The 1095910-nt window shown below is 57.3% G+C and overlaps 45 protein-coding genes, 3 long non-coding RNA genes and 3 pseudogenes across 86 annotated transcripts; 26 read left to right on the forward strand and 25 right to left on the reverse strand.

The window, feature by feature from the left end:
* Positions 1-27883: 27883 nt before the first annotated feature.
* Positions 27884-901381, forward strand: LOC311511978 (leukocyte immunoglobulin-like receptor subfamily A member 2; annotated as a pseudogene). Its single transcript has 7 exons — positions 27884-27914; positions 28057-28092; positions 29356-29628; positions 30177-30434; positions 897014-897046; positions 900403-900692; positions 901206-901381. The product of its transcript is annotated as a leukocyte immunoglobulin-like receptor subfamily A member 2 (transcript).
* On the reverse strand, positions 50011-139157 carry LOC311511898 (butyrophilin subfamily 2 member A2-like). The gene is made up of 21 exons (XM_084612830.1): positions 138949-139157; positions 137905-138009; positions 127666-128007; positions 126180-126464; positions 125095-125523; positions 122529-122549; positions 118369-118389; positions 117334-117354; positions 116670-116690; positions 111393-111413; positions 110726-110746; positions 76997-77062; positions 73121-73141; positions 72284-72304; positions 65391-65411; positions 63979-63999; positions 63312-63332; positions 61767-61787; positions 53361-53381; positions 52301-52327; positions 50011-50549 (listed from the first exon to the last, which is right to left on the reverse strand). The coding sequence occupies exons 2-21, from the start codon at positions 137999-138001 to the stop codon at positions 50023-50025; spliced, it is 2046 nt and encodes a 681-aa protein (XP_084468956.1). The 5' UTR covers positions 138002-138009; positions 138949-139157; the 3' UTR covers positions 50011-50022.
* RFPL4A (ret finger protein like 4A) lies at positions 162425-169979 on the reverse strand. The gene is made up of 4 exons (XM_084612448.1): positions 169948-169979; positions 167681-168001; positions 163312-163422; positions 162425-163204 (listed from the first exon to the last, which is right to left on the reverse strand). Exons 2-4 carry the CDS (start codon positions 167955-167957, stop codon positions 162687-162689), a joined length of 906 nt encoding a protein of 301 aa, XP_084468574.1. The 5' UTR covers positions 167958-168001; positions 169948-169979; the 3' UTR covers positions 162425-162686.
* On the forward strand, positions 202491-208057 carry THAP7 (THAP domain containing 7). Of its 3 annotated transcripts, none has more exons than XM_084612272.1 (5): positions 202491-202612; positions 203295-203374; positions 203993-204148; positions 206481-206609; positions 207097-208057. In XM_084612272.1, exons 2-5 carry the CDS (start codon positions 203295-203297, stop codon positions 207776-207778), a joined length of 1047 nt encoding a protein of 348 aa, XP_084468398.1. In that variant the 5' UTR covers positions 202491-202612; the 3' UTR covers positions 207779-208057. The 3 variants fall into 3 exon arrangements, with proteins under 3 accessions (XP_084468398.1, XP_084468400.1, XP_084468399.1); XM_084612274.1 differs by having other exon boundaries at positions 207127-208057; XM_084612273.1 differs by lacking the exon at positions 202491-202612 and adding an exon at positions 202858-202922.
* LOC311511541 (olfactory receptor 2D2-like) lies at positions 212247-224528 on the reverse strand. 2 transcript variants are annotated; one of them, XM_084612223.1, is made up of 2 exons: positions 224414-224528; positions 212247-213334 (listed from the first exon to the last, which is right to left on the reverse strand). In XM_084612223.1, exon 2 carries the CDS (start codon positions 213319-213321, stop codon positions 212377-212379), a length of 945 nt encoding a protein of 314 aa, XP_084468349.1. In that variant the 5' UTR covers positions 213322-213334; positions 224414-224528; the 3' UTR covers positions 212247-212376. The 2 variants fall into 2 exon arrangements, with proteins under 2 accessions (XP_084468349.1, XP_084468350.1); XM_084612224.1 differs by lacking the exon at positions 224414-224528 and adding an exon at positions 220008-220045.
* On the reverse strand, positions 255778-264183 carry LOC311511862 (uncharacterized protein). 4 transcript variants are annotated; one of them, XM_084612783.1, is made up of 5 exons: positions 263145-264183; positions 261668-262043; positions 260229-260472; positions 258921-258983; positions 255778-257319 (listed from the first exon to the last, which is right to left on the reverse strand). In XM_084612783.1, exons 3-5 carry the CDS (start codon positions 260435-260437, stop codon positions 257151-257153), a joined length of 441 nt encoding a protein of 146 aa, XP_084468909.1. In that variant the 5' UTR covers positions 260438-260472; positions 261668-262043; positions 263145-264183; the 3' UTR covers positions 255778-257150. The 4 variants fall into 4 exon arrangements, 1 of the variants encoding a protein (XP_084468909.1); XR_014709358.1 differs by lacking the exon at positions 260229-260472 and having other exon boundaries at positions 263145-264180; XR_014709359.1 differs by lacking the exon at positions 260229-260472 and having other exon boundaries at positions 255778-258983; positions 263145-264179.
* LOC311511667 (uncharacterized protein C19orf85) lies at positions 269704-272211 on the reverse strand. The gene is made up of 3 exons (XM_084612449.1): positions 272066-272211; positions 271205-271471; positions 269704-270807 (listed from the first exon to the last, which is right to left on the reverse strand). The coding sequence occupies exons 2-3, from the start codon at positions 271399-271401 to the stop codon at positions 270363-270365; spliced, it is 642 nt and encodes a 213-aa protein (XP_084468575.1). The 5' UTR covers positions 271402-271471; positions 272066-272211; the 3' UTR covers positions 269704-270362.
* LOC311511893 (urotensin-2 receptor pseudogene) lies at positions 276236-278853 on the forward strand (annotated as a pseudogene). The gene is made up of 2 exons (XR_014714626.1): positions 276236-277379; positions 278118-278853. The product of XR_014714626.1 is annotated as a urotensin-2 receptor pseudogene (transcript).
* LOC311511595 (myosin-14-like) lies at positions 279399-336827 on the reverse strand. Its single transcript, XM_084612308.1, is given in 46 exon segments — positions 279399-281329; positions 283813-283985; positions 285882-285990; positions 286833-287041; positions 287654-287777; positions 288211-288299; positions 289199-289327; positions 289727-289888; positions 289963-290175; positions 291744-291956; positions 292251-292286; positions 292288-292500; positions 294805-294957; positions 295430-295534; positions 296323-296529; positions 296816-296960; positions 298676-298888; positions 299254-299425; positions 299609-299732; positions 301189-301326; positions 302050-302256; positions 302927-303058; positions 303776-303884; positions 304508-304668; positions 305027-305096; positions 305749-305870; positions 307636-307829; positions 309362-309476; positions 310154-310327; positions 311558-311731; positions 312347-312499; positions 312876-312994; positions 313258-313353; positions 313771-313914; positions 314787-314885; positions 315273-315336; positions 315555-315647; positions 315815-315835; positions 318043-318145; positions 319575-319602; positions 320114-320270; positions 322646-323012; positions 335813-335903; positions 336136-336216; positions 336430-336447; positions 336688-336827. Coding segments are annotated over 46 exon segments (6279 nt in total). The 5' UTR covers positions 336797-336827; the 3' UTR covers positions 279399-281178.
* IZUMO2 (IZUMO family member 2) lies at positions 328809-334268 on the forward strand. 2 transcript variants are annotated; one of them, XM_084612311.1, is made up of 6 exons: positions 328809-330799; positions 332869-332943; positions 333305-333391; positions 333534-333554; positions 333746-333826; positions 334114-334268. In XM_084612311.1, the coding sequence occupies exons 1-6, from the start codon at positions 330652-330654 to the stop codon at positions 334239-334241; spliced, it is 540 nt and encodes a 179-aa protein (XP_084468437.1). In that variant the 5' UTR covers positions 328809-330651; the 3' UTR covers positions 334242-334268. The 2 variants fall into 2 exon arrangements, with proteins under 2 accessions (XP_084468437.1, XP_084468438.1); XM_084612312.1 differs by lacking the exon at positions 333305-333391.
* TEX51 (testis expressed 51) lies at positions 337013-343357 on the forward strand. 2 transcript variants are annotated; one of them, XM_084612309.1, is made up of 7 exons: positions 337016-338708; positions 339975-340049; positions 341055-341144; positions 341776-341793; positions 341980-342063; positions 342626-342689; positions 342984-343357. In XM_084612309.1, exons 1-7 carry the CDS (start codon positions 338507-338509, stop codon positions 343336-343338), a joined length of 888 nt encoding a protein of 295 aa, XP_084468435.1. In that variant the 5' UTR covers positions 337016-338506; the 3' UTR covers positions 343339-343357. The 2 variants fall into 2 exon arrangements, with proteins under 2 accessions (XP_084468436.1, XP_084468435.1); XM_084612310.1 differs by lacking the exon at positions 341776-341793 and having other exon boundaries at positions 337013-338708.
* On the reverse strand, positions 343965-362708 carry EPN1 (epsin 1). Of its 4 annotated transcripts, none has more exons than XM_084612377.1 (11): positions 361975-362708; positions 357404-357950; positions 356643-356892; positions 353647-353768; positions 352201-352275; positions 349209-349298; positions 347937-348228; positions 347047-347214; positions 346785-346865; positions 346075-346311; positions 343965-345723 (listed from the first exon to the last, which is right to left on the reverse strand). In XM_084612377.1, the coding sequence occupies exons 2-11, from the start codon at positions 357629-357631 to the stop codon at positions 345383-345385; spliced, it is 1884 nt and encodes a 627-aa protein (XP_084468503.1). In that variant the 5' UTR covers positions 357632-357950; positions 361975-362708; the 3' UTR covers positions 343965-345382. The 4 variants fall into 4 exon arrangements, with proteins under 4 accessions (XP_084468503.1, XP_084468502.1, XP_084468505.1 ...); XM_084612376.1 differs by having other exon boundaries at positions 353635-353768; XM_084612379.1 differs by lacking the exon at positions 352201-352275.
* LOC311511716 (sacsin-like) lies at positions 369931-393712 on the reverse strand. Its single transcript, XM_084612526.1, has 8 exons — positions 393591-393712; positions 393200-393230; positions 384680-384767; positions 384359-384470; positions 383719-383865; positions 381957-383328; positions 381547-381635; positions 369931-381198 (listed from the first exon to the last, which is right to left on the reverse strand). The coding sequence occupies exons 1-8, from the start codon at positions 393613-393615 to the stop codon at positions 370397-370399; spliced, it is 12666 nt and encodes a 4221-aa protein (XP_084468652.1). The 5' UTR covers positions 393616-393712; the 3' UTR covers positions 369931-370396.
* Positions 399169-419340, reverse strand: U2AF2 (U2 small nuclear RNA auxiliary factor 2). Of its 4 annotated transcripts, none has more exons than XM_084612496.1 (13): positions 418918-419339; positions 411803-411938; positions 411153-411203; positions 409682-409711; positions 409251-409354; positions 408934-409085; positions 407930-408046; positions 404287-404425; positions 403674-403753; positions 403028-403150; positions 400960-401055; positions 400060-400308; positions 399169-399672 (listed from the first exon to the last, which is right to left on the reverse strand). In XM_084612496.1, the coding sequence occupies exons 1-13, from the start codon at positions 418964-418966 to the stop codon at positions 399538-399540; spliced, it is 1461 nt and encodes a 486-aa protein (XP_084468622.1). In that variant the 5' UTR covers positions 418967-419339; the 3' UTR covers positions 399169-399537. The 4 variants fall into 4 exon arrangements, with proteins under 4 accessions (XP_084468622.1, XP_084468623.1, XP_084468624.1 ...); XM_084612497.1 differs by having other exon boundaries at positions 400960-401046; positions 418918-419337; XM_084612498.1 differs by lacking the exon at positions 411153-411203 and having other exon boundaries at positions 418918-419340.
* CCDC106 (coiled-coil domain containing 106) lies at positions 421159-429579 on the reverse strand. Its single transcript, XM_084612662.1, has 7 exons — positions 429373-429579; positions 427644-427709; positions 426620-426717; positions 426057-426164; positions 425469-425645; positions 424852-425058; positions 421159-424210 (listed from the first exon to the last, which is right to left on the reverse strand). Exons 3-7 carry the CDS (start codon positions 426648-426650, stop codon positions 423894-423896), a joined length of 840 nt encoding a protein of 279 aa, XP_084468788.1. The 5' UTR covers positions 426651-426717; positions 427644-427709; positions 429373-429579; the 3' UTR covers positions 421159-423893.
* On the forward strand, positions 445417-448584 carry LOC311511515 (uncharacterized protein). The gene is made up of 2 exons (XM_084612186.1): positions 445417-446040; positions 446400-448584. The coding sequence occupies exon 2, from the start codon at positions 446443-446445 to the stop codon at positions 447085-447087; it is 645 nt and encodes a 214-aa protein (XP_084468312.1). The 5' UTR covers positions 445417-446040; positions 446400-446442; the 3' UTR covers positions 447088-448584.
* On the forward strand, positions 452191-454506 carry LOC311511999 (uncharacterized protein). Its single transcript, XM_084612970.1, has 2 exons — positions 452191-452198; positions 452629-454506. Exon 2 carries the CDS (start codon positions 452754-452756, stop codon positions 453978-453980), a length of 1227 nt encoding a protein of 408 aa, XP_084469096.1. The 5' UTR covers positions 452191-452198; positions 452629-452753; the 3' UTR covers positions 453981-454506.
* Positions 476377-480482, reverse strand: LOC311511899 (uncharacterized protein; the record flags this gene model as incomplete). The annotated part of the gene is made up of 2 exons (XM_084612831.1): positions 476377-477844; positions 480282-480482. 2 exons carry the CDS (start codon positions 480480-480482, stop codon positions 476840-476842), a joined length of 1206 nt encoding a protein of 401 aa, XP_084468957.1. The 3' UTR covers positions 476377-476839.
* Positions 486193-502254, forward strand: FIZ1 (FLT3 interacting zinc finger 1). Of its 3 annotated transcripts, none has more exons than XM_084612419.1 (2): positions 486193-486268; positions 487054-489043. In XM_084612419.1, the coding sequence occupies exon 2, from the start codon at positions 487078-487080 to the stop codon at positions 488494-488496; it is 1419 nt and encodes a 472-aa protein (XP_084468545.1). In that variant the 5' UTR covers positions 486193-486268; positions 487054-487077; the 3' UTR covers positions 488497-489043. The 3 variants fall into 3 exon arrangements, with proteins under 3 accessions (XP_084468545.1, XP_084468546.1, XP_084468547.1); XM_084612420.1 differs by lacking the exon at positions 487054-489043 and adding an exon at positions 500770-502254 and having other exon boundaries at positions 486241-486268; XM_084612421.1 differs by lacking the exons at positions 486193-486268; positions 487054-489043 and adding exons at positions 497838-497867; positions 500770-502254.
* Positions 503676-512292, reverse strand: LOC311511492 (sulfotransferase 2B1-like). Of its 3 annotated transcripts, none has more exons than XM_084612146.1 (7): positions 512263-512292; positions 506991-507133; positions 506582-506790; positions 505980-506106; positions 505806-505900; positions 504695-504875; positions 503676-504346 (listed from the first exon to the last, which is right to left on the reverse strand). In XM_084612146.1, the coding sequence occupies exons 2-7, from the start codon at positions 507124-507126 to the stop codon at positions 504174-504176; spliced, it is 921 nt and encodes a 306-aa protein (XP_084468272.1). In that variant the 5' UTR covers positions 507127-507133; positions 512263-512292; the 3' UTR covers positions 503676-504173. The 3 variants fall into 3 exon arrangements, with proteins under 3 accessions (XP_084468272.1, XP_084468271.1, XP_084468270.1); XM_084612145.1 differs by lacking the exon at positions 512263-512292 and adding an exon at positions 512061-512119; XM_084612144.1 differs by lacking the exon at positions 512263-512292 and adding an exon at positions 507497-507669.
* On the forward strand, positions 509061-519092 carry LOC311511900 (uncharacterized protein; the record flags this gene model as incomplete). The annotated part of the gene is made up of 4 exons (XM_084612832.1): positions 509061-509228; positions 516245-516449; positions 517037-517523; positions 517936-519092. 4 exons carry the CDS (start codon positions 509061-509063, stop codon positions 518375-518377), a joined length of 1302 nt encoding a protein of 433 aa, XP_084468958.1. The 3' UTR covers positions 518378-519092.
* On the reverse strand, positions 520020-524889 carry RPL18 (ribosomal protein L18). The gene is made up of 7 exons (XM_084613004.1): positions 524736-524889; positions 523538-523624; positions 523118-523225; positions 522656-522754; positions 522390-522513; positions 520645-520714; positions 520020-520144 (listed from the first exon to the last, which is right to left on the reverse strand). The coding sequence occupies exons 1-7, from the start codon at positions 524736-524738 to the stop codon at positions 520069-520071; spliced, it is 567 nt and encodes a 188-aa protein (XP_084469130.1). The 5' UTR covers positions 524739-524889; the 3' UTR covers positions 520020-520068.
* On the forward strand, positions 526446-536118 carry SPHK2 (sphingosine kinase 2). Of its 2 annotated transcripts, none has more exons than XM_084612118.1 (5): positions 526446-527624; positions 531989-532138; positions 532458-532552; positions 533243-533358; positions 533734-536118. In XM_084612118.1, the coding sequence occupies exons 1-5, from the start codon at positions 527201-527203 to the stop codon at positions 534710-534712; spliced, it is 1764 nt and encodes a 587-aa protein (XP_084468244.1). In that variant the 5' UTR covers positions 526446-527200; the 3' UTR covers positions 534713-536118. The 2 variants fall into 2 exon arrangements, with proteins under 2 accessions (XP_084468244.1, XP_084468245.1); XM_084612119.1 differs by having other exon boundaries at positions 533737-536118.
* DBP (D-box binding PAR bZIP transcription factor) lies at positions 536916-549655 on the reverse strand. The gene is made up of 4 exons (XM_084612187.1): positions 546920-549655; positions 542435-542764; positions 539994-540214; positions 536916-539436 (listed from the first exon to the last, which is right to left on the reverse strand). The coding sequence occupies exons 1-4, from the start codon at positions 547080-547082 to the stop codon at positions 539221-539223; spliced, it is 930 nt and encodes a 309-aa protein (XP_084468313.1). The 5' UTR covers positions 547083-549655; the 3' UTR covers positions 536916-539220.
* On the reverse strand, positions 549799-555642 carry LOC311511517 (sulfotransferase 2B1-like). The gene is made up of 7 exons (XM_084612188.1): positions 555389-555642; positions 554442-554598; positions 553228-553436; positions 552923-553049; positions 552563-552657; positions 551697-551877; positions 549799-551589 (listed from the first exon to the last, which is right to left on the reverse strand). The coding sequence occupies exons 2-7, from the start codon at positions 554584-554586 to the stop codon at positions 551474-551476; spliced, it is 873 nt and encodes a 290-aa protein (XP_084468314.1). The 5' UTR covers positions 554587-554598; positions 555389-555642; the 3' UTR covers positions 549799-551473.
* LOC311512033 (netrin-1-like) lies at positions 560714-592959 on the reverse strand. 4 transcript variants are annotated; one of them, XM_084613027.1, is made up of 7 exons: positions 592832-592959; positions 567699-568666; positions 567152-567340; positions 566898-567047; positions 565316-565399; positions 563998-564078; positions 560714-561421 (listed from the first exon to the last, which is right to left on the reverse strand). In XM_084613027.1, the coding sequence occupies exons 2-7, from the start codon at positions 568633-568635 to the stop codon at positions 561093-561095; spliced, it is 1770 nt and encodes a 589-aa protein (XP_084469153.1). In that variant the 5' UTR covers positions 568636-568666; positions 592832-592959; the 3' UTR covers positions 560714-561092. The 4 variants fall into 4 exon arrangements, with proteins under 4 accessions (XP_084469153.1, XP_084469155.1, XP_084469152.1 ...); XM_084613029.1 differs by lacking the exon at positions 592832-592959 and adding an exon at positions 588405-588445 and having other exon boundaries at positions 565346-565399; XM_084613026.1 differs by lacking the exon at positions 592832-592959 and adding an exon at positions 588405-588445.
* On the reverse strand, positions 616453-627377 carry RASIP1 (Ras interacting protein 1). Of its 2 annotated transcripts, XM_084612120.1 has the most exons (12): positions 627180-627351; positions 624722-624876; positions 623820-624397; positions 622851-623221; positions 621558-622178; positions 620955-620992; positions 620338-620489; positions 619939-620054; positions 619532-619772; positions 617979-618151; positions 617647-617794; positions 616453-616886 (listed from the first exon to the last, which is right to left on the reverse strand). In XM_084612120.1, exons 2-12 carry the CDS (start codon positions 624853-624855, stop codon positions 616687-616689), a joined length of 2772 nt encoding a protein of 923 aa, XP_084468246.1. In that variant the 5' UTR covers positions 624856-624876; positions 627180-627351; the 3' UTR covers positions 616453-616686. The 2 variants fall into 2 exon arrangements, with proteins under 2 accessions (XP_084468246.1, XP_084468247.1); XM_084612121.1 differs by lacking the exon at positions 617647-617794 and having other exon boundaries at positions 616711-616886; positions 627180-627377.
* Positions 628287-631740, reverse strand: COX6B2 (cytochrome c oxidase subunit 6B2). The gene is made up of 5 exons (XM_084612811.1): positions 631659-631740; positions 629507-629558; positions 629074-629211; positions 628777-628877; positions 628287-628455 (listed from the first exon to the last, which is right to left on the reverse strand). Exons 3-5 carry the CDS (start codon positions 629207-629209, stop codon positions 628402-628404), a joined length of 291 nt encoding a protein of 96 aa, XP_084468937.1. The 5' UTR covers positions 629210-629211; positions 629507-629558; positions 631659-631740; the 3' UTR covers positions 628287-628401.
* LOC311511493 lies at positions 641141-641794 on the reverse strand. Its single transcript, XR_014709297.1, has 3 exons — positions 641737-641794; positions 641349-641398; positions 641141-641218 (listed from the first exon to the last, which is right to left on the reverse strand). It is a non-coding gene; the product is annotated as an uncharacterized lncRNA (long non-coding RNA).
* Positions 644862-646571, forward strand: TMEM238 (transmembrane protein 238). The gene is made up of 2 exons (XM_084612233.1): positions 644862-645537; positions 646262-646571. Exon 1 carries the CDS (start codon positions 645164-645166, stop codon positions 645533-645535), a length of 372 nt encoding a protein of 123 aa, XP_084468359.1. The 5' UTR covers positions 644862-645163; the 3' UTR covers positions 645536-645537; positions 646262-646571.
* On the reverse strand, positions 646910-651208 carry LOC311511901 (uncharacterized protein; the record flags this gene model as incomplete). Its single annotated transcript, XM_084612833.1, has 6 exons — positions 646910-647165; positions 647707-647791; positions 648030-648155; positions 648475-648510; positions 650628-650765; positions 651166-651208. 6 exons carry the CDS (start codon positions 651206-651208, stop codon positions 647000-647002), a joined length of 594 nt encoding a protein of 197 aa, XP_084468959.1. The 3' UTR covers positions 646910-646999.
* LOC311511902 (uncharacterized protein) lies at positions 652786-657327 on the forward strand (the record flags this gene model as incomplete). Its single annotated transcript, XM_084612834.1, has 4 exons — positions 652786-653037; positions 655146-655197; positions 655891-655961; positions 656500-657327. 4 exons carry the CDS (start codon positions 652786-652788, stop codon positions 657220-657222), a joined length of 1098 nt encoding a protein of 365 aa, XP_084468960.1. The 3' UTR covers positions 657223-657327.
* On the forward strand, positions 681622-686182 carry IL11 (interleukin 11). Its single transcript, XM_084613045.1, has 5 exons — positions 681622-681825; positions 683366-683529; positions 683805-683891; positions 684437-684595; positions 685084-686182. The coding sequence occupies exons 1-5, from the start codon at positions 681654-681656 to the stop codon at positions 685246-685248; spliced, it is 747 nt and encodes a 248-aa protein (XP_084469171.1). The 5' UTR covers positions 681622-681653; the 3' UTR covers positions 685249-686182.
* On the forward strand, positions 688718-707729 carry LOC311511717 (C-Jun-amino-terminal kinase-interacting protein 4-like). 3 transcript variants are annotated; one of them, XM_084612527.1, is made up of 27 exons: positions 688719-689946; positions 690553-690673; positions 691409-691479; positions 691816-691889; positions 692221-692296; positions 692714-692837; positions 693052-693133; positions 693693-693793; positions 694135-694186; positions 694506-694658; positions 696248-696299; positions 696961-697091; positions 697697-697750; positions 697866-698000; positions 698152-698281; positions 698450-698533; positions 701229-701279; positions 701844-702000; positions 702738-702903; positions 703293-703373; positions 704247-704314; positions 704390-704538; positions 705406-705577; positions 705713-705823; positions 706099-706245; positions 706659-706772; positions 707123-707729. In XM_084612527.1, the coding sequence occupies exons 1-27, from the start codon at positions 689653-689655 to the stop codon at positions 707221-707223; spliced, it is 3051 nt and encodes a 1016-aa protein (XP_084468653.1). In that variant the 5' UTR covers positions 688719-689652; the 3' UTR covers positions 707224-707729. The 3 variants fall into 3 exon arrangements, with proteins under 3 accessions (XP_084468655.1, XP_084468653.1, XP_084468654.1); XM_084612529.1 differs by lacking the exon at positions 706099-706245 and having other exon boundaries at positions 688718-689946; XM_084612528.1 differs by lacking the exon at positions 701229-701279.
* ISOC2 (isochorismatase domain containing 2) lies at positions 710324-713172 on the forward strand. Of its 5 annotated transcripts, none has more exons than XM_084612667.1 (6): positions 710324-710346; positions 710776-710915; positions 711635-711847; positions 712317-712387; positions 712690-712807; positions 713009-713172. In XM_084612667.1, exons 2-6 carry the CDS (start codon positions 710784-710786, stop codon positions 713087-713089), a joined length of 615 nt encoding a protein of 204 aa, XP_084468793.1. In that variant the 5' UTR covers positions 710324-710346; positions 710776-710783; the 3' UTR covers positions 713090-713172. The 5 variants fall into 5 exon arrangements, with proteins under 5 accessions (XP_084468793.1, XP_084468792.1, XP_084468791.1 ...); XM_084612666.1 differs by lacking the exon at positions 710324-710346 and adding an exon at positions 710365-710415; XM_084612663.1 differs by lacking the exon at positions 710324-710346 and having other exon boundaries at positions 710444-710915.
* SHISA7 (shisa family member 7) lies at positions 733760-748618 on the forward strand. Its single transcript, XM_084613005.1, has 5 exons — positions 733760-734358; positions 736039-736193; positions 741886-741951; positions 742222-742371; positions 742828-748618. The coding sequence occupies exons 1-5, from the start codon at positions 733799-733801 to the stop codon at positions 743409-743411; spliced, it is 1515 nt and encodes a 504-aa protein (XP_084469131.1). The 5' UTR covers positions 733760-733798; the 3' UTR covers positions 743412-748618.
* On the forward strand, positions 753468-763071 carry UBE2S (ubiquitin conjugating enzyme E2 S). Its single transcript, XM_084612330.1, has 4 exons — positions 753468-753863; positions 757871-758018; positions 758793-758983; positions 762579-763071. Exons 1-4 carry the CDS (start codon positions 753861-753863, stop codon positions 762879-762881), a joined length of 645 nt encoding a protein of 214 aa, XP_084468456.1. The 5' UTR covers positions 753468-753860; the 3' UTR covers positions 762882-763071.
* LOC311512050 (transmembrane protein 100 pseudogene) lies at positions 766637-768837 on the reverse strand (annotated as a pseudogene). The gene is made up of 2 exons (XR_014714627.1): positions 768645-768837; positions 766637-767561 (listed from the first exon to the last, which is right to left on the reverse strand). The product of XR_014714627.1 is annotated as a transmembrane protein 100 pseudogene (transcript).
* Positions 775660-782556, forward strand: RCVRN (recoverin; the record flags this gene model as incomplete). Its single annotated transcript, XM_084612134.1, has 3 exons — positions 775660-776040; positions 781033-781144; positions 781611-782556. 3 exons carry the CDS (start codon positions 775660-775662, stop codon positions 781694-781696), a joined length of 579 nt encoding a protein of 192 aa, XP_084468260.1. The 3' UTR covers positions 781697-782556.
* RPL28 (ribosomal protein L28) lies at positions 783691-786325 on the reverse strand. Its single transcript, XM_084612147.1, has 5 exons — positions 786242-786325; positions 786019-786103; positions 784967-785090; positions 784452-784570; positions 783691-783815 (listed from the first exon to the last, which is right to left on the reverse strand). Exons 2-5 carry the CDS (start codon positions 786097-786099, stop codon positions 783726-783728), a joined length of 414 nt encoding a protein of 137 aa, XP_084468273.1. The 5' UTR covers positions 786100-786103; positions 786242-786325; the 3' UTR covers positions 783691-783725.
* LOC311511578 (germ cell-specific gene 1-like protein) lies at positions 793113-796373 on the forward strand. 3 transcript variants are annotated; one of them, XM_084612279.1, is made up of 5 exons: positions 793113-793469; positions 793886-793933; positions 794318-794470; positions 794878-794989; positions 796043-796373. In XM_084612279.1, exons 1-5 carry the CDS (start codon positions 793160-793162, stop codon positions 796368-796370), a joined length of 951 nt encoding a protein of 316 aa, XP_084468405.1. In that variant the 5' UTR covers positions 793113-793159; the 3' UTR covers positions 796371-796373. The 3 variants fall into 3 exon arrangements, with proteins under 3 accessions (XP_084468405.1, XP_084468407.1, XP_084468406.1); XM_084612281.1 differs by lacking the exon at positions 794318-794470; XM_084612280.1 differs by lacking the exon at positions 793886-793933.
* LOC311511612 (uncharacterized protein) lies at positions 799217-821490 on the forward strand. Of its 4 annotated transcripts, XM_084612331.1 has the most exons (13): positions 799217-799393; positions 800383-800550; positions 806822-806995; positions 808395-808631; positions 808885-809112; positions 810696-810839; positions 811615-811842; positions 812384-812533; positions 813247-813474; positions 813802-814131; positions 817612-817842; positions 818305-819312; positions 819929-821490. In XM_084612331.1, the coding sequence occupies exons 1-13, from the start codon at positions 799255-799257 to the stop codon at positions 820999-821001; spliced, it is 4338 nt and encodes a 1445-aa protein (XP_084468457.1). In that variant the 5' UTR covers positions 799217-799254; the 3' UTR covers positions 821002-821490. The 4 variants fall into 4 exon arrangements, with proteins under 4 accessions (XP_084468457.1, XP_084468459.1, XP_084468460.1 ...); XM_084612333.1 differs by lacking the exon at positions 813247-813474; XM_084612334.1 differs by lacking the exon at positions 808395-808631.
* FAM83E (family with sequence similarity 83 member E) lies at positions 822855-832912 on the forward strand. Its single transcript, XM_084612422.1, has 6 exons — positions 822855-823505; positions 825385-826466; positions 826764-826931; positions 827231-827355; positions 830155-830680; positions 831910-832912. Exons 2-6 carry the CDS (start codon positions 826026-826028, stop codon positions 832147-832149), a joined length of 1500 nt encoding a protein of 499 aa, XP_084468548.1. The 5' UTR covers positions 822855-823505; positions 825385-826025; the 3' UTR covers positions 832150-832912.
* SPACA4 (sperm acrosome associated 4) lies at positions 828147-828996 on the forward strand (the record flags this gene model as incomplete). Its single annotated transcript, XM_084612423.1, has 1 exon — positions 828147-828996. The coding sequence occupies exon 1, from the start codon at positions 828631-828633 to the stop codon at positions 828994-828996; it is 366 nt and encodes a 121-aa protein (XP_084468549.1). The 5' UTR covers positions 828147-828630.
* On the reverse strand, positions 844512-848333 carry LOC311511888 (uncharacterized protein). Its single transcript, XM_084612819.1, has 4 exons — positions 848236-848333; positions 847284-847643; positions 845801-846340; positions 844512-845377 (listed from the first exon to the last, which is right to left on the reverse strand). The coding sequence occupies exons 1-4, from the start codon at positions 848240-848242 to the stop codon at positions 844551-844553; spliced, it is 1734 nt and encodes a 577-aa protein (XP_084468945.1). The 5' UTR covers positions 848243-848333; the 3' UTR covers positions 844512-844550.
* LOC311511863 lies at positions 872419-879043 on the forward strand. 2 transcript variants are annotated; one of them, XR_014709361.1, is made up of 3 exons: positions 872419-872589; positions 874642-874694; positions 876545-879043. It is a non-coding gene; the product is annotated as an uncharacterized lncRNA (long non-coding RNA). The 2 variants fall into 2 exon arrangements; XR_014709362.1 differs by having other exon boundaries at positions 872419-872570.
* A 50881-nt stretch (positions 901382-952262) lies between the features above and the next one.
* LOC311511749 (alpha-1B-glycoprotein-like) lies at positions 952263-961887 on the forward strand. The gene is made up of 8 exons (XM_084612600.1): positions 952263-952337; positions 954833-955117; positions 957657-957947; positions 959276-959398; positions 959939-959966; positions 960227-960276; positions 960804-960841; positions 961532-961887. The coding sequence occupies exons 1-8, from the start codon at positions 952307-952309 to the stop codon at positions 961547-961549; spliced, it is 864 nt and encodes a 287-aa protein (XP_084468726.1). The 5' UTR covers positions 952263-952306; the 3' UTR covers positions 961550-961887.
* Positions 961888-962025: 138 nt separating this feature from the next.
* Positions 962026-965489, reverse strand: LOC311511745 (uncharacterized protein). The gene is made up of 4 exons (XM_084612593.1): positions 965392-965489; positions 964439-964798; positions 962956-963495; positions 962026-962151 (listed from the first exon to the last, which is right to left on the reverse strand). Exons 1-4 carry the CDS (start codon positions 965396-965398, stop codon positions 962087-962089), a joined length of 972 nt encoding a protein of 323 aa, XP_084468719.1. The 5' UTR covers positions 965399-965489; the 3' UTR covers positions 962026-962086.
* Positions 965490-989577: 24088 nt separating this feature from the next.
* On the forward strand, positions 989578-994061 carry LOC311511765. The gene is made up of 3 exons (XR_014709333.1): positions 989578-989729; positions 991800-991852; positions 993703-994061. It is a non-coding gene; the product is annotated as an uncharacterized lncRNA (long non-coding RNA).
* A 66121-nt stretch (positions 994062-1060182) lies between these two features.
* On the forward strand, positions 1060183-1069844 carry LOC311511750 (alpha-1B-glycoprotein-like). Its single transcript, XM_084612601.1, has 8 exons — positions 1060183-1060293; positions 1062791-1063075; positions 1065615-1065905; positions 1067234-1067356; positions 1067897-1067924; positions 1068185-1068234; positions 1068762-1068799; positions 1069489-1069844. The coding sequence occupies exons 1-8, from the start codon at positions 1060263-1060265 to the stop codon at positions 1069504-1069506; spliced, it is 864 nt and encodes a 287-aa protein (XP_084468727.1). The 5' UTR covers positions 1060183-1060262; the 3' UTR covers positions 1069507-1069844.
* A 123-nt stretch (positions 1069845-1069967) lies between these two features.
* On the reverse strand, positions 1069968-1073445 carry LOC311511744 (uncharacterized protein). The gene is made up of 4 exons (XM_084612592.1): positions 1073348-1073445; positions 1072396-1072755; positions 1070913-1071452; positions 1069968-1070108 (listed from the first exon to the last, which is right to left on the reverse strand). The coding sequence occupies exons 1-4, from the start codon at positions 1073352-1073354 to the stop codon at positions 1070044-1070046; spliced, it is 972 nt and encodes a 323-aa protein (XP_084468718.1). The 5' UTR covers positions 1073355-1073445; the 3' UTR covers positions 1069968-1070043.
* Between the last annotated feature and the right edge of the window lie 22465 nt (positions 1073446-1095910).

Here is a 1095910-nt window from a genome sequence, read left to right on the forward strand (position 1 = left end):
CCGTCGCCTCTCCAGGAGGTGTATTTATGACAGTGACAGAAGACCCGCTCCATTACTGTAATAATGTCTACACTACATTATCACAGACACAGAGCAGAGCTGACCCCCAGGCCTCGGCGTGGCCCCATGTTTAAGGCTGGTTTAGCTGTAAATGGGTAGGACTGGTATAAGTGCGCCTACACTATAGCTTATACTGATGGAGCTATCTCTATAAAAGACGGACAGCCCTCTCCAATGCAGCCATGCCAGTGCATGTTTTAGACCAGTCCTTTAATGGAGACCCTATAGGAGTCCAAAATGGGATGGGGATAAGGACAAAACCATCTCAGTAGCAGAATTTTGAGCTAAAGCCCATAATGGGAATAAGCTTGAGTGGCAGAAGGTATTGTTAAAGCTGCAAACTTGTAAGTGTGGAGAAGCCCTTTGTGTGTGTGTTTGTGTTTCTGTCCATGTGATTGTGTGTGTGAATCTGCCAATGGCAGTGTGTTTGAGTCACTGTTACCGTGAGCGTGAGAGACTCTGTGTGTCCAAAGGCATGTTTGTAGGTGTTTCACTACATGTTGTGTATAGGAGCGTGTGTTGCTGTGTACATGAGCGTCTGTACCACACCGGAAGTTCTGATTTAGTTAGGTGAATATTTCTCAATTAACAGAGTCCAAACAGAGCAGCACTGTTGTGACAGGGTCCCTGGGGTGCAGCCTAGGCTGAGGGACCCCTGAGCCCTCTGAACACACAAGCTGGACTGCCTCCCAATCTGTGATGCTGATGTCCAGCTACAAACCTCTGGCATGCTGGGTGTGGCTGTTTGTATATAGTTCCTGGGGTGTTCTGGGATGAGGATGGCAGCCTGACATCAGCTTCCTACCTGTACTGCTACAAATCTGTGAGCAAATCAGGCCTAATGAGTGTCTCTTTTCTAACTTCCCATGGCTCTTTAATCACCAGAGGCAGTTGCCAAATGCTCTCCATTAACTGCACGGGAACAATAGCTCGGTCCCTATCCAGCCTCATCAAAGGAGTGTGTAACTGAACTGCTGATTAATCCACTTCAATGGGGTGTTAACTCCCACCCAGTCAGCTCCTTCAATCATTGGGGTTGGAATCAAACCCATGTTAGAATTTTGATACAGTTTAGAGACAGGTATGGGGAAAAGGGGTTAAGACTCTAAATGTGATGCCACAAATACAAACCCATCTCAATAACCCAATTTTGAAGCAAAGACTTTTCTGTCTAGGGAAGGTTTCAGGTAGAAATGTTCTTGCATATGTTTTTCAAGGTGAAAGTCAAATACCAAATAAACCAGCAGTTTTCACTGACTCACTATACTAAAAAACGATAAAGGACACTATTTTTACTTAAAAATAAATACAGACAACATTCCACATGACAGATCCTGTATTTACAGACAGGTTGATTATTTGTGACATAAATATAACTTGAAAATCGTTGTGATTTTAAATACAAGTTCAGCAATTAAATGATCCAAATATGTGTGGGTGTGTTTAAAAAGTAAAAACAATATCACCACTATCCTTACAGAAATATTAACCGATTATCAAACCTGGCAGAAATATGACCTCACTATTAATTCTCATATCAGGTTGCTCTGTACATATTATTATCCCTCTATTTTCCATATGGAAAACTGTGGCACAAAGAAGGAAAGAGACTTGCCCAAAGAAGCAGTGGCATAGCTTGAATTATAACCTTGAAGACATGATCCCAAGTCCTATCCTCTACACCCCACACTCCTCCCAGAGCCAGGAACAGAACCCAGGATTCCTAACTGCCATCCCTTTCATTCTAACCCATTAAACACCACTCCTCACCCAGAGCCAGGGATAGCATTCACAAGCCCTGGATGCCAGCCCCACTCCATCTAACCAGTGAAGCCTATTCCCCTCCCAGAACCAGTGATAGATCCAAAGCCCTAGATCCCCCTCTGCTCTAACCCACAACACCTGACCCAGAGATAGGCATAGAACCCAGGAGTCCTGGCTCCCAGACACCTCAGTCTAACCACAGACCACACTCCCCTCACAGAGCTAGGGTAGAACCTAGGAGTCATAATACCTGCTCCTATGTTCAGTGTCCTGGTACCACCCCAATTACCTGACTCCAGGAACAGAATCCAAAGGAAGGTTGTTTTCTTGTTTAGCCACTCAGTGAGTGCCTGTTTCTGTGCCAGTGTGTGGTTCATGGTGTTTAGTGTGTGAGCAGTTTGCTTTTCTGCTTTTATGCATGGTTGTGTGTTGGTGTACCTGAGTGCTGTGTGTCTTTTGTAAGCCTCATTTGGTCTAAGTGGGTCCAGCAGTAAAGGACAAGGCATGAGATGAGCTATATAAAAACAAGTTGAAAAATCATAGAATATCAGGGTTGGAAGGGACCTCAGGAGGTCATCTAGTCCAACCCCTGCTCAAAGCAGGAACAATCCCCAACTAAATCATCCTAGCCAGGGCTTTGTCAAGCCTGACCTTAAAAACCTCTAAGGAAGGAGATTCCACAACCTCCCTAGGTAATGCATTCTAGTGCTTCACCACCTTCCTAGTGAAAGGTCAACCAGCCAATGGGAGCTGCAGAGTCGGTGCTCAGGACAGGGACAGTGTGTGGGGAACCCATCCCTCCCAGAGGTCTCAGGGATGTGCCAGCCACTTCCAAGAGCAGTACGGAGCCAGGGCAGGCAGGGAGCCTGCCTTAGCCCCTCTGATGCCTCTGGAGGGGGAGGAGTTGAGCAGCGGGGCTCATGGACCCCCTAGAGCAGTGGTCCCCAACCTTTCTTGTGGGAATAGCATATTGCTATTCCCAGAAGACTGTGGTGGATGCCTGACACCCTGCCGCTAAAATGCCGCCTCTGAGAAGCGGCAGCAGAAAGAAGTGTCGCCGTCGAAATGCCACCGAGAAATGGCAATGCTTCTCAGCGGCATTTCGGCAGCAGGGTGTCCTGTGGGCGCACAAAAATGCCCCAACAGGCGCCATGGCACCTGCGGGCACCGCATTGGGGACCCCTGCCCTAGAGTATCCTCGGAGACCCCCAGGGATCCATAGACCCCAGTTTGTGAAACACCGGCCTAGAGAGTACCTTATAAAGTTTTCAGATGATACCAAGCTGGAAGGGGTTGCAAGAGCTTTAAATAATAGGATTCAAATTCAAAATGATCTGGGAAAACTTGAGAAATTTTCTGAAGTAAATAGGATGAAATGGAATAAGGACAAATGCAAAGTACTCCATTTAGGAAAGAACAATCAGTTCCACACGTACGAAATGGGAGATGACTGCCTAGGAAGGAGTACTGCAGAAAGAGATCTGGGAGTCATATTGGATCACAAACTAAATATGCATCAAAAAACGAACATCTTTCTGGGATGTATTAGCTGAAATTTTGTAAGCAAGACACAAGTAGTAATTCTTCAGCTGTACTCCGTGCTGATACTGTCTCAACTGGAGTATTGTGTCCATTTCTGGACCCCACATTTCAGAAAAGATGTGGATAAATTGGAAGAAGTCCAGAGAAGAGCAACAAAAATGGTTAAAGGTCTAGAAAACATGACCTAGGAGGGAAGATTAAAAAAATTGGTTTGAAAAATTAGTCTGGAGAAGAGAAGACTGAAGTGAGACATGATAACAGTTTTCAAGTACCTCAAAAGATGTTAGAAGGAGGAGGAAGAGAAAAAATGTCTCCATAACTTCTGAAGATAGGGGAAGAAGCAATGGGCTTAAATTGCAACAAGGGCAGTTTAAGTGGGACATTAGAGAAAACTTCCTAACTGTCAAAGTAATTAAGTACTGGAATAAATTGCTTATGGCAGTTGTGAAATCTCCATCACTGAAGATTTTTAAAAGCAGGTTAGAAACACCTGGAGTGTCAGGTATGGTCTAGATAATACTTAGTCCTGCCATGAGTGCAGGGGAGTGGACTAGATGACCTCATGAGGTCCCTTCCAGTCCTATGATTCTATGACTCTAGTTTCATAGAGTGAATTTTGCTCCAAGAACAGTATACAAACAGGAGAGCCCTTATTAAGGCACGCAAGAGTACATGTTTGTGTGTTTGTATCTGAGTGTTTGAATACTGTTGGTTGTACATTGAGTGTGTGATTGTGTCTGTTTGTATCTGAGTCGAGCTCATGTACTCTTTGGACTTTAATTGTGTGAGCCTGTGTTTGTGGGCTGTGTATTTCTTTGATTGCGTATATATGTGAGTATGTGTTACTCTGTGTTTCCACATGTGGAAGTGCATGATTCTGTGTGTGTTTGACTGTTTTCCTATATGAGTGCATGGCTGTGTGTGGTTGTTCAGATAAAATTCCTGGGGATCTCTGGAGTGAGGATGGTAGCTGACATCAGCTTCCTATCTGTATAGGTACAAAATCTGTGAGCAGACTAGCCTTCTCTGTTCTAACTCCCCTGGGGTCTTTAATCACCAGAGGCAGTTGCCAAAAGCTCTTTATTGCCTGGAGGGGAACACCACCTCTTTCTCTGTCCAGCCATATCAAAGGAGTGTGAAACTGAACTGCTGATTAATCCTCTTCAATGGGGTGTTAACTCCAGCTCAGTCAACAACTTCAGTCACTGGGGGATGGACTCAAATACATGTTACAAATGGATGCAGTTTAGAGACTGGGGTGGGTAGAAGAGGTTAAAATTCCAAAATGTGATGCCACAGGGATGAACCCATTTGAACAACACAATTCTGAGCCAAAGTCTTTCCTGTGTATGGGAGGTTTCATGCAGAAATATTCTTGAATATGTGTGAATGAATATGTGTGAACTAATCAAATTCCAAATAACCAGAAGTTTTTGCTCACTTACCTAATGACAAATGACACTATTTTTACTTAAAAAGAAATACAAGCAACATCCCATGTGACAGATACTGTATTTATAACAGGTTGTTTATTTATGACATAAATATAACTTGAAAATCTTGTGGGTTTTAAATACAAGTTAAGGAATGAAACTATCCTAATGTGTGTGTGTTAAAAATAACAGTATTTTAAAATCTTGCTCTGAACATCTCACCCCTCTAAACCTACAGAAATATTGCCAATTATTAAACTTTGCATAAATCTATTCTATTAATTCCTTATGAGGTTGCTCTGTACATATTATTATCCATCTATTTTCCAGATGGAAAACTGTGGCCCAGAGAAGGAAAGTAACTTAATCATAGAATCAGAGAATATGAGGGTTGGAAGGGACCCCAGAAGGTCATCTAGTCCAACCCCCTGCTCAAAGCAGGACCAATTCCCAGTTAAATCATCCCAGCCAGGGCTTTGTCAAGCCTGACCTTAAAAACCTCTAAGGAAGGAGATTCTACCACCTCCCTAGGTAACGCATTCCAGTGTTTCACCACCCTCTTAGTGAAAAAGTTTTTCCTAATATCCAATCTAAACCTCCCCCACTGCAACTTGCCCAGGGTCATAGAAAAAATGAGTGGCATAACTGTAATTAGGACCCTGGAGTCCTGATACCTAGTCCTATGCTCTAACCCACTAGACCCCACTCCCCTCCCAGAGCGAGGGATAGAACTCAGGACTCCTGGCTCCCAGCCCCCAATTCTCCAACCCACTAAGCCCCACTCTCCAACCAGAGATGGCAATAGAATTCAGTAGTGCTAACTCTCAGCCCTCCCACTTTCACCATTAGATTCCACTGTCCTCCCAGAGCCTGGGATAGAACCCAGGAGTCCTGATGCCTGTTCTTGTGTTCAGTCTCCTAGTGCCAGCCTAATTAAACACCATATTTCTGGTTCCAGAAGCACCTAATCACTTTAAATAACAAAGAACTCACTCACACGCCCTTTAGACCAATGTGCACAAGATCATAGGCATTGCCAGATTGGACCAGACCCAAGGTCCATATAGCCTAGGATCTTGTCTATGACAGGGCTCAGCTGCAAGTGCTGGAAGGTGTAGGAGACATCAAGAAGCAGATGGGAAATAATCTGCCCCTCTCTGAAGCAGGAGGTTTAATATTCCCTACCAGAATGTTTGATAACTCCAGAGGCACCACTTAATGACTGAGGCCCTGCAACGGAGCAGAAATGAGGAGATGCTGTGTGCCCAGTTAATGCTACCAAGCATCCCACGCTCCAGTCTGTAGAGAAAGGAGGAAAACCTCCAAGTTCCTTGCCAATATGACCTGGGGAAAAATGCCTTCCTGACCCCAAATCTGAGTTTTGGGCACATGAGCAAGACATAGCTGCCCAGCACTGAAGACAAAGGATTCTCCTTCATACCTTGGAGCACCGGTCCACCCCGACTGCTACCCTGTCTCTAGCTGTGGCTGATCTCTGATGCTTCTCAGGAAGTTGAGCTCACACACACCTCCTCAGACTGGTAAAAATTCCCTCCTGAAGCATGGGATTGGATTCATCATTATTAGGCTTGGATTTTCATTGGTAAATATTGATAAATGTCAATTTCACAGTGCACACAGAAACCAACAACAACATTTCCATCAATAATAATCACAATGCACAGATAAACAACATAAGAAAAAATCTGCTTGAGATCTTAGCGTTCGATTTAAGACTATTGACTTTGGTCAGGCTATTTTGATAGGTGCTCTTGACAATTTGTGTTTTAACTGCTGCGGAATGTTACCTGTTTGAATCTCAGCATCTTCTGTGATTAAATAGTTATTTTCTGATCCCCTGTTGTTCACCACTCCCATAATGTGGGGCGACCACATCTGTATGCAATATTAAAAAATAGATTTGTATAATGGCATTAGGATATTTTCTGTCTTATTATCTATCCCTTTCCTAATGGTTCCTAGGATTCTGTTTGCTTTTCTGATGGCTGCTGCACACTGAGTAGATATTTTCAGAGAACTCTCCACAATGACTCCACAATTGACTTATAATAGTTAGTTTACATCTTATCGTTTTGTATTTATTGTTGGAATTATATTTTCCAATGTGCATCATTTTACATTTATCAACATTGTATGGGAAGTACCAGGAAAAAATGACACAATATTGACCAGTGAGTTAATTACTTCTGGCCTTAAAGTCTTTGAGTTAGTTTGAACAATGAGTTAGTTTTGTGGGTGTTTCTGCGGAACACCTCCTGAGTGTGAAAAGCAGCCTGGGAGAAAGCATCAAAGGGCTTGTTTGAAAATTATTGTTCCTGGCATTCTACTCAACAAGTCCTCTCCCTCCAAAGTGCTCTGCTCAATGACAGATCCTCTCTCTGCACTACCTGCTAGAGGTCTTCCTTTGTGACATCCCACTGCTTCATCATTGGGTCAGCCTCTCTGTCTTTCTCCTTCAGTCTTCATCTGTTGGACTCTCTTACCCACATAGTTGCCAGGATGGAACTTTACATGATCAATCTCTGAGCCTGCACTCCCTAATTTTCCCATTTATGGGTTACTTTAAGCATTCTTCACTCCCCCTTCTCTACATTCGCATTCCTGTGGAGCAGACCACTTGCTTATGTGTCTTCTTTGTTGCCCAATACTGAGGACCCTACATTAAAACTAGATGGACCACCTTTTTATAGGCTTCCCCTTTTAGTCTCATTAGTATCTTCCTGTCACCTACCACAGCACTTTTCTCTCTCTCCATTTAAGCCATCCTTTTATTATCCAAACTCTAATTTAGTTCCCCCATTTTCCCAGATTCTGGAATCCAGATAATTAACAAATGGGTAAAATAGGACTAAAGGTATCTATATACTGTAATCACACATCCCGTGAATGCAGTGTGGAAATATCTGTAGGCTTCTAAGTTGCGTATTTGCTTATAAAAATTTTACTTTTGAGGTTTGAGGAAGAAGAGGGGTGGAATCCCAGGAGGAGTCAAATCCAGAAAGAACATCCAAATGCAATGGCACCTTCTTATGTAGTTATTGAGAAAGTTCCAGCTGTGTTTGGCTATTGTTCCTGGGAATGTCTTGGGAAATGGGGGCAGGCAGCCAGCTCCTCCCTGGGAAATCTTCCTCTAGGGAAAAAGATCATTAGTCTGTGCAAAAAAACAAAAAGCAAGAAATTCTGCACTGAAACCCAGCAATGTGCTTATTCTCAAGAAACCAAATCCAAACCAGGCAGCACTATCCTACAGAACGACTGGAGAGTGCAGTGGTTTAGATATGATTGGTGGGAATTTCCCCAATGGAGGTTGCTAATCATTCAACTCTGGAGTACAGGTGCAGTTCTATGTGCTGCTTTACGGTAAGACAACCTGCAGTTCGCCATGATCAGAGAATGGAAACAGTTGATGGAAAATGGAAAACAGAGAGAAAACACTCAAGAGAGAGGAGAGATATGAATGAGAGTCACCATTTTGAGCTGTGCAGAGAAAATGCTGTATTTTTTTCACTTAACCTAGGCCTCAACATGAGGCACGTACCCTTGTCAACATTCCAGCCAGTGCTCCTGTTGGGGTGCAAAGTCAGTGAAGCTCCATTGTGGTTCTGTGGGTTCCTCTTCTGACCAATGGGAAATGCTCACAGGAACCAGGGACTCTCTTGGAAGTTGGAAGCATCTGACAGAGAGGATCCCGTATGGACTCCACTGCAGAAACAATGCCCAGTCAGAGCAGCACTTTCCTATTTACCACTTCAGAGAGTGCCAGCTGTGTTTGGAGATTGTTCCTGGGAATTTTGGAGGGAAATGGTGGCTGCCAGCCAGCCACGTCCAGGTGAATATTTCTCTAGGAGAAGAAAGCATTAGCCCATGCAAAACAAAAGGAGGAGTTCTCCATGGAAACCCCAGCAACGTGCTTGTGTTTCACAAGAAACCAGATCCAAACCAGGCAGCACTATCCTACAGAATTACCAGAGAGTGCTGTGGTTAAGACAGGATTGGTTAGAATTTCATCTTGGAGGTTGTTCTGCATTCAGCGCTGGAGGCCAGGTGCAGTTCTTTGTCATATCTTAGAATGAGACAGCCTGCAGTTTACAATAATAATTGCATTTAATTGATCAGTGACTGGAGAAGAGGAAACTGAGAGCAACAAAGAGTCTGAAAACATACAAATAAGCCTTGTGGATTTGTGCTGTGTGGAGACAATACTGTAATTATTCACTGGAACTATCCCTCACCAGGAGAGTACTTACCTTTCTCAATATTCCAACAACATTTGGGGTGGTAGGTCAGTGATGGTCCATTCAGGTGGTTTGGTTATGACTTCACATGAAAAGTTCTCAGAAGTCAGAGTCTCCTGAAGATTTCAGGCAGAGACAATCTGTGCCTGCTGATAGTCGGGGAGTTCAGGGAGGGCACGAAGCCTCAGCAGTGTTACTAAGCATGCAAAGTCCAGGTGAGCATTCTTAGTGCAAGCCAAACAGCAAATCAGGGAGTGCGGGGGGAGCATGTGTCCCAGAAAACCCTGCCCCCAAACGATTAATCTCTACTTTGAGGAATGTGAGGGGTGGAATTCCCTAAGGAGTCATCTCCAGAAAGAGCATCCAAACACTATGGCACTTTCTTATACAGTTATTCCAAAAACTCCAGCTTTCCTATTCTTCATGGGAATATCTGGGGAAATGCTGGGAGATCACCAGCCCCCTGCCTGGGAAATCTCCCTGTAGGGAAAAAGAGCATTAGTCTGTGCAAAACAAACCAAAAAACAAATCGGAGTTCTCCATGGAAACCCCAGCAATGTGCTTGTTCTTTCAAGAAACCAGACCCAAACCAGGCTGCACTTCCTACAGAGCGACCGCAGAGTGCAGTGGTTTAGATACGATTGGTGTGAATGTCCCCAGTGGAGGTCACTATCCATTCAAATCTGGAGTACTGGAGCAGTTCTTTATCCTCTCTTAGGGTAAGATTACCTGCTGTTCACAATGATCATTGTATTTAAACAGAGAGTCGATGAAAAAAGGAAAACAGAGAAAACACTCAAGAAAAAGAGGAAACTTATGAATGAGTGTCATTGTTTTTGCTGTGTGGAGAAAACACTATATTGTTTCGCTTGACCTATGCCTCAATAGGAGAGCACTTACCTTTCTCAGTACTCCAACAAGTGGTAGGGCAGTGCAGGTGCATTCAGAAGGTTTGGATTTGACTTCTCATGAATAGGAAACATTTCTCAGAAACAAGAAAGTCTCTTGGAGGATGGGGGAATGCGAGGGGTGGAATCCCAGAAGGAGTCAACTCCAGAAAGGATGTCCAAACACACTGGCACTTTCTTTTTTATACAGGAATATCCTGGTGTCTTTGGCCATTGTTCCTGGGAATATCTGGGGGAAAGGTGGCAGGCAACTAGCCCCTGCCTGGGAAATCTTCCTCTATAATAATAGCATTAATCTGTCCAAAAAAAAAAAACCACACCTCTCAAAAAACAAATGTAGGAGTTCTGCATTGAAACCTTGCAATGCGCTTCTTCTCTTAAGAAACCAGATCCAAACCAGACTGCAACTCCTACAGAATGACCCTAGGGTAGTCTTTTAAATATGACTTATTGGTATTTCCCCAATGGAGGTTGCTAATCATTCAATGCTGGAGTACAGGTGTGGTTCTTTATTCTCTCTTAGGGTAAGACAACCTGCTGTTCACAATGAGCTTTAAATGTATACATACAGTCAATGTAAAAGGGAAAACAGAAATAAAAGACTCCAGAGAGGAAAGAGATCACTGAGCATCATCATTTGTGCTGTGTGGAGACAACGCTGGATTTTTTTCACCTGACCGATACCTCAACAGGAGAGTACTAACCTTTCTCAATATTCCAGCAGGTGCTCCCATTGGAGTGGTAGGTCACTGAAGGTCCATTTGGATGGTTTGTATTTGACTTCTCACAAATAGAAAATACTTCTCAGAAACCAGAGAGTCTCTTGGAGGTTGGAGGAACGCGAGGCATGGAATCCCAGAAGGAGTCAACTCCAGAAAGAACGTCCAAACACACTGGTACTTTCTTATGTAATGACTCCAAAAACTCCTGCTGTGGTTGGCTATTCTTTCTGGGAATGTCTGGGGAAAAGGTGGCAGCCAACCAGCCTCTGCCTGGGAATCCTCCGCTATGTAAAAAAGAAAATAATCTGTGCAAAACACCCAAAAATAAAAAAACCTAGGAGTTCTGTATTGAAACCGAGCAATGTGCTTGTTCTCACAAGAAGCCAAGTCTACTACAAAATGGGTAGAGAGTGCAGTGGTTTAGATATGATTGGTTGGAATTTCCCCAATGGAGGTTGCTAATCGTTCAATGCTGGCAGACAGGTGCAGTTCTGTGTCCTCTCTAAGGGTAAGACTACCTGAAGTTCACAGTGAGTACTGAATTGAAACATACAGTTGATGTAAAAGAGAAACCAGGGAGAGAAAACATTCCTGACAGAGAAGAAACATACAAAGAAGGATAATTTCTTTTAGCTATGTGGAGAAAACATCATATTCTGTTCACTAGACCTATGCCTGAAGAGGAGAGCACTTACCTTTCTCAATAGACAACCCAGAGCTCCCACTGAAGTGGTAGGCCACTGAAGGTCCATTCGGATAGTTTGGGTTTGATTTCTCACCAGCTGGAAACATTTATCAGAAACCAGAGAGTATCTTGGAGATTGGAGGAACAAGGGGTGGAATCCCAGAAGAGGTCAACTCCAGGAAGAATGTCCAAACACATTAGCACTTTCTTAAATAGTTATTGAGAAAGCTCCAGCTGTTTTTGGCTGTTGCCCCTGGGAATGTCTGGGGGAAATGTTGGCAGCCAACTAGACCCTACCTGAGAACTCTTCCTCTCTGGAAAAAGAGTATTAATCTTGTGATACAAGAGAGCTGGGGAGCACTGGTAGAGTGTTAGAGGGGAAATATATAAGCCCAAGGCTAATTAAGGCATGGTTCCCTATAGACTAAGGAGGGTGGCTACAGGTTAACTGGAGCACCTGCAGTCAATTAAGGCCCTGTCAGGAACCTAATAAAATCCCCCTGCTTCAGGGAGAAGGAGACTGGAGCCTGGAGCCGTGCGGTGAGACTTGAAAGATCAGTGAACTGAAGTAAGGGAGACTCCCTCCCCCAGCATCTAAGGACCAAAGGTACCCCACCCAAGGGAGAAGAAGGTAAGAACCTGCAAGGGTTGAGAGGGGCTGGGGCTCAGAGTAAGGAGCAAACCCAGACCCCTCCCCTACTTCCTTCCTTTACCACCTTTCTGGGCCACTAGTGGGGCCCTTGGCTCCCCAAGAGCAGGGGCAAGGGGTGGCATCTTAGCCCCCCACCAAGAAAAGCACAGGACCCACCATACTAACATCAGCCATTTTGTCACAATTGTGCAAAAAACACAAACTAAAACCAAAAGTAGGAATTCTGCATTGAAACCCAGCAATGTGCTTGTTCTCTCAAGAAACCAGACCCAAACCAGGCTGCACTACCCTACAGAATGACTGGAGAGTGCAGTAGTTTGGATATGATTGGTTGGAATTTTGCCAGTGGAGGTTGCTAACCATTCAGCGCTAGGGTACAGGTGCAATTCTATATCCTCTCTTATGCTAGGCCTACAAGCAGTTCACAAAGAACATTGAATTGAAATATACAGTTGATGTAAAAGAAACCAGAGAGAGAAAACATTCCTGAGAGAGAGGAAATATGTCACAGGGTGTTTTCTGATGTGTGGAGAAAATGCTGTATTTTATCACTTGACCGATGCCTCAACAGGAGAGCACGTATCTCTCTCAATATTCCAGCAAGTGCTCCCATTGTGGTGGCAGGTCAATGAAGGTCCATTTGGATGGTTTGGGTTTGATTTCTCACCAATAGGAAACATTTGTCAGCAACCAGAGAGTCTCTTGGAGATTGGAGGAAGGTGAGGGGTGGAATCCCAGAAGGAGTCGACTCCAGAAAGAATATCCAAATGCAGTGGCACTTTCTTATATAGTTATTTGGAAAGTTCCAGCTGCGCTTGGCTATTCTTCCTGGGAATGTCTGTGGGAACGGTGGCACACAGCCAAAAGATTTTTAGTGTGGGCAAAAAACCCCCAAAACAACAAATCAGTTCTGCATTGAAACCCAGCAATGTGCTTGTTCTCTCAAGAAACCAGAGCCAAACCAGACTGCACCTTCTTACAGAACAACCGGAGAGTGCAGTTGTTTGGATGTGATTGGTTGGAATTTCCCCAGTGGAGGTTGGTAATCATTCAATGCTGGAGTACAGGTGCAGTTCTTAATGCTGTCTTAGGGTAAGACTACCTGTAGTTCACAATGATCATTGAGGTTAAAGAGATACTTATTGAAAAAGGGAAGGGAGGTGGTGGGCCTGGCCATCTGTGTCTGCCATGTGCATGGTGGCCTCTGCTGGTGCTCCACTGCCTCGGAAGCAGCTTGCTGCACTGCTCGGGTAACGTAGCAGATCCAGCAGGGAGGCAAGGTGAGAGAGCAGGAGGTGGAGATCTGCAGACAAGGAAAGCAAGTGCAGTTTGCCAGGATGGAGCTGCCTGGTCTCCTGCCAAGCCCCAGCACCGTCCCTGAGTGCCTCTGGGGAACTTCATCACCCAGCCTTGGGCTGCACCAACCCTGAGAGGGAGGGCGGTCAAGCAGCCCATTCCCAACCCAGGACAGCTGGTAAACACTGGGGGAGAGGTAGGATGGGGGATACTGGAGTTCTGGGGAGCTGTGGGAAGGGGACAGTCCCCGTGGGGCGCCTTTGCAGCCCCTGCACCTGGTGCTCTGCAAGCGGCTTGCCCCGCAAACTTTGACACACTGGGTGCTTAGGGTAGAGCCGCCGGCTGCCTATGCACACTGTCCCTGCTGGCACCACTGGTAATGCCACAGAGCGCACTTGGGGGCTGCGTGGGGCTCACTGGAGAGCCAGGGGCTGGGAACTCAGTGTTTGGCCTTTGCCAAGAAGTTGGCAGAGTTAGGCAGCTCAGGGGCAGCTGGGCACAGTGCCCCACAGAGCGCTGGAGGCAGAAGAGGGCAGAGGCTCCAGGACTGCACTCCACTGCAGGCTGGTAGCAATGCTGCTGGGGAGGCTGCACAGAGCAGCAGGCGATGGGTGAGGAAGTAAATGGAGGGGAAGCTACAGTGATTGCAGGGTCCGTGACAGGGTTAAGGCTGTGTGTGCAAGGCAGTGGGTGGGATGGGGTGATAAGTATTTTGGGGAGAAAATACTTGCGTGTTTTCTACTTGTGCTATTTACTGGGTCAGGACTGGCCATCAGTGTTTTCAGATGGGTCCTGGTCCAAAAAAGGCTGAGAATCACTGGTCTAACCTGTTCTTAAAAACCTCCAGTGACAGAGATTGCATAACCGCCCTGCATAATTTGTCCCAGTGCTTAACTACCCTGACAGCAAGTTTTTCCTAATGTCCAACCTAAACTGCTGTTGCTGCAATTTAAGCCCATTGCTTCGTGTCCTGTCCTCAGAGGCTACGGAGAATAACTCGTAGGGGAATTCTGCACTATTGCACGTGTGGATAATTAATGAGCTGTGCATATTTTTATTTTTTTGCACAGAAAAAACTTCTGCCAAAATGCTGCTGCAGTTCCGCATTTTGACCACCAGGGGGCTCTGTGACACAAGAACAGCAGCAGCTCCCAGCACAAAATAATTTCTGCAGTTCCGCTATTTGCCCACCAGAGGGCGCTGTGATGATAGAACAAAGCAGCAGCTCCCCACCAGCTGGGAAAGAGCCTGCAGAGCCTTCTTGCGGCACCTCTCAGGCAAGGTCAGGAGACAGGGCCTATGGGTTCACACAGCATGGGGTGGGGTGGGGGTCAGACTGGGGCTCATAAGGGCTAGTGCGGGGGACAGACTGGGGCAAGGGCTGAATTGGAGTGGAGGCACAGGACCACAGATGGGAGGGAGGTGCAGGATCACATGGTGATGGGGGAGGGGCACAGAGCTACATAGGGACAGGGGAGTGGCTGGGTGAGGGCACAAAGACACATGGGGATGGGGGAAGGGTTGCTAAATCACATGGAGATGTGGGGAGTGAGTGTCTGAGTGGGGGGTGGAGGGACACATGGGGACAGGGGCAGATGTGCCTAACTCAATGGGAGAGGCTAGGGGTCAGCCAGGGTCTGCATGGGGGAAGCTCCCTAACAATCCCTCCCTGCCCCCCCCCCCAAAAAAAACCGTGTTCCATACTTTTCCCACCCACACCCAACAACCCTCCAAATTCATACCCAGGCTTTTCCCCAGCAATTTACTTCCCTCTCCCTCAGCTCCTCCATTACCCCTGACTCCCCCAAGCCTTTGCACTGCTTCTGAGGGGATGTGGGAAATATGGTTCTGTATTGTAGGTTAAATGAATTTTAACTTGGAATTCTGTATTAATATGCCTAGAAAGGAATCTATTTGTCAAAAAACATCTCCTGAATCTTTTTTTTTTTGGGGGGGGGGGGATCTGTATTGTTGCAGACATACTTGCTGACAGATATTTTGAAATAAATGACCAAAAATAATTGAACCTAGTGTGATTTATACTGTTATTTTGACAAATAAAATATGCAGAATTTTAAAATATTGTGCGCAGAATTTTTAATTTTTTCACCCTTCTCTTTAAAAAAACGTTTTATGTACTTGAAGACTGTTATTGTGTTCCCCCTCAGTCTTCTCTTCTCCAGACTAAACAAACCCAGTTTGTTCAATCTTTCCTTATAGGTCATGTTTTCTAGACCTTGAATCATTTTTGTTGCTCTTCTCTGGACTTTCTTCAGTTTGTCCACTTCTTTCCTGAAATGTGGTGCCCAGAACTGGACACAATACTCCAGCTGAGGACTTACCAGTGCTGAATGGAGTGGAAGAATTACTACTTATGTCTTGCTCACAACACTTCTGCTAATACATCCCAGAGTGATATTTGCTTTTTTGGCAACAGTGTTACATCATTGACTCATATTTAGTTTTTGATTCACTCTATCCCCCTGGATCTTTTCCCGCAAAACTCCTTTCTAGGTAGTCATTTATTCCTAATTCGTATTTGTGCAATTGATTATTCCTTCCTAAGTGGAGTACTTTGCATTTGTCCTTATTGAATTTCATCCTATTTACCTCAGACCATTCCTCCAGTTTCTCCAAGTCATTTTGAATTTTAATCCTATCCTCCAAAGCACTGGCAACCCCTCCCAGCTTGGTATTGCCCGCTAACTTTATAACTGTACTCTCTATGCCATTATCTAAATCATTGATGAAAATGTTGAACAGACCCAGACTCAGAACTGATCACTGCAGGACCCCACTTGATCTGTCCTTCCAGGTTGACTGTGTAACCCTGATAACTTCTCTCTGGTAATGGTTTTCCAACCAGTTATGCACCCACCCTATAGTAGCTCCATCTTCTTTTTTGTATTTCACTAGTTTATGAATTGGCCGAAGCTCCTTTGAGGTCAATGGGCCAGATCTCCATCTGTAAGTTCTTTTTGATGCGATGAGTTTGTTGTTTTACATCTGAAACCATCATGGAGCTTAATGAGCTCTGCATGTTCCAGGCCACGAGAGACATTTCCCATTAACTGGCTCATGTTAACTTGGTTCATTATCCACCCAATGCCACAGGGAGAGGAAAGGCCCTAAAAACTTTCTTGATCCTCACCCTTGTGTTACCAGGGCCAGATCCTCAGCTGGTGTAAACCAATATCCACTCCAATGGAGCAACAATGAGTTACGCCAACTACGGATCTGCCCCGTTAGCCTCAGGGAATACCTTTGTTCTGACAGCGATGAGTGCTGGAAATGCCACAACCTACACTCCTTATAATAGCAGTGTGTCGCAATGCGTCCTGCAAATGACATTCTCCTCTCAGGGCCAGGGATACTTGGATTCTGACTTGATGCTCCTTCCTTCTCATGCACATCAGGTAAAATCCTTTAGCATTTTTCCTAGACTCATAGATGCGAGCGGCAGAGACAGCCTATAGGCCAGAAACAGACCCCTTTCAACCAGTGTAGAATTTTTGCCTACACTATTATCCATCTGGTTTCTCATCCCATCATCTTCCATGAATTGCAGGGTGCTGGTGCAACAGTAGGTTTGTCTTAGTTCCTTTCTGATTGGTGGCTTCAGATCTGCCGGAGCTGGTGTGTGTAGCTACCGCCCAGGGAAACTGGCTTTTCGGTTTGTTAGCTGATGCTGCTGAGTACAGACTTAGCCATGCTATTATTGTAGAGTGTAGTAATTGCCAGACTGGATCTGCCCAGGGGCCCACCGAATCTGGGATCCCATCTCCAACAGTGGCCAGCAAACCCATACAGAAAGGCTGGCAGATTGGTTAGGGCACTAGCCCGGTAATCGGCAGACACAGGTTCAGCTCCTTGCTTTGCTACTGGTTTCCTGTGTGACCTTAGACAATCCCTTAGCCTCTCTGTGCCTCAGTTTCCCCATCTGTACAATGGAGATAATAGCACTGCCCTATAGGGAAGTGGGAGGAGGGGGGTTGTGAATACAGATTGTCAGTGGTTCAGACACTGCAATGATGGGGCCCATCTAAGTCCCTTAGTAGACAGGCACACGCACACCTGGGCAAGCCCCTTGTCCCTGCTGCTTCATCTCCCTTTGTAGCTCATTGCTCCCTTGCAGGCAGATTCTTTCCAAGCCCAGGGCGGAGAAGATAGCGACGCCGTGTGCTGCCTGCACTGGACCCCCCTGCCCCTACCAGGTACATGTTGAAGAAGGTCTGCTGAAGACAGAATCTCACCCCGGGGTTTTGGTTCTTCCAGTAACAATTCTGCTCTGCGGTGCTACAGCTCCTTCCATGTGAGCATCTCAGGCCATGTCTACACTACCTGCCGGATCGGCGGGTAGTGCTCGATCTATCAGGGAATGATTTATAGCGTTAAATCGATTCCCCGATTGCTCTGCTGTCGACTCCGGAACTCCACCAGGGCGAGAGGCGGAAGCGGAGTCAACAGGGGAGTGGCAGCTGTCTATCCTGCGCCACGAGGACACAAAGTAAGTGATTCTAAGTCGATCTAAGATACATCGACTTCAGCTACGCTATTCTCATAGCTGAAGTTACGTATCTTAGATCGATTTTTTCCCCCCCACCAGTGTAGACCAGGACTCAGAGAGGATGGGGAACTTTATTTAGAGCATTTTCCTGATTCGCTGAGGTGCTTTAATTCTATCGAATTTATATATATATCCCCTTCCACCCCCTCTATCTATCTCTCTCCTTTTCCCCCTCACTCTCAGATCCAGAGCATTTTCTGTTCCAAAATTTCAAAATTCATTGCAAGATGGAATTCTGAAATAAATTTGTTCGGGTTGATCAAATATTTCTGATAAAATTGCAACAGTTTATTCCAGTTTCAACCTTCCAAAACTTTTTAGTCTTTGTTTTCTGTGGAAAAACAGTTAATTTCGTTTTCAAAAAAGTGATTTTGAAAAGAAAAAAACACAACATTCCCTTCTGAGAATGTCAAAAGAAGACATATCATCATATCAAAATGCTTCATTTAGGGGGTTTTCTTTTTTCCTAAACAAAATTTCATCAAAATTGACACTTTCTGGAAACATTTCAATTGTGACAAAAAAAGGCCTTTTTTGCTGGAAAAAAAGTTGAGATGAAAAATTTCCTTAAAAGAATAATTCCTGTATAAAGCAGAAAGATTGTACATTCCTGGCTTCCTTTCCCATGTTGTGGAAGTTTGGAATTGCAACTACCTTGATACCTATTTTAGAATAATGATGCCCAACAACCGTGGTGATGGCCCTGGTTGACTCGGGATGTAGCCAAACACTTGTCCAAGCCAGCTTGGTAGAATGACCAGATCTGGCGGGAATGCCTATCCACCTACAGTGCATCCCTGGGGAAGTGCAGCTATATCCAACTGCCAGGATGCAGCTGCAGGCCGTCCTGTATGAGGAACTATGTCAAGTCGGCCTGACACCAAAGCTGGCCTACCCCATGATTTTGGGGCATAACTGGTGGTGGTTCCATGAGGTCTTGCAAGAATGGTGCACCTGCCCCACAGATGTGAGAACAGAACCTGTGAAGAGGTTTACTGAGCTGCTGAAGACTTGAGGACCCAGGGGAAGGTCCCTCAGGCCATCCCGGAACACCAGCTCAAGACCTCCCTGCTACAGGAACCTTGGAGGAAGGTGATCCAGAGTGGCTGGACATCAACCGGGACTTCCTGAAGGAACAAAGGGAGGACCCAAACCTAAGCTGGGCTTGGGAACAAGTGGTGTATCCAGACCCAGGAGAAGGTAATCCCCCACAGTTACCCAAGGGGCCCCGATTCAAGGTCCAGGACAACCATCTCTACCAGATAACTAAGGACCTCCACCATATAGGAACACATCTGACATAGGTGAGAGGTTTTTTGCAGGAGTGGGTGGGTGAGATTCTGTGGCCTGCGTTGTGCAGGAGGTCAGACTAGATGATCATAATGGTCCCTTCTGACCTTAATATCTCTGAATCTATGAATTGTTCGTCCCGCGCAGGACTGAAGTTGGGAATGGGCGATACTTGATGATCACCTGTCCTGTTCATTCCCTCTGGGGCACCTGGCATTGTCTACTGTTGGAAGACAGGATACTGGGCTAGATGGACCTTTGGTCTGACCTAGTATGGCCATTCTTATGTTCCTATGTTTTGACAGGGCCTGTTGCATCCAGCCTACTCGGTGCCCTGGGTGGGACACTTGGGAAGGAAGAAAACTCTACAACAGGTGGCGCAAAGATTCTTTTGGCCCGACATACACCAGGGAGTCTGGGACTACTCTGCCTCCTGTCCAGAATGCCAGAGAGCTGGACCCAAGGGGATACCTAGGGCTCCTCTGCTACTACGCCCCGTGGTTGGAGTGCCTTTTGAACATATTAGCATGGACCTAGTGGGACCCTTCAAGAAAAGCAGGTCAGGTTACCATTATATCCTTGTAGTTGTAGTCTATGCAACTAGGTATCCCCAGGCCATCCCTCTATGAACAGCGACGGCCCCCAACATCACCACCGAGCTCCTGAACACCTTTGCCAGGGTCAGAATACCTTGGTAGTTACTGACCGACCAGACAACTAATGTGTCACCAAGCTTAATATATATAAATCAGGTTCCAGCTAAAGTAAATTATCACCTCAACAATGTCTGTCCTGCACAAAATACTGGGATAAAGTCTTGTTAAAAATTTGTTTTGGATTTTGCTCTTGTACAATTTGTGTCATTCAGGTATTTTGTTTTCACTACTTAAATTGTTTTACCCCTCAGGTATGTTAAATCACTTGGTTTTATACAAGGTAATAGGTCACTGTAAATGTGCAATGGATCCTGTAAGCCAAGTTATTTGCCACATGAAATCAGGAAACACGATGAAAACAAACTTTCCATGACACCACAGGTTTTCAGGGACAGTGAAAGGACTTAAGCTATCAAATGAAAAGTTGGTGAATGTCCATAACTTTGAAGTCCCATGATGTTGTACCAGGAAAGGGACGTGTCTTTGCAGGTACTCAGCAATGATGCAAGACCTTCAGAGGAGACCCCAGTCAAAACCAGCTCAGAGCACTATGTACCTGACAGCCTTGTTCCTCCTCTGCAGCAGCCTAGATGTTCTGGCAGTTGGGTCGGTGAACGACCTGGGCAACTAAAGGCAGACTCGCAAGCGCCAGTGTTTGATTGGAAGCTGAGAAAATGGACTTTTGTGCAGAACGCCAGATGTCTATAAGAACACCCTTTGGTTCACTGGTGTCATCTTCAGAGCAGTAGGCTCTTGTCCTCCAGATGGCAGTATCTGGGGAAGACTAATAATCAAAACATGGGACAGTATCACATTTATTGCCTGATAAAACTAACGGTGTCAACATATATCTAGCCCAAGGTCCAGTGGGCTTCAACAGCAGCCATGGGAACTACAAGTTGTGGACTACATGCTGCAGCACACTGGGAGAATATCCTGGTTCCTGCCAGGATGTACCCTCTGCCCTGCCAGCAGGAAGAGTCAGCACTGACTGAAGCTGGGAGCACGAGGCCAGCAAGCAGAGAGGAGGTTACTGGACAGTCATCGTGTGTTTCTTTACAGAATAAAACTTTGTTCCCGGTGTTTTGTCTGCGTGGGTCTGGTCTGAGGGCAATACAGGCTGACGCACAACGCAGAGCACATGGAGGCCCAGTTTACCAAAGTTGTGTAAAAAGTCACAAGGCAGACTTTCCCTCTCTGGAACAACCTCATACTGGGAACAAGCGAGGGGCTAGATATATACAGATTAGAAAAAAAATATGTTTTTAAAAGGGGCAGATTGTAAAGGGCCCACACAGTGAAAATGTGACCATCTGCTGTAAATTAGTAGATGTAACCATAAAAAGAACAGGAGTACTTGTGGCACCTTAGAGACTTAAAAATTTATTAGAGCATAAGCGTTCGTGGGCTACAGCCCACTTCATCGGATGCACAGACTGGAACATATAGTAAGAAGATATTTATATACATACATGTAACCACATCACCTTTAGTAACCTGGGCAAAGGTCTGTCTTCCAATCAATACCTGCAGGGTGGGAGGTGGCTACACCAGGTGTAGTGATGAGTACAGTATGTCTTCAATCAGTGCTGCGTACAGTACATGTGTTAAGCACCATCACGATTGATGTTAGGCCATAGCCTATAAGGTTAGTACTGGGAAAGGTCCTACTTTCAATCCAGGATAAGCAGTTGCTCAATTGTGTTGTTTTTAAAACCTGGATCAGGCAAAACCCCTTGTTCAATTTTGTCAGTGGCAGCGGGAGCAGCTCAGCTATGGGGTCTGTGACACTGCAGACTCTTGTTATCTTAACTAAGATGACGTCACGGCAAATCCTTACGTGTCCCTGTCGTGAGGCAGAGCGGCCTCTCTCTGAGCTTGACGGGGAGGAACTATCCCAAGACCCCCCCGGTGGGTGGAGCCAAGCCAGCCCCACCCCTGAGCCGGAAACAACTTTTATAATATGTTATGCTGATGCCACCCTGTCTAATGCATGTTCAGAAGGGGGGGCGGCCTACTCTTTTTGATTACAGAATTATTTTGCTTTTGGGTCCATTAAAATCATAACACATTTGGGGGGGTGGGTAGAGACATTTTTATCCACTAGGTTTGTTTATAGGCAGCTGAAAGGAAAAATTCACCTGCTTTGTATAGAACATGTACTGAAATCTAAAGGTGCCTCCTGCCCGCTTCCCTACCCAAACCCTATGGGCTTTTCCAAGTTCATAAGAACATAAGTGCGGCCATACTGGGTCAGACCAAAGGTCCATCCAGCCCAGTATCCTGTCTGCCAACAGTGGCCAGTGCCAGGTGCCCCAGAGGGAGTGAACTTAACAGGTAATGATCACGTGATCTCTCTCCTGCCATCCATCTCCACCCTCTGACAAAGAGAGGCTAGTTTCTTACTCATCCTGGCTAATAGTCATTAATGGACTTAACCTCCATGAATTTATCCAGTTCTCTTTTAAATCCTGTTATAGTCCTAGCCTTCACAACCTCCTCAGGCAAGGAGTTCCACAGGTTGACTGTGTGCTGTGTGAAGAAGAACTTCCTTTTATTTGTTTTAAACCTGCTGCCCAATAATTTCATTTGGTGGCCCCTAGTTCTTATATTATGGGAACAAGTAAATAACTTTTCCTTATTCACTTTCTCCACACCACTCATGATTTTATAGACCTCTATCATATCCCCCCTAAGTCTCCTCTTTTCCAAGCTGAAAAGTCCTAGCCTCTTTAATCTCTCCTCATATGGGACCTGTTCCAAACCCCTACTCATTTTAGTTGCCCTTCTCTGAACCTTTTCTAATGCTAGTATATCTTTTTTGAGATGAGGAGACCACATCTGTATGCAGTATTCAAGATGTGGGCATACCATGGATTTATATAAGGGCAATAAGATATTCTCCATCTTATTCTCTATCCCTTTTTTAATGATTTCTAACATCCCATTTGCTTTTTTGACTGCCGCTGCACACTGCGTGGACGTCTTCAGAGAACTATCCACAATGACTCCAAGATCTTTTTCCTGATTAGTTGTAGCTAAATTAGGCCCCATCATATTGTATGTATAGTTGGGGTTATTTTTTCCAATGTGCATTACTTTACATTTATCCACATTAAATTTCATTTGCCATTTTGTTGCCCAATCACTTAGTTTTGTGAGATCTTTTTGAAGTTCTTCACAGGCTGCTTTGGTCTTAACTATCTTGAGCAGTTTAGTATCGTCTGCAAACATTGCCACCTCACTGTTTACCCCTTTACACCTCACTGTTTACCCATTGTCATCTAATTGCCGAGCAAAGAAAGAGAGAGTGGGCAGCAATTAGATCTAGCACCCGCCAGTTCATAGACATGACCTAGGAGCCATCGACAACGTACACCGACACACTGCATTGTTTCCATGCACCCAGGCCTAATGACAGGCTGGGGGCAATTGGGGCACACCGGGAGGTCCCCCCAGAGCAAGGGTTCGGAGAGACCCAGGGCCCCAGGAGACTGAGAAAGTGACCTGTCGGCACGTGCAGCCCCGCCATTTCAAACGCGGATCCCTGCCCCAGGTGGTACCTCTCCACCAGAGCCAGCGAGCTCCTCACAGAAGCTTCTCTCCAACAGCTCCTCCAGCGCCAGCTGCTCTTCCCGCCCCAGCTCCATCCACGGCAGCAGCAATGGACCGTCGGCGTCCAGTCAGTACAGCTGACCGGACACTGCCAGGTCCCCTTTTTGACCAGACTTTCTGGTAGAAAACTGGGCACCTGGCAACCCTACCACACCCTGAGGCTTCTCATGACATTTTCTGTTAGATCTCACCCCCATATCCTGGGTCTTCTCCTAACATTTCCCCTTGGGGCCGACACCCAAATTTTGGGGTTTCTAACTGAAATTTCGCCAGAGGCTCATCCCCCAAATAATGGGGCATCTCATGAAATTTACCTGTGGGCCTCATCCCCATATCCTGTGGATTTTCATGGAATTTACCATTAGGTCTCACCCTCAAATCCTGGGCCTTCTCATGAAATTTCCCCATACACCTGTTCCCTGAATCCTGGGGCTTCTAATGAAGTTTCCCTGTAAGCCTGAACCCACAGGCTTCAGAGCCAGGGGGCCACACGACTCCTGGCCCAGGCACTTTTAATCTCCTCCCCGGTTCCCCCCATGTCTGCTAAAGGCCCTGCATAGCTGCTGCTGGACCCCCAATCCTGGGACCCCTCTGAGAGATCTGCTGTTCGGGGACCACGTGCTCATCCAGTGATTGGGCCCAGAATGTCCCGGTGCCTGTGGGGACCATCTTCATCCACCAGATGGCAGGAGGAGCAGCAGCTCCATGCTCAGCTGCAGGCAGAGACAGAGTGGCAGCTGGTTCACGTCCCGGCTCCAGCCTCCTGGGGGGCTAGATGTGTTAGCTACCTGGCGAGGGGGAGACTGGCTGCCCCCCACCCTGCCGTGTCCCCTCCCCCTCACTCCAGGACTGCCCCCCCGTGGACCTGTTTGGTTGTTGGGTGTATCTTCTAGGCTAATACGAAGCCTTACTTCAGCCAGCAGCTCTGCATATCCACACAGACTGTTTTAGCATAATAGAGATCTCTCAGGCAATGTGTCTTGTATTTTCCTAATAAAACAGGTTACTTTTTATATATTTGAATGATACATAAGACGGGTGAAAATTGGAATAAACCACATTTTTGTAAAACCCGGGATTTTTTCAGTAAAAATCAGTTTAAAGTGAGAATGAAGGGGCTTAGGTATGTTATACTCACCACCAGGGAGCCTCCTTGCAGCCACGTCTGGGGATTAGCTCAGATCCTGTCCGACGCCCCCTCCTTCGATCTCTCACCCTGGGGTCTCGCACTCACTGTCTAGACCCCAGCTGCTCCCTTTGCATCACTCTGGGTGCCCCCTCTCTGGAGCTTGGCCTCTGGCCGGTCGCTCTGGTCCTCCCCATCTGGGGTATCAAACTCCCACTGGGTGACTGGTCCAGGCAGGCTCCTGCTCCTCTGCCCGCTCTGTGCCACTGCCCCCCTGGCTGGTAGGGGAACCCCGGCCCGCCTGCCACTCCAGGGTCCAGCCCAGAGACCTACAACCAGCAGCCAACCTGTGTCCCATCCCAAACCTGGGCTGCTTCCTCTCCATCAGGGTCCCTCTCCGCCCTCCTCCGGGGCCCCTTCCCTCGGGGCCGGCATCCAGGGCATCTGTTCTCCTCGATTTCCCCCTCCCCTCTCTAGACCGGGAGACCTTCACCCACCAACCCCTGCCTAGCTCCTGCTTTTCAGGCTTCAGCCTGCCCCGTGCTCAGCCCGGCATCACCATCAATTCAGAGCTGATCGGCCCCAACTCCCACCCAGGTGCTGCCTGCCACGAGTGTTCATGGGCCCTTTCTCTGGACTTGGGCCTTAAAGAGACGGGGGGAGGGAAATTGGCTTCACCGTCGTGGCTGCCACCCCCTGTACCCTGGGCCCCCTGGGCCGTCCGGACCCTGCTTCGCAGAGGCATCCTGAGCAGAGCGGCCGGAGAGAGGGACCCCGATGCCATCGCCCCTCCCCCGGCTGTACCCCCAACCCGGGAGGAAACGGGGTCGGACTTTAACAGCAGCCGCGGCGACGCCGGCTCCAGCCCAGTTCCACCGGCTCCTCTGCCCCCCCAGGACAGTCGCTAATGTCTCCGGGGCCAGTGGGGAGACGCCCAAACCCAGGGGATTTTCCGGCTAGAGGCTCGCTCCAGGGAATGGGGCCGGGACTGGAACAAACCCCTCGTTTCACACGGCGCCTGCCACGGCTCCCTGGTTCCTGCTCTGCTGGGTCTGTCACAGCCGGTCCCAGGGGTCAATGGGGGGTTTACCATGGGGCTGAGCAGGCTGCAGGCTCTGGACCCCGCCTGGCCTGTTCAGTGTGGGGCAGGGGCTGGGGCATGTTCGCACCTTGGGCCCTTTATTGTGTCTCCATGAACAAAACAGGGTGCAGAGGGATTTAGCCCCTGGCACTTCTGGGCCCCCTATGGCGGGTGTTTGGGGGGAACCGGATGCGGGGAGCCTGGAGTTTGAGGGAAGTTGGTCGGGAGGGGGCTGAGGGGAGAGGGGCCAGGATGGAGTTTGAGAGCAGCCAGGCTCCCCTCCTCACAGAAAAAATGGGGAACCTGAGAGCTGGGGGGCAGGATTTGGGGGGGGGGGTTGAGGAGTGAGGGGGGAGCTGGTGCCCCCAAGTTCCCCCTGGACTCCCATTTCTACCCCCAGCAGCTGCCCCTTTCACTGCCCCCTGCTCAGCCTCACCCCAGCTCCAGCCCCCTCAGCCTCAGGTTCCCCATTTTTTCTGTCCCCTCAGTTCCCCCCCACACACATTCCTCCCTGCCCCACATTCTGTGTCCCGTAATGCCCCCAACCCCATAGTCACCCCTCCCTGCCCCATAGACAGTCCAGGGGGGCAGGATTGTTCCCCACCCCGAGGCTGAGGCGTCGGCCATCTTAGCCAGGGGGCAGCCTGGCCTGCGAGGGCTGCAGGCGGTGACGGGGTGGCCATGTTAACTGAGGGCAGCCGGGGTCCCTTCCCTTGGAGAGCAATGGGAGATGTCGGCCATAACTAGTGGGGAGCTGGCTGTGAGAGGGGGCAGGACAGAGATGCTGCGGGGTTGCGGAGGAAGGGGCCAGTGGTCTGTGAGGGGACACGGGCCAGGGGGCACAATGCGGGGAGGAGGGGTGTGGGGTGACACAGGCTAAGCTGGGAGACTCGGGGAGTCAGGCCAGGGGGCGGAGGGGGACAGGCTGGGGGGCGGGGGGAATGACCCTGCTTCACAATGAGCCTTCTGCTCGTCTCCCTCCTGCTCCGGAGCCAGGGGCAAAGGCTCCCAGAGGTCTGGTGAGCAGGGGGGTTGGGGTCCTGGGATGAGGGGGCTGAGTGAAGGAGGCTAATTGGGACCCGTCGGCTGGGAAGCTGAAGCACCTTTAATGCAGCCCCAGCCTGGCCCAGCACTGTCTGTGTGTGGGGGGAGGCGACCCCAAGATGGTGACACAAGGAGTCCGGGCCACAGCTCTACTCCCTGGCTCTAACCACTAGTCCCCACTCCCCTGCCAGAGCCCAGAACTGATTCAAACTTTCCTGACCCCCAGCTTCCTCCTGCCCTCTAGCCAATGGCGTATAAACAAAGCCTGTGTCACGTCCCTCTCTAGGGGCCTGGCCACATAACCACTGACAGTGTCTCCTCCAGCTCGGGGGCAGGGTCTCTGCAGGGGCATTAGAAGGTCCCTGGGTCTCTCCCAGCTGGGTGCACGGGATGGAATTTCTCTTGCTCCAGTTTTCCTTTCAACCCGGTTTATTTAATTCACACGCTGAGAAAAGACCCTTTGAACCAGGCGTTACAGCGTAAAGCCGTCCTCCCTGCTCAGTTATGGTGCAAGGGGCAGCAAACCCAGGTGTTCCCCATCACGCCCGCTCCTCACACGGTGCCAGGGCAGGTGTTGTGCGTGTGGGCAGGTTTGCAGGCTGAGCGGGAAGGCTGCAGAGTCAAACCCTCCAGCACCGGGAAATGCCACAGATACAACCTAAACTCCACCCTCCCATGCACATGCATTACAAAGCCAGCCTTTAATTGCATGATCACGTATTAATTTTACCTACATGGGTCACCGGTGAGGTTTGATTCTAGCATGTAAGAAAGGACAGGATGGGGGGGGGGGAATCTGCATGGAAATCGTGGTCAGGCGAAGATTGAAGACTAGACCCTGTGGTCTCCTGGCTCCCAGCCTGTTGCACCTTCCCCAAGGCTGCAGGAGAAATTGAGGGTGACCTGTCCCCGCTCCCCACAGACACAAACAAGCTGCGAGCTGCATGGTGATTTGCCAGGCTGAAGCTCTCAGGGTTTCCTCGGTTTTTCAGTGACTGCTGCTTATTTTAGCTGCGTTAGATTTCGCCTGCAGATTAGAGACAAGGTGTGATAGATGTAGGAAGAGATGAGACATCCTCAACTTCCTCCAGCTGCAGCCACCGGCTGAGTTCCTTATTTGGGGCTTGGTGGAGCCAGGCACTGCGGCTTTGGTGGCAGCGCTGAGGGGCCCCCTCACTGCCCCATCATGGTATCTGCTCTCACTGTCCTCTTCATCGGTGAGTATTGGAGACAGCCAGGGCGTGTGCCTGTGAGGGAGGATCTGAGACCAGGCCACGTGCCCTGGGGGAGAATCTGAGACCAGAGTGTAGGATCCAGTCACTCTGGGATCTGGTGCCTAACAAGCCGTCTCCTCTCTAGGCTGCTGGCTGGCCGGGCAGAGCGAGGCGTCCAGAGGTGAGTATCTGTGCTGCTCAACGCTAAGTGTTAAGGATGGGGGGTGGGGGGGGAAGGTGGAGGGGAAAAGAACAGCTGAGACCTGAACCTTCCCCCAAAACTCAGTCAGGGTTGACTCTGGATTGACCCCAGCGGACTGAGATCAGAACCCAGCCCTGCCCCCAGTGCAGTCAGGAGTGACTCCGGATTGACCCCGGGGGCTGAGACCAGAGCCCGGCTCACAGGTTCCATGTAGATCAGGGGTCTCAAACTGCGGGCCGCCAGCTCCCCGTGGCACCCCCCCCCCAGCGTTTACCGAGAGCGGCTCCAGCCCAGCGTGCACCGGGGGCAGGGCAGGCTCCCTGCCTGCCTGCCCTGCCCCCGCGCCACTCCAGGAAGCGGCTGGGCACAGGGGTCTGTGTGTTGCCCTGGCCACTCCTCCAGGTACCTCCCCCGAAGCTCCCGTTGGCCGTGTCTGCTTCAGGGGAGGTACCTGGAGGAGCGGCCAGGGCAACACACAGACCTCTGTGCCCCCCCCCGCCAGGTCCCAGCCACTTCCCGGAGTGGTGCAGGGGCAGGGCAGGTAGGCAGGGAGCCTGCCCTGCCCCCGGTGCATGCCGGGCTGGACCCGCCCCCCAAACGCCTCCTGCAGCCGAACCCCTGCCCTGACACGCCTGCCACACCCTGCACCCCTCCTGCACCCCAACCCCCTGCCCTAAGCCCCCTGCCGCACCCCTCCTGCACCCCAACCCCTTGTCGTGAGCTCCCTGCTGCACCCCACACCCCTGCTGCACCCCGACCCTCTGCCCTGAGCCCTCTGCCGCACCCCACACCCCTCCTGCACCCCAACCCCCTGCCCTGACCCCCTGCCCCACCCTGCACCCCGACCCCCTGCCCTGAGCCCCCGACACACCCCTCACCCCTCCTGCACCCCCTGGGGGCAGGGAGGGAGCGGAGTTGGGGTGGGGATTTCGGGGAAGGAGTTGGAATGAGGGCAGGGAAGGGGTGGGAAGAGGCGGGGTAGGGGCGGGGCCTCATGGATGGGGTGGAGTGGGGGCAGGGCCAGGGCAGCGGGTGTGGGGTCAGTGGTGCGGCCCTCGGGCCAATGTACTAGTCCTCATGTGGCCCTCGTGGCCATTTGCGTTTGAGACCCCTGCTGTAGATGCAGTGAGGTGTCTGTTATCCGCGGTGCTGTCCCTGGAGCTGGGCACTGAGGGCAGGTTACAGACACATGGGGAGGGGTTTGTGTCTCCCCATCTCACTCCTGTTTGTGTGTGAACGCAGAGCTCCCTGAGCCCAGACCCTCCATCTCCGCCAGCCCCAGCGGGGTGATCGTCCCGGGGGCAGCCGTCACCATCTGCTGTCAGTGTCGGTGCGAGGCCAGGAGGTTATTTCTGTATAAGGATGGAATCCAAATCCAGGAGCTGGACGCTGCTGGGGACGGGGGTGAATTCACCATCCCCAGCGCCAGACGGGAAGACGCAGGGTTCTACCACTGCAGATCTCGCTCCAGATCGGAGCCGGAGCCCCATGATTACCTGCGGATTGTTGTAGCAGGTGAGGATCCCGGGGAGCAGGGACAGAGTCATGGGGGGGGTTCCCAGCTGCTGTAGATTCAGGACTGACGTGGGGGGGGATCCCTGCCCCCAGGGGTCCTTGGGGTGTCCCTTACTTCCCCGGGCTTCCATTTCCCCTTGTATGAATCATCCTCCCTGCACCTTGTGTCTGGTTACAGAGTCGGGGTTGGCTTTAGGGTGGGGGCTTTTTCTCACTGTGCCTGTGCAGCTCCCTGCACCTCTGACTGCCAGGCCCCCCCAGCTCTAACCACTAGACGCCACTCCCTTCCCAGAGCCAGGGACAGAACCCAGGCGTCCTGGCTCCCAGGCTCGGGGGGACTATTAAGTGGATAGACAGGTACAGAGGGTGCTCTGGATTTAGGTCCTCAGGCAGTTTCGGTCGTAGCTCCCAGAAATCTCTGGGATCTCGGAGAGGTTCCTCTGGCTGGGTTTTCTCCCAGGGGCCCCGGGTCTGGGACCGTGCGGTGAGGACGGGGCGCAGTGACTGTGCCAGGTCCTGTCTCACGGCCTGTCTCCTTCTCACTGCAGAGCTCAGCTACCCCAAACCCTCCATCTCCCTGAGCCCCAGCAGGGGAGTCACCCTGGGGAGAACTGTGACTATCCGGTGTGAGTGTCGATGCCAGAAAGCGACATTCCTCATGTATAAACTTGGAAACCTGGACGTACGGCGCTGGTTTGAGACTGTTGGGGACGTGGCTGAGTTTACCATCCACAACGTGAGCCGGAGACACACAGGGAGCTACAGCTGCCAATATGGCACCAAATTGGACCCCTCCGTCTGGTCGCATCCCAGCGACCCTGTGGAGCTGATGGTAGCAGGTGAGGGGCCCGGCTCAGTATCTCCGCTCTGTGAGAGGGTTCCCAGGGTGGGTCTATGGAACCGCTGGACCCTCTGTCCCACCAACCTGGTGAAACCTCATCTGGAGTACTGTGTCCAGTTTTGGGCCCCACACTACAAGAAGGATGTAGATAAATTGGAGAGAGTCCAGCGAAGGGCAACAAAAATGATTAGGGGTCTAGAACACATGACTTATGAGGAGAGGCTGAGGGAGCTGGGATTGTTTAGTCTGCAGAAGAGAAGAATGAGGGGGGATTTGATAGCTGCTTTCAACTACCTGAAAGGGGGTTCCAAAGAGGATGGCTCTAGACTGTTCTCAATGGTAGCAGATGACAGAACGAGGAGTAATGGTCTCAAGTTGCAGTGGGGGAGGTTTAGATTGGATATTAGGAAAAACTTTTTCACTATGAGGGTGGTGAAACACTGGAATGCGTTACCTAGGGAGGTGGTAGAATCTCCTTCCTTAGAGGTTTTTAAGGTCAGGCTTGACAAAGCCCTGGCTGGGATGATTTAAACTGGGAATTGGTCCTGCTTCGAGCAGGGGGTTGGACTAGATGACCTTCTGGGGTCCCTTCCAACCCTGATATTCTATGATTCTATGATTCTAACCTGGGGTATCCCTCGCAACTGTGATGCTGATGTCAAGCTACAAACCTCTGGCAGGTCCTGCACTTACCCAGCCATCCACAGCCAGGGACACACCCACCGGAGTTACATGAATGATTTCCCAGGATCTCACAAACCATTAATAGGGACGCGCCAGTCAAGTCCCTCCCAGATTCCCAGCCTGGTACTGTCCTGCACTGGTCAGAAGCCTGGCCAGTGTCTGTTCATTACCCAGTCCGCCCCTCCCTCGATGGGGAGAGGACACGCACCAGCCTTTGTAACCTGAGCTGAGATTTCCCAGGTTTCAGAGTAGCAGCCCTGTTAATCTGTATCCGCAAAAAGAACAGGATTACTTGTGGTCTCTAAGGTGCCACAAGTACTCATGTGCTTTTTGAGATTTCCCAGGCACTTCAACCAAAACACACTGTTTGAGCTCAAATAGAAAAGAGATGTATTAACTCCAGAGAGATGGAGTTGAAGTGATTATAACTAGCAAGCGTAGAGATCAGGGTCAGTTACTTAAGAAACAAAAATAAACTGGCAGTCTGAGTTCTACAAACTAACCAGGATTTGAATCAAGCAGCGTCTCCCTCGGTAGCTGGTACCCACAGGTCACAGATCTTCAGTACACAGACTGGAACTGCCTTCCAGCCGGGACCACCCTCCCCAGTTCAAAGTCTTTGTCCTCCAGACCATAGGTGCCAACTTCTCCTGGCGCTGGTGGATGCTCGACCCCTCCCGCCCCTGCCCCGCCCCCATTCCAACCCTTTCCCCAAAGTCCCCGCCCCAACTTCACCTCCTCCCTGCCCCTATTGGACTCCCTCCCCAAATTCCCACCCCGCCTCTTCCCCTGAGTGCGCCACGTTCCCGCTCCTCCCCCCTCCCTCCCACAACTTGTTATGCTGCGAAATAGCTGTTTTGCAGCAGCAAGCACTGGGAGTAGAAGCAGGGACGCGGTGCACTCAGAGGAGGAGGCGGAGGCGAAGGCAGAGGTGAGGTGAGCTGGGGCAGGGGAGGCCAGGAGCTGGCGGTGGGTGCAGAGCACCCACCAATTTTTCCCCGTGGGTCCTGGAGCACCCACAGAGTCGGCATCTATGCTCAAGACGTGTTTCCAGGTGTTGAGTTGTGGGGGGAGTGAGGCCAAGGGATGTTGTCACTTCCCCTCTTTATAGCTTCTTCCAGTTTACTGGGAAGATCTTTGCCTAGAGGTGGGTCCAGCAGTCTCCATTGTCTAGATGCTCTCACTTCGATGGCCCTTGAGAGAGTGAATTCCCTTCGGTGTGGGTCCTCAACCACAGCCCCACACCCAGCCAGACCCTCAGGGCGTGTCTGCCCGAATGGGATGCTCAGAGCCGGCTCTGCCCTGAGCCCTAAGCCCAGCAGAGGGGACACCTGGCTGAGGAGCGGGGACAGTCACTGGGGGGTTCCCAGCCAGGGGCGGGAGCAGCAGCCGCTGGAGGTTGAGGGCCAAGGGAGGGAGGATCCCTGCTCCCAGGGGAAGCTACAGAGCAGGGGCCTTTCCCAGGGGGATGTTCCCTCAGCTGTTCCCACTCTGGGGATGCACAGAGGAGTCGGGGCCCAGGGGCTGCCCAGACAGCACCGGCCCCAGCGCTGAATTCACTCCCCCCCCCCAACCCAAACAATTGAACCCATAACAAATGCCAGGTCATGGGGCGAGCGGCCCAATCTCTGAGTCACCATTTCAGCCCCTTGCCACCAGGGCCTGGATGCTGGTTCCGTCCCTCCCCCCATCCCAGGTGTTGTGGAAAACGAGTCACACCATCTGTTTGGTTCAAACAGTCTGAGGTCCTTTTATTGAATACAAGCATGCAGGGAGAAGGAGACGGAGATGGTCACACGCAGGTGCCACCCTGGTCTCTCTCTGCCCTGCCCCTATAATACCAGACTTATATAGGTCCAAAGTCAAGCCAAACGATACATTTCCTTACCACTCAAGCATTATTAATAAAGCCTTATAAGGAATTAATGGAAGGGCAGTTTCATATCTAGCACAGTGCTATCAAGATCTTATCAAGATCTGCGGCTTGCTGTGGCAGCGTTTTGACTAGGGACTTTTGCAGGGTGGAGGGTGCATATAACGGACAGCTAGGGATTCTTCCGGAGGCCCTTTTGGTTCTTTTCTAGTTAGAGATTGGCCTAGTCCATTATCTGGGTCAAGTGCCACGCCCTAGCATACGTAAATGCTTTAGCTTAAGCCAAGTCGTACAGGATACAGGCCTTTCGGCCTCTTGCATTACAGCGCTTGCCTATGTTGCATATAGTGCATAGATTTTGCCGCAGAATGGGATGGGGTCAGTTTCAACAGCAAGGTTAACAGCAATTTCCCCCACACAGCCAACGCTCGTTTTAATCCCACAGAGGGAACCGACCCAGCCGGAACAGAGAACAGCTTAGCGATGTGATGGAGTGTGAACCTAAAGGCTCAGAAATCAGGAGGCAAATTAAGAGAACCCCAAATTTAATCATGATTTTAAGTCGCTCTCATGATTTTTTTTTTTTTTAATGTTTGAAGTTGGCATCAGAGATTCAACTTCCAGGCCCTCTTTGCTTCTTGCTAAGTTCTAGCTCTCAGCACCAGCCGGTGGCAATGAGTTGTCCACAGTCTCACTATATAACACCATTCAAGCCACTGGTGTAAGTAAGAGGAATGTCTCTGCATCCGCAGTAGTAGATGAGTGGGTTGACCCTGGGGCAGGCAAATTCAGACTGGAAATAAGGCATAAATGTGTAACCATGAGAGAAATTAGCCATTGGAACAAGAGTCGTGGTGAATTCTCAATCTGTGACCATTTTTAAATCAAGATTGGATGTTGTCCTAACAGATCTGCTCTAGGAATTATTTTGGGGACATTTTCTGGCCTGTGCTACACAGAAGCTCAGACTAAATCATAATGGTCCCGTCTGGCCTCGAAATCTATGAATCTTATTTCCTTAGACTTCCCATCTGTGTGTTGTCCTATACTTAGATTGTCGGCTCTTTGGGACAGGGACTGGCTATTCTATATATTGGCACATTTAGAGTAGGTTTCTTACAATTGTAACAGGAACTCTAGTTCCTACCATCTTATTAATTATTGTTACCCTTTCCTGGCCTGAGCAGGTAGCCGACATTTGGAGCCTTGTCCCCTTTCGAAGGAGATATTGATGACACGGGGAGAGTTGGCACGGGAATTGTTTTCTCAGTCCCGCAACATTTTCCAAGATTTTGAAAAATTTCCCACACTGCATCAGGACGAAACTGAGAGCTCCCATGCTGTTCACAGAAAAATAACAGAGTGGCACCCCCTCCAGAATGGCCAACAGCCCTGTGGCCAAGGCACTCGGCTGGCACTTGGGTTCGAATCCCACCTCTACCCTAGGCAGACCAGTGGGGAGGGTGCTCAGCTGAAACGTGAGAGACCCAGGTTCAAATCCGTCCTCGGCTTGGTTTGAATCAATCTCTCCCCCCACACCGTGCCAGTTGGGTGCCTTAGCCAGGTGACTCATTCTCGGTGTCTCTTGTTGGAGCTGTGCCACCCAGTGTAAACACTTCACATTGTCCTTGGGCCAGAGAGAATCATAGAATCATAGAATATCAGGGTTGGAAGGGACCCCAGAAGGTCATCTAGTCCAACCCCCTGCTCAAAGCAGGACCAATTCCCAGTTAAATCATCCCAGCCAGGGCTTTGTCAAGCCTGACCTTAAAAACCTCCAAGGAAGGAGATTCTACCACCTCCCTAGGTAACGCATTCCAGTGTTTCACCACCCTCTTAGTGAAAACGTTTTTCCTAATATCCAATCTAAACCTCCCCCACTGCAACTTGAGACCATTACTCCTCGTTCTGTCATCTGCTACCATTGAGAACAGTCTAGAGCCATCCTCTTTGGAACCCTCTTTCAGGTAGTTGAAAGCAGCTATCAAATCCCCCCTCATTCTTCTCTTCTGCAGGCTAAACAATCCCAGCTCCCTCAGCCTCTCCTCATAACTCATGTGTTCCAGTCCCCTAATCATTTTTGTTGCCCTTCGCTGGACTCTCTCCAATTTATCCACATCCTTCTTGAAGTGTGGGGCCCAAAACTGGACACAGTACTCCAGATGAGGCCTCACCAATGTCGAATAGAGGGGAACGATCACGTCCCTCGATCTGCTCGCTATGCCCCTACTTATACATCCCAAAATGCCATTGGCCTTCTTGGCAACAAGGGCACACTGCTGACTCATATCCAGCTTCTCGTCCACTGTCACCCCTAGGTCCTTTTCCGCAGAACTGCTGCCTAGCCATTCGGTCCCTAGTCTGTAGCTGTGCACTGGGTTCTTCCGTCCTAAGTGCAGGACCCTGCACTTATCCTTATTGAACCTCATCAGATTCCTTTTGGCCCAATCTTCCAATTGGTCTAGGTCCTTCTGTATCCTATCCCTCCCCTCCAGCGTATCTACCACTCCTCCCAGTTTAGTATCATCCGCAAATTTGCTGAGAGTGCAATCCACACCATCCTCCAGATCATTTATGAAGATATTGAATAAAACCGGCCCCAGGACCGACCCTTGGGGCACTCCACTTGATACCGGCTGCCAACTAGACATGGAGCCATTGATCACTACCCGTTGAGCCCGACAATCTAGCCAGCTTTCTACCCACCTTAGGGTGCATTCATCCAGCCCATACTTCCTTAACTTGCTGACAAGAATACTATGGGAGACGGTGTCAAAAGCTTTGCTAAAGTCAAGAAACAATACATCCACTGCTTTCCCTTCATCCACAGAACCAGTAATCTCATTATAAAAGGCGATTAGATTAGTCAGGCATGACCTTCTCTTGGTGAATCCATGCTGGCTGTTCCTGATCACTTTCCTCTCATGCAAGTGCTTCAGGATTGATTCTTTGAGGACCTGCTCCATGATTTTTCCAGGGACTGAGGTGAGGCTGACTGGCCTGTAGTTCCCAGGATCTTCCTTCTTCCCTTTTTTAAAGATTGGCACTACATTAGCCTTTTTCCAGTCATCCGGGACTTCCCCGGTTCGCCACGAGTTTTCAAAGATAATGGCCAGTGGCTCTGCAATCACAGCCGCCAATTCCTTCAGCACTCTCGGATGCAACTCGTCCGGCCCCATGGACTTGTGCACGTCCAGCTTTTCTAAATAGTCCCTAACCGCCTCTATCTCCACAGAGGGCTGGCCATCTCTTCCGCATTTTGTGATGCCCAGCGCAGCAGTCTGGGAGCTGACCTTGTTAGTGAAAACAGAGGCAAAAAAAGCATTGAGTACATTAGCTTTTTCCACATCCTCTGTCACTAGGTTGCCTCCCTCATTCAGTAAGGGGCCCACACATTCCTTGGCTTTCTTCTTGTTGCCAACATACCTGAAGAAACCCTTCTTGTTACTCTTGACATCTCTGGCTAGCTGCAGCTCCAGGTGCGATTTGGCCCTCCTGATAACATTCCTACATGCCCGAGCAATATTTTTATACTCTTCCCTGGTCATATGTCCAACCTTCCACTTCTTGTAAGCTTCTTTTTTATGTTTAAGATCCGCTAGGATTTCACCATTAAGCCAAGCTGGTCGCCTGCCATATTTACTATTCTTTCGACTCATCGGGATGGTTTGTCCCTGTAACCTCAACAGGGATTCCTTGAAATACAGCCAGCTCTCCTGGACTCCTTTCCCCTTCAAGTTAGTCCCCCAGGGGATCCTGGCCATCCGTTCCCTGAGGGAGTCGAAGTCTGCTTTCCTGAAGTCCAGGGTCCGTATCCTGCTGCTTACCTTTCTTCCCTGCGTCAGGATCCTGAACTCGACCAACTCATGGTCACTGCCTCCCAGATTCCCATCCACTTTTGCTTCCCCCACTAATTCTATCCGGTTTGTGAGCAGCAGGTCAAGAAAAGCGCCCCCCTAGTTGGCTCCTCTAGCACTTGCGCCAGGAAATTGTCCCCTACGCTTTCCAAAAACTTCCTGGATTGTCTATGCACCGCTGTATTGCTCTCCCAGCAGATATCAGGAAAATTAAAGTCACCCATGAGAATCAGGGCATGCGATCTAGTAGCTTCCGTGAGCTGCCGGAAGAAAGCCTCATCCACCTCATCCCCCTGGTCCGGTGGTCTATAGCAGACTCCCACCACTACATCACTCTTGTTGCACACACTTCTAAACTTAATCCAGAGACACTCAGGTTTTTCTGCAGTTTCGTACCGGAGCTCTGAGCAGTCATACTGCTCCCTTACATACAGTGCTACTCCCCCACCTTTTCTGCCCTGCCTGTCCTTCCTGAACAGTTTATAACCATCCATGACAGTACTCCAGTCATGTGAGTTATCCCACCAAGTCTCTGTTATTCCGATCACATCATAGTTCCTTGACATCACCAGGACCTCCAGTTCTCCCTGCTTGTTTCCAAGGCTTTGTGCATTTGTATATAAGCACTTGAGATAACCTGTTGATCGCCCCTCATTGCCAGTATGAGGCAGGAGCCCTCCCCTCACAGACATTCCTGCCTGTGTTTCCTCCCGGTATCCCGCTTTCTCACTTACCTCAGGGCTTTGGTCTCCTTCCCCCGGTGAACCTAGTTTAAAGCCCTCCTCACTAGGTTAGCCAGCCTGCTGGCAAAGATGCTCTTCCCTCTCTTCGTAAGATGGAGCCCGTCTCTGCCCAGCACTCCTCCTTCATGGAACACCATCCCATGGTCAAAGAAACCAAAGCCTTCTCTCTGACACCACCTGCGTAGCCATTCGTTGACTTCCACGATTCGACGCTCCCTACCTAGGCCTTTTCCTTCCACGGGGAGGATGGACGAGAACACCACTTGCGCCTCCAACTCCTTTATCCTTCTTCCTAGAGCCACATAGTCCGCAGTGATCCGCTCAAGGTCATTCTTGGCAGTATCATTGGTGCCCACGTGGAGAAGCAGGAAGGGGTAGCGATCCGAGGGCTTGATGAGTCTCGGCAGTCTCTCCGTCACATCGCGAATCTTAGCCCCTGGCAAGCAGCAGACTTCTCGGTTTTCCCGGTCAGGGCGGCAGATAGATGACTCAGTCCCCCGGAGGAGAGAGTCCCCGACCACCACCACCCGCCTTCTCCTCTTGGGAGTGGTGGTCGTGGAACCCCCAACCTCAGGACAGCGCATCTCATGCCCTCCAACCAGCGGAGTCTCCTTCTGCTTTCTCGCCCCAGACATATCATCTGGTCCACTCTCCGCAACGATACCTGTGGAGAGAACATGAAAGCGGTTAGTTACCTGTGTCTGCGTTGCTGGAACCCGGACATTCCGCTTACCTCTTCTGGAGGTCACATGTTGCCAAGCTTCTTCACTGGCCTCTTGGCTCCTCTGTGCAACCTGCTCTATATCTGTAGAGCTTTGTGCCCCTAGAAGCCTATCCTGAGTTTCGTCCAGGAAATCCTCAGTTTCCCGTATGCAACGCAGGGTCGCTATCTGTTGCTCCAGACCTTCAATCTTCTCTTCCAATATGGAGACCAGCTTGCACTTTGTACAGACAAAGTCGCTTCTGTCCTGTGGAAGAAAGACAAACATGGTACATCCAGTGCAGGTCACAACAGCTGAACCCCCCCCTTCCATATCACCTTCCTACTACGAGCTTCCTCAGAGCAGTTTGCAAGATGTAAGCCTCACTGGGCTCCCTCCAGGCGAACTCCCAGGCAAACTCCTGCTGTGAGCTGCTCTGCTGTCCCCGCTGCTCAGCTGGTTCTCCGCCGCTCAGCTGGTTCGCGAAGCTCTGGCTATTTTTAAACAGCCAGGCTTCCCTGTCGCAAACAAACAGACACCCTACTGCCCGCCCCCTGCAGGCTAGCAGCCAATCAGACACTCACTCAGGCTCTCACACTGCCCCCCCCAGTGCAGGTTCCCAGCCTGGGGGTCAGGGCACTCGCCTCGGAGGTGGGAAACCTGGCTTCATGTTCTTGCTGGGCCCAGTTTGGAGCAGGAAGTGGTGTCTCCCACTTCCTAGGTGAAGGCCTTTGCCACGGCACCACTGGATACCTCGGAGTGGCATAGGGCCTATGTGGGTTCCCTCACTGTGGGTGGATGAGGGGGTGTTGGCAGGGGGGCAATGTGGAGGGACATAGGGGCTGGGGGACTCAGATGCCACAGCCATGAATGGATGGGGGAGGATTAGGCCTCCATAATCTGAAGTCCTCTAGCCTGAGCGACAGATGCACTGCGGCTGCACCCCGTTTTGCCAACCCAAATTGTTCAAATGTGAATCAGTCCTCAAAAACCAAGAGATTGGCTTCAAAATCATGAGACTTCTTGCCTGTACTTTTTTTCTTTTTTCTGCTGGTTTCTGAGCTTTTAGGGTCTCACTCTGGCTGCATTTTGAAGCTTTTCTCTGGAACCACAAGAGCGAGGAACTTACTTTCTATGTCAACGGGGGGGCTGAGATTCTAGGGTAATCCAATGGCTCCAGGTACTGGGGCTTTGAGACAAACCAGCTCGCGATAAAATCAGCAGAGTTGGCATCACTGATTATGGCGAGAGCTTATATGCTCCATCCAAGATTCAGGGTCCATATTTCTGGGCCTAGTACAGACACTTAGGGTGTGTCAACATGGCATCCAAAACCTGGCTCCGTGGAACCCAGGCTTGAGGTCTCAGTAGTTCCAAGTCTGCGCTTGAGTGTTCACACTGCATTGTAAACATGGGATGACAATTGCTGAGATCTGGGTCTCACAGCCGTGTTAATGTGACGGTACTGAGCTACAGAGATCTTCTGACTCGGGTCTGTGGCTAAAGCTGCGTCCACACTGCAAAATGACAGGGCTTGGACCCAAGCCACAATGGGACCCAGGCTCTGATCTATCCTGCTAGCAGAGTCCTAGGCCCGAGGTCCTGGCTCTGCGCCACTTGGGGAGGTGATGTTATTGTGTCGACGTAACAGGATGCTTGCAGTTGTGGGAGACACCACTAGACACACCACTAGGTTGGTGCAAGCTGCCTTGTGTTGGCCCAATCACGTAGCCTCGGCCAGGCCTCAGTGTGCCATGTAGACACACCGATAGTACACATGTCCCTTCACAATCACTGAATACACCCAAAAGCACCTGACCTCCCAACCCTGCTTCCTTTCCATGAAAACCCAAGGAAAGTTTGCTTGCTTGTGTAATAATTTGCATTCTAGGTGTGTTGAGGGGCATATGGGGACCTGAGGTAAAGAAGCATTTGGGAATGTATCTATCTAAGGTTTTGTACCAAGTTCATTACTATGATCCCTGGACGCCTACTTCAGAGACAAAGCAGTTGGCCAAAAAGATGGCATTCAAGGCCTTGTCTACACACAAAAGCGGGACGGCTTTCACTGTCCCAGTGTACTCAGTGCAGTGCCAGGCCCCCATGTGGATTTCTGAGGCTATGTCTACACTACAGCCGCTGCACTGGCTCTGCAGCTGGGCTGCTGTAGTCCCATAGTGCAGGGTTTTCCCCTCAAATGTCGTGAATCAGGGGCACCGGTGCAGGGGGGGCCAGAGGGGCCCTCCCATTTTTTACTGGTCATAAGGGCAAGCAAGGGGAGGGGAGGGGGCAGAGAGGAACGAGGGGGGGTCAGGGTTTGGGGGAGAAGAGGCAGTGCCGGAGCAGGGCCTCAGGGGAACGTCTAGGTCGAGGTAACTAGAGTGCTCAGGGAACAACTCTTCACGGCCCTGAGTGGCGTAGGTAGGTCAGTCTAATGTTCAGATATAGACCAGGCCTTAGTTCTATTGCTAAAAAGGGACTTCACAGCAGGGTAGCTATTCTTGTATGGGAAGAGAAATAAATTATACCAGGAGAAGGCACCTTTATACTGGTTCTAACTGTGTCCACTCTAGCTGTTGCACTGGTTTGAAAAGCACACCCCTAACCAAGAGGTTTCTACCAGCACCAAATCCGTGTGTAGACCAGGCCTGACTTGGCAACAGCTCAGCTGCTGGTGTGCTGAGCCCACTGGCTATCAAATTGACCGGCGGTCCATCCGCCGTGAATATCACTCTGTAGTCAACACATCCGCAACTTGGAGAGAGTTTCAGAAGCAATCCCGTCTGGCCATAATCATTGCCAAAGGAGAGCTGCCGTGTGAGCGTGTCTCTGGAGGGGGCCAAGTTTGCATCCCCGATGCAACTTTTAATGGTTCAGCTAAATCGCACTGGGCATCATTAAAAGAGTACATTGCCCTGTGCATTGCAGTGTGCGGAGATCTTACTCGGGGCATTGTGTCTGATCGCTACAGCAACGAGGGATCACGCAACTTCTAAACGGATCTTTAATGAAACCCTTGGGGATGCGCCAACTTTCCCAACATTTCTGTAAGTGACAGTCATTTTAATTGGCGTAGAGCAGAGAGACACGGTGCCACATTCATTTCCAATCTATCAGCCCTTCATGCAAATAGCAACTTCAGTGCCATAGGCAGAAGCCGAATTTGTCCCATACATTTGGGTCATTAAAAGATAGGTTTAGAGACAGCTATTGGTGATAGTTATGGTCACTGAGGCTACAAAATATAAGAAATACACAAGCCAGAATCTCCTTGGAATTTCTTACAGAGGATGTTTGGTTATTCACTTCTTTTGCCATTTTGGGGCAAATCCCCCACTGGTATAAATTGTCTATAAACACCCCGGCTGCAGGGTATGAGCTGACCTCTAACTAATTGGGGCTTGGAAGAAATTTTCCATAGCAGCAGGTTCCACTATAGAATCACAGAATTATAGCAATATAGGACTGGAAGGGACCTCAATTGTCCATCTAGTCCAGCACCCTGCACTGAGGCAGGACTAAGTATTAGCTAGACCATCCCTGACAGGTGTTTGTCCAACCTGTTCTTAAAAATCTCCAATGATGGAGATTCCACAACCTCCCTAGGCAATTTATTCCAGTGCCTAACCATCCTGACAGGAAGTTTTTCCTAGTGACCAATCTAAACCGCCCTTGCTGCTATTTAAGCCCATTGCTTCTTGTCCTGTCCTCATTGGACAAGGAGAACAATTTATCACCCTCCTCGTCATTACAACCTTTCATAGAACCATAGAACCATAGAGTTAGAAGAGGCTACAGGGGTCATCTAGTGTAACCCCTTTTATGTACCTGTAGACTGTTGTCTTGTCCTCCCTCAGCCTTCTCTTCTCCAGCCTAATCTTGTTCAATCTTTCCTTATAGGTCATCTTTTCTAGACCTTGAATCATTTTTGTTGTTCTTTCTCTGGACTTTCTCCAACTTCTCCGCATCTTTCCCAATGGGTGGCACCCAGAACTGGACACAATACCCCAGCTGAGGCCTTAACAGTGCTGACGAAATGAAGCAGTTTGCAGATGAAATGAAAATTGGAGAACAATAAGTAATGAAGAGGACAGGTCACTGAATACCCCAATCCAGGTCCCACTTTTGCAAAATGCTGTTCCTGATGTACTAGTGGAAACTAATTCTGCCTCTTTAAGACAGGATGGGAATCCTACTAAAGAATTGAGTGTCAGTGAAAATGCTAATGACCCACCTGAGAAAGGGGAGCAGGAAGCAATTCCCCAGGCAGGTAAGATACAGCAAGCAGCTAAAGAAGGACTGTTGAAAGATCACAACCCCGGCACGGGTGGGGGGACACATTTTTTGCATGAGCATAACCCTGGAGATCACATGCAGCTCCACAGAGGGCCAGCCAACATGCAAGGTCCCCTCCCATCCTAACCTCACCCCCAAAGACAGAATCAAACTGAAAACCCTAACTGAAGGGGTCACTGAGAAAAATAATGAAGGAAAAGAAAAACCAGTAACTGAACACATGTCAAGGTCCAGGGAGGAGTTGAAAGGTACAATGACTATTAAACAAATGAGACTGTCTGAACAGAAGGCATGGTCTGATAAAGACGCTTGGAAACACCTCCCTATCATAGACTTGCTGTCAGTGCTAAGTCTCATAATTCAGAGTTTGTTGCTCATAAACCTTATGACGAAGAATTTGGTTCTGATGGTAAATCCTATGAAAAGGTGTAACATGCATGATTTTTGAAAAAAGCTTTTAAACATGCTAGGAGTAGTGTCAAGGAAGCCCTATAAAGATACTGCTTCTTAGCTAATACCTATAAGCAGGCTTAGAGCTTGGCACAGCAGAGAAACCATAGCAAACCTAGTCTGCTGTGTGGAAGGAGAAACTGAGGCACACCACCTCATGGCATTGGCAGCTAAATGCCAAGACACCTACACTCTGAAATATATTGATATCTGCATTATGTTAACAATGCTAACAAAAGAATGTTTTCTGGCAACCTGGAAAAAGAAACACAGAATTTTGCAAGAAGACACCCAGAACTCAGATGACACTAAGCTGGGGGGAGAGGTATATACGCTGGAGGGTAAGGATAGGGTCCAGAATGACCTAGACAGATTGGAGGATTTGGCCAAAAGAAATCTGATGAGGTTCAACAAGGACAAGTGAAGAGTCCTGCACTTAGGACGGAAGAATCCCAGGCACTGCTACAGGCTGGGGACCGACTGGCTAAGCGGCAGTTCTGCAGAAAAGGACCTGGGGTGACAGTGGACAAGAAGCTGGATATGAGTCAGCAGTGTGCCATCGTTGCCAAGAAGGCTACAGCATATTGGGCTGCATTAGTAGGAGCATTGCCAGCAGATCGAGGGAAGTGATTATTCCCCTCTATTCAGCTTTGGTGAGGCCACATCTGGAATTTTATGTCCAGTTTTGGGCCCCCCACTACAGAAAGTATGTGGACAAATTAGATAAACTCCAGTGGAGGGCAATGAAAATGATTAGGGGTCTGGGGCACATGACTTCTTAGGAGAAGCTGTGGGAACTGGGCTTATTTAGTCTGCAGCAGAGAAGAGTGAGGGGGGATTTGATAGCCTTCAACTACCTGTAGGAGTTTTCCAAAGAGGCTGTAGCTAGGCTGTTCTCAGAGGTGGTAGGTGACAGAACAAGATCTCAAGTTGCACTGGGGGAGGTCTAGGTTGGATATTAGTATTGGTTGACCACAGGATGACTATGAGCCGCCAATGTGATCTGGCAGTGAAAAAGGCTAATGCGGTCTTGAGATGCATCAGGCGAGGTATTTCCAGTAGAGATAAGAAGGTGTTAGTACCATTGTTCAAGGCACTGGTGAGACCTCATCTGGAATACTGTGTGCAGTTCTGGTCTCCCATGTTTAAGAAGGATGAATTCAAACTGGAACAGGTACAGAGAAGAGCTACTAGGATGATCCAAGGAACGGAAAACCTGTCTTATGAAAGGAGTCTCAAAGAGCTTGGCTTGTTTAGCCTAACCAAAAGAAGGCTGAGGGGAGATATGATTGCTCTCTATAAATATATCAGAGGGATAAATACCAAGGAGGGAGAGGAATTATTTAAACTCAGTACCAATGTAGACACAAGAACAAATGGATATAAACTGGCCATCAAGAAGTTTTGACTTGAAATTAGACAAAGGTTTCTAACCATCAGAGGAGTGAAGTTCTGGAACAGCCTTCCAAGGGGAGCAGTGGGGGCAAAAGACCTATCTGGCTTCAAGACTAAGCTTGATAAGTTTATGGAAGAGATGGTATGATGGGATAGCCTAATTTTGGCAATTAATTGAACTTTGACTATTAGCAGTAAATATGCCCAATGGCCTGTGACGTGGTGTTAGATGGGGTGGGATCTGAGTTACTACAGAGAATTCTTTCCTGGGTGCCTGGCTGGTGAGTTTTGCCCACATGCTCAGGGTTTAGCTGATCACCTTATTTGGGGTCAGGAAGGAATTTTCCTCCAGGGCAGATTGGAAGAGGCCCTGGGGGTTTTTCGCCTTCCTCTGTAGCATGGGACACAGGTCACTTGCTGGAGGATTCTCTCCACCTTGAAGTCTTTAAACAATGATTTGAGGACTTCAATAGCTCAGACATAGGTAAGAGGCTTATTGTGTGTGTGTTTGAGAGAGTGAGAGAGACTCTGTGTGTGTGTGTGTGTGAGAGAGAGAGACAGAGGCAGTGTGTGAGAGACACAAAGACAGGGTGTTTGTGTGCTGGCAGCTGGGGAACTGCATGAGAGACCATGAGCTGTCTCTAAGCACAGTGGCACTTGCCAGTCTGAAGGCTCCTTCAGACCACAGCAGCTGCCAGCTGCTCCATCTAACTCCAGAGCCCTGTCCCCACCCCCACCCCACCCCGGCTCTGCGGACATGGCGGGAGGGAGGCGAGGGGCACCCTGATATCAGTGTCCCCTCCCTCTCCCCCACCCGCACAGGAGCAAGAGGGTCCCAGGAGCAGCTGGCCAGGGGCTCCAAGGCAGAGGGCAAGAACAGCAGGGCGAGGGGCACCTCAACACGAATTGCCGGATGTGCACGACTCTGCTCATTGAGTGTGCGGGACTTGATTGACTTTTGTGCGGCCGTGCAGGCGTGCAGTTTAGAGGGAACACGGATTATAACTCTCTGAAAGTGAATAATAAAAACATCCATTTTAGCACAAACAGAGGCTGAGAGGAGTTGATGCAACGCTGACCTTGATTTGTTTGTAGAAATCATCAGATATCTTTAGGACAACATCCTCCCACTCTTTGAACAAAGGTTAGACACGACGAAGCAGAGGCAGAGCGGTGCCGGGATGGAGCGTTCCACCCAGCAGAGACAGGTGCTGCAATTCTGTGACATCTTTTGTGCAAGTGATTTAGAATTTAGGGATGAGGAAGATCATAATTAGCTCCAAGGCTACAGCCACTAACTCTGCCTTTTGGAGGAAAAAATACATCCTGTGAATCTGGGAGCCAGCCCCCTGTAGATGGGATTAAGGCTAGAAAAAAGAGGATAATCTGGGAGTAAATAGGAGCAAATGCATAGAAAACCCCAGGAGTCTGTGATCAAATAATGGGGGAAAGTGAAGACATCCCTAGTCCTGCTTTAAATTGGGCTGCTGCACCAGTGTCCCAAAGCAGCCGTAATTAACTAGCCAGTTAAACGGGGTGCACAGCTGTTCGTCACCACAGAATGGTGCAAAGCAACCAAACAGTACTGGTGAATCTGGCCCATGGCACTGCAGAAAAACATGGCATGATGGTGGCTTTTCCCTAGTTTTGGGAGGTGTTTTATGGGAGCCCTTTACATTGTTGAGCTGTGTTTGGGCTCTTTTAAGAAGCTAGTTTCTTTGTACCTTGCTTGTGAAAAGAAACCCACTACCTTAGGCCAGCTCCTCTCAAGCGTGCAACCCCGTTAAACCCAATGGGTTTGTACAAGAGGCACTAAGGGCTGGTCTACACTGGGAATTTACATTGGCATATCTGTGCCTCTCAAAATCCACGCCCTCTGGGAGACGTGGCTAGACTGACCTAACCACCCTCCGTGTAGTCAGCGCTACGTCAGTGGGAGAATTCTTCCGTCAACCTCGCTACCGCCTCCTGGGGAGGTGCCTTATCTACTATGCCAATGGCAGCACCCCTCCTGTCAGCAAGGTAGAGTCTACGCAGTAGCTCCAGCCTCTGTTTTCACTAACAAGGTCAGCTCCCAGACTGCTGCGCTGGGCATCACAAAATGGGGAAGAGATGGCCAGCCCTCTGTGGAGATAGAGGTGGTTAGGGACTATTTAGAAAAGCTGGACGTGCACAAGTCCATGGGGCCGGACGAGTTGCATCCGAGAGTGCTGAAGGAATTGGCAGCTGTGATTGCAGAGCCATTGGCCATTATCTTTGAAAACTCGTGGCGAACGGGGGAAGTCCCGGATGACTGGAAAAAAGCTAATGTAGTGCCAATCTTTAAAAAAGGGAAGAAGGAAGATCCTGGGAACTACAGGCCAGTCAGCCTCACCTCAGTCCCTGGAAAAATCATGGAGCAGGTCCTCAAAGAATCAATCCTGAAGCACTTGCATGAGAGGAAAGTGATCAGGAACAGCCAGCATGGATTCACCAAGGGAAGGTCATGCCTGACTAATCTAATCGCCTTTTATAATGAGATTACTGGTTCTGTGGATGAAGGGAAAGCAGTGGATGTATTGTTTCTTGACTTTAGCAAAGCTTTTGACACGGTCTCCCACAGTATTCTTGTCAGCAAGTTAAGGAAGTATGGGCTGGATGAATGTACTATAAGGTGGGTAGAAAGCTGGCTAGATTGTCGGGCTCAACGGGTAGTGATCAATGGCTCCATGTCTAGTTGGCAGCCGGTATCGAGTGGAGTGCCCCAAGGGTCGGTCCTGGGGCCGGTTTTATTCAATATCTTCATAAATGATCTGGAGGATGGTGTGAATTGCACTCTCAGCAAATTTGCGGATGATACTAAACTGGGAGGAGTGGTAGATACGCTGGAGGGGAGGGATAGGATACAGAAGGACCTAGACAAATTGGAGGATTGGGCCAAAAGAAATCTGATGAGGTTCAATAAGGATAAGTGCAGGGTCCTGCACTTAGGACGGAAGAACCCAGTGCACAGCTACAGACTAGGGACCGAATGGCTAGGCAGCAGTTCTGCGGAAAAGGACCTAGGGGTGACAGTGGACGAGAAGCTGGATATGAGTCAGCAGTGTGCCCTTGTTGCCAAGAAGGCCAATGGCATTTTGGGATGTATAAGTAGGGGCATAGCGAGCAGATCGAGGGACGTGATCGTTCCCCTCTATTCGACATTGGTGAGGCCTCATCTGGAGTACTGTGTCCAGTTTTGGGCCCCACACTTCAAGAAGGATGTGGATAAATTGGAGAGAGTCCAGCGAAGGGCAACAAAAATGATTAGGGGTCTGGAACACATGACTTATGAGGAGAGGCTGAGGGAGCTGGGATTGTTTAGCCTGCAGAAGAGAAGAATGAGGGGGGATTTGATAGCTGCTTTCAACTACCTGAAAGGGGGTTCCAAAGAGGATGGCTCTAGACTGTTCTCAATGGTAGCAGATGAGAGAATGAGGAGTAATGGTCTCAAGTTGCAGTGGGGGAGGTTTAGATTGGATATTAGGAAAAACTTTTTCACTAAGAGGGTGGTGAAACACTGGAATGCGTTACCTAGGGAGGTGGTAGAATCTCCTTCCTTGGAGGTTTTTAAGGTCAGGCTTGACAAAACCCTGGCTGGGATGATTTAACTGGGAATTGGTCCTGCTTCGAGCAGGAGGTTGGACTAGATGACCTTCTGGGGTCCCTTCCAACCCTAATATTCTATGATTCTATGATTCTATGCAGCTGCACTGTTTCAAAATGTAGACCTGCCCTACAGATGTGAATTAGAAGTGGATTAGCTAAACTGCATTAAAGCCCTGTGTGGACACTCTCATTAAGGGCTTGGCTACACTGGAAACTTTAAAGCGCTCCCGTGGGAACGCTCCCGCGTCAGTGTGGTCACGTGCAGGCGCTGGGAGACAGCTCTCCCAGCGCTCCTGGTAATCCGCCTCCACAAGGGGATTAGCTCCAAGTGCTGGGAGTGCAGATCCCAGCGCTCGGAGTCTGTCTACACTAGCGCTTTAAAGCGCTCAGGCTTGCTGCGCTCAGGGGGGTGATTTTTCACCCCCCTGAGCCAGCAAGTTAAAGCGCTATAAAATGTAAGTGTAGCCAAGCCCTAAGGGTAGGTCTACATTTAAAACACTGACAGGTGGTAGCTATGTCAGCGGGAGAAGCTCTCCTATTGACATAGCACTGTCTACAAAGGGTTGTTAAGGTCATTATAACTACATGGCTCCAGGGTATGGAATTTTCACACCCATGCAACATAGTTAGACAGACATAGGTCTGTTGTGTAGACCAGACCTCAGAATTAAATCAGTTTAGCTTAACTCACTTTGAGTGAATTCCCAGAAGACTTCTATCTTGGTGGGAAGTGTCAGGAAGATTGGATAACTTTATGGGGGAGGTGGGTGTGTAAAATTGTGTCTATAGTGGAAATCTATCTTCAGTCTAAATTTTGTTCCAGGCACTGCAACTTCATAATACAGCATAATACCATCCCCAAATATGGTTATTAGTTAGATATCCATGTTATCTATCTTTTATTATAGAGGAAAATGCTGAAATTAGCAATGAGATTTGTCATAAATATAAAGGGAAGGGTAAACCCCTTTAAAATCCCCCCTGGCCAGAGGAAAAAATCCTCTCACCTGTAAAGGGTTAAGAAACTAAAGGTAACCTCGCTGGCACCTGACCAAAATGACCAATGAGGAGACAAGATACTTTCAAAAGCTGGGAGGAGGGAGTAAAACAAAGGGTCTGTGTCTGTCTGGGTGATGCTTTTGCTGGGGACAGAACAGGAATGGAGTCTTAGAACTTATTAAGTAACCTAGCTAGATATGCGTTAGATTCTGATTTCTTTAAATGGCTCAGAAATTAAGTTGTGCTGAATAGAATATAGATTCCTGTCTGTGTGTCTTTTTTGTAACTTAAGGTTTTGCCTAGAGGGATTCTCTATGTTTTGAATCTAATTACCCTGTAAGGTATCTACCATCCTGATTTTACAGAGATGATTCTTTTTTACTTCTATTAAAAGTCTTCTTGTAAGGAAACTGAATGCTTTTTCATTGTTCCAAGGGTTTGGGTCTGTGGTCACCTATGCAAATTGGTGAGGATTTTTACCAAACCTTCCCCAGGAAGTGGGGTGCAAGGGTTGGGAGGATTCTGGGGGGAAAGACTTGTCCAAACTACGTTTTCTCAGGAAACCAGATAAAGTTTGGTGGTGGCAGTGGAAGTCCAAGGGCAGAGGGTAAAAAATAGTTTGTACCTTGGGGAAGTTTTAACCTAAGATTCTTGTTACTTTGCCTCTGAGGTGAAGCTGCCAATAAGGAAAGTGTTAGAGAGGATGGATAGTCTATGATTTTAATGGGCTAGTCAAATATTCTATTGGACAAAAGCCACAAGCAAAAAACCAGTAGGAAATGAAAACATTTTATTGCAAAACATGTAATGAAGACAGCATGGCAATGTACATTTAAAAAAAAACAGATTTTTTTACATCAAAATACATTCATGAAAACCTTGATTTCAGTTACATCAGTATAAAATCAGCATCAGTGTCATGTTATATTTATTCCTCATTAATTGAACAAATTCTCATTGTTGTTTTTTTGTCTGAATTTTTAAAAAATGGATAAACCTCTCCTGAGAATGAACAATCATTAAATGTGAACAACACAGACATGTCAGTTACACTGAAAAAAGTCACCTGCCTGTCTTGGTAACTAAGGGAAACTCCAATTTTCTTCGGCTTTTTCTGCACCATGACCCGGGTCCATGGGTCTGTTTTTGCCCAATAATCTCTCCCACTCAGACCCAGAGCCCAGAATCCCTCTTTAGGAGACAGGGAAAGTTTTCCTTTTCTCTGTATTGATGTTTTGGCCACCCCCAGGTCCCAGTCAGTGCTGTTCACAACCTCCACCTCCCAGTAGTGCTTTCCAGAGGAGAATCCTTCACAGCCCAACACACAGATGGTCGAATCGAACCTCTCTGGGTTTGGTGGAACTTGCTGAGGTTGGGCTTCATGTGTAAAACTCTTCTTGTCCTCAGAAATTGAAAGGTTGGGGTGGGCCGTGACTCCGTGCAAAGTGATGTCATCTACAGGAACATAAGAACATAAAAACATAAGAACAGCCGTACTGGGTCAGACCAAAGGTCCACCCAGCCCAGTATCCTGTCTACCGACAGTGGACAATGCCTGGTGCCCCAGAGGGAGTGAACCTCACAGGTAATGATCAAGTGATCTCTCTCCTGCCATCCATCTCCACCCTCTGACAACAGAGGCGAGGGACACCATTCCTTACCCATCCTGGCTAGTAGCCATTAATGGACTTAACCTCCATGAATTTACTGAGTTCTCTTTTAAACTCTGTTATAGTCCTAGCCTTCACAACCTCCTCAGGCAAGGAGTTCCACAGGTTGACTGAGCGCTGTGTGAAGAAGAACTTCCTTTTATTTATTTTAAACCAGCTGCTTATTAATTTCATTTGGTAGCCCCTACTTCTTATATTATAAGAACAAGTAAATAACTTTTCCTTATTCACTTTCTCCCCATTCCCGCCACCACATCATCTGTGCCTTCACTGTGGCCGAAATCCCAAAGTTCCTCCTTAGGCACTTTTGAAAACCCCGCTCCAAGTAAACACTGAGGCCCAGCTCCTCAAAGCTATTTAGGTGCCTAACTCCCATTGGGATTATTACCTTGGAGGAGCTGGGCTGAAATGACTTGGGAGCACAGGTCTGTCAGAGGGTAGCTGGCCCTCTGAAGGGCTCAGGGGCCCAGCCTTCCTCTGACAGGCTCCGCAAGGGGGCATAAGGAAGCTCAAGTTCACCTGGGAGTAGTTACTTCACTGAGTAACTGGGGGAAGGGAATTAGGCGGGGAAGCACTGGGTATTGATAAAAGGTTAAGGGCCTTAGTGAGAGGGAGGAGCTCCTGGGGAGAAAGGCAGCAGCCAGAGAGGCAGAGGGATTGCAGAGAGAGGATCCCTCCAGCACACTGGGGAGAAGCTGCTTGAGAAGCCAACATGCCAAAGAGAGAGAAGCAGAGCAAGAGGCTGGGGAAGCCTCCAGAGCAGGAGAGGTAGGAGGCGGCTCAGGGAGCCACAAGCAACAGAGAAGGACTCATTCTGGCTGTTCCAAAGAAGGACCCTGAGATGGAACCCAGTGGAGTGGATGGGCCCAGGTTCCCCTACCTACTCCGGCCAAGGAATTTGGAGAAGAAGGCTCCAAAACATGGAGATCTAGGGCTCTCTACCCCACTAGAGTCAAGGAACTTCCAATTCCCCATGATCCTGAAGGGGACTAAGACTATTAAGGACCCAGTGAAAGGGCTAGACAATGAACTTGACAAATACAGAATTGAGGGTGGAGGCATAAGGAGGATGGAGTCAGGTGGTGTATCTCTCCATCCTGCCACAGTGGGTTGCTAACAGATATAGGCCCCATTTACAAGGCCCCATTGAGTTGCAATGAGATTTGTGCGCTGAAACCACTTAGATGTTTTTGAATATCACACCATCAGTCTTCACTCAAGGAAATCTCTCATTGGGGGCTGATTCTGAACTGACTGTTGTAATTCAGGACTAACTCCATGCAAGTCAATGGAGTTACAATGGTGTGAAATGGATGTAAATAAAGTCAGAATCAGGCCTTGAAATTAGTTTAGGATCTGGGAAGGGCCTTAGGAGCCGAGTCTCTGATAAGAACAGGTTGTGTTTCTAGTTTGATTATAGTATAAAACCTGCTGATTTCTTTAATAATGGGATAGATTCTAATGTATTCAGGTTCTCACGTTGCATCTATCACCATAGTATTAGCACCTCTATCCATGTGCTGTGTGTTCTGTTACCTGAATTGTTCCGAGCCCTTCTCCATTCTGAAACGAAAGTAAGAAAACAACAGACATTGGATTAAGAGAGGCATTGACTGCAGATTTCCTCCCTCCAGCAGCAAGGAAGTTCCAGACTTGCTGGAGGGCAAGTGAGGATGCCAGACGCATTAGGGGGTGATTCCTTTTGCAGGAGTTAATATAGACAAAAATGGCACTTGAATAGTCATTCTCTCTCTCTCTCTCTCTCTCTCTCTCTCTCTCTCTCGGTCACACACATGTGAACTGTTCTGAGCTAAGATTAGAAACCAGGGCAGGAGTCCTGCTCTGTCTAAGATCTGCTCCGTCTGTCTTGAACCTCCAGTCAATGTGTCACCTCCCCATGTTACCTGCTTTATCATTGGCTTTGATCTAACTCCCTCTTACACATTCCCCTCTCACTCGAACAAAAACTGAATGTTCCCATTAACACACACAATGTTTTCAACCACCAGAGGCTGTATTCACAGCAACCCAGTTCCTATTAGGCAGGACATAGGACAATTCCCTCCAATGTGTGTCTACATTGCAGCTGGGAGGTGTAATACCTAGCGTGGGTAGACATATACATGCCAGTTCTGTTTGAGCTAGTGCACTAAAAATAGCAGAGTGACCACGCTGGCTCGGGTTAGCCACATGAGTCCAATCTGTGTCTGAGCCCTGGGTACACACCCCAGCTGCTGTGCAGACATACTTTAAATCAGTGAAACTCCAGCTATGGCTACTGATGTGTTTTGGACCCCATGGCTGTCAAGAAGACAGTGGGTCTGTCCCACCCCTCAGGCTGAGACAGACAGCACAGAGCAGGCCACATCTCCCATGCTGCCTGGTACGTGTGAGCAGTGTGGGGAGCTGCAATGTGTCTGCCTGGAGCTGCTGTGTTCCCTTATATGGATGGGGAAGAAAATGGACTGTCAGGATCCCCTTCTCCATCAGAAGCAGCCAGGGAGATGGAAGAGAGACAGGAGAAATTGCACCTCTCCAAATACCCAAGCAATGGGAGTGGGGACACCAGCAAGGGTGTACCTAGGTCTTCACTCACCTAATTCCTTCTTCATTTCACCTGAAAAAAAACATATTACAGCCTTTTATACTCTTGGTCAGTGTTTTCCTTGGTACCACACGTCAAAGATTACCCAGTAAATGAATTAAATTGTTCTCTCTGTTGGCGAAGGAGAAAAGGTGCATTTTCAATCCGCACCCATACCCAGCCCAATCCCCGGCTCACTCTTTCGCTACATGAAATTCCACGGTTCTGCAGAAGGAGCTTTGAATACCAAGAAAAGGGGCAACAGAAGAGCAGAGTGTGTTGAACCCTCCTTCCTCATGGGGGGAGAGGTCATGACCCCTTCCCCCCCCTTGACTATCTACCAATGTGATATATGCCATCATGTACCCGCAATGCCCCTCTGCCATGTACATTGGTCAGACTGGACAGTCTCTACGTAAAAGAATAAATGGACACAAATCAGACGTCAAGAATCATAACGTTCAAAAACTAGTTGGAGAACACTTCAATCTCTCTGGTCACTCGATTACAGACCTAAAAGTGGCAATTCTTCAACAAAAAAACTTCAAAAACAGACTCCAAGGAGAGACTGCTGAATTGGAATTAATTTGCAAACTGGATACAATTAACTTAGGCTTGAATAGAGACTGGGAGTGGACGGGTCATTACACAAAGTAAAACTATTTCCCCATGTTTATTCCCCCCACCCACCCCACACTGTTCCTCAGACGGTCATGTCAACTGCTGGAAATGGCCCACCTTGATTATCACTGCAAAAGGTTCCCCCTGCACCCCTGCCCCACTCGCCTGCTGGTAATAGCTCACCTTAAGTGATCACTCTCGTTACAGTGTGTATGGTAACACCCATTGTTTCATGTTTTCTATGTATATAAATATGTATGTTCTATGTATATAAATCTATGTATGTTCTCTATGTATATAAATATATATCCCCCACTGTATTTTCCACTGAATGTATCTGATGAAGTGAGCTGTAGCTCATGAAAGCTTATGCTCAGATAAATTGGTTAGTCTCTTAGCCCTGGTCTACACTAGGACTTTAGGTCGAATTTAGCAGCGTTAAATCGATGTAAACCTGCACCGGTCCACACGATGAAGCCCTTTATTTCAACTTAAAGGGCTCTTAAAATCGATTTCCTTACTCCACCCCTGACAAGTGGATTAGCGTTTAAATCGACGTTGCCGGCTCGAATTTGGGGTACTGTGGACACAATTCGATGGTATTGGCCTCTGGGAGCTATCCCAGAGTGCTCCATTCTGACCGCTCTGGACAGCACTCTCAACTCAGATGCACTGGCCAGGTAGACAGGAAAAGAACCGCGAACTTTTGAATCTCATTTCCTGTTTGGCCAGCGTGGCAAGCTGCAGGTGACCATGCAGAGCTCATCAGCACAGGTGACCATGATGGAGTCCCAGAATCGCAAAAGAGCTCCAGCATGGACCGAACGGGAGGTACGGGATCTGATCGCTGTATGGGGAGAGGAATCCGTGCTATCAGAACTCCGTTCCAGTTTTCGAAATGCCAAAAGCTTTGTCAAAATCTCCCAGGGCATAAAGGACAGAGGCCATAACAGGGACCCGAAGCAGTGCCGCATGAAACTGAAGGAGCTGAGGCAAGCCTACCAGAAAACCAGAGAGGCGAACAGCCGCTCTGGGTCAGAGCCTCAAACATGCCGCTTCTATGATGAGCTGCATGCCATTTTAGGGGGTTCAGCCACCACTACCCCAGCCGTGTTGTTTGACTCCTTCAATGGAGATGGAGGCAATACGGAAGTAGGTTTTGGGGACGAAGAAGATGATGATGAGGAGGAGGTTGTAGATAGCTCATAGCAAGCAAGCGGAGAAACCGGTTTTCCCGACAGCCAGGAACTGTTTCTCACCCTAGACCTGGAGCCAGTACCCCCCCGAACCCACCCAAGGCTGCCTCCTGGACACAGCAGGCGGAGAAGGGACCTCTGGTGAGTGTACCTTTTAAAATGCTATACATGGTTTAAAAGCAAGCATGTGAAAGGATTACTTTGCCCTGGCATTTGCGGTTCTCCTAGATGTAGTCCTAAAGCCTTTGCAAAAGGTTTCTGGGAAGGGCAGCCTTATTTCGTCCTTCATGGTAGGACACTTTACCACTCCAGGCCAGTAACACGTACTCGGGAATCATTGTAGAACAAAGCATTGCAGTGTATGTTTGCTGGCATTCAAACAACATCCGTTCTTTATCTCTCTGTGTTATCCTCAGGAGAGTGAGATATAATTCATGGTCACCTGGTTGAAATAGAGTGCTTTTCTTCAGGGGACATTCAGAGGAATCATAGAATCATACAATATCAGGGTTGGAAGGGACCCCAGAAGGTCATCTAGTCCAACCCCCTGCTCAAAGCAGGACCAATTCCCAGTTAAATCATCCCAGCCAGGGCTTTGTCAAGCCTGACCTTAAAAACCTCCAAGGAAGGAGATTCTACCACCTCCCTAGGTAACGCATTCCAGTGTTTCACCACCCTCTTAGTGAAAACGTTTTTCCTAATATCCAGTCTAAACCTCCCCCACTGCAACTTGAGACCATTACTCCTCGTTCTGTCATCTGCTACCATTGAGAACAGTCTAGAGCCATCCTCTTTGGAACCCCCTTTCAGGTAGTTGAAAGCAGCTATCAAATCCCCCCTCATTCTTCTCTTCTGCAGGCTAAACAATCCCAGCTCCCTCAGCCTCTCCTCATAACTCATGTGTTCCAGTCCCCTAATCATTTTTGTTGCCCTTCGCTGGACTCTCTCCAATTTATCCACATCCTTCTTGAAGTGTGGGGCCCAAAACTGGACACAGTACTCCAGATGAGGCCTCACCAATGTCGAATAGAGGGGAACGATCACGTCCCTCGATCTGCTCGCTATGCCCCTACTTATACATCCCAAAATGCCATTGGCCTTCTTGGCAACAAGGGCACACTGCTGACTCATATCCAGCTTCTCGTCCACTGTCACCCCTAGGTCCTTTTCCGCAGAACTGCTGCCTAGCCATTCGGTCCCTAGTCTGTAGCTGTGCATTGGGTTCTTCCGTCCTAAGTGCAGGACCCTGCACTTATCCTTATTGAACCTCATCAGATTCCTTTTGGCCCAATCTTCCAATTGGTCTAGGTCCTTCTGTATCCTATCCCTCCCCTCCAGCGTATCTACCACTCCTCCCAGTTTAGTATCATCCGCAAATTTGCTGAGAGTGCAATCCACACCATCCTCCAGATCATTTATGAAGATATTGAATAAAACCGGCCCCAGGACCGACCCTTGGGGCACTCTACTTGATACCGGCTGCCAACTAGACATGGAGCCATTGATCACTACCCATTGAGCCCGACAATTTAGCCAGCTTTCTACCCACCTTATAGTGCATTCATCCAGCCCATACTTCCTTAACTTGCTGACAAGAATACTATGGGAGACCGTGTCAAAAGCTTTGCTAAAGTCAAGAAACAATACATCCACTGCTTTCCCTTCATCCACAGAACCAGTAATCTCATCATAAAAGGCGATTAGATTAGTCAGGCATGACCTTCCCTTGGTGAATCCATGCTGGAGCCCATTCCTGCTGGGCTGTTTGCCTGTGGCTAAACAGAAATGTTCCCCGCTGTTAGCCACAGGGAGGGGGGAAGGTTGAGGGGGTAGTCACGCGGTGGGAGGAGGCAAAATGCGACCTTGTAACGAAAGCACATGTGCTATGTATGTAATGTTAACAGCAAGGTTTACCCTGAAAGAGTGTAGTGACTGTTTTATAAAATGTGTCTTTTTAAATACCGCTGTCCCTTTTTTTCTCCACCAGCTGCATGTGTTTCAATGATCACAGGATCTTCTCCTTCCCAGAGGCTAGTGAAGATTAGAAAGAAAAAAAAACGCACTCGCGATGAAATGTTCTCCGAGCTCATGCTGTCCTCCCACACTGACAGAGCACAGACGAATGCGTGGAGGCAAATAATGTCAGAGTACAGGAAAGCACAAAATGACCGGGAGGAGAGGTGGAGGGCTGAAGAGAGTAAGTGGCGGTCTGAAGAGAGTAAGTGGCGGGCTGAAGACAGGGCTGAAGCTCAAATGTGGCGGCAGCGTGATGAGAGGAGGCAGGATTCAATGCTGAGGCTGCTGCAGGACCAAACCAGTATGCTCCAGTGTATGATTGAGCTGCAGCAAAGACAGCTGGAGCACAGACTGCCACTGCTGCCCCTCTGGAACCAACCGCCCTCCTCCCCAAGTTCCATAGCCTCCACACCCAGATGCCCAAGAACGCGGTGGGGGGGCCTCCGGCCAACCAGCCACTCCACCACAGAGGATTGCCCCAAAAAAAGAAGGCTGTCATTCAATAAATTTTAAAGTTGTAAACTTTTAAAGTGCTGTGCTTAAAGTGCTGTGTGGCATTTTCCTTCCCTCCTCCACCACCCCTCCTGGGCTACCTTGGTAGTCATCTCCCTATTTGTGTGATGAATGAATAACGAATGCATGACTGTGAAGCAGCAATGACTTTATTGCCTCTGCAAGCAATGATTAAAGGGAGGAGGGGAGGGTGGTTAGCTTACAGGGAAGTAGAGTGAACCAAGGGGCGGGGGGTTTCATCAAGGAGAAACAAACAGAACTTTCACACCGTAGCCTGGCCAGTCATGAAACTGGTTTTCAAAGCTTCTCTGATGCGTACTGCGCCCTCCTGTGCTCTTCTAACCGCCCTGGTGTCTGGCTGCGCGTAACCAGCAGCCAGGCGATTTGCCTCAACCTCCCACCCCGCCATAAATGTCTCCCCCTTACTCTCACCGATATTGTGGAGCACACAGCAAGCAGTAATAACAGTGGGAATATTGGTTTCGCTGAGGTCTAAGCGTGTCAGTAAACTGCGCCAGCGCGCCTTTAAACGTCCAAATGCACATTCTACCACCATTCTGCACTTGCTCAGCCTGTAGTTGAACAGCTCCTGACTACTGTCCAGGCTGCCTGTGTACGGCTTCATGAGCCATGGCATTAAGGGGTAGGCTGGGTCCCCAAGGATACATATAGGCATTTCAACATCCCCAACAGTTATTTTCTGGTCTGGGAATAAAGTCCCTTCCTGCAGCTTTTGAAACAGACCAGAGTTCCTGAAGATGCGAGCATCATGCACCTTTCCCGGCCATCCCACGTTAATGTTGGTGAAACGTCCCTTGTGATCCACCAGTGCTTGCAGCACTATTGAAAAGTACCCCTTGCGGTTTATGTACTCGGCGGCTTGGTGCTCCGGTGCCAAGATAGGGATATGGGTTCCGTCTATGGCCCCGCCACAGTTAGGGAATCCCATTGCAGCAAAGCCATCCACTATGACCTGCACATTTCCCAGGGTCACTACCCTTGATATCAGCAGATCTTTGATTGCGTGAGCTACTTGCATCACAGCAGCCCCCACAGTAGATTTGCCCACTCCAAATTGATTCCCAACTGACCGGTAGCTGTCTGGCGTTGCAAGCTTCCACAGGGCTATCGCCACTCGCTTCTCAACTGTGAGGGCTGCTCTCATCTTGGTATTCATGCGCTTCAGGGCAGGGGAAAGCAAGTCACAAAGTTCCATGAAAGTGCCCCTACGCATGCGAAAGTTTCGCAGCCACTGGGAATCGTCCCAGACCTGCAACACTATGCAGTCCCACCAGTCTGTGCTTGTTTCCCGAGCCCAGAATCGGCGTTCCACAGCATGAACCTGCCCCATTAGCACCATGATGCATGCATTGTCAGGGCCCATGCTTTCAGAGAAATCTGTGTCCATGTCCTGATCACTCACGGGACCGCGCTGACGTCGCCTCCTCGCCCGGTATCGCGTTGCCATGTTCTGGTGCTGTATATACTGCTGGATGATGCGTGTGGTGGTTAATGTGCTCCTAATTGCCAAAGTGAGCTGAGCGGCCTCCATGCTTGCCTTGGTATGGCATCCGCACAGAAAAAAGGCGCGGAACGATTGTCTGCCGTTGCTCTGACGGAGGGAGGGGCGACTGACGACACGGCTTACAGGGTTGGCTTCAGGGAGCTAAAATCAACAAAGGGTGTGCCTGTACATCAACGAGTATTTCAGGCAGGACTGCACGGAGGGTTCCAATAAGAAATGGTGCACCTAAGTTATCGTTCTTATTGGAACAAGGAGGTTAGCCTGGCCTCTGATTGATACATGGCTAGATTTACCTCGCTGCACCTTCTCTGTGAGTGAGTGCAGTGTGATCTAGACAGGGGAGGAGGCAAATGAGTACAAAACAAATCTGGTCTATTTCTTGTTCTGACCCACTCCATCTATCTTTTACATCTTTGGCTGGCAGCAGACGGTGCAGAAGGACTGCATGCCATCCACATCTCATGGCTGCTCGGCAGAAGATGGTACAGTACGACTGCTAGCCATCTTCATCTCTTGCCTGCCTGGCATAAGATAGTACAATACGACTGCTAGCAATCCTCATCTCTTGCCTGCCTGGCAGAAGATGGTACAGTACGACTGCTAGCAGTCCGTATCGCCTGCCCGCTCACCATAAGACGGTTCAATAGGACTGCAGGACTAAAGAGAATGACCTGGTCAAGTCACTCCAAATTTAGTCCCTGCGCCCATGTCTGCCCAGGCGCTCCCAGCCGACGTGGCCAAGAGCACCTCGGACATGACGAGGACGACTACCAATCGTATTGCACCGTCTGCTGCCAGAAGGCAATGGGTTGCTGCTACTGTGCAGCAAAGCCATACTGCGTCTGCCAGCACCCAGGAGACATAGGGTGACGGTTACCTGAGCAGGCTCCATGCTTGCCGTGGTATGGCGTCTGCACAGGTAACTCAGGAAAAAAGGCGCGAAATGATTGTCTGCCCTTGCTTTCACGGAGGAAGGGAGGGAACGGGGGCCTGACGACACGTACCCAGAACCACCCGCGACAATGTTTTAGCCCCATCAGAGTGCTCCATTGTGACTGCTCTGGACAGCACTCTCAGATGCCCGATTGTTTGCCATTGCTCTGACGCTGGGAGGGGCGCTTACAGGGTTGGCTTCAGGGAGCTAAAATCAACAAAGGGGGTGGCTTTACATCAAGGAGTATTTCAGGCAGGACTTCACGGAGGGTTCCAATAAGAAATGGTGCACCTAAGTTATTGTCCTTATTGGAACAAGGAGGTTAGCCTGGCCTCTGATTGATACATGGCTAGATTTACCTCGCTGCACCTTCTCTGTAAGTGACTGCAGTGTGATCTAGAAGAATGAGTCCCCTAGACAGGGGAGGGGGGGAAGCAAATGAGTACAAAACAAATCTGGTCTATCTCTTGTTTTGATCCACTCCATCTATCTTTTACATCTTTGGCTGGCAGCAGATGGTGCAGAAGGACTGCATGCCATCCACATCTCATGGCTGCTCGGCAGAAGATGGTACAGTACGACTGCTAGCAGTCCGTATCGCCTGCCCGCTCACCATAAGACGGTTCAAAAGGACTGACTGCAGGACTAAAGAGAATGACCTGCTCAAGTCACTCCAAATTTAGTCCCTGTGCCCATGTCTGCCCAGGCGCTCCTGATCGACCTCACAGAGGCGACCAGGAGCACCTCAGACATGACGATGACGGCTACCAGTCGTACTGTACCGTCTGCTGCCACAAGGCAAGGGGTTGCTGCTACTGTGTAGCAATGCCGTACCGCATCTGCCAGCACCCAGGAGACATAGGGTGACGGTTACCTGAGCAGGCTCCATGCTTGCCGTGGTATGGCGTCTGCACAGGTAACTCAGGAAAAAAGGCGCAAAATGATTGTCTGCCCTTGCTTTCACGGGGGGAGGGAGGGAACGGGGGCCTGACGATACGTACCCAGAACCACCCGCGACAATGTTTTAGCCCCATCAGGCATTGGGATCTCAACCCAGAATTCCAATGGGCAGCGGAGACTGCGGGAACTGTGGGATAGCTACCCACAGTGCAATGCTCCGGAAGTCGACGCTTGCCTCGGTACTGTGGAAGCGCTCCGCCGAGTTAATGCACTTAATGCACTTAGAGCATTTTCTGTGGGGACACACACACTCGAATATATAAAACCGATTTCTAAAAAAACGACTTCTATAAATTCGACCTAATTTCGTAGTGTAGACATACCCTAACATGGCTGTTACTCTGAAACCTATTTTAATGCAGAGTCTTTTCAAAGTGTACATGGCCTTTCACACCGTGTCTGCAAGAGTGTTATGGTTCTTGGAGAATACAAACCAGGAGTGCATGAGTCTCTGTAAATTTCAACAAAGTCAGAGCAGCACTGCTCAGAACCAGAACATGCTCATATATGTTATTGACAAAATTAGCCAAGTAATCTGCTCTATCAAAAACAGCAAAGTGGGGTGAGGTCTAAAAAATCAATGATTTTTCTTTTCATTTTAGAAGACTCCTACACAGCAGTAGACACACGGAAGAAAAAGGACACAGACTTACTTATTCTCTTTTCCAAGTCTCCTAAAAAAGAAAAAATATGTTTAAAGATAACAATAGCACCTTTTGTAATAATCTGGCCAAGAACAAAGGTAACTAATAGTTAAAATATCCAAAGCTGTATTTATTGGAAAAGAGCTGTGAGGGAGCAAGTGACACAGTGAACATCACAGTGTCTGAGGCTGGAAGGAATCACTCTCAGCATCTATAATATGGCCCAGAGAACTTCCCCCAAACAATTCATGTTTGCATTAGAGCAGATCCTTTAGAAAAAACAGTCAATCTTGATTTGAAAAATTTTCAGTGATGGAGGATACACCACTACCCCTCGTAAATTGTTACAATGGCTAATCACCCTCACTCTTAAAAATTTACCCCTTATTTCTAGTCTGACTTTCCTAGTTTCCATTTCCAGCCATTGGATTTTGCTAGATCATTCTCTGCTAGACTAAACAGCCCATTATCACACATTTGTTCTCTATCTACATACGTATATAGTGTAATCAAGTCACCCCTTCTCTTTGGTAAACTAAACAGATTGAGCTCTTTGATTCTATCACTATAACATATGTTATCTACTCCTACAATCATTCTGGGCTCAACTAGGAACCCTCTCCAGTTTGACAACTTCTTTCTTTGGTGGGGGACACCTAAACTGCACACAGTATTCCACCAAGAGAGCCAAATACAGAGTTAATATAAACTCTATAGTCCTCATTAGGACCACCATCATGGTCTCTGGCCTGGGGCCCAGTGAAGGGCTTGTGCGACCTCCAGTGAAAGGGGAACAGCTTTGCTGAGACAGAAATTGCACCACCGGCTGGCCCCGCCAATCAGCTCCTCCCCCTCCACAGCAGCGCCTCCTGCCCACACTGATCAGCTGTTCTGCAGAGGACAGGAGGAGCTGGGGGGGAGGAGCGGGGGAAGGAAGAGGCAGAATGGAGGTCTGGCGCTCTTGGAAGAGGGGTTGCAATGGGGCAGGGAGAAGCGGAGTGGGAGAGGGAAGAGATGGGGCAGGGGTGGGGACTGGAGGGAAGGGGTATAGTAGGGGGAGGGCTGGGGCAGAGTGGTGGGCACGCACCATCAAAGAAATCAAAACGTTGGTGTCTCTGCCTACACTGCCCCCACATTCTCTTTGGGAAGACGTTTCTCCCTCCATCCCTGAGGCACAGGGTGGAGTGTCCGCATGACCTCAGCTACTACAAGGTCAGGCACAGCACAAGCAACTCGGTCCTGCCACACTCCCCATCCAGAGCTTTTCCATTCAGTGGATATGTTCAGTTCCTGTAGCGCATGGATGTTTTTTCTCACATGCCCGACTGCCCTTGAACCCCGACCCCCTCTGACTTTCTTTGCAAAGTCCTGGTGAGATCTCAGCTCGCTGACATACCAGGATTCCAGAGTAATCCGCACAGACCCTCCGCTGCCCAGATGCACGGGGCATGCAATGAGAGCATCCCTTCTGCAGCTGAAATTGCTGGAACCAATACAGGGCACACAAAGTTTGGTCAGTGAACTGTAAGTATTGAGTAAAGTAGGCAAACTCACCCACTGGCTCCTGGAGTTCCTCTGCAAAAGAAAAATGGAGAGGAGAAGAAAACAGTTCAGTGAATGTCCATTGACTTATGGATTGAAGACAGTGAATGAGATCCTTTCTTTGTTGATTAGCATAAATATTGGCCATGGTAGTGAGCTACCTCTTCAATCCGTGGGCTAGCCCCATTCCTATCCCGATACGGAGTAGATAGAGAAGATGATATTCTTGCTTTGATCAATTGAAGAAAAAACGTCATGGCGACAACTAATTAGCAAAAGGTGAATATGACACACTACGCTCCTCTGCCAGTATGAGTTCTGCTATGAAAGGAGCAGTAACACAATTTATATCATGAGCTGCCTTCCATTTGCTGGTTCAATGCAGAGTCCTTTCAGTGTGTACGTGGCCTTTCCTAACGTGTCTCTGCAGGAGTGTTATGGTTCTTGGAGAATACAAACAACTACTGGGTGAGTCTATTTCAATTTCAGCAATGTATGAGCAGCACTGCTGAGAACCAGCAAGTGCTCAAATATGTTATTGACAAAATTAGCGTAGTAATCTACTCTATCAAAAACAGGAAAGTGGGCTGAGGTCTAATAAATCAATGATTTTTCTTTTCATTCCACAAGACTCCTACACAGCAGTAGAGAACACGGAAGAAAAAGAACACAGACTTACTTATTCTCTTTTCCAAGTCTCCTAAAAAAGAAAAAATATGTTTAAAGATAACAATAGGAGCCTTTGTAATAAGAAAGCCAAGAACAATGGTAACACATGTTATCTCATCTTTTATTCATTCTGGTGCTCTTCTCTTAACCCTCTCCAGTTTGAGAACGTCTTTCTTCAGTTGGGGACTCCAGAACTGCACAAACTATTCCAGCAACAGAGCCAAATACAGAGCTAATATTATCTCTATAGTCCTCGTTAAGATCACCATCGTGGTCTCTGTCCTAGGGCCCAGTGAACACTTTCCTACTGAAGGGCTTCTATGAGCTCCAGTGAAAGGGTACTTCCTCTTCCACCGCAGCGATTCCTGCCCGCCACTGATCACCTCTTCTGCAGAGAACAGGAGGTGCTGTGGGGGAGGACTGGGGGAAGGAAGAGGCGGAACGAAGATCTGCCACTCTTGGAAGAGGGGTTGCAATAGGGCAGGGAGAAGAGGAGTGGGAGAGGGAAGAGATGGGGCAGGGGTGGGGCCTTGAGGGAAGGGGTATAGTAGGGGAAGGGCAAGGGACAGAGAGGTGGTCATGCACCATCAAGGAAATCAAAACGTTGGCACCTGTGCCTACACTGCCCCCACATGACTGGGTGACTGAATCGAACCTTAACAACGTCTCCTTCATTCTGAAGTGAAAAATTAGAATGTTCCTTTTTATTTACGGAGGAAATAGAAACTTTTGACTCTACGGAGATGCTTTTGCTTCTTTCTTGTTCTTTTCTTCATCCAATAAGTTTTTTTTCCGCCTGAAATAGACACATTCCCATGGAAAGTTTCTGCCAACACCTTGCTCTCATCGTGAATACACCGGACCAGAAGACAGAATATCTAGGGTCTATTTCCTGCTCTAGCAAACATCCCTGTGTGACTATCAGCACTTCCTTTGCAGGGGGAATGTCAACGAGCCGACATTGGGGGCTCTGCACAGGATGTGGGTTCCGAGTTTGGGGGAAGCTCTTTCGGGAAGACAATTCTCCCTCCATCCCTGAGGCACAGGGTGGAGTGTCCGCATGGCTTCAGCTACTACAAGGCCAGGCACAGCACGAGCAACTCGGTCCTGCCACACTTCCCATCCAGAGCTTTTCCATTCAGTGGATATGTTCAGTTCCTGTAGTGCATGGATGTTGTTTCTCATGTGCCTGACTTCCCTTGAACCCCGACCCCCTCTGACTTTCTTTGCAAAGTGCTGGGGAGGTCTCAGGTCGATGACATACCACGATTCCAGAGTAATCTACACAGACCCTCCACTTCCCAGATCCATGGGGCATGCAATGAGAGCATCCTTTCTGCAGCTGAAATTGTTGGAACTAATACAGGGCACATGAAGTTTGGACAGTGGACTGTAAGTATTAAGTAAAGTAGGCAAACTCACCCATTTGCTCCTGGAGTTCCTCTGCAAAAGAAAAATGGGGAGAAGAAGAAAACAGTGCAGGATTTGTCCATTGACTTATGAATTGTAGAGGGTGAATGAGATCCTTTCTTTGTTGATTAGAATGAATATTGGCCATGCATAGTGAGCAAGCTCTTCAATCCGTAGGCTAGCCGCATTCCTATCCCACTATATTTGGGGGACAGGCGGAGAACTATTGAGGGGGAGGGATAGCTCAGTGGTTTGAGCATTGGCCTGCTAAACCCAGGGTTGTGAGTTCAGCCCTTGAGGGGGCCATTTAGGGATCTGGGGCAAAAATTGGGGATTGGTCCTGCTTTGAGCAGGGGGTTGGACTAGATGACCTCCTGAGGTCCCTTCCAACCCTGATATTCTATGATTCTACATCGAACATAGAGAAGATGATATTCTTGCTTTGATCAACTGAAAAAAAAACTTCATGGCGACAACTAATTAGCAAAAGGTGAATATGACACACTACACTCCTCTGCTAACATGGGTTCTGCTATGAAAGGAGCAGTTACATCATGAGCTGATTCCATTTGCTGGTTCAATGCAGAGTCCTTTCAATGTGTAAATTGCCTTTCTTACTCTGTCTCAGCAAGAGTGTTATGGTTCTTGGAGAATACAAACAAGTAGTGGGCAAGTCTATTTCAATTTCGGCAATGTATGAGCAGCACTGCTCAGAACCAGCAAGTGCTCATATATGTTATTTACAAAATTAGCCTAGTAATCTACTCTATCAAAAACAGGAAAGTGGGCTGAGGTCTAAAAAATCAATGATTTTTCTTTTCATTCTACACAGACTCCTACACAGCAGTAGAGCACATGGAAGAAAAAGGACACAGACTTACTTATTCTCTTTTCCAAGTCTCCTAAAAAAGAAAAAATATATTTAAAGATAACAATAGCAGCCTTTGTAATAATAAGGCCAAGAACAAATGCAACTACAATCTTGATTTGAAAAATTTCCAGTGATGGAGCATCCACCGCAACCCCTTGTAAATTATTCCAACGCCTAATCACCCTCACTCTTAAAAATTTACCCTTATTTCTAGTCTGACTTTCCTAATTTCAATTTCCACCCATTGGAGTTTGCTCGACCATTCTCTGCTAGACTAAAGAGTGCATTATCACATATTTGTTCTCTATCTACTGTGACAGGGTCAGGCCAGATGGCTACAGGAGAGTAATAGAAGGCAGATATAATAGCCCCAGGTTAAGAAGGTCCCTTTTCCCTGGCTCAGGGAACAGGGAAGTGTCCAGAACAATCAGGAACCTTCTGGAGACAATTAAGACAGTCAGGCTGATTAGAACACCTGCAGCCAATCAAGAAGCTGCTAGAAACAATTAAGGCAGGCTAATCAGGGCACCTGGGTTTAAAAAGGAACTCACTTCAGTTTGTGGTGCGTGCAAGGAGCTGGGAGCAAGAGGCGCTAGGAGCTGAGAGTGAGAACACATACCGTTGGAGGACTGAGGAGTACAAGCATATCAGACACCAGGAGGAAGGTCCTATGGTGAGAATAAAGAAGGGGTTGGGAGGAGGCCATGGGGAAGTAGCCCAGGGAGTTGTAGCTTTCGCACAGCTGTTCCAGGAGGCACTCTAGACAGCTGCATTCCACAGGGCCCTGGGCTGGAACCCGGAGTAGAGGGTGGGCCCGGGTTCCCCCCAAACCTCCCAACTCCTGGTCAGACACAGGAGGAGTTGACCTGGACTGTAAGTTCACAAAAATGGCCAAACTGAGGGCTGCCGTGAAGCTCCAAGGCAAGCAAATCCACCAATAAGTGCAAGACCCACCAACGTAGAGGAGGAACTTTCTCACAACTGGTGTCAAAAGTGGGATCTGGTGTGCACAGCGCAGTGGAAGAAGGAGGGTGTTTGGGGAAAAAAAAGGGAGATGGCTTTTTCTTTCCTCACCACAATGGAGGACGTAGTGCGAGCACTGATACAAGCCACGGCTGCCAAGCAGGAGGCTCCCAGTGTCCAGGCAGCCGCCCAACAGGAGGCACTGAGGCTGCAGCAAGAGACTAATCGCCTGCTGATGGACCAGGCTGCTCAAGACCGGGCTATGTTTCAGGAACTGGTAAACCAGGTAAAAGCCCTTACAGAGCTGAACTGTGGCCATGATGGGACGCAGATCATGCGGGCCAGCAATTGGCTGCAGAAAATGACGTGGGAGGATGATGTAGAGGCATACCTCCTGGCCTTTGAGAGGAATGCCCTGCGGGAGGTTTCGCCCTGAGAACAGTGGCCTGGCATCCTTGCTCCATTCCTGTGTGGGGAGGCCCAGAAGGCCTCCTATGATTTGCCTGAAGAGGCTGCGGCAGACTACCCCCAGCTGAAAGCGGAGATCCTGGCGGATCTGGGGTAACAACCACAGTGCGGGCCCAGCGATATCATGAGTGGAGGTACCAGAAAAACAAAACCCCGCGGTCCCAATTATATGACCGCATCCATCTCGCACGAAAGTGGTTACGAACTGAGTCCCGGAGTCCAGAGGAGATACTAGAGGTTCTGCTCATCGACCGGTACATGAGAGGACTACTGCCAGACCTTCGCACCTGGGTAAGCCAGAACGAACCCTCCACCTATGACGAGGTTGTCGCGCTGGTAGAAAGGCGAAGGACAGCGAGGGAGCTGCCCCGACCAGTTAAGGAAGAAGCACCCCAGGTTAAACTAGCAGCACCAAGCCCTAGAGCTCGGGTGATTGGGCCACCAGGAGAGCCCAGGGGGTAAAAGAGAGGGGCTGAAGGCCCACCAGAAGGCACAAAGAGTTGGAGCACTGAGGGGAAAGAGGATCGTGATGTTAAACTGCCCAAACCAAGAGTTCGGGGAACGCCTAGGGCTCCATACAGATGTTATGCCTGCGGGGAGTGGGGACACATAGCTGCACACTGTCCCAATGCCAAGGAGCCTATGCAGTGTAACCTGGGGAACTGGGCAGACCCATGCTTCCTAATCCACCTTGTGGGGGTCTCACTAACCCTACATAGGTACACCAGACCAGTGAAGCTAAATGGGGTAGAGACCACAGCACTGGTGGATTCGGGGAGTGCTATCACGCTTGTCTCAGGAAAGCTCGTGAAGTGTAGTCAGCTGCTGTGGGCTAAGCATATGGGGATAACATGCGTCCATGGGACAGTTGGTTATTACCCCACCCTCCCAGTAAAAATCGAGATTCAGGGGAACACTACTGAGGTAGCAGCAGGTGTAGTCCATAAACTCCCATACCCGGTGCTCATACGGAGGGACTTCCCAGGGTTTGAAGACTTACTCCCGGTAGGGGAATTGGAGAAAGGGGGAAGCCCTGGAAGTAGTGAGGCATCCACAGTAGACTGTCAACCTCCAACCTTCTCTGAAATATCCCCAGATTTGTTCTCCACTCCCAGACAGCATAGAAAGACGAAACGGGAAAGAAGGGCAACTAAGGCCTTGGGAACCCGAATATTGGCCCAAAGCCAGAGGGTTCCTCTCAGAGGTAGGCAGACCCGAACAGTTGAAAAGGATGCCACCCAGGAGGGAGAAGCACCCGAGTCTGACCCACACCCTAACACCTCTGAACCAGCAGAGGCAACAGAGACTGGCCCCCTACATCTCAGGCAGATTAGCCCCGGGAGAGGAAATTTTGGACAGGACCAGGCTGAAGACCCAAGGTACGACAACATCAGGAAGGAGGTGACCGAAATAGATGGGGTCCCCGTGAAAGGGAAAACCCAGGGACCAGGACCCTACTTCATAATGAAGAAGAATCTCTTATACCGGGTTGTACCAGTACAGGGGCAGAAGGTACAGCAGATTCTAGTACCTCAAAACACCAGAATGCTGTATTAAGTCTGGCCCATAGTCATCTTTTGGGGGGGCATTTGGGGGTAGAGAAGACCCTGGCACGGATTCTTCTGGCCCGGAGTACATGAAGAAGTGCGGAGGTACTGTGCGTCCTGCCCGGAGTGTCAGCTGCACAGTCCCCCTCCCCACTTGAGGGCACCTTTGGTACCCCTTCCCATCATAGAGGTCCCCTTCGTGCAAATAGCCATGCATCTAGTGAGACCCCTGGAGAAGGCAGCCCGGGCCACCAATATATACTTGTCATTTTGGATTATGCTACTCGCTACCCAGAAGCCGTACCCCTGCGGAACACGGCCTCTAAAACGATAGCTAAAGAGTTGGTGGGGATCTTTGCCCGAGTGGGGCTACCAAAGGAGATATTAACAGACCAAGGTACCCCATTTATGTCAAAGCTAATGAAGGAGCTCTGTACGCTACTCCATATACATACCCTGAAAACTTCAGCCTATCATCCGCAGACCCATGGGCAGGTAGAAAGGGTTAACCGAACCCTCAAAGCAATGATAAGGTAAGTCGGGACGGGAAGGATTGGGACTCCCTACTACCCTACCTTATGTTTGCAATCCGGGAGGTACCTCAGGCCTCAACTGGGTGGAGTGTCCACATGGCTTCAGCTACTACAAGGTCAAGCACAGTACGAGCAACTCGGTCCTGCCACACTCCCCATCCAGAGCTTTTCCATTCAGTGCATATGTTCCGCTCCTGTAGCGCGTGGATGTTTTTTCTCACATGCCCGACTGCCCTTGAACCACGACCCCTCTCACTTTCTTTGCAAAGTGCTGCTGAGGTCTCAGCTTGATGAGATACCACAATTCCAGAATAATCTACACAGACCCTCCACTTCCCTGATGCACAGGGCATGCAACGATAGCATCTCTTCTGCAGTTGAAATTTTTGAAACCAATACAGGGCACACGAAGTTTGGTCAGTGAACTGTAAGTATTGAGTAAAGTAGGCAAACTCACCCATTTGCTCCTGGAGTTCCTCTGCAAAAGAAAAATGGGGAGAAGAAGAAAACAGTTCAGTGAATGTCCATTGACTTAGAATTGAAGAGGGAGAATGAGATCCTTTCTTTGTTGATTAACATGAATATTGGCCATGCATAGTGAGCAAGCTCTTCAATCTGTAGGCTAGTCCCATTCCTATCCCGCTATGGAGTAGATAGAGAAGATGATATTCTTGCTTTGATCAATTGAAGAAAAAACTTCATGGCGACAACTAATTAGCAAAAGGTGTATATGACACACTATGCTCCTCTGCTAATATGGGTTCTGCTATGAAAGGAGCAGTTACATCATGAGCTGATTCCATTTGCTGTTTCAGTGCAGAGTCCTTTCAACGTGTAAATTGCCTTTCTTACTCTGTCTCAGCAAGAGTGTTATGGTTCTTGGAGAATACAAACAAGTAGCGGGTGGGTCTATTTCAATTTCAGCAATGTATGAGCAGCACTGCTCAGAACAAGCCAGTGCTCATATATGTTATTGACAAAATTAGCCTAGTAATCTGCTCTATCAAAAACAGGAAAGTGGGCTGAGGTCTAAAAAATCAATGATTTTTCTTTTCATTCCACAAGACTCCTACACAGCAGTAGAGCACACGGAAGAAACAGGTCACAGACTTACTTTTTCTCTTTTCCAAGTCTCCTAAAAAAGAAAAATATATTTAAAGATAACAATAGGAGCCTTTGTAATAAGAAAGCCAAGAACAATGGTAACACATGTTATCTCATCTTTTATTCATTTTGGTGCTCTTCTCTTAACCCTCTCCAGTTTGAGAACGTCTTTCTTCAGTTGGGGACTCCAGAACTGCACAAACTATTCCAGCAGCAGAGCCAAATACAGAGCTAGTATTATCTCTATAGTCCTCGTTAAGATCACCATCGTGGTCTCTGTCCTAGGGCCCAGTGAACACTTTCCTACTGAAGGGCTTCTATGAGCTCCAGTGAAAGGGTACTTCCTCTTCCACCGCAGCGATTCCTGCCCGCCACTGATCACCTCTTCTGCAGAGAACAGGAGGTGCTGTGGGGGAGGACTGGGGGAAGGAAGAGGCGGAACGAAGATCTGCCACTCTTGGAAGAGGGGTTGCAATAGGGCAGGGAGAAGAGGAGTGGGAGAGGGAAGAGATGGGGCAGGGGTGGGGCCTTGAGGGAAGGGGTATAGTAGGGGAGGGGCAAGGGACAGAGAGGTGGTTACGCACCATCAAGGAAATCAAAACGTTGGCACCTGTGCCTACACTGCCCCCACATGACTGGGTGACTGAATCGAACCTTAACAACGTCTCCTTCATTCTGAAGTGAAAAATCAGAACAGTCCATTTTAATATGGAGGAAATAGAAACTTTTGACTCTACGGAGATGCTTTTGCTTCTTTCTTGTTCTTTTCTTCATCCAATACGTTTTTTTCCGCCTGAAATAGGCACATTCCCATGGAAAGTTTCTGCCAACACCTTGCTCTCATCGTGAATACACCGGACCAGAAGACAGGATATCTAGGGTCTATTTCCTGCTCTAGCAAACATCCCTGTGTGACTATCAGCACTTCCTTTCCAGGGGGATTGTCAACGAGCCGACACTGGGGGCTCTGCACAGGTTGTGGGTTCCCAGTTCGGGGGAAGCTCTTCGGGGAAGACATTTCTCCCTCCATCCCTGATGTACAAGCTGGAGTGTCCGCATGACCTCAGCTACTACAAGGTCAGGCACAGCACTAGCAACTCGGTCCTGCCACACTCCCCATCCAGAGCTTTTGCATTCAATGGATATGTTCAGTTCCTGTAGCATGTGGATGTTTTTTCTCACATGCCTGACTGCCCTTGAACCCCGACCCCCTCTGACTTTCTTTGCAAAGTGCTGGGGAGGTCTCAGGTCGATGACATACCACGATTCCAGAATAATCTACACAGACCCTCCACTTCCCAGATCCATGGGGCATGCAATGAGAGCATCCCTTCTGCAGTTGAAATTGTTGGAACCAATACAGGGCACACGAAGTTTGGACAGTGGACTGTAAGTATTGAGTAAAGTAGGCAAACTCACCCATTTGCTTCTGGAGTTCCTCTGCAAAAAAAAATGGGGAGAAGAAGAAAACAGTTCAGGGTTTGTCCATTGACTTATGAATTGTAGAGGGTGAATGAGATCCTTTCTTTGTTGATTAGAATGAATATTGGCCATGAATAGTCAGCTAGCTACTCAATCCATAGGCTAGCCACATTCCTATCCCACTACTTTTGTGGGTTGGATAGCTCAGTGGTTTGCGCATTGGCCTGCTAAACCCAGGGTTGTGAGTTCAATCCTTGAGGGGGCCATCTTGGGCAAAAATTGTAGATTGGTCCTGCTTTGAGAAGGGGGTTGTACTAGATGACCTCCTGAGGTCCCTTCCAACCCTGAGATTCTACGTAGTATATAAAGAAGATTATATTCTTGATTTGATCAATTTAAGAAAAAACTTCATGGCCACAGCTAATTCGCAAAAGGTGAATCTGACACATTATGCTCCTCTGCTAATATGGGTTCTGCTATGAAAGGAGCAGTAACACCATTTACATTATGAGCTGATTCCATTTGCTGTTTCAGTGCAGAGTCCTTTCAATGTGTAAATTGCCTTTTGTACTTTGTCTCATCAAGAGTGTTATGGTTCTTGGAGAATACAAACAAGTAGTGGGGGAGTCTATTTAAATTTCAGCAATGTATAAGAAGCACTGCTCAAAACCAGCAAGTGCTCATATATGTTATTGTCAAAATTAGTCAAGTAATCTGCTCTATCAAAAACAGGAAAGTGGGGTGAGGTCTAAAAAAATCAATGATTTTTCTTTTTATTCTAGAAGACTCCTACACAGCAGTAGAACACACTGAAGAAATGGGTCACAGACTTACTTTTTCTCTTTTCCAAGTCTCCTAAAAAAGAAAAAATATATTTAAAGATAACAATAGTAATAATAACGCCAAGAACAAATGTAACTACAATCTTGATTTGAAAAATTTCCAGAGATGGAGGATCCACCGCAACCCCTCGTAAATTATTAGAACACCTAATCACCCTCACTCTTAAAAATTTAAGCCTTATTTCTAGTCTGACTTTCCTAATTTCAATTTCCAGCCATTGGATTTTGCTAGACCATTCTCTGCTAGACTAAAGAATCATAGAATCATAGAATATCAGGGTTGGAAGGGACCTCAGGAGGTCATCTAGTCCAACCCCCTGCTCAAAGCAGGACCGATCCCCGACTAAATCATCCCAGCCAGGGCTTTGTCAAGCCTGACCTTAAAAACTTCTAGGGAAGGAGATTCCACCACCTCCCTAGGTAACGCATTCCAGTGTTTCACCACCCTCATAGTGAAAAAGTTTTTCCTAATATCCAACCTAAACCTCCCCCACTGCAACTTGAGACCATTACTCCTTGTTCTGTCATCTGCTACCACTGAGAACAGTCTAGAGCCACCCTCTTTGGAACCCCCTTTCAGGTAGTTGAAAGCAGCTATCAAATCCCCCCTCATTCTTCTCTTCTGACGACTAGACATCCCCAGTTCCCTCAGCCTCTCCTCATAAGTCATGCGTTCCAGTCCCCTAATCATTTTTGTTGCCCTCCGCCCATTATCACACATTTGTTCTCTATCTAAATACATATAGAGTGTAATCAAGTCACCTCTTCTCTGTCAGGTTTCAGAGTAACAGCCATGTTAGTCTGTATCGCAAAAAGAAAAGGAGTACTTGTGGCACCTTAGAGACTAACCAATTTATTTGAGCATGAGCTTTCGTGATAAATTGGTTAGTCTCTAAGGTGCCACAAGTACTCCTTTTCTCTTCTCTGTCGTCAGCTAAATAGGTTGAGCTCTTTGAGTCTATCACTATAACACATGTTATCTAAACCTTTAATCATTCTGGTGCTCTTCTCTGAACCCTCTACAGTCTGACAACTTCTTTCTTCTGTTGGGGCCACCAGAACTGCAAACAGTATTCCAACAACAGAGCCAAATACAGAGTTAATAATACCCTAATTAAAATCATCCCCATGTCCTCTGCTTTGGGGCTGAGTGAACACTGTCCTACTGAAGGGCATGCGTAAGCTCCAGTGAACAGGGTAGTTTTTCTGAGACAGAAGTTGCACTCACCAGCAGGCCCCACCAATCAGCTCCACCCCTCTAACCCAGCACCTCCCGCCCGACACTGATTAGCTGTTCTGCAGAGGGCAGGAGGCACTGTGGGGGAGGAGTGAGGGAAAAAAGAGGCAGAATGAGGGTGGGGCGCTCTTAGGAGGGGGGTGTAATGGGGCAGGAAGAGTCAGAGTGGGAATGGAAAGATGTTGGGCAGCAGTGGGGCCGAGGCGGAAGGGGTATATTAGGGGCAATTTGTTGCCAAATGATGTTGTGAAGGTCAAAAATATAATGGGGTTCCAAAAAAAAAGGATAAGATAAGCTCATGGAGAATAGCTCCTTCAGTGGTTATTAACCAAGATGGTCAGGGATGCAAGCCAGTGCTCTGGGTGTCCCTAAGCTTCTGACTATCATAAGCTGGGACTGGATTTCAGGGAATGGATCATTAGATAAATTGCGGTTCTGTTCATTCCCTCTGATGCATCAGGCACTGGCCACTGTCAGAAGACAGGATACTGGGCTGGATGGATTATTGGTCTGACACAGTATGGCTGTTCTTATGTTGCTTCCCTAGAGGCTTTGTTCCCTGTCCCCAGTTAAGTTCCCTGTGTTATACTGTTATTTTTGAGTGTGGCCTTTCATTTGTTGGGACTTGTATTAGTGTATTGTGTTGTTCATGTGCTGGGTTATATTTCTTATAAATAGATGAGTAGCATTAGTCATTTTCCCAAGAGACTTAATTATAGAATATCAGGGTTGGAAGGGACCTCAGGAGGTCATCTAGTCCAACAACCCCCTGCTCAAAGCAGGACCAATCCCCAATTTTTGGCCCAGATCCCTAAATGGCCCCTTCAAGGATTGAACTCACAACCCTGGGTTTAGCAGGCCAATGCTCAAACCACTGAGCTATCCCAGACAGCACCCTGGTGTCTAAAGCACAGACAGGAATCACCTTGGGTAGAGGCACCAGGCGCTGAAATAAAGAACCCAGGAACCAATGTATGCGAGGAGGGAAGATAAGCTACTCCAATTAGCAAGCAGCAGGGAGGAGGCTTAAGCCAAACAGGGGGTCGGGGGGAAGGAGACTACATGAAATACAATGTTGGCATTTCCCTCAGAGAGCTGTCTCTTCAGCAGGGAGGGCTGAAGGAGTCTCTGACTCCTGTGTGCCACAACAAAATTGCCAGGGAGCCAGGGACTGCAGGGGATGAGGAATTCCCCTGGTGCCAGTGACAGACAGATTTGATTCTGAACCCAGGCTGCAATCATGCAGAGGTACCCCTCCCTTTTAAGGGACCTGGGAGCCTGAGCAAAATGAAGAAACTCCCATTATTCATACTTTTATCAAAAAGGGAAGAAAAGTTTTTGTTTAAACTTTCCAGAAGAAAAACAAAATCATTGCATTTGAGGAAAGGCAGTGACTGAGCACTTGCAACTCCAGCTGTGGGCCCTACATTATGAGGAACTGATAATAGTAGTTTTATAATGGAAAGTCCATATCCTCTTTCTCTAGAAAGGTGGCTGCCATATGAGCTGTGATGTACAATAGGTTTCTGATGAGTGAATGACTGTGTGTTACTGTGTGTTACTGCCTGCTTCTGTGAGGTACTGAGCACCCACAGTTCATATTTGGCCAAATCCAGAAATCTTATTCAGGGGTAACTCAGGTAAAATTCTCAAAAGCTTAGATAGTTGTCGGAAAACATCCGATCAATGTGCATCAGCAGTCAAAAACGTGAACAGAATGTTAGGAACCATTAGGAAAGAGATCTATAATAAGACAGAAACTAACATAATGCCACTATATAAATCCATAGTATGCCCACACCTTGAATACTGTGCGCGATTCTGGACACCCCATCTAAAAAAATGTATGTTAGAGTTGGGAAAAGTACAGAGAAGGGCAACAAAAATGATTAAGGGTATGGAACAGCTCCCATATGAGAAGAGATTTAAAAGACTAGGACTTTTCAGCTTGGAAAAGAGATGAAAAAGGGGGAATATGACAGAGATCTATGAAATCATGAATGCTGTGGAGGAAGAGAAAAGGGAAATATTATTTACCCATTTGCATAACACAAGAACTAGCGGTTACTTGATTAAATTAATAGCTTTAAAACAAACAAACGAACAAAAGGAAGTACTTTTCACACAACACACCGTCAACCCAGGGAACTCATTGCTAGGGGATATTAAAATTCGCTAATTGTATTTTAAACATCTTGAACATCATAAATTAGCCACCTTCAGTGAGGTTCATGTGGACAAATATTTAGATCCAGTACTTTTGCTATCAGTAAAAGTGACCATCATTGGGTTCTCTCTGCTGCTGTCAGTCAGCTTCTCCATGGTTTCTTTCAAGCAAAACTAACCTCATTCACGTGCAATATGACCGTTTTTTCTTTCATTCCAAGGCCAAAATGGACCTTTGTGATCACCTAGTCTGATCACCCCTAGAACACAGGCCAGAGAACTGCCCCAAAATAATTCCTAGAGCAGAGGTTCTTTTTGAAAAAATCATCCAATCTTGATTTAGAAATTGCCAGGTTTGGCGACACCACCACAACCCTTGGTAAATTGTTCCAACGGTTAATCACCATCACTATTAAAAATGTACACCTTATGCAAATTAAACAAAAGAAAATTAAGTTCACTTACTGTTCCATTTTCCAAGGAAAAGGATGATGATCCCAGCAATAGACAGCAATAAACAGATTAAGACACCTACGGAAAGATAGAACATGTTACTATCACCACCATGTAGCCTCAGGTTTCAAAGTAACAGCCGTGTTATTCTGTATTCGCAAAAAGAAAAGGAGTACTTGTGGCACCTTAGAGACTAAGTCTCTGTGTATATAATGTCTTCTGCAGTTTCCACAGTATGCATCCGATGAAGTGAGCTGTAGCTCACGAAAGCTTATGCTCAAATAAATGGGTTAGTCTCTAAGGTGCCACAAGTACTCCTATTCATGGGGCCACAGACATGGGAGGTATTTCTAAGCCCTGGTCTACACTAGGACTTTAGGTCGAATTTAGCAGCGTTAAATCGATGTAAACCTGCACCCGTCCACACAATGAAGCCCTTTATTTCGACTTAAAGGGCACTTAAAATCGATTTCCTTACTCCACCCCTGACAAGTGGATTAGCGCTTAAATCGACGTTGCCGGCTCGAATTTGGGGTACTGTGGACACAATTCGATGGTATTGGCCTCCGGGAGCTATCCCAGAGTGCTCCATTATGACCGCTCTGGACAGCACTCTCAACTCAGATGCACTGGCCAGGTAGACAGGAAAAGAACCGCGAACTTTTGAATCTCATTTCCTGTTTGGCCAGCGTAGCAAGCTGCAGGTGACCATGCAGAGCTCATCAGCACAGGTGACCATGATGGAGTCCCAGAATTGCAAAAGAGCTCCAGCATGGACCGAACGGGAGGAACGGGATCTGATCGCTGTTTGGGGAGAGGAATCCGTGCTATCAGAACTCCGTTCCAGTTTTCGAAATGCCAAAACCTTTGTCAAAATCTCCCAGGGCATGAAGGACAGAGGCCATAACAGGGACCCGAAGCAGTGCCGCGTGAAACTGAAGGAGCTGAGGCAAGCCTACCAGAAAACCAGAGAGGCGAACAGCCGCTCTGGGTCAGAGCCTCAAACATGCCGCTTCTATGATGAGCTGCATGCCATTTTAGGGGGTTCAGCCACCACTACCCCAGCCGTGTTGTTTGACTCCTTCAATGGAGATGGAGGCAATACGGAAGCAGGTTTTGGGGACGAAGAAGATGAGGAGGAGGAGGAGGAGGTTGTAGATAGCTCACAGCAAGCAAGCGGAGAAACCGGTTTTCCCGACAGCCAGGAACTGTTTCTCACCCTAGACCTGGAGCCAGTACCCCCCGAACCCACCCAAGGCTGCCTCCTGGACACAGCAGGCGGAGAAGGGACCTCTGGTGAGTGTACCTTTTAAAATACTATACATGGTTTAAAAGCAAGCATGTGAAAGGATTACTTTGCCCTGGCATTTGCGGTTCTTCTAGATGTAGTCCTAAAACCTTTGCAAAAGGTTTCTGGGAAGGGCAGCCTTATTTTGTCCTTCATGGTAGGACACTTTACCACTCCAGGCCAGTAACACGTACTCGGGAATCATTGTAGAACAAAGCATTGCAGTGTATGTTTGCTGGCATTCAAACAACATCCGTTCTTTATCTCTCTGTGTTATCCTCAGGAGAGTGAGATATAATTCATGGTCACCTGGTTGAAATAGAGTGCTTTTCTTCAGGGACACATTCCTGCTGGGCTGTTTGCCTGTGGCTGAACAGAAATGTTCCCCGCTGTTAGCCACAGGGAGGGGGAAAGGTTGAGGGGGTAGTCACGCGGTGGGAGGAGACAAAATGCGACCTTGTAACGAAAGCACATGTGCTATGTATGTAATGTTAACAGCAAGGTTTACCCTGAAAGAGTGTAGCCACTGTTTTATAAAATGTGTCTTTTTAAATACCACTGTCCCTTTTTTTTTCTCCACCAGCTGCATGTGTTTCAATGATCACAGGATCTTCTCCTTCCCAGAGGCTAGTGAAGCTTAGAAAGAAAAAAAAATGCACTCGCGATGAAATGTTCTCCGAGCTCATGCTGTCCTCCCACACTGACAGAGCACAGAGGAATGCGTGGAGGCAAATAATGTCAGAGTGCAGGAAAGCACAAAATGACTGGGAGGAGAGGTGGCGGGCTGAAGAGAGTAAGTGGCGGGCTGAAGACAGGGCTGAAGCTCAAATGTGGCGGCAGCGTGATGAGAGGAGGCAGGATTCAATGCTGAGGCTGCTGCAGGACCAAACCAGTATGCTCCAGTGTATGGTTGAGCTGCAGCAAAGGCAGCTGGAGCACAGACTGCCACTGCTGCCCCTCTGTAACCAACCGCCCTCCTCCCCAAGTTCCATAGCCTCCACACCCAGATGCCCAAGAACGCGGTGGGGGGGCCTCCGGCCAACCAGCCACTCCATCACAGAGGATTGCCCAAAAAAAAGAAGGCTGTCATTCAATAAATTTTAAAGTTGTAAACTTTTAAAGTGCTGTGCTTAAAGTGCTGTGTGGCATTTTCCTTCCCTCCGCCACCACCCCTCCTGGGCTACCTTGGTAGTCATCCCCCTATTTGTGTGATGAATGAATAAAGAATGCATGAATGTGAAGCAACAATGACTTTATTGCCTCTGCAAGCGGTGATTGAAGGGAGGAGGGGCGGGTGGTTAGCTTACAGGGAAGTAGAGTGAACCAAGGGGCGGGGGGTTTCATCAAGGAGAAACAAACAGAACTTTCACACCGTAGCCTGGCCAGTCATGAAACCAGTTTTCAAAGCTTCTCTGATGCGTACCGCGCCCTCCTGTGCTCTTCTAACCGCCCTGGTGTCTGGCTGCGCATAACCAGCAGCCAGGCGATTTGCCTCAACCTCCCACCCCGCCATAAACGTCTCCCCCTTACTCTCACAGATATTGTGGAGCACACAGCAAGCAGTAATAACAGTGGGAATATTGGTTTCGCTGAGGTCTAAGCGAGTCAGTAAACTGCGCCAGCGCGCCTTTAAACGTCCAAATGCACATTCTACCACCATTCTGCACTTGCTCAGCCTGTAGTTGAACAGCTCCTGACTACTGTCCAGGCTGCCTGTGTATGGCTTCATGAGCCATGGCATTAAGGTGTAGGCTAGGTCCCCAAGGATACACATAGGCATTTCAACATCCCCAACAGTTATTTTCTGGTCTGGGAATAAAGTCCCTTCCTGCAGCTTTTGAAACAGACCAGAGTTCCTGAAGATGCGAGCATCATGCACCTTTCCCGGCCATCCCACGTTGATGTTGGTGAAACGTCCGTTGTGATCCACCAGAGCTTGCAGCACTATCGAAAAGTACTCCTTGCGGTTTATGTACTCGGCGGCTTGGTGCTCCGGTGCCAAGATAGGGATATGGGTTCCGTCTATAGCCCCACCACAGTTAGGGAATCCCATTGCAGCAAAGCCATCCACTATGACCTGCACATTTCCCAGGGTCACTACCCTTGATATCAGCAGATCTTTGATTGCGTGGGCTACTTGCATCACAGCAGCCCCCACAGTAGATTTGCCCACTCCAAATTGATTCCCAACTGACCGGTAGCTGTCTGGTGTTGCAAGCTTCCACAGGGCTATCGCCACTCACTTCTCAACTGTGAGGGCTGCTCTCATCTTGGTATTCATGTGCCTCAGGGCAGGGGAAAGCAAGTCACAAAGTTCCATGAAAGTGCCCTTACGCATGCGAAAATTTCGCAGCCACTGGGAATCGTCCCAGACCTGCAACACTATGCGGTCCCACCAGTCTGTGCTTGTTTCCCGAGCCCAGAATCGGCGTTCCACAGCATGAACCTGCCCCATTAGCACCATGATGCATGCATTGGCAGGGCCCATGCTTTCAGAGAAATTTGTGTCCATGTCCTGATCACTCACGTGACCGCGCTGACGTCGCCTCCTCGCCCGGTATCGCTTTGCCAGGTTCTGGTGCTGCATATACTGCTGGATAATGCGTGTGGTGTTTAATGTGCTCCTAATTGCCAAAGTGAGCTGAGCGGCCTCCATGCTTGCCTTGGTATGGCGTCCGCACAGAAAAAAGGCGCGGAACGATTGTCTGCTGTTGCTCTGATGGAGGGAGGGGCGACTGACGACACGGCTTACAGGGTTGGCTTCAGGGAGCTAAAATCAACAAAGGGGGTGTCTTTACATCAAGGAGTATTTCAGGCAGGACTTCAGGGAGGGTTCCAATAAGAAATGGTGCACCTAAGTTATCGTTCTTACTGGAACAAGGAGGTTAGCCTGGCCTCTGATTGATACATGGCTAGATTTACCTCGCTGCACCTTCTCTGTGAGTGACTGCAGTGGGACCTAGAGGAATGAGTCCCCTAGACAGGGGAGGAGGCAAATGAGTACAAAACAAATCTGGTCTATTTCTTGTTTTGACCCACTCCATCTATCTTTTACATCTTTGGCTGGCAGCAGACGGTGCAGAAGGACTGCATGCCATCCACATCTCATGGCTGCTCGGCAGAAGATGGTACAATACGACTGCTAGCCATCCTCATCTCTTGCCTGCCTGGCAGAAGATGGTACAATACAACTACTAGCAATCCTCATCTCTTGCCTGCCTGGCAGAAGATGGTACAGTATGACTGCTAGCAGTCCGTATCGCCTGCCCGCTCACCATAAGATGGTTCAATAGGACTGACTGCAGGACTAAAGAGAATGACCTGGTCAAGTCACTCCAAATTTAGTCCCTGTGCCCATGTCTGCCCAGGCGCTCCCAGCCGACGTGGCCAGGAGCACCTCGGACACGACGAGGACGACTACCAGTCGTATTGCACCGTCTGCTGCCAGAAGGCAATGGGTTGCTGCTACTGTGTAGCAAAGCCGTACCGCGTCTGCCAGCACCCAGAAGACATAGGGTGACGGTTACCTGAGCGGGCTCCATGCTTGCCGTGGTATGGCGTCTGCACAGGTAACTCAGGAAAAAAGGAGCGAAATGATTGTCTGCCCTTGCTTTCACGGAGGGAGAGAGGGAACGGGGGCCTGACGATACGTACCCAGAACCACCCGCAACAATGTTTTAGCCCCATCAGAGTGCTCCATTGTGACTGCTCTGGACAGCACTCTCAGAGCCCGATTGTTTGCCGTTGCTCTGACGCCGGGAGGGGCGACTGAGGACACGGCTTACAGGGTTGGCTTCAGGGAGCTAAAATCAACAAAGGGGGTGGCTTTACATCAAGGAGTATTTCAGGCAAGACTTCACGGAGGGTTCCAATAAGAAATGGTGCACCTAAGTTATCGTTCTTATTGGAACAAGAAGGTTAGCCTGGCCTCTGATTGATACATGGCTAGATTTACCTCGCTGCACCTTCTCTGTGAGTGACTGCAGTGTGACCTAGAAGAATGAGTCCCCTAGACAGGGGAGGGGGGGAAGCAAATGAGTACAAAACAAATCTGGTCTATTTCTTGTTTTGATCCACTCCATCTATCTTTTACATCTTTGGCTGGCAGCAGACGGTGCAGAAGGACTGCATGCCATCCACATCTCATGGCTGCTCGGCAGAAGATGGTACAGTACGACTGCTAGCAGTCCGTATCGCCTGCCCGCTCACCATAAGACGGTTCAATAGGACTGACTGCAGGACTAAATAGAATGACCTGGTCAAGTTACTCCAAATTTAGTCCCTGCGCCCATGTCTGCCCAGGCGCTCCCAGCCGACGTGGCCAGGAGCACCTCGGACATGACGATGACGGCTACCAGTCGTACTGTACCATCTGCTACCACAAGGCAAGGGGTTGCTGCTACTGTGCAGCAATGCCGTACCGCATCTGCCAGCACCCAGGAGACATAGGGTGACGGTTACCTGAGCGGGCTTCATGCTTGCCGTGGTATGGCGTCTGCACAGGTAACTCAGGAAAAAAGGCGCGAAACGATTGTCTGCCCTTGCTTTCATGGAGGGAGGGACGGAACGGGGGCCTGACTATATGTACCCAGAACCACCCGCGACAATGTTTTAGCCCCATCAGGCATTGGGATCTCAACCCAGAATTCCAATGGGCAGCGGAGACTGCGGGAACTGTGGGATAGCTACCCACAGTGCAACGCTCCGTAAGTCGACTCTAGGCTCGGTACTGTGGAAGCGCTCCGCCAAGTTAATGCACTTAATGCACTTAGAGCATTTTCTGTGGGGACACACACACTCGAATATATAAAACCGATTTCTAAAAAACCGACTTCTATAAATTCGACCTTATTCCGTAGTGTAGACATACCCTAAGTGTTACAGTTTTGGACCTAAACAATTATGGACTTTTGATGGGGTATGAACAATGATGGGGTATGAACAGATGTCCCTGCCAGGAGGTGTGGACTCTGCCTAAGGGTCCCCAGTCTGGTTTTACCTGTTCCTCCCCACTATTCAAGGACAGAGCAAAATCAGCTCCATTAAGAGTCTTTTGTTATTTTAAGCGCTCAACCCAGCCTGCTAAGAGCTGAAAGTCACTAAGAGCTGACAATCACTAAGAGTTGGGTGGACTCTGAAGAGACTGACCTGCAGAGGTCACAGCAGAGAGGCAGGTGGCAGAAGGTGACCGGCAAGTGGAACAAGTGGGGGAGGAATAGAGGCTGGTAGGGCAGCCAGCAGGGGAGAAACAGCGGCTGGCAGGGAAGGCAGTAGGGAGGAATAGCGACTGGTGGGGCAGCCAGGCAGAGCATGTGCTCAGATGGCGGAGCAAGCAAGGTGCCTTCTTCCCTGGATGGGAGGTGAACTCACAGAGATGCACCTCTGAACCCTGGGTCCTCACCAAGGGCAATCACTGTGAGTGGGGTGTGGTGTGGTGAAGGAGCAGAGAGTGGCACAGAAAAGGAAGTTTTGGTTGTAGAACTCAAGAGCAGGAGGCAGATGACTCTGCCCCACGCACTCTGGGGTGGGTGTCCCGCTCACAGCTTTATCCTTATCAATTCTGCTTCTGGCCTTTTCACAGAATATCAGGGTTGGAAGGGACCTCAGGAGGTCATCTAGTCCAACCCCCTGCTCAAAAGCAGGACCCATCCCCAATTAAATCATCCCAGCCAGGGCTTTGTCAAGCCTGACTTTAAAAACTTCTAAGGAAGGAGATTCCACCACCTCCCTGGGCAACGCATTCCAGTGTTTCACCACCCTCCTAGTGAAAAAGTTTTTCCTAATATCCAACCTAAACCTCCCCCACTGTAACTTGAGACCATTACTCCTTGTCCTGTCCTCTTCCACCACTGAGAATAGTCTAGAACCATCCTCTCTGGAACCATCTCTAAGGTAGTTGAAAGCAGCTATCAAATCCCCCCTCATTCTTCTCTTCCGCAGACTAAACAATCCCAGTTCCCTCAGCCTCTCCTCATAAGTCATGTGTTCCAGGCCCCTAATCATTTTTGTTGCCCTTCGCTGGACTCTTTCCAATTTATCCACATCCTTCTTGTAGTGTGGGGCCCAAAACTGGACACAGTACTCCAGATGAGGCCTCACCAATGTCGAATAGAGGGGGACGATCACGTCCCTCGATCTGCTCGCTATGCCCCTACTTATACATCCCAAAATGCCATTGGCCTTCTTGGCAACAAGGGCAACCTGCTGACTCATATCCAGCTTCTCGTCCACTGTCACCCCTAGGTCCTTTTCCGCAGAACTGCTGCCTAGCCATTCGGTCCCTAGTCTGTAGCTGTGCATTGGGTTCTTCCGTCCTAAGTGCAGGACCCTGCACTTATCCTTATTGAACCTCATCAGATTTCTCTTGGCCCAATCCTCCAATTTGTCTAGGTCCTTCTGTATCCTATCCCTGCCCTCCAGCGTATCTACCACTCCTCCCAGTTTAGTATCATCCGCAAATTTGCTGAGAGTGCAATCCACACCATCCTCCAGATCATTTATGAAGATATTGAACAAAACTGGCCCCAGGACCGACCCCTGGGGCACTCCACTTGACACCGACTTCCAACTAGACATGGAGCCATTGATCACTATCGTTGAGCCCGACAATCTAGCCAACTTTCTACCCACCTTATGGTGCATTCATCCAGCCCATACTTCTTTAACTTGCTGACAAGAATACTGTGGGAGACCGTGTCAAAAGCTTTGCTAAAGTCAAGATACAATCATAGAATCATAGAATATCAGGGTTGGAAGGGACCCCAGAAGGTCATCTAGTCCAACCCCCTGCTCAAAGCAGGACCAATTCCCAGTTAAATCATCCCAGCCAGGGCTTTGTCAAGCCTGACCTTAAAAACCTCCAAGGAAGGAGATTCTACCACCTCCCTAGGTAACGCATTCCAGTGTTTCACCACCCTCTTAGTGAAAAAGTTTTTCCTAATATCCAATCTAAACCTCCCCCACTGCAACAATACATCCACTGCTTTCCCTTCATCCACAGAACCAGTAATCTCATCATAGAAGGCGATTAGATTAGTCAGGCATGACCTTCCCTTGGTGAATCCATGCTGACTGTTCCTGATCACTTTTCCCCAATTAATGTTGGGTGAGTTTCCCCCTTTCATTAAAAGTTTCTTTCCTATACTCAGACTCTGTGCTTGCGAATGGGGAAGTATTGCCTCTCAGAGGCACCTCGTGCTGTCATTTTCCCAGGTTACTGGGTGGAGGCTGAAGCCAGTTTTGTGTTGTATTGTTGAAAAGGAAACCCTAGCTATTGAACCCAGCCCTGGCGGCTGCCAGCTCCACCTGGCAGAAGGGTTACAATACAATAAATTTTAGCCATGTTGGTGATCTCCTCTTCCTGCTGAAAGAAAAGGAGTACTTGTGGCACCTTAGAGACTAACAAATTTATTTGAGTATAAGCTTTCGTGAGCTACAGCTCACTTCATCGGATGCATTCAGTGCAAAATACAGTGGGGAGATTTATATACATAGAGAACGTGAAACAATGGGTGTTACCATACACACTGTAATGAGAGTGATCACTTAAGGTGAGCTATTACTAGCAGGAGAGCGGGGGTGGGGGGGGAAACCTTTTGTAGTGATAATCAAGGTGGGCCATTTCCAGCAGTTGACTAGAACGTCTGAGGAACAGTGGAGGGTGAGGGGGGGAATAAACATGGGGAAACAGTTTTACCTTGTAATGACCCATCCACTCCCAGTCTTTATTCAAGCCTAAGTTAATTGTATCCGTTTGCAAATTAATTCCAATTCAGCAGTCTCTCGCTGGAGTCTGTTTTTGAACTTTTTTTGTTGAAGAATTGCCAATTTTAGGTCTGTAATCGAGTGACCAAGGAGATTGAAGTGTTCTCGGAGTGGTTTTTGAATGTTATAATTCTTGACACCTGATTTGTGTCCATTTATTCTTTTACGTAGAGACTGTCCAGTTTGACCAATGTACATGGCAGAGCGGCATTGCTGACACATGGTGGCATATATCACATTGGTAGATGTGCAGGTGAATGAGCCTCTGATAGTGTGGCTGATGTGATTAGGCCCTATGATGGTGTCCTCTGAATAGATATGTGGACACAGTTGGCAACGGGCTTTGTTGCAAGGATAGGTTCCTGGGTTAGTGCTTCTGTTGTGTGGTGTGTGGTTCCTGGTGAGTATTTGCTTCAGGTTGGGGGGCTGTCTGTAGGCAAGGACTGGCTGTCTCCCAAGATCTGTGAGAGTGATGGGTCATCCTTCAGGGTAGGTTGTAGATCCTTGATAATGCATTGGAGAGGTTTTAGTTGGGGGCTGAAGGTGATGGCTAGTGGCGTTCTGTTATTTTCTTTGTTGAGCCTGTCCTGTAGTAGGTGACTTCTGGGTACTCTTCTGGCTCTGTCAATCTGTTTCTTCACTTCAGCAGGTGGGTACTGTAGTTGTAAGAATGCTTGATAGAGATCTTGTAGGTGTTTGTCTCTGTCTGAGGGGTTGGAGCATATGCGGTTGTATCGTAGAGCTTGGCTGTAGACAATGGATCGTGTGGTATGGTCTGGATGAAAGCTGGAGGCATGTAGGTAGGAATAGCAGTCAGTAGGTTTCCGGTATACGGTGGTGTTTATGTGACTATCACTTATTAGCACCATAGTGTCCAGGAAGCGGATCTCTTGTGTGGACTGGTCCAGGCTGAGGCTGATGGTGGGATGGAAATTGTTGAAATCATGGTGGAATTCCTCAAGAGCTTCTTTTCCATGGGTCCAGATGATGAAGCTGTCATCAATGTAGCGCAAGTAGAGCAGGGGCATTAGGGGACGAGAGCTGAGGAAGCGTTGTTCTAAGTCAGCCATAAAAATGTTGGCATACTGTGGGGCCATGCGGGTTCCCATAGCAGTGCTGCTGATCTGAAGGTATACATTGTCCCCAAATGTAAAATAGTTATGGGTGAGGACAAAGTCACAAAGTTCAGCCACCAGGTTAGCCGTGACATTATCAGGGATACTGTTCCTGATGGCCTGTAGTCCATCTTTGTGTGGAATGTTGGTGTAGAGGTGTCATAAATATAAAGGGAAGGGTAAACCCCTTTGAAATCCCTCCTGGCCAGGGGAAAGCTCCTCTCACCTGTAAAGGGTTAAGAAGCTAAAGGTAACCTCGCTGGCACCTGACCAAAATGACCAATGAGGAGACAAGATACTTTCAAAAGCTGGGAGGAGGGAGAGAAACAAAGGGTCTGTGTCTGTCTGTAGTCATCTTGGCCAGGGACAGAACAGGAATGGAGTCTTAGAACTTTTAGTAAGTAATCTAGCTAGGTATGTGTTAGATTATGATTTCTTTAAATGGCTGAGAAAGGAATTGTGCTGAATAGAATAACTATTTCTGTCTGTGTATCTTTTTTGTAACTTAAGGTTTTGCCTAGAGGGGTTCTCTATGTTTTGAATCTAATTACCCTGTAAGATATCTACCATCCTGATTTTACAAGGGGGATTTCTTTATTTCTACTTACTTCTATTTTTTATTAAAAGTCTTCTTGTAAAACACTGAATGCTTTTTCATTGTTCTCAGATCCAAGGGTTTGGGTCTGTGGTCACCTATGCAAATTGGTGAGGCTTTTTATCCAACATTTCCCAGGAAAGGGGGGGTGCAAGTGTTGGGAGGATTGTTCATTGTTCTTAAGATCCAAGGGTCTGGGTCTGTAGTCACCTAGGCAAATTGGTGAGGCTTTTTACCAAACCTTGTCCAGGAAGTGGGGTGCAAGGTTTTGGGAAGTATTTTGGGGGGAAGGACGCGTCCAAACAGCTCTTCCCCAGTAACCAGTATTAGTTTGGTGGTGGTAGCGGCCAGTCCAAGGATAACGGATGTAATATTTTGTACCTTGGGGAAGTTTTGACCTAAGCTGGTAAAGATAAGCTTAGGAGGTTTTTCATGCAGGTCCCCACATCTGTACCCTAGAGTTCAGAGTGGGGGAGGAACCGTGACATGGTGGCACAGTGGTGGGATTAACCTGAAATCATTTTGAGATCCAGTTGAGATTTTTTGAACTAGAAATACAGATTTTAAAAAGGAATTTTTAGGAAGTCCAGAAGGCAGCTTTGAAACTGAAAGCAGCTTGGTTTCTCTCTGCTTTGTGGCCAAGCAGAGACAAAAGGGGATTATCTTGTGAATTGCAGGTTTTCTTTGCCTGGAGGCAGGGTACTTAACTCCTGCAGGGAAATTCACAGTCTTCCAACCCAGAGGTTTTTTTTTCTTTTCTTCCTAAAAGTAAATAGGGGGTGTGTGCTCTACCCATTTGCCTGGAGACAAAAGTGGCAGGGTTTTTTTTAGGATTTTGATTTTTTTTTGTTTTACAAGGAGCACAGGTTTGAAAAAAAAATTTTTTTTTTTCCTTTGGGCTGGGTAAGCAGGTTTCCAAGTAGTTGGAGGTTTTTTGCTTTAATTTGGGCCCAGAGCAGAGACAAGGGAATTGTCTTTTTCTGTAGGCTGACAATCACTATCAGAGAATAGGTATTCTATTCCAGCACAGCAAAATTTTACAGCCAAGTTTTGTTTGTTTATTTCTAAACCTCGGGTGTAAAGTTAGTTAAAAACAGAGAGGTTAGAATGGCCAAATCCTCGGCTCGACTACAGCTGGAATTAGCCAAATTTCAGGCTGAGGAAAAACAAAGGGAACATGAAAGACAGATAGAACTCATGCGGCTGGAGAAGGAGGTACAGGAGGCTGCCCACAAGAGGGAAATGGAGGCAAGGAAGCATGTGGAGGAGATGGAGAGGATAAAGGCCCAGCAGAATATACCAACAAACCCTAGCAATCCTTCTCCAGGTACCACTTCCCATCCCAGAAAGTTCCCCACCTACAAGGCAGGTGATGATACTGAGGCCTTCTTAGAAAACTTCGAAAGGGCCTGCCTTGGGTACAACATCTCTACTGACCAATACATGGTAGAGCTGAGGCCGCAGCTCAGTGGACCCTTAGCTGAGGTGGCAGCTGAAATGCCTAAAGAACATATGAACAAGTATGAACTGTTTAAATCCAAGGCGAGAGTCAGAATGGGGATAACACCCGAGCAGTCTCGTCAGAGGTTCCGAGCCCTAAGGTGGAAACCAGACATGTCATTTACCCGACATGCCTACCACATTGTGAAACATTGGGATGCCTGGATATCAGGAGCAAGTGTTGAATCTCCAGTAAATTTGCCCTTCCTAATGCAAATGGAACAATTCTTAGAGGGTGTTCCTGAGGAAATAGAAAGATACATCCTAGATGGGAAACCCAAAACTGTAATCGAGGCAGGAGAGATTGGAGCCAGATGGGTGGAGGTGGCAGAGAAGAAGAAAACTGGTCGCAGTTGGAGCGGAGACCAGAAGGGACCACCCCAGACCACACCCTATTACCGGGGGCCGCCCAAAGCCCCACCTACCTCCCAAAGAACCCTCCAGACCCCTTATCGTCCCACCACCCCATTCTCCAGCAACCCACCTCGCCCCGGTGACCCGTCAGCTGGACGATGTTTTAAATGTAACGCGCTGGGGCATGTAAAGGCCAACTGCCCCAAGAACCCCAACAGATTACAGTTCATTGCACCGGAATCACACCAGAGGTCCACAGGCCCAGATACCTCCCAGATACCCTTGGAGCGGAGGGAAACTGTGAGTGTGGGCGGGAAGAAGGTCACCGCGTGGAGGGACACCGGAGCACAAGTGTCAGCTATCCATGCTTCCTTAGTGGACCTCAATTTAATCAACCCAGAGATCCAAGTGACGATTCAACCCTTCAAGTCCAACTCTTTCAATTTGCCTACAGCCAAGTTGCCTGTCCAGTACAAGGGCTGGTCAGGAATGTGGACTTTTGCAGTCTATGATGATTATCCCATCCCCATGCTGTTGGGGGAAGACTTGGCCAATCACGTGAAGCAGGCCAAGAGGGTGGGAACGGTCACCCGCAGCCAGGCTAAACAAGCCGTGGGGCCTAGCTCTGTTCCGGAAACTTCTATCAGGGCCCAGTCAGAGGTGATGGACCCGGACCCCAGGCCAATGTCTGCAACAGCAGTAGTGGATCCAGTCCCAGAGACCCAGACGGAACCAGTCCCAGAACCGGAACCAGCCAAACAACCAACACCAGACCCCGTACCAGCACTGAATCCAGTACTTGCAACCTCAACACCAGAGGGCCCCACCGAACCTGAACTGGCAGCAGCCGATAACCCTACACAAGAGGCTCAGCCGGAGCCTGAATCCCAACATAGTGCACCAGCGGAGAGCGGTTCACAGTCAACAGAAACAGCTCCATCCCCTATATCGCTTCCAGAGGGACCAAGCCTATGTCCCCAATCCAATGAGGAACTGATGTCTCCAGCATCAAGGGAACAGTTCCAGACCGAACAGGAAGCAGATGAAAGCCTCCAGAGAGCGTGGACGGCGGCACGGAGCAACCCACCGCCTCTCAGCTCTTCTAATCGATCCAGGTTTGTTGTAGAAAGAGGACTTTTATACAAGGAAACTCTTTCTGGGGGACACCAGGAAGACTGGCATCCTCAGAGACAGTTGGTAGTTCCAACTAAATACCGGGCCAAGCTCTTGAGCTTAGCCCATGATCACCCTAGTGGCCATGCTGGGGTGAACAGGACCAAAGACCGTTTGGGGGGGTCATTCCACTGGGAGGGAATGGGCAAGGATGTTTCTACCTATGTCCAGTCTTGTGAGGTGTGCCAAAGAGTGGGAAAACCCCAAGACCAGGTCAAAGCTCCTCTCCAGCCACTCCCCATCATTGAAGTTCCATTTCAGCGAGTAGCTGTGGATATTCTGGGTCCTTTTCCGAAAAAGACACCCAGAGGAAAGCAGTACATACTGACTTTCATGGATTTTGCCACCTGATGGCCGGAAGCAGTAGCTCTAAGCAACACCAGGGCTAAAAGTGTGTGCCAGGCACTAGCAGACATTTTTGCCAGGGTAGGTTGGCCCTCCGACATCCTCACAGATGCAGGGACTAATTTCCTGGCAGGAACTATGAAAAACCTTTGGGAAGCTCATGGGGTAAATCACTTGGTTGCCACTCCTTACCATCATCAAACAAATGGCATGGTGGAGAAGTTTAATGGAACTTTGGGGGCCATGATACGTAAATTCGTAAATGAGCACTCCAATGATTGGGACCTAGTATTGCAGCAGTTGCTCTTTGCCTACAGAGCTGTACCACATCCCAGTTTAGGGTTTTCCCCATTTGAACTTGTATATGGCCGTGAGGTTAAGGGGGCATTGCAGTTGGTGAAGCAGCAATGGGAGGGATTTACACCTTCTCCAGGAACTAACATTCTGGACTTTGTAACCAACCTACAAAACACCCTCCGAACCTCTTTAGCCCTTGCTAGAGAAAACTTACAGGATGCTCAAAAAGAGCAAAAAGCCTGGTATGATAAACATGCCAGAGAGCGTTCCTTCCAAGTAGGAGACCAGGTCATGGTCTTAAAGGCGCTCCAGGCCCATAAAATGGAAGCATCGTGGGAAGGGCCATTCGTGGTCCAGGAGCGCCTGGGAGCTGTTAATTATCTCATAGCATTCCCCACCTCCAACCGAAAGCCTAAGGTGTATCATATTAATTCTCTAAAGCCCTTTTATTCCAGAGAATTAAAGGTTTGTCAGTTTACAGCCCAGGGAGGAGACGACGCTGAGTGGCCTGAAGGTGTCTATTACGAAGGGAAATGTGCTGGTGGTGTGGAAGAGGTGAACCTCTCCATGACCCTTGGGCGTATGCAGCGACAGCAGATCCAGGAGCTGTGCACTAGCTACGCGCCAACGTTCTCAGCCACCCCAGGACTGACTGAACGGGCATACCACTCCATTGACACAGGTAATGCTCACCCAATTAGGGTCCACCCTTACCGGGTGTCTCCTCAAGCTAAAACTGCTATAGAACGGGAGATCCAGGATATGTTACAGATGGGTGTAATCCGCCCCTCTGAAAGTGCATGGGCATCTCCAGTGGTTCTAGTTCCCAACCCAGATGGGGAAATACGTTTTTGCGTGGACTACCGTAAGCTAAATGCTGTAACTCGCCCAGACAACTATCCAATGCCACGCACTGATGAACTATTAGAGAAACTGGGACGGGCCCAGTTCATCTCTACCTTGGACTTAACCAAGGGGTACTGGCAGGTACCACTAGATGAATCTGCCAAGGAAAGGTCAGCCTTCATCACACATCTCGGGCTGTATGAATTTAATGTACTCCCTTTCGGGCTGCGAAATGCACCCGCCACTTTCCAAAGACTTGTAGATGGTCTCCTAGCGGGATTAGGAGAATATGCAGTCGCCTACCTTGACGATGTGGCCATATTTTCGGATTCCTGTGCAGACCACCTGGAACATCTACAAAAAGTCCTTGAGCGCATAAGGGAGGCAGGACTAACTGTTAAGGCTAAGAAGTGTCAAATAGGCCTAAACAGAGTGACTTACCTTGGACACCAGGTGGGTCAAGGAACTATCAGCCCCCTACAGGCCAAAGTGGATGCTATCCAAAAGTGGCCTGTCCCAAAGTCAAAGAAACAGGTTCAATCCTTCTTAGGGTTGGCCGGTTATTACAGACAATTTGTACCGCACTACAGCCAAATCGCTGCCCCACTGACAGACCTAACCAAAAAGAAACAGCCAAATGCTGTTCAGTGGACCGGAAAGTGTCAGAAGGCCTTTAACAAGCTTAAAGCGACACTCATGTCTGACCCTGTACTAAGGGCCCCAGACTTTGACAAACCGTTCCTAGTAACCACAGATGCATCCGAGCGTGGTGTGGGAGCAGTTTTAATGCAGAAAGGACCTGATCAAGAATTCCACCCTGTAGTGTTTCTCAGCAAAAAACTGTCTGAGAGGGAAAGCAACTGGTCAGTCACTGAAAAAGAATGTTATGCCATTGTCTACGCTCTGGAAAAGCTACGCCCATATGTTTGGGGACGGCGTTTCCACCTGCAAACCGACCATGCTGCACTAAAGTGGCTTCACACCGTCAAAGAAACTAACAAAAAACTTCTTCGGTGGAGTTTAGCTCTCCAAGATTTTGATTTCGACATCCAACACATCTCAGGAGCTTCTAACAAAGTGGCTGATGCACTCTCCCGTGAAAGTTTCCCAGAATCAACTGGTTAAAATCGTCCTTGAGATGTGGAAAATATTGTTAGTCTTTATGTACTTGGTAGTATATTTAGAGATGCATGTGTCTTATTAACTCTGTTTTCCTAGAGCTCCAGGAAGAAATCCCAGCCAGTGTTTCACCCTAGCTGAGATTTGGGGGGCGTGTCATAAATATAAAGGGAAGGGTAAACCCCTTTGAAATCCCTCCTGGCCAGGGGAAAGCTCCTCTCACCTGTAAAGGGTTAAGAAGCTAAAGGTAACCTCGCTGGCACCTGACCAAAATGACCAATGAGGAGACAAGATACTTTCAAAAGCTGGGAGGAGGGAGAGAAACAAAGGGTCTGTGTCTGTCTGTAGTCGTCTTGGCCAGGGACAGAACAGGAATGGAGTCTTAGAACTTTTAGTAAGTAATCTAGCTAGGTATGTGTTAGATTATGATTTCTTTAAATGGCTGAGAAAGGAATTGTGCTGAATAGAATAACTATTTCTGTCTGTGTATCTTTTTTGTAACTTAAGGTTTTGCCTAGAGGGGTTCTCTATGTTTTGAATCTAATTACCCTGTAAGATATCTACCATCCTGATTTTACAAGGGGGATTTCTTTATTTCTACTTACTTCTATTTTTTATTAAAAGTCTTCTTGTAAAACACTGAATGCTTTTTCATTGTTCTCAGATCCAAGGGTTTGGGTCTGTGGTCACCTATGCAAATTGGTGAGGCTTTTTATCCAACATTTCCCAGGAAAGGGGGGGTGCAAGTGTTGGGAGGACTGTTCATTGTTCTTAAGATCCAAGGGTCTGGGTCTGTAGTCACCTAGGCAAATTGGTGAGGCTTTTTACCAAACCTTGTCCAGGAAGTGGGGTGCAAGGTTTTGGGAAGTATTTTGGGGGGAAGGACGCGTCCAAACAGCTCTTCCCCAGTAACCAGTATTAGTTTGGTGGTGGTAGCGGCCAGTCCAAGGATAACGGATGTAATATTTTGTACCTTGGGGAAGTTTTGACCTAAGCTGGTAAAGATAAGCTTAGGAGGTTTTTCATGCAGGTCCCCACATCTGTACCCTAGAGTTCAGAGTGGGGGAGGAACCGTGACAAGAGGGCTTCTACATCGATAGTGGCCAGGATGGTGTTTTCAGGAAGATCACCGATGGATTGTAGTTTCCTCAGGAAGTCAATGGTGTCTCGAAGGTAGCTGGGAGTGCTGGTAGCGTAGGGCCTGAGGAGGGAGTCTACATAGCCAGACAATCCTGCTGTCAGGGTGCCAATGCCTGAGATGATGGGGCATCCAGGATTTCCAGGTTTATGGATCTTGGGTAGCAGATAGAATATCCCTGGTCAGGGTTCCAGGGGTGTGTCTGTGCGGATTTGTTCTTGTGCTTTTTCAGGGAGTTTCTTGAGCAAATGGTGTAGTTTCTTTTGGTAACCCTCAGTGGAATCAGAGGGTAATGGCTTGTAGAAAGTGGTGTTGGAGAGCTGCCTAGCAGCCTTTTGTTCATATTCCGACCTATTCATGATGACGACAGCACCTCCTTTGTCAACCTTTTTGATTATGATGTTAGAGTTGTTTCTGAGGCTGTGGATGGCGTTGTGTTCTGCACGGCTGAGGTTATGGGGCAAGTGATGCTGCTTTTCCACAATTTCAGCCAATGCACGTCGGTGGAAGCACTCTATGTAGAAGTCTAGTCTGTTGTTTCAACCTTCAGGAGGAGTGTCTCTTACATGCTCCAGTGAGCCTCAGTCAAACAAAACCCCTCCACACTAAGTTTTTCTCCCCTACAAAAGAGGAGGTTTCAGCTGATTATCGTGCTGTCACCCTTCACCCAGATGTCACAAAGCCCTTTATCTGGTCCTGGGATCTATACGACTGCAAATGCTGGAGGGACTGGTGTGGGGGAAGTGGGGATAATGCACATTGCTCTCCTTCTTACCCCCTCTGATTGCACACACAGGACAATACCACACATCTTTAACCTTTCACAGGTAACTACCTCCCACTACAGAATGAAAGTTTCAGTCATTATCCCTGAATATTTGTTTCATTTTCAGAAAACTTAGAGAAGAAAATAGGTAAGTCTGTGTCTAATTTCTCTTAGATATAGTCTGGTCAATATATACAAATCCTGTAGAGTGGAAAGTGGAAGAATTTATTTTTAAATTCTCTTCTCTCTCCTGCCTTTCATGATCCCTTTTTCCTGGCTTCACAAGAGCATCTCTGAATATTTGCTAGATCGGAGGAGATTTGCTTTTCTATTCTGGTATTTTCAAATGAACACCCCCAGTGCTGTTCAGTGTCCTCTAGAAATGTAACTCTCCAGAAAACAAATATTGTATGAAAGAAAATGTACGTATGAAAAGGACTGCACATGGAAACAGGAAACGGAACATGATTCATTACAGAAATAACATCATGACACTTTTAATAGCTGATGCCCATATTAGGAGACTTGGGTTGTGTCCTATTGAGCTTTTTTGCTATTTAGCAGGGGGACTCTGAAGGTTCTTGCCAAAATCGTTCAAAAAGGTTGGGCTCTAATCTCTCTTTTAATCGTCTATATGGGGTGGGTGGGCATGTGACTAGCCTCATGGACCGAATCGCTGGCGAAGGCTCTTTGCTGAAAAGTTTTCATTCAAGACATGGCACCTATTTCCACTATCGAACATTTCTGCGTGATAGGCCCAGACCTGTACTGGGGAAGGGGAGTGAGTTGCAGAACCACACTGCCCAGGGGAGACCTCCAGTGGGGATTGTGATTTAAGGGGTGAACAGTTCCTCCTTGAGATCCCAGGCATGGAGAGGGACAAAGCACTCTTAGAACCCAGCTGCCAGAGACAAGGGAGGCCAGGAGACTGCTCTGGAAAAGAGCATCCTTGTATACAAAGCCCAAGACTCATAGACTATCAGGGTTGGAAGGGACCTCAGGAGGTCATCTAGTCCAACCCCCTGCTCAAAGCAGGACCAATCCCCAATTTTTGCCCCAGATCCCTAAATGGCCCCCTCAAGGATTGAACTCACAACCCTGGGTTTAGCAGGCCAATGCTCAAACCACTGAGCTATCCCTCCCCCAAAGGGAGGGAGACTCATGAGCATGAGGTCTCATTTCCCATCAATCTTGGGCTCTGTGGCTGCTTTACTCCCTGCTTTGTGAGGTGAGAACTCTCCGGATACCAAGGAAACATCCCTGGGAGAGGCCATGGAGCTCCCAGCAGAGGTTTCCCATAAGAGGAGATGCTCTGGCCCTTCAGTAGAAATTATTCTCCTTGGCAGAAAGAAGGTATTTATCCTACAGTTGTTATAGAAATTTGTGTCGTGGAAGCTACAGTTCACTCTGTGCGACTGGCTCTCAGTCAAAGCAACTCCACCTTTGCCTTCCTGCCATTGTTTTGCAAAGGCAGACACTTCTCAATGTGTCATCCCTTTTGTCTTTGTTTTCGCTTCAAATTAGGTTAACAAACACATCTTTTCTCTGAGAAGTCCTCTTCTGAAACCCTCACCCCGACCAAGCAGAGACACAACTTGCCAGTGAAAAATGTCTAAACTGTCTCGAGTCCCAAAGGCAAATATGTACCTTCCTCCCCCTTGCTGCAAAAGCGCAAAGGTCCTGATCCCCCACTCGGTTGAAGGGACCCTGCCAATCACACGTCCCTCACTGGCGAAATGCCAAGCCCTTCCCCCTTCAAACTGCAGCCATCTGAGAAAATTTACCTTTGTCCTCCCTCGGTTGATTTGGAAAAAAAAAACCACAAACACTTTTCATTATATTCATGGTATGATCTGATCAGGACCCTAATCCTGCTCCTTCTCATGTAAATCTTCTCATTGATTTCACTGGGAGAAGAACTGGGCCCTTGATTACATAATTATAATTCTCTGGCAAGAGCACAACCTGATACACCCTCAAATGTGTGATCGTAAAGTTCACATTTTCCCCTTGGTTTTGTCCTATGAAACCGGTACAAGGGTTTGTACATGTGATTCTGTAGCAGAAGAGAGAGGCCTCAAGGAAGACAGAGGGAACCTCTCCCACATACATGTGACAGTGATACAAAATCAGTGCAGGCCTAGGGCCAGATCCAAATTCACTGAAGTCAATGGGAGACTTTCCATTCACTTCAGTGGATTCTGAATCAGTCACTTAACACTAGCTTCACAGAAGAATGTAGCCATCTCAATGCCTCTTTAGGTGCCTAAGTCCAGCATTGAAGCATCACTGACATTCTCAAACCCAAATCTCAACTACCAACTAATCCTGTAAGTGACTGAAGTCCCCATGGTTTCACTTTTGGTCTGTTTGAGCTTGGAGCTGGGAGAGGAGCACCACAGCCTGAAGAGTCTGTATTCAGTTCCCACTCCCCACCCAAATCGGGACTTTGAACTATTGTGGGGTTTAGTGTGTGACTGGGGAGTGTCAGCCCTGCAGAGACCAGCAATCAAGGGGAAGAAAACCAACACGGGGCTGCTACCTAGAGCCAGCTGGGACGTCCCCAAGACTCCAGACCGGGGAGCCAGGAGAGGACCTAAAAGGTGTAGTGTAGAAAGATTAGCTGGGGCTTGTCTCTCTCCGTGGCGGTGGGGAACCACACCACCTCACTAAACACAGCAAGAGGTCTTGTGGGGAATTAGTTTGGCCACGGGAGTCTTCCTTGGCAGCCCTTGTGAGAGTAGAAATAAACACAGTGAGCCAGGCCTGAGGTCAGGGCGGGGCAAGGGTGAGTCAGGCGCTCAGGCCCCAGGCAGGGCCTGAGCAACAACAGTATATAAGCAGCAGACCCAAGCCCTAGGTTCCAAAGGGCCAGGGAGAGGGGGAGGTTGCCACCCACGAGTTTGGGTGGCAGGGGGGACGCAGGCCCTCCCACTCACTGCGTCCCAGCCTGGGGCCTTAGCAGCGGCAGAAGACCCGCTGCTGCGTCAGTGAGGATCCTGGATGCAACACACTGACATGGGTTCTGGCCGTGCTGCAGCCAGACTAGGGTCGGCTGCCCCCAGGCTACTTCCAGATTCCCCTCTGGCGGTACCTGGGTCGGGGTGGTGTCCTCACGGGGGCAGCTGGCACAGAGCAGACTCTGGGGCAACACCTGACCCAATGGGGGGCGGGCTCAGAGCTCCCTGGCTCTGCCCACTCTGGTGTTCGGAGGGACTCATCTCTCTCTGGGGCAGCAGGGAACCACCCCGCCTCACTACACACACCACCCCTCAAGTCTGGCTCCCGCTTTTCGGGGCCAGACTCTTCCATCCCTCCTAGGCGGGACAGGAAGTCGGCATTCGCATGGTCTTTCCCGGCCCTATGCCGGATGGTGAAAGCATAGGGCTGTAACACCAGGTACCAGCGCAGTAGTCTAGTGTTGTTGTTTTTCATTCGGGAGTGGGGCATAGTCCGTGAGTAGTGTAAATGGGCCCCCGAGGAGGTAGTACTGCAGGGCGTCCCAGGCCCATTTCACCGCGAGTGCTTCTTTCTCTATTACCGCGTAGTTCTTCTCCCGGGGGAGTAATTTCTGGCTAAGATATAAGACCTGGTGGTCTTCTCCGTTGATTTCTTGGGACAGGACGGTCCCGAGCCCCACCTCCGAAGTGCCCGTGTGGAGGATAAAGTCACGGTTGAAGTCAGGATTATATAGGACTGGCTCCCGGCAGAAGTACTCCTTGAGTGTCCGGAAGGCGTCTTCTCATTCTTGGGTCCACAGCAACCGCCGGGGGCTGTCTTTCGTCAAAAGTCCCAACAAGGGGGCTGCGATGGAAGCAAACTGGGGGATGAATCATCGATAGTAGCCAGCAAGCCCCAAGAATTGTCGCACTTGGCGTTTCGTGGTGGGTGGTGGGCAGGCTTCCAGTGCTTGAACCTTCCCCGTGAGGGGTTTCACTCATCCTCCACCTATGGTGTATCCAAGGTATGTTGCCTCTTGCCATCCAATGTGACACTTTTTTGGATTGGCTGTTAGTCCCGCCTTTTGCAGGGACCTCAGGACTGCAGCTGTGTGTTCCAGGTGGTCCACCCACTGGCAGCTGTAGACCACGATGTCATCCAAATACACCACTGCATAGTCTTGATGGGGCCATAAAAGGCACTCCATTAGTCGTTGGATCGTCACCGGGGCCCCATGGAGGCCAAAGGGCATCCAGGTAAATTGGTAAAGTCCCGTTGGGGTGGCAAATGCCATTTTCTCCTTAGAGATGGGGTCAAGCAGGATCTGCCAGTACCCCTTACTGAGGTCGAAGGTGGTGATGAAACGGGCCTCCCCTAGGCGGTCAAGCAGTTCATACACATGGGGCATAGGATATGCATCGAACCTTGAGATGGCATTGATCCGCTGGAAGTCTATACAGAAGCACCATGTGCCATCAGGCTTGGGCACCAAGACCACTGAACTGCACCACTCACTCTGCGACAGCTCGATGACTCCTAGGGCTAGCATGGCCTGTACTTCTTCCTCGACCTCCTGCCACATTTGGTGCAGCAGGAGCCTGGTCGTCTCCCAGATTACCTTCCCCGGCTCGGTCTGGATGGCATGATGGACCAAGGTCATGTAACCAGGTAGGACTGTAAAGGTTCTCCTGAAAACCTGCAGGAGACATTGGGCCTGCTTACACTGCTCCTCTGTGAGCGTGTCGCTGAGCTGGGGGCCTGCAGGGTCCTCTGTCAGGGGCGCGCGGGGACCCAACTCTGGTTCTGGCGGGTAAGGGTTAATTAATAGGCCCTCCCGCTTCCGCCATGGTTTCAATATATTCACGTGATACCACTGGGTCTTCTTGCGCCGGTCGGGCTGGTGGACTTCATAGGTGATGGGGCCAACCTTCTGGGCCACCTCATAGGGTCCCTGCCAACAGGCCAGCAGCTTCAACTTGCTTGACGGTAAGAGGAGCAGGACCCAATCACCTGGCTCAAAGGCACGGACCTGCGTTTCCTGGTTATGGGTTTGTGCCTGGGCTTCCTGCGCGGCTTTTAAGTTTTCATATGCTAGGGCTCCAGCCTGAGCGAGGTGCTGCTGGAGCTGGAGAACATACTTCAGGAAGCCCTGGTTTGGAGATGGCGACTGCTCCCATGTCTCCAGCATTAAGTTTAACAGGCCCTGCGGGCAGCGGCCATATAGTAGCTCAAACGGGGAGAACTTTGTCGATGACTGCAATACCTCGCAGATGGCCAGCACTAGAGGTGAGAGTAGCTGGTCCCACCAGCATAGCTACTCTGGGGGGAACTTGCACAACATCTCCTTCAGAGTCCGACTGAACCGTTCCACCCCTCTGTCAGTCTGTGGGTGGTAGAAGGAGGTGTGTAACTGTTTGACTCTCAGGAGCTCGCATATCTGCTGCAACAGCCGGGAGGTGAAGTTGGTGCCCTGGTCCATTAGGATTTCCGGGGCAGGCCCACTCGAGCGAAGATCTTCACTAGTTCACAGGCGATGGTTCGGGCAGTGGTGCTCCGCAATGGCATGGCCTCGGGAAAACAGGTGGCATAATCCACGATGACCAACTCACACTGGAATCCCGCGGCACTTCTCGGGAGTGGGCCCACCAGTTCCATGGCCATCAGCTCAAATGGTATCTCCACTATGGGCATGGGAACCAAAGGGGCCTTGGGCACCCGTGGGGAGCCACTAACTGTTACTCCAGGCAGGAGCTACAATAGTTCCTCACCTCCTGGTGAACACCGGGCTAGAAGAACCATGTCAAAATCTGGGCGAGGGTCTTTTCATGGCCCAAGTACCCAGCAGCAGGGATGTCATGTGTGAGCTTCATTACGGCTCGTTGGTGGCACAGAGGCACCAGCAGCTGCGTCTGTGGTTCTTCCATGTGTGGATCTCGTTCCACCCGATAAAGACTCCAATTGGTCCCCAGGACACTCGGTACGGGGGCATGGATCCTTGTTGAGGTGGGAGTTTGGGGCATCTGACCCAAAGCCCTGAGCGAGCCTCTTGTCCGCAGGGGAGACTCTGCACTTTGCTCTGAACTCCCCTTTCTTTTCGGAGTTAGGGCACGCTGGCCCGGGGGTGGGGGGTAGGCTCTGGTAGCTGGCCCCACCGGCGCTTCAGCGGCAAGGAAGTCTTCCATCAATGCGATGGTGGTGGCTAGCGTCGCTGGCTGACGGCGAAGCACCCAGGCACTTCCTTGCGCTGGGAGGATGTGTATGAACTGTTCTAAAATAACTTGTTCCATGACCTCATCAGCAGTCCTCCTCTCCGGCTGTAACCACCGCTTGCACTCGGGGCGGCAGGCTTGTCTAATTTTTGGTGGTGCTCAGAACAGGTCCAAGTCCCGCTCCCCCCCTCCCCCCGCACACACACACACACCTGCCTAGTAAGCCAATACACAGTAACTCCTCATTTAGAGGTAACCTTGTTTTGTTGTTACGTTGCTGATCAATTAGAGCAGTGGCTCTAGAACTTTTTTTTCCGCGGACAACTTGACAATTTCTGAGGGTCTTGGTGCTCCACTTCGTGATCTTTCCAAACGTTGTTTGGACCGTTAGCTGACTATTGTAAAGTGCTTTGGATAAAAGCACTGCTTAAAAAAAAAACCCTAAATAATAATAAACTTTTTTTGTTCTACACATAAAAGCACATAACTCATATTTTAATATCAATAGTCTTAACCTTTCTAATGCGATGAATGTGCCCTCTCTCCCCCACGGCAGCAGCCCCCAAGCTGGGGCTGGGAAGGAGGGGGGGGTCTCTCCCTCTCTCCCTGACCGCAGGAGACCCTGCGCTCTGGCTGGAAAGGAGGGGGGGTCTCTCCCTCTGGCTGGTCTCTCCCTCTCTCCCTCATGGCAGCAGCCCCCAAGCTGGGGCTGGGAAGGAGGGGGGGGGTCTCTCCCTCTCTCCCCTGCCTCAGCAGCCCCCAAGCTGGGACTAGAAAGAAGAGGGGGGTCTCTCCCTCTCTCCCCCACGGCAGCAGCCCCCAAGCTGGGGCTGGGAAGAAGGGGGGGGTCTCTCCCTCTCTCCCTGACCGCAGGAGACCCTGCGCTCTGGCTGGAAAGGAGGGGGGGTCTCTCCCTCTGGCTGGTCTCTCCCTCTCTCCCCCACGGCAGCAGCCCCCAAGCTGGGGCTGGGAAGGAGGGGGGGGGTCTCTCCCTCTCTCCCCTGCCTCAGCAGCCCCCAAGCTGGGACTAGAAAGAAGAGGGGGGTCTCTCCCTCTCTCCCCCACTGCAGCAGCCCCTGAACTCTGGCTGGAAAGGAGGGGGGGTCTCTCCCCTGCCACAGCAGCCACAGAGCTGAAGCTGGGAAGCCAGAGCCCTGGAGCCTCTTTCTCTGGCAGCCGTAGCCCTGCATGTCCCAAATTCCCCCCATCCCTTCTTCTCACCCCACTGCCCCCTCTCACCTACCCCTTATTCCCCCCAAGGCCACCACCTCCCCTTACACGTGCATCGTCTCCAGGGTCCAGGCACCTAATTAGAGGAGCCACGCCTGTGCAGCTCCACTAATTAGGTGGGTAGCCCTTCATTCTCTCGTGTGCAGCCGCCCAGAAGTTCACCTTAGAGGGAACTATCCGCAGACCACCTGAATGGAGCTCACAGACCACTGGTGGTCCACAGACCAGAGTTTTTGTGGCACCTTAGAGACTAACCAATTTATTTGAGCATAAGCTTTCGTGAGCTACAGCTCACTTCATCGGATGCTTATGCTCAAATAAATTGGTTAGTCTCTAAGGTGCCACAAGTACTCCTTTTCTTTTTGCGAATACAGACTAACACGGCTGTTACTCTGAGACCAGAGTTTGAAAACCTCTGAATTAGAGAACAGGCTCATTTAAAGTTGCCCAATGCACCCTTATAACGTTGTTTGGCAGCCACCTGCTTTGTCCACTGCTTGCAGAAAGAGCAGCCCGTTGGAGCTAGCTGGTGGGGGTAGCGTGACCAGATGTCCTGATTTTATAGGGACAGTCCTGATTTTAGGGTCTTTTTCATATATAGGCTTCTATTACCCCCAACCCTCTGTCCTGATTTTTCACACTTGCTGTCTGGTCACCCTAAGAGCAGGGGTGGGAAGGAGGAAGAGGGATGCTGTTGTCAGGGTGTCCCCCTCTGGGAATCCCCTTTGGGAATTAGATTCACTTAACATCATTTCACTTAAAGTAATAGTTTTCAGGAACATAACTACAACGTTAAGTGAGGAGTTACTGTATATTTTTTAAAATAATGTAAAAATGTGAGGGCTCTGGGGTGGGTCTGGTGATGAGGGGTTTCGGGTGTGGGGGGTGCTCAAGCAGAGGTCTGTGGTGCAGGAGTGAGGGCTGTGGATGAGGGGTTTGGGATGTGGGAGGGGGCTAAGGGCTAGGGCAGAGGGTTGGGGTTAAGGGGGTGATGGCTCTGGGGTGGGACAGGGCTGGGGATGAGGAGTTGGGGTGCAGACAGGCTGCCCTGGGGCAAGGGCCAGAGAGGAGGATTCCCCCCAGCCCTCTCCCCACAGGCAGCAACGAGCTCCGGGGGAGGGCCCCCCTGCACCACAATCACCTCGCACCACTGTCACTGCACGTGCTCCTAGGGCCCCTCTCAGGTACAGAAAGCCCCCTCGCCTCCCCTGTGATGGGTGTTGCGGGGGGCTGCCATCACATGTGCACCTCCTCCCCTGCTGCTGCCCCTCACTGTAGCCACACTAGGGGGTGGGGGGTTGGGGCTGCCCCTTGTCCAGCGTGGGGCAGGAGTGGTGACTGCGGGAGGGGGCCCCACTGGAAAATGAAAGGGTCTGAGGGGGAAGGGCAGGCTCAGGGTCAGCCTGCCCTGGCAGTAATTGATGGGGCGCTAGGACCCTGCGGCGGCAGTTGATGCAGGGAGGCAGCCTGGAGCTTCAGGGGCGAGACGGGGACACTCCACTCTGGGGCCCCGGGGAGGTGCGCCAGGGCAGCAAGTGGGGGCCAGGGGACACTTGGGGGAGGTGCATGGGGGTGACAGGTGGGGCCGGGAGAGAGACCCGGCCCCAAACATTGGTGAAGCCAGGCCCCCAGACCCTGAATATTGCTGAAGCCCGGGCACCATGAGCCCATATAACTCGCCACCTATGCTTGCATGCTTCCTTCAGCTCTTGGGCCACCAGCCGGGGTCTGGTGCCTGTGGGGTAGGTCTGGCTCCGGAACCGCTGCTGAAAGTTTTCCGGGCTAAGGTCCAAGGCGTCCAGGATCACTGTCTTTACCTGGCTATAATCCCTTGCATCCTCTGTAGACAGCCCTCTGTACGCCGTTTGGGCTGTCCTGGTCAAGCACAGGGCCAAGAGAGTGGCCCATTGGTCAGGGGCCCACCCTGTGTTAGGGGGCTTATTCCTTCACCCGCTTCCTTCCCTGGTCCTTCTCGCATGAACAGAGAGCAACAATACCCGAAGTCCAAAGGTGCAAACAATTCAATGTTTATTGGGGTGAACTTCCAGCAAGCATGATTCTAGTTTCCTTCCTTAGTGTCCCCCTTCCCAGCTCTGACACCACAGAGCCTTACACCTGTGTCCCTGTTCCCATTCCTGCCCTTAGCAAAACATTATTCCAATTTCCTTATCCCCCCCCCCATTCCCTGTTCCCATTTCCCCTCTTTAGCAAAACATTATTCCAATTTCCTTACCCACATTCCCTGTTCCCATTTTCCCCACACACACACACACACCCACTCACTTCCTGATTGACTGCAGGCTACATAGTAAAACTTGAGTTCTGCTTTGCTATACCTTAACCAATCATTTTCCTGAAATTTAACTAACCAATCCTAACATATTGTAACATGATTATGTAACCAATTATATCCCACCACCTTAATTAGTTTACACCCAGCAAAATTAATTATACAGCAGACGGGAACAATCACAGAACCAGACCGAGACTATACAGACAAACAATAGCAAAGTGGGAACTATAATGACAAGACAATACAAAAGTGAGGATTTCACATCCCAGCTATGGATAAGTGAGTTCTTGCCAGACAGGATGCTATCAGACTAAGTTTCCTTTTACATTTTCTAGGTACTTCTCTTTCTCTGGAGGTGATGGGAATTATCAGGACAGGATTGTATCCTAACAGCCGCATAGCACCTTCTTTCAATGTGACTAGTTTGGAATGTGAGGATGTGACTGTTCGCTTCCTAGCTTATGGCTGCCTCTACTGCTTAGCCAAAGCCGTTAGCCTAAGCACAGGGCCTCAGACTGTCACAGTAAGAGAAGTTTCAGAGTAACAGCCGTGTTAGTCTGTATTCGCAAAAAGAAAAGGAGTACTTGTGGCACCTTAGAGACTAACCAATTTATTTGAGCATGAGCTTTCGTGAGCTACAGCTCACTTCATCGGATGCATACTGTGGAAACTGCAGAAGACATTATATACACAGAGACCATGAAACAATACCTCCTCCCACCCCACTCTCCTGCTGGTAATAGCTTATCTAAAGTGATCATCAAGTTGGGCCATTTCCAGCACAAATCCAGGTTTTCTCACCCTCCGCCCCCCACACACAAACTCACTCTCCTGCTGGTAATAGCCCATCCAAAGTGACCACTCTCTTTAAAATGTGTATGATAATCAAGGTGGGCCATTTTCAGCACAAATCCAGGTTTTCTCACCCCCCCACCCCCCTCCAAAAACCACACACACAAACTCACTCTCCTGCTGGTAATAGCTTATCCAAAGTGACCACTCTCCCTACAATGTGCATGATAATCAAGGTGGGCCATTTCCAGCACAAATACAGGTTTTCTCACCCCCCCCCCACCCCATACACACACAAACTCACTCTCCTGCTGGTAATAGCTCATCCAAAGTGACCACTCTCCTTACAATGTGCATGATAATCAAGGTGGGCCATTTCCAGCATAAATCCAAGTTTAACCAGAACGTCGGGGGGCGGGGGGGTAGAAAAAAACAAGGGGAAATAGGCTACCTTGCATAATGACTTAGCCATTCCCAGTCTCTATTTAAGCCTAAATTAATAGTATCCAATTTGCAAATGAATTCCAATTCAGCAGTTTCTCGCTGGAGTCTGGATTTGAAGTTTTTTTGTTGTAAGATAGCGACCTTCATGTCTGTGATTGCGTGACCAGAGAGATTGAAGTGTTCTCCGACTGGTTTATGAATGTTATAATTCTTGACATCTGATTTGTGTCCAATCTCTACGTAAAAGAATAAATGGACACAAATCAGATGTCAAGAATTATAACATTCATAAGCCAGTCGGAGAACACTTCAATACATCTAAAGAATACATCTAAATTCTTGGAGTATAGGCCTTTACAGACAGACCTGAATATCTATATCCTAACACCCTGCAACCAGTGTCACCCTTTCAAAAGTTACTTAAAAGGCCTCGGGGCCATCATCAGGTCCCATCTTGGTTAGCCGCAGCGGCGCAGTGGTGCGGGGTGACCCGGCTGCATCTCCTGGCTGGGGCTCCGCGGGGCAAGGCAGTGCCATCGCGAGCTGCTGTATGCGTTGTCATTGGTGTTCCTGGTGCTGAACCCGCAGGTCCCAAATCAGCTGCTGCTGCTGCTGCTGGGCGGCCTGTTGCCGCTCCTGGCTCTCTGTCAGGAGCTTGATAAGTTTGTCCACATCCATGGCTCTTTCTGGGGTGCGTGCCCCCACCAGACCCCTTCTCACAGGGGTCGAGGGATTGTGCCCACATTCTCCACCACATGTAGAGAGGTGAGCCGGGGCTTGTCTCTCTCCGGGGCAGCGGGGAACCACACCGCCTCACTAAACACAGCAAGAGGTCTTGTGGGAATTAGTTCTGCGGCGGGGGTCTTCCTCAGGGGCCCTTGTGACAGCATAAACAAACACAGTGAGCCCAGACCCGAGGTCAGGGCAGGGCAAGGGTGAGTCAGGCTCTCAGGCCCTCAGGCAGGGGCTGAGCAACAACAGTACATAAGCAGCAAGCGAGGCCCTTGGTTACAAAGGCCCAGGGAGAGGGGGAGGCTGCCACCCACGAGTTTGGGTGGCAGGGGAGACCCAGGCCCTCCCACTCCACTGTGTCCCAGCCCGGGGCCCTAGCAGCGGCAGACGACCCGCTGCTGTATCGGGGAATCCCAGCCACTACACACTGACATGGGTTCTGGCCATGCTGCAGCCAGACTAGGGTCAGCTGCCCCAGGGCTACTGCCAGACTCCCCCTCTGGAGGTACCTGGGTCGGGGTGGTGTCCTCACGGGGGTCCAGCACCATGGGTTCCTCGGGACAGCTGGCGAGGGGTAGACTCGGTAACTCCTCCTGGTAGCTGGCGTGGGGCAGGTCGGGCCAGTCCTCAGGTTTACCACGGGCCACTGGGGTTTCCCAGTCGCAAGCTAGGCTGGAGGCATCTGGCCTCCCCGGCAGCTGCTCTCTCAGTGAGCTCTGAGGTCGAGCTTTTATACTTCCAGGGCAACGCCTGACCCAATGAGGGATGGGCTCAGAGCTCCCTGCCTCTGCCCACTCTGGTGTCCGGAGGTACTCGTCTCTCTCAGGAGTGGCGGGGAACCACACCACCTCACTACAGTGAGAAATGTCCCTGAAGAGGGACGGGTGGCGGGATAGGCAGGAGGGATAGATATGGAATCGGGTTTCCGTTGCTGATGAATTCCAACGCCCACTTGTCTGAGGTGACATTCCGCCATGTTGGGTAGAATGGGGTCATAGAATCATAGAATCATAGAATATCAGGGTTGGAAGGGACCCCAGAAGGTCATCTAGTCCAACCCCCTGCTCAAAGCAGGACCAATTCCCAGATGGGTCAGATGGTCAGCAAATTGATGAAGAGTTTCTGAGGGTGGCAGCACATGGTCTAGGTGGAAGTGTCTCGGGGACTCAACCAAGTTCTCAAAACTGCAGTTTTGAGGTAGGTCATGAGATGTAGATGATTGTGATGGGGCCTGTCTACGTTTAGAAGGAGGTCTCTGTTATCTCCACTGCAGGTCGGAGTGTCATTGAGTTAGGACAGTCAGAGGTCAAGCTCTTGGGGCAGGGTGATATCTACCTGGTCTTTTCTTCTGTGCTGTGTATAAATGCTGAGTGATCTCAATGTTGCTTTTGAATCTTTTAGGGAATAGAGGGATTCATCAATCCAGTTGGCAAATGGTTTGGAGCTTTTGAATGGCACATCCTCTACTGCGGCCTGCACTTCCTTCAGGAATCCCAACAGGTGTGGCCATGAACTCCATCTCATAACCACTGATGTTGCTATTGACAAAGCCTCATAATGGGAAATTCTGAATTTTAGAATTGCCATTGAGACATCTATCCTCTTCCACTCTTCAACACTGGGAGTCATTTTGGAGTGATGTTGTCTCCCCATTTCATTCACCGCATTGACCACCAGAGAGTTTGGTGTGGGATATGAAAATAAGAAGCCCATGTCCATTAAATTAGCAGATGCTGGGGGGTTGGAGTTGGCATCACTGCGTCGTCTAATGAAGATGATGAGAAATTGGGGACACCAGAAATGGACACAGTATTCCAGTGGCAGAGCCAAAGACAGAACTAATATAACCTTCAGAGTCCTATTTAAGATCATCCCCATGCCCTCTGGCCCTCTGCCTACCCAACCCATTCCTACTGAAGGGGTTTTGTGAGGTTCAAGGAAAAGGGTACAGCCATGCTGAGAAAGAAATTGCACCTGTTCAGATCACAGACAATCTGTGTCTGACTGGCCCAGTCATGGGACAGGAATGGTGAGTGGGTTCTTGAATGATATCACCCTGGGGAACAGTAGGTGGGATTGTATATAAAGGGGTTAACAGCTCTTACTGGAGAGCTCAGGCATGCACGGGGACAGCACCCTCAGCACACTGCTGCCAGGGACAGGGGCATCCAGGAAACTCTTCTGGCAGAAAGTCACAAGACCTCTGAGCATGAGAGCTGGTATCTGTCAGACTCCTGGACTTTGTGGCTATTCCAGCATGTGCTGAATTCTGCTGTGTGAGGGGAGAACCCCCCTCACTGATGCGGGATGCAATTAAAGACCCCTGAAGTTCCCAGAAGAACTTTCCCATCCAAGGGGATACTCTGTCTTTCAATATCAAGAGTTCCCCCTCGGGGCACTGTATGAAACCCCACAGAGATGTTTAAGACTTACCGTGATTTCCTGGGTGCAGTGTAGAACAAGCTGCTAAATATTTCCCTGATCAAATCCCACTCTGTGTGATCATCTCAGAAATCAAAGCAAACTCATTCTTGCCATCATGCCATTGTTTGTGAAATGAGATACAGGCTCACATATGTCCTATTTGTCTTTTTTTCTGAAAACTGGGTTAATGAACATTTCTTTCCTCTCAACAGCCTCCATGGTGACGACTTCATCAGTGCTCCAGGACTGGAGCACCCATGGAATAAAAGCATGGGTGCTCAGCACTCACCAGCTGGTCCGGCCAATCAGCTCCTTCCCCTCCACCGCAGCACCTCCTGCCCACACTGATCAGCTGTTCTGCAGAGGGCAGGAGGTGCTCAGGGGGGAGGAGCATGGACAGGAAGAGGCGGAACAAGCGCAGGGCGCTCTTGGGAGAGGCGGTGGAACGGGGCAGAAAGAGGCGGAGTGGGAGCGGGAAGAGGCAGGGAAGGGGTGGGGCCTGGAGGGAAGGGGTATAGTAGGGGCAGGGCCTGGGCAGACAGGTGGTCAAGCACCATCAAGGAAATCAAAACGTTGGCACCTCTGCCTACACTGCCCCCACAGAACTGGGTGACTGAATCAAACCTTAACAATGTCTCCTTCATTTCTAAGTGAAAATTCAGAACAGTACATTTTAATATGGAGGAAATAGAAACTTTTGACTCTACGGAGATGCTTTTGTGTCTCTTTTTTTCATCCAAAAAGCCTTTTTCTCCCTGAAATAAACACATTCCCATGGAAAGTTTCTGCCATCACCTTGCTCTCATCGTGAATACACTGGACAGGAAGACAGAATATCTAGGGTCTATTTCCTGCTCAAACATCCCTGTGTGACTATCAGCACTTTCTTTGCAGGGGGAATGTCAAAGATCCAACACTGGGGGCTCTGCACAGGATGTGGGTTCTGAATTTGGGGGAAGCTCTTTCGGGCAGACGATTCTCCCTCCATCCCTGACGCACAGGGTGGAGTGTCCGCATGGCTTCAGCTACTACAAGGTCAGTCACAGCACGAGCAACTCGGTCCTGCCACACTCCCCATCCAGAGCTTTTCCATTCAGTGGATATGTTCAGTTCCTGTACCATGTAGATGTTTTTTCTCTCCTGCCCGACTGCCCTTGAACCCCGACCCCCTCTGACTTTCTTTGCAAAGTGCTGATGAGATCTCAGCTCGCTGACATACCAGGATTCCAGAGTAATCTGCACAGACCCTCCACTGCCCAGATGCACGGGGCATGCAATGAGAGCATCCCTTCTGCAGCTGAAATTGTTGGAACCAATACAGGGCACACGAAGTTTAGTCAGTGGACTGTAAGTATTAAGTAAAGTAGGCAAACTCACCCATTTCCTCCTGGAGTTCCGCTGCAAAAGAAAAATGGGGAGAAGAAGAAAACAGTTCAGTGAATGTCCATTGACTTATGAATTGAAGAGGGTGAATGAGATCCTTTCTTTGTTGATTAGCATAAATATTGGCCATGGTAGTGACCTACTTCTTCAATCCATGGGCTAGCCCCATACCTATTCCGCTATGGAGTAGATAGAGAAGATGATATTCTTGCTTTGATCAATTGAAGAAAAAACTTCATGGCGACAACTAATTAGCAAAAGGTGAATATGACACACTACACTCCTCTGCCAGTATGGGTTCTGCTATGAAAGGAGCAGTAACACCATTTACATCATGAGCTGCCTTCCATTTGCTGATTCAATGCAGAGTCCTTTCAGTGTGTACGTGGCCTTTCCTACCGTGTCTCTGCAAGAGTGTTATAGTTCTTGGAGAATACAAACAACTACTGGGTGAGTCTATTTCAATTTCAGCAATGTATGAGCAGCACTGCTGAGAACCAGCAAGTGCTCATATATGTTATTGACAAAATTAGCCTCGTAATCTACTCTATCAAAAACAGGAAACTGGGGTAAGGTCTAATAAATCAATGATTTTTCTTTTCATTCTAGAAGACTCCTACACAACAGTAGAGCACATGGAAGAAACAGGTCACAGACTTACTTTTTCTCTTTTCCAAGTCTCCTAAAAAAGAAAAAATATATTTAAAGATAACAATAGCAGCCTTTGTAATAATAAGGCCAAGAACAAACGCAGCTACAATCTTGATTTGAAAAATTTCCAGTGATGGAGCATCCACCGCAACCCCTTGTAAATTATTCCAACGCCTAATCACCCTCACTCTTAAAAATTTACCCTTATTTCTAGTCTGACTTTCTTAATTTCAATTTCCAGCCATTGGATTTTGCTCGACCATTCTCTGCTAGACTAAAGAGCGCATTATCACATATTTGTTCTCTATCTACTGTGACAGGGTTGGGCCAGATGGCTACAGGAGAATAACAGAAGGCAGATATAATAGCCCAAGGTTAAGTAGGTCCCTTTTCCCTGGCTCAGGGAACAGGGAAGTTTCCAGAACCATCAGGAACTTTCTGGAGACAATTAAGACAGACAGGCTGATTAGAACACCTGCAGCCAATCAAGAAGCTGCTAGAATCAATTAAGGCAGGCTAATCAGGGCACCTGGGTTTAAAAAGGAGTTCACTTCAGTCTGTGGTGCATGCAAGGAGCTGGGAGCGAGAGGCGCTAGAAGCTGAGAGTGAGAACACATACTGTTGGAGGACTGAGGAGTACAAGCATTGTCAGACACCAGGAGGAAGGTCCTATGGTGAGGATAAAGAAGGTGTTGGGAGGAGGCCATGGGGAAGTAGCCCAGGGAGTTGTAGCTGTCGCACAGCTGTTCCAGGAGGCACTCTAGACAGCTGCATTCCACAGGGCCCTGGGCTGGAACCCGGAGTAGAGGGTGGGCCCGGGTTCCCCCCAAACCTCCCAACTCCTGGTCAGACACAGGAGGAGTTGACCTGGACTGCGGGTTCACAAAAACGGCCAAACTGAGGACTGCCGTGAAGCTCTAAGGTGAACAAATCTGCCAATAAGCGCAAGACTCACCGAGGTAGAGGAGGGACTTTGTCACAACTGGTGTCAGAAGTAGGATCTGGTGTGCACAGCACAGCAGAAGGAGGGTGTTTGGGGAAAAAAAAAGGGAGAGGGTTTTTTTTTCCCTCACCACAATGGAGGACGTAGTGCGGGCACTGATACAAGCCACAACTGCCCAGCATGAGGCTCCCAGTGTCCAGGCAGCCGCCCAACAGGAGGCAGTGAGGCTGCAGCAAGAGACTAATCGCCTGCTGATGGACCAGGCTGCTCAAGACCGGGCTGTGTTTCAGGAACTGGTAAACCAGGTAAACGCCCTTACAGAGCTGAACTGCGGCCATGATGGGACGCAGATCATGTGGGCCAGCAATTGGCTGCAGAAAATGATGCGGGAGGATGATGTAGAGGCATACCTCCTGGCCTTTGAGAGGAATGCCCTGCGGGAGGTTTGGCCCCGAGAACAGTGGTCTGGCATCCTCGCGCCATCCCTGTGTGGGGAGGCCCAGAAGGCCTCCTATGATTTGCCTGAAGAGGCTGCGGCAGACTACCCCCCAGCTGAAAGCAGAGATCCTGGCGGATCTGGGGTAACGACCGCAGTGCGGGCCCAGCGATATCATGAGTGGAGGTACCAGGAAAACAAAACCCCATGGTCCCAATTATATGACCACATCCATCTTGCACAAAAGGGGTTATGAACTGAGTCCCGGAGTCCGGAGGAGATACTAGAGGTTCTGCTCATCGACCGGTACATGAGAGGACTACTGCCAGACCTTCGCGCCTGGGAAAGCCAGAACGAACCCTCCACCTACAACGAGGTTGTCGTGCTGGTAGAAAGGCGAAGGACGGCAAGGGAGCTGACCCGACCAGTTAAGGAAAAAGCACCCCGGGTTAAACTAGCAGCACCAAGCCCTAGAGCTCGGGTGACTGGGCCACCAGGAGAGCCCAGGGGGTAAAAGAGAGGGGCTGAAGGCCCACCAGAAGCCACAGAGAGTTGGAGCACTGAGGGGAAAGAGGATCGTGATGTTAAACTGCCCAAACCAAGAGACCGGGGAAAACCTAGGGCTCCATACAGACGTTATGCCTGCGGGGAGTGGGGACACATGGCTGCACAGTGTCCCAATGCCGAGGAGCCTATGCAGTGTAACCTGGGGAACTGGGCAGACACATGCTCCCTAATCCACCTTGTGGGGGTCTCACTAACCCCACATAGGTACACCAGACCAGTGAAGCTAAATGGGGTAGAGACCACAGCACTGGTTGATTCGGGGAGTGCTATCACGCATGTCTCGGGGAAGCTCGTGAAGCGTAGTCAGCTACTGTGGGCTAAGCATACGGGGATAACATGTGTCCATGGGACAGTTGGTTATTACCCCACCATCCCAGTAAAAATTGAGTTTCAGGGGAACACTACTGAGGTAGTAGCAGGTGTAGTCCCTAAACTCCCATACCCGGTGCTCATAGGAAGGGACTTCCCAGGGTTTGAAGACTTACTCTCGGCAGGGGAATTGGAGAAAGGGGGAAGCCCTGAAAGTAGTGAGGCATCCACAGTAGACTGTCAACCTCCAACCTTCTCTGAAATATCCCCAGATTTCTTCTCCGCTCCCAGACAGCGTAGAAAGACGAAACGGGAAAGAAGGGCAGCTAAGGCCTTGGGAACCCAAATACTGGCCCAAAGCCAGAGGGTTGCTCTCGGAGGTAGGCAGATCCGAGCAGCTGAAAAGGATGCCACCCAGGAAGGAGAAGTACCCGAGTCTGACCCACACCCTAACGCCTCTGAACCAGTAGAAGCAACAGAGACTGGCCCCCTACATCTCAGGCAGATTAGCCCCGGGAGAGGAAATTTTGGAAAGGACCAGCCTGAAGACCCAAGGTATGACAACATCAGGAAGGAGGTGACCGAAATAGATGGGGTCCCCGTGGAAGGAAAAACCCAGGGACCAGGACCCTACTTCATAATGAAGAAGACTCTCTTATACCAGGTTACACCAGTACAGGGGCAGAAGGTACAGCAGATTCTAGTACCTCAAAAATACCAGAATGCTGTATTAAGTCTGGTCCATAGTCATCTTTGTGGGGGGCATTTCAGGGTAGAGAAGACCCTGGCACGAGTCCTGCGATGATTCTTCTGGCCCGGAGTACATGAAGAAGTGCGGAGGTACTGTGCGTCCTGCCCGGAGTGTCAGCTGCACAGTCCCCGTCCCCACTTGAGGGCACCTTTGGTACCCCTTCCCATCATAGAGGTCCCCTTCGTGCAAATAGCCATGGACCTAGTGGGACCCCTGGAGAAGACAGCCCGGGGCCACCAATATATACTTGTTGTTTTGGATTATGCTACTCGCTACCCAGAAGCCGTACCCCTGCGGAACACGGCCTTTAAAACGATAGCTAAAGAGTTGGTGGGGATCTTTGCCCGAGTGGGGCTACCAAAGGAGATATTAACAGACCAAGGTACCCCATTTATGTCAAAGCTAATGAAGGACCTCTGTACGCTACTCCATATACATACCCTGAGAACTTCCGTCTATCATCCACAGACCCATGGGCTGGTAGAAAGGGTTAACCGAACCCTCAAAGCAATGATAAGGTAGCTCGGGACGGGAAGGATTCGGACTCCCTACTACCCTACCTTATGTTTGCAATCCGGAGGTACCTCAGGCCTCAACTGGGTGGAGTGTCCGCATGGCTTCAGCTACTACAAGGTCAGGCACAGCACGAGCAACTCAGTCCTGCCACACTCCCCATCCAGAGCTTTTCCATTCAGTGCATAAGTTCAGTTCCTGTAGCGCGTGGATGTTTTTTCTCACATGCGCAACTGCCCTTGAACCCCAACCCCTCTCACTTTCTTTGCAAAGTGCTGATGAGGTCTCAGCTCACTGACTCCTGAAGCACTTGCATGAGAGGAAAGTGATCAGGAACAGCCAGCATGGATTCACCAAGGGAAGGTCATGCCTGACTAATCTAATCGCCTTTTATGATGAGATTACTGGTTCTGTGGATGAAGGGAAAGCAGTGGATGTATTGTTTCTTGACTTTAGCAAAGCTTTTGACACGGTCTCCCATAGTATTCTTGTCAGCAAGTTAAGGAAGTATGGGCTGGATGAATGCACTATAAGGTGGGTAGAAAGCTGGCTAAATTGTCGGGCTCAACGGGTAGTGATCAATGGCTCCATGTCTAGTTGGCAGCCGGTATCAAGTGGAGTGCCCCAAGGGTCGGTCCTGGGGCCGGTTTTGTTCAATATCTTCATAAATGATCTGGAGGATGGTGTGGATTGCACTCTCAGCAAATTTGCGGATGATACTAAACTGGGAGGAGTGGTAGATACGCTGGAGGGGAGGGATAGGATACAGAAGGACCTAGACCAATTGGAAGATTGGGCCAAAAGGAATCTGATGAGGTTCAATAAGGATAAGTGCAGGGTCCTGCACTTAGGACGGAAGAACCCAATGCACAGCTACAGACTAGGGACCGAATGGCTAGGCAGCAGTTCTGCAGAAAAGGACCTAGGGGTGACAGTGGACGAGAAGCTGGATATGAGTCAGCAGTGTGCCCTTGTTGCCAAGAAGGCCAATGCCATTTTGGGATGTATAAGTAGGGGCATAGCGAGCAGATCGAGGGACGTGATCGTTCCCCTCTATTCGACATTGGTGAGGCCTCATCTGGAGTACTGTGTCCAGTTTTGGGCCCCACACTTCAAGAAGGATGTGGATAAATTGGAGAGAGTCCAGCGAAGGGCAACAAAAATGATTAGGGGACTGGAACACATGAGTTATGAGGAGAGGCTGAGGGAGCTGGGATTGTTTAGCCTGCAGAAGAGAAGAATGAGGGGGGATTTGATAGCTGCTTTCAACTACCTGAAAGGGGGTTCCAAAGAGGATGGCTCTAGACTGTTCTCAATGGTAGCAGATGACAGAACGAGGAGTAATGGTCTCAAGTTGCAGTGGGGGAGGTTTAGATTGGATATTAGGAAAAACTTTTTCACTAAGAGGGTGGTGAAACACTGGAATGCGTTACCTAGGGAGGTGGTAGAATCTCCTTCCTTAGAGGTTTTTAAGGTCAGGCTTGACAAAGCCCTGGCTGGGATGATTTAACTGGGAATTGGTCCTGCTTTGAGCAGGGGGTTGGACTAGATGACCTTCTGCGGTCCCTTCCAACCCTGATATTCTATGATTCTATGATTCTATGACATACCAGGATTCCAGAGTAATCTGCACAGACCCTCCACTTCCCTGATGCAAGGGGCATGCAATGAGAGCATCCCTTCTGCAGTTGAAATTTTTGGAACCCATGCAGGGCACACAAAGTTTGGTCAGTGGACTGTAAGTATTAAGTAAAGTAGGCAAACTCACCCATTTGCTCCTGGAGTTCCTCTGCAAAAGAAAAATGGGGAGAAGAAGAAAACAGTTCAGTAAATGTCCATTGACTTATGCATTGAAGAGGGTGAATGAGATCCTTTCTTTGTCGATTAGCATGAATATTGGCCATGGTAGTGACCTACCTCTTCAATCCGTGGGCTAGCCCCATTCCTATCCTGCTACGTAGTAGATAGAGAAGATGATATTCTTGCTTTGATCAATTGAAGAAAAAACTTCATGGCGACAACTAATTAGAAAAGGTGAATATGACACACTATGCTCTTCTGCCAGTATGGGTTCTGCTGTGAAAGGAGCAGTAACACCATTTACATCATGAACTGCATTCCATTTGCGGTTCAATGCAGAGTCCTTTCAGTGTGTACGTGGCCTTTCCTACCGTGTCTCTGCAAGAGTGTTATGGTTCTTGGAGAATACAAACAACTAGCGGGTGAGTCTATTTCAATTTTGGCAATGTATGAGCAGCACTGCTCAGAACCAGCAAGTGCTCAAATATGTTATTGACAAAATTAGCCTCGTAATCTACTCTATCAAAAACAGGAAAGTGGGGTGAGGCCTAATAACTCAATGAATTTTCTTTTCATTCCACAAGATTCCTACAGAGCAGTAGAATACACAAAAGAAAAAGACAAAGACTTACTTCTTCTCTTTTCCAAGTCTCCTAAACAAGAAAAAAAATCTTTAAAGAAACAATATCACCTTTTATAATAATATGGCGAAGAACAAAGGTAACTAATAGTGCACAGAAGCATAGAATCATAGAAGATTAGGGTTCAAAGAGACTTCAGGAGGTCATCTAGCCCAAACCCTTGCTCAAAACAGGACCAGCACCAGTTAAATTATCACAGCCAGGGCTTTCTCAAGCTGGGCCTTATATACCTCCAAGGATGCAGATTCCACCACCTCCCTAGGTAACCCATTTCAGTGCTTCACCACCCTCCAAGTAAAAAATATCAAAAGCTGTGTTTATCGGCGAATAGCTCTGAGTGACCAAGTAACTACACAATGAACATCATACTGTCTAAGGCCTCTACAACATGGGCCAGAGAACTTTCCCCAAACAATTCATGTTTGCATTAGAGCACATCCTTTACAAAGAACATAGAACCTTGATTTCAAAAATGTCCAGTGATGGAGGATCTACCAGAACCCATGTTACATTTTTACAATGTTTAATCATCCTCATGCTTAAAAATGTATGCCTTATTTCTAGTCTTACTTTCCTAATTTCAATTTCCAGCCATTGGATTTTCCTAGACCATTCTCTGCTAGACTAAAGAGCCCATTATCACATATTTGTTCTCTATGTACTTATTTGTTCTCAGCTACTACAAGGTCAGGCACAGTACAAGCAACTCGGTCCTGCCACACTCCCCATCCAGAGCTTTTCCATTCAGTGCATATGTTCAGTTCCTGCAGCGTGTAGATGTTTTTTCTCTCCTGCCCGACTGCCCTTGAACCCCGACCCCTTGACTTTCTTTGCAAAGTGCTGATGAGGTCTCAGCTCGCTGACATACCAGGATTCCAGAGTAATCTACACAGACCCTCCACTTCCCGGATGCACGGGGCATGCAATGAGAGCATCCCTTCTGCAGCTGAAGTTGTTGAAAACCATACAGGGCACACAAAGTTTAGTCAGTGGACTGTAAGTATTGAGTACAGTTGGCAAACTCACCCATTTCCTCCTGGAGTTCCTCTGCAAAAGAAAAATGGGGAGAAGAAGAAAACAGTTCAGTGAATGTCCATTGACTTATGAATTGAAGAGGATGAATGAGATCCTTTCTCTGTTGATTAGCATAAATATTGGTCAGTTCCAGCCATTGGATTTTGCTAGACCATTCTCTGCTAGACTAAAGAGCCCATTATCACATATTTGTCTTCTATGTACATACATATAGAGTGCAATCAAGTCACCCCTTCTCTTTGTTAAACTAAATAGATTGAGCTCTTTGAATCTCTCACTATAACATGTTATCTAATCCTTTAATCATTCTGGTGCTGTTCTCTGAACCGTCTCCAGTTTGACAACTTCTTTCTGCAGTGGGGGACACCAGAACTGCACATACTATTCCAGCAACACAGCGAAATACAGAGCTAATATAACCTCTATCGTCCTAACTAATATCATCCCCATGCCCTTTGGCCTGGGGCCTAGCGAACACTTTCCTCCTGAAGGGCTTGTGTGAGCTCCAAGCAAAGGGATACGGCTTTGCTGAGACAGAAATTGTACCTATTCCCATCACAGACGATGTGTGTGGGATCGGCCTATGTGTGTGTCAGGAAAGGTGAGTGGATTGCTAAACTGCACCGCCCTGCGGAGCTCTGGGTGGGATTATGCCTCAAGAGATTAACAGCTCCTCCTGGAGATTCCAGGCATGTAGGGGGACAGCACCCTCAGCACCCTAGTGCCAAGGGCAGGGAAGGCCAGGACCCTCATCTTCTATTATTCCAAAAGGACATACACCTCCACTTGTCACATATTTGTCTTCAGAATATAAGAACGGCCAGACTGGGTCACACAAAAGGCCCATCTAGCCCAGTATCCTGTTGTCCGACAGTGGCCAATTCCAGGTGCCACAGAGGGAATGAACAGAACAGGTAATCATCATCAAGTGATCCATCCTCTGTCACCCATTCCCAGCTTCTGGCAAACAGAGGCTAGGGACACCATTCCTGTCCATCCTGGCTAACAGCCATTGATGGAGCTATCCTCCATTAATTTATCCAGTTGTTTTTTGAACCCTCTTATAGTCTTGGCTTTCACAACGTCCTCTGGCAAGGAGTTCCACAGGTTGACTGTGCGTTGTATGAAGAAATACTTCCTATTGTTTGTTTTAAACCTGCTGCCTATTAATTTCATTTCCTAGCTCTTGTGTTATGAGACGGAGTAAATAACACTTCCTTATCTACTTTCTCCACACCATTCATGATTTTTTAGACCTCAATCATATCCCCCCTTAGTTGTCTCTTTCCAAGCTGAAAAGTCCCAGTCTTATTAATCTCTTCTCATATGGAAGCTGTTCTGTACCCTAATAATTTTTGTTGCCCTTTTCTGAAACTTTTCCAGTTCCAATATATCTTTTTTGAGATGGGGCGACCATATGCATGCAGTATTCAATAGATAGGCGTACCATGGATTTGTATAGAGGCAATATGATATTTTCTGTCTTATTATCTATCCCTTTCTTAATGATTCCCAACATTCTGTTCGCATTTTTGACCGTCACTGCACATTGAGTGGATGTTTTCAGAGAACTATCCACAATGACTCCAAGATCTCGTTCTTGAGTGGTAACAGCTAATTTAGACCCGATCGTTGTATATGTATAGTTGGGATTATGTTTTCCAATGTGCATTACTTTGCATTTATCAACACTGAATTTCATCTGCCATGTTGTTGCCCAGTCACCCAGTTCTGAGAGATCCTTTTGTAGCTCTTTGCAGTCTGCCTGGGACTTAATGATCTTGAGTAGTTTTGTATCATCTGCAAATTTTGCTACCTCACCATTTACCCCTTTTTCCAGATCATTTATGAATATGCTGAATAGGACTGGTCCTAGTACAAATCCCTGGGGGATACCACTATTTACCTCTCTCCATTCTGAAAACTGACCATTTATTCCTACCCTTTGTTTCCTATCTTTTAACCAGTTACCAATCCATGAGAGCACCTTCCCTCTTATCCCATGACCGCTCACTTTGCTTAAAAGTCTTTGGTGAGGGACCTTACCAAAGGCTTTCTGAAAATCTAAATATACTATATCCACTGGATCGCCCTTGTCCACATGCTTGTTGACCCCCTCAAAAGATTCTAGTAGATTGGTGAGGTATGATTTCCCTTTACAAAAAACATGTTGACTATTCCCCAGCAAATTATGCTCATCTAAGTGTCTGACAACTCTGTTCTTTACTATAGTTTCAACCAGTTTGCCCGGTACTGAAGTCAGGCCTGTAATTGCCAGGGTCACCTCTGGAGACCTTTTTAAAAATTGGCATCACATTAGCTATCCACCAGTCATTTGGTACAGAAGCTGATTTAAATAATAGGTTACAAACTACAGTAAGTAGTTCTGCAATTTCACATCTGAGTTCCTTCAGAACTCTTGGGTGAATACCATCTTGTCCTGGTGACTTATTACTGTTTAGTTTATCAATTTGTTCCAAAACCTCCTCTAATGACACCTCAATCTGGGACAGTTCTTCAGATTTGTCACCTAAAAAGAACGGCTCAGGTTTGGGAATCTCCATCACATCCTCAACCGTGAAAACCGATGCAAACAATTCATTTAGTTCCTCTGCACTGGCCTTATCGTCCTTGAGTGCTCCTTTAGCATCTTGATCATCCATTGGCCCCACTGGTTTTTTAGCAGGCTTCCTGTTTCTGATGTACTAAAAAAAATTTGCTATTACTTTTTGAGTCTTTGACTAGCTGTTCTTCAAATTCTTTTTTGGCCTTCCTAATTGTATTTTTACACTTCATTTGCCAGAGTTTATGCTCCTTTCTATTTTCCTCACTAGGATTTAATTTCCACTTTTTAAAGGATGCCTTTTTGCCTCTCACTGCTTCTTTTACTTTGTTGTTTAGACATGGTGGCTCTTTTTTGGTTCTCTGGCTACGTTTTTTAATTTGAGGTATACATTTAATTTAAGCCTCTATTATGGTGTCTTTAAAAAGTTTCCATGCAGCTTGCAGGGATTTCACTTTTGGCACTACAACCTTTAATTTTTGTTTTACTAAATTCCTCATTTCTGTGTAGTTCCCCTTTCTGAAATTAAATGCTACAGTTTTGGGCTCCTGTGGTGTTTTCCCTGCCACAGGGATGTTAAATTTAATCATATTATGGTCACTATTACCAATCGGTCCAGCTATATTCACCTCTTGGACCTGATCCTGTGTTCCACTTTGGACTAAATCAAGAATTGCCTCCCCTCTTGTGGGTTCCAGGACTAGCTGCTCCAAGAAGCAGTCATTTAAGGTGTCAAGAAACTTTATCTCTGCATCCTGTCCTGAGGTGATCTGTATCCAGTCAATATGGGGATAGTTGAAATCCCCCATTATTATTGAGTTTTTTATTTTAATAGTCATTCTAATCTCTCTGGGCATTTCACAGTCACTATCATCATAGAATCATAGAATATCAGGGTTGGAAGGGACCTCAGGAGGTCATCTAGTCCAACCCCCTGCTCAAAGCAGGACCAATCCCAATTTTTGCCCCAAATCCCTAAATGGCCCCCTCAAGGACTGAACTCACAACCCTGAGTTTAGCAGGGCAATGCTCAAACCATGAGCTATTTCCCCCCCGGTCAGGTGGTCAGTAATATATCCCTACTGCTATATTCTTATTATTAAAGCATGGAATTATTATCCATAGAGATTCTATGGTACAGTTTGGGTCATTTAAGATTTTTACTTCATTTCATTCTACACTTTCATTCACATATAGTGCCACTCCCCCACCAGCACGACCTGTTCTGTCCTTCCGATATATTTTGTACCCTGGTATTACTGTGTCCCATTGATTATCCTCATTCCACCAAGTTTCTATGATGCCTATTATATCAATATCCTCATTTAATACCAGGCACTCATCTTTGTTATTGCTTAACATTGGGTGAATGAACATTTCTTTTCTCTGATCAGCCCCAGTCTGACACCCCAGCCCTGACCAACCAGATGTACAACCTGACAGTAAAAAATATCCAGATTCTCCTCACTCACAATTGCAAAACTCACTCAACTCCCACTCACGGCAAAAGGAGAAAGGTCCTGACCTCCCTTCTCTGAATGGGAAAATCACTGACCTTTCCCCTTCCAAACTGCAGAAGCCAACTTACCCTTTTCCTCCTTGAGTTGGGCTGCAAAAGAAAAACAAAAGGAACACTTTTCAATATATTTACTTCATTGCTTTCAAATTAGGGGCCCAGTACTGTTCCCAGTGTAGCCAATGGAAGATGACACTGAATTCAGTGAAGGAAGTCTCGTGTCTTGGAATAAGTGGTGCTCAATTTTTCTGACACCCCCACTCTGCCCCTATGTGATTCTGTACTTAAATGGAACCTTAATTTCTTCATGAATTTGTTCCGTGAAAGAGGCACAGGGTCAGCACATGTTACATGAAGGGGTACATTTTTCTCATGTATCTGAATGTAAAGGACATAAAGCCGGTGCAGACTTACTCATTTGCTTCTGAACATGAACTGTTACAATGACCTCAAAATGCTTATTTTTCAAACCAAGAAAAAATTGTACTTTATTTTTTCTGCTAAAACTTTCATGACATTATCAGGTAGGTGACACTAAATATGCAGGGGTTGGGAGCAACTGGGAAAAGTAGAATCAAAGAGGTGGGTTTTGAATGTAGCTGGGAAACCTGAGAAGTTTGGACCATTCTGGTTTTGTGCAGGATTGAGTTCTGTAGTCTGAATCCAGCTTCCACGCAGTTTAATGTTCTGTCTCACAAGCCTCCCCCTATTGGCTCACATTGCTCAGGGGTGTGGATTTTTCATACCCCTGTGTGACATAGGTATACTGACATAGATCTGTAGTGTAGACCTAACCTAAGTTTCCTGGAAGGTTAACTGGACTTTCTCCAAAGTATCTAAGGACTTGTCTGCATGGGGAAACTCAAGAAAGTTAATCTGAATCAACTATTCAAATTTATTAGTTAAACCACAATAAACACATGTTTTTCAGAAATTATTCAGAATTAAAGTGGCCTTAATTTGATTTAGCTTAGTTCACAGATTGAATTCAGGCAATTTAAAATCTGAATAAGGATGTCCACACAGGGGCTTAATGAAATTTAACTAATCCACTTTACATTCAAACTTCAGTTAAGTCGAATTCATTTTCCAGAATGCTTCTGTATAGACAACAACTCAGTAACTTTTGAAAATGGGACTCAAGATCCTAAATCATTTTACCTCATGAAATAAAATGTATTTTTTTCAACCTCAGCATGGAAAGAAAAAACATCTTTTCTCTGTTGTTAACAAATTATTATTATTGTAATAATAAACTCTCACAAAGTTCTTGAGGTCCCTTCCAGCCCTACATTTCTTTTATTCTATGTTGTTATGGCTGAAGATTCTCCTGTTCTTAGGATACTAACAAACTCTGTTGTAAAATTAACAGTGCTTCAGAAAGGCGTATTAAAAAGTAGTTTAAATTACACTCTAACATCACTTTAATTTTTAGAAGATAGATTTAACAATACAGCTCCAAGAACTGGCATTTTAAAGGCAAATAAAGGGGAGAGTGATTATTATTGGTATGTCTGCTAACAACAGACAATTTGAAATCAGGAAACTGATCTCACAGTGACATGCATTAGACCATCTAATTTAGGCGTGGGCAAACTTTTTGGCCTGAGGGCCACATTGGGGTTGCAAAATTGTATGGAGGGCAGGGTACGGAAGGCTGTGCCTCCCCAAACAGCTGGCCCTGCCCCCTATCTGACCCCCACCCACTTCCTGCCCCCCTCAGAAACCCCAACCCATCCAACCCCCCCCCGCTCCTTGTCCCCTGACCGCCCCCTCCAGAGACCCACCCATCCCTAACCATCCCCCCTACTCCTTGTCCCCATGACAGCCCCCTCCTGAGACCCCCCACCCTAACTGCCCCCCCAGACTCCTCCCCCTACCCCCTGACCCCTATCGTTGCACACACCCACTCCCTGACAGACCCCCGGGTCTCCCTGCCCCTTATCATAGAATCATAGAATATCAGGGTCAGAAGGGACCTCAGGAGGTCATCTAGTCCAACCCCTTGCTCAAAGCAGGACCAACCCCAACTCCCTAGATCCCTAAATGGCCCCCTCAGGGATTGAACTCACAACCCTGGGTTTAGGGGGCCAATGCTCAAACCACTGAGCTATCCCTCCCCAGGCAATAGATAACCCCCACCCCGCTCCCCAACCCCTTACAGGGCCACTCAGAGCAGCGTGTCTGGCGGCCGTGTGGCCCACCAGAGCCAGACGCGCTGCCCGCTGGAGCTCGCAGCCCCTTACCAGGCCACTCAGAACAGCAGGAACTCAGGCCCCCTGGAGCCTGCCAGGCAGGAGTAGCGGGCCAGAGTGCTGACCGCGCGGCAGCGTGGCTCCAGGGGAGGGGGGACAGCCGGGGAGGGGCCGGGTGGAGCCTCCCCGGCCGGGAGCTCAGGGGCCGGGCAGGAAGGGCCCCCGGGCAGAGTGTGGCCCGCGGGCCATAGTTTGCCCATCCCTGATCTAATAGCTACCCAATGGAAGAAGTGGAAATGCCACCATTTAGGAGTTTTAAAACAATAAAATAATAATAAAATAAAATGTGCCGTGGAGAAGGGACAAGCCTGAACTGGCTCCTGGGGAGACAGAATAATAGAGTTTTATTAAATCTGCTTTCTCCAGTTCTAGGCTTTTCTTACCTATAACCAAGACGTCAATGATGATATCTCTGTGAAATGAGTTGGCTGTGGCAGAACATACGTATTTCCCTTCGTCTTCCACCTGAATATTGTTCAGTTTCAGAGAAATATTTCCTTTCCCAAACTCCTTTCCTTTAAAAACTTCTGCCTTTTTTCCATATTCTTTCCTGTGCCATTCTCTGCTGTTGACTCCATTTGGAGACAAATAACCCATTGCGCATTTGTCATCATGTGGATAAGAATTAACCAGGGGGCTGCTTTCATCATAGAGGTAGAAATAGATTGTCTTATCCCTTCCAGGTCCAACTTTCCTCCATTGCAGCTCCATGCTAGGGGGCAGATGTTTTGTAATCAGCCGGCAGGGAAGAATGGCGTTTTCTCCAATTCCAGCGGTAACGACGTCATGTTCTGCCTCCACATCAAAGAAACCTGAAAAATGTTCAGGGGGTTATATTTGCACCAGCAGCACATAATGCCTCATATTAATGTGCAAGAGAGAGCGTGAAAAAGAGGTAGCCCTAATTCTCCTCTTATTTATGCTGTTTTTACAATAGTGTAAATTCATTATCTTCAGGGGGTCACTCCTAATATACACACAGATAAGTGAAAAGAGAATCGGAGTTCTACTGTCTTTTACATCTGTGGTGAACTCAAGAATAGTATTTAAAAAGAAATGCTGAGTTGTACAGGTCTTCACGATGCTGCACCAAAGGCTTGTCTACACAGTGGGGTAATGGGCATGACAGAAGTGTGACGAATAAAGTGCACCGATATGTTGTGCATTAATTGGTCTGTGTAGACCTTGATGATGCACACTAAAAGTTCCCTAGTGTGATTTACCATATTACTGTTTCAAACAATAATACGGTAAAGGGAAACTTTAGTCAGCACCAGCTGAGGTGTCTACATGGATGAATTAACGTGCAACCCATTAATGCACTTTAGAAATCGCACCCCAATAATGCGTGTTGGTGCTCCATGTAGGCAAGCTTTGAATGACATGGTTGGCCACAAGGCAGGTGCGTTTCGCCCGATTTCGTAAGTAAGAGCAGGAATATTTGCTTTGACAGTACTGCATCTCTTACCTGAAATTGCAATAACTTTTTTGCGGTGCCTCTTCAGCAAGGGGTTTCTTATAGTGCATGAGATAGTGTCAGAAGCAGTATCTGCGACCCTGAGCGTACTGTGGATTTGATACAGATCTGTCACATCTTTTTGGATTCTTGTTTCAGCCATAGCAGTTATGTTTTGTCCTGTGCTGTCAGTCCAGCATACTTCAGGTTGTGGGTACCACCCTTGGGACGTACACCTCAGAGTGACTGAATTATTCTGCTGATGGTCTATAGTTAGGCGAGGTGCAGAGCCAAAACCTACAGTGAAAACCAATTTCAGAAAATGTTAAACAGGCTGAAGAACTAGCTAACAAACCAAACAAAGAGTGTTAATGATGAATGATCACCACTATCATTACAGCCGCCATGTCCTATTGAATCTACACTGAACTATAATTTTGCATTTCCAGGTATCTTAAATTCATACAGAGAGATTTCCACCTCAAGAGATCACCAAACACTTCACAAGCTGATCCGAAACTGTATGTAGACATGACGACATTGTATGTATGTGACAGCTTCACTTTTGGGATGGTAGCAGATCAGTAAGGAAACAGTGTTTTCAGAAAAGGGGAGAGCTATCTTTGTGCTCCCCATATTTTGGGTCATTCAGGGACCTCGCTTGGGCCCATTGTAAGTCAGAGCAGCCTTAGGGCTATTCAAACTTACACTTTGCTTCCCATGGTCCCCTATGAGCCCTGGGAAGCAGAGCATAGCCAAAGCACAGTGAGCTCCAGCCATACCCCTACGAGCCCTTAGCCTGCTCCCTCTCTCCCACAACCCTGACATGCCTCTTACACCACATCCAGAAGCAAGGCCACCACAGAGCCCTTACATCAGCTCTACACTGGCCAAGGAGAACCTTCTCTGTACAAGGGGTAATGGCAGTGGTTCATTTCCACGTAAAAGGGCCTTCGGGTAACTGAGAATCAGATGCAGTGTGTACAAACCACAGGTGGACAGTGACCTCACCGCTCTGCAGGACTCTGTAATGTACTGCCTGGGTGCATATGCGTGTGATGGGAGCTGATGGCCCAGCTTTGCCCCTGCGCTTTATTCATTTTATTGCTGTTGTACAACAGCAGCACACACAATGCAGGTGGATGAGGATTGCACATGCCACTAGCAAAAAGCCAGAGAAAAATGTACATGAGGTATCCATGTTGTGTGCATACACTGGGTATAATTTGAATACACTGTGCGAGATGGACTCCAAAATGTTGAATCTTCTCTGACTCCCAGTCCATCACTTCCCCTGCCCACTTCCCATAACGTGGCAAACAAGTGCGTGTTTCTCCTTCCCCTGCCAGTTGATGAACCCTCCCTGTTGGGAGGAAAGGATTAAATGGAAATGCAGCTGCTACACACAGGGCAAGGCAATGGAGAATCAGCACCACTGTGATCAGTGCGACATTGTTCCCTGCCAGCAACACTTTTCTATCAACATCTCCATGCTTACCTGCAACAGTCACCTGGGCGATAGCTTCTTGATAGACACCATCGCTTGTCACCGCACACACGTGCTGACCACTATCTTCTACTTGCCCTGGAAAGAGCTTCATGCTAACCACTCCATTCTCATATCGTCCTTTGATCCTGTGCCGGTCCCCAGCCCGGCCCAGCTCAGTCCCTTTTTCTGTGCTATTGTAAAAATATAATGTTGTATTTTTGCTCCTTTCCCATTTATACCAATGCACTTGAACGTTAGCGGGGTTGTGGCCTATGAGATTGCAGGACAACATCACAGCTTGTCCAACCAAGGCAATTGGAGGATCAACATGCACAGTGACAGTAAAATCACCTGCAAGAAAGGAAATAAATCATGATCACTGATTTTCTTCAAAAGCTTGACATTGGTGTAGAGAGAACAAAATAAAAACTAGATGCAATTTCTGAGACACAACAGCAGTGCTATGTTTCCTGGGAGAAACTCACCCCATCTAACCTAATTACCCCCCTTCAGAATGGAGGGCCTGTTTAACGTCCTCACTGGTAGCTCAGCTATACACATATTTGAGCACGAGGTGGTACAGACTGAACTTCTCTTGGGTAGGTGCAGGATGCATAGTCCCTCCTGAAACTCCAGTCAGAGCAGAGGCCAGTGGAGGGGCACACAATGGGGGCGGGTCAGACAATTAAAGTTTATAAGCATTAAAACACAAACTGTCAACCGCATATATAAAAATTTTAGGGTTAAGTCAAACTAATTTCTTACTTTGCATCTCTGAATATTTTAATTAGCAGCAATGGAAATATTTTTTCATCCGTTTGTGTGCGTACCATGAAATTGACATTTTATCGACATTTACTGATAAAAATCTAAGCCTATTTATGCTCCTGCTTTCTGCCCATCCCCTTTGGGTGGTTTATGCCTCTATAAGAAGTAGGAGGGAGAAGTCCCTGAGCATAGGAAAAGCAACTGTAGTCTTCAAAGTGACGCCCAGCCTGTAGAGTTTTGTTGGGAAAAGAGAAGGTTACTCACCTTGTGCAGTAACTGAGGTTCTTCGAGATGTGTGTCCCTGTGGGTGCTCCACTTTAGGTGTTCGTGCACCCCTGCGCTCGTAGTCAGAGACTTTTGGTAGCAGGGCCCAGTTCGGTCGCACACATGTGGTCCCTGCAGGCAGTTAACCGGTGCTGTGTGACCAACCCCAGCTCCGTTCCTTCTCTACTTCAGAGACTAATAAGGCAACTCCAAAGTAGAGGGGAGGAGGGAGGGTAGTGGAGCACCCACAGGGACACACATCTAGAAGAACCTCAGTTACTGCACAAGTTGAGTAACCCTCTCTTCTTCTTCGAGTGCTGTCCCTGTGGGTGCTCCACTTTAGTTGACTTCAGAGCAGTGCCCTCCGATGGTAGGAGAGGCTTCGGAGTTGAAGTCGTGACCTCCGATACTACAGAGCATCCGAAGGAGGTATCAGATGTTGTCTGTTGCTCTAAGCCATAGTGCTGTCTAAAGGTATGTTCTGAGGCCCAGATAGCAACTCTACAAATGTCCTTGATAGGTACATTGTGCAGGGAAGCCATGGAGGCTGATAAGGCTCTAGTGGGATGTGAGCAAATCCCCATGAGGGATTGGCAGTCACACTGATGATAGCTGAGTTTTGTGCGATTATGGATCTACGTGAAAAGTCTTTGTTTAGAGATGGTGCTCCTTTTGGAGCATTCAGCGATAGATAGAAACAGTCTGGGGGATTTATGGGATGCTTTAGTCCTGTCTATGTAAAAAGCCAATGCCCTCTGAACATCAAGATTATGAAGTGTGTAATGTGTTCTATCTGTGTGGGTTTACGGGTGTGGTCTGAGGGAGGCTTTATCCTCAAAGAAGAGCAGGTATGGGGGTTCCACCATGAAAGCCCACAGTGCTCCCACACGTCTGACAGATGTCATTGCCACAAGAAATGCTACTTTCATAGAATGGTGTAGCAGTGATTATGTTGTCACGGGTTCAAACGGGGAAGAGGTGATGATCCAAAGGACCAGGCTCAGGTCCCATGGTGTAGTAGGCTTACTTAGTTCAGGGTAGGCATTATTGAGTCCTCTGAGGAAACATTGGGTCAGTAGATGGGTAAAGACGAGATGGCAATCCACTTTGTGATGGAATGTTCTGATGGTAGGTAGATGGACTTTTATTGAGCTCATGGATAGGTCTGACCCTTTGAGTTCTAATAGGTAATGCAGTATAGAGGGTAATATCCCTGGGATGGAAGTCATCCATTTTAGTTGGCACCAGGCCTTAACTCATCTCCCCTTCAGGGTGTATGGGTGATAGTTCATTTCTGTTCAACTGTGTAACAGTATATTTTGTATCTCCTCTGAACAGGTCAGCTCAGGGTTTGTGAGCCATGGAGGAGCCATGCTCTGAGATGGAGTTTCTGCAGATGCAGGACACTGCCTGAGTCCTGGGACAGTGGGTGAGAAAGAACTGGGAGTGCAATTCATGGATGCACGGTCATGCTGAGGGGGTAAGGATACCATGGTTTGGTGAGACCATGCTAGTAGAATTACTGTGGCCCATACCGCCCATCCAGCCTGATCTTGTGGATCACTTGGTTCAAGAGAGGAATAGGAGTGATCTTGTGGATCACTCGGTTCAAGAGAGGAATAGGAGGGAAGGCATAGAGAAGGGGACCATTCCACTTGAGGAGAAATGCATCGCCTAATGACTGCACACTGAGACCTGCACTGGAACAAAAACAAGGGTGTTTGGTATTTTGTCCAGTTGTAAAAAGGTCTACTGTGGGGAACCCCCAGTGTTGAAACACATGCAGGAGTACTGTGTTGTCGAGCTCCCTTCGCGGTCCTGAGAAATTTGTCTGCTGAGGGTATCTGCTGTGGTAGTGTGGATATTGTGTCTGATGCACCATCATCAGGGTTTTATGACTTGCACACAGAGGTACTGTGAGTGTGCTCTCCCTTGTCCATATATATAATACATACAAGCTAAGGCTTCAAATAGCCTTATCCTTGATGATTGGCAGGAATTGGGAGCAGGCCTTGCGGACAGCTCTAAGTTCCAATAGGTTTCTATGTTGAAGGGATTCCTCAGGGGACCAGCAGCCCTATATGGAATGTGGGTGCAGGTGTGCTCCACATCCCAGGAGTGAGGCATTTTGTGGTCTGCATGAAGGGTGCCCCTGTGCATACGTTGGTCGGCTTTGCCCACCAGAGGAGGGGGTCCTTTATTTTGCCCGATATCGTGGGGTGCTTGTTTATACTGTGCCTGTGTGGAACAAAGCCGATACGTAGCCTTCCTTGTAGGCAACGGATGTTCAATCTGGTGTATCTGACAGCAAATGTTGTGACTTCCATGTGGTCAAGGAGTTGGGGGCAAGTCCTGGCAGATACTTGTGGGCTATTTCATGCAGTGGGTATGAGGCTGGTGAGAGTGAGAGAACATTGTCTCGGTAGTGAGGCTATAGCCTCGATAGAGTTGAGGTGGGCCCCAATGAAGTCCAGCTCTTGCACTGTTGTTAGAGTGGGCTTGTCATTATTTATTAGGAAGCCCAGATTCATGAAGAGGGTTACCACCTGTTCGGTGGCTTGCAATGCTCTCTGCTGGGTTGACGCTTTTAGCAGGCAGTCACTTATAGTGTATAGTGTGACCATCTTGAATCGTTGTGTTTCTGACAAACTTGTTGAATTATCGGAGGTCGAGTATTGGTGTCCATCCACTGGAGTTCTTGTTCAGGGAGGTTGATGGTTGGAATGCAGCGACTTGAGAAGTAGATTGTTGTCCCCTCAGGGCCTGTGTCTGCGACCCTGTGAGTCAAATCTCCACTGTTGTTGTGAATACATTGGCCAGTGGTATCATTGGGATGTAAAGTAATTCCTCTGTTTCCTCTTGGGTTTAGGGTTATAGGTTCGCAATCATCAGAGAGTTGCTTGTGAGTCCGTGAGTAAGTGGAGTGAGTCATCTATCTTTTTGGCGAATAATTTGGGCTGGCATGTCTTCCACTGTGGATTGCACCTCTTCAGGAAAGTCAGAAAGATAGAGCCAAGAGGCCCTTCTCATTACAACTACCGTCGACACAGAAGTTGCAGCCCTGTCCTCAGAATCAAGTGCTGCAAATTGTTCTCCCTTGTCCTTGGCAATAAAATTAATCAATTCTGAGATTTTTGTGTAGTTTGTATAGTTGTATTTCGTTAGTAATGTCCCATAGTTGAGTATGCGGAAGTGAGGTGTAGCCAAGGAGTAAGCCTTATTGTCAAAACTGATCAAGTCTTTTCCAGTCCTTATCATGAGTTGTGTTTCTGGGCTGTTGTCGCATGCCACGTCGCTGGACTGCGTCTATCACTAAGAAATTAGATGTTGGATGCAAAGTCCGCGACCTTTCTTGGTACACACCTCCTGCCGGACCTCCCACTGGAGGGGCAGCCACAGGGGTCCACAGAATGACCCTTACAGGGTCCATTAGTGTCTCATTCATGTGAAGGGCAATTTTTTTTTAAACAAAGCAGATGTATACAAAAAGCTCACTAGCCCATGCTGTATCATGGGGACCTCCTCAAGGGAAATGTGCAGAGAGGGCCACCCTCTCAAATAAGCCATGAAACAGTTTGAAATCATCCCCTATATTAGGGGGAGGAAGCATAATAAAGGTGTCCGCTGTGGACGATGATGGCCAGGTGATGTCCCCTGCAGGGGTGGGGGTTATTCCTCCTCTTCCCCTGGTATCACTGAGGGTACTGGTACAGAAGCTGTGGGGAATTACTGTGTGCTGGGTCTGACCGTGGCAGGGGGTCCCCCCTTGTGTGGGGCATATGACCCATTGATTCCAGTATGCCCATTGGGATGGGAGTGGCACAGGGGTCCCCATACCACTGTAAGGAGAGACTCCTGGGCTGACTGGCTCCTGATGGATAGGAGCCGGTGGGGAAATAGCTCCCTTTTTTCCTCATCTTCCTCCTTCAAATAAGGAGTCAGACAGCGAGTGGTGCTGGGGACGCAGGGAGACTCGGTGCCCAGGGTATCATTCTCGTATCCGTACTGCGGATAGGGGAATCGGGGCAGAGCCGAAGACCGCTGCTGCTGCTGTGCTGGTTTGACCGGCCCCTGGGGCTGCCTCCTGGTCCGTGCCAGGGCTGCAGAGGGGAAGGCGGGGCTGCTGGCTGCGCCTCTGTGCGTGTTGGGTGCGCCCTTGCAGAAGCCGCCTTTTGTAGCGGCACCGCCCCGCCGTTTGCAGCTTGCGGTGTGGAGGCAGAGGGGTTTGGTTTCCCCTTAGTGCCTGTGCCGGAGCCGACTCTTGTAGTCTCTGGCTTTCGCGGTGGGTGCCAGGGCTTTCCACCACCTCGGCTCCAGCGCTGACCAGGTGGTGCAGGCCCTGGATGCCTGCCCACGGAGCGGCTGTAGATTGGGGTGTGTTGGCACAGGGCTCCGACCTCCCCTCCGCCGGCGCCGTCCCCTGCAGTCTCCGTCTGCAGGGGTGCCGGAGCTCTCAGCCACCCCAGCCGGAACTATTATTGTCCGCTGGACGACTGTGTTTTATGTTGTTTTGTAATTCCTGTGGCAGGGACCCAGGTGCTTCCTCAAGTGACGCCCGGCGGGGCACTCCAACGTGGGGTTGGAGAAAGGACCCCTGTCCGAAGCCACGGTTGGCGAAGTGCAGGGGGGTCCCAAGCCTCATGCCCCGACACAGGTCCGAGAGACCTCTCCACTTCGTGCCGTTCTGGCCGTGAGCCTGAAGCAATGCAACGCTTTGTGGCATGCCTGCTTCGCCCAGGCAGCAAACACACTGATCGTGGCTGTCAGGGACAGGCACTGCGAGCCTGGAGGCAAGGCGCTGAAAGCCCAGGAAACCGGGCATTCCCGCTGGGGGACGGACGCTTCCGCCCTCAAAACGGCTGTTTTTCCGAAGTTCCTGGCCGGGAGCTTTTTTGGTTTTTTTTTTAAACCAAGGAGAAAAGAAAAGGGAAACAAGCTAAGTAGCTGCTAACAAGGAAACTAATCTAGTGTAGACACGATAAATCGATCCCCAAGTGCTCTCCCCGTCGACTCCGGAACTCCACCTCCACGAGAGGCGGAAGCGGAGTCGATGGGGGAGCAGCAGCGGTCGACTCGCCGCCGTGAGGACGGCCAGGTAAGTCAACCTAAGATACGTTGACTACAGCGACGCTATTCACGTAGCTGAAGTTGCGTAGCTTAGGTTGACCCCCCACACCCAGTGTAGACCAGACCTAAGTAACTTACTGTAGCTAATTAACTACAAAGTAGCGAGGCGCTGCTGATTGCTCCGACTCCTAGCCAAGGACGGTGGAGAAGGAACAGAGTGGGGGTTGGTCGCACAGCGTCGGTTAACGGCCTGCAGCAGCGCGAGGCAGGGACCACGCATGTGCGACCCCAGCAGGCTACCAAAAGTCTCCAACTACGAGTGCAGGGGAAAATGAACACCTAAAGGGAGCACCCACAGGGACAGCCCTCGAGGAAGAACTCCCCCCCCCAGCCAGGCTGAGTTAGTCTTTCAGCTCCCTAGGGAAACTCAGCCCTTTTCTAATGCTCTGAGTCAACCTAAGTTACGCTAGTTACCTTACAAAGTTTATGTAATTTATGTAACTTACATCCATGTAACTTACATTGACCTAACATGGTGCTCTCCCATTGATATAGTTTCTGCCTCTCATTCAGGTGGATTAATTAAGTCTACCGGAGAGCACTCGCCTAACGACTTATGACGTCTTCGCCAGACCCATTAAATCAATGCCACTGCATAGATCGCAGGGGTGCCGATTCAGCCCCTAAAGTAGACAAGGCCTCAGTCACCACATGGCACGGCTGCTCTGGGTGCTGGTTCAGGGCTGCCTCCTGCTGTCAGTGTGTCTCAGCCCTAGGGTGGGTCCCCTCTACTGGTACCATCTGCAAAAACTCTCTGGAACTCGTACATGAGAAACACACCTAATGTAATGGGCAACGGCAATTACTCAAAGCGGAACAAAGATGCCTTATCACAATGGAATCAAGTCTGACAGTCCAAAGAGAAAGAGTAAGCAAAAATGCCTCCTTTTTCAGCTGAAGTTTTTTGTTTATTTCTGTTTCAGCCACAAAATGTTGGTATTTAAACTTACAACAAAAATTGAAATTTTCTGTGGAAACAATTGACTCCATTAATGAATGAGTTATTCTAACTAGAATCATAGAATATCAGGGTTGGAAGGGACCTCAGGAGGTCATCTAGTCCAACCCCCTGCTCAAAGCAGGACCAATTCCCAGTTAAATCATCCCAGCCAGGGCTTTGTCAAGCCTGACCTTAAAAACCTCTAAGGAAGGAGATTCTACCACCTCCCTAGGTAACGCATTCCAGTGTTTCACCACCCTCTTAGTGAAAAAGTTTTTCCTAATATCCAATCTAAACCTCCCCCACTGCAACTTGAGACCATTACTCCTCGTTCTGTCATCTGCTACCATTGAGAACAGTCTAGAGCCATCCTCTTTGGAACCCCCTTTCAGGTAGTTGAAAGCAGCTATCAAATCCCCCCTCATTCTTCTCTTCTGCAGGCTAAACAATCCCAGCTCCCTCAGCCTCTCCTCATAACTCATGTGTTCCAGTCCCCTAATCATTTTTGTTGCCCTTCGCTGGACTCTCTCCAATTTATCCACATCCTTCTTGAAGTGTGGGGCCCAAAACTGGACACAGTACTCCAGATGAGGCCTCACCAATGTCGAATAGAGGGGAACGATCACGTCCCTCGATCTGCTCGCTATGCCCCTACTTATACATCCCAAAATGCCATTGGCCTTCTTGGCAACAAGGGCACACTGCTGACTCATATCCAGCTTCTCGTCCACTGTCACCCCTAGGTCCTTTTCCGCAGAACTGCTGCCTAGCCATTCGGTCCCTAGTCTGTAGCTGTGCATTGGGTTCTTCCGTCCTAAGTGCAGGACCCTGCACTTATCCTTATGGAACCTCATCAGATTACTTTTGGCCCAATCCTCCAATTTGTCTAGGTCCTTCTGTATCCTATCCCTCCCCTCCAGCGTATCTACCACTCCTCCCAGTTTAGTATCATCCGCAAATTTGCTGAGAGTGCAATCCACACCATCCTCCAGATCATTTATGAAGATATTGAACAAAACTGGCCCCAGGACTGACCTCTGGGGCACTCCACTTGACACCGACTGCCAACTAGACATGGAGCCATTGATCACTACCCGTTGAGCCCGACAATCTAGTCAACTTTCTACCCACCTTATAGTCCATTCATCCTACCCATACTTCTTTAACTTGCTGGCAAGAATACTGTGGGAGACCATGTCAAAAGCTTTGCTAAAGTCAAGGAACAACACGTCCACTGCTTTCCCTTCATCCACAGAACCAGTTTTCTCGTCATAGAAGGCAATTAGATTAGTCAGGCATGACTTGCCCTTGGTGAATCCATGCTGACTGTTCCTGATCACTTTCCTCTCCTCTAAGTGCTTCAGAATTGATTCCTTGAGGACCTGCTCCATGATTTTTCCAGGGACTGAGGTGAGGCTGACTGACCTGTAGTTCCCAGGATCCTCCTTCTTCCCTTTTTTAAAGATGGGCACTACATTAGCCTTTTTCCAGTCGTCCGGGACTTCCCCCGATCGCCATGAGTTTTCAAAGATAATGGCCAATGGCTCTGAATCACATCTGCCAACTCCTTTAGCACTCTCGGATGCAACGCATCCAGCCCCATGGACTTGTGCACGTCCAGCTTTTCTAAATAGTCCCGAACCACTTCTTTCTCCACAGGGGGCTGGTCACCTCCTCCCGATGCTGTGCTGCCCAGTGCAGTAGTGTGGGAGCTGACCAGGTTTAACTCTGTTTAGCTTAGGAGCTCTGAAAGTTCACTGTTCACGGTACTGTGGAGTGGGTCTCTGCCAACAATTAAAACTACCCTCTAGACTGTGATGTGGGAAAGCACAGGTGCCTAACCTTCAGATTGTTATGCCCTGAACAACTGAAACTCCTCTGTGCCATATTCCCTGTTTATAGCAAAATTGCCCTTCTGCTTTTGCCCTGACACATGGGCTGCTCCAAGCCAGAGCAGAAAAGTCTCCCCATGGAAGGCAGCCCCAGAACATTTCATGGTGACAACTGAAACCTCAGCAGGTAAGGAGCAAACAGTTCTCACTAGAAAATGATCGTGCATGGTGGGATGGACAGCAGAGCTAGAGTTACACACACACATATAATCAATGTTTATTTTTAAGCATTTTTTCTATGTTTATCTATTGAAATTTTCAGAGTTTTGCAGAATTATGGGGTTTGGACCTTTTAAAAAAAATTGTCAACTTAAAATTTCAGAGTCTCAGGAAATTTGAGGGGACACACACAGAGACGATTATTTAATGACTGTAGATTCTGGGATTCAAAGAGTGAAAGCATATAACCATTAAAACAGAAACTGTCCACAGCATATGTCGAAATGTTAGCCTTAAATCAAACTCACAGATTCTCAAGCCCCATTTTTGTTGCTTTACCTCTCTGAGTATTTTGATTAGCAGCACTAATATAAATAAATACTTTCTCCTCAGTTTGTGTGCATACAGTGAAATTGACATTTATCAACATTTACTGATACCAATAGAATTCTAATCCTTCCAAGCTTAGTTATGGTCCTGCTTTCTGCCTAACCCTTTTGGGTGGCTTGTGCATCTGGAAGAAGCAGGAGAGAGTAGTCCCTGAATGCAGAAAAAGCAATTGTACCTGGCCATTGCCAATCTTTCTGTTACTTTGGAATAGTAACAATCATTCTGTTATTTTAGGTTTCTCCTAACAATATCCACTGGTAGGGTAAATGTCTCATCTAAGCAGCAGTGTCACTGTGCTTTCATCCTGAAATACGTCTCTCTGTACTTTTCAGCAGCTTGAGGAGGGTAACTAATGACTTGTGTTCAGACAAGGAGCTTGTATGCTCACTCCCCACCCCCCTCGTTAATGAAGCAGGGTCACTGAGATTTTACACACATCTGAGATCATGTAAAAACAGCTGAAGAGATAGACAGGCTCCAGAACACAGTGATGTTATTCCCACCACAATGCCATTAGATCTCCCAAATTTTGTTTGGAATTCCCTCTTTATATTAAGAAAAGGAGGACTTGTGGCACCTTAGAGACTAACAAATTTATTGGAGCATAAGCATGCATCATGGTTTCCTTACACAGTATTTAGATAGGCAGCAATGGATATGTATATATTTATAATCTAATTAGTAGTTAATAAAAAATGGTGTTCTTACCCCAAAGCCATTTCATGACGAAAATAAATGAAGTGCTGGAGAAAACGGTGGAGAATACTTTGATTCCTATGTGCATTGTGATCGCAATATAATTCATCTAATGCTCTGCCAATGGAAATTGAAAACATCACAATCTGTAGCATGAGGTGTACACACAACTAGAGCTGGTCAGGAATTCTTCTACAATGTGACTGCATCCGAAAATGCTTATTCATCAAAACCAAACAGCACACCTGGCCAGGGGAGTCTGGACTTCTGTATCAGAGGACTCCCCAAACTTTGGGGGACTCCCCATACAGCCAAGGGAGTCTCTAGGACTTGGAGCAGCCAGCTGCTCTATTTCATTTTGGGAAAAGTGAATCGAAATCATTTGATTTAAAAAAAAAAATTTTCAGAATTTCCTTTATGTGAGAAATTTCAAACTTTCCAGTTTTTGTTCCGAATCAAAATTAAAACTTTCAAAATTTCAGAATTTACAACAGAATGGAAATTTTGAATTTTGACCAGCTCTATACAAAACTGCATTCATTTTACAAGGCAACTTCTACTTTCCTGAAAAACAAAACCCTAAGAAAAAATTATCCTTTGTGGAAGTAGACTGAGGGAAGACGAGGTAATTCCTGTGATATTTAGTTAACCCTAGACACTTTCACCTGTCAGTGGCTGCATGGATAAAATGCAGACCAAGCAGTGGGTGGCGTAAACTCAGCACATTCAGTGATTCTATTCTAGGCTATGTGAAATGTGCTGATTTTTCCAGCCAATTTTCTAATAGCAAATGTTCTCACTAAAAAGTGAAACAAAACACACACAGAACAAACAAATTAGTACTAATCTCCTCCTTTGCTGGATGGGGCTTGTGTAGAGTAGACATGACATGGCATTCACCATTGTGGTCTGCAGAACAAGACTGGGGAATTTTTTATTATTATTATTATTTCTGCGGCAGATGTCATGAAGGAATCTATTCTCCGCTGACCCCAAATGAGAACTTCTCACTAACACAAAAATTATTTAAAAGAAAAAATTCAAATTCAAACTCACGATACATTGTCTTGTAAATTCACTGTATTTCTTTTTCCAGCAACGCTGATTCAACTGCTACTCAGATGACAGTAACACACCTTGTAAAGGAGAGACCAGCATAGCAGAAGTAAGGACTGAACGTCTCCATGAGTGAGTCTGGAAGAATCAGGCCATGTAGTAACAATTTATGTACAGCTACTGCAGTATTTTTCTTCCCAAAGGGCTTCACAAACATAACAAACTCAAATATCAATTGCTTCCTTGTACAAAGGACAAAGTACAACGCTGCTAGAACAGGAATTTAACACTTCATTCACCTGAGACTGCAAGGAGAATTTATGTAGACAAGCCCTGGTTAACAAAATTGTAAGTTATCCAAGACACCAGGGTTAATTCAGTGACCATCACAAGAACATACCACAACATATATCATGTCATGTCCAGAGCCTCAAGCACCAACCCCCATTATTGGAGTAGCCTGAACTGGCCTGAGCCTCATGCCTACCCGAGTCACCCAGGCCCAACCTTAGCTGTCCTGGACCGCTGGCCAGCCCGAGTACTGGCCCAAGCCACCTCTGGCTCCCCTAGTCCCTGGCCCGAGCCCTGAGCTCCAGGCCACTGGCTGGAGCTGAGTCCCCACCGACTTCAGGAGAGAGGGGAAGCAAGGGCAGGGTAGCAGGGCAGAGTGTGGGTGGGGTCATGGCCTGGGTTAGGGGAGGTTTAGGCTCCTCTGGCCTTCAATACCTACCACCCATGCTTCCTGGAGATCCAAATCCAGTAACCTTGAGTAGCTGGTGGATCTGGTTATGGCTGCTTGCTACCTTTAAACTCTGCCACTGTGTAATTGCTGATAGTGAAGCTGGAGCAGTCATTTCCCAAACTTATTTGTTAAGTGAGGAGTGAAAAACAAAAGCAGTTTTTTCAGTGAGGGGATGGGTGGGAAGGGAGTAGGTAGGGCTGTGGATTTATTGCTCTGCAAAACTCAAGTAAACAGCCCTGAGGTTCCTTATAAATACCAGCCCAAATCCCATGCACTGCTTTAAAGACGTCTCTGAACGGGATTAGCAGAGCTAGGTGAAAATGTTCGAACATTTTTTCAATGGAAAACAAGGACAAGTTTGCCATAAGGAAGCATGGGGCGTGGATCACTTGCTAGGGCACCTGGGTGGATGTCACCTAATCCATTCCCTCCCACTGCAGGGACAGCAGGTGTGGAGATGTGTTTGTGCAAGATTATTATTTAGAGAGGCTCCCTCATAAAGGATTATAGGAATTCTGAGCTGGGCCCTGAAATCAGAGGGTGAGAACACAATATAGCTGTCTACAGCAGATACTCACTGTTTTGTTGTTTAATGAACTCCAAGATCATTCCACGGTGTCAGAAGTGCTGAATGAGAGACTGCAGTCATTTTGAGGTTAACTCCTGTGTTTGAAACTGAAAGCAGAGTCGCCAGGACCAGATGGTCTTCACCCAAGAGTAATGCACCTTGGAAAACATAATCCCAACTATATGTATAAAATGATGGGGTCTAAATTAGCTGTTACCACTCAAGAAAGAGCCCTTGGAGTCACTGAGGATAGGTCTCTGAAAACATCCACTGCCGCACATGACCTTCTCATAAACAAACTAGGGAAATGCAACCTAGACGGAGCTACTATAAGATGGGTGCAAAAGAGGTGGGAAAACCGTTCCCAGAGAGTAGTTATCAGTGGTTCACAGTCATGACAGAAGGGCATAGCGAGTGGGGTCCCGCAGGGATCAGTTCTGGATCTGGTTCTCTTCAATATATTCATCAATAATTTAGATAATGGCTTAGAGAGGACACTTATAAAGTTTGCAGACAATAACAAGCTGGGTGGGATTGCAAGTCCTTTGGAGGACAGGCTTAAAATTCAAAATGATCTGGACAAACTGGAGAGATGGTCTGAAGTAAATGGAACATAAGAACATAAGAATGACCATACTGAGTCAGACCGAAGGTCCATCTAGCTTCATATACTGTCTTCCGATAGTGGCCAATGCCAGGTGCCCCAGAGGGAATGAACGGAACAGGTAATTATCAAGTGATCCATCCATCGCTCATTCCCAGCTTCTGGCAAACAGAGGCTAGGGACATCATCCCTGCCCATCCTGGCTAATAGATATTGATGGACCTATCCATGAATTTAGCTAGTTCTTTTTTTGAACGCTGTTATAGTCTTGGCCTTCACAACATCCTCTGGCAAGGAGTTCCACAGGTTGACTGTGTGTTGTGTGAAGAAATACTTCCTTTTATTTGTTTTAAACGTGCTGCCTATTAATTTCATTTGGTGACCCCTAGTTCTTGTGTTATGAGAAGTAGTAAATAATACTTCCTTATCTACATTCTCTCCACAGGTCATGATTTTATAGACCTCAATCATATCTCCCCTTAGCCATCTTTCTTCCAAGCTGAAAAGTCTCAGTCTTATTAATCTCTCCTCATACGGAAGCCATTCCATACATCTAATAATTTTTGTTGCCCTTTTCTGAACCTTTTCCAATTCCAATATCTCTTTTTCGAGATGGGGCGACTACCTCTGCACACAGTATTCAAGATGTGGGCATACCATGGATTTATATAGAGGCAAGACGATATTTTCTGTCCTATTATCTATCCCTTTCTTAATTATTCCCAGCATTCTGTTTGCTTTTTTGGCTACCGCTGCACATTGAGTGACTGTTTTCAGAAAACTCTCCACAATGACTCCAAGATCTCTTTTTTGAGTGGTAACAGCTAATTTAGACCCCATCGTTTTATATGTATAGTTGGGATTATGCTTTCCAATGTGCATTACTTTGCATTTATCAACATTAAATTTCAAATAGGATGAATTTCAATAAGGACATGTGCAAAGTACTTCATTGAGGAAGGAACAATCAGTTGCACACATACAAAATGGGAAATGGCTGCCTAGGAAGGAGCTCTGCAGAAAGGGATCTGGGGGTCCTAGCAGACCAAAAGCTAAATATGAGTGTAACACTCTTGCAAAAAAAAAAGTGAGCATTCTTCTGGGATGTATTAGCAGGAATGTGGCAAGCAAGACATGAGACATAATTCTTCTGCTCTACTCCGCGCTGATTAGGCCTCAACTGGAGTATTGTGTCCAGTTCTGGGAGCCACATTTCATGAAAGATGTGGACAAATTGGAGAAAGTCCAGAGAAGAGCAACAAAAATGACTAAAGGTCTAGAAAACTTGACCTATGAGGGAAGATTTTAAAAACTGGGTTTGTTTAGTCTATAAAAGAGAAGACTGAGAGGAGACAGGATACTTGTTTTCAAGTATGTAAAAGATTGTTACAAGGAGGAGGAAGAATATTTGTTTTTCTTAACCTCTGAGTTTAGGACCCGAAGCAATGGGCCTAAATTGCAGCATGGGAGGTTTAGGTTGGACATTAGGAAAAACTTCCTAACTGTCAGGGTGGTTAAGCACTAGAACAGGACAGACAAACACCTGTCAGGAATGGTCTAGATAATACTTAGTCCTGCCGTGAGTGAGGGGACTGGACTAGATGACCTCACAAGGTCTCTTCCAGTTCTATGGTTCTATTATTAGATTTTTCGATGTTTTCCTATATCTTGTTTGAAGTTTGTAAATGTGAGCTAATTAGCTTGTAGATGTCTAAATTCTGCTCCTGTCTCACGATGCTTCCTTACTACATTCTATTGATTCAGGCATCAAAAGGGAATAATATCATTTAGATGGAACTTGGGATGTAATCATATTATTATACTGATTTGTCTTTGACGTTTATAACCCCACATAGTAAACTACGGGTGAACTGTTTAAATAATTAATTGCATTATGCTAATGAATACACCTAGTTACTTATGTATGCCTAGGAAACAGATTACCTTCAAAGCAACAGTAAACATTATCTATTCTTCATCCCAGAAAGGCTCTGCTGTGATGATGGCTTGCTGCAACTAAAAAGAAAGCTTTGGACCCGATCCTTTTCATCTCAGATTTGCTTGAACTTTGTCAAGAAAAGTCTAAGCCCACAAGACTGAGATCTCCAGGTTACGCTGGACTCACCCTGGAATTTCCATGGAAGAATTTGAACAAACTCTGCACATGGACTGCTGACTGAACTGTAAACTTTTAAACTGATTTCAGAAAGACCTTTACAAATCAGCAGCCTCACTGTCCCTGCTATGAAACTGAGCCAAGAACTTTACCTATTATCTGTGTGCATGTCTTTTAACCATAGTAACTCTCTTTCATTTGTCTTTTATTAATAAATCTTAGATTTAGTTAATAAGGATTGGCTGTAAGCATGTATTTTGGTGAGATCTGAAATATTCATTGATCTGGTGGGTAATGTGTCCAGACTTTTGGGATTGGTAGAATTTTAGATAGGGTGAATAAGATTTTTAGTAATCCCTCACTGTTCTAGGCTTGGCTTTGTGGATGGGAGCCAGTAGTTGCAATGTTTAAAGGAGACTGTATTTTGTCTTATTGATAACCAGTGTGATAATACAGAAGCTGTTTTGTTACTGGAATTTAAGTATAGAATAAACCAGCAGTTTGGGGGATTGTCTGCCCTATTGCTTGCAGTCTGTCGTGAGTATGCGTTCTCAGCGTGGCTGCTCCAGGCCCCACAGTCACATATAGGAGTTCATAAACATGAGGTTTTTCATGAGAAAATATTGTTTTATATTATTATTTTTCAATAGAGCACTCTGACCCCTAGATCCCTTTCTGCAGTAGTCCTTCCTAGACAATCACTTACCATTCTGTATGTGTGAAACTGATTGTTCCTTCCTAAGTGGAGTACTTTGCATTTGTCCTTATTAAACTTCATCCTATTTATCTCAGACCATTTATCTAGTTTGTCCAGATCATTTTGTATTATGACCCTACCCTCCAAAGCACTTGCAACCCCTCCCAGCTTGGTATCATCGGCAAACTTAATAATCGTACTCTCTATGCCAACATCTAAATCATTGATGAAGATATTGAACAGAACCAATCCCAAAACAGATCCGTGTGGAACCGCACTTGCTATGCCCTTCCAGCACGATTGTGAACTGTTAATAACTACTCTCTGAAGATGTTTATCCAGCCAGTTATGCACCCACCTTATAGTAGCCCATCTCAGTTGTATTTCCCTAGTTTATTGATAAGAAGGTTATGTGTAACTGTATCAAACACTTTACTAAAGTCTAGGTATACCACGTCCCCTGCTTCTCCCTTATCCACAGGCTTGACATCCTATCAAAGAAAGCTATCAGATTGGTTGGACATGATTTGTTCGTTACAAATCCATGCTGGCTGTTACCTGTCACCTTATTATCTTTTAGATATTTGCAGATGAATTCCTTAATTACTTGCTCCATTATCTTCCCTGGCACAGAAGTTAAACTGACCAGTCTGTAGTTTCCTGGGTTGTTCTTATTTTCCTTGTTATAGATGGGCACTATATTTGCCCTTTTCCAGTCTTCTGGTATCTCTCCTGACTTCCATGACTTTTCAAAGATGATAGCTAAAGGCTCAGATGCCTCCTTTATCAGCTCTTTGAGTATTCTAGGATGCATTTCATCAGGCCCTGGCGACTTGCAGACATCTAACTTTTCTAAGTAATTTTTAACTTGTTCTTTTTTCTTTTATTTTAACTTCTAAACCTACCCCATTTCCACTAGCATTCCCTATGTTAGGCATCCCGTCACCATCAAACTTCTTGGTGAAAACCAAAACAAAGAAGTCATTAAGTCCCTCTGCCATTTCCAAGTTTCCCATTGTTTCTCCCTCTTCACTGAGTAATATATCAGAAAGTATATCTTGATGTAAAATATACTAGTATTTTATTATTATATTATCTTTAGCATTACAACACTGAACCCTCTATTATGTGACAAAGAGATTAGTGTCTATTGCTCTCCTCTACACACTCAGCAAGATCCAGTTAATACAGATCAATGTTAGTCCAATCTCTGTATTTGCACAAAACTCCTTCTGATCATATGTCACTGTTTTAGGAAGATTTGGTTAATGGGTGGAATAACCAGAAAGGTGACGAAATACACAAAGCCATCATAGTAGTATTGGATATGCTCAACATAAAGGAAAAAGAAAATGCAACTTTAAAAACTGAAAATGAGGCTCTGAGAGATAAAAGCTGGTGTTTTAAAACATGTGACCGTCAGGAAGATGGAAAAGGTCCCAGAGCAAAGGAATTACAACCACCATGCCTGGGACACCCCCCCAGATCCGAAGCGGGGGAGCTCACACCCGGCACTTGCCAGCCAACTGCACCACCGATTAACTATCTGTGGGAAAATCGAGCAGCAAGAAGCAAAGGAGATGAGCCAGAACCCCCTCCATACATTTCTTCATGTGAAAGGCCAAATTTGGGCACCTCCAGGGATGATGAAGGGGCGCCACAAGGATTGATTGCCCCAGGGGAGCAAGAACAACGTTTGGCTCCAATCAAAATGCATCTAAGGAGGTTCAGAAATGTTAATGTGGAAGGCGAGCGAGCGAGGGGACTCAGGACAGAAACCACTGAGATCTACCGTCCCTTTACCCCACAGGAAAAACAGGCACTGCTGTCCGATTTACCTGAACTCAAGCGTGATAACAAAAACACTGGGACAAGCTGGATGGCCTAACTGATATACACGGCCTCCATAGGAGGGATGTTCACATCCTGGTCAAGTGCAAGTACCCCAGGGATGTGTGGGACAACTTAGACAATAAATGGAAGATGGGGCACTGGGCGGAAGATTATAACCCTAACCCCACAGGAGGGCATCAGGCTGAAGAGCCAGCAGGCACTGTAATCGAATTCAGGAAGGCACTGTCTGCTGATCTAGGAGCCCAGACCACCAACTGGGGGGCTCTGCAATCAGTGGTTCAGCAGAAGGGGGAGTCTGCCATGTCCTGTGCTGAAAAGAAGTGGAATGCATTCCGGGCTTATTCAGACGTGGAGACTATAACAACCCGAGACCATGATGTGTTCCTCCAAATCGTAAAGGAAGGGCTGCCTGTGGACCACCAAGCAGTCCTGGCATTAGGCATCTCAGTGGGAGAGACATACTCAGCAGTAATGAAGTGGGCCACAGAAGGCCAGTGGCCAAACAAACAGAATAAAACTGATACAACTAGTACCACAAAACCGGAAAAGGTTAAACAAACCCAGGAGTTGCTCAAACTCCTGGCTAGCAAATAGGTATCAGTGGCCTCCGCGGCTGGAACCGAAGGCGACCCCAGGGTGCTTCTTAACGCACGAGTGGGGGGCCGGCCGAGCAGTATGTTAATAGACCCAGGAGCCTTGGTATCGATAACCAGCCAAGATCTCCCCCTCACCCGTCGAACCATATGGATTGAAGGGGTGGGAGGGGGAAGATTAAAAGCAACCCTAAGACAGCCAATAGAAATAGAATTTGAAGATATGGTTACAGTCAGTCAAATCTGGGTTTGCCTCGAGCACGGAGATACAATTTGCGGCAAAGATCTCCTTAAAAAGCTTTGGGGGGTAATCAACCCCAGAGCCAGCTGCATTGAATGGACAGGAGGGTCCAAGCAGGAAAGACCGTCTCAAAATATAGCCATGATTGCCAGTAGCAAGGCAATAATACCGGGGGGGGGGGGGGAGACCAGTGGAAACACTGTGCTCCCTTCACTCACGGGGGAAGAATCGTGTGTGTGTGTGTGTGTTTCGCACCTGGAATATCACTGTAATCCAAAAGTCAGAGTCTGGCGCCCATGATCCCCAGACAAGGAATGGAGGGAGGGAGGCGCCTTAGATTGAGATTCCCAAAAGCCCCCAAACTAGGTGGCTCCTTGTTTAAATGAGCCAATGGGAGAAGCCAAGGAGAGCGATGTGCGCTGAGCCCTGCCCTCTCCAAGAGACAGGTGACTAAGTACAGAGCCGATTTGCGGTCAGGATTTATCGGTGACTCATGGGGATAAATTTTAGACAGTAGATTTCCCCTTTTTATGCTTAGAAATTTTGTATGTTGTGAAGGCTAATTGTTTAAAAAAATCCCCCTGATGTAATCATGAGGAATAATAAATATATATTTTGTTTTGTTTCATTTCAAATTGAAACATTTCTTAACAACCAGAACATCTTTAAAAAATCAAACATTTGGATTTCTCTCTCTCCCACTTTCTCTCTCTTTTCTCCTTTTTTGCCACTGAGTGCAATAGATTGACTGAGTGAGGTCTGGGGTTTGTTTGCTTGTTTATTTTTTTTCCCATGGGTTTTTTTTTTTTCTGCACTCCGTAACTTTGCGAAACTTATCCAATTTTGGAAAAGTTAGAAAGAACAAAAAGCAAAGAAATGTAACAATGTAAAAAGGAGAAAACTGACAGAAAGTGGGAGAAAAGCAAAACTCAAAATAAAGGAAAAAGCAAAAAATGAATGATTGAAACACAATGTTCTATACAAATTGAACAAATTAATTTTCTTTCATTCTGATTTTTTGCCATGAAAAAATCAAAACAGTTCAAATGAAATGTATTTGGGGAGTCTGACCAGCTCTGATCTTCAGTCTCTTTTAAAGCTTTCTTATATACACTTTATAATCCAACTGACCCCAAATAACTAGTAAGGGTTTGGTTTTTTTGTTTGTTTTCCCAATTTCTTCCCCCTTTTAACTGCAAAGACAACTGCCAAAATTACCAGCAGAGCAATGCTGTTAATCCTGTGAAATATGCATTTCCTCCTCTGAAGCACCTCCAGTGAAACACAAGGCAGTGATTGTCCTCCTCTATTCGACACTGGTGAGGCCTCATCTGGAGTACTGTGTCCAGTTTTGGGCCCCACACTACAAGAAGGATGTGGAAAAATTGGAAACAGTCAAGCGGAGGGCAACAAAAATGTTTAGGGGACTGGAACACATGACTTATGAGGAGAGGCTGAGGGAACTGGGGATGTTTAGTCTACGGAAGAGAAGAATGAGGGGGGATTTGATAGCTGCTTTCAACTACCTGAAAGGGGGTTCCAAAGAGGATGGCTCTAGACTGTTCTCAATGGTAGCAGATGACAGAACGAGGAGTAATGGTCTCAAGTTGCAGTGGGGGAGGTTTAGGTTGGATATTAGGAAAAACTTTTTCACTAGGAGGGTGGTGAAACACTGGAATGCGTTACCTAGGAAGGTGGTAGAATCTCCTTCCTTAGAAGTTTTTAAGGTCAGGCTTGACAAAGCCCTGGCTGGGATGATTTAATTGGGGATTGGTCCTGCTTTGAGCAGGGGATTGGACTAGATAACCTCCTGAGGTCCCTTCCAACCCTGATATTCTATGATTCTATGATTCAAGAAGAAAAATTCACAAGCACCATTTTATTCCTTTCTCTTCTTTTCACCAACTGCCTGCCCATCCCATGCACATGCAGTAGCCTAGTATATTTTACACCAAGATATACTTTCCAATGTGATAATCTATTGTTAAGAATGAAAGTCCTTTTGTATTTGAGAGCTCTAAAGACACGTCTAGTTCTGCCATCCCCACAGATCCCTCAGAGCAGATTCCTGCCTTAAAGGTCCAATAGCAAAAGGAGAGTGGTTTTGGTTACAACTTTCCTCTTTTGAAAAAAATAAAATGAAATAGTGAAGTGCCTACCTCTCCTTAGCATTACAACTCTAAATCAAACATTATGTGACAAGGAGATTAGCATCTATTATTCTCATCTACACACTCAGCATGATCCAATTAATACAGATAAATGTTAGTCCAAACTCTGTATTTGCACAAAACTTCTTCTGATTATATGCCACTGTTTTCTGAATGATTTGCAATTTTTTTCATCGCTTCAGTTATGAAAACATCCCTGCAGTGCATCTAAACTTTAATTTCAGTCATTCCAATTGTTCCAGAAACAAGAAGTAACTTTTATAAATCCCAAATCTAGAGAAAATATAAAATACATATTTTAAAGATGACTTATCTGGATTATAAATTACATTCACACACAGCAGATTTGTGTACTCACCTCAGAACTCTCTCAGCAGACACAAAAAAGCCCGCCAAAATCCGTTGGACTATAAAAAGCAGGTGTGGGCAAAGGGCAAATGTCTGAACAAGCACCCAGGAAATGTGTGAAGGAGGAGACTGAAGGTGAATGAAAGAAAATGCCATCAGTGTGTGTGAGTGTTTGTGTGTGTGTGTAGATTGCACCCTACCCCATCCTGGTTCCCAGAATCCACAGATCCCCAGGATTTGTACACAGGTGTACATGACTACCCAATGTGCAGGGCAATGATGAATTGTCTTAATGCACAATCTCCCCCATAAGGATAAGGATGAGTGAGCCCTCAGAAGTGGTTAAGCCTTGGCTCTGCAACCATGGAAATGTCCCGACATCTAGGGGGTCCTCCCACAGATCTCAGGGCAGCTGTTGGAGTGGCAGTAGTCCCTCACACTCTTGCCTCAGGGCTTCCAGTGTCCTTATTCCCCTTATCTCAGGGGGCAGCCAGAGTTATGCCTCCCTCCCAGCTGCCTGGTATGATAGCCTGGGCCCTCCCGCTCCAGCAGGCTCCAACCCAGGGCTCTAGGAGTGGAAATGACATCAAGGAGTGCCCTGAGGCTGCTTCCCTGAACCACTTCCCACCTCTTTCTTTCCAAGTCCAGGGTGCAGTCAAAGTGTCACTAACTATCGAGCAAAAGATGGAGCGAAGGGTTCCCTAATCCTTAAAGACAAACTAGTCCCTCAGCAGGGACTCCCGCTATACCCTTACTCAGGTAAGGGTACATGCACATCTGCAAATTCCTACATTTCAAGGCCAGAAGGGACTACTGAGGTCATCTACTCTGATCTGCATGAAAGCCCAAACGATCTCTCGCAGCAATTTTTGCATCAAGCTGATAAGTTCTGGTTGAGCTGTAGCATCTCTTTGAGAAAGATGTCCAGGCTCATTTTAGTGATGGAAAATTCAACACATTCCTCGGTAATTTGTTCCAAGTGTTAACTACCCTCACTGTTAAAAACATGCACCGGATTTCTGTTCCAGTGGTTCCCAACTGTGGTCCACCGCTTGTTCAGGGAAAGCCCCTGGCGGGCCGGGCCGGTTTGTTTACCTGTCGCGTCCGCAGGTTCGGCCAATCGCGGCTCCCACTAGCCATGGTTCGCCGCTCCAGGCCAATGGGGGCTGCGGGAAGCGGCACGGGCCAAGGGATGTGCTGGCCACCCTTCCCGCAGCCCCCATTGGCCTGGAGCAGCGAACTGTGGCCAGTGGGAGCCGCGATTGGCCGAACCTACAGACGTGGCAGGTAAACAAACCAGGCCGGCGTGCCAGGGGCTTCCCCTGAACAAGCGGTGGACCACAGTTGAGAACCACTGTTCTATTCTGAATTTTTCCATCTTCAGATTCCAGGCTGTAGGTCTCATGATTTTTTAATCCTAAATTAAGGAGCCCTCTACTATCAGACATCTTTTTCTCGTGTAGATACTTGAAGACTGTGAGCAAGTCATATCTTCCCATCTATTGGCCTCTGTGCCAGTTAGCAGGTGGGACACTAGGATGTAGAGAATGTTTTATAATAACAATTCTGTAATTACTGCAGCTAATATAGACACTGGTGTGCTGCCTAGTAAATAGGGTTTTATGCAAGAAGCACCCATGTTCTGTGACCTAACAGCTTGTCATTTGATTTCTAGGATAAATTTAACATGTACATTTTGAGTTGGATTTTTTTCTGGCTCATGCATCAGCAAGAGGATTATTACCTGAATTTTGAGTGAAAACATTTGTTGCCAAAGATTCATGAAACAGCAAGCGCCCAGCTTGACTTTCAGAGTTCATGCTGAGTTTGCAGAGCACCTGGTTACTTGTAGACAGAACACTTTTTCACCAGTCATTGAGAGATACTAAATATGGAGTCTGACCCTTTTTAAAGAGTCATTTCTCAGAGTTTGAACCTGTCTTTCATTCAAGGGCTTTATAATAGGACTTGACAATGAATAAGGGTTGCAGAATCAGATAATATCTTGGCATTAAATTCTATTATGGGGAGGAGGCTGTATAGGTAAAGAAGGCTATGTATTGCTGGACATCATCTTTAGTTGACCACTTAATGGCCAATGCTGCAAGATACTGTGATTCTTGATTCTCATCAATTATACAGCAGAATCGGACTCCCAAAGAGGGCAAGTAGTCATAGAATCATCGAATATCAGGGTTGGAAGGGACCTCAGGAGGGCATCTAGTCCAACCCCCTGCTCAAAGCAGGACCAATCCCCAATTAAATCATCCCAGCCAGGGCTTTGTCAAGCCTGACCTTAAAAACCTCAAAGGAAGGAGATTCCACCACCTCCCTAGGTAACGCATTCCAGTGCGTCACCACCCTTCTGGTGAAAAAGTTTTTCCTAATATCCCACCTAAACCTCCCCCACCTGTAGTCCCCTGTTGTTCAGATTTTGCTTATCTTTTATTACGTTCAGAATGGTCAGCAACAGCATGACAGTTGGGAATATTTCAAGCAAGTATACTAAAGCCCTAGATTTATATAAAATCCCAGTATAAGTGAGACATCCTGGTGGACATTGCATTTATTCCCCTAAGTACCCAACTGTCCAGCATAACAATGGGCCATTTAGGAAAACAGCTGTCAGAAATAAGTTATTAAGAAATGAAACACTGATTCATTTTAAGGTTATTTTTTATTTTATCAGTTTGTTTCTTCAAGAGAAAAAATGTCAAATTTCACAACATGTAAAATAACTCATTTCTTCTCAGCAGTGGGTGAATCATAGAATCATAGAATCATAGAATATCAGGGTTGGAAGGGACCCCAGAAGGTCATCTAGTCCAACCCGCTGCTCGAAGCAGGACCAATTCCCAGTTAAATCATCCCAGCCAGGGCTTTGTCAAGCCTGACCTTAAAAACCTCTAAGGAAGGAGATTCTACCAACTCCCTAGGTAACGCATTCCAGTGTTTCACCACCCTCTTAGTGAAAAAGTTTTTCCTAATATCCAATCTAAACCTCCCCCACTGCAACTTGAGACCATTACTCCTCGTTCTGTCATCTGCTACCATTGAGAACAGTCTAGAGCCATCCTCTTTGGAACCCCCTTTCAGGTAGTTGAAAGCAGTTATCAAATCCCCCCTCATTCTTCTCTTCTGCAGGCTAAACAATCCCAGCTCCCTCAGCCTCTCCTCATAACTCATGTGTTCCAGTCCCCTAATCATTTTTGTTGCCCTTCGCTGGACTCTCTCCAATTTATCCACATCCTTCTTGTAGTGTGGGGCCCAAAACTGGACACAGTACTCCAGATGAGGCCTCACCAATGTCGAATAGAGGGGAACGATCACGTCCCTCGATCTGCTCGCTATGCCCCTACTTATACATCCCAAAATGCCATTGGCCTTCTTGGCAACAAGGGCACACTGCTGACTCATATCCAGCTTCTCGTCCACTGTCACCCCTAGGTCCTTTTCCGCAGAACTGCTGCCTAGCCATTCGGTCCCTAGTCTGTAGCTGTGCATTGGGTTCTTCCGTCCTAAGTGCAGGACCCTGCACTTATCCTTATTGAACCTCATCAGATTTCTTTTGGCCCAATCCTCCAATTTGTCTACGTCCTTCTGTATCCTATCCCTCCCCTCCAGCGTATCTACCACTCCTCCCAGTTTAGTATCATCCGCAAATTTGCTGAGAGTGCAATCCACACCATCCTCCAGATCATTTATGAAGATATTGAACAAAACCAGCCCCAGAACCGACCCTTGGGGCACTCCACTCGATACCGGCTGCCAACTAGACATGGAGCCATTGATCACTACCCGTTGAGCCCGACAATCTAGCCAGCTTTCTACCCACCTTATAGTGCATTCATCCAGCCCATACTTCCTTAACTTGCTGACAAGAATACTGTGGGAGACCATGTCAAAAGCTTTGCTAAAGTCAAGAAACAATACATCCACTGCTTTCCCTTCATCCACAGAACCAGTAATCTCATCATAAAAGGCAATTAGATTAGTCAGGCATGACCTTCCCTTGGTGAATCCATGCTGGCTGTTCCTGATCACTTTCCTCTCATGCAAGTGCTTCAGGATTGATTCTTTGAGGACCTGCTCCATGATTTTTCCAGGGACTGAGGTGAGGCTGACTGGCCTGTAGTTCCCAGGATCCTCCTTCTTCCCTTTTTTAAAGATTGGCACTACATTAGCCTTTTTCCAGTCATCCGGGACTTCCCCTGTTCGCCATGAGTTTTCAAAGATAATGGCCAATGGCTCTGCAATCACAACCGCCAATTCCTTCAGCACTCTCGGATGCAACTCGTCCGGCCCCAAGGACTTGTGCACGTCCAGCTTTTCTAAATAGTCCCTAACCACCTCTATCTCCACAGAGGGCTGGCCATCTCTTCCCCATTTTGTGATGCCCAGCGCAGCAGTCTGGGAGCTGACCTTGTTAGTGAAAACAGAGGCAAAAAAAGCATTGAGTACATTAGCTCTTTCCACATCCTCTGTCACTAGGTTGCCTCCCTCATTCAGTAAGGGGCCCACACTTTCCTTGGCTTTCTTCTTGTTGCCAACATACCTGAAGAAACCCTTCTTGTTACTCTTAACATCTCTGGCTAGCTGCAGCTCCAGGTGCGATTTGGCCCTCCTGATATCATTCCTACATGCCCGAGCAATATTTTTATACTCTTCCCTGGTCATATGTCCAACCTTCCACTTTTTGTAAGCTTCTTTTTTATGTTTAAGATCCGCTAGGATTTCACCATTAAGCCAAGCTGGTCGCCTGCCATATTTACTGCATCCTCTTCATCAGAATTTTTGGTACTTGTGTCTCTATCAAACAGAATTTATCCCTATATAACCCCTCCAGGATGCACATGCTCCCTGGTAGAGCTTCCAATACAGCAACCAACCTTGTTTAAAATCACTCCAATTAAATGGACTAAACTGTTTCAGCTATAGTTACATTTGGTTCTTTCTAGTATTTTCTTTTAACACACTTTGTTGGGAAAGGATTGGTATCAGATGGAAATCTTTATTTTAAGGCACAGAAAGGAAAGAGCAGTCATGATGTTGGATTGCACTTGGATTTATAATAAGAAGTAGTGGTAGACCTTAGCTTGACATATGTTTTGGCCAAATCAGGCCATGATGATTCACTCTCTGTCCTTTCTTTCTTGCTCTCTCTCTCTGTACAAATTGCAAGGCCAAAGTGCTAATTATCACAGGCTGTTACTAGACAGAGTCTGTGCTAAGGAGCGATAAGAACTTTGAGAAAACAATGCTGCTCTTCGAAGCAGCCCACTGATTCTCTCACCCGTTGCGTGTTTTATGATGTTTATTTAGATTTCTGTATAACAAGAGAGGGTGGGAGAATTGGATTGACTCTGTTACACCCTGAAAGTCATGAAATTGTTAAGTAAAAGAATAGGTATATAAATGAAATGTAAGAACGATGAGTGCATGTGAGTGAGTGTTTGAAATAGGTAATTAATTGGTTAGTCGATGGTGCCAGCCTAAGAATTACGACTCCAGTATCAATGGGCCGAAGAAAGTGCAGAGTGGAGATAACTGGACGACCCCCAGAGGGCAAACCAGAATCTACCCAATTGCAGCAAACTTGGGAGGACAGAAGAACTGAAAAACAGCCATCATGGATGTGCCATCTGCTGATTGAGCTGATTAATGGTCATACATCAGCATGATGAAGCAGCCTCCATAGACTTGTATTAGACCAAAGACCTATAAGAACAGAACCGAGGGACTGAGTTCTTCAAGTCTGGTTCTGCGACCACCCTCCAAGAGCATCAGATGCGCATCTGACAAAGACTCGGTTCCACCCTCGTGCCCAGGTCACCTGGCCAGTGACTTGTCACGAGCAACCTTTAGGCTGGTAACTATAACAACTTTGCAGAACTTCTTTGAATGTGTTTGTGTGAATGAATAGTGATAGTGATTGCATTCGCTGATTTTCTGTTGTATTTACAATAAACGCGGCATTTTGCCTTATCCCTTGTATAAGATCCTATTGGTATTATTTTATTAGTGTAACAATGAAAGCTGAGCTTTTGATGGGGATCCTATGGAAATTTGGCACCCAATTCAATGTGATTTGGGTGCCTAAATCCCTTAAGTCCCTTTGGAAACCCCAGTCTAATGCATTCCTCCCCACATGCAAATACAGGTCTAGATGCTGAGCTCTATTTTGCTGCTAGGCAAGGCGGGGAGGTTAGGGTCTCTTCTTTCCCACCAAGTCTTGATTGTGCAATGCATGCAACACGTATAGACAGGGGAAATGCAGGGCTGCAAAATTCCAGAGGGAATGCTGGGAGAAGGGCTGACCAAAATTTGTCCATCAAAACTCTTTTTTATTAAAAATAAAGTTTTTGAAAAAACAAAACATTTCATGGAAAAGCTCTGCTTTCCTAGAAAATTTCTGATTTTTCACCAGAATGCTGAAAATATGAAAACTGAACATTTTCATCAAAATGCCAACGATTTCCCAGTTTGCGGCCAAAACTATTCAGCCAGCAGCAGCTTTTGGATGAAATATTCATTTTTCAGAATTTTGATATTTTGGTCAAAAAATCACCAGTTTTCTGCTAAAAAAATTACCAGAAATTATATGCGTTTTTTTCCATCTTCACAGTCATTTTCTGCTGAAGGGGGCACATTGCCTCCTAGGACTCCCTGGTGCTCAGGGATCTAGCACTCCAAACTACACTCTTACAGGGGGTGCAGCCTATTCCCCTCTCAATGTCTGGCCCGCTGGGTTAAAAAGGGCCAGAACCATGGCAGGGGTAGAACCACTGCTGTGACAATAGTGCTCAGTTTTGAACGTCTGCAGTAGTGCTGAGCAAATTATGCACAGAAGATAACATATTTGTATCTTTTTCTATTGGTGAATTATCTGTGAGCATTTCTCAGTTTTCAGAAATGTACTCACTATTCAGAGTTATTTTCCAAATAATGGCAACAAAACAATTCTTGGCTGTGAGCTATTCAGTGTGAGTAACTGACATTTGATATTTGGGCTGCCCTGGTTAGAATTGTTTGGACGGATAAGCATTCTGTCTTGATGGGGTCCCGGGTTCAGCAAACCATCCCTATTCTACAAAGCACTAGGGTTCACTAAAGTCTAAGGAACTTAAGTATAGTCTTAAATTTTGCTGAAGAGGGATGGCCTTTGCTGCATTGTGTCCTAGATGATCATATCATTTGACATCAGGTTTCTGGTGTGAATATTTGCATTTACTCATTCAAAATTTGCTTTCCACCAATATTCTGTCATCTTTGCTTACACTTTATCATTTCCACTAACATTGCTGATAGTAAATTAGTTCACTGGATACCTAATGAAAGTGAACACAAAATGGACAAAAGCACAACCCTCCTTTATTCATTTTTTTATTCAAGTCAATATTTACTGAAAAATTATTGGTCCATTTGACCAGTCGTAGTTTCTACTCAGGTCATTTCACTGGCAATTTGCCTGGGTCAGGTGTTTTGAAGTATCTGTTTCAGCCTTTGGGCCATCTTCAAAAATGTCAAAATTGTACCATTCCCCCTTTCTCTCCCTCTCTTTCTCTCAGATTCTATATTAACTAATTAAACCCTTTCCTTTCTTCTATATTGGTTCAGGTTTCCTGGCTCCCCTTGTCTCCTCTCTCCTCAGAAGGAGTAAATTTAAAATTCCCATAACTATTAGATCCAGTGTTTGATTTCAGAGAGAGGTTAAGGGGCTCATATTATTGTTGACTCATATTTAGTTTGTGATCCGTTCTAACTCCCAGATCCCTTTCTCCAGTTCTCCTTCCTAGCCAGTCCTTTCCCATTTTGTGTGTGATTGCTGATTGCTCCTTTGTAAGTGGAGTACTTTGCATTTGTCCTTCTTGAATTTCATCCTCGTTATTTCAGACCATTCCTCAAGTTTGTCCAGATCATTTTGAATTTGCATCCTATCCTCCAAAGCCCTTACAACCCCTCCCAGCTTGATATTGTCTGCAAAATGTATAATTTTACTCTCCATGCCGTTATCTAAATCACTGATGAAGATGTTGAACAGAACCGGACCCAGAACTGATCCCTGTGGGACCCCACTCTTTATGCCCTTCCAGCAGGACTGTGAACCACTGATAACTACTCTCTGAGTAGGCTTTTCCAACCAGTTGTGAGTACACCTTATACTAGACTCATCTAGGCTGCTGTTTATGAAAAGGCCATGTGAGATGATATCAAAAGCCTTACTAAAGTTGAGATGTATTGAGATATAGCAAGTGTGATGGGGCAAGGCCAGATGGCTATAGAAAAGTAGTGGGAGATAGATATATTAGCTCCAGGCTAAACAAATCTCTGGTACCAGGATAAGTTAAATGGCAGCTGCTCCAGGTCAATTAAGACACCTGGGGCCAATTAAGAACTTTCCAGAAGGCAGGGAGAGTGCTAGGTTGATTGGGACACCTGAAGCCAATCAGGGGCTGGCTGAAACTAGTGAAAAGCCTCCCAGTCAGTCAGGTGGGTGTGCATGTCAGGAGCTGTGGGAGGAAGTTGTGTTGTTGGAGAGACTGAGCAGTGCACACCATATCAGGCACAAGGAAGGGGGCCCTGAAGTAAGGGTGAAGTAGAGTTTGAGGAAGTGAGGGCTGCTGTGGGGGAAGTAGCCCTGGGAATTGTACATGTCATGTTTCTAAAAGGTCAGCCTCCATAGCTGATACTATTAGGGTCCCTGGACTGGAACCAGGAGTAGAGGGAGGGCCTGGGCTCCCACCCCTTTGCCCCCGATTAATCACTGAGACTGGGAGACAACAGAGACTGTGCAAGGGAGGACAGCTTCTCCTCACCTCATGATGAAAATGGCTCAGTAGACTGTGACCCTTGTCTCTAGAAAGAGAAGGGTTATGTGGAGGGTCACATCTAGCCTCTGAGGCTAGCGAAATCTGCCAGGAAACGCGGGACCCACGGAGGCAGGGACAGAGCTTTTTCACACGAGAGATAGTCAAGATAGCTGCTATGGCAGGGCGGCTTGTACCAACCTGGGAAGCAACTGGTGCCTGCCACTGGACATGAGGTTCTGATCCTGTCTGGCAATCCCTCTGTCCTTTGGCAATCGTATCAAGTCCCTACTTGTGACCCACCTGGTCACTGTGCTGCCAACTAAGAAGAGTGAAGCAACTTGCAGCATTTCCCATTGCGTTGTTTATTGGCTGACTGAAGGGTTGACGAAGATAAAAGCATCCCAAGTCCTGGAATGTCTGCAGACAATGGATCTGTATGACCTGACGCTCCCCCGTGCCCTCACCCCATCTCCCCTCTGCCATCCACTCCACTTCTGAGACACATCGCCTGGATCAGCCCCCAGGTCCTCTCGCCTCGGGCACAGCCCAGCAGCAGTGGCTCCTGGGAGAGCTTGCAGTGAGCTGCTATGAACTCAACTACCCATAGTGGAAATTTCTTCCTGAGATTAAGATCACAGAGTCAGAGCGATGTAGGGCTGGATGGGCCCTCGAGAAGTCATCAAGTCCAGCCCCCGGTGCTGAGGCAGCACCAAGTCAACCTAGACCCATCCTGACAGGTGTTTGTCCAACCTGCTCTTCAGAAACACCAATGATGGGAACGCCACAAGCTCTCCTGGAAGCCTATTCCAGAGCTTAACTACCCCTATAGCTAGAAAGTTTTTCCTACTATCGAACCTAAATCTCCCTTGCCGCAGCTCATGTCCATTATTGCTTGTCCTACCTGCAGTGGACATGGAGAACAACTGATCACAAGTCCTCTTGAAACAGGCCTTAATAGACTGTTTACACCCTGAAGCATGGGAGTTTCTAGCTGCTTCCCAGAAGTTTGGGTATTATTCCACTTTACTATGGTCACCGGTTCTCATTATCCTGCTAAGATCTTAGCTCCTTGGTAATATCCAGTGGCAAGGAGTTCCACCAGCTAGGATCACCTGGGTATCAATTCCCTGCTGTTGCAGGAGCCTCAGGCATTGGTGCATCTCAGACCCTCCTATTCTCTGCCTGTGGCACACAATAGTTTGCTCTCCGGAGGGCTGTAATACTTTGGTCTGTTCTGGTTGCTGAGGTGGTGCTTAGTGGCCTGTGAGATGCAGGAGGTCAGATTAGATGATCTTGGGGTCCCATCTGGCCTTAAATTCTATGGCCAGGTGTACACTGCAAAGTTTTGCTGGCATAGCAATCAGAGGTATGAAAAAAGAAAAACACTCCACAGCCGACATAGCTGAGCACCCCATGTAGACACAGCTATATTGAACACTGTCAGCTTAGCCAAGGTTGTTCAAGGATGTGGCATTCCTATACTGAAAGAAAAACCTCCTTCAGTTAGCATATGCTGCATCTACACTAGGGTACTCTGCTGATAACCCTAACCCTAGCCCTATACGGGGATAGCTGTATCTGCAGAGCCCACGTAGTGTAGACTAGCCCTATGACTCTACACTGCAAAGGAAATCTCGTGAAGCTGACTTTCAGAGCCCAGGTTAATTGACTAGGGCTCATGGGTCTCAGGCTGCAGGGCTAAAAATAGCAGCCTAGACGTCCCCGCTCAGGCTGGAGCCCGGCCTCTGAAACCCGGCAAAAGGGGAAGGACTCAAGTCTGGACTGCAGCCGGAATGGGAAAGTCTAGACTGCTGTTTTTAGCCCCACAGCCCGAGACCCAGAAGCCCAAGTCAATTGATCCACACTCTGAGACTCAGCACAGGTGTGTGTGAGGGGGGTGTCTTTGCAGTGTAGACGTATCCTGTGGCTTTAATTGTATCTTGCATTAAAAAAAATCAAAATGAAAAATTCTGTTTCTTCAGTTCAGAACAACTTTTCATCTCAAAATGTAGGTAATGCAGTATTATAGTAATTAGGGCTGTGAAGCGATTAAAAAAATTAATTGTGATTCATCACACAGTTAAACAATAATAGAATACCATTTATTTAAATATTTTCAGATGTTTTCTACATTTTCAAAATGTATTGAGTTCAATTACAACACAGAATACAAAGTGTACAGTGCTCGCTTTATATTTATTTTTATTACAAGTATTTGCACTGTATAAAACAAAAGAAATAGTATTTTTCAATTCACCTAATACAAGTACTGTAGTGCAATCTCTTTATCATTAAAGCTGAACTTACAAATGTAGAATTATGTACCAAAAAAACATTCAAAAGTAAAACAATGTAAAATTTTAGAGCCTGCAAGTCCACCCAGTCCTACTTCTTGTTCAGCCAATTGCTCAGACAAACAAGTTTCTTTACATTTGCAGGAGATAATGCTGCCCGCTTCTGGTTTACAATGTCATCTGCAAGTGAGAACAGGTGTTCTCATGGCACTGTTGTAGCCGGCATCACAAGATATTTACATGGCAGATGTGCTAAATATTCATATGTCCCTTCATGCTTCAACCATGAATCCAGGGGACATGCGTCCATGCTGATGACGGGTTCTGCTCGATAACGATCCAAAGCAGAGCAGCCCAACGCATGTTCATTTTCATCTTCTGAGTCAGATGCCACCAGCAGAAGGTTGATTTTCATTTTTGGTGGTTCGGGTTCTGTAGTTTCCACATCAGAGTGTTGCTCTTTTAAGATTTCTGAAAGCATGCTCCACAACCCATCCTGATCAGATTTTGGGAGGCACTTCAGCTTCTTAAACCTTGAGTTGAGTGCTGTAGCTACCTTTAGAAATCTCACATTGGTACCTTCTTTGCGTTTTGTCAAATCTGCAGTGAAAGTGTTCTTAAAACAAATAGCATGTGCTGAGTCTTCATCCAAGATTGCTATAACATGAAATGTATGGCAGAATGCGGGTAAAACGGAACAGGGGACATACAATTCTCCCCCAAGGAGTTCAGTCACAAATTTAATTAATGCATTGTTTTTTTAATGAGCATCATCAGCATGGAAGCATGTCCTCTGGAATGGTGGGCGAAGCATGAAGGGGCATACAAATTTTAGCATATCTGCCACGTAAATACCTTGAAATGCTGGCTACAAAAGTGCCATGCGAATGCCTGTTCTCACTTTTGGGTGACATTGTAAATAAGAAGCCGGCAGCATTATCTCCTGTAAACATAAACACACCTGTTTGTCTGAGCGATTGGCTGAACAAGAAGTAGGACTGAGTGGACTTGTAAGCTCTGAAGTTTTACATTGTTTTGTTTCTGAGTGCAGTTATGTCACAAAAAAAATCTGCATTTGTAAGCTGCACTTTCACAACAAAGAGATTGCATTATGGTACTCGTCTGAGGTGAATTGAAAAATACTATTTCTTTAATCATTTTTACAGTGCAAATATTTATAATCAAAATAATAGGCACTTTGATTTCAATTACAACATCGAATACAATATATATGAAAATGTAGAAAAATATCCAAAATATTTAATACATTTCAGTTGGTATTCAATTGTTTAACAGTGCAATTAAAACTGCGATTAATCGCGATTGATTTTTTTTAATTGCGATTAACTTTTTTGAGTTAATCACGTGAGTTAACTGCAATTAAGCGACAGCCCTGATACATGCACCTCATGCGCACACACGCACACACACCCCCATATCCATACACATTCACACACAGAGCACACAGAGCAGGGCCTAGCCCCTCCAGCAGGGGGTAGCAGGGACACACACACACACACACACACACTGAGATCAGGGCCCAGCCCCTCCAGCAGGGGGCAGCAAGGACACACACACACACGCACACACACAGAGCAGGGTGCAGCCCTTCCAGCAGGGGGCAGCAGGGACACACACACACACACGCACACACACACACACTGAGATCAGGGCCCAGCCCCTCCAGCAGGGGGCAGCAGGGACACACACACACGGCAGAGCACAACCCCTCCACCAGGGGGTAGCAGGGACAGCGATTGAAGCCCCCTGGCCAGAGCTGCGGGAACACGTGGAGCCCAGTAAGGAGCCTGCGAGCCCCGCCAATCCCCCACCACCACAGCAGCAGCGGGGGTTGCCCCCCTCCCCAGCACCAGCAGGGGTCCCGGTCATGCGCTGTGACCCAGCCCCACTCCCCCCTCCGCCCCCACACCAGTGGGGGTCCTGGCCGCAAACCGTTGCTGCCCCCCCACCCCAGCACCAGTGGGGGTCCTGGGCCACCCCCACACACCACCGGCAGCACCCCCAGACCTCCGCCCCTCATTACCCCATGCCGAAGTTTTAGTTAGGGATATAAAGTAAAATTCAAGGGCCGTGAATTTTTGTTTACTGCCGGTAACCTGTCCATGACTTTTACTAAAAATACCTGTGACTAAAACGTAGCCTTACTTATATGTCAAAATCAGGTCACCTCTCAAACTTCTCCAAGCAGACTGAGCTCTTTAAGTCTCCCCTGCTCAAATAGCAGAATGGGAGCCCGCAAAATTCATGAGATTGGCTTGAAAAAAAAAATCACAAGATTTGACAAATAATAAACCTTTGGGAGGGGGGGTTTGTTTGTTTGTTTTATACATTTGCCTTCTGGGGTTGGACCTTTCTAGGGTCAGGTTTCACAGGGTTTCTCCGCAACCCAAAGTGCTAGAAAACGAGTTACCTTTTTTTTTTTAATAAAAGTGCAGATTCTTACCAAAATACCATGGCTCCAAGAGCTGGAGACGTCAAGAAACAACACAAAATATCATCCGACAAAGTCACGCGAGACAGTCGAGGAGGGTTTGCACCCGATCCGGACAGGAAGTGAAAGTGAAAGTGGAAGTTCGGAGGCAGGTGGCAGTGGCAGTGGATTCCCGTGGCTGGGATTTTGGCCTGCACGCCGGAGTGTAACATCCCTGCTCTTGCAAAGAGTGCGGTGGGGAGGCGCTCTCAGTCACATGGGCAGAGCTGGAGGGGGACCTCCGTGTCCCAGGTCAAGAAGAAGGGGAACATCTTCTCGGAGAAGGGGTAGTTGAAGGTGAAGATGTGCTCCCCGGCGTCGTTGTTGTAGAAGGAGAGTTTTCCAAGGATGAAGTCTAGATGCACCTTGATCCTGCGCAGAGGCTCCCGTAGGAAAAGCGTCGTCTTAGGGGTGCTGAGCGCCTTGTACTCCCCATGGTTCAGCTCCAGCCCCCAGAACCCCTGCTCAGCCGTTATATAGAGATACATGTTCCTCTTCACTGACTCCCGGACGGCGCCGACGATCCAGCCTTTCCCGGCACCCACCTCCACTGCCCAGTCCAGCCGCCCCCCAGAGATGCCCGGGGTGCCCAGCACACAGGGCTGAAAATAAAAACGCTCTGAGCTGCAGGGAAGGTTCTGAGCGCAGTCCCCGAGCCGCACACTTTTCTGGTCTTGGGAGATCAGCAGCGTGCGGAACGCCGTGTTGGGATCCAGCTTCACCTCCACTGGGGAGAGAGAAGCAGAGAGTTAGGGTGAGATCTCGGCACGCAGCACCACGGCCGTTGCGAAATCTCAACGTGCCCTGGGCTGGTGGCATCGGACTGTCACTGACCTTTCTTCTTGCTTCCGAAAAATTGATCGTACATCTCCGAGTCCAGCTTCTCCTGCTGGTCATTCTCGTCGTCCTCGCTCGCGCCAGCCGGCTCTGGCATCTGACGGAAAACTACGAGACACACGAGAGAAATAATTACCCATGGGCGAAACTGCCTCCGAAAGGGACAAACGGAGGCAGGCTGTCAGGAGGTCAGGCTACATACTCCCGGGGTCAGCCCCATTGTAGATACATCACTTCCTACTAGGGGGTGCTCTAATGAGGACAGGCAATCTCTACAGAGGGAGGAATCAAACCCTGAATGTTGTATTGTCTTCTCCCTCTCTCGTTTTATACGTGAACAGTGAACTACACCTACAGCTAGCATTGGCAGCATTCGATTTTTATGGGTTTATAATTTCAAGGGATAAATAGCGATGTTTATTTTGAAGCTTTTTTTTCTATTTTATCGACTGAAATATTCACAGGTGCTGGAAATTTCGGGTTTTAAGCATTTCGTTCTATTTTGATCAACCGACATTTTCATAGTTCTGCCACATTACAGGTTTTAAGCCTCTCTTTTTTCTGTTTTTATGGATTTAAATTTTTCAGAGTTGCAGGAAATCCTTTTTGGGGGGGAAAAGGGGAGTCAGACCATACAGTAACTCCTCACTTAAAGTTGTCCCCGTTAATGTTGTTACGTTGCTGATCAATTAGAGACCAGGCTCGTTTAAAGTTGCGCCATGCTCCCTTATAACGTTGTTTGGCAGCCGCCTGCTTTGTCCACTGCTTGCAGGAAGAGCAGCCCGCGGCAGCGAGCTGGTGGGGGCTTGGAACCAGCATGGGCCGGCAGCCCCCCATCAGCTCCCCGCTCCCTAAGTTCCCTGTGCAGCAGCCGCCAGTTCTGGGCGCTAGCCACTAGGCCACCCTTGTTAGACGGGGGAAAACTGAGGCATGCCAGGGGATGACCCTCCCCCCATTTACCAGAAAGCTCCAGCAAGAAATGAGTCAGACCACTGGGGGAAACGAGGCGGGATCTCTTCTATCAATTGCCGGCAGTTCAGCTGTCCCTCCCCCACTGCCATGTGCTGCTCCTGCCCTCCACCTTGGAGCTGCTCCCAGTAGTCTCCTGCTTGCTGTGCAGTGGGGGGAGGGTGGGAAGAGGGGTGCTGATGTCAGGGTATCCCCCTCCACCTGCTCCTGTACCCCATCTCCACAGAGCGGGAGGGACAGGACAGGGCTCAGGATGGAGGGAGCTTGCTGGCAGCAGCTGCTGTCTCAGCTTGCTGGTCTACTTACAAAGGCAGCGTATTTAGAGTGAGGTCAGTGTACTTAAAGGGGCAGCGTGTGTCTCTCTCTCACACACACACAGGGTGTGTTTCTGTCTCTCTCTGCCATGCTGTGTCTCCTCCCTCCATTCGTGCTGCCTTGTAGGGTGTGAGGCTACATTAACAACAGTGTGTTAATGCTTGAGGGCTCAGCCGAGTGCGAGTTCATCATTTAGCAGCAAGGCATTCCCTGGGAAATATCCCACCCTCTGACTTCACCACCTCAACCAAGCTTCACCATCATCATCGCTGTGCACAGTATTAAATTATTTGTTTAAAACTTATGTGTGTGTGTGTGTGTGTGTGTGCGCGCGCGTGTCTTTTGTCTGGCAAAAAAAATTTCCCTGGAACCTAACCCTCCCTATTTACATTCATTCTTATGGGGAAATTGGATTCGCTTAACATCGTTTCGCTTAAAGTAGCATTTTTCAGGAACATAACTGCAATGTTAAGCGAGGCGTTACTGTAATTACCTAGTGGCAGGAGATGCTGAGATTCCAAAAGTTAAAGTTTTATAGCCAAATTATCCACATCCCACGTCAAAATGCACAAAGTAAATACCCTTAAATCAAACTCTAATAAGGTCTCAAGCCGCATTTTTCTTACTTTCTTTTTAAAATTCGATTAATGTCGATGGGAACATTTTTTCGTTGGTCCCTGTGTGCGCAGTGAAATCGACGTATTATCATCAGGGATATTTTTTCATCGGTCCCTGTGTGCACGGTGAAATCAACATTTACCGACATTTCGCAATAAAAATCTCACCCTTCCAAGCCAATCTCTAGACTGGGTCCCAGATGCCGATCCACATGCACAGCTTTAACTTAGGGTACGCCTTGAAACCAATGTGAACGGCAGAGAGGACATCCTGAGGCTGTGCCTACGCTAGAAAGGTGTCACGGGGTGACACTGGTCCTTTAAGACAGAGGAGGTCAGTGCACCTGTGACTGGTCAATTGGCCCCCAAATGGGCGTAAAACCGGTTACCTGGGCCCTAGAGGGAAGAGCCTGGATGGGAGCTGGAATTGTTGGTGAGAACGGACCAAAGCTGGCGAGCCCTTGAGGGTGGCCTCTAGAGAGACGTGAGGTGCTGTGATTGACTCTCGAGTGAGTGACCTGGAGATGAAATCCCCAAAGAGAGCAAACACGGATCTGATGTTCACCATCGGCACCGGCGATTGATTTTGCTCCAAGGCTTTGGGGGAATTACTGCACCGGTGCCTGGCAATAAATGATGCCCAGAGGTGGGCTTTGTATCGGATGCTGTTCCTTTGTAAGGGTGGAAGAAAGGGGAAACTGAGGCAAGGCGCCTCGGCCGTGCCGTGGCCCAACGCAGGAGGGTGCCCCTGGCTGGGCTGCACTGCCACGGGCATTGGCATAGCAGCAAAGCATCTCTAGCGTGTAGATTCCAGGGCCTGAAGGAATCTTTGTGATCATCTAACCCAGTGGCTCTCAGCCATTCCAGACGACGGGACCCCTCTCAGGAGTCTGATTTGTCCGGCACGCCTCCAAGTTTCACCTGACTTAAAAAACAACTTGCTTACAAAAATCAGGCCTAAAAATACCAAAATGTCACAGCCACACTAGTACTGACAAATTGCTGCCTTTCTCGTTTTTACCATATAATATAATATAAATGGATTGGAATAAACATATTGTACTTACATTTCAGTGTAGAGTCTATAGAGAAGTATAAACAAGTCATTGTCTGCATGAAATTTCGGTTTGTCCTGACTTCCCTAGTGCTTTTTATGTAGCCTGTTGTAGAACTAGGCAAATATCTAGATGAGTTGATGTACCCCCTGGAAGACCTCTGCATACCCCCGGGGGTACATGTACCCCTGGTCAAGGACCACTGGTCTAGCCTGACCTCTGTATGACATGGGGCCAGAGAACCGCCCCGAAATAATCCCTAGAGCAGAGAAAAAACAGCCAATCTCGATATAAAAATGATCAGGGATGGAGAATCCACCATGAGCCATGCTGAATTGTCCCAGTGATTAATTACTCTCACCATTAAACATTTACACTTTCTTTACTGTCTGAATGTGTCTAGCTTCAACGCCCAGCCATTGGACGAGGTCGTTAGACCTTCCTCTGATAGACCGAAGAGCCCATTATGAAATATTTGTCCCCCAGGTAGATACTTATAGACTGGGATCAAGCCCCCCCGAACCTTCTCTTGGTTAAACTAACTAGATCGAGTTCCTGGAGTTTGTCACTGTAAGGCAGGTTTTCTAATCCTTTAATCTTCTCTGACCCCTCTGCAATGTACCCACATTCTTCCTGCGAGAAAGGGGCAGGTGCTTAGGCATTTGGCCTGGCATTTGGAAACTCTGGGTTTGATCTGCTGCTTCGTCACAGATGCCCCAGGCGACCTGGGACAAGCCGCTTGCACCTGGCCTACCCGTCAAACGCATCCTGGCGTAGCTGCCAGGGGAAAACAACTGCTGCCGTGATCAACAGAGCCAGGCCAGCAAAGCCCCCAGTGCTTGCAGCCAAAAGCATCTGGCCTAGCTGCAAAATGAGATCAACCCCACCGCGTTTTTTGAACGGTGAAAATGTCACGCCCCGAGAGCCAGAGCTGGGTCGACAGATTCCTCCATCACCCTTGCTATTGCCTCTCAGAGAGAGGACGGGAAAACCCCTTCCACCGATGTAGGAGGTATTTATACCCCAGCCCTAGCAGTGAGACAGACCGGCCGCAGCATCTACATAAGGCTCAGTAGCAGAGATGTAGCTGCAGCCTCTCCGTGCCTTAGTGCTTTCCATCCACAGAGACAAAGCACTTTAGAGGGAATGCCAGCATCTCTACCAGCCATTTTTCAGATGGGGAAACTGAGGCACAGAGAGGGGGCCGGGCTGTGATTTGTCTGGGATCACCCAGCAGCGGAGCTGGGAATGGAACCCTGGTCTGCTGAGTGCCAGATCTGGGCGCTAGCCTCTAGGCCACCCTTGTTGGACTGGGGGAAACTGAGGCACGACAGGGGGATCAAAAAGTTCCAGCAAGGAATGAGTCAGACCATAGAGGAAAATGAGGGGGGATCTCCTCCATCTACTCACTCTTCGGCATGTCCTTTTGGATCCTTAGCGACAGATCCTTCCGGTTAATACCATCCAATATCTTCACTGCCATCTGCAGAGCCTTGGACTCCTGGTAAACCTGGACCATGGCCCAAGCTATGTCCATGGCTTCAGCCACCTCCGTCTTGGAGCGGGGGATTCGCTTGTAGCCGTCTTCCAGGGGATAGTTCTCCAGGTGAAACTTGAACATCTGGAACTCTCTTGATTCTAGATCGTTCAAATACTTGACAAGCTTGCAGGACGCGCACTGTGCCATGTCTACCCTGGGTCGGCGTCCCAGATCCCGGCAGGAAAGCAGTCCTGTGCAGAGGTTAATACAAATAACTACTGCTGTCCATCTGCCTGTCTCAAAGTCCTTTACGAAGGAGGGCAGTATTAATAGTGCCATTTTATCGATTGGGAAACTGAGGCACATAAAGGGGGAAGTGACTTGCACAAGGTCAGGATAGAACTCAGGAGTCCAGACTCCTAGCCCAATCTAGCCACTAGCCCCCACTCCCCTCCCAGAACCAGGGATAGAACCCAGGAGTCCTGATGGCCCTTAGACATGGCCTAGCTCCACCCACGGCCTAGCTCCACCCACTGCAGCCTGGGGGTCAGTTACCAAGTGGCTGCTGGTTGTATACCAAGCTAGAGCTGGCTGGAAATTTGGCTGGGAAATGCTGATTTTGTCACCATCAAAATATTTTGAACAACAGGTTGTGTTTTGGCCAAACGGCCCGCGGTGCCTAACCCCCCTGGAAACCAATGGGAGTTGGGCATCCCAGCGTCTACAGCCAACCCACTAGATTTTAGGCACCTCCATCCCTTTACAAATCAGTCCCTTGGCGGTAATAAAACCCCCGCAGCTGAGCTGTGCCAGTGGCCTCAGGCTCACGAGGCTTGGGCTGCGGGGCGAGAACATGGCCGCGTAGCCATTCCAGCTCGGGAGGGAGCCAGGGCTCTGGGACCGTCCCACCTTCACAGGTGTTGCGAGGATCAATAAATCCCCAGAGGTGCTCAGACAGTGGCTACAGACCCGAACTGGGATGCAGAACACCTGGGTCCTCTGCCTGGCTCTGCTGATAGGGGACTTTGGACGAGTCACTTCCTCCCACCATGCCTCAGTTTCCCCATCTGTGTCATGGGGTTAACAATCCCGATTTCCTTTTCAGAGCACTTCAAGAGCTGCTAACAAGAAGACCCAGGGGCTATAGGGTGTTATTAAGCACCTGACACAGACACAATCCCACATCCCGCCCCCACCCCCACCGCGCACCACACACACCCCATGGCAGAACTGGGACGGGACCCCAAATCTGGGCTCCTCGTTGTGCGTCCCTGCAGCTGCCCCATGCCGGTCCTTTGCCTCCATTTCATCACCACCCCCTGCTTTGGGCACAGAGAGCTTGAACTGCTTGAACCTGGCTTGAACCGCCAGGCCCCCGATGCCCCCTTGGGTCAGCACCCGGGCTCCAGCCACTTGGCTGCTGAGAATTGGTGTCACCCCCATGGGGAAGTCAGAAGGTAGCTGAGAGCTCCCAGGCCCAGTTGCTGCGGCTCTCTGTCCGCTGCCTGCCTGCTCCCCCGAAGAGCCCAGGGGTGGCTGTGGGGGGGGAGCAGTGGAGGGAGGGATGGGGGAGCAGGAGTCAGAGAAGATGGGGGGTTATCAGGAGGGGAGGGGTGGAGAGGAAGAAGGTCTCAGGGGGGAAGGGAGGAAGAGGGGAGTCAGATAGGGATCAGGAGGGGAGGGCTGGAGAGGAAGAGGGTCTCGGGGGAGGGGAGGAAGGGGGGGTCAGGTGGGGGTCAGGAGGGGAGGGCTGGAGAGGAAGAGGGTCTCGGGAGAAGGGACGGAAGAGGGGGAAGGGAACAGGAGAAGAAGAGGAGGTGGGGGGAGGAAGAGGTGGCAGGAGAGGAAGACGGAGGTGGGGGGAGGTCAGAGGGGGAAGCAGACGGGAGAGGACCAGGAGGGAAGATGAGAAGAGAAGGGGCTCAGGGGAGAGGAGGGGAGGGGACGGGGGCAGCACTTCATTCATGGTGAAGAGCTGCCGCAATATTTTTACTTTCATAACTGACGGGCCAAGCCCAGAGGGGCCGGGGCTAGGAAGTGACAAGCCCAGAGGGGCCAGGGCTCAGCCCTGGCCCAAATTAAGCCCTGGAGGGGGGACAGGAGAGAGTGGGGGGGCAGGAGGGAGGAGAAGGCGCCTGAGCATGCAGGTTGAGGGGAGCCACCCCCGATCCCGGAGCATTGCCCCGGCCCCACTCACCGGCTGGCAGTAAAAGCGAAAGTGCTTGCAGGGGAGGGAGGAGGGACAAAGGCCACCCCAGCCCCCACCCTCTGCACGAGTCCAGCCCTCCTTTAGCCCAGGGCTGCTGTGCAGAGCATCCACACAGCAGGCAGGGGTAGGCCAGAGCCAGCCCCTCTGCATGTGGAGGCTCATGGGGGAGCTGGGCAGGGAGGGGGAGCTGGGCAGAGGGTGGCACAGGGAACATGGGGGGAAAGGGGGGATACAGGGCAATAGCAATCTGGCTTTTCCCTGTGGATCAGGCCTCTGCTTTGATTCTGTCGCCTGGGAGGGGTCCCAGCCCCCCCAGCCCAGCCCTCTTCCTCCACCCCCCATTTCCCCATTGCCCGCCATGTCCCCCATTCCCCTGGAATCCCTGCTGCCCCCACATGCCCCCACCTCATCCCCCAGCCCCCATCTCCTCCTGACCCCAGCCCTTGCCATACTGACCCCTGTCCTTCCCCCATTCCCCCTGGCATGCCGATCCAAGGCAGTAGGGGAGCAGACAGGGCCTGTCCTCACCTGACACCCCCAGTGAGCAGGGCCTTCCCCAGCTCCTGCTCAACCCCCCATACCCTGAACCAGCCCCGCTGTGGGGGCTGGAACAGCACCCTCCCCCCCAGGCTCTCCCCATCTGTAATGACCGCAGAGCAGTGGGAACTCAGGGCAATTCACCCCATAGTGCAAAGAGGGACACTGAGGCAGAGATAGCAGAAGGGCCTGGCACAGCAGCGAATAGAACTCAGGAGTCCTGAGCACCAGACTTTAGCCGCTAGGCCATGCTGCCCCCTGGATGGCAGCTAAAAATGGCTCAAAGATGAGAAGTCCCAGTGCCCGCCAGAGCGCTCGGTCCCTCTCCGTGTCTCAGCCAGTGAGGGGCCCATTGTCCGCCCTCCGTGCGGCTCAAGGAGATGCCAGAGCCACCTCAACACCCACCCTAGCCCCAGCTCTGCTGGATGCCCAGAGGGTGCCCTGAGGCATAATCCCACTCCCTGCCTCAGTTTCCCCATCTGTCAAAAGGGCATCACCAGCCCACCTCCTTTGCAAAGCACTCGGGGAATCTCAGGACAAACAGGGCAGCACCATGGGAGCACCCGCTAGAGGGACAGAACCCAGGAGTCCTGGGCTGGGCTCTAGCTGCTGGGGGACACCACCCTGTGTCTTGGGGTGGGGTCGGGAGGAAAAGAAATTGGATGTTCAAGGGCTAAGGTTTGGTTCTCCCCAGAGCCTGGAGTGGGCTGGTGACATCACAGTCCCAGGCAGGGGATTGACGGGGGGAACAGATTGATTGATTGATTGATTGATTGATTGGCAGCTCACCCAGAACTGCGAGATTTCAGGCCCGAGATGGGGTGGATGGATGGATGGACGGGCAGACAGATGGACGGGTGGATGGATTCACTGCTCACATCTGGAGAACAGCAGCTCTCCAACACTAGCTCTTGAAATCAAATTGAGGAAGACCTTTCCTTGGGCAAAACCCTGACAGGTGCCTGGTGTGGGGGGCCAGTGGATTTGTGACCCCCCCCCGGCTATGAGCGGTCCCGGGTTCACAACGGCGCCAGTGCCCTGGAGCCAGGCCCAGGCTCAGAAGGGGCCCCGGCCTGCTCCGCTTGCTCTGCGCCCCGAGACCCCGTCAGCCCCCTGGCCCCAGCCGCCAGATCCCCTCTGCCCCCCGGCTGGACCCCAGTGCACCCCCGGCTCCGGGCAGTCTCTGTTTCCCACCACCTGGGGGGCCCCCCTCTCCCCCCGACACTGAGCCACCCGGGACTGGGGCAGGAGCCCCGCCAGTCTCAGCCAGTTGATGGGGGCGCAGTGTGGGGGCCTTGGCTGGACCCCTCCAGGCAAGTGGGTCCTGAGGGAGCCTGGCCGGAGCAGGCCCTGGCCTGGCTGATCACGCCACTCCCGAGGGGCCGGAGCGATTCCCGGCCCCGGGACCAGCCCTGGCTGCGCTGCCGGCTCAGCCCAGCAGACAGTCGCCTCCCAGCAGGGCCGGTGACTGCGGCCGGGAGCCAGGGCATGGGGGAAGGGGTCTGGGGGGTGCTGGGCTGTGAGGGGGCGAGGTAGATGGTGTGTTGGGGCACATGGGAGTGGGGGTTCTGTGGGGGGTGCTGGGCAGTTGTAGTGGGACGGTGGGCAGGGGCGATGTTGTGCAGGGTGCTGTGCATTTGTGGCAGGGTCTGGTGGGGGGCGCTGGGCGTAGCGGGTCCAGGGGCCTCTGGCCATAGGAAGTCGAGGGTGGGGGTTGTGTTGGGTGGGGGGGCCGTGTGGCAGGGCATGGGCCTGCCCCCGAGGGGAAGCACAGAGGATTGATTGAGTGTGCATCTGGCAACTGCCGGTTTGTAAATAGTGCCGTCACACTGGGCTGGGCGGAACGGGGCCGCCCCTGCCATGCCGTTCCCCATTGCCCCTGGCTGGCCCCTCACTCTGGGGACCGTCCCTCCCCCATACCATGCTCCATTGCCTCCATGGGGGCCCACAAATATGTTTGGAGCCGGGCCCACAAAAGGTTAATCCGGCTGTGGATATGAGCAAATAACCCCGCGGAGAAGGAGACGCGGTTGAAGCAAACCCAACAAGGCCCTTTGCAAGGTAAGAGAGGGCGTTTTGGCAGTGAGATTTGGCCACCCGCGGTGGGAAAGTTCCTGCATGTTAACGCCAAAAAAAAACCTACCAGGAAAAGGGCAAAACGCCCTGGCTCGAATGCCAACAGTCCCGGGTCATGGAGCCACAGATCCAGAGCTCAGGGAGGCCCCTTGCTGACTGCATCCCTAGGGGAAGCCATGTGGCTTCTCCGCCTCCTTGGACTGAACTTTGGAGCCACCAGCCTCCCTGCTTCACCCGCTGAGTCCCGTCAGCGGGTCCCCCTGAGATGGGCACCGGAGGGACAGGTGTACCCCCACAGGGAGCCGTGTGCACCCCCAAATCCAGCCGCTGCAGTGACCCTCCGCCAGAAGGGCAAAGACAGTCGGGTTTCTCAGCTGGCTGGAACACAGCATAGAACGTCCTTGGTTAACGCAGAGGCCAGAAAGTTACAGCCCGGTCCATCTTCACCTCCTTTTGTCCCAGTTCATCTTCCAGCCACCCCACATGCAACAGCCCCCACCTGGCCCCTCCTCAGTCCTTTGGTCTTCCCTGGCAAACCCGGCCAGCTTCCTGCACCGGGACGGGCCAGCCTTGGTCCTTAGTTGCTAGGTACCAAATGTCCGGGCAGTCGGCCTGACCTTTGTCTTCACGGACCCTCCATGGCAATGGGTCCCAGGCCCCAGCCATCCAGGAGTCCAGCACACCTGGGTCTCAGGGTCTCTGCAGAGAGTAACCAACCTTTTCCCACCACCTAGTTAATGCCGCATACAGGGGAAACTGAGGCAGACAGGCTATTCATACAAAATATTACAGGAAGTCCCCACTTCATCACCTCCCTTCCCTCCTGCATGGATCCAGCTGGATTCTCTGTCAGGTTCTTCAGGTGCGGGCAGGGGGGGGGGTGTACATATATCCCATCAGTCCCGGCAGTGCTCCCCCTATGCTCCCCTTTTAGCAAGTCTTTGTGTGACCATGAGCAACTTACCTGGCTGCAGATCCCCAAAGGGAATTAGGCACCTGGATTGCATGGAAATCATCCATCGTCCATCCGTTCTCGTCCGTTCTCGTCCATCCTCCCTGTGGAAGGAAAAGGCCTAGGTAGGGAGCGTCGAATCGTGGAAGTCAACGAATGGCTACGCAGGTGGTGTCGGAGAGAAGGCTTTGGTTTCTTTGACCATGGGATGGTGTTCCATGAAGGAGGAGTGCTGGGCAGAGATGGGCTCCATCTTACGAAGAGAGGGAAGAGCATCTTTGCCAGCAGGCTGGCTAACCTAGTGCTTTTCTTAACCTGGCGCTTTTCTTGACCTGCTGCTCACAAACCGGGTAGAATTAGTGGGGGAAGCAAAAGTGGATGGGAATCTGGGAGGCAGTGACCATGAGTTGGTTGAGTTCAGGATCCTGACGCAGGGAAGAAAGGTAAGCAGCAGGATATGGACCCTGGACTTCAGGAAAGCAGACTTCAACTCCCTCATGGAACGGATGGCCAGGATCCCCTGGGGGACTAACTTGAAGGGGAAAGGAGTCCAGGAGAGCTGGCTGTATTTCAAGGAATCCCTGTTGAGGTTACAGGGACAAACCATCCCAATGAGTCGAAAGAATAGTAAATATGGCAGGCGACCAGCTTGGCTTAATGGTGAAATCCTAGCGGATCTTAAACATAAAAAAGAAGCTTACAAGAAGTGGAAGGTTGGACATATGACCAGGGAAGAGTATAAAAATATTGCTTGGGCATGTAGGAATGTTATCAGGAGGGCCAAATCGCACCTGGAGCTGCAGCTAGCCAGAGATGTCAAGAGTAACAAGAAGGGTTTCTTTAGGTATGTTGGCAACAAGAAGAAAGCCAAGGAATGTGTGAGCCCCTTACTGAATGAGGGAGGCAACCTAGTGACAGAGGATGTGGAAAAAGCTAATGTACTCAATGCTTTTTTTGCCTCTGTTTTCACTAACAAGGTCAGCTCCCAGACTGCTGCGCTGGGCATCACAAAATGGGGAAGAGATGGCCAGCCCTCTGTGGAGATAGAGGTGGTTAGGGACTATTTAGAAAAGCTGGACGTGCACAAGTCCATGGGGCCGGACGAGTTGCATCCGAGAGTGCTGAAGGAATTGGCGGCTGTGATTGCAGAGCCATTGGCCATTATCTTTGAAAACTCGTGGCGAACCGGGGAAGTCCCGGATGACTGGAAAAAGGCTAATGTAGTGCCAATCTTTAAAAAAGGGAAGAAGGAGGATCCTGGGAACTACAGGCCAGTCAGCCTCACCTCAGTCCCTGGAAAAATCATGGAGCAGGTCCTCAAAGAATCAATCCTGAAGTACTTACATGAGAGGAAAGTGATCAGGAACAGCCAGCATGGATTCACCAAGGGAAGGTCATGCCTGACTAATCTAATCGCCTTTTATGATGAGATTACTGGTTCTGTGGATGAAGGGAAAGCAGTGGATGTATTGTTTCTTGACTTTAGCAAAGCTTTTGACACGGTCTCCCACAGTATTCTTGTCAGCAAGTTAAGGAAGTATGGGCTGGATGAATGCACTATAAGGTGGGTAGAAAGCTGGCTAGATTGTCGGGCTCAACGGGTAGTTATCAATGGCTCCATGTCTAGTTGGCAGCCGGTATCAAGTGGAGTGCCCCAAGGGTCGGTCCTGGGGCCGGTTTTGTTCAATATCTTCATAAATGATCTGGAGGATGGTGTGGATTGCACTCTCAGCAAATTTGCGGATGATACTAAACTGGGAGGAGTGGTAGATACGCTGGAGGGGAGGGATAGGATACAGAAGGACCTAGACAAATTGGAGGATTGGGCCAAAAGAATTCTGTTGAGGTTCAATAAGGATAAGTGCAGGGTCCTGCACTTAGGACGGAAGAACCCAATGCACAGCTACAGACTAGGGACCGAATGGCTAGGCAGCAGTTCTGCGGAAAAGGACCTAGGGGTGACAGTGGACGAGAAGCTGGATATGAGTCAGCAGGTTGCCCTTGTTGCCAAGAAGGCCAATGGCATTTTGGGATGTATAAGTAGGGGCATAGCGAGCAGATCAAGGGACGTGATCGTCCCCCTCTATTCGACATTGGTGAGGCCTCATCTGGAGTACTGTGTCCAGTTTTGGGCCCCACACTACAAGAAGGATGTGGATAAATTGGAGAGAGTCCAACGAAGGGCAACAAAAATTATTAGGGGTCTGGAACACATCACTTATGAGGAGAGGCTGAGGGAACTGGGATTGTTTAGTCTGCAGAAGAGAAGAATGAGGGGGGATTTGATAGCTGCTTTCAACTACCTGAGAGGTGATTCCAGAGAGGATGGTTCTAGACTATTCTCAGTGGTAGAAGAAGACAAGACAAGGAGTAATGGTCTCAAGTTGCAGTGGGGGAGGTTTAGGTTGGATATTAGGAAAAACTTTTTCACTAGGAGGGTGGTGAAACACTGGAATGCGTTACCTAGGAAGGTGGTAGAATCTCCTTCCTTAGAAGTTTTTAAGGTCAGGCTTGACAAAGCCCTGGCTGGGATGATTTAATTGGGGATCGGTCCTGCTTTGAGCAGGGGGTTGGACTAGATGACCTCCTGAGGTCCCTTCCAACCCTGATATTCTATGATTCTATGAACATTCAGACAGCATAAAACAGGAGGGTTTATTAAGCATCTGAACCTAGCACAGCGTGGGGTGAGGGGTCCACACCCATCTGCGCTGCCCCCAGGGCGTCCCACCCCCTGACAATCCCTGTCTGTGTCTCCCCCAGTCTACGGCGGAAATGCAGGTGGCCAGCCCTGCTTCTTCCCCTTTGTGTACCAGGGTCACACCTTCCACACGTGCATCACGGAGTGGAGCCACAGGGCCAAGCCGTGGTGCACCGCCACAGCAAACTATGACATGGACACGGACGGCCTAGAAGCCAGAGGGACATGTCACTGCTTCCCAGGACCTGCCTGAAGTCAGCGTTGCTCAGAGCCCACATCCCCAAACCCCTCACTCCAGCCACACCCCAGAGCCCGCACCCCAAACCCCTCATCTCCAGCCCCATCCCAGAGCCCGCACCCCTCCCACACCCCTCCCTTCTGCCCCACCCCAGAGCCCCCTCCCACACCCTAAACCCCTCATCCCCAGACCCACCCCAGAGCCCACACCCCAACCTTCTGCCCCAGCCTGAGTCCCCTCCCACACCCCAAACCCCTCTTCCCCGGCCCCACCCCAGAGCCTGCACCCCCAGCCCCACCCCAGAGCCTGCACCCCCTCCCATACCCCAACCCCCTGCCCCCGCCCAGTGAAAATGAGAGAGTGAGTGAAAGATGGGGAGAGCGAGCGACAGAGTGAAGGGGATGGAGTGAGCAGGGGTGAGGCCCCAGAGAAGTGGCGGGGCAAGGGTATTTGGTTTTCTGCAATTAGAAAGTTGGCAACCCTAGCTCCCCCCACAACTCTGCCAGTGCCCCATAACCCTGACCCCCATTCCCTGCACTACTCCGGGGTGGTTGGAGGGCAGTCGCCAGGCTGCTGGGGGGCTCAGGGTTTTTATTTAACTGGACACAGGCTCAACTTGGGGTGATTCTGGTTTGAGTGTGAGCCACATTACCCAGCATGCTCTCTGTTTCCCGTGTCTCCCACATCCCATCTCCCTCCCCTGCCTCATCTCTCCCAGTGCTTGGTGAGAACTCAGAGGAGCCTTGTACGTTCCCGTTCAGGTACAAAGGCAGGAAGTACATGGCTTGTACCATGGATGACAGGAAGCGGCCCTGGTGTGCCACCATGAGCAACTACGAAGCGGACCATAAATGGAGGTACTGCAGCACGGCAGGTACGTGGGGCCAGGAGAGACACAAAGAGTGGGTGCAGTTTGCAGCTGGTATGGGCAGCACCCAGTGCAACAGGGCCCCAATCTCAGTGGCTGTCTGGGCAATGCCCAACCCGACGGGGCCCTGATCTCAGTGACTCTGTGTCTAGGCAGCGCCCGGCGTGACGGGCCCCAATCTCAGAGTCTCTGTATCTGGGCAGCGCCCAGCCCGATGCGGTCCCAATCTCAGTGAGTGTGTGTCTGGGTAGCACCTGGCCTGAGAGGGCCTTGATCTCAGTGATTCTGTGACTGGGCAGCAACTAGTGTGACGGGGCCCAAATCTCAGCGACTGTCTGGGCAACAGATTGAGACATTGGATCTGGGAAGGAGTCTTTTTCCTACCCTAGAAATATTTTGGGAGTTCAACATTTTTCCCATCTTTGATAGGAGGGGCAAAAATGAAACCTCGAAAATATTCATGAACTGAAAACCCAAACTCTCTTTCAATTCGGCTCAGTTGAAACATTTCATTTCGATCATTTTGAAACTTTGTTTCCATTTCCACCTTTTTTCCTGTTTCTTAACTTTTTTTTCACTCTAATGAGCTTAAATTTCAAAACAAAAAGGTGCTCACAACAAGGAACCCAGAGTTTTGTTTTTTCATTTCAAACATGTCTAAACATTTCCACATTTTTTTCCCTCGACATCTTTTCAAGTCAGGAAATGCATCAAAACTGGCAAAATGCATCAAAATGTTGAAACACTTTCGGTTCCCGTGAATTGGCAGTTTTTCCACTTAAAAATATTATTTTGTTGGGAAAATTTGCCCCCCATTTCCCCAGCAATCGGCCGCCCTGCATCCTGCCTTCTGCCCTGTTTTAACCCTTTTCTCCCTTGCCTCTTTCTCCATCCGCGGTGTGGGGGAGTTCAGAGAGCTCCCCTGGTGTCTTCCCTTTCATCTATAAGGGCAAGACCTACCACAGCTGTACGGCCGTCGATGACCAGATGGGAAGGCCCTGGTGTGCTACCACTCCCAACTACAACAAAGACCATTACTGGCGCTTCTGCTTGAGCGAGGGTGAGTCCCGGCCATGACCAGAGTGCTCCATGTCGGCACAGGGAGTGCTGTCGCCCGGTCTTGCGGACCAAATGAGGTCACTGGAGGGGCTGTGTGCTACAAATGGCTTCCCCTGTGCAACCAAATTCCCTGGCATCTCCTGGTGATGCAGCCATCAGAGGGGCCTCCAGGATGATCCCATGCTCCTAGACACAACGCCATTCACCCACTGTTAAAAATGATCTTTGGCTTTCGCCGCAGCAGTGAGACGAGACACCCCCACCCCAGCTTTTCTTTTTTGCTAAGAAAACTCTTTGGCTTTCATAGAATCATAGAACTGGAAGGGACCTCGAGAGGTCATCTAGCCCAGTCCCCTGCACTCATGGCAGGACCAAGTATTATCTAGACCATCCCTGACAGGTGTTTGTCCAACCTGCTCTTAAAAATCCCCAGTGATGGAGATTCCACAACCTCCCTGGGCAATTTATTCTAAAGCTTAACCACTCTGACGGTTAGGAAGTTTTTCCTAATGTCCAACCTAAATCTCCCTTGATTCAATTTAAGCCCATTGCGTCTTGTCCTATCCTCAGAGGTTAACGAGAACAATTTTCTCCCTCCTTCTCTCAGTCTTCTCTTCTCCAGACTAAACAAACCCAATGTTTTTCAATCTTCCCTCATAGGTCATGCTTTCTAGACCTTTAATCATTTTTGTTGCTCTACACTGGACTTTCTCCAATCTTTCCTGAAATGTGGTGCCCAGAACTGGACACAATACTGCAGTTGAGGCTTAATCAGTGTGGAGTAGAGCGGAAGAATTACTTCTCGTGTCTTGCTTACAACACTCCTGCTAATACAGCCCAGAATGATGTTTGCTTTTTTTGCAACAGCGTTACACTATTGATTCATATTTAGTTTGTGATCCATTCTAACCCCCAGATCCCTTTCTGCAGTACTCCTTCAAAGGCAGTCCTTTCCCATTTTGTATGCATGCATCTGATTGTTCCTTCCTAAGCCCTGGTCTACACTAGGACTTTAGGTCGAATTTAGCAGCGTTAAATCGATGTAAACCTGCACCCGTCCACACAATGAAGCCCTTTATTTCGACTTAAAGGGCTCTTAAAATCGATTTCCTTACTCCACCCCTGACAAGTGGATTAGCGCCTAAATCGACGTTGCCGGCTCGAATTTGGGGTACTGTGGACACAATTCAATGGTATTGGGCTCCGGGAGCTATCCCAGAGTGCTCCATTATGACTGCTCTGGACAGCACTCTCAACTCAGATGCACTGGCCAGGTAGACAGGAAAAGAACCGCGAACTTTTGAATCTCATTTCCTGTTTGGCCAGCGTGGCAAGCTGCAGGTGACCATGCAGAGCTCATCAGCACAGGTGACCATGATGGAGTCCCAGAATCGCAAAAGAGCTCCAGCATGGACCGAACGGGAGGTACGGGATCTGATCACTGTTTGGGGAGAGGAATCCGTGCTATCAGAACTCCGTTCCAGTTTTCGAAATGCCAAAACCTTTGTCAAAATCTCCCAGGGCATGAAGGACAGAGGCCATAACAGGGACCCGAAGCAGTGCCGCGTGAAACTGAAGGAGCTGAGGCAAGCCTACCAGAAAACCAGAGAGGCGAACAGCCGCTCTGGGTCAGAGCCCCAAACATGCCACTTCTATGATGAGCTGCATGCCATTTTAGGGGGTTCAGCCACCACTACCCCAGCCGTGTTGTTTGACTCCTTCAATGGAGATGGAGGCAATACGGAAGCAGGTTTTGGGGACGAAGAAGATGAGGAGGAGGAGGAGGTTGTAGATAGCTCACAGCAAGCAAGCGGAGAAACCGGTTTTCCCGACAGCCAGGAACTGTTTCTCACCCTAGACCTGGAGCCAGTACCCCCAAACCCACCCAAGGCTGCCTCCTGGACCCAGCAGGCGGAGAAGGGACCTCTGGTGAGTGTACCTTTTAAAATACTATACATGGTTTAAAAGCAAGCATGTGAAAGGATTACTTTGCCCTGGCATTTGCGGTTCTCCTAGATGTAGTCCTAAAGCCTTTGCAAAAGGTTTCTGGGGAGGGCAGCCTTATTGCGTCCTTCATGGTAGGACACTTTACCACTCCAGGCCAGTAACACGTACTCGGGAATCATTGTAGAACAAAGCATTGCAGTGTATGTTTGCTGGCATTCAAACAACATCCGTTCTTTATCTCTCTGTGTTATCCTCAGGAGAGTGAGATATAATTCATGGTCACCTGGTTGAAATAGAGTGCTTTTCTTCAGGGGACACTCAGAGGAGCCCATTCCTGCTGGGCTGTTTGCCTGTAGCTAAACAAAAATGTTCCCCGCTGTTAGCCACAGGGAGGGGGGAAGGTTGAGGGGGTAGTCACGCGGTGGGAGGAGGCAAAATGCGACCTTGTAACGAAAGCACATGTGCTATGTATGTAATGTTAACAGCAAGGTTTACCCTGAAAGAGTGTAGCCACTGTTTTATAAAATGTGTCTTTTTAAATACCGCTGTCCCTTTTTTTTTCTCCACCAGCTGCATGTATTTCAATGATCACAGGATCTTCTCCTTCCCAGAGGCTAGTGAAGCTTAGAAAGAAAAAAAAACGCACTCGCAATGAAATGTTCTCTGAGCTCATGCTGTCCTCCCACACTGACAGAGCACAGACGAATGCGTGGAGGCAAATAATGTCAGAGTGCAGGAAAGCACAAAATGACCAGGAGGAGAGGTGGCGGGCTGAAGAGAGTAAGTGGCGGGCTGAAGACAGGGCTGAAGCTCAAATGTGGCGGCAGCGTGATGAGAGGAGGCAGGATTCAATGCTGAGGCTGCTGCAGGACCAAACCAGTATGCTCCAGTGTATGGTTGAGCTGCAGCAAAGGCAGCTGGAGCACAGACTGCCACTGCAGCCCCTCTGTAACCAACCGCCCTCCTCCCCAAGTTCCATAGCCTCCACACCCAGACGCCCAAGAACGCGGTGGGGGGGCCTCCGGCCAACCAGCCACTCCACCACAGAGGATTGCCCCAAAAAAAGAAGGCTGTCATTCAATAAATTTTAAAGTTGTAAACTTTTAAAGTGCTGTGCTTAAAGTGCTGTGTGGCATTTTCCTTCCCTCCTCCACCACCCCTCCTGGGCTACCTTGGTAGTCATCCCCCTATTTGTGTGATGAATGAATAAAGAATGCATGAATGTGAAGCAACAATGACTTTATTGCCTCTGCAAGCGGTGATTGAAGGGAGGAGGGGCGGGTGGTTAGCTTACAGGGAAGTAGAGTGAACCAAGGGGCGGGGGGTTTCATCAAGGAGAAACAAACAGAACTTTCACACCGTAGCCTGGCCAGTCATGAAACTGGTTTTCAAAGCTTCTCTGATGCGTACCGCACCCTCCTGTGCTCTTCTAACCGCCCTGGTGTCTGGCTGCGCGTAACCAGCAGCCAGGCGATTTGCCTCAACCTCCCACCCCGCCATAAACGTCTCCCCCTTACTCTCACAGATATTGTGGAGCACACAGCAAGCAGTAATAACAGTGGGAATATTGGTTTCGCTGAGGTCTAAGCGTGTCAGTAAACTGCGCCAGCGCGCCTTTAAACGTCCAAATGCACATTCTACCACCATTCTGCACTTGCTCAGCCTGTAGTTGAACAGCTCCTGACTACTGTCCAGGCTGCCTGTGTACGGCTTCATGAGCCATGGCATTAAGGGGTAGGCTGGGTCCCCAAGGATACATATAGGCATTTCAACCTCCCCAACAGTTATTTTCTGGTCTGGGAATAAAGTCCCTTCCTGCAGCTTTTGAAACAGACCAGAGTTCCTGAAGATGCGAGCATCATGCACCTTTCCCGGCCATCCCACGTTGATGTTGGTGAAACGTCCCTTGTGATCCACCAGAGCTTGCAGCACTATCGAAAAGTACCCCTTGCGGTTTATGTACTCGGCGGCTTGGTGCTCCGGTGCCAAGATAGGGATATGGGTTCCGTCTATAGCCCCACCACAGTTAGGAAATCCCATTGCAGCAAAGCCATCCACTATGACCTGCACATTTCCCAGGGTCACTACCCTTGATATCAGCAGATCTTTGATTGCGTGGGCTACTTGCATCACAGCAGCCCCCACAGTAGATTTGCCCACTCCAAATTGATTCCCAACTGACCGGTAGCTGTCTGGCGTTGCAAGCTTCCACAGGGCTATCGCCACTCGCTTCTCAACTGTGAGGGCTGCTCTCATCTTGGTATTCATGTGCCTCAGGGCAGGGGAAAGCAAGTCACAAAGTTCCATGAAAGTGCCCTTACGCATGCGAAAGTTTCGCAGCCACTGGGAATCGTCCCAGACTGCAACACTGTGCGGTCCCACAAGTCTGTGCTTGTTTCCCGAGCCCAGAATCGGCGTTCCACAGCATGAACCTGCCCCATTAGCACCATGATGCATGCATTGGCAGGGCCCATGCTTTCAGAGAAATCTGTGTCCATGTCCTGATCACTCACGTGACCGCGCTGACGTCGCCTCCTCGCCCGGTATCGCTTTGCCAGGTTCTGGTGCTGCATATACTGCTGGATAATGTGTGTGGTGTTTAATGTGCTCCTAATTGCCAAAGTGAGCTGAGCGGCCTCCATGCTTGCCTTGGTATGGCGTCCGCACAGAAAAAAGGCACGGAACGATTGTCTGCCGTTGCTCTGACGGAGGGAGGGGCGACTGAGGACACGGCTTACAGGGTTGGCTTCAGGGAGCTAAAATCAACAAAGGGGGTGTCTTTACATCAAGGAGTATTTCAGGCAGGACTTCACGGAGGGTTCCAATAAGAAATGGTGCACCTAAGTTATCGTTCTTATTGGAACAAGGAGGTTAGCCTGGCCTCTGATTGATACATGGCTAGATTTACCTCGCTGCACCTTCTCTGTGAGTGACTGCAGTGTGACCTAGAGGAATGAGTCCCCTAGACAGGGGAGGAGGCAAATGAGTACAAAACAAATCTGGTCTATTTCTTGTTTTGACCCACTCCATCTATCTTTTACATCTTTGGCTGGCAGCAGACGGTGCAGAAGGACTGCATGCCATCCACATCTCATGGCTGCTCGGCAGAAGATGGTACAGTACGACTGCTAGCCATCCTCATCTCTTGCCTGCCTGGCAGAAGATGGTACAGTACGACTGCTAGCAGTCCGTATCGCCTGCCCGCTCACCATAAGACGGTTCAATAGGACTGACTGCAGGACTAAAGAGAATGACCTGGTCAAGTCACTCCAAATTTAGTCCCTGCACCCATGTCTGCCCAGGCGCTCCCAGCCGACGTGGCCAGGAGCACCTCGGACACAACGAGGACGACTACCAGTCGTATTGCACCATCTGCTGCCAGAAGGCAATGGGTTGCTGCTACTGTGCAGCAAAGCCGTACCGCATCTGCCAGCACCCAGGAGACATAGGGTGACGGTTACCTGAGCGGGCTCCATGCTTGCCGTGGTATGGCGTCTGCACAGGTAACTCAGGAAAAAAGGCGCGAAATGATTGTCTGCCCTTGCTTTCACGGAGGCAGGGAGGGAACGGGGGCCTGACGATACGTACCCAGAACCACCCGCGACAATGTTTTAGCCCCATCAGAGTGCTCCATTGTGACTGCTCTGGACAGCACTCTCAGATGCCCGATTGTTTGCCATTGCTCTGACGCCAGGAGGGGCGACTGAGGACACGGCTTACAAGGTTGGCTTCAGGGAGCTAAAATCAACAAAGGGGGTGTCTTTACATCTAAGAGTATTTCAGGCAGGACTTCAGGGAGGGCTCCAATAAGAAATGGTGCACCTAAGTTATCGTTCTTATTGGAACAAGAAGGTTAGCCTGGCCTCTGATTGATACATGGCTAGATTTACCTCGCTGCACCTTCTCTGTGAGTGACTGCAGTGTGACCTAGAAGAATGAGTCCCCTAGACAGGGGAGGGGGGGAAGCAAATGAGTACAAAACAAATCTGGTCTATTTCTTGTTTTGATCCACTCCATCTATCTTTTACATCTTTGGCTGGCAGCAGACGGTGCAGAAGGACTGCATGCCATCCACATCTCATGGCTGCTCGGCAGAAGATGGTACAGTACGACTGCTAGCAGTCCGTATCGCCTGCCCACTCACCATAAGACGGTTCAATAGGACTGACTGCAGGACTAAAGAGAATGACCTGGTCAAGTCACTCCAAATTTAGTCCCTGCGCCCATGTCTGCCCAGGCGCTCCCAGCCGACGTGGCCAGGAGCACCTCAGACATGACGATGACGGCTACCAGTCGTACTGTACCGTCTGCTGCCACAAGGCAAGGGGTTGCTGCTACTGTGTAGCAATGCCGTACCGCGTCTGCCAGCACCCAGGAGACATAGGGTGACGGTTACCTGAGCGGGCTCCATGCTTGCCGTGGTATGGCGTCTGCACAGGTAACTCAGGAAAAAAGGCGCGAAACGATTGTCTGCCCTTGCTTTCACGGAGGGAGGGAGGGAACGGGGGCCTGACGATATGTACCCAGAACCACCCGCAACAATGTTTTAGCCCCATCAGGCATTGGGATCTCAACCCAGAATTCCAATGGGCAGCGGAGACTGCGGGAACTGTGGGATAGCTACCCACAGTGCAACGCTCTGGAAGTCGACTCTAGCCTCGGTACTGTGGAAGCGCTCCGCCGAGTTAATGCACTTAATGCACTTAGAGCATTTTCTGTGGGGACACACACACTCGAATATATAAAACCGATTTCTAAAAAACCGACTTCTATAAATTCGACCTTATTCCGTAGTGTAGACATACCCTAAGTGGAGTACTTTGCATTTGTCCTTATTGAATTTCATCCTATTTACTTCAGACCATTTCTCCAGTTTGTCCAGATCATTTTCAATGTTAATCCTATCCTCCAAAGCACTTGCAACCCCTCCCCGCTTGGTATTGTCCGCAAACTTTATAAGTGTACTCTCTATGCTATTATGCAAAGTATCAGAGGGGTAGCCGTGTTAGTCTGTACCCACAAAAACAACGAGGAGTCCGGTGGCATCTTAAAGACTAAAAAATTTACTTCAGAAGTGGGTTTTTTACCCACGAAAGCTTATGCCCAAATAAATGTGTTAGTCTTTAACGTGCCACAGGACTCCTAATTGTTTCTATGCCGTTATCTAAATCATGGAACATTAAATCATTAATAATTAATCATTAAATATTTCCTGCTGTTCACTTGGCTTTGCTCATTGCCTTTGCAGCCTACGGGGGGAACTCAGGGCTTCACGTTTCCTTTTGTCTACAAAACCCAGCTATTTTCCAGCTGCACCAACGCTGGAGACAAGATAGGACATTTCTGGTGCGCCACAACTCACAACTGAGACCGGAATAAGCTGTGGAGCTACTGCCCCGATACCAGCCCCTGATACCAGTATCCAGTCCGCTTCGTATGTTCTCTCTGGGGCAGATCTGACTCGGGTTTTACTTATACAGCTGGGCAAATAACTAGTTTTTGGTTTGCTGATGATTCTGAAAAATCAGAGGGGAAACTTGTCATGGGTTGCCGTTAAAATGATTTTTTTTGAAATTGTCAGTGAATCAAAAACCAGGGGTGGGGGAATCATTTCAGGTGGATCGTGAAAGTTCTTTTTTTTTTAAATTGTCATTGCATTGCAAAGTCAGGAAAATGGTTTTGAGTGGATTCCTAAAATGAAATGTCTGAAATTTTCAGTGAGTCAAAAAATTACAAAAACTTTTGTCTCTGGTTATCCAGAAAATGAAATATTTCAGAGTTTTCAATTAATCAACAAAAGATGGGGAACAATGTGTTTTGGGAGGATCCCGGAAACAAACGTGTTGGAAATTTTCCGTGATTTGAAAGATCGGGGGGGAAAACCATTTTGGGTGGATCCTGGAATTGAAATTTTCTTTAAAACTTTTGATGAATTAAAAAATCAGGAAACAAAATTATTTTGAGTGGATCCCAAAAATGATTTTTTTTTAATGTTCATTTAATTAAAAATTTAGGGGGAAAAATCCCTTTGGGTTGAACAGAACATTTCATTTCAATTTTGAACATTTTTTAAACTATCTAAACTTTGGTTTTAATAAAATAGAAGGAAATTTTGAAAGCAGAAGTTGTTTTGAATTGAAGAATTGACTTTTTCTGAAGGTTTTGGTTGTTTTTTTGACATGAACAATCCAACATAACTGACACGCATTCACAATATACTTTGGTTTCACTGAATCTGTACTTTTCGCCAAAAACATTTCATTTGAAAAGTTTCATCCACCTCTATTTACCAAGTTGTCCAGGAGCCTCCGGATCTCCTGTGTGTTCACATCACCTCTCTGCTGTGCCCCTGAGCCAATGAGAAGTTGTGACACTTGGATGCCAATGGGAGTTGGGCAGTGGGTCTCTATCTGATTGGTGGGTGGAAACCTGGCTTTCAGCACACCCCTCCCAGCAGCTGAATGAGCCTCTAAGGATTCCTTCAGGAAAGGTTCAAGGCCAGGGTTTAGGAGCAGCCATAGAATCAGATCCAGAACCGAAGGAGGGACTGACCTCAGTGGGATTTGGGAAGCCAGGTTCCTGTTGGCCCTCCTAGAAGATGCTTTAGCCATGATAATGTCATAGACTCATAGAATCATAGAATATCAGGGTTGGAAGGGACCTCAGGAGGTCATCTAGTCCAACCCCCTGCTCAAAGCAGGACCAATACCCAATTAAATCATCCCAGCCAGGGCTTTGTCAAGCCTGACCTTAAAAACTTCTAAGGAAGGAGATTCTACCACCTCCCTAGGTAACGCAAATCCAGATTAAACGTCATTCTAGAAGATACTTTAGTGAAACCCAAGTTATTGGGTTCAATACAGAGAGAACTGGTGGACACTCACTGGCCTGTGTTCCACAGGAGTTCAGACTGTACGATCACAGTGGACACATCTGGCCATGGGATCTATGAATCCATGAAAGCCTACCTGAGATTTCTTGGCTATTCGCAATAGGTGGCCAGGTCATAGTGGGATGCGGGAGCTGTTAGTCCGTGGACAGGTGGGCGTGTTGGCGGAGTCTATAACCACCTCGCTTTGCCTCCCTAGTCCTGGGTGGGAACGCGGCAGGAAAAAGCTGTGCGTTCCCCTTCCTCTACAACAAACAAATGCACCACACCTGCACCAGCAACAGGGAGAGCTCGGGCCACCTGTGGTGCAGCACCACCAGGAATTACGAGGTGGACAAGAAGTGGACTTACTGCTCCACACCAGGTAAGGCAGGGGGAGGAGGAAGCTGAGCCTTGCGGTTAAGGTGTTCGGCTCACCGAGACCTGGTTCAATTCTGTCATAGACTCCTTGGGTGAGTCAGTTAGGAACTGGTTGGTTGGTTTTTTGGTCCCCATCCCCCACCCCTTAGGAAATGCTGAGCAAGCTGAAGTTCATGGGGAGCAGTTCTTAAAACCATCCCCCAAATTGCCCTCGAGCAGAGGGGCTCCTTCTATTGGCTGTTTAGATTGGCAGCGCTTTGAGACAGGGACTCTCGGTCTCTGTCTGTCTGGATAGCGCCTGGCACAACCCCAATCTCAGTGATTCTGTGTCTGGGCAGCACCCGACGTGACAGGGCCCCGATCTCGGTGACTGTGTCTGGGTGGCATTCAGTGCCCTGATCTCAGCAAAAGGGACCCCAGCAAAAGGGATCCCAGATCTCACACTAGTATCTAGAGGCCTTGACTAATGCACGTAATAACCACCGAGGATGTACCCCCAAAACACATCTGGGGTGTGGTTGTGTCTAACCACTTGTGCGTGTATAAACTGGCTAAATGCACTTCCCCACAGACTCACAAACCACCTAACACATTTTGCATATGCAATCCCCAACACCACAGACATTTTTTGCCTGTCCCCTTGGCATCTTTGGCTCGTTAGCCCCATGTTGCAGAAGTGGGGAAACAGAGGCATGGAGCTGGGCTGTGCCTTGCGAAAGGTCACCCAGCAGAGCCAGGCATAGCACCCAAGTCTCTCGTTGCTCTGCCTGGCGCCCCTGTCTATGGGGCCGCGCTCTCTCCCTGAGCCCTAAGCTGCACGGGGAACCACCTAACAAAATGTTTGCTCATGGTCTGATGCTGCCTGCATTTGCTATGCGTTGCCCATGATTCTGGCCAAGGTGTTCACCCGCTGTCAGTGTGTTTGGTCTGCAGACTATGACCGCCCCTTCCACGGAAAGCCCTGTGTCTTTCCCTTCATCGACAAGAAGTTTAAATTCCACACCTGCACCAACCTTGCGGAGGCCAGGGGGAAGTTCTGGTGTTCCAGCACAGACAACTATGACCGGGACCATCAGTGGAGCTACTGCCCTGCCTGAGACAGGTAGGACAGGGCGATGGGATGGCCTCTGTTTATAGGTTTCAAAGTAGCAGCCGTGTTAGTCTGTATTCACAAAAAGAAAAGGAGGACTTGTGGCACCTTAGAGACTAACAAATGTATCTGAGCATAAGCTTTCGTGAGCTACAGCTCACTTCATCGGATGCACATCAGTATAGCATCCCCATCTGGACCAGGGGTGTGTGATCCTGCTTCTTTTGTCTGCTTACACTGGGATCTCTTCCAGGCAGCAACTGTCTGCAGCAGCCGGTGCAAGGGGATCCCGATCTCTGTGACTCTATGTCTGGGCGGCACCTGGCATAATGGGTCCTGATCTCAGCGACTCTGTCCATCCATACATCCCCATACACACCCATCCATACATTCCCATATGCATCCATCCACCCACTCATCCATCCCTATCCACAGTCACCCATCCAACCATCCCCATACACATCCACCAACCACCCAACTATAGAATTATATTGATATAGGGATGGAAGGGACCTCAAAACCCAGCCCCCTCCCCCCGACCCCATGCTGAGGCAGGACCAAATATTCCTAAACCATCCCTGACAGGTGTTTGTCCAACCTCCAATGATGGGGATGCCACAACCTTCCCTAGGTAACCTGCTCCAGAGCCGAACTATCTGTAGAGCTAGCAAGTTTTTCCTAGTATCTAACCTAAATCTCCCTAGCTGCAAACTCAGCCAGTTCCTCCTTGCTATCCCTCGGTGGCCGTGGAGAACAATTGTTCTCCATCCTCTTTCTAGCAACCTTTGGCATATTTGAAGACTGTTATCAGGTCCCCCCTCAGCCTTCTCTTCTCAAAACACAACCTGCCCAATTTTCTCAACCTCCCCTCCTAGGTCAGGGGGTTCTAAATCTCTGAGCATTTTGGTTGCTCTTCTCTGGACTCTCTCCAATTTGCCCACATCTTTTTTCAAGTGCAGTACCCGAAACTGGGCACTGTCCTCCAGCTGAGACCTCACCAATGCCAACTACAGCAGGACAATGTCCTCCCATGTCTGACATACGATGCTCCCATTCATACACCTCAAAATTATATTTGCCTTTTTCACAACCTCACCATGCGGTCGACTTATATTCAATTTGTGATACACCCGAACCCCTAGATCCTTTTCTTCTGTCCCGCTGCCTAGCCAGTGAAGTGGTGCTGAAGGTCTGTCCTTCTGTCCTTTTCAGGTGACAGCCCCAGAGCCGGGAGGAGACAGAATGATGACATTTGAAATTAAATTAAAGGAATGAGCCCCGCTCTGGACAAAGATCGCTTCTGATCAACAGATGCCAGGGGCATAATCACCCTTGAATCCAAATCCAAATGGGCTCATTTCTCTGGTTGATTTTAGTAAATTCAAATAAAGCATCTTTTGAAACACGGCATCTGCAACTTCGGTGTCCAGGCAGAAGGCAAATAAATGACCTGTCCATATCCCTGGGGTGAGGATGACAATGTGATGGCTTTTGCTTCTGATGCATATTGGGCATTTCCCAATGAACATGGCTTATTGGAAGGGTTATAAATCCTCATGCTTCAGGGTTGAAGATGATCGCTCTTAGTGGTCAGGAAGGGAACATCACGGGAGACAGATTACCCCACATTTCTCCAGTGCTTTCTCTGAAGCTTGTCATGCTTCCATTGCCAGAGATACTGAACTAGTCAGATCTTGGGTCTGGCCTGGCCTGACCAGTTTTATGTTCATGGTTGATGCGTTGGAGGGAAATTACCCAAAATGCCCAATGGAAATGGCTCTGTGACCTTCGTGAGGTTGGGTGAAGTCCTGGCTCCATTGACATCAATGGCAAAGCTCTGGTCAAGTTTTCACCTCTTATTTTGAAGGTGACAATAACACACTATCTGAGTTTTCAGCAGCGCTCAGGTCCTGCCATGAATCTTTAGGTGCCTTAACTGATCATTTCCGTGCTTGCAAATGGCAAGGGAGCCAGATCCCCAGCTGGCCTCAGTGGGTGTGGGTCAGTATTTAAATGATGGAGTGATGCCGACTTGATGGCAGTAATGGAACAGCACCCATTGACACCAGCCGGGGGCCTGCCCCATTGACTCCAATGGAGCGATGGCTGATTCATACCAGCTGGGGGCTCTCCCCATTGACTCTGATGGAGCTGTGGCCGATTGCCACCAGCCGGGGATCTGGCACTATTGACTCCAATGCAGCTGCAGCTGGTTTAAGTCCAAATGTTCATAGATCCCATAGATTCGAAGGCCAGAAGGGGCCATTGTGATCATCTAGTCTGACCTCCTGTATAACACAGGCCAGAGAACTTCCCCGAAACAATTCCTGCCTGAGCTAGCGCAGATCTTTTAGAAAAACATTCAGGTTTGATATAAAAATCCCCAGTGATGGTGAACCCACCGTGACCCCTGGTAAATCATTCCAAGGGTTAATTACCCTCCCTGTGAAAAACGTGCACCTTATTTCCAGTCTGAATTCGTTTAATTCAACTTCTGGCCATTGGATCTTGTTAGAGCTTTGTCGGCTAGACTGGCAAGTCCATTATTTAATATTTGTTCCTTGTGTAGGTCCTGATCCTCCCTGCTCCACCTCCTCTGTGTTAAAATAAACCAACTCAGCTCCTGGAGTCCACGTTTTCCCATCCTTTCATCATGCTTGCAGCTCTTCTCTGAACCCTTTCCAACTTCTCAGCATCCTTCTTTGAATGGTGGCCCCCAGGACTGGACACAGGATCCCAGCAGCGGTTGCCCCAGGGCCAAATGCAGAGGGCACGTAACCGCTCTGCTCCTCCTTGAGATTCCTATGTTTACATCTCCCAGGATCACATTATGATCCCAAGATCACAGATAAAACTACACGGGATCGTTTCAGGGGACAAGACAAGATGTCACGTTTATTATAACACAATTTGATTTAAGACCAATAACTAATATCTAATACCTATGTATACACACACACACACCCCCCAAATGTTCTGCAGCTGCTAGACAGTTACCAGTCCTGAATGTAGCTTGAGTTCGTGGCCTGGGTTCCTAGCTTGTGGTGGCTAACTGGCCAGGAAAGCCGGGCACAAGGAAAACCTGGGTCTCTGTCGGGCATACACCGATACCCTTCCATGTTGGCAGCAGAATGTTATCTTCCAAAGTCTTCCATCTCACCCATCCTTTTTATAGGCTTTAGTTTGAATCCAGAGTCTTTAGGTCTTCCTGTGTCACGCTGCCTCTGGGTTCGGGGTGATTGATCACCCGTCAATTGCAGACGTGACTTTCAGCCTAGGACCTGGTTTTGATGTTTCTACAATTGTACTTTTGTTCTTTTCTTTCGAGGATGGACTCTTCTTGCTTTCTCAGGGCTGTTGTCTGCATCTTCACCCATTGGTGTTTACACTTTATTTCATCAGGACAGGCTGGGGCTGGAGGTTGATTCCATCATCCATACATACCTCATTCACACAGCTAAACTACACTAGTAAGATTACAGCAGGGTTTTGCAAAAATGAAGGTTGCAGCAAGCTTTTACAAAATGGAGTGAGCATTTTAAAATGGAGTTTGGGACAAGTTAAAATGGAGTTTGAGTTACAATATGGACAAGTGTAAGGAATGGCAAACAGGGAACAGAAATTCCAACGTAGACAAGTATAATAAATGACAAACAGTGAGCAGAAGTTACAATGTTGAACCAGTGCAAGTTTCAGCGATTTAAGCAGCAATTGGATTGAAAGTGAAACTCAATTAGCCAGTTATTGGGGTAACCGGTTTTATGAATGAATGTTGTTTCATTCATAAAACTTTGCTTATGAAGTTATATTAATAAAGTGAACAATTAAAAACAATTTCATTGATCAGTTCTACAATTAGCCTGTTAGTTATTCTCAGTGGTCAGCGTGGTGGTCGTGGCCCGGGTGGGGCGGGGAATACACCAGGAAGGGCCTTTAAAGTGAAGACCACATAAGTCTGATGTGCTAGAGAAGGGGCAGCCAGAGGAGGGATCCAAAATTGAGGGAGAAGGGTGATCTCTTTGCTTGAATTCACATCCTGGGTGCTGAAAACCAGGACTGAGATGACTGGAGGTGGGCACCAAAACACCAGCCAAATCCAGAGGCCACATCTGGCTGCGCAGATGCCAGGCCCAATGTAGAGTCTAGAAGCAGACCCACAACTCCCTCCCCAGGGGGGAAGACGTGAGCCTCGGCTGCCTCATTAAAGGCAAGTAACCAAAGCGAATTCCACCAGGGCTTGTTAAAAAGGAAGCGCGAAGTGGCTCCGCTGAGCATCAGTAATGGTCGTGCCCAGGGGATTGCGAGGAGACACAGGCAGCAGATAGACAACAACAAAATTAATTGGAAAAAAGTGGGGGGTGGCTGAGAGTGAGGTGAAGGTGATTTGATTTGTTTTCCCGGTCAGTGTGGGAGTTGGGTGGCACTGTGTCACAGACGGGTCAGGGCTGGGGTGAGACCACGTTCCACCAGGGGGTTTTTTGCAGCAAAAATTTCCTTCTGTGCCTATGTTTCTGCCTCCGGGCCTGTGCTCTGTACCCCCCTGAGCCAGGATGCCTGTCTCCAAGAGCTATTCACAGCCTTGCAGGGCCGGATGCGGTGGGCATGTGCAAAGGCCGCTCACTGGCTCGGGAATCTCAGGCAAGTTCATGCAAGGAGGAGCTCCTGTAAAGCTCTCCCACAGTGCAACTAGCCGCAGGGCATTTTGGGAAGGGCTTGCAATGCCTCATGGGACCAAAACATTGCTTCATGGGAGGAATGGGAACATGGCTTCCAGGGGAGTTCTCCAACCTCTGGGCTCACAGTTATGAGAGGGCCGCTGCTCGCCGAAACACCAGAGGTACCGAGCTCCAGAGAAAGCTCCTGGTTGTGGATTCCAAGCAGAAAAGGGCACCTCCCTGCTCTCTGGCCTTAGGCCCCCCCCTCTGAGAGAAGGGTGGGGGCTTAGCACACGCCCCCTCTGATCAGCAGCTCCCATCAGCTAGCTTAGGCAGCTCCCCGCCCAGTGTGCTGGCTCTGGCCGCTCCGGCTCCTTTCTCCCTGCATTCATTGTGCAGCCACCTAGGCGCAGTGCTCAGGCTTTGTGAATCGCAGCACGTTCCTGTGATCTTCTGGGGCCCACTGCGTAGGTCCTGCAATGCTCAGCATTGCAACAGTTAAATCCCTCTGTGCATCCAGGCCCATAGTGCCTAGCCCTTAATCCAGCCCTTGGCGTGGGCCTCGAGTGCCTGCAGAATCGGAGACTATAAAATAAGAGGGGACCACTGTGATCATCTACTCTGACCTCCTGTGTGACATAAGCTTTAGCTCTTCCCTGAATTAATTCCCATTTGACTGAGAGCAAATCTTTTGGAAAAACGGTCTGTCAAGCTTTCCAAATGAGCGGTGATAGAGAATTCCCCTGCCCAGCACTTGGTAAATTGTTCTGATGGTTAATTATCGTCCTGTTAATAAATTACACCTTATTGCCAATCTGAATTTGTCTAGCTTCAACTTCCAGCCCCTGGATCATGTTAGACCAGAGGTGGGCAAATTACGGCCCACAGGCCAGATCCTTGAGCTCCTGGCCGGGGAGGCTTGCCCCCGGCCCCTCCCCCGCTGTCCCCCCTCCCCCGCGGCCACGCCGCTGCACGGGCAGCGGCGCTGCAAGCTCCTGCCGCTCTGTGCGGCATGGTAAGGGGGCGGCAGACGCACGGACGTGCACGCACGCGGCAGTGGGAGGGTTGGATAGGGGGTCCCAGGGGGCAGTCAGGGGACAGGGAGCGGTTGGATGGGGCGGAGGTTCTGGGGCAGTCAGGGGTTGGGGAACGGGAGGTTGGATAGGGGGTGGGAGTCCTGAGGGGCCTGTCGGGCACGGGGGGTGGATAGGGGCTGGGGGGAAGTCAGGGGACTGGGAGCAGGGGGGGTTGGATAGGGGGTGGGATCCCGGGGGGGCAGTTTGGGATGGGGGTCCTGGGAGGGGGTAGTCAGGGGACAAGAAGCAGGGGTGGTTGGATGGGTCAGGGGTTCTGAGGTGGGCAGTCAGGGGGCGGGAAGTGGGAGGGGGAGGATAGGGGGTGGGAGCCAGGCTGTTTGGGGAGGCACAGCCTTCCCTACCCGGCCCTCCATACAGTTTCGCACCCCAATGTGGCCCTCAGGCCAAAAAGTTTGCCCATCCCTGTGTTAGACCTTTCTCTACTGGAATGAAGAGCAAATTTCTGTTTCCCTGTAGGCTCCGAAAGCCTGGGATCAAGGCACCATTTAACCTTCTCCTTGTTAAACTAAATAGATTGAGTTCCTTGGTTACATCACTCTGAGGCAGATTTTAAAACCCTTCATTCATTCTTGTGGCTTTTCTCTGACCCCTCTCCAATGTATCAACATCCGTCTTCAATGTGGGCACCAGAACTGGACACAGGATCCCAGCAGCAATAGCCCCAGGGCCAAATGCAGAGGTAAAACAACCTCTCTGCTCCTACTCGAGCGTCCCGGATTTGCTCCTCCCAGGATCACATTAGCCCTTTTCGCCCACAGCGTCGCATTGGGATTATCCACCACGACCCCCAAATCTTTCTCAGAGTTGCTGCTTCCCAGGAGAGAGTCCCCCAGCCTGTCAGTACGGCCAACGTTCTTTGTTCCTAGATGGACGACTTTACATTTGGCCATATTAAAATGTGTATTGTTCACTTGCGCCCAGTTTGCCAACCGATCCAGGTTGCTCTGTATCAGGGACTTGCCCTCTTCATCATTTACCAGTCCCCCAATCACCGTGTCATCTGCAAACTTCATCAGTGATGATGATTTTATGTTTTCCCACAGCTCGCTGATAAAAATGTTAAGTAGCACAGGGCCAACAACTGATACCTGGAAACAACCCTGCTTGAGAATGTTTCCCCATTTACAATCACATTTTGAGACCTGTCATTTAGCCAGTTTTTAACCCATGTCATGTGTGCATTCATGAAAACAAGGACCAATTGACTTGGGAACATCTCAAAGATGCAGATAAACATGTAGGCAAGAAGTTACTAGTGTAACTCTTCTGCCCATCAGAGTTGGCAGCAACAAGGGCCGGGTTCAGTATCTAGGGGTTCTGTTTCAATAACACAATGCAAACCCAGCTCGAGCCCCCACCCACTGACCTGGGACAATTACATACCACCCCCTTGGGCCCTCTAAGAGGCAATACTTCCCCTCTCACAAGCACGGAGTCTGAGTGTAGCAAAAGCCTTTTAATAAAGGAGGGAAACAATGCAGCATTATGTTGGGGAAACACCACAAACAGGATTCATAACACAAACCATGAGCAAATGACCCACCTCCAAGTAAGTTTAGTAGTGTCCTTTTCCCCCAGGGTCTTAAGTCCAGCAACCCAGCAGTCACCCCACCCACAGTTTCTGACCTTGGTCAGCGCAGCCCCAGAGTTCAGAAGTTCATCTGCAGAGTTTACCTCCAAGCCTGGGTGGAGGTGGGTATGGGGGGACCATCTTACATGCTCTGCTGCTCAGGTTGATGCCTGAGTGCCACACCTCTCCATGGGGTTCTGCTGCAAACTTCACCGCCAGCTACACCTCTACACCAGCCACCCTGCTAGCCACGCCACCTGCTGTCCACTCTGCTCCGCTCGCTCTCAATCATAGAATCATAGAATATCAGGGTTGGAAGGGACCCCAGAAGGTCATCTAGTCCAACCCCCTGCTCAAAGCAGGACCAATTCCCAGTTAAATCATCCCAGCCAGGGCTTTGTCAAGCCTGACCTTAAAAACCTCTAAGGAAGGAGATTCTACCACCTCCCTAGGTAACGCATTCCAGTGTTTCACCACCCCCCTAGTGAAAAAGTTTTTCCTAATATCCAATCTAAACCTCCCCCACTGCAACTTGAGACCATTACTCCTCGTTCTGTCATCTGCTACCATTGAGAACAGTCTAGAGCCATCCTCTTTGGAACCCCCTTTCAGGTAGTTGAAAGCAGCTATCAAATCCCCCCTCATTCTTCTCTTCTGCAGGCTAAACAATCCCAGCTCCCTCAGCCTCTCCTCATAACTCATGTGTTCCAGACCCCTAATCATTTTTGTTGCCCTTCGCTGGACTCTCTCCAATTTATCCACATCCTTCTTGAAGTGTGGGGCCCAAAACTGGACACAGTACTCCAGATGAGGCCTCACCAATGTCGAATAGAGGGGAACGATCACGTCCCTCGATCTGCACGCTATGCCCCTACTTATACATCCCAAAATGCCATTGGTCTTCTTGGCAACAAGGGCACACTGCTGACTCATATCCAGCTTCTCGTCCACTGTCACCCCTAGGTCCTGCTCTCCTGCTGTCTGCGGCACACCGCTCTCCTCTTGGCTAGCCACTCACCAACTTGTCTTCAGGGCCCCCCTACTTAGCACAGTTCTCAGCTACATCAGCTCTCAGTGAGTTTACCTGGCAGTAGGGGGGGGCCTCAACACTTGTGCACCACAAGCCCAAAGTAGGTCCAATGCTTAGACCTAGGTATCCGCGATCTCAGCTCTGCAGCATGTAACAACACTTCTAATGGAGTCAAAATTAGGTCTGCTGTTACACAGTAGAGAGAGAGGAGGGGCCAAAGTGGTGTTTAGGACCCTCAGAAGAGCCCCACACTACCAGGTACACATACCTGTCCCCAACCTCTCTCAATTCATTGGTTTTGGAACCCATGTGCCTTGCCTATCAAGTGCTGCTCCGTTGAGAGTGAGTCCCTTCATCATAAAATGCCAAGTACAGTTCTACTGTCCTTGATTCAGATAACCAGGTTAACAACCCTTTATTACTCCTGCCCCAATAACAAAGAGACTGGCGATCCCACAGCAGCCAAAGTGACCATTTGGGCAGGCAGTCCATCATGTTAGGCAGGGTGGGCGTGCTCATGCAAACGAGATCAGTCCCTGAAGTCCTTTTCCACAGCTCACCACCAGATGTCAGGGTACAGCTCATTCTGACTCTGCTTACAGTAGCTACTAAAAACCCCTGGAAATAGACAAAATCATTGCGCTGCTAGATGAAAGACGGAAAGTAAAAGCACACGGATCGACCACAGAAAACGAATATCAAAGACTAGCTAAAATGATAAATAATAAATGCAGATCAGCAAAGTCTTAATGGCTGAATGAGAAATGCAAATAATTTGAAGAACTGGATAAAGAAAATAAACAAAGTGAGATGTATCAAAAGGTTTGATTACAGAAGGAAAGTGACCAATACGACTCTTATTGACAAAAAGCAACCATATCTGACAGGCCCTAAAGACAAGAACGAGAGATGGTGAGAATATAGGAATGAATTATATGGTGATGATAGGCCTGAAAAACCAGCTAGAGATCAATCAAATAAGCACCTGTCAATAATGGATGAAGACAGCATGGTAGCAATAAAAAGACATCTGAATGGAAAAGCAGTAGGTTGTGATGGAAAACCAGCTGATTTAAAGCAAAGGGGCTTAAGGCTCTGTCAAGGTTCCTTCCCCACTCTGAACTCTAGGGTACAGATGTGGGGACCTGCATGAAAAGCTCCTACGCTTACTTTTACCAGCTTAAATTAAAACTTCCCCAAGGTACAAACTATTTTACCCTTTGCCCTTGGACTTCCACTGCCACCACCAAACGTTTATCTGGGTTTATTTATTAGGAAAGCATTGTTTGGAAACGTCTTTCCCCCCCAAAATCCTCCCAACCCTTGCACCCCACTTCCTGGGGAAGGTTTAGTAAAAATCCTCACTAATTTGCATAGGTGACCACAGACCCAAACCCTTGGATCTTAAGAACAATGAAAAAGCATTCCGTTTCTGAAAAGAAGGATTTTAATAGAAGTAAAAAGAATCACCTCTGTAAAATCAGGATGGTAAATACCTTACAGGGCAATTAGATTCAAAACATAGAGAATCCCTCTAGGCAAAACCTTAAGTTACAAAAAGGCACACAGACAGGAATATCCATTCTATTCAGCACAACTTAATTTCTCAGCCATTTAAAGAAATCATAATCTAACGCATATCTAGCTAGATTACTTACTAAGTTCTAAGACTCCATTCCTGTTCTGTCCCCGGCAAAAGCATCACACGGACAGACACAGACCCTTTGTTTTTCTCCCTCCTCCCAGCTTTTGAAAGTATCTTGTCTCCTCATTGGTCATTTTTGGTCAGGTGCCAGCGAGGTTATCCTAGCTTCTTAACCCTTTACAGGTGAAAGGATTTTTCCTCTGGCCAGGAGGGATTTTAAAGGTGTTTACCCTTCCCTTTACATTTATGACAGGCTCCAAAGGCCTCTCAGAGTTAATGAAGAACATGTATGAGACAGCAGACTTGCCAGAGGATTTGACAACTTCAATGTGTATCCAAATCTCAGAAAAGAACAATGCTATGGACCGTAACAACTACAGAACAAGCAGCCTAGTATCTCAGAGACTTTTGCAAGTTGTTCAGAACCAAATACAAGGAAAGACCAATCAGGAAATAAGCAAACAAGAAGATGATTTCGAATGTGGAAAAGGCACCATAAACACCATTGTGAAACTTTGATGCTCATATTAGAAAGATCAGTTGAACAGGTGAAAACAATATGCTTGTGTTTCATTGACTTCCAAAAAGTATTTGACAGAAGCTACCACTACAAACTGCTCAATATATTCAGATCTGTAGGGATTGATGGATACAAATGCCAAGTAATAAAACAATTATACTGGGATGAGAAGGCAATTAGAACGGGAGATGAAAATGAAAATCTAACAGAGATCTAGAGAGGAGTGAGATAAGGCGGTATGATGTCACTGACTTTATTTTACATTTATAGTGAGTATTTGATTAAATTATTTGAGGAAACAGAGGAAAGTATTAAGATGAATGGAAAATGAGCAAATAACATTCACTATGCAGATGACACAGTGCTCTTGCATGATTCAGAAGAAGGTGGAGATTATATATGAATATGGCAAAAAATATGGTCTAGAGTTGAAAGTAGACAGGACAAAAGCTGTGGTGACATGCAAGCATCTTTGGAAAACATGCAAGATTTCAGTGAATGACACAACCATACAACAAGAGAGAAATTATTGCTAGTTAGGAAGCACCATAACAGAAGATGGCAAATTGGATACTGAAGTCAGCACCAGAATAGCAAGAGCGCAAGAGATATTCTGGAAGAATAAACGTCTGATGAGAAGGGACATAAACCTGAAAACTAACTTCTGACTCTTGCAAATGTACAGTTGGTCTGTGTTAAGTTACAGCTGGGAAACATGGACATTCCAACAATCAATAATAAAGAAACTACAATCCTTCGAATGATGGTGTTACAAGAGAATTCTGAAAATATCATGAATGGACCACGTAACCAACAACAAAGTACTGGAGATGACTGGAACTAAGCAAATGTTAATTGGAGGATTTATGAAAAGAAAGGTTCAATTTGCTGGGGACGTTTTAAGAGGTTCCACGAGCGACGCATGTTTACAGGCACCAGAAGGGAAAGTCGATGGCAGAAGAACACAAAGCAGAAAAAGAAGGTCTGGGGTGGACGATGCGTGGATCAAAAGGACTACAGTACTCATCCCCAAAGAAATTAGCAGAGGTCCATACACAATGGGGTACCTTGGTTGCAAACCTCCAGTGATGGATATGCCATATAAGAAGAAGACGAACATGCGTCATGCTGACTTTGCACCAGGTGCATACAATCATGGTGGTATCATGAGAATGAAGACAAACTTGAGCTGCCTGTTACTGAGGGCTGGTTTCGCTAATGAAGTCCAAACTTTGTTGCTCCCAAAAGTAAGCACCGCTCATGAACTGAATCTGTAGCGCAGGGACTTTGCCCTCCTTTGTCTAGTTCTTTCGCACGGTCCCTGAATGTGAACATAGCAATGAGTGCAGCGCAGAAAGATGTTTGTGAAGGGATGAAGAATAAGCAGGTTTAGCAAAGCTGGGATTTGAACCCACATATCAAGAGCACAATATATAACTACCTCATTGCCTTAATCACTCAGCCACACCACCTGAGGAGGATATGAGCATTTATCTCCTTCTAAAATCTTGATTTACCTATTACAAAGGGTGGGCTTTCTAACACACAATTTCTGTGCTTTTATACATGAGTGACAAAGAAGAAGGATCACACCCCAGAAACAGATCCTGTGGGGGCACAGCTGGATTTGCTGTTCGGATTCTGCATCTCATAAAAATGGATATGCTCCAGTTCAACCACAGCTATTGAACCGGAAACAAGAATTAATTCGGAGAAACCCCCTGGCCTACACCATGCTGGAGGTCAGATGAGACAAGCATAATTGTCCCTTCTGGACTTACAGTCTAGGAACTGGTCTGTGGTTTTAAACTGAGGACAGAGAGAAGATACAAGCCTGCATCTCCAACACCAGGGGTTATTTCTAAAGAATATGGACTGGATTCTGTTCACACTTAAACCAATCCAGAACAACTTCATCTTGGTCAGGTGTGACTCCAGATTGACTCCAGGGAAGCTGAGATCAGAATCCAGCCCTGACCCTACTACAGACAGGGGCTGGCTCAGGACTGACCCTGGGTGATGTTCCCCCGAGCTTTGCCCAAGGCATCAGTAAGCGTTTCAGACTGGCAGACGCGCAGTGAACTGGGAGCAGGGAAGGAGTCCTGTGGGGGGATAGCGCCTTCCGAGATCAGCGGATCCGAGAGGTGGTAGGATATTTCAAAGCTTTGGAGACGCAGCTGCCCCTACAAAGCAATTAAATCCTTCTCCAGCTGAGAGCTCTGTCTTCTTGCAAGGGGATGGTGTTGTAAGAGGCAGAGATGTCCAGAGCCCCTGCTCCATCCGGCCTCGGTGAGGCACTCCAGTGACCTCTGCACCAGGAATGGGATGGTCTTCTCAGACACCGACACACATCTGTGCATGCCTTGGCCTAGTGTGACTTCCCTTCGCACGGATCCGGAGCTGAAGGTAAAGACTGTACCTCTTCCCCAATGGCTGAGAGCCCTGCTGGGGTGAATCAGTATCAGGCCCAGGTGGTGACATGCTGGGCCCCCATCCTAAATCCAGGAAGACTGCAATAGGTTTTGGATCGGGCCCACCACATTCAGACAAGTGCCTGGTTTGCTAGGATGGTCCTACCACAGACAGCCTCCTCAGCACACGAACTGCAGGTGGACATGACGGTCTGCACCCCTGTATTCCCCCCTTTTAGGATTTCTAAATTTCAACCCATATACTTCAGGAGTAATTTGAAACCTTTATAAAACAGCTTTCCTGACAGTTTTGCAATCGGGGTGGGGACTTCCTTGTCAGAGACCTGGCATCTCTGGGCTTACCGCATCAGTTATGAAAGTAACTGGACGCGCCGTGTCGCCGGCCTCCCAGCCTGGGAAGCCTGAAGTCAGATCCGTGGCCCTGGGGCTGGGAGGGCACCAGGCAGACCTCTCCCGCCCCCCGTCACCGGAGAGGGAGCCACCTCAGGGCTGCCCAGGCCACTGGGGGTCCTGCCCTTGGAGGTCGACACCATAGCCCTGGAGGAGTGGGGTGGGGGAGAGAAAAAGGGCAGGACTCTGAGGGGCGGGGCCTGTGGCAGGTGATGATGGAAGGGGCGGGGCTCTGAGGGGAAGGGGGAGGGGCCTGTGGCAGGTAATGAGGGAAGGGGCGGGGCTCTGTGGAGCGGGGCCTGTAGCAGACTTTGAGGGTGGGGCGGAGCTTGCGGCGGGCTAGGAGAGGGGAAGGGGCGGAGCTTTGACGGGCGGGGCTTGTCTCGCGCCTCCAAAGCAGGGGCGGAGGCGGGGCATGCGTTGGAATCTGATTGGCCGCCGGGCCCCCTCCCACTTCCCCGCCCGCGCTCTCGCGAGGTTGTCGCGGGCAGACGGGGCTCGCGCTCCTTCCAGCTCTCGCGAGAACAGGGCGAGAGGCTCGGCTGCGCCTGCGCCGGACCTGGACCGCAGCGTCTGTGGAGTGATGGGAACGGGGAGGTGAGACCGGAAACGGCCCCGGGGATACCCTCCCCCGCGCCACGTCACCGCCCCCCCATCTGGAGACCTCCCCCCGGAGATACCCCCGCGTCACAGCCCCCTCCCAACTGCCCCTCCCCGCACGGGGTTCCCTGCCCCCCGCTCCCACCCCCCTTCCCAGCCTGCCCCGCCACGGCTCGTTGTGCCCCCCCCGGATCCCCGCCCTGGGATCAGCCCCCCCCCCCACCGGGCACCTGGTTCCTGCCCCCCCTTCCCCCTTCGCAGCTGCTGCGCAGGCTCCAGGGGTTTCAACCTGGGGAGGCCCAAACAGGTGTCGGGGGGGTCACATATGGGGAAGCTGAGCCAGCCAGTGTGTGGTAGAAATGCTCATAGGGGAGGGGCGGGTGTCCTGGCTATACGGGGAGGGGTAGCTGGGGGAGGGGAGGGTTTCTTCGCTGCGTGGGGGGGGAGGTAGATATGGGTAGGGGAGGGTGTCCAGGTTATAGGAGGGTGATGGGGTAGGTATTGATGGGGCAGGAGAGTGTCCTGGCTGGGGCGGGGGGTGAGGGGTAGATGTGGACGGGGGCAGGAGAGTGTCCTGGCTTAGGGTTGAGATGGATAAGACTGAGAGCCACTGGCTGGGGTGTAGCTCTGGAAAGGGGATGAGTGATTCTCAGCCCCATCTCTGTCTCTCTCCCCACAGATGCCCCGTCACTGCTCTGCTACCGGCTGCTGCACCCGGGACACCCGCGAGACCCGCAATCGAGGCATCTCCTTCCATCGGTAAGAACTAGTCTTGCCCTGTGCCCTCCCCACAACCTCCCCTTACAACTGACCCTTTCGCCCTCCCCTCCCTGTGGGGAAGATGCAAGGGGACATCTGGGTACACTGAACAGCTGTACATTTAACGCCAATGGAAAGGAAATACTTTCCTAGCACAGCCTGCATAACTTCCTGCCACAAGGACTCACTTGTTATCATCAAAGCTTGTTGCTCCAAAACCACAGCTGAGACCTGGTGTGATCTAGGAATCGCTGAGAAGTTAGGACCAATTTCCCCTTTTAGGCAGGTTATTCCAGAGCTGTCCACTAGGGGGTGTGTTGCCTCTTCCTCTAACGCAGCTGGGTTCTGTCGGAGAAGGATGCCGGGCTACCGGGGTCTTTGGTCTGATCCAGTCTGGTTGGTCCTACGTCCCAGCTCCAGTGGGTCATTTGGAGGTGGTTTTGCTTTTTCTTCTCTGTACCTAGAGGACATTAGCATCTCTGGGTTGAAAAGTCCTGCGGGGGAGGTTGTTCTTAGATCTGCCTTTGCACCCATGGACACTCTCCTTGCGGCAGTTGAACCCCTGCCCCGGCCCATGCTTCTTCCAGAAGCTGAATGGTGCCATCTCTGTCCTCACAGGCTACCCAAGAAGGACAACCCACGGCGCAGTGTGTGGCTGGAGAACTGTCAGCGCAAGGACCCGAGCGGCCAGGGCCCCTGGAATCCAGCCTCTGACTACATCTACTTCTGCTCCAAGCACTTTGACAAGAGCTGCTTTGAGATGGTGGGAATCAGGTGGGTGCAGGAGGCCGACTGACACCCAGGGACGCCCAGCTCTGTGTCCTGAAGCTGGGTGGTTTTAGTGAGGCTGAGCCTTGCTAGCCTGGGAGATGAGCTTTTTCACCAGGTCTCCATAACTATGCCAGCAGCTGCCCCTGGCATCCCAGCTGGGCATGCCAGGGTGGAGGGGTGGAGAAAAACAGCACCACCAGCCACATAGATTCCTGGTTCAGGTCCTCTCTCCTCTGGGAGGATGGGTTGGACCATGTGGAGCCCTGCCCTGAACTCTCTTCATCTGCCCTCTGGAAGGATGGACGGGTCCGTATGGTTCCCCTAATCCTGACATACCTCCTCCTACCCCTGGGAAGATGAACTGGTCTGTACAGTTACCCCTAGACCAAACATACTCCTCCAGAAGGAGGACTGGTCTGTACAGTTCCCCCTAGTCCTGGCATGTCCCCCCAAAGCTGGACTGGTCCATATGGTTCCCTCTAGTCCAGATGTCCCCCCGGTGAAGATAGACTGATCTGTACAGTCCCCTCCGGGTCAGTCCATCCTCCCCTCCCTGTGAGGATGGACTGGGCCATACGGTTCCCCCACCTACAAGTCCAGGCACACTCCCTCTATCCTGGATGGTGAACTAGTCTGTATGGTCCCACTAGTCCAGATGCACTAAGGCCACGTCTACCCGATCGGCGGGTAGTGGTCGATCTATCGGGGATCGATTTATCGTGTCTAGTGTAGATCGACCACTACCCGCCGATCGGGTAGACGTGGCCTAAGTGCATCTGTACTAGTGTAGACACGATAGTCCAGTGTAGACGCGATAAATCGATCCCCGATCGCTCTGCTGTCGACTCCGGAACGCCACCAGGGTGCGAGGCAGAAGCGGAGTCGACGGGGGAGCAGCGGCCATCGATCCTGCGCCACGAGGATGCGAAGTAAGTGATTCTAAGTCCATCCAAGATGCGTCGACTTCAGCTACGCTATTCTCGTAGCTGAAGTTGCGTATCTTAGATCGATTCCCCCCACCCCCAGTGTAGACCAGGCCTTACACTCCCCATGAGGGTGGACTGATCTGAATGGTTTCCCCTAGTCTAGACGCCCCCCTCGTCCCGCAAAGGTGAGCTGGTCCATTTTGAGCACCCCCACCCCACCCCAGATGCAGACACATCCCATCTCCCTCTCCCTGTGAGGACTGACGGACCGTGAGTCCCCTTAAGGCCTTTCTTAAGGCCTGTTCGTCACAGTTCCTTGGCCACATTTTGCAATGAGTTCTGTTGAAACACAGTTCCGGTTTGTTACAGCAGATCTCTCAATGCAGGGTCTTGCTAGCAAGCAAAAGAATGCATGGTGTGGGGGTTTTACATTTAATTTTTTTGAGAACATAAAAATAGGGTGGGGTTTATTGTAAGGGAGGGTAAACATACCCACAACCACTAACCCACCTAATTAAAGTCAATGCGCAGTTGTGTAATAGGACAAAGAGCTCATCTGCACTGGGAAGTTAACTGGGTGAGGTGTGAATGTAAAGCACTGTAACTATTCTACAGTAAGTATACACAAGTCACTGGGCTCAAGGCAGGGGAGAATGGCTGAAATGCTGTGGCCCGTGTTAGCTAGGAGGTCAGAGTAGATGATCTTTTGGCCTTAAAAATCTATGAATGTGGAACCCCAAGGGCCGGCTGTGTGGATCCAATCATGGGATCGGGGCCTTAAGCACCTGAATAAAACAAGGTGTGCTTCAGAGACTAAGGGATTTGTGAGAGAGAGGGTAAAAAAAATCAGACTGCTCCTTATTTCGAAGCCTATATGCAGGTGACCACAAATTAAGCCCTGGTCTACACTTAAAATTTAGATCAGCCTAGCTACATGGCTCCGGGGTGTGAAAAATTCACGCTTTTGGGCGCCGTAGTTCAGCTGCCCTAAGCCCCGGTGTGGACATGGCTAGGTCGACAGAAGAATTCTCTCGAGGAGGTGGGTTACCTGCATCTCCATCAACACAGGAAGCGTCTACGCTCCGGTGCTACAGCATGAGAGCTGCTGTTGCGCCACCCAGAGTGTACGCCTGGCCTAGGACAGACCAATTGATAAGTTGAAAACCATATGCGCCAAAGTCGGGGCCTCATCCTGGCCTAGTGGTTTCTATGGGGCGAAGAGCCACTTAAAAGTATTCCCAGGCCAGCAAAGAGACCCCCAGCTAAGCTAGTGGAACAGTGTTCCCATCCAAGAGTCCCTGCGCCGGGAAAGCTTCCCCCCAGGTTGGTGCCTCCAGCGCAGGGCTGTGGGGTTCTCCCCAAGCCAGCTGGACCGGGGGCAGCTCGTGCCTGCCGATGTCTCTCCGCAGTGGCTACCACCGGCTCAAGGAGGGGGCCGTCCCCACCGTCTTCGAGTCCTTCTCCAAGGCGCGCCGGGCAGCAAAGGTGAGGCAGAAGGGTGATGACGCCAAGGCCGCCAGGGCCTGGAGGAGGTGGAGGTGAGTGCCCGTCCTGTAAATGGTCTGCTGGGCTGGGTCGTGGGGTGAGGGGCTGGGATGTGCCAAGGCAGAGCACATGGAGCAGGAGGCTATGCAGCCCGGGGTGCGGTTCAGAAGGGCCTGGTCTGCCCTTGTGAGACTGAGGAGGGCCCAGCCATGGCAGGGACAATGGGTCAGGGTGAGGAGCTGTAACTGGCTCTGCTGGGCTGTGTGCATTGGAGACCAGATCTCGGGGACAGGGAGCAGGGTGAAGGTCTGGAATGGGTGGAGCAGCCCTGGATGTTACTAGATAGAAGGGGCGTGGTCAGAAGCTAGGGCTGTTCCTATACGCTAGCCCCACCCCAACCTAGCCTGGGTCATCTTGGGAGCGGGGTCAGGGTGTAGGTGGGAGGGTCTGGGGCTGCCCCAGGTTTGGACTGGGCAGTCGGGCTGAGGGGAGTTGGGATGGTGTGTGGCTCTGGGACCCTGCTGTGCATGCTCTCTGCAGTGCATTGTGGGATGAGCTCTGTCCCCTCAGACGCAATCCAGGCCGAGGGGAGCAGGATGCCCTGGCCAACACGGATATCTCGTGCTTCCCGGAGGAGGAGGAGTCCGAGCTGGCCACGCCCGCAGCCGCCCCCACCACTGAGCACCGCAGCTTGCCCGGGCCCCTCCCCCAGGGGGCGGAGCTAGAAGATCAGCACGACGTCATCCTGGCCAGCCTGTCGGACATCCTCCTGGAGTACCCGGCCGTTGGCACAGGGCAGGAGGCGGCCACAGGGCAGGAGGCAGCCACAGCCACGCCGGCGCTCCCGGAGACAGATGCCCCCACGCTCCCGGAGACAGATGCCCCCTCAGAGGCCCCCACGCCACCTGCCCCGGAGCCGCCCCGCCCCGTCTCCCCGTCTTTCTACATGTTGCGCCTGCCGCCCCCAGCCGGCGCCTACATCCAGAGCGAGCACAGCTACCAGGTGGGCAGCGCCCTGCTGTGGAAGCGGCGTGCGGAGGCAGCCCTGGAGGCCCTTGACCGGGTCCAGCGGCAGCTGCAGGCCTGCAAGCGGCGAGAACAGCGGCTGCGGCTGCGCATCTGTGAGCTACAGCGGGAGCGGCGGGCGGCCCCGGACATGCGGCACCAGCTCAAGGAGCACCTCCAGGTCTTCGAGCTGCAGCTGCTGCGCGAGCTGGAGTGAGGCCTGGGACTGCAGTCAGGGAGCGTCTGTGTGTAGGGTGGGGGGCTTCGCACCACCCCAGAGGGACTGTGTGGGACTCAGGCCTCTGCCCAGGCCCAAGGCCCTGGGTTCTGGGGCTCGGCCATGGCTGAGCTCACTCCTGCCCACAAAAAGTGGCATGCCAGGGCTGGAGACGTATACCTGGTGACAGCACTTCTCTGCCCCCCACCCCTGCCCCGACCTTTGCCTCTGTGCCAGGGAGGCGGATTTAATGGTATTGTAAATAAAGATCTTGTTTTATATGGGGGTGATGGCCCCGGAGTGTGCACAGCCTGTGGTGCGAGTGTGGCTGGGGGACAGCTGCAGGGCAACCCCAGGGCAGGCACTGCCCCTGATGGGCATGTGCCCATTGCCCTAGGGGGAGCTGTGGGGTCAGTCCCAGGGCGCGCAGTGTTCCTGGTGTGAGTGTGCCCATTGCCCCGGGGGGAGCTGTTGGGTCGCTCCCAGGGCAGGCACTGCCCTGGTGTGAGCGTGCTCCATGCCTACGATTTTCCTCCTGTGCCGCCTCCTTCAGGGTCAGTTTGAAGTGGGACTCACCGCCCCCGAGTTTCCCCATTTCTGAGCATGGAGCTGTGGGCAGGCCCCTGGTGGCTGGGTGCTCTGAGTGGCCCTAGGCCCTGTGTCCATTCCCCTTTGACCTTCGGGTTCTCTTAGTCACTGGACCAAAATCCCAGCTTGCCTAGGCTCTGCTACTCGAACCCCCCATCCTGGCTGACAGGGGCCTGCTGCATTAACTGAGTGTTGGCATGGTGGGGGTTGGGGGGTGATGCCACCTGTTGTCCCCCCCCATCAGCTTGTCCCCTGCCCTCTGACAGGCCAAGCGCCAGAGCTGCAGTGAACACCCAGCTGAGCTCCCAGCTGGGAGACAAAAACAAGGGGCATGAAACTGACCACATGGCAGCAAAGGGGAGCAAGAGATGGAGTACGGGGGGACTTGATCCCCAGCTGGTGTCAGTCGCCCTAGCAAACAGAGCAGTCCTGGGTTACACCAGCTGTGGATCTGGACCCACTGACTTGGGGCCGGTTGATACCAGCCGTCCCGGATGTTCAGTAATCCTGGATGGAGAGGGCTTTACAGGTAGTTACAAAATGACAAAGTCAGGCCTGAATCAACTGTCATAAGCACTGACGTGTTCTCTGTGTATCAAAAAAACATGCCCCTGGGGCCTAGCGAGCACAACAAAGAGCGCCACAGCTCCAGAGGTCTTCTCTGTGGCACGGGGTTGGCCTACGCAGGCAGGCTCTGGGAGGGGGGCTGAGCCATGGCAGTTTTGAATGGGTCAGGGGGCCCTGCTGGATACCCTGCCCAAGGCACTGGCTCCCTGGTGGGCTCTAACTACCCTGGATGGACCCAGCTGGACAGCATCACCCGGCGTGCCCCAGCATGAGAGACGGAGGAGAAATGTACCAGGACAGAGGTCCAGGCCTGTGACTGCCCTAGCTAATTAAGCTCCCTAGTAGGCACCATAGGTTGGCATCTTTCCTAGGGTTGAACTCCCTCACCTTTCCTGTTTGGGGTGTGGGTCAGACACAACCAGGGAGAATCCAGAGACACACACACACACACCCGTGGGCTATGGATGGGGTGGGAGAGGTCCTGGTTTTTCTGGGGGTGGGAGAGAGATCCAAGCAGCCTCCTAGTTCCTCCCAAAACATCCCTCAATGTCTCAGAGCAAGGTTGGCGTCTTCACCTGGGGATCTGGCCTTATTGGCCCCAGCGGGAGTCAATGGGGCAGACCCCCAGCAGAGGGTCAGATGGCCATAGCTCCTTTTAGGTCACCATCACTCAGCAGCCCAGGCTGACGAGCTGGACAGGGCAGGGGCAGTCGGACCCAGAGCAATGTCAGTAGAGCAGCCGAGAACCTAGAGTCACCCCAGGACCTTATCCTCACTCAGCCCTCGCTGGATGAGCAGGAGCATTACGTGGAGCTGCACAGACGCTGTTTGAGGGACAGTCTCTGTCCCAGTGAGCCCACAGTCAACGTGCACCAGGCAGAGGCGTGGGACATGAGCATCAGCATTCCTGTTCTACAGAGGAGAAAGTGAGGCATGGAGAGATTGAGGGGCTGGGCTAGGACTCGAACCCAGCTCTCAGCACCACCTTCTGCCAGCTGAGAGATCCAGCTCATGTTTCTTAGCTTCCAAGAGTTGCCACAGAGTCGAGCTGAGAATTGGGGATGTCGAGCTCGGGGCCTCAGGCTCTTCTGGTGAAGGCTCAGTCAGACAATTGTCCCTCTTTTCAAGATCCCATCCATGGGACACCATGTCACTGATTGTTGGGAACTATTTTGATCCGGAACTGAGGGGTCCTGGCCCTGGGATTTATCTACACAGAAGGGGGCACATCTGTGATGGATCTCGGGGTGCCCAGCACTATGACCCAACTCTAACAAAAGGGGATAGCTCATGGTAGCCGGGTGTCATCTCCTAAACCCAATGAGCCCTTCCACCACCCAAGGACTCTCCTCTGGGCAGTGCCCGCCTGACTTCACCTTGCATGATAACAGGAGCACCCCACTCCCTGTGTCCCTTTGCCCTCTGATATCCAGCCCCAGGCACAGGCTACTCACTGAAATCCCAGATCCACCTCCCCCAGGCATGTCTCAATTTTGCCTTCAGCCGCCACTCCTGTAAACCACACAGCACTGACAATGCAACAGAGGTGGGTTTATTTAGGAAGAAGTAAAGATTTAGCTAGGAGTGCGAGGAAGTGGTGGAAACAAACAGTTACGCCACACAGCAAAATCACCGGGCGCGAAGTGTCTGATCACTAGTTTCCTTTCCTTGCTAATAAAGTAGGTTCCCCCCTCCCCCCAATAAAAGTTTAGTCTGTTGCAGAGCTGGCTGGTTTCATGAGAACCAGGATCCAAATGTTCAGGAAAACACCCTCCCTCCCCTGGGGATTTCCTCCGTGAATGCATCCAGAGTGCATTTCCCTCTGTGTTATGCTGAAAATAGCCTTTTGATCCTATTCGCTGGCAGGGTAAACCTCTGCCTCAGGGCAATGTTCCCTTTTTTAACCTTCCGGTGTTTTCATTCGATAGTTTGCAGTGACCTCCAGTGATTTCCTGTTCAAAGTCTTAGTATTGTGCAAGGCTAAACGACTGAGTCTTGCATTGCATCACTGGCTAAGGAGGGGGAGGGTGAAAACTCCCCTGGCTGAATGGGCCATCGCCGAGACATTATCCCCTGGGGTCTAATTTCTTCTCCAAGTCCGGAAAACATAGGGTCAAGATCAAAACATTATCCTTTAAATGTTACCTGTACATGCATCCCGCAACAATTATGAATCTTGACAAATTATAAGCATTCTGTATGTACTTTTCTCATTACACTTTCTGGATAAATATCCTTAAGATGCATTTGGTATAGTGAGTTTGTCAGGTCTCAGGTGAGAGCTGTTTGCAAAGAAGGGGACCTTTCGCCAATGGCTTGTGGCATTTCAGCGTTGCATTAGGGCTGGGAGGAAGTTTTCCATCAAGTACTTTTTTTAGACAGAAAATTGTTGGGGTTTTTTCCTCTCTGAAACATTTTTTTTTCCACCAACCCTTGGTGAAATGTCAGTTTTTTCAGCAAAAACGTGACTGCTTGGAAAATGGAATATTTTGATTCAGAAATGCCACAGTGATGGCTTATGGGAATTGTAGTTCGCTTGTCTCATGTCCCCATTCTCCTCTATAGGCTGGGCTCTCCATTTGGACTACATCTCCCACGATGAACTACAGCGTAGCATTCCCATGATGCACCACCCCTGTCCAAGAGGAGAAACCACAGTGTCTCAAGGGAGATGTAGTCTGAGCAGAGAGCCCAACCCATAGAGGAGAATGGACACATGAGGCAACATGATGGCATTTCAGAATTGAAATATTTAGGGGTTTTAGCCAAAAAATTTCATCCATTGGTGAAAATTTTTTCACCATTTGGCAGAAAGTTTCCAGTATTAAAATTTTCACGAACCAAAATTGAAATTTTCTGTGGAAAAGTCAGAGAAAAACAAAAAAAAAATCCACTTCAAGGTAACTTTCTGAGGACAGATTTAGCTGAAAACAAACCACTTCGGTTCCATCAATATTTTCTGTGGAAAATGTAACCAAAAATAAAAAATTTCACAGCCAACACTATTGTCTCTGGAAAATTAAGAGGGAAATGAAAAATTTCTGTTCCATTGATGTTTTCTGTGGAAAGTACAAATAGGAACAAATATTTTCTCTTTCACTGAAATTTTCTGTGGAAAGTGTAGATGAAAAGGGATATTTATGGTTCCATCTATGTATTCTGTGGAAAAATTAGGGAGAAAAAGACAAATTTTCCCTCTTGCCAACATGTTCTGTGAAAACTTCAGACGAAGAATAAAAAAAATCAGTTCTGTTGACATTTTCTGTGGAAAATTTAGGCCAAAAAAAAATTTTAATAATTTTTTTTCCTCCACTATGGAAAATTAAGACAAAAATATTCTGTGGAAACCCCTTTGTTTCCCAACCAGCTCTCACCCCAAGACATGTCCCAAGTGCCCCCTCATTTTAGGTCCACATTCAGGTAGCATGGCCTATTGGCCACACTTAAGACTTCTTGGCCCATCCGGCCCTGTACATCAGCTTGGCCATGGCCCCCTTGACCTCCTTGTTCCTCAGGGTGTAGATGAGCAGGTTGAGGGCCGGCGTGACCACGTTATAGAAGACAGCGATGTGCTTATCCCAGTCGGGGGTGGTGCCAGAGCGGGGCCTCATGTACATGGAGATGACGGTGCCATAGAAGATGGTCACCACGGCCAGGTGGGAGGCACAGGTGGAGAACGCTTTGTGTCGCCCAGCGGCCACCTGCCCCTGCAGCACAGAGGCCAGGATGAGGCCATAGGAGGCCAGGATGACAGCCAGCGGGAGCAGCAGAATGAGCACGGCCGCCCCGAAGACCACGGCTTCGGTGAGGCGCCTGTCGGTGCAGGCCAGCTCCAGCACCACCGGCAGCTCGCAGAAGAAGTGGTTGACCCGGTTGGGCCCGCAGAAGGGCAGCCGCAGGACACAGGCCACGTTGACCACCGAGAGGAGAAACCCACTGGCCCAAGAGGACAAGGCCAGCGCCCAGCAACGGCTCCGCCCCATGAGGGCGGTGTAGCGCAGCGGCCGGCACACGGCGACGAAGCGGTCGTAGGCCATGGCGGCCAGCAGGATGGCCTCGGAGCTGCCGAGCGAGAGGGCGAGGTACATCTGGGCAGCACAGTGAGCAAAGGGGATGGATTTGGTATGGGTCAGGAGGTGGGCCAGAGCCTGGGGGACGGTCCAGCTGGTGTAGCAGATCTCCAGGAAGGAGAGGTGGCTGAGGAAAAAGTACATGGGGGTGTGGAGGCACGAGTCGGCCCGCACCAGGCCCACGATCAGCAGGTTGCCCGCCAGGGTGGCCAGGTAGGTGGCCAGGATGGCCGCGAAGAGGAGGCGCTGCATCCGCGGCTGGCTGGACAGACCCACCAGGATGAACTCGGAGACCGAGGTGCGGTTCTCACCCCGCATCGCCTCTGTCTGCCTGCAGGAAGAGAGAGCGGGGGGATAACACAGGCCGGACTCTGAGGCAGACTCAACGGGGGCTTGGCTACGCCCGGGTCAATCCAGAGTCACACCTGACTGTACTGAGGGAAGGGCTGGGTTCTGATCTCAGCCTCCTTGGATCAATCCAGAGTAACACCTGACTGCAGTGGGGGCAGGGCTGGATTCTGATCTCAGCCCCCTGGGGTCATTCTGAATTTCAGGGTCAACTCCAGATTGACCGCAGGGGGACTGAGATCAGAAGCCAGCCCTGACCCCATTGCAGTCAGGGTTGACTCCGAGCAGGGATCTGTACTTGGGGTGCCCCCCTCCCAGGAGAATGCCCTACTCACTGGGCTATTAGCAAGTATCTCTTTCCCTACCCTTCTTCCTTATCCTGCATTTGCAAAAAATATTTGTCAAATCTTTTGAAACTTCCTGGTCATTAAAGATCCCCTGAAACATCCCATCCTCCACCCCCACTCCCACACCCACACACAGCCCAGATTCCTGGCCAAGCCCTCTGCGCTCTCAGCTGGTTTCTCTATCACTTCCTGTCCCAAACTCTTGCAGTAGTGTTGCTTTATGCTGTTAAAGAGCCCCTGTGCTCCATTCCAGAGGTGGCCGCAGCTCAGCACCAGCAGAGGGGTCCCTGTATAACCAGCCCCTGTGTCCCACCCCAGATCCCACCTCTCCTGCCCGCCCAGAGCGATTTGCTGGGCACAGAGTACTGGGCGGAAGCTGAGGACGGGATGTCCAGAAGCCTCCAACAATTGGAGAAGACACCGGTAAGGCCTCATCTGTAATACTGCGTCCAACACCTGCCCCCCGCATTCAAGAAGGAGGATTCCAACTGGACAGGAGCTGGGATGAGTGGGGGTCGGCGCCCTGATCTCCCAAGAAGGAACTGGCAGAACGGGGCCTGTTTAGGCCGGAATACGAGCTGAGAGGAGCACCGGAAGGTCTATCCATCCCGCTGCGAGGTGAACACCCGGAAGGGGATCCACTACTGAAGCAGAATTTTTCATATGGCTAAACATCAATGCAGACGTCCAGGAACAAAGAAACGAGACTGTATTGTATGCCCAGGTCCTGGTACAACCCTCGGACTCTCCTGGGTAGCAGGGACTCTGAGAAAGTTTTGGGGGGTCATGGTGCATAATCACCTGAACACAAGCTCCCAGTATGGCCAGAGGAGCCAATGGAATCTTGGGGTATGCAGAGAGCAATCTCAAGTAGGCGCGGAGAGGTTATTGTATCCCTGGATCTGGCCCTGGGGTGACCACTGCTGGGATCCGGTGTCCAGTTCTGGTGTCCACCATTCAAGAAGGATGCTGATAAATCAGTGATGAGTCAGAGAAGAGACAGGAGAATGACTGAAGGATTAGAAAACCTGCCTGTGAGGGATAAACTCCAGGAACTCAATCTATTTATTTTAAGAAAGAGAAGGTCCAGGGAGGATTTGATTCCAGTCTATAAGTGTCTACATGGGGAACAAATATTTCATAGTGGGCTCTTCAATCTAGCAGACACTGGTCTAACACCATCCAATGGCTGGAAGTTGAAGCTAGACAAATTCAGACTGGAAACAATGTGTCCATTTGGAATGGGGAGAGTAATTAACCATCAGAACAACTCACCAAGGGCGTGGCGGATTCTCCATCACTAGCAATTTTCAAGCTGGATGTTTCCCTGAAAGCTCTGCGCTAGGAATTCTCTGGCCTGGGTTATACGGGGAGTCAGACTAGACGATCACATTGGTCCCTTCTGGCTTTGGAATCTATGAATTTGTGACGGACGATGTGACCGAAGGGCAAATGGGGATACGCTGGCTGGGAGCCACATGAGGCTGGAAACCAGGAGCATGTTCCCCCCCCGCCCCCCGTCAGCGGGCAGGTTCTGGAGCAGCCTCACAAGAGGAGGAGGTGAAGGCAAGAAACCAAACCAGAGCTCGATGAGTTTCTACCCCACAAACTTTACTCAGGTTAGCTAACCCAGGTTAAAATAACAATGAAGACACAGCTGTTTGGCTTTTAACGCAGGTTAGCAGCTCTGATCAGACTCCAGTCATGCTAGGATATATCTACACTGAAAAAAAGAAAGAAAAGAAGAAAAAAAAGAAAAAAAAAAAGGTGTGTTCCTAGAATGGGTTAGCCTGCATGGGCTAGCCACATCTGGCGAGCAGGGGTTGCAATGCTAGTGAAGACAGGGCAGGCATGACCAGAATTCAAGCCTATGGTCCCTGGGGCTAACGTACAAGGAACATGCATTTTTTGCAGTGACAATGCACACATATAGAATGGTAGGACTGGAAGGGACCTCGAGAGGTCAAGTCCACTGTTCCCTCTAAGCTGTGCACGTGTGCACACGCACACAGATCCTAAACCCACGCACACAGTGAAACACCGCACACACAAAAATTTGCACAATAGCACAACAATTTGCACAGAAGAAATTTTTTGCACACATGGCCTGTCAAGTCCAGTCCTCTGCACTCACAGCAGGACCACGCATCATGCAGGACCAAGCACCCTGTTTAGCCAAGTGTCCTGGCTGCATTTCTACATAACCCAGGTTACCAACGCACCTTTTATTGCGTCTCCTCAGTCTCACCCGTGCCGGGCAGCCAAAACTCACAAGCCAGACTTCAGAACCATCCCCTGGTCGGCTTTCAACCCAGGAGATCGGTTTTATCAAAGGAACCACTGGCGAGTCATTTCTTTGCCTCCAGGGTTTGTGCTCGGGCCATGATTCCCGGCTTCACTCCTCAGCTAGGAGGATTCAAAGCCCGCTCTTTTATTTCAACAAAGGCCAAGCGTCTCCCATGACTGCCTGACCCCAGTGGCTGGGCCTTTGAGAGCAACCCGGACAGCAGGAGACTCGGCAGCACGACTCATGTAGAATAGGAGCTCCTGGGGCGAGCCCAGCCCCTGCGATGGCCGACGGTCCTCGTGTCCTGCTTGGTGAATTTATCATGCTCCATCTTCAAACCAGTTTGGTTGTTGGGCCCCCACTTCTCCTACCCCAGAACCTCCCTCTGGTGGAGGTTCTCCCTCCTTCACATTTCCAGCCTCTGCTTATTCCTGGCCAGTTTGTCCCCATTTGTCCGAGGGCCAATAGACTCATAGACATTAAGGTCAGAAGGGACCATTATGATCATCTAGTCTGACCTCCTGCACAATGCAGGCCACAGAATCTCACCCACCCACTCCTGCCATAAACCTCTCACCTATGTCTGAGCTATTGAAGTCCTCAAATCATCGTTTAAAGACTTCAAGGTGGAGAGAATCCTCCAGCAAGTGACCCGTGCCCCATGCTGCAGAGGAAGGCGAAAAAACCCCAGGGCCTCTTCCAATCTGCCCTGGAGGAAAATTCCTTCCTGATCCCAAATATGGCAATCAGCTGAGCCCTGAGCATGTGGGCAAGATTCACCACCCAGATACCCAGGAAAGAATTCTCTGTAGTAACTCAGATCCCACCCCAGCTAACATCCCATCACAGGCCATTGGGCCTATTTACCATGAATAGTTAAAGATCAATTAATTGCCAAAATCATGTTATCCCATCATACCATCTCCTTCATAAACTTATTGAGCTTAATCTTGAAGCCAGATAGGTCTTTTGCCCCCACTGCTTCCCTTGGAAGGCTGTTCATTTCATCCAGAGAACTCCAAGCACTTTACAAAGAAAAGTGTGTATGATGGCCCTCAGTTTACAGACAGGGAAATTGAGGTATAAAGAAGAAAGGAGTCCCATATGTCTTCCTTTTCCACTGTACTGAGCCAGCTCTGCACTCGTTCACCTAAACACATGGTTAAATGCTAAAGAAAATGCAGAGCTACACTTTGCAGTGCCCAGCACAACGGACTCCGGTCAGTCCCTAGGCACTGTAATAAACATGGTCACTAATAGCTAGCTACCATGTGCTATTAATTGGAAGAGATACTCTGGGTAAATCCCTAGCTGATCCAATCCAAGATATACACAATATGGTTTAGTGGTCGGCACTAAATGGAAATCTGGACACCTGGGTTCTACCCTCAGCTCTGCCACCAATTCGCTGCAGTACCTGGGACTTCTCTCTGTGCCTATAAACCTGTGAGGGGGGTCAGTGAAGTTGCCATGCTGGAGCATAGGGAGCACTGGAAATTGCTTGTTCAAGGGCACTACCGATGCGTCTAGTATTACCTATGGGGTGCTGTTCAGTATACATGGTGCTTTATTAACGAGGGGCAGAGACCTGTGTCCATAAGAGATGCTATTTGGCAACCATGCTAAGGCCGGAAGTATTTGGGCTTAGGCACATGCTGATTAGTTAGAGCCACGGTGATAATTAAAACTGTGTACATTGGTACCCTGGGGCTAGCCCAGTTCCTTTGTTAACCTGGGGAGATACCAGTTGTAGTCAACAACTAACTGGTGAGGAGGCCGGGGAATGAAGGACAACTGTGTCTGCACCACTTGGTTGGCTGCAGACTGTGTGCCAGCAGTACGGGACCAGGCAGCCTGCCAAGCCTGCAGCTCTCACTCTTGGATATTCACAAACAGGCTGCAGAGGCATGGCAGCAAGAGAGAAATGTCAGTGTCACTTCTCACATAAGTCTACCTGAACATGGGGTCCCCAGTAGGCTGGGTGGGCAGCAAGTAAGAATCAGACGTACCCCTGGTTCAAGATTACCCATTCCTCCACAGGCTAGAGAGGCAAATACATCCTACTCTTCAGGTGTAGGCTCAGTTTGTGCCAATAGCATCCCTCTTCTTGATGGTACCCAACGTGGTGGCCCCTGGAAATAAAACTTCCCACTGCTGCTTATGTATATAGCACCTGCTCTCCTGGAGGAAGGAGGTTTTGTGGCCTTATGAGGTGTGAACCCAGTATAACCCTTCTCTCATCCCCATCCGAAACTGCTTTGCTGCACACATATTAAGACCTGTTATCCAAGGCGTGTGTAGTCTTTTCCAAACTTTAATTAAGCTTCTCGGTGCTCTGGAAAGCCCAGAGCCTAGTAGCCATATTGCCAAGGGGCAAGCTAAGGCAGAGATGTGAAGCGGCTCATTCAGCCTTACTCAGCAAAGCAACGGGAGAGCTGGGGCTGGACTCTGCTGCCACCTCAGCACAAGCTGGGGATAGAACCCAGGCATCCTGACTCCCCATCCCACCTTCTTCTAAACTCTAGACCTTGCTCCCTCCCTCCACAGAGCTGGGGATAGAACCCAGGCATCCTGGCTCCCGGCTTCCCTGCTTCAGCCATTAAGCTGCACAGCCTCTGTTTGATGCAAGAACAAATCCATTTAAAAAACCAAGGAAATGATAACTGAAGTAAAACTGCATTGCCAGCATTGCTCTCCCTAGATTGCGACTCCTTGAAAGGGATTCTGCTTGAGCGTCTTTGGGGCACTGCAGACCAGACACCTAGAACAGTTTCTTAAGCATTACACTTGTCCTTAATGTGCAGTCAAGCAGAGGGCCAGAAGACAGACTGGCGGGGTCACAGCACACAGACAACTATGAAGTGGCCGGAAGGGAATTTGGACTTTTTCAAAAACAACCTGAAATCTCAGTTCAAGTTCCCCACCGTCAACGGCTCGGAAAAAAGGCATTCCACTTGTAGTGCAGCGTAGCTCTCCTCACCACACAACCAGAACAACTGCACCTGCCTCTCCGGCTGCCCTAATCATCAACCATTTGGGGAAGTGTCCTGTGTTTTCCCGTAGACCAGTCACCTGTTAGCCGAGGCACGCACCTGCTCACAGGAAACCGGCGCTGCCGCATAAGCGGTGCTAGAAAGAATGTGGAGCCCAGGAGGAGAAAGGGGAGCACAGAGTTGATCGACGACTGCTCCAGCCACACTGAAGAGTCCGTGATCCCCTCCACACTTGGTGCATTTTCCACCTTTAACCCCTCAGCCCCTACTTCTCCCCCACAAAAGCTGTCAATGGATCTTCCAGCCTCATCACTTCAGCTACACTCTGCAACACTCCTCCTAAGATAGCTTCACTCACCAGCTGATTGTTTTCAGAGTCGCAGCCCTAAGCAACTTCCACCTTCTCTGTAGGTATATATATCTCTTCTTACTATATGTTCCATTCTGTGTATCCGATGAAGGGGGCTGTAGCCCACGAAAGCTTATGCTCAAATAAATTTGTTAGTCTCTAAGGTACCATAAGTACTCCTGTTCTTCTTTCAGCTGATTGTTGTATCTCAAACTCGAACACCAACCGCATGGCTGGGAGACAACAGCGCTCACGTATGCCCATGCAGGCACGTTGCACTCAACTTGTTTACAGGCAAAAGGATTAAAAACCTGAGGGCGGTGAGGAAAAGTATTGGGAGGAGGAGAGACAAAGGAAAGGCAAATCCCACCATATAAGCCATTGGAAGCTTTAGCAAGGAAATACCAAGAGGGCCCCTGTCAAGGTTCCTTCCCCACTCTGAACTCTAGAGTACAGATGTGGGGACCCGCATGAAAGACCCCCTAAGCTTATTCTTACCAGCTTAGGTTAAAAACTTCCCCAAGGTACAAACTCTGCCTTGTCCTTGAACCGTATGCTGCCACCACCAAGAGTCTTACACAAAAACCAGAGAAAGAGCCCACTTGGAGACATCTTCCCCCAAAATATCCCCCCAAGCCCTACACCCCCTTTCCTGGGGATTTTCTAGCTAGATTACTTACTAACTTAACAGGAGTTGGAAGGCTGCATTCCTGATCTGTTCCTGGCAAAAGCATCACAGAGACAGACAAACTCTTTGTCCCCACCCCCCCTCCAGATTTGAAAGAATCTTGTCCCCTCATTGGTCATTTTGGGTCAGGTGCCAGCGAGGTTACCTTAGCTTCTTAACCCTTTACAGGTGGAAGGGTTTTGCCTCTGGCCAGGAGGGATTTTATAGCTCTGTATACAGAAAGGTGTTTACCCTTCCCTTTATAGTGATGACAGCCCCCTACTAAGAGATCTTTCCAAAGCATAAAGCAGATACCTATCACCAGCATTTACTCATATGCCAGATGCTGCTTAAGACCAAGTGACCTTGGCATTATTGGCCAGGCTTCACAGCTCCTTGTGCTAACAAAGCAAGGTTACGGGGAAGCAAAACATTCTTCAGCGATCACTTGAGCGAGAAAAGCAGCACTGGCCAAGCGTCAAAGGAAACAAAGCAGATATTGGTGCTGGCTAAAGTGACAACACCTGAGCTCCCCCATCTCCCATGGAAGGCAGAGGGAACTGCTGGTGCTCAGCACCTCCGCAAATCCAGGTCAGGATGCGTTCCGAATCCCAGGAACTGCTTCCGATCGCTGCGGGGCATGGAGGCGGCTACTACGCCAAAAGGGCCCCTGAGCAGCTACAGCTTGAGATTTAGACTGGAAGTTCTCCAGAACAGGGCCTGTCTCTCCTTACGGGTCTCGATGGCACTGGGTACAACTGGGCTCAATCGTAGCACTAGGGTAGCACCTGCAAGCCCCAACTGAGATCAGGGTCCCCTGCCGTTCACCCCCCTGGCGTATTTATGGGGAGCAATCGCATCCCCTCCCAGCCTGCGTTTTACCAAGCTCTTTCGCACTCCATCCATAGACTGCAAGGCCAGACCAGACCAGTCGTGACCATCTCGCTTCAACTTCCATCCATTGGACAGTGTTTGCCCTTCCTCTGCTAGATTGAAGAGCCTGTTACTGAATATTTGTTCCCCATGGAGATACTCACAGACTGGGATCAAGTCGCCCCGAAGCGTCTCTTTGTTCAGCTAACTAGACTGAGATCCGGGAGTCTCTTGCTCTCAAATCCTTTCGCCATTCACCTGGCTCTTCTCTGACCCCTCTCCAGTGTGTTGTAAGCGGGTGTAGTGGATGGGCTCTTTCTTTAAAAGCTCGCCTCTGGTTCCGACAGGAATGAATTCAGGGCTGTTCTCCAACCTCTGCTATCCAGGGGGTCAGACTAGAGGATCACAGTGGTCCCTTCTGGCCATGGGGTCTCTGAACCCCCTCAGAATGCCGTGGGAGAACGGAGTATTATGTCCGCCCTGCCCCTGGCTTACAGCGAGTTGAACCAAGGTCCTCCAAGCCCCAGACCAGACCCATCGTGACCATCTAATCCGATCTCCCCTCCAGCACTGCCTGGAGAACGGGGACCAGAACATCCGTGTCTTGGGAGATTCCGACCCTTGGAAACTGGTTTCCATTGCAAAACGTCAAATCTGTACACTTCCCCGCGCAAGAACATTTTCGCCAGGTTTTGTTGCTGTTAAACCGCGACGCTGTCCCCCTTTCGGCGTCTAAACCAAAGATCACCTTCTGTTGTGTTGTGCCATCCCGGAAACCAAACACGAGTCGAAAGGAAAAGCCGTCTCCAAATGACAAACCGAAAGAGTGGCCGAACCAATTTGCTCCCCCCTCCTCCCCCCCGCATGAAATATCGTGGAAAGCGATGGCTTCCTGCGGAAAGTTTGGACAGAGACAGAAGGGCATTTTCCCAGGGGAGAAGGGAAATGCCTGTTGGAGACCGTTCCCCCCGCTGTAATAACAGACCCTTCCTCTGCAAGAGGGAAATGAAGACACACCAAGAAACGTCTCACCCCTATTCTTCTCTGACGGGTCTGCACCAGCGGGGGCGTCACATAGAAATCAGTGGCAAAGAGGAAAGGCTCAGACCCAGCCGGAGCTGTGGGGTCAGGCTCCGGCACCCAGAATAGGCTACGTTAACTGCTCAGGAGCTTTGCGTCAACCAGCTGCAGAGACACAGAGCAGAGATGGCTGCTAGATAGGGACTTGCCAAATTGTTTTGCTTACCCTCTTATTGAAGATTGGCACATACCTGAAGTCCTGGGTGGGGGAAGATCCCCACCTCACCCTCCAGAGAGTGCGTTTTTCATCCGTCTCCTGAATCCAATCCGCAAGGAAGCATCCTGGCTTCCACACTCAAAGCCAGCACCCGGCTGCGGTTGTTAATGAAGCCGTCGGTACCAGAAGATCAGACCCAGAAACCCTCTGCAGCGCAAGGGACGACCCAGAGGGGCACTGGAGGGCCTGTGGCGTGGTCCCCCTGGCACAGAGCTCTCTGATTGCCCGGGGCAGAGGATCAGCTCCACGGGGACCCCTCTGTTCCTGGTGGTAATTAACAAGCCTCATCTGGGTCATAGACAGTCTCCCATGGGTGCTCGCCCCATGGAACCTGCAGGATTTTCAGCCTCTCTGAGCCAAAGGTGGGAACCAAAATTAGAGCCGGGAAAAATCACAGATTAAGAATGGCCCTACTGGGTGAGACCATGGTCCATCTTGCCCAGTATCCTGTCTATGACAGGGGCCCATACCAGAGCCTATGGGGAGAGTACAGAATAGGGTGATTATGCAGTGATGCACCCCCGCTACTGGTAGCCAGAGGTTTAGCATCCCCCCCGAGCACGGGGTTGTGTCCCTGACCCTCTTGGCTAATAGCCATCAATGGACCTAGCCTCCAGGATCTTATCTGGTTCTTTTTTGGTCCCTATTATGCTTTTGGCCTCCACAACATCCAATTGCAGTGAGTTCCACAGGTTAATGTTGCACTCGGTGAGAAAGGACTGCCTCTCGTTTGTGTTATGGATTTCATTGGCTGACTCCTGGCTTTTGTGTTATGTGAAGTGGTAAGTAATTCCATATTCACTTTCTCCACACCAGCATGAGGGAAGGAGGGATAGCTCACAGAAGGAGGGATAGCTCAGTGGTTTGAGCATTGACCTGTTAAGCCCAGGGTTCTGAGTTCAATCCCTGATGGGGCCATTTAGGGATCTGGGGCAAAAATTGGGGATTGGTCCTGCTTTGAGCAGGTGGTTGGACTAGATACCTCCTGAGGTCCCTTCCAACCCTGATATTCTATGATCAACCTCTATCATATCCCCCCTTAGGTGTCTCTTTTCCAAGGTGAACACCCCTAATAGTTTTGGTCTCTCCTCATACGGAAGCTGATCCATAACCTGAGTCATCTTTGTTGCCCTTCTCTGAACCTTTTCCCGCTAAGGATAGCCTTTCCGAGTTGGGGCAACCAGAACCAGGTGCGGCATTCAAGGTGTGGGTGCACCATAGATTTAGATAGCAGTATTGCGATATTTTCTGTCTTGTTTATCCTATTCCTAAATGACGGTCCCTAACATACAGCTGGCCTGTTCGGTCTCTGCTGTAGATTGAGTTTTCAGAGAACTAGTCACGGGGACTCCAAGATTTTTGGTTCTCCGGCTATTCCAAAATATCGCGCGGGAGGAGAGGGTGGATTCAGGGTGGGTCCATCCAGAAGGGGATTTTTTGAACTTGTCAGCGAATGGAAAAGTAAAAATAAAATAGGGCAGGGATGCCCAAACTTTTCTCCTCGCGCCCCCCTTAACAGTAGTGGAATGGGTCCACACCCCCACCCCCCAGAGTGGGAACGGAGCTACAGCCAGGGTCAGGAGCTGGGAGCAGAGCCACAACTGGGACCAGGGGCTGGGGACAGGGGCTGTGGCCAGAACCAGGGGCTGGGCTTGCAACCAGGGACAGGGCTGAAGCCACGGCCAGGGGCTGGGGTGAAGGGCAGGGCCAGAGCAAAGCTAGGGGCAGAGCAGGGCTGGGTGGTGCTCCCTCCTGACCCCCCATGGGGGCTCTCAGGGCCACTACATACCCCCCAGATGATCCTCCACGTCCCCCCTAGGGGGGCATGCCCCACAGTTTGAGGACCACTGAAATAGGGTGATGAGCTGTCCTGGGACTGTCCCAATATTAGGGGATCTGTCCTCTCGACGACCCTGTTTCCTGTTGTCCCAATATTTCACCCTGGCTCACCCTAAAAGAAAACAAAACAAAAACATCCGTGTCCCTTCCCTGCGGAGCTGAGCGCTCTGTGCCATGGGAATAAAACAAAAGGAACTTTCCAATTGTTTTCCATCATAAAACCAAACCGTTGCTGTTGAGAAATGGGGAGACAAACATTTGGATGGTGCCTGCATTTTTTCCCCCACAGCTGAAATAATTCAGCCCCATTGACCCAGATTTCCTAACGGTCCCTGTGTCGTCACATCTGTACATTTCACCCCAAACAACTTTAGGCTGCATAACTTCACCCAGTTCTAACTGAAACTCACCAGGATCTGAGAATCCCAGGGTCTGTGTCCTCCGCCCCAGGGCAGAGGGGTAGGAGCCAGCCCCCGCCATGACTGATGCCCTCCAACTTGGGTGTCACTGGGCTGAGGTGGGTACTGGTGCCAGCCTGTCTGTGTGGAGAGAATTGGCCTTGTGAGTGGAAGCTGGCGAGTGAAATGTGCGGCTTCAACTCCCTCTAGTGGCCGCTCCGCAGCAGAGGGTGGGGAGTTGGCCCAAGTTCCCAGCTGTTCTCCCTGAAGGTTCCTGGTTCTGTCCCCGCTCTCGGCCTGGCCGGGAGCCAGGTTAGAAAAGGGTCGCCCCTGACATGCTGCCAGACCCCGGAGACAGGGTTGGGAGTCGCCACAAGTGACAACGAAGGTTTGTTTCTAGCCAGTTTGATTTGAGGGAGTGGCGGCACAGGAGAGACATTCCCCCGGCAGGTGAATTTTCTGGTGATGTTTGGGCAAAAATCAGACATGAGGTTTGGGAGTTTGAGAGATTGTGAAGGAAATACACTGAGAGCAGGCCCAGCCCCTCCAGCAGGGGGCAGGAGGGGGACACACACACTGAGCGCAGGGCACCCCCTCCAGCAGGGGGCAGGAGGGACACACACACACAGCGCAGGGCACCCCCTCCAGCAGGGGGCAGGAGGGACACACACACACAGCGCAGGGCACCCCCTCCAGCAGGGGGCAGGAGGGACACACACACACAGCGCAGGGCACCCCCTCCAGCAGGGGGCAGAAGGGGGACACACACACACAGCGCAGGGCACCCCCTCCAGCAGGGGGCAGAAGGGGGGGACACACACACAGCGCAGGGCACCCCCTCCAGCAGGGGGCAGGAGGGGGACACACACACACAGCGCAGGGCACCCCCTCCAGCAGGGGGCAGGAGGGGGACACACACACACAGAGCGCAGGGCACCCCCTCCAGCAGGTGGCAGAAGGGGGGGACACACACACAGCGCAGGGCACCCCCTCCAGCAGGGGGCAGAAGGGGGGGACACACACACAGCGCAGGGCACCCCCTCCAGCAGGGGGCAGAAGGGGGGGACACACACACAGCGCAGGGCACCCCCTCCAGCAGGGGGCAGGAGGGGGACACACACACACAGCGCAGGGCACCCCCTCCAGCAGGGGGCAGGAGGGGGACACACACACACAGCGCAGGGCACCCCCTCCAGCAGGGGGCAGAAGGGACACACACACACAGCGCAGGGCACCCCCTCCAGCAGGGGGCAGGAGGGACACACACACACAGCGCAGGGCACCCCCTCCAGCAGGGGGCAGGAGGGACACACACACACAGCGCAGGGCACCCCCTCCAGCAGGGGGCAGGAGGGGGACACACACTGAGCGCAGGGCACCCCCTCCAGCAGGGGGCAGGAGGGGGACACACACACTGAGCGCAGGGCACCCCCTCCAGCAGGGGGCAGGAGGGACACACACACACAGCGCAGGGCACCCCCTCCAGCAGGGGGCAGGAGGGACACACACACACAGCGCAGGGCACCCCCTCCAGCAGGGGGCAGGAGGGGGACACACACACACAGCGCAGGGCACCCCCTCCAGCAGGGGGCAGGAGGGGGACACACACACACAGCGCAGGGCACCCCCTCCAGCAGGGGGCAGAAGGGACACACACACACACAGAGCGCAGGGCACCCCCTCCAGCAGGGGGCAGGAGGGACACACACACACAGAGCGCAGGGCACCCCCTCCAGCAGGGGGCAGAAGGGGGACACACACACACAGCGCAGGGCACCCCCTCCAGCAGGGGGCAGAAGGGGGACACACACACGCTGCCTTCCACACGCGCTTCACTCAGAAATTCTGACCGAGCCATGGCCACTGCTCCAGAGCAAGGTTTGCAAAGGAGCCAAAGGAAATTAAGCACCCAGATCCCATTGGACTCCACTGGATTAGTGCAAACTCAAGATTGGTTCAAACCCAGCCCAGAATGTTGTTGTTTATTCTTATGTATTAGGTGTAATATGGTAGTGGTAGGAGCACCAGGCATCGATCAGGGTCCCACTGTGCTAGGAGCTGTATGTTATCTACTAGGTGTATTACAGTAGCACTGGGAGCCCCATCATGGCTTAGGACCTCTGCACTAGGTGCTGTACATTATCTACTAGGTGTATTACGGTAGCACTGGGAGTGAATGAGAGATGATCAGTCTGCCAGGGGTTGGCTGTGAGGAGCCCTGAAAATAAAGCCAAGCAGCTTCTGTTGGATGCACTAGAGATGGGGGAGGTGGCAGAGGGCTGCCAGGAGAGGAGGGGCCCGGTTGAAGCAAGGGGCTGGGAGAACAATCTGGCAGTGCTCTGGGTGGCCAGCAGCCAGGAACGTCGGCCCGGGCCTGTTCGCTGGCACTCAGAGATCTAAGAAACAAGCCAGGTTTGAAGCTGACGCAGCCTGAACTCCCAAGAGGGGAGTCACAGATGCTCTGTAATGGACTCTAAGCAGCAGGCGCCAGAGGGTGAGACGGCGACTCTGGGAGAGGTTTGCCTCTGGGTCCAGCCGAATGGCCTGGCACAGGAACACAGATTTGGTCAACTCCCATCAGATCAGCCCCTCAGTTAGCCCTGGATCTGTGCTCTGGCAGGCCGGCTGCTCCGTAAAGAGGAGCGAGGAGCGCACGTTTCGCTCACAGAGCACGGAGCTGACTGGCAACTTATTCAACCCCGCGCACTGCTCGGTCCATGTGACCCAGTCACTTCCAGCCATGTTCCCTGTTCTCCCCGGGTCTGTCGCTGGGCTTGGGTTGGGTCTGCAAAAGCCAGGGCTCCCAGCTGCTGCCCCAAGACCGGCCCTTTGGCACCGGAGGCCCTGTCTCTCTCTGTGGCTCCCTGCAGTGAATGCAGCCCAGCCAGACACCTGCAGAAAGCTTGGACCGGCCTCTCCAGGGTGCAATGCCCAGGGGGGATTTGCAGCGACACTGGCAGCCTCCGCAGAGCCATTGATGGACTCCGGCTCCGGCTCTCTCTCCCATCTGCCCCAGGCCAGGCTCCTGAGTCCCTCCAAACGGCTCCTTCTCTCAGTCCCCTGAGTCCATGTTCTCCAGCTCCACTCCCAGATCCTGCCAGTCGGGGTTTCCTGCTGATTGTCCAGTCCTTGGGGGCTTCTCTTGGTGTCGCTAAATCCTCGGTTGATTTGGGTCGGCCAGAGCCACTTCTTCAATGATTCCAGTCCTTCCCCACCACACACACACAGCGAGGTGACACCCCCACCCCTCCTGTGCCATTCCAGGATCAGTATTAACCCTTTCGCACCTGCTGGGTAGCCATGCCATGTACATAGGGAAACTGAGGCATGCCTCAGATTCAGGCAAATATGACAGAAAATGCCCACTTCGTCACACCAGGCACCTGGGAAAAGCAGTGGGCCGGGAAACACAGGGATGGGAGTGCAGGTGGAAGAACCAGAACAAGGGGCTACCCCAGCCAGCACCTGGCACGCCACGAAGGAGTCAGCTCTGCCCAGAAGTGCGGGACAATGAGGGAATGAGCACGCACCCACATTTGCCGAGATTCCTTCCCTTGGGCTGGAAGCTGCCCGGCTTGGCCAGTGCCAGGGGGCAGCCGACAGGACGGTCTCTTGGCTCTATTGGGTTATGAGAGGGGAGCACGGAAATGAGGAAATGTAGGGGAAAGAGCTGCCGGATCTTCTGGAAGAGCTGAAAGAGGAACTGGGCCTGGCACGTTGACACTGGGGGGCCAATGTTGGGCGACCGTGAACCATGCCAGCCATGCACAGAGGCACCGACTTTATGATTTCCTGAGGGCTTCTCAACCCCCACCTCCATCCCAAGCCCCGCCCCCACTCTACCCCTTCCCCTCGTACAGGGGAAACTGAGGCATGGAGCAGGGTAGTGACTTGCCCATGGTCACCCAATGGCAGAGCCAGGGTTAGAACCCAGGTGTCCTGTGTCCCAGTCCAGTGCTAGAGCCATGAGGAGCCCCGTGGCCCTGGCTGGAGCATGAGACCATCTCCCCGAGCCCTGTCCCTCCTAGAGAAGCCAATGGGGGGGTCCCAGTCCTAGAGACAAGGACCCATCCCCTGCCCCATACCATTGCTAGAGACCCCACTCAGGCACGCAAGTCCCTTTGCCCCCTCCCCCCATTCTCTAGCTCTTTCGCAGCAGAATGCAGCCCCACAGGTAGGGCACCATGAGGGCACAGGCCAAGCATGGGGCTGGTGAGAGCGCGGCTCTGAGTTTCCCTGCCCCCCTTGAGGGCACTGTGACCCAAGCAAGTGACCCAAGGAGAGCAGCAGCTGGGGCCGGGCACAAAAGGGGCCGTCCCAGGCACCAGGCCCCCAAGAAACATTTCGCCTGAGAGGCGTTGACGTCCATGCAAGCTCCAGCAGAAAAACATTTGGGAAGATCCAAACTGGGAGCGGAGAATTGCCTCCCAGGTTTCTCCTTTAGGTTCCTTCCCACTACCAGTGTTTTTTGCCTCCTTGTGATCAGGGCACCCTCACGCCAGGCACAGCCCAGACACAAAATCACCAAGATTGCGGTCCCTAAACCAATGGCCAATTATCATCTAGGGGCTGGGGCTCTCTGCTCCCTCTAGAGGGGAGAGGAGGCAAAGCCTGCTCTGTCCAGCCTGATTTACATGCTTTTTACCCATAGTCCCACCTGATGAGTTTGGCTGCTCTACTTGGCAAGTGCTCACACTTTGGTGTGTAAATGTGACAATAGGTTATTATCCTCGCTGGACTCAAGATGGGGTAGGGGGCTGGGGCATGAAGCCGCCTGGCTGAGGGGTCACCCCGAGTGTACAAGCAATGTCATTTGGTTGGATAATGAAATGGGTAGGGAGGGGGATAGGAGGTCTGGAAATGAGGCGAGGCAGGGCAGGGCAGGGCAGGGCAGGGCAGGGCAAGGCAAGGCAAGGCAAGGCAAGGCAAGGCAAGGCATTTTGTGGGGTTCCTATCTAGAGGTTTACTTCCCTGCCCCCGTGAGCACAAATCTGTGGGGCACTCGGAGCGGAGGCTTATTGGCTGTGAGGTCAAGCTGAATGTGGTGAATGGACTTCACAATATGGCTGACAGTGGTAATACAAGGCCTGATGCAATGCAGCCCCCATCTCAGTGAGTGTGTCTGGGCAGTGCCCCATATGACGGGGCCCCGACCTCGGTGTCTCAGTGTCTGGGCAGCGCTGGGCATGACGGGGCCCCGATCTTGGTGACTCTGTGTCTGGGCAGCGCTCGGCATGACGGGGCCCTGACCTCAGTGGCTCTGTGTCTGGGCAGCGCTAAGCACAAGGGTACATATGGGCCGTGCTGAGCGGATGTGACGATGTGACTCAGCAGGGAGGGGGGAGTGTTGACCTGGGAATGTGCCCTGGGGATGGGAGACCTGAGAGCCTGTCACCTGAGCCAGGAGGGGGAGGGGGAGGTAACACCTCTGCCCAGGAATGTGGACGGAGGCTGCAGCAGGGAACCTGCTGGGTGGGTTTAGTTTCAGTTTGGGGCTGGGTGGAGGAACGCAGGGAACCCCAGGGCTGGGGTCTAAGCTCCCTGCTCCCCCAGAAGGACTTGACTGAGGGGTCCTGGTTGTACCCACAAGCTCTGTTGTGGACTGTGTTCCTGTTGTCCAATACACCTTCTGTTTTACTGGCTGGCTGAGAGTCTCAGTGGATCCCAGGAAGAGGGGTGCAGGGCCTGGACTCCCCCACACTCCGTGACAACTGGTGGCAGCGGTGGGATGTACTGCACCCCGTGAACGGCGCTTCCTGCAGTAAGTGACTGGGGAACAGTAAAACGAAGGGGAATTGACAGGGACCAGGCGTGCTGAAGATTCAGAGAGAGACGGTTTCGGGGGGCGGTTAACCCCGGGAATGTGTGACCAGAGAGAAGGACTTTTGCAGTAACAGGGTCCCCCGGGGGATTGCAGCGAGCGGTCCCAGGGGCGGAGGAGTCTGCAGCTCGACCCTGGCAAAGAGGTGGTGACCTCAAGAAGGACTGGCACACTAAGGGCTTTTCCTGGAAACCGTGGGAAGCTGCCCGGCCTGCGAGTGGCCAGCAGGGAGATGTACGCTAAACGCCTTAAGAGCGACCTGGTGGAGCTGTGCAGGCAGAGGGGGCTGCGCATCGGGAGGTCCAACAAGGAACAGCTGATTGCCCAGCTGGAGGAGAGGGATCGCTTGGATGACCCGATCCCTGTCCCTGAGGGAAGCCGCCCGGCAGACGCAGCATGGGCCCTGGGGCCTGACCGGGCTGGGAGGGGTCAGACTGCTGCCGAGGACATCCCGAGACCCTCCCTACCTATGCCTGGGGAAGGGGTTGGGGGAAGCCCAGTGAATACCGAGGGCACCCTGACCCCGGCACCCAGCAGGGGATCCTCCCGGCGGAGCTCCCCATCCCTGGAGCGGATGCGGCTGGAATGGGAGAGGGAGATGAAAATGAGGGAGCTGGAGGATCATGAAAAACAACGTCAACATGAGGAGAAACAACGTCAACATGAGCAGGAGGAGAAGGAGAAACAACGTCAACATGAGCTGGAGGAGAAGGAGAGGGAGCGTAAGGAGAAGGAGAAACAGAGGCAGCATGAACTGGAGCTGGCCAGGCTGAAGAGCAGTGGGGCCCCGGCTGCGGTGAGTGTGGGGGGACCCAAGACTGCAAGGAACTTTGATAAGTGCTTCCTGGCCCAGCGGAAGGAGGGGGAGGACATAGATAGCTTCCTGACGGCCTTTGAGAATGCCTGTGAGCTGCACAGGGTTGACCCTGCGGACAGGCTCCAGTTCCTCACCCCCTTACTGGACCCCAAAGCCGTGGAGGTGTACAGCCGGATGACAGGGGCGGAGGCAGGGGACTATGAACTGTTCAAACAGGCCCTGCTCCCTGAGTTTGGGCTGACCCCCGAGATGTACCGGAGAAGGTTCCGGAGTCAGCGTAAAACGCCTGAGGTCACCTACCTACAACTGGTCAACCGGATGCAGGGGTATGCCCGCAAGTGGACAGCTGGGGCCCGAGCTAAAGAGGACCTGCTTAGCCTAATCGTACTGGAGCAACTGTATGATCAGTGCCCTTCCGACCTGAGGCTGTGGTGGGTGGACAAAAAGCTCGAGAACCCCCAGCACGCAGGGCAGCTGGCCGACGAGTTTGTGAACAGTCGGTCAGGGGGTAGCCGGGGGGAGTCCCAAAAGAACAGGCCCCCCCGATGCAGAGAGAGAGTCACCAGGGGGCCTCCCAGCGGGGAAATAGGGAGAACCCCCTCCGACGGGGAACGCCTAGCGTCGAGCCCCTCCGACCTGCTCGAGGGGACCAACGTGACCTGAGCTGCTATCACTGTGGCCAGAGGGGCCACGTACGGTCCCAGTGCCCCGGGCTCAGGGACAGACTGAGCAGACCCAACCTACCCAGGGTTAACTGGGTAGGGACCCAGCTGGACGAGGGGCAGACGACCCAGAAAAGGGGGGCTGCCAGTTTACCACCTGCTCAGGAGGGAAGAGTACCCCAGGCCAACTCCGCCAGAGGGCTGGAGGCTCTGGACTCAGGGTGCTCGGTTTACAGGGTGGGCGCGGGGCTGTCCCTCCGGAGAGAGTGCCTTGTTCCCCTGGAGGTGGATGGGAGGAAGGTCAATGGATACTGGGATACGGGCGCGGAGGTGACGCTGGCCCGGCCTGAGGTGGTGGCCCCAGATCGGGTGGTGCCCAACACCTACCTGACCCTGACAGGGGTGGGCGGGACCCCATTTAAGGTGCCCGTGGCAAGGGTACACCTGAAATGGGGGGCCAAGGAGGGCCCCAAGGATGTGGGGGTACACCACCATTTGCCCACTGAGGTTTTGATGGGGGGAGACCTAGAGGACTGGCCAAGCAAGCCCCAGACCGCCCTGGTTGTGACGCGTAGCCAGAGCCGGCGAGGGGCACTGCACCCTGACCTTGGGGAGGGTACCACACTGGAGGCGCAGGACCCTACCCTGGTGGGGGGGGAGCGCCGAGGGGCACGGCTCAGAGAGGCTGAGGCCTCAGCCCTGGTCACTGAGGGGGAACCGGGCCCCGTCCCTGCCCCAGCCGCTGAGTTCCAGGCCGAGTTGAGGAAAGATCCCTCCTTGCGGAAGCTCAGGGACCTGGCCGACCTCAGTGTGGGACGGACCATGAGGAGAGGTTGCCAGGAGAGGTTCCTGTGGGAGAAGGGGTTCCTGTACCGAGAATGGGCTCCCACAAGGGAAGTAGAGTCCTGTGGGATCAGGAGGCAGCTGGTGGTCCCCCAGAAGTATCGCCGCAGGCTCCTGTACCTGGCCCATGACATCCCCCTCGCAGGGCACCAGGGAATCCGGCGCACCCGGCAGAGGTTGCTACAGAACTTTTACTGGCCCGGGGTCTTTACCACGGTCCGGCAGTATTGCCGATCCTGTGACCCCTGTCAGAGGGTGGGGAAGGCCCGGGACAAGGGGAAAGCGGCTTTGAGACCTTTGCCCATCATAGAGGAGCCTTTCCAGAAGGTGGCCATGGACATCGTGGGGCCTCTCAGCAGGACGACCCGGTCGGGGAAGAAATACATTCTGGTGGTGGTAGATTTTGCCACCCGCTACCCCGAGGCAGTGCCCTTAGCTTCCATTGAAGCAGACACCGTGGCCGATGCGCTCCTGACCATTTTCAGCCGAGTGGGGTTCCCCAAGGAAGTCTTGACAGACCAAGGCTCCAACTTCATGTCGGCCCTGCTCCGGTGCTTGTGGGAGAAATGTGGGGTCCGGCATGACTGGGCCTCAGCTTATCACCCCCAGTCCAATGGGCTGGTGGAGAGGTTTAACGGGACGCTAAAGATGATACTGAAAACCTTTATGGACCAGCACCCGCAGGATTGGGACAAGTACTTACCGCACCTGCTGTTCGCGTACAGGGAGGTGCCCCAGGAGTCTACCGGATTTTCGCCTTTCGAACTGCTATATGGAAGGAGGGTGAGGGGCCCCCTGGACCTGATGAGAGACGAGTGGGAGGGGAAGGCCACTCCCGATGGAGAGTCAGTGGTGGAGTATGTCCTGATCTTCCGAGAGAGACTGGCTGAACTCATGGGCCTGGCCAGGGAGAATCTGGCCAGAGCCCAGAGGAAGCAGAAGGTCTGGTATGACCGCACGGCACGGGCCCGTGCCTACGCCACCGGGGATCAGGTGATGGTTCTCATCCCAGTGAGAAAGAACAAACTACAGGCCGCCTGGGAGGGCCCTTTCAAGGTCGTCAAGCAGCTCAATGAGGTAAACTATGTGGTGGAGCTGTCGAACCGGGTGCACCACCGCCGGGTGTACCATGTGAATATGATGAAGCCATATTATGCCAGGGGGAATGTGGTGTTGGCCGTGTGTGGACAGTGGGAAGAGCAGGGAAATGACCCTTTAGTAGATCTATTCCCTGGGACCAGAGCTGGTTCCCCGCTGGAAACAATTCCCCTCTCGGATCAGCTAACCCCTGCCCAGCAAGCTGAGGTCAGGGAGGTGCTGCATCCGTACCGACAGCTGTTTTCCAACCAGCCTGGACGCACTAATCTGACTGTCCACCGGGTGCAGACAGGGTCGCACCCGCCGATAAGATGCTCCCCCTTCCGAGTCACAGGGAAAACTGCTCAGGACCTGGAAAGAGAGGTCCGGGACATGCTGGCTTTGGGGGTGATCCAGCCATCGGCCAGCCCTTGGGCCTCGCCGGTGGTGCTGGTCCCCAAAAAGGACGGGTCGGTCCGGTTCTGTGTGGACTATCGGAAGCTCAATGCCATCACTGTATCTGATGCCTACCCCATGCCCAGGCCGGACGAGCTCCTAGACAAGCTGGGAGGAGCTCGGTACCTTACCACCATGGACCTTACAAAGGGCTACTGGCAAGTGCCGCTGGATGCAGATGCCCGACTGAAATCGGCCTTTATCACCCCTCTGGGGCTCTATGAGTTCCTGACCCTGCCTTTCGGCCTCAAGGGAGCGCCGGCCACCTTCCAGCGCCTGGTGGACCAGCTACTGAGGGGGATGGAGAGTTTTGCCGTGGCGTATATTGGTGACATCTGTGTCTTTAGCCAGACCTGGGAGGACCATGTGTCCCAGGTTAGACAAGTGCTGGACCGACTCCAGGGGGCTGGGCTGACTGTAAAAGCAGAGAAGTGCAAGGTGGGGATGGCGGAAGTATCTTACCTGGGCCATCGGGTGGGGAGCGGCCGCCTAAAGCCGGAACCAGCCAAGGTGGAGGTGATCAGAGACTGGCCCGCTCCCCACACCAAAAAGCAGGTCCAAGCCTTTATTGGGATGGCAGGATACTACCGAAGATTTGTGCCCCACTTTAGCGCCATAGCCACCCCCATCACTGAGCTATGCAAGAAGGGGAAGCCAGACAAGGTGGTCTGGACCGAGCAGTGCCAGGTGGCTTTCCGGGCGCTGAAGGAGGCTCTGGTCAGTGGCCCAGTTCTGGCAAACCCAGACTTTGACAAGCCCTTTGTGGTGTTCACCGACGCCTCCGACACGGGACTGGGGGCGGTGTTAATGCAGGAGGATGAAAAGGGGGAGAGACACCCCATCGTGTACCTGAGCAAGAAGTTGCTACCCCGGGAGCAACACTACGCGGCCATCGAGAAGGAGTGCCTGGCCATGGTGTGGGCCCTCAAGAAACTAGAGCCCTATCTCTTCGGGCGACACTTCACCGTCTACACCGACCACTCTCCCCTGACCTGGCTGCGCCAGATGAAAGGAGCCAACGCCAAACTCCTGAGATGGAGCCTGCTCCTGCAGGATTACGACATGGACGTGGTCCGTGTGAAGGGAAGTGCCAACCTGATAGCGGATGCGCTGTCCCGAAGAGGGGGTCCCGAACTTCCCCAGGTCACTGGTCAGCGTGACCCCGCTCAGTTCAGTCTCGAAGGGGGGAGAGATGTGAGGATGTGACTCAGCAGGGAGGGGGGAGTGTTGACCTGGGAATGTGCCCTGGGGATGGGAGACCTGAGAGCCTGTCACCTGAGCCAGGAGGGGGAGGGGGAGGTAACACCTCTGCCCAGGAATGTGGACGGAGGCTGCAGCAGGGAACCTGCTGGGTGGGTTTAGTTTCAGTTTGGGGCTGGGTGGAGGAACACAGGGAACCCCAGGGCTGGGGTCTAAGCTCCCTGCTCCCCCAGAAGGACTTGACTGAGGGGTCCTGGTTGTACCCACAAGCTCTGTTGTGGACTGTGTTCCTGTTGTCCAATACACCTTCTGTTTTACTGGCTGGCTGAGAGTCTCAGTGGATCCCAGGAAGAGGGGTGCAGGGCCTGGACTCCCCCACACTCCGTGACAGCGAGTCTCTGGTTTCCTGTTCTACCCGCGTTTCCTGCCCAGCACTGGCTGCAGCATCACTGCCCAGTTGCTGCCATGGGCCCCGAAGCCATGGGCCATGCGCTCGTCCTCTTCCTCATCTGCTGTGAGTAGCTTCCCCTGCCCACCCCCTACCCCCACCCTATGGCTGGAGTGTCCCCCCACCCAGCCCCCACCCCATGGCGAGAGTGTCTCTCCGTCCAGTCCTCACCCCGTGGCCGGAGTGCCCCCCCACCCATCCCCCATCCCGTGGCCAGAGTGTTCCCCCCCAACCACCATCCCATGACCGTAATGTCCCCCTGCCCAGCCCCCACCCCATGGCCAGAGTGCTCGCCCCACCCAGCCCTCATCCCGTGGCCGGAGTGTCCCCCTACCTAGCCCCCCACCCCATGGCCAGAGTTCCCCCCCATGGTCAGAGTGTCCCCCTACCCAACCCCCACCCCATAGCTGGAGGGCCCCTCAAGCCTCCGTACCCCGTGGCTGGAGTGTCCCCCACACACCCAGCCTCCGTACCCCGTGACTGGAGTGTCCCCCACACACCCAGCCCGCCCACCCCGTGGCTGGAGTGCCCCATCCAGCCCCCCACCCCACTCAGAGGCTGGGATGTGCTTGCTTAGGGACTCTGGAGTCCAGCTGTTTCGTGCATCCTTAGAGGAGGGACAGTGCCAGGGTAGCCCCCTCTCCACACACACACCCCCAGACCCTGTCCATTGCCCCCCTCTGCCCCCCCAGACCTTATCCACTGCCCCCTCCTCTTGCTACCAGATTTGCCCATGACTTTGGGGTATGCTCATTTATTAGGGTTACTCTTTGGGTGGTGGGGGGGGGGTTCCATATTTCTATTAACATGCTGCTTATGTCAGTGGTGTTCTCACATGGAGCTCTGCCTCTCCCTGCTGCAAGTTCCCTCCCAACGGAGCCATCCCGCAGGACCTCGGTTCCCTCCCAACGGAGCCATAGGAGCCATCCCGCAGGACCTCGGCTCCCCAGGGCTGGGTTCCTCCAGCCCCAGAATCTGACAAACACACACACACATTAACAGAGTGTGTCTGAGAGGACAGGGTTAATCAGCACTCCCAACCTGACCCCTTATATGTCCATGGTCTCAGCAGACTGGGTCGAGCAGCACCTCCAAGCTGCCACCCTCGTATGTCCCAGGTTCAGCACATCCCTATCCCCACTTTCACGTTACAATTGTTGTCATAATAACCCACTTGATGAGCAAACCCCACAGGATTTTTGGGCGCTGCCAGGAACTTTTAGCTTAGGTACGAGGAGCGTTGCTGCAGAGCGAATGAGGAAACCAAAAAACACCCACAAAGGGGGGGAGGGAGAGAGAGAGAGAGAAGCAACCAGCTTAACTATGAAAGTTATTTATTGCCAGGTGTCACAGAGTGTGGGGGAGTCAGGGCCCTGCACCCCCCACTTCCTGCCATTCACCATGACTCTCAGCCCGCCAGTAAAACAGAAGGTTTATTAGACAATAGGAACACAGCCCAAAACAGAGCTTGTTGGTACAGAGACCAACACCCCTCAGTCAGGTTCATCTTGGGGGTGGGGAGCCCATCTCCCCCATCTCCCCAGCCAGCTCCAAACTGAAGCTTCTCCTCCAGCTTTTGACCAGTTTCCTGGGCAGAAGGTGTCACCTGGCCCCAATCCCCTCCTGGGCTCAGGTTACATGCTCAGGTATCATCCCTCCAGTGAAGTCACCCCCTGATATCCCACCACCATCCAGCACCAATGCTGACAGTCCCAGTAAAACTCCCATGCAACATCCCCAGGTCAATACTCCCCACTCCCTACTCTGTCACATCTCTCCCCCCTTCGAGACTGAACTGAGCGGGGTCACTCTGACCAGTGCCCTGGGGAGTTCACGGCCCCCTCTCCGGGACAACGCGTCCGCTATCATGTTGGCACTTCCCTTCACATGGACCACGTCCAGGTCGTAATCCTGCAGGAGAAGGCTCCACCTCAGGAGTTTCGCGTTGGCTCCTTTCATCTGGTGTAACCAAGTTGGGGGGGAGCGGTTGGTGTACACGGTGAAGTGTTGTCCAAATAGATATGGCTCTAGTTTCTTAAGGCCTCACACCATGGCCAGGCACTCCTCCTCGATGGCCACGGAGTTTTGCTCCCGGGATAACAACTTCTTGCTCAGGTACACGATGGGGTGTCTCTCCCCCTTTTCATCCTCCTGCATTAACACCGCTCCCAGCCCCCTGTCTGAGGCGTCGGTGAACACCACAAAGGGCTTGTCAAAGTCTGGGGTTACCAGAACTGGGCCACTGACCAGAGCCTCCTTCAGTGCCCAGAAAGCCTCCTGGCACTGCTCGGTCCAGACCACCTTGTCTGGCTTCCCCTTCTTGCATAGCTCAGTGATGGGGGTGGCCATGGCGCTAAAGTGGGGCACAAATCTTCGGTAGTATCCTGCCATCCCAATAAAGGCTTGGACTTGCTTTTTGGTGTGAGGAGCGGGCCAGTCTCTGATCACCTCCACATTGGCTGGTTCCGGCTTTAGGCAGCTGCTCCCCACCCGATGGCCCAGGTAAGATACTTCAGCCATCCCCACCTTGCACTTCTCTGCTTTTACAGTCAGCCCAGCCCCCTGGAGTCGGTCCAGCACTTGTCTAACCTGGGACACATGGTCCTCCCAGGTCTGGCTAAAGACACAGATGTCATCAATATACGCCACGGAAAAACTCTCCTTCCCCCTCAGTAGCTGGTCCACCAGGCGCTGGAAGGTAGCCGGCGCTCCCTTGAGGCCGAAAGGCAGGGTCAGGAACTCATAGAGCCCCAGAGGGGCCGATTTCAGCCGGGCATCTGCATCCAGCAGCACCTGCCAGTAGCCCTTTGTAAGGTCCATGGTGGTAAGGTACCGAGCTCCTCCCAATTTATCTAGGAGCTCATCAGGCCTGGACATGGGGTAGGCATCAGATACAGTGATGGCATTGAGCTTCCGATAGTCCACACAGAACCGGAACGATCCGTCCTTTTTGGGGACCAGCACCACCAGCAAGGCCCAAGGGCTGGCAGATGGCTGGATCACCCCCAAAGCCAGCATGTCCCAGACCTCTCTTTCCAGGTCCTGAGCAGTTTTCCCTGTGACTCGGAAGCGGGAGCATCTTATCGGCAGGTGCGACCCTGTCTGCACCCGGTGGACAGTCAGATTAGTGCGTCCAGGCTGGTTGGAAAACAGCTGTCGGTACGGATGCAGCACCCCCTGATCTCAGCTTGCTGGGCAGGGGTTAGCTGATCCAAGAGGGGAATTGTTTCCAGGGGGGCACCAGCTCTGTTCCCAGGGAATAGATCTACTAAAGGGTCATCTCCCTGCTCCTCCCACTGTCCACACACGGCCAACACCACATTCCCCCTGGCATAATATGGCTTCATCATATTCACATGGTACACCCGGCGGTGGTGCACCCGGTTCGACAGCTCCACCACATAGTTTACCTCATTGAGCTGCTTGACGACCTTGAAAGGGCCCTCCCAGGCGGCCTGTAGTTTGTTCTTTCTCACTGGGATGAGAACCATCACCTGATCCCCGGTGGCGTAGGCACGGGCCCGCGCCGTGTGGTCATACCAGACCTTCTGCTTCTTCTGGGCTCTGGCCAGATTCTCCATAGCCAGGCCCATGAGTTCAGCCAGTCTCTCTCGGAAGATCAGGCCATACTCCACCACTGACTCTCCATCGGGAGTGGCCTTCCCCTCCCACTCGTCTCTCATCAGGTCCAGGGGGCCCCTCACCCTCCTGCCATATAACAGTTCAAAAGGCGAAAATCCGGTAGACTCCTGGGGCACCTCCCTGTACGCGAACAGCAGGTGCGGTAAGTACTTGTCCCAATCCTGCGGGTGCTGGTTCATAAAGGTTTTCAGCATCATCTTTAGCATCCCACTGAACCTCTCCAAAAGCCCATTGGACTGGGGGTGATAAGCTGAGGCCCAGATGTGCCGGACCCCACATTTCTCCCACAAGCACCAGAGCAGGGCCGACATGAAGTTGGATCCTTGGTCTGTCAAGACTTCCTTGGGGAACCCCACTCGGCTGAAAATGGTCAGCAGTGCGTCTGCCACGGTGTCTGCTTCGATAGAAGACAAGGCCACTGCCTCGGGGTAGTGGGTAGCAAAATCTACCACCACCAGAATGTATTTCTTCCCCAACCGTGTCGTCTTCCTGAGAGGCCCCACTATGTCCATGGCCACCTTCTGGAAAGGCTCCTCTATAATGGGCAAAGGTCTCAAAGCCACTTTCCCCTGGTCCCAGACCTTCCCCACCCTCTGACAGGGGTCACAGGATCGGCAATACTGCCGGACCGTGGTAAAGACCCCAGGCCAGTAAAAGTTCTGTAGCAACCTCTGCCGGGTGCGCCGGATTCCCTGGTGCCCTGCGAGGGGGATGTCATGGGCCAGGTACAGTAGCTTGCGGCGATACTTCTGGGGGACCACCAGCTGCCTCCTGATCCCACAGGACTCTACTTCCCCTGGGGGAGCCCATTCTCGGTACAGGAACCCCTTCTCCCACAGGAACCTCTCCTGGCAGCCTCTCCCCAGGGTCTGTGCGCGCTGAGGTCGGCCAGGTCCCTTAGCTTCTGTGAGGAGGGATCTTTCCTCAACTCGGCCTGGAACTCAGCGGCTGGGGAAGGGATGGGGGCCCGGTTCCCTTTCGCTGGCTGGGCCTGAAGCCGCCGCCCCTCTGAGCTGTGCCCCTCGGCGCTCCCTCCCCACCAGGGCAGGATCCTGCACCTTCAGTGAGGTACCCTCCCCAAGGTCAGGGCACAGTGCCCCTCACCGGCCCTGGCTACCAGTCACGACCAGGGCATTCTGGGGGTTGCTTGGCCAGTCCTCTAGTTCCCCCCCCCATCAACACCTCAGTGGGCAAATGGTGGTGCACCCCCACGTCCTTGGGGCCCTCCTTGGCCCCCCATTTCAGATGTACCCTCGCCATGGGCACCTTGAATGGGGTCCTGCCCACCCCCGTCAGGGTCAGGTAGGTGTTGGGCACCACCCGATCTGGGGCCACCACCTTGGGCTGGGCCAGCATCACCTCCACGCCCGTATCCCAGTATCCATTGACCTTCCTCCCATCCACCTCCAGGGGAATAAGGCACTTGCTCCGCAGGGACAGCCCCGCGCCGACCCTGTAAACCACGAACCTTGAGTCCAAAGCCTCCAGCCCCCCAGAGGAGCTGGTCTGGGAAACTCCTCCCTCCTGAGCAGTTGATAAGCTGCCAGCCCCCCTTGCCTGGGAAGCCTGCCCCTCATCTGGGTGGGTCCCTACCCAGTTAGCCCTGTGCGGGTTCGGTCTGCTCAGTCTATCCCTGAGCTTGGGGCACTGGGTCCGTATGTGGCCTCTCTGCCCACAGTAATAGCAGCTCATGTCCCATTGGTCCCCTCGAGCCGGGCGGTAGGTCCTGATGCCAGTTGTTCCCCTTGGGAGGGGGTTTTCCATGTTCCCCCTTTGGGGGGTCCCAGGGTGACTCTCTGTCTCTCTGTCTCTCTGCATCATGGTTGGCTTATTCTTTTGGGCCTCCTCCTTTCCACCGCCTGACCGGCTGTCCACAAACTCGTCGCCAGCTGCCCAGCGGCTCTGCGGGTCCTCTGGCTCTTTGTGCCCCAGCCATGTCCTCAGGCCGGCTGGGCACTGTTCATACACTCGCTCCACTACAGTCGGTTTAACCAGGTCCTCCTCAGTCTGGGCCCCATCTGCCCACTTGTAGACATATCCCTGTATTCGGAGGGTCAGTTCCAGATACGTGACCTCAGGGGTTTTACGCTGGCTCCGGAACTCATCTCGGGAGTCAGCCCAAACTCACGGAGCAGGGCCTGTTTGAACAGTTCATAATCCCCTGCCTCCGCCCCTGTCATTCGGCTGTACATCCCCACGGCTTTGGGGTCCAGTAAGGGGGTAAGAAACCGGAGCCTATCTGCAGGGTCAACCCAGTGCAGCTCGCAGGCCTTCTCAAAGGCAATCAGGAATTCATCTATGTCCTCCCCCTCCTTCCGCTGGGCCAGGATGAGCTTATCAACGCTCCGTGCAGTCCTGGGTCCCCCCGCACTCACCGCAGCAGGGGGCTCGCTGCTCCTCAGCCCGGCCAACTCCAGCTCATGCTGACGCTGTTTCTCCCGATCCTCCAGCTCTTTCAGTTTTATCTCCCTCTCCCATTCCAGCCACCTCAGCTCCAGCAACGGAGAGCTCCGCCGTGAGAATCCCCTGCTGGCTGCGGGGGTCACAGTGCCCCCAGGGTTCGCTGGACTCCTTCCAGCCTGTCCCCTAGCCATAGGTAGAAGGGGCCTTGGGATGCCCTCTGCAGCAGTCTGACCAGCCGGGGTAGACACCAGTACCCACGCTGCATCTGCCTGGCTGCTTCCCTCAGGAACAGGGATCGGCTCCTCTGAGCGATCTTCCTCCTCCAGCTGGGCAATCAGCTGTTCTTCTGTGAGCTTTCCAATGCGCAGCCCCCTCTGCTGGCACAGCTCCACCAGGTCCCTCCTAAGGCATCTTCCTGCTGTTCCCTAAGTTGCTGTGGACTCGCAGGCCTGTGTGCTCTCGGCTCCCCACGGTTTCCAGGAAGAAACCCTAGTGTGCCAGCCCTTCTCCAGGTCACCACCTCTCTCCCAGGGTCAAGCAGCAGACTCCTCCACCCCTGGAATTACTCACCGCGGTCAGCAGGGGGACCCTGTTACTGCAAAAGTCCTTCTTGCTGGTGACACACGCCTAGAGGTTGAGCGTAGTTTCTCTTTCCCCCAAAAACTGCTCCTCTCTGAGCCTTCAGCACGCCTGGTCCTCGTCAACCCCACTTTGTTTTACTGCTCCCCCGTCACTTACTGCAGGAAGCGCGATCCATGGGGTGCACAACATCCCACCGCTGCCACCAGTTGTCACGGAGTGCGGGGGGAGTCAGGGCCCTGCACCCCCCACTTCCTGCAATTCACTGTGACTCTCAGCCAGCCAGTAAAACAGAAGGTTTGTTAGATGACAGGAACACAGTCCAAAAGGAGCTTGTAGGTACAGAAAACAGGTCCATCTTGGGGGCTAGGGATCCCAGACCCCGGTTCTTGGCCTCCCTCCATTTCCCCAGCCCACTCCAAACTGAAACCCGCTCCAGCGTTCTCCTCCAGCCACACACCCCTGGCTCCTCCTCCAGCCTTTGTCCAGTTTCCCGGGCAGAAGGTGCCACCTGGCCCCAACCCCAGTGAAGTCACCCCCTGATATCCCACCACCATCCAGCACCGATGCAGACAGTACCAGTAAAACTCCCACGCAACATCCCCAGGTCAATACTCCCCACTCCCTGCTCCGTCACACCAGGTAATAACCAGAGGGGAGCCAAACGAACAAAACAAGTTATAATATTAAATCTAACTTAAATTGATTATAAAAGTCAGGTTTACAAAACTAGAACTGATCACACAAGTCAGGGTCGGGAGGCTACACCTAGAGAGAGAGAGAGAGCTGGGTTCTCACCACTCTGTGAAGTTTGAATCGATCAGGGTCCCAGGTGGTGGGGGTAGCTGAGGGTCCGGAGTGCTGGAGACAGGCAGAGCCCCCAGCACGATCAGTCAGGAGAAGATGAAGTCCCAATGGAACCGATGCAGATTTTGGATCCAGGCATCAGAGCATTTACTTGAGCGTGGGTAGAGGGGTTTTTGTAGGGAAAGAACAATGGCTCCAGGGAGAACACTAGATTTGTCTGTGTGTAAACAAGGGAGGATACCAAAGTTGTTTTCTTCAGGCTAGACAACAGGAGCTGATCATTCCTGGCTACGGAGGGTGTTCCTCGGAGGGAGCTCACAATGCAGTTAGGGAGCTTCACTATTTTGGATACCAGTAAAGGATTCATTACTAGAATTGGGCTGATAACTGCTGAGTTGGGGGTGTACAGGCATGGGTTCATTAACATCTGGAGCAGAGATCCCCCAGCGTGCCGTGCTTCCCTGCTTCGCTGGTCCCAGAGTTCCCTGCGGGTCTTGCCTTGGGATCTCTGGTCTCCAGGCTGTAGGCTGATGGAGATGCCTCCTTGTCCCATCTCCGATGCAAATGAGGCCGGGGAGTTTCCTTAATCCTGTCACCCTCATCCCAGGGGTTTCGGTGGGTCTCCCACGGCCTTTCCATTGCTTTTTGTAAGTCTGTCTTCTGATCCGCTTTCGTGCAAACAGCGGCTGGGGGGGCGGGGAAGGTCTTTCATGAGTCATGGGTACTGCACCCTGGTTCCCCAAGAACACAGAGCTACTAGGTAACGCACTCCTCCACTGCTCCCCTCTGCCACCCCCACAGACCCCCTCCACTGGACCCCTCTGCCATCCCCCACAGACCCCTCCACCACCCCCACACAGGGCCCTCCTCCACTGCTCCCCACTACCCTCACAGACCCCTTCCGCTGCACCTCCACCGCCCCCTTCTGCCACTCCTCACAGACCTCCTGCACTGCCCCCTCCACTTCCCCACACAGGGGCCCCCTCCATGCCTCGACTGCCCCCCCCCCGCTACCCCCACAGACCCCCTTCACAGACCCCCATACCTCCCACTGCCCCCCTCTGCCACCTCCCCACACAGACCTCCTGCACTACCCCCTCCACTCCCCCACACAGGGCCCCCCACCACTCCCCGCACAGCCCCCTACCTGCTACCTCCCCTCCCACCTCCTGATCCCCTCCACCCCCAACCCCACCTGCTCTGCCCGGGGCTGTGTCTCTGGCCCAGTCTGGCTGGCTGGATGGGAGCCATCGGTGTGACCCCATCCCATCTCTGGGGGGGTCTCGGTGCCAGGGGAGCTGGGAGACCCAGGGGGTGCCTGACCCTTCCACCCAGGGCCCTAGAGCCCCGACCACCAAGGACCCCCGTTTGCCCCTCCAGGGCCCCTCCCACCAAGGACCCACCCTCCCCCCAGATTGACCCCCCCCCCTGCTCGTTACAGGTGTCCTGAGGATTGGCCGCCCCCCGGCTGCTGCAGCACGTGAGTGACCCTGGGATGGGCATGGAGGGGGGCCTGACCCCTCCCCACCATGCAACCCTCTGGGAATCCCAGTGAGCCAGGCCTTCCCGCTCTAGGGAAGGGCTGGGCCATGGGAGAGAGATCTCTGAAGCCCCCTTAAAGGGTTGCCAACTTTCTACTCGCACAAAACTGAACACCCTTGCCCTACCCGCTGCCCCACCCCTCCTATGAGGCCCCGCCCCTGCTCTGAGACTCCCCCCCCCCCGCTCCCACTCACTCCTTTCCCCACCCCCACTCGCTCACTCACTTTCACCGGGCTGGCTCATGGAGCTGGGGTGCAGGAGTGGGTAAGGGCTCTGGCTGGGGGTGCAGGCTCTGGGGTGGGGCTGGGGGTGAGGGCTTTGGGGTGTAGAAGGGTGCTCTGGGATGGGACCGAGGGGTTTGAAGGGCAGGAGGGGGATCAGGGCTGGGGCTGGAGCAGGGGGTTGGGGTGCGGGAGGGGGTCAGGGATGCAGGCTCTGGGCGGCGCTTACCTCAGGCATCTCCTGGAAGCAGCGGCATGTCCCGCCTCCGGCTCCTATGTGGAGGTGTGGCCAGGCGGCTCTGCATGCTGCCCCATACGCAGGTACCACCCCCGCAGCTCCCATTGGCTGCAGTTCCCAGCCAATGGGAGCTGTGGGGGTGGCAGTTGGGCCGGGGGCAGTATGTGGAGCCCCCCAGCCTACCCCTATGTGTAGGAGCTGGAGGGGGGACATTCCGCTGCCTCTGGGAGCTGCATGGAGCCAGGGCAGGCAGGGAGCCTGCCTTAGCCCCACTGTGCTGCTGACCGGACTTTTAACGGCCCGGTCAGCAGTGCTGATCAGAGCCACCAGGGTCCCTTTTCCACTGGGCATTCCAGTCAAAAATCAGACACCTGACAAACCCTTCCCCCTAGGGGGAGGGGAGAGGGCTCTGCCCCCCAGGGGATGTGGGTGCAGGAGGGGACAAGTCGCTGCCCCGGGGGAGGGTTATGGGGGAGGAGAGGGGTCTCTTCCCCCTGGGGGTTGGGAGATGGGGGAGAGGGAATAGGTCTCTGCCCCAGGGAGTGGGGGAGGGGGAGGGCAGAGATCTTTGCCCCCTGGGGTATGGGGGTTGTGGAGTGGGGGAGGGGAGGGGAAAGGATTCTGCCCCCCAGAGTGGGCTCTGCGTCTCATTGCCTCTCCCACTGTCAACCCAGACAAGGCCTCACTCCAGGTGACCCCGGCGGGGGGTGTGGTCCCTGCCGGGGGGCGGGTTTCCCTGCGCTGCCTCTGCCAGGTGCCCTGTGCCCGGCTCTTCCTCTACAGGGGCATGGGCCCTGTCCCGGTGCAGCACGCCGAGGCATGGGACCAGGCGGCTGAGTTCCCCATCGACTGCGCCGGCCCGGGCGATGCCGGCACCTACCGCTGCAGGTACCTCAGCCGATATGGGCAGCCCCGGTGGTCAGAGAGCAGCGACCCCGTCCAGCTGGTCGTGGGAGGTGAGTCCTGAACGTGCAGCTGACTCTGGGGTGGGGGGTGGGGTCTGGTTATACAGGAACACCTCATCCAGAGCAGAGATGCAGCCACCTCTGGGGTGAGGTGCGGGGCTGGGTATATGGGGACTCTCACCCAGAGTGGAGATGCAGCCACCTCTGGGGTGGGGCACGGGGACTATTTAACAGCGCAAAGCAACATCCCAAGTGTTTGGGACAGGAAGTGAGGGAGAATCCAGTGGAAAGCGCAGAGGGTATTTAGGGCAGTCGTGTGGAACACACACACACACACTGTGCAAGAGAAATTCGCAGGGATCCAGAGATGCTCTCCTGGAAGGAGCTGAATGAAGGGCCCCAGCTTCACTGCCCCTCTTCTCTACTCCCTTCCTTCCCTTCCCAGCTCCCACCAGTGAAAGCTACTTCTCTTCACTTTGCTTTCATCCTTTTTCTCCAGCACACACCAGCCGGGGGGCTTTGTACGTCACAAGTCACCAGGTCCAGTTGTGCCCCATCAGACTGGGGAGAATTAATTATCGGGCGTCTCGCTGCGGCGGGGTGGCCAGTGGGGGCCATGGGCTGAGAAGCCGAAGTCTGGTTTGTCTGGGTTGGGTGGGTTTTTCCTAGACCACTATTTTTAAAATCAGAATCAAAAGTTAATAGGGAAAAACAGCCAAGAACTCCCCCCACACACACTGGGGTTTGGCCAGGATGCCGGGGTTCCTGCCCCCCATGTGGGGGGACATGCCAAGAGATCTGTAATTCCCAGGTGCTGGCAGGGCAGGGGCATAGAGCCTGAGACAGCGGCAGGGGTAGCGGCCAGACAGACCGTGCTGGGTTTAAACACCCCTCCCCTCCCCGCACCATTCTTCGTACAGGCACCAGCCTGGATTCCAGCCCTGCCGCCCCCCTCAGAGACCCCAGCCCCACCACCCCAGCACCCCCGGCGCACAGCCACAGACCTCCGCCAGGTAAGTGATGTGGGAAACAGAGGCCCAGGGCTGGGTTCGGATCTCAGCCCCCCAGGGTCAATCCGGAGTCACTCCTGACTGCTGTGGGTCATATGGGGACCCCTCGCCTGGCGCTGAGATGTGGCCCCTCTGGGGTGGGGCACAGGGGCTGTTTAACAGCACAAAGAAACACCCCAAGAGTTTGGGACAGGAAGTGACAGAGTATCCAGTTGAAAACATAGAGGGTATTTAGGGAGGTTGAACAGAATCCTCTTCCCCCCACCCCTGCTGGGGTTTGGCCAGGATGCCAGGGTTCCCACCCCCCATCTAGGGGGACATGCCAGGGGATCTGTACCACCCAGGCGCTGGCAGGGCAGGGTAGCGGCCAGACAGACAGGGCTGGGAGGTTTCTGGAGCCACGTTTAACACTCCCCCACACACACGCTCTTTGTACAGGCGCCAGCCCGGATTCCAGCCACTCCACGCCCCCCAGAGACCCCAGCCCCACCACCCCAGCACCCCCGGGGCACAGCCACAGACCTCCACCAGGTAAGTGATGTCGGAAACAGAGGCCCAGGGCTGGGTTCAGATCTCAGCCCCCAGGATCAATTCGGAGTCACCTCCGATTGCATTAGGAGCTCAGTGAGGTCTGATCCTAACACCCAGGAAGTGGCTACAGACTGACCCCTCCCCTCTTTAGCAGCTACGGCCTCACACGGGCACTCGGATTTCACCCAGGGCAACATCGTCCGCCTGGGCCTGGGCACAGGGGTCCTGCTGGCCCTGGGGCTGGTCCTGGCTGAGTCCTTCTGCAGCTGGGGGAGACGAAGACCCTCGACCAAGAGAGCTGCCAGACGCAGGGGAGGGGTCCCCCCATCAGGGCATCTTGCCCCTCAACCACGACCTCCCCCGCTGGGAAGGATGCTCCTTACTCCCGACCCGCAGCCCCAGGAAGTCCAAAGCAGTCTGCGAAGCGTTACAAAGGGATCTCACAAAACGGGCGACGGGGCGACAAAACGGCCGATGAAATTCCACGTAGATCAATGCAAAGGACTGCGCATTGGAAACCGTAATCCCAACCATGCAGGCAAATGGACGGGTCTCAATTAGCTGTTACCACTCGAGAGAGAGATCTGGGGCTCAGTGCGGAGAGTCCTCTGAAAACAGCCGCTCAATGGGCAGCAGCAGCCAAAAAAGCCAACAGAATGCTGGGAATCATTAAGAAAGAGATGGATAAGACAGAAAATATCAATCGCCTCTGGATAAATCCATGGTAGGCCCACACCTTGAATACTGGGTGCAGGTGTGGTCGCCCCATCTCCAAAAAGATACATTGGAATTGGAAAAGGTTCCGAAAAGGGCAACAGAAATGATTAGGGGCTGGGACAGCTGCCGTATGAGGAGAGATTGATCAGACTGGGACTGTTCAACTTGGAACAGCTTAGACCCCCCCCACACCCCGAATTTCACCATTCATGCTCTGCAGTGTGGGGGTGCCAGTGACCCCTTTCACACAGGAAGCCTCTGAGTGTGACCCACCCCTTACAAATTAAAAAAAGGGGGTAATTTAATGGAGGCTCAGGGCTGGCAGCCCCATGGACCCCCATGTAACCACCTTGTGACTCCCTGACGGGTCACAACCCCCAGTTTGAGAACCCCTCTGCTAGAGCAGTGGTTCCCAAACTTCAACAACCTGTGAACCCCTTTCACTAAAATGTCAAGTCTCGTGAACCCCCTCCTAAAAATGAATATTTCCAGGGATTTTCTCTTTTACCTGAGTATGAATTATAAAAGCAGTGATCTCGGAAAAATAAAATTTGTTCTTATGACATGCTTATTACACACTATTTATTATTAATTATTATTTATCATGACAGTATTTTTATTACATTATGAAAACGGCAACACTCGTCCAAGATCTCACTTTCATAGTTTGTATCACTTTGACTAAGCCTGTTAGAAGACAAGGCTCTTAGGTTTCATCAGGGAGTATCAGATGTGAAACCGCATGAAAGGATTTAAGAAGCCAACTCAAATCATTCCTCCTACACAAGCATTCAGGTCTTGAGCAGTCCAGGCAAACAATGCACGGAACAACAAAGCTTAAACTTGTTCTTCATAATCATTTTAAAAAGAATACTAGCTGCCTATTTAATTTTAAAAACAGCCAAAAATATCCACCTCCCTTTCCATTTCTTGCAAGGAGTCTTGAAGTTTAAATCTCCTCAGTGTGATAGATATGCTTGCTTTGATCTGCTTAGCTCTTGGAAGTCCACGGGCTCCGGGCTGCTGGCTCCGTGCTGCCCGGGATCCCTAGGGACAGCTCTGTCTTCTCTGTCTGAATTTTTTCCCGAGAACCCCCTGTAACATTTCACTAACCCCAGTTTGGGAACCACTATGCTAGAGGGTCTCAACAACACAACGGTCAGCATTGAACCCGGGCCAGCAAACCAGTCGAGAGGATATGATGGAGGCCTATGAAAACCTGACTGGTGTGGAGAAAGTGAATAAGGAAGTGTTATTTACTCCTTCTCATAACACAAGAACCAGGGGTCACCCAATGAAATTGACAGGCAGCAGGTTTAAAACAAACAAAAGGAAATACTTCTTCACATAACGCCCAGTCAACCTGTGGAACTCCTTCCCAGAGGCTGTTGTAGACGCCAAACGTATAATGGGGGATGGATCAGTGGATAATAGCCGGTAACGTTGCGCTCCATAACGTTTTATGGAAATATGCTAATGAGTGTGAATATGTTGTAACTGGAATATGCTTTGTGCAAAAGGTCTCTTGCAAGGTATTATTACAAAGCTTATAATCTACTGAGTGTGGCCATCCTATTTGTATGACTGTATCATTCTTGTATCTGAAACTAGGAATACGAAGTATAACTCTGAGGCCCTATTGTAATTATGCAAAGTGTGGGCCATTAATGGTGGTTCTGAATCTTGATGGCTCCCATTGACTAGGACAATTGGTTGTAAATGGCTCTGTTTACTTGCAAATCTTCATGTGTATGTGTAGGCCAGCTCAAAAAGAATGAAGGCTGGGGTCTCAAAGGACATGTGACCATGTCACATGATATTGGAATCCATCTTAAATCTGGTACTTTTCCATCTAGAAGGAGGGGTGGGGACCCAGAGAGACAAAAGATTCCCGCCTTGTGCCAAAGCTATAAAAGGGGGTGGAACAGAACAAAGTGGGTCCCAGCTATGAGAAAGCCCCTAGTTTCCACCTAAGATGCCTGCTGGAACTAACAAGGACTGTACCGGGGAAAGGATTGAGCCCAGACTAAGAAGGAGTCTAGTCTGTGAAAGAAGCTTATTGGAATATCTCGGAGGGTGAGATTTACCTGTATTCAGTTTCTTAATATATTAGACTTAGACTTGTGTGTTTTGTTTTATTTTGCTTGGTAACTTGCTTTGGTCTGTCTGTTATTACTTGGAACCACTTGAATCCTACTTTTTATATTTAATAAAATCACTTTTGTTTACTGATAAACCCAGAGTAAGTGATTAATACCTGGGGGAGCAAACAGCTGTGCATATCTCTCTATCAGTGTTATAGAGGGCGGACAATTTATGAGTTTACCCTGTATGAGCTTTACACAGAGTAAAATGGATTTATTTGGGGTTTGGATCCCATCAGGAGCTGGGTGTCTGGGCGCTGGAGATAGGTGACCTGCTGAGCAGGATTTGTTTAAAGTCTGCAGCTTTGGGGGCAAGGCCCAGACCCTGGATCTGTGTTGCAGCAGACTAGCAAGTCTAGGTCAACAAGGCAGGGTTCTGGAGTCCCAGACTGGCAGAGAAAATGGGCTCAGAGGTAATTTCAGCACATCAGGTGACAGTCCCAAGGGGGTCTCTGTGACTGAACGCGTCACATTGCTCTGTTCTGCTCATCCCCTCTGAAGCAGCTGACCCCAGCCACTCTCAGACAACAGGATACTGAGCTAGACGGACCATTGCTCTGACCCAGTGCAGCCATTCTTACTTGTTATGATCCCAGCCACGTCGATGGTGCTCCTGGGAAGATGCTTTAGGGGAGAAAGTCCTTTAGCCCAGGATCTGAGCCTATAAAAGTGACATTTTGACTCGAACAGTGGTCTTCTGCGTTGGGTTTCCAGGTAGCCCACTCTGTTTCCACCCTCCTGCCTTGGCAGCTCAGCTGTCCTCAGCGGTGGTAATACCCTTCTGGTTGTTTCCACTATGGTGTCCTGAAGGCCTGACCCTGAGCTGGGGCCAGTTGTGGGTAACTGCTCATTACCATGCGCGTCCATGTCAGGGGCTGCACGCCACTGGGGGACACCTGCAGAAGGGACTCAGGGTGCCGCCCCTGATACCCTGCAAGGCAAAGCACAGGCTGGCCTAGTCCAGAGGCGATTGCTCGGGAAGTTGGCGGTGTCTAGGAGCTGACGACTGACAAACCAGTGGCCTGGTTCTCAGAACCAGTGGAACTGATTTGGCTAAAATTCTCCCCCCAGAATTCATCCCAAGGCAGCCGCCTGGGCTGTGGAAATTCCAGCCCCAATGGCAAACATCTGGCAAAGTTATCAGTATCTTGAAAACAGGGCCTTATAACGCTTTCCCCAGTTCTGGGAGGGAAGTGGGGTCTAGTGGTTAGAGTGGGGGGGGGGCCTGGGAGCCATGGCACCTGAGTTCTATTCACAGCTCTGGGAGGGTGGAGGAGGGTCTAGTGGTTAGAGAAGGGGGAGGCTGGAAGCCAGGATGCCTGGGTTCTCTCCCTGGCTCTGGGAGGGGAGTGGGGTCTAGTGATTAGAGCGGGGGTGGAGTAGGACTCTTGGGTTCTATCCTCCTGTGGCAAAGTGGGAAAGTTCTTAATGTTTTGTATGAATATGCTGTGTGTGCCTTAGTTTCCCCTGTGTGTTACTCAAGTATCTAGGTGGTGGGATAAGGGTGTGTGATTATTGCAGAGCCCCCTAGAGGGCAGGTGTGATGCCAACTGGCTGCCTGGGCTCAGACAATGGCCGACACTCTGTGTCCTGGCAACTGATGATGGGGGCCCACCCTCTGTGCGAGCCAGCCGGAGGTGTTGGAGAACGAACCGAGAGGTGGAGGCCAGGGAACCTGTCTGCCCAGGAAAGAGACAAAGGACTTAGGAGGGGCAGCTGGGTGTGACAGAGGCTGGGCTGCTGGAAGCCTGGCTGCTGGACTTGGGTGGGAGAAGCCCAGGGGTGGCCCTGGGTTCTGGATCCCTCCCGAGATGGACTTTGCTGACTGCTCCTGATTTCGGTGCTAATGAGCTCTGTTCTATGCTGTGCTCCCAGTGACTAATAAACCTTCTGCTTTCCACACTAGCTGAGAGTCACAGCTGAGTGCGGGGGTGGGGTACAGGGCCCCTTTGGGGGGGCGTGTGAGGCTTCCCCAGGGGTCCCAGCCAGGTGGACTCGTTGCGGGGAGCTCAGTATGAACAGGGGCGCTGAAGCCAAGGAGGGTTGCCCTAGGCAGAGTGGGCCCTGGGGGGTGTCACGCTGCAACGAGGATCCTGTCTGACTTCATTCGGCAAGGTCTCAGAACACCACGCCTGCGCACTCTGTTATACCTTCACAAGGTCCCTGCCCTCTTGCTGCCTCAGTTTCCCCCTCTGGCCTGGCTTTGCGGTCTATGAGGCAGAAGGGCCCATTATTATAATATACCCCCATCGCTGTGGAGCGCCTACAGCCTTGTCTGGCGCCCAGCTCTGTCAGGGGGACAGAGGAAGGAAATCCAGCCGCCTCCGAACAGCCAGGGCTCCAGTCAGCCGGGCAGAGACTAAATTTAGCAGGGGGTGGGAGTGGTGAGTGTCTATTACCCCTGTGTCAGGGAGCCCAGCTGTGGCAGAGTAGGAATTTTTCATAATAATTTGTATTAATACAGCATGTGCCTCAGTTTCCCCTATGCAGTGCCTGATTAACTAGGTGGTGGGAAAAGGCTGTTTACTATTCACAGAGACCCAGGTGTGACTGGCGCCAGCTGTCCAGGGCTGGGCCCCTCACCCATGGAGAGTCCCAGAAGATAATGGCCTGGCTACTTGGTACCTAACTAATGACATGGGGATGGCCCCCCTCTGCAGGAAGCCAGCCCGGTGGGACCAGCTGGAGGACAAAGGGCGAAGGAGGGGGGTCAGGTGACCAGGTTTCCCGGACCAAGGCCAAAGGCTGGAGGAGGGGCTGGGGGGGGGGGGTTTGCTCCGTGTGGCACGCTGGGAGCAGGACGCTCTGTGGGATTGGGGCTTGGGGGCGGGGCAGAGCAGAGCCTGGGGTTCTGGCCCAACCCACATGGACTTTGCTGTAACTTTAGCCAAGGACTTTCTACACTGTGTCTTGACCCCTCCTGCGTCCACACCACTGGCTGAGTCACTCCAGATCAAGTGAGTGTGACCCACAGGGGGCTGAAGTACTGCCAGGCTCCTCCCAGGGACTGCTCCAGAGCAGGGTGAGAGCACCAGATTTGTGGATCCATGACGGGGTGGAGGGAGCTTGTGGCAGCTGGGGCCAGCGGCTTCCCCTTGGAGCACTCGGGCGGCTCCGATCCATGACCCAGTGGCAGGGGGCAACCCGGATCTGCCACGCTGCCTGGCATGGCCTCAGCTGATCCGGCCTCGGGCTGTCCCCCAAGGCCACAGAGGGCTCAGTGAGAGGAAGATGCTGTCACCGTGGTCTAGGGCCCGGTCCATGGATGTCCTGGTGGGTCCTGGGGGCGCGCGGCTTGTGAGCTCCTGCATGAGGGGCAGATCCCAGAGGCCTGCAACGTACACTGTCCCCCAGCACAGTCTGAGCCAGGACAGGGGGGAGCAACGCCCTCAGACCCCCATGCCCTGTTCCCACCAGGGCTGGAGGTGGGACAGAGGGGGCAGCGTGGAGGGGGTGGAGCAGACCAATCCGTGCCCAGAGGAGGGGAAGAGCAGAGGGGGTGGGCACCGGAGAGGGGAGCGGAGTTGGGGGGAACCCGCTGCCCAGCAGTCCGAGCGGATGTATCGAGCGTCTGAAGGCACCCTGACCCCCTGAAATATTCTATGCATGTCCGATTGCAGCCAGCAGGAGGCAGCGGGCTCACACCCATGCCCCTCGGCCTAACAAATTCTTCATTCTCCTGCATGCGTTTGGTGCTCAGAATAAATTCCTGGTCAGCCTCCGGAGGTGGGACCCGCCTGCACCCAGCCTCGTAGCAGCTCACAGATTGGGCATCTCTCCTGTGCTCGTTGCCCAACTGCTCAGTAGTTTCGCCCCTTTGATTTTATCCACGTATTGGTTTATTTACAGCCCCCTGCTGGGGAGAACCAGACCCATTTCCCCCCACCCCATCCCACCCTGCCCTCAGCTAGGTGCAATTCACTCAGAGTGAATCCAGAGCTGGAAAATAAGGCCAGACGCTGCTGAACGGTAGCCGTGAGTTGATGCATCACTGTGGATAACAACACCCATCTCCATAGGGTGAGCGCTGTAAAAACCAGCACGGCAGTAGTCTGGCTCTGAAGCGCTTGCAATCCGAAGTAGACACAAGGCGCATCACAACAGATCAGCCTTTCGACACTGAAATGCAAACGTTATGAACAGGAGAGAGGACAAGGCACAATACCTGGTGCTTCTGGATACAAACGTGGCTTGTTACTGCTTTCGGCAGGTGACACAAACCGGAAGAATATGTAGGCAGTGGAAGTGTTACAAGATTTGGAACTCTTGTGACTTTATCACAACTCTCTTGCTCTTTGGTGCTTTACTAAAATCCCCAGCTCCCAGAGACATGTTATTTCGTGAGAGTCATAGAGATGTCAGGCAGGAAGGCCCCCTTGTGAGGCTTGTGAGTTCATAAGAACATAAGAAAGGACAGCCATACTGAACACCAATGGTCCATCTAGCCCAGTATCCTGTCTTCTGACAGTGGCCAATGCCAGGTGCTCCAGAGGGAATGAACAGAACGGGTTAACTATCCAGTGATCCAACCCCTATCATCCAGTCCTGGGTCCTGGCAGTCAGAGGTTTAGGGGCACCCAGAGCAAGGGGTTGTGTCCCTGACCATCCTGGCTAATAGCCATTGATGGACCTGTCCTACAGAAACTTACCTAATTCTCTTTTGAACCCTGTTATGGTTTTGGCCTTAATAACATCCTCTGGCAAGGAGTTCACCAGGTTGACCGCATTGTGTGAAGAAATACTTCCTTTCGTTTGTTTTAAACCTGCTGCCTATTAATTTCATTTGGTGACCCCTAGTTCTTGTGTTATGAGAAGGAGTAAACAACACTTCCTTGTCTACTTTCTCCACACCAGTCACAATTTTATAGACCTCCATTGTATCCCCCCTTTGTCATCTCTTTTCCAAGCTGAAAAGTCCCAGTCTTATTTGTGACAGGCTGGGTCACAGAAACCCCCTTGGGACTGCCACCTGATGCACTGAGACTACCTCTGAGCCCATTTTCCCTGCCATCTTGGGACTTCAGTACCCTGTCTTGTTGAGCCAGGCACGCTAGCTTGCGGCAAACACAAACCCAGGTCTGAACCATGTCCCCCAAAAGCTGCAGACTTAACTGAAAACAGCTTAAGAAGTGCTCCTGTCTCCAGCACCCAGACGTCCAGTTCCCGATGGGATCCAAAGCCCAAACAAATCAGTTTCACCCTGTGTAAAGCTCATACAGGGCAAACTCATAAATTGTCCGCCCTCTATAACACTGATAGAGAGAGATGCATAGCTGTTTGCTCCCCCAGGTATTAATACTTGCTCTGGGTTAATTACTATGCAAAAAGTGATTTTATTAAATATAAAAAGTAGGATTTAAGTGGTTCCAAGTAATAACAGACAAAACGAAGTAAGTTACCAAGCAAAATAAAATAAAATAAGTGAGTCTAAGCCTAATACAGTAGGAAACTAAATGCAGATAAATCTCACCCTCAGAGATGTTCCAATAACCTTCTTTCACAGACTAGACTCCTTCCTAGTCTGGGTCCAGCAATCACTCACACCCCCATAGTTACTGTCCTTTGTTCCAGTTTCTTCCAGGCATCTCTTTGGGGTGGAGAGGCTATCTTTTGAGCCAGCTGAAGACCAAATGGAGGGGTTTTTAGGGCCTTTTATATTCTCTCTTGTGGGAGGAAATCCCTTTGTCCCAACTGTGGATGTAGTCCAGAGACTTGATTTGAACCTGCAGTTTATTCCATCACTGCTACAAGCCTGAACCAAGAACTTTGCCATCACTGGATGTCATTGATTCCACTTAACCAACTCTAGCTCTCATCTATATTTCTTTCTTTTTATGAATAAACCTTTAGATTTTAGATTCTAAAGGATTGGCAACAGCGTCATTTGTGGGTAAGATCTGATTTGTATATTGACCTGGCTCTGGGGCTTGGTCCTTTGGGATCGAGAGAACCTTTTTTCTTTTACTGGGGTCTTGGTTTTCATAACCATTCATCCCCCATAACGAGTGGCACTGGTGGTGATAGTGGGAAACTGGAGTGTCTAAGGGAATTGCTTGTGTGACTTGTGGTTAGCCAGTGGGGTAAAACCAAAGTCCTCTCTGTCTGGCTGGTTTGGTTTGCCTTAGAAGTGGAAAAACCCCAGCCTTGGGCTGTAACTGCCCTGCTTGAAGCAATTTGCCCTGAATTGGCACTCTCAGTTGGGTCCCGCCAGAATCAGCATCGTTACATCAGGTAAAGGAGAAAATCTCTGGAAATATTCATTTTTAGGAGGGGGTTCGCAAGACTTGACATTTTAGTGAAAGGGGTTCACAGGTTGTTAAAGTTTGGGAACCACTGCTCTATACGATCACAGTTCCTGTCAATAACATCACATTATTAATCTCTCCTCATACGGCAGCCGTTCCATACCCCTGATCATTTTTTTGCCCCTTTCTGTACCTTTTCCAGTTACAAAAAGAAAAGGAGTACTTGTGGCACCTTAGAGACTAACCAGTTACAATGTATCTTTTTTGAGATGGGGTGACCACATCTGCACACAGTATTCAAGATGTGGGCGGACCATGGATTTATATAGAGGCAAGATGATATTTTCTGTCTTATTTTCTGTCCCTTTCTTGAGGATTCCCAACATTCTGTTCGCTTTTTTGACTGCCGCTGCACAGTGAGTGGATGTTGAGGGATGGGGCTCATCCCGCCCCACTCTCCAGTCCCCCATCGTTTAGCATTTCAGCACTGCCAAGAAGTTTCCCATTCAGCACGGCTGACCGGTCTCCACCGCTGGCGTCCTCCGGCTGCATCAGCTCTGCCAGCTCCTGCATGGGGCCGGCATCGCCGGCCTGCTGGGACAGAGCGGCTCTGGCAAGGAAACCAAGACAGTTGCGAAACCAGTGCATGCAGTGAGCAATATTATTTCTCTACCATAGCCCCAGTGCCAACACCAACACCAGAAAGGCCACCACTGTCCACACCACCACCTCTGCAATATGGCTGGACTGAGATCTGGGATGTGCAACCAACAACAGGAGAGCAGCGTTAGTGGGAGACTTGGTCAAACCAGGCGAAAACTTCCAGCCTCTCTACCGCGCTCAGTGTTCCACCCCGGTGCATGCAAAAGGGATTTTCTGGTTCGAGACGCTCCGCAGTCCCGGGCTAATCATGGGTTTGCCAATTTCCCTGGGGCTCTGAGGTGCTACAGTAACACACCTAATCAATAATGTACAGCACCTAGCGCTGTGGGGTTCTGAGCCATGACTGGGGCTGCTAAGCACCATACACTTTAGATTAAGGTTCACTTGATAGCTGGTTTATAAAGCATTTGTACATGGTGAATATATGGTCTCAGCATGCTAAACACACAAGTAACAAGTGTGCTGGTCTACACAGAGCCACTCAAGAAAACTAATCAGAATTGGTCTTTAAAATGTATTAGTTAAACCAAATTAAACTCCTGTGTGGATGCTCTCCTTCAAAATTAAGGCAGCCTGAATTCTATTTAGCTTAATTCACTTCCAAAGTGAATCGAATTCAGGCCACTTCAATTCTAAATAAGAGTGTCTATACGGGGGGAAGGGGAGAAGGTCAATGCAGTTTAACGAATCCACTTTAAATTCAGGGCAAGTCTATACTAGAAAATTAAGTTGACCTAAGTTACATCGACATACAGCCAGGGCAGTAATTAAAACCCTTTTGCATGTCCACACTATGCTCCTTGTGTCGGCGGCACACATCCTCACCGTGCCAGCGTGAGGCATTGTGGGACGGCATCTGAAAGGTAGCAACAGGCGATGCCATTAGGTCCCCTGCATCGAACTAACTGCATCCACCCAAGCGCTGTGCCTCGCGGGGAGCTGGAGTTATTCCGTCAGATCAGGAGGCGAGTTCCATGGATGGAACTGTCTTTCAGTGTAGACACTTACAGAGTTAGAGCGACGTAACCTGCCTTATGTCGACCTAATGCTGTAATGCAGACCAGAGCCTGCACTTTGACTTAATTCAGATTAATTTTCCTGAATGGCTCTGTGTAGACAAACCCTGCAACCTCAATTCAACACTTTCTAAATTAACCTCAATATAAAGCGTCACCCAACAAATCAAGTCGTAGATGGGCATGAATGTGGGGTTGGGAGCCAAGCGGTCAGTATCTGGAGGTTCTGCCCCACCCACTCTGCTCCGTCGGCCAGTAGGGCGAGGAGAAGTGATGTAAAGCCATGGAAGGTTCTCTCAGGAGATGGAGATATGACCCCGCTACTCCCAGCCCCGCTGGGACCAAGTAGCATGGAGACCCTCCCTCCTGGCTGCTTCTTGGCTTCTAGCTGACACCACGCTGTTCCTTGCTGTCTGGCCTGTCCATGCCCAAGAGGAGCTGGGTGGGACAATCTGCCGGGGAGCCGGGCAGCAGCCACAATTAGCTGGCAATCCCAGCAGCTTGGCAGCCTGTTCCCAGCCCCATCACTCACCCCCCGCTGCCATCCCATTGAGGCGGTCGACCCTGGCCAGGGAGGCCGGAGCTGGCGCGGGCTCTGGAATGAGACAATCAATCATAGAATCATAGAATATCAGGGTTGGAAGGGACCTCAGGAGGTCATCTAGTCCAACCCCCTGCTCAAAGCAGGACCAATCCCCAATTAAATCATCCCAGCCAGGGCTTTGTCAAGCCTGACCTTAAAAACTTCTAAGGAAGGAGATTCTACCACCTCCCTAGGTAATGCATTCCAGTGTTTCACCACCCTCCTAGTGAAAAAATTTTTCCTAATATCCAACCTAAACCTCCCCCACTACAACTTGAGACCATTACTCCTTGTCCTGTCCTCTTCTACCACTGAGAATAGTCTAGAACCATCCTCTCTGGAACCACCTCTCAGGTAGTTGAAAGCAGCTATCAAATCCCCCCTCACTCTTCTCTTCTACAGACTAAACAATCCCAGTTCCCTCAGCCTCTCCTCATAAATCATGTGTTCCAGACCCCTAATCATTTTTGTTGCCCTTCGCTGGACTCTCTCCAGTTTATCCACATCCTTCTTGTAGTGTGGGGCCCAAAACTGGACACAGTACTCCAGATGAGGCCTCACCAATGTCGAATAGAGGAGGACGATCACGTCCCTTGATCTGCTCGCTATGCCCCTACTTATACATCCCAAAATGTCATTGGCCTTCTTGGCAACAAGGGCACACTGCTGACTCATATCCAGCTTCTCGTCCACTGTCACCCCTAGGTCCTTTTCCGCAGAACTGCTGCCTAGCCATTCGGTCCCTAGTCTGTAGCTGTGCATTGGGTTCTTCCGTCCTAAGTGCAGGACCCTGCACGTATCCTTATTGAACCTCATCAGATTTCTTTTGGCCCAATCCTCCAATTTGTCTAGGTCCCTCTGTATCCTATCCCTGCCCTCCAGCGTATCTACCACTCCTCCCAGTTTAGTGTCATCTGCAAATTTGCTGAGAGTGCAATCCACACCATCCTCCAGATCATTTATGAAGATACTGAACAAAACCGGCCCCAGGACCGACCCCTGGGGCACTCCACTTGACACCGGCTGCCAACTAGACATGGAGCCATTGATCACTACCCGTTGAGCCCGACAATCTAGCCAACTTTCTACCCACCTTATAGTGCATTCATCCAGCCCATACTTCTTTAACTTGCTGACAAGAATACTGTGGGAGACCGTGTCAAAAGCTTTGCTAAAGTCAAGAAACAATACATCCTCCCTTCATCCACAGAACCAGTAATCTCATCATAGAAGGTGATTAGATTAGTCAGGCATGACCTTCCCTTGGTGAATCCATGCTGACTGTTCCTGATCACTTTCCTCTCCTGTAAGTGCTTCAGGATTGATTCTTTGAGGACCTGATCCATGATTTTTCCGAGGACTGAGGTGAGGCTGACTGGCCTGTAGTTCCCAGGATCCTCCTTCTTCCCTTTTTTAAAGATTGGCACTCCATTAGCCTTTTTCCAGTCATCCGGGACTTCCCCCATTCACCACGAGTTTTCAAAGATAATGGCCAATGGCTCTGCAATCACAGCCGCCAATTCTTTAGCACTCTCGGATGCAACTCGTCCGGCCCCATGGACTTGCAGAGGAGGTTGCAGCATGTGGACGTGGAGTCACAGGAAGTCAGAGGAGAGGGGTCCCATCCCCTCCCACCCATTAAAATCTGCCCCCCAAATGCCGCTGCGCAGAGTCAGAGCAGGACTGGGCCAACAGGGACTGTGATAGGGCATCTGGGCCAGCCCCCGGCGCCGAGCCCAGACCAGTTACCCTGGACCCCAGCCCTGGCAAGGGGCTTGTCCAACCTGTTCTTAAAAACCTCCTATGACAGGGATTTCCCAACCTCCCTTGGAAGCCCATAGCTGGGCAGCACCCAGCCCGATGGCACCCCGATCTCGGTGACTCTGTGTCTGGGCAGCACCCAGCCCAACGGGGCCCCAATCTCGGTGACTCTGTGTCTGGGCAGCATTAAACTTTGGGTTCGTCCTGCCAAGACTTCCCCAGAGCATTGTGTCGCGACCGACGGAACCCGGCTCCTCCCTACCTGTGATCAACCTAGCTAGCCACTAGATTGATCTGGACTCTGGACATTGACTGGTGGGAGAGAGAGAGTGTGTGTGTGTGTTGATTGAAGGCATATGCTAATTGTTGTATCTTCAATAAACTCGGCGTATTGCCTTTTCCCCTGAAAAAAGATCCCGTGTGCTTCTTATAAGCATACCACGAGGTCAGACCCAGGAAAGTCGAAGCTGTGTAAGCTTCTTGCCCTGGTGACAGTCTGCTTAGAGAGAGGAGGCTCCCCCAGAGTCCTGACTGGCTTCGTAGGGAGTAGTTCCAGAGCATCCCCCCAGTGACTCCGTGACACGCAGCGTATTGCCTTGTCCCCTGAAAAAGATCCCGTGTGCTTCTTATGAGCATAACACTAGGACTAAATGTGCTTTGCTTTGCGGTGACTGGTTGGTACCTGGTGTACATTGTTGCAGCCCCAGAGAAAAGCAAAGCAAGGGGGCTGGCTCCCGGTCTGACGTGCTGGGAACTCACAGCGACGTTCAGAAGCTGTGCAAACCCAAACCCCCAGGCTGGAGGGAGACAGACACAGGCCTCCACCTGTGAGAGGGGATGGCTGGGAAGCTGGAAACTTTATATCCATGCCCTCCAGGAGGCCCGGGGAAATCCACAGTGCGGTTACCCCTGAAATTGTGACCCACGGCGCTTACCTGTTACGTTCAGATGGATGGAAGCCAGACACTCGCTTTTGTTCATCTCATGCACAATCTTCAAATCCCCTGCAATGGCTTTGCTGGCGTTCATCACGATGACCCATCCGCTGGACACGGAGATGTGCCCGGCGAAGGAGCTGTTGTAAGGGTTTGATTTCCCTGGACGGATGACAGCGATCAGCTCCCATGTCCCAGCCAAAGCGGGAGACCAGTACAGTTTGGCAAAGCACTCAGAGATTTAAGGGGGTGTTGCGTGTCACCGCCCTCGGGCACAGACAGAGAGATTTTCTGTTGACATTGGCTGGGGCCTGGGAGAAGAAATCAACATTTCAGGCCGGCTTTGGTGAAGCCTGGAAGAAGTCAGACACCAGATCTGGCAGGGGAAGGAGGGATATGTTAACGGGGAGCACTTCAGATATAAGGTGCAGACCCCACAAATGCTCAACCAAGCCTTACACCCCAGGCGTAGACCACGCGAGTCACCCTCAGCTCACTGCTCGAGGGAGCGTCTACATAGCAAAATGAGCCCTGCTGCGCCGAATCGCACGGTGGATCTACACAGCAACCAGACATCTGCAGCAGGTCCATGCCAACTGCAGGGCTGTCGAATCGCTGGGTAGATTTGTGCTCCTGTGAACGAGGCGGGTCTCGGAGCCCGGGCTCCCGCCTGAGCCTCATCATTTACACCAGCGACATATTAATGCCTAGGCCGACAAGGCCTAGGCCTAGGGCGGCAAATTTGCAGGGGTGGCAAATATGTAGAGCAGCCAGAGGTGCCAACTTCCCCTGGCACCGGTGGGTGCTCGTGCCCCCCTGGCCCTGCCCCAACTCCACCCCTTCCCTGCCCCCATTCCAACCCCTTCCCCAAAGTCCCTGCCCCAACTCCATCCCCTCCCTGCCCCTATTGGTCCCCTTCCCCAAATCCCCACCCTGCCTCCTCCCCTGAGCGTGCCACATTCCCCACTTTCTCCCAGCTGCACGAAGCTGTTTCATGCACAAGCACTGGCTGGGAGCAGGGAGAAGCAGGACCCGGCGGCGCGCTCGGGGAGGAGGCGGAGTTGGAGTGGAAGTGACCTGAGGTTGCGGGTGGGGGGGCAGGGAGCTGCCGGGAGGGGGGAGGGGCAGCAATTATTTCAGGGCCTAGGGGCGGCAAAATCATTAATCCGCCACTGGTTTACACGGCTGTCTTTAGCACCCCGCAAGCCCGAGTCAGCTGAGCTGGCCGGGAACAGGAGAGAGGGTTCGGCAGTGTAGACGCACCCTGACTCGTGTTTGCGGAATCAGAACCAAAATCACTAAATTGCACCAAGATCTGTGCAGTGCCCGGCACAATGAGAGACTGGCTCACAACCAACACACCCCTCCTCCTCCCTCTCCAAATCACCTCCCGGTGCATCCCCCCGTTCTGCCCTCTGACTTCTGGAGCCTTTCTGGGGAACCCCGCCCAGCACAGAGCTCCCAGGGTGGCACTTACGGGGGTGTGGTACCGCTTGCCCAGGGCATAGAAATAAGAACATCACTGGAAGACAGGTGTGTTTTTTCCACTGCATAGCGCCTTGGCCAGAATTCGATGTGTCGGCACTGTGGCCGTCGTAGCTGTGACGTGGGCCGTAGAGATTCGCTTTTATCGCGCCTCTCACTCCGTCCCCCGCCCCGTGGCCGTGCAGCCCTGCCCTGCCCGGTACGAAGCGGAAACCCGCCTGCAGGGTGCCTCCATGAACACACACATCCGAACGGCCATTCGGTACAGCCAACAGGACCGCGAGAAACCCAGCCGTTCCCGGCGTCACGCCGTGCGTGCCCGACGCCAATAGGGTGAACAGACAGCAAGGGTGGAAAATCGGGGCGGGGGGTAATAGGAGCCTGTATAAGAAAAAGACCCAAAAATCGGGACTGTCCCTCTAAAACCGGGACCTCCGGTCACGCTAGATGGCAATGAACGCGCCTAAGTACCTATGAAAGGAGACAATCTTTGCCAGGGTGTTATTTGGAAGAAATGTGTTTCACCCACCAGCCCTGCGCCTCTCCGGGGGCCTCCCGCAGGCGCCAGGCTGGCAACGCCGGTCAGCGCCCGCTCCGCCTTCCCTCGGGACTCGTGGGGCGCCCCCACGTCCCGCTGCCAAAGGGACGGGCCCGGTTTTGGAGGCTTTTTCTTATATAGACACCTGTTACCCCCCCCCGCCCCGGTTTCTCACACGCGCCGCCCGGGCACCGCACGACCCGTCCCGGAAGCGGGGCTCCCCGGGGAAAGGGAGGCCCCCTGCTCCCGGGGCGTTGCAGCGCTGCGGGCGGGGGAGTGTTTTCGCCCCGCCCCGTGTGCGAGGGTGAGGGCGGCCGACAGCGCCGGTGTTTGCTCCGCGGGACCGAGCGGGAAAATCGCGGTCCGGGCTCGCTGCGCCCTGAGGGGCGACTTCAGCCGCAGCGTCCGCCGGCGTCACCCAGCGAGCGTGGGCGGCTTTACCCCCCCCAGAGCAGTGACTTCCCGCCGCAGCCTGCCTGCCCCGCGGCTACGCGCTAGCGGCGCCGCCCACCCGGACCGCCCAGTATGCAACTGCGGGGGGCGGGGCCCGCTCCAACCGTTCCCCGAAGCCCCGCCCCTGCTCCGCCCCATCCCGACGGCTCCCCGAAGCCCCGCCCCTGCCCCGCCCCTGCTCCAACCATTCCCCGAAGCCCCCACCGCTGCTCCACCCCCACTCCAACCGTTCCCCGAAGCCCCGCCCCTGCTCCGCCCCATCCCAACGGCTCCCCGAAGCCCCGCCCCTGCTCCAACCATTCCCCGAAGCCCCAACCCCTGCTTCGCCTCCGCCCCTTCCCGCCCGGCCCGCGCTCCAACCGTTCCCTGAAGCCCCGCCCCTGCCCCGCCCCGCTCCTTGCCACCCCGCCCCCGCTCCAACCGTTCCCCGAAGCCCCGCCCCTGCCCCGCCCCCACTCCCCTGTAGCTGGGAGTGACGCGTGCGCGCCCCAGCGCGCGCCGCCGGTGACTGCTGGGGGCGATTCCCCTGCCCCCCAAGCAGCCCCGCCCCGCCCCGCCCGGAGGCCTGGGCCCCCCCCGCACACACCCCCGCGGGGGGCTGCCCTGGGCCCCGGCGTGGCGGGGGACCGCCCTGCCCCCAGCCCGAGGGGTCGCAAGTCGCGAGGTCCCCGCTGCCCCCTGCCGAGGCCGCGCGGCGGGCTCAGGAGCTGGGTGGGAACCGCCGGGAGGACCCGGCTTCGCCTGCGCGAGGGGAGCGGGTCAGAGGGAGCGGGGTGCCCCAGGGCCAGGTGGGCGCCCGGGGGGGCCCGTCACACAGGGCCCAGCCCCTCCTGCAGGGGGCGATACCCCCCCACAGACACCCCTCCCCCCACATACCCCCCTGCACACAGACACCCCTCCCCCCACACACACCCCACATACCCCCCTGCACACAGACACCCCTTCCCCCCACACAGACACCCCACATACCCCCCTGCACACAGACACCCCTCCCCCCACACACTCCCCACATACCCCCCTGCACACACACACCCCTCCCCCCCACATACCCCCCTGCACACAGACACCCCTCCCCCCACACACACCCCACATACCCCCCCGCACACAGACACCCCTCCCCCCACATACCCCCCTGCACACAGACACCCCTCCCCCCACACACTCCCCACATACCCCCCTGCACACAGACACACACACACAGACACCCCTCCCTCCCACATACCCCCCTGCACACAGACACCCCTCCCCCCACACACTCCCCACATACCCCCCTGCACACACACACCCCTCCCCCCCACATACCCCCCTGCACACAGACACCCCTCCCCCCACACACTCCCCACATACCCCCCTGCACACACACACCCCTCCCCCCCACATACCCCCCTGCACACAGACACCCCTCCCCCCACACACACCCCACATACCCCCCTGCACACACACCCGCACACACACACACCCCTCCCCCACACACACACCCCACATACCCCCCTGCACACACACACACCCGCACACACACACCCCCCTCCCCCACACACACTCCCCACATACCCCCCTGCACACACACACAACCGCACACACACACACCCCTCCCCCCACACACACACCCCACATACCCCCCTGCACACACACACACACAGACACCCCTCCCCCCCCACACACACACCCCACATACCCCCCTGCACACAGACACCCCTCCCCCCACACACACCCCACATACCCCCCTGCACACACACCCGCACACACACACACACACCCCTTCCCCCCCCACACAGACACCCCTCCCCCCACACAGACACCCCACATACCCCCCTGCACACAGACACCCCTCCCCCCACACAGACACCCCACATACCCCCCTGCACACAGACACCCCTCCCCCCACACAGACACCCCACATACCCCCCTGCACACACACACACCCGCACACACACCCCTCCCCCCCACATACCCCCCTGCACACAGACACCCCTCCCCCCACACACACCCCACATACCCCCTGCACACACACCCGCACACACACACACACCCCTCCCCCACACACACACCCCACATACCCCCCTGCACACACACACATCTGCACACACACACACCCCTCCCCCACACACACTCCCCACATACCCCCCTGCACACACACACAACCGCACACACACACACCCCTCCCCCCACACACACACCCCACATACCCCCCTGCACACACACACACCCGCACACACACACACCCCTCCCCCACACACACTCCCCACATACCCCCTGCACACAGACACCCCTCCCCCCCCACACACACCCCACATACCCCCCTGCACACACACACACCCGCACACACACACACCCCTCCCCCACACACACACACCCCACATACCCCCCTGCACACACACACCCGCACGCACACACACACCCCTCCCCCACACACACTCCCCACATACCCCCTGCACACAGACACACACGCACACACACCCCTCCCCCCCCACACCCCACATACCCCCCTGCACACACACACACGCACACACACCCCTCCCCCCACACACACTCCCCACATACCCCCCTGCACACACACCTGCACACACACACACACTCCCCACATACCGCCCTGCACACACACACACACACAGCTGCACACACACCCCTCCCCCACACACACTCCCCCCATACCCCTCTGCATGCACACCCGCACACACACACACACTTCCCACATACCGCCCTGCACACACACACACCCGCACACACACACACCTCCCCCACACACACTCCCCACATACCCCCTGCACACACACCTCTCCCCCACACAGACACCCCACATACCCCCTGCACACACACACACACACCTGCACACACACACCCCCACATACCCCCTGCGTGCACACACACATACACACACCTCCCCACACACACATACCCCCATACATACATACATCTCCCACACACACACCCCACATAGTCCCCTGCACACACACATACACACACCTCCCCAACACATACACATGCACACCAGCGCTCACGCACACACACACCTGCACACACACACACACCTCCCCCATACACACACACATACACCTCCCCACACACACTCATACACACCCACACCCACTCATACACACACCTCCCCCCGCATACACACATACCCCCCCACACACACACCCTCACACACACACCCGCATGCACGCAAACACCCGCACACACCCCCTCACATACACACACCCCCTCACACACACACCTGCACGCACACACACATACACACACCTCCTCCACACACACACACACCCCACACATATACATAATCTCCCATACATACACACACACACACCCCTCCCCCACACACATACACACACCCTCACACACCCCTGTGACGAAGTGGAACTGTTCTTAATGTTTCCTCTGAATAGTGTGGGAGTGCCTCAGTTTCCCCTAGGCAGTTCTTAAGTATCTAGGTGGTGGGATAAGGGTGTATGATCATTGAAGAGCCCTAGAGGGCAGGTGAGTGCAGGGGTCTGGACACAGAGAATGGCCGACACCCTATTTCCTGGCAACTGATGGCCTGGGCCCTTCCCCCCTGCAAGGTGAAAGCTGAAGGGCTGGAGAACAAAGGAATCAGGTGCCCTCCTGGCCCCGGAAAGGGACAAAGCCCAGAGGAGGAGGGGCTGGAGGGAGTTTCAGTTTGGGGCTGGCTGGGACATGGAGTGAAGGGCAGACGGGGTTGTCTGGCTCACTGCCCCCCAAAATGGACCCAGCTGAGGGGTCCCGTTCTCTGCACCTACAAGCTCTGTGTGGCTGTGGCTCTGACTCTCTGGCTGGCTGAGAGTCCCGTCTGGCTGCGGAGTTGGGGGGCAGGACCCTCTGGCTTCCCCAGGACCCCGCCTGAGCGGACTCGCTGGGGGAAGCGCACGGAGGGGCAGAGGAGGCTGAATGCTCCGAGGTCAGACCCAGGAAGGTGGAGCCGGGGGAGCTGTGTGTCCTGCAGACAGGCTGCTCCCAGAGAGGAGACTTCCCCAGAGTCCGGCCTGGCTTCATGGGGAGCAGGTCCAGAGCATCGCCCGGGGACCCCGTGACAACCCTGACACACACACACATACCCCCCAACGTACACACACCTCCCCCCCACACACATACACACACCCCCTCACACACACACACGGCCTTGGTGCCTATATTATTTTGAAGCCAGGTGTGGGGGTCACATTGGGGGCTGGGGCTGGTGCCCGGGGGGGCAGAGAAGCATGGGGGGGCAGGGGAAGAATTGCTGTGGTGCCAGATTCCTGCTGGCTGAGTCTGGCCCCCGCCCTCCCTGGCTCTCATCTCGGCCACGTCTCCGCCCCAGGGCATCGGTCTCGGGGGGGCGCCCCCCACCCCAGGGCTCCACCAGCTGTTCCCTCTCCCAACCATGCCAGGGCCCTGCCCGCCCCGCCCAGCAGGCCCCAGGGCATCTCCCCAGCTGCCGAGCGGGAATTACAGGGCCCCAGGTGCCCCCGCCACGGCCGCACCCCCAGGCAGCTGGAGCCGCATGCTCCTGGGCAGAGCTCCGTGCCCCCCCCCCCCCGGGGAGCCGTGCCCCCAGCCGGCCGGTGACTGCGCGGGTGGAAGCGGATGCCGATTAGAGCCCTGGGCAAATCAACCCCGGGGCAAATCACATTCCAGCCACCTGCCATTTGGGTTGTTTGGGGTCTTTTCTGGCACGTGCAAAAACTCCCGGCTGGGGCCAGGCCAGGGGGAAGTTCCCCAGCTCCCGACAAGCAGCTCAGCGAGCCCAGGGAGACGTAGGGAGCGGAGAGGGGCTGTAATAACTCTGGACACCCCCCATCAAGCCCACCCCCAATCCCATGCCCCCAAGCACCATCTCTGTCCATCCTGCTAATACAGCAGCATCGCACTGAACAGGGGAGGGGGCCCTAGAGCTTGGGGGTAGCTAGAGCCACAACCCAAGGGCTGTGGTACACCCCTCTGTACACAAGCTTGGGGGATGATAGGTGCTGCCCTATGGGAAGATGTGGCCGCTCTGGGGTGGGGCCTGGGGGACCCCTCGCCCGGCACTGGGATGCGACCACCTCTGGGGTGGGGCACAGGGGCTGGGTATGCGGGGACTCCTCGCCCGGCACTGGGATGCGACCACCTCTGGGGTGGGGCACAGGGGCTGGGTATGCGGGGACTCCTCGCCCGGCACTGGGATGTGACCACCTCTGGGGTGGGGCACAGGGGCTGGGTATGCGGGGACCCCTCGCCCGGCACTGGGATGCGACCACCTCTGGGGTGGGGCACAGGGGCTGGGTATGCGGGGACTCCTCGCCCAGCGCTGGGACGTGACCCTTCTCGCTCTCAGATGTCGGGTGAAGCCCCTACACAGTCAGACATGGGGCATATTTGGGGGCCTGGGTCTAGCTGGGCTCGGTGCCCCTTACCAGTGCTACACTGGGGGGAGGCACTGACTCAAAGGAGGGGGTGTCTCTGCCAGGTCCCCCCTCCCGGCCGCTGCCCCCTACGGCAGCAGCTGGATGAAAATTCAAGCACAACAAACCCTGATTCACAGGGAACGTCCTCTTGTTTATTAGACACAGATGGGACCGGGGGGGGGGAATTGTTGGGGGGAGGCCTCCCCATCCTTCCTGCTGCTAACCAGGGTGGCTCAGCTTCTGGGAGGTGGGGGCAGGTAAAAAGAGGGAGCCCCTCCCTCACCATGCAACTATTGGGGGGACATGGGAGGCACCCCTCAAATCTGTCACTTCAGAGATCCCCCCAAAACCTGGAGAGCTCTACAATGCCCCCCCAACAGGAGTGACACCCCAAAACCAGACTGTGCCCACCTCAGAAGGCCAGCCGCCCCCCCACAAATGCATGGTGGGAATCCCAAATCCAGGAGACACCCTACCTCTGACACTCCAAAATTTAAGGAGACACTCTCAAAATTCAAGGGGATATCCCAGATCAGGGTGATACCCCCAAATTTAAGGCAACACACTGAAATTCAAGAGGATTTTCCCCAGATCAACGTGGCATCCCCAAATTTTAGGAGTACCCCAAACTCAAGAGGACCTCCCCAGATCAGGGTATCCTGGCAGTCTCCAAATGTCCCCCACCATCTGTCAGCTCAGCGCCCAGCATGCCCCATCAAGGTCTTCTTGCTGCATCCGCTTGTGGGGTGCCTGCCAGGTGGGGTCCCCCACTTCCCGCAGAGGGGGAGGGGTGCGGATGGGGGAAGAGCTTGCGGCTGGGGGAAGGGGGTTGCTGTGGTTACCACCCCTCTGGCACCACTCCGACAGGGTACCCCTGGGAGATGGGGGGCAGGTAGCCAGGGGGATCTGGGGCCCGGAGTGGGGCACTGTCCAAGCCCAGGGTGGGCAGGAGGTCCCAGGGCAGGGGACATTGGCTAGGCCCCAGGGGGCTGTGGGTAATTGGGGCCCAGCTGGGGGGCAGCCCTGGATCTTCTGGGCCGGTGATGGGGTCAAAGAGATCGCTGGGGTCAGGGGTCAGGGAGGCCACGCTCAGGCCCCAGCCAGGCCCTGGTTCTGGGGCCACAAAGGCCTCAGCCACTCCCAGGAAGGAGCTGGCAGCTGGGGCGGGAGGCTCTGGGTCTGGACACCGGGGTTCTGCGCGGGGCGCGGGGTCCCTTGGGGCCTCCTGGGCCAGGATGGAGGAGGCCAGGCGGTGTGTCGAGGCTTCAATGTCAGCGAATCGCCTGGGGAGAGAAGAGAAGGGCTGTGAGCTTCCCCCAGCAGTGCCCTGAGGAGCTGTGAGCTTCCCCATAGCAGTACCCCTAGGGGCTGCAAGCTTCCCTGTAGCAGTACACCGAGGGGCTGTGAGTTTCCCCCAGCAGTGCCCCGAGAGCTGCGAGCTCCCCCATAGCAGTAACCCAATGGGCTGCGAACTTCCCCCAGCAGTGCCTGGAGGAGCTGCAAGCTTCCCCCAGCTTTGCCCAAGGGGCTGCGAGCTTTCCCCAGCAGTGCCCTGAGGGGCTGCAAGCTTCTCCCCGACAGTGCCCTGAGGGGCTGTGAGCTCTCCCCAGCAGTGCCCTGAGGGGCTGTGAGCTTCCCCCAGCAGTGCCTAGGGGGCTGCGAGCTCCCGAGGGCTCCCACCTGCTGATCTGGTTGTGCAGGAACCGGCGGTGGTTCACCCGCCGCTTGCCGGGGCGGCTCTTGTGGGGTCTCTGCAGCGTCCGCATCATGTGGGACGAGGCCACGGTGACGAAGGTGAAGAGATCCCGGCCCCGCCCGTGGAGCACCACCTGCTGGGGGGGCAGGAAGCTCAGGGACAGGCTCCCGCCCTGCTGCATCCCAGCTCCTGCGGGATGGGGCTGCCAGGCAGAGCCCCCAGGCTGGGCGAGGCCGGCCCCAAACAGAGCCCTGCAGGAATAAATGACAACGGTTCTCAGCCCAGCAAGCGCGAGACTCCAGAGAACCCTGGGGGAGGGGCTGCGGGTCGGGACTGAGGGGCACCGGCAGAGCTGGGGGGAGCCCAGGACGGGGCTAGCAGGGGCTGCGGGTCGGGACTGAGGGGCACCGGCAGAGCTGGGGGGAGCCCAGGGCGGGGCTAGCAGGGGGCTGCGGGTCGGGACTGAGGGGCACCGGCAGAGCTGGGGGGAGCCCAGGGCGGGGCTAGCAGGGGCTGCGGGTCGGGACTGAGGGGCACCGGCAGAGCTGGGGGGAGCCCAGGGCGGGGCTAGCAGGGGGCTGCGGGTCGGGACTGAGGGGCACCGGCAGAGCTGGGGGGAGCCCAGGGCGGGGCTAGCAGGGGGCTGCGGGTCGGGACTGAGGGGCACCGGCAGAGCTGGGGGGAGCCCAGGGCGGGGCTAGCAGGGGCTGCGGGTCGGGAGTGAGGGGCACTGGCAGGGCTGGGGGGAGCCCCGGGTTGGGATGGGGGGGTCTCTGTCTCCCGATAGGGGTCAGCCCTGACCGCAAGGAGACAGCGCCTCCGGCTGGGGCCCCCAGGACACTTACTTGGTTCAGGGTCCAGGTGTGTGAAGAATCAGCCGCAATCACACACAGGGGGGAGGAGGCCTATCAGTTCTCCCTGGGGGCTGCCCCCTTCTCGCCTCCTGCCCCCCCAGCCCTGATGCTACCAGCCAGCCCCGGCGCCGGCTCCGGTCTCCAGTGGGGGCCGAGCACCACTGAGAGAATCAAGAGGATGATCAAAGAGTCACTGGCAGAACCCCCCCGCTCGCCCCACCCCTCTGAGCCCCTCCCTCCTGCCCCCCCTCCTGCCCCCCCAAGTCCTGCTGGCACAAATGGGGCATGGGGCCTTAGCCCCCAGGGGGCAGTGTCTGCGAGCTGCCCCAGGGCGGGGGGATTGCTGGCTTGGGGGAGCTGGGAGTACGGCACAGGGCCTTCCCCCTCTGGCCAAAATCCCTCACTGTGACAGTTGAGGGGCTGGGGGAACCCCCTTTGGCTCTAATAACAGGGGTGGCTTGATGGGCCCTCTCCCCTTGTCCGTCTCTTCCCCTTCCTGGACCCCCATCAACTCCTCCCCTCCTCCCCCATCCTCCCCATCATCTCCTGCCCCCCCTTTTGCTCCCCCCCGGCATCGTCCCCACACCAGGTGCCCAATTAGGGCATTCTTTCCCCTGGGATGCGGCCATGGCACTTAGCAGCAATTAGGGGCATCCGGGGGCCATGGGGAGCCACGTGCCGGCAGCTCCGTGGAGACGGGCTCAATGGGGCGCTCAGGGGCAGGAATCCGGCTGCACAAAGGGGCCCCCCCAGCTCCCCCCTGCAGCCGGCACCCGGCCAGGCGGAACAGTTAGAGCAATTGCAGGGAATTGGAGACTTAAGTGCGAGGTCAAAGTGTGTCCAAAGCAGCCCCCCCCCGCCCCCGTCCATCAGCGCCTGGGCCCATCTACCCCGGCGTCCTGCCCCTTCCCTGCCCCCCGCCCCCAGTATCAGACCCATAAGCCTCTCTTGCCTCCAGCAGAGGGCAGCAGACACCCCCACCCGCCCCCCACACACACACATCTGCTTCCCGGCAGTTGGCTAAGCCAACCCCGCCCTGGCAAACACTGCCCCCCCCTTCCTGGCTGGGGGAGATCAAAGCTCACCCGCCCCCCTCCCTGGGCTCCCCTGCCCTTCACAAGCAGGCAGCAAAATAAACTCAGGTTGGGAACAATGTCGCCTCTCATGTTAGCAGGGCCCTGCGGGGTGTGTGCGCGGGCGGGGGATCGGGGGGGGGGGGGGCAGCGACCAGGGCCCAGCAAAAATCCTCCAAGCAAGGAGGCCAGGATGCCTGAGTTCTCTGCCGGCTCTGGGCAGGGAGTGGGATCTAGTGGTTAGAGCGGGGGGGGCGGGGGCTGGGAGCCAGGACTCCTGGGTTCTCTCCTGGCTCTGGGCAGGGAGTGGGATCTAGTGGTTAGAGCGGGGAGGCTGTGAGGAGGCACGAGGGTGTCAGGCTGGCTGGCCCCACGCTGGTCTTTGGTGGTTTATTTTTCCACCAAGCCAGAGCCAAGCCACCGCTGGCAGGGGGAGCGCTGGGGCTGGCCCCGGGAGGGAACCCCGCTGTCCCCCTGGCCCAGGCCACAGCCAAGATGGACGTGAGCCGTGCCCCAGGAATTGTGCGGCCCCGTGGCCGTCACGCCTTGGCAGCAGGGCGAACAGCGAGTGGGTGAGGGGAGAAGGAGAAGGGGAGGGAGCCGCAGCCCCAAGGCTGGGTCAGGGGGAACGAACTAGGGGGCGAAAGGAAGAGCCGAGTGATGGGTGGCTAGGTGCAGGGAGCAAAAAAGAGTTGAATTCAAGAGCAACCCAGAGAAGCGGGGGGGGAAGAAAGAGGGCGGCAGCAGGGCACTGGAGGGGGGTGCCGTGGGGCAGGGCAGGCAGCCAGCTGGAGCAGGCAACTCTGTGACCAGGTGAGGCCCATACAGCCCCATGGCAGGGAGGAGCCAGAAGCAGCGTCCCCAGCCAGCATGGATGAGCCGTGCCAGGGTCTCCAAGCCAACCAGCTCCACCTACTGGACCCCCACTCCCCTCCCAGAGCTGGGGAGAGAACCCAGGAGTCCTGGCTCCCAGCCCCCCTGCTCTAATTGCTAGACCCCACTCCCCTCCCAGAGCTGGGGAGAGAACCCAGGAGTCCTGGCTCCCAGCCCCCCTGCTCTAATTGCTAGACCCCACTCCCCTCCCAGAGCTGAGGAGAGAACCCAGGAGTCCTGGCTCCCAGCCCCCCTGCTCTAATTGCTAGACCCCACTCCCCTCCCAGAGCTGGGGAGAGAACCCAGGAGTCCTGGCTCCCCGCCATCCGCCCGCTCTATTGCTCCATTCCCCACCCCACCCCCACCTTGCTTTAAATCTGCCTGTTGCGGGCTGGGGGCAGGTCAGGGGTTAGACAAACCCGGGAGGAACAGGCCTGTTTGCCTTTGGGGCGAGAGGGGATGTCCAAGCTGCCTGCTAAAGCCAATATTACAGCCTGGGGCAAACCGCCGCAGGGGACGTTCGTGCCCTGTCCCTGGGCACTCCCTGACTCGTCCGGCTGGGTAGCTCCCCACAGAGTGGGGGGCTCTGGGTCGACACCAGTGATGCCCGGGAGGACGCTCGCTCCCGCCACAAGGAGGGTAATATGGGCGTGCACCCCGGGCACCGGAACAGGGGGCCATGGACCCCCCACCCACATTTTAACTGCCGCAAGGGCAAGCGACAGGGGGAAGGGGCAGAGAGGGGCGGCACAGTGTGGGGGCCTCCCACATTTATCGCACGTCCACCACTCCTGACGTGCACAGCCAGATTTGCCATGCGCCGCTGTGACCGAGCTCAACTTCATTTAGCAGTGTAGACGTTCCGTTAAACCGGAGCGGCTGCTTCATGCAGATGACTCTGCTCCTGGGGAAAGCCCATCGGGTTCGCTGAAGGGAGGGATTTACTCCCATACCCACAGGCGGCCCTCAGAGCTGGGCGCCCGGCCAGCAGCCACTGCTCACCGCACAATCGAAGCACTGAGGGGAGGCGGATGGGCGGGGTGGGGGGGCATCAGGGGCTGGGGCATTTTCCCTGAGACTGGCCCTGGGGGAGGAGGGGGGCCTCTGGCTTGTTCCTCTCCCTGCAGTTTGGGTCATCTCTGCAGGTGAGTCGCTGACATTTCGGCAGGAAGTTTTTCCAAGGCAAACGCCCTGGATCTGGGCCCGGCCAGGTCCCCGTGCCCAGACGGCTGCCCCAGGGCGGCACTAAGGGGTACCATGCTCCAGGGAGCGGGGCGGGGGGCTCAGCAGGGGGCGCTTGGCTGCAGGGAGTGGGTCGGGGGCTCAGCAGGGGGCACTGGGCTGCGGGGGGTCCAGGAGGGGGTGCTCTCCCCAGGCAGTCAGGGCCGGCCCCGATGCCCCACGGTGGCAATTTTCCAAGCCAACCGGAGATTTCCTGGCGCCAATATTCCTTGGGTGCAAAGGGACTCAGCAATGGCCGTTTCTCAGCTGGCCCCTCGTTTTCCTTCCTTCGCGCGGCACTTCGTCTGAGTCTCTGGCACTGTTTATTTCTCGCGCCCGCGGCTGGCGATGGGCCCGCTGAACCCAGCAGGGGTACACCCACCCCAGCAGGGCCGCCTGACACTGGCTTGCTTTCTTGCCTTTCTCCTTGGGTTCTTTTTTCCTAGTTCGTTTATTCCCTCTTCCTCCCTCCCTCATGTTTCTTTCTTTCTTTCCCAACCCCACTGTCAAGCTGCCCGTCCCGCCCGCCCCGTGGCTGTAAGAACCAGGTCGCTCTCTGCAGCTCAGACAGAAGCCAGGAGCATGCGCCCCCCCGCCGGGGGCCGGCCCGCCTCAGCCCCACATACCGACCTAGCAGGGTGCGTGGAATGTGGACAGAGCAGACGGCGCAGGCCAGACACACACACCCGCCCGCCAGCCGCACACGCACTCGCGCCAGCCAGGGCGCCGCCAGACGCCGACCCCGCTGGACCCCGGGCAGCAGGGGGCACAAAGCCAGCGACAGGGCGATCGGACCCCCCGGCCCTTCCTGCACGGCTTGCAGCGTCGGACGAGAGCGCACCGGACAAAGCCATGGACTGAGAAAGAGACGAGATTGATTGATTGGTGGATGGGGATAGATAGATAGAGATAGGGTGTGGGGGGGGTCAGACAGGGGGCTCTGGGGACAGACAGATGGACAGGAGGCTCTGGGGACAGACGGACAGACAAGGGGGGCTCTGGGAACAGACAGACAGGAGGGGTTCTGGGGACAGACGGGGCTCTGGGGGACGGACGGCTAGCCAGACAGCCTCTGCCGGCCGACTGACATCTCCTCTCCTCCTGTCGGTGGAAGCCCCTGGATCCAGCCCCGCATCCGGTCCCCCCAGCCATGGACCCCCCCTCCAACCTATCGTCCCCCTCCAACGGCTCGCTGGCGGGCGGGCTGCCGGGGGCGGCGGGGCTGAGCCTGCTGGGGGCAGCCGGGGTGGCGGGGAACCTGTACACTCTGGCGGTGGCGCGGGCCGGGGCCGTCCCCTCCCCGCTCCACATCCACATCGTCAACCTGGCGCTGGCCGACCTGCTCTACCTGGCCGGGGTGCCCTTCGTGGTTCACAACGGGCTGGCGAGGGACTGGCGCTTCGGCGAGGCCGGCTGCCGGGCCCTGCTCAGCCTGGACCTGCTCACCATGCACGCCAGCATCTTCCTGCTCACCCTGCTGAGCACCGAGCGGTGCCGGGCCGTGCGGCGCCCCTTCCGGGCCGCCCGCCGCCCCCCCGCCCGCCGCCGGGCCCTGGCCGGGGCCGCCTGGGCCGCCGCCTTCGCCCTGGCGCTGCCCATGATGCTGATGGTGCGGCAGGAGGAGCGGGCGGCAGGCGGCGGCCGGGTGCGGCGGCTCTGTGTGCCCACCTGGCACGAGGCGCAGTACAAAACCTACCTGACCGTGCTCTTCGGCACCAGCATGGTGGGGCCCGGGCTGGCGCTCGGGTACCTCTACGGGCGGCTGGCGTGGGCCTACTGGCTCTCGCAGACCCGGGGGGTGCTGGGCCCCCGGCGGGGGCCGAAGCAGCGGGTCTTCCTCCTCATTTTCCTCATCGTCGTGGCCTTCTGGGCCTGCTTCCTGCCCTTCTGGCTCTGGCAGCTGGTGCCCCTCTACAGCCCGGGCACAGCCGCCCGCCTGCCCGTGGCCACCGAGATCTACATCAACCACCTGGTCACCTGCCTGACCTACAGCAACAGCTGCGTCAACCCTTTCCTCTACACGCTGCTGACCCGCAGCTACCGCGACTACCGGCGGGCGCGCCGGGCCGGGCGCAGGGTGGCAATGCAGGCACAGGCCGTGGGGCGCTGAGCAGCCAGCAGACCTCCACCGGGCGCAGGTAGGGGGCAGTGGGGGAGAGGGGCACTGCTGGGGGAAGATCGCAGCACTGGGGAGAGGTGCCACAGGGAACTGCTGGGGGAAGATCACAGCATTGGAGAGAGGTGCCATGAGGCACTGCTGGGGGAAGCTTGCAGTACTGGGGAGAGGTGCCACAGGACACTGCTTGGGGAACCTCGCAGCATTTGGGAGAGGTGCCATGAGGCACTGCTGGGGGAAGATCACAGCATTGGAGAGAGGTGCTGTGGAGCACTGCTGGGGGAAGATCACAGTGCTGGGGACAGGTGCCATGGGGCATTGCTTGGGGAAGATCACAACACTGGGGAGTGATGTCGCAGGGCACTGCTAGGGGAAGCTCACAGCACTGGAAGAGGTGTCGCAGGGCACTGCTGGGGAAAGATCACAGCACTGGGGAGAGGTGCCACGAGCACTGCTGGGGGAAGATCACAGCATTTCCGGAAGGTGCCACTGGGCACTGCTAGGGGAAGCTCGCAGCTGTGGAATCCCCATCTCTTCTCCAGCCCTGAACCAGGGGGACGGGCTGGCCCGGGGGGCAAGGAATGGGGCATGGGGGTTTCCCCTCTAGGGGACGCCGGCCCCCCTTAGCAGCCATGTTTCCCCCACACTGTCAGAGCTGGACCCTGGCTCTCGGGCGGGGGGAGCCGCCAGCGGGGGGGCCCCTCCCCATTGCCGTCACACATGCGGCAGGCCCATAGCCCCCTTCTCTCTGCACCCCTAGGAGCAGCGCCCCCTGCAGCCTGGCCCTGGACACGGCCTCCCCCCCTCGCCAACCCCTGCAGCCCCCCCGTGAGGACGATGCATCCGCCCACAGCAACCCCTCCACCCCAGCCGGGACCAGAGGAAAAAGGAACAGCACCAGCGAGAAACAAGGCGCCAGGACTCCTGGGTTCTTCGCAGCCGGCTGCGCTGGGGGGCGGGGCTAGGATCCAGGACTCCTGGGTTCTCTCCCGGGCTCTGGGAGGTGTTGTACCCCCTGCGGTACCTTTGGGGACCCCTGTATGAAATGGACATTTCGGGGGGTGCGTGTGGCTGGGTTTCTACACCGGGGGGAGTAACCAGACCCCCCCAGGCACTATCACAGCCAGGGGGCCATGCCCCCTCTGCCCAGCTCCAGCCACACACTGCCCGTGAGGGAGGTGGCACAAGCCGGCGCCACCTCTGCCCTTGGGGTCAGCAAAGAGAGAGGCCCCTGCCCCACCCTCCCCCGCCAGCCCCGTCCTGGACCCGAGAGGGGCTGGGTGCGAGCCCCACGGTGCCCCAGGGCTCCAGCAGCTTCTCCCTTGGCCTTGCCCCGCTAGTCCCCAGGGAAGAAACCACCTGCTCTCCTCCGGCCAGAGAGCAAAAGCCGGGCAATAGAGCAAGGGTTGGGGGCAGGGAGGGCGTATGGGCTACAGTGACAGGGGCCAGCAGGATGGAGCCAGGAGTCCTGGCTTCTCTGCTGGGAGGGGAGTGGGATCTAGTGGTTAGAGCGGGGGGGGGGCCTGGGAGCCAGAACTCTTGGGTTCTCTCCTGGGAGGGGAGTGGGATCTAGTGGTTAGAGCCGGGGGTGGGGGGAGGCTGGGAGCCAGGACTCCTGGGTTCTCTCCTGGGAGGGGAGTGGGATCTAGTGGTTAGAGCGGGGGGGGGGCTAGGAGCCAGAACTCCTGGGTTCTCTCCTGGGAGGGGAGTGGGATCTAGTGGTTAGAGCCGGGGGTGGGGGGAGGCTGGGAGCCAGGACTCCTGGGTTCTCTCCCCGGCTCCTCCCCTGCAGAAACACCCTGCGCTAAGATTGCAACTTTTGTCTTTGCCTCCAGCGGCTGCAGTGGGGCCCACGCCGGGTGCCAGGGGTCCTAGCTGAACTCGGCTCCCCTGGAAACGCCGTGAGGGGCAGGCCCCAGCTTTTAACCCCACCACGCTCCAAGGTGGGGGTGTCAATAAACCACCCCCTTCTCTCCGCATCTCCTGCGTGCGTCTCGCTTGCCCGCCGCGCCTGGCCCCACCAGACAGCCACGCGTGGGGAAACTCGAGATGAACTTTAATAGAAGACACAAACGGGGCGGGGGAGGAGGGGGGGAACAAAAAGCAAACAGAACCCACCAAACCCCCCATGTCCTCCCCCAGCCAGCGCCCCGACCCAGCCCAACCCTACCCAGCCTGGCCAGGGGATGAAAACACCCCCCGAAGTCCCCAAGGGTTTTTCCTACCCCCCCCAGGCCACAAGCCAACCTTACAAGCCCCCCCGCCCCAAATCACTGTGCAGAGAGAGAATAAAATGGGGTGGGGCTAGGATGGGCAGGATCCAACCTGGGAGAGGTGGCGACCCCCACAGCCAAAGGCCAAGAGACACTAGGAAAAGGGGGCCGGGGGCAGGGATTTGGTGACCCAGAGTTTGCTGAAGGGGGGGGGAGTGGAGGTGAGGGCTCAGCAAAGAGTTTCCATCTCTCCTGTGGCCGTTGGGGGCTCAGTAGGGGTCCCGGCCTGTGTTAGCCGTAACCCTACGGGGGCCCGCGTGTGTTTACTCTGAGATGCTGAGATGTGGGGAAACTCAGAGGTCCCGATCCTCAAAGGGGCAGAATGCAGGGCGAGATGGTCCTGGGGTCCGGGCTGAGGGACAGGGAGGGGGCGGGATACCGGGGTAGCTGGGCCCAGGGGTGGCTCCGGAGGGCGGGGGGGGAGGATATTGGGGTAGATGGGCCTGGGGACAACTCCAGAGGGCTGGGGGGGCAGGATACAAGGGTAGATAGGCCCGGCGGTGGCTCCGGAGGGTGGGGGAGGCGGGATACCGGGGTAGATGGGCCCGGGGGTGGCTCTGGAGGGCGGGGGAGGCAGGATACCGGGGTAGATGGGCCCGGGGGTGGCTCCGGAGGGTGGGGAGGCAGGATACCGGGGTAGATGGGCCTGGGGGTGGCTCTGGAGGGCAGGGGAGACAGGATACCGGGGTAGATGGGCCCAGGGGTGGCTCTGGAGGGCAGGGAGGGGGTAGCTGGGCCCGGGGGGTAGCTCACTGGTGTAACCGCAACAGCTCTGTGCAGAGGCCTCAGCCCTGCAGAAACCCAACCCCCTGGAGGGGCAAAGTCGGGTCCCAGCTGCCGCTAAAGCCAATGAGAGCCCAGGGTGCCCCTGAGGGCCAGGCCAGAGGCTGGGGCACCCCCGCGGGAGGAGCAGGACCCAGCAGCTGGGGGTGACACACACGCCATGTGAGGGGTCTCGCCGTGGGGCCCGGGACTGACTCTGAGGGGGAGTTCGGCCCCCTGGAGCCCATTAACCCTTCAGTGCCTGATACTTCCAGGGCGTAGGGTGTGGGGGGCACCCGCGGCCAGTCCCACCCCACAGGGGAGCACAACAGAGGGGAAGGGGGGAGGAATGTGCCCAGCCTGCCCCTCTAGTCCTGGAGCTGAACAGACAGGGGGCAGGGTGGGTAACTGGGTCAGGGGGGTATCCCAGGCTGGGGGGAGGGTGCTGGGTCTGGGGGGGATCCCAGGTTGGGGTGCTGGGGATGGGGGCAGGGGATCCCAGTCCAGGGGGAGTGCTGGGTCGGGGGCGGGGGGAAGAGATACCAGTAGGGGGGACCATTGCTGTGCCCCCCGGCGCTAGGACCCTGGTGTGGGGCAGGGGGGTTATTTCATAGGGGATCCAGTTAGGGCTGCAGCCGCCCCCCCAGGCCCCCCCCTAAAGTGCTGGCTGATATGCGAGCAGACCCCAGCATGGGGGGCTGGGATAGGGCCCAAGGCGCAGTGCTGAGCCTGGCTTCGTCGCTGTGCCAGTGGGCCCCATCTACACACCCCCAGTCCCGGGGCCCCTCACGGGGCGGGGGGCTCGGCCGGGGGGTGCTGCGGCTGGTGGTCGGGGTCCGGGGTCCCTGCGTCGGGCCCGTCGGCCTCATCGTCTGAGACGCCCTCCAGCCGGAAGACCTGACGCACCGTGCGGGTGGTGAATGTCAGGGGGGTGCGCCTGGGAGGGAAAGAGGGGTCAGTATGGGCCATGGCCCCCCCACAGCACCCCCCGCCTGCCGCCACGGCGGGCCCCAAGTCAGCGCCCCTGCCGTGGCCCCTAGGTCACCTCCCTAGGGCCCCCAACAGCCAACACCCCTACCCTGACCCCCATGGTGCCCCCCCGCTCCCACAGCACCCCCACAGCAAACGCCCCACCCCCATCAACCTATGGGACCCCCCACAGCCAACACCCCACCTGACCCACATGGCACCCCCCTGCTCCCACAACCAAGACCCTGACCCTCTATCAGCCCATGGGGCCCCCCACAGCCAGCACCCCAGGTTCAACCATGCCTCCCTAGTCCCACAGGGTCCCCCCCGTCACCCTCTGAATCCCCCCACAGAGAGCACCCCCACCTTGCTCCCCACGGTGCCCCCAGTACCCCCCACAACCAGCAGCGCCCTTCCTGAAGACCCCGCAACCAATACCCACACCCCCCCCGGCACCTCGGCCCCTTGCCGGAAGAGACTGGAAATGACACACTCTGCCCCACACGCCCCCCGGCAGCCCCCCACCCAGAGCTCAGTGCAGCAGCAACGTCACGCAGCAGAGCCTCGGGATGCGGGACACGAGCGACCCCCGACGCCAGTAACTGCCCCCCACCAGCCGGGAGCCAACGCCTGGGACTGCACGGCGGGTGGTGGGTGGGGGAGGGGAAGAGAACTGGGGGGAGGGGGGGCTTCCTGAGCTCAGAGGGGTGGGCCGAGGGGGAGCTTGGACAGGGGAACCCCATGTGGGGGCAGAAGGAGTTCAAGGGGGGGCCGCTGGTCAGGGGAGGAGAGTTTGGATGGGGGGACTCCAGGAGGGGGCAGAGGGAGCTCAGAGGGGGATCGCCGTCCCAGTCGATGGCTCAGCCCCCCCCCCCCCCCCACAAGCAGCACCCCCCGCCCCCAGCCGCGGGGCGCCGGGAGTAGGGACTGCCACACAGCACACAGGGCTGGCAAGTCGGGGGGCAGCGGGAGCTGGGGGGGTCACGTACTTGCGCTGGAGACGCTCCAACTTGCTGGGGGGTCGGAAGAGAGAGAAGGAAACAGGAGAGACGGAGAAAGTGAGAGAGAGACAGAGACAGAGACCGCCCCAGCCACGGAGAGATGGGGGCTAGTGGACACAGCAGGCGGGGTGGGCTGAGAGCCCGGACTCCTGGGTTCTCTTCATACTCTTCTGCAGGTCCCACGCCCATCCCTGTGCCTCAGTTTCCCCTCCTGTGCTGAACTATTGCGCTGCGCATAGATGCCTTTCACTTGAGCCCTGGTGGCGCTGCCTGGCTAACACCCTTCTCCAGCATCAGCTGGCCCCAAGCAGCACATGCCCACCCCCACCGCCCCGTCCCCAAGAGCCAGACCGACCCCCATCCCTAGGGGGGATGTCTGGGGCACGGCGGGAAGAGCTCTGGGGTCAGACGTGTGGGGCAGGACTCATCTGTGGGGAAGGATTTAGATGGGTGCCCTGCGGCCATGTGGGGAGAGCCGGGTTCGATCCCCCCCCCGCCAGCCCCACAAGGGGAGCCGGGTTCCAACCCCCTCTGTAGGACCCAGACCCCCTAGAGCAGCTAGGTTCAAACTCCCTCCCCCCGGCCCCGGAGGGCTCGTCCTCCAGTTCACTGCAACCTGCAGGTGCCCCTTGCGATGAAGTGGGACCGTTCTTAATGTTTCCTCTGAATAGTGTGGGGGTGCCTCAGTTTCCCCTAGGCAGTTCTTAAGTATCTAGGGGGTGGGATAAGGGTGTATGATCATTGCAGAGCCCTAGAGGGCAGGTGTGTGTAGGGGGTTGGACACAGAGAATGGCCGACACCCTCTTTCCTGGCAACTGATGGCCTGGGCCCTTCCCCCCTGCAAGGTGAGAGCTAAAGGGTTGGAGAACAAAGGAATCAGGTGCCCTCCTGGCCCGGGAAAGGGACAAAGCCCAGAGGAGGAGGGGCTGGAGGGAGTTTCAGTTTGGGGCTGGCTGGGACATGGAGTGAAGGGCAGATGTGGTTGTCTGGCTCACTGCCCCCCAAAATGAACCTGGCTGAGGGGTCCTGTTCTCTGCACCTACAAGCTCTGTGTTAGACCATGTTCCTGTCGTCTAATAAACCTCTGTTTTACTGGCTGGCTGAGAGTCACGTCTGACTGCGGAGTTGGGGGGCAGGACCCTCTGGCTTCCCCAGGACCCCGCCTGGGCGGACTCGCTGTGGGAAGCGCACGGAGGGGCAGAGGATGCTGAATGCTCCGAGGTCAGACCCAGGAAGGTGGAGCCGGGGGAGCTGTGTGTCCTGCAGACAGGCTGCTCCCAGAGAGGAGACTTCCCCAGAGTCCTGCCTGGCTTCATGGGGAGCAGGTCCAGAGCATCACCCAGGGACCCCGTGACACCCCCCCACCCCAGTTTCCCCAGCTACAGCCTGGTGCCCCCTGCCCCCCCCAGTACCCTCTGCCCCCCCCCCGTGCTCAGCGCCCTCCACTCACCGGAGCCGGTTGCGCAGCGCGGTGACCTCGCGGTTCATGGACTCGGCCGACTCGGTGACGTCGTCCAGCTCCCGCTGCAGGCGGCGCCGGCCGGAGTTCGCCCGCGACGCCTCCTCCTCCGCCTCCTCCAGCTGCCGCTTCAGCTGCTTCAGGCGGATGTGGCCCTTCTCCACCTGCCGGCACGGAGCGGGCGGCTCGGCACGGAGCGGGCGGAGCGGGGGCGGGCGGCTCGGCTCCGAGCAGGCGGGGGCAGGAGACTCGGCAGCAGGGGCGGGAGCAGGCGGCTCGGCTCGGAGCTGGCAGGGGCGGGAGGCTCGGCGGGGGCGGGGCGGGGCGGGGCGGGAGCGGGCGGCTCGGCGGGGGCAGGGCGCTAGGGCCCGCCTGCCGTAGGGGGTCGGTGGGGGGCTCCGGGCCGCAGGGAGTCCGGGGTGCTGGGCCACACATGCCGGCGCAGGGAAGTTTGGCAGGGGGCCGGCGGGGGGGTGCATTGTGCTGCGAAGGGCCGAGCAGGGCAGGGCTGGCAGGGGGCGCCATGGGGCAGGGCAGGGGGTCAGTGGTGGGTGCTGTGCTGCGAGAGAGGGGGAGTGCCATGGCACAAAGGGCTGAGAAGGCCATGGGGCAGGGGCGGCCGTGGGGCAGGGTAGGGGGCTGTCAGGGGGTGCTACGGGGCAGGGCAGAGATTGCCGGGAGGGGCGCCGTGGGGCAGGGCAGGGCGGTGGGGGACGCAGAGGGCAGGGCAGGGGGCTGGGGGAGACGTGTAGGCTGGGGCAGGGGGCTGGGGGGGTTCCGGTGGGCAGGACTGGGGGGACGCATGGGATGGGGGAGGGGCAGGGGGCCGGGGAGCGCCAGGGGGCGGGTCAAGGGGCTGGAGGTGGATGCGTGGGGTGGCACAGGGGGCTGGGGAGGATGCGTGGGCTGGGGCAGGGGGCAGGGGTTGTAGGGGAGCAGGGGTTGCCGGGGGGTGGGCGGGGGGCGCCGGGGGGGCAGGGCAGGGGTTGGCAGGGGGTGGGCGGGGGGGCGCCGGGGGGGCAGGGCAGAGGGCTGGGGGGGTGCCAGGGGGGGCGCATGGGGAGGGGCAGGGGGCCGGGGGGCACCAGGGGGGCAGGGCAAAGGGCCGGGGGCAGATGCGGGGGGCGGGGCAGGGGGCCAGGCGGGCGCCGGGGGGCAGGGCAGGTCAGGGGGTGGGGCAGGAGGCCGGGGGGATGCCAGGGGCAGGGCACGGGGGCGCCAGGGGGCAGGGTACGGGGCCGGGGGGTGCCGGGGGGCGGGGTGGGGCTGGGGGGCAGGGTAGGGGGCGGGGGGGTGGCGGGGGGGCGGGGCAGGGGGCCAGGGGGCACCAGGGGCGGGGCAAGGGGCCGGGGGGGCGCCGGGGGGCAGGGTAGGGTTGAGGGGCAGGGGGCCGGGAGACACCAGGGGGCGGGGCAAGGGGCTGGAGGCGGACGCGTGGACGGAGCAGGGGGCGGGGCGGGGCAGGGGCGGGGCAGGGGGCGGGGCGGGGCAGGGGGCGGCGGGGGGGAGGGCAGGGGGCGGCGGGGGCAGGGCAGGGGCGGGGGCAGGGGGCCGGGAGACGCCAGGGGGCGGGGCAAGGGGCCGGAGGTGGACGCGTGGGACGGAGCAGGGGGCGGGGCGGGGCGGGGGCCGGGGGGCGGGGCAGGGGCGGGGCAGGGGGCGGGGGGGCAGCAGGGGGCAGGGCAGGGGGCGGGGGAGGGCAGGGCAGGGGGCGGGGGGGGCGGCGGGGGGGCAGGGCAGGGGCGGGGCAGGGGGCGGCGGGGGGGCAGGGGGCGGGGGGGGCAGCAGGGGGGCGGGGCAGGGGGCGGGGGGCAGCAGGGGGGCAGGGGGCGGGGGGGGCAGGGCAGGGGCGGGGGAGGGGCGGCGGGGGGCAGGGGCGGGGGGGGCAGGGCAGGGGCGTCGGGGGGGCAGGGGCGGGGCAGGGGCCGGGGGGGCAGCAGGGGGCAGGGGCCGGGGGGGCGGGGCAGGGGGCGGGGGGCAGCAGGGGGGCAGGGGCCGGGGGGCGGGGCAGGGGGCGGGGGGGCAGCAGGGGGCAGGGGGCGGGGGGGGGAGGCCCGTACCTGGTCCTTGAACTGGTCGGCGCTCCGGCGCTCCTCCTCCACCTGCAGCACCACCTCCTTCAGCCGCTTCTCCGCCCGGCGCACCAGCTTCCCCGACAGGATCCGCTCCCTGAGCCGGGGGGCAGGCCGGGGGTCAGCTCCCGGGGGGTGCGCCACACCCAGAATCCCCCCGGGGCAGCCACCTCCCTTCTCTGACCCCGGTGGCTTCTGGGTAGACAAACGCCAGGCCCCACGCCCAGCCCTGGCCATGGCTCTTGCCCCGGGGCATGCTGGGTAGTCCGGCCCCCTGGTCCCACAGCAGTGGGTTGTGCCCCAGGGCATGCTGGGTAGTCCGGCCCCCTGGTCCCACAGCAGTGGGTTGTGCCCCGGGGCATGCTGGGTAGTCCGGCCCCCTGGTCCCACAGCAGTGGGTTGTGCCCCGGGGCATGCTGGGTAGTCCGGCCCCCTGGTCCCACAGCAGTGGGTTGTGCCCCGGGGCATGCTGGGTAGTCCGGCCCCCTGGTCCCACAGCAGTGGGTTGTGCCCCAGGGCATGCTGGGTAGTCCGGCCCCCTGGTCCCACAGCAGTGGGTTGTGCCCCAGGGCATGCTGGGTAGTCCGGCCCCCTGGTCCCACAGCAGTGGGTTGTGCCCCGGGGCATGCTGGGTAGTCCGGCCCCCTGGTCCCACAGCAGTGGGTTGTGCCCCAGGGCATGCTGGGTAGTCCGGCCCCTGGTCCCACAGCAGTGGGTTGTGCCCCGGGGCATGCTGGGTAGTCCGGCCCCCTGGTCCCACAGCAGTGGGTTGTGCCCCAGGGCATGCTGGGTAGTCCGGCCCCCTGGTCCCACAGCAGTGGGTTGTGCCCAGGGCATGCTGGGTCGCTGGTTCCCAGGCTCTGCTCCTCCACCCCCACCCTGCTGTCCAGCCCCAGGGCACGCTGGGTAACCCCCCCAGGGGCCTGGCCCCAGGGTCACCTGGACTCCTGCTCCAGCTGCTCCTCCAGCTGGGCCACCTTGGCCTCCAGGGTGGCGATGGTCAGCTTGTGCTTGGCCTTGACGGAGGAGTCCAGCTCGCCCAGCTTGGCCCGCAGCTCCTTGTTCTGCCGCTCCAGCTGCTGCCGGGCGTTCTCCGCCTTCTGCGAGAAGCTGCGCTCGGCCCCCAGCTCCGTCGTCAGTGTCTCCACCTGCGGGGGGGCGGGGGCGGGTCACGGGGCGCCTGGGACCCCCTGCCCCAGCGGGCGCTTCCCCTGGCAGTCAGTGCTGGCCCCGAAGCCCTAGGGTGGCACAAGGGGGCGCTGGGCTGCGGGGAGCGGGGCGGGGGCTCAGCGGGGGGCACTGGGCTCGGGGGATTGGGGTGCGGACTCCACGGGGGGTGCTGGGCTGCAGGGAGCGGGGGGGGCTCAGTGGGGGGCGCTGGGCTGCGGGGAGCGGGATAGGGGCTCTGCGGGGGGCGCTGGGCTCGGGGGAGTGGGGTGGGGACTCCACGGGGGGTGCTGGGCTGCGGGGAGCGGGGCAGGGGCTCAGCGGGGGGCGCTGGGCTCGGGGGAGTGGGGTGGGGACTCCACGGGGGTGCTGGGCTGCGGGGAGCGGGGCGGGGGCTCAGCGGGGGGCGCTGGGCTGCGAGGAGCGGGGCGGGGGCTCAGCGGGGGGCGCTGGGCTGCGAGGAGCGGGGCGGGGGCTCAGCGGGGGGCGCTGGGCTGCGAGGAGCGGGATAGGGGCTCAGCGGGGGGCGCTGGGCTGTGGGGGGCAGAAGGGAGCTCCGCGGGGGAGGCTACGGGGTTCTCAACACCCCCCACCTGCAGGCTCAGCTTGCGGTAACGGTCGTTCAGCAGCTCCCCGTTGCTCTGCTCCTCGTCCAGCTCCTCCTCCAGCTGCCCGATCCGGGCCTCCAGGTGCCGCTTCTCGTCCAGCAGCGCCGACCTGTGGGGTGGGGGGGGGCTGGGCTAAGGAGGGCTGGGGGCCGGGGCAGGGGCGGCTCTGGGGCGAGCAGCTCCTGGTCCGTGCCCAGGATACGGGTGCTCGCAAGGGGGCCCGGGTGGGGAATGGGGCAGTGGGTGGGGCAAGTGAAAGGATGGCGTGGGGTTTGGACATGGCATACATGGGGGCATGGCTAGGGCAGGGAGGGGGGCAGGGACAGGGGGCGGGGCCCATGGCAGCAGGAGGTGGAGCTCACAACAAGCCAGAGGCAGGGGAGGGAGGGGGCGGGGCCCGCCACGGGCAGGGGGGCGGGGCCTGCCACAGGCAGGGGGGCGGGGCCTGCCACGGGCAGGGGGGCGGGCTTTATGTAGCGGGCAGGGCCCAGGGCCCTCCTCATCAGCAGGGGCGGAGCCAAGGCAGTGGGCGGGGCACTCACTTGCCGCTCACGCCATTGGCCAGCTCGTCGGCCAGGTCGTCACGCTCCTGCTGCGCCTGCCGCTTGGCTCGCTCCGCTGCCGCCAGCTCCTGGAACCGGTGGGGGAGGGGTCAGAGGCAGCGGGGTCCTGGCTGGGCTCGTCAGGCGTTGACACCCCCCCACAGCGCATACCCGCCCCCACCACAATAGCTCCACCCCCTCACCTCGCATAGCGGCAGTAGCCCCGCCCCAATTGAAATAGCCCCACCCCCTCTCCTCCTGCAGTAGCTCCGCCCCCAAATGAAAGAGCCCCACCCCCTCACCTCCTGCAGCTGCAGTAGCTCCGCCCCCAAATGAAAGAGCCCCACCCCCTCACCTCCTGCAGCTGCAGTAGCTCCGCCCCAAATGAAAGAGCCCCACCCCCTCACCTCCTGCAGCTGCAGTAGCTCCGCCCCCAAATGAAAGAGCCCCACCCCCTCACCTCCTGCAGCTGCAGTAGCTCCGCCCCCAAATGAAAGAGCCCCACCCCCTCACCTCCTGCAGCTGCAGTAGCTCCGCCCCCAAATGAAAGAGCCCCACCCCCTCACCTCCTGCAGCTGCAGTAGCTCCGCCCCCAATGAAAGAGCCCCACCCCCTCACCTCCTGCAGCTGCAGTAGCTCCGCCCCCAAATGAAAGAGCCCCACCCCCTCACCTCCTGCAGCTGCAGTAGCTCCGCCCCCAAATGAAAGAGCCCCACCCCCTCACCTCCTGCAGCTGCAGTAGCTCCGCCCCCAAATGAAAGAGCCCCACCCCCTCACCTCCTGCAGCTGCAGTAGCTCCGCCCCCAAATGAAAGAGCCCCACCCCCTCACCTCCTGCAGCTGCAGTAGCTCCGCCCCCAAATGAAAGAGCCCCACCCCCTCACCTCCTGCAGCTGCAGTAGCTCCGCCCCCAAATGAAAGAGCCCCACCCCTCACCTCCTGCAGCTGCAGTAGCTCCGCCCCCAAATGAAAGAGCCCCACCCCCTCACCTCCTGCAGCTGAAGTAGCTCCGCCTCCAAGTTTTTCAGCTTCTTCTCGTTCTCCCTGGACTGTTGGAAGATTTCCTCGCGGGACGTGCGCGACTCCTCCACCTCCCGCCACAGCTCCTTCATGTGGGCCTGCGGGGGATGGGTTGAGAGCAAGCAAGAGACTCCCCCCCCCGGATGCCGGGGTCCTGTAATGCAGGGTAATCCCGGCTCCTGGGCGCCCGGACGCCAGGGTCCCATAACACAGGGTAAGCCCCACTCCTGGGCACCCGGTTGCTGGGGTCCCATAGTGCAGGATAAGTTCCACTCCCGGGGCACCTGGACACCGGGGTTCCATGACACAGGGTAAGGTCCACCCCCAGAGCGCCCGGACACCAGGGTCCCGTAACACAGGAGGAGGAAAAGCAGGATACTCCAGCTCCCAACACACACTGCTCCCCTTGTGGCTTCCCCCGTGGCACAGCTGGGCGCCCGAGGCCCCTCCCGCAGCCCCCCAGGCCCCTCCCCCTGGCCCCAAGCCACGCCCCCCACCTGCAGTTTGCGGAGCTGCTTGACGGCCTCTTCGCGCCCCTTGTTGGCGGCGTCGATCTGCCCCAGCACCTCCTGCAGGTCCAGCTCCAGCTTCTTCCGCGCCGCCACCACCTGGGCCCGCTGCTTCCGCTCGCCGTCCAGCTCCTGCTCCAGGTCCCGCACCTGGGGGGGGCAGGGGTCAGCCACGGCCAGCGCCCGCCCTGCCCCCGCCAACCTGCCGGCCCCGGCACACCCACCTGCTTGGAGAGCAGCTTCTTCTTCTCGTCGTTGGTGTCGTCGCGGCTCTGCAGGTCCCGCTCGTGCTGCGCCTTCATGGCCTGCAGGGTCACCTCCAGCCGCAGCTTCCCGTCCTCCGTGGCCTGCAGCTCGTCCTCCAGCTCCTCCAGCTGCGCCCGCATCTCCTGCACCTGCTGCTCCAGGGCCCGCTTCGACCGCTCCAGCTCGTGGACCTGCAGGAGGGCACGGACCAGGGTTCCCAGCGGGCACCGGGCCACCGTCCCCACTGCACCGCGCCACCGTCCCCACTGCACCGCGCCACCGTCCCCAGCATGCACCACGCCACCATCCCCACTGCACCGCGCCAGGGCCCCCGGCATGCACCTCACCACCGTCCCCGCTGCACCGCGCCAGAGCCCCCGGCATGCACCGCGCCACCGTCCCCACTGCACCGTGCCAGGGCCCCCGGCATGCACCACGCCACCTTCCCCGCTGCACCGCTCCACCTTCCCCGCTGCACCGCGCCACCGTCCCCGGCACGCACCGCGCCACCGTCCCCGCTGCACCGCGCCAGGGCCCCCGGCATGCACAGCGCCACCGTCCCCGCTGCACCGCGCCAGGGCCCCCAGCACGCACCACGCCACCGTCCCCACTGCACCGCGCCAGGGCCCCCGGCATGCACCGCGCCACCGTCCCCGCTGCACCGCGCCACCGTCCCCGCTGCACCGCGCCAGGGCCCCCAGCATGCACCACACCACCGTCCCCGCTGCACCGCGCGACCATCCCCCCGGCATGCACCGCGCCACCGTCCCCGCTGCACCGCGCCAGGGCCCCCGGGATGCACCACGCCACCTTCCCCGCTGCACCGCGCCAGAGCCCCCGCTGCACCGCGCCACCGTCCCCGGCATGCACCGCGCCACCGTCCCCGGCACGCACCGCGCCACCGTCCCCGCTGCACCGCGCCAGGGCCCCCGGCATGCACAGCGCCACCGTCCCCGCTGCACCGCGCCAGGGCCCCCAGCACGCACCACGCCACCGTCCCCACTGCACCGCGCCAGGGCCCCCGGCATGCACCGCGCCACCGTCCCCGCTGCACCGCGCCACCGTCCCCGCTGCACCGCGCCAGGGCCCCCAGCATGCACCACACCACCGTCCCCGCTGCACCGCGCGACCATCCCCCCGGCATGCACCGTGCCACCGTCCCCGCTGCACCGCGCCAGGGCCCCCGGGATGCACCACGCCACCTTTCCCGCTGCACCGCGCCAGGGCCCCCGGCACGCACCGCGCCACCTTCCCCGCTGCACCGCGCCAGGGCCCCCGGCATGCACCGCGCCACCGTTCCCGGCATGCACCGCGCCACCTTCCCCGCTGCACCGCGCCAGGGCCCCCGGCACGCACCGCGCCACCTTCCCCGCTGCACCGCGCCAGGGCCCCCGGCACGCACCGCGCCACCTTCCCCGCTGCACCGCGCCAGGGCCCCCGGCATGCACCGCGCCACCGTCCCCGCTGCACCGCGCCAGGGCCCCAGCATGCACCGCGCCACCGTCCCCGCTGCACCGCGCCACCGTCCCCGCTGCACCGCGCCAGGGCCCCCGGCATGCACCGCGCCACCTTCCCCGCTGCACCGCGCCACCGTCCCCGCTGCATCGCGCCAGGGCCCTCCCGGACACATACCGCTGTGTTACACCCCACACCCCTCCCGAGCTGGGGAGAGAACCCAGGACTCCTGACTCCCAGCCCAGGCCCCCCTCCCCACGCCGAGGTGGGGGCGGAACCCAGGCGTCCGGGCGGGGCTCCTTACGTTCTTGCCGACGTCGTCCTTGGAGCTGACCAGGTCATCCAGCTCGGCCCGGAGCTGCTTGTTCTGCCGGTCCAGCTCCTCCCGCAGCTCCAGCGCCTCCTCCAGGGCCCGGCTCAGCGACAGCACCTTGGTCTCCTTCTCCCGGGCCTCGGCCTCGGCCCGGTCCCGCTCCTCCGCATGGCGCGACGACACCAGCTTCTCCTCTGCCAGCATCTGCCGGGGGGCCAGAGCGTCGTGGGGGGGCCTGGGCAGGCTGGGGGGCCGGAGTGTGGGGAGCAGGGTTGGGGAGGATCAGTAGCAGTGGAGGGTTTGTGGGTGGGGTTGGGGGCAGCGTGGGAGGAGAATGGGGGAGGGAGGCAGTGGGGGGACAGCAGCTGCAGGGGAAGCAGGGCTGGGGAGTATGGGGCAGGTGAGCAGTGGCGGGTGGGGACAACGGGGGGGTCTGCAGTGAGGAGCAGTGGGGGGGGGAGCAGTGGGGGGAGCAGGGGGGGGGAGCAGCGTCCTCACCTGGTCGAACTTCTTCTGCCGGCGCTCCAGGTTGGCCCACGGCCTGGCGCTGCTGGCCCAGCTCCAGGCTGGCATCGTCCAGCTCCTGCTGCAGCCGCGCCCGGCTCTTCTCCAGCTTCTCGGCCGCCTGCGCCTTCTCCTCCCAGCGCTGCCCCAGCAGCTCCAGCTCCCGGGCCGCCCGCCGCCGGGCCTCCTCCAGCGCCTCCGCCGTGCCCGCGTCCTCCTCCAGCTTCCGCCGGGCCTCCGCCACCTGCCGGCAGCAGGGTCAGCCGGGGCGCGGGGCCTCCCACCCCGGAGCCGGCCGGCCCCCGGAGTCCCCCATCCCGGAGCCGGCCGGCCCCCGGCGCCCCCGGAGTCCCCCATCCCGGAGCCGGCCGGCCCCCGGCGCCCCCGGAGTCCCCCACCCCGGAGCCGGCCGGTCCCAGGACACGCCCCCGGAATCCCCCACCCCGGAGCCGGCCGGCCCCCGGCGCCCCGGAGTCCCCCACCCCGGAGCCGGCCGGTCCCAGGACACGCCCCCGGAATCCCCCACCCGGAGCCGGCCGGCCCCCGGCACCCCCGGAGTCCCCCCACCCCGGAGCCGGCCGGTCCCAGGACACGCCCCCGGAATCCCCCACCCCGGAGCCGGCCGGTCCCAGGACACGCCCCCGGAATCCCCCACCCCGGAGCCGGCCGGTCCCAGGACACGCCCCCGGAATCCCCCACCCCGGAGCCGGCCAGCCCCCGGCGCCCCCGGAGTCCCCCACCCCGGAGCCAGCCGGTCCCAGGACACGCCCCCGGAATCCCCCACCCCGGAGCCGGCCGGCCCCCAGCACCCCCGGAATCCCCCACCCCGGAGCCGGCCGGCCCCCGGCGCCCCCGGAGTCCCCCACCCCGGAGCCGGCCGGCCCCCAGAGTCCCCCATCCCGGAGCCGGCCGGCCCCCGGCGCCCCCGGAATCCCCCACCCCGGAGCCGGCCGGTCCCAGGACACGCCCCCGGAATCCCCCACCCGGAGCCGGCCGGCCCCCGGCACCCCCGGAGTCCCCCACCCCGGAGCCGGCCGGTCCCAGGACACGCCCCCGGAGTCCCCCATCCCGGAGCCGGCCGGCCCCCGGCGCCCCCGGAGTCCCCCACCCCGGAGCCGGCCGGCCCCCGGAGTCCCCCATCCCGGAGCCGGCCGGCCCCCGGCGCCCCCGGAGTCCCCCACCCCGGAGCCGGCCGGCCCCCAGCGCCCCCGGAGTCCCCCACCCCGGAGCCGGCCGGTCCCAGGACACGCCCCCGGAATCCCCCACCCCGGAGCCGGCCAGCCCCCGGCGCCCCGGGAGTCCCCCACCCCGGAGCCAGCCGGTCCCAGGACACGCCCCCGGAATCCCCCACCCCGGAGCCGGCCGGCCCCCAGCACCCCCGGAGTCCCCCATCCTGGAGCCGGCCGGTCCCAGGACACGCACCCCACCCCAGCCAGCAAATGGTCTCGCCCTTGGGAGACGCTAGGATGCCAGCAGGGACGAAACAAAGAGGGGCCGGGGCAGGAAACACTGCACCTGCTGTGCCAAGCACAGTGCACCAGTGCTTTGCAACCAGTGCATCCCCCTCACGGCATCCCCACGCTGCATCCCTACACACTGCACCCCCCCTGCACTGCAACCACTAAATCCGGGTCTTGGTGCCCACTGCATCCCCCCACACGGCACCCGCTGCACCTTTCACACTGCGCTCACTGCACCAGTGGTGGGCACCCACTATGTCCCCATGCTGCACTCACTGCTCCTCCACGCTGCACCAGCCACTCTGCCAGTGCCTGGCACCCACTGCACCCCCTTCACTGTATCCCCACACTGCGCCCACTGCACCCCCCCACACTGCAACCATTGCACCAGCACTTGGTGCCCACCTCATCCCCTGCACTGCTTCCCCTGCACCAGTGCTGGGCACCCACTGCGTCCCACATTGCACCCACTGCACCTCCACCCGGCACCAACAACTGTGCCAGTGCCTGGCACTCACTGCATCCCCACACTGCACCCGCTACTCCCCACCCACTGCACCCTGCATACTGCATCCTGCCACACTGCGTCCACTGCACCCCCTTCACTGCAACCACTGCACCAGCACCTGGTGCTCACCTCATCCCTTGCACTGCACCTACTGCACCAGTGGTTGGTGCCCATTGCATCCTGCCACACTGCATTCACCATACTGTGCCCACTGCACCCCTCACATGGCACCCACGGTACCCTTCACACTACAGCCCCCACACTGCACCCACTGCACCAGTGCTTGGCATCCCCGGCATCCCCTGCACTGCAGTGTCACACGCTGTATCCCCCACAACACACCCACTGTATCCCTCACTCTGCATCCCCCACACTGCACACACTGCCATCATCTGGCACCCACTGCATCCCCACACTGCACCCATGGCACCCCTCACATAGCACCCACGGTGCCCCTCGCACTGCACTCACTGCACCAGCGCTTGGCACCCACTGTATCCCCTGCACCCTCCCACTGCACCCACACAGTTAGCCAGCACCGTGCTTGCTGCACCCCCCTGCGGCACCAGGCCGGGCTCACCTGCTGCTGCAGGCCCTGGACCTGGCGGCTCAGGTTGCCCTTCACAGCCTCCTCCTCCTCCAGCTGCTCCAGCATGGCGCCCTTCTCCTCCTCCAGCTGCCGCACCCGTGAGCTCAGCGCCAGCTTCTGCCGCGTCTCCTCCTGCAGCAGCTCCTGTGTGGGGGGCCACCCCGGGTCAGAGACCCTGCTGCAGGCCCCTCCCCCCCCGACTCCGGGTCAGAGACCCCACCACAGGCCCCTCCCCCCTCCAACCCTGGGTCAGAGACCCCACCGCAGCCCGACCCTGACCACAGGGCAGAGACCCTACCCAGAGCAGAGACCCCCGCCACAGTCCCCTGCCAGACCCCCAGGCCCAGGGGAAGAGCCGCCCTGTGCCTACCGGACACCACCCTCCCCACACTGCCCAGGCCCTGCTTCCCTGGCGTCACCCCACCTAGCTCCCCTCACCCAGGCCCCATTCCCAGCCCCCTCTTCAGACACTCTGCTCCACCCCTCCCCCCCACCCCACACCCTCCCACCTCTGCAGTAACCCCGTGCTGCCCAGAGCCCGTCCCCCCACCCCGAACCACTGCCCCCAACCCGGCACCTGCTGGGCTCAGCCCTGTACCCCCCAGGGGGGCCCTACCTGGGCGTCCTGCAGGTGGGACTCCGTGCTGGCCAGCTCCTTGGTGAGCTTGATCGTCTTCGACTCCGTGGTGCCCAGGGCCCCCGAGACGCTGTCCAACTCACTCTGCCCGGGGGAGACGGGGCCAGGGGGGCTCAGCAACCCTGCTCCATGGCCTCCGTCATCCCACAGGGGTGATCCAGGGGGGCAGGGAGGGGGCAGAATACCGGGGTAGATGGGCCAGTGGGTGGGATGGAGAGGGCAGGTTACCAGCGTAGATGGGCGTGGGGTGGGGGGGGGGGGGTGATCCAGAGGTCAGGGAGGGGACAGGATACTGGGGTATATGGACCCATGGGGCAGGATCCTGGGGTAGATGGCCCCAGGGAGGTGATGGAGGGGGCAGGATACCGGGGTAGATGGGCCCAGGGGAGCAGGGAGGCGGCAGGATACCGGGGTAGATGGGCATGTGGGGGTGATCCAGGGGGCACAGAAGGGGCAGGATACTGAGGTACATGGGCCCATGGGGTGATGGAGGGGGCAGGATACACGGATATATGTAACCAGGGGGCAGGGAGGGGGCAGGACACTGGGGTAGATGGGCCTGTGGGAGGGATGGAGGGGGTGGGACACCAGGGTAAATGGGCGTGAGGGGGTGATCCGGGGACAGGATACTGGGGTAGATGGAGTGGGCGGGATCCATAGGTCTGATCCAGGGGGCAGGAAGGGGGTGGGATACTGAGATAGATGGGCCTGGGGGGTGATGGAGGGGGCAGGATACCAGGGTAGATGGAGTGAGCAGGATCCATGGATCTGATCCAGGGGGCGGGATACTGGGGTAGATGGGCCTTGCGGACTGGGGGTGATGGAGGGGGCGGGATCCAGGGGTCTGATCCAGGGATCTGTGGGGGTCTCACCTGCAGCTTGCCCACGCGGTCGGCAAGCTCGGCCTTGGCTCGCTCGGCCTCGCTGGCCCGGATCTGCAGCTCCTGCACCTGCCCCTCCAGCTTCTTGCGGCGCTGCTCCGAGTCCAGCCGGGCGGCCTGCAGCCCCTTCACCTCCTGCACCAGCTCCGCCTTCTCCCCCTCCAGCACCTGCTTCGCCTTCTCCAGGGTGCCTTTCACCTGGGGGGGCCGAGAACCACCTCACACAGAGCTGACGCCCCACAGCACAGCCTGAGAGAACCCAGGAGTCCGGGCTGCCAGCCCCTGCCCCCCTGCTCCCACCACTAGCCCCCACTCCCCTTCCGGAGCTGGGGAGAGAACCCAGGAGTCCTGGGTCCCAGCCTCTGCCCAAGCTAACCCCGCTGAGCTCTCCCCAGGCAGATGGATGGGGGAAGGCTGGGGGAGCCAGCCCGACGGAGATCCGGGCACGGGAGAGTAGGGGGACCCTTCCCCTCCCGGCCCGTACCCGGCGGGACTGCTCCAGCTGCTCCGACAGCTCCTCCAGGGCATGGGTGTGTCGCTGGCGAATCTCCAGCACCTGCGCCTCGTGTACCTTCACCTCGTCCTCCATCCCCTTCTTCAGCTCGGCCACCTCCTGCTCCCGCTTCGACCTGCGGGGGGCGGCAGTGAGCCACGGGCCGGGGGATGGGGCGCGCAGGGCTACTTCTCCAGGGACCCCTCGCCCTGCGCTGAGACGTGGGGAGGGCTGGGTGCCCGGGGATGCGGCTGGCTCTGGGGGGAGGTGGTCGGCTGCGTGGGGACATGGCCAGCTCCCGGGGGAAGCGGACTAGGTGCGTGGGGATGGGGCTGGCTCTGGGGTGAGGTGGGCCAGCCCTGGGGAGGCAGCCAGATATAGGGGGGAGTCAGGCCGGGGTGCAGGGACGCAGCCAGCCCCAGGGGTAGACAGGCCAGGCACACAGGGACGTGGCTGGCTCTGGGGGGAGGGAGGAGGGCTCCGGGGAAGGTGCACGCCAGCCCCAGAGGTAGGCAGGCTAAGCCCGGGGACGCAGGGGTGACTCTGGGGAAGGTGCACGGGGATGCAGCTGGCTCTGAGGGGACGCGGGCAGCTCTGGGGAGGGTGCGCAGGGATGTGGCTGGCTCTGGGGGGAGGCGAGCCAGGCTCAGGGACGCGGGCGGCTCCGGGGAGGGTGCGCGGTGATGCAGCTGGCTCTGGGGGAGGCGAGCCAGGCCCGGGGACGTGATGCAGCTCCGGGGAGGGTGCGCGGGGATACGGCTGGCTCTGGGGAAGGTGCGCGGGGATGTGGCTGGCTCTGGGGGGAGGCGAGCCAGGCTCAGGGACGCAGGTGACTCTGGGGAAGGTGTGTGGGGATGCAGCTGGCTCTGGGGGGAGGTGAGCCAGGCCCGAGGATGTGGGCAGCTCCGGGGAGGGTGTGCGGGGATTCGGCTGGCTCGGGGGGAGGCGAGCCAGACCCGGGGACGCAGGCGTCTCTGGGGAGGGTGCGCGGGGATACGGCTGGTTCTGGGGAAGGTGGGCAGGGATGTGGCTGGCTCTGGGGGAAGGCGAGCCAGGCTCAGGGATGCAGGTGACTCTGGGGAGGGTGCGCGGGGATGCGGCTGGCTCTGGGGGGAGGCGAGCCAGGCTCAGGGATGCAGGTGACTCTGGGGAGGGTGCGCGGGGATGCGGCTGGCTCTGGGGGGAGGCGAGCCAGGCTCAGGGATGCAGGTGACTCTGGGGAGGGTGCGCGGGGATGCGGCTGGCTCTGGGGGGAGGCGAGCCAGGCCCAGGGACGCAGGCAGCTCTGGGGAATGTGCGCGGGGATGCGGCTGGCTCTGGGGGGAGGCGAGCCAGGCCCGGGGACGTGGGCAGCTCCGGGGAGGGTGCGCGGGGATGCGGCTGGCTCTGGGGGGAGGCGAGCCAGGCTCAGGGATGCAGGTGACTCTGGGGAGGGTGCGCGGGGATGCGGCTGGCTCTGGGGGGAGGCGAGCCAGGCCCAGGGACGCAGGCAGCTCTGGGGAATGTGCGCGGGGATGCGGCTGGCTCTGGGGGGAGGCGAGCCAGGCCCGGGGACGTGGGCAGCTCCGGGGAGGGTGCGCGGGGATGCGGCTGGCTCTGGGGGGAGGCGAGCCAGGCTCAGGGATGCAGGTGACTCTGGGGAGGGTGCGCGGGGATGCGGCTGGCTCTGGGGGGAGGCGAGCCAGGCCCGGGGACGCAGGCAGCTCTGGGGAAGGTGCGCGGGGATGCGGCTGGCTCCGGGGGGAGGCGAGCCAGGCCCGGGGACGTGGGCAGCTCCGGGGAGGGTGCTCAGGGATGCGGCTGGCTCTGCGGGGAGGCGAGCCAGGCCCGGGGATGCGGGCGGCACTGCACCGTAGCTCCTGCTGGGTTGCGGTGGAGTCCAGCGTATCCTCCAGCTCGGTTTTCAGGGCCTCCAGCTCTTCGCCCAGGTCCCGCCGTTGCTTCTCGGCCTTGGCCCGAGCCGCCCGCTCCATCTCCATGTCCTCCTGCAGCTCCGTTAGCTGGGCCTGCAGCTCCCGCAGGGCCTTGAGCGCCTGGTTCTTCTGGGCCGCCTCCTCCTCCAGCCTGCGGGGCAGAGAGTGGGTCAGCGCCGCGGGGGGAGGGGGGAGACGGGGTCAGTGCCGGGGGGGAGGGGGGCGCCACAGGGGGACGGGGGAGAGCGGGTCAGCGCCGTGGGAGGGGCAGCCAGGGAGCAATTCCCATCCCTAACCCAGGGTGGGGCCCCCAGAAGGGGGTCGGTGGCTATAGGAGTGGCAGGGGGATCCCAGTGGGGCGGGCAGGGCGGGGGTCCCTGCCCACGGGAGGATGGAGCAGGGATCCTAGGGGAGGGGGCCGGGGGGCCCCAGGCAGGAGTTGGGGGCGGATCTCTGGGGGGACCCAGCCGGGGGATGAGGAATAGGGGGGCTCCGGGTGGGGCTCCAGGGGGGCACCTGGCCAGGGCGGCCTGCAGCTCGGCCTCCTTGCGGGCCAGCTGGGCCCGGAGCTCCTCCAGCTGCTGCTGCAGCTCCAGCAGCTGCTCCTGCAGGTCGCTCGTCTCCCCGTCCAGCCGACGTCGCTGCTTCTCCAGCTCCTGACGCCCCTTCTCCTCCTTCTTCAGCCGCTCTGCGGGGGGCGGGGGGTCAGCGAGGCCCCACACCGGCCCCCCGCTCAGCTCCGGGGAATCCCTTCCCCCGCCCCCCAACGCGCGGCTCAGCCCGCCCAGGGGTCAGCACCCGGCGGGGGGCTCCCCCCCCCTGTGCCTGTCGGAGGCTGGGGTCCCCCAGGGGCCCGTCCCCCACCCCTCACCTTCCATGTCGGCGAGGACGGCCTCGTATTTGTTGCGCAGCTTGGACAGGCTCTTCACCTTCTCCTCCTCCTCCGTCACGTGCGAGCTGAACTCCGCCAGGCGCTCCTCCATCAGCTTCCGCTCCTGGGGGGCACGGGGCGGGGGTGAGGCCGGGGCGGGGACCCACCCGCTCCCACCAACCCTCCCTGCCAGGACAGGAACGGGGATGGACTCCAGCTAGGGCGCGGGCGGGTTCGGGGTGACGCTTCATAGCTGGATCCGGATTCAGATCCCAATTCTTACGGAAACGCCGATTCTGACAGATCACGGCACAGAGCCAGCTTCAGCTCTGGGTCACACCCCAGCTGGCAAGGTCCTGATCTGGATCACGGTTCAGATCAGCCATCCCAGATTTGGGTTCAGAGCTGGACTGCGAATCAGTTGAGAGTTTGGGTTCTAATTCCGATTCGTATCCAGATTAGGGGTCAGATGCGGATTTGTAAAATCCCCATCCAGGCTTGGATTCAGATTCAAAGTTGCATTCACATCTTGCACCTGCATGAGATCTGGATCCAGATTCACATCAAACCCAGTGCCAGATCAGGATCAGAAAATCAGATTTAGATTCAAATTCAGATACAGACCCAGTTCTGGACTTTAAATCAGATTTTGGTGTGGACTATGATTCAGATTAGGATCAAAACTGTGACTAAGGGTCAGATTAAGATTAAAATGCAGATTAAAATCCAGATTCAAGAGCGCACTGTGATTCAGATCAAGGTCCAGATTTAAAGTGAGATTAAAATCCAGATCTGCATTAAAATCCGGAGTAGGTTTGGTTTCAAATTCAGATCAAGAGTCAGATTAAGTGTGAGATTAAGAGCCATATTCAGGGGGCAACTAAACCGGATCCAGATTCAGAGTGAAATTAAGACATGGACTCAAATTTAGATTAAGATTCATATGTAGATTTGAATTAAAATTCAGATTTGGAGTGAGATTAAGATCCAAATTCAGATTAAGATTTAGTGTATGTTTGGATTCAAATTCAGATCCAGAGTCAAATTAATATCCAGAGTCAAAGTGAGATTAAAATCCAGATCCAGAATAATACCATGACCTGGATTCAAATCTAAATTAGGATTCACATGTAGGTTTAGATTAAAATTCAGATTCAGAGATTCAGATCCAGATTAACAATTAGCATACATTTGGATTCAAATTCAGAACCAGACTCAGATCTGGATTCCAATTCAGTGAGAGATTAAGATCCAGAGTCTGAACCAGATTCAGATTCCAGTCAAGGCGTCACGAAAGCCACATATCCCAATTAAGATCCGGAGTCACATCTGGATCACAATTGAGATCTCAGTTTGGGCTCAAACCACATTCCAATCAAGAGGAAGAACAGAATCCAAACTGAAACTAGGACAGACCCAGTAGCATCTCCCCCCACTCCCAAGAAGAACCCAACACTGGCGGCAGGGGCTGGCAAGGTGGCAGAGAGTCCCACAGGGAGGGGGTGCGAAGGGTGGACCGGCCAGCGGGGGCTGGACTCCCCTGCCCAGCGTGCGGGGCCCATGACCCGGGGCCCCCTCACCTTGTGCAGCTTAGAGTTCTGGTCCTCCAGCAGCAGCAAATCCTCCTCCATCTTCTTCAGCTTGGCCTCTGTGGTTACCTTCTCCAGCTGCAGCTTCTGCCGAGCCGCCTCCTCCTCCTCCAGCTGCTCCTCCAGGTCCTGGGGGACAGCGGGGGGTCAGGGGGCTGGTCGTCGTCAGGGCTTAGGGCATGGGCACCGGCAGGGGTCAGGGGATGACCATCGGTGGGGCTCAGGGTGTGGGCACCCGTGGAGGGTCGTGGGGTGTGGGGCTGGCTGGCAGTGGGGGCCGCCGGGCTGCACCCTCCCAAGCCAGCCCGGGGAGAGAGGCGTCAGTCCCAGAACAGCCCCACAGGGCCCCCTTCCCGATCTCAGCTCTGGGAGTGGAGCAGGGCCTAGTAATTAGAGCAGGAGGGCTGAGAGCCAGGACTCCTGGGTTCTCTCCCCAGCTCCGAGAGAGTAGTGTGTCCTAGAGGTTAGAGCAGGGGGGCTGGGAGCCAGGACTCCTGGGTTCTCTCCCCAGCTCCGAGAGGGTAGTGTGTCCTAGAGGTTAGAGCAGGGGGGCTGGGAGCCAGGACTCCTGGGTTCTCTCCCCAGCTCTGAGAGGGCAGTGTATCCTAGAGGTTAGAGCAGGCTGCTGGGAGCCAGGACTCCTGGGTTCTCTCCTCAGCTCCGAGAAGGTAGTGTGTCCTAGAGGTTAGAGCAGGGGGGCTGGGATCCAGGACTCCTGGGTTCTCTCCTGGCTCTGGGAGAGAACGTGGGATACCAGCCAAGCCCCAGGTGGTGGCCCAGCCCCCCGCCAGCTGGGCTGTGCCCCTCGGGTCATGCCACCGCCAGGGGTCTCCCCCCCACATCCCCTGGTACCTGCACGTGCTGCTGCATCTTCTTCTTGTCGTTGTGCAGCTGCTGGCATCGCTCCTCCTCCTCCTCCACCCGCCCCTCCAGCTCCTGCAGGATCTCCTCCAGCTCCTGCTTCTTGGTGGCCAGGCGCGCCCGCAGCTCCTCCGCCTCGGCGAACAGCTCCGTCTCCGCCTGCAGCTGCTCCGCCAGGATCGTCTTCTCCTCCGCCAGCTGCGGAGCACGGAGGGGCTAGTGCGCTGGGAGCCAGGACTCCTGGGTTCCATCCTCAGCTCCCAGGGGAGGGGGGGGCAGTGGGGCTGGAAGCCAGGACTCCTGGGTTCCATCCTCAGCTCCCAGAGGAGAGTGGGGTCTAGTGCTTAGAGCAGGGAGGAGCTCGGAGCCAGGACTCCTGGGTTCTCTCCCCGGCTCTGGGAGTGGAGTGGGGGTTAGTGGGCTGGGAGCCAGGACTCCTGGGTTCCATCCACAGCTCCCAGAGGTGAAGGGGGGGGGCAGTGGGGCTGGAAGCCAGGACTCCTGGGTTCCATCCTCAGCTCCCAGAGGAGAGTGGGGTCTAGTGCTTAGAGCAGGGAGGAGCTCGGAGCCAGGACTCCTGGGTTCTCTCCCTGGCTCTGGGAGGGGAGTGGGGGTTAGTGGGCTGGGAGCCAGGACTCCTGGGTTCCATCCTCAGCTCCTAGAGTGGAGTGGGGGCTAATGGTTAGAACAGGGGGGACTGGCAGCCAGGACGCCTGGGTTTTCTCCCCAGCTCCAGGACGGGAGTGGGGTCTAGTGGTTGGAGTGGTGGGGGGCTCAGAGCCAGGACTCCTGGGTTCTCTCCCCAGCTCCAGGAGGGCAGTGTGGGGTGGGAATCGGGGCCTTTTCTGGGTCCCTCGCTCCCCCTCACCTGCTGGTATTTGCTCTCCAGCTCCCTGAGCTCGCTCTGGGTTTTCACGTGTTGATCCTGCACCTTCTGCAGCTCCACGGCCTTGGCCTGCATCACCTCGTCCTGCCGCGTCACCTGCAGCAGTGGCTTCACCTGCGGGGAGGGTCAATGGGGGTGACTCCAGACCCACCCCATGCACACACCCTGACCCCTGACCTTGGATCCCAGCTCCCTGCCTCCAGCCTGGCTCCTGAGACCAGATCTCCCCGACCCCCGCCTCCCCGGGGCCTGCGCCCCCACCCCACCCCACCCCCACATCCCCACCCCCACCTCCCCGGGGCCTGCGTCCCCACCCCCACATCCCCACCCCCGCCTCCCCAGGGCCTGCGTCCCCACCCCCACATCCCCACCCCCGCCTCCCCAGGGCCTGCGTCCCCTCCCCCGACATCCCCACCCCCGCCTCCCCAGGGCCTGCGTCCCCACCCCGACATCCCCACCCCCGCCTCCCCAGGGCCTGCGTCCCCACCCCCACCCCGACATCCCCACCCCCGCCTCCCCAGGGCCTGCGTCCCCACCCCCACCCCGACATCCCCACCCCCGCCTCCCCAGGGCCTGCGTCCCCACCCCCACCCCCACATCCCCACCCCCGCCTCCCCAGGGCCTGCGTCCCCACCCCCACCCCCACATCCCCACCCCCGCCTCCCCAGGGCCTGCGTCCCCTCCCCCGACATCACCACCCCCGCCTCCCCAGGGCCTGCGTCACCACCCCCACCCCGACATCCCCACCCCCGCCTCCCCGGGGCCTGCGGCCTCCCCCAGCCAGTACAAACTCAGGGCCCCTCCCACACGCGTTACCCCCCAGCCCGGCACCTTGGTGAAGAGACGCCACCATTGCCAGTGGCGCAGTCTGAGGTAGGCGGCACAGTTCCGCTGCATCACGCGCAGGGCGCTCGTCTGCTGCTGCTTCTTCGTGAACGCCCTGCGGGGGCAGCCCGTCAGCCCGGACGCCTGGGTTCCCTCCCCGCTCCGGGCGGGGAGTGGGGACTAGTGGTTAGAGCGGGGGGGCTGGGAGCCCGGACGCCTGGGTTCCCTCCCCGCTCCAGGCAGGGAGTGGGGGCTAGTGGTTAGAGCGGGGGGGCTGGGAGCCCAGACGCCTGGGTTCCCTCCCCGCTCCGGGCGGGGAGTGGGGGCTAGTGGTTAGAGCGGGGGGGGCTGGGAGCCCGGACGCCTGGCTCCTCTGCCCGGCTCCGGGCGGGGAGCGGGGGCTAGTGGTTAGAGGGGGGGGGCTGGGAGCCCGGACACCTGGCTCCTCTGCCCGGCTCCGGGCGGGGAGTGGGGGCTAGTGGTTAGAGCGGGGGGGGCTGGGAGCCCGGATGCCTGGCTCCTCTGCCCGGCTCTGGGCGGGGAGTGGGGGCTAGTGGTTAGAACGGCGGGGTGGGCTGGGAGCCACGACCTTTCCCTTCACAACCCTGAGAAGTGGGGCCCCGCCCACACCTAGCCAAGCCCCGCCCACCGGCCCCTGGTCGGTCCCAGTGGTAGGTATTGCCCTGGCCCCGCGCTCCCCCAGAAGCTGCATGCATGCCCCCCCCCCCCGGCACTCACTTGCGGGCCAGGTACCCACGCGCAGCAGCCTGGAAGGAGACGATGATGTCGGTGATCTTGAGGTCCCGCTCCTCCTCCAGGTGGGCCAGCACCCCTGCCCGGAAGAAAATCTTGCTCTGGCCGATGCGGTACAAGTTGGCGTCGAGCTCCAGGGCCTTGATCTGGGGCAGGAGGAGAGTCGGGGGGTGAGCGGGGAAGCAGAGGGGGAGCCGGAGCCCCCTACCCAGCCGGGGTCCTCCCCACACGACATCCACCCAGCAGGGCATAGTCCTCAAGGCAGTGGGGACGGAGGTTTGTGGGGGAAAAAGAGGGGTGGAGCAGTGGAAGGGTAGATGGGGGGTGTAGAGAGATAAGGGGGTCAGGGATGGGGAGGGGGCTGAGGGGGTGGCTGTGATGGGGCTGAGTCCGGGTTGCTCCCAGCTTGGGGGCCAATCCCCAGGGTGGGTGGGGTCTGCCTCTCAGAGCCCCTCCCCCTGGGCAGGCCCCACCCCTGGCCCCACCTCCTGCCCCACCCCATACCATGCGCTCGCAGGCCTGTTTCCCATCCATGAAGCCCTTGGGGATGGCGTTGGAGGTCAGGATCTCATATCTGCAGGGGGGAGGGGAGAACACAGGTCAGGGGTCACACAGCCCCTCCCCAACACCCGTCCAGAGCAACCGGCGGGACACCGGGGTAGATGGGCCCGGGGAACCAGACGCGGGAGGCGGGATCCCGGGGCAGATGGGCCCAGGGAACCAGACGCGGGAAGCGGGAGGCGGGATCCCGGGGCAGATGGGCCCGGGGCGGAGGCGGGAGGCGGGATCCCGGGGCAGATGGGCCCGGGGCGGAGGCGGGAGGCGGGATCCCGGGGCAGATGGGCCCGGGGCGGAGGCGGGAGGCGGGATCCCGGGGCAGATGGGCCCGGGGAACCAGACGCGGGAGGCGGGATCCTGGGGCAGATGGGCCCAGGGAACCAGACACGGGAAGCGGGAGGCGGGATCCCGGGGCAGATGGGCCCGGGGCGGAGGCGGGATCCCGGGGCAGATGGGCCCGGAGCGGACGCGGGAGGCAGGATCCCGGGGCAGATGGGCCCGGGGCGGAGGCGGGATCCCGGGGCAGATGGGCCCGGGGCGGAGGCGGGATCCCGGGGCAGATGGGCCCAGGGAACCAGACGCGGGAAGCGGGAGGCGGGATCCCGGGGCAGATGGGCCCGGGGCGGACGCGGGAGGCGGGATCCCGGGGCAGATGGGCCCGGGGGTACCTCTGGCGGAACTCCTGGAAGATGATGCGGTTGGGGAAGCCCTGGCGGCAGATGCGGATGCCCTCCAGCACCCCGTTGCACCGCAGCTGGTCCAGCACCAGGTGGGGCTCCAGCTTCCCGGCCTGCGGGAGGGAGCGTCAGAGCCCAGGGAAGCGGGGGGAGGGGCATTCGTGCAGCACACCGGGGCTGGCACGCCAGGGCTCCCGGCACCCACACGCTGCCCCTCTGCCACCCAGGGGCACCACGCCAATGCAGGCTGCAGCTCTGTGCACCAAGCAGGGCAGCTGCCCGCCTGCCCGGGACATGCTCGTTTGCATGCCCACCCCAGGCTGGCACTACGAGCCCTCGGCCATGCTCACGCTTGCTGGCCCTTGTCCCTTCACACTTCCACGGCACGCTGGTGCCAGCCCTCCAGAAGCCCCTTCGCCAGCTCACCCTCGCATGCCCTCCCTTGTGCACAATGGCTGACATCGACTCTCCCAGGGACACACGCTCCTTCACTCGTGTGCGGATGCACAGGAGGACACATGGGGAGTGGTGCACGCCCATCCAGGGCACGAGCACCTTCATATGTGTGCACACTCGCTCGCTTTCACCACAGCACACGCTTCCTCAGACGTTGATGGTGCTTGCACCATTTTGCACTCACACTTCATGTCACAAGCACTTCACGCTTCTCCCCACATTGAAAGTACTTGCACAATTTTTGCACACAATTGTTTTTGCACAGTCATTCACACTTCACACATGAACAATGGTGCTTGCACTGTTTTGCACACTCATTCTCACTTGGCTGTTCACACTTCCGCCTACGCTGATGGTGTTCACAAGGCTTTGCACACTCACACTGCCCAGCATGGACGATGTCACAGAGATTCACATTTCCCAGCACACACAACGGCACTTGCACAATTGTGCATGCACACTTGCTCTTGCACCAGCCATTCACCCTCCCCTGCAGAGACACTAGAGCTCACCCAGTTTTCCACATTTGCTCTCACAGGATGGATCACACTTCCCCACATGCTGACAGTGCTTGCATGGTTTTCCACACTCCCACTCTGTCTTACACGGCAGTGTGCACTGCCACACATGAGCAATGCCACTTTTGCACACTCACATTAGTGCTCTCACCACAGTTCACATTTCCCCACATGCACAATGGCGACTGCACGATTTTGTGCTCACACTCACTCTAACACAGCCAGTCACACTCTGTGCATGAAATTGGCACTCACACCATTTTGCACACTCACACCTGCACGGCCATTCACACTCCCCTACATGAACAATGACACTCATACTGTTTTGCACACACACTTGCTATTGAATGGCAGATCACTCTGCCCTGTAGGAATGATGCCACTTGTGCACACTCACATTTGCTCTCGCACAGTGGTTCACATTTCCCCACATGCACTGTGACACTTGCACAATTTTGCACTCACACTTGCTCTCACACAGCTATTCAGTCTGACCTGCAGGGACAATGGTGCTCACCCAGCTTTGCACACACACAGACCTCACACTCACACTCAGTTCATACTTCCCCAGGCGCTGACTGCTCTTGCACAGTTTTGCACACTCACTGTCGCACAGCGAGTCACACTTCCCCACATGCACTATGGCCCTCGCACGATTGTGCACATTCCCACTCACTCTCACATAGCCATTCTCACTCCCCTGCACGAACAATGCCGCTCACACAGCTTTGCACACTCCCCCTTGCTCTCGCACGGCAGGCCCCATGCTCCCGCTTGCCCGATTCAGCCCCCTTGCTCCCACCACCATTCCCCACAAGTGCCACACCCCACCCTGGCGGGGCAACTGGCCCTTCCCCTTGTGCCCCCTCGCGTGCCCAGTTGGCACCAGGGCCCGACGGCTCACCCTCTTCTCGTGGTTGGGGATGATGCAGCGCACAAAGTTGGGGTTGGTGTTGCGTAGGGTGGCCATGAGCTTGGCCAACGACTCCTTGTAGAGCTGGCCCACGGTGCGGAACATCCCCTTCTTGGTCTTGTAGGAGGCCCCGAAAGCCACATCCCCCATGCCGCTCACCTGGTCCAGGCCCACTATCCGGTCCACTGTGGGTGAGGGGGCGGGGTCAGCCGGGAGCCCCCTCCCATTCCCCGAGCCCCTGCCCTGCGCCCCACAGCGTCCCCTGATGGGAAAGGTGGGGCTGGGGTAGCGAGGAGCCCCCCACACAGCCAGACCCCACAGCGTCCCCTGATGGGAGAGGTGGGCTGGAGTAGTGTGGAAACCCCCCACATGCCAGCGCCTGACAGCGCCCCTGCTGTAGCGGGCATAGGGCCCTGAATGGATGGAGGATGCAGACGGATGAGCCACGGGGTGACGGAGGAACGGTCCTTATTCCCCCCCCACCCACTGACCTGACAAAGGGCCAGCTGGGGGGACCACTACTTGGTGGGAGGGGGGGCCTGGCTAGATGGGCTCCTGACCCCCCCTCCCCCCCCAGTGCTTAGCCATTGCAGCTAGGCAGGGATCTGCCCCGGGGCTCAGCAATCTTAGCGGGGGGGCAGCCCAGGCTGGGGGGGGGGGCGGGTGATGTGAGGGGGACGAGCTGGAAGATGTGATGGGGGGCAGCCCAGGCTGGGGGTGTGATGTGAGGAGGGGTGAGCTGGGAGGGTAATGGTGGGCAGCCCAGGCTGGGGGGGTGATGGGAGGCAGAATGTGGACGTACTTTCACCTTGGCTTGGGGACACCCCGGCGTAGCTGTCAAAGAAATAAACCTTCTGGATGTTCCCGATCTCTGGAGAGGCCGATGCCGGGGGCAGAGGGGAGGGGGGTATGAGGGGGGCCGGGTGGGGAGGGTTAGACAGACAGACAGAGAGAGAGATCAAGGACGGATGGACAGAGAAATCAAGGACAGACGGGGCCAGGCCCCGAGGGCAGAGAACACAGGAGAACAGCGAGAGCCAGTTAGTTACAGCACCGGGGTGGGTGTCAATGGCGGGGAGGGGAGAAATCATAACTGGGGGAGGTGGGGGGGAGGTTAAGGGGGCGGAAATCATCCCAGAGCCCCCCATCCCCCAGAGGACGAGAGGGGATGTCCTCCAGCAGCACCCCCGGTCCTGAGGCCAGCAGAATGCCGCGGGGTGGAGGAGAGGTCACGAATTAGTGGGTGCTACCGAGGTCAGAGAGGTCAGGGGAGGGGGGGTTCGGTGCCAGGGGGTGCTAGTGACCCCACACACACCAGTTATTTACAGTGGGCTTTGCTTTGAGTCACCTGATTCCTGGGGAGTGAGTGTGGGGGGACAGGTGGGGGCCAGTGGCTGGGGCTGTCTGTGGGGGGCCTGGGGGGTGCACAGAGGTGCCATGCCAGGGAGGTCTGTGGGGGGAGTGGCTGGGGCTGTCTGTGGGGACCTGGAGGGTGCATGGAGGTGCTGAGCCATGGGGGCCTGTGTGGGGCAGTGGCTGGAGCTGTCTGTGGGGGGCCAGTGGAGACCTGGGGCTGTCTGTGGGGAGCCTGGGGGGTACAGGGAGCTGCTGTGGCTGAGGCAGTAGACGAAGAGAGCAGACAGTGGCTCCGTGGGGAGAGTGAGGGTGTTACCCCTCCAATCCCCCCCAGCCCAGCACCGCCCCCCCCCGGCCCTACCGTCCTTCCAGAGCTCAGCAGTGAAGCGCTCCGCGCTCTGGTGCAGCAGGGTGGCCACGTTGTCGTTCAGTGGGTCCATGTTCTTCATCAGCCACTCGTCTGCCTTGTAATCCACCTGCCGGGGGCGGGGAGAGGGGCATGGGTCAGGGAGACTGGGGGACACCAGAGCCCACACAGCCTGACACAAGCTGGGGCCTGTGGGACTCCCTGCCACTTGACAACCAGGAGGGATTAAAACCACAGCGGGGAGGGGGGGACCGACACCAGATTGGGGGAGTAAACTGAGTGGGACAACACACAGTGAATGGGAGCCAGGAGTCCTGGGTTCTCTCCCCGGCTCTGGGAGGGGAATGAGGTCTAGTGGATAGAGCGGGGTGGGGAGCTGGGAGCCAGAACTCCTGGGTTGTCTGCCCGGCTCTGGGAGGGGAGTGAGCAGCATAACACCTAGCTAGACTGGTGCCATTTGGGTGACTTGGGTTATTACGAGAAAACTAGATCTCCCACGGCACTTAAGGGACTGTCCACTAGAGGGCAACATCTCACACACACACAGCAGGGCCCAGTCCCCCCAGCAGGGACACACCCACACCCCCACACCCACAGAGCAGGGACACACCCACACCCCCACACCCACAAAGCAGGGACACACCCACAGAGCAGGGCCCAGTCCCCCCAGCAGGGACACACCCACACCCACAGAGCAGGGACACACCCACACACCCACACCCACAGAGCAGGGCCCAGTCCCCCCAGCAGGGGGTGACACACACACACACACACACACGCACGCACCTTGCCGGCGTAGTGGAGGATGCAGAAGTCGGCCTTGTCGCGCAGCTGACGGGGTTTCTGGAACTTGGGGTGCCCCCCCTGCTCTTGGATCACCTTCTCCACAAAGCTCTTGTCGGTGGCTTTGGGGAACCAGCACTCCTCGTCCAGCAAGGCCAGCACCCCTGGGGGGTTCACCTGGGGGGGGGGAATGTCACCCCACTGACCCCCTGTGGCACGGGGTCCCCTGCCCCACCCCCTGTCCAGCCACTCCGCCCCCTGCCCAGCGGCACAGAGCCCCCTGCCCAGCCTCCCCCCCACAGCATGGTGCCCCCCACGCACAGCACTTTGCCCCCTGCCTGGATGCCCCCACCTGAGGCACGGTGACCCCTACTAAGCTCCCCCCGCAGCAGGCGCCCCTGGCCAGGCCCACCCTCCACCAGGCCTCCCTGCCCCATGGCACAGAGCCCCCTGCCCAGCCCCCAAGCCCTGCGCCGCCCCGTGCAGCACACCGCCCCCCTGCCTGCCCCACCCCCTGCTAGGCCTCCCCGCCATGCCCAGGCCTGTGGCACAGAGCCCCCTGCCCAGCCCCCCTGCCCTCCCCTGCCCCATGGCACAGAACCCCCTGCCCAGCCCCCAAGCCCTGCCCCGCCCCCTGCAGCATGGTGCCCCCTGCCAGGCCTCCCCACTATGCCCGGGCCTGTGGCACAGAGCCCCTTGCCCAGCCCCCTCCCTCGCCGCCAGGCCTCCCTGCCCTGCCCCATGGCACAGAGGCCCCTGCCCAGCCCCGCCCCCTGGAGCATACCACCCCCCTGCCCGCCCCACCCCCTGCTGCATGGTGCCCCCTGCCAGGCCTCCCCACTATGCCCGGGCCTGTGGCACAGAGCCCCTTGCCCAGCCCCCTCCCTCGCCGCCAGGCCTCCCTGCCCTGCCCCATGGCACAGAGGCCCCTGCCCAGCCCCGCCCCCTGGAGCATACCACCCCCCTGCCCGCCCCACCCCCTGCTGCATGGTGCCCCCTGCCAGGCCTCCCCACTATGCCCGGGCCTGTGGCACAGAGCCCCTTGCCCAGCCCCCTCCCTCGCCGCCAGGCCTCCCTGCCCTGCCCCATGGCACAGAGGCCCCTGCCCAGCCCCGCCCCCTGGAGCATACCACCCCCCTGCCCGCCCCACCCCCTGCTGCATGGTGCCCCCTGCCAGGCCTCCCCACTATGCCCGGGCCTGTGGCCCAGAGCCCCCCGCCCAGCCCCCCTGCCCTCCCCTGCCCTGCAGTACAGAGCTCCCGGCCAAACCTCCTTGCCGTGTCCCGCCCCATGGCCCAGAGCCCCCCTGCCCAGCCGCACGGTGCTCCCTGCCCCGCCCCCTGCCTGCCCCATCTTGCGCCAGGCCTCCCTGCCCGGCTCCCCCCGTGGCCCCGAGCCCCCGCTGACCGGGCGCTCGATGAGGTCGATGCAGGGCTGCAGGTCGAGGCCGAAGTCGATGAAGTCCCAGGCGATGCCCTCGCGCTGGTATTCCTCCTGCTCCAACACGAACATGGTGTGGTTGAAGAGCTGCTGCAGCTTCTCGTTCGTGTAGTTGATGCAGAGCTGCTCGAAGGAGTTCAGCTGCGGTGGGGCGGGGGGGACAGGTCAGGGGGGCACAGGAGGTTCAGGGCCCTTGGCGGGGGTTCTGGGGGGCTGGAGGGCACAGGAGGTTCAGGGGGCGCTGGGGGAGGTTCGGGGTGCAGGGGGCTCTGGAGGTTCAGGGGGCTGGGGGAGGTTTGGGGGTGCAGGGAGGTCCTGGAACCCTGGAGGGGGTTCTCGGGGGGCTGTAGCGGGGCACAGGAGGTTCAGGGGGCACTGGGGGAGGTTTAGGGGTGCGGGGGCTTTGGAGGGGGGCCGGGGGACAGAGGAGGTTCAGGGCCCTGGCAGGGTTTCTGGGGGGCTGGAGGGGGGCAAGGGGAGCACAGGAGGTTCAGGGGGTGCTGGGGGAGGTTTAGGGGCTGGGGGGGACTGGGGCCCTGGAGGGGGGCTGGGGGGCACAGGAGGTTCAGGGGGCACTGGAGGAGGTGTAGGGGTGCAGGGGGCTTTGGAGGGGGGCTGGGGGGCACAGGAGGTTCAGGGATCCTGGAGGGGGTTCTGGGGTGCGGGGGGCTGGGGGCACAGGAGGTTCAGGGATCCTGGTCGGGGGGGGGCTCAGGGGCCTGGCGGGGGTTCTGGGGGGGCTCAGCGCCGGCTCACCTGGAAGATCTCGAAGCCGGCGATGTCGAGGATGCCGATGAAGGAGGCCCCCTGGCGCTTGGTGCGGTCCAGGGCCCGGTTGAGGCGATGGACGAGCCAGCGGAAGAGGCGCTCGTAGGTCGCCTTGGCCAGCGCCTCGATGGCGAAATCCGCCTGGGGGGGCCAGAGAGTCACCCCCCGCCCGGCCTGGCAGCCCCCTCCCCTGCCACGCCCTGCCCCCATCCCGCCCAGCTCCCACTGTGCCCTGCTCCTGCCCCCCCAGTGCCCGACCCCGCTGCGCCCCCTGCCCCTCCCAAACCAAACCCCGCCCCACGCCTCCCCCCACGCCCCGCCCCCACCCCGTCCTGTTCCTCCCCCCCCCCCGGTGCCCTGCCCTGCTCCTGCCCCCCACAACCCACCCCCCCTGCAACCCTTGCCCCTCCCACACCTCCCCCAGCACTACCCCGACACACCCCCTGCCCCACCCCCACCCTGCCCCCGCTCTGGATTCCAGCTCCACGTTCCCTGGCGTCGGCCCCCCCAACCCCACCTGCTCCTTGGTCTGGGCCTTCTGCACGTAGTCGCGCCCGACCTTGATGCGCGGCATGAGGATGGCGCGGGAGAACTCGGTCACGTTCAGCCCCAGCAGGTGGCAAAGCTTCTGGGCGGCTGCGGGGCGCGGACAGCTCAGTGTGGGGGGCCGGAGGGGGGCAGGGTCCTTCTTTGGCCCCCCTCTTCCCTCCTCCCCACAGCCCCCTCTTCCCCCCCACTCCTTCCCCCTCCCAGCCCCCCATGGGTCACCCCCTCCCACACAGAAACCTCCCAGACAGTGCCCCATATTCCCTGCCCCCCTGAGCCAGCCAACCCCCCACCCCGGGATCGGATCGGGGCCAGCGCCCCCAGGCGGGGAGGGGCCCCGGGCTGCCCCCTACCCGTGTTGTCCGGCATGGACGCCTGGTCTGTGTTTCGCTCCTTGCGAAAGACGATGTTCCCAAACTGCAGCACGGCCGACACCATCCGCAGCATGCCTGGGGAGCAGGGAGCCCGTGAGGGGGGCAGGACACCAGCAAACCCTCCCAACAGCCCCCCAGTCCCCACCCCACTCCTCCCGCTCCGGGGGCTTCCTCCCGCCACCCCAGATCTGATCCCCCAGATCCTGCCCCCCAACCCCCCTCCACTAGATCTACCATCTGCAGGCCCCCCAGATCCTGCCCCCCAACCTCAGGGACCCCCCCATTCCCCTCCACTAAATCAACCCCACACAGGACCCCCATATCCTGCCCCCCAACCTTCCCATACCCTGCCCCAAACCCCCTCCCCCGACCCTCCTCTACATAGGCTTTCCCACCCCTCAGGTTTCCACCCCCGTAATCCCCTCCTGGTACCAGCTGTGCTCCCGCTCCCCGGGTGAGGATCTGCCCCCGAACGGGGCGGGGTGGACTCACTGTGGATCTCCTCGGGGGAGAAGCCCATGATGCCCATGGACTCCATGGTCTCCTGGAAGATCTCCTTGTCCTGCTGGCCCGGGATGGGCAGGAACCCATTGGACAGGAACCGGTACTGGTCAAACGGCTCCAGCAGCAGCTCGGCTTGGGGGGAGACAGGGACGGGGTCAGCCCCACGTCCGAGCGGCCACCTCCCGCCCCCCAGGACCAGCGGGGACGGGGTCAGCCCCACGTCCGACCGGCCACCTCCCGCCCCCCAGGACCAGCGGGGACGGGGTCAGCCCCACGTCCGACCGGCCACCTGCCGCCCCCCAGGACCAGCGGGGACGGGGTCAGCCCCACGTCCGACCGGCCACCTGCCGCCCCCCAGGACCAGCGGGGACGGGGTCAGCCCCACGTCCGACCGGCCACCTCCCGCCCCCCAGGACCAGCGGGGACGGGGTCAGCCCCACGTCCGACCGGCCACCTCCCGCCCCCCAGGACCAGCGGGGACGGGGTCAGCCCCACGTCCGACCGGCCACCTCCCGCCCCCCAGGACCAGCGGGGACGGGGTCAGCCCCACGTCCGACCGGCCACCTCCCGCCCCCCAGGACCAGCGGGGACGGGGTCAGCCCCACGTCCGACCGGCCACCTCCCGCCCCCCAGGACCAGCGGGGACGGGGTCAGCCCCACGTCCGACCGGCCACCTCCCGCCCCCCAGGACCAGCGGGGACGGGGTCAGCCCCACGTCCGACCGGCCACCTCCCGCCCCCCAGGACCAGCGGGGACGGGGTCAGCCCCACGTCCAACCGGCCTGCCCCAAGGAGCCCCCCACAGGAGTGCTGTACTGTCTCAGTCCCAAGGAGTGAGTCAGGGAGGGGAGTGGGGTCTAGAGCAGGGGGGCTGGGAGCCAGGACTCCTGAGTTCTCTCCCAGCTCTGGGAGGGGAGTGGGGTCTAGTGGTTAGAGCAGGGGGGCTGGGAGCCAGGACTCTTGGGTTCTCCGCTGGTCTGGGCGGGCCGTGGGGAGGCTCCGTACCCTTTGTGTTCTCGCCCGCCCCCACCAGCAGCTGGTAGAAGATGTGGAAGGTTCTCTCGTCCTTGGCCTGGCGGATGGCGCGAGATTTCTCCAGCAGGTCTGAGCCCGGGACTAAGGAAAGGGACGTGGGTCCTGGGACCAACCCCCCTCCCAGAGCCCCCCATCCCTCTCTTGGGCCAGAGAGGGGGATCACCCCCACCCAGCCCCCCAGAGCCTCCCATACCTCAGGGAGGGGGAATCACCCCCACACCCAGCCCTCCCACCTTGCTAGGGGCCATCTGCCCTGCCCACCCCCCTCCCCCACACCCAGCCCCCCAGAAACCCCCATACCTCAGGGCAGGGGAATCACCCCCACACCCATCTCCCACAGAGCCCTCCCATACCTCAAGGAGGGGGAATCACCCCCACACCCAGCCCTCCCACCTTGCTAGGGGCCATCTGCCCTGCCCACCCCCCTCCCATCCTGCCCCCCAGCCCAGAGGATACAGGTTTCTATATTGGCTCCAACAATGTAGCCAGCCACGTCAAAATTGATCCGGATGAATTTACCCTGGGCGGGGAGAAGATGCAATGGAATTGATGTGGGGGGGTCAAAGGATTCCTCTGCCCCCCAAGGTTCCCATACCCCGACCTGCCCCTTCCCCTGGGACCCCCACACCCCAGCCTGCCCCTCCCCTCTGGGCCCCCACCTGCCCCTCCCCCCCGGGAACCCCACCTGCCCCTTCTCCTCATCCCCCCCCGAGCCCTGCCGTCCCCCCCAGCACTCACGAATCGGGAGGAGTTGTCGTTTTTCACCGTCTTGGCATTGCCGAAGGCCTCCAGGATGGGGTTGGCCTGAAGCAGCTGCCGCTCCAGCTCACCCTGCGGGAAGAGGGCCGGGGTCACGCCTGGGGGGCGCTGGGGGGCTTCCAGCTGCCCTACCCCCACCTCTCCCAGCAGGGGAGGCTATTATAAGGATTACACACACACCCCCGCCCCTGAGATTTGGGGGGTTAACCACAGGAACCGCGGGGCTGGGAGCTACTCACATAGGAGACGGGGCCGGAGCTCTGTGGAGGGGTCACACGCACATGAGATGGGGGGGGACAAAACACAAACAGAACCGGAGGGTTAGTCGGAGCGGCAACGAGGGAGGCGACGGAACAGGACAAAACGAGGCGATAGTGACACAAACCAAGAATCAACACCCCCGGCTCTAACCACCGGCCCCCACCCCCCTCCCCAAGTGCAGGAGAGAACCCAGGAGTCGTGGCTCCTGGCACTGGGGCAGATGTAAGAAAAAAGCCTTTGCCAAAGACAACCCCAAAAAATAACAAAAATCCAGCCAAAGAAGCAAAAGGCAACTCAATGAACCGCACCCCAAGGGGCGGGGCTATGGGTAGCCAATCAAAGGACAGGGATGGTTGCGGGCGGGCAGGCAGGTGATACAAGACACATCCACTTGCCAGGTGCCTGGCCAGGTTCGGCGACTCCAGCTGGGGGCAGCAAGACAGGGGAGAGGGGAGGTTACTGCTGGAGGATGTGGGTATCCCACTGCACCCACCAATGGCCCCCTCCGGCCATGCTGCCAACGGTCAGAACACAGCTGCTTCTGGGGCGCTAGGGCTGGTTATATGGGGACCCCTTGCCCGGTGCTGGAACACAGTCCCTCTGGGGTGGGGTGCAGGGGCTGGGTATACGGGACCCCTCACCCAGTGCTGGAACGTGGCCGCTCTGGAGTTGGTCATGGGCCCTGGTTATACGGGGACCCCTCACCCAGCACTGGGATGCGGCCTCTCTGGGGTAGAACCCTGGCGTCCCAACTCCCACCCTGTGATGTTATTGACAGAATCTGTAACCGCATAGATCACTGTTGCAACCAGTGTTATATATTTGCAGCAAATATTCTACAGAGGTTGTCGTGTGAGGTGTCTATGGAAAGGTTATGATTGGCCGGTTAAAATTATGCTATCTGTATGCATGTATCCTTTCTGTAGTTGAAGGTATGAATATTGGCTCTACACTGTCTGCATTTTAGACTTATGCTCTACTTCTGGGGAACACCCCAGACAAGTTGGTGTCACCTCTGCCTAGCCTGCCTGATGGCCCATTAAGGACCATCAGCTACACAACGGACCCATTGAGAGAAGGCAGACGCCTTGGGACCCAGCACAGCAGGCAGGGAGCCGCCTATGGACAGAACTCGGAGGGCTTTTCTTGCCTTGCGCCCCAACGCTTGTCTTTGGAACAAAGAAAGAGAGGCCACATGGCAAGAAACTATAAAAGGCTGATGCCTCATCCCCATCTGGTCTTCAGTCCTGCTTCTGACCTCTGGTGGAACTTGCTACAAACTGAAGCTCTGAACGAAGGACTGAAGGACCCATCCCAGCTGGGGATGGACTCCAGGGACTTGATTTGAAGCTTCACTTTATATATCACTGCTACAAGCCTGAACCAAGAACGTTGCCATCACTGGATGTCACCGATTCCACTTAACCAACTCTAGCTCTCGTCGTCAGCTTTTTCCTTTTATGAATAAACCTTCAGATTTTAGATTCTAAAGGATTGGCAAGAGCGTGATTTGTGGGTAAGATCTGATTTGTATATTGACCTGGGTCTGGGGCTTGGTGCTTTGGGATCGAGAGAATCTTTTTTCTTTCACTGGGGTCTTGGTTTTCATAACCATTCGCCCCCATAACGAGCGGCGCTGGTGAGGATACTGGGAAACTGGAGCGTCTAAGGGAATTGCTGGTGTGACTTGTGGTTAGCCAGTGGGGCAAACCCGAAGTCCGCTCTGGCTGGCTGGTTCGGTTTGCCTTGGTGTGCACAGAAACCCCAGCCCTGGGCTGTAACGGCCCTGCTCGAAGCAATTTGTCCTGAGTTGATACTCTCAGTTGGGTCCCGCCAGAACCAGCATCGTTACGCCCCCCACCCTCTCAGCAGTGGATAGCTCTAACCCTCTCACTACGGCCTCAGACCCCCCCTTCCCATTGCCCCAGGGACCCTGGGGTAACACTCATGGCACGGACACAGCTCGGGGGGGGGGGGAGGGAGGCACATCAGGGTTGCGGGGAGCTGGCAGGGCCCAGACACAGGTGTTGGGGGGAGCAGTAGGTTTATATGGGCAGCTGGGGGGGAAGGGACCCCAAACTGGCCAGGTGGGCATCTGAGCTGGCACCGGTGCTGAGGCCCAGTAGTACATGCCCACCCCGCACAGGGAGCACCCACCCAGCACCCATGGGTGCCCAGCGCCGGGCCAGCACAGCTGGACTCTCACCGGGATGCTCTGCTCCTTGCGGGCCTTGTGGGAGGAGGCCACGTGCGCCAGGTACTGGATCACCTTCTTGGTGTTCTCCGTCTTCCCAGCGCCGGACTCGCCCCTGCAACAGCACCAGGGCTGCATGAAGGGCCGGAGCCTCCCCACAGCAGCCACACAGGGCAGCACCACACACACAGCCCAGCAGGGGGCAGTGCTGGGTGTACACACACACACACACACACACACACACAGCCCAGCAGGGGGCAGCGCTGGGCGTACACACACACACACACACACACACACACACACACACACACAGCCCAGCAGGGGGCAGCGCTGGGCGTACACACACACACACACACACACACACACACACAGCCCAGCAGGGGGCAGCGCTGGGTGTACACACACACACACACACACACACAGCCCAGCAGGGGGCAGCGCTGGGCGTACACACACACACAGCCCAGCAGGGGGCAGCGCTGGGTGTACACACACACACACACACACACACACAGCCCAGCAGGGGGCAGCGCTGGGCGTACACACACACACACACACACACACACACAGCCCAGCAGGGGGCAGCGCTGGGCGCACACACACACACACACACACACAGCCCAGCAGGGGGCAGCGCTGGGCGTACACACACACACACACAGCCCAGCAGGGGGCAGCGCTGGGCGCACACACACACACACACACACACACAGCCCAGCAGGGGGCAGCGCTGGGCGTACACACACACACACACACAGCCCAGCAGGGGGCAGCGCTGGGCGCGCGCACACACACACACACACACACACAGCCCAGCAGGGGGCAGCGCTGGGCGCACACACACACACACACACACACACACAGCCCAGCAGGGGGCAGCGCTGGGCGTACACACACACACACACACACACAGCCCAGCAGGGGGCAGCGCTGGGCGTACACACACACACACACACACAGCCCAGCAGGTGGCAGCGCTGGGTGTACACACACACACACACACACACAGCCCAGCAGGGGGCAGCGCTGGGCGTACACACACACACACACACACACAGCCCAGCAGGGGGCAGCGCTGGGTGTACACACACACACACACACACACAGCCCAGCAGGGGGCAGCGCTGGGCGTACACACACACACACAGCCCAGCAGGGGGCAGCGCTGGGCGTACACACACACACACACACACACACACAGCCCAGCAGGGGGCAGCGCTGGGCGCACACACACACACACACACACACAGCCCAGCAGGGGGCAGCGCTGGGCGCACACACACACACAGCCCAGCAGGGGGCAGCGCTGGGCGCACACACACACACACACACACACACAGCCCAGCAGGGGGCAGCGCTGGGCGCACACACACACACACACACAGCCCAGCAGGGGGCAGCGCTGGGCGTACACACACACACACACACACACACAGCCCAGCAGGGGGCAGCGCTGGGCGCACACACACACACACACACAGCCCAGCAGGGGGCAGCGCTGGGCGTACACACACACACACACACACAGAGTTTGTGACACTTACGTGCACAGGATGGACTGATCCTCCCGGTCTGTTGGAAGAGACAGGGGGTGAGTGTGGTGCTGGGCACACCACCCAGCAGCGTCACCCCCCTCACCCGCACCCCCTCCTGAATGGGGGGGGTCACCCAGCTGGATGTAACAGCCCCTGCCCTTGCTGCCCCAGAACCCCCATTTCCCCACCCCACACAACCCCCAGCACAGACACACAGACACACACACCCACACAGAGCAGGGACGACACACACACGTACACGGGGGCAGGGCTGGACACACACACACACACACACACAGCAGGGCCCAGCCCCCATCAGGACACACACACACAGCAGGGCCCGGCAGGAGTGACACACACACACACACACACAGAGCAGGGCCCAGCCCCCATCAGGACACACACACACAGCAGGGCCCGGCAGGAGTGACTCACACTCACACACACACACAGAGCAGGGCCCACGCCCCAGCAGGAGTGACTGACAGTGACACACACACACACATACAGCAGGGCCCAGCAGGAGTGACACACACACACACACACACCCTGCAGCATGCTGCGGTAGGCAGCCTCTGAGATGGCGTAGATGTGGGGCGGCATCTCATGTCGCTTCTTGCCCCGATACATCTCGACAATCTGCTCCGTGTAGATGGGCAGGTTCTTGTAGGGGTTGATGACCACACAGAACAGCCCTGAGTACGTCTGGGGGGCGCAGAGAGAGAGAGGGGGGAATCAACGGGGGAGGGCAGGGAGCCCGGACTCCTGGATTCTCCCCCCAGCACTGCTAGGATAGGGAAAATAATTTCCTAGTAGTTAATTCCCAAACAGGGCTGGGGCCTCATGGGGCGGGGGGGGGGGGCAACACAGAGGAAAGGGGCCAAGAGCTAGGGCCGGGGGTGCCCCCGTTCGGTCCAGCTGGCCTGGATCCCCCTGGAGGTTGTTGGGGGGCAGGACCCTCTGCAAGGTCAAGAGATGGAGACAAGTCTGGGCTCCCTTTTGACCCCGGCCAGGGCCCACCTGATCCCTAACGGGTGCATGGAAAGGGGGGAAGGGGAGATCAGGGGATCTGACGGGGGGTTGTATCCCCACCCCCCTCCCAGAGCTGGGGAGAGAACCCAGGCGTCCTGGCTCCCAGCCCTAACATCTGCTGCGCCCATAGACTCAGGGTTTGTAATCACAGGCGGGGCCACGCACCAATTAAAATCCCAGCTAATTACAGAGCCGAGGGGCACTGGCCAGGCATGTCCCTGCCCCAGGCTGCGAGAGGTGCCCAGCCCAGCGCAGCCCAGTGGGGGCAGATCCAAGCCCACCCAGGGGCACCACGGGAGACCTCAGGCGACTGAAGAACTTACATGGTCTAAGCTCAGTGCTGGGAGCCAGGACGCCTGGGTTCCATTCCCGGCTCTGGGAGGGGAGTGGGGGCTAGTGATTAGAGCAGGGGGGCTGGGAGCCAGGACTCCTGGATTCCAACCCCGGCTCTGGGAGGGGAGTGGGGGCTAGTGGTTAGAGCAGGGGGGGGCGGTAACCAGGACTCCTGGGTTCTGCAGGGACAGGGTGTTTTCTTCCCTGAAGTACATTGGGGTTCAGGCTGTGTCCAGCTCCAGACCCATCCACGGAGCCCAGCGGTGGGTGACCAGCCCCAAATCCCCATGGAGGGAAGAGGGGGGCTGGATCCAGGTCAGGGGGGGGGGTGACCCTATCTCATGCTAAGCAGGGACAGGCATGTCCTGAGCAGGGAAGGGTGACAAGGCTGGGGTGACAGGCTGGGGTGAGGCCTGGGGGTGCCACGCTGCAGGGGGGTTCAGTGGGGGACAGGGAGGGGGCACCATGCTGAGGGAGACCTCACTGGGGGCGCTTTCCCCTCTGTGCCAACCGCCCCCCCGCCCCCCACTCCCCTGCAGGGCAGGACTCTCACCTGGCGCTGCGACCCGCCCAGGTTCTCAGCAAACAAGTCGGGCCTGTCCTAGCCCTGGCACCATGCCAACCTGCCCCACACCCAGCCTGGCAGAAGGGGGGGCAGGGATCCAAGGCAACCTGCCCCTCCCCCCCCAGCCAGCCGCCCCCTACCTCGGCTGCTGTGTCTTCTGCCCCCCCCACACTGTTGCATGCCCAACCCCATCTGCCCCCCGCACTTCCTACCTTCCCACTCTGACCCCAGCGCCCCCACCACCACCACATGGGCACGGCCCTGTCAGGGCATCGGGGCCAGCCCTGATGGCTAGTGCAGAGCGACTCCCACTAGGATCCCCGCCCCACAGCACAGCACCCCGTGCTGAGCCCCCCCAGCATAGCGCCCCCTAGTGCCGCCCTGGGGGCAGTGCTGGGCCCATGGCTCCCATGGGGCAGGGCTGACTCTAACGGCTTCCCAGCCAAGCCCCTGGCTGTGCTCTGACCCCCGCCCCTCTTGTGAGCCAGCCCCATGGAATCCACCTGTCCCACCCTCCCCCCCCACCCCCAGCCCAGCCCTCCCTGCCCTGGGGCAAAGTACAGGCTGCTCCCTGCCTCCTCCAGCCCAGAGACGCGCGCCCAGCCCCACACCTGCCAGGACAGGACAGGGGCAGGGCGACCCCTAGTGGGGACGCCAGCCAGTGCAGGCCGGCGCAGCCCCCAGCAGGCTTCAGGCGGGACCCTCCCTAGAGATGTCACCACCCGGCCCTGCGGCTTCCCCCACCCCCCATCTCTCCCAACCCCCATGACAACGGGGAGAGGGGGGTTACATTTGGGACCCTTGGCTGCTTCGAGGTGGGGGAGGGAAAGGGACATGGGGCCATTCCATATCGGGGGGGCTGGGAATCCTTGGTTCGGTGGGAGTGGGGGTCTAGTGGGTTAGAGTGGGGGGGCCGGGAGCGAGGACACCTGAGTTCTCTCCCCAGCTCTGGGAGGGGAGTGGGGTCTGGTGGGTTAGAGTAGGGTGGCCTGGGAGCCAGGACTCCTGGGTTCTCTCCCCAGCTCTGGGAGGGGAGTGGGGTCTAGTGGTTAGAGCGGGGGGGCCGGGAGCCAGGACGCCTGGGTTCTCTCCCCAGCTCTGGGAGGGGCGTGGGGGGTGGGCCTCCCGGACGCCGGGGTCCCGCACTCACGTAGATGAGGCCGGAGTAGTAGCGGTCCTTGAGGTTGTGCAGCACGGAGGCCTCGTTGAGGCAGGTCAGCTCGGCCATGTCCTCCACCTTGGAGAACTTCGGGGGGTTCATCTTCTGCACCTCGTGTTTGGGCACCAGCGCCTGGCGCCCGTTCTCCGCCAACTCCACCAGCACCTCGTCGCCCCGCTCCTCCCGCAGGCCGGCCGCCTCGAAGCCATGCCGCTCTGAGGGCACCCACACCAGCCGCTTGGCCGTCCAGTCCGCCTGCGTGGCCGGGTTCCCCACCGAGTCCCGGTCCACGAAGAGGTAGCGCTCGGCGGCGTCCCGCTGAGCCACCCGCGCCGCCATGGCTGGAGACGGGGGGAGCCTGGGGGGACAGGGGCTGGGTCAGTGCCGCAGGGAGACCCTCCGCGAACGCACCGCCCCCCTGAGAGACCCCACAATAACAAACCAGCCCTGAGAGACCCTACAATAACACACTGGACACACACACCCCCTGAGAGACCCCACGATAACAAACCAGCCCCGAGAGACCCTACAATAACAAGCCAGCCCCGAGAGACCCTGCAACAACACATTGGACACACTGCCCCCCTGAGAGACCCCACGATAACAAACCAGCCCCGAGAGACCCTACAATAACAAGCCAGCCCCGAGAGACCCTGCAACAACACATTGGACACACTGCCCCCCTGAGAGACCCCACGATAACAAACCAGCCCCGAGAGACCCTACAATAACAAGCCAGCCCCGAGAGACCCTGCAACAACACATTGGACACACTGCCCCCCTGAGAGACCCCACGATAACAAACCAGCCCCGAGAGACCCTGCAACAACAAACCAGCCCCAAGAGACCCTGCAACAACACACTGGACACACCGGCCCCCTGAGAGACCCCACAATAACAAACCAGCCCCAAGAGACCCTGCAACAACACACTGGACACACCGCCCCCCTGAGAGACCCCACAATAACAAACCAGCCCCGAAAGACCCTACAATAACAAACCAGCCCCGAGAGACCCTGCAACAACACACTGGACACACCGCCCCCCTGAGAGACCCTGCAACAACACACCAGCCCCGAGAGACCCTACAATAACACACTGGACACACCGCCCCCCTGAGAGACCCCACAATAACAAACCAGCCCCGAGAGACCCTGCAACAACAAACCAGCCCCGAGAGACCCTGCAATAACACTGGACATGCCATCCCACTGAGAGACCCCACGATAACAAACCAGCCCCGAGAGACCCTACAATAACACACTGGACCTCACCGCCCCCCTGAGAGACCCTACAATAACAAACCAGCCCCGAGAGACCCTGCAATAACACACCGGACCACGCCGCTCCCCCAAGAAACCCCCATGATAACAAACCAGTCCCAAGAGACCCTACAATAATGCACTGAACAACGCCGCCCCCCTGAGAGACCCTATGATAACAAACCAGCCCCAAGAGACCCTACAATAACAAAACCAGCCCCAAGACACCGGACAGCAACTGGACAATGCTACCCACCTGAGAGACCCCACGATAACAAACCAGCCCCGAGAAACCCTGCAACAACACACTGGACACGCCATCCCACTGATTACAAACCAGCCCTGAGAGACCCTACAATAACAAACCAGCCCCGAGAGACCCTGCAATAACACACCAGACCATGCTGCCCCCCCAAGAGACCCCATGATAACAAACCAGTCCCAAGAGACCCTACAATAATGCACTGAACAACGCTGCCCCCCTGAGAGACCCTATGATAACAAACCAGCCCCAAGAGACCCTACAATAACAAAACCAGCCCCAAGACACCTGACAGCAACCGGACAATGCCACCCACCTGAGAGACCCTACAATAGCAAACCAGCCCCGAGAGACCCTACGATAACAAACCAACCCCGGGAGACCCTACGATAACAAACCAACCCCGGGAGACCCTCCAATAATGCACCAAACCATGCCACCCCCATGAGAGACCCTACAATAACAAACCAGTCCCAAGAGACCCTACAATAACGCACCAGACCACACCACCCCTCTGAGAGACCCTATGATAACAAACCAGCCCCGAGAGACCCAACAATAACACACTGGACCACACTGTCCCCCTGAGAGACCCTACAATAATACACCAGAGCACACCACAGCAGGAAGACCTACAATAACAAACCCAAGAAGTCACAGAATGACCCTTCAATAACAAACCAGCCTGTGCAATCCTGAGAGGCTCTGCCATACAGTGCCCCTCACTCCCGACCCACAGCTCCCTGCTGTCCCAGCCCTGGCCATTCCCCCCCAGCTCTGCCGGTGCCCTCACTCCTGACCGGCAGCCTTCCTTGTATTTGCCCGGGGAGGCCAGGCTGCGATGGGGGGAGCTGACCTGGGGTCACTACAGCCCAATTCAGTCCCCATGGCAACCAGACCCAGTGATTCCCGCCCCCCACCCCGCCCACTCTTTCTCATGCTATCTGGGGGCCTGGATGGCAGGGGAAGGCCCCCTGGCTCCCCCACACCTCAGCCCATTCCCCTCCCCCCACTCTCCATTTCCACAGCTAACCCTAGCCCTGCACTAGGGGCATCCCCAGCTGCCCGCCCCTTCCCGCCCAGGAGGAAATAAGAAAATAAGCACCCATGAGTCTGGGAATTTAAAACTCTTGGGGGGGGGGAAATTTCTCATTGTGATCTGTCCAGAACTGTTTGTTATTGTAGGGTCTTTCTGAACCACTGGGGGGGGGCAATGGGGGAGAGGCACATGGTTTGTCACTGTCGGGATTCTGGGGAGCACTGGGGGGCATACACGCAGGGTTTGTTATTGTAGGGTCTCTCGGGATGACTGGGGCTGTGTACGCTGGGTTGTTATTGAGCTTGAGTAGCTCTGGAGCGGGGGGAGCCCAGGGCTGGGCTAGCAGGGGGCTGCAGGTCGGGACTGAGGGGCATCGGCAGAGCTATGGGGTGAGCAGGGGCTGAATCAAGACTCCTGGGGTCTATCCCTGGCTCCAGGAGGGGGGTGGGGTCTAGTGGTTAGAATGGGAGGGGGGCTGGGAGCCAGGACTCCTGGGTTCTATCCCTGACTCCGGGAGGGAGATGGGGGCTGGTGCTCAGAGCAGGGCGGGGGCTGCTGGGCTCTCTCCCGGCTCTGCCACTTCTCCTGTCCCTCAGTTGCTTCACGGGGGGGGGGGGCAGCAGGGGCAGCTGCGGGTGGGGACAGAGCTGCATTTCCCCATTCCTGCAGCCAGAAGAATCCTGCCCCCCCCCCGCCCCCGGCAGGACAAGCCCCAGCCTGCCTCTCCCCAAAGGTGTTTCACTCTTGTTGGATGCACACAGGAGGGGGAGGGGGTGGTGGCGGGCCCTGGCTCCAACCCCTGAAACCTGCCCTTCAGCTGGGGGGGGGTTCACCCCAGCCACCCCCTGCCCCAGATGGGGGGACCTGCGAGCACCAACCAGCCTCGAATCCACCCCCAATCCCCGGGTGTGCCCCTCACCTGGCCTGGCCTGTGCAAGGGTCAATCCCGGCTTCTCACACAGCAGCGCCCGGTGGAGCCGCCAGGCCGCGTCACTGAGGCAGGGAGGAGACAGGAGGGAACTGCCAACCCCAGAGGCTGGCATGGGGCAGCTCCTGGCACTGGGGAGGGGAGAGACCCAGCCCCGCCCCCACTCTGAGCCACAAGATCCCACCCCTCTCCCCGTGTGGGGGGAGAGAACCCAGGCCCCCCCACACACTCTAACCGCGAGACCCCACCCCCCTCCCAGAGCTGGGAGAAAACTCAGGAGTCCCTGGCTGCTAGTGTGAGTCCTGAACACACCTGACTGATTCAGAGCCCATCACCACCAGAAACTGAAAATCCAGCTGTGGGGGGGCCCCAGGGCGGGGCTAGCAGCGGGCTGCAGGTCGGGAGTGAGGGGCACCGGCAGAGCTGTGGGGGGGCCCAGGGCGGGGCTAGCAGGGGGCTGCGGGTCGGGAGTGAGGGGCACCGGCAGAGCTGTGGGGGGGGCCCAGGGCGGGGCTAGCAGGGGGCTGCGGGTCGGGAGTGAGGGGCACCGGCAGAGCTGGGGGGGGGCCCAGGGCGGGGCTAAGAGCGGGCTGCGGGTCAGGAGTGAGGGGCACCGGCAGACCTGTGGGGGGGGCCCAGGGCTGGGCTAGCAGGGGCTGCGGGTGGGGACTGAGGGCACCGGCAGAGCTGGGGGGGGGTCACTTGCACCGCTGCATGGATGTGCCAATACTTTGTGTCTCGGCTGGTGTCCCGCCCGCCCACAGGGCAGGGCTGGGCTGGGCTGGGCTCAGCTCTGTTCATTCCCTAACAAGGAGCGAAGAGGCAGGTGTGAACACCCCCTCACACCCTTTGGCCCAGACCCAAGGCAGGTGGATCTGGCAGCTCAGCAGGGCAGGGTGCAAATTCCAGAGTCACCTGCTCCAACCGCATCCACCCAGGGCTGGGAGAGAACCCAGGTGTCCTGGCTCCCAACCCCCCGATCTAACCGCTAGATCCCACTCCCCTCCCAGAGCCGGGGAGAGAACCCTGACCCCAGTGATCGGCTGCGTTCCAGCCGTCCCAGCTGACACCCTGGCCCAGGGAAGGACCGGAACCTGGTCCAGCCCCCACTCTCCTGCCAGCTGTGCCCAGCCGGCCCATTAATTAGCTCATCAATCAGCACACGGAGTGAGCATTGCTGGGCGTGCCGCGGAGGAGCCAGAGGCCCCGAGGTGCCTGCAACACCTGGGGAACCCCCTGCCACTGCGCTGCTGCCAAGTGGGGAAGCTGGCGAAGCGGGTTCTGGCCAGGTCAGCACATGGAGGAGAGACGACACGGCTAGACCCACTGGACTGCCTCAGGGATGGATCAGCAGGGGGCGCTCTCCCCGGGCAGGCAGGGCTGGCCCTGATGCCCCAGGGAGGCGCTAGGGGGCGCTGGACTGCAGGGAGCAGGGGGGAGGGTTCAGCAGGGGGCGCTCTCCCCGGGCAGGCAGGGCTGGCCCTGATGCCCCAGGGAGGCGCTAGGGGGCGCTGGACTGCAGGGAGCGGGGGGGAGGGTTCAGCAGGGGGCGCTCTCCCCGGGCAGCCAGGGCTGGCCCCAATAGCCCAGAGGGGAATAATCTGTAGGAGACACACAAGCAGGTTTTGGCCATCATGACTGGTTCTCTCCCCAGCTCTGGGATGGGAGTGGGGTGTAGTGGTTAGAGCAGCGGGGCTGGGAGCCAGGACTCCTGGGTTCTCTCCCTGGCTCTGGCAAGGACAGGGCTCTGAGCCAGGCCCATCGCGCCAGGGGTGAGGGGAGGGTGCTCTCAGCATAATTGTGGTCTGTGCTGTGGAATGCCAGGAATGCCTCTGAGACCCACAGGCCAGGCTGCATCCTCCCCCTGCTGCCCCCCCCCCCGTCCCCTCATGAAGCATCTGGCCGAGCGTCCCCACCCACACAGCTCAGCGGGCACCAGGCAGGGAGCCTGCCAAAGCCAGGGGAGATGTGCCGGTGGGCAGGAAGGGGGCTGGATACCCCAGTAGATGGGCCTGACGGGGTGGGGGGGGGGAATCCATCTCCCTGTCCTGTCCTGCCCTAGGCCTCCCTCTACACGGGCAGTTATTGCCTGTGGGGGTTGATGGAGGTGCCCAGCTCTGGAAGGGGAGCGTGGTCTACTGGTTAGAGTGGGGGGGGCTGGGTGCCAGGACGCCTGGGTTCTCTCCCCAGCTCTGGGAGGGGAGTGGGGTCTCCTGTTTAGAGAGGGGTGGGGCTCGCAGCCAGGACTCCTGGGTTCTCTCCCCAGCTTTGGGAGGGGAGTGCGGGCTAGTGTTTAGAGAGGGGTGGGGCTGGCAGCCAGGACTCCTGGGTTCTCTCCCCAACTCTGGGAGGGGAGTGGGGGCTAGTGGTTAGAGCCGTGGGACTAACTCAGAGGGAAACATCCCCACAACCCAGTCCCCGCCCCCGGCCAATCTGAAAGATCAAAGTCCCCGAAGGAAAGGCCCGGTCCTAGAATGCCTGGCGGCCCCTCCTCTCCCTTCCTTCCCCCCAACCCTGCACTGTCACTGAAGAGGCAGCGGGAAGGGGGGGCGATCACGCCAGGCCGGCCCCGCAGGTGCCCGCCCATCTCGTCCCCCCCCCTCCCGCAGCCTCCCCGATCCCGACGCGCCAGCTAATTGGTCTGGCAGCCTCCCCCTCAGGCTCGCAGCTCCTGCCAAGAACCCACGGGCCGGCCGCCTATTTTGGGTGTAAAAGGAGCCGGCCCAGATTCTCAGCACTGGGATATAAATACAGCCGGCCCGGCCCGGCGCCCAGACGCCCCGGTGCCGGGGACCCTCCCATCCCCACCCTCCTCCCTTTCCACCGGACGGGGGCAGTTCGAAATCAGCGGCTGGCGACGATTCCCGTCCCCACGGCGGGCTCAGAGCCTAACCCGGTGCTTACGGCTGCAGCGAGCCAGGCCTGGCCTCGGCGCCGACTGGTGCCGGCAAACCGGGGCAGGGCGCGAATTCGCTCCGGTGCAACTCTCGCTAGGGTGCCGGGCGGTTCTGCGGGCGGAGCGGGGCCTGTTCTAGGAAAGTGTCCTGCAAGATCGAGAACCGTGGGGACTTCTCTCCCGGTACAAAAGGGGCCGTACCCCGGGGGTCGGGGCTATTCCAGCAGCTAGACCCCCCCGCCAGCACTTTTAGCGCAGGATAACAGGCCCCCCCTCCAGCTCAGCTGGGCTGGGCTAGGCTGCCGTGAGCCAGCAACGCGGGTATCCAAAGCCACACAAAATACCGGCGAGAGCTCGGCTCACACGTAAACCTCCGGACACCCGCCGCCGCTAGAAACCAGCCCCCGTCCGGGGCCCAGCGAGACAAGGACCGAGGTCTTGCCAGTCGCCAGCGTTGCTCAGCAGGCGGCGAGGGGGCAGAGCTGCCGCATCCCGGACTTTGCTCCGATGGAAAGCGAAGCGTAGGGGCGTCTGTTCCCCAGCGGCGCAAACCTGCCTCAGTCTCCCCCGCGGAGCGGCACCAAAAAGCCTTCCCCAGCGGCCGCGCCGGGGGAGCGTCGTGCCCGGTTCCGAGCCGCTTTGGCCAGCGTGCGCCAGGGGGAAATTCCAGCCCCTCTCGCCCCGAACAGACCCCGCTTTGGGGGCTCAAGGCGCCCGCCCGGCCTGGTCTCTCTCCCCGGAATGGCTCCAGATGGCAGGCTCTTTGCCCCGGGCGTGCGAGCAAGACACCGACCCGCCGGAGAGCGGGGTTTCGTTCCCCACCCCACCCGCCCCGCTTCGGCAGAGGATCGCGCCCGCCCGGGAAAGGGAATCGTGTCATGTCACTGCACAGCCCCTCTGCAAAGAAACAAACCGAACTCGGCCTTGCCCCAGGCTGGCCCCCGGGCTCGGACAAGGGGACCCCAGGCTGGCATCCTGCTGAGCATATGGGGGCCCCTGGGGCCGGATAATGGGACCCGCCGCTGCGGATAACAGGACGCCCGGCCTGGCTCCCTGCTGCAGATAACGGGATCTCGGAGGCCAGATAACGGGACCCCCGGGCCAGCCCCCTGCTGCGGATAACGGGACCTCTGGGACCAGATAACGGGACCCCTGGGCTGGCAACACGCTGCGGATAACGGGACCTCTGGGCCGGCTCCCTGCTGCAGATAACGAGACCCCTGGGCCAGCCCCATGCTGCAGATAACGGGACCCCTGGGCTGGCCCCCTGCTGGGGCTAACGGGACCCCCAAGCTGGCAACATGCTGCGGATAACGGGCCCCCCAAGTCGGATCCGGCGCCCGCCTGCGCTGGGGTTACCTGAGCAGGGCCGGAGGAAGGTGTCCGGGCCGGGGAGGTGTTGGCCGCAGCTCTCACGGGCTATTGACAAGGCCGAGCTGTGCTCACTGGCCCGGAGAGGCAGCCGGGTGATTATGCAAATTTATGTAAATATATGCAATTAGATTATTGCATTTTTGGAAGCATCCAGGCCCAAGCCCCCCACCCGCCAGCCGAGTGCCCCCCGGGACAGCGGGGGAAGGGGAAAAGCCAGGCCCCCCTGACCCCCCCACATGAGCCCAGGTGCTGCTGGTCCAGCGGCCAAGGAGCTACTGAGCTGCCCCAGGCTGGGGGGAGGTGTCCCGGTGCGCTGGCCCCGCCCACTCCTGAGGCAGCCCACCAATGGCAGGGGAATGGGAACCCACAGCAGCCATGGGATAGGTAAGTGGGGGAACGCGGACCACGCCCCCTATAGCATGGGCGGGAGGTGACAGTGAGTGGCAAGGACTGTGGCCAATCGGCAGAGGGGACAGGCAGAGAGGGGTGGTGCGAATGGAAGCTGAATGGGGCGCTTTGTGTGAAGCTGGGGGGAGGGGGGATGGTGGGATCAATGGGGCCCATTGTCTGGGACCCAGAGTGTGGGGGCAGATAGTCATTGGGCCAGCAAAGTGCCCCTTCCCACTGCAGGTGCGGAACCCAGGAGTCCTGGCTCTCAGCCCCCCCTGCTCTACCCAGGAGACCCCGCTCCCCTCCCAGAGCCAGGGAGAGAACCCAGGAGTCCTAGCTCCTACCCCCACTCCCCCTCCCCCTCCAACCACTAGACCCCACTCCCCTATCAGAGCCAGGGAGAGAACCCAGGAGTCTTGGCTCCTAGCCCCTCCCCACAACCACCAGTCACTGCTCCCCTCCCAGAGATGGGGAGAGAACCCAGGAGTCCTGGCTCCCAGCTCCACGCACGCCAACCACTATCCCTCACTCCCCTCCCAGAGCTGGAGGATAGAACCCAGGAGTCCTGGCTCCCAGCCCCCCAACCACCCCCACTCTAACCACTAGACACCACTCCCCTCCCACAGCTGGGAACAGGACCCCAATCTCAGCCTCTCTGTGCCTGGGCCCACCCCTGCAGAGGTCCCAAGCGGCTGCCAGGCTCACCCTCACCAGGCCGGCTCACTCACCCCCTACTGCCCAGCCCCCTGGGCCGGCTCGCTCACGCCCACTGCCCAGCCTGGCAGCTCTAGGTTGCCCTGACCTCTTGTGGCACGAGCTGCCCAGGGGCTGGAGCTGGCTGCTGCCAGGCTGGGGTGGTTCCTCCGCCCGCCGACACAGGCCTGCCTGCAATGACACAGCACCAGCTGCTGGGCCGCGGGAGACCGAGCCCTCCGGAGCCAAGCACCAAGCCTGGGGATTCAGTGGATTTGGCTGGCAGGAGGAGCCGGCCTGGCACCCCCCGCACTCCCGGCCCAGCCACTCTGTGCCACCCACACCACCCACACAGCCCCCTGCTGTCGCTCACGCTCGACCCCCAGCATCGGGAGGGAACCCGTTAGTGTTGGCCTGCGATAACAACCCTCAGGGCTGGGGTCTTCCCATGCCACCAAGAGGGGACACACCCTGCTGCCAGGCTCAGGGGGGCCATGGCAAAACTGGGGCTACATTATAAGCTCCCTCCCACCCGTTGTCCAGTTACACTGAGCGATCATTGCTTTGTGTGTGTCCACGGCAGCGCCCGGCGCGACGGGGCCCCAATCTCGGCGACTCTGTGTCTGGGTAGTGCCCGGCCCGACAGGGCCCCAATTTTGGTGACTCTGTGTCTGGGTAGCGTCCAGCGTGATGCTGTACCCACACACGCCTCTGCCCACACCGTACCCACAATCCCACGCTGCATTGTGATGTCACCCTCACCCCGAGGATTCTCCCTGGTGCCCGGCGCATTGGGGCTGAGAACGGGCAGAACTTGTCACACCGGGCTGCGCCATGGTGCTCCTGGCTCTCCTCATGCTGGGGGCCTGGCTGGCGGTGGGTGCCGGGGGCTGCCTGCAGTGCGACCGGCAGATCCGCAGCACCCTGGAATCGCTCCGCACCAGCCTGGTGCCCCGGCAGATCCGCGACAGCCGCCTGCAGGCGAGGGCCCAGGCCCTGCTGCGCGGCATGGAGGGCGGGTTCTTCCGCCACTACGCCACCAGCCAGTTTGCGGGCACGGCCGGTATGGGGCACAGCCCAGAGACCTCCAGGGGGCACGACTAGGGGTATCCAGGGGCCACAGCCCACGGGTATCTAGCAGGCATGGTCTGGGGAAGGACTCTGCAAGAATAGGGGGAGTCATAGGGCAGAAGGGATGAGGTTGAATCCACCAACGCTCCACTCTCCCCTCTGTACCCAACACCCCCTCACACACACACCCACTCTGCCCTGGCAGTCAGGGCTGGCCCCAGGGCAGCGCTAGGGGGCGCTGTGCTGCAGGGGGCAGGATGAGGGGCAGGCTCCCCACTCCGATGTTTTCTCCCCCTCAGCTTTGAGCAGCATCAACGCCCTGATCCACCGCGTGAGGCTGACGGCAGCTGGCCTGGAACGAAGCGCCCTAACAGGTGACAGCCCCGCGCCCTACAGTGCCACCAGCGCCCCACAGTCCTGCACCCCACAGCACCACCAGTGCCTCACAGTGCCAAGCCCCACAGAACCCCACAGTCCCGCACCCCACAGCAACACACAGCTCTGTGACCTCAGCACCCCACAGAGGCCCACAGCCCCACGCCCCCCACAGTGCCCCACGCCCCCAGCACCCCACAGCCCTGCACCCCACTAGCCCCGCGCCCCCAGCACCCCACACTGCCCCCTGCTGAGACAGGCAAGGCTGGGATAGCTGGGAGCGTCCCCTCAGAGCCAGCACCCCCCCCGCTCCCCACAGCGCCCCCCCGCCACCAGAGTCACTCCCCCATCTGTCCCCAGACCAGGCCCTGCTGGACGCGCTGGTCGCTTACAGGCGCAGAACGACCATGGAGCTGAAATCGGCTCTGAAGGAGCATCAGGCAAAAGGTACCAGCTCCTGGGGGAAGCTCTGTCCCGGGCCCCTCCCCCTTCCTCCAATTCCCGCCCCCCCCCCCAATCTCCTGGTTCTGCAGGGCCCTTCAGTCACAGTCTGGGGCTATGATCGGTTTCTCTCTCTGTCTCTCCCCAGCTTGTAACCCCAAAACCTGTGGTAAGTCAACTTTCCATCGCTGGTCAGGGAACAGGGCAGGGAGCCTGTCCCCCTGGGGGGGGCCACCCCAATCCGGCCCCAGGGGGAGGAACTGGCTGGCTCAGGGGGGGCAGGGAATGGGGCAGGTGTCAGTGGGGGGCGGGGGCTGGCTGGGGGCCTGCCCGGGGATTTCACTTTTTCCCCCTTCCCAGGCTGGCTCTACTATGACGTCTTCGACTGCACCCATTGCAGGAAGGCCAAAGCCGTGTGTTTGAAGCAGCACCACTGTCTTGGTAGGGGGGGTGTCAGGGGGCAGAGGGGTGGGGGGGCAGGGAGAGGTCGGGGGGGGCCCTGGGCAGATGAGCATGACATCCAGTGGGCCGTGGATTGCAGGGTCAGGGAGGGGGGGCATGGGGGCTCACGCAGGGCCATGGGGTGCAGGGTCAGGGAGGGGCAGGCACCCAAGTCAGGCGGGTGTCGTGACTGGGTCAGCGCTGGGGGGCGCAGACAGCAAGCATGCGGGGGGTACTTGGGAGGGGCCTTCAGCTCTGTCAGCTGCTAACTCCCCTCCCCAACACAGTGGACTCCCAGGCCCGGCTCTCCCTCCGGTACCGGCCCCCAGCCCCCGGTCCAGCCATCGCCCGGACCGGTGTCTCCGTGGTGCTGTGCATGGGTGCCCTGCTCTTCCTGGCGCTGAGCGTCGCGTGAGTGTGAGAGGAACCCTCCTCCCCCCCACCAGAGTCAGCCGCATCCCCGAGACCTCCCTGAGCCGGCCGGCCGCATCCCCCGTGTCCCCCACCCCGAACCAGCCGGCCGGCCGCAACCCCCCTGCACCCCCCCAGAGCCGGCCGGCCGCATCACCCTCTGTCCCCAGAGCCAGCCGCATCCCTTGCGCCACCCGCCAGATCCAGCCGCATCCCCCTTTGCCCCCCAGAGCCGCCTGCATCCCTTGCACCCTCCACCAGAGCCAGCCACATCCCCTGCCCCTTCCCCCAGAGCCAGCCAGCCGCATCCCCCTTTGCCCCCAGAGCCACCTGCATACCCCGTGCGCCCCCCCCTCCCCAAAATCCGGCCACATCCCCCATGACGCCCCCCAGAGCCGGCCACATCGCCCGTACTCCCCCAGAGCCGCCTGCAATCCACCCCCTGAGCCGGCAGCATCCCCCTTTGCCCCCCTGAGCCGGCCGCATCCCCCGCAAGCATTGGGTCGCTGTCCAGGCCCGTCTGACTCTGTCTCTCACCCCCCAGGGCTGTCACCTACTGGAGGAACCAGCAGTCCCTGAGGCAGTAGGACCCACATTCCCCACACACACACCCCGTCCCAGCAGCAGGCTGGGGACGGGGCTGGACAGATGCTGGAGCCGCCATGGTGGAGATCATAGACAGGGGCGCTAGCTCCGGCTGTCAGACCCCAGATCTCAGATCCCCTCCCACCCCCCGCTCCACTCCAGCTGGAAATTAAACACAGACAACAAGGTTTTGAGTCCTGGCTCCCAGCCCCCCCAGCCACTAGACCCCACTCCCCTCACAGAGCCAGAGAGAGGAGCCAGGAGTCCTGGCTCCTAGCCACCCTGCTCTAACCACTAGACCCCAGTCCCAGTGAGGAATCTATGTACAAACGACACGAGTATTTTATTTCCAGGCTTACACTGGGGAAGCCATGGGGCCTGGCATGCCCAGGGGGGTGAGGGGTTGGGTCCTGCTGCCCCCGCCTTCCTCCCCAGCTGGGCTGGGGGGTCCGGATCCCGCTGCCCCTTTCTCAATCCCTCACCTGGCTAGCACTCCAACTACCTGCCCCGTCTGGCCCAGGCCCTGTCCTCCAGCTACCTGCGGTGTCGGTAGCATACACAGTACCTAGGGGAGAGTGGCTGTTAGGGTCTGCCTTCTGCCCATGCCCCCCCGGACTCCTGGGTTCTATCCCTGGCTCTGGAAGGGCAGTGGGGTCTAGTGGTTAGAGCAGGGGGGATTGGGAACCAGGACTCCTGGGTTCCATCCCCAATTCAGATTCCCCCCAAGTGCTGGGTGGGGTCACCCCACTTTCAGTATCTGTGGTGAGCCCTGAGGGGTAGAGGCCCCCTGAATCTGCCTCAGTTGGGGGGCAATCCCAGGTTTTGGGGTGCATGCGGATGGGGGCAGGATGCCGAGGGGGCAAAGGGGGGGGAATATGGGAGTTGGGCATCAGAGGCAGGGAATGTGGGGTACCCAGGGCAATCCCCCCATCCTGAGCCCCCAAGTCTGCCTCTCCATCCCAGCTCCCCAAGTCCAGGGAGGGCACTCACAGCAGGGCGGCTGAGGCCAGCAGCACAGATTGGCAGACCAGGAAGAGATAGAGGGTGATTTCCTTCCTCTCCGCGTCCCGCGGGTCCTCCTCTGGGGACAGAGAGGGGGTGAGCCCTGAGCATGCCCCACAGCCCCCCACACCTCCACCCCATGGACCAGCAGCCCCCTGATTCACCCCACAGCCCCCAACCCCCAGTACCCCACACCACCTGCTAAGCCCCCCCCTTCACCCCACTGCCCATCAGCCCCCCCTTCACCCCAAATCCCTTGCTGCCCGCCCCCACTGCCCAGCCCCCCGCCCCGAACCCCCGGCAGCAACTACCTCCGCAGAGCTCCCCGTCGAAGCACTGGGCGCTGATGCGAAGGCAGGTCCAGCAGTCGAGAACTGGCCCCTCCGTAACCGCTGGGATGGGGAAAGGAGGGGGACCAGGTCAGGGACCCATGGGGAGACCCCGCCCTGCCCTCCAGGGGATGCCAGCTCCCACCCGGCCCCAGGGCAGGGCCCGGCTGGCTCAGGGGGCAGGGAATGGAGCCCAGGGCCTTTCCCCTCTAGGGGGTGCCAGCTCCCATCCGGCCCCAGGGGGCAGGGAAAGAGGCAGGGGGTGGCCACACTCACTGCAGTCCTCGGAGCAGGCTGTGGGGGAAGCACAGACAGACACAGCGTTAGAGCCCCACTCCCATGGGGCACTCCCTGCCCCCCACACCCCTCAGAACTCTCCACCCACCCAGAGGGCCCTACCCTGATCTTAGGGACCCTGAACTGAGATCTCCCCGCTCCCCCCCAATGCTACTTGCATCCCATGGGGCTGGAAACAGGGGGCCCCTGGCTGGCCCATGGGGTGCGGGGGGGCAGCCCATCTCCAGGGGCACTTACCCAAGTCAGCGAAGCTCTCCAGGGTCTCTCGGAGGCGGGTTCGCAGGGAGTCGCGGTGCTGGGCCAGCGTCAGCTGCAGCAGGTGAACCCCTGGGGGACAGACGGACATTTCTGGGGAGAAGCCAGCCCTACACACACCAGCACCAGCTGAGATGGGAGGCACCTGTGACGTGGTGCACCTCAGCTCCGGAGACCCCCAGCCCCACTGCCGCCCCCCACCTCCCCGCCACTGCCGGCTCCTGCCCAGCGTCCCTGCCCCTCAGAACCTCCAGCCCTGCCCCTCCCCACAGCCTGGGTCCCTCTCAGCCCCCCAGATCTAACCCCCCCCACACACATGCTCACCTTTCCAAGGCGTCTCCTTGAGAGCCCTCAGCCAGCTGGTCAGAGCAGCTTTCACAGCCAGCACCCCGCGGACATCTGTACAGGGAATCAAGGGGTTGGGGGGGCGCTCTCTGCCCCCCAGCAGCTCCGCCGGTGCCCCTCACTCCCGACCCGCAGTCCCTCCTAGCCTGGCCCTGGGCTCCCCGCCCAGCCCTGACGGTGCCCCTCGCTCCCGACCCGCAGCCCCTGCTAGCCCAGCCCTGTGCCCCCCGCAGCTCTGCTGGTGCCGCTCACTCCTGACCCGCAGCCCCCTGCTGTCCCAGCCCAGGTGCCCCAGCGGGAGGGGCCGCGCACCCAGCACCCGGTGGTGTTTCTCTGGCAGGTGGGTGCTGTAGAGGCGCTCAAAGGCCTGGACTTGGCGCTGAATTAGGGCATCCCGGTCGGGCACCTCAGAGGGTACCACCTCCCGCAGCAGCACCCCCAGCCCCCGCAGGAAGGGCCGGTCACAGTGCAGGCAACCGCCCGCCCCCCAGGGGCGCAGCAGGAGGAGGAGGAGGAGCAGGAGGGAGCAGGACATGCCCACAGATCCCCAGCCCTGCTGTGACCTCATCGCCCAGGCAACATCACAGAGCCACAGGGGCAGAGTATTCCCTGGGTGGGGAGGAAATGATGTCAGAGGCAGAAGAAGGGGTTAAAAGGAGTTGGTGGCAGCACAGGAAATGATGTCACAAACAGATGTGGGATCTAATGAGGAGTGGGTGTAGAACAGGAAGTGATGTCGGAGGCAGAGGCTAGGGCTGAAGAATTGACGGCAATCAGGAAGTGATGTCGGAGGCAGAACAGGAAGTGATCTTTGCAGCAGAAGGGGGCTGCAAAAGGATTAGAGACAGAACAGGAAGTGATGTCGGAAGCAGAAAGGGGGCCCAGAGGTGGACTGAGGCAGAACCGGGAGTGATGCAGGATTGCCGACCCTTGACCTTGATCACCATCCTGGGATTTTGGTCCCCCCTGCGCCAGGAGTTGCCCTGTTCCCGCGGGCGCCGGACCCCAGCCCTGGCCCCAGGGCCGCAGGAGGAAGGGCCGGGTTGAGACACAAGCCAGTGCCAGGGAGCTGGCTGGAGAAGTCGTTCGAACTCTCCCAGGCTCGTCAACCCACTGGCGAGGGGCCCATCTCGGGGGGCGGGCCCCAGGGCGAAGCCTGGAGAGCTCAGCGTCTCCGTGAAAGGCTTGGCTAGCGGCGGCCTGGGCATGACGGGGCAAGTGCGGCCACTGAGCACGTCGGGGAAACTGAGGCACACGTGGGCTTTGTAAAACCACTACCGAAAATGCCCCCCCCCTTGGCCAGGGGAGACCCGAGGCGACCTGGGATGTGACGTCAGCGGCAGAAGAGGAAGTGATGTCAGGCGCCGAAGAGGGGGCGGCCGAGGCCGTGCGGCAGAGCCGGAAGTGACGTCAGAGGCAGCCGCGGCCCGAGGCAGGCGCGGCGGTTGCCAGGGCGATGCTGGCGCTGGCGCTGCTGGCGCTGCCCCTGCTGGCCCCGGGCGCCGCCCCCTGCCTGCGCTGCTGGCCCGACGCCGCCCGCCACGTCCGCTACGACGTGCGGCTGCTGCTGGGGGCGGCGCGGCCCGGGGCGGCCGCGGGGCTGGAGGGGGGGCTCAGCGCGCTCCTCTTGGGGGGGGACCCCGGCGTCCGGATCATGGGTGAGGGGCGGGGCGTGGGACCCCCCAGCGCCGCCCGCCCTGCGCCCCCGCGCTGCCCCCCACGGAGACCCCTTCCGCCGACTCCCCACGGGGACCCCTGCTGAGCCCCCCGGCTTCCCCCTAACAGCTTGTGGGGAGCCCCCCCTCACGGCTCCCCTAGCTCCGCCCCTTCCCCGCAGCCCGGCGCCCCGCGCCCCCCCTGCTGAGCCCCCTCCCCGCAGCCCGGCGCCCCCCGCCCCGCGCCCCCCGTGCGCCCCCTGCTGAGCCCCCGCCCCGCAGCCCGGCGCCCCGCGCCCCCCGTGCGCCCCCTACTGAGCCCCCGCCCCGCAGCCCGGCGCCCCGCGCCCCCCGTGCGCCCCCTGCTGAGCCCCCGCCCCGCAGCCCGGCGCCCCGCGCCCCCCGTGCGCCCCCTACTGAGCCCCCGCCCCGCAGCCCGGCGCCCCGCGCCCCCCGTGCGCCCCCTGCTGAGCCCCCGCCCCGCTCCCCGCAGCCCGGCGCCCCCCGCCCCGCGCCCCCCGTGCGCCCCCTGCTGAGCCCCCGCCCCGCTCCCCGCAGCCCGGCGCCCCGCGCCCCCCGTGCGCCCCCTGCTGAGCCCGCTCCCCGCAGCCCGGCGCCCCCCGCCCCCCGTGCGCCCCCTGCTGAGCCCCCGCCCCCCGCCCCCCGCTGTGCCCCCGCAGCCCGGCGCCCCCCGCCCCGCGCCCCCCGTGCGCCCCCTGCTGAGCCCCCGCCCCGCTCCCCGCAGCCCGGCGCACCCCGCCCCGCGCGCGCCCCCTGCTGAGCCCCCGCCCGCTCCCCGCAGCCCGGCGCCCCCCGCCCCGCGCCCCCCGTGCGCCCCCTGCTGAGCCCCCGCCCCGCTCCCCGCAGCCCCCTGCTGAGCCCCCGCCCCGCCCCCCGCAGCCCGGCGCCCCCCGCCCCGCGCCCCCCGTGCGCCCCCTGCTGAGCCCCCGCCCCGCTCCCCGCAGCCCGGTGCCCCCCGCCCCGCGCCCCCCGTGCGCCCCCTGCTGAGCCCCCGCCCCGCTCCCCGCAGCCCGGCGCCCCCTGCTGAGCCCCCGCAGCCCGGCGCCCCCCGCCCCCCGTGCGCCCCCTGTGGGCCCCGCTCCCCGCAGCCCAGCGCCCCCTGCGGGCCCTCCCGCCCCCGCTCCCCGCAGCCCAGCGCCCCCCTCGCCCTGCTCCCTGCAGCACAGCGCCCCCTTGAGTCAGGACGAGGGACGTGGTGGGTGCTGCAGGGGTTGACGGGCAGCAAACCTCTCCTCTGTACGGCCACAGAGCGGGAGCGCCTGGAGCGAGAAGCCGGGAAGCTCTTCTATCGCCTGGACCAGATCATCACCCGCAACCGGCAGGGTGAGCGCCGGGGCCGCCAGCCAGGGGCCCAGCCCCTCCTCCGCCTGCCCTGGCTGCCCCGGCCTGAGGGCTTGCCTTCCCCTCCCAGAGCTGGGGAGAGAACCCAGGAGTCCTGGCTCCCAGCCCCCCCCACCCCCCGAGTAACTAAGGGATGACAGAAGTTGGGACTTTTGCCCTTTTTGATCTGAGCCATTAGTCGAAATTCAGGGTCTTGTGGCCCGTTGCCAATCAGAGAAGATACTGAGCCCGAGTCTAAGGCCAGTGGGAACGGTCAGATCGTCTGGCCGGTTCGCCCCACTGGCTAGTACAGGCCAGTGCCCTGCCCCCAAGCACTGAATTAGACCAAATCGGGGCTGGAAGTGCAGTCAGGTCACTTTGGGCCGATCCCCTTTCGTCAGTCACATCCTGTCCCCCTTGCAACTCGAGCACCAGCCAGGGAGGAAGAAGGTCCCGTGGCCCCTGAACACCACAGGAGATGGGCTGTTTGCTCACAATCCCATGCCTCCTCCCTCACAGCCCTGTGCCTAAAAGCTATCCTGGGTGATTTGTTCTCTCACGCACCTGGGTCTCTGTTGGGGGCTTCGTTGTTGCCTCTGCCTGCTTCTCTTTCCCTCTCCCCTGACATATGACCCAGCCCAGCCCCAGCAGTGGCCTTCCCGGGGCCACAGGGCAGACCCCACCGCCAGGACAGGGGGGGAGGGTTCCCATTACTGGAGGGACTCCACCTCCCTGTGGGACGTCGCCGGAGGCCATCTCCTAGCTGCGTCTACCCCAGGGGCTCGGTCGGCCCAGCCTCGGCACACACGGGGGATGGGGGGAGCGACGTCGCCCTGAGTTTTAACCTTGGCCTGCGCTCAAGTGGCCTCGTAGGAGTGGGTCAGCTCCGGGCCGAGCACGGTGCTTCCTTTCCAGCTGTGCACAGGGGCCGGCCCTGGCTCAAATAAGGCGTGTGACACCCAGCACCCCCCACCCCCAACTCCTCCCCTCCCCCGCTCCTGCCTGCAGATCCAGAGCGCCTGATGAAGGAGGCAGCGCTTGAAAAGCAGAACTTCACCCACCGCCTGAAAGCAGCGTCGGCAGCCATCCGGCAGCAAGGTACCCGCCGCACCCGCCCGCTGCCCAAGCCAGTGCCCCTCACTCCTGACCCACAGCCTCTGCTAGCCTAGCCCCGGGCTCCCCCCAGCTCCGCCGGTGCCCGTCACTCCCGACCCGCAGCCTCTGCTAGCCCAACCCCGGGCTCCCCCCATCTCCACCGGTGCCCCTCACTCCCGACCCGCAGCCCCGGCTAGCCCGGCCCCGGACTCCCCCCAGCTCCGCCAGTGCCCCTCACTCCTGACCCACAGCCCCGGCTAGCCCGGCCCTGGACTCCCCCCAGCTCCGCCGGTGCCCGTCACTCCCGACCCGCAGCCCCGGCTAGCCCGGCCCCGGGCTCCCCCCAGCTCTGCCGGTGCCCCTCACTCCTGACCCGCAGCCCCGGCTAGCCCGGCCCCGGGCTCCCCCCAGCTCCGCCGGTGCCCCTCACTCCTGGGTTCTCTGCCCGCTCTGGGAGGAGGGTGGGATCTAGTGGTTAGAGCAGGGAAGCTGGGAGCCAGGACTCTTGGGTTCTCTCCCTGGCTCCGGATTCCTGGGTTCCATCCTGTGTGGGGGCGGGGCAGAGGGCACGAGGGAGCTGGATTAGGGGTCAGGGCCGTTCTGTCTGCTCTGATCCGTGTCTCTCTCTCCGCAGTGTGCAGCGCGTCCTGTGGTGAGTCCGGAGGCGGCTGCCTCCTGGGGGGGTGGGCAGCTGCAGCCCCTGGAGCCCAAACCCACCACTCGTGCCCTGGGCCAGCCGCCAAGTGGGCCGGATCCACCCCCCAATGCTGGCCCCTGGGGAGGGGCCCCCAGGAATGCCCTCTGGGGGCATCTCTCTAATGGGGTCCCCCCCCAACAGGCAGGCCTGAGCCCTTCGATTTGTCTGAGTGCGACAGCTGTCAACGCCTCCAAGCTCGGTGCAGGGACCAGAGGGTCTGCGCAGGTAACCCCCAACCCCCACACATCCCAGCCCCCGAACCCTGACATTCCCCCCATGCCCTGCACTCCCCATGGCCCCCAAACCCTCACAGCAGCTCCCCCAAACTCCAACACCCCCCAGGCCCCTATACCCCTCACAGTTCCCCTGAACTCTGGAACCTCCCCAAATCCTCCCACAGCTCCCCCAAAACCCCAGCCCCCTGCCCCAACCCTTCCCTACACCCCCAGCCCCAAACCCCAACACCCCCAAAATTCCCCTGAACCCCAGCATCCTCCACAGCCCCCTGAACTCCCCCAACCCTTTTTCCAGTCTCCCCCCCCACACCCTGTTCACCCTCTAGTACCCCCCACAGCCTCTTATAGTTCCATCTCCCCACAGCCCCCCTGAACTCCCCCCACAACCTCCCAAACCTCAGCACCCCCTACCCCCCTGAATTCTCCCCAGCCTCCCCATTACCCTCCAGTGCCCCCCATGGCCTCCCAAACCCTCCAACCCCCTTTTTGCCTCCAATTCCCACCCCACACCTGGCCAGGCACCCCAACTCCTGCCCCCTCTTTCCCCCCAGGCGCTGCTGTGATCCTGGCTGTGGGGCTGAGCCTGGTGGGACTGGTGCTGGGAGCCGCAGTGGGGTGAGTGGGGATCAGACAGAGGTGGGGGGCGGAGAGGGAAGTGGGACCCAGGCGTCCTGGGGAAAGGGACTGGAGATGGGCCCTGATCCAACCCTAAGGCTGGGGGCTGGTGGAGAGGGGGGTGGGGAATGGGGCCACTCCCCTCTCAGGGGCGCTGGCTCCAGTCTGGGTGGGGGCTCGCTGGCTGTGGGAGGTGGGATGGGGCCACTCCCCTCCAAGCGGGGCTGGCTTCTGTCTGGAGGGGAAGGGGGCTGGCTGGGAGGCACCAGCCTGAGACCCCTGGCCCCGGGATAGGGCCTTCCTTTGTTACAGGAGGCGAGCAAGGCTGGCAGGCGGCACAGAGGCCAAGAAGGGGCTGGCAGCAGGCAGGACAGAGCCCCCCGCGGAGCTGGGGAATGGGGCCCCCATGGAGCAAGGGGACGGGGCCCCTGCAGACTTGGGGAATGGGGCCCCCGCAGAACAAGGGGACGGGGCCCCCACAGACTTGAGGAATGGGACCCGCATGGAGCCAGGAGATGGAGCCCCCGCAGACTTGGGAAATGGGACCCCCACGGAGCAAGGGGACAGGGCCCCCGCGGAGTCAGGGGACGGGGTTCCCATGGACTTGGGGAATGGCACCCCCATGGAGCAGGGGGACGGGACTCATTAAATGTTGGCGTCTTTTCCCATCCCGGCTTTTCTGGAGAATGTGACTGAGCTGCTCCCCCAACTGAAATCCCCAGCTGACGGGCCCCTCTACTCCGGTATCCCACATCCCCCAGCCCCACGGGCCCCTCTACTCCGGTATCCCGCCTCCCTCAGCCCCACGGGCCCCTCTACTCCGGTATCCCGCTTCTGCCAACCCCATGAGCCCCTCTCCCCCAGTATCCAGCCTCCCCCAGCCCCCTCTACCCCACCTCCCTCAGTCCCACGGGCCCATCTACCCCAGTATCTGGCCTCCTCTAGCCCCCTCTACCCCAGTATCCTGCCCTCTTCAGCCCCACAGTTCCCACTACCCTGCCCCTCCTCCCCAAGCCCAATAGGCCCATCTACCCTGGTATCCCACCCCCCTTGATTTCACACCCCTGCTGGCAAACACCCTGCCTGACCGCAGGGCTCGCCCTGAACCCAGCTGTGAGATGAGATTAACCGAGACCCTCTCCCCAGCCCCTACCTCCCCCGACATACTCAGATATCTCATGTGACCCTCCTGATACATAACGCATGCCCCAGCCCCTCCTGCCTGGCCAATGCCCTGGAACACCCCCCTGCCACCCCCCACAGATACCCCATGGGTGCCTTAGAAGAATCTCACTTTATTATTAATTCATTTGAGCAAGTTCTGCGTACACTGGGGGAGAGGGACACAAATGGAGGGGGGGGAGAGGCAGAAATCAGATGGGGGACCCCTCCCCAGAGCAGGGGGTCAGGCTTAAGGATTAGCCCCCCATTCTGACCCCCTCCCACACACAACCACAGAAAAGAATCTGACATTGCTGGGGGTTGGCAAACTGGGGGGGGGGAGGACAGTCCCCACCCCCATGCAGTTGATTGGTGAAGGGTGGGGGGCACAACTGGGAGAATTCATACACAGGTTGTGATTGAGGGGGGAGCACGGGGGGCATTGGGGGACTCTCTGCTCCAGTAGGGGTTGAGTGGGGGGGGGGGGAGGGAGAGCTAGGTTCACGACATCACAGCCAGTCACGCAAGCGAAGCCCCCTGCCCCCCCCCAGGGCAGCGGGAGGGGGGGATCATGCTGCTTGGGGGGGGGGGGGGAGATCAGGGATTACAACCACATGGCCAGAAGGGGGCACTGTCAATGCTGCACATCTTATGTGGGGCGGGGAGAGGATGTGTAGCTCAGACCTGTGCCCCCCAGCAGGCCAGCAGCAGAGGCCTGGCTGGGTCCAGTCCTGGGTTTAAATCCCAGTGCTGGCTGGGCTGACCCTGCTCCATGACACTGAGGGGGGGGGATTAAGGCAGCCCCCCTACCCCACCCTGACAGCAAGTCCCTGGGCAGGGGCGGGGGAGAGGGGTCCAGTGGCCCTGCCCAGGTGACTGCAGAGGAGACTTTGGGCATAGGGGCGGTCATGGTGGCCATCGCTGCCCCACCCCGGCAGCAGGGCCCCTCATGTCCTGGGGGTCGTCTCTGGAGCTGCCTTTGGAGGTCACTGCTCTGGGCCCCTGGGGTCCCGTCAGGGTGGGGGGGGGGGTCAGGAAGCAGAGCCTGGGGCAGGTGAGGATGGATCCCACCCCTGGGATCTGGAGCAGACACGGTCACAGGCTAAGGGGCGTGGGGGGAATGCGCCATTAGCCCCTGGGGCAGGAAGGTGCGCCCTGGAGGAGGTGAGATGTCCAGGGGGGCAGTAGTGTGATAGATGGGGGGGGGCAGCTATAACTTAAAGGGGCAGCAGCACCCCCACTTCCAGGAGAGGGGGCAGGGCTTGGAGGCAGAGCTGAGGGTGAGGTGTGGCCTCAATGGGGGTGGAGCTATGCAGGGGGAGGGGTTTAACACTGCCCCCCTGCCCCCACTTATGAATTCTCAGGTAAGTGGTGGGGGGTACTGCCCATGAAGGGGAGAATCTGACACCACACCCAGTGGACCCTCCCATTTGACCCCCCCGCCCCCCCGGCATGGGCTGCCCCAGGGCTCCCTCCCCCGGCAGCCTCTCGGGGGCTCCCCTCTCCTACCCCCCACCCCCGGGCCGGCCCCCTTATAGCAGGAAGGGATTTGTGTTGCCCATGGACTGGGCAGAGGCGCTGGTGGGTACGATGGGCTGGGGGGGCATCATGGGGGGCATGGCCATGGGGGACAGGCCGGGGGGCTGGACCCCGACCATGGGGGAGACAGAGGCCAGGGGCACGACCGGCCCAAGGGGGGTGACTGAGACCATGGGGGGGGCGAAGGGGGCAGCGGGGGGGCCCAGCCCCATGACGGGGCTGACACGGAGCTGGTTGAGGGGCAGTGAGGCGGGCTGCGCCGGCTGGAATGGGTTGGTGGCCGAGGCGCCGGCGGCTGCTCCCGGTGCCGACACCAGGGGCGCAGGCGCTGTCCCTAGAAGGGAGGGAGGGAGAGTGAGAGACCAGCCACACAGCTGGGAGAGAACCCAGGAGTCCTGGCTCCCAACCCCCTCCCCACAACCGCTAGGCCCCACTCCCCTCCCAGAGCCGGCAGAGAACCCAGGGGTCCTGGCTCCCAGGCCCCCTGCTCTAACCACTAGGTCCCACCCCACTCCCAGAGCCAAGGAAAGAACCCAGGCATCCTGCCTCCCAGCCCCCCTCCCCTCCAAGAGGCAGGGATAGAACCCAGGCAACCTGGCTTTCACCCCCCAACCCCTCCATCACTAGACCCCACTCCCTTCTCCTCCCAGAGCAGAAGAAGCCAGGCGTCCGGCCGGGCGCTCACCTGTGGCCAGGAAGGGGTTGGAGGTCTTGGTGCTGGGGGGCGCATGGGGTTTGCTGAGCAGCGAGTCCAGATCCACCAGGGCGGCGTTGGGACCCAGGAAGGACTCGGGGGTCTTACGGGTGGGTTTGGAGGCCTCGGCCAGCGAGCCCCCGACAGCCGCCATGTCGAAGGTGCTGGGGCTCCGGGTGCCGGCCGAGCGTGACACCGGCACCTCCCCGGCCAGCAGGTCCAGCTCCCCTGGGGGGCAGAGACAGAGAGGGGGCTGAGACACCCACCCAGGCCCCCTGGCAGGCAGAGCGCTGTGGGGCTGGGAGGGGCGTCCTCGCCGTAAGCCCAGTAGCTGGGAAAAATACTGACTGGTCCCGGCCCTAGGACAGACCCGGCGGGACCCACTGCAGACACCCTCCTGGTCTGGCAGCGACCCACTGATAACCCCATAACCCGCCCTCAGGACAACAAGGGGTTAAACCCACCCCCCTTCCCCACATCCCCCAAGCACCAGCTCCCATCTGGCCCCAGGGCGGGGACTGGCTGGCTCAGGGGGGCGGGGAATGGGGCCCGGGGGCCTCTCCCCTCTAGGGGGTGCCGGCTCCCATCAGGGAGGATGTATTCAGTACCCACCCACCCCCCAATTTCCCAGCAGCCCTGACACACATGCAGGGGAGGGAAGGCCATGCGGGGGGGAGGCAGCCGGGGTCCCCCCGACCCACCTGTGCTGCTCCCTGACTTGGGAAGCGCCGGGCGTAGGCTGTCGAAATCCGAGAACTCGTCCGGCTCGAAGGCGCCACCAGCTGGGGTGGGGGGAGGAAAGTGAATTATGGGGAGCAAGGGAGAGTCCCTGCCCCAACCGAGCCCCATACCCATCCCAGAGCAGGGGAGAGAACCCAGGCATCCTGGCTCCCAGCCCCCCCGCTCTAACCACTAGGCCCCACTCCCCTCCCAGAGGCAGGGAGAGAGCCGTGGCCGACCCACCTGCGGTGCCGTTGATGCTGCCTTTCGAGGGCGACCCTCCCCAGCGGTCAGGGAAGGTCTGCGCGGGGGCCCAGGGGTCGGCCGCGGGTTTCCCCTGGGGGGCTGCAGCTGGGCCCGACGACCACGGGTCACTGGCAGGGGGCGCTCCACTCACTGCAACGCCCCCAGCTGGAGGAGAGAAAAGCAGTTAGCAGCCAAGGCCAGTGGCTCCTGTATCCTCCCTGCTGCCCCCCATACACCCACAATGCACTGCAGGCTGTGGGGCAGGGTGTCAGCAGGGGGTACTCTCCCTAGCAGGCAGTGCTGTCCCCGATGCCCCACGGTGGCGCTAGGGAGCACTGGGGGCGCTCGGCGGGGGCACTCTCCCCAGCAGGCAGGGTTGTTTCACCACCTCTGCTCCAGGACTGGCATTGACAATCCCTAGGGACGGGCAAAGGAGGTGTCTTGGCCTGGGGGTCACCATGTCCCCGCTGTGGGGCCCTTGGGGCTGATCGGAGCCAGAGGGCTGTTTCCCCAGCGCCATGGCCCCGTGGGGAGAGTCAGGATCCAGCCGACCCGGGTTCTGTTTCCTTCCCTGCCACAGCCTCCCTCTGTGCCTCAGTTTCCCCATCAGGGACACAGATACCACCCTGCTGTGGCAAGAGCTTTGATAGCTCCCCTCATCCCTCCTGCCCCATTGATTTCAGTGGGGGATACAGATTTGCCCCCCTTGCACAGGGATGGGGCCACCCAACTCCCCCACCCCCGCGTGCTGGGACCCAGCAGGAGCTGGGGTCTCCAGTCTGACGTGGATGCTGGGGGGATCGAGCATTTTTAGTGACAAAGGCAGGAGGGGGCTGGAGGGGCTGGTGCCCAGGGACCGGAGTGACAGGCACGACGCGGAGACATACCAGGGAGTGGGGAGGGGCCCGTCCCCTCCGGGTTCCAGGGGTCGGAGCTGGCGACAGCCGGGGGGCCCCCCCAGGGGTCTCCCGGGGCCGTGACGGAGGCAGATGCCCCCCATGGGTCACCAGTGGAAGCCACGCCTCCAGGGGTCCCTCCCCAGGGGTCCGGGGCAGGCGGCCCCGTGGGAGCAGGCACAGAGGCACCCCAGGGGTCAGTGGGGGCAGGGGGACCCCAGGGGTCCCCGGCGACAGGGGGGGCTGGCGCGGTGAAGACATCAGCCAGGTCCATCAGCGACGACTGCGGGAGAGAAACGTGGTGAGACATGGGGCAGCCGGTCACCCCAGATATATCCCAAGTCTGCCCCTAAATCTGGGCCCCCACTAGACCGGGCCCCCACTAGACCCTGCCCCCTGCCACAGATCCCGCCCCCAAGCCAGACCCCAACCAACTAGACAAGGGGGGGGCAAACTTTTTGGCCCGAGGGCCACATCTGGGTAGGTAAATTGTATGGCAGGTCATGAATGATCACGAAATTGGGGGTTGGGGTGCGGGAGGGGGTGAGGGCTCCGGGGTGGGGCTGGGGATGAGGCATTGGGGATGCAGGAGGGTACTCCAGGCTGGGACCAAGGGGTTCAGAAGGGGGTTCAGGACTGGGGCATGGGAGGGGTTCAGGGGTGCAGGCTCTGGGCGGCGCTTACCTCAAGCAGCTCCCGGAAGCAGCAGCACATCCTCTCTCTGGCTCCTATGCAGAGGCGCGGCCAAGCGGCTCTGCACCCTGCCCCATCCACAGGCGCTGCCCCTGCAGCTCCCATTGGCCATGGTTCCCGGTGTTTGGGGCAGGGGCACCATGCAGAGCCCCTTGGATGCCCCTGCATGTAGGAGCTGGAGGGGGGACATGTGGCTGCTTCTGGGACCCAAGCAGAGCCCTGGCACATGTGGAGCGGGCAAGCCCCCAATCCCGCTCCCCAGCGAGAGCCGGATTAAAACATCCAAAGGGCCGGATGCAGGCCCCGGGGTCGTAGTTTGCCCACATGTGAGCTAGACATCACCCCAGGCTCTGCCCCTGAATCTAGGCCCCCTGCTAGACTCCACCCCCTGCAAGAGGCTCCACCCCCAAGTCAGAGCCCCCTGCTAAACCCCACCCCATCTCCACGTCCAACTCAGACCCCCCAACCTGAGCTAGACCCCACCCCAGCCAGCTAAACCATGCCCCCTGCCCCTGGCTCCACCCCCACATCAGCCCCTCCCCCCCAGCTAGCCCCAGAGGGAGGGGTTACCTCCTCGCCCTTGGCTGGCACCGCCTCCTTCTTGCTCTCCTCGATGGCCATCTGGAGGCGCAGGTCGTCCCCACGCCGGATCCGCTCCTCCTGGGGGGAGGCAAGGGAAATGGGGGACATCAGCGGGGAGGGGCGGCCCAGCCCCGATCGGGGGCGGGGGAGGGGAGCTGGAGTACTCACCTACGGCTGGCCCGGCAGTGTTCCCAGCCAGGGCTCCCTATAGCCAGGGAGGTCGCTGCCTGCCCCCAGCCTGACTCCTATCCCATAATTCCCTGGCAACGCAGAGCAGGCTGTGGCATCGCTACTGACTGGCATCTACAGTGTTAACAGATCCAGCCCCGCCCAGAGCTGGGGACTGAACCCAGGAGTCCTGGCTCCCAGCCCCCTCAGACCCCACTCCCCTCCCAGAGTGGAGGACAGAACCCAGGCATCCTGGCTCTGCATGGCTGTGCCAGCAGAGGCTGCTACCAGCGCGGTGGGTTTCGCTCGTGGTGGGTTGCTTACGCCGCATCCCCGTCGGGGCCGTCGCTGGTCCAGGACCCCGGTCCAAGGAACGGCATGAGAAGAGCCAGCAGCAGGACTGTGCCAAGCAAATTGGGGAATTTGACCCCAAGCTCCCACAATTCCCAGCCGGTGCCGGGATCCCACCACCCGCTATGGAAATGGACCGGAGGGCAGTGCAGGGTCGTTTACCCGCGGAGCACCCTGTGTGTGCCAGGGCAGGGGGAGCCGGCAAAGGCAGCCTGTCCTCTAACGCCTGGCACAAACGCAACCGGTCAAACCGCCCAGTGCAGACACCGTCCAGGGCAACGCCGCTTTGGGAGGGGATTTGCGGGGGGGGGAGGCATAGCTCAGTGGTTTGAGCATTAGCCTGCTAATCCCAAGGTTGTGAGTTCAATCCTTGAGGGGGCCATTTAAGGATCTGGGGCAAAAATTGGGGATTGGTCCTGCTTTGAGCAGGGGGTTGGACTAGACACCTCCTGAGGTCCCTTCCGACCCTGATATTCTATGATTCGCTGGCTCAGCCAGGCCGGCAACTCCCCTAGCCTCCAGGGAGTGACACCCCTGCTAGGCAGCTCTCAGACCAGGGGACCGTGTTTTGCTCTGCTGGCCAAAAGACTGCAGGTAGAAACTCCACCAGGTGGGTTTGCCAGCACGGCTGTGAGCCAAGGCTTGAGCTCTGCTGGGAAAAGGGCAGCTGGGCCAGGGGGACTGGTGTCCACAACCAACGGCAAAGCCCGATCCACCCCCTAGGGAACAGCCACAGCGCAGGGCGCACCAGGCACGCTCCGATCTGCATGCTATGCCACCCGCCCATGCCCCTACTCCACCCACTGCAGGCTCCCTGCCCTGCCATCCTCTGGGGGCTAGAGAGGGGATGGAGTTTAGTGGATCCTTGGGGGGGGGTCCTCGATTCTCTCCCCTCAGCTGCAGTCGGGGACATGGCTCCCACCCCCAGTCAGTGCCCTACAGAGACTATAAAAGCAGCCCCCCCATTGAGGTCTGGACTCCTGAGCCTGCAGCAGCCCCTCCCCCCAAAACAGACACCCTCCCCAATCTGGTGCAGCCCCCATCCACCCAGGCATGGCCCCCGCAGCTCCCCTCAATTTTGCAGCTGTGCCCCATGCCCCCAGAAACCAGGTACAAACCCCCTACCCTCTGTGCTAGCTGCAGCTCCCGCTCCCCTCCCCACCCCCAACTTCAGGCATACGACATTAAACATGGAGCCCAGACAAGATCCCCCCATGTCCCGCCAGGCTCCCCCATATCAGGACTGGCCCCCGCCCCGCCCCAAATCAGGGATCCCGAGGTGGCAATTAACCAGAGCGAAAGCTGGGTGGTGGAGGAAGGACAGACAGAGATTAGCGCTGGGTGTGAATCAGAGCGAGGATTAATGGGGGGGGCTGTTAGAGCACAGCGGCCGCAGAGAGACCCAAACGACCCAGAGAGACCCAGCCAGAACCTTTCAGAACCTTCCGCTGCCTCCGTTGGGGGGGGGGGGGGGGGAGATGACAGGATCTGGGTGCGACCAGGGGGGTCCTGACATCATGCCTCAGAATTAAAGAAGGTGCAGAGAAGTGATGAGGGGCCCTGGGGGAGCCAAAGCGGCCCCCCCAGAGAGGCCAGAGATCGGGGACGTTTCAATCTGGATGGGAGGGTGGGGGTCGAATTTGGGAGAAGGGGCTGGGTGGGCCAATTGGGCAACACTGCCCGGCAGGCCAGCCAGCACCCAGGGATCATGAGATAGAGGGGGATCAGGGGCCCAGAGCCAGGGAGAGAACCCAGGAGTTCTGGCTCCCAGCCCCCCTGCTCTGTCCACTAGACCCCACTCCCCTCCCAGAGCTGGGGACAGAACCAAAGCTTGAAGCTCAAATTGCTCCATCCACCACTAAAATTCAGCTAGCTGCAGGTTGAGGTGAGGCAGCTATTTAAGGGCTGTTTGGGACAGGAAGTGATGGGGGAACTGGTGGAGAGTGTGTGGATTTAGAGAGGCAAAAGGGGATGATCCAAGCTGGGATTGGGCCCAGCCACCAGGGTTCATGCCCCTGACAGCGGAAAGCTGGGGAGCTCACCTGCTAAGCACTTCCAAGTGCATGCGAGGGGGGCACACAACCAGGAGACCACCCAACAGCACCCAGGAGGTGCTACAGAGCAAGAGTGAAATTGACCCTGGCACCCAGTGTGAGTAAAACTGACCAGGAGCAAAGCTGACTGGCCAAGTAGAGGGACTGAAACTGACCAGGAGCAAAATTGATCCAGGTACCCAGAGGGACTGAAACTGACCAGGAGAAAATCTGACTAGAAAGTTCACCCCCCTTTTAAAAGCATCTTTTCCCTGGAGGAGAGAAAAGCCCTTCGAGGCCATGGCGAGCAGTGAGTGGAGTTAGCGCTGATCTAGTCGGGGGTGGGGGTTAGTGCAGTGGGGGAGGGGGAAGGCCGGCCCACGCTCCCATCAGGGGGAGGGTGTTAGATCCTCCGGGGCGGCTCTAACCTTGTCGTGCTCCTCTTTGCTCAAGCTAAGAGCGAGCTGGAGCTGCAGGTCCTCTTCGGCGACGGCGACGGGGGGCTGGCGGGGGCGGAGAGAGCAGAGAATGAAGGCGCAGCAGGGCACACACCCACACCGGGGGGGGAGGAGGCTTGGTCCATGGATAGGAAAGCAGACAGGACCGGGTGGGCCTGTGACTCCCCAAAGTCTCCCTGGGGAGCTAGATGCACAAACAAGGGGGCAAACGCAGGGGAGGTGAGAAAGAAAGGGCAGATGATGCCGGGGGGCAGTGGATGGGAGAGGGAGCGCAGGGGCAAAGGAGGGGGGCAGCAGACAGGGAAGGGGCATGGGGGGGCCATGATGCCCGTCCCAGGCAGAGGACGGGGCGCAGGTGGCCCGCGAAGTCGGGCCCACGCAGGCTGGGCAGTGGGTGGGGGGCAGAGGACGGGGGCGCAGGCAGACAGGGCAGTGGAAGTGCAGGAAAGGGATGGCTGGTTCTATTCTTGTCTAAGCAGACAAGTTGTGGCCTGTTCCAGGGGAGCAAATAGTCTGGTAAGGGAAGGGGGAGCAGGCTGAGCTGGGATGAATGAGGGGGGGCTGTACAGGACCCCGGCTGCTGCAGAGAGGATAAGGGGGCCGACCTTCTCCATCTATAGCCCCTGCTGTGGGGGTGAACGCAGATCTGAACAGGCCCTGGTTCTTTGCCCCACAGCATTGTGGAGGTTTACTGGAGAGCCTGGGGACTGTAACCCCACTGTGTGCGGACGTCCCCCTGCCCTCCCGAGACCTGTGTACCCTAAAACAGCCCAGGATCTCAGACAACCCAGGCCAAAAAGACACCCCCAAACTGAGATGCTATGAACCCTGCCCCCCCCCCACCAGCCAGCTTTCCCTGGCTCCCACCCCACTGTACCTGCCCTCCCCTGCCCCAACATCTGCGCAGGGGAAGGACCAGAATTCAGCCCCACTGATACGCTGAGCAAACAAGCTTGCTCCTCTGAGGGGGACAGAGAATGGGGCATGGGGCCTTTTCCCTCTAGGGGGTGCCAGCCACGATCTGGCCCCAGGACAGGGACTGGCTGGCTCAGGGGGACAAGAAATGGGGCACAGGGGCTCTCCCCACTAGGAGGTGCCAGACCCGCTCCGGTAGCATTGAACCAATCCCTGCCTTCACTGAGACGAGCTGGGCCGGTCCCAGCCTGGCACCCAGTGTCAGAGGCAGCCTGGCCACAATCGGGGGCTAACGGGCACCCCCCAGGATGGCAGCAGGGAGGCTAAGGGCAGGACGCCACCCTGGGAGCGGACGCTGGCCCCGGCCCGATCACAGCTGGCCCCGGCCCGACCAACTCCCCAAGAGCCGCCACGGGGGCCCCATCTCCCAGCCCCAGCCGCGCCAACCCTCCTCCCCCCTGCGCCCCGCAGCCGTCGCTCCAGATTTACCTTGCTCCTTACCTGCTCCGCTTCTTCCTTGCTCATGGCCAGCGCCAGCTGCAGCTGCAGCTCCTCCTCGCCGCTGCTCTGCGGCCAGGCCTGCTCTGCCTCTGCCGGGGCACTAGCGGCGGAGGCTGAGGAGGCTGTGGGGGAGAAAGGGTTAAACTGTCAGCCAAGGGCCCAAAGCAACAGGCAATGTGGCCCCTCTGGTGCGGGGGCTGGGTACAGGGGGACCCCTCGCCCGGCACTGGGACGTGGCCCCTCTGGTGCGGGGGCTGGGTACAGGGGGACCCCTCGCCCGGCGCTGGGACGTGGCCCCTCTGGTGCGGGGGCTGGGTACAGGGGGACCCCTCGCCCGGCGCTGGGACGTGGCCCCTCTGGTGCGGGGGCTGGGTACAGGGGGACCCCTCGCCCGGTGCTGGGACGTGGCCCCTCTGGTGCGGGGGCTGGGTACAGGGGGATCCCTCGCCCGGCGCTGGGACGTGGCCCCTCTGAGGTGGGGCGCAGGAGCTGGGTATATGGGGTCCCGGCCCAGGGAGGGAGGAGGAGGCCGGAGGGCATTTTAAGGGGCACCATGAAAACCAGCCTTGGGATTTTATTTTTATTCTCAGAGAGGAGCACGGACGCCCCCAGCACTGCCCCAGGACATTGGGTCCAGCCCTGCCGGCCAGGGGAGAGCACCCCCTTTTGATCTCCCTGCAGCACGGAGGCCCTGGCGAGCCTCTCTGCACAGGCTCCAAGGAGTTTGTGACACCGTGGGGCTGGGGTAGGGCCGTGGGGCCCAGGGAGCAGATGGCCCGGCCTGTCTGGTAAACAAACAGCCAAGAGACCAGCTGGTGTCAGCCAAATAACCCACTGACAAGCAACGGTCCAGTGGGCAGGAAGGGGACACTGGGTCAGGTGTACAATCCCCCTTGCCCCCCCACGAATCCCACCCCCCTCAGAACCCCCTCCCTCCCGTCCCCCCACACGCAGACCCCCACCTCCTGTCCTCCCACCCACTCCAATCAATAGGCCCCCCAACCACCACTATTATTCCAATCCCCTCCTCCCCACACACACTTCACCAACTTCCCCCAGACTGTAGATTGGGCTTGAGGGGCACTAGGAAAGCAGGGGGAGACCAGGGCTGGGCTGGCAGGGGGCTGAGAGTCGGGAGTGAGGGGCTTGACTCCAAATAAATGTTATTGTTATTGGCACCATGGACCACGTGGGAGCAGGGTGGAGAGTGAGTTGTGTGTGTGGGGGTGTACGTGTGGAGGGGGAGTGCGGAGGGGCCTGGGTTGCGTGGGGGGGGCACGGGGTGTGTGCGCCTATATAGGGTGTGGAGGGTGCAGGGTGTTTGTGGGGGGTGCAGGATGTTTGGGGGGGGTGTAGGTGGGGAGTGGGGCACGTGCAAAGGGGGGGCTGTGGGGCTAAGCACCCACTATCTCACCCACAAACCCAGCTCACACTTCAGCTTGGCCCTCAGCCCCTGCCAGGGCTGGCTCCAGACCCCGGTGCCACCCCTCAGCCCCACCCCCAACCGGTGCTGGGGCAGGTCGCCACGGTGCCAAGGGACAGGCGGGCTCCCCTCCCCCACAGACACTGTGGCACCAGCTGTCAGCCCTGGTTAGCCGCCCTGCTGAACGGGACGCTCTCCCTCACGTGAAGCCTGCATCCCTCGGGGAGAGGTGCCCATGTCTGCCCCAATGAGCTGACTGCCCCCCAGCCCAGTGAACTGACCGGGGGAGGGAGGACTGAGAGACAGGGAGGGAGCAGCTCTGCTGAGGGGGGCACAGAGCCATGTACCCCACAGAGGGAGGATAAGCGCAGAGGAGCCAACCCGGGGAAGGGGATGGGGATCCGTGGCTGTAGGGCTGGGTGGGGGAAGGGGTATTGAGCACCAGGAGCCATCCGGGCAGGCAGAATGGTGTTACTGTCTCTTTAAGGGCTGGCCGTTCCCGCCCTTATCAGCACTGGTTGGCAGGGGGCACGAAGGTCGATTGCTGGCAGCTCCGTCCTGATAAGAGCCCGTGGGGCAGGGCCAGGGCGGGATCATCAAGCAAGGGACTGGGGGAAGGGACACGTGTTTTCACCCCTTCGCTGCTACCCACTGCAGGCTGGGTGAGCCCAGGGCAGGGCTGGCAGGGGGCTGCGGGGTCGGGGGGGTCGGGAGCGGCTTACTCAGCAGCTGTGTTGGCTGGGAGGGGTGCCATGTGGGAAGCAGGGGGCGGAGCCAGCAGGGGTGAAAGGTCACACATTGGCAGATGCCAGGTGGGCAGAGGACTGGCACAGCCTCTGACTGGCTCCAGACCCTGCCCGTCTGCACCCTACATATCCCACCCCCCGTCAGGGTGGGTCACAGCTCCATCTCCTCCAGTTGGGGCAGGATTAGCCCCCCGCTGCCCCGGACAACCTGAACTGCAGGCTCCGAGCGCCCCTGGGGTCAACCCTGTGGGCAGCGGAGGGGGCAGAGCTGGGGGGTTCAGAATTCACTGTCATCAACAGCCACCAGGCAGGGAACCCGGATCTGCCTGGGCCAGGGGAGGGCAGAGGGGGCCCTACATATGGCCCCCCCAAACCGTACAGCGGGCACCTGTGCCCCACAGCCGTCACCCAATGCCCACAAGCCCCACAGCTGTCACCCCCCCCGGGCCACCGCCCAAGCTCCACGGCCATCACCCAGCCCTCCTGAACCTGACCCAACCCCCCAAACCTCAGAGCCACCCCGAGTCCCACAGCCTTCACCTGCCCCACAAGAGTCACCAGCCCCCCTGAACCTCAGAGCCCCCCCCAGCCCCACAGCTGTCATTCGCCCCCCCCCCACGAGTCACCAGCCACCCCGAGCCTCAGAGATGTCCCCTGAGCCCCCGAACCTCAGAGCTGAAGGACGAGTGGGGCCCTGGGGCAAGCAGGGCCTTGTTTAGGACAGGAAGTGAGGGAGGACCCCAGCTCCACCCAGGCTGGGATCTGAATGAGGTCCTGGGGGAAAAGGCAGGGGAGAGAGCAGGGACCGCCCACCAGCCCTGGCTCACCCGTGGAGGTCTGCGCCAGCTTCTCCTTGGTCTTGAGGGCGTGGGCCCGCTCCTCCTTGAGCCGCTCGTCGTCCCGGAGCAGGGCCACCAGCTGCTTGGCCTTCTCCCGCACGTTGACACCCTGGTCCTTGCCGTCGCGGTCAACGTACTGGAAATCCTTCAGCGTCTGGATGGCGTAGATGTTCTCCTTGCACTGCTGGGCCACGCGCTCCGAGCCCGTCTTGATGAGGTACTCCATCAGCGTCATGGCCTGGGGGGCAGGGCCCAGACACACCAGCCTCAGCCACGCAGCCCACGCACTGCCCCCTGGGCCCTGCCACACAGGGCCCCTCTGCCCGCCTCCACCCAGCCCTCCCTTTCAACCGCAGCCCCGCAAATACCCCTTCCCCTTTCCCATACAGCTCTTGCATGGCCCACCCAAACACCCCACAGCCCACCTGCCTACCCACCCACAGAGCCACTCCTCATACTCCACCCCTTCCCAGGCATAGGGCAGGCAGGAGGGGAGCAGGGTCCAGTGGTTGGGCAGGGGCTGGGAGCCAGGACTCCTGGGTTCTATCCCCGTCTCTGGGAGTGGGGTCTAGTGGTTAGAGCAGGGGGGCTCAGTTCTATCCCCAGCTCTGGGAGGGGAGTGGGAGCTAGTGGTTAGAGCAGGGGGGTGGGGGTGGGGAGCCAGGACTCCTGGGATCTCTCCCCAGCTCTGGGGGTGGGGGCCAAGGGTTAGAGCAGGGGGCTGGGAGCCAGGGCCCTGGGGGCAGCACCTTGTAGACGTGGCGCCAGTTCTTGCCGTGGTCGTTGAGCCGTTTCCAGATCATGCTCATGATCTCAGAGAAGGCCACCACGTTGTAGGTGAGGTCGGCAATCTCCGACATAAGCGAGCTGGACGGGCCCCAGGGATCATTGGACGTGGCCTCCCGCACCTTGATCTCCGCCTCCGAGTAGTTGTGGACGATGTTTTTCATCTGGCGCCGCAGCGATGAGGTTGACATGGTGGGGGTGGGACGCGGGGGCAGCCCGGCAGTGGGGCGGCTCCTGATACCAGTTCTGGGGGGCGTGAAAGCTCCCTGTGTCTGTGCAATGGGGGGGGGAGGGGGCCGATCCCAGTCCGGGGAGGGGGCAGGAAAACCCCCTGGGTCTGTGCAGTGGGGGGCCCCAGATCCCAGTCCTGGGGGGCGGGGGGGTGTGGAGAGCAGGAAAGCCCCCTGGGTCCGTGCAATAGGGTGGAGCTGGCACCAGTGGGTGACAGGAAGGTGGTCAGGCTGCTATCTGTGCCCGGGACGGCACGGGTGATCCAGGCATGAGCCGCATCTGCAACACAGAGAGAGCGAGATCAGTGATTCAACACATCCAGAGGAGGGCCTGAGGCCGGCATGAGATGCAGCAAGGGGGGCTGGGAGCCAGGACTCCTGGGTTCTCTCCCCAGCTCTGAGAGGGGTATGGAGTCTAGTAGTTAGAGCAGAGGAGCTTGACACCAGGACTCCTGGGTTCTGTTCCTGGCTCTGGGAGAGGTGTGGTGGCTGGTGGTTAGAGCAGGGGGGCTGGGAGCCAGAATCCTGGCATGCCCCCCAGGCTCCATCGGTTCCTCTTCGCAGGGAGCATGTATGGGGGGAGGGCTAGCGGGAGGGCAGCGCTAACCGGACTAAACAGCACGGCATGGGGGAAAGCGCTGGCCGGGGAGGGGAGGGAACAGACTCAGGAGAGAACATGCCCAGCCCCCCGATGGGAGATGACCCCCCCGCCCCCCCAGACAGCAGGAAGAGCCAGCTGCCAACCTCCAGCACCCGCAGTGGAGGGGTGCCAAGCGCAGTGGGAATTCAGCCCCTTTGGGGACAGGCAATGGACCCCCATTTAAAGGCCCCGAGAAAGAAAGGGACACAGTGGCACCATGCTGCAGGACTCCACCCTCCAGTCATGCTGTCCCCAACGTCAGCCACATCACAGCCTGGGGCATAAGAACATAACATAAGAACAGTCGGACCAAAGGTCCATCCAGCACAGTGTCCTGTCTTCTGACAGTAGCCAGTGCCAGGTGCCCCAGAGGGAATGAACAAAAAAGGGAATCATCAAGTGATCCATCCCCTGTCACCCATTCCCAGCTTCTGGCAAAAGGGGTCACCAGTTAACCAGCCCCCCGCCTCCCACCCCAGAGGGGCCGTGTCACAGCCTGGGGCAGGAGATGCCCAGATAACCAGCCCCACCCCAGAAGGGCCATGTTCCAGCACCAGGCAAGGTGTCGCCTTATAACCAGCCCCAGCCCCACCCCAGAGGGGCCACGTCTTTATGCCAGGAAAGGGGTCCCCAGATACCCAGCCGCATCTCCATGCCCTGCAGAGTGCATGGGGACCGTGGCCGCAGCACCGAGCAGTGTGTGGCTCGGTGCAGAAGGAAGGAAATCTCCGGGCGTCCTGGCGCCATGACTCACGGCTCAGAAATGCAGAAGGCCTCACTTCCTTCCCCTCTGGCTGCTTCCAGCTGGGACAAGGGCACCCGAGGGGCTGTAGGCCACCAGGGGAAGGAATTCAGGTGACCCCCCTTCTCACCATCAGAGCCAGCACAATGACCCAGCGGCGCTCCTGGGACTGAGCTGAGGGGCCAATGAACCAGGAGATCCCTCCCCATGTTCCTGTGCAGCACCCTTACCCCACTGCCCCACTGCAGCCTGAAGCAGGGCAGCTCTCTGGGCTGGGGGCTGCAGCCACTGATGCACCTGTCTGCATTGAGAGGATTCCCAGGATCTATCCCAGGCCTGTCTCCCGGCCCCCGCACCCTTGCTCTAACCACTAGACCCCACTCTCCTCCCAGAGTCAGGGAGGGAATCCAGGAGTCCTGGCTCCCTGCTCTAACCACTAGACTACACAGCAAGATGCGTAAGGCAAGTAAAAGGCGGAGTGCTGAAGGTTGAACAGACAGGCAAGCACATCCCTGTGGCAGCTGAAGGGACAGGGTAGGCGGGGGGCAGTTCAAAGGACAGGAGCTCCCCATTTTAAGGTGATCCCAAGTGACATGCCAGGCCCTCCCTTACCAAGCCCCACAGGATTCAGTTCAGAAAATGCCCGCGCATCCCATTTCTAGAGTTTGTTGTTTACATTCTGGTAGTGACTTGAGGCCCTAATGAAGATTGGGGCCCCATCATGATCAGTGCTGCCCAGACACAGAGTCACCGAGATTGGGTCTCCATCGTGCAGAGCACTGCCCAGACATAAAATCACCGAGATTGGGTCCCCGTTCTGCTGGGCACTGTCCAGACACAGAGTAAGCGAGAGCACCCCAGGTCTCCTATCCACTGGACCTCCCCAGCCTGAAAGCCCCTGTAATCACACACTGGAGGTGGGGCTTGTCTTAGCTCTTCCCCGACCTGTGCACCACCATGCGAATCCCAGGGGTCTCCGGTGCCCTGGTGGATCCAACCCCCACCCAGCCCTGGGGAGCGGGAACCCCGCCTTTTGCCCATCCAGGGTGCATACAGAGAGACCCAGGAGCAGAACAGGCTCTGGTCAGTTTCATGGCAGCTGTGAAATTGACTGGGGTGGCAGGCGCAAGGAGGGCTGATACAGGCTGTGGGGAAGCAGGGGAGACCTTCGCACTAGCCAGCGTGGCTGCTCACATCAGACCCTCGCTAGCCAGAGGGCCACAGGCCAGATGGGCGCCCCAGAGCTGCACCCGAGGGAACTCCCAGCACCAGCCGGCAGGGCAAGTGCTGCGGCGACCAGGTGCCTGCTCAGATTTAAGGCCCTGACGTCGGGTGTGTGGCTAGTTTAGAAGCCACCCCCCTCCCGGTTCTTCCATGACCCCTACAGAGGCAGCGACTGCCCCTGTCTCATTGCGACAGGGGCAAGTACCTTGTGCCCCAGACACGGCGTGTTGGGAGCAACAGAGACAGATGGAAAGGAGACAGCAACAGATGACGACACGCTCGCCGGGATATGTACAGCCATGTCCCGATCCCCTCTGTACCCCGCCAGCTACCCCCGGCCCCTAGGTGGCTGCAGCCAGGAGATTGCTCTCTGGACGGGGTGGGAGCAGATGGGTACGCGCCAGCACAAAGGCACTTCCAGGATGCACGCAGGGCGCGGGGATGCAATAAATCATCCAGGCCTTATCACGGGACAGCTGCCCCCCCACCATGCCAGCGGCACAGATCGGGGCCACAAACACACACACCCCTACCCTGGGCTGTCAGTCGAGAGCCAGGCGAGGAGGATCTGCACAGAGCACGGACAGGGAACCACCTGAGGTACAGCGCTGGGCGGGGGGATTAGAACCACTCCCTATGCCGGTCAACACCATTGGCCAGCGGGCCCTCCACCTGCCCAGGGCACCCCCAGGCCATCCCCACTTCTCCTTCCCCAGGGTGCCCCCGGGGCCAGCCCCACTGCCTCCCAGCACTGTCTCTCCACAGCACCCTGCAGGCCAATCCCTCCCGACTTCTGAGCCTTCCCTCGCCGGGGCCCCCCGGACCAGCTGCCCCCAGTCACACTGCAGACCTGGAGCTGGTCTGAGCGAGTGACTCCTCCCACCCCCCAAGGGGGTTGCAGTGTCCCAGCAAGATGCCCTTGCACCCCAATCTGCGCACAAGACCGCCTTTTCTGGATTACCCTCATGGCCTCCTCCTTCCCACTTTGCAGCCCTCCCACACCCTGCAAAGCTGGTGGGGGCGCGAGAGCCTGCCCCTCGGCAACTCCTGGGGCCCGGATCCCCCAACGTCAGGTAGCATCAGCCTCTTCCCTGCCCTCAGCAGGCTGCCCCCCTGTCCTGAGCCAAAGGCACCGTCCCTACCTCCCCTCCTAACCTGGCCCTCCTGTGAACTCTGGCCAGCACTGTGCGCGCTGCGCGATGGGCCCATCAAAGGGGCGACAGGCACCAGGAACCTAGCTTGCAGCGCTGGCTCAGAGGGACAGGCTCCCTCCTCCTGCTCTCCCCTGCCTGAAAAAAGCAATCAGAGCACAGGGGCACCCTGTCCGCATCCCTGATTGCTGGCAGGGGGCAGTGCTCAGACCCAGAGCCTTCCACGGGAGGATCCCGAAGCACCTGGCCAACATGCGGGGGGGTGGGGAGCCTTCTATCACAGGTGGGGAAACTGAGGCAAAAAAGAGTAGTGACTTTCCTTTAAATTCACAGCAACAAAGCCAAGAGTCGATCCCAGGAGTCTGGACTCCCAGCCCCGCCCGCTCTAACCACTAGACCCCACTCCCCTCCCAGAGCCAGGCACAGAACCCAGGAGTCCTGGCTCCCAGCCCCCCTGCTCTAACCGTTAGACCCCGCTCCCAGGAGAGCTGCCAGCAATGCCGGAGACTAGACGCACCCTGCAGGCTTCACCCCGTCGAGAACTCACCTCACGTCTCCCGTCGGGGGGTGGGGTGGAAGCCTCTCAGGTCACCCGGACTCCTGGGTCCGCTCCAAGCCAGTCTGCCCTGGGGTGGGGAGGCTGGCGTCCCCTCCTGGCACCTCTCCCCGTTGCCGGGGCCTGGGGCCGGCCTGAGCTTCTGTGAGCACCGCCTGTCGGGATTCAGGCCCCAGCGGGCGTCCGAGCCGGGCGGGCGGCGGAGCCCCCTGTGTCCCCCTGGAGGTGTCGAGCCCCCCCACTGCCCTGGGTGGGGGTCTCAGGGGCAGGGAGGGGGGCTCTCACCCACCTACCCACCCCCCCCTTACTACCTCCGATCCGCCCCCTACAGCTGGGCTGAGCGAGGGCGCGGGGGGGGCATGTCCGGGGCCCCTACGCCGGGTGGGGGGAGAGGAAGGTGCCCCCCTGCCCCTGTGTTGGGGGGGCCCCTGGGGGCTGCTTCGCTCTCAGTGGTGGGATTCCCCTTCCCTGTGGGTCCCTAAGGCCTGGGCAGGGGAGGGGGGGCTCTGAGGTCGGGAGGGGGGGCTGGGCCCCTCCCTAAGGGGGTCCCTGGGGGGTGGGGAGTTCTGGGCCAGTGGGGGGGGTCTCTGGCCCCGCCCCGCCGGGGGTCCCCGCTGGCTAGCGCGTGCGGAGCGGGGGCGCTCTAGCCTGTTTCTATGGGCCCCGGAGGCTCCGCGTCCCCGCTCGGCGCTGGGCTGCGGCGGCAGGACCCTGCGCACCGGAAGCGGAAGCCGCCGCCCGCCCGGCCCCGCTTCCGCCCTCCGCCGCGCCGGGCTTCCGCCCTCGCCGTGGCGTCACTTCCGGCCGCTCCCATGGAGACGGGCCCTGGCGGGCGGGGCGGGGAAGCCGGCCGAGCAGAGAGACGGGGGGGAGGCCGGAGAGGCAGCGACCCAGTGGCCCGCCCCAGTGACCCCTTGACCTGCCCCGATGACCCGCCCATGCCCAGCGTGGTGACCCCTTGACTCCACCCGCTGACCCCCCAGGCCCAGTACCTTGACCCAGTGCAATGGCCCCTTGACCCCGTGCGATGACCTGCCACGATGACCCTTGGACCCCGCCTGGTGACCCCTTTCACCCCACATGAGGACACCCTGGAGCGCACATCGTGACCCACTGAGACGTCCCCTTGAGCTGCCGCGATGGCCGCCTTGCCCCAGTACAAGGAGGCCTTGCCATGGCAGAGACTCCAAGGCCAGAGGGCCCATTGTGATCTTCTCGTTTGACCTCCGGTCTAGCACAGGCCAGAGACCTCCCTCCAAATAATTCCTAGAGCAGGTCTTTTAGGAAAACATCTAATCTGGATTTAAAAATTCTCAGTGATGAAGAATCGACCATGAGCCTTGGCAATTTGTGACAATGGTTAATTACTGTTAAAAATGTATGCCTCGTTTCCAATCTGAATTGGCCTAGCTTTAATTTCCAGACGTTGGATGGATCGTGTTAGACCTTTCTCTGCTAGATTGAAGAGCCCACTGTAAAATATTTATTCTCCATGTAGATACTAGTCACCCCTTAACCTTCTCTTTGTTAAGCTAGATTGAGCTCCTTGAGTCTATCACTATTAGGCAGGTTTTCTAATCCTTTAATCATTCTCATGGCTCTTCTCTGACCCCTCTCCACTTTATCAACATCCTTCTTGAACAGTGGGCACCAGAACTGGACACAGGATTCCAGCAGCGGTCGCACCAGGACCAAATATAGAGGAAAAATAACCTCTCTACTCCCCAAGAGTCCCCGTTGATGCATCCCAGGATCGCATTAGCTCTTTTGGCTACAGGGTCACACTGGAAGCTCATGTTCAGCTGATTGGCCACCACGACCCCCAAATCTGTTTCAGAGTCACTACTGCCCAGGATAGAGTCCCCCATCCTGTGTGTCAACATTCTGTGTTCCTAGACGGATACATTTACATTTAGCTGGATTAAAATGCAATTGTTTGCTTGTGCCCAGCTTACCAAGCAGTCTAGATCGCTCTGTATCAGTGACATGTCCTCTTCGTTATTTTCCACTCCACAATCTTTGTGTCATCTGCAAACTAGATCAATGATGACTTTATATTTTCTTCCAAGTCATCGATAGAAACATTAAATATCTTCTGGCGAAGAACTGCTCCCTGCGGGATCCCACTGGAAGCACAGCGATTCCGTATTTATATTTACATTTTGAGATCTATCAGTTCGCCAGTTTTTAATCGATTGAATGTGGGCAATGTTCATATTATATCGTTCTAGTTCTGTCATCAAGATACAGTGCGGTGCAAAGTCAAACACCTTCTGAGAAGTCTAAATATATTGCATCAATGCTACCACCTTCATGAACCAAACTAGTAATAAAGATATCAAGTTAGTTTGACAGGATCAATTTTCCATAAACCCTTGTTGACTGGCATTAATTACATTACTCTCCTTTAATTCTTTATTAATCAAGACCTGTATCAGCCACTGGATCAACATCAGGATGACAGGTCTATAATTACCCAGGTCATCTCATTTACCCTTTTTAAATATTGGCCCAAAAATAGCTTTCTTTCAGTCTTCTGGAACTTATTCCATGTTCCACAACTTATTGAAAAACATTAACAGTTCAGAGAGCTCCTTGGCCAGCTCTTTTAAAACTCCTGGATGCACATTATCGAGACCTGCTGATTTTAAAATGTCTAATTTTAGTAGCTTCTGTTTAACATCCTCCAGAGGTGGAATGGCAAGAGTGTTCTCATCACCATACGATGAGACGATATCATCTGTTTTTTCTCCCAAAACAGAACAGACTGTACTTCTGCCTTTTCTGCATTTCAACAGAAGCTAGCAGCTGAAGCACGGCATCCATGTAAGAAGCAAAACCAAGAACTTATTAATTACGGTTTGTTAATGATATATAATGTGCATTATTTTGTAATTGCTTTTAAAAAGCCCTCTCGCTCCTTCCTAAATAGATGTATAAACGTTAATTTTAACAACCCAGTCGTGCGAATCATCCCGCCAGGTTTCAGTGATACCAACTAGATTGGATTTATGCTCACAAATGAGCAATTCCAGTTCCTCTTCTTTGATCCCTAGGCTGCCAGCATTGGTGCACAGGCAACTCAAGAATTTCTTCACACGCACACACCCCAGCTACTCTAGCTAGCTTATCCATAAGGAGATTGGTGCCCCTTCTCCTGAGTTGGAGGCCATGCAACCTGTACAGCCCCCTCTCTGCTCAGAAGGCAGCCCAATGTTCAACCAACCCCCGCTCACCTAGCCAGCAGTTCACTTCCAGAATCTCCGGCCTTCTGTCTCCCTTTGCTTGTGGGACGGGAACGATCTTGGAGAAGATTGCTCAGCTATTCTTCTGCTTCAGCACGCTCCCGCTTTCCCTGAAGTCCTCCACCACCTACAAGGTATCCCGCTAAAACAGCATCCATTGTGCCGCTAGGAAAAATCACCAATGCATCCATGCCTGATGGCCTCTTGACCCCGTCAGATGACTCTTTGGCCCAGTCCGATCCCCCCTCAACCCGCTGCAATGATCGCTTGACCCAATGAGATGATCCATTTGACCCATCTGTGCATCAGGTTAATGTGTAATGCCCCCTCCTCCCTCCAGCCCAAAAAGAGGGGCAAAACAGGTGACACTGGAAATAACTGCAAAAGCCACACACACACACACCAGGGTTGCATCCACTGGTTTGTTATTATAGGGTCTCTCAGGAGAATAGGGCTGTGTACTCGTTCGTTATTGTAGGGTCTCTCATGAACAATGGGGATGTACATGCTGCTTCATTATTGTAGGGTCTCTCATGAGTTGCGGGATTGTGTATTGATTTGTTAGTGTTGGGTCTCTCGAGAGCAATGGACCCTGAGTCCTAGTTTTTTATTGTAGGGTCTTTTGGGGGTAATGGGGCTGCTGCCATCACTTTGTCATTGTAGGGTGTGGCGCAGCAGGGACTGAGTGGGGCGGATTGACCTAGGACTGTTGCAGGGGAGTTTACTGGGACTGTCTGCATTGGTGATGGGACAGCAGGGGGTGGCTTCACTGGCTGGGACAATACCTGAGCCTGTAACCTGAGCCAGGAGGGGGGTTGGGTCCAGGTGACATCTTCTGCCCCAGAAACTGGTCAAAGGCTGGAGGAGGAGCTGGATGAGTCAGCTGTAGGTGGTTTCATTTTTTGGAGTGGACTGGGGAAGAGGAGGGAGCCCCAAGAGCTGGAGTCTAATCTCCCTGCCCCCCAGAAGGATCTGACTAAGGTGTCCTGTTTGTGCCTACAAGCTCTGGTCTGGACTGTGTTCCTGTCGTCTCTAATAAATCTTCTGTTTTACTGGCTAGCTGAGAGTCACGGTGAATTGCAGGAAGTGGGGGTGCAGGGCCCTGACTCCCCCAGTCTCTGTGACAACTGGTGGCAGAAGTGGGATGTACTGCACCCCGTGGACGGCACTTCCTGCAGTAAGTGACTGGGGAGCAGTAAAATAAAGGGGGATTGACGGGGACCAGGTGTGCTGAAGATTCAGAGAGGAGCGGTTTCAGGGGGCGGAGTAGCTATGCTTAACCCCTGGGAGTGTGTGACCAGCGAGAAGGACTGTTGCAATAACGGAATCCCTTTGGGCACTGCGGTGAGCGGTCTCAGGGGCGGAGGAGTCTGCAGCTCAACCCTAGGAGAGAGGTGGTGACCTGGAGAAGGGCTGGTACCGTAGTGGTTCCTCCTGGAAACTGGGGAGCTGCAAGCACACAGGCCTACGAGTGGCCAGAAGGAAGATGTATGCTAAGTGCCTTAAGAGTGACCTGGTGGAGTTGTGCAGGCAGAGGGGGCTGCACATTGGGAAGCTCACCAAAGAACAGCTGATTGCCCAGCTGGAGGAAAAGGATCACTCGGATGCACTGATCCCTGCCTCTGAGGGAAGCAGCCCAGGAGATGCAATGCAGGCCCCGGTGCCTGACCCAGCTGGAAGGGGTCAGACTGCTGCCATGGGCATCCTGAGACCCCTCCTACCTATGCCTAGGGGAGGGGCTGGGAGGAGCCCAGCAAATTCCGAGGCCACCCTGACCCCGGCAGCCAGCAGGGGATCCTTCCGGCGGAGTTCCCCATCCCTGGAGCTGAGGCAGCTGGAATGGGAGAGAGAAATAAAATTGAGAGAGTTGGAAGATCGCGAAAAAGAGCAAGAGGACTGCAAAAGACAGCGTCAGCATGAGCTGGAGGACTGCAAAAGGCAGCGTCAGCATGAGCTGGAGTTGGCCGGGCTGAGGAGCAGCAAGACCCCAGCTGTGTTGAGTGAGGGGGGACCCAGGACTGCACAGAGCTTTAATAAGTGCATCCTGGCCCAGCATAAGGAAGGGGAGGACATAGATGACTTCCTGAATGCCTTTGAGAATGCCTGCGAGATGCACAGAGTTGACCCTGCAGACAGGCTCCAGTTTCCTCACCCCCTTACTGGACCCCAAAGCCGTGGAGGTGTACAGCCGAATGAAAGGGGCAGAGGCAGGGGACTACGAACTATTCAAAAAGGCCCTGCTATGTGAGTTTGGGCTGACTCCCGAGATGTACCGGAGAAGTTTCCCTAGTCAGCGTGACGTCCCCACAAATGGGCAGATGGGGCCCAAACTAAGGAGGACCTGCTCAATCTAATCATACTGGAGCAACTGTATGAACAGTGCCCATCCATCCTGTAGCTATGGTTGGTGGACAAAAAGCCAGAGAACCTGCAGCACGCAGGGCAACTGGCTGACGAGTTTGTTAACAGTCGGTCAGGGGATAGCAGGGAGGAGTCCCAAAGGAACAGGCTGGCCATGATGCAGAGAGAGAATCACTACGGGACTTCCCAGCAGGGAAATATGGAGAATCCCCTCCCAAGGGGAACATCCAGCGTCAGGACCAACGGGACATGAGCTGCTATCTTTGTGACCAGAGAGGCCACATATGGACCCAGTGCCCCAAGCTCAGGGATAGACTGAGCAGACCGAACCCACACAGGGTTAACTGGGTAGGGACCCACCCAGATGAGGGGCAGGCTTCCCAGGCAAGGGGGGCTGGCAGCTTATCAACTGCTCAGGAGGGAGGAGTGCCCCAGGCCAGCTCCTCTGCGGGGCTGGATGCTTCAGATTCAAGGTTCACAGCTTACAGGGTCGGCGTGGGGCTGTCCCTGTGGAGCGAGTGCCTTGTTCCCCTGGAGGTGGATGGGAGGAAGGTCAGTAGATACTGGGATATGGGCGCTGAGGTGACGATGGCCTGGCCCAAGGTGGTGGTCCCAGACTGGTTGGTGCCCAACACTTACTGACCCTGATGGGGGTGGGCAGGACCCCATTCAAGGTGCCCATGGCGAGGGTACATCTGAAATGGGGGGCCAAGGAGGGCCCCAAGGACATGGGGGTGCATCACCATTTGCCCACTGAAGTGTTGATGGGCGGGGTGACCTAGAGGACTGGCCAGGCAACCCCTGGAATGCCCTGGTCATGACCTGTAGCCAGAGCCAGCGAAGGGCCCTACGCCCTAACCTCGGAGAGGGTACTTCACCAGAGGCGCAGGACCCTCCCCACTGGGGAGGGAGTGCCCAGGGACAAGGCTCAGAGAGGTTGCGGTCTCAGACCCAGCCAGCGACAGAGAGCAGGACCCCATCTTCCAGTTGTCATGAAGATAGGGGAGTCAGGGCCCTGCAACCCCACTTCCTGCAATTCACCGTGACTCTCAGCCAGCCAGTAGAACAGAAGGTTTATTAGAGACCACAGGAACACAGTCCAGACCAGAGCTTGTAGGCACAAACAGGAGGCCTCAATCAGGTCCTTCCGGGGGGCAGGGAGATTAGTCCCCACCTCTGGGGGCTCCCTCCTCTTCCCCAGCCCCCTCCAAAAAACGAAACCCCCTCCAGCTGATTCCCCCAGCCTCCCCCCAGCTCCTCCTCCATCCTTTGTCCAGTTTCCGGGGCAGAAGGTGTCACCTGGACCAACCCGCCTCCCGGCTCAGGTATCGTCCCAGCCAGTGAAGCCACCTCCTGCTGTCCCATCACCGATGCAGACAGTCCCAGTAAACTCCCCTGCAACATTCCTAGGTGAATCCGCCCCACTCAGTCCCTGCTGCGTCACGTCGTGTCTCTCTGGCCCGTACTGACTGCTGGGCATGGTGAAGGAGTGCCCATCCTATAGAGCTGGGGGCATGTATCAACTCATTGCAGGTCCCCAGTGAACTGGAGCATGGTGCATTCCAGCAAGCCCCCCAGGGCAGGGCCCCAGGATAGACACCCTAAGAGGGGCTGGGCCCCAAGCCTCAGCAGCGCCCAGAACCGAACGACAGTGTGACCCCTTTCCCCACAGCCACCTCCCACCCTGGGGGACCTACCCCTAGGGGGCAGTGCAGGGCTCAGGCTCCATGGCCCATCCCACTAGGAATTGGGCTGAGACCCAGTAAACCCATTTCAGGCAGGGGCCACAAAACAGCTGGAAACCACAGCTAGCCACGGCAGCCACAGAGGGGAAAGGCTCTGTGTCCCATTCCCCACCCTCCTGAGCCAATCAGTCCCTGCCCTGGGGCTGGATGGGAGCCAGTGCCCCCTATAGGGGAACGGCCCCATGCCCCATTCCCTGCCCCCCTGAGCCAGCCAGTCCCCACCCTGGGGCCAGATGGGAGCCGGTGCCCCCTAGAGGGGAAACACCCCATGCCTCATTCCCTGCCCCCTGGCCACACAATGAGTTCTGGGACATCTGTGACCCGCCCTAAAGATGGAATCCCCCTGCTCCCCAGTGCCTGATCTGAGCTGGGCAGGCCCCCAGCCCTGACCGTGTGTGAGAGCGGAGGTGCCCAGCTCTGTCACTGCCAGCCTTGGGGAAGGGACCCTGGTGGGAGGGGGATGGGCAGCTGGAACCCACCCACTCCCAGAGAGCAGGGCTCATCCCCTCCAGCAGGGGCCAGGACCCACCCCCTCACCCCCAAGAGAGGGCTGTCCGGGAGTGAAGGGCTGACACCATGACTTCAAGGACGCTGGGTTACTGGAGTAACTGGGTTTATTCCTCCTAGTGCAGGAGCAGAGAGGAAGCAAACAGCAGGGCCAGGGGGAGAGGGTCAAGCCGCCTCCAGGGCCACCCCCCACAAGCCATTACAGCATCAACCTGACTGTAAATCTCCACCCACAGAGCCCCCTGCCCCCACCCCCACCATTAGCGCTGTCACTGCTGGAGAAGCCGGGTCTCCGTGGCACAATCTGTGGAGGGGGGTTGCCCCTGCTGCTAGCAGTAGTAGGCTCTGGTCCCTCTGGTGCAGTCCCGGTAGCTCCCCCAGAGGGCAGTGGTCCCTACAGTGCAGTCCCCAGTGGCTCCCCCAGGGAGCGCTGTCACTGCTGGAGAAGCCAGGTCTCCATGGCACAGTCCCTGATAGGGGGTTGCCCTTGCTGTTAACAGTAGTAGGTGCTGGTCCCTATGGTGCAGTCCCTGGTGCCTCCCCCAGGGGGCGCTCTCACTGCCGGGCCACGTGCGCCTGCACCACATCCAGCAGGCCCTGCGCCAGCCGCAGCACCTCCTGCTCCTCTCCGGCCGGAAAGGCCTCGCTGGGGATGGTGGGCGGGGGGTGGTAGCTGGGATACTGCGTGGTCTTGTCGTCCACGCCATGACGACGCAGTTCAGCCACTTGTGCCGGCAGCCCCTCCAGCCCGGGCTTGCAGGCTGCCACCTTCTGCGCCAGCGAGGCCAGCGTCTGCTCCCGCTCAAAGCGCTCCCCCCGGTTGTAGGCAGCAGCTGCCAGGGCCTTCTCCACGGCCCGGTGCACCTTGTAGAAGACCCAGTTGGTGCAGCGCTGCCCCACATCGTGGCCAGCCGCCCGCAGGTCGCTCTGGGCCTGCCGGAGCCAGCGCCCGGCCTCCTCGGCCTGGGGACGCCGGCCTGCCTTGGCCCGGTGGTAGGACCAGAAATCGTAGTGGAAACCACGGTCCCTTTGGCCGGTGAACTCCCTGCGGCTCTGCCAGTGGCACCTGGCCTCCCTGTCCCATTCGTGCCATGAGGCTGAGAAGCCCCGGTGGCTACTTGGCTGGCGCCTGTTGCCCGAGGCCTGGGGGCTGCTGGGATTGCCCGCTGCCCGGGGCTTCCTGCCCTCCTTCAGCTCCTGGATCCTCTCCCGCAGGTACTTGCAGACCTCGTTGGCCATTTCCTTCTGCCCCACGTTCTTGTCGGGGTGATAGCGTAAGTAGAGCCGCCGGACCGCCTTCCGCCGCTCCCCCTCGGGCAGCTCCCAGATCTTGGCCAGGCAGGTGTCCACCTCCTCCTTCACCTGCCCCAGCGACTGGCAGTACCAGGCTTCCCGCCTCTCCTGGTGCTGCTGCTGGTCCAGCACCAGCGCCCGGCTGCGACCATCCACCTGGGTCCTCTTGAACTGATACAGGTCATTGGCACTCACCTCCTCCTGGTGCCCGGCTCCCAAGTCGATGCAGTAGAGGGGCACTGCTCTGTCCAACAGGACTTCCACCACCACGGCATACTGGTAGTGCTCCTTGGGTGCTGCCGGGTCCAGGTAACCCACGTAGTCACCCAGGGCAAAGGTGTTGAGGATACTCATGTCCAGGCTGTCATACCACTCCTGGGGGATCTCCGTACCGGGGCTGGGCAGGGTGTAGGCGTTGGCGTGGGTGCTGGGTTGCAAGGGCACCCCGTTCCTCTCCAGCGCACTGAGCACTTCGCCAGGGTCCCTGCAGGCCAACATCTGCATGAGGATTGGCATGGATTTCCAGTGCAGCACCCCTCCCGTAATGCTGTTCACTTCCAGGGCCAGGCTGCCCAGGATCTGGACTGACTGACCTATATCCATCCTCTCCTGATGCAGCAGGTAGACTTGGCGCCTCCCGTCGGCATGCGGGACCACATGGACAACCCGGGAGTCATGGCTCCCCTCCAGCCGCTCCCCACGGTGCATCATCACCGTCTGGATCTTCTCACAGCACACCACCTCCAGCCGCTCAGCGGAGAAAGCCACCTCCCTCTCCCTCCTGGCCGTCTCCGCCTCTTCTTCCTTGTCCCGTCTCTGCCACCTCAGCAGCGCCGCCAAGCCCTCCTGGAATTCGGGAGACACCAGGATGCCTTGGAGCTGGTTCCGGCTCTCGCAGAACTTGCCGTAAGGGCACAGCTCTAGAGAGTCCTCCTCCAGCTGCCGCTCCGTGATCTCTGACAGGAGCTGGGGCCTCAGGGGCTGGGGGAGCTGCCGCACCAGCTTCCAGGGGTTGTATTCTGGAGACAGCAGGCGGCATCTGGAGAGGTCCACCAGGAAACGGAAGGTGCTCCCCAAGGCTTGGCTAACGTCAGCAGGGGCACAGTCGCTGAAGACCAGGGTGTTGGAGCGGTAGAGCTTCCCATCGATGCAAGGCAGATGAAGCTCTTCCACGCCAGAGAAGTCCGCTTTCCCTTGGCTGAGCAGCTGGAAGAGATGCTGGGTGGCCCGCAAGACGGTCTTGGTGAGGTTGGGCTGCAGGGTTTTCTTGTCTTGGGTCTCCTGGTGCATCCGGCGCAGCACCCGGGCATAGTGCCGGACGGAGGGCTCCTGATCCACCCCCAGCTTCTGCAGCAGCTCGCTGTAGACGGCTACTAATGGGGGCACAGTGTAGAGATAGGGCCGAAACTCCTGCTCATTCCTCAAGGAGAAGACCACCTCGCTGGCCTCCGCCACCTGCTCCTCCTTCACCAGCACCACCGGCAGCCCCACCAGGCAGTCGGCATTGAAGCCCCTCAAGTCGCGCTCCAAGTAGCCGTATGTCTGCATGAAGATGCGGGTCCGGGTTTTCCGCCTTTCCTTGGTCTCACACTGTGCCTGGCACACGTTCTTCAAGTTGTCCAGGACCATTGGGACTGGCACGGCCTGCAGCACTCCCAGACGCTCCAGCACGGACTGGGCGTTCTTCATACAAGGGACCCATGATGGCAGGGCCAGGATCACGGCGGATGTCCAAACCAGGGCCACATCCTCATCCCGTGGCACCACCAGAGCACCCTTGAGGGCTACGGGCTGTGTGTGAAGGACACAGGGCGGATGGAAGTTCCCCAGATTCTCCGGCACCCTCCATGGGGTGAGGAAGCGGATGGACGAGACCCTCTCCAGGAAGCAGTCCGACAGGGAGTCACTGGGCTGGGACAGCAGATGTGACAGAAGCTCCTTCCGCTGGGCGGGGAGGTTGCCGGCCGCCGCGCCCTCCTGCCCCGCCTGACGCTCGATCCGCGTGGCAAACTCCACGAAGTCTTCCTCCGAGATCTTCTGCTTCATGCCCACATCCCGCAGGAAGGGGTTCACTTTCAACTTCTCCACCCTCACCTTCTGGAAGAATGCGTCGGGCACGAACTTGGCGTCCAGCCGCAGCGTCTGGAAGAGCAGCACCTCTCCATCGTAGAAGTAGGAAGCTGGGCGTAGGACCCCCTGCTTGTCCCGAATGAAGCTGACGGGCCCAAAGGCCGAGACGATGGTCTTCTTCTCTGCTGGGTACTCTTCCCCGTAGTGGCTTTGGATGGCGACGAGCAGCCTCAAGGCCTCAAGCAGCTGGGATTCTGGGAGACGGGGCAGATGGGGCAGGAGATGGCGGATGAATTGCTGCAGATCGTTCAAGATGCCAATGCCAAGACTTTCGGAGAGCTCCCTATGGAGAGGGTCATCATGGAGCAAGACAGTCTGCTGGTCCAGCTGGTACAAGACCTGGAAGTCCTTCGAGAGTTTGGGGATCCTGGTGTCTAGGATGTAGACATTGTGGTAAAAGGCCAGTGCCACCCATGTCCCCTGATGCGTCTGGAACAAGGGCAGGGACTGGAGCTGAGCCAGCAGGTTGTGCGCCAGCTCCTTCACCTTTTCCGTGAGGAACCTCAACAACCTTCTGGTCTCATAGGTCTTCAGCTCGCACCAACGGAGACCCGTCCTAGTGGCCAGCTGCTTCAGCACCGAAACGGGGTCGTGTGTCTGCAGCAGGAGCGGGAGGATGCAGTGATAGCTGATCTCATGGGGGATCATCCGGATATCCAGCTTGGCAAAGCCAAGCTTGCCCAGGGATTTTTCCACGTCGCTGGAGTAACTATGGATGATGGTGGGCAGGGAGACCAGAGGAACTACATGCTCGTCTCCGGGTTGGTCGCTGCAGGTGGGGAGGATGGCCGAGTACTCTAAGAGGGAGACCAACTCTCTGAAGGCCTTGCTCATGGCTTTTTCCTTGCGTTCATTGGCCTTATAGATCATGTGGTTGAAGAGCTCCCACACCTCCTTCAGCCACTTCCGGGCCTCTGCCGACTGGGCCTCCCAGTCCGGCTGCCCCAGCACCTCCTGGATGAACCTGGCTGCCTCCTGCAGGGTGAATGCCTTCAGGAAGCCGGCCTGGAGCAGCAGCGACTTGTGGCTGATGTAGTAGGCGAGGAATTGGTGATGCTGCTGTGGGAAGAGGCAGTGGGCTCCTCTCTCGAACACCGGCTCCTGGGTGCTGAACGGCCGCAGCATGCCATCGTGGGTCACGGAGAGTGGCAGCCCCTCCAGGTCCCTGACGTCCCCTTTCTGTAGCTCCTCCAGGCAGAACTCCAGCAGGAGGGAGCAGCTGGACTGGTCCTTCAGGGGAGTCTCCGAGATCCGGCAGGGTGGGTCCAGAGGCAGCGCTTTGAGGAAGCAGCGGAGAGATCCAGGATTCAAGGTCAGGACCTTCACACCCGCCCTGGCGAACTCGTCGTGGATCTCCCGGAGGCCTCGGAAGGCCGGGACGAGTTTCATCTCAAGTCTTTGGAGGACATGGCTCATGGAGTCACAGGCCTCCGACTGCAGGAAGAAGGGCTCCTGGAGCAGGCGGCCCTCGCCGGTCGCAGTCCATGTGATTCTCACCCTTTCCACGCTGTGCGTATGGAGGCGGATGGCCTCTGTCTGGTAAATGGGTATCAGGGGCTGCTGCATCTCCGCAATGAGCTTGTAGACCTGGCTGACCAGCTGGTGCCAGGGTGGGGGCACGCACTCCCTCACGGCTGGGAAGTAGCAGAGATACTTTGGCTCCAGCATCTCCCAGCAGGCCGTCAGCGTCATGAAGCACAGCGTCTCCCCCAGCTTCTTCCGCAGCCAATCCAGCAGCCGGCAGTAGAGCGGCGCCAGCAGCCGCTGCATCAGGAAGCCATTCCAGGCCGTGCTCCGCCTCCCCCCATCCTCTTTGCGCAGATCGCGACGAGCCGAGTCCACCGAGAAGTTGCCATTGATGTGGACGGGCAGGCCGGTCTGCAGCGGCAGCGGAAGGGTGCAGAAGGCCCTGCCAGGCCTGACTGTGTCCAGACAGGCAGCCACGGCGCCATACGGTAGGCACTCCGGGTCCGGAGACTCCTTCTTGGCGGTGTCGTCCACCCCGACCTGCCACACCACTCCCCAGCTGGTGGGAGGCTGAGAGCGGCCGTGACTGACTTTCATCGTGTAGACCACCCTCGCCGGCATGGCCTCCTCACTGCCTGACAGAGCCATGTGGTTCAGCCGCTCCTGGAACGCCCTTCGCAGGGCCAGGCTGCCTTCCTCCATCTCCGTCTCCACCCGCAGCAGCTCCCGCGGCTGCGCCATGCCCTCGGTGATCTCGGAGAAGACGACGGTCCTCAGGTGGCGAAGGAACAGCACCAGGGCCTCAGCCTCCTGCACCAGCGCTGCCTGCATCTCCTCCAGGACCTCTTCGTGGATAGCCCGCGGGCACACCCGGGAGCCAGCCGCGCCCTCCGCCGTCCGCAGCGGCAGCCGGAAGAGCACGCCCTGGCTCAGGTCGAAGAGGTCGGGCAGGAACGTGGCGTAGACGTCGGGGAACGTCTTCTTGAAGTCCCCGTTGACGCTGAACATGGCGCCTGGGTACTGCACGCTGGCCGTGGGCACATAGCGGAGATGGGGATCGAAGACGCCCAGGGCACTGTCGCCCGTCAAGAAGGCGGGGCAGTCCGTGAGGTGGAAGACGGCGTTAAAACCCAGTCCGTACTTGCCCGTCTTGTCCTGCCGCCCACCTTTGCTCCCCACACCCAGCCGCTGGATGCCCTCAATGTCCTCCTGCGCCAGGGGCTTGTCATTGTAGACGCAGAGGGCGGGGCCTTGCAGGCTGCCCCACTCCTCAGAGAGGACGCTCTGGGCGGGGTGGTGTCGCCGGTCCCAGACGAAGTGGATCCGGCTGGCGCCGGCGTCATCAGCGTTCTGCAGCAGCTCCTTCAGCACGTCGCGGGAGGACGAGGAGTATTCCCGCAGAATGTTCTGCAGCCGCACGGTCAGCTCCTCCCGGGCGCCAAACTCTGATGCCCACGGCACCAGCGCCAGCCCCCGGATCTTCGCCTGGGCCAGCGCCCGGTGCCTGGTGGTGGACACGCCGTACTGCAGTGCCAGCTCCCGGGGGATCCGGCCATGGCACAAGGGTGTCCCCTCCTCCCGGGGCAGCCAGGGTGTGTCATCGAAGTGCAACTTGGCCACCGGGCGCAGGACACCCTGCTGATCCGGGAAGTAGATGCCCTGAGCTTCGTAAGCGCCCACTGGCTGCCGGTCTGGCAAGGCCTCCATCAGCCCGATGGTCACTAGCCTCAGGACCAAGTGCAGCTCCTCTGGGGACAGGATCCGCCCAGCCGTCTTCCTGGCCAGGTCCTGGAGCACCCACATGTAGTTCTCCAAGGCAAAGGTCTCCTGCAGCCCCACGCACCCCCACAGCGCCTTGAACCCCAAGTACTCCCGTGGCAGCTGGTGGAGATACGGCTTGGCCTCGAATGACAGCTCCCAGGCCACTGCCTTCACCGGCACAAAGTGCTCCCCCACCAGGACAAAGGAGAATGCCATAGCCTCCTCAGCGACCTCCTTCTTGCACGTGGGCTGCTTGCTCAGCAGCTTGTCCAGGTAGGCGTAACACTGCCGCGTGGTCTCCTGCAGCTCCAGCTTGGGCAGGGTGTTGGAGCTCTGGCACGCCTCCGCCAGCTGCCGCATCACCATGCTGGCTGGCGGCTTGCGGCTCAGCCCCAGGAAGTCCTGGAGCGCCTTGGAGAACCTGAAGTCCCCTTCCAGGTCCTTGCCAGCCAGGACGGGTTGGATCAGCCCCACCAGGCTCCTGTACTTGTGGCGGTAGAGATCGTTGGGCCGGCAGAGCTCATGGCGGGCACCAGGCAAGGCAGCTGGCAGGAAGGGTATGGCACGGAAGGCCACCTGGGCAGTGTTGTCCGAACCTTGTTCCAACAGCTGCTCCAGCAGCTCCAGGATGCGGCAGGTTCTCCGGCATCCCTGCTGCCAGTCACGCTGCCAGAGGGCCTGCACGGTGCGGGCCCGCTCCATCAGCTCCTTCATCGGCACCACGTCCTTGGCCATGCCCAGCCCCTCCAGCCGCAGCAGCCTCTCTGGCGCCAGGAAGCCAGTCCCGGTGGGGAAGCGCCCGTCCTGGGAGTCGTACAGCAGGGCTGCTCTGCCTTGGGGGTGCACCAGCTTCCCAATGGGCTGCAGCTCCCCTCGGGGGGTGGTAGGGATACAGGACACAGAGGCCAGCAGCTGGTCCACCGTGGCATTGCTCATGTCCAGGGCGTGGAGAATCAAGGCGTCACGGTCAGGTGCGTCCAGCGTGCCCATGTTGGCAAACACAATCTCCTGGTAGAACCTCACCCAGTCATAAGTCTTGGGCAGCAGCGTGTCCTCCTGACCACTGGCCTGGAACCCAGATCTCACCCAGTTCGGCAGCTGCACGGCCAGGAGGGGCTCCGGCAGCAAGTTGGCAAAGACCCTGGCGGCCGTCTGCCCCACCCGCATGTTATGGGTGATGGTGAAGTCCAGGAAGCAGGCATTGTTCATGGTGCACCATTGCTGGCCATCGGAGAACAGCGCCAGGTCCCGCCCATCAGCCAGCACATGGTAGAAGGCCTTCACGGCCTCGGTGAAGGGATGCCTGGCTTTGCCAGCATCTGGCCAGAAGGTGTGGTATTCATAGTCCTCCAGCTCACCCTCCTGGTGCATGTCTCGGAGCAGGCTCAGCGCTTGGAGCCAGGCAGCCGGCACTGCATCGCGCAGCAGTGCCCAGTTCCACTCGCCCTTGGCTGTGGCATCCCAGAGTCCTTTACGATTGGAGAGGACGGCGAAGGCCCCGTGGAGGTGAATCGGGAGGCCGGAGGCAATGGGCAGGGGCAGGAAGCAGAAGACGTGCCCTTCAAAGCCGTCCAGGTGTGGAGCCCACTTCCCCGGCTCAGTGGGGGCAAGTGGCAGAGCCACTCCAGCGCTGGGGGGCGAGGGCTGGGTCCCGTCCCGCATCCCCTGCTGAAACAGAACCAAGGATTCTCCGGTGCCCTGGCAGCTGTGTACCAGGTAGTGGCTGATGGTGATGTCCAACTCCCACTGTACCGTCAGTTGTTCGATGCTGGACTGGCCCATCCTGGAGTCTCCAGCATCCTCAAGGCTCTTGATCTGCTCCCGGAAGAGCGTGGCCAGAGGCTGGGTGGCTTCCGGAGAGGGGGCCTCATTCGAAAGGCGCTTCAGCGACACCTCCCGCACCCCACGTATGAAGAGCAGCAAGAGGTGGCAAAAGTCCCGGAAGCCGCTCTGGAGCCTCTCGACCCTTTCGATGCCGAAAGCCACCTGGCTGATCCGCGACTCCCGGGCCTCCTCCTCGGTGCGGAAAGGCAGGCGGAAGAGTGTCCCCGGGAAGTCGAACGGCTCCTGCGTTTGGAACCCAAACAAGCCCTGGTAAGGCCGGAACTGCTCGGCAAAGGTGCTCAGCGTGGCCGGGCGCTGGCGCAAGTCCAGCCGGATGCCGGGGCAGGCCGGGTTGGGGATGTGCTTGCGCAGGTGGGTGACGTTGGGGTCGAAGATCAAGAGGCTTCTGCCGCTCAGCACTGAGGGCACATCGGTCACGTGGTAGACGGTGTTGAAGCCCAGACCGAACCTGCCAATCTTGCCCTCCTGCCCTTCCTTGGTGGCGGCTCCCACCCGGATGATGTTGACTAAGTCTTCCTGGGTGAAGGCTGCATCGTTGTAGGACCAGAGGGCCGGGCCATGGCAGGTGGCCATGCCGGGATCCAGCAGCCCGGCCGTGCCACCACCGTGGTGCCGCAGATCCAGCAGGAAAGAGCATGTCCTGGCACCAGCATCCTCCGCATTCTGGATCAGCTCTTTGAAGAGGTCGGCCTCTTCCGTATACTCCCGCAGGATGTTCCAGATCCGCGTGGTGATGGGCTCCGAGGGCCCCCACGCCTCAAACAGCTGCGGCTGCAGCACCCGCGTACTCAGCAGCGCCACCCCCAGGAAGGTGGCCACAGCCGGCGTCACCGCCTCATGCACCACGGCCAACTCAGCGTTGTCACCTTCCAGGTCCGCCAGGCTGGCCCGGTCGATGTCGCAATACAGGGCCGACGAGGCTGGACGCAGAGTGAAGCCGGATCCTCCCGGAGCCTCCACCGGCACTGGCAGGTCTCCGTTGCCCCGGTGCCCTCTGCTTTTCAGCCAGTCTAGGACGGCCACCGTCAGCCGCAGCTCCGCCTTGGTGCCGCCTCCGGCACGGCCCTCAATCTCCTTCCCCAGCCGGCACAGGGCCTGGCTCAGCTCCTCCTCGCCCACCGCGGCCCGCGCTCCCCAGGCCAGGAAGAGCCGGCGGTAAGGCAGCAACTCCTGGGGGACCCTCGGCACCAGGCAGCTCAAGTCCAGGCTGTCAGGGTAGGCCAGCACCACCTTGGCTGGGGCGGAGAATCCACGGCCGGTCCAGATGACAGCATGCGACGACGCCACCCGAAACTGCTCCAGATTCTGCTGCATGTGCTGGTAGATGACGTGAAGCTTCGGCACCAGCGTCCTGATGTCTTTGGGCTGGTCCCCCTGTGCCAGGAGCAGCAGGTTCAGCAGCACCTTCTCCAGGGGGGGTGGCCGGCTCAGCCCCAGCTTCTCCTCGGCCGGCTCTCTGAAGACGTCAGTCAGCGGCATCGCCAGCCCCGCCAGGTCGGCGTAATGGGCCGATCGCAGCCTCTCCGGGGGAAGGAAAGGTCCATTCGGCTGGCGCTCGGTCGGGTCGGTGGCGGGCACCCAGGCCAGGTCCTGCAGCTGCTGCAGCTTCTTCTGGCAGAACCGGCCCAGCGCCTCAGTCCGGTTGCACAGCTCGATCAATGCTCGGGATTTGGCCATGGCCCCGGGGGCGTCTCTGGCCTGCTGGAGCCGGCCCACCTCCTGGGCAGCCTCTAGCATGTGGTCCGGGGTGATGGCTGTCTCGCTGGTTTTCAGCCCCAGGGCACGGAGGGACCGGAGCACGGCCGCCTCCTGGAAAGCCATGGGTGGGAAGCACCGGGGGCCCAGCAAGGCCTGGAAAATCGTGTTTTGGGGGTCGAAGAGCTCATTGGCATGTGCCAGGGTCCCGCCACGGTCCATGAAGGCCAGCTCCTCGCACAGAGTCTGCAGTTTTTTGCTGTACCCAAAGAGGGCATCCCCGTGCCGCAGCACCCACAGCATGAGCCGCTCAGCATCTGGCGCCCGCTTGGCGTACACCCCCTTCTTCACCGCCCTCACTGCCAGCAACGCCAGCTCTGCCGCGCCAAGCAGGCTCTCCCGGGTCTGGAGCAAAAGCCGGCGGTCCGCCTCGTCCCGGCACCGCAGCACCGGCTCCGGCAGCACCAGGTCTTCGGGCACCGCCGGCACCGTGCTCCTCTCCAAAGCTTGGTAGGTGCCAGATGGCACCAGCCCAGCCGGGCAAGGTGGCAAGACGGAGGGTACCTTCAGGAAGATGGGCAAGCTGCCCAGCACCACAGCGTCCCGGTCAGAGAGGGAAGAAGCAGGTGCCTGGGAGAGAAATTGGCAGAGGATCCTGCCGCGATCCGGGGGCAGGGAGCCCAGCCGGGCAACCACGCCCACCACACCCAGGTGGTCGAAGGCCTTCAGCACATTGCCGGCTGTGGGCGCCAGGACGTAGTCTATCAGCTGGCGGTGCCAGAGCGCTGGGTCCCAACTGTGGATCACCGTGCAGCCCAGAGCCTCCAGAACACCAGATTCATCCTCAGTGAGGCTGTGGCCCTCCCAGGTCCGGAACAGCAGCGTGGGCATGGGAGAGGGCCGCGCCAGCTGGAGGCTATGGACGCCTTTGCCCAGGGGGGTGAGGGGGATGAGCGGGTGGCCCTCAAACGGCGCCAGGAAGCAGGCATGGTGCTGTAGGAAGTCCCAGAAGGCAGCCAGCCACGGGCGGGGAGGCTGGCGGGGGTGGTTGCCCGGGCACCAAGTGACGTGGGCAGAGCCGCCTTTGAACCAGTCCGCAGGGAGGGCACCCTTCAGGTTCTGCTTAATGACATCCGGGTCCAGAGAGATGAGGTTCCTGAACAGCCCTGCAAGAACCAGAGAGACCCGGGATCACAGCCGGACCGGAACCGCATCGGCACCCGGTCCCACAGGCAAACCCAGAGCAGCGGAATATAGTCCACAGGAAAAGCAGCCACCCCTGGGGTGGGGTGCGGGCGGCTGGTTATACGGGGACCCCTCACCCGGGACTTGGATACAGCCCCTCTGGTATGGGGTGCGGGGGCTGGGTATATGGGGACCCATCGCCAGGCGCTGAGATACGGCTGCCTCTCAGCTGGGGTGGGGGGGCTGGGTAACAGCAGCCAGCAACATTCCTGTTGCCCCAGGCACCCCGGGCAGAGACAGGCACCCAAGGACGGACGGTTTCCACTTACCCTGCTCCGCGATCCGGTGCAGGTGACTCAGCAGGGCGGGTGTCAGATCCTCTGGCAGAAAACTGTCAGCCAGGCCAGGGAGCAGGATCCTGGAAACCAGGAATTCAGAGAGTTAAGACAGTAGGGCTTGGGGGGAGGCGGCAGGGAACGGAGCCTGGGGCCTGTCCCCTCTAGGGGGCACCAGCTCCCATCTGGCCCCACAGCAGGGGACTGCCTGGTTGGGGGGCTGGGGCAATGGGTTCCCCGTTCCAGGGGCTGATTGGTGGCCCTGGCATGAACCGGATCCCTGCGTCTCAGCCTGGCTCCCAACAGAACCTGCATTTCCCAGGCCTGCCGTGGGCTGGGAGAGCCGCGCTCACTGGGTGTCCTCTGGCCTGGGAGGCGGGTGGAGGGGCCGGGGGCTCTCTTACCTGGGGAAGGCCTTGCTGTCGGCATAGACCATGCTGCCGGCACCCCCAAAGCAGGCAAAGCCTCCATCAGCACGTGGGAGCAGCTCCAGGCCTGCCAGCTCCCCGTAGCACTTGTCTCCGGCCACGTACTCCAGCAGCAGCCGCTTGTCGGCCGGGTATCGGGCAGGACCCATGCGGCCCAGGACCTTCCGCATGTAGGCCGGCGTGGCCACCTTCACCGCTGGGCCGCCCACAGCCAGCGCCCGCCACACGTGGGCTGGCACCATGGCCAGCGGCTCGCCCGCCTGCACCAGGGCGTCCTCCAGCACCCGGAATGTGGCCTCGCTGGCCCCGTTCTGTGGCAGGAACACGGCGTCCGAGGCTCGGAGCCGGCATGTGCCGGGTTGGCCGGCCGACACCAGGGCTTCCATGCCCCACAGCTGCCGGCAGATCCGTTCCGCCAGGCTCCGGTAGCGCTGCTGGTGCTGGCTCAACGCCGGGTCGGGCCAGGCGCCGTAGGGGTCGCCGGGACAAGCCGCCGCCACCACGACAGCCTGGCGGTAGGCAAGCGGCAGCACCTCCTCGGTCAGCAGCTGGTTCCACCGGGCGGCGTGGTCCCGGCCACGGTCTTCTTCAGCCCACTGGACATGCTGCCGGTCGTCCGTCAGGTGGAAGGGGGCGTTGATGTGGAGAGGCAGCCCTGTGGCGTTCTCCTCCGTGGCCGGCAGCGGCAGGAAGCAGCAGAGGTGCCCGGCACAGCGGCCCCGCAGCGGGTATGCCAAAGCCACGCCGGGCAAGCTCCCCAGCGCACCTGCCAGCTCCGCCAGCTCCGGGAAGGTGCCTTCGGTCGGCACGGCCGAGACCACCAGCCACTCGCGCTCTGCCTCCCCCTTGGCGGCTGTGCCGCACGTAGCCACGGCCTTGATGCAGGCTGTGGTGGCCAGCGCCGCCGCGGCCACCTTGTCCTGGACCAAGCCCGGCCCGTTGAGCAGGCGCGGGGTGGCCGTGGTCTCCAACAGCTCCGTGGTGGCCCCCTGGCCATCCACCATCCTCAGGGCCAGGCGCCGGACGTGGCGGAGGAAGAGGAGGCAGGTGGGGGCGTCGTGGATGAAGGCCAGGAAGAGCTGGCGCACGCGCTCGGAGCTGTACAGGTTGTCCGAGATGCCGGAGGGTTCGTGGCGCAGTGGGAAGCGGAAGAGGGTGCCGGGGAAGCAGCCGGCCGCCGGGGCCCCCTTGCCACGTCCTATGGCCTCCAGCGCCCCCCAGAAGGGCGCAAACTGGTCAGCCAGCTCCGCCGCCTCCTCCAGGTTCCACTGCTGCCCGCCGTCCGCCAGTGCCACCCGCTGTGGGTCCAGCACGCCCAGCCAGGGGCCGCTCAGCACCGCCGGCAGGTCTGCAGGGAGAGGGGAGTGAGACGGGGAGCCCCAGCACCCCCCGAGCTCCCCCAGAACCCCCCCAGTTGTGACCCAGAACCCGCCAAGCTCCCGCAGAGACCCCCCCTGGACTGTGACTCAGACCCCCCCAAACTTCCTCAGAGACCCCCCCACCTCCTGAAGAGACCCCCCCGGATGTGACCCAGAACCTCCCCCCGCGAGTTCCCCCAGGAACACAGAGCCCCCCCCAGAGACCTCCTCAGCTGTGACCCAGAACCCCCCTGAGCTTCCCCAGAGACCCCCCCAGCTGTAACCCAGACCCCCTGAGCTCCCCCAGGGACCCAGAACCCCCCCAGGGACCCACCCCCGGCGCTGGGCGCAGTGAGGTCCCTGCCCCCCAGGGCTCTCACCGGTCAGGTGGTAGATGGAGTTGAAGCCCAGGCCGAAGCGGCCAACGGTGCCGGGGTCGCGCAGCTTGTGGCTGTCGCCCGTGCTCTGGATCCCGTCCCAGTCGGCCTCCGAGAACAGCCCATCGTTGTAGGCCACCAGCGCTGGGCCTGGAGCAAGGGACAGCGTGTGAGGGCCAGGGCCCCGATCCCCCCAGACAGCACGAGGGGCGGGGCTGGGGCCTTGATGCCCCCTGACCCCCCGAGACAGCTCATGAGGGGCAGGGCCCTGACCCCCCCCCAATCTCCCCTGACACCACGTGAGGGGCAGGGCCCCAACCCCCGCAGACACCAAGTGAGGGGCAGGGCTCCAATCACCCCAGCTCCCCCTGAGACACCACGTGAGATGTGGGACCCTGATCCCCTAACGTGTCTCCCCAACATCGTGTGAGGGGCAGGACCCAGCCCCACTAGACATTGTATGAGAGGCAGGACCCTTGATTCCCTAGCTCCCACCCCCCCAAGGCCCTCTAGCCCCCCCATCCACTGCCATTTCCTCACACACGCCCCTCCGGTCCTGCCAGGACCCCCCCACCATCACCTATCAGAAATCCCTTCCCCAGATCTGTCACCCTCAGAACCCTCGGCTGCTGCCCCCTCATACCCTGTGCTCGCTGCAGCCCCCCCACAGCCAGGCTCTGGGTCCCATAGCGGCGCTCGTCGCACAGGAAGATCACCTCTGTGGCCCCCGCATCATCCGCGTTCTGGATCAGCTCCTGGGGGGGGAAGGGGCGGCGGTGCAGATCAGCACAGATCCCACCCAACCCCAGCTCATTACCAGCCCCCCAGCCTGGGCACATAGCTCCACTGAGTAGGGGACCCAGGACTCCTGGGTTCCATCTCCGGCTTTAGGAGGGGAGTGGGGTCTAGTGGTTGGAGCGGGGCGGGGGGGTCCTGCTGTGAACTCCCCAAGCCCAGGACTCACCTTCAGAATCTGCCCCCCATCTGGGTACTTGCGCAGGATACTCTGCAGGTATTTGAGGAAGGGGGGGGGCCTCTGTTGGAACCCTCTCCTGTCGGGGGGGGGGAGAGAAAGACGCACGTCACTCACCAGGAGAAATCTCCGATCCATCCCCCAACACAGGCCTATCTACTCCAGTATCCTGCCCCCTCCCTGCCCCCTGGATCACCCCCATGGGCCCACCTACCCTGGTATCCATCCCCTGGATCACACCCACGGGCCAATCTGCCCCGGTATCCCGCCCCCTGCTGATGGGAGGGGTCACCGAGCCATCCTCAGAGGCTCCTGCTTCATCATAAACACACCCCACTGCCCCCAATTGCTATCTGTCTCAGTGGTTTGAGCATTGGCCTCCTAAACCCAGGGTTGTGAGTTCAATCCTTGAGGGGGCCATTTGGGATCTAGGGCAAAAATTAGGGATTGGTCCTGCTTTCAGCAGGGGGTTGGACTAGACGACCTCTTCAGGTTCCTTCCAACTCTGGCGTTCTATGACCAATGGGTGTCCCTATGTCCATCAGCTCCCACCCCCGCCCCCCCCTCCATGGGGTGCCCAGGCTCGGCTGCAATCTCCTCTCCGACCACCAGAGGGCAGCACTGCCTAAAGAACCAACCACCCCCTTCCCTGCCTCCAGACCCCTAACAGCCCATGGGGCACAGGGGTGGGGGTGGCCGAGCCCTGGGAAAGGTGGAGGGCAAGGGAGTGCTTTACCCTGCCAGCCTTTCCTAGGGGCTGGAGGGCCAGGCTCCAGGCCGGAGGGGGATGAGGACGAGAACTACCTGCAGGGGTGAATGACAGCCCTGCATGGCTTGCGAGATGGGGTGGGTAGAACAAAGGGAATTGGGGGGCTGGGGCATGTGCCAGCCCTGCGGAGGGGGATTGGACACCCTGCCACGCACAGCCGGACAATGACACCCATGTCTTAACATAAGAATGGCCAGACTGAGTCGGACCAAAGGTTCATCCAGCCCAGCGTCCTGTCTGCCAACAGTGGCCAGCGCCAGGTGCCCCAGAGGGAGTGAACAGACCAGAGAATCAGCGAGTGATCCATCCCCTGTTGTTCACTCCCAGCTTCTGGCAAACAGAGGCTGGGGACACCATCCCTGCCCATTCTGGCTAATAGCCATTGATGGACCTATCCTCCATGAATTTATCGAGTTCTTTTTTGAACCCTGTTATAGACTTGGTTTTCACAACATCCTCTTGCAAGGAGTTCCACAGGTTGACTGTGCGTTGGGTGAAGAAATACTTCCTCTTGTTTGTTTTAAACCTGCTGACTATTAATTTCATTGGGTGACCCCTAGCTCTTGTATTATGAAAAGGAGTAAACACTTCCTGATTTACTTTCTCCACACCAGTCATGGTTTTACAGACCTCCATCATATCCCCCCTGAGTTGTCACTTTTCCAAGCTGAAAAGTCCCCGTCTTATTAATCTCTCCTCATACAGAAGCTGTTTCATACCCCTGATCATTTTTGTTGCCCTTTTCTGAACCTTTTCCAGTTCCAGTCTATCTTTTTTGAGATGGGGCGACCACATCTGCACCCATTATTCAAGGTGTGCACGTACCATGGAATTATAGAGAGGCAACATGATATTTTCTGTCCTATTTTCTATCCCTTTCTTAATGATTCCCAGCATTCAGTTCACTTTTTTGGCTACCGCTGCACATTGAGTGGTTGTTTTCAGAGAACTCTCCACAATGACTCCAAGATATCTGTCTCTTGCGTGATAACAGCTAAATTGAGGCCCCGTCACTGTATATGTATAGTTGGGATTATGTTTTCCAATGTGCATCACTTTGCATTTATCAACATTGAATTTCATCTGCCATTTTGTTGCTCAGTCACCCAGTTTGGTGGGATCCCTTTGTAACGCTTCACAATCTGCCTGGGACTTAATTATCTTGAGTAATTTTGTATCATCTGCAAATTTTGCCACCTCACTGTTTGCCCCTTTTTCCAGATCGTTTATGAATATGTTGAATAGGACTGGGCCCAGTACAGACCCCTGGGGGACACCACTATTCATAGGCGCCATCTTCCCCTGCTTCCCGTGGGTGCTTGACCCCCGCTCTGCCACTGGCCCCGCCCCCACTCCACCCCTTCTATGAGGCCCTGCCCCGCCTCTTCCTACCCCGTCCCCAAAGTCCCTGCCCTGGCCCCACCTCTTCCCTTGAGAATGCTACGTTTACCACTCCTTCCCCCCCGCCCCCCGGAGCATGCTAACAGCTGTTTGGCGGTGGCCGGGTGGGAAACACTGGGAGATAGGTGGAGGAGTGGGGACGCGGTGCACTCGGGGCGGGGGAGGAGGATGTGAGGTGGTAGGGAGGGGAGCTTGGCTGCCAGTGGGTGCAGAGCACCCACTAATTTTTCCCCATGGGTGCTCCAGCCCCAGAGCACCCACGGAATCGGCCCCTGTCATAAATATAAAGGGAAGGGTAACAACCTTTATGTATGCAGGAACATAAAATCCCTCCTGGCCAGAGGTACAGAATCACTTTACCTGTAAGGGGTTAAGAAGCTCAAATAACCTGGTTGGCACCTGACCAAAAGGATCAATAAGGAAAGAAGATACTTTCAAATCAGAGGAGGTGGGGGGAAAGGTTTTGTTTGTGCTCTCTTTGTTGTTCCCTCTCTGGACAGAGAGAGAGACCAAGCAGGTAAAGCATCTTCTGAAAACATACCTGAAATGATACATCTAAAATGACAGAAATTGTAAGTAAAGGCAAGGAAATGCATTAGATTATCTTTTATCTTAGCTTGTGAATTTTCCCTATGCTAAGAGGGAGTTTTATTCCTGTTTTTTGTAACTTTGGAGCTGGGCCTAGAGGGGAATCCGCTGTGTTTTAAATATTTTTATTACCCTGTAAAGTTACCTTCCATCCTGAGTTTTGCAGGTGTGATTTTTACCTTTTTTTTTCCAAAGAAGAACACATACCTAAAAGTTGTTACCTTCCCCTTCATCTTTATGACAGCACCTATGCCACTGTTTACCTCTCTCCATTCTGAAAACTGACCATTTATTCCTACCCTTTGTTTCCTTTCTTTTAACCTGTTACCAAACCATGAGAGCATCTTCCCTCTTATCCCGTGGCAGCTTATTTTGCTTAAGAGCCTTTGGTGAAGGACCTTGTCAAAGGCTTTCTGAAAATCTAAGTACACTATATCCACTGGATCCCCCTTGTTCACACGCTTGTTGACCCCCTCAAATAATTCCAGTAGATTGGTGAGGCATGATTTCCCTTTACTAAAACCATGTTGACTCTTCCTCAACAAATTATGTTCATCTATGTGTCTGACAATTTTGTTCTTTACTATAGTTTCAAGCAGTTTGCCCAGTACTGAAGTCAGGCTTACAGGCCTGTAATTGCCAGGGTCAACTCTGGAGCCCTTTTAAAAAAACTGGAATCACATTAGCTATTCTCCAGTCATCTGATTTAAATGACAGGTTACAGACTACAGTTAGTAGTTCTGCCATTTCACATTTGAGTTCCTTCAGAACTCTTGGGTGAATCCCATCTGGTCCTGGTGACTTATTGCTGTTTAATTTATCAATTTGTTCCAAAACCTCCTCTAATGACACCTCAATCTGGGACAGTTCCTCAGATCTGTCACCTAAAAAGAACGGCTCAGGTTTGGGAATCTCCCTCACATCCTCAGCCGTGAAGACAGATGCAGATAATTCATTTAGTTTCTCTGCACTGGCCTTATCCTCCTTGAGTGCTCCTTTAGCACCTTGATTGTCCAGTGGCCCCACTGGTTGTTTAGCAGCTTCCTGCTTCTGATGTACCTAAAAAAAATAATTGCTATTACTTTTTGAGTCTTTGGCTAACTGTTCCTCAAATTCTTTTTTGGCCTCCCTAATTGTATTTTTACACTTCACTTGCCAGCGTTTATGCTCCTTTCTATTTTCCTCACGAGGATTTAACTTCCACTTTTTAAAGGATGCCTTTTTGCCTCTCACTGCGTCTTTTACTTTGTTGTTTAGCCACTGTGGCTCTTTTTTGGTTCTCTATGTTTTTTAATTTGGAGTATACATTTCAGTTGAGCCTCTATTACGGTGTCTTTAAAAAGTTTCCACACAGCTTGCAGGGATTTCACTTTTGGCACGGTACCCTTTAATTTCTGTTTAACTAACCTCCTCATTTCTGTGTAGTTCCCCTTTCTGAAATTAAATGCTACAGTGTTGGGCTCCTGTGGTGTTTTCCCCGCCACAGGGATGTTAAATTTAATCATATTATGGTCACTATTACCAATCGGTCCAGCTATATTCACCTCTTGGACCTGATCCTGTGTTCCACTTAGGACTAAATCAAGAATTGCCTCCCCTCTGGTGGGTTTCAGGACCAGCTGCTCCAAGAAGCAGCCATTTAAGGTGTCAAGAAACTTTATCTCTGCATCCTGTCCCGAGGTGACGTGTACCCAGTCAATATGGGGCTAACTGAAATCCCCCGTTATTATTGAGTTTTTTATTTTTATAGCCTCTCTAATCTCCCTGAGCATTTCACAGTCACTATCACCAGCCTGGTCAGGTGGTCAGGAATGTATCCCTACTGCTACACCCTTATTCGAGCGTGGAGGTACTATCCACAGAGGTTCTCTGGTACAGTTTGGTTCATTTAAGATTTTTCCTTCATTTGATTCTATGCTTTCTTTCACATCTAGTGCCACCCCCCCCCCCCAACCAGCACGACCTGTCCTGTCCTTCCAATATATTTTGTACCTGGTTTTACTGTGTCCCATTGATTATCCTCATTCCACCAAGTCTGTGTGATGCCCATTAGATCAATCTCCTCATTTAACATGAGGCACTCTAGTTCGCCCACCTTATTATTTAGACTCCTAGCATTGGTCTATAAGCACTTTAAAAATTTGTCACTTTTTAGCCATCTGCCATTACATGAGGTAATTGAAGGGACTCTTTTATTTGACCATTTCTCATCAGATCCAACCTGTATTTCATCTTCCATCCTCTCATCCTCACTAGGACACAGAGAATCTCCATCAGGAGATCCTCCCCTAAGGCATGTCTCTGTCCGAACCACGTGCTCCTCCTGTGGGCTTCCCCCAGCCCTTAGTTTAAAAACTGTTCTCAGACCTTTTTAATGTTAAGTGTCAGCAACCTGCTTCCACTTCAGGTTAGGTGGAGCCCATCCTTCCTGTAGAGGCTCCCCCTCTCCCAAAAGTTTCCCCAGTTCCTAATAAATCTAAACCCCTCCTCCCTATGTCATCCTCCTGTCCATGCATAGTGACTCTGCACTTTTGCCCCTCTGACTGGCCCTGCACCTGGAACTGGGAGCATCTCAGAGAAACGCTGACCTAGGGCACTGCTGTTAACCCAGCCCCGACTGCAATCCGCCTTTTCCAGCATGGCAGAGAGGGACCCCAGGGTGCTGCGGTCCCTGCCCTAACACCACACCAGAAACCTGTGCCAAAGGCGGCGCAGACAGGCTGGGGCAGGTGGGGGGTCCACACAGCACCATCCTCTGCATGGGTATGGAGGGCAGGGGGGGGACAGGAGCCACCCACTTGTACCCACCAGGCAGCGCTCCGGGTCCTTGGCAGCACAGAAGGACCCGCCGCCGAGGAGCCCGAGCGCCCCACGGCCCCCCCCCGCCGCCGCCGAGGAGCCCGAGCGCCCCACGGGCCCCCCCCCGCCGCCGAGGAGGAGCCCGAGCGCCCCACGGGCCGCCCCCCCCGCCGAGGAGCCCGAGCGCCTCACGGCCCCCTCCTGCCGCCGAGGAGCCCCAGCGCCCCACGGCCCCCCCCGCCGCCGAGGAGCCCGAGCGCCCCACGGCCCCCCCCGCCGCCGAGGAGCCCGAGCGCCCCACGGCCCCCCCTCCGCCGCCGCCGAGGAGCCCGAGCGCCCCACGGGCCCCCCCCCGCCGCCGAGGAGGAGCCCGAGCGCCCCACGGGCCCCCCCCGCCGCCGAGGAGGAGCCCGAGCGCCCCACGGGCCCCCCCCGCCGCCGAGGAGGAGCCCGAGCGCCCCACGGACCCCCCCGCCGCCGAGGAGGAGCCCGAGCGCCCCACGGCCCCCCCCCGCCGCCGAGGAGGAGCCCGAGCGCCCCACGGCCCCCCCCCGCCGCCGAGGAGGAGCCCGAGCGCCCCACGGGCCCCCCCCCGCCGCCGAGGAGGAGCCCGAGCGCCCCACGGCCCCCCCCCGCCGCCGAGGAGGAGCCGGAGCGCCCCACGGGCCGCCCCCCCCGCCGCCGAGGAGGAGCCGGAGCGCCCCACGGGCCGCCCCCCCCGCCGAGGAGGAGCCCGAGCGCCCCACAGGCCCCCCCGCCGCCGAGGAGGAGCCCGAGCGCCCCACAGGCCCCCCCCCGCCGCCGAGGAGGAGCCCGAGCGCCCCACAGGCCCCCCCCCGCCGCCGAGGAGGAGCCCGAGCGCCCCACGGGCCGCCCCCCCCGCCGAGGAGCCCGAGCGCCCCACGGCCCCCCCCCCGCCGCCGAGGAGGAGCCGGAGCGCCCCACGGCCCCCCCCCCGCCGCCGAGGAGGAGCCCGAGCGCCCCACAGGCCCCCCCGCCGCCGAGGAGGAGCCCGAGCGCCCCACGGCCCCCTCCCGCCGCCGAGGAGCCCCAGCGCCCCACGGCCCCCCCCGCGCGGAGGAGCCCGAGCGCCCCACGGCCCCCCCGCCGCCAAAGAGCCCGAGCGCCCCACAGCCCGCCCCCCGCCGCGGAGGAGCCGGAGTGCTGCCAGGTGAGTAAAAATTAAAAAGGGCACCACTTGTGCTCCGAGGGAGCGCGGCCAACTCTACCTCCATGTGAGGGGGCCCCAATTAGCTGTTCCCACCCAAGGGAGAGACCTGGGAGCCAGCGCGGAGAGTTCTCCCAGATCATCCGCTGTGCGCGGGGGCAGCCAAAGAAGCCAGCAGAAGGCTGGGAATCATTAGGAAAGGGATGGATGATAAGACAGAAAATATCATCTCGCCTCTCTATAAATCCATGGTCCATCCACACCTTGAATACTGGGTGCAGATGTGGTCGCCCCATCTCCAGAAAGAATTGGAATTGGAATTGGAAAAGGTTCAGAAAAGGGCAACAAAAATGATGGGGGTATGTAACGGCTTCTGTATGTGGAGAGATTAATAAGACAGGGACTTTTCAGCTTGGAAAAGAGACAACTCAGGGGGCTATGACTGAGGTCTGTAAAACCATGACTGGTGTGGAGAAAGTAAATCAGGAAGTGTTGTTTACTCCTTTTCATAATACAAGAGCTAGGGGTCACCCAATGAAATGAATAGGCAGCAGGTTTAAAACAAACAAAAGGAAGTATTTCTTCACCCAACCCACAGTCAACCTGTGGAACTCCTTGCCACAGGATGTTGTGAAGGCCTATACTATACCAAGACTATAACAGGGTTCAAAAGGTTTCAGTCGATACATTCATGGAGGATAGGTCCATCAATGGCTATTAGCCAGGATGGACAGGGATGGTGTCCCGAGCCTCTGTTTTCCAGAAGCTGGGAGTGAACAACAGGGGATGGATCACTCGCTGATTCCCTGGTCTGTCCATTCCCTCTGGGGCACCTGGCACTGGCCGCTGTTGGCAGACAGGACGCTGGGCTAGACGGACCTTTGGTCTGACCCAGTCTGGCCGTTCTTATGAGCCCCGGGGGTTCTGCCTCAGGCAGCTGTTACCCTAGTCTGGTGCTACCTGCACAGACCTGATGGAGGTGCTGTCATCCTGGGGGAAAGGCGCCATCTGCCTGGCTAGTTATCCCCCCTCCCAGGCAGGACCAAGCCCTGCAGGCCAGGCCAGCTGCCCCCCTGCCCCCTCCAGGGGTCCCAGCTTTCCCTGGCCTGAGTGAGAGCAGCGGAACCTGAGTTATTCCAGCCCCATCTGCTCCCCCCAACAATGCCCAGCTCCCCCGTACCCAAATGCCCAGCACTCCCCTACCCAAAAGCACCCGCCCCCAACCAAAGGCCCAGCACCTGTCTCCCCAACCCAAAGGCCCAGCACCCACCAACAACACCCAGCACCCGCCCCCCAACCCAAAGGCCCAGCACCCGCCAACACCCAGCACCCGCCCCCCAACCCAAAGGCCCAGCACCCGCCAACAACACCCAGCACCCGCCCCCCAACCCAAACGCCCAGCACCCGCCAACAACACCCAGCACCCGTCTCCCCAACCCAAACGCCCAGCACCCGCCAACAACACCCAGCACCCGCCCCCCAACCCAAACGCCCAGCACCCGCCTACAACACCCAGCACCCGCCCCCCACCAAAGGCCCAGCACCCGCCCCCCAACCCAAACACCCAGCACCCGCCAACAACACCCAGCACCCGTCTCCCCAACCCAAACGCCCAGCACCCGCCAACAACACCCAGCACCCGCCCCCCAACCCAAACGCCCAGCACCCGCCAACAACACCCAGCACCCGCCCCCAACCAAAGGCCCAGCACCCGCCAACAACACCCAGCACCCGCCCCCCAACCCAAACACCCAGTGCTCCCCTCCCCCTAGCGCCCAGCACCCACCTCTTTGGCCCTGTCGCTGCCATGGAGAAATCTGCAGAACAGAAAACAGAACCGAGCATTAAACACATGGACGTAAACCCAACACCCCCGCCCCCGCCCACTGGCATAGCCGGGTGCATATGAGACCCCAGCTGAACGCTGGTCTCGTCGCAGCAGGTGCTCCTCACCCACAGGGGAGAGCTGATCTCTGCCCCCAAAGCCCTCCCGATCGAAATAGACACTGGGTAGGAAAGGGAAACTGAGGCACGGAGGGGGACAGGGGGTTGTGTCATCCAGGAGGTCAGGGGGAAAGCCGGGGGAGGGAACGCAGGAGTCCAATCTCCCACCCATCACTTTAAGCACCAGACCCCACCCGCCTCGCCGAGCCAGGAGAGAACCCAGGAGTCCTGACCCTCAGGTCCGGCTGGTTCCCACATCACTCGCCCTTGGGCTTGGGCCGGGGCCAGCGGGGGTTGGTGCTGCCGAGGGAGTCCAGAGGAGGTGCTGGGAGCCCGGCGAAGGAAACTGAGTCCCGCCGCTTCTCTGGTTTTATAGCGCCCGCCGCATCCCCGAGGTCACCCCGCCCCGTTTCGTTTCCTCAGACACAATTCGGTTTCGATTCAGACCCTGCCGGATGCGTGGCGGGGGGAGGGCACAGGGGCAGCGGGGGGTGATGGGGCAGGTGAAGTGGGGTACGGGCCGGGGGGGGTGGGAGTCAGTGGGGAAGAGGGAAGGGTCGTGGGGGTCTCTAGGATGGGGTTATGGGGCTCAGTGGGGCAGTGTATGGGGAAGAGTCAGTGGGGGCTGGTGGGGTGGGGTGGGGTGGGGGGTGCGTGGGGCAGGGGATGGGGGTATCAGTGGGGAGGTTGGGGGCTGGTGGGGTGAAGTCAGTGGGCGGATGAATGGGGCAGGGGATGGGGATATCAGTGGGGAGGTTGGAGGCTGGTGGGGTGTGCGGCGGAGTCAGTGGGCGGATGAGTGGGGCAGGGGATGGGGGTATCAATGGGGCTGGTGGGGTGTGGGGCAGTCAGTGGGGGTGAGTGGGGCAGGGGATGGGGGTATCAGTGGGGAAGTTGGGGGCTGGTGGGGTGCAGTCAGTGGGGGTGAGTGGGGCAGGGGATGGGGGTATCAGTGGGGGCCCATGGGTGTGGTGGGGGATGGGAGACCACAATGACAATCTGCCCCCCACCCCCCTGACAAAAACTAAACCCAAGTGCTGCGTCCAGCCGGCTCCATCAGGGCAGGAAGGGGGGGTCGGTGTCTTGGGCAGGAATTGGGGCACCTGGGCCCCTCCCCTCAGCTCGTGGACCCGAAGGGGGTGCTCGGGTCACAGGGAGCTTGTTCCCCTTACACTCCCCAATGTGCATCCCCCTGTGACCCCCCTAAATCTCCCCAGCCCGGCGACACCTCTGGCGCTGACCCACCGCCCCACTGCAGCCAGGCAAAGGACCCAGCGACCCCCCAACCACAGGGCCACAGGCCAGCGAGCCCCCTCGGCTGCTCAGAGCAGCTCCTGGGAGCCTTGTCCGGGGGGGGTGGGGGGTGGACGGACCCAGGAGTCCTGACGCCCCGATGGCCCTTGGCTCTATCCCACTGACCCCCACCTGGAGCCAGATGGGAGCTAGCGCCCCCTAGAGGGGAAAGGGCCTGTGCCCCATTCCCTGCCCCCTGAGCCAGCCAGTCTCTGCCCTGGGGCTGGATGGGAGGTGGCGCCCCCTAGAGAGGAAAGGCCCTGTGTCCACCCCGCCCCCCCAAGCTGGCCAGACTCCTGGAGTCACATCCCATCCTTGGGTGGGTCGTGTGGGGCAGCGGGACATGGCCTGGGGCACTGGGGAAAGAGCAGACGAGCCCCCGACCCCCAGTGGCTCCAAATCCAGGACCTGACAGACAGCTGCTGATGGTGCCCGTTTCACTCCTGCACGTCTCCATACAGCCGGATGTCTGAGATGGGGGGGCTGTCCCCAACTGCATGGGAGGGGTGCAGAGCAGGGACAGCGAGTCAACAGGGGGTGGGGCATGGGCCTACGACTCCTGGGTTCTCTCTGCTGCTCTGGGAGGGGAGTGGGGTCTAGGGGTTAGAGCGGGGGGGGGGGGGGGTGGAGTCAGGAAAACTGAGCTTTCTCACCAATGCTGCCACTGACCTGCTGTATGATCTTTAGGAAGATGCAGCTCCTCTCTGTGCCTCAGTTTCCCCTCCCCCATTTTGTCTATTTAGACTGAGAGCCTCTGAATCTGTCCAGGTGGCGCCCAGCCCGACGGGGCCCCGATCTCAGTGATTCTGTGTCTGGGCAGCGCCCGGCATGACGGAGCCCCAATCTCAGTGACTCTGTGTTTGGGCAGTGCCCAGTGACAGGGCCCCGATCGTGGTGACTCTGTGTCTGGGCAGTGCCCGGCCAGACGGGGCCCTGATCTCGGTGACTGTGGGCAGCACCCGGGGCCCCGATCTCAGTGACTCTGTGTCTGGGCAGCGCCCGGCGTGACGGAGCCCCAATCTCAGTGACTCTGTGTCTGGGCAGTGCTCAGTGACAGGGCCCCGATCGCGGTGACTCTGTGTCTGGGCAGTGCCCGGCCAGACGGGGCCCTGATCTCGGTGACTGTGTGTCTGCCCCCGTATCTACTGCAGCCCATTTTTAAGCATTGGGGTCCCTGCCCTTCCCTGCAGGTGTCGTGATCCCTTTACATTCACGTCCAGGAATTGTTCTGAGGAGGGGGCTAGGAAACAGGGCAAGTCCTTCCGACTGCAGCCATAGCGCCTCTGAGCACCTTACGCCAGGCAAAGGGGAGGGGAGCAGTGGCCAGAACAGGAGACTGGGCCCCCGGAGTGGAGTGCCCAGGACCGCTGGGCTTTTCTGAGCCGCTGGGGTCATCGCGCCCAGGGCCAGAGCAAGCATCGAGCCTGACCCTCTGGCTCTCACCCGCCAGAGAACTGACCTGAAATCAGCCTAGAGCGGATCCGCTCGTTTCCCAGATGGGCTGGGCCACGAGCCTGGGGAAAGAATTACTGTTAAAAATTGATACTGTGTTTCCTGGCCCGTTGGGGCTAGCTTCCCCCTTGCAGCCCGCGGCTCAGGGTAGCCCGTTAGCCAATACTGGTCTGTCAGGACAGTGCTGACGGGCCAGGATCAAGTCACCCCTGAACCATCTCTCGGTTCCACTAAACCAGGGTTGGGAAAACTATGGCCAGGGTGCTGGATCCGGACCCTCGGGGCTTTGGATTTGGCTCACGGGATGGCCACCCTAGAGCCACTCCAGGTAAGTGGTGCCAGGCCAGAGCCTGCACCCCAACTCCCTACCTGAGCCCCCTCCTGCACTCCACACCCCCCACCGAGCTCCCTCCTGCATGCCACACCCTCCTGCACCCCAACCCCCTGCCCTGTGTTAGGATATAGATATTCAGGCCTGTCGGTAAAGGCCTGTACTTGAAGAATTTAGGTGTATTCTTATCATTGGCTAGTTATCGAGGTATAAAAGAAAGAATCAGAATCACAGTCTGCCGGTGTAAGGGCCTTCTCTTACTGTGACAGTCTGAGGCCCTGTTCTCAGGCTAAGGCCTTTGGCTAAGCAGCAGAGGCAGCCATAAGCTGGGAAACGACTGGTCACCTCCTCACATCCCAAACTAGTCCCATTGAAAGAAGGTGCTATGGGGCTGTTAGGATACAATCCTGTCCTGATAATGCCCATCGCCTCCAGAGAAAGGGAAGTGCCTAGAAGATGTAAAAGGAAACTTAGTTTGATAGCATCCTGTCTGGCAAGAACTCACTTATCAAGAGCTGGGATGTGAAAACCTCACCACTGTATTGTTTTGTCATTATAGTTCCCACTTTGCTATTGTTTATTTGCATGGTCTCTGTCTGGTTCTGTGATTGTTTCTGTCTGCTGTACAATTAATTTTGCTGGGTGTAAACTAATTACGGTGGTGGGATATAATTGGTTACATAATCATGTTACAATATGTTAGGATTGGTTAGTAAAATTTCTGTAAAATGATAGGTTAAGGTATAGCTAAGCAGAACTCAAGTTTTACTATATAGTCTGCAGTCAATCAGGAAGGGGGGGGTAAGGAAATTGGAATAATGTTTGGCTAAGGGCAGGAATGGGAACAGGGACACAGGTAAGGCTCTGTGGTGTCAGAGCTGGGAAGGGGGACACTAAGGAAGGAAACTGGAATCATGCTTGCTGGAAGTTCACCCCAATAAACATCGAATTGTTTGCACCTTTGGACTTCGGGTATTGTTGCTCTCTGTTCATGCGAGAAGGACCAGGGAAGTAAGTGGGTGAAGGAATAAGCCCCTAACACCCTGAGCCCCATCATACACCCACACCCCTCTGCTCCGAGTCCCTTCCTGCACACAGCACCCCCCTCCTACACCCTACAACCCAACCCCCTGCCCTGGCCCTAAATTCATGGCCCTGCATACAATTTCCCCATGCAGATGTGTCCCTCAGGCCAAAAAGTCTGCCCACCCCTGCACTAAACACAGGCAGCTACAGCAGGTTCTCCAGGCCTTTCATGGGGTCTGGGGCTGGTCTCCAACCCCTCATTTCGCAGCCCCTCCACAGGACCTGGACGCCGTCATCATGGGCATGCCCCTGGCTGGGATTTCTAGGGCAGGTGGCCCCTGGGGCCCTTTACCCAGCTGCCGCCTCTTTCCCTTCCCCTCAGTTTCGTGACTCAGTTTCACTTCCCAGGGGCCGAGTACCCACCCGCCCTTCAGCCTTAAGCAACCGCCAACCCCTGCCCTGCCCAGCTCCCTGGGAGGTTTTGGAGAACAAAGCCCTGCTGTGTGGGGCAGGGGCGGCACTCAGCAATGGCCGCCCTGGAACCGGCTGCAAGGTGAGGGCAGCGGGTGTGACGCACTGAGAATTGGGCATGGTTCCAGCCAGCGCCTGCCTCAGTTTCCCCATGTGCTGCAGGATGCACAAAAGGGTTAATGAGGCCTGTGGGGCGGTGCAGGAGCCATGGGGGTGGGACCAAACTGGACCTCCACCTCTCTGCCAGGAAGCCTGCCTTAGCACCCCCATTTTGCCGCTGACTGGGAGCTGCTCGGGGTAAGTCCATGCCCTAACCCCCTGCCCCAGCCCTGAGCCTGCATCCCCAGCCCAGAGCCCCCTCCCACACTCTGAACCCCTCATTCCCAGCCCCACCCCACAGGGCTCACCCCTGCTCCCCAACCCTCTGCCCCAGCTCTTTTGGGTCACAGGCATCAATTTTCTTCAACGGGGTCACCAGAAAAAAAGTTTGAAAACCACTGATCTAAGGGGCTGTCCTCTATAGCACTGTGCCTCAGTTTGCCCCCAGCTGTAACCAAAGGTAACAACTCGCCCTGTGTGTCTCTCAGCCATGGAGGTTGGGAGCTGGAATCTCTGCCATTATATGGTGCCAGCCGGTGGGCTAGAGAGCAGCGAGTGGATGCTCTGGGTGCGAGCCGCTGGCTAACGGAGCAGGGCCGAGAGCAGACAGCAGTGGCTCATGCCAGTGTGTGGGTCAGTGACGCCCCCGTCTGGTGGCTTCAGCCCCATGGCGATGACAACCTACTATAGCTACGCACATCCAGAGCTGGCTCCCAAGGGGCTGTGCGGGGCGGTTAGAAGAGCACTTGCTCTTGATGGGGATGGACAGTCTGTCCCAGCGGGCACCTGGGTCCTCCTCCCACCCCAACACCTTCGGGTAAGGCACAGCCCCCCCGTGCCTCAGTTTCCCCTCCCCCATAGCCTGCCTTGTCTCTTGATTGTAAGTTCTTTCAGACAGGGATTTCTCCCACTCTCTTCCTGGGCGTGGCCCCGACTTCAGCGCCTCTCTGCCTGGACGGCAGCTGGCAGGACGGGGCACCCCCCCGATCCCAGCCCCCGAGGGGTCCCCAGTCTGTTTCAGCAACTCAAACACCCCCCATTCCTGGGCATTCACATCCTCCATTCCAGCTGCCCCGGAGAGCTGAGCCCTGACTTGGCAGCGCCACGTGGAGACAGACACAGGCGGGCGGACCCTGGGGGATTGGAAAAAGTGTTTAATTACGACGGGAAATAAAGGGGGGGCGGTAGACACTCCATATGCACACCGAGGGCCGGGGGGAGAGGGGGAATAACAGAACAGGTGGGGTGGGTGGAACAAGGAAATCCTTCTCAGCCAATACGCAACGGCACAGAAAGGCGCGAGGAGATGTCTCTACTACGGAATAACCATTACTGGCAGCCGTCGGCTGGGGGGGCCCTCAGGGGCCGGGAGGGAATCGGGGGGGGGGGTCTTTCTTTTTGCGGAGGGGGGAGAAAACAATTGAAAAAAAAAAACAAAAAACAAAAAACCATTTTGGCCATAAAATAGAAACCCGCTGCATGGCCGAAGGGCCGGCCCGGCCCGGCAGCTACCAGAAGTCACGGCGGTGGTAGGAGTCGGGGTCGCAGTACTTGGTGACCACCACTCTGTTGGCGAACTTGCGGCCGGTGAGGCCCTGCATGGCCTTCTGGCAGTCGAAGACCGAGGTGAACTCCACGAAGATCTGGGGGGGGCGGAGAGGGGAGGTGTTACGGTGCCAGCCAGACGTGGAGGTGAGGGTGCGGGGGCCGAGGTTGACGCTGTCCCACCCCAGGAGCCCCCCCATCCTCTGCTGTACCCACCAGACCCCACTCCCATCCCAGAGCTGGAAAGAGAACCCAGGAGTCCTGGCTCCCAGCCTCCCTTGCTCTAACCACTAGACCCCCCCCCCCACCCCCTCGACCTGGATATACATGTATGGGTGGGTGGTGGGAGGGGGAAGGAGTGAACCCAGGCATCCTGACTCCCAGCGGCCCCCACGACCAACCACTCCCCTCCCAGAGCCAGGGATAGACCCCATGCGCCCTGGCTCTGAGCCCCGCCCCCGCCACTAGTCCCTACTTCCATGCACCTTGCCACAGCCGGGCACCTCGACGCCGTCGACGGGCCGGGGGATCTCGATGGATTTGACCACCCCGTACTTGCTGCACTCATCCCGCACGTCCTCCACGATCTCCTCGTACTCCTCGTCGTCGAGCAGCTCTTCGGGCAGCACCATGTTCATGAGGCACAGCACCTCGGTGGGGTGCCCACCCATCTGCACCTGCGAGCTCATCAGCCCGGGCACCTGCAGCGTCACCGGGGTCTGGTTTATTGTGCTCTGTGGAGACCGGAGGGGGAGGGTTACGCACTGGCCCCGAGAGCCCCTTCCCAGCCAGACTGCCCTGTGCTCCGGCCTGCTGGTCCTGGCCCCGACCTCGCCCCTAGTGCTGGGATCTGAGGGAGGCTGCCACCCTGCCCCTGGGGGCTCGGAGAACCTCAGCCCTGGCGGTCGAGGGCGGGACGCTGCCTGCATCTGCCGGGAGCCTGAGCCCGTTGCCCTTTGGGAAGGAGGAGCAGGGGGCTCCCCCATCCGAATCAACTTGGAAGCCTCATAAGGCACCTGAAATCACCCCACCCGCAGCCTCTCCAGTAAGATACCCAGTGGGACCTCCCGAAGATGGCCCTGGCACCCCAAAATAACGCGGGAGGAAAGCATCACGTTTTCTGTTTGGGGAGGGAGGGGGGAGGGGAAAGGAAAACTGCCCCACCCGTTCTAGGAGCCTGGGAATTGCTAGACTAGATCAGACCGAAGGGCCCAGCTAGCCTGGGATACCAACCCCGCTTGCTCTAACTCATTCCCCTCCCTGAGCCGGGGAGAGAACCCAGGAGTCCTGGCTCCCAGCCCCCCTGCTCCAACCCACTAGACCCCACTCCCCTCCCCCAGCCGGGGAGAGAACCCAGGAGTCCCGGCTCCCACCCCCCCACTCACCAGCGTGGCGTTCTTGGCTCCGACGCTGGCTCTCTGCACCAGCAGTTTCTTGTCACCCAGTTGCATGCCGTTCAGCCCGGCGATGGCCTTCGAAATCAGAGGGGAAATGAATCTGGCTGCTCTCAGCGCCGCAGCGGGCTGCTCCTCCCCCCGGCCCCCCGCTGCAATCAGCACAGACGCGAAGGGCGATGGACAGACAGACGCGCGCACACACTCACGCAGCTCTCCTCTGCCCCCGGGGCGCCTGGCCTACGCAGCGATCTCGTGCTGGGAGCGCAGGAGCAGCCGGCTCCGAAGGCTCTCCTGTTCTCCCCCAGGGGGCGCTGCGTTACCTGCGTCTCTGAAGGCCTCCCAGGCCACGGGCACATGGCCAGTCCAGCCAGCGGGGGGCGCTTGGGCCGGGTGCCAGCCACGGACGCCCCCTCACCAGGCCGGCAGGGGAAGCTCTTGACCGACTGCGCAACCTTGCTGCATTTCCCCACGCAGCAGGGGGCGCCCAGCCCCCAAAAAGCCAGGTGCGGGGCAGGAGTACAGACCGCCTGGGGACGGGGATGCTCAAGACCAAGTGGAGGATGGGGAGGAGGGGCTGTGGGGACCCAGACAGGCTGGAGACAAGAAGTGCAAAGGGGGGGCCGGCCACAGCACAGTGACCCAGACAGGCTCAAGTCAGGTTTGGGACAGGAAGTGGAGAGAGGGCACAGCCCCGAGAGACAGGCTGGGCACAGGGAGGCATGTGCCCAAAAGATGGGGTGACACAGTCAGGCTGGGGACAGGCCCAAGTCAGGCTCCTGACAGGGCGGGGAGCGCATGGAGGTCCAAAACACAGGCTGAGGACAGAAGTGGGGGGCGCCGCAGGGGGGGCAAAGGACAGGAAATGGTGGTGGGGGGCACAGGCCTAAAGGACAGGCCAAGGACAGGAAGTGGAAAGGGGGCGCAGGTCTGAAAGACAGGCTGGGGACAGGAAGGGCCGGATGTTGTGGGGGGAGCCACAGAGACCCAGGCAGGCTGGAGACAGACCCAAGTCAGGTTTGGGACAGGAAGTGGAAAGAAGGGTGCAGGGACAGAAGGGGTTGTGGGGCACAGACAGGCTGGGGGCAGGACGACACACACACACACGCACCCTCTCGCAACTCACCCAAGCGCCGAGGTCTCGCGCCCAGCATGCACCATTAGACCAGCTCTTTCTAAGCCCTCCGGGGGTGGGGGGAGGGGGGAGAGAGTTGGGGGAGGGGTTATGAAGTTACGCGCATCTAAGGACCCTCTCTGTGGCAGGATGCCCCTCTCCCGCCAGCGCCGGGGCTGACTTTTTGTGGGGGGCGATTTGAAGGGGCGCACGGGGGCGGGGTGGTTTGGTTGGTTGCTTGGTTTTTTGCTTTTTTTTTTTTTAAATCCAAAAAAAAAATACATTAAAAAAAATTATACATATACTTGCATTTGAACAACTACCGCTGGGAATGCAGCGCACAGAGGGCCCCTGCTGTTACGGTTCTCTTCCTCCTCCTCCCGCTATAACAAAAAGCACAGCGGGAGAAGAGAAAACACCGTTATATAGAAAGTCCGAAGAGATTTCTATAAGGCTGCAACCGACGCGGGCAAGTCAGGATCGGCGCTGGAGGCAGCTGCGGCTAAGGGAGGAGATTTCCCGGCCACAGCGGGATTTGATGGGGGGGTTTTATTTGGAGAGGGGGGGATCTTACCGGCTTGCATGGACAGAGCAGAGCTGGGGTCTTCGGATTGGTTTGTGGCCGCTGTTCGGGCTAAGATTGGGGAGAAGGGGGGAAAAAGGGGGTGGGGGGAGAGAAAACGAGGCGATCACAGCGACGAGGCGCGGCCTATGGGGGCCCCCGGAGCTGTAAAGGAGAGAAAGGCTGGCGCTCCCTAGGGGTGGAGGAAAAAAAATTTCACCTGCTCAAGGAGGGGAGGAGGAAAAACCAAACAAAAGAAAACCAAAAAAAAAAAGGAGAACGCACACACCCCCACGGCTGGCTGGGCTGGCGGACGCAGGCCCCTCGGAGGGCGGCAGAGCTGCGAGGAGAGGCGGGCGGAGGAGGGGGGAGTTGGGAAGTACCTGGTCTGTGACGTTGATGTCCACGTACTCGCAGAAGGCGTAGCCCTTGGACAGCCCGGTGGCGCTGTCCTTCACCAGGTTGAAGGCCTTCAGCGGCCCGAAGGAAGTCAGCAGCTCCTTCACCTGGGGCGGACGGGGAGGGCAGTTGGGGCGGACAGGCAGCGAGGACTCCTGGGCACACACCCCTGCCTCAGTTTACCCTCCCATTCTTTGTCTGCGTAGCCCAGGAGCTCTTTGGGGCAGGGTGGGCTCTCACTGTGTGCCCAGGCAGCACCCAAAACAACGGGCTCCCCTGGGCTTTGGCTGCCAGGGGGCACCTGGCATGATGCTCCCCCCTCAACTCGGTCGTTGGATGCCCAGGCAGTGCCTGGCATGGGTCTGTCTCGTGGCTAGGCGTGACGAGCGTTGAACGCCACCCCTGCAGCCTGCTGTAATTCAAAGCCCTCCCTAGCAAAGATTTCACATCGCCCCCACTCTCGGAGGGCAGCTCTGGCTCAAACCAGAGCAGATGGGTGTTGAGAGCCAGGATATGCGGGCGGAGAAGCCAGCGGGCCGGAGCGACTTGCGGGGAAAAGCCCATTCCCGGTGCCCCGTGGGGCTGACCCGGGCGTTGTCGGAGGGGGACCGCCCGCTGCCCCGTGCTCACCTGATCGTCATTCAGATAGTTGGGCAAACCCCCTATGAAGAGCTTGTGAGCGGAGTCCGGGACCACGGTGGACACGACACCTGCCGGGGAGAAGAGGGAAGGGAACCGATGGGTGTCCCACACTGTCCTGCATGCTCTGGAGCAGCTGCAAGGCAGTTACGCCCCATGAGACAGCAACGCAGCCCCCACTCGTCCTGCAGGGCCACCTTTGTGGTGGTCCCTGGAGTCACAGGCCCCGCACCCCAGCCCAGAGGGACCACATCCCAGCACCAGACGAGGGGTCCCCCTATAATCAGCCCCTGCACCCCAGCCCCAAAGGGCCATGTCCCTGTGCAGGGAGAAGGGTCCTACATAACCAGCCCCCAGTGGACTCTTGGACTCAGTCTTATCGGGGGCATCTGGTCCCTCCCTCCAATTTCTCCAGCCTCCCAAGCCCTGCTGCCCCACACCCAGACGGGCGTACGTGACGATGCCATGCAGAATGTGTCTAGGGAAGGGCTGGGCACCTGGCTGACCTGGGTAAGCTGATCTCCCTTGCCCCCGTGCCCTCTGGAAGAAGGTGCAGGCCCACTCACCCCTGTTGGCCCCACACCGGGGCCAGGGGGCTACTCACCTGGCACGTAGACAGACGGGTTCTCAGACATGCCGGGCAGCGGCTGATAATCATGGGGGCGGCGGATCTTCAGCGACTGCCCCTGGAAGATGATGCCGTCGAATGCCATGGCCTGGGTGGTCTCGTCCACGGAGCGGAACTGCAGGAGAACCAGGGAGGGGAGCCAATGAGGGACATGGAGGAACTTAATGTGCATGCATGCCACAACCCAGAGCCCCTGCGCTCACGTGATCCGCCAGCGATTCGGCCCACATCTGCCCCTCTCCCCCCCCCCCCCCCCCCCCGAGCGGGACTGCTGCCCAACTGCCCACCTAACCCAGTCTCCGAAAACAAGCCAAGCTACGCAGGACCCCTGTTGTGTCAACTGCCTTCTGCACAACGCCCCCTACTGGCCACGTCCGGAATAACCTGGCCCTGTCCCAGCCCATCGCTGGGGGGTGTCTTAATCCAGGTTCTGAGCAAAGTTTTGACCCAACACCCCCTTCCAGACACACACAAAACCCTCTGACCTGGTGCTTGAAGTCTAAGCTTTGTGACCCAGCTGGGAAGGATGGGGGGGAGGGGAGCGGGGGCTAGAAGCCAGGTGCGTGCTGGGGGTGTGTGTGGTTAGAACCTGGGCAGGAACTTGCCCACTTTGCAGTGAGGATGCAGGCTAAGTCACGTGAGCGCTGATAACCCTCCAATGCCTTCCCACAATTCCCCTACAGGCCAGATGAGTTCCAAATCCTAGAACATCTCTGCACAAAGACCCCTGGAACCCGGGCCCAGCCGCGCAGAGCAGCGCAGCACCACGGGTCCAGCCAAGCGGCCCGGTTGCTCATGCCCAGGCTAGCTGTCCCATGCAGACATAGCCCTAGTGGTTGGCTGATGCCCCGGGACAGGGTGGGGTGTCCACCACGCTAGAGTGGGTGAAATGACTTCAACCCAAACTGATTTTCCACGGAGAACAGGGATTTTGGCAAAACAAAGTTTTGCACGAGAAGCACCTGCTTCCTGGGAAAAAATACATTTTTGAGACAAAACCCAAATGCCCCAAAACCAAAATATTCCTATTTAACGCTGGTGTAGACTCCAGGCAAGCAAACTCTGCTCACCTCTACAAGCTGGACTTCATCTCCCTGGTTGCAGTGCATCATGGGACTCCCAGGATGCACTGCCTTCCCAATCCAAGAGGATAGGGCACGGTGCACCATGGGAGCTGTAGTTCCCTTGCCTCAAACCCTTATCTGTATCTACAGGCTTGGGTCCCTGCTGGCCAGACTACACAGCCAGGGACTCCCCTAATGCACGACCTCCCCTCTCCAAGAGGGTACCCAGGGTGTATTATGGAAGATGGAGTCCAAACAGGTGGCCCAGGATATAGAGGAGACTGGGAGCATGAATCACCCCCTGAACTACAACTCCCATGAGGCAAAGCAGCGGCCTTTCAGCATTGAAATATTTCAGTTTTCTGCCAAAATATTCGGGTATCCAAATTTTTGCTGAAAAATAGAAACTTTCCAGGAAAGAGGAAACATTTTCCCCTACTGGCTCTGGATCACACTCCTTCCCTTACACATGGCAAATGTTCCGTTATCCCCGCCAATGTCTCATCCTCCCTCCAAATGTTGAACGGATCCTGGCCTCAGTCCCATCATGTGGAAAGGAGTTCCACCGGCTACTGGTGGGGCCCAGCTTCCCGCTACAGGCCCCTTCAGCCAGTAATCCCACTGCCATGCTGCCCCAGAGCAGACCACTAAGTCCAGTATGCTCCCCGCCCTGCTAGGACAGACTAGATCCAGTTCTGTATCTCGCGCCGCATGGGCAACACCCACCCATAACGCACTACGGGCCATGGTGCAATCTTCCTCCTGTCCCTGCTGCAATCAAACACCACCCTGGAGCATGGACTCTACATCCCCTTTACAGACTCCCAAGTCCAGAAGGGACCATTGGGATCATCTAGGTCTGGCCTAAGCCCAGACAACCTCACCCAGTGATCCCAGAACTGATTCTACAAGCTATTATGAAACCAAATTATTGAACAGGCAATTTGTGAGCACCTGGAAGGTAACAGGGCTACAAGAAATCGCCAGTATGGACTTGGCGAGAACAAATCCTGCCAAACCAACCTAACTGCCTTCTTTGACAGGATTATTGGCCTACCAGACAGGGAGACACGGCAGACCTGAAGTATCTTGATTTAGCAAAGCTTGACAGTCCCAAATGACATTCTAACAAGCAAACTAGGGAAAGGAGCTCCACATGAAATTCCTGTACGGTGGGTGCACACCTGGTTCAAAGAACAGCACTCAGACTAGTTAGCAATGGGTCGCTGTCAAACTGGGAGACTGGTCCGGCAGGGGTCAGTCCTGGGTCCAGTACTAGGCAATATTTTTGTTAGTGACTTGGATAACGAAGTGGAGCATGCACCTATAAAATCTGCAGATGAGACTGAGCAGGGAGGGGTCACCAGCGCTTTGGAGGTTAGAATTCCAAACAACCGTGAACTGGATCTGAGATCAACCAGACGAACTCCAAAAAAGAAAAGCGCAAAGTGCTTCCCTTCGGAGACGGGGAGCCAAAGCACAGCTGCAAAATGGGGACTAACTGGCCAGGGGGTCGCACTGGCTTCCAAGGGAGGTTTTTAAGAACAGGCTGGACAAACACCCATCAGGGACGGTCTAGGGACACTTCGTCCTGCCTCAGTGCAGGGGGCTGGACTCGATCTCTTGAGGTCCCTTCCAGCCTGGTATTTCTGATTCTGTAACTTTTTTGGGGGGGGGGGAGCTCGAGAGGTGCTTTCAGAAGAAGAATCCAGTCTGAATTTCGACCAGCCGAGAGATGGCAAACCTACCCCAACCCTAGGTCAATTGCACCAATGGCTCATCCTCCTCCCGGGGCCCCGGAATTTGTTTCTTCATCTTCCTGGTCCTGCCTCTTTCTGCTGGACTGAAGGGTCCTCTGCCAGCAGAAATCTCCTCCCCAGGGAGGTGCTTGCAAGCTGAGGGCCAATCCCCCTTCGAACCATCTCCGGAGAGACTAAATCAACTAAGTTTCTGCCGTCTCATTACAAGGCAGGTTCACAGATTCTATAGCCAGAGAGGGACCACTGTGATCATCTAGTATCTAGTGCATAACACAGCCAGAGAACATCCTCCAAATAATTCCTGTTTGAAACATGGCAGATCGGTTTGAAAAACAGCCAGCATGGATTTCCGGTGCTGGAAATTCCACCCTGACCTTTGGTAGTTTGCTCCAGTGGTGAATTCCCCTCACGGCTAAAAATGTATGCCTTATTTCCAGTCTGAATCTGTCTAGCTTCAACCGGCAGACGTTGGAGCAGGTTAGACCTTGCTCTGCTAGACTAAAGAGCCCATGATCACATCTCTGTTCCCCATCTAGGTACTTAGAGACTGGACCAAGTGACTCCTTAACCTCCTAACTAAGCAGATTGATCTCCTGAAGTCTCTCACTATACGGAATGTTTTTCAGTCCTTTAATTGTTCTCGTGGCTTTTCTCTGAATGCTCTCAAATTTAGCAACATCCTTCTGGACTTGTGGACACCAGAATTGGACAACTGGGTATGTTACAGGAGCGCTGAGGAGCCCCAGGGCCTCATTGTGCCAGGCGCTGTACAGACAGAACGAAAAGCTGACTCACCTCCAGGAAAGCAAAATTCTTGTCCTGATTGATCTGCACAGCCAAGACGGGGTTGCCAGGGGCCTGGGTCAGGCCGCCAAGACGCATCTGAGCATTAAAGAAATCCATCATGGCCTCCTGCAGAGAGAGGGGGGGTGGGGAAGAAGCGATGTAGGGCAGCAAACCAGTAGGCCCGGAATTTCAAATAGATAGCAAAGAGCAGGTGGGAAAACTGGAACAGCCTACTTGCCTTGCGTGATGGTAGCAAACTTTTGTGCTACGAGGGATTTCAGCCCCACAATTTTCACTTTAAAAAGAAATGGAAACAACTTTTTGATCTTGGTTTTTTGCTTGAGCGAGAGTCAAATTCAAATAATAAGAAAGAGAGCACTTCCCCTACTGCTATCTGGAAGGGGTGCTGGCCCCAGTTGTCACCAGGCAGGACAAATTAAAAGAAAGGGCTCGCAAGTCACTGGAGCGGAGGATGTTAAAACCACGCCAGCGTTACCGTTACCACGTCCAGGAGCGAAGAGGGCAAATTACTGAGACCCAAACTGCACTGCTCACCGGGTAAGTAGAGAGACCCGTCTGTATGTGTCACAGGGACAGAGACCTGAGCCTGCTTGGGACACGTGCAGCTACCAATTGCCAACAGCATTCACAGACACAGTCCCAGTTCCCCACCCAGGCACCCCAGGCCTCCTTGGCTTTCAGGACTGATCTCCCCCCTGGAGACTATCATGTAGCTGAGGGAGCGGTATACCCTTCAGCCACCTAGCTCAGGCAGTCGGCCCCAGTGAGATGCTTCGGTTAGTGTTTGCCCCAAAGCCGCTTATGTGTTTAGCTGCATGGCATCAACCTCGCTCCATGGATTCTGCTCTCCTTTGCTGCTAGTGCTGCCCTGTTTTGGGGAGAAAAGTTATATCTTCCAGCGCTCCTCGACGGGTCCCAGACAGAGAGAGAAAGAGTGCGGGCGACATACGGACAAGAGAGAGCAGCAGCTGGGCTGCCGAAGCCACCAGTACCTCAGTGATGCCGAAGGGGATATTTCCAACGTAGAGGCGGCGGGCCTGTCGGGTCATCTGGCTGCCGACCACTGGGACCGGGGTGGGGGTCACGGCCAATCCGTCGGGGGTCATGGTTGGGAGGAGAGCTGTGGCTGGAATCTGACCCGCGGCTAGGAGAGAGAAACACCAATCCACGCATTCAAAAGCCAATTTCCCTGCCCCGCCCCCGTGCCGATGGGGAGTGGGGGGCAATGGGGCAGAGAGAGGGAGGCCTGGGGCGGTCAGCAGAGGTCTGCTCCCTGCTCGGACAGAAGGCACCTAGGCAGGATAGATACCTTGCATGGCTTTGTACTGCATGGGAGTGATGTGCTCGAACCCAGGCGGTGGCACGTCCCAGTACTTGCGGATCTTCTTCTTCTTCTCATGCCGGGGGGAGCGGCTGCCAAGAGAGGAGAGACGCGTCACCGGGCAGGAGGGGCAAGGTTTGGCCTGGGCTAGGATGACGGTTTCTACCCCACGAGACGCTTTGATCCAACCCCAGCCAGGGTCACCACTCAGGATTGGGGAGAGTTCCCAGCCCACTAGCCCTGCCCTCTTTTTTGGCCAATCCCAGCAGCAGCTTGAGGCAAGAGCCGAGCGCCTAGACCAGTAGGGGACAGCATGGAGCAGCCATGCTCTACCGTTGCTGACACAGAATCCCTCCTCCCTGGGGGTAAGCCAGTCCCTCCCATGCCTCAGTTTCCCTACCTGAGAGAACAGCACTCACCTCAAGGGGCCAGCAAGATTTAGAGGTGACCTGCAGAGGGGAGGGGGAAAAAAAAGGTCAGGTTGGTGCCCTTTCCTGCTTCTTTACGGCTGCTGAAAGGATCGTTCAGAGATTTCATTCCTGCATTCGCCATTCAGAGACTCTGGGGGCGACTGGAGAACTGGCTGGGTCAGGGCATTACAGGACCACCAGGAGAGAGACCCGATTCATCAAACAGGGGAAGGAATCTTCCGCTGACTTCCCCCAAAAGCCTGACGCTTGGCTCAGAGATCCCTGTCAAAATTCCCCTTCCAATTAAGGGCAGAGCAAGTGTCGAATGCACTCTCCACGCAGCTCAACCAGGGGAGCTCCAGATGCAATAACCCCCACACCCCAAACGGGCTTACATGGATGTCCTGTCCCACCCCGAACCCCCAAGAATTTCAGACCATGTTACAGGGCCATTGCCATGTTTTACAGGCTTTATGAACAGCTGGAATGGCACTGGGAGGCAGAGGACAGCGCCGGCTGGAGGTAACGTAGGCGGGGGAGGGCCCTGGCACACAGCTCCTGGGGTGTTAATATTGGCTGTGGGTAACCCAATCGGCTCCTTTCAGGTCTCGCTGGACCTGTGTCTTGGCCCCGGCCTGTCAGCCCACCAAAGGGAAAGTCCCTGTGGCAGCACACGCGGGACTGCAGAACCCTCGGTCTGCACCGCCTGGACTCCTAGTGCGCTGGGCCCGCCCCAAAGCTCCTGGCAGGGGGGAGTTATGTCTGAGAATGTCCCCCAGAGAATGGCCAGTGGGGGATAGAGAGAGGTATCCTAACAGCAGGAGGATAGAGAGAGGTAAAGAGATTTATTCTCCCCCCACACGTATACAGGTAACAGAACAAGTTACTGCAGAGCCCGGAACAGAACCCAGGAGTCCTGGCTCCCAGCCCCCCTGCTCTAACCACTAGACCCCACACCTGTCTCAGAACTGGGGATAGAACCTGTGTTCCCTCCAAGCTGCGTAGCTGCCCAGGAATCAATCAAGTGCCGCACACTGATTAGCAGAGCCGTGCGCATTCAGCGGTGTGTGCTCGCTGCGCCCCTCAACCCCCGGCTGCTCTGCAGCCATGTTGCTCCTGCCCTCCGCCTTGGACTCCTGGCCAGCTGCTCGCGGGACCCTCCTGCTAGCTGAGCAGAGCGGGGAGGGGCACTGATATCAGGGTGTCCCTCTCCCCCCTGCCCATGTACCCCATCTCCGCAGGGCAGGGGAGGGGGGACAGGGCTCAGGAGCAGGAGAGCGGCTGCCGTCTAGATAACCAGCTTTCTGGTGAGTGAGTGCCTTAAAGAGAGAGCACACGGATCTCTCAGAGACTTCCCCAGCAACACACACACACACCCACACACACACCCACCCAGTCTCTGGGTCTCTCTCTCTCTCACACACCCAGTTTCTGTGTCTCTCTCTCTCACACACACAGTCTCCGTCTCTGACACACTCACCTCCCAACACATACTTGTGTTGTTGCTGTTGTTGTTAATTCTTGGTTCTTCCTGCAATGCACATATAGTCTCTGTAATTTGACTCTTTCAAAGTGTGTTATTTTTGTTTGTTGACTGGTCTATGCATTTCATCATTTTATTTCTCTCTTAGCCTTGCATTTAATTCTTTGAGAACAGTGAGTTCTAAAATGCCTAACCTGTCCTGGCTGGAGTAATTATCCCTATGGGAACTTTTTAAAAATATATTCTCTCTAGGTTTTTGTGTTTCTACTGGTGGTGCACATCCGCACATTACCTGCACATGGATGGAAAAAAATTAGAGGGAACAAGGGATAGAACCCAGGAGTCCTGGCTCCCAGCCCCCACGGCTCTAACCCACTAGACCCCCTTCCCCCCTCCCAGGGCTAGGATAGAACCCAGGAGTCCTGGCTCCCAGTCCCTCTCCCCCACTCTAACCACTAGACCCCACTCCCCTCCCAGAGCTGGGGGGTAGAATCCAGGAGTCCTGGCTCCCAGCCCCCCAGATCTCTTCTCAAGACCAGCGCTTGGGGCCAGCCATTCCCCCTCTGACTCCTCGAACCGGCCACAGCACCAGTGAGGAGCGATGGGGGGGACAAAGGGTTTCTGGGGCCCAGACTGCCCCTCCCTACCTGCGTCGCCTGCGGTCCCGCGAGACACTGCGCTGGTCCCTGTTGCGCCTCTCCCGGCTGCGGCTGCGGCGCTTCCGTTCGCGGCTCCGCGAGCGGCTATGGCTGCGCTTCCGGTGACGGTTCTCCTTGTCACGCTCTGCGGGGGGAGGGCGGGCAGGTTAGCAGGGGACACAAGCCCCCGCCCCAATTCTCAGTGTCCCATCCACCCCGCAGCTACCAGTCTCCCCACACGGGGGCTTGGGCCTTGCCTGGCTCCACTGCAGGTCCAGTTGCAATGACAGGCTCCAGTTTGCCGGATGTAGCATGTGAGGGACTCCAGCTCCCAGCATGCAACACTCCCTCCATCTCAGAGGCGCAGCCATGCTGCACTGCATGGCATGCTGGGAATCGTAGTTCTGGGGGCTGCACCTCTACACTTTGCCTCGTGATGGAGGTGGCACAAGCCCCCTAGGGAAGCCAGCCAGGCAGACAGCCACAAGGAACCACAAGGTCTTCTATCCAAGGAGCGTCCCCCCACACCCAAAGAGCAGGGACAGACTGCCCTAGATGCCAGGACGCAACCTTGATGCCAACTCTCCCCTCGATGCCACCTACCATGCAGCCTCCCCGATCCATTGCTCCCCCTTCTGCCTTCCCCCAACCGTCCCCACCCGATCCATTGCTCCCCCTTCTGCCTTCCCCCGACCGTCCCCACCCGATCCATCGCCCCGTAGGAGCACCAGACGAAATCCTCACGCACCCCATGCCTGCTGGGCTGGATAAGACCAGCCGCTCCCCACTGATCGCTACTTTATTGCCCCCCAACTGGGAGGGTCTCCCCCTCTAATCCCAGCGAGAAGAACAAAGGCCACATTTAGATGGCAAAAGGGAAGGTAGCAGAGTCTAAGTGAATTAGGCACCAAACTAACTTTGTAAACCTGACCCAACAGGAAACAGAACCCAGCAGTGCAGATGCCCAGTTCTCCTCCCCCACTCTAACCACTAGACTCCACTCTTCTCCCAGAGCCGGGAGAGAACCCAGGAGTCCTGATTCATACGCCGGTGATCTAACCACTGGACTTCGCTGCCTCATACACCCCAGGCTCTGCTGTTTGCCTTTGCTATTTGCCCTGTCAATGTGACATTGAACAGCGCCTCTACCCCAGAACCACAGCTATATTCTCCCCCACCGTATCCTGCTCTCTAAGCCCCAGATTCAGCGCCCCCCAGCTGCTATGTGGGCCTCCCCCCAGAGCGAACCTCCTGCCTGATTTCAGGAAGCGCCAAGGAGCATCTGCCAACCCCATCTCAGCTGATGGGGGGGAAAAGGTCAGGTTTCCGGGTTTTTAATAGGCTCTGCTACTAGAGAAACTACGCTTCGAGGGGGGACTTTAAAAAGGTTTGAAGGTAAAAAAATAAGACACTATTCAAATATACCAGCATACGGCTCCTGGGGCATCATGGGTGCCCCCCACCTGCCCCATAGCTTCCCAGTCACCCCCACAGCTCTCCTCTGGCCCCCTGCCTGCTCCATAGCCCATGTTCTCCCAGCCATCCTCTTCCCTCCATGTGCCCCATAACTTCAGCCCCCCATAACACCCCTTCCTCCAGCCCCCCACCTGCCCCATAGCTTCCCAAGTCCCCAAAGTGCCCCCTCCACTCCCCCATAATTCTCCTTCCACAAGCCCCCCCCATCTGCCCATAGTTTCCCAGCCCCTCACCCCATAGCCCCCATTCCCCTAGAGCCCCACCTGCCCCATTGGCCCCCTTCCCCAACCCCCCACCTCCTCCATACCTTCCCAACCCCTCTTTATCCACCCCCCGCCCCTTAGCTCCCCTTTGCCATCTCCCCCGACAGTGCCTCAATTTCCATCACCAAACTGGGAGTGGGAAGGACTAGACTTAGTCTGCGGAAGAGAAGAATGAGGGGGGATTTGATAGCTGCTTTCAACTACCTGAGAGGTGGTTCCAGAGAGGATGGTTCTAGACTATTCTCAGTGGTAGAAGAGGACAGGACAAGGAGTAATGGTCTCAAGTTGCAGTGGGGAAGGTTTAGGTTGGATATTAGGAAAAGCTTTTTCACTAGGAGGGTGGTGAAACACTGGAATGCGTTACCCAGGGAGGTGGTGGAATCTCCTTCCTTAGGAGTTTTTAAGAGTCAGGCTTGACAAAGCCCTGGCTGGGATGATTTAATTGGGGATGGGTCCTGCTTTTGAGCAGGGGGTTGGACTAGATGACCTCCTGAGGTCCCTTCCAACCCTGATATTCTATGATTCTATGACTTAACCACCAGGGCTGTGTTTCTCAGGTGCCCCTGCAACACCCCCAGGGCCCCAATCCCAGCTCCAGTGGCCTTGAACTGCACCTTCCCTCATGTCCCATAGGCTCTGCAGGGTTCAATTTTACAATGGAAATGGTCTGAGCCAGGAGGGAGCGGAAGGCCCAAGCTCCAGAACAGAGCAGGTGCCGGCCAGGGACCAGACCAAGAGCCCACAGCTGTGCTGGGAGGGAAAACAAAGGCTGGTGTCATGGGCCGGGCTGTACAAGGCCTTGTTTGTGAGGACTGATCTGTTGATCCAGCCATGTGCGTGAGAGAGGAGGGGGTTAGATTTCTCGGTGGTGGCAGGGTGGACAGGCTTGGCGAGCTCTGGAACTGTGCAAGACAGACGGCAGAGTGTGAAGCACCCCATTCCTAGTCCTGGGAGCAGCGGGAGGGAGTGGTTTTGGCACCTGCTTGGGAGCCAGAGCAGGGGAGGGGTTTCAGCTCAGGGATAATCCACACTCCCAGATGTGGGTTTCCAGCCCGAGAGGGGAAGGCCAGGCCAGCAGCTATGGCGCCAGTCGAGATCCCAGTTCAATTCCCTGCTCTGCCACAGACTGCCTGCATGTCCTTGGTTCAGTCACTTAACCAGTCTGTGCCTCCATTTCCCCACAGCGTTGCCACACAGGGGCATTGGGAGCGTAAATACACTAAAGCATGTGAAGTGCATTGAGATCTACAAATGAAAAGCTCTAGGTAAGAGCTAGGGATGATAGTGACCAAGTCTGGAAAGCAACCAGAACTGCTGGGTTTCCATCTTGTCTAGAATGAACAGGGGAGAGCCCCTGGCCCATTGACACCTGTTTACAAAGCAGGGAGAACACCCACCCTTTTATCCGCTGACCCTGGGCAAAGTCAACGCTCCCTGGCATCAATGACTCATCAGGCCACAGTTCAGGCTGGACGGTTTCAGAGCCAACGGGACTGTGAAGGAGAGACCACCCTTGACTGCCCCAGAGGCCGTTTTGATCAGGGGGCAGTCAAGCGAGCCTCGAGCCCACAACCTCCAGGATTATTACCGAGCTCCCGAACCATTCAGCCACCCCACCCTTGGTCCTCAACTGCACGAGTTTATTGATCCCACTTGGTACCGCTGCACCTAGCAAGCTGGGCCCTGTTTCAATCACAACCGGACGTCCTAGAGACTAGGTTGCTCAGCTCAGCCCGGGGGCGTGACAGAGAGAGTTACCAGCGTGGCTTGATCTCGGGGAGATCAGCTGGTCTTGTGGCGAGGCAGTGAGGGAACATCTGGACTCCAGAGTTCTACTAACCCCCATGTCTAGTTACGATAATTATCTGGCCCCCAGGACCTGTGGTAACTTAGCACCTCACAGTTCTTGATATATTGGTCTTCTCAGCTGCCCTGCACTATTGTCTCAACTTTCCAGATCACTCCCCAACTACCACTTCTCAGCTGGAGATCTCAAAGCACTTTAAAAGGAGAAGTCGCTTGCATTAGCCCCATTTTACGGATGGGGAAACTGAGGCATAGAGGTGACTTTTGCCAACACAGGGCATCTGTAGCCAAGTAGGGAATTGAATATGGATCCCCTAAGCACTAGACCATCTTTACAGAACTCAGCCGCCTTCCCCCAACCATGCCATGGCCCTACAGATGCCGACTGTCACTCTGAAAACTGGGCTCTAGGATCATGGCAGGACTGTGTTAGCCGGGGTTGATTTTCCATCACAGGCAGCTACTAGCACCCGCAGGACAGGTACATACAGATTTTCATGGGTAAATGTCAGTACATGTCTATTTCACACACCCAAAGGGAGAAAAAATTCTCATTGATAATCATTGACATTTACAGACAAGCAAAGTAGGAAGAACGCTGCTTGAGAACAAGGTCCCACCTCAACACGTACCAAACACATGGTGGCATTAGACCGTTATTGTCTGACCCACCCATAACTTGCCACGGCCGTGAAAATTCAAATTGATAAAAATCTAAAAAATATGCTTAAAAACCCCCTAATTTCATGCAACTGTGAAAATTTAAATTGATAAACAGAAAAAACATTTAATGCCCATCATTTTGCACAACTGCAAAATTGTAAATCAGCACTTCCTCCAATTCCACGCAACTGTGAACATTCAAATAGATGAGAAAAAAATTAAAATCCATAATTTTGAGCTACTGACCATTTAAAGAGAGAAAAGTTTAAATCCCATAACTTTGTGCAACTGAAAATTTAAATGGATAAAAAGAGGAAATAAATGCTTAAAACCCCATAAATTTTCACAGTTCTTCAAAATTAAGTCAGGAAACAGAAAAAACGGTAAAACCCCATAAATTTTGCCCAACTGTGAAAATGTACATAAACAAAAGGAAAAAATGCTTTAAAATAATCCTTATCATCCATCCAAATTACAAAAAGAGAGAGAGACTCAAATTTTGCCAAGCCGAGGAATATAATACCCCACACCTCTGAGGGGTTATTTATAAAGGCTTTGTGCTTTTAATAGGATGCTGGCTCTATTGGCTTCAGAGCTACCCTCCACTTTGACATAAGCAAGCCCCCAAAACACGATCTTTTTGTTGTTTTTATACAGGGATGGACTTGGAATTGATTCCATCTTCACCCCAGAGCAGGACGCCCCCTGTGCTTCCTTCCTAACACAAGGGAGATGACCATACAGTCACACAAAGGGTTTTAAACCCTTCCAGGTCCTGGGCCAGAGAAACCTACCGACCCATGGAGGGGTTTTACCTAAGAGACCAAGCCACAGCCCCCCGCTTCCTACCCAATGCTGTAACAGGCAAGAGATTCACATCTGGCCCCTAAATTGCCCATGGCTGCCATCACCCCAGCATCCAAGTGCTGGGTGGGGATAGTAGACCTGCCCTGCCTCCCAAAATGCCCCCAATGGTGACGTGTGCCCCTCCCTACTCCTATTGGACTTATTTGCCAAGAGGGGATGTCAGTTTCCTGCCCCAAGGAGGAAAAGGGGGTGATTTGGACTTCCCTCTCTCCCCAGTCTGAGGAGCCTGAGTCTGCTGGGACTGCCCTTCTCTCCCCCAACCCCTCCCCCAGTCCCAGGGGGGAGAAGGGAGCACACCCACATGTTTTACCCCCTCCCCAAAGCATGCTAAGGTTAATAATGGAGCTCAGTGTCTCTGCTCAAGGGGATGCTACAGAGTGGAGAGGGTCAGACAGGAGAGAGCAGGGGCTGGCTGGGAGTATGCCAGTGGGGGAGGGACTGGCAGAAGGAGTGCAGAGGCCTGTGGGGTGCAGACCCTGGAGTGAGAGGGGCACAGGGAGTTCAGGGTCAGGCTGGTAGGTTGTGGCAAAAGGGTGCTGGTGGAGGGCTATGGGGCAGGCACTCAAGGAGTGGGCAGGGAGCTCTGGGGGGATAGGTAGGGGTGCTGCTGGAGGGTATGTGGAGCAGGAGTTTGGGGCCGGGCAATGCTATAGGGCAGGAAGGCGGACACTGGCAGAGGAAAGGGGAAGTGGAGGGGGATAGAGAAGTTGGGGGCAGATAGGAGAGCTGGCTGGAGGCCATGCGGCAGTGGGGGGCCATAAGACAGGCACTCAGAGGTTGGGGACACAGACTGGAAGGGGGCTATAGGGCAGGCTGTAGAAGGGTGAGCTTGGCGGGGAAGGGATGCTGAAGGCATGGCCCTCAGGAAGGTGTTGGGACTAGGGGAATAGGAGCTATGGGGTAGGATGAGGAGCAGGCGAGGAGTGGTCTATGTGTTGGGAGATATGGGGTTGGCTAGAGATCTATAGGTTGGGGGGCTATGGAGCAGGAAATCTATGGGGTTGGCTGGGAGAGGCTAGGTAGAAGGTGTATAGGGCAGGAGATCTATGGGGCTGCATATAGGGCTATAGGGTAGGCAGGGAACTAGCATGGGGAGGGTCTATGAAGCTAGCTCAGCCGATCCATGGGGGTAGCGAGAGACCTAGCTAGGAAGCTTATATGACTAGCTGAAGAGACTCGGGGGCAGGGAGAGAGCCCTGGGGCCGGCCCGGGGGGGCGCTATGGGGCGGGGGGAGAGGAAGAGAGCCCTGGGGCCGGCCCGGGGAGGGCGCTATGGGGCGGGGGGGAGCCGTGGGGGGCGCTATGGGGCGGGGGGGAAGCCGTGGGACCGGCCCGAGGGGGGCGCTATGGGGGTAAGCTGTGGGAGGCGCTATGGGGCGGGGGGGAGCCGTGGGACCGGCCCGAGGGGGGCGCTATGGGGGGAAGCTGTGGGAGGCGCTATGGGGCGGGGGGGAGCCGTGGGACCGGCCCGAGGGGGGCGCTATGGGGGGAAGCTGTGGGAGGCGCTATGGGGCGAGGGGGGGAGCCGTGGGACCGGCCCGAGGGGGGCGCTATGGGGGGAAGCTGTGGGAGGCGCTATGGGGCGAGGGGGGGAGCCGTGGGACCGGCCCGAGGGGGGCGCTATGGGGGGAAGCTGTGGGAGGCGCTATGGGGCGAGGGGGGGGGAGCCGTGTGACCGGCCCGAGGGGGGCGCTATGGGGGGAAGCTGTGGGAGGCGCTATGGGGCGAGGGGGGGGAGCCGTGGGACCGGCCCGAGGGGGGCGCTATGGGGGGAAGCTGTGGGAGGCGCTATGGGGCGAGGGGGGGGGAGCCGTGGGACCGGCCCGAGGGGGGCGCTATGGGGCGAGGGGGGGAGCCGTGGGGGGCGCTATCGGGCGAGGGGGGGAGCCGTGGGACCGGCCCGGGGGGGCGCTATGGGACGGGGAGGGAGCCGTGGGGCCGGCGGGAAGGGGCCCCCAGCGCATGCCGCGGGCCGGGCCCAGTAGGCGTTGGTGGGCCCCGGTCCTGCCCGTTTTCCCCGGCTTGGTCCCGGCCCGGCCCCGCCCCCACCTTGCTTGTTCTCGTTGAGCTGCCGCTCGAACTCGTCGAAGTCGGACATCGCGGCCTCTGCCTCGCTCCCGCACAGGCCGCGGCGCCTCCCGCTCGGCCACTTCCGCCCCACGCTCGGGGATTTCCGCCGTCGCTCGGCCCCTTCCGCCCAGCGCTCGGAGATTTCCGCCGTCGCTCGGCCCCTTCCGCCCGGCGCTCGGGGATTTCCGCCGTCGCTCGGCCCCTTCCGCCCCGCGCTCGGGGATCTCCAGGCACCGCTGCTCGGAGACTCCGCCCACGCCCGGATCGCGGCTTCGGGGAGTTCCGTCAGCTCTTCGGCTCCGTCCTCTCCTCCCAGCCCTTCTCGACGCCGCTTCGGCTGTTTCCGGAGACGGGGGGGCGCAGGCTTCGGCTCTTTCCGCCTCCGCGAAGAAGGAAAGAACGCAGAATGTGGAGGAGGGGCCAGCAATCGAGCACTTCCGGGTGGGGCCGGAAATGGCGTAAGAGGGCAAAGGGCAATCACTCCCAGCCCCATAAATCCTCCCTGCGCCCCCCAACTGCCCTAGAGTCCTCCAGCCCCCCGTGAGACCCCCCACATTGCTCCACAGCCCCCCACGTGACTACACTCAACTCCCTATAGCCACCACTGAGTTCCCCAGTGACCCCCAGCCCCCATTGCTGCCCCTGCCCCACAACCCCCTATTGACATTGTTTCTCCCCCAGCTGGGCCCCCAACACCCACCCCACTAAATCCGGGTCCGCCCCTCCAGCCAGGCCCCCAACACCCACCCCACTAAATCCGGGTCCGCCCCTCCAGCCAGGCCCCCATTTGCATTGAAAGAGCTGGCCTACAGGACAAAGCCGTCTGCCCTCCAGTGCGCGGGTGCCTGTGATTCCAGCAGCAGGGTGCGCCCCAAAGGGGCTGTGGGCCTGGTTTTCGTGTGTTCCCTTTCCCACCAGAGTCGCCAGGCAACTGATGCCCAGGGCACGGCCAGAAATGTGGGGGTGGATGGGATGCAGCGTTCTGAAGCTCCCCCTTACAGATGGATGGCAAGAGGCTGTGGAGTCGAGCGTTCTTGCTGGGCCCCTTCGCACCAGGTGCTGTCTGAATGTCACGGAGGAGGTAAACCCTGCACCAAGTGTAGGGAAGAACAGGAGGACAACTGGTCCCAGGTGCCTGTAATTAATAAGCCCTGGGGCCACAAAATCATGACAAGCCCACTACACCCCATTCCTCTCCCAGAGCTGGGGAGAGAACCCGGGAGTCTTGACTCCCCAGCCCCCTACTCTACTCCGCTCCCCTGGTGACAGAACGCAGGAGTCCTGGCTCCCAGCCCACCCTGCTCTAACCACTAGACCCCACTCCCCTCCCAGAGCTGGGGAGAGAACCCAGGAGTCCTGGCTCCCAGCCCTTCCTGCTCTAACCAATAGCCCTCACTCCCAGAGCTGGGGAGAGAACCCAGGATCTCTGTTCAGTATGACCCCGCCCTTCCTCCTTCCATATAGGATGGATTCAGCCACCCACTCCGAAATACCAGCGTCTCACCCTAGGGACACAATCCAAGGGGCTGGAGAACTCCTCTGGGATAGGTGGGGGGTTCCTGAGCTCCAGAGGGGATTCTGGGCCATGGCACAGAAAGGGGAAGGTGGGTGTAGGGCATCCCTGGTCAGGGATGGTCTGGGCCCAGCCATGCCGTGCGTGTTCACAGCCTCGGTTAATCTTTGCTCCAGCCCCTTTCAGTGGGTCTCCCTGCCCCCTGCTCCACTGGCCCCACAAGGGGAGGGTGGGCCGATAGTGCCCCTTAGGGACAGAGGATCAGACCGATGCGACCATCTAGCCTGGTATTGCGTCGGCTTTGCACAAGATCACACCCATAGGCTCTCTGTGTGCCAGGCATGGGCTCCCTGTAAAAACAGCCCTGCACCTGACCCCAGAGGGGCCACATCTCAGTGCCAGGTGAGGGGTCCCCATCTTAACAGCTCCTGCCCCAGAGGGACCATGTCTAGCACCAGGTGAGGGATCCCTGTATAAACAGCTCCCGTGCCCCACCTGAGAGGGGCCATATCTCAGCCCCATGTGAGGGGTTCCTGTATAGAGCCCCCTACCCCAGAGGTGGTTGCATTTCTGCACAGGGCAAGGGGTTCCTGTATAAACAGCCCCCGCACCCATCCTACCCCAGAGGCAGCTATTCTTAGGCCCAAGGGAAACGAAAGGTTTTGATAATTAAATGAGACTCAGGCCTTGATTTATTCCAAATTTTCATCTTTTTTTAATTTAAATTCTATTAATAAATTGATTTTTTTGTAGATTTTTTTTCTTTTCTGGTTTTTTTTTTTAAACATAGAGAGGGCATGAAAGAACAGGCACAGTGGAGAAGAGAGTTTGTTACACTGAATAAAAAGGGCCATCCCGGCCACGCTGCCGCATACAGCCCCTTGCACTCACACACACATACAGGCCTGGCGGCTCAGGGCCACAGTGGGGGGAGGGGAAATTACCCCCGAAAACAGGGAGTGAAGTGAATCAATGACAACCCCTGTGAGTGGGGCGGGATGGAGGACCCAATCTGGCGCTTCCATTGGTGCCAGGCGGGGGCAGATGGAGTAGGAACCCCAAATTGCCCTTGGCATGGGAGGGGGGTGCTCCTGCCCTGCTGAGGAGAGGGAGGTGTCCGCAAGCAATGGAGCAGGGTGTGGGGAGGATGGGGAGCATGGGGGTCAGGTTTGGTGTCTAAGCAATATGGAATGGCAGGGGGGGCATCTGTATGTGGAACAGATCAAAGGGGGCAGTTCAGGGCAAGGCAGGCAGTTGGGTCCAGAATCGGGACCCCAAATTGGAGACATAGCCAGGGCAGCTATTGACCAATCAGCACAACCCCCTGCAGCCTGTTTGGCCAATCAGCTCAGCTGCCCCCACTCCGCCCCATAACTTTAACAGGACTGTAGAATCTAGGGGTGAAATTGACAAGCTGGGTCACGATCAGAGCTGGTGCCCCCTGGAGGGGATAGGCCCCGTACCTCATTCCCCACTCCCCTGAGTGAGCCAGTCAGTTCCTGCCCAGCCAGGTGGGAGCTGGCGCCCCCTAGAGGGGACAGGCCCTGTTTCCCATTCCCAACCCCCTTGAGCCAGCCAGTCCATGGGGTTCAGATCGGAGCAGGTGCCCCCAAGAAGGGAAAGGCCCCATGTCCCACCCCCCAGAGTCATAGAGGTCTGTTCAGGCCTAATTTTTAGGCCGGAAGTGGACCCGAGCCCAAGAGGGTTAAATAGTTTCCCAACCTGACCCCACCCCTTCCTCCAATACCAGCTCCCACCCGTGGGGCCGGCCCCCCTCCCCCTCCCATGGCCCATTCCCACAACACAGCCAGACTGCCTCACGGGCAGGAGACCCAGGCATTTTCCTACCTGACCCGACTCCCAGAGTCTGGTCCAGCCAGCCCCGCCCCACCCATGTCACCAGAACCCCTTGAGCCACAAGAAAGCACCCAGCTCGTGGCCCCTTGCGTTAACCCCTCGGCTAGCACCAGCCCAGCCCCTGCTATCACAGCCCTCCTACCCCAGGACAGGGGTGTGGGAATGGGCCTTGGAGAGCCACGCCCCAATGCCAACCTCTCCTCCCTGCTCTAACCAATAGACTCCGCTCCTGCCCCAGAGCCGGGGAGAGAACCCAGGTGTCCTGGCTCAGCTGTGCTGAGACCAGCAGGTGGTGTGCACAGAAAGAGGGAGGAATTAAGCCATTCATCACACGGTGGGATGGAGAGATTTGGCAAGGGGTGGTTGCAGATCACAGGGAGAGGGCACTGGCAGAGGGATGGGACAGGCGAAGGAGCAAGCTGAAGTGGCAGAAGTGCGGGGTTCGATGGTAGCAGGGGTTCGGGGGAGTCTGTTGGAGAAGGGCAGGGTCCCACCATTGTCTGAAGCAATAGCGGGTGGGCAGCAGTGCCAGGGGGTTGGTACCAGGGGCGATGGTGGGAGGGGTGGGATCATGTGCAGTACGGGTGGGATGTCACATTACTCCCAGAAGTGATAGGTGATGGGCAGCAGTGTGGGATAGGGTCCTAGTCCCATCATTGCTTGAAGCAAGAGGTGATCTGGGGGGCAATATTTGTGGTAGCTGTGGGAGGGGGTGTCCCAGGGGGGCAGTAGTGTTTTTGGGGGGGGAGGGAAGGTGTCCTATCACTGCTTGAGGTGATGGGCAGCAGGGATTGGGTACATATTTGTGTCAGCCATGGGATAGGGTGTTTCTAGGGGCCCCAGGGGGGCGGTGTGTGTGTCAATGATGGCATAGGCTGGTTCGAGGGAGTCCCGGGGGCACGCTTTGGTGTCAGCAGTATGATAGGCAGGTTCGTGGGATGACAGATGCTGTGGGGTGGGGGCAGCATTGGTGAGATAAGCCAGTTCAAGGGAGTCCTAGGGGACAGCGTGGGAATAGGCCACTTCACGGGGTGACAGATCCCAGGGGATGGGGGCGGCATTGGTGGGAGAAGTGGGATAGGACGGTTTGAGGGGTCCCAGGGCAGCACTGGTGTCGAGGTGGGATAGGGTGGTTTGAGGGAGTCCCGGGGGCAGTGTTAATGTCAGCCGTGGGACAGGGCGGTCCAAGGGGATCCTGGGAGCAGAGTTGGCATCAGCAGTGGGATAGGCCAGTTCGAGGGAGTCCTGGAGGGTCAGTGTTGGTGGCAGAGTGGGATAGGGTAGTTTACAGGGATCCCAGGGGGCAGCGTTGGCGTCAGCTGTGGGAGCGGGCAGGATGACGAACTCAGGGGGCAGGCAGTGTTGGTATCAGCCGTGGGATAGGGTGGTCCAAGGGAGTCCTGCGGGCAGTGTTGGTATCAGCCGTGGGATAGGGTGGTCCAAGGGGGTCCTGCGGGCAGTGTTGGTGTCAGCCGTGGGATAGGGTGGCTTGAGGGCGTCCCAGGGGGCAGCACTGGTGGTGGCAGTGGGATAGGGTGGTTTGCAGGGTGACGGGTCCCAGGGTGGGGGGCAGCAGGGGGCCCCATCACCGCTTGAAGCGGTAGGTGATGGGCAGCAGCAGCTTGCTCTTCTTGAGGGCCTGCACCTTCTTGAGGGTCTCGTCGTCCAGCGCCAGGAAGCAGCGGCGCGAGTACTCCAGCAGCCGCTCCTTGGACGGGTCAAACTCGCCCACCTCAGCCAGCTTCTCAGGCGCCACAATGAGCAGCTCGGCGATGGGCGTGGTCAGCGCCACCGTGTTGCGATCCACCCGGTGGTGCTCGAAGGCCCGGCTCATGCTCTTCAGCTTCTGGAAGGTGTTCAGGATCTTCTTGTAGCGGCATAGCACCCCGTCGGCATCCTTGACTGTCGGGCGGGCCACGGCAAGAGCAAGAAGGAAGGGACGGGACGGGGAGATGGCGGCGGGGAGGGATGGAGGGGGACAGTGGGCAGAGGAAAGGAGGGGGGCAGAAAGGCCAAGGAGAGAAGAGCCTGTTCATTCCTTCCCTTTGACACAGGCTCCCCCACAGCCCCCTCAGGAGGACCTGCCCCCACCCCAAAGCCTCCCGCCCCCCATAGCCCCTCCCAGTGAGTCCTCCCCCGACATGGCGCTCCACCCCACCCATGCCAGACCCCTCTTCTTCCCCACACCGCACCCCACAGCCCCCTGCCTCCTCCCTCTTCCCCACCCCATGACACATGCCCCTTCCCACACCCCGCGCCCCCCACAGCCCCTTCCTCCCCACACACCCCTGCCTCCTCCCAGCTCCGCACCCCATGGCACACGCTGAGCCCACAGCTCCCTCCTCCCTACACCACACCCTACAGCCATATCCTGCCTCTTCCCTGCTCCCCACCCCATCCCACTCCACACGGCCCCCTACAGCTCCCTCCTCCCCACACCCCATCCCACAGCCCTCTTCCTCCCCCGAGGGCTGCCCGGGGTGGGACACTAGCCCTGCTGCCCAAGCAGGCCGGGGCCGCGCCCCCTGAAGAATCCCGCTCACCTCGCTGGCGCTCACGGGCCTTGGGCTTGCCGAAGCGCCGCCGGCTCACCCCCCCCTTCTGCTTCTGCTTCTTCCGCTCGGCGGAGCCACCCTGCTCCGAGGCAGCACTGAGCGAGGATGCCAGGCTCTCGTTGTCCGTGGCCTCGCCGGGCCGGCTCTCTGCCGCCTCTGCCCGCCGCGGGGGCTGCTTGCTGCGGCAGTGATCCTCTGGGGGGGCAGAGACTGGGTCCCAGCATGCACCTCAACGAAGCCCCCACCCCCGGCCCCGCCGTGTCAGTGAACTGACCCCCGCCCAAGCTCTTCTGGCTGCTGGTTGGGAGATACAGCATCCCCTAGGGGCTGCCCATGGACGGGATAAAAGCCCTACCACACCTGCTGCCCCTCTAGAGCGGGGAGGTGGGACCTGGGATCGGGGGAAATGGGGACACGGGGGCTGTTCCCCCATCTAGTGCCCCAACACCCCCTCGGGCTCCTAAAGTCACTGCAGGGGGGCAAAGGGACCCAGAGCTGGGGAAGGGACCCAGGAGTCCTGGCTCCCAGCCCCCCGTGTTCTAACCACTGGGCACCACTCCCCTCCCCCTGCCAGAGAAGGGACCCAGGCGTCCTGCCCCGCTCACCAGCGTCCACCTTGGCGGAGGAGATGAACTTGTCAAGCTGGCAGCGCAGAAAGTCCCGCTCCTCCTCCAGGTCCTCGATGCGCTTCTGCAGCCAGGAGTTGCGCTCCAGGGCCATGTGCAGCTGGGTCTTCATGCTGCTCATCAGCGCCAGGGCGGGCGGGGGCGGCTCCGGCAGCTCTGCAGGGGATGGGGGGGACGTGGGCAGGGAGCACCACCTGACCCCCCTGGAACCCCCCCCCCCCCCGAAATGGGACCTTGGTCCCCCTGACAGGACCCTGACCCTCGCTGGCTCCACCCCACTCGCCACTCAACCCACTGACAGGGCCCCACTGCCCCTGGTGGCCTCCCCCCACCACTATGCCCCCTCTTTTCTTCCTTAGCCCCCCAGTCCCCCCCTTCTTCCCCAGCCCCCCTCCAAAAAACAAGCCCTCCAGGCCTGGATTCCACCCCACATCCCAACTGAACCCCCACCCAAACTTAACACCTCCCATCTCCCCGCTCCCCTGGAAGTGAGGGTACAGGGCAGTCTCTGGGGGTGGGGGCATGGGGTAGAGGTGCGGGGGGGGTCCGTGGTGCAGGGGGGGCTACCTTCGAAGTTGCTCTGGGGGGGGCTGAGGCTGTAGAAGATCTGGGGCTCTAGGTGGGGTGTCTCCTCAAAGGGGATGGAGATCTCGTAGGCCTCATCGTCCTTCTTCACTGCAGGAAGAGACGTGTCACGGGGGGACCCCAAAAGCAGCCCTCCACATGGGAAAGCCCCCCGGAACCCCTGTCCCACCCCCCGCACAGGCTGGAGCCCCCCCTCGACAGGCCCGGCCCAGCCCCTACTCCAACAGGGCAAGGACCCCTCCCCACAACAACCCCCCCTCTATACCCTGGGACTCCCCTACCCCCAGGGAAAGGTCACCCCAAAACCTGACTGCAAGCCACTGCTTCCCCCCCCGATCATATCCCCAACCGGCTCCACTGCTCCTCCCCCACAGATACCCCCTCAGCTTTGACATGCCCCAGCTCCCTTTCACCCCCAGAAGTCCCTTCCTCCGAGCCCCAGCTCTGATGTGCCCCTCCCCAGTACCCCCCTCTCGCTCCTAATGCTCCCCAGCTCTGTGGGGGCCTGGCTCTGGGGCACCCCCTGTTGCACGCGCCCTGCATACTCGTCCGCCTCCGGTTATTCCTCTCGGTCATTTTCCTTCCGGCCTGGCGCCCCGGCCTGGCGGGCCCCTGGCTGCCCTCTGGGCACCGCACAGGGACGCTGGCGAGAGAGAGAAGGGAGGTTTTAACCCCGGGCAGCCACTACCCACCCCAGAGAATCGCCACCCATAGCCCCCCGGGCAGCCCGCTACCCAGGGCTGGCTCCAGCTTTTTTGCTGCGGCAAGCGGCAAAAAACCCCAAAAACCTGACCGCCGAACACGGGGGCGGAGTGATGGGGCGACCGAAGAAGAGTCCACGCCACCGAATTCTTGCCGCCGCCGAGGGCGGATTGCCGCCCCAGAGCCCGACATCCTGCCGCCCCTTTACATTTGTCGCCCCAGGCACCTGCTTGGTTCGCTGGGGCCTGGAGCCGGCCCTGCTGCTACCCATAACCCCTGGGGCAGCCGCCACCCATAACCCCGTGGGGCAACCACTACCTGCTCTAGAGAACCCCTACCTACAACCCCCCGGGGCAGCCCCCACCCATAGCCCCCCGGGGCAACCCCCACCCATAGCCCTCCCACCCAGTAACCGCTACCCATAATCCCGGGACAGCCCCCACCCCGGGACAGCTCCTACCCATAACCCCCAGGGGCTGCAGCTACCTATAGCCCCGTGGGGCAACCGCTACCTGCTCTAGAGAGCCCCTACCCACAACCCCCCGGGGCAGCCATTACCCATAGCCCCCCGGGACAGCTGCCACCCATAACCCCAGAAAGACCCTACCCACAGCCCCTCAGGGCCTCCCCCATGTGAACCCACCGTGCCCCAGAGCTAGCAGTAGCTGCCTCAGGCTGGCTATGCCCAGAACCAGAACCAGGTGCCAATCACCCACCGGACTTGGGGAAATCCAAGGGGGGGGGCACAACCTGGCTCCCCACAACAGGCGCTGTGCTGGGAGAGGCTGAGGTTGCTTGAGAGTGACCCCTCATAGTCCCGGTGGGAACTGCCCTTGGACCCTCCCCACCAGCCAGCCAGGGACCTACCTGAGACGGACGGGCCGTGCGGGCAGCCCAGCTCCGAACCCGTCCTGCGCCGCCCGCCAGCCAGCCCTGGAGGAGGAAGAAGAGATGCACGCGGTCAGGCCACTTCTCTGGGAGCAGGACTCGAACCTGCCACCTGCTGAGCCACGCAGATGCTGCTGCATGGGATCAGAGGGCAAGGCCAGGAGCAAAGCCAATTTGTGGGGGTTCGTGAAAGGAAGGGGAGGGCTGGGGGTCAGGACTCCTGGGTTCTATTCCTAGCTCTGAGAGGGAAGTAAGCTCTAGTGATTAGAGGAGGGGAGACTGGGAGCCAGGACTCCTGGGTTCTATCCCTGGCTCTGGAAGGGGAGCGCGGTCCAGTGGTTACAGCGGCGGGGCTGGGAGCCAGGACTCCTGGGTTCTACTCCTTAGTTCAACACCTAGTCAGCAGTAAACTTCCCAGGAGGAGAGGCAATAGCTCCAGGCACCCTAGTCCCCTAAACTGGAGGATAATCTCCCTCCACCACACACTATGGGTGCTATGAGACATGGATGAGCATGCGTAATCTCAGCTAGCAGAGTCACACATGCAACAACACACATTGCCAAGAACTCCTGGCCTTGACCGCCCACATTGTCCAGAACCCCCCAACTTACCTATCCCCCCCCCCCCCACCTGGACTCCCAGAGATCAGCAAGAATTTTAGGACATGGGGGATGGGCATTTCCACCTTGAAGCAGCCAACATCACAGCCCCTCCCGCTACAAACACCCCCAAGTGTTTCTTCAGTCCCATGCCCCCCACCCAAAATTCAAGACCCCATAGCCCCCCAGTCCTATACATCAAATCCAGGGCCCCCCATAACCCTCCAGTCCTGTACATCAGATCCAGGACCCCCTAAATCCCCCAGTCCTGTACATCATATCCACAGCCCCCCAGTCCTGTAAATCAGATCCAGCACCCACTCCCAGCCCCCCAGTCCTGTACATAAGACCCAGGGCCCCCCACGGCCCCCCATCCTGTACATCAGATCCAGGCCCCCCCAGAATCCCCCAGTCCTGTACCACAGATCTAGGACCCCCCAAAACCCCCCAGTCCTGTACATAAAATCCAGGGCCCCCCACAACCCTCCAGTCCTGTACATCAGACCAAGGACCCCCCACAGCATCCCAGGCCTGTACATCAGACCCAGCCCCCCCCCTCGCGTCCTGTACATCAGATCCAGCCCCCCCCCCATGCGTCCTGTACATCAGATCCAGGACCCCCACAACCCTCCAGTCCTGTACATCAGATCCTGGGTCCCCCATTGCCCCCCAAACTTTCAGATCGACTATAACCCCCGCCCACCCACGTCTAAACTCCTGGTCCCAGCCCTCCCCCCCGCCCGATTCCGTCGAGCGCCCCAAAATGCGGGGAAATCGCCCTAAAAATGGCTTCTGTTCCCCTCCCCCCGCCGCTGGGTGTTTTGCTGTGAAGCTGTAATAACTCGGCTGCTCCCAGTCCGGATTGCTGGGGCGGTTTGCAAAGGAGATGGGGCCGGACGGAAAGCCGGGGGGGGCGATACATAGTATCCCCCATCCACCCCCACCCCTACCCCCCTAAAATGGATACAAAATAGACCCACAGCAAAGAGACTTCCCCCCCGGCCCCAGGGCTAGGGGGGATCGGGGGGGGCTTCAAAGGGAGGGGGTGCACGGGGGTTCCCGGGGGGTCTGGGGGTCTGCAGAGAACAACCCCCCCATCCCCACTCACCCAGATCTGCACGCGAACCCCCAGCAACCAGGCTGCAAAGCCAGACCCCCCCTCCCCTGGCAGAGCCAGGGAGCGTCTGCAAAGCGCCGCCGGGGGGGATCGCCCACGCACGCAGGCAGACACGCGTGGGGGTGGGCTGTGCCAGAGGGAGCAGCGGGGAGCGACACACACCCCACTAGGGCCCAGCCTCTCCCCCAGCAACTTCCCCTGGGGGGACTGACGGGGGAGGGTAAGAGGCTTGGAGAGAGAGACTCAGACACCCCATAGACACCCCTCTAACCTCACCAGGCACAGCCATCAACCACCCCCAAACCCCCTCCATCAGCTACCCCCAAATCCCTCCATCTGCCATCCCCAACCCCATCCATCAGCCACCCCCAAATCCGTCCATCTGCCCTCCCCCAACCCCCTCCATCATCCATCTACCCCAACCCCTCCATCAGCTACCCCCAAATCCCCTCCATCATCCCCGAACCCCTCCATCAGCCACTCCCAAACCCCCTCCATCGTCCATCCCTCCATCAGCCACCCCCAAACCCCCTCCATCGTCCATCCCCAACCCCCTCCATCAGCCACCCTCACACTCTCTCCATCAGCCACCCCAACCCCCTCCATCATCCATCCATCCACCCCAACCCAACCCATCCCGCTCCATCATCCCTCCCCCAACCCCCTCCATCATCCATCCACCCCAACCCCCTCCATCAGCCACCCCAACCCCCTTCATCAGCCAACCCCAAACTCCCTCCATCATCCATCCCACCCCCCAACCCCCTCCATCATCCACCCCCCAACCCCCTCCATCATCCATCCACCCCAACCCCTTCCATCAGCCACCCCCAGCTCTGTCCATCATCCTGAGGTCCCTTCCAACCCTGATATTCTATGATTGGTCCATGCACCCCCCACCCATCTAACCGAGCGATCCTCTATCTGCCCACACGGGGGGGCTGTTTCTCGCTTCTTCCCCGCTTCCCATGCTACTTTCCGCCACTGGAAAAGCGCGACTCTTCAGCGACGGCCCCTTCAGGCTCCCGCCCCGCCCAGCCACACTGTCAGGGAGCGAGGCGTAGTTCCCCAGCCGGATGGGAGGCGAAGGGAGACGGATCAGTAAGGGTGGGGGGTGCTCATGGCTGGGGGGGCAGGGGCTGCTGTCACGCTCAGCGAGTTAATGTCCCCCAGCTTCTCCCTCGGGGGGCGGGTCTCAGCTGCCTGCCCCCCCTCAAAGGGAAAAGGGGGGAGGTGCCCCTAGCCTGGGAGTTAGGGAGCATCTGCAAAGTGTGAGATTATTTAGGGAGCAGCCCTGCAGGTGCCCCTCACTCCCGACCTGCAGCCCCTGCCAGCCCAGCCCTGGGCTCCCCACCCCCACAAGCTCTGCCATTGCCCCTCACACCTAGCCCGCAGCCCCCTGCTAGCCCGGCCTGGGCTGCCCCAAAGCACAATCCCGCAATATCTCTCTGGAACACACCAGCCATGCAAGGGCAAGACCCCCCCACACCCACACAGGCAGCCCCTCTCCACTGCCCTGGGGCACCCCAGTGAGGGACTCTCCGTTTGGCTGGCCAGTTGAGTCACTGGCCTGAACTGGCCAAAGAGAGCCGCTCAGGCTGGCTTTGTGGTGAGGGACCCCCTGAGCCAGCCAGTCCCTGCCCTGGGGCCGGATGGGAGCCAGCGCCCCCTAGAGGAGAAAGGCCCTGAGCCCCATTCCCAGCCCCCCTAAGCCACCCTGGGCCAGCCCCTAGGGGGGAAAGGCCCCATTCCCTGCCCAGGGGGTGGGGAAATAGATGCCTTTGTAAAGAGTTTTTGTCGGGACTACTTTATACCAAGAGGCGGCAGAAGACAGCGATAGCGGGGCCAGGGGCAGCGATTCCAGACTTGCCAGTACAGGCCCCGCAGCGGCGCTGAGCGGGCAGATGTGCCATCCCAACCCGTCCTTAGCCACTACATACAGAGCCGGGGAATCCGCCACCTGCCACTCATCCCCGCGGGTTAGACCGGTCATGTGACCCGCAAAGAACAGTGACCCCCCCATTCCCCCTCCAGCCCCCGCACCTGATACCCAGCCCCCGCCCTGCCACCCTGCATCAGCTCATGCTGGGGCTTGTTATCCGGGGACCCCCTCGCCTGAAGCTGGGATGTGGCCCCTCTGGAGTGGGGCACGGGGCTGGGTATAAGGGGTTCAGAGTCACTTGCAAGTACAGACACAATTTGGGCCCCAAACTCCCCACAAATTGTGCCACCCTTTTAAGCACCTTCTCTAGTTCCAAGGCCAAGCCTCTGTATTTAAATGCTGCCCCAAGGAGCCCAGTTAGCTCTCATTAGTCAGGGAGCGGATAAAGGGGTGGGGTAAAGGGGTGGGGCGTCCCTAGTTCCCCTGTCTGACTGCCAGAGACCCCCATCGCGCCAGGAATAAATCAGTAGGGCTGAAAAGTGGGTGGGTGGGTGGGTGTATTCCCTGCCAACCCCTGCTGGAGGGGCTGGATCCTGCTCTGTGTTTCAGAGAGAGCCATGCTGCACCAATGGCTGCAATCAGAACCAAGCTCCCCCATCTCTGTCCTGCCCCCTATAGTGCTCCTGGCTGGAGGAGATTCCCCAGCAGCTCAGGGGGCTCTCAGGGTAAGTGGATCTCAGCCTGGTGTTGGTAGAAGCTAAGCTGTTACGAAAGATTCAGGACTCCTGGGTTTTATCTCCAGCTCTGGGAGGGGAATGGGGTCTAGTGGTTAGAGCGGGAGGTGGAGAGTCAGGACTTCTGGGTTGTATCCCCAGCTTTGGGAGGGGAGCAGCATCTGATGGTTAGAGGAGTGGACTGGGCATCAGCATTTCTGTTCCCTGGGGGGTGACTTTGGGCATGTCCCTTCCCCGTGCCTCAGTTTCGCCATCTCTAGACCAGGGCTCACGATCTTCTGTAAAGTGCTGGGCGGTGTGTGGATGAGCTGGCCTAGGGCTTAGCAAGGTGACTGATTTATTAACTCTCTGGCGTCACTCCATGTGCAGCGCCGTCCATCGACCCTGACGTGAGCGCGCAGAATTAAACCAGAGGCTGAGGTTTCCCCTGGGGTCGGGGCCTTCCTCCCACCACACATCGCCAAGTGAACCTTCCATTTCCAATGATGTGGGGAGCTGCAGCAAATCCCGCTGCTTGGGACAGCCAACCGTGGTGGGAAAATTGTTGGCGATTTTGGCAAAATCTACCGGTCATTTCTCAGGGGAGGGAACATGGGATTCTTTTGGTCATTTTTTTAATGTTCTTCATTGATGTATCATTTTTTTTCCTTCCTACTGTTGCCATCTTTAAATGGTCGGGGTTATCGGTGGGCTCAGCATGCCTGATTTCTCATTCCTTCCTCTGCTGGCGGCCGGCTGGGTCAGCCCTTCTGCTGTTCCCTGCCCCAGTTTCCCCATTTGCATACCAGAGCGTAACAATACTAGTCTGACCATCTAAAGCGCTTGGAGATTTGTGGATGAAACGCGCCGTCGACTAATACAGGATGTGTTTCCATTATGACTCGATTCCATCCGCGCCAGGCCCGACAGGGCCCTGATCTCGGTGGCTGGAGGGTAGGGGATGGTTTTCAGCACCCAAGAGCCATCTACAAGGTTGAAAGGGATAAAGTTCTTGCCAATGCACAATGTAAAATGAAGGGCATGGAAAAGTTCAAAAGGCACAAAATCAGCCTAGGGGTTTAAACCCAAGCGGCAGGAAGCCAGTGGCCTCCTTTGGGAGAGTCCAAAGTGTTTTCCGAAGCGTTCGATGTTTTTCCGGTAAAACCTTTGGGTTTTTCTCTGCCTTTCTCCAGGATTTTTTTTTTTTTTTAATTAAAACAAATTGGCTTCGTTTCTTTGCTTACGGATGGTTCGTTTGTCCTGCCCCCGCCTCCTCCCTGACTCTGTTGGCTCCCAGGATGGCGTGTTGCTGAAAGACACATAACTTGTGTCGAAATGGAAAAGCCACATTTTTGGCAAAGGACATTAAAAATCAAGGGTCGATTCAGATTCAATATTAGTGGGAGGGAATCTTTGAAATGCCCAGAAATGGCCCAACAGAAGGAAACCACCTGGGGGACATTTTGCCAAAACTGGTTTAAATTTTGAGGGGAAAAAATGATTTTTCTCCTAATTTTTTTAGCAACAACTTTTTCTTCTTTTGGACAAACCTCTGTGTCTGTCTGCGCCCCCATCCCCCCCCCCCAGCCACCCCCATCCCCCCCATCCATCCCCAGTCACCCCTCTATCTATCTATCTATCCCCAGCCAACCCATCTATCTATCTATCTATCTATCCCCATCCACCCCATCTATCTCTCTCTCTCTCTCTCTTCCCCCATATGCCTCATCTCTCTGTCTGTGTGTCTCTGTCTCTCTGGGATATTTCCTCATCACCTATCATGGAGACCGGAGACCCTTCCACATAAAACCGTTTCAATCCTTTCAAAAACAGTTTGCAAAAAATATTGATTTTTTCCTCTGCAAAACACTTTCTTGCCCCCCCTGTCATTTTTTGACCGACGTCCAATATTTTACTTCTCCTCCCTCCCTTGGTTTCCATTTAAATTTGCCTCCCCACACCTCTGTCGCTAGTTCTGATTGGCTGGATGGGTCACATGGTCAGTTTTTTTTTTAAAAAAATCAACATTCCCCACAAACACAATTTTTCCATTTTGGGGGGGAGAATTTTCCCCAAAAGTACATGCAACCAATTGGATTCAAGGTCAAAGATTTGCAGAAACATTTTGCAACGTGGCCATTTGTGCAAATCCATCACCCAGCCCCAGGGAAATGGCTGGAAAGCTGGGCTCAAAGGATGTGCTCGGTTTCAACACCAACGTTATTTTCCAAAGTGGTTTTGGGGCGTTTGACTTACATCAGTGGGAGCAACTAACTCTGAGTCTATAGAGCTCTGACAGTTAACACCAGCTATGGGCTGACTCCCGAGGTTAAAACAGAGAGTGAAAACCACTTGTCTTTGTGTATAAGGCCCAGGAACCCAGCTGGTTCTGTGTGTGACCCTGGGTGAGTCGCTGCAGCTCCTTACCTCAGTTTCCCCATCTCTAAAACAGGGGAAATGATCTTTCCTTTGTCTGTTTTGTGGATTGTGAGATCTATGGGGCACGGAATGTCTCTCACTGTGTGTCTGGGCAGCGCCCAGCATGACAGGGCCCTGATCTCGGCAACTCAGTGTCTGGGCAGTGCCTGGTCCGACAGGGTCCTGATCTCAGTGACTCTGGGCAGCGCCCAGCTCGACAGAGGCCAGATCTCGGTGTCTCTGTGTCTCACCCCACCTGCTCTCTAGTCCTCCACAGAGTCTCTCAGACTTCAAAAAGAAAAGGAGGACTTGTGGCACCTTAGAGACTAACCAATTTATTTGAGCATGAGCTTTCGTGAGCTACAGCTCACTTCATCAGATGCATTCAGTGGAAAATACAATGGGAAGATTTATATCCATAGAGAACATGAAACAATGGGTGTTACCATACACACTGTAATGAGAGTGATCACTTAAGGTGAGCTATCACATATCTATTCAGGGGACACCATCACAGGGCCTAATCACATCAGCCACACTATCAGAGGCTCGTTCACCTGCACATCCACCAATGTGATATATGCCATCATGTGCCAGCAATGCCCCTCTGCCATGTACATTGGTCAGACTGGACAGTCTCTACGTAAAAGAATAAATGGACACAAGTCAGACGTCGAGAATTATAACATTCAAAAACCAGTTGGAGAACACTTCAGTCTCTCCGGTCACTCGATTTCTGATCTAAAGTGATGATCCTTCAACAAAAAAACTTCAAAAACAGACTCCAACGAGAGATTGCTGCATTGGAATTAATTTGCAAACTGGATACAATTAACTTAGGCTTGAATAGAGACTGGGAGTGGATGGGTCGTTACACAAAGTAAAACTATTTCCCCTTGTTTATTTCCCCCACCCACCCCCCACTGTTCCTCAGACGTTCTTGTCAGCTGCTGGAAATGGCGCACCTTGATTATCACTGCAAAAGGTGTCCTCCGCCCCTCCCGCACCCGCTCTCCCGCTGGTAATAGCTCACCTTAAACGATCACTCTCCTTACAGTGTGTATGGAAAAACACCCATTGTTTCATGTTCTCTGTGTAGATAAAATCTTCCTACTGTATTTTCCACTGCATGCAGCCGATGAAGTGAGCTGTAGCCCACAAAAGCTTGTGCTCAAATAAATTGGTTAGTCTCTCAGGTGCCACAAGTCCTCCTTTTCTTTTTGTGAATACAGACTACCACGGCTGCTACTCTGAAACCTGTCATTATGCAAGGCACTGCATTTAGCCGTATGGAGTGGAAATCTATCAACTTCATGAAAAAACTCATACAGATACAGACAGACATCATCTTCCTTTCCAAATGCAAACAGATGGACATCGTACCAAAAGGACTGAAGGTAAAAAATCTATTTCAATCTTCATATCCCCCAGACTATGCTGACAGCTTGTGCCGCACGCTGTCAAAGAAACTGCGGAATCACCTGATCAACATCCTCTGCAGCAAACAGGGAAAGATTAAGAATGAGCTCTCAAAACTGGATACTCTCATAAAAAAACAACCTTCCACACAAACTTCCTCGTGGCTGGACTTTACTAAAACTAGACAAGCCATTTACATCACACACTTTGCTTCTCTACAAAAGAAAAAGGACACTAAACTTTCTAAACTACTACATGCCACAAGAGGCCACAGCAATGGTTCCCTCAACCCACCTAGCAATATTGTTAATCTATCCAATTATACTCTTAGCCCAGCAGAAGAAGCTGTCCTATCTCGGGGCCTCTCCTTCTGCCCCTCCACCCCCACGAACAAGATACAGTTCTGTGGTGACCTAGAATCCTATATGACGTCTCCAACTCAAGGAATATTTCCAACACACCTCTGAACAACATACTAATCCACAGAGGCCTCCCTACCAACATTACAAAAAGAAGGATTCTAGGTGGACTCCTCCTGAAGGTTGAAACAACAGACTGGACTTCTACATAGAGTGCTTCCGCCGACGTGCACGGGCTGAAATTGTGGAAAAGCAGCATCACTTGCCCCATAACCTCAGCCGTGCGGAACGCAATGCCATCCACAGCCTCAGAAACAACTCTGACATCATAATCAAAAAGGCCAACAAAGGAGGTGCTGTCGTCATCATGAATAGGTCGGAATATGAACAAAAGGCTGCTCGGCAGCTCTCCAACACCACTTTCTACAAGCCATTACCCTCTGATCCCACTGAGGGTTACCAAAAGAAACTACAGCATTTGCTTAAGAAACTCCCTGAAAAAGCACAAGAACAAATCTGCACAGACACACCCCTGGAACCCTGACCAGGGATATTCTATCTGCTACCCAAGATCCATAAACCTGGAAATCCTGGGCGCCCCATCATCTCAGGCATTGGCACCCTGACAGCAGGATTGTCTGGCTATGTAGACTCCCTCCTCAGGCCCTACGCTACCAGCACTCCCAGCTACCTTCGAGACACTATTGACTTCCTGAGGAAACTACAATCCATCGGTGATCTTCCTGATAACACCATCCTGGTCACTGTGGATGTAGAAGCCCTCTACACCAACATTCCACACAAAGATGGACTACAAGCCGTCAGGAACACTATCCCCGATAATGTCACGGCTAACCTGGTGGCTGAACTTTGTGACTTTGTCCTCACCCATAACTATTTCGCATTTGGGGACAATGTATACCTTCAGATCAGCAGCACTGCTATGGGTACCCGCATGGCCCCACAGTATGCCAACATTTTTATGGCTGATTTAGAACAACGCTTCCTCAGCTCTCGTCCCCTAACGCCCCTGCTCTACTTGCGCTACATTGATGACAGCTTCATCATCTGGACCCATGGAAAAGAAGGCCTTGAGGAATTCCACCATGATTTCAACAATTTCCATCCCACCATCAACCTCAGCCTGGACCAGTCCACACAAGAGATCCGCTTCCTGGACACTACGGTGCTAATAAGCGGTGGTCACATAAACACTCCCCTATACCGGAAACCTACTGACCGCTATTCCTAGCTACATGCCTCCAGCTTTCACCCTGACCACACCACACAATCCATTGTCTACAGCCAAGTTCTAAGATACAACCGCATTTGCTCCAACCCCTCAGACAGAGACAAACACCCACAAGATCTCTATCAAGCTTTCTTACAACTACAATACCCACCTGCTGAAGTGAAGAAACAGATTGACAGAGCCAGAAGAGTACCCAGAAGTTACCTACTACAGGACAGGCCCAACAAAGAAAATAACAGAACGCCACTAGCCGTCACCTTCAGTCCCCAACTAAAACCCCTCCAACGCATCATCAAGGATCTACAACCTATCCTGAAGACGACCCATCACTCTCACAGATCTTGGGAGACAGGCCAGTCCTTGCCTACAGACAGCCCCCCAGCTGAAGCAAATACTCACCAGCAATCACACGCCACACAACAGAACCACTAACCCAGGAACCTATCCTTGCAACAAAGCCCGTTGCCAACTGTGTCCACATATCTATTCAGGGGACACCATCATAGGGCCTAATCACATCAGCCACACTATCAGAGGCTCGTTCACCTGCAAATCTACCAATGTGATATATGCCCTCATGTGCCAGCAATGTCCCTCTGCCATGTACATTGGTCAAATTGGACAGTCTCTACGTAAAAGAATAAATGGACACAAATCAGACGTCAAGAATTATAACATTCAAAAACCAGTCGGAGAACACTTCAATCTCTCTGGTCACTCGATTTCTGACCTAAAGTGATGATCCTTCAATAAAAAAACTTCAAAAACAGACTCCAACGAAAGACTGCTGAATTGGAATTAATTTGCAAACTGAATACAATTAACTTAGGCTTGAATAGAGACTGGGAGTGGATGGGTCATTACACAAAGTAAAACTATTTCCCCTTGTTTATTCCCCCCACCCACCCCGCACTGTTCCTCAGACGTTCTTGTCAGCTGCTGGAAATGGCCCACCTTGAGTATCACTGCAAAAGGTCCCCGCCCCCCCCTTAGCTCACCTTACCCGATCACTCTCATTACAGTGTGTATGGTAACACCCATTGTTTCATGTTCTCTGTGTATATAAATCTCCCCACTGTATTTTCCACTGAATGCATCCGATGAAGTGAGCTGTAGCTCAGGAAAGCTTATGCTCAAATAAATGGGTTAGTCTCTAAGGTGCCACAAGTCCTCCTTTTCTTTTTGCAAATACAGACTAACATGGCTGCTACTCTGAAACCGCTCAGATTTCAGGAGACCAAAAGTGTAAAGTTAAAAAACAGTGAGAGTTAAACTCTTCGTTATCACGTTATCCAGCAAAGCAGGTGTTGGGGGCGGGCTGGGGGTGGGTTGATGGTGGGAGGGGGTGGGAGTGGTTCCATCCCTTAATATCCCCTGTTAATGGTTTTGCTCTGTGAGTTCATGCACCTACAGGTTCTGCTGCATGGAAAAATTGCCAGGAATGGAAGGGTTAAAATCCCACCTGAGCAACCCCGCTCTCCTTCAGCTATTCTATGGGTCAGTTTGTCTGAGTATGGAATGGACCCCAAAATGTCCAGCTCCGGGAGGGGAGTGGGGTCTAGTGGTTAGAGTGGGGGCAGGTTGGGAACCAGGACTCCTGAGTTCTCTCCCCAGCTCTGGGGAGGGCGGGGGTCAAGAGTCACTCCCTCCCTAAATCCTCCTATGCCAGGGGCACCGTATCCCTCCCTTTCCGTGCCCCCTACCCAGCCCGGCTGCTGCTGCTGCCTATCTGGTCCTTCCCCCAGCCCCTCCCTCCACCCCCCAGCTGGCAGCACAAAGGGAGCCACCAGGAAAAGCTTCCGATGAGAAACAGGCAGCCTCACTCCTGATCCGCAGGCCCCCCCCCGCCGCTTGGCTGGTGCCCCTCCCGACTTGCAGCCCCCCCACACACACTGCTTGGCCGGTGCCCCTCACTCCCGACCCCAGCTCCACACTAATGTCTATCTATCTATCCCCAGCCACCCCATCTATCTAACCTATCTATCTATATATCCCCATTCACCCCATCATCTATCTATCTATCTATCTATCCCCAGCCACCCCCTCTATCTATCTGTCTGCAGGGTGTTTCACCAAGGCTGGGGCCCAGCTTGACTCCCAGCTCTGACATATACAGACTTCCTGTTCCGAGCGCCACGGGGCCCCGATCTCGGTGACTGTGCGTCTTGGGATCCTTAGGACACCCTGGGCGATGGCCAAACCGCACAGAATGGGGGAATCCAAAGCCCCGTGGGGCAGGGAGCGTCTCTTTGTTCTCTCTGTCCAGCACCTGGCACAATGGGGGTCCTGGGCCGCAGGTGGGGAGATTTGCGCTGCGACACTACAGAGAACTACTGTGGGAGGCTCATAACCACCCTTGCTCGGGTCTTCACTCAGGCGTGACTGTTTAATGGTGAGAGTAATGAACCACTGACCAGTTCCCTAGGGCTACAGTGGATTCTCCATCACTGGCCATTTTAAAACCAAGACAGGATGGTTTTCTCCAAGATTGGCTCTAGGAATTATTTTGGGGCAGTTCTCTGGCCTGTGTTATACAGAGTGTCAGGCAAGATGATCACAATGGTTTCTCCTGGCCTGAGAATCTATGAATCCTTGAATCTATAGACAATTCCAGACATGGGGAAAGCTAATGGCCGTCCCAAGCTAAAGAGAAGGAGCAATTAAACACCCCTTTGTGTAGTGATAACTGTGGATAATTGGAAGGCCCTGCCCAAGACACCAGGTTGCATGGCAAAGCTAAGCAGAACTAGAGTGTATGGGCTGAAGGGATGTCCTGGGACAGGTCGCAGGAGCTAGACGATTGGTTGCTTGCAGCAGAGGGTGTCTTCTGTGTGAGAGACTCAGAGAGCCAGCTGACAGAGGGAGAGGGTAGCCCTTGGGGGAGGCACAGACACATTGCTGCTTGGGACACAGGACAGGCTGGAAGCAGGCGTGGATTGCTGAGTAAGGAAAGTGCCTGGTGCTGATTGGGTCTGTTGCGTTCAGGGAAACAGACCTGTGGGCCTCTCCTTGGTAAATGAATACATACCGTAATACAGCTAAAAAATAATGTACAGTGCCTAGCACAATTGGGTGCCAGGCCATCACTGGGGCTTCTAGGCGCTACTGTAATACACCTAATAGATAACAATTGAGAAATTTTTAAAAAGCGTGGTTTCAATCCAGGTCTCTTTCCATCCTCCAAGCAAATAAAAGGAAGGGAATCAGAGGTGTGAGACATTTCAACTGAAACTTTGTGTGTGTGTCTGTTTGTGTGTGAAAAATCCTGAGGTGGGGCACCCCAAACACTGAGCGAAGCCACGTTGGCTTTGATGAATGGGCCCAGTCAGAAAAACCTCAGAAAACTCCAAAAAAAGTTAAAAAGTTTTGACGTAAAAATGTTACTTACAAATCTTTGATGGACACCCAGCCAGCCAGTTAGCTATAAAATCCCTGTTAGTAGCTGTTCTCTACTTGCTTTACCTGTAAAGGGTTAAAAAGTCTCACTGTGATGCATAGGTAACAGGAAGGGAGTGGGAACTTGGCCAAAAGAGCCAATGGGAAGGCTAGAACTTTTTAAAATTGAAACAAGACTCCCCTTTTGTCTGTCTGTTGTTCTCCTGGGGAGAGGCAGACATGGCAGCAGCGATGCTGTAAGAAGCTTGGGCCAGGTATGAAAAATCAACAGTATCATACCTAGAAACTACTCATTTGAAACCCCGGATACATAAGTGGATCAGGAAATGTCTAGGAAGATGCAATTAGGTTTATCCCTTTGATTTCTTTATGGCTTGTGGATTCCTCTGTGCTAACCCCAGGTGCCTTTGTTTTGCTTGTAACCTTTTATGCTGGACCTCAAGAAAGCGATTCTTGGGGCTTAATCCTTGGAGTTGCTCTTTTAAAATCTAGCAAGAGCCTGAGTTTCCAGATGTATTTTCTTTCTTTTTTTTAAATAAAATTTACCTTTTTTAAGAACAAAATTGTTTTTTTGTGTCTTCAGAGGTTTGTGCACATGTTGTTTGATTAGCTGGTGGCAAAAGCTGGTTTCCTTTTTTCTTTCCTTTCTCAGCTCTTCCCCGGAGGGAGGGGGATGAAAGGGCTTGAGGGTGCCCCACAGGAAGGAATTCCCAAGTGCGCCTTCCTGGGCTCTCAAAGGGGTTCTGCACTTGGCAGCATCTACCCATACAAGGTCTGAGAGAAGCTGTAACCTTGGGAGTTTAATACAAGCCTGGAGTGGTCCGTGTTAATTTTTGAAATCCTTGCGGGCCCCCTCCTTCTGCACTCGAAGTGCCAGAGTGGGGACTCAGCCCTGACAGACCCCCTGGGATGTCACCTGGGGAGCTGGGACACCACTGAGGCAGACTATTCTGCCACTCTGGGTTCCCTTTACCTGGTCTTGCTGGGCTAGGTTCCCTAGCCTTTTGCAGCCAAGCACACAGGCAGGGCCACAGCCAGCTGCACAGAGAGACGGAGATCCACGCTGGGAAGGCTCATCTTAAGGGGCTTGCCACAGCACCCAGATGTCCACCCCCATGGGAGCACAAACCCAAAATTCTATGAAATTCGTCTCTTCCCTCAATGTGAAAGAGGGTATATACAACTTCTCACACACCCCCCCCAGTTAGAAATCACATGAACTGGGTTATATTGTAAACCATAAATAAATGTATTAACTATACCAGGTGTATTTTGAGTAGTTAAGGAGGTAGCAGACAGAACAAGGCAGATTACTAAGAAAATAAAGCAGAGCACTCGAACTAAGTTTAAAACGCTAAAGAAACAGGTTAGATGCAAGTTCTCACCCTAAATGTGATTCTAATAAATGTTCTTCACAGGCCAGACGCCCTTCCAGCCAGGGCCCAGTTCTTTCCCCCTGTTCAGTCTCAGCGGTGTCCAGCCGTCATCTTGGGTGGGGTAGCAGGGGAGAACTGACAACCAGGATTACCTCACTCCCCACCCTTAAATAGGATTTGCATAAAGCAGGAGTCCTTTGTTTCCTAGTTTGACCCCTCTTTCCTTACAGTGGAAAGTTACAAGAAGTCCGAGGTAATGTTTTAGTAGCAGGTGACAAGACCACCTGACTCTGTAGGGCCCCTGTATCCATCCTTCCCAGGCTGACCCACAGGAAGACTAAACTCTTTTACAGTCCACTGGATCTTGATGATGGACCGTCAGCCCTGTCTGGCTTTTCCATTGTTGCACCTGAAGGGGTAGCAGAGGGTGTCACCCAAAGTCACATAGTTGAAATACAGATACATAGTCAATATTCCTAACTTCAGACACAGAAATGAGACATTTTTCAGAGTAGCAGCTGTGTTCGTCTGTATCCGCAAAAAGAAAAGGAGGACTTGTGGCACCTTAGAGACTAACCAATTTATTTGAGCATAAGCTTTCGTGAGTTACAGACAATGCAGTGAGCTGCAGCTCACGAAAGCTCAAATAAATGGGTTAGTCTCTAAGGTGCCACAAGTCCTCCTTTTCTTTTTGCAGAAATGATCCAGGCATACAAATAGGATAATCACATTCAGTAAATCATCACCTTTCCAATCACGTGCGCCATCTGGCATAAAGTACATCTCAGTTATGGCATATTTATATCATAAGCATATTTTCAGAAAGCATATGGACTGACATGTCACAGGGTGATTCCCCCACCCTGCAACTTTTCAGAACTGACAGCGAGCCTGAACGCCGGGCCTTTGCCCGCTTCTAGGGGAACTACAGAGCCAAAACTCAAACATCAAATCCAACCTCTTTCAGAGCCGAGAGTCACAGCTTCCCAGGGTAGAAGGGAGCAGTTTGATCATGTCTGACCTTGTGTAGAACCTGGGCCGGAGACCTGCCCCACAATAACACCTAGAGCAGATCTCTTCAACTTCCAACTGTTGGATTGTGTTCGACCTTTGTCTGCTAGGCTGAAGAGACGATTGTTAAATATTTGTTCCTTTTGTAGGTACTTATAGCCAGGGATCAAGGCACCCCTGAACGGTCTCTTTGTTAAGCTAAATAGACTGAGCTCCTGGAGTCTGTCACTCTTCAACCAGTTTTCTGATCCTTTAATCATTCCTGTGACTCTTCTCTGACCCTTCTTGACTCAGCCGGCATTGCGGAGACGTGTGGGTGAGAGCAGCCAGCTGGAATATCGAAATCGAGGGGTACAGCTGGTAGAGGAAGGCCAGGCATTGCAAGAAGGGGGGAAATGCTGTATTGCATCTCAAGAACGTGTACACTTGCTCTGCGATCCAAAGATTGGAGAGAGGCAGAGATGAAGATAAAACGAGGAAGTGGAAACCAGGGCCAATGTGGTGGTAGGGTTGTGCTCTAGCTAGGCAGGGCCAAATTCGATGTTTATTTCGTTATAATCTCAGCGGATTGCATCAACATTTCTTCCCCCCCCCCCGCCCCCGTTTTTATCTATTTGCGTTTTAAAAGTTGCGGGAAATTAAGGGGGGGTGTCAGACAACGGGGAGGGTCAGACAATCATGATTTAACAATGGCAGACGCTGAGATTCAAAACGTGAAGCTTTACACCGCCACTGGTCACCAGCCCACGTCGAAATGTACCAGCGACTTATCAAACCCGACCAAGCCCTCCAGCAGCCGGGTGCTGACTGGGCCTAGCAGAAACTGCGATGAATATCCATGGAGGTAGTTCTTCCTGGGTCCAGCCATGTGTGGAGAGATTGATGTCTTCCGACATTTGCTGATACATAGATCTAGCTACAGGCCACCAAATAAGGAGGTAGGCAAGACATTTTTAGAGCCAATAACAGACGTATCCAAAGCACTGGACCTGTTAGGAATCAGGGACTTTGACGCCTCCAGAAGACAACACGGAGTGTCCGAGATCTTGGATGGCATTGGGGACAATTCCTTTGTTTCTCAGGGTGGAGGACGGAAGTGTGGGGGGAAGGGAGGGGTTTCAAGGCTGACACGCAGGGAGGACCTGGCTGAGAGCCGAACGGTGGACAGGAATGTGATCGCAAAATGATCGGGTGAAAGGCAAAGGGTGAGAGCAGCAGAACAAAGACTTGGGACGGGGATGAGCCCGCGGGCCTCGGGGATGCAATTCCACGGGGAAAGAGGGTCTAGTGGCTTCTACAATAAACAATATTAAAGTTACAAGAGCAAACTAGCCCAACGTGGCGGGGAGGAGCCCTGGTGTGTGTGTGTGTGTGTGTGTGATCCCTTGCTACAGGGGCTGGGCCCTGCTCTGTGTGTGTGTGTCACCCCCTGCTACAGGGGCTGGGCCCTGCTCTGTGTGGGTGTGGGGGTGTGTGTGTCCCTGACACCCCTTGCTCAAGGGAATAGATGAATCTCTAGAGAAAATCCTTTCCAAGCAACCATCCTCACAAATGAGAGTTTGTTTGGCCCGGACAAACCAGGGCAGGGACTGGCTGGCTGGGGGGTGAGGGGGCAGGGATTGGGGCACGGGGCCTCTCCCCTCTAGGGGGCACTGGCCCCGATCCAGCTCACTGCTCTGCTCTGAAAGACACGCTAGCTAGTGAGGTGAATTGGAAAGGACTCAGCACGGGTCCCACTGGGCAGCTGCCGCCCCGCCGCAGTGCGGCCAAGTGAGAAAATGCCCTAAAGAGAAAGTGGGGGAAATAGAGATACTTTTGGTTCATTCAACTAGTGGGAAAAGGGGCTGGGGTCCAGGACCCCTGGGTTCTGTCCCCGGCTCTGGGAGGGGAGTGGGGGCCAGTGGTTAGAGCGGCGGGGGTGGGGGGTGGGAGCCAGAAGTCCTGGGTTCTGTCCCCGGCTCTGGGAGGGGAGTGTGGGCCAGTGGTTAGAGCGGGGGGAGGGGGGCTGAGAGCCAGGACTCCTGGGTTCTGTCCCCTGTTCTGGGAGCAGAGTGGGGTCCAGTGGCTGGAGCGAGGGGGGTTAGGAGCCAGGACGCCTGGGTTCTCTCAGGCGCTGGGCTGTGTATGCAGAGGGATTGACACGGGGAGTTGCCTGGGGTCAGACATTCCCGCCCCCCCGCACGGTCAGTGTGTGGCTGGGTTTTCCCTCGGGGGTTGAGGTGGGGGTATCTGCCCCCCTCCCTCGCCTCGTAACCCAGGCGTCCGGGGCCGGATTGGAGCGCGGCGTTTCCACCCGGTCGCCTTTTGCAGCGACACCGGCTCCTGCTGCGGGTGGAGGGGCGGACGGACAGAGACAGACGGGACCCCCCTCGCCCCCCCCCGCCACGGCGGGGACCTGGGGCCGTCACAGGGCGCCAGAGCCCGCAGGGGGCGGCACATGCCCCTGGGGCGCAGGGGGGCGCCGGGCTCGTAGAGCCTGGACAGGTGCCGCCCCCCCGCAGCCTGGACCGGACCGGTGCCGCCCCCCAATCTGGACCGGACCGGTGCCGCACTCCCACCTGGGTCCGGATCGCTATCGCCTCCCCGCCCCAGCCTGGACCGGACCGATACCACCACATCCAGCCGGGTTTGGACCGGTGCCGCCCCCCATTTGGAACCAGGACAGAGCTGCTGGATCCCTCCCCGGGCCTGGTTCGGAGCCGGCCCCAGCGCTGCCCCTGCACCCGCAGGATGAGCTGAGGGCACCGTGCTCGGCGCTGGCCAGGCCGGCCGTGTGGGCACCAGAGCCGCGATGAGCCCGGAGACGGGACGCTGGGCACAGGTGCCTGGAAAGGTAAATAAATCCCCGGGAGCTGGGTGCCGGTAGCAGGGATGGGGGTGTCTGCCAGGGGCAGCAGGGGGCTAGGAGGGGGCAGTGGGGGTGAGCTGGGGCAATTGGGTGGTAGCGGGGGGGCAGGGGAGCACTGGGGCAGTGAGGGGGTGCCAGGGGCCAGCAGGTGTTGCTGTGGCCATGGGGTGATGTAGGAGGCTACTGCTCCCACTGGGAACTGAGCTGGGATCCAGGGGCTGGATGGGAGCCGGCGCCCCCCAGAGGGAAAAGGCCCCATCTGAGCCCTCGGAGACTCCCGTACATGGTGCGGGGTCTATGACACACAGCTGACTGTCCCCCCTCCGCCCCGTTTCTCCTTCCAGACGCTCTGAGCTTTCCCGCCAGCCGGGGGGTGCTGCCCGCCCCATGGATCTCCACCCCTTCGGCTCGCGGCCCCCCAGGGACGGAGCCGCCGACCTCCGGCACCAGCCCCCGGCCCGGGAGGAGCCGTCCGGGCGGCGGCTCAAGCTGGAGGAGGACGAGGAGGCAGGCCGGCCCCGGGCCCCCCGGGCCCCGCCCTGGCCCCCCGGGGAGGCCGGGCCGGAGCCGGGCGAGGCCGCGCGCTACGGCCGCTACCTGCTGATCGACAGCCAGGGGCTGCCCTACACGGTGCTGGTGGAGGAGGCGGGCGCGGCGGGCGAGCGGGCGGGGCTGCGCAAGGTGTACTGCTGCCCGGTCTGCTCGCGGACCTTCGAGTACCTCTCCTACCTGCAGCGCCACAGTATCACCCACTCGGAGCACAAGCCCCACGTCTGCCGGGCCTGCGGCAAGGCCTTCAAGCGCACGTCCCACCTGGAGCGGCACAAGTACACCCACGCCGGGCGCAAGCCCCACCAGTGCCCCATCTGCCAGCGCAGCTTCCGCGACGCCGGCGAGCTGGCCCACCACCAGCGGGTGCACACGGGCGAGCGCCCCTTCCAGTGCGAGGACTGCCACATGCGCTTCGGCGAGCGCAACACGCTCCAGCGGCACATCCGCCGCAAGCACCGGCAGCCGCCGCCCACGCCCTGAGGGGCACGGGGAGCCCCGCGGCCGGGCCGGCGCCGCCCTGAGGGGCACGGGGAGCCCCGCGGCCGGGCCGCCGCCGCCCTGAGGGGCACGGGGAGCCCCGCGGCCGGGCCGCCGCCGCCCTGAGGGGCACGGGGAGCCCCGCGGCCGGGCCGCCGCCGCCCTGAGGGGCACGGGGAGCCCCGCGGCCGGGCCGCCGCCGCCCTGAGGGGCACGGGGAGCCCCGCGGCCAGGCCGGCGCCGCCCTGAGGGGCACGGGGAGCCCCGCGGCCGGGCCGGCGCCAGCCTGAGGGGCACGGGGAGCCCCGCGGCCGGGCCGGCGCCAGCCTGAGGGGCACGGGGAGCCCCGCGGCCGGGCCGGCGCCGCCCTGAGGGGTACGGGGAGCGCTGGAGCCAGACTGGCAACTCCCCATGGCTTAGCACACAGCAGCCCTTGTACCCACATGGCTCCCTGACTCTGGGGGCATGGTGGTCCCTACTGTACCCTCACACCTTGTCTAGGGGAGGGGGTGTGCCCTGTACCCCTATGGGCAGCCCCCCTGTACCCCAGCCCAAGGCATTGGCCTCCCCACAGATGTCCCCCATGGTGTTCCAAGACAGAGGGTGCCCCTCGCAGATAGGGCAGGGCAGGCTGGGCCGGGCCAATCCGAGCCCATGTGGGTCCTGGAGCACTTAGGTAAATACTGGGGTTATGGGTGGTAATTCACTAGGGGGCAGGGAATGGGGCACAGGGCCTTTCCCCTCAAGGGGGCGCCAACTCCCATCTGGCCCCAGGACAGGGACGGGCTGACTCAGAGGAGCGGAGAATGGGGGCACGGGGCCTTTCCCCTCAAGGGGGCGCCAACTCCCATCTGGCCCCAGGACAGGGACGGGCTGACTCAGAGGAGCGGAGAATGGGGGCACGGGGCCTTTCCCCTCTAGGGCACAAATAGCTCAGTCCTACAGCCAGTGGTTGGGGGGGAGGAGGAGGGTTGTCCTGGCCACCCCCATAGAGGGTCGTGGTGATTCTACATTCCCTAGAAATAGGCTCATATTGCTCCTGATGGCCCATCTACCCCGGTATCTGGCCTGCTCCTGCTCCCTGGAGCAGCCCCACTGGCCTATCTAACCTGGTATCCTGCCCCCAGATCAGTCCCAGAGGCCCATCTGCCCCGGTATCCCACCTCAAACAGTGGCCAACAGCTGGGGGCCATCACGGAAGGCCCACCATGCACTGGGACCAATCTTCACGTAGTGTTTTTCGGTCTGGCGCCCCCAAATGGCTGCAGGGGGAGGCAGGGGAGCTGGACCCCCCCCCCCCCACAAGGACTCCCACCCTTCTGATGGTCCCGGAGAAGGAAATCCAAGGACAGACCTGGACCCACAGGCCGCCCAGCCCAGATCACTCCAAGGTGCCCGGCCTGGCCAGCTGCTCCCCCTCCACAGCTCCGATTTACGGTGGAATCTTCGTTCTCTTGGTTTTTTAATTATTATTATTAATTAAAACACTTTGTTGTTGTTGTTTTTGTGTGTGTGGAATGAAGTGTCAGGGCTGGGGTTCGAATTCCCACAGGGCAGGGGCTGCGGGTGTGATAGAGTCCAGCTCATTGCTGGAGGGGAGCTCGGCGGCTGGTTTGGTACCAAAAAGTACATCTGGCGAGATACAGCTTTGGGTCCCAAGTGGATCTTTACCACCCATTTCTCACCCAAGTTATTTTCCGGCAAAATCCTTTTTTTTTAACCGAGAGTTTTGACCAAGAAAACTGACATTTCGGGGGTGAAAATATTCAGGTTTTCATTAGAAGTTTGGCCGGATAATGTGGTTTAAAAAACAATTTCTGTGACTGAAGCTGCATTTGGAAACCCCAGTTTGTGTCAACTGAAAATCATGGTTAAAATCCCCAAACTTTTGATCAGAAAATACATTTTCCAAACTGAAAATAGGTTTGGAGAAACCAGGTTTTGAAATGAAAAGATAGGTGCCCTTTATTTTACCAGAAACACACATTTTCCCCAATGTTTTATTCCACTTTTTTTTTACTGCCATTTTACTAAAAATCACAGAAGATCAGGGCTGGAAGGGGCCTCAGGAGGTGTTCACCCAAGCCCCTGCTCCAAGCAGGACCAACCCCAACTAAATCATTCTAGCCAGGGCGTTGTCAAGCAGGGCCTTAAAGACTTCTGAGGAAGGAGATTCCAAGTGGTTTCCCGACAGCAAGAAAACTTTTGCTGAAAAACCAGCATGTTCTCACCAACCGTCTTCTTAAAAATAGTTTTCAACCCCAGGGACTTTCCCCGAGCAACAAAAATATTCGAAAGGAGAAACTTGGGGCCACAAACGAATTGTTTGCCCGGTCAGTTTTCAAGACCCAAACATTTTGACAACCAGAATTTTTGCACCAGAATTTTTTCTAACCCAGGTCCGGTCATTTGCATGAAAGATGGTTTTCAAAGACTGAATCATAGAATCATAGAATATCAGGGTCGGAAGGGACCTCAGGAGGTCATCCAGTCCAACCCTCTGCTCAAAGCAGGACCAATCCCCAATTAAATCATCCCAGCCAGGGCTTTGTCAAGCCTGACCTTAAAAACTTCTAAGGAAGGAGATTCTACCACCTTCCTAGGTAACGCATTCCAGTGTTTCACCACCCTCCTAGTGAAAAAGTTTTTCCTAATATCCAACCTAAACCTCCCCCACTGCAACTTGAGACCATTCTCCTTGTCCTGTCCTCTTCTACCCCTGAGAATAGTCTAGAACCATCCTCTCTGGAACCACCTCTCAGGTAGTTGAAAGCAGCTATCAAATCCCCCCTCATTCTTCTCTTCCGCAGACTAAACAATCCCAGTTCCCTCAGCCTCTCCTTATAAGTCATGTGTTCCAGACCCCTAATCATTTTTGTTGCCCTTCGCTGGACTCTCTCCAATTTATCCACATCCTTCTTGAAGTGTGGGGCCCAAAACTGGACACAGTACTCCAGATGAGGCCTCACCAATGTCGAATACAGGGGGACAATCACGTCCCTTGATCTGCTTGCTATGCCCCTACTTATACATCCAAAAATGCCATTGGTCTTCTTGGCAACAAAGGCACACTGCTGACTCATATCCAGCTTCTTGTCCACTGTCACCCCTAGGTCCTTCTCCGCAGAACTGCTGCCTAGCCATTCGGTCCCTAGTCTGTAGCTGTGCATTGGGTTCTTCCGTCCTAAGTGCAGGACCCTGCACTTATCCTTATTGAACCTCATCAGATTTCTTTTGGCCCAATCCCTCCAATTTGTCTAGGTCCCTCTGTATCCTATCCCTGCCCTCCAGCGTATCTACCACTCCTCCCAGTTTAGTATCATCCGCAAATTTGCTGAGAGTGCAATCCACACCATCCTCCAGATCATTTATGAAGATATTGAACAAAACCAGCCCCAGGACTGACCCCTGGGGCACTCCACTTGACACCGGCTGCCAACTAGACATGGAGCCATTGATCACTACCCGTTGAGCCCGACAATCTAGCCAACTTTCTACCCACCTTATAGTGCATTCATCCAGCCCATACTTCTTTAACTTGCTGACAAGAATACTGTGGGAGACAGTGTTAAAAACTTTGCTAAAGTCAAGAAACAATACATCCACTGCTTTCCCTTCATCCACAGAACCAGTAATCTCATCATAGAAGGCGATTAGATTAGTCAGGCATGACCTTCCCTTGGTGAATCCATGCTGACTGTTCCTGATCACTTTCCTCTCATGTAAGTGCTTCAGGATTGATTCCTTGAGGACCTGCTCCATGATTTTTCCAGGGACTGAGGTGAGGCTGACTGGCCTGTAGTTCCCAGGATCCTCCTTCTTCCCTTTTTTAAAGATTGGCACTACATTAGCCTTTTTCCAGTCATCTGGGACTTCCCCCATTCGCCACGAGTTTTCAAAGATAATGGCCAATGGCTTTGCAATCACAGCCGCCAATTCCTTTAGCACTGGCCATTTTTTCAGGTGCATGTTGGTTGTTTTGTTTTTTTGGGGGGGCAGCCCCCTCAAACATTTTAGCAGGGGCTTTTGATAAAAAGAAGACAGGTTTTCAAAAATTCCTGCCAGAAATCGTGGGTTTTGTTATTTGGTAGGGTGGCTGGCCTCTCAAACGTCCATCGAGGGTGTGGGCCAGTTAAGGTGCATCTACACGGCTCTGTGAACCCAGGTCTTTGGGACTCGGTGTGGCCAAGCCCGTGCCTGCATGTCCACACTGAGTTGGAAACCTGAGTTTACAGCTGCTGGGTGTGGCTCTCAGCCAGGCTAACGTGTCCACACTGCAGAAGAGAGGGTTTGGACCAGCGGCTCATCAGAACGCGGGCTCTGCCCCGGCCCCCTAGCAGGGCCCTAGGAGCCAGGGCCTGAGTGCGGGCTGACCCGAGTCGGGCTGATTTGTCTGGGGGCTGCAGCTCAAATGTGAGTCGGAGCCAGGCTGAGTGTGCAGTGTAGACATGCCCTGTGTGTGCGCCAGCCACTAGAGGGGGCCAGAGAACCAGCCTGGCTCATGGGCTGGCCTTAGAGGTGCAGAGCTGAGCTGGGTTTGGATGTCGGTTCTCCCATAGACCCCCCCTAAGATCTGTGGGGGTTAGAACAGGGGGGCTTGGAGCCAGGACTCCTGGGTTCTCTCCCCAACTGTGGGAGAGGAGTGGAGTCCAGTGGTTAGAGCAAGGGGCTTGGAGCCAGGACACCTGGGTTCTCTCTCAGGCTCTGGGAGGGGAGTGGGGGCTAGTGGTTAGAGCAGGATGGTGCTTGGAGCCAGGACACCTGGGTTCTCTCTCAGGCTCTGGGAGGGGAATGGGGACTAGTGGTTAGAGCGGGGGGGGGGCTGGGAGGGGGTCACGACACCTGGGTTCGCCCTTCACAGCCCAACGGGAGGGGGAGGGCGTATCTGTTCCTTCCCGGTCAGGGAAAGCCCGGGGGGGCGGGTGCTGGGGGGACCCCCGCCTCGTCGCTTTAAAGAAAAACAAGGCAGGTTTGTTTTTTTGACCGCAGACAGGAAAGGCCAGACACGAAAATCTCCGCTGCGCTCCCCTTTAAATCCCGGGATTTGGGCTCTTAAAGGGGCGGGACGGCCCGTGGCTAGGGGGAGTGCGAGGGGCGGTGCTGAGCCGGGCCAGGTGAGGGGACAAAGGGGGGGAAGTGCATGGGGCTGGGGACCTCCCCGGCCTCTCGGGGGTTAAATGGGCCGGGGATACCCCAGTTGGGGGGGCCCTTCCCCACCAGGAGCCCCCTGCTCCGTGTGGGACCCAGCGCCGAGACCGGGCTGCGGGGGCGGGGGGGGGTCTGCCCCGCTGCGACGGCCGTCTGCTCCTGGGGACCCCCGGGGGTGGGGGCCCAGCCCCTCCCCCATGCCAGTTCCCCCAAACATCCCACAGGTTCACATGAAGGGCTGGGAGCCAGGACTCCTGGGTTCTCTCCCTGGCTCTGGGAGGGGAGTGGGGCCAGTGGTTAGAGCGGGGGGGGGCTGGGAGCCCGGACTCCTGGGTTCTATTCCCATCCCTGTTTGTCTCTCCCTTGTATTTACACCCTTCCTTTCCCTCTTTCCAGCAGGGGTTGGGGGGCAGCCCAGAGACCCCAGCCACCATGAGGGGCAGCGCAGGCTGGTGGGGGAGATCCGGGTGGTGAGGGTGAAGAAGGAAGAGGAGGAGAAAGGAGCCGGGTGCCTGCTGGGCATGGGCAAGCCATACGTCTCGGAGCCGCTGGCCTGCACTCGCCCGGGGCCGCACCCGCTCCCTGCCCAGCCCTCCCTGCTGGCCGCGCCCCCGCGGTCACGCCCGGGCACCGGGCAGGGCGCCAGCCCCCTGGCTAAGCCCTATGCCTGCTCGTTCTGCCCCGAGCGTTTCAAGCGTGCCTCGGACCGGCGGGACCACGAGCGGGTGCCCACGGGCGAGCGCCCCTACCGCTGCCGGGTGATCGGCAAGCGCTTCACCCAGTCCTCGGCGCTGACCGGCCACCTGCGCATCCACGCCCAGCCCCCGGGCAGTGAAACCGGCTCCCCCCCGACCCGTCCGAGCCAGTGGGACACTGGTGGGTGCGCCAAGGACCTGCTGCCAGATGGTGGCGGTGATGCCAAGGGGCCGGTGCTAACTTGGGTGCCCCTCGGGTCCTCTGCCGGGGGCCCTGGGCCTGACTTCCCGGCTAACGGTGCCTGCCCATCCCTGCCGGCAGTGAGGCTGGCAGAAAGCCGGTGCCCTGGGGCATGGCGGCATCTGGCAGTGGAGCGAGACCTAGAGCAGGGCTCCTCTGTCCCTGGCACGGGTGCCTGGCTGTCCCCTGGCGACTCAGGCTGCGGGGAAGCTGACGACAGGGGGGGAGTGGCTGAGGAAGAGGAGGGTGGTCGTGCTCGCTGCTTCTTGCTGGAGAAGCTGGACCGGGCACCCCAACTGTGCCCGAGCCCTGATGCCCATGAGCTGGGTGTGCCAGTCCACGCCCCTCCCTGGCCTCTAAGCCCTGCTGCTCCTGGACAGGGCAAGCCAGTCCATGCCCCTCCCTGGTGCCCAAGCCCCAGGGCCCATTCCCCACATGGCAGGCTGCCCGCTCCCCCGCCTGATGCCCGGCAGTACATCTGCTTTGTGTGCTCCAAGCAGTTCAAGCGGGCCACCGACCTGAAGGAGCACCTGCGGGTGCCCACGGGCGAGCGCCCCTTCGCCTGCGGGGTCTGTGGCAAACGCTTCATCCGGTCCTCGGCCCTGGCCACCCACCTGCGCATCCACACGGGCGAGCGCCCCCACCGCAGCCCCGTCTGCCCCAAGAGCTTCAACAACGCCTCCAACTTTGCCAAGCACCGGCGGGGGCACTCGGGGGAGCGCCCCCACCGCTGCGCCTTGTGCGGAAAGAGCTTCCGGGAGCACCGGTGGGTGGTCCGGCACCTCCGGGCCATGCACCCGCCGCTGGGGTGAGTGCGGGGTGGGGCCCGTGTCCGGCCCATGCACCCGCCACTGGACTGAATGCGGATGGAGCCCAGGCTGGGCAGCAGTCATTGGCATGTGGGCGCAGTCGGGGAGGCCGTGGCCTGGCCGGACAATGGGCGCTGGGCTGAGAGTGACAATGCCTCAGCCAAATCCTTGGCTGACAGAGATCTCCCCCCGCACACACACATGTATGTCCTGCTGTGGGATGCTATGGACCACTGTCGGGGGAAATGCTCACCCACCCAGTTCTCATCACAGTGTTTTTCACCTTTGTGGTATGAATTTTTTCCAGCCCAAAACCTCAGAAGTAACCGGAATGTCCCCCACCCAATATAAAACATTGTGAGGACATTTCCCCTCCACAAGGTGGAAGATAACCCGCAAAACAAATCAATTTTCCCCCGATTCTCCGGAGATTACAAGCTTGGTTGATAAAGGTCATAGTGTCAATATAATATTTTGACTTGGTACCTCATGAAATTTTGATTAAGAAACTAGAACGATGCCTAATGAATGAGGCCCACAATAAATGGCTTAAAAACTGGCTAACTGATAGAGCTCCAAAGGTAACAGTCATTGGGGAAGCATCATCGAGTGGGTGCATTTCCAGTGGGGTCCCTCTAGGACCCGTTCTCGGCCCAACGTTATTTACCGTTTCTGTCAACGGCCTGGGAGAAAACCTAAAATCATCGTCCAGCAAGTTTGCAGGTGACCCAAAAATGGCAGGAGTGGCGAGTACCGAAGAGGCCATGTCACTGATCCAGGTCACCGATCTGGATCGCTTGGTAAACTGGGCGCAAGCAAACAAGCTGCGTTGTAATAGGGCTAACTGCCAATGTATCCAGCTGGGAACGGAGATGTCGGCCGTGCATACGGGCTGGGGGACCCTCTCCTGGGGAGCAGATACTCTGACAACGATTTGGGGGTGGAGGGTGGATAATCAGCAGAACAGGAGCTCCCAATGCCACACTGGGGCCAAAAGACCTAATGCAATCATGGGATGTGAAAACGGAGGAATCTCGAGTAAGCGCAGCCAGGTTATTTTAGCCCTGGAGCTGGGCCTGCGGCGACCGCTGCTGGGATCCCGTCTCCCGTTCTGGTGCCCATCATTCAGGAAGGACGGTGATCAGTCGGGGAGGGGTCAGAAAAGAGCCAGGAGAATGTCTAAAGGGTGAGAAAACCCGCCTGAGAGGGAGAGACTCCAGGAGCTCGATATCGTTAGCTTCACAGAGAGAAGGTCCAGGGTGGCTTGTTCCCCGGCTATCAGGACCTCCCTGGGGAACAAATATATAATACCAGCTCTTCAGTCTAGCAGAGGAATGTCTAACGTTGTCCAATGCCTGGAAGCTAAAGCTAAACAAATTCAGACTGGAAAATAAGGTGTACATTTTTAATGGTGAGTGTAATTAACCATCAGAACAATTTCCCGAGGGTCATGGTGGATTCTCCATCACCGACAATTATTAAATCAAGGTTGGCTGGTTTTCTAACAGATCTGCTCTAGGGATTCTTTCGGGGCAGGTCTCTGGCCTGGGGCTATACGGGGGTGGGGAGGTCAGATACGCTGATCACAGATGTCAGTTCTGGCCTTGAAATCTATGAGAACCTCCCCAAGAAAAAGGGGGCCGGGGTTGGGGGGGAAATCACAAAAAAGTGTGACGTGTGGAAAACGTTTGACCTGCCGGTGAAAAATTCTCACCAATGTCCCTTTGTTTCAGTGGACGCGGATGGGGAACATTGTGCATGGCTGTGGTTTTCTTCCACACACACTCCCCCACCACAAAAAAAAGAAAGAAAAAAATCATCAGCCAAGCTTTAAACTACTTGCCACATTTTGGCCAGCTCTCAAAACTGGATCACACATAAAGTGAGGCCAGGGGGTGAGAGCAGTTGAAATACCTTGGCGGCTCTGGGCCCAAATCCTTAATTCAGCCGCTAGGGCTTGAGTTTTCTCAATGCTCCACAAGTCCAATGACGCGGCTCGGCTCCCTCGCCATTCGGATTGACCCTGCCTATAAACTGGATCTTGAGAGCCTCATTCGGGTTCTAGGAGCCTCCCACTTTTGAAAATTTGGGCCTAAGAGTTTTAAAGGATCTGCCCAAGTGCCCCCATGCTTCCCTTCCTCCGGTGCTGGGTTTCCCAGCTTTCTGCTCCTCCTTAGAACCACCATGGAAGAACGTACACAGGGGCGAGATTTCTACAACAGAGGGACCTGGTTCAGCAGGGCTGAAGCCAGAGAAATTCAGGCTTAGAAATAAGGGGCACATTTTTCACAGGGCGGGGGAATTAAGCATGGCAGCAGCTCATCAGAGGAGAGGGTGGCATCTCCACCAGAAGGAGGCGTTAAATCAAGATGGGGCATTTTTCTAAAAGCTTGGCCTCGACGATCAGATAAGGGCTGGCTGCAGGGAGCTCAGAGTGGAAATTCTCTGGCCTGGGAGGACCCGAGTGGCGCCTACATCTGGGCTGGGAGTTTCTGAAGGCACCATCTCCCGCTCCCTTGGGGAGACACCAGGCTTAGCAGAACTCAGTGTCGTGTTTGTCACCCATGTCACCAGCTGTTCATGCCACCATGAAGTCCCTCCCCGGTTCTGCAAAGCCCGACAGCCACGTGCCCCGCGCCTTGTCCCGTTGCAGCGCATGGGCCTGGAATCAATGGGGTGTCCCCTCGGGCCGTGGAAGGCCGAAGCTGCTGGGGGAGTTACTGGTGGCTGTGGGCAGGCAGGGGCTGAATTCGCTGGCAGTGGGGGGGATCTCTCTGCTTGTAGCAGGCACCTTGGGTAGTTTCAGCCCCATGGATCCATCCCTCCCGCATCTCTGGAGCCGGGTAAACTCATTTCCCGCCCTTCTATTAAATCCCGATAGCAGATCAGACGCCGCGGCTGTTTCTGCTCGCCGGGGGAGTGGCCTGCAGCGCAAGGGAAAGACATCGGGGGTTGAGGGGGAGGGTAGCAGCTGCCTTTGGAGCAGTGGTTTGCTGGCCGGAAGAGGCTCATTGCACCTAACGGGGGGGTGGGGGGTGGGGGGGAGCAACACGCCGCCAAATGGGCCATGGGCCCTGGAGCGTCCGAGGTGTCCTGAGTCTCCTAAACCTCCAAGCTCCCAGAGCTGGGCCTGGCACCGCGAGCTCACTGAGCCAGACTCGCTGGGTTCGGGTGGGTGCAGGGCTGTGGCTACAAAGCACTCAGCTGATGGCTAGGTTTGGGGGCGAGGAAGGAACACTTTTGGGGGGAGGGTCCGCCTTCCTCTGCAACATGGGGGTGCGTGTCATCTGCTGGCATCATCTGGGCATCTCTCATCTAATCAATTCCTTGCCGGTGCCTTGGGCGTGGGTGGCAGCTTGGTGTCTCACCTGTTATTTGCCTGTTGCCTCCGTGAACTAAAATGTTAAGGAGAGCAAGGATGGGCGTGATCACCTGCTTTGCTCTCAGTGGGCTCAGGTTGGGGAATCTCTGGATGAAATTTGCCTGCCCCATCCAGCTTTGAATCCAGCAGACCATAGTCATGGCAGGTCCCACGTGCCGGTGATTTGTGGACCCCACCCGATACAGTCCTGCTGCAGGGGGGTCGTCCCTGCTCCGCGCTGGGGGGGCCTGGAACCTGGAGCCATGCCTGACAAAGGAGAGAAAAGATCTGAAATCGACCAGCTGAAATTGAATAGAGCCCAGCACAAAGTGCATCACTTGGGAAGGCAAAAGCTGACACCCAGCTCCGCACTGGGGACTAGCTGGCTGGGGGCGCCCGGCTGGGAAGGAGCCAGGGGGCAGAGTGGGTCACACGATGCGGCTGCTGAAAAGGCTGCTCTCAGTCAAGGCTGGGTTAACAGCAGCACCGTAGGTCAGACACGGGGGTCCCTGTCCCACTGCGCTCGACAGGGAGTCCCGGGTCCAGTTCTGGGCACCGCCCTTTGGGAAGGACGAGGCCAAACTGGAGAGAGGCCAGAGGCGAGTGACCGAAACGATCGAAGGGTTAGAAACCTGGTAAGGTTAAAACCACTGGGCAGGTTTTGTCTTGAGAGGCCCGAGCGGGGCCCTGAGACCAGCCGGCGAGGAGGCCGGGCACGGATGGTTCTCCACGAAGCTCGGACAGGCAGCGAAGGGCTGAATCCACAGCAAGGGGGCATGAGGTTGGATACTTGGGAACTGTCCAGCTCTGGGGGCGGCTCTGCTCCAGAACAGGCTCCAGGGGAGCTGGGGGTCCCCATCACCAGAGGGGTTTAGACGGGTCAGGCGAGCCTCTGTCTGGGATGGGTGCACTTGGCCCTGCCCCAGTGCGGGGGGTGGGTGTGATGCCCCCTCGAGGCCCCGTCCAGCTCCACATTGCCCGGCTCAAGCCACGGGGGGGCCTGCGTCTGGGCCCACCGATGATGCCAACACTTGGGAGTGGTGAAGGGCTGCGAGTGGACGGGGGGGCGGGGAGAAAGGCCTGGCTTCCTGCAGCATCCCGGGCCCCCCCGAGCCTTTGGGAGCCCGAGAGGAGCCGGATCCTCACAGAGCTCCGCGTAGCCTGAGCCACGGGGGCCGCGCTCTGCTCTTGGCCACCCCACTCTGGGGGGCCCCCCATTGGAGGCCCCTGGCGGTGGGGGGCTGCTGATCCCCACAATGCCAGTGGTCGGTGCTCAGGGCACAGGACCAGGCCCATGTCACCCGCAGAGTGCCGGGGGCGACGGCTGCCCCTCTCTCCAGGACCCAAGGGCCACGCTGCAGTTCGTGCAACCACAAGGGGCAACCAAGGCCTCGGGGCAGAGCTCAGAAACCTGGCGTGGGCACAGGAGTGTTCTGCACTGCTCCAGGGGAGGGGACTGGCCTCACAGGGAGACGGGGAAGGGAACCTAGGAGTCCGGCCTCCCAGGCTCCTCCCCACCTCAGGTCCCACCACTAGACCCCACTCCCCTCCCAGGGCCAGGGATAGAACCCAGGAGTCCTGGCTCCCAGCCCCACTGCTGTAACCCTCCAGCCCCCTGATCCCTACCCAGAGCATGGGGCCCGTCGGGCCAGAACCACAGGGTCCCTTGCAGCTTCCTCCAATGCCCGTTGGAAGCTGGGATACCAGGGTAGACAGGCCCTTGCTGTGATTTCCATGTTCCCCAGCCCCAGCTCACCTGTCTTCCCCCAAGCTCTCCTGCAAGCTTCTGTTGCCATCCTTGCGACCAGCACCCCCAGCCTCCCTGTCCCGGGACCCTTAACCTGCGGCTCGGGCCCCTCTCTGGAGCCTCCCAGCCGGGCTGCATAGACTGAGTTCCCTGTGGGACATCTCTGACATCCCTGTGGCCCGTCCTCTCTCCCCAGCGCCTGTCGCCTCGAGGGCCACGACCTCCCCAGCCAGCCCTGACAGCAACTGGCCCCAGGAGGCTGCCACAAAGCCGGTTCTCCGAGCCCATCGCTGCCACCGCATCGTCTGCCCCTTGGCTCCCTCCTGGCTGCCCCCTTCCCTCACCTACGCGGGACGCAGGGTCACCGGCTGGGGCAGGTCTTACTCTGGTACGGGCCTTGGGCATCCCAGGGTGCCTCCGGTTCTCAGCCTGGGGCACAGCATGGCTGGGTCTCCAGGGGACTGGGATCCTTTGGGCTCATTTTGGCAGCTGGGTTTGGGGAGCAGGTGCTGGGCACTGATACCGAATCAGAGGCACCTCGGGCCGGAGGGGATCTCGCTCAACGCCAGCCCCCTGCACTGAGGCAGGGACAAGCCAACACTTCAGTGCAGCAGCCCCCCCGCCCCCTGCAACCACCAGGGGGGCTCCAATGGGGGGACGCCCAAGATGCGGTGGCCAAGAACCCAGTGCGCAGTCCCCAGGGCTCCCTACCCAGAGCCAGGAGAGATGCTGCAGGAAGCCAGTCCTCCCCTGCAATCCGCTTGCAGCCCCTTCACTGCTGGCTCCCTCTCTTGGTGGGATGGGGCCTGCCCATCTGCTGCGTCTCCCCACTTGGCGTGAGCCTCGAGAAGCCATCGCACCCCTCCCACACCCTGCACAGAGGCAGGCCCAAGTGCACCCAGCCCACCCCGGACAGGGGCTCGCCTGACCCCTCCGGTGACGGGGACCCCCCTGGAGCCTGTTCCGGAGCCAAGCTGCCCCCAGAGCCGGAAAGTTCCCAAGTATCCAACCTCACGCCCCCTTGCTGCAAATTCAGCCCTTTGCCACCTGTCCGACCTTCCCCAGCCTTGTCGTACCAGGCCCGGCCTATTCAGGGCAGACTGCACGGTGCCCCGCCACGACCAGCCCCAAAGCTGCCTCCTCAAGCCTCTCCGGGCAGCAGGGACACTGAGCGCGCCACCAATAATGGGGCTTGGCGCGGGGGATCAGCTACCCCAGCCCAGGGTCACCAAATCCGGCACCTGGGTGATAGGAAACCAGGACAGTCAGTATCCGGCAAGGGGAGCATCAGAGCCTTGCAGGACCTGGTCCAGAAGCCTTGTCGATCAGGCAGGGACAGGTGGCCTCCGCTCTTAGCCTGCCAAGGCAGGGCCTTGGGGATCTCAGACCTACCCAGGGAGGGTCCTAGGCTCAAAGCGGGGTGTCTCCACTCACTGACAGCTCCTGCAGGAAGATCTGAGCCGGGACACTGCCCCCGCAGGAAGGAGGGCTGTGGGCTCCTGAACCTTGGGGGTGAGCCCACAAGCTGGGGAGGTATGGAGTGGGACCACATGGCCCCCCAAGGAGAGCTGTGCACCCCTGAATGTAACAGGGGCATAGATGAACCAGAACGAATTAGACCCCCCCCCTCCCCGGAGGGGGAGAGGTGTTTTAAAGACTAGTTGGGGGTGAAATGTTCTGGGAAGACAGAGGGAAACTGAGGCATGGTGCCTGCAGTGCCACTCAGGCCACAAGGGGGCATCGAGGGGGGACAAAAATATTGGCCCATTGTTCCCTTCTGCTCCCCCAGCCGCCTGTCTGTCTCCAGCTGGAGTCTCATCTTATATTGAGACTGTCGGTTCTTCGGGGCAAGAACCTTCTCTTCGTTTGGGTTTGTCCAGCTCCTGGGCCACGGCTGGGTGCCCAGAGCTACCGTAATACACCTAATAATGTACAGCACCTAGCGCAGGGGACTCCTGGGCCATGGCTGGGTGCCTAGAACTACTGAAATACACTTAATGTACAGCGCCTAGCGCAGGGAGCTCCCAGGCCATGGCTGGGAACTTAGAGCTACCATAATACACCTAATAAATACGCATCCACGGTTTTTAATATCAGTTTCATCTGTACAACACCAGGGAAGTTACACATCAACAGCAGGGAACAGGGGTTGAATTTGACAGACACAGACACACCCCTCCCCTCCCAACCGGGGCCCAGCCAGCCCTGAGCGAGCAGCCCCAAGGTCTCAGCCAGCCTGGGGGAGGGGTGAATTTGTGCTGATGGGGGAGAGAGATGGAGACGTATTTTTAAGTCATTCCATTGCGGGGGGGAGGGAGGAGGGCAGCACCAGGTGTGACCACAGTGGCTCAGCCCCGGCTCTGCCTCTCAGGGGTTAGAAAATTATATATCTATATATTTATATTTATTTATAGAGCTGTGGGGTTATAAAATAAAACGGGAGGGGAGGAGTCGGCGGGGCTGGGCATGGCCAATCTCTGTTAGGAGCCATCCCCTGGTTTGCCTGGAGTCCTGGCCCGTGGCCCAAAGCACAGGGACCCCCGCGACCCCCCCTTTTCCCAGGATGCAGCTGCCGCCGTGGGTGTTTGCCCTGCTTGGTGGTTCGCTGCCTCTGCCCGGAGAGGTGTCGGGGAGATTGAAGGAGCTGCAAAGGAGCTGGGGGTGCCCTTCCGCACCACCGCTGGGCCAGGCCTGACTCCCACTGCCCCCACTCCCTACCCAGAGCCAAGATAGAACCCAGGAGTCCCTACTCCCAGTCCCCCCCCAACCACTAGACCCCACTCCCCTGCCAGAGCCAGGGCGAGAACCCAGGAGTCAGATAGATAGAGGAGTGTGTACGGGGAGAGACACAAAGAGCAGTGAGTGGGGTGTTAGAGGGATACACTCGACCAGCTTCATTTGTGGACCCCTAAACATTTTGACTGGAGGTGCGGAGCCTTTTGGAAATCCTAGCCATGGTCCGTGGAGCCCCAGGGAGAAAACCACAGAGACAGAGGGAGGATGGGTGGGATGGAGCTATGGAGGGAGCAAGGGACAGAGGGAGGGATGGAGGGACAGATGGGTGGAGGTGGATGGATGGAGGGAGGGATGGATGGATGGGGATGGAGAGAGGGAGGGAAGGAGGGATGGATGGGTGGGGAGGGAGGGATGGATGGGGATGGAGAGAGGGAGGGATGGAGCGAGGGAAAGAGGGATGGATGGATGGTGATGGAGTGAGGGACAGAGGGAGGGATGGGTATGGGGAAGGAGGTGGATGGATGGAGGGACAGATGGGTGGAGGTGGATGGATGGAGGGAGGGATGGATGGATGGGGATGGAGAGAGGGAGGGAAGGAGGGATGGATGGGTGGGGAGGGAGGGATGGATGGGGATGGAGAGAGGGAGGGATGGAGCGAGGGAAAGAGGGATGGATGGATGGTGATGGAGTGAGGGACAGAGGGAGGGATGGGTATGGGGAAGGAGGTGGATGGATGGAGGGACAGATGGGTGGAGGTGGATGGATGGAGGGAGGGATGGATGGATGGGGATGGAGAGAGGGAGGGAAGGAGGGATGGATGGGTGGGGAGGGAGGGATGGATGGGGATGGAGAGAGGGAGGGATGGAGCGAGGGAAAGAAGGATGGATGGGTATGGGGAAGGAGGTGGATGGATGGAGGGACAGATGGGTGGAGGTGGATGGATGGAGGGAGGGATGGATGGATGGGGATGGAGAGAGGGAGGGAAGGAGGGATGGATGGGTGGGGAGGGAGGGATGGATGGGGATGGAGAGAGGGAGGGATGGAGCGAGGGAAAGAGGGATGGATGGATGGTGATGGAGTGAGGGACAGAGGGAGGGATGGGTATGGGGAAGGAGGTGGATGGATGGAGGGACAGATGGGTGGAGGTGGATGGATGGAGGGAGGGATGGATGGATGGGGATGGAGAGAGGGAGGGAAGGAGGGATGGATGGGTGGGGAGGGAGGGATGGATGGGGATGGAGGGAGGGAAGGATGGAGCGAGGGAAAGAGGGATGGATGGATGGTGATGGAGTGAGGGACAGAGGGAGGGATGGGTATGGGGAAGGAGGTGGATGGATGGAGGGACAGATGGGTGGAGGTGGATGGATGGAGGGAGGGATGGATGGATGGGGATGGAGAGAGGGAGGGAAGGAGGGATGGATGGATGGGGATGGAGGGAGGGAGGGATGGAGCGAGGGAAAGAGGGATGGATGGATGGTGATGGAGTGAGGGACAGAGGGATGGATGGGTATGGGGAGGGAGGTGGATGGAGCGAGGGACAGATGGATGGATGGGGATGGAGGTATGGATGGATGGAGCGAGGGAAAGAGGGATGGATGGGGATGGAGGGAGGGAGGGAAGGGTGGGTAGCCAGCTAGCCAGAACTGGGGATATTTGTTGCAGCTCCTGGCGTCCGGCCGTGGCTCTGAGCTTCCCGCCCACATGGGGCTGCTCCACTTGGCTAGTTCAGGTTAGAACAGACCCGCCCTGGGCCATGCACTGACGATCAGCTGGGTTAACCCCCAGATCCAGCCACTAGGACCTGTCTGACCCTTGGAGAGTTCGCTGTGGCAGACACCCCGCCCCCGCGGTGGTCTGAGCCCCAGGGCTGGCCCCACTCAGGGGAAGGCAGCCCCACTGCACAGCCAGCTCCCCCCCTCACCCTCATTACCACCTCCACACTGGGGCCAGGACACCCAAGGGCCCATCCAGCTGTGCTGGGCACTGCAGAGCCACCTGGGGGCTTTGCCAGCAAATCGTGGCACAGCTCCTTGGTCCATCTTGGGGCCTGGCCTGCGTCCACCCTGTTAACGGGGAGCTGGGGGGGTCACCAGTCGGCGGTAAAGCAGCCCCCCAGCATTAGTCTCCAGCCCCAGGGAGCAGCATGTGGGTGGCCGGAGTTCCCACAGCGTGAGCGACGGATCCTGCAGAGAGCGCCTCCTTCAGACAGCGATAGGGAGAGCAGACCTAGGCCCCTCTAGAGGGATTTCAGGTCCCAGCCAGCCCCAGCTCCAGGCGGCTGCGTGGGGAGGGAGAAGCCCAGGGCACCCCTGGCCTTTGCTCCCATCTGTGTCAAGCCCTGCCTGGGTGCTGCTGTCCAGACGCTGGCCGGGGGTCCATTCGGTGGACACCGTACCCACCTCAGTCCGCCAGGATCCCAGTCTGCACCACTGGGCACAGTCAGCCGGCGAGACCCACCAATCTCCCCCCGTCAGTCCATGGGGGTAGCTGGAAGGGGCCGCGTCTAGGAAAGCATTGGGGGTCTCGCCCCCTCGGCAGCACCAGGTCCAGCAGCCTCTGCCCGGTGGGGAGTCCGTGGCCCATCAGTGGGGGCGCCGTGGCTGGGTTCGTGGGGGTGGAGGAAGCTCCCTTAAATCGGGAGGGGCCGAGATGTCCTCCAGCGGGGCTGGGCACAGTCACCCAAGGGGGCCGCCGAGTCCTAGGATCCTCCATGGAAACGGGGGGCCACCACAGAGGGTCTCCTCCCAACCTGCCCCCTACCCCGGTGGATACGTGGCACTAAGGGATCTGCCCCCAACCTGCCCCCCACCCCAGTGGTTATGTAGCACTTAGGGGTCTGCCCCCAAGCTACCTCCTGCCCCAGTGGACACACGGCACTAAAGGGTCTGCCCCCAACCTGCCTCCTACCCCTGGTGGATACGTGGCACTAAGGGGTCTGTCCCCTAACCTGCCAGCCCGCCTGGTGGACACATGACACTAAGGGATCTGCTCCCCAACCTGCCACCCTCCCCCAGTGGTTATGTGGCACTTAGGGGTCTGCCCCCAACCTACCTCCTGCCCCAGTGGACACACGGCACTAAAGGGTCTGCCCCCAACCTGCCTCCTACCCCTGGTGGATACATGGCACTAGGGGGTCTCCCCGTACCCCAGTGGATATGTGGCACTAAGGGGTCTTCCCCCCCCAACCTGCCCCCAACCCCAGGGGATACGTGGCACTAAGGGGTCTGCTCCCAACCTGCCCCCCACCCCAGTGGATACGTGCCCCCTAACCTGCCAGCCCCCCTGCTGGACACATGACACTAAGGGATCTGTCCCCCAACCTGCCGCCCTCCCCCGGTGGTTATGTGGCATTTGGGGTCTGCCCCCCACCTGCCTCCTACCCCTGGTGGATACGTGGCACTGGGGGGGTCTCCCCTCCCAGCCTGCCCCACCCCCCCCATCTCTCCCGCCTCAGGGGTCCTTGTGGCCCAGGGCAGCCAGGCGCTCCAGCTTGTGGAGGTGCCGGTGTTTCTTCAGGCCGTAGGTGTTGGCGAAGGCCTCGCCGCAGGTGCTGCACTTGAAGGGCTGCCCGCCCTGGTGGGTCTGCACGTGCTTGCTGAAGTACTTGGGGTCCTTGAAGAGCTTGAGGCAGGCGGTGCAGCGCAGGTCGCGGCGGGTGCCGTGGGCCCGCTGGTGCCGCAGGATGGACGAGAGGTAGAAGAAGCTCTTGCCGCAGAGGTCGCAGCGGTACACCTTCTCCCCCAGGTGCACGCGCTGGTGCTCCAGCAGGTTGGAGCGGTAGCGGAAGGTCTTGCCGCAGGTCGGGCAGCGCTGGGGCCGGGCCACCACGTGGAGGCGCTGGTGTTCGGCCAGGCTGGAGGACTGGGCGAAGCGCTTGTTGCACAGGGCGCACTTGTAGGCCCGCTCGCCTGTGTGCACCACCTTGTGCTGGCGGAGGTACCAGGAGCGCAGGAAGCCGCGCCCGCAGACGGCGCAGCGGTAGGGCCGCTCCTCGGTATGGCAGCGCTGGTGGCGCATCAGCAGGGCCGCCTCCCAGAAGCGCTTGCCGCAGACGGAGCAGCTGAAGTGGCGCTTCTGCAGGTGGGTGCGGCGGTGGAGCAGCAGGTCGTAGGCGCCGGCGAAGCTGCGGCCGCACACGGCGCAGCCCAGCGTGCGCCGCACCAGGTGCACGTACTTGTGGGTCACCAGCGCCAGGAAGTGCTTGAAGCTCTGCCCGCAGATGCCGCAGGTGAAGCGCTCCCCGCTGGGGATCATGGGGTGCTCCTCGGACGGGGCCACCAGGGAGGCCAGGCCGGCGCCACTGGCCGGCGCCTCCCCGGGCAGCCCGTTCTCCAGGCAGCCGGCGGGCCCCGGAGGCGGGGCGGTCTCGGCGCAGGCCCCCTCGGGCAGCAGCCGCTCGGGCGCCGTCTGGTGCACCAGCTTGTGCCACATGAGGTTCTCGATGAAGCCAAAGCACTTGCCGCAGGCGTCGCAGGCGTACGGCTTGTCGGCCATGTGGGCCTCCTTGTGGCTCATGACGTGGAAGAGGTCGGGGAAGCGCTCGCCGCAGTCAGAGCAGCCGTAGCTCAGCCCCTCGGCGGGCAGGGCGCCGGCGGGCCCCAGGGCGCAGGGCAGCTGCAGCCGGTGGATCTGCTTGTGGCGGGTGAGGCTCTGCGGGTAGCCGAAGACCTTGCCGCACAGCTCGCACTTGTAGGGCCGCTCCCGGGTATGCACCACGTGGTGCTTGGTGAGGTGGAAGGACTCCCGGAACCGCTTGCCGCACACCGAGCACTGGTGCGGCTTCTCGCCCGTGTGGATCCGCTCGTGCCGCTTCAGCGTCTCCCGCCGGCCGAAGCCGCGCCCGCAGATGCCGCAGCAGAAGCTCTTGCCGGCCCCCAGAAGCAGCGGGTGGGGCCCCAGCAGCGCCGCGTTGCCGAAAGCCGCCTTGGCCTCCCCTTCAGTGTGGGGGGCCTCATTGGGGAGCAGGAAGGGCCCCTGGTAGGGAGCCGGGGCCGCGTCGGCGGCCGGGGCATCCTTAGGGGGGGCGGCGGCCCCTTCGTGGAGCTGGCGATGGCGTAATAGGCTCTGGGGCGCGGCGTAGGCCTTGCCGCAGACGTCACACTTGTAGTCGGGGCGCGGGCCGGCGTGGGAGGCCTGGTGTTTGAGCAGGTAGGCGGCGTCCCGGAACTCCTTGCCGCAGACGCCGCAGGGCACCCGCAGCAGGGCCGAGTGGGTCTTGACGTGGCGCTTGAGGCTCTCACGCCGGTTGAAGCTCTTCTCGCAGACAGAGCAGCTGAAGGGCCGCTCGCCGGTGTGGATGATCTGGTGCTGGTGCAGGTGGCTTGGCTTCTTGAAGACCTTCCAGCACAGGGAACAGGTGAAGGGGCCATCGGGGTGGGCCGGGCCGGGGCTGCCTTCCCCGGCTGGCTGGGTGCCCCCGGCGGGGGCGGCCGGCGGCGGCGGGGGGGCGGCAGCGGCGGCGGGGCCGGCCTCGGGCGGCTCCTTGTGGCAGCGGCGGTGGCGGATGAGGCTGGAGATGTGGTTGTAGGTGCGGCCGCAGGTGGAGCACTCGTACGGCCGCTCGCCGGTGTGCACCAGCATGTGCTGCACCAGGTGGGACGACTGCTTGAAGGATTTCTGGCACACGCCACAGGGGAAGCGCCGGTCGATGAAGTACTTCAGCCGCCGGAAATAGTTTTTGTCGTCTTTGCCGGCCGGGCTGTCGGCCGGGGCCGCCGGGGCCGCCGGGGCCGCGCCCACCCCCCGCTTGAGGCTCCCGAAGAGGTGCTGGTGCCCCGAGAGGTCCACGATGCCCCACTGGGGGGCGCCGAAAGCCCCCGCCCCATCGAAGAGCGGCGGGGCGGCGGGCACAGCGGCGGCGCTATACTGCTGCGGGGGGCCGGCGCCAGGTTCGGCTTTCTTGGGCTGGGCTGCGCCGGAGGCGGAGGGGGCGGGGCCTTCAGCCTTGAAGTCCTTGGGCTTGGCAGGGGCGGGGCGGTCGAAGTGGGGGGTGCCCGGGGGCGGCGGGGGGTACTCGTAGGGGGGCTGGGGGCAGGGCAGCGAGGCCACGGCCTTGGCGTGCTCCTGGTTGTAGGCCTCCATGGGCTCGAAGCGCTGGTGGTTCAGGAACTCCAGGAAGTCGAAGGGGTAGCTCTGGAAATGGACGCCCTCGTCGCTCGCATTCGCTTCCATCTCCTCCGGGGAGGGACGCTGCCGGGAGGGGGGCGGGGAGGCGGGTGGGGGGTTAGAGCAGGGTCAAGCCTCCCACCCCACCTGGCACCCCTCCCCCCTGTGCACTCCAAATGTGTGAAATCTGCTTGGGGTGGGGCAGGGGGGCTGGGTATACGGGGACCCCTCGCGCGGCTCTGGGGTGGGGCGCAGGGACTGGTTACACAGGGGCCCCTCGCCCGCTGCAGTGAGGGCCCGGTGCTTTATCGCTGTTATTTTATCAGCGGGGGCGGAGCATTGGGGGGCTACCAGGAAGACGGGTACATAGAGGTTGGGGTCCATGGGGGGGTCACTTATCTTTCTCGCAAGGGTGGGGGATTTATGAGGGACTGAGGCGGGGGGAAGGGTAACAAGGGGGTACTGGGGTGGGGAGGGGCTGAGGGGGAAGGAAGTGTGTGCGGGTGGGGGTATGGGGCTGTATGGGGTGCAGGGACCATGTATAGGGGATATACCAGTATCTATGGGTGATCGCTCACCTCCAGGGAGGGGCTGTGGGGGTGCCTGGGGCACACACGGGGGTGTCTGTGGGGGAGGGGGAGGAGGCCTATCGGGGAGGGGCTGAGGAGGTCTATGGGGGGAGGGGCTGAGGGGGCCTGTGGGGGAGGGGCTGGGGGGGCTGGGGCACACACGGGGGTGTCTAAAGGAGTTTGGGCGTGCCTGTGGGGGAGGAGTTTGGGGTGCCTGTGGGGGAGGGGGAGGAGGTCTATGGGGGAGGGGCTGAGGGGGGCTGTGGGGGAGGGGCGGTCTCTGGGGCACTCACGGGGGGGTCGGGGGGGTCACTCACCTCTCGGGGGCCCCGGGACCGGCTCCGGGCGGGGGGGGCCGGGCTCGGGGCCGGGGGGCTGCGGTCCGGGGGGGGGGCCGCTGCTGGATCCCAGCTCGGACAGGCCCGGCCGGAAGCGCCGCCCCCACCGGAGACGGAACCGGCCCCCCCGGCCCAGCCCCACCTCACTGGGGCCGCCCCACTTCCGCCGCCGCCGGGTCCTAGCGGGAGCCGTCTCGACCCCCCCAGGTCAGCGGGGAGAGAACCCAGGAGTCCGGGCTCCCCCACTCCCCCCCCCACGTGTAACCCACCACTCCCCGCCCCAGCTGCAGGGAGAGAACCCAGGAGTCCTGGCTCCCCCCCCACACACACTCTAACCACTAGACCCCACTCCCCTGCCAGAGCCAGGGGGAGAACCCATTTCCCTCTTGCCACCCCCCAAAAAACTCCAGTCTCCCCTCCCCCAGCCTGGGGTTCTGTGGGTCGTCCCGTCCCCCCCATGGAAGGGGCTTTGCAGGCACCACCTTCCCCCATAACAGGCTTCCTGGGGGGTTGCGGGGCTGGGATCTTGGGCTAGTTGGGGCCCCTGGTCCAGCCTGTCTGTTCTTCGGGGGCTAATACCGCCCCACCCCCCATTTTTTAATTGAAAGCCCTTTTTTGACAGCAAAAGTTTTCCAGACAAACGTGTTGGGGTTGTTGGTTTTGTTTTTTTTGCCATTTTTTGTTGAGGGGGGGGATTGAATTTTTAAAAATCAAATTTGATCAGAGTTTTTTAATGGCTCCTTTGCTTTATCGTGCGTGGGTCTCAGGAATAAGGACTTTAAATCGAGAGGGAGATTTCGCACTTTTTGAAGTAATTAAAAAAAACCCTATCAAAATGCATTTAGAAACCGTACATCAAATGCAAACCCATCCCAGATCCCGCAGAAGTGCAGGACTGGCAGAATTCGGGTTTTATTTTGTTCAACGGGCAATATCGACATTTATTTTGAAGCATTTTTATTTATTTCAGCTTTCACAGCGGTGGGGGATGATGGGGGAAGGTCTCTGACACAGGGAGGGCCAGACAATAATTATTTGGTGGCAGGTTTCAGAGTAACAGCCGTGTTAGTCTGTATTCGCAAAAAGAAAAGGAGTACTTGTGGCACCTTAGAGACTAACCAATTTATTAGAGCATAAGCTTTCGTGAGCTACAGCTCACTTCCTCAGATGCATATCGTGGAAACTGCAGCAGGCTTTATATATACACAGAGAATATGAAACAATACCTATTCCCACCCCACTGTCCTGCTGGTAATAGCTTATCTAAAGTGATTTCCAGCACAAATCCAGGTTTTCTCACCCTCCACCCCCCCACACAAATTCACTCTCCTGCTGGTGATAGCCCATCCAAAGTGACAACTCTTTATACAATGTGCATGACAATCAGGCTGGGCTATTTCCTGCACAAATCCAGGTTCTCACATCCCCCCCACCCCCATACACACACAAACTCACTCTCCTGCTGGTAATAGCTCATCCAAACTGACCACTCTTCAAGTTAAAATCCAAGTTAAACCAGAACATCTGGGGGGGGGGGGGTAGGAAAAAACAAGAGGAAACAGGCTACCTTGCATAATGACTTAGCCACTCCAAGTCTCTATTTAAGCCTAAATTAATAGTATCCAATTTGCAAATGAATTCCAATTCAGCAGTTTCTCGCTGGAGTCTGGATTTGAAGTTTTTTTGTTTTAAGATAGCGACCTTCATGTCTGTGATAGCGTGACCAGAGAGACTGAAGTGTTCTCCGACTGGTTTATGAATGTTATAATTCTTGACATCTGATTGGTGGCAGTAGCCGCTGAGATGCAAAAAGTTAAAGTATTATAACCACTAAAACACAAATTGTCAACATCACGTGTCCAACTAGACAAAGCAAAGAGCCTTAAGCCAACCTCTAAGCAGTTTTCAAGCAGCATTTTTCCCACTTTGCCTGGCTGTAAATTTCAATTATTATCAATGGAAATATTTTCCCTGTGTGTGCCTGGTGAAACTGACATTTACTGACCCATAAAAAGCCTTAACCTTCCAAGCCTACATAAGAGAATGGGAAGGACTTTTAAATATCTCTCTATCCCCATCCACCCTCTATACCCAGACACCCCTCCATCTATCTATCTATCTATCTATCTATCTATCTATCTATCTATCTATCTATCTATCTATCTATCTATCCCCATCCACCCCCTCTATCTCTCTATCTATCCCCATCCACCCCCCCATCCCCATCCACCCCCTCTATCTATCTCTGTCTCTCTACCTATCGCTATCCACCCCCTCTATCTCTCTCTCTATCCCCATCCACCCCCTCTATCTATCTATCTAGCTAGCTATCTTTTTCAATGACAAATCTGAGGAACTATCCTAGATTGATGTGTTGTCAGAGGCGGTTTTGGAACAAATTGATAAACTAAAGAGTAATAAGTCACCTGACCCAGAGAGTATTCACCCAAGAGTTCTAAAGGAACTCAAATAGGAAACTGCAGAACCACTAACTGAGGTACGTAACCTGTCACATAAATCAGCATCTGTTCCAGATGACTGGAGGATAGCTAATTTGACACCAAAAAGGCTCCAGAGGTGATCTTGGCAAACACAGGCCAGTAAGCCTAAATTCAGTGCTAGGCAAATTAGCTGAAACTACAATAAAGAACAGAATTGTCAAGACACATAGATAAACATGATTTGTTGGGGAACAGTAAACACAGTTTTGTAAAGGGAAATCATGCCTCACCAATCTACTAGAATTCTTTGAAGGGGTCAACAAGCATGTGGACAAGGGGATCTAGTGGATATACTGTAGTAGTTGGACTTTCAGAAAGCTTTTAACAAAGTCCCTCACCAAAGGCTCTTCAGCAAACTAAGCAGTCGTGGGATAAGAGGGAAGGTCCTCTTATGGATTATAACTGCTTAAAAGACAGGAAATAAAGGGTAGGAATAAATGGTCAGTTTTCAGAATGGAGAGAGGTAAATAGTGGTGTTCCCCAGGGCTCTGTACTGGGCCCAGTCCTATTCAGCATATTCATAAATAATCTGGTAAACAGTGAGGTGGCAAAATGTGCTGATAATACAAAACTACTTAAGACAGTTATGTCCAAAGCAGACTGCAAAGAGCTACAAAGGGATCTCACCAAACTGGGTGACTGGGCAACAAAATGGCAGACGAAATTCAATGTTGATAAATGCAAAGTAATGGACATTGGAAAACAAAATCCCAACTCTACAGACAAAATGGGGGTCTAAATTAGCTGTTACCTCGCTTGAAAGAGATCTTGGAGTCACTGTGGAGAGTTCTCTGAAAACAACCACTCCATGTACAGCGGCAGTCAAAAAAGCTAAGTGAGTGTTAGGAACCATTAAGAAAGTGACAGATAACGAGACAGAAAATATCCTAATTTCACTATATAAATCCAAGGTACACCCACATCTTGAATATTGTGTGCAATTCTGGTCACCCCAGCTCCCAAAAGGTCCATTAGAATTAGAAAAGCTGCAGAGAAGGGCAACAAAAATGATGAGAGGTGTAGAACAGCTTCCATATGAGAAGAAATTAATAAAACTGGGACCGTTCAGCTTGGAAAAGAAACGACGAAGGGGGGATATGATGAAGGTCTATAAAATCATGACTGGTGTGGAGAAAGTGAATAAGGAAGTCAAGTATCAGGGAGTAGCCGTGTTAGTCTGTATCTACAAAAGCAACAAGGAGGCCACCTTAAAGACTAACAGATTTATTTGGGCATAAGTTTTTGTGGGTAAAAAAACACTTCAGATGCATGGAATGAAAAGTACAGATGCAGGCATTATATACAGACACATGAAGAGAAGAAGGGAGTTACCTCACAAGTGGAGAACCAGTGTTGACAGAGCCAATTTGATCAGGGTGGATGTAGTCCAATCACAATAATTGAATTATTGAATAATTGAATAAGGAAGAGTTATTTACCCCTTCACATAACACAAGAACTAGGGGTCACCCAATCAAATTAATAGGCAGCAGGTTTAAAACAAACAACAGGAAGTATTTCTTCACCCAACGCCCCTTCAATCTGTGGAACTCCTTGCCAGGGGATGTTGTGAGGCCAAAAGTATATCAGGGTTCCAAAAAGAACAAGGTAAGTTCTTGGAGGATAGGTCCATCAGGTGACTATTAGCCAAGCCGGTCAGTGATGCAACCCCATGCTCGGGATGTCCCTAAATCTCTGACTGCCAGGAGCTGCGATTGGACGTCAGGGGCTGAATCACTCATTAATTGCCCTGTTCTGTTCATTCCCTCTGAAGCCCCTGGCCCCAGGCACTGTCAGACAACAGGATATTGGGCTAGATCAGTGGTTCTCAAAGTTTTGTACTGGTGACCCCTTTCACACAGCAAGCCTCTGAGTGTGACCCGCCTTATCAATTAAAACACTTTTAAAATATATTTAACCCCATTATAAATGCTGGAGGCAAAGCGGGGTTTGGGGTAGAGACTGATAACTCACGACCCCCCGTGTAATAACCTCGTCACCCCCTGAGGGGTCCCAACCCCCAGTTTGAGAACTCCTGGGCTAGGTGGACCATTGGTGTGACCCAGTGCTGCTGTTCTTATGTTCTTATCTATCCACCTATGCATCCCCATACATCCCCCCCATCTAATCTATCTATCCCCATCCACCCCATCCACCCCATCTATCTATCTATCTATCTATCTATCTATCTATCTATCTATCTATCTATCTATCTATCTATCTATCTATCTATCCCCAGCTACCCCATCTATCTATCTATCTATCTATCTATCTATCTATCTATCCCCCCCATCCACTCCATCTAATTCATCTATCTATGCATCCCCATACATGATACATCCCTCTATCTATCTAAAATAAAGAGCAAAATTTATTTAAAACTTTTCCTATGTCAAAAGAAAGAGAAGTTGGCTCTCCTCCCAGATTTAACAGAAAAGCCTGGAGTGCAGGCCCCATTACCAGAGCCCGCAGAAAATTAAATGTTTAATGGTAAATGGTAAAAATGTAGAAGGTCGGTTTGTTGCTTTGGTTTTCGAATTGGACCCTATTCACCCCCCCATACCCCCCATTTTCCACTGATTTTCTTTTAAAAAGCAAACATACATTTTTGTTTGTATTTTAAATGAGATCTTCACATAGAAAATTATTTTTTTATAATGTTGGACAAATTCAAATGCCATCCATGGAGTTAGGACCTATGTGTCCAAACTGAGCAATCCAAAGTGGCAGTGAGAAGAAAGGGGGAAAAAAACAATAAAAACCTTGAAGAGATTTTTTAAAAATCAAAAATCTTGTGTTTGCCAAAAATGTAAATTTCACAAATTGGAAAATTAGCTATTTAAAAATGTTGGACCGAGTTTTGGGGGCGGAAATGGGCCACCAGGTGACAAAACTGACCAATCCAACGTGGCAATGAGGAAACAACAAAAAACAACAAACAAAACCCTTGGGCTGATTTCTTTTAAATAAAAAACTTTGGAAGTGCAAAAAATTGTAATTTTTCAAAATGGGGTTTTCTAATAGCAAGTGATTTTATTATAAATATGGAACAAATGCCACAGAGACATTAAACTGACCAACTTCAAACTGCCAATAGAAGAAAATATAACCACTGTGAACTCTCTTTTTTTTTTAAATGTTTCTTTACCAAAAGTTGTAATTTTGGAAAATAAAAATGTTATGTTTATTTTACTTTTTTTAGAAAACGATCTTTACATTTTTGGACCAGCGCCTCCCTGGGACCAGACTGGCCCATCGGAACTGGCAATGAGAGGGAATAAATGAATAAATAACCCTGCCCTGAAGAGATTTTTTTTTTTTGTCCACAATTTTTCCATTTGTAAAAATTGTCAGTTTTACACAGAAAAGAATTTATCTGAACATTTTGGAGACTCAATAAAGCAAGATAATGTGGCAACGAGCTGAAAACAATAATAATTATTGTATAGCACCAGTAGATTGCAAAGCACTTCACAAAAGAGAATTTGGCACAGGGAGAAACTGAGGCACTACAGAACTCAGGTTTGCTGCAGCCCTGCCCAGTGCTCTACCCATTAGGCCAGAGTGCTCTGAAGAGAGTACACTGTAAGACATGAAGCTGAAGGGGTCAGCATGAGGGTTGTGGGTTGGATCTTAGATCTTTATTTCTCTTTTCTTTTCTGTTTAATAATTCTCAGATTTCTGGGGTCTGACCTACCGGCTTCTAATACCTTGTCTTTAAAAAAGAGAACTAAATCTCAATTTTTAAATTAAAAATATTCAATTTAAATTATATTTTTAATTTTATTTCATTCACTTTAAAATGACTAATATTTTAAATCATATTATTTTAATTTACTTTAAAAATGTTAAAATTTTAAATTTTCAATCTTTTATTTTCACTTTTATGTTATATTTAAAATGGTTACAATTTTAAATTTTATTTTATTTTCATTTGTTATTTATTTTTAATTTAAACATTACAATTTTAAATCTTATTTGATTTCCATTTTTCATTTTCATTTGCTTTTAAAATTATTAAAACTGTAAATCTTATTTTATTTTATAATTTAGATCATTTACTTTAGATTTATTAAAATTTTAAATCTGATTTTATTTTAACATTAATGGTTTTATTTTATTCAATTTTAATTTACTTTACAGTTATTAAAAGGTTAAACTTTCAATCATATTTTATTGTAATGTTTTGTTGTGTCTAGTTTAATTTAGTTTTAAAATATTAACATTTTAAATCTTAAATCTTACTTTCATTTTTAGTTTAATTTTACTGTCCTGTACTTATAAAATATTTTATTTTTGAGATTTTCTTTTGTTAGAACCTCAATTCTATGTTAAAGAAGTATTTTTTTGATCTGGGAATTTCCTTAATTAATTAATTAATTAATTAAACGGTTTATGCCCACAAATCAACTTCACAAACTTTTTTGTTTGGGAATTTCCTTGCTTCTTGCGTCTCTCCCTGGGATGTACCATGTGTAATGAATTGGGGTGAGGGGTCTCAGCCTTGCTGTGGGTTGGGTCCTTGCCATGGGATCTACCATGTTCCGTGAGTTGGGTGAGATCTCAGGCCCGCCCTGGGGTGAGGGTCTCTTCCAATCTTTCCTGGGGGCTCCCAGTGTCCCCAGATTGCACAATGGGGCTAACTGGGGGCAGGTTTCATGGTCAGCTTTGTGTTCCCTGGAGCTTGATCCCTCGGTGCATTTCCAGAAGTGGGGCCACAGCTGGATGAGTCACCCCACCACCCCCAACCACACAGCACACCTCCCCCTACCACATACTCCCCCCCACAATGAACCATCATTCTCCTGCCTTCTCTTATTACCCCTCCCCGCCCTCCTGATCAGACCCACTGGCCCATCTACCCTGGTATCCCACCCCCTCCCTGCCTCTCAGATCAGACCCATGGGTCCATCTACCCTGTTATCCCGCCCCCTCCCTGCCCCTCGGATCAGACCCATGGGCCCATCTACCCTGGTATCCTGCTCACCCCGCCAAATGGGCCCCCCCTCCAAGGAGTTCGCAGACAGCCATACAGAGCCAACATCTTTATTGAGTCCGCTGGGGGAGCGCCTGGACAGTGTGCACCCCCCCCAGACAATCGTTCCCTTCATGTGCCTCCCCCAGACGCAGTTGTTCCCTCCCCCCCATCCCTGGAGGGATAGTGCCTGGCGGGGGGAGGTGGCTCCTTCCCCCACCCACTGAATCCCCAGGGGTCATGGCATCACACAGGGCAGTCAGTAGCGGCAGCAGCCCTGGCCCCGAGCCTCACTCCACCCCCAGGGACCCGGCACGAACCAGGGGTCCCTGCCCCCATCTCCCTGGGATCCCAGTGCAGCTGGGGGGAGGGGGAGGCTGACCCCCAGTCTCGCTCCATCCCCAGGGAGCCCATCTCCCAGAGACCCCCAATTTCATTCCATCCCCAATGCCCCTCATCCCCAGGGATCCCGGAGCACTTGAGGGGGCTGACCCTCAGCCTCGTTCCATCCCCCCTCGCTGCCGGTGCTGTCAGGGGGGTCCCACCTCCTGGCCGCTCTCCCCTGCCCAGCCGGGCCGGCCCTCGGCCCCGCCGGCCCAGGCGCCCAGCCCGGCGCCCTGGCAGCAGGCCTCGCGGGCGTGCTTGCGCTTGGCGTGCCGCCGGAGGGTGTTGCGCTCGGTGAAGCGCAGGCGGCAGAGCGGGCACTGGTAGGGCTTCTCGCCCGTGTGCACCCGCTGGTGCCGCAGCAGCTCGCCCGACTCCCGGAAGCCCTTCTGGCAGACGGCGCAGCGGAAGGGGCGCTCGCCGGTGTGGATGTTCCGGTGCCGCTGCAGGTGGGAGGCCCGCTTGAAGGCCTTGCCGCAGGCCCGGCACAGGTGGGGCTTGTGCTCCGAGTGGCTGATGCGGTGCCGCTCCAGGTCCGAGAGGTACAGGAAGGCCCGCCGGCACACGGGGCAGCAGTGCGCCCGCCGGGGGGCCGGGGCCGGCCCCGCTTCCAGGTCCCGCCGGGACACCGTGTAGGGCACGCCCTGGGCATCGATCAGCAGCAGGTTGTCCTCCAGTGAGCCCTCGGGGGGCGACGGGGAGACGCCCGCTCCCGCCGCTTCCGGTGGGAGGAGCCAGCCGGGGCCGGCCAGCCGGCTGCGGTAGGGGCCCCGTGGTTTCGGGGGCGGGGTTTGCGGGGGGTCCCCACCCCGGGGCCACCCCGTCAGGGCCGAGTGCAGCTTGGGACCCCACGTTGCCCTCGGGCCTGGCTTGGGGGGCTCCGGCTGGGCCCGCGACACCCCCGGGCCCTCTGGCCGCCTGCCCCGGGCTGCAGCCTCACCCCACTTGGGCATGGGCTGGGCGTAGCGGGCACTGGCTGGCCAGATCCCCGTCACCTCCAGGTCCTGCCAGGCCTGGCTGCCCGGATGGCCCTCGCCACCCTCTGCCGTCTTCGAGGGCGGGCTGCCCCGCTGTGCGGCGTCCCACTCCCTCCGCTGGGCTGGCTCCATCCGGCGGCTGTGTCGGCACTCTGGTCGCCTACCCGGCCATCGCTGCGGGGCAAGGGAACAGGGTGAGAGCCAGAGACGCCCCAGCGGGTCCCATCCACTCTGGAGCCAGAGCGGGATCGTCCTGTCATCTACTCCCCACCCGATAGACACTGTCAGTGATGGAGACTCCACCAGTGGTTAATTACTCTGACCGTTAAAAAGGGATGTCTCGTTTCCGGGCGGAATTTGTCTAGCTTTAGCTTCCAGCCATTGGATGGTGTTAGACCTTCCTGTGCTGGACTGAAGAGACGGTTATTATATATTTGTTCCCCAGGGAGGTCCTGATAGCCGGGGAACAAGTCACCCCTGAACCTTCTCTCTGTGAAGCTAACGAGATCGAGCTCCTGGAGTCTCTCCCTCTCAGATGGGTTTTCTCACCCTTCAACCATTCTCCTAGCTCTTCTCTGACCCCTCCCCGATTGATCACCGTCCTTCCTGAATGGTGGGCACCAGAACAGGACACAGGATCCCAGGGGTAAAATAACCTCGCTGCACTTACTCGAGATTCCCCCATTTTCCATGATCATATTAGGTCTTTTGGTCACAGCGTGGCAACGGGAGCTCCTGTTCTGCTGATTATCCCCCCTCCACCCCCAAATCTTTGTCAGAGTTGCTGCTCCGCAGAGTCGCTGCTCCCCAGGAGAGGGTCCCCCAGCCCATACACATGGCCGATATCTCTATTCCTAGCTGGATACATTGGCATTTAGCCATATTAAAAGTAGGGCTGTCAAACGATTACAAAAATTAATTGCCGTTTTAATCGCACTGTTAAACAATAATAGAATACCAACTGAAATTTATTATAAGTATCTGTGGGTGTTTTTCTACTTTTTCAAATATGGTTCATTTGGTATCGTTCTAGTTTCTTAATCAAAATGTTGTGCAGTACCAAGTCAAATAACTTGCAGAATTCTAAGTATATTACATTGGTATTATTACCTTTAGCAACCACTCCCCTTGCAAAGCTGGAGATAGAACCCAGGAGTCCTGGCTCCCAGCCCCCCTGCTGTAACCAGTAGAACCTACCCCACTCCCCTCCCAGAGCAGGGGAGAGAACCCAGGAGTCCTGAGTCCCACTCCCAGCAGCTTCCTGCTCCTGTCCCCCAATCCACCTTCCTTCTCCTCCTTCTAATCCCTCCTTCACCCCTCCAGACCCCTCCAATTCCCCCTTCTCCCCTCTCCCTAACAGTGCCCCCTACACCTGCACTCCCCAGCTCTCTCCGTTCCCTGGACTGCTCCCTCTGGGTGCCCGTCCCTCCAGGGCACAGCTATGCCCCTTGTCCCTAGCCAGTGCCCACTGCCTGTGCCTAGGAAGGTGATCAGGAATGTGCAGCACCTTGCACCTCCCGACATGCCACGCCACCCTGCCAGGGGCCAGGAGAGGTGCCTCTCCCTTGGCAGCAGGGCTGGACACAGGCAGCTTCTGAGACAGCTATATCAGGCGGAGGGAGAGCAGCAGGTGTAGGGCATCAGAGCCAGGGCCCTGCCCGCCTGACAGACGGGGAGGGGGCGGAGATGGAATGGGCATGGGTGTGTCTGTCTGTGCGTCCCTGTGTCTGTCGGTGTGTCCTGTGTGTCCTCTGTCTACGTCTGTCTGTGCATCCCTGTGTCTGTCTGTGTGTCCCTGTGTCTGTCTGTCTCTGTGTCCTCTGTCTGTGTGTCCCTGTGTCTGTCTGTGCGTCCCTGTGTCTGTCTGCGTGTCCCTGTGTCTGTCTGTGCATCTTGGTGTCTGTCTGCCTCTGTGTCCTCTGTCTGTGCATCTGTGTCTGACTGTCTGTGTGTCCCCATGTCTGTCTGCGTGTTCCTGTGTCTGTCTGTGTGTGCCTGTGTCTCCCGGTCTGTGCGTCCTTGTGTCTGTCCGTCTGCGCGTCCCTGTGTCCATCTGTGCATCCCTGTGTCCATCTGTGCGCCCCTGTGTCCGTCTGTCTGTGTGTCCCTCTCTCTGTCAGTGCGTCCCTGTGTCTCTCTGTCAGTGCATCCTTGTGTCTATCTGTCTGTGTGTTCTGTGTCCGCCTGTACATCCCTGTGTCTGTCAGTGCATCCCAGTGTCTGTCTGTGTGTCCCGGTGTCTGTCGGTGCATCCTGTGTCTGTTTGTCTGTGTGTCCCTGTGTTCATCTGTCTGTGCATCCCAGTGTCTGTCTGTGTATCCCTGTCATGTCTGTCTGTCTGTGTGCCCTGCGTCTGTCTCTGTGTGCGCCCCTGTGTCCGTCTGTCCCGGTGTCTGTCCCCCTTCCGTCCTCAGGCACAGCCCAGACCCCCCTCCCCAGGCTGCCCCAGACCCTCCCCCTGACATTCGTCTCCCCCCGGGCAGGCCGCTGCGGTGCCGGCCGGCGGTGCGGGGCGCTCGGAGCCCGTTAGCCCGTGCGGCTCGCCATGCCGGAGCCGGAGCCCGCTGCTGCCCTGGGCGCTGGCGGCGGCGCGGGGCGGGCGAGTCGGTACCTGCTTCTCGCTCTCATCCCGCAGCTGGGCGCAAGGGGCGGGCGCGCTGCGCTCTGCGGCCGGCAGGGAACGGCGCTGCCAGGCCCGCTCCCGACAGCCGGCCCGGGCCGGGGCACCGGGACCCAGCAGAGCCCCCGGCCGGGAGCAGGAGCCCAGCCCCGGCTCCGGAGTCTGCTGGGTCCCAGTGCCCGGCCGGACCATGGCACCAAGGGCCCCCCGCCCCGGGCACAGAGTCACCGAGATCGGGGCCCCGTCGGGCTGGGCGCTGCCCAGACACAGAGTCACCGAGATCGGGGCCCCGTCGGCCGGGCGCTGCCCAGACACAGAGTCACCGAGATCGGGGCCCTGTCGGGCTGGGCGCTGCCCAGACACAGAGTCACCGAGATCGGGGCCCCGTCAGGCCGGGCGCTGCCCAGACACAGTCACTGAGATCGGGGCCCCGTCGGCCAGGCGCTGCCCAGACACAGAGTCACCGAGATCGGGGCCCTGTCGGCCGGGCGCTGCCCAGACACAGAGTCACCGAGATCGGGGCCCCGTCGGGCCGGGCGCTGCCCAGACAGAGTCACCGAGATCGGGGCCCTGTCGTGCCAGGCACTGCCCAGACACAGAGTCACCGAGATTGGGGCCCCGTCGGGCCGGGCGCTGCCCAGACAGAGTCACCGAGATCGGGGCCCCGTCAGGCCGGGCGCTGCCCAGACAGAGTCACCGAGATCGGGGCCCCGTCGGGCCGGGCGCAGCCCACACACAGAGTCACCGAGATCGGGGCCCTGTCAGGCCGGGCGCTGCCCAGACACAGAGTCACCGAGATCGGGGCCCTGTCGGCCAGGCGCTGCCCAGACACAGAGTCACCGAGATCGGGGCCCTGTCGGCCGGGCGCTGCCCAGACAGAGTCACCGAGATCGGGGCCCTGTCGTGCCAGGCACTGCCCAGACACAGAGTCACCGAGATTGGGGCCCCGTCGGGCCGAGCGCTGCCCAGACAGAGTCACCGAGATCGGGGCCCCGTCGGCCGGGCGCTGCCCAGACACAGAGTCACCGAGATCGGGGCCCCGTCGGGCCGGGCGCTGCCCAGACAGAGTCACCGAGATCGGGGCCCTGTCGTGCCAGGCACTGCCCAGACACAGAGTCACCGAGATTGGGGCCCCGTCGGGCCGGGCGCTGCCCAGACACAGTCACTGAGATCGGGGCCCCGTCGGCCAGGCGCTGCCCAGACACAGAGTCACCGAGATCGGGGCCCCGTCGGGCCGGGCGCTGCCCAGACAGAGTCACCGAGATCGGGGCCCTGTCGTGCCAGGCACTGCCCAGACACAGAGTCACCGAGATCGGGGCCCCGTCGGGCCGGGCGCTGCCCAGACAGAGTCACCGAGATCGGGGCCCCGTCGGGCCGGGCGCAGCCCACACACAGAGTCACCGGGATCGGGGCCCTGTCGGGCCGGGCGCTGCCCAGACACAGAGTCACCGAGATCGGGGCCCTGTCGGCCGGGCACTGCCCAGACACAGAGTCACCGAGATCGGGGCCCTGTCGGCCGGGCGCTGCCCAGACAGAGTCACCAAGATCGGGGCCCTGTCATGCCAGGCACTGCCCAGACACAGAGTCACCGAGATTGGGGCCCCGTCGGGCCGGGCGCTGCCCAGACAGAATCACCGAGATCGGGGCCCCGTCAGGCCGGGCGCTGCCCAGACAGAGTCACTGAGATCGGGGCCCCGTCGGGCCGGGCGCAGCCCAGACAGAGTCACCGAGATCGGGGCCCCGTCGGGCCGGGCGCTGCCCAGACACAGAGTCACGGAGATCGGGGCCCCGTCGGGCCGGGCGCTGCCCAGACACAGAGTCACCGAGATCGGGGCCCCGTCGGCCGGGCGCTGCCCAGACACAGAGTCACCGAGATCGGGGCCCCATCGGGCCGGGCGCTGCCCAGACACAGAGTCACCAAGATCGGGGCCAGTAAAAAGTGATGGGGCCATGGTCCTCTGCCCCCCCATTCTGGCGCCCCTGGCTGGGCATCCCCATGAGTTCTTCCCTGCCCCTGGTCCTGTCTGAATTCATCTTTCTTGGACATGGGGGAGCAGCCTGGTACAGCAGCCGTGAGGGCTCAGCCGGACTGAGGGGGGATATAATTGAGGTCTATAAAATCATGACTGTTTCGGATAAAGTGAATAGAGAAGTGTTATTTACCCCTTCCCATAACACAAGAACTAGGGATCAGCCAATGACATTAACAGGCATCAGGTTTAAAACAAATACAATGAAGTATTTCTTCACCCACCGCAGAGTCAACCTGTGGAACTCATTGCCAGGGGATGTTGTGGAGGCCAAACGTAAAACTGGGTTCAAAAAAGACCTGGATAAGTTCCTGGAGGATCGGTCCACCAATGGCTATTAGCCTGGATGGGCAGGGTTGCAATCCCATTTCTTCTCTCACTCCAGCCTTCAGGGCCGACCAAATCTTCCTGTCTAATCTTCCAGTGTTTCCCAGCTTTGTCTCACAGGTAGATTCTGTTAGCACACCGCTAGGGGCCTTTTGGGCCAAAGCCAGGTATGAAGATCTCCAGTAAGATTGGTCCCAAGAGGACTTCCACCTGTAGCCAACTCCAGTCCGATAATTCACCTTCCAGCACGGCCTGCTGCCATCTCCCCACCCCCGAGTTCCTCACCCGGCTCCCAGTTCCCCGTCTTCTCTCATTTAACTACGATTTCCCCATGCGGCATCGTGTCAACTGCTGCCCTGAAGTCCAAGGATATCCGATCTACTGCACTTCTCTTCTCTAAAGCATCAGTTATTGTCTCAAAGCAGGAAGTCTGGCGAGTCTGGCACGATCCCCCTTGGGTTTACATTCCCTCTTCCATCTACCTCCAGGAATTTGATCATTCTTGGCTTCACATTTTGTTCTAAAGCCTTGGCTCCAACTGACATCAGACTAACAGGCCTGCAACTGACCGGGTCACTTTTTCCACCTTTCTGAAACATACCTGGGCTACAACATAGCTGAGCTCCAGTCACACGGCACTGCCCCAAACAGAACGATCAGTCACCAACCCTCGCACACGCCAATTCTTTCCGTATCATGGCGTGGAAAGTGCAGGTTTCATGCCTCTCTCGCTGGCATGTTGCCCAATAATACGATGGATTCATGAAAAAAATAACTGAGCCTGAAACGATTTCTCAGTTGAGACAGATTGCATAAAGAAACCCAGTCCAAAGGCACGGATACTGTCTTCCCTTCCCTAGATGCCCAGCTTTAAGCTGGTGAGTGAAGTCACCAAACTCAATCAGGCTGTTCAGGCTTAAAGTTCAGCACAAATCTATTATTGTTGTTATTTATTAGGTGTATTACGGTAGCATCTGGGAGCCCCAGCCGTGGCTCCATAGTGCTAGGTGCTGTACATTATTTATTACGTGTATTATGGTAGCGCTAGGACAATGGCCCACAAGCTGTACATGTGTTGTAATAATGAAATACCTTCATCAATCAGTTGCAACAGTGATTGAAAAAGTTGTATTAATGGTTAATTATTTGTCACTAATGTATACCTTCATTGATTGGTTACGTTAGGGAACAATAAAGCTATCTTAATTGTTAATTATTAGTAACTAATCAGTTTGCTATAAGTTATAATAATGGTTAATACAGATAGAATTGATGGTAAGTAATTAGCAACTAATCAATACCTTTATTAATCAATAATAATATTGACTAATAGCAATGTATCATTTATTGTCCTTATCAGTAGCAATGTTTTGTTTATTAATTATGTTTAATATCTATATATTCATCAGTGGTTTATTATTAGCAATTCATCAATTTGGTGACTAATCAATACCTTTACTGGTCGATTATAAAAATGATTAATAGCACTGTATTATCTATTGATCTTTGATTATTAGTGGCCAGCTCAGAGCATCACTGTCTGGGACCCCTTGGCTGGTGCTGAGACACGGTCCCTCTGGGGTGGGGTGCGGGGGCTGTTTAACAGCACAAGGAAACACCCCAAGTATTTGGGAGAGGAAGTGACAGAGAATCCAGCTGAAAGCACAGGGGGTATTTAGGGAGGTTGAAGAGAATCCTCCCCCGCACACGGTCACAGTTCAGGCAGGGCACTGCTGCCTGGCACTGCCACAGAAAGCTGGGCGCCAGGAGGTGCTGGAGCGAAGTGTCTGTGCCAAGCCCTTCTCCCGGGTCTCGGGCCTATGGCGCTGCCATCTGATCCGCACTGGGCACTGGCCCTTCGGCTGCCACCTGTGCAGCAAGAGCTTCTGGCAGCTGGCGCGCCTGGAGTGGCATCAACGGATCCGCACCGGGGAGCAGGACCACTGCCGCGCGGCCTGCGGGAAGACTTTCTGCGAGCCCAGTGACCCGCTGCGCCTCCAGCAGGTGCATGGCTGCCCGCTCTGCCACAAGGCCTACGCCCAGCTGTGCTGCCTGCAGAGCCACCAGCTTCCCCACACCCAGGGGCCCGAGCTGAGCCCCTGCCTGCTCCACAGACTCCCAGGGAGACCTGAGGGACGGAATCCACGAGCCCCCAAGGGGAGGTGGCCTCTGACCCCCAGAGTGACCTCTGACCCCTAGGGGAAGGCAATCTGTGACCCCTGGTGGAGGTGGCCTCTGACCCCTAGGGCAGCACGCCCCGGGTGGGGGGCTGGGACACAAGCTGGCAGCTGCTCTTGGGCACCCAGGCTCCTCATTCTGGGCAGGTGGAGGGTCTGGAGCTCCCCATGGTGGCCTGGGCTCCATAAGCGGCTCTTACCACTGCCCGGCTCTGGCTTCCAGCCTGGCCAGGGGGCGGGGCCACAGAGGGGGTGGGGTTCCTGCATGTGTCCCACTTTTGCATTTTGAAAAGTTTACCCCAGGTGGCCCCTGTCGGGCAGTAACACCCATTGTTTCATGTTCTTTGTGTATATAAAATCTCCCCACTGTATTTTCCACTACATGCAACCGATGACGTGAGCTGTAGCTGTAAATTTGTTAGTCTCTAAGGTGCCACAAGTACTCCTTTTCTTTTTGCACAGAACTTAGTGGCTTGCCTGTGCACGGACGGGGACCCACCCCTCCCCGAACACCCCAGCCCCTCGCCAGATAAACGAGATGAGAATACAATGTCTGTGCCTGTCTTCTTCATACGATGGGGGGAAGGGGGCTGTTGGCTCAGGGGGTGGGGAATGGGGATCAGGGCCTTTCCCCTCTAGGGGATGCAGGCTCCCATCCAGCCCCAGGGCAGGGACTGGCTGGCTCAGGGGGGCGGAGACGGGGGCATGGGGCCTCGCCCCTCTTTGCCCACAGTCAAGATGGCTTCTCTCTGTCTGCCCCTTCTGTGGTCCACCAGAGGGAGCCTCTTGGAATGTTTTACTTCCCTGCCCGCAGTAAAGATATTGCCTCCCCTCTGCCCCCTTTTGCCCACAGTAAAGATGGTTCCTTGCCCTCCATGACGCCCCGTTGCCCACACGCAAGATGGCACCTCTCTGATTACGCCTCTCCCTGCCCACAGTCAATATGGCGCCTCTCTGACTGTGTTCCCTTCCCTGCCCACAGTCAGTATGGCTCTTCTCTGACTACACCTCTCCCTGCCCACAATCAAGATAGCGCCTCTCTGACTACAACCGTCCCTGCCCCTAGTCAAGATGGCGCCTCTCTGACTGTGTTCCTCTTCTTGCCCACAGACAAGATGGCGCCTCTCCGACTGTGTTCTCCTACCTGCCCACAGTCAAGATGGCGTCTGTCCCAGTACCCACCCCTTTGCCCACAGCCAAGATGGGGGTAGGGGGCTGGGCCTCGGCAGGAAGTGGAGATATCGGGGGGGGGGGGAGCGAAGGGCCCATTGGGTCCGTCTGTGTCCAATCAGGGAGCTGGGGGCGGGCATTGGGGGAACGGGACGAGGAGGGGCACAGCCTACCACCCCCCCCATCTTCCCGTGGGGCCGGCAGCCGCGACCCCCCCGCCCGGGGCGGAAGTGACGAGCCCTGGCTGCCAAAATGTCGGCGCCCAGAGGGAGCTGTAAGTACTGGGGGGGCGGGAACCCCCGCGGGGGGCGCCCCCCCCACCGAGGACTGGGGGAGCCCAAAGGACCAGGAGTGGGGCTGGAGGGAGGGAAACCCCCGCCTCTGGCAGGGCTGTGGGGTCTCGTGGCTCACAGACCCCTGCTCTAACCACTCGCCCCCACTCCCCTGCCAGAGCTGGGGAGAGAACCCAGGAGTCCTGCCCTGCCCCCTGCTCTAACCACTCGCCCCCACTCCCCTGCCAGAGCTGGGGAGAGAACCCAGGAGTCCTGCCCTGCCCCCTGCTCTAACCACTCGCCCCCACTCCCCTGCCAGAGCTGGGGAGAGAACCCAGGAGTCCTGGCTCCCAGTCCCTCTGCTCTAACCCCTCGCCCCCACTCCCCTGCCAGAGCTGGGGAGAGAACCCAGGAGTCCTGCCCTGCCCCCGGCAGTCACAGGAGGTTTCCACTGGCTGGTGGCCCGAGCGGTTATAAATAGAGCGGCAGAGCCAGGGCTTTGGAATTAATCTGCTTCCTCCGCTCAGGGCGCTGAGAACCGGGCAACAGGGATCAGGAGATTAACGAGGCCGGCGGGTGTATAACGGCCTGCGGGTAATTACCAGTCGCTTGAGCCAGGCTGTCCCCACCCTTGGGCCGGATGGGAGCCGGCGCCCCCTAGAGGGGACAAGCCCCGTGCCCCATTCCCTGCTCCCTTGAGCCAGCCAGTCCTCACTCTGGGGCTGGATCAGGGCCAGCGCCCCCTAGAGGGAGTATCACTGACTCGGCTCCTGTTTGCGATTCCCAGAGGCGTCTGTGGGACCCGGCGGTGATGGAGTGCTTTGGCACTGATCTGCCTGAGGGACTGGGCACCGGCTGGGCAGAGGAGCCCGGAGAGCTCCCTGGCCGGGCGCCTGGCACCATCGAGCGCATGGTGCCATGCTCGGACCCAGAGGACGGCCCCGACGGGCCAGCGCCAACCCCTCTGACAGACAATGGGGCGGGCGCCCGGGTGCCCTTCCACTGCTCCGAGTGCGACAAGAGCTTCCGGTACCGCTCGGACCTGCGGCGCCACTTTGCCCGGCACACGGAGCTCAAACCCTTCCAGTGCCCGCACTGCAGCAAGAGCTTCAAGCATTCCTTCAACCTGGTCAACCACATCCGCAGCCACACCGGCGAACGCCCCTACCGCTGCACCGTTTGTCCCAAGGGCTTCCGCGACTCCACCGGCCTGCTCCACCACCAGGTGGTGCACACGGGCGAGAAACCCTACTGCTGCCACGTCTGCGAGCTCCGCTTCTCCTCCCGCAGCAGTCTGGGCCGCCACCTCAAGCGCCAGCACCGTCCGTCCCCCGGAGGGGGCGCCCCCGAGCCGCCCGGCACCACCCGCTGCCTGGAGCGCCTGTGCGGCCAGGGGCGGGCGGCCCCCTATGGCTGCGGGGCCTGTGGGCGTCGCTTCCGGCTGGCGCCCGAGCTGGGGAAGCACTGGCTGGCCCACACCGACATCAAGCCCTTCAAGTGCCCCGACTGCGAGCGGGACTTTAATGCCCCCTCCCTGCTGGAGCGCCACAAACTCACCCATGCCAAGGACCGGCCGCTGCTCCTGCCATGCCAAGGCTGCGCGGGCAAGGGGGTCCCGGGGCAGCAGGAGCCACAGGGGCTGGGCTGCCCGGCCTGCAAGCCCCAGGACACCCGCCCTCTGGACAGCCTGTACCAGTGCGAGTGTGGCACCTTCTTTGCCAACGCTGGCGCCCTGGCCGCCCACCTGGCGGCCCACACGGGCGAGGCCTCCTTCGCCTGCGGCATCTGTGGCATGAGCTTTGGGGCCCTGCCGCCCCTGGAGGCCCACCAGCTGAGCCACGCCATGCTGCTGCCCCCGGAGGGCGCCCCCCAGCCGGTGGCGGCGGGGCCTGTGCCACCAACAGGCGGGGAGCTGGAGCGCCACCTACTGCCGCGGCTGGAGCTACGGGCTTTCCCCGCCCGGCCCGGCAAGAAGCTCTACAAGTGCACGGAGTGCGAGAAGTTCTTCCGCAGCCCGCGGGACCTGGACCGGCACGTGCTGGTGCACACGGGCGAGAAACCCTACCAGTGCACCGAGTGTGGCAAGTTCTTCCGGCACGAGTGCTACCTGAAACGGCACCGGCTGCTCCACAGCGGGGAGCGCCCCTTCCAGTGCAGCGTCTGCCACAAGGGTTTCATCACCTTCAGCAACCTCTCCCGCCACCTCAAACTGCACCGCGGTATTGACTAGCCGAGTGGGACCCCTGGCAGCCCCAGCCGGCCTGCGCGTCCTGCCTCCCACCTCTGGCTCTCCCTGTTGGCTTGGCCACGGGCCGGCATGTTCTGCTCGTGTGCCCTCTTGGTGCTGGGCTCTGCACACCGGTTTGTTTTTGTAGGATCTCTGGCATGTGTTGGTTTGTTATTTAGGGTCACTCATGAGCGCTGGGCTGCACAGATCGGTCTGTTATTGCAGGGTCTCTCAGCACATGCCAGTTTGTTTTTGTAGGGTCTAATTACAAATGGCAATCTATTGCTGTAGACAGGTTTCAGAGTAGCAGCCATGATAGTCTGTATTCGCAAAAAGAAAAGGAGGACTTGTGGCACCTTAGAGACTAACAAATTTATTTGAGCATAAGCTTTCGTGAGCTACAGCTCACTTCATCGGATGCATTCAGTGGAAAATACAGTGGGGAGATTTATATCCATAGAGAACATGAAACAATGGGTGTTACCATACACACTGTAACAAGAGTGATCACTTAAAGTGAGCTATTACCGCGGGGAGAGGGGAACCTTTTGTAGTGATAATCAAGGTGGGCCATTTCCAGCAGTTGACAAGAATGTCTGAGGAACAGTGGGGGGTGGAGGGGGGGAATAAACATGGGGAAATAGTTTACTTTGTGTAATGACCCATCCACCGCCAGTCTCTATTCAAGACTAAGTTAATTGTATCCAGTTTGCAAACATGGGGAAGTAAACTGTTTCCCCATGAAGAAAAGGAGGACTTGTGGCACCTTAGAGACTAACCAATTTATTTGAGCATAAGCTTTCGTGAGCTACAGCTCACTTCATCGGATGCATACCGTGGAAACTGCAGCAGACTTTATATACACACAGAGATCATGAAACAATACCTCCTCCCACCTTCATGGTCTCTGTGTATATAATGTCTTCTGCAGTTTCCACAGTATGCATCCGATGAAGTGAGCTGTAGCTCACGGAAGCTTATGCTCAAATAAATTGGTTAATCTCTAAGGTGACACAAGTACTCCTTTTCTTTTTGTGAATACGGACTAACACGGCTGTTACTCTGAAACCTGTTTCCCCATGTTTATTCCCCCCTTCCACCCCTCACTGTTCCTCAGAAGTTCTTGTCAACTGCTGGAAATGGCCCACCTTGATTATCACTACAAAAAGTTCCCCCCCCTCCTGCTGGTAATAGCTCATCTTAAGTGATCACTCTCATTACAGTTTTCAGAGTAACAGCCGTGTTAGTCTGTATTCGCAAAAAGAAAAGGAGTACTTGTGGCACCTTAGAGACTAACCAATTTATTTGAGCATAAGCTTTCGTGAGCTACAGCTCACTTCATCGGATGCATACTGTGGAAAATACAGAAGATGTTTGTTTTTATACACACAAATCATGAAAAAAATGGGTGTTTATCATTACAAAAGGTTTTCTATCCCCCCACCCCACTCTCCTGCTGGTAATAGCTTATGTAAAGTGATCACTCTCCTTACAATGTGTATGATAATCAAGGTGGGCCATTTCCAGCACAAATCCAGGTTTTCTCCCCCCCAACCCCTCCCCAAACAAACCCGCTCTCCTGTTGGTAATAGCTTATCTAAAGTGATCACTCTCCTTACAATGTGTATGATAATCAAGGTGGGCCATTTCCAGCACAAATCCAGGGTTTAACAAGAATGTCTGGGGGGGGAGGAAGGGGGGTTAGGAAAACAAGGGTAAATAGGTTACCTTGCATAATGACTTAGCCACTCCCAGTCTCTATTCAAGCCTAAGTTAATTGTATCCAATTTGCAAATGAATTCCAATTCAGCAGTCTCCAGCTGGAGTCTGGATTTGAAGTTTTTCTGTTGTAATATCGCAACTTTCATGTCTGTAATCGTGTATGGTAACACCCATTGTTTCATGTTCTCTATGGATATAAATCTCCGCACTGTATTTTCCACTGAATGCATCCGATGAAGTGAGCTGTAGCTCACGAAAGCTTATGCTCAGATAAATTTGTTAGTCTCTAAGGTGCCACAAGTCATTAGTTGTCCCCCGTAATTATTTGGTTTCCCAGGTCCTGTGGATCTCCCCCTTAGGCTGGGGGGGGATCCTTTAGCAGCACTTCCTGGATCCCAATAAGGCCACAAGTCCTCCTTTTCTTATTGCTGTAGAGTTACTCATGAGCGCAAGCCAGTTTGTTATTGCAGGATCACTCATTAGTGCTGGGTTGTACACGCTGGTTTGTTATTGTAGGGTCTCACTACATATGCTGGCTCATCATTGTCCAGTCCCTCGTAAGCTTGGCACTGCACAGAGAATTGCTGTTAGAGGGCGCTGGGACTGTGCGGGCCAGTCTGTTATTGCGGGGTCTTTTGAAAGTGCTCAGCCAGCTGTGCACCATAGGCTAGTTATCAGGGGGTTGGCTTCAGCCCTGCCCTCGCCTCCAAGGGACAGAAGACCCAACCGTCACTTAGACTGAATATACCCAGGGATTCTGCACTGAGACTACTGACTCCCCTGGCCTGCACTGCCTGGCATCCTCACTAGGGGTCTCTGGGCCCAGAGGGACCCTGGCACTGCCCCAGCCTGCGCCGCCCGGCATCCCCCCTAGGGGTCTCTGTACATCCAGGGCCATAGTGTCTCCTGGACACTATCCCTTCCTGCATTGCTCTGCTCAGTGGTTTTGTCCCGTGTGCCCGCATCTTTCCCCTGTGACCCCCTGTCAGGGACCATCTCTCATCAGTTCACACCAGCTGGGGGTCTGGCCCCATGGACTCAGTGGAGCTATGGCCATTGACCCCAGCTGAAAGTCTGGCTCCATTGACTCAATGGAGCTATGGCCCACTGACACCAGCTGGGGGTCTGGCCCCATTGACTCAATGGAGCTACGTCCAATTTATTCCAGTTTATGAATCTATCGTCTAGGGAGAGCAGAATATTGGGGAATTTTAGGGCTGTGGCTGAAGGCTGCCCCAGAGACTAGGCTGGGCCTTTACAATACAGACTCAGACCCAGTTGGACCAGAAGGAACCTCCAGATTCTTCCCTGCACCGCAGTCCATGCGACGCTGACCCAGGCAGCCTGAGCTGCCACGCTGCCATCCAGCCTGTGTGGAGGCATCAGCTTGGATCCCACCTCTAATCCCAAATCCTGAGTGATGGCCAAGATCCCTTCACATGCATGCACATCCTGGTCCACGCTGGTGACTGGAGAACCAGCAAGCCTGTGAGCTTGGCTCTAGCCCTGCTCGTCTCTGCTAAGTCTTGAGCGCGGATGCACTAGTAATTGAAATGGAACCAGAAACCACTGCAGGATGTGGGGGTGTCACTCGGGCACCCCTCCCCCAACCTTCCACATGCCCTCTCACCCAGCTACATCCTCGAAAAGATGCTTCTCTCCCATTGCACGCTGGTGTGTTATTGTAGGGTCTCTCGGTTGTGTGCTCCAGACCCTTCGGTTGTTGTAGGGTCTCTAAGAAATTCGCAAGGTCATGCTTGTTGTTATAGATTGTCTCAGGAGTGCTGGGGCTGCACACACTGCTTTGTTATTGTTGGGGCTCTCAAAAACACATGGTTGCCCACGCTGGTTTGCAGGTGTGAGATCTCTGCTGGACACTAGGCTGCAGCCACTAGGGCTTGTTATTGTAGGGTCTCCTCAACACTGGGCCACACACATCAGCTTGTTATTGTGGGGTCTCCCAGGAATGGAGATCTGTGGACGCTTTCGTCAGCTGCAGAAGGAACACGGCGCTGGTTTTGAGGGGAGGGGAGACAGACGCTGGAGCCAGAGGTGGGAAGAGAGTGAATCTCAGATTTTGGATTGACTGGGCCTCCCCGTGGCTGAACAGGGAATCCCTGCATGTGATATCCTGCTGTGGCGCCAACTCTAGTTCCCAAGAGCCAGATCCCCGTTTTAAAGAATCTTTTTTTGGTTTAAAATAGTTTAGTGTTGTTTTATTTTCTCCCTTTGTTTGTAAAAATTCCCCCGGACTTCCCCGCTGAGAAGCTCGACGCTGAAAAACCAGGAAATAAAAAAACCTCTTTCCCCCTCCTGACCAAGTCGTGGCTTTTATTTCTTCCGGACGCCAAAACCTGGATGGGAGGGTGTGGGGGACACGTACAGGCCCCGAGATTGGGCAGGACTCCCTGGGGCGTCTGCTCCTTGTTCTTCGGGTCAGCAAATCCAGTCAGCTCACCCCTTGTCAGATCACACCCTTCAGAAACTGATCAAAACCCATCTTCAAGCCAGAGAGGCTGTTTGCCCCCTGCTTCTCCCATGGGAAGGCTGCTCCAGAACCTCACTCAGTTCCTGGTTAAAAACTGCCTTTGAAATTTACCCACAGCCCTTTTGCTTTGAGCCTACTCTGTCCTGCAGCTTCGCATGCTCTTCTCCCTGCCCGGTGGTGACATCTGGCAGTTTAGGCTAAACACGCCGAGCTCTTTCAGTCTCTGCTGCTAAGATCAGCTCTCCTGTCACCCGATCAGCGTGTGGGTTTTCCGAACAAACTTCAGTTGGAACAGCAGCTCCTCAGCTGAAATCGCAGCAGTTAGATAAAACATTTGATATACGGTTGTTTTTTACCCTTGATTATGATCTAGTTGTGAGTCCACCAGCCATCTTGCTGGTTAGCTTACCGAAAAGAAGATCGAGTGGTGATTTGGTTACGGTTACTTTCTGAGAGGAAAAAATACCTGTGTAATGGGGCGGTGTGTGCCCTTTAAAGGGATCTGGGGCTCAGCCAATCCCTGTTCCATGGCATGGCTGAAGAAATTTTGATTCCTTACCCCTTTTGGACCTGAGCTGCTGGTCAAAGTTCAGGGCGTAGGGCACATTCCTGTGGAAGCAGAAATTGATGGAGTTTGCTGCCATCTTGTTTATTTACAAAGTCCTGCTTCTCTGAACCCAGGGAGGACCACGAACAAGAGTGGTTTCTAAGCATGCTCTCTAGCTTTTCCCACGTCCTGCACCGTGCTCAAGGGCAGCTGCTTGGCTGTCTCGCTTTTCCGCCTCCAAAGCCTCTCTGTTGTCAGGGTCCGTGGCCACGTCTATGCTACAGGCTTTGGCCAACGCTCCCGGTCCAGCAGTGTACAGCCAATGATTGCATACTGCTCGGGCGCTCGGCTGCTGGCGTCAGTGCTGAGGGTATGCACCAGGAGCCCAAGCCTGGTGCAATGCACCCGTGGAGAGGTGGCACGGGGGTGCCGCACGCTGCCATCTGTCTCAGTGTCTCTTGGGAACACTTTGCAGCGGGATTGACCTGCCCAGAGATCTCAACTTTCTCTGTCTCACAGTAACAATATAGGCAAGGGTCTAGGACGGGGGGGGGGGGGGGGGAAGGAAGCAGTGTCAAAAGGAGGCTGGGGGCGGGGCTCCTGATCTCAGCCCAGAAAACCCCAAAGACACCCCATTAGGAGGGCTAGAACTGAGGGGCTAAAGAAGAGTGTTGAGCTCTGTAAAAGACCCAGTAAATGAGGATCTTTTTGTCAGTTCTCAAGCCAGGGAGGAAATTATTGCAAGAACCAGAGAGAGCTGGGGGCGTGTTTTGGGGAAGAACACATAAGTTATTGGTCTCAAAAGCCAACTGGGTGATATTTAATGCTTTGTGCTATACAGGAGGTGTGACAGATGGTCCCTTCTAGCTTTAAACTATGAATCTCTTATCTGCCTTCATCTGTCTATACATATTCCTATTCTGCGTTTGGAAAGAAGCTGGATGACAAATTCACATGTGACAGTGCTAGGGAAATGTTTGCTATTCCCTCAGTAACTAGGATGTTAAATGACAACTAGTAAAGTCAACCCATTTGCAATTAGCAGGCCCAGACAACTTGCACCCAAGAGTGTGCAAAGAATTGGCCAAGGTGCTCTCTGAACCATTAACAAACCTGCGGAAGTCCCTGAGGACTGGAAACAAGCAAATGTTGTGCCAATATTTGAAATGGAGTGAATGGAATGAACCAGGTACTTGTAGGCTGGTTAGCTTGATATTGATCCTGGGCAAAATCATGGGGAGGCCAATATGGGACATGGTCAGCAGAGAGACACTAAGAGCCTAGCTCGTGTAGAGCACTTTCCAATCAGCAGATCTCAAAGCGCTTAACCAAGGAGGTCAGCATTATCATCTCCATTTTACAGATGGGGAAACTGAGGCAGAGTGAGGGGGATCGTGACCTGGCCAAGGTCACCCAGCCAGCCAGTGGCAGAGCCGAGATCTGCTGAGTCCCAATCCAGCGTCTCGTCCGCTAGGCCATGCTGCCTGTCCCAATTGACGTCAGCCACAGTGGGTTTAGGGAAGTCGTGAATCCAGTTCCCCGAGAAGCAGTAGTGCTGTCTACATGGGGGTTGACATGTCCCAGCCACAAGTGTTAAACGAGGTTTGGTAGCCAGAGCCCTCAGCCCTGGCCAACACCCCGTTCAAAATCCTTTTACCCTTTGATTGAAAGCACCAGGAACGAAGGAGAGACAGATTGAAATGTCAAGCGTTAAACGAGGCTTCCATCTGCACAACCTCCTTCGTTCCTTGTGGCCAGACAGAGCCTGGAGAAGGAGAAGCTGCCTCGTCTGACCGTGGTAACGGCCTTTTGCAAGGAAAGAGAAGTGAGCTCAGCTGGGCTTGCTAAAGTCCAACCCTGTTTCATCCCAGGCGGGGTTGGGGGTTCAACTAGAACTGGTGGAGGTGTCAGCTGGATTTCTCTCTCTCTGGCCTAGTTCAGTCGGGACAGCTCTCAGAATCAAGACGAAGAAGGTCTGGGGTCCCAGGAGTCTGGGGGGTTGAGTGGGGTCAGCCATAATGGTGAAGCTTGCTCCAGTTGTCAATTTTTCTTCCCCATCCCCAATTTCTTTCTATAAGGACCCCAAATGGGAGTGATGGCTCACCACTGATTTCTCATCCCACACTTCTGTTTGCCAAGCATGATGTTAACACAGTCCCTGAGTTATAGCAGGTGGCCTTTTGGTTTGAACTAATTCTGTCTTTCCCTTCCCTTTCCTACCTTTCCCCATCTGCCTTTGTTAGTAGAGGTTATTGTGGCATCTAGTGAACCGTCACAGACTTTTCACAACTGAGCTCTCAATGAGGGGAAATCTGTAGGCCCAGGTATTCCAAAATAATACAGGTTTGGTTGGTACAGTAGCAGTGCGGACGTAATACACTTAGGCAGCTGTCTGATTTAATACTATCTGCCGCGCTGCTTAACAACCAGTGAGCGCTGTCTGAAATCAACACCAAATGGGTTAAAAACTGGTTAACTGATAGATCTCAAAGAAGACGAGCTCTGAGAGCTCGAACGCTCGTCTCTCTCGCCAACAGAAGTTGGTCCAATGCAAGATCTGAACTCCACCACCTTCTCTCGTCAATATCCTGGGACCCAGCCAGCTTGAACAACACTGCGAATGCTGCCCGGGTTGGACAGGGTTCAGAAATGAGCTTCAACAAGGATTGAAGGTCTGGGAAACCTGCCTTCGAAAGAATGACTTACAGAGTGCAATCTATTTAGATTCAAAGGTACTAAGGACCGAGGGACTGGTCCGACTGCTGGTAGAATGAGCCTGGGTGGAATTTGATTTTTATTTTTTTATAATTTTGGTGGAAAGCATCACTGTCTATTTTGAAGCCATTTTTATTTTATTTTTACTGATTTCTACATGTTCACAGTTTCAGGAACTTATGGGGGCGGGTCAGGCTCTAATTACTTAATGCCAGACGACGCTGAGAGTCATCACGTTAAAACTTTAGAACCGTTAAAACACAAATGGTCAACTGCACCTGTGAAAATGTACAAACCAAACAGCCTTAAATCAAGCCGTGTATTTAGGGCCCTACCAAATTCACAGCCATGAAACACGCGTCACGGACCATGCAATCTGGTCTCTGTCCTGTGAAATCTGGTCTTTTGTGTGCTTTTACCCTGTACTGTACAGATTTCATGGGGGAAACCAGTGTTTCTCAAATTGGGGGTTCTGACCCACATGGGAGTTGCAGGGGGGTCACAAGGTTATTGTAGGGGGTCGCAGGATTGCCACCCTTACTTCTGTGCTGCCTTCAGAGCTGGGCAGCTGGAGAGCAGCGGCTGGTGGCCGGAGAGCAGAGTTGTTGGCTGGGTACCCAGCTCTGAGGCGCCCCCTGCCAGTAGCCGCGCAGAAGTAGGGGTGGTGATACCCCCCATAACTTTTGACCTCCCCCCCCTCCTTTTTGGGTCTGGACCCCCGCAGTTCCAACACCTTGACATTTCAGATTTAAAGAGCTGTAATAATGAAATTTACGATTTTTGAAATCCTATGACCGTGACTTTGGCCAAAGTGGACGGTGAATTTGGCGGGGCCCAACGGATTTTGCCTCCTTTGCTTGGCTGTACAGTTTGATCATTATGGATGAAAAGCTTTTGTCAGCGGTTTGTGCGTGGGCGGTGATATTGACCTTTAGCGGGATGGCATTTACCCAAATACTTCCAAGCCAAGGTCTGACGCCGGCTGGGAGACGGCCCCGAATGACCTCCAGCTAGTTTCTCCATGAGGCGATGGGATCACAGGCTCCGTGGGGGAAGAGATTTCTGGGTGTAGGTGGCTTTCACTGAGCAGCAAAAGATAGAGTGGCTGGGTGGCGAAGGGAGATACATTCAGGCTAGAAATAAGGTGCAGAATATTAACAGGGCGGAGACTGAATCACTGAACCAACTGAGCTCGGGACCGGGTGGCTTCATTGTCAATAGGATCAGGAAGCTGTTAGTAACTGAAACGTTTCTAGGGCTTAATTCACAGGGACAGATTTTGCAGTTGGATTTAAATTCCCCAGGCTGCCTTTGGAAACCAGCTACTGTTCATTAGGTGGTTTGTAGTGGCGCATAGAGGATCAAGCTGAGATTGGGAGCCCGTCGCACCAGGCGCTGCCCAGACACAAAATCACCGAGCCCAAGGGCCCTTTTTCAACACAAGGTCTTCAAGCCCCCCCCTTTCGTATTTCTCTTGCTAGTTACCAGACCTCCACTCCCCTCCCAGAGCTGGGGACAGACCCAGGCGTCCTGGCTCCCAGCCCCCCTGCTCTACCCACTAGCCCCCACTCCCGTCCCAGAGCTGGGGACAGACCCAGGCGTCCTGGCTCCCAGCCCCCCTGCTCTACCCACTAGCCCCCACTCCCCTCCCAGAGCTGGGGACAGACCCAGGCGTCCTGGCTCCCAGCCCCCCTGCTCTACCCACTAGCCCCCACTCCCCTCCCAGAGCTGGGGACAGACCCAGGCGTCCTGGTCTCTGGCTGCTGGCTCTGCATTGGCACTAGAGTGTGCGAGCACCAGTGTGCGTTTCTGGGGGGGACGAGATTGGCTGCGACACAGACACTCATCGCCCCCCTGCGCCCGCCCCCCCCCCCCGCACGGAGCCTGCAGCTGGCAGCAGAGGTAACACCCGGGCGAGCCCTAGCGGGGGGGGGCCCTGGCCCGGGGATGCTGCATGGGGGGGACGATGCAGGCGAGCAGTGCTGCATGCGGGGGAGGGACTGGAAGTGCAGCCCCCCCCTCCCCGCATGGGAGGGGCAGCCGGTTTGCAGAGAGCTTGGGGTGGGGGGCGGGTTAACCCTTAGAGAGGTGGGTAGAGAGTGAGCCGGGTACTAGTGACACTGACGGGGCGGGGCTGGGGGCCAGTCTGCCCCCCCATTCCCGATCCAGGGCGGCGCTAGGGGGCGCTGGGCTGCCGGGCGGGGGCAGGGGGACAGCTGGGCGGGGAGGTAAGCGAGGGCACTGTGCTGTGGGGGTCAGTGCAGGGGGTCAGTAGGGGGCGCTGTGCTGTGGGGGTCAGTGCAGGGGGTCAGTAGGGGGCGCTGGGCTGTGGGGAGCTGGGTGGGGGGGTCAGATGGGGGCGCTGGGCTGTGGGGAGCTGGGTGTGGGGGTCAGATGGGGGCACCGTGCTGCGGAGGGCAGTGCAGGGGGTCAGATGGGGGCGCTGGGCTGTGGGGAGCTGGGTGGGGGGGTCAGATGGGGGCACCGTGCTGTGGGGGTCAGTGCAAGGGGTCAGTAGGGGGTGCTGGGCTGTGGGGAGCTGGGTGGGGGGGTCAGATGGGGGCACCGTGCTGTGGGGGTCAGTGCAAGGGGTCAGTAGGGGGTGCTGGGCTGTGGGGAGCTGGGCGGGGAGGTAAGCGAGGGCACTGTGCTGTGGGGGTCAGTGCAAGGGGTCAGTAGGGGGTGCTGGGCTGTGGGGAGCTGGATGGGGGGGTCAGATGGGGGCACTGTGCTGCGGGGGGCAGTGCAGAGGGTCAGTAGGGGGCGCTGGGCTGTGGGGAGCTGGGTGGGGGGGTAGGTTGGGGGCGCTGCGCTGTGGGGAGCTGGGTAGGGGGGTCAGATGGGGGCACTGTGCTGTGGGAGTCAGTGCAGGGGGTCAGTAGGGGGTGCTGTGCTGTGGGGAGCTGGGCGGGGAGGTAAGCAAGGGCACTGTGCTGTGGGGGTCAGTGCAAGGGGTCAGTAGGGGGTGCTGGGCTGTGGGGAGCTGGGTGGGGGGGTCAGATGGGGGCACTGGGCTGTGGGGAGCTGGATGGGGGGGTCAGATGCGGGCACTGTGCTGCGGGGGGCAGTGCAGGGGGTCAGTGGGGGCACTGTGCTGTGGGGAGCTGGCTGGGGGGGTCAGGTGGGGAGCTGGTTGGGGGGGTCAGTAGGGGGCGCTAGGCTGCGGGGGGCAGTGCAGGGGGTCAGCGGGGGCGCTGTGCTGTGGGGAGCTGGGCGGGGAGGTCAGCGGGGGCGCTGTGTGTGGGGGGCAGTGCAGGGGGTCAGTAGGGGGTGCTGTGCTGTGGGGGGCAGTGCAGGGGGTCAGTAGGGGGTGCTGGGCTGTGGGGAGCTGGATGGGGGGGTCAGATGGGGGCACTGTGCTGCGGGGGGCAGTGCAGAGGGTCAGTAGGGGGCGCTGGGCTGTGGGGAGCTGGGTGGGGGGGTAGGTTGGGGGCGCTGCGCTGTGGGGAGCTGGGTGGGGGGGTCAGATGGGGGCACTGTGCTGCGGAGGGCAGTGCAGGGGGTCAGCAGGGGCGCTGTGCTGTGGGGAGCTGGCTGGGGAGGTCAGTGGGGATGCTGTGCTGTGGGGGGCAGTGCAGGGGGTCAGATGGGGGCACTGTGCTGTGGGAGTCAGTGCAGGGGGTCAGTAGGGGGCGCTGGGCTGTGGGGAGCTGGGTGGGGGGGTCAGATGGGGGCACTGTGCTGCGGGGGGCAGTGCAGGGGGTCAGTAGGGGGCGCTGGGCTGTGGGGAGCTGGGTGGGGGGGTAGGTGGGGGCGCTGCGCTGTGGGGAGCTGGGTGGGGGGGTCAGATGGGGGCACTGTGCTGCGGAGGGCAGTGCAGGGGGTCAGCGGGGGCGCTGTGCTGTGGGGAGCTGGCTGGGGAGGTCAGTGGGGATGCTGTGCTGTGGGGGGCAGTGCAGGGGGTCAGATGGGGGCACTGTGCTGTGGGAGTCAGTGCAGGGGGTCAGTAGGGGGTGCTGGGCTGTGGGGAGCTGGATGGGGTGGTCAGATGGGGGCACTGTGTTGTGGGGGGCAGTGCAGGGGGTCAGTAGGGGGCGCTGGGCTGCGGAGGGTGATTCGGGGGTCACCGGCTGCACCGTGCTGCGGGGTCAGTGCAAGGGGTCAGTAGGGGGTGCTGGGCTGTGGGGAGCTGGGCGGGGAGGTAAGCGAGGGCACTGTGCTGTGGGGTCAGTGCAGGGGGTCAGTAGGGGGCGCTGGGCTGTGGGGAGCTGGGTGGGGGGTAGGTTGGGGGCGCTGCGCTGTGGGGAGCTGGGTGGGGGGCTCAGATGGGGGCACTGTGCTGCGGAGGGCAGTGCAGGGGGTCAGTGGGGGCACTGTGCTGTGGGGAGCTGGCTGGGGAGGTCAGTGGGGGCGCTGTGCTGTGGGGGGCAGTGCAAGGGGTCAGATGGGGGCGCTATGCTGCGGGGGGCAGTGCAGGGGGTCAGTAGGGGGCGCTGGGCTGTGGGGAGCTGGGTGTCAGATGGGGGCGCTATGCTGCGGGGGGCAGTGCAGGGGGTCAGTAGGGGGCGCTGGGCTGTGGGGAGCTGGGTGGGGGGGTCAGATGGGGATGCTGGGCTGTGGGGAGCTGGGGGGGGTCAGATGGGGGCACCGTGCAAGGGGTCAGTAGGGGGTGCTGGGCTGTGGGGTGCTGGGCGGGGAGGTAAGCGAGGGCGCTGTGCTGTGGGGGTCAGTGCAGGGGGTCAGTAGGGGGCGCTCCCTGGCGTCAGTTCCAGCCCCGATGCCCCAGCAGTGCCAGGTTGGGGGACATTTCCCATCATTACCGCTCCCTGCCTGACCCACCCCCCATGTTTTCCTTCCCATCCAGGGCTCCCCACAATGGAGACTGAGCTGCCCGAGTCCTCTCCCTCCCCTGACTCCCCCCAGGAGGAGCCGCCCGGCAGGCCCCCACGCCGGCTGCCCCACCAGTGCGGCTCTTGCCAGCGCCGCTTCGCCCAGGCCCACGGCCTCCGGCAGCACCGGTGCCGTCCCCGCGACCCGCCCGCCCAGAGCCCGGCCGGCGGCGAATCCCACCGGTGCCGCTCTGGTGCCAAGCATGGGCACCGGTGCCGGGTGTGCGGGAAGCAGTTCAAATTCCCCTACTACCTGGCGCGGCACGGCCTGACCCACGGCGGGCAGAGGCCGTTCCAGTGCCCGGTGTGCCGCAAGGCCTTCCGCCGCCCGGCCCACTTGGCCCGCCATCAGCGCACCCACGCCCGCCAGCGCCTCCCGGAGCCGGCCCCGCGCCAGCAGGCTGGGCCCCCGGGCGAGGAAGCCGAGGAGAAGCAGGTGCTGCTGCAGGAGGACTGGACGTTGCTCTGCCTGGCCTGCCAGGAGGCCTTCGAGACCAAGGGCGAGCTGAAGGCGCACAAGTGCTTCAAGACCCGGGGCCAGGCCGGGCCGGGCGGCGCCCAGCGGCACCAGTGCAGCGAGTGCCACAAATTCTTCGCCCGGCCCTGGTCCCTGTCGCGCCACCGCCGGGTGCACACGGGCGAGAAGCCCTTTGCCTGCCCCGACTGCGGCATGGCCTTCCGCCTCTCCTCCTACCTCAAGCAGCACAGCCGGACCCACGGCCCCGGGGCGGGGCTGCCCTTCGCCTGCCCGCTCTGCCGCCAGCGCTTCCGCAAGGCGGGCGAGCTGGCCAGCCACCGGCGGGCGCACGGGGCAGCCGCCCCGGGGCCGGAGCAGCCCCCCAAGGGCACCGAGTGCAGCGTCTGCGGGAAAGCCTTCAAGAGCAAGTACGACCTGGCCACCCACTTCCTGATCCACACGGGCGAGCTGCCCTACCCCTGCGGCCAGTGTGGCAAACGCTTCCGGCGCCTCTCCCACCTCAAGCAGCACCAGGTCACCCACACGGGCGCCCGGCCCTTCCAGTGCGTGCTCTGCCAGAAGGAGTTCAAGCGGCTGGCCGACCTGGCCCGCCACCGGCAGGTCCACCAGGGGGACAAGCCCCACCAGTGCGGGGTCTGCCACAAGTTCTTCTCCCGCGCCTACAGCCTCCTGCGGCACCAACGCGGGCACCGGCCCGAGCCCCTGGCCAGCACCCTCCCCGCGGCCTTCCTCAGCAGCTCCTGCTTCGACAGCCAGGACCACTCGGCCTTCTGCCCCCCGGAGGAGGAGGAGGAGGAGGAGGAAGGGGGCACGGCCGGCGGCTCTGGGGAGGGCTCATGACGTGCCCAAGAGGCTGGATTTGGGGGGGTCAGAGAGGGGAATTCCCTGGGGCCTGGTGGGGGGGGACCCCTGGATCAGAGTTGCAGGGAAGGGGTCCAAGGCCCCCCACCAACCTCCTGAACCAGTCCTTGAAATATACACCTGGGAGTTTGGGGGGGGGGTGCATGGAGATATATTGGGGGGGCAGGGGGGGCAGAGGAGAGGGCTGGGGGGGTCAAAGGGAACAGACCCTGTGAGAGGGTGAGACGAGGAGGAGGGGCAGTTGGGGGGGCTCGTGAATAGTGGCCCAGGGAAGGGTGAACTGAGGAGCAGTCCAGCCTGCACTGGAGATGGAAGGACAAAGTGGGGAATGGCACCCGGGCCCCTCCCCTCTAGGGGGCACTGGCCCCAGGGCAGGGACACGCTGGCCTTGGGTAGGGGCGGGACAGGGCATGAGGCCCGTCCCCTCTAGGGTTAGATGCTGGGCTAGATGGGCCTATGGGTCCGATGGGGCGGGGGGGGGAGGAATCACACCATGTTCTGGGATGAGGGAAAGGGGTACCCCTAGATGGGTCATGCCATGTTCTGGGATGGGGGGAGGGGGTGTCCCTAGATGGGTCATTCCATGTTCTGGGATGGGGGGAGGGGGTGTCCCTAGATGGGTCATGCCATGTTCTGGGATGGGGGGGAAGGGGTGTCCCTAGATGGGTCATGCCGTGGTCTGGAACAGGGGGAAGGGGTTTCCCTAGCTGGACCATGCCATTTTTTTGGGGGGGGGGGATGTCAGGATGTAGAACTGTGGGTCTAAGAGTCCCACCCGTCCCTGCCTCACTGCCTGACCCTGCTGTGATCCCTGAGGGATGGGAAATTGGTTCCCATTGAGACAGGGGGAGGGGTGCTCTGTATCTCAGCTCCCAGGGGTATTAGGGTGCCAGGACCCCCCAGCATGCAGCTGGCTTCCTGCAGGGACCCTGGGGTTCACACTGGACTCAGAGCCGCTGGGTTTCTGCGGTCGGGACCCTCCGGGTCAGGGTGGTGCAGTCTGGGGTGGGGGGGAGGTGTCAGACAGGGGCACTGTATGGCCCCGGGGGGGTTGATGGCGGGGGGGATCAGTCACGCCCCCTGTGCACGGATGGAGACGTGCTAGGACTGGCTGTTGACAGTTCTGTCCAGCGACCCGCGACAATAAAAGTGATGGGGCCACAACTCAGGTTCTGCTTTCAGCTGCTGGAGTGGGGGGAGCGAAAGCCAGCCTGGGCACGGTGCCAGGTGCCGGGCAGAAGGAACAGGGCGTTTCTAGGCCTCACGCTGCAAAGAAAAGTCTGGAAATGTGACTGGAGGGGGACAGACCCTGCCTGAGTGTGCTGAGAGCCTGAGCCCATCGCCGAGAGAGGGCCGGACCTGCCCTGAGTATGACCAAGCGAGGGGTCCTCAGATAACCAGTCCCGTGCCCCACCCCTGAGGGGCTGCAAGGCGTCCCTGTATACCCAGCCCCCGCTCCCCACCCCAGAGGGCCCTGGCCCAACACTGGGTGAGGGATCCCCAGACAACCAACCTCCCTCCCCCCCGAGTGGCCACATTAGGTACCCAGCGAGAAATGAGTTTTATTGTTCTGTGTTTACTACAGATCTCAGGTTAAGAGGAGGCCAGATCCTGGGGGACCCTTGACACCCCCCCCACACACACACACTGAACTAACCCCCCTCCCACTCCCTCTGCACCTTGTGGGGGCTGAATGGGGCAGGGATCCTGCCGGGGGCGGTGGGGAGCTCCATCCTCTCCCAACAGACCTCCCAGAGGGGCCACTAACATGGCCTCACAGGGTGCAGGGAGTGGGGTCTAGTGGTTAGCGCAACTACTGAGCTCCACCCGCCCCACGGGGAGCCACTGGGAACACAGAGTCCTGGGCCCATCCTACCCCTCCTGGACACCTGACCCCCAGCACCCAACATGCACCCCACTGCCCAAGGACACCCCTATCCCCGCCCTTGGGAGTCCTGTTTTCGATTGTTAAACCTGAAGCCCAGGAGTCCTGGCTCCCAGCCCCGCTGCTCTAACCAGTGCACTGCACTCCCTCCTGTCTCAGCTGCCGCCCGGTGAGGGGCCTGAGCAGTTGGTAGAGGGTGGGGAGGGCTGGGGGCTCGGCTCGTCCCAGGGGAAGCTCAGATCAAGCCCCTGCATCTGCTCCCGGTAAATCCGGTCGAAATTCTCACTCTGGGCTGCGGTGAGCTGGTTCTTCCAGTCCCCGGCAATCCCTGTGACAAAGAGAGAGCAGAGAGCATTATGGGAGTGGCCACCACATCACCCCCCCCAACTACCCCAGCCCTGGGCTCCCCCAGCTCTGCCGGTGCCCCTCACTCCCAACCCACAGCCCCCTACTAGGCCGGCCCTGGGCTCCCCCCAGCTCTGCCGGTGCCCCTCACTCCCAACCCACAGCCCCCTACTAGCCTGGACCTGGGCTCCCCCGAGATTTGCTGGTGCCCCTCAATCCCGACCCACAGCCCCGTCATTCGGAGCTGAGCCAGGGTCTACATCTCTTCTCATCCAGGACTCAGCTTATGGGACCTTGTTCGCCTCCCGTAGCCCCCCCCGCCCAGCCCCACCTTTCCGCAGGAACGAGCTCTGGGTCTGGTCCAGGAGGAACCCGGGGGCCAGGCTGAAGTTGCACATCTTGTTCTGCTTCATGGCCTGGAAGGAGGCGTTCTCCACCACCCCGTCCAGCGCCCGCGCCTCCAACGGCTTGCCCAGGAACTGGCAGATCCGCTCCACGCTGCCCCGCAGGTCCTGCGGGCAGCAGGGGAGGGGGTCAGTGTCAAGGCCTCCCTCAGGGGCGCACCAGGCTTGGGGAAACCGAGGCAGGAAGGCCTCGGGCCGCGCTGGAGAACCTCAGAACGGGGTGGATCTAACTCAGGGGGACTCTCCGACTGAGGGGACCTCCCCATCCTGCCTCGGGCCAGCCCCGGGGGAGACAGAAGCAGGGACGGGAGTCCCTGGCACGGTTCAGAGATGGGTCCCTGGAGTCCTGGCTGGGATGGAGGAGGCTGGAGATGGACTGGGGGACTCCTGGGGTCTCGGCTCGGCTCTGTCACTGAACCGCTGGGTGACCCTGGACAAGTCATGGGCCTTCTGCTGTGCCTCAGTTTACCCTCTCACTGTCTGTCGATTTACACTTGGAGCTCTCCGAGACAGTGCCTGGCACGATGGGGCCCCGATCTCGGTGACTCCATGTCTGGGTGGCACAAGGAAGCAGGACCCCACGTGGCGCAGTGCCTGGGTTTGGTCCCTCGCACTCTTGCGGGGGGCGGGGTCCCGTGTCACTGCTGCATTTTGTGACCCTTCTGCCGGCACCAGCTCCTGTCACCTTGCATCCGGGGCTGGGGGCACCGTGGCTGAGCTAAGGCCAGACCTAGAGCCCCTGATTTCTGCTCCAGGGGGAGCTGACCCACAGGCCCCCCATGTCCATGGTTACAGGGTGGTGGGGAGGGGGGCAACAGCGCCCTCAGCTGGTGGGGTGGGGTAACTGCAGGAGGGGTAACAGTGAGCTCTAACTCCCCCTGCCTGGGCGAGCCCAGCCCCCAACCCTCTGCCCTCAGGGATCCCCCCTCAGATCCTCTCCACCTGGAGCTACTCCAGCCCCAACCCCATGCCTCCCCCATCTTCCCTCCCCTCTGCTGGGATCCGCGCCTCCCCCCATCCCAGGGCCCCCTCCCCCACCTGCTGCAGCTCCTCGTAGGTGATCCAGAAGAAGTTCTCTTGGTCCCGCAGGCCCATCCAGCCCTTGACGTGGTCGAACCAGGAGCCGAAGGGCACTGAAAGTGCAAAGGAGGCGGTCATGGGGGGCATCTCGGGGGGGGGGGGGAAGCCTCCCGCCCACCGCATGGCACTCACCGTCTCCCTCCAGGAACTGCTGCAGGAACTGGTCCAGCTGCCCCGGCTCCTTGTAGGGGCGGAAGATCTGGGCGAAGTGGTAGAGGGAGACAAAGACGTCCTTGGGGTTCCGCAATGTGTACAGCACCTGTGGGGGGACACGGGGTGAGTGGGGGCGGGACTGGGCCCTTGGGTGCATGCTGGGGGAACGGCTGGGGCTGGGCCCCGGGGTACATGCTGCAGGAGGGGCTGAGGGACTGGGCCCCGGGGTGCATGCTGGGAAAGGAGCTGGGGGGCTTGGGTCCCTGGGGTGCATACTGGGGGAGGGGCTGGGCCGCAGGAGTGCATGCTGGATGAGAGGCTGCAGTGGAGGACTGGGCCCCTGGGGTACATGCTGCAGAAGGGGCTGGGGGACTGGGCCCCTGGGTGCATGCTGGGAAAGGGGCTGGGGGAGATCAGTGGGCTCAGGCTCTCTGCAAACTCTGGCAGAGTTGTATTTTGGGGGCTTTTCTCCACAACCAAAGGAGCTAGAAACTGAATTTTATTTTAACCCAGAGCCAAGGCTTTGCCTTACATCCCCCACCACCACCACCCCGCCCCGGCCCCAGAGCCAGCTCCTGCACCTTGGCCTTGGACTGGAAGAAGGACTTGGCGAAGAGCTGGACGGGCAGGTGGGAGCTGATGAGCCGGGGTGCCTGGTTGCTCCGTGCCTTCTGGAGGCCCAAGACAGTCTCATACCAGGGCCCCCGGTCCCAGTTAGGGACCGTGCGGCACCAGCTGGGGTCCCCATTGCTGTGGATGAGGCTCAGGATCTCCAGCATCCAGACGGTCCCTATGGCGACAGCCTGTGGTGAGCGTTGCTATGGACAACGGGGAACCACCCCCTTCCCCCCAGTGCTGTGCGGTCCTCAGAATCCCTAGCCCCCACCCAGAGCGAGGAGAGAACCCAGGAGTCCTGGCTCCCAGCCCCCTGCTCTAACCACTCGACCCCACTTCCAGAGCTCTAGCCCTGGCTCCAGGGCCCCACGGTACCTGATTTCTGGTAGGTGACGTTAAAGACGTCATCATCCTGGACTTGGAATTCGTTCTCCACCTCCCGCAGCCCCTGCTCCGAGTAGATCAGCCTGGGGAAGCTGATCCCCTTGTACTGGAAATATTCCTTGAACATCCTGGGGCTGGCAATGGGGGAGGCATGAGGGTCATTAGACAGGGCAGGAGCCCTCAGAGTTACCCCTCATCCCCTGCTCTCTGTGTGTGTTGCCCCCTGCTGGAGGGGCTGGGCCCTGCTCTGTGTGTGCATTTGAGTCATGCCCATGGCGTGCGTCACATGACACCCTCCCCCACAGTGGTGGCCAGGCCACCCAGCGATTCATGAGGCTGCTCCAGCCTCAGGCCACGAGCCGGGTTGACTCTCCTGTATAGGGATCCTGGCTCTGTTCCCCACGGCCGCCCGTCCCCCCGGGGCTGCCTGCACTGGCTACCGGACTGGAGCCAATGCTCAGCACCAGGCCCCGTGCCAGCGGATTCGGATCGCAAACCTGGCCTTCACTTTAACACTTTCTTGAGATTTGCCGATTTCCATGTTCACATCGGTGCAGAACTAGGATGGCGGAAGAGGGGAGGGGGAAATCAGACAATTAGTCACTAATTATCCAGTGAGGACAGACACCAGGAGTCTGAGAGTTAACGCTCGCTCCTCCTTAAAATCCGAACGGGCCCCAAGCGCCCGCAGGAAGAGACCCAGCGAAAGTCTGATTGTGCACGAGCAGCGGTTTCCTGACTCAGCCTCTCACTGAGTTTCCAGGGTTACGGCCATAGTCTGCGGATGGTTGAGAAATTGACCCTGAGCACTTCAAACCCGACTCCTTCCCGCCCTGCCTGGGATACCTGCGGATGGGCCCACACTGGGAGGGGTCTGAAAAATTGGCGAATGGGGCTGAAATCAGCAAGAAGGCCTTCGCAACAGACCAGCGCAGAGAACGGCGCTGGGAAGGGAAAATCAGTGGCCCAGTGAGGTGGAAATAGCTGGCTAGGCAGGGGTGCCGCAAAACAGCACACGGAGGGGTGTCTAGTGGATCACAAACTGGATCACTTGTGCCCTGTGCACAGGAGGGTCGAGTGTGAGCCACAGGAAGGCTTGCTTGTCCGGGTAGGGGGGAAGCTCCATTCTGGGGTGCTGCACTTTCAGAGAGATTTGGCCACATTTGGAAAGAGTCTAGAGGAGAGGAGCCAAATGAGTGGGAGGATTAGAAAACCCAGCCAAGGGGGAAAAGGCGGAAGAACCAGGCCTGGTCCAGCCAGAGAGGAGCTGGCTGAGGAGGGCCGATAGCGGCCTACAGAGGCGTACCAGGCTGGTCTAAGGAGGCTGGGGATCGATCGTTGAGTTGCTGGCGACGGAGATCCTGGTGAGCAATCAGGGGAAATGTTCGAATGGGGAGGAGAATTCAACTATGGACCCGGCTCCCCAGAACAGCTGTGGGCTCCCCATCCATGGGCATTTGTAAGACCACATCAGACAAACCCTTGCCAGGGACGATCTAGGTAGATTTGGTCCTGCCTCGGCACAGGGGGCTGGGCCGGACGCCCCCTCAAGGCCCCTTCCAGCCTCACGTGGCCGGGTATCGATGGCTTTTCAATTTGCAGCAGCCATAATCTAGGACATTCCCACGCCTCTCGCTGTGGTGCCCCGAGCTCTTCCTGTCTGCCGTCCCCAACGTGAAGACTGTCATGAATCGCTTGTTTCCTCCGCCTCGCCCAGGGGTGGAGTGGCTTGTTCTGGTAGGACTGATGTGGAACACGCAGGTCGCTCTGTGTCGATGGTGAAACTCGCCTGGAGGCGGGGAGGCTGGAAGGTTGGGGCTTGGGGTACCCAGCTCCGGATGAAGCCCTGTCCTGCCGATGTCTTGTCTTTAGTATAGATGTGGTGTCTTTAGTATAGAGCGTCCCACCTGGGCCTGGCATGCAGCTACAGATTCTTTTCGAGCCGCTCTGACCTGGCCAGGGAGACAAGAGCAAAGCGCTGAACTTGACCCACGGTTCTGTGTGAAGTCGAGGGGAGGAGGACGGCCTTAGTTGCTTGTCGGGGAGACGTACGAACCTCGGATGTGCAGGAGGTTTCCGATAGAGAAAGGTCACAAATCCACGGCTAAACATCACCGTAGCCACCTGGGATTAAAGGACGCTGGCCGTGTTTCCAGGCCAGGGGACTCTCTTGTGGGAAGCCGGGACCCTGCAGAAACCTGGGAGGACGTGGCGGATATAGGGCTGAAGGTGAGCTCCCTGTGCGAGCCTGGGGCATGTCAACAGGGGAATCTTAAGATGGAGCAGAGGCTGTTTGACCTCTAGATTTGGTGCGACCACTGCTGGGAGCCTGTGTCTAGCTCTGGTGTGCGCCGTTCAGGAAGGACAGCGATCAATCAGAGAGGGGCCAGAGAAGAGCCAGGAGAATGGTTCAAGAGTGAGAAAACCCACCGAGAGTGAGCGACTCAGTCTATTTAGCTTGATGAGGAGGCTCGGGGTGACTTGATCCCAGTCTATCCATGGGGAACAGCGATTTCATAACGGGCTCTTCAGTCTAGTAAAAGAAGGTTAAACACCATCTGATGGCGGGAAGTCGAAGCAAGATGCATTCAGCCTGGAAACGAGGACTACATCTGGAACAGTCAGAGTAACAAACCAGGGGGACAATTCACCCATTTTTAAATGAAGATCGGCTGGTTTTGTAACAGATCTGCTCAGTTATTGCGGGGCTGTTCTCTGGCCAGTGCTAGACAGGAGGGCAGACTAGGGTCCCCTCTGGCTTTAGAATTGATGAACCTACACATGGGGCAAAACATGGATTTTTTTTTCTGTTTTAGAGTTTTTGGCAAATCAGACATTTTTGTTTCGGCCCAGTGGCAAGCGGGGTTTTAAATACACTTTTGCCTTTAAAAAGATCAAATAAAATGGGTGGAAGTTCCTAGCGGCAGAGCAGCATGAATCCCCTGCCCCTAAAAATCAAACCGTTGGACTTTTCGCAAATCGCTTTTTCCCCGACCCAAAAAAATGTGTCAAAATCGCCACAAGTTTGTGCAAGGTCTCGGTCACCCAATGCCTGGAGCCACCCCCAGCAAATGAAAACTTTCGTCTGGAAAGTTTTGCCCAGCTGCTGTTTCATGCCCAGGTCTGTGGCAAGGCTGGAATCCAGCCACGGAGGGGCAGTGGGATGAATAACTGATGATGGCTCATCTTCTGCCACCGCCCAAAGCTACTGACTGATGCATAATGTTGCTGCCCAATTCAGCTGGCGCAGTCCGTCAGTGTCCGATCACTTGGAGGAGAAATGGCTGGTAGGAGTCCTGTGTGATCTGGGGTGACCAAGAATGGATGCAAAGGCCTAGTTCCCTCAGTGCACTAGGATCAAGCAGCAGCAGGGCGGTTCCTTGTTCAGAAATCCAGGCCTGCATTCAGACAGTCCTGTGCCCCAAAAAGCTTTGTCTCGCTGCTTTCTTCCATGGCCACTGTGTCTCTGGCTAAGCCACCCCCATGACGTGTAAACAGATGGGGTCAGGAACGTTATCCTCATGTTGAAGAGGAGGCCTAGAGCGATCAATGTGACTTGGAGCTGCCTAGGTGCAGAGGCAGGAGTAGAAACCAAATGTCCTCTACCCTAGTTCCAGCATCCTGGGAAAACCCCTCTTCATCTCCCTGGGTTAGCTTTTTGTTGTTTTTGCACAGGCCTTGCCTTTTGGCACCATGCCTTGGGTGGTGGCTTCTGTCATTTCCCACTCTCATTACATACCATCAGCTTAATTGCTCCTTCTAGGTAACCCAACAGATTACACCCTTCAGCTTTATCATGATTCATGGTAACCATCAAGGCCCTCCCTCATAACATCGCGTGTGCACATGTGCATGTATTTTAATGCTGCAATATAAACAGACAGATGTTCTGAACGATTATCAGTGTTATTGTAGCGTTGGAGAGGCCGGGCAGAGCTCCCTGGTCCCAGCTTGTGAAAAGTCTTACACAATTTGAATGCAACTGCAGCTATCAAAGTAAACAAGCTGAGTCTATTTACTGCTGTTCTAGCCTCGGGGGTAGTTGAAAACGTGGTGTCCCCAGTGAGCTGTGTCTGAGAGATGGGGTAATGCCAGGGGAAATCACAGTGCCTGAGTTCGTTTCTTCGCCTCCGATTGTTCACGTTATTCTTATGTGTCTTAGAGGCTCTTGTCAGTAACCTAATGGAGGGTGGGACCCCACGGCTGCCCAGGGGCTGAGAGCGAGGCCACATTGGGCCAGGTGCTGCTCACACGCAAGGAAACCGTGCTGCCCTGTGCAGCTGGCAGGCTGAACGATTGTAAAGATGGGGAAACTGAGGCCCCGTGAGATCAGGGACGTGGCCAGGAGCCACGTGTCCTCAGCTGCAGCCTGAGCCTGATGTGTGGGGCGGCCCCCAGGGGAACCCCTCCACCCCCACACCCCTTCCATCCCCCCTCCTCTACCCAACCCCCCCACTCCTCTACCCAGCCCCACAGAAACCCCTCCACCCAACCCCCCCACTCCTCTACCCAGCCCCACGGAAACCCCTCCACCCCACACCCCTACCCAGCCTCACGGGAACCCCTCCACCACACCCCCTACTCCTCTACCCAGCCCCATGGGAACCCCTCCACCACACCCCCCACTCCTCTACCCAGCCCCATGGAAACCCCTCCACCCAACCCCCCCACTCCTCTACTCAGCCCCACAGGAACCCCTCCACCCCCACACCTCCTCCATCCCCCGCACTCCTCTACCCAGCCCCACAGGAAGCCCTCCAACCCCACACCCGCTCCACCCTCCCACACAACTTCTCTCCATCCCTACCTGTGTACATTTTGTCATCCCCCGGCCGCACTCCCCCTGGCTAGCTCTGCCCTGCTGCTGCTGGCTGGCACCGGGGCTGCCCCAGGCAAGGGGCCCATGGGCAAAGGAAGAACCAGACACTGGAGCTGCTCGGAGTGAAGGAGGGAGCCAGCACAGAGCCGTTGGGGCCCCCCCCAGGCCAAGCCCCTAGCCCTCCATCCCCAGCCGGGCTGTGTGCAGGGAGAACCCCCCGCAGAGGGAGCCCCCTCTCTTACCTGCCCTAGGGCGGGAGGCAGCACCTGGCTGGCTCAGCAGCTGTCGCAGTGATGCGGGGATCCCCTGGGTCTAAGGCATCGAGCCAGCGCCCTGAGCCCTGGGGCTGGGAACCGCCTACACAGCAACTGCGGGAGGCTGGCTCAGAGCACCCCATGGCACATGAATGAGAAACACCCTCCACCATGGGACAGAGCCACCCACCTCTGGGCTGGATCCGGAGTCACCCCTCACTGCACTGGGGGCAGAGAGGGCTGGGTTCTGATCTCAGCTCCCCGGGATCAATCCAGAGTCACCCTTGATCTCGGCTCCCCCGGGGTCAATCCGGAGTCACCCCTGACTGCACTGGGGGTAGGGAGGGCCGGCTTCTGATCTCAGCTCCCTGGGGTCAATCTCACCCCACATAAAGATCCAAACGAGTGATGCTGCCGAGCTCCAAGCCCGTCTCAAGAGCGCTGGCTTTGCTAACACTTCCTGCCCTCCCGCGCCCGTCACCTGCTACCAGGCCTGGCTGCCTGGCCCAGAGCCAGGAAAGCTGGGAGGAAAACACACCTTCTTAACGAGCTTGCTCAGCTGCTGGCAGCCCTGTGATTAGAGTAATAAGTGGGCAAGCGGCATCTCCCACCGGGATGCCTGGGTTCCCATTTGGAAGAGAAGCTGCCACCAGTGCACCTGTTAGAGCCAAATCCGCGGCGTTGCTAATTGGCAGGGTTTGGGGTGTTCTGCATAGAGCCCCGAGTGGCTGCAGTTCTGGGAAAACTCAGGAGAAAGTTGGCTCCCGTTGAACCCGCCGGGACTTTCGTGGGGGCCGGCGCCAAATTCTGGCCACAAAGGCACAAAAAGCTAAAGGTGGTGTAAACGGCGTGAGTGGATCAGAGAGAGTCATTGACACAGCTGTTTGGATAACTCCCAGCCTCCCTGCTCTAACCATCAGCCCCACTCCCCTCCCAGAGCTGGGAAGAGAACCCAAGAGTCCCGGCTCCCAGCCCCCCGCCAGGCAATGTCAGGATGCTCCCTGCACAGAAGCTAATGACAAAGCCCCAGACACTGCAAGCAGCTCCCAATTCCCTGGCAGATGCCTGGCCTCTGCCCCACACGGGCCTGAGCTCCGCAGGGCGTGAATTGCCCAGGGCAGCATTCCTGACAGCTGTAGGGGCAGAGCTGGGGAGGGGTCGGCAGCCAGGACTCCTGGGTTCCAGCCCCGTGTCTGAAAGGGGAGTGGTGTCTAGTGGTTAGAGCAGCGAGTGAGAGCTGGGAGCCAGGACTCCCGGGTTCTCTCCTGACTGGGAGGGGAGTGGGGGCTAGTGCTTAGAGTGGGGGGAGGGGCAGCGAGCCAGGACTCCTGGGTTCTCTCCCCAGCTCTGGCAGGGGAAGAGCTCTGCCCCCTTTGTCCTATCTCTCTCCCCTCCCTGCGATAAGATCCAGCTTCTGGCGGAAGTCAAGCTCCGCCCCGGGCTTCACACATGGCCGCCGCCATCTTTGTCCCTGGCAGATGCGCCCGCCCCCGTTGGGCCCGAATAGGGCAGGCTCAGATCAGCCGCCATCTTCGAGCCAGAGCGAGGCTGAGGGGCCAGACTGTTGCAGCCCAGCCCCCCTCCAGTGCTGCAGGTACCAGCCTTGGGGGCGCCCCTCGCTCCCGACCCGCAGCCCCCCCCCCGCCGGCGCCCCTCGCTCCCGACCCGCAGCCCCCCCGCCCGCCGGCGCCCCTCACTCCCGACCCGCAGCCCCCCCCCCCCGCCGGCGCCCCTCACTCCCGACCCGCAGCCCCCCCCGTCTCTGCCGGTGCCCCTCACTCCCGACCCACAATCGCCTCTCCACACTGGGCAGGAAAATGGACCTGGGAGTGGAACCCAGGAGTCCTGGTCTGTCTCGCCCCTGAGCGTCTCATCGTGATTGTACCCTCCTGACGCCCCCTGGCAGAGAGGTCGGGGCGCATTATCCCCTCCTACAGAGAGGGAACCAGAGGCACAGAAACCCAGCGGATGCTCCTTTTCCAGGGGCTGTTCCAGGGCAGGCAACAGAAGTTGGGTTCCTCAGGCCCTGGACCAGAGCCCCCTAACACCCACCCGGAGCCCCTGAAGAATTGGCTCCGTGAGCTGGCAGCAGTAGTAGGTTGTTATCCTGCTCCAGCTGGGATGGCTGCAAAGGGAAGGTGGGGAGAGGTAGGAGGGATTGTGGGTAAATTCAGGGCTGGAGGAATGGGGGAATAGCAGCGCCCTCAGCCGGGGACAGGGATCTCTGGTCTATTGAATCACAAAAGATCAGGGTTGTAAGAGGCCTCAGGAGGTTCTAGTCCAACCCCCTGCTCAAAGCAGGACCAACCCCAACTAAATCATCCCAACCAGGGCTTTGTCAAGCTGGGCCTTAAAAACCGCGAAGGAAGGAGATTCCACCACCTCCCTCGGAAACCCATTCCAGTGCTTCACCACCCTCCTAGTGAAATAGGTTTCCCTAATATCCAACCTAAACCTCCCCCACTGCAACCTGAGACCATCGTTCCTTGTTCTGTCATCTGCCACCACTGAGAACAGCCGAGCTCCATCCTCTTTGGAGCCCCCCTTCAGGGAGTTGAAGGCTTCAAGCAAATTCCCCCTCGCTCTTCTCTGCTGCAGACTAAATAACCCCAGTTCCCTCAGCCTCTCCTCGTAAGTCATGTGCCCCAGACCCCTGATCATTTTCGTTGCCCTCCGCTGGACTGTCTCCAATTTGTCCACATCCCTTCTGTAGTGGGGTCCCAAAACTGGATGTGGCCTCACCAATGCCGAATAGGGGGAATAATCACGTCCCTCGATCTGCTGGCAATGCTCCTACTAATACAGCCCAATATGCCGTTGGCCTTCTTGGCAACAAGGGCATGCTGCTGACTCATATCCAGCTTCTCGTCCACTATAACCCCTAGGTCCTTTTCTGTAGAACGGCTGCCAAGCTCTTCGGTCCCTAGTCTGTAGCGGTGGATGGGATTCTTCCGTCCTAAGTGTAGGACTCTGCACTTGTCCTCGCTGAACCTCATCAGATTTCTTTTGGACCAATCCTCTAATTTGTCTAGGTCCCTCTGTATCCTATCCCTACCCTCCAGCCTATCTACCTCTCCCCTCAGTGTTACCCACGAACTTGCTGAGGGTGCAATTCATCCCATCATCCAGATCATTAATAAAGATGTTGAACAAAACCAGCCCCAAAACTGACCCCCTGGGGCACTCCGCTTGATACCAGCTGCCAACTAGACATTGAGCCGTTGATTACTACCTGTTGAGCCGGACGATCCAGCCAGGTTTCTATCCACCTTATCGTCCATTCATCCAGCCCATACTTCTTTAACTTGCTGGCAAGAATACTGTGTGAGACCACATCAAAAGCTTTGTTAAAGTCAAGATGTATCACGTCCACTGCTTTCCCCATATCCACAGAGCCAGTTATCTCAGCATAGAAGGCAATCAGGTTGGTCAGGCATGACTTGCCCTTGGTGAATCTATCCCCCATTGCCCCCAATTTCTCCAGGAGTATCATGAACCCAGCCATGTTGTCCCCGGCGTTCTTTCAACCCAAAGTTCTTGGTAACTTTTCCTCTGTGCAAGGTGGTGTCAGGGGAGACGCGGCCGATCGATGGCTGGCACAAACAGGACAACACAAGAGTGCTTTCACTTAAAGCTAAACTTTACTTAGTGTCAGGCACTTACACAACAGGTTAGTGAAACACCCTCAACCCTTGATAATTACCGAAGCTGAGTGTGGCCCTCGAGTGGCGCTGTGACAGGCTTCCGCCGGCCAAACTTCTGTCTGGACCCTGAGATGCGTCCAGAGGGAGTGTCCCTGAAGAAACTCCCCCGAACAAACTTTCCCCCCTTATTTACACGTTAGTAATACGATGACAAACAAACTCAGACTTTCCCCCCTTATTTACACGTTACTAATACGATGACATGTCACTTAAAGAACACTTGCTAAGCGAGCAATTTTTAAAGGTCAGGCAAGAGGTTTCCTTCTGATCATTAATTTAACCAAATGTGGTTTTAGCATGAACGTGCCTCGATGCCCTGATAGATCCATTCCTATTTTTCTAAAATACACATATCAGCGATTTCCATGTTCGTAGCAGGACCCCGGAACCTGCTCCCCTCCTGCCTTGGTTAAGCGAAGGCCGCTGCGTGGCCTCTCTATGGGCAGCTGACGAGGCTGCTGTTAGCAGCAAACGTTAGTGATTCAGGCACTTTACTGGTTTGCCAAGATCTCCCCGTACAGCCTCTCTGGCGCCCACTACGGGCTGGAACATGAAGTGCGGGATGAGGCGCCTGGCAGAGCTCGGCGAGGCGCCCAGAGGAGCCTGCTGGAGCCCCAAAGAAGGAGAATCCGTCCGGGCTGCTGGCTGCCAGGAGAGACACCTGAGGACAAAGGTACCATCCCGCAGAGGGGCAGGACTCCTGGGTTCTCTCCCTGGCTCTGGGAGAGGAGTGGGGTCTGGTGGTTAGAGCAGGGAGCTGGGAGCCAGGACTCCTGGGTTCTCTCCCCCAGTGACCCCATGCCCCGTCCCTGCAGTGGAAGGCCCGTCTGGCATTGGGGACCTGGTTCTGGCAGCTGAGCTGATGGAGGTGACGGGAGCATCCCCCTGCTATGCCCAGCACTGGGGCGGGACCCAGCCGGCCATGCAGCACGACCAGGCGGCCTACGGCATCCCACAGGAGCCGGCCGCACTGGGCCGCATGGTGCGGGAGCTGCAGGAGATGGTGCATCGGCAGAGCCAGCTGCTGCAGAGCTCGCAGGAGGCCCTGGCTGCCAGCCAGGAGCACTGCCAGGAGCTGCAGGTGAGGGGTGAGGCAGTAGGGGGCACTGTGCTGCAAGGAGGGGGCAGGGGGATCATTGCGGGGAGCACCCTTCCCGTACCCCATCCCAGAGTCAGCTGTATCCCAGCGCTGGGCGAGGGGGTCCCGGATACCCAGCCCCACCCCAGAGTCAGCTGCATCTCCGGCTCTGCGTGCCGCAGGAGAGGTCGGAGAGCGAGTGCTGGGTGCTGGCGTCGGAGCTGGGCCAACGGATCGCGGCGCTGGAGGCGGAGAACCGGAACCTGCGGTGCGAGCGGGACCAGCTGGAGAGCCGGACACGGGGGCTGCGGGAGGAGCTGGAGTGGAGCCGCAGCTCGATGCTGCACGTCGGCCAGAAGCTGAAGGAGCAGGGGGGCCGGGCCGGGCCTGCCTGGGCAGCGTCCGGGACGACAGCAAGTGGCTGCGGTTCTACACTGGCTTCGGCAGCGCCCAGCGCCTGGCCGCATTCCTGGCCTTCCTGTCTGAGGGGGAGCCGCGGCGGGGGGCCGAACCAGGCCCCTCCAGCGCCCTGAGCCCCAGCTCTTCCTGGTGCTGGTGCGGCTGGGGCTGCTCCTGCAGGATCTGGCCTTTCGCTTCCAGCTCTCCGAGGCCACCGTCTCCCGCTACTGGCTCAGCTGGACCCAGCTCATGGAGACCCGGCTGGCCCAGGTGAGCCCCCCCGGGGGGCCAGCACCCCCAGAGGGAAAAGGCCCCGTACCTCATTCCCGGCCCCCGAGCCAGTCAGTCCCTGCCCTGGGACCAGATGGGAGCTGGCGCCCCCTAGAGGGGAGCAGGGGAGAACCCCCCTATCCCTACCTGGGTATCTGCATGCGGAATAGTGGAGGGACTGGTCCACCCCTCACATGGAGAGGAGGCGTGGCTTGGAGGGGTAGTCCCACCCCCCCAAGGGGCAGGGGTTGCCCAGAGGGATAGGTAGGCCCCCCAAATGGGGGGGAGGTGTGGTCCCCCCCACCTGGGAAGGGGGTGTGGCCTGGAGGGGCTGGTCCCCACACATGAGAATGGGGGTGGCACAGAGGGCCCCCCAGGGCAGGGCCTGACACTCCCATCCCTCTCTCCCCAGGTGCCGGTGTGGTGCAGCCCGCGTGGAGCGCTTTGAGCCGCAGCGGGCGTCCCGGGTCGGGGGCGTCCCGTGGGTGGTGCTGGACTGCGCCCAGCTCCGCTTCGAGGGCCGGGGCCGGCAGCTCTATGCCCTGCAGGGCTGTGCCGTGGCCGCCCCCAGTGGCTTCCTGGCCTTCTGCTGCAGTGCCGCCCTGCCGGGCGGGGAGGGGGGGAACAGGGCCGGGGTTGCCCCCCTTCCTGTGGGACGGCCCGTGGCCCTCAGCGCCCAGCAGGGGGAGGCCTGCCTGCAGGTGCTCAGCCTGGCCAGCCTGGCTGACAAGGCCCTGTGCTTCCGCTTCCTGCACGGGGTCCAGCCCCCCACCATGGAGGGCCAGGTGGGGCGGGCCTGGGCCATCTGCTGCTACCTGGCCTGCCTGCTACATGAGCCCATGGGGCTGGCATAGGTGAGGGAGGTGGGGCTTTGGGGATTCCCCCCTTCCCCAGTGGCTGGCAGGTGTAGGGCTGTGATAGGGGCCTGGATTCTCCCCCCCACGCCAGTGGCTGGTGGGGAGATCTGGGGGTGCAGCACCTGAGGAGGCTCACTGGGGGTGGGCAGGGGGTCCTGCTCACAGCTGTAGCTGATCTGCGTGGCAGCCTGGATAGAGCATTTGGCCCCACGGTGCCCCCTCCTGGGGGTGTCTCTGCACAGGAAGGGGGCTATGGTTGGCGGAGGGATGAATCCTGCTCCTAGGAGGAAGGAGACTGGTCACATTTAGCCTCTGTGGGCCCGAGCCCTGGGAGGGGCCAAGCCCCCCATTGATTCCAGCCCATGAAGGCAGGGCGATGGGATGGTAACTGGGTACTGGAAGCAGCTGGAGCTGTATCATTCCCCCTTCCACACAGGTGAGGGTAAACTGAGGCACAGAAAGACCATGCTCCGCCAAGGATAGAACCCAGGAGTCCTGGCTCCCAGCCCGCCCCCAACCACTAGTCACACTCCCCTCCCAGTCGGGGGGAGGGCGGGGTTAGGGAGAAAGAGAAACTGGGAGCCGGGACTGCTGGGTTCTAGCATCACCTTTTCTGCCTCAGTTTCCGGCTTTTTCTTCTCCCCCTTCTGCCCAGCTGCTCCTGGCTCTAGCCGTTTTGAGGGGGTGGGGGGTAGCTGGGAAGGGGAGGCAATTCCCCACCTTTGCCAAACGGGGGGGGGGGGGGGGGAAGAGGCCTGCAGGGCCACAGCCCTGTTGTTCTCAATGCAGGTGGGTTCCTGGATTATTTGTACTACCCCCCCCTCCCCGCCTTTTTGGTTGGAAATAAACCCTTTGTTCCTGGTAATGACTATGAGGAGAGATCCGTGAGCAAGGCACCCTCCAAAACCCGTCTGGGGCATGGACAGAGGGTATTGCAACCCAAGGTGAGCCCTCCCCCTCTCCCTGTGGGCACAGCCCTGCCCCACAGCCACAGCCTGCCATGGAGAAAGCCCTGGGCCCCTCACTCTGGGAGTGTTGGTTTAGCAGGGGGGGGATGACGACTCCTGGGAGTGGGCTCTAGGGAGTGAGAGCAGGGGTGGGGCAGGCTCTCCATGGCCTGTCCCCAGCTCTTCCCTGGGGTGGGAGGTTGGCTGAAGGGGCAGGGCACTGGCCACTCCCAGCATGAGTGACCCAATTGCTGGGCTCCCCTCTGCCCCACTGACTCAGAGACCCTATTCAGCAGGGGAGGGGGGGAATGACGGGGGGACACACTACTGCTCCATGTGGATAATGGGGCTCACCCTACACAGCCCCAAGGAGGAGCCAGGTCAGGGGGCAGCCCTTGGAGGGAGCCTGAGCCCCCCTGGAAGGGCAGGTGCCCCCAAAACCTACCCTTGCCGCCATCACAGCTGCTGTCTGTGGGAGACGGACAGGAGCTAATACAGACCCCATTACAACCTGGGGCGGCTCAGGGGCTACATATCCAGGGACCCCTCGCCTGGTGCTGAGATGCAGTCCCTGTGGGGTGGGGCACGGGGACCGAGTATTCGGGGGCCCCTCGCCCCGCACTGGGACGTGGCCCTCTGGATAGTCAGGAGGAAGGGCACCGCCCCGGAAGCGAACAGAGCAGACACCAGCCCATGGTTCTGACCCCTTTATTGGACCCAGGCAGCTGCAGGCCGGCGCAGTTAGTTCTTGTAGCCCCGGCTGGCGCGGCGGCCCCGGGCCCGCTCGAACTTCCGCCCCTTGGAGCGCACATAGGGCCTGTGGGGAGGGGAGAGAGGGGTTAGCGGGATGCCCACGGGTGCTGCTCCCCCAACCCAGCTTCCTCCCATGCCAGGGATTCCCCCCCTCTGCTCAGGTCCAGTTCACAGGCTGACCCCCACCTGCTCTCCAGGGGCGGAAGGCCCAGGGAGCACCCTACAGCGAGGTGCCCGCAGGAGCTGGACACAGCCAGTGACGGCTCCAGGGGCAGGTTGTTTTGAAACACGACCCAACACATTAGTGGGGCTGGTCACAGGGCTCTAGTGTCTCTGGGGGTCCTGGCCCCCAACCACCAGACCCCCACCCCACATAGCTAGGGACAGAACCCAGGAGGCCTGACCCCCACAAGACACAGGAACATGATCCACTCTGGGGATATCCTTCTATTACCTGAACTTCTCCCCACCCAGGGCTCATGCTCAGCCTAGCTGGGCCAGGCACCCCCAGGAAGCGGGACCCAGAGCAGTGGCTCAGTGGAGCGGGAGGGGGTTTGCACTCACTTGGTGTGACTGTGGGGGGTGCCGGGGGCCTTGCCAAAGTGCCGGTACACCTCGCGTCCCTTCCTGGGCCCTGGGGGGAGACAGTGTTACATCAACAGTGACAACCTCACATACGGGTGCAGACCCCCCGGCTCAGAGACAGCGCAGGGAGGGCTTCTCCAGGCACCAGCCCACAGGGGCAGCCTGGGCCCTTTGCAGAGCTCCAGGGCCAGCAGCTCCATGTGCCAGGTGGTCAGGGCCCTGTTCTGCGCCAGGATCCCCCACACAGCTGTGCCCGAGGCTGGGCAGGGTATATCTCGACTTTAGTGAGGCTTTTGATACTGTCTTGCAGACCTTCTCATCAACAAACTAGGGAAATCCAACCTAGATGGAGCTACTGTGAGGTGGGGGCCTAACTGGTTGGAAAACCCTCCCCAGAGAGTAGTTATCAGTGGTTCAGTCAGGCTGGAAGGGCCTAACGAGTGGGGTCCTGCAGGGATCAGTTCTGGGTCCGGTTCTGTTCAGTTATCTTCATCAAGAATTTAAATAGCCTAGAGGGGAAACTTCTAAAGTTTGTGGACAATACCAAGCTGCTTCGGAGGATAGGATTAAAATTCAAAATGATCTGGACAAACGGGAGAAATGGTCTGAAGTAAACAGGATGAAATTCAATCAGGACAAATGCAAAGCGCTCCACTTAGGAAGGACCCATCAGTGGCACACATACAGAATGGGAAAGGACGGCCTCGGAAGGAGTACCGCGGAAAGGGATCTGGGGGTCAGAGTGGATCACAAGCTAAATATGAGTCAACACTAACGCTGTTGCAAAAACAGCAAACGTCTTTCTGGGCTGTATTAGCAGGAGTGTTGTGAGCAAGACACGAGAAGTGATTCTTGCGCTCTGCTCCATGCTGATTAGGTCTCAGCTGGAGCATGGTGTCCAGTTCTGGGCACCACATTCCAGGCAAGATGTGGAGAAACTGGAGAAAGTCCGGAGAAGAGCAACAAAAATAAAGGTCTAGAAAACATGAGCTGCGAGGGAAGATTGAAGCAATTGGGTTTAGTCTGGAGAAGAGAAGACAGAGGGGACGTGATAACAGTTTTCAAGTTCATAAAAGGTGGTTACAAGGAAGAGGGAGAGAAATTGTTCTCGTTAACCTCGGAGGACAGGACCAGAAGCAATGGGCTTAAATTGAAACAAGGGCGGTTTAGGTTGGACAGTAGGGAAAACTTCCCGTCAGTGGTTAAGCACTAGAATAAGTTGCCCAGGGAGGTTGTGGAATCTCCATCACTGGGGATTTTTAAGAGCAGGTCAGACAAACCCCTGTCAGGGATGGTCTAGATAATCCTTAGTCCTGCCATGCATGTAGGGGACTGGACTAGACGCCCTCTCGAGGTCCCTTCCAATTCTGTGTAGAGCCCTTCGGCTGGGGTGGCCAGCTCTGGGGTGGGGCGTGGGTGCTGGTCACAGAGGGACCCCTCGCCCAGTGCTGGGACGCGGCCCCCCCGGGGTGGGGCATGAGGGCTGGGTATACAGGGACCCCTCGCCCAGTGCTGGGACGTGGCCCCCCCGGGGTGGGGCAGGTCAATTTCAACAGCACTAACAGCGCTGGCCCCAATGCCCCCACCTTGTTCAAACTGGCTGCCCGGGGACAGCGCCCCCTGCTGAGTCCCATCCCTGCAGCCCAGCTGGCCCCAGCTGCCTGTTGCAGGTTGTGTGGGGCAGGGCCAGTGCCCGGCCCAGCAGAGGGCGTGGGGGGACTCACCTGAGAGCAGCACGGTGCCCTGGCCCTTGGGGGCTGCCATGGCTAGCTGGTCAAAGGTCATGATCTGACCCCCCGCCTTCAGGATGCGACTGCGGGCTCCTTGGGTCACCCGCAGGGCACAGACCTGCCAAGAGAGATGGGTCAGTGACGGCCCCGGTGCTGCCCCCCCCCCCACTAGCCCCCACTCCCCCCCAGAGCCCGGAGAGAACCCAGGAGTCCTGGCTCCCAACCCGTTGGGGTGGGGACCCCGCAGCACCCGGCTTCACCTTCAGCTTAGGGATGTTGTGGATGCGGATGTCGTCGGTGATGGTTCCCACCACCACGGCCGTCTTGTTATCCCGCCCTGGGAGCTTCATCTTGCGGATCTGGGGGAGGAAGGGGACAAAGGATCAGTGAGACCCCCCGACTCTGGGCAGCGCAGCACCCCAGGACATGGCCCTCCCAGGACACGCTGTCAGTGTCTCCAGGGTACAGGGACGCAGGCAGGAGTAGAACCCATGAGTCCACGTGTCAAGTCAAATGGAACAGCACAGGGGCACTGCGGGTCGGGCAGAGCTGGGGCGTGGCCCCAGGGCTGGGATGAGGGGCCCGAGGAGAGCCCAGGGCTGGGCGAGCAGGTGGCCGTGGGGCACAGGTAGGGCTGGTCTAGCGGGGGCTGTGGGTAGGGTTGAGGGGCACAGGTAGGGCCGGGCGAGCAGGGGGCCGTGGGTCCCCCCGTCCCCACTTACCATGCGGGAGAGGGCGAGTGGCGGGCGGTTGGTGCGGCTCATGAAGAGGCGTTTCAGGACGACCTTGTTGAAGCGGGAGCTGGTGCGGCGCGCCAGGAAGCGGTACAGCTGGGGGGGACATGGCCATCAGGGGGAGCCCTTGCCGTCCCCCCCAATGGGCACCATGGGGAAACTGAGGCAGTGACAGGCTCTCCTGGCTGTGCTTACACAGGTCACGTTAGACAGCAGCAGCCAGTCCCAGAACCCAGGTGTCCTGCCTCTCAGGAGTCCTCACTCCCAGCCCCTCCCCTGCAGAACTGGGGATAGAACCCAGGAGTCCTCACTCCCAGCTCCTCCCCCCACTAGCCCCCACTCCCCTCCCTGAGCTGTGGAGAGAACCCAGGCGTCCTGGCCCCCTGCAGACCCCCAGGGGGGCGTTACCTTGACCAGCAGGCGCAGGTAGATATCCTGGCTCTTGGGCTCCGTGCGGCGAACCTTGCGGTCCTTGTTGTGCCGGATATCGACACCCTGGGGGGGACAGACGCTGTCAGGGCCCCTGCCTCGGTGTCCTCCCCGCCGGACACCCCAAGCTATGGGTCTGAGGCGTGCCCTGACTCTCCCACACACCTAGTACCCCGTAAGTCACCCCATCCCCTGCTGCTGCTACCCCAATGGCCACGGCTCCCAGGCAAATTAGAACCCCTTGCACCCAGGGTGTGCACAGCAGCCCCCCCATAGCCCATCTCCCCAAGCTCCTCATGCCCCCCCCCAATCCCCAGGTCCTCCCCTCCTCACCCTGCTCCTTACAGGGTTACCCTCAAACAGCCCACCCACCTGTGCCACCCCCTTCTCAGACCACATACCCCACAGTACCCCCCACCAGCGTGCCCTCACCATTACATGTCACCCCTGCCCTCAATCCCTGGGTGCTCTGTATCCTTCCCCACTGGGTGCCCTGCTCCCACACTGGGTGCTCCCCCCCACACCCAGTAACCCTCATGCCTTCTGCTCCACGGGTCCCCCAACCCCCACTTGGTGCCCCACGTCCCTCATCTCCCCTTATGGGGTGCCTCCCTTCCCAGCCTCTGCACAGGGTGCCCCCCACCCCTGCTAGGTGCCCTGCAGACCCTCCTCCACCCCCCCCCCCACTGGGAGCCCCCCACCCGTGCTGGCTGCCCCACATATCCTCCTCCACCCCCCAATCATAGAACAGAATATCAGGCTTGGAAGGGACCTCGGGAGGTCTCTAGTCCAACCCCCCGCTCAAAGCAGGACCGATCCCCAATTTTTGCCCCATATCCCTAAATGGCTCCCTCAAGGATTGAACTCACAACCCTGGGTTTAGCAGGCCAATGCTCAAACCACTGAGCTATCCCTCCCCCCCCCCGAGTGCCCCCCGTCTCCCTCCCCGCACAGGGTACCCCCCCATCTCACATGCCCCCCCAGCCAGGAGCCCCCCCAGCTTTCTGCCCCCCGGCATGTGCGCGGGGAGGCCCCGCCGACGGAGGCCCCCCCCCCGTCCATTCAGGGCGATCCGGCCCTCCGGGGCCCCGCCTCAGCCCCCCGCAGGCCCAGGCCCGGGCTCGGCGCCCCCCTCCCGGCGGATGGCGGCGGATTCCCCCGCGGCCCCGGGTCTTACCATGACGGCGTCAGCGGCGGCTCGGCCCGGGAAGGAAGGAGGCGGGGCTGCGCGAGGGCTGATGGGAGCGGGCGCTCCACTCTATGGCAGCGCGGCGGCAGGCAGAGCCCCACCGCGGCCAGACGTGCGACGCTCCGGCCGGCGGGCTCAATGGTGCTGGAGGACTCCGAGTTATGAGAGAGCAGCTGATAGAGTTTATGGAGTCCAGCCCGCGGGTCGGGTCGGGTCGGGTGAGGGAGGAGGAGTTCTCACAGAGATGGGGGCTAGACTAGGCAGGGGAGACTGGAGCAGAACAGAATTGGCTACTGGAGTTAACTGGAGCACAATATAACATGGTCACTGGACTGGAATAGAGCAGAACGGATCCGAATTTGGTGACTGGACAGACTAGACTAGCCAGACTAGACTAGTTTGGACACTAGGCTAGACCAGAGTGACTGTGTCTCAGATCCACGGGGAATTCTGATGTGTTGCAATTTCGTTTCCTCCCTCAAGTGGAAATCTCACCTGTTTGGGCGAAATAATTCAAGTTGCTTCCTTTCGGCCTCATGGACACCTTTAAAACTTTCTATTGTGTTGCCTTATCACGGAGAGCATCAAAGTCCAAAGGAAGCAGCCGAAAGGAAACCTTTGGCCCATATTGAAAGGAAACGCTTGCTGCTGAAGACATTGACACATGCCTGCGTTTTGATGTTACCAGATCAGCATTTTCCAATGGAAACCTTCTTCCGTCCGTTCATTTTCAAGTCTCCCTAGTTGCCATTAATACGCAGTTACTTGTACATTTGAATCTGGGGGGGTAGGAGGAGGGGAGGAATTGGTTACCACACAAGTGGGACAAAAAATCTATCTACCAATATGGGAAGAATACAGATTAACACAGCTGCTACTCTGAAACCTAGAAGAAGAGTGTGTGTCTCATTATTAAAAATAATAAATAGAGTCTGATTGAAGCATTTAAGTATTAGCAAATGCAAATAATCAATAAGAATAGAATCATTATTAATTTGTTACTTATAATAAACTTAAACCGCTGTGGGTGCTTAGATTGTGAGCTCTTGGGTGGCACTCTATTAACACCTGGTAGAAATAATAATGTACAGTGCCTCGCACAAGAGGGTCCTAGGTGTTACCACAATACCCCTAATAAATAATGTGCAGCGCCTAGCACAATGGGAGTCCAGCTCTGCATTTCCCCTACTAAATATGGCCGCCATATGCGTTAGCTGTTATGGAGGGTGAAGCAATTTCCTTTGCCCACATCCAAGATGGCCGTCATGCCCGTCTGATTTCTATGGGAGGGCTGGGAAAAAAGGCAGGGCCTAGTTCCCAGAACAAAGATGGCAGCCCCACTCCGTCCGTTCATACAGAGGGGGACGCTATCTCCCTTGCCCACACTCAAAATGGCCGTCACATGCCATTGAATCGCAGGGAGGAGGGTGGAGCGAGTTCTTTCCGCCCACAACAAAGATGGCCGTCACAAGAGCTTTCGGAGGGAAGGCGAATCCTGTGGGGCTGGTGCTGCCCACCACAAAGATGGCCGCCGCCTGGCCCGGGGGTGGGGGTCGAACGTCCTGATTGGTGGGACGGGAAGGGGACAGTTCTGTGATTGGCTGGATCCAGCCCCTCCCTCCATTTATGGGGCCGGCTAGCGCCTGCTGGAAGCACTTCCTGGAGGGAGGCAGAGTCCGGGGGCAGGGGGCACAGAGGGAAGAGGGGCAAGGGGAAGGGGAAGCACCAGCACCTGCTGCCGGGGGCAGGGGGATGGTGGCAGGTGGCAGCCTTGCCGGGGGACCCATTTCCCGGCCAGGCTGCTCCCTGCCTGCGTCCCTAGCTGGGGGGTCCGAGCAGGGTCTGGATCGGTTCCAACCCCCCCATTTCCCCAGGCCCTATTCCTGGGCGGGGGTGGCAAGAAACTTTTGAAGTGTCTTTGAAAATCCCAGCGACTCCTGGCTTCCTCCTGCCTAGCTGGGCTCCCCACCCCCGGGTGAACGCAGACATCGGGGAGGGGGGAGAGGGCTGGACCCAACTCAGCTCCCCCCTCCCTGCTTGGCCCCTGGGGAGGGGAAAGGCTAAAGCCGGCTTCTGGATCCCTGCGGGCCCTTCCCCCTGCTGAGCCGCTTAGTCAGGCTGGCTCTCATTCCTTGGCTGCTTGAGATTCCCCAAGATTCCTGCCCCGGGGTGCTCCCCTTGGGGATGGGGCGTCACAGGGCGTGAAGATCCCGCTGGAGTCCAGGCGGGCCAGAGGCAGCAGAACAGACTGGGGTTCGGGTCTGGAAATTTCTCCTGGTGGGTTAGTTGTTCCCTGGCCTGGTGCCAATCCACCCCACCCATGTTCTAGTGGCTGTTTGGTTTGGGTTTAGGTGGGACGGGGTGGGGTAGGGACCTAGAGGAGAGTTGATGGTGCTGGAAGGACCCACCTGAGGTGCAGCTTAGGCCAGGTGGGCCACGACACCGCCAGGAAGATGAACCTCGCCCTGGGCCCCTATGGCGAGGGCGTGGAGACGCTGCTGCACGGGGAGTTTGGGGCGTACCCTTCCAAGGGCTCCCGCTACGCCCTCAGCCTGACCCAGATGGCGCTGCACATCCAGCGGCTGGTGCCCAAGCCAGAGACGGACCAGCGCACTGTGGTGCCCCTGGCCGAGGTGGTGGGCTGCCACACGCTGCGCAGTCGGGCGCCGACCGACCGGGCGGCATACTTCTCGGTCTATGCCTACCCGCTGAAGAAGAGGAAGGTGGCAGTGGGGTTGGGGCGCGGGCGGCAGAGGGCGGCACGGACCTTCCAGGTGGATGGGGCTGACGACTATGAGAAGAACCAAGCGGTGGCGGAGAAATGGGCGGCTGCCATCAAGTGCCTGGTGCTGGGCATCCCCGTCTCCAGCGAAACAGGTAAGGCTGCCCCTATGCTGTCTGCCCTGCTTCCCTCCCAGAGCTGGGGTGAGAACCCAGGCGTCCTGGCTCCCAGTCCCCACCCCTGTTGCCCTAACCCACTAGACCGCACTCCCAGAGCTATAAATAGAACCCAGGAGTCCTGGCTCCCAGGCCCCCCCTGCTCTAGCCACTACACCCCACTCCCCTCCCAGAGCTGGGGAGAGAACCCAGGCGTCCCGGAACCTGAGACTAAGTTCTCTCCAGTTTGACCCGCCGTAACAATAACAAAACAGATGCTGTTGCAGAGACCCAGGGATGGTTCCGTCCGGCGCCCAGAGATAGGACGTCAGCCCCCCCTTAGATGTTTCACTGCCCCGGCCCTGAATGTGTGCCCGGGACAGGAGGCTGCAGCCAGCGATGGCTCCGTGATCTCAGCTGCTGGAGATCCCTGAAACCAGACCCAGCGAAGAAGGGCCCCCTGCCCTGCCAGCCCCTTCTGGCTTTGCCTGCGGAACAGCCTGTGGGGGTGAGGGGGGGGGTTACAGGCACCAGGATGGGGGCCCGGACGTCTGGGTTCTCTCCCTGGCCCTGGGAGGGAAGGGAGGGTCTGGTGGTTAGAGCGGGGAGAGGCGGGGAGCTGGGCAGCAGGATGCCTGGGTTCTCTCCCCGGCCCTGGGGGAGGGGTCCAGCCCCTAGAGTATGGGGCAGCTGGGAGACAGGCTATCTGGATTGTTTGTGCCCGCAGGTGGGGCTGGGGACCCAGTGCTTGGGGCCTGGATTGTGACGCCTAGGTTCAGGGATCTAAGGCTGGGCGCGGCCCCATCCTTTCCTTGTCCTGGGCCGGGATCCAGGGGCAGGGCCAGGCTGGACTTATTTGTCTCCGGCAGCCTGGCCAAAGATCGATCGATTGTCTTGAAGGTGGGGCTGTCGGATTCTTTGTTCTCCGCCCCCCACAGGCTCCCCTTGAGACCCCAATTTCTTTCCCCCCCCACCTTTGGTCTAACCCCTACCACATCAGGGGCCCTCAAGAAGCCTCCCGAACCCCGGGGGTCAGGATCCCTCCTGCGGGGGCTCAGGGTTGCCTTGGGCAGTGGCTCCCCACCTCTCTGCACCTGCTGAGGGATTGGGGAGGCCTGAAGGCAGATCTGGGCTGGGGGAGGGCAGATGCCATGGATGGGGGCTTGCTGGCATGGTGGTTGGCTCCAGGGGGTGCCTAGGGATGGAGTGGGGGGGCTGGGGCATGGGTGTGCATGGGTGCAGCGGAGGGGGGGGAAGTGTGTGAGTGGGGCTGGTTGGTTGTGGGGCATGCGGGCATTGGGTGTATGTGGGGATATCAGCTCTGCCTCTCTGGGCCAGGGACCTTGCAGAACCTGCCACACTATCAGCCCTGGGTGTAAAGTGCAGCCGTCTCCATCTGGGGAACTTTTGACTTGGAGTGAGGAGCATCCACCTGCTTCCAACCACTAGATCACACTCCCCTCCCAGAGCCAGGGAGAGAACCCAGGAGTCCTGGCTCCCAGCCCCCAGTTGGCAGATGCTAGGAAATAGATGAGTGTTTGCATGCCCCAGCATTCCTTCTGCAGTATGTGTGGTGGTGGTTCTGGGTTAATCTTTCCTCCCTGCACATCCTCTGGGCTTCATTATCTACTTCCCTCACCCTGCCGGGCCTTGTGGTAAGGGAAGGGGTGCCCTGGCTGCATGGAATAGGGCTGGGCACTCTCCCTTGGCAGTCTGTGCTGGCCCCAGCTATGCAGCCTGGAGTGGGGTCGGCGGCTCAGTAGAGGGCACTCTTCCTGTGCCCCATGCCAGAGGGGCTGCATCTCCGTGCCAGGCGAGGGGTCCATGTATAACCAGCCCCTGTGTCCCACCCCAGAGGGGTCGCATCCCAGTGCTGCGCAATGGGTCCCTGTATAACGAGCTGCCACATTCCACCCTCCTGCCACTGTCACGCTGGCTCGGAAGCTCAGGGCGGATCAGTCTGTGTCTCTGAATCGTCCTGGGTTTCTCATTACATGACCCGACCGTGTTGCAGCTCGGCTGCCTGGCTGGCCGTTAGCCGCACCGCCTGGCTGTGGTCGGCCTGGCGTCCTTCAGCGGTTGGTGCCTCGCTTTGTGTCCGCCACCTGTGGGGGTTTGCTCTGTGGCTCGTTCCTCCCGATGAACGCACTGGAGACGTGTTGATTGCGTGTGGTCAGGGTGCTCGACAGCTGGAGTTTGCCATCCTTTTTCTCCGTTGCGAATGTGATCGCCCGGTTCTAGACTTGGCGGCTCTCTGACTGAGTGACGTCTGGCCTAGAAGTGTCCATAGGCTCTTTCAGCCTTTGTGTCCGACTTGGCCGACTCCCTTCATAGATTCTTTTCCAAAGCCGGATCCGGAGCTCTGAGTTGTCGTGCCATCCGGAGCTGTGCAGGACTGTGGCCGGGAGCCACTATCGGTGTCGATCTGTAAGTCAGAAGAGCGAAGGATGGGTCTTCCCTGCTGTGGGATTTTTCTTGGCTCTCTGATTTCCTCAGCCTCTCCATTTGCTTGCAAGAAAGGTGGGCTACTGGTGATGTGACCAAAATGACTGAAATCCCGCTGCGGTGAATTGTGGCCTGTTGTTTTCTACCGGATCTCCTTTCCAACATCTAATGTCAAATCCTCCATGTTCTTCCTGTTGTGGCTGTGACCGAGAAGGTCATTGGTCTTTGATCCCGTGCACTCTGAACGCAAAGCTGTCGTCTCCGTAAGTCGGTTCTGCGATGAGCCGGCCCGGGCTGCCCTCCAGGGCAAGTCACGACTGCGTGAGGTGACTTAGGCTCTGGTTGGGGTCAAAGGCGATTGTAAGTCTTGCCACGAATGTTCAGTTTTGCTCTCCAGGCAGGCTCTTTGGCATCACACGTGATCAATCCCAGAACGATGTCTCATCTGGATCGTCTATCATACGAGTCCCTGCTCAGACCACATGGGTGTGGCAAACTGCTGCAAAATGTCCATATTTTATGCATTTATTAAAGCATGTGCCTTGGGCTGGAAGTGTGTCGTCTCTTGGGATATGAATTTTCCGCAACTTGTGCGTTTAGGCTGTCAGGCTTTGGCGTTTGGAGTTTGACCCTTTCGCCTGGGAGATTTCTCTCCTTGCCTCCAAGGTTTCATGGCAACGATTTGTCCTGCCATGTCCAAACAGCTGCTAAGCTGGTTTCTGGTTTTTCAGGTTTGGCCGGCTACCCTCCCCATTGCTGGGGTTTGCTGTTTGAACAAAGTTAAGTCTGGCTTTAATTGTAACTGCCATGCACCCAACGCCCAGTCTGGCTCTGGTGTTTTCAAGTTGCCAGCCAATGCATGCAGAGCTCTTCTGAAGCCGACAGCCTTTCCCCCTGCTCCTTGAGCTCTCTGCTGGACACCTGCTGTTCCATAAGGCACGGTTCTCCGCGGCATAAAGTAGGCCGCAAAAATCGGCAGCACCCTTATCTGGTCAGCCTAGCAACAGGCTTCAGGGAAGTCAAAGCATGTACTGATTGGCTCGGAACGGAAGGAGCACCTTGCAGATTGCCCCTCTCCTTGGGGAGCTTTGCCAATGGGTGGGCTAGCGAAGATGAGAGATTCAGGGGCTTTGAGGTGAGACCGGGTGATTGGAGCCTGTGGCCTCTGTGTGTGTAAGTGTGTTGGTTTTTTTTTAAATGCTTCCTGGCTGCAGCATTTATTACTTTGGTGTTTCCATGTCCCCCCTCTGGCTCGCTCTTGGCAGCCCGGCGCGTGTACCCTGTGTACAGGAAGCGGCGGGGCTGCTAGCACGGCAGGCGTCCGTATCAGATCTGGACAGAGTACAGGGCTTCCCTCGCCCGGCTGGATCTTCTGTCAGCCTTTAATGTGCTGCCGGGGGGGAGGTTAGTTCCGGCGAGGTGTGTGATACCCGTGGGCATCTGGTGGCTCAGCAGTTCAGCATTCCATTAGCAGCCCTGTAATCCCAGCCCCCGCGCCCCACCCCAGAGGCAGCCGCATCTCAGCGCCGGATGAGGACTCCCCATATGAGAGTTTCCTATGCTGGGTTCAGACGCTCAATAAACCCTCCTGTTACGTTGGCTGAGAGTCGCTCCGGGCTAGGGAACAGGGGGGCATTATTCCCTCTGGGAGTGGAGGCCCCGGGGGTCAGACAGGCGTGCTAAGGCTCGGAGAGGTGCAGTTCCAGGAGGTGGAGGGGCCTAACCCCCGAGAGAGTGGACCCCCGAGAAGGGCTGTCGCACTGAAAGGGGTTCCCCTTAGGGACTGCACAGGGCCACGAGTGAGCACGACTTGGGAGTCCGTAAGACATACCCAGCTCCCGCGCCCCACCCCAGAGGCAGCCGCATCGCGGTGCCAGGCAGGGTTCCACTGACCTGCTGTCCCCGCTCTCTCCTTTCAGAGATCGCTCCCAGCCTCCTGCCGCGCCCGCGCCGGCTGCTTCTGCTGCTGAACCCGTTCGGGGGCAGGGGCCTGGCCCTCCAGTGGTGCCAGACCCACGTGCTGCCCATGATCACGGAGGCGGACATCAGCTTTAACTTGATCCAGACAGGTGAGGGGGGGACCGGGGGTGGGAGAGAGAAGGGCCTGCAGCCTGAGGGGGCAGGGGCAATGAGTTAGGGAAGGGCCTGCGGTCTGGGGGGCAGGGGAGATGAGTTGGGGGGGGGGAGGGGAGACAGTATGGGGGCAGGGAGATGGTATGGGGGTGGGGGAGGGCGAAGGGCCTGGGGAGGAGGGCGAAGGGCCTGGGGAGGAGGGCGAAGGGCCTGGGGAGGAGGGCGAAGGGCCTGGGGAGGAGGGGGAAGGGGCAGGGAGACGGGTTGGTTGGGGAGGGCTGCATGTCTGGTGCCCCGTCTCTCCCCTGCTCCCAGAGAGGCCTAACCACGCCCGGGAGCTGGTGAAGGGCATCAACCTGGCAGAATGGGATGGGATCGTCGCCATCTCGGGGGATGGGCTCCTATATGAGGTAACACCCCCCCCCCCAACGGCCTCAACATCCCTGGCACCCTTCCCTGCTGCAGATCTGACCCCACTCCCCTCCCAGAGACAAGGAGAGAACCCAGGAGTCCTGGCTCCCAGGACCCTGCTCTATTAGACCGGGGTGGGCAAACTTTTTGGCCTGAGGGCCACATTGGGGTGTGAAACTGTATGGAGGGCCGGGTAGGGAAGGCCGTGCCTCCAGAAATGGCCTGGCCCCCACCCCTTATCCGCCCCCTCCCATTCCTGCCCCCTGACCGCCCCCTCCTGGGACCTCCACCCCTGACTGTCCCCCAGGACCCCTTGCTCCTTATCCAGACCCCCAGCCCTGGCCCCCTTACCATGCCGCTCAGAGCAACATGTCTGGGAGCTGCGCCTCCTGGCTGGAGCCAAATGCACTACCCTGCATGAGCGCGCAGCCCAGCTGTCCAGAGCGCTGCCCGCACGGAAGGGGGCAAAGCAGGGGAGGGGCTGGGGGCAAGCCTCCTGGGCCAGGAGCTCAGGGGCTGGGCAGGACGGTCCTGCGGGCCAGATGTTGCCTGCAGGCCGTAGTTTGCCCACCTCTGTACTAGACCCTGCTCCCCTCCCAGAGCCAGGGGGAGAACCCAGGAGTCTTGGCTGCCAGCCTGACCTGCTCTCACCACTAGCCTCCACAGCAGTTCACCTCTCTGCCGGGCAGGTTCTCAATGGGCTGATGGAGCGCCATGACTGGGAGGAGGCGATCAAGATGCCAGTTGGGATTTTACCGAGTGGTTCGGGGAACGCCTTAGCTGGAGCCATCAACTGTAACGCAGGGTAAAGGCAGTGCTAGCGGGGGGGACTGGGAACCAGGATGCCTGGGTTCTCTCCCTGGCTCTGGGTTGGGAGGGCGGGTCTAGTGGTCGGGGGGTGAGAGCCAGGACTCCTGGGTTCTATACCCAGGTCAGGAAAGGGAGTGGGGGCCGGGGTGTGTGTATGTGGGTGGGATGGGGGGGTGCATGGGGAGCAGATGCGGGTTGTGGAGAGTGGGGGGGAGACTCCTATCCCGCACTTCCTGCCCAACCTGCTCTTCCCATGGGGGCTGGGGGTGAGCGGCTCCCTCCCCTAGCAAGGGGCGGTGTGGGGGGGGTGTGCTTTGCTGGAGGACTGCATCCCCTGGCTGGGCGGCTCACCCCCAACCCTGCCCCCCAGCAGGCTGGAGCAGGTACTGGGCCTGGAGCTGCTGCTGAACTGCACCCTGCTGCTGTGCCATGCAGCCGTGGCTCCACTGGACCTGGTGGCCATCACCATGGCCTCGGGCGCCCGCTGCTTCTCCTGCCTCAGCGTGGCCTGGGGCTTCGTCTCGGACGTGGACATCGAGAGTGAGAAGTACCGGCACATGGGTGCCGCCCGGTTCACGCTGGGCACCCTGGTGCGCCTGGCCTCCATGCACACCTACCGCGGGCGCCTCTCCTACCTGCCTGCCACCGATGCCACCGCCCACCGGCCCATCTCCCGCAGCATCACCGTGGCCCCCAACGGCCACCTGCCCCTGCAGCGCCTGCCCCTGCATCGTGCCCTGTCCGACATGGGGCTGTGCGAGGAGCGCCACGCCTTCCGGGGGGCCGAGCCAGCCCCTGTGCCCTGCCCCTCGCCCGGCTCCCCGCCCCCCTCCTCCGCCTCCGTCCTGCCCCCGCCCAGCTTCTCCTTCGAACCTGGGCCAGGGGAGCTGCTGGCCGGCGGGGCAGGCGAGGCCCGGGTGGGCGGCCCCCCAGACGAGCTGCTGGTGCCGCTGGGGCAGCCGGTGCCCGGCTCCTGGATGACAGTGGAGGACAACTTTGTGCTGGTGCTGGCCATTTACCAGAGCCACCTGGGGGCTGACCTCTTCACCGCTCCCTTTGCCCGCTTCGACGACGGGCTCATCCACCTCTGCTTCATCAAAGCCGGCATCTCCCGCGCCGCCCTGATCCGCCTCTTCCTGGCCATGGAGAAGGGCAGCCACTTTGAGCAGGAGTGTCCCCACCTCGTCCACGTGCCCGTCCGGGCCTTCCGCCTGGAGCCCCTCACCCGCAAGGGCATCCTGACTGTGGACGGTGAGCGGGTGGAGTATGGCCCCATCCAGGGCCAGGTGCACCAGGGCCTCGCCAGACTCATCACCGGCGTCAATCGCCTCAAGATCGCCAGCGGCTAATGCCCCTGGCTGGGCGCGGAGAGAGGGGCCCCAGCCTCCTCTCCGGCCGGCTTGTTTCAGGAGGTAGCAGGAGATGGCTGACGGGGTGCTGCCCTCCCTCCTGGAGTCAGGGGGTGCAGCGGGTGCCAAGCTGTTGCCCCTGCCTGGCTCCTGTCTAAAGCTGCCTATTTATTCCTTTGATCCTGGTATCATCCACTGAATGAATGTAACGCAGAGGCGTGACCCTCCCCGGGGCAGGGGCGGGGGTGTTTCCTACCATGTGGGGGTCACAGGAGAGAAAGGAACGGGAATGGGAGGTGCTGAGCATGGTCCTTTTTCATTCCCATCCTATCATGTAGCCAGGGGGCGCTAGGGCGTCAGAACCGGGGCGCGTTCCCACCGCCTGCCACTGGGGGGAGGCGGTACCTGTGGGGGAGAGCCATGCGGCTGGTGCTTCCAACCACCAGGGGGGAGTGGGATGGGCTGGCAGGTGTCTGTGTGTGCAGTACCCCATGTCTCCCCCTAGGGGCTGGAGGTGGGGCTGCAGGCAAGACATTCCCAGTACACCCAGGGCAGTGGGGGGAAGTGGCTTTGCAGACCAGTTGCTGCAAAACCAGGATAGAACCCATGAGTTGTGGCTCCCAGCCCCTCCCCCCCTGGCTCTGACCACTAGACCCCACTCCCCTACCCGAGCAGTAGTTAAAGCTTTGGGATGGGAGTGGGGTCTACTGGGTTAGTGTGTGTGTGTGGGGGGGGGGGAGTCAAGACTCCTGGGTTCTTCCCCTGATGCTGGGGGGGAGTGAAGTCTAGTGGGTGAGGGCAGTGGTGGGCCAGGCGCACTGGAGCCTGGCAGGGCCCTGCCAAGACGCAGCCTGGAGCTTTCTTTGCACTAAAACCTCTGTGTTCTGTGAATGGGGACAGCCAGGCCTCCTGTGCCGCTGGAGGGGAGCCTAATATCTGTCTGTCCTGTGTGTCCTTCTAACAGCTTCCCCCCCCCACCCATAACTTTGATGTGAGCAGGAAACTAGAATGAGCTGAAAGTGATCAGATCCCTGGGCCCATCTACCCTGGTATCCCCCCTGCCCTGTCCCTCCTGGGCCAGATCAGCCTTGTGGGCCCCTCTACCTGAGTATCTGACCCTCTGTTTATCTGCCCCATGCCCATGGGCCCATCTACCCCAGTATCTGACCTTTTTCCCTATCAGCTCCATTAACTAATTTTCCCTGCTGTCCAGCAATGCAGTGGTGTGTGTGTGTGGGGGGGCAGCTCTGACTCCCCCCGGGGTGCCTTGCGAAGGGGGGGGGGCAGCTGGTGTCAGGCCCTCTGTTAATCCCGTGTGCGCTGCAGCTGCCATCGCTGTTCCCACGTCTCATCCCTGTGTTGAAGTGATTTAGACCTATGCAATAAAGCAAGAGCATGAGGCCTCTGGGCCGTGCCCTTCATTCAGCCACTGGGCCGGGCCAGCAGGGGGCTGCAGGTCGGGAGTGAGGGGCACTGGCAGAGCTGGGGGGAGCCCAGGGCCAGGCTAGGAAGGGGCTGCGGGTCAGGAGTGAGGGGCGGGAGCAGGGGAGAGCCCAGGGTCGGGCTAGCCGGGGCTGTGGGTCAGGAATGAGGAGCACTGGGCAGGGGGGAGTCCAGTGCTCTGGATCCCCCATTAGTTAAAGGGGGGAGGACCCTTGTGAGTTGCAAAGCTGGAGGTGAAATGAAGGCGCAGTGCTGGGTTTGACCACTAGGGGGCAGCACACCATAAGTGTCAGGTGAAAATAAACAAGGCCCCATCACCTACTAGGGAATGGGGCCTTTCCCCTCCAGGGGCCGCTGGCCCTAGGGCGGGGACTGGCTGGCTCGGGAATGGGGCCCAGGCCCTTTCCCCTCTAGGGGGCATGGGACCTGGCTGGCTTGGGGGTAGGGAACGGGGTCCAGGGTCTTTCCCTCTAGGGGGCGCTGGCCTCTGTGGGGTGGCTCTGACCCGGCCCCCGAGCCAGCTGGGGTGCCTGCATGCTGCGGTGACACACACAACTGTGCTGATATATATTAGGGCCTGCGGTAATAAAACCTGCTGGTGACCCATGCCCACGAGGCAGGGGTGGGGCGTTAAACCCAGGGGCTGACCCTCCTCCAACATAGCCCTGCATCATACACCCTCCCCCCACAGAGCAGGGGGCAGCCCCCGCAGGGGTGCACCCTCCCACCCCCTATTCAAAGAACACTCCCACCCCCAAGCTCTCTGTTCATCGCTTTCTCGGCTCTTTTATTACCCTGGTACAATCGGCACCAGCTGGCGGCCGTGGCCGGCTGCCCTTCTGCGTTCCTCCTTGAGCATTCGGCAAGGGAAAAAATAAACCATCCAGAACCTCCCCCCAACCAGGCATTGAAACGGAGCCCTGCATCTCAGACCCCCCCTTATATATTTTTTTTCTTTCTGTATGAAATAAGTTTCCTTCCCCTCCATAAAAATATAAAACAGTGTCGCGCGCCGGCCTGGGATCGCTGCGGCCGGCCAACTGCCCCCCCACGCAGATCCCGTGCTGCTCTGGAATAGTTCTTCTCCCCCCAGAAAAGTTCTCTCTTCTGCTGAGCTGCAGTAGCTGTGTCTGTCTGTCTGTCTCCCCCCCCGGAAAAATAGATTCACATGCCGCTTTGGAAGTGCCGCCTCTGGCTGGCCGTCTAGCCCTGCTCCGAAAGCGGAGCTCTCCCATGGGCGGCGCTGGCTGGGCCGGGTGGCGGTCTTCTCCCCCAAATGGCCTAGCGGCCGGGGGGGCTCTGTCACGCTGCCTCGCCCGCTCCCCGAGAAAAGCAGCCCGCGGGCGAGGATCTGGCGTGCCGGTAAACGCCCAGGGTCCGTGGGGCAGCGCCTGGGGCCCCGGCTTCATAAAAACACCCGGAAAGACAGAAACCCCCTGGAAAATGCTAGCCGGCGACAGGGAGCGGAAGGGGCTGGGGTAGAGGCCGGGCGGGAGCCACAAGGCGCAGGGCCCAGACAGGCCGGCCGCACTTAACAAAATATAGAGCGAATCGTTAGAATAATAATAATAACAGTTAAGAAGAACTCTCCCCCCCCCCCACCCTGCCCTGAGCCCCTGTGCAAACCCGTGGAGTGTTCGAGGGGGGACGCGCCGCATGTCCCCCCTGCCAGCAACACCGGTGCCTCAAAAGTGCTCAGAGTGCAAAGGGTTAAAGGATCAGGGCTGGGAGCCAGGACTCCTGGGTTCCATCCCTGGCTCTGGGCAGGGGGTGGGGTTTGGTGGTTAGCTCAGGAGCCAGGGCTCCTGGGTTCGATCGGGTTCGATCCCCAGGATCGGCGGGGGGTGGACCTCTGGTACTTGGAACAGTGGAGAGCTGGGAGTCAGGACTCCTGGGTTCTATCCCTGCCCTGAGAGGTCAGAGGTTCCCCCCTGCACCTCCACCACTTAACCCCACTCCCCTCCTACAGTTGGGGAGAGAACCCAGGAGTCCTGGGATTCCAACCCCCCAGCGAAGTTACTGGCCTTGCTTGCTCTGAAATCTGACGGCTGAGAAGCAGTTTGAAGCAAGAAGGGAGAGCGGGGGTGTGGGGCACTAGGGTGAAGGACCCCCAGGCCCCAGAGGACTGTCCCAGCCCCAGCCCACCCCCCTACTCAGTCCCTGGCTGTGACTGATAGAAGCCACAGGTTCCTATTACTACTCGCCGCCACTAGGTGGCGCACACGAGCTGGCAAAGTAACAGCCCTTGGTCTCTTTTCCAGCCCCGGGGGTAAAGAGTTGGGAGTCAGGACTCCTCAGTACTACCCTCAGCTCTGGGAGGCCAGAGCCCCCTCCTCTAACCACTGGCCCCCGCTCCCCTCCCAGAGTGGGGGATAGAACCCAGGAGTCCTGGCTGCCAACCCCCCGACTCTAACCCACTAGACCCCACTCCCCTCCCAGAGCGGGGGATAGAACCCAGGAGTCCTGGCTGCCAACCCCCCGACTCTAACCCACTAGACCCCACTCCCCTCCCAGAGTGGGGGATAGAACCCAGGAGTCCTGGCTGCCAGCCCCCCGACTCTAACCCACTAGACCCCACTCCCCTCCCAGAGTGGGGGATAGAACCCAGGAGTCCTGGCTCCCAGCCCCCCTCATCAGATAACCCTGCCACCCACTGGCTCTGTGCCTCCCACCCACCTCTTCCATTCAGTGGGGCGGGGCGCGTGTGTGCGCATGGCCGCCCAAACCCCTGCTTCATCCTGCTGCAGGGCTGGGGGGGGGGCACATCACCAGTTCAGACCCCCCCCCGACTCCAGCCCGCTCCCCGGGAAAGAGTCAGCCGGGCTCCCCACTTCCGCCCGGGAACGGGGAGCGGGGTCCGGGTCCGAGCCAATGTCTCTCCTTGCTCCTGGTCCTGGACAGTCACCTCCACCCGCGGGAGCTGGCTGGAGCCCACACGCCCCCACGCAGGGAGAGCCCAGGAGCGGGGGAAGGGGGAAAGAGGGCGCCCCCTTGCTGCGGGGAAGCAGCCCCCCCCACCGTCCGCGGGGGGGCCGGGGCGTGTGGCGGAGCAGGCGGCCGGCGTCCTACAAGGTGCCGTGCTGAGACTCGTACTTGGTGAGGATGGTGCGGTAGCGGGAGAGCTCCTGGCGGATGCTGGCCACCTCCTGCCGCAGGACGGCGTTCTCCTTCTCCAGGAAGGCGGCCCGCACCGTGATCTGGTTCTCCTTGAGGCGCCGGGCGTCCCGCGAGCGCTTGGCCGCCTCATTGTTCTTGTAGCGCCGGTTCCAGTACTTCTCATCCTGCGGGGCGGGGGGGGGCCGTGGGGCAGAGGGAGAGAAAACGAACGAGAAAGAGACTTGAGAACAGCCGGCGCCCCCTAGAGGAGACAGGCCCCGTGTCCCATTCCCTGCCCCCCTGAGCCAGCCAGTCCCTGCCCTGGGGGCAGATGAGAGCCGGCGCCCCCTAGAGGGGACAGGCCCCGTGTCCCATTCCCTGCCCCCCTGAGCCAGCCAGTCCCTGCCCTGCAACCAGATAGGAGCCGGCGCCCCCTAGAGGAGACAGGCCCCGTGTCCCATTCCCTGCCCCCCTGAGCCAGCCAGTCCCTGCCCTGGGGGCAGATGGGAGCCAGCGCCCCCTAGAGGAGACAGGCCCCATGTCCCATTCCCTGCCCCCCTGAGCCAGCCAATCCCTGCCCTGGGGGCAGATGGGAGCCAGCGCCCCCTAGAGGAGAAAGGCCCCGTGTCCCATTCCCTGCCCCCCGAGCCAGCCAGACCCCACCCTGGGGGCAGATGAGAGCCGGCGCCCCCTAGAGGGGACAGGCCCCCTGCCCCACGACCCCCCCAGAGCTGGGACTCACCTTTTGCTCGTCTGGCACTTGGATTTTCCGCGCCTTTTTCATGATTGGCTGCGGTTTGAGCTCCTCATCTGAGAACCGGTGCTTCCGGGGGTCGAAGGTCTCATGCCCCGGGACGCTGGATAGTGCCAGATCCGCGGGGTCAGGATCAAAGTTCATCAGCACCTCCACTGCCTCGGGGTCCACCGGGCTGGGCGTGTGCCGGGAGGCGGGGGTCACCGGGCCTGGGGACGGGATGGGACGGGGCCGGACAGGAAAAGGTCAGAGCAAGGGGCATTCCCACGTCGCACCATCAGATGGCAGCACCAAGCTATCCAGCTGTCCCCCCTGCCTAGCCCCCCTCAGCACAGCACCACCCCGGTGTAAGGGGCCCAGCACTGACAGCCAGGGGAGAGCGCCCCCTGCTGAGCCCCCCCCAGCAGCTGGCATTTCCTAGGCGGGTGCCTCATGCAAGCCCTGACCTGCTGTGACCCTGCTTAGCAGGAGCTCTGCAGGGATCAGGCGTGGGGCAGCTGTGAGGGCACCCTCACCCTTCGGGGAGCTCTGGTGCCAGGAGGGGATTAGAGGCGGGTTTACAGCCAGCAGGACCTTGCTGCTCGCGGGGATCAGCCAGGTACTGGGCAGCCTGGCTGGGAGAGATCCCAGCACCGCCCGGGACCCATAAACACCTGCCAGGGCGGTTCCCCTGGGAGGAAACTGCCACCCGCACGGTGCGGGGAAGGGACTTGGACAAAGTCACAGAACAGGAAATAGAACCCAGGAGTCCTGGCTCCCAGACCCGTCCCTGTATCTGTGTGTGCTTGTGTGTGGGGGGAGGGGGCTGGTATTCCTTTCCAAATGGGGGGGGGGAGGGTGTTTGTGCACAGCAGGTGTAGGGTGCATACGGGGTGGGGGCTGCAGGCAGGGTGCAGGCTGGGAAGCGGGGGAAGGAAAGCAGGCAGGAGGCAGGGTGCCAGGTGGGGGGGGGGCAGGGAGATGCAGGGAGTGGGTGCAGGACAGGGTGTGGGGGCCAGGGATGAAGGTGGGAGCAGGGGGCAGAGAGGCGGTTGCTGGGCAGAGGGTGGGGACTCTGGGCAGGGGAGCACAGAGCACGGGGTCACAGTGGTTTGGAGGGCAGAGGGACTGGGGCAGGAAGCATGTGGCAGGGGAATTGCGGGGCTGGGGGGGACAGGGAGCAAGGGGGGCGGGGTTGCAGGACCAGGGAGGGGTCCTGAAGTGAGCAAGGAGGGTTGCACGGCAAGAGGTTGGAGGTGGGGCGGTGCAAGGTCGGGGGGGCAGGGCTCGGGGGCAGGAGTGCAGGGCGGGGGGGAGCAGGTTGCAGCGTGGGCAGGGGGGAGGTTGCAGGGCCAGAGCAGCAGGGAGTGAGTGGGGGGGAGGAGAAGGGGATTGCAGGTGGGGGCAGGGAGCGAGTGGGGGCGTTGCAAGACTGGGGTGGTTGCAGAGCGGGGGGGGGGCGCCGCGCGGGGGGAGGAAATTGCAGGGCCGGGGGGAGCAGGGAGCGAGCGCCGGGAGGAGGCTGGAGGGAGGGGGAAGCAGGGAGAGAGGGGGGCGGCAGGTTGCAAGGCTGCGGGAGGGGAAGCTTGCAGGGCAGGGAGCGAGCAGGGCGGGGGGACGTTGCAGGCAAGGGGGGAGGGGGGGCAGGCCGGGGCGCCGCGGGGCGCCGCGCGGGGGGGGGGTTGCAGGTCGGGGGGGGCACGGGGGCGGGCAAGGTTGCAGGCCCGGCGAGGGGGGGCGCAGGGCGCCGCGCGGGGGAATCCCGTGTCTAATCCGCGGTCTCGTGTCCCCGCACGAACCCCCCCGCCCCGCGTCACGTTCCGCAGCCTCCGCCCCCGCGTGTGAGGGGCCGGGCGGGCGCACGTGGGCCGGAGTGTGAAGGGGGGGCGAGAGGGGGGATCCAGCTGGGGGGGCCCAGAGGAGAACACGGCGGGGTGGGAAGGGCCGGCGACATCCAGAGTCCAAGGGGGGGGGGGTAACCCCGTGGTGGCGGGATTCCCCGTTATGGGGGGGGGTTGGGGGATAACTCAGTGGGGGGGGGATTCCCCGTTATGGGGGGGGGTTGGGGGATAACTCAGTGGTGGGGGGATAACTCAGTGGTGGGGGGATTCCCCGTTATGGGTAGGGGGGCTGGGGATTCCCTGGTATGGGAGCGTCCCTGGGAGCAATTCCCTGGCATGGGGCCATGTGCAGGCTCCCTGGGAGGCTTGTGGGGCTGTAAGTGGGGCAGGCCCAGGGGTCTGCCCCCTCCACGTGTCAGAGACAGAGAGGCCGTGACTCAGCAGAGACCCCACGCCCAGACACAGCCCCCCTAAGCTGCTGGGCCCCCTAGCTCCCCTGGGCACTGCCCCCCGCAGCTCCACCTCCCTGCTGCCCCCCCCCGTGCTCCCTTCCACCCTCCCAGCACTGCTCCCTACTAGTGCCCCCTGGCCCCACTGCCCCCCGGCTACCTGCAGGGGCACAGCACTGGTCCCCGTCGCTGCTGCCCGGGCACTCGGCGGGCGAGGAGCAGGCAGAGGAGGTGCAGGAGGCCGGGCGGCTGAGGTCGACGGCGATGCCCCTGGAGGGCGAGCTGGTGGCCTGGCTGGCCGGGGAGAAGGGCGGCTGGGCCGGGCTGGGGGGGAGCCCGTTCTCCAGCAGGAACTCGTCCAGGTCCACGTACTCGATCTCGCTGTAGGGCAGGGTGCGCTCCCACAGCAGGGAGCCCAGGTAGGCACACTGTCCCGCCCGTGCGCCCCCCAGCTCTTCCTCCATCTTCCGCTCCTTCTCCTTGGCCAGGCCTGGAGGGGGAGAGAGGGGGGTCAGGACGCCTGGGTTCCATCCCTGGCTCTGGTTGAGGAGTGGGGGTGAGTGGTTAGAGCTTGGGGCGGGGGGGATCCAGGACTCCTGGATTCTCTCCCTGGCTCTGAGAGGGGAGTGGGGTCTACTGGTTAGAGCTAGGGGGTGGGGTGAAGGGGGGCTGGAAGTGTGCCCCTGCTGGCAGAGATGAGTCCTGCACTTTGTGTGTCTGCCGAAGGCCCTGCTGTGAGAGTCCACAGGGTGTTCAAATCCGTGTGAGTGTGGGAGCTGCGGGATTTCGCGGACGCGTTCCCAAGCGACCGAGTCTCGGCTCCCAGTGGCAGCCGGCCTGTGCTCACGTGGGGCGCTGGAAGTGCAATCCTGCACAGCTCGCTGGCTGCACGCACGGGGGAGAGCACAAGCAGGCGCACGTGTGGGGGGTGGGCTGGGGGTGTGAGCGGCAGGCACGGTGCGGCACCACACCCAGGAATGCGGGAGCAAGCGGCCGGGCATGGGGAGGATGCCCTAGCGAGCGCGGGGGAGCGCCAGGGATCGGAGTCCGCGAGTGCGGGCCTGTCGTTGTGCCCACATGAGTGAGTGTGTGCACACGGGGGTGGGGGTGCGTGCCCCAGGAAGTGCCCAAGTGCGTGGATCTGCGAGCACAAATGGGGGCAGGGGGCACGAGTCCCCAGCTGGGCGCGTTCGCCAGAGACCCAGGAGGAGAAACTGACTGGAGCCCAGCAGGGCCCTCCGCCCTGAGCATGGCAGAGCCCCCCAGAGCACCGAGACCCTGTGGGCGGGGGGTGTATTGAACTCAAGGAGCGAGATATCATGGTGAAGAGAGAGAAAGCCGAGTGAGACTGAGATAGGCAGAGTGGGGATGTGGGGACAGATGGGTGGGGTGGATGGACAGTCAGGGCCTGCACGGCGCCAGCCAGACACTGCCCTGTCCCCAGGCCCCAGCTGCTCCCCAGCCTCAGCCGCAGCCGGGCTGGCTCCCTGCACGTGCCGCCCGCCCGCTCCCTGCACACGTGAGGCCTGGCTCACCTCGGGCGACCCCGGCTCGGCTCACTGCAGCGTGCGCAGCTCAGGCTCTCCCCCCGCCCCCCTGTGTGTGGCCCAGCGGCTGCGGGTTCCAGCCTGGTGGGGGGAGCGGCCTGGCCCCCAGGGGAGGAGAGCCCCTTCTTCTCCTGCCTCCCACACGCAGCACTGTTGCACCAGAGCCTCAAAGTCACCCAGGGAGAGCACCTAGGAGTCCTGGCTCCTCGCCCCCCTGGCTCTAACCACTAGACCCCACTCCCCTCCCAGAGCCAGGGAGAGAACCCTGGAGTCCTGGTTTCTCATGGTCAGCTGACTGCATCACAAGTCCTCCTGTGATCCCCGACTCCCCTGTCCCCCCAAAACACCTTGGGTTCAGTGTGTCTGGCTTTAGCCTCTGGCTTCAAAAGCAACCTCCGCCCCCCCAACGCCTGGTGTCAAGGCGGGAAGGGATCAGGGAGCAAAGCATTCTGGGATGCCCCAAGAAGAGTGGGGAGCATTGCAAAGGATTCTGGGATGCCCCAAGGAGACTGAGGAATGGCGCAAAGCGTTCTGGGAAGAAACGAGCGGGGAATGGAGCAAAGGCTGCTGGGACGCCCTGTGAAGACAGCGCTGACAAGCGGCTATGGGCCGGGTGGGCACCCCACATCTCCCAGCCCCGTCCAGCCTCGACTCCAGGCTGCCCCTCCCCCTGCCTGCCGGCTGGCACGGGGCTGGAGCAGGCGGGATGCCCGGGCAACACCCCATTCCTGGGGCCTGACTCCCCGGCCCATGTGTGGAGGAAGCCAGGTGACAGCCCCGGGTCACGCCCTGCGCTGAGTTTCTCCCATGCCCAGCGGGGCAGCGCCCCGAGAGCAGGGCTGAGTCACTGCCCAAGGGGCCCCCTCCCCTGGCACATATGGGAGGAGGGGCTGCTCATCCCTGGGGGGGGGTGCTTCCCCCGCACAAGCCTGCTAGTGCCCCTCAATCACGTCCCCACTCCTGCAGGTGCCCCTCACTCCCGACCCGCAGCCCCTGCTAGCCCAGCCCTGGGCTCCCCCCCCAGCTCTGCCAATGCCCCTCACTCCTGACCTGGAGCAACTTGGGGCCTTCTTCAGGGAGTATGTGCCAGGGAGGCTGAGTTCGGGATGGAATGGGAGGGGGCTACCCTGTGGCTAGCGAGATCCTTGTCAGAGCTTCCCCACCGGGGGGTGCTGCGGCTTGACCCCGGAGGCCACATCCTGGCCTGATGTGGGACTCGCCCATCTGTCAAAGCCGAACCCACCCCCTGCCCTGGGTCCACATGGGCGCAGGCGCTTGGCAGCTTTTTACCAACATTTCCTTAGGCAAAAAATAAAAAAAATAAAAAACATCCCTCAGTGCACGTTTCTCTGCCTCCTGTCACATCCCGTGTCCCGGCTGTGTGCTGGCTGTGGGGATTTAGAGCTCTCTGTGTGTGTGTGTGTCACGCAATTAGACAGTGAACCTGCACAGACCCTGCCCCCCAGACCTTCCCCAGCGCCTCGGGACTTTTCTGAACTTCCCAGTGGGAGCAGATGGGGCCGGTGGAAAACCAGGGCCATTCCTGCAAACACACAAACACATATATACAGGAGGACGCACACACATGCTCTGCCTCGGTCCGGGCCTGTCACAAACACACAGATACACACACACACTCGGGTTCTGTCCGTCTGTCTCTCTCTCTCACAAAACCACACCAGTACACACACACTCTGCCTCTATCAGTCTGTCTCTCTCTCTCTCTCACACACACACACACACACTCTGCTTGTCTTACAACCACACATTAATACACACACACACGGCTTCTGTCTGTCCATCTTTTTCACACAGAAAAACACACACAAATACACACTAATACACAGACACTGCCTCTGTCTGTCCTTCTCTCTCACACAAATACGTATGCTCTCTGTCTGTCACAAACACACATTAATAAACACACACACTTGCTCCACTTCTGTCTGTCTGTCTTGTACACAAAACCACACAAATACACACACACTCTGCCTCTGTCTCTCTCCCACTCACAAGTCAGTGCTCCTGGTGGCCCAGGAGTCCATGCCTGGGCCCAGCTGCAGCCAGGGCTGCTGCCCAGCGGGGTCCCCATGGCCAGGCCGGCCCAGAGGAATTTGGGGTCTGGGCACCTCGTGTTCACTGGGACCCCTCCCATTTCACTGCATTTACACAGACCTTTGGGGGCCCCCTGAGCTTGGGTCCCGGTACAATTCCTCACACTTTTCCCTCCCTCTCGGCTGCCCCTTTCCAGCCCAGAGTGCAAATCCTGCCCCAGATGACAGCCAGCTGGGGGAGAGAGTGGGCACCACTGGACAGACAAATAAGGGCTGAAAGCAGCCAAAGGATGTGCTAGGCGGGCTGCTGAGGGGCACCAAGGGCCCTTTCCGGGGTGTATTTCCATATCAATATGACCGTGCTGGGCAGTTTGCCGACAGGGAGGGCAGGATGGATGGGAAGGCAGTATGGAGAGAGACTACCAAGATTAGATAGGGGGGCTAGGGGAAGCGATGGATGGCGCGGTTCATGGTTGGAGAGATGACAAGGTTTGCATGGGGATGGATGGATGGGGGATTCCTATGGGGATGGACAGATGGATGGACAAACGGCTAGATGGATGGGTCGATGGTGGGGTTCCTATGAGAATGATGGATGGATGACAATTGAATGGATGGATAGGGGGTTCCTATGGAGATGGACAGATGGATGGACAAACGGGTGGATGGATGGATGGATGGATGGGGGGTTCCTATGGGGATAGATGGGTGGCTGGCTGGGTGGCTGGTAGGGTTCCTATGGGGAGGGATGGATGGATGGACGGATGGATGGATGGGTTCCTATGGGGATCGATGGATGGATGGATTGTAGGGTTCCTATGGGGATGGACAGATGGATGAATGGATGGCAGTGTTCCTATGGGGATGGATGGATGGATGAATGGACAGCTGGATGGATGGTGGGGTTCCTATGGGGAAGGGGGGACAGACAGATGGCGGGGTGCACATAGGGCTGGCTGGCTGGCCGGTGGCGTAGGGATGGCGATCACCAGCCTGACGGACCCGCGCAGGACCGGACAGATGCACGGCCGCCAGGGCACTTACAGGTGGTCAGGTCCTTGGGCCTGCGCTCCGGGCTCTTGATGGGCCCCTGCAGGAGGCTCTTCAGGCTGACCATGCCGGCCCCGGGCACCCCCAGCGGTGGGGAGGAGAGCAAAGGGTTTGGCAGCCGCTCCGTGGCGCCCAGCTGGGCCGCTGGCCTGGCCATGGCCCGTCAGGGATCCCCGCTGTGCCCACAGGAGCTGGGGATCCCAAGGGCGAGGAGAGCTTCCCGGCTGATCCCTCGCAGCTGAAAGGATCTGGTCTGGCAACACGCTCCAGCAGATCCCTGCTGTGGAGACCCTGAGAAAAAAAATCCCAGCTCCCCAAAACAGCCGGCTCCCCCCTTAGCCGGGCAGCTCCCCGGCACCCACTTCTCTGCCGCAGCAAAAAAACTTCTCACGCCTGCCAGTGTCACAGTGGCCCGGAGGGCGGGGGGTCCGCAGGGCAGGAGCCAGAGATTCCTTCCTCCCCCCAGCACCCCGGCCTCTCCTGTTGGGGGCACCCCCAAGGTTTTGGGGTGCAGCGTTGCTGGGAAGTTTGGCCCCCCCGATCCCAGCTCAGCGGCCCCCCGATCTCCGCCAGCGCCTCGCAGCTGTCGGTGGCTGCTGGGTGGTTTTTTTTTTAATCTCTTTTTTTGCCCGACTCCCTGCTTTGGGAAAACGGGGCGGGGCTTGAAGTAGTGGGCGGGGCCTGAACCCGAGCTGCCTCCGGCCGAGCCAATCGGCGGGCTGGGAATGTTTGCCAAGGCCCAGACTCGTGCGCCCGGCCCGGTCATGTGTCCGGGCCATGGGGGGGGGAGGCGATGGGCGGGGGGAGGGGAGCACTGACCTAGATTTGGCCAATAGGAAGCCGGAGGGTGGGAGGAGCCTGACCCACTTTTAGCCAATCGGGGAGGCGGCAGGGGGAGAGGCCTGGGGGGCTGGCAGCACATGGGGCGGCACGTGTCGGCGGGGGGGGAAGACAGAGCGGGTCGGCTGAGTTCTTAAAGGCACCGCGCCGGGGTGGGGGGAAGCAGAGCCCTGACCCCCCTGGGGGGGTACTAGAGTGTGTGGGGCAGGACCCTCCACCTGGCCACGGGGCACTCGCTATCACCTCACTGCTCCGTCAGGGCCCGCTGCTGATCCCAGAAGTCCCGGCTCCCCTCCGAGAGCCGGGGAGAGAACCCAGGAGTCCTGACTCCCAGCCCCACCCCCACCACTGGAGCCCCCTTCCCCTCCGCGGCCGGATTTCCCTCAGAGCGGGGCGCAGCGCCCCCCGGGGCTTTGGCCCTGCGCGACCGCACAGAGAGGGATGCAGGTTTTTGCAGCTGTTGCTCTGCCCCCCCCCCGGATTATTTACCCAGCTGCCTCTGGGGTGGGGCGCGGGACTGGGTATACGGGGACCCCTCGCCCTGCTCTGGGATGCGACCCCTTTGGGGTGGGGAAGGGGGCTGGGGGTGTGGGGACCCCTCACCCAGGACGGAGACCGACTCAGGGTTTTTGATCCTCTCTGTGGCTCTGTTCTGAGCAGGGGCTCCAGGGTTCTCATTCCAGCAGCCCCCCCAGGGATTTCCCACCTCTGCTGGGGCTATTTACAAATGAGGGGGCTGGGTACTTGTTTGTGGGAGCCCAGATCCTGGATTGGGGTAGGGCTGCTGTCACCCCAAGCCCCCCCCCCACTACATCCACAGCACAGGGCACCCTGTAACGGCATGAACTGGCCTCTGGGTACAGTTTAGGGGTTCCCAGCATCCTCCCCATTTACAGATCTTGGGGTAGAGGCCCTGTGTCTAATCCCCAAATGAAATTTGGGGTCCCATCCTTTGGTCTGGGACCAACTAAGGGGGCTCCCTCTTCCAGGAGGTAGGGGAGGATTTGGGACGTGCGGAGCAGACAGCTAAGGGGTCCCCCAAATCCATCTAGATGGAATTCTTGGGGTATGGATCTCTCTCCCCAATCTTGGGGTGCAGCAATCTGGAGAGAGGGGCTGTCTGTGCAGGGCTGCAGGAATCTTGGGGTACAGCCCCTCAGAGGAGAGATTGAGGGGGCCTGCAGGGCATACCCCAAACTATCTCCACTCCCACCCCAAGTGATCCATCCATGGGAAATGTGGAATGCTGCAACTTTCTTGTGAAGAGGGATTCCCCTGAATGAGGGGGGAATGCCCCCAGCCCCGGCCCCCCATGGGTGGGGGTCCTGGAGCTTGGTCCGTGGGGAGGCTGGAGCTGTGGGCCTGCTGACTGGTGTCCGGGGGGCCCTAGGTGCCAGCCACTGTAAGAGAAGGAGGAAAATGAGGGGGAGGGTTATGAAAAGACCCTCCCCCAATGCAACAGAACCCTCTTGGGCTGCTCCCTGCCGGAGACGGAGGGGAGTTGGTGCTGGGATTCAGACACTGGACACATTTGGGGACCCCCCACCCTCCAGCCAGGACTCCTGGGTTCTTTCTTGACTCTGGCAGGGGAGTGGGGTCTAGTGATGGGGGGCACTGGGAGCCAGGACTCCTGGGTTCTCTCCAGGCTCTGGGAGGGGGAATGGGCCCTGGGCCGGTGGCTCTGGGTGCTAACTCACCCAGAAGAGAGGACAGCTGGGGTCCGGCCCAGCCACGTGCGGACGCCCTAGACAAGATGCCTGAGAGAAAGGCTTTGCATGGGGGACCCATTGGGGCAAAGTGAATTAACAAAATGCCTCTGTGCAACCAGAGAGAAAAGGGGGGGAACCATGTGGGGGGGGTGGTGGTGTGGGCCCCAAGTTGGGGTCTCTTATGGAGAAAACACCCTGCCAGCGTAAGCCTCTCGTGAGAAGTGGATCCTGGCTTTCCCATGGGACAAACGATGGATGGGTGGACCAGCGGGGGAGAAAGTACCAGGAAAGGAAATTGGGAATAAATTCAGGCTCTAGACTGTGTTTATGACTCTAACCAGTTTATTAACTGGTAATTACTACAGGTTCCTGACTGGTTATTAACTGGTAATAACTATGGGTTCTAGCCAGTTTAACTAGGAATAAGCGCGGACCCTACCCCATGGTTGATATTCTTCTTGTATGTGTTTCCAAGCCTTAAACTTGCTCCTGTTTGACTCTAGGTTTTGCTGCAGACATGACCCCGGGCCGGGTGCTTAGCAGAGGGCTGGACTGAGGGGACAGCGGTTAAGGGGGGCGGAGGGGCTCCCACGGAGACAGCCGATCTGAGCGCAAAGCGGGTCCCCAGCAGTTGAGGGGCTGGGCACAGTCAGGCTGGAGGGGGTGGTGCCCCAGGGACAGAGCAGACCTCGGGGCAGTTGCAGGGCGGGTAACTATCTCGGTAGATTTAGCCTGAAATTAGCTCTGCCCCAAGGACCCGCTCCAGGACCCTAAGGGCCAGCATAGGCAAACTCCAATGCCCCAGGCTGGGACAGGCTGGTGGGGCCCAGAGTGGGGCGCTCGCATAGCCACCAGCCAGAAGGTTTGGCCGTTTCCCCCGGTGAGGACAGACAAGGTGGCCTGGTGCTGCTGATTCACCCTGAACCCCCGGAGAACCATGAAAGGGTCACAGTGGGGTATCGGGGTAGATGGGCTGTGGGGGCTGAGCTGGGGGACAGGGAGGGGGTGGGATACTGGGGTAGATGGGCCCCGGGGGCTGATCCGGGAGGCAGGCAGGAAGGGACGGGATGCCGGGATAGATGGGCCCCGGGGCCTGTTCTGGGGGGAGGGCAGGAGGTGGGATACCGGGGTAGATGGGCCTGGGTGGCTGATCCGCAGGGTAGGCAGGAGGTGGGATACTGGGTAAATGGGCCCTGGGGACTGATCCAGGGGCAGGGATGGGGGAAGGGGACTCCAGGCTGCAGCCCCTGCCAGAGATGGAAGGACGTTGGGTTAGTCACCCCAAGCCCCAGCTAACCCCCCCAACCCCTTACAGCGCTGGGAGGGGGAGGGCTGTGGGCAGGTGCTGGGGGCTCAGGCAGTTCGGGAGGGGGGCAGGGCTCTGATCCCAGATGGGGGAGGCAGGAATCGGGGGGAGGGGGCTGAGTGGGATGCTCTGTGGGTACTTGGGGGGGTGCCATGGGGCTGGGGGAGGGGAGCTGCTGGCAAGTCCTGGCACAAACCCTCTGTATGGGGCACAGTACCCACAAGGGGCCTCAGAGGCAGCCCCCCCCCCCCACACACACACTCCAGTCCCCTAAGCAGGACTCAGTATCAGAGAACGCTTGTCCCGCCCCCTCCATTTCTGGAGCCGCTTCTCCCCCTGGTGGCCGGTTCCCTGCACGGTGGCCGCACCCTCTGGTGCTGGGGTTGTTTGTTAGTGACACGCCATGGCTCTGCAGGCCATATGGGGTTAATCCAGGGGAGGGGGGTTCAGCCCCGTCCCACAAAGAGGGAAACTGAGGCACAGACGCTGATAAGCCCAAATGGCTGTAGAGTGACAGAGGCCAGGAACAGAATCCAGGACTCCTGGGTTCTATCCCTGGCTCTGGGAGAGGGGATGGGGTCCAGTGGTTAGAGCAGGGTGGGGGTGGGAGGTGCACTCTTCAAGTGCCCACACACACGGATCTAGGGGTCCCTACAGACTGTAGCTGTCTGGAGGAGGGGGGGCGGTGACCCCTCAAGCCTCGTCCCATGGGAATTGGATGCCCACGTCCTGCATTTGCTCCTGGTAGAGCCGGTCAAATGCCTGGCTCTGCGCCACCGTGAAATGCCCCTTCCAGTCGCCCGGGACCCCTGTGGGAAGCAGAGAATGGAGGGGTTCAGGGAGTCTTCCCCAAGGGCCCCTGCTGGGAGAGGCCAGGCCGGGGTAGCTGGGAGCCCCCGCCCAGCCCCTCGCCCACCTTTCCTCAGGAAGGGGCTGATCTGTTGGTCCATGATGTTCTCCGGCACCAGGCTGTAGTTACACATCCTGTTCTGCTTCATGGCCTGGAAGGAGGCGTTCTCCACCACCCCGTCCAGCGCCCGCGCCTCCAGCGGCTTGCCCAGGAACTGGCAGATCCGCTCCACGCTGCCCCGCAGGTCCTGTCACAGGGCGGGACACTGGGGTGGATGGGCCCGGGGGGCTGATCTGGGGGCAGGGAGGGGGCAGGACACTGGGGTAGATGGGCCTGGGGGGCCGATCTGGGGGCAGGGAGGGGGCAGGACACTGGGGTAGATGGGCCCGGGGGGCTGATCTGGGGGCAGGGAGGGGGTGGGATACCAGGGTGGATGGGCCCGGGGGCCTGATCTGGGGGCAGGGAGGGGGTGGGATACCAGGGTGGATGGGCCCAGGGGGCTGATCTGGGGGCAGGGAGGGGGTGGGATACCAGGGTGGATGGGCCCAGGGGGCTGATCTGGGGGCAGGGAGGGGGCAGGACACTGGGGTGGATGGGCCCGGGGGGCTGATCTGGGGGCAGGGAGGGGGCAGGACACTGGGGTAGATGGGCCCGGGGGGCTGATCTGGGGGCAGGGAGGGGTGGGATACCAGGGTGGATGGGCTGGGGGGCTGATCTGGGGGCAGGGAGGGGGCAGGACACTGGGGTGGATGGGCCCGGGGGGCTGATCTGGGGGCAGGGAGGGGGTGGGATACCGGGGTAGACGGGCCCAGCTGGGCTCTGACTCAGGGAGCAGGGAGGGGGCAGGATACTGGGGTAGATGGGCCCAGGGGTGTGACCCAGGATGTGGGGTCGGGGTCTTTCCCTTTCTCTGTCTGGTGCTAGTCTCTCACCTGATGCATTTCCTCATAGGTCAGGAGGAGGAAGTTGAGCCGGTCCCTAAGGCCCAGCCAGCCCTTGACGTGCTGGAACCAGGAGCCAAACAGCACTGGAAGCAAGGCGGGATTAGGGAGGGAGGTAAAATGCCAACTCATGCATCAAACGAACAGAGGGACCCAGAGGCTGGGCTTGAAGATCCTTTTGGTATAAAAGCTGGGCCACACGCAGCTCCCCAGCCCGAAGTCCTGGCTCCCACCCCCTCTGCCCCCCCTGCTCTAACCACTAGCCCCCACTCCTCTCCCGGAGCCAGGGAGAGAACCCAGGAGTCTTGGCTCTCAGCCCCCCCCCAACCATTGCACCGCGCTGCCTGGTACCTTTGCCTGCGCTGAAGAGCTCCACAAATTCCCCAAAATCTTCCGGGAACTCCAGGAACGAGGCCATTTTAGAGTAATAATAGAGAGACACACAGACGTCCTTGGGGTTCCTCACAGTATAGATCACCTGGGACAGGGACAGGGACTGAGGCGGTGCCCCTCACTCCCGACCCGCAGCCCCCTGCTAGCCCCAGGCTCCCCACAGCCCTGCCGGTGTCCCTCACTCCCGACCCTCAGCCCCCTGCTAGCCCCAGGCTCCCCCCAGCCCTGCCAGTGCCCCACACTCCCGACCCGCAGCCCCTCACCTTGGCGTTGGAGCCGTGGAGGGAGGTCGGAAAGAGGCCGCAGGGCAGGTGGGATGAGATGAGCCACGGACAGGGCCGGTTCTCCAGGAACCCAGCTGCCGTGGTCTGCTCAACCCAGGGCACCCGCTCCCAGGAGGGCACCGACTGTGCCAGCTGGGGGTCTCCGTCGCTGTGGATGAGGGTCAGCAGCTCTTGCATCCAGGTGGTGCCTGGTTGTGGGGGGAGAATGATGGAGCTGGGGGGCTGGGTAGATATCGGGGGAGCGGGCCCCAGGGGGTGGTTAGAGCCAGGTGTGGGGGAGAAGCATGGGGGGGAATGTGGGGAGAAGATGGGGCTGCGGGAGGGAGGTGGAGGAGAGTTCACAGGGGTCAGGGGGATGTCAGGGTGTAGGGGGATCCTGGAGTTCAGGGTGGCTTCCGGAGTGTCAGAGGAATGGGGTATGAAGGAGGGACACCCTGGGGGATAGGGTAGGAAGCTAGGATCCTGGGGGTCAGAGGGGGGGAGGGGAAAAGGAGGGGGAGTTAGGGTGTGGAGGAGGTGGGGAGACCCAGGGGCTATGGGGAATGGCCGGGCGCTCAAAGGCTGTCCCAGGGTTCAGAGGAGGCAAGTGGAGTTTAGGGAGATGCAGATGTTGGGGTTCAGGGGGTGCAGTGGGGATCCTGGGGGAGGCTATGGGGGATCCCAGGGGCTGGGGGTGGAGGGGGCGGTCCTGCAGACTCAGGAGGGGGGTTAGTAGCCTGAGCTAGGGATGGGACGGCAGTACATGGAGGCATGTGGGGGGAAAGATGGGGGGAAAATGTGGGGGGGGCACCAGGGGATGGGGAGGAATAGGAGGATCCCAGGAATTGGGGGGGGTCTCATCTGCTTTGGGTTAGGTGTGAGGGTGCAGTGGGGGGTGAGGGTATTCAGGGGGTCTAGGGGGATCTAACATAATTTTGTGGGTAGGTGTGGGGGTGCAGGGGAGGTATGGCAGGCAGAGGGGGGCTCTGGGGGCCTCTCCTGTGATTTAGGGTAGGGGCGCACTGGGGTGGGGCTCAGGGACTGTCAGGGGCTATAAAGGGGTACAGGGGAGGTATGGCAGGCAGAGGGGGACTCTGGGGGTGCAGGGCAGGTAAGGAGGATATGGGGTGGAGAGGGGCATGAGGGGTCTCTCACCTGGTGTGGGGGAAGTGTAGGGGCGGGGGTACAGAGGTAGGTACTGGGGAGTCTCTCACCTGATTTGGGGTATGTGACACTGAAGATGTCTCTGTCTCGCACCTGGAAGCCGAGCTGAGCGTATCTCAGGCTCTCGGTGCTGTGCACCAGGGCCGGGAGCATCAGCCCCTTGTACAGCACCGAGTGCGGGCCGGGGGCGGCCATGGAGCTGGGGGGCTGCGGGGACACGGGGGGACCTTCAGCAATGGGCAGCACCAGCCCTGTGTTATTGGGTCCCCCCCTCCCCATTAATCCCCCTGCTGTGTCGCCATCCCCACCTCTGAGCCCCTCCCCCTCCAGCCCCCCAATTCCCAACCGCCACCCCGGGCAGGGATCGCCCTCTAGGGACCCACTGGGGCAGTGCAGGAGGGGGGAGGGGCTGGACAGTCTGGAGTTGTAGAGTTGAAGTTAGGGAGAAGAGAGGGGCATCGGCAGGGCTGGGCTAGCAGGGGGCTGCGGGTCGGGCGTGAGGGGCGCTGGGGGGGGCTGGCAGGGGGCTGCGGGTCGGGAGTGAGGGGCACCGGCAGGGCTGGAGGTGGGGGGCTGGGCTGGCGGGGGTCTGAGGGTCGGGAGTGAGGGGCGCTGGCGGGGGGCTGCGGGTCGGGAGTGAGGGGCGCTGGGGGGGCTGCGGGTCGGAGTGAGGGGCGCTGGGGGGGAGCTGGCGGGGGGCTGCGGGTCGGAGTGAGGGGCGCTGGGGGGGAGCTGGCGGGGGGCTGCGGGTCGGAGTGAGGGGCGCTGGGGGGGAGCTGGCGGGGGGCTGCGGGTCGGAGTGAGGGGCGCTGGGGGGGAGCTGGCGGGGGGCTGCGGGTCGGAGTGAGGGGGGCTGGGGGGGGCTGCGGGTCGGGAGTGAGGGGCGCTGGGGGGGCTGGCGGGGGGCTGCGGGTCGGGAGTGAGGGGGGCTGGGGGGGACTGCGGGTCGGAGTGAGGGGCACCGGCAGGGCTGGAGGGCTGCACCCCACCCCCTTACCCTGCGGCCGGGGTCTCTCCAGGGCTCTGTCTGTGTCCCGGGTTCCCACGGCCCCGCCCCATCTGCCAGCCCCGCACAATGGTGCTGTGTGTGAATCCGGGTCACTGCTGGGGGGATCACCCTCCCCCAGGGCAGCCCCAGCCGGAGCCGGAGCCGGAGCCGGGCCCCGCGCTGCGCAGTGACGTGGCGGGGGGGTCCCGCGGGGGGGCTGCCCCACTCGGGGGTCCGGTGGGAACAGCTGGTGCCTCCCGCGGGAGCCCGCCCAGTGGCCAGCCGGGCCTTTCCAGGCCCCTGGGCGCCGGCAGCGCCTGGCTTCCTGGCCCAGACCCCCCCAGGGCGCAGCTGGGTTGATTTGGGGCCTGTCCCCGGCCCCCTCTGGAGAGGGGCCAGCTCGGGGGCTCCAGGCCCGGGAAGAGAGGTGTGTTGAGGGAAAGGGCCAGAAGGGCACAACATAACCCGGGTTCAGCATTTTTCTCTATTTTTATCCACTGAAATATTGAGAGATGCCCAGAATGGGGGGGGGGGGGTCAGATGATAATTATGAGAGGACAGCAGATGGGGAGATGCAGGAGGTTAAGAACATAAGAACGGCCAGACTGGGTCGGACCAAATGTCCATCTCGCCCAGCGTCCTGTCTGCGACAGTGGCCAGTGCCAGGTGCCCCAGCGGGAATGGACAGACCAGGGAATCAGCGAGTGACCCATCCCCTGTCGTCCTCCCAGCAAACAGAGGCTCGGGACACCATCCCTGCCCGTCCTGGCTAACAGCCATTGATGGACCTATCCCCCATGGATTTATCAAGTTCTTTTTTTAACCCTGTTATAGTCTTAGCCTTCACAACATCCTCTGGCAAGGAGTTCCCCAGGTTGACTGTGCGTTGGGTGAAGAAATACTTCCTTTTGTTTGGTTTAAACCTGCTGCCTATTCATTTCATTGGGTGACCCCTAGTTCTTGTATTATGAAAAGGAGTAAACAACACTTCCCGATTTACTTTCTCCGCACCAGTCATGGTTTTATATCAATGGAAATAATTTTCCCTGTGTCCGTGTGAAATTGACGTTTATTGACATTGACCCATAAAAACTCAAACCTTCCAAGCCTGCATAGGAGTATGGGAAGTTCTTTTAAATATCCATCTATCCATCCCCAGATATTCTATCTATCTATCTATTTTCTCCACATCAGTCATGATTTTATAGCCATCTATTGTATCCCACCGTAGTCGTCTCTTTTCCAAGTTGAAAAGCCCCTGTTTTATTAATCTCTCCTCATACAGAAGCCGTTCCAGACCCCTAATAATTTTTGTTGCCCTTTTCGGAACCTTTTTCAATTCCAATGTATCTTTTTCGAGATGGGTGGGACCACACCTCCACCCAGTATTCAAGGTGTGGCCAATGACTCCAAGGTCTCTCTCCAACAGCTAAGTTAAAACACAAATTGTCAGCAGGTCAACCCCCCCCGCCCCGCCCTAGGGAAATAGCCATAAATCAGCCCCTAACAGCTTCTTGAGCAGGTGTCGATTATTATCCAGGGAAATCTTCCTCCCTGGGCTCAGAGGCGTGCAGGGAAACTACCTTTCCCAATAAAAATGAAATCCTTCCAAGCAGGGGATTTGCCTGGGGCTACGCTAGAAAATTACCTCGCTCGGGGTGGGAAAAGTCCAGCCCCGAGCGGCACAGTTAAGCAAACCTCAGTGCCCCTATACTCAGCCAACGGGAATTATCCCTGCCCTTGGGGAGGTGGATGGGAGCAGCCCCTGCGTTGGGTGTGGACGAGCCCAGCAGGGGCACATGGAGGGGCTGGAAGGAACATTGGCAGATGCTCGGTGCTGTTCTTGTGTGAGCTACTAGCGGGGTTTGAATGGCCCCACGCACCCTGGCTCTGCACACCCTTGTCAGGGGACGTCAGGTGCTGCAGGCCGGGGCAGCCTTCATGCAGAATCCCCTCTATAGAGGGCACTGCCCAGCCCTGGGGTCTACTCTCGGCCGAAGGGTTCTGGGGCTGCACTGTGGGGTAGAGGGGGGATCCACACACCCAGCCCCTTGGCCTGTCCCCCTCCTGCCTCATAGTGAGCAATGACTTGAATGTACAGAATGGCCGCACTGGGTCACACCAATGGTCCATCTAGCCCAGTGTCCTGTCGTCTGACAGTGGCTGGGGCCAGGGGCTTCAGAGGGAATGAACAGAACAGGGCAATTAACGAGTGATCCATCCACTGTCATCCAGTCCCAGCTCCTGGCAGTCAGAGGCTTAGGGACACCCAGAGCATGGGGTTGCATCCCTGACCAGCTTGGCTAGGAGCCATTGATGGACCTGTCCTCCAGGAACTTATCTCGTTCTTTTTGGACCCCTGTTATACTTTTTGCCTTACAACATCTCCTGGCAAGGAGTTCCACAGATTGATGGGGCGTTGGGTGAAGAAATACTTCCTTCTGTTTGTTTTAAACTTGCTGCCTAGTAATTTCATTGAGTGACTACTAGTTCTCATGTTCCTCCACACCAGTCAGGATTTATTAGACCTCCATCGTATCCCCTCTTGGTCATCTATTTTCCAAGCTGAAAAGTCCCAGTTTTATTAATCTCTCCTCGTACAGCAGCTGTTCCAGCCCCCTGATCATTTTTGTTGCCCTTCTCTGCAGCTTTTCCAATTCCACTGTATCTTTTGGGAGCTGGGGTGACCAGATCTGGACGCAATATTCAAGATGTGGGTGCACCATGGATTTATGTAGTGGCATTAGGATATTTTCTGTCTTATTATCCATCCCTTTCCTAATGAGTCCCAACATTCTGTTTGCTTCTTTGACGGCCGCTGCACATTGAGTGAATGTTTTCAGAGAACTCTCCACAATGACGCCAAGATCTCTCTCTCTCGGGGTACCAGCTAATTCTGTATGAATAGTCGGGATTATGTTTTCCCAATGGGCGTTGCTTTGCATTTCTCAGCATTGCATTTCATCTGCCATTTTGTGGCCCAGTCGCCCAGTGTTGCGGGATCCCTTTGTAGCGCCTCAGTCTGCTTTGGACTTTCCTTGTGGTCCCGGCCAGGTTCACACCCCTTGTACCAGTGGCTGGCAGATAGGTTCCCACATGGAGGGGGGGGGGCGGGGCGGGGCGGGGCCGTGGGTCTGGGACAACACAGATGCCCTGGAAAGACACCACCCAAAGGTTAAGGGGCTGGGGCACAGACCCCGAGCTGAGCTAGCAGGGGGCTGCAGGTTGGCAGTGAGGGGCACCAGTTCCAGTCCAGTCCCCTGATCCCCACTCACCTCCCCAAATTGGGGAGAGAACCCAGGAGTCCTGGCTCTCAGCCACCACCACCCCGCCCTAACCACTGGACCCCACTCCCCTCCCAGAGCTGGGGAGAGAACCCAGGAGTCCTTACTGGCCTCTGTCATGCTCCAGCCATTTGGTTCATCAGCGTCGGTGCCTCAGTTTCCCTTTCTGTGGAACCAGGCCCAACTCCCCTCCCCTGGATTAACCCCGTATCGCCTGCAGACTCGCCGCCTGTCACTAGCAAATAACCCAGCGCCGGAGCCTGCGGCTGCTGTGCGGGGAACGGCCACCAGGGGGAGAAGCGGCTCCAGAAATGGAAGGGGTGGGGGCAGGCTGTGCCTGGCAATGGGCCTCTCTTAGGGGGCTGGAGGGGGGCGGGCTGCCTCTGAGGCCCCTCGGGGGCGCTGTGCCCCATACAGAGGGTTTGTGCCAGGCTTCACCAGGGGCACCCCTTCCCCAGCCCCATGGTGCCCCCCAGCTACCCACAGAGCATCCCACTCAGCCCCCCTCCCCGATTCCTGCCTCCCCCATCTGGGGTCAGAGCCCTGCCCCCCTCCCCACCTGCCTGAGCCCCCAGCAGCTGCCCGCACCCCTCCCCCTCCCAGCGCTGTAAGGGGTTGGGGGGGATTAGCTGGGGGTGACTAACCCAACGTCCTTCCTACCTCCCTGCCTCTGGATTAGCCCCTGGGGCCCATCTACACTGGTATCCCACCCCCTGCCTGTCCCCTGGATCAGCGCCCTGGGGCCCATCTACCCCAGTATCCTGCCTCCTGCCTCCCCCTGTTTCAGCCCCCCCAGGCCAGCACCGGCTCTAGGCACCAGCAAAGGAAGCATGTACATCCAGGGGTGGCACAATTCCAGGGGCGGCAGTCCGGCCCTGCCCCAGGCCCATCTACCCCAGTATCCCGCCTCCTGCCTCCCCCGTTTCAGCCCCCGGGCCCACATACCCCAGTATCCCACCTCCTGCCTGCCCCCCGGATCATGCCCCGGGTCCACCGACTATGGTATCCTAGTGCCCCTACCCCAGGATCAGCCCCTGGGGCCCATCTACCCTGGTACCCCACCGCCAATCGCATGGATAAAGATAGAGCAGTATATATGGGAAGATAGAGAGAGAGAGGCTGTATGGGGATAGATAGATAGATAGATGGGGTGGATGGGGATAGATATAGTTGGGGTGGATGGCAGGATGGATGTGTGAGGGGGATGGATAGATGGAGGTTGGATGGATAGACAGGGTGAGGGGGATGGAGGGATGGGTAGATGGGAGGTGTGGGGGGATGGATGGAGAGACAGGGGTGAGGGAGATGGAGGGATGGGTAGATGGGAGGTGTGGGGGGATGGATGGAGAGACAGGGGTGAGGGAGATGGAGGAACAGACAGGTAGAGGGGTTGGAGGTGGGTGTTTGCACCAGACCCAGTGGGTCAGACAATCCCAGCCAGCTGGCCAGATGGGGCTGTGAGTGTCCATCTCTGGTGTTCAGATTGGGGGCGTGGGGGTTTTGGGTCCTGGGGGTCCCTCTGGAGCCAGGGTGCTCAGGGCTCTGGGGAGAGGGGGCTGGGGAATTGGACACGGGGCAGGGCCCCACAGAGTCAGAGGCTGAGCGGGGCTGGCAGGCAGAGTGAATGGGCAGGAAGGTGTGAAGTGGCAGGGGGTGGGGGGTGGATATGCACAGCCCCTCCCCCCCCCGCCCCCGCAGTAACAGGACCCTCTGGCACAGATGCCGATTTCACGCCCGCGCCCAACAATTGGTTCCGGTCAATGGCAACAAGGCTGGGTTCAAGCAGGACGTGTGTTCCCCCCCTACACCCTCCCAGTGCTGACAAGGGCAGCTGGGAACCAGCACATCAAAGGCCCCGCGCCCCATTCCCTGCCCCCTGAACCAGCCAGTCCTGGTCCGGGGGCTGGATGGGAGCCGGCGCCCCCTAGAGGGGAGAGGCCCTAGCCACCATTCCCTTCCCCCCGCATACGTTAACCAGGACCCCACTCCCCTCCCAATAAACAGACTCTCCTGAGAGTAAAATAATTTCTCATTTTATTCCATTTATCTTTTTTACAAGTGCAAGAGCAGAGCAGGCCATAGGTCAGGGGTCAAAGGTCATCTTTGGTCTTTCCTCTGTCTCCCCCCAACCTGATTGCAAAAATGTGGGGTGGGGGGGGAGTGGGAAGCTGGGTGGGGACGGGCCCTCCCTCAAGGCTGGATGAGGGGAGGTAGGATTGGGCCCTGCATGGGGGGGTAGGGTCTCAATATGGGGGAATCCAGGGGATTGAGGAGGGGATTGGGCCCAGTTTCAGGGGCCAATGGGGGATCTCAGCCCCTGGAGGAGCGGCGCCAGGCGTTACAGATCCTGCCCCGGGTCTTGGGGTGCCTGGCGCACCCCCTCCCCTGGCCTTAGTGTCCCTGGCATTTCCATCCCACCTCCTTGGGTTTCAGGGGCTCCGGCAGTTGCCCCGCCGGTTCTGCTGCTGGAAGCGACGGAGCTTGTGGGCCCAGACATCACGCCAGGGCAGCGCCAGGCTGTTCCTGTCCAGCACCAGGCGCGCCGGGTCGGGCGACTCTGCGTCGTTCCCGATCACCAGGTAGGCCTTGCCAATTTGGAGGTGCAGGCAGCCGCAGGCCAGGTCGTGCCGGGGCACCCAGAGCGGTTGCTCACCCCGGCGGATGGGCACCTGGCGCTGCCGATAGACTGCCAGCACCGAGGTCGTGAATTGCCACCACTCGCCCGACTCCACCATGGCCAGCAGCTGGGCATGCAGCACTGCAGGAGGAGGTCAGAGGTCAGGAAGGGGCAGGATACTCCCCAATCCCCAACATTAGCCAGTGATGCTAGTCCCCAATGATAGCCAGTAATGCTCATCAGCCAATGATATACAACGATGCTCAGTGTTAGCCAGTGATTCCAATCCCCACTGATATTCAACAATACCCATTAGAAGATGATAACAATACACAACAATACCCAATGATACTCAACGATGCTCAACATTAGTCAGTTATAGCAATACCCAACAACATGTAATGATACTCAACATTAGCCAACGATAGCAAACCTCACCATTACGCAACGATACTCAATGATAATTGACATTAGCCATAGATCGCAATACCCAACAATACACAGTAATACTCAACATTATCCAGTGATACGAAACCTCACCTTTCCCCATGGATACTCAATGATAATCGACATTAGCCAATGATACCAACACCCAGCAATACTCAATGTTATTCAACAATACTCAGCCATTGATACCAATTCCCAATAATACTCAACGATACTCAGCAATATTCACCATTAGCCAATGATACCAACACCCAACCATAATCAGTGATACTCAGCATTAGACCATACCAGTACTCAAGAATACCCAATGATACCGAACAGTAGATAATGATATCAATACCCAACAATACCCAATGATATTCAACAATAGACAAGGATACTAATACCCTACAATACCTAAAGATGCGCAATGATACTCAACCATAGACAATGATACCAATATCCTACAGTACTCAGTGTTACCCAACATTAGGCAATGATGCTGATACCAATATCCACCGATACCCAGTGATGCCCAACAGTGCCCACCAATATCCAATGAGACCCAATATGCAACATTATTCATTGATGTCAAACGTTCCCCAATGATACGAACACTCACCCATATCCAATGATACTTATCAACATCCAACATTACCAAATAATGCCAATGCCCATCAATACTCACTGATGCCCACCAATACTTAGTGATACCCATCAAAACTCAGTGACCCCAAATGGTGCCCAACAGTGTCTACCAACAACCAACGATACTCAACAATACCCAACGTTACTCATCGATGAACTGAAGTGCACTTCAGTACCCAGTGAAACTTACCCACCAATACTGCCTATCATGCCCAATGCTCACCAATATCGAGCAGTGCCCAGCAATGCCCACCGATACTGAAGATGCCTAGTGACACCAAAGAGTGCCTACCAATGTCCAGTGATACCCACCAATATCCAACTCTGCCAGCAATACCCACTGAAACCCAACTGTATCCAGTGATAACTAGCAATATCCACTGAAAACAACAATACCGAGTGATACCCAATAATAGCCATTGAACCCCAATATCCAGTGATACCCTACAATAGCCATTGAACACCAACAATACTCAGCAATATCCAGTGATTCCCAGCAATACCCACTGAACCCCAACAATACCCAGTGATATCCCGTGATACCCGACAATACCCATTGAACCCCAACAATACCCAGTGATATCCAGCAATACTCACTGAAACCAACAATACCCAGTGATATCCATCGATACCCAACAAACCATGATAACCAGTGATACCCAACAATACTCATTGATACCCAAACAATATGCAGTGCTAGCCGGTGATATCTATTGATACCCAGTAACACCCAGTGATGTCCACAGATACCAACTGATGCTGATTAATACCCAGTGATATATGACATAAAACCCTCAAGTGGCCCCAGCTCCTACCCAGGGACAGCAATCAGACCCTGCCATGCTCAGAAATTGTAACCACCCCAGAGAAAGCCCCACTCTCCCAGGAATGGTGCCTGATCATGCCCAGGGACTTGGCCGCCCGGACTCGCCCAGGTATTTTGGCTCTGGCACTCAGGGAATGATAATTTGGCTCTGGCACTCAGGGAATCATACTGAGACAGCCAGCGAGGAAGGGTGGTGGAGGAAGGGGAATGGACACAGAGATGGTTGTGGGGGGGTGGACACACAGGTTGGGGGGTGGAAGCAGAGAGTGGGGCAGGCTGGTCTCTCACTGTCCTTTGTGCAGAGTGTGCGTCGCCCTTTAGCTGCTCACAGGAGCTGGGGCCAGGGGCAGTGGGCGGTCCATCCTGATAATCCCCTCCTAATCCCTGGGAGAAAAACCACGTAAACTCCTAATGCCCTTTGTGCCTTGAGCCCCGGCCTCCGGCTCAGGGTCAACCCCGCAGTGCGGGAGAATTTCATGCGGGCCAATTGCCACAGTGAGGGCGGTGAGCATGGACCAGATCCCGAACAGAGCATTGCTTGGGAATAAATCATATTCATCCTTCTCCGTACACATCTATCTAGCTATCTATCCCCATAGCACTTCTTTCTTTCTTTCTTTCTTTCTTTCTTTCTTTCTTTCTTTCTTTCTTTCTACTAATAATATAAAATTTCCCAGCTTCAGGATGGACATGTATGGGGAGAGAGAGACAGAGAGAGAGAGACAGATAGGTGGCTGCGGTAGATAGATGAATAGATAGAGGGAGTATATGGAGATGGCTAGATAGATAGATGATAATGATGTCAGGTCAATGATACCGTAATCCTTCTTGCAGTATTTTCGCAGGTTCATGTGGATGCGGCCGTGGGAGGGGTTGCAGTGAGTCTGGCATTCAGTGCCTGAGGGGAAAGCACAGATGGGGGAACATGGGTACAGTGGGGTTAGCCTGACCCTGGCTCCCCACTCCTTCCTGCTTCTCATGAACCGGGATCTGTCCCAAATCATGCCTTTGATTCCCACAACTGCGACTCCAGTCCTGGAGGCAGGACCTCCAGCTCCAGAGTTATGAAGTCACTTCCTGAATTATCATTCCTGCTTCCTTGGAGGTGGGATTTCCTGCAGTGCCAAAATTCCATGGTACAGTTGTTAGGCTATCACATCACTTCCTGAATTTACATGTGTCCCTCCCCCCTGGAGGCAGGACCTATAACACAGCTCCAGAGGCATGATGTCACTTCCCGAAATAACGTTTCCCCCTCCTCCCCAGAGGCAGAACTTCCTAGTACTGCACACTTCTGGAGCTATGATGTCACTTCCTGAACTAGCATGCCTCCCTCCTTGGAGGCAGGACTTCCTGGAATGCAAGGTAGAGGACATAATTCTGGGCTTATGATGTCACTTCCTGAATTTGTGTTCACCATCCACCTTTGAGAAGGATTCCCTGGAATGTCTTACCCTACTGCACAGCTCCAGGGCTACGATGTCACTTCCTCAATAAGCATTTCCCCCACTTTGGAGGCGGGACTGCCTGGATTGTCCTACACTGTGTCACAGTTCCAGGTCTATGAATTACATTTCCCACTTCCTGGCATGCTGTACATCATGGCGTACTAGCTATAACATCACTTCCCGCCTACAGCCCCTGGAACCTTGAAACTCCATTGGGGGAGGGTCTTCTTTATAGGTATCCCAACAAATGTGATCAGCCATATGCCCCCTCCTAATATTCCCCTCCTCTTCCCATTGTCCTCTTCCCCCCATTTCCTTCTTCTGACCTCTCCTGCCTGCCCCGCTTCCATCCCCATCTGCTAGGTGCCCCCCTTCCTCAGCACCCTCCCAACTTCCCCTCCACCAGAGCAGGCATATTGGGTTGGTTCATGCCATGAACCCGCCGGCTCTGCGACCCACACTGCATTGCAGCACAGCCTCCACCGTGTCTTACCAGCAAGATTTGAACCCTCCCCCCAAAGCCATGGCTCTCTGTTAGTCACGCTAAAGGTGCGGCTTTCCCTAGCTGGCAGCAGTAGTAGGCAGTCATCCTCCCTACAGAGCCTTGCACTGGGTGGAATGACACTGGTGGGGGTGACTGCTCCATCCTGAGGCTGGGAAATGGGAGTGGGGATTATGATGCCCAACCTTTGATCCCTCTCATCCTGCCCCAGGCACCTGTGTTCCACTCCAAGGGGTAGGCAGCCGTGGTGGTCATCACTTCTTGAATGCCTGGGAGAGAAGGATGGAGGGAAGAAGAGAGGGAGAAAGAGAGAGATGTGTGGATTTAATAAGCATGATCCTGCCACCCCCTCCCTGTCTCATGCGTGTAGAAAGCAAGGTTCGCTCATGGAACATGCAAGAGAGGCTGCCACTAAGTGTGTTCCAGGTGTGTTTCTTGACTGTTTGCCAGGACAGATTGAAGTCATGAGCTATGATATCACTTCCTGAATTAGTGTCTGCACTTCCTGGATGGATGGATGACTCACTTCTAGAGTTATGATGTCACTTCCTGAATGACACTCTCTCTCTCTCTCTCTCTCTCTCTCTCCCCCTTCCACCATCGGAGGTGGGACATCCTGGAGCGCTAGACTTCCCAAAGTGCCAAACGCCAGGCCACAGTGCCAGATCCATGGTGTCACTTCCAGAATTAACAATGCCCGCCGCCCAGGCTCAGTTTGGGGTGGGCCTTCCTGGAGTGCATAACACCACACGCCACACCCCTGGAGAGCTCTGAGGTCATTTCTTGACTGAGCTCCTCCCACACAGGCAGGACTTCCTGAAGTGCCCTGAACCAGAGCTCAGATCCAGAGATATGACCTCACTTCCTGAATTAGCATCTCTCTCCCGCCCCTGCCCCGCAAAACTCCCAGGAGGTGGGGCTTCCTGAGCAGGATCTGATGCGTGGATTAATTGGTGGGCAGGGCTTCTATGTTACAAATGGTTACCTTATTGAACAGAATATAGGACCCCACCTCCTTACGGTATTGAATAGAAAATAAAGGCTCTGCAGTTACCACATTCAATAGAATACACAGGCCCAGCCTGGCTACCGTACTGAGCAGTATATATGGGCCCAACCCAATTACCAAACTGAACGGAATATATGGGCCCAGACTGCTTACCGTCCAGCACACAATATACAGGACCTACCTGGTGGCCAAGCCTTGCCTAGTTACCATATTGAACAGAATATATGGGCGCTGATTAATTACCATATTGAACGAATATGCAGCCCCTCCTGGTTACTTTAGTGAACAGAATACAAGTCCCAATTTGTTTACTGCACCTAACTAGGGTGGCCAGATAGCAAGTGTGACAAACAGAGGCACTTTCTTTGTGTCTGTGTGTGTTTCAGTTGCCTATATGAGACAAAGCCCCTAATATTAGGACAGTCTGGTCACTCTGTACTGAAGAGAGTATAAAGGGACTGACTGGTTACCGTATTGAGCAGAATATATGGGCCCAGGCTGGTTACCCTGTTGAGCAGAATATATGGGCCCTTCCTGGTTACCATATTGAGCAGAATATATGGGCCCAGGCTGGTTACCCTGTTGAGCAGAATATATGGGCCCAGCCTGGTTACCGTATTGAGCAGAATATATGGGCCCTCCCTGGTTACCGTATTGAGCAGAATATATGGGCCCTTCCTGGTTACCGTATTGAGCAGCCTACATGAGCTCTGTCTGTGGGATTATACTCAGCCAGTAAACCTAAGGGGCCGACTTACGGAGGCAGGGGGCGTGGGCAGTGCGGCTCTGCTGAAAGCCCTGGGCGCAGCGGTTGCAGGTGAGCCCGGTGACACCCATCTTGCACTGGCACTGCCCTGTGGTCTGGTTGCACATGGTGCCGACTGCTCCGATGGGGTGACACTGGCAGGCTGGGAAGGAGACAGGCAGGGTTAATGTCTGTCCCAGCAGCAGGCCTCACAAGGGGTGGGGACATGCTGCAAGCTTCCCCACAGCAGTGCCCTGGGTGGCTCACCCTTGCAGGCCCTGCGGCTGGTGATGGGCCGGCCCAGGTCACGTTTGAAACCTGGCTGGCAGTAGTGACAGTGCCGCCCAGCCGTGTGGTGCCGGCAGTTCAGGCAGACGCCCCCGCTCTTGCGCCCCGAAAGCTTGTACAGCTCCATGTTGAAGCGGCACCGGTGCGCGTGGCGGTTGCATTCGCAGGCTGTGGAGACAGTGGGGCAGAGGTGGGGGAGTCGTCATTCCAGGGACACCCAGCAGGGGGCGCCTCAACCACCAGCCAACCCCGCCCATCCTTTGCTCGGTGCCCCTCAGTCCCGACCCGCAGCCTCCTCCGACACTGCTCTCCCAGCCCTGGGCGCCCCGCAAGCTCTGTCAGGGCCCCTCAGTCCTGAGCCACAGCCTCCTGCCAGCTCTCCCAGCCTGTGGGGTCTCTGGGCTCAGAGGGACCCTGCCCCGGCCTGAGCTACCCGCCATCCCCGCTAGGGGTCTCTGTGCTGAGAAGGACCCTTGAGCTGCCCAAGTGCCCAGCCCTTGGCAGCCGCGCACCCCCCGTCACTCACCCACGCACTCGTGAGCCTCGCTGGGCGTGGCCCGCTGCCAGGGCCGGTCGCAGTAGAAGGCCCTGCAAGTCTCGCACTCAGGGCCGGCCGTGTTGTGGCGGCAATGGCACTGGGGGGCGCCGCTGGGCCCAGTGGCCCCGCACCGGGCAGCGTGCCCATTGCACCGGCACCGGCCCCCAACCTGCAGCTCCGACACCCCGTAGGAGGCTTCCCGGCCCCGCAGCCCCAGCCCCCGGTGCCTGCGATCCAAGGCCACCCGCAGGTCAGTGGCCGTCACCCAGTCCTGGAGCACTGGGCTGTACTCGAAGGCCTGGGCCCAGGGGCGGCCGGCTAGGGGCATGAAGGCTACCAGCCCCCCCACCAGCGGCGTGGGGTCCGTCTGGGCGGCGGTGCAGATGGCCTCATGTTCCAAGGCCTTGCTGACGGCGGAGGCCGGGGGCAGCCCGTAGGCCTGGGGGCAGCGGGCGGAAAAGAACTGGAAAGGGGTCCAGGAGTGGCCGTGGTCTGTGGATTTGTAGAGGGCCAGGGAGTGGGGGCGGGGGGAGCAGAAGCGGAGGGCCACGTAGAGCAGCTCGAAGCGGCCCCCCAGGGCCAGGGTCAGGCTGGCGTTGGCCACTGGCCCCGACTGCCAGCAGGTGGCCTCGCCGCCCGCGTCGGTCAGGTGGGCGGCGGGGTGGGCGGTGGCAGGGTCGGCCCCGTCGCAGAGGCGGCACCGGCGGGACGAGGCATCGCCCGGGTGGCGGAAGACGCACAGGCGCTGTGGGGGGCGGCCGCAGGTGGCGGAGGCCTGGACAGGGCGCCCGGCGGCCAGGTCGGCCGGCTCCGGGAGGCAGTAGCGGGGCCGCCGGGCGGCATCGTAGCAGGGGTCGGAGGTCAGGCCCAGCAGGGCCAGCTGGAGCGAGAGCAGCACTCCCAGGCCCCGCCAGACGCCAGGCATGGCCAGGTGGTCAGTGCCGGGACGGCATCACCTGGAGAGACAAAGACAGGAGAGGGTGAGGGGCAGGGTGGGCAGAAGACGGCCTGCAGGAGCCAGCCCCAGGCCCACCCGCTTGCCAAAAAGCAGGTGCCTTCTCATTCCTTCCCCACTCTAGGGATAGCTGTGGTGGATCACAGAAACAGCTGTCACACAGCAGGACTCTGCCGCAGCCATATCCAGTGGCGGTGAGTTCCACAGGCTAACCGCTCAGCAGGCTGGATCTCCTTCGCTGTCGTGCCCCACGTGTTCTGCCCTGAAGCAGGTGGGGCCCAGGGGACCGTCTCTGACCCACTTGCTCCAACTAACACCTTCCCCACCCAGGGCAGACTGCTGCTTCTGGGACACCAAAGCCAGAGCTTATGCTCACCAAAGCCCTGGCTGGGATGCTTATGCACCAAAGCCCTGGCTGGGATGATTTAACTGGGAATTGGTCCTGCTTTGAGCAGGGGGTTGGACTAGATGACCTTCTGGGGTCCCTTCCAACCCTGATATTCTATGATTCTATGATTCTATGATTCTCAATGACCTAGTGGAGTAGCTCCATTTGCCAGCTCCAGTCAGCTGTAGTAGGCTGTTACCCTCGAGCTAAACCAGACACAAAAGGGCTACAGAACATACGTAGCCAGTGTGTTACATACACCACCATGCGGCCTCCCATAGAACCCAGGAGTCCTGACTCCCAGCCCCTCCCCATAACCACTAGACTCCACTCCCCTCCCAGAGCCAGGGATAAAACCCAGGAGTCCCGGCTCCCAGCCCCCAGTTCTAACCATTAGCCCCCACTCCTCTCCCAGAGCTGGGCTTGGACTGGTGCTCAGAGAATTATCTTTGTAGCTTCCTGCTTGGGGTGTTACATGCAGGGTCTAAATGATCAGCAGATTTTGGGTGAGCAGGGCAGGAATGAATTTCTCCCCCAGCTCAGCTAGGCTAGGAATTCTGTGGGTTGGGGGGGAAAGGGTCATACAGCTGGGCTCACTGCAGCGGCAGGCCGGCAGGGGTCTGGGGAGCGCGGCCAGTCCATCCCCACCTGCGCTCAACCAGACCCGTGGTGACTGAGCCCTCCCCAACGAGGGTTTGTCCAACCTGGTCCTACAATCATAATAGGGCCCCATGCCCAATGCCGGTGCCCTGCTCCGGCCCCTGTGAGCCCCCTCTTAATATCCACCCTAGATCTCCCTTGCCGGGAACAGATCGCAGCCCGTCTCTGTCCCACATGGAGCCCAGCTGATCCCTGACCTCTTTACGCCCCCCTTGAGCTGGGATACATCCCCCTTCCCCCCTCAGCAGGGATAATCCTGCGCACCCATCTCAGCTGTTCCTCCCCTGACTGGTCCTTTCGCCCGCCTGGGGAAGCCGGAATTTGGGGCTGTCTCACCTGAACCAGCCTCTGCCACTGTGGGACACACCCGTTTTCGGCCCCTGGCCCAGGAGGTCGCTTTGATCTCACGCCAATCTCCAGGCGTCCCGGAGGGGTAAGGGACCGGGTGGAACTGACCGGCCACTGGTCCCCCTAGGATCTAGGCATCTGCATGCCCCAGGCTTGCTCCAACCTGCCCTGGTCCTGGCTGCGGCCAGTCTGGAAAAGGTTAACAGGGCCCCACCCCGGCAGCCCCAGCTCGGTGCTAATCCGGGTGCGTGACTGCTGTGAGAAGAGGCCCTTTAAATCCAGACTCTCACGGTTATTAAGGGCTCATCGGCTTGTTTCTGTCCTGATTCCCGCTCCCCCTCCAACCCACCCAAGCCCCCTTCCCTCTTCCCTGGGGGTGCTGATGGGGAAGGGGTGGATCTGAGAGAGGGTCCGCTGGCAGCTGGAGTCAATCCAGGATTAAGGAGGCCTCTGGGTTGAGATAGGAGGGGTAAAGGACACCCACCCAGCCAGCCACCGCACGGAGAGCCCCAAATGATCCCCAGTGGGAACAGCTGGCTCAGGAGACCAGGGATGGGACACAGGGCCTTTCCCCTCTAGGGGGTGCCGGCTGCTATCTGGCCCCAGGGCAGGGCACCAGCTGGCTCAGGGGTGGGGAATGGGGCACGGGGCCTTTCACTTCACACAGAGAACTGGTTCTGATGCAGCCACAATTTTGCAGGGATAAAATAGTGAGGACCCCTGGGTTCTGTTTCCCACTTGGATCCTCTGTGTCCACGTGTAAAACTCTGGTGGGGCCCCGATCTCGGCGACTCTGTGTCTGGGCAGCACCCGGCACAACGGGGCCCCGATCTCAGTGCCTCTGTGTCTGTGCCCGGCACGACGGGGCCCCAATCTCAGTGACTCTGTGTCTGTGCCCGGCACGACGGGGCCCCGATCTCAGTGACTCTGTATCTGTGCCCGGCACGACGGGGCCCCAATCTCAGTGACTCTGTCTGGGCAGCGCCCAGTGCGATGGGGCCCCGATCTCAGTGACTCTGTGTCTGGGCAGCGCCCGGTGCGATGGGGCCCCGATCTCAGTGACTCTGTGTCTGGGCAGCGCCCGGTGCGATGGGGCCCCAATCTCAGTGACTCTGTGTCTGGGCAGGTCTCGGCACGACGGGTGCCTGATTGTGACCAGAAGGAAATTCTCTTATTCTGCATTAGCCCGGCCAGACACCTGTCTCTGCCTCCCTGTGTCTCTTGGACACTGATCGATGACTCAGGGGTGCTAAGTCTGGGATTAGGTCGTCGCAAATTCTTGATTTTCGCTGCGTTCCTGCGCGCCATGTTAAGTAAACACCTTCGCCCCCATCTGGGCCCCCCACCCCCCAACTCAGCTCCCGCCCCTCCAGGGCAAGAAAATATACAAACTGCCAGGAACCACTCCCAATCGAGAGCGCTCTTCTCTGAGCTGCGAGCTTCCCCACAGCACTGCCCCAGCCAGGGACTCCAGTGCTGTGAGCTTCCCCGCAGCAGTGCCCTGCACATCCTCCTGCCCGATCCTCTCTCTATCTCAAGATCTTGCGGCTGCCAGCATCCTCCAGCGCTGGGCCCAGCTCCCCACGCCCCCCAGCACAGCCCCTCTCATGTCTGGCAGGCTCTTCTGTTTGATTCATGGCAGCTGGGATTTTACACTCGGGCCCATCCCACTGCTTCTTCCAGCTATTTATCACCCCGGGGGAGTGTGGGAATGGGAGCCAATGGTTAGAGCGAGGATGTGGGGGTGGGGAGTCAGGATGCCTGGGTTCTCTCCCTTTGCACTGGGAGGGCAGTGGGAGCTATTGAGAAGCCCCCCAGGTGGGGCAGACGTGCTGGGAGCCATAAGTCTGTGCCCAGCTCTGATTTCCCTGATTGCTAATTGCTGAGGCCAGCTCTAATTGTTAACATTCCTGCAGGGCTGGGAGGTCCCTGTCTTCGCTCTCCTGGGGCCCATCCCACCCCGAGCACCAGACCCCAGCCCCTCTGGGTTGGGGGTTACTGGCCCTGGATCAGAGGCCTCAGCCAGGCCAGGTCCAGGAGCACCTGGGTTGCCAGGGAGTGGATACTGTCATTGGGTAGGACCTACAATAATAATGGGACATGGCGCAGGAGCATGGGAGGGCAGAGGGGGAAGGATGGGACCCTTTCTAAGCACCCTATCTCCCCTGGCCCACTGAAACTCGCTCTCAGCCTCCCCCTGAACCTTCCCCCTAAACTCACCCTCATGTCCCTGAACCTTCCTCCTAAAATCCCAGTGACCACTCTGAACGCAAACATCACCCAATCGTTTCTCAGTTTGGGACATGCTGGCTGCACACTGATAACGATTATTATGAGCTGCCCAGACACAGTCACTGAGATCGGGGCCCCGTCGGGCCGGGCGCTGCCCAGACACAGAGTCAGCGAGATCGGGGCCCCGTCGGGCCGGGCGCTGCCCAGACACAGAGTCACCGAGATCGGGGCCCCGTCGGGCCGGGCGCTGCCCAGACACAGAGTCAGCGAGATCGGGGCCCCGTCGGGCTGGGCGCTGCCCAGACACAGAGTCACCGAGATCGGGGCCCCGTCGGGCCGGGCGCTGCCCAGACACAGAGTCACCGAGATTGGGGCCCCGTCGGGCTGGGTGCTTCCCAGACACAAAGTCGCCGAGATCGGGGCTGAGTTCCGCCAGACGCTGCCCAGACAGAGTTGCTAAGATCAGCGCTTGTCGTGCCGGGTGCTGCCTAGACACCGTCATTCGAGTGGACCTAGGCATCGGATGGGCTGTGACAGGTGGCCAATAGAGGCACCCAGCGGGTGAGGGATGAGCTAAGCAAAGGGTTTAACAGGTCTCTCAGCTCCCTCTTGGTGGGAGCGGTCCTGGAACTTTTGCAGTTTTTCGCCTGTATTTGATTTCAGGTTCAAAGAAAGAAAGAAAGAAAGAAAGAAAGAAAGAAAGAAAGAAAGAAAGAAAGAAAGAAAGAAAGAAAGAAAGAAAGAAAGATTTGGATGTAGGAAAGTGTGAGTGAAAGAATAAACGCAAGAATGAAGGAAAGAAATAAAGGACAGAACCAATGGATGAAGGAAAGAAACTGCACCCAAAAGTGTGGCAGACGACTGAAGGAAAGAATGAATGAAGGAAAAAGAGTGAGGGAAACATATAGGAAAGAATGAATGGACGAACAGAAGAAGCAAAGAAAAGAAGGAAGGAAGGAAAGAATTAAAGAGAGAGTGAACAAATGGGAACTGACGGGAGAAGGAAGAATGAAGGAGACACAAAGAAGGGAAGGATGGATGGATGGATGGATGGATGGATGGATGGATGGATGGATGGATGAGGAAAGAGCTGAGGAATGAATGACAAAAGACATAAAGCCAAAAGAATCAAAGAAAGATGGAAGGAAATGAAGAAAAGAGGGAAGAGTAAAGCGACGGAAGGAGGGAAAGACGAGGAGGCCAGTGGAGAAGAGCAGGAGGCCACCAGCAGCGAGCAGCTTATACTGGGCTGGGGGAGATCGGGGTGTGGGGGAAGCTGTCGGCATTAGTTTTTTGGGGAGCTGTTGGGGGTGGGGGTGGAGGGTGGATCTGGGGCCCAGCATTAGCCCTGGTTGGGAAATCGCTGCATTCAACAAGCGGGTCAGGATGGAAAGTCATTCATTAGTCCTGGGGGCTAAAGGGCTGTGGTTAATAATGGCTATCTAATCATTAATGATTATTAAAAATGAATTGATTATTAGCATCAGTTGTTAATGGCTAAAAGCATGAGTGCTATTACTAGCCAACATATATTTATTAATAATTATGCATCAGTGTTGATAACACATGGCCATCCATAATGAGATATATACTAACATGGTTAGTTAATACTTAATAATTATGTATAATTGGCAATTAATATTTAGTGACAAGTAGTAATTGCTAACAAATAAAAAATGAATAATCACCAATAACTAGCAATCAATAATAATTACTAACACATAATTAGCAATAGACAATTGCCAAATATTTAATTAGTGGCAATTAATACTTTCTAATAAATAATTAGAACTAACTGCTAACAAAAAATTAAACAATCAGTAATAATTACTGGTAATAATTCATAATTGCTAATGAATGTGACAATACTTGCTAACAAATAATTAGCAATAATTAATAATTACTTACAGTTAACTAGCAATAGACAATTGCTAATAGTTAATGACAATACTTACCAATAAATAATGACAACTAACGTCTAATAATTAGCAATCAATTACTAGCAATTATCTATCATGACTAATGAATATTTCATGACAATTACTACTTGATAACAAATACTTTGCAATTAATAACAGTTAATAAATATTGATGTTTAATAAACAATCAATTATTGTTATTAATAAAGAACCTAACACAGTTACTGGGAATTAATTACATAATAATACTTACTTATTATAAGTTACATGTAGTTATATTATATTATATTATATTATATTATATATATAATATATTATATTACTATTACTAAATATTAACAAATAATGAGTCGCACGTGGTAAATGGTGATGCTATAAATGAGCTATAAGTAGCCAATATTTGATTAATAACGAATAGTAACAAATAATTGAAGACAATTACTGATTGTCTACAATTAACTATAATAATATTAATTAATAAACTGAATGGCAGCAACTACATAATCAAATGTCAATGAGCAAATATCAGTAAAGTGGTGCTATTAGCCATTGTTAATACATATGCACTAATTAGTATGAAGGACAAAACAAAAAATAATGGAAATTAATATTAACACCATAAAACGGACGTTATTAACAATGTCACATTCAGTAGTCATTATTAAATGTGACACCTATTACTGACAGTAATGTACGTACAAGTGACAGTAATTATTAATTGCTATTAAAACCTGGTGTTGCTTTTAGTAACCACTAACTTCTGTTAGTAATATTTAAAAGCAATTCATATTATTAATAATTGTGTATAACCAATGTCAAAATCATTATTAAAAGCTACCTTACTAATATTCAAACTCTATTACTGACAGTAATAATTGGTGTGTAATGAGTAGCCATTATTTATTATTAGAACCTATCATTGCTCTTTACTGTGAATACTGAAAAGATATTCATGAGGCCAGCAATTGTTCATGTGTGACAGCCGTTATTAATCCTTATCAGAACCTATCCTTGCCTTCTATTAATTACTACTATTGAAAATCTATTCAGATTTGTAATCATGTGTGTAATTATTAAGTATTATTCAAATTGATCCCTGATCTTTATTACTAACTAATCTGTGCATTCTATTCCTATTTGCAATCATTTGTGTAGAGCAATAATTGTGACTCATTATTAAAACCTAGCGTTGCAGTTTGTTAATAACTAATATCTGAAATCTATTAGGATCTGTAATCATGTCTGCGATTATTTTTATTAGGCAGTTAGCCCTGATCTTTACTCATAACTAACTTTTAAACGCTATTCATCTTAGCAATCCTTTGTGCAAAGAAGCCATTATGGATCGCTAGGAAAATCTAGCCTTGCTCTTCATTAGTTACAAATCTTTAAAAGCTGTTCCTGCGTGCCTAATAACCCCTTCACAATAATGTTACAGATTGCAACGTGGTGCTGAGGGACTGTGGGGGAGAGAGAGACACAGGGGGGAAGTGGGTGACACTGAATCATCTGGGTTATACAGATGGTTGGGGGATCTGATGAAGCAGTGGTTCTCAACCAGGGATACATGTATCCCTGGGGGCATGCAGAGGTCTTCCAGGGGGTACATCAACATCAACTCATCCAGATATTTGCCTAGTTTTGCAACAGGTGACAGAAAAAGCACCAGCAAAGTGAGTACAAACTAACATTTCATACAATGACTTGTTTATACTGCTCTATAAACTATCCACTGAAACACTTTTGTCTGAATCTCTGAATCCAGCGTGCCGGAATGGGGCCAGGGAACATTGAGGGCTCCAGATCAGGAACTCCCGGGGTTTTTGCTCTTCTGTTCAGCGGTGGCATTTTCTCCAACCCCCGGCTCCCCATTTCAATCCGCACCCCCATGTTCGCCGACTGGCCAATAAATGACCAGCAGCATGTTGTCTGCACTAATGAACCGCGCAGGGGAGCTGCCCTCATTAGATTAGCTGCTCAATAAATCTTTCCAGTCCGCACCGTCCTTCCCGAGAGGTGGAAGAAAAGGACGGGCCCAGAGACACTGGTGAGGTTGTGGTATCTCACAACTCCGGAAGGATGCAAATCAGCACACACGCACAGATGCAAAAAACAAGTCACAGACACACCCACCCACCAAAAAATACACACAAGCAAAAAGAACCATACAGCCCCCTGCAAACCTACACATGACAACCCTCCCTAAGCAACTAGACAGCAAAAAACAACACCCCCCCCCAAAAAAAAGTACACACAAAACACACCACACATACTGCACACACAAACCTACACAGGACAAACACCCCTCACAAAAAAAGCAAACAGACAGCTAGAACCAACACCTCCCCTCCCAAAAAAACCCCCTACATCCAAGCAAAAACACACTCACACACGAACCTACACACAACAACCACCCAGCACACCAACAACAACACCCAAGCAAAAACAAAACAACCCCCCCTCCCCCGAAAGAAAACTTTTTTGGAGGGCTCTTTCTTTTAAACAAAGAGGAAACCCACCCACCTGAGCCAAACACCTGAAGCACCTGCCTATCCTGAAACTTCCCCCCCACCCCCGGACACCACGTGGCTCAGAGCCAGCGCTGGCCAAGCGAGGGCAGAAATGCTGCGCCGCGGCCCTGTGAGATGCTTGTGCCAGGTGCCCAGGGACCCAGGCTTCCCCGATCTCGGCCACGCCTTGTGGACCCTGCGCTAACACAGCTAAGTAACCGACGGATATTACCACAGCTCGTGATCAGATTCCGCCCCTCCCAGGGTGCAGACAAAGAGGTAAGCCTAGGAGGAAACAGACAGACACATACAGCAAAATCTGGACTCCCCTTGAGATCAGCTGCTTAGCGTCCTGTCTCTGTGGCTAACGTCTCTGATCTGCACGCTCCTCGCCAGCACTGTCAGCTTTACAGCCGGGAGGCAGGTGGGGACGAGGGCCCCGACCCTGTGACCCGCTAGATCAGCAGCCAGCTACTTCTGGGCGAGATTCCCAGCCAGCGTCAATCAGCCATAGCTCCACTGGACTCAATGGGACCCGATCCCCAGCCAGTCTACGCCAGGATGAGTCAAAAGGGAACCCTAGGAATAGGCAGCGCGAGTCAGAACTGAGTCTGGATCACAAACGAGGCCTGTCTAGCCCAGTGTCCCATCCCTGACCATGGCCAGAGCTGATGGTTCTTATCAGTGACACTCAGACCTCAGGGATTCAGGAGCTGAATCAGTGATCAGCATTACCTGAAAGAGCCATAGCAGTGTGAACTCATTGTTTCATTTACTACAGTACTATTCATATTTAAACAGTCTGATGAGGAAATATGTAAGTTTATACAACGAGAGCTATAATTCTCGCTGCAAATGAGTTAATAACTTAGTGCAAGTTGGTAACTTCACTGGTTAAGAACACAGTAAAAGCATCCAGATGGGTAAATAACTTAGATTGGTTAAAAATGAAATCAGACAGTGTTTTAATACGATGTGCTGCAGAGAGCCACAGGAGACATGTTAAAGAGCCACTGGCAGCTCGCGAGCTGCAGGTTGAGCCCGTCACTGCTTCAGATGAAGGCCGAGAAACACGCACATCTGATCAGGCCCAGGGCAGAGGCCCACTCCCACGAACTCCCATGCTGAGCTCTGAGTTAGTCCCATCAGGATCCGCGGCCACGTAGCCATCAGAGTGATTAATAAACCAAGGCATATTATTTCCCTGAAATCAGAAACCTTCTCGGGCTGTAGGCCAGAAAAACCTGTAGCCTAGAAAAACCCACAGAGGGAAACTGACCAGAACAAAGGGGGTGTATGTGTGTGTGTGTGAAATTGACAAGATGCCCAGGTGAAACCGACTCAATTATTTTCACTGTCCAGAGAGGTAGGGGCCAAACAGAGAGCGTCAAAGATGCAGAGGGAGGGGAGATCTGACTCTTCTCACTCAAACACCAGCATAGACTAGAAACAACCATGTCAAAACACGCGTGAGGGGAGTTTAAAATCAAAGTTGGGATTCAAGTTTTCCAAAGTCACCTAAACACCTTTGAAAATTGGTCCCTCTGACTTTTGGTGGGATTGAAGGCTCCAAATGAACTGAAGTGCTTTTGAAAATATTGCCCTGCTATCTTTCTAAAAAATCCACTGGGACTCAACCAGAACTGCACCACCTGATGAAGGTGTCACCGGATCAACCAACGTCGCTTCCTTGGATTCCCACTCGCTGAGAACCAGGCCCTGGTGAAGTTTCTTTTACAACCTGAAAAGACCTCTTTCAGTTTATTTAAACTTTTCTTCATTCAGTTAGGATTTCCCCCCTCATCTTTCATTCATCTTGTCTTCTTCTCTCTTAAAACCCTCCTCCTTAAAAAAATAAAAGTAACCCCTCCCCCCAAAAACCTCCTCTCTTTCCCTCTGATTCCTCCCTAATGATTGGAACTTTCCAAATTTGATTTTCCACTCTTCCCGTAACCTTCACCTCCCCCCATCACCACACCAGATTTTCCTTCTGTTTCACCATCTGCCATCACTGAAGGCTGTTAAGAAGAACCTCCTGTAGGCAGTGAGATATTTTTCAAATAACATGACACTGCCTTGTATATAGAATTCAAGCGAAAGAAAACTGGGATGGCCTTCTGTTAAAAACTATCCCAAAATATCAGAGTCTGAATAACATTCAGGGATTCAGAACGGGAAGGCGAGGTTTTTATTTGTAGGGGGTTTCAAAAAGACCTAAATCCCCAAACCCGTGCTTCTAAAAAACCAACCAACCAAACAGGTGCTTTGAAATACTGTGCCCAAATTTGTGATCAGTTTTTAGGGTCAGGGATTCACTCAGCAAAGATTCTTCTCTCTGAATTTTCTTGGGACTTGCTGTCCCATTTCAGAATTTAAAGTTAAATGTATGTTTTTTTCTAGTCTGCAGGACCAGCCCCTCAGCTGTGGTGAATGAGGGCAAATCAGTGAACTCCTTCTAAAACATCAGCGGTAAGGCATCAACCCAGACTGCACAAACTGCAAGAGAATTTTTGAAATTTGCCATCGTTTGTTTAGCAACAGGCATCTTGGATTTTACAAAAACACCTGCCACTCAATCACGGCATTAGTTTTGACCTTTTTTTGCACCTGTTTTCATGGCAAGTCTCACTTACAATGACAGGAATTGTGTGAGGCGGAGGAATAAAATATATTTTTGCTACAACGCAAGCACAAGTCAGCTCCAGGGTAAAAGATGAGCTTCAATAGTGCCCTCAAAGTGCAGATTCAAGCTCTTTGCTATGTAGGAAAAATATAACGCCCCCTCCTCCAACCGTCAGTGCTTCCCCATGACGAAAGGATGGATTTCCTGAGGAGCGCCACTTCCATCTCTTCATTTGTTTACATGATAGAATTAAATTAAAGAATGGATCCTTTAAGAAATGAAACACACGCGTGAGTCTTCACTTGTGTTACTGGAACAACACAAACTTGCTGTTAGAAAGGGTCAAAAATATTTTCCACCAGATCTGTTTTCTATTGGAAATTCCAATGTTGTGGAAATCAAAATTATTGTGGGGGGATGTGTCAATTTCAAGGAAATTTTAGACAGGGAGATGCCCAAGTGAATTGTTTCAACTTTCTCATTATGCTCTGACAAAGTTGAAACGTTCTGAGTTTATTATTTTGGTGCATTTTGTTTTAGCTTTTATATTATATTATTATTATGTTTATATAATACTGTATTATTCATAGAATCATACAATCATAGGACTGGAGGGGACCTCGAGAGGTCATCTAGTCCAGTCCTTTGCACTCATGGCAGGACTAAATATTAACTAGACCATCCCTGAGAGGTGTTTGTCCAACCTGCTCTCATCTTCAGTGATGGAGATTCCACAACTTCCCTGGGCAATTTATTCCAGTGTTTAACCACCCTGACAGGAAATTTTCCCTAATGTCCAACCTAAATCACCCTTGCTGCAATTTAAGCCCATTGCTTCTGGTCCTGTCCTCAGAGGTTAACGAGAACAATTTCTCTCCCTCTCCCTTTCATGTACTTGCACGTTGTGATCATGTCCCCTCTCAGTCTTCTCTTTATTTTAATATTATATTTTATATATTTAATGTAACATATTTAACATATAATATTAAATATAATCTATAGAACATATATAAGATATATTATATATAAATTTAAGCTCTAATGTATAGTATATACATATTTAAGATCTGATTATATATAAAAATAAATATAGTAAAACTCTAAAATTATAGCTATTTTAAGCTCTAAAATGTTATATATATATAAGATCTAAAGTAATATATAGAATATGTATATATTTAAGATGTAATCTCCAGAATATATATTTAAGACTGAATATAAATACTAAAGTCCAAACAAAATGAATCAAAACAATCCAGTCAATATGGAATGTTTTAACCTTATCAAAAATCAAAAGTTTCAATATTTTCAAAACAAATCATTTGGCTGGGCCTGGAATTGACATTTTTCAGAATTTGTGTTTTGTGGGAAATTTCAGCTTTTGGTTCGGACTCTGAACAGGCTCCCCCGCCCTCCCCCAGATGTCAGAATTTCCGACATAACAGAAAGTCCTGTTCCCCACCAGCCCTGGCAATCAGACTGCCATGCAACGGAGTGAAGAATGATTGTTGCAGCTAAAGTCGTTTAAAAAGAATCGGATCTTCAGCTGTGTCTATCAAACGGCTCCGAACAGCAGAGGCCAAAGAAGAGGGTTATCGCAGGTGCGACCAGCAGCTAGACACTCAATCTCCACTTCTGAAAATCGCCCCCATAAATCATGTTCATTGAGCCACAAAATGGGATGATGCCTTTTTTTAAGTTTGCCATCTTTTGGTTTTTTTTAAAGCAACAGGCCTCTTGTATTTCACAGAGACAAAATCCCCTCCCGCCCCCTCTGCTGTACCTGCCGGTGTTACAATTAACACACGAGAACCACAACAGATGGCTGAGTTAAATCTATTTCTCCTCTCGGTGACCAAGACCGGGCCAAATCATCAGCCGTGTCTAAATCGACGTAGATCCGCTGACTTTCACGAGGGAAAAAAAAGCTAAAGAATTGTCAGCTAAAGAATTGGCCCATTTCCCCCATTCCAGATAAACTTTCTCCAGGCATGAAATGATATGTTTCCACCAGCCGAGGACCTTTGCAACTGGTTTCCTTTGGGCCCAATTCTGTTCTCATTTACACTGCCAGAAATCCTGGAGTTAGTGAGAGCAGAATCCTAACCACTCAACCCGCCTCTACTTCGATCCTGGGCCTAGAAGGAATCGGCAAGTGCATTGCTAACGAATGGCCTGGTGCCTAGAAAGAAAGATGAGTCCAGAGGAAGGAGCAAATTTCACATCAGCTCCCCTGGTGCCTTTCCATTTCACGCATCAACACCGAAATATTCCCCCTCGCCCCGAGCCAGATGTTCTGAGGCACCCCTGTAGGGCAGAGTGACGGGGAACATAAATCATTTTAAAAACAGTCCCCCGATGCCCTCCGACCAAAAAAACTTCATAGACTCCAAGGGACCACTGTGATGAGCTCTGACCTCCTGGATAACGCAGGGCCGAGAACATCCCCTAGAGAGGAGCATTTAGAAAAACATCCCGTCTTGACTGAAAAATTGTCGGTGACGGAGAATCCACCACGACCCAGGGGGAACTGTTCCAATTGCAATGGCTAGTCACCCTCCTTGTTCCACCTTATTTCCAGTCGGAATTTGTCCAGCTTCCGCTTCCAGCCACATTAGACCTTTGCTTGATCGACAAGCCCGTTATCCAATCTTTGTTCCCCACATTGGTACTTCTAGACTAGGATCAAGTCACATCTTAGCCTTCTCTTCATTAAGATTCAACTTTGCAGAAGATCACACCCTTGCCTACAGAAAATCCCATGAGCTAGGCCACAGGCTCGCAGCCTTTCCAGACGATGGGACTTTCAGGAGCCTGATTTGTCCTGCGTGCCCCCAAAGTTTCACTTCACTCAGAAACGACTTGCTTCCAAAATCAGAACTAAGAATACAAAAGCGTCCCAGCCACACGATTCCTGGAAACCAGCTGACTTTCTCGTTTTTACCATATTGTTATAAATATTGTACTTACTGGACAGGAATATAAATATTGTACTTACATATCTGTGGAGAGTACCTAGAGCTGTATAAAGAAGTCATTGTCTGTAGGAAATTTTGGTTTGTCCTGACTTTGCTAGTGCTTTTTATGTCACCTGTTGTAAAACTAGGCAAATATCTGGATGAGTTCATGGACCCCCTGGAAGACCTCTGGGTACCCCCAGGGGTATTCGTACTCCTGGTTGAGAATAACTGAGATAGGACCTTTTGAATTTGTTCCTCTCATGAGCTGGGTGACAAAGAGACTTTCTGGTTCTTCTGATAAATCGGGGGGGGGGGGGGGCGGATGCATTTTTAGTTAAAAAAATTTTTTTTTTTGGTGACATTTTTCATTGCACCCAAAAGTTGGAATTGTTTGTGATTCAGGGTTGAAGGAAACGTCTCCCTTCAAAGCTGAGCATTTTTAAAAACACAAGGCGATTTCTGAAGGAAGAGACGCTTTCAATTGAAAAAGCAAAATGATTTGGTTAGAACATGTCTAAAGGAAACATTTTGGGGGGAGGATTTTTTTTTTCATTTTTTTCTTGGACCGGAAGAATTGAATGAAATTGACACAAATGCACAAATTGTTTCCATGGCACCAAAACTGTGCCTCCCCCCTGCCTCCCGCTTGCCCCCCCCACCTTCTCCCTGAATGGGAATAGATAGATAGATAGATAGATAGATAGATAGATAGATAGATAGATAGATAGATAGATAGAGGGGGTGGATGAGGATAGATAGATAGATAGAGGGGGTGGATGGAGACAGATAGATAGACAGGGGGTGGACAAGGATAGATAGATAGATTGACTAACTAAGTCAGGTAAATACATAAGAGGAAAAATGAAACTGCTGCTAGGTAACAAATGACCAGCACTGACTGATACATTAAGTCCAATAGTTCATTACCCAGCTCCTGAGGGGCGGACTTCAAGTGGGGGAGAAAGCTGGGGTCGCGGATCCTGGATTTCTTCTGTGCCCCGCTGCCCACTCCAACCTGGCTGAGCCCTGGTACCGCTGTGAGGACCAGAGACATTCAGCAGAGAACAGGGACCGTGCCCCAGTTGTTCTCTAAAGAACAGCTTTATCACAGACCCTGAGGTGGGGTAAATCAGCCCCAGTGACCCGTGGAGCTCCGGCCGAGAGACACTAGCTGCGCGTCTGGTCTCCTAACGCTTTAAATCTTCAAAGCACTGACTGGTCTTTCCCTGCTCCACGAGCTACTGGGGTCACATTTCCCAGCTCTCCAGTGATAATTTTATCCCTGCTGAGGGAAAGATAAACATTGTTCTGCGCTACCCTGAACTCTCTGGGGACCGTATCGTGGTAACTCGCTAGTGGCCGCGCTCTGATGATTATTAGTGCCTGCTCCAGATTAGCACATAGAATGAAGATTCACTGAGATCGGATATGAGGCCCTGTCACACCGGGCGCTGCCCAGACACAGTCACTGAGATCGGGGCCCCGTCGTGCCGGGCGCTGCCCAGACACAGAGTCACCGAGATTGGGGCCCCGTCGCACCGGGCGCTGCCCAGACACAGAGTCACCGAGATCGGGGCCCCGTCGCACCGGGCGCTGCCCAGACACAGAGTCACCGAGATCGGGGCCCCGTCGTGCCGGGCGCTGCCCAGACACAGAGTCACCGAGATCGGGGCCCCGTCGCGCCGGGCGTTGCCCAGACACAGTCACCGAGATCGGGGCCCCGTCGCGCCGGGCGTTGCCCAGACACAGAGTCACCGAGATCGGGGCCCCGTCATGCCAGGCGCTGCCCAGACACAGAGTCACCGAAATCGGGGCCCCGTCGCACAGAAACAAAGTGAGAAAAATATTTCTGGAGAACTCAGTAGAGTTTGATTTTAGGATATTTAAAAACAATTATGCAGAGCACCTGCCACCATCTATTTTAATTCAATAATAATGCAAATGAATAATAAAGTACATAAAATAATATTAAGTATTGATACCATAAATAAAAATGCATCATTAGCAATTACGTATCATTTGTATGACCAATAATAGTTTAATAATAGAAATACGTTAAATAATAAATTATATAAAGTAGTTATCAGTAATATAAAATAATAAAAGAATCATGAAGAATGATAAGGAATTGTGTATTGTCTATATTATCAATTTAAATTAAATGATACATTATATAAAATAATTGCTGCTCATATGAAACACTGAATATAAAAATAACCTGCCTTTGAAATCTGGTCTAACTGAAATCCCGGCTGCGACATGGGGACATTCAAATAAATGACCCCAAAGCAATCACAACCAGATGACCATTCTAGTGCTATTGGCGAATTCTGCAAATATTAGGGGCGGACGGCGTAACCAACGAACAAGACCGGGACTCGGCAAACGCTAGCAGAAAGAATCTTAGCGAAAGAAAGATTTGCTTCGCCGGGCCCAGTTTAAGAGGTTCGGCGGGCATGGCGTGTTTACAGGCCCTGGGAATTGATGGCAGAAGAACACGAGGCAGAAAAAGAAGACGTTGGATTCATGACGTGGTGGCTCCAAGCACCTGTCATCCCCAAAGAGATGAGCAGAGGATGGCACAGAACAGACCCCGCTGTGGCTGCAAACCTCCAGTAAGGGAGATGCCACGTAAGAACAGAAAATAACAACAGCGAGGAATCGTGTCATGATGTATTGCCTGTAACACTGATGACAATGTCAACATAATATAATGACACGAGACATTCATGAGCCCCGTTTTCAGTGGGTAGCCAGCACTGGTTCTACAAGCAATCTCTCCCTGTTCTTTTGGCGCGATGACCGTCTCTCTTGCTTCGTGCCCGCGGCCCAGTGTTTCTGCCCCCACCCTGGGTTGTTGGGGGAAATTCTCTGCTGAACAGGGCAGAGTAGATACTTAGACTCTATAGCCCAGATAGTCAAATGGGTTTAGGTGCCTAATTCCCATAGGACTGGACACATGGGATGGGGTCGGGGGGAGATCCCCAGCTGGGGTAAATTGGTTGTTGCCCCATTGGAGTTGACAGGGCCCATGGCTGTTAGGCCCCCCCACAGTTGTGAGGTTCTGGGCCTACGAAACAAGGAAATTATTTCTAGCCCCTACAGGCCAGGATGTGTAATTACTGCAGTTAGCAATTCCAAGCAATTTGTAGTCATCTGGCTAAACGAAATAAGCTATTGCTTGAGTGTTAGCACGGGCAATCGTAAGTAATATGATCATCAATGTATAAATACTCATTAACTAATTAATTATTAACTAACTACTAACGTTACTATTAACAATTTTAAGCTATAATTTATTAACATTATCACTAACAATATTTAGTTATTGTAGATTAATATTTAATGATATCATAGAGGACATTTATTAATGATTAGAACTAGTTTTTATTATTAACAACTCTAACCTATAGTTTGTTAATATTATTACTAACAGTCACATTATTATAGATTATTATTTTATGAACTACCAGGGGTTATTTATTAATTAATATTAAAAATGCTAAAAGATAATTAATTAATAGTATTAATAATCTTACATTATAGAGTAATATTTTATGAACTATCAGTAACTACTTGCTAATTACTATTATACATGAATTATTAATTTATCAACAAGTATAGACTATAGTTTATTAATATTACTAGCTAGCTTAAATTATTATAATATTTATGAACTATCAGAGGCTATTTATTATAACTAATTATTACTGTATTATTATCAACTATAAGCGATAATGTATTACTTTTATTATTAAGAAATGTAAATTATTATATATTAAATGTTTGATTTATGAACTATCAGAGGTAATTTATTATCACTTATAATTATTAACTAATTTTAATATATTCTTAGTAACAACTCTAAGATATAATTTATATCACTAACAATCTTAAATAATTACAGTTGAATATTCTATGACTTACCAGTGCCTATTACTAATTATTAATTATTAGCTCTTTATTAATAAATATAAGCTATAGTTTCTTACTTATGTTCAGTTTTTATGCATTAATATTTTTACCTACCGTCAAAAGCTGTTTATTCTTATAAACAATCATACACCACTATTTGTTTCCAACCCTCTAGACTGATTAATTATTAGTATTATTACTAAAAATCATAGGCTAATTATTTATTATTCCTAATATTTTTATAATCACTTATTATGCATTGATGTTATTACTAAACATCATAAGCTAATTATTTATTATAATTCATTATTTCTACTACCAGTTAGCTTAGGCTACTCTTTTATTAAGCTTATTAAACATTCTAAAATATAATTTATTAATAAAAATCTTAAAGTACAATAAATTCTTGTTATTCCTAGTCAAATGGATTATTAATTATTGGTTCTGTTCCAACCTCACATTACTGTTTATTTCAAATTTTTAACAACTGTCACAGGCATTTCTTCTTCTATAATTATTAATTATTATTAAATATCTAAAGTGATCGTTGATTATTACGAACGATTCTAACCTATTTTTTATTATTAATAATAGTTCTATGCTGTTAACAAATATTTATAAATGTATTATATTTTACTCTATTAATTATGTATTAACCATCATGGGCAATTATTTGTTATTAACAAGTACATGCTGTCAATTACTTATTAATAATCATTCTACATTAGTATTAAAGAATATGTACTTACTACTAATTTTAGATTAGTACAATACAAATGTAATAATAATATATCACTAAATAACAATAAGTACTTAATCATTGTAGTTTATTAATAAATAATACTGTTAATAATTCTAGCTAATTTATTATTAACTTTAGCATTGCTGTGATATTCATTAAATAAAAGTAGAAATAATAATTCTAGACTGATCATCATCAATCTGATTATCGATGATTCTAAGCTATGAATGAATTTATTATTAATTCTAGCCTTATAATAATTCTTATTAACAAACCTAAACTATTGCTCAATTATTATGAATTCTAGCCTAGCAATAATGATTCTTCTGAACAATTCTGGGGTATTAATTAATTAATTACTTGTTCTGAATGCTAGTGTAACCGTAAGAATTCCTATTAACAATTCAAGACTATTGATTAATTATTATTATGAATTCCAGTTTAATACTAATGATAATAATTCTTAGTAACAATTTTAGGCTATTTATTATTCATATTATGTGTTCTCTAATGTGTATCAGTTATTACTATTAGTCTAATAATAATAATCACTATTCTGAACAATTCTAGGTTATTTAATATTATTCACTTTAACTTAGGTTTTCTTATACTGTTATTATGACACATTATCGGCCTTTGTCATTATTAATATATATTTCTTAGGTGTTAGTAAAACTCGGCTCGGAGGATGATCACTCTTGTTAGCCCGTATAGAGTTTTTTAACAGGATTAATTATATTCACGCTCATTCCAAGCTGTTAAGCTTTCTGCCATTAAGAATGTTAAATTGCTATTTAGTATCATTATTAACGAATCTCGGCTACTCTGTGTTACTGTTTGTTAATATTCCCACCTCTAGACCCTGCTGATTTATTCTCCTTTCGCCACGCTCCTGGGTCGCTCTTACGAGCCGTTCCAGGCCATTGGCTTCCCCCCCGGCAAAGGCTCTTAAACCCGGATTCTGTCCACAGTGCACCTAGCTCGGCCCGCGGTCGGTCATGCTACGCTGTCCCCAGCTGCCCGCTCACCGCAAGCCTCCATCCTTTCCCCCACCGGGGTGCTGAGAGCCATTGAACCAAACTGTAAACCCTGGATAGGATGGAAACCACAGCAAGCCAGGGGCCCCCAAGCACCGCTGCCTCCCGCCTCTCTTCCTGCTTCACTCCAGCCCCGAAAAGTCTCAGCACGCCCCCCTCCTGCCCCCCAAACTCATCCACGCCAGCGTCTCCCCTCTCCATGTGCTCCCCAACTGGCCAGCGCCTGGGGCCTGTTCCCCCAGGGCCCAGATTTCGCAGCCCTCGGATCACCCGGGGTTTGTTTGCTTTCAGTTAGATCCTAGGTTTACAAGACCCCACCATCCCGCCTCTTTGCCCAGTTTACAAGCCCTGGGGTCTCGGCTTCCACGCGAGCTGACGGCCCAGCTGAAATCAAAGCTTTATTACCTCCGCGCGGCTCCGATTTGTTCAACCTCCGACGGGAGAAGGGGAAACGGCCGGGTGAACTGTGAAATTGGATGTTGTTTTCTAAAGAGCCCGCCCCTACTCTCACCACTAGACCCCAGTCCCCTCCCAGAGCCACGGAGAGAACCCAGGCGTCCTGGCTCCCACTCCCCCCTGCAGTAACCATTAGCTCCCACTCCCCTCCCACAACTGGGGATAGAACCCAGGAGTCCTGGCTCCCAGCCATCCCCCACTCTAACCACTAGACCCCACTCCCTTTGGTTAGAGCAGGGAGGGTGGGGGGCAGCCAGGACTCCTGGGTTCTATCCCCAGTTCTGGGAGGGGAGTGGTTACAGCAGAGGGGACTGGGAGCCAGGACACCTGGGTTCTATCCCTGGCTTTAGAAGGGTAGCGGGGTCTAGGAGTTAGACCAAAGGATCACATACTTTTTAACCCCTTCCTACAGCATTAGCGAAAAACATTCACAGCCCTTTGATTTCTCACCTTCGGCCCTGCTCGGAGCACAGGTGCCCACGGCTCCCACTCGTCTCATTTCCTCCAGCCGTGAATATCTTCTCCCTTCCTACCCCGCCCCTACCCACACGTCTCCGGGTCCCACACACCCCAACCCACCCTGGGCCCGCCCTAGCTAATACCCTAGTATTGATACTAACACCCATAGCCTGTTGCAGCTAATACCCCAGTATTGATACTAACACTCATAGCCTGTTGCAGCTAATACCCTAGTATTGGTACTAACACCCCTAGCCTGTTGCAGCTAATACCCCAGTATTGATACTAACACCCCTAGCCTGTTGCAGCTAATACCCTAGTATTGGTACTAACACCCCTAGCCTGTTGCAGCTACTACCCTAGTATTGATACTAACACCCCTAGCCTGTTGCAGCTAATACCCTAGTATTGGTACTAACACCCCTAGCCTGTTGCAGCTACTACCCCAGTATTGATACTAACACCCCTAGCCTGTTGCAGCTAATACCCTAGTGTTGATACTAACACCCCTAGCCTGTTGCAGCTAATACCCCAGTATTGATACTAACACCCATAAATTGTTGCAGCTAATACCCCAGTATTGATACTAACACCCCTAGCCTGTTGCAGCTAATACCCCAGTATTGATACTAACACCCATAAACTGTTGCAGCTAATACCCCAGTATTGATACTAACACCCCTAGCCTGTTGCAGCTACTACCCTAGTATTGATACTAACACCCCTAGCCTGTTGCAGCTAATACCCTAGTGTTGATACTAACACCCCTAGCCTGTTGCAGCTAATACCCCAGTATTGATACTAACACCCATAAACTGTTGCAGCTAATACCCCAGTATTGATACTAACACCCCTAGCCTGTTGCAGCTAATACCCCAGTATTGATACTAACACCCATAGGCTGTTGCAGCTAATACCCTAGTATTGATACTAACACCCATAGCCTGTTGCAGCTAATACCCCAGTATTGATACTAACACCCATAAACTGTTGCAGCTAATACCCCAGTATTGATACTAACACCCCTAGCCTGTTGCAGCTAATACCCCAGTATTGATACTAACACCCATAGCCTGTTGCAGCTAATACCCCAGTATTGATACTAACACCCATAGCCTGTTGCAGCTACATAGGTATTGTTTCATATTCTCTGTGTATATATAAAGCCTGCTGCAGTTTCCACGATATGCATCTGAGGAAGTGAGCTGTAGCTCACGAAAGCTTATGCTCTAATAAATTGGTTAGTCTCTAAGGTGCCACAAGTCCTCCTTTTCTTTTTGCGAATACAGACTAACACGGCTGCTACTCTGAAACCTACCCTAGTATTGATACTAACACCCCTAGCCTGTTGCAGCTACTACCCTAGTGTTGATACTAACACCCCTAGCCTGTTGCAGCTACTACCCTAGTATTGATACTGACACCCCTAGCCTGTTGCAGCTAATACCCTAGTATTGGTACTATCACCCCTAGCCTGTTGCAGCTACTACCCTAGTATTGATACTGACACCCATAGCCTGTTGCAGCGAATACCCCACTATTGATACTATCACCCAGGGCCTGCTCCAGCTAATACCCCAGCATTGATACTGGCACCCTGAGCCTGGTCCAGCTAATACCCCAGTATCGATACTAACACCCTGAACCTCCTAGAGCTAATGCCCCAATATTGATGGTAAAATCCCAAGTATGTTGCAGTTAATTCCCCAGCACTGGTACTAACATCCTGAGCCTGATGCCTGGATGGAGCTAATCCCTCAGCCTAATGCAGCTGATACCAAAGGATGGGTACACACTGAGCCCCAGGCATAGGGAGGAGAATGGGGGGTCCTGGCGCAAGGGATGGGCACCCAGAGCCCTGGCATGGAGGGAGGGGACACAGAGCCCCTGGCATGAGCGGGAGCAGATAGGGGGTGCAGGGAAGTCCCTCAAATGCGGGGGCCAGGAGGGTGGCCCCCAGGGGCTTGGGGGTGCACAGAGTCTGGGGGGATGCAGTGAGCTGAGCCGACAAGCAACAAAACTTGCAACCCTCTGGTGCTAAAATATGAGCTAATGGTGTCCCCCCCCGGCCCTGGCAGCTGGCAGAGACACCACGTGTGTGTGTAGGGGAGGCTTATACTGTAATACCCCCCCCCCCCAGCACAGGAACACCTTTCTTTCTTTCTTTCTTTCTTTCTTTCTTTCTTTCTTTCTTTCTTTCTTTCTTTCTTTCTTTCTTTCGTTTCCATTTCCCACTCATTCTCTTCTTCTTTCTCATTCAAAATGTTCTATTTTTCATCCTCTCTCTTCCCCCCTTTTCTGTTTACTGCATTAGTTCTTTCCTTTTTCATTCTTTCGTTCCCTCTCGTCTCTCGTTCATTCATTCATTGTCCCTTTTCATCCTCTCTTTTCAATTTTCCATTCCATCTTCCTTGGGTCATTTGTTCTCTTTCTCTTTTCCATTAATTCTTTTCTGATTTGCATTAATCTCCAGTTAGTGTCTGTTTCATTCATTCATTCGATATTTCTTTTCAGTTCTGTTTCATTCACTCTCTTTTGCTTTCATTCTTTCTTTCCTATTTTCAATTTTTCTTTTTCATTTTCTAATTTCTCATTCATTTCTTCATTTTTCTTTTTTCATCCATTCATCCACCATTTCTTTTCAAATTTCCATTCATTCTCTCTTTCTTTCAGTCCTTCTTTTCTGTTTTTCATTCTCTTTATCATTCATTCTCTAGTTAAGTTTTTCATTTTTCTTTTTCATTCTTTATCTTTGCTATTTTTCATTAGTTCTTTTTTCTTTCATCCATTTGCTCTTTCTTTCTTTTCTATTTTCAATTCTTTCTTTTTCATTCATTTTTCTTTTCCAGTCTTTTCTATGTTTCCCTTTCTTTTTTTATTCATTCTCTGTTGTCTAGTAAATTTCCTCCTTTTTCTTTTTCTTATTCAGACGATATTTCTTTTCAATTTTTCATTCATTCTTTTTCCTTTCATTCATTCTTTTTTCTTTCATTCATTCTTTCTTTTCTAGTTTTGATTCGTTCTCTTTTTTCACTAATCCATTTTTTCATTAATTCTTTTCTATTCTTCCTGTTCTTTTCCCCACTCTTTGCCTTCCTAACACCTTCTTTCTCTCCATCCATTCGCTAATTTATTTTTTCATTTGCTATTTTCATTCTTTTTGATTTTTTGATTCATTCGCACTTTTCAACCCATTTTCGCTTTTTCAAACATTCATTCTTAGCTATTTTTCATTTCAATCTCCCTCTCAATCTTTCTTCTCGGTTTCAATCGTCTTTTCACTTGTTCATTCTTCATTCACTTTTCGCTAATTAATTGATTCATTCTCTTTCCTGTTTTTCATTCTTTCTTTTCTCCTTTTACAGCCTTCTTTCTTTCTTTTCATAGTTTCATGTCTTTCCTCATTTCTTCATTCGTTCTTTCTCTCATTCACACGCACATTTCCCAGAGAAACTCACCTTCCATTTCTCCTTCATCCTGCGCTCTGCACCCACCGGGAGTTGATGCCCAACTCACCCCGAGTGGCCAGCCCCGAACTGTGTGTTGGGGCTTCTGGATCTTACCCCTCCGCGCCCCATTTATGGGACCCAGAAGTCCTAGCCCCGGCTCTGGGAGGGAAGTGGGGGCTAGTGGTTGCGGGGGGGGGGGTCTGGGAGCCAGGACTCCTGGATTCTCTCTCTGACTATAGGAGGGGAATGGCGTCTAGTGGTTAGAGAAGTGGGGCTGGGAGCTAGGAGTTAGGTTCTCTCCTTGGGGTGGGGAGTGTCCCCAGGACGCCCATCAGGGACTCAGATTCACACATGTCTCACTATGGACCCACATGGGCACCTCTTAGATCCCACTCCGATTTGGGGTGCATGGGGGGGTGTTGAGAAACCGATACAGCTGGGGCGGACCCTGGTCTCGTTCGGACTCACCGTGCCGCAGGGGAGACGGTCGCCCCCCGAAAGACGAGCCAGACACCCCGGATTCTCCAAGGAGGGACAGGAACACCGAGCTGGGTGCTGCCCTCATAGGGCAAGGGCTGGGGTCACCTGGCGTTCCCCACTGAGCCCTCCAGCCCGTCCCAGCTGCTGAGGGCTTGGAGCTCCAGAGGGGCCGGCTGTGGGGAGAGGCGTGTGGGGCTGGGAAAAGGAGAAGCGGGGGCGGGACGGGGAGAGGGAGCGAAGGAAGGAATCAGCAGAGAGGAAGGTGCTGGCTCTCAGCCTTCCCGGACGATTGTACCCCTTGCAGGAGGCCAACGCGTCTTGCGTTCCCCCGAGTTTCACCTCCCTGAAAAACGACCTGCTTCCAAAATCAACCCACCAAATACGACAGTGCCCCAGACACAATGTTACTGAAAACCTGCTTCCCCTCGCCTTGTCCCCATATCAGGTGAACCAACCGGGATAGAAATCCTGTCCTTACCTCCCAGGGGATCATACACGGAGCCGTCCAAACCCGTCACCGCCTGGATGAAATGTTCCCTTGTCCTGACTTTGCAGGCGCGTTTTCTGTCGCCTGCTGTAAAACCAGGCAAATATCTGGATGAGTTGATAGACCCCCTGGGAGACCTCGGCCTATCCCTGGGGATACACGTATCCCTGGTGGAGAACCACTGGATGGAGGGACCCAGACCAGCGCTTGGGTCGTGGCTGGGTTCAAACCTTCCCCTCTAGGGGGCGCTGGCTCCCATCCGGCCCCAGGGCAGGGACTGGCTGGCTCAGGGGGGCGGGGAATGGGGCACGGGGCCTTTCCCCTCTAGGGGGCGCTGGCTCCCATCCAGCCCCAGGGAAAGAACTGGCTGGTTCAGGGGGGCGGGGAATGGGGCACGGGGCCTTTCCCCTCTAGGGGGCACTGGCTCCCATCCAGCTGGTTCATGGGGGTGGAGAATGGGGCACGAGGGTCAGAGGAATCTGTTTTTATTCTCAGCTGCCCCACGGCTGTAAAGTGGGGAGAATGATTCTCTTGGGGTCTAGTTAGAGTGGGAGCTCCATGGGGCAGGGACGATCTCTAGGTCTGTGCAGCACCCGGCACAATAGGGACCTTGATTCCCCCACAGCTCTCACGGTGCCCCTCACTCCCAACCCGTAGCCCTCTGCCAGCCCAGCCCAGGGCCCGGCCCCAGCTCTGCCCCTCACTCCCAACTCGCAGCCCCCTGTTAGCCCAGCCCTGGGCAGGGCCCCAGCTCTGCCCCTCACTCCCAACTCGCAGCCCCCTGTTAGCCCAGCCCTGGGCTCCCCCCAAAGCTCTGCCGGTGCCCCTCACTCCCGACCTGCAGCCCCACCTCCCATTCCCAGCTGGCCAACTCTGTCCTTCACTTGATGAAAGCAGCCATCAATCTCGATGCTGGTTTTATGACCCCCCTCCGCCCCCCACCCCGGGTTGCCCATTTGGATCAAAGGTTAATTAATCCGAAGCAGACCGTGTCCAGAGTTATTCTGACCCCCGCCCGGGCAGGTGGTCCCAGCCCTGACACACAAGCTGCTATGAAAGACCAACAGGGCCCCGGCCCTGCCAGGGGGCCGGGGACTCAGTGCGGGGCTGTGGGGACACAGCAACCATTTGGGACTCAGCTTGGAGGGGGAAGGGAAAGGCAGGTGGGATTAACCCTGAATCAGAGACGCCTGTCACCCTAAAGGAGCTCGGATTTCATATGCCCAGCGTCGGGATGCAGCCCCTCTGGGGTGGGGCAGGGGCTGGGTATACAGGGACCCCTTGCACGGCACTGGGACGTGGCCCCTCTGGTGTGGGGCAGGGGTTGGGTATACAGGGACCCCTTGCACGGCACTGGGACGTGGTCCCTCTGGTGTGGGGCAGGGGCTGGGTATACAGGGACCCCTTGCACGGCACTGGGACGTGGCCCCTCTGGTGTGGGGCAGGGGCTGGGTATACAGGGACCCCTTGCCCCGCGCCAGGACGTGGTCCCTCTGGGGTGGGGCAGGGGCTGAGTATACAGGGACCCTTCGCCCAGATCAGGGTGTGAAGGGTTGAATCTTACCATGTGATTGGCCAGGCCATTGTGATGTCGGGGATGGGTGCCGAAGGTGATTGGCCGCAAGGCAGGGGGGCGGGGTGGTGCGAGGTCACCCCCTGGTGGCCGGCCATGGCCTGGGCGGTGTGGCTGGCGCTGTGGGTGCTGGGGGGTCCAGGGGGCCGGGGCTGCCTGCGCTGCGACCCCGGCTCCATGCGGCTGCTGCGGGAGCTGAAGGGGCCCTACCTGGTCAGGCAGCTGCGGGGGGACCCGGACCTGCGGGCGCGGCTGGAGGCCCTGCTCGAGCGCAGCCTCCAGGGGCTGGCGGAGCTGCCCATCGGGCCCCAGACATACATGGGGGTCATCGGTGCGCAGGGGCCCCTACCCCCTGCCTCTGCCACCCCAATACAGCCCGGAGGGAGGGGGGAGAGGGAGTTGGGGGGATGTTAGGAGAGGAGGGGCTGTCTGGGGGGGGCAGCAATCCAGAGCGTTGGGTCTCATCCCCTTTGCTGCCCCCCCACTAACACATCACCCCCCCCCCCAGATGAGAAGACGATGGGAGAAGCCGCCGCCCACTTCAGACGGGCCGTGACCCGAATCATGGAGAATGACTTCAAAGGTACCAGCCCTGGGGTGCCCCTCACTCCCGACCCGCAGCCCCCTGCTAGCCCGGCCCTGCCCGTGCCCCTTGCTCCCGACCCGCAGCCTCCTGCTAGCCCGGCCCTGCCCGTGCCCCTCACTCCCGACCCGCAGCCCCCTGCTAGCCCGGCCCTGCCCGTGCCCCTTGCTCCCGACCCGCAGCCCCCTGCTAGCCCGGCCCTGCCCGTGCCCCTCACTCCCGACCCACAGCCCCCTGCTAGCCCGGCCCTGCCCGTGCCCCTTGCTCCCGACCCGCAGCCCCCTGCTAGCTCAGCCCTGCCCGTGCCCCTCACTCCCGACCCACAGCCCCCTGCTAGCCCGGCCCTGCCCGTGCCCCTTGCTCCCGACCCGCAGCCCCCTGCTAGCCCGGCCCCACCGGTGACCTTCACTCCCGACCCGCAGCCCCCTGCTAGCCCGGCCCCACCGGTGACCTTCACTCCCGACCCGCAGCCCCCTGCTAGCCCAGCCCTGGGCTCCCCCTTCCAATTGCCATTGAGGCAGCGCCCTCTGCTGGCTGCTCTGCGGTTTTGCAGCTCGATTAACCATTTGAACCCTGAACCGCTTAGACGACGTGGGTCGATTCTAGGAGAGGGATTTTCGCGGGGGGTGGGGGTGTTTGCTCTGTATGTGGGTGGTGGGATATGGGGGGAGGGGCTCCGCTTTGGTGTCGGGGAGGGGTGTCTGGTTTTCAGTTAAATTCCCCTGTTGCCTCTTGAACCTAATGATGGGGCAGGGCAGGACCTGAGCTGCTGAGTCACATGGTGAGGATCTGAGGGGTGGGGCTGGGGTGGCTGAGGGCTATGGGTGTGGCTAGACGGGAGCCACGCTCACATGGCTGCCCAGTTGTGTGGGGCCGTGGCACTGTCCTGTGTGGTGTTCACAGCACTCTGGTTGCTCTGCAGATGGGCAGCTTTTCAACGAGGTGATGTGGAGTCTGCAGGAGCTGAGAGAGACCTTCACAAGCCTCATGGCCCGATTCCAGAGAGAGGGTGAGGGAAGGTGCTCCTCACTCCTGACCCACAGCCCCCTGCTAGCCCAGCCGTGTTCCCCCCAACCTCTGCTGGTGCCCCTCACTCCTGACCCGCAGCCCCCTGCTAGCCCAGCCCTGTTCCCCCCAAGCCTGGCCGGGGCCCCTCACTCCCGACCCACAGCCCTGTCCCCCAGGGGATTGGGGGGGGATGGGCCCCATTTCTCACCCTTCTTCTTCCTTCTTGTTTTGCAGTTTTTTGCCCGAATAAGTGTGGTGAGTGGGAGCTGGAGGAGGGGGGGCAGGGACAGATCCTGGGGGGTTCCAGGGACCCCATCTCTGATTCCCTGGGGGGGGTCAGGGATCTCCGTGCTGGGAGGGTCCTATCCTTGACTGCACTCCAGGCCAGGGCGCCCTGACCTCCTAATGCTAACCCCCCTGCAGCTGTTCAGGGCCTCCCTGCTGACCCCCAGTAATCCCTCACCTCCCGCCAGCCCTTGAATGCCTGGGTCCAATTCCCCCAGCAAGTCAGGTTCTGACCCCCAGGACATTGGCACCAACCTTACTCCCCGAGGGGCCATCCCCCCACCCCAGCTTCTGGGGCTCTGATTCCCCCCTGGGCTCTGACCCCTGCCTCTCTGCAGGGCCCTAACCCTGACACCCCCTGGGCTCTGACCCCTACCATCCCTGACACCCCTCTTGGCCCTGATCCCTGCCTCTCTGCAGGGCTCTGGCACCCCCCCACCCCCCCGGGCCCTGACCACCACCTCTCTGTAGGGCTCTGACCCCCCACCCCTGGCTCTGACCACCCCTTAGGCCCTGACAGCCCCCCGGCTCTGACCTCCCCACTGGGCTCTGACCCCCGCCTCTTCGCAGGGCGCATGGTTCACCAGTTCATCGACTGTCGGGCCTGTGGCACCGAGATCTACTCCTGCAACCGGGACCTGCGCTGTGGGGGTGAGCGGGGGGTGCCAGGGAGGGATGGAGGAGTCAGACAATGTGGGGGGGTCGACTGTGAAGGGATTCGGGGAGGGTCTAGAGGCCTCCAGCCTGTTTTGGGGTTTCACTCTCAGGCTCCAGGGCCTGACTCCTCCTGCAGGGTCAGGAAGGAAAATCCCCTCCCCACCACATGGTGAGGTGTATTGTGGGTAACGATGGGGTCCCCTCTATCTGACTTTGGCCACTGTCAGAAGCTGGACTGGATGGGCCCATTGCTCTGACCCGGGGGGGGGTACAGGGAGGGATGGGCCAATTGCTGTGATCCAGGGCACACTGCTGGGGTCGATGTGGGGGATGTTACTGGGGTGGATGATGGTCGGGGGGGGGGGCGGTTATGAGCTCTGATCTCTGGGTCTCTGGCAGAGCGGAGGCTGCAGGTCCAGCAGGAGGACGACCTGATCCTGGACTGTGCCTTGACCTGGCACCGTGCCAGCTACGGGGCCAAGAGCTACCGCTTCTACCGGGTACAGGGCCCCTCACTCCCGACCCACAGCCCCTGTCAGCCCAGCCCTGAGCTCCCTCCCAGCTCTGCCGGTGACCCTCACTCCCGACCCACAGCCCCTGCCAGCACAGCCCTGAGCTCCCCCGCCAGCTCTGCCGGTGACCCTCACTCCCGACCCGCAGCCCCTGCCAGCCCAGCCCTGAGCTCCCCCCCAACTTTGTCGGTGACCCTCACTCCTGACCTGCAGCCCCTGCTAGCCTGGCCCTGAGCTACCCCCCAGCTCTGCCGGTGCCCCTCACTCCCAACCCCCAGCCCCGGCTAGCCTGGCCCTGGGCTCCCCGCAGCCCTGCCGGTGCCCCTCACTCCCGACCCCCAGCCTGCCTGATCCCTGTGTCTCTCCGGCAGGTGGTGGGGGGCGTGGAGCAGGTCATAGTCACGGGCCCCGACGCCTTCCTCGTGAAGAAGGAGGCGACAGTGAAGGACTCGGGGCACTATCGCTGCGAGATGCTGAACACCCAGGGCTGGGTCTGCTCCAAGCTGCGCTTCCAGGTGACAGGTGAGGCGGACAGAACCCAGGAGTCCTGGCCCCCAGCCCTTCCCCCCAGTTCTAACCACTAGCCCCTACTCCCCTCCCAGAGCTGGGAGAGGAGCCAGCCCCCCCCCCCTCTAACACCTGTCCCCTCCCCATTGCAGTGACTCCCCTGCTGGGGAATAGCACCTCACCGCCTTTGCCGCCCCTGCTGGGGCCCCTGACGCTGCCCCCCCCACCACGGAGCCCGACCCTCCTGGGGGGGCCTGGAGACTGGACCGTCTGGGTCATCATCGGGAGCAGCGCCGGGCTGGTCCTACTGCTCCTCGGGGGCTGGTGAGTCCAGATACCGGGGTCCCCCCCACCCCTTCCCCCAGGGGGGCAGGGCCCCCATGTGCCAGGGTCTGCATGTCTGGGGGAGGATGGGGGGAAAGGCCTGTGCCAGGGTGGGGGGCAGATGCTGCCTCTGTCTCCCCCCCCACCAACAGCTCCCCCACTCTCCTTCCCTAACCCGCCTTCCCCACCCTACAGCGCCTGCGTCTATCGCCGCCAGGGGAAGGTGCCCGAGGAGGACGGTGGCAGCCAGGGGGGGCAGCTGAAGACATGACCTGCCCCCACCCCCGGAACCAACCCCCCCGCCAGCCCAGCACTGGTTCCTCCCACCTCCGAGGCGAGGGGGGTACTGGACCCCCTCCCCCCGCTACGTTGAAATAGATGGGATTTTATTGCCAACGCACTGTCGTCCCGGACTCCTGGGTTCTGTCCCCGCTTTGGGGAAGGGAGCAGTGTCTAGTGGTTGGAGCAGGGTGGAGGGGGGAGCTGGGAGCCAGGACACCTAGGTTCTATGCCAAACTCATTGTGCCTCAGTTTCCCTCCCTATGGACAACCCCTCAGCTGACCCCGCCCTGCCCAGCTGGAGTTAAAAACCACAGAGGCAGCCGGTGCAGTGGGAAGGGGCTTTATTGTGTGGGGGGAGCAGCTTGGCTTCCAGAAGTCCCCCCTCGACTGACCCCTCCCCCAGCCAGCACTTGGGGGAAGGGCCTCCCAATCCATGTGGGCGGAGCCATCAGAACTGTGGAGCTGGGGCGGGGGTTTGAACGAGGCTAGGCAGTTCCAGGTGTATTGGGGGGGTTGGATATAAGTGGGGGTTTCTACTCAGTCCCCTGCGAATCGGGGCTCATGGGAGGCCAGAGCCTCCACTGCCCCCCCACAGTGATGTGTGTGATAACGAGCCCCTACCCCCACTCTGGGGAGCAAACAGGAGTTGAGCTCCGCTGTTGTGAGCTTCCCCACGGCAGTGCCCCAAAGGGGTTGCGAGCTTCCCCACAGCAGTGCCTGGGGGGTGCTACGAGCTTCCCCAGAGCAGTGCCCTATCACCCAATCAGTCCAAATTTCTCAGTAGCCTTTGGCCACTGTCAGCTCCCGCCCCGCCCCCCGTGCTACGACACCTCCCCCACTAGTTCAGCCCCCTTAGGGAGCTGCCCCCTCACCAGTGGTCAGAGACTCCCCACCCCTTAATTATCAGGCAGGGCACAGTGGGGGTGGGGGGGACGGGGTATAAATGGGAGGAGGCCAGGAGCTGGGGGGCAGCCTGGGTGGGAGGAGGGAGGTGAAGGGCTCTGGGAGGAGGGGAGGACCCGGTCCCAGTGGGGGGAGAGTGAAAAGGGCCGGGGGCGGCAGCGGGAGTGGGGCAGCCCCCAATAGAACACTAGGCTCAGAGATGGTACAGTCCAACCAAGATGGCGTCTACAGTCACCATTTCCCACCTCCCTCTGCCAGTAAAACAAGAGGTTAAAAAAATGGTACGATCCGTCCAAGATGGTGTCTAGAGTTGGCCACTCCACTCCCAACCCAGCTAGGTCCAAAGATGGTACAATCCAAACTAAGATGGTTTCCACAGCCTCCCCTCTGGTCAGTAAGACACTGGAGTCAAAGGTGGTATGTCCCAAACAAGATGGCATCCCACAGGTGGAGTTGCCTTCCACCTGCCAATGAAACACTCAGGTCCAATTAAATGGTACGGCCCAAATAAAGAGGGCATTTGGACTTGGCATCACCCCAAGCACCAATGACTGGACCAATCCAAGATGGCACTTGGAGCTGACGTGACTCAAACACCAGTGGTCTGATCCATTTAAGATGGTGGTGGAAGCTGGCATCACCCCCAAACAATGGCTTAACCATTCAAGATGACAGCTGGAGCTGATGTGACCCTGAACACTTATGGTATCACTTACATAAGATGGCAGCCACGCACCGTATCACTCTGAACACCAACAGTTTGATCCTTCCAAGATGCCCCTTGGGGCTGACAACCAAAACAGCAATGGTTTAATCCATCCAAGATGGCATCCAGTGTTGACGTCACCCAGTAAAATGGTTTCACCATCCAAGATGGTGTCTGGAGTTGGCATCATCCCCAAGCAATGATTTCATCCATCCAACATAGCATCCAGTTGGCTTCACCAATCAATGGTGGTATCCCGAGCTGATGTCAACCCCAAACAATGGTTTCACCCATCCAAGATGGCATCTGGAATTGATATCACCATCCAAAATGGCACCTAGAGTTGACGTCACTGCAAACAATGGTTTCACCCGTCCAAGATGGCACCCAGAGTTGATGTCACCTGGAGTAATGGTTCCAAATATCCAAGATCACACCTGCAATTGAGGTCATGCCAAATAAGGGTTCAACCTATCCAAGATGGTGCCGGGAGTTGACGTCACTGAGAATAATGCTTCTACCCATCCAAGATGGCGCCTGGAGTTGATGTCACCCTGAACAATGGTTCCACCCATCCAACATGGCGCCCGGATTGACATCACTCCGAACAATGGGTCCAGTCATGCAAGATGGTGCCCAGAGTTGACGTCGCCCATCCAAGATGGCGCCCGCATTGGTGTGATTGGTTGGCATCTCTGGGGTGGCGGTGGGGGGCTCCCCATGGCCGGGCCAGGGAGGCCCGCACCCCCTACCACTGCTCCACCATCAGGTCAATCATGTGGTTGACGCTCAGTTCGGGCGAGTCAAAGAAGTCAGTGGAGAAGATGCTGCTGCCGCCGGGGGCACCGGGCCCCATCCCTGAGGCCGGGCCAGCCGTCAAGGCCTCCAGCCAATCGACGGGGTCGAAGGCAGGCCGGGGGCCGGGCGATGGGGGCCCCTCCGGGGGCTCCGGGGAGAAGACCCCGCGCAGGGAGTCCGAGGGGGACGAGGAGGAGGAGGAGGGAGGGGTGAGGAAGTCATAGTGGCCAGGGAAATCCAAGATGGCCGCTGCCGACGGGCTGCGACGGGGCTTCTTGCTGGGTGCCCCCTGCTGGCTGAGGGGCGAGGGGGGCCTGCGGGGCTCCGTGGGGAGCAGCAAGGGGGCATCCGTGGGGAGCAGGTCACCTGGAGAGGGGGTGTTGGGGGGTTAGATAGACATGGGATGCTGAATGGAACTCCCCATGCTGCTCCCCGCAGCCCAGCGCCCCCCGCTGAGCCCTCCTCCCCTGCTTTCTGCAGCCCAATGCCCCCCACTGAGTCCCCCATGCCGCTCCCCGCAGCCCAGTGCCCCCCGCTGAGCCCCCCATGCCGCTCCCTGCAGCCCAACGGCCCCCGCTGAATCCCCCTCCTCCGGGGAGCCCCCTGCCCAGCTCCCCACAGCCCAGGGCCCCTGGCCGAGCCCCCTGCACCATGGCACCCCATACACCAGGCTGGGGCAGGGGGGCGAGTGCTGAGGGCGGGGGGGGTACCTGGCTCTCACCTGCACACCCCAGCGGCTCCTCCAGGATGTCTTCAATCGACTGACTTGGGACCAGCTGTGGACGGGGAGGGAGAAAGGGAGTGAAGGGCAGAGACTGGGGCACTGCCCCTCTGGGGTGGAGCACGGGGGCTGGGTATATGGGGACCCCCCCCAGTACCTGGGCTTTCTGGATGGCCTCCTGCAGCTCCTCCTCCAGGGAGCGGGGGGCCGGGGCGGGGCTGGCCGTGATCTGCAGGGGCAGTTCTAGGTCCTCCCCGATTGGTTCACAGGAAGGGGGGCAGAAAACCTGAGGGGGGAGGGACACGGGGGTAAATTTGAGAGTCCCCCAGCTCATCCCCTGCTCCCCACACAGCCCTTTGCCCCTCCCTCCTTGGCTAGGCCCCGCCTCCCTCTGAGTGCCCCTCCCCTACCAGCTGGTCATGACCCCGCCCCCTCAGCCACTCCCCGCTTACCTGGGATGCCCCACCCTCTCTGATTGCTCCGCCCACTCCAATTATGGTACGGCCACACCCACTGCCATGCGCCCGGCAATTTGGCCCATCCTCCCCGCCCCTGATCATGCCCCGCCCCCAACACGCATGCTCCCACCCTAATCCTGCCCCGCCCCCGGCACGCATGCTCCCACCCCGATCATGCCCCGCCCCCGGCACACAAGCCCCGCCCCCGGCACACCCGCCCTCACCCCGATCATGCCCCGCCCCCGGCACACAAGCCCCGCCCCCGGCACACCCGCCCTCACCCCGATCATGCCCCGCCCCCGGCACACAAGCCCCGCCCCCAGCTCTCACCAGGAAGCCCTCTCTCCCAGGGGCCGTGCCCTCGGCGGTCTCCCCGGCGGGGGGCTGGGGGCCGGGGCTGGCCAGGGGCGAGGGGGGCCGGGGCTCCCCCTCCGGGCGGCCTCGCCGGCACTTGCGCAGCTGCAGCTCCTCCCGCAGGTCGTCGGCCTCCTGCTGCTCCCGCCGCAGCTCCCAGGTCAGGCTCTCAATGAGCCGCTGCTTCTCCCTCAGCGCCCGGTCGGCGGGGGGCAGGGCCGGGGGGGGCGGCCCCGGGGCCCCCCGCACCTGGAAGGGCTTCAGCCGCTCCAGCAGGGCCGGCTTGGTGCCCGACACCGGCTGCCCGCGCTGGCGCAGCTGCTGGCGGAGCTCTGACACCTGGGGGTGAGGGGGGTGTCAGTGGGGGGGGGCACAGACGGACGCCCCCGTTCCACCCCCCCAAGGATGTCTTCTTGGCAGAGGAGGGAGCCCCTCCAATCCTCTAGCCCCTCCCAAGCTCCCTATCCCTATAATCCCCCCACCCCTCAAGCCCCACCCCCACCCTTCCAATAACCCCTCCCCGCCCCCTCATAATCCCCCCACCCCTCCAATAACTCCCCTCCCCACCCCTTCACAGCCCCACCCCCACCCTTCCAATAACCCCTCCCCGTCCCCTCATAATCCCCCCACCCCTCCAATAACTCCCCTCCCCACCCCTTCACAGCCCCACCCCCACCCTTCCAATAACCCCTCCCCACCCCGTCACAACCCCCCCACGCCCATGACCCTCCCCCATTCCCTCACAACCCCCAAATCCCCACTCCCCATTTCCTCCTCCTCCACCCTGGCAGCCCCCCCGCCAGTCTGCCCCCATGGGGGAGCAGGAGAAAGATCAGGGTCCTCCCCAGCTTTGCCCCCTCACAGACACACTCACTGTCAGGTCATCCAGGTTGGCAGGCAGCAGCTCAGGCTTGGGGGGCACAGGAGGGGTGAGGGGTGTGGGCGGGGCTGCCAGGGTGATTTGGGGGGCCGCGAAGGTGATCACCGGATCTGGGGAAATACTGGGGGGGGGCAGAGAGAGAGGAGGAGTTAGAGGGGGCAGATTCAGTTAGGGGGGATTGAGAGGGTTCAGTGGGGGTTGGGGGTAACTGGTGCTCAGGGGGCACAGGGAGTTCAGGGGGGTACCTGGCACTGAGGGGGTGCAGGGATAGTTGGGGGGGTACCTAGCACTCGGAGGTGCGGGGGGGTACCTAGCACTCGGAGGTGCGGGGGAAGTTGGGGGGTACCTGGCACTCAGGAGTGCAGGGGGGTACCTGGCACTGAGGGGGTGCAGGGATAGTTGGGGGGGTACCTGGAACTCAGGGGGTGCAGGGAGGTGCAGGGGGGGTACCTGGCACTGAGGGAGTACCGGGGGGTACCTGGCGCTGAGGGGGTGCAGGGGGTACCTGGCACTGAGGGGGTGCAGGGGGTACCTGGTGCGCAGGGGGTGCAGGGGGAGTTGGGGGGTACCTGGCACTCAGGGAGTACAGGGGGGTACGGGGGGGGTACCTGGCACTCAGAGGGTGCAGGGACAGTTGGGGGGTACCTAGCACTCGGAGGTGCAGGGGGGTACCTGGCACTCGGGGGTGCAGGGGAAGTTGGGGGGTACCTGGCACTCAGGAGTGCAGGGGGGTACCTGGCACTGAGGGGGTGCAGGGATAGTTGGGGGGTACCTGGAACTCAGGGGGTGCAGGAAGGTGCAGGGGGGTACCTGGCACTGAGGGGGTGCAGGGGGAGTTGGGGGGTACCTGGCACTCAGGGGGTTCAGGGAGGTGCAGGGGGGTACCTGGTGCTCAGGGGGTGCAGGGGGAGTTGGGGGGTACCTGGCACTGAGGGGGTGCAGGGGGTACCTGGCACTGAGGGGGTGCAGGGATAGTTGGGGGGTACCTGGCACTGAGGGGGTGCAGGGGGGTACCTGGCACTGAGGGGGTGCAGGGATAGTTGGGCGGTACCTGGCACTCAGGGGGTGCAGGGGGGTACCTGGCACTGAGGGGGTGCAGGGGGAGTTGGGGGGTACCTGGCACTCAGGGGGTGCAGGGGTACCTGGCACTCAGGGGGTGCAGGGATAGTTGGGGGTACCTGGCACTGAGGGGGTGCAGGGGGTACCTGGCACTGAGGGGGTGCAGGGATAGTTGGGGGGTACCTGGCACTCAGGGGGTGCAGGGGGTACCTGGCACTGAGGGGGTGCAGGGATAGTTGGGCGGTACCTGGCACTCAGAGGGTGCAGAGGGTGCAGGGGGGTACCTGGCACTGAGGGGGTGCAGGGGGAGTTGGGGGTACCTGGCACTGAGGGGGTGCAGGGATAGTTGGGGGTACCTGGCACTGAGGGGGTGCAGGGGGAGTTGGGGGGTACCTGGCACTCAGGGGGTGCAGGGATAGTTGGGGGTACCTGGCACTCAGGGGGTGCAGGGGTACCTGGCACTCAGGGGGTGCAGGGGGAGTTGGGGGGTACCTGGCACTCAGGGGGTGCAGGGATAGTTGGGGGTACCTGGCACTCAGGGGGTGCAGGGGTACCTGGCACTCAGGGGGTGCAGGGATAGTTGGGGGTACCTGGCACTCAGGGGGTGCAGGGGGGTACCTGGCACTGAGGGGGTGCAGGGGGGTACCTGGCACTGAGGGGGTGCAGGGATAGTTGGGGGTACCTGGCACTGAGGGGGTGCAGGGGGAGTTGGGGGGTACCTGGCACTCAGGGGGTGCAGGGATAGTTGGGGGTACCTGGCACTCAGGGGGTGCAGGGATAGTTGGGGGTACCTGGCACTCAGGGGGTGCAGGGGTACCTGGCACTGAGGGGGTGCAGGGATAGTTGGGGGTACCTGGCACTGAGGGGGTGCAGGGGGTACCTGGCACTGAGGGGGTGCAGGGATAGTTGGGGGTACCTGGCACTGAGGGGGTGCAGGGGGAGTTGGGGGGTACCTGGCACTCAGGGGGTGCAGGGATAGTTGGGGGTACCTGGCACTGAGGGGGTGCAGGGATAGTTGGGGGTACCTGGCACTCAGGGGGTGCAGGGGTACCTGGCACTGAGGGGGTGCAGGGATAGTTGGGGGTACCTGGCACTGAGGGGGTGCAGGGGGTACCTGGCACTGAGGGGGTGCAGGGATAGTTGGGGGTACCTGGCACTGAGGGGGTGCAGGGGGAGTTGGGGGTACCTGGCACTCAGGGGGTGCAGGGATAGTTGGGGGTACCTGGCACTGAGGGGGTGCAGGGGGAGTTGGGGGGTACCTGGCACTCAGGGGGTGCAGGGATAGTTGGGGGTACCTGGCACTCAGGGGGTGCGGGGGTACCTGGCACTCAGGGGGTGCAGGGGGGTACCTGGCACTGAGGGGGTGCAGGGATAGTTGGGGGTACCTGGCACTGAGGGGGTGCAGGGGGTACCTGGCACTGAGGGGGTGCAGGGGGAGTTGGGGGGTACCTGGCACTCAGGGGGTGCAGGGATAGTTGGGGGTACCTGGCACTCAGGGGGTGCAGGGGGTACCTGGCACTGAGGGGGTGCAGGGATAGTTGGGGGTACCTGGCACTGAGGGGGTGCAGGGGGTACCTGGCACTCAGGGGGTGCAGGGATAGTTGGGGGTACCTGGCACTCAGGGGGTGCAGGGATAGTTGGGGGGTACCTGGCACACAGGGGGTGCAGGGGGTACCTGGCACTCAGGGGGTGCAGGGATAGTTGGGGGTACCTGGCACTCAGGGGGTGCAGGGATAGTTGGGGGGTACCTGGCACTCAGGGGGTGCAGGGGTACCTGGCACTCAGGGGGTGCAGGGATAGTTGGGGGTACCTGGCACTCAGGGGGTGCAGGGGTACCTGGCACTCAGGGGGTGCAGGGATAGTTGGGGGTACCTGGCACTCAGGGGGTGCAGGGCTGGCACGCACAGCGCTGTGGGGGGTCCCGGGGGGGCCGGCGGCTGCTGTCGCTGCAGGATCTGAAGCTGGAGGAAGAGCTGCTGCTGCTGGAGCAGGCGGGCGTAGGCGGCGTCCAGGGGGGCCGGGGCCCGGGGGGGACGGGCCGCGGGGGGCACGTACTGGTGGTACTTCAACTTCCTCACCTTGGGCTTGGGGTCCTTTGCCTTCTTGGGGCGTGGGGGGGCCTGGGGAAGGGGGGAGAATCTGGCTGGGACCCACCAAGTGGGGCCCCCTCCCCACCCCACCCCACCACTGGGATCACCCCAACTCCAGCCTCACATCCCCCACTGGAACACCCCAATTCTGGCCCCCCCACTTCCCAGCTGGGGCATCTCAATGCTGGCCCCGCTTCCCCATCCCCCCGCTGGGACACCCCAACACCCACCCCCTGCTCGGACCCCCTGGATGGGACCCCCAACACCCACCCCCTGGATGGGACACCCCAGCTCCAGCCCCCCTACAAACCCCTCCCAGTTCCTGCTGGGGACCCGTCCCACAGCCCCCCACCCCCGGTCCCATCCCAGCCTGGCACAGACCTTGGGCAGCGAGGCCGGGGCCTTAGCCGGGGGGCTGCCCGCAGGAGTCTGGGAATTGGGGTCCGGGGCAGGCACCGAGGGGGGCAGGGACTCCAGGATCGACAGCAGCTCCGGCTGCAGGGACAGGGGCCCAGAAAGCCAAGGAGTCACAGAGCAGGGATAGAACCCAGGAGTCCTGGGCAGCCCCCCTCCTCCCCCCCAACTCTAACCACTAGACCCCACTCCTCTTCCAGAGCCGGGGATAGAACCCAGGAGTCCTGGCTTGCAGCACCCCCGCCCCACACCCCCCCACTGTGGTAACTGCAGTGGAAAAATCCAGACACCAGATGGCAGCAGAGACCAAGGGCACCCCCCAGCTCAGCCAGTGCCCCTCACTCCCGACCCGCAGCCCCCTCCTGTCCCCAGCTCTGGGCTCCCCCATGTATCTCACCTGGACAGCGGCCGCTGAGGCCGAGGGCGGGGATGGGTTGCCGGGGGGCCCCCCCAGGCAGGGGGTGAAGCACGGGGAGGAAGAGGAGGAGGACGATGAAGAGGTGCTGAGATCCTCCTCTAATAGGAAGGTCCCAGAGGCAGCAGGGGCTGGATCAGCTGCTGGGGGGGGGGGAGGGAATTAGAGATGTCTCGAAAATTTCACCTGCCCCCCTGAGCCAGCCGGCCCCCCATCCCCAGAACGCATCCCCCCTATCCCCAGTCCCCCCCCCGCTCTACCCACTAGACCCCACTCCCCTCCCAGATCCGGGGAGAAAACCCAGGAGTCCTGGATCTCAGCCCCCGCTCTATCCACTAGACGCCACTCCCCTCCCAGATCCGAGGAGAGAACCCAGGAGTCCTGGATCTCAGCCCCCCCCCCCGATCTAACCACTAGACCCCATTCCCCTCCCAGAGCTGGGGAGAGAACCCAGGAGTCCTGGATCTCAGCCCCCGCTCTACCCACTAGACGCCACTCCCCTCCCAGAGCTGGGGAGAGAACCCAGGAGTCCTGGATCTCAGCCCCCCCCCCCCCCCGATCTACCCACTAGAGCCCACTCCCCTCCCAGATCCGGGGAGAGAACCCAGGAGTCCTGGGGCCTGCCCTACCTTTCACAGCATCTTTGAGGCTGGCGTCCAGGGAAAGGATGTTTTTCGTCACGAGTTCCAGCGGCCCCGGCCGTTGCAGGAGTTTCTCCTTCAGATCCTCGGCCAGACGCGTCTTCTTCTCCTTCCGCTCTGAGGGGTCCCCCCCAGACTCTGCCGGGGGGGGGGCACAGCATGAGTGGGGAGGGCACAGGTCATGGGTGCGAGAAGCCCAAGTGCCATGCACTGATCTGGCTGTGCCAGTCACGGGACCCAGACATCTGGGAGAAGGAACCAGGACCCCAGGCAGCCAGGCAGGTGAGCCCTAGATGGGCTGGGGCAAAGGATTGGGGACCCAGATGTCCTGGTGGGGGGGGACCCCAGATGAGCCGGAGTGTGGGATTGGGGACCCAGGTGTCCGGGCAGCACCTACCTTCTGTGAACTGGCCCTTGGCAGCTCCTGGTTTGTGGGTTCTCGTCTGGACTTTCACCTTCAGGGTCTCGTTGGCCTGTAAGGGGTGGGGGTCAGAACAGCCTGGAACAACAAAGGGGGGTATTGGGGTGCTGGGGGGGAGCAGGGCAGGAGCACTGGTTGCCGAGGGGTGGGAGTGGGGTCTAGTGGTTAGAGCAGTGGGGACTGGGATCCAGGGCTCCTGTTCTCTCCCCAGCTCTAGGAGGGTTGTGGCGTCTAGTGGTTAGAGGGGGTGGGGGCTGGGAACCAGGACACCTGGGTTCTCTCCTGGCTCTGGGAGGGGAGTGGGGTCTACTGGTTGGGGGGGGGGGTATTGGAACCAGGACTCCTGGATTCTCTCCCCTGCGAGTCCCTTCCCCTCTCTGTGGCTCAGTTTCCCCCACTGTCCAATGGGAATTTGACTCCCTTCCACCTGAATGCGTCTCCAGCACAATCAGCCCCTCCAGTGGGTGGGGGGGTCGTTTGCATATTCCATTACCCAGCCTGCCTTGCAGCAGCAACATAGCCACACAAGTCTCTCCTGCCCCCAGGCCATCCTGCTTGCTCACCCGGCTCTGCTCTGGGGTCCCGTTCACCTCCAGGTAGGTCGGGACAGGCTTGGTCAGAGCTGTGGGGAGAGATGAGAAGATTAGAGCCCTCCACCCTCAGTAGGAGAGGCGTCCCTGGAAACCAAGGAGGGCTGCGAGGTTGGGCTCCATCACAGACATGCTGTGGTTGGTTACCCAACACCTCCAGGGCCCCCTGCCCCTGCCCCCTCCCCCTCCCCCATGGACCTACTCCTTAACAGCCCTGCCCCATTCCAACCCCTTGGTCCCACTCACGTGTCAGGAGATGCTGCTCCTGGGATCTGCGATGCTGCATCCTCAGCTGCAGCACTGGGGGGGGGGAGAAAACAGTCAGGGGGGGTGGGACCACCAGCCCCTCCCCCCAGGAATCCCCTTTTCCCCCCCATCCCAGGGTCCCCCCCAGAGCTCTGCATGCAGCCCCACAATCCTGGGCAACCCCCCCAGCCCCTGCTGCCTCTCAGTTCCCACCCGGGAGGAAAAGGGGGGCAGGGGAGAGGAGCATGGGATTGGGGTGCATGGGGTGGGGCAGCAGAGGACCGGAGGGGGAGAAGGAGGGGCCAGCGAGGGGCAGGTGGGGGAAGGGGTGGGGCATGGGAGGGGAGCAGCAGAGGAGGGGGGAGGGGCATGGCGCTCCCTTCTATTCTTATCCTCCCCCCGCCCCCCTAGCAGGTGTCCGGCGGGTGGCAGCTGGGGTGAGGGGACCGAGAGCTATTCCGGGAGCCAGTAACATGAGACACCCCATCCCCCACAGGACCACCCTCTCCCCACCCCATATAACCCCCACCCATGAAATACCCCTGGGGGCTCAGCGGGGGCCCCTGTGCTGCAGGGAGGGACGGGGGCTCAGCGGGGGCGCTGGGCTGCGGGGGCTCAGCAGGGGGCGCTGGGCTGCAGACTCTGGCTCTGAGACTGTGGGCTGCGGCTGGCTCTGGGGTGGCTGCGGGGCTGTTGAACAGGCAGCCAAGAGGAGATTTAGGACAGGAAGTGAAGGAGAAGCTCATTTCCGGGGGGGGATCCTGATTCATTAACCCCCACAGGGCTGCCTACTATCTCCCGGCAGAGCAGGCTGGCGGGGGCCCTGCAGCGCAGAGCTCCAGACCCCAGCTTGGGAGGGGGATGGTGATGGCCATGGGGGTTGGGGGATCACCCTGCCCCCTTTCCGCCACTGGTGCCACTCAGCCCCCCCCCCCGCCCTTTGGGGCTAAACCAGGGCCTGGGTTTTGCCCCGGCCAGGAGGGGGCAGGGTTGTTTTGTTCACAGACACCCCCCTCCCCCCAGCAGAGGAATCCCTTCAGCTCTGGGACCCAGGCATCCGGGCAGAGGCGGGACCTCAGGTGGGCCAGAATGAGGCCTTGGGGACCCTGGCATGCAGGACAGGGGAGCGGGGGGCCCGTTTCCCGGCCCCACTCACCGGATCGGAACTTGCTGCGGATCAGCATGGAGCGCTCGGAGGCCAGCAGGGTCATGGTCAGGGCTGGGGGTATCGAGCGTGAATGGGGGGGCACCTGGCTGGCTGCCCTGGGCTGGGGGGATCCCAAAACAATCCAGCAGGGAGGAGAGACAGAAGGAGAATGTGGGGGTCACAGATAGAGCTTGTGACTGAATAACCCCTCCCCCAAGAAAGGGGCCCCCATAAATTGAGGGAGATTGAAATGTCCCGGGGTGGATAATGGCATGCAGGGAACACTCAGAAACTCTCACTCAGTGGCTCCCAGCCCCCCTGTTCTAACCACTAGCCCCCACTCCCCTCCCAGAGCTGGGAAAGAACCCAGGAGTCCTGACTTCCAGTGCCCCACTGCGCTAACCACTACATGCCACACCCCTCCCAGAGCCAGGGATAGAACCCAGGAGTCCTGGCTCCCAGCCCCCCTGCTCTAACCACCTCTCCCCTCCCCTCCCCACCGCACCCCAAGCCAGGAAAGGACCCAGGAGTCCTGGTTCCCAGCACACCCCTCCCTCAGTTCTAATCCTGTTGGGACAGAGATTTTTTCCTGCATAGGGGGTCATTTTAATCCTAGACACACATCCCAGCTCCTTGCTGAGGGGGGAGGCTGGGATGGGGGCGCGGGCGGGGGTGAAGGGCAGATCTAGGGGGCTCTGTGTGGAGGGGGAGAGAACAAAGGGGAGAGGGGAGAGGAGATCTGGGGGCCGATCTAGGGAGCTTGGGGGACAGGATGGGACAGTTTAGAGACAGGCATATCTGGGGGGGGGAGATTGGGAGGCAGGGTCAGACAGCAGGGGGACCTGGTGGGGCACATTCTGGGACATGAAGATCCAGAGGGCAGATTTCAGGGGGGCTATAGGGGGACAGATTTGGGAGATCAGATTTTGTGGGAAAGGGATTGGGGGCAGGTTTGAGGGCAGGGATGTCTTGGGGGGCAGATTTGGGGGGGCTGGGGCAGGACTGGGTGAAGGGAAATCGACTGGGGGTCAGGATTGGGGAGAGCGGTCAGGTTTGGGGGGATCCAGTTGGGGGATCTAGGGGCTGAGTTATGGGTTGGAGGCTCTAGGGAGCAGGTGGGGGATCAGGTGGCCCCAAGGAGCAGGTTGGGAGATCAGGGGGTACAGGAGGCCAATTTGCGGGATTGGGGAATTCCAGGGGGTGGGTAGTGGGGATTGGGAGCTCCAGGGAGCAGGTTCGGGCCCCAGGAGGCAGATAGGGGGGTCAGGGGCACTTTGGGGGATTGGGGCTCCAGAGGGCAGGTTGGGGGGATCGGGGGCCCCAAGGGACAGGCTGGGGAGATCACAGGGCTCCAGAGAGTGGGTTGGGGGGGATTGTGGGGCTCCAGAAGGCAAGTTGGAGGCCCCCAGGGGGTGGGTTGGGGGTATCGGGAGGCAGGTCAGAGGGATTGGGGGCCCCAGGGGGTGAGTTGGGGGGATCGGGTCTCAAGGGGGCAGGTTGGAGGGAGGCTCTAGGGGTTGCATTGTGAGGATTAGGGGCCCCAAGGGGCAGGCTGGGGGGATCATGGGACCCCAGAGAACAGGTTAAGGGGATTCCAGATATCAGGGGCCCTAGAGGGCAGGCTGGGGGGATCGGGTCTCAAGGGGGGAAGGTTGGAGGCTCCAGGGGGCAGGCTGGGGGATTGGGGGCTTCATGGGGGAAGTTGGGGGTATCTGGTGCCCCAGGGGGTGGGCTGGGGGGATCACAGGGCCCCAGAGAGCAGGTTGGGGGGCCCAGGGGTGGTTTAGGGGGATCAGAAGGCCCCAGGGGGCAGGTTGGAGGGACCGAGGGGCAGGTTGGGGGGAGTACAGGGCCCCAGAAAGCAGGTTGGGGGGATCACAGGGCCCAGGGGGTGTGTAGAGAGTATTAGGGTACCCACGGAGCAGGTTGGGGGATTGGGGGGCCCCAGGGGGGATGTTGGGAGATCAGGGGGGCCCAGGGGGCAGGTTGGGGGGATCATAGGGTGAGGTTGGGGTTATTGGGGGTCCCAGGAGGTGGGTTGGAGGGACCGGGGGGCAGGTTGGGGGATCGGGGCCTGAGGGGGTGGGTTGAGGGGATTGGGGCCCCAAGGGGCAGGTTGGGGGGGATCATGGGGCCCAGGGGGCGGGTTTGGAGTATCAGGGGCCCGGTTGGGGGATCGGGGGCCCCAGGGGGCATGTTGGGTGCATCGGGGGAGCTCCGGGGGCGGGCTGGGGGATCGGGCATCCAGGGGGCAGGTTGGGGGGAACGGAGGGCACCAGGGGGAAGGTTGGGGATCGGGGGGCAGGTTGGGGGGCTACCAGGGGGCAGGTTGGGGGGATCGGGGCTCCCAGGGGAAGGGCTGGGGGATCGGGAGGCCCCAGGGGGCAGGTTCGGGGATCGGGGTCCCACCCACCAGCGCCGCGCGGTGACTGTCCCGGTCGCTGTCCGGCCCGGCTCGGTCGGTCTCTCCCCGCAGGTCCCGGCCCGGCTGCGTGGGGGGCGCTGGGGCCGGTCACGGGCGGGCTCTGCAGGCTTGGGGGGGGGACCGCGGGCCGGTGATGTCACAGCTGCCCCGATAAAGAGGGGGGGCAGCAGCTGCGATCCCCCCCCCACGTGTGAAAAGCCCCCACCTGCCGGTCACCCGACACCGCCACTCGCGCTGCTGGCTCAGCAGGGACCCGCCCCTGGGCTGACCCTAGACCCCACCCCCCTCCCAGAGCCGGGGAGAACCCAGGCGTCCTGCTCCCTACCCCCTCTCTAACCATTAGTCCCCACCCCGCTCCCAGAGCTGGGGAGAACCCAGGAGTCCTGGGTTTGACCAGGAGAGGGGGATGTGACTCTTGCGCCTTCAGGAGTTAGTACGGGGGAGGGGGCGTGTGTGAGAGTCAGGACTCCTGGGTCCTTTTTCTGGCTCAGCACCCGAACTCCTCACTCCTCAGACACAGAGTCAGCGAGATCGGGGCCCCGTCGTGCCAGGCGCTGCCCAGACACAGTCACCGAGATCGGGGCCCCGTCGGGCCGGGCGCTGCCCAGACACAGTCACTGAGATCGGGGCCCCGTCGCGCCAGGCGCTGCCCAAACACAGTCTCTGAGATTGGGGCCCCGTCGGGCCGGGCGCTGCCCAAACACAGTCACTGAGATCGGGGCCCCGTCGGGCCGGCGCTGCCCAGACACAGTCACCGAGATTGGGGCCCCGTCGCGCTGGGCGCTGCCCAAACACAGTCTCTGAGATCGGGACCCCGTCGGGCCGGGCGCTGTCCAGACAGAGTCGCCGAGATCAGGGGCCCCGTCGGGCCGGGCGCTGTCCAGACACAGTCACCGAGATCGGGGGCCCCGTCGTGCCGGGCACTGTCCAGACACAGTCACCGAGATCGGGGGCCCTGTCGTGCCAGGCGCTGCCCAGGCACAGAGTCACCGAGATCGGGGCCCCGTCGCGCTGGGCGCTGCCCAGACACAGTCACCGAGATCGGGGCCCCGTCGGGCCGGGCGCTGCCCAGACACAGTCACCGAGATGGGGGCCCCATCGGGCCGGGCGCTGTCCAGACACAGTCACCGAGATGGGGGCCCCGTCGGGCCGGGCGCTGTCCAGACACAGAGTCACCGAGATCGGGGCACCGTCGGGCCGGGCGCAGCCCAGACACAGAGTCACCGAGATGGGGGCACCGTCGGGCCGGGCGCAGCCCAGACACAGAGTCACCGAGATGGGGGCACTGTCGGGCCGGGCGCTGCCCAGACACAATCACCGAGATGGGGGCCCCGTCGGGCTGGGCGCTGCCCAGGCACAGAGTCACCGAGATCGGGGCCCCGTCGCGCTGGGCGCTGCCCAGACACAGTCACCGAGATGGGGGCCCCATCGGGCCGGGCGCTGTCCAGACAGAGTCACCGAGATCGGGGCACCGTCGGGCCGGGCGCAGCCCAGACACAGAGTCACCGAGATGGGGGCACCGTCGGGCCGGGCGCTGTCCAGACACAGTCACCGAGATGGGGGCCCCGTCGGGCCGGGCGCTGTCCAGACAGAGTCACCGAGATGGGGGCACCGTCGGGCCGGGCGCTGCCCAGACACAGAGTCACCGAGATGGGGGCACTGTCGGGCCGGGCGCTGCCCAGACACAATCACCGAGATGGGGGCACTGTCGGGCCGGGCGCTGCCCAGACACAATCACCGAGATGGGGGCCCCGTCGGGCTGGGCGCTGCCCAGGCACAGAGTCACCGAGATCGGGGCCCCGTCGCGCTGGGCGCTGCCCAGACACAGTCACCGAGATGGGGGCCCCATCGGGCCGGGCGCTGTCCAGACAGAGTCACCGAGATCGGGGCACCGTCGGGCCGGGCGCAGCCCAGACACAGAGTCACCGAGATGGGGGCACCGTCGGGCCGGGCGCTGTCCAGACACAGTCACCGAGATGGGGGCCCCGTCGGGCCGGGCGCTGTCCAGACAGAGTCACCGAGATGGGGGCACCGTCGGGCCGGGCGCTGCCCAGACACAGTCACCGAGATCAGGGCCCCGTCGCACTAGGTGTGGCCTGGACACATGTGTTGGGAGCTGGGGCTGCGCTGTGGGGCTGTGCCGAGGGCAGTTGTGGGGCCCAGGGCGAGCCAGGGACCGGCGCGCCGGGTGCCCTTTGCCGGCGGCTGCAGCGGGGCACTGGGGGATCCCGCGACAGGTGGCACCTGTCTCTGGCCGTCTGGCCTGAGCTGGATTTCACTGACACTGCGGATCAGTTTCAGCTGTGGGTATTTAGAGCCGACCTGATGCCCACCCTGCCCCCAGCCACGGTCCCTCCCACCCTGCACCCAGGCCCCACCTCTGCCTGGCCCTGTACCCCCATGTTCCCCCCTCCAGCCCCAGCTCCGTGCTGATGCTGAGCCAGACAAACGGCCAAACCAAAAGCACCTGCAGGGAAAACCCAGGCGGGGGTGAGATGGGCTCTGCCCCCTACTGGAGTGTGGGCTGCTGAAGGGCAGACAGGATTCCTGGGTTCCATCTCCAACTCTGGAGGGGGGAGTGGTGTCTAATGTGTAGAGCATGGGGGCTGGGAATCAGGACTCCAGGGTTCTTTTCCCTCGCCTCTGTGGGGACTGATCCCTGTCTCTGGGTGCCTGAGGGGTGGTTGGGGAGCAGGGCTGGGTGCTGTAGCTGTGAAGGGACCCTGGGGGGGGGGCGGGGAGGGGGGTGGTGGCTGCAGCCGGGCGCGATGAGCTCATGCGTCTTTCCCCAGCTAAAGTTTCCAGGATTAAATCACGCCCGGGATTGACGCCATTGATAAATATAGACCCAGCCGGGACAGCTCTGCTCTGACCACTAGATACCACTCCCCTTCCCCAGCCAGGGACTGTACCCAGGAGGCCTGGCTTCCAGCCCCCCCATGCTTTAACCACTGGGCCCTACTCTCCACCCAGAGCTAGGGAGAGAACCCAGGAGTCCTGGCTCTCCCCACCCCCACCACAAACACACCAGCAGGGGCAGCACTGGTCTCTGTCTCACACACACTCAGACCCCGCTGCTGGGAGAGGCCCCCAGCACCTCCTGCTGGCAGAGATGGGCGCTGACACAGAGACAGGGTTTATTGCTACACACAGTGGAATACACAGTTCGTCCAAGCCCAGGGGCTACGGGAACCCCATCGGGGTCCCAGCTCTCGCAGAGGGGAGGCACTTTGGGGGACTATTGGGGTGAAGCCCCCCACTGTCCAGGCCCTGTGATGTCTGTCCCCCCACGCTGGGGAGCCCGGGTAGGTGGGTCGGGTGTCGGCAGGTGCTCGGTGCCCTTGGTGCCAGCCGCGGTCACTGGCCGCCCTCCAGCCCATGGGCTGCCCGCTGGTTGGCTGGCAGCGAGGCCTGCTCCAGGTCCCAGAGGAAACGGCGTAGGCCGCACAACTGGCGGTGGAGGGCGTCGTCCGTCACCGGGGCCGTGGGGCAGAGCCGGAACCCCTCGTTGGGCAGGATCAGGGGCGGGTGGTCAGAGAAACTCTCGAAGATCTCACCTGGGGGAGGGGAGAGGGGTGAGAGCTGGCAGGGGCTGTGGATTGGGAGTGAGGGGCGCCGGCGGGGCTGCGGGGGGCAGGACTGCGGGTCAGGAGTGAGGGGCGCCGGCAGGGCTGGGGGGGGCAGGGCTGGGCTGGTAGGGGGCTGCGGGTCGGGAGTGAGGGGCGCCGACGGGGCTGGGGGGGCGGGGCTGCGGGGCGGGAGTGAGGGAGGCTGGGGGGGCGGGGTGGGAGTGTGGGGCGCCGGCGGGGCTGGCGGGGGCAGGGCTGAGCTGTCAGGGGCTGCGGGTCGGGGGTGAGGGGAGCTGGGGGGGCGGGGCTGCGGGGTGGGAGTGAGGGGCGCCGGCGGGGCTGGGGGGGGGCAGGGCAGGTCTGGCAGGGGGCTGTGGGGCGGGAGTGAGGGGCGCCGGCAGGGCTGGTCTGGCAGGGGGCTGCGGGGCGGGAGTGAGGGGTGCCGGCAGGGCTAGGGGGGGCAGGGCTGCAGGTCGGGAGTGAGGGGCCCGGCGAGGCTGCAGGGGGCAGGACTATGGGTCATGAGTGAGGGGGCGCCGGCGGGGCTGGGGGGGGCGGGGCTGCGGGGCGGGAGTGAGGGGCCCGGCGGGGCTGCAGTGGGCAGGACTATGGGTCATGAGTGAGGGGCGCCGGCGGGGCTGGGGGGGCAGGACTATGGGTCAGGAGTGAGGGGCGCCGGCGGGGCTGGGGGGGCAGGGCTGAGCTGCCAGGGGCTGCGGGGGCGGGAGCGAGGGGGGCCGGCACTCACTGTTCGCCATCTCCTCCCTCTCCTGAGGCGGGGGGCTCCAGCCCTCGGGGTATGGGCGCCCCAGCCCCAGGTGGTAGTTGCTCAGCACGTGGTGGAGCTGGGCGGGCGTCAGGGCCGGGTACTCGCTGCGCAGCCGGGACCAGGTCGCCTGGGGGGAGCCGAGAGACGCTGAGATCCCGGGGAGCTGCAGGAGGCTGGCGCCCCCTAGAGGGGAAAGATCCCCCCGCCCCCCGCCCCGGATGGGAGCCAGCGCCCCCTGGAGGGGAAAGGCCCCCTGCCCCATTCCCCCAGCGGCGCTGTGGCCGCGGCGCCCCCTGCAGGCTGCCCCTCACCTTGACCAGGCTGGTCTTGGGCACGCAGAGCAGGTTGGCGGTGGTGGAGAGCTTGCGGAAGAACTCGGCAGCAATGTCGCCCAGCCCCACGCCCTGCAGCCAGTCCAGCACCAGGTCCAGGTTGGTGCGGATCTGCACGGCCTTGGCCCACTGGTAGAAGGGCCCCCCGGTGCCTGCCGTCGGGAGCAGGAGACCCACAGTCACAGCAGGGTGGGGCTGGATGGGACCCCCGGGGCAGCTGGGCCTCGACCCCGCGCTGGGGCAGGATCCAGCCACCCACCCTCCAACCCACCCGTCTGTCCATCCGTGCACCTTAACTCCCGGCTGTCCCCCCAGCTTCCCTCCCATCCGTCCCCCCTGACTCCCCCCTGCCTTCCCCTCCGGCCATCCTTCTGCCTTCCCTCCCGTCTGTCCCCCTGGCCATCCCCCCGCCTCCCCTCCCCCCTGCCTTTCTCCTGGTCCTCCCCATGCCTTCCCTCTCACCCATCTCCTGGCCGTCCGGTCACCTTCCCCCCCCCCCATCCCCCTGCCTTCCCTCTCACCCATCTCCCAGCCATCCTGCCGCTTTCTCTCCCATCCACCCCCCCCCCCGCGCCAGCGGTCCCTCTCTCTTCCCTCCCATCCTTCACCCCCGCCTTCCCCCCAGCCATCCCCCTGCCTTCCCTCCCCCCATCCCCCTGCCTTCCCTCCCCAGGCCATCCCCCCGCCTTTCCTCCCACCTGTCCCCCCCCTCCCCTCCTGGCCATCCCCCCGCCTTCCCTCCCATTCATCCACCTACCTTCCCAACCCCCTACCCCTTCCATCCACCCCTGCCCAGCCTCTTGTCCTGACTACTCACCCACCAGGAGACATGATGAATATGAGGGGGGAGGAGGGGTGAAGCAGACTGTGATGTGTGGGGGTGTGCTGGTCGCTGTGGGGGAGGCCATGAGGTGGGGGGGGGAGAGTTGGGGGGCAGGGAGCCAGGGGTTGAGACTGGGGGAAGGGGGCAAGACACACGGCTGGGAGCCCTGCCTCGGAGTCTGGATTTGGGGTAGCCCCAGCGACCCCCCCATTCCCCCTCCGGGATCAAGCCTTCCCAACCCCACAATGGTTCCTGGGCCCCACTGACTGAGCCCTCCCTCCCGACTCCCCACACATCCCTGCCTCTCATGGCCCTCCCCTCCAGCCTTGGTTCCTGGCTCGGTGGGGGTGGGGAGGACCCGTTTCCTGCCCTGCCCCGGGGCCCATGGGCAGGAAGGAGCTGCCTTCCTGCTGATCCCGGGATGGGACAATGGGAGGAAACGGGGGAGGGTGGCTGGGATTTCGGGCTGCCTGTGATTCACTGAGTCTGGCTCATGAGAATGGTGACTCTGTCAGAGCTGGGGAGAGAACCCAGGAGTCCTGGCTGCCAGCCTCCCCACCCTCGCTCTATCCACTAGCCCCCACTCCCCTCCCAGAGCCAGGGAGAGAACCCAGGCATCCTGGCTCCCAACTCCCTGCTCTTACCACTCGCCCCCACTCCCCTCCCAGAGCAGGAGAGAACCCAGGAGTCCCGGACCCTAGCCACTCACCTCTCTCCATGAGGGTGTTGAAGAGGGAGGCGTTAGAGAAGAAGAAGAGGTAGCCGAAGGTCTGGGATACCAGGTCGGGGTGCAGCTCACACTCCCGGGTCAGCTCCAGCGTGGCCTGGTAGATGGCCAGGGTGCCACGGATGCCCTCAGGCATGGTGCTCAGCTCCTGGGCATGGGACAGGTCCGCTGCGGCAGTGAAGGGGTTACTGTCCAGCAGGGCGGGCAGGGCAGAGTACAGCGTCTGCCCAGAAAGGAAAGGGTTAAACGCCAGGTAGGGGCTGCAATAAGCCAACAGGGCTTTAGGGGGCGCTGGGCTGCAGGGAGTGGGGGGTTCAGCAGCGGGTGCTCTCCCCAGGCAGGCAGGGCTGGCCCTAGGGGGCGCTGGGCTGCAAGGGGGCTGAGCTCACCTTGGTCAGGTAATACACCGACTGCTGGAACGTGGACATGATGACCTCGTCCAGCACCGCCATGGCCTCGTCGCAGGTCTCCAGGTCGCTGGACAGCAAAGCATCATGGGAACTTCCTGGAGAAGACAAAGGGGGCCAGCTGTGGGGCTCTCTGTGAGCCGGGCTCCCTGCTGAGCTCATCCCATCCCTCTGGGATTCACCCCACCATCCCCTACTGGGGAGAGAACCCAGGCGTCCTGGCTCCCAGCCCCCTGCTCTAACCACTAGTAGCCCCTACTCCCCTCCCAGAGCCGGGGAGAGAACCCAGGAGTCCCGGCCCCCAGCCGTCTCCCCCTGCTCTAACCACTAGCCCCTACTCCCCTCCCAGAGCCAGGGAGAGAACCCAGGAGTCCTGCTCACCCTCCAGGTCGAGTTCTTTCTCCATGTCCAGCACTTTCTTCTGGACCAGGTTGAGCAGCTCCATTGCGTTGGCCATCCAGAGCATCAGGGGGCGCAAGTCAGCTGCCACCTCTTCGATGCTGAGCGCCCCCACCTGGCCCTTGTCCTGCTGGCTGGAGAGAAGAGAGGGGTGGGGGGAGCAACTGGGGGATCATCGGAGCTGCCGGGACACCCTCCCCCCACCCTGGGCCCTTTGGGACCCCATGCAGTTCTTAGCAGCTTCCATTGAGACATACTTAGCCGTGAATGGGTTAACGGCCCCTCTGGGGTGGATGCGGGGGTGGGTATCCGGGGACCCCTCGCCCGACACTGGGACGCGGCCCCTCTGGGGTGGGGTGTGGGGCCTGCGTATATGGGGACCCCTTGCCCGGTGCTGGGACACGGCCCCTCTGGGGTGGGGCACAGGGACTGGGTATCTGGGGTCCCCTCGCCCGGCGCTAAGATGCAACCCCTCTGGCATGGGGCTGGAGTCTGAGGACAGAGCACCCCCTACCCTGCCTGCTGCCGCAGAGGAGGGCGTGACAGGGAGCCCCCACACCCAGGGTGAGGTGTGGTTGGGGTCCCGGGTTCTCACTCACTTCTCCGGCTGCCGGTCCCCGACTTCCTTGATCTTCTCCTGGCAGGGAAGAGAGAACGGATCTGGAACGGGCCATGGGGCTGCTGTCACATTCCCCCAGCCCTGACCCCTGATACACAGGGGAACCCCTCCCCAATCCCTGCCCCTACCCTGGGATACACAAGGGCCCCCATGCCGAGCCCTGCCCCAACCCTGGGATACACAGCAGCCCCTGTCTCCAGCCATTCTTCCCTCAGCCCTTCCCCACTCTCGGAGGGGTCCCTGACCCCCAGGGGCAGATTGGGGTTTTATAGGAACCTGGGCCAGACCAAGTGGGGGCCCATTCCCCACCCTGTCCACCTGCAGTCCGTCTGCCCCTGCCCCCCCGTGCTCTGCTGCCGGGTACATGGGGTCAAGGCAGGGGGCTTGCCCCGCCCCCTGCCTGGCACTCCAAGCCCCCACGCCCCTCGCAGGAGCTGGGTGGGCAGAGAGAGTCAGGGCACCCATTTTTCCGGGCCCCCCCAATTGGCCGGGGTCCTGGGCACAGGCCCCCATTGGCCCAGTGGCTAATCCGCCACTGCTGATCCCCAGCCCCGAGCCCCCGTCCCATCCCCCCTCTCGTTACCCAGACGGCCTCCTTGACCAGCTGGGCCATCCTGGCCACCAGGCGGGGGAAGTGGCCGGGCTCCAGCACGCGGGTGGAGTGCTCCAGGCACAGGCCCAGGAGGAAAGCCGGGGCCAGGTTGAAGGCAGTGGCCCCCTGGAGCCGGACGATCTCCCTCAGCAGCGCCTCCTCCTCCTGGGGCCGGTAGCGCAGCTCGGGCTCCCGGCTCTCCACGTAGGCCTGGAAGGCGTCCTGCCTCTCCTGGAGGGAGCGCCCGCAGGCCTGGCATGAGAAGGCGCCCGCCAGTCCGGGTGAGGCCCAGGGCCGGGGCAGCCAAGCCGGCCGAGGTTGGGGGGTCCGGGGGTCTTTGTACATGAAGAGGAAGTGCTGGCCCAGCCCCAGCAGGTCCCCGGGGTGCAGCTCGGCCTCGCGCACCAAGGCCCCCCCGTTGAGGGTGACGGCTGCTCCCCGGAAGGGCCGCACCAGGGCCAGCCCCGGGGCCGGCTCGGCCTCCTGCACGCAGCAGTGACGGGGCAGGATGTCCGGGGCACAGAGGAAGGTGTCCACGTAGCCCCCCTTGTCGGGCTGGAGGCGGCGCCCGAAGACGTGCCGGCGCCGGGTCATCACGTAGATCACAAAATCCTGGGGGATGAGGGGAGAAAATGGCGTAAAAACGGGAATGGCATCGAAAGTGGGCCTGCCCCGCCCTCTGGGGGGAATGGGCTCTCCCGCCATATCACCCCTGCCTTCTGGGAGGGAATGGGCTTTCCTGCTACACCACCCCCACTCTCTGGGGGGAGAATGGGCTCTCCCACTGCACCATCCCTGCCCTCTGGGGGGGAATGGGCTCTCCCACCATGCCACACCCGCCATGCCATCCTGCCCTCTGGGGGGCAATGGGCTCTCTCCCACTGTGGCACCCCACCACTCTTGGGGGGGAATCTCCCAAGAATCCCCTCTATTTTCTATGTTAAAATGGGCTCTTCCATTACTGCACCCCCCGCCCCCCATCTCCTGAGGTGCTCCCACCACCCCTTCCCTCCCCCACGGCCAACCCGGAGGGTGCAAAGCATTATGGGAAACCTGTGCTCCCAGCATGCTCTCTGCTGGACAACAGTGAGGAGCAAATGGTCCTGGGGGCTGGAGTCACAGCACCCCCTACTGACCTCGCCCCACAGCACAGCGCCCCCTACTGAGACATTCCCTGCAGCCCAGTGCCCCCTACTGACCCCCACTCTGCTCCCCGCAGCACAGCGCCCCCTGCTGAGCCCCCGCTCCCTGCAGCCCAGCATCCCACAGAGCCCCCTGCCTGACCTGCTTGTCGCAGCCGAGCAGCAGCAGGAAGTAAGGGTGCTGGGTGGGGGGCTGGATCAGGCACTGGGACAGCTGCTCCAGGTTGGCCCCGTCTGCCGAGTCCTCGGCCTCCCCGGACTTGGCGCCCCCGTCCGCCGGCTCTGCCTCCTGGGCCGGAGACACCTCCCCGTCCTGCTGCTCGCTGGCTGGCCCCACCTCGGCGCCCGCCACACTCAGCACGGCCTTGCGCTCGCGCCGCTTGCGGGCACTCAGGTTCATGTCGCTGATGCTGCGGCGTAGGGACAGGTTGTCGGCCCGCTCCTTGGGTGCTGGGCCCCCTGAGGCCGCCCGTGAGCGGCTCTTCTGCAGCCGCCGCGCCTGGGCGTTGATGCCTGGAGTGCGAGGAAGGGGGGGCCTCAGAGGGGGCTGGCTGGTTCTCCAATCCGGGAGTTTCAGAGACCCGCAGCCCGGTTCCCTGCCCTGGGGGTTTCAGGGATTCTCCCCCTGCAGCTCCAAGCCAGGACTTAACTGGGGGGCCCCATGGCTCCGAATTTGGGGACAACAGAGGGTCCCGTGGCTCCTGGGTGCAGGAATATGGGGGAGGGCACGTCTCCGAGCCATGAGATGACTGGGGAACCCCATAGCTTCTGGCTGGGAGATGACCAGGGGTCCTGTGGCTCCTGGCCTGGGATGACCCGTTGGTCCCGTGACTCCCAGCCTGGCATGCCCAGGGGTCCCGTGGCTCCCAGCCTGGGATGACCTGGGGGTCCCGTGGCTCCCGGCCTGGGATGACCTGGGGGTCCCGTGGCTCCCGGCCTGGCATGCCCAGGGGTCCTGTGACTCCCGGCCTGGCATGCCCAGGGGGTCCCGTGGCTCCCGGCCTGGCATGCCCAGGGGTCCTGTGACTCCCGGCCTGGGATGACCTGGGGGTCCCGTGGCTCCCGGCCTGGGACGACCCAGGGGACGGGGGCAGCCCCCCTGCATCCTCACCTGCCGTCTCGTTATCCTCGGCCTCGCCAACCCGCTCCACCTCACACCGGCGCCGCACCTCGAAGCGCCGCGACAGGCCAGCCTTGGGCTTCCACACGTCCTGCAGCACCAGGGGCCGCTCGGTGTCACCCACGGGGCGCAGGTGCTCGGCCTGCCAGGCCCCGCCGGGCCCCTCGAAGCGACCCACCACGTCGCACAGCACGTAGCCCCCGCTCCCCTCCTCCGGCGCCACCCCATAGCGCTCCAATGCCTCCCGCACCAGCTGGCGCGCCGTGGAGCGTGGCGTGGCCAGCACGCTCTTGTAGTTGGCCCCCCGGGAGATGGCTCCCCCGAAGATCTTCAGGATGCCTGGAAGCTGGGGCTGGCTGGACAGCTCCACCAGGTCCTCGGGCACCGGGTCGATGAGATCCGCCAGCTTCTTCTCGCTGCCCCAGCGCCCGCCCCCCACGCCCGCTCCACTGCTGGGGCTGCGGTGGAACAGGTTGGAGAGGCGCTTGTGGCGGCCCGCCTTCGCCTTGCTGGGGGGTCGCAGCTCCACCGTCTCGCTGCCCCGGCTGGCCGTGTCCGAGGAGGTGGACCTGGGGAGGGAAGGCAGGAGGCCAGGCTAGATGGGCCTGTTGCTCTGAGAGGAGAGGGGAGGCCGGGAGTGTGGGCTGGAGGGGTCCGTGGGGCTGGCCTCGGTAGCAGGGAGGGGGCGATACTGGGGGAGATGGGGCCATGGACTGACTGGGGGAGAGGAAGGAGGCAAGATATTGAGATAGATGGGCCTGTGGGTCTGATCTGGGGGCAGGAGGGTGCGGGATACCAGGGCAGACGGGCCCGTGGGTCTGATCCGGGGGGCAGAATATTGGGGTAGCAGGGCTGTGAGGCGCTCCAGGGGGCAGGAGGCACGGGACCGGTACCTGACAGAGCCCACGCTGGGCCAGCGGCGGCTCATCTTGACGAAGTGTTTCTTGGGCGAGTTGATCCACAGCCCGACGGGGAAGTGGAGTTTCCCAAAGCGGGGGCTGCCCTCCTTCCGCTCCTCTGAGAACATGGTGCCGGGGGCACCGGGCACCTGGGGGGACACGGCCATGGCAGAGCGCTGGCGGGAGTGGGGCAGTCGTGCCAGGGGCAGGGGCTCAGCCAGACAGGGTGGGAGCCGGCAGCCAGACCCGGCAGAGGGCGCTGGTGAGGGGCCAGGAGGTTGCAGGATGCGGGGGGAGGGGGGAAGAGGTTGGGGGCTGGGATGTTGGGGTGAGTGGGGGATGGAGGGAGGTTGGGGGCCGGGATGCTGGGGCAAGTGGGGGACGGGGGTAGATTGGGGGCCGGGATGTTGGGGTGAGTGGGAGATTGGGGTAGGTTGGGGGCCAGGAGGTTGCAGGCTGCGGGGGAAGGTAGGATGGGGGCCAGGATGTTGGGGTGAGTGGGGGCAAGGGGTGGGTTGGGACCTGAGACGTTGGGGTGGATGGGGGTAGGTTGGGGTTGGGATGTTGGGGTGAGGGGGGATTGGGTGAGTGCTGAGGGACGGGATGTTGGGGCAAGTGGGGGATGGGGGTAGGTTGGGGGCCGGGATGTTGGGGTGAAGGGGGATGTTGGGGTGGGTTGGGGGCAGGATGTTGCGGTGACTGGGGAATGGGGGTATGTTGAGTGCCAGGATGCTGGGGTGAGTGTGGGATGGGGGGTAGGATGGGGGTCGGGATGTTGGGGTGGGTGGGGGATGGGAGGTAGGTTGGGGGCTAGGATGTTGGGGTGAGGGGGGATTGGGTGTGTGCTGAGGGACGGGATGTTGGGGTGAGTGGGGGATGGGGGTACATTGGGGTCAGGATGTTGGGGCGAGTGGGGGATGGGGTTAGGTTGGGGGCCAGGATGTTGGGGTGAAGGGGGATGGGGGTACGTTGGGTGCCAGGATGTTGGGGTGAGCAGGGGATGGTGGTAGGTTGGGGGCCAGGATGTTGCAGTGAGTGGGGGTTGGGGGTGGGTTGGAGGCCGGGATGTTGGGGTGAGTGGGGGATGGGAGGAAGATTGGGGGTCGGGATGTTGGGGTGAAGGGGGATGGGGGTACATTGGGGGTCGGGATGTTGGGGTGAGTGGGGGATGAGGGTAGGATGGGGGACAGGATGTTGGGGCGAGTGGGGATGGGGGTAGGTTGGGGGCCAGGATGTTGGGGTGAAGAGGGATGGGGGTACATTGGGGGTCGGGATGTTGGGGTGAGTGGGGGATGAGGGTAGGTTGTGGGCCGGGATGTTGGGGCGAGTGAGGGATGGGGTTAGGTTGGGGGCCAGGATGTTGGGGTGAAGGGGGATGGGGGTAGGTTGGGGCTGGGATGCTGGGGTGAGTGGGGGATGGGGTGTTGGGGTGAGTCAGGGATGGGGGTGGGTGAGGGGCTGGGATGTTGGGGTGAGCAGGGGATGGGGGTAGGTTAGGGGATGGGGTGTTGGGGTGAGTCAGAGATGGGGGTGGGTTAGGGGCTGGGAGGTTGGGGTGAGTGGGAGATGCGGTGTTGGGGTGAGTCGGGGTTGGGGGGTAGGTTGGGGGCTGGGATGTTGGGGGCCAGGTCTGGTCCTGCCAGTGCACAGCTAGTGGCTTCCACCGAGTTAGATCAAGCTGCAAGCCCCCCTTCCACTCCGCCCCGGAGCCAGCTGCATCGGGGCGGGGGATCCATGGAGGTGGAGGGACCCCAGGGCCATCCTGGGCTGTCTTTCGAGGCCCTTTATTGGTTCAAATGCTTCCCCCTCCCCAGGGTGAGATTCAGAGGGGACAAAGGCGCCACATCGGGGAGACCCCGATGCCCCAAAGCTGTAAGGAGCCTGGCTGGGATACCAGGACTCCTGGGTTCTGTCCCGCAGTCTGGGAGGGGGTGGGAGCTAGTGGTTAGAGCGGGGGCAGGGGCTGAGGGCCAGGACTCCTGGGTTCTATCTGAGCTCTGGAGCCCACAATTACCTCCACTTTGCCCCTCCCCCTGGCTAGCTGGCTGCCCCCCAATCACCCCAATTTCTCCTTCCCCCCTGGGCTGCCCTCCCGAATTACCCCCACTTCACCCCTACCCCAAAGCCGTAAGGAGCCTGGCTGGGCTACCTGGGTTCTGTCCCCCCCTCTGGTTGGGGAGTGGGGGCTAGTAATTACAGCGGGGGGGGAGGCTGCCCCCTATCACCCCACTCCCCCCCAGATGGCTGCCCCCAATCACCCCACTTCCCACCCCGGCTGGCTGCTCCTGATCTCCCCACTCCCCCCCCCACGGTGGTCCCCGATCACCCCACTCCCCACCCCCCGCTGACTGGCCCCCGATCACCTCACTCTGCCCCCCCCCGGCTGCCCCCCAATCACCCCTCTCCCCCCCAGCTGCGCTGCACCAGAGAAAAGCGGGGGGGGGGGGTTTACCCAGTCCCGTCGGGGGGCCGGACGTCTCCTCTCCCGGGCTCCGCTCCCGCGCTCAGCTCCAGCCTGGGGGCTGCCCCGCCCGCCCCATGGCCCCTCGGTGGGGTGCGACCCCCAGCCCAGCCCCAGCTCTGCGGCCAGCCCGCTGCCAGTCGGGGCTGGAGTCACTGAGCGCAGATTTCCCCGGCCCCCGCCCGGCTGGAGCGGGGGGGCAGGAAAAGGAGCCGGGCCAGGAAGCGGGGCCCCTCCGACGGGGCGGGGGACACGGAGCTGGGGGGCGGGGAGGGGCAGAGCAAAGGGGGGGCGGGGCCACAAGCGAGAGGGAGCGGTGGGGGGGAAAGGGTGCAAAGTGGGGGGCAAGAGGGCGGGATGTGGGGGCAGTGAGTGGGGGAGGGGCGGGATTTCTGGGGGCAGCATGGGGGGAGGGGGTGCGATGGGGAGGCATGAGTGGGGGAGGGGCACAATGTGGGGGGCTGTGAGTGGGGGAGCACTGTATGCTGGGGCAGGGGATGCGAGGGGGCGGCAAGAGGTAGAGTGGGGGCAGGGGCACGAGGGGGGATGCAATGTGTGAGGGGGTGGGGAGGCATGAGTGGGAAGGGGTACAATGAGGGGACCGTGAGTGGGGGAGGGAGTGTGGTGTGGGGGAGGGGGCAGTGAGTCTATGGGGGATGGGGCACTGGGAAGCACAGTGGGGGGCAGGGGTATGATATGGGGAGCAGTGAATGGGGAAGGGGCACCGTTGGGGGGCAGTGGGTGTGGGGGAGGGGCATGAGGTGGGAGGGGAGGACACAGGATGTGGGGGTAGTGGGTGGGAGGGAGAGGGCAGTGTCTGGGGCACAGCGCAGTGGGGGAAGGGGTGCAGTGGGGGGACAGTGGGGGGTGAAAGGGGGAGCAGGAAGGGTGAGGGCAGTGTGTGTGTATGGAGAGGGACGCAGTGTGAGGGGGCAGGGAGGGGGTGCACTGGGACTGGCCCAGCCTGCACTGCCCCGCGTGCCCACTAGGGCTTTCTGGGCCCAAACCCAGAGCTAGCGGGGGATCTCCTCGGAGGGAGCGCTATGGGGACTAGAACACTTGGACTCCAGGGCCAAGTTATGGAACAAGCAGGTTTATTGTGGGGCTCTGAGATGCCAGCGGGGAGAGTCACTACGGGGTGTGCTGCAGTGGGCAGGACCACGCCATGGGGCAGGGCTTGTGGGTCTGCCTCCCCCCCCAGCAAGAGCTGGGCCTAGATTCTGCCAGCGAAGGTGCCGTCGTCCCGCTGCTCATCCCAGCGCTTCACCTGGGGGGAGGGAAACGGGGTTAGGGGTGGGGGCCACATCCAGAGGGGCAGCTCCACACAGAGCAGGTCTCAGCCCTCCCAGCAGGGGGCAGCAGGGCCCCCCACCCCCACGCACAGAGCAGGGCCCAGCCCCCCTCCCAGTAGGGGGTGGGGAATGAGGCAGGGGGGCTTTCCCCTGGGAGGTACCGGCTCCCATCCAGCCCCAGGGCAGGGCACTGGCTGGCTCAGGAGGGTAGGGAATAGGGCATGCGACCTTTTCCCCTCCTCTCCCACTGAGTGCAGAGTGGGGGGGTACCCCCGGGGTCCTGGCACCCCACATACCCAGGAGATGGGGCACAGGGACTTGTAGACCCGGTAGTACCACTGGCATGGCTTGATGTCTTTTCCCTTCGCCCCCAGTGTCTTCAGGCAGCGGTAATAGTCTGCAGGAAGACAGCACGCATTACCCTCTGCCACCACAAGGAGGCACCAGTGACCCAACCCTGCCACCCTTCCCCTCACAGCCAAACTCCTGCCCCCAACTACTAGACCCCACTCCCCTCCCAGAGCCAGGGAGAGAACCCAGGAATCCTGGCTCCTAGTTTTCCCCCCTCCTCCCGAGGGCCCTCTGCCACTCACCCAGGTAGTTCTGGTAGCAGTTGCGGGTCTGGTTGGTGTTGGGGAAGCGGGGGTCAAAGGGGGCAGTGCGGTAATACCCCCGGGACCCCTGGGGGGCGCCCTTCTCCCCCCTGCCAGCTCCATAAGAGCTTTGCATTCCTGAAAAAGTAGGTATGTGAAAGTGGAGACTCACTCCCCTCTCAGAGCCAGGTAGAACCCAGGAGTCCTGGCTCCTGGCCCCCCCGGTCTAACTACTAGATCCCACTCCCCTCCCAGAGCCAGAAAGAGAACCCAGGAGTCCTGGCTCCCAGCCCCCCTGCTCTAACCACTAGACCCTCCCTCCCTTCCCCTCCCCTCCCCGAGCCGGGGAGAGAACCCAGGAGTCCTGGCTCCCAGCCCTGCTCCCCGAGCTCTGGCTGCTGGCCCCCACTCCCCTCCCAAAGCTGCGGCTCACCTGTGTCTCACCCCCAATGCCCCAAGCTAGTAAATTCAGTTGCTTTGCACTTCTAAAAGGGAGAAAGAATAAAATGGGGGGGTGACCTTTCCCTCTGCCCCCAGGGGTGCTCCTGAGATCTGTCCCTGACCACTCCGGCGTGCGCCCCCCCACTGCTGGATCCCTCCCTGACTCCCCAGCTGTCAGGATCCCCCCACGACTAGTCCCTGGCCTGCACTCCCCACCCCCAGCCTGCGCTCCCCTCGCTGCCCCACCCCCTGCTGCTGGGCTCCCTGTGCCGCCCCCCCGCTGCCAGGATCCTTCCCTGAACCCCCAGCCTGCACTCCCCTCGCAGCCCCCCACCTGCTGCCAGAATCCCGCCCTGACCCCCCCGCCAGCCTACATTCCCCTCGCCCCGCCAGCCGCCAGCATCCTTCCCCAACCCCCTCAGCATCCTACCCCAACCCCCCCAGCATGCACTCCCCTCGCAGCCCCCCTACCTGCTGCCAGAATCCCTCCCTGACCCCCCCGCCAGCCTACATTCCCCTCGCCCCCCCAGCCGCCAGCATCCTTCCCCAACCCCCTCAGCATCCTACCCCAACCCCCCCAGCCTGCGCCCCCCTCGTCACCCCCCTACCTGCTGCCAGAATCCCGCCCTGACCCTCCCAGCCTGTGCTCCCCTCGCAGCCCCCCTACCTGCTGCCAGAATCCCTCCCTGATCCCCCCGCCAGCCTACATTCCCCTCGCCCTCCCAGCCGCCAGCATCCTTCCCCAACCCCCTCAGCATCCTACCCCAACCCCCCCAGCCTGCGCTTCCCTCGCAGCCCCCCTACCTGCTGCCAGAATCCCGCCCTGACCCCCCCAGCCTGCGCCCCCCTCGCCGCCCCCCTACCTGCTGCCAGAATCCCTCCCTGACCCCCCCCAGCCTGCGCCCCCCTCGCTGCCCCCCACCTGCTGCCAGAATCCCTCCCTGACCCCCCCCAGCCTGCGCCCCCCTCGCTGCCCCCTTACCTGCTGCCAGAATCCCTCCCTGACCCCCCCCAGCCTGCGCCCCCCTCGCAGCCCCCCTACCTGCTGCCAGAATCCCGCCCTGACCCCCACAGCCTGCGCCCCCCTCGCTGCCCCCCACCTGCTGCCAGAATCCCTCCCTGACCCCCTCCAGCCTGCGCCCCCCTCGCTGCCCCCCTACCTGCTGCCAGAATCCCTCCCTGACCCCCCCCAGCCTGCGCCCCCTCGCAGCCCCCCTACCTGCTGCCAGAATCCCGCCCTGACCCCCCCAGCCTGCGCCCCCCTCGCAGCCCCCCTACCTGCTGCCAGAATCCCGCCCTGACCCCCCCCAGCCTGTGCTCCCCTCGCTGCCCCCCTACCTGCTGCCAGAATCCCTCCCTGACCCCCCCCAGCCTGCGCCCCCCTCGCTGCCCCCCACCTGCTGCCAGAATCCCTCCCTGACCCCCCCCAGCCTGCGCTCCCCTCGCTGCCCCCCTACCTGCTGCCAGAATCCCGCCCTGACCCCCCCCAGCCTGCGCCCCCCTCGCTGCCCCCCACCTGCTGCCAGAATCCCGCCCTGACCCCCCCAGCCTGCGCCCCCCTCGCAGCCCCCCTACCTGCTGCCAGAATCCCGCCCTGACCCCCCCCCAGCCTGCGCTCCCCTCGCTGCCCCCCTACCTGCTGCCAGAATCCCTCCCTGACCCCCCCCAGCCTGCGCCCCCCTCGCTGCCCCCCTACCTGCTGCCAGAATCCCGCCCTGACCCCCCCAGCCTGCGCCCCCCTCGCAGCCCCCCTACCTGCTGCCAGAATCCCGCCCTGACCCCCCCCAGCCTGCGCCCCACTCGCTGCCCCCCTACCTGCTGCCAGAATCCCTCCCTGACCCCCCCCAGCCTGCGCCCCCCTCGCTGCCCCCCTACCTGCTGCCAGAATCCCGCCCTGATCCCCCACAGCCTGCGCCCCCCTCGCTGCCCCCCTACCTGCTGCCAGAATCCCTCCCTGACCCCCCCCAGCCTGCGCTCCCCTCGCTGCCCCCCTACCTGCTGCCAGAATCCCGCCCTGATCCCCCCAGCCTGCGCTCCCCTCGCCCCCCCAGCCGCCAGCATCTTTCCCCAACCCCCCCCAGCCGCCAGGATCCTTCCCCAACCCCCCCGCCCCAGCCTGCGCTCCCCTCGCCGCCCCCCCATACAGTGTGACCATGGGTTGGAACTGCTCCCCACAGACTCTGAGAGGGCAGGGGACTTAGTGTCCCCTGAGTTCCTATTGGCTGGAACCTTCCCCGCCATGGAAGGCTCTGGCCAATGGGAGCAAAGGGCGGGGCCTGGCCGCTCCCCACCGCATGTCAGTTAGGAGCAACTGCCACGGAACCTTCTAGAAATGTGCGGGGAGGGGAGGCCTTTCAGCCAATAAGAGCGTGGGGTTCCATGGTCCTGATTCCGCCCACCCCACCCCCCGAATGCCAAGCCCCCGAGCGTGTGTCCCCCACAGAGCCCACCCCCCACATGCCCCCCCACAGAACCCTCCCGTGCTGCTCTCCCCACCCCCCTGAACGCCCCCCCCCGGATCCCATCCTCCTCATCCTGCTCCCCCATCACCCTCCTGAATGCCCCCCCATAGTCCCCTCCCCCCTGCGTCCTCTGACACCTCCCCCGAACCCCCCCCGCACTCAGCCCCCTCCCTGCAGCCCAAGCCCCCTAGCGCCGCCCTAGGGCAGGGGTCCAGCCTTGAGCCTTGGTGGTCACTGGCTGCCGCAGCGGAGGGACAGTTGCACACACAACCCTGACCCAACGTTCACTGCAAAGTTTAATAGGCAAAGCTGGGAAAGGCGCGACACTCGCTGCCCTGTGCCCCTGGCCGGCCGGCCGCTGTGGGGCGTCCTAGCTGTTCCCTGCCCCGATCCCCTGGCCTGGGCCCTCCAGCCGTCCTGTCCCTGAGAGACTCCCGGGGGCCAGCGACGAATCCTCCCCTCCAGCTCGGGCTGTGTCCGGCCTGCGGGAAGAGAAACCGTCGTCATGTAGGGCAGAGAACGTACTGCTGGCCACTGCACCCCGCAGCATGGGACGCTGTGGGGTGCAGGGATTGCACTCGGTCTGTACAGCGCCCGGCACGACCGGGGCCCTGATCTCAGCGTGTTGATGCACCACATCCAAGCTCACAGAGATGGAGCTATGCCTGCGCTTACCTGACCTCTACTGGGATTTCATTCTGTCTGCAGCCCGCTCACTGCCGCCTCTGTGGAGACAAACGCCCACACCGTGATCAGCTGGGACCGTCCTGGCCCCAATGTCATGATCAAAACACCTGATTCTGCACAAGAGTAAGTAGCCCCCCAACTGCCCTGCTCCGCAGAAAGGCAAGTCAAGAGAAGCTATTAAGCAGAACTCTCTGGTTAAAGTTGATCGGAAAATGGGGCGGATTTTCCATAGCAAATCACAACCGGCCCAGTGATTTTCCATTTCCATCTAAATTTTGACTTTGGCTAAAAAAATCACCCAGGAAACTGGAAAATCATGAAAAAATTGCCAGATAATACAAACAGCTGCAAAACAAGTGGCTAAGAAAAGGGTTAGTTGAAAATAATCGACCAAATTTGGGCTATAAAAATTGGCCAACCGTCCCCCCTCCCCAAGAAATGGCTGAAAAATTAAACAAATTTTGACTAGGGCTGTCAAGCAATTAAAAAAAATTAATCGCGATTAATCGCACCATTAGAAAAATTAATCACAATTAATCGCACTGTTAACCAATAATAGAATACAATTTATTGACATATTTTTGGATGTTTTCTACATTTTCAAATATATTGATTTAAATGACAACACAAAATACAAAGTGTACAGTGCTCACTTTATATTTATTTTTTATTACAAAAATATTTGCACAGTAAAAAACAAAAGAAATAGTATTTTTCAATTCACCTAAGACAAGTACTGTAGTGCAATCTCTTTATCATGACAGTTGAACTTACAAATGTAGAATTATGCACACACAAAAAACTGCGTTCAAAAATAAAACAAGGTAAAACTTTAGAGCCTACAAGTCCACTCAGTCCTACTTCCTGTTCAGCCAATCATTCAGACAAACAAGTTTCCTTACATTTGCAGGAGATAATGCTGCCAGTTTCTTGTTTACAATGTCACCTGAAAGTCAGAACAGGCGTTCGCATGGCACGGTTGTAGCCGGTGTTGCAAGTTTTTTACGTGCCAGATACTCTAAAGATTCATATGTCCTTTCGTGCTTCAACCACCATTCCAGGGGACATGCGTCCATGCTGATGACGGGTTCTGCTCGATAACGATCCAAAGCAGAGCAGCTCGACGCGTGTTCATTTTCATCATCTGAGTCAGATGCCACCAGCAGAAGGTTGATTTTCTTTTTTGGTGGTTTGGGTTCTGTAGTTTCCGCATTGGAGTGTTGCTCTTTTAAGCCTTCTGAAAGCATGCTCCACACCCCGTCCTGATCAGATTTTGGAAGACACTTCAGATTCTTAAACCTTGGGTCTAGTGCTGTAGCTACCTTTAGAAATCTCACATTGGTACCTTCTTTGCGTTTTGTGAAATCTGCAATGAAAGTGTTCTTAAAACGAACAGCATGTGCTGGGTCTTCATCCAAGACTGCTATAACATGAAATATATGGCAGAATGCGGGGAAAACAGAGCAGGGGACATACAATTCTCCCCCAAGGAGTTCAGTCACAAATTTAATTAATGCATTATTTTTTAACAAGCATCATCAGCATGGAAGCATGTCCTCTGGAATGGTAGCCGAAGCATGAAGGGGCATACAAATGTTACTTTAGAATATCTGGGACGTAAATACCTTGTACCGCTGGCTACAAAAGTGCCATGCAAACGCCTGTTCTGACTTTCAGGTGAGATTTAAATAAGAAGCCAGCAGCATTATCTCCCGTAAACATAAACAGACTTGTTTGTCTGAGCAATTGGCTGAACAAGAAGTAGGACTGAGTGGACTTGTAGGCTCTAAAGTTTTACATTGTTTTGGTTTTGAGTGCAGTTATGTAACAAACAAACAAAAATCTACATTTGTAAGTTTCACTTTCTGGATAAAGAGATTGCATCACGGTACTTGTATGAGGCGAATTGAAAAACCCTAATTTTTTTTATAATTTTTACAGTGGAAATATCTGTAATAAAAATAATAATATAAAGTCAGCACTGTGCACTTTGTGTTCTGTGTTGTCATTGAAACAAATATATTTTGAAAATGTAGAAAACCATCCAAAAACAGTTAATACATTTCAGTTGGCATTTGATTGTTTAACAATACGATTCAAACGGCGACTGATTTTTTTAATCACGGTTCATTTTTGGAGTTAATCGCGTGAGTTAACTGCGATTAATCAACAGCCCTAATTTTGACCAAAAATTGGCAAGAAACAAACAAAATATTGTCTGAACAAAACATTTTTGCCAGAAACTGCTGAAATGCACAGCAAGGGGGAAGGGAACTGGCCTGAAAACGTAAAGAGAACGTGAACATTGGTGAGGCCTCATCTGGAGTACTGTGTCCAGTTTTGGGCCCCGCACTAAAAGAAGGATGTGGATAAATTGGAGAGAGTCCAGCGAAGGGCAACAAAAATGATTAGGGGTCTGGAACACATGACTTATGAGGAGAGGCTGAGGGAACTGGGATTGTTTAGTCTGCAGAAGAGAAGAATGAGGGGGGATTTGATAGCTGCTTTCAACTACCTGAGAGGTGGTTCCAGAGAGGATGGTTCTAGACTATTCTCAGTGGTAGAAGAGGACAGGACAAGGAGTAATGGTCTCAAGTTGCAGTGGGGGAGGTTTAGGTTGGATATTAGGAAAAACTTCTTCACTAGGAGGGTGGTGAAACACTGGAATGCATTACCTAGGGAGGTGATAGAATCTCCTTCCTTAGAAGTTTTTAAGGTCAGGCTTGACAAAGCCCTGGCTGGGATGATTTAATTGGGGATTGATCCTGCTTTGAGCAGGGGGTTGGACTAGATGACCTCCTGAGGTCCCTTCCAACCCTGATATTCTATGATTAAGAGGGGAAAAGAAACGGCCGTGAGGGGGAAGGTCCCAGAACCCAGGCCCAAATGACTCCGCTGTGATTTTCTAGCCTGGCGGTCCAGGCCAGTTGACCCAGGCCAGGTGCAGGAGCTTGACCCGGTGGAGATGCCCCACCAGGATCCTTCGCGGGCCTGTCTCATGAAAGGGGGATCCCAGACCGGCTGGCTGCAGAGGCAGGCCTGGGGCAAGAGGACCGAGACTGCTTGAGTCTAGTGTGGCGAAACCTGCCTGGATTGTGGCTCACGAGACGTAGGGCCAAACGCTGGAGGTTAATGCAGCGCAGGGAGTGGAGGGGGGCTGGTAAACTGGGGCACCCAGGGCCTGGAGGCTGCAGGGGGACCCTCGAGTGTTGGGGTGTGCCTGTAGGGCTGCCCTGCATAGGTCTGGCGGCGGCTTGCTTTGCCTGTGGAGTTGGGGAGCAGATCTCCCCGCAGAGCACTCAGGGCAACAGGGGCCATCACAGCCCTGGGTAGCCCCTGGCCAGTGCCATGCCCTGGCTCAGGTCGCTCACCCAAATGGCGCAGAGCAGAGGCATCACATGACAGGGCTGTGCCCTGATGGTGGGCAGGTGGCCACGCCAGGAGAGCGCCCCCGGGTCCCAGCTGGCTAGGGAATGCATTCAAAGGGCCTCATCTCTGTTCAGTGTCACAAGGGAAGCAAATCTCAAAATGACCTGTTTCATGGAATGGAAGGCTGGTCCAGCTAGCCCGAGCTGGGTATGGAACCCAGGAGTCCTGCCCCCTCCCCGGCTCTAACCACTAGACTGCACTCCCCTCCCAGAGCCAGGGAGAGAACCCAGGAGTCCTGCGGAAATGGCCTCTGCTGAACGCATGCAGCTGACATGACGTGCCCCAGCCCCACATACTTGCTGGCAGGGTGCCCAACAGAGGGGTCCTGCTTGTCTTCCTTCCGGCCTTTGCTCCGGCTCCTCGTCGCACTGGGACGGCTGGATCCCCAGCTGGGCTCCCCCTGTCTGTCCAGCTCCGAGGGCCAGGTGCTTCTGGGCCCCGAGACTGCAGCTCTCGCATGGGGCGCCTGGCTCGAGGGACTCTGGGAACGGGCCTCTCCTTCCTCCCTGGCCAGGCTTCGGCTCTGCTCCCCGGATCTCCCCAGGTTGGCACTGCCCGGGGATGCGTGGCTGGCCTCCATCCCCAGAGGAGCCCCGGAGCATGGGGAGCTAAGCCGGCTCTTCCCCGCGTTGGGAGCCCTCTGAGCATCTGTCCCCGGGGTCCAGGAGCTGCTGAGAGACCCTGGCTCAGACCGTCCCACGGCCACCGACACCGTAGCCATCTCCGAAGGGCCAGCAGCCACGGATGCTTTGGATCTTTCTGATGGGCCAGAGGCCACCGAGACACTGAATCGCTTTGGAGAACCTGGAGCTACCGACGCTCTTGATTTTTCTGCAGAATCTAGAGCCACAGGTCTCGATCTTTCTGGAGAGCTTAGAACCACAGAGGCTCTGGACTTCTTGGATGTCTCTCTAGATACATCATCACCCTCCATCCCTAGGGCAGCCACGGCACCGGGGGTCCCAGCTTTTCTCGTGGAGCTCCCCGCCTTGCTGCACTCTCTAGATCCCCTGCCTGGCAGGCTCAGTTGGTCCCTCCCTGAGAGCCAGGCGCTGCTCCATGGCTCCAGCTCGGATGGACCCACGGCCACCGACACCGTAGCCATCTCCGAAGGGCCAGCAGCCACTGAGACTCTGGATCTCTCTGAAGGGCCGGCGGCCACTGAGACTCTGGATCGCTCTGAAAGCCTGGCTGCTCCAGAATCTCCAGACACGGCACTGGATCCTGGCTGGCTTGGCCTCCCCATGGGGCTCCGGGAACGGGACCTACCCTGCTCCGTGGAGGGGCTGGCGTGGCCCTGCTGGGCTCGGCTCCTCTCCACACTCAGCTCCCTGGATCTCCTGCCCGGGTCCTTCTCTCCGCCCATCCCCGAGGTCCGGGCACTGCCCAGCCTGGAAGGACCCACTGCTGCCGATGCTGTGGCTACCGCCGAACGCCCCACACCCACGGAGGCCGTGGCCACTGCTGAGTGCCCCACACCCACGGAGGCTCTGGATTGCTCAGGGGGGCTGGGAACTGTGGCGGCTCTTGATCTCCCAGACTGCACCTTGGGCAGTGGGCCAGTTTCCCGCTGCGGAGCTGCCCCGGAGCCAGCCGGGCCCTGCACCCTGGTGCTCTCGATAGCTGAGGGTGCCACGGAGCTGGTCTCCTGGCTGCCCGGGACCGACAGCTCCACCACGCCCGAGATGGTGACCCGCTTGGAGGGCTTCGAAGACAGCTGCGTCTTGGCATCTTCCTGGCTCCTTCTCTTTGGGGAGGGAAGTCACAGAGAATCAGACGGGGCTCAGGGCAGTGGATGCCGTGGGGGGGAGGGCACAGGGTGCCATGGGAGTGAGCACGAGCGCTGCAGGGGATTATGTGGGATGGGAATGGTGCTAGTCCCCCCCCCCAGCTCACACAGTCCCCTTGCCCCGGGGGCCCTATGCTGGAGGCAGATATGGGCTCAGGCTCCGTGGCCTGCCTGGCCATTCCCCGGGGGAATTGGGTGGTGCCTGTGGACGGGGATTCAGCCCCAGGGACCAAGGGCCTGCAAAGTCGTCACACTGAAGGAGAATGAATGGAAAGGGGGTGGATCCCATGTGTGATTCACCTGGCTGAGTCCCCCATCCTGCCTCCCATCCAAGGGAGCCCCTGCATTCCCCCACCCATCCTAGCCCCCCGCCTCCTCCCACCCGTCCTCACCTGTCCCCCGCCCATTGCACCCCGGCCCACCAGCGCCCCCTACCTGTCTCAGCTTCCTGCCCGTCAGCTTGTCCAGGGAGTTCGACAGGACACTGTAGATGGTCACGAATGTGAGGCTGCTCCTGTGCCTGGCTGAGGGGTTGACAGAGCAATGAGACACACAGGGCAGCCACATGGGGTGCTGTGGGGCACGGGGCAGGGGTACTGGCTGGAGTGGGGGGCTTCTGGCTACCTGAGCAGGGAGTACTGTGGGGCACGGGGTGGGAAATTCCCTTGCTGTGGGAAGGAGAATTACCTCCGTACCTGAACCCAGGGCTGATTTCAACTTCCCCTTCGACTCCACTCTCTTCTCCCTGCGGAGGAAGATCCACAGTTCAACTTCTGGTGACCTGGGAGCCCAAATATCCTGAGATATTCACATTAGGATCTCGGGTGGGGGTGACGGTACCATCCCCCTCCCACGTCCTGCTCCTCCGGCCCATAGGGATATGGGCCACTGCCTCCTATTTGTAAAGCTCCAGCCCCTACCCTTTAGGTAAATAGATAATCATGGAGCAGTATGGTGCATAGGATACGGCGTCAGAGAGATCCAACCGCGGCCAGCAGAGGGCAGATAGTTTGCTTGGGCTCACGCACACACATGGAGCAAGACTCTTCCTCTCCAGCCGGGGGTGACAGGGATACACACATGCACACACAGAGCAGGTTTCATTACATAATAAGGATCCCAAAGCTCCTTAACCAAATCGATTATATGGAGTATAGGAGATCATTTCACCCAGTGCTGAGACGCGGCCCCTCTGGGGTGGGGCACAGGAGATGGTCATACGGGGACCCCTCATCTGGGCCTGGGATGTGGCCTCTCTAGGGTGGGGCATCAGGGCTGATCATACAGGGACCCCTCACCCAGCGTTGGGATGCTGCCCCTCTGGGGTGGGGCACAGGAGATGGTCATACGGGGACCCCTCATCTGAGCCTGGGATGTGACCTCTCTGGGGTGGGGCATCAGGGCTGGTCATACGGGGATCCCTCACCCGGCACTGGGATGCGGCCCCTCTGGGGCGGGGCCCGGAGGCTGGTGATGTATTTAACCGATACCCCACCTACTTGGACGGCCTCTTGTGGCTGGGGCTGCCGGAGCTGGACCGGGCTTTGCCTTTGCTTCTTTCTCCGACTGTCTCCCTGGATCTCCTGCCCTGTCTCTCGGCTCGATGCAACCCGGAGCTGTTCCGGCTTTTCTGCCCAGAGGGGTCCATGGCCAGGGCTGCTGTGGCGACCTCCGAAGGTCCCATGCCCCCAGAAAGTTGAGATCTCTCCGGAGGTGCAGCAGCAGCCATGGGCGAGCTGGCTGGCTCCGGAAAACTGGGAGCTCTGGAGCTACTAGGCTGCCCATGGGAGCTGGAGGTCACGGTGGCTCTGGTTGGCCCGGGTGCTGCACTAGATCCATGCTGGCTCCGGGAACAGGAACGGCCCTGCTCCGTGGAGGGGCTGGTGTGGCCCAGCTGGGCTTGGCTCCTCTCCCCAGATCTCCTGTCCGGCTCCATCCCCGAGAGCTGGGTGCTGGCCAGCTTGGAAGGACCCGCTGCCACTGAAGCAGTGGACGGTAGAGAGCGCCCCACGCCCACGGAGGTGGTGCCCCCCGCTGAGCGCCCCACGCCCACGGAGGCTCTGGATCGCTCGGGGGAGCTGGGAGCCACGGCGGCTCTGGATGCTGCATTAGATCCACGCTGGCTCTGGGAACAGGACCTGCCCTGCTCCGTGGAGGGGCTGGCGCAGCCCGACTGGGCTTGTCTCGTCTCCATGCTGGGCTCCCTGCATCTCTCGCCTGGCTCCATCTCTCTGCCCATCCCCGAGGGCCGGGCGCTGGTCGGCCTGGACGGACCCGCTGCCGCCGAAACCGTGGCCACCGCCGAGCGCCCCACGCTCATGGAGGCGGTGCCCACCGCCGAGCGCCCCACACCCACGGAGGTGGTGCCCACCGCTGAGCGCCCCACACCCACGGAGGTGGTGCCCACCGCCGAGCGCCCCACGCCCACGGAGGCTCTGGATCGCTCAGGGGACCCGGGAGCCACGGCGGCTCTGGATGCTGCATTAGATCCACCCTGGCTCTGGGAACAGGACCTGCCCTGCTCCGTGGAGGGGCTGGCGCAGCCCGACTGGGCTTGTCTCGTCTCCGTGCTGGGCTCCCTGCATCTCTCGCCCGGCTCCATCTCTCCGCCCATCTCCGAGGGCTGGGCGCTGGCTGGCCAGGATGGACCCGCTGCCGCCGACACCATGGCCACCGCCGAGCGCCCCACGCCTACGGAGGCGGTGCCCACAGCCGAGCGCCCCATGCCCACGGAGGCTCTGGATCGCTCAGGGGAGCCAGGAGCCATGGTGGCTCTAGACCCGGCACTAGATCCACGCTGGCTCGGGTTTCCTGCCGGGCTTCGGGAACCAGAGGGGATGGCCAGGCTCAGCTGGCCACGGTTCCTCTCTGCGCTCAGCTCCCTGGACATTGGGCCCTGCTGGGGAGGGACCCTGGAGTAACGGCAGCTCTAACCACCAGAGCCCCCTCCCATCCCAGAATCAGGGAGAGAACCCAGGCGTCCTGGCTCCCTGCCCCCCTGCTCTAACCACTAGACTGCACGGACACCTGTCCTGCAGACAGCGGCTGCATCACCCCTTGCTCAGCAACGCCCCCTAGGCCCCATGAAGAGCAGGGCAGACGGGGAACCCCTCTGGGTTAGTGATGGGGGGGTCTGGTTGGGGGAGATACCCTTTCCCAGCGTGCCCCCCGTTCCCGAGAGACGTGGGTCTGCTGCCCAAGGCACAGCCCCCCTCAGCCCCCTAGGTTAAGGGTTGCCACCCCCACCTGTCAGCCCTCACCTGTGTCCAGGGGCTGGTGACCTCTGCCCGGGACCCAGAAAGTCCATCAAGGAGTTTGGGGGAGCGTCTCACCAGGGCTGCTGGGAAACAGGATGGGAGTGAGGGGCTGGGAGCCAGGAGGGCTCCTGGCTGCCCCAGCCCCACCTCTGCCAGTAGGGGGCGCTGTGGGAGCGTCCTGATTCCTGTGGCAGCCTGTGCAGTACCTACCTATGCTGGGCGATGTGGAGCATGTGGGCCCCTGTCCCCCTACTCTCCGCCTGCAGAGAGAGAGCCCAGATCAGAACCGCCCAGCCCATGGGGAAGGAGGGACGGCAGGGACAGCCCCCTAGGCCAGGTGGGATCCACCTACAGAGTCCCCGCAAAACCTCCCTGATCTTCAGGGAATGGGGTCCCCCTGCATCCCAGCCCCTGCCCCTCCATGCTTCCCTGCACCCCATTCCCTGAAAGAGAGACATAGGGGATCTATCAGCTGGAAAGACCTCCCTGCTCTCATCACTAGCCCCCACTTCCCCTCCCAGAGCTGGGGAGAGAACCCAGGAATCCTGGCTCCCAGCCCCCGCACCCCACAGCCTCTGGCTGGCCCAGCAGTACCTACGTGGAGGGTTGCTGCCCCGTGGTGGGGCTGGCCGGACGCTGCCTTCCTCTCAGCTGCCCCTGGCTGGGGGTCCGGCTCCCACTGCCCGGGGGCTCCCCAAGTTGGGGTATCAGGGCCCTGGGCTCCTCCTCCTCCTGGATGGGCCGCAGCTGCTGGCTATGGGGTGGCTGGAGAGATGGGGGAGCAGCGATGGAGAAATGGGGTCAGCCCAGCAGAACAGGATCTGCCCCCCACTCTGTGCCCCCATTCTGCCCTGCACTCCAGACACTGGCCCCTACCCACTCCCCAGCCACTGATGCCATGCCCCTCACCCCCCACGCTGCCCAGCCAGGTCCCCCTGGTGTCCAACATCCCCCCATCCTCTGCCCCCTCCAGCCCATACACCTCACGCCCGCCCCATGCCCATTCTGCCCTGCCCCGGCCTGTGCCCCCCCCGCTGCCCCCAGCTGACCTTGGCACTGCGCCCACGCAGGTTGGAGGTGTGCCAGGAGGGGATGCTGGCCCAGCTGTCCGGGGGGGCCCTCAGCAGGTAGATGAGCCGCAGCCAGCGTGCAAAGAGCGGGCGCTCCTCCCCACGGGGGGCGCAGAGCTTCAGGTAGTAGACGCGCCCCGTGGCCAGACGCAGCTTCAGCCGCTGCTCCCCCATGTCGTGCAGGTAGAGGCTCACCAGCTCCAGTGGGATCAGCCTGCCAGGGGCGGCGGGTCAGCTGGAGGCCTGGGTTCCAGTCCCATTCGGGGAGGGGGCCTAGTGGTTAGAGCTGGGGGGGGCTGGGAGCCAGGATTCCTGGGTTCTTTACCTGGCTCTGGAAGGGGAGTGGGGTCTAGTGGTTAGAGCAGGTAGGCCCAGAATCTGTTCACACAGCACTGAGATGCAGCCACCTCTGGGGTGGGCCGCCAGGGCTTTTTCTGCCCCTGAGTCACAAACCAGGCCCCTGCAGCTTTTTTGGCCTGGCTGCTAGACAGAGCCCTACAGCACGGTGCCCCCTAGCACCACCCTGGGGCATTGAGCCCTGACTGCTGGGAAGGGTGCCCCCTGCTGGCACTCACCGGGTCAGCTCCAGCTCTGGTGGGGCGTGTGCTGTCCTGGGGCCCAAAGGCTCCCCCTGGGGCCTCTCCATGGGGCGGGCGATAATCATAACGTCGGGCAGGAGCAGGGCGGGGCTGGTGGCGGCGATGCCCAGGGTGACCAGGCTGGCACGGTTGTGCAGATCCACCAGCTCGCCCCGCTTGGTCACCTGCAAGGCAGGGGGCGGGGGTGGGGATTAGTGGGGGGTGCCAGGCACCAGCCCCCCAGCTGGAGCACACACCCCTTTCCCCAGGCAGCAGGACTAGAACCCATGGCTCCCGGTCCCACCAGGGAGAGGCCTTGGCCGTGGGCCTGACGGAGCCCAGCCAAGGTGCAGGGAGGGGATTGCAGTTGCTGGGCAAGGAGCAGCTGAGAGAGGGCGCCCGGGAGCTGCCCTGCTTTCCCCCCCCCAGCAGGGGGCAGCATTCACCTGCAGGAAGTTGCTCTCGAAGAGGGGGGTGGGCTGCAAGGGGTTGTACTCCCCCCGCCCCAGCAATCTCTGCAGCTCCCCGATGATCGGGATCCAGCCAGCGAAGGCGAAGTCGCTGATGCATTCGGGGAAGGGGCGCGGACTCCTCCGCACGATGCCTGGGTGGGGGAGTCAGCGAGAGGAGAACCCAGGAGTCCTGGCTCTCAGCCCCCCCCCCCCCCGCTCTAACCACTGGACACCACTCCGCTCCCAGAGCCAGGGAGAAAACCAGGCATCCTGGCTCCCAGCCTCCCCACCCCAACTCTGACCATTAGACCCCACTCCCCTCCCAGAGCCAGGGATAGAAATCAGGCATCCTGGCTCTCAGCACCCCTGCTCTAACTACTAGATCGCACTCGTCTCCCAGAGCCAGGGAGAGAACCCAGGAGTCCTGGCCCCCTTACACACCAGTCCCCATCCTCAGCCCACCTGGTGGATACATCAGCATGGCCAGCTAGCTGGGTCAGGGCTGGCTTGTCGAGGCTGGGGGTCCCAGGAGGCCGAGACCATGGGGCATGTCACAGCAGCAGCAGGGGCCTGTGGCTGCCAGCACCCAGGGGCCCATGGCCCCAGTGCAGGGTGCTCCCAGCATCACTGCCCCATGCTGCTCTGGGCCGGCCCGGAACCTCTGACCCGGGGCCTGGCATTGTGATATCAGCAGGCTCCTCCCCGCCGCAAGGCCTCCTTGGGCCCCCATCACCATGGCCTCTGGGTGCCTCACAAGCTGCAGGCTATTTACCCACCACCACCCACAAGGCAGGGCAGGGCTGCTTTACCAATTGTAGGAATGGGGAAACTGAGGCCCAGACAGGCTAAGTGACCAGCCTGGCTGGGCAGGGAATTCAGTCTGGTGGTGTCCCATGGCCCAAGTTAGTGTCCAGAAAAACAGGGGTAGCCCTCCCTCTGGGCTGGGAGCCAGGACACCTGGGTTCTCTCCCCAGCTCTGGGAGGGGAGTGGGGATTAATGGTTAGAAGGTGGTGGGGCTGGGAGCCAGGACTCCTGGATTCTCCCCCTGGCTCTGGGAGGGGAGTGGGATCTAGTAGTTAGAGCGGGGGGAGGGGCTGGGAGCCAGGACTCCTGGGTTCTCCCCCCAGCTCGGGGAGGGGAGGGAATTGGGATGGGGGGTGGGGAACAGCCAGGACTCCCGGGTTGTCTCCGGGGGGGGGGTTTCACCCATGCTGGGTTTATAACATTGAGCAGCCCGTACCTGTTAGGAATGGGTTAAAAGCAACCTCCACCGGGCCTTCCCCAGAGTCTGGGCTCTCATTGGCCGGACAGGTAAAGGTGAGCAGGAAGTGGGGGGCGTTCCGCACATCTGATTGGATAAGCACACCTGGGGGCGGGGTTTAGGGGTAGGCAGGGTCTCCTTTGATCTCGGCAGGTAGAATGAATCTGAGTGACCCGGGTGACTGAGCCAGGCCCCGCCCTCTATTGTGTTTGTGTGGGGGGAGGGCTGGGAGCCAGGACGCCTGGGTTCTCTCCCCAGGCTCTGGGAGGGGAGTGGGGTCTAGAGGTTGGGGGGGAGTCAGGACTCCTGGGTTCTCTCCCCGGCTCTGGGAGGGGAGTGGGGTCTAGAGGTTGGGGGGGAGTCAGGACTCCTGGGTTCTCTCCCCGGCTCTGGGAGGGGAGTGGGGTCTAGTGGTTAGAAGGGGCAGGGTGCTGGAAGCCAGGACTCCTGGGTTCTCTCTCCAGCTAGGCGGGACGTCCCAGCCGCGCCCATCAGCTTGTGGCCGGCAGGGAAGGGTTAACCCCGGGCAGGGAGCGGCACCTGCTGGGTCCCGCCCTGCCCTGTTCTCAGCGCACCTGACTGCGGCCTCCCAGCCCGGGGCCTTGCTGGGTCTGTGCCCCCCACGCCGGACCCCTCACCCCCTCGGGAGCTGCCCCCCCCGCCATGGCCTCGGGGGGGCTGGGCCGGTGCCGCCTGGCGCTGGGCCTGGCGCTGCTGCTGGACGGGGCGGGCATGGGGGCGCTGCTGACGGGCATCTTCGCCCGGCTGCGGGTGCGGGGCCAGGACTTCGGGGACCTGCTGATCTACTCGGGGGCGGTGCTGGTCTTCCTGAGCCTGCTGGGCTGGGTGCTCTGGTACACGGGCAACCTGGAGCTGGCGCCCGAGGAGCTGGGGCGCGACTACGCCGCCAAGGGGGGCACCCTGGCCCGCCTCGCCCGCAAGCTCTCCCGCCGCTGGTCCCGGCGCCAGCCCGGCCCGCTGGCCCTGGACCCCGTGCGCGGGAGCCAGGGGCCCCCGACCCGGGAGACGATCTAGAGGTAACCCTGCCCCCTGTGCCCCCCAAATCCTGTCCCCACCGCCCTGCTCCCTGTGTCCCTAAGCCCTGCCTCCAATCCTTGCACCCCCTGTACCCCCAAACCCTGTCCTCTCTGCTGTGCCCCCCAAGCCCTGCCCCCTGTGCCCCCCAAATCCTGTCCCCACCGCCCTGCTCCCTGTGTCCCTAAGCCCTGCCTCCAATCCTTGCACCCCCTGTACCCCCAAACCCTGTCCTCTCTGCTGTGCCCCCCAAGCCCTGCCCCCTGTGGCCCCCAAATCCTCTCCCTGCCGCTCTGCCCCCCAAGCCCTGCCTCCAATCCTTGGATCCCCTGTGCCCCCCAAGCCCTGTCCCCGACCCCTGTGCACCCAAGCCCTGCCTCCAAACCTTGGATCCCATATGCCCCCAAGCCCTGCCCCCTGTTCCCCCAAGCCCTGCCTCCAAACCTTGCACTCCCTGCCCCCTGTGCCCCCAAACCCTGACTCCAAATCTTGCACCCTTGTGCCCCCCAAGCTCTGCCCTGTCCCTCGGGCCCCTCCAAACCCTGCCCCCGACCCTGCCCACATTGCCCTACTCCCCAAACCCTGCCCCCTGCGAAAGGGCTGAGAAGGAACACCAACCTCCCCTCCCCCACCAGCACAGCGTCCCCTAGTGCCATGTTCCCCCCACCCAACTCAAGCACCCGCCCCCCCCCCCGCAGCTTATGACCAACTGTCTGTCTCTTCCAGATGCCTCTTGGGACGGAGCCCTGTGGGGGGGCAAGTCAGATGGGGGATCCGTCTGGGACCAACACCCCCCACCCCCTCACCGATCCGAGAGCACTCACAGGGCTGCGAGACAGATGGACTGAACTGGCCCGAGGACAGAGACACCCAGCCCCTGCGCTCGGGGGCCGCGTATCTGGGGACCCCTTGCCCGGCACTGGGACGGCAGAGCTTGGTGGGGTGCTGGCTCTCCTGACCTGGCAGAGGTGCATCTGTCCATCTGTCTGTCCATCGCAGGGAAGTTTCATTTGTATTTAAATCACTTTGTGTCTCAGGCCCTCTGTTCTGTGCTTCCTTGTCCTACGTCACACGCTGCGGAGTGGGGTCTAGTGGTTAGAGCGGGGGGCTGGGAGCCAGGACTCCTGGTTCTCTCCCCAGCTCTGGGAGGGGAGTGCGGGCTAGTGGTTAGAGGAGAAAGGCCCTGTGTCCCATACCTCTGCCCTGAGCCAGCCAGTCTCCACTCTGGGGCCTGATGGGAGCCGGCACCCTCTAGAGGGGAAAGGCCCCATGCCCCATTCCCTGCCCCCATTCTGGGGTGGAGCACAGGGGCTGTGTTTTCAGGGATCCGGATGTGGGAAGAGAACGTGGGGGCAGCATGTGCCCCCCAGCTGATTTGGAAAGAAGTGGAAAAAATTAACCCTTTATTGTGTGAGGGGTGCAGCAGTCCAGGTGGGGGTGGGTCAGCTGCCCCCCAGCCTGTCCCTACTCCCCCACTTCTTTTGGCTCTTCCTCCCTAGGCTCCATCCTCTCCTCTTCCTCCTGGTCACTCTCCTCCAGCAGCTTCATCAGATAATCAGCCAACTCTGCATCCGACTTTGACTTTGGTTCCCCCGCCTCCTTCCCTGCCGCCCGGCTGCCCTTCAGCCTGCTGTGGGGAGCAGAGAGACAATGGGCGGCTGGGAGCCAGGACACCTGGGTTTTCTCCCTGGCTATGGGAAGAGAGTGGGGCCTAGTGGTTAGAGCTTGGGGGGGTGAGCCAGACACCTGGGTTTTCTCCCAGCTATGGGAGGAGAGTGGGGCCTAGTGGTTAGAGCCGGGGGGCGGGGGAGAGACAACTGGGTTCTCACATGGGAGGGAAGTGGTTTGGAGTATCTAGTGACCCAAATGGGAAAGGCCCCATGTCCCATTCCCCATCCCCCTGAGCCAGCCAGTCCTTGCCCTGGGGCTGGATGGGAACTGGTGCCCCCTAGAGGGGACAGGCCCCAGGTCCTTTTCTGGGCTCAGCCATTGAGCTCTCAGCCAAGACTGGGGTGTGGGGAAAGCTGGCTCGCTTCCAGCGCTGAGGCCCAGGAGTCTGGGCGGAGTGTGCTCATGGGACGCTCCAGCCCCTGACTGCAGGGCTCCGGTTCCCTCCCCCTCCCCGCTGGGGACATGGAGCCCGGGGTGGTTCTGCTCCAGCCGGTACCTACCAGGCGACGCAGACGCAAAGGAACAGCCCGGCGGCCCCCACGCAGATCCCCCCCAGGATCCCGGCGTTCCGGCGCTGGCGGGGCGCTGCCAAGGAAAGGGAGGGTTGGGGCAGCTTGGCATCCACCAGCCGCCTCTGGGGCGGGGCTGCGGCTGGCTCTCGGGTAGGGCACACGGTGGCTGGCTATAGGGGGACCCTTTGCCTGGCACTGAGGGGTGCCCTGGGGGCACCGAGCCCCAGGCGGGGATGCGGCCGGCTCTGGGGTGGGGCGCGGGGAAGGCGGCCGGCTGGGGGGTGGGGTGACCGGCTCTGGGGGGCGCTCACCATCGGTGGCACGGTGGTAGCAGGTGCCGTTGGCATGGCAGCATCTCCTCTCCAGACACTGGCTGGGGTAGAACCTCTCGGGGTTGCCGCCGCAGGGCTTCCGCAGGGAGGGGGGCTGAGTGCAGGCTGGGGGGGACACCCCTGTTAGTGCCAGCTGCCTCCCGCCCCCCCCCCCCATCCTCCCAGGCCCCTTGTCCCTCCCCCGGCCCACTTTGAGGTCCAGGTCATTCTTTGTGTTCCCCCCCAGGGGGCACCCTCGGTCTGCTCTAGCCCAGAGCAGGGGATGTGGGGCGGCCGGGGGAGGGGGGGTACAAGGGGGGGATTCAGTGGGGCTGAGGAGTAGGGAAGGGAAGCAGATGGGAGTTGTGGGCAGTAAATGTGGGGGTGGGCCTGTGGGGCAGCAGGGAGGGAGGGGATGAGGTGGCGGGGAGGGGCAGTTACTTACTCAGGGGTCTGAAGAAGCTGCCTATCCCTGTGGCACCTGTTAGGGGGAGGGGCAGAGTTGAGACTGGCCCTGATCCTTTCCGGCCGCCTCGGTCCCCCCATCCCCTCTCGCTCGTCCCTTCCCCGCTCTCCCCTTTGGGGCTGGGGGCCGCCCTGCACAGGTTCCCCGGCTGCCTCCCCCCTCCCATACTGGCCCCCAGGCTGGGAGCTGCGGGGTCCTGCAGGGACCAGTGCCTCATGCTGCCATCCCGGACACCTGGGTCCCATCCCTAGGGGCCAGCCCCCCACTCACCAGCCCCCCCGACACTCAGCGCCAGCAGGAGGCAGAGCAGAGGCAGGGGCGGGTGGGGGCCAGAGCCCGTCTTCATTCCAAGCCCTTCGCGGGCGGGGCAGGGACGGGGGCGGGGGCAGCTCCCTTCCCGTGCCAGGAGCGCCCCCTGCAGGGAGCACACGGCAAAGACCCTCAGCGCCGGGCGGTCAGGCTGCGGGCACCAGGGGGCGCCAGGAGGCGGGGCAGGGCCAGGGGCCTGGACAGAGCCCGGGGCGGCTCCACCGTTCTGGAACCCACCTCACAGAACCCAGGCGTTCTAGAGCCCCCAGGAGACCAGGGCCTGGGCGTGGGGGGCTGGGCTGGCAGGGGGCTGCAGGTCGAGAGTGAGGGGCGCTGGGGGGGCTGGGGGGAAGCAGCTCACAGACCTGGGGGCAGATGGGAGCTGGCGCCCCCTAGAGGGGAAAGGCCCCGTGTCTCATTCCCTGCCCCCCTGAGCCAGCCAGACCCCCGCTCCCCTCCCAGGGGAGATGCTGGGGGCAGTGTCCGGCCTTCGCCCCTTTCTCAGCCTCGGGGACATTTGGGGCCATTAACTGCCCCCCCCCAACCCAGAGCCGCCGTGTCTCAGGTGATGAACTCACAGGATTTCTGGGAACCTGCAACTGCTGAAAGGGATCCTGGACGCAGACCCGCCGGCGCCCCTCACTCCTGCCCCCCTGACACACCCCCCAGCCCCGCTGGTGCCCCTCACTCCTGACCCAGAGCCTCCAGCCCCCCTGGTACCCCCCCAGCACTGCCAGTGCGCTTCACTCATGACCCTCAGGCCCCCTGGCACCCCCCCAGTGCCCCTAACTCCCAACCCCCCTGGCACCCCCCTCGCCCTGCTGGTGCCCCTCAATCCTGACCCCCAGCCCCCCCTGGCGCCCCCCAGCCCCGCAGTGCCCCTCACTCCCATACCCCTGCCCCCAGCCCCTCTGGCACCCCCGCAGCCCCGCTGGTGCCCCTCACTCCTGACCCAGATCCTCCAGCCCCCCTGGCACCCCTCCCAGCCCCGCTGGTACCCCTCACTCCTGACCCAGAGCCTCCAACCCCCCTGGCACCCCCCCAGCCCCCCTGGTGCCCCTCACTCCTGACCCAGAGCCTCCAGCCCCCCTGGCACCCCCCCAGCCCCGCCAGTGTGCCTTACTCCTGACCCACAGCCCCCTGGCACCCCCCCCCCAGCGCCCCTCACTCCCAGCCCCCCTGGCACCTCCCCCAGCTCTGCTGGTGCCCCTCATTCCTGACCCCCAGCCACCCTCCGGCGCCCTCCAGCCCCGCAGTGCCCCTCACTCCCATCCCCCTGCCCGCAGCCCCTCTGGCACCGCCCCCCCAGCCCCGCTGGCGCCCCTCACTCCTGACCCAGATCCTCCAGCCCCCCGGCACCCCCCCCAGCCCCGCTGGCGCCCCTCACTCCTGACCCAGATCCTCCAGCCCCTCTGGCACCCCCCCAGCCCCGCTGGTGCCCCTCACTCCTGACCCCCAGCCACCCTCCGGCGCCCTCCAGCCCCGCAGTGCCCCTCACTCCCATCCCCCTGCCCGCAGTCCCTCTGGCACCCCCCCCAGCCCCGCTGGCGCCCCTCACTCCTGACCCAGATCCTCCAGCCCCCCTGGCACCCCCCCAGCCCTGCTGGTGCCTCTCACTCCCCCCCGGCAGCCCCCTGCTAGCCCAGCCTGGCCTCCCCACACCACTCACAGACCGGGATATTTTGGCCTCTTTCCAGGGGTTTACCTGGGGCCCTACGCTAACAAACCAAACGCGTGTCCCGGCTGTCTGTCTATCCGTCCGTCCCTCCCCAGCACGGACGCTGCCGCCTCGCCCCCCCCCCCCCGCGCCCCAAGAAACCAACCCCGAACCAGCCCCCGGTCCTCTCGCGCGGGCTGCGGCTCCAGGTTGCAGCCACCAGAGGGCGCCGCTTGCTCCTTTTTCCCAGCAGCTCCGCGGCCGAAGCAGACAACACAACACAACACAACACAACACCCACCTTCTGCACCCCCAGGGGGCGAAAGCCGTCTCCTTTGCAATCCGCGATCCAGCCCGGCTCGCTTCTCAGGGCGGGACCGTAGACCAAGCCCTGTTGTGTTGAGTTGTGTTGTGTGCAGTTTGTGAAGGGTATTTTGGAAGGGGAGGGTCAGTGAGCAGGGAAGAGCCTGCACAACACCAATTTGTGTTGTGTTGTGTTGTCTGGATCCCTGCTAAAGCGCTGTGCGTGGGTGGAAAGCCCTGACCCCAAGCCGAGTTGTGTTGTCTTGTGGTTGGTGTTGTGTTTGGCCTGAAGTTGTCCCATGTGGTGCTGTGTGGCTGGTGAGCGGCCTCTTCACCAGGGGTACGGTGGCTTGTGTCGGTCCCGGGTTGCGCTGTTGTTGTGTTGAGACGTCCTGTATCACCTTCTGTTGTATTGTGTGTGGTGCTGGCTGGGTTGTCTTGCATTGTGCATGATGTTGTGTTGTCTTGCTTTGTGTTGCACCCTCTATTGTATTCTGTTGCATTGCAGTTACATCCATGTGTTGTTGTCTTGCTTTGTGTTATGCCTCTGGGTTGTGTTGCATCTGTATGTTGTCCTGCGTTGTGTTGCATTGTGTTGCTGCAGTGTGTTGAATGCCATTGTGCTGAGTTGTGTAACCTTTCATAACACTGGCTGTACTGTGTGTACTGGGCAGCATTGTTTTGTGTTCCACTGAGCTGTTGTGTTGTGTCTTGGGTTCCCTTGTATCACACCACGTTACATTGTATTTCAGTGTGGCACATTTGGTTGTGGGACAGTATGTGGTCTTCTCCTACCCTGTGTTATGTGACATTGGATTGTGTTGTTTCCCAGTGGGCAGTGCTGTGTTGAGTTGCATTATGGTCTGTTCTGTGCTGTGTTGTGTTGTGTTGCATTGTGCAGCGCTGTGTTCTGGTGCATTATGTTTCATTGCATGCAGCGCTGTGTTGTGTTGTTTCTCACTGTGCAGTGCTGTGATGTGTTGCATTGTGCAGCGTTGTGTTGAATTGTGTTGCGTTGCGTTGCTGTGCTGTTTCTCACTGTGCAGCGCTGTATTGAGTCGCACTGTGTTCCATGCAGCATTGTGTTGTGTTGCATTGTGTTCCATGCAGCATTGTGTTGCATTGTGTTGCATGCAGCGCTGTGTTGTGTTGCATTGTGTGTCTGTAGCTCTGCCCAGCGCCCCCCCCCAGCTCCTCTCTGAACCTCAGAATGGTTCCAGCAGTGAAATGGGGGGGAGCCTTTCTGTGGGGGGGGGCACTGGCCCCAAGAGGCCTGTGGAGGGTGCTATGCGGGATCCCCAACCCCAGGGGAAGCTGAGCCCCAGAAAGGGGGGACATAGCCTAAGGGGGTGACTCAGCCCCCGCCAGTCAGGAGCACGTGACCTCCATGCCCCCCATGGCCGAACAGCCCCCCAGGGTAATCGGGGCCACTTGGGGTCTCTGGGCTCATATGGATCCCAGGAGTCTGGGGGGGGGTTGGAGTGGGGGGGCACCCCCAGAGCTGATTCAGTGTCTGGGATCCCCCCAGTGTATTTTGGGATGGGGGGGCTGAGGATCCAAATGCCCCAGATCCCCCCTTGCTCCCCAGGCTCTGAGCTCATCTGGCATCCGGCCCTCCCTGCGGTGGGGCAGCGTGGGGCTGGCGGGGGGAGCCCAGGGCTTTGGGGTGGCCTCGGCGTCATGTCTCAGGCTGGCCACAAACCCGCCAGGGCAGGGCAGCCAGGGCCACCAAGGGGGGAGAGGCAGCCACAAAGCCCTGGCAGGGTCAGCCGGCGGGTGGGGGGGGGGGCCGGCTGGCTGGAGGGGGGGGGCTCCTGGCTCCCACAGCCCCACCTCTCCCAGCAGGGGGCGCTGTGGGACGGTGGGGGCGGGCGGGGGGGAGTTGTCGGGTACAGTTCAGCCGCGTTTCCACACTCCTGCAGGTCCAGGATGGGGCAGGACTCCTGGGTTCTCTCCCTGGCTATCTGCTCAGTTTCCCCACCTGCGTCCAATCTTTCCCAGCCAGCAGATCCCAGCGTGAAATGACCCAGCGCAGCCAGAACGAGTCATCGGAGCCAGGAGGGCAGCGCCCGCCCTGCCCCTGCCCCTGCCTGCCAGCTGCTGCCGGCTTCCCCCAGCCTGTCTGGGATCCCCCGGCCCCCGCCGGGGCTGGAGCCACGGGGGCCTGGGGCTGCCACGGGGGCCCGATCCCCAGCCTTGCCCCGGCTTGCTGCCTCGTGTGCCAGGCACCCCCGCCCGGAGCGACCAACCGCCCCCTGGGCACCCCCCTCCCTGTACAGCCCCCACCCCATATAGCCCCCATCCCATCACCCCACCCCATACAACCCCCAACCCATTCAGCCCCCTGCCCCATCACCCCACCCCGTACAGACCCCACCCTATATAGCTCCCACCCCGTACAGCCCCCTTTCATAGACAACTGCCCCGCCAGCCATCCCCACGCAACCCCCACCCCATCCATCGATCCATCTACACCCACCCTTCTCTCTCTCTCTCACTTTATGGCCTCCAATCGATCCTGCTGTCCTGCCCCCAGTCCCAAGGCAGGAGTTGAGGGGCGGGGGGGGGGAGATCAGACGCGGCGCTTGGGGGTGTCACAGGGAAACAGGGCACCTCAGGGCTGGGGGATCCCTCGCCGTCTGGCTCAGTGGCCGTGCGATCGGGGTATTCCCTCCCCCTCCCCCCACTGCCCCCTTTTACCCACCACTGCACCCAAGACCCGAATCTGCTTTGTCTGGGGGGTGGCTGGGGCAGTTCCAGTCATTCCCCCCCCCCCCCCGACCCAAGCTGGCTTGTGCTGGGCAGGGATGGGGCCCAGCAGCCAGGATCTATGGGGTGCTGCTCAGTACGAGGTGACCCCAAAGCAATGGGGGTGTGGAGGGAGGCGGATCAAGCCCATCACCCAGAATCCTTTGCAGAAGCCCCTGCAAGGAAAGGCCTTGGCCACTTCTTGCAAAGGATTCTGGGAGGAGTCCTCCACTAGAGAACAGTGACCTCTGACCCCCCCAGTGACCCCCAGACTTTGGGCCTAGAGTGCATGACCCTTGACTTCCACATGACCTTTAACCTATACCATGAACCCTGACCCCATAGTGTCCCCTGACCCCTCACTGTGACCCCTACCTCTGGGCCTATAGCAGTAAGTGGATAGGCCCCATTGTGAACTCTGACCCCCATAGTGACTCCCCCAACCCCCCATTATGTCCCTGAGCCTATAGTGCAGATGTACGTGACCCCTGCCCTCCCCATGACCCATGACCCATGACCCCTGCCAGACAGATGCCAAGCTGAGGCAGGGTTCGCTGATGCAGTGGTTGAAAAAAGAGAAGCTGCCTGGGCCCCCGTCTGTTTTGGGGATCCCCCCGCCGGGATCTGCCCTAGGGTTCCCCTCAACCCCTCCAATGCCCACAATCCCTGGCGCTCACTGCCCGACAGCTCGCCAGGCTCGCCAAAGGGAGGGGTTTGGGCACCATCCCCCTTGCACACATGTGGGGAAACTGAGGCACCCAGCAAGGAAGGGACCTGGCCAAGGTCACCAACTGGAGCTGGGACAGAACCCAGGTGTCCTGAGGCCCAGGCCGGTGCTTGGCCCACTAGGGCACAGGACCCATGTGACTGACACACAGGGCAGGGCCCAGCCCCTCCAGCAGGGACACACACACACACACAGAACAGGGCCCAGCCCAGGGGTGGGCAAACTTTTTGGCCTGAGGGCCACATCAGGGAATAGAAATTGTACGGCGGGCCATGAATGCTCCCAAAATTGGGGTTGGGGTGGGGAAGCAGTGAGTGCTCTGTTTGGGGGTCCAGGAGGGTGCTCTGGGCTGGGACTGAGGGGTTTGGAGGGAGGGAGGGATCAGGGCTGGGGCAGGGGGTTGGGGCGTGGGGTTAGGCTGAGGGGTGCAGGCTCTGAGCAGCGCTTACCTCAAGCAGCTCCCGGAAGCAGCGACATGTCCCTCCTCCGGCTCCTAGGCGGAGGCGCGGCCAGGCGTCTCTGCACCCTGCCCCGTCCGCAGGTACCCCCCCCCAAAGCTCCCATTGGAGCACCAGAGGGGGCCACTGGAGCGCGTAGGAGCCGGAGGGGGGCTGAGCCATGTTGTGCCCACCCCTGGCCCAGCCCCTCCAGTAGGAGGCAGCAGGGACACACACACACACACACGTGGCGTGTGTCCGTGCCCCTGGCTCCCAGGCTGCCGTGCTGCGTGTGTGTGTCAGTGTCTCCGTGTGGATCACTGCCCCCTCTGTCTGTGCGGACGCACTCCCCCCGCCCCCCCTCTCCGGCTGCCCGTGCACCCGGCCAGACCGCGGCCCGGGCCCGGTGCCAGCCCCACCGCACTGCGGCCGCCTGGGCCTGCCGTGACACGGGACGTTTGCGTCACAGGCTGGCCCCACGCAGGGGGACCCCGGCTTCCTGTGTACTCAGCGGGGGGGGGGTATGTGGGGGGTGCGAGCGGGTGCAGACGGGCGGGGGGTGAGGATATGAGCCATGTGTTTGTCTAAGCCCCAGCGCAGGCCTGCAGCTGTCCCAGGAATCTGTGTGTCAGGGCAGACCCGACTCCTTTGTCATTTGAGCTGGGGGCGGTTGGGGGGGGCCGGGCTAGCAGGGGCTGCGGGTCGGGAGTGAGGGGCACCGGCAGAGCTGGGTGCGGGGAGCCCAAGGCCGGGCTAGCAGGGGCTGTGGGTCGGGAGTGAGGGGGCACTGGCAGAGCTGGGGGTGCAGGGCTGGGCTAGCCGGGGGCTGGGGGTCAGGAGTGAGGGGCACGGGCAGAGCTGTTGGGGGAGCCCAGGGCCGGGCTAGCCAGGGCTGGGGGTCAGGAGTGAGGGGCACCGGCAGAGCTGTGGGGGGCGGGGGGGAGCCCAGGACCGGGCTAGTAGGGGGCTGCGGGTCGGGAGTGAGGGGCACAGGCAGAGCTGTGGGGGGGAGCCCAGGGCCGGGCTAGTAGGGGTCTATGGGTCGGGAGTGAGGGGCACGGGCAGAGCTGTGGGGGGCGGGGGGGAGCCCAGGGCCGGGCTAGTAGGGGGCTGCGGGTCGGGAGTGAGGGGCACAGGCAGAGCTGTGGGGGGGAGCCCAGGGCCGGGCTAGCCGGGGCTGGGGGTCGGGAGTGAGGGGTTGGGTTGCCTGCCAGAGGCCCGTCTGACTCATGCCTCTAAGCCAGACCCGGCTGGGCCAGTCGCCTGCACCTGCAGCCGCTTCCTGGTAATTGTCCCCCTGGGGGGTGGTGCAAGACTGAACCCCCCCCACCACAAGCCGGCCTGGGACTCCTGCATTTCATCCCTTGCATCAGCGGAGCCAGCCCGCCCCCCCGCATCCCGGGCGAGGAGCAGCCTCCCCCAACCCAGCATAGCCGGGGACCGGGTCCTTGCAGCCCCGACCCATATGTGTGCGGGGGGGGTTGGGAGGGTGCGGGGGGGGGTCCCTGCCGCCCCCTGCTGGAGGGGCTGGGCCCTGCTCTCTTGGTGTGCGTGAAATCTTGGGCCCTGCACCGTGTGGGAGGGTCCTGGATTTGTGCGGCGGGGGAACCTGAGTCCAGGGGGCTTGTGCACGGCCCGTGCAAGGTTCCCGTGCGGCAGGGGTGATGTCACTGGGGCAGGGTGGGGTGTATTGTAGTGATAATATTGTGTTGGTGCCTTGTACAGCATCCCATTCGGCTGCATTGTGGCCTGTATTGTGTGGTGGGATTGCGTTGTGTTCTCCTGCATTATTGCCCTGGGTGACGTTGTGTTGCATCGCGCAGCACTTTATTCAACTGCTTCTACCGCACGGCGTCCTACCGGATCCCGTTCTCCGGGGCAGAGGCTTCTACCGCACGGCGTCCTACCGGATCCCGTTCTCCGGGGCAGCGGCTTCTACCGCACGGCGTCCTACCGGATCCCGTTCTCCGGGACAGCGGCTTCTACCGCACGGCGTCCTACCGGATCCCGTTCTCCGGGGCAGCGGCTTCTACCGCACGGCGTCCTACCGGATCCCGTTCTCCGGGGCAGCGGCTTCTACCGCACGGCGTCCTACCGGATCCCGTTCTCCGGGACAGCGGCTTCTACCGCACGGCGTCCTACCGGATCCCGTTCTCCGGGGCAGCGGCTTCTACCGCACGGCGTCCTACCGGATCCCGTTCTCCGGGACAGCGGCTTCTACCGCACGGCGTCCTACCGGATCCCGTTCTCCGGGGCAGCGGCTTCTACCGCACGGCGTCCTACCGGATCCCGTTCTCCGGGACAGCGGCTTCTACCGCACGGCGTCCTACCGGATCCCGTTCTCCGGGACAGCGGCTTCTACCGCACGGCATCCTACCGGATCCCGTTCTCCGGACTGGCAGCAGGTTCTACTGCACGGCGTCCTACCGGATCCCGTTCTCCGGGGCAGCGGCTTCTACCACATGGCGTCCTACCAGATCCCGTTCTCCGGCCCGGCAGTGGCTTCTCTCCCACTGTATTTCACTCTCGTTTTGGGAGTTTTATAGATGGCGGATTCTGTTCCGTGACATTTGATTGTCTTGTTGTTGCTCGCATTATATTCTGTGGCATTTCACTGGTTCTCAAACGTTTGTCCTGGCAACCCCTTTCACACAGCCAGCCTTTGAGTGCGACCCCCCGTACATTAAAACCCCCTTTGTTTATATGTAACTCCATTATAAATGCTAGAGGCAAAGCGGGGTTTGGGGTGGAGGCTGACAGCTCGCGACCCCCCATGTAATAACCTCGTCACCCCCTGAGGGGTCCCAACCCCCAGTTTGAGAACCCCTGCATTAGATTGTGCCAGGGCCTCCCAGAGGGGGGGCAAATGGGGCAATTTGCCCCAGGAGAGTTTTTGGCGGCTCTTCGGCAGCGGGTCCTTCAGTGCCGCTGAACACACCTGGCGTGAAGGACCCGCCGCAGCTTCTTCCGCTCCGGGTCTTGGGCGAAGACCCGGAGCGGAAGGACCCCCGCCGCCGAAGACCCCAGGCCCCCTGAATCCTCTGGGCGGCCCTGGATTGTGTGGCATTACGGCCTGGGGTGGCGTTGCTTTTCCTTGCGTTCCTCTCTCTTCCGCGCTGATCTGTGGCCTGATTCGACCTGCGTTTCCTTACGGTGTGTTCTGCCCCGCGCTACGGCGGCGTGTGGTTCATTGCGTTACCGCCTGATAGTGCTTTATACTGTCGTGTTTTCTCACACGTTTTATTGCGTGACTTTCGCTTGCGTTGCATGAGAAGTGGGCCGCGTCCTTTCCTGGTGCAGCATTGCACCGCCGACTCCCTCCCGGCCTGGGCTCGTCCGGAATAGGACGCCGCATTTGACGTGATTCTCTGGGGCGCTGCGGGGCACGGGTGTTGTTGCCCGGTATCGTGGTGTGTTATCGCATGGTTTCTCTCTCCCATTGGATTGCAGCGGGTTGTCTCGCCCCGTCGCGCCGGGCACCATTGCCCTGTCTCGGGGCGTTTCACGTCCTGCTCTTGCTGTGGTCGGCGGCCCTGTGCCGGGTGGCGTTGCCGAGCGGTGCCGGATATTCTGGGGCACCTGGTTCCCTTGTCTTGCCTTGCGTCCGGTTGCACTTGGTTGTGTTGGCAGGATTCAGTTGTGAGCTCGGCTTGGTTTTCACTGCCTTGCACAATGAGCCCAGCTGGGGCTTCTCAGCCAACAAAGATTATTAAGAAACCCTTTGCGACATACGTGAATTTCCAGAGGGAAAAACCCTTCAGCTGGCACTGGGATATGCTGGGCTGCAGGGAAGGGGCGGGGGCTCAGAGAGGGGTACTGGGCTGCAGGGAGCGGGGCGGGGGGCTCAGCGGGGGGCACTGGGCTGCGGGGAGTGGGGTGGGGGGCTCAGTGGGGGGCACTGGGCTGCAGGGAGCGGGGCGGGGGGCTCGGGGGGCACTGGGCTGCGGGGAGTGGGGCGGGGGGCTCAGCGGGGGGCGCTGGGCTGTGGGGAGTGGGGTGGGGGGCTCAGCGGGGGGCACTGGGCTGCGGGGAGCGGGGCGGGGGGCTCAGCGGGGGGCACTGGGCCGCGGGGAGCGGGCCGGGGGGCTCAGAGGGGGGCGCTGGGCTGCAAGGAGCGGGGCAGGGGCTCAGCAGGGGCCGCTGGGCTGTGGGGAGCAGGGCGGGGGCTCAGAGTGGGGCACTGGGCTGCAAGGAGCGGGGCAGGGGCTCAGCAGGGGGCACTCTCCTGGGCTGTCAGTCCCAGCCCTGATGCCCCAGGGTGGTGCTGGGGGGGTTGTAACGTAGGGGGAGTTTTCTGTACTATTTTGATGGCGCCGGTGCTTGCCTCGGTTTCCCTCTGCACTTTCACGGCTCCCCGGTGGGTGCCAAAGGCTTGAACGCTGCTCCTGGAGCTGTCCAGGGGACATGGTGGGTGTGGGGGGTCACCCTGCTGCTTGGGGGGAATGACTGGCTGTGACGGGGGGCGGGGTGACTCACACAGGCCCTGGAGGGGTCCAGGTGGGGCTGGGAGGCCAGTTACAGTCCCAGGGCGGGACAGCTGCAGAAGGCGCCCCACTGCAGGGGGGATTGTAAAGCCAGGAGGGTGAGAGCAGAGGGGGGGCCCAGGTGTGGAGGAAAGAAGTGTCGGCCTAATGCCTCGGCAGAGAGGCACCCCGGGAAATCACCGCCATGCCCCGCTGCTGGGGGGCGCCAACGGGATGGAGAACCAACGGGGACGGGGCCTCAAAGCCCTGGGAGAAATGCCCAGGGAGCCTTGGGGGCGAAGGGGGAGCCGTCGGGAAAGGTCGAGTCTCCGGCGGGCACCAGCGCCAGGGGTCCTTATTCTCCGCAGCCTTGTCAGAGCGAGAGGAGCTCAAATCCGCCGGGCAAATAAACAGCCCCCGGGCGACGGATCCGGGGAGTCCCCCGAAGGGCTGAGCGAGGGGCGCCGGGAGCAGGGACTGGACTGGGGCCGGAGCCCCAAAGGGGCTGGTGGGGAGGGGTGGGATAAGGGCTGTTCCCGGGGGGGGGGCCAGGAGATGGAGTCGCAGCTGGGGGCTGTGGCCACGTGGCTGGCTAGTGCCCTGGCCCATGACGTGGTCTCAGCCAAACTGTGCCAGCCTGAGGCCGGCCGGATCCTGGAGCCGGGCCCTGGGCCAGCCTCCCACAGGGCCAGATTCGCCCCAGGGAGCCGTGGCTGGGGGGGGGGGGGGGCTTGTCTCGGCGTTGTGGACGCCACTGGCCTGCCCCGGTGGAAGCATATGGGGCCTCTGTCAGCTGGGGGGGTGGGGGAGGGGGGAGACGAGCACCCTGAACTGATTGTGCTTTGAATAACCCTCCCCCCAATACCCTCCAACATCCCCTCCCTCACTTCCCCCCAACCTCACCCCCCTACGCCCACCCAGAAGCCTGTAATGCCGCAGCATGCCTCAGTTTCCCTCTAGACTTCACTGGGGAGGGGGCTGGGGTGGTTAGAAAGCTGCTCTGGGGCAGAGCAGGAGACACGGGGTGGGGGCAGATGGCGCCCCCGGCAGTGTGGCTGGGGGGGAGGGAGGGAGAGCCCCAAGGCTGACGCTGCCCCCCGGGAGCCCCTGACCCAAAGGCTCTGTCTGTGCCTCTGTCCAGCAAGTTGCGAATGGCACCGAGGTTGGACTGGGGGCGAAGTGCCACCCCCCAGCTCGCCCCCCTCGGGCGTGAGGGGCACCGGGAGAGCTGGGGGGAGCCCGGGGCTGGGCGAGCAGGGGGCTGCGGGTCGGGAGTGAGGGGCGCCGGCAGAGCTGGGCACGCTTCCTGCAAGGCGTCAACCCCCCCGCCCCCCGCCCAGCATCATCCCGCCCCCCCCAGCCCCGGTGCTGGCGGGGGGGGGGCGGCGGGGGGCGAGTCACTAAGGAAACAGCCGGTGCTGTGAAAACCAGGGGCCCGGAGGGCAAAATACCAGAGCTGGGGTGGGGGGCAGTAAGCACAGAACACAACTCAACAACACACAACAACAGACACAGCCCTGCTACACTCACACAACACACAACAAACACAGCCCTCCTACATGCACACAACAATCCAGCTACACACAGACACAAAAACACAATAGGCACACAACATGCAACACACACAACCTGCTACACTCACACAACAACTCAGCTACACACAGACAACCACACAACAACAGGTGTGCAACACACACAACCCTGTTGCTACACTCACGCAACAACCCAGGTATACACAGACACAACAACACACCAATAGGCACCTAACATGCAACAACACACACCCAACACACACAACCCTGCTACACTCACACAACAACCCAACTACGAACAGACACAACACAATAATAGGCATACAACACTCACCCAACACAATCCTGCAACCAGCTACACCCAGACACAACCAAAAACAATAGGCACGTAACACACAATACCACGCACCCAACACACACAAAACCCAGCTACGCTCACACAACAACCCAACTACACACAGACACAACAACACAATAGGCACACAACACGCAACACACACAACCCAGCCTATACACCCAAACCAGACACAGCCCAGCTACACACATCATAACTCACACCACATACACACATGCACAACACGCATGCAACACAACAGAATGCACAACACATCTACACTCACACAATAATACACAACACACACACGCAATGCAGCCACACACACACACACATACACAGCCCCAGGAGATGGACGCTTTTCTGGAAGATGCATTAGTGAAACACCTGTTGGACTCACCAGAGGCGTGTGCGGGTGAAATGTAACAGCCTGTGCAAGACAGGAGGACAGACGAATCGAGCGGCCTCTGCTGGCCTACACACACACACACACACACACACACACACACACACACACAGCAGGGCCCATCCCCTCCAGCAGAGGGCGGCAGGGACACGGACACACACACACACACACTCACACACACACAGACCGCAGGGCCCATCCCCTCCAGCAGAGTCAGGACACACACACACACACTCACACACTCACACACACACACACATACACACACACAGCAGGGCCCAGCCCCTCCAGCAGGGGGCAGCAGGGACACACACACACACAAACACACACAGCAGTTCCCATCCCCACCAGCAGAGGGCGGCATGGACACACACACACACACACACACACACACACAGCAGGGCCCAGCCCCTCCAGCAGAGGGTGTCAGGACACACACACACCCCCCCCGCCACTGAACAGGCTCCCTGGGAAGCCACCCTCCCTGTGTCGGCCCATCCCAAGCCATTTGGCTCATGCTCCCTGGTGCAGACGGGCCAGAGGACAAGAGCTTGGTGGCCTCCGACAAGGTGACCGCTGCTGGGGCAGGACCCCAAGGCGGACTGAACCCCAGGGTGCAGCGGGCAAGGCCGTGCGGTGGGCAGTGTGTGTGCACCACGTCCTGGTAACACACTGCCCACTGCCTTGCAGTGAGCAGCCTGCAGAGCCATGCAGTGTGCGGGGCGGGGGGCAGTGAGCAGGGTCTCTACGGGCCATGCGCAGGGCTGGGCAGTGTGTGCAGTGCACATACGCAGTGTGGTTAACTGGGCAGGGGCTATAGCCCGGCCGTGTGCAGGGACAGTGTGTGCGGCACAGCTACGCAGTGCAGAGAGCCATGCAATGTGCAGTGTGCAGAGCCGTGCAGTGTGCGGAGCCGTGCAGGGTGCGGAGCCGTGCAGTGACAGTGGGCGAAGCCCTGCAGCGTATCTTTGCAATTTGTAAAACCCTGAAGTGTGCAGTGTGTATAGCCCTGCAGTGTGAGGCATGTATACCCTTGCAGTGTATTTATGCAGTGTGTATAGCCCTGCAGCATATCTATTCAGAGTGTATAGCTCTGCAGTGTGTGGTGTGTATAGCCTTGCAGTGTGTCTATGCAGTGTGTATAGCTCTGCAGTGTGTGGTGTGTATAACCTTGCAGTGTGTCTATGCAGTGTGTATAGCTCTGCAGTGTGTGGTGTGTGTGTAGCCTTGCAGTGTGTCTATGCAGTGTGTATAGCTCTGCAGTGTCTGGTGTGTGTATAGCCTTGCAGTGTGTCTATGCAGTGTGTATAGCCTTGCAGTGTGTGGTGTGTGTGTAGCCTTGCAGTGTATCTATGCAGTGTGTATAGCTCTGCAGTGTGTGGTGTGTATAACCTTGCAGTGAATCTATGCAGTGTGTATAGCTCTGCAGTGTGTGGTGTGTGTATAGCCTTGCAGTGTATCTATGCAGTGTGTATAGCCTTGCAGTGTATGGTGTGTGTGTAGCCTTGCAGTGAATCTATGCAGTGTGTATAGCCTTGCAGTGTGTGGTGTGTGTCTAGTCTTGCAGTGTGTCTATGCAGTGTACAGAGCCTTGTAGTGTATCTATGCAGTGAGTAGCCCTGCAGTGTATCTATGTGGAGCACGGAGCCCTGCAGTGTGCATTATGTATAGCCCTGCAATGTAACAATGCAGTATGCAAAATGATGCAGTGCATCTGTGCAGTGTTTATAGCCGCGTGCGGTGTGTGTAGCCCTACAGTGCATCTATGCCGTGTGTGCAGCCGTGCAGTGTACGTCTTCACTGCACAGGGTGCACAACTGCTCAGCGAGCCCCCCGAGCCGTGCGTCCCTGTCCCCGGTGCCCCAGTCTCCAGGCCCTGCCCGCTCCAGCCCTGCCCGCCCGCCCGGGGGCAGCTGCAGGCGTGCGGTCGGCCCCGGGGCGCTGGGGGGCAGGGGAACCGCCTGGCGCTGCTATGCTCCCACCTTCCCCAGCCCGGTGTCAGGTGAGGCTGCACAGGGCCTCGGGCGGGGAGCCAGGGCCCAGCCGCTTCCCCGTCACCTTGGAGCTAAATATTTACCCTTCCAACGGCTGTTTTCCTTGGCACCCGCAAGCCCCCCCACCCCACCCCCCCGCCCCACATTCCTTCCCCAGCTTTGTCTTTACTTGTCCACGCAGGCAGATCCCAGCCTGGCAGCCCCCCCCGCCCCGCCCCACCCCGGTGCCTCCCAGCAACCCCGGTGCACAGGGGGACGCGATCCCTGCCCCCCAGATTGTCCCTGCCCTGCAGTACACAGGGAGACCCGATCCCTGGCCTCCTGAGTGCCCCCACACTGCAATACATAGGGGGACCCGATCCCTGCCCCCGCAACTGCCCCTGCCCTGGGATAAACAGGAGCTCCCGATCCCCACCCGCCCCAGCCCTGCCCCCACCCTGGGATACACAGGGGGCCCTGATCCCTGCCCCCCGACTGCCCCCGCCCTGCGATACACAGAGGGCCCTGAACCCTGGCTCCCCAGCACTGCCCTGACCTGGGATACACAGGGGGACCCTGATCCTCGCCCCCCACCCAGCCCTGCCCCCACCCTGGGATACACGGGGGACCCCCAATCCCTGCCTTCAGCCGATCCCTGGCCCCCTCCCCCAGGGATACACCGGGGGCCTCTGGTCCCCATGCCCGGTGACAGTGACCCGCAGCGCCCCTCAGAGGCCGGCCAGGGGGTTTCTCCACTGACCCGTCCATGATTTCAGAGCTCCGCGGGGGGGGGGAGACTGAACAGCTGATCCCAACGTTCCGATTCCCTCTTCCCCTCCCCCCACCACACACCTTGGCGGGGGCTGAGACAGTCGGTCTGTCCTGAGTCACGCAGGGAAACCGTCCGTCTGTCTGTCTGCGTGTGGACGGGGAGGGAGGGACAGTCCTGGCTCTGGCAGCACAACCACACCCAGCCTGCCCTGCCCCCCAGCCGGGATCCACGTCCCCTGCCCTGCCCCCCCAGCCCTGTACCCCCCTTCCCTGCCCTGCCCCCCCAGCCGGGATCCATGTCCCCTGCCCTGCCCCCCCAGCCCTGTACCCCCCTTCCCTGCCCTGCCCCCCAGCCGGGATCCACGTCCCCTGCCCTGCCCCCCCAGCCCTGTACCCCCCTTCCCTGCCCTGCCCCCCAGCCGGGATCCACGTCCCCTGCCCTGCCCCCCCAGCCGGGATCCACGTCCCCTGCCCTGCCCCCCCCAGCCTCGGACCCCCCTTCCCTGCCCTGCCCCCCCAGCTGGGATCCACGTCCCCCAGCCTTTCCCCCCAAGCCCTGCCCCCCAGCCAGAATCCACGTCCCCCGCCCTTCAGCCCCCCAAGCCCTGCCCCCCCAGCCAGAATCCACGTCCCCCACCCTTCAGCCCCCCAAGCCCTGCCCCCCCAGCCAGGATCCACGTCCACCACCCTTCAGCCCCCCAGTCCCATACCCCCCAGCCGGGATCCATGTCCCCTGCCCTGCCCCCCCAGCCTCAGACCCCCCTTCCCTGCCCTGCCCCCCCCAGCCGGGATCCACGTCCCCCGGCCTTCCCCCCACCTGCCCTGCCCCCCAGCCAGGATCCATGTCCCCTGCCCTGCCCCCCCAGCCTCGGACCCCCCTTCCCTGCCCTGCCCCCCCAGGTGGGATCCACGTCCCCTGCCCTGCCCCCCCCAGCCTCGGACCCCCCTTCCCTGCCCTTCTCCCCCAGCCAGAATCCACGTCCCCCACCCTTCAGCCCCCCAAGCCCTGCCCCCCCAGCCAGAATCCACGTCCCCCGCCCTTCAGCCCCCCAAGCCCTGCCCCCCCAGCCAGAATCCACATCCCCCGCCCTTCAGCCCCCCAGCCCCATACCCCCCAGACGGGATCCACATCCCCTGCCCTGCCCCCCCAGCCTCAGACCCCCCTTCCCTGCCCTGCCTCACCCAGCCGGGATCCATGTCCCCCGGCCTTCCCCCAGCCTGCCCTGCCCCCCAGCCAGGATCCATGTTCCCCAGCCTTCCCCCCCAGGCCTGCCCCCCTAGCTGGGATACACATCCCCCAGCCTTCGCCCCACAGCCCTGCCCCCCAGCCGGGATCCACGTCCCCTGGCCTTCAGCCCCCCAGCCCCGTACTCCCCGAGCCGGGATACACGTCCCCTGGCCTTCCCCCCGCCTGCCCTGCCCCCCAGCCGGGATCCATGTTCCCCAGCCTTCCCCCCCAGACCTGCCCCCCTAGCTGGGATACACATCCCCCGGCCTTCCCCCCCAGCTTTGCCCCCCCAGCTGGGATGCACATCCCCCGGCCTTCAGCCCCCGAGCCCCGTATCCCCCAGCCGGGATACACATCCCCTGCCCTGCCCCCCTAACCCTACCCTCCAGCTGAGATACACGTCCCCCAGCCTTTCCCCCCCAGCCCCATACCCCCCTGCCTTGCCCTGCCTCCCCCCAGCCCCGTACCCCCCAGCCGGGATACACATCCCCTGCCCTGCCCCTCCAGCCCTGCCCCATACCCCCCAGCTAGGATACACATCCCCTGCCCTGTCCCCCACCCAGCCCTGTACCCCCCAGCCAGGATACACATTCCCCTGCCCTGCACCCCCAGCCCTCCCCCGCGGGTTAACACATCCCATGCCGTGCCCCCCCAGCCCTGTACCCCCAAGCTGGGATACACATCCCAGCCCTGAACACCCACCCCCCCGCCCTTTCCCCCAGGGTATGGAGTTGGGGTGCTGGCCATGGGATGGGGGGGCACTGTGGGGCAGGGGAGGGGGCATTGGCTGGGAGGCCAGAAGGGGGAGCAGTGGCTGTGGGGGGGACACTGGCCGGGGGGGGGGGATGTTATTCCACCGTAGTCTGTGGTGGTTGCAGGCCCAGCTCGGTTTCCATTACAATGAGGTGCTGACGTGAGTCGCAGCCCCGAGCCCGCCCCCACCGCAGCCCCCCCTTTGACCTTCCTGTCTTGGACGTGGGTCAGGATTTCCAAGTGTTTGTTTTGCAAACCGGTTGGGGGGGGGGGGGGGACAGGAACTGACCGGCAGAGGCTGTCCCTGAAAATAACAGAATTTCATCACCCTGGCAGGGAACCAGCTGAGAAACTTTCCCCCATGCCCCCCGACCCCATGATCAGGTCCCGGGCCCATCTACCCTGGTATCCTGCCTCCTCCCATCTCCCCCTGTGATCAGCCTCCAGGCCCATCTGCCCCGGTATCCTGCCTCCTCCAAACCCCCCTGTGATCAGCCCCTGGGCCCATCTACCCCGGTATCCTGCCTCCTACCATCCTGCCCCCCCCCACCCCATGATCAGCCCCCAGGCCCATCTACCCTGGTGTCCCCCGTCCTCCCATCCCCCCCATGATCAGCCCCCAGGCCCATCTACCCTAGTATCCTGCCTCCTCCCATCCCGCCCCCGTGATCAGCCCCTGGGCCAATCTAACCTGGTATCCTCCATCCTCCCATTCCCATCCTCGCCCCCAGTGATCAGCCCCCGGGCCCATCGACCCCGGTATCCCGCCTCCTCCCATCCCTCCCATGACCAGCTCCTGGGCCCATCTACCCCGGTATCTCCTGTCCTCCCATCCCCCCTGTGATCAGCCCCTGTGCCCATCTGCCCTGCTATCCTGCCTCCTCCCATACCCCCCGTGATCAGCCCCAGGGCCCATCTACCCCGGTATCCTGCCTCCTCCCATCTCCCCTGTGATCAGCCCCTGGGCCCATCTATCCCGGTATCCCCCTCCTCCCATCGCCCCGCCCATGATCAGCCCCCGGGCCCATCTACCCCGGTATCTTGCCTCATCCCATCCCTCCCCCGTGATCAGCCCCTGGGCCCATCTACCCCGGTATCCCGCCTCCTCCCATCCCCACCATGATCAGCCCCTGGGCCCATCTACCCCAGTCGTTTAGCCCTTGGCTCCATACCAGAGAAGAATATTGCCCCTTCCTGCTGTTAACGTTCCCAGGTTAATAGAGAGAATAAAAACAAGTAATCAGGAGAGATTTTCACTCCTGAGATATTAAATGTCCGTGTGAAGTGCATCACGATACAAGCTCCTGGCCCCAAGTGAGCGTGGGACCCCATTGTGCCAGAGACACTGATGTAGGGGTGGGGGGCTGGGAGCCAGGACTCCTGGGTTCTCTCCCCAGCTCTGGGAGGAGAGTGGGGTCTAGTGGCTAGAGCAGGGGCGTAGGAGCTCCTGGGTTCGCTCTGCCTCTGATTTGCTGTGTGACCTTAGTCCATCACCCTCCCTACTCTGTGCCTCAGTTTCCCGGTCTTTGGTAAAACAGTTTTCTCTATATCTCTCCCCAGCTCTTAGCGCAGTGGTCCCCAGACTCTTCAGGGTCACAGCCGGGCTTGGGAGTGGGGCTGCCGCGCCATGGGGGAGAGACGCGGGTGGGGTAAAGGGACTGAGGGTGGGGGTAGGGCTGGGTGGTGCTCCCTCCCCATCCCTGATGGGGGCTGGCCTGGGCCCCAGCCGTGTCCCACCCCCCGAACGCTCCTTTGCACCTCACGGTTTGGGGAACCTTGTCGGAGAGCTAAAGAGGGGTTGACAGGGCAGTTCTCAGTGCCTCCTGCAGAGGGCAGCAGCATGTCCGCCCCCCCCAGTCCCCTGGCATGGGGCTGGGCACGGCCGGGGGGGGGGGGGGGGGAAGGGAATGGAGGGCAGCGCCCCCTAGCGCTGGGCTGAGATATTGCAGGCTGAACCTCAGCCTGGTCGCTGGCTTCTGGGGGCATCTCCCCGTCCTCCCACCCCCATCAGCCCGGCCCCCTCCAGTGCCGCCCCCCCCGGCAGCTCCTTTCCTCACCCTCCCTCGTGTTCTCCCCGCTCCCTCCACTGGCTCGCGCTGCCTCCCCCCCCCGCCACCGGGCACGGGAGGGGAATATCTGATGGCCTGTTTACGGCTGCGGCCGGGGGTTTCTATGGCGAGGGACCTGGCAGCGAGCCCGGCGCACACTGGGCCCATTCACACGCCGGCCAGGCCGCGGGCCTGCCGGATACGCTGCTGCTTAACACAGAAAAGGCTCATTCCCCCCCCCACCGCCCCGGAGCAGCTGCAAGGGTGGCCTGTCCCACCAGGGGGCGCTGGAGGGAGCGGGGCAGGGGGGCAGTTCCCAGCTACTCCAGGCTCACACAGCGCCCCCTGCTGGCAGAGGTGAGGCTGGGGTAGCCAGGACCCCACCAGCCAGCGCCTCCACCCCACTCCCCACAGCACCCCCTGCTGGGAAAGGAGACGCTGGGGTAGCCAGGAACCCCCCAGCTGGAGCCCCCACCCTGTGCCCCACAGCGCCCCCTGCTGGCAGAGGTGGGGCTGGGGTAGCCAGGACCCCACCAGCCAGTGCCGCCACCCCACTCCCCACAGCACCCCCTGCTGGGAAAGGAGTTGCTGGGGTAGCCAGGAAACCTCCCCCCCAGCTGGAGCCCCCACCCCGTGCCCCACAGTGCCCCCTGCTGGGAAAGGAGGGGCTGGGATACCCGGGAGCACCCCCCCAACAAACACACACACAGTTGATAGCCCTGTGGGGGCCATGGACCTATGAGGTCAGGGCCAGACACAATGGGGCCTATATTCCCCCCTGGCCCCAGGCTGGCTTTCCCAGCAGGCCGAGGGGGGCCCCTTCCCAGCAGCTGTGAAGTGGGGCCCTTATACTGCTGGGTTGTCAGTGGGGCTTGTGGGCTGGGAGCTTGGCTCCCACAGAGCGGGGTCATGGATGGGCCGGACCTGGCCAGCTGGATGTCTGGCTCTGGGAGGGGAGTGGGGTCTAGTGGTTAGAGCTGGGTGGGGTCGGGGGGCTGGGAGCCAGGACTTCTGGGTTCGCTCTCCAGCTCTGAGAAGAGAGTCGGGGGGCTGGGAGCCAGGATGCCTGGGTTCTCTCCCCGGCTCTGGGAGAAGTGTGGGGTCTAGGGGGTACAGCTAGGGGTGGGGCTGGGAGCCAGGACTCCTGGGTTCAATCCTGGCTCTGGGAGGGGAGTGGGGTCTCATGGTTAGAGCTGAGGGGCTGGGAGCCAGGACTCCTGGGTTCAATCCTGGCTCTGGGAGGGGAGTGGGGTCTAATGGTTAGAGCTGAGGGGCTGGGAGCCAGGACTCCTGGGTTATCTCCCCAGCTCTGGGGGCGGGGAGGAGCCAGGATGCCTGGGTTCTATCCATGGTTCTAGTGGGCATAGGATCCCCTTGCTACCCCAGGCATGGCGGCAACCCTCAGGGGGGGCAGCTATGGGGGAGAACAGTGAGCGCCCCTCTCACTTCTCCATTGCTCTGGCCTAGCCGCTGACCCACGGGCCGGGCGGGGGCAGGGGGGGAGACCGCCTGGAGACGGGGCTGGAGGGTTGTAAATCGGGGCACCAGTGACACCCACTGGCTAGGGAGAGACACAGAGTCATCGGCCGCCCGCTGGGCGCCTGGGAAGGCAGAAAGTGGGCAAAGGGGACCCTCCCCTGGGAGGCATGTGGGTCAGAGCAGGCCAGCAGAGGGGAGGCTGGGAGCCGGACGCCTGGGTTCTCTCCCCGGCTCTGGGAGGGGAGTGGGGGCTGGTGGTTAGAGCAGGACCCTGGGAGCCAGGACTCCTGGGTTCTCTCCCCAGCTCTGGGAGGGGAGTGGGGTCTAGTGGTTGGGGGTGGGGGGGTGAGGTGGCAGCCAGGATGCCTGGGTTCTCTCCCTGGCTCTGGAAGGGGAGTCGTGTCTAGTGGTTGGGGCGGGGGGGGGGGTAGCTGGGAGCCAGGACTCCTGGGTTCTCTCCCCGGCTCTGGGAGGAGCGTGGGGGCTGGTGGTTGAGTCGGGGCCCCAGGCGATGGTGCCTGTGAGCGGGGAGGGCCGGCTGACACATCAGCCGCAGAGGAGCCGGAAGCCAGGGGGCCCGGAGCGTGTCAAGCCCAGTTTGACGGCAGCTGCGGCTCCAGGGGTGACTCTGAACCGACCAGCATGGCTTTGACTCAGCTCTCAGTCCGGCGGGGGGACACACCTTGGCTGGGGGGGGCTTGTGAAATCCACCCAGGGCCCCGGGCCGCACAGTCAGCGTCTCCCCAGCCAGCAGAAGGCCAAAGCTTTCATCTCCCGGCCACCAGACCACAATGCACTGGGGAGGGACCTGGGGGGCGCCCCCCAACTCAGGCTCTTACGTGGGGCTGAGTCTGAACCCAGATGTCCTGGCGCCCAGCCTCCCCGCTGTAACCACTAGACCCCACTCCCCTCCAAGACCTGGGGAGAACCCAGGTGTTCTGGCTCCCCTTCCGAGGTGGCTTTGGGGCCAGACTGCCACATGTAATGAGGAAAACGAAGGAACCAAAAAATCCTTTTAACCCTGAAAAGCCCAACTTTCAGTTCAGCGCAGTGACCCCACCTGGGGCTCTAGGGGTGAGATTTCCCCCGATTGTCTAGACCCCCCATGAAGGCCCTGGGGACTAGTGGTTAGAGTGGGCTGGGAGTCAGGTCTTGGGGTGCTTTTTCCAGTGTGGCTCTACAGGGGGGGTGCTGTGCTGGGGGGGGTCTCAGCAGGGAGGGGCTCTCCCCTAGCCGGCAGTGCTGGCCCCCATGCCACAGTGCATTGCTGCATCCTAAACAGCCCCCCCAGAGGGGCCGCACCTCAGCACCGAGCGAGGGGTCCCTGTATGACCAGCCGCCGTGCCCCAACCCACAGGTGGCTGCATTGGTTGCTCCTAAGCCTTCGGAAGCGTTTTGGTGCCCCCAGGCCCGAGCTGCTGTCCTGCGTTCATCCCCTGAGTGGGGGGGGGCGGGGGGAGATCGGCGGGGGGGTGGGGGTGGGGGGGAGGGAAGCCGAACGTGTGGGAGGACCGATTGGGCCTGGCTCTTGCTTAAGAGGCAAACAAGGAAGGAGATTTCCCCAGAATCGCCCTGCTGGACCCAGGGGAGAAGTAACTCCGGTTCCTAGTGACACAGTGCGAGCCCCGGCACGGGGACCCTGCTGCACCCCAGTGATGCAGTGCGAGTCCCGGTATGAGGACCCTTCCACGCCCCAGTGATGCAGTGCGAGCCCCGGCACAGAGACCCTGCTGTGCCCTAGTGACATAGTGCGAGCCCCGGCACTGGGATCCCGCTGTGCTGCAGTGACGCAGTGCGAGCCCTGGCACTGGGATCCCGCTGTGCCCCAGTGACGCAGTGCGAGCCCCGGCATGGGGATCCCGCTGTGATGCAGTGCGAGCCCCGGCACGGGGATCCCGCTGTGCCCCAGTGACGCAGTGTGAGCCCAGGCACGGGGATCCCGCTGTGCCCCAGTGACACAGTGCGAGCCCTGGCACTGGGATCCTGCTGTGCCGCAGTGACGCAGTGCGAGCCCTGGCACTGGGATCCCGCTGTGCCCCAGTGACGCAGTGTGAGCCCAGGCACGGGGATCCCGCTGTGCCGCAGTGCGAGCCCCGGCACGGGGATCCCGCTGTGCCCCAGTGACGCAGTGTGAGCCCAGGCACGGGGATCCCGCTGTGCCCCAGTGACACAGTGCGAGCCCTGGCACTGGGATCCTGCTGTGCCGCAGTGCCGCAGTGCGAGCCCTGGCACTGGGATCCCGCTGTGACGCAGTGTGAGCCCAGGCACGGGGATCCCGCTGTGCCCCAGTGATACAGTGCGAGCCCCGGCACTGGGATCCCGCTGTGCCCCAGTGACGCAGTGCGAGCCCTGGCACTGGGATACCATTGTGCCGCAGTGACGCAGTGTGAGCCCAGGCACGGGGATCCCGCTGTGCCCCAGTGATACAGTGCGAGCCCCGGCACTGGGATCCCGCTGTGCCCCAGTGACGCAGTGTGAGCCCTGGCACTGGGATCCCGCTGTGCCCCAGTGACGCAGTGTGAGCCCCAGCACTGGGATCCCGCCGTGACGCAGTGTGAGCCCAGGCACGGGGATCCTCCTTTGCCCCAGTGATGCAGTGCGAGCCCCGGCACAAGGACCCCACTGTGCCCCAGTGACAGGCCAGTCACTGCCAGTGGAGATGGGGTGATGGCTCCTGCTGCAGAACTGCCCCAAGGACACGGGTCATGGATTTCACTGCTGTCCCTCTGGGGCTATGGGGAAGGTTATCTCACCCCCCACCCTCACTGCATTCCAGTGACCGCACCCAGCATGCCCGCAGGCAAGCCCAGCACATCGCACGTCTCCCAGCCAGCCAATAATGGGTGCCCAGCGGCACTGGATCAGTCGGTTCCCCAGAGTGCCAGAGATACAGGGCCTGATCCCCACTGTGGACCCACTAGACCGGATTTAAAACAACGGGGAGCAGCCAGATCTCCGTTGTGTCAGTCACTATCTATCACGACAGCCATCTCTCTTGCGGGTCCTCTGCATCTTTCTTTCTTTCTTTCTTTCTTTCTTTCTTTCTTTCTTTCTTTCTTTCTTTCTTTCTCAATAACCTTTCCCCCCCACCTTCTTTTTTCATACCCCTTTACCCTTCCCAAAGTCTCCCCAGCAGCCAGCTCTCCTCTCAGGTGTGTGCGTGAAGGGGAAGAAAAGAAAGTCACCGGTGTGTGTGTGTGTGTATGTGTGTGTGTGTGTGTGTGAGTGTGTGGCGGGGGGGTGAGGCCTCTCCCAGAGACACCAGCGGTAGTGGTGGTGGCAGCGGTGGGATTAGAGCATGACTTCATCACCCTTTCCCTCCCCCCAAGAAAATTTTAAAGGGAGAGCGCACTGACTGGCAATGCATTCTAGAGATGTGTGTCATCTCTTGCCCTATTGCACGCCACCCACTTCAAAACGTGCACGGCAAGTCAGAGGAAGAGATTTTCGAGTGGTGATCTCTCTCTCTCTCTTGCGCTGCCTTTTTTTTTTTCTGAATGGAAAAGGAATGAGTCAAGATGTGTCATCCTTTGAAAAAACACTCACACACTTACAGAGAGGGCCCTGCGCCTGGTATATAAAGAGCAATTTGTAGTGGTGTGACATGCACGCACACACACACAAAGTACAGTGAAGAGGTTGTGTGGCACTTTTTTTTTTTCACCTGCGGGGGGGGTGGGCGGGGTGGGAAGTGTGCGTGTGTTGATTTTTGTGTGTGTGTGAGTGTGAGTGTGTTGGTAGAGAAAGCCTAGGGAAACGATCACTTTCCCCCCCGCCCCCCATCTACCTCAAAAAAGTAATCCAAAAAAGCCCAGGGATTTTTGGAAAGCAGGTGGCCGCGAAGAAAATACGTTTGCCCCCCAAAACCCAACAAAAGTGGGCGAGCGAGAGAGAAAAAAAAGCCATCACCCGACTGTCCAAACAAACTCAAAAAGCAACTGACCAAAAAAAAAAAAAGCCAAGCCAAGCAACCCACAAACTTTAAAATCCAAACCAGAAGAAAGGACAAAATATTGCAGGAGAAGAAAGAGTTAAAACTCAGGGACCCCACAAAATTACCTTGGCCTCAGAGCCACTCAGCCCCGGCCAACCCTAAAACCATGAAAAGTAAGTTCTGATTTTTTGCTCTTTTTTTTTTTCCTTTTTGCCTAAATTTCCAAAAATGTTACTGCTCTTTTTTCCCCCTGCTTCGTGAAGTAATTTCTTCCTTTGCAATTCTCTTTCTTTCTAGCCCGCGCCGTGTGACTGGACCCTGTGTGTGCATGGAGAGTTACCTGCACACGTGGATTTAGAACTTGCACGCTGCATGTACTTTGTCTGTTTCACGTGTTGTGCGGATCGGTTACGGTTGCTTTCTGTCTTGCTGTACAGCTCGATGTCGTGGCTTCTGCAGAAGCGTGTGTGTTGATGCCCCCAGGCTGTGTCTGGGGCAGGCGCTGTATTGATCCTTTGCAATGTGTAGGTGGATATTTAATGCACAGATGGATGCTTTTGTCTCTCTAGATGCAGATTATCAGCATACGGTGTATGTTGAAGGCAGGACATGTGTGGACCTTGTGGTTTGTTGCTTTACATTTGCAGTCTGTCTCTGCCTAGACTTGGAAGGATGAGATTGTTATCAGTAAATGCCCCAGCCGTTGATTTCACTGCCCAGGCACAAACTAACAAACAACTGGTCCCATTCGCAGCCATTGAAATGGACAGCAAAGTCGGCAAACTGCGGCTGGGGAACGTATCAGAGTTGGATGTAAGGGTATTTTCTGGGGCTATTTTTCTGGACAATTTGCGTGATCACTTTTTAGATCCCACAGGCCTCTCTTTTCAAGTCTATAGTGTCTCCTTCCCCCTGGAGTTTCCTCCACCTGGGAATTGGGAGCATTGAAACGGATTTAAAAGATGCTTAGGCCCCATTGCTGTGCACAAGCGTGCAAATTTAAGGGGGGCGGGGAGCTTCAACATTGAGTTATCTGTCGAAACGATGAAAATAGAAATTGCAAGCTGCCAAGCCTAGGAATATTTAATGCAGAGATAGATGCTGCTCACATAATAGTGTGTGTGTGTATATATACACTGCATGTACAGATAGCTTACTCTGCTCTGTGTGCGTGTATATTTACAGAGACACCTACATACTGTGTCTGTCTGATACTGATCATTTCCAATCCGTCTATTGCTTGCACTTAGGTGCATATCCAGTGCCCAGCGAGTTGCAGCTGTCCAGGGGTGGGCGAACTACGGCCCGGGGGCTGCATCCAGCCCTACAGACGTTTTAATCTGGCCCTCGAGCTCCTGCCGGGGAGCGGGGTCACGGGTGGCTCCACACGGCTCCTGGAAGCAGCGGCACGTCCCCACTCCAGCACCTATGTGTAGGGACAGCCAGGGGGCTCCGCACGCTGCCCCCGGCCCAAGCACCGCCCCTGCAGCTCCCGTTGGCCAGAAAACAAGGCCAATGGGAGCTGCAGGGGTGGTGCCTGTGGATGGGGCAGGGCGCAGAGCCTCCTGGCTGCGCCTCTGCATAGGACCCGGAGCGGGGATGTGCCGCTGCTTCCGGGAGCTGCATGAGGTAAGCGCCACCCAGAGCCGGCACCCCTGACCTGCTCCTGCACCCCAACACCCTGCCCCAGCCCTGATCCCCGTCCCGCCCTCCGAATCCCTCAGTCCCACCCTCCTGCACCCCCCAGCTGGAGCCCTCACCCCCCCACCTGCACCCCACCTCACTGCCCCAGCCCGGAGCCCCCTCCCGCACCCTGAACTCCTCATTTCTGGCCCCACCTCAGAGCCCCTACTCCAAGCTGTAACCCTCACCCCCTTCCACACCCCAACCCCCAATTCTGTGAGCGTTCATGGCCCGCCATACAATTTCCATACCCAGATGTGGCCCTCGGGCCAAAAAGTTGGCCCACCCTGGTCTATAGCAATGCTACTGCCAGCATGTTGTGTGGGTCTGGTGGGTCTCTAGTTCCTCTGAACGGTTCAGGGTGTGTTTAATGCGTAGACAGATTCTTCTCCTTTATCGACGGCTGCGTATATGTATGTCTGCATGCCCATGCCCTACATATCTGACCTGATCTATGGGTCACGCGCAGTGGGTCAGTTTCTTGCCCCATAGATGCGGCTGGCTCACTGAGGGGCATGTCTGTGCCCTGGACGCCCCAGGTGGCGCGTTGATGGAGTAGCCTGCTGCGACCATATCTCGCGCTGTGGGGCAGGCTGGGGAAACGCTCGGGCCGTACCAAGGTGGGCAGATACGCGGCTCACAGCTGGATGGATAACGGACCAGTCCCTCGGCCGGAGGGAGCCAACGAAGCCACGGCGAGTGCCTCCGGCTGGGGACCTGGCCCGGTCTGTCTCTGGGGAGGGGTTTCTTGCTGACTAGGTGCTTGTGTTCGAGTGATACGTGCAGCCCTATTGATCGATCTGTCCCCTGACACCCCCCATCTAGCTAGCTATCCCCAGCCACCTCCTCCATCTATCCGTCCCCACATACGCCTGTCGGCATCTATCTATCTATCTATCTATCCCCAGCTACCCCCCCTCTCTCCCCAGCTGCCCCCTCTATCTATCTATCTATCCCCAGCTACCCCCCCTCTCCCCAGCTACCCCCTCTATCTATCTATCTATCTATCTATCTATCTATCTATCTATCTATCTATCTATCTATCTATCCCCAGCCACCTCTCTCTCTCTCTATCCCCAGCTACCTCATCTATCTATCTATCTATTAATCCCCAGCCACCCCTCTATCTATCCCCAGCAACCCCCTATCTATCCCCATCCACCCCGTCTATCTATCTATCTATCTATCCCCATCCGTACTCATCCACCCTCTCTATCTATCTACCCACCCCATCCACCCCTCTATCTATCTACCTATCCCCAGCCACCCTCTCTATCTATCTATCTATCCCCACACACCCCCTGCCCCTGTGTGGCTGATACCACATACTGACCACATACAATCTTGTCTGTTTTGGATGTGGGGCAAACCTGCAGGGCAGGTGGCTTGATGCTGTGATGGAAGCCCTGCGGCTGGCCCAGATCAGGAATCAGGGCTCGCAGGCTCTGGATTGCAGTGGAGATGGGCAGGCTCAGGCCGGGGCCCCAGCTCCGACACCCCCAGCTCTCCGACTCGGAGCCGCAGGCTGTGTCCGGCAGTGTGGACGTGCCCAGAGTGACATGCTTGGCCAGGGGTAGGCAAACTTTTTGCCCGAGGGCCACACTGGGGAATAGAAATCATATGGCGGGCTATGAATGCTCACGAAATTGGGGTTGGGGTGTGGGAGGGGGTGAGGGCTCTGGTTGGGTGTGCGGGCTCTGGGGTGGGGCTTGGGATGAGGAGTTTAGGGTGTAGGAGGGTGCTCTGGGCTGGGACCGAGGAGCTCGGAGGGCAGGAGGGGGATCAGGGCTGGGGCAGGGGGTTGGGGTGCAGGAGAGGCTCAGGGGGTGCAGGCTCTGAGTGGCACTTACCTCAAGCGGCTCCCAGAAGCAGTGACGTGTCCCCTCTCCAGCTCTTACGCGGAGGCACGGCCGGGCGGTTCTGTGCGCTGCCCCGTCCGTAGGCACCACCCCTGCAGCTCCCGTTGGAGCGCGTAAGAGCCGGGGTGGGGCCAAGTCACGTGGTGCAGCTCGCGGGCCCGCTTAAAACGGCAGTACGGCCCACGGGCCATAATTCGCCCACCCCTGTGCTAGGTGTATCTGTAGCCCTCTGGCCGGGCCAGGCTCTGGGCCTGCGCTGGGGGAAGAGGGAGACTTGGGGTGGGGCGGGGGAGTGGGGCTTCTGTCTCCTTATGTGCCTTAGGAGGGGCTAGTAAGGGCCTGCCTGGACTGGATTTCCTCCCCTGCCCAGGGCTGACCCAGGCCGGATTGCTCCCAGTGCCCCCTAGTGGCCACCCCACCAGATAGCTGTGACATGTGTAGGAAGTTTGGAGGGGTCTCAGCTGTGGGTGGAGGGGGTGTTACATGCGGGGGGTGAGGGCCTGGGCTCCTCCAGGGGCAGGGTGCTCGGGGGGGGGGGGGCTGCAGAAGAGAGAGGGGCGTAAAGGGGAAGGATGGGGGGGTGGGGGGGCAGCGTGAGTTTGTGTAACCCCCACAGTGCTGGGAGAGCCTGGGGGCTGATGGGTACTTGGGATGTGTGTGTGTGTTAGAGATGTGTGTAGATCTGAGTATGTAGGTCTGTGTATAGATCTCTGCATGCTCTTGTTTAGATTGGGTGTGTGTAGATCTGGGATCTGTGAGTGTGTGTGTGGATCTCTGTGTGTAGATCTGGGATCTGTGAGTGTGTGTGTGGATCTCTGTGTGTAGATCTGGGATCTGTGTGAGTGTGTGTAGAGCTTTGTGTGTGTGGTCTTGTGTACACCTGTGAGTGTGTGTGTGTAGACCTGTGGGGGGAGGGGACAGTTGCTATAAGTCAATGGAGCTGTGCTGATTTACACAAATGGGGTGGGTGTGTGGGTGTGGGTGTTTAACCCTTTCCTATCCCATGGCACTCCCCCAGCCAGTGGACCCTACAAATCCCTTTACAATCCAGACCCTGACCAAGCCCCTCTGCCGGGAGGATCCAGGCCTGGGGTCCCATGCGCTGCCGACTCTGTGGGGTGGGGGGCCCCGAACAGCCCCCACATGCTGGGGAGGTGGCGGGGTCTGTGCAGGGTTCCCACAGCCGGAGGGCCTGGGGGCTGGTTACCCACCAGAGACAGCTGGGAAGTAAAGGAGGATGGTGGATAATAGGGGTGCAGGGAGATGGTGGGAGCACAGGGGGACTATGGGGGTGCAGGGGGATGGTGCAGGTGCAGGGGGACTGTGGGGGTGCAGAGGGACTGTGGGGGTGCAGTGGGATTGTGAAGGTGCAGGGGGACTGTGGGGACACAGGGGGATTATGGGGGTGCAGGGGAAATGTGGGGACACAGGGGGACCGTGGGGGTGCAGGGGGACTGGAGGAGTGCAGGGGGTCTGGGATGCAGGGTGGCTCCTGGGGGTAGGGGATGCAGGGTGGGATTTGGGGATACAGGGGGGTTGGGGCGGGGGTATACAGGCAGGATTGGGGGAATTCAGGGTTGTTTGCGCAGGACGGGGGAGGGAGTATCTGGAAGTTGGGGAGCGGGAGCCCCTTGCCATTAACTCTTGCGTTGCTAGGTGGCAGGTGTCTTAGTCTGACGGGAGGGGTCCCCATCAGGCCCTAACAGCCCCCCCCTGCCTTTCCTTCCTTTCCATTCCATTCCCTCCCCCCATTTCCTGGGTTTCTCTGAGGGCTCCCCCCCGCCCCGGTGCAATCTCTGGGGTGTGAGACCCAAGCTGGGAGCCCCCCATCTCACAATATCTCCCTCTCCCTTCTCCTCTCTGGCCAATGAAAAGCAGCGGGAGGGGGCAGCATTGGGGTTCAGTCCAGCACTCCCTGACTTGTCTCCTCTCAGACCCTGCACCCCATGAGCATTTCACCCCCAGGACCCAAACCTCCCCCCTTCTGCGCACTCCCCATCTCGCCCCATGGGGCACCCCACCCTTCTCCTACTGCCCCCACCCACACCCTCCCACCCCTACTCACCTACCCCGCCTGTCCCCGGCACCCCCCAGGCTCCCCCCAAACTATGCCCCTCCCCCACCCACCCCTGCATCCCACAGGCACCCCGTGCCCCAATCTACCCCCCTCTCCTCTCCTGCACCCCCTCCCCTTCTTCCCCCTACGCCCACCCCGCTCCTCTTTTGCCCCGGTTGATGTCCCATCTGCACCCCATGGGCAGCCACCTGCCCCACCCCCTCCACCCTGCAGCCCACGGGCAGGCCCTGCCCCACCCTGCCCCTCCCTCCCTCCGGGGCTGGGCCAGGTGTTCTGCAGTGACTCAGGGGGAGCAGGTCCCGGCAGGCGCTGGGGTGAGGCCCGGCATGGCCCTTGGGTCAGCTTCCCAGGGGTGGGGGCAGGTGGCTGGGCAGGTGGGGGGCAGGGGAGGGGGGATGGCTGGATGGATGGGGGTGGCTGGGCAGGTAGGGGGTGGGGAGCAGTGGAGGGGGGATGGATGGATGGATAGGGGTGGCTGGGCAGGCAGGGGGTGGGGCCAGGGGAGGGGGGATGCACGGGGGGGCGGATGACGGATCACCCTCATTTATAGTACTGGTAAATCCTTCTAGCTATCCCCATCCCCCCTCCACATCCTCTCCCTGCCCCCATCCCTCCTCCTCCTGTCCCCATGCACTCTCCCTGTCCCCCCGCCGGCCTCTCCCCTTCCCCATTCCCCCCTGCCCCCACCTCCTCCTTCTCCTGCCCCCATCCACCCTCCTCATCCCCCTGCCGCCTCCCCTTCCCCATTCCCCCCTGCCCCCATCTCCCACCACCTCCTCCTCCCCCCTGCCTCCACCCCCCACCTCCTCCTCCTCCTCCCCCTGCCCCCATCCAGGCATAGCGGGGTTCGGACCCTGGAAGCTGCTTTCCGGAGGCCGTGGGGACAGAGGGTTGAAGTAGCTGGAGGAGCAAAGCAGGGACCTAAACCAGCCCCCCAGGCTCCAGGCAGGACACTTGATCCCACCATAGCGGGGGAAGTGGGGGGGGGGAAGAGCTGGGGGCTCGGCTGCAGGGGACACTGATCGGACTTGCTCTGGCCCCAGCGCAGGGACTGGCTGGCTCAGGGGGGCAGGGAATGGGGCCCGGGGTGTCTCCCCTCTAGGGGGCACCGACTCCCATCCGGCTCCATGGCAGGGACTGCCTGGAGGGGGAAGGGGGATCCCAGCATAGGGGGGTTTGAGGGGGGGAGGGAGGGGACTAGAATGGCCCAGCTGTGTGGTCTGCATAGAGGAGGGGCACACAAGGGGGTTACCGCCAATAACCCCAGCCTGGGGCAGTTATGGCTGCGGGGGACTTTAACCCCTTCGTGCCCCATTGGGAACCTGGGATTTGCCTCTTCCATGCAGCTGGGGGTTCGAGGAAGGGTGGTCCAGGGTTGTTCCTGGCCCTTCTGCCCCTCTACAGGCCAGGACTGCCCCCCCCCACCTCCCAGTGTCAGGGCCTCTGTGAAAACACACCCAGTTCTGGGCTGGTGGCCCCCCCAAGTGACTCTTGGTTACAACAAGCAGGATGTAGGGCGGGGAGGGGGCAGGGGGAGGCAGCCACATTGGGTTTGGAACTGGTGGAGGAGTCCCGAGTTAACTGGGCAAAAGACCCTATCATAACAGCCCCTTCCCAGAGAGACCCTACAATAACAAACTGGCATGGATGAGGCTGGGGGGGACTCTGGTGAACTCCAGGGCTGTGCGTGCTGGTTTGTTATTGTAGGGTCTCTCATGAAGGTGCACCGGCTTGTTATCATGGGTCTCTCATAAGCGCACACCAGTTTGTTATTGTAGGGTCTCCCGTAAACACTGACTGGTTTGTTATTGTAGGGTCTCCTGTCCACATAGATTGGTTTGTTATTGTAGGGTCTCCCGTAAACACTGACTGGTTTGTTATTGTAGGGTCTCCCGTAAACACTGACTGGTTTGTTATTGTAGGGTCTCCTGTCCACATAGATTGGTTTGTTACTGTAGGGTCTCCCGTAAACACTGACTGGTTTGTTATTGTAGGGTCTCCTGTCCACACAGATTGGTTTGTTATTGCAGGGTCTGTCACAAGTGCCTGCTGGTTTCTTGTTGTGGGGTTGGTTATTGTAGGGTCTTTCGTAAGCGCAGGCCAATTGATTATTGTAGGGTCTCCTCTCCTCCGTGCCCAGCTTCATAGCGCAAGGGAAGGGCCCAGATTCCTTCTGGCTGAGGGAAGCAGCAGACAGGAAGCGGCCAGGGAAGGAGGCAGGAGATAGACGAGAGATAAAGGCAGCTCTCCGGCCACAGCTGAGCTGGCTTCTCCGGCAGCCCCTGCCAGCTGCGCGTCAGGGCCGGAGAATCCCGCCAGCCAGCCAGCCAGCCAGCCAGCGCGGGGCAGGGCGGGGCGCAGGGGTCCTGGGAAAACAGGGAGAGGACGAGCGAGCGAGAGCCGTGACCTTTATCCCTCTGACATCCCATAAAAGACGATGCCCGACGGGGACAAAACGACCCCGTCCACACAGAAAGCGAGGACAAAAAGGGGACAAAACGACCCCGTCCACACAGAAAGCGAGGACAAAAATCCAGCCAAGCCCACCACCCCGTTCCCGCGGAAGGGGCCGGGGCCGGGGCCGGGGCCGGGCTCGGGCGAGACAGAGGGTGAGCGCGAGGAAGCGAGAGGGGCGACGGCGAAACAGCGACAGAGAGAGATCCCGGCGAAAGGGGCAGAGCGAGGAGGCCGGAGGCGGAGGGAGCGGGCCCGGCTGGGAGGCGAGGGCCGGAAGCCGTGGGCGATGGGCTGGTCCCGGCCGGCGGGAATGCGCGGAATCCGGCCGGCCCGTCTGGTCCCAGGAATGCGGCCGGCCCCCGCCGGAGGAGAACCAGCGGCCCCCGGGAAGGGGGGGGGCACTGTGTGGGGTCCGGCGGAGCACCCCACCCCAGAGCCCAGTGTGCAGGGCCAGCAGGGGGCAGCGCAACCTGTTGGACATGCACACCCCGCATGTCTGGGGTGGTGGAGGGGGGCAGGGGGTTAGCCACCATAAATATATTAGCTGTGCTAATAGCTGGCCAGGGAGAGAACCCAGGAGTCCGGGCTCCCAGCCCCCCACTTCTCTAACCACTAGACCCCACTCCCTTCCTACAGCTGGGGAGAGAACCCAGGAGTCCTGGCTCCCAGCCCCCCACTTCTCTAACCACTAGACCCCACTCCCTTCCTACAGCTGGGGAGAGAACCCAGGAGTCCGGGCTCCCAGCCCCCCACTTCTCTAACCACTAGACCCCACTCCCTTCCTACAGCTGGGGAGAGAACCCAGGAGTCCTGGCTCCCAGCCCCCCACTTCTCTAACCACTAGACCCCACTCCCTTCCTACAGCTGGGGAGAGAACCCAGGAGTCCTGGCTCCCAGCCCCCCACTTCTCTAACCACTAGACCCCACTCCCTTCCTACAGCTGGGGAGAGAACCCAGGAGTCCGGGCTCCCAGCCCCCCTCTTCTCTAACCACTAGACCCCACTCCCTTCCTACAGCTGGGGAGAGAACCCAGGAGTCCTGGCTCCCAGCCCCCCACTTCTCTAACCACTAGACCCCACTCCCTTCCTACAGCTGGGGAGAGAACCCAGGAGTCCGGGCTCCCAGCCCCCCACTTCTCTAACCACTAGACCCCACTCCCTTCCTACAGCTGGGGAGAGAACCCAGGAGTCCTGGCTCCCAGCCCCCCTCTTCTCTAACCACTAGACCCCACTCCCTTCCTACAGCTGGGGAGAGAACCCAGGAGTCCTGGCTCCCAGCCCCCCACATCTCTAACCACTAGACCCCACTCCCTTCCTACAGCTGGGGAGAGAACCCAGGAGTCCTGGCTCCCAGCCCCCCACTTCTCTAACCACTAGACCCCACTCCCTTCCTACAGCTGGGGAGAGAACCCAGGAGTCCTGGCTCCCAGCCCCCCACTTCTCTAACCACTAGACCCCACTCCCTTCCTACAGCTGGGGAGAGAACCCAGGAGTCCTGGCTCCCAGCCCCCCACTTCTCTAACCACTAGACCCCACTCCCTTCCTACAGCTGGGGAGAGAACCCAGGAGTCCTGGCTCCCAGACCCCCACTTCTCTAACCACTAGACCCCACTCCCTTCCTACAGCTGGGGAGAGAACCCAGGAGTCCTGGCTCCCAGACCCCCCCTTAGCCCCTCTCTCTCTCCCCCCACAGGCATTGTGTGCCGGCTGCTGGTGGCGCTGCTGAGTCTGTGTGAAGGGCTGCGGGGGCTCCCTGCCCCGCGCCTGAAGCCCTCAGACCCCCGGGCCGACTTCGACTCCATCATCAGCCTGGCCAAGAACCTGCTGAGTGACACCAAACACCTGTTCCATCACTTTGTACGTCCGGGTCTCCCCCAGCCACCCTGGGACCTGCCCCCGCCCCCGGATCAGACCCTGGGCACAGCTACCCTGGCCTCCCTCCTCCACCCCAGGCCACAGGTCCATCTACCCTGGTATTGCCCCCGCCATCTCCTTTCAGTCTATGGGACTGGTGTTGGGAGGGACTGGTGTGGTGAGAATACACAGGGCTCTCCCAGCCCCACAGCCGTTCCCAGGGGAGGGGGCTGGGTGGAACGGCCTGGACCAGATCCGATCCCCTCCTTTCTCTCCAGAAATCCCGGTACCCAGCCGAGGGGGAGCACAAGATGGACACGTTGCCCGTGCTGTCCATGAGCGCTGTGGAACTGGCCAACATCCAGGTGAGCGGGTACACCCTGTGGGGGGCGGTTGGCAGCCTGGACCCCCGCGTTCTATCCCAGATCTAGGTGGGGAGGGGGGTCGAGGGGAGGGGGGGCTGGGAGCCTGGACTCCTGGGTTCTACCCCAGATCTGGGAGGTGAGTCGGGTCTAGTGGTTGGGGGGCTGGGACCCAGAACGCCTGGGTTCTATCCTCAGCTTATGTCCCTTTACATCTATATATAGAGGGGCTGAGGCCCCCCCACCTCTCCGGCCCCACTCCCACCAGGGCTGGGGGGGGGAAGATGCTTGGCCACGTAGTGGGGCTGCGGTGCCCCCAGTGGCCATGCGCATTTCACCCCCCTCTCCCCCACTGGGGCCTCAGCCACTGATCGTAGGAGATCCTGGTGGGTGTAATGGGGCGGTGTGGGGGGCGGGGGGGGGAGGCTCAGGTCTAGGGGGATCCCAGCAGGTGCTGGGCAGGGATCCTGGCAGATCTTCGGGGCAGGCCCCGGGGGCTCCCCAGTGTGGGGGCTCCGTGGTCGTGGCTCATCCCCTCGTTGCCCCAGGTGCCCGGGGGCCTGGCGCGGCTCAGCGCGGACCTGCTGAACTACCAGAAGCACCTGGAGTGGCTGCGCCGGGCGGGGCCGGTGCTGCGGCCCCTGGAGCAGGACTTGGGAGCCCTGCACGCCCGGCTGGAGCGCCTGGTCAAGCGCCTGGAGCACCTGGTACGGGGCGGGGGGGACACACACCTGTCCTGGGGGATGGGGCCTGTGGTACCTGGGGCAGGGCGGGGCCTGGGGGAAGGGGCGGGGCCTGGGGAGACAAACCTAGCATGGGGGGCGGGGCCTGGGGCAGCAGGTACAGGGTGGGGCAGCACCTGAATACACCCAGCCTGAGTGGTGGGGGCAGGGCTGGGAGCAAGGGGCGGGGCCTGGGGGGCTCTAGGGCTGGAGCCAGTGCTGGACAGATGGACACACACACCCCAGCAGGGGGCAGGGCTGGACACCCCCCCCACACACACACCTCAGCAGGGGGCAGGGCTGGACACCCCCCCACACACACACACCTCAGCAGGGGGCAGGGCTGGACACCCCCCCCACACACACACACCAGCAGGGGGCAGGGCAGGGCTGGGTGCACGCACACACCCCCCCCAGCAGGGGGCAGGACTGGACACACACCCACTCTCTCTCTCTCTCCCTCCCCCCCACAGATGTCCAGGCTGAACTTGCCCCGGCCCAGCGACCCGCTGCCCGTGCTGCCCTCGCACGGCACCCACTGGGCGGTGGTGCAGGCCGGCCACGCCCTCTTCCACAGCCTGCACCTCTACCTGGACTGGGCCGCCCGCGCCCTGGTTCTGATCCGCAACAAGCTGTGACGACCGGCGCGGTGGGGGGCCCTGCCCCGGGGACACCTGGGGTCCCCCATCCAGCATTCCAGGGCACAGGGGTCCTGCCCCCCAGCTGTGGCACCCACTGGGCCCCCCCACACCAATAGGGGGTGCAGGGACCCTGCCCCCAGCCATGGCACCCATAGGGCCCCCCCACACCAATAGGGGGTGCTTGTTGGCTAGCCCCCCCGATGTAGCAAACTCTTATTTATGCAACCCACTATTTATTTATTTATTTACAGTAGGAGATGGGGGGAAGGGGGCTCGTTAGCCTTTTCCTTTTTTTGTATTCATTTCTTGTTACAATTCTCCTCCCCCCCTCAATCTGAGGGGGGTTATCAAGGCCCTTCAAGCGAAGGAATGGAGAAGTGGGGCTAGAGGAGGAGAGTCTCATCCCCCCCTCCCCCTGCATTTCACTCCTATCCCTACCGCACTGGGGCTGTCTCAGCCCCTCCTTCTGTGGGACCCTCCTCTGTTTGCTTCTCCCCCTTTCCATCTTCCCCCTCTCCTGTCTTTCCTTCTTTCTCATTCTCTTTCACTTGTTCTTTCTCTCCTTCTTTCTTTCGCTCCTTCTGTCTTTCATTCTCTCTTTTGTTCTTTCTCTCCTCTCTTTCATTTGCTTGTTCTTTCTTTCGTTCCTTTTGTTTTTTGCTCCTTCTTTCGTTTGCTCTTTTGCGCCTTCCTTCTTTTGTTCCTTTGTTCACTCGTTCCTTCTTTCTTCTCTCTCTCTCTTCTCTGATTTTCCCATCCTTTCCCTCTTTCTTTCTATATTCTCTTCTTTCATCATCCTTTCTTTCTCTCCTCCTAGGGCAGCAGTGACTCCTAATGGCCGTGCTGCTGAACTGCAACCCCCGGGCTATGTAATTACAGACGGCCCATCCTTCATTTCCTGATGGGGGGCGGGTGGGGGGGGGAATTTATTGCTGTCCGGGGTGAGGACGGCGCAAGAGCCGCTCTCATACCTGAGCCGGCCCTGGGAAGCCTGCGGCACTGTGCTCCGGAAGTTCACCACAGTCACAGATGCTGCTGGCCCTGCAGAGTTAATGGCGAAAAAGCAGAAGAGAGCCAGGACTCCTGGGTTCTCTCCCCAGCTGTGGGAGGGAAGTGGTGTCCAGTGGTTAGAGCAGGGTGCTGGGAGCCAGGACTCCTGGGTTCTCTCCCTGGTTCTGGGAGGGGAGATCCCAGACACAAAGTCACTGAGATCAGGGTCCCATCAGGCCAGGGCGCTGCCCAGACACAAAGTTCCCCTACAGATGTTTACCCCCTACCATCCCGGATCCCGCAGCTGGGCCGTATTTCCATATAACTGACCCCCCATCTCTGTATTTATGCCCTTGCTTTGGGTCACTCCACCCTCACGCTATTTATAAATCCATTGGACGTTGCTGTTTTAAATTATTTAATTTATTATCTATGCCAAGATTGGGTTGTTTGGCTAATTATTAATTATTGTTATTATTTGGGTCACGTTCACCTTATTTATTGAGCCAGCGATTTACTCCTTTTTTAAAAAAGCTTTAAAAAGAAAAAGAACGTGGAAAAGAAATACCGTTTTAAAATAAAATCCTAAGCGGATGGACAAGGAATGCCGGTGTCTTGATTGGGCGGGAAGGGGGGCTCTTGCATCTTCATGGGTGGGGGTTGGGGGGGCAACCGCTGGCACAGACTCCTGCTCCGCAGCCCTAGGGACACCCCTCCCCCCCTGGTCTAGAGCCGGGCTAATGAGTTTTTGGACCTGGGGATCTGGTTCCAGCCTGGTACATAGGGAGGGATCAGGTGTTGCCGGAGCATCGGGGGCTTCAGCCAGGGAAGTTCTGGGTCTGGCCTGGAATACAGACAGGGATCTGGGTGGGGCAGGGCGGAGCTGGGGCGGGCCTGGTTCTGACCCACTGCAGAGCCAGGGAACAGCTGGGAAATCCAGAGCTGGGCTGGAAAGTCTGCAGACCTGCAGGGGGGGAGGATCGGATCCGGTACTGAGCTGGGAGGGGTCCGCTAGGAGCCAGGGAGAAAAACCACAACCCCACCCCACCCATCCTCCCAGAACCTCCCCCCACCTACCCAACCCCCCAGAGCCTCCCTCACCTGTCCCCTGCCCATCCCCCCCAGGACCTCCCCCAACCTGCCCATCCCCCCAGAGCCTCCCTCACCTGCCCCTTGCCCATCCCTCCACAGCTCCCCCACCTGCCCCCTGCCCATCTCCCCAGAGCCTCCCTCCACCTGCCCCCTGCTCATCCCTCCACAGCTCCCCCACCTGCCCCTTGCCCATCCCCCAGAGCCTCCCCCCACCTGCCCCCTGCCCATCCCCCCAGAGCCTCCCCCCACCTGCCCCCTGCCCATCCCCCCAGAGCCTCCCTCACCTGTCCCCTGCCCATCCCCCCCAGAGCCTCCCCCAACCTGCCCATCCCCCCAGAGCCTCCCTCACCTGCCCCCTACTCATCCCCCCAGAGCCTCCCTCTACCTGCCCATCCCCCCAGAGCCTCCCTCTACCTGCCCCCTACTCATCCCCCCAGAGCCTTCCCCCACCTGCCCCCTGCCTATCCCCCCAGAGCCTCCCCATCTCCCCAGAGCCTCCCTCCACCTGCCCCCTGCTCATCTTTCCTAGAACCTCCCCCCATCTGTCCATCCCCCCAGAGCCTCCCTCACCTGCCCCCTGCCCATCCCTCCACAGCTCCCCCACCTGCCCCTTGCCCATCCCCCAGAGCCGCTCCCACCTGCCCCCTGCCCATCCCCCCAGAGCCTCCCTCCACCTGCCCCCTGCCCATCCCCCCAGAGCCTCCCTCACCTGTCCCCTGCCCATCCCCCAGAGCCGCCCCCCACCTGCCCCCTGCCCATCCCCCCAGAGCCGCCCCCCACCTGCCCCCTGCCCATCCCCCAGAGCCGCCCCCCACCTGCCCCCTGCCCATCCCCCCAGAGCCTCCCTCCACCTGCCCCCGCCCATCCCCCCAGAGCCGCCCCCCACCTGCCCATCCCCCCAGAGCCGCCCCCCACCTGCCCCCTGCCCATCCCCCCAGAGCCTCCCTCCACCTGCCCCCGCCCATCCCCCCAGAGCTGCCCCCGCCCATCCCCCCATTCGACCTTCCAGCCCCACTTCTCCCCGCAGCTCCAGTTGTCCCAGCCGCAGGCTCATGTGATCCCCACATCATATGATCCAAGGTTAATCCCACCCCCCGCCTCCGAGCTGGTCCCTCCTCATTGGCCTTCCGGGGCGCTTCCTCCAATCCCCATTGGCCACTCCTAACGCCCGTTGCCCTCTGGGCCCCGCCCTCTCACCCCCCAAGAGTCCGCGGGGCGGGTCTAGAACCCTGAGACCAGCTGGAGCCGGGTAGTTGGCAGCTCCCCCACGTGGGTCGGGGGCGCCTGGACAGAGCGACGGACAGAGCCCGGTGCTGGGGGGGGGGGCGCCGGGGAGGGGGTTGGGGGGCGGGAATCCTTGACCCTAAACCTCTTCCTGTGTTGGGGAGCGACCCCCATCTGCTTTAGCTCCCCGGCATTTGGGGGGCTGGGTGTGGGGGGCAGAGGAGGGTGTGGGGGGATCCACTGTCTCCCAGATCTGCCCCCCCGGCTGGGATCTACCCCCCACACCTCAGATTCACCCCCCATTTCCCAGGGGGCGGGGAGAGAAAACTTTTCTCCCCTTCTGATCTCCGAGGTGGAAACTTCCGTGTTTCGGGGCGGGGTTGCCACGTGGAGGGGTTCCCGAATTTATAAAGTCGGGGTGTCCCGTCCCCGCTTGTCCAGTCCGGCGGGGGGGAGTTCAACTGTAACCCTTCCCCCGCATTGGGAATCAAAAGGGGAAGTGTGGGAGGGCAGGGAGCAGGAGGGAGCGGCTAGGCCCCCCGTTACGTTCCCACTCAGAAATCCAGTTGGGACCCCCCCACACACACACCCTGGACCCCCCAACCCCAGACCTCTGGAAATCAGGAATTCTGCCCCCTATTGAGCTCCCTCAAAGAGGTCTGGTGAGTGACTTTGATTCTCACGAACCCCCCCATCCAGTTAACTGAACCTGACCCCCCCACCTCGCTGCCCCTCATTTTTTAAAATCGCTGATTTTTTTTTAAACTTTGGCCCTCCCAAAATAACCCAATTTGGGGGTGTGTGAAAACTTTTAAAAAACGTTTTCCCCTAGATACCCTGCATTCCCCAGGATCCCCCCCGTCACACTTCCACACCCCCCCCACCCCAGGACTCCCCTCACACCCCCGGGTGCCCCACCTCTGGCTTTGGCCCCTTCTGGGGGCAGTGGGGGGGTGTTTAAGAGCCTGGGAAACAGAGGGGTCCCCCGTTGGTCAGAGCTAGAGCGGTGGTGCCTGGATCCCCTGATTGGGGTGCAAGAGGGCAGGCTGCCTTTGGAAGACGGGGGAAGGGGGCTCCAGGGGAGGGGAGCAGGGCATGGAGGAGATTTTCGGGGAGGAAGGGGAGTCGGCCTCCCCTGCGCTCTGCGAAGAGCTGGTTTCGGGGCTGGCCGCGGGGCTGTATGGAGAGCTGGAGCGGCTAGTGGGGGCCTACGGGCGGGGGGCAGTGGCCGGGCTGCTGCCCCAGCTGGTCTCAGTGCTGGAGGCTCTGGAGCGAGCCGGTGGGCAGATCCGGGAGCGGGATGAGGCGCTGGAGCTGCTGCGGGAGGACCAGCTCGGGCTCCTGGGCCAGTACGAGCGGGAGCGGGCCGGGCGCAAGAGAGCCGAGGAGGTGAGGTGCCCCCTGAGCCGGACCCGCAGCCCCCCACCCCATCCCCTGCCCAGCGTCCCCCAATCCCGACCCGCAGCCCCCTGATCCCAACCCGCAGCCCCCCACCCCATCCACCACATGGCGCCCCTCAATCTTGACCCACAGCATGGTGCCCCCTGATCTGGACCCACAGCCTCCCACCCCGTCTCCTGACCAGCACCCCTCAATCCTGACCCGCAGCCCCCCTGTGTGGTGCTCCCCAGTCCCAACCCACAACCCCCCACCCCATCCCCCGCATGGTGCCCCTCGATCCAGACCTGCAGCCCCTCCACCCCATCCCCCACATAGCTCCTCAATCCCGGCCCGCAGCCCCCCCCCGCACGGCACCCCTGGATCCCGGCCCGCAGCCCCCCCCGCATGGCACCCCTGGATCCCAACCCACAGACCCCCCCGCACGGCACCCCTGGATCCCGACCCGCAGCCCCCTCCTGTACAGCGCCCTTGGATCTTGACCCGCAGCCCGCCCCTGCACGGCGCCCCTGGTTCCCGACCCGCAGCCCTCTGTGCTGGGGATGCAGTCTGGCGCCCGGACTCTTGGGTTCGCTGCCAGTGGCCTGTTCTCTGCAGCGCTACATGGAGCTGGAGGACGCGGTGGAGCAGGAGCGCAAGGGTCACAGGGCCGCGCTGAGCCGGCTGGACGGGCAGAGCCGGCGGCTGGAGGACAAGGCCCGGAGCTACGCGGACCAGTGTGAGGGCCGGAGAGCGGGCCGGAGGCGCTGGGGGGTCGCAGGGCTGGAGCGGGGGTCAGGGAAGAAACAGAGGGTGGTGAGGGAGCCCGGGGGGGGACAGTGCCAGGGCTGGGGGGCATCCAAGGGGCTGTGGGGTCAACAGGAGGGGGACTCTGGGGGGAGGCTCCCCCCACTGGTGTCTCAGCATAGTTAGGGCCCTACCAAATTCACGGTCCATTTTGGTCAATTTCACAGTCATAGGATTTTTAAAATCATAAATTTTGTGGGTGAAAGCAGACAAAAGACCAGATTTCACGCAGGGGGACCAGATTTCACAGTCTGTGATGCATGTGTCGTGGGTGTGAACTTGGGAGGGCTCTAAGCATCAACCTAGAAACCCTACAGTAACAAAGCGGGGATCCCCGGAGACCCTACAATAACAAAGCAGCCTCGGTAACTGAGACCAGATGAGATCAAACAGCAGCAGCTTGGGCCCTGGCGTCTCCCCGACGGGTTTTTCCGGCTCCCCAAGACCGGGGTGGTGGGTGGGTGTGGGCTGTGTCAGAAAAGGGGGGGTTCCTGTGCCAAGAGGCACAGGGTGAGGCCCTGCCCCCTCACTGGCCCCACCCCCTTACTCTGAGAGGGTTGGTGGCAGCATGGGGGCTGGCTGGGGCAGGGGACAGCAATGGGGGCTGGCTCCCTGCAGACTCAGGATGGGGGGGTCACTCGCTTCTCTCCCCCCCCACCCCCGGCAGTGGCCAGCTTGGAGGAACAGAAAATTGCCTTGCTCAAGGAGCTGTCAGCCCTGGCCCAGACCCACGGCAAGGTGAGACCCCCCGGCCCCCACGGCCACCCCCTGCTGGCCCCATCCCCACAGCTGCCCCCTGCTGGTCCCGGGATCCCATGACTCCTACTGGCCCCACGCCCCATGGCCCACCCTTGGCTGCTCCCCCCCAGCTGCCCCATGCTAGCCCTGCCCCCCATGGATCCCCACACCTGCCCCTGCTGGCCCTCCCAGCCGCCCCCGTCACTGCCCCTCCTGGTGCCCCCTTGTGGCTGGATGTCGCCCCGCAGGACTGGGTCACGTTAGGGGTGGGGTCGGGGGGAGGGCGAGCGTGTTGTCCATGAGGGGCACTAGCCCCCACCCCCTTGTCATTGGCAGATGGTTCAGAGCTACAAGGAGCTGAAGGCCCTGACGATGCCACCCCCTGCCCCTGTGGCCCCCCAGCCCAGCAGGTATTAGTCACAGGGGGTGGCAAAGGGGCTGGGGGGGCACTGTGCTGTGAGGAGGGGGGGCTCAGCAGGGGGGCGCTGGGTTGCGGAGAGCCGGGAGGGGTCTGGGGGGGAGTGCTGTGCCGGGGAGAGAGGGGGACGGTGTGTGATAGGGAGGGGGCTCTGGAGGGGGGGACTGGGAAGCTGGGAAGGCTTGGTCGGGGTGCCAGGGTGTGTTGGGAGCTCAGGGGGTGGGCACCAGGGAGGGAGGGCAGCTCGACCCACAGGGAGGGGGCTCGGGCAGGGAGTGGGGGGGTACCGTGGCGAATGTCTGACCTTTGACTTCTCCCCCCAGTGCTGCGTCCGACCCCCACTGGCCTCCCCTGTTTCTCCCCAGCACCTCGGACCCTGGCTGCCCCGGACCCCACAAGGTGGGTCCCCCGCATTTGTGCAGTGAGTTGCTGAGGGCGAGATGGGCTGCTGGGCTGACCCCTCTACCCCCTGAGGGGGTATCTATGGGGCAGTGGGGAGCTCGGAGGAGTTCAGAGAAGGGAGCTATGGGGGAGATTCTCCTGGGGGGATACATTTGCGGGGGGGGGAGGAGGGTTGCCCTGGATTAGGGGGTTCCCCTGGGGAGTACCTTGGCAGAAGGGGGTTGCTGTAGTGGGTAGGGGCTCCTTCATTGTTCATGGGGGGCTGGTGGCTTGACACCTTTCACCAGGGTGACCTGGCTCCAGGCCTTCTCCCAGAGCAAGGGGAGGGGGCACCCCAATATCCAGTGAGGGGAGTCCCTTCTCCCTGACTCGGCCTGCTCCTCACCCCGTCTGTGTCTGTTTTGGGGGGTATAGGGCGCTGCGGAGGTTCCAGGCCCAGCCCCGGTGGAGGGGACCCCTGACCCCCTGCAGGACGGGGCAGGCCCCACCGGGAACAGCCACCCGCTGGCTCAGGAGCTGCCCCTGCCCACCAGAGACGGTACGGAGAGTGTGTATGTGGGGCCCAGGGCCTCTCCCCTCTAGGGGGCGCTGGCTCCCATCCAGCTGCAGGGCAGGGACTGGCTGGCTCAGGGGGGTAGGGAATGGGGCCTTTCCGGGGGCAGCGGGGTGCGGGGGGGGGGGCTGGCTGTCTCGGGGGTGTGGGGGTAGCTGGCAGATTGGGGAGCCAGCAGTTTTGACTTGTCTGTTTCTAGGCTTCCCGCAGAGGTGCCAGGACTTGGCCGAGATCTTGAGCTCCACCCCGGAGTTGGACCGCACTCCAGATCTGCCAGCCAGGTAAGAGGGCCAATGTGCCCTGTGGCAGGCCCGGAAACATCCCCCCCACAGCCCCTGTTTCTCTTCATGAGCCCGGCACCGGGGGAGCCCCCAGTTCCCAGAACATCCTGTATGCCCACAATGGTACTCCCATTCCGGGCACGACCCCTTTCCAGTGCCAGTCTCCGCTCCATGGCTCCGATCCGGTGTGTGCCTGTCCCTCTCCTGTCCCCCCAGCACGGGAGGCAGCCAGATCGGGCTCGTGGGGCTGCAGTGAAGCAGGGGAAAGATCCAGCCTGGGGCGGGTCTGGGGAGTTTGGGAGTTGGGATCTGGCATGAGCAGTGTCCGATTCCCGGCTTCGCGTGGCCGGCTCTTACAGCCCGTGGCCAGCCCCCCAGCCCCAGCGCAGACGTACCTCCCAGCCGGGCAGGTAAACTGAGGCACAGGCTGGGGGAAATATCCTCCCCTTGCCATGTTCTGGTTCTAATCCATCCGGCCCCCAGCGCACTGTCTCCACTGCGGGGGAGGATCTGGGGGGTGTGTGTCCCGGCTCTGACTGGGGGTGTCTCTGCCCCGCAGCCCCCCAACCCTCCAACGCAACATGGAGTCGCTGTTCGCTGAGGTGTCAGGCCTGAGCCTCGAGCTGCTGGGGGACGTGGACGAGGGGGCCGATCTGCAGGGTAAGCTCAACGCCCCCCCCAGCCTGGGCCGACCCTGGGCCTGGTGCCCACCCTTCCCCGACCCCTTTCCCTCCCCATCCCTGCACCAGTGTCTCTCTCTCACCTGCTTCCTGCCCAGCTGGGCATCAGGTCCTGCCCTGCCCAGCCTTTGGGCACTGTCCCCAACTCCCAGGCTGGGATATGGCCCCCACATGCCCGCAGCACCAGGCCACGGGTCTCACTCCCAGGATCCAGCCCTGGTGCCCCCATGTGGCAGAGCAAAGGGAGGCGTTGGGCCCTAGGGACTGGGGGGTTTGGGGTGGTCAAACCTGCCCCCCCACATTGACTCCCCCTGTCTGCAGGTGACGCCGTGCAGACCCTGATGATGGAGAACGCCGAGCTCCGGGATACCAGGTAAGAGTCCCCTGAACCACCACACCCCAGCCCTGTTAGAGCCTCCGCACCTCCCCAGCTCTTACTGTGTGGGGGACCCCGAGGAAAGCCCCATCCCTGGGGATCTGAGTGGAGACCCAACAAACTTGATTCACAGTTGTGGGGAAAGGCCCTGGGGCCAGATGGGAGCTGGTGCCCCCTAGAAGGGAAAGGCCCCGAGCCCCATTCCCCACCCCCCTGAGCCAGCCAGTCCCCGCCCTGGGGCCGGATGGGAGCTGGCGCCCCCTAGAGAGGAAGGGGTGCGGACGTCCCGGGCGGCGCTCACTGTCGCCCCCTGCAGGCTGGTGCTGGACACTGCGCGCCGACACCTCATTGCCCGGGTGGAGGAGCTGACGGGCGAGCGGGAGTCGCTGCGGGGGGAGTGGGACAGGGCTGCCGAGGCCCTGAGCCGCTGCCAGGGGCGTCTGCGTGAGACCGAGCAGGATCTGATCGGGTGAGACTGGGGTGGGGGCGGGGCCGGGGGACACAGACCCCGTGTGGTGCCCCCGGCTGGCTCTCTTCCTGCCGTGCCAAGCAGGTGACCCCTCCCGGCTCCGTGGCACGCGGAGACACACCCAGCTAAGCCACTCACGAGCCACACGCAGGCTGAACACCCTCCCCCCCCCCCCACTCAACGTCTTTGGCCCCCCCAGTGTTCTCGTTGCCTTCAGGGTGGGTGGGGCAGGAGAGAGGCCCTGGGCTGATGTCACGGACCCCAATTTATACCCCCAGGCCAGGGGGAGTCGATTGTTTTGTGGTCAAGGTGCCAAATTTCTTGGTCCAAATCCAAATTCCGGAGAAAATAATAAAACAATCGCAATTATCATTATCGTGGGCGGGGTGGGAACCCCCAGTTGGGGAGGCTAGTCCCCAGCCCCACCCCTTTTGCCTGAGGCCCCGCCCCGACACTGTCCCTTCTGGCCCCCCTCACCCGCCAGCGTCCTGAGCGCCCCCAGGCAGAACTAACCCCGAGCACTGGCCCGCTCACCCCACCTGCCCTGAGCCCCAGGCCGCTGGCCTCCCCGGTCCAACCTGAACCGCCCGCCAGCCGGGCTCTGAGCTCCAGGCTACAGCCCGAGCCTTCGGGGGACAGGGGAAGCGAGGGCGGGGCCTTGGGGCGGAGTGGGCGGGGCCTTGGGGCGGAGTGGGCGGGGCCACAGCCTGGGTTCGGGGAGGCGTGGCTTCCTCTGGCCTATTATACCCGCTCCCCAGGGTCATTATAAAAAGTAAAGCAAAAGATTTTGGGGTCGGCTCCAAGGCGTCTGGGGGTCCGGATTGGTCCTGCAGCCTCTCGACTGCCCCTGCCCCGATCCGTGGGCGCAGAGAGGTACCGGCGCAGACGGGGGTCGCGGGGTCGCTGGGCCCTGCTGAGATGCTGTGGGGCAGGCCTGTGGGGCGAGCGGATCGTGGGCCATCAGCACGTAGCAGGCTAGATCGGTCCTTTGTCGCCAGCGAGCCCGGTCTGGGCGTCTCCCAGACTCCCGTCGTATTTCAGTGACACACACGGCGAACTGCTGAATATGTGGGCACAGGGTGTCATTTTGGGGTACAGGGTGTCACAGGGCCCCCCCCAATGACACCGCCTTCCTCCATGTCCCTCTGTGTCCCAGAGCCCGCAGGCCTAGGACCCCCAGCCCAGCCTGGATTGGGGCCCCCTCTTGTCCGAGTCCCCCAACGTCCGGCTGCAGGGGGTACACACCAGGGTCTGACCCCTCCTGACCCAGGATGGGGAGGTCTGAGCCCCATTAAAGGGGTGATGGGTACAGGTGGGTTTTGAGGACCCAAGATCTCGTCCCATTGTCCAAAGCCAGTTTGGGGGCCCTAAAATAATCTTAACCCTCCCCCCAACCCAGGATTTGACAACATCGGCCCTGGGCTCCTCACCCCCCAGCTCTGCCGTTGCCCCTTAATCCTGACCTGCAGCCCCGGCTAGCCCATCCCTGGGCTCCCCACAGCTCTGCTGGTGCCCCTCACTCCCGACCCGCAGCGCCGGGCTCCCCACTCTCAGCTCTGTCCCCAAATTGTTCTTTCCCCTCGTTTTAGGATTCGGCAGGAGCTGGAGGAAATCAAGAAGCAAAACAGTGACGACGCTGAGGTACGAGATGGAGGGGAGTGGGGTCTAGTGGTTAGAGCAGGGAGGGCTGGGAGCCAGGATTCCTGGGTTCTCTCCCCAGCTCTGGGAGGAGAGTCGTGTCTAGCGGTTGGTGGGGGGGGGAGCTGGGAGCCAGGATGCCTGGGTTCTATCCATGGTTCTAGTGGGCATAGGATCCCCTTGCTACCCCAGGCATGGCGGCAACCCTCAGGGGGGGCAGCTATGGGGGAGAACAGTGAGCTCCCCTCTCACTTCTCCATTGCTTTGGCCTAGCAGCTGACCCACGGGCCGGGCGGGGGCAGGGGGGGAGACCGCCTGGAGACGGGGCTGGAGGGTTGTAAATCGGGGCGCCAGTGACTCCCACTGGCTAGGGAGAGACACAGAGTCATCGGCCGCCTGCTGGGCGCCTGGGAAGGCAGAAAGTGGGCAAAGGGGACCCTCCCCTGGGAGGCATGTGGGTCAGAGCAGGCCAGCAGAGGGGAGGCTGGGAGCCGGACGCCTGGGTTCTCTCCCCGGCTCTGGGAGGGGAGTGGGGCCTGGTGGTTAGAGCAGGGGGGAGCTGGGAGGCAGGACTCCTGGGTTCTCTCCCCGGCTCTGGGAGGGGGGTGGGGTCTAGCAGCGGGGTGGGCGGGGGGCTGGGGGTTATCAGTGACTCCTGTGGCAGGTGGAGGCCCCGGCCTCGCAGCGGAAGCGGTTCACGCGAGCAGAGATGGCGCGGGTGCTGACCGAGCGCAACCTTTACAAGGAGCGGCTGATGGAGCTGCAGGACGCCGTGAGGCGCACGGAGCTGCTCCAGTGGGAGACCCTGACAGACGGGCCCCTCTGCTGGGGTGGGGCGGGGGCTGGGGACCCAGGGACCCCTCGCCTGGCACCGGGACACGGCCCCTCTGCTGGGGTGGGGCGGGGGCTGGGGACCCGGGGACCCCTCGCCTGGCGCCGGGACGCGGCTCCTCTGCTCGGGTGGGGCTGGGGACCCGGGGACCCCACGCCCGGTGCCGGGATGCGGCCCCTCTGCTGGGGTGGGGCTGGGGACCCGGGGACCCCTCGCCCGGCGCCAGGACGCAGCCCCTCTGCTGGGGTGGGGCCGGGGACCCGGGGACCCCTCGCCTGGCACCGGGACACGGCCCCTCTGCTGGGGTGGGGCTGGGGACCCGGGGACCCCACGCCCAGCGCCAGGATGTGGCCCCTCTGCTGGGGTGGGGCGGGGGCTGGGGACCCGGGGACCCCTCGCCCGGCGCCGGAATGCAGCCCCTCTGGGATGGGGGGCAGGAGCTGGGTATTCGGGGATCCTTATTTAAACTCCTTTGTAAGCCGCTCATGTCAGGCTGGGGCGGTGGCCTGCCCAGCCCCTGGCACGGCCCTGCGGGCCCCTGACACACGACTTTGTTTCCTCCCTTCAGAGCATCTCGGGAGGTCCAGGCGGCTCAGATGAAGAAATCGTCCTTCTGGAAATTGTATGTCCATTACCCCCCCAGCCACTGCCGCCCCCCCCGTCCCCCCCAATTCCCCCCGCTGGGCGTGGGCCGCGTTCTTCGCGAAGTCTCTGAGCTGCTTGTTTTCTCTGCGTAGCTTCGACCGGCTCTTCAGCCCCAGCGACTCCCCTGAGCGGGTCCCGGTGTCGCCCCCGGTGTCTGAGCACAGGGGCAACGGGGGCAGGGCGCCCTCCACTGTGAGGTACCTGCCCCTCCCCGCCTCCCCCACAGAGTGAGTATGGACGGGCGGCCCCAAGCGCCGGACAGGGGAGGGGGTGGAGGACGGCACCCCCTAGCGCGAGGCGGGGGAGATGGGGCAGTGACGGGAGGAGGGCAGACGGAGGGCGATGCCCGCTAGTGTCTGTGTGTCTCTCTGTCCCCAGCACAGGGGAGCCCCCCAATCTCTCCCCCCAGCAGCAGAAGCGGGACCTTTACCGCCAGATCCGCTCCCACATCTGGAAGCAGCACGGCCGGGCCCCGGTTCACGGCTGGAGCCCCCCGGCCGTCCCCCAGGTAATTGCCCCCCAGAGTGCCGGGAGCTGGAGGGGTGGGGGTGGAGGTGGAGGAGGGGCAGTGATTGGGACACACTGTCCCTTTAAATCCCCAGGGATGGAACGGTCGGGACGAGGTTTGGGGGGGCGGAGGGGCCCCGCGGCTGAGCCCAGGCCTCTCTCATTGCAGGTTCGGGCGGAGCAGGCTGAGGGCCAGGACCTGCCCATGCTGGCGCAGCTGCGGCTGCTGGACCAGAAAGATCCCAGCACCAAGGTGAGGTGAGGGGCTCAGCAGGAGGCGCTGGGCTGCAAGGAGCGGGGCAGGGGCTCAGCTGGGGGCACTGGGGCTGCGGGGAGTGGGGCGGGGGGCTTGGCGGGGTGGGGGGCTGCAGGGAGCGGGGTGGGGGGCTGCAGGGAGTGGGGCGGGGGGCTTGGCGGGGTGGGGGGCTGCAGGGGCACTGGGGCTGCGGGGAGTGGGGCTGGGGGGCTTGGTGGGGTGCGTTGTGCTGTGGGGAGCGGGGTGGGGGGCTCAGTGGGGGGCGCTGGGCTGCAGGGAGCAGGGTGGGGGGCTGCAGGGGCACTGGGGCTGCGGGGAGTGGGGTGGGGGGCTTGGCAGGGTGGAGGGCTGCAGGGAGCGGGGTGGGGGGCTGCAGGGGCACTGGGGCTGCGGGGAGTGGGGCTGGGGGGCTTGGTGGGGTGCGTTGTGCTGTGGGGAGCGGGGTGGGGGGCTCAGTGGGGGGCGCTGGGCTGCAGGGAGCGGGGTGGGGGGCTGCAGGGGCACTGGGGCTGCGGGGAGTGGGGCGGGGGGCTTGGCGGGGTGGAGGGCTGCAGGGAGCGGGGTGGGGGGCTGCAGGGGCACTGGGGCTGCAGGGAGTGGGGCTGGGGGGCTTGGTGGGGTGCGTTGTGCTGTGGGGAGCGGGGTGGGGGGCTGCAGGGGCACTGGGGCTGTGGGGAGTGGGGCGGGGGGCTGCAGGGGCACTGGGGCTGCAGGGAGTGGGGCGGGGGGCTTGGTGGGGTGGGGGGCTGCAGGGGCACTGGGGCTGCGGGGAGTGGAGCTGGGGGGCTTGGTGGGGTGCGTTGTGCTGTGGGGAGCGGGGTGGGGGGCTCAGTGGGGGGCGCTGGGCTGCAGGGAGCGGGGTGGGGGGCTGCAGGGGCACTGGGGCTGCGGGGAGTGGGGCTGGGGGGCTTGGTGGGGTGCGTTGTGCTGTGGGGAGCGGGGTGGGGGGCTCAGTGGGGGGCGCTGGGCTGCAGGGAGCGGGGTGGGGGGCTGCAGGGGCACTGGGGCTGTGGGGAGTGGGGCGGGGGGCTTGGTGGGGTGAGGGGCTGCAGGGGCACTGGGGCTGTGGGGAGTGGGGCGGGGGGCTTGGTGGGGTGGGGGGCTGCAGGGGCACTGGGGCTGCAGGGAGTGGGGCGGGGGGCTTGGTGGGGTGGGGGGCTGCAGGGGCACTGGGGCTGTGGGGAGCGGGGCTGGGGGCTTGGTGGGGTGCGTTGTGCTGTGGGGAGCGGGGTGGGGGGCTCAGTGGGGGGCGCTGGGCTGCAGGGAGCGGGTGGGGGCTCAGCAGGGGACGCTGGGCTGCAGGGAGCGGGGTGGGGGGCTGCAGGGGCACTGGGGCTGCGGGGAGTGGGGCTGGGGGGCTTGGTGGGGTGCGTTGTGCTGTGGGGAGCGGGGTGGGGGCTCAGCAGGGGCGCTGGGCTGCAGGGAGCGGGTGGGGGGCTCAGCGGGGGACGCTGGGCTGCGGGGAGCGGGGCGGGGGCTCAGCGGGGGGCGCTGGGCTGCGGGGAGCGGGGCGGGGGCTCAGCGGGGGGCGCTGGGCTGCGGGGAGCGGGGCGGGGGCTCAGCGGGGGGCGCTGGGCTGCGGGGAGCGGGGCGGGGGCTCAGCGGGGGGCGCTGGGCTGCGGGGAGCGGGGCGGGGGCTCAGCGGGGGGCGCTGGGCTGCGGGGAGCGGGGCGGGGGCTCAGCGGGGGGCGCTGGGCTGCGGGGAGCGGGGCGGGGGCTCAGCGGGGGACGCTGGGGCTGCGGGGAGCGGGGCGGGGGCTCAGCGGGGGACGCTGGGGCTGCGGGGAGCGGGCGGGGGCTCAGCGGGGGACGCTGGGGCTGCGGGGAGCGGGCGGGGGCTCAGCGGGGGACGCTGGGGCTGCGGGGAGCGGGCGGGGGCTCAGCGGGGGGCGCTGGGCTGCGGGGAGCGGGGCGGGGGCTCAGCGGGGGGCGCTGGGCTGCGGGGAGCGGGTGGGGTCTCAGCGGGGGGCGCTGGGGCTGCGGGGAGCGGGTGGGGGCTCAGCGGGGGGCGCTGGGGCTGCGGGGAGCGGGTGGGGGCTCAGCGGGGGGCGCTGGGGCTGCGGGGAGCGGGTGGGGGCTCAGCGGGGGGCGCTGGGGCTGCGGGGAGCGGGTGGGGGCTCAGCGGGGGACGCTGGGGCTGCGGGGAGCGGGTGGGGGCTCAGCGGGGGACGCTGGGGCTGCGGGGAGCGGGGTGGGGGCTCAGCGGGGGGCGCTGGGCTGCGGGGAGCGGGGTGGGGGCTCAGCGGGGGGCGCTGGGCTGCGGGGAGCGGGGTGGGGGCTCAGCGGGGGGCGCTGGGCTGCGGGGAGCGGGTGGGGGCTCAGCGGGGGGCGCTGGGCTGCGGGGAGCGGGTGGGGGCTCAGCAGGGGACGCTCTCCCCTGGCGGTCAGGGCTGGTCCTGTTGCCCCAAGCTGGCACTAAGCTGGCAAAGGTCTACAGGTACTGAAACACCAGAGTAACCATCCCCTGCGCCCCACTCCAGAGGTGGCTGCATCTCAGTGCTGGGCTAGGGATCCCTGTATAACCAGCCCCTGCGCCCCACCCCAGAGGTGGCTGCATCTCAGTGCTGGGCGAGGGGTCCCTGTATAACCAGCCCCTGCGCCCCACCCCAGAGGGGCTGCATCTCAGTGTTTGGGGGGGCCAGCAGTGGGGCTGGGTCCGACATCTCATCCCCGCTCTCTCCCTCCCTCCCAGTTGTGGTGTGCCGTCGGGATGGGGGTGCCTAGGACAGACGGCGGGGACTCGGTTAGTGTCGGGCACGCAATCCCTCCCATCTCTGCAGTGGTCCCTTCCTTTGCTCCCTGATGCCAGGGATGGATCCGGGGACCCCTTCCCTCCCCCCCCCCATGTGGGAGAGACCCCATGTCTCCCTGGTTGCGGGGGTGGCATGTGGGGCACTTGCCCCCTCCACGGCAACCCTATTTGGTGACCCTTCCTGCCCCTTCGCTTTGGGATGGTCCCCCCCAAAGTAGAGGAGACTCCCCAAACCCCCACTGTTCTCTGAGTGTGGAGCACAGACAGGGGGGCCTATTTTGGGGCGTGCCCTGGCCCTCTTCTTCTCAATCTAGGGGGAGACCTTGCCCCTTGAGCTAATGCCGTACTTCAGGGCACCTCCCCTTTTTATCCCCAGGGGACTTTCAGTGGGGTTCAGTGGGTCTTGGGGAGCCTTTGTCAATCAGTGCTAAGCCCCGCCCCCCTGAGGGGAGGGGACAGTGTGGGGAGGTGTGGGGTCCCCCTCCCAATAGGTGCCCGGCTTTTGGATCCCTGAGCCAGCCTTGCAGAGTGCGAGCATCTGTGTGTCTCCCCCAGGGGGCACCCCAGCCTGCCCCACCGAGCCTGGTGTGGGTCTGCTCTGGGACACACTCGGCCAGTGAGGTCACAGTGATGGATGCTGCCCGCGCCAACCTCGTCCTGGCCCAGTTTGTGCTACCCAACACCCATGTGCTGTGTGCCGCCTGGCTGCCCGGTGAGTGTGGGGCATAGGGCTGGGGAGGGGTGGGGGGCAGCTGTATGGACCACAATGGGTGGAGGGAGCTGTATGGACTGGTGTGGATGGAGGGAGCTATATGGACCGGGATGGGGGCTGTATGGACTGGGGTGGATGGAGGGGGCTGTATAGTCCGAGGCGGAAGGCTGGAGGGGGCTGTATGGCCGGAGGGGGCTGTATGGCCTGGGATGGGAGCTATATGGACCAGGATGGGGGCTGTATGGACTGGGGTGGACGGAGGGGGCTGTATATTCCGGGACAGATGGCTGGAGGGGGCTGTATGGACCGGGATGGGGGCTGTATGGACTGGGGTGGCTGGAGGGGGCTGTATATTCCAGGACTGATGGCTGGAGGGGGCTGTATGGACCGGGATGGGGGCTGTATGGACTGGGGTGGCTGGAGGGGGCTGTATATTCCAGGACTGATGGCTGGAGGGGGCTGTATGGACCGGGATGGGAGCTATATGGACCAGGATGGGGGCTGTATGGACTGGGGTGGACGGAGGGGGCTGTATATTCCGGGACAGATGGCTGGAGGGGGCTGTATGGACCGGGATGGGGGCTGTATGGACTGGGGTGGCTGGAGGGGGCTGTATATTCCAGGACTGATGGCTGGAGGGGGCTGTACGGCCTGGAAGAAGGATGCTGTGCTGCGCAGGTTATACAGGCTGTATACGGCCCTAGCTTCCATGTCACAGACCTGGCTGTCCCTCCTAGGTCACCGGCCACCCAGTGCCGAGAGCATGGAGCTGGAACCCGAGATCCTGGAAGACCCCCTGGCCCCCGACCCCCCAGAGCTAGAGGAGGAGATGGGGACCCTGGACGCGGACAGTGATGGTATTGGCACCACGGACACTGTCTGGCTGGGCACCCAGGAGGGCAGGTACGGAGACACCCCTGTATACCCAGCCCCCGCGCCCCACCCCAGAGGGGCCGCATCTCAGCACCGAGTCCCTGTATAACCAGCCCCCGCGCCCCACCCCAGAGGTGGCTGCCTCTCAGCACCGGGTGCGGCATCCCTATATAACCATCTCCCCCTCCCGCCGCCCAGAGGGGCCGCATCCCAGCGTCAGGTCCCCGTGTACCCAGCCCCCGCGCCCCACCCCGGAGGAGCCACATCTCAGCGCCGAGTCCCTGTATAACCAGCCCCCACGCCCCACCCCCGGAGGAGCCACATCTCAGTGCCGAGTCCCTGTATAACCAGCCCCCTTGCCCCACCCCAGAGGTGGCCGCATCTCAGCGCTGTCCCAAGCTGTCATGCTCTTCCTCCAGCATTTCCATCTATTCAGCTGGTTCTGACTGGCGCCGGTGCCTGCGGACCGTGCAGCTGAAGGACGCCGTGCACAGCGTAATGTGAGTGTGGGGCTGGGCCCGGGGGGGACAACGGGGGCGTCGGCCAATGATTCTTGCATTGGCCGGGTCAGTGGCCGGGTCGGCAAGAGCCAATCCAGGCGTGGTGACATCCTGTCTTGGGCCAGCTGCCGTTGGGAGAGAGACCCGCTCCGGAGCTTTCCCAAATAGGGTGGCCCAGTTGCGTTGGCCGTATTCCTCGAGGTTTCATCCCATGACACAGTCTTGAATTCAAGATTCGTGTGAAATTCCTGGAGACTCCAGGACGATCCGGGAGCATTGGCCATCAAGAGATGTGGGTCCGACACGAGCAAATGCCTCCCCCAACCCAGCTCTCGGATGACTATTTCCTTCTATCGAGGTTGAGAAATGTCCAGCTTGATCACCGGTCGTGACCTGACTTGTCAGCATCGGGCGTCAAACTCGCCCGGGAAATGGCCTCAAAGAGGACCCTCATTAGTTCCCCAGCCGCGTTAGCCAGACTTGGCCTCTGGAATCCTGCCGGCGGCTTAAAAGTCGGGTGCGCCTGCGATTGCCCGCCACGTTTGTCTCCGTGCCCGTGGGGCCAGCCCTCGCGTCTGTCAGGGCCCAGTGCAGGGGGCTCCTGGCAGGCATCAGGAGCCCTCTGGCGACGGGTTCCTATGCGGCCCAGGTCCCTGTTGGGCCGGGGCGACCCGCCCCATGTCAGGCCGGCGGAGGTCCGTGGCCACTCATGACCGCTGTGAGCCAGGCTGTCGGGTGATTGCAGGTGCTGTACCCTCGGGCTGGGGGCCTTCACCAAACTTTGGGCCGCCCCAGGGCATGCTGGGGTGTGGCCCTTGGCGTGAGTGGCCTGGCCGCCCGCTCCGATTGGCACGCGCTCTCTCTCTCTTACAGCCACGCCCAGGGCCGTGCAGTGGCTGCACTGGGGAACGGGACCGTTGTCGTCTTCCACCGGGATGCCAGTAAGTACCAGACCCCCCATCCCCAGCTCCCCGCAGCCCCCTACCCCACTCACTCCTCTCCCTTGCCCCCTGCAGCTGGCTGCTGGGACCTTCAGCGCCCCCGGCTGCTGGACTTGGGGCGCCCCCACCAGTCCATCCGCTGCGCGCTGGCCGTGGGGGGCCAGGTCTGGGTTGGCTACCGCAACCGGGTCTACGTGGTGGAGCCGCGCAGCGCCAGGGCCCAGGTGAGGTGCAGGGGGGGGTGGAGCCAGGTTGAGGAGCCGGGGGTCGGGGGGTTCACTCAGAAGGGAGCGAGAGATCATGGAATCCAGAGGTGATCTCATGGGACCCACTTAGAAATAGTGGGAGATCCTGGGGATCTCCTGGGATCCACTCAGGTGGGGGTGCGGCACACCGGCAGGATCAACTCCTGTGGTGATAGTAGATCTATATGGAGATCTCATGGGACCCTTTCAGGGGGGCGGGGATCGACTTGGGTGATATCAGTACATCTCCTGGGATCCACTCAGATTGTGTTGGGGGGGGTCTATGGGATCTTGGGGGAATTGACACGTGATGGAAGTAGGTCTTATGGGATCCACTCATGGGGTTGGGGAGCCATGGGGTCCTGTGGGGTCAATTCAGGTGACACTGGTAGATCTCATGGCATCCACTCTGGTGGGGTGGGGTACTCGGGCAGGAGCATGTGGGATCGACTCTTGTGATATTAGTAAATATACATGCTGATCTCATGGGATCCACTCCGGTGAGATTAGGGTATCCACGGGGTTGCATGGGATCAACCCCGGTGGTATCAGTAGACCTGGTGAGATCCACTCAGGTGGGGTTCAGGGAACCATGGGATCCTGTGGGATCAACTCAGGTGAGGTTGGTGGATCTTGTAGGATCCCCTTGGATGAGCATGGGGGGGTCATCTCAGGTGATCTTGCAGGTCCACTCCTGCCATGGGGTTCCAATGGGATCTTGGGAGATCGATTGGCTCAACTAGGCTGGGGATGGATTCGGCATGCCCTCATGGGTCCGATTCAGGGGAGTGAGGGATCTGCCAGCCCTGCCTCCAGCCCTTCGCTCTGCTCCCCCCCACCCCCCAGTGGTACTTTGAGGTGACCGGGCACCCCGAGAGCCAGGTGAGGCACATGGTGTTGGCGGGCGATGGAGTCTGGGTCTCGGTGCGGCTGGACCCCACCCTGCGCCTCTTCCATGCAGCCACGGGCCAGCCCCTGCAGGAGATCGACCTGACACCCTTCGTCCACAGCATGTTCGGTGAGTGGCTCGGGGAAGTGGGGGGAATGGGGCGTGGGGCATTTCCCCTGTGGGGGGCGCCAGCTCCCATCCGGCCCCAGGGCAGGGACTGGCTGGCTCAGGGTGGGGTCTCATCACCCCCGACTCTCTCTCTAGGCCCGAACACTCTGGGTTTCTCCCTGCACGTCTCGGCCTTGGGCTGCTTCTCCCAGCGGCTGTGGATCGGCACAGCCAGCGGCACTGTCTTGACCGTGCCCTTCGCACCGGGTGAGTTGGGGTGCTTGGGGGAAGGGGGTCCCCTAGGCATGGCTCAGATCCCACGGCCAGCCCAGCCCTGCTGGTGTGAGGGGGGGAGAGGGGCGCGGGTGTGTGTGTTTCTCCGGGATCCCATGGGCAGTGGGGGGAGGAGGGGGCCAGTATCCTGCCCAACTGGGATGGGGGCGTGGGGGGAAGAGGGTCCTCAGTTAGCCTGCTGGGGGCAGGGTCTCTGCAGGCCACACCCCCAAAGCTCTGACCCTCCCCATCTCTCCTGCCCTCTTCAGAGTTCTCAGGGCACTCAGAGCCCCCCCCAGCCACGGGGTCCCAGCCAGGCCCCTCACCTGCCAGCACCCCCTACTGTGCGATGGAGAGCGCCCAGGCTTCCTACCACGGGCACCGTGATGCTGTCCGGTTCTTCGTCTGCATCCCAGGTACCTGCCAGGATGCCTGGGTTCTGTCCCCGGCTCTGGGAGGGGAGTGGGGTCTAGTTGTTAGAGCAGGGGGGCTAGGAACCAGGACTCCTGGGTTCTCTCCCTGGCTCTGGGAGGGGAGGGGGGGTCTAGTGGTTAAAGCAGGGGGGCTGGGAGCCTGGAGGCCGGGGTTCTCTCCCTGGCTCTGGGAGGGGAGTGGGGTTTAGTGGTTAAAGCAGCGGGGCTGGGAGCCTGGATGCCAGGGTTCTCTCTCTGGCTCTGGGAGGGGAGTGTGGTCTAGTGGAGATGGGGGGGCTGGGAGCCAGGATTCCTGGGTTCTCTCCTCACTCAGCTGCAGCCCTGGAGCGCTCCCTAGAGGTAGTTTCTGGGGTAACAGCTTGTCTTTCCTTCTCCCCCTCCCCCCCCCCCCCAAGGCTGCCTTAACCCTTCGCTGGCCAGGAGCAATAGCCAGGAGGAGCGGGCTGGGCAGAAGCAGCCCACAGCTTTGGTGCTGAGCGGAGGAGAGGGGTATATCAATCTCCGGATTGGTACGTGCCTCGTGGGGTGGTGGGAAACAGCGCTTCTGTGGGGGTCTCCAGATACCCAACCCCCGCCCCACCGCACCGCACCCCACCCCATCCCATCCCAGAGGGGCCACGCCCAGTGCCAGGCAAGGGGTCCCCATATACCCAGCCCCCACGCCCCAGCTCAGAGGTGGCCATGTCCCAGCACTGGGCGAGGTGTTCCCATATACCCAGCCCCCGCACACCATCCCAGCATCGGGCAAGGGGTCCCCGTATACCCACGCCCCACCCCAGAGGTGGCCACGCTCAGCGCTCGTTGTGGGGCGCCCCTGGGGCTGCTGTGACTCTTTTTCTCTCTCTCTCTCCCTTCACAGGGGATGACACGGACGATCAATTTGGGGACCTCTTGGTGGCCAACCCCCATCTGCGCCGCTCGGTGCGCAGCCACCTCATTGTGTGGCAGGTCCAGGCCTGAGGCTGGGGTGATGGTCACAGGCGCTGGGCCCGGCCTGCCCTGTGAGGGGCACTGTCTGCCCCCTGGGGAGCCACTGTGTCCACCCCATCACACTCAGATACCAGCTCTGGGCTTGGGGGGTAGATCTTCCAGCTCCTGATGGGGGGGATGTTTGTGTTGGGGGGGCTGAGTTAACCGCCTGCTGCCCAGGGTCAGGATGATGCTGTGACCCGAGTTGCTGGTGTTCAGTGGCTGCCGAGGGGGCTGGGGCGGGGGGATAATTGGCCTGTCTCCCTCCAGCCCCCCACCCCATCCATCTACTGGATCTTCCCCATGTCCCTTTGCAGCTGCTGCCCCCACCCCCGTTCCCTGCCAGTCTGAGCCCCCCACTGACACCTGCCCCACACCTCACCAGAACCCCTGGCCCTGCCCCCTTTCCCAACCCCCTCCCAAACTCCCCTTCCCACCTTGCCCTGCCCCTGCTAGACCAGCCCCTCCTCACCATGTCCCCCCCCGACTGTCCCCCACATGCCCCCCCCAACAAAGCCCCCCCATCACAGCTCTGTCTGTCCCACCTTCTGGCCCTCCCTCGCAGCAGGGGGACCCCACCTCCAAGCCTGGCTACTGTAGCTCCTCTGTGCCTTTTAAAGGGGGGCGGGGCCACTGTCACACTCAGGAGTATAGATGGCAGCTTCCATCAGGAATATTGTTTACAAGCTCCGCCCTCCCTTCCAGGACCCATACATGTCTCAGGGCCCCTCCCCCTGCTGCCACCTAATTTACATCCCTCCCCTCTGGCTGCACAGACTCCGCTCTTCCTGGCAGGCTTCACCCACATCTCAGAACCCCTCCCTCTTTTGTCCTTTTACATGCAAAGTGGGTGGGGTAGGGTGGAGTCCTTGGCCCTTGGGTTCTCTCCCTGACTCTGCTAGATCCTCCCCCTGCTCTGTGCCTCAATTTCCCTTCTGTGCACTGGGGCAGTGGATCCCCAGGCCCTTTCCTTGAGGCTTTAGGGCTTGGAGCCTGGCCCTGAAACCACCCAATGGAATCCATACTGACCTTAAGCCAGGGGGTTGGGGGTCTCCTTGTACCCGCCCCCCCGCACTGGAGACACAGGGGGGGCAGGCTAAAGGGGCTTTTTCCCTGCACTGAGTTACCCCTACCACAGCTCTTCACTGGGGTTATGCCAGCTGCCCCCTCCCCAGGGCTTCTCTGCCTCGTGGGGGGCACAGGCATGGGGTGCCCCATTGCTGCTATACGCTCAGGGTTGGGCTCTGTCCCATCTGTGAGTCTGTCTGAGCCACGCCACCCCCGGCAGTGTCTGGGAATCTTTCTGTGGGACAATTTCTAATAAAGCTTTATTTTTCTGGGCTAAAATGTTGTTAGGGTGGTACGCAGTGAGCCGGGGGGGCTCCCATCTGGCCCGAGGGCAGGGGTCTGGCTGGTTCAGGGCACTGGCTCCCATCCAGCCCTGGATGGTGGGAGGAGGGGAGGAACTGGCTGGCTCAGGGGTGTGGGGAATGAGGCACCCAATCTGGCCCTAGGGTGGGGGGAGCTCCCTGGTGTGCAGGGTAGCAGGGATTGAGGGGCTGGGGGAGTGGTAGGCTGAGAGGGGGATGGGCAGGGAGCCCCCCTGGCTCTTCCCCAGCCCCCCACATCGGGGTGTGCTGAGCCATGGGGCGGCGGGAGGTTTGACAAAATGCTTTTCCGAGCACAAAAGGCTGACGGGTCGGGTTCCAAGACCTTCGTCTCTGGGCCAGGGTCGCCACTTCGCGCCCCCTTCTCATGCCAAAATCAGGCCTGGGCAGGGGGAGGGAGCTTCAAGAACTGGTGCTGCCCCCCCCCCCGAGCTTTCGGGATTTTCTGCCTGAGAAAAAGGTCCAAAATCTCCCGCTTTTTACCCCTGAGCTTTCCTTCTCGTCTCCATTTCACAGATGGGGAGACTGAGGTGCAGGGAGGGGGTCTGCCGGCAGGCCAGTGGCACAACTGGGAATAAGGCCCAGGTTTCCTGAGGCCCTGGCTGGTGATCTACCCACTAGGCCCCACTGCCTTGCTTTTCCCAGACCCCACCCCGTACCTCCCAGCCTGGCTCCAGGGCTACCTCCTTCCAGCTCTTGTGCTTCTGGGCTGCCAGATTGGTCCCCTGCCCCCGAACCTCTCTGGGGCTCTCAGACCTGGTTCAGGTGGCTTAGTGGGTGTGGGACAGCCCTGGGCAGGGACCCCAGTGCACCAGGATCTGTGCCCGGCTCTGCCCCCAGCCTGCCTCAGTTTCCCCAGCTGCAGGAGGCTGTTCCCGTCTGAACTGGCACCAGGTGGGTGTTTCTCTGAGATGGGTTTGATTAGTCACGAAGGGCCGGGGTGTCTGACCATGGCGGAGCTCGGGGATGGGGGTCCCAGCGCCCCTGCCCCCGCGAGTCCCACAGGCAGGGCTAGTCATGCAGGGGCTCTAGGGGCGGCAGTCCAGGACTTCGGCTTTGGAGGACCCCCCCGAAAAAACAAGGGGCGCAGGTAGCTGAGACTGGAGGCACCCCCCATCTCCCCTAAAAGTGACAGGTGCTGGGGGGCCCCTTGGGAAACCCCCATGGGGCAGCCCCACGCCCCTAACATCACCCAATGAGGGAACCCCAAAGCCCCCCCACCTTCAGAAGCCACCTCCAACGTCACCCACTCCCTGATTGGGTGGGGCGTGGTCTTTGGAACGTTGTGTCAGCCCTCCTTCCTCTCTCCCCTGCGTGATTGGATAGGAGCTAACGGGGGCGTGGTCTTTGAAACCTTCAGCAAGGCGGGACTTATTATGTCATCCCCTCCCTTTCCTCCCAGATTGGGTGAGAAAGGGAGGAGGCGCGGTCTTTGGAACGTTGTGTCAGGCCCGCCTCGGTGTACATCATACCCCTTCCCTTCCCTGATTGGGTGGGAGGGGGGGCGTGGTCTTTGGAAAGTTTTGTCAGGCCAGCCTCTGCGAACATCAACCCCCTTCCCTTCCCTGATTGGATGGCGGGGCTGGAGGAGGGGGCGTTGTCTTTGGGACGTTCCGTTTGGCCAGCTGGGGCAGCTCTCAGCGCGCTCCCATTGGCTGGGAGTCGAGGGGGAGGGAGGTGGTGGGGGCGTGGCCTACCCTGCTTGGGCGTCTCTGATTGGTCGAGGGTGGGTTTAGCTAATTAGGACCTTGGGGAGCAGCTGGTGGGGTGGGGGTGTTCTAGGGGAAGCGCAGAGGTGAGTGGGGCAGAGCGGGCGGGGCGGGGGCGCCGGCGCCCAGGGGAGCCACCCGCAGGGGCATGGGCTGGTCAGGGGACCCTGTGAAACCGGGGCGCAGGCAGCCCAGCGCGCCCCACGCACCAGGCGGGCTGAGTCCCCCCCCCCCCCAGCGCTTAACTGGGGCACAAGCAATTATTTCACTGACACGCCAGCCCGCACTGCCTGGCCCCCAAACCGCGGGAGCTGCTGAGCCCGGAGAGATCAGAGTCCCCCGCAGGGCGGGGACTGGCCGGCCGGGGGGGCGGGGAACGGGGCCGGGGCCACTCCCGTTCAGGGGGCATCCGCTCCCCGTCCGGTCCCCTCTTCTTCTGGCTGCAGGGGCAGAGATGGCGCTGGCCCGGCTCGGGAAGGTGTTTCCCAAAACCAGCATCCTCTTCCTGTGCGACATGCAGGAGAAGTTCCGGCCCAACATCGCCCACTTCCCCCAGATCGTGGCCGTGGCAGCGCGCATGTTGCAGGTGAAATGCCCCCGGGGTATAGGGGTGCTGGGTTTTGGGTGGGGGGGTCAGAAGGGGGTGCTGGGCCCTGGCAGTCAGGGCTGGCCCCAGTGCACAACTGAGGGGTGCTGTCCCGTTGCCCCAGTGTTTTATGCAGCTGTCAAAAAGTGGGCCCATCCCACCCCAGAGGTGGCTGCGTCTCAGCGCCGGGTGAGGGGTCCAGCCCTTGGAAATGTGACGCTCAAGGAGGCAGCTGATGTCCCCGGGGGCGGGGGGAGGTTGCGCTTTCTGGGTGTCCTGATGAAAACAGGGCAGAAAGGGCCAAAGGACTATTAGGCAGTTGCAGACGCGGGCCACTGGATGGCGGCCTAACCCTGGAGGATTGATGGTCATTAGCACCCCATGAAATATTTTCTACTATTTATAATAGTTCGGGAAGGGTTGGTGGGAATTCCATGTTATTTCGTTTTATCCAGCCTGGGTCAGGACCCGCCCTTTGGGGCAGGTCTAGGAGGTGTTGGGACCTGCCCCTGAAGGGGTGGGGCCTGTAGGGGGGGAGCTTTTAATTTTTCACATTTCCAAAAATCACCAGACTTTCATGATAATGCTGAGCATTCACCCCCTCCCATAAAGCTTATCTCTAACTGCTAGACCCCACTCCTCTCCCAGAGCCCAGGAAGAGAACCCAGGAGTCCTGGCTCCCAGCCCGCCCCGCTCTAACCAGCCCCCCCACTCCCCAGGTGGCACGGCTGCTGGAGATCCCGGTGGTGGTGACGGAGCAGTACCCCCAGGGGCTGGGCCCCACAGTCCCTGAGCTGGGGGCCGAGGGGCTGAAGAAGTTCCCCAAGACCTGCTTCAGCATGCTGGTCCCGGAGGTGGAGCAGGAGCTGGGGGCACTGCCCCACCTGCGCTCTGTGCTCCTGTGTGGCATTGAGACCCAGGCCTGCATCATGGTAGCTGGGGGGGGGGCTGGGAGGGGACCCAGGAGTCTGGGTCAGTGCTCTTGTGAGAAGCTATCCACTGGGGATAGGACCCAGGAGTCCGAGTCAGCCTTGTACCCCCCAACAAACACTGTCTGGGCCAGGGAAGGGCAGGGGGTCCAGGCTGGCTGGGCCTTGGCTGGGCCTTGGCTGTGATGGGGGGGGGGAGGGAGAGGTTTGGGCTGGCTGGGGCAGAGCTGTGGTGAGGGAGTGGAAGGAGGGGGGTCTGGGCTGGCTGGGCCTTGGCTATGATGCGGGAGGGGAGGGGTGGTCCGGGCTGGCTGGGCCAGGGCTGTGATGGGGGGATGGGAGTGGAGGTCCAGGCTGGCTGGGCCTTGGCTGTCCTAGGGGGGGTCCAGGCTGGCTGGGCCAGGGCTGTGATGAGGGGATGGGGGGTCCAGGCTGGCTGGGCCAGGGCTCTGACCCATCTCCCTCTCCCCAGAGCACAGCGCTCGATGCCCTGGAGCGGGGACTGGATGTTCACGTGGTGGCCGATGCATGCTCCTCCAGAAGGTCTGGCTGTGGGGCTGAGATGGTGGCAGACAGGGGTCCTGGCTGGTAGAAGAACTGGGGGCACAGGGAGGAGTTCCCGGCAGATGGGACTTGGTGGGAGTTGGGGGCGGCCTGGGCTGGAGGGGGCTGAGATGAGCCTGGCTTCAGAGGTTCCCAGCAGACAGGACTGGGGGGAAGTTGGGGGGGTGGGGACCTTAGCTGGCGGGGATGCGGGGGAGGCAGTGTGGCTGTGGTGGGGAACTGGAGCGAGGGGGGACCCCTGCCCCCCCACCCATGGCCACCGTGACATCTCTCTCCCCCAGCCAAGTGGACCGGCTGGCGGCCCTGTCCCGCCTACGGCAGAGCGGTGCCTTCATCACCACCAGCGAGGGGCTGATCCTGCAACTGGTCAGAGATGCTGCCGACCCCCGCTTCCGACAGGTATCCCCCCGCCCTGGGGCCGAATGGGAGCCGGCGCCCCCTAGAGGGGAGAGGCCCCAGGCCCCGTTCCCCACCCCCTGAGCCAGCCAGTCTCTGCACTGGGGTTGGATGGGAGTTGGCGACCCCAGAGGCAAGGGCGGGATGTGGGGCCCCGGGCCTGTCCGTCAGTCTGGCGTCTCATGCTCTGTTCTGTCCTTCCAGATCCAGAAGTTCATTAAGGACCCGGCCCCGGACAGCGGCCTCCTCTCCCTGTTCCCGGGACAGAGCCCCGGCTTCAGCTAACCCTGTGACCCCCAGACCCCGTGGCCAGCCCCCCGAGCACATGGGAGCAGGGCAGGGCTGGAATAAACCCTTCAATTCAGTGATCAGCTGGCACTGTGTGTGTGTGTGTGTGTGTGTGAGAGAGAAGGGCTGCCCCCTGCTGGTGTCTGTGTGGGTGTCGACGTGCTGCCCCCTGCTGGCATGTGTGTGTCTTTGCCTGTCCGCTGTCGATCGACCCTTTTGTTCAATATCTTCATTAATGATCTGGAGGATGGTGTGGATTGCACCCTCAGCAAGTTTGCTGATGACACTAAACTGGGAGGAGAGGTAGATATGCTGGAGGGTAGGGCCCTAGACAAATTAGAGGATTGGGCCAAAAGAAATCTGATGAGGTTCAACAAGGACAAGTGCAGAGTCCTGCACTTAGCAAGGAAGGGGACAGACTAGGGACCGAACGGCTCGGCAGCAGTTTTGCAGAAGAGCACCTAGGGGTTACAGTGGACAAGAAGCTGGATATGAGTCAACAATGTGCCCTTGTTGCCAAGAAGGCCAATGGCATTTTAGGATGTATACGTAGGGACATTGCCAGCAGATCAAGGGACATGATCGTTCCCCTCTATTCAACACTGGTGAGGCTTCATCTGGAGTACTGTGTCCAGTTTTGGGCCCCACACTACAAGAAGGATGTGGAAAAATTGGAAAGCGTCCAGCGGAGGGCAACAAAAATGATCAGGGGACTAGGACACATGACTTATGAGGAGAGGATGAGGGAACTGGGGATGTTTAGTCTGCAGAAGAGAAGAATGAGGGGGGATCTGATAGCTGCTTTCAACTACCTGAAAGGGGGTTCCGAAGAGGATGGCTCTAGACTGTTCTCAGTGGTAGCAGATGACAGAACGAGGAGTAATGGTCTCAAGTTGCAGTGGGGGAGGTTTAGGTTGGATATTGGGAAAAACTTTTTCATGAGGAGGGTGGTGAAACCCTGGAATGCGTTACCTAGGGAGGTGGTGGAATCTCCTTCCTTAGATATGTTTAAGGTCAGGCTTGACAAAGCCCTGCCTGGGATGATTTAACTGGGAATTGGTCCTGCTTTGAGCAGGGGGTTGGACTAGATGACCTCCTGAGGTCCTTTCCAACCCTGATATTCTATGACCCTCAAAGCCTTGTGCCCCCCAGCAGGCCCCCAGTCCCAGCGCGCTCCCATTCCCAGACAGTGTCCCTCCCCCAGTTCCCACCCCTATGATCCCCCTCCCACGTTCCCCTGTGGGGGGGGGCAGCTGTGCTCAGCCCCCCAATGTCCACACACACCCCCACTCCTATTGCTCTTAGTACCAGCCTCCGACAGGGGCAGGCCTGGAACAAAGACCCAGCCGGTTACCGTGGTGCTGCTGTCTCCAGGGCAACGGGATTATGTTCCATGCCGGGAACATCGGTTAATTGAGCAAATTGCAACATTTTGCTGATTCCAGCGACAGCCCCTTCCCCTCCCCCCAGCATCCCAGCCTCTGAGAGCAACCCAGGAGCCCCCGCACCTGGATGCGGCCCCTCTGGGGTGGGGCACGGGGGCTGCGTATACAGGGACCCTTCGTCCAGGGCCGGAACAAGGCCCCTCTGGGGTTAGGTGTGGGAGCTGGGTATATGGGGACCCGGCACTGGTATGTGGCCTCTCTGGGGTGGAGCACGGGGGCTGGGTATACAGGGACCCCTTGCCTGGCACCACATTGCAGCCACTTCACTTTGAAAGTGAATAAAACTAAATTCAAATTAATAAAATTCAGGACATTTTAATTCTAATGTGCATCTGCCCATGGATTTAAAATGGCTCAACTAAGTCATTGAAAAAGGTGATAAAGGGTTAATAGTTTTTCAAAAAGGGGGTCACGAGGACAGTTAATCCACTTTCAGAATTAATTTGGATGAGTTAAACCACATTTTATCCCTGTGTGGACAGGTTTAGTTCAGTTTCAGGGCATGAAGATAAAGCAAAATCGGGACACTTGAATTTGGAATGGGCGCATTCACGCCAGAGCTCAATAAGGTTTAACAAATTCACTTTGAATTCAGACCTGGAGTTGATCCGGATTAACCTTCCTAAGTGTCCCCGTGTAGACAAACTGAACCGAATTAAGCAGGGGTTTCTGATGCAGACTAACCAGCCTGCTGTGCATTCCCACCCATGGGGAATCCAGTTCCGTTGCCCTGGTGAGGATGATCTCTCACAGGGTTAACAGCGTCGCTGGCATGAAGTGCGTCTCCTGGCCTGTTTATGCCAACGCAGCCTTGGGGGCTGGAGTGGGCGCAGGCGTTGTAGGCTGGGCTGTAAAGGTTATCCAGGCCTGGCGGGCACAGAAGCTTGCCAAGCTGCATGGAGGGAAGCCTGGGTCAGTGTCAGCGTTGGGGGGATGCTGGATTTGTGGGGGAACCTGATCCCATCCTGTCCCCCCCCCCAGCACCCCATCTCCCCAGCCTGGGGCTAGAGGGTGCATCCCTCCATTCTCCACCCCTGGATGTTGTCACGTTCCCGGGCAAGCCAGCAGCATGTCCTGCCTCCAACAGCCCGGTGCCCAGTGCCAGCTGGGAGCGTAAGCAAACCCAGGGGCACCAGTGCCAGGCCTGGGGATGGGTAGAGAGGTGAGAACAGGGAGCAGCTGGGCGGGGGCAGGGAGATGCTGCCTAGCTGGGCTCAGTAATAGAAGGGGTCCGCGCCTCCCATCTGGTGGTGTGAACAAGGGCCTGTTGGGGCAGGGAAGGGGGCCTGGCATGAGTTGTGGGGGGCTGCAGGAGGTATAAGGAGCCTGGCTGGAGCTGAGATCCAGACCCCCCTTTCCTGAATCCCTAATGCCCCCCCTTAGCTCTGATTCCCCACCCCCTCCCCAGCTTGCCCTCCAATCCCTTTTTATCCTCGGCCTCTCTGGCTACAGCATCTCCTGGCCCTGGGGGATTTGAACCAGGGACCTCCAGCACTGACAAGAGCCATCTTGCTCACTTGAGGGAAAGTAGTGACTCTGTGAGTGGCTCACAATAGTAGATTGTCATCCTTCTAAGAGGAAGAACTCCTGGGGGACTCAGCAGCCTGCTGGGGATCCCCTTTCAAGTCCTTTCGCAGGTTTCCGTGGTGTTCCTTTCGCTGTTAAAATTGTGCGGCAAATGCGCCCATCTCTGGGGTGCACCTAAGAAGTCTGGTTCTTCTCGGGCTACAGGCAGTGTGGGCTAGCAGGTAGAGCCCTGGGCTGGCACGCCAGACACTGGGTTTTATTCCCACTTCTCCTTTGCGTGACCTTGAGCAAGTTGCTTCCTTTCTCTGTGCCTCAGTTTCTCCTTCATGGGGGACCTGCTGTGACTATCCCGACCCCCTGGAGTGTCCAGGCCAGAGACCAGCCCCTAATAATTCCCAGCACAGAGCATTTAGAAAAACAGCCCATCTTGATTTAAAAATGGCCCTGTGCTGGAGAATCCACCACAGTCCTTGGGAAAGTATCCCCATGGTTAATTACTCACACGGCTCAACATTTACACCTGATTTCCAAGCGCAGGTGGTCTAGCTTCAACTCCAACTCTGCTAGACGAAGAGCCCATTATTCAATATTTGTTCCCCATGAAGATGGGGATCGAGTCACCCCTTAACCTTCTCTAGCTTGGGCTCCTGAAATCCGTCGCTCCAATCGTTCTCGTCGCTCTTCTGTGAACCCTCTCCAATTTATCCGCATCTTTCTTGAAGGGTTGGCACTAGAACTGGGCACACCCAGGCCAAATCCAGAGGCCCAATAGCCTGTCTGTGCCCACTCTAGATGCCCCTGTTTGCACATCCCCGGATTGTGTTAGCCCTGTGGCCTCAGCAACACGTGGGGAGTTCAGGGTCAGATGATTGGTGTCCAAATGTTTCTCAGATTCGCTCCTGCCCAGGAGCGAGTCCCCCAGCCCGTAAGCATGACTGGTGTCCTTTGCTTCTAGGTGGACATGTTGGACTTTACCTATGTTAAAACACCCGTTGTTTACTTGTGCCCGGTCGCTCTGAATTGCCGACCCACCCACTGCATTGGTTTATTTTCCCCAATCGTTTTGCAAAGCTCATCAGTGGTGAGCGTACGTTTTCTTCCAGGCCGTTGATGAAAATGTTGAATAGTGGAGGGCCCAGGGCTGAGCCCTGAGGGACCCCCCCCCCCCCCGGAAACCATCCCGCTTCATGACAATTCCCTGTTTGCAGCTATATTCTGAGATCTATCAGTTAGCCAGTTTTTAGTCCACGGAGCATGGGCCATGGTAATTTTCAAGCAGGCTAGGGTTTTTTTTCTTTTCATCAAAATGTCGTGCCTTCATCGGCCAAACTCGGCATCTCCCCAAAATAGCTAGTGAGTGAGTTTGACGAGCTCTCCTGAGTTTCAGCCCCCCACCCCACGCCCTTCCCACCTTTCCACCATGCTGGCCGGCCATGGCTCGGGGGTCCGGCCCCTTCTCTGCATGCCGTGACTCGGCTTCTTTTTCTTTAATCTTGGGCCCAGGGTTAATTTGTGAGGAGGAGCCAGCCCTCCTGCACCTCCTGCAGGTGAGGCGTCCCATCAGGGCCTTAGGAGGGGAGTTAGCAAGATGCACCAAAAGTTACAGGGTCATGGCCGGCTGACTGGCTTGCTATCTCTTCATCCCCATTTGCTTGCTTGCTTGCTTCTCTCTCCTATTGAGTCCCACCCTAGTTTCCTTCTCTCTCTCTGCCCCCCCGATCAACCCCACCCCTTTAAGCTAAACCAGCCACCAGCCCCCCAATCCTCCCTTCCTAACTGAACGCTGCAAAAAGGATGGAGACGGACAACCCGCCCCGGCCAATCAGGCTCTCCTGCATCCCACTCCTCAGCCAATCAGAAGCTGGGAGTTCACCCTTTTTGTTAATGAAACCTTCCCTCCCCCCCTTCCTAGGGTAGAGGGAGTGGAGAGCAGAGCGGAGGGTGGGGGGGATTTCCAGGGATTCGGAAAAAGGGGGGGCTGTAATTACCCCCCCCCCCATTGGGCGGCCTCAACCAATGGAAAACCTCTCCCTCCTCCCTATCCCACGGCTGGCCAGCCAATGGCATGGCCCCAGCAGAATGTCTAATTCACCCGCTGGCTTCCCCTCCCCAGCCAAGGATTTGTGGAGGGGGAGGGGGGTGTCAATAGAAAGTGCGGAAAGATTTTATTTTTTTTTTTGGGTAGGGAAAAGGAGGGGTGGGAGGGGTGGGGCACTGGCCTCTGTCCAAGCCGGGGCTAGACGAGGGGGCACCGGGCATGAAGTGGGGGCGCTGGGCACCGGCTCTTTGGTCCTCCTCCCCCCCTCCGCATCTTTAAAAAAAAATCTTTTTTTGCATCTGCCACTGCGATATTTTTCAAGCCGAAGTAAAGGCACTTGGGGTTTTGTAAACGGGAGCTGGTTTTCTACTGGCGGGTCGAGGTAAGAGCGAGCCCCCGCGCCAAGGCACCACCCCACCCCATTTGCCACCTGTGCTGGTTACGGCCTGGCCCCCCACTTGGGCGCCTTTCTCCAGGGAAGCCGGGTGCGGAGGGGCGCGTTCGGGCGGCATGAGCCACAGCCCAGAGGGCACGGCGAGGGGAGGGATGGTGGGCAATGCTTACCTTGTGCCAGGGCTGAGCCCTGGCACCTCTGGGCTCGGCAGTTCCTCGCCCCGGCACCTCTTTCGTTACAAATTAAGCACGGAGGGAGGCTGTAACTCTGTGTGTGTGTGTGTGTGTTTTCTCAGAGCAGCTGATGCCTCTGGGGGCTTAGTTCTTGGGTGCCGTTCTCGGGCAAAGAGGGGGGGCCCGCTAAGAGACGGGTGTCATACAGGATGGGTGCCTTGTGTTTGTGTGAGTCTCTCGTTGATTGCAGGCTGGCATGAGCACTGGGGCTTTGTGTGTGTGTGTGTGTGTGTGTGTGCGCTAATGCCGTTGTGTGCATCACGGTTTGTGCTGATTGTGTGAGAGCTGGGGGGGGGAGGTGTCAAGGGTTGTGTTGAGTGTTTGTGACCGAGTTGGGCTGTGTGTCAAGGGTTGTGCACTTGTGTGAGTTGTGTGTGTCAAGGGCTGTGTGTGAGAGAGTTGGTGGGTGGGTGTCGAGGGTTGTGTTAAAAGAAAAGGAGGACTTGTGGCACCTTAGAGACTAACCAATTTATTTGAGCATAAGCTTTCGTGAGCTACAGCTCACTTCATCGGATGCGTACTCTGAAACCTGAGGGTTTTGTTGAGTGTGTGTGTGTGTGAGAGAGCCAGTGTGTGTCAATGTTTGTGCTGATTGTATGTATGAGCTGGGGGTTGGGTTGTGTCTGTGTGTGTGTTTGGGTGTGTCAAAGTTTGTGTTGGTTTGTGTGTGTGTGCATGTGTGTCAAAGGTTGTGCTGAATGTGTGTGAGACAGTTCAGTTGTGTGTCAGTCTTTGTGCTGGTTGTGTGTGTGAAGGTTTGTGTTGATTGTGTGTGTGAGTTGGGTTTGTGTCAAGGGATGTGTTGATTGAGAGAGAGTAGTGTGGCATGGTTTGTGCTGAGTGTGTGTGTATGAGAGAGGGTTCAGTTGTGTGTCAATCTTTATGTTGATTGTGTGTGCTGCTATTGATTGTGTGTGTGAGTTGGGGATATGTCAAGGTTTGTGTTAACTATGTGTGTGTTTGTGTGTGTGTGTACTGCTTTTGGTTTGTCTGTGCTTGTGTGCATGGAAAGTTTGTGTTGATTGTGTGTCAAGGTTTGGGGTGGTGCGCGTGTGCTGCTGCTGTTAGTTTTTGTGTGCATGACCTGGTGTGCGTGTGCATGCGTGTGATGTGATTGTGATGACTCTTGGGGCATGTGTGTCATGGCTGGTGGCCATGTGTGCACTCCAGTTTGTGTCAGCGTGTGAGACACACAGCATTTGTGCTTTGTGGGGGTGTTGTGTGTGGCTTCCGCTTTGTGTGTGTGTGTGAGACAATTTATGTGGACATTGCTGAAGTGATGTGTGTGTGTCCCATATTGCGTGTATGTGTTATGGTTATTTTTAATATGAATCCAAAGCATCTGAATATATCCAGCTTTTCTCTTTGTAATTCTTGGCTTTAGACCTCCAGGAAATACACCATGCAGGATCTATTTGCATTTTCTATCACAGACACAAACGCGCACTCACCATCTAATGCTCTCTCTCTCTCACATACCCTGAGTCAAACTGATGCTAGATGACTTCTTTGGTATTTTCCTGGCTGGAGCATACGAAGCTGATGAGCCATTTAAAAAACAACAACCCCTCATTGCCGCATCTTCCGGGCTTTTGACATGTTTATTCCTCTTTAAGGAAACAGGTGCCGTGTGTATGTGCCTAGAAACGTACACCGGTGGCCGGGTGTGCGCCCATGCACGTGTATTGTGTGTCAACGACTGTTAAGAGCGACTCATCAACGATCGGTCACTTGCCGATAATCAATAACCAATTCATTGATAACCGGGCATTTCACTAGGCTTAGAGGTGGGATTCGTTCGATAAATCCACCTGGATTGGATTTATTGATTGCCGGTTGGCAAAGAGAGTTGCACCGACAGTCCTGGACGATGGTCGTTCTCTGCCAGCCTGCATCCCGGCCGAGGGTATTAAATATCCTCGTTCCTCTTTAGATCAGGCCTGGAACGATAGCATTTCCTTCTTTTGGTGCAGGCTCCATCTGCACTTTGGTTGATTTCAACATTCTCCCGTTGCCTTGTGTCCAACAGCCTCAACACCTCAATGTTTAGCCCCCTTTTAGGGGGGCTGTTATCCGTCACCCCCTTTGCATTCTAGCATTATAACATCGCTTTGCCGCCATGGTGAAATCTGCACAAGGCTCAGTAAAATGCTGCTCCTTAAAGTTAGCTTAACTGCAAAGGATCCTGGGATGCTCGCTCACTGGGGCTTTCTTTGGCCTGTTGTCGGTGGTGACAGCTACCCATGTTGTTAGGGTGTGAGTTAGTCTCCCAGTAACACGCCCTAAATGGGTTGTTACACACACACGCAGCTGACAGCTTCCAGAACGGTTACCTTTAGCCGTCAACCAGTTCCTTTAGCTAGCGGTAACCCAGCCGTTGCGTACGAACCAGGACATGTTCCAGGGGGCCTGGAGGGAACACAAGGCCAAACACACGGGTGAGCCAGTTGTTGTTTAGCCACGGAGTCGGTACAATAGGCGACACTTGCTGAGCCATACGTGGGATCTCTGTCCGAGGATGTGCAAACAAAGAATGTCTTCGGCTGGTTTAGGGAATTGTTATCCTTTGGCCTGCTGCTGCCAAGATGTAGGCCATGGGTGGCTTTGCGCACCAGTTATAAGTTTAGGCGGCGAGATACAGGGCTGAAGTGTAGGGCCGAGGGAGGGGTACAGTCATCCCGCCTCCCCTGTGATCTCCTTACTGTCAGTTGCAGAGTCCTTGTCGGAGATTGGGACCGGTGTGCACGGCTGAGCGTGCGTGTGTCCGTGATTGCGCATGGCGGAGTGTCCGTGCGTCCAGGACTGCACGGCTGAGCAGCTGTGTGTGCGTGCGTCAATGGTTCTGCACGGTGGTGTGTCTGTGCGTGTGTGAATGATGGTGCATGGCCGAGAGGTCGTGTGCATTTGTCCATGATTGTGCACGGCGGAGTGTCTGTGTGCATGTGTGTGTCAATGATTGTGCATGTGTGAGGGCTGCATGTGGTCCGTTAAGGCACCCGGGAGTGCTGGGGAACACATGTGTGGGCCCGTGTGTGAGTGCACCGGTGTGTGTGTACAGGTGTGTGTGCGTGAATGGTTGTGTGGGGCCGGGCATGGGAGGGTGTGTGTGCAGGTGTGTACATACTTCGGGTATTGGAAGTCTGCAGCCTCCTTAATTCTTCAGGGACGAGTCCCGCTGTTGCTGTCAATGGGTGTTTGCCCCCCTGCAGCTGACTAGTTAACGCCCAGGCAGTTGGGCCAGGGATGGCGCACATGCTGGGGGCGACTTCCCTGGGGGGTGGAATCGCTCCCGGTGTGGGGCATGGGTGAGACGGAGAGATGGATGGAGGGGGGTGGGGATGGATGGCCAAATGGATGGATGGACAGACAGACAGACATGTGGGGTGGGGGATGGATGGATACACAGACAGAGGTGTGGGGATGGAGGATGGACTGACAGACTTGTTTCAGAGTAACAGCCGTGTTACTGTGTATTCACAAGAAGAAAAGGAGTGCCACAAGTACTCCTTTTCTTTTTGACAGACTTGTGGGGCTCAGGAGCTGGCTCGGACCCCTGCTTGTGGGGCTGATGGGCCCTGCTGAAGCCCCATCACCCCCCGCCACGGCCCTGTGAAAGCCCATTAGCTCCAGTGGGGCTTTGGCAGGGCTGGGGTGTGTACCCCCCACGCCCACGCTCTCTGAAGGGGGAAAGGGGATTTGGGGGGAAGAGACAAGGTGGGGGATGGGCCTGCAGTTTCCATGGAGCTGTCGCCATGGAAACAGCACAGGCTGCCTGGATCCTTTGGGCTTCGGGAAGCTGTCGGATGAATGAGGAATGGGGGGGGGGGGTGTTTCCATGGCAGGATCCTCAGGGATCTGCAGGCCCCAGGGAACACCCTCACTGCTGGGTGTGGGGATGTGTGTGTCAGTGGGGACCCACACAGAACAACCTGGCCAAGGAGCCCATCTCAGGACTCCTGGGTTCTCTCCCTAATACTGAGAGGGCAGGGGTCAGTCTAGTGGTTGGGGGGAAGGAGGGCTGGGAGCTAGGACTCCTGGGTTCTATCCCTGGCTCTGGGAGGGTACTGGGGTCTAATGGTTAGAGAGCGGTGTGGGGGGAGGGGGCTTGGAGCCAGGACTCCTGGGTTCTCTCCCCAGCTCTGACAGGGGAGCAGGGATGAGGGTCACCACCTGCCCAGGTTTTCCCAGTGCCGTCTCTTTCCCGAGGTAGCCGCGCCGGGGAACCCATCTGGGCATGGAGAACCCATGGGGAGCTGCACGGTGGTTTGGGTGTGGGCATGTCCCACATATCTAGGACCCACCCCCTGTGCTTTTGCATCCTGGGCTTGGGCGACTGGCTCGGTGAGCCCCAGACCCTGCCTGGTTTCCGGGGTGCAGCAGCCCGGGCGCTGCTGGCTTGGGCCCCCTTTCATTGCCACAAGCAGGGCCCCCTGTGCTGAGTTAGCCATGGGGCGATTGGAGCAGCTAGGCTGGGGGGCATCTCCTCTCGCCCAGCCCCGTCCTCCTCTACTGGCCAGGAACAGGGGATTGTGGGTCATTGCCCCGCCGAGGGGCATTCTGGGAATGCCTGCCCCATAGCCACGCTGCCGGGAGCAGGGCATTGTGGGCAATTGCTCCTCCGAGGGGCATTCTGGGAATGCCTGCCCCATAGCCACGCTGCCAGGAGCAGGGGATTGTGGGTAATTGCCCCTGCAAGAGGCATTCTGGAAATGCCTGCCCCATAGCCACGCTGCCAGGAGCAGGGCATTGTGGGCAATTGCTCCTCCGAGGGGCATTCTGGGAATGCCTGTCCCATAGCCACGCTGCCAGGAGCAGGGGATTGTGGGTAATTGCCCCTGCAAGAGGCATTCTGGGAATGCCTGTCCCATAGCCATGCTGCTGGGAGCAGGGGATTGTGGGTAATTGCCCCTCCCAGGGATCTCCGCTTTCTCAGTGGCTCTGTCAGGAATCAGGAGCAATGGGGGCTTGTGGGTAATTGGCCAATGCAGGGGCATTGTGGGAGCAAGGGGAGCTGAGGATTATGGGTAAATGGCCAATGGGTGGCTGTGCATTGTGGGATAGCTGAGGTGCCCGTGTTGCAGCCGTGGCTGGGACCCCCTGCAGTGGGGCCCTGCTTGTGCCAGTGAAAGGGGGCCCAAGCCAGCAGTGCTTCCATAACCCTCCCGCTCACCCTCAGAGCTTCTCCACATGTCCTGAAGAAGGTGAGTGCTGACAACAGGGTGAGAGGTCCACAAACTCAGTGACACACAAACACACCTAGCGACCCCCCATGCACTGCCCCAGCCACGCAAACACAAGAACACACATACACACCCCTCACTAACACCCTGCTGTGGATTCACACATCCACTAACAGTCACAAACTGGGCAGGGAGGGAACACAGGGGAGTCTGAGATCTGGTTCCCAGGAATGTGATACAGCAGAGGGGAGACGGGTGTCTCAGATCCGGGGGTTCCTGGAAGCCGTGATACAGCAGAGGGGACACAGGGGTGTCTCAGATCTAGGGGTACCCAGCGACTGTGATACAGCACAGGAAGACAGAGGTGTCTCAGATCTGGGGGTTCCTGGGGGCTGTGATACAGCAGAGGGGATGCTGCGATTTCTCAGATCTTGGGTTTCCCAGGAGCTGTGATGCAGGAGAGGGACAAAGGGGTGTCTCAGATCTGTGGGTACCTGAGGTCTATGATACAGCAGAGGAAGACAGGGGTGTTTCAGATCTTGGGGTTCCCAGGAGTTGTGATGCAGCAGAGGGGACAAAGGGGAGTCTCAGATCTGGGGGCACCCGGGGGCTGTGATACAGCAGAGGGAACACAAGGGTGTCTCAGATATGCGGGTTCTTGGGGGCTGTGATACAACAGAGTGGAGGCAGGAGTATCTCAGATCTGGGGGTTCCTAGGGGCTATGATAGAGGGGACACAGGGGTGTCTCATATCTTGGGGTTCCTAGGATTTGTGATGCAGCAGAGGGGATGCAGGGGTGTCTCAGATCTGGGGGTACTCAGGGACTGTAATACAGCAGAGGAAGATGGGGTATCTCAGATCTCGGGGTTCCTGGGGGCTGTGATACAGCAGAGGAAGATGGGGTGTCTCAGATCTGGGAGTTCCCGGGGGCTGTGATACAGTAGAGGAAGATGGGGTATCTCAAATCTCAGGGTTCCTGGGGGCTGTGATACAGCAGAGGAAGATGGGGTGTCTCAGATCTGGGGGTTCCTGGGGGCTGTGATACAGCAGAGGAAGATGGGGTATCTCAGATCTCGGGGTTCCTGGGGGCTGTGATACAGCAGAGGAAGATGGGGTGTCTCAGATCTGGGGGTTCCCGGGGGCTGTGATACAGCAGAGGAAGATGGGGTGTCTCAGATCTGGGGGTTCCCGGGGGCTGTGATACAGCAGAGGAAGATGGGGTATCTCAAATCTCAGGGTTCCTGGGGGCTGTGATACAGCAGAGGAAGATGGGGTGTCTCAGATCTGGGGGTTCCCGGGGGCTGTGATACAGCAGAGGAAGATGGGGTATCTCAGATCTCGGGGTTCCTGGGGGCTGTGATACAGCAGAGGAAGATGGGGTGTCTCAGATCTGGGGGTTCCCGGGGGCTGTGATACAGCAGAGGAAGATGGGGTGTCTCAGATCTGGGGGTTCCCGGGGGCTGTGATACAGCAGAGGAAGATGGGGTATCTCAAATCTGGGGGTTCCCGGGGGCTGTGATACAGCAGAGGAAGATGGGGTGTCTCAGATCTGGGGGTTCCTGGGGGCTGTGATACAGCAGAGGAAGATGGGGTATCTCAGATCTCGGGGTTCCTGGGGGCTGTGATACAGCAGAGGAAGATGGGGTGTCTCAGATCTGGGGGTTCCCGGGGGCTGTGATACAGCAGAGGAAGATGGGGTATCTCAAATCTCAGGGTTCCTGGGGGCTGTGATACAGCAGAGGAAGATGGGGTGTCTCAGATCTGGGGGTTCCCGGGGGCTGTGATACAGCAGAGGAAGATGGGGTGTCTCAGATCTGGGGGTTCCTGGGGGCTGTGATACAGCAGAGGAAGATGGGGTATCTCAAATCTGGGGGTTCCCGGGGGCTGTGATACAGCAGAGGAAGATGGGGTGTCTCAGATCTGGGGGTTCCTGGGGGCTGTGATACAGCAGAGGAAGATGGGGTATCTCAGATCTCGGGGTTCCTGGGGGCTGTGATACAGCAGAGGAAGATGGGGTGTCTCAGATCTGGGGGTTCCCGGGGGCTGTGATACAGCAGAGGAAGATGGGGTATCTCAGATCTCGGGGTTCCTGGGGGCTGTGATACAGCAGAGGAAGATGGGGTGTCTCAGATCTGGGGGTTCCCGGGGGCTGTGATACAGCAGAGGAAGATGGGGTGTCTCAGATCTGGGGGTTCCTGGGGGCTGTGATACAGCAGAGGAAGATGGGGTATCTCAAATCTCAGGGTTCCTGGGGGCTGTGATACAGCAGAGGGAGATGGGATGTCTCAGATCTCGGGGTTCCCAGGGGCTGTGATACAGCAGAGGGGACGCAGGGGTATCTCAGATCTGGGAGTACATGGGAGCACTGTTCCCTCTAAGCTGTGTGCGTGCGTCCTAAACCCCGCGCACACGGCGAAACATTGCACGCACAAACATTTGCACAGAAACACAATTTGCACAGAAGAAATTTTTTGCGCCCACGGCCTGTCAAAAATTAGAGGGAACATTGCTTGGGAGCAATGATAAAGCAGAGTGGACACAGGGGTTCTCAGATTTTGGGGTTCCTAGGAGTTGTGATGCAGCAGAGGGGAGGCAGGGTGTCTCATATTGTCACGGACTCCGAGGTTGTGCCTACTCTTGGCCCGTACGGTCCCTGGGGGGAACCCCCTTCAGTGCGACAGCCCTTCTCGGGGGTCCACTCTCTCTCGGGGGTTAGGCCCCTCCACCTCCTGGAACCGCACCTCTCTGAGCCTTAGCACACCTGTCTCTGCTGTGGGCCCCCTCAGGGAGGCCACTCACTCTGGACCCCCGGGGCCCCCACTCCCAGATAGAATAATGCCTCCCGATCTCTAGCCCGGAGCGACTCTCAGCCAGCGTAAAACAGGAGGGTTTATTGAGCGTCACTCTCAGGGCCTCAGGCCTGGCCTCCATCAGCAGAGCTCATCCAAGTGTCCCCTGCATCCAGGTGGGCTCTGCCTACTCCCTCTCTCCAGCCCAGAGTGCCCCCTGCCCCCCCCCTTCCCAGCTGGGCATCTGATCTCACCGGCCCCAAGCCCCGCCTCTGTCCATTGTCTTCTCTCCAGGTAAACAGGGTCACCTGGGCCCCCTCTCCCCCCTTCTGCCCTCTGGCTGGCCCCCCTCTGGCTGGAATTCACCAGGGTTCTCTCTTCACAGCCCATTGTCCTCCCACTGGCGGGACCGGCTGTGACTCCTGAGCTGGGCCTCCCGGTCACCAGTCACTGGGGTCTCCATTCTCCAGGCCATTGCCTGGGGTCCCAAGTTCCCGAGCGGGTCCCCTGTAACAACAAACTCCCTCTCCCATCACCCCGTTAAACCAGTAAAACCCAGGGAAACTGAGTCCCACCCCCTCTGCATGCAAACCATTGGAAATCAAGGAAAAACCAAGAAAACCCCCCACATCGTCACACTCACATCTGGGGATACCTGGGAGCTGTGATACAGCAGAGGGGATGCAGGGGTGTCTCAGGTCTAGGAGTTCTGGGGGGCAGTGATACAGCAGAGGGAGGCAGGGGAGTCTCAGATCTCAGTGTACCCGGGTGCTGTGGTATAGCAGAAGGAATACCAGGGTTCTCACATCTGGGGGTTTCCAGGAGCTGTGATACAGCAGAGGGAGACAGGGGTGTCTCACGTCTGGGGATACCTGGGGAGTTTGATACAGCAGAGGGGACACAGGGCTGTCTCAAATCTGGGTGTACTCGGGTGCTGTGATACAGCAGAGGGGAGGCAGGGGTGTCTCACATCTGGGGACACCCGGAGGCTTGATAAAGCAGACGGGAGGCACGGGTGTCTCAGGTTTGGGGGGATGTGGGGGATGTGATACAACAGAGAGGACGCAGGGGTGTCTCAGGTCTGGGGGTACCTGGGGGCTGTGATACAGTAGAGGGCAGGCAGGGGTGTCTCAGATCTGGGTGTAACCAGGGCCTGTGATGAAGCGGAGGGGATTCAGGGGTGTCTGAGATCTGGGGGTACCCAGGGGCTGTGATACAGCAGAGGGATGCAGGGGTGTCTCAGATCTGGGGGTACCTAGGGACTGTAGCTCAGAGACCTAACTTAGCTTTTCATTTAACGGTAACTCAAGGACTCCCCAGGCCCGTGGTTTGAGTCTTTATGGTCAAGTTTGAGGCCTATGAGCCTTAGCATAAGGGGCCCAATGGTGACGCAGAGTTTTGGGGTCTTGACAACATTTGGGGGGGGTGGCATCTGTCCCAAATGATACCGGCCAATTGCAGGAACACTGAAACGATACCACGTTGGGCTATTCTAGGAGAAAAACATGTCTCCTGGGGGTGAACCCTTCTCCCAACTCTGAGTCCTACCCGGAAACCCAGCTGCTGCGTTCACAAGGCGACGTGGGGAGCATCCCTTCCGAACTTTGCTAGGCCTTTCCTGGACCCGGAGAAGAGCTCTGGGCAGCGTGAAAGCACATCTCTCTCCCTGTCAGAAGTTGGTCTGGTGAACTATATGGCCAGACCTGCCTTGTCTCTCAAATATCCTGGGACCAACGTGGCTGCAACGGCCCTGTCCAGTAAAATGTTGCAGCCATGGACTATTACGCTGCTGTTTGGTACCTTTCCTTAGATAGACTCACACCCTTTCTTGGGGGGCTGGTGGTAGCAAAACAGATGGGCATCCTACTCCGTCCCTGGCATGGCAGACGAGTCTGATGGTCTGGATCTCCCCCTTACTTGTTGACCTGGGCCGGATGGGTGCTGCGGATATTCATACAAATGCCCATCTCTAATTTACTCACCCTAGTGATGTTGGGGTGTCCTTCTTTGACAGGTTAGTCTATTAGCCATCTTCACTTAAGATCATCGGTATCAATTCCTTGCCAAGGCAAATTTTGCGTGAAGCATCGGATTGCCTGGCTTCACCCACATTGCTGTGACTGGGGCATTTGGTCCACTGGATGGGGGACACCACGTTTTGTGACTGGCGTGTGCAAGACCCTTGGCTCTTGAAAGCTGTTGATCATTGTAGTGGTGGAGATATGGCTGCTGGTTTTGTATCTCTCGGGAGACAGGCCAGTCCTTGCCTACAGACAGCCCCACAACCTGAAGCAAATACTCACCAACAACCACATACCACACAACAGAACCACTAGCCCAGGAACCTATCCTTGCAACAAAGCCCATTGCCAACTGTGCCCACATATCTATTCAGGGGACACCATCACAGGGCCTAATAACATCAGCCACACTATCAGAGGCTCGTTCACCTGCACATCCACCAATGTGATATATGCCATCATGTGCCAGCAATGCCCCTCTGCCATTTACATTGGTCAAACTGGACAGTCTCTACGTAAAAGAATAAATGGACACAAATCAGATGTCAAGAATTATAACATTCATAAACCAGTCGGAGAACACTTCAATCTCTCTGGTCACGCAATCACCGACATGAAAGTCACTATCTTACAACAAAAAAACTTCAAATCCAGACTCCAACGAGAAACTGCTGAATTGGAATTCATTTGCAAATTGGATACTATTAATTTAGGCTTAAATAGAGACTGGGAGTGGCTAAGTCATTATGCAAGGTAGTCTATTTCCCCTTGCTTTTTCCTACCCCCCCCCTCAGACGTTCTGGTTAAACTTGGATTTAAACTTGGAGAGTGGTCAGTTTGGATGAGCTATTGCCAGCAGGAGAGTGAGTTTATGTGTGTGTGTGTGTGTCCCCGGGGGGGGGGGGAGTGAGAAAGCCTGGATCTGTGTTGGAAATGACCCACCTTGATTACCTTGCACATTGTAGGGAGAGTGGTCACTTTGGATAAGCTATTACCAACAGGAGAGTGAGTTTGTGTGTGTATGGGGGTGGGGGTGGGGGTGAGAAAACCTGGATTTGTGCAGGAAATGGCCCACCTTGATTATCATACACATTGTGAAGAGAGTGGTCACTTTGGATGGGCTATTACCAGCAGGAGAGTGAGTTTGTGTGTGTATGGGGGTGGGGGGGTGAGAAAACCTGGATTTGTGCTGGAAATGTCCCACCTTGATTATCATGCACATTGTAGGGAGAGTGGTCACTTTTGATAAGCTATTACCAACAGGAGAGTGAGTTTGTGTGGGGGGGGGGGTGAGAAAACCTGGATTTGTGCAGGAAATGGCCCACCTTGATTATCATACACATTGTGAAGAGAAAAGGAGGACTTGTGGCACCTTAGAGACTAACCAATTTATTAGAGCATAAGCTTTCGAAAGCTTATGCTCTAATAAATTGGTTAGTCTCTAAGGTGCCACAAGTCCTCCTTTTCTTTTTGCGAATACAGACTAACACGGCTGCTACTCTGAAACCTGTCATTGTGAAGAGAGTGGTCACTTTGGATGGGCTATTACCAGCAGGAGAGTGAGTTTGTGTGTGGGGGGCGGAGGGTGAGAAAACCTGGATTTGTGCTGGAAATGGCCCAACCTGATGATCACTTTAGATAAGCTATTACCAGCAGGACAGTGGGGTGGGAGGGGGTATTGTTTCATGGTCTCTGTGTGTATATGATGTCTACTGCAGTTTCCATGGTATGCATCCGATGAAGTGAGCTGTAGCTCACGAAAGCTCATGCTCAAATAAATTGGTTAGTCTCTAAGGTGCCACAAGTACTCCTTTTCTTTTTGGTTTTGTATCTGTTGATCTGGCCGGGTTTGGTGTTGCATTGAGTTGGTGGTTCCTGGTCTGTGGGGAGCTTGCTTCTGCTGATGAGCTTGGAAAGGTTGGTGGGTGGTTGAAAGGCCAGAAGAGGAGGTTCAGAAAAGCCTTCTCAGAATGGGGTCCCCATCAAGTATGGGTTGTAGTTGTGGGGTGTTAGTTTAATAGGCAGCAGGTTTAAAACAAACAAGTATGGGCTGGATGAATGCACTACAAGGTGGGTAGAAAGCTGGCTAGATTGTTGGGCTCAACGGGTAGTGATCAATGGCTCCATATCTAGTTGGCAGCCGGTATCAAGTGGAGTACCCCAAGGGTCGGTCCTGGGGCCGGTTTTGTTCAATATCTTCATAAATGATCTGGAGGATGGTGTGGATTGCACTCTCAGCAAATTTGCGGATGATACTAAACTGGGAGGAGTGGTAGATACGCTGGAGGGGAGGGATAGGATACAGAAGGACCTAGACAAATTGGAGGATTGGGCCAAAAGAAATCTGATGAGGTTCAATAAGGATAAGTGCAGGGTCCTGCACTTAGGACGGAAGAACCCAATGCACAGCTACAGACTAGGGACCGAATGGCTAGGCAGCAGTTCTGCGGAAAAGGACCTAGGGGTGACAGTGGACGAGAAGCTGGATATGAGTCATCAGTGTGCCCTTGTTGCCAAGAAGGCCAATGGCATTTTGGGATGTATAAGTAGGGGCATAGCGAGCAGATCGAGGGACGTGATCGTTCCCCTCTATTCGACATTGGTGAGGCCTCATCTGGAGTACTGTGTCCAGTTTTGGGCCCCACACTACAAGAAGGATGTGGATAAATTGGAGAGAGTCCAGCAAAGGGCAACAAAAATGATTAGGGGTCTGGAACACATGACTTATGAGGAGAGGCTGAGGGAGCTGGGATTGTTTAGCCTGCAGAAGAGAAGAATGAGGGGGGATTTGATAGCTGCTTTCAACTACCTGAAAGGGGGTTCCAAAGAGGATGGCTCTAGACTGTTCTCAATGGTAGCAGATGACAGAACGAGGAGTAATGGTCTCAAGTTGCAGTGGGGGAGGTTTAGATTGGATATTAGGAAAAACTTTTTCACTAAGAGGGTGGTGAAACACTGGAATGCGCTACCTAGGGAGGTGGTAGAATCTCCTTCCTTAGAGGTTTTTAAGGTCAGGCTTGACAAAGCCCTGGCTGGGATGATTTAACTGGGAATTGGTCCTGCTTCGAGCAGGGGGTTGGACTAGATGACCTTCTGGGGTCCCTTCCAACCCTGATATTCTATGATTCTATGATTCTATGTACAACTGTCACGGCTGAGGATGAACTGGCTGTGTTTGGCCACGCATCTGGGGTGGATCTCCGAGGGGCGTCCATTGTCCCGCAAATCTCTGAGGCGGGTGGAGATGATGGAGATTCCACAACCTCCCTGGGCAATTTATCCCGTTGCTTAACCACCCTGACAGTTAGGAAAGTTTTTCCTAATGTCCAACCTAACCCCAACTTGCTGCAATGTAAGCCCATTGCTTCTGGTCCTGTCCTCAGGGGTTAACGAGAATTTTCTCCCTCCTCTTTGTAACATCCCTTTATGAACTTGAAAACTTATCACGTCCTCTCTCAGTCTTCTCTTCTCCAGACTAAACAAACCTGGTTTGTTTTTTTCAATCTTCCCTCACAGGTCACGTTTTCTAGACCTGAATCATTTTTGTTGCTCTTCTCTGGACTTTCTCCAAATCTTTCCTGAAATGTGGCGCCCAGAACAGGACACAATACTCCTGTTGAGGCCTAATCAGCGCAGAGTAGAGCAGAAGAATTACTTCTCGTGTCTTGCTTACAACACTCCTGCCATAAATCTCAGAATGATGTTTGCTTATTTTGCAACAGCGTTAGTGTTGACTCATATCTAGCTTGTGATCCACTTTGACCCCCAGATCCTTTCCGCAGTACTCCTTCTGAAGCCGTCCTTTTCCATTCTTTATGTGTGCCACTGATTGGTCCTTCCTAAGTGGGGCGCTTTGCATTTATCCTGATTGAATTCCATGCTGTTGACTTCAGACCATTTCTCCCGTTGGTGGAGATCATTTTGAATGTGCGTTCACCACTGATGCTAACCTATCTGCCCAACCTTGTATTTAGCTGGGACACGCAGAGTGCCTTTCCCAGACCCAGAGACGAGCTCTCTACAGATGGACAGCTGGTCTCTTTCTCCAACAGAAGTTGGTCCAATAACAGATATTGCCTCGCCCGCCTTCTCTCTGCTCTGTTTTTATGTGGCTTGGAGCGTCTGTGGCTTTACAAATGGTGCACTAAAAATTGCCTTAAGTTTTGCTTTCCCCTCAACATGTCACACTTTGGGGATCCCAGCCTCAATCCCCTTGATTCTGTTGTGCCTGTTGCTGGGACTAGACACTTACAATCGCTCAGCCCTTTAAACTAGTAATTCATTGGAAATCAATAACCACTACAGAATCAGACACCAGGACACAGGGGTGTCTCGGATCTGGGGTTCCCAGGGGCTATAGTATGGCAGAGAGGATGCAGGAGTGTCACAGTGCTGGGGTGCAACGGGGCCCCGATCTCGGTGACTCTGTGTCTGGGCAGCGCCCGGCATGATGGAGCCCCGATCTCGGTGACTCTGTGTCTGGGCAGCGCTCTGGCCATCCCCCCGATCTGCCCCCGCTGGGCTCTGGGGGACAGAGATCTGCCACAGCTCACGACTCCGGAAGCCGGGGCTCTGGGGAAAAGAGCCTGTCCCAGGAGTGGGGATGACGTTATGCTCGTTGGGGTCATGGTGCGATAGCTGCCGACTCCCCCATCTCTCTCTCTCTCTTTCTCTGCAGATTTCTCTCTCGGATTCTTTTATACGGATTGATCCATTTTTTATAACCACAAGAAGGAACCAGCTAACGGGGACCAGACGCCCTGACCTCCCCCGGCAACTCTGCACCGTGTCAAGGCACCCTTCTGCGCCCCCCCCCACCGCCCCCAGTGCCATCTGCTGAGCCCCTCCATTCCCCCTACCCAGGGTTGTCTCACGGGACCCACCGTACCCCCCACCCGGTGCCATCTCCTGGTGCATCTCCCATCTCCCCGTCCCTGTGCCCCCACATACACCCCAGCTGCCCATTTACTTGCATCTTCTGGGGCCCCTCTGTGCCCTCCTCACCTCCCCCAACCCAGGGCTTCTCCCTGCCCCCCCCCATTTGCTCCCCGTCTCCCAGGGTCGTCCCCCCGCACACCATGTACCACCTGCTGACTGTCGTCCTCTGCGCCGCCCTGGAGGCCCTGAGCTGCCGGCCGGCCCTGGCAGTCCTCCAGGCCCCTCGCCCAGCCAACCACAGCCGGGCGCTGCCCAGCCTGCTGGCTCACCTCAAGCGGCTGGCGGGGGGCAACGGCACAGGGGCGGGGGCCTGGGGGGGCCGGGCGGCTGAGACGTGCCAGGGCTACTACGACGTCATGGGCCAGTACGACGCTGCCTTCAACTGCACCACGGGCGGCTACCGCTTCTGCTGCGGCACGTGCCACTACCGCTTCTGCTGCGAGCACCGGGCCATGCGGCTGGAGCAGGGCCGCTGCACCAACGTGGAGACCCCCTTCTGGGCCCACACCCAGGCCAGCAGCACGGCCGGGCCCGGGGGCCGGGGGCCGGGGGGCTCCGAGGCCGCCCGCCAGCAGAGCAACAGCACCGTCTACGTGGTCTGCGGTGTCATCAGCTTCACCCTGGCCGTGGGCCTGGGCATCAAGGTGGCCTTTGGCAAGGCTTCCCGCCGGCCCCAGGGGCGGGAGATCAACATGCCCAGGTGAGGGGGGAGAGTCGGGGGCCACGGGGAAAGGGGGGAGGGGAGGGGAGAGTCGGGGGCCACGGGGAAAGGGGGAAGGGAGAGGAGGGGGAGTTGTGGGGCCATGAGGAAGGGGGAGAGGGGAGTCGGGGGCCACGGGGAAAGGGGGGAGGGGAGGGGAGAGTCGGGGGCCACGGGGAAAGGGGGAGGGGAGAGGAGGGGGAGTTGTGGGGCCATGAGGAAGGGGGAGAGGGGAGTCGGGGGCCACGGGGAAAGGGGGGAGGGGAGGGGAGAGGCAGGGGGACTTGGGGCACCATGAGGAAGGGGGAGAGGGGAGGGGAGAGTCAGGGGCCATGGGGAAAGGGGGAGGGGAGAGGAGGGGGAGTTGGGGCCCAGGGGAAGGAGCCATGATTGGAAGAAGGGAGGGGGTTGGGGAGGGGAGTGTCAGGCGGCCATGGGGAAGGGGGGGAGGGGAGTATCAGAGGTCATGCGGGGATGGGAGTATCGGGTTCATGGGGGAGGGGAGGGGAGAGGCAGGGGGAATTGGGGCCTGGGGGACGGGGCTATGACTGGGACAAGGGAGGGATCGGGGGAGGGGAGTGTCAGGCAGCCATGGGGAAAGGGGGGATGGGAAAGGGGGGGAGTTGGGGGGCAATGAGGAAGGGGAGAGGGGAGGGGAGAGACAGGGGGAGTTGGGGCCCAGGTGAAGGAGCCATGACTGGGAGAAGGGAGGGGGTCGGGGAGGGGAGTGTCAGGCGGCCATGGGGAAAGGGGGGAGGGGAGTATCAGAGGTCATGCCGGGATGGGAATATCAGGGGTTCATGGGGGAGGGGAGGAGAGTGTCTGAGTTCATGGGGGAGGGGAGAGGCAGGGGGAATTGGGGCCCAGGTGAAGGAGCCATGACTGGGAGAAGGGAGGGGGTCAGGGAAGGGAGTGTCAGGCGGCCATGGGGAAAGGGGGGAGGGGAGAGGAGGGGAGTTTGGGGGCAATGAGGAAGGGGAGAGGAGAGGCAGGGGAATTGGGGCCCGGGGGGAGGGGGCCATGACTGGGAGAAGGGAGTGGGTCGGGGAGGGGAGTGTCAGGCGGCCATGGTGGTGGGGGGGAGGGGAGTATCAGAGGTCATGGGGGGATGTGAGTATCAGGGGTTCACGCGGGAGGGGAGGGGAGAGGCAGGGGGAATTGGAGGCCGGGGGAAGGGAGTGTCGGGGGCCATGGGGAAAGGGGGGAGGGGAGTGTCTGGGGTTCATGGGGAAGGGGGGAGTGGAGAGGCAGGGGGAGTTTGGGGTGGGGGGAGGGCGGAAGCAGGGGGGAGTTGGGAGCCAGGGGGAGGGGGCCCTGGCTGGGAGAGAGGAGGAGAGGGGAAGGGATCGGGGGTCAAGGGGAGAGGTGGAGGCCAGAGGGAGGGGTGCAGCTGGGGGGAGAGGTGTGGGGAGTTGGGGGCCATGGGGAGGCGAGAAGGGAGGGGGCACGGGAGTGGGGCTGGGTGTGGGGCATGGCAGTGGGAAGGGGGGCCGGCAGGACAGTGGGGGAGCACCTAGTGGCGAGGCCGGGTGGGGCAGCCCCAGGGTCTGTCTGGGCCCAGAGCCCCCTAGTGGTGAGGCCGGCGGCGCAGGCCAGGGCAGCCCCAGGGGCCGTGCCCCGGCGGGGGGGGGCCGGGTTACCTGTGGGTGTCTGACGGGCGCTCCCCCGCCCCCCGCCCAGGGCTCTTGTCGACATTCTCCGGCACCAGGCTGGGACCAGCTCGCGCGCCGAGCGCAGCAACAGCACCGCCCTCACCTCAGCGTCCCAGGACAACGGCCCAGCCCGGCCCCCGAAGAACCTCTACAACCCCGTCAAGCCCTGCCAGAGCAACCACGGTCGGTACAGCGGCACTAGGGGCCCTGCGCCGCGGGGGGTGCTGGGCTGCGGGGAGCGGGGGGCTTGGTGGGGGGCGCTGGGCTGCGGGGAGCGGGGCAGGGGCTCGGCGGGGGGCACTGGGCTGCAGGGGGCGGGGGCTTGGTGGGGGGGCACTGGGCTGCAGGAAGCGTGGCAGGGGGCTCGGCGGGGGGCACTGGGCTGCAGGGGGCGGGGGGCTCGGCGGGGGGCACTGGGCTGCAGGAAGCGTGGCAGGGGGCTTGGTGGGGGGCGCTGGGCTGCAGGAAGCGTGGCAGGGGCTCGGCGGGGGGCACTGGGCTGCAGGGGGTGGGGGGCTTGGTGGGGAGGCACTGGGCTGCAGGAAGCGGGGCTGGGGGCTTTGTTGGTGGGGGGCACTGGGCTGCAGGGAGTGGGGTGGGGATCTTGGTGGGGGGGCAGGGGTTGCAGGGGGTGGGGCGGGGGCTCAGCGGGGGGCGCTGTGCTGTGGGGAGCAGGGTAGGGGGCTCAGCAGGGGGGGCTGGGCTGCAGGGAGGGGGCTGGGCGCTGTCTCCCCATGGCCGGATGTACTGTGTGTGTGCCCGCATTAGGGGCGTGCACTGGGTGTGTGTCTGGGGTATCCCCCATATCGCTGCCCACCCCTCTCTTGCGCCCCGGCTGCTCCACAACCAGCGGTTTCTCCCCCAAGGACACTGAGCTGAGTTGGGTCGGGGGGGGGTCTGTGCCAGGGGCTAGGACATCCTGGGCGGGGGGGGGGGGCTAGCACTCACTTACCCTGGCGCATCCCATGCCCCACAGGCTGTTAACCCACGGAGTGCATCCCCTGCCCTCCTGCCTCCCACGGGGAACACTGGCCATGCCAAGGGGTGAAACCAGGAGCTGGGGGGGGCGGGATATGCTTGGCTGCATGGCTGTCATCGTCACCCCACCAGCCTGTGCCCCACGATCATCTCCCAGCTGGGCAGGGGGGTGTTTGTCTGAGCACCCCACTGGGAAGCTGGGTATCAGGGCAGATGGACCCATGGGGCTGATCCACAGGGCAGGGAGAGGGGTGGGGGTCAGGGGCTTACTGGCAGGGGAGGCCATGGGGCCCGGTATCGTAGGGCCGGCATTAGGGGGTTAGATCTGGGGATGACAAGGGAGGGGTGGATTAGTCAGCTCCAGAGTCAGTTCAGCCCCTCCCCGACACTCAACCTTCCCCCATCACCAAGGGGCCCCCTTTCCCGATGGAGCCCCCCCTGTGGGGAAAGGGGGGCGCATTGTCCATGGATTGGTCAGCCCGCCCTCTTCCCTCCGCCAGGGCCCCCCGGGGGGCAGCTTGCTGAGACTGAACAAACTCATGTCACACCCGGGGCGGTTAAACAGGCCTGCGCCTGGCTTGTTTGGGATTGGCGTCCCCTGGAGGGGAAAGGCCCCGGGCCCCATTCCCTGCCCCCCACCCCCCGGCAAATCTTTGGGCAATGGTACTTTGGAGCCGGTGATTTCTGGGCCCAGGCATTACGGCGCAGGGTATGGTGGGAGATCGCGGTTTGCCATGGCAACCGGTGCTAGCTGTCGTGGGGTGTCTGTGGCTGAGCATTCATGGCAGGGCTGGGGGGGGTGCGGTGGCTGAGTCATTCCCCCCCCCAGGGGATCCGAAAACCTCCTTGAGGCATGTTCTGTTAAAGGGGGATTACGAGGTCTTGGGGGAGGGGATCTAAAGCAGGGGGTGGGGGAAGCAGAGAAATTGGAGAGGGGTCCCAGCAGCTGGGGGGGCAGCAGTGGAGTGCAGGGCTGAGGGTGGACTGGGGAGGGGTCCCAGCAGCTGGGGTGGCGAGGGGCGTGCAGGACAGAGGGTGGATTGGGGTGGGGTCCCAGCAGCTGGGGTGGTGAAGGGATTGTAGGCTGGGGGGGTGGATTGGGGAGGGGTCCCAGAAACTGTGGGGGGCGGCAGAGGAGTGCAGGCCGTAGGGGCGGATTGGGGAGGGGTCCCAACAGCCGGGGCGGCAGCAGGGCAGTGCAGGCTGGGGGGTGGATTGGGGAGGGGTCCTAGCAGCTGGGGAGCAGCAGGGGAGTGCGGGCTGGGGGGTGGATTGGGGAGGGGTCTCAGCAGCTGGGGGGTGTGCAAGGGAAGTGTAGGCCAGGGGGGGTGGATTGGGGAGGGGTCCTAGCTGCTGGGGGAGTGCAGTCAGGGGGGCGGATTGGGGAAGGGTCCCATCCCCTTGGGGAGAGAGGGGAGTGCAGTCGGGGGGGGTTGGATTAGGGAGGGGTCCCAGCAGCTGGGGGTCATGGCCAGCAGGACATTAGCTAGCGGGGGTCAGTGTGGGCTGTCAGTTTAACTCTATCCTGCTGCCCCACATCGCCTCCTGTGGGGTGCAGGATCCCACTTCGCTCGCAGGCCCAAGCGGGCACTTTGTGCTGCCATGACACAGTGGCTGCACCCCAGAAGTGGCTGCTTTTGGGAGGGATGTGGCCCTCGTTCTGCTTGGCATGGTCGGTGCCTTTACGGGGGCTGCGTATTTCCGTCCATCGGGAGGGGGACGGAGACACCCCTGGTCGTCATGAACTGAGCTACTTTTCTAGCGCCCGTCACCATAGCGTCTGGGCTCCTCCCGCTCTTCTCCTGACACACCCAGGGAGGCAGGGCTGTCGTCTCCATTGTGCAGAGGGGGAAACTGAGGCAGGGAGCTACTATAGAACCTGGGCTGGGTCCCTGCAGCTGGGACTTCAGAGGCTGCAGCTCCGTGCGCGGCGCAGGCCCGGGGATGAGAACTGATCCCTGTTCATGGGGGGTGGATTCATTTTCCAGGGTAGGCTCCAGGGTCTCATTAGTGGGGGACCACGTGGGTGTTCTGGGGGCACTGGAGGGCACTCGACCCCATCACCCGCACCTAGGAATTGGGGCCCATTGAATATTCTTTGGGGGGCAAATTTCCCATTTGCGGCCCCCTGCCTGTAATGCTGGCCCTGAGCCTTCCCTACCATTCTACACTCCCCTCCCCGAGCCAGGAGAGAACCCAGGAGTCCTGGCTCCCAGCCCCCCTTGCTGTAATCACTAGACCCCACTCACCTCCTAGAGCTGGGGAGAGAACCCAGGCATCTGCTGGGGTGCACCCTGGTACTTGGGCAGCTTTAGGCGGGCCCAGGGAGACACCCAGTGGCTGTTTGGAGAATGGCAGGTTTCTTCATTACACTGCTCCAGAGAGTATCCATCCCTCCCTCCCTCCCTCCCCTGCAACCCACATCCCCCGATCCCTCCAACCATCCCTCCCCTGCACCCCCACATCCCCCGATCCCTCCAACCATCCCTCCCCTGCACCCCCACATCCCCCGATCCCTCCATCCATTCGTCCCCTGCACCCCCACATCCCCCAATCCCTCTGTCCATCCCTTCCCTGCACCCCCACATCCCCAATCCCTCCCTCCATCCCTCCCCTGCACCCCACCCACATCCCTCCATCCCCACCTCTGCACACCCATATTCACTAATCTCTCCATCCATCCCTCCCCTGCACCCCCACATCCCCCTGATCCCTCTGTCCATCCCTCCCCTGCACCCCCACATCCCTGATCCCTCCATCCCCACCTCTGCACACCCATATTCACTAATCTCTCCATCCATCCCTCCCCTGCACCCCCACATCCCCCTGATCCCTCTGTCCATCCCTCCCCTGGACCCCCACATCCCTCCATCCCCACCTCTGCACACCCATATTCACTAATCTCTCCATCCATCCCTCCCCTGCACCCCCACATCCCCCTGATCCCTCTGTCCATCCCTCCCCTGCACCCCCACATCCCCGATCCCTCCCTCCATCCCTCCCCTGCACCCCCACCTACATCCCTCCATCCCCACCCCTGCACACCCATATTCACTAATTTCTCCATCCATCCCTCCCCTGCACCCCACATTGCCCCAATCCCTCCCTCCATTATTCCCTTGCACCCCTACCCCGATCCCTCCATCCCTCCCCTGCACCCCCATATTCCCGCTCACCCCAGAGGTATCTGCCCTCACACATTACCTTTAAGGGTTTGGAGTTTTTTTGTCCCCAGACAAAAAATACATCAGGCAGACCCAGAGGTGTCTGAGCTCATACATTACCTTCAAGGGGCGTGGATGTTTGTCCCCAGACAGAAAATAACATCAGTCAGACCCGGCAGTCTGACCTTGCACCTTACCTTTAAGGGGCTGAGGTTTTTTTGGTCACCAGACAGAAAAGACCATCAAGCGGACCCTGGGCCAGAAGTGGCTGACCTTGCACCTTACCTTTAACGGGCTGGGGTTGTTTTTTTTTGTCCCCAGACCGAAAATACCATCAGGCGGACCCAGAAGTGTCTGACCTTGCCCATTACCTTTAAGGGGCCACTTTTTTTGTCCCCAGAGAGAAAATATCATGAGGCGGACCCAGAACTGTCTTACCTTGAACCTTACCTTTAATGGGCTGGAGGGGTTTTTTTGTTTAGTTTTGTGTCCCCCAGACAGAAAATACCATCAGGCGGACCCAGAAGTGTCTGACCTTGCACCTTACCTTTAAGGGGCCATGTTTTTTTTGTCCCCAGACAGAAATAGCACCAGATGGACCCAGAAATCTCTGACCTTGCACCTTACCTTTAAGGGGCTGGGGTTTTTTTGTTGTTTTTTGTTGTCCCCAGAAGGAAAATAGCACCAGGGGGCCCGGGCCCGGGTTCACAATGGCGCCAGTGGTGCCCTGGAGCCGGGCCCAGGCTCAGAAGGGGCCCTGGCCTGCTCCACTTGCTCTGCGCCCCGGGACCCCGCCAGCCCCCTGGCCCCAGCCGCCAGATCCCCTCTGCCCCCCGGCCGGACCCCAGTGCACCCCCGGCCCCGGGCAGTCTCTGCTTCCTCCCCACCACCTGGGGGGCCCCCTGTCCCCCCCCCGGCGCTGAGCCACCCGGGACTGGGGCAGGAGCCCCGCCAGTCTCAGCCAGTTGATGGGGGTGCAGTGTGGGGCGCTTGGCTGGGCCCCTCCAGGCAAGTGGGTCCTGAGGGAGCCTGGCCGGGGCAGGCCCTGGCCTGGCTGATCGCGCCACTCCCGAGGGGCCGGAGCGATTCCCGGCCCCGGGACCAGCCCTGGCTGCGCTGCCGGCTCAGCCCAGCAGACAGTCGCCTCCCAGCAGGGCCGGTGACTGCGGCCGGGAGCCAGGGCGTGGGGGAAGGGGTCTGGGGGGTGCTGGGCTGCACGGGGGCGGGGTAGATGTGTGTGTTGGGGCACATGGGAGTGGGGGCTCTGTGGGGGGTGCTGGGCAGTTGTGGTGGGGCGGTGGGCAGGGGGGGTGTTGTGCAGGGTGCTGTGCATTTGTGGGTGGGTCTGGGGGCGGTACTGGGCATAGTGGGTCGGGGGGGGCTCTGGCCATAGGGAGCTGGGGGGTGCTGGGCAGGGCGGGGAGGGGCTGTGTGGCGTGACATGGGCCCGCCCCTCCGAGGGGAAGGGGCAGGCCGGCAGCACATGGCCGGGCAGCCGGTTTGTAAATAGTGCCCTGCACTGGGCTGGGCGGAGGGGGGCCGGCCCCTCGCTCGGGGGGCTGACGTCCCCGCGCCACGCTCCACTGCCCCCCCGGGGGCCCACAAAAGGTTAATCCGGCCCTGGGGGGACCCAGAGGTGTCTGACCTCGCACATTACCTTTAAGGGGCTGGGTTTTGCTGGTGGGGTTTGGGGTTTTTTGCCCCCAGACGACTAACCCGGCTTTGCCTTGCAGACAACATGCACCACAACTATGTGCACCTCAGCGTGAGCAGCCCGAAGCACCACGCCGCCACGCTGGGTAGGTGGCGCGGGGGGCGGCCGGCCCAGCTCTGGGCCCCAGGGCCGGGGGAGGGGGCCCCGTTTTCTCACCCGAACTGTCCCAGGGAATCCGAATCCTCCAGCCGGGAAACGGGGGGTAGAGGGGAGGGAGATAAAATGGCTCCGAGTGTTAATCTCTATCTTCACCCCTCCTCCAACCCCCTCTCCCTGGCCCGCTCCCTCCTGACCCCTCTCCCCACACTCCCTCTTCCCCTCCCCCTTCTCCCCCATCTCTTTCTGCCCACCCCAGACTGGCGAGTGCATCACACCCCAACGTCGGGCCTGAAGTACAACTCGCTCACCTGCTCCCGCTCCTTCCACAACCTCTCGCACCTGCCCCCGTCCTACGAGTCGGCCATCAAGTCGGAGCTCAGCCGCTACTCCTCGCTCAAGAGGCTGGGTGAGCCAGGGGCCCTGCCACTGGGGGGTGCTCACAGCCCGACCCCACCACTTCCACCAACCCCTGGGGACTTGCCCCGGGGGCCAGAGCTGGCCTGGGGAAGAATGGGGCCCAAGGCCTTTTCCCTCTAGGGGGCGCCAACTACCATGTGGCCCCAGGGCAGGGACAGGCTGGCTCAGGGGGGTAGGGAATGGGGCCCAGGGCCTTTCCCCTTTAGGGGGGGGCCATCGGTTCCCAGGACTGACTGGCAGCCTGCGGGGGAAATGAATTCGTTCACAGTGGCCCCGTCCGGCCATGGAGCCTGTGAACATGCAAAGGAGAGTTGGTCACATTGTCCATTATCTCCCATCCCCCTGACCCGTCCCTCCTGCCTTTGCCCCTCCCATCCCCCCCCTCCCCTCCTGCCTTTGCCCCTCCCATCCCCCCCCCCCCCGCTGCCTTTGTCCCACCCCCCAGCGGAGAAGGACATGGATGAGCTGTACCTGAAGCGGCGGCACCTGGCCGAGCTGACGCGGGGCACGCTGCCCCTGCACGCCATGAAGATGAACTACGAGCGCTACGGGGAGGCGGCCCAGCACCCGCGGCGGGTGATGTCCCAGGAGCACATCCTCTCGGACGGCTACCGCCCCTCCCCCTACGACTGCACCGGCCCCCGGGAGCGGGTCGTCTCCCACGAGCGGCTGCTCTCCCGCGAGGTCCTGCACTCCCAGGAGCCTCTGCTCTCGCCCGAGCGCCTGCACCAGGGCACGGGACCCTTCCAGGAGCTGCGCCTGGGCCACCAGAAGGCCCTGTCCCAGACCAACATCTGTGCCGCTGGCACCCCGCTGCTCGAACGCCACCAGGGGCACAAGATGAACTCCCACCCGTCCTCCGCCAACTCGGCCCAAGCTGCCTGGGAGGTGGGCAGCAACCACACGGCCAACCGGCGCCAGGGCTTCGGCTCCCGCCGCCAAAGCACCATCGAGCAGCTGCAGTTCATCCCCGGGCACCACCCCAGCCAGCACCTCCGCACCGGGAGCAAGAACGAGGTCACCGTGTGAGGGCCCGGCTCAGGTGGACTCCACTTTCCAAGGCCACAGCTCTCTTCCTCCTCCTCCTCCGCGTCCTCCCCCCCCGTCCTTCCCGTCTTCTTTCTTGGACCGGGCGGCCTGCTTCAAGGCCTTTGCCGGGCTTTGGTGGCATCCGCCTTTGATGACCTCAGCGCCATGAGTCCTGTCAACTTTTGATGATGTCAGGGTTAGGTTGAACCCATCCACGCTGGATGACGTCAGCCCCTGGGGCCCTGTCGACATTGGGTGACATCGAGGTTGCCTTGTCTCCGTCCATGTTAGATGATGTCCACAACTGGTGACATCACTGCTGTGGGCCCTCTTGACTTGTGATGATGTTAAGATTGCCTTGGGCCCGTCCGTGTTGGGTGACCTCAGCGCCACAGGCCTTGTCAACTTTTGATGATGTCAAGGTCGCTTTGAAGCCATCCACGCTGGATGACGTCAGCCCCTTGGAGCCTGTTGAGATTGGGTAATGTCAAGATTGCCTTGTCTCCATCCATGTTAGATGATGTCAGTGCCCTGGGCTCCATCGACTTTTGATGTCAAGATTGTGTTGAGCCTCTCCATGACTGATGACATCAGTGCTCGGGGCCCTCTCAACTTTTGTTGATGTCAGGATTGCCTGGGGCCCATCCACATTGGGTGACATCAGCACCATGGGCCCTGTCAACATCTGATATCAAAGTGGTGTTGGGCCTGTCCCCGTTGGATGACATCAGCACCATGGGCCTTGCTGACATTTGATGATGGCAAGATTGTGTTGGACCCATCCACGTTCGATGATGTCAAATTGCATTTGGCCTGTCCACCGACATCAGCGCTGTGGGCCCTGTTGATGGTTGATGATGTCAGGACAGTCAGGCCTGTCCATATAGGATTGCGTCAGTGCTGTGGTTGTGTCAACATTTGATTCCATCAGGACCAGCTGTCCTGTTGACTTTTGATGATGATGTCAGCACTGGCCATCTTTGATGACATCTGCACTGTGGCCCTTGTCTATGTGTCATGATGTCAGTACCACCAAGCCCGTCAACCTGTGATGATGTAAACACTGTGGGTCAACCTTTGATGATGCCAAGAGGGCTCTCAACCTCTGCTGTCAATACCGTCTCCATCTCATGACATCAACACTGTGGACCTCGTTGTCGGTGATTGATAACATGAGTGCTGTGGGCCTTGTTGACGTCTGATGACATCATCGCCGTTTCATGGTCTCAACACTGTGGACCTCATTGACCGTGGATGACACCAGTGTCCTGGGCGTCAGCCTGCTGGTTTTGACATCAGTCCAGTGGCTCCGTCGCCGATTGACGATGCCTGTTCACTGGGCGTTGTCACTGATGATGTCACAGCAGTTGGCCTGGTCAATAGTTGAGGAGATCAAGCACTGCCAGGCCATCATCAACCCTTGATTATGTCAGCACTGCAGACTTTGTTGGTGATGGATGATGTCAAGATCATCAGGGTCTGTTGACCTTTAATGTCGGCCCTGTTGATATTCAGTGATGTCAACTCTGTGGACCTGGTTCCTTTTTTTGATGACATCAGCACTGTGGGCTTTGTCTATCTTTGATTATGTCAGTGCTGTGGGCCCAGTCCACTTGTTGATGATGTCACCGCTGTGGACCCAATCCCCTTTTTTATGACATCACAGCTGTGGACCTGGCCCGCTTTTTGATGCTATCGCCGCTTTTGAGACTCAGCCCGTCCCATGATGTCATGCCCGCCGGCCCCGTCCATTCAATGAGGACGCCATGGTGCCTTCCGATGACATCAATGCTCCCCTCCAGCAGGCCAGATGCCCCCTGGCGCCAGGGTGGGAGCAAGCGGCCCCCTCTCCCCGGATCTCATGGCCGGTGCTGAGAGCTCATCAGGTGGGCCATGGTATGGCCAAACCTCCACTTCCATCCCATCCCACCGCTGAACCCCATGTACATATCTTTATATAGTGTTCTCTGGTATCTCTCTTCCAGTGCTTCGGCTCTTTGGATTTCCAGCCCACTCCACTGCCATGGGGCGGGGGAGCACGAGCCCCCACCCCTCCAGCACACGTGAATGTAGTTTGAACAGCCTCAGCTCTTTCAAACCCCGCCCCTCTCTCCCCAAGATCGTGGGTCACCCCCACGCCATGGGGGGGGGGGGTAACTGGGTCTTCGTATCATGCCTTTTTCTTTATTTCTCTTCCGTTTCTTCGCGGGCCGCTTGCTAGGCCCTGGGATCTTCGATCTCATCACCCAGTAGAGTTCTGACGGGTCTCAGCCTCAAACCTTTTCATCCCTTCGTCCCCCTCTGCGCTCAGACCCCGACCATCCAGCGCCAAAACATGCTCCTCTTCTGCACTGCGGTATGCCTAGGGGGCATGGCCGGCTGCTACGGATACAGAGGCGCTGAGATGGGGTCCTGCCGCGCTGGGCGCTGCACAGATATCGTCACTGAGAGCGGAGTCGCATCAGGCCAGGTGCTGCCCCATCACACCGGGTACTGCCCAGACAAAGAATCACTGAGATCGGGGCCCCGTCGCGCCGGGCACTGCCCAGATACATACTATCTGTGTCTTCCCCACAGAGCTCTCCATCTAAATGTATCAAAATCAGCTGGAACCCAGGCTAGCCCACAGGGCTCCCTCTCCCCTTTGTGGCTGTACCATGGATAGTGGTTTATAGGCCACGTACCATTGGAGCTCTTTAGCCCAGGTGTAACACAATCCTATTCTTCCCCAAGGCATTAGAAACTCCCGAGGGCCTTGGCATGGCTTCTGGTACAGACCGTCCAGCCTTAAATAAAACCCCTCTCTTCACATTGGCTCCTGACCTCAGGGGACTCTCTGCAACCCGGGCAGGCAGTAGCTTAAACACCAATACAAGGAGTGGCTTTATTGCCATATGGTTAGCCTGCGGAACTCCCCACCACTGTATGTTGCTGTGGCCAAAAGCTTAGGTGCCTACAAAGGATCAGCTTCTCTAGGGGTCACTGTGACTCATGGCAATTCAGCCGGGCCCTCTGTCGCCAATCTCTTCAGCTGGGGTTATAAATCAAGAGCTGAAATAATTTAAAGCCAACCCCCTGGGTGGGTTAGTCTATTTGCCCCCCAGGGGATGTCTTGTCCCTTTCTCTGAAGCAAGTCTGTAGGGACCACTGGTGGAGACCCGGTTACCGGGCTAGATGGGCCTGCCCACTTGTCAGTTCTTAGACTCCTGTGATTTTTGCAGGGGGTGCTTCAGTGTTTGGGGTGCCCGTCTCAAGCGGCTGATTGTGAGAGAGGCGGGCGCTCAGTGCTGCCAGGTGATTGGGAATGCCTTGATGGCATCCAGAAATCACAGGAACAGAGGAAATTGACTGGAGCTGATTAATGGGCCCATCTAGCCCATCCTGTCTCTGACTGTGATCAGTACCGGATGCTTCAGGGGAAGGTGGTTAAAGCAGAAGGTTTGGGGACTCAGGACTCCTGGGGTCTATCCCTGGGGAGGGGAGCGAATTAGTGGTTAGAGCAGGGGAAGAGGGTCAGGTGTCAGGACTCCTGGGTTCCATGCCCCCTAAGACCGGTTGGATATCCCTTCCCACATTATGTTCCCGCTGGAGAGTCCTGTTCTCCATAGAGTCTGGGGCCTGTTGGGAGCGCTGGGATTGCCTAGTCTATCCCCCAGCGTAACGCAGGCTGGACCTGTCCTCTCCCCTTTTGAACCACCCTAAATTCTTGTTTTCAACAACCCCCTGCCACGGTGAGTTCCCCAGGCTCATTCCATATCATGTGGAAAAAAGCATTGCCTTTAACTCCCCTTGTCCTTTTAGCCAATCTCTCATGCTCCCCTCCCTGCCTTCCCCCTTTCAAAACACCACCCTGCCCTCGGCAGTTAACCCTTTGGACACTCTGAATTCAGAGGCCGCTCCCTTTAAGGGTCAGGCTGCAGGACATACCAGGCAAGGGGGGTTTAGGATTTGGTTTTTTAGGGCCCCCTTTTGAGGGGTGATTTTCTCTCCCCCCATCCCCCTGCCTGATCATCCAGGGGTGGCAAAGCTATAAGCTTACCCTTCCGGACGGGGAGCCCCAGCCTCCAACCTTCCCCTCCCCCAGCTAGATTTCTGCCCCTCTGCTCCCTTCTCAGGATCTTTGGATGAGGTCAGCTGGGCTCTGCCCCCTTGACTTCACTGGTGCCATAGGGCAGAGAATAGCCGTGGCGCAGGACGCCCCGGCCTTGACCCACAGCTGCCCCCAAAGGGCTCCAGGGGACAGGGAATAGCCACAACTCAGGGCACCCCTGCCATGCCCCCGATCTGCCCCCATGGGCCCTGGGGGGCAAGGAATAGCTATAGTGTCAGGGGCCCCAATCTGCCCTCTACTGCCCGGTGTGGGTGCAGCACCCTCATCCTGGCTGGGGCAGAGCACCCAGGGGCCCAAGCGTCTGGGGGAGAAGCTCGTGGGTTTTCTGCCCCACAACACTGGCGACGGCAGCACAAGCCATTCCCCCCACCTCCCCACTACGTCGTGCCCCCGGGATCTGTGGGGGACCCCCTCCACCCCCCCATTCCTTCCCAAGCCCCCTTCGTCCCCCTCCCCAGACATCCCCTCCTCCGCTGAACTCGAATCAAGGGCTAATGTTTCCTCTTCCTCCCCTCCTTGCCCCAGGGGTATTTTCGTGTTGGGAGGGGCAGGTCGGGGGGGGGCAGGGTTTTGTTGCTGTTGTTGTTTTTTGGAAGTATCTCAATGCAAAACTTTCCCCTGATGGGGGGGACCCCAGGCTTTGGGGGGCAGAGGGAGCCGAGCCATTGGCCCCATTCACCCTGCCCTTTGCCCCTCAACTCGAGCCACCACCACCCCCCAAATAATCCCAGGGATTTTGGATCTTCCCAGTCAGCTCAAACCCAAGATGGGTTTGGGAGGGGACCGGTTTGGGAGACCGCTGTGGGCCTCCCTTGTGTGGCCCTCCTGGGTCGGGGAGGGCGGGGGGGTGTCAATGCGTCCTCCGCCTCGGTCCCATGCCTCCAAGCATAAGCCATAGTTGACCTGGAGCAGGTTGGGTCCCCGGATGAACAGCCATTCGGCCAGGACGGGACCTGGAACCCGCCCTGTGGGGGTCCGTGTTAGAGGAAAGGTGCTGAGATGTGGGGGGACTGGCTGGGGGGGATCCCTAGTCACCCCACGTCACTGGGAGCAGGGCGGGAGGGCGGTCATGGCATCCTCAGGGATTGTACAGACCAGAGTGAGCACGAGGATGGGGGCAGTATGTGTAGGGGGTGGGGGCATGGCGGGAGGTATGAGGGGAGCGTGGGGGGAGGTGGGAGTTTGGTGGAAGAAATGGGGGGATGGCAGAGGTGGGGAGGTTCAGTAGGAAGTGGTGGGATTGGCAGGAGGAATGTTGGGGGACAGCGGAGATGTGTGAGGAATGTGGGGGGATGGCAGGAGGTTTTGGGGGATGGTGGGAGGTCTGGGGGGATGACAGAAGTGGGGGGTTGGCAGGAGGAATGTGGGGGACAGCAGAGGTGTGTGAGGAATGTGGGGGGGATGGCAGGAGGTGTGGGGGGGTTGGCAGGAGGAATGTGGGGGGACGGTGGAGGTGTGGGAGGAACGTGGGGGGACAGCGGAAGGTGGGAGGTTGTGGGGAGGTGGGGGTTGTTGTGAAGTGTGTGAGGAATGTGGGGGTTCAGTGGAAAGGTGTGGAGGGACGATGGAGGTGTGGGGGGACAGCAGAGGGGTGAGGGGTCTCTGGGACGTGCAGGGGTTGGGAGGGGCTGCGTGGGTGGGTTGCGTATGAAGAGAACGTGTGTGTGGGGTGCGCGGGTGTGGGAGTGGTACCAGCGTGGGCATGCCGGGTTGTGCCCGGCTGTTGGCGTTGGGTGTGTTGGCACGCGCACGGCGGGATCCGGGGAGGCTCAGCAGGGGCACAATGTGTGTTGTATGGTGTGTCCTTGGCTCCATGCCTGAGACCCAGCTCTCCCTGCCCCTCTCAGGGCCGGGGGGCCCGCACCCTGCGGAGACCAAAACCCACCATCTGGGCCGATCCCCCCACCCAATGCTCAGCACCCACTCCCCATGGGAGTCCACGGCACATCCTCCCCTCCGGGGCTGGGATATGTCGCTCTTCCGTCCCGCGGCCCAGTTCTGGAGAACTCCCGGCATGATGCCGAGGGGCCGGTTCTTCAGCCCCCGGGTGTCTTGTTTTGCATTTTTTTTAATATGAAAAATAAAACGGTGTCTTCTATTTTTAGAGCCGCGACTGTTTTGACCAGTCGCGTCACATGCGCTAAGGGTTAAGCCATAGGCTCTGACTGGAAAGCCCAGCCTCGGCTTGCGAGGCGCCCTCCCCACTCCTGATGGGCCGACATGTGGCGTTGACTCCGGCCCGTCTGTTTCGCCGGCTGGCAGGTACGGCAGCGCCTCCCACGAAGTTCTGTGCGATCGGACGGGTGCGTTGGCTCCCCGGCTCCCACGCTCGAGGTGTGACCAGCCTCAAAGCCGGCCTAGGCCTTGCTTCGCGGCCACCAGGCTCTCATGGGAGCTCCCCCGGCACGGCGGAACGAGGCACGCAGCGTCCGTGCCCAGCTGTGCGTGTGGGCGGGGCGTCCTGGGTTCTGAGCGCAGGGGAACAGCTGTATAAATGGCCTATAAACAAGGGTCTACACTGAGCTTGTTACCGCTCGTTCACCCTCTGCCATTCACGGTCTGTTAGGCACTTGGCAGCGTGCTAGTGGTGAGCATGGGTGTCTCGATAGTCATTTGCTATTCACTCCTCCCTGTTCACTGCTCTCTGTTCACTTTGTTATTCACTTCCACTGTCCCTGTTCACTGCTCACCTTTCACTATTAGTTATTTGCTATTCACTGTTCACTGTCCCCATTCACTCCTCACCGTTCACTGTTCATTATTTGCTATTCATTGTTCACCCTCCCCATTCACTGCTCACCATTTCACTCTTCACCATTCATTGCCCGCTATGCAGTTTGCACTCTCAGATATCCCTCACTATTCTTCATTCACTATTCGGCCCTCGTGTTTCATTCTTCGCTCTTCCTGTTCACGGTGCAGCTCGCTCTTTGCCGTTCACTGTTCTTCTTTCTCTTGTCACCATTTCTCGTTAAGGTCCCCTCGTTCCCCGTCCGCTGTGCTTTGCATACGATTCCCTCTTCATCGCTCACTCTTCCCTGCGTCTTCACTAGTTCTCATTCCCTTGCTGCTCTTGGCTCCTTGGCTGCCAGCCGCTACTTGCCCAGTGGCTATTGGCTCCTCCTCACCCATCAGGCCGTTTTGAGAAAGGCCCAGGAAGACAGCAGGTGGCCAATCCCACGCAGTGCGAGATCCCCACTGGGGAGCCCCACCATGGGCGACAGGTGCAGAGAGTGTCCCGTGACCAATCAGTTGGGCTCCTGTGGCTCAAATCCAGGGAAATCAGGACTAAACCCAAGGGAACAGGAGGGGCCTGAGCATCAGGTTGTTCCACTTGTCCCAGTAGTGGAAGGGCCCCGATAACCAGCTGCTGAGGACGGGGAATCCATTTCCCCTGCCGCACTTCGACTCGTTTTCTGCCAGCAGAGGCTGCGGTTCCTAGTGTACCCCCAACACGCCATCTTTCGACAAAAAGGGGAATGTTGCCCCCTGCTGATCCCCCTGCTCCACAGCCCAGTACCCCCTGCTGAGCCCCTGCCCCGCAGCCGAGTGCCCCCCCGCCCCGCTCCCCACAGCCCAGTGTCCCCTGCTGAGCCCCCCGCCCCTTCCCTGCAGCCCAGCGCCCCCTGCTGAGCCCCCTGCCCCTTCCCTGCAGCCCAGCGCCCTCTGCCCCAGTCCCATCAGCACAGTGGCCCTTGCTGAGCCCCCACCATTCTCCCCGCAGCACGACACCACCTAGCACCAAACTGGGGTATCGGGGCCTGCACAAACTGCCTGGGGAGAGCGCCCCATAGTGAGCAAAGGGTCCATTTAGCCTTGTACCCTGCCCTCTCTCTGCCCCCCCACCCCAAATAAGACCCATGGGCCCATCTAGTTCAGTAGCCCACCCCCTGCCAGCCCACTCCGGATTAGACCTGTGGGCCCATCTATCCCGGTATCTGATCCCCGCTGATCCCATCTCTGGCAGTGGGCAGCACCAGCTGTCTCAGAGGTAGGTACAAGGACGCCCCCTAGTGGGCAGCCGGGGGGCAGCCTTCCAAACCCCAGTGCGGCAGGCAGAGTGCGGGGAGGCGAGTTGGTGGGGTCGCCCTTCTGGCTCTGAACTCCCCCGGCCTGGCATGGGGGTTCACATGCTTACCCCTGCGGGAGCCCCGTCCAGCTACAAAAACGACGCAGCCCCTAGATCGCACAGAACTCGAAAGGCGCCAGAACCAAATCAGGTTAATTTAAACGGAATTACAAGCAAAAAACCAAACCAAAACAAAAAAAACCCTAATAATTAATAATAATCAAAGTAATTAACTACCGACTCAATGAATCAGGGGACCATGCCAGCAGGTGCGGCAAATCTCTAAGGACTCTGGGCTCAACCCATAGGCCAGTGACTCCATATGTATTTAAAGGAGAAATAAAGTTGTTATAAAGTACCCGGGAATTGCTGTAATTTTGGGATTTTGAATAAACTGATGTTTCCTGCTGCTGGTTTTGAGTCCTCCCCTTGCTGTCAGCTGTTACGACAGTGTGCAGTTTGGCCCCTCTAGGGGGGCGGAGGCCAGTTACATGGGGACCCCCCTCGCCTGCCGCTGGGACACGGCCCCTATGGGATGGGGTGGGGAGCTGGGTATTCGGTGACCCCTCACCTGGTGCCTCCTCTGGGGTGGGACGTGGGGGCTGGTTATACAGGGGGACCCTAGCCTGGTGCTGGGATGTGCCCCCTCTGGGGTGGGATGCGGGGGCTGGTTATACAGGGGGACCCCACCCAGGGCTGAGACGTGGACTTTCTGGCATGGGGAACAGGTGCTGGGGATCCGGGGACCCCTTGCCTGGCACTAAGACCTGGCCCCCTCTGGGGCAGGATGTGGGGGCTGGGTATCCATGGATCCCTCGCCCAGCTGGGATGCGGCCTCTCTGGGGTGGGGCGTAGGGGCTGGGTGTATGGGGACCCCTCGCCCAGGGCTGGGACGTGGCCTCTTGGGGTCAGGGCGTGGGGGCTGGGTGTATGGGGACCCCTCGCCCCCTGCCTGGTGCAGGACAGCAGCAGTTCTGCGCCGGCCCGGCCCGACGGGTTGGAGCCGCCCAGCAGGGGACGTGGCCAGGCCCCGTGGCCCTGGAGCTGCTGGCCGGAGGGCCCGAGGGCGTTTTACAGGGCACCCCAAATACCAGGCCTTGGGCCTTAATATTCTCAGAGAAGGGAGCACAGAGGCCCCCCACGCCGCCTGCCAAGGGTGCCTCCTCCCTGCTTCCCTGGCGGGGAATCTCCCTCCCTTCCTGGAGCACTACAGGGCTCATGACACACACACACACAGCCTCTGGGGTAGCTCAGGAGGGCAGGGAAGGGGTCACACAGCCTCTCCCCTCTGGGGTCAGCCCCCCAGGCCTCGCTGAGATGGGGTGCAGACATTCCTTTACGTTAGGGTGACCCTAATTCTCCCCCTGCCCACAGCCCCAATTCCATGAGCTGATTGGCTTATGTCATATTTGCATATTATATGAATATTTATAAGGCTATGTACAGGGAGGGCGTTCGCTCCTTTAGCTCTAATTGGCTGCTTGGGCTGCCATTTTCAACAAAATAAAGGGAAGTCCCGCCTCCTCCTCTCAGTTTTTTTCTAAAAGGTCGCGCCCCTTTGTGGGAAGTGGATCGTGTCCCGCCCTCCCCCTTCCGCACGGGCTTCTCCGTCCCCATTGGCTTCGGAGACCGTCAATCCGGCATTTCAAATCGCTGCCCCGCCCCTCTCCCCGACCGTTACGGGTAAACAACCCTGTGCTCCCTCTTCCCCCCTCCCTCCTGCCTCTCAAACCGCCGCCTCCACGCGTTCATATTCAAATCCCGCCAATCGGACGGCTGGCCCCGCCCCTCTCCCCCTTTCCCATTGGCTCCTGCCCGTCGCGGACATTTGTTGTCAACGTCCTCCCGGGGAAGGCAGGAGGGGGGGTTTAAACCCCTCCGTTCCACCGGGCCTGATTGGGCGGCCGGGATTCGAAAGGGCGTGGTCGGCCCGGGCCAAAGGCTATAAAGTCCCTTGCTGGGCACTAGCCCAGGTCCAGTGAGGGTGGGAGGCGATTGGAGAGAAGCCAGGAGGGGGGAATCCCTGCAAGGGGACAGCCCAGATTGGGGGGGCCAGGTAGAAGGAAAAGGGGGAGCCTGGTTGGCACAGGTGGGGAGGGGGGGGCCTGGGAAGAGACCCTGCCTCTCCCCACCCTGCAAAGCAAAGGGGTGAGCTCTATAGGGTTGGGCCACCCTATTAGGGCTGGGGGGGTAACCCCCAGATTTAGGGGGTGCCCTGCCTGTGCAGGGGGCACCTGGTCTCTGCTAACCTCAGCCCAGACCCACCGCCATGGTGAGTGGTTCTTGCTCCCTTGATCTCTGCTTTCCCCAGGCACCCACCAGGTTACGGGGTAGCAATTTTTTGGAGGGGTTTGACCTCGTTTTGTGGGGGGTGCTTGCCTGAGCCCCCTTAATGGGGTGGGGCTGCTAGCAAGAGCTTATGGGGCAGGCAGCTCCATTATCGATAACAGCAGCTTTGGTTGGGTTTTTACTAGGACCTGGTTGCAGTTCGGGGTAGGATGCACGAGGCATGGAAACTGGGAGGTGGATCCCATTAGCCTTTTAAGGTTAGGGGCCTAGCCTTGGGGGGCAACTGCATTTAGGGAGTCATTAGCCAAAAGCAGTGGCTGTGTTTAGAAATAACAGGGGCCACAATTTGTTTAAGGTCCAGTGGGTACATTGGTGCGTTAGGAAGAATAGAACAAACAGGTATTTAATGGGATGAGATTGGGGCATCTGGTTCTTTAAAAGCTGTAGCCGGTGCTTATTTAAAAGGAAAGACTTTAATAGGCCCTAAACCTGGGGTGAAAGTTTTGATTTTTTTTTGGTGTGCCTCATTTATTAAACAGCTGTTTTTTAAAAATGTAGGCAACAATCGGCCCCAATATTAGAGGGAGGTGAAAGGTGGCTGCATGTTTTTACGGGTTATCGATAAAGGCTGCCTTTTAAAAAAAGTGTATAGATTTAATCGGGTCTGACAGTCATCAGAGGTGGGTCTAATTTTTGCTGCTTCTCTTATTATCAATAATACTAAAAGCGGCTCCTAAGCTCTAGAGTTTTTTAAATCTCTGGGTAACCTGACAACCACGTGGCCTTTCAAAATATCTTCTCTGTTGGGTGCCGCTGTGGGAACAAGAAATGGTGTTCTAATTTGCTTAGCTCTGTATTGCATGCTGTTTGTAAGGAGGATCTGAACGCGTGGCAGGTATGTATGTATCTCTGTGTGTCTTGTCTGCCGGGTGATGGTTCATCCCTGGAAAGGACTGGACAAAAAACGATCTGCATGTATGAATTTCTTCTACACAAGTCTGGTGACTTGCCAGACGTACCACTTATTTTGGACAGTGAGGGATCTGCATGGATGGCTTTCTTATACAGGCCTCGCACGATCCTGGTGACTTGCCCTAGTGACTTTTGAGTGTAAAATTGTAATTATTTTCATGATGGGTGTTTAAGGTGGGGGAAAAAACTAAGGGGCAAGAAGTTACTAGCCCAGCTGGTTGGTTTGAGGCAACTATATGCAGGGCTAGTTAGCCCTTTGGTTGGGCTAGTGGATTTTGATGCTGATCTTGCATGGTTTAAGAATACATGGTAGAAAGTTTTTGGTGGCTGGCTGGCATGTGCCATGGGTCAGGCTATCAGATTCTAGTGCAGGTACAAAGGGTCTTACACTTACATGGGTGCCAAGGATGCTCTTACTAGCCTGCTTTTCAGATCATCTGTTTATTAATGTTTAGATCTTCTCCAACCCAGATCTTGTTGCCAGCAAAGGCCGGGACTTTTCAAAAGCACTTTGTTTTTTTCGGATGCATGATTTTTCTTTTCTTTTCACCTCCCCACAGGAAAACCAAGAGCCCCTTTTGTGTGTGTGTGTGTGTGGGGGGCCTCGAATTGGGCACCTCCTGATTGCTTGCCACTTTTCAAAAGCGGCTAGCAGCCTAATTCTGAACAGGCCTCTGGTGTGAAACTGGCCCACAGAGAGTTGCTGTTACTAAAACGGTGTAGAGGTGGTTGCCGTGTAATTTCTTCCCTGGGCATAGCCCTGCAGAGCAAATGCAGCATGCTTTCTAAAATGTCTCTGTGCAGCACCGCAGAGCCCCGGTGAGGAACTGTCTGTGCTGGGTAATAATGGCTCAGCCAGGGCAGACAGTCACAGGCTGGCTTAGAGGAGGGCTTGGATTGCATATTTGTTATGTAGCTTCATCTCTGGATCCTTTCTGTCACCTGCCATGTAACGCGGCACAACGATCTTTAAAGGATCCCCCGTGTTTTATCGGCAGTAGGGCCTAGCACCTGTGCGGTGCCAGGGATCCAGGCTGGGCGGGCTGATGGCTTTCGGAGCATTGTGGGCTGGGGTGGGGAGGTGAAACTGCCTTTGGGAAGTCCTGTTTACAGGCCTGGCCTGCCTTGACCACAGTCTCCTCCTTTAGCCAGAGCTTCCTGGCTTTGTAGCTCCTTTGTATTTACATTTTAGAGGCTGGATCAAGGAGGCCGCTTCTACCCAATCTGCTGCCTCCTATCCCAGGACACTTTTGCTGCTGGCTTCTTAGCTCCTCTCTTTGGAGGCCAATGCCATGTCCCAGGCTGGTTGTAAGGGGGTGTGTGTGGGTGTGTAAAACTGACTTGGTTTGAGATTGGGGCGGGGAAGGTACTCAGGGGTCCCCTTGAGCTGCACTGGGGCACTGAGCCTGTAGTGTGTGTCTGGCCCTCGTGTGCTAATCCAGGAGTGCCTGTGAGTCATCCCCATCTGATGCCTGCTGGGCTGTCCTCTCTGGCATGACATGAGTTAGTGGGTCTCAATTGGCATCAAAAAACCAGGACCTTGGGGGGTGACCCTGAACCCATAACTCTGGACGGCCGGCTGAGCAAGATTTCCCAGGGCAGCTGGATCTGAGACAGGGCTGAGGCTTGTGGCCTGCGGTGCGGTGTGTGGTCAGCAGACCTTGCTGTCTCTTCTGTGAAGATGCATCTGATCTCCTGGGATAGCCATTGGCCGGGGCTAAATCTGCACCTTCCCCTGGATCTGGGAATTGCAGGGGCTCTGGGGCTGGTTGTAGCTTCTTCTGAGGCTTGTCCCGGCTTGTGAAGCGTCCCCTAAACCCCAGCAGAGACCCTGAAGGGGCTGAAACCAAAATCCACCTCCCTTGAAAGCTCCCAGCATCTTCAGAGACCAGGCTTGGCTTTCAAAAACTGGGCCTCGCTTGAGGATTGCAAATAGCAGAGCCTCCCCTCCCCCTGTCTCTCCCCCCCGCCCCAAATCTTATAGAGGGTCTTGAGTCCCTAGCACAGTGGGGGCCTCATCCTTGTTAGTATGCCTAACAAGAATGGGGGTGGGGGGGGCATCTTTGGATCTGTCTCTAGGCGGTCAATATCTTTGAAGGCCTCCCCCAACACTTAACTGCTACAGCGTTTAAGGGGGAGGAGAGGCCGGCAGACTCAGGAAGATGCCGCTGCTTGATAAGGTGTGAGTGTGACAAGCTGACCTGCACCTCCCTAGAGAGTCTTTCTCTTGGGTGGGGGGGATTTTGCTCTGCCACCTCTGGGGATGAATCCAGAGCATCAGGTCCCAACTGATCCTCATGGACCAGCCCCTCGAGTAGCCTCGTTAAAGCCAGTCTGTGTCCCTGGGCAGTGCCCACTGGTTTTGGGGGAGATCCCAAGACAAGGATTGGGGGAGGAGAAATCAGTGGGTGGCTGAAGCTGAAGGGCAGCCTCCCCTTTTAATCTCTCTGGGTTTCATCTTCGCCAGAGCCACTTGCTTCCTATTCCCAGGTCCTGTGACTTGGTCTCGGTGTGAATGGTGCTTCCCTGTTGCACCAAGTGGGGCAGGGGGCTGAGTTAATGGGTGACCTAGAGGGGCCCTAAGACAGCTGGGGGTGGGTGGGCACTGGAGCTGATTGCAGAGGCTCAAGTCTGCGCAGCTCTTCTTACCGTGAAGGAATGCAAGATCTTGGGGCTCAAAGCCAACCTGGACTGGGCAGAGAGAACACTGGGAGGGGAGGCCTTGGGCCCGGAAGGGGGCAGCTTGGGGCGCTCCTTAGGGGGTGCTCTCCTCTCTATCGGTGCTGACCCTAATGCCCCACCTTGCCTGTTCCTGGCATGCTTGGCCCCTAATGCTCCTGCTTTTCCTGAGCTCCCCTCCGTTTTCCAGGCCTATGCGGGTCTGGAGTTTGTTGGGCACATCCGCCTGAGCATAACTGCTGGGCCCTGCTGGCGGGGGTGGGCAGAGGATGGGGCTCCCCACCCCCAGAGCAGGTTATCACTTAGTCTGTGACGTGCCCACGTCCCCCTCTCCTGCAGAACTCGAATGTGGAAAACCTGCCGCCTCACGTCATCCGGCTGGTCTACAAGGAGGTCTCCACCCTGACATCGGACCCGCCGGAGGGCATCAAGGTCTTCCCCAATGAGGAGGACATCACAGATGTCCAGGTCACCATCGAAGGACCTGGTGAGATGCGGGGTGTGGCTGGCTGCATGGGGGGCGTGGCTAGTGGCTGCAAGGGGGCATGGCTTTTCCTCTGGGGCCTCCCCCCTTGCTAGCTGCCACCTCCCCCACTGTGTTGAATCCTTCTGCTCTTGCCTGAGGCTGGAGGAGTATATCTCTTTCTGAAGAGGGTGCTGTGATCCCTGCTTTGACCTCAGTGTGGTGTTGGGGCTGCTGTCCTGGGGCTCGGCAGGGGGCGCCATGCTGCAGGGTGCCGGGGAGGGGGGCTCAGCAGGGGGTGCTGGACTGCAGGGAGCCAGGGGTTGGGTGGGGGCTCAGTGTGGGGCACAGTCCCTGCTGACCCCCATGCAGTGCAGAAGGCAGCATCTCTGACCAGGACCTCCTCATGCTTGGGAGTGGACGTTCCCCTGAGGTTTCCCAAGGTGCCAGCCATGGCCCCCCAGCGCCTGAGAACTGCCGGGGCAGGAAGCAGTTACTCTGCGGTGTCACTAGAAGACAGGATTCTGAACTTCCTGTCATAAACTGTTGCTGGGTGGCCATGCCGGGCGAGCCCCCAACCCTGCCCCCGGCACAGACAGGGCTTTCCTGGGCTGCGGGGGGTCATTCATTTTGGTCCTTGCCCAGCCATGACTTGCTGTCATCTTCCCCTGCAGCCTGGTGCCCCCCTAGCCTTGTGGGGCTGTTCTGGGCAAGTTGGGGGTGAGGACATATCCCATGGAGGTGGGGGGCTGGCATGTGGGAGTGGATCCCTTCTTACCTGCTCTGCTCCCTTGGCAGAGGGGACGCCCTACGCCGGGGGCGTCTTCCGCATGAAGCTCATCCTGGGCAAGGATTTCCCAGCCGCGCCACCCAAGGGCTACTTCCTCACCAAGATCTTCCACCCCAACGTGGGGGCCAGCGGCGAGATCTGCGTCAACGTCCTCAAGAAAGACTGGAAGGCAGAGCTGGGCATTAAGCACGTACTGCTGGTAAGATGACGGGCCAGCAGGGGGTGCTCTCCCCAGGGTGGTGGTAGGAGCGCTGTGCTGCAAGGCCAGGGCTCAGCAGGGGGTGCTCTCCTCTAGCAGGCAGGGCTGGCACTAGGGGGCGCTGTGCTTTTGGGAGTTGATCTTTCTGATGAGGGGAAAACCCCAGGCTCTGGGTACAAGGTCATCAAAGGGGAGCTGCAGGGGTCACCAAGCCCAGTATTTGCTAAGGCTGTTGAAGCTTCCGGGGGGGGGGGGCAGGGGGGGATGATGATGATGCAGGGACTGGGTATACAGGGACCCCTCACACAGTGCTGAGATGCAGCCCCTCTGGCGTGGGGTGCTGGGGCTGGGTATATGGGGACCCCTCACATGGTGCTGAGATGCAGCTGCTCTGGGGTGGGGTAGGGGGGTTGGTTATACTGGGGCCCCTCACTTGTTGCTGAGCAGCAGCCCCTTCTGGGGTGGGGTGTGACACTGTTTAACACTGCACGGCAATCCTGGGTCAGGCACTGTCTGAAGCTGCAGGGAACTTCGGAGGGCACAACTTGATCACCCCACAGGCCTCCCCCACCCCTTTCTCCCCCCAGAGATCTGATACAGTGGGACAGGTTTCCATCAGCGCAGCGCCCCCTAGGGTCTGGTGTGTGCTACCCCAGCTGTCTGTCCCCAAATGGGATCAGCCAGTAGTGACAGCAGCGCTGGTCAGGTTAAATGTCCTGCCGCCCGGCTGGGTGTTTTCCTAACTTGGATGACTGGAGGCTTTAAAACCTCAAAGGGACCCTCTGTTTCAAACACTGCATGAGCTCACTGCATCCCCTGGGGCGATCCTTCCAGCCCCCTGCGTTTCAGGGTCTCCTGTGGTCCCCCTCCCTCACATTGGGTGCTCTGGGTGTCCCATTTCCCCCCATCCTTTCCCCCCACCATCCTTTTCTTTCTGCCTGGGCGATTGCTCCTGCTTCCCCCCTGGGATGATGTACAGGAAGACGCCTGTTTTTCCCCCCTTTCCATTTTCTAACTTCCTACCTAATCAGTCAGCTTCTAGCACATTAGACGTCTTCTGCGCCCCCCCATGGAGTCACGTCCACCTTTGGCTGTCCGATTACACAAATGACCGAAGACACACGCTCAGCGGGTTCCTGCCACCGTGTTAACTGAGCGCCTCGATATATTTACAGCCGTAGCTAGGATGGTGGGAGAATGCTTCTGTCCATGTATAACCCATCTGGTGGCGTGGCTGCATCCACGCTCTGGGGTTGGGCTGGTGTAGCTCTGCTGGTAGTCTCTGTAGTGGGGAGACACCTTTAATCTGTGCCTCAGTGTCCCCTCATATAACAGTGAGAGCTGCACTGCCCTACCTCTCGGGGGGGGCACTAGGAGGATAAATCCAAAGGCTGAGGGGGCCAGATGAGCCCCTGAAATCTGGTCATAAGAAACCGCTGTGGTTAAACTCTGCCTCATGGGAGGGTGGATCTAGCACTCTGCTTGGAGCGAGCTGGGTTCTGTTCCTCGCGCTGCCTGTTGTCGCATCCTGTGGCCAGGCCTCAGTTTCCCCAGCTAGGGCTCCAGCAACAGGCCCACCCCTACCCAGGAGAACGACCGCTCTGGGGAGTTCTCAGCAAGCTGTTTGATCTGGTGCCCGGGGACGGGGGTGACCAGGATCTCTACAACCTGGAGGCGGAAAGCAAGGCAGGCCATGGGAATCCTGGGTATCTGGAGCAGCTGTGGGTCGGATCCTAGGGGCCGCTCCCGGGTGGCCGGGCATGTGGGAATGAGGCTGTTTAGGCTGTGGACACTCGGTCTTTCAGTGCTTGATGGTCAGATACTTCCACAGGGTACCCACAGGCCAGGACAGCCATGTGATGGGGGTGGAAATGGCCCCCAGAATTTCCCCCCACTGCAGGGGGTGTGGCCAGGGTGCCCTGCAGTGGGGCTGTTCCTGGCCCCCCAGGGGCCATACTAGGATGGACTGTCTTTGACCATCCCTGAGGCTGCCCCCCACCCGGGTCCCATTGGTGCTGGTGTGTGGATGGGCCCCTGGGCTGTGTGGAGCTCAGGTGGTGGTGCAGCCTGGGGCCAGGGCTGGGAGGTGGGAACGCAGGCCAGGCGCAGCAGAGCGTGGGAAGGAGAGGGCAAACAACCCAAAGTCCCCTCCTGGGGGCTCCGTCCCCCTTCGCTGTCGCACTCTGCGACTGCCACGGTTCCTGGCCCAGAGGTGGTCGCATCTCGGCACTGGGATGGGGGCAGGGTGACCGGTGGCTGCAGCAATGCCAGGTGTCTGGCCCATCAGCAGATGAGCTCAGGGCCCCTTGCCCCAGGCTCCCCCCCCCGCTGGTCCCATGGCCGCCAGCAGCTTGAGGCTGCGCCCTGCACATCTGGTCTGGAGGCTGCTGCGAGGGGCCGGTCGTTCGCTGCCCCTGCTTCCTGAAGGAAGGGCAGGAGTCCACCTGTTGTGGGGCGCTGAATGGCCCTTGTATGGTGGAAAGGGGATGAAGGGCACATAGGCCCTGGCTTGGGAGGGGCTGGGGGACTGTGGTTGGAGGAGGGAAATGGGGGGGCACTGCTGGGAGGATGGGGGCCCTGGTGTGGTGGGAGGAGGGAAATGGGGGGGATGGGGGGCTGTGGTGTGGTGGGAGGAAGGGAACGGCGGGCACACAGGGAGGGGATGGGGGATGGTTCACCAGGTGTCCCAGGTGTCCCAGGAATAGAGGGGGCTGGGCAGGTGGCCCCCAGGGGATTGAGAGGGACAAGGATGCAGTGGTGTGGCCCTTTGGAAGTACCAAAGGAGCAGACCCTTTTTGGCCTGTATCATCCTCTCCGTGGGGTGGGGAGTGTGCACATGTACAGCCCCTAGCACAGCAGGGCCTGGCCTGGCAGGTAGAGCTGCCCAGACTGGGCTGGCTCCCAGCTTCAACCTGCTGGCCCTTACCTGCCTGTCTGGGCACCTCCCCTGCACAATCAACAGGGGCAGCAGAGTCCCTTGGGAGCCGTGCGTCTCTGGTGTTCCTGTGGCTTTTGGCATCCCCTTTCCTGGGGGGGCGCCCTAGAGAGGGAAGGCCAAGCAGGCTTGCCTAAAGCTGCACCCACTGGATTTGCCTTCTCTCCTGGAAGCCTGGGCCGAGGCCGGATCCTGTCAACTGCGTGTTCCTTCCCCAGCTTCTGCCCCCCAGCGCTCCCCACAGAAATTGGGTCTCTAGCCAGCAGCTGGGACCCTTAACCAGGACCAAAACTGAAGGTCAGCGGCAACCGATGAGAAATTGCCATGTTGATTTTTGCCTGCGTTGATTCTTGGGGTGCCTCAGCAGAGCCTGGTTTTTGGGGGTACCCCAGATCTCTAGGCACCTGGAAAGACTAGATCCAGAGGCAGGTGGCAGGGGGGAGGTTTGGTACTTGTCTGGCTGTGCTGGGTGCCCAGGGGGCACCAGCCTTGTAATAAGGAGGACAAGCTGGGCCTCCTGAGCTGCCAGCTGCAGCTGTCAGTGGAAGGGGCCAGACTGGAGGGAGCCCCATGGCACCTTGGCTTGTTGCCTTCCTTCAGGAATGAAGCGGTGGGGAGCCCCCGCTCGGGTTAACCCCGTCCCCTCTCTGTCCCCCGCAGACCATCAAGTGCTTGCTGATCCACCCCAACCCCGAGTCGGCCCTGAACGAGGAAGCGGGGCGCCTCCTCCTGGAGAACTATGAGGAGTACGCTGCCCGGGCCCGCCTGCTGACGGAGATCCATGCCCAGCCCTCCAGCCTGCGGGGGGCCAGCAAGGATCCCGCCGACCCCTGCTCCTCCTCTGCAGCCGCCCTGGCCCCCGGGGGCGAGGGCCCCATGGCCAAGAAACATGCCGGCGACAGGGACAAGAAACAGCTGGCAAAGAAGAAGACGGACAAAAAGCGGGCACTCCGGCGGCTCTAGGGGTGCACGGTGCCTGGCACGAACCATGGACTAGTGGGGGGCAGGGGGGTTGGGGAGATCCAGGCAGGGTTCTAATAAAACTGTCCCTTCTTTTCCCAGCTTTTTGTTAAGACGCTTTGGTATTTTACCCTTTTTTCAATCTAAGTTATTTAAGTTATAAAAAAAAACTCTATTAAAGGACTTTTTTCTACTGAAGGGTTAATTTATTCCCTCAACTGTGGGGCATCCTTGATACTTGGCACCCCCCTTCCTCCCTGGATGACGACCGCAGTGCCTGGGTTGAGACCTGTTACAGGGAGGTGCCAGCATAGGTGTGAATCCAGCCACCAGGGGGCAGAACCGCCCTCTATGTTCAGAGAAAGTTCTGAATCCAGCTGACCCAACATAGCAGTCCTGGCTCCCTGCCCCCTGCTCTAACCGCTAGATCCCACTCCCCTCCCAGGGCTGTGGGCTGATTCCCTTCCAGCCTCAGAGGCTGAGGGCCTTGCTGCTTGCATGCAGACAGGGCTGATGGAGGTAGGTGTGTTGGTGCAATCCTGCTCGCTTTAGCTGTTACACGGTGGGGCTGGGGTCTGGTTTTTCCAAACACCCAAAATATCGACCCCTAAACCCCCAGCACCAACTTCCTCCAGCCAGCTCCCACTGAGCATGTCTACAGGGGAGGCCGGGAGGGGGGTAGGTGGGGCTGTCTACACAGGACACCCAGGCAAACTAATCTAAATTAAAGATGTGGGTTCATTAAACCTCTTTGTGGATGTTTATGCTGAACTCCAGTGGCCTGACTTTGGTTTAGTTTAATTCCCATTGGCAATGAAGTCAGATAAACCCCTCTCCTTTAGCTCTGAGTCAGAGCAGTGGAAACGGTCAGTGGGAGGAACTGGCCTGTCTGGGCCTTGGCAGAGGATGTGGCTCAGCTTTGCTGCCCCAGCAATTCCCCTCCCCCTGCCTGGTACAAGGGCCACGCTGAGCTGTTGGTTGCACGTATCTCCTGCCCTGGTGTGGATGGGGCAACGGCACAGGACTTCACTGCTTTGAATCCAGAAGCGTAAGGCAGGCCTTGAAACCAGCTGGAGACAAAACAGGCTGCTCCCAATGGCAGCAATGGGTCACCTCACCCCACTGCCAGCTGTGGGGGCTGGTTGCAGACCCTTAAACTAGAACAGAAAGCTCCAGGCACAGCGGTGCTGGTTCCCCTGGATCCTCACCCTGCTATCCTGCCATGGGTCTCCCCCATAGCTCTGGCTGTACCCCTCAACCCTGCCCTGCAGCCCCCTGCTAGCTCAGCCCTGACCCCCTCCAGCTCTGCCGGTGCCCCTCCCTGCCAACCTGCACCCCCTGCACGTGATAGTCCTTGGCCCCTGCGTAGGGTGACCAGGCAATGAGTGTGGAAAAGCGGGGTGGGGGTAATAGGAGCCTATATAAGAAAAAGACCCTGAAATTGGGGTGTCTGGTCACCCCACCCCTGTGATTTACTTCCGTTCAGTGTTGCTGTGGGGCTGAGGTGTTGGCTGCTGCTGGTCTTTCAGTCCCCTGAGGCCAATGCCCCCAAACCTCCTGACCCGCCCCAGGCCCTGCACGGGCAAGACACACCCCTGCCCTGCCTGCCCAGGAGAGGGCCCCTGAACTGCAGCTGCTCAAATGTGTCCTGGGGGAGTCCCCAGTTGCTACCAGCCAGCAGGTGGCATCAGGGCAGCGCTAGCGGGCCTGCAGGTCGGGAGTGAGGGGCACCGGCAGGGCTGGGGGGAGACCAGGGCTGGGCTAGCAGGGGGCTGTGGGTCGGGAGTGAGCGTCACTGGCAGGGGGCTGGGGGGAGCCCAGGGGTGGGCTAGCAGGGGTCTACGGGTCGGGAGTGAGGGGCCCTGGGTTACCCCCCCCCCAGATCTGCTGGTGCCCCCTCACTCCTGACCCGCAGCCCCTGCTAGCCCAGCCCCGGTTCCCCCCCCCAGCTCTGCGGGGGCGGGGTGGGTGAGTGAGTGCCAGGGCGGGAGGGCAGGGACCCTGGGAACAGGAAAGGTCCTTTGTAAACAGGGCTGGAGCCACAGGCTGGAAGGCCCATGGACCCCCCCCTCCCCTTCCCCACCCCCAGTCCTGGGAGAGAGGCAGCCAAGGTGTTAACCCCTGCTCTGCCGGAGCCAGAGGCTCCCGGACTCCTGGGTTCTGCTGGATCGGGGCAGGGGAGCAGAGGGGCTTTGCCCTGCTGGGAATTTGCGTTTTTGTGTGTCACCTGCCCCCTCCCCCTGCTGGCTGGGCTGCTGCCCCCTGCCCATGGCTCTGCCCCATGAAGGTGGGCTGGATGGGTGGTAATTCACACTCATCTTGCTGGGGGGGGCTGGCAGGCTCTGATGCCTGACTCCAGGGTGCATCCCCAGCAGGAGGCCCCAGCACTGCTCCACCCCCTCAATGCCCCCCCATCTCCTCAGAGACCCTCCTCTAGGGGACTGGGCGGGGGGGATGTGTGATGGAGGCACCTGGGCATTTAACTGAGACCCAGCAAACTTGTTTCACACATGAGGTGGGGGGTGAACCAGCCAGGATTCACTTGCCGTCTGTGCTGCCCTGGGGCCGGATGGGAACCGACGCCCCCTAGAGGGAAAAGGCCCGAGCCCCATTCCCCACCCCCCTGAGCCAGCCAGTCCCCATCCCAGGGCCGGTGCCCCCTAGAGGGGAAAGGCCCCATGTCTCAGGGCTGCGGCTGGGCAGCGGACACAGCATCCCTCACTGGGGCTCAAGACCTGTGGGGCCGGGGTGGGGGCGTCAGTGGGGTCAGGCCGTAGGTCATGGAGGGGTCACCGGGATGTTGGCCAGACCCCAGCTGTGCCAGGCAGTAGGTACCTGGTGCCCGGCCAGCGCTGATGGGGGGAGGGGGTAACTGGGGGGAATCTCAGCCTAGGAGTGGGGGGGGGTGAATGTATGGGGAAGAGAGAAAGTGTGAGGGGGGTGCCCCTATCTCCCTCCATCACTGCACCCTGATTACCCACTGCTGGGCAGATCCCTCTGGCTGGGCTAGCAGGTGAGGGGACAGATAGATTGATGGGGGGGTGGGGTGAAGGCTGTGGTGGGAGGGAAGGGGGCAGGGGGACTGTGTGGGGGGCAGGGACAGCTGTACAGTAAGGGCCGGGGGGCCGTGGGAGAGGGGAGGGCAGGGGGTGCTGTGGAGGGCAGGGGATCTTTGGGAAGAGAGGGGGGCTGTGGGGCAGGGCAGGGCGGGGGGGTTATGTTTGCAGTGGGGAGAGATCCATTCTCCAGGGCGCTGCCCCCCCCTTCTCCCACATGCTTCCTCTAACCTCAGCTCCCTCCCCCCCCCCAGCCCCCATGCGGGATGCAGATAAGCTGGGGGGCGCCGGGCACGTCTTGGGCCCAAGGCCGCGAACAATGCGCTGACCCGGCCGGAGCCCAGCCCGGGGCTGATAAGCGCTGGCTGTTTACACTTGGGACACTGAGATGGCAGCAATTGGGCGGGCGGCTCCCGCCCAGCCTGGCACGACACAGGGCCCTGGCGCCCTAGAGCGGCCCTAGGGGGCGCTGCGCTCAGGGAGTGCGACTCAGTAGGGGGGCTCCCCGTACAACCAGCCCCCACACCCGCCCCAGACCGGGCCGCAGCAGCTGATCTACCCAGCTCCAAAGTGCTACCCGGCTCAGAAACGGTTATAATGAACCCAGCCCCTGAGCGGGGACAGAGAGCCCCCACACCTGGACCTGCCCCCGTCCACTTTCTGAGCTCTGTGCTAGTCCTTTAAATCACAACACCAGCACGCTCACCGGCTGCAGGGTGGAGACCGGATCAGGGCGAGATTTTTTTTGCACGGCCTGCGGAACTCCTGGCCACAGGATTCTCAGCAAGGGCAGGAGCTTGGTGTCCAGGTGAATTATTCCACTACTGCCCATTGGGGCAGGTGTCTCCTGCCTTTCCTCCACAGCAGCAGATGCTGGTTGCTGCTGGAGGTCGGATGCCATGCTAGATGGGCCCATGGGTGTGTAGTTCATGCAGCAAGAGGTCTGCAACCGGAGTCTGAGGCAGGGCTGGAGGCTGTGATGTCTGTATGCAGAGGAGTCGGGTGAGGGAGTGTTGGGTTTAAAGGCGAATCCTGCGTGACTCGTGGTACGGGGCAATGACACACAACACAGGGCAGGTCCCATGCAGCAGGAGGTGGGATGGCTCAGCCAGGGGACTCTGGGTGGCTCCAGAACCTGGCCTGGATCCTCATGCCGGCTTGGATCGGACTCAGGATGGAGGCAGAACCTGGACTGGATCCCCACACTGGCCCGGATCGAACTCTCACACCACCATCTTCTTCTGCAGCGGGTCCCCCACCAGCAGGGTGAAGCTGCCGCGTCTCCAGCCCCTGATCTTGCGGCCCCGGCAGCAGTAGGCCAGGTAACTCCCAGCCAGGCCCAGCACCCCGGCGCCCAGCAGGGCCAGCCCCAGCACCGACAGCACCGAGCCGTGGGCGTCCCGGGAGTAGGCCAGGGTCGTCACCGCCACCCCGATCAGCGTCGCCACCACGCTGAAGGGCAGGAGGCAGCGGTGGCAGGCACCTTCCACACCTCCCGTGGCCGTGCTCACCAGCCGAGGGTCCGGGCACAGCTGGATCTGAACCTCTTCCGTGGCCATGTTCACTGTCACGCGGTCGCATGGCGCCGGGGGGGCAGACATGGCAGATGGGGGGAGCGGGCTCCTATCTGGGGAGAGAGAAGGGCGGGGAGACTGGGGTTGGGGTTATGGGAACTGAGTTACAGACCCAGATGCCTGTCCGAAGACCTTACAATAACGTTGCTCCCCCAGCACCAAAAGGGGGCTTGTGCCTTTAAACAAAGCATTCGCTCCGAAGACCCTACAAAAACATCCCCCTGAGTGGAGCGTAAGGTGGCCCTGTGGCATAGCACAAAAGGGAGCCTGTACCTTTAATTCCAGAATCCTGCCTTAAGACCCTACAATCAACACGCCCCTGGCATAGGACACCCTGACCACACCCCTGATCTGCGCCCTATGGGCCCTGAGGGGCAGGGATTAGCCACAGCGCAAGGAGCCCCAGCCACCCTCCAGTCTGCCTCTTATGGGTCCTGGGAGTGGGAGGAAGGCACGGGTGGGTCAGAAGGCCTCTGGCAAAGAGAGCACGGCCCCTTTGCATAGCAGAGCTGACGGGGCAGCCAGGTTTCTGATCCAGGCACCAGCCACCTTGGGGTGGTGAGGCTCCTGGGGGCGATGGCAGGGGAACCGGGCCCAGTGGGTCCCGCAAAGCCAGCTCTAGAAGCCGCGAGGGGAAGCGTTGGGTCGGGCAGGGCAGTGGGGGGCACCCGTCTTGGGGGGCAGGGATGTGAGCCGGAGTGCGGGTGGGTTACGGAGAGGCCGTGCATGGGGGGAGGAGCCCTGCAGATGTGCCAGGCGATCTGGATGGGAGCCATGCAAGTGGGTGGGCTGCATTTCAGCTGTGGGCCCAGGGTGGGGCCGGGGCCGCAGGCCAGCTGTGCGGTGCACTCCAGATGTGCAGGGGGTCCCAGCTGGGGGCAGGGTGAGGGGGTGGGGGTGCCATTCCAGATGTGCTGGGCGTGGCAGATGTGAGGCAGGTGCACCATGACGTCCCAGCTGTGGGGCGTAGGCCAGGTGGCAGGCGGGGGCTCCCCAAGTGGGTCATCTCCCCACCGCCCCCTGTTTCTCCTGTAACCCTCCAGCATTTAGACCCCCACTGCTCACCCCGAACGCCGCCAGGCTGTGCCCCGGGCCCCCACAGGGCAGAGGGGTCGCACGTCCCGTCCCCGCCTTACCTCTCAGCTGCCCGGGGCCTCGGTCTTTTGAGCGCTTGGGTTCTTCACTTTTTCTTTTTCCTCTTTCACGTTCCCTCCGTCCTCCCTGCCCTGCTCTCTGCCCCCAGCTCCAGCCCTTTGCGCTTTCTTTCTTTTTTTCTTTCCTTCTTTCTTCTCTTGCTCTCTGTCCCTGTCCCAGGCTCCGTCTCTCCGTCTCTCCCTTGTCTGCCTGGCTGGAGTGCTGTAATTTTGTTTCCTCTATAATATAGCCCTGGCCAAGTCCCCTGGCCCCCCTACCCGCCCCTACCCCCGCCCCTTGGCAAGTGGCGTCTCGACTCGGCAGATGAAATGATAAGGAGCCAATTAGCCAGTTCCTCTGCTGGGCGGTCAGCGCCACATGGGGACTGGGTCGCGCACTCCCGGCTCCCCCCTCCCGCACCGTTACAGACACACACAAACACACACACACACAGAGCAGGGACCAGCCCCTCCAGCAGGGGGTGGCAAGGACACACACAGGGTATGCACATACACACAAATTCCCTATAAACACAACTGCCCACCAGCCGTACACCCAACTCCCCTCCACAATGTCTATACACGCATACAATTTATCCCTCCACACAGAATTCCCATATATACACACACACACACACACAGTAGGGCATATCCCTTCCAGCAGGGGGCAGCAGGGACACACACAGCACTGCCTCACAAATACACACTGTGATAGCATACGCAACCCAGCTGCACGCATGCCGCCAGCCCCGACACCACCACACACACCTGTCCCAAACCCACACACCCCACGCATGTGCCACCACACTAGAGAGGGGCGTGGGGCTGCTGTGGGAATGTGGGCTGTCGCTGTGCCTCATAGGAGTTGTAGTTCTGTGTCCCTAACATCCCCATTCCTGCCATAGGCCCCGTTCCCTCAGCTGGACTCCATCTCCCATGATGCACCGCGGCCTCCGTCATGAGACAGGTGGATTTTCCATCACCTGGCGTCTTTACAGCAGGACTAGATGTCGTTCTAAGCAAGTTGCTCCAGCTCAGCTATCAGATATGGGCTGGAACCAGGCATCATTGCGTGAAAAGCTCTGGCCTGGGTTACAGGAAGACAGAAACAGCCAGACTGGGTCAGACCTGAGGCCCATCTACCCTGGTATCCCAGCATCAACAGTGGCCAGCACTGGATGGGTCAGAGGACTCTAGGAACCCTGCAGAGGCAGATTTGAGGGAAGTGGTTAGAGCAGGGAGGGGCTGGGAGCCAGGATGCCTGGGTTCTATCCCTGGCTCTGGGAGGGGGGCTGGGATCTAGTGGTAAGAGTGGGGGTGTGGGGGCTGGGAGCCAGGATGCCTGGGTTCTATCCCTGGCTCCTCAGGACACTTTCACCCAGAGGTCTGCGGGAAGGGGGGATCAGCGAGCTGTGGGTCCCCCCAAACCCATTGACTCGTGATGCTGCCCCCTTTCTGCACCCCCCCCACACACACACACCATGTTACAGAGCCGGGCCCTTCACCTCCCTGTCCCTGACAGATCGACCATGACACTAATGCCACTTTGCTGACAGATCTGACCCACCAAAGCCGATTGAGCATATGGCACAAGGCACAGAGTGGGCTATAAGTAGCCGAGGCCCATTGTAATTAGCCACTGAGGGGCTCATGAAACAGCTCTGGGAGGGGAGTGGGGTCTAGTGCTTAGAGCATGGGTGGGGGGACTGGGAGTCTGGACCCATCTCTCTACTCACCCCTATACAAACCCCTCTATCCACCCATCCACCTTATCTATCTATCTATCTATCTATCTATCTATCTATCTATCTATCTATCCCCATCCACCCCATCTATCTATCTATCTATCTATCTATCTATCTATCTATCTATCTATCTATCTATCTATCTATCTATCTATCACCACAAACCCTATCTATCTATCTATCTATCTATCTATCTATCTATCTATCTATCTATCTATCTATCTATCTATCTATCTATCTATCACCACACACCCTATCTATCTATCTATCTATCTATCTATCTATCTATCTATCACCACACACCCTATCTATCTATCTATCTATCTATCTATCTATCTATCTATCTTCATACACACCCAGCATCTCTTTATCTATCTAAAGTTACAAAAACCCTCTTGTGTTTTAAAAGAGCAAATTTTAGTGGGAATCAAAGCCAGGACTCCTGGGAGGGTGTGACAGGATCCACGGGGTACACCCTGGAACTGGGGTACCGCTGTGCTCCCTTAACTCTCCAGCCTGGGCTGCCTTCACAATGCTTTGCTTGTGACATACAGCAAACCCCTCCAGGCGCTGCGATCACTCAGCACAACCGCATGTGGTGCCCCACACCCAGCTAGATTGTGTGAACGCCCCCAGAGCCACTCACGAATCACACTGAACAAGGCACCAGCCAAATCCCCCCAGCTCCCAGCCTTGCACCCCAGGGCTGTACCATCCTGCCTGGGTCAGAAGCCTGGTGGAGAGGACAATGCGCCAGCCTTTGTAACCGGAGCTGAGATTCCCCCAAGCGCTTCACCCAAACCACACAGCGTTAGGGGAAGTAGAAACCAGGGTTATTAATGACTGAACGCTGGATTTTCTGTGGTTATAAGTGGAAGGCACAACAGGTCAGAGATAGGTACTAAAGAAAATAAAAGATCAGCGAGAGCCCCAGGCTAAATCTTTAACCGTCTTACACTAGGCCAGAGGTGGCCAAACTATGGCCCGCGGGCCACATCCGGCCCACGGGACCGTCCTGCCCGGCCCCTGAGCTCCCGGCTGGGGACTCTAGCCCCTGGCCCCCCCCAGCCCCCCTGCCCCGCAGCCACAGATGGTAAGGGGGGCCGGGGGGGGGCAGTCCAGGGACAGGGAGCAGGGGGGGTTGGATAGATGTGGGAGTCCCGGGGGGCCTGTCAGGGGTGGGGGTGTGGATAGGGGGAGGGGCAGTCAGGGGACAGGGAGCAGGGGGCGGTTGGATAGATGTGGGAATCCCGGGGGGCCTGTCAGGGGGTGGGGGTGTGGATAGGGGGAGGGGCCGTCAGGGGACAGAGAGCAGGGGGGGTTGGATAGGTGGGGGGTTCTGAGGGGGGCAGTCAGGGGTCGAGAAGTGGGAGGGGGCAGATAGGGGGCAGGGGCCAGGCTGTTTGGGGAGGCACAGCCTTCCCTACCCGGCCCTCCATACAGTTTTGCAACCCCCGTGTGGCCCTCAGGCCAAAAACTTTGCCCACCCCTGCACTAGGCAGGGTTTATGCAATTTTCTCAGCTCACTGGATGTTACAGTTCTTCATACACGGGCCTCTCCCTTCAGCAGGGGGGCTGGGAGCCGGGATTCCTGGGCTCTCGGTGGGGAGTGGGGTGGAGAGAGGGGTTTGTTTGGGGATGGGTAGATAGAGGGGTGGCTGGGGATAGATAGATAGTGGGGGTGTTGGGGTAGATAGATGGATAGATAGAGGGGGTGTTGAGGTGGATAAAGGGGTTTGGATGGGGTGGGTACATAGAAGGGGTGGCTGGGGAACAGATGGAGGGGTTTGTTTAGGAGTCGATGGGGAGGTGGCTGGGGGTAACTAGATAAGGTGGATGGGTGGATAGAGGGGGTGTTGGGGTAGATAGATAAGGTGGATGGGGTAGATAGATAGAGGGGTTTGTTTAGGGGTGGGTCGATCGAGGAGGTGGCTGGGGGTAGATGGAGGGGTTCGTTTAGGGGTAGATCGAAGGGAGCTGGGGGTAGATGGAGGGGTTCGTTTAGGGGTCGATCGAAGGGGTGATTGGGGATAGATGGAGGGGTTCGTTTAGGGGTCGATCGAGGGGGTGGCTGGGGGTAGATGGAGGGGTTTGTTTAGGGGTCGATCGAGGGGGTGGCTGGGGATAGATGGAGGGGTTCGTTTAGGGGTCGATCGAGGGGGTGATTGGGGATAGATGGAGGGGTTTGTTTAGGGGTCGATCGAGGGGGTGGCTGGGGGTAGATGGAGGGGTTTGTTTAGGGGTCGATTGAGGGGGGTGGCTGGGGATAGATGGAGGGGTTTGTTTAGGGGTTCGATCGAGGGGAGCTAGGGTAGATGGAGGGGTTCATTTAGGGTTCGATCGAGGGGGTGGCTAGGGGTAGATGGAGGGGTTCGTTTAGGGGACGATCGAGGGGGTGGCTGGGGATAGATGGAGGGGTTCGTTTAGGGGTCGATCGAAGGGAGCTGGGGATAGATGGAGGGGTTCGTTTAGGGGTCGATCGAGGGGGTGGCTGGGGGTAGATGGAGGGGTTCGTTTAGGGGTCGATCGAGGGGGTGGCTGGGGGTAGATGGAGGGGTTTGTTTAGGGGTTGATCGAGGGGAGCTGGGGGTAGATGGAGGGGTTCGTTTAGGGGTCAATCGAGGGGGTGGCTGGGGGTTGATGGAGGGGTTCGTTTAGGGGTCGATCGAGGGGGTGGCTGGGGGTAGATGGAGGGGTTCGTTTAGGGGTCGATCGAAGGGAGCTGGGGATAGATGGAGGGGTTCGTTTAGGGGTCGATCGAGGGGGTGGCTGGGGGTAGATGGAGGGGTTCGTTTAGGGGTCGATCGAGGGGGTGGCTGGGGGTTGATGGAGGGGTTTGTTTAGGGGTTGATTGAGGGGGTGGCTGGGGGTAGATGGAGGGGTTTGTTTAGGGGTTGATTGAGGGGAGCTGGGGGTAGATGGAGGGGTTCGTTTAGGGGTCAATCGAGGGGGTGGCTGGGGGTTGATGGAGGGGTTCGTTTAGGGGTCGATCGAGGGGGTGGCTGGGGGTAGATGGAGGGGTTTGTTTAGGGGTCGATCGAGGGGAGCTGGGGGTAGATGGAGGGGTTTGTTTAGGGGTCGATCGAGGGGGTGACTGGGGATAGATGAAGAGGTTTGTTTAGGGGTTGATCGAGGGGGTGGCTAGGGGTAGATGGAGGGGTTCGTTTAGGGGATGATCGAGTGGGTGGCTGGGGGTAGATGGAGGGGTTCATTTAGGGGTCGATCGAGGGGGTGGCTGGGGATAGATGGAGGGGTTTGTTTAGGGGTCGATTGAGGGGGGTGGCTGGGGATAGATGGAGGGGTTTGTTTAGGGGTTTGATCGAGGGGAGCTGGGGATAGATGGAGGGGTTCATTTAGGGGACGATCGAGTGGGTGGCTGGGGGTAGATGGAGGGGTTTGTTTAGGGGTCGATTGAGGGGGGTGGCTGGGGATAGATGGAGGGGTTTGTTTAGGGGTTCGATCGAGGGGAGCTAGGGTAGATGGAGGGGTTCATTTAGGGTTCGATCGAGGGGGTGGCTAGGGGTAGATGGAGGGGTTCGTTTAGGGGACGATCGAGGGGGTGGCTGGGGATAGATGGAGGGGTTCGTTTAGGGGTCGATCGAAGGGAGCTGGGGATAGATGGAGGGGTTCGTTTAGGGGTCGATCGAGGGGGTGGCTGGGGGTAGATGGAGGGGTTCGTTTAGGGGTCGATGGAGGGGGTGGCTGGGGGTAGATGGAGGGGTTTGTTTAGGGGTTGATCGAGGGGAGCTGGGGGTAGATGGAGGGGTTTGTTTAGGGGTCAATCGAGGGGGTGGCTGGGGGTTGATGGAGGGGTTCGTTTAGGGGTCGATCGAGGGGGTGGCTGGGGGTAGATGGAGGGGTTCGTTTAGGGGTCGATCGAAGGGAGCTGGGGATAGATGGAGGGGTTCGTTTAGGGGTCGATCGAGGGGGTGGCTGGGGGTAGATGGAGGGGTTCGTTTAGGGGTCGATCGAGGGGGTGGCTGGGGGTTGATGGAGGGGTTTGTTTAGGGGTTGATTGAGGGGGTGGCTGGGGGTAGATGGAGGGGTTTGTTTAGGGGTTGATTGAGGGGAGCTGGGGGTAGATGGAGGGGTTCGTTTAGGGGTCGATCGAGGGGGTGGCTGGGGGTAGATGGAGGGGTTTGTTTAGGGGTCGATCGAGGGGAGCTGGGGGTAGATGGAGGGGTTTGTTTAGGGGTCGATCGAGGGGGTGACTGGGGATAGATGAAGAGGTTTGTTTAGGGGTTGATCGAGGGGGTGGCTAGGGGTAGATGGAGGGGTTCGTTTAGGGGATGATCGAGTGGGTGGCTGGGGGTAGATGGAGGGGTTCATTTAGGGGTCGATCGAGGGGGTGGCTGGGGATAGATGGAGGGGTTTGTTTAGGGGTCGATTGAGGGGGGTGGCTGGGGATAGATGGAGGGGTTTGTTTAGGGGTTTGATCGAGGGGAGCTGGGGATAGATGGAGGGGTTCGTTTAGGGGTTGATTGAGGGGGGTGGCTGGGGATAGATGGAGGGGTTCGTTTAGGGGTTGATCGAGGGGGTGACTGGGGATAGATGAAGAGGTTCGTTTAGGGGTCCATCGAGGGGGTGGCTGGGGGTAGATGGAGGGGTTCGTTTAGGGGTCGATCGAGGGGGTGGCTGGGGGTTGATGGAGGGGTTTGTTTAGGGGTTCGATCAAGGGGAGTTGTGGGTAGATGGAGGGGTTCGTTTAGGGGTCGATCGAGGGGAGCTGGGGGTAGCTGGGCCGGGGGGGTGATAACAGCTGTGGAAGGAGGCGAAGCGGATGTGGAGGTAGGCGCACAAGGGCAGCGGCCGACAACACGCCAAGTGGCTCAGAGCTGCCAATCTCCCTTTAATAGCGCTAAAGAGCGTCTCATCCCCTGGCCGAAATGTGATCAGCGCTCCTGAAATAGCTGCGTGTGTGTGTCCGGGGGTGTGTGTCAGAGCCCCCCGCCCCTGCTGATCCTCCCCCCTTCCCAGGGAGTCTATATAAGCAGGGGAGCACGAGGGCTTGGGAGAGAGGAGACGGAGCAAAGGAATCCACCTGCAAGTGCCGGGGATCCGAGCGGAGGATCAGTGCGGAGGATCGGGGTGCTGGGCTGGGGCTTGGAGCGGAGGATCGGGGCGGAGGATCGGGGTGCTGGGCTGGGGCTCGGAGCGGAGGATCGGGGCGGAGGATCGGCCCGCTAGCTGGAGGATTGGGGCGCTAGGCCGGGGCTCAGGGGCACTAGGGACGGGGATCAGGGCGGAGGCTCAGGGCGGAGGCTCGGGGCGCCATGGGGAACAGTAAAAGCGGGGCTCTGTCCAAGGAGATCCTGGAGGACCTGAAGCTCAACACCAAGTACTCGGAGGACGAGCTGTGCAAGTGGTACGAGAGCTTCCAGAAGCAGTGCCCGGACGGGCGCATCAGCCAGGCCGAGTTCGAGAAGATCTACGGCAACTTCTTCCCCAAGTCGGACCCCCAGGTCTACGCGCGCCACGTCTTCCGCAGCTTCGACACCAACGGTGACGGGACGCTGGACTTCCGGGAGTACATCATAGCCCTGCACCTCACCTCCTCCGGCAAGACCAACCTCAAGCTGGAGTGGGCCTTCTCCCTCTTCGACGTCGACCGCAACGGCGAGATCAGCAAGAGCGAGGTGCTGGAGATCATCACGGTGAGTCCGGGGCAAGGAGGGCGTGCTACGAGCTTCCCTGCAGCAGTGCCCTGAGGGGGGTGCTGTGAGCTTCTCCACAGCAGTGTCCTGAGGGGGTGCTGCAAGCTTCCCCACAGCAGTGCCCTGAGGGGGTGCTGCGAGCGTCTCCACAGCAGTGTCCTGAGGAGGTGCTGCGAGCGTCTCCACAGCAGTGTCCTGAAGGTGTGCTGCAAGTTTCCCCATGGCAGTGTCCTGAGGGGGTGCTGCGAGCTTCCCCACAGCAGTGTCCTGAGGGGCTGTTGTGAGCTTCCCTGCAGCAGTGCCCTGAGGAGGGGCAGATACACAGGCTTGCCGCGCCACCCTGAGAAGATTCCTGGTGCCCACCGAGCCAGAAAGGTTTTCCCCAGCTCTGACCGCGATTTCCCCCTCCTCGCAAATGAAACCGATTCCTGCTCGTTCTGCCTGCCGGGGCGACCGGCTCCCTCAGCCAGCGTCACAGCCTGTCCTCAGGCCCCCGCCCCCCCCCCTTCAAGTGCGGTGCCCGAGGCTGGGCTCCCCCACTGAACCCATCGACCGCCCGTGTCTGATGCACCTGTGAACGGAGACCAGACAGACACAGCGACACAACAGGCCCATCTACCCTGGTATCCCACCTGCTCCCTGCCTCTCCCAGGGCCCATCCAGCCCGCTGTCATCCCCCCACTCCCGAGAGGCCCCCCGAAACACGCCCGCAGCCAGCCTGTTTGGCAGAGCTGGGAGGGGCCCAAGGGCTGCCTGACCTCCGGGCAGGTGGCAGGATGACGCCAGGCAGCATGACAGTGGATTAGCCCCGATCAAGGTTTGCGTAGTTCGTAAATGGCATTAGCCACCCCTGATGGGATTCCCCCCCCCCGCCCCCACGCAAAATCCTGTTTCGCTAATTTCCCTGGGCTGAGCCTCTTGGTTGCCAGGCGCCTGCCCGAATGGAGGCTGAAAGCGGCTTGGCTGAAAGCAGCGCCCCCCACCCCCCGTTAATTTTATCAGGGTGGCCTCAGCGGCCCCTTGCAAAGCTGCTGCTCCGGGGTCACGGAGGGTATCGGGGGTGCTCGCCTCCCCCATGGCAGAATGTAACAGACCATAAGCTGGATTTGCCACCCCAAAGAGGAGGAGGAGAAGGAGGAGGAAGGTGAGGGGGGGGCAAGGGGAGGGGCAGTGGCTTTGCAATGAGAGAGGTCGCTCTAAAAACAAGATGGGCAACTCCCAGAGGGGGCCAAATACTCGGTGACAGTGGCGTTCATGGCATGCTGAGGGGCACGAGGGTGGAAGAGGATGAGTAAATGATTCATTCCTCTCTGGGGAGAGAACCCAGGAGTCCTGGCTTCCAGCGCCCCTGCTCTAACCACTAGACCCCACTCCCCTCCCAGAGCCGGGGATAGAGCCTGTATTGCAATCTATGGGTTGCCTGCCTCCTAGTGGCCAAAACTTCCCTTTCCTACTGATTGCCCCCCAGCTGTGCTCGGGGCTAGTGTCTTGCATCTGAAGTCTATCTGTGTGGCACCTCCGGTTTGATCTCTCTTGGGACTGGATCAGGGCGGGATGGGCAGCTGTTACCTTGGCCTGATGGCTACGGAGGGCCTGGGGAACTACCCGTTACTGGATTTCAGAGAGGCTAAAAGATGGCTAAGATTTTTTATTTATTTTAAATAAAAGGATGTTTCTGGGGAGGTGACGAGACCCGGATGGGTTTAAAAGGACTCGGTAGGAATCTGTCCCCGCTCCTGAGGAACTAGGAAGCAACCCTGGAGCTGAGCCCCTGAAAATTTGTCGCCATTCCCCCCGAACCCAAGTTTTTCCCCCTGTGGGTTTTCGATTTCGCTGTTTCCGGAGGGGTTTCGCTCAGCCGCTTTTGGGGTGGGGATGGGGGTGAGTGTCAAAGGTCACCTACAAAATCGAAAGACGACTTCCATGTGAAAAAATCTCTTTCGGTCTTTTTTCTGCCCCCCTCTCCGGGAATCTTTCTGGGCTCTGAAAAAATCCATTTTTTGATGGGGAGAAAACAGCAGACAAAACGTGGCCCATCACAACCTCTGAGTCCTTCATAGTGGGGGGCCCTGGCTTTAAATCAAGGCGATTTAAATCACCCACTCTAACACCTCCATATCAATCACTGACTTTAATCCACTTTTCCATTTATTCTTCAGGCAGAACCATTCAAACACAGTGATTTACAACTCCCGGGTGCCTTTACCCTCGATTTTGTGCATCTTTTTGCTTCCTAGCAGGGTCCGCTGTACATTTATTTAAGCAACTAGGTAGCTTAATATCGTCAAGTTCTTATTCATTGTACTTTTTTAGTAGGGGAGAAACCGGTGACTCACATCTTGCTGGGTTCCTACTGTCGTGCCTCAAAATTTATTTATAAAGCTTGCCTCAAAAGTTACATGTTTCCCCCTGGATTCTTGCTTTGTCTAGAAAAACAGCCTTTAATGTAGCGTTTTTGATACAGGCTCCTGGAATCCACATATTTGTAGGGTTTAAGAGATGCTAATAAGTTCAGGCCTTAGCGGGGTTTGTATTAAATTCAGATTTCCTTCAGAACAGATTTAGTTTTTAAAAGGAAAATGTAATCATTTAAATAGCAGAATTTAAAAAAAAAATCTGGTTTAAATTTTAAAAAAATCAATTAAAAAAGGTTTTTTTTTTTCCAAATAAAGACCAAAAAATCATTGGGTTTTATCCACCTTGGTTTTGCTCCTGTGAAGACCAGCGGCTCACCAGCAAAGTCTCGGGTAGTCAGAACAAAAGCTGGTGTCCAAACCTCTGCCCCTCCTGTCTGATCCCAAATTACCCAGCTACTGATCAGCAAACGCTTCTCCTAGCACGTATGCACCCTCACCCCGCCCTCTCACCAGCCGGGCTCTCTGATCCCTTGTAAATCAGGGATTAGCCCTTAGGTGCAATGGGCATGAACCTAGAGTGGGATCAGGGGGTAAGGTAAAGAGTCACCTGCTTGTTAATAGCAGGGGGAGGGGAAAATATGTTGGTGGCCGGTGGAACTACTTGCCACTTGATTTTGCTGAGAAGGTGAAAGGGAGGCAAGACATTGGGGGCCTTGGGGGTGGAAGTTCTTGGCTAGAGGGCAGGTGTTTCTGAGGACCAGGCTAGAGGCCAGGGGAGGATCCCTGGTGGGAGGATGAGTCTCACCAGGCATGGGTGGGGATGCAGGACGAGGGACCTTGAAAATAGATCAAAAACCTCCTCTGGGAAACAGCTGCCTCCACAGAGCAGATGAGGGGACTTGGCTGATTGGAATGCAGGGGTCTTTGGGACTCATGGCAGGCAGTGAAGAGAATGTGTCTGCATCCACCCACCCACCCCTCCACCTATCCCTCCATCCACCCACCAACCCCTACACCTATCCCTCTGTCCATCCACCCGCCAACCCATCCATCTCTCCACCTATCCCTCCACCCACCCACAGACCTCTCCACCCACCCCTACATCTATCCCTCCACCTATCTCTCCATCCACCCCTCCACCGACTCCTCCATCCACTCACCAACCCCCACATCCACCCCTACACCTATCCCTCTGTCCATCCACCCGCCAACCCATCCATCTCTACACCTATCCCTCCACCCACCCACAGACCTCTCCACCCACCCCTACATCTATCCCTCCACCTATCTCTCCATCCACCCCTCCACCGACTCCTCCATCCACTCACCAACCCCCACATCCACCCCTACACCTATCCCTCTGTCCATCCACCCGACAACCCATCCATCTCTACACCTATCCCTCCATCCATCCACCCCTACACCTATTCATCTGTCCATCCACCCACCAACCCATCCACCCACTCCTCCACCTATCACTCCATCCACCCACCTGTACAGCTATCCCTCCATCCACCCACCAACCCCCCCATCCAACCCTACACCAATCCCTCCACCCACCCACCCCTACACCTATCCCTCCACCCACCCACCGACCTCTCCACCCACCCCTACACCTATCCCTCCCTCCCTCCATCCACCACCCCTCCATCCACTCACCAACCCCCCCACACCTATTCCTCCCTCCCTCCATCCACCATCCCTCCATCCACTCACCAACCCCCCCTACACCTATCCCTGTCCATCCACCCACCAACCCATCCATCTCTACCCCTATCCCTCCACCCACCCACCTTACCCTCCCAGTGGGTTAACCCCATTCTTTCCCTGGCAGACAGTTCCTGTCCCCCCCGCTGTCCCTTTCCCAAGCATGGTGTTTCCCAGAGGCTGGGTTAAGCTTCCCTCTGGTCAATCGCTGGGACCCTTTAATCATTTTTAATATTCCCCAAGGCTCGGATTCTATTCAGCTCCTGGCTCAGATTAATCTCCCGAGCCCAGACTGGGGGAAAATCTTAATAATGCCTCCTCCCCCACAATCAGCTGGGGCTGGAAACGAGAGCTTTAGAGCATCATATGGACACAGCTGAGACAGGGGTCACACAGGGTATGGAGGGGGGACCTTAATAGCCATGAGGGTGGAAGCCAGGACTCCTGGGTTCTATCCCCAGCTCTGGTAGAGGAGGTGGGTCTAACGATTAGAGGAGGGGGGTTGGGAGTCAGGACGCCTGGGTTCTATACTTGCTCTAAGAGGGCAGTGCAGTCTAGTGGTTAGAGCTGGGGAGGGGCGCTAGGCGCCAGGCCCACATGGTTTACTGTTCTCTGCCCCATTGTATTTATTTGGAGAGGGAGGCAGAGCTGAACCCCCCCTCTCCCCTCCCTCAAGTTGGAGTGTAGCAATAAAACAGCAGCTTCATACACCCACCGGGTCGGGAAAATTCAATGAGATGCAGCCAGCATGGGGGGGGGGGGGTGAGGGGGCTGGGTATATGGGGCCGCTCACCCAGATTGGAGATGCAGTCAGCACTGGGGTGGGGCACAGAGGCTAGGTATATGGGGCCCCTTCCCCGGCATGGAGATGCAGCCAGCTCTGGGGTGGGGCACGGCTAGATGTCAAATGTTGTGTGTCTGCCCACAGGCAATATTTAAGATGATTCCCCTTGAAGAGCAGAAAATGCTCGCTGAGGATGAAAACACCCCCCAGAAACGAGCCAACAAGCTCTGGGACTTTTTCAAAAAGGGGGAAAACGGTAAGGGATCTGCCAGACCCCCCTTCTCCGCTCTCCATCCTCCCAGCCCACAGCCCAGCCCCACCTTGGCCGGCTCCGAGCTGCACTGCTCAGATGGTCCAATGCCCCATATTGATATTACATGGTGCCACACATGCACCCCCCCCCACGGCACCTCAGGGCAAATCTTGAAGCCCTTTTAACCTATGATGAAACCCAGCCCTAGAGGGGACAGGCCCCGGGCCCCATTCCCTGCCTTCCCGAGCCAGCCAGTCCCTGCCCTGGGGCCAGATAGAAGCCGTCACCCCCTAGAGGGGAAAGGCCCCGGGCCCCATTCCCTTCCCCCCTGAGCCAGCCAGGCCCTGCCCTGGGGGCTGGAACCCCCTAGAGGGGAAGGATTGCAGTTCATTAACCCCTCCTCTCCACTCTCCTTCCATTCCCTCCCCCCTGCCCTTCTGTTTTCTTCTCTCCCCCACTCCTCCCACAGACAAAATCGCCGAGGGGGAGTTCATCTCCGGGGTGATGCAGAACGAAGCCATCATGAAGCTGATCCAATACGAACCCAAGAAATAGGAAGGCCAAGGTCCCAGGCCGGGAGGGGAACGGCAGGAACGGCAAACAGGAGGGAGAGTGCGGGCTGAGCAGGGGCGGAGTGAGAGAGAACGAGTGAATGAGAAAATGATGGAACGGACAAATGAAACGACACGTGTGCGAGGCGCCCGACCCCTTTCCCTGGGTAGCTGGATCCTTTCCCCTCCTCCGCCAGCAGCCCGCTCTGGGCACTTCCAAACAGGCTGTCATTGGGGGCCGAGGGAGGGGGGACCCCACCGAGACCCCCGGGGTGGAAAGGAGCAGGGGAAAAGTGGAGGAGATGAAAGAGCGGATGATGGAAAAGGAAGGATAGGAGGAAGGAGAGAAAGAAAAATGGAGCAATGAAGGAGGAAGGAAAGTGGGGGATGTAACAGGGAGGAAGGGGGGAATGAGAAAGAACAGAGAATAAAAAGAAGGCAGAGCAGCAGTGAACAGAGGGCAGAGAATGGGAAATGAGAGGAGAGAAATAGCTGATGGAAGAGAAGGATCACGTAAAGAAGGTGCTGCCCAGACAGTCACTGAGACTGGGGCCCCATCGCGCCGGGCGCTGCCCAGACAGTCACTGAGATCGGGGCCCCGTTGTGCCGGGCGCTGCCCAGACACAGCATGAGAGCCAAGGGTTGAACCCAGACATCCTGTCTCCTCGTCTAACACTCCAGCCACAGCTCCGCAGCAAAAAACCCTCGTCAACTGGCACAAACCAATGCCCTCCGTCTAGGGCCCTGAAAAGCGCTCTGCCCTCCTCCATTTGCTCCTTCTCTCTCCCTGCACCCTTGGTCTGATTCATGCCCTCTCCCCGTGGGCCTCTAATGCAGCTCTGTGGGGCAGATCATTCACCCCCCTCCCTCCTGCTGAAGCCTGTTTGGAAAACACCCCCCATCCCAGATTCATGTTGTGTTCTGCAGTTTGTGCTTCTGTCTCGTTTCTTCCCCACCCCAGAGCCAGCGGGATTCCTCGCCCAGCGCTGGGGGGGGGTGGAAGGAAGGGAGACAAAGGGCATTTGTCTTACATTGCTGTACTGGTGTCTGGTTTTCAATAAAGAGCGTTGTGTGTAAACCATTCGCCTGGCCTCTGGGGGGAGGGAGCGGGCAGGGGAGGAACCGAACCAGCCACCTGCAGGGCCTTGGGCACCGCCAGCCCCTGCTACAGTTGGAAGGCAGCAGCCACCCGGCCTGGCCACTGGGGGCGATACCGAGCCCTGCCAGAAGGGCGGGCCCTGAGCAGTGAAGTACCAAGTGCCGCCACTAGAGGGGGCAGGGGGAGCGGACAAATAGGAGCCATTCGTCCCTGACCCCCACCTCCTGTAACCACTAGACCCGTCCCCACTCTCCTCCCAGAACCGGGGAGAGAACCCAGGAGTCCTAACTCCCAGCCCCCCCTGCTCTAACCCGTGGCATACGTGGCCCCACTGGCCGGTCCCTGCTGCCCTGACAGGCATTACAGGGATAATCCATTTGTTCCCGGTCTGCTGGCGAGACAGGGGTTATGTAATAGGGGTCTCCCCCATCCCCACACTGCTTCCAATCCCGTTAGCGGGGATGAGCTCTGAGCCTGGCGCCGAAAGCACAGTGTAAACATGGCCTTAAGCAGCTTGGCCTAATCAGCCAGGGCTGGGCACCCAGGGGACAGATGGCAGCATCCGAGCCGGCCAAACCCCCCCCCGGACAGGGGAATGCCACCCGCAGCTCTGCCGGTGCCCCTTACTCCCGACCTGCAGCCCCCCACCCTGGTGAGACCCCTTACAAAAGGGCAGCTTGTCTTCCTCTCCCACCCGTGGGTTCTCTCCCTTTTTAAGGTCACACGCTGACAGAACCATATCCCCATCTCGCTACCTCAGTTTCCCCACCTACTAGACACTATGTCTGAAGAACACTGGACCACCGCCATTGGGCACCCCCTCCACAGACGTTGCGCATCCCCAGGGACCCACCCCCTTTCCTGTTCTCCCCCCCACAGAGGTTGTGCCACACTGCAGGCAGGTTTGAACCCTTTATTGGGACATGCTAGCCATTCACGCTGTCTTGGTAGCCCGGGTTCTCTTCTTCTTCACCACCACTGGCTTCTGGCTCCGCAGGATGGCACTGGTGCGACGCAGAGCGGCCTGGAGACGGGGGGGGGGAACACGTGAGACTGACGCACAGTGGAGCGGGCCCTGGCACAGCACAGGGGGGGCCCTACTGCAGCGACTGGGACCAGCTTCCCCACCCCGCTGCCCCTGCAACAGGGGTAGACAGAGTGGGGCTGCAGCCCACTTCTAGATATCGCCCCTGAAGCTAAAGGGGGTGAAGGCACTGATCAGGCATGGCGAGTGGAGCAACTATCCCCCCCCATCACTGCTCACCCACGTGGTGGAATGGGGGTGCTCAGATTAGGGGTGGCAAGACTATCGCCAATCAATCCCCCCATTCTAGCATGATCACCCCCCCACGCCACAGGACGGGAGGGGAGGTCTCCAACGAGGCATGGTGAGCCGAGCGCAGATCGCAGCGACCCGCCCAGCCACCTGGGTTAAATCCAGCTCATCCTGTCTTTAAAACGGAGGTGCACCCCCCCCCAGATACAACCCCCTCGAGGAGCCAGCTGTGTCCCTTTCCGCCCCTCGGGACAGGCACTCTGGCCAATGGGGCAATGCTCCTCCCCCCCATGGGTTCATGAACACAGGACGGCCCCCTCTGGGGAAGCAGGGCACCAGACCCACGGCAGGGGAGGCTCGGCTGCCCCCGAGCCCAGCGCTCACCATGCGCAGATCCTTGCGGTAGTTGTTCTTGCGGATGATGTGGCGCAGGCTGCTGAGCGTAGCCCGGGCGTTCTTGTTAATGGTCGTCTTCTCATAGGACGTGGCTGGCTTGCGCTGGCCTGGGGGAAGGGGCCACGGGTCAGAGCCAGGGTACAGGACAGGGGCCAGGAAAGGCCACGGGCAGGGATCACAGGAAAGGAGCTGGTCTCTCCTGCCTACGGGGCAGGGGACTGGCTGGCTCAGCGGGGCAGGGAATGGAGCCTTTCCCGTCTAGGGGGCCCCAGCTCCGAACCAGCCCCAGGGCAGGGGGACTGGAGGGCTCAAGGGGGTGGGGAATGGAGTATGGGGCCCTTCCCGTCTAGGGGGCCCAAGCAGTGAACTGGGCAGGTGGGTCTCAATCCAGATCTGCCCGCCCCAGAAGAAACCATTATTTCACATCCCCGTGTGTCGGGAGTCTGGCTCCCGGAATCCTTCGCTGGGGGGGGAAGGAAACCAGCCCGTCTGCATCTCCCCACCTGCCCGCTTCTTCAGCACCACCACGATCCCCTTCCCGTCCGCCGCGGGCTCCACGCCCACTGTCTTGCGATGGATCAGCCCGTTGTAGCGGAAGGAGTTTCTGGCCTTCAGGTTGTTCGGCTCCTTCGGAGAGAACCACCCGGTTAGCGGGGCCCGGGCCCGGCTCCCCCCCCGCAGCGCCCCGGGCAGAGCCTTGTCCTGGGTCCGGGCAGCGCCCCGGGGCCCCGATCCCGGTCACTCTGTGTCTGGGGGTGCGTGTGCGGGGTTAGGAGCCCGGACGCCTGGGTCCCCGCGGGGCGGGGCGGCGGGAGCCCGGACGCCTGGGTCCCCGCGGGGCGGGGCGGCGGGAGCCCGGACGCCTGGGTCCCCGCGGGGCGGGGCGGCGGGAGCCCGGACGCCTGGGTCCCCGCGGGGCGGGGCGGCGGGAGCCCGGACGCCTGGGTCCCCGCGGGGCGGGGCGGCGGGAGCCCGGACGCCTGGGTCCCCGCGGGGCGGGGGAGGGGAGCCCGGACGCCTGGGTCCCCGCGGGGCGGGGGAGGGGAGCCCGGACGCCTGGGTCCCCGCGGGGCGGGGGAGGGGAGCCCGGACGCCTGGGTCCCCGCGGGGCGGGGGAGGGGAGCCCGGACGCCTGGGTCCCCGCGGGGCGGGGGAGGGGAGCCCGGACGCCTGGGTCCCCGCGGGGCGGGGGAGGGGAGCCCGGACGCCTGGGTCCCCGCGGGGCGGGGGAGGGGAGCCCGGACGCCTGGGTCCCCGCGGGGCGGGGGAGGGGAGCCCGGACGCCTGGGTCCCCGCGGGGCGGGGCGGGAGCCCGGACGCCTGGGTTCCCGCGGGGCGGGGGGGGAGGGGGAGCCCGGACGCCTGGGTTCCCGCGGGGCGGGGGGGGAGCCCGGACGCCTGGGTTCCCGCGGGGCGGGGGGGGAGGGGGAGCCCGGACGCCTGGGTTCCCGCGGGGCGGGGGGGGAGGGGAGCCCGGACGCCTGGGTCCCCGCGGGGCGGGGCGGCGGGGGGAGCCCGGACGCCTGGGTCCCCGCGGGGCGGGGGGGGGACTCACGGTGCTGTAGGTTTGCTTGTTCCGCTTGAGCAGGAAGCTGGAGCTGTTGCGAACGATCATCCACTGCAGATGGGCCGACATCGCCCTGCGGGGACAGGGGCGTTAGCGGCGCGCGGGGGTCGCGACCGGGGGGGCGCGGGGCTGCGAGGCCGGGGGGGGGCGGGTCCCGGGGGGGGTTTCGGGGGGTCCCACGTGGGACCGGGCCCGGAGCTCCGGGCCATACCTGCTCTCGCGGCCGCTGCCGGAAACGGAAAGGGAGGAGCCTGGCGGCCGGGGCAGGAACGTCACATCCGGTGCGCGCGCCCCGCTCGGGAATCTCCGGCACGGCCCCTCGGGCGCGTTCGGCTCCTCTCGGGAATCTCCGGCACGGCCCCTCGGGCGCGTTCGGCTCCGCTCGGGAATCTCCGGCACCGCCCCTCGGGCGCGTTCGGCTCCGCTCGGCTCTTTCCCTCACTAGCCCCCCTTTCCCCACCCCCCATCAAAGCGGGGTGCGTGTAAATCTTTCCTCGCCCCGGACGCGGGCCGCCCCAGGGCTCCCCATAGCGGCCCCTGCAGTCCAGGGACCATGCACCTGCCCGTCCCCCGGCAACGTCCCCCCAACTGGGGGGTGGTGGTGAGATTTTGACTCCCAATCTATCTCTCTATTAGGTGTATTACGGTAGCCCTGGGAGTAGGCGCTGTTCATTGTTCATTCAGTGTATTATGGGAGCGCTCAGTCATGGCCCACTAGTGCACGGTGCTGTACATGACGGTAGCACCATGTGACATCTTTCCCATTTCCCTGTGACTTTTTTCTTGTGGCTCATTAGCCGTCACTGAGATGCTGCGGGTCGGGAGTGAGGGGCACCAGCAGGGCTCGGGGGGGGGAAGGGTTGGGCTAGCAGGGGCTGCAGGTCAGGAGTGAGGGGCACCGGCAGAGCTGTGGGGGGCCCAGGGCCAGGCTAGCAGGGGGCTGCAGGTCGGGAGTGAGGAGCACCCTTCACTGAGCGGGGTTCTGCGGGCTGGTAATTAACAAGCCCCGGGGGGGCGCATTGATCGGGGCTGGCGCGCAGGCTGGGGATCGATGGGACGCGGGGCTGGCTCCGGTGCTCAGTCGGGACGGGGCCGTGGGCGGGCGGGATGGGGCTGTGGGGGGCCCTGGTGCTGCTGGCCCTGCTGGGGGGCGGGGGGTGCCCCTTCGAGCTGCAGGAGGCCATCCGGGAGCTGCAGAGCGAGAACGCCCAGCTGCAGGGCCGGGTGCAGAACCTGAGCCAGGCCCTGGGCGAGCTGCGTCTGCTCGTCTGGAACCGCTCGCGGGGTGAGCCGGGGATGGGGATGGGGATGGGGCGGGACCCAGGGAGCAACCCCCTCCCCGCCACCGGGTGCAGAGCCCCTCTCCTGTGACCCTGCCAGAAGCAGAGGCCCCACCCCCCTAGAGTTCAGAGCCCCTCTCCTGGGTTCAAAGCCCCCATCCTGTGACACTCCCCTGAGAGCATAGCACCGCCCTAGGTTCAGAGCTCCCCTGGGTTTAGACCCTCCCTCCTGGGCCCCCTGGCATCAGAGCCCCCGCCTGGGACCCCCTAATAGCACAGCCAACCCCCCTCCCAGGGTGCAGACCGCTCCCAATGCAGATTCCCCCACAGGCCCGTCCCCTCCGAGAACAAAGCATCTGCACCATTGAGAGTAGCCCCCTCTGAGACCAGAAACCCCCTTTTCTGAAACAAGACCCCCCAAAACCAGTGACCCAACCCCGGAACCCAGAGACCCCCCTTTCAGATCTATGACCCCCCCCCACATCCCCTTCCTCCCAAGATTGGGACCCCCTTAGACCAGAGACACCCCCCTTCACTCCTTCTCTCCCTCTCCACCCCCCACACCCCAGCTCACACTCCGCCCAACTGGACACCAGCTCAGGGGACCCCAAACCTGGAGTGGGGTAGGGGGGCTCCAGCCCTCGACTTCTCTGCTTGCGGGGGGGCCTGTCCATGCCTGAGAGGGACCTGTTTGAGAACTAGGCTGAGGCCCCCAAAACTCATCACACATAAGTAGGCCTTAGGCCATGACTGACCTGGGCTGGGTTGGGAGACCAACTGGACCCTTGGCTCTAGGAGTGTGTGTGGGGGTGTCTAGTGGGTTAGCGTGGGGGTGGAGCGGGGAGCCAGGACACCTGGGTTCTCGCCCCAGCTCTGGGAGGGGAGTAGGGTCTAGTGGTTAGAGCGGGGGAGGACTCCTGGGTTCCATCCCTGGCTTGGGGGTGGGGGTGGGGGTGGGGGGCATGTTTAGAGCTCCTCTGATTCCCCTCTGTCCTGCCCCCCAGATTCAGGAGCCGCGCCCGAGCACCTACTCCATGACCACCTGCCCTGCCGGCCGGACCTGCCCCACGGCCGCGGCGCCGGCCCCCACCTCCACGCCCCCTGCCTGGGGCTGCTGGCGGCTGGCCTGACCCTGGGGGCGCTGGCCCTGCACGGCCCCCTCCTGCTGCTGGCGGGGGACTGAGACACTGCCCGCCCCCGGCTGCAGAGCCCCCCCGCCGCGTGCGTGAGGGGGACGGACTGACCCCCGCCTTGTTAGAAGGCTGAGGAGCAAAGAACAATGAGGGGAAGGGCTGGAGTTGGGGCAGATTTGGGGTGGGAAATCCCCCCTCCCCTCCCCTCTCCTCCCCCAAGCAACCCTACAAAAATAAAGAGCCTGAGGCAACATGGATGAGGCTGGGCTCATGTTTTGTGGTGCCAGGTTCCCCGCTGCCCCCCCCCCGCATCCTCCTCCCCTGCAGCCTCCTCTCTGCCCTGACATGAACAATGTCTGCCCCCCCTCCGGGGACACATCCACCCCGCAGCCCCTGTTTTCCTCAGCCCCATACCCAGCCCTAGATCTGTCCCTGCAGGCCCCACAGCTGCCCCCCCACCCGCAACTCGCTCCATTCCCCCCCCCCCCAGCGGGACCTGGCTGCAGTGCTGGGAGAGAGAAGAAAACAGCTGGTGGGGGATGGGGGATAGTGGTTAGAGTGGGGGGGGGGGGGGGAGCTGGGAGCCAGGACTCCTGGGTTCTCTCCCTGGCTCTGGGAGGCGAGGGGGAGTCTAGTGGTTAGAGCAGGGGGGCTGGGAGCCAGGACTCCTGGGTTCTATCCTAGCTCTGGGAGGGGAGTGGGGCTGCCCCACCCCCAGACTTTAGTGCCTCAGTCGTAAACCCTTCCCAACCCCAAAGGCCCCAGTTGACCTTCCAGCTCCCCTCGCCCAGTTCCATGGGAGCCCGATCCCCCTGGGGGAGCCGGGTTAGAGACGCGGGGGGTCCCCATGAATGGGGCAGCCTTAGCCTGGCTCAGGCCAACCTGCCCCCTGAGCAGCGTGGGGGTCGGCTGATTCCTGGGGGGTAGGAGGTGGACAGAGTTTGGCTCGGATCTGCCGCATCCGGGGCTGGGGGCAGTTCTGGGGGGGGTCAGGTAGGGGAGAAAGGGGGTGCTGGAGGTTCGCTTTGGACTCAGCAGCTTTTGGGGTGGGGGCAGGTTCAGCTCTCGGCCCCCATGGGCCAGGGGTGGAAGGAAAATAAGGCAGGGGGCAACACCTGGGAGTGAGGGGCACGGGCAGGGCTGGGGGGAGCCCAGGGCTGGGCTAGCAGGGGGCTGTGGGTCGGGAGTGAGGGGCACCAACAGAGCTGTATTAGGACCCCCACTGGCCGGGGAGGGGGAGTCCAGCCCCTCCTCCCCTCCCCTTCAGTTGATTAGCAGCCGCTGTTAATTGTGTCATTAAGCAGCAGGGGCTGAGGCAGCTGTTGGTGACGTGGGGCTGCAGCTAATGTGGGTCACTCAATGGGCTTTTTCCATCCCGCCCCCCATTGCAGGCCCAGAACCCCCGGGGGCGCCTGGTGCTGAGCAGGGAACGGCAAGGAGCAAATTTGTAACTGCAACACATGGTACCACTGTGGGCCTGATCCTGGGAGCCTCCCAGAGCCGGGGAGAGAACCCAGGAGTCCTGGCTCCCAGCCCCCTCCACCCACTAGCCCCCAGTCCCCTCCCAAAGCTGGGGAGAGAACCCAGCTCCCAGGTCCCCCCCCTGCTCTAACCACTAGCCCACACTCCCCTCTCAGAGTGGGACTAGAACCCAGGAGTCCGGGCTCCCAGCCCCCCACTTTCTGTCTCACTGCGTGGCCTCTCTCCTCTAATTACTTCCCTGTGTTTAAATCTCCGCTGGCCCCACGGGCTCTAGGGGAAATGCTCCGGCTCTGTGACATGTTGATCTTAATGAAAGGAACATGCCAGGCAGGGCTTTGCAGCTGGCTCTAATCCCCTGGGATTTCAGGCCTCAGCTCGTCCCCGCGCTAACTCTGCCCTCCACGGCCCACCCTGGATGGGAGCCGGTGCCCCATCGAGGGGGAAGGCCCCGTGCCCCATTCCCTGCCCCCCCCTGAGCCAGCCCATCTGCCTCTTTGTAACCCAGCTGGTTCCCCATATACCCCCCTATTCCTGCACTCCATGTCCCCTCCCCTGTCCTTGGGACACGGCGGTGGGGGGCTGTGTCTGGACCTCTCCCTCCACTGACCTCTGCTCCCCCCTTTGCAAGGGCCTGGATCCTGCTCCCCAGTGCAGAGGAGCCGGTTGGTCCCTCTCCATGCGTCGGGGGAGCCATGGGGCCCGATATGGACCCGAGCCAGGCTGGCAGGCAGCAACCCAGATACACCCCACCCCACCCCGCCAGCAGGGGGCAGCGGGGAGCGTGCGCACAGATACACACACACAGATCCTGTATCAGGGATCATTTCTGTAATGTGTATCTGTCCATCGCTCCGCGTATCCCTCTTCTCTGTCTGTCTCCTGAGCATCGTCAATCGCTTTCTTCCATCCACTCACCTACCCCCCCGCTGAGACACCCCCTCTATCTATCTATCTATCGCCGCACACCCCCTCTACCTATCTATCCCCATTCACCCCATCTATCTATCTATCTATCTATCTATCTATCTATCTATCCCCACACACCCCACTATCTATTTATCCCCATTCACCCCCCTATCTATCTATCTATCTATCTATCTATCTATCTATCTATCTATCTATCTATCTATCTATCTATCTATCTATCTATCTCCATTCACCCCCTCTATCTATCTATCTATCTATCTATCTATCTATCTATCCCCACACACCCCACTATCTATTTATCCCCATTCACCCCCTATCTATCTATCTATCTATCTATCTATCTATCTATCTATCTATCTATCTATCTATCTATCTATCTCCATTCACCCCCTCTATCTATCTATCTATCTATCTATCTATCTATCTATCTATCTATCTATCTATCTATCTATCCCCACACACCCCACTATTTATCCCCATTCACCCCCCTATCTATCTATCTATCTATCTATCTATCTATCTATCTATCTATCTATCTATCTATCTATCTATCTATCTATCCCCATTCACCCCCCTATCTATCTATCGCCGCACACCCCCTCTATCTATCTATCCCCATTCACCCCATCTATCTATCCCTCCACCCCTCCACTTCTCTCCCTCTCTCTACCCCCCGTTGAGACACCCCCTCTATCTATCTATCTATCTATCTATCTATCTATCTATCTATCTATCTATCTATCTATCCCTCACCTCTACATTTCTCTCCCTCTCTCTTACCCCCCCCCTGCTGACCCCTCCAGCTGTGTGGGGCTGAGGGGATCAAGCTGAGTATCAGACTCCCCCCCCCCCCGGTCCCATTGATTAGATGCTAATCCACAGCCCTCAGCACCAGGGCGCCTTTGCGCTAATGAAGGGCTTTTCAATCAGCGCGCGGCTTCCCCCCCAACCCGCCCCGCGGCTCGGGCCCGGGGGAAGCGTTTCCCCCAGCCCGGCAGGCACAGGGGCCGTTCGGGGGGCTCACGGGACACAAGGGGCAGAAGACCCCGGATTTCATGAAGCCAGCCAGACTCAAGGCTGTGTCCTGTGAGTCTGGATCCCAGCGGAGGCGGGTCCGGTTTGAGACTGTTCCAATCCACGGAGCAATTCATCGCGGAGCCGCTTTTCCTTTGCATCCCCCAAGCTCAATAGCCAACATCACCTGGTCGAAGAGCCGCATCGGTTTTATTCAGCGACGCAAAATCCACCCCCTGCCGCCTCCCCAGCCCCGATCCCTGGGTTGAACAGCTGAGGTGAGCCGGATCTCAGAAACTGCTGGAGTTTTATTCCTTTGAAGGGAAAGGCCCAGCTCAAAGTGTCTTCAAAACAGACACTTTTGAGTCGCACTCCCTGATACACTCCCCAGATTGAGGACTCAGTCTGGGTTTTTTTTCGTTTGTCGGACAGTCACTGCATTTCAGACTCTCCTTGCAATTTTCTTCTTTGGGCTCCACCCAAGTAACTCAGCACCCATCTAAAGCTCTCGCTGGCCCGGGTCTTCGCCGCTGATCCTGGCCCTGTGGCAGTGAATCGATCCAGTCAATCTCAGATTTTTTGGAGGTGGCCCAAACGCGGCTTCGTTTGCCGCCCCAATCTCCGCAACCGCTTGAGGATTCTGGAGTTTGTTCTTTTGAGCCAGCGCCGGTCCGAAGACGGTGTGACGCCCGGTCGGCGGGCGGGCAGGATCGAACCGGCCACCGCTGGAGCTAAATGCACGAGCCTCGGCTGCAGGAGCTAAAAGCCAACTGCTTGTATAGGAGACGCGTTAATCTCAGTGCCACTGGACGGGACACAGCGTCACACCCAGGAGGTGTGCGGGTCACAAGGGCCCCAAGGTGCCTCCAACCCCGAACGGAGCAGCCGAGATCTTTTGCCCAGGAAAGCAGCGGGTTGCCGGGGGGGGGGGGGGAGCAGGAAGCTACATAATTCTCCGCAGCTTTGCAGGGAAGACAGAGACCCAGCACTGGATTAGCGCAGAGAAAAGATTTTGATTCCTGCCTCCAAGACGGGCTGGAAGCTAAGAGTGGATTAAACGATCAATCCGCAGAGCGTGGAGTGTCGTCCTGGCCCATCCAATTCGGGGAGGGAGGGAGGGAGGGAAGGGGCCATATGGGAGCCGAAATCGCCGTCTGGAGTCCAAGAAACTTTCTCTCCCAGAGAGACTGAAGCCTTGGCAGCGAGTGGGAGGAAAAGGCGGGGGGGTGGGGGGAGACAGACATTAGGAAGGGAGCTGCCGGCCTGTGGCGACGGAGGCCGGGGCTCAGGACGATGATCAAGCTGAGCCGGAAGACGCGCTCGCTGCTGGCTCTGGCCTTGAACTCGCTGGCCCTCTGCTTGGCCGTGTCGGCCTTCGCCACCAGCTACTGGTGCGAGGGGACACACAAGGTAGTCAAGCCGCCCTGCCTGTCGGCCATCAGGGAGGGCAACTGTGTGCCCGTCGGGGCCAATGAGACGGAGGCCGGGAACGCCACCCTGGACCCCAACGTGGTGCAGTACATCTGGGAGACGGGCGAGGACAAGTACGCCTTCCGCTACTTCCACACCGGCTTCTGGCTCTCCTGCGAGGAGCACCACGGAGGTAGGGACAGCCCCCGTGTCCCACCCCAGAGTTGGTCGCATCTCGGTGCCAGGCGAGGGGTTCCCTTATACCCAACCCCTGCACCCCACCCCAGAGGGGCCGCATCAGCACTGGGCAAGGGATCCCTGTGTACCCAGCCCCTGGGCCCCACCCCAGAGGTGGTTGCATCTTAGTAATGGGCGAGGGGTCCCTGTATATACAGCCCTTGGGCCCCACCCTAGAGGGGCCGCATCAGCACTGGGCAAGGGATCCCCGTATACCCAGCCCCTGCACCCCACCCCAGAGGTGGCCACGTCTCAGCCCACGGCCAAGGTAAACCCAATAAACATTTTGGGGGGAGGGTTGGACTGTGCCCCCTCCGTCCCGCTGACCTCACACTCTGTCCTTTTCTCTCTCCCTCATCCTCCCGCCCCCAGACGAGATCTGTCGCAGTTTCATAGAGCTGCCCCCTGAGTCGGAGAAAGGTGAGCAGCCGGACAGATGGACAAATTTGGGGCGGGACTTTCCCCCAGCTCAGCAGCTCCCCCATGGGCACCCCCAGGATGGGGGCTCCAGCTGGCAGACACCCCCCACCAACACACCCACCCAGCAGCCCCCCCCACCGACACGCAGACCCAGCAGCCCCCCCAACGACACGCACACCCAGCAGTCCCCCGACACACCCACCCAGCAGTCCCCCTGACACACCCACCGAGCGGCCCCCCCCACCGACACGCACACCCAGCGGCCCCCAACACACCCACCCAGCAGCCCCCCTCCCCGACTGGGCAGAGTGGGGCTGGGAGGCAGGCGGGGGGGCAGGCCGGGGCGGGATGGGGGGGCCGTGCTGACTATGGGGTGCCCCCCAGGGGTGCTGTGGCTGTCGGTGGCGTCGGAGTTCCTGTACATCGCCCTGCTCAGCGTCGGCTTCGTGCTCATGGGCCTGGACGCCACCTGCTACGCGGACTTCATCGCCGGGCTCAAGATTAACGCCTTCGCCGCGGTGATCACCGTGCTGTCAGGTACCGGCCCCCCTCTGCCCCCCCAGGCCTGTCTGCCCCCCGCCTGCCCCCGGTCCCCCTCTGCCCCCTGCCTGCCCCCCAACGCCTTTGCTGCGGTGATCACTGTTCACTGTTGGGTACTGGCCCCTGGCCTTCTGGCCCCCCGGCCCCCTGCCTGCCCCCCACCTGCCCTCCCAGCCCCCCAACGCCTTAGCCATGGTGATCACCATGCTGTCGGGTACCGAGCTCCCCCTTCAGCTCCCGCAGCCTCCTGCCCTCTACGTTCATCACTGTGCTGCCGGGTGCCACCCCACCCAAACCCCCATGGCCCCCCGACATCATCCCCATTAACCCCATCAGTGCCACTGCCCTCCCTGATCCCCCCAGCCCCCCGTGCTGCCCCTGCTCACTGGGCTCTCTGTCCCCAGGCCTCCTGGGCATGGTGGCCCATATGATGTACATGACGGTCTTCCAGGTGGCCGTCAACCTGGGGCCCAAGGACTGGAGGCCCCAGACCTGGTTCTACGGCTGGTCCTTCGGGTGAGTGACCCCAGGGACATGGCGCCTTTCCCCTCTAGGGGGCACCGGCTCTCATCCAGCCCCCAAGTGCCCTGCTGCTCCCCCTGTTCTGGGGATGCACGATGGAGTCCTTCCTGGCCCTTTGGAAGAGCCCCGGAGATGCTGGACTGGCGTGTGCACGGCTGGGGAGGGGCGGGCCTGGGGGATGGACGGACTGAGGGACAGAGGGATGTGGAGCGGCTGGGCATAAGGGTGGGTGGGACATACATGGGTGGATGAGAGGGTGACTAGCTGGCTGGCTGGGGAAGGGAATGGCGGAACAGCTGCTGGGTGGGAAGATCGCTGAGCGGTGGATGGTGGGTGGGTGTGGGTGGGCGAGTAGATAGCTGAGTGGTGGATGGATGGATAGGGGAGTAGATAGCTGGGTGGGTGAGTGGATAGACGGGTGGGTGGGCGGGTGGGTAAGTCAGTGCGTGGACAGATGGATGGGTGGGTAGGTAGCTGGCTGGGTGGACAGATGGGTGGGTGGGTGGATGGATGGATGGGTGGATAGGTAGGTCAGTGGGTGGATGGTTGGGTGGGTAGGTAGGTCAGTGGGTGGACGGATGCGTGGGTGGGTGGATGGATGGATGGGTGGGTAGGTAGGTCAGTGGGTGGATAGATGGATGGGTGGGTAGGTAGCTGGCTGGCTGGCTGGGTGGGTAGGTAGCTGGCTGGGTGAACGGATAGGTGTGTGGGTGAATACGTAGGTAGGTCAGTGCGTGGATGGGTGGGTGGGTGGGTAGGTAGGTCAGTGGGTGGATGGATGGATGGGTGGGTAGGTTGGTCAGTGGGTGGATGGGTGAGTGGATGGATGGATGGGTGGGTAGGTAGGTCAGTGGGTGGGTTGGTGGATGGACGGACAGATGGAAGTTATGTGGAGAGGGCAGCGGGTACCTGGGTGTAGGGAAGAGGCTGGGGGTGGGTGGGAAGAGGTGGGGAGCACAGGGCTGGGTATTTGGGGAGAGTGGGGGGCTGTGGCTGGGGCTTACCGCTCCCTGGCCCGATCCCCCCTTCTTCCCCACCCACCCGCAGCATGGCCTGGCTCTCGTTCACGCTCTGCATGTCGGCCTCGGTGCTGACCCTCAACACCTACACCAAGACCCTGCTGGAGTTCCAGTACCGGTGCCGGACCCGCGAGCAGCAGAGCCAGCGGGGGCCGCGCTCGCCCGGCCTGGCGCCCGACCTCGAGCGCTTCCTGTGGGACAAGTACGTCTTCAGCGTCAGCGGCTCGCTGGGCTTCTCCCCTGGCCGCGCCCGCCCCGCCGCTGCGGGGTGCAAGGGCCGTGGCGGGGGCTACGCCGGCCTGGCCGGGGAGCGCTGCGGGGATGCCGGCGACCCAGACGATGGCGAGCCCTGCTAGGGGGTGGGGGGGGAATCGACCATCCCTGGCCCCCCTTATCTCCACAGTCCTACTCTCCCCTCACAATCAAACCTCCCTTCCCAGATCCCTTCCCCCATTCATGTCCCTTTCCCCTCCCCCTCCCCAATCCATGTCCCTTTCCCCTCCCCCCTGCCACAATTCCCTCCCCAATGGGGATGCCGGGCAGTGCAGGCTGGGGCAGCCCCAGGGTCCCTCTGAGGTCAGACCCCCTAGTGGGGACGCTGGGCAGTGCAGGCTGGGGCAGCCCCAGGGTCCCTCTGAGGTCAGACCCCCTAGTGGGGACGACGGGCAGTGCAGGCTGGGGCAGCCCCAAGGTCCCTCTGAGGTCAGACCCCCTAGTGGGGACGACGGGCAGTGCAGGCTGGGGCAGCCCCAGGGTCCCTCTGAGGTCAGACCCCCTAGTGGGGACGACGGGCAGTGCAGGCTGGGGCAGCCCCAGGGTCCCTCTGAGGCCAGACCCCCTAGTGGGGACGCTGGGCAGTGCAGGCTGGGGCAGCCCCAGGGTCCCTCTGAGGTCAGACCCCCTAGTGGGGACGACGGGCAGTGCAGGCTGGGGCAGCCCCAAGGTCCCTCTGAGGTCAGACCCCCTAGTGAGGACGACGGGCAGTGCAGGCTGGGGCAGCCCCAAGGTCCCTCTGAGGTCAGACCCCCTAGTGGGGACGACGGGCAGTGCAGGCTGGGGCAGCCCCAAGGTCCCTCTGAGGTCAGACCCCCTAGTGGGGACGACGGGCAGTGCAGGCTGGGGCAGCCCCAAGGTCCCTCTGAGGTCAGACCCCCTAGTGAGGACGACGGGCAGTGCAGGCTGGGGCAGCCCCAAGGTCCCTCTGAGGTCAGACCCCCTAGTGGGGACGCTGGGCAGTGCAGGCTGGGGCAGCCCCAAGGTCCCTCTGAGGTCAGACCCCCTAGTGGGGACGCTGGGCAGTGCAGGCTGGGGCAGCCCCAAGGTCCCTCTGAGGTCAGACCCCCTAGTGGGGACGACGGGCAGTGCAGGCTGGGGCAGCCCCAAGGTCCCTCTGAGGTCAGACCCCCTAGTGAGGACGACGGGCAGTGCAGGCTGGGGCAGCCCCAAGGTCCCTCTGAGGTCAGACCCCCTAGTGAGGACGACGGGCAGTGCAGGCTGGGGCAGCCCCAAGGTCCCTCTGAGGTCAGACCCCCTAGTGGGGACGCTGGGCAGTGCAGGCTGGGGCAGCCCCAAGGTCCCTCTGAGGTCAGACCCCCTAGTGGGGACGCTGGGCAGTGCAGGCTGGGGCAGCCCCAAGGTCCCTCTGAGGTCAGACCCCCTAGTGGGGACGCTGGGCAGTGCAGGCTGGGGCAGCCCCAGGGTCCCTCTGGGCCCAGCAGCCTCAGTCCAGAACCGGGAGCGATCCCGGCCCCAGCCGCGGGCCCCAGAGCAGGAACTGAGCGGGAGCGACTCAGCCTGGTGGCGGCAGCGAGGGGCTCGCACAGGGATGTAACAGCCAGAAGGGCGGGGATGTAACAGCCAGAAGCTGGAGCTGGGGAGCGAGGCACCTGCAGGCCGCCCAGGGGCCATCACTGTGGGGGGCGGGTGGGTGGGTGTGTGACCGCTCCCAGGGCAGCAAGGGGGAGAAATGTCACCCTGAGTCCCGCTGGGAATTCCTCTGGGGTCCCCGTGACATCGAGTGGCCATGTGGGGAGCAGGGTGCCAATGCCCCTCGCTCCCGACCCGCAGCCCCCTGCTAGCCCAGCCCTGGTGCCTCTCAAGCCCCAAACACGCCCCCTCCCCAGCTCTCCTGATGCGTGTGGCAGGGGTGTGTAATTGCTGTTTGGTTCTCATACGGCAGCTCCCATCTGGGGAGATCAGAGGTCGTACCACTCCGAGTGATTAAAGAAATTGAGAATTAAGCGGCGCCAGCCTGGTTCTTCTGGCAAGAGCGGAGGGGGGGAGTGGGCACCGTGCCAGCCTGGCGGCGGGAGCTATGCAGCGGTTCTCAAAGGCGGCCACCCGGGCCTTTTCCAGCAGCCTGGCAGCCTCCTGGGGGCAAAGCATCGGCCCCTCACCCCCTGTAGCTCCTGGATGCATCGTCCCGCACAACCTCTGGAGACAGGTGGGGCCAAACGTTGCAGGAGCAAAGGGAGTTCTCACCCCACCTTGGTGCTGGGGGGGCTCGGGCTTCAGTTCTGGGGTGGTTGAGTGGCAGGCTCCAGCTGTGGGGCACTGACCCACAGCTCTGGGCTCCGGCCACAAGCACTAGGCCCCGGGTCTCGCCTCGCTCTCTGGCCCCTGGCTGCGTAGCGGTGGGACTCACCCCCCCGCATTGCCCCAGGCCTCTGTTGCCTCCCCCAACCCCCATCGTCCCCACTGTCCCCCCTCCGACCACCCCCATCCACAGCTTAATTTGTCCTGGGGCTTGCTGAAAAATGAATATTAACAAAGATACAAATATCACTTTTCACAGCATTATTTTTACTATTGAGGCCGCAAAAAAACCAAAAAAAAACCCAAACCCCCACCCCACCCCCAAACCCAACAAAACAACCCTCCCCCCCCCAAACCCAACAAAACAACCCTCCCCCCCACCCTACATAAACAAAGGACGAGGATTTGGACGGGTACATGTGCATATTTATTTGTTTTCCCTAAAGTTCAGTATTTTAGGGGAAAGGGTCAGTGCGACCCCCAGCAAGAGAACCCAGGAGTCCTGGCTCCCATCCCCCGCTGCTCGAACCACCGGCCCCCACTCCCCTCCCAGAGCCCGCGAGAGAACCCAGGAGTCCGAGCGCGGGGGCCGGAGGGGGCAGCTCAGGGAGGAGGAGCGAGGGGTGGGGCAAGTGGAAACCGCTTCCTCTTTCAAAAGTCCCGTCGGCCAATGGGAGCGGCCGGGGCTCCCTGCCCCGATTTGGGATGGAACGAGGCGAAATCGGAAGCGCGCGGCCGGTTGGAGGATTCGGAGCTGGGCCCGGGCCAGACGCTGCGGGGATGGACCCCGAGAGGTCGGGCTCTGCGCCCCTGCCCTGCACCCTGCAGCCAGCGAGAGAGCCAGGTACAGGCCGGGTTCTGATCTCAGCCCGCTGGAGTCAATCCGGAGTCACCCCCGACTGCACTGGGGGCAGAGCTGGGGTCTGATCTCAGCCCCCCGGGGTCAATCCGGAGTCACCCCCGACTGCACTGGGGGCAGGGCCGGGTTCTGATCTCAGCCCACGGGGTCAATCTGGAGTCACCCGACTGCACTGGGGGCAGGGCCGGGTTCTGATCTCAGCCCACGGGGTCAATCCGGAGTCACCCCCGACTGCACTGGGGGCAGGGCCGGATTCTGATCTCAGCCCACCCAGGATCAATCCGGAGTCAATCCGGTGCCTGGGGAGTTACACAGATATAGTTTAGGGTTAGTTGCTCTCTCTGGTCTGTTTTTAATGGCTCCTTACATAAAATAATTGTTTAGACTTTTTGGAGTTTAACTGTGTATCCTGGGGTGGGGGCAGGGCTGGGGATCAGGCCTTCTGTGTATTCTGGGTGGGGGGCAGAGCAGGGGGTGGGGATTGGGCCCCTTGTGTATCCCCCCCACTGCCTGAAGATGGGAAGAATCCTGCTGAAACCTTCAGGTTTGTTTCCTAAAAGACTGTCCCAAGATGTGGGAGGTATCGCTAGACCACACCTCCCCTGGCCCCAGCTGGGGATAGAACCCAGGAGTCCTGGCTCCCAGCCTCGCTCTAAGCACTAGATCCCACTCTCTTCCCAGAGCTGGAGATAGAACCCAGGAGTCCTGGCTCCCAGCCTCCCCCACTCCTCTCCCAGAGCCGCCTTGGGGCCAGCTCTGCCTGCCAGGGGAGAGCGCTCCCTGCTGAGCCCCCCAACCCTGCTTCCTCTAGCTCCAGGCCCCTTACTGCCATTCTGGGACATTGGGGTCAGCACTGAGTGCCAAGGGAAATCGGACAAACCCAGGAGTCCTGCGCTCAGCTCGGACCTTTTGCCTTGTTCGGGTGGGGTGGGGTCCTCTCTGGGCTCACAGAGGTTCTTGCTTCTCACATGCAGGCTTCGTGCCCCTTCCCTTCTTCCTCCGGCACGACTCCCCAGTGTCCTGGGACCTCTGCGACCCGGCTGCCGAGAGCCCGGGCTCGTGGGAGAGCAGCTTGCTGTGGGATGGAGGGTCTCTGGTCTTCGCCAATTCTTCCCAGGGGCAGCCGGGGACGCCAGGGGGAGGTAAGGCGGGATTAAACTCTGGACCTTTGGCACCAAGAGCATAGGCCTCTGCCACTGGAGCTGAAGCAGGCCGTCCGGTGGCCGGTAGCAGTAGGAGGCCGTTATCCTGGCAGCAAAAAAGGCACGTGATACATTTGGTCACAGAAAGCACCGTCCACACCAATGACTAAGCTCAACCAGTTTCGAGCTTTAATTTGACCACACTATGACGCTATGTTTCGACTTTAATTACGCATAAAAGGTAAATAAAGCGGATGGAGGAGGGGGGCGTGACGAGGAAGTATCTAGCCTTCGGGCGCAGGTCACTGGTGCTGTTAGTGTTCGATTGATGCCGGTCCGATCAGATGCAAGTCTTGCATTGTTTGAGCCCCCTTTGGTCAAACCCACAGGTTTTATCCCCCGTGTCTTGTGACGCAAGGCAGGCGCAGATCGCTGAAACGGCCATCTCTACCGACGTATTTTAAATATATTTCCATACATGCCAGTGTAAAATTCTTTGAACGGATGCATTTTTCCCTTACGTGACTAAAACGTTGCTTGGTACCTCTTTTATTTACTTCCACGATTACCATTCGTCTTAATGAGTGCTGGGTTTTCATTGCGTTTGTGTGTTTCCCTGCGTCTTACAACGGGTCATGCTGGCTTTTCCTCTTGGCGTTACTCTGTGGCCAGCACGATTCGCGCTCCCTCGTCTGTTTTACGAGGGAGGTATAGGTCTGGCTAGTGAATCACCCATTTGGCTTTTGCCCTGTTATCTCTGCAGCAAAACGACACAAACCAACTTTCTGATTTTTGTTTTTGTTACAAGCTTTGAAAGCTGCGTCGGCAAGACACACCGAAAGCCGAGAAATACCCTTTGGTGTTTTCTTAGAACGCTATGAACGAGAGAAGTTACATTTTTCACATTATTTAATAGACAGTTAGGAGAGTTCACTACACAGATATTTTTAAGTCTCTTTTTTTCCTTCTTTCTCCTTTTCCCCCTTTTTTTTTTTTTTGGGTCTTCCCTGTTTTTTCTCCTCTTCCCCCCCCCCCCCCCCCGAGGCTGTGGTTGGTGGACAAAAAGCTAGAGAACCCCCAGCACGCAGGGCAGCTGGCCAACGAGTTTGTGAACAGTCGGTCAGGGGGTAGCCGGGAGGAGTCCCAAAAGGACAGGCCCCCCACGATGCAGAGAGAGAGTCACCATGGGGCCTCCCAGCGAGGAAATAGGGAGAACCCCCTCCAAAGGGGAACGCCTGGCGTCGGGCCCATCCGACCTGCTCGAGGGGACCAACGTGACCTGAGCTGCTATCACTGGCCAGAGAGGCCACGTATGGACCCAGTGCCCCAGGCTCAGGGACAGACTGAGCAGAGCCAACTTACCCAGGGTTAAGTGGGTAGGGACCCAGCTGGACGAGGGGCAGACGGCTCAGGCAAGCGGGGCTGCCAGCTTACCACCAGCTCGGGAGGGAAGAGTACCCCAGGCCAGCTCCGCCAGAGGGCTGGAGGCTCTGGACTCAGGGTTCTCGGTTTACAGGGTGGGCGCGGGGCTGTCCCTCCGGAGCGAGTGCCTTGTTCCCCTGGAGGTGGATGGGAGGAAGGTCAATGGATACTGGGATATGGGCGCGGAGGTGACGCTGGCCCGGCCCGAGGTGGTGACCCCAGATCGGGTGGTGTCCAACACCTACCTGACCCTGACGGGGGTGGGCGGGACCCCATTTAAGGTGCCCGTGGCAAGGTACACCTGAAATGGGGGGCCAAGGAGGGCCCCAAGGATGTAGGGGTGCACCACCATTTGCCCACTGAGGTTTTGATGGGGGGAGACCTAGAGGACTGGCCAAGCAAGCCCCAGACCGCCCTGGTTGTGACCCATAGCCAGAGCCGGTGAGGGGCACTGCACCCTGACCTCGGGGAGGGTACCACACCGGTGGCGCAGGACCCTACCCTTGTGGGGAGGGAGCGCCGAGGGGCACGGCTCAGAGAGGCTCAGGCCTCAGACCTGGCCAATGAGGGGGATCCGGGCCCCATCCCTTCCCCAGCCGCTGAGTTCCAGGCCGAGTTGAGGAAAGATCCCTCCTTGCAGAAGCTCAGGGACCTGGCCGACCTCAGGGTGGTACGGACCATGAGGAGAGGCTGCCAGGAGAGGTTCCTGTGGGAGAAGGGGTTCCTGTACCGAGAATGGGCTCCCACAAGGGAAGTAGAGTCCTGTGGGATCAGGAGGCAGCTGGTGGTCCCCCAGAAATATCGCCACAAGCTACTGTACCTGGCCCATGACATCCCCCTCGCAGGGCACCAGGGAATCCGGCGCACCCGGCAGAGGTTGCTACAGAACTTTTACTGGCCCGGGGTCTTTACCACGGTCCGACAGTATTGCCGATCCTGTGACCCTTGTCAGAGGGTGGGGAAGGCCCGGGACAAGGGGCAAGCGGCTTTGAGACCTTTGCCCATCATAGAGAAGCCTTTCCAGAAGGTGGCCATGGACATTGTGGGGCTTCTCAGCAAGACGACCCGGTCGGGGAAGAAATACATTCTGGTCGTGGTAGATTTTGCCACCCGCTACCCCGAGGCCGTGCCCTTAGCTTCCACTGAAGCAGACACCGTGGCCGATGCACTCCTGACCATTTTCAGCCGAGTGGGGTTCCCCAAGGAAGCCTTGACAGACCAAGGATCCAACTTCATGTCGGCCCTGCTCCGGTGCTTGTGGGAGAAATGTGGGATCCGGCACAACTGGGCCTCAGCTTGTCACCCCCAGTCCAATGGGCTGGTGGAGAGGTTTAACGGGACGCTAAAGATGATGCTGAAAACCTTTATGAACCAGCACCCGCAGGATTGGGACAAGTAGTTACCGCACCTGCTGTTCGCGTACAGGGAGGTGCCCCAGGAGTCTACCAGATTTTTGCCTTTCAAACTGTTATATGGAAGGAGGGTGAGGGGCCCCCTGGACCTGATGAGAGACGAGTGGGAGGGGAAGGCCACTCCCGATGGAGAGTCAGTGGTGGAGTATGGCCTGATCTTCCGAGAGAGACTGGCTGAACTCATGGGCCTGGCTATGGAGAATCTGGCCAGAGCCCAGAGGAAGCAGAAGGTCTGGTATGACCGCATGGCGCGGGCCCCTGCCTACGCCACTGAGGATCAGGTGATGGTTCTCATCCCAGTGAGAAAGAACAGACTACAGGCCGCCTGGGAGGGCCCTTTCAAGGTCGTCAAGCAGCTCAATGAGGTAAACTATGTGGTGGAGCTGTCGAACCGGGCGCACCACCGCCGGGTGTACCATGTGAATATGATGAAGCCATATTATGCCAGGGGGAATGTGGTGGTGGCCGTGTGTGGACAGTGAGAGGAGCAGGGAGATGACCCTTTAGTAGATCTATTCCCTGGGACCAGAGCTGGTTCCCCCCTGGAAACAATTCCCCACTCGCATCAGCTAACCCCTGACCCGCAAGCTGAGGTCAGGGGGGTGCTGCATCCGTCCCGACAGCTGTTTTCCAACCAGCCTGGATGCACTAATCTGACTGTCCACCTGGTGCAGACACGGTCGCACCCACCGATAAGATGCTCCCCCTTCCGAGTCACAGGGAAAACTGCTCAGGACCTGGAAAGAGAGGTCCGGGACATGCTGGCTTTGGGGGTGATCCAGCCATCTGCCAGCCCTTGGGCCTCACCCGTGGTGCTGGTCCCCAAAAAGGACGGGTCGGTCCGGTTCTGTGTGGACTATCGGAAGCTCAATGCCATCACTGTATCTGATGCCTACCCCATGCCCAGGCCTGACGAGCTCCTAGACAAGCTGGGAGGAGCTCGATACCTTACCACCACGGACCTTACAAAGTGCTACTGGCAAGTGCCGCTTGATGCAGATGCCTGGCTGAAATCAGCCTTTATCACCCCTCTGGGGCTCTATGAATTCCTGACCCTGCCTTTCGGCCTCAAGGGAGCGCCAGCCACCTTCCAGCGCCTGGTGGACCAGCTACTGAGGGGGATGGAGAGTTTTGCCGTGGCGTATATTGATGATATCTGTGTCTTTAGCCAGACCTGGGAGGACCACGTGTCCTAGGTTAGACAAGTGCTGGACCGACTCCAGGGGGCTGGGCTGACTGTAAAAGCGGAGAAGTGCAAGGTGGGGATGGCTGAAGTATCTTACCTGGGCCATCAGGTGGGGAGCGGCCGCCTAAAGCCGGAACCAGACAATGTGGAGGTGATCAGAGTTTGGCCCGCTCCCCCACACCAAAAAGCAGGTCCAAGCCTTTATTGGGATGGCAGGATACTACCGAAGATTTGTGCCTCACTTTAGCGCCATGGCCACCCCCATCACTGAGCTATGCAAGAAGGGGAAGCCAGACAAGGTGATCTGGACCGAGCAGTGCCAGGAGGCTTTCCGGGCGCTGAAGGAGGCTCTGGTCAGTGGCCCAGTTCTGGCAAACCCAGACTTTGACAAGCCCTTTGTGGTGTTCACTGATGCCTCAGACACGGGACTGAGGGTGGTGTTAATGCAGGAGGATGAAAAGGGGGAGAGACACCCCATCGTGTACCTGAGCAAGAAGTTGCTACCCCGGGAGCAACACTACGCGGCCATCGAGAAGGAGTGCCTGGCCATGGTGTGGGCCCTCAAGAAACCAGAGCCCTATCTCTTCGGGCGACACTTCACCGTCTACACCGACCACTCTCCTCTGACCTGGCTGCACCAGATGAAAGGAGCCAACGCCAAACTCCTGAGATGGAGCCTGCTCCTGCAGGATTACGACATGGACGTGGTCCGCGTGAAGGGAAGTGCCAACCTGATAGCGGACGGGCTGTCCCGGAGAGGGGGCCCCGAACTTCCCCAGGTCACTGGTCAGAGTGACCCCGCTCAGTTCATTCTCGAAGGGGGGGAGAGATGTGACGCAGCAGGGAGGGGGGAGTGTTGACCTGGGGATGGGAGACCTGAGAGCCTGTCACCTGAGCCGGGGGGGGGGGGGGGGGGGGGGAGGGGGAGGTGACACCTCTGCCCAGGAATGTGAACAGAGGCTGCAGGAGGGAGCCTGCTGGGGGTTTAGTTTTCAGTTTGAGGCTGGGTGGAGGAACGCAGGGAACTCCAGGGCTGGGGTCTAAGCTCCCTGCTCCCCCAGAAGGACTCGACTGAGGGGTCCTGGGTGTACCCACAAGCTCTGTTTTGGACTGTGTTCCTGTTGTCCAATAAACCTTCTGTTTTACTGGCTGGCTGAGAGTCTCAGTGAATCCCAGGAAGAGGGGTGCAGGGCCTGGACTCCCCCACACTCCATGACAGGCTGCCCACCTGGATCCCGGGGTTCCATGCTTGATGTCAAGGATAAATCCGGGTGACGTCTGGGGCGGGGGTCGCCGTGGTTGCCTGCCCTGGGGAATTGTGGGGAGCTGGGATCCTGTGTGTCGCTGTGTCTCGGCCTGGGCCGGATCAGACACAGAGGCTGAGCTCCCCACCCAGCTCCCCTCTAGGGAGGCAGATGGTGTCCCAGTGCATGCTGGGAAATTCTGGCCAACTGCACATTAGCCTTGTCCGTATCCTACTGCCCAGCCATGTCTGGCCAATGGCCTGTCCGTATTCTACCACCCAGCTGTCTCTGCCCCTGGGCATGCTGGGAAAACCTGGCCAATGGCCTGTCCATACCCTACCGCCCAGCCGTCACTGTCATGGAAGATTTGGACAGAAATGACTGGTTTGGGTCTTCTCTTGGAGAAAAGTAACTCGTTCTCATTTTTTACCAAAATGACTTTTTTTTGTTTTCTGAATAGCAGCCGTGTTAGTCGGTATCCGCAAAAAGGACAGGAGGACTTGTGGCACCTTATGCTTGTGCTCAAATAAATTGGTTAGTCTCTAAGGTGCCACAAGTCCTCCTTTTCTTTTTGCGAATACAGACTGACACGGCTGTTACTCTGAAACCTCTTTTTTGTTGTTGTTTCCCTTCTCTTCTATCTTCCTCCTTCCTTATGTTTCTTTCTGGGGGACCACCAGCTGCCTCCTGATCCCACAGGACTCTACTTCCCTTGTGGGAGCCCATTCTCGGTACAGGAACCCCTTCTCCCACAGGAACCTCTCCTGGCAGCCTCTCCTCATGGTCCGTCCCACCCTGAGGTCGGCCAGGTCCCTGAGCTTCTGCAAGGAGGGATCTTTCCTCAACTCGGCCTGGAACTCAGCGGCTGGGGAAGGGATGGGGCCCGGATTCCCCTCATTGGCCGGGTCTGAGGCCTGAGCCTCTCTGAGCCGTGCCCCTCGGCGCTCCCTCCCCACAAGGGTAGCGAGGTTAATTCCCTCGGTAATTCCCTCCTCTTCTTTTTCCAGCTTTTTCCCCCACTCCACCACCTCTGGATCCTGCTGGTTTTCCATTGCCTGAGCTCTGGACTGGGCCCCATATGGACGCCCCTCCTGCCGCAGCCCCCGATCCCACTCTGCCCCCCGTGGCTGCTGCCTGCCTAGATCCCACAGACGGACCCCCGACATCCAAGACAAATCCAGGTGAGGCTCTGGGAGAAGGGCGGTGCTGCCCGCCTTGGAGGATCCTGGGTAGTCAGGATCGTGCATGTCGTGAGTTGCCGGTTCTCGGTCCAGTTGGAACAGGCTGAGCAGAGAGGCTGAGGGCTGGACTGGATCCAGAGGCTGCTCCCTCCATGCCCCTCCCTAAGGAGGCAGGCGCTGCCCCAGTGCATGCTGGGAAAACCTGGTCAGTGGCCTGTCCGTACCCTACTGCCCAGCCCTCACTGCCCCGGTGCATGCTGGGAAAACCTGGTCAATGGCCTGTCTGTATCCTGCTGCCCAGTATCTCTCATGGCATCTCTGTCTTGCCAGACATTGCGGGCCTCCTGCTGCTACTCTGCAGCACCCTGGACTCCTACCCCAATGGCCTGCAGGTCTTCAGCCTGAGGAAGGCCATGTGGCTGAGGCATGGGGTGAACCTGGAGTCATTCAACCAGCAACAGGGATATCTGGGCACCCTGGACTATCTGACCAAGCTGCGTGGGATCAGGCTGCAAGGGCTGGAGAGAGGGGACAAGTGTCTCGTTAAGCTTCAGACAGATGAGGAGAGAAGGATGGGGTCCATGCGTCAGGGCTGAACTAGTCTTGGTTAAGGATGAGGGCAGGTTATCCCACTGCTCACACCAATGGGCATCCTGCACCTTCCTCTGAGGCTCACTAGAGTGTATGACCTTGGGCTTTCTCTGACACTTTTCGGGCTTAACTGAGGTGTCCTGGGTGAATTGCTACCACCTGGTGGGAGCAGGAGGGACTCTTGTCTGTGATGTAGTTAGATCGACACGGTGTCAGTGTAGACGCTGGGTTGCTTACGTCATGTTACCGGCTTTCAGGAGCCGTCCCACAGAGCCCCACGCCGACGGTACAATGGATGCAAGCGCTCCTGGTGGGGACACGCACCACCAACACATAACCGCAGTAGCTGTGTGCCAACAGAATTTTGTCATGGAGACGTGGCCCTAGAATCAAACCAAATTGAAGTTTATTTAATGGAGCTTGAGACCGATTCAGAGAAGGGTTTGCAAACATAAAGTTGCAGGGAAAAGTAAAACATAACCCATCATCTTCAGCTTCCAGTTTATTAACAAGTTCCTTCCCTGTCTACTGAGGTATTTCTCACCCAAAGGTTGGTCCATACAACGCTTGTCCAGCCTGGAGAGCTGGGATTTCATGAGGCACTCGCGCTGCCAAAATATCTCCTCCGTAACGATACCATCTTGTGCCCATTTGAAACTCTACAGTGCATCAGTGTAGACACTAGGGCCAATGTCCATACACTGTCTCTCTGGGTGGTGGTCTCCAAGGGCACAGGTTTGGGGTCTCGTGGGCTGGAGGGGCTCCCTTTCCTGTTGTTCAGCCCTGCTGTCTCCCTCCCTCTATGCAGACTTGGGTGAAGTCTTGGCCTACGTCTCTCACACCCTAAGCTGCCACCGCAAGGGTATGAGGGTGAAACCGTTGATGAAGAGGCTGCTGAAGGAGCATGGGGTGGACCTGTTGGCATTCAGCCAGGACGGGGGGTACCAGGGAGTCGTGTCCTTCCTGCAGGAGGTGCCGGGTATCGAACTCTGGAACCCCGAGAAGGGAGAGAAGTGTCGTGTCCTGAGCTGTACCTTTAAGAAGAGTGAGTGAGGAGATGGTTTCTTGTAGGGCTGCCCCAGCCCGGCCCCCTTCTTGAGCGGGGAGAGAGCCCGTGGCCAATGGCACACTGGCCTTGCTGCACCCTGCTGTGTCTGCCCAGTGCATGCTGGGGAAATCCGGCCAATGGCTTCTGTGCAGCCAACTTTGTCTGCCCCAGAGCAGGCTGGGAAAACATGGCCAATGGCCTGTCTGTATTGTGCTGCCCAGTATCTCTCATGGTGTCTCTCTCTTGCCAGACATTGCAGACCCTCTGCCACTACTCTGCAGCACCCTGGGCTCCTACCCCAATGGCCTGCGGGTCTTCAGCCTGCGGAAGGCCATGTGGCAAAGGCACGGGGTGAACTTGGAGGAGTTCAGCCAGCAACAGGGATATCTGAACACCCTGGACTATCTGACCAGACTGCGTGGGATCAGGCTGCAGGGGCTGGAGAGAGGGGAAAAGTGTCTTGTCCAGCTTCAGAAGGGTGAGGAGAGAGGGATGGGGTCCAGGTGTCAGGGCTTAACTGGTCTTGCATAGGATGAGGGCAGGTTATCCTACTGCTAACACCAATGGGCATCCTGCACCTTCCTCTGAGGCCCAACGGACTATATGGCCCTTTGGGCTCCCTCCCCCATGAGATTTCATCTCCCATGATGCACTGTGCTGCTGCCATCATGCACTGCCTTCCCCCACCAAGACTAGAAGCCATGGTGCATTGTGGGAGATGTAGTCCGACCAGGAACCCTGGGCTGTAGAGGAGAATGGGCGCCACGAGGCATCTGAACTACAACTCCCATGAGGCACCGTGGTGACTTTTCTAAATTGAGGTAGCTCACTGAAAACTTGAAATTTTCTAGGGACAATCTGGACCTTTTTGCCTCATGTTTACTTGACAGGAGTGACTCTCTTCCTCCCCCTTTTTTTTGGGGGGGGGACAAAAATGACTTTTTTCCTCACTCTTTTTTTTTTGACGTCTGCCATTTTTTCTCTGATTTTTGACAAAAGCGAGGTTTTTCCTTCCATATTTTTTTGACAAAAATGACATTTTTCCATCTGTTTTCTTGACAAAAGTGACTTTTTTACCTCATGGTGTTTGGCAAAAGCGATTTCCCCACCCCGCTCTGCTTTTTTGAGAAAAGCTGCTCCTTTTTTCTCAGTTTGGCTTAATGAAAATGACCCCCCGCCCCTTCAAGTTTTTTGACACGTGCAATGGTTTTCTCTCAGATTATTAACAAAAGAAATGTTTTCCCGCAGCGTTTTTGGAGAAAAATGGCTCCTTTCTTCTTCCACTTTCTTCCCAAACGGCGACTTTTAGTTCCCTCGGGCCTGGTCTACCCGTAAAACGTCGGTGGACGGAGCAATGACCTGCGGGGGTGTGAACAAGCCGCGCTCCGGAGCCCCGCAGCCTCGCCGCCCTGGCCCCGGTGTAGACTCGGCCAGGCGGAGACTGAATGTGCCCGTGGCCGCGGTTCCCATTATTCGGGGAGTGGAGGTCCTCCCGCAAACCCCCGTTCTGGGGCTGTAACTGGTGCGGCAGGGGTACAGCGCCACAGACGCGGCCCCATGGCTGGGCTGCTCGGGCGCCCGTAGTGTAGACGTGGCCTCAGGGGTTTTCGGACAAACTCGAGTGGTTTTTTTTTTTCACTCCGGTGTTTGATGAAAGCCTCCGTTCCCTGCAGTTTTCTTCACCCAAGGGACTCTGTTCGCGCTTCTTGGGGGCACAAAAATGTCTTTTTCTTTTTCCTTTTTTCTGTTTCTTTTGACCAAAAAAGTGGCAGGAAAGGAGGACGGCACAGCTGGGCCTGTGCCCAGTATGAGGGATAGCCGTGCCCGGTGGGGGGAGCTGAGGGAGGGGGCCATGCCCGGTGGGGGGAGCTGGGGGAGGGGGATGTGCTTGGTGGGGGGAGCGGGGAGGGGAGGGGACGTGCCCGGTGGGGGGGAGCTGGGGGAGGGGAAGGCGTCTTGTCCGGTGGGGATAGCTTTGGGGAGAGGGGGACGTGTGGGGGCCGGCTGTACTTGTCTTTTCACGCCCACTGTGGTGGTCTTGTTTCTTCTCCCCTCCTTTAGGTGCCGCTGTGAAGCCCCCTGCCCCCCAGCCCCCCCCTGCTCCCCCATCGGCCCGGCACAGCAGCAGCCCCCCGCCCGAAGCCCCTGCCCCCCACTCGCGGTCTGCCGACCAGGGGCCGACGGGAGCCCCGGGGGAGACGCCCGGTGAGCAGCTTAGCCGGCTTCTCAGCAAGGCCGCTGCGTGTGGGGCGCGAGCCTGGGCGGGGAGACCTCAGCCCAAGCCAGGCCCCCCAACGCCACCCCTGCATCACCCTGCAGCCTGAACTCCCCTCTGCTCCTCCAGGGAAGGGCTCTGTGGGGCTTGGCGCCTGGGCTCTTTCCTTTGCCCATCTCGGGGGGCACGTTGGGGCAGGGCACGTTTGGGGGGAGATTGTGGGGGGGGGTGGCTGTGTTGGTGGGGGCTAGGTGTGTGGCATCATTGCCATTTGTGGGAGGCATCTTCGGGGGGGCTGTCGGGTTTATGTTGGTGGGGGGGTGGGGATGGAGGGAGCAGGTTGGTGGGATGGGGGGTTGTGGGGGAGATGGGGATGGAGGGAGGAGGTTGGAGGGGTGGGGGGATGTGCAGGGGGCTGGGGATGGAGGGAGCAGGTTGGTGCCATGGGGGGGCTTTGGGGGGGAGCTGGGAATGGGGGGGGCTGTGGATGGAGGGAGCCCGTGGCAGGGGTACAGGGATTGGCTGGGGGGACATACTGGCAGCGAACTGTGAGGAACGGGGGGCAGCCTGTGGGGTGCTCTCCTGGGCCCTGCCCCTGCTCTGGGGATGCCCAAGGACTCAGGCCCGTGGGGTTGCCAAACTGCCCCTCACCCCCAGCGCCGGGTCTGCACCCACAGGGTGCCCCATGGCAGGGGGGCTCTCAGCTGGCGCGGGCTCTCACAACCCCCTCTTCCTTCCTCCCCCCCCGCCCCGGTCTGGTTGCAGGCTTGGCCGAGGTCTTGGCCTGTGTGCGGGATGTGCTGGGCCGCTTCCCGCTGGGGCTGAAGGTGGGCAAGCTGAAGGAGGCGCTGCGGAGCGAGCGCGGGCTGGACCTGGAGGAGCTGAGCCGTCAGCGGGGCTGCGGGGACGCCCTGCACCTGCTCCGGGCTCTGCCCCACCTGTGGCTGGGGGACCCGGGCAAGGGCGACGCCTGCCTGGCCCGGCTGAGCACGGGTAGGGGGGCAAGCGGCCGGAGGGGTGGGGGGCAGTTGGGCCGTGGAAGGTGGGGGAGGACGTGTCTATGGGGGAGCCCTGCTCCGTGGGAGAGGGGGCAGGGCATGGCTGGGCCTGTGCCCAGGGAGTGGGGGTTCCTGGGGTGTGGGGAGGCTGCTCCTGGTGTGGGAGGCATGGGTGGGCCTGTGCCCAGGGAGTGGGGGTTCCTGGGGTGTGGGGAGGCTGCTCCTGGTGTGGGAGGCATGGGTGGGCCTGTGCCCAGGGAGTGGGGGTTCCTGGGGTGTGGGGAGGCATGAGTGGGCCTGCTGCAGGGCAGGGGGCCATGCCCAGTGGGGGGAACTCGCGGGGGGGGAGAGAAATGTGGCCGGTGGCAAGAGGAGGGGGAGGGGGATGTGCTTGGTGGGGGGAGCGGGGAGGGGACATGCCCAGTGGGGGGAGCTGGGGGTGGGGATAGCTTTGGGGGGAGCCGGCGTGTGGGGGCCGGCTGTACTTGTCTTTTCACTCCCACTGAGGTGATCTTGTTTCTTCTCCCCTTCTTTAGGTGCCACTGTGAAGCCCCCTGCCCCACAGCCCCCCCCAGACCCTGCTGCCCCATTGGCCCGGCACGGCAGCAGCCCCCCGCCCGATGCCCCTGCACCCCCCTTGCAGCCTGCCGACGGGGAGCCCAGGGGAGCCCCGGGGGAGATGCCCGGTGAGCAGCTTAGCCGGCTTCTCAGCAAGGCCGCTGCGTGTGGGGCATGGGCTTGGGTGGGGAAGCCTCAGCCCAAGCCAGGGACCCCCAATGCCACCCCTGCATCGCCCCAGAGCCTGAGCTCCTGTCTGCCACCCCGGGGAAGGGCTCTGTGGGGCTCAGCGGTTGGTCTCTTTCTCCAGGGTGGTCCAATAAAAGAGATCCCCTTGCCCATCTCGGGGAGGCTATGGGGCAGGGCACATTGGAGGGAGATTGTTTTGTGGGAGTGTTTGGGGCTTTGTTGGTTGGGCCAGATGTGTGGGTACCATGGGCATTTGTGGGAGGCATCTTGGGGGGGACTGTCGGGGGGGATCATTTTGGTGGGTGGAGGGGCTGTAAAGGGGGCTGGGGATAGAGGGAGCAGGTTGGTGGGGTGGGGAGTTTGGGGGGATGGAAATGGAGGGAGCCCATGGCAGGGGTACAGGGGTTGACTGGGGGGACACAGTGGCAGTGGAGTGTGAGGAGGGGGACCAGCCTGTGGGGTGCTCTCCTGGGTCCTGCCCCTGCTCTGGGCATGCCCGAGGACTCAGGCCTGTGGGGCTGCTGAACGGCTCCTCACCCCCAGCGCCGGGTCTGCACCCACAGGCTGCCCCATGGCGGGGGGGCTCTCAGCTGGCGCGGGCTCTCACAACCTCCTCCCCCCCCACCCCGCTCCCCCTCCGGTCTGGTTGCAGACTTGGCCGAGGTCTTGGCCTGTGTGCGGGATGTGCTGGGCCGCTTCCCGCTGGGGCTGAAGGTGGGCAAGCTGAAGGAGGCGCTGCGGAGCGTGCGCGGGCTGGACCTGGAGGAGCTGAGCCGTCAGCGGGGCTGCGGGGACGCCCTGCACCTGCTCCGGGCTCTGCCCCACCTGTGGCTGGGGGACCTGGGCAAGGGTGATGCCTGCCTGGCCCGGCTGAGCGCCGGTAGGGGGGCAAGCGGCCGGGGGGGGGGGGGCAGCTAGGCCTATAGCGGGAGATGCAGCTGGGGCCATGCACAGTGTGGAAGGTCGGGGAGGACACAGCTGTGGGGGGCTGTATTCTGTGGGGGGCGGGCAGCGCGTGGCTGGGCATGTGCCCGGAGGCTGGGGGTTGCAAGGCACAATTGAGGTTATGGGCTGTGAGGAGGCCATGCCTGGCAGGGGGAGGCATGGGTGGGCCTGCCCCGGGGTGGGGGGCCCTGTGCCTCACATGGGGGCCTCATGCTCTCACTCCATATAGGGGCTGTGTTATTTCTTTTCCCCTCCTCATCAGATGCTGCTGTTAATGCCCCTGCCCCCTCCCGGCCTGCTGAGGCGGGGGGGCTGGGCGCTGCAGGCCCAGCAAGGCAGAGGCGGGGCCAGCGGTGGGTGGCAAAGCCCAGTGCAATGGAGGCGTTGATCCGGGGCGCCCTGGCCCCCTGCCCCTTTGGTATGCGGGTGAAGAGCCTGAAGAAGCTGCTGGCGGGGAAGTATGGAGCCAAGCTGGAGGCCTTCAGCCAGGCCAGAGGCTACGGGGACGTGGTCTCCTTCCTGGGGGACGTCCCGGGACTCACGCTCCGGGACCCAGAGAGGGGCAACAACTGCATCGTGCAGCTCCAGAGAGGTAGGGAGTGCGGCCCGCAGCCAGGCTCACCAAAATGAATCCCCCGACAGTCCCCCCAAGATGCCCCCCACAAATGCCCATGGCACCCACACAAAATGTGATGCCAACCTGGGACCCTGACTTACTCCACTCTGCCCTGTTGTTACCTGCACGCATTAGGGCACCCCACCTTTTCCCAGGCCGTAAGGCTCCAGGTGAAAAGCATCTACCCGTATCCAATCCGTAGGGCTCCGGGTGTAACTAACCGGGTCAATTTAAGTACCCACACCCTTTTCCAATACGTAGGGCTCCGGGTGTAACTATTTCTGCAGGTGAAAGAGCTTTACCCAGTAATATCCTACGTAACCTCTATTAACAATCGCCAAAACCAGACGGCACACGCTACTCATACAGTGCTCACCACTCCCAATACGACAGAGGAACTTTTCTTGATGGCTGGTCTGGATCAGGCCCATCGGGGGGGCTCCAGTTTCTGCCCGGTGTCATTGGCAGAGCGTTGAGGTCTGGCAGCTCTGATCTCTGGGGCTGTGTCCTGGAGTTGGTTCCCAAAGAACTTCCTTTTGGACCCCAGTTTATACAGTGAAACTCGAGCCCTGCTTAGCTATATCTTAACCAATCGTTATACTGAAATCTATCTAACCAATCCTAACATAGTCTAACCAAATTCTCTAACCAATCCTACCCCACCACTTTAATTAATTTACACCCAGCAAAATTAATTATGTAGCAGAGAGAAACAATCAGAGAACCAGACAGACCACACAGACAAACAATAGGGAAGTGGGGACCATAATGACAGAACAATAACGAAATGAGGAGTTCACAACCACAGCTATTGAGAAGTGATTTCTTGCCAGACAAGACGCTGTCAAACTCCGTTTTCTTTAACCATCTCAAGATCTGTTTCTTTATCTGGCGACAGTGGGGGCCATTAGGCCGGGGTCTCCGTCTTAGCAGCCTGGTATGACATTGTTTGAATGTCCTGTAGATGGAAACTGAGGATTTGACTTCCTGCTTCTCAGCTAATGGCTGCTGCTCGGCTGCTCTTTTAATCTGGCGGCAGACGAAGGCCTTCTCCTTACACTCTCACCCCTTCACCTGTCCCCAAGACGACCCCTGGCAGGCCAGGGGTGTGGCTGGCATGTTAGGGTTCCGGGTGGCCAGTGAGGGCCCCATTCTGCCCTCTCCAGGGTCCCCGCATCCCCACGCAGCTTCCTGACCCGGGGAAGCAGCTGCCGGCATCCCCCCAGAGCAAGGGGTGGCCGTCAGCTGGGAGGCCGGGGAGCGGGACCCAGAACCTGCTGCTGTGCCGGAGAGAGGTAAGGTGATCAAATGTGGAAAATCAGGAGATTTTTTTGGGGGGGGAGGGTAAAGCCCCTAATATTGGGATGTCTGGGCACCTTAGAGAGAAGTGAGGGGGCTGTGCTGGGTTGGGGCGGGGAGGAGTAGCCCAAAGGGCTGCGTTGCCTTTGTTATATTCACCTGCAACCTACAGGCCTGTATCCATAGAGAAATGGCCCCACACTTGCCCTTCGGTTTTGGGGACCTCGGACTCTAAACCGCCGTGGCAGGAACAGGGAAGTGGTAACCACAAAACCCGTTGGACCCGGGGTGCGCTGATGAGTTAAAATGCTATCAGCCCTGTCCCTCCCCTTGCCAGATTTCACAGGCAAGGTCTGATTTCACGGTCCGTGACACGTTCTTCATGGCCATGAATTTGGTAGGGCCCTACCTATTGGATAAGTACACCCGATGAAAAGGGTGAGGAAGTTCGATTTTGGCCCAGAAGGCCGAGTACTCGAATGAATCATAGACCTGGAAGGGATCTCGAGAGGGCATCTTGTCCAGTCCCCTGCACGCATGGCAGGACTAAGGATTATCTAGACCATCCCTGACAGGGGTTTGTCCGACCTGCTCTTAAAAATCCCCAGTGATGAAGATTCCACAACCTCCCTGGGCAACTTATTCCAGTGTTTAGGAAAAACTTCCTGTCAGTGGTTAATGTCCAGCCTAACCCCCACTTGCTGCAATTTAAGCCCATTGCTTCTGGTCCTATCCTCAGAGGTTAACGAGAATTTTCTCCCTCCTTCTTGTAACAACCTTTTATGGACTTGAAAACTGTTATCACGTCCCCTCTGACTTCTCTTCTCCAGACTAAACAAACCCGTGTTTTTTTCAATCTTCTCTCGTAGCTCATGTTTTCTAGACCTTTCATCATTTTTGTTGCTCTTCTTTGGACTTTGTCCAGTTCGTCCACATCTTTCCTGAAATGTGGCGCCCAGAACTGGACACCATGCTCCAGTTGAGGCCGAATCAGCGCGGAGCAGAGCGGAAGAATCACTTCTCGTGTCTTGCTTACGACACTCCCGCTAATACAGCCCAGAAAGATGTTCGCTTTTTTTGCAACAATGTGACACTGTTGACTTGTATTTAGCTTGTGATCCATTCTGACCCCCAGACCCCTTCCCGCAGTACTCCTTCCTAGGCCGTCATTTCCCATTCTGTATGTGTGCAACTGATTGCTCCTCCTAAGTGGAGCACTTTGCATTTGTCCTTATTGAATTTCATCCTGTTTACTTCAGACCATTTCTCCTGTTTGTCCAGATCATTTTGAATTTTAATCCTGTCCCCCAAAGCACTCACAACCCCTCGAAGGGTTATTCATGATAGTGCTCGGGCCCTGTAATAGGGCCAACCACCATGTGGAGGGGGCTAGCTAGCCGTCTCTTGGGCCTTCAGCTCTGATGTTATCTGCTGTCCTTCTTGAGCGTTGAGGAACCTGGACCATCAGAGCTTTGTCTCTGCTCTCCATGCCCTTGAGGAGGGGTGTGAGCATGCAGATCTAGGAGTATGATACTCCAGGTATCCCCAATAGTGTATTGTTCCTATCTCGTTATGAGCTTTTCTGGCTTTATTACCGATCTTAATCAAAATCGCCATGGCTTTGCTTTTCCCCTGGTGCGAGTGTCCTTGCCAGACACTCCGAGGTTCCCGCCACGGTATCAAACTCCGTGGTATTAGCCTGGTTCTGGGACAAGAACCTTATTCCTGCCGGATCAACTGGCCATCGGTAAAAGTATTGTTAACGTTGAATAGGATCGGGCGACGCTCCCCACATGGGTGTGTATGGTGGGACAAACCGATCACCCCAGATCCCAGGGATTGGGGTTGGAGAGGGGGTGCAGATCCGAATGGGCCAGAATCCAAGGAATAGCCATCGGCCAGTGAGAGGGTGTGTAGGGGCTGCCCCCTAGTGGAGGGTAGGGGAATTGTAGCCTGTGTGCTGGAAGCAGTGGGGTGTAGCTGGTTTCCCCCTCCTACCCTAGGACATGAGAAACTCGGATTCATCCCTTCCTGGTTCCCTGGAGCCAGCCAGTCCCTGCCCTTGCGCTGGATGGGAGCTGGCGCCCCCTAGAGGGGAAAAAGCCCCATTCCCCATCCCTGACCCTGGCGCTCTTTCTTCTCTCGTCCTCTGTGCAGGCGAGACTGAGGTCCTGATGCTGCTCAAGGGCCTGCTATGCCCATACCAGTCTGGCCTGCGGCTGCAGGAGGTGCAGGAGGTGCTGCTGGAGAGACACGGGCTGGATCTGAAGCGGTTTGTCAGCTCCCAGGGCGAGGAGGACGTGCTGGGATTCCTGCAGAGGCGCCTGCCCACACTGCAGCACAGGCAGGCGGAGAAGGGGGAGAATTGTATCGTCTGGCTGGGGACAGGTACGACGGGATGGTGGAGGGGACGGGACAAGGAGCTGGGAACAGAACCCAGGAGTCCTGGCTCCCCGCCCCGCCCCTCCCCTCCCTGCTCAAACCACTAGGCCCCCACTCCCCTCCCGGAGCCAGGGAGAGAACCCAGGAGTCCTGGCTCCCCCTGGACCAGCAGTCAGAACTCCATTCCACAGGCCAGAGCCCCGCCCCTAGCTGTCCATGGGGCCATCAGGGGTAGCTGAGACCTGGATTCCTTATTGTCTGTCTCCCCGGCTGTGGGGCAGGCTGCGGGGCTCCCCACACCCACCCATGGCGTATACCTGCCTTTGCTCCAGTGCATTGTGGGAAAAGTCCAGGCAGGTCCGGAGCGGGATGCAGGCAGAGCGGTAGCTGCCGTGCATGCTGGGGGATGCCATGTGCCTGTTACCCACCCTGACCTGATGGCACTTTTCCACCCCCCCACCCCCCCAGGGCAGAAGAAAGGCTCTGGATCTTTGCCCCCTGACAGTGTCCGCCCTCTGCCCGGCTCCAAGAGGTGCCTCCTCCCAACGAATGCTGCAGTGCACCCGGCCCCACCTGCCACCGACTGCCTCAACCCTCGGCTGCCCAGTGCTACCACCAACCGGCCTTTGCTTCCCAGCCTGCCCTCGGGCCGGGAGCCCTTCCGCGCCCCTGCTGTCCTGGGCAAGCTGGGAAAATCCCCAAGGGCCAACGCCCGCCTCCCAGCCTGGTTACTGAGCCCACCCCGGCCCACTGGCGCCTGCTCAGGCCTGAGAGCAGAGGAGGGGACCCAGAAGTCCGGGGCCAGGCCTGCCAGCGCCCCCTTGGCCCTGCGAGCAGAGGAGGGGACCCAGGAGTCCGGGGCCAGGCCTGCCAGCGCCCCCTTGGCCCTGCGAGCAGAGGAGGGGACCCAGGAGTCCGGGGCCAGGCCTGCCAGCGCCCCCTTGGCCCTGCGAGCAGAGGAGGGGACCCAGGAGTCCGGGGCCAGGCCTGCCAGCGCCCCCTTGGCCCTGCGAGCAGAGGAGGGGACCCAGGAGTCCGGGGCCAGGCCTGCCAGCGCCCCCTTGGCCCTGCGAGCAGAGGAGGGGACCCAGGAGTCCGGGGCCAGGCCTGCCAGCGCCCCCTTGGCCCTGCGAGCAGAGAAGGGGACCCAGGAGTCCAAGGCCAGGCCTGCCAGCGCCCCCTTGGCCCTGCGAGCAGAGGAGGGGACCCAGGAGTCTGGGGCCCAGCCCCCTGAGGACCTGAGGGAGCTGAAGCAGAAGGTGGGGGCCATCCTTGCCGGGCACCCCGGGGGCATGTCCCTCTTCCAGTTCCGTGCCGCATACAGCGCTGCCCACCAGCACCCGCTGCCCCTGGGCCGCACGGCCTCCACCAAGCAGCGGCTGGCGCAGATGCCCGACGTGGTGCGGATGCAGGGCTGCGGGGTGCAGATGCTGCTGCTGCCAGTGGACCCCAACGGACCCCCCGGGGGAGAGCCTGGTACGTAACGGGGGGGCAGCTGCCTTGCATGGTGCGGGGGGGATATTGAGGGGCTGGGCTGGGTCCCCCACAAGGGGTGTGTGATTGCGGGGGGAGTCAGGCTGGGCCACTCTGTCATTTTGTGACTGGCTCGGCCAGTCCTCCTCCTTCTCAGCTCTCCCTGTGGCGGGACATCTCCCACAATGCCCTGCTGGTGCCGCTCGCTGTGTGGCCCACCCCAGAGCAGCCCAGACCTTCCCAGAATGCACTGGGGCATAATGCACAGCAGGGCGGGACGTTTCCCAGCATGCATTGCTGGTGCTGCGTTGCATCCCACTGTCTGAGGCACGCTGGGCATTTCCCAGAATGCACTGGGCAGGCAGCGCATCGATGGCGGGGCAGGACTCTGTCCCCCCCCTGCTGGTTGGTCCAGCTCAGAGGATAAAAGCCTCCAACCGCTGCCGGTTGAGGGAGCTCCCCTGCCAGCCCAAGCACCGTCTAGCGCTGAGCTTGGCAGGCCCAAACCCTGCGGGCAGGGGCAGGGATGTGGTTCAGCCTTGGAGGTGGCACTGGGTCAGACCCGCTGGGTTGGCTCTGCTCCACTGTCAGTGGGATTTAACTGGGTTTGTTTTTCAAGGTCTTGCCCTGTGGATCCCGCAAGAAGCTGCTGCCCTGGCTGGGGACCCCGACGACCCATCTGACCCCCGTCCTGCCCCTGCTGTTTCTGATCCAGCTGGGGACTCCCATGTTCCTGCCAAGCCCTGTTCCACTCTGGCCAAGATCCCCCCAGCTCCCACCCTGACTGGGGACCCCAACACTCCAACTGAGCCCCCTCCCCTGCCTGCAGCTCCCACCCTGACTGGGGACCCCGACACCCCAGCTAAGCCCCTTCCCACCCTGGCCGAGATCCCTCCGGTCCTCACAGCTCCTGACCGAGCTGGGGACCCCAAAGTCCCAGTCAAGCCCCCTCCCACCTTCATGGATCCAAGACCGGGGCCGAGCTCCCAGGCCCTTCAGCGCCCAGAAGCCGCCAGACCTGAAGCCAGCTGGGAGTTACCCAACTTGGTGCCCAGTGCCCCCGTGGTTCTCCCAGCATCGGGGCCGGGCAGCAGCTCGTGGTTCAAGGTTGGGGCAGAGTCTCCCCCCGCCCCGGGTGATCCCGGTGCTGCTGCTCGGCCGGTCGTGTACCCTCCTCCCCAGGAGGTCCCCCCGGCCCCTACTGCAGGCCCAGAGCCGCCTTCCCTGTGCCCAGAGGCACTGGGGCCATCCCAGGCCCGGCTCAAGCGGGTCCAACTGGTGCCTCCCTTCCAAGACCACCCCTGGGCTGGGGATGCCCCTCGGGCACAGCCGGTCCTTAAAGCCCTGGGTCAGAACCAGGGCACGTCAGCAGCTGTGAGATCCCCTGTGGGCCCGATCCCTGCAGATCCATCCACGGGCCAGGCCATCTCCCCTGCTAAGCAGCTCCCAGTGGTGGCCCCGGATCCCCTCCCACCTCCAGATGCCAGTGTCTTAGCGACCCCCGAGCAGGGCTGGCCAGAGACTGGGCCAGGTGGAGATGTTGGCTCTCCTGTTGACCCCTTGCGGCGCTGCAGTCCGACACAGCTGGTCCCCTCTGCAGGGAGGACCCGGCCGGGCCCGTGGGGCGAGATCCCCTCCGCCCCACTGGCCCACTCGCCGCCACGCAACACTGACACCTGCATTATCCTGTAGCCACCACTGGCAACTCAGGCTGGCGACTCTGGGGTGGAGCAGGTCGGCCTGCGGCCAACTCAGCACAGTGCCTGCAGGAGAGGTCGGGAAATGAACCCCTGTGATTTCCCCAGTAGGGGACACTGGGGCATTTCTCCCCCCAGGACTTGATTGGGGAGTGACGATCTCTTTAGTGGGCTTGAAAACGTGGGCTCACAACTTTAAAGAAGTGGCCACTGACTATTTTGGCGGTGGAGGTGGCTTAACTTCAGGACTCCTAACTCTAGACCCACCCTGAGACCACCCCCGCGCCCCTCCCCCCCCCAGCTCCACCGAATCGCGAGTGCTCGGTGGTTCTGGAAACCAGTCGTGGCTTTTCAACCGCACGTTGCCCCAAACCGGTGGCCACTTCCTGAAAGCGGTGGCCAGCCACCGACGTCTCAGGGAAACCGCCCGTGGTCCCGCGTGCAGCATTTACATTTTATCCATTAAATTTTCTAAGAAGCGGCAGCCAAAGCTCCCGTGTGGTTTGGTTTCGCCGGCGTCTCTTGAAGTGGCTGGGGCCTGTAACTCTTCGCTTGCCACGGCTTAGCCCGGCCTCCGCCTTTGTTCCAGCGTCCGAATTACTTCCGCAGTGCCAGCGGGTGAGCGCAGGGGCGTTGTTTTGCCGCTCTGTGCCTTGGTTTCCCCAAGCTGCAGGATGGGATTAATGATCGTGACCGGCTGGGTAAGATGTACAGATTGTTCTGACGTGTGCTGATGAAAAGCCCTTCCCAAGCTGGATGGGTGGGGGTGAGGGGTGTTTCCAAAATCTCCAATGCACGGGGGTGGGGGGAGACCTTGCAAAATCTCACACAATGCACTGGAGGGACAGTGTGAAGGGGAACCAATTGTCCATCCCCTTCGCTCCCCCCCCGACCCCCCCCCGCCAGGGGCCCTGCCCAAGACTGAGTATCCAGGCCCCAGCCCCCCCCCCCCATCCACTGTCCCCAAAGACAGTGTCTGGCCCCCTCCAAGACAGTTCACCACTCCCAACACAGAAATATTGGTGTTTACGGCCCCCCATCCCTGGGGCATCTGTCCCATGCCCCCCAGCCCCTTTTCTCCCCCCCTCTTTTTTTCCTAGGGCCCCCCATATTTCCATTGCACAACACCCCCCTCCCCCTCTGAGCATCTCAGCATCCTTCCCCCAAATCTACCCCCCCACCCATGGGCTCAGCTTGATTTAGCCACAGGGTACTCCAGGCCCTGCCTATTGCACATGTAGGGGGGGAGCCAAACGGGGGGGGGGGTTTGAGCTGCTCCCTAGCCTCCCCCATGGGTGTTTGAGGGGGCTGGGGAGGGACTCATCTAGCTGCCCACCCCCAAGTTCCACTTTGGCAGAGATTCCCCCCCAGCTCCCCCAAGAGTCAGAGCTGGGGGGGGGGGGCTTTTCCTACCAACCATCTCTGCTAAGCCAGGGCAGCTCTGGCTGGGGGGAGGAGTCTGAAGATGGGGGGGGAAGGGGAGGCAGTGCCCCCCCTCCCCCGTGGTCATGGGACAGGTTCAGGAGCTGGAAGTCTGAGGGGGGCAGCTGGGCTGCGGGGGGAGATAAGGGGGGGAAGATGGGGAAGAAGCTGGGGTGGGGCTCTTTCCATTGCCCCCCACCCCCACCTGTCGGCCATCTTTGCTGTGGGCAGCATGGTCTCAGATTTCCACTGTCCCCCTTTCAGGCAGCGGGTTCTAGAGATTCCCTTCTTGGCTCAGGGCATGGGCCTGTGAGTTGTTTCACTGGGGAACAGAAACAGATGGTCCAAATCTTGCATTTTCTGCCCCCTGGGGCCATCCTGTTTGCTTGCAAGGAGGGCGCGCCGAATCCCGTTTCCCTGGGCACAGCGCCTGTCTCCTTCCTCACCATGTCAAGTCCACCTTCCCCGTGGGTTCTGGGCCCATCACAAGCTCACTTTTTGCTGTCTTGCGCATGCCGCTTGCTAAACCAGTCTGTAGCCCCTGGGTTAGTTATTGCTGCCTTGGGCGCTGGCTTCTTTTGTTTACAGTATCGCTGTGTAAAGATGGGATTTAATTGCTCCTTCTCTATAAGTCAAAGCCCAGCTTCATCATGTCTAAACCCAGACGGGACTATTGGGATCACCTAGCCTGACGCAGGCCATAGGGTTGCCCCGTTGGAAACTAGAGCAGATCTTTTAGGGAAAGGGCCTGTCTTGATTTTTAAAATGGCTACTGATGGCACGGGTCAGTCAGTGGTTAATTGCCCTCCCTGGGAACAATTCACACCTTCTTCCCAGTCTGGATGGGTCTGGCTTGATTATCCCATTTCCCTTCCCCATGGGGGGGCCTATAGATGGGACCAAGTCCCTCTAACCCCTCCATCTCTCTGCACAGCCAGGAGGCTGGACCCAGGCATGTGGCGCAGAGAATCTCTCGGGCAGGGGGGAGGCGAGCCACTGCGCCTTGGGAGCACAATACCCCCCCCGGCCCAAACACTCCTGCTAACGGCTGCACCCTGGGATTGAACCCCCAACCCTGTGAGTACCACCTAGAGGAACTGCCCCTGAGCTGGGCGCATCAGGCTCCACGCAGAGCAGCCACTGGAGGGTGCTGGGGTATCGGGGGCGGGGGCTCGAGGGTGAGTTTGTGGGGGCAGGTTCAGGGGAGCAGGTCTGTGGGTGAGTTTAGGAAGAAGGTTTGGAGGAGGGGTCCTGAGGGTGAGTTTGGGGGGGCAGGTTTGGGGGAAGGGGCCTGTGGGTGAGTTTGGGGGGGCAGGCTCAGGGGAGGAGGGGGCTGGACAGCACAGGAGCAGGCTCGGGGGAGGAGGGGGCCCAAGGGTGAGTTTGTGGGGGCAAGCTCAGGGGTGGCAGGATCCACCCGTGCCAGCCCGACCAGTCCGTCCAGTTCGGGTTACGTGGGTGCCGGGGCCCAGGGATTCCTGGTAACAACCACCCGGCTGTCTGGCCCTGCGCCCGGCCCCCGCCCAGATCCGGGACGCTGACGCTGCCGGCTCGGTGCCTGGGGCTGCCAGGCAGGTGCTGCCCCCTGCCCCAGGGGGTGACAGAGCTTTTAGCCCCAGAGCAAACCTCCAGATCCCGCGCTCCGGCCTGGAACACCCCCTGCCCCATAGATACACATGGGGGTGTGCGGCTGGGGTTAGGCCCTGCATCCCCAGCTCTGCGAGGGGAGTGGGGGCTAGTGGTTACAGTGTGGGGGCTGGGAGCCAGGACTCCTGGGTTCTCTCCTTGGCTCTGGGAGGGGAGTGGGAGCTCATGGGTAGAGTCGCTGGGGCTGGGAGTCAGGACTCCTGGGTTCCCTTTTGACTCTTTTCTGGCCTCCTTTGCACAGCCCTGGAGGGCCCCCCCCCCGCTGCCAACTCGGGGCTGATTATTCAGTGCCACCCCAAGGCAAAGCGTCCCCGGCCCCATTTGTTACCCACGGCCCGGGTGCCATCCCCGCCCCCACCCTGTTCGCTCAGCGGGCAGGGTGAGGGCCCAGCTGCCTTCCCCTTTAACTGGCAGCTCTGCCCTTCCTGGGCCACTTCCCAGGAACTCCTGTGCCCAGCTCCAGGGCCTGCCTGGGGCGGGGGCGGGCTAGGGCGGGCCCTCCGGAGCCTGTGGGGAGGAGCGCAGCCTGCGGAATCATTAACAGGGACGGGACAGAGCGCGGGAGGGAGGATATGAACCCGGATCCCTGGGGCAGGTAGGTGTGGGCTACAATGGTTAGAGCAGGGAGGGTGGGAGCCAGGATTCCTGGGTTCTCTCCCTGGCTCTGGGAGGGAAGTGGGGGCTAGTGGTTAGAGCAGGGGAGGTCTGGGAGCCAGGACTCCTGGGTTTTCTCCCCGGCTCTGGGAGGGGAATGGGGGCTAGTGGTTAGAGCAGGGGTGGGGTTGGGAGCCAGGAGTCCTGGGTTCTTTCCCTGGCTCTGATAGGGGAATTGGGGGCCTGGGCTCCATTATGGCTCTTTCCCGGTTTCTCAGTTTTACGAGATTAACCCCTGGCAGGTCCAGTTCTGTTTGTTTGCAGGAAGCGATGCCCTGGTGATTAGCTTGTTCCTTCTTGGGAGCCTGGGGAGGGAAGGGGAGAGTCTATGATAGAACCCAGGCGTCCTGGCTCCCAGCCCCTCAGCTCAAACCACCAGACCCCATTTCCCTCTCAGAGCTGGGGAGAGAACCCAGGTGTCCTGGCTCCCAGCCCCCTCCACCCCCCCCCCGGCTCTAGCCATTGCACCTCACCCCCTATCCAGTCCTGAGACCTATAACTAATAAAATGGAGGTGGGGAACCGAAAACCCACCCCTTGAACCTAATCTTATTGTGCCTTCTGCTGCGGCACCCTGCCGTGAACAGGGCGGTGGGGTGTGTCTCACTTCCCCAGAGCTGGGATCCTGCGCTGAGGCCTTGTCTCCCTCCCTCTAGGGCCTTCGAGCGGCAGAGCCCCCCAGGGCAGGAACCCAATTGCTGAGGGCTGGGTCTCAGGGGCACTCGCAGCCGCCGATCGGCCCAGGAGAGGTCCGTGCCAGCTGCCAGCCTGACAGAGGCACCCGTCTGCTTTAGATACTCTTCACTGTGGTATCTGGGGAAACTGAGGCACAGAGAGACCAAGGCCATAGTGCAGCAGGACCTTGAACTCAGGTCTCCCCAGTCTGCAGCTGCACCTCTGACCCATAGCCGAGCCTGCCTTCTGCTCCCCAGGCCAGACGGGGGTGGGATCCAGCTTTGAGGTGCCCCAGGACAGAGACACCCCCTGGTGTGGGGGTGTTTCCCTACAGATGTTGCTACCTCCTAGGACCGCACCGCCGGAGGTGCAGGGTGCTGAGTGTGGGGGCTTGCAGAGAACCAAATGGGGATTAGGCACCATGCTTTGGACAGGGGACAGGAAGGACAGACAACTGTGAGCTTTGTATCTGGGCAGCGCCCGGCGCAGAGAGAGAGAGAGAAAGGACCGACCGTCTGACCAGGTGGGCAGGGAGGTTGGCAGAGAGCAGAGTGTGTTGGGGAGGTGTCTGTGTCTGTGTGTGTGTGTGAGGTGCCCCCCAGCCCCACTTGCCACGGGGCCCATGGCAGCCTCCCAGCTGGACTGCCTGGAGGACGCCCCCGCAGGGAACCCAGTGAATGAATCCAGCCCTGAATTCTTCTACTCGGAGGGGCAGCGGTTGGCTGTGGAGGCCCTGCTGGCCGGAGGGCAGTCGGCCTACGCGCAGCGCCTGGCGCAGGACCGGCTGCGCCCCTTCCTGTCCGATGACGAGCTCCGGCACCTGGCCGAGGGGGCCCGGGACATCCCCGAGCCGGCAGGGGAGCAGGACGGGGACGCCGACGAGCTCAGCCTCAGCTACTGGCCCGGCTGCTCGGACGAGCCCATCCCTGAACTGGAGCTGGGCTGGCCCCTGGATGGGAACTGGAAGGGCACCACCTGCGTGGAGGTCTACACCCACCCTCCGGGGGACGGGGCCCCCAAGGTCAAGGAGCTGGTGCGCAGGAAAATTCAGCAGGCTGCCAAGGTAACGGGGAGCCAGGACGCCTGGGTTCTTTCCCCGGCTCTGGGAGGGGAGTGGGGTCTAGTGGTTGGAGCCCAGGTGCTGGGGGCTAGGACGCCTGGGTTGTCTCCCCGGCTCTGGGAGGGGAGTGGTGTTAGACCTCTTGGTGGGAGTCCCAGGGGAATGATACCGAGGGCTGGGAGCCTAACGTACCCTGCTCAGTCTCCCGCCCCCGAGCCGGCCAGTCTCTGCCCTGGGGCAGGGTGGGAGTTGGTGCCCCCTGGAGGCGATGTGTGTAGTTCTTTGTGGGGTGTTCCCCAGGTGGTTGCCGTAGTGATGGACGTCTTCACGGACCCCGATATCCTGCTGGATCTGCACGAGGCCGGCATGCAGCGCGGGGTCCCCGTGTACCTGATCCTGGGGGAGCAGCACCTGGCCGCCTTCCTCAGCATGGCCGAGGGGGCCTGCCTCAATGTGTACTATATGGAGGTGAGGCCTGGCTCCTGCAGCCCAGCACCCCCTAGTGCTGCACTGGGGCAGTGGGAAGAGCCCTGACTGCTAGGGCAGAGCTGCTGCCCCCCTGGAGGGGTAGGGACTGCAAGGGAGAAAAGCGGGGGTGGGGGGGGGGAATCTGTGGCTGGGATCCAGAGATCTGGGGGGCGTTTGGCTACGCTCAGGGACCCCAGTCCCCTCTGGCTTGGGTTACCTGCCCTGGGGGTGGGGATCCCACAAATGTTGCTGAGGCCCCAGCTCCTGATTTTGTGCATCCTCCCCGCCCCACCCCCCAGAACCTGCGGGTCCGGGTCATTGCGGGCTGCACCTTCTGGAGCCGAAAGCGCAAACAGGTCACTGGGACCCTGAAGGAGAAATTCCTGCTGATTGACGGGGACACAGTGATAACAGGGAGCTACAGGTGAGGTGGGGGGCATCAGGGATGAATGGGAGGGGAGAGCACCTCCGCCTGGGCCCCCCCGCTCCCTGCAGCACCAGGGGGTTTCCTTTAGCGTCTCCCATCTTGTCCCAGCCCAGAGGGGCCTTCTCCACTCCAGGTGAGGGGTCCCTGTATAACCAGACCCTGCTCCCCACCCCAGAGGGGCCGCATCTCAGCGCCAGGCCTCTGTGTCTGCAATGGGGTGGGCGGTTGTGTGATGGGGATGGACCCGTTCCGGCTGGGCAGCGAGGCTAAGAATGTATTGAACTCAGTTCACGAGTGGTGAGAAAAGCTCTCGGTTTAAGCAGTGTGGGATGCATGGATCATACGGGGCAGTGTGGGTGCTGGTGGGGGTGTGTGTGAGATATGCCACCCCTTTGTGCTTTGCAGAAGGGAGAGCGCCCCCTGACAAGGGGTCAGCACCCGCATGCTGCAGAAGGAATCCTGCGGCAGAGTGTGGGGAAGGGACCAGACCCCCTAGATCCCGCAATGGGTTGGGGCTGAGATGGAGATAGAACCCAGGAGTCCTGGCTCCCAGCCCCCCTCCTCCAACCACTAGACCTCCTCCCCTCCCAGAGCTAGGGAGAAAACCCAGGAGTCCTGGCTCCCAGCCCCCTCCACCCTCCACTCTAACCACTAGACTCTCTTTAGCTGATGACTCTATCACTCCTCTCTCTGGGCTCCAGACCTGATGGTGACATCACTCTCTGTGACATCATTCACTGTGACATCACCAGGCTCTGGCTGGAATGGGCCAATGAGAATCTTGCAGCCTTATTGTGAGGTCATCGCTGCTGGGCTACTCATTCTGGGCAGGGGGTCTCGGGGCAGCACTGAGCTCTCTGCAGTGGCCGCGGCCGGTAGCCCACAGCGACCCGGTTAGGGACAGGCACGTTCGGAGGGACTGGGAATCCGGACCCTCCAGCCAGACCCGCGTTCTGAACTCGCCGAGTCCTCGCGGCTCCCACCAGGTTCTGGAGTGACTGGAGCCGAGTAATTGGGATCCAGCTCGTTCCCTGGTTCTGACGTCCCTGGAGCCAGGAGATCTGGATCCAGACTCCGGTTCTGACGTCCCTGCAGCCAGGAGATCCGGATACAGACCCTGGTTCTGCCATTCCCAGAGCAGCCCGGATCCAGACTCCGGTTCTGAAGTCGCTGAGTCAGGAGGGCCGGGATCTGGTCGTGACGTCCCCAGCGTGGCCCGGATCCAGACTCCGGTTCTGCCCTCCCCGTCTGTGCGATCACCCCGCTGCTCTCATGCTCCTCCTGCTGGCTCTGTCTCTCCTGTTGGCGCTGCCCGGCGCCAGCCCCAAGGAGTGCTTCTTCTGCGAGGTGACCTCCTCCCGCTACTGCCCCAGCACCCGGATGAGCTGCGCCCCGGACGAGGACTGCTTCGTGGGGCATGGTGCCGCCCTGGGGGTCTCCCTCATCCAGACCAAGGGCTGCACCCGGGCCATCCGCTGCGGCAAGGAGCACCCCATCACCCACATGGGAGTGACCTACAGCCTGGTCACCCAGTGCTGCAAGGGCAGCCTTTGTAACGGGGCCGTCGCCCCCCCCCGAGGGCCCGGCCTGGGCCTGCAGCTGGTGCTGGGCACGGCCGTCCTGCTGGGGGCGCTGTGAGAGACTGGGGGGTGGGGTGGGGGAAAAGGCGTTGGAGGAATAAAGCCCTGGCACGGGGCGACGGCTGGTGTGGTTGTCTCGCGCCGAGTTGGGGCGGCGGGGGTCCAGGGTTGGGGTGGATCAAAGAGGGCGGGGGGACAGGACAGCAGGAAGTGAGAACTGGGAATAGGACCCAGGCATCTGGGGGTGCATGCAGAGTCGTGGGGGATGGGAAGGGCAGCGGGGGGAATGGCAAACTGGGACTGGAACCCAGGCGTCCGGGGGTGAATGCAGAGTCATGGGGAGATGGGAAGGGGAGCGGGGGGAATGGCAAACTGGGAGTAGAACCCAGGCATCCAGGGATATACTTCCCCTCCCCCGTTTGCTGTGACCCCCACCCCATTGGCTCTTTGGGACAAGGACCGTCTTTGCGTTCGCACTACAGGAATCGGCCCCATGATCGGTGCCCCCGAACCCCGGCGTCCGGGCCCAATCCCAGCTGGGCCTGTGGCCGTCCGTGTCCCTCAGTGCCCCCTGCCTCGGGGCCTCGGGGCGTAGGGACGAGGTGAGCGGTTGCTGTGCCCCACCCCCAGAGGGGACGCGTGTCCGCGCTGGGCAGGGGGTCCCGGTGTAACCAGCCCCCGGGCCCGCCCCAGAGGTGGTCGCCCCTCAGCACCGGGAGTCGGGTGCAGCGACGCCGCTGTTCACACTCCCCTGAGCAGACGCTCTCCTGTGGGGAAGGTGCCATTTGCCCCGGGGGGCAGGGTCCCCCCCATTTCCTAGCCTTTTATTTGCCTTGGGGACGTTTCCAATTGTGTTTGTTCAGAATGTTTAATTTTTCTCATTGTCTCCCCGTGTCCCCTGCACCCCACTCACCCGGCCCCCACCCTGCTGTCCTCTGGCCCCTCTCCCATCCCTCCTGCACCCTACTATCCCCCACTGGTCCCTCCTCCTGCACCCTGCTCCCCCCATTCACCCCTGCACCCCCACTTGCCCCTCCCCCCACCCCCGTGCACCCCACTCACCCTACCCTCTGGCCCCTCCCCCACCCGTCCTGCACCCACTATCCCCTATTTGCCCCTGCACCCCACTCTCCTCCCTTCCCTTGCACACCCTGCTATCTTCCTTCCCCTCTCCCACTCGCTCCTGCACCCCCCCCATCCCTACACCACCCCACAGCTTCACGTGGAGCGACGCCCGGCTGAGCCGCCAGCTGGTGACGCTGCTGACGGGCGAGATCGCCGGGGCCTTCGACCGCGAGTTCCGGACCCTCTACGCCGCCTCCCGCCCGCTGGCGCCTGCCCGGGCCCCCCCACTCGGCCCCCCGGCCCCGCCCCGGGACAGCCGCCCCAACGGGCAGCCTGCCCCCTACCGCAGCGAGCTGGGCGGGCTGCAGCTCTCCAAGGGCGCCCACCGGGTGGCCGAGCGCCGCTCCGTGGCCCCCCAGCCCATGGCCAAGAGCCGGGCTGGGGAGTGGGAGCTGGTGCGGGCCACCCGGGCCATGGCCGGCGACGAGCACCCGGCCCTGCCCCGGCGCCTGGGCCCCGAGGGCCACAGCGCCCTGAGCGACGTGGACCAGGGTGGCCAGCCGGGCCGGCTGGCAGGCGCCGTGGGGCAGAGACCCAGCAAGTCCCTCTGGGACCTGAGCCGCCTCTCCCAGCTCTCCGGTTCCAGTGACGGCCTCGAGCCGGGGGACGAGGCGAAGGTGAGCGGGCAGCGCCAGGCCAGGGGGAGGCCTGTGTATCCTGGGGCACAGAACTGGGGATTTGGGGGGTTCACTATATCCTGGGAGTCAGGGCTGGGGGTCAGGGGGCCCTGTGTATCCTGGGGGGCAGGGCTGGGGATTGGAGCCTCTGTATCCTGGGGTGCAGGACTTGGGACTAGGGGGGGTTCACTGTATATCCTAGGGGGCAGGGCTTGGGATTAGGGGTTCCATCTGTATCCCAGGGGGCAGGGCTTAGGTTGTGGGGGTCCCTATGTATCCTGCGGGCAGGCCTGGGGATTAGGAGGGTCCTGTGTATCCCAGGGGAACAGGGTTTGGGGATTAGGGGGTTTGTGTATCTCAGGGTGGGGACACGGTTGGGGCCCCTTTGTGTCCTAGGGTGGGGGCAGACCTGGGAGCCCAAGGCTGGAGATTGCCCTACCCCCCTTGCGTCCCAGGCAGGGCTGGGGGGTGGCATGATGCCCCCCCCCCGCATCTCCAGTCCCGGCTGCGCCCTGGGCCCTGCCTTAATGCAACATCTCCTCCGCCCTGGGTCAATATTGACCCAGGCGCCGCTCCCAGCTCTGCCCCATGGGGCCTTTGCCCTCCCTGGGCGAGCTGTGGGGCCGAGGGGGAGCAGCGCCTGTCCCCCAGCCCCTGACACCCCCTTAATTCCCATCTGCATCTCCCCTCTCCAGTGTCTCCTCCTCTCCCTTTCCTCCTTCCCTCCCTCCCCCCCTGGCTTTTCTCCATCCTCTCTTCTCCTTTGCTGCCCCTGCCCAAGGACCTGCCATTGGGGGCTGGGGTGGGGGGGGCATACGAGGGGGGAAGGCACTGCGGGATCCTGCCCCCTGCCCCTCCGTGCTGGGGGACCCTGGGGTGGGGTGGAGAAATGCTGGGGGGCAGGTTGTGCCATGGCAGGGACCCACCAGAAAGATCTGGGGGGGGATTCAGGGATGGAGGGTATACAGGGACCCATTGGGTGGGAAGATAAGGGTAAAGACTTAGAGGGATTTGGGGGGCACTGGGGGGGCAGATGGAGCTGCTGGAAGGGGCTGGGACATGGGCAGGAGTGCCCCAAGGGGGGCATAGCAGGGGGGAGAGGTTTGGGGGTCAGAGGGGCACTGGGGTGTTGCTGGGGCAGAGGGTGCTGGGCCAGGGGGACTGGGGTGCTCCCAGATGGCACTAACTCTCCCTTGGGGGGCTGCCCCCCCATTCCTTCCCCCCCACAGGGCAAGCACAAGTGGGGCCTGCAGGACACGCCAGCCCGGGCGCTGATGAGGCGGAGGGGTGCCCCCCCGGCCGGCGAGGAGCCCCGCCCTGCCCCCCTCTTTCTGTCGCCCGCCTACATGCCCCCGCCGCAGGGCTTCCGGGCCTTGGGCCGGCTGCAGGGGCAGCTCTACCATGGGGCCTCGGCCCTGCCCCGGGTCTGGGGGGCCCCCCACGGCTACAGCAGGGAGCGTCGCTATTGACCGGGCAGCTACCGGTATCGGCCGGCCGGGGGGGGCGCAGCTGAGAGAGACCCCCCCACACACATCTCCCCAGGCTGCCCCCAACTGGGGTAGGCCCATCGGTTACCCTGGACCCAGCGCGGGAGCAGGAAGGAGTTACACGGGGGAGTCGGGGCCGGCCTATGGGCCAGACTGGAACCCCCTGCATGCGCCGGGCCCCGTTTTCAGCCCGGGGCTGAACCGCTGAGGCTGGGAAGTCCCTGGAATCAAGCCGGCACTGGGAGCCACGGTCCTGGAGTCACTGGGAGGAACGGGCGGGCCTGGAGGGGGCCAGGGCTCGCTGTTCTGCAGCCCTGCGGGTGGGCGAGTACGGATTATACAGGGACACGAAAGCGGGAGGTGGAGGATGATTGGGGGCAGCTCAGCACCACACAGGGCATGTGCCCCCCGGCACAGCTGGTATGACAGTGTGTAGGGTGGGGGGCGCTGATTAAACTGGCATTACCTGGGAGTGCAGATTTCCTCCCCTGCCTCTGGGTGAACTGGGCTCAGCCCTAGCAGCTATGGGGGTGCTGGAGCGTTAATGGGCTCAGCTGGGACGGGGCTAGGGGAAGCCCCTAGGGCATTTCCAGGCTCCACTGGGGGCTATACTGGGATGAACTGGGCTGTCCAGTGCCATACTGAAAGGCTGGGAAGCAACGCTCTGAAGGAGCCAGAGCCCAAGCAACTGGGCCAAGAACTGGGTTTTAATGGGGTCTAGTGGTTGGGGGCAGGGGAGTCTAGTGGTTAGAGCAGGGGGGACTGGGAAGCTGGGTTCTGTTGCCAGCTGGCACGCTGCTGAGGGATAATAATTATGTACAAACCACCACAACAAGGGGCTTTTCCAGTTGAAAGAGGGAGTTTGTTTCCTTGCGGCATTTACCCTGCACCTGCTGGTTTGGGACCCTGAAGCAGGGGCCCATCAGGGCTAAAGCCCCAGCTCCCGGAGTCATGAGACCTTTGTTGGGTCTCTACTGGCAATTAACAAGGCCCCTCTTGGCCTTGGGAAGAAAAGTGGCGGGGGAAGAAACATGACCAACCCTTGCCAGGGTCTGAGGGTGCTTGAGCCGACTACTCCCCGCTGGGGGACTTGCTCTAGGGGCGGGGCCTTCACTCCCAGCTCCACTGCTCTGGGCCTCTGTGGGAGAGAAGGGAAAAAGCCCCTCACATTCCCGCATCAGACAAATGGCAGGGCTGCCAATTGTAGGTGGGAGGAGACCGACCCCCCTGCAGGGGTATCCCCTCAGCCCCTCCACCCACACCAAGTGGCTCTGGCCCCACAAGGAGAGAGGCAGGGGTGGGAGCCTGGGGACCCTTGCCTCTGCATCAGACTCGCTGTGCCCGGCCTCTTGGCTCCCTCCAACACTCCCAGCTTGGGGGGCAGCACTCCCCCCAGTGGAAGGTCAGCAGAAGTTGGGGTCCATGGGGCTGCAGAGAAGAAAAATGGGAGGTGGGCTCAGGGAGAGGCAGTGGAACCCTAAAAATGGGACCACAGGCCCCTCCAACATCCTCCCAGCCTCTCCCCACGCCACTTCTGGGCTCTTACCACTTTATAAGCACCATAGCCAACACCTACTTTCCACAGGGTAACAACCTACTACTGCTGCCGGCAGCAGCAGACACACACAGCCATTTGGGTCACACTCCGGGCTTGTTGAGAGAAGTGTGGGACCATGTTTGCTGAGGCCCCACCCATTTCACTCCCATTATAGGCAATTTGTGGGGGGCCCAAAGCCCTAGTTCCACTGTCCCCACTTTCATCATCCCTGGACACTCCCCTTCCCCCCAAGTTGGGTCACAAGTAGGAACTGACAACTAGAGCCAGAGGAGGTGGGTTTCCCAAATGGCAGGAAATGCCATGGCTTTGTGCAAAATGTTTCAGAACAGGTGCAACTTCAATTTCCTCCAAAATTTTTTCACATACACAAACAAAGGGGGTCAAAACTCAGCTCTCCTCTGTTTGGATTTTTATCATAACCAAGGGTTTAAAAAGACCAGGCCCTGGTCTTTTTAGAGTTTCCTTTCAGGTCAAAAATAGTTTGGAGGAAAAATTGCAGCCGGTGAGTTCCTCGTTTGACCTCTTTGGGGAAGAAAACAAAAAAACCCCAAAAGATTCTGTTCCCAAAGCACCAAGAAGTTTTTCCTCCCCACTAAATGAAATTTCATCCAAGTCAGATGCACGCGATTTCATTTTGGGGGATGGGGTGGGGGTCCAAAAAGCCTTCTGATGAAAACCCAGCCGGCTTCACACCCCACCTCCAGGGCAAAGAGGAACCAGATTCCCAGGCCAGATGGGAGCATGGTGATCATCTGGTCTGACCTCCTGCGTAACACAGGCTGCTACGAACTCCTTGAAATCGAGAGACTGGCACAGCCGACGCCTGCCTGAGTTTGCCGGGAGCCTGAGCCGCGAGGAGGCGACAGCGGGTGGGTGGATCCAGAGGGCCACAGACTCAGTGTAGAAGGGAGAGGGGCAAAAATCTCCCCCTGCTGCACCCACCTGCGTGGAGGTGCACGGTGTATGTGTGGCCTCTGGAGGGCTTGTGCAACCAGATCCCGGGCACCTGCCCCAGCAGCTCCAGGACGTCTTTATACCCTGCTTCCCGGCTCAGCACCGCCAGGTCCAGGTCGTGGTCCCGCCACATGGCCTCCAGCAGCTTGGGCAGCCCCAGGCCCAGGGGGAAGGGGCGCAGGACGTTCCACAAAGAGGGGGCGAGGGTGGCAGCCACACCTGGGGACAGACACACCCAGAGATCAGAAGCAGAGGGGGACTTGGGACCCTGGAGATTGGAGCCAGCTCAAACCTTAAAACCTAGGGGGGTCCTGCTCTAACCACTAGTCCCCACTCCCCTCCCAGTGCCAGGGATAGAACCCAGGAGTCCTGGCTCCCAGCCCCCTGCTCTAACCACTAGTCCCCACTCCCCTCCTGGTGCCAGGGATAGAACCCAGGAGTCCTGGCTCCCAGCCCCCTGCTCTAACCACGAGCCCCCACTCCCCTCCCGGTGCCAGGGATTGAACCCAGGAGTCCTGGCTCCCAACTCTGCACTTTAACCACCTCCGTCTCCCATGGATTTCCATCTCTTCGGCTGCTGGCGCGCCAGGTCCCCTCTTCCGGGGCGGCAGGAGGCTGAGGACCCAGGATCCAAGCACGGGGCTGGCTGTGACTGGCAGCTGCCTGGGGCTGGACTGGGGGGCCCCCCAGGGCTGCTGCAGCATCATCTGCCAATGCTAGAAAGGGGAGAAAAGTAACAATCTACAGCCAAAAATAATCCCTGACACCGACCAGAGATAAAGCAGCCACAGGGCTGTGGGGTGGGTCAGACAGAGATCCCCAGGGGGAGATCAAGGCGGAATACAGCCGGTGTGCACCCACCCACTGCCCCCTCCTGCCTGCCAAACAGCCTCCTCAGGGTGCAGAATCTCAGCGCTCCTCGAAACGAAAAATGAAGCCTCTCGCCGTTCGGGCCGCCACAAACGGCTCAAAACCAGGAACCAGGCACAGCCGACGCCTACCTGAGTTTGCCGGGAGCCTGAGCCGGTGGAGGCGACAGCGGGTGGGTGGATCCAGAGGGCCACAGACTCAGTGTAGAAGGGAGAGGGGCAAAAATCTCCCTGCCGCACCCACCTGCGTGGAGGTGCACGGTGTATGTATGGCCTCTGGAGGACTTGTGTAGCCAGATCCCAGGCACCTGCCCCAGCAGCTCCAGGACGTCTTTATACCCTGCTTCCTGGCTCAGCGCCGCCAGGTCCAGGTCGTGGTCCCGCCACACGGCCTCCAGCAGCTTGGGCAGCCCCAGGCCCAGGGGGAAGGGGCGCAGGACGTGCCCCAGAAAGGGGGCGAGGGTGGCAGCCACACCTGGGGACAGACACACCCAGAGATCAGAAGCAGAGGGGGACTTGGGACCCTGGAGATTGGAGCCAGCTCAAACCTTAAAACCTAGGGGGTCCTGCTCTAACCACTAGTCCCCACTCCCCTCCCAGTGCCAGGGATAGAACCCAGGAGTCCTGGCTCCCAACTCTGTGCTTCAACCACCTCTGTCTCCCATGGATTTCCGTCTCTTCGACCGAGCAGGCTTCTTCGGCTGCTGGTGCACCATGTCCCCTCTTCCGGGACGGCAGGAGGCAGAGGACCCAGGATCTGAGTGCAGGGCTGGCTGTGACTGGCTGCTGCATGGGGCTAGACTGGGGGGGTCCCCCGGGGCTGGTGTGTATTCATCTGCCAATGCTAGAAAGGGGAGAAAAGTAACAGAATCTACAGCAAAAATAAATAAATAAAATAAAAATCACTGACACGGACCAGAGATAAAGCAGACACAGGGCTGCGGAGTGGGTCAGAGACTGGGGTGGGGGGGAGATTAAGGCAGGATACAGCCGGTGTGCACCCACCCACTGCCCCCTCCTGCCTGCCAAACAGCCTCCTCAGGGTGCAGAATCTCAGCGCTCCTCGAAACGAAAAATGAAGCCTCTCGGTTTGGGCCGTGACCAACTGCTCAAAATGATGAAACAGGCAGAGCTGATGCCTGCCTGAGTTTGCCGGGAGCCTGAGAGGGAGGAGGAGCCACCAAGTGTAAGCAGCTCAGCATCAGTTAAACTGGGGGCAGCTCCCGCTCTCACACAACAACGAGCTCAGGCTCTGGGCAGACTCAGGCAGGCAGTTCCGAGCACGCTGTACAAGACACAGCGGGGAGGGTTGTCACGGAGTCCCCGGGCGATGCTCTGGAACTGCTCCCCATGAAGCCAGGCAGGACTCCGGGGAGTCTCCTCTCTGTGAGCAGCCTGTCTGCAGGACACACAGCTCCCCCGGCTCCACCTTCCTGGGTCTGACCTCGGAGCATTCAGCCTCCTCTGCCCCTCCGTGCGCTTCCCCCAGTGAGTCCGCCCAGGCGGGGTCTTGGGGAAGCCAGAGGGTCCTGCCCCCTGACTCCGCTGTCAGACGTGACTCTCAGCCAGTCAGTAAAACAGAGGTTTATTAGATGGCAGGAACATGGTCTAAAACAGAGCTTGCAGGTGCAGAGAACAGGACCCCTCAGCTGGGTCCATTTTGGGGGGGCAGTGAGCCAGACAACCACGTCTGCCCTTCACTCCATGTCCCAGCCAGCCCCAAACTGAAACTCCCTCCAGCCCCTCCTCCTCTGAGCTTTGTCCCTTTCCGGGGCCAGGAGGTCACCTGATTCCTTTGTTCTCCAGCCCTTTAGCTCTCACCTTGCAGGGGGGAAGGGCCCAGGCCATCAGTGGCCAGGAAACAGGGTGTCGGCCATTGTCTGTGTCCAGACCCCTGCACACACCTGCCCTCTAGGGCTCTGCAGTGATCATACACCCTTATCCCACCACCTAGATACTTAAGAACTGCCTAGGGGAAACTGAGGCACCCCCACACTATTCAGAGGAAACATTGAGAACAGTCCCACTTTGTCACAGAGGGATAGCTCAGTGGTTTGAGCATTGGCCTGCTAAACCCAGGGTTGTGAGTTCAATCCTTGAGGGGGCCATTTAGGGATCTGGGGCAAAAATCGGGGATTGGCCCTGCTTTGAGCAGGGGGTTGGACTAGACACCTCCCGAGGTCCCTTCCAAGCCTGACATGCCCCAGAAAGGGGGCGAGGGTGGCAGCCACACCTGGGGACAGATACACCCAGAGATCAGAAGCAGAGGGGGACTTGGGACCCTGGAGATTGCGTAGAGGCAAAGCGCCCTCTGCTGGGCCACGAGAATGCAGCACCGGCTACTAGGCAGGGGAACACACCCCGGCGAGAGGGGTGGTAATATTGGGACTGCTGCCATGTTTTGGGGAGGCAGGGCAGGCCTGATGGGAAGGGGCAATTCACACGCCCACCAGCCCCTACCTCTCTCAAGCTGGATAAGGCACTGGGGGCCCCTCTCAGGGGTGCGTACCCGCAGCCCAGGCACCTGGGCCAGCAGCCGCAGGACGTCCGGGGCACTCTCAGCCCGGCACAGAGCCTCCACGTCGACCCCGTGCTGGTTCCTCATGAGCTCCAGCAGCTTTGCCAGCCTCAGGCCCGAGGCGAAGGCCGACAGGATGCCCTGTACCAGCGGAACAATGGCCGCGAGGCCTGGGATGGACGGACAGACAGAGAGCACAGAGCTTGGGGTTAGGAGTCACTGCTGGAGATTGTAGTCAGCGGAAACCCTAGAACTGAGAAGTCCTGCTGTAACCACTAGACCCCACTCCCCTCCCAGAGTCAGGGCTGGAACCCAGGAGTCCTGGCTCCCAGCCCCCTGCTCTAACCACGAGCCCCCACCCCCAGGGTAGAACCCAGGAGTCCTGGCTCCCATCTCTCCCCTTGAACCACCTCTGTTTCCCATGGATTTCCAACTCTTCGACCGAGCAGGCTTTTTCGGCTGCTAGCGCGCCAGGTCCCTTGTTCCAGGGCAGGAGGCAGAGGGTCCGGGATCCGAGCGCGCTGCTGGATGTGACTGGCTGCTGCATGGGGCTAGACTGGGGAGACCCCCTGAGGCCGGTGCGGATTCATCTGCCAACTCTACAATGAGGGGGGGAGGGAAGGAAGAGAATAGACTGCAAAATAAAACTCACTGACGCGGAGCAGAGATACCCAGCAACAGGGCCGCGGGGTGGGTCAGAGACTCCTAGGGGGAGATCAAGGCTGAGATGCACCCACCCACCGCTCCCGCCAGTCCACCGAGCCTGCCGAATCTCAGCGCTCCTCGGGATGAAAAACAGTCTCTTGCCGCCCCCCGCATCTAACCCACGGGACCTCACTCCCCTCCCAGAGCTGGGGATAGAACCCAGGAGTCCTGCTCCTTCCCCCCATCCCCAGCCTCCTCACTTCTTGGCCCAGCCGGTTCCTTGGGCCACTCATGAGCCGGATCCCAGTGGTCGGTGGTCCAGTGGCTGGGGGAAATGGAGCATCGGGACCGGGAAGTGGAGCACGGCCAGCTGGGGGTACCCCATGTGAGGGGATCCCGACCTGAAGTGGGGAGAGAAGCCAACCCGCAGGAGATGGGAAGAGTCTGGGGGCAGAGGATATAGGGCTGGGGGCCCTAACTGTGCCCCCCATGGACCCCAACCCCATAGAGAAGATACAGAGTACAGGCCCTGGGCAGGAGGGTGGGCAGTGAAGCCACCCAGGACAGGCAGAGGATCCGTGACACCTGGGACAGAAACAGATCAGAACCACGGACGCACCAGGCCTATAGCTCCCCCTGACCCCCAACGCTCCCCCCTGCCTACAAAACCCCTCCACCCCCTCTCTTTGCCCCCAGCCCTCTCCATCCCAAACCCCATCTTTGTCCCCCTAAACCCTCCTCCCCCCATCACCTCCCACCCACACAGTCTTCTCCCACACCCCACCAGCAAGGCAAAGGGGTGCCCTCCCCACCATACCAGCTGGCTCCAGGGGCTCCCACTCCATGGGAGTCTCTGTCCGGGGTGGGGAGCAGCGAGGTCTCTTCCTAGCAGGGGAGCTCCCCTCCCCAGCCAACGTGTCCCTGTCGGAGCCCAGCTCCAGGGAACCAACAGCCACCACCACCACCTCGAGCCAGGGCTCCATGGTGCCCAGCCGGGACCTCAGCCAGCCCCGGGCGCAGCCCACCTGTGAGAGAAGAGCTTATGAGCCAGAGACAGAACCCAGGAGTCCTGGCTCCCAGCTCCTCCCCTGCTCCAACCCACTAGACCCCACTCCCATCCCAGAGCCAGGAAAGGACCCAGGAGTCCTGGCTTCCAACCCCATCCCTGCTCTAACCCACTAGACCACATTCTCCTCCCATAGCCAGGAAAGAACCCAGGAGTCCTGGCTCCCAGCTCCTCCCCACTAGACCCCACTCCCATCCCAGAGCCAAGAAAGGACCCAGGAGTCCTGGCTTCCAACCCCACCCCTGCTCTAACCCACTAGACTAGACTAGACCCCACCCTCCAAGCCAGGAAAGAACCCAGGAGACCTGGCTCCCTTCAGAGAGATCCAGACAAATAAGCTATTGGGACAGATACCAAAACAGAAAGCAACTACCCATCTCCTAGGGGTCCCCTTTATACCTTAATCCCTTATGGGGCGGGATCCAAGGCAGCCAATCAGGAGACACCCTCTGGTCACTCAGGGCGGGACCTGTAGAGCAGGCCTTGCCATTGGCTGATGCTCAGAGCCAATCCCTTGTGCCTTCTCGGCGTTCCAGGCCCTCCCCATTTTCTAGGCCTTGGATGAGGGAGGGGTGCATTGCTGGTGGGGAGGGAGACACTGGGGGTCATTTAAGATGTGAGGGGGCATTTTGGGGGGGTCACTGAGGGGGAGGTTTACAGGCCTCCTGTGTGGGGGAGGAGTCCCTCAGTGGGGACACTTTAGACAGGGGTATCAGGTATTTGGAGGTCAGAGAGTATGTGAACAGCTCCCCTGAAAGAGGGTGTGGGGGGGCCAAAGAGAACAGTGTTAGTCTCCTTGGCAGGGATCCTTTGAGGGGCTGGTGGGGGGGACTGAGAGGGCATATGGGGGTGTCAGGGACATTGGGGGCCCTGTGCTTCCAGAATAGCAACTATGCAGGGAGATGACAGGCATAGGGGGCTGGGGGTTGCCGCAGCAGGCCACAGTCCTGGCAGTGCCAGGGTAAAGGATGACTGTAGGCTGGGAACTGCAGGCAGAGTTAAGGCTGTAAAGGACACCTTGCCCCAGGGGGATCCAGGCCAATCATATAATCTGGGCTCAGAGACTGGCCTTCACAACTTGGAAAGGGGGAGGCAGTGGGCTGAGTGGGTGGGGCAGGATGTGGGGGGAGTGTCACAGAACAAGCCAAATATGCTGGGGAACAGGGGCAGAGCTGTGCCCCCAGCTGAGGCAATGTGGGTCGTGGGCCTATTTGAGGCACTGCTAGAAGGGAGCAGATCAAGTGGAGGGGGTGGCCTGGACTTTAACTCTCTGTGTCCCAGGCCCCAGAGGCTGCAGTTTAGGGAGCCATATCTGAAAGGCACTCTTGACGTGGTGTGAACCAAGTCTGGGGGTGGGGAGGACTATTCATGAGATGCCGAATGGGACAGAGATGGTCACTATACCCCCCAGCTCTGATCCTGCACTTTTCCATAGCAGATCCCCCAGGCTGCATTTTTCCAGATGGGGAAACTGAGGCACGGGAGAGGGCATGGGGAAGCAACTTGCCCAGGGTCCCCCAGCAGGACAAAGTCAGGAACACACACACACACACACACAGTGCTCTAACCACTAGGCCATACTACTGCCTGTGGAACTACTGCACACTAGGAACAAGCTGGTCCAAAGTCAGAAATGCCATTTTATTTTTTGGGGGAGTGTGTGTGTGGGGGGCATTGTCCTGTTTCAAACGAAAAGGAGAAAATCCTAAATTCCTGGTGGCTCCCTGGAGCTGACCCAGCACAGCCCAGATTTCCAGCAGGCGGTGGCGAGTTGCCCTGCCCAGCCTCACAGCCCCCCTGAAGTCATTCCTGGTGGAAGCAGAGCCAATCTTTTCGCCAAACCAGCCCATCTTGATTTAAAAATGGCCAGCCACAGAGAATCCACCCCAGCTCCTGCTAAAGTGATCCACCAGTTCATTCCCCTCCCTGCTAAAAATGATCGTGACGGGGGTGGAGAAAGGGACCAGGGGAATGTTATTTACCCCTTCACATCACACACCACCCAGGGGCCAGCCCATGAAATGATCAGGGAAGGGATTCTTCATCCAACTCACAGACAGTCTCGGGGTGCTGGAACAGGGGGGCCCGAGGGCCATAGTCCTCCCATTTTTTAAGGGTCAGTGACAGGGGGAGGGGGCAGAGAGGAGCGAATGGGGAGGGTGGAGTCTTGGGGGGAAGAGGTGGCACAGGGGCAGGGCCTCAGGAAAAGGTGCAGGGCCTTGGGGAGAAGGGGTGGTGTGGTGTGGTGGTGGGGCCACAGCTCTGGCACCTGAGGCCCCTCCCTCTTTTAGAGCACCCCCCCCCCGCTCCTAGTTAACCTGTGGAACTCACTGCCAGAGGATGATGTGAAGGCCAATAGGATAACTGGGTTCAAAACAAGAATCTGAGCAGGTCATGGAGGATTTATCTGGCTTCAGCCCCCACCTTGTTGGGCCTTTGTCTGCCAAATCAAAGAGGCCTCTCTTGTGAAATGGCCGGGCCCTGTGTAGGCACTTACAGCCCTGGCTCAAGTCAACCGCTCGCCTTCTCTTTGTGAAGCCGGGCAGCTGGAGTCTCTCCCCAGTTGGCAGATTTTTAATTTTCCCTCCATTTCACTCCCCACCCCCCCGCTCAGTTCACCTTCAGCCGGCCCCTTCCAAAGGAGCCAGAGCCCATCGGGAGTCCGGCAGGCGCTGAAAGCTGGGACAGACGGTTACGCCTTCCTAATGGGCAGATTTCACCCCCCTCCTGCTTCCACAGCTACACCCAGCCCAGCTACGATGCTGCCTCAGAGGATCCCGCAGTGCCACTGTGCGTGGGTTTTCCCCCTTGCATTAAAGATGGAGAACAGCATTCAGGCCGTATACACAGACTGTCCAGGCCCCTGGGTGTTAATTAAAGAGCAGCTGGACAGAGTCATCGGTACGTCCAAAAATCTGAACGTCCCGTGGACTGGACCCTCCCCCTTTCAAACAGATTAATACGAAACCTTCCCCTTCTGAACTTCACTCCAATTTCTGATTAGATCTGGGACAATGATCAGGGGAGAGTTATTTTTCTGATCTACCAAGGAACTAAGCAGAAAATTTGAGTTTAGGCCAAGTCACTTTCCAGGGCAGGGGGTTTTGACCTTTTTTTATTTGCCGCTCCCTAAAAAAAGGTAAAATGGAGAAGCAGACCCCTTGGGAAATCTTAGGCACAGTCTAGGACCCACCAGGGGTCTGCAGATCAGAGGTTGCAAACCACTTGTCTCAATCCCCTAAACCCAGGGCTGCCGCTCTAGAATTTTTAAGAGCAGGGGTTTTCCATCATGTCACGCATTCCCTGCCCCACTCCGTGATGAGAAAAAAAATTGATGCACCAGCAAACAAAAACAAACCCAGGCTGTGAGACTTGCAGCCGCTAGCTCTGTAGACGTCACCTTAGAGCAGTGCTGCGAGTGAGCTTGATGGAGCACGATCCCACTTCTGAAACCATTTCACGCTCAACTGTCTCTGCGCCAGCCGGCATCTCCCTTGGTTGGAGAAGTTGCTCGAGGGAACTCGGCACCGAGCCAGCCTGGTCATCTCCCTGCAGCACATGCAGTCCCCATGGGTTATGTGAAGGAGCCTGCAGTGATGACTTAGCCTTGCTGGGTTCTAGGTTCTGCAAGCCAAGAGCCACTCTGCTCTAGCACCTTTAAGAGGGATTTCCCCCTCTGTGATGAGAAAAATGCCGCAGAAAGGAGCGGATCATTCAGGAAGCAAATTTTATTAGGAGAACAACTGGAGATTCATCAAATAAAATATGAGAAGATTCCCCTGGAGGGGTGGGAATATTTAAATAATTGTTTACTTTGCTCAGGGCCATGATATGGCTCTGGAGCAGCCATAGACCCTCTCCTGCCAGCCCCCCATAACACTGGGTATGTGGATCCTCCCACCAAAACAGATTGGGGGCTAGATCCCCAGAGAATGGAGGGGGTTCTAGAGTCCTCAACCCACAACAAAATGGAGCATGTTCCAGATTCTCCACCAGAATCAGTGCTACATTCCTCAGGACCCCACATAATCGAGGGGGTTATAGATTCAGCAAACTGGAACAGGTTCTAGATCCCACTATGTCCTGACAAAACAGACTGCGTTCCAGATGCCCCGCACCAGAATCTAGCTGGTTCTAGATTTCCCTCCCTCTCCCACCAAGTGGAGCATGTTCTAGACCCCCTTTCCCAAACCAAGTGAGTTCTACATTCAACAGATTTCCCGACTGGTGAAGCTTCCACTACGCTAGGTTGGGTTCTAGACCTGCCCCAGCCCCTACTAGAAGAGGGTGGGTTCTGGATCCACCCCAGATGGCTGAATCCCAGACAGACCCCAGCTTTAAGGGTGATTCCACCTCCCACTCAGACCTGACGGGCTGCCTCACTGGGACACAGCTGCCTTCCACCTCTAGGGGGCACTGGGGCCAATCCAGGCCCAGGCTGGGGCATGGCAAGAATAGGGGGCCATCCACCTACATTTAAACCAGCCTGCTGCCCATCATGAAGACTCCACCCAACCCCACATCAACCCCTGCCCTCTTCTCCCCTTCCCTGCCCACTCCAGATCCGCTCTCAGCTGGTGATGCAGGAGCCAGGGCAGAACCCGGCTCCCTCTCTCCTAGTAGGAGAGAAGCGTTTCTAACTCATGCGGGCGCTTGTCCTACAATCCCCCTCCTACCCAGCTGACCAAGCCCATTGTGTTGTCCCCCCCCCCATGTCAATTTAGTGCCCCCCCCCCATTGCCACACAAATGCTGTCAACTTACAACATCCACCTCACAGAAGGACACAGAGGTTAGGTTTGCCCTTGAGTGGCTTCCTCTTACTCCCCATAGATGGGGGGCGGAGCGGGGAGATATGGGGCAGACGGGACTCTGGCTTGATGGCCGCCCATGGTGCCCCCCTGTCCTCCCAATGTTTGTAGGGGGATGCCAAGCTGGGCTCACCCAGAGGCAGGGGCCTGAAGGGTGGTCTTTCCCTGGCAGAATCCGCGGTGCCAGGGACGTCTTGGATGGGGGACCAGGCTGGCTCAGGGGAGACCACAGCCATCAGAGGATGGCCGCCAGACATGGGTCCTGGCAAAGTTGGGGAACAGGACGGCTCTGGGCTGGGACAGCTTGCAGAGCTGGGGGCAGAGTTAAGGCCGTAGAGGACGGCATCCGTGGCAGCCACATCGTCCAGGCTCAGCGCTGGGGTGGGACCCCAGGGGGAACCTGCGGGGGAGAGGGCTACCGAAGATGCCAGAGCCAATGGCAGGGGGAGCTCGGCCCCCAGTTCAGATGGCACAGAACCAGCAGCTGGTGTAGCAATGGCGACGCCCTCCATGACATCAGTCTCCTCAGTGATGGGCCCCATGGCTCCATGCTCCCATCCCATCCCCAGTGACCAGGGGGCTGCTGAGGCAGCGGGGGATACAGGGATCTCAACTGGGGCCCCCAGTGCCACTCTGTGCCCTGGGGGAGGGCTGCAAGGAACAGGGGGCTGCTCTGGGCCTGCAGGAACCAAGGTGGCCTCTGGGGAGCTGGCAGAGATGGAAGGCGATGGACAGACCACATCGGGGCTGGCAAGAGCGGCGACGGCCTCTGGCAGAGATGGGGCGAGACCTAGACACGAGAGAAGGGAATTCACTCAGTGACTGGGAAGTTTAGAGAGGGAGAGCATGCCCCCTACTGAGCCCCCGACCCACTGTTGAGCCCCCCGCTCCACTCCCTGCAGCACGGCACCCTCTGCTGAACCCTCCACCCCACACCCCGCCACACAGCTGAGGTGCCCTACCCCACTCCCTGCCACACGGCACCCCCGCTGAGCCCCCCGCCCCACTCCTTTCAGCCTAGCGCCCCCTGCTGAGCCCCCCGCAGCCCAGGCCCCCTGGCCCTGCTTAGCTCCATCCCGCTCAAGCCCAGCCTGACCCACAGGCGAGGACTCCTCCCCGGACTCATAGCTCAAGCTGCAGAGGCCCTCGCTCCCCAGGTTCGATCCCTGGGATGGTCCTTCTCCCCCCACCCCGCCCGACTCCCAGCACGTACCAGTCTCCTCGCTGGGGAGCTCCTGGGGGCAGACCGGGAAGAGCATCGTCTGCACCCCCCAGCCCTCCACCCTGACAACCCCCGGCATGGCCGCCAGCTGCTCCTTCGCCGAGGCCGTGCTGTCCAGGGGGAAGGGGTGGCTGTAGGCGGCGCCGTAGGCCTGGCGGAAGCGGAAGAGGGAGATGCCCCCGGGGTGGCCCCGCAGGACCCATGCCACATTCTGCTCCAGCTCAGCCCGCTCGGCCATGAGAGGGTCCAGCTGGGGGCTGGCTGGGCGGGTGGGGCGGGGCAGCCGGCTGGGGGCCTGCGCGGGGCTATTCAGGGCTGCCCCCTGGTACGCTGCCAGACCCCGTGACTGGTTGGTGAAGATTAGCAGGGGCGGCTGCCGGGGGGCGGCCACAGGAAGGCGGGAGCTGGGGAAGCGGCTCAGCGAGACAGCTCGGGGCAGCCAGGTGCTGGCTTGGTGGCCGGGGGCAGATCCGGCCGGCGGATGGTCCGGGGGTGCAGCCAGGCGGTGGCAGGAGTTCCAAGGCCTGGGAGCTGGAGGGAGAGGAGAGAGATGCCCGGTGAGATGCTGCCACCCCCGTTAGGATGCACGAGCCCCTCTAGGGGGCGCCAGTCACACTGAGCCGGACCCCTTTGCAATGCACCCGCTTCGCATGGGAGCTGTTGTAAGCCAGGGCAGATTTTGCACCGAGCCGAGGCTCCCTCTAGGGGCGCTTGGGCCCCATAGCACAGGCCTGGGTCTTTCAGCTTCATCACTCAAGACTTGCGCAAAGAATCGGGGGCGGGGGTGGGAGAGGGGTCCAAGTTCACTCCCAACTTGGGTGGGGGCAGTGTTCAATTTCCCACCAGCCTCGATTCCCCAGGCACAGTGTCGCTCCCTGGGACCTGGCGCCCGCATTCAAGGCAGAGATTCCCAGTGAGGGGGGTTTCCTGCGTCCCCTTTGCAGACAGCTCTGTACCAGGCCTGTTTAAATGATGCCCGTCGGTGATTCAGGGTACCCCCAGGCACCCCATCATTGATTTCACCTGCCCCAAAGCAGAGGCAGGACCAGACGGTTTGCCTTGTTACAGCAAGTTGACACGCTCCACCCCAGAGACAGCGGCATTCTCAGGGCTGAACTGTGCCCTCCAGCCAGAGGGCATCAAAGCCAGAGCTGCGGTTAAGCTTTGCAATCTGCAGGCAAAAGTTATTCTGCCATTTTCGAGGGGGAGAGGGAGAGAATTTGCCCAAGGTAGATGGCAGAACTGGGACCAGAGCCTTGTTCTCATCACTAGACCCCTACTCCCCTCCCTGAGCCAGGGAGAGGACCCAGGAGTCCTGACACAGATCTACCCTGAAAATCACTGATGCACCTAGTAGTGTAGACAGCACCTGTAATGCTACCCCAACAAAGGGAAGGGCAAGGTGACACAGCCACCACATGCAGTTCCCACTCCCCCCAGTAGGGGGCAGCCCGCCCACAACCCATGACCACACCTGCTTTAGGAGCCCCTGGGTGCTGCCGTTCGGGTGGCGCCTCCTTGTGGATCCGGGGGTGATGGCGGCGTCTCTTGGGGGGCTTGGTCTCCGGCAGCAGGTCGCAGGCTGCGTGCCGGCACCTGACCCACGGTTCCTTGCCCTCCTCGTCCAGGACCACCAGCTCCTTCAGGTCACCCAGCAGCTGGGGCAGCGAGCGGTAGCCGTGCCGGGGCAGATCCAGGCGCCGGCCATGGTGCTGGTGGAAGAGCCTCCCCAAATCCCGCAGGGGGATGCCCCCCGGGTGGCTCAAGAGCAGCTCCAGCACAGCCCCATTGAGGGTCAGCTGCGAGCCGGGATCCAGCCGCCCCCCGGCAACAGCTGGAAGGAGAAACAGCTGTTGGGGGGCTCAAAGGGCACCAGATGGGAGGACTTTACCCTTCACTGGCCACCCAGGGGACTCTCTCATAGCAGAGGGTTGGGCCTGGGCACAGCCGGGATACCGGGGAGATGGGCCCCTGCTCCGAGTGGGAGAGAAATTCCCTGCCCACAGTGGGACTGCAGGTCAGGACTAGAAGAAAAGGAGGACTTGTGCCACCTTAGAGACTAACCAATTTAGTCTCTAAGGTGCCACAAAGTCCTCCTTTTCTTTTTGCAAATACAGACGAACACGGCTGCTACTCTGACACGGGTCAGGACTAAGGCTCTCGTCAGCAGTGGGCAACTCGGGGCAGGGGCAGCCCCCGTCCCCAGAGACACTAGGCCCCACTCCCCTCCCAGAGCAGGGGAACGGGACCCAGGCATCCTGGCTCCCAGGCCCCCTGCTCTAACCACTAGCCCTAACTCCCCTCCCAGAGCCGGGGAGAGAACCCAGGAGTCCCAGCCCCCTCCCCCCCACTCTAACCACTAGCCCCCACTCCCCTCCCAGAGCCGGGGAGAGAACCCAGGCGTCCTGGCTCCCGCCCGGTCTTACCTGCCATAGCCTCCGGCTGGAAGCCCTCCGGGAGGGGAGGGGACAGGGCGCAGCTGAGCTCGCCCGTGGGGACCTTTGTAGCCAAGGTTCCTCGCCCCGCCCCCTCCCGGCTGAGGCTGGGCTCCTGTTAACCCTTTGGATGCTGTCACAAAACTGCGCAGTAGAGGCGGGGAGCCAGGACTCCTGGGCTCTCTCCCCGGCTCTGGGAGGGGAGTGGGGGCCAGTGGTTAGAGTGGGGGCTGGGAGTCAGGACTCCGTCCCCGGGTCTGGGAGGGGAGTGGGGTCCAGTGGTTTTGGAGGTGGTGGTGGTGGGGCTGGGAGCCAGGACTCCTGGGTTCTATTCTCCGCCAGTGTTTTGGGCAAGTCATGTTACCTCTCTGCTAGCCCGCCTAGATGTAGGGCCCCCCAGTGAGCTCCCCACCCTGGTCCCTACTGCACGGCGCCTCAACAGTCTATTATCCCTTAGGGAGCGGGGGGCAGGACCATCCCCTCCAGTTTATTCCCCATCCTCGGGTAACCCAAGGTACCCCCTCGGCACCTAGATTGGTCCATCCGTACCACAGTCTTTACTGGGGCAAGAGTAGACAAAGGTAGGAAAGGAGCCCAAGCGGCCGGGCATGGTGTTGCCCCAGGGCAGCCAGAGCCTCCCTGCTCCTCATCCAGCCTTTTCTTTCCTGTCCAGTTCAGGCACGGTGCGCCCCCCCATATGCCCTCCCTGCCCCCAATAGATCCCTGTCCAGCTCCCTGCCACCCCCACCCCAGGCACTCCTTGTGCCCAGATTGCTGGGTCACACCCACCCACGCTGCCCTTCCCTGATCCCAGCCAGGATTGGCAAGTGCCCGGGTCCAAAGGTACCCTGGGAGGCTGGGAACTAGCTGCTGAGAGGAAAAGCGGGGAGCAATGCCCAGCCTTCAAAATAGAACCCAGGAGTCCTGGCTCCCAGCCTCCCACTCACTCTAGTCACAAGACCCCAGTCCCCTCCCAGAGCCAGGGATAGAACCCAGGAGTCCTGGCTCCCAGCCCCCCTACTCTAACCACTAAACTCCACTCCGCTCCCTGAGCCAGGGATAGAACCCAGGAGTCCTGGATCCCAGCCCACCTGTTCTAACCCATTAGGCCCCAATACTCCACTGCTGCACTAGGGGGTGCTATGCTGCAGGGGAAGGGGCTCAGTGGAGGGGCAGTCTCCCCTGGCCGTCACTGCTGGCCCTGATACCCCAGTGCACTGCTTGGGGGCGCTGTGCTGCAGGGAGTGGGGGCTCTCCCCTGGCCATCAGTGCCGGCCCCAGTGCTAAGTAAAGTCCTGCAGAGAGAAATCCTACAAAACCCTGTGCAACAATTACAGCCGTGGCCATCTTCACATCCTCCCCGGTGTTCTCGGCTCCGATAGGCCTCTCAGTAGACAAGCGTCGCTAGCGGGATGGTTCCTCCTGGGGTTTCCCTTGGGTCTTCCCTCTTTGATATTGTAGCCCTGACTACACCTGACACATAAGAACGGCCACACTGGGTCAGACCAAAGGGCCATCTAGCCCAGTATCCTGTCTGCGACAGTGGCCAGTGCCAGGTGCCCCATTGGGAATGAACAGAACAGGGAATCAGAGAGTGATCCATCCTCTGTAGTTCTCCCAGCAAACAGAGGCTCGGGACACCATCCCTGCCCATCCTGGCTAATAGCCATTGATGGACCTATCCTCATGAACTTATCTAGTTCTTTTTCAAACCCTGCTATAATCTTGGCTTTCACAACATCCTGTGGCAAGGAGTTCCACAGGCTGAGTGTGCGTTGCATGAAGAAATACTTCCTCTTGTTTGTTTTAAACCTGCTGACTATTTATTTCATTGGGTGACCCCAAGCTCTTGCATTATGAAAAGCAGTAACCAACACTTCCTGATTTACTTTCTCCACACCAGTCATGGTTTTACAGACCTCCATCATATCCCCCCTGAGCTGTCTCTTTTCCAAGCTGAAAAGTTGTAATCTCTCCTCATACAGAAGCCGTTCCAGACCCCTCATCATTTTTGTTTCCCTTTTCTGAACCTTTTCCAATTCCAGTCTAATTTTTTTGAGATGGGGCGACCACATCTGCACGCAGTATTCAAGGTGTGCGCGTACCATGGATTTTGTCACGGAGTGTGGGTCCCAGGTCACCACTCCCCGTCCCCGCTGCGTCACAGATTTATATAGAGGCAACATGATATTTTATGTCTTATTATCTCTCCCTTTCTTAATGATGCCCAACCTTCTGCTGGCTTTTTTGACTGTCGCTGCACATTGAGTGGAAGTTTTCAGAGAACTCTCCGCACTGACTCCCAGATCTCTCTCTTGCCTGGTAACAGCTAATTGAGGCCCCATCATTGTATATGTAGAGCTGGGATGATGCTTTCCAACGTGCATCACTTTTCATTCATCAACATTGAATTTCATCTGCCAGTTTGTTGCCCAGTCACCCACTTTCGGGAGATCCCTTTGTAGCTCTTGGCAGTCTGCCTGCAACTTAACTAACTTGAGTAGTTTTGTATCATCTGCAAATTTTGCCACCTCACCGTTTATGCATGAAGGTGTGTCACGGACTCACAGGCCCCTGCAAGCTCTCTCGGCTCTGTAGGATCCCCGGGATGAACTCCCCTCCGTCTGACAGCCCTTCTCAGGGTTCACTCTCTGTTGGGGGCTAAGCCCTGGGTTCCACCATCTCCTGGAACTGCACCTCTCAGAGCCTCCAGCCCGCCTGGCTCCCTTTGTGAGCCCCCTTGGGGGGTCCCCTTGCTCTGGCTACCTGGGGCCACCCCCACCAGATGGAGCGATGCCCCCCGATCTCCAGTCTGCAGGGACTCTCAGCCAGCGTAAAACAGGAGGGTTTATTGTATGGCCGAACCCAGCCTCGGCAGTACTCAGGGGCCTCGGGGCTGGCCAGTCTCAGCACCTTCCAGCTGGTCTGTCCCAGTCCAGGTGTGTCTGTCCCAGTCCAGGTGCAGCCAGACCCCTCTTTGTCCCCAGTCCAGAAGCAACTTCCTTCCAGCTGATCCCCCTATATCACCTTCCCCACAGCCCCTCCTCCGCCCTGCGTCTTCCTTCCGCACAAACAGATCACCGGGGCCCTCTCTCTTCCGTCCTTTGTCCTCCCACTGGCCAGAACTGCCCGGCTCCCAACACAGGCTGGGCCTCTGGGTCACCAGTTGCTGAGATCTATCATGTCCAGGCCGTTGTCTGGGGTCCAGGCTGCTAGGTGAGATCACACCTGGCCCTCTGTACCGGCAAACCCTCACTCCCACCACCTCGTGACACACACGGCAGCGCACAGGGGAAACTGAGGCACGCACAGTACTCATGCACAACACGAAGAAAATGCCCCGCTTCGTCACAAGGCGTCAACCCGCTTTTCCTTAGCTGCACTTCCACACCCCATGATTATTGGTCTGCCCTGTTTTTCATAGGTTGTTTGTAGTTCCTTTTCGTCTCACGTGCAGCTACGCATGGCAGGTACCCTGCGGTCAGGACAGACATTTAAAGATGTTACAATCAGGCGGCAGTTGGTTTTGGACAATATCGTGTGTCTATTGCAATCCATTTTCCCATAACCTCACCTGTTGGCACAGCTTATGCCGTAACCTTTGGTCTTAGCGGTTATTGCTAGGTCACGCAATCATCTTAAGCCTCTGGCCTAGTCTGGCGAAGCTAAAATCGTACAGATCTCAGCCTGTAGGTCTTGCTATTAACCGTGCTTTACTAATACCTAATACACACTCCTCACGCCTTCTTATCTATCCTATACTGCGCTAATCCTACAACTCCAGTCTAAGGAGCATCCGTTGATTGTATAGGAAATAACAAATCCATTGGCCGTACCATCACATAATACACTGAGAAACGGAGGATATGAAGGCTCCACACATAATCGGGGTGTAGTGAGCAGAGCGGCCTCCCTCTGGACTTGAGAGCAAGGGACCACTATATTTCCCCTGGTGGGAGGAGCCAAATGTGCCCCGCCCCCTTCCCGGAAGTACCGGGGCGGGGCAGGAAGTATAAAGGGAGGGCCCTGCAGGGGAAGGAGGCAGATGTCTCCAGCCTGCTGCTGAATGAAGAGCTGACTCTGTGCTGTGCCCTTCCCCTGGGGGAAAACGAACCCTGGAGATGTGGTGCCAGGATTGTCGTCTGCAGTGTACCCCACGGAGACAAAGGACCCCTGGACTGCGGAACCCGCCCGCCCCCCACCCACCCAAGCTGTGGTAGGAAGTAGCCCAAGGACACCAGACTTTTGCCTGGTTTTGTCGCCGGAGCACAGGCTGGTGTGATTGGGTAGGATCCCCACTGACCCAGTTGTGGCACTTCATATTCTTAAGTGAGATATGCTTTTGATATGAATATGGCATTACTAAGTTGTATTTTATGCAAGATGGGTCATGTAAGATATCATTGGAAAGATTATGATTTACTGAACATGATTATCCTGTTTGTATTCATGGTTCATTTCTGTATCAGTCAATATTCCTAACTGTAATGTACCAATTACAAAAATGTTTGCACCTGAGGAACGCCCACACACAAAATGCCATGAGTCTGGCTGGTTGGCCAATGATCCGTTAGGGGGAACAATAGGATTTTGAAGATGCTAATCTCCCACCTTCCTCAGATGTTTCCTGGGATGCTGCAAACAACCTTTGACTTATGGCTGCTTTGACACGGCAGGGTCATGTGATAATATCACCTGGTACTGGACTCCATCTTGGACTGATAGTAGTTTTCCACTTGTAGGAGGTGGGGATCAAACTGGGAAACAAAGGATTCCCCCCTTATGTAAATCCTATTTAAGGCTGGGGAGTGAGATAATCAGGGTTGGTTCTTCACTGAATCCCTGCCCAAGCTGACTGCTGAAAACACCTAAAACTGATCTGGGGAGGAAAGGACTGAACCCAGGCTAGAAGGTGTTTGGCCTGTGAAAGAAATACCTGGAGCTTCAAGTTGCAAGCAAGAGGAATTTGTCTTCAAGAAACTCTGCAACCTGCTGAAAACAACATTGAGGGTGAGAAATTACTGCTTGTAGCCAGTTTCTACTGTGTATTAAACTATAGTTTGCATGTTTGTTTTATTTGCTCAGTAATCTGCCTTTGATCTGTTTGCTATCCCTTAAAATCACTTAAAATCTATCCTTTGTAGTTAATAAACTTGTTTTGTTGTCTCAAAACCCAGTTTGTGGAAGTCATTACTGGGGGGGTGGGGGGACAACGCTGTGCATATCTGCCTCCACATTGAGGGAGGAGGCAAATTTCAATTAGCTTATGCAGTACAGTTCTCTGTGCAGCGCAAGACAATACAGTTTTGGGTTTGTACCCTGAGAGGGTGTGCACCTGAGCACAGGTCAATTCCTTAGCTGAAAGCTTTCCTATGCAGGGCTGGTTTCAGTGTCTGTGTCTTTCTGCAGCTGGGTGTGTCCCTACCTGTGTGTGTGTGTGCTGGAGAAGGCTTGAGGGCCTGGCTCTGCAGGACAGGGTGAGGGATCCCAGGCTGGTGGAAGGGGTGGGCTCTGTGGTACCTCAGTACATCAGGTGGCATCCCCAGAGTGGGGGACAACCTGTCACACCAATGTTGGAACCATTCACCGTTATTTACTCCTTGGGGAATTCTGTGCATCTGCGAATGCGCAGAATTAATCTGTCCCGCATAATCTTGATTTTTCCCGCAAAAAATATATTCTGGCTGAGAAGTGCTGCAGTTCCGCCTTTTGCCCCCCGCAGAGGCTGCTGTGGGGCCAGAGCAGCCAGCTGCGGCCGGGCGCTGCCAGCCCCTGGGGGAGTGGCTCTCGCTGGGCAGAGAAGGGGAGTCTGTCTGAGGCCGCTGGTGCGGAGGGAGACTTTGAACTGGGGAACACGCACGCCGTGACCTGGCCGCAGGGCCGAGTCACGAAGAGGCAGCAGAAGCTGCTGGAGAGCGAGAGAGGCGGAGGGATGGCAGGCAGCCGCGGGAAGGGGCGTCGAGCCGTTCCCCAGAACGACCAGCAGGAGGCACGTGGCGCGTGGAGCACCCCGTCACCGAACTGTTCCAAAGCCGACAGAGGTGCTGCACGTAGGGAAGAAAAACCAAGCGCAGCAGGGCAGGGTGGGGGCGAACGGGCCTGGCAGCAGCTCGGCGGAGACAGATCGGGGAGTTGGGGTGGATCACGCCCTCAGCATGAGGCAGCCATGCGATGCCGTTGCAAAACCAAAAGCAAAGGCAGCTTTAGGATGCATTAAGAGAGGGGCAGCGTGCGAGTCCCGGGCGGTGCGAGTCCCGCTCTGCTCGGCGCTGGGCAGGCCGGGAGTGCTGCGTCCAGCTCCGGTCACCGCTGTGCGGAAAGGATGTGGAGAAACTGGAAAAAGGATCCAGAGGCGAGCGACAACGATGATCAAAGGGCGGGAATGCAGCCATGTGAGCAAAGGCTGGAGGAACCGGGCATGTTTAGTTTGGAAAAGAGGAGATTAAGTGGGGTTATGATCGTGGTCTTCAAATACTTGAAAGGCTGCCATAAAAAAGATTGAGAAAAGTTGTTCCCTTGTGGGGGGGCTGTGCCTGCGGGCGAGAGCTGCGTGGAGCTGCTTGTTTGCCTCCGCATAGGAGCCGGACCTGCAGCTGGCCGCTTCCGGGGGGGCTGCGTGGTCTGCGGTGCCAGGAGAGGTAGGAAGCCTGCCTCAGCGCCCCTGCTGCACCACTGACCGGGAGCCACACGAGGTAAGCCAGACCTGCTTCCTGCACCCTAACCCCTCATCCCCAGCCCCACTCCAGAGCCTGCACTCCCAGCCCAGAGCCCTGACCCCCTCCCACACACCAACCCCTTGCTCCGGCCCAGAGCCCCCTCCCACACCCTGGACCCCTCATTCCCCGCTCACCCCACAGCCCTTGTCCGCGGGGAAGGGGACCCCTTTGGAGCAGAAGCTTCACCCAAGCATTGCAGCTGCTGCTTCCAGACCCAGGCTCCCTGCTCAAGTACGGCCTGGTCTAACCGCTCGGCCCGGGGCTGGGGGGATTTCCAGCCCTGCCCACCAGGTCAGATGCCATTACCCACGCCCAGGGGGCATGGGGAACACAGGGGGCTCAGCACCCACTGGACCCCATTCTCCTTTCAGGGCCAAGGATAGAACCCAGGAGTCCTGACTTCCACCCCCTCCCTGCTCTAACCAGTAGACCCCACTCCCCTCCCAGAGCCAGGGATAGACCCCATGAGTCTTGACTCCCAGCCCCCCTGTTATGCCCCCTGGACTCCAAGAAAACTCAGCCCTAGAGAGGAGAGGCCCCCTGCCCTATTTCCCGCCCCCCTGAGCCAGCCAGGCCCTGCCCTGGGGCTGGATGGGAGCCTGCGCCCCCTAGAGGGGAAAGGGTTCGTGCCCCATTCCCACCCCCCTGAGCCAGTCAGTCCCTGCTCTGGGGCCAGCAGACCCCCCCCATATCACCTTCCCCTACAGCCCCTCTCCTCCGCCCTTTGTCTTCTGACCCAGCTAAACAGGCCACCTGGGTCTCCTCTCTTCTGTCCTTTGTTCCTCCCTGGCTGGAATCAGCTGGTCAGGCCCCCGGGGTCCTCCTTCCTTGGCCCTTTGTCCTCCCAGTGGCCAGAACTGGCTACTCCCGGTCACTAGTCACTGGGGTTCCCCATCTCCAGGCCGTTGTCCGGGGTCCAGGCTGCTAGGTGACGTCACACCTGGTCCTCTCTCCAGTCCCGAGCCCCCCTGCTTCCCAGCTGGGCATCTGATATCACCGGCCCCAAGCCCTCGATCTGTCCATTGTCTTCTCTCCAGGTAAACAGGGTCGCCTAGGCCCCCCTCTCCCCTCTTCTGTCCTCTGGCCCCTCTGGCCGGAACCGGCCGGTCCGGTCACCGGGGTCCTCTCTTCACAGCCCATTGTCCTCCCACTGGCCGGACCGGCTGTGACTCCTGAGCTGGGCCTCCCGGTCACCAGTCGCTGGGGTCTCCGATCTCCAGGCCATTGGCCGGGGTCCCAAGTTCCCTCGCGGGTCCCCTGTACCAACCAACTCCCTCTCCCATCACCTTGTGAAACCAATAACACCCAGGGAAACTGAGTCCCACCCCCTCTGCATGCAGCCATTGAAAAAACCAAGAAAACCCCCCACTTTGTCAGATCTCTTCCCCCTTCAAGTCTGAACTGAGCGGGGTCACTTAGCCAGTCACCTGGGGAAGTTCAGGGCCCTCGCCCCATGATAAAGCATTAGCTTAGATGTCCTGTGCGGAGGGAGGCCAGGCCTGAGGCCTGGAGAGTTTCCTGTGCTGGATTCAGATGCTCAATAAACCCTCCTGTTTTACGCTGGCTGAGAGTCGCTCCGGGCTAGAGAACAGGGGGGCATTATTCCCTCTGGGAGTGGGGACCCCGGGGGTCCAGAGCGAGGGGACTCCCTGCTGAGGCCCAGGGCAGAGACAGGCATGCTAAGGCTCAGAGAGGTGCGGTTCCAGGAGGCAGAGGGGCCTAACCCCCGAGAGAGAGTGGACCCCTGAGAAGGCACCGAAGGGGGTTCCCCCCAGGGAGTGTATGGGGCCAAGAGTGGGCACATCCTGTGAGTCCGTGACACACCCCAATTTTGGTCACGGATTTCTTCTCCCCCATTTCTCCCGTGTCCCAGGCGGGCCCCAGCCCAGCCCGTGGGTTCTGTCTGGCGGCCGCTCGGGTTGGACTAATCCCGTCTTTCTGTCTCGCCAACTTTCCCCCCAACGTTCATTCATCCAGGTTCTCATGAAGCTGCTTGAACTTCTCACTCACCTTCGTCGGTTGAACCCACCACGAGGGGACATTGGGAGGCTCTGGTATCACAGCCTCCCCTGAGGTGGGGAGATTTGGGGGGCAGGAGAGAGGGAAGCTCTGGGGGTTTGTACAATAGAAATACAGGGCCAGGGAGGTCTAGGGAGAAAGAGGGAGAGAAAAGGGGCTTCGCTACAGAGAGAGGAGGGGGACAGAGACCTGGGGGGCAGGAAGTGCCGTTATTCCATCACCAGGACCAGATGCAGCATCCCCACACAGAGGGGGCTAGGGGCTCTGTCTTAGGACGCCGGGTGGCCTGGCTCAGGGCTGGGCGATGAGCCCTGATAGGTACTACTGGGGGGATTTAGGGCCAAACGCACCCTGCCCAGTGCGGCCCTGGATGGGCGGGGAACGACCTAGATCCTAGAGGGGAGGCTGTAACCGAGGGGTGGCTGGTTTAGAGTTGATGGAGACCCCTGGCAGGAGCTGGCTGCGAAGCGGCAGGTGGCAGATGGGTGGGGTGACCGTGGCTGTGAAATGCTGGGTACTGGCCCTAAGGAAAGGGAGCGGGCAGAGTGGGAAATCCAGCCGGGAAAGGGTTAGTTATTGAGTGCTTGGCCCCACAGTGCCCCGGGCTCCCCACAGGCACAGGCGGTGCTCTCCCTGTGATGCTGTATGGAGTTTGGGGGACGTGTGAGGATATTATGAATACCAATATTGTAAAATTGCAATGAGTTATGATATGCCTTGTAAGGTATCTGCAAAAATGTTATAATTTGCCAGGTATGATAATCTCGTTTCTGTGTTTGTATCACCTTTGTATTGTAAGCTATATTATAGTATGTCTGTAGTTCCAAACTTGTGTTGTGTATCTGGATGACACCCCCAGATAGCCTGGCATCAGCACTGCCTAGCCTGCTTGACGGCCCATCAAGGGCCATCAGCTATACAACTGACCCACTGAGAGAAGGCAAGGGATACACCTTATGACTCAGCAAGGCATGCAGTAGGGATTTCCCTACACCCCCTGTGAATTTCCCTAACACCTCCCCAGTTGTGAACTAGTTATGTGCAGTGTTGCCAATTTAATCACTGGTTGGAAATTTGAATTGAAATTGAAACATTAATACACACTTTGAAAGCCTATCCAGTATATGATAGAATCATAGAATATCAGGGTTGGAAGGATGTCTGCTCTCACCGTCCTCTTCCTCGGTAAGTATCGGAGACAGCCAGGGCGTGTGTCTATGTGGGGGGTGGATCTGAGACCAGGGCATGTGCTCATGGAGGGGTGGATCTGAGATCAGGGTGTGTGCCCATGGCGGGGTGGGGTGGAAATGAGACCAGTGTGCAGGATCCAGTTGCTCTGGGATCTGGTCACTAACGAGCCATCTCCTCTCCAGGCTGCTGGCTAGCTGGGCACAGGGGGCTGTGGGGAGGCGAGTGTCAGTCTGCGGGGAGGACAGTAACATCAAGGATGGAGGAGGGGAACTGAATCCTGAACCTTACCCAAAACTCAACACAAACTCCCCCTGGGCGCGCAGACCCATCCCACCAGGGACTAATGAGGAACCGACCATGGCTCCCGGGGTCTGACAAAGCAGATGGGAATCATCCACTGGTTCAGTGTCCTGCCCCCAAGGCTGGGAAGATTGTGGGGGGTGGGGGGAATGTGGATTTATTTCAGGGAATGTGTATTTTATCTCATACAAACGCTAACAGCGCCCATCCATGGGCTCTAGATCCCCTCGGGGTTACCAAAACGTTCACGGTCAGTGCAGCCCTGGGGGAGAACCCCCCCCAGATCAGCCCCCGCCCCAACACCTCCCTCCCCGGCACTCACAGCCGCCCACCCCACGATCCCAAGGCCTGGGGAAAGGTGGGTCTCTGCGCTGATGGGACGCTCAGAGCCAGGCTCTGTCCTGAGCCCAGCAGAGGGGACAGAGTCACTGGGGGGTTCCCCAGCCGGGGGGAGAAGCAGCCGCTGGAAATTCAGGGCTGAGGGAGGGGGGATCCCTGCCCCCAGAGAGGCTGCAGAACAGGGGGGCCTTTCCCAGGGGGATGTTCCCCCAGCTGACCCCGCTCTGGGGACACACAGAGGAGTCAGGGCTCAGAGGATGCCCAGCTGGCTCCTGCCCCAGCGCTGAATTCACTCCCCACCAACCTGGATAATTAAACCCATAACAAATGCCTGGTCATGGGGCGAGGGGCCCAGTCACTGAGTCACCATTTCAGCCTCTTCCCACCCGGGCCTGGGTGCTGGTTCCGTCCCTCCCCAGCCCCAGCCCACGCTCGATTTCATCCCACAGAGGGAACCGACCCAGCTGGGCCCCAGCAGCCGGATCCCCCCATGACGGAGCCAGAGGGAGAAGGTGAGCAGGAGAAATGGAACAATTCATCCCCCAGGGAACAGGGCTCCCCGCTCCGACGCCCACAGGGCCAGTCGGGCTGTTTGGAGGGGGATGGTCCCTGCAGACAGAGCTGATGGGCTCATTTCTTCTATATAGAGGGTGATAGACAGATCCATGGGGACAGACGGCCACGGGTCGGTGGGAATGTGGGTCCATGGAAAGTAGGGAGGTGGACAGATGGGAGCGTGTTTGGTGAGGGATAGAAGGATGGACTAAAACCTTGTCTACATGAAAACTGGACCTGAAATGACGAATCCCGTGTGGCTCCCAACCGCCCCCCGACGGTAATCTCAGAACAAGTCTGGGCTGTCGGATTAGCCAGCCACCCCCCCCCCCACCGCCGGGGTTTGATACAGCCCCGTTTGGCAGACGAGCTCCCCTTTAGCTCTATAGACACAGGGACGTTCCTCCTCCCAAATAGGAACAGCCACACCGAGACCGGCTCCACAGTGACTCCAGGTGTGAATGGCACCTCCTGGCCTGCCTCTGCTACAGGCAAACAGGAGGAAGTGAGCATCCCCCCCAGGGAGGGAACAGGGCGGGGGGGGTCCCCATTCTTCACCAACTAAAATCCATCCCTCCTCTCCCTGGGACTGACAGTGAAGATCGATGCTGAGTCAGCAGCTGGGGGCAGATCGCTGAGTCGCTGTTTCTTCCCCTCCCCAGGCCCTGGTGTACGCTGGTTCTATTCCCGCAGAGGGAACCGCCCTGATCCAGCCTGGAGCGGCACCGGCTCCCACCTGCCCGAGCAGCGCAGGGCCAGGTACCAGGGCTGGGGCGGGAATCACCGTCCAGCCAGCCCTGGAAACAGCCTTGTGGTGCCCAGGGGCTGGGGTTGGTTGCAGGGAATGACGGGGGAGTGAAGCTGGGTGGGTGAGGCCCAGACTCCACAGGGAGGGGCTCATTGACATGGGGGGAAGGAGAAACAGACCCACTGCCCCTCGCCCACTGCCAGGCCCTCAGCTCCCCGGACGCCTGCTGCCCTGCAGGTCACTGCCTGGGAGCTGTGGGGGGATCCCAGGGGAGGGACGGGGCTGTGGGGGCTGGGCCCTGCTGGGTGCACAGGGGCTGGGGCAATGAGCCCCCTCCCTGGTCCTCATGATCTCCCCCTGGTAATAGGGGTGATCATTATCCAGTATTCCCTCTGCTCTTGCTTGCCCTCCCCCACCCCCCACAGATGTTTTGCTGCCTCTGGCTGCTCCCTGGGCACCACGGGGTTGGGGGAGCAGTGGGTTACGTCCCAGCCTCCCCCAGTGCGCACTGCCTGGCTGTGATTGGCAGCAGCCGAGATACCCCAGGGATGGGCTCACTGCGCAGCAGACAGGCCGGGGCAGAGGCACCTGTGGGCGTAAACTGAGGGGGTCCTACGGGGACAGGGAGCTGGGGTGCTTCCCTGTCGTGGGGGGCCTGGGACCCTGCGTCTCTGACTGTCACAGTCCCCTGGCCAGGCCCTTGGGTGCCGGGTGGCTCAGGGGGGCAGTTCACCCACTCTCTTTGGCCCCCAGCTGCTGATCTCCCCGTCTGAGCCGCCAAGTGACTCTCCCCTTCCCCCAGCAGCAGCCCCCCGGGATGCCCAGCTTTCACCCACGCAGACATCGCCCGCCTGGCGCTGAGCGCCATGGTCCTGCTCATCGTGGGGCTGATCCTGGCTGAGGCCCACTACAGCCGCCCAAGGCTGGTGTCCTAGGTGAGGTGACCCCCACTTCTGTGCCCCTTGCTGCCCCCAGGGGCTGGGTCTAGTGCGACATGGGCCCCTCTAACCTGCCATCTCTCTGCACCCCCAGGAGCCTGGATCCAGCCGTTCAGAGAAGAAAATCTCCCCGGAGGACGAGCTGCTCCCCCTTGGGGGGCTGAAACGCCGGCACAAAACCTCCTGCTCCCAAACACCCCTGCCTCGGTGAATCCCCCCCTCAACAGCTCCTGACCTGACAGCAACACCCCAGGATTGAACCCCAAACCCCGCGATCACCAGCCCCCGCAGCACCAGTTAGAGGAACTGCCCCTGTGCTGGGCTCATTGGGCTCCCCGCAGAGCAGCCCCTGGACAGCGCCAAACGGGCCAGTCTCTGCCCAGGGCTGTCAGTGGACAGCGGGGAGGCTGCATCTTGCATGACACTGGAATAATGGCACTTATTGCCCCCCCCCCACGCTGTTCATCCCCCTCCTGTCTCTGCAGCGGGGTCCCCCAGCCTCTTTTCTCTCCCCCTTTCTCCCTAGACCTCCCCTGCCCTGTATTTCTATTGTGCAAACCCTCAGAGTTTCCTGCTTCCCTGCCCCCAAATCTCCCCACCCCAGGGTGGGCTGTGATACCGGAGCCTCTCAATGTCCCCCCCGTGGTGGGTTTAGCCGACGAAGGTGAGTGAGAAGTTCAGGCAGCCTCACGAGAACCTGGACGAATTAACTTTGTGGGGAAAGTCGGTGAGACACAAAGACGGGATTTGTCCAACCCAAGCGACCACCAGACAGACCCCACGGGCTGGGCTGGGCTGGGGCCCGCCTGGGACATGGGAGAAGTTGGGGAGCAGAAATCTGTGACCCAAAATTGGGGTGTCAGAAACGAGGCCTCATTGGTGGATAAAATATTGCGGGGACGGGCTGTGCCACCCACCTCCCTTTGGGGCCTTGAAGCAAGAGACTCGCTTCACCCTCCTGGCTGCAACCCCCTGTTTCCTGGGCCCCCCAGGCCGTCCTGACACTGCTCCGTGGAGACGTCCTGAGCAGAGTGGCTGGAGAGAGGGACCCTGACACCATCGCTCCTCCCCTGGCTGAACCCCCAACCCAGGAGGAAATGGGGTTGGACTTTTCACAGCTCCACCATCTCCTCTGCCCCCAGGACAGTCACTAGCGTCTCCAGGGCCAGCGGGGAGATGCCCAAACCCGGGGGATTTTCCAGCTAGAGACTCGCTCCAGCGAACGGGGCCGGGGCTGGAACAAACCCCTCGTTTCACACGGCGCCTGCCACGGCTCCCTGGTTCCTGCTCTGCTAGGTCTGTCACAGCCGGTCCCAGGGGTCAATGGGGGGTTTGCCATGGGGCTGAGCAGGCTGTGGGCTCTGGACCCTGCCCCGGCCCGTGATTAACCCTGTTCAATGTGGGGCAGGAGCTGGGGCGTGTTGGCACCTCCAGCCCTTTATTGCGTCTCCATGAACACAACAGGGCCCAGAGTGATTTAGCTGCCAGGCCTCTGGGCCCACCCAAGGCGGGTGTTTGGGGGGAGCCAGCTGGGGGGAGCCGGGAATTTGAGGGAAGTAGGTTGGGGATGTTGGGAGGGGGGTTGGGGGGAGAGGGGTTGGGATGGGTGCAGGAGTTTGAGGATAGACAGGCCCCCCGCAAAGGTCAGAGCCGGGGGCCAGGATTGTTTGGGGGTGTGAGGGGGGAGGAGGCAGACAGTGCCCCCCAGGAGGGAGCTGCCATTTCCACCCCTCGGCAGCTTCCCCTTCTCACTACCCCCCTCCTACTCCTGCCCCCTCAGTCCTGGGTCCCTCACTTTCTTTCCCCTCAGTCTCCTGCCTCCACAACACCATACAACCCCCTCTGCCCCAGGGAGGGAGGTCGGGATGTATGAGGGGATAAGGGATGGGGATAGGGCAGAACGGGGGAGGGGACAGGGGCGTGAGAGGACACAAGGGTGGTGAAGGGACATGGGACAGGGGGCAGAATTGGGGGGATGGGGACCTAATGGGGGGGACAGGGGATGGGACTGTCACGGAGAGCCCGGACAATGCTCTGAAACTGCTCCCTACGATGACAGGCAGGACTCTGGGGAAGTCTCCTCTCTGTGAGCAGCCTGTCTCCAGGGCAAGAAACTCACACGGCTTCCACCTTCCTGGGCCTGACCTCGGAGCATTCAGCATCCCCTGCCCCTCTGTGCGCTTCCCACAGCGGGTCTGCCCAGGCGGGGTCCTGCCCCCCAACTTTGCAGTCAGACGTGACTCTCAGCCCTGGTCTACACTAGGAGCTGAGGTTGAATTTAGCAGCATTAAATCGATTTAACCCTGCACCTTTTTTTCGACTGAAAGGATTCTTAAAACCGATTTCTTTACTCCACCCCGACAAGGGGATGAGCGCTGAAATTGGCCTTGCTGGGTCGAAATTGGGGTAGTGTGGAGGCAATTCGACAGTACTGGCCTCCAGGAGGTATCCCAGAGTGCTCCATTCTGACCGCTCTGGATAGCACTCTCAACTTAGATGCACTGGCCAGGTAGACAGGAAAAGACCCACAAACTTTTGAGTCTCATTTCCTGTTTGGCCAGCATGGCAAGCTGCAGGTGAGTGCAGAGCTCATCAGCAGAGGTGACCATGATGGAGTCCCAGAATTGCAAAAGAACTCCAGCATGGACCGAACGGGAGGTACGGGATCTGATGGCTGTATGGGGAGAGGAATCCGTGCTATCAGAACTCCGTTCCAGTTTTCGAAATGCCAAAACATTTGTCAAAATCTCCCAGGGCATGAAGGACAGAGGCCATAACAGGGACCCGAAGCAGTGCCGCGTGAAACTTAAGGAGCTGAGGCAAGCCTACCAGAAAACCAGAGAGGCAAACGGCCGCTCCAGGTCAGAGCCCCAAACGTGCTGTTTCTATGACGAGCTTCATGCCATTTTAGGGGGTTCAGCCACCACTACCCCAACCGTGTGCTTTGACTCCCTCAATGGAGAGGGAGGCAACACGGAAGCAGGTTTTGGGGACGAGGAAGATGATGATGATGAGGTTGTAGATAGCTCACAGCAAGAAAGCAGAGAAACCGGTTTTCCCGACAGCCAGGAACTGTTTCTCACCCTGGACCTGGAGCCAGTACCCCCCGAACCCACTCAAGGCTGCCTCCCAGACCCACCAGGTGGAGAAGGGACCTCTGGTGAGTGTACCTTTTTAAATAGTGTACATGGTTTAAAAGCAAGTGTGTTTAATGATTAATTTGCCCTAGCATTCACAGCCAGTACAGCTACTGGAAAAGTCTATTAACATGTCTGGGGATGGAGCGGAAATCCTCCAGAGACATCTCCATAAAGAGCTCCTGGATGTACTCCCAAAGCCTTTGCAAAAGGTTTCTGGGGAGGGCAGCCTTATTTCCTCCACCATGGTAGGACACTTTACCATGCCTGACCAGTAGCACGTAGTCGGAAATCATTGTAGAACAAAGCATTGCAGTGTATGTTTGCTGGCGTTCAAACAACATCCTTTCTTTATCTCTCTGTGTTATCCTGAGGAGAGTGATATCATTCATGGTCACCTGGTTGAAATAGGGTGCTTTTCTTCAGGGGACATTCAGAGGTGGCCGTTCCTGCTGGGCTGTTTGCCTGTGGCTGAACAGAAGTGTTCCCCGCTGTTAGCCATGCGGTGGGGAGAGGGGTTAGCCACATGGTGGGGAGAGGCAAAATGAGACCTTGTAACGAAAGCACACGTGCTATGTATGTAATGTTAACAGCAACCGTGAAAGAGTGTACCCATTGTTCTATAAAATGTGTCTTTTTAAATACCACTCTCCCTTTTTTTTCTCCACCAGCTGCATGTGTTTCAAGGATCACAGGTCTTCTCCTTCCCAGAGGCTAGTGAAGATTAGAAGGTGAAAAAAAAGCACTTGCGATGAAATGTGCTCTCTGACCTCATGCTGTCCTCCCACACTGACAGAGCACAGATGAATGCATAGAGGCAGACAACGTTAGAGTGCAGGAAAGCACAAAATGACGGGGAGGAGAGGTGGCAGGCTGAAGAGAGGGCTGAAGCTGAAAGATGGCGGCAGCGTGATTAGAGGAGGCAGGATTCAATGCTGAAGCTGCTGGAGGATCAAACTAATATGGAGCACAGACCACCGCTACAGCCCCTCTGTAACCAACCGCCCTCCTCCCCAAGTTCCATAGCCTCCTCACCCAGACATCCAAGAATGCGGTGGGGGGGCCTCTGGCCACCCAGCCACTCCACCCCAGAGGATTGCCCAAGCAACAGAAGGCTGGTATTCAATAAGTTTTAAAGTGCTGTGTGGCCTTGTCCTTCCCTCCTCCACCACCCGTCCCAGGTTATCTTGGCAGTTATCCCCCTATATGTGTTATGAATTAATAAAGAATGCATGAATGTGAAGGAACAATGACTTTATTGCCTCTGCAAGTGGTGATCGAAGGGGAAGGGGAGGGTGGTTAGCTTACAGGGAAGTAGAGTGAACCAAAATGGGGGGCGGGTTTCATCAAGGAGAAACAAACAGAACTTTCACACCGTAGCCTGGCCAGTCATGAAACTGGTTTTCAAACTTCTCTGATGTGCACGGCGCCCTCCTGTGCTCTTCTAACAGCCCTGGTGTCTGGCTGTGCGTAAGCAGCGGCCAGGCGATTTGCCTCAACCTCCCACCCCAGCATAAATGTCTCCCCCTTACTCTCAGAGATATTGTGAAGTGCACAGCAAGCAGTAATAACATTGGGAATATTGGTTTCGCTGAGGTCTAACTGAGTCAGTAAACTGCATCAACGTGCTTTTAAATGTCCAAATGCACATTCTACCACCATTCTGCACTTGCTCAGCCTGTAGTTGACCAGCTCCTGACTGCTGTCCAGACTGCCTGTGTATGGCTTCATGAGCCATGGCATTAAGGGGTAGGCTGGGTCCCCAAGGATAACTATAGGCATTTCAACATCCCCAAGGGTGTTTTTCTGGTCTGGGAAGAAAGTCCCTTCCTGCAGCTTTTGAAACAGACCAGAGTTCCTGAAGATGCGAGAGTCATGTACCTTTCCTGGCCATCCCACGTTGATCTTGGTGAAACATCCCTTGTGATCCACCAGTGCTTGCAGCACTATTGAAAAGTACCCCGTGCAGTTTATGTACTCACTGGCTTGGTGCTTCGGTGCCAAGATAGGGATATGGGTTCTGTCTATGGCCCCACCACAGTTAGGGAATCCCATTGCAGCAAAGCCATCCACTATGACCTGCACATTTCCCAGGGTCACTACCCTTGATATCAGCAGATCTTTGATTGCGTTGCCTACTTGCATCACAGTGACCCCCACAGTAGATTTGCCTACTCCAAATTGATTCCTGACTGACCGGTAGCTGTCTGCGGTTGCAAGCTTCCACAGGGCTATTGCCACTCGCTTCTCAGCTGTGAGGGCTGCTGTCATCTTGGTATTCTTGCGCTTCAGGGCAGGGGAAAGCAAGTCACAAAGTTCCATGAAAGTGCCCTTACGCATGTGAAAGTTTCACAGCCACCGGGAATCGTCCCAGACCTGCAACACTATGCGATCCCACCAGTCTGTGCTTGTTTCCCGGGCCCAGAATCGGTGTTCCACAGCATGAAGTTGCAGTGGGGGAGGTTTAGATTGGATATTAGGAAAAACTTTTTCACTAAGAGGGTGGTGAAACACTGGAATGCGTTACCTAGGGAGGTGGTAGAATCTCCTTCCTTAGAGGTTTTTAAGGTCAGGCTTGACAAAGCCCTGGCTGGGATGATTTAACTGGGAATTGGTCCTGCTTTGAGCAGGGGGTTGGACTAGATGACCTTCTGGGGTCCCTTCCAACCCTGATATTCTATGATTCTATGATTCTATGAACCTGCCCCATTAGCACCATGATGCCCACATTGCCAGGGCCCGTGCTTTGAGAGAAGTCTGTGTCCACGTCCTCATCACTCTCGTCACTGCGCTGACGTCGCCTGCTCACCTGGTTTCGCTTTGGCAGGTTCTGGTGCTGCATATACTGCTGGATAATGCGTGTGGTGTTTAATGTGCTCCTAATTGCCAAAGTGATCTGAGCGGGCTCCATGCTTGCCGTGGTGTGGCGTCCGCACGGAAAAAAGACGTTGTTGCCGGCACCCAGTGCCGAGAGACAAAACAACAGCAGGGGTTCGTTACCCAGTATGCGTCACCGAATAATCACAACGGGGTGGAGAAGCAGAAAAGTTTATTTGCAGCTGCAAACTAGGTACAGGGAGAATAGAATCTCAAATCCTGCACACCGAGCAGGAAGTTACACAGGCTTTTATACATCCTTTCTTCAGCATACTTATCCAATAACAAGCTGCCCTAAGTATCCATATAGCCAGCCAATCCAGTTACCAGCTAGTTCCCTTGTTCTCTGTATCATTTGTTAAACCATACATAAAGCTGCTTTATTCAGCATTGTTCTTCCATATCTGCCCTGTTTGGCCTTGTTTAGTTTCAGGCAGTCTGACTCTGCAACATATTGTTGCAGATCCTCAGCATAGCTGCTGCGAGTGCCTCCAGGCGAGGGGGCCAAGGACACTTGGGCCTAGTGCGAGGGGGCTTCATCGACACTCGTGGTCTTCCATCCCCTCGAGTTACCTAGTGGCCATGCCCCAGTGTCCCCAACAACTCCCTCCTTTGAGAACACTCAACAGCCTGGGGTCTGAGTTTTCTCACTTGGGCTACTTATTTCTTTACAATAGGACTTTGCATAAGCACTTTGTGATAGCCCTGAAGAGAATGACTTATTAACTTTTGCAAAAGGGCCCTGACACATGAGACTGCACAGCATAATACCATTAATACAAGCAATACAGGAAAGAGAAGTTTCAATAACAGGCTAAATAAACCACCAAGCCAAGATGACAAACCCCAGCCTGAAAACAAGGTTTGCAACCAATCGCTCTCGGGGGCAGTATAGGCAACCTGTGCTCCGGCTCGGGCATGGGCCTCAGCCTGTACCACCTTTTCATAGATCTCATAACTGCTATCATTTACAGATACACACCATCGGGGCGCGACGAGGGCAGAAACCCCTCCTTGGGGTGCCAAGAGATAGTCCAAAGCCAGCCTGTTTTGGAGGGAAAACGTCCTGAGCTGCTGTACCTCTTTATTTAATGTTTTTACTGCTGACCCTAAATCACTAACCGAGTCCTCTAACTCTAAGGCAACTTTCTCAAGTACCATTTGCAGCCTTACAGTATAGCAGCCTATGCATGCCATGGCTGGTCCGGTAAACAGTGGCGCTATTCCCAGTACAGAGCACCCTACAAGCTTCTCGGTTGTGAGGGAATTCTTCACATTGCCCTCCAATGCTGTAGTCAGTCGCCGCAGGGTCTTTTCTCATGACTCAACAGAGGTGTCTCGGGCATTTCTAATCTTTCCTTTGGGCGTGTGGCAGTTATGGACAGATGAGGAACTCCATGAGCTATATAACAGCTACCTGTCCAGTTGGCTGGCAGCACCTTGTAAGCCTTTCGGCCACATACAAAATAGTGACCCTGTAGGGCCCAGGAAGGACTGTTTCTTAAGGGGGTTCCTGGGATCTTTAAGGCTGCTTTGGCTGCTTTTCCAAATGGTTCATATGCCCCTAAAGGGGCATCCCATCCTCCTGACTGGGTACAAGTGGGGGCGTTTCTAATTGTGCCGTTCAAATTACACTCGCCATAGGGACCACTACAAACCCACCATTGGCTTGCTACATTGGAGATATTAACTGGACGGCAAGTTATATTTCCAAACCCCTCTTTTGTGGTAAGATTATTTGTAAGAGTTTCCCTAAAAGGGGAGGAACCATTACACCCAAACTGTTGGCCTCCCCTCTTGGTCTTTATCCAGTACCCGTCAGCCCACTGTGTAATAACACAGGAGCTTTTTCCCACAGGACGCCCATCGTGATCAGATTGGTTTGGGGTAAAACATAACACTCCCTCAGTGAGTACTGCAACCGAATACTCCTGGTCCTGATAGGTGGCTTGCTGTAAAGAGGTCTTGTTCCAGAACGGCGAGTCCGTTCTTTCCCGCTCTTTGGTGGTGGCTAATTCTGCTAGGGTCAGGGGCAGCATGTCAAGGGGCATTCCCGTTCTGGGGGACAGTGGAGTCGGAGCACATACCCAGCAATCAGTCTGGTTTGTTAAAGTGGCGACATGATGCGCAAGCAAAACAAAGGAGTTATGCTCCCGATATGCACGGTTTGGAAATACCAATACAGAGAATAACAATGTTACCCAATTAATTATCACCAGAGTCTTCCCAACCCAGGGTCTCCAGTACCTGGGTGGGCCCATTTTAGCATTAAGGTGCCCGCTATTTGTGTCTTTTAAACAGTAGCTTTAGCTCGAGATCGTCACTAGATGAGGAGTCAGCAGGTTGGATGGTCCACTGTCCTGCTGACGAGGGGGCGGGTACTGCCTTCAGACGAGAGTGATGGATCCAGTTCTTGTGTCCCTCGATCTTTAGTGCTGTATGGGAGATCAGCAGGACGGTATAGGGTCCTTTCCACTTTTCCTGGAGAGGCTCGTTTTTCCAGGTACGAACAAACACAGAGTCACGGGGCTGTAAGGAGTGGATGGGAGAGTCCAAGGGGAGAGGCTGGGAATCCTTGGAATACCTGTGAAGAGACAAGAGAACAGCAGACAGGGAACACATATACTGTGACAAAAAACCATTACCCAACTCCCATTCCCCTGACAGAACCGGGGTGCCATTCATAGTCATGCCCTTCCAAACATAATTTCAAAGGGACTGAGCCCTAATGTACCCTTTGGGAGAACGCGGATACGGAGTAGGACGAGGGACAAAGCATCAAGCCATCGCAGTGAGGCTTCTTGGCACACTTTTGAGAGATGCCGTTTAAGGGTCTGATTGATACGCTCCACGACCCCACTGGCTTGCGGTCTCCAGGGCGTATGGAGTTTCCAGGGGATCTGTAAGGCATGTGAGATGCTTTGAATGATTTTTGACGTGAAGTGTGTCCCATTGTCAGATTCCATCCACTGGGGGAGTCCAAAGCGAGGAATGATCTCCTTAACAAACTTGAGGGCCACTGTCCTGGCAGTGCAGTTACGGCAGAGGAAGGCTTCTGGCCGTCCGCTGAACCGATCCACTATAACAAGCAGATATTTGAACCCTTGGGTCTATTTGCCACACTTGTCCAGGGCCCGGAGTGGGTTCTAGGGCAGCTGGTGGCACAGGATGTCCCGGTCGGGGGTTATTCTTTTGGCAGACTAAGCAGTCCGCCTGTACCTGGGCAGCCAGGGGTCGGAGTCCGGAGGTGATAAAGTATTTTCCCATTAGCTGGATAAGTGCTTCCCTGCCAGCATGAGTGGTTTGATGTAGTTTCTGCAGCACCGGCTGGATCAGGCTCTTTGGTAAGAGGACCTTCCCTTCTGGGGAATGGAGCCATCCCTCCTTTTCCCGGAGACCGAGTTTGTCAGTTAGCTGTCTCTCCTCCCCAGAGTACTGAGGGGTTGGAAGCTCCCCTACTGATGGGACAAGGGCATGCATATGGGCGTTCTCAGTCTGAGGGGATGGCAGGGTGGCAGCATGCTTAGCCTCTCTATCTGCCCGGGCGTTACCGCTGGCCACATCTCGATCTTCCCTTTGATGGACTTTACAGTGTACCACCGCCACTTCCGAGGGGAGTTGTACGGCTTCTAGGAGCCGGAGGATTTGGGGCTCCTACTTGACTGGGGAGCCTTGGGCTGTCAGCATTCCCCTTTGCTTCCATAGGCCAGCATGAGCACGCAGCACACCAAAAGCATACTTTGAATCGGTAAAAATGTTGACCCGCTTTCCTTTTGACAGTTCAAGTGCACGGGTCAGGGCTATTAGTTCGGCAAGCTGGGCAGAGGTCCCAGCAGGCAAACCTTCAGCTTCCACAGTGTCATGGAGGGTCACAACAGCATAACCCGCCCTCCTTTGCCCATCTATTACAGTACTGCTACCATCAGTGTACCACTCAATCTGCATTTGGGAGGGGTACATCCTTTAAATCCGGACGGCTGGAGTACTGGGCATCTATGATCTCTAAACAGTCATGTTTCTGTTCCTCTGTTTCTGGCAAGAGAGTGGCTGGGTTAAGGGAGGGGCAAGGCTGTAAGGTGACGTCAGAGGTCTCTAACAGCTTAGCCTGATAGGAGCAATCCCAGCCTGGGTGAGCCAAAGCCCTCCCTTTGCATCCAATAAGGCTCGGACCATATGGGGAGTATAGATTTGCATAAGCCCTCCCAATGTTAGCTTCTCGGCTTCCTCAAGCACTAGGGCAATAGCTGCGACAGCCCGTAAACATGCCGGCCAACCCTTTGCAACCTGATCCAGTTGCTTAGACAAATAAGCCACGGGACGTCTCCATGCTCCTAACAGCTGTGTGAGCATGCCTAGGGCCACCCCCTTTCGTTCATGTATATACAACTGAAATGGCTTAGAGAGATCTGGCAGGCCCAGAGCCAGGGCTTCCATCAATTTTCTTTTCAGGATTTTAAATGCCCTGTCAGCCTCTGGGGTCCAATAGAAGGGGTCACGATCTGCTCCTTTTACACAGTCGTACAGGGGTTTAGCCCACAGTCCAAACTCTGGGATCCATATCCTGCAAAAGCCTGCCATACCCAGAAATGCCCTGAGCCCCTTACGATTACTTGGGGTAGGAACTTGACAGATAGCTTCCTTTCTTTTTTTTTTTCGCTTGAAAGCTGACGCTCCCCTTGCCTTAGATGTAACCTGATTCCGCTCTACCTCAGACAACAGGGTTCTCAGGAGAATATTACAGTCATAGAATCATAGAATATCAGGGTTGGAAGGGACCTCAGGAGGTCATCTAGTCCAACCCCCTGCTCAAAGCAGGACCAATCCCCAACTAAATCATCCCAGCCAGGGCTTTGTCAAGCCTGACCTTAAAAACTTCTAAGGAAGGAGATTCCACCACCTCCCTAGGTAACGCATTCCAGTGCTTCACCACCCTCCTTGTGAAAAAGTTTTTCCTAATATCCAACCTAAACCTCCCCCACTGCAATTTGAGACCATTATTCCTCGTTCTGTCATGTGGTACTGAAGGGTTCATGTTTAGCTATTCCACCTGGAAGCAGGCAGGACACACCCTGACTGTTTTGTAGAAGCAATGCACACATTGCTCTATCCAAGGACAAGGGCTAGATATGAACCATGAGAACTTGATTGTTGGGACAGTGACTGTGGGAGGCTTTCTTAGCCTGGGCTCAAGGCCTGAGAACCAGGATTGTAGTAGATAAAGGATGGTAAATAAGTATATTAATCAACGTCATACATTCCTTTGTGTATCTTTTTGCGGTAGCAGTGTGTAATGCTTAGGGGGGAGAAATATAATAAAAGGAGAAGGTGGAAGGCGGGGGGGGGGGGCAGAACAGCCCATCTCAGCTGACCAGCCTGCTTGCTTGCATAAAGCTGTGTTCTGTCTCATCATTGAACCGCCACAACTGGCGCCCAACGTGGGGCCCTCAGCACTCACCTCGCCCGGCAAGGGTTTCAGACGCGTCACTCATCCGCTTCGTGGATCCCGGTGAGTATTTTTCATTGTGGTAAGTATGGGAAGCTCCCTCTCTGCTTTGCAAGTGCAACACCGTAATGAGCTGCAGTATTTGCTGCGTAAGGCTCAGCATGACTGACCCGCTCGAGCACTTACTCTCCTGCTACAGGAGGTGCGTGCCCAGTGCCCGTGGTACCCTGAAGCCGGAAGCCTTAAGCTAGCGGACTGGGAGCAATTGGGCCAGACATTGCACGAAGAGCCTCGGGCGCCTGTGCAGGCTTTACATGCCTTGCACCTCTGTCGCGACGCGATACTGCGTGTCACCTCGGATAGGCCCTCTCTCACGAGGCTGGTGATCTCGCCACGCCCGTCGGCTCCTGTAGCCATCCCCGTTGCAGCTCTCCCCCCTTCTACTGATGCAACCCAGCGTGTCGCTTCGGAAAGACCCTCTCCCGTACCCACAGCCCCCCCTCTCCCTGCTTTGCCCCCAGTGTCTTCATTACCACCGCCTCCCTTGCCTTCCCCACCAGAGCCAGTGTGTGATCACCCTCCGTCCGTGGGGCCCCATGCTCCGGGGCCCCCCGGAGGGTCATCTGTATCTGCTCAGAAGCTTTCGCTGGTGCAACAAATGGTTCACGCAGCGAAAGCTCGATCAGATCTCACAGCGGAGGAGCTGGCTGATCTGGTCTCAGTTTGCCCGGTGACCTGGCAGAATAATGACCAGGGCAACCCCGTGGGCACCTGGACCACTTTGCCATACTCGGTGGTTAGAGAGGTAAAGAAAGCAATTCGTGAGTTTGGCCTGACTAGCACCTTTGTGCGTGGTCTCATTGAAGGGATAGGTACTGGATACTCCCTAATCCCTGAGGATTGGAAAACGCTGCTGCGCATGATGTTATCACCCAGTCAGTATGTTATTTGGATTAGTGAGTATCGGCAGATGGCAGAACGCCAAGCTCAGGTACATAGAGAGCACGGTATCATTTATGAGCATTTGGCAGGGGAGGGCCCGTTTGCTACTATTGAGATGCAGTCTCAACTCCCTCAGGCCGTCTTCCCCATTATTTCCACCTGTGCCCAGCATGCTTTCAAGAAGGTCCCGGATTCAGGCAAGCCTACCAAAAGCTTTGTCAGTATCCGTCAGTGTGCCTCAGAGTCCTTTTTGGATTTTACCAACAGATTGCATGAGGCTATCCTCCGACAGGTGGATAACACTGAGGCAGCTCACGAGCTCCTGTTAAAATTGGCAGTTGAAAATGCAAACGAGGATTGCCGCCGTGCTCTCCAGGCAGCACAAGCCTCTGGTATTTTAGAGCTCTCAGACATGCTGCGGGCGTGCCAGAACATCGGCACACAAGCCCACAAGGCTGGAGTTCTGGCTGCCGCCCTCAGGAAAACCGGGAAGGAGGGGAAGCGCTGTTACCGCTGTGGTAAGGAGGGTCATTTTCAGCGGGAGTGCCGCTCATCTAAGGCACCAGCCCGACCCTCAAAGAAGTGCCCCAAGTGTGGGAAAGGTTATCACTGGGCTAATCAGTGTCGTAGCGGGTCGGGAAACCGCGCGACGGGTCCCCCCCGAACCCAGGGCCAAACGGGGGTGTTTCCCACTCAGACAACCGCTCCTCTGCCTTAAAATCCGTAGACTCTATGAGGGTGGCGACTGCTGGAAGTGCAGGGCTTGATTTGATCATGCAGGAGGACACTGACTTTCGGCTGCCAGGGGAGGTCTGTGCCATACCTACACAGGTGACGGGACCTCTCCCTGCCGGCTTTGTAGGTCTTGTTCTCCCTCGCTCACATGCTGGGAAACAGGGCTTTTTTGTCATTCCAGGGGTCATTGATGCTGATTACACTGGCATTATTAAGGTTCAGGTGTGGACTCATCTTCCACAGTCGCTCCCGCGTGGACGGTCAATTGCACAATTGATTTTAGTCCCCTATCAGGTGCCAGCTGCCGAGGATCGAACTCGGGGTGGAGGCAGCTTTGGATCGACGTTGTCTCACTCGCCGTCTCACAGCGCGTCTTCTCCACTTGTTGCTCTGACAATGTCAGTCCGCCCCTCGAAACCTCAGTTCACACTTCTCTTAAATGATGTTCCTTTTACAGGGCTGGTGGACACTGGAGCTGACGTTACGGTGATTCGTGATCTGGAGTGGCCGGTTAGTTGGCCTATGGTTCCTTCTAAAGAATTGTGGGGGATCGGGGGTAGCAAACCCAGGCGACACAGTTTGTCTTGGGTCACAGTCTCTAAACCGGGAGGCCGTACCCTTGCTACAATCCGCCCTTTTGTACTCCCTGTCCACCTCAATATTTGGGGCCGTGATTTACTTACAAAGTTAGACACCACCCTCGATATTAACATCTGATGGCCCAAAACCCTCCCTCACCCACCGTGCCCTCCGCATTACCCTTGGTATGGCAATCCTTAGAGCCCGTATGGATTGACCAGTGGCCCCTCCCTCTAGGAAAGCTAAAAGCACTTCATTCGCTTGTGCAGCAGCATTTGCAAGCACAGCGATTGGAGAGCTCCACCAGTCCCTGGAACACCCCGGTGTTCGTTATTAAGAAAAAATCGGGTGCTTGGCGGCTGTTACATGATTTGAGAAAAATAAATAAACGCATCCAACCTATGGGCCCCTTGCAATTTGGCTTACCAAATCCAAATTTAATTCCTCAAACCGATCAACTTTGTGTGTTAGATTTAAAAGATTGTTTTTTCACCATCCCCCTTTGCCCTCAAGATCGCGAAAAATTTGCATTTACGGTGCCACAATATAATAATCAGCAACCCTCTTAAAGGTATCAGTGGAAGGTCTTGCCCCAGGGAATGCAAAATAGTCCAACCTTGTGTCAGCTTTTTGTGGATCGGGCCCTTGCCCCTTTCCGTGCCCGGTACCCTTCGCTAAAGGTCTACCATTACATGGATGACATTTTGCTAAGTGGTCCCCGGGTCACGGCACAACAGCTTGAATCTTTATCTCAGATTCTTGGCCAAAATGGCCTGTTAGTGGCACCAAAAAAAATCCAACGCTCTTATCCCTACCACTACCTCGGATATAAGGTTTTACAAACCTATGCTGCTCCGGTTCGTCTGGAATGAATTCTACCTCAACCCCTAACCCTTGTTAAATTACAACAGATTTTGGGTCATTTAAATTGGATTCGGCCCTACTTTCGTCTCCCCACTTCAATGCTGCAGCCGTTGTTTGAGCCCCTGCGTGGAGCCCGGGCACCGGGTGCGGTTATTGCCATCACTGAAAAGCATACTGCCTGCATTCGACAAATCAATGCAGCATTGAGTCAGCAGTTTGTGGACAGACTCCCAGAGGTCTGTCCCTTATGGTTGGTTCTTCTTGCCACCCCTCATACGCCAACTGTGGCTCTGTTTGTACCCCGTACAGACACAGCCATCTCTATTATAGAGTGGCTATACCTTTCATCCACCCCTCCTCGAAATATTTATCCGTATTTAGATGCCCTATCTGATCTTGTTCGTAAAGCCCGCCACCGTGCAGTGCAACTCACTGGCACTGATTTAGTTGCCATTGTGCTCCCCTTGTCCCGTACTGAATTTGACTCTTTGTGCCACACCTCCTTGGCCTGGCAGGTTGCTCTTTGTGATTATGTGGGAGAGATTTCTTACAATCCTCCAAAAGATCCTCGGTTGGTCATTACCCAAAAGGTGCCCCTAGTTGTTCATCGTCTTAGCCGCTCTCAACCCATTGTTTCCGCTGTCACTCTTTTTACTGATGGCTCTCCCCACCGAGGTGTAGTCACTTATCAGTTGGGTGACCCCCCTTGTTGGCATTCTCGTTTTACACTGCCTCAGCGTTCTGCACAGCGTTCAGAATTGGCTGCTGTTATTTTGGCCTTTCAACTTTTTGCTGATTGTCCCTTTAATTTAATTGTGGATACCCATTATGTTTATCAGGTAATTGATCATTTACCCCTTGCCCTCATTACCCCTCAGGTTGATGCAGACCTCCTTCGCCTGTTTTTGTCTTTGCAGCATCTTCTTGCCACTCGTCATTTCCCTTACTTTGTTGCTCATATTCGCAGTCATACCCCTCTGCCTGGGCCACTCACTGAGGGCAATGCACGCGCCGATCGCGCGTTGCGTGGTCAGGTAAATTCCCTTTTTTCTGACCCCATTGAAAGCCATGCCTTTTTTCATCAGTCTGCCTCTGTTTTGGCCCGGCAGTTTCACATTCCTGCTGATCATGCACGTTCCATTGTTCGTTCCTGCCCCCACTGTGCTGCTGCTGCTCCTACCTTTTCTTATGCCGTTAACCCCCGAGGTACCGCAGCAAATCAGCTGTGGCAAATGGATGTTACTCATGTGCCACAATTCCGCCACTATTCGTTTTTACATGTTTCCGTTAATACTTATTCGGGCTTCCTTTGGGCAACCCCACAATGTGGGGAAGCCACTAACAAAGTTATTCACCATTTGCTGGCCTGCTTTTCTGTTATGGGTCGCCCCTGCCAAATTAAAACAGATAATGCCCCAGCCTACTGCTCTGCAGCCCTCTCCACCTTTTGTGCCCGCTGGGACGTCCGTCTTAAACACGGAATCCCTTATAATTCCACGGGCCAAGCCATTGTTGAACGTGCCAATCGCACACTCAAAACCTTGCTAGATAAACAATTAAAACAAGGGGAGCTGCATCTCCGAACCTTAGGAGACATTCTACAACAAATGCATATCCTCTTGTTTACTTTAAATAATTTAACACTGAATGCAGATCAGCAGACCCCTGCGGATCGGCATTTTCACAAATCTGAGGTACTGGAAAGACCGCGTGTCTTTTACCGTCAGCTGCCCGATCCACAGTGGCTGGGCCCAGTACCTCTAATCACTTGGGGTCGGGGATATGCTGCTGTGTCTCTCCCTGCAGGACCGTTGTGGGTTCCAGCTCGGTGTGTGCGACCGGCACTTAAACAACATGGCATGGCACCAGGGGCTGTCGAATCCCATACCAGAGTTTCAGCTGACCTTGGAGGAGACCGCGTTGCCCCCCGAGTTGACAACGACGGGACGGAAACGGAGGAGGCGTAATGTCCCAAACCGGCCCGTGACATGGGGAGCAGTAAAAGCATTGGTCGCCGCGGCCCAACGAAGACTGGCAGCAGATCAACAGCCAGAGACTCCTGAGACTTTGTTTGTGGCGATTCTCGCCCAAATCACCGCTAATTCTGTGATGATTGTCTGCCTTTCGTGCCTGCTATTTCCTGTAGGGGTTGGCTCGGAAGCGCTTCCCCCGTTACAAGCCCGAATGACATATAACATATGGGAAAGACTGGCTTCAATAGCAAATGTTACCCACTTTTGTCTATCTAATTCTGTAGCAGCCGGAGATTTGTTAGGTACATGCCTTATTCCAGTATGTCATCACCCTGAGGAGATGGAGAATAAGACACTGTTCTCTGCTTATGCGAATCTTTCTTCCCAGTACTCTAGCATGGCTAATTGGGGCCCGGCCAACAATACTCTGCCTCGCACGGCTATATCCCTCCACACACCGTACCCGGCCGGGGCTCACAATGTCACCTGTGCGCGTGTAGTTAACTGCACTAGTACAAAGGTGCCCTTGGGCTGTCGAAAAATTTCTCAACCCCTTTTAAATTGTTCCCATGCTGTTAATGTTTCATACAATTATGGCCATATCATCCTACCATCAGGATGGTTTTTTACTTGCGGTTCACACACCTTTAATTATATTCCTGCAAATTTAAGTGATGGCACCCTTTGCTGTCTTAGTAGAATGACACTTATATTGCCTTTTGCCGGTCAAAAACGTAGTAAAAGAAGTGTACCCCTTTCAGATGATTGTATTGCAGATGTTGAGCTTTTTAGTCGTGCTGAGTATACTGCCTTAGCGGCCTCTATTGTTGGGGTCCCAGCGCTTGCTATGTATTCAGCCAGAACTTTAAATAACCTGGCATGCTTTGCAGCAAAGGCAATTAATACAACATCCCAGGCTATTGCCTTACTTAACACAGAACAACACGAATTAAGGGATGCAATTTTGGATAACAGAGCAGCCATTGATTTTCTGCTCCTGAAACACCATCTAGGCTGCTCCACGTTTCAGCACATGTGTTGCTTTAATTTAACTGATAATAGTCGCTCCATAGAAACTAGACTGGCTAAATTGGCCAGTCTTACAACACACATACGCCAAGATCTGGGGTTTGAGGGTTTTTGGAATTGGCTTACAGGTTGGCTGCCCTCTCTAGAATGGCTGCGACAGCTTTTTGGTTATTCTGTGTTTGTAATCATTGGGCTTATTTTTTGCTGCTGCTGTGTACAATGTATTCCTTCCTTGTTAAGACTTTGTAAAATTTCGCCCTGGAAGGCTCCCCAAGTTATGTCCTTGTCTGTCTGGGAGTTAAATAGCATGACAAAACAAATTGACGGCTACCATGAGATGGCCAAATATCATTAAATAAAAAACGGGGGGATGAAGGGTTCATGTTTAGCTATTCCACCTGGAAGCAGGCAGGGCACACCCTGACTGTTTGGTACCACTGAGAACAGTCTAGAGCCATCCTCTTTGGAACCCCCTTTCAGGTAGTTGAAAGCAGCTATCAAATCCCCCCCTCCCACTTCTCTTCCGCAGACTAAACAATCCCTGTTCCCTCAGTTTCTCCTCATAAGTCATGTGTTCCAGTCCCCTAATCATTTTTGTTGCCTTCTGCTGGACATTTTCCAATTTTTTCACATCCTTCTTGTAGAGTGGGGCCCAAAACTGGACACAGTCCTCCAGATGAGGCCTCACCAATGTCGAATAGAGGGGAACGATCACGTCCCTCGATCTGCTGGCAATGCCCCTACTTATACATCCCAAAATGCCATTGGCCTTCTTGGCAACAAGAGCACACTGTTGACCCATATCCAACTTCTCGTCCACTGTAACCCCTAGGTCCTTTTCTGCAAAACTGCTGCCGAGCCATTCGGTCCCTAGTCTGTAGCGGTGCATGGGATTCTTCCATCCTGAGTGCAGGACTCTGCACTTGTCCTTGTTGAACCTCATCAGATTTCTTTTGGCCCAATCCTCCAATTTGTCTAGGTCCCTCTGTATCCTATCCCTACCCTCCAGCGTATCTACCACTCCTCCCAGTTTAGTGTCATCTGCAAACTTGCTGAGGGTGCATTCCACACCATCCTCCAGATCATTTATGAAGATATTGAACAAAACCGGCCCCAGGACCGACCCCTGGGGCACTCCACTTGATACCGGCTGCCAACTAGACATGGAGCCATTGATCACTACCCGTTGAGCCCGACAATCTAGCCAGCTTTCTATCCACCTTGTAGTCCATTCATCCAGCCCATACTTCTTTAACTTGCTGGCAAGAATACTGTGGGAGACCGTGTCAAAAGCTTTGCTAAAGTCAAGGAACAACACGTCCATTGCTTTCCTTTCATCCACAGAGCCAGTTATCTCGTCATAGAAGGCAATTAGATTAGTCAGGCATGACTTGCCCTTGGTGAATTCATGCTGACTGTTCCTGATCACTTTCCTCTCCTCTAAGTGCTTCAGAATTGATTCCTTGAGGAACTGCTCCATGATTTTTCCAGGGACTGAGGTGAGGCTGTGACTACTGAGGCACCCCTCAAAGACTGAAATAAACCAGCTTAGGTTCATGGAGAATTCCCCAGCCTGTGTTTTCAAAGCAGCCAAATCCACAGGATTAAAGGGCACATGAGTATAAACCTGCATAGTCATGGCCGGATGCCTGTCCGATCCAGACCGGGTGATTTTAGTTTCGGTGATTAAGGGGTATAGACCAACCATTGGGGACTTACAAGGTGTGGATGAAGGGGCTGAAGCGGACACCGGTTCTGCCCTTGCAGTGGGGGTGGGGGTCTGGGGACTAACATTAGCTGCTACCGAACCAGTCGGAGTCAGATTACAGCGCTGTAAAATATCTGGTTGAGTACATAAAGTCAGAAACAAATGCGCATACCTATGTTCATTCCATTTCCTTGTTCTCTGACAGAACAGGAGTAACTGAAGTATCGTGTTGTAATTAATTGACCCTCCTGGTGGCCACCACTCCTGGTCCTCTAGTTGATATTGAGGCCAGTCAACTGTACAGAATCGTTTTAATTGGCTCTTAGTCATCGGATCCGCACCAAATACCTTCCAGTTTGCTAGAATGCATTCTAGGGGCGTGCACCGTGCCCTAACCTCTGAGCTCTGTCCCTGTCCCATACCTACAGGGTAACTCTGGGCATCCCCAGGTTCCAACAGAGCATACAATCCGGATTTCAAAAGGTTCCTACCTTATCCAAGGGACCGGTTCCTCATCGTTGCCTGCAGCTGCTCCTCCCCTATGTCCAAGGGACCGGCTCCTCACCGTTGCCCACAGCTGCTTCTCCACTATATGAGTGTGTTGCACCGTTGTGCCCTCCGGGGTCGATCAAATCACGTCTCCTCCGAAGCCCCCGATGAACTCACCGGTGCGCGCTGGGCGTCGGTTCTCGCCGCAATCCTCGACCTCCAGGAGGGGTTCGGGCAATGCTAAATAGCAGCCTCGTCGCCCACCCAGGGACACCAAAAGCTGTTGCCGGCACACAGTGCCGAGAGGCAAAACAACAGCAGGGGTTCGTTACCCGGTGTGCATCACCCAATAATCACAACGGGGTGGAGAAGCAGAAAAGTTTATTTGCAGCTGCAAACAAGGTACAGGGAGAATAAAATCTCAAATCCTGCACACAGAGCAGGAAGTTACACAGGCTTTTATACATCCTTTCTTCAGCATACTTATCCAATAACAAGCTGCCCTAAGTATCCATGTAGCCAGCCAATCCAGTTACCAGCTAGTTCCCTTGTTCTCTGTATCATTTGTTAAACTACACATAAAGCTGCTTTATTCAGCATTGTTCTTCCATATCTGCCCTGTTTGGCCTTGTTTAGTTTCAGGCAGTCTGACTCTGCAACATATTGTTGCAGATCCTCAGCATAGCTGCTGCGAGTGCCTCCAGGCGGGGGGGCCAAGGACACTTGGGCCTAGCACGCAGAGCTGCTGCGATTGCCTCCGGGGGGGCGGGGGGCAAAGACACCTGGGCCTAGTGCGAGAGGGCTCCATCGACACTCGTGGTCTTCCATCCCCTCGAGTTACCTAGTGGCCATGCCCCAGTGTCCCCAACAATGTGGAACCATTGTCTGCCGTTGCCCTGACGGAGGGAGGGGCGAGTGACGACATGGCTTACAGGGTTGGCTTACAGGGAATTAAAATCAACAAAGGGGGTGGCTTTACATCAAGGAGAAACAGAAACTACTGTCACACAGAATGGCCCCCTCAAGGATTGAACTCAAAATCCTGGGTTTAGCAGGCCAATGCTCAACCCACTGAGCTATCCCTCTCCCTGCTATTCCAGGCAGGACTGAATCTCCATTAAACTTTTCAAGGTGCCCCTGACAGACCTCACTGAAACGATTGTCGGCCGTTGATTTCACGGAGGGAGAGGGGAGCAAAAGAATACAAAACAAATCTGGTCTCTTTCTTGTTTTGATCCACTCCATCTATCATTTACATTTTTGGCTGGCAGAATACAATACAATAGGACTGCTAGCCATCCTCATCCTCAGCACCGGCAGAAGACGGTGTAATAGGGCTGCCGGCAGGACTGAAGAGAATGACCTGCTCGAGTCACTCCTATTTCAGTCCCTGCAGCCATGTCTACCCAGGAGCTCCTGACCGACCTTACTGAGGCGGCCAAGAGCTCCTAGGACATGAGGACGATGGTTATCAGGCCTATGCACCGTCTGCTGCCACAAGGCAATGAGCTGCAGCTGTGTAGCAATGCAGTCCTGCGTCTGCCAGCACCCAGGAGACGTAGGGTGACAGTGAGCTGAGCGGGCTCCATGCTTGCCGTGGTATGGCGTCTGCACAGGTAACTCAGGAAAAAAGGCGCGAAATGATTGTCTGCCGTTGCTTCCATGGAGGGAGGGAGGGAAGGGGGGGCCTGAGGACATGTGCCCAGAACCATCCGCGACAATGTTTTTTGCCCCATCAGGTACTGGGATCTCAACCCAGAATTCCAGTGGGCGGCGGAGACTGCGGGAACTGTGGGATGGCTTCCCACAGTGCAACGCTCCGGAAGTCGACGTGAGCCTTGGTACTGTGGAAGCGCTCCGCCCAGTTAATGCACTTAATGCACTTAGAGCATTTTGTGTGGGGACACACACACTCGACTATATAAAAACGATTTCTAAAAACCAACTTCTATAAATTCGACCTAATTTTCATAGTGTAGACATACCCTTAGCCGGCCAGTAAAACAGAGGTTTATTAGATGACAGGAACATGGTCTAAAACAGAGCTTGTAGGTGCAGAGAACTGGACCCTTCAGCCGGGTCCATTTTGGGGGGCAGTGAGCCAGACAACCACATCTGCCCTTCACTCCATGTCCCCAGCCAGCCCCAAACTCAAACTCCCTCCAGCCCCTCCTCCTCTGGACTTTGTCCGTTTCCCGGGCCAGGGGAGCACCTGATTCCTTTGTTCTCCAATCCTTTATCTCTCACCTTGCAGGGGGGAAGGGCCCAGGCCATCACTTGCCAGGAGACAGAGTGTCGGCCATTTATGTACACTGGCCCTTTGCTCTGCAACAATTACACCCCCTTATCCCACCACCTAGAGACTGAAGAAATGCATAGGGGAAACTGAGGCTCCCCTACAGTATTCAGAGGAAACATTAAGAACAGTCCCACTTCGTCAGAGGGACACAGGCCAGGGGGCAGAAAGATGGGGACAGGCACATGAGGGGACACGGGATGGTGGGACATGTACGGAGGAGGGGATACAGGCCAGGGGGCTGAGGATCCCAAGGCATGAATGTCGGGGGTGGGGGGTGAAGGGTAAACAAGCTGGGGAGCCAGAGCTTGGGCATCTGCCAGGGATGGGGGAGGGGAGATTCTCTAGAGCTCTGTCCCTGTTAACTTGCCCCCTCCCCTTTCTGGGGGGGCTGGTTGGCTCCCTCCACCCCCCGTGGCCCTTTTGTAGCATCCTGAGGTGAGCTCTGCCCTGGGCCCTGAGATGCACAGACCCACTGCCCCGGGTATGGGATCGGGAAGGGACACGGGGCCTTTCACCCCTAGGGGGCTGGCTCAAATCTGTGTCCTTTTCTCTTAGCACTAGACCCCACCCCCCCAACCAGAGCCAGGAGAGAACCCAGGAGTCCTGGCTCCCAGCCACCCCCACCCCCCCAATCACTAGATCCCATTCCCCTCCCAGAGCCAGGGTATAGAACAGGCTAGGTGCCGGGCATCAGGTTTTCACAGAATTTCACTGGCAGTAGCAGAAACAGGAAGCGAGCGCCGGCTCTGGCCAGACTTCCCCTTTCCCGGATTTATCCACTGCTCCATTATCAACTCAGGATCTACATTTACCCCTCCCTCCCCTGCTCACGGGGACCAGAAACCACAACCCCACCCCCCTCAAACCCACCGTCATGTCTCTGTGCCACATCACTCAGCTAAGAACGGCGTGTGCAGCGATGGTACCTGAGAAAGAGGTTGGCCAGGTCCCTCCACCCTCATGCTCCAGGGCTGGGGCTGGGCCCAGCTGGGTCAGGAAGGAATCTCTGTCCCGCTCCTTGGGAGAGGGTTACTTTGTGGGGGGCACTGTGTGTGTGTGTGGGGGTAGAAGCCCTCCTCTACTCTGAGCTGCTGCTCCAGGGAGGCTAGACGGGCCTGTTGGAAAAGCTCAGGGCAGCCTGGGCACCTCGTGACACCTCCTGAGATTCCCCTGTTCCCAGCTGGTCCCCGGACTGGGCAGCTCCCATGTGGGGCTGGCGGGTGATGGGGGGTGGCGTGGGACCAGGCAGCTGCAGGAGGGGATGTGGTTTGGTGGGTGTTGCAGGGAGCTGACTTTGCTCTGACCGTGGTAGGTTTGGGCTGGAGATTGCAGAGAAACCAGCTGATGGGAAGAAAGGTGCCGAGCGCATCACGGGCTTCCTGGGGCTGCAGCCCCCGGCGCAGTTCCTCATTCCGCTCGCACTCGGGCCTCAGGCTCAGTGGAGCTCAGCACTGGGGTGTTGGTGGCAGCGCTGAGGGGCCCCCCACTGCCCCATCATGGCATCTGCTCTCACCGTCCTCTTCCTCGGTAAGTATCAGAGACAGCCAGGGCGTGTGTCCATGTGGGGGGTGGATCTGAGACCAGGGCGTGTGTCCATGGAGGGGTGGATCTGAGACCAGGGCATGTGCTCATGGACGGGGGATCTGAGACCAGGGCGTGTGCCCATGGCGGGGTGGGGTGGGGTGGATCTGAGACCAGGGTGCGGGATCCAGTTGCTCTGGGATCTGGTCACTAACGAGCCGTCTCCTCTCCAGGCTGCTGGCTGACTGGTCACAGCGGGGCGTGGGGAGGTGAGTATCAGTCTGGGGGGAGAACAGTAACATCAAGGATGGGGGAGGGAATCTGAGTCCTGAACCTTACCCAAAACTCAACACAAACTCCCCCTGGGCGCTCAGACCCGTCCCAGTTCCTCTCTACCCCGCCCCACCAGGGAGTAAGGAGGAGCTGACCTTCGCTCCCGGGGTCTGACAAAGCAGATGGGAACCATCCACTGGTTTAGTGTCCTGCCCCCACAGGCTGGGAAGATTGCGGAGGGGAATGTGGATTTATTTCAGCTCATACAAACGCTAACAGCGCCCATCCGTGGGCTCAAGATCCCCTTGGGGTAACCAAAATGTTCACGGTCAGTGCAGCCATGGGGGACAAGCCCCCCAGATCAGCCCCCGCCCCAACACCTCCCTCCCTGGCACTCACAGCCGCCCACCCCGTGATCCCAAGGCCTGGGGAAAGGTGGGTCTCTTCACTGATGGGACGCTCAGAGCCAGGCTCTTCCCTGAGCCCAGCAGAGGGGACAGAGTCACTGGGAGGTTTATCAGCCGGGGGAAGAAGCAGCCACTGGACATTCAGGGCTGAGGGAGGGGGGATCCCTGCCCCCAGCGGGAGCTGCAGAGCAGGGGGGCCTTTCCAAAGTAACACATCAGCTAGGGGGTGATGGGCGGAGCTGAAGGTTATAAACCTCAGTGGATAGGAGAGATTTGCACAGTCCCCTACAAGTCAGGGGTGGTGCTGTGTGTAAGCGGGGGAATGGTCCCGCTATTGTGGGGAACTTTCCTGGCTTATACCCACCCCGGTGGGATTGGCTGGCGAAAGGATCTGAGTCCTCGCTCCCACTCCCTTTACCCAGCGGCCTGCCTGACCTCGAGGGCTCCCCTTCCTCCCCGCAGTGTGGCAGAGTCCTCATGACCCCGGCAAGGCTGGGCCCCAGATTCCCGGGGGGCGCGACCCCCAACCTTGTTGTGGTCACTTCAGGAAGGGGCGAGGGTGTCCCCTCTCCCGGGTGCTCTCTCTGCGCTGGACGCTTCCCTGACCCCCTGATCATTACAGACAATTTATTACACAACAATCAATTTTTAAAAATAAGGAAAAAAATGGGGAAGGTGAAAGGAAAACCCGCCACCCTGCTCTGTGGCCCGGGGACGTCACAGCCAGCGTCTCTGGGCTCCGGTGGCTGCAGCTCCGCTCCCAGGACAGGGCTGCTCTGTGGGCTGCTGCGTTGACTCTGCTCCCAGCACGGACCTCCTCCCCGGGCTGCTGTTCTGGCCCCTCTGGCTGGCCCGGCTCTGGGTGCTCCCAGCTCAGCTCGGGCCCCTGCTTTCTCCTTAGCTCGGCCCCACTCTGTCTGCCCCAGGCGATTCCAGCTCACCCAGAGGACGGGACCCCCTGGATTCGTGACTAGCCCGCTGGCCCTGGCAATCAGGCTCACCTGGAGCGTTGGCCTCTCCTCATTGTTCCTGGGGACTGTCGGTCTCAGGGTCCTGGATTCCCATCGACCCTTCCCCTTGGTGCTGGGAGCTAGCAACCAAAACACCCCGAGTGAATGTCAGTAAGGGGACAACAGCCCCGTTACATGTGCACAGAACCCAGGAGTCCTGGCCCACATCCTCCTGCTGTCCTGCTTGGACCCCAAGCCCCTCCCAGAGGCAGGGACAGAACCCAGGAGTCCTGGCTCCAAGACCCCTGCCAGCAGAGAAGCCAGGGCGTAAATGGACCCCTAGAGACTGGACTGGTGTGTCACCCACTTGGGAGCAGAGCTTTGGGCCCCCAGGGGCTGGGGTTGCTCCGTGTCTCATGCTGTTAGCCCAGGGCTCAGAGGATACTATGGGCCCCTGTGGAAAGGCATCCAGGAGTCCGTCCCCAGGGCCACCGGGTCTGACCCCCACGGAGGCCGCGTGGTGAGGACGGGCCCCAGGACTGGGTGACGGGGCCTGCGTCTCACGGCCTGTCTGCTTCCCCCTGCAGAGCCCAGCTACCCCAAACCCAGCATCTCCCTGAGCCCCAGCTGGGGGGTCTCCCTGGGGGGAGCTGTGGCTGTCTGGTGTCGGGGGTAGCACCGGGGCATGCGGTTCGTGCTGAATAAAGAGGGACGCCGTTTCCAAACTGTGGCTTCGAAGGGGTTGGAGGCTGTGTTTCCCATCAGCAACGTGCGCCGGGAGGACCGGGGGATCTACAGCTGCTCCTATCAGAACAGATCGGAGCCGTTCGCCGTGTCGTCCCCCAGCGACCCTGTGGATCTGGCGGTGAGAGGTGAGGGGACTTGCTCGGCGTCCCCGTTCCCAGCCCCACCCCCAGCCCGACCCTCACGGGGGCTCGGTGCTAATGGGACGCTTAGTGCCAGGCTCTGCCCTGAGCCCTGAGCCCGCAGTGGGGATGCCCAGCTGGGGAGTGGGGACTTTAACGCTGCCCCTTGTGTGTAGGAACCGTAAGTCACTATTTAATCCCGTGATCCCCTCCCCACTGTTCTCCTGGTGCGGCCACAGACTCTGTGTGATGGGAGCACATCACGGTTTTCAAAAGTGTCCTTCTTTGTCGGGGGGCCTCAATCTTGGGGGATCTCAGACCGACCACCCACAAACAGAGATGCCCACAGTTAGTGGAGACCTCTGCAAACACTGGCCTCAGTAGCGCTGGATCCCTTGTGTTGGGGGAGCATGTAGGCCCCTGCCATGGTCAGGACCCCGTTGTGCCCGGCGCTGCATAAACACAGAGTGAAGAGACCGTCTCTGCCCCTGGGAGCTCACGAAGGAAAGTGAATCTGACTGTGACTCAGTTTCCCCCGTAGAATGGGGATAAAGACTCCTCGCTGCCTCCCAGGGGCTGACTTCCTTCCTGTGTGGGGCTCAGGCCCTATAGTGCCAGGCTCCAGAGAGCAGCCTCTGAGTCGCCCTGTGCTCGGGGGGGGGGGGGGGGGCGGATGCAGTGAATGAGGCAGGGGCCACACACGACATATGAGGACCCCAAGAACTAGGCAGCCGCGCCTCCATGTGTGTGGGACTGGGAGCCCAGGTCACAGGGCCCGGTTTCTGGGTCAGGGGGACTCTGGAATCTGGGAGAGAATCTCTGCCAGGGGGCCCCTGGATCCGCCCATGCCAGGGCCAGACGGGGAATCATCGAAGATTAGGCTTGGAAGGAACCTCAGGAGGTCATCTTGTCCAACCCCTGCTCAAAGCAGGACCAATGCCAACTAAATCATCCCAGCCAGGGCTTTGTCAAGCCAGGCCTTAAAAACCTCTAAGGATGGAGATTCCACCACCTCCCTAGGGAGCCCATTCCAGTGCCTCATCACCCTGCCAGTGAAATAGTCGTTACGGGTTGGATCACAGAAACCCCCTTGGGGTTCCCAACTGATGTGACAAGACTACTTCTGCCCCTGCTCTCCTTGCCAGCTTGAGACTCCAGAATCCTCCCTGGCTGCGCCAGACGCGGTTACCGGGCCAGAAACACAGACCCAGACTGAACCAGGTCCCACAAGCTACAAGCTTAACTGAGAGCAGCTTACAGAAGTGTTCCTGTCTTTAACACTCAGATGCCCAACTCCCAATCTGGTCTAAACCCCAAATAAGTTGGTTTTACTCTGTATAAAGCTTATACAGGGTAAACTCATAAATTGTTCACCCTCTATAACACTGATTGAAAGATATGCACAGCTGTTTGCGCCCCGCTCCCCAGGTATTAATACATACTCTGGGTCAATTAATAAGTAAAAAGCGATTTTATTAAATACAGAAAGCAGGATTTAAGTGGTTCCAAGTAGTAACAGACAGAACAAAGTGAATTACCAAGCAAAATAAAATAAAACACACATGTCTATGTCTAATCAAACTGAATACAGATGAAAACCTCACCAGTTCCAGTAAGTTTCCTTTTACTGACAAATCTCCTTCTAGTCTGGGTCCAGCTATCACTCCCATCCCCTGTAGTTCCTGTCCTTTGTTCCTTTGTCCTTTTTTCCTTTATTATCAGCCACGCCACATTCCTGGGAAAGCCCAGATGTGGACTGGCATCTCCAAGTTCATTGTTGGCTTAAGGGCTTCTTGATTGGGCACTTACTGAGAATAGTCCTTTCTCAGGAAGCTGACCAACTGTTTCACTAAAACCTACTCAGAATCAAACAAGTACGCAGCCAATACTCATAACTTCGAATACGATAATGACACATGCATACAAATAGGATGAATAGATTCAGTAGGTGATAACCTTGACAGAGATATGTTCGGTGTGGGAAGCGCACGGAGGGGCAGAGGATGCTCTGGAACTGCTCCCCATGAAGCCAGTCAGGACTCTGGGGCAGTCGCCTTCCCGTGAGCAGCCTGTCTTCAGGACACAAAGCTCACACAGCTTCCACCTTCCTGGGTCTGACCTCGGAGTGTTCAGCATCCGCTGCCCCTCCATGCGCTTCCCACAGCGAGTCCGCCCAGGCAGGGTCCTGAGGAAGCCAGAGGGTCCTGCCCCCCAACTCCGCAGTCAGACGTGACTCTCAGCCAGCCAGTAAAACAGAGGTTTATTAGATGACAGGAACATGGTCTAACACAGAGCTTTTGGCTGCAGAGAACCGGACCCCTCAGCTGGGTCCATTTTGGGGGGCAGTGAGCCAGACAACCACGTCTGCCCTTCACTCCATTTCTCCAACCAGCCCCAAAGTTAAATTCTCTCCAGCCCCTCCTCCTTTGGGCTTTGTCCCTTTCTGGGGCCAGGAGGGCACATGATTCCTTTGTTCTCCAGCCCTTTAGCTCTCACCTTGCAGGGGGGAAGGGCCAGGCCATCAGTTGCCAGGAAACAGGGTGTTGGCCATTCTCTGTGTCCAGACCCCTGCACACACCTGCCCTCTAGGGCTCTGCAACGATCATACACCCTTACCCAACCCCCTAGATACTTAAGAACTGCCTAGGGGAAACTGAGGCATCCCCACACAATTCAGAGGAAACATTAAGAACAGTCCCACCTTGTCACACATATATACATTGACAAGTATATTTTCATAAAGCCTTATGGGGGCACCGTCACAATAGTGTTTCCTAATATCCAAAGGAGACCTCCCCCACTGCAACCTGAGACCATTGCTCCTTGTTCTGTCATCTGCCCCGACTGAGAACAGCCCAGCTCCATCCTCTTTGGAGCCCCCCTTCAGGGAGTTGAAGGCTGCTATCAAATCCCCCCTCACTCTTCCCTTCTGCAGCTGGAGTCCGGGGCTGGGTGGGTGCCCGGGTCTGGCTCTCACAGCCTGTCTCCTGTGCGCAGATCCCAGCTTACCCAGACCCTCCATCTCTCTGAGCCCCACTGGGGTCACCGCCCCAGGGGCAGACGTCACCATCCGGTGTCGGGGGCAGCGGCGGGACGTGAGGTTCTTCCTGCACAAGGCTGGAGACCTGAACCCGCCGCGACACATGGACCCTGCTGGGGACGGGGCCGAGTTCCACATCCCCACCGTGGGCCGGCAGCACGGAGGGAGCTACGGCTGCAGCTACCGGCCCCGATCAGAGCCCTTCATCTCCTCGCAGCCCAGCCACCCCGTGCAGCTGGTGGTAGCAGGTGAGGGGCCCGGCTCCATGTCCCCGCTCCCAGCCGGACCCTCAGAAGGTCGGCACCCAGATGGGATGCTCAGAGCCAGGCTCTGCCCAGAGCCCTAGGAACCCCGTGGACAGGGAGCACGGACAGTGTCACTGGGGGGTTCCCCAGGCAGGGGGGAACAGCAGCTCCTGGAGGTTCACAGCTGAGGGAGGGGGGATCCCTGCCCCCAGGGGGAGCTGCAGAGCAGGGGCCTTTCCCAGGGGATGCTCCCCCGGCTGCCCCCGCACTGGGGATGCACAGAGGAATCAGGGCCCAGAGGCTGCCCAGCCAGCTCCGTCCCCAGCCACAAACCCCCCTCCCCGGGACTGACAGTAACGATCGATGCTGAGTCACGGGCAGAGTTGGATTAAGGTTTCCTGGGGCCCTGGGCCAGAGCAAGGGGGAGTCTCTCCCCACCTTTTCACCTGCCCTCCCTCTCCTGTCCTGCCTCCTTGGCCTGGGGCCCCGCCCACAGCCCCACCCCTTTCTGCCCCTTCCCCGGTCCCGCCCCTATTCCACGCACGGTCCCGCCCCATTCCGTCCCCCCACTGCAGCCCCGTAACCCATCTGCTACTTTCTGCCCCCAGCCACTGTAGGCCCAAGACCGGAGAAGTTCTGTCCCCCCACCCAGCCCCACACCCAGCTGGATCCTCTGGGGCTTTGCACTGATGGGACGCTCAGAACCAGGGTCTGCTCTGAGCCCTGGGCCCAGCAGAGGGGACACCCGGCCTGGCAGCCGGGACGGAGTCACTTGGGGGTTTCCCAGCCGGGGGTGAGCAGGAGCCACTGGAAGATCAGGGCAGAGGGAGGGGTCACCCCTTCCCCCAGGGAGAGATGCAGAGAAGGGGGCTTTTCCCGGGGGATGTTCCCCTGCGTTGCTCCCGTTCTTGGGAGCCATAGAGGAGTTTGGGTCTGGGGTGGTGGGTAATTACTATGGAAACAGGTCATGGTGCCCGGGGTGGGTGGGGCTGAGACATCATGGAGAGGGTCAGCCCCAGATCCAGAGCTCCCCCGATGCCTCCTGCTCAGCCTCTGGAGTTTGCTGGGGGATGCCAGGGGAAGAACAGGCTCTGCGGGGCTGGGCTGTGAAATTGGGCCCAGCTGGTGCCAGAGTCCTGGGGAAATAACCTCCAATTATTGGGCCACAAGACATCCCCCTGGCAATAGGAGTGAGGATTACCCAGAATTCCCTTGGTTCTTGCTTCCCCTCCCCCCACTGGGGGTCTATAGTACCCCTTGACCCTCCCCCAATAGATTTTCTGCCCCCTCTGGCTGCGCCCTGGTCCCCAGGGCCCTGGGCACCACCCGAGTTTGGGGGGCAGCGTGTGATGTTCCAGCCTCCCCCGTGTGCACTGCCTGGCTGTGTGTGTCAGCAGCCGAGATACCCCGGGGATGGGCTCACCGCACAGGAGACAGGCCGGGGCAGAGTCACGTGTGGGGGTGGACAGAGGGGTCCTATGGGGACAGGGAGCTGGGGTGGTTCCCTGTTGTGGGGGGCTAAGACCCTGAGGTTCTGATTTTTCCTATCCCCTGGCCTGGTCCTGGGGTGCCAGGTGTCTCGGGGGCAGTTCGTCCACCTGGGAGCCCCCTTCACTGGGGAAACTGAGGCTCAGTGTCCCTGGGGCATCAGGACATGGCCTCCCCTTGGGGGTCCAGCACCAGGGAGTCTCCAAAGCCATGGCGCCTAGGAAACCCACAGAGGAGGGCTGGGCCGGTCCTGCTGGACGGGGTGTTGGGGGCTCTAATCCCGGAGCAGCCAATGTCCCCATCCGAGCTGCCAAATGACTCTTCCCTTCCCCCCTCATCAGCCCCCCCAGGGTGCCCTGATTTCACCAACGCCAACATTGCCCGCATGGCGCTGGGCGCCGTGGTCCTGCTCGTTCTGGGGCTGATCCTGGCCGAAGCCTATTACAGCCGCCCGAAGGAGGTGCCCTAGGTGAGGTGATCCCCCCTTCTGAGCCCCTTGCTCCCCCCAGGGCCTGGGCCCAGGGTGACACGGGCCCCTCTAACCCGCTGTCTCTCTGTGCCCCCAGGAGTCTAGATCCGGCCATGCTGGGAAGAGAATCTCCTCAGGGGACGTGCCGCTTCCCCTCGGGGGACTGAAATGCCAGCACAAACCTCCCTGCCTCCAAATACCCCTGCCTCAGAGAATCCCCCCGGCCAAAAAAGCTTCCGACCTGACAGCAGCTCCCCAGGATTGACCCCCTGATGCCGTGTGTGACAATTTTCTATAGATGGTTTATTTACCTGCAAGCCTTCTTGTGGACGTGGGGACCAGGCTGTGGGTAATGAAGAAGGAGGTCTCACAGGGACATGTGACCATGTCACCTGATACTGGAATCTATCTTAAGCCTGGTGCTTTTCCATTTAGAAGGAGGGGTGGGAACCCAGAGAGAGACAAAGGAGTCCCGCCTTTGGCCAAAGCTATAAAAGGGGGTGGAACAGAACAAAGGGGGCTGCCAAACATGAGGAATCGCCTAGTACCGCCTGAGCTAAAACTAACAAGGGCTGTACCAGGGGAAAGGATTGGGCCCAGACTAGGAAGGAGGCTAGTCTGGGAAAGAAGCTTCTTGGAACATCTCTAAGGGGGAGATTTACCTGTGTTCAGTTTCTTAATGCATTAGGATTAGACTTCCGTGTTTTGTTTTATTTTGCTTGGTAACTTACTGTTATTACTTGAAACCACTTAAATCCTACTTTTAATACCTAATAATATCACTTTTGTTTATTAATTAACCCAGAGTAAGTGATTAATACCTGGGGGAGCAAACAGCTGTGCATATCTCTCTATCAGTGTCATAGAGGGCGGAGAATTTATGAGTTTACCCTGTTTAAGCTTTTTACAGAGTAAAATAGGTTTATTTGAGGTTTGGATCCCATTGGATGCTGGGTGTCTGGGTGCTGGAGATAGGTGACCTGCTGAGTGGGGTTTGGTTAAAGCCTCCAGCTTTGGGGGTGTGGACCAGACCTGGGTCTGTGTTTGGAGCAGACTAGTGTGTCTGGCTCAACAAGGCTGGGTTCTGGAGTCTCAAGGTGGCAGTGGAAAATGGCTCAGAGGTAATCTCAGCACGTCAGGTGGCAGTCCGAAGGGTGTCTCTCTGACTGAACCCGTCACACCGTGAGCACGAGCCCCTGCAGTACCAGCTAGAGGAGTTGCCCCTGGGCTGGGCACATTGGCCTCCCTACGGAGCAGCCCCTGGAGGGTGATGGGGTCCCACTCACTGGCCCAGCCAGGCTGGTTCTGCCCAGGGCTGCCAGTGGGGAGCAGGGACGAAGCAGGACTCAGCATGGGGAAGGCACCATCTGCATCTGTGGGGAGCCCAGAGCACTGGTGGGCCGGGCACTCGGTAACTAGCCCCTTTGCGGCTGGATTCCCAGCACCACCCGCTCTGCCCACTCCCTTTCCTTGGGGCTGGGCACCCGGCATTTCACAGCCACGGTCACCCCACCCTCCTGCCACCTGCCGCTTTGCAGCCAGCTCCTGCCTGCGGGTCCCCATCAAGTCTAAACTGGCCACCCCCAGTTATGGCCTCTTTCTCAGACACCCGCCGTCGTCCCCTGTCCAGCCAGGACCTCACTGGGCGGGGCGCGTTAGGCCCTAGCACTTTCCCAACCAGCAGCTGGGTAGTTAAATCCCCCAGCACCACCAGGGCTCATCGCCCAGCCCTGAGCTGGGCCCCTCCCCGCATCCCACAAAATCCCATTCCCCCCAGCATCCCTAGACAGAGCTCCCATCCCCCTGTGTGTGGGGAGGCTGCATCTGGCCCTGGCGCTGGAATAACGGCACTTACTGCACCCCCAGTGTCTGTCCCCCTCCTCTTTCTATAGCGGGGTCCCCCAGACCCTTTTCTGTCTCCCCTTTCTCCCTAGAACTCCCCTTCCCTGTATTTCTATTGTAGAACCCCCCCCAGAATTTCTGCCCCCCAAATCTCCCCACCGCAGAGGGCGGCTGTGATACCTGAGCCTCCAAATGTCGCAACCAATGAAGATGAGTGAGAAGTTCCGGCAGCGTCATGAGAACCTGGACGAATGAACGTTGGGGGGAAAGTTGGCGAGACAGAAAGACGGGATTTGTCCAACCCAGGCGGCTGCCGGACAGACCCCACAGACCGGGCTGGGGCCCACCTGGACACGGGAAAAGGGTGGGAGGAGAAATGCGTGACCCAAAATTGGGGTGTTGGAAACGAGGCCTCATTGGTAGATAAAATATTGCGGGGACAGTCTGTGCCGCCCACCACCCTTTGGGGGCCGTAAAGAAAGAGACTCGCTTCACCCTCCTGGCTGCCAGGCCCCGTCTCCTGGTCCCCCCGGGCCGTCTGGGCCCTGATCTGCGGAGACATCCTGAGCAGAGCGGCCGGAGAGAGGGACCCTGACGCCACCGCCTCTCCCCTGGCTGAACCCCCAACCCGGGAGGAAATGAGGTCGGTGTGACATTGCACTCCATATTTTTATAAAAATATTTGTATATGTGTTGGTATGATGTAACTGGAATATGCTTTATGCAAAAGTTTTCTTGTCAGGTATCATTACAAAGCTTATAATCAACTGAGTGTGGTCATCCTATTTGTAGGAATGTATCATTCTTGTATCTGAAATTAGGAATATGAAATATAACTCCGAAGTCCTCTTGTAATTATGCAAAGTGTGGGCCATTAATGGTGGTTTGGAATCTTGATGGCTCCCATTCACCAGGACAATTGGTTGTAAACGGCTCTGTTTACTTGTGAGACTTCCTGTATACCTGTGTGCCAGCAAGCGGGTAATGAAGTCTCACAGGATATGTGATCATGTCATCTGAACGGAAATCCATCTTTAACCAGATGCTTTTCCATTTTGAAGGAGACAAAGGATTCCTGCCTTCTGCCAAAGCTATTAAAGGAACAGAACAAAGTGGGTCTCAGTCATGTTGAATCCCTTGCTTTTTACCTAAGATATCTGCTGGAATTAACAAGGACTGTACCAGGGAAAGGATTGGGCCCAGACTAGGAAGGAGTCAAGTCTGGGAAAGAAGCTTATTGGAACATCTCTGAGGGTGAGATTTACCTGTATTCAGTTTCTTAAACGTATTAGGCTTTGACTTGCGTGTTTTCTTTTATTTTGCTTGGTAACTTACTTTGTTCTGTCTGTTATTACTTGAAACCACTTAAATCTGACTTTTTATACTTAATAAAATCACTTTTATGTATTAATTGACCCAGAGTAAGTGATTACTACCTGGGGGAGGAAATAGCTGTGCGTATCTCTCTATCAGTGTTATAGATGGTGGGCAATTTATGAGTTTACCCTGTATAAGCTTTATACAGAGTAAAACAGGTTCATTTGGGGTTTGGATCCCATTGGGAGCTGGGTGTCTGGGTGCTGGAGACAGGAATACTTGCTGAGTGGGGGTTTTCAATTAAAGCTTGCAGCTTTGGGGGTGTGGTTCAGACCCTGGTCTATGTTTGTAGCAGGCTGGCGGGTCTGGCTCAAACCAGACAGAGCACTGAAGTCCTAAGCTGGCAGGGAAAAGAGACTCAGAGTTAGTTAAAGCACATCAGCAGACAGGCTCCCCGAAGAAGGTCAGAGCTGGAGGAGCGGGGGATAGGATTGCTGGGCATGTGAGGAGCGAGGGGGGAGCAGCACCCCCCAGCACTCCCTGGGCTGCCACTTCTTCCCCCAGAAGCCTCCCCTCTCACTGCCCCCCCACATCCCTCCGCAGCTCCAGCCCCCTCGGCCTCAGGGTCCCCCATTTTCATTTTAGTCCCCTCAGTCTCCCCTCACAGCCCCTGTGTCATGGAGTGTGGGGGAGTCCAGGCCCTGCACCCCTCGTCCTGGGATTCACTGAGACTCTCAGCTAGCCAGTAAAACAGAAGGTTTATTGGACAACAGGAACACAGTCCAAAACAGAGCTTGCGGGTACAACCAGGACCCCTCAGTCAAGTCCTTCTGGGGAGCAGGGAGTGTGCTTGTGTGTATGTGAGCGTGTGTGTAATATATATCATATGCATATGATACAGCGTTAATTGATATATGTATTACCAATAAATGTGGCATTTTGTCTTATTCCCCCTGAACAGATCCTGTGCAGTTCTTTAAGTACAACACTCCCCGGGGTGGGGGAGAGGTAGGCGGGGAGCAGTCCCAGGCTGGGGGAGTCAGGGGAGCAGGGCACACCCCTCCTGGCTGGTGGGTTGCTCTGGGTAGCCCAGTTCCAGGGGGCCGGGATACAGGAGCTCGGTGCAGCCTGTGGGATCCCAGTGGGGGGAAGCTGTGAGACCCCAGGGAGTGGGCCGGGTTCGGTGTCTCACCCTCTGTCTCCTTCGGAGTGCAGAGATGTACCCCAAAGCTGCCATCTCCCTGAGCCCCAGCAGGGTGACCGTCCTGGGGCAGGATGTCACCGTTCGGGGTCGGGCTGGTCGCCGGGACGCCAGCTTCTCTCTGTTTAAGGTCAGGGATTGGACCCCGCTGGGACATGCGGAGCCTGCTGGGGCTGGGGGGCAATTGCTCATCTGCAGCGTGAGATGGGGAGACGGAGGGAGCTACACTTGCTATTATCACTATGCAACAGATCCCTTCCCCTGGTCAGAGCCCAGCGACCCTGAGGAACTGGTGGTAGCAGGTGAGGGGTCCGGCTTGGTGTCCAGAGCCCCACACTTAGCCGCACCCTCAGGGGGACTCTGTACTCATGGGACGCTCAGAGCCAGGCTCTGCCCTGGGCCCAGCAGAGGAGACGCCTGGCCAGGGAGTTGGGACAGAGTCACTTCGGGGGTTCCCCAGCCAGGGAGGAGCAGCAGCCGCTGGAGGTTCGGGGATAAGGGAAGGGGATCCCTGCCCCTAGGGGAGCTGCAGAGCAGGGGCCTTTCCCAGGGGGATGCTCCCCGAGGCTGCCCCCGTTAAGGGGACGCAGAGAGGAGTCAGGGCCCAGGGGCTGCCCAGCTGGCACCGTCCAGCCACATAAGTCCCCACACACACACCCAGGAAGGACCCTGATGGTTGATGCTGAGTCACCGGAGGGGAGGGGTAGGGGATCGCTGACGGACGCTGGTTCTATTCCCACAGGGGGACCCGACCCAGCCTGGAACGGCGCCGGCTCCCACCAACCAGGGCAGCCCAGGCCTGGTACCAGGGCCTGGGGGAATCTACTAAGTCACAGCTTATGGGGCAGTTCCCCAGGCAGTGGTTGCCCAGGGAGAGGGATGGAGACTGTTCTCAGGGGCAGTGACTCCCCCTGAAACTCACCAAGGGATTTGGGAGAGAAGCCTCCTGCTTCAGACACGAACCTGCTGCTAACAAGGTGGCCCCATTTTTGGTTTTTGTCCCTTCAGTTTCCCCCCTCACAGCCCCTCTGCCCCACATTCCCTGCCCTATAATGGCCCCAACTTCACAGTCACCTCTCTACCTGCCCCTGCCAAGGGGGGCAACAAGCTGGGATATGGGGGTGGGGGTCAGGCGGGGGGGTCAGGTGGCGGGGGGAATGACCCTGCTTCACAATGAAACTGCTGCTCGTCTCCCTCCTGCTCCAGGGGCCGGGGGCGAAGCGTCCCAGGGGGCTGGTGAGCAGGGGGGCCGGGGCCCTGCGACGAGGTAGCTGATTGAAGGAGACTCATTGGGACCCTTCGGCCGGGCAGCTGATGCACCTTTAATGTCGCCCCGGCCCAGCCCAGCGCTGTGTGCGAGCCCCGGAGGGGCGACACCGCGATGGTGACACCAGGAGTCCTGGCCCCAGCTCCACCCCCCGGCTCTAACCACTAGTCCCCACTCCCCTGCCAGAGCCCAGAACTGAGTCAAACCTTCCTGATCCCCAGCTTTCTGCTGCCACTAACCAATGGCGTATAAACAAAGCCTCTCACATCCCTCTCTAGGGGCCTGGCCACATAACCACTGACAGTGTCTCCTCCAGCTCGGAGGACAGGGTCTCCGCAGGGGCATTAGAAGGTCCCTGGGTCTCTCCTGGCTGGTGACCCGTTGGGGGCCTGGGATAGAATTTCTCTTTCTCTGATTTTCTTTTGAACCTGGTTGATTTAATTCACATGCTGAGAAAAGCCCCTTAGAACCAGGCATTACAGTGTAAACCCGTCATCACCGCTCAGCTAAGGTGCAAGGGGCAGAAAACCCAGGCCTTCCCTATCGTGCCTGCTCTTAAAACGGTGCCACGGCTTGTGTTGCAGGTGGGCAGTTGGCAGACTGAGCGGGAAGACTGCAGTCAAACTCTCCAGTAACAGGGAATGCCACAAAGTTTCCCAAACACCCTTAACTCTGCCCCCTTGTGCACATGCATTATGGCGCCACCCTTTAATTTTGTGATCACGTATTAATTTTATCTTCATGGGCCATGTTAAGGTTCCTTCCCCACTCTGAACTCTGGGGTACAGATGTGGGGACCTGTATGAAAGACCCCCTAAGATCATTTCTACCAGCTTAGGTTAAAAACTTCCCCAAGGCACAAAATCTCTATTTGTTCTTGGACGAGGAATGCTGCCACCACCAAGCGCTTTAACCAAGAACCGGGGAAAAGGACCACTTGGAGTTCCTCTTCCCCCAGCAATCCCCCCGAGCCCTCACACCCCCTTTCCTGGGGAGGCTTGAGAATAAACAAGTTGAGCACAGACCAGCTTGGATTTCTTAGGACCCTAAAAACCCAGTCAGATTCTTAAAAAACAGAACTTTATTAGAAGAACAAAACAAAGATAAAAGAAACACTCTGTAAGATTAGAATGGAAGATAATCTCACAGGCAGTCAGATTCAAAACACAGAGAATCCCTCTAGGCAAAACCTTAAATTACAAAAAGACACATAAACAGGAATACACATTCCCTCCAGCACAGCAAATTTACAAGCCAAAACAAAGAAAACCTCATGTATTTTCTAGCTAGATTACTTACTAACTTTACAGGAGTGGAGGGCTTGCATCCTTGATCTGTTCCTGGCAAAGGTATCACACAGACAGACAAAAGCCTTTTCTGCCCCCTCGAGGTCTGAAAGTATCTTGCCCCCTCATTGGTGATTTTGAGTCAGGTGCCAGCGAGGTTACCTGAGCTTCTTAACCCTTTACAGGTGAAAGGGTTTTGCCTCTGGCCAGGAGGGATTTTATAGCACTGTGTACAGAAAGGTGGGTACCCTTCCCTTGATATTTAGGACAGGCCACCACCCATGTTTGAACCCAGAATGTAAGAAAGGACGGGTGTGGGGGAATCTGCATGGAAATCATGGTCAGTGGCAGATTGAAGACCAGACCCCGTGCTCTCTTGGCTCCCAGCCTGGTGCACCTTCCCCAAGGCTGCAGGGAACATGGAGGGAGAACTGTCCCCCTCCCCACAGAGACACAGACAAGCTGGGAGCTGCATGACATTTGGCCAGGCCGATGGGCCCAGGCTTGGGTTTTGCAGGCACCTCTGCTTACTTTGACCGCACTAGAGTTCCCCTGTAGATTAGAGACAACGTGTGATGCACACAGGAAGAGACGAGACATCGTCGGCTTCCTGTAGCTGGAGACACCAGCTGAGTTTGTTATTTGGGGCTCGGTGGAGCTGGGCTCTGGGGCGTTGGTGGCAGTGCTGAGGGGCCTCTCGCTGCCTCCGTCATGCCATCTGCTCTCACCGTCCTCTTCCTCGGTGAGTGTCAGAGAAAGCCAGTGCACATGCCCACTGAACTGATTTCTCCTTCCCCAGCTGATGGAGATAAAACGCAATTGGCCTCTAGGTCGCCTCGGCCTCTCCTTGCCTTGCCCCAGCCACCCCTCCATGGGCTCCTGGCAGATGGAGCCGCGCCGTTGCCCTGCTGAGGGGTGAGGGGCCCCCGGGGCTCTTGTGTCGCTAGCCCAGCTCTCTCGCTCTTGGATTTGGGGAAAAAGCATCCAGGAGACTCTCTCCCTGCAGCCCCCGTCTCGGCCTCGTCACTGGGGCCGGGCTGTGGGGACGGGGAGCAGTGACCGTGCCGGGGTCTGTGTCTCACGGCCTGTCTCCTCCTGCCTGCAGAGCCCAGCTACCCCAAACCCAACATCTCCCTGCTCCCCAGTGGGGGGTCGCCCCGGGGGGAGCCGTGACCGTCCGGTGTGAGTGTCGGTGTCGGGGAGCGAGGGTCCTTCTGTATAAAGCTGGAGACCCAGAAGCACGGCAGGACAAAGACCCCCCAGAGGATGTGGCTCAATTTTCCATCCACAACGTGAGCCAGAGAGATGCAGGGAGCTACAGCTGCCGACATAGCATCAAATCCGACCTGTCTGTCTGGTCGGAGCCCAGCGACGCCGTGGAGCTGGTAGTAGCCGGTGAGGGGCCCGGCTCAGCATCCCTGCTCCCAGCCCCACACCCAGCTGGATACTCAGAGGGGCTTAGCCCCAGTGGGGCGCTCAGAGCCAGGCTCTGCCCTGAGTCCTGGATCCAGCAGAGGGGACGCCCGGCTGGGGAGCGGGGACGGAGTCACTGGGGGGTTCCCCAGCCAGGGGGAGCAGAAGCTGCTGGAGATTCAGGGCAGAGGAAGGGGGGATCCCTGCCCCCAGGGGGGCTGCAGAACAGGGGGCCTTTCCCAGGGGGATGTTCCCCCAGCTGACCCCGCTCTGGGGACACACAGAGGAGTCAGGGCTCAGAGGATGCCCAGCTGGCTCCGGCCCCAGCGCTGAATTCACTCCCCACCAGCCTGGACAATTAAACCCATAACAAACGCCTGGTCGTGGGGCGAGGGGCCCAGTCACTGAGTCACCATTTCAGCCTCTTCCCACCCGGGCCTGGGTGCTGGTTCCGTCCCTCCCCAGCCCCAGCCCACGCTCGATTTCATCCCACAGAGGGAACCGACCCAGCTGGGCCCCAGCAGCCAGATCCCCCCATGACGGAGCCGGAGGGAGAAGGTGAGCCGGAGAAATGGAACAATTCATCCCCCAGGGAACAGGGCTCCCCGCTCCGACGCCCACGGGGCCAGTCGGGCTGTTTGGAGGGGGATGGTCCCTGCAGACAGTGCTGATGGGTTCATTTCTTCTATATAGAGGGTGATGGACAGATCCATGGGGACGGACGGCCACGGGTCGGTGGGAATATGAGTCTGTGGGAAAGTAGGGATGTGGACAGATGGGAGCGTGTTTGGTGAGGGATAGAAAGATGGACTAAAACCTTGTCTACATGAAAACTGGACCTGAAATGACGAATCCCGTGTGGTTCCCAACCGACCCCCCCGCGGTGATCTCAGAGCAAGTCTGGACTGTCGGATTAGCCGTCCCATCCAGTTTGATACAGCCCCGTTTGGCAGATGAGCTCACCTTTATCTCTATAGACACAGGGACGTTCCTCCTCCCAAATAGGAACAGCCGCACCGAGACTGACTCCGCAGTGACTCCAGGTGTGAATGGCACCTCCTGGCCTGCCTCTGCTACAGGCAAACAGGAGGAAGTGAGCGTCCCCCGCAGGGAGGGAACAGGGCGGGGGGGTCCCCATTCGCCACCAACTAAAATCCATCCCTCCTCTCCCTGGGACTGACAGTGAAGATTGATGCTGAGTCAGCAGCTGGGGGCAGATCGCTGAGTCGCTGTTTCTTCCCCTCCCCAGGCCCTGGTGTACGCTGGTTCTATTCCCGCAGAGGGAACCGCCCTGATCCAGCCTGGAGCGGCACCGGCTCCCACCCGCCCGAGCAGAGCAGGGCCAGGTACCAGGGCCGGGGCGGGAATCACCGTCCAGCCAGCCCTGGAAACAGCCTTGTGGTGCCCAGGGGCTGCGGCTGGTTGCAGGGAATGACGAGGGAGTGAATCTGGGTGGGTGAGGCCCAGACACCACAGGGAGGGGCTCATTGACATGGGGGAAGGAGAAACAGACCCACTGCCCCTCGCCCACTACCAGGCCCTCAGCTCCCCAGACGCCTACTGCCCTGCAGGTCACTGCCTGGGAGCTGTGGGGGGATCCCAGGGGAGGGATGGGGCTGTGGGGGCTGGGCCCTGCTGGGTGCACAGGTGCTGGGACAATGAGCCCCCTCCCTGGGCCTCATGATCTCCCCCTGGTAATAGGGGTGATCATTATCCAGAATTCCCTCTGCTCTTGCTTGCCCTCCCCCATGGGGCTCCCAGGGGACCCCTGACCCATCCTCCACAGACGTTTTGCTGCCTCTGGCTGCTCCCTGGGCACCACGGGGTTGGGGGAGCAGCGGGTTACGTCCCAGCCTCCCCCAGTGCGCACTGCCTGGCTGTGTTTGGCAGCAGCTGAGATACCCCGGGGATGGGCTCACTGCGCAGCAGACAGGCCGGGGCAGAGGCACCTGTGGGGGTAAACTGAGGGGGTCCTACGGGGACAGGGAGCTGGGGTGGTTCCCTGTCCTGGGGGGCCTGGGACCCTGCGTCTCTGACTGTCACAGTCCCCTGGCCAGGCCCTGGGGTGCCGGGTGACTCAAGGGGGTAGTTCACCCACTCTCTTTGGCCCCCAGCTGCTGATCTCCCCATCTGACCCGCAGAGTGACTCTCCCCTTCCCCCCGCAGTAGCCCCCCTGGGATGCCCGGATTTCACCCACGCCGACATCGCCTGCCTGGCGCTGAGCGCCAAGGTCCTGCTCATTGTGGGGCTGATCCTGGCTGAGGCCCACTACAGCCGCCCGAGGGTGGTGTCCTAGGTGAGGTGACCCCCACTTCTGTGCCCCTTGCTGCCCCCAGGGGCTGGGTCTAGTGCGACACGGGCCCCTCTAACCTGTCATCTCTCTGCACCCCCAGAAGCCTGGATCCAGCCTTGAAGAGAGGAGAATCTCCACGAGGGACGAGCTGCTCCCCCTTGGGGGGCTGAAACGCCGGCACAAAACCTCCTGCTCCCAAACACCCCTGCCTCGGTGAATCCCCCCCCCAACAGCTCCTGACCTGACAGCAACACCCCAGGATTGAACCCTGAACCCCGCGAGCACCAGCCCCTGCAGCACCAGTTAGAGGAACTGCCCCTGTGCTGGGCTCATTGGGCTCCCCGCGGAGCAGCCCCTGGACAGCGCCAAACGGGCCAGTCTCTGCCCAGGGCTGTCAGTGGACAGCGGGGAGCCTGTGTCTTGCATGGCACTAGAAAAATGGCACTTATTGCCCCCCCCCGCTGTCCATCCCCCTCCTCTCTCTTCAGCGGGGTCCCCCAGCCCCTTTTCTCTCCCCCCTTTCTCCCTAGACCTCTCCCACCCTGTATTTCTCTTGTACAAACCCTCAGAGTTGCCCCCCAAATCTCCCCACCCCAGCGGGGGCTGTGATACCGGAGCCTCCCAATGTCCCCCCCATGGTGGGTTCAGCCAATGAAGGTGAGTGAGAAGTTCAGGCAGCCTCACGAGAACCTGGACGAATGAACGTTGGGGGGAAAGTTGGCGAGACAGAAAGATGGGATTTGTCCAACCCAAGAGGCCACCGGACAGACCCCATGGGCCGGGCTGGGGCCCACTTGGGACACGGGAGAAGGGGGGGAGCAGAAATCCGTGACCCAAAATTGGGGGGTCAGAAACGAGGCCTCATTGGTGGATAAAATATTGCGGGGACGGGCTGTGCCACCCACCACCCTTTGGGGCCTTAAAGAAAGAGACTTGCTTCACCCTCCTGGCTGCCACCCCCCGTCTCCTGGGCCCCCGGGCCCTCCGGACCCTGCTCTGTGGAGACGTCCTGAGCAGAGCGGCTGGAGAGAGGGACCCTGACGCCATCGCCCCTCCCCTGGCTGAACCCCCAACCTGGGAGGAAATGGGGTTGGACTTTCATAGCAGCCGCGGCGACGCCAGATCCAGCCCAGCTCCACCGGCTCCTCTGCCCCCCAGGACAGTCGCTAGCGTCTCCGGGGCCAGCGGGGAGACGCCCAAACCCGGGGGATTTTCCGGCTAGAGACTCGCTCCAGCAAACGGGGCCGGGGCTGGAACAAAGCCCTCGTTTCACACGGCGCCTGCCACGGCTCCCTGGTTCCTGCTCTGCTGGGTCTGTCTCAGCCGGTCCCAGGGGTCACTGGGGGGTTTGCCGTGGGGCTGAGCAGGCTGCGGGCTCTGGACCCCGCCCCAGCCTGTGTTTAACCCTGTTCAGTGTGGGGCAGGGGCTGGGGCGTGTTCGCACCTCGGGCCCTTTATTGCGTCTCCATGAACACAACAGGGCCCAGAGTGATTTAGCCACCAGCGCTTCTGGACCCCCCCACAGCGGGTGCTTGCGGGGAGCCAGCTGGGGGGAGCCGGAAGTTTGGGCGAAGTAGGTTGGGAGAGTGGGTAGAGGGGAGAGGGGTCAGGATGGGGGCAGGACTTTGGGGCAGACAGGCTCCCCACAAAGGTCAGAGCCGGGGGCCAGGATTGTTTGGGGAAGTGAGGGGGGAGGGGGCAGACGGTGCCCCTGTCAGGGAGTGTGAGGATGTGAGGCAGCAGGGAGAGGGGAGTGTTGACCTGGGAATGTGCCCTGGGGATGGGAGACCTGAGAGCCTGTCACCTGAGCCAGGAGGGGTGGGGAGGTGCCCAGGAATGTGGAAGGAGACTGCAGCAGGGAGCCTGCTTCGGGGGGTTTAGTTTTCAGTTTGGTGCTGGGTGGAGGAACGCAGGAAACCCCAGGGCTGGGGTCTAAGCTCCCTGCTCCCCCAGAAGGACTTGACTGAGGGGTCCTGGTTGTACCCACAACCTCTGTTTGAGACTGTGTTCCTGTTGTCCAATAAACCTTCTGTTTTACTGGCTGGCTGAGATTCTCAGTGAATCCCAGGAAGAGGGGTGCAGGGCCTGGACTCCCCCACACTCCGTGACAACTGGTGGCAGCGGTGGGATGTACTGCACCCCGTGAACGGCGCTTCCTGCAGTAAGTGACTGGGGAGCAGTAAAACGAAGGGGGATTGACGGGGACCAGGCGTGCTGAAGATTGAGAGAGACGGTTTCGGGGGGCAGTTAACCCCTGCGAGTGTGTGACCAGAAAGAAGGACTTTTGCAGTAACAGGGTCCCCCGGGGGATTGCAGCGAGCGGTCCCAGGGGCGGAGGAGTCTGCAGCTCGACCCTGGTAAAGAGGTGGTGACCTCAAGAAGGACTGGCACACGAGGGGTTTTTCCTGGAAACCGTGGAAAGCTGCCCGGCCTGCGAGTGGCCAGCAGGGAGATGTACGCTAAACGCCTTAAGAGCGACCTGGTGGAGCTGTGCAGGCAGAGGGGGCTGCGCACTGGGAGGTCCACCAAGGAAGAGCTGATTGCCCAGTTGGAGGAGAGGGATCGCTTGGATGACCCGATCCCTGTCCCTGAGGGAAGCCGGCCGGAGGACGCAGCGTGGGCCCTGGGGCCTGACCGGGCTGGGAGGGGTCAGACTGCTGCCGAGGACATCCCGAGACCCTTCCTACCTATGCCTGGGGGAGGGGTTGGGAGAAGCCCAGTGAAGACCGAAGGCACCCTGACCCCGGCAGCCAGCAGGGGATCCTCCCGGCGGAGCTCCCCATCCCTGGAGCGGAGGTGGAAGGAATGGGAGAGGGAGATGAAAATGAGGGAGCTGGAGGACCGTGAAAAGCAGCGTCAGCATGAGGAGAAACAACGTGGGCATGAGCAGGAGGGAAGGAGAGAGAACATCAGGAGAAGGAGAAACAAAGACAGCATGAACTGGAGCTGGCCAGGCTGAGGAGCAGTGGGGCCCCAGCTGCGGTGAGTGTGGGGGGACCCAAAACTGCAAGGAGCTTTGATAAGTGCTTCCTGGCCCAGCGGAAGGAGGGAGAGGACATAGAGAGAATCATAGAATATCAGGGTTGGAAGGGACCTCAGGAGGTCATCTAGTCCAACCCCCTGCTCGAAGCAGGACCAATTCCCAGTTAAATCATCCCAGCCAGGGCTTTGTCAAGCCTGACCTTAAAAACTTCTAAGGAAGGAGATTCTACCACCTCCCTAGGTAACTCATTCCAGTATTTCACCACCCTCTTAGTGAAAAAGTTTTTCCTAATATCCAATCTAAACCTCCCCCACTGCAACTTGAGACCATTACTCCTCGTTCTGTCATCTGCTACCATTGAGAACAGTCTAGAGCCATCCTCTTTGGAACCCTGTAGCCAGACAGCCAGCCCCCGCCCCTCAGACCAGCATTGCTGGAAACACAGGAGGAAGCAGGAACAGGGCACTTAACATATATTCCAGCACAGCCTTTGAAGCTGTGAAAGCACAGGTGTGCTGCTACAATGTGCCTCTGGGAACAGATACAACGATTAAACTCACAGCAGGCAGAGGCCCTGTGACAGACATGGCTCTTAGCCCCTACTAAATAGCGTGATGCACACACACCAACATCCTAGTTGGGAAAATATTTACCCTGATAAAAGAAATGTCCAGTCGTCGACACTTATTGTTTCTCTCCTTTGCAAGTGTAAACTACTCTTGCGAAAGCTGGCGTCACCCCGACAGACCAGCCTCAATTTGGCATAAGAAAGGAGAAAGAGAATAAAGGAGTACAGAGGTATAAGTAGGGGACCTACAGCACCATGATTTTTGAGTGCTTTTCACTATCTATCTGCTGGTCAGATAAGTGACAGCCTCCCAAGGCTTCTGCAGCTAAGAGGGTCCCTACGCCTTGTCCCTTATTCGTCTTTCCGCGGAATTGAGTGACCGATCCTGGCTTGGCACCGCTGGAATCGAGAGATGCAAGGAGGGTAAGAAGCACCCACACCTGATCTCCTATCTTTAGTGTACACATATTTTGAAATAGAGCTCTATACTTTGTTTTCTTTTCTTTGGGATTGTGGCTTCAGTTTTGTAACTTGTTTGTGTGTGTAACATCTCTACATTTAAATAAGTAGGCACTAGCAATTTTGTAACCACATGATTAGAATCTAGCTTAATAAATTTTTGGTAACCATTTATGCATAAGCCTGACTTGTTTTCTCTGGTTTACTGTAAAGCAGCCAACACAATTAAAGAACCTCAGCCGTTTTGGCTCTAAAGCCTGGCCATTAGGTGAGAGTACTAAGAGCCTAGCGTTGAGTTGTGCCGCCTCCACGGGGCAAACTCTTGGGGCACCTGTCAGTCAATCCTGGCTGCCCGCTGCGAAGGAGCTCTGAGCTCTAGCAGTTAAAGTCACGGGTGTGGAGAGGCTCTTAGTGCTGCCATTGGGGCACCTGTCAGTCAGTATTGACTGCCCGCTGCGAAGGAGCTCTGAGCTCTAGCAGTTAAAGTCACGGGTGGTTAGGACCTTGGGGCATCCGTCAGCCTAGCCCGGGCTGCCCGCCGCGAAGGGACAGTGCGTCCTAGCGGTTAAAGTCACGGATGGTATAAACGGGCATAGCTGGCACCTCACCAAACATCCTTGGCCGTCGGCTAACAGAAATTGGCGTCACGAACAGGATTGTGATATAGGCTGCACTACAGTAACACAATGAAACCAGTCATGATAAACACCACAGAATTCCCTGAGCTAGAGAAAAGTTTGACCCAAGAGGGATGGGGAAACCCTCTGTGGAGCAAAGAACTGCTGGAGAAATATTGGGGAAAACCAGCAGAGATCTGGCAGCATTTCTGTAACTGGAGAACTGCCTGCAAGATGAAGAAAGGGAAAGGAAAAGGTGCTTGTATATGGCTGCTTACTAACGTTTGGCAAGCTGCCTGTAAGGATTATAATGGTCTGGCAATAGAATTTAATAGGCTGCAACAGGAAAGGGACACACTGCGCAAGGAATGCCAGAATTTAGATACCAGAGTAAGAACACTGAATAGGGATATGGAACATCTTCAGAAAAGATTACTTCCCTTAATTGAGAAAGAAGGGATAGAACGAAGGGAAAAGCTGGAGACTAAAACACGCAGTATCAACCGGGCTAAAGTTGAGACTGCTCTCTGGCTAGACCCTGAGGAATGGGATGGAGACATTTGGGATTCAGCAAATGAGTCCCCCTCCTCTGAGGAGGAAGGTCCCTCTGTAAAATTAAGACCAGCTATCACACATCACAAATCAGAAGAACATGAGGAAAATTTGAGTGGGGCAGAGCTGGATGAAGAAGGGGATGACAATTATCCATCCACCTCTTCAAAAACAAAGAAGGGAGGTAAAAAGGGAAAAGGGAGTAAAGCTCCAACACACTTTACCAAAATTACCACCCGCCAATATACTCCCATGGAGTTAAAAACAATCCAGGGAGATTTTGCTAAAAAGCCTGAGGAAGGTATAATAGAGTGGCTGGTCCGCCTCTGGGACACTGGGGGTGGATATATACGCCTGACAGCCCAAGAAACTGAGCGCCTTAACTTAGGTGCAGGAATATTCCTGGAACACTCAGAGGGGAACACCCCTAAAACACTTTGGTCTCTGGCTTGTCGATGGGCAAGAGGAATTTACCCAGCAGACCGAGATGAACCCACAGTAATGCACTGGACCAACATAGATGAGGTAAAAACAGCTCTATTAACTGTGGCTGTTATTAGCATGCTTGGCCAAAACCCTCAAGAGTTAGCCTATGAAAGCCCATGGGAGGGTCAGGTAGATGTAGATGATCTCAGACCCCTGCTTAAGGGAGTTCCGAGTAACCACAGGGCTATGGCACTGTCCCTTAGATCAGAAGCTGCAGCACATAACAGTACCTTTCGGGCACTGCTAAACCTTCTGGTGTCATACTTTAGAGAATTCGGAGACATCAGAGCACTGACAGGCAAAGCTAAGATGCGTTCCCTTCAGGGAAACAAGGGGGCACCATCTAAAGGACATAAAAACAAGCGAGAGCCAACCCAGGAGGAAAAGGAGCTTAGAGCCAAGTTGTGGAGACAATGTCTGGCTTTAGGTTATCCCAGAGATGTGATAAATGGACTGCCCACAGAGCGGCTAAAATTATTCACCACCTTTAAAAGAGCTGACTGGGAGACAACTCATGCTACTCCCAGTGCACCTCTGCAGCTCTCTCCTCTTTCCCCACCTGCAGACACCCGGTATACTCCATTGCGGCGGCAACTGCAAGAGTTACCAGAGCAGGGAAACTAGCTTGCGGGGGTCAATCTCCTCTCCTAATAAACCAGCTTAAATCCAAAGAGGAGAAAACAACAGCAAAAGACCCCCGGATACATGTAACTGTAAATGACAAACACATTATTCCTTTCTTAATGGACACAGGGGCTCAAAGGTCCATGATTAAGCGAGAAAGTTTTCAGGGCTTGCCACCTACTGGCCGAAAGCAAGTACTTGTTACAGGGGTAAATGGCAGTACCATAACTTACCCATTAGTTAAGATAAAACTGGATATCCCATTGCAACCCCACCATCAGCCCCGAAAATATGAGGTGATTTTGGGCAATGCCAACATACTGGGCATGGACGTTTTAAGAGGAAAGAAGGGAAGGATTAATGGGGAAAGATGGGCTTTTGGAGTCAGTTCTGTTCCTCATGCCACCCACCTGGAAGAGGAAAGCCCTCCCCACTATTCTGTAAACTTACTGAGCAGCGCACCTGCTCTCCCGCCCTCAACAGTAACAAACATAAAGCAGTATAATGTCCCAGCTGAGGCCATAAGCCCTGTTACTGACCTGATCAAAGATTTGGAACAGCGAGGAATTTTAATTCGTACCCACTCTCGCTTTAATTCTCCTGTGTGGCCCATCAAGAAACCAAATGGCAAATGGAGACTCACTATAGACTATAGGAAGCTAAACAGTAACACTGGACCATTAACTGCAGCAGTCCCTAGCATAACAGATATTGTAAACACCATACAAACCTGGGATAAACCCTGGCTAGCAGTATTGGATGTAAAGGACATGTTCTTCATGGTCCCTTTGCAACCAGCTGACCAGGAAAGATTTGCTTTTACTTGGAAAGGTGTACAATACACTTTTACCCGAATGCCACAAGGGTTTAAACACTCACCCACTATTTGCCATGGGGCACTGGCAAAGGTCCTAGATGACCTTATACTGCCACACAATGTACAAACTGTGCAATACATTGATGACATCTTAATAGGTGGGAAAACCTCAGAAGAGGTACAGGAGGCTATGAATCAAATCAAAGGAGCACTAGAAGCCCTTAATTTAGAGTTACCAGCTGAGAAATGCCAAGGTCCCTCCCAAGAGATAAAATTCTTAGGTACTGTATGGATGGGAGGTAGGAGGTCTGTGCCTAATGACACTGTGCAAGAGCTAAATCAGGCACCCTCCCCTGAAAGTAAAGATCAATTGAGACAGATTTTGGGAACCCTGGGGTTTTGGAGAAAACATGTACCTGGCTTTGCCATTATCGCCAGACCATTGTACAATTTGTTAAAGAAAAGTGCTGCCTGGGAATGGGCTCCTGCCCATGAGGAAGCCCTCAGACAACTGATAGGGGAGATACACACCTATCAGGCTCTGGGTCCCATACATCCTGAAGCCCCATTCCATTTGTACCTAACTGTGGGAGCCACTGGAATGTCTTATGCTCTCTGGCAAGAAAGTGACACTGCTCCCAGACGACCAATTCAGTTTGGTTCCAAGTCATGGCAAGGGTCACAGGCTAACTACACGCCTTATGAGAAGGTGCTTCTGGCAGCTTACACAGCCTTGAGAGAAACTGAGGAATTAACTCAGGATAAGGACATCACAATTCACACTCCTCTTCCAATCATTAAACCTATATTGGAAGGGAAAGAGTTACCACCTGGTGTAGCACAAAAGATGACTATCCAAAGATGGGCACTTTACATACACCACAGGGTAGGGAGTGCAGACACTGCACAAAACCCCACTATGATTCAGGAATCCCTATGGAAAGTAGGAATGCCTGATGAATACCGCCTACCACCACAGCAGTCTCCCATTAAGGATGCTGCCCCATTTGATCCTTCTAAGCCTGAGGGAGTATGGTTCACTGATGGCAGTGCCAGGCTGGTAAAAGGAAAATGGAAGGGAAAAGCTGCAGCAGTGCCTGCAGACACCTCTGCAGCACCCCTAACTGCTGAAATTGATGGGTCAGCACAACTTGCAGAATTAGCTGCAATTAAACTGGCCTGTGAAGCAGGAGCCACCGCAGTATATACGGACTCCTATGCGGTATGGGCAGGTGCCACTCAGTGGATCACTAACTGGAAAAATAACCACTGGGAAATAGGAGGTAAACCAGTCTGGGGACTGGAATACTGGAAGTGGTTATATCAGCATGCCCTGCAACAACCCCTGTCTATAGGACATGTCTCAGCTCATCAGAGGAATAATACCCCAGCTGCACAGTTAAACAATTTAGCCGATGCAGCTGCCCAGCTCTTTACCACACAAGTAGAATGGGAACGCTTATATTCATGGTTACATGATAATTTAGGACACACAGGAAGTGATGAGTTAGTGCGGCAAGCACATATCAGGGGGTGGCCTATCACCCACAGACAGGCTAGAGACCTGGTACAAGCCTGCACTATTTGTGCTGAGACTAGAAAACATATAGCAGAAGGACAAAGGTTTGCCAGGCTAAGAGATGGAAAAACACTATGGGCAACCTGGCAGGTCGACTATGTCGGACCACTGCCCACTACAAGGCAGAGGTGGAAATACATCTTGACTGGAGTAGAAATTGTTTCAGGGATTGGTTTTGCATATCCAACCCGATTGGCAACGGGGTTGTCCACAGTTATGGGACTAAACCGCTTAACAGCAATTGTCCCAATGCCTCAAGAAATCCAATCAGATAATGGTTCGCATTTTAAGAATAAACTTGTAAGGGAATGGACCCTTAACCATGGAGTCCAATGGACCTTCCACCTTCCATATCGACCTCAATCTAATGGCATGGTCGAGCGCTGGAATGGGTTGCTAAAGAATCATTTGAAGCCTACTGATGGCACATGGGGAGACAGACTGGACGAAGTGGTGCAGAGATTAAACAACAGACAGACTCCTACAGGAAGTCCAATCAGCAGGGGATTCTTCCCTACAGGGAAAGCTATCTCCCCTGCCAGAACACCACTGCACAGTTCCAAGTATGCTCCCGGAGATACTGTTGTGATTAAACACCCAGCCCTGGGAACCTTTACCTGCGTTTTGCATGCCTATAAAGAGAAAGGTGTATGGAGTGCCTTAAATGCTGATAAAAGGCTAATAACCATTACAGAGGCTTGGATCGCATCCAAGACCGGCTGACCATGTGATTTATTGCAGGAATGGTCCCATGGTTCCGAGCAACCTGCCAGCTAACCTGTCAGCAAAATGGACCATGCAGCAGACCTGTTTGATCACTAGAGACTACTATGGACTGTTGATATATTTGCCATTACTTATAATAGCAGGTGTAATTTTTGCTTTTGGTTTTAAAATAAGTTTTTTTAGCTAGAACACGACCCACCAGAGATATGTTCCTGCAAGCCCTCATGATCCTTCTGTTGGCTCCAGTCACCTTGGCAATACCAGAACATCCTCTTCGGGGAGCAATCCAAACCATCGCCTCAGCTGCTGGTGCTACAAATTGCTGGATGTGCACCTTGCTAGATTCAACCAATGGACTGGGACTTGAATTTGTACCACTCAGCCTAAATGATTGGTGGAACAAAAGCGACATCTTTCAGTGGGGACCAGCATGGTACACCAACAACCCTCGCAATGACTCGGGGGAGGTGGGACAATGGCATCGCACTGTTTGGGGACAGCCTGTGGAATATGTAACGGGATCATCTAAAGAAGTATACCCTATTTGTTTTGAAACTCAGGGTGACATACAAATGGGTAGTCTAAATAAGCAGCAATGTGCCCATACAATTGTATTTGATCAGAAAAGTGGGGGTTGGACTACCTACCCACCCATGAGCGACAAAAGAACTTTAAAATGTTGGAAAGGTCCCATCAATGGCACACTTGAACATAGACCCCTTTTTAGTATATATAATGCCACAATTGTTCCCCTGAATATGAGTAGATACCCTGAAAGCAGAGATTGGTATGACCAATCACTGTTCTTTATTCCCAGTTCCGGACACATTTATAACCCATTGCTAATCAAATCTATTAACTCCTTATTAGATCAGTGTAATGAAAATGGACTTTTTCGCTCAGATCAAATTTTAGAAGATTTGTTAATAGTTTTGCTCTGTACTAACATTAAGATGGGATATTGTGTTCCATATCACCAACCCATACCTAAACCTGAGGGGGGCAGGTGGCACAGAGGACCTTATTCACCTATTCTTAGTAAAGAACCTGGCTTGTTCTTTATTTGTGGGGACAAGGCGTATAAATATCTCCCTGTAGGTTGGACTGGAAGGTGTTCACTGGGACATGCAGTACCCGAGGGACTAACAGTACACCCTCATGTTAATGCCCCCAGAATAACAAATCTGGGAAGTTTTATACACCGGTCCAAACGAAAGTTCACCTACAACCCCCTGATTGAACGGCCCTCTGGTTTTCACCGATTTACACGTGCACTTATACCTTGGTTAGGTATAACTGAGCTCGAGATGGCAATAGCAAATGTTTCTGGACAATTGGAAATTGCTCTGAATCATACTGCTGATGCATTAGGGCTTTTAAATGAACAACTTCAGTCTGTGGCCCGATATGCTCTGCAGAACAGAATAGCACTGGACGCTACACTAGCCCAGCAAGGAGGAGTGTGTGCTGTCATCAACCAATCTTGTTGTTTTTATGTAAATCATTCAGGGCAAATAGAGCAAGATGTGGTTGCTATTAAAGGTGCAGTTAAAATTTTACATGCAGTGGCTGAGAATGGACAAACCTCATGGATGCAATGGTTAGCTCAACACTTGGGATTCTCCCTCTCCCCGTTTTTACATTCGGTTGTGAATACTGTTTTAACCATTTTAATTATTGTAATTGTTTTTTGTGTAACTTTATGTATTATGAAGCGTTTGATTCAAACTGCTCTTTCCTCCACGCAAATCAGATACCTAGAGCTAAAAAGGGATCCTAACCAATTCCGCGAACCCTCATCCTCTAATTTGGTTGTTGGGTATTTCTAGATTTCCCCAAGGAGGGCAAGAGGTGCTGGCATCACCGCCACCTTGCAATCTGGGATGTAGTGTGGTGCATCAGGGGGTGGAATGTAGCCAGACAGCCAGCCCCCGCCCCTCAGACCAGCATTGCTGGAAACACAGGAGGAAGCAGGAACAGGGCACTTAACATATATTCCAGCACAGCCTTTGAAGCTGTGAAAGCACAGGTGTGCTGCTACAATGTGCCTCTGGGAACAGATACAACGATTAAACTCACAGCAGGCAGAGGCCCTGTGACAGACATGGCTCTTAGCCCCTACTAAATAGCGTGATGCACACACACCAACATCCTAGTTGGGAAAATATTTACCCTGATAAAAGAAATGTCCAGTCGTCGACACTTATTGTTTCTCTCCTTTGCAAGTGTAAACTACTCTTGCGAAAGCTGGCGTCACCCCGACAGACCAGCCTCAATTTGGCATAAGAAAGGAGAAAGAGAATAAAGGAGTACAGAGGTATAAGTAGGGGACCTACAGCACCATGATTTTTGAGTGCTTTTCACTATCTATCTGCTGGTCAGATAAGTGACAGCCTCCCAAGGCTTCTGCAGCTAAGAGGGTCCCTACGCCTTGTCCCTTATTCGTCTTTCCGCGGAATTGAGTGACCGATCCTGGCTTGGCACCGCTGGAATCGAGAGATGCAAGGAGGGTAAGAAGCACCCACACCTGATCTCCTATCTTTAGTGTACACATATTTTGAAATAGAGCTCTATACTTTGTTTTCTTTTCTTTGGGATTGTGGCTTCAGTTTTGTAACTTGTTTGTGTGTGTAACATCTCTACATTTAAATAAGTAGGCACTAGCAATTTTGTAACCACATGATTAGAATCTAGCTTAATAAATTTTTGGTAACCATTTATGCATAAGCCTGACTTGTTTTCTCTGGTTTACTGTAAAGCAGCCAACACAATTAAAGAACCTCAGCCGTTTTGGCTCTAAAGCCTGGCCATTAGGTGAGAGTACTAAGAGCCTAGCGTTGAGTTGTGCCGCCTCCACGGGGCAAACTCTTGGGGCACCTGTCAGTCAATCCTGGCTGCCCGCTGCGAAGGAGCTCTGAGCTCTAGCAGTTAAAGTCACGGGTGTGGAGAGGCTCTTAGTGCTGCCATTGGGGCACCTGTCAGTCAGTATTGACTGCCCGCTGCGAAGGAGCTCTGAGCTCTAGCAGTTAAAGTCACGGGTGGTTAGGACCTTGGGGCATCCGTCAGCCTAGCCCGGGCTGCCCGCCGCGAAGGGACAGTGCGTCCTAGCGGTTAAAGTCACGGATGGTATAAACGGGCATAGCTGGCACCTCACCAAACATCCTTGGCCGTCGGCTAACAAACCCCCTTTCAGGTAGTTGAAAGCAGCTATCAAATCCCCCCTCATTCTTCTCTTCTGCAGGCTAAACAATCCCAGCTCCCTCAGCCTCTCCTCATAAGTCATGTGTTCCAGACCCCTAATCATTTTTGTTGCCCTTCGCTGGATTCTCTCCAATTTATCCACATCCTTCTTGTAGTGTGGGGCCCAAAACTGGACACAGTACTCCAGATGAGGCCTCACCAATGTCAAATAGAGGGGAACGATCACGTCCCTCGATCTGCTCGCTATGCCCCTACTTATACATCCCAAAATGCCATTGGCCTTCTTGGCAACAAGGGCACACTGCTGACTCATATCCAGCTTCTCGTCCACTGTCACCCCTAGGTCCTTTTCCGCAGAACTGCTGCCTAGCCATTCGGTCCCTAGTCTGTAGCTGTGCATTGGGTTCTTCCGTCCCAAGTGCAGGACCCTGCACTTATCCTTATTGCTTCCTGACGGCCTTTGAGAATGCCTGCGAGATGCACAGGGTTGACCCTGCAGACAGGCTCCAGTTCCTCACCCCCTTACTGGACCCCAAAGCTGTGGAGGTGTACAGCCGAATGACAGGGGCGGAGGCAGGGGACTACGACCTGTTCAAACAGGCCCTGCTCCGTGAGTTTGGGCCCGACCCCCGAGATGTACCGGAGAAGGTTTCGGAGTTAGCATAAAATGCCTGAGGTCACATATCTACAACTGGTCAACCGGATGCAGGGGTATGCCCGCAAGTGGACAGCTGGGGCCCGAGCTAGAGAGGACCTGCTTGACCTAATTGTACTGGAGCAACTGTATGAACAGTGCCCGTCCGACCTGAGGCTGTGGCTGGTGGACAAAAAGCTCGAGAACCCCCAGCACGCAGGCAGCTGGCTGACGAGTTTGTGAACAGGTCAGGGAGTAGCAGGGAGGAGTCCCAAAATAACAGGCCCCCCACGAAGCAGAGAGAGAGTCACCTTGGGACCTCCCAGCGGGGAAATAGGGAGAACCCCATCCCAAGGGGAACGCCTGGCGTCGGGACCCTCCAACCCGCTCGAGGGCACCAATGTGACCTGAGCTGCTATCACTGTGGCCAGAGAGGCCACGTACAGACCCAGTGCCCCACGCTCAGGGACAGACTGAGCAGACCTTGGGGAGGGTACCACATCGGAGGCGCAGGACCCTACCCTGGTGGGGAGGGAGCGCTGAGGGGTACGGCTCAGAGAGCCTGTGGGCTCAGACCCAGCCAATGTGAAGGAACCGGTCCCCATCCCTTCCCCAGCCGCTGAGTTCCAGGCTGAGTTGAGGAAAGATCCCTCCTTGCGGAAGCTCAGGGACCTGGCCGACCTCAGTGTGGGACGGACTATGAGGAGAGGCTGCCAGGAGAGGTTCCTGTGGGAGAAGGGGTTCCTGTACCGAGAATGGGCTCCCACAAGGGAAGTAGAGTCCTGTGGGATCAGGAGGTAGCTGGTGGTCCCCCAGAAGTATCGCCGCAAGCTACTGTACCTGGCCCATGACATCCCCCTCTCAGGGCACCAGGTAATCCGGCACACCCGGCAGAGGTTGCTACAGAACTTTTACTGGCCTGGGGTCTTTACCACGGTCCGGCAGTATTGCTGATCCTGTGACCCCTGTCAGAGGGTGAGGAAGGCCCGGGACAAGGAGGAAAGCGGCTTTGAGACCTTTGCCCATCATAGAGGAACGTTTCCAGAAGGTGGCCATGGACATAGTGGGACCTCTCAGCAAGACGACCCGGTCGGGGAAGAAATACATTCTGGTGGCAGTAGATTTTGCCACCCGCTACCCCAAGGCAGTGCCCTTAGCTTCCATTAAGGTAGACACCATGGCAGATGTGCTCCTGACCATTTTCAGCCGAGTGGGTTCCCCAAGGAAGTCTTGACAGACCAAGGCTCCAACTTCATGTCGGCCCTGCTCCGGTGCTTGTGGGAGAAATGTGGGGTCCGGCACGACTGGGCCTCAGCTTATCACCCCTAGTCCATTGGGCTGGTGGAGAGGTTCAATGGGACGCTAAAGATGATGCTGAAAACCTTTATGAACCAGCACCCGCAGGATTGGGACAAGTACTTACCTCACCTGGTGTTCGCGTACAGGGAGGTATCCCAGGAGTCTACCGGATTTTCGCCTTTTGAACTGTTATATGGAAGGAGGGTGAGGGGCCCCCTGGACCTGATGAGAGACGAGTGGGAGGGGAAGGCCACTCCCGATGGAGAGTCAGTGGTGGAGTATGTCCTGATCTTCCGAGGGAGACTGGCTGAACTCATGGGCCTGGCCAGGGAGAATCTGGCCAGAGCCCAGAAGAAGCAGAAGGTCTGGTATGACCACACGGCGCGGGCCCGTGCCTTCACCACCGGGGATCAGGTGATGGTTCTCATCCCCGTGAGAAAAAACAAACTACGGGCCGCCTGGGAGGGCCCTTTCAAGGTTGTCACGCAGCTCAATGAGGTAAACTATGTGGTGGAGCTGTCTATCCGGGCGCACCATCGCCGGGTTTACCATGTGAATATGATGAAGCCATATTATGCCAGGGGGAATGTGGTGTTGGCCGTGTGTGGACATTGGGAGGAGCAGGGAGATGACCCTTTAGTAGATCTATTGCCTGGGACCAGATCTGGTTCCCCCCTGAAAACAATTCCCCTCTCGGATCAGCTAACCCCTGCCCCTCAAGCTGAGGTCAGGGCGGTGCTGCATCCCTACTGACAGCTGTTTTCCAACCAGCCTGGACGCACTAATCTGACTGTCCACCGGGTGCAGACAGGGTCGCACCTGCGGATAAGATGCTCCCCCTTCCGAGTCACAGGGAAAACTGCTCAGGACCTGGAAAAAGAGGTCAGGGATATGCTGGCTTTGGGGGTGATCCAGCCATCTGGCAGCCCTTGGGCCTTGCTGGTGGCGCTGATCCCCAGAAAGGATGGGTCGATTCGGTTCTGTGTGGACTGTCGGAAGCTCAATGCCATCACTGTATCTGATGCCTACCCCATGCCGAGGCCGGACGAGCTCCTAGACAAGCTGGGAGGAGCTCGGTACCTCACCACCATGGACCTTACAAAGGGCTACTGGCAAGTGCCGCTGGATGCAGATGCCCGGCTGAAATCGGCCTTTATCACCCCTCTGGGGCTTTATGAGTTCCTGACCCTGCCTTTCGGCCTCAAGGGAGCGCCGGCCACCTTCCAGCGCCTGGTGGACCAGCTCCTGAGGGGGATGGAGAGTTTTGCCGTGGCGTATATTGATGACGTCTGTGTCTTTAGCCAGACCTGGGAGGACCACGTATCCCAGGTTAGACAAGTGCTGGACTGACTCCAGGGGGCTGAGCTGACCATAAAAGCTGAGAAGTGCAAGGTGGGGATGGTGGAAGTATCTTACCTGGGCCATCGGGTAGGGAGCGGCCACCTAAAGCCGGAACCAGCCAAGGTGGAGGTGATCAGAGACTGGCCCGCTCCCCACACCAAAAAGCAGGTCCAAGCCTTTACTGAGTTGGCAGGATACTACCGAAGATTTGTGCCCCACTTTAGCGCCATAGCCACCCCCATCACTGAGCTATGCAAGAAGGGGAAGCCAGACAAGGTGGTCTGGACCGAGCAGTGCCAGGTGGCTTTCCGGGCGCTGAAGGAGGCTCTGGTCAGTGGCCCAGTTCTGGCAAACCCAGACTTTGACAAGCCCTTTATGGTGTTCACCGATGCCTCAGACACGTGACTGGGGGTGGTGTTAATGCAGGAGGATGAAAAGCGGGAGAGACAACCCATCGTGTACCTGAGCAAGAAGTTGCTACCCCGGGAGCAACACTACGCAGACATCGAGAAGGAGTGCCTGGCCATGGTGTGGGCCCTCAAGAAACTAGAGCCCTATCTCTTCAGGCGACACTTCACCGTCTACACCGACCACTCTCCCCTGACCTGGCTGCACCAGATGAAAGGAGCCAACGCCAAGCTCCTGAGGTGGAGCCTGCTCCTGCAGGATTACGTGAAGGGAAGTGCCAACCTGATAGCGGATGCGCTGTCCCGGAGAGGGGGGCCTGAACTTCCCAAGGTCACTGGTCACAGTGACCCCGCTCAGTTCAGTCTCCAAGGGGGGAGAGATGTGAGGACGTGACACAGCAGGGAGGGGGGAGTGTTGACCTGGGAATGTGGCAGGGGAGTTTCAATGGGAGACCTGAGAGCCTGTAACCTGAGCCAGGTCGGGAAGGGGGAGGTAACACCTCTGCCCAGGAATATGAACAGAGGCTGGAGGAGAGAGCCTGCTGTGGGAGGAGAGGGGGGGTTAGTTTCAGGTTTGGGCTGGGTGGAGGAACACCGGGAACCCCAGGGCTGGGGTCTGAGCTCCCTGCTCCCCCAGAAGGACTGGACTGAGGGGGTCCTGGGTGTACCCACAAGCTCTGGTTTAGACTGGGTTCCTATTGTCCAATAAACCTTCTGTTTTACTGGCTGCCTGAGAGTCATAGTGAATCCCAGGAAGAGGGGTGCAGGCCCCGGACTCCCCCACACTCTGTACACTCTGTGACAAGATCCTTTTCCCTTCCCTGGTTGGGTTGTTTGCCACCCCGCTGTGTCTTTCGTCCTCTCCTAGCTCACTCTCCTGGCTTTCCATCGGATGCTGCAGTCAGGTTTGTGGCACCCACCCCACCTGTCCTGCCTGCTGAATCGAGGTGGGGAGAGGGGGAGATCACTGAGTCGCTGTTTCAGTCCCTCCTCCGGCCCCTGACAGGTGCTCGTTTTATTCCCACAGGGGGAACCAACCCGACCCAGCCTGGAGCGGCGCCGACTCCCACCGGCCCGGGCAGCACGGGGCCAGGCACCATCAAACCAGCTCTAGAAACAGGCTCGTGGTGCCCAGGGGCTGGGGCTGGTTGGGGGGACGGGGGCAGTGAATCCAGGTGAGTGGGGCCCAGACACCTCGGGGAGGGGCTCATTGAGATGGGGGGATGGAGAGACAACCCCACTGCCCCTCCACCACTGGTAGACCCCCAGCTCCCCCGATGACTCTTGCCCTGAAGGTCACTGCCTGGAAGCTGTGGGGGGATCTCAGGGAAGGGGCACGATCTAGGAGGAGATCTAGGGCAATAACCTCCCTCTCTGGGGCCCATGACGTCCCCTTACCAATAGGGGCAACCCCTGCTCCCCACTGTGAGAAAGTGGGGGCGTTTCTTGGCTTTTTCTTGGTTTTTCCAATGGTTTGCATGCAGAGTAGGTGGGACTCAGTTTCCCTGAGTGTTACTGGTTTCACGAGGTGATGGGAGAGGGAGTTTATTGGTACAGAGGACGTGCAACGGAACTTGGGACCCCGGCCAATGCCCTGGAGAATGGAGACCCCAGCGACTGGTGACCTGGTGACCGGGAGGCCCAGCTCAGGAGTCACAGCTGGTCCGGCCAGTGAAAGGACAATGGGCTGTGAAGAGAGAATCCTGGTGACCTGACCAGCCAGTTCCAGCCAGAGTTCCATATCATTATGGAAATATACTTATGAATGTATATTTGACATAACTGGAATATGTTTTATGCTACTGTCACGGAGTCCCCGGGCGATGCTCTGGATCTGCTCCCCATGAAGCCAGTCAGGACTCTGGGGCAGTCGCCTTCCTGTGAGCAGCCTGTCTGCAGGACACACAGCTCACCCGGCTCCACCTTCCTGGGTCTGATCTCGGAGCATTCAGCATCCTCTGCACCTCCGTGCGCTTCCCCCAGCGAGTCCGCCCAGGCAGGGTCCTGGGGAAGCCAGAGGGTCCTGCCCCCCAACTCCGCAGTCAGACGGGACTCTCACCCAGCCAGTAAAACAGAGGTTTATTAGACGACAGGAACATGATCTAACACAGAGCTTGTAGGTGCAGAGAACAGGACCCCTCAGCTGGGTCCATTTTGGGGGGCAGTGAGCCAGACAACCCCGTCTGCAGTTCACTTCATGTCCCAGCCAGCCCCAAACTGAAACTCCCTCCAGCCCCTCCTCCTCTGGGCTTTGTCCCTTTCCCGGGCCAGGAGGGCACCTGATTCCTTTGTTCTCCAACCCTTTAGCTCTCACCTTGCAGGGGGAAGGGCCCAGGCCATCAGTTGCCAGGAGACAGGGTGTCAGCCATCCTCTGTGTCCAGACCCCTGCACACACCTGTCCTCTAGGGCTCTGCAACGATTGTACACCCTTATCCCACCCCCTAGATACTTAAGAACTGCCTAGAACTTTGTTCTGTCTGTTATTACTTGGAACCACTTAAATCCTACTTTTTGTATTTAATAAAATCACTTTTTACTTATTAACCCAGAGTATGTATTAATACTGAGCCTGGGGGGGTGGGGGGAGGGAGGGAGGAAACAGCTGTGCATGTCTCTCTGTGTTATAGAGGGCAAACAGTTTATGAGTTTACCCTGTATAAGCTTTATCTAGGGTAAAATGGATTTATTTGGGGTTTGGACCCCATTGGGAACGGGGCATCTGGGTGTTGGAGACAGGAACACTTCTTAATCTGTTTTCAGTTAAGCCTGCAGCTTTTGTGGGACGTTGTTCAGACCTGGGTCTTGATTTGTAACAGGATAGCGTGTCTGGCTCAAACCAGGCAGGGTTGTGGAGTCCCAAATTGGCAGGGAAAGCAGGGGCAGAAGACGTCTCAGCAAATCAGTTGGCAGTCCCACGGGGGTTTCCTGTGATCCAACCCATCACGGGGGGGGGGACGGGACAGGATTGTTCCTGCCCCCAGGTTGAGGCGTTGGCCATCTTAGCCAGGGGCCAGCATGGCTACCCTGTGAGGGCTGCAGGGGGCGAGGGGGCGGCCATGTTAACTGAGGGCAGCCAGGTGTCCCTTCCCTACAACGGGGAGGTCAGGGGGATGGGGGGCAGAACAGGGGACAGGACATGGGGCATGAGTGGCACAACGGGGGATGAAGGGATAGGGGACAGGGCAGAACTAGGAAGGCGAGGGCCATGATGGGGTGGACGTGAGGGAACTACAGGCTGGGGGGGACAGAATGGGGGAGGGGACGCAGGCCAGGGGGCAGAATGGGGGGGCTGAGGGGCCCAATGCCTGAATGTCGGGGGGGGGGTGAAGGGCAAATGAGCTGGGGAGCCAGAGCTGGGGCATCTGCCGGGGGGGCCAGTTTCTCTTGAGCTCTGTCCCCGTGATCTTGCCCCCTCCCCTTTCTGGAGGGCTGGTCAGCTCTCTCCCATCCCCTGTGTCCCTTTCGCAGCATCCTGAGGGGGGAGAGGGAAACTCTGCTCAGCTGTCGACCCGCTATGAGCTCTGCCCTAGGCCCTGAGCTGTGCAGACCCGCTGACCCAGGGATGGGCTGGGGAAGGGACATGGGGCCTTTCACCTCTAGGGGGCTGGCTCAAATCTGTGTCCTTTTTCTCTAAGCACCAGATCCCACCCCCCAACCAGAGCCAGGGAGGGAACCCAGGAGTCCTGGCTCCCAGCCTGTCCCGCCCAATCACTAGACCCCATTCCCCTCCCCGAACTGTGGTATATAACAGGGTAGCTGCATCAGGTTTATAAAAAAATTCCTCAGGCATGCAGGAGTGAAATGAGGAAGGCCAAATCACACCTGGAGTTGCAGCTAGCAAGAGATGTTAAGAGTAACAAGAAGGGTTTCTTCAGGTATGTTAGCAACAAGAAGAAAGTCAAGGAACGTGTGGGCCCCTTAACGAATGAGGGAGGCAACCTAGTGACGGAGGATGTGGAAAAAGCTAATGTACTCAATGCTTTTTTTGCCTCTGTCTTCACAAACAAGGTCAGCTCCCAGACTGCTGCCCAGGGCAGCACAGCATGGGGAGGAGGTGACCAGCCCTCTGTGGAGAAAGAAGCGGTTCGGGACTATTTAGAAAAGCTGGACGAGCACAAGTCCATGGGGCCGGACGAGTTGCATCCGAGAGTGCTAAAGGAACTGGCGGCTGTGATTGCAGAGCCATTGGCCATTATCTTTGAAAACTCATGGCGATCGGGGGAGTCCCGGACGCCTGGAAAAAGGCTAATGTAGTGCCAATCTTTCAAAAAGGGAAGGAGGAGGATCCTGGGAACTACAGGCCAGTCAGCCTCACCTCAGTCCCCGGAAAAATCATGGAGCAGGTCCTCAAGGAATCAATTCTGAAGCACTTAGAGGAGAGGAAAGTGATCAGGAACAGTCAGCATGGATTCACCAAGGGCAAGTTGTGCCTGACTAATCTAATTGCCTTCTGTGACGAGATAACTGGCTCTGTGGATGAGGGGAAAGCAGTGGACGTGTTGTTCCTTGACTTTAGCAAAGCTTTTGACATGGTTTCCCACAGTATTCTTGCCAGCAAGTTAAAGAAATATGGGTTGGATGAATGGACTATAAGGTGGATAGAAAGCTGTCTAGATTGTCAGGCTCAACGGGTAGTGATCAATGGCTCCAAGTCTAGTTGGCAGCCGGTCTCAAGTGGAGTGCTCCAAGGGTCGGTCCTGGGGCCGGTTTTGTTCAATATCTTCATAAATGATCTGGAGGATGGTGTGGATTGCACCCTCAGCAAGTTCGTGGATGACACTAAACTTGGAGGAGAGGTAGATACGCTGGAGGGCAGGGATAGGATACAGAGGGACCTAGACAAATTAGAGGATTGGGTCAAAAGAAATCTGATGAGGTTCAACAAGGACAAGTGCAGAGTCCTGCACTTAGGATGGAAGAATCCCATGCACCGCTACAGACTAGGGACCGAATGGCTAGGCAGCAGTTCTGCAGAAAAGACCTAGGGGTTACAGTGGACGAGAAGCTGGATATGAGTCCACAGTGTGCCCTTGTTGCCAAGAAGGCCAATGGCATTTTGGGATGTATATGTAGGGGCATTGCCAGCAGATCGAGGGATGTGATCGTTCCCCTCTATTCGACATTGGTGAGGCCTCATCTGGAGTACTGTGTCGAGTTTTGGGCCCCACACTACAAGAAGGATGTGGAAAAATTGGAAAGAGTCCAGCGGAGGGCAACAAAAATGATGAGGGGACTGGAACACATGACTTATGAGGAGAGGCTGAGGGAACTGGGATTGTTTAGTTTGCGGAAGAGAAGAATGAGGGGGGATTTGATAGCTGCTTTCAACTACCTGAAAGGGGGTTCCAAAGAGGATGGATCTAGACTGTTCTCAGTGGTAACTGATGACAGAACAAGGAGTAATGGTCTCAAGTTGCAGTGGAGGATGTTTAGGTTGGATATTAGAAAAACTTTTTCACTAGGAGGGTAGTGAAGCACTGGAATGCGTTACCTAGGGAGGTGGTGGAATCTCCTTCCTTGGAAGTTTTTAAGGTCAGGCTTGACAAAGCCCTGGCTGGGATGATTTAGTTGGGGATTGGTCCTGCTTTGAGCAGGGGGTTGGACGAGATGACCTCCTGAGGGCCCTTCCAACCTGATATTCTATGATTCAGAGTTTCACTGGCAGTACCAGAAACAGGACGCGAGCGCCGGCTCTGGGCAGACTTCCCCTTTCACGGATTTATCGGCTGTTCCTTTAACAACTCAGGATCTACATTTATTCCTTCCTCCTCCACTCACGGGGACCGGAAACCACAACCCCTCCCAGCCACCTGTCCCATCTCTGTGCCACGTCACTGGGCGAAGAATAGATTCTGCAGCGACACGATCTGAGAAGGAGTTTGGACAGGCCCCTCCACTCTCATGCTCCAGGGTGGGTCAGGAAGGAATCTCTGCCCTGCTTCTTGGGAGAGGGCCACTCCATGGGGGGCACTGTGTGTGTATGGGGGAAGCCTTCCTCTGCTCTGAGCTGCTTCTCCAGGGAGGCTAGATGGGCCTGTTGGAAAAGGTCAGGGCAACATGGGCACCTTTTGTTGCCTCCTGAGATTGCCCCGCTCCCAGCTGGTCCCCGGACTGGGCAGCTCCCATGTGGGGCTGGGAGATCATGGCGGGGTGGGGCGGGGCCAGGCAGCTGCAGGAGGGGATGTGGTTTGCTGGGCGTGGCAGGGAGCTGGCTTTGCTCTGACCGTGGTAGATTTGAGGAGGAGAGTTCAGAGAAACAATCTGATGGGGAAGAAAGGGGCTGAACACATCACGGGGTTCCTGGGGCTGCAGCCCCTGGTCCTGTTCCTCATTCCGCTCACACTCGGGCCTCAGGCTGGGTGGAGCTGGGCACTGGGGCGTTGGTGGCAGCACTGAGGGGCCCCCCACTGCCCCATCATGGTGTCTGCTCTCACCGTCCTCCTTGGTGAGTTTCGGCCACAGCCAGGGCGTGTGGCCACGGTGGGGATCTGAGACCAGGGAGTGTGCCCATGGGGGGGCGGAGGGGCAGATCTGAGACCAGGGTCCAGTTGCTCTGGGATCTGGTTTCTAACAAGCTGTCTCCTCTCCAGGCTGCTGGCTGGCTGGGCGGAGCGGGGCGTTGGGACGTGAGTATCTGTGGGGAATGGGGAAGCTGGGGGAATTTCCACATTAGGGACGAGGGATGTGGGTGAGGGTGAGGGGCACCAGTCCCCTAAAGGGATGATCCTGTCAGACATGTGTTCTCCAGAGGTGGGGACTGAGACCTCGCCCTACTCATCACAGGGATGGGAACCTGTTGGAACAACTGGGGGATTTTGTTAACAAGTTTTCTTGGGGTGCCTGTTCTGGGACCAGCTTCCTCAAATGACCCATATTTAGACCAGGAACCCCATGTCGCGGAGTGTGGGGGAGTCAGAGCCCTGCACCCCGCACTTCCTGCGGTTCACTGTGACTCTCAGCCAGCCAGTAAAACAGAAGGCTTATTACACGACAGGAACACGGTCTAAAACAGAGCTTGTATATACACAAAACAGGACCCCTCAGTGGGGTCCTTCTTCGGGGGTGGGGAGCCCAGACCCAGGTTCTGGGCCTCCCCCCTCAGCCGGCTCCAAACTGAAACTCCCTCCAGCCGCCTCCCACAGCCACACACCCCGACCCCTCCTCCAGCCTTGGTCCAGTTTCCCGGGCAGAAGGTGTCACCTGGCCCCAACCCGCTCCTGGCCTCAGGTTAGGAGCTGGCCATCAAGTATCATCCCGCAGTGAAGTCACACCCTGATATCCCACCATCATCTAGTATCAATGCAGACAGTCAACTAGTAAAACTCCCATGCAACATTACCAGGTTAATATTCTCTACTCCCTACCCCGTCACACCTCGCAGGGTAGATCCCAATTCACTGCCTGACTGCAATGGGGGCAGGGCTGGGTTCTGATCTCAGCCCCCCGGGCTCAATCCGGAGTGACCCTTGACTGCAGCGGGGGCCGGGCTGAATTGACCCTGGAGAACTAAAGGAATCAGAGACTGGAAATCTCCTTTCCCCCTGCTGTGTCTCTCCCCGGCTGTGAGTCCCGGGGCTGGGCCTGCACCCAGGGACAGGCGGGGCTGGGGTGACAGACGGGCAGAGGATTGAATCAGACGGACGCGGTTTGTGTCACCCCCACTTACTGCCTGTTTGTTTGTGAATCCAGAGGGGTCCTACCCCAAACCCTCCATCTCCGTCAGCCCCGGTGGGGTGATCCCCATGGGGGGAAACTTCACCATCCAGTGTTGGCATCAGCGCCTGGGCGTGAGGTTCGTCCTCTACAAGGATGGAGACGGGAACCATCTGACGTACACAGACTCTGCTAGTTATGGGGCTGAATTTCCCATCCCCAGCGCCAGACGGGAACACGGGGGCAGCTACACCTGTCGTAGCTACAGAACAGGACCAACTGGCTACTCGGAGCCCAGCGACCCCGTGCAGATCATTGTAGCAGGTGAGGGGCCCAGCCCGGCACCTCGGCTCCCAGCCCCACACCCGGCCAGGCCCGCAGGGGGTCTCAGCAAGCCCTGGTGCCCAGCAGATGGGACGTCCAGCCCAATCAGTGAAGGTTGAGGGGAGGGAGGATATCTCGGCCGTGGATCCCAAGGGAGACCCTGACCCTGTCTCTGCCCCGTCGCTGATGCTCCCTGCTGGGGACGGGATCTGTTTCACGCCCCATCCCCCTCCTACTGCAGAGCTCAGCTCCCCCAAACCCTCTGTCTCCCTGAGCCCCAGCGGGGGGGTCGCCCTATGGTGAGCCGTGACCCTCCGGCGTCGGGGTCAGCGCCGGGGTCTGGAGCTGGTTCTGTACAAGGCAGATGCCAGGAACGCAGCAGCGCAGGGCGGGACTCAGCTGGGGTCAACTTTCCCATCCCCGAAGTGAGCCGGGCAGACGGAGGCAGCTACACATGCTATTATCCCCCCGACTCGGATCCCGACACCTGGTCGGAGCCCAGCGACCCCGTGGAATCGGTGGTAACAGGTGAGGAGCCTGGCTCGGCGTCTCCGCTCCGAGCCTTAGGCCCAGCCGGACCCTTGGCCCAGCAGAGGGGACACCCTCCGGGAAGGAGGGACCGAGTCACTGGGGTGTTCCCCAGCCACAGGGGAGAAGCAGCTGCTGGAGATTTGGGGCTGAGGAAGGGGGGACCCCTGCCCCCAGGGGGAGCTGCAGAGCAGGGGGGACCTTTCCCAGGCAACACCTCAGTTAGGGGGTGATGGATGAAGCTGAAAGTTATAAACCTCAGTGGATAGTAGAGACTTACACAGTCTCCTACAAGTCAGGGGTGGTATTGTGCACAGAACCCAGGAGTCCTGGCCCTCAGCCATCCCCTCCCCCGCTCTAACCAGGCTATGATCAGGGCCCCTTTGTGCCAGGTGTTGCATAAACACAGAGTGAAGAGACGGTCTCTGCCTCTGGGAGCGCACTGAGGAAAGTGAATCTGTCTGTGCCTCAGTTTCCCCACGTAGAATGGAGATAATGACACCTCCCTGCCTCCCAGGGTGCTGACTCCCTTCCTGTGTGGGGCTCAGGCCCTGTGGTGCTGGGCACCAGAGACCAGCCCGTGAGTCGCTCAGAATCTCTGGGGGAGTGGGGGGTAGGGCTCAGACACAGTGAACGAGGCAGGGGTCACACAAAGCATATGAGGACCCCAACAACTCGGCTGCCATGGCCCTGTGTCTGTGGGACTGGGAGCCCAGCTCACAGGGCCGGGATTCTGGGTCAGGGGGACTCTGGGATCTGGGAGAGAATCTCTGCCAGGGGGCCCCTGGATCTGCCCGCTCTGGGGCCGGCTGGGGAATCATAGAAGATCAGGGTTGGAAGAGGCCTCAGGAGGTTCTAGTCCAACCCCCTGCTCAAAGCAGGACCAACTAAATCATCCCAGCCGAGGTGTTGTCAAGCCGGGCCTCAGAAACCTCTAAGGAAGGAGATTCCACCACCTCCCTAGGGAACCCCTTCCAGTGCCTCACCACCCTCCTAGTGAAATAGTGTTTCCTAATATCCAACCTAAACCTCCCCCACTGCAACCTGAGACCATCGCTCCTTGTTCTGTCATCTGCCCCCACTGAGAACAGCCCAGCTCCATCCTCTTTGGAGCCTCCTTCAGGTAGTTGAAGGCTGCTATCAAATCCCCCCTCACTCTGATCTTCTGCAGCTGGAGGCCGGGGCTGGGTGGGTGCCCGGGTCTGGCTCTCACAGCCTTTCTCCTATGCGCAGATCCCAGCTTACCCAGACCCTCCATCTCTCTGAGCCCCACTGGGGTCACCGCCCCAGGGGCAGACGTCACCATCCGGTGTCGGGGGCAGCGGTGGGACGTGAGGTTCTTCCTGCACAAGGCTGGAGACCTGAACCCGCCGCGACACATGGACCCTGCTGGGGACGGGGCCGAGTTCCGCATCCCCACCGTGGGCCGGCAGCACGGAGGGAGCTACGGCTGCAGCTACCGGCCCCGGTCAGAGCCCTTCGTCTCCTCGCAGCCCAGCCACCCCGTGCAGCTGGTGGTAGCAGGGGAGGGGCCCGGCTCCACGTCCCCGCTCCCAGCCGGACCCTCAGAAGGTCGGCACCCAGATGGGATGCTCAGAGCCAGGCTCTGCCCAGAGCCCTAGGACTCGCCTGGACAGGGAGCGGGGACAGTGTCACTGGGGGGTTCCCCAGGCAGGGGGGAGCAGCAGCTCCTGGAGATTTGGTGCCAAGGGAGGGGGGATCCCTGTCCCCAGGGGCAGCTGCACAGCAGGGGCCTTTCCCAGGGGATGCTCCCCCGGCTGCCCCCGCACTGGGGACTCACAGAGGAGTCAGGGCCCAGGGGCTGCCCAACCAGCACCGTCCCCAGCAACAAACCCCCCTCCCCGGGACTGACGGTAACGATCGATGCTGAGTCACGTGCAGAGGTGAATTAACATTTCCTGGGGCCCTGGGCCAGAACAAGGGGCATCCCTCTGCACCCCTTCCACCTGCGTCCCTCGGCCTGTGGCCCCGCCCACAGCCCCACCCCTTTCTCTCCCTTCCCCAGGGCCCCGCCCCTATTCCACGCACGGTCCCGCCCCATTCCGTCCCCCCACTGCAGCCCCACAACCCATTTGCTACTTTCTAACCCCCCGACCCCAACTGCAGCCCCAAGACTGGAGAAGCTCTGTCCCCTCACCCCGGCCCAGGGGCGCAGCGGGGAGTGAGAGTCCCCCAGCCCCGAGGCAGTGGCGGGTAGCGAGAGCTCCTCCCGTCCCAGGGCTGCAACGGAGGTCTCGGTGCTAAGGCTTCCCCTGCCACCACCACCCCGTGCTTCTGAGAGGAGCAGGGTCGGGCTGCTGGGGCTTCTCTCGTCCTGCTCGCCCGGCGGCCAGGGCTCTGGGGCCCCCCACTTGGCCGCGGCCTCTGGGCACTGGCCCCATAGGCCCAGTGGCTGATCCACCACTGGTTGCGGAGGGTACAGGGAGATCTCTGAGTCGGTGTTTCAGCCCCTCCCTGACAGACGCTGGTTCTATTCCCGCAGGGGGAACCCACCTGACCCAGCCTGGAGCGGCGCCGGCTCCCACCCACGCAGGCAGGGCGGGGTCAGGTACCGGGCTGGCGATGGGAATCTATTGAGTCACAATAGACGGAGGCTGTTCACGGGGGCAGTGACTCCCCCCCACCAATGGTTTTGGGAGGGGAGCGAAGCCTCCTGCTCAAACACGAACCTGCCACTAACGGGGCAGCCAGAGGCTTCCTCTGGGGACAGCTGGGCCCATCAGTGGCCATGGAGAGGGGTGCCCTGGAGCTCCCTGCGAAGCAGCCAGGAGCAGCCAGCATGGGAGGCGGGATACCGGGCTAGATGGGCCTGTTGGCCTGAGTCGGTGTGGCCATGAGGAAGGGGGTGAAATGCCTTAGAAATGACGGCCAGCCTGGATCAGAGAGGGCCCGCTAGCTCCATGCTGGGGCAATGGGGCCAGCCCTGACTGATGGGGAGCGCGCCTCCTACTGAGCTCCCTGCCCCCTGCAGCCCAGCGCCCTCTAGCGCTACAAATCCCCCAAACCTTGCTTGCTCTGACCCCACTTGATGCCCTGGGGCCCCCGACATCCTCCCCATAGAATTTTCGGCTCCCTCTGCCCTGCGGTGTCCCAGCCCCTTGGGTGCCACCTGGGGTAGGAGGGGGCATGGGGGGGAATAGATCAGCCGCTCCCGGCACTCACGGCCTGCTGCTAATTCCCAGGTGGATCCAAATCGCCGGCACCTTCAGGTCTGACCAGCCCCATCATCGCTGGGGCGAGCGCGGCAGCCGCTGTCCTCCTCCTCCTCCTCCTCGTGGCCTTCCTCTGCTTCAGAAAAACCCGAGTCAGTGAGTGCTCTGCCCAGCGAGGGAAGGGTTAAACCTGCCACTAAGCAGGGCGGGATGGGGTCACGGCTTGGATGGGGGACTGTGCCGGGAAAGCCCAGGAGCAGGGGTCGTGGATCAGCAGGGGGCGCTGCGTGAGTAATCCCTGGACACACACAGCTGTCCCACCCCAGAGGGGTTGCATCTTAGTGCCGGCTGAGGGGTCCCCATATAACCAGCCCCCATGCCCCACCCCAGAGGTAGCTGCATCTCAGCACCAGGCGAGGGGTCCCTGTATAACAAGCCACTGGCACCGTGCCTCTCAGGTACCTGGGGAGCTGACCTATGGATCAATTTCGTTATAACGAGTCACTAACGAGGGAGGATTGGGGACAGAAAAAGCCCCTCCCCCGAGTTAATCTGCCCCTCCCGCTGGCACATACTATGGTGTTGTGCTGCCCCCTACTGGTCCATCCCACCCCAGCAGGGATCCAGGCTCAGCCCCAGCAGCAGAGGGGACCCCTCCCTGGCACCCTCATCCCTGCTGCCCTGTGGGGGGTGAGTGGCCGGTGCTGGGACCAGGGGATCGGCTCATGGGGGATTCTGGTTTGTGTCCCTCTGCAGGAAAAGGAGCCGCACCGAGACCAAGGAGGTAGGAACCCCGGCCCCTCCCGCTCCTGATCAACCTGCCTCGGTCACAGGACTCCTGGGTTCTCTCCCTGGCTCTGTGGGGGGATGGGATTGGGAGCCAGGACCCCTCAGAGATGACTTGGGCCTGCTGACAGTGGAGGGGCACAACCCCAGAACAGCTGGAGTCACACCACGCGCCCCCCGCCGGAGAGCAGTGACCCCCCCCCCCCCGTGCAGCTCCCAGCTGTTCCTCTGCACCTACCTCTGCCCCTCCCTGTCCAGCGCAGCTCCCCAGCTCAGCTGCTCTGCAGGGAGGGGGCCTGGCTGCACCATGTCACAGAGCCACCTGGGGGTGTGTGTCATGTGACCCTGCATGCCCCCCCCTCCAAAGTGTCGCCCCCAGGGTTCAGTGCGAGGCAGGATGGGGGAGCTCTCTGGGTGTGTTGGGGAATCTCCCTGTGGGTGGGGGGATATGACATTTACAGGTAGATTTTCTATCTTTTAGCACCATCCCGTTGGGGATGTTGAAGGCCCCGGCTCAGCAAGACCCCATCTGTGAGTAACACACCAAAGGGGGTACCAGGGTGGAGCAGGACCCCTGGGGAGGGGCAGGGCTTGTGGGGGCTCCACCAATACAGGGCAGGGCCTGATTTACAGCTGCTGCTGGGTGGGACTAAGGAGAGGGTCCCAGAGATAGCTGTTGTCAGCTGAGCTTCTTGCCTGTCTCCCCACCAACTCCCTGGGGGTCACCCTCCCCTCCCCCTCTAGTTCAGGGACTCCCTCTGTGAGCCCCCCATTCTACCCCACCAGGCCTGAGGCTTTGTGTGTCCCCCCCTTCACTTCTCCATCGGACCTTCCCAGCCAGTGACCTGTGGGGAATCCCCATCCACTCCTGGCTCCCAGCCCCCTGCTCTAACTGCTAGACCCCACTCCCCTCCCAGGGCTGGGGTGAGAACCCAGGAGTCCTGACTCCCAGCCACCCTGCCCTGCCATAACACCCTAGACTCTGCTGCCATCTCTGTGCCTCAGTTTTCCTCTCTGTAACACGGGGCTAATGACCATGGCCCATGCTGTGGGGCGGGGGAGGGGCGGCTGTGCCGGTCTCTGAGCCCCCTGGCTGGACATAGGGGGTCGGAGCTAGGTATGGGGCTCTGCTCTGGGCCGGCCGGGGGTGCAGCTCAGCGGGTGTCTCTGTTCTGCAGATTCCTCCGTCGATGAAGGGAAAGAGACACAGACCCTGGTAAGTGTCCCCTGTTCCCCCATGGGGCCTGACCCCAACCTTGACCCACATGGGCCCTACTCACCTTGTCTGGCACACTCAGTATTTTGGGGTGGGGGTTGGGTTGCTGGGAGGGGCTCATGGGATCGCAGCTGGGATTGCAAGTGTGTGTGTGTGTGTGGGGGGGCCTAGGGGGCCATTTCCCCTCCGGTCAACCCTGACAGGGCCGGTCTTAAGTGTGGGTGAGGTGGGTGACTGACCGCCCCCTCCTATCTGCAATTACCCGTCTCCTGGTCAGGGATGACAGAACGGCTACAGAACGTTCGGATGTGGGAAGCCTCCTTCCTAGACCTCAAAAAGAAAAGGAGTACTTGTGTCACCTTAGAGACTAACCAATTTATTTGAGCATGAGCTTTCGTGAGCTACAGCTCACTTCATCGGATGCATACCGTGGAAACTGCAGCAGACATTATATACACACAGAAATCATGAAACAATACCTCCTCCCACCCCATTGTCCTGCTGGTAATAGCTTATCTAAAGTGATCATCAAGTTGGGCCATTTCCAGCACAAATCCAGGTTTTCTCACCCTCCACCCCCCCACACACACAAACTCACTCTCCTGCTGGTAATAGCCCATCCAAAGTGACAACTCTCTTCAACAACTTCTGCTGCAGTTTCCACGGTATTCATCCGATGAAGTGAGCTGTAGCTCACGAAAGCTCATGCTCAAATAAATTGGTTAGTTTCTAAGGTGCCACAAGTACTCCTTTTCTTTTTGCGAATACAGACTAACACGGCTATTACTCTGAAACCTTCCTAGACCTGTGTGCGGAGCTCGCCCCAGCCCTGCGGCGCAAGGACACCCAAATGAGAGCAGCCTCTCGTGGAGAAGTGCCCGGCGATCGCTGTGTGGATGCTGGCGACTCAAGACTGTACTGGTCAGTTGGAATCAGTTGGGAGAGGGAAAGTCTACCGGGGGTGCCCCGTTAACACAAGTGCACAGAGCCATTAATCGCATCTTGTTACGAAGGACTGTGACTCTTGGCAATGAGCGTGAAATAGCAGATAGGCTTTGCGACAATGCAATTCTCTAACTGCTGCGTGGCAATAGATGGAACACATGTTCCAATTTTGGCCCCGGACGATCTTGCGATGGAGAACATCAGTAGAAAGGGGTACTTCTCCATAGTATTGCAAGCACTTGTTGATCACCGTGGGCGTTTCACTGACATCAACACAGGGTGGTCCAGGAAGGTGCATGACACACACATCTTCAGGAACACTGGCCTGTACAGAAAACTGCAAGCTGGGACTTTCTTTCCAGGCTGGAAGATTCCAGTGGAGGGTGTTGAAATGCCCAAAGGGATCTTGGGAGACCCAGCATACCCCTTACTCCCATCGACTCATGAAGTCTTACATGGGAACCCTGAACAGCAGCAAGGAGCACTTCAAGAATGGGCTGAGCAGGTGCAGAATGACCGTGGAATGTGTCTTTGACAGATTAAAAGCGCGCTGGTGATGCCTTTATGGCAGGTTAGACCTAAGTGAGGAAAACATTGCCATGGTCACAGCTGCCTGATGCACTCTCCATAATCTATGTGAGACTAATGGTGAAAAGTTTGCCCGGGGTGGAGCGCTGAGGCAGATCACCTGGCTGCTGATTTTGAGCAGCCTGATACCTGGGCTATTAGGGGGACATAAGGGGGGGGGGCAATTCAAGTTAGGGAGGCTTTGAGGCAACCTTTTTTGATAATGAGTAATGTGTATTTCTCTTCAGGAATCTGCCATGATTCATTAATTTGAGTTTTCTGATTTTGCCTAACACTTGCGATGCATCCTGAGCAGGATTTACAGAAAGCAAATGATTAAACTGTATGTCCCAGCAGTAATCACCACGTGTAGGACACAAATAAAGCTTGGTTCTCTTTCAGAGAGTTTGTGTTTATTAAACACCAAATAACACACAAAAAAGGCTTGGTGGGAAGTGTGGCAGCAGTGCAGGGCAGTGGAGGCTGTCATAGCCCTGTGTGAGTCCAGCTATCATTTTGGAAGCTGTCCGAAGGGATGGAGTGAACAGGATACCGAGATGTTCCGTAAAATTCAAAGGAATGTGTGGAAGAATTTTCGGGAGGTGTCAAGGTTCCTCCCCCACTCTGAACTCTAGGGTACAGATGTGGGGACCTGCATGAAAAACCTCCTAAGCTTATCTTTACCAGCTTAGGTCAAAACTTCCCCAAGGTACAAAATATTACACCCGTTATCCTTGGAATGGCCGCTACCACCACCAAACTAATACTGGTTACTGGGGAAGAGCTGTTTGGACGCGTCCTTCCCCCCAAAATACTTCCCAAAACCTTGCACCCCACTTCCTGGACAAGGTTTGGTAAAAAGCCTCACCAATTTGTCTAGGTGACTACAGACCCAGACCCTTGGATCTTAAGAACAATGAACAATCCTCCCAACACTTGCACCCCCCCTTTCCTGGGAAATGTTGGATAAAAAGCCTCACCAATTTGCATAGGTGACCACAAACCCAAACCCTTGGATCTGAGAACAATGCAAAAGCATTCAGTGTTTTACAAGAAGACTTTTAATAAAAAATAGAAGTAAATAGAAATAAAGAAATCCCCCCTGTAAAATCAGGATGGTATATATCTTACAGGGTAATTAGATTCAAAAACATAGAGAACCCCTCTAGGCAAAACCTTAAGTTACAAAAAAGATACACAGACAGAAATAGTTATTCTATTCAGCACAATTCTTTTCTCAGCCATTTAAAGAAATCATAATCTAACACATACCTAGCTAGATTACTTACTAAAAGTTCTAAGACTCCATTCCTGTTCTGTCCCCGGCCAAGACGACTACAGACAGACACAGACCCTTTGTTTCTCTCCCTCCTCCCAGCTTTTGAAAGTATCTTGTCTCCTCATTGGTCATTTTGGTCAGGTGCCAGCGAGGTTACCTTTAGCTTCTTAACCCTTTACAGGTGAGAGGAGCTTTCCCCTGGCCAGGAGGGATTTCAAAGGGGTTTACCCTTCCCTTTATATTTATGACAGGAGGGCATGGACAATAGTTCTGATTCAGCTGCAGAGGGGGGCAAGCACGCATCTGTTCTGACTGAAGAGTGATGAGAGACTTCAGCATTTCTGTTTGCTCCTCCATGACTTTTATCATCCGCTCATGGGCCTTTTGAACGCTCTCCTCACTCTCCTTTCTGTCCCACCTTTCCATTTCTCTCCACTCCCTGTGTTCTCTTTTTATTGCCTCTGAGGATTGAAGCACCTCACAGAACATGTCCTCCTTACTCCATCTAGGTCGCTTCCCTATCTGGCGGAGGCTTCCACTGATGTGTAGGGTGTTCCCCTGAAAGCCACATTTACAGAAGCAAAAGAAGCAATGCACAGAAGCATGATTGTTAGTTCACACACAGCATTGAATCATGACAGTAAAATGCACCTCTTGTAACATACCAATCACTTTCTCTTAGACCCTTAGCAAAGCACACATCTCGGGGAACACATTAAAAAATGTGAGTTCAGCCTGGGTGGGTGGTGGGCATTCAAACTGGGGCAAAGAGTGTAGGTGATGTTTCAAGGGGAACAATGCTGGTGAGTAGGGAGAAGATTGTAAATTCTACCCCCATTTTCCACAGGCAGGGGTCACTGAAGCCAATATCACACTTCCGAGGGTAAGCAAGGATGCCAGGATGCCTCTCCAACATGCATGCGGCTTCAGACCCGCTCCCTATGCTGCTCGCCTGTGTGCCGCTTTGGTTCCTCCACAAGTGATTGCCGAGTGGCGTGGGAAAGTTTCCTAGAATGGGGGAAGGAGCAAAGCAGCTCTGCCCAGGAACCTTCGGGCAGAGGATCAGCGAGAACCTCCAGGAAAGTTTCCTCGAGATCTCTCTGGAGGATTCCCGTGAAATCTCGATGTGCATCAACACACTGATCCGCCGCACTGCTTAGCTGCACAGGGGAACGTGGAGCACATGCAAACACAGCTAGTCTGGCACATTTCTATCACTTCACCCAGTTCTACAGTATACAGCGCAAAGGACACCTGTACGTCACATGACAGAGCAGCATCAACTCAAAAAGATCACTTCCCATTGGTCTCCTCTCCTGCATCTTGCTCACCGGAGATGTGCTGCTCGGATTGGCTAGACCCCTCTGGAGTGGAGACGAGTTCCTGACTGACCAGACGACCCTGCTGTAGGCCCCACATCATCCTCCAACTTCACCTCCTCGTCCACGACTTTGTCCTTGGGGTAAGGTCCACTGTCCACTGCCTTCAGCCTGGCCGAAGTGTCCACAGGGCTCTTGGCAGTGGAGTGGGGTCAGTGCCGAGGATGGTGCCCAGCCCCGGACAATGGTTTGCCTCCCTTGTCTTCTGCTATTCCTGCCTCAGCTCCTTTATCTTCGCTCTGCCGCCCACTGTGTCCCAAACGTGGCCCTTATCACACAAGCCAGGAGAAATCGGCCTGTAGGTGTCGGAGTTCCTTCAGCTGGAGCGGAGCTGGGACCGGATGGCCTCCTCTCCCCATGCACTCAGCAGATCTAACAGCTCCCCATCGCTCCAAGCTGGGGGTTTTGCCATGTGGACCGCCAGGGTCAGCCGGGAAGATGCGATGTGAGCTCTCCGCTGAGCAAACAGGAAATGGAATTTCAAAAATTCCCTGGCCTTTAAAGGGGGCGGGACGGATGGTTGTTTACCTGGGTGCCGGGCAGCGGAGTTCGAACTGCTGACCAGAGCGGTCAGGATGGGCCTTATAGGCCACCTCCTGCAGGCCACTTACAGTGACACAACCAAGCATGGTGTGGTCAGTGACACAACCAAGCATGGTGTGGTCACTGACACTTTGTCGCTAAAACTTTGCCACAAAAAGCTCTACGCCTCTCCTCCAAGGGGTTTTACTTTGTCGGCTAAACAGGGGAATTTTCCCGGCGAAAGTGGCACTGTAGTGTGTTCACCTCCCCTGTTTTGTCGACAAAAGCTGCCATTTGCCGACAAAACTGTGTAATGTAGACGAGGTCTTAGACACCTTCATCTAATTTCAAGCCTAAACTTGCTGATGGCCAGTTTATATCCATTTGTTCTTGTGTCCAAACTGGTGCTCAATGTAAATAACTCCTCTCCCTCCCTGGGCTTTATCCCTCTGATATATTGATAGAGAGCAGAGCAGTCGTATCTCCCCTCAGCCTTTTTTGGGTTCGGCGAAACAAGCCAAGCTCTTTGAGTCTCCTCTCGTAAGGTGGGTTTTCTATTCCTCAGATCGTCCTCGTAGCCCTTGTCTGCACCTGCTCCAGCTTGAATTGATCTTTCTTGAACATGGGAGACCAGAATTGCACACAGTATTCCAGATCAGGCCTCACCAGTGCCCTGTAGAACGGTACAAACGCTTCCCTCTCTCTATGGGAACTACCTCGCCTGATGCATCCTGCGACTGCATTCGCCTTTTCCACAGCCACATCACACTGGCATCTCCTAGCCACCCTGTGATCAACCCACCCACTCTCCTCCTCTTTTGCTTCCAATTGGTACATCCCCAGCTTATAGCAAAAATTCTTGTCGTTAGTGGATGATCCTGCACTTTGCATTGTTAAATTTCATCCCGTGCCTATTGCTCCAGTTTTCCAGGTCATCCAGATCTTCGTCTGTACGATAGTCCGGTCCTCCTCCCGATTGGCAATACGTCCCGCCTTTTTGTCAGCCGCAAATTTTATGACAACCCGCCCAGTTTTTGTGCCAAGATCAGGAATAATGTGAAACAAGCTGGGTCCCAAGCTAAGTTCCCTGTTCGCCGTGCAGCGGTGTGGACGGACAGCAGCCCATTGAGCACCGTGACCTGCTGCTACTGGGGGAGGAGCCACTATTACAGCCGCCCGAGGGGGGCGCCCTAGGTGACCGGAGCTGGACGCAGCACTCCCGGCCTGCCCAGCGCCGAGCAGAGCGGGACTCTCACCGCCCGGGACTCGCACGCTGCCCCTCTCTTAATACAGCCTAAAGCTGCCTTTGCTTTTGGTTTTGCAACGGCATTGCACGGCTGCCTCATGCTGAGGGCATGATCCACCCCAACTCCCCGATCCGTCTCCGCCGAGCTGCTGCCAGGCCCGTTCGCCCCCACCCTGCCCTGCTGCGCTTGGTTTTTCTTCCCTACGTGCAGCACCTCTGTCGGCTTTGGAACAGTTCGGTGACGGGGTGCTCCACGCGGCTGGCGCCTCCTGCTGGCAGTTCTGGGGAACGGCTCGACGCCCCTTCCTACAGCTGCCTGCCGTCCCTCCGCCTCTCTCTCTCTCTTGCTCCAGCAGCTTCTGCTGCCTCAGCCCTGCGGCCAGGTCATGGCGTGCATGTTCCCCCGTTCAAAGTCTCCCTCCGCACCACTCCGGGGATGCCACCTGATGTACTGGGGTACCACAGAGCCCACCCGTTCCACCAGCCTGGGCTTCCTCACCCTGTCCTGCAGAGCCAGGCCCTCAAGCCTTCTCCAGCACATACACACACAGGTAGGGACACACCAGCTGCGGAAAGACACAGACACTGAAATCCGCCCTGCATAGGAAAGCTTTCAGCTAAGGAATTGACCTGCACTCAGGTGCACACCCTCTCAGGGTGCAAACCCAAAATTGTTTTGTCTTGCGCTGCACAGAGAACTGTACTGCATAAGCTAATTGAAATTTGCCTCCTCCCTCAATGTGGAGGAAGATATGCATAGCTTTGTCCCCCCACCCGCCAGTAATGAGTTCCACAAACTGGGTTTTGAGAAAACAAAACAAGTTTATTAACTAGAAAGGATAGATTTTAAGTGATTATAAGGGATAGCAAAGAGATCAAAGGCAGATTACTGAGCAAATAAAACAAACATGCAAACTATAGTTTAATACACGATAGAAACTGGCTACAAGCAGTAATTTCTCACCCTCAATGTTGTTTTAAGCAGGTTGCAGAGTTTCTTAAAGACAAACTTGAAGCTCCAGGTATTCCTTTCACAGGCCAGACAACTTCTAGCCTGGGTTCAGTCCTTTCTTCCCCAGATCAGTTTTAGGTGTTTTCAGCAGTCAGCTTGGGCAGGGACTCAGTGAAGAACCAACCCTGATTATCTCACTCCCCAGCCTTAAATAGGATTTACATAAGGCGGGAATCCTTTGTTTCCCAGTTTGATCCCCACCTCCTACAAGTGGAAAACTGCTATCAGTCCAAGATGGAGTCCAGTACCAGCTGACATGATCACATGACCCTGCCGTGTCAAAGCAGCCATGAGTCAAAGGTGGTTTGGAGCATCCCAGGAAACGTCTGAGGAAGGTGGGAGGTTAGCATCTTCAAAATCCTATTGTTCCCCCTAACGGTTCATTGACCAACCAGCCAGACTCATGGCGTTTTGTCTGTGGGCGTTCCTCAGGTGTAAACATTTTTGTAATTGGTACATTAAAGTTAGGAATATTGACTGATACTGAAATGATCCATGCATACAAACAGGATAATCACATTCAATAAATCATAATCTTTCCAATGATATCTTACATGACCCATCTTGCATAAAATACAACTTAGTGATGCCATATTCGTATCAAAAGCATATCCCGATGGAGAATATGAAGTGCCATAACTGGGTCAGTGGGGATCCTACCCAAACACACCAGTCTGTGCTCCGGCGACAAAACCGGACTAAAGTCTGGTGTCCCTGGGCTACTTCCTACCACAGTCTGGGTGGGGGTGGGGGGATTCTGCAGTCCAGGGGTCCTTTGTCTCCGTGGGGTACACTGCGGACGACAGTCCTGGCACCACGTCTCCAGGGCTGATTTCCCCCGGGGGCAGGGCACTCCACAGCACAGAGTCATCTCTGCATTCAGCAGCAGGCTGGAGACATCTGCCTCCTTCCCCTGCAGGGCCCTCCCTTTATACTTCCTGCCCCGCCCCGGTACTTCCGGGAAGGGGGCGGGGCACATTTGGCTCCACCCACCAGGGGGGAACATAGTGGTCCCTCGCTCTCAAGTCCAGAGGGAGGACGCTCTGCTCACTACACCCCGATTATGTGTGGAGCCTTCATTTTATCCTCCGTTTCTCAGTGTATTATGTGATGGTACGGCCAATGGATGTGCATTTCCTATACAATCAATGGATGCTCCTTAGACTAGAGATGCAGGATTAGCGCAGTATAGGATAGATAAGTAGGCATGAGGAGTGTGTATTAGGTATTAGTAAAGCACGGTTAATAGCAAGACCTACAGGCTGAGACCTGTACGATTTTAGCTTCGCCAGACTAGGCCAGAGGCTTAAGATGATTGCATGACCTAGCGTCCTAGTCCTCCTCAATGACTTTATTGCCTCTGCAAGCGGTGCTCGAAGGGGAAGGGGAGGGTGGTTAGCTTACAGGGAAGTAGAGTGAACCAAAAGGGGGGGGGCAGGTTTCATCAAGGAGAAACAAACAGAACTTTCACACCGTAGCCTGGCCAGTCATGAAACTGGTTTTCAAAGCTTCTCTGTTGTGCACGGCGCCCTCCTGTGCTCTTCTAACAGCCCTGGTGTCTGGCTGTGCGTAAGCAGCAGCCAGGCGATTTGCCTCAACCTCCCACCCCAGCATAAATGTCTCCCCCTTACTCTCAGAGATATTGTGGAGTGCACAGCAAGCAGTAATAACAGTGGGAATATTCGTTTCACTGAGGTCTAACTGAGTCAGTAAACTGCACCAGCGCGCTTTTAAACGTCCAAATGCACATTCTACCACCATTCTGCACTTGCTCAGCATGTAGCTGAACAGCTCCTGACTACTGTCCAGGTTGCCTGGGTATGGCTTCATGAGTCATGGCATTAAGGGGTAGGCTGGGTCCCCAAGGATAACTATAGGCATTTCAACATCCCCAAGGGTTATTTTCTGGTCTGGGAAGAAAGTCCCTTCCTGCAGCTTTTGAAACAGACCAGAGTTCCTGAAGATGCGAGCATCATGCACCTTTCCTGGCCATCCCACGTTGATCTTGGTGAAACATCCCTTGTGATCCACCAGAGCTTGCAGCACTATTGAAAAGTACCCCTTGCAGTTTATGTACTCGCTGGCTTGGTGCTTCGGTGCCAAGATAGGGATATGGGTTCTGTCTATGGCCCCACCACAGGTAGGGAATCCCATTGCAGCAAAGCCATCCACTATGACCTGCACATTTCCCAGGGTCACTACCCTTGATATCAGCAGATCTTTGATTGCGTTGCCTCCTTGCATCACAGCAGCCCCCACAGTAGATTTCCCCACTCCAAATTGATTCCCGACTGACCGGTAGCTGTCTGCGGTGGCAAGCTTCCACAGGGCTATTGCCACTCGCTTCTCAGCTGTGAGGGCTGCTCTCATCTTGGTATTCTTGCACTTCAGGGCAGGGGAAAGCAAGTCACAAAGTTCCATGAAAGTGCCCTTACGCATGCGAAAGTTTCACAGCCACCAGGAATCGTCCCAGACCTGCAACACTATGCGATCCCACCAGTCTGTGCTTGTTTTCCGGGCCCAGAATCGGCGTTCCACAGCATGAACCTGCCCCATTAGCACCATGATGCCCACATTGCCAGGGCCCATGCTTTGAGAGAAGTCTGTGTCCACATCCTCATCACTCTTGTCACTGCGCTGACGTCACCTGCTCACCTGGTTTCGCTTTGGCAGGTTCTGGTGCTGCATATACTGCTGGATAATGCGTGTGGTGTTTAATGTGTTCTTTATTGCCAAAGTGATCTGAGCGGGCTCCATGCTTGCCGTGGTGTGGCATCTGCACGGAAAAAGGACATTGTTGCCGGCACCCAGTGCCGAGAGGCAAAACAACAGCTGGGGTTCGTTACCCGGTGTGCGTCACCCAATAATCACAATGGGGTGGAGAAGCAGAAAAGTTTATTTGCAGCTGCAAACAAGGTACAGGGAGAATAAAATCTCAAATCCTGCACCCAGAGCAGGAAGTTACACAGGCGTTTATACATCCTTTCTTCAGCATACTTATCCAATAGTAAGCTGCCCTAAGTATCCATATAGCCAGCCAATCCAGTTACCAGCTAGTTCCCTTGTTCTCTGTACCATCTGTTAAAGCACACATAAAGCTGCTTTATTCAGCATTTTTCTTCCATATCTGCCCTGTTTGGCCTTGTTTAGTTTCAGGCAGTCTGACTCTGCAACATATTGTTTCAGATCCTCAGCATAACTGTGCGAGTGCCTCCAGGCGGGGGGGCCAAGAACACCTGGGCCAAGTATGAGGGGGCTTCATCGATACTCGTGGTCTTCCATCCTCTCGAGTTACCTAGTGGCCATGCCCCAGTGTCCCCAACAACTCCCTCCTTTGAGAACACTCAACAGCCTTGGCTCTGCGTTTTCTCACTTGGGCTACTTATTTCTTTACAATTGGACTTTGCATAAGCACTTTGTGATAGCCCTGAAGAGAATGACTTATTAACTTTTGCAAAAGGGCCCTAACACATGATACTGCACAGCATAATACCAATAATACAAGCAATACAGGAAAGAGAAATTTCAATAGCAGCCTAAATAAACCACCAAGCCAAGATGACAAACCCCAGCCTGAAAACAAGGTTTGCAACCAATCGCTCTCGGGGGCAGTATAGGCAACCTGTGCTCCGGCTCGGGCAAGGGCCTCAGCCTGTACCACCTTTTCATAGATCTCATAACTGCTATCATTTACAGATACACACCATCGGGGCACGACGAGGGCAGAAACCCCTCCTTGGGATGCCAAGAAATAGTCCAAAGCCAGCCTGTTTTGGAGGGAAAACGTCCTGAGCTGCTGTACCTCTTTATTTAATGTTTTTACTGCTGACCCTAAATCACTAACCGAGTCCTCTAACTCTAAGGCAACTTTCTCAAGTACCATTTGCAGCCTTACAGTATAGCGGCCTATGTGTGCCATGGCTGGCCCGGTAAACAGTATTCCCAGTACAGAGCACCCTACAAGCTTCTCGGTTGTGAGGGAATTCTTCATATTACCCTCCAATGCCGTAGTCAGTCGCCGCAGGGTCTTTTCTTGTGACTCAACACAGGTGTCTCGGGCATTTCTAATCTTTCCTTTGGGCAGTGCGGCAGTTATTGACAGATGAGGAACTTCATGAGCTATATAACAGCTACCTGACCAGTGAGCCTTTCGGCCACATACAAAATCGTGACCCTGTAGGGCCCAGGAAGGACTGTTTCTTAAGGGGATTCCTGGGATCTTTAAGGCTGCTTTGGATGCTTTTCCAAACAGTTCATATGCCCCTAAAGGGGCATCCCATCCTCCTGACTGGGTACAAGTGGGGGCGTTTCTAATTGTGCCGTTCAAATTACACTCGCCATAGGGACCACTACAAACCCACCATTGGCTTGCTACATTGGAGATATTAACTGGACGGCAAGTTATATTTCCAAACCTTTCTTTTGTGGAAAGATTATTTGTAAGAGTTTCCCTAAAAGGGGAGGAACCATTACACCCACATTGCTGGCCTCCCCTTTTGGTCTATATCCAATACCCATCAGCCCACTGTGTAATAACACAGGAGCTTTTTCCCACAGGATGCCCATCGTGATCCGACTGGTTTCGGGTAAAACATAACACTCCCTCAGTGAGTACTGTAACCGAATACTCCTGGTCCGGATAGGTGGCTTGCTGTAAAGAGGTCTTGTTCCAGAACGGCGAGTCCGTTCTTTCCTGCTCTTTGGTGGCAGCCAATTCTGCTAGGGTCAGGGGCAGCATGTCAAGGGGCATTCCCATTCTGGGGGACAGTGGAGTCGGAGCACATACCCAGCTATCAGTCTGGTTTGTTAAAGTAGCAACATGGTGCGCAAGCGAAACAAAGGAGTTATGCTCCCGATATGCACGGTTTGGAAATACCAATACAGAGAATAACAATGTTACCCAATTAATTATCACCAGAGTCTTCCCAACCCAGGGTCTCCAGTACCTAGGTGGGCCCATTTTAGCATTAAGGTGCCCTCTATTTGTGTCTTTTAAACAGTAGCTTTAGCCCGAGATTGTCACTAGATGAGGAGTCAGCAGGCTGGACGGTCCACTTTTCTGCTGACGAGGGGACGGGTACTGCCTTCAGATGAGAGGGATGGATCCAGTTCTTGTGTCCCTCAATCTTTGCCGCTGTATGGGAGATCAGCAGGACGGTATAGGGTCCTTTCCACTTTTCCTGGAGAGGCTCGTCCTTCAGCTTCCACAGTGTCATGGAGGGTCACAACAGCATAACCCGCCCTTACAGCCTTGCCCCTCCCTTAACCCAGCAACCCTCTTGCCAGAAACAGAGGAACAGAAACATGACTGTTTAGAGATCATAGATGTCCAGTACTCCAGCCGTCCAGATTTAAAGGATGTACCCATCCCAAATGCAGATTATGAGTGGTATGCTGATGGTAGCAGTACTGTAATAGATGGGCAAAGGAGGGCGGGTTATGCTGTTGTGACCCTCCATGACACTGTGGAAGCTGAAGGTTTGCCTGCTGGGACCTCTGCCCAGCTTGCCGAACTAATAGCCCTGACCCGTGCACTTGAACTGTCAAAAGGAAAGCGGGTCAACATTTTTACCGATTCAAAGTATGCTTTTGGTGTGCTGCATGCTCATGCTGGCCTGTGGAAGCAAAGGGGAATGCTGACAGCCCAAGGCTCCCCAGTCAAGTACGGGCCCCAAATCCTCCGGCTCCTAGAAGCTGTACAACTCCCCTCGGAAGTGGCGGGGGTACACTGTAAAGCCCATCAAAGGGAGGATCAAGATGTGGCCAGAGGTAACGCCCGGGCAGATAGAGAGGCTAAGCATGCTGCCACCCTGCCATCCCCTCAGGCTGAGAACACCCATATGCATGCCCTTGTCCCATCAGTAGGGGAGCTTCCAACCCCTCAGTACTCTGGGGAGGAGAGACAGCTAACTGACAAAGTCGGTCTCCGGGAAAAGGAGGGATGGCTCCATTCCCCAGAAGGGAAGGTCCTCCTACCAAAGGGCCTAATCCGGCCAGTAGTGCAGAAACTACATCAAACCACTCATGCTGGCAGGGAAGCACTTATCCAGCTAATCGGAAAATACTTTATCACTTCCGGACTCCGACCCCTGGCTGCCCAGGTACAGGCGGACTGCTTAGTCTGCCAAAAGAATAACCCCCGACCGGGACATCCTGTGCCACCAGCTGCCCTAGAACCCACTCCGGGCCCCGGACAAGTGTGGCAAATAGACTTTACTGAGTTTCCCCGGACCCAAGGGTTCAAATATCTCCTTGTTATAGTGGATCGGTTCAGCGGACGGCCAGAAGCCTTCCCATGCCGTAACTGCACTGCCAGGACAGTGGCCCTCAAGTTTGTTAAGGAGATCATTCCTCGCTTTGGGCTCCCCCTGTGGATGGAATCTGACAACGGGACACATTTCACGTCACAAATCATTCAAAGCATCTCACATGCCTTACAGATCCCCTGGAAACTCCATACGCCCTGGAGACCGCAAGCCAGTGGGGTCGTGGAGCGGACCAATCAGACCCTTAAACGGCATCTCTCAAAAGTGTGCCAAGAAGCCTCACTGCAATGGTCTGATGCTTTGCCCTTCGTCCTACTCCGTATTCGCGTTCTCCCAAAGGGTAGATTAGGGCTCAGTCCCTTTGAAATTATGTTTGGAAGGGCATGGCCTATGAATGGCACCCCGGTTCTGTCAGGGGAATGGGAGCTGGGTAATGGTTTGTTGTCACAGTATATGTGTTCCCTGTCTGCTGTTCTCTTGTCTCTTCATAGGTATTCCAAGGATTCCCAGCCTCTCCCCTTGGACTCTCCCGTCCACTCCTTACAGTCCTGTGACTCTGTGCTTGTTCGTACCTGGAAAGACGAGCATCTCCAGGAAAAGTGGAAAGGACCCTATACTGTCCTGCTGGTCTCCCATACAGCGGCAAAGATTGAGGGACACAAGAACTGGATCCATCCCTCTCGTCTGAAGGCAGTACCCGTCCCCTCGTCAGCAGAACAGTGGACCATCCAACCTGCTGACTCCTCATCTAGTGACAATCTCGGGCTAAAGCTACTGTTTAAAAGACACAAATAGAGGGCACCTTAATGCTAAAATGGGCCACCCAGGTACTGGAGACCCTGGGTTGGGAAGACTCTGGTGATAATTAATTGGGTAACATTGTTATTCTCTGTATTGGTATTTCCAAACCGTGCATATCGGGAGCATAACTCCTTTGTTTTGCTTGCGCACCATGTTGCTACTTTAACAAACCAGACTGATTGCTGGGTATGTGCTCCGACTCCACTGTCCCCCAGAACGGGAATGCCCCTTGACATGCTGCCCCGACCCTAGCAGAATTAGCCGCCACCAAAGAGCAAAAAAGAACGGACTCGCCGTTCTGGAACAAGACCTCTTTACAGCAAGCCACCTATCCGGACCAGGAGTATTCGGTTGCAGTACTCACTGAGGGAGTGTTATGTTTTACCCGAAACCAATCTGATCACGATGGGCGTCCTGTGGGAAACAGCTCCTGTGTTATTACACAGTGGGCTGATGGGTGTTGGATCAAGACCAAAAGGGGAGACCAGCAATGTGGGTGTAATGGTTCCTCCCCTTTTAGGGAAACTCTTACAAATAATCTTACCACAAAAGAGGGGTTTGGAAATATAACTTGTCGTCCAGTTAATATCTCCAATGTAGCAAGCCAAAGGTGGGTTTGTAGTGGTCCCTATGGCGAGTGTAATTTGAACGGCACAATTAGAAACGCCCCCACTTGTACCCAGTCAGGAGGATGGGATGCTCCCTTAGGGGCATATGAACTGTTTGGAAAAGCAGCCAAAGCAGCCTTAAAGATCCCAGGAATCCCCTTAAGAAACAGTCCTTACTAGGCCCTACAGGGTCACTATTTTGTATGTGGCCGAAAGGCTCACTGGTCAGGTAGCTGTTATATAGCTCATGGAGTTCCTCATCTGTCAATAACTGCCGCACTGCCCAAAGGAAAGATTAGAAATGCCCGAGACACCTGTGTTGAGTCACAAGAAAAGACCCTGCGGCGACTGACTACGGCATTGGAGGGCAATATGCAGAATTCCCTCACAACCGAGAAGCTTGTAGGGTGCTCTGTACTGGGAATACTGTTTACCGGGCCAGCCATGGCACATATAGGCCGCTATACTGTAAGGCTGCAGATGGTACTTGAGAAAGTTGCCTTAGAGTTAGAGGACTCGGTTAGTGATTTAGGGTCAGCAGTAAAAACATTAAATAAAGAGGTACAGCAGCTCAGGACATTTTCCCTCCAAAACAAGCTGGCTTTGGATGATCTCTTGGCACCCCAAGGAGTGGTTTCTGCCCTCGTCGCGCCCCGATGGTGTGTATATATAAATGATAGCAGTTATGAGATCTATGAAAAGATGGTACAGGCTGAGGCCCATGCCTGAGCCGGAGCACAGGTTGCCTATACTGCCCCCGAGAGCGATTGGTTGCAAACCTTGTTTTCAGGCTCGGGTTTGTCGTCTTGGCTTGGTGGCTTATTTAGCCTGTTATTGAAACTTCTCTTTCCTGTATTGCTTGTATTAATGGTATTATGCTGTGCCGTCTCATGTTTCAGGGCCCTTTTGCAGAAGTTAATAAGTCATTCTCTTCAGGGCTATCACAAAGTGCTTATGCAAAGTCCAATTGTAAAGAAATAAGTAGCCCAAGTGAGAAAACTCAGAGCCAAGGCTGTTGAGTGTTCTCAAAGGAGGGAGTTGTTGGGGACACTGGGGCATGGCCACTAGGTAACTCGAGGGGATGGAAGACCACAAGTATCAATGAAGCCCCCTCGCACTAGGCCCAAGTGTCCTTGGCCGCCCCCCATCCCTCCTGGAGGCACTCGCAGCAGCTCTGCGTACTAGGCCCAAGTGTCCTTGGCCCCCCCGCCTGGAGGCACACACAGCAGTTATGCTGAGGATCTGAAACAATATGTTGTAGAGTTAGACTGCCTGAAACTAAACAAGGCCAAACAGGGCAGATATGGAAGAAAAATGCTGAATAAAGCACCTTTATGTATAGTTTAACAAATGATACAGAGAACAAGTGAACTAGCTGGTAACTGGATTGGCTGGCTATATGGATACTTAGGGCAGCTTGCTATTGGATAAGTATGCTGAAGAAAGGATGTATAAACGCCTGTGTAACTTCCTGCTCTGGGTGCAGGATTTGAGATTTTATTCTCCCTGTACCTTTTTGAAGCTTCAAATAAACTTTTCTGCTTCTCCACCCCGTTGTAATTATTGGGTGAAGCACACCGGGTAGTGAACCAAACCCTGCTGTTGTTTTGCCTCTCGGCACTGGGTGCCGGCAAGAACGTGGAACCATTGTCTGCCGTTGCCCTGACGGAGGGAGGGGCGAGTGACGACATGGCTTACAGGGTTGGCTTACAGGGAATTAAAATCAACAAAGGGGGTGGCTTTACATCAAGGAGAAACAAAAACAACTGTCATACAGAATGGCCCCCTCAAGGATTGAACTCAAAACCCTGGTTTAGCAGGCCAATGCTCAACCCACTGAGCTATCCCTCCCCCTGCTATTCCAGGCAGGACTGAATCTCCATTAAACTTTTCCAGGTGCCCCTGACAGAGCTCACTGAAACGATTGTCGGCCGTTGATTTCACGGAGGGAGAGGGGAGCAAAAGAATAAAAAACAAATCTGGTCTATTTCTTGTTTTGATCCACTCCATCTATCTTTTACATCTTTGGCTGGCAGAAGACGGTGCAATAGGACTGCTCGCCATCCTCAGCTCCTGGCTGGTCGGCAGAAGACGGTGCAATAGGACTGCTAGCTATCCTCATCTCCTGGCTGCTCAGCAGAAGATGGTGCAATAGGACTGCTAGCCATCCTCATCTCCTGGCTGGTCGGCAGAAAACAGTGCAATAGGGCTGCCGGCAGGACTGAAGAGAATGAACTGCTAGAGTCACTCCTATTTCAGTCCCTGCGGCCATGTCTGCACAGGAGCTCCTGACCGACCTTACTGAGGCGGCCAAGAGCTCCTAGGACATGAGGACGATGGTTATCAGGCCTATGCACCGTCTGCTGCCACAAGGCAATGAGCTGCAGCTCTGTAGCAATGCAATCCTGCGTCTGCCAGCACCCAGGAGACGTAGGGTGACAGTGCGCTGAGCGGGCTCCATGCTTGCCGTGGTATGGCGTCTGCACAAGTAACTCAGGAAAAAAGGCGCTAAACGATTGTCTGCCGTTGCTTTCATGAAGGGAGGGAGGGAAGGGGGGGCCTGAGGACATGTGCCCAGAACCACCCTCGACAATGTTTTTTGCCCCATCAGGCACTGGGATCTCAACCCAGAATTCCAGTGGGCGGCGGAGACTGCGGGAACTGTGCGATGGCTACCCACAGTGCAACGCTCCGGAAGTCGACGTGAGCCTTGGTACTGTGGAAGCGCTCCGCCCAGTTAATGCACTTAATGCACTTAGAGCATTTTGTGTGGGGACACACACACTCGACTATATAAAAACGATTTCTAAAAACCAACTTCTATAAATTTGACCTAATTTCATAGTGTAGACATACCCTTAGCCAGCCAGTAAAACAGGTTTATTAGATGACAGAAACATGGTCCAAAACAGAGCTTGTACGTGCAGAGAACTGGACCCCTCAGCCGGGTCCATTTTGGGGGGCAGTGAGCCAGACAACCACGTCTGCACTTCACTCCACGTCCCCAGCCAGCCCCAAACTGAAACTCTCTCCAGCCCCTCCTCCTCTGGGTTTTGTCCCTTTCCCGGGCCAGGAGGGCACCTGATTCCTTTGTTCTCCAACCCTTTATCTCTCACCTTGCAGGGGGGAAGGGCCCAGGCCATCACTTGCCAGGAGACAGACTGTCAGCCATTTATGTACACTGGCCCTTTGCTCTGCAACAATTACATCCCCTTATCCCACCACCTAGAGACTGAAGAAATGCATAGGGGAAACTGAGGCACCCCTATAGTATTCAGAGGAAACATTAAGAACAGTCCCACTTCGTCACAGGGCCTTTCACCTCTAGGGGGCTGGCTCAAATCTGCGTCCTTTTCTCTTAGCAGTAGACCCCACCCCCCAACCAGAGCCAGGAGAGAACCCAGGAGTCCTGGCTCCCAGCCACCCCCACCCCCCAATCACTAGACCCCATTCCCCTCCCAGAGCCGGGGTATAGAACAGGCTAGGTGTCGGGCATCAGGTTTTCACAGAATGTCACTGGCAGTAGCAGAAACAGGAAGCGAGCGCCGGCTCTGGCCAGACTTCCCCTTTCTCAGATTTATTCACTGCTCCTTTATCAACTCAGGATCTACATTTACCCCTCCCTCCCCTGCTCACGGGGACCAGAAACCTCAACTCCCACCCCCCTCAGACCCCCCTGTCATGTCTCTGTGCCACATCACTCAGCTAAGAACGGCGTGTGCAGCGATGGTACCTGAGAAGGAGGTTGGCCAGGTCCCTCCACCCTCATGCTCCAGGGCTGGGGCTGGGCCCAGCTGGGTCAGGAAGGAATCTCTGTCCCGCTCCTTGGGAGAGGGTTTCTTTGTGGGGGGCACTGTGTGTGGGAGGGGGGTAGAAGCCCTCCTCTACTCTGAGCTGCTGCTTCAGGGAGGCTAGACGGGCCTGTTGGAAAAGCTCAGGGCAGCCTGGACACCTCTTGACACCTCCTGAGATTCTCCTGTTCCCAGCTGGTCCCCGGACTGGGCAGCTCCCATGTGGGACTGGGTTGTGATGGGGGGTGGCGTGGGACCAGGCAGGTGCAGGAGGGGATGTGGTTTGGCGGGTGTTGCAGGGAGCTGGCTTTGCTCTGACCCTGGTAGATTTGGGCTGGAGATTGCAGAGAAACCAGCTGATGGGAAGAAAGGGGCCGAGCGCATCACGGGCTTCCTGGGGCTGCAGCCCCCGGCGCAGTTCCTCATTCCGCTCGCACTCGGGCCTCAGGCTCAGTGGAGCTCAGCACTGGGGTGTTGGTGGCAGCGCTGAGGGGCCCCCCTGTCACGGAGTGTGGGGGAGTCCAGGCCCTGCACCCCTCTTCCTGGGATTCACTGAGACTCTCAGCCAGCCAGTAAAACAGAAGGTTTATTGGACAAGAGGAACACAGTCCACAACAGAGCTTGTGGGTACAACCAGGACCCCTCAATCACATCCTTCTGGGGGAGCAGGGAGCTCAGACCCCAGCCCTGGGGTTCCCTGCGTTCCTCCACCCAGCCCCAAACTGAAACTAAACGCCCCCAGCAGGCTCCCTGCTGCAGCCTCTGTCCACATACCTGGGCAGAGGTGTCACCTCCCCCTCCCCCTCCTGGCTCGGTTACAGGCTCTCAGGTCTCCCATCCCCCGGGCACATTCCCAGGTCAACCCTCCCCCCTCCCTGCTGCGTCACATCCTCACACCCCCACTGTCCCATCATGGCGTCTGCTCTCAGTGTCCTCTTCCTCGGTAAGTATCGGAGACAGCCAGGGCGTGTGGCCATGTGGGGGGTGGATCTGAGACCAGGGCGTGTGCCCAAGGAGGGGGGATCTGAGACCAGGGCATGTGCCCAAGGAGGGGGGATCTTAGACCAGGGCATGTGCCCAAGGAGGGGGGATCTGAGACCAGGGCGTGTGCTCATGGAGGGGGGATCTTAGACCAGGGCATGTGCCCAAGGAGGGGGGATCTGAGACCAGGGCGTGTGCTCATGGAGGGGGGATCTTAGACCAGGGCATGTGCCCAAGGAGGGGGGATCTGAGACCAGGGCGTGTGCTCATGGAGGGGGGATCTGAGACCAGGGCGTGTGCCCATGGCGGGGTGGGGTGGGGTGGGGTGGAAATGAGAGCAGGGTGAGGGATCCAGTTGCTCTGGGATCTGGTCACTAACGAGCCGTCTCCTCTCCATGCTGCTGGCTGGCCGGTCACAGCGGGGTGTGGGGAGGGGAGTATCAGTCTGGGGGGAGAACAGTAACATCAAGGATGGGGGAGGGGATCTGAGTCCTGAACGTTACCCAAAACTCAACACAGACTCCCCCTGGGCACTCAGACCCGTCCCAGTTCTTCTCTGCCCCGCCCCACCAGGGAGTAACGAGGAGCTGACCTTGGCTCCCGGGGTCTGACAAAGCAGATGGGAACCATCCACTGGTTCAGTGTCCTGCCCCCCCAGGGCTGGGAAGATTGCGGGGGGCGGGGGGAATGTGGATTTATTTCAGCTCATACAAACGCTAATAGGGGCCATCTGTGGGCTCTAGATCCCCTCGGGGTAACCGAAACGTTCACGGTCAGTGCAGCCGTGGGGAAGACCCCCCCCAGATCAGCCCCCGCCCCAACACCTCCCTCCCCTGCACTCACAGCCGCCCACCCCACGATCCCAAGGCCTGGGGAAAGGTGGGTCTCTGCACTGTTGGGACGCTCAGAGCCAGGCTCTGCCCTGAGCCCAGCAGAGGGGACAGAGTCACTGGGGGGTTCCCCAGCCGGGGGAAGAAGCAGCCACTGGACATTCAGGGCTGAGGGTGGGGGGATTCCTGCCCCCAGCGGGAGCTGCAGAGCAGGGGGGCCTTTCCCAGGTAACACATCAGTTAGGGGGTGACGGGCGGAGCTGAAGGTTATAAACCTCAGTGGATAGGAGAGACTTTCACAGTCCCCTACAAGTCAGGGGTGGTGCTGCGTGTAAGCGGGGGAATGGTCCCGCTATTGTGGGGAACTTTCCTGGCTTATACCCACCCCGGTGGGATTGGCTGGCGAAAGGATCTGAGTCTTCGCTCCCACTCCCTTTACCCAGCGGCCTGCCTGACCTCGAGGGCTCCCCTTCCTCCCTCCCGTGTGGCAGAGTCCTCATGACCCCGGCAAGGCTGGGCCCCAGATTCCCAGGGGGCTCGACCCCCAACCTTGTTGTGGTCACTTCAGGAAGGGGCGAGGGTGTCCCCTCTCCCGGGTGCTCTCTCTGCGCTGGACGCTTCCCTGACCCCCTGATCATTACAGACAATTTATTACACAACAATCAATTTTTAAAAATAAGGAAAAAAATGGGGAAGGTGAAAGGAAAACCCGTCACCCCGCTCTGTGGCCCGGGGACGTCACAGCCAGCTTCTCTGGGCTCCGGTGGCTGCAGCTCCGGGGACAGAGCTGCTCTGTGGGCTGCTGCTTTGACTCTGCTCCCAGCACGGACCTCCTCCCCGGGCTGCTGTTCTGGCCCCTCTGGCTGGCCCGGCTCTGGGTGCTCCCAGCTCAGCTCGGGCCCCTGCTTTCTCCTTAGCTCAGCCCCCCTCTGTCTGCCCCAGGCGATTCCAGCTCACCCAGAGGACGGGATCCCCTGGATTCGTGACTAGCCCGCTGGCCCTGGCAATCAGGCTCACCTGGAGCGTTGGCCTCTCCTCATTGTTCCTGGGGACTGTCGGTCTCAGGGTCCTGGATTCCCATCGACCCTTCCCCTTGGTGCTGGGAGCTAGCAACCAAAACACCCCGAGTGAATGTCAGTAAGGGGACAACAGTCCCGTTACATGTGCACAGAACCCAGGAGTCCTGGCCCCCACCCTCCCTGCTCTCCCCACTAGACCCCACTCCCCTCCCAGAGCCAGGGACAGAACCCGGAGTCCTGGCCCACATCCTCCTGCTCTCCAGCCTAGACCCCAAGCCCCTCCCAGAGCCAGGGACAGAACCCAGGAGTCCTGGCTCCCAGCCCCCTCCCAGCACAGAAGCCAGGTCGTGAATGGACCCCTAGAGACTGGACTGGTGTGTCACCCACTTGGGAGCAGAGCTTTGGGCCCCCAGGGGCTGGGGTTGCTCCATGTCTCATGCTGTTAGCCCAGGGCTCAGAGGAAACTCTGGGCCCCTGTGGAAAGGCATCCAGGAGCCCGTCCCCAGGGCCACCGGGTCTGACCCCCCACGGAGGCCGCGTGGTGAGGACGGGCCCCAGGACTGGGTGACGGGGCCTGCGTCTCACGGCCTGTCTGCTTCCCCCTGCAGAGCCCAGCTACCCCAAACCCAACATCTCCCTGAGCCCCAGCTGGGGGGTCTCCCTGGGGGGAGCCGTGGCCGTCTGGTGTCGGGGGCAGCACCGGGGCATGCGGTTCGTGCTGAATAAAGATGGACGCTGTTTCCAAACTGTGGCTTCGAAGGGGTTGGAGGCTGAGTTTCCCATCAGCAACGTGAGCCGGGAGGACCGGGGGAGCTACAGCTGCTCCTATCAGAACAGATCAGAGCCGTTCGCCATGTCGTCCCCCAGCGACCCCGTGGATCTGGCGGTGACAGGTGAGGGGCCCGGCTCGGCGTCCCCGTTCCCAGCCCCACCCCCAGTCTGACCCTCACGGGGGCTCGGTGCTAGTGGGATGCTCAGAGCCAGGCTCTGCCCTGAGCCCTGACCCCGCAGTGGGGACGCCCAGCCGGGGAGCGGGGACGGAGTCACTGGGGGGTTCCCCAGCCAGGGGGGAGCAGCAGCCCCTGGGGACTCGGGGCAGGGAGGTGACTTTAACGCTGCCCCTTGTGTGTAGGAACCGTGAGTCGCTATTTAATCCCGTGATCCCCTCCCCACTGTTCTCCTGGTGCGGCCACAGACTCTGTGTGATGGGAGCACATCGCGGTTTTCGAAAGTGTCCTTCTTTGTCGGGGGGCCTCAATCTTGGGGGATCTCAGACCAACCGCCCACAAATAGAGATGCCCACAGTTAGTGGAGACCTCTGCAAACACTGGCCTCAGTAGCGCTGGATCCCTTGTGTTGGGGGAGCATGTAGGGCCCCCGCCATGGTCAGGGCCCCTTTGTGCCGGGCGCTGCATAAACACAGAGTGAAGAGACGGTCCCTGCCCTGGGAGCTCACGAAGGAAAGTGAATCTGACTGAGACTCAGGTTCCCCCTGTAGAATGGGGATAAAGACGCCTCGCTGCCTCCCAGGGGCTGACTTCCTTCCTGTGTGGGGCTCAAGCCCTGTAGTGCCAGGCTCCAGAGAGCAGCCTCTGAGTCGCCCTGTGCTCGGGGGGGGAGAGGGGGGGCGGCGGATGCAGTGAATGAGGCAGGGGCCACATACGGCATATGAGGACCCCAAGAATAAGGCCGCCGCGGCTCCATGTGTGTGGGACTGGGAGCCCAGGTCACAGGGCCAGGTTTCTGGGTCAGGGGGACTCTGGGATCTGGGAGAGAATCTCTGCCATGGATCTGCCCATGCCAGGGCCAGACGGGGAATCATCGAAGATTAGGCTTGGAGGGGACCTCAGGAGGTCATCTTGTCCAACCCCCTGCTCAAAGCAGGACCAAGGCCAACTAAATCATCCAGCCAGGGCTTTGTCAAGCCAGGTCTTAAAAACCTCTAAGGATGGAGATTCCACCACCTCCCTAGGGAGCCCATTCCAGTGCCTCACCACCCTCCCAGTGAAATAGTTGTTACGGGTTGGATCACAGAAACCCCCTTGGGGCTCCCAACTGATGTGCCAAGACTACTTCTGCCCCTGCCCTCCTTGCCAGCTTGGCACTCCAGAATCCTGCCTGGCTGCGCCAGACGCACTTGCCGGCCAGAAACACAGACCCAGGTCTGAACCACATCCCACAAGCTACAAGCTTAACTGAGAGCAGCTTACAGAAGTGTTCCTGTCTTTAACACTCAGATGCCCAACTCCCAATCGGGTCTAAACCCCAAATAAGTTGGTTTTACTCTGTATAAAGCTTATACAGGGTAAACTCATAAATTGTTCGCCCTCTATAACACTGATCGAGAGATATGCACAGCTGTTTGCCCCCCGCTCCCCAGGTATTAATACATACTCTGGGTTAATTAATAAGTAAAAAGTGATTTTACTAACTACAGAAAGTAGGATTTAAGTGGTTCCAAGTAATAACAGACAGAACAAAGTGAATTACCAAGCAAAATAAAATAAAACACGCATGTCTATGTCTAATCAAACTGAATAGAGATAAAAACCTCTCCAGTTCCAGTAAGCTTCCTTTTACAGACAAATCTCCTTCTAGTCTGGGTCCAGCTATCACTCACATCCCCTGAAGTTACTGTCCTTTGTTCCAGATTCTTTCAGGTATTTTTGGGGGTGGAGAGGCTCTCTCTTTAGCCAGCTGAAGATAAAAATGGAGGGGTCTTCCAGAGGTTTAAATACACTTTCTCTTGTGGGTGGAGACCCCCTCCTCTCTCCTATGCAAAGTCCAGCTACAAAATGGAGTTTTGGAGTCACCTGGGCAAGTCACATGTCCACGCATGACTGAGTTCCTTACCAGGCACGCCACATTCCTGGGAAAGCCCAGATGTGGACTGGCGTCTCCAAGTTCATTGTTGGCTTAAGGGCTTCTTGATTGGGCACTTACTGAGAACAGTCCTTTCTCAGGAAGCTGATCAACTGCTTCACTGAAAGCTACTCAGAATCAAACAAGTACGCAGCCGATACTCGTAACTTCGAATACGATAAGGACACATGCATACAAATAGGATGAATAGATTCAGTAGGTCATAACATTGACAGAGATACATTACGTGGCATATGTAGCATAAAACACATTCTAGTCATGTCATATATACATTGACAAGTATATTTTCATAAAGCCTTATGGGGGCACCGTCACAATAGTGTTTCCTAATATCCAAAGGAGACCTCCCCCACTGCAACCTGAGACCATCGCTCCTTGTTCTGTCATCTGCCCCCACTGAGAACAGCCCAGCTCCATCCTCTTTGGAGCCCCCTTCAGGGAGTTGAAGGCTGCTCTCAAATCCCCCCGTCGCTCTTCTCTTCTGCAGCTGGAGGCCGGGGCTGGGTGGGTGCCCGGGTCTGGCTCTCACAGCCTGTCTCCTGTGCGCAGATCCCAGCTTACCCAGACCCTCCATCTCTCTGAGCCCCACTGGGGTCACCGCCCCAGGGGCAGACGTCACCATCCGGTGTCAGGGGCAGCCCTGGGACGTGAGGTTCTTCCTGCACAAGGCTGGAGACCTGAACCCGCCGCGACACATGGACCCTGCTGGGGACGGGGCCGAGTTCCACATCCCCACCGTGGGCCGGCAGCACGGAGGGAGCTACGGCTGCAGCTACCGGCCCCGGTCAGAGCCCTTCGTCTCCTCGCAGCCCAGCCACCCCGTGCAGCTGGTGGTAGCAGGTGAGGGGCCCAGCTCCACGTCCCCGCTCCCAGCCGGACCCTCAGAAAGTCGGCACCCAGATGGGATTCTCAGAGTCAGGCTCTGCCCAGAGCCCTAGGAACCCCGTGGACAGGGAGCGGGGACAGTGTCACTGGGGGGTTCCCCAGGCAGGGGGGAGCAGCAGCTCCTGGAGGTTCACAGCTGAGGGAGGGGGGATCCCTGCCCCCAGGGGGAGCTGCAGAGCCAGGGCCTTTCCCAGGGGATGCTCCCCCGGCTGCCCCCGCACTGGGGACTCACAGAGGAATCAGGGCCCAGGGGCTGCCCAGCCAGCTCCGTCCCCAGCCACAAACCCCCCTCCCCGGGACTGACAGTAACGATCGATGCTGAGTCACGGGCAGAGTTGGATTAAGGTTTCCTGGGGCCGTGGGCCAGAGCAAGGGGGAGTCTCTCCCCACCTTTTCACCTGCCCTCCCGCTCCTGTCCTGCCTCCTCGGCCTGCGGCCCTGCCCACAGCCCCACCCCTTTCTGCCCCCTCCGTGGTCCCGCCCCATTCCGTCCCCCCACTGCAGCCCCGCAACCAATTTACTACTTTCTGCCCCCCCCAAACTACGGCCCCAAGACCCGAGAACTCTGTCCCCCTACCCCGGCCCAGGGGTGCAGCAGGGAGTCAGAGTCCAGTGTGGGACAAGGGGAGAATCTCTTGAGTCACAGATTATGGGGCAGCTTCCCCCAGTGGTTGCCCAGGGGGAGGGATGGAGGCTGTTCTCAGGAGCAGTGACTCCCCCGCCGCAGACGGATTTGGGAGGGGAGTGAAGCCTCCTGCTCAGACACGAACCCGCCCCGCTAACAGGGCAGCTGGAGGCCCCCTCTGGGCGCAGCTGGGCCCATCAGTGGACATGGGGGTGGTGCCCTGGAGGTCTCTGTGAGGCTGCCAGGGACAGCCAGCATGGGAGGCGGGATACCAGGCTAGATGCGCCCGTTGGCCTGAGTCAGTGTGGCCATGAGGAAGGGGGTGAAATGCCTTAGAAATGACGGCCAGGCTGGATCAGACAGCGCCCCCAGTGCCGTGCTGGGGCAATGGGGCCAGCTCTGACCGATGGGGTGAACGCCCCCTACTGAGCCCCCCGCCCACTGCAGCCCAGTGCCCCCTAGCACTACAAATCCCCCAAATCTTGCTTGATCTGACCCCACTTGATACCCTGGGAGCCCCCAACATCCTCCCCATAGAATTTTCTCCTGGCTGTGCCCTGCGGTGTCCCAGCCCCTTGGGTGCTGCCTGGGGTGGGAGGGGCCGGGGGGGGAACAGACCAGCCCCTCCCAGCACTCACAGCCTGCTGCTGTTTCCCAGGAGAATCGGGACCTCTGGCACCGCCGTCTCTGACCAGCCACATCATCGCCGGGGCGAGTGCGGCAGCCGCCGGCCTCCTCCTCCTCCTGGTGGCCTTCCTCTGCTTCCGAAAAACCCGAGCCAGTAAGTGCCCCCACCCAGCGAGGAAAGGGTTAAACCTGCCGCTAAGCAGGGCGGGATGGCATTACGGCTTGGATGGGGGACAGTGCCGGGAAAGCCACGGAGTGGGGTGGGGGCTCAGCAGGGGGTTCTATTGCATGGGTTATCCCTGTACACACACACACCTGTCCCACCCCAGAGGGGCTACATCTCAGCACAGACTGAGGGGTCCCCATATAACCAGTCCCCTTGCCCCACCCCAGAGGTGGCAGCATCTCAGCGCCGGGCGAGGGGTCCCTTTATTAAGAGCCACCGACTCCATGCCTGGTACATGGGGTGCCAGGGAAGCCGACCTATGGATCAGGTTTGTTATAGCGAGTCACTAAGGAGGGAGGATTAGGGACAGGAAAAGCCCCCCAAAGTTAATCTGCCCCGCCCCTGGCGCATGCTACAGTGTTGTCCTGCCCCCCACCCCTGCTGCCCTGTGCGGGGTGCGTGGCCGGGCTCTGGGACCGGAGGATCCCAATCTGCTGATGGGGGATTCTGGTTTGTGTCCCTCTGCAGGAAAAGGAGCTGCACCGAGACCCAGCAGGTAGGAACCCGGCTCCTCCCCCTCCCAATCGACCTGCCGGGGTCACAGGGCTCCTGGGTTCTCTCCTTCATCTGGGAGGGGAGTGGGGTCCAGTGGTTACAGCAGGGAGGTGTGGGTGTGTGTGTTGGGCTGTGACCAGGAGTCCTGGGTTCTAGGGAACTGGGTTCAGTGTGAGGCAGGATGGGGGGCTCTCTGGGTGTGTTGGGGAATCTCTCTGCGGTGGGGGGATATGACATTTACAAGGGGATTTTCTCTTTTAGCACCAGCCCTATGGGGGCATTAAAGGCATCGGCTCAGAAAGACCCCGTCTGTGAGTAACACACCCAAGGGGGTACCAGGGTGGGGCAGGGCCCCAGGGAGGGACGGGGCTTGTGTGGGCTCCACCCATATGGGGCAGAGTCTGATTTACAGCTGCTGCTGGGCGGGACTAAGGAGGGGGTCCCAGAGGTAGCTGGTGTCAGCTGAGAGTGTTGGACTGCGAGGAGCTCCCTGGGGCCACCCTCCCTTCCCGCTCTAGTTCCCCGTCCACTCCTGGCTCCCAGCCCCCTGCTCTAACCACTAGTCTAGACCCCACTCTCCTCCTGAGCCAGGGCGAGAACCCAGGCCTTCTGACTCCCAGCCCCCAGCCCCCGCTGTAACCCCCTCGACATCTTTGTGACTCAGTTTTCCTCTCTGTAACTCGGGGCTAATGACCCTGGCCCATGGTGTGGGGCGGGGAGGGGGTGGCTCTGCCAGTCTTTGACCCCCCCGGGATGGATGTGGGGGGTCAGAGCTGGGTGTGGGGTCCTGCTCTGGGCCAGCCGGGGGTGCAGCTCAGCGAGTGTCTCTGTTCCGCAGACACCTCTATCGACGAGGGAAAAGAGCCACAGACCCTGGTAAGTGTCCCCTGTTCCCCCATGGGGCCTGACCCCCAACCATGGGCCCCAGCAGCCCCCTCACAGCCCCCCCCCCCCCGCAAATACACCTTTCCTGGCACACTCAGTGGCTTGGGTGTGGGGGTCAGGCTGGTAGGAGAGAATGTGTGTGTGTGTACCCTGTGCTCTGTGTGTGTGTTGGGGTGTTGGTAGATTCACACACACGCTCACACACACCCCAGTGACTCTCTCCCCTCCCTGCCCCAGGAGCCCGACCCCGGTGTCCAGGGACTCACCTACGCCGAGCTGGACGTCCAGGTGCTGCAGGCCAAGCGGGGTGTCAAAGTCAGATTCAGGACTCACATAATTTGTCAGACCACTCTGTTTATTAGCAAAACGCTTTGCTAATGCACCCAGGTGTGACCTTGAGCCTCAGAGAGGGGCTAACTTATTCATACAGCTAAGTCAAAGCCAATTTAACATAAGGGACAAAAGGAAGCAGAAACTGACAAATATACATACATATCTTATTTGCATACTAACATTTACCAATCTCCTAGCTCAGTAGGAGCTCTAAGTTAATTAGTTTGAGGACCCATTGTCTCACACTCCTTAATGTTTCTCTTCCTGACAACTATATTTCAACAAACCCTTCAGGTAGCATTTCTTTAATGAATTATAATTTCAATATAATTCATTCTACTTTCACAGGGGGAAAGCTGCCCCTGAGTCTGCCCAGCCCAGCCGCGATCAACATGCCCCGGGGGGCCCCGCAGTGAGAGCCCCCTGCAGCCATGGGGCACCTGGCCCCAGGGGGGGACAGACTCACCCCCCCTGCAACGCCAGTCCCAGAGAACTCTGCTTCGAAGAAGCTTCAGGGGAGACGCTGCCCTCCCCCCACTGCTGCCCTGTCCCATCGAGCTGCTGGCCCCCTGCCCCGTCCTGACCCACATGTAGGGTCAGTGTGGGGGGCTTAGCACCGGGAGGGGGAGAGGATGTGCCGAGGCTGTCTATGTTATTTTGCATCCTGTTAATCTCCAGCTTTGTAATAAACACAGAACCACAAACCTGCGCCCCTGCTGTGAATGTGTGTAACACCTGGGCGAGATGGGGTGGGGTGCGTGGGCTGGTTATAAAGGGACCCCTCGTCCAACGCAGGGACGCAGCCCCATCTGGGGTGGGGTGCTGGTTATACAGGGACCCCTCACCTGGCGCTGGGTTTCAGCTCCTCTGGGGAAGGTCGTCCGTTGGGCAGGATGCCGGGGTTCACACCCTGACTTTGGGCGAAGCTGCAGAAGGGTCTGTGATGCTGTACAGAACTCCAGAATTTGCTAAGCAATAAAAAAGGCATAGTCAACCAGTTATTTTAGATATTTTAAGTTGACGTAAGACAAATTTTAAAATAAAATTTTAGAATAAAAGAAGGAAAACTATATTTTCAAATTATACAAATAGATAGTCTCAAATTACTTCGGCTACAAATAAGGTAACTTTGAATGGAAGTGTGACACAGCCATGTGCAATGTTGCACTCTAGGTGTGTACTACAAGGTCTGGATTCATCAACCTGTATCTTAGCACTCAGGTGGGCACTCTTTATTATCTTGGGGAAATGAGAAGCCCAAGCCCACAGATAGATAGATGCAGAATAAGGAAAATAGAAACTCCTTTTCCACCATGAATATTGATTGATAAAAATCTCCTTCCTTAGAAATTTTTAAGGTCAGGCTTGACAAAGCCCTGGCAAGGATGATTTAGTTGGGGATTGGTCGTGCTTTGAGCAGGGGGTTGGACTAGATGACCTCCTGAGGTCCCTTCCAACCCTGCACCCTCTGCTGACCCTCCCACCCCACTCCCTGCCACACGGCGCCCCCTGCCCTCCTCCCTGCCACACAGTGCCCCCTGCTGAGCCCCCCGCCCCACTCCTTTCAGCCTAGCGCCCCCTACTGAGCCCCCCGCTCCCCGCAGCCCAGGCCCCTTGGCCCTGCTTAGCTCCATCCCGCTCAAGCCCAGCCTGACCCACAGGCGAGGACTCCTCCCCGGACTCATAGCTCAAGCTGCAGAGGCCCTCGCTCCCCAGGTTCGATCCCTGGGATGGTCCTTCTCCCCCCACCCCGCCCGACTCCCAGCACGTACCAGTCTCCTCGCTGGGGAGCTCCTGGGGGCAGACCGGGAAGAGCATCGTCTGCACCCCCCAGCCCTCCACCCTGACAACCCCCGGCATGGCCGCCAGCTGCTCCTTCGCCGAGGCCGTGCTGTCCAGGGGGAAGGGGTGGCTGTAGGCGGCGCCGTAGGCCTGGCGGAAGCGGAAGAGGGAGATGCCCCCGGGGTGGCCCCGCAGGACCCATGCCACATTCTGCTCCAGCTCAGCCCGCTCGGCCATGAGAGGGTCCAGCTGGGGGCTGGCTGGGCGGGTGGGGCGGGGCAGCCGGCTGGGGGCCTGCGCGGGGCTATTCAGGGCTGCCCCCTGGTACGCTGCCAGACCCCGTGACTGGTTGGTGAAGATTAGCAGGGGCGGCTGCCGGGGGGCGGCCACAGGAAGGCGGGAGCTGGGGAAGCGGCTCAGCGAGACAGCTCGGGGCAGCCAGGTGCTGGCTTGGTGGCCGGGGGCAGATCCGGCCGGCGGATGGTCCGGGGGTGCAGCCAGGTGGTGGCAGGAGTTCCAAGGCCTGGGAGCTGGAGGGAGAGGAGAGAGATGCCCGGTGAGATGCTGCCACCCCCGTTAGGATGCACGAGCCCCTCTAGGGGGCGCCAGTCACACTGAGCCGGACCCCTTTGCAATGCACCCGCTTCGCATGGGAGCTGTTGTAAGCCAGGGCAGATTTTGCACCGAGCCGAGGCTCCCTCTAGGGGCGCTTGGGCCCCATAGCACAGGCCTGGGTCTTTCAGCTTCATCACTCAAGACTTGCGCAAAGAATCGGGGGCGGGGGTGGGAGAGGGGTCCAAGTTCACTCCCAACTTGGGTGGGGGCAGTGTTCAATTTCCCACCAGCCTCGATTCCCCAGGCACAGTGTCGCTCCCTGGGACCTGGCGCCCGCATTCAAGGCAGAGATTCCCAGTGAGGGGGGTTTCCTGCGTCCCCTTTGCAGACAGCTCTGTACCAGGCCTGTTTAAATGATGCCCGTCGGTGATTCAGGGTACCCCCAGGCACCCCATCATTGATTTCACCTGCCCCAAAGCAGAGGCAGGACCAGACGGTTTGCCTTGTTACAGCAAGTTGACACGCTCCACCCCAGAGACAGCGGCATTCTCAGGGCTGAACTGTGCCCTCCAGCCAGAGGGCATCAAAGCCAGAGCTGCGGTTAAGCTTTGCAATCTGCAGGCAAAAGTTATTCTGCCATTTTCGAGGGGGAGAGGGAGAGAATTTGCCCAAGGTAGATGGCAGAACTGGGACCAGAGCCTTGTTCTCATCACTAGACCCCCACTCCCCTCCCTGAGCCAGGGAGAGGACCCAGGAGTCCTGACACAGATCTACCCTGAAAATCACTGATGCACCTAGTAGTGTAGACAGCACCTGTAATGCTACCCCAACAAAGGGAAGGGCAAGGTGACACAGCCACCACATGCAGTTCCCACTCCCCCCAGTAGGGGGCAGCCCGCCCACAACCCATGACCACACCTGCTTTAGGAGCCCCTGGGTGCTGCCGTTCGGGTGGCGCCTCCTTGTGGATCCGGGGGTGATGGCGGCGTCTCTTGGGGGGCTTGGTCTCCGGCAGCAGGTCGCAGGCTGCGTGCCGGCACCTGACCCACGGTTCCTTGCCCTCCTCGTCCAGGACCACCAGCTCCTTCAGGTCACCCAGCAGCTGGGGCAGCGAGCGGTAGCCGTGCCGGGGCAGATCCAGGCGCCGGCCATGGTGCTGGTGGAAGAGCCTCCCCAAATCCCGCAGGGGGGTGCCCCCCGGGTGGCTCAACAGCAGCTCCAGCACAGCCCCATTGAGGGTCAGCTGCGAGCCGGGATCCAGCCGCCCCCCGGCAACAGCTGGAAGGAGAAACAGCTGTTGGGGGGCTCAAAGGGCACCAGATGGGAGGACTTTACCCTTCACTGGCCACCCAGGGGACTCTCTCATAGCAGAGGGTTGGGCCTGGGCACAGCCGGGATACCGGGGAGATGGGCCCCTGCTCCGAGTGGGAGAGAAATTCCCTGCCCACAGTGGGACTGCAGGTCAGGACTAGAAGAAAAGGAGGACTTGTGCCACCTTAGAGACTAACCAATTTAGTCTCTAAGGTGCCACAAAGTCCTCCTTTTCTTTTTGCAAATACAGACGAACACGGCTGCTACTCTGACACGGGTCAGGACTAAGGCTCTCGTCAGCAGTGGGCAACTCGGGGCAGGGGCAGCCCCCGTCCCCAGAGACACTAGGCCCCACTCCCCTCCCAGAGCAGGGGAACGGGACCCAGGCATCCTGGCTCCCAGGCCCCCTGCTCTAACCACTAGCCCTAACTCCCCTCCCAGAGCCGGGGAGAGAACCCAGGAGTCCCAGCCCCCTCCCCCCCCACTCTAACCACTAGCCCCCACTCCCCTCCCAGAGCCGGGGAGAGAACCCAGGCGTCCTGGCTCCCGCCCGGTCTTACCTGCCATAGCCTCCGGCTGGAAGCCCTCCGGGAGGGGAGGGGACAGGGCGCAGCTGAGCTCGCCCGTGGGGACCTTTGTAGCCAAGGTTCCTCGCCCCGCCCCCTCCCGGCTGAGGCTGGGCTCCTGTTAACCCTTTGGATGCTGTCACAAAACTGCGCAGTAGAGGCGGGGAGCCAGGACTCCTGGGCTCTCTCCCCGGCTCTGGGAGGGGAGTGGGGGCCAGTGGTTAGAGTGGGGGCTGGGAGTCAGGACTCCGTCCCCGGGTCTGGGAGGGGAGTGGGGTCCAGTGGTTTTGGAGGTGGTGGTGGTGGGGCTGGGAGCCAGGACTCCTGGGTTCTATTCTCCGCCAGTGTTTTGGGCAAGTCATGTTACCTCTCTGCTAGCCCGCCTAGATGTAGGGCCCCCCAGTGAGCTCCCCACCCTGGTCCCTACTGCACGGCGCCTCAACAGTCTATTATCCCTTAGGGAGCGGGGGGCAGGACCATCCCCTCCAGTTTATTCCCCATCCTCGGGTAACCCAAGGTACCCCCTCGGCACCTAGATTGGTCCATCCGTACCACAGTCTTTACTGGGGCAAGAGTAGACAAAGGTAGGAAAGGAGCCCAAGCGGCCGGGCATGGTGTTGCCCCAGGGCAGCCAGAGCCTCCCTGCTCCTCATCCAGCCTTTTCTTTCCTGTCCAGTTCAGGCACGGTGCGCCCCCCCCATATGCCCTCCCTGCCCCCAATAGATCCCTGTCCAGCTCCCTGCCACCCCCACCCCAGGCACTCCTTGTGCCCAGATTGCTGGGTCACACCCACCCACGCTGCCCTTCCCTGATCCCAGCCAGGATTGGCAAGTGCCCGGGTCCAAAGGTACCCTGGGAGGCTGGGAACTAGCTGCTGAGAGGAAAAGCGGGGAGCAATGCCCAGCCTTCAAAATAGAACCCAGGAGTCCTGGCTCCCAGCCTCCCACTCGCTCTAGTCACAAGACCCCAGTCCCCTCCCAGAGCCAGGGATAGAACCCAGGAGTCCTGGCTCCCAGCCCCCCTACTCTAACCACTAAACTCCACTCCGCTCCCTGAGCCAGGGATAGAACCCAGGAGTCCTGGATCCCAGCCCACCTGTTCTAACCCATTAGGCCCCAATACTCCACTGCTGCACTAGGGGGTGCTATGCTGCAGGGGAAGGGGCTCAGTGGAGGGGCAGTCTCCCCTGGCCGTCACTGCTGGCCCTGATACCCCAGTGCACTGCTTGGGGGCGCTGTGCTGCAGGGAGTGGGGGCTCTCCCCTGGCCATCAGTGCCGGCCCCAGTGCTAAGTAAAGTCCTGCAGAGAGAAATCCTACAAAACCCTGTGCAACAATTACAGCCGTGGCCATCTTCACATCCTCCCCGGTGTTCTCGGCTCCGATAGGCCTCTCAGTAGACAAGCGTCGCTAGCGGGATGGTTCCTCCTGGGGTTTCCCTTGGGTCTTCCCTCTTTGATATTGTAGCCCTGACTACACCTGACACATAAGAACGGCCACACTGGGTCAGACCAAAGGGCCATCTAGCCCAGTATCCTGTCTGCGACAGTGGCCAGTGCCAGGTGCCCCATTGGGAATGAACAGAACAGGGAATCAGAGAGTGATCCATCCTCTGTAGTTCTCCCAGCAAACAGAGGCTCGGGACACCATCCCTGCCCATCCTGGCTAATAGCCATTGATGGACCTATCCTCATGAACTTATCTAGTTCTTTTTCAAACCCTGCTATAATCTTGGCTTTCACAACATCCTGTGGCAAGGAGTTCCACAGGCTGAGTGTGCGTTGCATGAAGAAATACTTCCTCTTGTTTGTTTTAAACCTGCTGACTATTTATTTCATTGGGTGACCCCAAGCTCTTGCATTATGAAAAGCAGTAACCAACACTTCCTGATTTACTTTCTCCACACCAGTCATGGTTTTACAGACCTCCATCATATCCCCCCTGAGCTGTCTCTTTTCCAAGCTGAAAAGTTGTAATCTCTCCTCATACAGAAGCCGTTCCAGACCCCTCATCATTTTTGTTTCCCTTTTCTGAACCTTTTCCAATTCCAGTCTAATTTTTTTGAGATGGGGCGACCACATCTGCACGCAGTATTCAAGGTGTGCGCGTACCATGGATTTTGTCACGGAGTGTGGGTCCCAGGTCACCACTCCCCGTCCCCGCTGCGTCACAGATTTATATAGAGGCAACATGATATTTTATGTCTTATTATCTCTCCCTTTCTTAATGATGCCCAACCTTCTGCTGGCTTTTTTGACTGTCGCTGCACATTGAGTGGAAGTTTTCAGAGAACTCTCCGCACTGACTCCCAGATCTCTCTCTTGCCTGGTAACAGCTAATTGAGGCCCCATCATTGTATATGTAGAGCTGGGATGATGCTTTCCAACGTGCATCACTTTTCATTCATCAACATTGAATTTCATCTGCCAGTTTGTTGCCCAGTCACCCACTTTCGGGAGATCCCTTTGTAGCTCTTGGCAGTCTGCCTGCAACTTAACTAACTTGAGTAGTTTTGTATCATCTGCAAATTTTGCCACCTCACCGTTTATGCATGAAGGTGTGTCACGGACTCACAGGCCCCTGCAAGCTCTCTCGGCTCTGTAGGATCCCCGGGATGAACTCCCCTCCGTCTGACAGCCCTTCTCAGGGTTCACTCTCTGTTGGGGGCTAAGCCCTGGGTTCCACCATCTCCTGGAACTGCACCTCTCAGAGCCTCCAGCCCGCCTGGCTCCCTTTGTGAGCCCCCTTGGGGGGTCCCCTTGCTCTGGCTACCTGGGGCCACCCCCACCAGATGGAGCGATGCCCCCCGATCTCCAGTCTGCAGGGACTCTCAGCCAGCGTAAAACAGGAGGGTTTATTGTATGGCCGAACCCAGCCTCGGCAGTACTCAGGGGCCTCGGGGCTGGCCAGTCTCAGCACCTTCCAGCTGGTCTGTCCCAGTCCAGGTGTGTCTGTCCCAGTCCAGGTGCAGCCAGACCCCTCTTTGTCCCCAGTCCAGAAGCAACTTCCTTCCAGCTGATCCCCCTATATCACCTTCCCCACAGCCCCTCCTCCGCCCTGCGTCTTCCTTCCGCACAAACAGATCACCGGGGCCCTCTCTCTTCCGTCCTTTGTCCTCCCACTGGCCAGAACTGCCCGGCTCCCAACACAGGCTGGGCCTCTGGGTCACCAGTTGCTGAGATCTATCATGTCCAGGCCGTTGTCTGGGGTCCAGGCTGCTAGGTGAGATCACACCTGGCCCTCTGTACCGGCAAACCCTCACTCCCACCACCTCGTGACACACACGGCAGCGCACAGGGGAAACTGAGGCACGCACAGTACTCATGCACAACACGAAGAAAATGCCCCGCTTCGTCACAAGGCGTCAACCCGCTTTTCCTTAGCTGCACTTCCACACCCCATGATTATTGGTCTGCCCTGTTTTTCATAGGTTGTTTGTAGTTCCTTTTCGTCTCACGTGCAGCTACGCATGGCAGGTACCCTGCGGTCAGGACAGACATTTAAAGATGTTACAATCAGGCGGCAGTTGGTTTTGGACAATATCGTGTGTCTATTGCAATCCATTTTCCCATAACCTCACCTGTTGGCACAGCTTATGCCGTAACCTTTGGTCTTAGCGGTTATTGCTAGGTCACGCAATCATCTTAAGCCTCTGGCCTAGTCTGGCGAAGCTAAAATCGTACAGATCTCAGCCTGTAGGTCTTGCTATTAACCGTGCTTTACTAATACCTAATACACACTCCTCACGCCTTCTTATCTATCCTATACTGCGCTAATCCTACAACTCCAGTCTAAGGAGCATCCGTTGATTGTATAGGAAATAACAAATCCATTGGCCGTACCATCACATAATACACTGAGAAACGGAGGATATGAAGGCTCCACACATAATCGGGGTGTAGTGAGCAGAGCGGCCTCCCTCTGGACTTGAGAGCAAGGGACCACTATATTTCCCCTGGTGGGAGGAGCCAAATGTGCCCCGCCCCCTTCCCGGAAGTACCGGGGCGGGGCAGGAAGTATAAAGGGAGGGCCCTGCAGGGGAAGGAGGCAGATGTCTCCAGCCTGCTGCTGAATGAAGAGCTGACTCTGTGCTGTGCCCTTCCCCTGGGGGAAAACGAACCCTGGAGATGTGGTGCCAGGATTGTCGTCTGCAGTGTACCCCACGGAGACAAAGGACCCCTGGACTGCGGAACCCGCCCGCCCCCCACCCACCCAAGCTGTGGTAGGAAGTAGCCCAAGGACACCAGACTTTTGCCTGGTTTTGTCGCCGGAGCACAGGCTGGTGTGATTGGGTAGGATCCCCACTGACCCAGTTGTGGCACTTCATATTCTTAAGTGAGATATGCTTTTGATATGAATATGGCATTACTAAGTTGTATTTTATGCAAGATGGGTCATGTAAGATATCATTGGAAAGATTATGATTTACTGAACATGATTATCCTGTTTGTATTCATGGTTCATTTCTGTATCAGTCAATATTCCTAACTGTAATGTACCAATTACAAAAATGTTTGCACCTGAGGAACGCCCACACACAAAATGCCATGAGTCTGGCTGGTTGGCCAATGATCCGTTAGGGGGAACAATAGGATTTTGAAGATGCTAATCTCCCACCTTCCTCAGATGTTTCCTGGGATGCTGCAAACAACCTTTGACTTATGGCTGCTTTGACACGGCAGGGTCATGTGATAATATCACCTGGTACTGGACTCCATCTTGGACTGATAGTAGTTTTCCACTTGTAGGAGGTGGGGATCAAACTGGGAAACAAAGGATTCCCCCCTTATGTAAATCCTATTTAAGGCTGGGGAGTGAGATAATCAGGGTTGGTTCTTCACTGAATCCCTGCCCAAGCTGACTGCTGAAAACACCTAAAACTGATCTGGGGAGGAAAGGACTGAACCCAGGCTAGAAGGTGTTTGGCCTGTGAAAGAAATACCTGGAGCTTCAAGTTGCAAGCAAGAGGAATTTGTCTTCAAGAAACTCTGCAACCTGCTGAAAACAACATTGAGGGTGAGAAATTACTGCTTGTAGCCAGTTTCTACTGTGTATTAAACTATAGTTTGCATGTTTGTTTTATTTGCTCAGTAATCTGCCTTTGATCTGTTTGCTATCCCTTAAAATCACTTAAAATCTATCCTTTGTAGTTAATAAACTTGTTTTGTTGTCTCAAAACCCAGTTTGTGGAAGTCATTACTGGGGGGGTGGGGGGACAACGCTGTGCATATCTGCCTCCACATTGAGGGAGGAGGCAAATTTCAATTAGCTTATGCAGTACAGTTCTCTGTGCAGCGCAAGACAATACAGTTTTGGGTTTGTACCCTGAGAGGGTGTGCACCTGAGCACAGGTCAATTCCTTAGCTGAAAGCTTTCCTATGCAGGGCTGGTTTCAGTGTCTGTGTCTTTCTGCAGCTGGGTGTGTCCCTACCTGTGTGTGTGTGTGCTGGAGAAGGCTTGAGGGCCTGGCTCTGCAGGACAGGGTGAGGGATCCCAGGCTGGTGGAAGGGGTGGGCTCTGTGGTACCTCAGTACATCAGGTGGCATCCCCAGAGTGGGGGACAACCTGTCACACCAATGTTGGAACCATTCACCGTTATTTACTCCTTGGGGAATTCTGTGCATCTGCGAATGCGCAGAATTAATCTGTCCCGCATAATCTTGATTTTTCCCGCAAAAAATATATTCTGGCTGAGAAGTGCTGCAGTTCCGCCTTTTGCCCCCCGCAGAGGCTGCTGTGGGGCCAGAGCAGCCAGCTGCGGCCGGGCGCTGCCAGCCCCTGGGGGAGTGGCTCTCGCTGGGCAGAGAAGGGGAGTCTGTCTGAGGCCGCTGGTGCGGAGGGAGACTTTGAACTGGGGAACACGCACGCCGTGACCTGGCCGCAGGGCCGAGTCACGAAGAGGCAGCAGAAGCTGCTGGAGAGCGAGAGAGGCGGAGGGATGGCAGGCAGCCGCGGGAAGGGGCGTCGAGCCGTTCCCCAGAACGACCAGCAGGAGGCACGTGGCGCGTGGAGCACCCCGTCACCGAACTGTTCCAAAGCCGACAGAGGTGCTGCACGTAGGGAAGAAAAACCAAGCGCAGCAGGGCAGGGTGGGGGCGAACGGGCCTGGCAGCAGCTCGGCGGAGACAGATCGGGGAGTTGGGGTGGATCACGCCCTCAGCATGAGGCAGCCATGCGATGCCGTTGCAAAACCAAAAGCAAAGGCAGCTTTAGGATGCATTAAGAGAGGGGCAGCGTGCGAGTCCCGGGCGGTGCGAGTCCCGCTCTGCTCGGCGCTGGGCAGGCCGGGAGTGCTGCGTCCAGCTCCGGTCACCGCTGTGCGGAAAGGATGTGGAGAAACTGGAAAAAGGATCCAGAGGCGAGCGACAACGATGATCAAAGGGCGGGAATGCAGCCATGTGAGCAAAGGCTGGAGGAACCGGGCATGTTTAGTTTGGAAAAGAGGAGATTAAGTGGGGTTATGATCGTGGTCTTCAAATACTTGAAAGGCTGCCATAAAAAAGATTGAGAAAAGTTGTTCCCTTGTGGGGGGGCTGTGCCTGCGGGCGAGAGCTGCGTGGAGCTGCTTGTTTGCCTCCGCATAGGAGCCGGACCTGCAGCTGGCCGCTTCCGGGGGGGCTGCGTGGTCTGCGGTGCCAGGAGAGGTAGGAAGCCTGCCTCAGCGCCCCTGCTGCACCACTGACCGGGAGCCACACGAGGTAAGCCAGACCTGCTTCCTGCACCCTAACCCCTCATCCCCAGCCCCACTCCAGAGCCTGCACTCCCAGCCCAGAGCCCTGACCCCCTCCCACACACCAACCCCTTGCTCCGGCCCAGAGCCCCCTCCCACACCCTGGACCCCTCATTCCCCGCTCACCCCACAGCCCTTGTCCGCGGGGAAGGGGACCCCTTTGGAGCAGAAGCTTCACCCAAGCATTGCAGCTGCTGCTTCCAGACCCAGGCTCCCTGCTCAAGTACGGCCTGGTCTAACCGCTCGGCCCGGGGCTGGGGGGATTTCCAGCCCTGCCCACCAGGTCAGATGCCATTACCCACGCCCAGGGGGCATGGGGAACACAGGGGGCTCAGCACCCACTGGACCCCATTCTCCTTTCAGGGCCAAGGATAGAACCCAGGAGTCCTGACTTCCACCCCCTCCCTGCTCTAACCAGTAGACCCCACTCCCCTCCCAGAGCCAGGGATAGACCCCATGAGTCTTGACTCCCAGCCCCCCTGTTATGCCCCCTGGACTCCAAGAAAACTCAGCCCTAGAGAGGAGAGGCCCCCTGCCCTATTTCCCGCCCCCCTGAGCCAGCCAGGCCCTGCCCTGGGGCTGGATGGGAGCCTGCGCCCCCTAGAGGGGAAAGGGTTCGTGCCCCATTCCCACCCCCCTGAGCCAGTCAGTCCCTGCTCTGGGGCCAGCAGACCCCCCCCATATCACCTTCCCCTACAGCCCCTCTCCTCCGCCCTTTGTCTTCTGACCCAGCTAAACAGGCCACCTGGGTCTCCTCTCTTCTGTCCTTTGTTCCTCCCTGGCTGGAATCAGCTGGTCAGGCCCCCGGGGTCCTCCTTCCTTGGCCCTTTGTCCTCCCAGTGGCCAGAACTGGCTACTCCCGGTCACTAGTCACTGGGGTTCCCCATCTCCAGGCCGTTGTCCGGGGTCCAGGCTGCTAGGTGACGTCACACCTGGTCCTCTCTCCAGTCCCGAGCCCCCCTGCTTCCCAGCTGGGCATCTGATATCACCGGCCCCAAGCCCTCGATCTGTCCATTGTCTTCTCTCCAGGTAAACAGGGTCGCCTAGGCCCCCCTCTCCCCTCTTCTGTCCTCTGGCCCCTCTGGCCGGAACCGGCCGGTCCGGTCACCGGGGTCCTCTCTTCACAGCCCATTGTCCTCCCACTGGCCGGACCGGCTGTGACTCCTGAGCTGGGCCTCCCGGTCACCAGTCGCTGGGGTCTCCGATCTCCAGGCCATTGGCCGGGGTCCCAAGTTCCCTCGCGGGTCCCCTGTACCAACCAACTCCCTCTCCCATCACCTTGTGAAACCAATAACACCCAGGGAAACTGAGTCCCACCCCCTCTGCATGCAGCCATTGAAAAAACCAAGAAAACCCCCCACTTTGTCAGATCTCTTCCCCCTTCAAGTCTGAACTGAGCGGGGTCACTTAGCCAGTCACCTGGGGAAGTTCAGGGCCCTCGCCCCATGATAAAGCATTAGCTTAGATGTCCTGTGCGGAGGGAGGCCAGGCCTGAGGCCTGGAGAGTTTCCTGTGCTGGATTCAGATGCTCAATAAACCCTCCTGTTTTACGCTGGCTGAGAGTCGCTCCGGGCTAGAGAACAGGGGGGCATTATTCCCTCTGGGAGTGGGGACCCCGGGGGTCCAGAGCGAGGGGACTCCCTGCTGAGGCCCAGGGCAGAGACAGGCATGCTAAGGCTCAGAGAGGTGCGGTTCCAGGAGGCAGAGGGGCCTAACCCCCGAGAGAGAGTGGACCCCTGAGAAGGCACCGAAGGGGGTTCCCCCCAGGGAGTGTATGGGGCCAAGAGTGGGCACATCCTGTGAGTCCGTGACACACCCCAATTTTGGTCACGGATTTCTTCTCCCCCATTTCTCCCGTGTCCCAGGCGGGCCCCAGCCCAGCCCGTGGGTTCTGTCTGGCGGCCGCTCGGGTTGGACTAATCCCGTCTTTCTGTCTCGCCAACTTTCCCCCCAACGTTCATTCATCCAGGTTCTCATGAAGCTGCTTGAACTTCTCACTCACCTTCGTCGGTTGAACCCACCACGAGGGGACATTGGGAGGCTCTGGTATCACAGCCTCCCCTGAGGTGGGGAGATTTGGGGGGCAGGAGAGAGGGAAGCTCTGGGGGTTTGTACAATAGAAATACAGGGCCAGGGAGGTCTAGGGAGAAAGAGGGAGAGAAAAGGGGCTTCGCTACAGAGAGAGGAGGGGGACAGAGACCTGGGGGGCAGGAAGTGCCGTTATTCCATCACCAGGACCAGATGCAGCATCCCCACACAGAGGGGGCTAGGGGCTCTGTCTTAGGACGCCGGGTGGCCTGGCTCAGGGCTGGGCGATGAGCCCTGATAGGTACTACTGGGGGGATTTAGGGCCAAACGCACCCTGCCCAGTGCGGCCCTGGATGGGCGGGGAACGACCTAGATCCTAGAGGGGAGGCTGTAACCGAGGGGTGGCTGGTTTAGAGTTGATGGAGACCCCTGGCAGGAGCTGGCTGCGAAGCGGCAGGTGGCAGATGGGTGGGGTGACCGTGGCTGTGAAATGCTGGGTACTGGCCCTAAGGAAAGGGAGCGGGCAGAGTGGGAAATCCAGCCGGGAAAGGGTTAGTTATTGAGTGCTTGGCCCCACAGTGCCCCGGGCTCCCCACAGGCACAGGCGGTGCTCTCCCTGTGATGCTGTATGGAGTTTGGGGGACGTGTGAGGATATTATGAATACCAATATTGTAAAATTGCAATGAGTTATGATATGCCTTGTAAGGTATCTGCAAAAATGTTATAATTTGCCAGGTATGATAATCTCGTTTCTGTGTTTGTATCACCTTTGTATTGTAAGCTATATTATAGTATGTCTGTAGTTCCAAACTTGTGTTGTGTATCTGGATGACACCCCCAGATAGCCTGGCATCAGCACTGCCTAGCCTGCTTGACGGCCCATCAAGGGCCATCAGCTATACAACTGACCCACTGAGAGAAGGCAAGGGATACACCTTATGACTCAGCAAGGCATGCAGTAGGGATTTCCCTACACCCCCTGTGAATTTCCCTAACACCTCCCCAGTTGTGAACTAGTTATGTGCAGTGTTGCCAATTTAATCACTGGTTGGAAATTTGAATTGAAATTGAAACATTAATACACACTTTGAAAGCCTATCCAGTATATGATAGAATCATAGAATATCAGGGTTGGAAGGATGTCTGCTCTCACCGTCCTCTTCCTCGGTAAGTATCGGAGACAGCCAGGGCGTGTGTCTATGTGGGGGGTGGATCTGAGACCAGGGCATGTGCTCATGGAGGGGTGGATCTGAGATCAGGGTGTGTGCCCATGGCGGGGTGGGGTGGAAATGAGACCAGTGTGCAGGATCCAGTTGCTCTGGGATCTGGTCACTAACGAGCCATCTCCTCTCCAGGCTGCTGGCTAGCTGGGCACAGGGGGCTGTGGGGAGGCGAGTGTCAGTCTGCGGGGAGGACAGTAACATCAAGGATGGAGGAGGGGAACTGAATCCTGAACCTTACCCAAAACTCAACACAAACTCCCCCTGGGCGCGCAGACCCATCCCACCAGGGACTAATGAGGAACCGACCATGGCTCCCGGGGTCTGACAAAGCAGATGGGAATCATCCACTGGTTCAGTGTCCTGCCCCCAAGGCTGGGAAGATTGTGGGGGGTGGGGGGAATGTGGATTTATTTCAGGGAATGTGTATTTTATCTCATACAAACGCTAACAGCGCCCATCCATGGGCTCTAGATCCCCTCGGGGTTACCAAAACGTTCACGGTCAGTGCAGCCCTGGGGGAGAACCCCCCCCAGATCAGCCCCCGCCCCAACACCTCCCTCCCCGGCACTCACAGCCGCCCACCCCACGATCCCAAGGCCTGGGGAAAGGTGGGTCTCTGCGCTGATGGGACGCTCAGAGCCAGGCTCTGTCCTGAGCCCAGCAGAGGGGACAGAGTCACTGGGGGGTTCCCCAGCCGGGGGGAGAAGCAGCCGCTGGAAATTCAGGGCTGAGGGAGGGGGGATCCCTGCCCCCAGAGAGGCTGCAGAACAGGGGGGCCTTTCCCAGGGGGATGTTCCCCCAGCTGACCCCGCTCTGGGGACACACAGAGGAGTCAGGGCTCAGAGGATGCCCAGCTGGCTCCTGCCCCAGCGCTGAATTCACTCCCCACCAACCTGGATAATTAAACCCATAACAAATGCCTGGTCATGGGGCGAGGGGCCCAGTCACTGAGTCACCATTTCAGCCTCTTCCCACCCGGGCCTGGGTGCTGGTTCCGTCCCTCCCCAGCCCCAGCCCACGCTCGATTTCATCCCACAGAGGGAACCGACCCAGCTGGGCCCCAGCAGCCGGATCCCCCCATGACGGAGCCAGAGGGAGAAGGTGAGCAGGAGAAATGGAACAATTCATCCCCCAGGGAACAGGACTCCCCGCTCCGACGCCCACAGGGCCAGTCGGGCTGTTTGGAGGGGGATGGTCCCTGCAGACAGAGCTGATGGGCTCATTTCTTCTATATAGAGGGTGATAGACAGATCCATGGGGACAGACGGCCACGGGTCGGTGGGAATGTGGGTCCATGGAAAGTAGGGAGGTGGACAGATGGGAGCGTGTTTGGTGAGGGATAGAAGGATGGACTAAAACCTTGTCTACATGAAAACTGGACCTGAAATGACGAATCCCGTGTGGCTCCCAACCGCCCCCCGACGGTAATCTCAGAACAAGTCTGGGCTGTCGGATTAGCCAGCCACCCCCCCCCCCACCGCCGGGGTTTGATACAGCCCCGTTTGGCAGACGAGCTCCCCTTTAGCTCTATAGACACAGGGACGTTCCTCCTCCCAAATAGGAACAGCCACACCGAGACCGGCTCCACAGTGACTCCAGGTGTGAATGGCACCTCCTGGCCTGCCTCTGCTACAGGCAAACAGGAGGAAGTGAGCATCCCCCCCAGGGAGGGAACAGGGCGGGGGGGGTCCCCATTCTTCACCAACTAAAATCCATCCCTCCTCTCCCTGGGACTGACAGTGAAGATCGATGCTGAGTCAGCAGCTGGGGGCAGATCGCTGAGTCGCTGTTTCTTCCCCTCCCCAGGCCCTGGTGTACGCTGGTTCTATTCCCGCAGAGGGAACCGCCCTGATCCAGCCTGGAGCGGCACCGGCTCCCACCTGCCCGAGCAGCGCAGGGCCAGGTACCAGGGCTGGGGCGGGAATCACCGTCCAGCCAGCCCTGGAAACAGCCTTGTGGTGCCCAGGGGCTGGGGTTGGTTGCAGGGAATGACGGGGGAGTGAAGCTGGGTGGGTGAGGCCCAGACTCCACAGGGAGGGGCTCATTGACATGGGGGGAAGGAGAAACAGACCCACTGCCCCTCGCCCACTGCCAGGCCCTCAGCTCCCCGGACGCCTGCTGCCCTGCAGGTCACTGCCTGGGAGCTGTGGGGGGATCCCAGGGGAGGGACGGGGCTGTGGGGGCTGGGCCCTGCTGGGTGCACAGGGGCTGGGGCAATGAGCCCCCTCCCTGGTCCTCATGATCTCCCCCTGGTAATAGGGGTGATCATTATCCAGTATTCCCTCTGCTCTTGCTTGCCCTCCCCCACCCCCCACAGATGTTTTGCTGCCTCTGGCTGCTCCCTGGGCACCACGGGGTTGGGGGAGCAGTGGGTTACGTCCCAGCCTCCCCCAGTGCGCACTGCCTGGCTGTGATTGGCAGCAGCCGAGATACCCCAGGGATGGGCTCACTGCGCAGCAGACAGGCCGGGGCAGAGGCACCTGTGGGCGTAAACTGAGGGGGTCCTACGGGGACAGGGAGCTGGGGTGCTTCCCTGTCGTGGGGGGCCTGGGACCCTGCGTCTCTGACTGTCACAGTCCCCTGGCCAGGCCCTTGGGTGCCGGGTGGCTCAGGGGGGCAGTTCACCCACTCTCTTTGGCCCCCAGCTGCTGATCTCCCCGTCTGAGCCGCCAAGTGACTCTCCCCTTCCCCCAGCAGCAGCCCCCCGGGATGCCCAGCTTTCACCCACGCAGACATCGCCCGCCTGGCGCTGAGCGCCATGGTCCTGCTCATCGTGGGGCTGATCCTGGCTGAGGCCCACTACAGCCGCCCAAGGCTGGTGTCCTAGGTGAGGTGACCCCCACTTCTGTGCCCCTTGCTGCCCCCAGGGGCTGGGTCTAGTGCGACATGGGCCCCTCTAACCTGCCATCTCTCTGCACCCCCAGGAGCCTGGATCCAGCCGTTCAGAGAAGAAAATCTCCCCGGAGGACGAGCTGCTCCCCCTTGGGGGGCTGAAACGCCGGCACAAAACCTCCTGCTCCCAAACACCCCTGCCTCGGTGAATCCCCCCCTCAACAGCTCCTGACCTGACAGCAACACCCCAGGATTGAACCCCAAACCCCGCGATCACCAGCCCCCGCAGCACCAGTTAGAGGAACTGCCCCTGTGCTGGGCTCATTGGGCTCCCCGCAGAGCAGCCCCTGGACAGCGCCAAACGGGCCAGTCTCTGCCCAGGGCTGTCAGTGGACAGCGGGGAGGCTGCATCTTGCATGACACTGGAATAATGGCACTTATTGCCCCCCCCCCACGCTGTTCATCCCCCTCCTGTCTCTGCAGCGGGGTCCCCCAGCCTCTTTTCTCTCCCCCTTTCTCCCTAGACCTCCCCTGCCCTGTATTTCTATTGTGCAAACCCTCAGAGTTTCCTGCTTCCCTGCCCCCAAATCTCCCCACCCCAGGGTGGGCTGTGATACCGGAGCCTCTCAATGTCCCCCCCGTGGTGGGTTTAGCCGACGAAGGTGAGTGAGAAGTTCAGGCAGCCTCACGAGAACCTGGACGAATTAACTTTGTGGGGAAAGTCGGTGAGACACAAAGACGGGATTTGTCCAACCCAAGCGACCACCAGACAGACCCCACGGGCTGGGCTGGGCTGGGGCCCGCCTGGGACATGGGAGAAGTTGGGGAGCAGAAATCTGTGACCCAAAATTGGGGTGTCAGAAACGAGGCCTCATTGGTGGATAAAATATTGCGGGGACGGGCTGTGCCACCCACCTCCCTTTGGGGCCTTGAAGCAAGAGACTCGCTTCACCCTCCTGGCTGCAACCCCCTGTTTCCTGGGCCCCCCAGGCCGTCCTGACACTGCTCCGTGGAGACGTCCTGAGCAGAGTGGCTGGAGAGAGGGACCCTGACACCATCGCTCCTCCCCTGGCTGAACCCCCAACCCAGGAGGAAATGGGGTTGGACTTTTCACAGCTCCACCATCTCCTCTGCCCCCAGGACAGTCACTAGCGTCTCCAGGGCCAGCGGGGAGATGCCCAAACCCGGGGGATTTTCCAGCTAGAGACTCGCTCCAGCGAACGGGGCCGGGGCTGGAACAAACCCCTCGTTTCACACGGCGCCTGCCACGGCTCCCTGGTTCCTGCTCTGCTAGGTCTGTCACAGCCGGTCCCAGGGGTCAATGGGGGGTTTGCCATGGGGCTGAGCAGGCTGTGGGCTCTGGACCCTGCCCCGGCCCGTGATTAACCCTGTTCAATGTGGGGCAGGAGCTGGGGCGTGTTGGCACCTCCAGCCCTTTATTGCGTCTCCATGAACACAACAGGGCCCAGAGTGATTTAGCTGCCAGGCCTCTGGGCCCACCCAAGGCGGGTGTTTGGGGGGAGCCAGCTGGGGGGAGCCGGGAATTTGAGGGAAGTAGGTTGGGGATGTTGGGAGGGGGGTTGGGGGGAGAGGGGTTGGGATGGGTGCAGGAGTTTGAGGATAGACAGGCCCCCCGCAAAGGTCAGAGCCGGGGGCCAGGATTGTTTGGGGGTGTGAGGGGGGAGGAGGCAGACAGTGCCCCCCAGGAGGGAGCTGCCATTTCCACCCCTCGGCAGCTTCCCCTTCTCACTACCCCCCTCCTACTCCTGCCCCCTCAGTCCTGGGTCCCTCACTTTCTTTCCCCTCAGTCTCCTGCCTCCACAACACCATACAACCCCCTCTGCCCCAGGGAGGGAGGTCGGGATGTATGAGGGGATAAGGGATGGGGATAGGGCAGAACGGGGGAGGGGACAGGGGCGTGAGAGGACACAAGGGTGGTGAAGGGACATGGGACAGGGGGCAGAATTGGGGGGATGGGGACCTAATGGGGGGGACAGGGGATGGGACTGTCACGGAGAGCCCGGACAATGCTCTGAAACTGCTCCCTACGATGACAGGCAGGACTCTGGGGAAGTCTCCTCTCTGTGAGCAGCCTGTCTCCAGGGCAAGAAACTCACACGGCTTCCACCTTCCTGGGCCTGACCTCGGAGCATTCAGCATCCCCTGCCCCTCTGTGCGCTTCCCACAGCGGGTCTGCCCAGGCGGGGTCCTGCCCCCCAACTTTGCAGTCAGACGTGACTCTCAGCCCTGGTCTACACTAGGAGCTGAGGTTGAATTTAGCAGCATTAAATCGATTTAACCCTGCACCTTTTTTTCGACTGAAAGGATTCTTAAAACCGATTTCTTTACTCCACCCCGACAAGGGGATGAGCGCTGAAATTGGCCTTGCTGGGTCGAAATTGGGGTAGTGTGGAGGCAATTCGACAGTACTGGCCTCCAGGAGGTATCCCAGAGTGCTCCATTCTGACCGCTCTGGATAGCACTCTCAACTTAGATGCACTGGCCAGGTAGACAGGAAAAGACCCACAAACTTTTGAGTCTCATTTCCTGTTTGGCCAGCATGGCAAGCTGCAGGTGAGTGCAGAGCTCATCAGCAGAGGTGACCATGATGGAGTCCCAGAATTGCAAAAGAACTCCAGCATGGACCGAACGGGAGGTACGGGATCTGATGGCTGTATGGGGAGAGGAATCCGTGCTATCAGAACTCCGTTCCAGTTTTCGAAATGCCAAAACATTTGTCAAAATCTCCCAGGGCATGAAGGACAGAGGCCATAACAGGGACCCGAAGCAGTGCCGCGTGAAACTTAAGGAGCTGAGGCAAGCCTACCAGAAAACCAGAGAGGCAAACGGCCGCTCCAGGTCAGAGCCCCAAACGTGCTGTTTCTATGACGAGCTTCATGCCATTTTAGGGGGTTCAGCCACCACTACCCCAACCGTGTGCTTTGACTCCCTCAATGGAGAGGGAGGCAACACGGAAGCAGGTTTTGGGGACGAGGAAGATGATGATGATGAGGTTGTAGATAGCTCACAGCAAGAAAGCAGAGAAACCGGTTTTCCCGACAGCCAGGAACTGTTTCTCACCCTGGACCTGGAGCCAGTACCCCCCGAACCCACTCAAGGCTGCCTCCCAGACCCACCAGGTGGAGAAGGGACCTCTGGTGAGTGTACCTTTTTAAATAGTGTACATGGTTTAAAAGCAAGTGTGTTTAATGATTAATTTGCCCTAGCATTCACAGCCAGTACAGCTACTGGAAAAGTCTATTAACATGTCTGGGGATGGAGCGGAAATCCTCCAGAGACATCTCCATAAAGCGCTCCTGGATGTACTCCCAAAGCCTTTGCAAAAGGTTTCTGGGGAGGGCAGCCTTATTTCCTCCACCATGGTAGGACACTTTACCATGCCTGACCAGTAGCACGTAGTCGGAAATCATTGTAGAACAAAGCATTGCAGTGTATGTTTGCTGGCGTTCAAACAACATCCTTTCTTTATCTCTCTGTGTTATCCTGAGGAGAGTGATATCATTCATGGTCACCTGGTTGAAATAGGGTGCTTTTCTTCAGGGGACATTCAGAGGTGGCCGTTCCTGCTGGGCTGTTTGCCTGTGGCTGAACAGAAGTGTTCCCCGCTGTTAGCCATGCGGTGGGGAGAGGGGTTAGCCACATGGTGGGGAGAGGCAAAATGAGACCTTGTAACGAAAGCACACGTGCTATGTATGTAATGTTAACAGCAACCGTGAAAGAGTGTACCCATTGTTCTATAAAATGTGTCTTTTTAAATACCACTCTCCCTTTTTTTTCTCCACCAGCTGCATGTGTTTCAAGGATCACAGGTCTTCTCCTTCCCAGAGGCTAGTGAAGATTAGAAGGTGAAAAAAAAGCACTTGCGATGAAATGTGCTCTCTGACCTCATGCTGTCCTCCCACACTGACAGAGCACAGATGAATGCATAGAGGCAGACAACGTTAGAGTGCAGGAAAGCACAAAATGACGGGGAGGAGAGGTGGCAGGCTGAAGAGAGGGCTGAAGCTGAAAGATGGCGGCAGCGTGATTAGAGGAGGCAGGATTCAATGCTGAAGCTGCTGGAGGATCAAACTAATATGGAGCACAGACCACCGCTACAGCCCCTCTGTAACCAACCGCCCTCCTCCCCAAGTTCCATAGCCTCCTCACCCAGACATCCAAGAATGCGGTGGGGGGGCCTCTGGCCACCCAGCCACTCCACCCCAGAGGATTGCCCAAGCAACAGAAGGCTGGTATTCAATAAGTTTTAAAGTGCTGTGTGGCCTTGTCCTTCCCTCCTCCACCACCCGTCCCAGGTTATCTTGGCAGTTATCCCCCTATATGTGTTATGAATTAATAAAGAATGCATGAATGTGAAGGAACAATGACTTTATTGCCTCTGCAAGTGGTGATCGAAGGGGAAGGGGAGGGTGGTTAGCTTACAGGGAAGTAGAGTGAACCAAAATGGGGGGCGGGTTTCATCAAGGAGAAACAAACAGAACTTTCACACCGTAGCCTGGCCAGTCATGAAACTGGTTTTCAAACTTCTCTGATGTGCACGGCGCCCTCCTGTGCTCTTCTAACAGCCCTGGTGTCTGGCTGTGCGTAAGCAGCGGCCAGGCGATTTGCCTCAACCTCCCACCCCAGCATAAATGTCTCCCCCTTACTCTCAGAGATATTGTGAAGTGCACAGCAAGCAGTAATAACATTGGGAATATTGGTTTCGCTGAGGTCTAACTGAGTCAGTAAACTGCATCAACGTGCTTTTAAATGTCCAAATGCACATTCTACCACCATTCTGCACTTGCTCAGCCTGTAGTTGACCAGCTCCTGACTGCTGTCCAGACTGCCTGTGTATGGCTTCATGAGCCATGGCATTAAGGGGTAGGCTGGGTCCCCAAGGATAACTATAGGCATTTCAACATCCCCAAGGGTGTTTTTCTGGTCTGGGAAGAAAGTCCCTTCCTGCAGCTTTTGAAACAGACCAGAGTTCCTGAAGATGCGAGAGTCATGTACCTTTCCTGGCCATCCCACGTTGATCTTGGTGAAACATCCCTTGTGATCCACCAGTGCTTGCAGCACTATTGAAAAGTACCCCGTGCAGTTTATGTACTCACTGGCTTGGTGCTTCGGTGCCAAGATAGGGATATGGGTTCTGTCTATGGCCCCACCACAGTTAGGGAATCCCATTGCAGCAAAGCCATCCACTATGACCTGCACATTTCCCAGGGTCACTACCCTTGATATCAGCAGATCTTTGATTGCGTTGCCTACTTGCATCACAGTGACCCCCACAGTAGATTTGCCTACTCCAAATTGATTCCTGACTGACCGGTAGCTGTCTGCGGTTGCAAGCTTCCACAGGGCTATTGCCACTCGCTTCTCAGCTGTGAGGGCTGCTGTCATCTTGGTATTCTTGCGCTTCAGGGCAGGGGAAAGCAAGTCACAAAGTTCCATGAAAGTGCCCTTACGCATGTGAAAGTTTCACAGCCACCGGGAATCGTCCCAGACCTGCAACACTATGCGATCCCACCAGTCTGTGCTTGTTTCCCGGGCCCAGAATCGGTGTTCCACAGCATGAAGTTGCAGTGGGGGAGGTTTAGATTGGATATTAGGAAAAACTTTTTCACTAAGAGGGTGGTGAAACACTGGAATGCGTTACCTAGGGAGGTGGTAGAATCTCCTTCCTTAGAGGTTTTTAAGGTCAGGCTTGACAAAGCCCTGGCTGGGATGATTTAACTGGGAATTGGTCCTGCTTTGAGCAGGGGGTTGGACTAGATGACCTTCTGGGGTCCCTTCCAACCCTGATATTCTATGATTCTATGATTCTATGAACCTGCCCCATTAGCACCATGATGCCCACATTGCCAGGGCCCGTGCTTTGAGAGAAGTCTGTGTCCACGTCCTCATCACTCTCGTCACTGCGCTGACGTCGCCTGCTCACCTGGTTTCGCTTTGGCAGGTTCTGGTGCTGCATATACTGCTGGATAATGCGTGTGGTGTTTAATGTGCTCCTAATTGCCAAAGTGATCTGAGCGGGCTCCATGCTTGCCGTGGTGTGGCGTCCGCACGGAAAAAAGACGTTGTTGCCGGCACCCAGTGCCGAGAGACAAAACAACAGCAGGGGTTCGTTACCCAGTATGCGTCACCGAATAATCACAACGGGGTGGAGAAGCAGAAAAGTTTATTTGCAGCTGCAAACTAGGTACAGGGAGAATAGAATCTCAAATCCTGCACACCGAGCAGGAAGTTACACAGGCTTTTATACATCCTTTCTTCAGCATACTTATCCAATAACAAGCTGCCCTAAGTATCCATATAGCCAGCCAATCCAGTTACCAGCTAGTTCCCTTGTTCTCTGTATCATTTGTTAAACCATACATAAAGCTGCTTTATTCAGCATTGTTCTTCCATATCTGCCCTGTTTGGCCTTGTTTAGTTTCAGGCAGTCTGACTCTGCAACATATTGTTGCAGATCCTCAGCATAGCTGCTGCGAGTGCCTCCAGGCGAGGGGGCCAAGGACACTTGGGCCTAGTGCGAGGGGGCTTCATCGACACTCGTGGTCTTCCATCCCCTCGAGTTACCTAGTGGCCATGCCCCAGTGTCCCCAACAACTCCCTCCTTTGAGAACACTCAACAGCCTGGGGTCTGAGTTTTCTCACTTGGGCTACTTATTTCTTTACAATAGGACTTTGCATAAGCACTTTGTGATAGCCCTGAAGAGAATGACTTATTAACTTTTGCAAAAGGGCCCTGACACATGAGACTGCACAGCATAATACCATTAATACAAGCAATACAGGAAAGAGAAGTTTCAATAACAGGCTAAATAAACCACCAAGCCAAGATGACAAACCCCAGCCTGAAAACAAGGTTTGCAACCAATCGCTCTCGGGGGCAGTATAGGCAACCTGTGCTCCGGCTCGGGCATGGGCCTCAGCCTGTACCACCTTTTCATAGATCTCATAACTGCTATCATTTACAGATACACACCATCGGGGCGCGACGAGGGCAGAAACCCCTCCTTGGGGTGCCAAGAGATAGTCCAAAGCCAGCCTGTTTTGGAGGGAAAACGTCCTGAGCTGCTGTACCTCTTTATTTAATGTTTTTACTGCTGACCCTAAATCACTAACCGAGTCCTCTAACTCTAAGGCAACTTTCTCAAGTACCATTTGCAGCCTTACAGTATAGCAGCCTATGCATGCCATGGCTGGTCCGGTAAACAGTGGCGCTATTCCCAGTACAGAGCACCCTACAAGCTTCTCGGTTGTGAGGGAATTCTTCACATTGCCCTCCAATGCTGTAGTCAGTCGCCGCAGGGTCTTTTCTCATGACTCAACAGAGGTGTCTCGGGCATTTCTAATCTTTCCTTTGGGCGTGTGGCAGTTATGGACAGATGAGGAACTCCATGAGCTATATAACAGCTACCTGTCCAGTTGGCTGGCAGCACCTTGTAAGCCTTTCGGCCACATACAAAATAGTGACCCTGTAGGGCCCAGGAAGGACTGTTTCTTAAGGGGGTTCCTGGGATCTTTAAGGCTGCTTTGGCTGCTTTTCCAAATGGTTCATATGCCCCTAAAGGGGCATCCCATCCTCCTGACTGGGTACAAGTGGGGGCGTTTCTAATTGTGCCGTTCAAATTACACTCGCCATAGGGACCACTACAAACCCACCATTGGCTTGCTACATTGGAGATATTAACTGGACGGCAAGTTATATTTCCAAACCCCTCTTTTGTGGTAAGATTATTTGTAAGAGTTTCCCTAAAAGGGGAGGAACCATTACACCCAAACTGTTGGCCTCCCCTCTTGGTCTTTATCCAGTACCCGTCAGCCCACTGTGTAATAACACAGGAGCTTTTTCCCACAGGACGCCCATCGTGATCAGATTGGTTTGGGGTAAAACATAACACTCCCTCAGTGAGTACTGCAACCGAATACTCCTGGTCCTGATAGGTGGCTTGCTGTAAAGAGGTCTTGTTCCAGAACGGCGAGTCCGTTCTTTCCCGCTCTTTGGTGGTGGCTAATTCTGCTAGGGTCAGGGGCAGCATGTCAAGGGGCATTCCCGTTCTGGGGGACAGTGGAGTCGGAGCACATACCCAGCAATCAGTCTGGTTTGTTAAAGTGGCGACATGATGCGCAAGCAAAACAAAGGAGTTATGCTCCCGATATGCACGGTTTGGAAATACCAATACAGAGAATAACAATGTTACCCAATTAATTATCACCAGAGTCTTCCCAACCCAGGGTCTCCAGTACCTGGGTGGGCCCATTTTAGCATTAAGGTGCCCGCTATTTGTGTCTTTTAAACAGTAGCTTTAGCTCGAGATCGTCACTAGATGAGGAGTCAGCAGGTTGGATGGTCCACTGTCCTGCTGACGAGGGGGCGGGTACTGCCTTCAGACGAGAGTGATGGATCCAGTTCTTGTGTCCCTCGATCTTTAGTGCTGTATGGGAGATCAGCAGGACGGTATAGGGTCCTTTCCACTTTTCCTGGAGAGGCTCGTTTTTCCAGGTACGAACAAACACAGAGTCACGGGGCTGTAAGGAGTGGATGGGAGAGTCCAAGGGGAGAGGCTGGGAATCCTTGGAATACCTGTGAAGAGACAAGAGAACAGCAGACAGGGAACACATATACTGTGACAAAAAACCATTACCCAACTCCCATTCCCCTGACAGAACCGGGGTGCCATTCATAGTCATGCCCTTCCAAACATAATTTCAAAGGGACTGAGCCCTAATGTACCCTTTGGGAGAACGCGGATACGGAGTAGGACGAGGGACAAAGCATCAAGCCATCGCAGTGAGGCTTCTTGGCACACTTTTGAGAGATGCCGTTTAAGGGTCTGATTGATACGCTCCACGACCCCACTGGCTTGCGGTCTCCAGGGCGTATGGAGTTTCCAGGGGATCTGTAAGGCATGTGAGATGCTTTGAATGATTTTTGACGTGAAGTGTGTCCCATTGTCAGATTCCATCCACTGGGGGAGTCCAAAGCGAGGAATGATCTCCTTAACAAACTTGAGGGCCACTGTCCTGGCAGTGCAGTTACGGCAGAGGAAGGCTTCTGGCCGTCCGCTGAACCGATCCACTATAACAAGCAGATATTTGAACCCTTGGGTCTATTTGCCACACTTGTCCAGGGCCCGGAGTGGGTTCTAGGGCAGCTGGTGGCACAGGATGTCCCGGTCGGGGGTTATTCTTTTGGCAGACTAAGCAGTCCGCCTGTACCTGGGCAGCCAGGGGTCGGAGTCCGGAGGTGATAAAGTATTTTCCCATTAGCTGGATAAGTGCTTCCCTGCCAGCATGAGTGGTTTGATGTAGTTTCTGCAGCACCGGCTGGATCAGGCTCTTTGGTAAGAGGACCTTCCCTTCTGGGGAATGGAGCCATCCCTCCTTTTCCCGGAGACCGAGTTTGTCAGTTAGCTGTCTCTCCTCCCCAGAGTACTGAGGGGTTGGAAGCTCCCCTACTGATGGGACAAGGGCATGCATATGGGCGTTCTCAGTCTGAGGGGATGGCAGGGTGGCAGCATGCTTAGCCTCTCTATCTGCCCGGGCGTTACCGCTGGCCACATCTCGATCTTCCCTTTGATGGACTTTACAGTGTACCACCGCCACTTCCGAGGGGAGTTGTACGGCTTCTAGGAGCCGGAGGATTTGGGGCTCCTACTTGACTGGGGAGCCTTGGGCTGTCAGCATTCCCCTTTGCTTCCATAGGCCAGCATGAGCACGCAGCACACCAAAAGCATACTTTGAATCGGTAAAAATGTTGACCCGCTTTCCTTTTGACAGTTCAAGTGCACGGGTCAGGGCTATTAGTTCGGCAAGCTGGGCAGAGGTCCCAGCAGGCAAACCTTCAGCTTCCACAGTGTCATGGAGGGTCACAACAGCATAACCCGCCCTCCTTTGCCCATCTATTACAGTACTGCTACCATCAGTGCACCACTCATAATCTGCATTTGGGAGGGGTACATCCTTTAAATCTGGACGGCTGGAGTACTGGACATCTATGATCTCTAAACAGTCATGTTTCTGTTCCTCTGTTTCTGGCAAGAGAGTGGCTGGGTTAAGGGAGGGGCAAGGCTGTAAGGTGACGTCAGAGGTCTCTAACAGCTTAGCCTGATAGGAGCAATCCCAGCCTGGGTGAGCCAAAGCCCTCCCTTTGCATCCAATAAGGCTCGGACCATATGGGGAGTATAGATTTGCATAAGCCCTCCCAATGTTAGCTTCTCGGCTTCCTCAAGCACTAGGGCAATAGCTGCGACAGCCCGTAAACATGCCGGCCAACCCTTTGCAACCTGATCCAGTTGCTTAGACAAATAAGCCACGGGACGTCTCCATGCTCCTAACAGCTGTGTGAGCATGCCTAGGGCCACCCCCTTTCGTTCATGTATATACAACTGAAATGGCTTAGAGAGATCTGGCAGGCCCAGAGCCAGGGCTTCCATCAATTTTCTTTTCAGGATTTTAAATGCCCTGTCAGCCTCTGGGGTCCAATAGAAGGGGTCACGATCTGCTCCTTTTACACAGTCGTACAGGGGTTTAGCCCACAGTCCAAACTCTGGGATCCATATCCTGCAAAAGCCTGCCATACCCAGAAATGCCCTGAGCCCCTTACGATTACTTGGGGTAGGAACTTGACAGATAGCTTCCTTTCTTTTTTTTTTTCGCTTGAAAGCTGACGCTCCCCTTGCCTTAGATGTAACCTGATTCCGCTCTACCTCAGACAACAGGGTTCTCAGGAGAATATTACAGTCATAGAATCATAGAATATCAGGGTTGGAAGGGACCTCAGGAGGTCATCTAGTCCAACCGCCTGCTCAAAGCAGGACCAATCCCCAACTAAATCATCCCAGCCAGGGCTTTGTCAAGCCTGACCTTAAAAACTTCTAAGGAAGGAGATTCCACCACCTCCCTAGGTAACGCATTCCAGTGCTTTACCACCCTCCTTGTGAAAAAGTTTTTCCTAATATCCAACCTAAACCTCCCCCACTGCAACTTGAGACCATTATTCCTCGTTCTGTCATGTGGTACTGAAGGGTTCATGTTTAGCTATTCCACCTGGAAGCAGGCAGGACACACCCTGACTGTTTTGTAGAAGCAATGCACACATTGCTCTATCCAAGGACAAGGGCTAGATATGAACCATGAGAACTTGATTGTTGGGACAGTGACTGTGGGAGGCTTTCTTAGCCTGGGCTCAAGGCCTGAGAACCAGGATTGTAGTAGATAAAGGATGGTAAATAAGTATATTAATCAACGTCATACATTCCTTTGTGTATCTTTTTGCGGTAGCAGTGTGTAATGCTTAGGGGGGAGAAATATAATAAAAGGAGAAGGTGGAAGGCGGGGGGGGGGGGCAGAACAGCCCATCTCAGCTGACCAGCCTGCTTGCTTGCATAAAGCTGTGTTCTGTCTCATCATTGAACCGCCACAACTGGCGCCCAACGTGGGGCCCTCAGCACTCACCTCGCCCGGCAAGGGTTTCAGACGCGTCACTCATCCGCTTCGTGGATCCCGGTGAGTATTTTTCATTGTGGTAAGTATGGGAAGCTCCCTCTCTGCTTTGCAAGTGCAACACCGTAATGAGCTGCAGTATTTGCTGCGTAAGGCTCAGCATGACTGACCCGCTCGAGCACTTACTCTCCTGCTACAGGAGGTGCGTGCCCAGTGCCCGTGGTACCCTGAAGCCGGAAGCCTTAAGCTAGCGGACTGGGAGCAATTGGGCCAGACATTGCACGAAGAGCCTCGGGCGCCTGTGCAGGCTTTACATGCCTTGCACCTCTGTCGCGACGCGATACTGCGTGTCACCTCGGATAGGCCCTCTCTCACGAGGCTGGTGATCTCGCCACGCCCGTCGGCTCCTGTAGCCATCCCCGTTGCAGCTCTCCCCCCTTCTACTGATGCAACCCAGCGTGTCGCTTCGGAAAGACCCTCTCCCGTACCCACAGCCCCCCCCTCCCTGCTTTGCCCCCAGTGTCTTCATTACCACCGCCTCCCTTGCCTTCCCCACCAGAGCCAGTGTGTGATCACCCTCCGTCCGTGGGGCCCCATGCTCCGGGGCCCCCCGGAGGGTCATCTGTATCTGCTCAGAAGCTTTCGCTGGTGCAACAAATGGTTCACGCAGCGAAAGCTCGATCAGATCTCACAGCGGAGGAGCTGGCTGATCTGGTCTCAGTTTGCCCGGTGACCTGGCAGAATAATGACCAGGGCAACCCCGTGGGCACCTGGACCACTTTGCCATACTCGGTGGTTAGAGAGGTAAAGAAAGCAATTCGTGAGTTTGGCCTGACTAGCACCTTTGTGCGTGGTCTCATTGAAGGGATAGGTACTGGATACTCCCTAATCCCTGAGGATTGGAAAACGCTGCTGCGCATGATGTTATCACCCAGTCAGTATGTTATTTGGATTAGTGAGTATCGGCAGATGGCAGAACGCCAAGCTCAGGTACATAGAGAGCACGGTATCATTTATGAGCATTTGGCAGGGGAGGGCCCGTTTGCTACTATTGAGATGCAGTCTCAACTCCCTCAGGCCGTCTTCCCCATTATTTCCACCTGTGCCCAGCATGCTTTCAAGAAGGTCCCGGATTCAGGCAAGCCTACCAAAAGCTTTGTCAGTATCCGTCAGTGTGCCTCAGAGTCCTTTTTGGATTTTACCAACAGATTGCATGAGGCTATCCTCCGACAGGTGGATAACACTGAGGCAGCTCACGAGCTCCTGTTAAAATTGGCAGTTGAAAATGCAAACGAGGATTGCCGCCGTGCTCTCCAGGCAGCACAAGCCTCTGGTATTTTAGAGCTCTCAGACATGCTGCGGGCGTGCCAGAACATTGGCACACAAGCCCACAAGGCTGGAGTTCTGGCTGCCGCCCTCAGAAAAACCGGGAAGGAGGGGAAGCGCTGTTACCGCTGTGGTAAGGAGGGTCATTTTCAGCGGGAGTGCCGCTCATCTAAGGCACCAGCCCGACCCTCAAAGAAGTGCCCCAAGTGTGGGAAAGGTTATCACTGGGCTAATCAGTGTCGTAGCGGGTCGGGAAACCGCGCGACGGGTCCCCCCCGAACCCAGGGCCAAACGGGGGTGTTTCCCACTCAGACAACCGCTCCTCTGCCTTAAAATCCGTAGACTCTATGAGGGTGGCGACTGCTGGAAGTGCAGGGCTTGATTTGATCATGCAGGAGGACACTGACTTTCGGCTGCCAGGGGAGGTCTGTGCCATACCTACACAGGTGACGGGACCTCTCCCTGCCGGCTTTGTAGGTCTTGTTCTCCCTCGCTCACATGCTGGGAAACAGGGCTTTTTTGTCATTCCAGGGGTCATTGATGCTGATTACACTGGCATTATTAAGGTTCAGGTGTGGACTCATCTTCCACAGTCGCTCCCGCGTGGACGGTCAATTGCACAATTGATTTTAGTCCCCTATCAGGTGCCAGCTGCCGAGGATCGAACTCGGGGCGGAGGCAGCTTTGGATCGACGTTGTCTCACTCGCCGTCTCACAGCGCGTCTTCTCCACTTGTTGCTCTGACAATGTCAGTCCGCCCCTCGAAACCTCAGTTCACACTTCTCTTAAATGATGTTCCTTTTACAGGGCTGGTGGACACTGGAGCTGACGTTACGGTGATTCGTGATCTGGAGTGGCCGGTTAGTTGGCCTATGGTTCCTTCTAAAGAATTGTGGGGGATCGGGGGTAGCAAACCCAGGCGACACAGTTTGTCTTGGGTCACAGTCTCTAAACCGGGAGGCCGTACCCTTGCTACAATCCGCCCTTTTGTACTCCCTGTCCACCTCAATATTTGGGGCCGTGATTTACTTACAAAGTTAGACACCACCCTCGATATTAACATCTGATGGCCCAAAACCCTCCCTCACCCACCGTGCCCTCCGCATTACCCTTGGTATGGCAATCCTTAGAGCCCGTATGGATTGACCAGTGGCCCCTCCCTCTAGGAAAGCTAAAAGCACTTCATTCGCTTGTGCAGCAGCATTTGCAAGCACAGCGATTGGAGAGCTCCACCAGTCCCTGGAACACCCCGGTGTTCGTTATTAAGAAAAAATCGGGTGCTTGGCGGCTGTTACATGATTTGAGAAAAATAAATAAACGCATCCAACCTATGGGCCCCTTGCAATTTGGCTTACCAAATCCAAATTTAATTCCTCAAACCGATCAACTTTGTGTGTTAGATTTAAAAGATTGTTTTTTCACCATCCCCCTTTGCCCTCAAGATCGCGAAAAATTTGCATTTACGGTGCCACAATATAATAATCAGCAACCCTCTTAAAGGTATCAGTGGAAGGTCTTGCCCCAGGGAATGCAAAATAGTCCAACCTTGTGTCAGCTTTTTGTGGATCGGGCCCTTGCCCCTTTCCGTGCCCGGTACCCTTCGCTAAAGGTCTACCATTACATGGATGACATTTTGCTAAGTGGTCCCCGGGTCACGGCACAACAGCTTGAATCTTTATCTCAGATTCTTGGCCAAAATGGCCTGTTAGTGGCACCAAAAAAAATCCAACGCTCTTATCCCTACCACTACCTCGGATATAAGGTTTTACAAACCTATGCTGCTCCGGTTCGTCTGGAATGAATTCTACCTCAACCCCTAACCCTTGTTAAATTACAACAGATTTTGGGTCATTTAAATTGGATTCGGCCCTACTTTCGTCTCCCCACTTCAATGCTGCAGCCGTTGTTTGAGCCCCTGCGTGGAGCCCGGGCACCGGGTGCGGTTATTGCCATCACTGAAAAGCATACTGCCTGCATTCGACAAATCAATGCAGCATTGAGTCAGCAGTTTGTGGACAGACTCCCAGAGGTCTGTCCCTTATGGTTGGTTCTTCTTGCCACCCCTCATACGCCAACTGTGGCTCTGTTTGTACCCCGTACAGACACAGCCATCTCTATTATAGAGTGGCTATACCTTTCATCCACCCCTCCTCGAAATATTTATCCGTATTTAGATGCCCTATCTGATCTTGTTCGTAAAGCCCGCCACCGTGCAGTGCAACTCACTGGCACTGATTTAGTTGCCATTGTGCTCCCCTTGTCCCGTACTGAATTTGACTCTTTGTGCCACACCTCCTTGGCCTGGCAGGTTGCTCTTTGTGATTATGTGGGAGAGATTTCTTACAATCCTCCAAAAGATCCTCGGTTGGTCATTACCCAAAAGGTGCCCCTAGTTGTTCATCGTCTTAGCCGCTCTCAACCCATTGTTTCCGCTGTCACTCTTTTTACTGATGGCTCTCCCCACCGAGGTGTAGTCACTTATCAGTTGGGTGACCCCCCTTGTTGGCATTCTCGTTTTACACTGCCTCAGCGTTCTGCACAGCGTTCAGAATTGGCTGCTGTTATTTTGGCCTTTCAACTTTTTGCTGATTGTCCCTTTAATTTAATTGTGGATACCCATTATGTTTATCAGGTAATTGATCATTTACCCCTTGCCCTCATTACCCCTCAGGTTGATGCAGACCTCCTTCGCCTGTTTTTGTCTTTGCAGCATCTTCTTGCCACTCGTCATTTCCCTTACTTTGTTGCTCATATTCGCAGTCATACCCCTCTGCCTGGGCCACTCACTGAGGGCAATGCACGCGCCGATCGCGCGTTGCGTGGTCAGGTAAATTCCCTTTTTTCTGACCCCATTGAAAGCCATGCCTTTTTTCATCAGTCTGCCTCTGTTTTGGCCCGGCAGTTTCACATTCCTGCTGATCATGCACGTTCCATTGTTCGTTCCTGCCCCCACTGTGCTGCTGCTGCTCCTACCTTTTCTTATGCCGTTAACCCCCGAGGTACCGCAGCAAATCAGCTGTGGCAAATGGATGTTACTCATGTGCCACAATTCCGCCACTATTCGTTTTTACATGTTTCCGTTAATACTTATTCGGGCTTCCTTTGGGCAACCCCACAATGTGGGGAAGCCACTAACAAAGTTATTCACCATTTGCTGGCCTGCTTTTCTGTTATGGGTCGCCCCTGCCAAATTAAAACAGATAATGCCCCAGCCTACTGCTCTGCAGCCCTCTCCACCTTTTGTGCCCGCTGGGACGTCCGTCTTAAACACGGAATCCCTTATAATTCCACGGGCCAAGCCATTGTTGAACGTGCCAATCGCACACTCAAAACCTTGCTAGATAAACAATTAAAACAAGGGGAGCTGCATCTCCGAACCTTAGGAGACATTCTACAACAAATGCATATCCTCTTGTTTACTTTAAATAATTTAACACTGAATGCAGATCAGCAGACCCCTGCGGATCGGCATTTTCACAAATCTGAGGTACTGGAAAGACCGCGTGTCTTTTACCGTCAGCTGCCCGATCCACAGTGGCTGGACCCAGTACCTCTAATCACTTGGGGTCGGGGATATGCTGCTGTGTCTCTCCCTGCAGGACCGTTGTGGGTTCCAGCTCGGTGTGTGCGACCGGCACTTAAACAACATGGCATGGCACCAGGGGCTGTCGAATCCCATACCAGAGTTTCAGCTGACCTTGGAGGAGACCGCGTTGCCCCCCGAGTTGACAACGACGGGACGGAAACGGAGGAGGCGTAATGTCCCAAACCGGCCCGTGACATGGGGAGCAGTAAAAGCATTGGTCGCCGCGGCCCAACGAAGACTGGCAGCAGATCAACAGCCAGAGACTCCTGAGACTTTGTTTGTGGCGATTCTCGCCCAAATCACCGCTAATTCTGTGATGATTGTCTGCCTTTCGTGCCTGCTATTTCCTGTAGGGGTTGGCTCGGAAGCGCTTCCCCCGTTACAAGCCCGAATGACATATAACATATGGGAAAGACTGGCTTCAATAGCAAATGTTACCCACTTTTGTCTATCTAATTCTGTAGCAGCCGGAGATTTGTTAGGTACATGCCTTATTCCAGTATGTCATCACCCTGAGGAGATGGAGAATAAGACACTGTTCTCTGCTTATGCGAATCTTTCTTCCCAGTACTCTAGCATGGCTAATTGGGGCCCGGCCAACAATACTCTGCCTCGCACGGCTATATCCCTCCACACACCGTACCCGGCCGGGGCTCACAATGTCACCTGTGCGCGTGTAGTTAACTGCACTAGTACAAAGGTGCCCTTGGGCTGTCGAAAAATTTCTCAACCCCTTTTAAATTGTTCCCATGCTGTTAATGTTTCATACAATTATGGCCATATCATCCTACCATCAGGATGGTTTTTTACTTGCGGTTCACACACCTTTAATTATATTCCTGCAAATTTAAGTGATGGCACCCTTTGCTGTCTTAGTAGAATGACACTTATATTGCCTTTTGCCGGTCAAAAACGTAGTAAAAGAAGTGTACCCCTTTCAGATGATTGTATTGCAGATGTTGAGCTTTTTAGTCGTGCTGAGTATACTGCCTTAGCGGCCTCTATTGTTGGGGTCCCAGCGCTTGCTATGTATTCAGCCAGAACTTTAAATAACCTGGCATGCTTTGCAGCAAAGGCAATTAATACAACATCCCAGGCTATTGCCTTACTTAACACAGAACAACACGAATTAAGGGATGCAATTTTGGATAACAGAGCAGCCATTGATTTTCTGCTCCTGAAACACCATCTAGGCTGCTCCACGTTTCAGCACATGTGTTGCTTTAATTTAACTGATAATAGTCGCTCCATAGAAACTAGACTGGCTAAATTGGCCAGTCTTACAACACACATACGCCAAGATCTGGGGTTTGAGGGTTTTTGGAATTGGCTTACAGGTTGGCTGCCCTCTCTAGAATGGCTGCGACAGCTTTTTGGTTATTCTGTGTTTGTAATCATTGGGCTTATTTTTTGCTGCTGCTGTGTACAATGTATTCCTTCCTTGTTAAGACTTTGTAAAATTTCGCCCTGGAAGGCTCCCCAAGTTATGTCCTTGTCTGTCTGGGAGTTAAATAGCATGACAAAACAAATTGACGGCTACCATGAGATGGCCAAATATCATTAAATAAAAAACGGGGGGATGAAGGGTTCATGTTTAGCTATTCCACCTGGAAGCAGGCAGGGCACACCCTGACTGTTTGGTACCACTGAGAACAGTCTAGAGCCATCCTCTTTGGAACCCCCTTTCAGGTAGTTGAAAGCAGCTATCAAATCCCCCCCTCCCACTTCTCTTCCGCAGACTAAACAATCCCTGTTCCCTCAGTTTCTCCTCATAAGTCATGTGTTCCAGTCCCCTAATCATTTTTGTTGCCTTCTGCTGGACATTTTCCAATTTTTTCACATCCTTCTTGTAGAGTGGGGCCCAAAACTGGACACAGTCCTCCAGATGAGGCCTCACCAATGTCGAATAGAGGGGAACGATCACGTCCCTCGATCTGCTGGCAATGCCCCTACTTATACATCCCAAAATGCCATTGGCCTTCTTGGCAACAAGAGCACACTGTTGACCCATATCCAACTTCTCGTCCACTGTAACCCCTAGGTCCTTTTCTGCAAAACTGCTGCCGAGCCATTCGGTCCCTAGTCTGTAGCGGTGCATGGGATTCTTCCATCCTGAGTGCAGGACTCTGCACTTGTCCTTGTTGAACCTCATCAGATTTCTTTTGGCCCAATCCTCCAATTTGTCTAGGTCCCTCTGTATCCTATCCCTACCCTCCAGCGTATCTACCACTCCTCCCAGTTTAGTGTCATCTGCAAACTTGCTGAGGGTGCATTCCACACCATCCTCCAGATCATTTATGAAGATATTGAACAAAACCGGCCCCAGGACCGACCCCTGGGGCACTCCACTTGATACCGGCTGCCAACTAGACATGGAGCCATTGATCACTACCCGTTGAGCCCGACAATCTAGCCAGCTTTCTATCCACCTTGTAGTCCATTCATCCAGCCCATACTTCTTTAACTTGCTGGCAAGAATACTGTGGGAGACCGTGTCAAAAGCTTTGCTAAAGTCAAGGAACAACACGTCCATTGCTTTCCTTTCATCCACAGAGCCAGTTATCTCGTCATAGAAGGCAATTAGATTAGTCAGGCATGACTTGCCCTTGGTGAATTCATGCTGACTGTTCCTGATCACTTTCCTCTCCTCTAAGTGCTTCAGAATTGATTCCTTGAGGAACTGCTCCATGATTTTTCCAGGGACTGAGGTGAGGCTGTGACTACTGAGGCACCCCTCAAAGACTGAAATAAACCAGCTTAGGTTCATGGAGAATTCCCCAGCCTGTGTTTTCAAAGCAGCCAAATCCACAGGATTAAAGGGCACATGAGTATAAACCTGCATAGTCATGGCCGGATGCCTGTCCGATCCAGACCGGGTGATTTTAGTTTCGGTGATTAAGGGGTATAGACCAACCATTGGGGACTTACAAGGTGTGGATGAAGGGGCTGAAGCGGACACCGGTTCTGCCCTTGCAGTGGGGGTGGGGGTCTGGGGACTAACATTAGCTGCTACCGAACCAGTCGGAGTCAGATTACAGCGCTGTAAAATATCTGGTCGAGTACATAAAGTCAGAAACAAATGCGCATACCTATGTTCATTCCATTTCCTTGTTCTCTGACAGAACAGGAGTAACTGAAGTATCGTGTTGTAATTAATTGACCCTCCTGGTGGCCACCACTCCTGGTCCTCTAGTTGATATTGAGGCCAGTCAACTGTACAGAATCGTTTTAATTGGCTCTTAGTCATCGGATCCGCACCAAATACCTTCCAGTTTGCTAGAATGCATTCTAGGGGCGTGCACCGTGCCCTAACCTCTGAGCTCTGTCCCTGTCCCATACCTACAGGGTAACTCTGGGCATCCCCAGGTTCCAACAGAGCATACAATCCGGATTTCAAAAGGTTCCTACCTTATCCAAGGGACCGGTTCCTCATCGTTGCCTGCAGCTGCTCCTCCCCTATGTCCAAGGGACCGGCTCCTCACCGTTGCCCACAGCTGCTTCTCCACTATATGAGTGTGTTGCACCGTTGTGCCCTCCGGGGTCGATCAAATCACGTCTCCTCCGAAGCCCCCGATGAACTCACCGGTGCGCGCTGGGCGTCGGTTCTCGCCGCAATCCTCGACCTCCAGGAGGGGTTCGGGCAATGCTAAATAGCAGCCTCGTCGCCCACCCAGGGACACCAAAAGCTGTTGCCGGCACACAGTGCCGAGAGGCAAAACAACAGCAGGGGTTCGTTACCCGGTGTGCATCACCCAATAATCACAACGGGGTGGAGAAGCAGAAAAGTTTATTTGCAGCTGCAAACAAGGTACAGGGAGAATAAAATCTCAAATCCTGCACACAGAGCAGGAAGTTACACAGGCTTTTATACATCCTTTCTTCAGCATACTTATCCAATAACAAGCTGCCCTAAGTATCCATGTAGCCAGCCAATCCAGTTACCAGCTAGTTCCCTTGTTCTCTGTATCATTTGTTAAACTACACATAAAGCTGCTTTATTCAGCATTGTTCTTCCATATCTGCCCTGTTTGGCCTTGTTTAGTTTCAGGCAGTCTGACTCTGCAACATATTGTTGCAGATCCTCAGCATAGCTGCTGCGAGTGCCTCCAGGCGGGGGGGCCAAGGACACTTGGGCCTAGCACGCAGAGCTGCTGCGAGTGCCTCCGGGGGGGCGGGGGGCAAAGACACCTGGGCCTAGTGCGAGAGGGCTCCATCGACACTCGTGGTCTTCCATCCCCTCGAGTTACCTAGTGGCCATGCCCCAGTGTCCCCAACAATGTGGAACCATTGTCTGCCGTTGCCCTGACGGAGGGAGGGGCGAGTGACGACATGGCTTACAGGGTTGGCTTACAGGGAATTAAAATCAACAAAGGGGGTGGCTTTACATCAAGGAGAAACAGAAACTACTGTCACACAGAATGGCCCCCTCAAGGATTGAACTCAAAATCCTGGGTTTAGCAGGCCAATGCTCAACCCACTGAGCTATCCCTCTCCCTGCTATTCCAGGCAGGACTGAATCTCCATTAAACTTTTCAAGGTGCCCCTGACAGACCTCACTGAAACGATTGTCGGCCGTTGATTTCACGGAGGGAGAGGGGAGCAAAAGAATACAAAACAAATCTGGTCTCTTTCTTGTTTTGATCCACTCCATCTATCATTTACATTTTTGGCTGGCAGAATACAATACAATAGGACTGCTAGCCATCCTCATCCTCAGCACCGGCAGAAGACGGTGTAATAGGGCTGCCGGCAGGACTGAAGAGAATGACCTGCTCGAGTCACTCCTATTTCAGTCCCTGCAGCCATGTCTACCCAGGAGCTCCTGACCGACCTTACTGAGGCGGCCAAGAGCTCCTAGGACATGAGGACGATGGTTATCAGGCCTATGCACTGTCTGCTGCCACAAGGCAATGAGCTGCAGCTGTGTAGCAATGCAGTCCTGCGTCTGCCAGCACCCAGGAGACGTAGGGTGACAGTGAGCTGAGCGGGCTCCATGCTTGCCGTGGTATGGCGTCTGCACAGGTAACTCAGGAAAAAAGGCGCGAAATGATTGTCTGCCGTTGCTTTCACGGAGGGAGGGAGGGAAGTGGGGGGGCTGATGTCATGTGCCCAGAACCACCTGCGACAATGTTTTTTGCCCCATCAGGCACTGGGATCTCAACCCAGAATTCCAGTGGGCGGCGGAGACTGCGGGAACTGTGGGATGGCTTCCCACAGTGCAACGCTCCGGAAGTCGACGCGAACCTTGGTACTGTGGAAGCGCTCCGCCCAGTTAATGCACTTAATGCACTTAGAGCATTTTGTGTGGGGACACACACACTCGACTATATAAAAACGATTTCTAAAAACCAACTTCTATAAATTCGACCTAATTTTCATAGTGTAGACATACCCTTAGCCGGCCAGTAAAACAGAGGTTTATTAGATGACAGGAACATGGTCTAAAACAGAGCTTGTAGGTGCAGAGAACTGGACCCTTCAGCCGGGTCCATTTTGGGGGGCAGTGAGCCAGACAACCACGTCTGCCCTTCACTCCATGTCCCCAGCCAGCCCCAAACTCAAACTCCCTCCAGCCCCTCCTCCTCTGGACTTTGTCCGTTTCCCGGGCCAGGGGAGCACCTGATTCCTTTGTTCTCCAATCCTTTATCTCTCACCTTGCAGGGGGGAAGGGCCCAGGCCATCACTTGCCAGGAGACAGAGTGTCGGCCATTTATGTACACTGGCCCTTTGCTCTGCAACAATTACACCCCCTTATCCCACCACCTAGAGACTGAAGAAATGCATAGGGGAAACTGAGGCTCCCCTACAGTATTCAGAGGAAACATTAAGAACAGTCCCACTTCGTCAGAGGGACACAGGCCAGGGGGCAGAAAGATGGGGACAGGCACATGAGGGGACACGGGATGGTGGGACATGTACGGAGGAGGGGATACAGGCCAGGGGGCTGAGGATCCCAAGGCATGAATGTCGGGGGTGGGGGGTGAAGGGTAAACAAGCTGGGGAGCCAGAGCTTGGGCATCTGCCAGGGATGGGGGAGGGGAGATTCTCTAGAGCTCTGTCCCTGTTAACTTGCCCCCTCCCCTTTCTGGGGGGGCTGGTTGGCTCCCTCCACCCCCCGTGGCCCTTTTGTAGCATCCTGAGGTGAGCTCTGCCCTGGGCCCTGAGATGCACAGACCCACTGCCCCGGGTATGGGATCGGGAAGGGACGCGGGGCCTTTCACCCCTAGGGGGCTGGCTCAAATCTGTGTCCTTTTCTCTTAGCACTAGACCCCACCCCCCCAACCAGAGCCAGGAGAGAACCCAGGAGTCCTGGCTCCCAGCCACCCCCACCCCCCCAATCACTAGATCCCATTCCCCTCCCAGAGCCAGGGTATAGAACAGGCTAGGTGCCGGGCATCAGGTTTTCACAGAATTTCACTGGCAGTAGCAGAAACAGGAATCGAGCGCCGGCTCTGGCCAGACTTCCCCTTTCCCGGATTTATCCACTGCTCCATTATCAACTCAGGATCTACATTTACCCCTCCCTCCCCTGCTCACGGGGACCAGAAACCACAACCCCACCCCCCTCAAACCCACCGTCATGTCTCTGTGCCACATCACTCAGCTAAGAACGGCGTGTGCAGCGATGGTACCTGAGAAAGAGGTTGGCCAGGTCCCTCCACCCTCATGCTCCAGGGCTGGGGCTGGGCCCAGCTGGGTCAGGAAGGAATCTCTGTCCCGCTCCTTGGGAGAGGGTTACTTTGTGGGGGGCACTGTGTGTGTGTGTGGGGGTAGAAGCCCTCCTCTACTCTGAGCTGCTGCTCCAGGGAGGCTAGACGGGCCTGTTGGAAAAGCTCAGGGCAGCCTGGGCACCTCGTGACACCTCCTGAGATTCCCCTGTTCCCAGCTGGTCCCCGGACTGGGCAGCTCCCATGTGGGGCTGGCGGGTGATGGGGGGTGGCGTGGGACCAGGCAGCTGCAGGAGGGGATGTGGTTTGGTGGGTGTTGCAGGGAGCTGACTTTGCTCTGACCGTGGTAGGTTTGGGCTGGAGATTGCAGAGAAACCAGCTGATGGGAAGAAAGGTGCCGAGCGCATCACGGGCTTCCTGGGGCTGCAGCCCCCGGCGCAGTTCCTCATTCCGCTCGCACTCGGGCCTCAGGCTCAGTGGAGCTCAGCACTGGGGTGTTGGTGGCAGCGCTGAGGGGCCCCCCACTGCCCCATCATGGCATCTGCTCTCACCGTCCTCTTCCTCGGTAAGTATCAGAGACAGCCAGGGCGTGTGTCCATGTGGGGGGTGGATCTGAGACCAGGGCGTGTGTCCATGGAGGGGTGGATCTGAGACCAGGGCATGTGCTCATGGACGGGGGATCTGAGACCAGGGCGTGTGCCCATGGCGGGGTGGGGTGGGGTGGATCTGAGACCAGGGTGCGGGATCCAGTTGCTCTGGGATCTGGTCACTAACGAGCCGTCTCCTCTCCAGGCTGCTGGCTGACTGGTCACAGCGGGGCGTGGGGAGGTGAGTATCAGTCTGGGGGGAGAACAGTAACATCAAGGATGGGGGAGGGAATCTGAGTCCTGAACCTTACCCAAAACTCAACACAAACTCCCCCTGGGCGCTCAGACCCGTCCCAGTTCCTCTCTACCCCGCCCCACCAGGGAGTAAGGAGGAGCTGACCTTCGCTCCCGGGGTCTGACAAAGCAGATGGGAACCATCCACTGGTTTAGTGTCCTGCCCCCACAGGCTGGGAAGATTGCGGAGGGGAATGTGGATTTATTTCAGCTCATACAAACGCTAACAGCGCCCATCCGTGGGCTCAAGATCCCCTTGGGGTAACCAAAATGTTCACGGTCAGTGCAGCCATGGGGGACAAGCCCCCCAGATCAGCCCCCGCCCCAACACCTCCCTCCCTGGCACTCACAGCCGCCCACCCCGTGATCCCAAGGCCTGGGGAAAGGTGGGTCTCTTCACTGATGGGACGCTCAGAGCCAGGCTCTTCCCTGAGCCCAGCAGAGGGGACAGAGTCACTGGGAGGTTTATCAGCCGGGGGAAGAAGCAGCCACTGGACATTCAGGGCTGAGGGAGGGGGGATCCCTGCCCCCAGCGGGAGCTGCAGAGCAGGGGGGCCTTTCCAAAGTAACACATCAGCTAGGGGGTGATGGGCGGAGCTGAAGGTTATAAACCTCAGTGGATAGGAGAGATTTGCACAGTCCCCTACAAGTCAGGGGTGGTGCTGTGTGTAAGCGGGGGAATGGTCCCGCTATTGTGGGGAACTTTCCTGGCTTATACCCACCCCGGTGGGATTGGCTGGCGAAAGGATCTGAGTCCTCGCTCCCACTCCCTTTACCCAGCGGCCTGCCTGACCTCGAGGGCTCCCCTTCCTCCCCGCAGTGTGGCAGAGTCCTCATGACCCCGGCAAGGCTGGGCCCCAGATTCCCGGGGGGCGCGACCCCCAACCTTGTTGTGGTCACTTCAGGAAGGGGCGAGGGTGTCCCCTCTCCCGGGTGCTCTCTCTGCGCTGGACGCTTCCCTGACCCCCTGATCATTACAGACAATTTATTACACAACAATCAATTTTTAAAAATAAGGAAAAAAATGGGGAAGGTGAAAGGAAAACCCGCCACCCTGCTCTGTGGCCCGGGGACGTCACAGCCAGCGTCTCTGGGCTCCGGTGGCTGCAGCTCCGCTCCCAGGACAGGGCTGCTCTGTGGGCTGCTGCGTTGACTCTGCTCCCAGCACGGACCTCCTCCCCGGGCTGCTGTTCTGGCCCCTCTGGCTGGCCCGGCTCTGGGTGCTCCCAGCTCAGCTCGGGCCCCTGCTTTCTCCTTAGCTCGGCCCCACTCTGTCTGCCCCAGGCGATTCCAGCTCACCCAGAGGACGGGACCCCCTGGATTCGTGACTAGCCCGCTGGCCCTGGCAATCAGGCTCACCTGGAGCGTTGGCCTCTCCTCATTGTTCCTGGGGACTGTCGGTCTCAGGGTCCTGGATTCCCATCGACCCTTCCCCTTGGTGCTGGGAGCTAGCAACCAAAACACCCCGAGTGAATGTCAGTAAGGGGACAACAGCCCCGTTACATGTGCACAGAACCCAGGAGTCCTGGCCCACATCCTCCTGCTGTCCTGCTTGGACCCCAAGCCCCTCCCAGAGCCAGGGACAGAACCCAGGAGTCCTGGCTCCAAGACCCCTGCCAGCAGAGAAGCCAGGGCGTAAATGGACCCCTAGAGACTGGACTGGTGTGTCACCCACTTGGGAGCAGAGCTTTGGGCCCCCAGGGGCTGGGGTTGCTCCGTGTCTCATGCTGTTAGCCCAGGGCTCAGAGGATACTATGGGCCCCTGTGGAAAGGCATCCAGGAGTCCGTCCCCAGGGCCACCGGGTCTGACCCCCACGGAGGCCGCGTGGTGAGGACGGGCCCCAGGACTGGGTGACGGGGCCTGCGTCTCACGGCCTGTCTGCTTCCCCCTGCAGAGCCCAGCTACCCCAAACCCAGCATCTCCCTGAGCCCCAGCTGGGGGGTCTCCCTGGGGGGAGCTGTGGCTGTCTGGTGTCGGGGGTAGCACCGGGGCATGCGGTTCGTGCTGAATAAAGAGGGACGCCGTTTCCAAACTGTGGCTTCGAAGGGGTTGGAGGCTGTGTTTCCCATCAGCAACGTGCGCCGGGAGGACCGGGGGATCTACAGCTGCTCCTATCAGAACAGATCGGAGCCGTTCGCCGTGTCGTCCCCCAGCGACCCTGTGGATCTGGCGGTGAGAGGTGAGGGGACTTGCTCGGCGTCCCCGTTCCCAGCCCCACCCCCAGCCCGACCCTCACGGGGGCTCGGTGCTAATGGGACGCTTAGTGCCAGGCTCTGCCCTGAGCCCTGAGCCCGCAGTGGGGATGCCCAGCTGGGGAGTGGGGACTTTAACGCTGCCCCTTGTGTGTAGGAACCGTAAGTCACTATTTAATCCCGTGATCCCCTCCCCACTGTTCTCCTGGTGCGGCCACAGACTCTGTGTGATGGGAGCACATCACGGTTTTCAAAAGTGTCCTTCTTTGTCGGGGGGCCTCAATCTTGGGGGATCTCAGACCGACCACCCACAAACAGAGATGCCCACAGTTAGTGGAGACCTCTGCAAACACTGGCCTCAGTAGCGCTGGATCCCTTGTGTTGGGGGAGCATGTAGGCCCCTGCCATGGTCAGGACCCCGTTGTGCCCGGCGCTGCATAAACACAGAGTGAAGAGACCGTCTCTGCCCCTGGGAGCTCACGAAGGAAAGTGAATCTGACTGTGACTCAGTTTCCCCCGTAGAATGGGGATAAAGACTCCTCGCTGCCTCCCAGGGGCTGACTTCCTTCCTGTGTGGGGCTCAGGCCCTATAGTGCCAGGCTCCAGAGAGCAGCCTCTGAGTCGCCCTGTGCTCGGGGGGGGGGGGGCGGATGCAGTGAATGAGGCAGGGGCCACACACGACGTATGAGGACCCCAAGAACTAGGCAGCCGCGCCTCCATGTGTGTGGGACTGGGAGCCCAGGTCACAGGGCCCGGTTTCTGGGTCAGGGGGACTCTGGAATCTGGGAGAGAATCTCTGCCAGGGGGCCCCTGGATCCGCCCATGCCAGGGCCAGACGGGGAATCATCGAAGATTAGGCTTGGAAGGAACCTCAGGAGGTCATCTTGTCCAACCCCTGCTCAAAGCAGGACCAATGCCAACTAAATCATCCCAGCCAGGGCTTTGTCAAGCCAGGCCTTAAAAACCTCTAAGGATGGAGATTCCACCACCTCCCTAGGGAGCCCATTCCAGTGCCTCATCACCCTGCCAGTGAAATAGTCGTTACGGGTTGGATCACAGAAACCCCCTTGGGGTTCCCAACTGATGTGACAAGACTACTTCTGCCCCTGCTCTCCTTGCCAGCTTGAGACTCCAGAATCCTCCCTGGCTGCGCCAGACGCGGTTACCGGGCCAGAAACACAGACCCAGACTGAACCAGGTCCCACAAGCTACAAGCTTAACTGAGAGCAGCTTACAGAAGTGTTCCTGTCTTTAACACTCAGATGCCCAACTCCCAATCTGGTCTAAACCCCAAATAAGTTGGTTTTACTCTGTATAAAGCTTATACAGGGTAAACTCATAAATTGTTCACCCTCTATAACACTGATTGAAAGATATGCACAGCTGTTTGCGCCCCGCTCCCCAGGTATTAATACATACTCTGGGTCAATTAATAAGTAAAAAGCGATTTTATTAAATACAGAAAGCAGGATTTAAGTGGTTCCAAGTAGTAACAGACAGAACAAAGTGAATTACCAAGCAAAATAAAATAAAACACACATGTCTATGTCTAATCAAACTGAATACAGATGAAAACCTCACCAGTTCCAGTAAGTTTCCTTTTACTGACAAATCTCCTTCTAGTCTGGGTCCAGCTATCACTCCCATCCCCTGTAGTTCCTGTCCTTTGTTCCTTTGTCCTTTTTTCCTTTATTATCAGCCACGCCACATTCCTGGGAAAGCCCAGATGTGGACTGGCATCTCCAAGTTCATTGTTGGCTTAAGGGCTTCTTGATTGGGCACTTACTGAGAATAGTCCTTTCTCAGGAAGCTGACCAACTGTTTCACTAAAACCTACTCAGAATCAAACAAGTACGCAGCCAATACTCATAACTTCGAATACGATAATGACACATGCATACAAATAGGATGAATAGATTCAGTAGGTGATAACCTTGACAGAGATATGTTCGGTGTGGGAAGCGCACGGAGGGGCAGAGGATGCTCTGGAACTGCTCCCCATGAAGCCAGTCAGGACTCTGGGGCAGTCGCCTTCCCGTGAGCAGCCTGTCTTCAGGACACAAAGCTCACACAGCTTCCACCTTCCTGGGTCTGACCTTGGAGTGTTCAGCATCCGCTGCCCCTCCATGCGCTTCCCACAGCGAGTCCGCCCAGGCAGGGTCCTGAGGAAGCCAGAGGGTCCTGCCCCCCAACTCCGCAGTCAGACGTGACTCTCAGCCAGCCAGTAAAACAGAGGTTTATTAGATGACAGGAACATGGTCTAACACAGAGCTTTTGGCTGCAGAGAACCGGACCCCTCAGCTGGGTCCATTTTGGGGGGCAGTGAGCCAGACAACCACGTCTGCCCTTCACTCCATTTCTCCAACCAGCCCCAAAGTTAAATTCTCTCCAGCCCCTCCTCCTTTGGGCTTTGTCCCTTTCTGGGGCCAGGAGGGCACATGATTCCTTTGTTCTCCAGCCCTTTAGCTCTCACCTTGCAGGGGGGAAGGGCCAGGCCATCAGTTGCCAGGAAACAGGGTGTTGGCCATTCTCTGTGTCCAGACCCCTGCACACACCTGCCCTCTAGGGCTCTGCAACGATCATACACCCTTACCCAACCCCCTAGATACTTAAGAACTGCCTAGGGGAAACTGAGGCATCCCCACACAATTCAGAGGAAACATTAAGAACAGTCCCACCTTGTCACACATATATACATTGACAAGTATATTTTCATAAAGCCTTATGGGGGCACCATCACAATAGTGTTTCCTAATATCCAAAGGAGACCTCCCCCACTGCAACCTGAGACCATTGCTCCTTGTTCTGTCATCTGCCCCGACTGAGAACAGCCCAGCTCCATCCTCTTTGGAGCCCCCCTTCAGGGAGTTGAAGGCTGCTATCAAATCCCCCCTCACTCTTCTCTTCTGCAGCTGGAGTCCGGGGCTGGGTGGGTGCCCGGGTCTGGCTCTCACAGCCTGTCTCCTGTGCGCAGATCCCAGCTTACCCAGACCCTCCATCTCTCTGAGCCCCACTGGGGTCACCGCCCCAGGGGCAGACGTCACCATCCGGTGTCGGGGGCAGCGGCGGGACGTGAGGTTCTTCCTGCACAAGGCTGGAGACCTGAACCCGCCGCGACACATGGACCCTGCTGGGGACGGGGCCGAGTTCCACATCCCCACCGTGGGCCGGCAGCACGGAGGGAGCTACGGCTGCAGCTACCGGCCCCGATCAGAGCCCTTCATCTCCTCGCAGCCCAGCCACCCCGTGCAGCTGGTGGTAGCAGGTGAGGGGCCCGGCTCCATGTCCCCGCTCCCAGCCGGACCCTCAGAAGGTCGGCACCCAGATGGGATGCTCAGAGCCAGGCTCTGCCCAGAGCCCTAGGAACCCCGTGGACAGGGAGCACGGACAGTGTCACTGGGGGGTTCCCCAGGCAGGGGGGAACAGCAGCTCCTGGAGGTTCACAGCTGAGGGAGGGGGGATCCCTGCCCCCAGGGGGAGCTGCAGAGCAGGGGCCTTTCCCAGGGGATGCTCCCCCGGCTGCCCCCGCACTGGGGATGCACAGAGGAATCAGGGCCCAGAGGCTGCCCAGCCAGCTCCGTCCCCAGCCACAAACCCCCCTCCCCGGGACTGACAGTAACGATCGATGCTGAGTCACGGGCAGAGTTGGATTAAGGTTTCCTGGGGCCCTGGGCCAGAGCAAGGGGGAGTCTCTCCCCACCTTTTCACCTGCCCTCCCTCTCCTGTCCTGCCTCCTTGGCCTGGGGCCCCGCCCACAGCCCCACCCCTTTCTGCCCCTTCCCCGGTCCCGCCCCTATTCCACGCACGGTCCCGCCCCATTCCGTCCCCCCACTGCAGCCCCGTAACCCATCTGCTACTTTCTGCCCCCAGCCACTGTAGGCCCAAGACCGGAGAAGTTCTGTCCCCCCACCCAGCCCCACACCCAGCTGGATCCTCTGGGGCTTTGCACTGATGGGACGCTCAGAACCAGGGTCTGCTCTGAGCCCTGGGCCCAGCAGAGGGGACACCCGGCCTGGCAGCCGGGACGGAGTCACTTGGGGGTTTCCCAGCCGGGGGTGAGCAGGAGCCACTGGAAGATCAGGGCAGAGGGAGGGGTCACCCCTTCCCCCAGGGAGAGATGCAGAGAAGGGGGCTTTTCCCGGGGGATGTTCCCCTGCGTTGCTCCCGTTCTTGGGAGCCATAGAGGAGTTTGGGTCTGGGGTGGTGGGTAATTACTATGGAAACAGGTCATGGTGCCCGGGGTGGGTGGGGCTGAGACATCATGGAGAGGGTCAGCCCCAGATCCAGAGCTCCCCCGATGCCTCCTGCTCAGCCTCTGGAGTTTGCTGGGGGATGCCAGGGGAAGAACAGGCTCTGCGGGGCTGGGCTGTGAAATTGGGCCCAGCTGGTGCCAGAGTCCTGGGGAAATAACCCCCAATTATTGGGCCACAAGACATCCCCCTGGCAATAGGAGTGAGGATTACCCAGAATTCCCTTGGTTCTTGCTTCCCCTCCCCCCACTGGGGGTCTATAGTACCCCTTGACCCTCCCCCAATAGATTTTCTGCCCCCTCTGGCTGCGCCCTGGTCCCCAGGGCCCTGGGCACCACCCGAGTTTGGGGGGCAGCGTGTGATGTTCCAGCCTCCCCCGTGTGCACTGCCTGGCTGTGTGTGTCAGCAGCCGAGATACCCCGGGGATGGGCTCACCGCACAGGAGACAGGCCGGGGCAGAGTCACGTGTGGGGATGGACAGAGGGGTCCTATGGGGACAGGGAGCTGGGGTGGTTCCCTGTTGTGGGGGGCTAAGACCCTGAGGTTCTGATTTTTCCTATCCCCTGGCCTGGTCCTGGGGTGCCAGGTGTCTCGGGGGCAGTTCGTCCACCTGGGAGCCCCCTTCACTGGGGAAACTGAGGCTCAGTGTCCCTGGGGCATCAGGACATGGCCTCCCCTTGGGGGTCCAGCACCAGGGAGTCTCCAAAGCCATGGCGCCTAGGAAACCCACAGAGGAGGGCTGGGCCGGTCCTGCTGGACGGGGTGTTGGGGGCTCTAATCCCGGAGCAGCCAATGTCCCCATCCGAGCTGCCAAATGACTCTTCCCTTCCCCCCTCATCAGCCCCCCCAGGATGCCCTGATTTCACCAACGCCAACATTGCCCGCATGGCGCTGGGCGCCGTGGTCCTGCTCGTTCTGGGGCTGATCCTGGCCGAAGCCTATTACAGCCGCCCGAAGGAGGTGCCCTAGGTGAGGTGATCCCCCCTTCTGAGCCCCTTGCTCCCCCCAGGGCCTGGGCCCAGGGTGACACGGGCCCCTCTAACCCGCTGTCTCTCTGTGCCCCCAGGAGTCTAGATCCGGCCATGCTGGGAAGAGAATCTCCTCAGGGGACGTGCCGCTTCCCCTCGGGGGACTGAAATGCCAGCACAAACCTCCCTGCCTCCAAATACCCCTGCCTCAGAGAATCCCCCCGGCCAAAAAAGCTTCCGACCTGACAGCAGCTCCCCAGGATTGACCCCCTGATGCCGTGTGTGACAATTTTCTATAGATGGTTTATTTACCTGCAAGCCTTCTTGTGGACGTGGGGACCAGGCTGTGGGTAATGAAGAAGGAGGTCTCACAGGGACATGTGACCATGTCACCTGATACTGGAATCTATCTTAAGCCTGGTGCTTTTCCATTTAGAAGGAGGGGTGGGAACCCAGAGAGAGACAAAGGAGTCCCGCCTTTGGCCAAAGCTATAAAAGGGGGTGGAACAGAACAAAGGGGGCTGCCAAACATGAGGAATCGCCTAGTACCGCCTGAGCTAAAACTAACAAGGAGTGTACCAGGGGAAAGGATTGGGCCCAGACTAGGAAGGAGGCTAGTCTGGGAAAGAAGCTTCTTGGAACATCTCTAAGGGGGAGATTTACCTGTGTTCAGTTTCTTAATGCATTAGGATTAGACTTCCGTGTTTTGTTTTATTTTGCTTGGTAACTTACTGTTATTACTTGAAACCACTTAAATCCTACTTTTAATACCTAATAATATCACTTTTGTTTATTAATTAACCCAGAGTAAGTGATTAATACCTGGGGGAGCAAACAGCTGTGCATATCTCTCTATCAGTGTCATAGAGGGCGGAGAATTTATGAGTTTACCCTGTTTAAGCTTTTTACAGAGTAAAATAGGTTTATTTGAGGTTTGGATCCCATTGGATGCTGGGTGTCTGGGTGCTGGAGATAGGTGACCTGCTGAGTGGGGTTTGGTTAAAGCCTCCAGCTTTGGGGGTGTGGACCAGACCTGGGTCTGTGTTTGGAGCAGACTAGTGTGTCTGGCTCAACAAGGCTGGGTTCTGGAGTCTCAAGGTGGCAGTGGAAAATGGCTCAGAGGTAATCTCAGCACGTCAGGTGGCAGTCCGAAGGGTGTCTCTCTGACTGAACCCGTCACACCGTGAGCACGAGCCCCTGCAGTACCAGCTAGAGGAGTTGCCCCTGGGCTGGGCACATTGGCCTCCCTACGGAGCAGCCCCTGGAGGGTGATGGGGTCCCACTCACTGGCCCAGCCAGGCTGGTTCTGCCCAGGGCTGCCAGTGGGGAGCAGGGACGAAGCAGGACTCAGCATGGGGAAGGCACCATCTGCATCTGTGGGGAGCCCAGAGCACTGGTGGGCCGGGCACTCGGTAACTAGCCCCTTTGCGGCTGGATTCCCAGCACCACCCGCTCTGCCCACTCCCTTTCCTTGGGGCTGGGCACCCGGCATTTCACAGCCACGGTCACCCCACCCTCCTGCCACCTGCCGCTTTGCAGCCAGCTCCTGCCTGCGGGTCCCCATCAAGTCTAAACTGGCCACCCCCAGTTATGGCCTCTTTCTCAGACACCCGCCGTCGTCCCCTGTCCAGCCAGGACCTCACTGGGCGGGGCGCGTTAGGCCCTAGCACTTTCCCAACCAGCAGCTGGGTAGTTAAATCCCCCAGCACCACCAGGGCTCATCGCCCAGCCCTGAGCTGGGCCCCTCCCCGCATCCCACAAAATCCCATTCCCCCCAGCATCCCTAGACAGAGCTCCCATCCCCCTGTGTGTGGGGAGGCTGCATCTGGCCCTGGCGCTGGAATAACGGCACTTACTGCACCCCCAGTGTCTGTCCCCCTCCTCTTTCTATAGCGGGGTCCCCCAGACCCTTTTCTGTCTCCCCTTTCTCCCTAGAACTCCCCTTCCCTGTATTTCTATTGTAGAACCCCCCCCAGAATTTCTGCCCCCCAAATCTCCCCACCGCAGAGGGCGGCTGTGATACCTGAGCCTCCAAATGTCGCAACCAATGAAGATGAGTGAGAAGTTCCGGCAGCGTCATGAGAACCTGGACGAATGAACGTTGGGGGGAAAGTTGGCGAGACAGAAAGACGGGATTTGTCCAACCCAGGCGGCTGCCGGACAGACCCCACAGACCGGGCTGGGGCCCACCTGGACACGGGAAAAGGGTGGGAGGAGAAATGCGTGACCCAAAATTGGGGTGTTGGAAACGAGGCCTCATTGGTAGATAAAATATTGCGGGGACAGTCTGTGCCGCCCACCACCCTTTGGGGGCCGTAAAGAAAGAGACTCGCTTCACCCTCCTGGCTGCCAGGCCCCGTCTCCTGGTCCCCCCGGGCCGTCTGGGCCCTGATCTGCGGAGACATCCTGAGCAGAGCGGCCGGAGAGAGGGACCCTGACGCCACCGCCTCTCCCCTGGCTGAACCCCCAACCCGGGAGGAAATGAGGTCGGTGTGACATTGCACTCCATATTTTTATAAAAATATTTGTATATGTGTTGGTATGATGTAACTGGAATATGCTTTATGCAAAAGTTTTCTTGTCAGGTATCATTACAAAGCTTATAATCAACTGAGTGTGGTCATCCTATTTGTAGGAATGTATCATTCTTGTATCTGAAACTAGGAATATGAAATATAACTCCGAAGTCCTCTTGTAATTATGCAAAGTGTGGGCCATTAATGGTGGTTTGGAATCTTGATGGCTCCCATTCACCAGGACAATTGGTTGTAAACGGCTCTGTTTACTTGTGAGACTTCCTGTATACCTGTGTGCCAGCAAGCGGGTAATGAAGTCTCACAGGATATGTGATCATGTCATCTGAACGGAAATCCATCTTTAACCAGATGCTTTTCCATTTTGAAGGAGACAAAGGATTCCTGCCTTCTGCCAAAGCTATTAAAGGAACAGAACAAAGTGGGTCTCAGTCATGTTGAATCCCTTGCTTTTTACCTAAGATATCTGCTGGAATTAACAAGGACTGTACCAGGGAAAGGATTGGGCCCAGACTAGGAAGGAGTCAAGTCTGGGAAAGAAGCTTATTGGAACATCTCTGAGGGTGAGATTTACCTGTATTCAGTTTCTTAAACGTATTAGGCTTTGACTTGCGTGTTTTCTTTTATTTTGCTTGGTAACTTACTTTGTTCTGTCTGTTATTACTTGAAACCACTTAAATCTGACTTTTTATACTTAATAAAATCACTTTTATGTATTAATTGACCCAGAGTAAGTGATTACTACCTGGGGGAGGAAATAGCTGTGCGTATCTCTCTATCAGTGTTATAGATGGTGGGCAATTTATGAGTTTACCCTGTATAAGCTTTATACAGAGTAAAACAGGTTCATTTGGGGTTTGGATCCCATTGGGAGCTGGGTGTCTGGGTGCTGGAGACAGGAATACTTGCTGAGTGGGGGTTTTCAATTAAAGCTTGCAGCTTTGGGGGTGTGGTTCAGACCCTGGTCTATGTTTGTAGCAGGCTGGCGGGTCTGGCTCAAACCAGACAGAGCACTGAAGTCCTAAGCTGGCAGGGAAAAGAGACTCAGAGTTAGTTAAAGCACATCAGCAGACAGGCTCCCCGAAGAAGGTCAGAGCTGGAGGAGCGGGGGATAGGATTGCTGGGCATGTGAGGAGCGAGGGGGGAGCAGCACCCCCCAGCACTCCCTGGGCTGCCACTTCTTCCCCCAGAAGCCTCCCCTCTCACTGCCCCCCCACATCCCTCCGCAGCTCCAGCCCCCTCGGCCTCAGGGTCCCCCATTTTCATTTTAGTCCCCTCAGTCTCCCCTCACAGCCCCTGTGTCATGGAGTGTGGGGGAGTCCAGGCCCTGCACCCCTCGTCCTGGGATTCACTGAGACTCTCAGCTAGCCAGTAAAACAGAAGGTTTATTGGACAACAGGAACACAGTCCAAAACAGAGCTTGCGGGTACAACCAGGACCCCTCAGTCAAGTCCTTCTGGGGAGCAGGGAGTGTGCTTGTGTGTATGTGAGCGTGTGTGTAATATATATCATATGCATATGATACAGCGTTAATTGATATATGTATTACCAATAAATGTGGCATTTTGTCTTATTCCCCCTGAACAGATCCTGTGCAGTTCTTTAAGTACAACACTCCCTGGGGTGGGGGAGAGGTAGGCGGGGAGCAGTCCCAGGCTGGGGGAGTCAGGGGAGCAGGGCACACCCCTCCTGGCTGGTGGGTTGCTCTGGGTAGCCCAGTTCCAGGGGGCCGGGATACAGGAGCTCGGTGCAGCCTGTGGGATCCCAGTGGGGGGAAGCTGTGAGACCCCAGGGAGTGGGCCGGGTTCGGTGTCTCACCCTCTGTCTCCTTCGGAGTGCAGAGATGTACCCCAAAGCTGCCATCTCCCTGAGCCCCAGCAGGGTGACCGTCCTGGGGCAGGATGTCACCGTTCGGGGTCGGGCTGGTCGCCGGGACGCCAGCTTCTCTCTGTTTAAGGTCAGGGATTGGACCCCGCTGGGACATGCGGAGCCTGCTGGGGCTGGGGGGCAATTGCTCATCTGCAGCGTGAGATGGGGAGACGGAGGGAGCTACACTTGCTATTATCACTATGCAACAGATCCCTTCCCCTGGTCAGAGCCCAGCGACCCCGAGGAACTGGTGGTAGCAGGTGAGGGGTCCGGCTTGGTGTCCAGAGCCCCACACTTAGCCGCACCCTCAGGGGGACTCTGTACTCATGGGACGCTCAGAGCCAGGCTCTGCCCTGGGCCCAGCAGAGGAGACGCCTGGCCAGGGAGTTGGGACAGAGTCACTTCGGGGGTTCCCCAGCCAGGGAGGAGCAGCAGCCGCTGGAGGTTCGGGGATAAGGGAAGGGGATCCCTGCCCCTAGGGGAGCTGCAGAGCAGGGGCCTTTCCCAGGGGGATGCTCCCCGAGGCTGCCCCCGTTAAGGGGACGCAGAGAGGAGTCAGGGCCCAGGGGCTGCCCAGCTGGCACCGTCCAGCCACATAAGTCCCCACACACACACCCAGGAAGGACCCTGATGGTTGATGCTGAGTCACCGGAGGGGAGGGGTAGGGGATCGCTGACGGACGCTGGTTCTATTCCCACAGGGGGACCCGACCCAGCCTGGAACGGCGCCGGCTCCCACCAACCAGGGCAGCCCAGGCCTGGTACCAGGGCCTGGGGGAATCTACTAAGTCACAGCTTATGGGGCAGTTCCCCAGGCAGTGGTTGCCCAGGGAGAGGGATGGAGACTGTTCTCAGGGGCAGTGACTCCCCCTGAAACTCACCAAGGGATTTGGGAGAGAAGCCTCCTGCTTCAGACACGAACCTGCTGCTAACAAGGTGGCCCCATTTTTGGTTTTTGTCCCTTCAGTTTCCCCCCTCACAGCCCCTCTGCCCCACATTCCCTGCCCTATAATGGCCCCAACTTCACAGTCACCTCTCTACCTGCCCCTGCCAAGGGGGGCAACAAGCTGGGATATGGGGGTGGGGGTCAGGCGGGGGGGTCAGGTGGCGGGGGGAATGACCCTGCTTCACAATGAAACTGCTGCTCGTCTCCCTCCTGCTCCAGGGGCCGGGGGCGAAGCGTCCCAGGGGGCTGGTGAGCAGGGGGGCCGGGGCCCTGCGACGAGGTAGCTGATTGAAGGAGACTCATTGGGACCCTTCGGCCGGGCAGCTGATGCACCTTTAATGTCGCCCCGGCCCAGCCCAGCGCTGTGTGCGAGCCCCAGAGGGGCGACACCGCGATGGTGACACCAGGAGTCCTGGCCCCAGCTCCACCCCCCGGCTCTAACCACTAGTCCCCACTCCCCTGCCAGAGCCCAGAACTGAGTCAAACCTTCCTGATCCCCAGCTTTCTGCTGCCACTAACCAATGGCGTATAAACAAAGCCTCTCACATCCCTCTCTAGGGGCCTGGCCACATAACCACTGACAGTGTCTCCTCCAGCTCGGGGGCAGGGTCTCCGCAGGGGCATTAGAAGGTCCCTGGGTCTCTCCTGGCTGGTGACCCGTTGGGGGCCTGGGATAGAATTTCTCTTTCTCTGATTTTCTTTTGAACCTGGTTGATTTAATTCACATGCTGAGAAAAGCCCCTTAGAACCAGGCATTACAGTGTAAACCCGTCATCACCGCTCAGCTAAGGTGCAAGGGGCAGAAAACCCAGGCCTTCCCTATCGTGCCTGCTCTTAAAACGGTGCCACGGCTTGTGTTGCAGGTGGGCAGTTGGCAGACTGAGCGGGAAGACTGCAGTCAAACTCTCCAGTAACAGGGAATGCCACAAAGTTTCCCAAACACCCTTAACTCTGCCCCCTTGTGCACATGCATTATGGCGCCACCCTTTAATTTTGTGATCACGTATTAATTTTATCTTCATGGGCCATGTTAAGGTTCCTTCCCCACTCTGAACTCTGGGGTACAGATGTGGGGACCTGTATGAAAGACCCCCTAAGATCATTTCTACCAGCTTAGGTTAAAAACTTCCCCAAGGCACAAAATCTCTATTTGTTCTTGGACGAGGAATGCTGCCACCACCAAGCGCTTTAACCAAGAACCGGGGAAAAGGACCACTTGGAGTTCCTCTTCCCCCAGCAATCCCCCCGAGCCCTCACACCCCCTTTCCTGGGGAGGCTTGAGAATAAACAAGTTGAGCACAGACCAGCTTGGATTTCTTAGGACCCTAAAAACCCAGTCAGATTCTTAAAAAACAGAACTTTATTAGAAGAACAAAACAAAGATAAAAGAAACACTCTGTAAGATTAGAATGGAAGATAATCTCACAGGCAGTCAGATTCAAAACACAGAGAATCCCTCTAGGCAAAACCTTAAATTACAAAAAGACACATAAACAGGAATACACATTCCCTCCAGCACAGCAAATTTACAAGCCAAAACAAAGAAAACCTCATGTATTTTCTAGCTAGATTACTTACTAACTTTACAGGAGTGGAGGGCTTGCATCCTTGATCTGTTCCTGGCAAAGGTATCACACAGACAGACAAAAGCCTTTTCTGCCCCCTCGAGGTCTGAAAGTATCTTGCCCCCTCATTGGTGATTTTGAGTCAGGTGCCAGCGAGGTTACCTGAGCTTCTTAACCCTTTACAGGTGAAAGGGTTTTGCCTCTGGCCAGGAGGGATTTTATAGCACTGTGTACAGAAAGGTGGGTACCCTTCCCTTGATATTTAGGACAGGCCACCACCCATGTTTGAACCCAGAATGTAAGAAAGGACGGGTGTGGGGGAATCTGCATGGAAATCATGGTCAGTGGCAGATTGAAGACCAGACCCCGTGCTCTCTTGGCTCCCAGCCTGGTGCACCTTCCCCAAGGCTGCAGGGTACATGGAGGGAGAACTGTCCCCCCTCCCCACAGAGACAAAGACAAGCTGGGAGCTGCATGACATTTGGCCAGGCCGATGGGCCCAGGCTTGGGTTTTGCAGGCGCCTCTGCTTACTTTGACCGCACTAGATTTCCCCTGCAGATTAGAGACAAAATGCGATGGACACAGGAAGAGACGAGACATCGTCGGCTTCCTGTAGCTGGAGACACCAGCTGAGTTTGTTATTTGGGGCTCGGTGGAGCTGGGCTCTGGGGCGTTGGTGGCAGTGCTGAGGGGCCTCTCGCTGCCTCCGTCATGCCATCTGCTCTCACCGTCCTCTTCCTCGGTGAGTGTGAGAGAAAGCCAGTGCACATGCCCACTGATTTCTCCTTCCCCAGCTGATGGAGATAAAACGCAATTGGCCTCTAGGTCGCCTCGGCCTCTCCTTGCCCTGCCCCAGCCACCCCTCCATGGGCTCCTGGCAGATGGAGCCGCGCCGTTGCCCTGCTGAGGGGTGAGGGGCCCCCGGGGCTCTTGTGTCGCTAGCCCAGCTCTCTCGCTCTTGGATTTGGGGAAAAAGCATCCAGGAGACTCTCTCCCTGCAGCCCCCGTCTCGGCCTCGTCACTGGGGCCGGGCTGTGGGGACGGGGAGCAGTGACCGTGCCGGGGTCTGTGTCTCACGGCCTGTCTCCTCCTGCCTGCAGAGCCCAGCTACCCCAAACCCAACATCTCCCTGCTCCCCAGTGGGGGGTCGCCCCGGGGGGAGCCGTGACCGTCCGGTGTGAGTGTCGGTGTCGGGGAGCGAGGGTCCTTCTGTATAAAGCTGGAGACCCAGAAGCACGGCAGGACAAAGACCCCCCAGAGGATGTGGCTCAATTTTCCATCCACAACGTGAGCCAGAGAGATGCAGGGAGCTACAGCTGCCGACATAGCATCAAATCCGACCTGTCTGTCTGGTCGGAGCCCAGCGACGCCGTGGAGCTGGTAGTAGCCGGTGAGGGGCCCGGCTCAGCATCCCTGCTCCCAGCCCCACACCCAGCTGGATACTCAGAGGGGCTTAGCCCCAGTGGGGCGCTCAGAGCCAGGCTCTGCCCTGAGTCCTGGATCCAGCAGAGGGGACGCCCGGCTGGGGAGCGGGGACGGAGTCACTGGGGGGTTCCCCAGCCAGGGGGAGCAGAAGCTGCTGGAGATTCAGGGCAGAGGAAGGGGGGATCCCTGCCCCCAGGGGGGCTGCAGAACAGGGGGGCCTTTCCCAGGGGGATGTTCCCCCAGCTGACCCCGCTCTGGGGACACACAGAGGAGTCAGGGCTCAGAGGATGCCCAGCTGGCTCCGGCCCCAGCGCTGAATTCACTTCCCACCAGCCTGGACAATTAAACCCATAACAAACGCCTGGTCGTGGGGCGAGGGGCCCAGTCACTGAGTCACCATTTCAGCCTCTTCCCACCCGGGCCTGGGTGCTGGTTCCGTCCCTCCCCAGCCCCAGCCCACGCTCGATTTCGTCCCACAGAGGGAACCGACCCAGCTGGGCCCCAGCAGCCGGATCCCGCCATGATGGAGCCGGAGGGAGAAGGTGAGCCGGAGAAATGGAACAATTCATCCCCCAGGGAACAGGACTCCCCGCTCCGACGCCCACGGGGCCAGTCGGGCTGTTTGGAGGGGGATGGTCCCTGCAGACAGTGCTGATGGGTTCATTTCTTCTATATAGAGGGTGATGGACAGATCCATGGGGACAGACGGCCACGGGTCGGTGGGAATATGAGTCTGTGGGAAAGTAGGGATGTGGACAGATGGGAGCGTGTTTGGTGAGGGATAGAAAGATGGACTAAAACCTTGTCTACATGAAAACTGGACCTGAAATGACGAATCCCGTGTGGTTCCCAACCGCCCCCCGCCCCCCCCCCCCCCCGCAGTGATCTCAGAGCAAGTCTGGACTGTCGGATTAGCCGTCCCATCCAGTTTGATACAGCCCCGTTTGGCAGATGAGCTCACCTTTATCTCTATAGACACAGGGACGTTCCTCCTCCCAAATAGGAACAGCCGCACCGAGACTGACTCCGCAGTGACTCCAGGTGTGAATGGCACCTCCTGGCCTGCCTCTGCTACAGGCAAACAGGAGGAAGTGAGCGTCCCCCGCAGGGAGGGAACAGGGCGGGGGGGTCCCCATTCGCCACCAACTAAAATCCATCCCTCCTCTCCCTGGGACTGACAGTGAAGATTGATGCTGAGTCAGCAGCTGGGGGCAGATCGCTGAGTCGCTGTTTCTTCCCCTCCCCAGGCCCTGGTGTACGCTGGTTCTATTCCCGCAGAGGGAACCGCCCTGATCCAGCCTGGAGCGGCACCGGCTCCCACCCGCCCGAGCAGAGCAGGGCCAGGTACCAGGGCCGGGGCGGGAATCACCGTCCAGCCAGCCCTGGAAACAGCCTTGTGGTGCCCAGGGGCTGCGGCTGGTTGCAGGGAATGACGAGGGAGTGAATCTGGGTGGGTGAGGCCCAGACACCACAGGGAGGGGCTCATTGACATGGGGGAAGGAGAAACAGACCCACTGCCCCTCGCCCACTACCAGGCCCTCAGCTCCCCAGACGCCTACTGCCCTGCAGGTCACTGCCTGGGAGCTGTGGGGGGATCCCAGGGGAGGGATGGGGCTGTGGGGGCTGGGCCCTGCTGGGTGCACAGGTGCTGGGACAATGAGCCCCCTCCCTGGGCCTCATGATCTCCCCCTGGTAATAGGGGTGATCATTATCCAGAATTCCCTCTGCTCTTGCTTGCCCTCCCCCATGGGGCTCCCAGGGGACCCCTGACCCATCCTCCACAGACGTTTTGCTGCCTCTGGCTGCTCCCTGGGCACCACGGGGTTGGGGGAGCAGCGGGTTACGTCCCAGCCTCCCCCAGTGCGCACTGCCTGGCTGTGTTTGGCAGCAGCTGAGATACCCCGGGGATGGGCTCACTGCGCAGCAGACAGGCCGGGGCAGAGGCACCTGTGGGGGTAAACTGAGGGGGTCCTACGGGGACAGGGAGCTGGGGTGGTTCCCTGTCCTGGGGGGCCTGGGACCCTGCGTCTCTGACTGTCACAGTCCCCTGGCCAGGCCCTGGGGTGCCGGGTGACTCAAGGGGGTAGTTCACCCACTCTCTTTGGCCCCCAGCTGCTGATCTCCCCATCTGACCCGCAGAGTGACTCTCCCCTTCCCCCCGCAGTAGCCCCCCTGGGATGCCCGGATTTCACCCACGCCGACATCGCCTGCCTGGCGCTGAGCGCCAAGGTCCTGCTCATTGTGGGGCTGATCCTGGCTGAGGCCCACTACAGCCGCCCGAGGGTGGTGTCCTAGGTGAGGTGACCCCCACTTCTGTGCCCCTTGCTGCCCCCAGGGGCTGGGTCTAGTGCGACACGGGCCCCTCTAACCTGTCATCTCTCTGCACCCCCAGAAGCCTGGATCCAGCCTTGAAGAGAGGAGAATCTCCACGAGGGACGAGCTGCTCCCCCTTGGGGGGCTGAAACGCCGGCACAAAACCTCCTGCTCCCAAACACCCCTGCCTCGGTGAATCCCCCCCCCAACAGCTCCTGACCTGACAGCAACACCCCAGGATTGAACCCTGAACCCCGCGAGCACCAGCCCCTGCAGCACCAGTTAGAGGAACTGCCCCTGTGCTGGGCTCATTGGGCTCCCCGCGGAGCAGCCCCTGGACAGCGCCAAACGGGCCAGTCTCTGCCCAGGGCTGTCAGTGGACAGCGGGGAGCCTGTGTCTTGCATGGCACTAGAATAATGGCACTTATTGCCCCCCCCCGCTGTCCATCCCCCTCCTCTCTCTTCAGCGGGGTCCCCCAGCCCCTTTTCTCTCCCCCCTTTCTCCCTAGACCTCTCCCACCCTGTATTTCTCTTGTACAAACCCTCAGAGTTGCCCCCCAAATCTCCCCACCCCAGCGGGGGCTGTGATACCGGAGCCTCCCAATGTCCCCCCCATGGTGGGTTCAGCCAATGAAGGTGAGTGAGAAGTTCAGGCAGCCTCACGAGAACCTGGACGAATGAACGTTGGGGGGAAAGTTGGCGAGACAGAAAGATGGGATTTGTCCAACCCAAGAGGCCACCGGACAGACCCCATGGGCCGGGCTGGGGCCCACTTGGGACACGGGAGAAGGGGGGGAGCAGAAATCCGTGACCCAAAATTGGGGGGTCAGAAACGAGGCCTCATTGGTGGATAAAATATTGCGGGGACGGGCTGTGCCACCCACCACCCTTTGGGGCCTTAAAGAAAGAGACTTGCTTCACCCTCCTGGCTGCCACCCCCCGTCTCCTGGGCCCCCGGGCCCTCCGGACCCTGCTCTGTGGAGACGTCCTGAGCAGAGCGGCTGGAGAGAGGGACCCTGACGCCATCGCCCCTCCCCTGGCTGAACCCCCAACCTGGGAGGAAATGGGGTTGGACTTTCATAGCAGCCGCGGCGACGCCAGATCCAGCCCAGCTCCACCGGCTCCTCTGCCCCCCAGGACAGTCGCTAGCGTCTCCGGGGCCAGCGGGGAGACGCCCAAACCCGGGGGATTTTCCGGCTAGAGACTCGCTCCAGCGAACGGGGCCGGGGCTGGAACAAAGCCCTCGTTTCACACGGCGCCTGCCACGGCTCCCTGGTTCCTGCTCAGCTGGGTCTGTCTCAGCCGGTCCCAGGGGTCACTGGGGGGTTTGCCGTGGGGCTGAGCAGGCTGCGGGCTCTGGACCCCGCCCCAGCCTGTGTTTAACCCTGTTCAGTGTGGGGCAGGGGCTGGGGCGTGTTCGCACCTCGGGCCCTTTATTGCGTCTCCATGAACACAACAGGGCCCAGAGTGATTTAGCCACCAGCGCTTCTGGACCCCCCCACAGCGGGTGCTTGCGGGGAGCCAGCTGGGGGGAGCCGGAAGTTTGGGCGAAGTAGGTTGGGAGAGTGGGTAGAGGGGAGAGGGGTCAGGATGGGGGCAGGACTTTGGGGCAGACAGGCTCCCCACAAAGGTCAGAGCCGGGGGCCAGGATTGTTTGGGGAAGTGAGGGGGGAGGGGGCAGACGGTGCCCCTGTCAGGGAGTGTGAGGATGTGAGGCAGCAGGGAGAGGGGAGTGTTGACCTGGGAATGTGCCCTGGGGATGGGAGACCTGAGAGCCTGTCACCTGAGCCAGGAGGGGTGGGGAGGTGCCCAGGAATGTGGAAGGAGACTGCAGCAGGGAGCCTGCTTCCGGGGGTTTAGTTTTCAGTTTGGTGCTGGGTGGAGGAACGCAGGAAACCCCAGGGCTGGGGTCTAAGCTCCCTGCTCCCCCAGAAGGACTTGACTGAGGGGTCCTGGTTGTACCCACAACCTCTGTTTGAGACTGTGTTCCTGTTGTCCAATAAACCTTCTGTTTTACTGGCTGGCTGAGATTCTCAGTGAATCCCAGGAAGAGGGGTGCAGGGCCTGGACTCCCCCACACTCCGTGACAACTGGTGGCAGCGGTGGGATGTACTGCACCCCGTGAACGGCGCTTCCTGCAGTAAGTGACTGGGGAGCAGTAAAACGAAGGGGGATTGACGGGGACCAGGCGTGCTGAAGATTGAGAGAGACGGTTTCGGGGGGCAGTTAACCCCTGCGAGTGTGTGACCAGAAAGAAGGACTTTTGCAGTAACAGGGTCCCCCGGGGGATTGCAGCGAGCGGTCCCAGGGGCGGAGGAGTCTGCAGCTCGACCCTGGTAAAGAGGTGGTGACCTCAAGAAGGACTGGCACACGAGGGGTTTTTCCTGGAAACCGTGGAAAGCTGCCCGGCCTGCGAGTGGCCAGCAGGGAGATGTACGCTAAACGCCTTAAGAGCGACCTGGTGGAGCTGTGCAGGCAGAGGGGGCTGCGCACTGGGAGGTCCACCAAGGAAGAGCTGATTGCCCAGTTGGAGGAGAGGGATCGCTTGGATGACCCGATCCCTGTCCCTGAGGGAAGCCGGCCGGAGGACGCAGCGTGGGCCCTGGGGCCTGACCGGGCTGGGAGGGGTCAGACTGCTGCCGAGGACATCCCGAGACCCTTCCTACCTATGCCTGGGGGAGGGGTTGGGAGAAGCCCAGTGAAGACCGAAGGCACCCTGACCCCGGCAGCCAGCAGGGGATCCTCCCGGCGGAGCTCCCCATCCCTGGAGCGGAGGTGGAAGGAATGGGAGAGGGAGATGAAAATGAGGGAGCTGGAGGACCGTGAAAAGCAGCGTCAGCATGAGGAGAAACAACGTGGGCATGAGCAGGAGGGAAGGAGAGAGAACATCAGGAGAAGGAGAAACAAAGACAGCATGAACTGGAGCTGGCCAGGCTGAGGAGCAGTGGGGCCCCAGCTGCGGTGAGTGTGGGGGGACCCAAAACTGCAAGGAGCTTTGATAAGTGCTTCCTGGCCCAGCGGAAGGAGGGAGAGGACATAGAGAGAATCATAGAATATCAGGGTTGGAAGGGACCTCAGGAGGTCATCTAGTCCAACCCCCTGCTCGAAGCAGGACCAATTCCCAGTTAAATCATCCCAGCCAGGGCTTTGTCAAGCCTGACCTTAAAAACTTCTAAGGAAGGAGATTCTACCACCTCCCTAGGTAACTCATTCCAGTATTTCACCACCCTCTTAGTGAAAAAGTTTTTCCTAATATCCAATCTAAACCTCCCCCACTGCAACTTGAGACCATTACTCCTCGTTCTGTCATCTGCTACCATTGAGAACAGTCTAGAGCCATCCTCTTTGGAACCCCCTTTCAGGTAGTTGAAAGCAGCTATCAAATCCCCCCTCATTCTTCTCTTCTGCAGGCTAAACAATCCCAGCTCCCTCAGCCTCTCCTCATAAGTCATGTGTTCCAGACCCCTAATCATTTTTGTTGCCCTTCGCTGGATTCTCTCCAATTTATCCACATCCTTCTTGTAGTGTGGGGCCCAAAACTGGACACAGTACTCCAGATGAGGCCTCACCAATGTCAAATAGAGGGGAACGATCACGTCCCTCGATCTGCTCGCTATGCCCCTACTTATACATCCCAAAATGCCATTGGCCTTCTTGGCAACAAGGGCACACTGCTGACTCATATCCAGCTTCTCGTCCACTGTCACCCCTAGGTCCTTTTCCGCAGAACTGCTGCCTAGCCATTCGGTCCCTAGTCTGTAGCTGTGCATTGGGTTCTTCCGTCCCAAGTGCAGGACCCTGCACTTATCCTTATTGCTTCCTGACGGCCTTTGAGAATGCCTGCGAGATGCACAGGGTTGACCCTGCAGACAGGCTCCAGTTCCTCACCCCCTTACTGGACCCCAAAGCTGTGGAGGTGTACAGCCGAATGACAGGGGCGGAGGCAGGGGACTACGACCTGTTCAAACAGGCCCTGCTCCGTGAGTTTGGGCCCGACCCCCGAGATGTACCGGAGAAGGTTTCGGAGTTAGCATAAAATGCCTGAGGTCACATATCTACAACTGGTCAACCGGATGCAGGGGTATGCCCGCAAGTGGACAGCTGGGGCCCGAGCTAGAGAGGACCTGCTTGACCTAATTGTACTGGAGCAACTGTATGAACAGTGCCCGTCCGACCTGAGGCTGTGGCTGGTGGACAAAAAGCTCGAGAACCCCCAGCACGCAGGCAGCTGGCTGACGAGTTTGTGAACAGGTCAGGGAGTAGCAGGGAGGAGTCCCAAAATAACAGGCCCCCCACGAAGCAGAGAGAGAGTCACCTTGGGACCTCCCAGCGGGGAAATAGGGAGAACCCCATCCCAAGGGGAACGCCTGGCGTCGGGACCCTCCAACCCGCTCGAGGGCACCAATGTGACCTGAGCTGCTATCACTGTGGCCAGAGAGGCCACGTACAGACCCAGTGCCCCACGCTCAGGGACAGACTGAGCAGACCTTGGGGAGGGTACCACATCGGAGGCGCAGGACCCTACCCTGGTGGGGAGGGAGCGCTGAGGGGTACGGCTCAGAGAGCCTGTGGGCTCAGACCCAGCCAATGTGAAGGAACCGGTCCCCATCCCTTCCCCAGCCGCTGAGTTCCAGGCTGAGTTGAGGAAAGATCCCTCCTTGCGGAAGCTCAGGGACCTGGCCGACCTCAGTGTGGGACGGACTATGAGGAGAGGCTGCCAGGAGAGGTTCCTGTGGGAGAAGGGGTTCCTGTACCGAGAATGGGCTCCCACAAGGGAAGTAGAGTCCTGTGGGATCAGGAGGTAGCTGGTGGTCCCCCAGAAGTATCGCCGCAAGCTACTGTACCTGGCCCATGACATCCCCCTCTCAGGGCACCAGGTAATCCGGCACACCCGGCAGAGGTTGCTACAGAACTTTTACTGGCCTGGGGTCTTTACCACGGTCCGGCAGTATTGCTGATCCTGTGACCCCTGTCAGAGGGTGAGGAAGGCCCGGGACAAGGGGGAAAGCGGCTTTGAGACCTTTGCCCATCATAGAGGAACGTTTCCAGAAGGTGGCCATGGACATAGTGGGACCTCTCAGCAAGACGACCCGGTCGGGGAAGAAATACATTCTGGTGGCAGTAGATTTTGCCACCCGCTACCCCAAGGCAGTGCCCTTAGCTTCCATTAAGGTAGACACCATGGCAGATGTGCTCCTGACCATTTTCAGCCGAGTGGGTTCCCCAAGGAAGTCTTGACAGACCAAGGCTCCAACTTCATGTCGGCCCTGCTCCGGTGCTTGTGGGAGAAATGTGGGGTCCGGCACGACTGGGCCTCAGCTTATCACCCCCAGTCCATTGGGCTGGTGGAGAGGTTCAATGGGACGCTAAAGATGATGCTGAAAACCTTTATGAACCAGCACCCGCAGGATTGGGACAAGTACTTACCTCACCTGGTGTTCGCGTACAGGGAGGTATCCCAGGAGTCTACCGGATTTTCGCCTTTTGAACTGTTATATGGAAGGAGGGTGAGGGGCCCCCTGGACCTGATGAGAGACGAGTGGGAGGGGAAGGCCACTCCCGATGGAGAGTCAGTGGTGGAGTATGTCCTGATCTTCCGAGGGAGACTGGCTGAACTCATGGGCCTGGCCAGGGAGAATCTGGCCAGAGCCCAGAAGAAGCAGAAGGTCTGGTATGACCACACGGCGCGGGCCCGTGCCTTCACCACCGGGGATCAGGTGATGGTTCTCATCCCCGTGAGAAAAAACAAACTACGGGCCGCCTGGGAGGGCCCTTTCAAGGTTGTCACGCAGCTCAATGAGGTAAACTATGTGGTGGAGCTGTCTATCCGGGCGCACCATCGCCGGGTTTACCATGTGAATATGATGAAGCCATATTATGCCAGGGGGAATGTGGTGTTGGCCGTGTGTGGACATTGGGAGGAGCAGGGAGATGACCCTTTAGTAGATCTATTGCCTGGGACCAGATCTGGTTCCCCCCTGAAAACAATTCCCCTCTCGGATCAGCTAACCCCTGCCCCTCAAGCTGAGGTCAGGGCGGTGCTGCATCCCTACTGACAGCTGTTTTCCAACCAGCCTGGACGCACTAATCTGACTGTCCACCGGGTGCAGACAGGGTCGCACCTGCGGATAAGATGCTCCCCCTTCCGAGTCACAGGGAAAACTGCTCAGGACCTGGAAAAAGAGGTCAGGGATATGCTGGCTTTGGGGGTGATCCAGCCATCTGGCAGCCCTTGGGCCTTGCTGGTGGCGCTGATCCCCAGAAAGGATGGGTCGATTCGGTTCTGTGTGGACTGTCGGAAGCTCAATGCCATCACTGTATCTGATGCCTACCCCATGCCGAGGCCGGACGAGCTCCTAGACAAGCTGGGAGGAGCTCGGTACCTCACCACCATGGACCTTACAAAGGGCTACTGGCAAGTGCCGCTGGATGCAGATGCCCGGCTGAAATCGGCCTTTATCACCCCTCTGGGGCTTTATGAGTTCCTGACCCTGCCTTTCGGCCTCAAGGGAGCGCCGGCCACCTTCCAGCGCCTGGTGGACCAGCTCCTGAGGGGGATGGAGAGTTTTGCCGTGGCGTATATTGATGACATCTGTGTCTTTAGCCAGACCTGGGAGGACCACGTATCCCAGGTTAGACAAGTGCTGGACTGACTCCAGGGGGCTGAGCTGACCATAAAAGCTGAGAAGTGCAAGGTGGGGATGGTGGAAGTATCTTACCTGGGCCATCGGGTAGGGAGCGGCCACCTAAAGCCGGAACCAGCCAAGGTGGAGGTGATCAGAGACTGGCCCGCTCCCCACACCAAAAAGCAGGTCCAAGCCTTTACTGAGTTGGCAGGATACTACCGAAGATTTGTGCCCCACTTTAGCGCCATAGCCACCCCCATCACTGAGCTATGCAAGAAGGGGAAGCCAGACAAGGTGGTCTGGACCGAGCAGTGCCAGGTGGCTTTCCGGGCGCTGAAGGAGGCTCTGGTCAGTGGCCCAGTTCTGGCAAACCCAGACTTTGACAAGCCCTTTATGGTGTTCACCGATGCCTCAGACACGTGACTGGGGGTGGTGTTAATGCAGGAGGATGAAAAGCGGGAGAGACAACCCATCGTGTACCTGAGCAAGAAGTTGCTACCCCGGGAGCAACACTACGCAGACATCGAGAAGGAGTGCCTGGCCATGGTGTGGGCCCTCAAGAAACTAGAGCCCTATCTCTTCAGGCGACACTTCACCATCTACACCGACCACTCTCCCCTGACCTGGCTGCACCAGATGAAAGGAGCCAACGCCAAGCTCCTGAGGTGGAGCCTGCTCCTGCAGGATTACGTGAAGGGAAGTGCCAACCTGATAGCGGATGCGCTGTCCCGGAGAGGGGGGCCTGAACTTCCCAAGGTCACTGGTCACAGTGACCCCGCTCAGTTCAGTCTCCAAGGGGGGAGAGATGTGAGGACGTGACACAGCAGGGAGGGGGGAGTGTTGACCTGGGAATGTGGCAGGGGAGTTTCAATGGGAGACCTGAGAGCCTGTAACCTGAGCCAGGTCGGGAAGGGGGAGGTAACACCTCTGCCCAGGAATATGAACAGAGGCTGGAGGAGAGAGCCTGCTGTGGGAGGAGAGGGGGGGTTAGTTTCAGGTTTGGGCTGGGTGGAGGAACACCGGGAACCCCAGGGCTGGGGTCTGAGCTCCCTGCTCCCCCAGAAGGACTGGACTGAGGGGGTCCTGGGTGTACCCACAAGCTCTGGTTTAGACTGGGTTCCTATTGTCCAATAAACCTTCTGTTTTACTGGCTGCCTGAGAGTCATAGTGAATCCCAGGAAGAGGGGTGCAGGCCCCGGACTCCCCCACACTCTGCACACTCTGTGACAAGATCCTTTTCCCTTCCCTGGTTGGGTTGTTTGCCACCCCGCTGTGTCTTTCGTCCTCTCCTAGCTCACTCTCCTGGCTTTCCATCGGATGCTGCAGTCAGGTTTGTGGCACCCACCCCACCTGTCCTGCCTGCTGAATCGAGGTGGGGAGAGGGGGAGATCACTGAGTCGCTGTTTCAGTCCCTCCTCCGGCCCCTGACAGGTGCTCGTTTTATTCCCACAGGGGGAACCAACCCGACCCAGCCTGGAGCGGCGCCGACTCCCACCGGCCCGGGCAGCACGGGGCCAGGCACCATCAAACCAGCTCTAGAAACAGGCTCGTGGTGCCCAGGGGCTGGGGCTGGTTGGGGGGACGGGGGCAGTGAATCCAGGTGAGTGGGGCCCAGACACCTCGGGGAGGGGCTCATTGAGATGGGGGGATGGAGAGACAACCCCACTGCCCCTCCACCACTGGTAGACCCCCAGCTCCCCCGATGACTCTTGCCCTGAAGGTCACTGCCTGGAAGCTGTGGGGGGATCTCAGGGAAGGGGCACGATCTAGGAGGAGATCTAGGGCAATAACCTCCCTCTCTGGGGCCCATGACGTCCCCTTACCAATAGGGGCAACCCCTGCTCCCCACTGTGAGAAAGTGGGGGCGTTTCTTGGCTTTTTCTTGGTTTTTCCAATGGTTTGCATGCAGAGTAGGTGGGACTCAGTTTCCCTGAGTGTTACTGGTTTCACGAGGTGATGGGAGAGGGAGTTTATTGGTACAGAGGACGTGCAACGGAACTTGGGACCCCGGCCAATGCCCTGGAGAATGGAGACCCCAGCGACTGGTGACCTGGTGACCGGGAGGCCCAGCTCAGGAGTCACAGCTGGTCCGGCCAGTGAAAGGACAATGGGCTGTGAAGAGAGAATCCTGGTGACCTGTCCAGCCAGTTCCAGCCAGAGTTCCATATCATTATGGAAATATACTTATGAATGTATATTTGACATAACTGGAATATGTTTTATGCTACTGTCACGGAGTCCCCGGGCGATGCTCTGGATCTGCTCCCCATGAAGCCAGTCAGGACTCTGGGGCAGTCGCCTTCCTGTGAGCAGCCTGTCTGCAGGACACACAGCTCACCCGGCTCCACCTTCCTGGGTCTGATCTCGGAGCATTCAGCATCCTCTGCACCTCCGTGCGCTTCCCCCAGCGAGTCCGCCCAGGCAGGGTCCTGGGGAAGCCAGAGGGTCCTGCCCCCCAACTCCGCAGTCAGACGGGACTCTCACCCAGCCAGTAAAACAGAGGTTTATTAGACGACAGGAACATGATCTAACACAGAGCTTGTAGGTGCAGAGAACAGGACCCCTCAGCTGGGTCCATTTTGGGGGGCAGTGAGCCAGACAACCCCGTCTGCACTTCACTCCATGTCCCAGCCAGCCCCAAACTGAAACTCCCTCCAGCCCCTCCTCCTCTGGGCTTTGTCCCTTTCCCGGGCCAGGAGGGCACCTGATTCCTTTGTTCTCCAACCCTTTAGCTCTCACCTTGCAGGGGGAAGGGCCCAGGCCATCAGTTGCCAGGAGACAGGGTGTCAGCCATCCTCTGTGTCCAGACCCCTGCACACACCTGTCCTCTAGGGCTCTGCAACGATCGTACACCCTTATCCCACCCCCTAGATACTTAAGAACTGCCTAGAACTTTGTTCTGTCTGTTATTACTTGGAACCACTTAAATCCTACTTTTTGTATTTAATAAAATCACTTTTTACTTATTAACCCAGAGTATGTATTAATACCGAGCCTGGGGGGGTGGGGGGAGGGAGGGAGGAAACAGCTGTGCATGTCTCTCTGTGTTATAGAGGGCAAACAGTTTATGAGTTTACCCTGTATAAGCTTTATCTAGGGTAAAATGGATTTATTTGGGGTTTGGACCCCATTGGGAACGGGGCATCTGGGTGTTGGAGACAGGAACACTTCTTAATCTGTTTTCAGTTAAGCCTGCAGCTTTTGTGGGACGTTGTTCAGACCTGGGTCTTGATTTGTAACAGGATAGCGTGTCTGGCTCAAACCAGGCAGGGTTGTGGAGTCCCAAATTGGCAGGGAAAGCAGGGGCAGAAGACGTCTCAGCAAATCAGTTGGCAGTCCCACGGGGGTTTCCTGTGATCCAACCCATCACGGGGGGGGGACGGGACAGGATTGTTCCTGCCCCCAGGTTGAGGCGTTGGCCATCTTAGCCAGGGGCCAGCATGGCTACCCTGTGAGGGCTGCAGGGGGCGAGGGGGCGGCCATGTTAACTGAGGGCAGCCAGGTGTCCCTTCCCTACAACGGGGAGGTCAGGGGGATGGGGGGCAGAACAGGGGACAGGACATGGGGCATGAGTGGCACAACGGGGGATGAAGGGATAGGGGACAGGGCAGAACTAGGAAGGCGGGGGCCATGATGGGGTGGACGTGAGGGAACTACAGGCTGGGGGGGACAGAATGGGGGAGGGGACGCAGGCCAGGGGGCAGAATAGGGGGGCTGAGGGGCCCAATGCCTGAATGTCGGGGGGGGGGGTGAAGGGCAAATGAGCTGGGGAGCCAGAGCTGGGGCATCTGCCGGGGGGGCCAGTTTCTCTTGAGCTCTGTCCCCGTGATCTTGCCCCCTCCCCTTTCTGGAGGGCTGGTCAGCTCTCTCCCATCCCCTGTGTCCCTTTCGCAGCATCCTGAGGGGGGAGAGGGAAACTCTGCTCAGCTGTCGACCCGCTATGAGCTCTGCCCTAGGCCCTGAGCTGTGCAGACCCGCTGACCCAGGGATGGGCTGGGGAAGGGACATGGGGCCTTTCACCTCTAGGGGGCTGGCTCAAATCTGTGTCCTTTTTCTCTAAGCACCAGATCCCACCCCCCAACCAGAGCCAGGGAGGGAACCCAGGAGTCCTGGCTCCCAGCCTGTCCCGCCCAATCACTAGACCCCATTCCCCTCCCCGAACTGTGGTATATAACAGGGTAGCTGCATCAGGTTTATAAAAAAATTCCTCAGGCATGCAGGAGTGAAATGAGGAAGGCCAAATCACACCTGGAGTTGCAGCTAGCAAGAGATGTTAAGAGTAACAAGAAGGGTTTCTTCAGGTATGTTAGCAACAAGAAGAAAGTCAAGGAACGTGTGGGCCCCTTAACGAATGAGGGAGGCAACCTAGTGACGGAGGATGTGGAAAAAGCTAATGTACTCAATGCTTTTTTTGCCTCTGTCTTCACAAACAAGGTCAGCTCCCAGACTGCTGCCCAGGGCAGCACAGCATGGGGAGGAGGTGACCAGCCCTCTGTGGAGAAAGAAGCGGTTCGGGACTATTTAGAAAAGCTGGACGAGCACAAGTCCATGGGGCCGGACGAGTTGCATCCGAGAGTGCTAAAGGAACTGGCGGCTGTGATTGCAGAGCCATTGGCCATTATCTTTGAAAACTCATGGCGATCGGGGGAGTCCCGGACGCCTGGAAAAAGGCTAATGTAGTGCCAATCTTTCAAAAAGGGAAGGAGGAGGATCCTGGGAACTACAGGCCAGTCAGCCTCACCTCAGTCCCCGGAAAAATCATGGAGCAGGTCCTCAAGGAATCAATTCTGAAGCACTTAGAGGAGAGGAAAGTGATCAGGAACAGTCAGCATGGATTCACCAAGGGCAAGTTGTGCCTGACTAATCTAATTGCCTTCTGTGACGAGATAACTGGCTCTGTGGATGAGGGGAAAGCAGTGGACGTGTTGTTCCTTGACTTTAGCAAAGCTTTTGACATGGTTTCCCACAGTATTCTTGCCAGCAAGTTAAAGAAATATGGGTTGGATGAATGGACTATAAGGTGGATAGAAAGCTGTCTAGATTGTCAGGCTCAACGGGTAGTGATCAATGGCTCCAAGTCTAGTTGGCAGCCGGTCTCAAGTGGAGTGCTCCAAGGGTCGGTCCTGGGGCCGGTTTTGTTCAATATCTTCATAAATGATCTGGAGGATGGTGTGGATTGCACCCTCAGCAAGTTCGTGGATGACACTAAACTTGGAGGAGAGGTAGATACGCTGGAGGGCAGGGATAGGATACAGAGGGACCTAGACAAATTAGAGGATTGGGCCAAAAGAAATCTGATGAGGTTCAACAAGGACAAGTGCAGAGTCCTGCACTTAGGATGGAAGAATCCCATGCACCGCTACAGACTAGGGACCGAATGGCTAGGCAGCAGTTCTGCAGAAAAGACCTAGGGGTTACAGTGGACGAGAAGCTGGATATGAGTCCACAGTGTGCCCTTGTTGCCAAGAAGGCCAATGGCATTTTGGGATGTATATGTAGGGGCATTGCCAGCAGATCGAGGGATGTGATCGTTCCCCTCTATTCGACATTGGTGAGGCCTCATCTGGAGGACTGTGTCGAGTTTTGGGCCCCACACTACAAGAAGGATGTGGAAAAATTGGAAAGAGTCCAGCGGAGGGCAACAAAAATGATGAGGGGACTGGAACACATGACTTATGAGGAGAGGCTGAGGGAACTGGGATTGTTTAGTTTGCGGAAGAGAAGAATGAGGGGGGATTTGATAGCTGCTTTCAACTACCTGAAAGGGGGTTCCAAAGAGGATGGATCTAGACTGTTCTCAGTGGTAACTGATGACAGAACAAGGAGTAATGGTCTCAAGTTGCAGTGGAGGATGTTTAGGTTGGATATTAGAAAAACTTTTTCACTAGGAGGGTAGTGAAGCACTGGAATGCGTTACCTAGGGAGGTGGTGGAATCTCCTTCCTTAGAAGTTTTTAAGGTCAGGCTTGACAAAGCCCTGGCTGGGATGATTTAGTTGGGGATTGGTCCTGCTTTGAGCAGGGGGTTGGACGAGATGACCTCCTGAGGGCCCTTCCAACCTGATATTCTATGATTCAGAGTTTCACTGGCAGTACCAGAAACAGGACGCGAGCGCCGGCTCTGGGCAGACTTCCCCTTTCACGGATTTATCGGCTGTTCCTTTAACAACTCAGGATCTACATTTATTCCTTCCTCCTCCACTCACGGGGACCGGAAACCACAACCCCTCCCAGCCACCTGTCCCATCTCTGTGCCACGTCACTGGGCGAAGAATAGATTCTGCAGCGACACGATCTGAGAAGGAGTTTGGACAGGCCCCTCCACTCTCATGCTCCAGGGTGGGTCAGGAAGGAATCTCTGCCCTGCTTCTTGGGAGAGGGCCACTCCATGGGGGGCACTGTGTGTGTATGGGGGAAGCCTTCCTCTGCTCTGAGCTGCTTCTCCAGGGAGGCTAGATGGGCCTGTTGGAAAAGGTCAGGGCAACATGGGCACCTTTTGTTGCCTCCTGAGATTGCCCCGCTCCCAGCTGGTCCCCGGACTGGGCAGCTCCCATGTGGGGCTGGGAGATCATGGCGGGGTGGGGCGGGGCCAGGCAGCTGCAGGAGGGGATGTGGTTTGCTGGGCGTGGCAGGGAGCTGGCTTTGCTCTGACCGTGGTAGATTTGAGGAGGAGAGTTCAGAGAAACAATCTGATGGGGAAGAAAGGGGCTGAACACATCACGGGGTTCCTGGGGCTGCAGCCCCTGGTCCTGTTCCTCATTCCGCTCACACTCGGGCCTCAGGCTGGGTGGAGCTGGGCACTGGGGCGTTGGTGGCAGCACTGAGGGGCCCCCCACTGCCCCATCATGGTGTCTGCTCTCACCGTCCTCCTTGGTGAGTTTCGGCCACAGCCAGGGCGTGTGGCCACGGTGGGGATCTGAGACCAGGGAGTGTGCCCATGGGGGGGCGGAGGGGCAGATCTGAGACCAGGGTCCAGTTGCTCTGGGATCTGGTTTCTAACAAGCTGTCTCCTCTCCAGGCTGCTGGCTGGCTGGGCGGAGCGGGGCGTTGGGACGTGAGTATCTGTGGGGAATGGGGAAGCTGGGGGAATTTCCACATTAGGGACGAGGGATGTGGGTGAGGGTGAGGGGCACCAGTCCCCTAAAGGGATGATCCTGTCAGACATGTGTTCTCCAGAGGTGGGGACTGAGACCTCGCCCTACTCATCACAGGGATGGGAACCTGTTGGAACAACTGGGGGATTTTGTTAACAAGTTTTCTTGGGGTGCCTGTTCTGGGACCAGCTTCCTCAAATGACCCATATTTAGACCAGGAACCCCATGTCGCGGAGTGTGGGGGAGTCAGAGCCCTGCACCCCGCACTTCCTGCGGTTCACTGTGACTCTCAGCCAGCCAGTAAAACAGAAGGCTTATTACACGACAGGAACACGGTCTAAAACAGAGCTTGTATATACACAAAACAGGACCCCTCAGTGGGGTCCTTCTTCGGGGGTGGGGAGCCCAGACCCAGGTTCTGGGCCTCCCCCCTCAGCCGGCTCCAAACTGAAACTCCCTCCAGCCGCCTCCCACAGCCACACACCCCGACCCCTCCTCCAGCCTTGGTCCAGTTTCCCGGGCAGAAGGTGTCACCTGGCCCCAACCCGCTCCTGGCCTCAGGTTAGGAGCTGGCCGTCAAGTATCATCCCGCAGTGAAGTCACACCCTGATATCCCACCATCATCTAGTATCAATGCAGACAGTCAACTAGTAAAACTCCCATGCAACATTACCAGGTTAATATTCTCTACTCCCTACCCCGTCACACCTCGCAGGGTAGATCCCAATTCACTGCCTGACTGCAATGGGGGCAGGGCTGGGTTCTGATCTCAGCCCCCCGGGCTCAATCCGGAGTGACCCTTGACTGCAGCGGGGGCCGGGCTGAATTGACCCTGGAGAACTAAAGGAATCAGAGACTGGAAATCTCCTTTCCCCCTGCTGTGTCTCTCCCCGGCTGTGAGTCCCGGGGCTGGGCCTGCACCCAGGGACAGGCGGGGCTGGGGTGACAGACGGGCAGAGGATTGAATCAGACGGACGCGGTTTGTGTCACCCCCACTTACTGCCTGTTTGTTTGTGAATCCAGAGGGGTCCTACCCCAAACCCTCCATCTCCGTCAGCCCCGGTGGGGTGATCCCCATGGGGGGAAACTTCACCATCCAGTGTTGGCATCAGCGCCTGGGCGTGAGGTTCGTCCTCTACAAGGATGGAGACGGGAACCATCTGACGTACACAGACTCTGCTAGTTATGGGGCTGAATTTCCCATCCCCAGCGCCAGACGGGAACACGGGGGCAGCTACACCTGTCGTAGCTACAGAACAGGACCAACTGGCTACTCGGAGCCCAGCGACCCCGTGCAGATCATTGTAGCAGGTGAGGGGCCCAGCCCGGCACCTCGGCTCCCAGCCCCACACCCGGCCAGGCCCGCAGGGGGTCTCAGCAAGCCCTGGTGCCCAGCAGATGGGACGTCCAGCCCAATCAGTGAAGGTTGAGGGGAGGGAGGATATCTCGGCCGTGGATCCCAAGGGAGACCCTGACCCTGTCTCTGCCCCGTCGCTGATGCTCCCTGCTGGGGACGGGATCTGTTTCACGCCCCATCCCCCTCCTACTGCAGAGCTCAGCTCCCCCAAACCCTCTGTCTCCCTGAGCCCCAGCGGGGGGGTCGCCCTATGGTGAGCCGTGACCCTCCGGCGTCGGGGTCAGCGCCGGGGTCTGGAGCTGGTTCTGTACAAGGCAGATGCCAGGAACGCAGCAGCGCAGGGCGGGACTCAGCTGGGGTCAACTTTCCCATCCCCGAAGTGAGCCGGGCAGACGGAGGCAGCTACACATGCTATTATCCCCCCGACTCGGATCCCGACACCTGGTCGGAGCCCAGCGACCCCCTGGAATCGGTGGTAACAGGTGAGGAGCCTGGCTCGGCGTCTCCGCTCCGAGCCTTAGGCCCAGCCGGACCCTTGGCCCAGCAGAGGGGACACCCTCCGGGAAGGAGGGACCGAGTCACTGGGGTGTTCCCCAGCCACAGGGGAGAAGCAGCTGCTGGAGATTTGGGGCTGAGGAAGGGGGGACCCCTGCCCCCAGGGGGAGCTGCAGAGCAGGGGGGACCTTTCCCAGGCAACACCTCAGTTAGGGGGTGACGGATGAAGCTGAAAGTTATAAACCTCAGTGGATAGTAGAGACTTACACAGTCTCCTACAAGTCAGGGGTGGTATTGTGCACAGAACCCAGGAGTCCTGGCCCTCAGCCATCCCCTCCCCCGCTCTAACCAGGCTATGATCAGGGCCCCTTTGTGCCAGGTGTTGCATAAACACAGAGTGAAGAGACGGTCTCTGCCTCTGGGAGCGCACTGAGGAAAGTGAATCTGTCTGTGCCTCAGTTTCCCCACGTAGAATGGAGATAATGACACCTCCCTGCCTCCCAGGGTGCTGACTCCCTTCCTGTGTGGGGCTCAGGCCCTGTGGTGCTGGGCACCAGAGACCAGCCCGTGAGTCGCTCAGAATCTCTGGGGGAGTGGGGGGTAGGGCTCAGACACAGTGAACGAGGCAGGGGTCACACAAAGCATATGAGGACCCCAACAACTCGGCTGCCATGGCCCTGTGTCTGTGGGACTGGGAGCCCAGCTCACAGGGCCGGGATTCTGGGTCAGGGGGACTCTGGGATCTGGGAGAGAATCTCTGCCAGGGGGCCCCTGGATCTGCCCGCTCTGGGGCCGGCTGGGGAATCATAGAAGATCAGGGTTGGAAGAGGCCTCAGGAGGTTCTAGTCCAACCCCCTGCTCAAAGCAGGACCAACTAAATCATCCCAGCCGAGGTGTTGTCAAGCCGGGCCTCAGAAACCTCTAAGGAAGGAGATTCCACCACCTCCCTAGGGAACCCCTTCCAGTGCCTCACCACCCTCCTAGTGAAATAGTGTTTCCTAATATCCAACCTAAACCTCCCCCACTGCAACCTGAGACCATCGCTCCTTGTTCTGTCATCTGCCCCCACTGAGAACAGCCCAGCTCCATCCTCTTTGGAGCCCCCTTCAGGTAGTTGAAGGCTGCTATCAAATCCCCCCTCACTCTGATCTTCTGCAGCTGGAGGCCGGGGCTGGGTGGGTGCCCGGGTCTGGCTCTCACAGCCTTTCTCCTATGCGCAGATCCCAGCTTACCCAGACCCTCCATCTCTCTGAGCCCCACTGGGGTCACCGCCCCAGGGGCAGACGTCACCATCCGGTGTCGGGGGCAGCGGTGGGACGTGAGGTTCTTCCTGCACAAGGCTGGAGACCTGAACCCGCCGCGACACATGGACCCTGCTGGGGACGGGGCAGAGTTCCGCATCCCCACCGTGGGCCGGCAGCACGGAGGGAGCTACGGCTGCAGCTACCGGCCCCGGTCAGAGCCCTTCGTCTCCTCGCAGCCCAGCCACCCCGTGCAGCTGGTGGTAGCAGGGGAGGGGCCCGGCTCCACGTCCCCGCTCCCAGCCGGACCCTCAGAAGGTCGGCACCCAGATGGGATGCTCAGAGCCAGGCTCTGCCCAGAGCCCTAGGACTCGCCTGGACAGGGAGCGGGGACAGTGTCACTGGGGGGTTCCCCAGGCAGGGGGGAGCAGCAGCTCCTGGAGATTTGGTGCCAAGGGAGGGGGGATCCCTGTCCCCAGGGGCAGCTGCACAGCAGGGGCCTTTCCCAGGGGATGCTCCCCCGGCTGCCCCCGCACTGGGGACTCACAGAGGAGTCAGGGCCCAGGGGCTGCCCAACCAGCACCGTCCCCAGCAACAAACCCCCCTCCCCGGGACTGACGGTAACGATCGATGCTGAGTCACGTGCAGAGGTGAATTAACATTTCCTGGGGCCCTGGGCCAGAACAAGGGGCATCCCTCTGCACCCCTTCCACCTGCGTCCCTCGGCCTGTGGCCCCGCCCACAGCCCCACCCCTTTCTCTCCCTTCCCCAGGGCCCCGCCCCTATTCCACGCACGGTCCCGCCCCATTCCGTCCCCCCACTGCAGCCCCACAACCCATTTGCTACTTTCTAACCCCCCGACCCCAACTGCAGCCCCAAGACTGGAGAAGCTCTGTCCCCTCACCCCGGCCCAGGGGCGCAGCGGGGAGTGAGAGTCCCCCAGCCCCGAGGCAGTGGCGGGTAGCGAGAGCTCCTCCCGTCCCAGGGCTGCAACGGAGGTCTCGGTGCTAAGGCTTCCCCTGCCACCACCACCCCGTGCTTCTGAGAGGAGCAGGGTCGGGCTGCTGGGGCTTCTCTCGTCCTGCTCGCCCGGCGGCCAGGGCTCTGGGGCCCCCCACTTGGCCGCGGCCTCTGGGCACTGGCCCCATAGGCCCAGTGGCTGATCCACCACTGGTTGCGGAGGGTACAGGGAGATCTCTGAGTCGGTGTTTCAGCCCCTCCCTGACAGACGCTGGTTCTATTCCCGCAGGGGGAACCCACCTGACCCAGCCTGGAGCGGCGCCGGCTCCCACCCACGCAGGCAGGGCGGGGTCAGGTACCGGGCTGGCGATGGGAATCTATTGAGTCACAATAGACGGAGGCTGTTCACGGGGGCAGTGACTCCCCCCCACCAATGGTTTTGGGAGGGGAGCGAAGCCTCCTGCTCAAACACGAACCTGCCACTAACGGGGCAGCCAGAGGCTTCCTCTGGGGACAGCTGGGCCCATCAGTGGCCATGGAGAGGGGTGCCCTGGAGCTCCCTGCGAAGCAGCCAGGAGCAGCCAGCATGGGAGGCGGGATACCGGGCTAGATGGGCCTGTTGGCCTGAGTCGGTGTGGCCATGAGGAAGGGGGTGAAATGCCTTAGAAATGACGGCCAGCCTGGATCAGAGAGGGCCCGCTAGCTCCATGCTGGGGCAATGGGGCCAGCCCTGACTGATGGGGAGCGCGCCTCCTACTGAGCTCCCTGCCCCCTGCAGCCCAGCGCCCTCTAGCGCTACAAATCCCCCAAACCTTGCTTGCTCTGACCCCACTTGATGCCCTGGGGCCCCCGACATCCTCCCCATAGAATTTTCGGCTCCCTCTGCCCTGCGGTGTCCCAGCCCCTTGGGTGCCACCTGGGGTAGGAGGGGGCATGGGGGGGAATAGATCAGCCGCTCCCGGCACTCACGGCCTGCTGCTAATTCCCAGGTGGATCCAAATCGCCGGCACCTTCAGGTCTGACCAGCCCCATCATCGCTGGGGCGAGCGCGGCAGCCGCTGTCCTCCTCCTCCTCCTCCTCGTGGCCTTCCTCTGCTTCAGAAAAACCCGAGTCAGTGAGTGCTCTGCCCAGCGAGGGAAGGGTTAAACCTGCCACTAAGCAGGGCGGGATGGGGTCACGGCTTGGATGGGGGACTGTGCCGGGAAAGCCCAGGAGCAGGGGTCGTGGATCAGCAGGGGGCGCTGCGTGAGTAATCCCTGGACACACACAGCTGTCCCACCCCAGAGGGGCTGCATCTTAGTGCCGGCTGAGGGGTCCCCATATAACCAGCCCCCATGCCCCACCCCAGAGGTAGCTGCATCTCAGCACCAGGCGAGGGGTCCCTGTATAACAAGCCACTGGCACCGTGCCTCTCAGGTACCTGGGGAGCTGACCTATGGATCAATTTCGTTATAACGAGTCACTAACGAGGGAGGATTGGGGACAGAAAAAGCCCCTCCCCCGAGTTAATCTGCCCCTCCCGCTGGCACATACTATGGTGTTGTGCTGCCCCCTACTGGTCCATCCCACCCCAGCAGGGATCCAGGCTCAGCCCCAGCAGCAGAGGGGACCCCTCCCTGGCACCCTCATCCCTGCTGCCCTGTGGGGGGTGAGTGGCCGGTGCTGGGACCAGGGGATCGGCTCATGGGGGATTCTGGTTTGTGTCCCTCTGCAGGAAAAGGAGCCGCACCGAGACCAAGGAGGTAGGAACCCCGGCCCCTCCCGCTCCTGATCAACCTGCCTCGGTCACAGGACTCCTGGGTTCTCTCCCTGGCTCTGTGGGGGGACGGGATTGGGAGCCAGGACCCCTCAGAGATGACTTGGGCCTGCTGACAGTGGAGGGGCACAACCCCAGAACAGCTGGAGTCACACCACGCGCCCCCCGCCGGAGAGCAGTGACCCCCCCCCCCCGTGCAGCTCCCAGCTGTTCCTCTGCACCTACCTCTGCCCCTCCCTGTCCAGCGCAGCTCCCCAGCTCAGCTGCTCTGCAGGGAGGGGGCCTGGCTGCACCATGTCACAGAGCCACCTGGGGGTGTGTGTCATGTGACCCTGCATGCCCCCCCCTCCAAAGTGTCGCCCCCAGGGTTCAGTGCGAGGCAGGATGGGGGAGCTCTCTGGGTGTGTTGGGGAATCTCCCTGTGGGTGGGGGGATATGACATTTACAGGTAGATTTTCTATCTTTTAGCACCATCCCGTTGGGGATGTTGAAGGCCCCGGCTCAGCAAGACCCCATCTGTGAGTAACACACCAAAGGGGGTACCAGGGTGGAGCAGGACCCCTGGGGAGGGGCAGGGCTTGTGGGGGCTCCACCAATACAGGGCAGGGCCTGATTTACAGCTGCTGCTGGGTGGGACTAAGGAGAGGGTCCCAGAGATAGCTGTTGTCAGCTGAGCTTCTTGCCTGTCTCCCCACCAACTCCCTGGGGGTCACCCTCCCCTCCCCCTCTAGTTCAGGGACTCCCTCTGTGAGCCCCCCATTCTACCCCACCAGGCCTGAGGCTTTGTGTGTCCCCCCCTTCACTTCTCCATCGGACCTTCCCAGCCAGTGACCTGTGGGGAATCCCCATCCACTCCTGGCTCCCAGCCCCCTGCTCTAACTGCTAGACCCCACTCCCCTCCCAGGGCTGGGGTGAGAACCCAGGAGTCCTGACTCCCAGCCACCCTGCCCTGCCATAACACCCTAGACTCTGCTGCCATCTCTGTGCCTCAGTTTTCCTCTCTGTAACACGGGGCTAATGACCATGGCCCATGCTGTGGGGCGGGGGAGGGGCGGCTGTGCCGGTCTCTGAGCCCCCTGGCTGGACATAGGGGGTCGGAGCTAGGTATGGGGCTCTGCTCTGGGCCGGCCGGGGGTGCAGCTCAGCGGGTGTCTCTGTTCTGCAGATTCCTCCGTCGATGAAGGGAAAGAGACACAGACCCTGGTAAGTGTCCCCTGTTCCCCCATGGGGCCTGACCCCAACCTTGACCCACATGGGCCCTACTCACCTTGTCTGGCACACTCAGTATTTTGGGGTGGGGGTTGGGTTGCTGGGAGGGGCTCATGGGATCGCAGCTGGGATTGCAAGTGTGTGTGTGTGTGTGGGGGGGCCTAGGGGGCCATTTCCCCTCCGGTCAACCCTGACAGGGCCGGTCTTAAGTGTGGGTGAGGTGGGTGACTGACCGCCCCCTCCTATCTGCAATTACCCGTCTCCTGGTCAGGGATGACAGAACGGCTACAGAACGTTCGGATGTGGGAAGCCTCCTTCCTAGACCTCAAAAAGAAAAGGAGTACTTGTGTCACCTTAGAGACTAACCAATTTATTTGAGCATGAGCTTTCGTGAGCTACAGCTCACTTCATCGGATGCATACCGTGGAAACTGCAGCAGACATTATATACACACAGAAATCATGAAACAATACCTCCTCCCACCCCATTGTCCTGCTGGTAATAGCTTATCTAAAGTGATCATCAAGTTGGGCCATTTCCAGCACAAATCCAGGTTTTCTCACCCTCCACCCCCCCCCACACACAAACTCACTCTCCTGCTGGTAATAGCCCATCCAAAGTGACAACTCTCTTCAACAACTTCTGCTGCAGTTTCCACGGTATTCATCCGATGAAGTGAGCTGTAGCTCACGAAAGCTCATGCTCAAATAAATTGGTTAGTTTCTAAGGTGCCACAAGTACTCCTTTTCTTTTTGCGAATACAGACTAACACGGCTATTACTCTGAAACCTTCCTAGACCTGTGTGCGGAGCTCGCCCCAGCCCTGCGGCGCAAGGACACCCAAATGAGAGCAGCCTCTCGTGGAGAAGTGCCCGGCGATCGCTGTGTGGATGCTGGCGACTCAAGACTGTACTGGTCAGTTGGAATCAGTTGGGAGAGGGAAAGTCTACCGGGGGTGCCCCGTTAACACAAGTGCACAGAGCCATTAATCGCATCTTGTTACGAAGGACTGTGACTCTTGGCAATGAGCGTGAAATAGCAGATAGGCTTTGCGACAATGCAATTCTCTAACTGCTGCGTGGCAATAGATGGAACACATGTTCCAATTTTGGCCCCGGACGATCTTGCGATGGAGAACATCAGTAGAAAGGGGTACTTCTCCATAGTATTGCAAGCACTTGTTGATCACCGTGGGCGTTTCACTGACATCAACACAGGGTGGTCCAGGAAGGTGCATGACACACACATCTTCAGGAACACTGGCCTGTACAGAAAACTGCAAGCTGGGACTTTCTTTCCAGGCTGGAAGATTCCAGTGGAGGGTGTTGAAATGCCCAAAGGGATCTTGGGAGACCCAGCATACCCCTTACTCCCATCGACTCATGAAGTCTTACATGGGAACCCTGAACAGCAGCAAGGAGCACTTCAAGAATGGGCTGAGCAGGTGCAGAATGACCGTGGAATGTGTCTTTGACAGATTAAAAGCGCGCTGGTGATGCCTTTATGGCAGGTTAGACCTAAGTGAGGAAAACATTGCCATGGTCACAGCTGCCTGATGCACTCTCCATAATCTATGTGAGACTAATGGTGAAAAGTTTGCCCGGGGTGGAGCGCTGAGGCAGATCACCTGGCTGCTGATTTTGAGCAGCCTGATACCTGGGCTATTAGGGGGACATAAGGGGGGGGGGCAATTCAAGTTAGGGAGGCTTTGAGGCAACCTTTTTTGATAATGAGTAATGTGTATTTCTCTTCAGGAATCTGCCATGATTCATTAATTTGAGTTTTCTGATTTTGCCTAACACTTGCGATGCATCCTGAGCAGGATTTACAGAAAGCAAATGATTAAACTGTATGTCCCAGCAGTAATCACCACGTGTAGGACACAAATAAAGCTTGGTTCTCTTTCAGAGAGTTTGTGTTTATTAAACACCAAATAACACACAAAAAAGGCTTGGTGGGAAGTGTGGCAGCAGTGCAGGGCAGTGGAGGCTGTCATAGCCCTGTGTGAGTCCAGCTATCATTTTGGAAGCTGTCCGAAGGGATGGAGTGAACAGGATACCGAGATGTTCCGTAAAATTCAAAGGAATGTGTGGAAGAATTTTCGGGAGGTGTCAAGGTTCCTCCCCCACTCTGAACTCTAGGGTACAGATGTGGGGACCTGCATGAAAAACCTCCTAAGCTTATCTTTACCAGCTTAGGTCAAAACTTCCCCAAGGTACAAAATATTACACCCGTTATCCTTGGAATGGCCGCTACCACCACCAAACTAATACTGGTTACTGGGGAAGAGCTGTTTGGACGCGTCCTTCCCCCCAAAATACTTCCCAAAACCTTGCACCCCACTTCCTGGACAAGGTTTGGTAAAAAGCCTCACCAATTTGTCTAGGTGACTACAGACCCAGACCCTTGGATCTTAAGAACAATGAACAATCCTCCCAACACTTGCACCCCCCCTTTCCTGGGAAATGTTGGATAAAAAGCCTCACCAATTTGCATAGGTGACCACAAACCCAAACCCTTGGATCTGAGAACAATGCAAAAGCATTCAGTGTTTTACAAGAAGACTTTTAATAAAAAATAGAAGTAAATAGAAATAAAGAAATCCCCCCTGTAAAATCAGGATGGTATATATCTTACAGGGTAATTAGATTCAAAAACATAGAGAACCCCTCTAGGCAAAACCTTAAGTTACAAAAAAGATACACAGACAGAAATAGTTATTCTATTCAGCACAATTCTTTTCTCAGCCATTTAAAGAAATCATAATCTAACACATACCTAGCTAGATTACTTACTAAAAGTTCTAAGACTCCATTCCTGTTCTGTCCCCGGCCAAGACGACTACAGACAGACACAGACCCTTTGTTTCTCTCCCTCCTCCCAGCTTTTGAAAGTATCTTGTCTCCTCATTGGTCATTTTGGTCAGGTGCCAGCGAGGTTACCTTTAGCTTCTTAACCCTTTACAGGTGAGAGGAGCTTTCCCCTGGCCAGGAGGGATTTCAAAGGGGTTTACCCTTCCCTTTATATTTATGACAGGAGGGCATGGACAATAGTTCTGATTCAGCTGCAGAGGGGGGCAAGCACGCATCTGTTCTGACTGAAGAGTGATGAGAGACTTCAGCATTTCTGTTTGCTCCTCCATGACTTTTATCATCCGCTCATGGGCCTTTTGAACGCTCTCCTCACTCTCCTTTCTGTCCCACCTTTCCATTTCTCTCCACTCCCTGTGTTCTCTTTTTATTGCCTCTGAGGATTGAAGCACCTCACAGAACATGTCCTCCTTACTCCATCTAGGTCGCTTCCCTATCTGGCGGAGGCTTCCACTGATGTGTAGGGTGTTCCCCTGAAAGCCACATTTACAGAAGCAAAAGAAGCAATGCACAGAAGCATGATTGTTAGTTCACACACAGCATTGAATCATGACAGTAAAATGCACCTCTTGTAACATACCAATCACTTTCTCTTAGACCCTTAGCAAAGCACACATCTCGGGGAACACATTAAAAAATGTGAGTTCAGCCTGGGTGGGTGGTGGGCATTCAAACTGGGGCAAAGAGTGTAGGTGATGTTTCAAGGGGAACAATGCTGGTGAGTAGGGAGAAGATTGTAAATTCTACCCCCATTTTCCACAGGCAGGGGTCACTGAAGCCAATATCACACTTCCGAGGGTAAGCAAGGATGCCAGGATGCCTCTCCAACATGCATGCGGCTTCAGACCCGCTCCCTATGCTGCTCGCCTGTGTGCCGCTTTGGTTCCTCCACAAGTGATTGCCGAGTGGCGTGGGAAAGTTTCCTAGAATGGGGGAAGGAGCAAAGCAGCTCTGCCCAGGAACCTTCGGGCAGAGGATCAGCGAGAACCTCCAGGAAAGTTTCCTCGAGATCTCTCTGGAGGATTCCCGTGAAATCTCGATGTGCATCAACACACTGATCCGCCGCACTGCTTAGCTGCACAGGGGAACGTGGAGCACATGCAAACACAGCTAGTCTGGCACATTTCTATCACTTCACCCAGTTCTACAGTATACAGCGCAAAGGACACCTGTACGTCACATGACAGAGCAGCATCAACTCAAAAAGATCACTTCCCATTGGTCTCCTCTCCTGCATCTTGCTCACCGGAGATGTGCTGCTCGGATTGGCTAGACCCCTCTGGAGTGGAGACGAGTTCCTGACTGACCAGACGACCCTGCTGTAGGCCCCACATCATCCTCCAACTTCACCTCCTCGTCCACGACTTTGTCCTTGGGGTAAGGTCCACTGTCCACTGCCTTCAGCCTGGCCGAAGTGTCCACAGGGCTCTTGGCAGTGGAGTGGGGTCAGTGCCGAGGATGGTGCCCAGCCCCGGACAATGGTTTGCCTCCCTTGTCTTCTGCTATTCCTGCCTCAGCTCCTTTATCTTCGCTCTGCCGCCCACTGTGTCCCAAACGTGGCCCTTATCACACAAGCCAGGAGAAATCGGCCTGTAGGTGTCGGAGTTCCTTCAGCTGGAGCGGAGCTGGGACCGGATGGCCTCCTCTCCCCATGCACTCAGCAGATCTAACAGCTCCCCATCGCTCCAAGCTGGGGGTTTTGCCATGTGGACCGCCAGGGTCAGCCGGGAAGATGCGATGTGAGCTCTCCGCTGAGCAAACAGGAAATGGAATTTCAAAAATTCCCTGGCCTTTAAAGGGGGCGGGACGGATGGTTGTTTACCTGGGTGCCGGGCAGCGGAGTTCGAACTGCTGACCAGAGCGGTCAGGATGGGCCTTATAGGCCACCTCCTGCAGGCCACTTACAGTGACACAACCAAGCATGGTGTGGTCAGTGACACAACCAAGCATGGTGTGGTCACTGACACTTTGTCGCTAAAACTTTGCCACAAAAAGCTCTACGCCTCTCCTCCAAGGGGTTTTACTTTGTCGGCTAAACAGGGGAATTTTCCCGGCGAAAGTGGCACTGTAGTGTGTTCACCTCCCCTGTTTTGTCGACAAAAGCTGCCATTTGCCGACAAAACTGTGTAATGTAGACGAGGTCTTAGACACCTTCATCTAATTTCAAGCCTAAACTTGCTGATTTTATATCCATCTTGCCAGTTTATATCCATTTGTTCTTGTGTCCAAACTGGTGCTCAATGTAAATAACTCCTCTCCCTCCCTGGGCTTTATCCCTCTGATATATTGATAGAGAGCAGAGCAGTCGTATCTCCCCTCAGCCTTTTTTGGGTTCGGCGAAACAAGCCAAGCTCTTTGAGTCTCCTCTCGTAAGGTGGGTTTTCTATTCCTCAGATCGTCCTCGTAGCCCTTGTCTGCACCTGCTCCAGCTTGAATTGATCTTTCTTGAACATGGGAGACCAGAATTGCACACAGTATTCCAGATCAGGCCTCACCAGTGCCCTGTAGAACGGTACAAACGCTTCCCTCTCTCTATGGGAACTACCTCGCCTGATGCATCCTGCGACTGCATTCGCCTTTTCCACAGCCACATCACACTGGCATCTCCTAGCCACCCTGTGATCAACCCACCCACTCTCCTCCTCTTTTGCTTCCAATTGGTACATCCCCAGCTTATAGCAAAAATTCTTGTCGTTAGTGGATGATCCTGCACTTTGCATTGTTAAATTTCATCCCGTGCCTATTGCTCCAGTTTTCCAGGTCATCCAGATCTTCGTCTGTACGATAGTCCGGTCCTCCTCCCGATTGGCAATACGTCCCGCCTTTTTGTCAGCCGCAAATTTTATGACAACCCGCCCAGTTTTTGTGCCAAGATCAGGAATAATGTGAAACAAGCTGGGTCCCAAGCTAAGTTCCCTGTTCGCCGTGCAGCGGTGTGGACGGACAGCAGCCCATTGAGCACCGTGACCTGCTGCTACTGGGGGAGGAGCCACTATTACAGCCGCCCGAGGGGGGCGCCCTAGGTGACCGGAGCTGGACGCAGCACTCCCGGCCTGCCCAGCGCCGAGCAGAGCGGGACTCTCACCGCCCGGGACTCGCACGCTGCCCCTCTCTTAATACAGCCTAAAGCTGCCTTTGCTTTTGGTTTTGCAACGGCATTGCACGGCTGCCTCATGCTGAGGGCATGATCCACCCCAACTCCCCGATCCGTCTCCGCCGAGCTGCTGCCAGGCCCGTTCGCCCCCACCCTGCCCTGCTGCGCTTGGTTTTTCTTCCCTACGTGCAGCACCTCTGTCGGCTTTGGAACAGTTCGGTGACGGGGTGCTCCACGCGGCTGGCGCCTCCTGCTGGCAGTTCTGGGGAACGGCTCGACGCCCCTTCCTACAGCTGCCTGCCGTCCCTCCGCCTCTCTCTCTCTCTTGCTCCAGCAGCTTCTGCTGCCTCAGCCCTGCGGCCAGGTCATGGCGTGCATGTTCCCCCGTTCAAAGTCTCCCTCCGCACCACTCCGGGGATGCCACCTGATGTACTGGGGTACCACAGAGCCCACCCGTTCCACCAGCCTGGGCTTCCTCACCCTGTCCTGCAGAGCCAGGCCCTCAAGCCTTCTCCAGCACATACACACACAGGTAGGGACACACCAGCTGCGGAAAGACACAGACACTGAAATCCGCCCTGCATAGGAAAGCTTTCAGCTAAGGAATTGACCTGCACTCAGGTGCACACCCTCTCAGGGTGCAAACCCAAAATTGTTTTGTCTTGCGCTGCACAGAGAACTGTACTGCATAAGCTAATTGAAATTTGCCTCCTCCCTCAATGTGGAGGAAGATATGCATAGCTTTGTCCCCCCACCCGCCAGTAATGAGTTCCACAAACTGGGTTTTGAGAAAACAAAACAAGTTTATTAACTAGAAAGGATAGATTTTAAGTGATTATAAGGGATAGCAAAGAGATCAAAGGCAGATTACTGAGCAAATAAAACAAACATGCAAACTATAGTTTAATACACGATAGAAACTGGCTACAAGCAGTAATTTCTCACCCTCAATGTTGTTTTAAGCAGGTTGCAGAGTTTCTTAAAGACAAACTTGAAGCTCCAGGTATTCCTTTCACAGGCCAGACAACTTCTAGCCTGGGTTCAGTCCTTTCTTCCCCAGATCAGTTTTAGGTGTTTTCAGCAGTCAGCTTGGGCAGGGACTCAGTGAAGAACCAACCCTGATTATCTCACTCCCCAGCCTTAAATAGGATTTACATAAGGCGGGAATCCTTTGTTTCCCAGTTTGATCCCCACCTCCTACAAGTGGAAAACTGCTATCAGTCCAAGATGGAGTCCAGTACCAGCTGACATGATCACATGACCCTGCCGTGTCAAAGCAGCCATGAGTCAAAGGTGGTTTGGAGCATCCCAGGAAACGTCTGAGGAAGGTGGGAGGTTAGCATCTTCAAAATCCTATTGTTCCCCCTAACGGTTCATTGACCAACCAGCCAGACTCATGGCGTTTTGTCTGTGGGCGTTCCTCAGGTGTAAACATTTTTGTAATTGGTACATTAAAGTTAGGAATATTGACTGATACTGAAATGATCCATGCATACAAACAGGATAATCACATTCAATAAATCATAATCTTTCCAATGATATCTTACATGACCCATCTTGCATAAAATACAACTTAGTGATGCCATATTCGTATCAAAAGCATATCCCGATGGAGAATATGAAGTGCCATAACTGGGTCAGTGGGGATCCTACCCAAACACACCAGTCTGTGCTCCGGCGACAAAACCGGACTAAAGTCTGGTGTCCCTGGGCTACTTCCTACCACAGTCTGGGTGGGGGTGGGGGGATTCTGCAGTCCAGGGGTCCTTTGTCTCCGTGGGGTACACTGCGGACGACAGTCCTGGCACCACGTCTCCAGGGCTGATTTCCCCCGGGGGCAGGGCACTCCACAGCACAGAGTCATCTCTGCATTCAGCAGCAGGCTGGAGACATCTGCCTCCTTCCCCTGCAGGGCCCTCCCTTTATACTTCCTGCCCCGCCCCGGTACTTCCGGGAAGGGGGCGGGGCACATTTGGCTCCACCCACCAGGGGGGAACATAGTGGTCCCTCGCTCTCAAGTCCAGAGGGAGGACGCTCTGCTCACTACACCCCGATTATGTGTGGAGCCTTCATTTTATCCTCCGTTTCTCAGTGTATTATGTGATGGTACGGCCAATGGATGTGCATTTCCTATACAATCAATGGATGCTCCTTAGACTAGAGATGCAGGATTAGCGCAGTATAGGATAGATAAGTAGGCATGAGGAGTGTGTATTAGGTATTAGTAAAGCACGGTTAATAGCAAGACCTACAGGCTGAGACCTGTACGATTTTAGCTTCGCCAGACTAGGCCAGAGGCTTAAGATGATTGCATGACCTAGCGTCCTAGTCCTCCTCAATGACTTTATTGCCTCTGCAAGCGGTGCTCGAAGGGGAAGGGGAGGGTGGTTAGCTTACAGGGAAGTAGAGTGAACCAAAAGGGGGGGGGCAGGTTTCATCAAGGAGAAACAAACAGAACTTTCACACCGTAGCCTGGCCAGTCATGAAACTGGTTTTCAAAGCTTCTCTGTTGTGCACGGCGCCCTCCTGTGCTCTTCTAACAGCCCTGGTGTCTGGCTGTGCGTAAGCAGCAGCCAGGCGATTTGCCTCAACCTCCCACCCCAGCATAAATGTCTCCCCCTTACTCTCAGAGATATTGTGGAGTGCACAGCAAGCAGTAATAACAGTGGGAATATTCGTTTCACTGAGGTCTAACTGAGTCAGTAAACTGCACCAGCGCGCTTTTAAACGTCCAAATGCACATTCTACCACCATTCTGCACTTGCTCAGCATGTAGCTGAACAGCTCCTGACTACTGTCCAGGTTGCCTGGGTATGGCTTCATGAGTCATGGCATTAAGGGGTAGGCTGGGTCCCCAAGGATAACTATAGGCATTTCAACATCCCCAAGGGTTATTTTCTGGTCTGGGAAGAAAGTCCCTTCCTGCAGCTTTTGAAACAGACCAGAGTTCCTGAAGATGCGAGCATCATGCACCTTTCCTGGCCATCCCACGTTGATCTTGGTGAAACATCCCTTGTGATCCACCAGAGCTTGCAGCACTATTGAAAAGTACCCCTTGCAGTTTATGTACTCGCTGGCTTGGTGCTTCGGTGCCAAGATAGGGATATGGGTTCTGTCTATGGCCCCACCACAGGTAGGGAATCCCATTGCAGCAAAGCCATCCACTATGACCTGCACATTTCCCAGAGTCACTACCCTTGATATCAGCAGATCTTTGATTGCGTTGCCTCCTTGCATCACAGCAGCCCCCACAGTAGATTTCCCCACTCCAAATTGATTCCCGACTGACCGGTAGCTGTCTGCGGTGGCAAGCTTCCACAGGGCTATTGCCACTCGCTTCTCAGCTGTGAGGGCTGCTCTCATCTTGGTATTCTTGCACTTCAGGGCAGGGGAAAGCAAGTCACAAAGTTCCATGAAAGTGCCCTTACGCATGCGAAAGTTTCACAGCCACCAGGAATCGTCCCAGACCTGCAACACTATGCGATCCCACCAGTCTGTGCTTGTTTTCCGGGCCCAGAATCGGCGTTCCACAGCATGAACCTGCCCCATTAGCACCATGATGCCCACATTGCCAGGGCCCATGCTTTGAGAGAAGTCTGTGTCCACATCCTCATCACTCTTGTCACTGCGCTGACGTCACCTGCTCACCTGGTTTCGCTTTGGCAGGTTCTGGTGCTGCATATACTGCTGGATAATGCGTGTGGTGTTTAATGTGTTCTTTATTGCCAAAGTGATCTGAGCGGGCTCCATGCTTGCCGTGGTGTGGCATCTGCACGGAAAAAGGACATTGTTGCCGGCACCCAGTGCCGAGAGGCAAAACAACAGCTGGGGTTCGTTACCCGGTGTGCGTCACCCAATAATCACAATGGGGTGGAGAAGCAGAAAAGTTTATTTGCAGCTGCAAACAAGGTACAGGGAGAATAAAATCTCAAATCCTGCACCCAGAGCAGGAAGTTACACAGGCGTTTATACATCCTTTCTTCAGCATACTTATCCAATAGTAAGCTGCCCTAAGTATCCATATAGCCAGCCAATCCAGTTACCAGCTAGTTCCCTTGTTCTCTGTACCATCTGTTAAAGCACACATAAAGCTGCTTTATTCAGCATTTTTCTTCCATATCTGCCCTGTTTGGCCTTGTTTAGTTTCAGGCAGTCTGACTCTGCAACATATTGTTTCAGATCCTCAGCATAACTGTGCGAGTGCCTCCAGGCGGGGGGGCCAAGAACACCTGGGCCAAGTATGAGGGGGCTTCATCGATACTCGTGGTCTTCCATCCTCTCGAGTTACCTAGTGGCCATGCCCCAGTGTCCCCAACAACTCCCTCCTTTGAGAACACTCAACAGCCTTGGCTCTGCGTTTTCTCACTTGGGCTACTTATTTCTTTACAATTGGACTTTGCATAAGCACTTTGTGATAGCCCTGAAGAGAATGACTTATTAACTTTTGCAAAAGGGCCCTAACACATGATACTGCACAGCATAATACCAATAATACAAGCAATACAGGAAAGAGAAATTTCAATAGCAGCCTAAATAAACCACCAAGCCAAGATGACAAACCCCAGCCTGAAAACAAGGTTTGCAACCAATCGCTCTCGGGGGCAGTATAGGCAACCTGTGCTCCGGCTCGGGCAAGGGCCTCAGCCTGTACCACCTTTTCATAGATCTCATAACTGCTATCATTTACAGATACACACCATCGGGGCACGACGAGGGCAGAAACCCCTCCTTGGGATGCCAAGAAATAGTCCAAAGCCAGCCTGTTTTGGAGGGAAAACGTCCTGAGCTGCTGTACCTCTTTATTTAATGTTTTTACTGCTGACCCTAAATCACTAACCGAGTCCTCTAACTCTAAGGCAACTTTCTCAAGTACCATTTGCAGCCTTACAGTATAGCGGCCTATGTGTGCCATGGCTGGCCCGGTAAACAGTATTCCCAGTACAGAGCACCCTACAAGCTTCTCGGTTGTGAGGGAATTCTTCATATTACCCTCCAATGCCGTAGTCAGTCGCCGCAGGGTCTTTTCTTGTGACTCAACACAGGTGTCTCGGGCATTTCTAATCTTTCCTTTGGGCAGTGCGGCAGTTATTGACAGATGAGGAACTTCATGAGCTATATAACAGCTACCTGACCAGTGAGCCTTTCGGCCACATACAAAATCGTGACCCTGTAGGGCCCAGGAAGGACTGTTTCTTAAGGGGATTCCTGGGATCTTTAAGGCTGCTTTGGATGCTTTTCCAAACAGTTCATATGCCCCTAAAGGGGCATCCCATCCTCCTGACTGGGTACAAGTGGGGGCGTTTCTAATTGTGCCGTTCAAATTACACTCGCCATAGGGACCACTACAAACCCACCATTGGCTTGCTACATTGGAGATATTAACTGGACGGCAAGTTATATTTCCAAACCTTTCTTTTGTGGAAAGATTATTTGTAAGAGTTTCCCTAAAAGGGGAGGAACCATTACACCCACATTGCTGGCCTCCCCTTTTGGTCTATATCCAATACCCATCAGCCCACTGTGTAATAACACAGGAGCTTTTTCCCACAGGATGCCCATCGTGATCCGACTGGTTTCGGGTAAAACATAACACTCCCTCAGTGAGTACTGTAACCGAATACTCCTGGTCCGGATAGGTGGCTTGCTGTAAAGAGGTCTTGTTCCAGAACGGCGAGTCCGTTCTTTCCTGCTCTTTGGTGGCAGCCAATTCTGCTAGGGTCAGGGGCAGCATGTCAAGGGGCATTCCCATTCTGGGGGACAGTGGAGTCGGAGCACATACCCAGCTATCAGTCTGGTTTGTTAAAGTAGCAACATGGTGCGCAAGCGAAACAAAGGAGTTATGCTCCCGATATGCACGGTTTGGAAATACCAATACAGAGAATAACAATGTTACCCAATTAATTATCACCAGAGTCTTCCCAACCCAGGGTCTCCAGTACCTAGGTGGGCCCATTTTAGCATTAAGGTGCCCTCTATTTGTGTCTTTTAAACAGTAGCTTTAGCCCGAGATTGTCACTAGATGAGGAGTCAGCAGGCTGGACGGTCCACTTTTCTGCTGACGAGGGGACGGGTACTGCCTTCAGATGAGAGGGATGGATCCAGTTCTTGTGTCCCTCAATCTTTGCCGCTGTATGGGAGATCAGCAGGACGGTATAGGGTCCTTTCCACTTTTCCTGGAGAGGCTCGTCCTTCAGCTTCCACAGTGTCATGGAGGGTCACAACAGCATAACCCGCCCTTACAGCCTTGCCCCTCCCTTAACCCAGCAACCCTCTTGCCAGAAACAGAGGAACAGAAACATGACTGTTTAGAGATCATAGATGTCCAGTACTCCAGCCGTCCAGATTTAAAGGATGTACCCATCCCAAATGCAGATTATGAGTGGTATGCTGATGGTAGCAGTACTGTAATAGATGGGCAAAGGAGGGCGGGTTATGCTGTTGTGACCCTCCATGACACTGTGGAAGCTGAAGGTTTGCCTGCTGGGACCTCTGCCCAGCTTGCCGAACTAATAGCCCTGACCCGTGCACTTGAACTGTCAAAAGGAAAGCGGGTCAACATTTTTACCGATTCAAAGTATGCTTTTGGTGTGCTGCATGCTCATGCTGGCCTGTGGAAGCAAAGGGGAATGCTGACAGCCCAAGGCTCCCCAGTCAAGTACGGGCCCCAAATCCTCCGGCTCCTAGAAGCTGTACAACTCCCCTCGGAAGTGGCGGGGGTACACTGTAAAGCCCATGAAAGGGAGGATCAAGATGTGGCCAGAGGTAACGCCCGGGCAGATAGAGAGGCTAAGCATGCTGCCACCCTGCCATCCCCTCAGGCTGAGAACACCCATATGCATGCCCTTGTCCCATCAGTAGGGGAGCTTCCAACCCCTCAGTACTCTGGGGAGGAGAGACAGCTAACTGACAAAGTCGGTCTCCGGGAAAAGGAGGGATGGCTCCATTCCCCAGAAGGGAAGGTCCTCCTACCAAAGGGCCTAATCCGGCCAGTAGTGCAGAAACTACATCAAACCACTCATGCTGGCAGGGAAGCACTTATCCAGCTAATCGGAAAATACTTTATCACTTCCGGACTCCGACCCCTGGCTGCCCAGGTACAGGCGGACTGCTTAGTCTGCCAAAAGAATAACCCCCGACCGGGACATCCTGTGCCACCAGCTGCCCTAGAACCCACTCCGGGCCCCGGACAAGTGTGGCAAATAGACTTTACTGAGTTTCCCCGGACCCAAGGGTTCAAATATCTCCTTGTTATAGTGGATCGGTTCAGCGGACGGCCAGAAGCCTTCCCATGCCGTAACTGCACTGCCAGGACAGTGGCCCTCAAGTTTGTTAAGGAGATCATTCCTCGCTTTGGGCTCCCCCTGTGGATGGAATCTGACAACGGGACACATTTCACGTCACAAATCATTCAAAGCATCTCACATGCCTTACAGATCCCCTGGAAACTCCATACGCCCTGGAGACCGCAAGCCAGTGGGGTCGTGGAGCGGACCAATCAGACCCTTAAACGGCATCTCTCAAAAGTGTGCCAAGAAGCCTCACTGCAATGGTCTGATGCTTTGCCCTTCGTCCTACTCCGTATTCGCGTTCTCCCAAAGGGTAGATTAGGGCTCAGTCCCTTTGAAATTATGTTTGGAAGGGCATGGCCTATGAATGGCACCCCGGTTCTGTCAGGGGAATGGGAGCTGGGTAATGGTTTGTTGTCACAGTATATGTGTTCCCTGTCTGCTGTTCTCTTGTCTCTTCATAGGTATTCCAAGGATTCCCAGCCTCTCCCCTTGGACTCTCCCGTCCACTCCTTACAGTCCTGTGACTCTGTGCTTGTTCGTACCTGGAAAGACGAGCATCTCCAGGAAAAGTGGAAAGGACCCTATACTGTCCTGCTGGTCTCCCATACAGCGGCAAAGATTGAGGGACACAAGAACTGGATCCATCCCTCTCGTCTGAAGGCAGTACCCGTCCCCTCGTCAGCAGAACAGTGGACCATCCAACCTGCTGACTCCTCATCTAGTGACAATCTCGGGCTAAAGCTACTGTTTAAAAGACACAAATAGAGGGCACCTTAATGCTAAAATGGGCCACCCAGGTACTGGAGACCCTGGGTTGGGAAGACTCTGGTGATAATTAATTGGGTAACATTGTTATTCTCTGTATTGGTATTTCCAAACCGTGCATATCGGGAGCATAACTCCTTTGTTTCGCTTGCGCACCATGTTGCTACTTTAACAAACCAGACTGATTGCTGGGTATGTGCTCCGACTCCACTGTCCCCCAGAACGGGAATGCCCCTTGACATGCTGCCCCGACCCTAGCAGAATTAGCCGCCACCAAAGAGCAAAAAAGAACGGACTCGCCGTTCTGGAACAAGACCTCTTTACAGCAAGCCACCTATCCGGACCAGGAGTATTCGGTTGCAGTACTCACTGAGGGAGTGTTATGTTTTACCCGAAACCAATCTGATCACGATGGGCGTCCTGTGGGAAACAGCTCCTGTGTTATTACACAGTGGGCTGATGGGTGTTGGATCAAGACCAAAAGGGGAGACCAGCAATGTGGGTGTAATGGTTCCTCCCCTTTTAGGGAAACTCTTACAAATAATCTTACCACAAAAGAGGGGTTTGGAAATATAACTTGTCGTCCAGTTAATATCTCCAATGTAGCAAGCCAAAGGTGGGTTTGTAGTGGTCCCTATGGCGAGTGTAATTTGAACGGCACAATTAGAAACGCCCCCACTTGTACCCAGTCAGGAGGATGGGATGCTCCCTTAGGGGCATATGAACTGTTTGGAAAAGCAGCCAAAGCAGCCTTAAAGATCCCAGGAATCCCCTTAAGAAACAGTCCTTACTAGGCCCTACAGGGTCACTATTTTGTATGTGGCCGAAAGGCTCACTGGTCAGGTAGCTGTTATATAGCTCATGGAGTTCCTCATCTGTCAATAACTGCCGCACTGCCCAAAGGAAAGATTAGAAATGCCCGAGACACCTGTGTTGAGTCACAAGAAAAGACCCTGCGGCGACTGACTACGGCATTGGAGGGCAATATGCAGAATTCCCTCACAACCGAGAAGCTTGTAGGGTGCTCTGTACTGGGAATACTGTTTACCGGGCCAGCCATGGCACATATAGGCCGCTATACTGTAAGGCTGCAGATGGTACTTGAGAAAGTTGCCTTAGAGTTAGAGGACTCGGTTAGTGATTTAGGGTCAGCAGTAAAAACATTAAATAAAGAGGTACAGCAGCTCAGGACATTTTCCCTCCAAAACAAGCTGGCTTTGGATGATCTCTTGGCACCCCAAGGAGTGGTTTCTGCCCTCGTCGCGCCCCGATGGTGTGTATATATAAATGATAGCAGTTATGAGATCTATGAAAAGATGGTACAGGCTGAGGCCCATGCCTGAGCCGGAGCACAGGTTGCCTATACTGCCCCCGAGAGCGATTGGTTGCAAACCTTGTTTTCAGGCTCGGGTTTGTCGTCTTGGCTTGGTGGCTTATTTAGCCTGTTATTGAAACTTCTCTTTCCTGTATTGCTTGTATTAATGGTATTATGCTGTGCCGTCTCATGTTTCAGGGCCCTTTTGCAGAAGTTAATAAGTCATTCTCTTCAGGGCTATCACAAAGTGCTTATGCAAAGTCCAATTGTAAAGAAATAAGTAGCCCAAGTGAGAAAACTCAGAGCCAAGGCTGTTGAGTGTTCTCAAAGGAGGGAGTTGTTGGGGACACTGGGGCATGGCCACTAGGTAACTCGAGGGGATGGAAGACCACAAGTATCAATGAAGCCCCCTCGCACTAGGCCCAAGTGTCCTTGGCCGCCCCCCATCCCTCCTGGAGGCACTCGCAGCAGCTCTGCGTACTAGGCCCAAGTGTCCTTGGCCCCCCCGCCTGGAGGCACACACAGCAGTTATGCTGAGGATCTGAAACAATATGTTGTAGAGTTAGACTGCCTGAAACTAAACAAGGCCAAACAGGGCAGATATGGAAGAAAAATGCTGAATAAAGCACCTTTATGTATAGTTTAACAAATGATACAGAGAACAAGTGAACTAGCTGGTAACTGGATTGGCTGGCTATATGGATACTTAGGGCAGCTTGCTATTGGATAAGTATGCTGAAGAAAGGATGTATAAACGCCTGTGTAACTTCCTGCTCTGGGTGCAGGATTTGAGATTTTATTCTCCCTGTACCTTTTTGAAGCTTCAAATAAACTTTTCTGCTTCTCCACCCCGTTGTAATTATTGGGTGAAGCACACCGGGTAGTGAACCAAACCCTGCTGTTGTTTTGCCTCTCGGCACTGGGTGCCGGCAAGAACGTGGAACCATTGTCTGCCGTTGCCCTGACGGAGGGAGGGGCGAGTGACGACATGGCTTACAGGGTTGGCTTACAGGGAATTAAAATCAACAAAGGGGGTGGCTTTACATCAAGGAGAAACAAAAACAACTGTCATACAGAATGGCCCCCTCAAGGATTGAACTCAAAACCCTGGTTTAGCAGGCCAATGCTCAACCCACTGAGCTATCCCTCCCCCTGCTATTCCAGGCAGGACTGAATCTCCATTAAACTTTTCCAGGTGCCCCTGACAGAGCTCACTGAAACGATTGTCGGCCGTTGATTTCACGGAGGGAGAGGGGAGCAAAAGAATAAAAAACAAATCTGGTCTATTTCTTGTTTTGATCCACTCCATCTATCTTTTACATCTTTGGCTGGCAGAAGACGGTGCAATAGGACTGCTCGCCATCCTCAGCTCCTGGCTGGTCGGCAGAAGACGGTGCAATAGGACTGCTAGCTATCCTCATCTCCTGGCTGCTCAGCAGAAGATGGTGCAATAGGACTGCTAGCCATCCTCATCTCCTGGCTGGTCGGCAGAAAACAGTGCAATAGGGCTGCCGGCAGGACTGAAGAGAATGAACTGCTAGAGTCACTCCTATTTCAGTCCCTGCGGCCATGTCTGCACAGGAGCTCCTGACCGACCTTACTGAGGCGGCCAAGAGCTCCTAGGACATGAGGACGATGGTTATCAGGCCTATGCACCGTCTGCTGCCACAAGGCAATGAGCTGCAGCTCTGTAGCAATGCAATCCTGCGTCTGCCAGCACCCAGGAGACGTAGGGTGACAGTGCGCTGAGCGGGCTCCATGCTTGCCGTGGTATGGCGTCTGCACAAGTAACTCAGGAAAAAAGGCGCTAAACGATTGTCTGCCGTTGCTTTCATGAAGGGAGGGAGGGAAGGGGGGGCCTGAGGACATGTGCCCAGAACCACCCTCGACAATGTTTTTTGCCCCATCAGGCACTGGGATCTCAACCCAGAATTCCAGTGGGCGGCGGAGACTGCGGGAACTGTGCGATGGCTACCCACAGTGCAACGCTCCGGAAGTCGACGTGAGCCTTGGTACTGTGGAAGCGCTCCGCCCAGTTAATGCACTTAATGCACTTAGAGCATTTTGTGTGGGGACACACACACTCGACTATATAAAAACGATTTCTAAAAACCAACTTCTATAAATTTGACCTAATTTCATAGTGTAGACATACCCTTAGCCAGCCAGTAAAACAGGTTTATTAGATGACAGAAACATGGTCCAAAACAGAGCTTGTACGTGCAGAGAACTGGACCCCTCAGCCGGGTCCATTTTGGGGGGCAGTGAGCCAGACAACCACGTCTGCACTTCACTCCACGTCCCCAGCCAGCCCCAAACTGAAACTCTCTCCAGCCCCTCCTCCTCTGGGTTTTGTCCCTTTCCCGGGCCAGGAGGGCACCTGATTCCTTTGTTCTCCAACCCTTTATCTCTCACCTTGCAGGGGGGAAGGGCCCAGGCCATCACTTGCCAGGAGACAGACTGTCAGCCATTTATGTACACTGGCCCTTTGCTCTGCAACAATTACATCCCCTTATCCCACCACCTAGAGACTGAAGAAATGCATAGGGGAAACTGAGGCACCCCTATAGTATTCAGAGGAAACATTAAGAACAGTCCCACTTCGTCACAGGGCCTTTCACCTCTAGGGGGCTGGCTCAAATCTGCGTCCTTTTCTCTTAGCAGTAGACCCCACCCCCCAACCAGAGCCAGGAGAGAACCCAGGAGTCCTGGCTCCCAGCCACCCCCACCCCCCAATCACTAGACCCCATTCCCCTCCCAGAGCCGGGGTATAGAACAGGCTAGGTGTCGGGCATCAGGTTTTCACAGAATGTCACTGGCAGTAGCAGAAACAGGAAGCGAGCGCCGGCTCTGGCCAGACTTCCCCTTTCTCAGATTTATTCACTGCTCCTTTATCAACTCAGGATCTACATTTACCCCTCCCTCCCCTGCTCACGGGGACCAGAAACCTCAACTCCCACCCCCCTCAGACCCCCCTGTCATGTCTCTGTGCCACATCACTCAGCTAAGAACGGCGTGTGCAGCGATGGTACCTGAGAAGGAGGTTGGCCAGGTCCCTCCACCCTCATGCTCCAGGGCTGGGGCTGGGCCCAGCTGGGTCAGGAAGGAATCTCTGTCCCGCTCCTTGGGAGAGGGTTTCTTTGTGGGGGGCACTGTGTGTGGGAGGGGGGTAGAAGCCCTCCTCTACTCTGAGCTGCTGCTTCAGGGAGGCTAGACGGGCCTGTTGGAAAAGCTCAGGGCAGCCTGGACACCTCTTGACACCTCCTGAGATTCTCCTGTTCCCAGCTGGTCCCCGGACTGGGCAGCTCCCATGTGGGGCTGGGTTGTGATGGGGGGTGGCGTGGGACCAGGCAGGTGCAGGAGGGGATGTGGTTTGGCGGGTGTTGCAGGGAGCTGGCTTTGCTCTGACCCTGGTAGATTTGGGCTGGAGATTGCAGAGAAACCAGCTGATGGGAAGAAAGGGGCCGAGCGCATCACGGGCTTCCTGGGGCTGCAGCCCCCAGCGCAGTTCCTCATTCCGCTCGCACTCGGGCCTCAGGCTCAGTGGAGCTCAGCACTGGGGTGTTGGTGGCAGCGCTGAGGGGCCCCCCTGTCACGGAGTGTGGGGGAGTCCAGGCCCTGCACCCCTCTTCCTGGGATTCACTGAGACTCTCAGCCAGCCAGTAAAACAGAAGGTTTATTGGACAAGAGGAACACAGTCCACAACAGAGCTTGTGGGTACAACCAGGACCCCTCAATCACATCCTTCTGGGGGAGCAGGGAGCTCAGACCCCAGCCCTGGGGTTCCCTGCCTTCCTCCACCCAGCCCCAACCTGAAACTAAACCCCCCCAGCAGGCTCCCTGCTGCAGCCTCTGTCCACATACCTGGGCAGAGGTGTCACCTCCCCCTCCCCCTCCTGGCTCGGTTACAGGCTCTCAGGTCTCCCATCCCCCGGGCACATTCCCAGGTCAACCCTCCCCCCTCCCTGCTGCGTCACATCCTCACACCCCCACTCTCCCATCATGGCGTCTGCTCTCAGTGTCCTCTTCCTCGGTAAGTATCGGAGACAGCCAGGGCGTGTGGCCATGTGGGGGGTGGATCTGAGACCAGGGCTTGTGCCCAAGGAGGGGGGATCTGAGACCAGGGCGTGTGGCCATGTGGGGGGTGGATCTGAGACCAGGGCGTGTGCCCAAGGAGGGGGGATCTGAGACCAGGGCGTGTGCTCATGGAGGGGGGATCTTAGACCAGGGCATGTGCCCAAGGAGGGGGGATCTGAGACCAGGGCGTGTGCTCATGGAGGGGGGATCTTAGACCAGGGCATGTGCCCAAGGAGGGGGGATCTGAGACCAGGGCGTGTGCTCATGGAGGGGGGATCTGAGACCAGGGCGTGTGCCCATGGCGGGGTGGGGTGGGGTGGGGTGGAAATGAGAGCAGGGTGAGGGATCCAGTTGCTCTGGGATCTGGTCACTAACGAGCCGTCTCCTCTCCATGCTGCTGGCTGGCCGGTCACAGCGGGGTGTGGGGAGGGGAGTATCAGTCTGGGGGGAGAACAGTAACATCAAGGATGGGGGAGGGGATCTGAGTCCTGAACGTTACCCAAAACTCAACACAGACTCCCCCTGGGCACTCAGACCCGTCCCAGTTCTTCTCTGCCCCGCCCCACCAGGGAGTAACGAGGAGCTGACCTTGGCTCCCGGGGTCTGACAAAGCAGATGGGAACCATCCACTGGTTCAGTGTCCTGCCCCCCCAGGGCTGGGAAGATTGCGGGGGGCGGGGGGAATGTGGATTTATTTCAGCTCATACAAACGCTAATAGGGGCCATCTGTGGGCTCTAGATCCCCTCGGGGTAACCGAAACGTTCACGGTCAGTGCAGCCGTGGGGAAGACCCCCCCCAGATCAGCCCCCGCCCCAACACCTCCCTCCCCTGCACTCACAGCCGCCCACCCCACGATCCCAAGGCCTGGGGAAAGGTGGGTCTCTGCACTGTTGGGACGCTCAGAGCCAGGCTCTGCCCTGAGCCCAGCAGAGGGGACAGAGTCACTGGGGGGTTCCCCAGCCGGGGGAAGAAGCAGCCACTGGACATTCAGGGCTGAGGGTGGGGGGATTCCTGCCCCCAGCGGGAGCTGCAGAGCAGGGGGGCCTTTCCCAGGTAACACATCAGTTAGGGGGTGACGGGCGGAGCTGAAGGTTATAAACCTCAGTGGATAGGAGAGACTTTCACAGTCCCCTACAAGTCAGGGGTGGTGCTGCGTGTAAGCGGGGGAATGGTCCCGCTATTGTGGGGAACTTTCCTGGCTTATACCCACCCCGGTGGGATTGGCTGGCGAAAGGATCTGAGTCTTCGCTCCCACTCCCTTTACCCAGCGGCCTGCCTGACCTCGAGGGCTCCCCTTCCTCCCTCCCGTGTGGCAGAGTCCTCATGACCCCGGCAAGGCTGGGCCCCAGATTCCCAGGGGGCTCGACCCCCAACCTTGTTGTGGTCACTTCAGGAAGGGGCGAGGGTGTCCCCTCTCCCGGGTGCTCTCTCTGCGCTGGACGCTTCCCTGACCCCCTGATCATTACAGACAATTTATTACACAACAATCAATTTTTAAAAATAAGGAAAAAAATGGGGAAGGTGAAAGGAAAACCCGTCACCCCGCTCTGTGGCCCGGGGACGTCACAGCCAGCGTCTCTGGGCTCCGGTGGCTGCAGCTCCGGGGACAGAGCTGCTCTGTGGGCTGCTGCTTTGACTCTGCTCCCAGCACGGACCTCCTCCCCGGGCTGCTGTTCTGGCCCCTCTGGCTGGCCCGGCTCTGGGTGCTCCCAGCTCAGCTCGGGCCCCTGCTTTCTCCTTAGCTCAGCCCCCCTCTGTCTGCCCCAGGCGATTCCAGCTCACCCAGAGGACGGGATCCCCTGGATTCGTGACTAGCCCGCTGGCCCTGGCAATCAGGCTCACCTGGAGCGTTGGCCTCTCCTCATTGTTCCTGGGGACTGTCGGTCTCAGGGTCCTGGATTCCCATCGACCCTTCCCCTTGGTGCTGGGAGCTAGCAACCAAAACACCCCGAGTGAATGTCAGTAAGGGGACAACAGTCCCGTTACATGTGCACAGAACCCAGGAGTCCTGGCCCCCACCCTCCCTGCTCTCCCCACTAGACCCCACTCCCCTCCCAGAGCCAGGGACAGAACCCGGAGTCCTGGCCCACATCCTCCTGCTCTCCAGCCTAGACCCCAAGCCCCTCCCAGAGCCAGGGACAGAACCCAGGAGTCCTGGCTCCCAGCCCCCTCCCAGCACAGAAGCCAGGTCGTGAATGGACCCCTAGAGACTGGACTGGTGTGTCACCCACTTGGGAGCAGAGCTTTGGGCCCCCAGGGGCTGGGGTTGCTCCATGTCTCATGCTGTTAGCCCAGGGCTCAGAGGAAACTCTGGGCCCCTGTGGAAAGGCATCCAGGAGCCCGTCCCCAGGGCCACCGGGTCTGACCCCCCACGGAGGCCGCGTGGTGAGGACGGGCCCCAGGACTGGGTGACGGGGCCTGCGTCTCACGGCCTGTCTGCTTCCCCCTGCAGAGCCCAGCTACCCCAAACCCAACATCTCCCTGAGCCCCAGCTGGGGGGTCTCCCTGGGGGGAGCCGTGGCCGTCTGGTGTCGGGGGCAGCACCGGGGCATGCGGTTCGTGCTGAATAAAGATGGACGCTGTTTCCAAACTGTGGCTTCGAAGGGGTTGGAGGCTGAGTTTCCCATCAGCAACGTGAGCCGGGAGGACCGGGGGAGCTACAGCTGCTCCTATCAGAACAGATCAGAGCCGTTCGCCATGTCGTCCCCCAGCGACCCCGTGGATCTGGCGGTGACAGGTGAGGGGCCCGGCTCGGCGTCCCCGTTCCCAGCCCCACCCCCAGTCTGACCCTCACGGGGGCTCGGTGCTAGTGGGATGCTCAGAGCCAGGCTCTGCCCTGAGCCCTGACCCCGCAGTGGGGACGCCCAGCCGGGGAGCGGGGACGGAGTCACTGGGGGGTTCCCCAGCCAGGGGGGAGCAGCAGCCCCTGGGGACTCGGGGCAGGGAGGTGACTTTAACGCTGCCCCTTGTGTGTAGGAACCGTGAGTCGCTATTTAATCCCGTGATCCCCTCCCCACTGTTCTCCTGGTGCGGCCACAGACTCTGTGTGATGGGAGCACATCGCGGTTTTCGAAAGTGTCCTTCTTTGTCGGGGGGCCTCAATCTTGGGGGATCTCAGACCAACCGCCCACAAATAGAGATGCCCACAGTTAGTGGAGACCTCTGCAAACACTGGCCTCAGTAGCGCTGGATCCCTTGTGTTGGGGGAGCATGTAGGGCCCCCGCCATGGTCAGGGCCCCTTTGTGCCGGGCGCTGCATAAACACAGAGTGAAGAGACGGTCCCTGCCCTGGGAGCTCACGAAGGAAAGTGAATCTGACTGAGACTCAGGTTCCCCCTGTAGAATGGGGATAAAGACGCCTCGCTGCCTCCCAGGGGCTGACTTCCTTCCTGTGTGGGGCTCAAGCCCTGTAGTGCCAGGCTCCAGAGAGCAGCCTCTGAGTCGCCCTGTGCTCGGGGGGGGGGAGGGGGGGCGGCGGATGCAGTGAATGAGGCAGGGGCCACATACGGCATATGAGGACCCCAAGAATAAGGCCGCCGCGGCTCCATGTGTGTGGGACTGGGAGCCCAGGTCACAGGGCCAGGTTTCTGGGTCAGGGGGACTCTGGGATCTGGGAGAGAATCTCTGCCATGGATCTGCCCATGCCAGGGCCAGACGGGGAATCATCGAAGATTAGGCTTGGAGGGGACCTCAGGAGGTCATCTTGTCCAACCCCCTGCTCAAAGCAGGACCAAGGCCAACTAAATCATCCAGCCAGGGCTTTGTCAAGCCAGGTCTTAAAAACCTCTAAGGATGGAGATTCCACCACCTCCCTAGGGAGCCCATTCCAGTGCCTCACCACCCTCCCAGTGAAATAGTTGTTACGGGTTGGATCACAGAAACCCCCTTGGGGCTCCCAACTGATGTGCCAAGACTACTTCTGCCCCTGCCCTCCTTGCCAGCTTGGCACTCCAGAATCCTGCCTGGCTGCGCCAGACGCACTTGCCGGCCAGAAACACAGACCCAGGTCTGAACCACATCCCACAAGCTACAAGCTTAACTGAGAGCAGCTTACAGAAGTGTTCCTGTCTTTAACACTCAGATGCCCAACTCCCAATCGGGTCTAAACCCCAAATAAGTTGGTTTTACTCTGTATAAAGCTTATACAGGGTAAACTCATAAATTGTTCGCCCTCTATAACACTGATCGAGAGATATGCACAGCTGTTTGCCCCCCGCTCCCCAGGTATTAATACATACTCTGGGTTAATTAATAAGTAAAAAGTGATTTTACTAACTACAGAAAGTAGGATTTAAGTGGTTCCAAGTAATAACAGACAGAACAAAGTGAATTACCAAGCAAAATAAAATAAAACACGCATGTCTATGTCTAATCAAACTGAATAGAGATAAAAACCTCTCCAGTTCCAGTAAGCTTCCTTTTACAGACAAATCTCCTTCTAGTCTGGGTCCAGCTATCACTCACATCCCCTGAAGTTACTGTCCTTTGTTCCAGATTCTTTCAGGTATTTTTGGGGGTGGAGAGGCTCTCTCTTTAGCCAGCTGAAGATAAAAATGGAGGGGTCTTCCAGAGGTTTAAATACACTTTCTCTTGTGGGTGGAGACCCCCTCCTCTCTCCTATGCAAAGTCCAGCTACAAAATGGAGTTTTGGAGTCACCTGGGCAAGTCACATGTCCACGCATGACTGAGTTCCTTACCAGGCACGCCACATTCCTGGGAAAGCCCAGATGTGGACTGGCGTCTCCAAGTTCATTGTTGGCTTAAGGGCTTCTTGATTGGGCACTTACTGAGAACAGTCCTTTCTCAGGAAGCTGATCAACTGCTTCACTGAAAGCTACTCAGAATCAAACAAGTACGCAGCCGATACTCGTAACTTCGAATACGATAAGGACACATGCATACAAATAGGATGAATAGATTCAGTAGGTCATAACATTGACAGAGATACATTACGTGGCATATGTAGCATAAAACACATTCTAGTCATGTCATATATACATTGACAAGTATATTTTCATAAAGCCTTATGGGGGCACCGTCACAATAGTGTTTCCTAATATCCAAAGGAGACCTCCCCCACTGCAACCTGAGACCATCGCTCCTTGTTCTGTCATCTGCCCCCACTGAGAACAGCCCAGCTCCATCCTCTTTGGAGCCCCCTTCAGGGAGTTGAAGGCTGCTCTCAAATCCCCCCGTCGCTCTTCTCTTCTGCAGCTGGAGGCCGGGGCTGGGTGGGTGCCCGGGTCTGGCTCTCACAGCCTGTCTCCTGTGCGCAGATCCCAGCTTACCCAGACCCTCCATCTCTCTGAGCCCCACTGGGGTCACCGCCCCAGGGGCAGACGTCACCATCCGGTGTCAGGGGCAGCCCTGGGACGTGAGGTTCTTCCTGCACAAGGCTGGAGACCTGAACCCGCCGCGACACATGGACCCTGCTGGGGACGGGGCCGAGTTCCACATCCCCACCGTGGGCCGGCAGCACGGAGGGAGCTACGGCTGCAGCTACCGGCCCCGGTCAGAGCCCTTCGTCTCCTCGCAGCCCAGCCACCCCGTGCAGCTGGTGGTAGCAGGTGAGGGGCCCAGCTCCACGTCCCCGCTCCCAGCCGGACCCTCAGAAAGTCGGCACCCAGATGGGATTCTCAGAGTCAGGCTCTGCCCAGAGCCCTAGGAACCCCGTGGACAGGGAGCGGGGACAGTGTCACTGGGGGGTTCCCCAGGCAGGGGGGAGCAGCAGCTCCTGGAGGTTCACAGCTGAGGGAGGGGGGATCCCTGCCCCCAGGGGGAGCTGCAGAGCCAGGGCCTTTCCCAGGGGATGCTCCCCCGGCTGCCCCCGCACTGGGGACTCACAGAGGAATCAGGGCCCAGGGGCTGCCCAGCCAGCTCCGTCCCCAGCCACAAACCCCCCTCCCCGGGACTGACAGTAACGATCGATGCTGAGTCACGGGCAGAGTTGGATTAAGGTTTCCTGGGGCCGTGGGCCAGAGCAAGGGGGAGTCTCTCCCCACCTTTTCACCTGCCCTCCCGCTCCTGTCCTGCCTCCTCGGCCTGCGGCCCTGCCCACAGCCCCACCCCTTTCTGCCCCCTCCGTGGTCCCGCCCCATTCCGTCCCCCCACTGCAGCCCCGCAACCAATTTACTACTTTCTGCCCCCCCCAAACTACGGCCCCAAGACCCGAGAACTCTGTCCCCCTACCCCGGCCCAGGGGTGCAGCAGGGAGTCAGAGTCCAGTGTGGGACAAGGGGAGAATCTCTTGAGTCACAGATTATGGGGCAGCTTCCCCCAGTGGTTGCCCAGGGGGAGGGATGGAGGCTGTTCTCAGGAGCAGTGACTCCCCCGCCGCAGACGGATTTGGGAGGGGAGTGAAGCCTCCTGCTCAGACACGAACCCGCCCCGCTAACAGGGCAGCTGGAGGCCCCCTCTGGGCGCAGCTGGGCCCATCAGTGGACATGGGGGTGGTGCCCTGGAGGTCTCTGTGAGGCTGCCAGGGACAGCCAGCATGGGAGGCGGGATACCAGGCTAGATGCGCCCGTTGGCCTGAGTCAGTGTGGCCATGAGGAAGGGGGTGAAATGCCTTAGAAATGACGGCCAGGCTGGATCAGACAGCGCCCCCAGTGCCGTGCTGGGGCAATGGGGCCAGCTCTGACCGATGGGGTGAACGCCCCCTACTGAGCCCCCCGCCCACTGCAGCCCAGTGCCCCCTAGCACTACAAATCCCCCAAATCTTGCTTGATCTGACCCCACTTGATACCCTGGGAGCCCCCAACATCCTCCCCATAGAATTTTCTCCTGGCTGTGCCCTGCGGTGTCCCAGCCCCTTGGGTGCTGCCTGGGGTGGGAGGGGCCGGGGGGGGAACAGACCAGCCCCTCCCAGCACTCACAGCCTGCTGCTGTTTCCCAGGAGAATCGGGACCTCTGGCACCGCCGTCTCTGACCAGCCACATCATCGCCGGGGCGAGTGCGGCAGCCGCCGGCCTCCTCCTCCTCCTGGTGGCCTTCCTCTGCTTCCGAAAAACCCGAGCCAGTAAGTGCCCCCACCCAGCGAGGAAAGGGTTAAACCTGCCGCTAAGCAGGGCGGGATGGCATTACGGCTTGGATGGGGGACAGTGCCGGGAAAGCCACGGAGTGGGGTGGGGGCTCAGCAGGGGGTTCTATTGCATGGGTTATCCCTGTACACACACACACCTGTCCCACCCCAGAGGGGCTACATCTCAGCACAGACTGAGGGGTCCCCATATAACCAGTCCCCTTGCCCCACCCCAGAGGTGGCAGCATCTCAGCGCCGGGCGAGGGGTCCCTTTATTAAGAGCCACCGACTCCATGCCTGGTACATGGGGTGCCAGGGAAGCCGACCTATGGATCAGGTTTGTTATAGCGAGTCACTAAGGAGGGAGGATTAGGGACAGGAAAAGCCCCCCAAAGTTAATCTGCCCCGCCCCTGGCGCATGCTACAGTGTTGTCCTGCCCCCCACCCCTGCTGCCCTGTGCGGGGTGCGTGGCCGGGCTCTGGGACCGGAGGATCCCAATCTGCTGATGGGGGATTCTGGTTTGTGTCCCTCTGCAGGAAAAGGAGCTGCACCGAGACCCAGCAGGTAGGAACCCGGCTCCTCCCCCTCCCAATCGACCTGCCGGGGTCACAGGGCTCCTGGGTTCTCTCCTTCATCTGGGAGGGGAGTGGGGTCCAGTGGTTACAGCAGGGAGGTGTGGGTGTGTGTGTTGGGCTGTGACCAGGAGTCCTGGGTTCTAGGGAACTGGGTTCAGTGTGAGGCAGGATGGGGGGCTCTCTGGGTGTGTTGGGGAATCTCTCTGCGGTGGGGGGATATGACATTTACAAGGGGATTTTCTCTTTTAGCACCAGCCCTATGGGGGCATTAAAGGCATCGGCTCAGAAAGACCCCGTCTGTGAGTAACACACCCAAGGGGGTACCAGGGTGGGGCAGGGCCCCAGGGAGGGACGGGGCTTGTGTGGGCTCCACCCATATGGGGCAGAGTCTGATTTACAGCTGCTGCTGGGCGGGACTAAGGAGGGGGTCCCAGAGGTAGCTGGTGTCAGCTGAGAGTGTTGGACTGCGAGGAGCTCCCTGGGGCCACCCTCCCTTCCCGCTCTAGTTCCCCGTCCACTCCTGGCTCCCAGCCCCCTGCTCTAACCACTAGTCTAGACCCCACTCTCCTCCTGAGCCAGGGCGAGAACCCAGGCCTTCTGACTCCCAGCCCCCAGCCCCCGCTGTAACCCCCTCGACATCTTTGTGACTCAGTTTTCCTCTCTGTAACTCGGGGCTAATGACCCTGGCCCATGGTGTGGGGCGGGGAGGGGGTGGCTCTGCCAGTCTTTGACCCCCCCGGGATGGATGTGGGGGGTCAGAGCTGGGTGTGGGGTCCTGCTCTGGGCCAGCCGGGGGTGCAGCTCAGCGAGTGTCTCTGTTCCGCAGACACCTCTATCGACGAGGGAAAAGAGCCACAGACCCTGGTAAGTGTCCCCTGTTCCCCCATGGGGCCTGACCCCCAACCATGGGCCCCAGCAGCCCCCTCACAGCCCCCCCCCCCCGCAAATACACCTTTCCTGGCACACTCAGTGGCTTGGGTGTGGGGGTCAGGCTGGTAGGAGAGAATGTGTGTGTGTGTACCCTGTGCTCTGTGTGTGTGTTGGGGTGTTGGTAGATTCACACACACGCTCACACACACCCCAGTGACTCTCTCCCCTCCCTGCCCCAGGAGCCCGACCCCGGTGTCCAGGGACTCACCTACGCCGAGCTGGACGTCCAGGTGCTGCAGGCCAAGCGGGGTGTCAAAGTCAGATTCAGGACTCACATAATTTGTCAGACCACTCTGTTTATTAGCAAAACGCTTTGCTAATGCACCCAGGTGTGACCTTGAGCCTCAGAGAGAGGCTAACTTATTCATACAGCTAAGTCAAAGCCAATTTAACATAAGGGACAAAAGGAAGCAGAAACTGACAAATATACATACATATCTTATTTGCATACTAACATTTACCAATCTCCTAGCTCAGTAGGAGCTCTAAGTTAATTAGTTTGAGGACCCATTGTCTCACACTCCTTAATGTTTCTCTTCCTGACAACTATATTTCAACAAACCCTTCAGGTAGCATTTCTTTAATGAATTATAATTTCAATATAATTCATTCTACTTTCACAGGGGGAAAGCTGCCCCTGAGTCTGCCCAGCCCAGCCGCGATCAACATGCCCCGGGGGGCCCCGCAGTGAGAGCCCCCTGCAGCCATGGGGCACCTGGCCCCAGGGGGGGACAGACTCACCCCCCCTGCAACGCCAGTCCCAGAGAACTCTGCTTCGAAGAAGCTTCAGGGGAGACGCTGCCCTCCCCCCACTGCTGCCCTGTCCCATCGAGCTGCTGGCCCCCTGCCCCGTCCTGACCCACATGTAGGGTCAGTGTGGGGGGCTTAGCACCGGGAGGGGGAGAGGATGTGCCGAGGCTGTCTATGTTATTTTGCATCCTGTTAATCTCCAGCTTTGTAATAAACACAGAACCACAAACCTGCGCCCCTGCTGTGAATGTGTGTAACACCTGGGCGAGATGGGGTGGGGTGCGTGGGCTGGTTATAAAGGGACCCCTCGTCCAACGCAGGGACGCAGCCCCATCTGGGGTGGGGTGCTGGTTATACAGGGACCCCTCACCTGGCGCTGGGTTTCAGCTCCTCTGGGGAAGGTCGTCCGTTGGGCAGGATGCCGGGGTTCACACCCTGACTTTGGGCGAAGCTGCAGAAGGGTCTGTGATGCTGTACAGAACTCCAGAATTTGCTAAGCAATAAAAAAGGCATAGTCAACCAGTTATTTTAGATATTTTAAGTTGACGTAAGACAAATTTTAAAATAAAATTTTAGAATAAAAGAAGGAAAACTATATTTTCAAATTATACAAATAGATAGTCTCAAATTACTTCGGCTACAAATAAGGTAACTTTGAATGGAAGTGTGACACAGCCATGTGCAATGTTGCACTCTAGGTGTGTACTACAAGGTCTGGATTCATCAACCTGTATCTTAGCACTCAGGTGGGCACTCTTTATTATCTTGGGGAAATGAGAAGCCCAAGCCCACAGATAGATAGATGCAGAATAAGGAAAATAGAAACTCCTTTTCCACCATGAATATTGATTGATAAAAATCTCCTTCCTTAGAAATTTTTAAGGTCAGGCTTGACAAAGCCCTGGCAAGGATGATTTAGTTGGGGATTGGTCGTGCTTTGAGCAGGGGGTTGGACTAGATGACCTCCTGAGGTCCCTTCCAACCCTGCACCCTCTGCTGACCCTCCCACCCCACTCCCTGCCACACGGCGCCCCCTGCCCTCCTCCCTGCCACACAGCGCCCCCTGCTGAGCCCCCCGCCCCACTCCTTTCAGCCTAGCGCCCCCTACTGAGCCCCCCGCTCCCCGCAGCCCAGGCCCCTTGGCCCTGCTTAGCTCCATCCCGCTCAAGCCCAGCCTGACCCACAGGCGAGGACTCCTGCCCGGACTCATAGCTCAAGCTGCAGAGGCCCTCGCTCCCCAGGTTCGATCCCTGGGATGGTCCTTCTCCCCCCACCCCGCCCGACTCCCAGCACGTACCAGTCTCCTCGCTGGGGAGCTCCTGGGGGCAGACCGGGAAGAGCATCGTCTGCACCCCCCAGCCCTCCACCCTGACAACCCCCGGCATGGCCGCCAGCTGCTCCTTCGCCGAGGCCGTGCTGTCCAGGGGGAAGGGGTGGCTGTAGGCGGCGCCGTAGGCCTGGCGGAAGCGGAAGAGGGAGATGCCCCCGGGGTGGCCCCGCAGGACCCATGCCACATTCTGCTCCAGCTCAGCCCGCTCGGCCATGAGAGGGTCCAGCTGGGGGCTGGCTGGGCGGGTGGGGCGGGGCAGCCGGCTGGGGGCCTGCGCGGGGCTATTCAGGGCTGCCCCCTGGTACGCTGCCAGACCCCGTGACTGGTTGGTGAAGATTAGCAGGGGCGGCTGCCGGGGGGCGGCCACAGGAAGGCGGGAGCTGGGGAAGCGGCTCAGCGAGACAGCTCGGGGCAGCCAGGTGCTGGCTTGGTGGCCGGGGGCAGATCCGGCCGGCGGATGGTCCGGGGGTGCAGCCAGGTGGTGGCAGGAGTTCCAAGGCCTGGGAGCTGGAGGGAGAGGAGAGAGATGCCCGGTGAGATGCTGCCACCCCCGTTAGGATGCACGAGCCCCTCTAGGGGGCGCCAGTCACACTGAGCCGGACCCCTTTGCAATGCACCCGCTTCGCATGGGAGCTGTTGTAAGCCAGGGCAGATTTTGCACCGAGCCGAGGCTCCCTCTAGGGGCGCTTGGGCCCCATAGCACAGGCCTGGGTCTTTCAGCTTCATCACTCGAGACTTGCGCAAAGAATCGGGGGCGGGGGTGGGAGAGGGGTCCAAGTTCACTCCCAACTTGGGTGGGGGCAGTGTTCAATTTCCCACCAGCCTCGATTCCCCAGGCACAGTGTCGCTCCCTGGGACCTGGCGCCCGCATTCAAGGCAGAGATTTCCAGTGAGGGGGGTTTCCTGCGTCCCCTTTGCAGACAGCTCTGTACCAGGCCTGTTTAAATGATGCCCGTCGGTGATTCAGGGTACCCCCAGGCACCCCATCATTGATTTCACCTGCCCCAAAGCAGAGGCAGGACCAGACGGTTTGCCTTGTTACAGCAAGTTGACACGCTCCACCCCAGAGACAGCGGCATTCTCAGGGCTGAACTGTGCCCTCCAGCCAGAGGGCATCAAAGCCAGAGCTGCGGTTAAGCTTTGCAATCTGCAGGCAAAAGTTATTCTGCCATTTTCGAGGGGGAGAGGGAGAGAATTTGCCCAAGGTAGATGGCAGAACTGGGACCAGAGCCTTGTTCTCATCACTAGACCCCCACTCCCCTCCCTGAGCCAGGGAGAGGACCCAGGAGTCCTGACACAGATCTACCCTGAAAATCACTGATGCACCTAGTAGTGTAGACAGCACCTGTAATGCTACCCCAACAAAGGGAAGGGCAAGGTGACACAGCCACCACATGCAGTTCCCACTCCCCCCAGTAGGGGGCAGCCCGCCCACAACCCATGACCACACCTGCTTTAGGAGCCCCTGGGTGCTGCCGTTCGGGTGGCGCCTCCTTGTGGATCCGGGGGTGATGGCGGCGTCTCTTGGGGGGCTTGGTCTCCGGCAGCAGGTCGCAGGCTGCGTGCCGGCACCTGACCCACGGTTCCTTGCCCTCCTCGTCCAGGACCACCAGCTCCTTCAGGTCACCCAGCAGCTGGGGCAGCGAGCGGTAGCCGTGCCGGGGCAGATCCAGGCGCCGGCCATGGTGCTGGTGGAAGAGCCTCCCCAAATCCCGCAGGGGGGTGCCCCCCGGGTGGCTCAAGAGCAGCTCCAGCACAGCCCCATTGAGGGTCAGCTGCGAGCCGGGATCCAGCCGCCCCCCGGCAACAGCTGGAAGGAGAAACAGCTGTTGGGGGGCTCAAAGGGCACCAGATGGGAGGACTTTACCCTTCACTGGCCACCCAGGGGACTCTCTCATAGCAGAGGGTTGGGCCTGGGCACAGCCGGGATACCGGGGAGATGGGCCCCTGCTCCGAGTGGGAGAGAAATTCCCTGCCCACAGTGGGACTGCAGGTCAGGACTAGAAGAAAAGGAGGACTTGTGCCACCTTAGAGACTAACCAATTTAGTCTCTAAGGTGCCACAAAGTCCTCCTTTTCTTTTTGCAAATACAGACGAACACGGCTGCTACTCTGACACGGGTCAGGACTAAGGCTCTCGTCAGCAGTGGGCAACTCGGGGCAGGGGCAGCCCCCGTCCCCAGAGACACTAGGCCCCACTCCCCTCCCAGAGCAGGGGAACGGGACCCAGGCATCCTGGCTCCCAGGCCCCCTGCTCTAACCACTAGCCCTAACTCCCCTCCCAGAGCCGGGGAGAGAACCCAGGAGTCCCAGCCCCCTCCCCCCCACTCTAACCACTAGCCCCCACTCCCCTCCCAGAGCCGGGGAGAGAACCCAGGCGTCCTGGCTCCCGCCCGGTCTTACCTGCCATAGCCTCCGGCTGGAAGCCCTCCGGGAGGGGAGGGGACAGGGCGCAGCTGAGCTCGCCCGTGGGGACCTTTGTAGCCAAGGTTCCTCGCCCCGCCCCCTCCCGGCTGAGGCTGGGCTCCTGTTAACCCTTTGGATGCTGTCACAAAACTGCGCAGTAGAGGCGGGGAGCCAGGACTCCTGGGCTCTCTCCCCGGCTCTGGGAGGGGAGTGGGGGCCAGTGGTTAGAGTGGGGGCTGGGAGTCAGGACTCCGTCCCCGGGTCTGGGAGGGGAGTGGGGTCCAGTGGTTTTGGAGGTGGTGGTGGTGGGGCTGGGAGCCAGGACTCCTGGGTTCTATTCTCCGCCAGTGTTTTGGGCAAGTCATGTTACCTCTCTGCTAGCCCGCCTAGATGTAGGGCCCCCCAGTGAGCTCCCCACCCTGGTCCCTACTGCACGGCGCCTCAACAGTCTATTATCCCTTAGGGAGCGGGGGGCAGGACCATCCCCTCCAGTTTATTCCCTATCCTCGGGTAACCCAAGGTACCCCCTCGGCACCTAGATTGGTCCATCCGTACCACAGTCTTTACTGGGGCAAGAGTAGACAAAGGTAGGAAAGGAGCCCAAGCGGCCGGGCATGGTGTTGCCCCAGGGCAGCCAGAGCCTCCCTGCTCCTCATCCAGCCTTTTCTTTCCTGTCCAGTTCAGGCACGGTGCGCCCCCCCCCATATGCCCTCCCTGCCCCCAATAGATCCCTGTCCAGCTCCCTGCCACCCCCACCCCAGGCACTCCTTGTGCCCAGATTGCTGGGTCACACCCACCCACGCTGCCCTTCCCTGATCCCAGCCAGGATTGGCAAGTGCCCGGGTCCAAAGGTACCCTGGGAGGCTGGGAACTAGCTGCTGAGAGGAAAAGCGGGGAGCAATGCCCAGCCTTCAAAATAGAACCCAGGAGTCCTGGCTCCCAGCCTCCCACTCGCTCTAGTCACAAGACCCCAGTCCCCTCCCAGAGCCAGGGATAGAACCCAGGAGTCCTGGCTCCCAGCCCCCCTACTCTAACCACTAAACTCCACTCCGCTCCCTGAGCCAGGGATAGAACCCAGGAGTCCTGGATCCCAGCCCACCTGTTCTAACCCATTAGGCCCCAATACTCCACTGCTGCACTAGGGGGTGCTATGCTGCAGGGGAAGGGGCTCAGTGGAGGGGCAGTCTCCCCTGGCCGTCACTGCTGGCCCTGATACCCCAGTGCACTGCTTGGGGGCGCTGTGCTGCAGGGAGTGGGGGCTCTCCCCTGGCCATCAGTGCCGGCCCCAGTGCTAAGTAAAGTCCTGCAGAGAGAAATCCTACAAAACCCTGTGCAACAATTACAGCCGTGGCCATCTTCACATCCTCCCCGGTGTTCTCGGCTCCGATAGGCCTCTCAGTAGACAAGCGTCGCTAGCGGGATGGTTCCTCCTGGGGTTTCCCTTGGGTCTTCCCTCTTTGATATTGTAGCCCTGACTACACCTGACACATAAGAACGGCCACACTGGGTCAGACCAAAGGGCCATCTAGCCCAGTATCCTGTCTGCGACAGTGGCCAGTGCCAGGTGCCCCATTGGGAATGAACAGAACAGGGAATCAGAGAGTGATCCATCCTCTGTAGTTCTCCCAGCAAACAGAGGCTCGGGACACCATCCCTGCCCATCCTGGCTAATAGCCATTGATGGACCTATCCTCATGAACTTATCTAGTTCTTTTTCAAACCCTGCTATAATCTTGGCTTTCACAACATCCTGTGGCAAGGAGTTCCACAGGCTGAGTGTGCGTTGCATGAAGAAATACTTCCTCTTGTTTGTTTTAAACCTGCTGACTATTTATTTCATTGGGTGACCCCAAGCTCTTGCATTATGAAAAGCAGTAACCAACACTTCCTGATTTACTTTCTCCACACCAGTCATGGTTTTACAGACCTCCATCATATCCCCCCTGAGCTGTCTCTTTTCCAAGCTGAAAAGTTGTAATCTCTCCTCATACAGAAGCCGTTCCAGACCCCTCATCATTTTTGTTTCCCTTTTCTGAACCTTTTCCAATTCCAGTCTAATTTTTTTGAGATGGGGCGACCACATCTGCACGCAGTATTCAAGGTGTGCGCGTACCATGGATTTTGTCACGGAGTGTGGGTCCCAGGTCACCACTCCCCCTCCCTGCTGCGTCACAGATTTATATAGAGGCAACATGATATTTTATGTCTTATTATCTCTCCCTTTCTTAATGATGCCCAACCTTCTGCTGGCTTTTTTGACTGTCGCTGCACATTGAGTGGAAGTTTTCAGAGAACTCTCCGCACTGACTCCCAGATCTCTCTCTTGCCTGGTAACAGCTAATTGAGGCCCCATCATTGTATATGTAGAGCTGGGATGATGCTTTCCAACGTGCATCACTTTTCATTCATCAACATTGAATTTCATCTGCCAGTTTGTTGCCCAGTCACCCACTTTCGGGAGATCCCTTTGTAGCTCTTGGCAGTCTGCCTGCAACTTAACTAACTTGAGTAGTTTTGTATCATCTGCAAATTTTGCCACCTCACCGTTTATGCATGAAGGTGTGTCACGGACTCACAGGCCCCTGCAAGCTCTCTCGGCTCTGTAGGATCCCCGGGATGAACTCCCCTCCGTCTGACAGCCCTTCTCAGGGTTCACTCTCTGTTGGGGGCTAAGCCCTGGGTTCCACCATCTCCTGGAACTGCACCTCTCAGAGCCTCCAGCCCGCCTGGCTCCCTTTGTGAGCCCCCTTGGGGGGTCCCCTTGCTCTGGCTACCTGGGGCCACCCCCACCAGATGGAGCGATGCCCCCCGATCTCCAGTCTGCAGGGACTCTCAGCCAGCGTAAAACAGGAGGGTTTATTGAATGGCCGAACCCAGCCTCGGCAGTACTCAGGGGCCTCGGGGCTGGCCAGTCTCAGCACCTTCCAGCTGGTCTGTCCCAGTCCAGGTGTGTCTGTCCCAGTCCAGGTGCAGCCAGACCCCTCTTTGTCCCCAGTCCAGAAGCAACTTCCTTCCAGCTGATCCCCCTATATCACCTTCCCCACAGCCCCTCCTCCGCCCTGCGTCTTCCTTCCGCACAAACAGATCACCGGGGCCCTCTCTCTTCCGTCCTTTGTCCTCCCACTGGCCAGAACTGCCCGGCTCCCAACACAGGCTGGGCCTCTGGGTCACCAGTTGCTGAGATCTATCATGTCCAGGCCGTTGTCTGGGGTCCAGGCTGCTAGGTGAGATCACACCTGGCCCTCTGTACCGGCAAACCCTCACTCCCACCACCTCGTGACACACACGGCAGCGCACAGGGGAAACTGAGGCACGCACAGTACTCATGCACAACACGAAGAAAATGCCCCGCTTCGTCACAAGGCGTCAACCCGCTTTTCCTTAGCTGCACTTCCACACCCCATGATTATTGGTCTGTCCTGTTTTTCATAGGTTGTTTGTAGTTCCTTTTCGTCTCACGTGCAGCTACGCATGGCAGGTACCCTGCGGTCAGGACAGACATTTAAAGATGTTACAATCGGGCGGCAGTTGGTTTTGGACAATATCGTGTGTCTATTGCAATCCATTTTCCCATAACCTCACCTGTTGGCACAGCTTATGCCGTAACCTTTGGTCTTAGCGGTTATTGCTAGGTCACGCAATCATCTTAAGCCTCTGGCCTAGTCTGGCGAAGCTAAAATCGTACAGATCTCAGCCTGTAGGCCTTGCTATTAACCGTGCTTTACTAATACCTAATACACACTCCTCACGCCTTCTTATCTATCCTATACTGCGCTAATCCTGCAACTCCAGTCTAAGGAGCATCCGTTGATTGTATAGGAAATAACAAATCCATTGGCCGTACCATCACATAATACACTGAGAAACGGAGGATATGAAGGCTCCACACATAATCGGGGTGTAGTGAGCAGAGCGGCCTCCCTCTGGACTTGAGAGCAAGGGACCACTATATTTCCCCTGGTGGGAGGAGCCAAATGGGCCCCGCCCCCTTCCCAGAAGTACCGGGGCGGGGCAGGAAGTATAAAGGGAGGGCCCTGCAGGGGAAGGAGGCAGATGTCTCCAGCCTGCTGCTGAATGCAGAGCTGACTCTGTGCTGTGCCCTTCCCCTGGGGAAAATGAACCCTGGAGATGTGGTGCCAGGATTGTCGTCTGCAGTGTACCCCACGGAGACAAAGGACCCCTGGACTGCGGAACCCGCCCCCCACCCACCCAAGCTGTGGTAGGAAGTAGCCCAAGGACACCAGACTTTTGCCTGGTTTTGTTGCCGGAGCACAGGCTGGTGTGATTGGGTAGGATCCCCACTGACCCAGTTGTGGCACTTCATATTCTTAAGTGAGATATGCTTTTGATATGAATATGGCATTACTAAGTTGTATTTTATGCAAGATGGGTCATGTAAGATATCATTGGAAAGATTATGATTTACTGAACGTGATTATCCTGTTTGTATTCATGGTTCATTTCTGTATCAGTCAATATTCCTAACTGTAATGTACCAATTACAAAAATGTTTGCACCTGAGGAACGCCCACACACAAAATGCCATGAGTCTGGCTGGTTGGCCAATGATCTGTTAGGGGGAACAATAGGATTTTGAAGATGCTAATCTCCCACCTTCCTCAGATGTTTCCTGGGATGCTGCAAACAACCTTTGACTTATGGCTGCTTTGACACGGCAGGGTCATGTGATAATATCACCTGGTACTGGACTCCATCTTGGACTGATAGTAGTTTTCCACTTGTAGGAGGTGGGGATCAAACTGGGAAACAAAGGATTCCCCCCTTATGTAAATCCTATTTAAGGCTGGGGAGTGAGATAATCAGGGTTGGTTCTTCACTGAATCCCTGCCCAAGCTGACTGCTGAAAACACCTAAAACTGATCTGGGGAGGAAAGGACTGAACCCAGGCTAGAAGGTGTTTGGCCTGTGAAAGAAATACCTGGAGCTTCAAGTTGCAAGCAAGAGGAATTTGTCTTCAAGAAACTCTGCAACCTGCTGAAAACAACATTGAGGGTGAGAAATTACTGCTTGTAGCCAGTTTCTATTGTGTATTAAACTATAGTTTGCATGTTTGTTTTATTTGCTCAGTAATCTGCCTTTGATCTGTTTGCTATCCCTTAAAATCACTTAAAATCTATCCTTTGTAGTTAATAAACTTGTTTTGTTGTCTCAAAACCCAGTTTGTGGAAGTCATTACTGGCGGGTGGGGGGACAACGCTGTGCATATCTGCCTCCACATTGAGGGAGGAGGCAAATTTCAATTAGCTTATGCAGTACAGTTCTCTGTGCAGTGCAAGACAATACAGTTTTGGGTTTGTACCCTGAGAGGGTGTGCACCTGAGCGCAGGTCAATTCCTTAGCTGAAAGCTTTCCCGTGTAGGGCTGGTTTCAGTGTCTGTGTCTTTCTGCAGCTGGGTGTGTCCCTACCTGTGTGTGTGTGCTGGAGAAGGCTTGAGGGCCTGGCTCTGCAGGACAGGGTGAGGGATCCCAGGCTGGTGGAACGGGTGGGCTCTGTGGTACCCCAGTACATCAGGTGGCATCCCCAGAGTGGGGGACAACCTGTCACACCAATGTTGGAACCATTCACCGTTATTTACTCCTTGGGGAATTCTGTGCATCTGCGAATGCGCAGAATTAATCTGTCCCGCATAATCTTTATTTTTCCTGCAAAAAATATATTCTGGCTGAGAAGTGCTGCAGTTCCGCCTTTTGCCCCCCGCAGAGGCTGCTGTGGGGCCAGAACAGCCAGCTGCGGCCGGGCGCTGCCAGCCCCTGGGGGAGTGGCTCTCGCTGGGCAGAGAAGGGGAGTCTGCCTAAGGCCGCTGGTGCGGAAGGAGACTTTGCATGGGGGAACACGCACGCCGTGACCTGGCCGCAGGGCCGAGTCACGAAGAGGCAGCAGAAGCTGCTGGAGAGCGAGAGAGGCGGAGGGATGGCAGGCAGCCGCGGGAAGGGGCGTCGAGCCGTTCCCCAGAACGATCAGCAGGAGGCGCCAGCCGCGTGGCGCGTGGAGCACCCCGTCACTGAACTGTTCCAAAGCCGACAGAGGTGCTGCACGTAGGGAAGAAAAACCAAGCGCAGCAGGGCAGGGTGGGGGCGAACGGGCCTGGCAGCAGCATGGCGGAAATGTATCGGGGAGTTGGGGTGGATCACGCCCTCAGCATGAGGCAGCCATGCGATGCCGTTGCAAAACCAAAAGCAAATGCAGCCTAAAGCTGCCTTTGCAAGAGAGGGGCAGAGTGTGAGTCCCGGGCGGTGAGAGTCCCGCTCTGCTCGGCGCTGGGCAGGCCGGGAGTGCTGCGTCCAGCTCCGGTCACCGCTGTGCGGAAAGGATGTGGAGAAACTGGAAAAAGGATCCAGAGGCGAGCGACAACGATGATCAAAGGGCGGGAATGCAGCCACGTGAGCAAAGGCTGGAGGAACCGGGCATGTTTAGTTTGGAAAAGAGGAGATTAAGTGGGGTTATGATCGTGGTCTTCAAATACTTGAAAGGCTGCCATAAAAAAGATTGAGAAAAGTTGTTCCCTTGTGGGGGGGCTGTGCCTGTGGGCGAGAGCTGCGTGGAGCTGCTTGTTTGCCTCCGCATAGGAGCCGGACCTGCAGCTGGCCGCTTCCGGGGGGGCTGCGTGGTCTGCGGTGCCAGGAGAGGTAGGAAGCCTGCCTCAGCGCCCCTGCTGCACCACTGACCGGGAGCCACACGAGGTAAGCCAGACCTGCTTCCTGCACCCTAAACCCCTCATCCCCAGCCCCACTCCAGAGCCTGCACTCCCAGCCCAGAGCCCTGACCCCCTCCCACACACCAACCCCTTGCTCCGGCCCAGAGCCCCCTCCCACACCCTGGACCCCTCATTCCCCGCTCACCCCACAGCCCTTGTCCGCGGGGAAGGGGACCCCTTTGGAGCAGAAGCTTCACCCAAGCATTGCAGCTGCTGCTTCCAGACCCAGGCTCCCTGCTCAAGTACGGCCTGGTCTAACCACTCGGGCTGGGGGGATTTCCAGCCCTGCCCACCAGGTCAGATGCCATTACCCACGCCCAGGGGGCTCAGCACCCACTGGATCCCATTCTCCTTTCAGGGCCAAGGATAGAACCCAGGAGTCCTGACTTCCACCCCCTCCCTGCTCTAACCAGTAGACCCCACTCCCCTCCCAGAGCCAGGGATAGACCCCATGAGTCTTGACTCCCAGCCCCCCGTACTGCCCCCTGGACTCCAAGAAAACTCAGCCCTAGAGAGGAGAGGCCCCCTGTCCCATTTCCCGCCCCCCTGAGCCAGCCAGGCCCTGCCCTGGGGCTGGATGGGAGCCTGCGCCCCCTAGAGGGGAAAGGGTTCGTGCCCCATTCCCACCCCCCTGAGCCAGTCAGTCCCTGCTCTGGGGCCAGCAGACCCCCCCATATCACCTTCCCCTACAGCCCCTCTCCTCCGCCCTTTGTCTTCTGACCCAGCTAAACAGGCCACCTGGGTCTCCTCTCTTCTGTCCTTTGTTCCTCCCTGGCTGGAATCAGCTGGTCAGGCCCCCGGGGTCCTCCTTCCTTGGCCCTTTGTCCTCCCAGTGGCCAGAACTGGCTACTCCCGGTCACTAGTCACTGGGGTTCCCCATCTCCAGGCTGTTGTCCGGGGTCCAGGCTGCTAGGCGACGTCACACCTGGTCCTCTCTCCAGTCCTGAGCCCCCCTGCTTCCCAGCTGGGCATCTGATATCACCGGCCCCAAGCCCCCGATCTGTCCATTGTCTTCTCTCCAGGTAAACAGGGTCGCCTAGGCCCCCTCTTCTGTCCTCTGGCCCCTCTGGCTGGAACCGGCCAGTCCGGTCACCGGGGTCCTCTCTTCACAGCCCATTGTCCTCCCACTGGCCGGACCGGCTGTGACTCCTGAGCTGGGCCTCCCGGTCACCAGTTGCTGGGGTCTCCGATTGCCAGGCCATTGGCCGGGGTCCCAAGTTCCCTCGCGGGTCCCCTGTACCAACCAACTCCCTCTCCCATCACCTTGTGAAACCAATAACACCCAGGGAAACTGAGTCCCACCCCCTCTGCATGCAGCCATTGAAAAAACCAAGAAACCCCCCACTTTGTCAGATCTCTTCCCCCTTCAAGTCTGAACTGAGTGGGGTCACTTAGCCAGTCACCTGGGGAAGTTCAGGGCCCCCGCCCCATGATAAAGCATTAGCTTAGATGTCCTGTGCGGAGGGAGGCCAGGCCTGAGGCCTGGAGAGTTTCCTGTGCTGGATTCAGATGCTCAATAAACCCTCCTGTTTTACGCTGGCTGAGAGTCGCTCCGGGCTAGAGAACAGGGGGGCATTATTCCCTCTGGGAGTGGGGACCCCGGGGGTCCAGAGCGAGGGGACTCCCTGCTGAGGCCCAGGGCAGAGACAGGCATGCTAAGGCTCAGAGAGGTGCGGTTCCAGGAGGCGGAGGGGCCTAACCCCCGAGAGAGAGTGGACCCCTGAGAAGGCACTGAAGGGGGTTCCCCCCAGGGAGTGTATGGGGCCAAGAGTGGGCACATCCTGTGAGTCCGTGACACACCCCAATTTTGGTCACGGATTTCTTCTCCCCCATTTCTCCCGTGTCCCAGGCGGGCCCCAGCCCAGCCCGTGGGTTCTGTCTGGCGGCCGCTCGGGTTGGACTAATCCCGTCTTTCTGTCTCGCCAACTTTCCCCCCAACGTTCATTCATCCAGGTTCTCATGAAGCTGCTTGAACTTCTCACTCACCTTCGTCGGTTGAACCCACCACGAGGGGACATTGGGAGGCTCTGGTATCACAGCCTCCCCTGAGGTGGGGAGATTTGGGGGGCAGGAGAGAGGGAAGCTCTGGGGGTTTGTACAATAGAAATACAGGGCCAGGGAGGTCTAGGGAGAAAGAGGGAGAGAAAAGGGGCTTCGCTACAGAGAGAGGAGGGGGACAGAGACCTGGGGGGCAGGAAGTGCCGTTATTCCATCACCAGGACCAGATGCAGCATCCCCACACAGAGGGGGCTAGGGGCTCTGTCTTAGGACGCCGGGTGGCCTGGCTCAGGGCTGGGCGATGAGCCCTGATAGGTACTACTGGGGGGATTTAGGGCCAAACGCACCCTGCCCAGTGCGGCCCTGGATGGGCGGGGAACGACCTAGATCCTAGAGGGGAGGCTGTAACCGAGGGGTGGCTGGTTTAGAGTTGATGGAGACCCCTGGCAGGAGCTGGCTGCGAAGCGGCAGGTGGCAGATGGGTGGGGTGACCGTGGCTGTGAAATGCTGGGTACTGGCCCTAAGGAAAGGGAGCGGGCAGAGTGGGAAATCCAGCCGGGAAAGGGTTAGTTATTGAGTGCTTGGCCCCACAGTGCCCCGGGCTCCCCACAGGCACAGGCGGTGCTCTCCCTGTGATGCTGTATGGAGTTTGGGGGACGTGTGAGGATATTATGAATACCAATATTGTAAAATTGCAATGAGTTATGATATGCCTTGTAAGGTATCTGCAAAAATGTTATAATTTGCCAGGTATGATAATCTCGTTTCTGTGTTTGTATCACCTTTGTATTGTAAGCTATATTATAGTATGTCTGTAGTTCCAAACTTGTGTTGTGTATCTGGATGACACCCCCAGATAGCCTGGCATCAGCACTGCCTAGCCTGCTTGACGGCCCATCAAGGGCCATCAGCTATACAACTGACCCACTGAGAGAAGGCAAGGGATACACCTTATGACTCAGCAAGGCATGCAGTAGGGATTTCCCTACACCCCCTGTGAATTTCCCTAACACCTCCCCAGTTGTGAACTAGTTATGTGCAGTGTTGCCAATTTAATCACTGGTTGGAAATTTGAATTGAAATTGAAACATTAATACACACTTTGAAAGCCTATCCAGTATATGATAGAATCATAGAATATCAGGGTTGGAAGGGCGTCTGCTCTCACCGTCCTCTTCCTCGGTAAGTATCGGAGACAGCCAGGGCGTGTGTCTATGTGGGGGGTGGATCTGAGACCAGGGCATGTGCTCATGGAGGGGTGGATCTGAGATCAGGGTGTGTGCCCATGGCGGGGTGGGGTGGAAATGAGACCAGTGTGCAGGATCCAGTTGCTCTGGGATCTGGTCACTAACGAGCCATCTCCTCTCCAGGCTGCTGGCTAGCTGGGCACAGGGGGCTGTGGGGAGGCGAGTGTCAGTCTGCGGGGAGGACAGTAACATCAAGGATGGAGGAGGGGAACTGAATCCTGAACCTTACCCAAAACTCAACACAAACTCCCCCTGGGCGCGCAGACCCATCCCAGTTCTTCTCTGCCCCATCCCACCAGGGACTAACGAGGAACCGACCATGGCTCCCGGGGTCTGACAAAGCAGATGGGAATCATCCACTGGTTCAGTGTCCTGCCCCCAAGGCTGGGAAGATTGTGGGGGGTGGGGGGAATGTGGATTTATTTCAGGGAATGTGTATTTTATCTCATACAAACGCTAACAGCGCCCATCCATGGGCTCTAGATCCCCTCGGGGTTACCAAAACATTCACGGTCAGTGCAGCCCTGGGGGAGAACCCCCCCCAGATCAGCCCCCGCCCCAACACCTCCCTCCCCGGCACTCACAGCCGCCCACCCCACGATCCCAAGGCCTGGGGAAAGGTGGGTCTCTGCGCTGATGGGACGCTCAGAGCCAGGCTCTGTCCTGAGCCCAGCAGAGGGGACAGAGTCACTGGGGGGTTCCCCAGCCGGGGGGAGAAGCAGCCGCTGGAAATTCAGGGCTGAGGGAGGGGGGATCCCTGCCCCCAGAGAGGCTGCAGAACAGGGGGGCCTTTCCCAGGGGGATGTTCCCCCAGCTGACCCCGCTCTGGGGACACACAGAGGAGTCAGGGCTCAGAGGATGCCCAGCTGGCTCCTGCCCCAGCGCTGAATTCACTCCCCACCAACCTGGATAATTAAACCCATAGCAAATGCCTGGTCATGGGACGAGGGGCCCAGTCACTGAGTCACCATTTCAGCCTCTTCCCACCCGGGCCTGGGTGCTGGTTCCGTCCCTCCCCAGCCCCAGCCCACGCTCGATTTCATCCCACAGAGGGAACCGACCCAGCTGGGCCCCAGCAGCCGGATCCCCCCATGACGGAGCCGGAGGGAGAAGGTGAGCAGGAGAAATGGAACAATTCATCCCCCAGGGAACAGGGCTCCCCGCTCCGACGCCCACAGGGCCAGTCGGGCTGTTTGGAGGGGGATGGTCCCTGCAGACAGAGCTGATGGGCTCATTTCTTCTATATAGAGGGTGATGGACAGATCCATGGGGACAGACGGCCACGGGTCGGTGGGAATGTGGGTCCATGGAAAGTAGGGAGGTGGACAGATGGGAGCGTGTTTGGTGAGGGATAGAAGGATGGACTAAAACCTTGTCTACATGAAAACTGGACCTGAAATGACGAATCCCGTGTGGCTCCCAACCGCCCCCCGACGGTAATCTCAGAACAAGTCTGGGCTGTCGGATTAGCCAGCCACCCCCCCCCCCCCACCGCCGGGGTTTGATACAGCCCCGTTTGGCAGACGAGCTCCCCTTTAGCTCTATAGACACAGGGACGTTCCTCCTCCCAAATAGGAACAGCCGCACCGAGACCGGCTCCACAGTGACTCCAGGTGTGAATGGCACCTCCTGGCCTGCCTCTGCTACAGGCAAACAGGAGGAAGTGAGCGTCCCCCCCAGGGAGGGAACAGGGCGGGGGGGGTCCCCATTCTTCACCAACTAAAATCCATCCCTCCTCTCCCTGGGACTGACAGTGAAGATCGATGCTGAGTCAGCAGCTGGGGGCAGATCGCTGAGTCGCTGTTTCTTCCCCTCCCCAGGCCCTGGTGTACGCTGGTTCTATTCCCGCAGAGGGAACCGCCCTGATCCAGCCTGGAGCGGCACCGGCTCCCACCTGCCCGAGCAGCGCAGGGCCAGGTACCAGGGCTGGGGCGGGAATCACCGTCCAGCCAGCCCTGGAAACAGCCTTGTGGTGCCCAGGGGCTGGGGTTGGTTGCAGGGAATGACGGGGGAGTGAAGCTGGGTGGGTGAGGCCCAGACTCCACAGGGAGGGGCTCATTGACATGGGGGGAAGGAGAAACAGACCCACTGCCCCTCGCCCACTGCCAGGCCCTCAGCTCCCCGGACGCCTGCTGCCCTGCAGGTCACTGCCTGGGAGCTGTGGGGGGATCCCAGGGGAGGGACGGGGCTGTGGGGGCTGGGCCCTGCTGGGTGCACAGGGGCTGGGGCAATGAGCCCCCTCCCTGGGCCTCATGATCTCCCCCTGGTAATAGGGGTGATCATTATCCAGTATTCCCTCTGCTCTTGCTTGCCCTCCCCCACCCCCCACAGATGTTTTGCTGCCTCTGGCTGCTCCCTGGGCACCACGGGGTTGGGGGAGCAGCGGGTTACGTCCCAGCCTCCCCCAGTGCGCACTGCCTGGCTGTGATTGGCAGCAGCCGAGATACCCCAGGGATGGGCTCACTGCGCAGCAGACAGGCCGGGGCAGAGGCACCTGTGGGCGTAAACTGAGGGGGTCCTACGGGGACAGGGAGCTGGGGTGCTTCCCTGTCGTGGGGGGCCTGGGACCCTGCGTCTCTGACTGTCACAGTCCCCTGGCCAGGCCCTTGGGTGCCGGGTGGCTCAGGGGGGCAGTTCACCCACTCTCTTTGGCCCCCAGCTGCTGATCTCCCCGTCTGAGCCGCCGAGTGACTCTCCCCTTCCCCCAGCAGCAGCCCCCCGGGATGCCCAGCTTTCACCCACGCAGACATCGCCCGCCTGGCGCTGAGCGCCATGGTCCTGCTCATCGTGGGGCTGATCCTGGCTGAGGCCCACTACAGCCGCCCAAGGCTGGTGTCCTAGGTGAGGTGACCCCCACTTCTGTGCCCCTTGCTGCCCCCAGGGGCTGGGTCTAGTGCGACATGGGCCCCTCTAACCTGCCATCTCTCTGCACCCCCAGGAGCCTGGATCCAGCCGTTCAGAGAAGAAAATCTCCCCGGAGGACGAGCTGCTCCCCCTTGGGGGGCTGAAACGCCGGCACAAAACCTCCTGCTCCCAAACACCCCTGCCTCGGTGAATCCCCCCCTCAACAGCTCCTGACCTGACAGCAACACCCCAGGATTGAACCCCAAACCCCGCGATCACCAGCCCCCGCAGCACCAGTTAGAGGAACTGCCCCTGTGCTGGGCTCATTGGGCTCCCCGCAGAGCAGCCCCTGGACAGCGCCAAACGGGCCAGTCTCTGCCCAGGGCTGTCAGTGGACAGCGGGGAGGCTGCATCTTGCATGGCACTGGAATAATGGCACTTATTGCCCCCCCCACGCTGTTCATCCCCCTCCTGTCTCTGCAGCGGGGTCCCCCAGCCTCTTTTCTCTCCCCCTTTCTCCCTAGACCTCCCCTGCCCTGTATTTCTATTGTGCAAACCCTCAGAGTTTCCTGCTTCCCTGCCCCCAAATCTCCCCACCCCAGGGTGGGCTGTGATACCGGAGCCTCTCAATGTCCCCCCCGTGGTGGGTTTAGCCGACGAAGGTGAGTGAGAAGTTCAGGCAGCCTCACGAGAACCTGGACGAATTAACTTTGTGGGGAAAGTCGGTGAGACACAAAGACGGGATTTGTCCAACCCAAGCGACCACCAGACAGACCCCACGGGCTGGGGCCCGCCTGGGACATGGGAGAAGTTGGGGAGCAGAAATCTGTGACCCAAAATTGGGGTGTCAGAAACGAGGCCTCATTGGTGGATAAAATATTGCGGGGACGGGCTGTGCCACCCACCTCCCTTTGGGGCCTTGAAGCAAGAGACTCGCTTCACCCTCCTGGCTGCAACCCCCTGTTTCCTGGGCCCCCCAGGCCGTCCTGACACTGCTCCGTGGAGACGTCCTGAGCAGAGTGGCTGGAGAGAGGGACCCTGACACCATCGCTCCTCCCCTGGCTGAACCCCCAACCCAGGAGGAAATGGGGTTGGACTTTTCACAGCTCCACCATCTCCTCTGCCCCCAGGACAGTCACTAGCGTCTCCAGGGCCAGCGGGGAGATGCCCAAACCCGGGGGATTTTCCAGCTAGAGACTCGCTCCAGCGAATGGGGCCGGGGCTGGAACAAACCCCTCGTTTCACACGGCGCCTGCCACGGCTCCCTGGTTCCTGCTCTGCTAGGTCTGTCACAGCCGGTCCCAGGGGTCAATGGGGGGTTTGCCATGGGGCTGAGCAGGCTGTGGGCTCTGGACCCTGCCCCGGCCCGTGATTAACCCTGTTCAATGTGGGGCAGGAGCTGGGGCGTGTTGGCACCTCCAGCCCTTTATTGCGTCTCCATGAACACAACAGGGCCCAGAGTGATTTAGCTGCCAGGCCTCTGGGCCCACCCAAGGCGGGTGTTTGGGGGGAGCCAGCTGGGGGGAGCCGGGAATTTGAGGGAAGTAGGTTGGGGATGTCGGGAGGGGGGTTGGGGGGAGAGGGGTCGGGATGGGTGCAGGAGTTTGAGGATAGACAGGCCCCCCGCAAAGGTCAGAGCCGGGGGCCAGGATTGTTTGGGGGTGTGAGGGGGGAGGAGGCAGACAGTGCCCCCCAGGAGGGAGCTGCCATTTCCACCCCTCGGCAGCTTCCCCTTCTCACTACCCCCCTCCTACTCCTGCCCCCTCAGTCCTGGGTCCCTCACTTTCTTTCCCCTCAGTCTCCTGCCTCCACAACACCATACAACCCCCTCTGCCCCAGGGAGGGAGGTCGGGATGTATGAGGGGATAAGGGATGGGGATAGGGCAGAACGGGGGAGGGGACAGGGGCGTGAGAGGACACAAGGGTGGTGAAGGGACATGGGACAGGGGGCAGAATTGGGGGGATGGGGACCTAATGGGGGGGACAGGGGATGGGACTGTCACGGAGAGCCCGGGCAATGCTCTGAAACTGCTCCCTACGATGACAGGCAGGACTCTGGGGAAGTCTCCTCTCTGTGAGCAGCCTGTCTCCAGGGCAAGAAACTCACACGGCTTCCACCTTCCTGGGCCTGACCTCGGAGCATTCAGCATCCCCTGCCCCTCTGTGCGCTTCCCACAGCGGGTCTGCCCAGGCGGGGTCCTGCCCCCCAACTTTGCAGTCAGACGTGACTCTCAGCCCTGGTCTACACTAGGAGCTGAGGTTGAATTTAGCAGCATTAAATCGATTTAACCCTGCACCTTTTTTTCGACTGAAAGGATTCTTAAAACCGATTTCTTTACTCCACCCCGACAAGGGGATGAGCGCTGAAATTGGCCTTGCTGGGTCGAAATTGGGGTAGTGTGGAGGCAATTCGACAGTACTGGCCTCCAGGAGGTATCCCAGAGTGCTCCATTCTGACCGCTCTGGATAGCACTCTCAACTTAGATGCACTGGCCAGGTAGACAGGAAAAGACCCACAAACTTTTGAGTCTCATTTCCTGTTTGGCCAGCGTGGCAAGCTGCAGGTGAGTGCAGAGCTCATCAGCAGAGGTGACCATGATGGAGTCCCAGAATTGCAAAAGAGCTCCAGCATGGACCGAACGGGAGGTACGGGATCTGATGGCTGTATGGGGAGAGGAATCCGTGCTATCAGAACTCCGTTCCAGTTTTCGAAATGCCAAAACATTTGTCAAAATCTCCCAGGGCATGAAGGACAGAGGCCACAACAGGGACCCGAAGCAGTGCCGCGTGAAACTTAAGGAGCTGAGGCAAGCCTACCAGAAAACCAGAGAGGCAAACGGCCGCTCCAGGTCAGAGCCCCAAACGTGCTGTTTCTATGACGAGCTTCATGCCATTTTAGGGGATTCAGCCACCACTACCCCAACCGTGTGCTTTGTCTCCGTCAATGGAGAGGGAGGCAACACGGAAGCAGGTTTTGGGGACGAGGAAGATGATGATGATGAGGTTGTAGATAGCTCACAGCAAGAAAGCAGAGAAACCGGTTTTCCCGACAGCCAGGAACTGTTTCTCACCCTGGACCTGGAGCCAGTACCCCCCGAACCCACTCAAGGCTGCCTCCCAGACCCACCAGGTGGAGAAGGGACCTCTGGTGAGTGTACCTTTTAAAATAGTGTACATGGTTTAAAAGCAAGTGTGTTTAATGATTAATTTGCCCTAGCATTCACAGCCAGTACAGCTACTGGAAAAGTCTATTAACATGTCTGGGGATGGAGCGGAAATCCTCCAGAGACATCTCCATAAAGCGCTCCTGGATGTACTCCCAAAGCCTTTGCAAAAGGTTTCTGGGGAGGGCAGCCTTATTTCCTCCACCATGGTAGGACACTTTACCATGCCAGACCAGTAGCACGTAGTCGGAAATCATTGTAGAACAAAGCATTGCAGTGTATGTTTGCTGGCGTTCAAACAACATCCTTTCTTTATCTCTCTGTGTTATCCTGAGGAGAGTGATATCATTCATGGTCACCTGGTTGAAATAGGGTGCTTTTCTTCAGGGGACATTCAGAGGTGGCCGTTCCTGCTGGGCTGTTTGCCTGTGGCTGAACAGAAATGTTCCCCGCTGTTAGCCATGCGGTGGGGAGAGGGGTTAGCCACATGGTGGGGAGAGGCAAAATGAGACCTTGTAACGAAAGCACACGTGCTATGTATGTAATGTTAACAGCAACCGTGAAAGAGTGTACCCATTGTTCTATAAAATGTGTCTTTTTAAATACCACTCTCCCTTTTTTTTCTCCACCAGCTGCATGTGTTTCAAGGATCACAGGTCTTCTCCTTCCCAGAGGCTAGTGAAGATTAGAAGGTGAAAAAAACGCACTTGCGATGAAATGTGTTCTCTGACCTCATGCTGTCCTCCCACACTGACAGAGCACAGATGAATGCATAGAGGCAGACAACGTTAGAGTGCAGGAAAGCACAAAATGACGGGGAGGAGAGGTGGCAGGCTGAAGAGAGGGCTGAAGCTGAAAGATGACGGCAGCGTGATTAGAGGAGGCAGGATTCAATGCTGAAGCTGCTGGAGGATCAAACTAATATGGAGGACAGACCACCGCTACAGCCCCTCTGTAACCAACCGCCCTCCTCCCCAAGTTCCATAGCCTCCTCACCCAGACATCCAAGAATGCGGTGGGGGGGCCTCCGGCCACCCAGCCACTCCACCCCAGAGGATTGCCCAAGCAACAGAAGGCTGGTATTCAATAAGTTTTAAAGTGCTGTGTGGCCTTGTCCTTCCCTCCTCCACCACCCGTCCCGGGTTATCTTGGCAGTTATCCCCCTATATGTGTTATGAATTAATAAAGAATGCATGAATGTGAAGGAACAATGACTTTATTGCCTCTGCAAGTGGTGATCGAAGGGGAAGGGGAGGGTGGTTAGCTTACAGGGAAGTAGAGTGAACCAAAATGGGGGGCGGGTTTCATCAAGGAGAAACAAACAGAACATTCACACCGTAGCCTGGCCAGTCATGAAACTGGTTTTCAAACTTCTCTGATGTGCACGGCGCCCTCCTGTGCTCTTCTAACAGCCCTGGTGTCTGGCTGTGTGTAAGCAGCGGCCAGGCGATTTGCCTCAACCTCCCACCCCAGCATAAATGTCTCCCCCTTACTCTCAGAGATATTGTGAAGTGCACAGCAAGCAGTAATAGTGGGAATATTGGTTTCACTGAGGTCTAACTGAGTCAGTAAACTGCACCAGCGCGCCTTTAAACGTCCAAATGCACATTCTACCACCATTCTGCACTTGCTCAGCCTGTAGTTGAACAGCTCCTGACTACTGTCCAGGCTGCCTGTGTACGGCTTCATGAGCCACGGCATTAAGGGGTAGGCTGGGTCCCCAAGGATAACTATAGGCATTTCAACATCCCCAAGGGTGTTTTTCTGGTCTGGGAAGAAAGTCCCTTCCTGCAGCTTTTGAAACAGACCAGAGTTCCTGAAGATGCGAGAGTCATGTACCTTTCCTGGCCATCCCACGTTGATCTTGGTGAAACATCCCTTGTGATCCACCAGTGCTTGCAGCACTATTGAAAAGTACCCCTTGCAGTTTATGTACTCACTGGCTTGGTGCTCCGGTGCCAAGATAGGGATATGGGTTCTGTCTATGGCCCACCACAGGTAGGGAATCCCATTGCAGCAAAGCCATCCACTATGACCTGCACATTTCCCAGGGTCACTACCCTTGATATCAGCAGATCTTTGATTGCGTTGCCTACTTGCATCACAGTGACCCCCACAGTAGATTTGCCTACTCCAAATTGATTCCCGACTGACCGGTAGCTGTCTGCGGTTGCAAGCTTCCACAGGGCTATTGCCACTCGCTTCTCAGCTGTGAGGGCTGCTGTCATCTTGGTATTCTTGCGCTTCAGGGCAGGGGAAAGCAAGTCACAAAGTTCCATGAAAGTGCCCTTACGCATGTGAAAGTTTCACAGCCACCGGGAATCGTCCCAGACCTGCAACACTATGCGGTCCCACCAGTCTGTGCTTGTTTCCCGGGCCCAGAATCGGTGTTCCACAGCATGAACCTGCCCCATTAGCACCATGATGCCCACATTGCCAGGGCCCGTGCTTTGAGAGAAGTCTGTGTCCACGTCCTCATCACTCTCGTCACTGCGCTGACGTCGCCTGCTCACCTGGTTTCGCTTTGGCAGGTTCTGGTGCTGCATATACTGCTGGATAATGCGTGTGGTGTTTAATGTGCTCCTAATTGCCAAAGTGATCTGAGCGGGCTCCATGCTTGCCGTGGTGTGGCGTCCGCACGGAAAAAAGACGTTGTTGCCGGCACCCAGTGCCGAGAGACAAAACAACAGCAGGGGTTCGTTACCCAGTATGCGTCACCGAATAATCACAACGGGGTGGAGAAGCAGAAAAGTTTATTTGCAGCTGCAAACTAGGTACAGGGAGAATAGAATCTCAAATCCTGCACACCAAGCAGGAAGTTGCACAGGCTTTTATACATCCTTTCTTCAGCATACTTATCCAATAACAAGCTGCCCTAAGTATCCATATAGCCAGCCAATCCAGTTACCAGCTAGTTCCCTTGTTCTCTGTATCATTTGTTAAACCATACATAAAGCTGCTTTATTCAGCATTGTTCTTCCATATCTGCCCTGTTTAGTTTCAGGCAGTCTGACTCTGCAACATATTGTTGCAGATCCTCAGCATAGCTGCTGCGAGTGCCTCCAGGCAAGGGGGCCAAGGACACTTGGGCCTAGTGCGAGGGGGCTTCATCGACACTCGTGGTCTTCCATCCCCTCGAGTTACCTAGTGGCCATGCCCCAGTGTCCCCAACAACTCCCTCCTTTGAGAACACTCAACAGCCTGGGGTCTGAGTTTTCTCACTTGGGCTACTTATTTCTTTACAATAGGACTTTGCATAAGCACTTTGTGATAGCCCTGAAGAGAATGACTTATTAACTTTTGCAAAAAGGGCCCTGACACAAGAGACTGCACAGCATAATACCATTAATACAAGCAATACAGGAAAGAGAAGTTTCAATAACAGGCTAAATAAACCACCAAGCCAAGATGACAAACCCCAGCCTGAAAACAAGGTTTGCAACCAATCGCTCTCGGGGGCAGTATAGGCAACCTGTGCTCCGGCTCGGGCATGGGCCTCAGCCTGTACCACCTTTTCATAGATCTCATAACTGCTATCATTTACAGATACACACCATCGGGGCGCGACGAGGGCAGAAACCCCTCCTTGGGGTGCCAAGAGATAGTCCAAAGCCAGCCTGTTTTGGAGGGAAAACGTCCTGAGCTGCTGTACCTCTTTATTTAATGTTTTTACTGCTGACCCTAAATCACTAACCGAGTCCTCTAACTCTAAGGCAACTTTCTCAAGTACCATTTGCAGCCTTACATTATAGCGGCCTATGCGTGCCATGGCTGGCCCGGTAAACAGTGGCGCTATTCCCAGTACAGAGCACCCTACAAGCTTCTCGGTTGTGAGGGAATTCTTCACATTGCCCTCCAATGCTGTAGTCAGTCGCCGCAGGGTCTTTTCTCATGACTCAGCAGAGGTGTCTCGGGCATTTCTAATCTTTCCTTTGGGCGTGTGGCAGTTATGGACAGATGAGGAACTCCATGAGCTATATAACAGCTACCTGTCCAGTTGGCTGGCAGCACCTTGTAAGCCTTTCGGCCACATACAAAATAGTGACCCTGTAGGGCCCAGGAAGGACTGTTTCTTAAGGGGGTTCCTGGGATCTTTAAGGCTGCTTTGGCTGCTTTTCCAAACGGTTCATATGCCCCTAAAGGGGCATCCCATCCTCCTGACTGGGTACAAGTGGGGGCGTTTCTAATTGTGCCGTTCAAATTACACTTGCCATAGGGACCACTACAAACCCACCATTGGCTTGCTACATTGGAGATATTAACTGGACGGCAAGTTATATTTCCAAACCCCTCTTTTGTGGTAAGATTATTTGTAAGAGTTTCCCTAAAAGGGGAGGAACCATTACACCCACACTGCTGGCCTCCCCTTTTGGTCTTGATCCAACACCCATCAGCCCACTGTGTAATAACACAGGAGCTTTTTCCCACAGGACGCCCATAGTGATCAGATTGGTTTGGGGTAAAACATAACACTCCCTCAGTGAGTACTGTAACCGAATACTCCTGGTCCTGATAGGTGACTTGCTGTAAAGAGGTCTTGTTCCAGAACGGCGACTTCGTTCTTTGGTGGTGGCTAATTCTGCTAGGGTCAGGGGCAGCATGTCAAGGGGCATTCCCGTTCTGGGGGACAGTGGAGTCAGAGCACACACCCAGCAATCAGTCTGGTTTGTTAAAGTGGCGACATGGTGCGCAAGCGAAACAAAGGAGTTATGCTCCCGATATGCATGGTTTGGAAATACCAATACAGAGAATAACAATGTTACCCAATTAATTATCACCAGAGTCTTCCCAACCCAGGGTCTCCAGTACCTGGGTGGCCCATTTTAGCGTTAAGATGCCCGCTATTTGTGTCTTTTAAACAGTAGCTTTAGCTCGAGATCGTCACTAGATGAGGAGTCAGCAGGCTGGACGGTCCACTGTTCTGCTGACGAGGGGGCAGGTACTGCCTTCAGACGAGATTGATGGATCCAGTTCTTGTGTCCCTCGATCTTTGCCGCTGTATGGGAGATCAGCAGGACGGTATAGGGTCCTTTCCACTTTTCCTGGAGATGCTCGTCTTTCCAGGTGCGAACAAACACAGAGTCACCGGGCTGTAAGGAGTGGACAGGAGAGTCCAAGGGGAGAGGCTGGGAATCCTTGGTATACCTGTGAAGAGACAAGAGAACAGCAGACAGGGAACACATATACTGTGACAAAAAACCATTACCCAGCTCCCATTCCCCTGACAGAACCGGGTGCCATTCATAGGCCATGCCCTTCCAAACATAATTTCAAAGGGACTGAGCCCTAATGTACCCTTTGGGAGAACGCGGATACGGAGTAGGACGAAGGGCAAAGCATCAGGCCATCGCAGTGAGGCTTCTTGGCACACTTTTGAGAGATGCCGTTTAAGGGTCTGATTGGTACGCTCCACGACCCCACTGGCTTGCAGTCTCCAGGGCGTATGGAGTTTCCAGGGGATCTGTAAGGCATGTGAGATGCTTTGAATGATTTTTGACGTGAAGTGTGTCCCGTTGTCAGATTCCATCCACAGGGGGAGTCCAAAGCGAGGAATGATCTCCTTAACAAACTTGAGGGCCACTGTCCTGGCAGTGCAGTTACGGCATGGGAAGGCTTCTGGCCATCCGCTGAACCGATCCACTATAACAAGGAGATATTTGAACCCTTGGGTCCGGGGAAACTCGGTAAAGTCTATTTGCCACACTTGTCCAGGGCCCGGAGTGGGTTCTAGGGCAGCTGGTGGCACAGGATGTCCCGGTCGGGGGTTATTCTTTTGGCAGACTAAGCAGTCCGCTTGTACCTGGGCAGCCAGGGGTCGGAGTCCGGAAGTGATAAAGTATTTTCCCATTAGTTGGATAAGTGTTTTCCTGCCAGCATGAGTGGTTTGATGTAGTTTCTGCAGCACCGGCTGGATCAGGCTCTTTGGTAAGAGGACCTTCCTTTCTGGGGAATGGAGCCATCCCTCCTTTTCCCGGAGACTGAGTTTGTCAGTTAGCTGTCTCTCCTCCCCAGAGTACTGAGGGGTTGGAAGCTCCCCTACTGATGGGATAAGGGCATGCATATGGGCGTTCTCAGCCTGAGGGGATGGCAGGGTGGCAGCATGCTTAGCCTCTCTATCTGCCCGGGCGTTACCTCTGGCCACATCTTGATCCTCCCTTTGATGGGCTTTACAGTGTACCCCCGCCACTTCCGAGGGGAGTTGTACGGCTTCTAGGAGCCGGAGGATTTGGGGCCCGTACTTGACTGGGGAGTCTTGGGCTGTCAGCATTCCCCTTTGCTTCCATAGGCCAGCATGAGCACGCAGCACCCCAAAAGCATACTTTGAATCGGTAAAAATGTTGACCCGCTTTCCTTTTGATAGTTCAAGTGCACGGGTCAGGGCTATTAGTTCGGCAAGCTGGGCAGAGGTCCCAGCAGGCAAACCTTCAGCTTCCACAGTGTCATGGAGGGTCACAACAGCATAACCCGCCCTCCTTTGCCCATCTATTACAGTACTGCTACCATCAGCGTACCACTCATAATCTGCATTTGGGAGGGGTACATCCTTTAAATCTGGACGGCTGGAGTACTGGACATCTATGATCTCTAAAC

Source organism: Lepidochelys olivacea, assembly GCF_965140295.1.
Source record: "Lepidochelys olivacea isolate rLepOli2 genome assembly, chromosome: 23".
Taxonomy (NCBI): domain Eukaryota; kingdom Metazoa; phylum Chordata; order Testudines; family Cheloniidae; genus Lepidochelys; species Lepidochelys olivacea.

Coding starts and splice junctions, on each gene's coding strand:
- LOC311511898 (XM_084612830.1), bottom strand. CDS start 138,001: ATGAATTATATTGCGATCACAATGCACATAGGAATCAAAGTATTCTCC. Junction 128,008..137,904: donor CGTCATGAAATGGCTTTGGG/GTAAGAACACCA, acceptor CCTTTCTTGCAG/GTGATTTTACTGTCACTGTG. Junction 72,305..73,120: donor AGACTTGGAAAAGAGAAAAA/GTAAGTCTGTGA, acceptor TTTTTTTTGCAG/AGGAACTCCAGAAGCAAATG.
- RFPL4A (XM_084612448.1), bottom strand. CDS start 167,957: ATGGCACAGTGCGCGTCCTGCAAGCTTGTCAAGTATTTGAACGATCTA. Junction 163,423..167,680: donor CCAAAAGGACATGCCGAAGA/GTGAGTAGATGG, acceptor TGTGTCTCGTAG/TTTTCCGTCAGATGCCAGAG. Junction 163,205..163,311: donor TTTCGGAAGCAAGAAGAAAG/GTCAGTGACAGT, acceptor CTCTCTCCCCAG/TGGAGGTGAAGCTGGATCCC.
- THAP7 (XM_084612272.1), top strand. CDS start 203,295: ATGCCCCGTCACTGCTCTGCTACCGGCTGCTGCACCCGGGACACCCGC. Junction 204,149..206,480: donor TTTGAGATGGTGGGAATCAG/GTGGGTGCAGGA, acceptor GTCTCTCCGCAG/TGGCTACCACCGGCTCAAGG. Junction 206,610..207,096: donor AGGGCCTGGAGGAGGTGGAG/GTGAGTGCCCGT, acceptor TGCTCTCTGCAG/TGCATTGTGGGATGAGCTCT.
- LOC311511541 (XM_084612223.1), bottom strand. CDS start 213,321: ATGCGGGGTGAGAACCGCACCTCGGTCTCCGAGTTCATCCTGGTGGGT.
- LOC311511862 (XM_084612783.1), bottom strand. CDS start 260,437: ATGGGGGAAGTCCCGGATGACTGGAAAAAGGCTAATGGAGTGCCAATC. Junction 258,984..260,228: donor CATGGATTCACCAAGGGAAG/GTCATGCCTGAC, acceptor GTCTCATTCCAG/AGCCCGCGCCAGCTCCGGCC. Junction 257,320..258,920: donor CAATGGGATGGCAGCGGGGG/GTGAGTGATGGG, acceptor TTTCCTTGCCAG/AGCCGCTCTGTCCCAGCAGG.
- LOC311511667 (XM_084612449.1), bottom strand. CDS start 271,401: ATGCAGCAGGGCGGGAGCCTGTCCCTGAGCTTCCTGCCCCCCCAGCAG. Junction 270,808..271,204: donor CTGCACAACCAGATCAGCAG/GTGGGAGCCCTC, acceptor TTCTCTCCCCAG/GCGATTCGCTGACATTGAAG.
- IZUMO2 (XM_084612311.1), top strand. CDS start 330,652: ATGAGCCCAGGTGCTGCTGGTCCAGCGGCCAAGGAGCTACTGAGCTGC. Junction 332,944..333,304: donor GGAACGAAGCGCCCTAACAG/GTGACAGCCCCG, acceptor ATCTGTCCCCAG/ACCAGGCCCTGCTGGACGCG. Junction 333,555..333,745: donor TTGTAACCCCAAAACCTGTG/GTAAGTCAACTT, acceptor CCCCCTTCCCAG/GCTGGCTCTACTATGACGTC.
- TEX51 (XM_084612309.1), top strand. CDS start 338,507: ATGCTGGCGCTGGCGCTGCTGGCGCTGCCCCTGCTGGCCCCGGGCGCC. Junction 340,050..341,054: donor CATCACCCGCAACCGGCAGG/GTGAGCGCCGGG, acceptor TCCTGCCTGCAG/ATCCAGAGCGCCTGATGAAG. Junction 342,690..342,983: donor GTGCTGGGAGCCGCAGTGGG/GTGAGTGGGGAT, acceptor GCCCCGGGATAG/GGCCTTCCTTTGTTACAGGA.
- EPN1 (XM_084612376.1), bottom strand. CDS start 357,631: ATGTCAACCTCATCGCTGCGGCGCCAGATGAAAAACATCGTCCACAAC. Junction 346,866..347,046: donor CAGCATCAACGGCACCGCAG/GTGGGTCGGCCA, acceptor CCCCCACCCCAG/CTGGTGGCGCCTTCGAGCCG. Junction 345,724..346,074: donor CAACCCCTTCCTGGCCACAG/GTGAGCGCCCGG, acceptor CCTCCCTTCTAG/GGACAGCGCCTGCGCCCCTG.
- LOC311511716 (XM_084612526.1), bottom strand. CDS start 393,615: ATGTGGGAACCAGCCGGACCTGAGG. Junction 383,329..383,718: donor CTCCATCTACCACCTGACCG/GTGAGAGCCCTG, acceptor CTCTCCCTGCAG/ACCTGCCGGCGGTGCTGAGC. Junction 381,199..381,546: donor GCACCGGATCGCGGAGCAGG/GTAAGTGGAAAC, acceptor TGGTTCTTGCAG/GGCTGTTCAGGAACCTCATC.
- U2AF2 (XM_084612496.1), bottom strand. CDS start 418,966: ATGTCCGACTTCGACGAGTTCGAGCGGCAGCTCAACGAGAACAAGCAA. Junction 408,047..408,933: donor TCCCCTTCGGCATCACTGAG/GTACTGGTGGCT, acceptor CTCTCTCTGCAG/GAGGCCATGATGGATTTCTT. Junction 403,754..404,286: donor CCCGTCTGTCTACGTGCCAG/GTGAGTAGCCCC, acceptor TCTCCCCGGCAG/GTGTCGTGTCCACCGTGGTC.
- CCDC106 (XM_084612662.1), bottom strand. CDS start 426,650: ATGACCGAGAGGAATAACCGGAGGCGGACGA. Junction 425,646..426,056: donor CCCCCAGAGCAACTTCGAAG/GTAGCCCCCCCT, acceptor CATCCCCTGCAG/AGCTGCCGGAGCCGCCCCCG. Junction 424,211..424,851: donor GGCCCGTGAGCGCCAGCGAG/GTGAGCGGGATT, acceptor CCCGCCCGACAG/TCAAGGATGCCGACGGGGTG.
- LOC311511515 (XM_084612186.1), top strand. CDS start 446,443: ATGGATCTCCACCCCTTCGGCTCGCGGCCCCCCAGGGACGGAGCCGCC.
- LOC311511999 (XM_084612970.1), top strand. CDS start 452,754: ATGGGCAAGCCATACGTCTCGGAGCCGCTGGCCTGCACTCGCCCGGGG.
- FIZ1 (XM_084612419.1), top strand. CDS start 487,078: ATGGAGTGCTTTGGCACTGATCTGCCTGAGGGACTGGGCACCGGCTGG.
- LOC311511492 (XM_084612144.1), bottom strand. CDS start 507,540: ATGGAAATCGGCAAATCTCAAGAAAGTGTTAAAGTGAAGGCCAG. Junction 506,791..506,990: donor CGTCACCTACCAGAAATCAG/GTACCGTGGGGC, acceptor CTGTCGCCATAG/GGACCGTCTGGATGCTGGAG. Junction 504,876..505,805: donor CCTACGAGGAGCTGCAGCAG/GTGGGGGAGGGG, acceptor TGCTGCCCGCAG/GACCTGCGGGGCAGCGTGGA.
- RPL18 (XM_084613004.1), bottom strand. Junction 522,755..523,117: donor CACTCGCCCTCTCCCGCATG/GTAAGTGGGGAC, acceptor TTCCTCCCCCAG/ATCCGCAAGATGAAGCTCCC. Junction 522,514..522,655: donor ACAACATCCCTAAGCTGAAG/GTGAAGCCGGGT, acceptor CTCTCTTGGCAG/GTCTGTGCCCTGCGGGTGAC.
- SPHK2 (XM_084612118.1), top strand. CDS start 527,201: ATGAACCTCGCCCTGGGCCCCTATGGCGAGGGCGTGGAGACGCTGCTG. Junction 527,625..531,988: donor CCCCGTCTCCAGCGAAACAG/GTAAGGCTGCCC, acceptor CTCTCCTTTCAG/AGATCGCTCCCAGCCTCCTG. Junction 532,553..533,242: donor GGGATGGGCTCCTATATGAG/GTAACACCCCCC, acceptor TCTGCCGGGCAG/GTTCTCAATGGGCTGATGGA.
- DBP (XM_084612187.1), bottom strand. CDS start 547,082: ATGGCCAGGCCAGCGGCCCAGCTGGGCGCCACGGAGCGGCTGCCAAAC. Junction 540,215..542,434: donor CCAGTGCTGTGCCCCTGCAG/GTAGCCGGGGGG, acceptor TCCCGTCCCCAG/GCCCGGTGACCCCCGCCTCC. Junction 539,437..539,993: donor AAGTGCCAGACGAGCAAAAG/GTGAGTCCCAGC, acceptor CCCGCCCCGCAG/GATGAGAAGTACTGGAACCG.
- LOC311511517 (XM_084612188.1), bottom strand. CDS start 554,586: ATGGCCGCCCCCGGCCCGCACTCGGTGCTGTACAAGGGGCTGATGCTC. Junction 553,437..554,441: donor TGTCACATACCCCAAATCAG/GTGAGAGACTCC, acceptor CCCCACAACCAG/GCACCACCTGGATGCAAGAG. Junction 551,878..552,562: donor CCTATGAGGAAATGCATCAG/GTGAGAGACTAG, acceptor GCCCTGTGACAG/GACCTGCGGGGCAGCGTGGA.
- LOC311512033 (XM_084613027.1), bottom strand. CDS start 568,635: ATGCCTGGCGTCTGGCGGGGCCTGGGAGTGCTGCTCTCGCTCCAGCTG. Junction 567,048..567,151: donor CAGCCGCAGGGCCTGCAAGG/GTGAGCCACCCA, acceptor TCTCCTTCCCAG/CCTGCCAGTGTCACCCCATC. Junction 561,422..563,997: donor ATACTGCAAGAAGGATTACG/GTATCATTGACC, acceptor CTCCTCCTGCAG/TGCTGCATGCCCAGCTGCTG.
- RASIP1 (XM_084612120.1), bottom strand. CDS start 624,855: ATGTTCTCAGAGGAGCGGAAGGAGGGCAGCCCCCGCTTTGGGAAACTC. Junction 624,398..624,721: donor CCCAGCGTGGGCTCTGTCAG/GTACCGGTCCCG, acceptor TTCCCTCCCCAG/GTCCACCTCCTCGGACACGG. Junction 620,993..621,557: donor TGGTCAAGGAGGCCGTCTGG/GTAACGAGAGGG, acceptor CTTCCCTGCCAG/GAGAAGATCAAGGAAGTCGG.
- COX6B2 (XM_084612811.1), bottom strand. CDS start 629,209: ATGCAAAGCTCTTATGGAGCTGGCAGGGGGGAGAAGGGCGCCCCCCAG. Junction 628,878..629,073: donor CTGCTACCAGAACTACCTGG/GTGAGTGGCAGA, acceptor GTCTTCCTGCAG/ACTATTACCGCTGCCTGAAG. Junction 628,456..628,776: donor CCCTGTGCCCCATCTCCTGG/GTATGTGGGGTG, acceptor CCCTCCCCCCAG/GTGAAGCGCTGGGATGAGCA.
- TMEM238 (XM_084612233.1), top strand. CDS start 645,164: ATGGCCTCGGGGGGGCTGGGCCGGTGCCGCCTGGCGCTGGGCCTGGCG.
- IL11 (XM_084613045.1), top strand. CDS start 681,654: ATGCCCGACGGGGACAAAACGACCCCGTCCACACAGAAAGCGAGGACA. Junction 683,530..683,804: donor AACACCTGTTCCATCACTTT/GTACGTCCGGGT, acceptor CTTTCTCTCCAG/AAATCCCGGTACCCAGCCGA. Junction 683,892..684,436: donor TGGAACTGGCCAACATCCAG/GTGAGCGGGTAC, acceptor TCGTTGCCCCAG/GTGCCCGGGGGCCTGGCGCG.
- LOC311511717 (XM_084612527.1), top strand. CDS start 689,653: ATGGAGGAGATTTTCGGGGAGGAAGGGGAGTCGGCCTCCCCTGCGCTC. Junction 694,659..696,247: donor ACCGAGCAGGATCTGATCGG/GTGAGACTGGGG, acceptor CCCTCGTTTTAG/GATTCGGCAGGAGCTGGAGG. Junction 697,092..697,696: donor AGGCGCACGGAGCTGCTCCA/GTGGGAGACCCT, acceptor TCCTCCCTTCAG/AGCATCTCGGGAGGTCCAGG.
- ISOC2 (XM_084612663.1), top strand. CDS start 710,478: ATGGGCTGGTCAGGGGACCCTGTGAAACCGGGGCGCAGGCAGCCCAGC. Junction 711,848..712,316: donor AGACCCAGGCCTGCATCATG/GTAGCTGGGGGG, acceptor CCCTCTCCCCAG/AGCACAGCGCTCGATGCCCT. Junction 712,388..712,689: donor GATGCATGCTCCTCCAGAAG/GTCTGGCTGTGG, acceptor TCTCTCCCCCAG/CCAAGTGGACCGGCTGGCGG.
- SHISA7 (XM_084613005.1), top strand. CDS start 733,799: ATGTACCACCTGCTGACTGTCGTCCTCTGCGCCGCCCTGGAGGCCCTG. Junction 734,359..736,038: donor CGGGAGATCAACATGCCCAG/GTGAGGGGGGAG, acceptor CCCCCCGCCCAG/GGCTCTTGTCGACATTCTCC. Junction 742,372..742,827: donor CTCCTCGCTCAAGAGGCTGG/GTGAGCCAGGGG, acceptor CCCACCCCCCAG/CGGAGAAGGACATGGATGAG.
- UBE2S (XM_084612330.1), top strand. Junction 758,019..758,792: donor GGTCACCATCGAAGGACCTG/GTGAGATGCGGG, acceptor CTCCCTTGGCAG/AGGGGACGCCCTACGCCGGG. Junction 758,984..762,578: donor GCATTAAGCACGTACTGCTG/GTAAGATGACGG, acceptor TGTCCCCCGCAG/ACCATCAAGTGCTTGCTGAT.
- RPL28 (XM_084612147.1), bottom strand. CDS start 786,099: ATGTCGGCCCATCTGCAGTGGATGATCGTTCGCAACAGCTCCAGCTTC. Junction 785,091..786,018: donor ACAAGCAAACCTACAGCACC/GTGAGTCCCCCC, acceptor TTCTCTCCGAAG/GAGCCGAACAACCTGAAGGC. Junction 783,816..784,451: donor ACCGCAAGGATCTGCGCATG/GTGAGCGCTGGG, acceptor CCCCGTCTCCAG/GCCGCTCTGCGTCGCACCAG.
- LOC311511578 (XM_084612279.1), top strand. CDS start 793,160: ATGATCAAGCTGAGCCGGAAGACGCGCTCGCTGCTGGCTCTGGCCTTG. Junction 793,934..794,317: donor GCCCCCTGAGTCGGAGAAAG/GTGAGCAGCCGG, acceptor GGTGCCCCCCAG/GGGTGCTGTGGCTGTCGGTG. Junction 794,471..794,877: donor GGTGATCACCGTGCTGTCAG/GTACCGGCCCCC, acceptor CTCTGTCCCCAG/GCCTCCTGGGCATGGTGGCC.
- LOC311511612 (XM_084612331.1), top strand. CDS start 799,255: ATGGAACGAGGCGAAATCGGAAGCGCGCGGCCGGTTGGAGGATTCGGA. Junction 806,996..808,394: donor GACATCCAAGACAAATCCAG/GTGAGGCTCTGG, acceptor CCCTCTATGCAG/ACTTGGGTGAAGTCTTGGCC. Junction 814,132..817,611: donor CATCGTGCAGCTCCAGAGAG/GTAGGGAGTGCG, acceptor TCCTCTGTGCAG/GCGAGACTGAGGTCCTGATG.
- FAM83E (XM_084612422.1), top strand. CDS start 826,026: ATGGCAGCCTCCCAGCTGGACTGCCTGGAGGACGCCCCCGCAGGGAAC. Junction 826,467..826,763: donor AAATTCAGCAGGCTGCCAAG/GTAACGGGGAGC, acceptor GGTGTTCCCCAG/GTGGTTGCCGTAGTGATGGA. Junction 826,932..827,230: donor TCAATGTGTACTATATGGAG/GTGAGGCCTGGC, acceptor CCCACCCCCCAG/AACCTGCGGGTCCGGGTCAT.
- LOC311511888 (XM_084612819.1), bottom strand. Junction 846,341..847,283: donor CCCAGGGGCTCCTAAAGCAG/GTGTGGTCATGG, acceptor CTCTCCCTCCAG/CTCCCAGGCCTTGGAACTCC. Junction 845,378..845,800: donor GCTCCCCAGCGAGGAGACTG/GTACGTGCTGGG, acceptor TCTCGTGTCTAG/GTCTCGCCCCATCTCTGCCA.
- LOC311511749 (XM_084612600.1), top strand. CDS start 952,307: ATGGCGTCTGCTCTCAGTGTCCTCTTCCTCG. Junction 952,338..954,832: donor TCTCAGTGTCCTCTTCCTCG/GTAAGTATCGGA, acceptor TTCCCCCTGCAG/AGCCCAGCTACCCCAAACCC. Junction 957,948..959,275: donor CGTGCAGCTGGTGGTAGCAG/GTGAGGGGCCCA, acceptor GCTGTTTCCCAG/GAGAATCGGGACCTCTGGCA.
- LOC311511745 (XM_084612593.1), bottom strand. Junction 963,496..964,438: donor CCCAGGGGCTCCTAAAGCAG/GTGTGGTCATGG, acceptor CTCTCCCTCCAG/CTCCCAGGCCTTGGAACTCC. Junction 962,152..962,955: donor GCTCCCCAGCGAGGAGACTG/GTACGTGCTGGG, acceptor TTTATTGCTTAG/CAAATTCTGGAGTTCTGTAC.
- LOC311511750 (XM_084612601.1), top strand. CDS start 1,060,263: ATGGCGTCTGCTCTCAGTGTCCTCTTCCTCG. Junction 1,060,294..1,062,790: donor TCTCAGTGTCCTCTTCCTCG/GTAAGTATCGGA, acceptor TTCCCCCTGCAG/AGCCCAGCTACCCCAAACCC. Junction 1,068,235..1,068,761: donor GGCTCAGAAAGACCCCGTCT/GTGAGTAACACA, acceptor TCTGTTCCGCAG/ACACCTCTATCGACGAGGGA.
- LOC311511744 (XM_084612592.1), bottom strand. Junction 1,071,453..1,072,395: donor CCCAGGGGCTCCTAAAGCAG/GTGTGGTCATGG, acceptor CTCTCCCTCCAG/CTCCCAGGCCTTGGAACTCC. Junction 1,070,109..1,070,912: donor GCTCCCCAGCGAGGAGACTG/GTACGTGCTGGG, acceptor TTTATTGCTTAG/CAAATTCTGGAGTTCTGTAC.